The sequence below is a fragment of the Ursus americanus genome, chromosome 31 (assembly GCF_024610735.1).
Source record: "Ursus americanus isolate L20-20 chromosome 31, mUrsAme1.1.p, whole genome shotgun sequence".
Taxonomy (NCBI): domain Eukaryota; kingdom Metazoa; phylum Chordata; class Mammalia; order Carnivora; family Ursidae; genus Ursus; species Ursus americanus.
In genome coordinates, this window is record NC_142157.1 from 26,795,919 (window position 1) to 27,949,351 (window position 1,153,433).

Consider the following 1,153,433-nt stretch of genomic DNA (forward strand, 5'->3'; position numbering starts at 1 on the left):
TCAGTGCCCTCTGTGGGCAATGCTTTCTAAGTGGTCTTAATATTGTTGTTTTCTGTATGTTTATTTTTACTTTTATCTTCCATTTATGTTATGTTTTCCACTTTAGTGATTTGCATTATACCTTAGATAGTAATGCAGAATTTCCTATTTAAATTAATTTAAGGAGAAATGTGAGTCAACTTAAAGAAAAATATTACAAAAATAATAATATAAATGGTATGAGGACTTGGGGGGAAAACGTAAGACTCAGATGAGCACTGGCATAAAGGAACACTTTAGATTTGGAATATGAGCACCTGAGTGTCTCACTACGCAGCCAACTCTGGACACGTCACTAAGCCCCTCTGTGCTCTCAGCTCCTGCCTACCTCGCAGAATTTTATGGCCAACTTTTATGATTTACAAATGTAAATCATTATTATTATTTGTGTTGGGTATTGCCTGTATTGCAAGAGCTGCATTTCCCAGAGTCCCTTGCCAGCACCATTCTGATAAGGTGTCATTCTGCCAGGGAGCTGCACTCCTGGGATTTGAAGGGTGTAAGGAGCATGCCTTTCTTCCTACGGCAGCAGTGACTGACCTAAGGCTTTAGCAGACGTACATTTTTGCAGTGAAGCTAGACTCCAAAGAGTGACCCTGACAGTCACCAGCTTCTAAGCTGCAAGGCGGCTGTGATTGACAGTGATTTCATGTCATTTCCTGTGATTTCTGATTGTGGGTGCAGCAGATTCCTGACATTGGTCAGGTCCACAACTGCTGTGGACTAACCCAGGAGTTAGTGCTGGTCCCCTTCCCCCATTTGCTCTCTCCAAAGAGTTTGTGCATCTGATTCCCTGTGTTAAATATCTTCCTGCTGGTGATACCTTGAGTGGTTTCCTGAACCCTAAAGGAGATATTATTAGTTTTACTGAATTTTTTAAAAAAGCTTCTATTTGATAATAATACAATAAGAGTTAACACTTGTGGAGTAAAGTTTACTAACAACTAGTCACTGGGATAAGCCCTTTATGTGCATAATCTCATTTAATTCTTTTAAGAACTCTATGAGGTAATTTCTATTACTATCTTCATTTTGCAGAGGGGGAAACTGAGGCAGAGAGTTATTTCCTGACCTAGGTCTCAGATGTGACAAACAGTTGAGTAGGGATTTGAACTCAGGCTGTCTGAATCGAGTCTTCAATGACTCCACACTATGTTGTCTCACCCCTACACACAAAAAAATGTCACTTTAGGTCTCCAATAAAGCCTACTTCAGGTCTGAAACCAGAACTGTTTTGGAATTCAGAAGTTTCGATTTTTAGAAGGGTGACACAGCACATATACTTACTGTGTGTTACTTGAGGGGGCAGCGTTAAGTGGGATCTGGGCCAGGACCTTGTAATCAAACACACTGATAGTTCTGCAATGGGATGAGGGTTCATATGAAATAAAGAAAAGGCCACAAATAGCCAAAGGAAACGTTGCTACCATGTGAGTTTAGGTGTCAAACTTAGGGGGGAAAACACTTTTGGTTTTCAGAGCTTTTTAGATCTCAAAATTGCTGATTAGGAATTAGGGACCTGCAATCTCCATGAATTGTTAGCAAATAGGAAAGAGAAGTTGAGTAAATTAAAAAAAAATTTTCCCCCCATCTATTGTCTCATTTTAATTGACTCTTTAGTACTGGCTACTTGTGACCACACCTTTCCTTTTTTAGCCGAAGCACGTGGGCAGGAACTTATTTCATGTCTGTCTAAGTCACATTTAATTGCAAGTATATTTACTTTGCAGACACCAGAAAGTTAAGGTCGTTATGATGCTTCACATTGTCCGGAGTGTCACCCCACCTCAAAGAAAGAGCCAGACAAAATCGGCAGAAACATGCCCTGGAGGGCCTTAGGGTCTTGTACGGTTCACCTTGTTCTATAACTTGACCTACTTATACCGCATTTCTGTTAAATTTGGGGAAGTTATTTATTAAGGTTTTAGCTTAAATATGGCTAACTATCGCCTTAGCACTTTATTTTTAATCAACTTATTTCAGTTATCAATATGTGGGTAGCAAACCAGCCTACACTCAATGGCTTAAAACAACAGTTACTTTTGGCTGCCATTGTTCCATGGGTTGGCTAGGCTCACCTGAGACGTCCTTATCTGGGGTTTCTCATGGGGTCACAGAGGCTCAAATGTGCTGGATGCCCGTCACCCACAGGCCTAGCAGTTGATGCTGGCTATCGGGTGGGGGCTCGACAAAGGTTGTCACCTCTATGTGACCTCAACATGGAAGATGAGTTCGGGGAGGGAGGTCACTAAGGTATTTCAGAGACCCAGGCAAAAGCTCTAAGACTTCTTGTCGTTCTGGTCCTAGAAAATATATAGCATCACTTCTGCCCTATTCTTTTGGTCAAAAGTGAATCGCAGAGCCAGCCCAGATCCAAGAGGAGGCTGGTATGCAAAGATGTGAACATTGGAGGCATGGATCACTGGGCGACCGTCTGAAAATTAGCTACCACACAACTTTTATAGATTGAGGTACACAAGAGTTTAAAAGTTAATTAAAAAATCATACACACAGAGACAAAAGTTTTATCACCCTACACAGAGACAAAAATGCCTTAAAATTTACTTCCCATTTATTTCAATAGCGTATAGTACTTTTTAATACAACTCTGAGGAGATTTAAAAAAATAAAGGGCATGGCATCTGGGAGGTGGTCAAATAGAGACTTTAAGTATAGCAACTTTAAGTCAAACAGGGAGAAGCAATTCTCTAAAGCTATAAAAACATAATGAGACACTTTCCAAATGATATGGCATCATTGTAGATTTCTGGCAAACCACGATAACCATTTTTTATGTGAGCAGGGTGGCTGGTGAGCAAAAGGGCAGAGGAGATAATGAGAGACAGCCTTTGTAGTTGAAAACCAGTCATTTTTACTTTTTTTTTTTTTTTTTTTTTTGAGTCACAGACCGTTTTGAGCTCATGGTGGAAGTTAGGAAATTTTTGCCCAGAGAGAATGGATATTTGCATACCTTTGTTCCTCCCTCCCTCCTTCTCTTCTTTCATTCCTTCTGTAATTATTTATAGAGAGCTGTTTCTGTTCCAGTCACTGATCCGGACCAAGGGATAAAATAGGGAAGAAGACAGATAAGTTCCCTAATCTCATGTCATGCACATTCTTAAGATAGAAAAACCCCTGGCGGTGCCTGGGTGGTGCAGATGGTTAAGCCCCTGACTCTTGCTTTTGGCTCAGGTCATGGGATTGAGCCCTGCGTTGGGCTCTGCCCTTCAGTGTGGAGTCTGCTTGAGATTCTCTTTCCTCTGCCCCTCCCACTCGTGTTGTCTCTCTCTCAAATAAATATGTAAAATCTTAAAAAAAAAAAAACCCAACACCCCAAGTACATCAATAAATAGACAAGACAACTCCAGATAGTTCTAAGTAATGAACTGTGAACACAACGTCTTGCATACAATTTTATGGGGCTCACATTTCTTCCACAAACTTTTTCCTCACTCCGCATCAATAACTTCTCTTTTGCACCAAAGGATAACCTTTTCAGATGAGCAGTGTGGATGTGGCTGTTGGTTATCCATGGCTTTTTTACCTATACTGGGTACGCAGATATTGACTAGTCTGTCTTTTTCCCAGCAGTGAAGAACAATTATATGCAGTGTCATTGGAGGTGACTTTCCTAACTAGTGGAAGAGCATCGGTTCCTTACAAAATTTCCGAAAGTACTGCTGCTAGTGAGGATGAAAATGTGCACAGCAGAATTTTCCACAGCTTTATTACCCCTTTCTTCACCCTCCCCCCAGGAGCTATCTGCTTACCCCTAGTAAAAGAAATTGGAATGGATCAAATAGCCATAGATTCACATTTCGAATTCTCAATTTACAGGAGACTCAAAGGACCAACACTTTTCCACATTCTGAACATGACAGTGCAGGATGGATGATTTACTTTGGACGATTTTTTCCCCCTCTATGTTCTATGTTATGTTCTTACCTCAAATTGTACTTCTGAATTTAGTAATCATAGCATCCCATGCAGGGGGTGTTTAAACATGCACTCTTACCTTTGTCAACATTTTAAGTATTTCCATTATTGTAACTCGTAGCTTTTTAAAAATGAAATGCAAATATCCATCTATCTTATTCCATGATAGGACCCGAAATGTAGTTCTAAGCCTTTGGTATTTGTGAAATATTTGTAACACAAACTTACTCTGTAGGTCTTTTGACTTTTTGGTGCTTTATTGATAACAAGCTTTCACCCTTTGTATTTTAATAGCTGGCATTTCACATTGGAGTGAATAGAAAAATGGAGTGAATCTAATATAAATATAATTATTTAGGGGTCAGCAGAATATGGCCTTGTGGGTCATACCCATTTATTTCCATAAGTAAGTTTTTAGTGGAATTAAGGCACACTCATCCTGTTATATATTGTCTACATTTGCTTTTATGTTTACTGTGTTTCCCCTTTAAGAAAAAGTTTGCCCATCCCTGATTTAGAGGAAAAATGATTCTATCTTTATTTCCTTGATAATCGTTGACATAAATTCTATGTTTATCATATGCCACAGATGGGCGAATTTGCATGCCTACCCCAGTGTGAAGCCCTACACTGGGGGTATAAAGACAAAAACCTGTGTTTGCCATTTGACAATACCTCCAAGATGCTTAAATATACAAAAATTATGGCAAACCCCTGAAGTTATACCTACAAACAAATACTGGTTTTATATTGAAGTGACAGAACTCACTGGTGACACTTTGGGGGAAAAGGTGGGGATTTCTGAACTTTGTACTGTAGAGTCAGAGTGCTATTATTGAAGCATAAAATTGAATCCGTGGTGCTCATAATAAGGTCCAAAATAAAGTTTTAAAAACTTACCCATATAAGTTATGGAAAAAATATATCTGAAATTTCCACTTTATTTTGCCAAGTAAGCCTGTGGCCAGGGTTGTTCATTCCAAAATCCCATTAACTCATTAACTAGTGACTTGGGGTTCCTGTTTAATGAAGTTTGCAGTGATGTCCCTTGAGTAACATTTCTTGCGTGTCTCTGTGGTTCCCAAGGTCTCCCTAAATGATGAGCACTCAACCACAGACATGGCCATTTAATTCAATAAACATTAGTTGAGGGCCTACAATGTGCAAAGCAAACTGCAGGTCCAGCGGGGCTACAAAGCTGTACGAGTGGGGGCTCCTGCCTTTCAGAAATTCAGGTGTCTCAATCTGGGTAATTGCTAATCGGAGCACTCCAGAACTTCTGGAGGAGTGTTTGAGTGTTGAAAAAGTTCCCCATGTCCTGCCAGTTCTTGATGTGTTTTTACCCCAATTCGAATATCCAGTTTGGGATCAGCCTTATTAAACACTAGGCTTCACAAATCTGGTTTAAATGAATAGCCAAAGGGTAGTATTAATTTAAAGAGTATATGTGCGAGTAAGACCACAACACTTGAGCTACAAGGAGCCTTGGAGACCATCTAAGACCCAGTCTTACACACAATTAGTGAAGTTTGCATCTTTCAACAGAGGCTGTGACCCCCCTTCCTCTGTCCATCCTCTGTTTCCATATTGCACACAGCACCCAGTTTTTTGGTGTCCATTTTCACCAGCTGGAAAAAAGATAACAACAGTGCAGAGTTGCCAGCTTTAGTAATTCTAGTTCCTGGAATCAAGGACAGGAAGCCTTTGTTATTTGCACACCCTAACTTTTCTAGCTTCTATTGAATAAATCACTTAACTGTCAGCTAATTACAGTGTTGGAAAGTTTACATCATTCATCTTTTTATGGCACCTCTTAATGGAAGACTCTGGAGATTAAAACTCTTGACAATTTCCATGATATAAAAAAGGAAAGCTGACCCAGAGAAAGATGGGACAAAAGATGAACATTTGGGAAATTTTATGCAGCAATGGGATCTGAAATAGTAGCCTATTTAAAGTAGTGCTGATTTGAATACTTAAAATTCCTGAAAAATGACAAAAATGTGATTTCTGTTAGAAGCAATACCATTTTATTGAAGGAATCCTCATTTTGCACCTGCTAACTACCCGGCACTTGCTTGTTCCAGGTGATAACCTTATGAGGCAGGTACTAGTATATGTCACTTTACAGATGAAGAAACCGAGGCAGAGAGAAAATTAGAGTGTCCAAGTTCTGACAGCTAGTAAGATGAGCCACAAAAGAAACACGCGGCAATCTGGCTGCAGAGATCATGCTCTCGGCCACTACTCCATCGACCTCACCCCTGCTCTCACCCATCCCTTGACCTTTTTCAATTGGACAGCTTAAGTGGGTCGTTTCCGTGCCGTGCCTCGAAGCCCCGCTCCGGGGTCAGAGTCTGCAGTGCGGAGCGGGTCCTCCTTCCCTCGGCCGCCCGGGATCAGAGGCGCCGCTTCTCTCCCAGGATCCCGGGGAGTTGCGCCCGCACCCCGCAGCCTTGGAAGCGCGCCCCCGCGGACGGCGGGAACGCGGGAGCGGCGCGCACGTGCCGCCGGGAAGAGGCCGCCCGGCCGCGCCAAGATGGCGGCGGCCGCGGCCGCAGCGGCGACGGTTGGCGGTGGCCCGTGAGGCGGGCGGGGCCGGCGGCGCGGAGGCGGGGTCCCGGGCGAGCCGCCCTGGGAGGCGGGGGCCGTTTCCATAGCGGCGGCAGGAGGTGTCGCGCCGGGGAACTTCCTGGTTCCCGGGCTCGGCTTCGCCGGGATCCTCTTGGAAGGGAAACAATGGGGCGGAGGGCACTGCGGTAGCTGCCGCCGCGCCGGGACCTGCTCGGCTGCCCCTACTCCCCGCTCTGCCCCCTCCTACAGCCTCCGCCGACGGGACCGGCCGGAGGTAACTTCATTTCCTCATCTCCCACCGCAGGGGGCCGGCCGGCGGCGGCGGCGGTCTCCGGGGTTTCCTCCTGGCAGGGACTGGGGTTGGCCCCTGGGAGCCGGACGCCGCCATTCCCGGCCCCGGGGAGGTGGACGGAGCTAAGGCTCCCTGCCTCAGCCCTCGAGGGTCAGGCTCCGGAAACGTGTGCGGGACCGTCCTGGTGCCCGCTGGAACCTCGATCGTGGGGCTCTGCGGGAGTGATTGGCAGGCTGGCGGGCGCCGGGTGGGGGGCGCTGGGGCGCAGGGGGCGTGCGGGGAGGGTGTGTGGGGGACGGTGCGAAGGGGGACCTGAAGGCCGGTGAAGGGGGCGGGTGGAACGGGCCGGGGTCTACTAGATCCGGGGGGAGGGGAGCCCCGCTGACTCCCCCTCCCCCCGGAGCAAGCTCCGGTCCCCGGGAGACGTGTCTCCCTTACAAGTTTCACTTGCGTCCTGCGGAGTCCAAGTGGGCAGGACTGAGGCAAACTTCGCTCTTTTAAATTATTGCCTTCGTGCCGCAGAACTTTGTTTCGACTAGGCTAGAGGAGGATGGGGTGAATGAGGGATCTGGAGAGCCTGGAAATCTGTGCGCTTTTGCAAAGTTTGCAAAGTAGTTCAGAGCTAACAGCCGTGTGATGGTGCGGCATATCTAATGCGTGAGAATGGTTGCTCTTAGGTATTTTAATGCCAGGAAATTCGAGCAGTCTGTGAATCCACATTTCTATAAATTGAAAGACATTTCTATAAATTGGGTATAAAGCTCTTCCCGCCCCCCCCCTTCCCCGCATTTTAATCCACAGTTGCTTTTTAGTCAGACGTTAACAGGAGTGAAATGAGTCCCTTATGGGACTGGGAAGGATGTTTGAATTGGGGCAATATCCAGTCATGGGAAATAGTGTGACACAAATGGGGGGAAAAAGTGGGGACACGATCTTAAATATTTTGCTTGCTGGAAGAAAGCGATTTTAATCCTATGTTAATCCATTTATAAAGGGAATTAAGTCTCTTGGATACATAATATTTTGTAGTCAGAAAAGTTGATCATCGTGGACAATCCCCTCATATGTAGAATCTCTGGGAAGTTCTATTAGAGGGAAGTCAGGGTACTTTTTTCTCTTGTGAAGTCATTTTAATAAGAATTAAGCTAGCTAGTAGCAAATGAACAGTGGTGTATTTGCTTTTCTCACTCTGTCAGACCCTAAAATTAAAAATACTTCTGGGTTTGCCATTTTTGATAATAAAGTTTGTAAACATAGTTTATATTTTTACTTAAAATGAATATTGACCCTGTGTTGTATTCTACATAGACAATTGAAATATGTCAACATATAAAAGAAAAATATTATGCTAATAAAAGTATGATTTAATTTTTAAAAGAAAACAGGTATCCTGGGTTAACAGAAATTCCTTTGCTGATTATATAAAGAATTAGTGAGTCGTCACAAAGGCATTTGAAGAAGCATCTTTTGCCAGACATTAGGAACTCGGGCCCTGAGTCTTGGTGTTTGTGCCTACTTACTGTTTTGAGCTAGCCTGTCAGACTCCCTGGTGTACTTGTTTCTGAAAAGGATAGGATAGCCCATTAATTACCAGTTACATCAGTGTTTGACATGAAGTATCTCCTAGTGAGGACAACTGCCACTGGCTAAACAAGCCAGTATGTGCAAGTGTCAGTTTTGCCGCCATCTGTTAATGGACTGGTCATCCTTAGCGTTTTTGGGGAACCAAGACAACTTCCTGGCAGGGTGGATTCAATCTGGGCCTCCAGTGCCAAGCAGAGGTTGTACTGGTCAGTCTGGGCCACCATGCGCACATCTATCTCGAGTTCCTGTTAGTTTTGTAGTCTGTGAAGGTGGTTGGAAAAGAGGCCAGTAAATTAAAGTTAGTGGAAAACTGAAAACAAAATTACTTCGGTTGAAATGTGCTAGGCATGTTAAGGGGGTCTGAAGCTGGCAGAAGACTTTGCTACAATATTAGAAGTTTGGAAATTGCTACTTCAGTCAGAAAGAAAGAGGTAGGTGATTACATTTTCTAGTTTATGTTTGCAATTTCACTTTAACCATTTTTGTTTTGTTTTAGTGCAATGGTATTGTTAACAACAATATTCTGACCATTTGTTATCAGAAACTTAGGGCTTCTGGATGGCTCAGTCCGTTAAGTGTCTGCCTTCAGCTGAGGTCATGATCCCAGCATCCTGGGATTGAGTCCGGAATCCGCCTCCCTGCTCAGCGGGGAGTCTGCTGCTCTCTCTCCCTCTGCCCACCCTCCTGCTCCTGCTCTCCCTCTCTCTCTCTCTCCCCCACTCTCTCTCAAATAAATAAATAAAATCTTAAAAAAATAAATTATATAAAAAAGAGAAAGTTATAGTGTGTCCCTTCAGGGCGATTTTTGAAAGGCATATTGCGTTTAGATGAGATTCGCTTGTATTTAGAGTCTCTTTTTTTCCCCCATTAAAAGTGTCTCACTTTTTACAGTGGAAGTCCATCAAAAAGTAATATTAATTTGAAAGACATCTGTCTTCTACCACATTTCATTATAGTACATGGGGGTCAGAGCATGGGAATTAAGAGTTGCAAACATTTGGATTCTCAACTGGTCTATGCCATTTCCATGTAAATAACTTAATTTTTCATGTAAATAAGTTAATTTTTAAAAGCTTGTTTCTTTGTAAAATTGGGAAACATAAATTTGGATTTGTTCATTCAGCAAGTATTTCTTGAGTGCCTTCTGTGTATGTCATGACCTCATGTTAGGTACCTTGTTTTCAACCACAGGGGGATAAGTCCTTTAAAGTAAAGTACAGGGAGCTATAAAACCCATGACTAGGAAATCTAACCTGACTTAGGGGTGGTGGGGCAAGCTTTCCCAAGGAAGTGACTTGTAAGATTTGGATACGGAGGAGATAGTGGGTGAAAAGGAGAGGGGAGTAGGTGGGACACTGAGGATAAGAGAAGAGCGGGCACATAGGGCCTGAAGAGACTGTTGTGGAGGTTAGATAAGGATGCTTGGGTATCAGTTCCCCACAAGGCTTGGCAGCAACCACTGTTCGTTGTGTAGAGAAGGCTCTTGGCACCAAACTCCAGACATCTGAACGAAGGGCTCAGTCTTGTTCCACAGCCATTATGGAAAGGGAGTCAGTCTAGTTGCCTCCAGCCACAGTAGACCTGGAAATGACTGTACACTTTGGTGTCTAGTTTTTTTTTTTTTTTTTTTAACTCTGGCACCATTCACTTGTGAGTTTCTGTATCCGAAAGACGGGAATTAAATGTTAAATGAGATTCTTTGATTTCTTTACAGAGATACTGTATGATATGAATATAGCATTTCGATTTAATTTTCCTAGCATTATTTCTTTGGAAGAGCTTAGGCTACCTTACTTAAAATATCTACCTCTCACAAAATGGTAGTAGTAATCCACCCTAAAATAAAAAATACTTCTTAAGTGGTAGGTAGTTTCATTTGCCTATAGGAAGATCAGAAGTGACTAGAGTTTCATATCTTGTTTGCTTAAGTGTTTTTGTACTAAATAGATATTTTGTTATTCTCTGACAGAGGTATAAGTTGCACCTTTGTCTTGCTGACATTTGTGTGTGTGTAGAAGAAGTTGCAATTGTATCCTGGAATTTTCCTTTCACTAAATTAACAAACGAATTAAAAAATATTAGAGTAATTTTTTTCATGAAATAAATGAAAGAATATTGTTTTTAAGTTTCTTAATATATTAATTTCAGTAATCTTAAATAGATCAGTAGTGGCAAATTAATATTTTATTATGGAATTAATGCAGTATTTATAAGCTAGTTGGCTCTCTGGGCTTTTCGTTCCTGTTTGTTTTTATTCGGTTTTGAACATTTTAATGCTTGTTAGCATGTCTGTAGTAAGGTAAGAAAAGAGAATGTGAAATAAGATTTTGAGAAGTCAGTCACAATGGGAAAAAATTGAATAGACGTGGTTAAAATTTACAAGAGTTAGGTATATGTGCATTGGCTAGATAGTTCTGTGTATTTTGCTTATGACTTATAAAAATGAATTGGCATACAATAACTATTGACATTAATGTTTAAAAATGAAAAAAAATCTGTCTTACCTGTTTTTTATGTTTCTTTTTTCTTGTTGTAGCTTCCTTTTGGATTGTCTTATTTATTTAGAGGGTGGGGGGGGTGTTGAGAGGAGAGTGCAGGGGCACAAGTGGGGGGGAGGGGCAGAGGGAGAGGGATGGAGAGAATACCAAGCAGGCTCCACAGTCATTGAGTGTGGAACAAGATGTGGGGCTCAATCTCATGACTCTGAGATCGTGACCTGAGCCAAAATCAAGAGTCAGATGCTTAACCGACTGAGCCACCCAGGCGCCCCTGGATTGTCTTAAAAATGAGTATTTCATTTACCTCTTTTTTATTAGCTTGGTATTATCTATTCCTTTGCTGTTCCTTAAGTGTTTGCCTAAGAAATTTTAGGGGCGCCTGGGTGGCACAGCGGTTAAGCGTCTGCCTTCGGCTCAGGACGTGATCCTGGCGTTGTGGGATCGAGCCCCACATCAGGCTCCTCTGCTATGAGCCTGCTTCTTCCTCTCCCACTCCCCCTACTTGTGTTCCCTCTCTCGCTGGCTGTCTCTCTCTCTGTCGAATAAATAAATAAAATCTTTAAAAAAAAAAAAAAAGAAATTCTAGTAAGTTTTCTCAGCTTATCAGAGTGGAGTATTGAGACTTCTTTTTTTCCAGAGAATGAAACATTTTAAAACATTTAAAAACATTTAAGTTAATTTTCTTTCTTTCTTCTTTTTTTAACCTCTTTCATCATTACCATGTTTTAAAATGCATGTATAGTTTAAACCCCATAGATGTATTTCTGTTGTTTTACACTGTTATTACTCAGTTAGACTTCCTGCATTTTCTTTTCCTTCGTTCCCTCTTGTGTTACTAATCTTCCAACTGAAATAATTTTCCTTCTGCCCGAAGAATACCCTTTAAAAGTAGACATTGTATTGACAAATTTTCATACTTTTTATTTGAGAATGTTTCTTTTTCACCTGCATTCTTGAAAGATACACTTTGCTAGGTATAGAATTCTAGACTAGGGATACATACATACATGTAGTTACGTATTCGTCCTTTGGAGAAGAGATTATTCTCTAATATTTGGCTTTGTTTCTATTGACAAGTCAGTTATAGTTTATCACTTCTTTATTGGTAATTTGTTTCTCTGGCTATTTTTGAGATTTTTCTTTTTGTCTTTGGATTTCAAATAACCCTGCCCTTTCTTGCTTGGGGTATATCCCTTTTGATGCTGTGTCTGGATGTCTTTCATCAGTTTTGGATAGTTCTCAGCTGTCATCTCCTTAAATATTGCCTCTTCCCCATTCTCTTGCTTACTCTTTCTGGGACTTCAGTTCCATGGTGTCAGAGCTCCCCGACTCCTCTGTGTATTTCATTTGTCTTCTGTATTTTCCACTCTTGTTTCTTTTCTGTTCTGGATATTTCCTTGTGGTCTGTCTTCCAGTTTACTAAGGTAGTCTTTACCTCTGTTTAATCTGCTCTAAATGTTATTCTCCGGTTTCTTAATTTTGGTTAATTGTATTTTCATTCTAGAATTTCATTTTGTTTCCTTTTAAAGTCTGCTATGCCGTTTTCCTAATTTGTAATTGCCTATCAAAATTTTCAAGCTTTGCACATATCTCTTTGAACAGAGTAAGCTATCCCATAGGTTTTTTCTGTGATCTTTTGTTTCTCCAGGGGTCTTATTTCCCTATGTGCCTGCTTATCTTTGATTGTATACTGTTTATTCTGTTTGAAAAAAATATTTCCAGAAGTAATTATAGATTTAGGTAAAGATTTTTCTGTTGCTTTTGCCAGGCACTTGGGATTACCTTTATTCAAACTGAGGGTTTTTTGAGTCTGTGCAAGGACTGGTTTAATTTACTTCTGTGTTTTCTCTTCTGGGATTCAGCCTTTTGGGGTCTTACTCTAAAGCAGGGGATGGCTCCCTTGGTGGATCTTGTACTCTGACATTTTGTCTTCCTTCCAGTTTTTGATTAGGCAAGCATTTCCAGGAGGGAAGAAACCCCAGGGTGCCGTCCTCCTCTCTGTTCTCTTGGACTGTGCCTCATAATTCCTTATTACCTCATCAGTCCTTTGATGAGTCCACTTTTTTAAAAAAAATATTTTATGTATGTATTTATTTGACAGAGAGAGCGTGCGCACAGGAGGCAGAGAGGCAGGCAGAGGGAGAGGGAGAAGTGAGAGCCTGACATGGGCTCCATCCCAGGACCCTGGGATCATGACCTGAGCCAAAGGCAGATGCTTAACTGATTGAGCCCCTCAGGTGCCCCCCTTTTAAATTAAGGTATGATATACATATGATAGTGTGCACTGATCTTAAATGTATACTATGAAGAATTTTTATAAATGTAATGCAAGGTCTAATAGTTGTTCGGCATATAGAACATTTTTGCCACCCCAGAAGGCCCTGTCATACTCCCTCCCTGTCCATACCACCTTCCTTCCCTGCCTCAGGTCACAATTACTCTGTTTTCTATCACCATAGACTAGTTTTGTATTTTTTAGTTTTCTTGTCAAAATAGGATCACGTGGTACGTTCTACTTTCTTGTGTCTGATCTGGCTTTTTCCAGTCAGCATTGTATAGTATCAATGAAATTCAGCTCTATTATTGCACATAGCAGTAGTGTTTCTTTTTTATTGCCCTGTACTTGTTATTGTTACTGTGGCACCTAAAAAATGGCCTCAAAACTCAAAGACTTAAACAGTGACAACATTTATTTTCTGCACAGCACTGTAATTTGGGCAATGCTTGTCTTAGCTTCATTTGGTTTCAAGTAGGGCTGCTTCAAGACTGGGCCTAATAGCATTTGAAGGTTTGCTCACATGTCTGCTTGTTGATGAACACCTAAATGTGTCCTGGGTGTGCTCACAGCACGGTGGCAGTGTTCCAAGGGCTAGCGTCCTGCGCCCACGTGCAGTGGGGAGAGGGGTGGAGAGCCCATAAGCCAGACAGACGCTAGATTGCCTCTTAGGACTTGGCTTTGAAGCTTAATGCAGTTTTAATTCCACCGCAGTCTATTCTTTGAGGCAGTTATGAGCCTGCCTATGTTTAAAGAGAGGGAAAACAGACTCTACCTCTTGATGGGGAGAGTCGAGATTCTGGAAGAGCATGTGAGACCAGAAACACTGTAGTCACCATTACTGGAAAATATAGTGTGCCATAGTAGTAGCCTCATATACAAATCTGTCACAATTTATGTGTCCACTCTGCTTGTAATAGGCTTTTGCATTATTTCCAATTTTGAGCTATTATAATAAAGCTGCTATGAACATCCTTTTTTTTTTTTTATTAAGATTTTATTTGTTTATTTGACAGAGAGAGAGAGACAGCCAGGGAGAGAGGGAACACAGGCAGGGGGAGTGGGAGAGGAAGAAGCAGTTTCCCAGCGGAGAAGCTTGTTGTGGGGCTCGATCCCAGGACTGTGGGATCACGCCCTGAGCTGAAGGCAGACGCTTAATGACTGAGCCACCCAGGCACCCCTATGAACATTCTTATACATGTATTTTGTTGGATTTATGTACTTCCTTCTTTTAGAAGTATCCCTGGGTAGGGCACTGTTGAGTAATAGGTCGATACAATTTAGCTTCAATAGTTATTACCAGTTTTCAAAGTGGTTACACCATTTTATATCTCTGGTATTTTTAAGAATTAAAAAAATTATTTATTTGTCTAGCTTTTTAATTGCAAGAGGATTGGTGTGTAATATGTGGTCTGGCTTTGTTGGAAATATAGATCCCTTGTCTTATCTTTTGCTTTCCCAGCCAGATGCTTAATTATTGGAAAATCCCCATTTCCAATTTCTAACTAGATAGAATAGTCTGATTGTGAAGTAACATTAGTAGTAATTTTTAAAGAAGCATTTTAGAATATGTATTCAAATTAGTGCTAAGTATAGTTACCATTAGCAGACCATTTGCATTAATTGCTGAAGAGAAATTTCTGAAATTTCTTTTTACAACTTGCTTTTTGGGAATAGTGAGCCCCATCCCTCAATTTATATCACATTTTGTTTTTGATCCAATGCTGTATCATGAGTTTACATTCTAAGCTCATTCACCAACTTGCTTGGGAAATATTTTTCAATTGTGAAAACTTTTTCCTACAAAGTTGATAATCTGCCATCACGAAGGATTGCCAGAAGAATGCCATCCAGGTTCTCCCTTCAACCTCGGGGTTACTTTTGATTACTTCACTATTAATAGTCATTTTAACTTTTTTCCAAGTGTCATTTGAATCTGGTCTTTTTTTTTTTTTTTCTTTACATTTTAGACCAATTTATTTCCGCTCATACCTGGTTTTCTGCAATAATTTATTGATTGATCCTACTAATAATAATGCTTAGGAAGTTAGAATTCTCTTAGTTATTCATTGAATTAAGATTAGTTTTTAGGTCATAAATCTTACAGTGCTCAAAAGAGAACTTAAAAATCATTTCAGCTTGGGTGCCTGGGTGGCTTAGGTGGTTGAGTGTCTGACTCTTAATTTCTGCTCGGGTTTTGATATGGGGGTCATGAGATTGAGCCCCGTGTCTGGCTGCCTGCTCAGCATGGAGTGTGCTTGAATTTTCTCCTCCCTCTATCTGCCCCGTCTCCACCCCTCCCCCCCGCAAGCTTTCGTGTGCTCTCTCAAATAAAATGTTTTTTTAAAAAAGATCTTATTTGTTTATTTGAGAGAGAGCACGCGCGCGCACGCACACAAACCAGTGGGAGGGACAGAGGGAGAAGCAGACTCCCCGCCGAGTCTCCATCCCTGGACTCCAGGACCATGACCTGAGCCAAGGCAGCAGCTTATCTGACTGAGCCACCCAGGCGCCCCTAAATAAATGACATCTTTAAAAATATCATTTCAATTTATTTTTTTAAAAATAAGACCTGAAAAAAGCTGAATCAGTACTAGTATATATAAGATATTTAGTTTACCAAAGCATTTTTTTCATGTATAATCCTTTGACAATCTTGAGTGGTAGGTGGGTTGGAAATTTTAACTCTAATTTTACAGATGAAGAAACAGAGTCTCAGAGTAATGAAGTGACTTGATCTGCAGTCCTAGAGCTGGTTAATGGCAGAGCTGTCCCTCTCGCATCTAGGACTTCTTGTATGTTGAGTGATTTTCTTACAAGGCTCACAATCTACTGAATTCCAGTTTTATTGACTACATTAATTTTCCTCTCTTCAACTTTATGTATTTACATTTTACGGCCCATGAATTTACTCATTTTCCTTCAGCAGCATGAGCTGAAGCTCTTCACTCCCATTTTGTCCTGGCTGTGTTTTGTTAGTGGCAAGATGGCTGGGACCAGGTTTGTCTTGATTTTTTATCGCAAGCCCCTTGAGAAGTTTTTTGCATATCGTCTAGCTGAGTAAGTATTTATTGAATGGATGGATGGATGGATTCTTTGTTTAGAATCCAACTAGAGATAGTGTGGTATTTTTAGCTGACTTTTTAAATGATGCCAGGCCTCTGAAAATCAGATCTATTGTATCCTTCATTTTAGCTTTTATCGGTAGAGTTCAGGCATTAGGTGCGGTTCTGATAGTATGTATCAAGTGCATTAGGCACATACAACATGTGAACAAATTACGAGCTGCTTTTGAAAGGCTCTGCCTCTGTGACTGTAAGTGAGGAAGTTTGTCAACGGGTATTTGTTTTTCTAAATACCTAGTTGACCTGTTTACCAGTGTATAGCTACTAGAATTTGATAAGTCCTTCTGGAAACCTAACTCAAATTCTACCTGCAGAAGGGGAAGAAATTAGACCTCATTCTTATCTGATGCTTCATTAACATACATGTGTAAACAAACCGAGGAAATCCAATGATTTCACATTTTGCCCATCTCATTCTCTGATCTTATTAGCAGGAAGTACGTTTGTTGATTTAGTGAATAGGATAAACAAACCTCCTTTCACTCTAGCAATGACAGATTTATTTTACTTCTCTTGAGCTGGGAAAATATCTAAAGCTGTTCAAATTTAGCGCTATGTTTCAGGGGGTATAAATTGCAGAAAGCGCATTCTTTTATAGAATGACTAAGAATTGGGAAACGAATGATGAGTTTAATATTAACTGAAGTTATTTCTTTATCCAAATGAGAAGACATTACCTGGAAATGTGCCTCAGCATATATATTTGAACTAATGAACTATGAATCTGAGTTAAGAAAGAAAAGTAGTAGAATTACTATGACCTAAGTTCCACAGGGATAGGATCTTTGTTTTCTTGGCTGTGTCTCCAGAGCCTAGAACACTGCCTGGCTCATAATAGCTCTTCAGTAAATATTTATTAAATGAATAGTACATTTGTGTATTTTTTATCTGTTTTAAATTTAAGAACCTAACATTAATCATTTAAGTGTTGGTTTATAACCCTTTGGGAAATAAATTTAAATTGCTGACTGTGAGAAGGCTGCATAAAGTACATTGTTGAGCACTCATTCATTCCCTGTCATTAAATTTTCTTGAGACATTTAAAAAATGGATACATGAGAGTCCATTACACGTAAATGAACATTTCATTTAGTCCATCCCTTATTACTGGATATTTAAGATATATAGATACATATTTTTTTCTTTTTCTTCTTTTTTTTTTTTTGCTGTTACAAATAATGCTTCAATGAAGGAAATTTTCTTCAGCTCTTCCTTGGAATGGCAGTTCAACACATAGCAATGTTGCAAAACAGAGTCTAGGAATTTCTACTAGAAAATGAACTTGGATTGTACAACTCTGAGGGTGAGATCAGAAGCTTTAGTGATCAGACAGCTGAGTTCAGCCAGCACAAATGATAACAATTCTTTGCTGCTTTTACATGTGGGTAATGTATAATCATCAGTCTTTGCACATGAAAGTTCACTTGTAATTTGTTGTGGAGCTGCTTATCACTTGGTATTGTCTTTTACTTTTAAAGAATGAATGAGTCACTACAACTCTTTCTGCCTCTTAATTATAGTTTAAAGATTATAAATGCATTTAACTCCTTTATATAGCTACCTTTTAAAAAAGATTTTATTTATTTATCTATTTATTTATTTATTTGGGGGGGAGGGAGGGAGGAAGGTAGGGAGAAGGAGGAGCAGGGAAGGGGCAGAGGGAGAAGCAGGCTCCTTGGTGAGCAGAGAGCCCGACGTGGGGCTTGATCCCAGGACCCTGGAATCATGCCCTGAGCCGAAGGCAGACACTTAACTGACTGAGCCACCCACGCACCCCATGTTGTGTTACTTTTATTTATAATCATTTCACTTCTGAATTTTATTGGAAATTTTTTGCTTTTTCGTATTAAAATATCATAAAATATTATATTCATACACAAAGTTATGTGTAGTGTGTGTTGCATAATGGTGTCCATATTATCCCCTTCTTCAACTTAAGTGATAGAACATTATCAGTACCCTCTTGGATCACATCTTCCTGCTTCTTCTCCTTATTGCACTGCTTGTCCTGAGGAAACCAGCAGCCTCAACTTTAAGGTCTAGCATTCTCTTGCTTTTCTGTATAGTTACAGTATGTGTGTCTATGTCCCTAAACAGCTTATTGTTAATTTTGTGTATTTTGGAAATTTATGTAAATGGTATTAGTATGTGTGTGTGTATGTTCACAAATGTAGTGAGTAAAGTTTTCTAGTAAAACTAAAACTAACAAATTTAATTTGCATTTAAAATTAATGTCCTTATTCTCTGTATTAGTCATCGTTTGCAATAATAATGCTGTGTAACAAACCACTGCAAAATTTCAGTGGTGTAAAATGACACACATTTATTTCTAGCTCATAGGTTTGGCAGTCTCTGCTGGGTTTGGCTGGGTTTGTCTGTAAGTTGTGGGTTGGGTTGGGTTGGGGTTTGTGCTAGGTGTCTACTCATTCTAGGACCAGTAGCTATCTGGGGTGCATTATAGGAGATCAAGAGAACAGACAAGCTCAATCCTCTTAGAACCTCCACTTAGAACAGCGTCAGTCCAGCATGTCATATGGTCAGGTCCTCAAATCCATGAGGTGGGGTGTATACGCCCCTCCTAGGGAAGCCACAGCAAGAGCAATGGGTAAAGGCAGACATAAGAACAAAAGATAGTGTCTGCCATATCTTCCTCCTGAATAACAGCATAAAAACTTGGAATATTTCCATTCTTATTACCTCTATTCTAGATTACATGCTGTTGTTCAGTACTTTAGCTCCTTTTTTGTTGTTGTTGTTGTTGTTGGTAACTCCTAATTTAGAAATCATACCTCCAATATTTGTTTGCATTTACTCATGTTTACAGTTTTTTTTTCCTCACCATTCTTTCTTGTATTTCAGACCTCCTCTTTGGCATCATTTTCCTACTTTGTGATTATAGTTTTGGAAGCAGCCTTAATGAGGATCTGTTTACTGTATATTCCCTCAGTTTGTGTCTGAAATTTTCATTATTTTGTCATTTTTCTTGAAAAGATAGTTTGGCTGAGTTGAGTATATAATTATAGTGAACAGTTTATTCCTCTTAGAACTTTGAAGATATTATTCTGGTGTCTTCTGGCTCCTGTTGTTGCAGTTGATAAATCAGGTGTAAGTCTAATTGTTGCTTTGTAAGCAATCTGCCTTTTGTTTCTGGTTGCTTTTAAAAACTCTTTGTCGTTGGGGCACCTGGGTGGCATAGCGGTTAAGCGTCTGCCTTCGGCTCAGGGCGTGATCCCAGCGTTATGGGATTGAGCCCCACATCAGGCTCCTCCGCTATGAGTCTGCTTCTTCCTCTCCCACTCCCCCTGCTTGTGTTCCCTCTCTCGCTGGCTGTCTCTATCTCTGTCAAATAAATAAAATCTTAAAAAAAAAAAACCTCTTTGTCGTTGATGTTTCACAGTTTCACTATGATATCTCTGGGCGTCAATTTTCATTTTATTTATGCTTTCTGGAATTTAATGAACTTGAGTCTGTACATTAGTATCTTTCAGCAATTCAGGAAAATTCTTAGCTGTTCTCTTTTTGCAGATTGTCTCTCCCGCATTCTTAATGTTCTCTTTCTAAAACTCCAATTAGATATACATATTAGATATTTTTTTAAAGATTTTATTTATTTATTTGACAGAGACAGTGAGAGAGGGAACACAAGCAGGGGGAGTGGGAGAGGGAGAAGCAGGCTTCCCGCTGAGCAGGGAGCCTGATGTGGGGCTCCATCCTAGAACCCTGAGCTGAAGGCAGAAGCTTAATGACTGAGCCACCCAGTCGCCCCCATATTAGATGTCTTAATATTTAAATTTATTAATTTAATTTATTAATTATGTTTAATTAGATGTTTTAATTTATTTTTCATGTCTCTTAATCTTCCTTTATTTTTTTTGTCTTTCTTCGTTGTGTTCTGGATAATTTCAGATCTGTCTTCTGGTTCAGGGGCACCTGGCTGGCTTAGTTGGGAGACCATGTGACTCGATCTCCAGGTTGTGAATTTGAGCCCCATGTTGGGTATAGAGATTCCAAAAAAAATAAATTAACTTAAAAAAAAATAAAAGGTTATCAGATCTATCATCTGGTTCATTAATTCTTTCTTTAGCAGAACCTATTTTGCTGAACTTGTCTGTTGAGATTGAATTTTAGTTATCCTGTTTTTCAACCTGATTCTTTTCCAAATCTGTTGCCTTCTTTTTTGCTCGTATTTTCCATTTCCTATTGTTTTTTGAAACATTACTGTCCTTTCCTTTTTAACATATTTGTGATTATTTCTGTTGAATCTTGCTTAGGCCTAGTTTTAAAAGTTTGAAGCTAATTTTTACTATAAGTGTATCTGTGGAAATGCTTGTGAGACCTGGCTTAAGAGAGCTTTCTCCCAGAAAGAATTTGCAATTGAGGACACTGTGAAACCAGGGTCATTTGATTTCTAGGCTTGAGATTTTTATAACATACAAGTGTATGGATTTGAACTTGAAACCTGTGTGAAGGTTGGTTTTGGTTACGGATTTCCAGTGAATTCTCCCTTCCCCTTACCTAAACACAAATAAACCTAGACTCAGGAGAGAATTCTCCTTTAGCTTTCCTTTGGGGCAGTTTTTTTTTTTTTTTTTAATAGTTTATTCTTTTTATTGAAGATGTGGTGCTTTAGGGGCCAGGCCTTATGTGCTTAACTGTAGTCTGACTTCCTATGTTGTACGGTGTGAAGCTTTGACTTTCTCCCAGGCATGACTGTCAACACTGAAAGCCCTTCAGCATTGTCCAATAGAATTTTCTGTGATAATGGAAATGTTACACATCTCTGCTAATACCACAACCGGTAGCCACATTAGAAATGTCTGTAGTGCGACAAAGGAATGGAATTTAAAATTTTACATGGTCTTAATTAATTTAAATTTAAAAAGCTACGTGTGGCTTGTGGCAACAGTATTGGACAATGCAGCTTGGTTATGGGAGATAGTCAAATGCCTCTAGGGCCATCGCTGATGTCTTTGCCTACTGACTCTCTTTGTGCTCCTGTTCATTTTTTCAGTCTCTAAGGATTCCTCTTAGTTGCTTATGAGCTTTGCTCTTCATTTCAAAGAATAATTCTTGTATTTTATTAAATATGTTTGATGTCATGTAGCAAGAGGGTTCCCAATCCATTTGGACACAAGAATCTTGGAAACAAATACCTGACAGCTGTATATTTAGTGGGAGAAGTACTTATCTTGAATGATATAAATTGGAAAGTTCACAGTAGAGTAGTGGACGTTCTTCAAATGGAAACTGACCATGAAGTTAAAAATTGTGAGGAAGAATTAATTAAATACTTCTTTGCCATCGTCCTTATTCTTCAAAAAATTTAAGAATGCTGAAAGATAAAAATGGAGCTGTGGCTAGTGTTTTTAAAGTCTTACACATCATTTTCACCTTCTTGATGTATTTTACTTTATACAAGAGCTCTTGAATGAAAAGGTGTATATATTTATTTAGAATTATTTTGCAAATGGATGGAAAAAAACAATGAACTTGAGAGATTGTAGGGAATGGTGGTGGCTAAGGGATAGGAAAGGACTTTGACTTTCATTCAGTGCTGAAAGTATTTGTTTTACTTCTGGCTTTAACAGGACCTGTATTAGTTATTTAATTGGGGGGATTTAAAAAAATCTAAATAATGGTCCTAGCTATTTCTCAGGTAGACACTTAGCCTAATACTTTAGAACTGTGTGGTTGGTTTTGATGTTTATTAATAAAATATGCCTAGATTCTTTTTTTTTTAAGTTTTTAAACAAATTTATTTGTCAGAGAGAGAGAGAGAGAGAGTGCAAGCATGCGAGCACAAGCAGGGGGAGCATCAGGCAGAGGGAGAAGCAGACTCCCGCCAAGCAGGGAGCCCCATGCGGCACTGGATCCCACGCTGGGATCATGATCTGAGCTGAAAGCAGTTGCTTTAACTGACTGAGCCACCCAGGCATCTCTAATAAACACCTAGATTCTTTGTAATAAATTTGTGTTACTTTAGGATTTGCTTGCTTTTGTGGAGCCATAGGTACATTTGGTTCTTTTTTTTATTTGTATTTTTTTATTGTGGTAAAATATACATAAGATTTAACACTTTAACCTTTTTTTTTTTTAACACTTTAACCTTTTTAATGTGTCCAGTTCAGTGGTATTAAGTACATTTACATTGATGTACAACCATCAGCATCCATCTCCAGAACTTTTCTCATCTTCCCAAACTGAAACTCTGTCCCCATTAAACACTAAGTCCCCATTTTCCCCGCTCTCAGGTTCTGGCACCCACCATTCTACTTTCTGTCCCTGAATTTGATTTTTCTAAGTTCCTCATATGAGTGGAATAATAGGATGTTTGTCAAATATATGACTGGCTTATTTTACTTAGCATAATTTTTCACAAGATTAAATTTGATTTTCTAAAATTATAATTTGTGATGAGAGTAAAAGAATGGAGATCCCATCAGCCTGTAGTAGAGATTGGCATTCTTGTGTATTTCTTTCAGTAGAAGAAGTAGTAAACAATAAAATAAGTTACTGTTAATTTGGTCTCCTGAAGGAATATTATTAGAAACAAGAGAACTGTGATACCATATGTCGTGGTTTATAATTCTGTAAAATAATTAAAATTGGGACTGCTGAGCTAGTGCTAGAATAGATTATCTGGTATTATAAAGACCAGAAGTCCTTTCAGATCCTCTGAGAGGTTTTAACTGCCCAAAAGTGTTAGAAATTATTTTTAGGTCGTGTAGTGCCTGCAATAAAGAAAAGGATTTTGGTGGAGTTTGCTTTACTTTTAACTAGACCCTGAGTTCCCTGTCAGGATGGGAACTATCCTTCGGCTGGCTCACCATTCATGTATCAAGTTTTGTCACAGGAGTTAGAGGAGTCACTTGAAAGAACCTGTATTAGGTTAGCATGAGTATAAATTCTCATGCTGAGAATAAACAGCATGGCTCAAGTTCCTAGAAAATGATTTTAAAGGCCAGATTTTATGGAAATACTCCAATATACCTTTTCTGTGAAACTGTGGAATTAAGACAGATTACTTTTTTTCCTTCTTGGATGGTGTGAAAAACAAAGTTAGATCTCTTTTATCTTTTTTACATGTCCAGTGGGAGGGGATAGCATTTGGAGAAGGAGAAAGAGAACATGCACATTTTGTCATATATTCTTCTGAACTGCCTTGTTGCTTAAAGAGTTCCCAGACTGCTACTTTGAGAGTAGATAGGAAGATCTACATTTCATAGCTGTGATTAGGGTAAAGAATTTTGAACCAGTGTATTCAGTTATAAGTAATTTCAAAGTATGTTTCTAAGAAGAACTACTCCATGACATTTCACAGTAATTCCAATACATGCATTGTTGCATATTTGTAAGGTATATTTATCACTTTAGATGGTAAGGTTGTAAATCCACTGTTCATAAGTTTTATTATCCTGGCATTTTTGAGGTTACTATTTTCAGTGCTAAGAAAATTCTTGATATATTAGGAACTTCAATCCTTGAAAACGTATTTGTTCAGCATTTTATGATTATGGGTAGGAGGGGCTCACTACTTAGTACAAAGTGCTTTGATGCTGCCCTTTAGGAATTTTAAATTTAAGATAAAAAACTTCGATATAGACAGGAACAAAAAGTCCCTGGACAAAGAGACTAGATTCTACAAGAGTAAGTAAACTCCCGGATCACCTATGAACGTTTAGTCTCCTTTGTGTATCTGTGCCATGGGATTGCCTTCCCATGTCATCATCCTTCGGCATGCTCCGGGGGTCAGCACGTTTGACCTCATAGTTCCTTGGGAGGGAAAACAGGTCTGATAGACTCAGTGAAGCACCATCAAGAGAGTCTATTTATAGTGAGAAACTTTCACTGTGTATTCTAAAACTAACATGTAGATTATATGTTGTTTTAGATTTTCCATACAACTTCTCATTTCCTTTGGGATAATTGGGTTATCTGGAAATGAAAATCATAGTCTTTACTGCATAGATAAAGAAGGAAGTGTGTGGGATGGGGGTCAGGTGATTACACGGCAGCGCTGTGATTATATGCCATTGCTAATTACACTATATGAATCATGCTGTGCATACAGATTTTCATTTTGTAAATTTGTATTTCTCATGTATATAACATGACATGAGTAAAGAATATACATGGGACAAGCATTTCTTCCAAAAATGTTACCCTAACTTTAATCTATTTCAGAATCAGAGATCCTTAGTATTATGTTATTTTAATTGATTTAGAAGATAAAGTGACTGTCACTTCTTGTAGTTGCAAAAAGTAGTTTGTCAGTTAGTGAAGAAAGCTGTACATGAGGAAGCACAGTGCGAATTTTGTATCAAATCTTATTTTATCTGTGGAATTTTATGTATTAGATTTGGGGAGGAACGTGTCATGGCTATGTTGAAATATAACTAGTGTTACTTCATGCCTCATTTTCTTTAACATATTAATGAAGTAAGAAAGATTTTAGTTCATATTTATACTAATACAGGGTGATGCTTTATGTTATACTGAAGTGAAAAGAACCAAATATGAAATTTTGTGTGTAGTATTTATGAAGTGTATTTTAAGAATAATTAGAAACTCCCTTGAAGGGAATCGTGCCCCACATAATTGGGTAGATGTAGTGACGTTGTGTGGTGAGAGAATTCTTCTTTCTATTTTGCTGCTGTTTCCAATTTTTTAAAACAAGGAAACCATATTTTATAATGAGAAAAATGCCCATTATTAGAGGAAGTTTGTAGCAATAACTTTGGTCATCTTTATTTGATAGTGTATATGAATTATTTATGGGTAAACAAAGTAAATTTAGCAGGTGTGATGTGCTGTATCTACCCGAGATGGAGTGCTTGCTTTCTAGGAACTATTTATTTGGGAAAGGGGGGAGGGAATAAGATTTTAGTAAGTGAAGACCAAGGACACCTGTTAATAAGTTTCTGTGTGATAATTACTTTATACATACTATTTGCTTTTGAGATGACTTCTTACAAAGGAAAAGATGAATGTTTTAAAGATTCGTAATTTTTTACATTTAGATGACACCAGAGGGTTCTTTTGGAAATAGAAAATTGTTGAAGCCAATTATTTTTATTTCCTTTTTAGAAGATTTTATTTTAAATGCTCACCGTTAGAAGAGCTGATTTCTTTCTCTTTGTTTTCTGACCAGGACATGTATTCTTCTGAGAAGCCTTGGGCAGCAGATTTTGGTTTACTCTCCGATTGGGACAGCCTACAGAGACATTTCCAGTCATGAGTAAGTGTTCATCTTTGTTTCGTTTCAGGGGCCTCAGAAGCATTTGTGGAGTACTCAAAAAAAGAAAAAGTTTGTTATGGGACAAACTAGAATTATGTCACTTCGTCAGAGATTGAATAATCTGGTTTAGCCCAATTGTGCACCTGCCTCTGTTGAAACAAGGAGATCCTTTCTGGTGTTTTATCTATTTGAAGAAGTTAGATGTGCTGAGGAAATCTGTGTCATTAGTTTCTTGGCTGATTTAGTTCTGTTACTCAAAATATTCTGTTGACTAGTCATTGGGAAGTGACTTGTTGGAAATATGAAGAGGGAAACTCATAAATATAGAGGACAAACTGGTAGCTGCCACAGGAGAAGTGGATGGGGGAAAAAGAAAGAAATATGAAGAGGGCAAATTTAAATTGAAAGTTACTCTTATCATCGATTGAAATAATTAGTTGATAAATGAAAATGAGACTGTTGTTATTGTGAAATCTTTGAGTGCTTTCTACTAAGAGTGACATTGCAAGAAGTGCGCTTTGATTTTTGAGACTTTTCAGTGGGCTACTTTTTTGGTGTTGTTCTTTGAATAAATCAGGATAGTTGCTAGATGAGTTCAAATACAGATGAAAGAGGAAGCGGCTTTTGATACTCCAGCTCCATTCATATGATATTCCAGCTCCATCCAGCTCCATTCATATCTTTACTCATAGTGAAGACGGTAATATGAGTTTATGAAAACTAAGAAATGTCAGGCATTATAACTTAAAAATGCTTACTACATTTTGGGAAATTTACGTTTTACTTTGTAATCTTAGTGTTCGGTTAGCATCACCGTTACAGAGTTCTTTGAGGACAGGTACTCTGTCTTTCAATTTTGAATCTCCGTGTCTACCAGTGTCCTGTCCACTGCAGCCCCTAAAAATTAAGAGCCCTGTGCAGACAAAGGCAGAGGTGAGGGATAGGTTGTTGGGCGACTAATAATATATTATCTGAACCACATACAAGTTTTTATTTGTGAATTACAATGGCTGTATTTCATTTGTAAGATTTTTAGTTGGTTCTTTTCTCATTTTTGCTTCTTTTTATTTAAAAAATTAGGTTCTTTTATTATTCTTTTATCTCTTTGTAGATCTTTTTTGTGCTTATTTTGAAGTCTTTTTCAGATCACTTGATTATTTACTTATTTATTTTTATTTTGTCTCCAGTGAATTATTATTGTGGCTGTTGATACTGTTGGTGTTATCATCATGTTCTGCGATTTTGCAGGCTCATTCTGATAAAAATTCTTTCTCTTTCTCTTATGTCTTTGTCTTTCTGAGATTTTCCCGGCTGGTCTGGCAGATTTGCAGTCGTCTCTGCCTGCCTTTGGAGCTCGCAGATCAGAATCAGGTCTTGTGTCACTGGATCAGAGCGCCAGCCCCATGTTGCTGTTGGTGATATCACAGATTCTGTCACCGAGTCAGCTGGCATTAGGTCAGCAGCTCCCTCAGCCGTAGCTTTAGCACAGACAGCAAAAGCCTTTTTCCGTCTGGTTCCGTAATCCAGGACAAGTGCCACCCCTGCCCCTGGTTTTAAGCAAGGAGCCTGGCTACTGCCCCCGCCTCGCATGGAACTCTTTTACGTACAGTTACCCCATGGGATTTTCTTCCTGCTGCCTCTTCCTGCTCTGGGGCCTCACACTTGATGTTCCTGTTAGATTTCTGATCTAGAGATGTTGAAAATGTTGTGGGGCATAGGTAGGTCATTTTAGTGACTTGTTTTTATATTTTATCTGTTATTTCTCTGCGTTTGTTGTGAAGACAAGGGAGCCACAAAGAATAAACAGGCCATTGGAGGTTTATGACCATAGAGTCCAAACTTCTTATTTCACATTGAAGATTAAAAAAACCCTAAACAGTTTCTGCTTAGTTCCCTGGCTCCTCGTGTTTCTCTTTGTCATCCTTGCATCACTTTCCTTACTAGCTGAGCTCCATCGTGCTTCCTCCCTGTAGTACCCTGCTTGCCTCACTCTAGTTCCTGTTCTGCCATTTTAAAATCATGTTGCTGTTCATTCTTACCTTCATGTAATGTGTAAGATCCTTGAGGGCAAAGTTGTATTTATCACTCGTGCTAAACACTTTTCTTGGCACTTAATAAGTGCTCAATAAAGAATGCATGGATTTGGGTGTTCCTAAGTAACATCTTTTAGTATAGGGTAGCTATTCCATGCGTTACTGTTTTCAGGTGAAATTTAAGCTGATCCCACGTGAAGGGAGATTGAGGGGTGGTGTGTGTGTGTGTGTGTGTGTGTGTGTGTGTGTGTGTGTGGAGTGTGGCTTACGATAGAGTGTTCCCAGGAGGTGGAGCAGTGCAAGAAAGGCATGAAGGCGTGACTACATGTAGTTGAGCATTTGGGAGCATAGAGATGAGGGATGCTGTGGAGACGAGGCGAGAGAAAGCCGGAGGAGGTGCAGTCAGGGTCTGGGACGGGACGTTCCGGGAAGTTTGCACTTCACCCTATAGGGCTTAAGGAGCTGTTAAAGGGTTTCAGTTAGGGAGCAACTGAAGATGTTGTTATGGAAAAATTACTCTGACAAATAGACATTTCTGTTAGATAGAAGTTAAAAAGATTGGTTATAGGCAGTATTTCCCTTCTTCTAGCTTTTTTCTTAGTTTTCAGCCTGTTTTAGGCTTGCTTTGAAGTAGACTGTGAGTTGCATTTCTTAATTCTTGCCAATTTGATGGCTTTCTCTACTGACAGAAGTCATTCTTGAATAGACCACTGTAACCATGGATTAGGGGGTGTTACAATGTCTATGTTATGATGCAGTTTCTAGGGGGTTGTAAGTTTTCAAGAAGGTAGGTTCTGAGTATATCAGAGTTTTCGTTTTTGAAAAAAAATAGTGAAGAATCCTGGCACGGGTTAAAAAATAGGAAGATATATCATTAAAGTCTAGATAGAATTTCCAAACCTAGATTTGGGTGAGAACTATGGGTAAAGTTTTTTTTTCATTATTTCTTTAGAGATTAAAAGAAATGTTGATACTTGTTATGTCTGGGTGGGTTTCTCTCAGAAGCATTTCCTAACCCTTCCCATGTCATGAACCATGTAGGACTGGTCGAAGTTGTACTGTATGTGGGCTGAACTGATGGAGCTGTCTGGGGCTCGGAGGCGACTGGCTCTGACATCTTAGACCAGGCTGCTACTTGTGCCCAACTGTCCTGAAAGCGGCGGGGATCCCTTTCTCTGCACACCCTGGCTTCCCGGTTGGGATGCCCTAGCTAAAGCCTAGAGAATTGCTTAAATGTTTTAAGATGTTTTTCAACTTTTAGTCTAGATCTTTATGTATTCTGCCCAATCCTGAGGCTAGATATTATCTGGTGGAAAATGTCTTATGTGGCGCTGCTATGAGTTGTGTGTTTCATTGTGGATTGTTGACTCTATTACAATCCACAAAAAGCCTTTTGATTTTCAGTGCTTAAATTGTTTTTGTTTTTCTGTGTTTGCATGTGTTGCAATGTTAAACACTTATCAAGATTTTTTTCAAAATTTTGTTCTATTAGATAGTGTCAAAGAGGAAATTTTTATATGAAAATTATTATATTTAAACTGTGGCTATAATTTGAAATGGACCTCTTAGATGTTTAATGGAGATTGTAACAACAGGAGTAGTTCTTGTAAAAAACATTGCTCAACAATTTCTGGATGATTATTTTTGCGGAATGTGTTAAACAAAAACAAGCCAAAAAGGCACCAAAACCCAAAAATGATTTAGGGTACTACTTATTTTAACATCTTTTAACTTGAAAAAATAAAGCTTATCTGCTCCACTATTTTTAAATTTTATCTTACACATTTTATTTCACTTTCTTCAGGAAACTTTTGCTCTGTAACTAATAATGACATATTTTCTAAGAGAGGCTTTGTGTCAATTTTCTTCTGACTTGGCAATCCAGGAGTGGCTCTCTTGCATTGGAGTGTTTGATTCTGCCCTTTGGCCTAAATAAAGGAGTGAGTTTTTTGAGGTCACTTCTGGATATGAAACATTTCTCATTTAACTGAGGAAAAAATAATGGCAATGAGTAATTTGCAATGTGGTATATTCATGGCTTTCTAATAGAGTAGGAGCAAATATCTTCATTCTGTGGGGCAGGAGACTGAAAGTTCATACTGAAGTGAAAACAATTTAATATCTGTTAGAACAGGTAATGTTATAAACAAGTGAGTAGACTACTAAGTCCCTCAGTGCTGCATAAGGATTCTTCTGAGTCTTATTAATGCAACAATAATATAAGGCATCCCCTAAGTATTGGCTAAAATGTCTGTCTAGGATAATTATGTAGTTATATATCTTGTTTTATGGAATAGCAGTGTACCTTAGAAGTTGGGTAGAGGAGGTTAAAGAAGAGAAAACTTAAGTTGAATTGTATTTTGAATACGGGGGCGTCTGCATTTAATGGAATCTTGAAAGAAAGCCCTTTGTAAAGTATACGTATCTATTATATTCAGACTCATTTATGTTTGATAGGTTTGGATTTTGGGAGATAAAGTTTTAAATGTTAACCATTCTTAAAGTGAATATACACTTGACCCTTGAACAACATGGGTTTGAGCAGTGCCAGTCCAGTTATAACATGCCCTTTTTTGGAGAAATACAATATAGGACTATATGGTGACAGATGGTAGGTACCCTTGTGGTGAGCATAGCATAATGTATAGAGTTAGAGTTGTCTGATCACTGTATTGTACACTTGAAACTAATGTAACATTATGTGTCAACTCTCCTTAAAAAAAATACAGTGCAATACTCCAAATGTATTTTCCTCATAATTTTCATAATAACAGTTTCGTCTCTCTAGCTTACTTTATTGTAGGAATACAGCATACAGTACATATGATGAGATATATGTTAATCACATCTTTATCTGTAAAGCTTCTACTCAAGAGTACACTATTAGTAGTTAAGTTTTTGGGGAGTCTCACGTTATAGGAAGATTTTCAACAGTGTTAGGGTTCGGTGCCCTTAGCTCCCGCCTTGTTCAAGGGTCGACTGTATAATGAGAATTTTAATTGGCGGGAGTGCGGGGAGGGATTTTTTTTAAGTGTATAGGGACTTCTTGGTTGTCATAGTTACTTGGGAGACCTGCTGGCATTTAGTGGGGCAGGGCCAGGTACAGTGTGTAATAGTCCCTGTTGAGAATCAGCGTGTGTCTGAGCTGTCAGAGCCGTGGCAGCGGTACGCTGCAGGTAAGGTGATGGAGAATGCCAACAAAAATTGCTTTTCAGACAATTTATTAGATCAGTTTCTTAGTTTAAGGCACTTCATTGTGTTAATACTGACCATTGAAAATGGAATATACTTTACTTTTAGCTAATTTATCATTTTTTTGACCACTTGCTGCAGAAAAGTGAGTAATTATTAGTTTGATACTATAGGAAATTTAATATGAACTTAATGTAGTATTTCATATAGAGTATATTCAATTATAGCATTCAAATATAGTATAAGTATAGTATAGTATTAAGTTTTTGTGAGGAGATAATTTGCATTATCTTGTATCTTCTTGTTTTGGTATGTTTTCAAACTTGTAACAAGAAAAGTTGTAAAGATAGAACCCAAATTCTTCATATACCTTTTATCGGATTTACCAATTGTTTACACTTTGTCCATTTGATTCTTTCTTGCTCTTCCTCTCTTTCTCTTCCTCTCTCTGTCACACACAAAGACACACATCTGTATCTATATATATAAAAGAAATTGATTTGTGGTTAAAACATTTTCGGTGAAAATCTATTTTCCTTTTATTAAGTCACTTAAATTTGTAGCATAAATGTCACTTACTGTAATATTATAATATAATCTCAGTAAAAGCTTCTAAATTACTTTTCCTAGTTAAATCTTAAAATTTCAAACCATTTACCTATTGTTGTTACACTATTGTTGTTTAAAAATGACATTATTTACATAGGTTTTGTAAGCCTGTCATTAACATTTTTATTTTTAGATCTATAGTATATTGCATAATGTAGATAAACTTGGTATCTAAATCAACTTTAATTAAAATTCTTTAGTATAACACAAACCAGGGCGCTCCAACCTCTTTATAATAGTTTTAAGATACTCTCTCTCTTTTTTTTTTTTTTAAGATTTTATTTATTCATTTGACAGAGACAGAGACAGCCAGTGAGAGAGGGAACACAAGCAGGGGGAGTGGGAGAGGAAGAAGCAGGCTCATAGCGGAAGAGCCTGATGTGGGGCTCGATCCCATAACGCCAGGATCATGCCCTGAGCCGAAGGCAGACGCTTAACCGCTGTGCCACCCAGGCGCCCCTAAGATACTCTCTTAAGAGAAATTCTTTAAAATCTCATTCTGAGAGAGTAAGTTTTCCAGTGGCAGTCTTCTTTCAGAGTCCCAGAGACTTGGGTTGGCTTTGCTATTAACTGGCCATGTTATGTATGGCCATTGGCTTGACCTCTTTATGTGCCCCCCGCCCCCCGGCCAACACCTCCTACCACAACCCTACCCATTTCTTGTTTTAAATATGGGGACTGGACTACATTGTCTGGAAGCCTTGTAGCTCTAAAATTTATGATTATATCTGTGAGAAAATTTTCATTTCCGATTTTGCTTTATAAGAACACAGCTATTGAATGAAACGAGAAATACCTCTACTAAGCTAAATTAAGAAAAATTAAACATGCAGTTTTCAGTGAGTTTTGAGTGCCTACGTGTGTTGCTCCTCGTTGGAATTTGTGTCCCGGTCACTTTTAGAGGTACCTTTGTTCCAAATGTAGGCACGTGTTCTCTGTTCTGCTTATTATGTAGCCAAGCAGAGATGGAGGGGAATGTCCATTTAAAATTCATACTCTTAAATATTTATCTTGTTTCTTTTATCTCAGAAAATAGTTTGGTTTATACAATTTATACTTGAATCCATGTTATTAGAACTGATGTATTAGTTTAAAATATTCCATATCTCTTTCACATTAACTTCTCTAAAAATGAATTTCTATATGAAAATATTTTATATGACTTTTGGTATTTCTCATTTATTGAAAGACATAATGGAAAGCACAACTTAGTGATTTTTTTTTTGGGTACTTGTTTGTACAAATTCAACAAAGGTAAAACTGCATTAGGGAAGGTCTAGGGAAACAACACCTTACAACAAAGGCACCGATGAAGGCATAACTTTACTAGGAAATAGCTGTGTTACAGACCTTAAACGAGAACTCAACTCACTTCAAAGGAGAGGAAAAAGGAAAAGAAAAGCTGTGTTGGATCATTTATTCTACTTCTTGGCTCACTGTATAAATTAGATCTGTGTGGAGTACAAGAGCTCATGCTGGTGCAAAACCCTCCTGGTGCAAAGGCTGAAGTCTGAATTTTAAAATTTTGAGAAATAGGTGAATTCTGTGCAGAGGAAACTTGGCAAAGTGTCTTACTTCGACTATAATTAACGTAAGTAAGTGATATGTATTATATGGTCTGCCTAATAAATCTACATATATTAACATTCAGTGTTTTTTAAAAAATAGAGTCTGGACAGCTATATGTTACACTTTTTGCCTTAAACACAAATAGACATTTTCTGTTAAGGGAATTCGAGCCTGTCAATTTGTATGATGGATGCCATTATATAATTGTCTCCTCATTTCCCACAAGTGTGAAATTGATATTAAAAATTTCCAAGCCTCTATCTTTCTCCCTCAAAATTGATCTAAAATGGTGTTTTGATATTATATTCTTTTTTTCTTTTTTGGAGATGGACAGGGTGACTATGAAAGTAATTCTAGCCTCTCTTTAAAGCTATTTGTTAGAAAGGGTCAGGGATAAAGTGAAAACATCTTCCCAATTCTTCCCCTACCCCAGTCTCCTTCTCCTACTTCAAGCACTGAGTCATAGGTTAGTTATTAAATTCATGTTTAAAGATAGTGGTCATTGCAGGCAGTTGATTGTAGAGTGCTATTTTTTGCCCTGAATTCAGAAGCTGACTTCTGCTGGCATTATCTAGGTACCCTGGAGTCAACTGGTTTTCTTTTCCACTCACACATTTGGAGCAATCAGGTGTTAAACTTTAAACAGCGGAACGTGGAAAGATTTCAGTAAGACACTAATGTATACTCGTATACATTTGTATTAAGTTGTGGAGCATTTGGAGAGTCACAATGTCTTTTAAAGAATACAGTTGCCTGTTGCAGATTCTAGAAGAATGGGATAGAAATGGAACTTATAGGATGCGTTAGCAAGGGTTTGGGCAATCAATCTCCAGTAAAGTACTGTGTTTGATGTCTTCACTGGTTAACCTTGTTACGTTCTAATGCAAAGTGAGGTAGGATATGTTTGATTGATTGTTAACCTAAAAGAAATTTGAGAATGCAGACATATATACATACTTTTAAGTTTTTATGTAGATTTACAGTAGTTGGTCTTGTATATTTTCTTTAGGTAATAACTTTTTGTCATTTTCTCTGTGTGTTGTGTAGATATAGATGAAGTGTGAAGTGTTCTAGATTAGGAAAGGAGGGGCTGCATCTTACCAGTGTTGGAAGAGCATTGCAAACTTGTTTACTCATGACAGTTATGATACCACAAAATTTGAATTTGTTGTTTTAACTGTATCAACACAACTTTATGTACTAAATGATTGATTCAGACTTAAAATATGATCACTAAGACATATTTTGTTGGCATGCTTTATTATCAAAAATGTTGTTTCTGATGGTGGAAGTAACCTAGACACTATTTAAAAGAGGGTTTCTTTACTGTTAAGTAAGGGGAAGTCTTCCTTGTCGCTAGAGTCTCCTGTGGAAAGATGCTTCTCCATTGTGATGGTCTTGGTCCAGGTTACCCCATATGGAGTCAGCAGGGCCATTGTGATTTTCTTGTTTTTGCCCAAATCAACCTTAGACTTTTTATGGGAACTTTGTATTTATATATACCTATAGATGTATGTACTGACATATACAGGGACCTTTTCCTCAGGACAGGAGAATCAACCCACTCCAACTTTTTAGGTATCCAAACTGACAGATGAACTTGGATCTCAAATGATTCCTTAGTACAAGCAACTTTGTAGTTAAAAAAGCTGTTTTAAAATGTTTGATTTGTATTACAGAGGTGAAGTCATTATTGTCTTTTCCCCTAAAATATGATATAAAAATTCTTAGCCATCAGAGGTTTTGGTCTAACTGAAGAGATGTGCTTTTCAAACTCAGTGCTGAGCTGTATTCTGAGGGTAAATGACAATGTTGAGATCTGCAAAGTTTTCCTTATTTCTTCCTTTGATTAGTGTGTATCTCTTCTTAGCCGGTCAAATTCTTCCTCTCCTTCCCAACCAGCACAACTTAATTTTTTTTTAGTAGGATCAATCCTTAATTTTTTTTTATTTCTGAAAATATATTTAAAAAATGCATATTACTTATTTTGGAACTATTTGAAAGTAGTTTGCATATATCACACTCCTCTACCCATTTGTCCTTCAGTGTGTCGTTCTGAAGAACAAGGACATTCTCTTTCATAACCATAGTAAAATGACTAAATAGGTGAATTATGTTTATCTAGTCTACAATCCTTCAGTTGTTGAGTTTCCTAACAATGTCCTGGAGAGCAGATTTTCCCCCAGTGCAAGGGCCCATATGGGTGTTACCCACCAGCTGCATTCCGCTGTCAGCTTTCTGTAGTCTCCTCGAACCTGGGACAGTTTCTCAAGAGTTCTTAATCTTTCACGATAGTGGTGTTTTTGAAGACTGAAGCCCAGTTGTTTTGTAGAGTAGCCCTCAGATGAGGGTTTTATGTGGGTTCCTGTAATGAATGGGGTCTGTCCCAGCATGTGTGATGGTTTGGGGGCATTCCTTCAGGAAGCTTGTCTGGAAAAGAAAGGAAGACTGTGTGGTCATCTCTCCACTTTTCCATTTAGCTCTTCAGAAAAACTTCTCATTTCTTCCTTAATTGAAGTAGGATTCATATTTTTTGCATAGGAACAGGGTTTATTGCTCTGCTTTACTACTTTGTTTTTATTATGAAGGCTTGAGAAAAATGGCAGTGAGAAATTTTCTAAAATATGAGGTGACCTGCAAAGGAGACAACATTGAGCTTTTACCAAGAGAAATTTCTTTCTGCGCAATTCCTATTATGATTTATGTTAACGAAAATCTCAAGATGGTGTCAAACAAGTATTTTGAAGGTGTAAGATATAGCTCTATTGAATTTGTTTTGTAGCAATAAACAGCTGAAGCTCTTTATGTATCACTTGAGATTGCTTCACTACGGATTAGCTTTTCTTGTAAACTGGTGCCTCTTTGTCTTCGTCCTAATAAATTTTCTTTAGCTAAAAATAGAGTAAATGAACATATCAAGACTGATTCTCATTAGGTTTTAGAGATTTATGGGTTATATTAGATTTTAATGTGAAATGTCAGGATACTTACCATCTATAGTTATGACTCTTAAAAGTTTAATAATTGCAAGGTGTAGTGAAAGCTAGAAAATTAATTTGGAATATTGCAAAGTATAAGAGATTTAAATCTTGCTTTTTGGACAACTTTGAGACACATGATGCTATAAATTGATTTCTTAAATTATTTTAAGAGTCGTGGTATTTGAATCTGATTTTGAAACAAATTTTAAGGAAGGGAATATATGATTTTGAATAAATAATAATTATGTCTTTTAGTATACTGCTACTGGGTTGGTCTTTGGGGATATAGACAGGAACAAGACAAACATGGCCATGGCCTCTTAGAGCACAGAACTACTACACAGGTAGCGTGGTATTATTAATACAAAAAGGGGAATTTGGGAGTCTGTGGGAGCAAGGGAACCTATCTGCAGGAAGGGCGGGAAGACCACTGTTAGGAAATCATATTCCAGTTGAGGTCCGGCTAAGTGAAGAGGAGGAGGGAGAGGGTTTTTTTTTAAAGATTTATTTATTTATTTGAGAGAGAGAAAGAGCATGTACCTGCGTGTGATGGGGAAGGGGAGAGACTCTTTCAAGCAGACTCCCTGCTGAGCACAGAGCCCCATGTGGGGCTTGATCTCGAGCTCAGTCTCAGGACCTATGAGATCGTGACCTGAGCCGAAACCAAGAGTGCGTGCTTGACCGACTGAGCCACCTGGGTGCCCTGGAAGAGGGTTATAAATAGAGGGAACAACATGTGTGAAGACCTGGAGTTGAGAGGTTGAGATTAAAATTAAGAAATGAAGGAAAATTTAGCATTGGTACAAGTAAGTGGTAGGAGATTAAGTTTGTAATTTTAGTTTTAGATAAACACCACAGTGTTGCCTCCATTTTATATTTTATTTCACCTAATGTCACCAAAACAAATCTGTTGTTTTTAAAGTATAATCATAACATTAAAGTAAATTCATTTTGGAGATGGGGAGAAAAAATCATTGTTACCCCATTACATTAAAGCAGCCATTTTCTTTTTTGCATATGACCCTGTGGTCTTGTTCAGATACTGTGTGGGTATGTCTGTGTATTTTTAAGATTTATTTATTTATTTGAGAGAGTGGGGGAGGGGCAGAGAGACTCTTCAAGCAGAACCCCCACTGAGCGTGGAACCTGAAATGGGGTTGGATCTCATGACCTCGAAATCATGGCCGGAGCCGAAACCAAGAGTTGGATGCTCAACTGATTGAGCCCCCCCAGGTGCCCCCAGATACTGTATATTTTTATATGATTGGATTCATAATGTATATACAATTTTATATTTGCATTTCTAACATTGAGTAGTATTTAGGCAGTTACCATATTTCTATAATTGTTTTTCATAATTCAAATTCATAATTATTATTTCCTTAAAGATGATGCATGGTAACTTTATTGTTTGGTTATTTAGGATGCTTCAGTTTTTAAAAAAAGTTTGCAAAATGAGTATCACTGGTGAATTTGTTCCTTTTCTTTAATAAAACAAACTGGAATAAATTCCTTAGACTAAATTTATGGTATTGAAATATTTTTGCCTATGTCTGCCTGTCTTTCTTAAAAGACTGTACTAATTTACAGTTACTGTGGTAATTGGTATACAAGGATATATTTCACCATGACTAGTTTAGTAGGCTCAAAATGGCATGAAGAGTTGCTTTTAGTTGCATATATTTGATTTTTAGACAGGATAACTTTTTTATCTAAATTGTTGTAAAATATATATAACATAAAATTTACCATCTTACCTGTTTTTAAGTGTACAGTTCAATAGTGTTAAGTATATTTACATTGTTGTGCAACCAGTTTCCAGAACTCTTTTTATCTTGAAAAACTGACACTCTGTACTTATTGAACAACTTCTCATTGCCCTTCCTCCATCCCTTGGCACCCACCCATCATCCTACTTTCTGTCTCCATGAATTTGGTTACTCCAGATACCTCATGTGTATGGGATCATACAGTATTTGTCTTTTTGTGACTTGCTCATTTCCCTCAGTGTAATATCCTCATAGCTCACCCCTATTGTGGCAGGTGCCAGAATTTCCTTCCTTTTAAAGACTGAATAACTATTCCGTTGTTTGGATTACCATATTTTGGTCATGGACAAGTTGTTTTGCTTCCACCTTTTGGCTATTGTGAGCAATGCTCCTATGAACATAGGTGTGCAAATATCTCGTTGAGACTCACCTTGTCTTTGAGTATATACCTAGTTCTTTTGAGTTCATACCCAGAAGTGGAATTGCTGGATCATATGGTAATTCTGTGTTTAATGTTTTCAGGAACTGCATACAGTTTTCCATAGTGGCTGCCCCATGTGACATTGCAGAAGGGTTCCAGTTTCTCCACATCCTGGCTGACTCTTGTTATTTTCTGGTTTTTTTTTTGATAGCAGCCATCCTAATGGGTGTTGAGGTGCTGTCTCATTCTTAGGATAACTTTTTTCGTGTGTTCACTATTTACATTTTCTCTTGTATCATATCCTTTTAAAATAGACCTTTCTCCCAAAATCCTTATTGAAAAATCACAGATTTTCACTCTGGATGATACTTTTGCATCTCCAAAAATTTATTATGAAGCAATGTAGTTTTTTAATATATGTATTGGAACTTTGTATGTTTCTTTGGGGACATAGGTCATTTTGTGATGGCTAGCAGAGAGAGAGAATGCATAGTATACAGAAAAGTCAGAGAGAGGAAAAGGTTTCATAAAGGGAGGAAGTGTGCAGAGTAACAGGTACCAAAGATCAGTTTTACCTGATGTATTGCTCCATCAGGGACTCTGTTGGTGGTCTTACTTCCTGTTAAAATTAATGTGTTATGAAAACTGAATTATAGATTTTGTATAGTGGAAACTCCAGAAAGATCTTTTTTGAGTGTTAGAGGGACTTCTGTGTTTAAATACAGAAGCACTTTTGTGAATTCTATGAAAATTCCTATGTCTTTATATTTTTCATGTGTATGTATGTGTGCATATGGATATTTGATCTTAAATGTGATGTTATATTGAGTTATGATTCATCTAGATTGAATTATGATTTATTCTAAGACTTGACTGCTTTTTAATATGTGTTTTTTATGGTAATGAACTCTTAAAAAGTACTAATATTATTTGACAGCTTTGTTAGAATCTGGGGCAGGTCAGATTGCTTGGATGCTGTGTTAATTCTTTGAGGTGTTGATTTTGAAATAAAGTCATATTTAAATTTCCTCATTATGATTAGAAAGTCTCTTTACCTTCTATATTTGTGTGTCCATCTGCAGTCGCTTTGGACAGTCAGAAGAGTCATTTCTACATACAGGGAAGCTTGCTTTAAAAATTCAAAATGTGGTAATTCAGAAATTGGAAAATGTTCGGTTATAATGTGCTGTGTGTATCCTTTAACTCCTATTTTTCCACTTAAGGACACTCTCCTGTCATCCTGTACTTACTTTCAGGAGTTATTTCAATTGTAATTCAATAATTAATTGTGTAATTATGTGTTTAGTGTCAGTTTCTTTTGGTAGAGTGGAAGGAGGTTGATCACCGGCAACTGGCATTGTACCTAGTCAGTGCTTAATAGTTTTTGTATGGATGAGCAAAATTTTATTGCCTTTAAAATGAACGTACGATATGTCAGCCCATTAAGAATTTATAGGTGTTATGAGGATGAATTGGGATAACATATTTTCATTCCCCGTGTTTGTGAATCTTTGCACATATTTATGACAGTTTCCGCTGAGCCACAGGAAGTACAGAAGCTTCCCCCAAGCTACAGAGGTTTCTTGGCTTCTTGTTATAAGCAAAATGAATTGCCCTTTTTTTTTTTTTAAAAGATTTTATTTATTTATTCGACAGAGATAGAGACAGCCAGCGAGAGAGGGAACACAAGCAGGGGTAGTGGGAGAGGAAGAAGCAGGCTCATTGCGGAAGAGCCTGATGTGGGGCTCGATCCCATAACGCCGGGATCACACCCTGAGCCGAAGGCAGACACTTAACCGCTGTGCCACCCAGGCGCCCCATGAATTGCCCTTTTATAAAATATCTTTAAAGACTGTTTTTGAAAGAATTGCTAACTTAATTACATCAATACAGTTACTTTTGTTCATAAACAATTACTACCATCGAACATGCTTTGAGATTATGTGAAAGAGGGATAATGTCATGCGTAACACACATTCTGTGGCTCTTTCCATTATCCTGCAACTTCAGGATTTTACCTTTCTATCTTTTTTATTTACTTTCTTTCTGTGAAAAAAACCTGCAAAAATAGTTGACAGTGTTAATTTTCAAATACCCCATATGATTTATTAGGAATTACCGTAAGAGCACCTGAGCACCATTTTGACAGAAAATAATACAGATCTTTGGTATGGAAATAATACAGATATTTGGTATATGGACAAAAGTCAACAACTTTTATTTTTATATTCAACATACATTTAATTCCATATTGATGAGTTTATAGTGATTGATTTTCAAAGTTGTAGAACAAAGTGTTCATATCCCACCTGTAAAATCTAAGTAGAAGGACAAAGAAATGAAGTGTATATTAAGCTGATTTATTAACCCAAGAGGAGACCAGTCAGAAATGGGTTTATAGTTTAATATTCAAAAGCCTTTTTCTATTTGCTGGCCAGTTGACATCTTGAATATTTACAGATTGTTTTTGTCACAACAAGTGTGGCCTCTCACAGTTTTTTTCCCTCATTTATCTACATGTTCTGAAAAAACTGACAGTGGCTTAATTCGAAAATATATTTCCAGGAAAGCCAAAACAGTTTTCTGAAAAGTGCGTAGAAAACAACCCTAAATCATTGCCAAGATTGAAAAGATGCTGGGTTGTTATTCATATGATCAAAACGATTTTTGGACAAAGCACAGTGCAAATATCCTTGTCTGTGTTTATTTTAGGAAAAAGATGTTGATGAAGTGTTTTAAAGTGTGAAAACATATCAATTCCAAAACAGTATATATGATGTTACCTCATTTTTGTAAAATCAATAAAAAAGTACATGGATAAGTCTAAAAGGTTGTTAGTAGTGCTTATCTCTGTATGGTAGGCCTAAGAGAGATTTTATTTTCTTTGGGCTTGTTTTCATATACTTATTTTCTACTGTGAAAGTGCATTATTTTTGTAATAATTATTAGAGAAGTATATTTACAGTAAGAAGAAAATAGAGACCTTTTAAATTAGTTTGTAAATCTTTAAGATTCTAGGGAGTTGGTCTAAATTATCTACAACATTATTTGTGAGGAATAGTAGTATAATTTTGTTTCGAGATATATGGATTCTCCATACTTCTTTTCACGTGGGGCCAAGGAAGATGGTCCAGTGAATTTGTTCATGGTTTTATTACATGAATGAGAGAAAGAATACAAATGAGATCAAAGTGAATCTTGTTTTTTCTCTCTTCCTGGTGTTTTGTTTTGTTTTGTTTTGTTTTTTGATGCGTGAGGAATGGTGGGAAAAGATTTCTTTCCTCTGACTAGCTGTTTTTTCTTTATATCATTTGACATATAGTTCCTGTTATTGATCCCTTTTGAGTGGAAAGAAGTTGACTTTGGCCTTGTATTTTCATTGGGAGAAAGGAAAGTGACATAACCTGGAGTGTCCCAATAGGTGTGTGTGTGGGGGGGGGCGCGGGGGAGCACACCCACCCTACTGCCTGTGGCACTTGTCTCTGTACTGTTGTCTCCTTCTGGGCGCTCCCCGGCTTCTTCCCCTTGTGCCCTGCTCTAGGAACACTGGATTGGGAAGTGATGAGGAGGAAAAGTAAGATCCTGCTTTCGGAGGGTTAGCCAAGAGTTTGTGGTTTTTGGGGGTGGCCATGTTTAACAACAATACAAACGTAGGCAACAAGATTGAAGTAAGATTTTTTCTGTTGTAAAAAAGACCTAGTTCACAGCTGGTTGCAGGCAGTCCATTGGGAGGGCATCTAATTCCATTCCTTGTCTACTGAGCCACATTGGGGCTCTTCTGTGTAGGCAATGTTTTTGTTTTAAGCATTCCAGTTAAATCCTGTACTTTTTTGGATTTACCTTTGTATTATATCAGATATAGATTATTAAGTACACTATTAAATATAGATTTTTCTTTGTCATTTTCAGTGACTATATTTTAGAACACTTGTAGGTTTACAGAAAAATGGAGTGGAAACTACTGGGAGTTCTCTTACATCCCCTAAGAATACTCCCCACCTTCCCAGTTTCCTCTGTTACTAACATCTTTCATTTGTATGATTCATTTATTGCAGTTGATGAACCCATATCAATGCATTATTGTTAACTGAAGTCCATAGTTTACGTTAAGGGTCACTCTTTGTGTTGTATATTTTATGGGTGTTGACAAATGTATAATGACATGTAGCTACCATTACAGTAGCATACAGGGTAGTTTCACCGCCATAAAAATTCCCTGCGTCCCCACCTATTCATCCTTCTCTTCCTCTTCTCAAATCCCTGGCAAATACTAATTATTTTACTGTCACCATAGGTTTGCCTTTTCCAGAATGTCATATAATTGGAATCATATACTATGTAGCCTTTTCAGATTGGCTTTCTTTACTTAACATTTAAAGTTCCTCCATGTTGGGTTTTTGGGTTCTTTCAGTTTTTTTGTTTTTGTGACTCAATAGTGCATTTCCTTTTATTGCTGAATAATACTCCATAATCTGGATGAGCAGTTTGTCTATCCATTCACACACTGAAGAACGCTATAAACATTCATGTACAGGTTTTTGTGTGGATACTTTTTAACTCATTTGGGTAAATAACAAAGGTATAATACAGTTGTTGCCAAAAATGGTAAGAGTTTGTTTAGTGTTCTAAGAAACCACCAAACTGTTTTCCAAAGTGGCTGTATCATTTTGTATTCCTCCCAGCAGTTAATGAGAATTCCTGTTCCTCCACATCTTTGACAGCATTTGGTGTTGTCAGTGTTTTGCATTATAGTCGTTCTAATAGATGTATAGGGGTATCTCGTCGTCTTAATTTGAAGTTTCCTAATGACATGTGATGTTGAACCAACTCTTTTCATTCGCTGACTTGCCATTTGTGTATCCTTTTGGTGAGATGATATGGAATATTTAAAAACCAAAGTATAATTCATTTTTTTAAAATAGTAAAATGTGTTCTGTGTAGAGAAGTATAGCAAAATGAAGAGTAAAAATTCATATCTAATACCACTATTCAGAGGAAAAATTGTTGATAACATTTTGATATTTTTTCTTTGTGCATACATCTTTCTTTTTCCCTGTGTGTGAGCACACACGTGTGTGTGTGTAATAGTGGAATCATAATTTTTGTACCTTTCATGTTTACTTGTACACATTAACTTTTCCTATGTCATTCTTCTAGAACAGTGGTCCTTGGCTGAATGTTAGGATCATTTGAGGGAACCGTTAAAATTTGTGATGCTTGGGCTGCACCTGGGACAGTGAAGTCCAAATCCCTGTGGATAGACCAAGGCATCATACTTTTTAAAACTTCCCAGGTATTTTCAGTGTGTAGTGAAGATTGAGAACCACTGGTCTCAATATTTAAGAAAAAATATAATTCCTCAAAGATAACATGAACTATGATACCCTTTTTAGAAAGTTTGGAACAACTTCATAAAACAGCAACACAGGGGTGTGCATGTGTGTGTGTGAGTGAAAGAGGGGGAGGAGATAATATTAGATAGATAGATAGATAGATAGATAGATAGATAGATAGATAAATAGGAAATCAAGGGAATCAGGGGAGTTTTATTAGAAACTCTTTTTTCTGGATTCAGGATGTTTGTTACTTTGGGTTGAAGCAGGGGGATGGGTTGGTAGTTAGGGGGACTGTAGGTTAAATACAGATTATTTTTAATGTCCTAGTTTTTGTTATGGGTGGTTGCTGATGAAGGAACAAAAGGTAGTTGAGGACATAGCAGAAGCTTACACCCCCCCCCCCCCCACCCCATGGGATATATGTGACATTCCTCAGGCACCCCTGGCTGCCCTAAAGGAAAAACAAGTAATTAACTTACAGAGATCACAATCCTGTAAGACAAGAGTCACCCTCAGTTTACAAAAGCCTTAGCAGTAGCTTCCGGAAGGGAATGTAAGTACAATTAAATGTCCTTAATAACCTGCAGCCCATGGACAGATACTTGAAGTGGATAAAGTGTGATGTTCCTCCAGGAAGTTCCCAACTATCTTCATGTTAATGCCTTGCTAGAGGAAAAACAACCTTAACTTGACAATGGCAAGGTCTCCTTATCCTGTGAGTCTTCTTGAACATATGAGAGTTCTTTCTCCAAAACTCCCTTTTTCCTTACCTCCCCCAAGCCCATAGTACATAATTAGCCACCCCTCGCAACCCCGGAGCAGCAGCTCTTTTTGCCCCCAGGTCCTGTCCCCCGTGCTTTAAAAAACTGCCATTTTGCACCAAAGACTTCTCAAGAATTCTTTCTTGGCCATCGGCTCCAGACCTCACCCAGCCAAACCTCACCTATATTCCAAACTACATCAGTTGCTTTGTGATGCTTATTATTAAAAATAAATAATTGAGCATATAAATAAAACTGGGCCATGCACGGACCAATGATAAGAACCAAGAACTGTGATTAAACCAATTTTTTGTGCCAGAGGGCCATTAAGGAAAAAGAGTAAATAAGCAAGACTATTACATCCGTCTTATAAGTGTATCTAGTAGGTGTTGATATTCACAGTGGTTTGATACCCAGTGCCATCCATTTAAAAAATGAACAAGGTAGGAGTGCTTGGGTAGCTCAGTCGGTTAAGTGTCTGTTTCTTGATTTTAGCTCAGGTCACCATCCCAAGTCATGAGGTCCAGCCCCATGTCAGGCTCTGTGCTGGGTGTGGAATCTGCTTAAGATGCCCCCCTGTGGTGCATGTTTTTTTTTTCTCTCTTTCTCTCTAAAAAAAGGAAATGAACAAGCTCTTCCTTAGTAGCGAGAGATTTTATATATTTTTTTTCCTGAAATTCTGTATCCATTCTACTTCCCTCACAGAGGTTTTTCCTAATGCACTTTGTCAAAACAACAGATATATGATGGATTTTGATGAATAATTATTCACTTTAAATGAATTTTTTATTAGAAACTCATCTTAATGAGCGGGTGGGCTGATGTTACTTACTGTGCTTTGATTAAAGGAATTGCTGGATTGTTTTTGTTCCCCATCTCCCATGTTTTCACCTCTGAGCACTGTGCCGCAGTGAGGCTGCTGAGGGTTGGCCTTTTTTTTTGTGAGGTGGGTCAAAGGTGATTGCGTCAAGGGAGATGGAAATGGAGGGCCCCTGCTGCCAGCGTCCTCTCACGTGGCTCAGCTGTAGTGACGAGTGCATGTACAAGTTAAGGATCTGGAAATTAATTCTTTGAAGAGTACGCATGCCAGAGTAAGCCCAGGGGTATGTGTATTTTCAAAATTTGCATTCCAGGAGGATTCAGAATGATCTTTGGGGCAAAGGAAGCATATGAGAATGCATAAAAATGTGTGTATATGTATATACACATACACAGACTTGAACACAGCATATTCACAAATGTGGAATTCTCTTTTACATTATTTGGGCCTTTAAAATCCTTTGCTTTGTATGATTTAAACATACATGAGTATGAATACATATATATCCTTTATAAACAAATAAATATACATATATTGGGCTAGGTAGTCAGAATTTAAGTTTATTTTGAAATAATTTCAGACTTAGGAAAATGTTGTAAGAGTAACACAGACAGTTCTGTTCTTTTACCTGGATTTCCCCAATGCTAAGATTTTACCACATTTATTTCTCATTCTGTATTAATATAATTTATTTCTGGACCCATAGAGGGTAAATTGAAGTATTTATCCCTAAATACTTCAAGGTGTATTTCTAAAATCCAGGATGTTCTGTTATGTAACTACAGTGGATGGTCATAGTCAGGATATTAATACTGATAACCTGTGGATGGTGTTCACACTTTGCCAGTTGTCCCCAAATGTCATATATTTCCCCTTGTCCCTTTCTGGGCCAGTAGCTAACCTGGCATCATGTGTTACGTTCTAGTTATCCTGACTCTTGAGTCTTTTCTGATCTGTCATAGTTCCTCTTTCTTTGTCTTTCATAATTTTGACATAAAAAAAAAGATTTTATATATTCATTTGTCAGAGAGAGAGAGAGCGCGTGAGACACAAGCAGAGGGAGGGAGAATCAGGCGGAGGGAGAAGCAGGCAGAGGGAGAAGCAGGCTCCCTGCTGAGTGTGGAGTCCAATGCAGGACTCAACCCCAGCAGCCTGGGATCATGACCTGAAGGCAGATGCTTAGCTGACTGAGCCACCCAGGCGCCCCTGATCTTGACATTTTAGACTACAGCTTGGTTATATATATACTATATTAGAATATGTACATTTACTGTTGCAACGTGTGATAAAAACATGAGAAGAGAATGAGAGAAACAAGAAGGAGCTATTGGTTGCTTAGCAGAAGTTAAGGACTAACAGTAGTGAGTCAAACTGATTGCTTATGATTTTCATTTTCAAAACCAATACTGTTAGTGAGATGGGGGGTGATGATAATTGAAAATTATGGAAACATGAATATAGATAGTCTTCTCTTCATTGATCAGAAATGGAGGAGAGAGTTGACTGAAGTAATGCCCTGTAGATCCCCGTCCCTGCATGGAAGGAGAAAAATCCTGGGAGAGAGCAAAGCCTAACAGAAAGTACCTTTCGAAAACATCATGTTTTTCTAGAAGAGTGGAAGTGATTTCTCAGGAGCTGGAAATGCAAAAGAACTGAAAATAAAGTCAGTATATACCTAACATCTATTTCATGTTCTGAACCGCCGTAGGAAATGGGGCAGGGGACAAAAAGAACTGGGGAAACTTGATTTGAGGAGTTTGATTTAGATGTTGATTTGTCTTTATCAGGTCTTCAGAGGGAGTCATGAAAGAGCACAGTTTCAATTTGAGTTTTAAAACTCGGTTTTTGACTCATCTGAACTTTCTGATTTAGTTTGCAAGCACAGATACTCTCTTTAAAGATAACAGGTAGGATAATTGCCCTGTTTTGTCCTCCATGTGCAAACAGTTTCTCACTGCCACGGATCTGTAGCGCTGGTGTCTTAAATTACCACCCATATGGAGAATACATTACGGTTGGATATATATGCACATGTTATAGCACCTCTTTTTTGAAGAGCTGAAAACTTCACCCTGAATTTTAAAACTATACATTTTTACAGGAAAGGCGTGATATCAGAGAAAGCAGAAGCCTTTGAGTTTTGGATTCTATGTTTTGCTTCCAACCTTGGTTGATTGACTGTGTACCTCAGTTGTCCGATTGAAAGACGGGAAAATATCAAATAAGCCTTTAAGTGTGAAGGCAAAGGAACTGCCTTTGATTTGCTCTGAGATCCGTTATGCAATGATACATTAAGGATATCAAAATGATGAATGGGAAAGAAGGAAAACTAGGAGGACAGTTGGCAGTACCATAAGGGGAACAAATTGCTGGTGGACATTTAACCACATTAACCCGAATGTCGGTTCTCTCTTTTCGTTAACCCTATAGGTTGGCTTTGAAAAGGGCTGCTGTGTGATAAATAGAATATGTAAAGAAGGTATTCAGTATTAACTGAGCATCGGTGCAACTTGGCCGTTGAAAACCGTGTGGCCAAGATGGCGGTTGTGCTCGATATGAAAAATCTCTGGCCCATGCCTCTTCTGGTGAGGCCAACGACTTTGCAAACCCTTCAGGGATTTCTAGTGTGAAGTGTGAATGTAGACTTCTCTTCATGTACTAGGATGTCAGTCAGAGGTGTCTGTGTGAGGAGGAGGGCAAGGAATTTATAGGATAGTTTTTGAAGTATCGTATTTGTTAGGCAGACCTGGGAGCTTGGAGTTAGCAAGATAGAGTTTTATTTTTATCCACATCTTATTTTCTCTGTTTCAAATATGAGATTTTTGAGAAATTGGAAAAAAGTATTAAGGCTCTGCAGTGCAGGGTATTTTGGTTGACTTCTTCTTGAGTGTTTTTAAAAACTTGCACATAGCATCTGTGATCAGCTATATGAGAATTTATAGCGTAGCACTTTATTTCTCCTGTCATGACTTTTGTGAGAAAATGTTTTTACTGTGCTTAGTGATTTGCAGCAGATTGCCCACATTTTGTTTTGTTTTGTTTATAACCTGTTAATGCTTTGTAAGTGATACATTTGGACTTTGAGGATGGTGGTTTTCACGTGTGCTGAAATCACTTTGAATCCATTGCAAGAAGATACAGCCTATCCTTTCATCGTTTCTTATTAACTGCTTCAGAGCCTTCCTGGATAGCTCAGCAGAACATGTATTTTTCTGAAGTTGAGCTGTGTTCCTGCCTGAGCTTCCTGAAAGCAGAAACAGCAGTGAGCTCTTGGTGATGAAACCTGTTGGATTTCTGGAGGAAGCAGCGGAGTCTTTGGCTTGTTAACTAGCAATGATTCAAGTCTTGCAGATTGTAAAGGAGCTGGTGACACCATCGAGGCAAAAAGCAGCCAAAGTGAAGGAAGGTAGGAACATCGTCAGAATGAACAATCGGAGCACTCGGAGGTTTTTACAAATATCGACCTAAAGAACAGCTATAAAAAAGGAATTTTGAGTTATCATGTATGCTTTTGCTCTTCTTATATAATGGTAACTGAAAAGGATCAGGTAATGGCATAATTGTAAACATGCCTTATTATTCCTATTTTTAAATGACAAATTAGAAGCATATCTTATTAAAAGACATGAAGAGTAAGGAGAGGTTATGACATACCTACTGCAATAGTATTTTTCACACTGGAAAAATCCTCTTGTATTATGTATTTTGGAGGTAGAAGAATAATTTATATAATCCTCTCTTAATTTTAAAATACAAATGTTCATGGCAGAAATAAGAAAGGATCAAGCTAGGATTCTGCTTGTGGCAGGGCAAAAGAACTAGATGGTTCTTATTCGTGTGGCCAGCTGATGAAATAATAGTTATAAATATTAATTCAGCCACTGAATGGTAGGTTTTTTTTTTTTGCCGTTTTCAGTGAATAATTACTTTTTTCTGTTTATGATTATATGCTTAATCAATGCTGCTTATATTTAAAATATTTCTATATTTATAGCCTGTGTCAGTTTGGGATATTGAAATACATTTTCAAAATCTTTCTCAGTCGCACATCTGACTTACATATCTTAAAATGAACTATTGCAGGTACACCTTTGAAGAAATACTTGTGTTTTTTGCTTTTTTAAACATTTGAAATAGTAAAATCTCCAAAATGATAATAAGGAATTGATTCAAAAAATGTAAGTTTATAAACTTAGTTTATAATGCTGTCAATTTCATGAATTTAATCTATGATTTAAAATCCGTCAGTTGATAAATTTATATATCAGCTTTTCACATGTAAGATACAGCATTCTGTCTTTATATGATTCAAATAGCGTAAATATACCTCAGATAATATAAAATATAGATTACTTTGGATTTTTAAAAAACTTGATGTGATCTGTTTAAAGTAAAGCTTATGAGATTCTTTAAGTCCTCTGCAACATTATTTGGGGTGATGATATGAAATAATATTGTGACATGTACTGTAATCAGCCACAGATAGAGTATTCCAGCTGGAAGAAACCTTAGCCCATCTCGCCTTTACTCATTTTATGGAAGGACATGGTATTTAAATGGACAAAAATGCATGTCAAAAAGCAGAGAAACTATTGTCATTTACCTTTGAAAACATACTATTTAGGATACTTTACAATTACCTCCTATTTGCTACTTTATTTCTCCTTTTTTTCTGTAAAAACAAAGACTGCATTCCTATCTCTGAATAGCAGGATCCTATCTCTGAATAGCAGGATTCTAACAGGCGTTTAAAAAAAGCTGACTGCTTTTACTAATTCAGGGGAATATAAATTAGTTAATTTAATGGCAATCTGTTTGAAAATGTCAGATTCATACAGTTTAACCTTTACAGATGGAATTTTTTTTTATTGGAATGTTTCTTTTAGTTTATATGTTTTTGGTCATAATCATAATGACTTGGAATACACCCAGGGAAAAAAGTAATAATATTCTTCTTTTTCAAAATGCATATACATACATAACATAATCATATTTGACAGGAAATGCCATATGACTATAGAAAAAAATAGTACTAAAATATGCAATATACTGAAGTAGTAGAACAGCATTTGTTCTTAGATTCTTTTTCTTAATTTTTTTCAGGCAGACTTTTCTATGACCAGGAAAAAGAGAGGCATCTTATATGTAGATTTTTTTTCATAGACTCTTCTTTTTTTCAAACCTATTCTAATGGTGTTTTCAATCATTTAGCTAATATATTTACTATTAGTTTTATCCTTTTGTAAAATATTGTTACATTTTGCCAATTTTTAGTATTGATAAACTGAAAAAACAAAGTTCTATAGACAAATACAAAACAATGACCTATAAAAAGGGAGTTTTTTTTTTTTTTTAAGATTTTATTTATTTATTTGACAGAGAGAGAGACAGCCAGCGAGAGAGGGAACACAAGCAGGGGGAGTGGGAGAGGAAGAAGCAGGCTCCTAGCGGAGGAGCCCGATGCGGGGCTCGATCCCAGAACGCCGGGATCACGCCCTGAGCCGAAGGCAGACGCTTAACCGCTGTGACACCCAGGTGCCCTAAAAAGGAAGTTTTTAAACAAAATTCTTTAAAATATAGTATGAATTTGGATGAATATAGAGAGAGCAACATTTCCAAGTATTTGTTCACATTAATATGAGTAAGTAGCATGGAAAAATTGGTGTGTGAAGGAAAGTATCAAGGCAAACATAAATAATTATGTTATGATAAATGGTTTGAAAAATTTTCATGAATTAGTTTTCCTTGGTATGAGATAGTAAACAAACTCAGTGTGTTTCGTTAAAAGTAGTACTCAAGGGTATGGTGAAGGATTATCTTGAGGAAGGAGGGAAATTATGTGATATTCTTGAATATTTTCTTTAAAATTTTTAAAATATCTGCCAAATCACTGCTTTCTTATTTAGTTGAAGTATCAAACAAGTATCCCAACCCACTCAGCACTTAGTGAAATAACATTGCTAAGAGTTCATGTTAATATGTTTAGGAAACTTAGAATTTTGCAGCAGTTAACATTATAGGGAAGGGAGAGGACTAGTAATGTTATTCGAAGGATAATTTTAGTGGATCTGCATTTTTTTTCCCAATAACGCAGTGGGGAGCTGATGGAAACGATTGACATTTGTAAAAGATGGTTGAAATGGATAGGCACAGATGTTTTGTAATACAACTTTGGGCAAAATAAAGGAAGACTAGGCAAAGGATAAGTGCTCTTTGGAAAAGTATCCTTGTCTTATGGGAGAGAGGGTCACATGTGCATGTATATGCTCACTGGTATGTCCACTCATCATTCTCTCATGTATTTATTCATAAAGCCTTTATCAGGTGTCCAGTATTTGCAGGTCACTGTGTTAGTCACTGGGGACACAGAAAAAGATACGATCCCTGCCCATGCCTGGGGCACAGTACAGACTCCGCTGTTGGTTGAATGAATGAGTGAATCAATGAATGGAAGAATATACATTTGTTAAGATAAACTAGTCTGAGAGTTAAAGCAATGTGATCTTGTAGACCAAGGAAAGGGATGGAATGAGTGATTTATGCTAAGTGGAAACACAAACTGTCAGTTTTCCTCTTGAATGTCCTGGTGAGGCTCCATCTTCAGGGCTACGCTTGAGTAAATTGGGAAGGCTGAACACCGTCGAGCGGACTCAAGAAAAACTGTACAGTCTGTTCAAATGTATGTAAGGCGCACATGCAATCGCTGTGGCTGTGTATTAGTGAGGGGCCTGGTTTTCTCCTTTAAAAGCTTCATGTCTATTTGGATAAAAATATTTTAAAAATAGTACATGTGTCCCTATCTTGTAAAAAGGAAGTTTGCTAAATGTAAGTATGATTCAGGTTCTTTATTAAAAATATTTTTTGTGGCTTGCAAAACCTGATGACCATGTTTATTAAAATTATTCTTAAAGGAAGAGTAGATTTAGAGTGAGACTCTGAAGATTCCTCCTGTTGGTAAAACATACGAGCTTTGGTATCTGTCTTAATCTTTTTATTCCTACTTTCATGCCTTAACACCTCCGCTCTAGATTATTAAACTAGCCTCCTCACTCGTTTTATTTGATAGACATTCACTGAACACTTAGGACTTCTTAGATGCAAGGGGACAGTATCCTCAAGGAATGCATGTGCAAGTGGCAAGAGACAAAAGTCAATAATTACAATATTACAACAAGTGTGATAGGTGTTATAGTAGACAGAGTATTGTGGGAACCCCATGGGGAACTGGCCCTGGTTTGGTAATTAGGAGAGCAAAGGAATTAAACTCTTTGGTGAAGTGACAGATGCTCTCATTTGAGCTAAGTATCAGAGGATGCATAAAAAGCTAGCCAGCTGGGTGCGGGGGGTGGGGGAGAGTGTGTTCAAGCATCCTAAGCAAAATAAATAGTAGAGGGGGAGCTCAGGTACCCAAACATGAAGACACTTCCATACTACGTGAGGAAGTTTGGAAGCTTTTAGATGATAGTGGGAGAAGGTGAGAAGAGGACTGGTCACGTGGTATTCGGTCATTTAACTCTCTATTCCATCCTTCCATTGCTATCTGAGATAGCTTTCTGAAACAGTTTGTCATGGAACCTAGAATTTGGACTTCACCTGTGTTTCTAGCTATATTACTAGATCTCTCCGTGCACCCTCTGTGGCAGCTCGGCAGAATGCTTGCTGTTGTTCAGACATGCTGCTCCATTAGAATGGTAGCTTCTTTCCCTCCTCCGGCAGTTAGATCCTTTATCAGGTCAGACTACAAGGGTCAAATGCTCCGCCTCCAGAAAGCATTCCCTAACTTCTCCCCTCACCCTTCTAGGTCAGAATTAATCATTCCTTTGTATTCTCTTAGCATTTTACTTTTGCCTATTATTATACCTTAACATTCTGTACATTATAGTTATATATGTTAAAATGGCCAGTGTTAATTGAAATAGTTGACCCTTGAACAGTGTAGGGGCTAGGGGTACCAACCCCCACATAGTTGTAAATCTGCATATAACTTTTGACTCCTCAAAACTTGACTACTAACAGCCTACTGTTGACCGGAAGGAAGCCCTACCAATAACATAAACTGTCAATTAACACATATTTTGTGTGTTATATATATTATATACTGTATTCTTACAATAAAGCAAGCTAGAGAAAAGAAAATGTTATTAAGAAAATCGTAAGGAAAATACACTTACCGTACTGTTCTGTACTGATACTGTAAGTGTACATCATGTTTACAAGATGAATCATCTGTCATTACCTACATCAGTATTGTCTTATATGATACAAACATTGTAGCTGTCATATGTCTTACTAACACTAGACCTCAAAAATGAAAGAATGTGAAAAAGAAATTCATATCAGATAAATGATTCATGCATTGATAATAAGAAAGCAGCAGTAAGATTGCTTTATGGTAGCCTAGTGTAATCAATATGATTGCTTCATGGGAGCCTAGCCTATGCTAATGAATAAATCATATAAAATTTTTATGGCATACAGTGTTATGGTCATATTCATAATACAGTGTCGGAAACATTGTTAGATTTTGTAAGAAAAAGCACTGACCTGTGATGCTAGGCTGATATGCAGTTCCTCCAAGCATACTGTATGGTAATAAACAGTAAGAAAACTAACACATTATTAATTTCATATTAAATATCACTCACCTTATGCTTATCCAGGGGTAGGCTATCCACTTCCATATGAGTCTTGCACATGATGTCCTACCTGACGAATACTTAGATGATAGTGGTGACACAAAGCATCTCATACAGTTCTTGCCTACAGTTACTGGGTGTTTGCACAGAGACACACACATACACAACAGATAAGTTTATTAACTATATGGCATGATGATTACGTACTGTTTATGAAGTGGAAGTGGATCATCATAGAGGTCTTCGTCCTTTTGTCTTCACATTGAGTATGCTGAGGAGGAGGAGAAAGCTGGGGTTGGTCTTCCTGTCTCAGGTGTAGCGGGGAGGGGCAGGCGAATCAGGCACAATTGGTGTAACTCTCTGGAAACACATCATAATTTCTGTCTGGCTTTTTTATATTTCTAAAAAATATTTCTCTACTGTACCAACCCTTCTTCCACCACTTGCTTTAGTGTCAGTGCCTGTGTCATAGAAGGGTCCATGTTGTAAAAGAACTCAAAAGCAGTTTTGAATAATTGGACCCATTCTGCCAGATTATCTGATTTCAATTTGTTTTCTGGCTCTGCTGCTTCTCTGTCTCCTTCCTCATTGTCCAGCACTGGTTCCGAAGCATTCATCTCTATCACGTCATCTCTTAATTCCTCTGGTGTGGTCTCTATTAGCTCTTGAATTTCTCTGAGTTCTGTATCTTGAAACTCTCCACCCCTCACCCCCATCTTTTTTTGCCATATCCACAATCTTTTTCATGGTTTCCTTGATTGGCTCTGTTGTAAATCCTGTGAAGTCATGCACAACGTCTGGACACAGTTTTCTCCAGCAAGAATTTATTGTTTTGGCCTTGATGGCTTTAATGGCTTTTTTCTATAACGACAATGGCATCTTCAATAATGTATATTTCCAGACTTTCATAGTGTTCTTCTCTCTGTCTCTCTCTTCCATAGTGATAACAATCCTTTCTTTAGAGTGCTGTGTAATGAGCCTTCAAGGTCCTTATGACCCCTAGTCTAGAGGCTGAATTAGAGATGTTGTGTTTGGGGGCAAGTAGACCACCTTGGCACCTTCAGTGTTGAACTCATGGGGTTCTGGGTGGCCAGGGATGTTGTCCAGTATCAAAAGAACTTCAAAAGGCAGTCTTTTACTGGCAAGGTACTTCCTCACTTCAGAAACAAACCATTGGTGGAACCAGTCCAGGAAAAGGGTTCTTGTTGTCCAGGCCTTCTTGTTGTACAACCCAAAGACTGACAGCTGGTGTTTATCTTTTCCCTTCAAGGCTCAGGCTTTATAGATAGGGACAGCGCGATCATAAACCTGACTCCATTTGCACAAAACAGTACAGTTAGCCTTGTCCCTTCCTGCCTTAAATCCTGACGCTCATTTCTCTTCCTTACTAATACATGTCCTTTGTGGCATTCTTTTTTTTTTTTTTTTTTCTTCCCAGGAAAAAAACCTGTTCAAGGCAGATATCCTGTCTCCTCAGTGATTTTCTTAATGGTATCTGGAAACTCGTCTGCTGCCTCTTGGAGGGCAGAAGCTGCGTCTCCTGTTATCTTGACATTTATTAAGCCAAACCTTTTTCTAAAATTATCAAACCGTCCTTTGCTGGCATTAAATCATCTGACATTAGATCCTTTATCCCCTTTTATTTTATCACATGATGACTTCACTTTTTCTCCGATCATATTAGTAGATACTCTCTATAGTATGTCTTTCTTATAGCAATTCTGCACCCACATAAACGCTGCAGTTTCAATATGAGATAAAAGGTATTTTGTAAAAAGTGCAAGGTTTTCACATCTGAGGCAATGGCTTCACAGATTCCCTTTTCTTTCTTTTTTTTTTTTCCCAATGGTCCTTATGCTGGATTCATTATCTTGAAATAGTCGGCAACTGCAGTTGCAGACCTCAACCTATGGTGCATATCGAGCAGTTGAACTTTTCCTTGTGATGTCATGACTGTTCCCTGCTTGTTGGGAGCACTTCCAGCATCACTAGTGGTACTTCGTTTAGGTCCCATGGTGTTAGTCCAAGTTTATGGTATGGGACTAAACATGATGAAAAATATGCGAGAACCACCAGAGATGACATTTTACTGCCATATGCAGTTTATAGGAGAGACAAAGTCCTCATTGGAAGTGGTTAGCATCACATGGTTGGCATTTTAAGTGAATAATTGCAACATTGAACTCACCACGATAGCAGCAGCAGGTGGCTATGAAATTATTATAGTGGTACAGTATACACTACAGTTAATTTTATGCAGTTCTGATTTAATACTTTATCTTTACGTTTGTTTACATTTGATTGTTAATGGTGCCATGTATGGTCTGTAAGTATGTGCATATGTTTTGATAAATTTTAACTTTTTATCATAGATTCGTGTTTATTTTATGGTAGTCAATGAGAGAATAGACTAGTATCTACATACATTTTATACATTCATGATGCACCTTTTTCTAAATTTTTTCTATATTTCTAGGCTATGCTGTTTATTTGTGAATTTTTTCAGATTGTCTCAAATCTCCAAAAAGTTTTCCAATATGTTTGTTGAAAAAAAAATCTGTGTAGGACTATACAACTCAAACCCATATTGTCTAAGGGTCAACTATAAATGTTTTGGTTCTGAACGTTTTTGCTTCCATTCTGTCTTTTAGCTGTGTTTTAGGAAAGAGTTAAGATTGTCAGAAACTGATCTTGAGATAAATGAAATATTGTAGCTAATAACAATGGGCAGAGAAAGGTATGATTCTTTCTGAGATATTTTGTAATATCTGATAGATAATGGTTTTCCGCTGATAGATAATGGTTTTCAGCTTATATTTAAAATACACATATTTTGCTGCATATCTTGACTAAGCTTGAGAAACTGAAGTCACAGCATCTAGTATTCTTTTTTGTTTTAAGGATTTCATTTATTTACTTTAGAGAGAGAGCGAACATGCACGTGCAAGTGGGGGGGGGGCAAAGGGAGAGGGAGAGAGAGAATCTCAAGCAGACTCCCTGCCAAGCCCAGAGCTGGACATGGGGTTCCATCCCAGGACCATGAGATCAGGACCTGAGCCAAAATCAAGAGCCGGCGGCCTAACCAACTGAGCCACCCAGGTGCCCCAGCATCTAGTATTCTTGATTTAGTTGTTTGTTTGAAGTTTTTTATGATTTACAAAGAATTTCAAGCTCTTGGCCAAAAAAGAATTACTTAATGAGAAGTTGAGAAATGACTACTTGTGGCAAACAGTGTTCATTGCCTACCCAGTATCCACTCTCACTCAGATCTTCACTAATGACGGGATTTTGATTTTGTTTGGAGTGATATTGTGCTCAGTTAAAAAACAAAAACAATTAAACTGTATTTTCTGAGGTGGAAGTAAAAGGCTGCTGGAGATTTCTGGGAAAGTTTTGCTTTCTGAGATAGTTGTCATCTCTGCTTCCTTGTTACATCTTCTTTTTTCCTACCTGGAACATGAATGTAATTCCTGGAGTTATAGCAGCCATAATGTGACCATGAAGACAAAAGCAATATGGTGGAAGAGAACTGTAGAAGTCTGGTCTTTTGTGAAACCAGTGGGACAAGTGAGCCACCTGGTTTTGCACCACCCTGACTTACCTCTAGAGTTATTGGTTTATTACTTGTAGTCAAAGCAATCCTCACTTGTTTGTATCCAATTTGATGAAAAATAAGAGGCAAAAGCATATCTTTTAAATAGCAGAATTTCTTAGCATGTAACTCAAGCCTGTTAAAATGTATTTTGTTTTTTGGGGGCGCCTGGGTGGCACAGCAGTTAAGCATCTGCCTTCGGCTCAGGGCGTGATCCTGGTGTTCTGGGATTGAGCCCCACGTCAGGCTCCTCCGCTGTGAGCCTGCTTCTTCCTCTCCCACTCCCCCTGCTTGTGTTCCCTCTCTCGCTGGCTGTCTCTGTCTCTGTCTAATAAATAAATAAAATCCTTTAAAAAAATGTATTTTGTTTTTTGTTGGGGTTGGGTAGTCTTAATGAGGAGTAGCATTTATCCTAAGTAAAAACACAGATGTGGCCGTTATAATAGGATGCGAGGGAATCAAAAGACCTATGATCTAGTTCTACCATCATGTGACTTTAGGCAAGTCAGTGAATATCTCTGTGTCATGGTGTTTTCCATCTATTCTATTATGAGGTGTCCTCTAAGATCTCAGAGAGCACTGACATTCATATTCTGTTACTTTTCTTAAAGCCATTTTTTCCCCTATGGTAACCTCTTAGATTAAAATAGCAGATTCATAATGCCTACCTGGCTATCTTTACTCTTTACACACACACACACACACACACACACACACACACACACACACACAGAGTAAATTGGGTTGCAGAAGTCTTAGGAAGTTGTGTAATTGGCTTAAGTATAAAAAGCCTTCAGAGATTTTTCACAATTTACTGCTATGTTGATACACAGTAATGTGAGTGATTTAATGAAGAGAAAGGCAGCACAGAAGAGGCTAATTGAGATCATGATCTATCTTCAGGTAGATTGGGGTCTCAACCCTGCAGTTGCTTTGCACTTACTAGCTGTGTGACCTTTGGCAAGTTACCTAACGTCCCCATGCATCAGATTCTTTATCTGAAGTAGGGATGATAATATGATGTACTTCACAAGAGCGTTGTGAGGATTGAGATGAGGATTAATACAAAGGCCCTGCACAGTGGCTGGCATGTAGTGAGAGCTGAATGTAAGCTGCTGTTAATGTTTTTGTTGGTTCTCTTATTTTTATTGTCATTCTTATTGCCATTGATACTGCACTCCTCATAGGTTATTTGGCTACTAACTTGGTTATAGGTGTTTGTGTCCAGGACAGAACACAGGGTTCTTTGTGCACATTGGTCGGACTCAGTATAGTGCTGCTTAATCTTTTTAATAGTTTCATTTCATTTATACTTGGAAAACTTTAAGCACTGCATTTATTCTTTAAATTTGGAAATATAATATTTGAAGTCGAAGTTTGTGTGTGTGTGTATGTGTGTGCGTGTGCACTGTGGGCAAAGTTAATTGATAGAAGTTTTATAAAAACTTTGTGTTAGGGAAGTATATTTCTATGTACAGATCTTAATTAATAACTTGTTTTAAAAGATACTGTTTTAAAGAAAAACGAGTCCATTTTATTGTTCATTGGTCCAGTGTGTCATTGTCTTAACTATGGTAAAGAATTTTGAAAGTAATGCACTGAATTTTGCAATCACTCGTTGCTTGAAACTCTGAATTATTTGAAAAGTTTTCTTTAGGTTGTTTAAACTTAAAATTGAATGCCGTAGACATCCTGAGTAACATTCATTTCTTGCTTGTCAGTAAGGTTGTACTCTGTAGTAATAAAGAATGTCATCTGAACTCTATCCAACATGGTACACTAGCCACTAATGCATGGTTATTTAAACTTCAACAACTTAATAACTTAAATAATTAAAATTAAGGAAAACAAAAAATTCAGTTCCTCAGTCATGTTAGCCACATTGTAAGTGCCAAGTAGCCATGTTGCAGAAAGTTCTGTGGGACACCACTGGATAGATTGTATAGCCAGACTCCCTGGGCTCATGTCTTGAATCCACTGCCTTCTAGTCATGTGACCTTGGGCAAGTTAGTTAATTTCTCTGTGCCTCAGTCTCCTCATATGTAAACTTGGATTAATAACAGCAGATAACAGTTCTTGGAAGGTTGTTAATGGGGATTAAAGGAATCAACATTTGTAAAGTGCTTAGAACAGCCCCTGGCACATAGAAACTATGTTTGTTAAATAAGCAAATGTGGATGGTGTGTGCAGATTTATCACACTTTATAGTTAGTAATGTGTAGGGATTATATTTTTGTCCTTAATCTATTTTTTCATTGACTGTTTGAGAAAATAATTTATATATACCAACCTGTTTGGGTGCATTTTTCATTTTTATGTTGGGCCACGATTTTGAATGTTTCTGTCAACGCATTTTAGCTTAAAAATTCAGCGTTGAGTGTTCATTGCTCTCAGAGTGAAGCATAGTCTCCTTTGTTAGGCATTTTGGGAGTTCCATCCTGCCTATCCCAACTCATTTTTCACTACCATCAATTTTAGCCTTTTTTTCCCATTTTTTAAAGTTAATCACTGCCTTAGTTAAAAATATTTAATGGTGATGGTTTCACTCTTAATGGTATATAAGCTGTCCTAGAGTGTGTAGTGTTAGGATCTGTGCATTCAGTAAATGCTCAGAGCATGCTTGTTGAATAAAAGAATCTTCAGATTTTTGAAATGCAATCAGTATTTCTATTAATATCAAAACACATTTGTTCAAGTAATTTCTGAAGTAAAGGGAATTCAAAACCTATTCTACCATCTGTGATGTCAGTATCCAAAATGTGCTCCATCGGGCAAGACTCTACCACTTGTCTATATTTGTCTCAGTGGGGAGGGGTCTGGATAATAGTTTCTGGATAATAGTTCTTGCCACTGTAGGTCACTACTTTACAACATGGTGGCATGTAAAGCACCCTTTGGTGACACACTGGTGATTTTCTGGATGATACATTCTTGAAGGATGCTGATTTTATCTTGGTTTCCTCACTTTAAATGATCTTCCACACTCTGCTGTTTGCTGTTTGTTGCTTCTCTCTGTGTTTTTCCTGATTATACTCAAGTGCTAATCACAGGGATATAACAAAGGGGGAAAAAAGTCAAAAGGAGAAAACACCATTTCATATAACAAGTTAAACTTAGTTTTAATTTTTTCATAATAATAACATCTAGATATAATTTAGGTTATTTTTCACTTTAAACAGGTTCTTATCTCCATAAGAGGGAAAAAGTGTAAAAACTTGGGTATAAACTTCTGCTGCAGGTGGTGTATGCCTGTGGTGTAAGATCGTGCGGAATCTCTGTGTGTTCCTCCTACAAGTCGCTTCATGTAAAAGAACAGCAGTGGCAAATCCGTGATTATCTATGGGTACATTCTGGATTGTGTATCCTGTCACAAACACATGTGGTGCAAGTTACTGTGTATCATGTGTTACATGATGGAGAAAAGAGTGATTAGTATAAAACCAGTGCTGTGAGTCAGATTTATATGTGGTCTTGCAGTGTAATTGGAGATTCTCAGACATCTTCTCTAAGACATTGATTCAATATCCTCTGTTGCTTTCTTAGGTTTTTTAGAGATGGCATGGAGGGGAAAGTTGGGAACTGGTAGGACAGGGGTACTAAGTTCTACCTGACAGTGATTTAGAGTCACCCTTTGCTTGTATCCTGCTTATTCTCCTGTAACATATGTACTTATGCTTACTTTTTAAAGTGCTGTGTCTTTATTAAGCTGTGAGCTTCATGAGGGCAAGGACCACAATTCATTACTTATTTTGGAGAAAAGTTAATTCTGAGGATTACAGTGGTTCGTGAACTTGCCTGGTATTTGTTTCTCTGTAGCTTACCAGCAAAATGATGAATGCACATATGGATAATAGATAATTAGGATATTTAATCAGTTACCTAATGATTGAAAGGATTTGATTCTTACTCTATATTATTTTATTACTGAAACAGACTGCCCAATAGATATTACAAATATTCTCTAGAGAACAATTAGGTTTGCAGTGCTACTTGGAATTAAATGTTTATTTGTGCCATTATCTTGATATAATCTAAATGTAATCTAAAAGTACTGCAGTGTCTTGGTTCAGATAACTTGTTACCCTTTAAAAATGGGCTGCTTGAGTATTGTTTCTCTTCCATTTGGCAGACACCAGATGCAGTAATTAATAAAGGTCATTATGCTACTTAGTCATGGAGAGCTTTTAATGACTATTACCTGAACATCTGCTGGTTTCATCACTGCAGTTACCAAAAACATCCAACACAGTGTAGATGCTGTACTTTGGAAATCTGACTTGGGCTAATCTAAATTACTATTTAAGAACATTTTAATATTTTTCAAATTTTAAATAATTGTCAGAAAGCCCTTATCTTTCTGTAACGTGAACAGTCAAAAATGTCAATGAGAAACTTTTGGAATGGTTATACTTGATAAGCCTGGCATCCTGTGGACTGAATTCTCAGTGTCTAGGAATTGTCTATGCTGAATTGGGTGGGAGAGGGGGAGGAAGCAGTGACTTTATCGTGCATTCTGCTTATCCTCTGAAACCTCGACTGGAAATGTGGGGTTTGGAGTGGAATTGAACAGAAAGAAAAGTTCATCCAGACTCTGCTGGGAGAAAGTTGAAGAGTGAGAGAGGGTGTACTGATAATGGGGTTTTCAAAAATAGGACCAAGTATTTTTTAAATTTTGAAACAGTTACAGTGTTTGATTTGGCATATACTACAATTGAAATAATTAGAGTCACAGCAAACAGCAGAACATCGTACTGAGGGGTCCCGTGTACCCTTCACCCGCCCCCCCCAAGGGACCATGTTACAGAACTGCAGTTAAATATGAAAACCAGGATATTGACATTGTTGCAACTTAAACAGATTTTATTCACATTTCACCAGTTCTACATGCACTCTGTGTGTGTGTGTGTGTGTGTGTGTGTGTGTGTGTGTGTGTGTGTGTGTGTAGTTTTTGCAGTTACCACATGTATGGATTCATGTAACCACCAGGCTTAAAATCAGGCTGAATGGCTGAAAGTCCAGGGAAGTTGCACTCCGTGGGGTAGGTAGCTACACTGGTAACTCAGCTCTTTTCATTTTTCTCCTCAGTCACATTCAGTCTTTATCCTGATGTTTGCAAGATAGCTGCTGCATCTCCATCCTTAGGTCCAGAGCCAGACCAGAAGAAAAAGGAAAAGAGGAAATCTAGCGTGGGTCTCACCTGTCTAAAGAAAGCATAAGTGTACCCTTAAACCACCAGCCAGAACTTGTATCGCATGACTACAAGGTGGCCTAAGTAGCAAGTATTTTTTTACCTTGAAACATTCTTGTTAAAAAGATTTGGGGTTCTGGTGGTAAGGGAGATGTAGGAATTATTGGGATAGGCAGCTAGCAATGTTCCTTGGAGAATGCAGGTTTAAACAGCAACGAAATATGTGTGCCTAAGACTGGCTAAAATTAAAAAGTATGAATAATGTTCAGTGTGATGAAAGAGGTACTAACATACTGTTCGGTATACTTTTTTGGTGGGCAATTTTGGTATTCTTTATCAGAATTAAAAATTGTGTTTTATCTGGCCTATCATTTCAAATCCGTGATTCTGTTTTGTAGAACATACTGTTCCTGCTTATGTACATAAAGATCTTCACTGCAGCATTGTTTATATAATATGAAACCACTGGAGATTATCTGAATTACTATCAGGAGAAACATTAGTACATAATGATACATCCATTCAGTGGAGTACAGTACAGCCAGCCATTAAAAATAAGAAGCTTGAGGGGTGCCTGGGCGGCACAGATGGTTAAACGACCCGCTCTTGGTTTCGGCTCAGGTCGTGATCTCAGGGTCCTGAGATCAAGCCCTGCATCGGGCTCCCTTCTTAATGGGGAGTCTGCTTGGGATTCTTTCTCTCCCTCTGCCCCTCCCCTTGCTCATGCTTATGCGCGCGGCTCGCTCTAACATAAATCTTTTCAAAAAATCATAAGCTTGATTTGTGTGAACAGATCTGGAAAATAGCCATGAAATATAGTGAGTAGAAAAAAATTACAGAACAGTGTGCATAGTTTGGTTCTGTTGCCTGCCCTTTAGTATGTATGCATGTGTTCTTCTGCGTGAGTGCATGTGTGTATGTGCATGGTATGATTATATCTGTTTTGGAATATGCAGAAGAAAAAGATTTTATAGAAACACACCAAAAACAGTTAACACTGGGAAGTGGGTTCGGGAAGGCAATATATGGGAAAGAGATTTCATTTTCTTTATACCCATCTGTATTGTCTGAATATTTTATAAGTATGTAATAACTGTTCAGTTAGGAAATGAAGTGTTCTATAATGTAATTTTTTTTGGATGCTTGAAGCACAAACTTTTGTATTTTAACTTTCTGGATGAAACTACTTAGATTTTTATTTTGCTATTTTATGCCATAGAGTATACTAAATATTTTTTTCTGAGTAACTCAGGGCCTAATGAAATATTTAGGGCTGCTGCATATATTCCAAATAGATTTAGATTAAATGCTTTTTAAATCTTCCTTATAAATGTTTTAACTTTCTGAATTCTTAGGCAGGCAGTTACTTGTACATTATCAGTGTACCTGCCTCTAATAGTCCTTCCTATTCTAATTTTCTGCTTTAATCTTCTTTGACTTGGAAATGAAGCAACCATCAACCTGGTTTTAAGTATGTCTAAAAAATAGTTCTGAATAAAAACAGGGTAAATTAGTTCTGGATGAAAGTTTTGAGGGATGTTCTAAGAATGTACACAAACTTTTTTGGTGTTTGAGCACCTATTTTTTAGAGGCCTTTTTTTCTTCTTTGGTTAGCTGCGCTTTAGTTATTTGTGGGGGCTTGGTATGTGAAGGTCGCTACATCTCTAGGGATCTTTTACAAACAGATAACCCCACAGTGTCCCCTCTCTTTTAGAGAGACATATTACAGTAGTAAGGAAAGGGCATAGGGTATTTTCGGGCGGAGTTGTATAAGAGAAAAAAAGCCCTGAACCTTCAAATATTTGCATTTTCTTTTTGTTCCTTAATGATAAGATGATTCTTTCCTTCATTGCCACGTTTATAATTAACCATTGTAATGTGTCTAGAGCCTATAAGTCAACTGGGGTTCGAATCCTGGCACTATCATGTACTAGCTGAGTGACTTTTCTGATCCTCAGTTTTCTTACATTTTAAGCCTATTTTACTTACTGTCAGTACATAGTTTATAATTGCCTAGATGACACACTCAGAAATTGCAGTGAACATTAAGTGGAGGTAGTTTATGGGATGTATCTGGCACACAGTGAGAACGCAAGTAGTGACTTTTCTTGTATGGGATAATATGAAATTTGAGATTTGCATAATGTATTGTGCTTTTTGGTAATAAAATAAAACTTCGTTTTTTTCATTTTATTTTTAGAGAATTATTTTCCTTAATGCAGAAAACTTGGACAACACAGAACACACAGGGAAAGATTTTGTTGGAGATCCTTTAATTTCCTCACAGGAAAGATCTTTATTAATATTTTATCGTCTGTCATTCCAGCCTTTTTTCCATGTGCAACTGCTACTTGCTTTGTAGACTAGATCCAGACTCCTTAAAACAACCTTGCGTGGTATGGTGGTATCTCAATTTTACAGATAAGGGAAACGAGGCTGAGAGAGGTTAAGATCAAGTTTCTGGTAAGTGGTAGAGCTTGTGTAATCAAGACTAAGGTGTCACTGGAGCGACACAGGGCTCCCCTCCCCATCTAGCTGAAAGCAGTCCTCTCTCTAATCAGTTTATAGCAGTTTGTGTTTATAAGATGTTTAGGTTTACTTTCTGACTGCTCAAGAAAGCAAAGAAGCTTTGGGCTTAATGCATTGCTTTCCCATATACTATTGTAATATAATGTTACTTAGATGATATGCATGTTTGGAGCTCCGTAAACGTTAAATTGTAATAATAGAGATAAAAATGAGACTTTGTACTACCCCAAAGTGATTATAACTCTCTAAGCTATAGAAAGTCTTATTACTGCGGTGCTTGGGAAGCACAGTGTATACATCTGAGACGTTGAATTACTGAATGGTTTGGAAAATGATTTTGAAGTTGATGTTTTATTGTACTCAAAAAATGATTTAAGTAATTAATATTCTTATTTTTATGATGTTTTTGAATTTCTAATTTTCCTGTTCATGTGTCTAGAAGGTAAGAATAGAAATTGTTATTTGGGCCAGTAAATATTGCCTTTAATTTAAACAACTTAAGCATTTACACACTTGTTTATAATATTCAGAAACCCAGCTAGTTTGTATATTATATTGTATCTTCTGCCTGCATAGTGCTTTAGGTATACCACACATACATACACACACACAAATCTGTTCCCTTACGGGGACTTACCTTCATTGCTACACTTGGACCTTTAGCTTAGACAATTTGGTAGTCTGTTATTTCTAGTACTTTGAAGATGTACTGTCATTATTATAGAAGTATGTAACCAAGCTTGACTTAAAGGCTTGTAGTGCTTTTTTAATGATTTTTTTGTTCAGAAGTAGGGTTTTTTTGTTTTTATTTTTATCTTCTTAAAGATTTTATTTATTTATTTGAGAGAGAGCATGAGCAGGGGGAGGGTGAGGGGCAGAGGCAGTGGGAAAGGGAGAAGCAGATTCCTCGCTAAGCAGGGAGTCTGAGTCTTTGGGAGGCATGGGGCTGGATGCCAGGATCCTGGGATCATGACCTACCTGATCCAAAGGCGGACACAACTGACTGAGCCACCCAGATGCCCCTTTTGTTTTATTTTTAAATAATGTATTTGATTGGAACATGTTCATCTAGGCATTATGAAACATGAACTAGTATTAAGCAAAATAACCTATGGTTAGTTGTAGAAATTATACTTCGAACTTAGAATTATACTTTGAACTCACAAAAACTCCAGAAAAGAATTAGTGCATTTGTTCTATATTTGTAGCAGAGGAGGGCTGGATCTGTTTGAGTTCTTTAGAAACTTCAGTTTAATGTGACTTTCAGTATGATTAGGATTAAGTGGGTGTAGTTTATATAAAGTACATGTAGTGAATTAGATGTAATAATCTGTAGAGGTGTGAGGTTGTTAAAGGGCTGACTGTGTTTAGGGAAGAAGTGTAGTGTGTCTTGGTTATGGGGTCCGTGGATGGAGAGTGTAGGGGACGTGTTGTTGGGAATTCTACAACCAAACACTGGGACCAGGTTTTCAAGGATTATTGACACACTGAGATTTACCTGTAAGATATCCAGGTATAGACATCCAGAAAGCAGCAGGATATGAGGTTAGCATTCAGGTGCTATAGGGTAGAGGGACACAGAAGTCGGATTCATCATTGTGGGAATGTACGTAGTCACTCATGGGAGAGAGGAAACCCTATTAGTAAGGGAGACAGACCCCTGAGATGACGATGTTCTCTGTATGAGGACATTAGTGCATATGTTTGCACAGGTGGGATTTAGTCGGGGGCAGGGGAAGAAGAGGGCAGGGTTTCAGAGTCTATTTGGTTGTTTCCCTATAGGGCTCTTGCCAGCTTTATATCCAGTTTGTTTGTTCCTGTGCATCTGGATGTGGCTGGAGAATCCATCACAACATTCTGACTAGTTGTACTTTAAATTCATTTTCATGAACTTTAGGTGGGCTTTTCATGGTGCCTAACAGTCATACTATATTACCTTCTGCCCTCGTATCAGTGACAATCTCTGTTTCCCCCCTTTTCTCAAACCTTCAACATCTCTTCCCCATACCCAGTTCTCAGCTGATTATTGTCCTTCTTTACTAAGAAACTTGAAGCTAATTGCTTCAGTGGACTAACAGAGACTAACACTGTCAGAATTAGGTAATCACATCAGCTAAACCCATGTACCGTGACTGTTCTTACTGTAGACGAACTGTCTCTGCTCCTGTGTAATGCAGCCCCTCTCCTTGTGCACTCTTCTCTGTCCTCTCATCCAGTCCGAAACGTAGCTCACTCAGCTCTCCTTTCTCTGTGTCATCCGTGTCCCTTTTCTAATGGATCATTCCCATCATTACACCATATGTTGTTATTCATCTCATCAAATGGAGCATTACTTCATTTGACTTTACCTCCCTTGCAAGCAGCTGTTCCATTTCTTTGTTTCTCTTTGCAGTAAAGCTCCTCCAAGGAGTTGTCTGTACTCACTGTCTTCAGTGTCTCCTCTTCCATTTTCTTTTAAATCCGTTTTAGCTAGACTTTCAGCCCCATGACTCCAATTTAACATTGGTGATAATCCAATTTAAAATTTGCTCTTAAAATCATGTCTTATTTGAATTAGAATATGTTATTCACACCACTTTAAATTCCTGTGTTAAGTATAATATATTTAGGGAAATGTGTAGACTTTACCATTCATCTGGAGTTGCTGTGGTTGTATGAGAAAGAGGAACTTGAAATGGGAACAAATTTTAATTGCTGTTCTATCATATTGGGTACCACCCTTGTTGGCTTTGTAGTATTGGGGCCCATATGTCTCTTTTTGTGACTGTTCCTTGATCCTTCCTACTAAGAAGTTGTCTAGCTTTGACCAAGCAGAGGGTTTCAGGTTTCCCTCTAATATGTTGGATGAAGTTGTGAATGAATAACTGAGCTGAGTGATCATGAAAATAATTAGTGTGCAGGAGGTTTAGCACAGAAAGAAAACAAAATATTCAGTAAAGTTAATCTGATGCATAATTAATTATGTCCATAATTGATAAGGAGTTGTATGGTTTAGCTTTTAGTAATCTGTTAAAAATTCTTTTGAGGATATGGAGTTATTTTGGAATTATTTTAAAATCCTCTGGTTATGACCCTAAAAGGAAATAGTAAATGGGCTTTTTTCTTTCACAAAAGGAATATAAAAAAATCCAGTTCCTCGGTTGGTGGGTACCCCTGAAGTTGAAAGCAAGATTAATTGGCTCAGAATGCCCCAAGATGGGTCTCTTCTAAGTAGTGTATATCTGTATGGTTTTTTAAAAACTGATAATTTTAGGGGCACCTGGGTGGCACAGTTGGTTGGGCATCTGCCTTCGGCTCCCGTCATTATCCTGAGGTCCTGGGATGGAGTCCTGCATTGGGCTCCCTGCTCTGTGGGGAGTCTGCTTCTCCCTCGCCCTCTGACCCTCACCCTGCTTGTGCACTCTCTTTCCTTTTTCTCTCTCTCAAATAAATGAATAAGAATCTTTTAAAAAAGTAAAACCTGATTATTTTAATCTCTTGATTGGAATGGCTCAGTCTGTTTACATGTTTTACTGTCATGTTTGGGTCTAAATCTGACTTTCTATCTTTCCACTTATTTTAAATTCTTTTCCTGTCATTTGTTATCATCTTTTACATAATTCAGATAATTTTTATTGTCCATTCTCACACCTATTAATTAGTTATAAATTCTTTTGCTCCTCCTTGGTGTCACCCTAGATTGCATTATTCATCCTTGATTTATTAGAATATATAATAAATTAGCCCTGTTCCCCACTTCCCAGAAAAATCTAAGAACTTTAAAATACTTTAACTCCATTTATGTCTCACCTGCCTTTCATTATTCATATATGCTTTAATTCTCTATATATTTTAAGCCCCATGTTGGTAATATCCATACATTTACCTTTTGTTTTGCTCTTTGTTTCTTCCTTCATGTCTTCTGTTCTTCCACCAGGGCTCATACTCTTCTACCTGAAAAACTCCTTTTTATTATTTTAGTATATGGATGCTGACCATTAAGTCTGTCAGTTGTTGTTTGTCTGGAAATGTCTTAGTTTTGGATTCAATTTTGAAGGATGTTTTTTAAATTTCTTGAAATTCTCAGTTGCTGGTTATTTTCTTTCAGAACTTTAAAGGTGTTATTTCAGGGTCTTCTGACTTTTCAGAGTTTAGGTTTAGAAATTTGTTATAAGTCTAATTGCTGTGCCTTTGAAGGTTATCTGGTTTTTGTTGTCGTCGTTGTTTGTTTGTTTTTTTCCCTTCTTGATGCTTTTAAGGTTTCTTCTTTGTCTTTAGATTTCACAGGTTTTACTCTGATGTGTCCAGATGTTTTTTCCTTTGTATGCATTTTGCTTGAGTTTGTGTTGCCTTTTGAATCTGTGGATTGCCATTCTTGCATATTAGCTCTTTAAAACTCTTTCTGCCCTATTATCTCTATCTTCCCTTTTGGGACTCCGATTACATGTATGTTAGACCATTTCCTGGTGTGTATATGTGTCCTATGCCCTTTCATGTATTTTCCATCCTTTTTTCTCTTCTTGTTTCAGTCTGTATATTTTCTATTGAGCTGTTTTCTAGATTATTAATCCTCTCTTTAGCTGTGTCTAGTCTACTGTTAAGCTTGGCTGTTGAATTTTTAATTCAGTGATTGTATTTTTCAGTCCTAGAATTTTCATAGGATTCTAAAAAAAAAAAAAAAGAAAAGAAAAAAAAAAAAGAAAAAAGAAAAGATTCCAAATCTTTGATGAAAATCTCCCATCTTGTAATCACTTTTCTGAAACATATTAATTACAGAATTTAAAAAAAATCTGTCTGATACTACAATATCTGTCTTACTTTGTAGGTCTTCCCTTCCCCTTTTTAGGGGTATTATTTCTTCATATGCCTGCTAAGTTTTTATTAAATGGTAGCTATTATATATGAAAAATTTGTAGAGATTTTGGATAAACTTGTAGCTCTTGGCAGGCAGTTAGAGAAGAGGCAGAGCAACTTAGTCCATCATACTTGAGCTGTTTGAATTTTAGGATTTATAAGGACTTAAAGTTTATTTCTAGATCTTCATGAATCCTAGGGTAGAGTAGCTCAGGGACCTCAGCTGGAAGTCCGTGGTGCCTACCAGGTTCCTGCCTCATTGATAGGTCCTGAACTCCAGTTTTTGTCTTCTTAGGACTTTGAGACTGACAACAATTCTGTTTAGCTTTTTAACTGCTGTTGGTACTGTCTGCTTGACAGTCTGTGATGCTTACGAATGGGCAAATGTATTGAGGAGTTAAGCAGCTGAAATTTTAGGTTGTCTTCTCTTTGTTTTTTTTTCTCTGTGGGATCTTGGCCCTCAGGCCCTGGTTGTCCTAGTTACCCTGAACTCTAGTGTGAGATGGAGAAATGCTGATTTTCTGTCTCTTAGCAGTCTTTATCTGGGGTGGGCAGTATTTTTTGCTTTTTCTCTGGTACAAACAGTCCCCCTCCCCCCAAGCCACCCATCTTCCTTCATTTTTACTTTCTGTAATACAAATATGATGGCAGGAGATCTGGCAACCATCTTTGCACCATGAGGTGACTTTGAGGATATAGGTCTTAAAGAGGATGTGGGGAATAAAGATAGAAAGATTGAGGAGCCTGAATTCCTATTGCCTGTATAGAGTCCTCATATCAGACCTGGATGACTTAGTTCTAGATTTCCTATACATCAGGAAAGAAATCAACATCTTCTGTTGTTTTAGCCTTGCAATTTTAAGTTTTGTGATAATCCCAGATGAATTTAATACCAATTAATAAAATGAGGGTTCCCAGAATCAGTATAAGTATATATTCACATAACATACTAAGAGTCACTACTTCTCAGCCTTTTATTTAGTTGTGACATACATAGCAAGTGACATGCACCCAAGTGAGTAATCTTGTGGACAGGTCCTCTAATATATCTGGTGTTCTCGCCCAAATGCTATCACTTTAATTCCCACAGAAGGTAACATGAATATTCAAGTTAGTGAGAGGAATGTTCCCATAAGGAAAGACTTGACAAATTCAAGTGTTGTTGGTTATTGTTATTGGCAAGTTACTTACCTACCACACTATCCCAGTAGACCATGTAGGGGGGGATTACAGTACACTGTCTTGAAACAGTGTTTTCCTTCCATTCAACAAATATAATTCTGTGGATAAAATATGGTTGTAGACTAATGTGGTGGTGGGGGAAATGAAAAAAGCAAGGGGTGATTGAAGAAAATATTCAGAAATTAGTGAGACATTACATGTAGAGGGATCAAAGAAAAAAATGGTAAAGGTGATTCCTAGCTTTTGAACTTAAAATCTGGATAGTAATGCTATTGGTACAGAAATAGGCAAACTAGGGAGGGGTTCCTTGCAAGGAAATAAATGTTTCATTACTTAAAATTAACAGTATGTTTAATTTAAGAAGTAATTCTTCCTCTTGGTATATATGAATTCTTTGCATAATGTGGATTGTATTACACCAGCATAAAAGAATTTTATCTCATTCCCACCCTAAAGAATATTGAAGGACTTTACCTAACCTCAGGTTGCAGCTGTTCTCTTACATATTCGGAAGCTGCTTCTATCCATAGACAGTATTTTAGGAACTAGTTTTAATACAATTTACGTTCGAATGTATGTGGTAGAACTATGACTTCATCAAAAACAGGAATTCAGCATAAAGCAGCATTATTTCCCTATTTTGACAAAGATTATAATTAGCATCTTGGGACTTCTAGTAGTATCTGTGCACAGTTTTGAGGTATACACTTAAGAATGACTCACTATCTTGACTCACTTATTTAAGTTCACTGTCATTCAAAAGCTCTTTCATTCTGCTTTTCTTTTTCTGGCTTTTCTTTTTTCCCCAGTGAATAGAATTATTGTAATAAGTCTCACATTATTGCTGAATATAACCTTTGTTTTTTCTTAATTGGTGCGTATATGCCACGCCTCTAGGCATATTCAAAGCTTTTACTTTTGATGGCTGGCATTTTGCTGTTCAGTCTTGGCAGGAAGAATAGTGTCCGGAGAGCTAGTAGTGTAAGAATAGTGAGACAACAAGCTCACTTGTTGTTAATAGAATGAATGTATAAATACTACATAATTTATGTTAGTGACCATATGCATCTTTTGTTTAGGAATGTACTATAAATTTAGTTGTAACCAATTAAAGCCTATTCCAGGAACTACCATCAGGCTTCATAATTGAGCTGGCCTGATTGTTTGAAAGAATATTTGATCAAACAAAATTCCAGGCGAATAATCTGAATAGTCCGTAGAGTTTATGATAGGATCCAACCAATAACTTGAGACTCAGTCCATTGTAGAAATTCAGTGAGTTTTGCTGCACTGCATATAGACATTAATATTTGGTTACTTGCACAAGATTTGGAGACATAGAGGCCTATTTGTGGTACCACTGCTTAATGGCTATATAGTCATTGTCCAGTATTAACCTCTCCAAGTCTGTTTTCTCCTCTCCACAATGGTACCTGTGTCACTAGAGTTGCGATTTGGGATTAAATTAGAAAATTCTTGTTCTTTCATTTAGTCATTCAAGAAGTTTATTGAACCTCAGTTATGTGTCAGGTACTATGCTAGGCACTGGTTTATAGGGTGGTAAATAAGATGATGTGGACTGATCTGTGGGCTCAGTGGGGAAGACCGAAAACAAACAAGTAAACAAAGAAAATAATTATAAATTGTGGTATTTTCTGTGAAGAAGATAGCAAGGTGCCATGAAAGAGAACAACCGAAGGAAGAACTCCCTGAAGAGGTAGCTCTTAGGTTGAGATGGGAAGAGTGTTAGCTGTGAGCCATAAAGAGTGGAGAGAATTCCAGACAGACAGAATAGGAGAATGTGGGATGGCCCTGAGGCAAAATGAAAAAGGGGGATGCTGTGCTGTTAAGAACTAAAATAAGGCCTGTGTGGTGGGAGTATTGTTGGCAAACGGTGAAAAGTGGGGTAAGTAGCTGTTCGTGATCCGTGCAGTGCCTAGCCATGGTCCCTGATTGATGTTCGTTGCTATCATTGTTATAGTTATAATCATTTTTTACTTAGAGGTCACTTAAAAACTTGAAGGAAGCAAATAGCTTCCAAAGTAGATGCAACAAAGTCAGTGCATTGAAACTTGTGTTTGCTGTTTAGAGAGACCATTAGCTCCTCACTCAGAGTCTCTTGATTATTTTTCTCCATATTGCTCACATAAATTTGGTTATTTGATTTTATAACAGCCTAGAAATGGCAAATTGGGTATAAATTTAGAGATTCTCCCAAAACAGCAAGACATTTCAGTAATAAAAATAAAGCTCAAAGTGATTAGTGTTTGTTAAAAATGTGAGATTATGAAATCTTTTTTAAAAAGATTTATTGAGGTATAATTTGCGAACAATGAAGTTCATCCATTTGAAGCATGGAGCTTGATGAATTTTGATAATTTTATAAAGTCACGTCATTACCACCACATCTTGATAGAGAAAAGTTCCATCAAGAATTCTAAAAATTCTGGGGCACTGGGTGGCTCAGTCGGTTAAGCATCTCCCTTCAGCTTGTGATCCGGGAGTCCTGGGATTGAGCCCCACGTCGGGCGCCCTGCCCAGCGGGGAGCCTGCTTCTCCCTCTGCCCCTCCACTCACTTGTGCTTGCTCTCTCTGTCTCTCTCTCTCTCTGACAAATAAATAAAATCTTTAAAAATAAAAAAGAATTCTAAAAATTCTTGTTTTCTTATGTCTCTTTGCCCTACCACCAGCCTCACTTAGGCAGCCCCTAATCTGTTTTCTGTCACTATAATTTTATATTTTCCAGACTTGGGTATAAATGGAATTATATATTATGAGGCTTTTGTGTTGTATTTATGTTGCTGCATGTATTAGTAAATTTGTTCCTTTGTTTTGTTGAGTGGTATTCCAAATAGAGATTAACCATAACTTATCTGTTTGCCAGTTTATGGGAATTTGGGTTGGTTTCTTGCCTATTATGAATAATGCTTATATTAACATTCACATAAAATTCTTTATGAACATGTTTTCATTTTGGGCACCCAATCTAATAAAGATTTTCTCCTATATTTTCTTCTAGAAGTTTGATAGTTTTTGCTCATACATATAAATCTCTTGTTAGAGTAAGGCATTAGTTTCTAACAGGATACCTGGAGGCCAGCATAGAGGAAGTCTTGGCCAGCTATAGGGAAAATCAGAGGCCTGTCCTGGCAGCGGTCCACAAGAAGCCAGATTGATCCAGACAGGCCCAAGATGGTGGATGCCACATGACAGGAAACCCCTGACCACATAAGGAAGAAAAGGCAGGAAACCCTCTTCCAAGAAATCCCTGTCCCAAGTAATGAATATTCCACTCCCTAGTTAACAACTGTCAATAAAAGATGGAAACCCCAGGGTGTGCAGCTCTCTCTTGAACTTAACCACTCTCACATCTTGAGAGTATACTTTTCACTTTAATAAACTTTCCCGCTTGTGTCACTCGTCCACTGTGTTGCGTGTCTGTCCTTGAATTCTTTCTTGTGACAAGACCAGGAACCTTCGGTGACTCCTTTGGGGTCGGCTAAGTCAAGGCCCCAGGGCCCAGGGTCTCCCCATTTCACCTGACAAACATGGACTTATTTTAAGTTAATATTTGTGTACTGTGTGAGGTAAGAGCCAAAGTTTGTTTTTTTCCTGTATAGCTATCTAGTTATTCCAGCATCATTTATTGAAAAGATTTTTTCTCCATGAAGTATTTTGAAACCTTGAAACTATGAGATCTTGTCATCATTTGTAAGCATTTTCTTTCAACAAGAATTTAAGCCTGACAATAGAGTTTATTCAAATATAAATAAATCCATCTTGTAATCTTACTGATAAGTATGTATTTTAGGAGGCTGTGGGAATAATAATGAAAGGAACTGCTTTTCAGGGCTAATTCAAGTTAATAAAATGCTTGTTGCTAAGGTTCAGGTGCTGGTAACTTCTGAGGATTTGTAAAATGCTAAGGAATGAAATTCTGCACCAAGTTAGTGATACATGATTATCTTTAGGAAAGTGAAGTAGAAAAATATTAGAGTAAAGGTGTGGTCTTCCTTACATTTGCAGACTTTAAAAGGGGACCTGGACCAATTAAAAAAACAAAAAAGGGAAAAAAAATCTACGGTGGGTACTGATTCTAAGAAGAAAAAAATGATGAAGGAATTTAGATTGAATAAATAAAAATATACATAGAAGCTGTTTAAGGTGCCCTCTGAGTTTAAGGATTTGAATGAAAGGTAGAAGAAAAGTCTTGTAACCAATAATGAATGAAAAAGAGTCGTGAGTACTTTACAAAATAGTGTCAGAAAGAATTGAGTGCAAATGAATTGACATCTGTGAACTGTGTGGAGTGTGATAAAAATACTTTAGAAGGCATAGTTTGATTCCTGGAAATCTGTAATGACCACATAGGCCTGCTATTCAGAGCCGGTCAGGTAATGTAAACATGAGAGAGAAAGAATATGTCCCAGACTCTTTTCTTCCATCTGCTTGTTTTGGTTTTTGGCTTTGTTTGTTTGTTTGTTAGAATGAACTTCAAACAGAAAAGAGAATAGAAATGAGAGGTAATTGAAAACCAGGGTAAGTTAGGGGATAACAACATCTTTTAAGTTCAGGTCTTTAGGATTCAATGAGTTATTGACTTAGACTATTTTGGAGTAATTGTAAATAATCTTTTAAGAGTAATAAAGTACAGAGAAGATACTTGAATCACAACTCAAAAGAGGAGCAAGGGTAGATTCTAGTAACTAGAAATAATTGAATTTCATAATAAGTGTAATCAGAATTGTAGCTTGGTTTTATTAATAATAGATTGTGAATGAATTTAAAAGGAAATGATGATCTTTAGGAGCTTTTCTGGGTATAATAAGAACAAACTAAAGTAAATTTCTTGTTTTGCTGTCACTGAATAGACATCCCAAGGAAATGTTGGAGATAGGTTTTGTTTTGTTTTTTCACATTTCTTCTTTTAAAAAATTATTGCGGGGGCAAAATTGGTACATAATGTTATGTAAGTTTTTTTTTTCTTTAAACATTATGTAAGTTTTAGGTGTACGACATTATAATCACCATTATGATCACCACTAAAAGTCTAGTTACCATTTCTCACCATACAGGTGACCTCTTTCACTCATCTTGCCTGCCCCTCTGCCCTCCTCCTTCTCAGGTAACCACCACCAGTCTGTTCCCTCTATCTGTGAGTGTGTGTTTGTTTTGTTTTGTTTGTTTTTAGGTTCCATATATGAGTGAAATTATATGTATTTTTCTTTCTCTATCTGACTTATGTCACTTAGCAAAATATCTTCAGGATTCATCCATGTTGTTGCCTGTGGTGGGATTTCATTCTTCCTAATGGCTGAGTAGTAGTCCATTTTCTTTATTTATCCACTGGTGGACACTAAGGTTATTTTCATTTCTCAGCTATTGTAAGTAATGCTGCACCGAAAACAGGGGTGCATATATCTTTTTGAATCAGTGTTTTTGTATCCTTCAGATAAATACCCAGAAGTGGAATAACTGGATCATATAGTAGTTTTATTCTTAATTTTTTGAGGAGCCTCTACAATGTTTCCGTAGTGGCTCAACCATTTACATTGTCATTATCAGTGCATGAGAGTTCCCTTTCTCTACATCTTCCCCATTACTTGTTATTTCTTGTCTTTTTGACACTAGCTATTTTAACCAGTGTGAGCTAATAGCTCATTGAGGTTTTGATGTACATTTCCCAATAAGTAGTGAAGTTGAACATCATTTCATGTGCCTGTTGGCCATTTGTGTGTCTTCTTTGGATAAATGTCTTTTTATACCCTTTGTCCATTTTTAAATTGGATTGTTTGTTTTTATGCAACTTAGTTATATAAGTTCTTTATATATTTTGGATACTAATCCCTTATTGGATATATGATTTGCAAAAATTTTCTCCCATTCAGTAGTTTGCCTTTTCATTTTGATGTTGGTTTCTTTTATTGTGCAGAAGCTTTTTAGTTTGAGGTAATTCCATTTGTTTATTTTTGCTTTTATTTCCCTTGAGTCACAGCCACAAAAAGTATCACTAAGACCAACATCAAGGAGCTTACTGTCTGTTTTCTTCTAGGAATTCTGTGGTTTCAGGTCTTGCATTCAAGTCTTTAATCCATTTTGAGTGAATTTGTGTGGTGTAAGAGAGTGGTCTGGTTTCATTCTTTTGCATGTGGTTGTCCAGTATTCCCAACACCATTTATTGATGAGACTGTCCTTTATCCAATGTATATTCTTGGGTACTTTGTCATAAATTAATTGTCCATATATGTGCGGGTTTAATGCTGGGCTCTGAATTATGTTCCATTGATTTGTGTGTCTGTGTTTATCCCAATACCATACTATTTTGATTACTGTAACTTTGTAGTATAGTTTAAAATCAGGGAGCATACCCCAGCTTTGTTTCTCTATGTCAAGATTGTTTGGCTTCAGGTGGTTATATACAAATTTTAGAATTATTTGTTCTAGTTCTATGGAAAATGCCATTGGAATTTTGAGAGGTGTTGCATTGAATCTGGGTAGTATGGACATTTTAACAATATGAATTCTTCTAATCCATGAGCAGGAATACCTTTCCATTTATTTGTATCTTCGTCAGTTTCTTTCATCAGTGCTCATAGTTTTCAACGTACAGGTTAAATTTCACCTGCTTGATTAAATTTATTCATAGGTATTTTATTATTTTTGATGCAATTATAAATGGGATTGTTTTTTTAATATCACTTTCTGATATTATTAGTGTATAGAAATGCCACAGATTTTTGTATGTTTATTTTGTATCCTGCTACTTTACTGAATTTATTAATTCCAAGAGTGGTTTTTTTTTTTTTAAAGATTTATTTATTTATTTTAGGGAGAAAGAGAGCATGTCTTAGCTGGGGGAGGGGGCAGAAGGATAAAGAGAGGGAGCGTCTCAAGCAGACTCTCTGTTGAGTGTGGATCACCACGTGGGGCTGCATCTCACAACACTGAGATCATGACCTGAGCTGAAATCAGGAGTTGGACACTTAACTGACTGAACCACCCAGGCATCCCAATTCCAAGAGGTTTTTTGTTTTTTGTTTTTTTTTAAGATTTTATTTATTCATTTGTCAGAGAAACAGAGTACAAGCAGGGAGAGTGGCAGACAGAGGGAGAAGCAGGCTCCCCACTGAGGAAAGAGCCCATCCCAGGACCCTGGGATCATGACTTGAGCCGAAGGCAGATGTTTAATTGACTGAGCCGCTCAGGCATCCCTCCAAGAGTTTTTTGATGACATCTAGGTGTTTTCTATATAGAGTATCAGGTTATCTAATAATAGTGACAGTTTTACTTCTTCCTTTCCTATTTGATTGCCTTTTATTTGTTTATTTATTTTTCTTGCCTAATTGTTATGTCTAGGATTTCTAATACTATTTTGAATAAAAGTAATGAGAGTGGGCCTCTTTGTCTTATTTCTGATTGTAGAGGAAAAGCTTTTAGCTTCTCACCATTGAGTATGATGTTAGCTGTGGGTTTGTCATATATGGCCTTTATTATGTTGAGGTCCATTGCCTCTATATCCACTTTGCTGCAGAGTTTTTTTTTGGTTTTTTTTGTTTTTTTAAGATTTTATTTACTTATTTGACAGAGAGAGAGAGACAGCCAGCGAGAGAGGGAACACAAGCAGGGGGAGTGGGAGAGGAAGAAGCAGGCTACCAGCAGAGGAGCCTGATGTGGGGCTCGATCCCAGAACGCTGGGATCACGCCCTGAGCCAAAGGCAGACACTTAATGACTGAGCCACCCAGGTGCCCCATGCTGCAGAGTTTTTCATTGTAAATGGATATGGAATTTTGTGAAATCATTTTCTGTATCTATTAGTGACTGTGGGGTTGTTATCTTTCATTTTGTTAATGTTGTGTATCATGCTGATTGGTTTGTGGATGTTGAACCATCCTTGCATCCTTGGAATAAATTCCACTTGACCGTGGTGTATGATCCTTTTAATGTATTGTTGAATTTGATTTGCTCATTTTGTTGTGGATTTTTGCATCAGATCGTATCAATGCTGTTGGCTTGTAATTTTCTTTTGTTGTGTCCTTGTCTAGTTTTGGTATCTGGGTAATGGTTGTCTCATAAAATGAGTGTAGAAGGAAGTATTCCCTCCTCTTCAGCTTTTTGGAAGAGTTTGAGAAGGGTAAGTATTAAATCTTTAAATGTTTGATAGAATTTATCAGTGAAGTCATCTGGTGCTGGACTTATGTTTGTTGGGAGATTTTTGATGACTGACTCAATTTCCTTACTAGTAATTAGTCTATTTAGGTTTTCTATTTCTTCAGTATTCAGTCTTGGAAGATTACATGTTTCTAGGAATTTATCCATTTCTTCTACGTTGTCCAGTTTGTTCATGTGTAATTGTTCCAGTAGTGTCTTATGGATATTTTGAGTTTTTGTGGTCTCAGTTGTAAGTTTTCCTTTGTTGTTTTTTATTTTGTTTGTTAGAGCCCTCTCTTTTTTCTTGGTTAGTCTAGCTAAACATTTGTTAATTTTGTTTATTTTTTCAAAGAACCAGCTTTTAGTTTCATTAATTTCTTTCTTTTTCTTTTTTTTTTTTAGTTTCTATTTTATTTATTTCTGCTCTAATCCTTATTTTATTCCCTTACTGACTTTGGGCCTTTTTTTTTTTTTTTTCTTTTCTCTCTGGCTCCTTTAGGTGTTAAGTTAGATTAGTTATATAAGATTTTTCTTGTTACTTGAGGTAGGCCTGTATTGCTACAATATACCCTCTTAAAACCATTTTTTGCTGCAGTCCAAAGATTTTGATATGTTGCATTTGTTTTAATTTGTCTGTAGGTGTATTTTTTATTTCTTTGATGACCATTTGTTGTTCACAACATGTTTAATTTCTAAAATTTTTGTGGTTTTTCCAGTTTTCTTTTTGTAGTTGATTTCTATCATTGATTTATATCATTGTGGTTGGAGAAGATGCTTGAGATGACTTCAGTCTTCTTGAATTTACTGAGACTTGTTTTGTAGCCTAGCATGTGATCTGTTTTGGAGAGTGTACCATGGGCACTTGAGAAGACTGTGTATTCTTTTGCTTTGAGATGCAATGTTTGGTATATGTCTGTTAAGTCCATCTGGTCTGACATTTCTTTTTTAATTTTTTGTTTGGATCTATCTATTAATGTAAATGAGATGTTAAAGTATGCTACTTTGTCAAATGTCAGTTTCTCCTTTTAGGTCTGTTGATAATTTGGTTTATATATCTTGGTTGTGTGAAGATATTGTTGCATGCATATGTACTTGTAAATATGTCTTCTTGTTGGATTAATTACTTTATCATTATGTAATGGCCTTCTTTATCTACTATTACAGTCTTTGTTTTAAAGTCTATTTTGTCTCCTATGGGTATAGCTACTCCAGCTTTCTTTTCATTTCCATTTGCATGGAATATCTTTCTCTATCCCTTCACTTTCAATCTGTGTGAGTCTTTCTGATGTGAGTCTCTTGCAGGCAGCATATAGGTGGGTCTTGTTTTTTAATCCTTTCAGCTAATCCATGTCTTCTGGTTGAAGAGTTTCATCCATTTACATTTAAAATAATTATTGATAGAGATATACTTATTGCTTTTTTGTTTATTGTTTTCCAGCTGTTTTCATAAGTCCTCTCTGTTTCTTTTGTTTTTTCTTTCTCTTCCTCAGTGGTTTGATGGCTTTCTTTAGTTTTATGTTTAGATTTCTTTGTTATTTTCTTTTGTGTATTTGCTATAAGTTTTTGCATTGTGGTTACTGTGAGGTTCACATATAACTTCTTATGTGTATATAGTTTGGTTTTAGTTGATAACAACTTAAATTTGAGTACATTCCAAAACTATACTTATTTCTCCATGCCTCCCACATTTTATATCTTCGGTCATATTTTAGCTCTTTTTATATATCTCTTAAGTAATTACTGTAGTTTTAGTTATTTTTACTACTTTTATCTTTTAGACTTCAAACTTGCTGTATAAATGACTTATCCGCTACCTTTACTATATATTTACCTATGTTCTAGCAAGATTTTTACTCTTGGATGTTTTCTTGTTATTAAGTAGTGTCATTTCTTTTTGGTTTAGGGAACTCCCTTTAACATTTCTTATAAGGCCAGTTTAGTGGTGATGAACTTCTTTAGCTTTGGTTTATTTGGAAAATGCTTAATCCTTCATTTCTGAATGATAATCTTGCCAGATAGAGAGTTCTTGGTTGGAAGTTTTTCCATTTTAGCATTTTTAATATGTCATGCCACTCTCTTCTGGCCTGCAGAATTTCTGCTGAAAAATCTGATGTAGCCTTATGGGATTTCCCTTGTATCTAATTAAGATTTTCTCTTTTATCTTTTAACTTTTACCATTTTAATTAGAACATGTCTTAATATGAATCACTTTGGATTCATCTTTTTTGGAACTGTTTGGGCTTCCTGGACCTGTGTGTCCATTTCATTCTTCAGAGTAGGAAAGTTTTTAGCTATTATTTCTTCAGGTAAGTTTTCTGTCCCTTTCTCTTGCTCCTCTCCTTCCAGGACCCCTATAATGTGTCCTGATGTTATCCCAAAAGTTCCTTAGGTTATCTTTGTTTTTTAAAAATTCTGTTTTCTGGGACGCCTGGGTAGCGCAGTCGTTAAGCGTCTGCCTTCTGCTCAGGGCGTGATCCCGGCATTCCGGGATCGAGTCCTACATTGGGCTCCTCCGCTGGGAGCCTGCTTCTTCCTCTCCCACTCCCCCTGCTTGTGTTCCCTCTCTTGCTGGCTATCTCTATCTCTGTCAAATAAATAAATAAAATCTTTTAAAAAAAATTCTGTTTTCTTCTTGATGCTCTGCCTGGGTGAGTTCTGTTGCTTGTTTTCTAGTTCACTGACTCAATATTTGCTCCTTCCAGTTTGCTTTTGAACTCCTAGAATTTTTCAGTTCAGTTAATATATTCTTCAGCTGTGTAGCTTTTGTTTCATATTTACTTACATTTTTTTGTCTGTTTGTTGAGGATCTCACTGTCTTCATTCTTCTCCTGAGTACAGTAAGCATCTTTATGATCATTAGGTAGTTTGCTTATCTCCATTTCATTAATGTCTTTGCCTGATGTTTCTTTTTTCTTGTTCTTTCTTTGGAGCATATTCCTTTGTCTCTTCATTTTGCCTCTTTGTGTTTGTTTCTATGTCTTAGACAAATCAACTGCCTTTCCCAGTCTTGAAGGAGTGGCCTTGTGTAGGAGATTTCATGTGGAGCCCAGAAGTACAATCCTGTCTCACCAGCAGATCTTGACACCCAAGGGGTGTTCCCTGTGTGGGCTGCATGCACTCATCTCATGTGGCATGGGGGCGGGGGAAAAGCTAGCACCTGGCCCAGCTGTGACTTGCTGGCTGTGCTGTGTGGACGAGTGGGTTTTCAGCTGGGTGCCCCACTGGCTCTAACAGGTTAGAGAGATAGTTCCGAAATGGAGCCTGCCAGTTCTGACATTAGCAAGGTAGGATGAGGTTGTAAAAATGCACCACCTACTAGTGTCTCCATCCCCGGAGAAAGCCTCAGTGGTTTCCTGCCTGTACAGCAAGTGTTTTAACATTAATAAGTGGGTCTCCACATATGATCTAGGTACTTTTCAGACTGATATTGTTTACACTGGGTCCTGTGGTGAGTGAGTCTGTATGACAGCTCCTTAAGAGTGGGTTCTCCATTCCCTACAAGTTTAATGGCTTTCCTGGAGGTATTCCTTATTGGTTTTCAAAGCCCAGTTTTTAGGAGCTTCTTCTCTCATTCAGGGTCTAAGTGTTGGGTGCCTGATATAGAGCACACTCACTTGTGAGGGAAAACTTCCCTCACTTGTGAGGGAAAACTTCTTTGTTCGTGAGATCCCTCCTGATTGTGCCTGGGGTGTGTTTTTGCTTTGCTTTCCTTGCCTCTTTCTTTCTTCCTTCTTCCTTTCTTCCTTCTCTTCTTTCTCTTCCTTCTATTCTTTCCTTCTCTTCCCTCCCTTTCTTTCCCTCCCTTCCCTCCCCCCACCCCTCTTTCCCTTTCCTATCCTTGATGCTGTCCTTTGTTGCGGAGGCTCCTTTCATCCGTTTTTCTGGTCTTTCTCAGAGCAAATTATTCCATATGTAGTTGTATATTTGTTGTATCTATAGGAAGGAGTGAGTTCAGGATCTTACCGCGTTGCTGTCTTGAGCCCAGCCCACCAAGAGATAGGTTTTATTTGGGTGTTAGAAATGTATTTGATAAAGGCTTCTATGATGCCACCACAGACTACGAGAAGTGATAGGTCTTGTAAGGATTTTATATTTGATTGATGGATCATATTTAAGTCAATTTATTCATGTCAGAGTCAAGGTCTTTGCTAATATGTCCTAGGATCTTAACTTATTCTCCAGTTTTTCAGTGGCCAGGATGAAAATTTCATTGTAATCATTGGGTTTGTGAAGGAAGAGAGTACAGTGTTGAAAGAGATAGCTAAAGTAAGGTTATGAAATTAAGATTTGCCAAGATCTTTTCAGGCTAGAATAACAGACCAAAGTGAAAACAGGATTAAATATGATAAAATGTCATGTTCTACTCTGTGATTGAGGTAGCCCCTAAGAGAGGACTGAGATATTTCCATTAAGTGTATGCCAAATACGAGTTCATCAAATTGACTACCAGCCAGGAAAGAAAAGTGAACTTAGGTGCAGATCAAGAAAGGTAATAGAGCTGTTGTTTTCCTCACATCAGACCTGGTCTGGGATTTTATGTTGAATTTGGGTGTCACATTTCAAAGGGGACTTTAATAAAATGTCATGTGTTGAACAGTGTGACTATCTTAGTGATTTGTATTTATAGGCTTATCATGTGGAAAAGCCTAATTTTGTTTGGAGTTGAAAGGATGACATTTCTAATAATAATCAGAACATTCAAGATGGAATGGACTGACTTGTGAGTTTGGGAAATTTTCATCTCTGGAGGCATTAAAGGAGAAATCCTGTGACAACTTATTAAGAATGTTATTGAGGGGATACTAACATTGGTGGGAAGTTGAACTAGATACACTGGAAGGTCCTTTACAATTCCTTTAACTTTTTTTTTTTTTCACTTTAAATTTTCTGATACCTCCACAGTCAAGTTTTATCAATCTTGTCCTTAAAACTTTATTAACAGTAAATTCTCTATCTTATATGGCACTAAAAGTTATAAAATACTTTTATGAGCCTGATTAAATGTGATGTTCACAAGTATTCTACAAGTTGGGCAGGAGATGTTTTACAGTTTTTAAGCAGCTGTATCTTAATGATTGAGAGTGTGGCTTCTGGATCCCAGACCATCTGGGCTCTGCCACCTGCCGTGAGACCTTTGAAAACATGTGCCTCTCTTTCCTCATCTGGAGTGTGGTGATATATTATTCTCTCTCTCTGTGGTGTCTGCGCCATAGGGTTGTTTGAGTTTATGATCACATGCTTGAGAATATATGCTTAGAATAGTATCTGATATGTAGCAGACATTTAGTTAATGTTAGCTGGTGCCCTTGTTGTCATTATTTCTCTTTTACAGGTGAAGAGACCAATGCTCATGCAGTTTGTAATTTGCCCAAGTTTACATCAGTAATAAGTGGTAGAGGAGTTATTAAGAATTCTGTTGAGTTAAAAAATCGGAAATGGAGTGAAATTACTGGTATATGGATTAATTTTGCATTAATTTGTGTAAGAGTATTTCATTTTAATTTGTTAAATGAATCTATCAGACTGCTGTGAAGCTATTATTACAGATTTTGGGGAAAGCTTTGTTTTGCCTATGTTTACATTTATACACACATTCCAGGCATAATTCAGTGGGAAAACACTTTCTTCATGTTGTAAATAAAGATAACCATACTTTCCAAAAGATTTATGGTACTTGATAGCATTTAAAAGGAAGTAGGCAATTAACTTTGGTTTGTGTTGGCATTGCAGTATACTTGCCAAGCAATTTGAGCTTCTGATTTCTAGATGTGTCATTATTTTCTAGAGGGATATAAGTCAAACTGAAGGCATCTCCTAGAAGAAAAGTCCAAATTGGCTCTCGTTTATAGTGTTGAAATAAACAAAAATGGTCTCACTAAAATTCTGTTCTATCTTTAGATGACCACCTCTAATAATTAATTCATTAGATGCTCTGTGGTTTTCTAGTCGTGTTAGAACATTTTGCATGGTGCAGTAACACAGTTGTCCCCTGCAGATTGTGTGATGCGCTTTAAGAAAGATTGTTACTTTTGTCTTTCTCTTCTTGCTGGTAAGGTCCTGTGGGGAACACATCTCTTAAGGTAATGATTCTTTTACTCATTTACAAGGTTGTAAACATCTTGAGGGCAGATAGGGTGTCTTAATAATCTGTGTTTCTCTGCACTTGCAAAGAGCCTTTGTCCACATTGAGTTTGTGCAATTGTCAAAGCATTGATGGTTTTATTGGAAGCCAAAGAACTCATTAGATTGGCTGTATTGAAAATGGTCAGTTAAAGTAACTTACTATTCACAAGGATAGTAATGTAATCCGTTTATCAGCAAGTTTATTGAAGTTATGTTCTTCAAAAGAACTGCTGTTGGCAAAACTGCATTTGAGAAGATCAGTGTCATATGAAAAAAAAGTTTAAGGGAAAAAAATACCCTCTAAAATGCTTTAAAGGCATTTCAAGAACACAATAAATGAAAGTTCTAGGAGACATCCATTTCAAAAACAACCTAGATTTGTCAGCAATAAAAATCCCATTGAGTAAGTAAGTGAATTGGTTAGGAAAGTTGAAGTGTGATCTGCTTGAGGCAGATTTTTGTGTAAATTTTGTTATTTGGCTTTACTTTTTTTTTTTTTAAAGTAAGCTCTATGCCTAACATGGGGCTCGAATTCATGACCCCAAGATCAAAAGTTGCATGCTATACTAACTGAGGCAGCCAGAGACACCCAGGGTGGTATATTTATTTTTAAGGTGTTTGAACTAGCCTGTAATAGCCTAAAATTTAATGACTCTAGCATTTGTATTATCATTTGTTTAATTTTTGCCGTTCTCAGTAAAATATTGGCTGTTTCACAAATCATTGTGTTGTATAAAGACATGTTTCCCTGGGCCTGGTTTTCTATTCATATATTGAGAAGGATAGGATATAGATTCTTTTTTTTAAATCCTTTTTTTTTTTTTTTTAAGATATTATTTATTCATTCGACAGAGATAGAGACAGCCAGGGAGAGAGGGAACACAAGCAGGGGGAGTGGGAGAGGAAGAAGCAGGCTCATAGAGGAGCCTGATGTGGGGCTCGATCCCATAACGCTGGGATCACGCCCTGAGCCGAAGGCAGAGGCAGACGCTTAACCGCTGTGCCACCCAGGCGCCCCCAGGATATAGATTCTTATTTTTCCTCTTTCTCCCATCCAAGTACTAACCAGGCCCGATCCTCTTTCTGCACCATCACAGGCCCCCTGCCCTGATGGCCTGCTAGAGGAGAAAGTGCTAATTGGTTTTCTTGTGGTTATGGGAAGGAAATAGTTCCGCACTTGACGTAGTTTTTATCTCTTTGAATTTACATTCTTCCTTTCCTTCTTTAGAACACGAGGGAAAACTGGAAGAGGAAGGCATTCTATCAGAAAGGCTGAAGTGGCCCTGTACTTGACACTCCCTATGTTTCAGGTCCCTGCAGGCCAGAAGAAGGGTGTGGGAGAGAAGGGAACAGTTGCTTGTGTAGGGGGAGTTATGCTGGAGTAGTATGAAACCGTAACCTTTTCCTGAGGAGAGATTTTTCTCCTAACATTAATTATCTTTACAATTGTTAATGTTTTTTAATCTTTTGATAAGGTGGCACATGTACCTGGTAAACAACTCAAGATGTACTAAAGGATATCCATTGAAAAATAAGTGTCCTTTCCATTCACTGAAACCTAGCTTTAACCTCCCCGGGACAACGACTGTTAATTTTGTGTATTTAGGTGCATCCCTAACCCCTAACAGGGTGTTATATGCACTATTCTGAACTTTGTCCTTCCCCCCCCCCATTTCCAGTGTATCTTGGAAATGAAATGAAGCCAAAGTATGTAATTCTACATCATGATTTTTAATAGCTGAATTGATGGACATTTATGTTATTTCCAGTCTTTTTTGATGGCTTGTGAAGTTGGTCACACTTATTTTCTTGTAAAAGAGGAATTGGGGTGGCTGTTATAAATGTATTCTGTAACTTCAGATGGTATGCTCAATGAGTAGGAAGGAGACAGTGCTTTCTAAGAAATGTTTTCCTCAATGAGAAGGATGGCAGGTCTTTTATGTAAAATGTGTTTTTATAATCAATTTCCTTGAAATATGGTGATATTTCATGTGGAAATTGGTATAACTCATCAGGTACAGCATTCTCAAAGAGTTTTTTTCCCTACTTAATCATGTCTTTGAGTTTTACTCTTTAACTGCTGTATATAAATTCATTTAGAGTCTGATGGAACCTGTATATAAGTTTTTGGCCAGGTAATTGAAAGTGAGACATTGGGATAGGGATGATAAATATAACAGTAAAGAAACCTAAGTTGGAATTTTCAGGATATCCAGACAAAGTGTCATCTGGAGCCCAGTGGCAGCCCTTTGCTCTTCTTTCATGGGTTGGTTGCATCTAAGATTATATAATAGAGATAGGGGAGAATTATTTTGATGACTATAGATAACTTTCTTTAAAAAATATTTTATAGATTTCCATCTAAAACCTTGTAAGAAAACTGGGGAACAAGTTTGTTTTCCAGGCAGTATTCTATTTTATTAAAAAGCTTAAAATGTGTCTGGGGAAAAATGTTTTTAAATTTTTGACTATGTTATTAATATGATCTGTCTTTATATTAAAATATGATTTATAATAAAAGTAATATATGCTTATTAATGACCATGCAGAAAAAAATACACAAGTGTAAGAAGAAAATAAAATTATCTGTAGTTCCTCCTCTCAGACGTTAAAATGTTTGTTAATATTACAGTGCATGTCATTCTTGTCTTTTTTTTTTTTTTAAGATTTTATTTTTAAGTAATCTCTACACCGAACCTGGGGCTCGAACTCACAACCCCGAAAGCAAGAGTCGCATGTGACTGAGCTTATTCTTGTCTTTTTTCTGTTCATGGTTTTTTTTGTTTGTTTGTTTGTCTTGTTTTCCATGGTAGTTGATGATTTATTGTTTTATTGTTTGGTATTAAAGGAACTTTAGTCTTTAGTTCTGGAGAAATGTATCATTTAAGACCTCTGTAGATCGGACCTGGAGGGTTTATGCTGTGTTACTGTAGCAAATCAGAAGTACTTCCCAAATATTACCTGCTTTCTTTTTGAGGCCACTAAATTTTGTGTTTTGCTTTGGCTTTATTTCACTCCCACCATGGGATTTGGTGTTTGTGAAATGAGTAGAGAAAAACAAAGCTACTTTGATAGGCACTAGCTAGACATCTAGGCTCACTCGTTAGCCAGGTGACCCACTTTCGTACACACAGTCCATGATTCAGATTCATGCCTAAGGAAAATTACCAACTGTTACATGTGATGACCTTAAGCAGTGTTGAAACTGATGAAACATTAAAAATTTCAAATGCCAGTGATTAGAGCTGGAGTGTTTTGTAAACTATTTATGTACTACAAATTGCCAGTAATAGGTGTGTTGGAAATGTTGTTTTTTACAGTTTGATATAATTTGGAATTAATCTTTATACTGAAGAACCTATGTGTTGTACTTGGGGAAAAAAAAGATGTAGTCAGAAGGGTTGGAAAAAAAATAAATATAGGACTGGGTTATATTGAATAGAGGGTATAAATCAAAGACAACTAAACACTATTGGCAGGGAGCCCATGTTTCCCTGCTCCCTTCCTGGGTCTGGTGATTGGCAGCTGGTAAAGCATTAAAAAAGAAAAAGAAAAAAGAGGTTTAATTGTATCAGTATTGAGCTGTTCCAATTTAACATTTAGAAAATTTTACTTGCGGGGCTCCTGGGTGGCACAGCGGTTAAGCGTCTGCCTTCGGCTCAGGGCGTGATCCTGGCATTATGGGATTGAGCCCCACATCAGGCTCCTCCGCTATGAGCCTGCTTCTTCCTCTCCCACTCCCCCTGCTTGTGTTCCCTCTCTCGCTGGCTGTCTCTATCTCTGTCGAATAAATAAATAAAATCTTAAAAAAAAAAATTTACTTGCTTTTTTGTAATAATCACAAACTAGGAAAATGCATTTTATATGCGTTAAACTCAATGGCAGCTTTCTGGTATCAGTGGAAGGAAACTTTGAGAACTTGGGTATCTGTGCACAGGAATAAGTAATTCTGCGAAGTCATTTTCAGATCTAGGAAGATTTTTCCTTTTATTGGAGGAGGATATTCACTCGCAGAAACACAATCAGCACACGTAGGTTTGAGCCCACTGACTCAGCTTCCCCACTTCCTGGTTATGGTGCATTAGTGTCTTGGTAGCTTATACCTTATTAATTTACAGATATGCAGACATATTCTCTTTCTCTCTTCACTTTTGTGGCATGATTGGCAGGAGGATAGGCTTTTAGCCTTCCAGATAATGAGTTCGTATTGAGGCTTTGACCTGTAACGTAGCTTTAGACAAGTTGCTTGACCTCTTAAGTTTCATTTTCTCATCTGTAAAATAGAAATGACAATAGGACTGTTCGAACATTCAGTGAGATATTGTATGTACCTAGCACAGTGCTCGGTGAGTAATAAAAGCTCAATAACACGAGCTCTTAATAGGCTCGTTCTTCTCCTTTCCTGAGCAACCTTCATTTGTGCTACAGCTTCTGGCCAGTTTTCTCTTCAAAAACACCTCCTTGGCTTCCTGTTGACTGGGGGGCATTTCCTTGGCCTCTTGCCCTGATTTAATGCTACTTTGAGGATCCCTTTTGACAGATTATCTTGACAAACCTTTGTTCATTTGCTTGCCATTTCATTTATTCAAAGATGACGTGGAGTGATTATGAGTACTCTGGGGCCCTATTACCTTAGTCCCAGTGCCACTTCTAGAACTTCAGAGCTGTGTGATCTTGCAAGTTAATTAACCTAACAATTTTCTTGTCTGTGAAATGAACAATAATGATACCTATCTCATTTTTGGATGTGAGGTCATTACATGAAATAACATACATAAGATGTTTGTATTGTGCAGAAGAAATGCTCGCTGTTATTATGAGCCAGACTTAGTTGGTATTTATTTTATCTAGTCTCCTGATCAGTGACTTTCATATGTGTATAGCATTTTTGATGTTTGTTATATAAAATAAATCTCACTTATACAAGGCACCCCAGCACAACATTATTGGTATAATAACAGTAACAATGTAAAGAATACATGTTATATTAAACACACATACAAATATGAGATATGCATATATGATGTTCTTAGGATTTGTTAGGGGAGGTGGTGAATGCAGCTCCATTTTATGAGAATTATGTGGTGCTGTGCTTGGAACTTAGGGCATGTTTTAAAACAAAATTATTTGAATGAATGACAGCTTCAGTGTGATATGAACATTTATATTTATTATATTTATTATTTCCCAAGCTGCTGGCTTTTGCCTTTTGCTTTTGCTGGCCTTACATTCTTTTTTTTTTTTTTTAAGTAGTGTCCATGCCCAGCATGGAGCCCAATGCAGGACTTGAACTCACAACCCTGAGATTAAGACCTGAGCTGAGATCAAGAGTTGGATCCTCAACTGACTGAGCCACCTAGGCACTCCTCAATGGCCTTGTATTCTGATTTGAACCTAAGAGCCATTCAGGGACAAAATAATACTTGCACTGTCATACTTAAAAAAAAAAAAAGTATTAATGCAATTCTTTCTGTGTGGTAGTTTGTTCTAGGTGATACTGAGTTCTTGTTTTAGTATGCCATTTTAGGCACAGTTTGTTATTTTCATATCATTTTTGATTTAAAGAGTCAAAAAGTTACCATCGGGTTGAGAATAGGGTTTGCCAGATTATCTGTGGAATTAGTCATGTACTACTAAGGTGGGCATTCTATAAATTCTCTTCCATTCCCCTTGTCTTGTATGTGGTCTCCAAGATTCTTCTGTAATTGCATCGTTTCTCGTTAGTACCCATTGGGCCGAATTCAGCATGAACTTGTATTGTAGTGAATATAACTGTACATGCTTATGGTTCTGAATGAGCTGAAAGAGTTGTAAAAGTCAAGTAAATGAAGTAGATTCAACGAATTCTTTCCATAATCATAGAAATTAATTGTGAGGGCATTTGAGTTAGTATCTACTAAATGCATAAAGTATTTTAGCAGAGTTAACTTTAGTATCCATATGGTGATTAGTTGGTCAAATATTTTTGCAGGCTTTTTGTTTTATTTGTGTGTTTTTTTTGGAATGCTTCATGAATTTGCGTGTCATCCTTGTGCAGGGGCCATGCTGATCCTCTCTGTATCATTCCAGTTTTTAGTATGTGTGCTGCTGAAGCGAGCACTGTATGTTTCTTGAACATTTCCTATTATTATCCTAAGACGTACAGCTTATAATGTAGGAAGTACAGTTGCTTAGGATTATAAAGGATGTCTCATATAAGTGGTTCTTGGACTCTCTATATCATCGGAGTCCATTTTGCACAAATAGCAGACAATTCAGTGTGGTAAGTTTAGAAGGCTACTGGAAAGCAGAAAGCAACTGTGAAGAAGCCGTAAGAATCACAGGTAGATTTATTTCTAAGGGAAGAAATGTAAGGACTAGCAGAGGTCAGAAGAAATATAAAAAGATCATCCATTTGTACTTCAGCAAAATAGAAACAGGGCTTTGAAGTCAGATAGCCTTGACTTTTAAGTCCAGTTCTGCCACTTATTTCCCCTAGGACCAGAATGACGTAACCTCTCCACACCTCAGGCTCCCCACATGTAGACTGGGCATAGACACACAACTCTCGGAGTAGGTTGTGTGAGGATTATGTGAGATGATGTGTAGTAAATGCTCAACACAGTGTCTGGCACCTACTAAACTCTCACTGGCCAGGTTGTAAAGTATCCACAAACAGGGAGTTGTCACCAGTGAGCCTTGTGTCATCTTCTAAAACAATCATACTGCTGGAAAAGCAGCTAAGGTATAATCCTGAGTTTGCCAGCAACTGTAGGCGGATCTAAGTGAGTAAAATGACTCATAAGCTTGTCTTGGTGCTAAGTATCTGTTGTTGGCAATTTTGTCATTCAACCCTGCCCCCACATGTGGGAGTTGCACTCACATTCAACAGCTAGTAATTATGCTTCTCATCAGTAGTAATGGTATTTAAATATTGTTACATCACTCCATATCCTTTTTCTCTATGAATCACCTTACACATAAGCGTAGGAGTTTCTAGTCTGATTTGGGGAGTTCTAGGGACCTGATAGTGATACTGTTTCTTCTCTTTGAGAAGTAAGACACAAGAGACTGACAGATGGAGATCAAAATGTCTCCTCTATTGGCTAATCTGAGGACATGACATTAGATCTGAAATGAAAAGGGCTTATTAGCCCATTTTGACTTAGATGTACTCACTGGGTGACTAGCACAGCCGAGCATCTGCAGGCCTCCCCTCAGGATGGGTGCCTTCATGCATGGAGAGTGGAGTGGAGGGCATGCACCCCGGGTGGCTGAGAGAGAGAGAGAGCAAGGAGCTCAACCAAGCCAACCTCAAAAGTCCTTCTGCTCCCATGAGAGGAGTGGCAGAAGAGTGGCGGGAGAGTTCGGGAGTGTTCCTTTAGCTGAAGTGTCTTCACGTGGACTTGAAGCATGATGGTAGCACACTCAGCCAAGTAAACAGGATCTTTCTGTCAAGAAAGTGAGACTGCGAGGTTCTGTTGAGTGGATTGGGGAGCTAGATCGAGGAAGACGTGAGGAGAGGAGTAGATTGGAACACAAACATCACACACAAGTCTCCGGTTTTCTTCAACTTTCAAGAGACTTCTCTATCTATCCATCTATCTGTCTATCTATCCCCTTCGCTCCCTCCCTCCCTTCTTTTCTTCCTTCCTTCTTTCCTTCTTCCTTAATGGATATGAAGGACTGGTAAGTAATCAGAAGTGCTAATCAGAAATAGATTGTGACTTATCATATCTGAATTTTACAGTCTTAATAAAGTTTTTAATGCTACCTTGAAATAGAATAAAAAAACAAAGCTGATAATCTTTAGTAAAGATACACTTTTTGCAGTGAAAGTATATCTGGAAAATAGTTTAAAATCTAATTGTTGGGGCACCTGGGTCGATCAGTTGAGCGGCCCACTCAGCCAGTTGAACTGAATCAGTTGAGCATCCTGCTCTTGGCTCTGGCTCGGGTTGTGATCCTGGGATCGAGCTCCACTGCTTTCAGGTTCTGCGCTCAGCATGGAGTCCACTTAAGAGAGTCTCTCTCTCCGTCTCCCTCCCCTTCAGCTCCTCCCTTGGCTCATGCTCTCTCTCAACTAAATAAATAAAATAAAAGTCTAATTGTTAAAAATGAATTGATATATTAAGTGTTTAGCTCGTCGAATAGTTCACAATAGTAATTAATTTTGAGGAGTTATTTTTGTCTTTTTAAGAAATATTTGGTGAGCATCTACCCTATGTTAGGCACTGTGAGAGATACTAATGATACCAAGATGAATGAGATAACTGTCTTGTTCTTGGAGCTTACAGTTAAATAGACATGTCAGTAAGTATATTCAATAAGGTATTTAGGGTACCGGTTCGGAAGTACGCTAGAAAAAAAGAAGCAGTGGCCAGTTCTCCCTTATGCCATGGGCATTGGTAAGGTGGGTCCACTAGAAGGAGGCTATAATTCATGATTGAATTTGAGAAAAAATGATCTTCTCAATTATAATAAATCTTTGTCAAAAGTAATTATTTTTAGGACTTGAAAAATTATTTTGTTTCTCATCTTTCTAGAAATTAAGAAGCAAGTAATAGAAGCCTACCCAGGAATTATTGTTAAGACTATAATTTCAAGTATCTTCTTAGTTATGGAAATATTACATACCTTGTTGATACCGGGTGCTCTGTGTTTAAAATATTAGAGCTGTGTCCTGTTCTGAAGGGTCTTATATGCTTACAAACAAAATAAAACAACAGCCAACCTATCAATTATAAAATGTTGATCTTTTTATTTGTATAAGGACGACCGGGACCTTGAGAATTGTCGGGGAGACTCTGTGAAAGGGATCTTGAGATATGCGGTTGGAAAACTGATTGGAAGAGAAGTCTTTGAGCAGTAGCTTTACAAAGGTACTCACAAAAGAAGGCCAGTGGGTACAGCTTGCTTTGGCTTGTATAGCACTGGAGGTCCCTACAGGTCCCTTGGATCACTGTGGAGGAAAGAGGGAGATCAAGCCAGGAGAATTTGCTCTCTCTCTCCTCAACCTCACCTACCTGCCTTGCTGAGCAATTGGGCTTCTATATAAGAATTTGTTTGAAGAAATGTGTTCTGTAAATTAATGGAAAATTTTAAAACTATTCATTTAAAGCATGATATAATAGAAAATACTGATACCCTGCTGATAGTGCTATAATAGAATATTTTGAGCAAAAAGATACAAATCCTATTTATACTGATAATTAAAATAAAAGCTAAAATTGAAGAGTATTTAAGCTTATTTATTTTGAATGCTTTTTTAAAATTTTATTTTAATGTTTTTTTATTATATTATGTTAGTCACCATACAGTACATCCCCGGTTTCCTGTGTAAAGTTCGATGATTCATTAGTTGCGTATAACACCCAGTGCACCATGCAATACGTGCCCTCCTTACTACCCATCACCGGTCTATCCCATTCCCCCACCCCCTCCCCTCTGAAGCCCTCAGTTTGTTTCTCAGAGTCCATAGTCTCTCATGTTTCATTCCCCCTTCTGATTACCCCCCCTTTCTTTATCCCTTTCTTCCCCTACTGACCTTCCTAGTTCTTATGTTCCATAGATGAGAGAAACCATATGATAATTGTCTTTCTCTGCTTGACTTATTTCACTTAGCATTATCTCCTCCAGTGCTGTCCATGTTGCAGCAAATGTTGAGAACTCGTTCTTTCTGATAGCTGAGTAATATTCCATTGTATATATGGACCACAGCTTTTTAATCCAGTCATCCGTTGAAGGGCATCTCGGCTCCTTCCACGATTTAGCTATTGTGGACATTGATGCTATGAACATTGGGGTGCATATGGCCCTTCTCTTCACTACGTCAGTATCTTTGGGGTAAATACCCAGTAGTGCAATGGCTGGGTCATAGGGTAGCTCAATTTTTAACTTTTTAGGGGACCTCCACGCTGTTTTCCAGAGTGGCTGTACCAACTTGCATTCCCATCAGCAATGTAGGAGGGATCCCCTTTCTCCACATCCTCTCCAGCAATTGTTGTTTCTTGCCTTGCCAATTTTTGCCATTCTAACTGGTGTAAGGTGGTATCTTAGTGTGGTTTTGATTTGAATTTCCCTGATGGCTAATGCTTTTGAACATATTTTCATGTGTCTGTTAGCCATTTGTATGTCCTCATTAGAAAAGTGTCTGTTCATATCTTCTGCTCATTTTATGATTTGTTTATTTGTTTCTCGCGTATTGAGTTTGAGAAGTTCTTTGTAGATCTTGGATACCAGTCTTTAAAAAGCTTCTGCACAGCCAAGGAAACAATCAAAAAAACTAAGAGGCAGCCCACGGAATGGGAGAATATATTTGCAAATGATACTACAGATAAAAGACTGGTATCCAAGATCTACAAAGAACTTCTCAAACTGAATGCTTTTTTTTTTAATGGTATCAGACAATGCGTATTAAACTAAAGAAATATGAAGCTACTGTATGGACACTTGTGTGGTGGTTCTGAGAGCAGATCGGGCATTTCTGAAGACTTTGGGTTATGGCATTTGTTCTTTCATGTATTTAGCTTCTAGTCTTTGGCTGTCCCTTCCTTGATCACAATTATTTATAGTAGTTTAATAATTGCCACTATGATCTGAATTTTTTGTTGTCTTATTCCCAGTGAACATGAGAAAGAGAAAAGGAAGCCAAAGAGTTTTCTAAGATTATTAACTCTAGTGGAGGGAGGAAGAAGGAGAGAAGTAGGTTTTGGGGGTTGTACATTTTTTTTTTTTAAGATTTTATTTATTTATTCGACAGAGATAGAGACAGCCAGCGAGAGAGGGAACACAAGCAGGGGGAGTGGGAGAGGAAGAAGCAGGCTCATAGTGGAGGAGCCTGATGTGGGGCTTGATCCCATAACGCCGGGATCACGCCCTGAGCCGAAGGCAGACGCTTAACTGCTGTGCCACCCAGGCGCCCCGGGGGTTGTACATTTTTTGATAAGACATTGTTTAATATGGAATTAAGTGAGTTATGAGAGAGGGAAGTGGGATTGGGCTGGAGTGCAAAGGAATGTTGGATTAGAGATGACCTTTCAGTGGAGGGAGTAGAAGGGAAAGGAGGAGACACTGGGTTAGTTCTCATGGGACTGTCAGGTGGTTGGTATCCAGGGTATCCTGGCATGCTGTTTCAGAATAAACGTTCTGGGAGGTGGGGAGAGCATATATGGAACTTGTAAGTGACCGCACTTAATGTCATCTCACACAGAATGACCAGTTACAATAAGTGGTATTTCAGGTTCTCTTGTGACTAGTGCACCTTCCTTTATTTTGTTTGTTTTTAGTTATGTTTTAGTGTTAATCTGCTTAACTCTGCTTATTCCTCCTTCGAGTATTCCTTCCAGCCTTGGATCTAGAGCATGACAAAAGAAATGCTGAAGTTTTTAGCAATGATGCCTGTTAAGATTTTACCGTTAATAGCATCCTTATTTTTGATATGTCTTAGTCCATGGCATGCTAAGAAAGTGCTCGCAAATAACTGAAACCATGGCGTAGGCACTCTGGGTGCTGAGGGCCTCTTTTGGTTGAAAGATGTGGTGGAATGAAGGAACTCGGATCATAGACAAGAATAACTTATTCAAATTATTTCAAGAAAAAAGAGCATTATTTGTATTGAGCAGGAAGTGAAAGCCACTGGGAACTGAAGCATGAAGCAGCTTCAGGAAGAGGTCCTTCTGTCTCTTTTTTTAGACTGAAGTGTCTCTGTGATGGTGACTCGCTTTGCTCTGCACGTCAGGTACTATTTTCCTCTCTGCAACAGCTGCTTTTTCCCCCCCTCAGCTTCCTGGTAGTTTCTGCTTCCTCTGTTTTTCCGCTTGCCTTTGGTCACCACTGCCTAGTAAGCTCTTTACCTCACGATGTTTCATCTTTAACTCCCATTAAGGATGGACTCTCATTTTATCCTAGTTCACATTCTCTAGAGAAGACTGGTTGAATAAATTCCATGAACGCCTTAGGAAGCTTTACAGCTGTGGCCAGGTTGAGGCAGATCCGTCGAAGTATCTGAGCCAGCTGAACTCTGCGTTCTGTGACAGCGCGCTGCACTTTGCTAATTAGCCACCGCAGTGGGGGTAGTGGCCGCCTGGAAGTTGGGAGAGGCCACAAACCAGGTCTCCGAGCCCCTACTTCTTCCCTCTAAGAATCGGTTGCTAAGCTTTTATTGGCACACTACTGGGTAGATCTGTAGGTGTTGATATGCACAATCTCCAAGATGTACTGTTAAATGAAAAAGAGTAAGGTGTAGAGTTATTTATAGAACGATTCTAGTCTTTGACTAGAAAAGGGAAATTGATGTCTGTGTGCGCGCGCATGGGTACATGCAGGTTCCCGTATAGTGCGGAGAATGTTTTTCATAGGTCACAGTAGCTGCTTTTAGAAAGGGGGCTTAAGTTTGGAGTGGGGTCTGTGTGTGCAGATCAGAGTTTGATTTTGGACACTTTGTCTACAGTTGATTGTGAATATGAAAAGTCAATAAAATTCTTACATAATCAGAATAATGTCAATATCACATTAATGTCAGTATCATTTACTTCAGTTTCAAATATGACGTAGGTAGGAAGGAAGTAAAATTCTCCTGTTGAAAGTGTCGAGGTCACATGAATTTATTTCTCCAATTCAAATGTACAAATGCCTTTCGTACATTTCTTTACGTTTGACTGTGACTTTTATCACTCCCTGCTTTGCTTGTTCTGATTTCTAACAGTCCTTTCACCTCTTTTTGGAGTCTTTCATGTATAAGCTTTTACTGTATCACTAATAATATCCACTTTCTGCCTGAAGACACCTTGTATTCCCTATTCTAATGTAGGCTGACTGCTCTCTAGGCAACTACATAGTTGGCATCTGGAAATGTCTAATTTTAGCCCCCTGAGATTTCATTTCATGGATCCTGTGTTTGCCCCTCTTTTTGATTCTGTTAAGGAAAAATTTATTCTGGCACTTGTTAAAACAACCAAGAAGACTTTGTTCAGGACGATTGTAGTTAGTGTTGAGACTGTTGGCAATAGGGGAGATAGATCGGGCTCCCCTCCAAACACAGTAAGGACAAGGGGGGGTTATAGCCAACAGGCAGAGTAAAGGATTCAGCAGGTAGAGGTGACATCAAGGGTACAGGGGTCCTTTCTACACTGACTGAACAGGATTCTGGGTAAAGGCGTGCCAGGGTGACCAGCTATCAGGGTGTGGAGGGTCTCCTGCTACAGCCAGGCTAGGTAGTTTGGAGACAGGATGAGGCCTCGTCAGGAAGAAGTTAGGAGGGGCCTGACTAATGTTTGAAAAAGGAGAGAGTCTCTGTCAGTTCTTCTGTTGTTGTCTTGTTTTTCTGTAGTGTATTCTGAAATTCTTTTTAAAAGAAACATTGCAGGGGCGCCTGGGTGGCACAGTTGTTAAGCGTCTGCCTTTGGCTCAGGGCGTGATCCCAGAGCTCTGGGATCGAGCCCCACGTCAGGCTCCTCTGCTGAGAGCCTGCTTCTTCCTCTCCCACTCCCCCTGCTTGTGTTCCCTCTCTCCCTGGCTGTCTCTCTCTCTGTCAAATAAATGAATAAAATCTTAAAAAAAAAAAAATAAAAGAAACATTGCAGAGGCAGTATTGGTATTGGTATTATATTGGTTTCCTATCACTGCTATAACAAACGACCACAAACTTGGTGGCTTAAAACAACATACGATTTATTCTGTTACAGTTTTAGAGGCCAGAGTCTGAAATCAGTTTCACTGGGCCAAAGACAAGGTGTCAGCCTGGCTGGCTCCTTCTGGAGCCACCAGGGGAGAATCTATTTCCTAGTCTGTTCTAACTTCTGGAGACCACCTGCTTTCTTTGGCTGGTGACCCCTTCCTTTCTCACAGCACTCCAACTTCTTGCTTCCATCATCACACTTTCTTGTCTCCCTTTTATATGGTGCCTTATGATTACGTCGGGCCCATCTGCATGATCCAGGATAATCTCCCTATCTCAGGAGCCTTACTTAGTTACGTCTGCAAATGCCTTTGCTATATAAGGTACATTCACAGGTTCCAGAGATAGGATGTGGACATCTTCTGGGGGGGAGGGGTCATTCTTGAGCTCAGCATAGCTCATAATATCTAGAAATGTTTTTAATTTTTTCTTTATGCTTGATTGATAGTTGGGCTTGGCGTAGAATTCTCAGCTAATGATAGTTTTTTTCTCAAAACTTTGGAAACAGAGTTTCATTACCTTTTAGCTGGTAAGAAGTTTGATAGCAGTCTGATTCTCATTCCTTGGTGTATAACTTGAAATCTTTCCCTCTCTCTAAGCTTCTGAGGTCTTTTGCTTATATTAAATATTACAGGTGGCTTAAGCTGAGTATAAACTTAATGTGTTAGTGTCCAGTTAAGTGTAATTATAATGTTCACAAGCGTGCCTCTAACAGGTCAAGGACCTACGATGTGCAAAGTGGTTTCTAAATTGTAGGTCCTTGACCATTTTAAAGAAAGAAGGAAGCACTGAAGGGAAGTAGGGAAGAATAAATAGAATGGAAGAGGAAATTTCACAGTGCCATCCTACAGTAGTTACACACATTGTTTCACAAAACATTTGTTCACTTGTATATGTGTGGTGTGTTAAAACTTTCCAAAACCTTCCAGAATTTAGCATGTATTCACTTAGTGTCTGAAACAGAGGCTGCAGTTTTCACATTAAAAATTATGTTAAGATGTAAAATGTATTTGAGGAGAACATTCCTACTTAGCTTTAGTTTAATGTTTCCAATAAAAATTGTCTTTGTTGCTTCATGACAAATTTTATTAAAAGTAGTAAGCATGTGGCTAATTTTGCAATACAAGATGAAGGCATGTTGTAAAGCTGCTTCTTTCAAGCTCCTGTTTGTTGTCAGATGGAATGCTGGGTGTAGGCTGGTGTGGTTCATACTTGGGATCTAGCCTGAAAGACATGTTTTTATCCTCAACAAACATCATCTTTGTTTGAATATCTGTAGTCCGTAACCACAGAAAGGTCTTTTCTTCTCCCCTAGAAATGTTTTCTTTCTTCTGCTTGTTTCACAAATAGTTTAAAGTAGAGCTGCCTTCCACTTTTCTGTTTCAGTTTGTTGCAAGAATGTGTGAGGCACCACCTAACACTCCTGGTGTGCTTGAGAACTGTAAAATAATAATGAAATCTTGGAGTAGATAAGTTTACTCTATGAGGACTGAAGCTGCCGTTAATTCCCAAGGCCAGACCAGTTGTCTAACAAAGGGTAAAGTACTTCTTAAATTGGAATAGTTGATTTATATATAATAATAATCTGTCAGAATGTACAGTAGGAAAAATGTCTGTTGTCTGTTTTGTTTTAGTGGATTAAATTTGAAATTTAATAATTCTGACTCGTTCATTACAATTTGGGATTAATTGAGTGATACTAAGCTATAATGCCTGCTTTTAAAAAATGTCATTCAGGAGGATGCTTGCTTCTAAAAATTCTTGTGTTTAAAGGAAATTAGAGGGGCAGCTGGGTGGCTCAGTCGGTTAAGTGGCTGCCTTTGGTTCAGGTCATGATCTCAGGGTCCTGGGATCAAGTCCTACATCGGGCTCCTTGCTCAGGAGGGAGTTGGCTTCTCCCTCTCCCTCTACCTCTCTCCCTGTTTGTGCTCTCTCCCTCTCTCAAATGAATAAATAAAATCTTAAAAAAATATATAAAGGGAATTAGAAGTCTTCGTAAAATGTTATAGTTGTTAGTTTTTTAAACCCTTCATAAGATGCTATACCTTCCATACATTTGTGCCCAGATATGTTTTCCTGTATACTTGAGTATACATATCCAATGTCTTTTGATTTTTACTGCTTCAAATATGCCTCTTTTACTTTGGAACATTGTTACGTTAGATGTGAAGTCAATAAAAATAATTTGACTTAATTTGGCTCGAGTAATGTAATAGAGCTTTTTAAATTTAATAATGACATGTGATATAAGTACCGAGTAACACAACTGTCATTGTTTAATAGGTGCCTGGAACTTTGTGCACACTTGCTCACAGACACAAGACAGCTGTTGATATCCCTTTGTGGTCAGTGTTTTAGGGCATACTCTTTGTTCTTGCAACGGACTTTCTAAGTAAGCACTCACAATGAAACCAAAGGGAGGATTCTAGTGTAATTCTTAATAAACTTCTCAACTATAGATCAGACAATATGAAACAATATAACTATGGTGAATTCTGCATAAGGATATTACTTCTTACTCTAAAGATGATTGCCTCACAACGTGGATGATAAATAATGTCTCTACTACTCCCTGTTGGAAAGAATTGGCATTTGGATTTAGTCTCTTTAAAGAAGCAGGTTTGGCTATATTTTATAAATTCAGCTTGACTTCAGATTCATGCTTTTTTTAGAACACATTTGTCAACATTACAGAATTTTCTCTCCACAGGGAAATGCAATGATAAGAAATTTCTAAAGGAATTTAAAGATTTGGAACTTACTTTATTTGATTTAGAGCCATGTCAACTACTCTAATCATATTAAAGTACATGATCTTTCTCTCATAAAATTAGGATAGAATTTTGTTCAATTCCTGTATGGCCTCTATTACACAGTTAGGTTTTCCTTTCTAGAAATCTCTAGACTAGAGATGATCTGTGGAAAGCTTTCTGTCTTACAGTTCACCACAATGATGCTTTCTTGGGATGCTTTGCATCTTCTTAACTACATACTGTTTCCAGTTCCTGCCTTTTTAAACTTGTCATTGTTAAGTAGGAAATGAATTGAGACTCCTAGGACTGGTAGCAGGAATGAAGGTCTGGTATAGAATATATTCAAAGAAAACACTCATCCATTGAATTTGGCCTGATCACCTTAGATATTCACGCTTAGTTGTTCTGATAACGGAAGTGGAGTTTAATAAGTAGTCAACTTTCCTAGTTTGAGTTTAATTTCTATTAATTTGCTTTCCCTACCCCTTTGTAGAAGTGGGAGTGTAATGTTGTGAAGCTGGGCAACAGAAGAGGGAAAAGGTATTGACAGAGGTCCGTAAGTCTAGAATAGGGTAATGAATATATAATTGAGTTGATTATCCCAGACTCCTGACTATATTAGTTCACTGTGAAAATCTAAACGACGAGTCTGCATTTTTGTTATTTTATTGAACCATTCTACTATTTATTCACTTTTCACTCAAAGGAGAACATATTGACACTTTGTAGTCTGAGAAAAGCAGTGACGTAAACATTTTTTCCCAAATAAACATTTAAAAATTTACAAATTCCCGTTTTCCCAATTTTTACTGTTCCATTGATGATCTCATTGGCCTAAGTAAGTCCCTAGAGGTGGAATTGTTGGGATATGCCTGTTAAGATTCTGCAGACATATTATCAAATTGCTCTCCACAAAGATTTTTACACACTGATAAGTCTCCCCTCACAGTAAGCTACTGCAGATTTCCCCATGCTATTGTCAACATTGAGTAACAAAAGTGCATTTTTTTGGTCAGAGAAAAGTACAAAGATATTTTAAAGCTTGTAATTCTTTAGTTTCTAATAAGTTTGATTTTTTTCCATGCCTTGGCTTTTAAATTTAGATTTTATTTTTATCAGAGCTATACTTGGTTTAAAGATTCAGCAGTCTGTATGGCTTATTTTGAAAAATAGCTGACTGTCATACTCCTCCCTTCTCACAGCCCACCCCACAGAAGTAACAACCTTCCACTCCTCGAGCTGCCTCGTTGTCTGTTTTCTTCCATGGTGCTAGATGGCATGCCTGGATTGCCCTTCCTGCTTTCGCAGTTTCAGGCCAGATCTGCTGGTCTCCTGCTGTGGAGGGAGAAGATGGGGTTTTCTTCCCTGCACCCAACCTCTTCCATACTCGTGCACATCCCTCCAATCTCAGGGAATTAGTCTTTCCTCACCTTTCCGTGTTCAACCCCACCCTTCCCTCTCCTGGGGAGCCACCATTTTCTGGGCCTTTGAGGAAGGGGATTTAAAGAATCCCTCTATTGTCATTTTAGTGAGTTTCGGGAAGAATGGATATAAAATGTACTACCAGTCCTCTTTCCCTGGAAGTCCTTTCTCGTGTCATAAGTAATCATTTTTATAAAGTAATCCTTAAAATTATTGGCTATGGAGTCAAGACTATCTGGATTTGAATCCCAGTTTTGCTCTTCATTAGTTTTGTGACCTTACACAAGTTCACTAAAATCTCTAGGCCTCACTTTTTTGTCTGTGTGATAGAATTCATATGATACCTATCTTAGGGTGGGGTTGTGAGAAATACATGTGATAAGGCATGGAAAGTGCTTTTCACGGTATCTGCTGCCTGGCCATATCTTACTATCTGCCAGGGAATTACTGAGAACACAGATTTGCTTGTGGCTGCTATTGTTACTCTTGTGAATTTCTTGCTCATGGCCTTTGCCCACATTTCTCTTGGAATGCTTGTCTTTTTCTTCTTGATAAGAGGTGCCTTTGATATAGCCTGTTATTGGTCTTTTCTTTTTCTGTACAGTACTTGGGATGTGTTATCATATGCATGCTATTTCATGTTATGATCTCTACTGCTGTTGTCAGATTTGTGTTTTTCCAAAGATACATGGTGGTAGTAACAAAGAAGGGTATATGTGTGTGGTAAGATTGAAGATTATCATAGTAGTTGGAATAGTTGATGAGGGGGACCTCAGAGGCCAAATGAAGAAGTAATTATTTTCATCATGAGAAATAATTTTTTTTTTAACTCCTGAAGTATAGCTTACACAGGGTTGTTTTGTGGACAAATTACCTCAATTTGTAAAAGCCTTCTTGAATGTTCCTTCTCATCATATGTCCAGATGGATTTCATCTGAAAGCTGAGAGCTTTCGGTTTGTTTCTACTTTAATACTTATTTCTCTGAAATTAGATCCAAAATTGATTCTTGAAGGATAAGATTTATGATCTCCCCTAACTTAATGCTATATTAACAAATTTGCTTTCTTTTGAATATCATCTATACTATTGAAATGATAGATGCGGTGATATTTCAAAGTTGTAGTTACAGATACTTAACTTACCCTTTTAAGTTTATTTGATTTTGCTAGTTTGTCCTTTTAGGTAATACCGATTTTTTGTTTTATTTTTATTTTGTCTTAGTTTTATAATTAATTAACTTTATGGTTCTTTAAATAACGGTTCATCTAAATTTGATCTCTCCACAGATTCAGACCAGGATGTAGCCCTCAAACTTGCTCAGGAGCGAGCTGAAATAGTTGCTAAATATGACAGAGTAAGTATTCATATTTACTCTTTGAGTAAGTTTTGTTAGAAAAAAACATAGAAATAGAAATGGATTTGGTGTTTGGAGAGCTTAAATTACAGAAGCAGTTTGTTTATTTCATGTGACAGTGGGAAGTCATCTTTTTTCTCTGACTTCATCTCCAGATTTTCTCTCCCTCTTTCCCTCTGCTCCAGGCACTCTCGTCTCTGTTGTTCTTCCAACACACCAGGCTTGCTCCTGCCTCTGGGCCTTTGCACTGGCTGTTTCTTCTGCCTAGAACACTTTAATCCTGGATATTCTCATGCCTCATTGCCTCACCTTTTTCAGATCTTTATCCCGATGCTGCCATCTTAGTGAGATCTTCTCTAACCACACTGTTTAATAACAGCTCTCTGGATCCCTGTTCTCTTCTTTATTTTTCACTATAGCACTTATTATATCAGCATACTTCGTATTATACTTATTTTGTTTGTTGTCTGCTGTCACTCCTAGAATGTAAACTCTGAGGGTAAGGATTTCTTTTGTTTGATTTACTCTTGTATCCTAAATATCTGGAAGAGTTCCTAACTCATGCTAGGTATTCAATAAATATTTGAATATGTCAGTATATAGAATTAAATACCCATTTTATTTATAATTTATATGTGCTGTTAAAATTTTAACACGGATCTGAAAATTTAAACTCATACATTATGTATAACCTCCATTAGCATCTTATCTCCATGTTAGTTATGGAATCTGGTTTTTGATGCCCTAGAATATAACAGTTGTTGACAATTTACATTTCTCCTTATTATTACTTTACCCCTTGAGGTCTATAATGGGTTGTAGGCAGTGATTTATAAATGTCATGTTTTATATTTATCTCAGTTGCGTGTAATTTCATATCTGTTATTTTTGATTATTTGAGAGAATAACAGGAGCATGAAATTATAGAAAGCCATCTGGACTGTGTCCTGCTCCCAGGGAGCATACAGGCAGGCAGTGCTCTACTTAATAGTTATGTTCCTAGAGTTTGTTTTTAAATTGGTTGTTTGGAGCATCAGACACAATTTCCCATTATTGTGAATAGGTTTTAGTGGAGTCTGAAAAACCTAATTAATTTATTTAACTGCTTAACATTTAAAACCAATAGACCTATCATTCATTCATGCTCGCATGCATTTTCTTTTTCACGTAGTTAAGTCACACGCAGGAGCTAGGCTAGCCATTGTGCAGTCATTGATAAAATATACACACGTGGAGGGGCCCATGAGACAGTTGGGTATTGAGTCTGAAGTTTGATGGATTGGTGTAGACATTTGAGGTTCCTACTCTAATCGGTGCTAGTTAACGGCTTCAAAAGTAGAGTGAGAAGAGCAGTGGGCTGAGGGCAGAGCTGTGGGTACACTGACAGTTAAGAGGGACCCATGAAGACCCATTAGAAGAAGAGTTGGATGGTGTGAGGAGAACTAAGAGAGGCTGGTGTGATGGAGTTTGACGAATGGGGAGTGAGCAACACTGACAAATGCACTGAACAGAATCCACTAGATAAGAACTGAACAGTGTCTCTGGATTGAACAATGGCAGATCATTTTGACCTTGGCAAGAAGAATACTGTCAAGGCTGATGTAGCTGTGAAGTAAAGAAGTAGAGAGACAGGGTGGATAGCTTACTGTTCTGAGAAGTTTGGATGAAAGGCAAGAAATAGGTTTTTTCTATGACATGTTTAGTCAAAAACATTAAAGTTTGGCAGTTCCTTCTTGAGTGCTTTCTTACCCTTCATTGCTCTGTCTTTCCCAGTTGACTTTTCACACAAACCCAAGTCTGATAAGGGCTTAGCTGTGTGTCAGCTGTTGCTGGCATACGGATCTTCTGAAGCTTATAATTGGGAAATAGTGATTAAATTGCCAAAAGTATTTGTTGTTGTTTTTGTTGTTGTTTTTACAGGTAATTTAGGTTGATAGTGCCTCATTTCTAGCTCTTATTATTAATTCATAAAAAATAACTTTTTTGTGGTCTTTATGTTTTAAGAAATTATTCAATTTTATAAATTCCCAATAATACCCTTCTTTGTCTGCTATTACAGGGACGAGAAGGTGCCGAGATTGAACCTTGGGAGGATGCTGATTACCTTGTTTACAAAGTCACGGATAGATTTGGCTTTTTACAGTAAGTTGCATCGATTGAAAGCTGACTTTTTTATTATAATGTTTCTACGGTGACTTATTATATTGATTTTCTTTATTTTTAATTGCACAGCTGTGAATAAGATTCCAAGAGTGGTCCTACAATGTGCTTTTTGTTATTAAATTCCTGGCATTTTTAACCTTTATGATTAACATTGAACTATATAGTTAAGAATACAGTCACTAATATTTGTTGTATTTTAGTAAGAACATAAAACGCAGTAAATGAGTTGTATTAATAATTTAGCAGAATTAAATGGAAATGAATAATAATTTGTATTTCAAAAATAATTACAAAACATTTCATTTTATATAAATGCATTTTAAAAATAATTAGCAGTTAGAACTTCAGTGTTATGCAGCCTAAAAATGAGCAATGAAAGGAGATGCTGTTGATCTTTCCCGTAGTCATAAATGTCTTCGTGCTATTGCTTCTCAAAATTAATTCCATTTATCCTGAGTATGTTACGTAAAGAGTTGAGAGAGGTCTAGACTACTGTAAAGTGGCTAAAGTGATTTTGACTCTTGGAACATCCTGCTAATGATGCCAGTTCCGCCTATCCTGGGTCTGACTTTGGGTAGATCCCTACAGGCTAGAGAGACTTCTCTTCATCTCTGTAGTTTGTGTGCTTCCATCCAATTTAGTGAGTAATTTCTCATTCAAATTTATTCTTTTCCAGTCTCATTTATTATAAATAGGAAAAAGCCAGAGGTTTTTTTTTTTGTTTTGTTTTGTTTTTAGGATATATGATTACATTTTGAAGGAAAAAATATAATTTCTTCATAGTTCATAGCAGTAACTTGTAGTACTCAAACTTTGTTTTCTCCTTCTGTTGAGTTTTCTTGCGTTTAGAAAGTATTTTTTGATATCTTGTTTTTCTTTGGGTAGAGCAAGCAAACAAAATTAAGAGAAATGGTTCTGGGAGTTAGAGGATGTGTACCCTTCTTGGGGTTTCGCTTGTTGCAGATAACCCTTTCATGTGTCGTCTGTAAAATGGAATCACCACTGCTCTACCCACTTCAGAGTGTAGTTGAAGCTTTGAAAAAATAAAATGGTAGAGTGCCACATAAAGGTCTAGACAGGGGCGCCTGGGTGGCTCAGCCATTAAGCATCTGCCTTCAGCTCAGGTCATGATCCCAGGGTCCTGGGATCGAGCCCTGCATCGGGATCCTTGCTTGGCAGGAAGCCTGCTTCTCCCTCTCCCACTCCCCCTGCTTGTGTTCCCTCTCTCGCTGTATCTCTCTGTCAAATAAATAAATAAAATCTTTAAAAAAAAAAACAAAAAAAAGGTCTGGACAAATATAAGGTGTTATTATTATACCCAGTGACATTAATATAACCAGAATGTTCTCCTGAGTAGTTATAATTAGAAGACTTTGACTTCAACAGACCAGCAGAGCAGTACTTAACTATGATGAAACACTATTCTTAAATTAAACCCCTACTTCCACTTTTTTTTTTTAAATAAATCAAACTTGGCCACAAATGTGGCAGGAAATGGTTACACATTTATGTGGGTTAGTGTGCAGATCTGAGGTATATGATGAAGTTTTAAAGGACAATTTGAGCTTTTAGCCCTGTCATGATCAGTGGGTCCCAAACTTGTCTGCACACTAGACTCAGCTGAGAAATTTTTCTTAAAAATAAATTTCTGGGCTCTATCCCAGATTTCGATTCAGAAGGTACAATATTACTTAGCTGATTTTGACCTTTTCAAGTGACTGTATATTGGGAGTGAACCACCAAAAAAGATGTTTATATCATAAAATGGTCTAATATAGTACAAGTTACATGTGAAAAACCTGTGCATTCCAAAAGGATCTAGTAATTACCCAAAATCTCTTTTCTCATTGCTTGAAACATGTTTAGTCAGTCCGTTATTTATCTTAATAATATTAGCTATTATTTATTGAGCACTTACTGTTTGTCAGGCACTATTCTAAGCCCTTTACATGGATAACTCATTTATTCCTCTCAGAAAGTCTTTGGGATAGGTACTCTTTTTATCTTTTTTTTAGATGAAACTGAACCAGAAAGAGGTCAGCCAACTGGCCCAAGTTGTGTTGCCTGTGCCAGATGTGGGATGTAGACCTTGGCAGTCTTACAGCAGGGCCTGTGTTCTGAACTTCTGCAGTATACTTGCCTGTTACTACTCTTCTGGATTTTAAGTAAGAGAAACACAAGAGTGCTTTGACACGCCTAGAAAGAAATTTGAAGTCAGTCACTTGTATGAAGGTATAGTCAGGTAGCTAAGCTCACCACTTTGAAAAGCCAGTTGGTACCAGTTCTCATACGATCACACTAATTTTTTAATTTATACCACGGTGCAGTCCTGAAGCATCCAGCACAAATGAAAATAATGAAGCAGAGAAATGTATTTTAGTGTAATGTTAGGCTTTGTTAAATTTCACCAAACTCATTGATTTTTGTTACAATGCCTAATTGAAGTAAAACACTTTCTCCAGAGGTTGCTGCTGGTGCCTTCCATTGCTTGTCACTGTAGCCTGAAGTGTTTTTTGCACTATGGAATAAACTCACTTAGCCTAGGCATTTAGATATTGCTTTCTGTCACACCTTGATCAAAGAGCATTTCTTTCTGCTGCTCTAGTTCTCTGAATTTTTGATTGGTTCTGCAGGGAAATTGGTTTTTAAGTGTCAATGTCAATACAATACAGTGGCCAAAAGTAACTTTGTAATCTTCTCTGAAGGCTGCTGACTTCATATCTAATTACAGTTTTAGTAACTTAAATTGCTTGTTATGATATGTGACAGTATTAACAAATGCAGTATAGGACTAACTTGGCCTTATAACAGATTTCACAATAAATATAAAAACTGTTGCCAAACCAGCTTGGCTTGATGCTGCAATAGGAAGGTCTTTGTTTAGGATTCAGAAATGGGGAATTATCCCCGGTCTGAATGCCTGTGACAGAGTTACATCTGGAGAATGGAGAAATCAAGCGTATTTAAGAGTTAGAGAAATTTCGAAATTTGAACTTTCAGCATTTTTATCAAAAATAGTCACTGCTAGTCTGTTCAGCTTGGAATGCTTGGAATTTGAATAATGATAGAGCTTTTAGGTCAGAAGTTATTAATAGAAGGAAATTGCATCAAAAATAAAGATAAAATTAATATGAAGCTTCGTGTGTAATCAAAACGTGTGTATTTGTAAAAATTGGCAGATTGTTTGTAGTTTACTATGACTTTATAAATATTTGAAAGCCAAAATAAAAGTGTTTTTGTTTTTAAAGAACCTCTGTCTTGATGATAAGAGCTTGCAAATTCTTTCTACTTGTCTAATCCTTTTGATTAGAGTAAATCTAAACTTAGACAACTACAAAAACAAAATTTAGTCAACATACTCAATTTACTGATTTTAACAAGTTAAGTTTTACGTTTCCCAGTGAATGTCTGTCTCACAGAAATAAGACACCTGAGGTAGTGAAAGATTATCGGCACATATTCTCTAGTTAATAATTCTTTTAAGTTTAAAGCGGATAAGAAGAGATTGAGTTAAGGCCCCTCTCTTTCCAGGGATGACTACGTTGTTGTTTTTACTACCGTGTTTCTGTGAGGCATGGCTTCTTGCTGTCCACTTGGCATATTCTTTTCGCAACTTCTATGTACCTCTTTCCTTTAGAGGACAAACCTTTGTTTTTTAAAGTGGGGTTAGGCAAACATTTTCTGTGAAGAGCCGGATAGGAAGTATTTTTGGCTTTGTGATCTTTGTCATAATGATTCAACTCTACTGTTGTAGTGTGAAGACAACCACAGACAATACATGGATGAGCATGGCGGTGTTCCATTGAAACTTTATTTACGAAAGCAGGCAGTGGGCCAGATTTGACCCATGGGGCTGTAGTTTGCTGATCTAAAGGAATACTCTGCCCTCATCCAGACTTTGGTCTTTCTTCTACTTGGAGAATACTTAAGTGGCAAGGGGAAGATGCATATTTGCATGCCGGCATGTGTTCACCCTTTGTTTTCATACATTCACTCAGCAACATTTCGCGCCCTCCTGCAGCCCGCCAGCCAGTGTGCTTGAGGCTGGTGCCCTGCTATACATGTGTATTTTAGACATTGTGTGTAGCTTTTGGTAAGGCAGCAATCCCCCATTTTCTCCTTGGAAGGCTGTAAAAATTAATGCATGCCATCACAGAAATTTGAGGAGGAGAAGTTCTATGGCGATCAGTGTTGTGCACACAGCAGATTTTGTATAAAAGGTTTTAGGTATGGAGCAATAATGTGAGAAGATCCATATAGGAAAACTTGACCACATTCTTGCTCTTTCATCCATCTAAGCAGTCTCAAGACTGTTTTCACAATTCGGCATCCATCGATTGTGGAGGGAATGGACCTTATCAGGAATAAGGCCACATAAGACAGACCCCCAGCTAACATCATACCCAATGGTGAGAAGCTGAAGCTTTTCCTCCAAAATCAGGAACAGGACAAAGATGCCCATTCTTGCCAGTTTTATTCACATCATATTGGAAATTCTAGCCAGAGCAGTTAGGCAAGAAAAAGAAGTAAAATGCATCCAGACTGGAACAGAAGAAGTAAAACTGTCTCTTATTTGCAAGTGAAATGATCTTATATATGGAAAACCATAAAGATTCCACCAAAAAATTGTTAGAACTGATAAATGAATTCAGTAAATTTGCAGCATACAAAATCAATATACAAAAATCGGTTGCATTTTTATACATAGTAAAAACTATCAAAAAGAAATTAAGAAAATAATTCTGTTTGTAACTGCATCAAAGAGAATAAAATAGCTAGGAATCAGTTTAACCAAAGAGAAAAAGACATACTCTGAAAACTATCAGACATTGATGAAAGAGATGTAAGATGATACAAATAAATGGAAAGAAGGTCCATATGCATGGACTGAAAGAATTGATTTTGTACAAATGTTCATACTACCCAAAGCTATCTACATATTCAGTGTAATACCTATCAAAATGCCAATGACATAGTCACAGAAATAGAACATGTGCAGTCTTCAAATTTGTATGGAACCACACAGACCAAAGAGCTAAAGATCAAAATAGCCAAAGCAATCTTGAGAAATAAGAACAAAGCTGGAGGCATCACACTTCGTGATTTTAAACTCTATTACAGACCTGAGTAGTCAAAACATTACAATATTGATGTAAAAATAGAGACATAGATTGATGGAACAGAATTGAGATTCCAGAAATAAACCTATGCATATATGGTGGATTAATTTGCAACAAAGCAGCCAAGCATATACAGTGGTGAAGGGATGGTCTCTTCAGTAAGCGGTGGTGGGAAAACTGGGCAGCCACATGCAGAATGAGTGGATTAAAGGCTTTAAATGTAAGACCTGAAACCATCAAACTCCTAGAAAAAAACATAGGCCGTAATAAGCTCCTTGACATCGGTCTTGGCTATGATTTTTTGGCTCTGATACCAATAGCAGAGGCAACAAAAGCAAAAATAAACAAGTGAGACTGCATCAAACCAAGAAGATTTTGTATAGCATATAAAAGGACAGCCTACCAAATGAGAGAAAGTATTCTCTTTCTTTTTTTTTTTTAAAGATTTTATTTATTTATTCAACAGAGATAGAGACAGCCAGCGAGAGAGGGAACACAAGCAGGGGGAGTGGGAGAGGAAGAAGCAGGCCCATAGCGGAGAAGCCTGATGTGGGGCTCGATCCCACAACGCGGGGATCACGCCCTGAGCCCAAGGCAGACGCTTAACCGCTGTGCCACCCAGGCGCCCCCAAGAAAGTATTTTCAAATTAGGTATCTGATAAGGGGTTAATATCCAGAATATGTAAAGAACTCATACAACTAAGTAAAAAAAAAAAAAAAAATCCGATTAAATAATGGACAAAGAACCTGAATAGACGTTTTCCCAAAGAAGACAAACAAATGGCTCCCGGACACATGAAAAGATGCTTAATGTCACCAATCATGAGGGAAATCCAAATCAAAATCACAGTGAGATATCACCTCATACCTGTTAGAATAGCTATTATCAAAAAGACAAGAAATAACAAGTTTTGGCAAGGATGTGGAGAAAAGGGGACCCTCGTGCACTGCCGGGAGGAATGTAAAATGGTGCAGCTACTATGGAAGCTACTTCTGGGTATTTATCCAAAGGGGAATCACTATCTCAAAAAGATTTTTGTATGTTGCAGTGTTCATTGCAACATTATTTACAGTAGCCAAAGCATAGAAACAACCTAAGTTGTCTGTTGGTGGATGAATGGATAGACACACACACACACACACACTCAGAGGCATAGAGGCGTATTGTTCAGCCACAAAAAAGAATGAAATATTACCATTTATGACAACATGGATGAACCTTGAGGACATTATGCTAAGTGAAATAAATCAGATAAAGATAAATACTGTATGTTATCATTTATAGGTGGAATCTGAAACAACCAACCAAACAAAAAAATGAACTTATAGATACAGAGAACAGGTTTCTGGTTGCCAAAGGTGGTATGGGGAGTGGTGGTGCTGGGAGGTAGGCAAAATGGATGAAGGTGGTCAAAAGGTACAAATTTCTAGTAATAAGGTAAATAAGTCCTGGGTGGGGAGTATACAGCATGGTGACTATAGTTAATAATACTGTATTGTATATTTGACAGTATTGTATATTTGACAGTTGCTAAGGGAGTAGATCTTAAAAGTTTTTATCACAAGGGAAAAACCAAAAAATGTGTATCCGAGTGTGGTGATGGAGGCTAACTAAACTAAAAGTAGTAATCATTTTTTGATATATACGTATATCAAATCATTATGTTGTACATCTAAAACTAATACAATGTTATATGTCAGTTATATCTCTATCAAAAAATTTAAAAAATAAATTTAAAAAATGCATTTGAAGCAAGTCTTGGTTAGTAGGAGTTCAGTAACTGGGAATCTGATGGTGTTCCTGCACAGGCAGGCAGATCCTGGTAGGATAGAGGTGGGGTTGTGACAGGGCAAAAGGAAATAATGTAAGCTACCAAGGTGGAGGGAAATCCAGCCGCAAGTCTGGCTAGTTCTGGATGTTGCCGAAGGCTGGCTGGTTGTCTGTATGTTCCTGCGTCTCTCTCCCAGGGTTTTCAGTAGTGCGGTTCGATGTTAAGGTGGTGCGGGATGCTGAGAGCAGTCTTGTCTCCTCTTGGATTTCACAGGTGCACTCTGTAGGACCTGAGCACCACAGGCCATGTGGCCTGAGCAGATAGATGGTCAGCACCTTTCCACAGACAAGTGCAGAAGTTGGTTCTGATTCAGCGTTGGGAATAGGCACAGTGAGGTTCTTAGTCTTTTTTTTTTTTTTAAGATTTTATTTATTTATTCGGCAGAGATAGAGACAGCCAGCGAGAGAGGGAACACAAGCAGGAGGAGTGGGAGAGGAAGAAGCAGGCTCCTAGCGGAGAAGCCTGATGTGGGGCTCGATCCCATAACGCCAGGATCACGCCCTGAGCCAAAGGCAGACGCTTAACCGCTGTGCCACCCAGGCGCCCCTAGGTTCTTAGTCTTGTTTAGTAAACAGGAGGACACCAAAGAAATGTACCCAGCACCTTCAAAGAACGAGTCCTTTGGTAAGCAGCCAGAGTTGGCACTTCATTTGCAGTTGGGAAAGTTCAAATAAAGTTATCGGGATCTGCTCAAATCAGCTGTACAAAAAGTAACTCACCCAGGGCAGCCTACTCACCCCGGAAATACTGGTCCTAGTGTGCACACAGGGTGTCAGATGTTCCTCGTCGTTCAAGATGACCCCGTTCACCTAAGAAATAAATGGCAGGGGTGTTGATAGACCCTTTTTCTGCCAGTAAGTGAAGAACGGATAGATGCACTTTTAAATTAGAAGTTACATCCTCTGCTCTTCGTACATCATTGGTTCTAGTAATCAGGGTTACAGATTAACAGGGAAATGTAGACTGTGAGCATAGTGAAACAAAAAAAAGCAAGGTGTCACTGTCAATAAAGGACAGTGAGTGGACACTTTACGTTAAAAAAAGAGACTTTCATATTAAAACCTCAAAAGTTTATTTTTTTCTTCTTCTTCTTGAGAATTGGTTTCTTAGCCTTTTCTTCATATACTGCTGCACAAACAGAACATCTTGTCCATCTTCATTTGAAGTCACAGGGCTAGGTAGATAGAAGTGAGCATCTCTGTGTTAGGCTGAATGACTGCGACTGACATGTTAGCTTATCTTTGAAGGGAAGGGTTTGGACTCTCTTTAAGATCTCTTCTGGTGGTTACACTTTCTGTCAGTTCCATTGCTGTAGGTTGGTTTGTGGTCCACCTAAGGACTCTTCAGAGTAGGGACAGAGTGCCTTTGAACACACTAGACTCTCGAATACTAATGCACTGTACTCTGAAAAGTGGTATTATGTGGTTCAAGAGAAACTAAGACAAGAATCTGTGTCATTGCCAACACATCAGTATTACTGAGGTAGCAATTCAAAGCACAGAGCTTTGTTACAGATAGCTCGTTGTTGTTACATTACTGGCAGTTAATACAAGAGTCTCAGCGTGTTTTAGGTTAGAGTTGATGTCACAGTGTTACTGTATCAGAGAAATGAATTTGATCTTTTGTTGTATATTTAAAAATCTCATCCCCATTGAAGTTTTAACAAATGAAGCTTTCCTGATTTATAGAATTAGATTTTCCTTTTTCATGCATAAATCTATTGGAGGCTATTTTATTTATTTTTAAATTTTATTTATTTATTTAAGATTTTATTTATTTATTTGAGAGACAGAGCTAGCAAGAGAGCAGGAACGGGAAAGAGAGAGAGAAGCAGGCTCCCCCCTGAGCAGAGAGCCCGATGTGGGGCTCAATCCCAGGACCCTGGGATCATGACGCGAGCTGAAGGCATATGCTTAAATGACTGAGTCACCCAGGTGCCCTGATCTTATACCATTTTTTTAAAAAGCAATCATTTGTTATAGGCCATAATTTGAGCCAGAGAGTGGAGGTGATGTTGTAGAGTAGGGGTTGGCAAACTATGGCCTGCAGGTCACATTCAGCTCCCCACCTGTTTTTGCAAACCTTTGGTGGGAATAAAACCACAAGCAGTCTACTATTATCTGTGTCTGCTTGGGCAATACAGCCTTACAGTTGAATAGTTAATGAAAAAGGTTGTTTGGTCTGCAAAGCCTAATGCATTTACTATTTAAATATTTACCTTCCCAGAAGAAGGTTGCTGACTGGGTCTGCAGGAGTGTTGTCCAGTGGGACTTTCCTGCAGTGGTGGGAATGTTCTTTCTGTATACACACTGTTCAAAATGATAGCCTCTGTCTGCATGACTGTCATGCACTTGAACTGTGGCTAAGGTGAGACTGAAAAACTGAATTGTTAATTTTATTTAATTTGAACTTAACATTTAAGATTAAATAGCCACATGTGGCTGGAGATGACTGTCTTAGCGTATGTCTAGAGATTTGAAGATAGGGGACCTTGTGGGTTCAGAATCACTGATTGTTTTATATTGAATTTGGTAGAATGGAAGCTTTTGTAATGTGATCCATTCTTGAGATGATGATAAATGGTTGTATATCGTATGTATCTATAGGTATATAATTTTTTAAAAGTTCATTATGATTTCAAAAATTTCACATATACTATTTTTCCTTTGCAGTGAGGAGGAGCTCCCGTATCATAATGCAGCTATGGAACGGGTGAGTCCCAGCCCTGCATGTATTTATCGTTACCAGTGAATGATGTTTATCAGAGGAATAAAATCTCCACCTTTGTGATTTTGAGTGCCATGTTATATGTAAATGGTGCAGGCATTTAAATTTAACCCAGAGCGTATCACTGTAAAAAAGTAATTAATGGCAAAACCATTTTAGGAGATATTTGGAACTTCTGATAGATGTTTGAAAAAAACGAAAGGTAACAGTTATCAGAGACTTGTGTTCTAGACAGTTCTCAGTGTAGGAGTGCTTCGCATATAGAGCCTTTGAAGAGCACAGGTGCTTGGGACCCTCCTCCGTCTGTTAGGTCAGACTCTCTGGGCAGGAGCCCACGTAGGTCATTTGTGGAAAGCTTCACAAGGGATTCTCGTGTACTCTGTAGCTAATAAAGCAGGATTCTAGACCAGTAGCTTTTTGTAATAAAACTATTCCATGGGATTGTAACCAAATTTCCTATAAACAACAACAGAAGTTTGCTTCAGTCACATAAGTCTATTAGCTTTTAAGGACTTTAAAAAATCTTACGTTTAATAAACTTTTTACTTTTTTTTTTTTTTTTTTAACTGTTTCCCCTTTGTTCATTATATTTAGCAAGGGAGATGGTTCCATAGTTGTGTGTCCATGACAGTTAGGGATTGAATGTCTTAAGGCTGGTCAGAATCTCCCTCCCCTTCTCTGTTTGGTTTTTTTTCCTGTTCCAAAAAATGAATTGCAGAATGGAAGGCAGGCTACGGATTGGGATTATCATCAGTTTGTTTATGTTCTATGGGGGAAAGATGCTGAGTCCAGATAATAGAGGTAAAGAATTGGAATGAGAATTTGAAAAATACTTTAGAAAATCTTCCTAAAATCAAAAATTTCTGGAAATAAGAAAATGAAGCATACCTTTAAGATGTAGACAAAATTGCCAATTGAAATACATAAAGATCCTTATAGGTATTTGCTGCAGTTGAATTCTCTTGTGACTGCCTCATTTTCTCCCAGTACCACAACCTTGATGTTTTGGCAAATGAGTTTCTTTCTTAAAATAGATAACATTATTGAATAGCAGCTGTGTATCAAGCACTGGACTAGGTACTGCCTAGAATACTAGGGTCAAATAAGAGGTAGTTTCTGCCTTTGAGACACTCGCTGTCCATCCAATGACTAGAGGAAGGTCAAGTGAGATAATAGGTGGGAGATTATTGGTGACCTCTATCAATCCAGTTTGAAATGGGAATCTGAGGCTCTGTCCCAAATCTTTGACCTTTTTCTCTCTTGTCTAGTGTCCCGACTTCACTGATCCTTGGACCTCACTGATCTAACCACTGTTACATCATCCCTCCCCAAACTCATGTCTTCATTCTCCTCTCTTCCCAGCTGAAATTGTACTGTCGGTCAGTACAATCACTCCCATACACCTTTACCTCCCTCCCCTCTCTTGCTTCCTCTGGACTAAAAGTCCAGCCCTGATTCAGGCCAACTTTCAGGCTAGGAAAGCATGCTATTCCTGGTCAAGTTTTGCTCCATTTCAACTATTGGAACATTCTCTTTCCTCCTCAAACTTCCAGTACCTCCTCTGTCCTCTCAGCTCATGTTCTTCTTATTTCTTATAAGAAAACAGAAGCAATCAGGGAACTTCCACAAACTTCCACAGACACACCTACCCACCTGTCTTCATCTGTGTTTTTATAGGCTCTCATCACTGTGAGTGATTAGACTTGTTCAGGGACATCACTTGAGCTATTCTTCTCTCCCTCTCCCGAATTCTTTCTCTTCCTGCTTGATTGTTCCCATCAGAGTAAAATTTGTTATTTCTCCTGTAAAGCAACAACCCCAATACCAATCTTCTTTTGCCTCATTTCCTCCACAGAACTAACCTGATTCTCTCTTGTCTTACAGCAAGACTCCTCCGGAGAGGTGTCTATACCCCTTCTTTTCCATTTCTTTCCTGCATTTCCTTCTTGCATCCATTCCAATCAGATTTTTAACTCCCCACCCTTATCCCCACCCCCCTCCTGGCCTGGATTAGGGTCTCTAATTACCTTTATACTGTGACATCCAGTAGGCAGTTTTCAGGCTTCCTCTTGACCTATGAGCAGCTTTTGACGTTGGTGGCTATGGTCTCGTTCTTACACATTCTTTCTTCCAGCCTTCAGACCCTCTGCGTGTTCTTTCCTCACTGGCTGCTTGTTCTCAGTTTCCTCTGTTCATTCCTTCTCATCTCCTAGATCTCTGCTTTGAGGTACCCCAGGGCCCAGGCCTTGGAACTTCTCTTTCCTGTCTGTATTTTTTCCTTGTTAATCTATCTCATCTCGTCTTTTGGCTTTAGATGCCAACCGTATGTTGATGACTTGGCTCCCTGAATCCCATACTTGTATATCCTTGCATATACATGTAAATGTCTACACTTAGATGTCTAACAAATGTCCAAACAGGGGTTTCTGTTATTCTCTTTAAATCCATTCTGTTACACAGGAGCTCTACTCTTCTGGTTGGTCAGTCTAAAACTTCTAAGTTATCTTTGACTTCCTTTCTTTTGTAGTCTGCATTTCATTGGTCAGCAATCCTGTGAGCTCTGCCTTCAAAATATATTCAGAATTTGATGACTTACCATCACCACTTCTGCCGCCCTGTTCACTGTAACCTCTCTTCTGGAACTTTATATCTTCCTGCTTCTGCTGTTGTTCCCCTTTCTCCCCCATGATCTTCCTGTTCACCAAAAGAGATAGAATGAGCCTGTTAAAGTAAGTAAGAACATGACACTCTGATTGGAGCATTATGTTGGCCCTCAGTCATATCCACAGTAAAACGGGAAGTCCTTAGAGTGACCTTCAAAGCCCTGTATGACGTGCTTTTTGTTAAGGCTGTCATTTAATCTTCACTGCTTTCTCTTCCTTACTGGCCTCTGTAGTGGTTCCAGAGCATGCCTGCCACATTCCTTCTTTGGCTGCTTCCTCTCCTGGGATGCTTCCCTGCCTCCTCTCCCAATAGCTACGAGACACATTCCATTTCCTTTGCTTTTTCACATGTCACCTTCAGAGTAAGACCCTCCTCCCTGGCTATCATATCTAAAATTGGGAACTCCCTCCCCCCACACATGCTAATTATCCCTCTTCTTCCTCTGTTTTTCTCTTTAGCACTTAACAGTATTTCACGTTTTATATATATTACTCAGGTCTTTATTTTGTCTGTTTGCTTACTAGGATGTCATCTCTCTGGGGGGGGTGGTTATCTACTCTGTTCACTGCTGTACCCCCAGAACACAGAGCCTTGCACATAGTGTATGCTCAGTAAGTGGTGGCTGAATGCATAATTCAGTGACTGTAACGGCTGCTTTTTAACACTAAATATGGTGACTTAAACACTTTTGAATATTACAGTGGCCTTTGAGAAATTAGGGAGAGAAGAATTAGAAGGTATCTTTTAACAAAAGTAATCCATATTTGGCAAAATAAAATATGGCAACCCAGTGTAGACTCCTGCCTTCAGTGCCCCTGCTTCTCTTTTTCTTTTGTATAGTTTTCTAGTACAGAAAGTTCAGAAGTCTGGGAACTGGTGATATAGATGATTCAAGAAGGGTGACAGTGAGGGAACGGAGAAATAAAAGACAAAAACGAGTGGAGGATGCATGCTTGAAGGAGGTTGTCATTACATTTTTGTTTTTTTAAGAGACTTGCCTTTAGAATAAAAGACCTATTTTATGCAATTATGCTTATAATTAATTGGTTGTTTACTTTAAAGAGTTTAATAGGAAGTCCCTAAAAAAAATCTATGCATACCTTAATAATTTACTGAGAGGCAGGATTCTGAGGCTGCTCATTGAGGTTCCATTTATGCCTTTTGTGTAAGTTTTGTCTAAAACTGCTCTCCTATTGCATGACCTGCCTTTTAATCTTTTGGTCTCTTTAAAGTGGAATGAGAACTTCTAGACACATGCAAAGCAGACTAAGACTGTAAACTTTTTAGTTATCAGAATTTCCCCCAATTTTTCTGGTTTAAGTTTAGTTCATTATTCTTAGGTGACTGCCTAGTCCTAATGGCCAAGCCTGCAGTTTCCAGGAAGCTAATAAAAAATTTTGCATGTATTACTTCATTGAATAACATCAGCGGAAATAGTACCTTGCTGAATTCTACACATGTTTATTAATCTTTACAAAGCATACACTTGAAGCATGCACTTAGTGCCGTTTGGGAAGACTTGTACACTAATGCGTAGTCAAGTAATCATGATTTGAGTTCCAGCTTCACCATTATTTTACATAAGGCCATTCTCTGTTTAAAATAGGGTAGTGTTGCCAGTCTCTCATAAGAGGATTAGTGTTGATATTTGCAGAGTGCTTTGGATTCCCCCAAACAGGCATTTAAACAAATAAACAATCACACTTATTACATTTACTTGGCAGAGAACAATATTAATAATGGATTATATTGTTTCTTTGAGCTTATTGATGTTTTTAATAAGGATAAAGGATATGTAAGGCTATGAATTTTCATGAATTCAGCTATTCCTTTATGTAATGCAGTATTTTGCATAGCTTATAGGATATCAGAGTCTATTCTTATCTTTAAAAACTGTATCTTAATTTTATGTGGTGTGAAATCTTACTCAAAATACATGACCAATAGACTTTTCAGTGTCGTTCTTTTGTCAAAACAGGACTCTCTTTCCTGTACTTCTTGTCCTCTTCTGACATCTGCTGGTGAGGTCTAGGTGTGTGTGACTCTGGCCCACTGTCCTCAGTCACTTGTCCCACGCTCAAACATTAGAGACAAAAAAGCATCTGAAGACTTGAACTTTAGTAAAGTTCCAAGATTTCCTATTCTAGAAGAGAAGGCCATTTGATATCCATCTATGTGTTGTGTATATGTGTAGCTGTTACGATCAGGGTTATTAATCATGTTAACAGTGGAAAGAGCCTGGGAGTAGACAGGAGATAAGGTAGCACCATGTGGATGATTCCACAGTTGTCAAGTACTTACTGTTCAGTTGGTCCTGCGTAGGGTTAAAAATATAGTCTGAGGGGCACCTGGGTCGCTCATTCGTTAAGTATCTGCCTTCGGCTCAGGGCGTGATCCTGGCGTTCCGGGATCAAGCCCCGCATCAGGCTCCTCGCTGGGAGCCTGCTTCTTCCTCTCCCACTCCCCTGCTTGTGTTCCCTCTCTCGCTGGCTGTCTCTATCTCTGTCAGATAAATAAATAAAATCTAAAATATATATATATATATATATAGTCTGAGATCACTGGAGATTGAGAAGTAGCAAAGAAGACATTGGTCCCAGCCAGTTTTAATCATTATACCTTCCTTGCCTGAGTACGAGGGGCCAGTCCGACTCAGACGGGGACATCAACTTAGGACAATCAGGTATCAGATTGCAAACTCAAATGGAAGTTTAGTCCTTTTCTGAAAACATCTCCTAGGAAGAAAAGTGCACAACAGTGTACCATGTTCATAGTCAGTGGAGGTAACAGAGAGATAACAAAGGGAATATAGGATAGACATAAAGACCTTGGCATTATTTTCCTATTGATTATGTTGTTTTGACATTCTTGGGGGAACAGAATTTTCTTATACTAGGGTTTCCTATCTGATTTTAACAACTGCAGTGATGAGCTCACCTAGTACCCAGATCTTAGTTTTTGAAAACCATTCCTCATTAAAAAGAACCACTGTTTCTTAAAGAAGTAGCTGATCTAGGCTTAGGGTAGAAAAAGTATAAAGTGAAGTGAACCTGATTATTTTGTGCCAGATAGTGTCCACTTGAAGGGGGAAATCTCCAACCAGATAAGAGGCAGTTCTGCCTAATTTGAGACAATTTGAGCTTCTAAAAGAATGATGATGATAGTGGATTATAACACATTGAATAAAATAGTTCTTTTATACCATAGTGCTATTTCAAAGGGAGGAGGAGCTAGAAGGAAACAACTTTTAAATAGAAAAGTGTCAATTAATAATATAGAACAAATCATAGAAAAAAACCACCACATCATTTTAGCACCATCAGAATTAGAATCTATTCAGGCAGGGATTATCAGTGGATGGTAAGACCATCAGAATTAGAATCTATTCAGGCAAGTATTATCAGGGGATGGTAAGACCATCAGAATTAGAATCTCTTCAGGCAGGGATTATCAGTGGATGGTGAGACCATTGAATAGAATTATTAAGGAACAGGATGTTCACACTCCCTCAAAGTGTGCTACACAGATTACAGTTGACCATTGACCATACAGTGGAGGTGACCCCTCATGAAGTTGAAAATTCACATACAACTTCTTTTTTTTTAAAGATTTTATTTATTTATCTGAGAGAGAGAGAGAGAGAGCACAAGCAGGGTGGAGGGACAGAGGGAGAAGGAGAAGCAGACCCCCTGGGAAGCAGAGAGCTCGATGCAGGGCTCCATCTCAGGACCCGAGATCATGACCTGAGCTGAAGGCAGATGCTTAACAGACTGAGGCACTCAGGCGCCCACACATACGACTTTTGACTCCCCCAGATCTTAACTACTTAGCCTACTGTTGACTGGAAGCCTTATGGATAACATGAACAATTAACTGTTAATAAATATATTTATTATATTTATTAATATATTAATCTACTTTATATGCTCTTACGTGTTAGATACCATATTCTTACAATAAAGTAAGATAGAGAAAAGAAAATGTTATTAAGAAAATTTTTTGTAAGGAAGAGAAAATACATTTACAGTCCTGTATTGTATCAGCATGTAAGTGGACCCATGCAGTTCAAACCCATGTTGTTCAAGGGTGAACTGTAGAAGTATATGGTGCACTCTTCTAACCTTCTGTAGGTTTACAGTAGTTCAAAACAAAAGTTAGGAGAAGTAAGATGTCTCTATTTGAAGTCAGCAGAGTTATCTAATATCAATTTTGTATAGACTTCAAACATCAGTAGTTCTGCTTTCTGGCAGTACTTTGAAAAGCGTTGCCAGCATGATGGACCGATACCATTTTTGCCATTATGCTGCATGAGATACTATTACAATTCATTTCTGGTTATTTCTATATTACAATGATTGAATTGCTGTCAGAAGTATTTATGTTCTTGGTCCATCCATTCATCCACTTTCTGCCTCCTGCCCCTCTACCTCTGGGACCACAGAATGCTATTAATTGTTTCATAGTGCTGTTTGCTTATCTTTTCTTATATAAATTATGTTTAATTTTAAAATATTTGTTTGACTTTTTAAATATAACTGCCACTATTTTAGGTGTTGGAGTTAAATCAGGAGTATGTAATATGGTTTCTGTTCTCAAGGAGTTTATGCTTGAATAATAACAATAACGATAAGATTTGGGCAACTAAAACACAGCTGTTAGGTGTTATAACTATAATCATAATAATTCTTATTTTGTAGAAAAAATAACTAAGATACAGAGAGATTAAGTAACTTGCCCCAAATGAAACATATAGGAAGGGGCAGAATTCAAATTTGAATCCAGGTCAGCAGGGTCCTTAGTCCATGCCAGGAAATGCTGAGGAAATAGTTTATTTTACTTGGAGCATGGAGGCATTTGAGAAAGGTTCCAGACCTTTGACATTTGACTGGATCTTGAGAGAATACATTTTACCAAATGATGGTGGGGAAGAGCATCACGGCAGACAAATAGCAAACTTTGGTTAAAGAGGCATGAAAATACATCACGTGCTGGAAATGACAAATATTTCAGAGTGGCCAGATCGTACCAGTATCAAGAAGTGAAATTGGAAGATGAATGGGGTCATATTGTGAAGGGCCATCCCTGTAGACGTTTAAACTTCATTTGTAGATAGTAAGTAGCCACTGAAGCGTTTTTAACTGTGACACATTTTAAAAGGTGTGGTAGGTACGAGTAAGGAGTTAGCGCCTTTATCTAGGAATTAGGATTGCTGAACTGGGGCAGGGGACATGATGGAAGCAAGAGACATGGATGGGGCCAGCAGAGTGTGGTTTGGGGAGTGGGAAGGAAGGGAAAGGACGATGAAAAACAAGGTTCTGGTTTGATTGGCTTAGTAGGTAGTGATGCTGTTACTTCATGTTTGGGAAGAGCAGGGTGATAGCGCACAGTCAGGGAAATAGTTATGGATACGTTGAAACTGAGTGTCTGCTGAGCTTGTACGTCAAGGTTCTCACTTGCTCTTCTTTTCTAGTTTGTCTTGATGTTACTGAGTCCACAACAAGATAGTGTTCCTTAGCCTGTTTTCCCAGAGCATTCAAGTTCACATTTGTCACGTGTGATTTCAGTTACTTCTTACTTCAGAGTAAGTTCTGGAACAGTTAGTTGTGGCATGTTTGCTGATAAAGTATATTTTATCCACGAGTTAGAGGTTCATGACTGGGGGGGGGCAGTCACTTGCATTCAAATCAGGTGTGGCTGAATTGATGGCATTATGGAGTTAACATTTAAACTTGATGGAACTACTGATACATAATTTTTAAATCCTGCAGCCCAGAGCTTTCCCCAAGCTGTATCTTTTTTTTTTTCTTCCCTGTAGGGGAAAGAAAAGCATAGTTATTAATGGTTTTTAAAATCATGTGTGTGTGTGTGTGTGTGTGTGTGTGTGTGTGTGTGTGTTTTGTCCTTACTTGTTAGTGTGTAGCATTTAAAATTATGTATGTAAGAACTAGAATACAGAGTATGCCTTTAAAAAAAAGAGTAACTAGTTCTTAAAGTGATTCATGGATAATTCATAGTCATAAAAATGAAGGATAGCAAGAGACCTGCTAGGTCTCAGCAGGGTTGTTCTTGGCAAAGTGTATGTTATTATACTCTTGGGTTGGCTTGAATTATTTGGTGTTTTCCTGTTGGTGGAGAAAGGAATTGTGCTTTGAAGAAGTCAGGGGAGGAAGTGCAGAAGAACAAAAAAATACTAAACTTAGATCAATCTTAATTTTTCCCAACTTGGCCTTCTCTAAAGTCACGTTTAGCAGAAACATTAATTAGATTTCAGTGCCCCACTGAGCTTTAAAATTAAGCATATTTCTGGAACCATCTGCAACATTTTATTGCTAATAATATAATGAAGAATATATTTAGTCTTTTGAAAAATGGGAATTATAACAGTGTTTTGCTCACGAGTGATCATCTTTTATTATGAGAAACCCATCACAATTTTTAGAAAGAGTTAAGAAGTGATTAAAAAGTTTTGAAAATATGCTTTAAAATAAAATTCTCTAAAAATTTTTTCATTTTCGGAAAATGAGGATATTTTCCTATAATCAGGATTTTCTTTGGGATTTTATGCTTCTTTTAAATCGAAAAATATTGATGGTGGGCATATGCCATCTGCCTGTGTGAGGCTGGATTGAAGACCATCAATAAGGAGGCATTGCTTTCATCCAAAACTGTGGTCATGTGAGCTGTGCAGAGGACACATGGGAAGCAGGAGACCTTGCTGCGGTGGCTCAGAGGGCAGGTTCCGAAGCCAGGCTGCCTGGCTGTGAGCCTCTCATCACACTTGAATTTCCTACATAGGGGAATCTGAAAGCCATTAAACCACCTTGTGCCTCTGTTCCCTTATTTGTAAAATAGGGATTATTGTACGTGCCTCACAGGGTTGTAATGAGCACACCATTTTGAGCATAAAGTTGATTTTCAGAACTGTTTTTTTTTTTTTTTTGGGCTGTCTAGTCTTTCATTTCCTTTGCTTTTGATTCACAGATCTATTACACTTACAGAGGCCTGCAGAAAAGAAAATGTGGGCATTGGGAATTAACAAAATAGTGGAATCTCAGCTCACTCATAAGGAACGATCTCTTTGGGTTCTTTTCATGAAAATGAGATGGTTAGGTGCCTGCTCTGTGCTCGGCACTGTTGGAGGGACTGGGGAAACCACACATGTCCACGTTCATGGGGCGCAGAGGCGTTAGGGGAAGATGCAGGTTAGGCGTGAGGCCGCTGTGGGCTCCCTAACTCGGAAGCCTGGTAGGAGATGGTCCTGCGCACCTGGTCATAGACAGAGAGGTCACCGCCGACTTCTTGGCTGAGGTGGGTGTTTTTCCCTGTCTGAAAGGATGGAGTACAAATAGGCCTTCTGAGGGTTCAGGCTTCCACAGAAAAGGGACAGAGGAGCCGTACATGCCCAGATCTTTTTCTAAACTTACTAAATAAGTTAAGTCACTTACCACCTTACAAGTGAGGAAGAGATTGGATAGCAGGCCCAAATAATTAGGAAAAAACATCCCTTCTCCTGGAAACGAAAGAAGGGAGGAAGAAGTATTTTCTGTACCACCCTCCCCATTCCCCAGCTTTGCTCCAGTTCCAATTTGGTGTGATGTCCAAGACCCCTGCCTACATTTTCAGCCTCATGTCCTTTTTTAGCCTTTTAGAACTACTGTTGGCCGCCCACGGTGCTACGCTGTCTCAGAACTACATTTATCCATGCTTCATGGAATATTCAGTCCCCCGTTGCACTTTGATGAAAGTCCTAATAATCTTTTAATAAACTTTCAATTCTTCATTTAGGACTTACCTTCTTTAACATTGCTAGGTGGGTTTGACTGCTTCTTCCATTGTGACCTTGTGGTCACCTTTTGTGACCGTATGTTGTCATACCTGTCACAGTGTACCACCCATGTCCACGACAGTTGCCCTGAGTTTGAACTTCCTTCAGGGCAGCAACTTTTACTTACTTTTGGATAAGTTTTTCCCTAACACATTGCTAGTTAGATATTAATCTCCCCACAAATAAATACCCAGTTCTCCTTTAAAGAATCATCTCCGTCACTGAAAACATTAAGATGGTAGAATTCAGTAAAATGTAAAAGAAGACAACGGAATTTTGAAGTGTTTTTTTGTTGCTGCATAAAAAATATTGCAAAATATTTTAGAATTTCCTTTTGGTTTAATTTAGTAGAATACATAGGGTTTTCACTGACTAGTTTAAAAGCATTAGAAAATTTAAACAGTTCCTTTCTCTTTACCTGTCCCATTGGAGCATCTCCCATGTATCTTAACTTTGGCTATGGAATACTATTGCTACAACTATAATCACTTATCTGACTTTTTAAAGTTAGATAGTATATTTGCTGTCTAAAAGCTTAACTTTTTTAGTATTTTTTTAGCAGCATTTTCTTTGACCTTTTTTTTTTTTTTTTGTAATTTGTAAGTATAGAAGCCTCAAACATTAACAATGAATTTCAATTTTATTTTAGCAAAAGCAGCTGGAAATTGAAAGAACTACTAAGTGGTTGAAAATGCTAAAAGGATGGGAAAAATACAAGAACACTGAAAAGGTAATTAAAATAATGTTACTTCTTTCTGAAACTATACAAATTTAATGTGAATTTTCCGTATAAAAGTTTCTCTTGAATTATAGAAGTATTAATGTTCATATTCTTTTAAAAAATTTCAGAAGAATTTAATTTAGTGGGATGCCTCAAGTTAGGAGTCTTTATGTTATAACAGAATATCCATTCAGATAGGTTTCAGCAATTGAGAGGGTGTACCAGGTTGTCCAGAGGTAGGATGGTTTCAGGAGTGATTTGCTTCAGACGCTCCTTTGCGTTGCCTGTGACTTAGTTTCATTCCCCCTCGTCTCTGCCTTCTGCAGTGCCAGCTTTACCTTGAGCTTGGCTTCCCTCTGGGATCAGAATCCTTGCAGCAATTCTGGGCTTCATACCCACATGTCACGCTGCTCAGGAAGAGGGCTGGCCCCTGAAAGCTTTCCCTGAAGCAAGAGTGATCTTTCCAAAAGCTTCTAGCAAATCTCCCCTTAAATCTTTTTGCCCTGCAGAGTTGGGGCTGAGTTTTAAACCAATTAAAACGTAACACATACATCTATTACTGTCACCACCAGTCTCATCACAAAAGTCTTTAAACATTGGGAAGCTGTGAAGTTCATGGTGGTAGAAGTTTTTTTTTTTTTTTTTTTTTTTTAAAGAGAAAAGGGCTCTCTTTCAATAAAGTTGGGAATATCAGAGCTAACCCAAGTGAAGCAAAGTTAAGTCCTTTATTACAGGACTCCTCAGAGTCTTTACTATTATAACGCGTGGTAGGGGGACCACGTCTTCAAGAGGGTCCTTAAACTGAGTGCAACTTACTAAACAGTGGAAATCTTTTTGTCCTTGGGCATCTCGCAGGAATAATGCCCCTTTTCTTTTTGAGCATTCTAAATACCCTTATTTAAGGTCTGTTAGACTCTTCTATTATTTTATTTTCATCAGGAGTAAACTCATTTTGGGGTTGTTGATTTTATTAACTGTGTGTTTTAGCATTAGGTTGGAACTCAAGATGTTTTTTTGAGAGGAATCAGTTCAAAGTAGAATGTTAGTCGCAACATCTATGCCCTTGTTCATTATCATGCTGTCTCCCAGAGTGGCCTAAAGTTGGCGCCTGCTTTACCTCATGTCTGTGGGAAGACTGCTCAAGTGGTAATTACAGGGTAAATGTCGATGCGTGGCACCTGCACTTTCGTCTCAACATTCGGTCTAATAAGATATTTGTAGAATTATGTAGCTTTATGTTCTTCTCGAGTATACATATGTCTATGAAAGTATGTAAGCCGGTGTAAAAATGAGCAATTCTACCAGGACATTATTCTGACAGCAACTCTGGCTAATGTAGTTCCCAGTAAGAGAGATTTTAACAGAACTGTTTCTTTGATGTATAATTTTAAAGCACTTTCCCAGAACGATAATGCTGGAATTATTTGATAATATATATGGTCCAATTTGGCGTGCAACAGAATGTACCTTCTAAAAGAATTGCTGCTTTCAATTCATACCTCATTTTAAATTGCACTGAGGCAAAAAAAAAAAAAAAATAGCATGTGTTTTCTTCTCTTCAAGAGGAGGTGGAAGTTTTCCCTCCACAGGTTCCTTACTTACATCATGGTAATACAAAAAAATTTCTAAAAGTGTCTTAAAATTAAAATATAGCTGTGACAGAGAATATTTGGATCTTTAGAATCCAAGAGTTAATGAAAGACAGCTTCCATTAAGGTTGTCTGTGTTGCCTGTGTGTCTCACAGTTCTCACGGCTCCTGGTTCAGTAGTACTGAGTTTTAAAAATATAGTCTATTAAATGAAGTCATCTCTGTTAAGTGGAGACATTATGATTTAATTAGTCGAGATGTAATTGTGTTTAAGCTGTGTCACAGCAGAGTACCAATGACAGACATACTCCCCCCCCCTTTTTTTTTAAGTCAAGTAACTGAATGGACCTTATATTAGCATTTTACTTTACTGATGGGAGAATGGAGGCACCAAATTTATAAATAAATTTCTCAAGGACTAACAACACAGCTTGTTAGTCACAGCAGGCGATCCCTTGTCCACACTCGAGGGCTCGTTTACTGTACCGTCTTTCTTGTTTGCTTTTCCCTTTTGGTGTTTGTCAATAAAAAGTCAGAAGGAAAAAGGATGTATAGTTATAAGAGCCAATAGGGCCTTGTGTATGGTTTAAAACTGTTTCAGATCCGGCCTTGAGGGACTCTTGCCTGTCTGGAGGCAGAGATGAAGGAGCTAATGGAGCAGGGATGCGTAAAGAAAACAGAGGGGCGGTAAAGAGATAAGCAGCTCGGCGTGGACTCCTGTTTCATGGTCATACACTTGGAGTGTTGCAGGGCCCCCAAATGGAGCCCTACGGCGTGGGCTGCAAAGTTGGCTCACTGGCCAGTGTGGAATGTGGACTGGCACATTCATCACTATTTTGAAATCACTAAGGTTAGAAAGAGGTATTGAAAATATTAGGTCAGTCAGTGGAATTGTTTTTTGGTTGATGGATGTTTAAATATATCTGTGTGACTGAAATAGACTACTTGATTCTGATGGCAAGGGAACAAAGATACTCAAAGCAAAAGGTAGATTTCAGGGAACCGTAATTTATTTTTTCTTAAAGGTTTTGTGTATCATATCCATAAAATAAATTTCTAACTGAATTTTAAAGGTAGTACTTTTTTAACTTGGAATCTTAAAACACTGTTTAAATCCAACATACAGGCATTCTATATGACGGTTGTTAAAACTCTGGTGTCTGGGGGCGTCTGGGTGGCAAAGTCGTGTAAGAGTCCAACTCTTGGTTTCAGGTCAGGTTGTGGATCGAGCCCCGTGTCAGGCTTCACGCGCAGCATGGAGTCTTCTTGAGATTCTCTCTCTCTCTCTCTCTCTCTCTCTCTCTCTCTCTCCCCCTCCCCCCCTCTGCCCCTCCCACTCGTGCTGTCTCTCTCTCAAATAAATAAATCTTAAAAACAAAACCAAAAACTGTGGTCTCTGAAGTCAGACTAACTGAATTTCAGTTCTTCTACAGTTTATTAGTTGTACAATTTGGAGTTAGTTACTTTTCCACATCTTCATTTTCTCATCTGTAAAATGGGGATGATAATAATAGTATGTTCCTCTTTAGGAATGTGATAGTATTACAAGGGATACATTGATGTAGAAACACGTATACCAGCTCCTAATAAATAATCAGAAAATGTTAGCATAACTTTTATTATTAAAGTCATAATTACTAGAGTCATTGTTTTCCTTGCCCTCATCTCCTCATTTCCCCTTCCTGGCAAATCCCCGTGGATCCTTCAGTATTGATCTTCCCGAACTCTGTCATGTAGAATTCATTCCTGCCTTCCTCCGTTATAATATTTCTCATACCGTCTCAAGGTGAGAGCCGCTGTGTTGGACCAGTAAGTAACCACCACGTTCACTGCCCTCATCCCAACATCTTTATTCCTCAACTTTTTCTGGTTTTCCCCTCCAGTCTCTTGTGTCCCGTGACAGAAGGGCTAACCGCTGCTGCACATCCGGACAGTGTAGTGCGTGCTGTTCTCCTGTTCGCACGCTGGCCCCTCCGGGGAGTCTGTCTCCCACGACTTCTCCCATCAGGGTGCGACGCTCAGCTCTGTAGCAAGGACTATTTTATAATAAAGGGGTATCAGTTTACGGTATCAGTTTATCTGCTTACCGTTGATCTTCCCTGCTACACTGTGAGCTCCTCAGTACTCTTTGATGTTCGGAGCCAGAGCACCTGCCTCATCAGTGTTGGCCACGAAGCAGACAGTCATTGCAGAGTTTCTTTTTGGAACAAATGAGTGATGTTCATGTATGAGTTGGGATAAACAGCGATCGCCTGCTGCTGCTGAAGTCTACTTACTTTAAAAGTGTAGGGGCGCCTGGGTAGCGCAGTCGTTAAAGCGTCTGCCTTCGGCTCAGGGCGTGATCCTGGCGTTCCGGGATCGAGTCCTACATCGGGCTCCTCTGCTGGAAGCCTGCTTCTTCCTCTCCCACTCTCCCTGCTGTGTTCCCTCTCTCGCTGGCTGTCTGTCTGTAACATAAATAAATAAAATCTTTAAAAAAAAAAAAGCTGTAATCTCTTACGAGGCAGTGGGATCTGGCAGAAGTGCAGTGAAATAGGAGTAAGAAGACAAAATTCTTGGACCTAGGCAAGCCACTTCTCTGTGCCACGGTCTCCCAGCATTTAAAGTGGGGCAGCACTCGTTTTGCCTACATTGCAGACTATCATAGAAAATATGAGATATTACTTTGTCAGTTGCAGGATTCTCAACAAATGTAGACTGCACACTGTTCAGGAGAATAAGCAAATTTTGTTCGTATCTGTCATACTTGATATAATTCCTGCTTTGTTTTACAAAATTTCCACAATGTTTATGATGGTTGAAAATTTGTGAAAATTATGTTACCGTAATGTCAGTCTGTCATATAAGAGTTGCGAGTATTTGAAAAACAATAGGCATAATTTATTATTTTTTTCGTGATTTAAAATTCTTATTTTAGGGTCTCATAATTTAATCCTTTTTCTGGTACATGCGACTTTGTGTACATGTTTTTTATTTCACTACCTCCTAAAGTTGAATTCTAGATACATCCCTTTTTATATTCCTTTTTCTTTTTCTTTTTTTTTTTCCAGTTGAAGTATAGTTGACATACAGTGTTACATTAGTTTTGGGTGTATAGCATAATGATTTGACAACTCTGTGTGTTATGTTTACCTTTTAAATACAGTTTCATTATCATTATTTTAGTGCTTTCTGCTCTTGGAGTCCCTTAATATTTTCTGATCTGTGTATTTTAGTAAGTTCACTTGAGCAGAACAGTGGGTACTAGCTCCATGCAAAATGGTCTTGGAAAGATGGTCTTTGTTTTTTATAAAATGTAAAATCAGTATCTTTTGCTAAAACATGGTGACATCTTGCGTGTGCCTTGGGCACATTATTTAACTTTTCTGTGATTCACTTTGACCATCTGTAAAATTGGGATAAAATCTCATGGAATTGTTAATGTGATTGAATGAGAGAAACATCTATATATAGTTTAAAATCGTTTCCTGCATGTAGTAAATGCTCAGTAAAAGTTGTGCCTCAGTTTTCATTTTAGCCCTGGAGTAGCACTGGGACCATTAATTTTTGCTTTCTACCTGGTTTTCTCTACTATTTCTTTTCTCTTTTTTTAAGATTTTATTTATTTGACAGAGAGCACAAAAAGCAGGGGGAGTGGCAAGCAGAGGAAGAGGCGCCCTGCTGAGCAGGGAGCCCCATGTGGGACTTCATCCCAGGACCCCAGGTTCATGATCTGAGCTGAGGGCAGACACTTAACGGACTGAGCCACCCAGGCGCCCCTATTATTTCTTCTTAATATAATCATGATAATGTAATCTTTAAAAAATTTACTTACTTTAAGATGAAAAATGGACATTTATGTATAGTTGTTGAATACAGAATTGGATGAAAGCAATAAAATAATGTCTGAGGTCTTATCAAGTAATATAGTTTGAAAAATACATGTCAGAACTCTTCTTTTACTCACTGAAAACATCAGCCTAATGGAGATTCTTCTCCAGTGAAGTTAATCTGCTTACCTGACATCATATTCTACTTGGCTATTAAACTTTCACTTTTCACATTTCTGGTAGTTTCCACACCTTCCAATATTCATATTAGATGCTTATAGTACAACATCTTTACTTTAGAAGTTTAGGCAATAGTTTGAAAAAACTTTTAGTGGATGATACTCCTTTAAAAAGTATAATGGTAAATATTACAACTTTGAAATGAATGTAGATGACAGACTTTTTTTAGGAAGATAAATCTTAAATTCATTTTTTAAAAAACCACATTCAGTTTGCAATTAAAGCTGGTAAATGTTTAGTATGTGGGAAGTGCTGCAAGTAGCAGAGTCTGGTTTACACAGAACCTTTCTGTATATATTCTTCCAGTTAGAGCTACTGAATGAGTTAAAAAACTTCCAGGATTCTAGTCACCATCTACTGAAATTTCAAATTTGAGGCATAGTATGTTTATACCAGAAGAGCAAAGCTGAAACTCCGTATGGCATTATCTGATTGAATCCACCTCACAGTATCCACTGTTTCACAGTGAGAGTTGTTCTGCATTGTTGCTCATTCGTAGTCACATCATCAGTTTTATAAAACTGTGTCATGACTTAGGTACTAAAGCTTTGGTGTAAAAAAGCGAGGTAGTATGTGGCAGTAGTGGGAACTCTGCTTCTTAACTCATAACTTGTCAGCATGTCAGTTATTAGAACTTACATCCGATTTTCTTAGCCATACTATTAAAATATATTATTTTGATCATAAAGGTAATTATGTACCTCTTCTTACGTTACTCCCTAAGGTTTCTGCCATAATTTGTTTAGTCATTTCCTTGTTTGCACATTTTCTTTTAAGTTTCAAAGTTTTATTATGCACAGCTTTATAATGACCATAATAGATTTGTATGTTATTTTGAATAATTAGCTTTGAGGAAAAAAGGTACAATTATGGGAAGATGGAGAAGTAGATGCAGTCTTAGGATTCATAGAGTGACAGCGTACAAGGATCTGAAGAGTTGACTAAACTAATGATTTATTCCTTTTCTCATTCAAAAGCGATGGCAGGTTATTCCTGGAGAACTGCCAAAATTGAAAAGAGGAGAGGGAAGTGGCGGGGGGGGGGGGGGAGTGTGGAGGGGAGGGGCGGGACAGGGAGGTGGGGAGAGAACTGAAGATTGCGGGTGGCATTGGCTGAGTTCTGAGCTAGACAGGATATGTTATGTTGATAGGTTCTGGAAAGCCTCAGAGAGAAGATGCTGCAGGAAAAGATATTAGGGCTTACAGTATTCTCTACGCTCCACGAAGACACTTTTGGGACAAGGCAATGTTTTTACTATTTGGAGCCTTTTAGATGTATGGGGGAAAAGGAAGAGAGTATGTAACTAGTTAATTATATCAACGGGGAATGTGTAAATCAGATGTTCACACCTTGAAAAAGAGCACTGATTATGCTTTCATGCTGCATGGGGAGCTCCTTGGTAATGGTATGGAACTGCTCATGTACTCGGCATACTTAACATTTTCTTCGTGTACTCTGCCTTCCTGTGTCTCCCTGCTAGGGTTTGGAAAGTAGACACGATCGGATCCAAGTGTGCCATGGCAGAACGTACCGGTTAGCATGGATACTTTGAAAATAAAGGACTAACACATATTAATTAGTTTGATTTGAGGGATCAGTCTAAGATTTTTGTCATTTATAACCTTCAATTTGTTTCTTTCAATAAGTTTCATAGGAGAATTTACAAAGGAATCCCACTCCAGCTCAGAGGTGAAGTCTGGGCTCTGCTTCTGGAGATCCCTAAAATGAAAGAAGAGACAAGAGACCTCTATAGTGTGAGTATCTAAAACTAACTTGTTATTTTGAAATTGAAAAGCAAAACCCATTTCTTTTCGCTTTCAAGGTGATGTAAGATATTCATATCATTGCAAGTTATATTAAAATGATATTACATTGAGTTGTATAAGCCTATGATTTTCTTGATTGTTTGGTTTAGTGCAATCTGCTTCCTAACTTGTGAACAAATAGTTCAGGGAAAATGTTATTTTCTATATCAGTCAGTAAGTATCCAGTGCTTTTCAGATACTTGAAGTGATCAGTGTTGGGGTGTATTCGTGAGGAAAACTGACTAACACCTGATCATAGCTGCTTATTTGCAATGTAGTGTTAATAAAGAGATCTGCAATGTCCCTTCTAGACTTTGTGGGAAAACAGCAGTGGGATTCAGTTTATCCAGCAGCTGCCTGTATGTACTTGACTGTTTTCTTCTGAGTGTGAGAAAAGAATTTTCCTCCCAGACTAGTAGGTATCTCTAGGTTTTGTTACTTGTTAATCAAGAGTCAGACTTTGGCTCAGTGATCAGCAGTGCTTTCCTTAAATTAGCTAATGCATTACATTTACCTTAGCATTTCAGCTATACCTTTTCTAAATCTAAATTTTATATTAACCTTTGAAAGGAATGGTTATCTAAAAATCTTTTTGAACTGTGTTCCTCAGAAAATGTATGTAAATAGAATAAAATGGATAAAAGAAAAATTATTATGATTTAAACCCTGTACCAATTATAAAAGGAGCTTTGGAGTACTCTTGATGTTTTCTTTTCTTTTTCTTATAATGTGTTTGTGTGTGTTATAACATTTTATCAAGATGAAAGATAATAAATACTGGTTAATTTAAAGAGTTCTTATTTTGTGTGTCTAAAAGATTTTTTAAATTAGCTGTTTGGGCCCTACACAGACTATGAGTTTATGTCTTAGGGTTTTAGAGTTTCAAGTTATTTTAGTCTGTTGATGAGATATTTGCTTTTAGTATCATAGTTTTAGAGCCAATATTGAAAATGGAGTCTGAGAAAACATAAAATCTAACCCCAGCACCTGGTACAGTGTGCTGGTGTATGGTAGGTGCAATAATACCTATATGTGTATGTGTTAACTTACACTTAACACACACACCTAATAAACAATAAATTCTTGCTTAATTAATGAGAGAAAACAGTTACTTTTCTGTAGTGTGCTGCCTTTGTTTCCTCGGGCTGCCACAAAGCACCACAAACTGAGTAGCTCCAAACAGCAGCAGTGTCTTCTCTCACGCCTCCGGAGGCTAGAGGTCTGATGCCAGGGTGTCCGCACGACCCTGGTTCGTCTCAGGGCTCAGGGGAGAATCCTTCTCGCCCCTTCCTGGCTTCGGGCGTTGCTGACGCCATTCCTGGACTCACAGCTACCTCAGTCTGCTCTCTGCCTCCCTCCTCACACCACCTTCTCCCTGTGTGTGTCTGTATGTCTGTGTGTCTGACCTGGTAAGCATGCCAGTTATTGGATTTGGGGTCTGCCCTAATCCAGCATGATGTCATCTTCACTCAGTTACATCTTCAGAGACCCTATTTTCAAGTCAGGTCCATTCACAGGTTCTGGGTAGACCTGAGTTTGGGGAAGGGGCACTTTTCAATCCAGCACACGTTCTAATAGCAGAACTGTGTTTTCAGTGATCTTTTAGACTTTTTCTACATAGAATAAAATGATCCGGAACTGGTTAACATGAGAGATCCATTTAGTAAATGCCAGGCGTACCATAACAACAACAACAGAAATGACTTGCCTGCCAGTACTTTTTATTTTTTCTAACACTATCATAAAAAAGAATTTTTTTTTTTTTGGTATTCTTTGAGTTTTCCCGGCATCATTATTTGATGGTCTTCCATTCCCACTCTTTCTTACTCTCTCTCCGAAGATGGTATGAGTTGCTGTCGTTAGGTTGGAACTTCAGAAGGAATAGAACTACTAAGATCTTTCTCGGGTGGGTGAGCCTGTCGCTGCCTCCTGAGCTGGTGCTCTCATCTGCCACTCCCTCTTGTCCTTTTCGGTGCACCTCAGTGTCATTTGTGTCTCTTGTGTGTCTGATAGAGCTCACAGATGGCAGAAGTTCGGTCCATTGTGGTTAACAGCCCCACCTGCAGCCTTCCTGGGGCTTCATAGTCTTGTTGGCCAAACACACCGCGATATCGCGGATCTTTCCCCTGTACTTCAGGTTTATAGATTCACTAGATCCTATTTCTGTTAAATAAAATGTATATTCTTGTATTATTGTGACAGTCATGGGTCTCGCCCACCCAGTCTCAGAGATAACTGTAGAAGCTGCTTTGCCTCCTTGATAAGAAATATGCTTGATTTCCTGTATTCTGTATGTTGTAAATATTCTAGGACATAATCTTTCTGACCTACAATTTTTTACCTACTTAACTGAAATTTGCTTCTGTCTTGAGGCCGTTTTATGTTGGATTTTCATGTCCTCTAGAGAAACTGATACTATAGATATATTTGGGTGATTTTCTGCCTTTGAACTAAATTTTATTTTAAAGCACATTTTATCATGTCCTGTCAAACGTTCTCTTTCTATGTTTTGACATCTCATTTTTTACCAGGAGGCCTGTAGAACAATAATTGAAACCTCTTTACTTGTCTATTACCTTTAAAAAAAATAAAGAACAAATACGAACAGATTACCATTTTTAAACTAAATTTTAGGTAATATTTTCTGGACCAACTTTTATCAGTGATAGTGTACGATAATATTTTAGTGGTGTGATTCTAATATAATACTCTAAATACAATACTATAAATACGATGTGTATTTAGGACTCGGAAGTATACTGTGGTTACTCTTCATGATTTTAAAAGCTGCCCTTGTCTGAGCTCCGGCCTCAAAACACAAAGAGTACGCATAGTCACAGAACACTTAACACATACACACATATTCCAGATAGCCTACTTCTTTCTACTTTTAGTTGAAGTCGGGAATTAGCAGTTATGTTTTCATATATATGTGCTGGAGTTGATTCAGGCAGAGATCTGTATCACCCAAACATGGTAAACGAGTTAGTATAATATATGTATAGAGATGCGTAATTATATGTTAGTGTGGTTAAGTATAGATTATTATAAATTTTAATCTCTTATCTAGCTCAGTTTGGGAGATTAAATCTCCTCACCCAGCTCCCTTCCCCCGAAATGCCATGAAACTGACAGCAGGGAGTTGTTGTAAAGACAAAGCCCACAAGAAATAAGAAACAGGAGAGAGAACGGCTGCCAGTGTCTGGAAACCAGACACTTATAAACTCAGCAAACCCGAGAAAGCAGAAGTCCCGGCTGGCTGATTGCCATCTCAGAATCTCCACAAGGTTTGGTAATTGTCAACTGCAGGTGCCTCTGGGAGTGGAGGTGAAGCTCAGAACTGTGGAAGTGGCCCAGGGCCCGTCGCAGAAGCACTTAGAACCCCGACGTCCCCCTGCTACCCTGGCTCGAGTCCAAGGTTTACCCTCTGGAAAGAATGAACCAGAGGGCCTCTGGACTGGAGGGGACCCAGATGTTCCTGGGGAGGGGGGTGTGTAGGCACAGAGGAACTGTATATCCTGAGCTGGGGGCTGGGGGCATCCTGGCCTCCTTCCCCACGCTGCTCCCAGCACATTGGCGGCCAGGTCCTTGTCTTCCTGACCGGAGACGGAAAGAGACTCCTCTGGGAAATCTGCCCGGCCTAAGGACATAAACCCAGAGATGCTGACTTCGGGGGAACCCCAGTGAAACTGCCCAGACAGATCATTCTGCAGTGGAGACAGTCGTGAAGCCCCACCTCTGCACACAGAGCTTGCCGTCAGCTTTTAGTGTTCTGCCTTTAAATGTAAGCAGACAATGAAATACCGCTGTTCACTTGCATAAAGGAGCTAACGTGAAAGACACACGAGAACAAATGGAAAAAAGAAATGTGTAAGAAACAGACTATAGAGCAAGAAGAAAACTTAAAAAAAAAGATCACAAGTATCTTCAGAGGGATCAAAATAGATATTACATCCCTAGAACAAGTATAAAAGCCTATAAAAAGGAACCTTTGAGAACAGCAAAGCTATTAACCATAGAAAATTATAATAGAACTGAAATATTTGAGAGAAGGTTTGAGAGTAATATTTGAAGGAATTTTCCAGAAAGTAGATGATAAATTCAAAGAAATGGAAAATAATATAGAGAAAATATAAGAAAGTTAAATGACAGCCCAGGAGATTCCACACTGTAATAGTAAGATTTCCAGAAAGAGGAAATGGGAATGCAGGCGGGAGGGATGAGGAAATGGACAAAGGAATTACTGAAGAAATCACTCAGAACTGAGAGACATAAGTCCGAGTTTATAAGATTGAAAAGATCAATCAAGTGCCCAACCCTGTGGATAAAAATAGATACAAATCAAGCACAGAAATGTAAAGTTTCGGGACGTGGAGAGAAAAATGCCTACAAGCTTCTAGCGAAAAAGCAGATTTCGTACAAAGAAACCAGAATTAGAGTGGCAGCACTGGAAACTAGAAGACAGTAAAGGCAGTGCCTTTTGAGCAAAAATATTTTCCAATTTAGAATTCTAAAAGAGCTCAACAGTTAAATAAGAAGGAGGTAGTATTGTCAGACATTTGAAGTTTCAAAACAATTTATCTTCCAGCCTTCTACAGGAGCCACTAGAGGATGTGCTCCTCCGAACAAGGGAATAAACCAAGGAAGGAGAAGACGTGAGACCCAGGAAACAGGGCACCCAAGCGAAGGAAGGCCTAGCAGAGGGTGAAGGGGGCGTCCAAGGCCCCAGCTGTGCAGCAGGCCCCGAGGTCCAGGAGCCCCAGGCTGCAGCAGGTCCGAAGGCTCTGGAGGGACATCTGCACAGAGTTGAAATCGGAGAGCACCTTTCCTACTGCAGCAACATCAGAGGAGTGGATGCAGTTTAAAGTGAGTTGGGATTGGATTAGCAGCAAGCGTGTAGAAAATGAAGCAAATCAAGAAACAAGGCAATGATTAGCTCGAAGGAAAACAAAAATGCTGTGCTGGAAAGAAAAAAGAAATCCTAGCGGACTGTGTGGCTCAGCTGCGAAGAGCTTTTACGTAGTCTTAGCAAGGCAGGCTCTGAAAAGTGCTTCATTCCGAATTAAAATCTAACCGTATTGTTAAGACAGGAGGGGAAAGGTGGCGGGAAGAGGGAAGGGATGGGTGTGAGAGAGATGGGGGCCTGGGTGGGAGGGAAGCTCTTCGTCGTGTGCCTTTTCACGTTCATTGGTGAACCACAGGCGTGACTTTCCTGAACCAAAACAGTTTTTTAATGATAATGACTTTATGATTTATTGTTTCAATGAGAATTGTTTTCAACAACTGATTTCCATAAAAATGTGCCTTCTTCCCCTCTTTTTTCTCTTCAGAAATTAAAACACAGAGCACGGGGTTGTTCACCTGACATCAGACAAATAGACCTCGATGTCAACCGCACATTTAGGGACCATATTATGTTTAGAGACAGATATGGTGTTAAGTAAGTAAACTTTAATGTTACAAAATGTAAATAGCATTTATAAAGAGTGTTTATTAAAGTCTTTGTTAACTTAAAACATGAGTGAGTAGAATGTCTTGTATGAACTATAATTTTGATCCAGGTCCTAAAGGTTTAAGTTTTTGCAGATCATTTGGTCTGTGTTGTGTGAAACCTAGGATCTGGGTTCACTTAAATTTTTTAACCTTTGATATAGTAGATGCTATTTGGTTGGTAAAGAGTCATTTTATGATCTGGGAATTCTTAAAAATGTAGTAGCTGCTTTTATTATAATCTTAGTAAAGAAGTTGGAGATTGTGTTACTTTTTGAGAACCATGTCAGTGACAAATAGATCCCTATAAACTTGGCCCCAGTGCATAGCTGAAACTAAAAAAAGTGAGGAATGAATGACTGAAATGAGTATTACAGTTTATGAATGAGAGGTATAGTTTTGCTCACCTCTGCATTGGCTGAGTTCAACAGGAGAAGCAGAAACCAGTAAGAGATGGGCATTCAGAGATTTATTGAGAGGAGTTGGCTTGATAGTGGGGGCTGACTAGGCAAGTCCCATATCTGGAGGACAGGTCATCAGGAGGGACAGCCTGGAACTCCTGAGCACAAGCAGAGCTACTGTCCGCAGGAAGAACTTCTTCAGGGAGGCTTCACATCTGCTCTTAACAGCCTTTCACCTGATTGAATCAGGCCCACCAAGATTATCTAGGATCATCTCCCCTGCTTAAAGTCAACTGCTTATGGATTTTAATCACATCTACAAAATGCCTTTTTTACAGCAACACGTAGATTAGCTTTTGAATAATTGGGGGTTGTAGCCTAGCCAAAGTGACACCAGTGGTGTACTGACCATTGTACATCCTTGTCAACTCTGTTTCCAAATAGAGGTAATACAAGGTCATACTTTTGCCTAACATGATACAACTCTTTTCCCTAGGACTGAAACTAGTCTAACCCTTTCCCCACAAGAGGATGCAAAGTGTTTGGTGATGTTTACCCTTTTGCTTTGACGTTCTGAAACCTAAATACTGCAATATAAAAGTAACTGTTAATAATATATCTGTCTAATATAGCTAATACGTTAGATGAAAATGGAAAAGGAAGGAGGAAAGCAAAAACATTGTTAAATACATATATATAAACATACTCATACCAAAATAAGGAAGAAATGCTCATAACAATTGGAATCATCATTTCTTTTCCTTTTTTTTTTTTTTAAGATTTTATTTATTTATTTGAGAGAGAGAGGGCAGAAGAGAGAGTGAGCAGGGGGAGGGGTTGCTTGGAGCAGAGGGAGAGGGAGAAGCAGGCTCTGTGCTGAGCAGGGAGCCTGATGTGGGCTCGACCCCAGAACCCTAGGATCATGACCTAAGCTAAAGGCAGATGCTTAACAAACTGAGCCACCCAGGCGGCCCTATAACCATCATTTCTATGGCTGGGCACATAGTTATAGCTGGTTTCCACTACCCATTTCATACTCCCTTTGCCCTCTGCAGGCACCTCAGCTGTTTATGGTTCTCTACCGGGTGGGGTGACCTAAATTTTAATTCTGGACCATTAGCAGTCCTGCCTGAATTAGATGGCTGTAGTTTTCTATTGACTTTAATCACAAGGTTTGGCTATACTCAGAGACACCCTAAGTATTCTCCTGCGTTCTAGGCCTACTCTTCCTTACATCCATTGTGTAGTAGCAACTCAGTTTCTCCTTAGTAATCAGGATCAGTTGCTCCAGCTGGTACAGTCACCTCCTTCTTTGCTTGTTGATTTAGAGGCATGAGGAGCCCAAAGTGGTTGGGTGGCAGTCTCAGCTTCCAGTTCAGTGGAATCAATGTGTCTCGTGGTGGAAACGTTTCTCCCTTTGGAACTAGAACTCTAGACCAGCAGAGCTTAAGACTGATGGGATGGGAAGCGAACATTTTGCTAGTGGACTACTAGGGATAACGGTGGGTAGAGTCATCCCATTTCTGCCCCTTGAATCTTGGACACCAGTGTCCTGGCTGTGGGAGAGAGAGCACTAGATATTGGCGGCTGATTGAGAGCCCTTGCAGCCTCCCAGAGGATGCCCCAGCCCTGCGAGGTATTGTACCTAGCCTGCGCTCCAGCTGAGGCTTCACGGGGCCTCCATAGTTCTGGCAGGCTGGCTGCTCCTATGGGGATGATTTTATAGTGAGAATAGTTCAGAGAAGGAGGGCAACACATTTAAGAGATTGTGAAGCCATTTGTGTTTTTTGGTATAAATTCTATCAGAATGAATGTCAGGGGTGCCTAGGTGGCTCAGCTGGTTAAGTGTCCAACTCTTGATTTTGGCTCAGGTCATGATCTCGGGGTCGTGAGATCGAGCCCTTCCTAGGACTCTGTGCTGGGCGTGGAGCCTGCTTGAGATTCTCTCTCTCCCTCTGCTCCTCCACCCCCTTTAAAAAGAAAAAAGAACGAATGTCTGTAGCCTTAAATTTAGACTGTACAGAGTATTGTTTACATTTGAGCTTGGGTTCATTTCTTTATTACAGTAGTACTTTTGTCTGGATTATCTATTTTCAGGCAAACTTTATTTTTTTAAGTTTATAATTTTAAAAATATGTGAAATAACTGAAATATATTCAATATAACCTTTCTTTTCTCTAGGCAACAATCCCTATTCCATGTTCTTGCTGCATATTCTATTTATAACACGGTAAGTTAGAGCATACCCACACAGGGCTCTTTGAGTTGTATTCTGAGGAACTGGAGGAACTCTCGGGCACCCACTGCCTCTGTGGATCTTTTCAAGGCTCCTCTGGTGACCTTGGGATCTTAGAACAGAACTGATTCAGAAGTGGGAAAAACCACTGTATGTCAGTGCATCTCTCGTTTTCCCCTCTTTCTCTGGATTGTTTTGTTGTGGTGGTGTTTGTCTCGTTTTTATTTTACACAGTCATGCTGAGAATGAGCAGGGCTCGAAGTTTAGGAAGTTGGTGGGCAGATGAATTTTTGCTCGACCCTTGCTCACTCTTCATCACCCCTGGGAGTTTGAGTTTCGGGTCACATTTTGTTCACTCAGCGAGGGCCAAATAGGAGATCATGTGTGTACCTACTTGCTAACCCTAGGAGTGGGCTAAAAGTAAACTTTTTGGTAATAGTTCTTAACATATCCGTCACTCAGGGGGAGATGATAATTTGGGGAAAGATCAATTAGTTTTGAACCTCATGTGGAGGTTAAATGCTTATTGGCCAGGTTCTAGGAAGGACAACCTTGAAACTTGGTTGTGTAATTTCTATTAAAACCTTTAAGTTATGAGAAATTTTAAACTAGGGCAGGGTATAAAAGAGTTTATTAAAGGCCTTTCTGTAGAAAGGAAGCAATATTTGGGCCTCATGGAAATTGGAGCTGGAACGTGCGAAGCCTTCATTGAGCCAGAGCCACATGTTCTCTTTCTTCCACTCTGGGGCCACATGGTAACTGATTATCTCTGGAAACTGCTTGTTCCACTGTTTCTCCCTCCAGATTGCTTTCTTTGCCTACTCTTCAGTTTTCACATGGCTAAAATTGCACCAACAGACTCAACATGACCATTCCGTTTAAATGCGTCTCACCATCTGATTACAGATATCCTGGAGAGAGTATGTGATTAGTCAGTGTGGCCAGCTCACTGTTCCCCTGGGCTCAAATGACCTCTTCTGCTGCATAGCTTTGGTTCACGTGGCACAAACATGAAGCTCTAAGGCCACATGACAAGCAGGGAATATGGGGAGAGTAGGCAGTTCTCAGAGAAGGGACATAGACTGGCTGGTATCCCAAAATGTGTCTCTGTAAGGGCCGGGAAATCTAGAGGAGACAAGTCAGCAGCTTGGGAACTGTAGAAGGGGAGAAACTTGCCAGCATTTGAACAAAGAGGAGGAATATTGAACTGAGAATAATACTTACAAAGGAAGAATAAACTATTAGTTCTTTTTATGAAGGGTATAATGGTATTGAATAGGGGACGATAAAAATACGTGTAGCTTGACACTTTGTTCACACTGCTACATTTATTTTTGAATACAAATGTATTCTTTTATAGTTTATAGCTCAATGTAAAAACTGTAGTCTATCTGTAGAATTGCCCATTATTTAATGTGTTTAGGCATTTTCTGATTATTTTGTAGGGCAGGTTTTTATATGTGCATATGCATGTAATTGGATCTTAAAATCCCCAGTTTCTTTGTTCTCATTTATCTTCAGGAAGTTGGCTACTGTCAGGGGATGAGCCAGATCACAGCTTTGCTCCTTATGTATATGAATGAAGAAGATGCCTTCTGGGCCCTGGTCAAACTCTTCTCAGGCCCCAAACATGCCATGCATGGTAAGAAAACCCTATAGTTTATCGAAAACAATAAGGAAGGGAGAAAAAGGTAAATGAAAACAAAGTCAAACTTTGGAAGATGCTTAGTAGGGTTAAGTACAAAAACTTAATGTCTGGGGCTGTTCAGTCAGTTAGTGTTTGTGAGTCATTTCTTGTTTCCTCCTTTATTGAACTTTGCTAAACTTTTCTGTTTACATTTATATTCCCTGATGTTTACCTCAAGGTACAGTGTTGGCATTTTGAAATTCTTTACTTCCTGGCCCCCAGCCAGAAGAGACTAATTTAGGTTTGGAGGACTTGAGGAAAGCTGTGTTACTGGGAGAAATAAAAGATGCGTTTGACTAAAACTTTTAGACTGTCATGCAGTTACCATTTTGGTGAAATGTGTGTTTTGGTTCTTTTAGCCGTAAAATCGATTCCATTTACAGTAAAAGACTGCTGATAACATGTTGTGGGTACTTCATTATTTAATATCTCAAAATTTGCATGAGTTTTTGGTTTTCCAGTTAGAAGATTGTTTTTAATAACCTTTCCCTTATATCTGTCAAGCATATACAAGAAAGTTTAGAGTTTGGATTGCATCTTCTTTTGGAAATAAAAGTAGCATTTGCCCATTTAATGCAAAATTATTTTCCCAGTCCCACCCATGTGATAATACCAAATTAAATACAATTTTTTAGCACGAATCACTCCAAGAATGGTTCGTCTTAGTTCCGTTTGTGAGTAAACTTTATGTGGTGAGGAGCCCACCACATGTTTAAAGTAATATTTTAACATTTTCGGAAGTATGACTATAGTTTTTTAATTCTCACTTTCTTACCATGTGGTTCTTATGGTGGTATTTTGTGTGGTGTGCGTGTGTACACACACGCGTTTGGCTATCTCCCTCACTTTTCCTTGTGAATATTTTTTAAATGAATACTACTACTAATGATAACTGTTTCTGGACACTTTGCAGCCCATCAGTAGACTCCAAAAGTAAAACTCAGTATATCAAACTTAACTGCGTTCCAACAGTATCATTTGAAAAGTCATCTTGCAGAAAAATAACTCTCCCTCATCCATCTTTATTTTGCTTCACCATGAAATGGTGTTGCCGATCTGTGTTGAAGTACAAAGGGATGTTACAGTGTCAGTAGTATGTAATTACGCGGAACACTGCCCAAATCTAGGAAAGTCATTTCTTTTGAACACACCTGATAACTTACGTTCAGCAACTGTCACCAGTCTATTAAGTAATATTAATTTCACTATCCTAATATTTGCATTTACTGTGCAGTTAGGTCATTATTTTAGTTAAGTTTCTATTTAGAGATACTTGTTTGTAGGTCTGCCTATGGAATTTTATCACTGAGGGTTGTCTCAGTTCTTTGCATCCCTTAATGGTAGTGATGTTACTTACAAATGTACAGAATAAAGTGAGGGCTGAAGAAAACGAGATTTTAAAATATCAAGTCTGGGCTATCACTAACAAGTGAAGTAATGTTAGCTATCTTAGCATCCTTGAGCTAATGTTTATTACTGAGGGGCATTGCCTTTTTCAAAATGAGACTTTTTCTTGAGATTCTTCTAATTCCCATTCCTATCAAATTGGCCATGAAAGTGGCACAGATAGATAGATAGATATATTTTTTATGACATCAGGAAATGTTACGATGGGAGGAATAGAATCCCTGTCTCTGGAAATTTTTACACATAAGTATGTTCCTTGGGTTCTTGGAGAAACACAGTTTCACTTTTTGGAAGCACATGTTCTGTGGGGAGAAAAAATGAAACTCCAAGGTAAATGAGTCTGGCGAGAAATGATAAATCTGTTGAGTGTACGTTCTTTTTAGTGGATCGTGTAGAATATCTGAAAGGAAACTTGTAAATAAAAATAGATGTAAAGTTCCGTGAGTTAGATATACAAAATCAGTACTAACTTACCATGTACAATTAGTTACTTCCTAGAAATCTTAGAGATTCTGTTGTGTAATGAGATGGGATAAACTAGTTTCTCATGTAACACTGATCATACAGTGTCATTATATCTTAGCTGATGTCAAAGATCACAGAAGGGATTAAAAAGTGATAAAAACTTCAGAAGCACAATACTACTGAAGTTGTTAGAGTAAACCTGAGAAAAACAGTAAAATGTTTGTTATGTAGCGAACTGACAATAAAACGAATTAAGTCAAGATTAGAATAACCTTTAAAAATTCGTGCATTTAAGATACGCTTTAAGACACTTGAAGAGAACAGACAGTCCTGATAAATGGCTTCAGTTTTCATTTTTTTCTTGGTTTCTAAGTTTCCCTTGTAATTCAGAAATATTCTGTCCTCTTCTATATTTTTACAAGGTTATAGGGGATCTTTAGCAAACAAGTATTAGACTGTAAGTTTCATCACCCGGAGCTTTCACACGCTTATTTCCTTGGTGGGGTGGACAAGTATCTTAGTAACTACTGGATTTCTGTTGTTGCTGACAGTTAAAAATGAAAGAAATGTGTTGCGTTTCGAAAGAGGGGTTTTTGTTGCTATTGTTTATGAAATGCTGTTTTTATGTTTGTATTTTAGGCTTTTTTGTTCACGGTTTTCCTAAACTCTTGAGGTTTCAAGAACATCATGAAAAAATACTGAATAAATTTCTATCCAAGCTTAAGCAACACTTGGTAGGTAGATGTGACATTGACTTACACCCATTTACACCACGAGTAAAGCCAGAAGAATTTAGTGCAGCCTTTGGTCCCAATTACTTTATTGATTTGCAGTGTTATCCATTTCATTTACTATGCAGTTGTAATTCCCAGGTGTTTGAAGAGCATGAGATTTGTGGAATTTAGTATTGATGAACCATCACAGCCCTAACTCATAAAATCAGACCACTTCTTTGCAGATGATATATACAAGTGGTACAGTTTTTAAAGATAAATGATTTCTCAGTAATTTTGGAGGCCTTTTTATTGCACTAAAAGTACTTTAAGGGTCATACAGACTCATCCTTAGTGAGCCATATATATGCTCTACTATAAAACATGATAATTTAGGGGCGCCTGGGTAGCGCAGTCGTTAAAGCGTCTGCCTTCGGCTCAGGGCGTGATCCTGGCGTTCCAGGATCGAGTCCCACATCAGGCTCCTCCGCTGGGAGCCTGCTTCTTCCTCTCCCACTCCCCCTGCTGTGTTCCCTCTCTCACTGGCTGTCTCTCTGTCACATAAATAAATAAAATCTTTAAAAAAAAAAAAAAAAAAAAAAAAAAAAAAAAAAACATGATAATTTAGTGAAGCAGAGATACTTCACTGTCAAATATATTATAGAGAATCAAAATGTTGTATTACAATCCTCTAGAAGAAGGATTTATTCTTAAGGTGATTTCCAAAACTGAGATTGAGGAAGAAAGAGAGGGAGTAAGGAGAAAAAACTAGAAATATTCCAGCATGTAAAAGATTTGGAATGAAACGGTTTTATGTTTAGCTATGATAGCTATCTCCAACAGCTTTCCTAACTTTTAGTATTAGATTGTCATATTTTTTTGCTGCAATCCAGAAATTTGAAGTCTTTGTTTTTTTCAGGATTCTCAAGAAATCTACACAAGTTTTTACACAATGAAATGGTTTTTTCAATGTTTCCTTGATCGTGTGAGTATTTCTTTACAAAACTCAATCATAAAATTATAAATACCAGACAAGAGTGAGCTGTTAATCTTATCTCTGTTTTGTTTTTAATTATAGACTCCCTTTACACTAAACCTCAGAATATGGGATATCTACATCTTTGAAGGAGAACGAGTTCTTACCGCTATGTCTTACACAATCTTAAAATTACACAAAAGTAAGAAAATGTTTAAGTATAAAGATTTCACAAAGATCAAGGCTTGATTTAACTCTGATTTCTCATTCCCCACCCAACTTCAGATTCATTTTCTTTTCGTAGTGAATTTAAAAAATTCTTGAAAGTCAGTGAAAAAATCATGTTCAGTTAGTAATCAGCTTCCATCAGTTCTTTCTCATGGCTTGAGGCTGACTACATTGCAGAGGTCTTTGATTTTTTTTTTTCTCAGATTAGTTTTCCCACTTAAGCAGTAGAATGCAATGTGTTGGTTTCACTAGTAATATTATTCTTACTAAGTATTTGTTTCCTTATTCCTAATAACGGCTTTTCTTCAGTCTAAATCTCTGATTTATAATCAGAGAAGAGAGAGACCAAAGAAACCAGACCCTTAGTTAAAAAGTCTAGTGAAGACATTTGCCATCACTCTGTCCTCCATCCAGGCAAAAAGCACCCAGCTCCAAGCTGTAGTCCAGAGATGGGGCACCTGCTGCTTATCTCTCTGCTTGACTGCATTGTGGCCTCTGGGGCAAGTACGGTCACTTGTTGGGTAAATGCAATTTTCAGTTGCAGTATTTCAAGGGCTCTATACATTTGGCATGCAGTGCCTTACTTTAAAAATCAAGAAATGAGAATTTTCTTCTTGAATGTGAAGAACCTTATTCATCTAAAAGTCTCAGTTCAACCTTTAAAATTAGAACTCCTCCTATTACCTCCTCTTGTAACTCTCTGCAGAGAGGAGAATCATTGAAAGCTTTAGAACTTCACAGAGCACCTGGAGTCTAGGTCTTAACAACATGGTTTCACATTCATTGATCATTCTCCTCCCTTAGGTTATTCTTGAATGATTCTTCAGTTCAGCTTCCCAACTAAATTATAAGCTAATTGAGTACTTGGGGGGTACGTTTTGTGAGGTTTTCCCCCTGCTATGCTTGCTATTCTAAGTACATGTTAGGTATTTTAAAATAAAATTGTTTGATTGCTTACTTGAAAAGCAGGCCTTTGAATTGTCCAAACTTTAGAGAAAAGTGAAAACTCCTGTAAAATCAAGTTTGTATCATTTATTCTGAAAGATAAGGATTCAGAAGTCTGGTTCATTTCCCTTACACCCCGTCCTCCATTGTCCAGCACACAAACCACAGCACCGAGAGAGCTGTCTCCCAGGACTCAGGGTCTGTCCGGAAACCGTAGGAAATCAATCTCTGTCTTTCCCCCACCGACCTCCTCACCTCCTCCTCTTCTCTTTCCCTCCCCACCCTTCCTCTCCTCTCTGCCTCTTTCCTCTCTTTCTGGATTACAAACTGACCAAGATATGGAACAAAAGTATATTTTTTATTAAAACATGTATGTATTGGTTTAATGTTTACTAAACAGCAAGAAAGTGGAAACATGATATATTTCTCCGTAGCTGTGTTCTCTGTCTTAAATTATGTTTTATTTATATGAGTCTTGATTAATTTTGGCAATGAAAAGTTTCTTCACCCTTTGCAAATAAACTTTAAAGCATAATACCTACTTTATATCCTATCATATCATCAGACTGAATAGCTGTTGAAAAAAATGTGTCTGCTGCTATGTAGTTTTTTCTCAGAAAGACAAAAGCTCAAGGACTTACATGGAGTTTCTTCACCACCATATGAAGCTTTAAAAACTGTGTCTGGGCACCGTAACCATGAGTTCAGCTAAAGCTCCTAAGATTTTGTTCTTGTTTTTTTCCTGATTGCCTTAATAGTATTTAGAGACATTGTCATGGGAGGTTTATCACACACTGATTTTAAATAGTAAAAAAAAAAAAAAAAAAAGTGGTAATAACCTAAATGTCCAGTATTAAAAGACTGATTAAGTGAATTATAGTACATTATAGTCTATCCGATGGACTCAAAGTATAATCCGTTTTTTAAATTTATACATGTGTACACACACCTACTTGTAGGGCAGTGGCTAGTGGGCTTGTAGCTGATTTTTGCTTTCTACTTTGTATCTGTAATCTGAATTTTTTTAAATAAAACTAATTTCATAAGTAGAAATACAAATGATGTTAGTAATCCAGATTTTTTGGAAATTCTGAAACCGTAAATATAGAGACTTGAAATGGGTTTGCCTGTGGGAGGTGGAGCTCTGTAACAATAAAGCAGAAAGTCCCCATGTCATCCTGAGTGGCCTGTGTCTCTTAAGAGGTGCTTGCTCTGGGTTAATATTAATGTCTAGGGTGTGATGTTCTTAAATAAACCGATGAAAAGGTATTTAGCAGTAATCACCTCTCCCTGTCTTCCCAAAGAGTAGATCGACTGCTTGGATATCAGAAAGTACTTCTATCTCGCTGAGTGTCAGTGGTGTTCACAGTGCATGTATAAGTTGTATGCTGCGCCCTTTTTAAAAAACGCTGCAGCAGAATAGAACACGTTACCTTCTCAACTTGAAGTAACTGTTGACTCAGCATTTGTATTTCTCTCATTTTTTTCTTAGAACATCTAATGAAATTGTCTATGGAAGAACTTGTAGAATTTCTTCAGGAGACCCTGGCAAAGGATTTTTTCTTCGAAGATGACTTTGTAATAGAGCAACTTCAGATTTCTATGGTAGAACTAAAGCGTGCAAAATTAGACCTTCCAGAACCTGGTAAGAAATATTCACACACTTTCTATCTAAGTCATAATTAAAGTTGGGAAACGGCACAGTGAACACGGGCCATTTCTGTTTCAGAACATAAGCTTATGTGTACTTATGATGGCAAGCTGCTTACGGCTTTGTGCTTATTTTTTAAAAAAGGCAAGCGCATTAATGAAATCTGCCTCTCCTAATAGAATAACTGTACTATCCTTGCTTAAATTTAGAAGGTTTGGATGGCAAATAATACTGATCAACACAAGTAATCGTGGTGCTTTAAATGAGCATAAACAATGACCGTTACTTTCAGCATCTCATTTTATAAAACCGTAAAGAATAGCAGAGAAAATAAAAGACCCATGTTATAGAAGAGCCTTTGTGTGAGGACCTGGATACTGAAGTGCTTCTGTGTGGAGCTACAGGACCAGCAGATGGCGGGACTGACACTGGAGCCCAAGCTTTCTGACTGCCGAACCTGGGCGCTTGGCTGTGGGTTGCAGTGTAGATAACATTTTATTCACTTATTTCAGAACCTCTTCCAGCACCTCCTAGTAGATTTTCTGCAAGGTGCTGGGCAGGAGATTCAGCAACTGAAGAGAAAGACATGCTTCTTGTCTCAAGGTGCACACAGGGGAGAGAGAATTTATATAACTGATAACAAATGAAGTGTAAATAGGATAAATGGGGAAGGATTAAAGGGGAAGGGTCAGATGAGAGGGAAGAAAAAAGAAGATGTGGCAAAATCACAGCAGGAATAACTCAAAGTTTTGACCAGATATTACTGGAGAAGGAATGGTTTCCTGAGAAAAAGTCAATTTTTGCCCATTTTCTTTCTTGTCTTTGTTCTAAGCTGTTCCAACTGTTAGGCCCTCAGGTAGAGTTGGAGGTAGCATTTCCCGGTCAGTGCGGCACATATTTTGGTGTCTTCTTGGAGATGTCTGTGCAGAAGGACAAGCAGACACACGCTCGTGGAAAGTACACCTTTTCCCCTTTGGTAAAAACCAAGATGCTGTGCCTTTAGTTACTTCATTTTGAGGCGTCTAATCGGTGTTTCTCCGAGGTTCGTTCTGGGTCATCAGGATTCACTAGAAAACAGACTGTCACAGCAATGATTGGTGGTCAGAGGCCCCGTGAAGCCATCACCTTTGCTAAGTGAGAACACCCCTGTCGTGTTCGGTGTAATCACGTCCATTGCCCGCTGATTCTTCACCGTAGCAGGGAGCGCCCGTGGAAGAGCAGTTAGTCAAGTGTATTCTTGCCACTTTAACATTGATTTCAGAATATCTTGCCTTTCTTTCAAGAGAGTCAAGACACGTTTTAGTAAAAGACCTACAGAAAGAAAAAAATATATGTAGGGGAACTATTTAAACATGAGAATAAAATATTGCAGAATAGGATGATTTAGCGTCTAACTCGCAGCTATTATTTATTGAATGCTTAGGCTGGGCCCCGGGCTGCATGCATGATCTCACTTAATCCCTAAAAATAGCTCAGAAACAGTACTCACCCGTCTTTTGCACGTGAGTAAACCTAGTAGTAGTAGTTCATAAGATCTTTTTACTAAGCGGTGGTAGAATGGGGATGGGGGCAGGTGGGAGTAAAGGGAGAGGGAGAGATAAATAACAGCAGGCACGTTGACTGAAGCTGCCCTGATCGTACCGCTGAAGCGCAGAGTGGCGAGGTGGCTCTTGCACTTCTAGGACAACGATCTTTCACCTGTATTTCTACTACTGCATTTACTTTCTGGGCTTTGTGCTCTGCAGTCTGCCCACCCAGTGTTATCCTCTTTAAATTACTGCAAGCTATGTATGGAACATTAAGATAATTAAGTGGTCATTGTAGTAAGAAATTTTAACATCCTATCATCCTAAAAACACACATGAGCATGTTATTTCTTTGTGGCTCCTTAAGAGCTGCCTCAGTTTGCAAGTTGTTTTCGCAGGCGCACACAACACATGGTATTTTAAATTGTTAATTTTTTTTCTAGTTGGATTGAGTTTTCCATTGTTTCTATTCATATTTCTTTAATTTTGATTGAGTGTCCTTTTTTATTTTTGTTGGGCATTTTAATTTCTTTTTCTATAAACCTCTCTGTTCATCTGCCCATTTTTCTCTTGCTGTATTCATGCACGTTCTTCCTAGGTAAAGGAAATTGACCAGTTTATTATATGTGTTGTAGATACTTTTCATGTAGAATTTTAAAAGATTTAATCAGTTTTTTCCTTTATGGCATCCCACTTCGGTGTCTTAGCATTCCACATGCTGAATGAAAAATTTTAGGGTTACCCATATTTTCTCCTGCAACTTTTATGTTTTTATTTTTTCATGCTTAAATCTTTAGCCCATTTAGAATTACTTCTGGTTTTAAGGGAAGAGTTTTAAGGGTGTGTTTTTAATTTCCACAAATTTGTGCATTTCCCAATTTTACTTCTGTTGATTGACTTCTGACTTCATCCTGTTGTGGTCAGAGAAGATACTTGGTAGAACATCTATCTTTTAAAATCTGTTGAGACTCAATTTGTGACCTAACATACGGCATGAAAATGTTTCATGTCCACTCGAGAAGAAGGTGTATACTCTAGTTGCTGCATAGGGAGTTCCATGAATGTCTGTTAGATCCAGTTGGCTTATTGCGTTGTTCATGTCCTCTGTATCCTCATCGTCTGCCTGGATGTTCTATCCGTTACTGTGGGCTGGGTCTTGAAGTTTCCAGTTATCACTGTAGAACTATTTCTCCCTCCAATTTTGTCAGTTTGTGTAGCATATATTTTGATGGTCTATTGTTAGATGCATACATATTTGCTGTTATTATATCTGCTTGCTGTATATAATGTCCTTTTTTTTTTTTGTCTCTAACCTTTTTTAGATGTATAGTCTATTTTGTCTGATTTGGTTTAGCCACCCCTACTCCCTTTTGTTACTGTTTGCTTGGAATGTCTTTTCCCATCATCCTTTCACTTTTAATCTGTTATTGTCTTTTGATCTAAAGTGAGTCTCCTGAAGGCAACATATAGTTGGATCCTGTGTCTTTATCCATTCTGCCAATCTCTGTCTTTTGATTTAAGAGTTTAAACCATTTACTTTTAAAGTAATTACTGATGAAGGATTTCTGTCATTTTGCTATTTGTTTTCTGTATCCTTTATAGAATATTGTCCCTTATTTCCTGAATGACTATCTTACTTTCCATTCGGTTGATTTTTTTTATTGTGAAATGTTGAAATTACTTTTTTTCTTCTGTGTATATTCTATCGCTATTTGTGTGTGTGTGTGTGTGTATGTGTGTGTGTGTGTGTGTGTGGTTAAAGGAGTTACATTTAACATTTTAAAGTTGTAACTCTCTAATTTGGATTTGAGTTAACTTCAATAACATGCAAAAGCCCTGCTCCTTTACAGTTCCATCCCCAGCCCTTTCAGTTGTTGGTGTCCCCAGATGACTTCTTTATACATTCTGTGCCCCAAAAACATAAAGTAATAATTCTTTAAATGCATCAGTCTCTTCAGTTATGGAGAAAACAAAATGTGGAGTTACAAACCAAAGTTACAACAATAATAGCTTTTAGACAAATAATTGTTTTTTTTTAAAAACTATTATTCTCTTGAATCATGTAGAATAACAGAAAGTGGAGTTACAAATCATCGTTATAGTAATAATAGCTTTTATAATTCCCCATGCATTTACCTTATTGTGATATTTATTTATTTTTTTAATTTAAATTCAGTTAGCCAACATATAATACATCATTAGTTTTTGATGTCATGTTCAATGATTCATGAGTTGTGTATAACACCTAGTGCTCATCACATCTTTATTTCTTTTTACGCCTTTGAATTTCTGTGTAATGTCCTTTCATTTCACACTGCACCCTTGAACATTTCTTTCAGGGCAGGTCAAATATTTTCTCTGCCCTGTCTCCCTCTCCTTCTGGGATTCCCATAATACATATGTTTGTCTGCTTGATGATTTTTCCACAGTTCCTTAGGCTCTGTTCACTTTTCTTCAATCTTTCTTCTTTCTGTTGCTCAGACTTGATAATTTCCATCGTCCTGTCTTCAAGTTGGCTGATTCTTTCTTATACCTGCTTAAATATGCCTTTGAATGCCTCTAGTGATTATTTAATTTCATTTATTGTATTTTTCAGCTTCAGAATGTCTTCCTGGTCTCTTTTTATAAAAAAGTGTTCTCTTTATTCATATTATCATTTTGTTCATGCATGATTTTCTTGACTTTCTCCACATATTCCTTTAGTTCTTTGAGCTTCTTTAAGATGCTTATTTTAAAGTTTTTGTCTAGTTTGGTCTACCACTGGTCTTTTTCAGGGACAGTGTCTGTTGATTTATTTTTTTCCTTTGAATGAGCTATGCTTTCCTGTTTCTTTGTATCTCTTGTGATTTTTGTTGTTGTTGTTGTTGAAAACTGGGCATTTGTAACGATGATGTGGTAACTCTGGAGCTTTCTCCCTTCCCCCCAGGTTTGCTGTTTTTTGTTGTTTTGTTTGTTTGTTTTATTGTTGTAGGCTGTGTCTGTGCCAAGGATCAGCCTGAAGTGTAAACCTAAGTTCTTCTCAGAACTTTTTCTGAACCTTTCCCTGGTTATGTATAGTCACTTTCTAATTTTCCCCATATATGTAGTAGTTTTCGAATGTCCTAATCTTTAATATCTGCCCCCTAGAAGGGGGGAAATAAAAAGAGGAGATAAAGGGGACTGGCCCTTTAAAGTCCCTGAAAGTCGCTTAGAGGGGCTTACAACAGTGGGGCGAGGTGCAACAAAAGTGGCCTCCACCTCTTTGTCTGCACCTCTCTGATAGAAGCAGCTATCAGCAGTCAGAGCACAGATCTCCAGCATCTGGAGGATGCATTCTTTTTGCCCATCTTCGTTCTCCAAGCAAGCTGCATGCACACGGCTCCAGGAACAACAGTGTAAAGCTGCTTGCCCTGTGGCCAGGGGTGGGGTGTGGGCATGGGTAGTTTCTACAGTGCTGAGAGCTGAAGTTGACCAATATTAACTGCAGTTTACCATTCAAGCCTTCTCCTGGCAGTTTGTAAGCTTCCAGTAGACACCAGAGTTCCAAAATAGTTATATAGACATACCCTAGGTGGGGAGACAGACAGACCGTAGGTGGGGAGACCCTAGGTGCTGGTGCTTCTTACTCTGCCATCTTCCTGGAATCCTCTCCCTTTCAATATATTTCCAATGTTATGTAGCAAGATTTATTCCCTCACCTTTTCCAAGATTGTAGATACACAGTTATCAACAAATATTAGTGTTTTTTCTTCCTTTTAAATATTTATGCTTACTTATTTTTTGTCTCAAGAAGATACCAAACTGTTACTGTTTTTCTAAATTTAAAAAGTAAGTGGATGTTGAGGTGTTTTTTTTTTTTTTTCCTTTAATGATTTTTAGGCACAAGTGAGCTAATCTTTTTAAAACCTTTTAGTATGGTGAATTTTAGTAATGTATTTTCTATTTGTGAACCACCATTACACTTCTTGGATAAATTTCACTTAGTTGTGATAAATTATTCTGTTAAAGTACTGATGATTTAAATGTGCTAATATTTTACTTAACTTTTTTGTTGTTGCTATTCCTATGTGGGATTGCACTGAAGTTAACTAAAACTTCTGTGTATTATCAGGTTACGCTAGCATCATAATTTGGAAAGTTTCTTTGCTGTGTTCTCGAAAATTTTATGTAGTATGAAAATTGTCCCTTAACAGTTCAAAATACACTTATGAAACTGTTTTAGTCTGATATGCTTGTTTTGTGGGGAATGACTTGTAGATAACTTAATGCTTTCCTGGTTTGGTTATTGTTTTATTATCTGTTTTGTCTTCTTTGCATCATTTATTCTTTTCTTAGAAAGTTGTTCACTTCAGTTTCTAGATTTATTTGCATAAAGTTTTACAAAAAGCTTTTCAAATGTACAAAAAAGAAAGAGTGTTAAAGCCCCCCCATATATCCATCGCACAGCTTATTGAATAATTTTTAAGTGAAAATAAAGATTCTCATGATATTTCGCAGTAAAGAATTTAGACTCTATGTTTAAGAAACAAGGACATTCTCCTGGCTAACCACAGTGCCATTATCAAAGCTCATAAAATTAACAATATAATCCTCAAGTATGATGTAATACCAATTCCATATTAAAGTTTTCCATTTATACCCAAAACTGTCTTAGCTGTTTTTCTCCACCAGGTTTTAGCCAGAGACCACTTTGTTTATATGCCTGTTAGGTCTCTTAATTTGCAACAGCCTCTTCCTCTTCCTTTCTTCCCACCCCTACTTTTATTTTACTCCTTTGTCAGTGACATTTCCCATTGCCTTAGAGAATGAATGCCTCCTATTTCGGAGTAGTCTGAATTTTCTTTCCAGTAGTCATTTAACTAGTTCCTGTAGCCTCTATATTTTTCTATCAGTTTAGAAGTTAGATGTAGAGGTTTAATTAGATTCAGATGAAATAGGCACATAATGACTAGTTTTATTACTATCAGTGATACTTCTTGATCCCTGGCTAAAAGGTAGTGATAACCAGATCGCTTTAAAAATAAGATTTTTTTTTTTAATTGCAAGAACTTTTCAATTAGCAAGTCATCTGTGGCATAATGTTTTGACACTTTACAGATACCCACTTTCCTTTTAATCTTTCCCCTGATGGTTTTAGCTTCCGTTAATAATCCTTGCCGAAAACAAATATTTCACTACAGGTTGTAAAGTAGTAATTTTCAAATTCCATTATTTCTTTTATCAGCAGATTTTCTTCAGTAACAAAGCGTTTTCTCTCCTTCATCAACAAGGGGCTCTTTAGTTACCCGAAGATGTGTTTCCTACTCAAAAGGCAGAATAAATGCTTAATTGTTTTCTTTTACCAGTTTTTGAAGTTAGGAGTTGATGTTCTTGATTATCTCTAGTGGCAGAAAGTTAACTTTTGTTTTGGCTTTTTCATTGTGAATCCATGGAATTTGATATATTCTTAATGTTTCGATGAGCTATAATTATTATTGTTTTAATGCTCACATTGTTCTCAGTTTGGCCAGTGGGACCTCCCTTAAACTGGTTTCTGTGCTCTTCTGACTCAACGCTATTAGTCTTTGAATACTTCCTTGCTTTTATGTGTAGCAAGATATTTCTGGCTTACCTTAAAAATCCCCTATTCCTCAGTTTTATTACACAATTTATGAATATATCCTCATAAGAACTCTAGATAATCTCTGCAGTATGTTGAGTGAAGTATGAAGGCTTTCCATTACTTCGGGTTGGGAAATATTCTTTGAGTCTTTTTCCTTTGCTTTTACATATAAACGTGAGTTGAAAGCACATATATTTACACAAACGTACACAGCTTTTTCATAACTGTCTTTTATCAACAAATGTTTCCTTCTCTTCCTAATTTGTTGCTTATCTTTATATCCTTGTTTGTGTTGTTAGTCTTTATTAGGAATATATCAAGTCTTTCCTTTATGTTGCTCATCTGATTTCCAGCCATTTGTGTCCTGTCTTACGTTGTTTCTGTTTTATTGATTAATTCTATCATGCTTTTCTTTTTGACCACTGTTGTGTTAAACATGCATGAAGTAGTTAGAAAGTTTCAGGTCTCCATTACTTATTGTGACTCAACTCTGAAGACCCCAGTTTAAATAAACGTACGTTTAGTTGGCAAGCAAAGAATTAAAATGACTCACGTTGTTTCCTGTATACCCCATTGGCTTGCAGTCTTGAGGTGGGACTATCCCTTGGTTCTCCTCAGAGGTCTATCTTCTATTCACAGGACGCCGTCTGGCAAAGACTTTGTGAGTTAGGGAGGTCACTCTGGTTAGAAAGCCCATGTTAATCCACTGTGACTGCCCGTTTGACCCAGCTGTAGCTTATGACCATATGACCTAGAAAAATCTAGAGCAGATTTTTCTTAGAATAACTGAGAGAGCCATTTTAATTTTTATCTTTGATTTTAGGTATCAGAAAACATGAAACTTAAGTAACCTTGTTAAGAAAGGAAAGTATTTTGTTGCTTTTAGCTGTGGTACATGTCCTTTTTCATCCTAGGGAAATTGGGATTTTTTATTTTGTCTCTTTATAGAAAAACTTTGCCAGCTTCAGGATTGCCTTTTCTCTTTGGTATGGTTTTTTGTAATGGTAACCAAAAATTTTGACAGAACGAAAGAAGAAAATATTAATTTTCCCATTTTTCCTGCCTATTTCCTATCATGGTAAAATGTTCAACTTTACCCCATCTCCTTAGTCTCCAAAATCTTCTCCCCGCTACCCCCGCTTACTAGCACTCCATGCATTGACAGTCTGTTCAGACACCACGTTCTGTGTTTCGTTCGTTTCCTCCCCTCCAGGCTCACTCCCAGGGCCGCGTCACCTGCACCGGAAGCCCTGCCTGACTCAGCGCTGCTCACCTCCTTGTCTTGCTAGAGTCATCTGGTGAAATGCCAGCCGTTTCGAGGGGCACTTCTGTGCTTAGTTTGACCTGAGATACTCTCCTGGTCTGCCGTCTGCTTGTTTTCCTATTTCCATCCTTCCCACCTTGTCAGACACTTTTAACGTAGGAACAGTAACGGCAAACTTTTGAGTCTTCTTTTGTGATAGACTTCTTGCAAAATGCTTTCTTTACATACACGGGTCACTTAATTTTTCTCAGCAGCCTTTGGGAATAAGGTATTTGTTGACTCAAGTTTGTTAATATCCTTGAGGACAATTTTTGGTGCACAGAATTTTTGAGGTTTGTTTCTTCAAACAAAAGAAACTTTGATTTCTGAAAGTTACAAATCCCGAAACCTAGTTCTTCTTTAGTTTGTTAATTCAGCTTATAAAAGTCAGTAGACTGTTTTTAAATCTGGGAAAATTTGCCATTCTCTTTTAAAGGGAACATTAATGTTTGGTTAACGTTAATGGTAGCTAGTGTTTGGTTCCATTTACAAATGAACTCCTACAAACATTTAAAATTGCATTTATAAATTTAATTCATGCAGTTCCTTAAACATATCAACTTTTAAATTTAAAAACAAAACCTGTAGTTCTTAACTTCTAAATGTGATAAATTTAAGAATTTGCTAAACCTTGAGTCCCTTAAAAATTAGTTACACTACTATTTATAAATTTCAGATCATAAGTTCAAATAAATGACTTTTAACTGACATGAAAAAGCAACTTGGCCAAATTTTCTTAATGTAAATATATAAGATACTAAATATGGACAGATTCCTTAATGCAGAAAATATAGAATTAATCTTGTGTTTAATTCTTTTCAGTTTTTCTATACTTAATTCTAGATCTTTATGAATGAAAAAATGAATTTCAAATACATTTGGAAAGTACTTTGTTCGTCAGTTGAAATATGAGCCAGGACTCCAACTGAATTCTCATCAGTGACCGAACTCCCAGGCAGAACCACTTTTTATTATTGCTGGGGCCATGCCCCTCAGACGGCTTAGCCACATAGTCCAGACACCATGGGTCCCACTTGCACACCACCTAATTCTTTCTTCTCCTTGAGGAATTCCGCAGCTTTCCACCCAGGAGGATTGGACTTTTGCATTTTTTTTTGGCCTTTTACTTTCACCTTTTACCTTTAAAGATCTCGGAACATGATGGAATCCTGTGTTCCTTTGTTTTTTATCTGGGAGGACCATAAACCTTTTTTTTTTTTAAGATTATTTTTGTGTGCACGAGAGAGGGAGAGAGAGAACACGCACACGAGTGGAGGGGGGTTGTGCAAGGGAGAAGCAGGCTTCCTGCTGAGCAGGGAGCCCCATGTGGGACTCAATCCCGGGCTCTGGCATCATGACCTGAGCTGAAGGCAGATGCTTCAGCGACTGAGCCACCCAGGCGCCCATGGAAGGACCATAAATCTTACATTAAGAGACATTATTTTAATTTTGAATAGGTTTCATGCTCGTTCTGCCATCAGTATTAGTAGTAGTAGCTTATAGATGAGGGAACTCGGGCTCCGAGGTTAAGCACTGCCCAAGTTCCCACCCTGGTGACCAGGCCTGATGGCCAAGCATCACTATATCTTATGGCAGACTGGCTGCCGCCACTCAGGGCCCCTCTGCCGTGCCATGCGCTCCCACTTCTTTGTCTTGGAATATGCTTCTCCCCCGTGGACTCCCTGAACAATTCTCCAGGTTCCTCTGTCCTCATCCATTCTTTTTTTTTTTTTTTTTTTTTAAGATTTTATTTATTTAGTTGACAGAGACAGCCAGCGAGAGAGGGAACACAAGCAGGGGGAGTGGGAGAGGAAGAAGCAGGCTCATAGCAGAGGAGCCTGATGTGGGGCTCGATCCCAGAACGCCGGGATCACGCCCTGAGCTGAAGGCAGACACTTAACGACTGCGCCACCCAGGCGCCCCCTCTGTCCTCATCCATTCTGTTTTAGTTTTCATGACTTGGCTTAAGCAGCATCGCCTCCTTCTGAAGCCTTGTCAGCCAGTCGCAGCCTCCCAAACCACAGAGCTCGATACCCGGGATTTTGTACGTGACGCGCACCCCGTGCGTGCTCACAGTGCTTTGCTGCTCATGTGCGCTTGACTTCCGTGTCGGACAGTGAGTCTTGAGGACGGTGACCATGTCGTCATGCCACCAGCACTACTTCAGTGCCTGCCGTATAATAGACATTCAGTCAATATTTTTTAATGAACTAAGGAAGTTTTTAATCTGTTTTTTAGGTAATACGGGCTACAAAAGGTTAGCTAGTATGAGGCAGTTTTTCGAGGTAATGCAACTATTTTGTATCCTGATTACATACACAAAGGAATCAGCTGTATTGTTTGTCAGTTAAAAAAAGAAAACTGTCCCACTTTTTGAGGGTTTAGGTGGATTTTCACTTTTATTTGGTTATATAATAGAAATCGATATTACAGGTGCTCAACAGTTTTTTACATATATATGTGTGAATTGAAACACTAGGAAACACAAGTGCAGATTTTAAAAATGAAGTTATTTCAAGGTTGCCCGGGCGGCAGTCAGTTGAGTGTCTGACTCTTGGTTTTGGCTCAGGTTAGCTCTCTGCTATGGACTGAATGTCAGGGTCGTGAGATTGAGCCCTGCATAGGGCTCTGTGCTCAGCGGGGTGTCTGCTTGAGACTTTCTCTCCCTCTCCCTCTGCTCTTCCCCATGCTCATGTGCTCTTGCTCTCTTTAAAATAATCAATCTTAAAAAAAGTTAATTCACAAACATCTATTGATTGAATTTATGTGGCACTAAATAGATTTATAATAGATTTATAAATGTGTTTAATAATTCTCTCCTTTCTGTTTCCCCCGTCTTTTCAAGTTTTGTCTGATGAGAAAAAGAGTCAAGCCTATGAACTAACTACAGTAATTAAAGAACACCTTTTTTTTTTTTTTAGTAGCATAGCTGTAAATACAGCAAACTATTTCACTATAGAAAGGAGGTATGATTATTGAAGGCTATAATCATCCTTGAGTTGTATTTTCTGGCTAATGGTACTTTAAACAGAAATAAAGCCATTTGATTTTTCAGATATAAACTTGAAATCACTGATTTTTTTGACAGTATTTTCAAACTCAGTTGGACCTAATATTTGATCTGGAAAGGATTAAGATGACTCCCAGAATAATTTTCCTGACAACAACCCCCTCCATTTCTTACTGAAAACTGTTATAATAGTCAGAGTACATATATTCTGTTGTTGAAATTCAGAAGTAGGTTGTTGCTCACAAGAGAGAGTGCTGAGAGCACTTTGCTGTGATTCCATGTCTCCTGGTGGGTGCCCAAAGCTGATGATGTCAAAGCGGAGACCATTGACTTGCAAGACTTGTAGTTTAGTGTAGTGTCCACAGGGTGGCAGCAGAGACCTGAGCAAGGTCAAAGATGGGCAAACCTGAAGGAATTTGAGGGATTCTCCCGTTCTGGTTTTGGTTTTGGTTTTGGTTTGGTTTGGTTTGGTTTGGTTTGGTTTGGTTTTAGGGGTGGCTAGAGTATTCTTTTTATTGGCTTTTTTTTTTAAAGAAAAAAATGTTTTTAAAAAAACAACTAATTATCTCTTTTGCTTTTATTAAAATATATCAAGTTGGCAGTGGCATAAAAATACCATTTTTGATGGAACCCTGGTAAAAAAATATCATTAATGTGGTGTTTTCACAAAGGTGTCACTGCTATATATGATAGGAATTGTGGTGCTTTCCTAGCCTTTAAGAGTAGGGCAGTAATTCTTTTAGACACCCCTGTTTTCAAGGGGAAGAAGAGAAATTGCAGGCATGGAGTTTATAGTGGGGTGAGCACGAACAGTATTGTGGCTGCTGAAGAGTTCAGAGTGCAAGTACGGAAAATAAATGTTAATACATACTGCCTGTGTATAGCCATCTGTTTTGACATCAGTTATGCTCGAATCTTAACGTTACCCTTGATCATTTGGGGCAAAAGGAGATAGGTAACCCTAACAAAGCCAAGTTCAGCAGTGTTTATGTGTATGTGTGTGCGGGGGTTCAAGTAGGTTAAGATGGGTTTAAGGATTGTACAAGAATGTTTAATGCTTGTTTAGATCACTTTTGTGGGAAAGGGGCAAAGAATAGTTACTAGCATGTGAAAGTATTATCGATGGTGGCATTTGTCCTTCGTGAGGGGTCTGCACAGTCTGTCTTCAGCTCAGTGAAGGTTGACTAGTTCATTTGCAGGCAGGCATTGCCTTTCCACCAAGTCAAGTAGAGTTTTCTTCCAGATTTCGTAATTACCGAGGTCAGATCGCCCTGGCACACAGTCCTTGAGTTTGGGTATTGCTGTTGGAGTGAAGCAGTCTCTGCCCTGCCCAGTGTTTGTGAAACTCCAGCAAGTCCCCGCTCAAACATGAGCGCCTCCAGGAAGGGGGACGCTGCTCCACTCCTCCATTCCCTGTGGCCGCCTCCACTTTCTGCCCTTGTGCTCCCCTTCCTTCTCTTTCTGGTCCTCCCTGTCGTTCACCATCCTCCTCTCTCCCCTGCTTTCTCTCCTCACCTCTTCTTTCCTCTTTTCTTCTCCGGTCACTTCTTTCTGCCCCTTCTCATCCCCCCTCCCCTTGAGAGAGATAGCCCTCCTCCGCAAAGCCCTTGTTGCCCACATTGTTCTGAGGCCCGAGGACCTGCGCTGAGATGCGGGCAACGGGTGTGTGCGCACACGCAGTTTCGTCATTGTTGGCTTACTGAGAATTTTACACCAGTTAGAGATGTTTGGTCAGTTATGGGAATAACTCGAACATGACCTCATCCCACCGTGTCCTCACCCAGCCAGTATTTATGGAAAGTAGATGCTGCTGCCAAGACCCCGAGCCATGTGTTACTTCCAGCTATCAGTCGTTGGCACGCGCCCAGGTCACAGGTCACTACAGAAAGGAGGAATGACCAGATACCGTTGTAAATTAAGCACCTCCCAGTCTGCAGTCTGGCCTGGCACCTGTGAATATCCTGGCCCTCTGTAGTCTCACCTGCATTATTATCTTTAAAATTGGGATGAATTGGGTTTTTTAAGCCCCTACATTTTGGAAGGTTCTTATATCTATTCTACTGCCTCTTTCAAATAGTTTTATCTTCTTCCATGCTTATGGAAAATCTCTTTGGGGGCAGAGAGGCTGTATCCTCTAAATGCCTTTGTACATTTGAGGTATTCACCCTGTACCTGCTACAGGGCCCTAGTACCTAATGAGAGATTGACATTTAGAAATTAATGAAATGCAGTGTCATTTTGTCTGCACAGGATTTTTTTCCCCCTCTAAACCCTGCTACATCTAGTTTCTTAGCATAGATCTTGGGTATTTATAACCATTATGTTTCTGTGGTGGTCATATGGACAGTGTGTCCTTACTCTAACTCATACTAATTACATACAAACGAATGGACATTTTGTCACCACCTCACTTGTAATTCCGTGACTATCTGAGATACTAGAGGTTGGGATATGAAAGAAGTCACTTTAAGTAGGTTATTGTCTACTAGGGAAAAGGGACAGGTGTTTTGGGCTACCATGAGGAAGCTTGGAGATGCTACTTTTCTGGTATTTTACAACAGTCACAAGTTTTTTCCCCAGTGTGGATTTGGGCCTCTTGCCCATTCAGTAAATAACATGTTAAAGTTTTCTTTTAATTCTACGATGTGTAGATGTGCAGAACATTAATGTCCCTTCCTTAGAAAACTTGCTGTATTGACTTGAACATAAAGTGGTGTTGAATGTAAGGTGAAGGAGCGCCTGGGTGGCTCAGTTGGTTAAGCGTCCACCTTCGGCTCAGCTCATGATCCCAGGGTCCCAGGATCGAGCCCCACATTGGGCTCCCTGCTCAGCAGGAAGCCTGCTTCTCCCTCTCCCTGGGGCTCCCCCTGCTTGTGCTCACTCTCTGTCAAATAAATAAATAAAGTCTTGAAAAAAATAAACGTAAGGTGAATACTTTTCTTACCCTTTATATTGAAAAATTTAATCTCCCATGTATGTATGTATGACACATACCTTTCCATTTTGTTTCATGTGTGAATTACCACCTTGGTCGCTCCATTGCAGTTTTCTCAATCTTCTTATTCCTTCTCTTGAGATATATATGCCATATATCTGTAATCTTACATTTTTACTCTGTGTCCTGTTAGTCTTCATTGATAAGTGCTTTTTATGTAACTAAAGGATTTCAGGATGGAAGTCTGTAGGTACTGGAATACGGCCTTATTTTCCCCAGAGATGCTCCATTTTCTCTCATAGTCCTTTTTTCTCCCCACTTCCTTCCTTCCACCTCCCCCAAGTTTTTTGTTTTGTTTGTTTTTTGTTGGTTTGTTTAATCTTTCCACTGGATTGGTCCCTTAGTAAGCCCTTTCTACTCTGGTTCAGTTAGTGCAAACCTGGAATCTTGCTTAGATTCTGGGTTACACACTTACAAAGATGCCCTCTTGTGTCCATCATTCTCAGTAAGTCAGTCTAGCTGAATGTCTATGGAAAATGCTATGGAAGCCAACCCAAGATTGACCATCCCTAGCAATACCGTGGCGAACACGGCATAGAAAATGGCATATAGGAATCTGCAAAGTAATGGAACTCTTGTTACTATGGATCCGTTAACTGCCTGTGTCTACCTTCCACATTTGTTCTGTTCAGTTCTCTTTTTGATGTGGTTATGTAAAATAAATTTTAATTACTATAGTTGGTTTCATTACATTGTCGACATTGAAAATATGCTAGGACCATAAAAGCAGATGATTATAAATAATGAAATATGTGATTTTTAACTAGCAGAAAAAGGCAGTCCATAAAATTTGTGTTTAGTACAGCAAATCAGTTTTGAGATTGAGGATGTAGACTCTAGGGTAATATCTTTGTTTGGGCTGCTGTAATGGAAATACCACAGATTGAGTGGCTTTAACAACAGAAAAGTATTTTCTCATAATTCTGGAGGCTGGGAAGTCCAAGATCAAAGCGTTGGCAAGATTGGTTTCTTCTTTCCTTGGCGTTAGCTGGGCATCTTCCTACATGGTCTTCCCTCTATATACCTGTCTGTGACTGTAATCTCTTCTTAGAAGGACGTCAGCCATATCGGATAAGAGGCCCACTCCAGTGACCTCATTTAACCTTAATTACCTCTGTAAAGGCCTTATCTCCAAATGCTGGCATGTTCTGAGGGATTTGGGGTTAGGGCTTCAACACATGAATTCTGAGGGAACAAGTTCAGCCCATACAACAGTGAGGTAATTTTTAGGCACAGACTTTGCTGAAGAAGAGAAAACACAAATCTGTCCTCTGGTGGGTGAATTAAACCCTGCTCTCGTGCCCATCCCACCTCAGAGGACGCAGAGCTTACAGCTCTTCAATGGGGCAAACACATGCTGGGCACTGCCCACCGCCTCACACGTGTGAGTCAGGCTCAGACTCTCCCTCTCTCTACGTGTCACCTGTCTGGTGTGTTTGGAAAGGTGTGATGACAGAAGGAGAAGGGTTGTCCCCCACCTGGCCCAGAGCTCCCTGTCTGACCGCTACTCCTCCAGTGGGGGCGTGCCCCCTGCTCTGCCAGGGGCCACTCCTCACTCCACTGTCGACCACAACTGGGAGGAACCCATGGGCTGCAGTCCTTGTGGTGCAATATGCCTACTTTTCTAGAAACCTTTGCAGAGGGGGCGGTAAAACAAGGCAGATCACACCTCTCTTTGTGGCCCCATCCACTGCCCCACTCTGAAGAGGGGTGAGGGACACTAATCCCATTATGAGGGCTCTACCTTATTGATCTAATTACTGCCCAAACCCCATCTCCAAATACCGTATTACATTGGGGAATTCCAGTATATGAATTTTGGGTGGGGGACACAAACATTCAGTCCATAGCAGAGAGCTAACCTTTGAAAAACCTAATTACAGGTGAATCTGGTTTTCCTGGGTTATGAATCGATAGAGATGGAAACCCTGAAGGCAGGATGTAAGCCTTCGCAGTGCAGGCTGAGAAGCCCTGGAAGCTTTCCCCCGTAGACAGGTGTTCTGGGCAGGACCCATGCATGCGGGTTGCAGTGCCCGTTCATTCTGAAGTCTGGTGTTGTTGTTGTTGTTGTTATTGTTGTTGTCGTGTAATCCTGCTACGGAGAACGTGTTCAACATCTACGGTTTGTTTTTGTTTTTGTTTTTTTTAAGATTTAATTTATTTATTTGACATGGGAACACAAGCAGGGGGAGTGGGAGAGGAAGAAGCAGGCTCATAGTGGAGAAGCCTGATGCGGGGCTTGATCCCAGGATTCTGGGATCACGCCCTGAGCCAAAGGCAGACACTTAATGACTGAGCCACCCAGGCGCTCGAACATCTTCGGTTATTGCCCACGAACCGCAGTGCTGGCGGCTCCGCACCGGCTGCTGACAGCCACTGGAGTGGTGGAGGAGGGGAGCAGCTTAACGGGCTCAGCGGGAGAGTCTCTACAACTAATCCAATTTGGTCCCCGTAACAGCACATCTCGCAGGCAGGAATTAACCACTCTCTGGGTGCCACTGCTTTCCTTTGCTCTTTAATGGTTATGGTTTTCCTCAGGCTCCCACTCACCCACCTGGAAAGGGCATCGTGGTGATGGGCTGATATTTTTATCTGATGGAATATCAACCAGCCATTGAATTAGTCACTCAGGTTACTGCGTTGTGCCCCTAGAAAATTGTCCGAGTGGGGACCCAGAGGAAATTCGTAAGTTTAGTTTTTCTTTTATATAGGTATTTATATCTTCTTGATAATGTGTTTGTTGGTGTCATCTGCCTACAGGAAGAAGGAATTCCTGTATTTATCTGGGACACGACGGTAACTACTTGTAGAGCTGGTGAAAGCATTTTTGGGGACACAGATTTTATTTTTGTTGTTAGATTTTAACCCAATAGGCTAAATAAATAACTCCTTGTGAATATTCTATTTTTTTTTTTTTTTAGGTCACCGTTCTTTTTTTTTTTTTTTAATGTTTTTTTATTATGTTAGTCACCATACAGTACATCCCCGGTTTCTGATGTAAAGTTCGATGATTCATTAGTTGCGTATAACACCCAATGCACCATGCAATACGTGCCCTCCTTACTACCCATCACCAGTCTATCCCATTCCCCCACCCCCCTCCCCTCTGAAGCCCTCAGTTTGTTTCTCAGAGTCCATAGTCTCTCATGCTTCATTCCCCCTTCTGATTACCCCCCCTTTCTTTATCCCTTTCTTCCCCTACCGATCATTCTAGTTCTTATGTTCCATAGATGAGAGAAAGCATATGATAATTGTCTTTCTCTGCTTGACTTATTTCACTTAGCATTATCTCCTCCAGTGCCGTCCATGTTGCAGCAAATGTTGAGAACTCATTCTTTCTGATAGCTGAGTAATATTCCATTGTATATATGGACCACAACTTTTTAATCTGGTCATCTGTTGAAGGGCATCTCGGTTCCTTCCACGATTTAGCTATTGTGGACAGTGCTGCTATGAACATTGGTGTGCATATGGCCCTTCTCTTCACTACATCTGTATCTTTGGGGTAAATACCCAGTAGTGCAATGGCTGGGTCATAGGGTAGCTCAATTTTTAACTTTTTAAGGGACCTCCATGCTGTTTTCCAGAGTGGCTGTACCAACTTGCATTCCCACCAGCAATGTAGGAGGGATCCCCTTTCTCCACACCCTCTCCAGCAATTGTTGTTTCTTGCCTTGTCAATTTTTGCCATTCTAACTGGCGTAAGGTGGTGTCTCACTGTGGTTTTGATTTGAATTTCCCTGATGGCTAATGATTTTGAACATTTTTTCATGTGTCTGTTAGCCATTTGTGTGTCCTCATTGGAAAAGCGTCTGTTCATATCTTCTGCCCATTTTATGATTTGTTTATTTGTTTCTCGCATATTGAGTTTGAGAAGTTCTTTGTAGATCTTGGATACCAGTCTTTTATCTGTAGCATCATTTGCAAATATATTCTCCCATTCCGCGAGCTGCCTCTTAGTTTTTTTTATTGTTTCCTTGGCTGCGCATAAGCTTTTTATCTTGATGTAGTCCCACATGTTCATTTTATCTTTTGTTTCTCTTGCCTTCGGAGATGTGTCATTAAAAGGTTGCTTTGGCCGATGTCGTAGAGGTTGTTGCCTATGTTGTCCTCCAGGATTTTGATGGATTCCTGTCTCACACTGAGGTCTTCCAACCATTTGGAGTTTATCTTTGTGTATGGTGTGAGAGAGTGGTCAAGTTTCATTCTTTTGCATGTAGCTGTCCAATTTTCCCAGCACCATTTATTGAAGAGACTGTCTTTTTTCCACTGGATGTTTTTTCCTGCTTTATCAAAGATTAGTTGCCCAAAGAGCCAAGGGCCCATTTCTGGGTTCTCTATTCTGTTCCATTGGTCTATGTGTCTGTTTTTCTGCCAGTACCATGCTGTCTTTGTGATCACAGCTTTGTAGTACAGCTCGAAATCCGGCATTGTGATGCCCCCAGCTTTGTTTTTCCTTTTCAACAGTTTCTTGGCGATTCAGGGCCTTTTCTGGTTCCATACAAATTTAAGGACTATTTGTTCCAGTTCCTTGAAAAATGTCATCGGTATTTTGATCGGGATAGCATTGAAAGTGTAGATTGCTCTGGTAGCATGGACATTTTAACTATGTTAATTCTTCTGATCCATGAGCATGGAATATTTTTCCATCTTTTTGTGTCTTCCTCAATGTCTTTCAAGAGTGGTTTATAGTTTCTAGAATATAAATCCTTTACGTCTCTGGTTAAGTTAATTCCAAGGTAACGTATGGTTTTTGGTGCTATTGTATATGGGATGGATTCCCTAATTTCTCTTTCTTCAGTCTCATTATTCATGTATAGAAATGCAACTGATTTCTGAGCATTGATTTTGTATCCCGCCACATTACTGAATTGCTCTATAACTTCTAATAGTTTGGGAGTGGATTCTTTTGGGTTTTCCATATAGAGTATCATGTCATCTGTGAAGAGAGACATTTTGACTTCTTCTTTGCCGATTTGAATACCTTTGATCCCTTTTTGTTGTCTGATTGCTGTTGCAAGGACCTCTAGTACTATGTTGAATAACAGTGGCGAGAGTGGGCATCCTTGTCGTGTTCCTGATCTTAAGGGAAAGGCTTCCAGCTTTTCCCCATTGAGAATGATATTTGCTGTAGGCTTTTCATAGATGGTTTTTATGAGATTGAGGAATGTACCCCTCAATCCCTACACTCTGAAGGGTTTTAATCAGGAAAGGATGCTGTATTTTGTCAAATGCTTTTTCTGCATCTATTGAGAGAATCATATGATTTTTGAATTTTTCTTTCTGGATAAAATCTAAGACCCCGATCGATTTGCAAATGTTGAACCACACTTGCATCCCAGGGATGAATCCCACTTGGTCATGATGGATAATCCTTTTAATGTACTGTTGGATTCTATTAGCCAGGATCTTGTTGAGGATTTTAGCGTCCATGTTCATTAGGGAAATCGGTCTGTAATTCTCCTTTTTGATGGGGTCTTTGCCTGGTTTGGGGATCAAGGTAATATTGGCCTCATAGAATGAGTTTGTTAGCTTTCCTTCTGTTTCTATTTTTTTAAATAGCTTTAGGAGAATAGGTATTATTTCTTCTTTGAATGTTTGGTAGAATTCCCCAGGAAAACTGTCCGGGCCTGGAGTTTTGTTATTTGGAAGGTTGTTTATCACTGACTCAATCTCTTCATAATTAATTGGCCTGTTTAAAAAATCAATTTCTTCCTGTTTCAGTCTTGGTAGTTTATAGGTTTCCAGGAAGGCCTCCATCTCTTCCAGATTGCTGAATTTATTGGCATAAAGCTGTTGATAAAAGTTTCTAATAATCCTTCCAATTTCATTGGTGTTTGTTGTGACCTCTCCTTTTTCATTCATAATTTTATTAATTTGGGTCCTTTCTCTATTCTTTTGGATAAGTCTTGCCAGTGGTCTGTCAATTTTATTAATTCTCTCAAGGAACCAGCTTCTAGTTCTGTTGATCTGCTCTACTGTACTCCTGGTTTCTAATTCATTGATTTCTGCCCTAATCTTGGTCAGCTGCTTCCTCGTGCGTGGATTAGGCCTGTCCCTCTGTTGCTGTTCCAGCTTCTTGAGGTGAGAATATAAAAAATGCATTTTAGATTTTTCTATTCTTCTTAGTGAGGCTTGGATGGCTATGTATTTCCCCCTTAGAACTGCCTTTGCAGTATCCCATAGGTTTTGGACCATTGTGTTTTCATTCTCGTTGGTCTCCGTAAATTGTTTAAATTGATTTTTGATTTCCTGGTTTCTCGAGTCATTCCTGAGCAGGATGGTTCTTAGTCTCCAAGTGTTTGAGTTTCTTCCAAATTTTTCCTTGTGGTTGAGTTCCAATTTCACAGCGTTGTGGTCTGAGAATATGCAGGGAATAATTTCAGTCTTTTGGTATCGGTTGAGACCTGTTTTGTGTCCCAGAACATGGTCTATTCTTGAGAATGTTCCATGGGCATTAGAATAGAATGAGTATTCTTTGGTTCTGGGGTGTAGTGTTCTATATATATCTATGAGGTCCAACTCGTCGAGTATGGCATTCAAAGCCCTTGTTTCTTTGTCGATATTTTGCATGGGTGTTCTGTCTATTTCTGATAGTGGAGTGTTGAGGTCCCCTACTATTAACGTATTTTTATCTGTATGTCTCTTTATTGTGGTTAAGAGTTGGCTTGTGTATCTTGCTGCTCCCCTGTTGGGGGCATAGATATTTATAATTGTCATATCCACTTGTTGGATACATCCTTTAAGAATAATATAGTGCCCTTCTGTGTCTCTAACTATAGTCTTTAGTTTAAAATCCCATCTGTCTGATATGAGAATTGCTACCCCAGCTTTCTTTTGAGGTCCATTGGCGTGAAAGATGGTATTCCATCCCTTTACTTCCAGTCTGGATGTATCTTTAGGTTCAAAATGAGTCTCTTGTAGACAGCAAATGGATGCGTCATGTCTTTTTATCCAATCTGCAACCCTGTGGCATTTATGGGAGCATTTAGGCCATTTACATTGAGACTGATTATTGAGAGATATGATTTTAATGATGCCATGTTGCCAGTAAAGTCTTTGTTTCTATAGATTGTGACTTTTTATTCTGTATCACTCTTGGGGCCTTTTTACTTCTATAGAACCCCCCTTAATATCTCCTGTAGGGCTGTTTTCGTGGTTACGAAATTTGTCAATGACTGGAGATTCTGGAATGTCTTTATTTCTCCATCAATTCTGAATGACAGCCTTGCTGGATAAAGGATCCTTGGCTGCATGTTTTTCTCTGAAAGAGCTTTAAAAATGCCCCCCCCAACCCTTTCTCTCATTCCAGGTCTGTGTAGACAGGTCTGACGTAATTCTGATACCTTTGCCTTGGTACGTGAGAAATTTCTTTGCCCTGGCCGCTTTCAATACTGTATCCTTGGATCTAATATTTGCAAATTGCACTATGACGTGACGTGGCGTAGGTTTGTCGTGGTTGAGCTTGGGAGGGGTCCTCTCTGCCTCTTGGACACGAATGTTTGTTTCCCTTGCTAGATTAGGGAAGTTTTCAGCTACAATTTGTTCAAATATCTCTTCTAGACCTCTGTTTTTCTCCACCCCCTCGGGGATGCCGATGATTCTGACATTGGAACGTTTCATTGAGTCAGTAATCTCCCGTAACCTACATTCCTGAGCGTGGATTTTTTTTGAGTCCAGATTCTATTTTAGCTTTTTCTTCTACTAACCCATCCTCCAATTCGCTGATACATTCTTCTGCCTCATTCACCTTGGCCGTCAGAGCCTCTAGTTTTGACTGCATTTGGCTCATAGAATTTTTAAATTCTGCCAAATTCACTCTCATTTCTGCCCTTAGAGATTCTATATTCTCATTTACATTTTCATTAATACTTTTTTTCAAGTCTACACATCATCTTGACCATTGTTACTCTGAATTCCATTTCTGATAATTTGGTTATATCCATATCCATTAGTTCTGTGGCAGAGGCCACAGACTCATTGTCTTTTCTTTGCTGGGGGGGATTTCTCCTTCTCATCATTCTGATGAGGAGAGTTTGCGGGGTTGTCCAGAGCCCAAATTATTGACCGGGACCCAGGCTGTGCGCCCTTGTTTTATAGGGATCTAGGGATGTGGGCTTCTTGATTTTTCAGCCTGCCTTCTGGGGGAGGGCCCTGCCGCGCCGATACTCAGGCAACCCTGTTTAGGTAGAGTCTCCGTGTCCCCTGCGAGGGGGGATGGGGATGGGCACCCTGTGAGCCGGTATTTCCAGGGTTTTGTTCTCTGGTGGCTTTCCCTGGTGGTTTGCTGTGCCTCTTCTGAGAGTCAGAGCAGCAGTGGCTGAATCTCAGCCTGTCTCAGAACAGAGGGATCGCGGACCATTCTCCACTGATGTTCTGGCCACTTTAACTCCGTTTCTGTTGGTGCTGCTCAACCCTGCAGTGTCCTGGGATGTGCGCCCCACACCAGGCGTCCCAGCCCTCACTTCCAGGGCCGGCGCGTCTCTGTCCTTTGTGTTTCTAAAGCTGCCAGCCGCCCTGCACACACTCCGGGAGCTCCCGGTCTCAGTCTGGTTCCAGTGAGCGCACCGGGATTCCGGTGTTCCGAGAGATGCCTGGTGGTGCGCTCCCCACTCACGGTCTCAGTCTGCTCTCTCGCGGGTGCCGTCCGCGAGTCTGCCCGCTCCCCTGTGTAGGTGGCTACCGGTTCCCGGTGCCTGAACGTGGCGGCCCTCTCCCCCTTATGTTTATCTTCCGATATTTGTGTGCGGTTTCACGGCTCCCCGCTTCATACCTCAATACTCAGCGCTGGAGATGTTCATTTGTAGAGATCCAGATGCATCTTCCTGCGTCTCAGGCTGATTCCGTGAATGTTCAGGCTGGTCTGGTACCTATCCAGCTCAACTCAGGGGACCGGCTGAAAAAGGGGTCCCCTACTCCTCCGCCATCTTAACTCCCCTCCCCTTGTGAATATTCTTGACTCAGGCTGCATCCAAGTCCCCTTCTTGACCTTGTTTCCTGAGGCTGGTGAGACGCCGCACTGGAATCGCCTCAGACCATTGCACAGACGGTATTCGTAAACACGGACGACTTTCCAAGTCTGGGTTATCACTTAAAATATCACGTCCGGATACCATGAAATGTCTTTTTTATAAAAAGGTAGAAGAACAGGGGCATCTGGGTGGCTCAGTCCGTTAAGTGTCTCCCTTTGGCTCAGGTCATGGTCTCAGGGTCCTGGGATTGAGCCCCGCATCAGGCTCCCTGCTGAGCAGGGAGTCTGCTTCTCCCTCTGCCTGCTGCTACCCCTGCTGATGTGCGCGCTCTCTCTCTCTCTCAAATAAATAAATAAAATCTTAAAAAAAAAAAAGATACAAGAAAAATATTGGTTGCACCCTCTGTCACTAGTGCCGTCTTCGAGCCCAGAGGGCCCCTTTGCTCTGCTCATCCTTGCAGCCCACCCCTAGCGCGTGAGCAAGTGTGTGGACCTGACCTTACAGTATATGCAAGAAGCAGCCCCTTCTCATGACTTCCATCCAGAGGGCTCTGGAATCAGCTCTGGGTTTGAACTGTGCATCTGCCACTTACCAGCTAGGAGCCCCCATGCAGGTTCACTTCTGCCTCGGTTCCCTCCTCTCTAGAATGGGAGTCACAATGGTGACCTAAGTTATATGCCTAATGCTAAATGCTGTATGTGCAGCTTTTTGAGTGGTGGCTGCCGCGTGGTAAGTGCATAATGAGTATTAGCTATTGCTGTTTACTATTATCACCATTAATTATTACATAATCGAAGTCCGACCCACCAAGGTGAACTTGGTAAGATAGGTATCAGATGATGTTACTTTCCTGCTGAAAAACCCTCAGTAGTTTGCAGTTAACTCAGAAAGAAATTCAGAATCCATACCATAGTCTTCAAGGCCCTGTGTGATATGATTTTTCTGTTCCTCCGGCCTCGTCCCGGGCTGTTCTCTGCCAGTCTCCCACTCAAGGCACAGGACGCCTTTGCTCTTGCGGAAACTCTACCCTGCTCAGTCCTGCCCCACCCCACGTCACTTTAATTGTCTTCTCCTGGTGCTGACTATCTTCCTAGCTCTGCACACCCAGCATACATGCTCCATGAGGTCAGGGAATTCATCCTTTGTGTCCTCTCTGGATGGCCAGCACCCTGAGCAGGGCCTGCTACATAGTATTTGCTTGATACATATGTATTGATGGGTACATGAGCAAAACAAACTGTAATTGCCAGTTCACTGTGTGTGCTTTCAAATGTGCATCAGAAGTATTTCTGGAGTTTAGTGAATGTGGCATAAATGGCAGAACTGGAGTAAAATCAGTGGGTCCTGGTTCTCATTCAGTATCTGCTACGGAAGATCACACGGCTGCTCTGAGACTCTGCTTCCCACCTCTAAAACACAGGCAGAACTAGATCTCGAACCCTCAGACTCTGAGCAGCTGCCCAACTGAGGGAGGAGGAAGAAGGGGTGACTTTCCGCTTTCATCAGTGCAGCTGTGTTTATATTTTCTTTATATATTGGGGCTTCATATGAAATTCGGTTTGAAAAAAAAAGGAGTCTGCTTTTAAAAAGTTTAAAAACTACTGGATTAGAAAAGCACAAAGATTGGGGCCCTGGGGTGGCTCAGTAGGTTGAGCATCCGACTGTTGGTCTCAGCCCAGGTCTTGATCTCAGGGTCGTGGGATCAAACCCTGCATTGGGTTACACTCCCAGCCCATCGTGGAGCCTACTTAAGAATAGAGCACAAAGGTCATATTTTAGCTTAATAATTCTGATTCCGGTAGCTTAACTCTTTAAAGGTTATTGTTTCTTCATCATTCTCTGTTCTCCACCCCACCAAAGAAAAGTTCACTGAATATTTCTTTTAAAATATCTTAGAAATATGATGTGAGTAAATAACAAAATTATCATCATCAAGACTGTGAGCTACATGAAAATAAGACAATGTCTGTTTGCTCACGTCTCGTGGATGCGTCACTTAGCACAGGGCCTAAAGCCGAGCTCACTCAGTAAATATTGTAGGTGGATGGATGGCTAGATATATGAAGAGAGCAACAACATATTAAGTGAGAATAGATTATTTTGTAATATGTGAAAAACATATTTTAAACCATGGAATGTTTACAAATGAAGTCTGTTGGTTTTTCAGGATGATATTTATTGGATATCTACATTATAATCATCTTCATTTTTTAATTTTTTTTTAAAGATTTTTTATTTATTTATTTGACAGAGAGACAGCCAGCGAGAAAGGGAACACAAGCAGGGGGGGTGGGAGAGGAAGAAGCAGGCTTCCAGCAGAGGAGCCTGATGTGGGGCTCGATCCCATAACGCCGGGATCACGCCCTGAGCCGAAGGCAGACGCTTAATGACTGCACTACCCAGGCGCCCCCATTTTTAAATTTTTTTAAACTCTTTGAAGTTTTGTATTTTAATTCCAGTAGAGAACATATAGTGTTATATTAGTTTCAGGTGCACAATATAGTGATTCAACAGTTCTGTATATTACCCAGTGGTCATCATGATGAATGTGCTCTTAATCCCCTTCACACATCCCCCACCCACCTCCCGTCTCGCAACCATCGGTTTGTTCTCTGTAGTTAAGACTCTGTTTTGGTTTGTCTCTTTTTTCCCTTTGCTGCTTTGTTTCCTTAAATTCCACATATTAGTGAAATTGTATGGTATTTGTCTTTCTCTGACTTACTTCACTTAGCATCATACTCTAGCTCCATCCATGTTGTTACAAATGGCAAAATTTCATTTTTATGGCTGAGTAATATTCCATTGTATATGTATATTATCACGTCTTCTTTATTCATTTATCAATGGATATTTGGACTGCTTCCATATCTTAGTTATTGTAAGTAATGCTGCAGTAAACATACGGGCGCATGTATCCCTTCGAATTAGTGGTTTTGTATTTTGGGGGCAAATCCCCAATAGTGCAATTACTGGATCTTAGGGTCATTCTACTTTTAACTTTTTGAGGAACCTCCATACTGTTTTTTACAGTGGCTGCACCGATTTGCATTCCCACCAACAGTGTATGAGGGTTCCTTTTTTTCCCCCACATCCTCGCCAACACTTACTGTTTGTTGTGTTTCGTTTTAGCTTTTCTGACAGGTGTGAGGTAATAATTTCATTGTAGTTTTGATTTGCATTTCCTTGATGATGCGTGATGTTAAACATCTTTTCGTGTGTCTGTTGACCATCTGGATGAAATGTCTGTGTCTTCTGCCCATTTTTAAATTGGATTATTTCTTTTTGGGTTGAGTTGAATAAGTTCTTCATATATTTTGGATATTAACCCTTTACCTGATATGTCATTTGCAAATATCTTCTCCCATTCCTTTGGTTGCCTTTTACTTTTGTTGATTGTTTCCTTCACTATGCACAAGTTTTTTATTTTGATGTAGTCCCAATAGTTTATTTTTGCTTTTGTATCCGGTATCTAGAAAAATGTTACTATGGCTGATGTTAGAGACATTACTTCCTATGCTCTCTTCTAGGATTTTTATGGTTTTAGGTCTCACATTTAGGTATTTAATCCATTTTGAGTTTATTTTTGTGTATGGTGTACGAAAGTTGTCCAGATTCATTCTTTTCCATGTAGCTGTCCCATTTTCCCAGCACCATTTGTTGAAGAGACCATCTTTTTCCCATTGCATATACTTTCCTGCTTTGTTGAAGACTAATTGACCATATAATTGTAGGTTTATTTCTCAGCTCTCTATTCTGTTCCGTTTCTCTGTGTGTCTGTTTTTGTGCCAGTACCATACTGTCTTGATCACTGTAGCTTTGTAATAGAACTTGAAGTCTGGAATTGTGATACCTCGAGTTTTGGTTTTTTTTCAAGATTGCTTTGGCTCTTCAGAGTCTTCTGTGGTTCCATACAAGTTTTAGGATTGTTTGTTCTAGTTCTGTGAAAAATGTTGTTGGTATTTTGATAGGGACTGAATTAAATGTGTAGATTGCTTTGGGCAGTGTAAACATTTTAACAATATTTGTTCTTCCAGTCCATGAGCATGGAATATCTTTCCATTTCTTTGTGTCATCTTCAGTTTCTTTCATCAGTGTTTTGTAGTTTTTAGAGTACAGGTCTTTCACCTCTTTGGTTAAGTTTATTCCTAGGTATTTTATTCTTTTGGTGCTATTGTAAATGGGATTATTTCTTAATTTCTCTTTCTGCTGCTTCATTATTAGTATATAGAAGTGCAACAGATTTCTGTACATTGATTTTGTATCCTGTAACTTTACTGAATTCATTTATTAATTCTAGTAGCTTTTTGGTGGAGTCTTTAGGGTTTTCTATATATAGTATCATGTCATCTGCAAATAGTGACAGTTTTACTTCTTCCTTGCCAATTTGGATGCCCTTTATTCCTTTTTCTTGTCTGATTGCTGTGGCTAGGATTTCCAGTACTGTGTTGAGTAAAAGTTGTGAGAGTGGACATCCTAAACCTTTAGTTTACTAAAAGGCCAATTTATTGCACCTTCCTTTAATTCTTCATTAATTTTCTGATGTTAGTTATGCACATATGAAAGTAAAAGTTTCTGGTATGATTTTCTTTCTTTTTCTTTTTTAATTCTTTTTTTATTTAATTTTTTGCATTTGAAGTAGGATCCTTTTAGAGTGATTAACTTTGAAAGAGAGTATGATTTCTTTTTATCCTGAAGTTATACTCTTGGTGGGTACTTGACATAATAATTATAGATACAATAATAATAAGCTGTTTTGGGACAACTTTGAGACTACAGTTGGTCATTACTGCATTTTCAATTTGGCAGACCCGCTAAAAGTTGATAGGAGAGGTTTTACTGAGATTTCAAAACCATTTTGGTTGACGTAGATTAAAGCAAAAGTAATGTAATAGTAAGACATTGAACTGCTGATCTGCATGATTGTTTTAGTAATAAAAATGAAAATATCAGCTTTGTGTTCCTGAAAAAACACGTAACAATGTATCTTAAGAAAACATAAGAATCACATGTGATATAACTATATAAACCTTACTCATAAGTTCATAAAATATTTCCACCTGCATGCTGTCTAATAAGATTTTGAGTTTTGCTGTGTTTTAGTATCAGTCTCTAAAAAATGCTTCTTCCAAACCCCTAAAATTCTGTGGCGTATATGTATGTGTATGAGTGCACATCTGAGAAGCATGCAGTTGTTCATGATGTGGTTCTTGTATTTGATACTGTTTACTCCTGTATCTATGTTACTTATGAAGCTATCTTTCCCTTTAGGTAAAGAGGATGAATATCCAAAGAAACCTTTGGGACAGCTTCCACCTGAATCTGCTTGCATTAGTCACCTGAGCAATGGACAAAGTGTGGGCAGGTCGAGTCCCCATATGAGCAGCAGAAGAGAAAGTGGCTCATCACCTCACAAAAAACATGAGCATTCCCCTCACCATCAGAGTAGAATCGGTACACCAGAACGCGTCAGGGCCCCAAGACGGAAATCAGACGATGAAGACAGTAAAAAGCTTAAAGATGAAGCAGATCTTCAAAGAAAACTTCCATCGGGTCCACAAGACAGTTCCAGGCAATATAATCATGCAGCTGCTAACCAAAATAGCAATGCCACTTCAAATACCAGGAAGGAATTTGTGCCCAAATGGAATAAACCATCAGATACTTCGGCTGTTGAAAAAACTGCCAAATGTGCCATCGAAGGCAAAAGTAGGTCCGCACACCCCACACTTACAGTCACCATGCCAAGTTCTGCTGATACTCGGGTGTCAAACGTAACGCAGAAGATGAAGGTTTTGGATGCCGATGAAGGGAAACGGGGCTCTAATGCGTCCCAGTATGATAACGTCCCTGAAAATGACAACAGCGCTTCTATTGAAGAGGCCCTAGAAAGAGCCTACTCCCAAAGTCCAAGGAACGTGGTTTACTCTCACAGCCCCAGGAAGCATGTGGAGCTAAATTCTAGTCCATCGAGAGTATCGAACAAGTTTACTTTTAAAGTGCAGCCTGCAGGTTATGCAAAATACCCATCTCCTTTAGATGGGGAAGATCGCAGGACAGTGCGCCCTCCATCCTACAGTAACCCCCCTGTTTACCATGGAAATTCTCCCAAACACGTCCCTAGTGTTAACAGCAGCTTTGCATCTCCACAGTTCACCCATGGGACTCAGGTGAATCCCCCCCGGAGACCTTATGGTTCTTCTCTTTCAATCGATATCTCTCCAGAGAAATCTTACAGCCGCCCCCTCCCTATTGTGCTGCCCTCCAGCCGCATAGAAGTTCTTCCTGTTGACACTGGTGCCGGGGGGTATTCAGGCAATTCGGGGTCACCAAAGAATGGACAGTTCATCATTCCTCCAGTGGATTATCTGCCAGATAACAGAAAGTGGTCGGAAGTCAGTTACACATACAGAGCCGAGACTCATGGACAGCTGTGGACTCAGGATGCTAATCGTGGCCACTTGAGCAATTTACCAAAATATTCCGCCTTTCAGCATGTTCCTTTTCAGGACCATAGCCTCCCGGTAGTTTCAGTAGATAGTCCAGTGCGATACAGAACTTCCCCCGGTTTAGAAGATGCCAGTTCCTCTGGGTATCAATATTCAGGGCCCTCGCCGCCAGTGTATCACTACAGAAATCGGGATGGACTTTCTATTCAAGAATCAGTATTGCTGTGAGAATTTATCTATACTTGGTAAAGACAAGAGAATAGAAACCATTTGGAACCTACATTGCTATGTTTATAATTGCCAAAGCAGTATTTTATACTATTATAAACATCCTGCACAATTCCAGTGTATGCTAGTGATAAGAATATATAGGAGCGTTCTTCCCCATGTAGATGCTGCTGACGATGAGCATTTTCAAACTGCATCATCACCGAACCTGTTAAGAAGAAGTTAACATGGAAACATAGCAATAGCATTTAGGGACACACGCATAATGATAATTCAGACTCAGTGCCATTTATATCTTTCTTCAAAACCTGAGTTTTGCGCCATTAGTCCATCCTATTTTGAGTAACGTTACAAAGCACTGAAAAACTGTGTAGAATAGATATTTTTAAGGTTATATGTAGTGTGTGTGTCTTTCAGTAGATACCAAAAGGCTTCCATGCACACACATTTGAACACAGAACTAAAGAAATGTTTTAAAAAATTAATTTTAATCTACATCCATGGAATAATTTACTATTCTTCATTTCCTTAACTTGTCTGTCATCCGAGTCCCCCCCCCCCCTTATGTTTTCACCCAGGTCCTAGAGTGTCGTTGGGGTTTGCCCTGACCTCCTTCAGCTTCCTGCAGTTGTGGCCATTTTCTTTCCTTCTGAAAATTAAAGATGCTGGAAAGAAAGGCTCACCACTTAATGGTGCTTAAACACCAGGGCACTTGGAGTGAGTTTATGGCCAAAGGCGGGGTGCTGCCCGTCGCCCAAGCTCAGTTTGAGAGCAGTTTTAGTGCGTTTGTGCCCTTTGTTCTGGTCTGAGTCTTGCAAAGCTCAGAGCAGAACGTTCCTTGCCAGATGCAGAGGCAGTGCTGCCGTCCTGGATGCCAGCAGGAGAGGCTGCACGTTGCTGTCTTCAAGCACTCACACGGGGCAGCCGAACAGACTCCTTGGAAATCCAGTTGAAAGCAGGATTAACAATATGGGTACTTCTTGCTTCTGCCCCTTAAATTCCTGCAGGACCCGGGCTGTTCATTTACATGAGCTTTTTCGGGCAGTCTTTGTTTCAAGGTGGTAATCAGTGGATGTTGCTGCACTTAGGCCGTTAAATTATCATTGTGTAAGCTTGTAAAAAAAAAATGATCCTAATTATTAGTAGGAGTCTAAGGTTTTAATCTTTAAAAAAAAAATAGTGTGACTTTCATACTTTCAAAAATCTCCTTTTTTTTCTTTTGCAGTGAAAACAAATTCAGGTTCATGGTTAAAAAATTAGCAGTGTCTTTTAAAATAGTCTATTACACTACAATTACCAAAACATGGGGACAGTTGTGGGCACCCCCAGAAAATCTGAGTTTGTGTTTAATTGGAGAGCTGGTGGTCAGCACACTTTCCTCGTGTTTGAACAAGGACGAGAGTAGAAAACCTAACATCGAGGGCTCTTCTTGTTGCAAGTTGGGGCTTTAAACTTTCAAGGTACCGAAGTATGTCTTTTCAAATGAGAGGAACATTTGTTTAGCTAGTGAATGTGACAATATTTTTATGTATATAATGAGTCTAATGTAATTTTAATCAAGTTGGTAATGATGTTATTAAACAGCAAAACAAATGGCAGGGTGTTCTCAGCTCAGCTCCGCGCTGAAGCGCACACAAAATCCCGCTCTCCCTGGGCTCTTGATTCAGATCGTGTGGAGGCTTAGAAAGAAATGTAGATAAAACATGTGGCTGAGGATATTAATTCCAATTTTTAAACCATGATTCTGTGACTTGTAATAAACCAAGCTGTGTAATTTAGGTTATGATAGCAGCATCTGAGCTGCTCCAAAATCTATATGTCAACAGTGGTAAATACTGTAGATTTCTATATATATATATATATATACATATATATATATATGCAAAATATATATACACACACTATTTTCTTATGTCATCTATGACATTTTTATCTGTATACTTTTTTTGATGTGATTGTTTTTAACATGCTCAAAGTAATTAAGTTTATTTTGTTTTGTGTCTTTCATGTGCTTTTTTTCCATCTGGCAGAAGTACTCTGCGTCTCTGATAATTCTAAAGCTAATCTTCTAATTGCGGAGATACTGCTCAGTGTTTGCCTACATGACTTTATGTATTTGTCACAGTTGTGTGTTAACTGCTCTATTAATTTCCAGGAGTACTGGGTTTAGAACTGCATCACCTTTCCTCTGTTTCATCCGCCATTATTAATAGCAATAAGGTATTTGCCGTCTTCCCCACTATAAAATGTAGCTCTCTGTTAGTGCTTCGAGTAGGAAAATTTAATTTGACCTTATTTTGCCACCATACAATCTTAGTCTTTCAAATTTATCTTTTAATAAAAGATAAATAATGGGATGATAAAAGTTGAAGTAGTACTAGTAAAGTGGGTTAGCTGGAATCACGAAGCTGTACTTGGTGCGGATCCTCGTGGAGCGGGGACTGATGTTACTGCGTAGCTGCACGCGCTCTGAATGCCGTTATTCACTCTCTTCACGGCAGTCTTGCCTCACACAATAAGCACTTTGGTGTGGTTTTTGTTGTTTTAATATTGAGTTTGAAAAGTTAAAGAGACCACACCCACAGTCTCCAAGGGTTTTAGAACTTTGACTCTTTCAGGTACTTATGTTTTTTTGCTTGTTTGTTTGTTTGTTTTTTTACCAGATTTTTAAAAAATAGCTTTTTAAAGCTGAGAGAGAGAGATATACATAAATGTAAAGTCAGGTATCAAAGTGTTGTAGGGGAAGAAAATAAATTATTTTCCTTCCACCCTGCTGGGTTCTCCAGCCAGGCCCTGTAAACTGGTCTGACGAAAGCAGATCAACGAGAGAAAAACAGAAGCTTATTAGCAGGTGCATCCTGCATTCACATGGTGCTCAGTCTTCAGTAACTCAGAGGAGGGCTGGACTTGGGGTCTGTGCCCCTAACTTAGTAGGGAGAGGGAGGAGGGGAGAGGCACTTATGGGAAAACAAGAGGCTATTTGCAAAGACGAGTGGGGCCTTAGGAGAAGTGATGGGCGGTGTGATAGTGCGTGGCAGTGTCCAGGTGTGGTGGCTGGAGAGGGCAGAGCTGCCCGGGGAGGGGATTTATGACAGCTGAATTTTGGGGGGAGGCTCTGCTTTCAGGCAGAAAAGCAATTTCAGGAACTCATGTCTTCGGCTCAAAATTGTTCTTATGCCAAAGAATGGTGTATTTTGGGGTGATGTGCCCTGATCCCCCTCAGAGGCAATGATAGAATGTTTCCTGAAAGAATTGAAAAAAGATTGAATAGGACATTTCAGGAGAAGAAAAATAGATGTTTACGGAATATGGTGTGATTGCTTAAACTTTTTTCATTTTAAGGAGATTCTAACACTAAATTTTATGTCATACTCAGTGTAATTTTACAGTGAAGTTTCGTATTTGTCATTTCAGATCTCTCCCTCAGGGCCCATTGAAATGCAAGCACAGAAACAGTACCTCTTCAATACTTGCTGAGATCTCCTTTCATTTCCATGATTAGAGAAAAACATGCCATGCCCACAAATAGGGATTTATTCACAGAGGACTTACAGCTCAATCTTCTGGAAATACTGTTACTCTCAGTTATCTTTCCGACTCACACCTTTATTTTTAGTATGCATTTGATTGTGTTAATTACAGTTTGGGGATCTTTTTTTGTTTGTCCTATAATTATTTTTAAATGTCCCTCTGTAATATGGATATTAATGCTTATCGATCAGGTGGTTTTAATAAGCCAGACTTTATTTTTTCAGGGACCCACGGTAGTGAGAAAAAGAAAGGATTCCACTTAACATTTATTTATGAAATGTACTTTCAGAAGGATTTTCAGTCATCCATAAATCTAAGCATAATTGCCACCATTTTACACGTAAGAACAATGAGGCATAAAGGAACAAATTTTAGATTTCATAGGAGTGCTTCTCAACGCTTGCCACTCCCTAGAATTATCTGGGGAACTTAACAAAAAATGTTCTTCTTGGTTTCTACGTTAGGCCACTTAAATCAGAATCTCTAGGGTGAAACCCAAGCATCAGGTAATTGTATTTTTTTCTGCATTCAGTCAGCAAAACTCTATAAAAAAAAAAATCCCTCTAATGTGATTTTGGTTGTCTTACGTTCCCCTATGAACTGTCTCAAAAATTCTTAATAGATCAATTTCAGAGTTTAGAAACTCTGATTTCAGGTAAGTTAGGAAAAATTCCACTGGAAGGTTTCATGTTACCAGCCATCTCTGTAAATTTTGAAGAACTACTGACAGTTGTGGAAAGTATAAATAGCTTCAAATGGAAGGTGGCATGACCCTGTGCCTTCTCTCATTACTGCTTACAATAGTGCCTGAAACTAGGTAGAGCCTTACTAAGGTTTCCATTTTCCTGGACAACGTCTGTCATTTTCCTTAAGTGACATGCTAAAAATAGGTCTAAGCTATTTGCAAACCTAAGTGTGTTTTCCCTATGTGAGCTGCTGAGAAAATGTGCATAGTTTGGTGATTTAGCCAGCCAGGCAGCATTTTATTGAGCACCTACAGTATGCTAGTTGTCTTAGGGACTGTGCTAAGCTCATGCTTCAAGGTGGGAGACGTGTTCTTTAAGCTGTGTGCCTCAGTTCAGTATTGGAGACGTGCACAGGTGATGATTACAGGCATAGGAAGGCCACAGCTCAGGAGGGTCAGTGGAGGCTGGTGGGGGAGTTGCCTCCATTGCTGAGCCTGAGGAATAGTAGAGCAGATAGATGAAGGGAAAGGAGGGGCGGGACATGGCTGCCAAGGGCATGTGGCGTGAGCACCTGCGTGGTACCTAAGGGGACGTTTGCCGCTGTGGTGTGTGTGTGTGCGGCGGGTGGAGTGGAGTGTTCCACAGAGAGACCAGATGACAGGGGCCTTCCATGCCGTAGAACTAGATCCCCGAAGCCGATTTTCTATGGCATATTCACATTTCCTGTGTGGTCTCTAGAGGCTGTGCGGGAGGGAGCAAGCCTGGAGGACGTTAGGAAGACTGCAGCAAGGGTTCTATCCAAAAGGTGGTACAGACTGTAAGGCAAGCAGTTTCAGAGAAAAGGTAATTGATCTGAGAACTAATTACTAAGAAAAGTTGGCCCAACTTGATAATTGTTTGAATGTCATCATTATAATCATAATAAGAAAAATAGTGAACGTTACTGGGTGCTTGCTATGTGTCTGGCTCTGTGCTGAAGCGTTTAACCTGCATTAACTCATTTAATTCTCGTAATAACTCTCTGAGGGACGTACCCTCTAAGTCCCTGTTCACCTGGGACAACAGCTGGTTGAGGTAACTCGCCCACGGGACACAGTCAGCCCGTCATGGAGCCAGGACTTCAGTCCACGCAGTCTGAATCTAGAGCCTCTGTTTCCCCCCCAGCCCAGCAGTTTTAAGAAGCTATCATTTATCTGCCATAAAACTCACCCATATTAGCATACACATCAAGAATTTTTTAGTAAATTTACACAGTTGTACAACCATTATAGCAACCAATTTTATAACTTTTCCATCACCTCCAAAAGATCTCTTGTACCGATTTGCAGTCAGTCTCCATTCCTGCCCCAAGCCTCAGGAAACCACAAAGCTACTCTCTCTCTCTCTCTCTGGTTTGCCTTTTCTGGACATTTCATATACATGGGATCAGACAGTCTGGCTTTTTGCATCTGACTTCCTTTACACTTAGCATAATGGTTCTGAGGTTCATCCTATGTTGTAGCATGTATTAGTAATTCCTTTTTATTGCTGAATAGTGTTCCATTGCGTGACTATACCACATTTTGTTCATTCACCAGTTGTTGTAGACATGTGGATTGTTTTCATATTCTGCTCTGACCATTTGTGTACAAGTCTTTGTGTGGACATGTTTTCATTTCCCTTGGGCTGTTGCTGGCTTTTATGGTAAGTTTATGTTTGACTTCTTAAGAAAGTGCCAGACTCTTTCCCAAAGTGTCTGCACCATTTTAGATCCCCATCAGCATCGTATGAGGGTTCGAATTTCTCCACATCCTCACCAACACTTGTTATTTTCTATTTTTTTATTACAGCCACTCTAGTGATATCTCCTTGTGGCTTTGATTTGCATTTCTCTAGTTGCCAGTGATGGTGAACACCTTTTCATGTGTTTATGGGCCATTCATGTATCTTCTTCAGGGAAATGTCTGTTCAGATCCTTTGCTCACTTTTAAATTGGGTTATTTTCTTATTAAATAGTAAGAGTTCTTAATATATTCTGGATACAAGTCCTTTATAAGACATGATTTGCAAATATTTTCTCCCAGTCTGTCTTACAGTGTCTTTTGTGGTGCAAATGTTTTTAATTTTAATGAAGTACAGTTTTTTCAGTTTTTTTCTTTGTGAATCATGCTTTTAGTATTGTATCTGTCCACCTAACCCAAGGTCACAATGGATTTTCTCCTGTTTTATTCTTATTAGAAGTTTTATAGTTTTAGCTCTTACATATGGGTTTATGAGCCATTTTGAATGAATTTTTGTGTATGGTGTGAGGTAAGGACCTAAATTCATGTGGATATCATGTGTTACAAAAAAGACTATGCTTTCTGCATTTGAATTGGGGACCTTGGTATGTCTGTTAAAACTCATTTGACCATATTTATAAGTGTTTAAGGTTTTAAATCAGAAAGTGTACATCCTTCAACTTTTGTTCTTTTTCAAATGGTTTTGGCTGTCCTGGGGCCTTTGCATTTCTAAATATATTTTAAGACCAGCTTGTCATTGTCTGGGGGGAAAAAAGGAAGAAGAAAAAGAAAAGAAGACACTCCTGGGTTTTTTGATAGGTGTTACTTTGAATCCATGGATCCATTTGGGAAGAAATGCCATCTTAACAACGTTGAGTCTTCCAATCCGTAAACATAGTCTCTACATTTATTTTAATCTTCTTTAATTGCTCTCAGCAACATTTTGTAGTTTTAGTATGTCTTGCACTTCTTTTGTTAAAATTATTCCCAAGTATTTTATTTTTCTTGCTCTTGTGAATGCGTTGTTTTCTTCGGAGACCGCGTGCTTCATCATTCTTACTGCCGAGGGGAGAGCGAGTGATAAGGTTGAGTTTTGTGCTGCCCAGGTTGGGTGGTAGGCTAGATCGTGGGGCCACCATCTGATAGACAGAACTCAGAAGATGGAGCAGGCTGAGGTTTAGTGAGAAAATGACATGTTTTGACATGTAGAATTTGAGGAATAGGGGGTTGACAGATGGTGTTGTCTGACAGACAGCTGACCGTTCCAGAGAGATTTGGGACTTGCTTGCCAGCACGTAGGAGGTAAAAGCTGTGAGAGAGTTCTTGTCTAGGGAGAAGATGAGCAAGCTAAGGATGGGGAGATGGGGGGGAGTCGCTGACATTTAAGAGGTGCCAGAGGGAAAGTGTGTGAAGGACTCAGAGGGAGCAGTCACGGACTGGCTCTGCAAGAGCTCATTGCCCAGTGACTGACCGTTGAGCTTTGGAGCCAGACTGGCTCGAGTGTGCACTTTGCATCAGTGGTGAAATTGTGATGTAACAAAGCAACAAAGTCCCTGTCCTCCTGGAGCTGATGCTCTGATCCCTTTCCTCACCCGTAAATGAAGACTGGTATTTATTTCATGGAGCTGTGAGTTGAACGAGTTACTGTATGTAAAGTGTTCAGCACAGCATCGTCACACAATAATAATTTCGAATGTGAACTGTAATCACATGCCACCACCAGGCAAGGTTTAGTGACAAGAGAGCATGGGCTTTGATGTCCTGGAGCTGAGCCTGGTGAGGAACTTAGAGGTAGACAGGAATGTGACACGTGACACAGGAGAAGCCGGCCATGGCTGGAGGAGCAAGCGTTTTGAGAGGGAAACTATCAGCAGCATACCCACAAGGCAGCGGGGTGGCCTGGTGACTGGGACTGAAGAGAATTTGGATCTGACACCTGCTGTCATTCCTCAAGCCTCAGATTGCGGGGTTTGCAGGCACAAGTGGGAGTGATGCAGCTCTCTCCAGAGGCTTGCATGAGCAGGGAAGGGCAGGTGCGGAATAGGAGCTGGAGGGACTGACAGGTAAAGGTGAGGACTGGGGGGAGGGACGTATTTACACGGAAAAAATCATGCTAGTTGGAAATCAGTTTTGACCATTTTAGTACTTCTATCAGGCAGCCTGTGCTTTTATTCCAGTTTGCTACTTTATGTGTTCATGAGTATTAAAACACCAATCATTAAACTTTCTGTAATTCAGAGTTTTCACTTTAATTTGGAGGAAAATCGGCATAATTAACATACAGCAGGCTGTATCAAGAAAGCCCTTGAGTACTGCCCATGAATACCCTTGACGTTGTAGAGCACTTACGGTATCTTGCTGTCCCCTAATAGGAGAGGCGATGCAGAAGTAGCGTGTGTGCAGACGATGGAGCGGTCAGCTTCTCTAGCTAAGTAGGAGTCAGTGATGAGCCGCGGCTCACCGAAAAGCTAAATCACTCATGGAGTTCCTAAGCTCTGCCGCAAATCCATGGTGAGACTTCGGGCAGATCATGGGGCCCTGTGGGACTCCGTTTTCTGCTCTGTCATCTCTGGAGGTGGGGAAGGGGGGTTTGTCAAGGGTTCTGCCTCAAACACTAAGAGGAGAGTGCCCGAGGCCTCTTCATCTGCTTTGTGCTGGGTACGCTGTCAAGTGCTGGAAGAGTGGTAGGCAAGGGCTGGAGGTCCCTGCTCTCGTGGAGCAGATAGTCTTGTGGGGAAGGCCCACGTGGATTACGTAGTTACCAGCACACCGGATGACCCACGTGCGTGGCAAGGACCCGGGAGGAGGAGTGCCCGGCACACGGAGGGCTTGTGATGATGGCAAACAGGAGGATGATGCACATGGGAAACGATGTGGCCTGAGTTTGACATGGGGAAACAGCCACAGTGATGGGCAGAGGACGCTGGCACACTGCCGTGGAAGATGCGCCGTTCTCCCACTGCAGCCGGGAAGTAAGGAGAGCAGAGTAACAAATACACAAACAGCTCCTAACATGCAGACAGGTCACTAACGCACAGACAGATTTCAGTTGTCAGCCATGTCCGCAAGCATGAGTCCTGCCATTAGTGGAGTCACCTTTGAGAAGGAAGGACCGCGGTGGTCCTGTGCATTTGCAGTTTGGTAGGAGAACTGGAGTTCGTCAAATCTGCACTGTGGTCTGAGTTTGCCCTTGGCAACAGTGTGATCTTGGGCAAGTCCTATTCCCTTTCTGGGCCTCGCTTTCTTCCGCTATAAAATGTGGGCATTAGAGCCAGAAAGGTTGGTGGAGGTAGTCTAAGACGGCGGATCCCAGCCATGGCTGCAAGTAAGAATCACCTGGAAGCTGCCAAAAATATTCATGCCTGGGCCCGCCCACCCCAGACCAATTAAGTCGCAATCCCCCAGGGTGGGGCCCAGGAATTAGGGTCGCTCACCTATAGCTCAACAACGCAGTTGTGTAGGATACACTGCAACAAAACCCGTGAAGTGTGGACCACAGGGCAAGAAAGGAAATAACCACTCTCTCCAGCCCCAATGTCTTTTTCTAGCTCCCATATCCTACCACTCCTGAAAATCATATGAAGGCATTTTTATTTAGAGGTTTTGAGAGGCGTGATGAAAAAACTTGGGTTTGAAAACGAACTTGGAGATGTCTCAGCATTTCCACCAGCCTTGCTGGACCTGTCTCATGAACAAAATAGGAAAAATGAGGCGTTCCCTACAAGGTTGTTCTGCAGATTAATTCAGATAATGCACGTGTCACACAGTGCTTGGAACAGAGATGCTTTATAAATGTTCGGTGATAAATGTGTTTGTATGGGGAAAGGGCTGATATTCATATTTTAAGAGCTTTTTTTTTTCCTTTTAGACTTGTAAAGTACCCCCAGATGGAATGTGGGCAAAGAATATTAAAAGAACTTGAACAGATAAAGAAGTCCAAAGCTATTAAACATATTCTACATCTCAATTAAGGAAGTTGAAATTGAAACAGTGATTGGCAAAGACAGCAGAAAGGATGTCCATGCCCTGCTAGTGAGAGGAAAATTGCAACCCAAAAATGTACTGCTTTCCAGTGTCCATTTATATTTTGTATTCTTCAGTCCAGCAGTACTACTTCTATGAACAAAAATAGAAGTGGAAAAAATAGATGTGAAAGGATTTTTCTTGCACCAGTATTTATAATTGAGAAAAATTGGAAATAACTTGAATGTCCATCAATAAAGGATAGGTTAAATTACGGTATAACCACATGAAAGAATACTGTTCACCCTTTAAAAATATATGGGTAGCTTTCCATGTATTGATACGGAGAGAAGTTCATGATTTATTGCTCGGTGAAGACAGCTAAACAGTATTCATGAGCCCTTGGTTGGCTTTCCAGCTTCTGGCTTCACCTCAGGTCAGCCTTGTGGTGTTGAAGGTCATGGGTGCCTTGGCCATGGGGGCTGCTCACCATTGGTTTAGGACCTGTGGGCTCTCCAGGAGGGCCATGGAAGTGTGGTTTGCATGAAGTCTTTGGAGCCTTTTAGGACAGGCAGAGAAGGGTTTAGAAGGTGGGACCTAACAATCAGTTGAAGCAAGAGAGGGAGGTGAGGAGGGGCAAATGCCCCTAAGACGGGGCAGGGCTTGTCCCAGGTGGGTAGGAATAGGAGGTGGGAGCAAAGCAGAACATATACTCCCAACTGGGGTTACCATTTAGGCTTTTATCCAAAGTGAACGTGACAGGGCTTTGGGGGAAACTCAGCAAATGCTGGTCCTCAACGGAGAGGCTCTCAGATTGCTGTTCCGTTGTTTGCTCCTGGTCTTTCGGGGGCGGGGGGGGGGGGAGGGAGAAGGAGGGCCAAGAAAATCACAGGTTCCTGGGGGCAGCCCTGATAGGCAGCAGGTGGTCACTGGCCAGGAGCTCCAGACCAGGGATACTGAGTAGAAGCCACACCCTGACTGCTTGAGGCCGGTGTGCCCTGGGGATGAAAGGGCCTCTTGTTTCTACCTTTGAGCTGAAGGTCAATGATGCCTGGTCAGTGAAAGTCAGAAAAACAATAATAATAAATTTTTCGAAAGGCAGAAATCTTAGAAATATGAAGACCTGGAAACATGGGGGGAGTCAGATGCCTCATAATCTCTTCCTGCCACATGAGTCAATGTTGGATTTAAGGGCTTCTATTTAAAAGCCTGTCTGGGAAGCCAGTCTTTTCCTCCCTGGCCAGCCCTGATGGGAAACAATGGCAGGTGTTTGCTGGTACCAGAAAGGGGTGGAGGAGATTTCAAGCCTGGACTTGTCCCATATTTTAAATATCACTGGATGCTCCATTAGTCCAGGGTAAGCTGTTCTTTTGGATTTTATGGGTGAGTAAAATATCCCTCCAGATTTAAGGCACTGTCATAGGGCTGTCCATTTTTATTTTTCACGTTTATACGTTTATTAAAAATATGCTAAAGAATCTTATAACACACATGAAAAAGAAGAAAGCATAAACTCAGAAAAAGGTGTTCTTTACATTGAATATAGTTACCCTTGTAATATATTGACTTTTTTTTTTTTAACACCTCATTGCAGGTGGGTGAAAACTGTATGGCTTCGCTCAGATGCACACATCAGCATTTAAAGGCCACTGAATTAGTGTTTGTTTCAATCCCAGATGATATGATTAGATTGTGTGGTTTGTAGAAAATTAAATTCTTTAGCCAAACCAGATGCTAAGCTTCTGCCCAGAATCAATATGCTATTAGAAGTCCCGGAAACTAATAAACATACCATAACTATTAATTTATGGATAGGTTGTTGGCAAATAACCTCAGAGAAGGAATCCAGGCTTGAAACAGCTTTTGGAACACCAGATGGAGTATGCAAGTTTAATCAGAGGCCTGAGAAGGGGTCTGTGCAGTGTGTTTTAAAAATCCACTGTAATCTATGAGTTAAATCTGAGATATGCTGAGAGAAGCATAGAGAAGTAGAACCTAATTGAAGTTGATACAGGAAATCATAACTCATGCAAAGAGAAGCAGGTGATACTTTTACAATGAAGTATGTTGGTGAGAAGCAGGAACAATGGACCTCCCCAGAATCTTGTCACCGGAACACATGAGGCCAAAATGAACCTGGCCTGAGCAAGCAGATATCCCCCATTTTTGAGTGGCAGAGCTGACACCTTGTGCCTGTCGGGGCACCTCACGGGATGACGGACCACACTCAAGTCCAGAAGGCCTGTCTGCAGCAGGCTCAACCCCTAACGCTCTTTCCGTTTTGTGATGGGCAGTTTACAGATGAAGAAACGAGCCCAGAATTGTCCAGTGACTTGACCTCGAGCAAAGGGCCAGAACTCACCTTTCCCCACTGAGGCTCCATCCCACAGCTGATAGGAGGTGGATTGGGCAAGCACCGCCTGCGGCCAGAGAGCCCTCCACCTGATGGAGAAGAGGATGGAAATCCAGTCACGTGAAGAACTGAGCAACCAGCAAGCCCAGCCGCCAGTATTCAAGAAACGGTATTTTGGACCACTTAATATGGGTGGGAAGAGCTTAACGACATTTAGGGTTTAACTGCATCACGGTGTAGATTGGCCTGTGTAATGATGTCCCTAAATCACTCTACATTAATTCGTTCATTCAACACAGTGTTCTTGAATGCCTGCTATGTGTCCCTCGGAATAAATGACTGTCCATCAGAATAAAGTGACATTCTGTTTACTACACTCCCGGTTTTTTAAAAAAAAAACCCTATTTGAAGTCTTCCGTACACTTGACTGTTTTATTGCAATAACTTGCTACTCAATCTCAGGATCTCAAATCGTACCTTTAAAGCCCACGCGGATTGTCTTTCTCCTGCTTTACGCTCCTTCAGAGGGTCCCCATGACCATCAAATTGAATATCCTCACTCAGCCTGGCTTTCGAGGTGGCCCATGACATGCCTTCAGCCTCCTGTCCGCAGGGCTTTCCTGCCTGTGCCGTCTGGAGCGCCAGCCTCCCTGGAAATGACTCGGTGGCGTGCTTGGGGGTAGCGAAGTTGGATGTTTGTGTGAGAAGTAAGGGGCGTCACTGGCATAAGAGATCAGCAAAGAACTGGACTCTTAGCTTCACATTGCTGGTTTCCATAGCTTGGTCAGTCCTCCAAACTCCACAGCACCCTACAGCGGGAAGACCAAATTACAGAACGCGGTTTGTCTCTAGGGTTCCCCACACCCTTCCTGTCTAGTCTGTAAAGCTTTGTACCCCCTCCCGCATCAGAGACTCTCACCACTTCCAGTATCACTTCTCTTGCAAACTTTAACATATTTATATTCAAATAAGGGTGTCAAATCTCAGTTATGGGTATCTATCCAGTGGCTTAGAGTTTTCATAGACCTTGCTTTTATAGTTTCAAGTTAGAAACTTTTTTAGGAAAGAGTCAATTTTTAAGTTGGAAGCTAGACTGCACCATCTATTGTCCAAGTCACTGATTTTTTTTTTTTTAAGATTTTATTTATTTATTTGAGACAGAGACAGAGTGTGGGAGCAAGCACAAGCTGGGGGTGGGGGCACAGAGAGACAAGCAGACTCTCCGCTGAGCAGGGAACCTGATACAGGGCTCGACCCCAGGACCCCGGGATCATGACCCGAGCCAAAGTCAGACACAACCAACCGAGCCACCCAGGTGACCCCAAGTCACTGATTCTTAAATGTTTAATTTTAATGTGCGCAGAAATCCCCTGGGGATCTTGCTGAAATGCAGTTTGGCCTGAGGTTCTCTGTCCCTTAGGAGCTCCCAGGTGATGCTGATGCAGCTAGACAGGGGACCACACTGTGAGTAACAGAAGAAGTTCAAGTTCCTGAGCCCCATCCCACCCACGCCAAAGGGCCAAGCATTTTCCCAGGGCCCGAGGCAGCTGTCAGTGTGGCTCGTGAAGCCCATCGTAGTTTGCCTCTGCAGAGCTCCTGGACATCAGTGAGATAGATGGCTGTATGTCTTCTCCGTCCGGGTCTCTGGAGACTTCGTTTCACAGGCCTGCACCATTTGGAGGCTCTAGTCTGGCTGTTGGAGAGGGTGCTTCTCCTCTCTAGAAGGCAACTCAGCAAGTTCTTGAGGAGAAAGGGTAAAACCATTGCCCTTTCAGGGTTCCTGGGGCAGCTTCCTGAGAGTGAAGGAAGTACCTGTTGGCATTTCCTCCCTAACACATAATTTTTCTTCTTTTCGTACATACAGACCGGCCAGACCACCTGAGCAGCAGCTCCTGGGTGCATGACACCCAGCCCTCCTTCACTTCTATATGTGTGTTTCTATGGAAAAGGAAAATGATAAAATTTAGCTGCAGCAAGCTGTAGTTGGGAAATTATAACCTACCTAATTCCTTAATTAAGCTATCAATTAAAGCTATGTCTGGGCCACCTGCTATGCCTGGGCCTCGTGCCACGTGGTAGATGCCAGCTCTGACAAACCCATCCCTATGAACCCAGAACTCCTGACAGGTTTGTTTCCAGTAAATCTTTAGTCATCGCTCTCCTTGCCCTCCCCCATCGCTTTTTCCTAAAGTACTTTTTAAGTTCACCTGCAGATAGGTTGCCCAACCCCATTTGTCATGCATATGGGGTTACAGAAAGTCGGCCTCTGCCAGCAGATTTCAGCAGGGCCTTTTGAGGGCTGTAACTTCCTCAACCTCTCTGTTGCCCATCTGACAAGGAGCCAATCACCTTTCTTGCCGAAGAGGCACTGAGCTTCACCCCAGAGAGAAGCATGGAGTAGACAGCTCTGAAAGAAAATATGGAGTCAAGGACACAGAAAACGAGGCTCCTCTGAAGGTAAGCTCCATTGCAAACTTCTGTTCATAGGTGGATGTGAAATAGGCATTTGTGGAAAGAATGAGTGCAGATAAAAGCAGGAAGAAAAAAGCTGTTGTATATGAAGCATGGTGGTCACCGCCCAATGCCGTAGTTGTTTTCCTGTTTCCCCACTGGTTGCATGGCTCTTGTCTGAAACAGCTGGGGGCCTCTGAGATGTCTGTGATGTCACCTCCCGGGAAGGTGAAGAGTAGCTCTGTTTGTGGGGGCGTGGCAGGGTCCTCAGGTGTAGAGTGGTCTCCTTCAGTTCTTGGAACTTGAGGATCTGGTACATGTCAGAGTTTATGGGACTAAAACCCATAAACTACGACCCCCAGCTCAACATGCGTTCTGATTTATCGAGCTGTTCACACCTCCGGGCAATGTTGACTCCACCGTGAGTGAGCAGTAGTAGTCCCTTAACTCAGAGGCCTGCCACTGACTGTGTCAGAGGGCCTGCCTGAGAACTAGCATGCCAGAGATAAGAGCTGATCTCTAACTCCACGAGCATCCTTATCAAAGAGGTAAACTCTAACCCCCACATGCAAATGAGGATGATGCCTATGACCAGCAGAAGGGGGAGCCACAGGCTAATGGTGATTCCACTGTACCTGCAACCAAGTGAAAGATGAAGGGAAAGGTACCCAAGGGGCCGCCATCTTTCCCTTCCCAACTGAAGAAGGACAAATGTTTTCTCCGTTTTAGTTTAGAAACCAAGTAAGGATCCACCCATGATCAGCTTGGATTTTTTCTAGATCATTTGAGGCAAAGAACTAGTATGCTGTATTCCCTTCCTCCACCTCCTCCAATGAATGCTTGAGTACTTGCCATGTATTGGTCACTGTTTCTAGGTACTGGGAATACAGCTGTGTTTCCCAGACCCCACACCCTCCTGGAGCTTACATTCCATTCCAGGAGGGGAAACAAGGCAAAGTCAATACAGAGTATGGTAGACAGTGAGAAGGGTTATGGCAAAAATGAAAGCATGGGGGAGGGACAGAGAGGGTTGGGAGGGGTTGCAATTGTAATTAGGATGGTTGGCTAAGACCTCCCGGAGAAGTCGATGGGAAGAAGCTGAGGAAGGAAGCCATTTAGATATTTGTTAAGAGTCTTTGAGACAGAATGGATAGCAAGTGCAGGTGTTCTGAAGCACACGAAGCTTCGTGTGCCTGAGGAACCAAAGGAAGGCCAGGGAAGCAGAGTTCTACAACATGTGGGGGGTCCGGGGTGGTGGTGGTGAGAGAGAAAGAAGGAAGAGAGAAGTCCAGAACAGGGGCCAGATCATTAGGTCCTGAGGTCATTAGGACTGGGCTTTCATCTGAGAATGGTCAGAAACCACTGGATTTTGAGGAAAAAGTGGATGTGACTTCTGTTTAACCACAGTTCTCCCAGCAGCGGGTCCAAAAGCTGGTCAGGGCGGTGCAGAAGGGGGATGGTGGCAGGCAGGGGAGTCTACACATCTCGGCCAGGAACTAAGGGGAGGTGATGAGAGCTTGGACAAGCGAAGAGCAGCCAGTGGTTAGAAGTAGTCAGTTCTGAATCTATTTCGAAGGTAGAATACAAAAGCACTGCCATTTGGTTGCACGCGGAACGTGAGAGAAGGAAAGGAGACAGCATTGCCCCAGCAGTTTGGGGTGTTTTTGGCTGAGTAAGTTGAAGGGGAATGTGCTGTCCAGGATAGGGAAGATGTGGGAGGCGTGGAAGGAATGTGAAGAGCTCAGTGCGGGGCATAGTAAACTTGAGATAGGATGTCACGAGAGTGAGAAAAGCCTACATTCATTGAACTCTTTCTGTATGTCAGGCACAGGGCGAAGCATCTCACGTATATTGCCCAATGTACTCCTTACATTGGCGCTGTTACCATCTCTGTTTTAGAGGTGACAAAACTGGCATTGTGCCTACTCGCAGCCTTACAAGACCTCGCACCACTACAACAACAAAAAGTAGATCTTTCCTGTTTAAATTTTCTGTCCTGGCTGCAAAACTTCCTCGTGGGTATTGGCTCATCCCCCTGTTAATGAAAATAAGAGTTTTCTCTCCTTGCTTCTGCTGAACACTGAGAGGTTATCAGCTTTGTTTGTTCCTGGAGCCTTGCAGATGCTACGTAAGGAAGCACGTGGAAGTTGAAGACACCATCCGGCCATGCCTGGATCTGGAGAGAGAAACAGGATCTCTCAGGCTCCTCGCTTGTGAGTGGAGAAGCCCAGGGATGGGATACATCAGCTCACCAGGAGCATGGTGGGTGCCTGAGAGAGCTAAGCTTGACAACTCAAGAGAACAGAGTGTTCAAGGTAGCAACCAAGTGACCAGCTGGGCTTCATAACTACAGGTGTCTCAGGTAGAAAGTAGGAGTCAGCACCAAGGAGGCAAGCAGCATGAAGCGAAGTGTGAGCTATGGGGGCGGGGAGGCAGGCAAGGCTAAGTCTGCGAGAGCAGGTGTGCTTGGGTTCCTTTGTAGGTGAGCTCCTATAGCTGCGGAGTCTTCAAGAGGCCAACAGTGTGTGCTGAGGAAAAGAGAAGTAGAAAGGACTCCAGTGGTGCCCCACTCAAGGAGTGTATTAGCTATCTATGGCCAAGTAACAAATCACCCCAAACCTCATGGCTTGAGACAACCATGAATATTTATTATCTCACACAATTCAGGAGCAGCTGAGAGCATCTCAGAGGCTTCTTCACTCCCATGCGTGGCACCTGGGTGGGAAGAGCTGGAGCTCCTTATCCACTCATGGTCTTTCCAGCATGGCATCTTCCAGATGGTGACACTTCCTATGTGTCAGCTTAGGGCTCCACAGCTCTATGTCCCCAGAAAGGGAGAGAGAGACATCCAGGAGGAAGCTGTACCCCTTTCCTGGCCTTGCCTTGGGAGACAGGCAGCCACCTCTCCTGCTGTAGTCTGTCAGGACCAAGTGCCCCCTGCTGGCCCTTCTTCACAGGGAGGGGAATCAGACTCCACCTTTGGCCGGGAGGCATATTTAAGAATTTTCTGGCATGTTTCATAACCACATAGAAGCCTGTGACATAGTCTGGGGTCCTCCTAACTATGCCTGTGTCAATGGAAAGTCTCTTGGTGGCTGGTGATTCACATCGGTTGTGTGGAGGGACGATGCAACACGCGGACAAGTCGCTCCATTTTCTAAGAAGTTCTGTGCCTACGTGGGTCCCAGGAAGACTCCCAGGCCTAGAAACACTGTTTCCTGTGACTCGGGATGTCTTATATTGGAGTAGATTGTGAAGTAGTGATCCCACAGGGGTACAAGATGGTGTTAGGGACGCAGGAAACTGTGAAGAGATTGAACAGGAAACAAGCAAGGGGCCTTGACTTTGGCATGCCTTTGATTTGTGAGACAACAGCAGAGAAGGCCTGTCCTTGGAAGACAGTGGTATTCCAGACCTGCTGCAGCCACCTGTGGTCTCCACGACTGTTAAAACCATTGGCAATCAAGTTCCTGGCACCACCAGACCCTCATTCTCCTGACCCCAGTGTGAAAGGCGCTTGGGGTTCCGCGTGTGGAAATTGGACTGTAGATAATTGTTTTGTTAGAGGGAAATTGGGAGGCTGAGTGCATTCAAATGTATTTCCAAGCAGTATTCGGAAGCCTCCTGTAAGGACACTGATTGCACTAGGCGATGTTTGCCTGATGCCAGCTCATTAGGAAAAGCCATTCTGGGCCTAGCTTGAGTGAGTCCAGGGAAAGATAAACAGTGTCGCTGTAGCTGGTGCGTCGTTGCTCCCCAGCGTAGCTTGCGGTCTCCTTACGCTTGATTGAGTTTATTCTATGCACGGAGTTTTGCTAAAGGCCGCAGAGTCCCAGCATGCCAGGCCACTGCCAAAGGGTAGTAGCGCTAACAGCTGGAGTTCCTATCTGCTGCTGAAGGACGAAGAGGAACCTGACTGTCACGAGGACCAATTCCTTTGGTATGGTCCACAGATGGGTCCAGACATCACCACTGTGGGGTCGACGTGGGCGGGCAGACACCTGCCGACACCAGGTATTTTCCACTTTGGGGTCCGGCGTCACTGACCACCGTGTCCAAGGCTGGGCAGATGCCCGTAAGGCCAGACCCCCGGCAAGCATTTCTTAGCGTGGGATCGGTGGGATGTCGTCGGGCGAATGGCGTGTTATACAAAGATGAGTTCATCAGTAAACAAATGAGAGAGAAAGAGAAAGTGAGCAAATAAATTTGGAAAACTGGGCTCAAGAAAGGGAGTTTTTTGCTCCTTTTGAAGCAGGATCTCTCAGAGCTGTTCGTCTGCCACCATGCACGGTGACCGTCCAAAAGGAGATGTAGCATTTTCCACACCTCATTTGACCAGTAGAACCATCTGCTTGTGACCACCTTGGGTGACTTAGTATTCTAGCGGCGACTTGGGGGTGTGCTGTCCTACATCAGAGCTGCTTGAAGGGTAGCCCTGGACCCGTGGTCTGCAGCAGGGGAAGTACAGAAATCGAGAGGAAGCTCTTAGCATTTTTCTAGCAATTGCACAGGGTAATTTGTATTTACCTGTTGAGCCTGATAACAATGTCATGGGGCTTATAGTTTGTGTTTCTTTGTTTTATTAATTTTATATTCCTAGTTAATTATTAGGGCACTTTACAGAAAATTTCCATCTGCAACACACTGAAAATGTGCAAAAACAGTCCTTCCCCATCTAATCTGAGAGCATCCCCACCAACATCTAGATCTTTCCGGCACCACGTCAAGAGCACAAAGGTTATCCCGGATAGACTCTGGACTACCTTCTAGAATCCCTGATCCCTGCCCGTCGTGGCCCATCCACCCCAAGGCCCAGAACGAGGAACCACAGCATGTGCCTCGTCCGAAGAGAAGTTCGGGAGGAGCCAGAAGGAGACAGCCGTCGCCCCGCGCGACCTGCCGCGTGCAGCTCCGTTCACGTGCCGGTCGCCCTCCCACCCTGGGAATATTGCTGACAGCTCTTTGAAAACTTAAGAAAGTATGACAGGCTTTCAGGAATGGTGACTTCCCACCACGGCACGGAGGCATGGGAGGATTTAAGCAGCTCGCTTTAAACAATGCTTGGCTTTTGTTCTCCCTAATCGTGCTGGTCATGTGGGTTTTTTCCACAGCTTTCTGAAGTGTTCTCCAATAGAGGACTTCAGGCTTTTAAAAACAGTAATTTTGGTAACAATGGTAATTACTTTAATTGGAGTTCTTTAAAGGTAGATCTTTCTCGCCCACCTCCTCTGAAACATGAAGCACGCTGTCACCCATTGCGTCACTCCAAATCAGCACAGTATTCTTTCCTCTTTAGCGCTGTTAATGGGCATGGTAGGAGGGGAGCCAAAAAACTTCCAGAACTCACTATTTTTTAGTCTAGAATAATTACAAGTAATTTTTCCGTTGTTTCCAGGTAGTGGTAGATAATCAGCTTTATGTGTAGAAAAATATGCACATTGTATATGACTGGGCTCCCCGGTTAGGCCTTTCACAGGGGATTAGAACTCTTAACGCCCCACGGCGCTCCATTTCGTCACAAAAGCCTTTGGCACAATCTGTTTGGCTGTCATGTTTCTGGGGGCCTTGTGTAGTTATTAAGTGACATTAGGTAGCCCTGCATAGGGTCTTTTATCCCCAAATAGCCACATTCTCTAGAATAGTTGTTTGAGCTGCTTGACACACCCTGGGGAAGTAAGCAAAGTATCATAACCTTCCCTTTCAGTGGAAGGCAGGTGAAGAGCCGCAGAACCTTCCTGAAGGAACCCCATGTATGTGGGGTCAGGCAGCTCGCAGAGACACCCACAAGGACAAGTGTTCCCTCGGGGCCCGTCTGGACAACTTTCTCTGCTTACCACCTTTACTGTGACAATGGGCCAACCCTTTGGCCTTGGACTTCTATTTCACGCTAAGTTGTGATGTCCTGGTTGGTGTTGGGTGAAACTGCTGTGAAATGTGTCCTAGAACACATTCCCTAGAAGTCTGGGGAGCTTTGAACTTGACCTCTGCAGCGCCTGGATTGTGACAAGCAAAAGCAAGTAATTTGCAATTTGTGGTTCTCATTCCTTTATGTTTCCACATCCTTTCTTTGCCCCTTGTCCACATCTTAGGAAGATAATAAATATAAATGTTGCCTCTCTAATTTTCTTCCCTTTATCTTTCCCTTCCCTTCCCTTCCCTTCCCTTCCCTTCCCTTCCCTTCCCTTCCCTTCCCTTCCCTTCCCTTCCCTTCCCTTCCCATACCTATATCCGTATCTATTTATCTATTGTAGGGGAGGAAAAATTCTTCTCTACCCTCTTTGGGTCTGCAGCTGGGTCTCAGAATTAAATTGACATAAGACAGATTAGCAGGAGAAAAGCGTACAAGTTTAATTAAATATTTTCTTGTATGTGGGAGCCATCTCAAGGTAATGAAGACCTGAAGAAGTGACCAGAACAGGAAGCTTTCATACCTTTTAGACAAAGAGACAATACATTTTTATTTATTGAAAAGACAAAGGGTTTTGGGCTAGGAGTAGTAAACTGTGACAAAGTATCTAGGAAGATACGGGTCTGTTTAAAAACATTTGCTTGTGCAGATCTCTTGGCCCCCATTTCTCAGTCTCTGATGATAAGAATGTTTCTTTCCTCCTGGGACAGGGAGGGCACTTTCATATGGGAGTTTTACCTTCTGCTTTCAGGAAGGAAAAGGAGGGTCCAAGTGTCTTTCTTACACCTGCTGTTTGTTTTTTTTTTTTTCCCTCCCTCCCTCCCTCCCTCCCTCCCTCCCTCCCTCCCTCCCTCCCTCCCTCCCTCCCTCCCTCCCTCCCTCCCTTCCTTCCTTCCTTCCTTCCTTCCTTCCTTCCTTCCTTCCTTCCTTCCTTCCTTCCTTCCTTCCTTCCTTCCTTCCTTCTTGTAGGCTCTATGCCCAGCATAGAGCCCAGTGCAGGGCTTGAACTCACAACCCTAAGATCAAGACCTAGCTGAGGTCAAGAGTCAGCTGCTTAACTGACTCAGCCACACCAGCTGTTTTTTAAGTCTTTTAACTCAAAATAATCAATATGCCAAGGTGGCCTCCTTTGGGGTGACATGCTCTGAACTCTCACCGTCCATCCTTTACCTGTATCTGTCTCCCTGCCTAGCCACCCATCCATCCAACAATCCGTCCACCCATCCATCCATCCATCCTCTCCACCTGTGTCTCTGCCTGCCTGTCTACTCATCATTCACCAATAGACTGCATGTCCGGTCTGTGACCACACCTCAACCACACTTCATCTTTCCATGAGTTCCCCAGCTGCATGTTGGACTTGGGAATTGTTAAAGTTGGGTCACTTCCATGCTCAGGTTCTCAGTCTTCCTGGGATCTCTCAGGTCCGTTGTGGGGCTTATGGTGTTGCATACATGCTCTGGCATTGGGCCAGGCCACTGTTCCTTTCCCCCAGGCTGCTGTCCTTAGGAGTGTGCCAGCTGTGGCACTTGGCACTGCAATTTAGGCACAGAACAGGCTTTTCCTTTAAATTCCTCCCCCACAACAGAAACCAGACTGGGTTGATGAGCTAGGGAGGAAGAGGGAGAAGGAGATACAGCATAGGTAGGTGATAAGCCTACTGGATGTGGCTACCCTTAGAGTCTCAAGGTGGGTCTGTCCTGGGGTGCTTTCCAGGGCTCCCCCATCTGCCTTCCAGATGGCCTTCATGGGAAGGAGGGGCCACCTCCCTCCCCAGGAGGGCTTTGTGTACATCCCTGATTCAGGGTCCAGCCCAGCTGCTGGGAGGCCCAGAAAGAATGGTGGTCTCACACCTCAGAGGCTGACCTCCCTGATCCTTGTTCCCCGTCCCAAGACCAGCCTGTTCCCAGGATGACTGGCAACTGAAATGGCCCCTAGGTTTGAGGGATACCCCTTTGGCCTCTGGAGTGCTCCCTTGCCTTCTGGTCCCTGACGAAACTGGTCCATCAGAACATGACTGTCTAACATGAGTCCTCACTGGGCCTTAATACTAAGCGTAGTGCCACTGCATCCCCAAAGGCTGTGACGACAAGCCCCACCCAGGTTCCTTGCCCTGGCCTTTCTTCCTTCCCTGGTGGGGGAATTCTCCAACCTGGTCTGGCCTCCTGCAGACTCATCGCCCCACATGCCACAGGTACAGTTGCTACAAACCGATTGCCGGCCAATTCATTTTCTTTTTTCCAGGTGCGATTCTGATGTTGCCATTTACTCTGTGCAGAATGGAGTGTCTCAGCCTCAAACAGCCACGTACAGGCCAACAGACTCAACAAGCATGGTGAGTATTTGCTTTATATTTACTAATCGAGGTAATGGTTTTGTTGCCGGCTTTTCGAATGTGACGGCCACGAAAGAATTCTTGAGATGTCGTATGGTGCCACTTAGTTTATTTAAGTAGCACGGGGACGGGGCCTGTGGGCAGACAGGGCTGTGCTTCTGCTGTGTGAAGCTGGCAGCTGTACGCTTGGTGCTCGAGGGGGAGGGGACACGTAGGGAGTATTAGATCATAAACATCGTCTTCGAATTTCTCCTCGTAAAACTACTTTTGCAAGATTTCTCTGCTGCTTATCGTTGCGCTGGACATTAACAATGGGTGAGGTTTATAGGCCGTCGTGAGACCCTTTAAGAGTGTAGCAAGCAGCACATATTCGATCCTTATCGGAGCTAGACCGGCTGTTGGTCAGCCTTCTGCGCTAAGGGTGAACATTTTTCTGCTTCTATCCTTCTCATCAGTTTAAAGGGGAATTCATTTAAGGAATTTATTTAATGGTTCCTTTCAAAACAAAGAATCAATCTGCCCCCAAAGGTGAATTCAAATTTCTTCTTTTTTATTAGGTAAATATTGCTTGTATGTTTAAAATGATTTTGAAAAGATAGCTAAGAAAACCCAAAAAACCTTAGTTAGGGCCTGGGGTCTCTTTGGGCATCCTGTTCCTCTCCTTACCTTTCTATGGGCTAACAACTGATCTTCCTGCCCCAGCTGCTATGAGACAGGTCTCTCTCTAGTGCTGTCTGGCTTACCCCTGGAAGCTCTCTGACCCCATGTCCTACTCTGACCATATTTGCCCTCCTTACCCGTTCATTCCTGTCCCCTGTGGGCAGCGGTGAAGGAGACCATATTGCGTGTTCAGTTTTAGCTCGGGCAGCAGCAAGGGGCCGGAGCCCCCTTTCCTTGGAAGCAGTGAAGTGGGAGGGAGCTTCCTTTCTCTGTTCCTGGCTCATGGATGCTTGTTACGAGAACAGATTTAAAACTTGGAAATGAGGCCAAAAAGTGGATGGCATGGCATGTCAGTGTTGAAATGGGCATCATTTGATAGGTCTGCCCAAGGATTCCTTAATGATGTGAGGCAGTGGTTCTCAACCCTGGGTCCCTCGGGGGACATTTGCAATGTCTAGAGACATGGTCGATCGTCATGACTGGCGGGGAGCAGGGGGGTGTTCCTGGACAAGCCGTGGATGAAGGTGGCAATACTGTGAAACGCACCACCAGCCCCAGCGCAGCCTCTCACCATGAAGAATGACTCCACTCCCTGCGTTCCGTCGATTCAGGGTCTCAGAAGTTCTGTGTGAGCTTCAGATTTTGACTGACAGAGAGGAAACTGAATTCTTTTTGGTAGAAAAGATAACCCAAAGGTGGCCATTCATCACTCCCTAGGACAGGAACCAGTTTCGTATTATTCTGTATTAACCTAGCACTCAGATTCTGGCGGCTCTTCATCAAACGGCCCATAAATATCAAGTTCCTCAAACACTCTGGGAACCGTATTCCTATGTTCATCATTAATTAACAAATGGAATGAAATCTTCGACGTGTTCATTTCCATCCTGTAATAGTTACCTGTTGCTGGGTAACAAATTACCCCACATCGTAGTGGCTGAAACCAATACTAAACGTATTATTATTTTTGCGTAGTGCCTGTGGGGCAGGAATTGAAGAGTATTTTAGTGGAATTGTGGGCCTTGGGTTCTCTCACGAGGCTGCCGTAATAGAACCAGCCAGGGCCCTGCAGCCATCTGAAGGAGGCCGGGGGTCTGCCCGCCAGGATGGCTCCCGTGCACGGTAGGCCAGTGCACGCTCTCTGTGGGCAGAAGCTTCCGTTTCTCACCAGGTGGGCCTGGCAGAGGCCTGCTCCAGGGCCCTCATGACGTGACTGCTGGCTTCTCCCAGAGCAAGGGCTCCGAGAGAGAATAAGGGGAAGCCGCAGTGTTAGAGCTGCCTTGGAAGTTGCCTGCTTCAGTTCTGCAGTGTGCTGTTGGTTCCATGGGTCAGTCCATTCTGCAAGAGACAGACAGCCCAGACCTGAGAATACCAGAGGGAGGGATTATCAGGGGCCATCTTGGAGGCCCTCTGTCCCACAGCCATTCATGGCCTTGCCACATGCAAGATGTGCTCAGCCCCTCCCAAGGCCCCCCAAGCCTCGTCCTCGTGAAGCGTCAGTTTATCCAAACCAGGTCCATACTGACGAGGCTCCTTGAGCCCTCAAATCCACTTCTCTTTGATATGAAATTTATAAACTAGAGACACAAACTATCTGCCCCCTCCCACACTCAACAACAGACAACAATGGGACAAGCAGAGGATAATTCTGCAGACCCTCCTGTTGGGCCAGAGTGGCAGGTGGGAAGGCACCCAAGTCACAGGCTCAGAGCACTTTTGAAAGGCAGGTGGGTACGGGCGGACAGCTCCCGGGGTAAAGGCCACGGCTTTCACACTCACTCCACTGGCCTCTGTTTCTCCCTCTGGGTCGTCCTTCCTTTTCCTGGGGCTTCCTTTTCTCAGCCTGCTTCCCACCTGTACCAGGTCTGGGGTCCAAAGGCATCATTTCAATGTGTACTCTGTGCCTTTCAGCCCAAGCTGTTCATGTTTCTCCCACTACAATTCTCTGTAAGACTTTGTGGGCTTGTTCCTTTAGGAAAAAAAATCACCCTCAGCTGTCATAGAAGCCCTGCAGAGGACAGGGTTGTTCTGTCCTTTAAGCCCTTACGTAAGGCCACCATCAAAGACAGTCATGCTTCTGTGATCGGGTTTTCAAGGCCAGTCAAGTTTTCACTGACACGACCCTCAGAGTCCTACATGAATGGGTTCCAAACCACAAGGGAACTTTCCTCGAATGTCCCCAAACTTATCTGGAACTTCCATACCAAGAGATGAGGGGTCTTTCTTGGAAAACCTGCTCCCACTTGCTCCCCTTCCCCTCCAACCCTCTTCTTTTTATTTTTTCTTCTCTCTCTATCTCTCTCTCTCTCCCTCTTTCATGGGGTGGGATGATTCATTGGTCAGATATTCTTTAGTCTTCTGGTCTTACCCAGAGGTCACAGGTCTGAAATTTTTGGCCGAGCACTGAAGCCACAGCAGGTCCCTGTCTGATGTGGGAGAGGCGGGGGTCCCTACCAGGGGGAGTGCATGAGGATTCTTGCCCATGAACACATCACGCTGTCATTTAGAGCCCGATCATGTCACCTCCTGTCCAGGTACGATTCCACCTCATTGCTTTACAGGCGTATGAAGCAGGTTGGCTGATGAGACTACAGAAAAGTCATGCAAAAATTTTCTCAAGGGCACACGGCTTGTCAAGATTGTTAAGAGCCAAAATTTGAAAACAAGTCTTTCACACAAGCCCATGACATTTCTATCACATCCAACAGCGTGTTGTCTAACGCGCCCCTCAGTGTTCGAAGAATGGATGAATGGGTGAAAGGGTTTCTCTAAGTTGGCTCCACCACATCCCCAGGTTCCATGGTGGGAACACCAGGTGCTGGGGAATCGGATTCAGCCACATGCTGTGCTCTGCAGGTGCTTACAATGGAGAAGGTCAGCTCAATGCCAGTGACTTGTTAGACCCATCAGGTTGACCAGGTGTACGCTCAGGAAGGCACACGGGGGACAACTCAGGTGTCCCATCTCTGTTACCAACAGAGCATGAGCCCAGGCATTTGTAAGGAACCTGTGACGCCCAGAATACAGTGGCTGCTGTTGCCACAGCCATCATCCCTCCATTGCATCCTATGGCCCCTTGGAATTGCACCTGAGCCACCTTGATGTGTGGCAGCAGAAGGGGCTGGAGCCGCCCCATCATGGCCCGTGCTAGAAACAGCTTCCTGCCCCCCCCCCAACCTTCGCAGGAGGGAGCAGCACCTGGTCTCTGACCCTGTCACTGAGATCAGCCTCGGCCAGAGAAGGGCCGGTAGAGTGCGATTTCTTCATTCACACCCTCTGCTCCTGCCACCGTGGAAGGAGGCGTGACAGCCCCCTCATGGGTGTGGCAAACAAACCTGTGAGCATGTTGCTAACATTGGAAAAGGCATAGTGGGCTTTGGAGTCAACCAGACCACGGTTAGCGTTGTGACTTTGGGCAGATGGCTTAACCTCTCTGAGCCTCTGCGTCCTCACCCACCAAGTGGGATGCCAAGCTCTTAAGAGTGTCGTAAGGGTCAAATATCAAGTATTTGGTGCCATGTTGGACAAACTGGAGGCATTAAAAAAAATATGTTTCCTCATTTAGAAATAAGAGAAGAGGTTTTTATTTGGGAAGAAATGCGGTTTCTGAGTGTGCAAAAAATTGGCTTGTCTCAGCTTAATACAGAAAAAGATATTGCAGGAGCATGAACTTCTGTGCCTTCCCACTGAAGAGCAATGAGAGTCCCTCCTGTGTAGTATCAGGCCGTCCACGGGTCATGTTGCTTGCTGGGTCCATGTTATGGACCCAATGCTTGTGTCCTCCCACCAAACTTATATGCTGACTTCATTATCCCTAGGTGATGGTAATAGGAGGTGGGGCCTTTGGGAGATGATTGGGTCATAAGCAGGGAGCCCTCATGATGGAATTAGTGCCCTTACAAAGAGACCAGAGAGCTGGGCCCCTTGTTCTGTGCAGACAAGCATGCAGGCAGCCGTCTATGAGCCAGGAAGCGGGCCCTGACCCGACGGAGAATCTGCCTGTGGCCTGATCCTGGCCTTCCAGCCCCCAGAACTGGCAGGAGTGAATGCCTATTGGTCACGCCCCTCAGACTGTAATGTTTTGTTATAGCAGCCCCAGCAGACTAAGACCGTCCACATGGCCAACTGGAACCCAGGTAGAATCAGAGGTTTCCCGGCATGATATTCCTATGACGTAGAAGCAGTCATAGATTTATTTATTATTATTATTTTTGAAAGTCTACATGTAATTTATCACCTCTGTGCCTTGGTTTCTTTACCCGGAAGGTGGAGGTATGGACCTGTCTTCAAGCCGGCCCCTGGGAGGATAATGGGCCATCATTCCTGGGGTGAAACAGCCTTCCAGTGGCCTCTGAGTGTTCTTTCCCTTTGTCCTGAATCGCGTATGTCTGTGACCCGGCGTGGTTGCACAGGGACGTAGTCAGTGCTCGGGAACCTGCAGTGACTTCCACAGGTTCGTTTCTCCTTCTGCCTTCTCTTTCTTACGTCCTCCCGCCGCCCGGCACTGCCGGCACTAAAGCACAGGTTCCTCTGGGCCAAACTCTGTCTCCTTCCAGTGGCTTTAATGGGAGCCCTCTCCGTCCGGCCACCTCCCAGTCCTAGTTTCCAGGCACTATTTCAGCCCTGATGACATGTGCATTTGCGCGCTCGATTGGAAAGGTGTGCTTGCAGCTGAAAGGAAGCCCCCCCCCACCCTTGCAAAACACACACACAAAACCCCAGACCCTCGACTCTACCTCTACTGCAAATCATTCTCAAGCTTCACCAAGCTTTCCTCCGTGACAAGCAGTCCTGGGAAAGAACAAAGTGGGTGTGGTCAGGGTTTCAAGTGTCCCATCCAGATCCAGCCGGAGGAGGGAGTCACATTAATTCTGTCCGACTTCAAGGGCCTTGTTGCAATTCTTTACAGCCCCTGCTCAGAGGCCCTCAGGGGAAAAGCATGTTTTTAAATCGAGGACAAAACCTCGGTGCAAGCAGGCTTTGGGGCCTTTGTAGCTGGCTCTCAATAGAGAAATCCAGCATTCATTGTCAGACTTTCTGCGTGGAAAGCATCCCCCGTGTATGTCACTGAATACGGAGCCCAGACAAGTGGTTCTCTCTGCCCGGAAGCACGTTGTGGGGTGACTGAACGTGAACTTGGTTGCTCAGGGCACCGTCCGTCTGCATCCCCGGACACGGATGCCAGTCCTCTCCGTCCTCAGGGGACAGTGTCTGTGGGCCTGTGAGTCTCTGGGCGAGGTCGTTGTTTGGTTGACCAATAAATGGCCTGGGTTTCGTGCTGCGGTGTGTGTCCCCCTACGGCTGGGGAGGAAGGGAGGGCGTCGCTCTGGGGCGGGGGGTGGGACCCCGGCTCCCGCGCAGTGATGTCAGGTGGAGTCGTCTGCGTGTCCCTCCTCTCCGAGTCTGCAGACCTGCGTCCTCCCAGACTTGGCTCCGCCTCAGCGGCAACTTTGGGCTTGACTCACGCGTGCGTTCTCGGAGCCCCGTGCCGCGGCCGAGGGCTTCACGGCCTCTGCAAGTTTTGGAGCCTCTGCTTTTATGGCCGCTGTGTGTGGAAGAGAAGTGCTGTCTGGGGAAACGATCGATTTGCCTTCCCACTGGATGATGGATGCAAGATGAGCGTTCCCTCTTCTACGTGGAGCTCTAACACAGCCTGGACGCGTGCTCCCCGCGCCACCAGCCCTCCGGCGTATTCGTGGGCTGTGCTCCGCACATGCTTTCCACAGGATCTACTCTGCGCCAAATTCAGTGTGAGGCGTGCGCCCCTTCGTGTGGTTTATCTCACGGAATCCGGTGGGGCGGAACCCTCAGGAAGCTTCGGAAGGCCTGAGCAGTTCGGAGGCCAGTATACACACCCTCGGCGTGGGATGAGACAGTCCTGAGCCCGGCCTCCTCTGCGGACAGCTGGACTCCAGGTCAGGTCTGTGGACCTGTACTTGCATAGCGGTGGGGAGGAATCAGGGTGACTGTTACAGGTGTTCTTCCTGCAGGGAGCCTGGGAACGCGTGGCCATGTGCTGGCCTCTTCCTGCCTGGCACGTTGCGAGGGAGCCTGAGTCAGAAGGAGCGGGAGCAGTGGGGAAGCAGGTACCACGTGAGCAGCAGTGGAGTGAGTGCGGGCCTCTCAGTGCAGGTCAACGTCCCAAAGCGGGGGTGGATTCTGCAGGAACCCACAGCCACGATCTCGAAAAGTAGCATTTTATCACCTTCTGCCCTGGGACCTCAGGCAGGAGACCAAAGCAAACAAAGCACACCCCAGTACATCAGCAATGGGGAGGAAAGGGCACAGTGGCCGGGCGGGGCCATCAACCCTGTCCCACCAGAGTCTGAACGGAGGAGCGCCTGGGCCCAAACGAACCGCACCCCGCAGCAGAGGCAGGCCCAGCCTGGTGCTGCATGAGGCCCGGCCCGCATTCATCTCCCTCTCCCTGGAAGGGGGAGAGAGAGGGCAACCCTGCCTGCTCTTCATGACCCTGCGGTCCCTATGTCCTTGCAGAATCAGTGATGTGAGAACTGTCAGCTCTTGTCCCCCGCAGTAGGTCAGAACGGACATTAACTAAAGCCAAGGACGCACTTTCTGTGAGGCCTCCAGTCCCAGGCCCCGCTCCACAGGGACCGGCCTTACCTGGGAGACACCATCATGACCTGATGGCATCGCCAAACACAATGCCACAAACAGCAGAAACCCCTCCCGTTTTTCTTTCTTTTTTTTTTTTTTTAAAGATTTTATTTATTTATTTGACAGAGATAGAGACAGCCAGCGAGAGAGGGAACACAAGCAGGGGGAGTGGGAGAGGAAGAAGCAAGCTCATAGCGGAGGAGCCTGATGTGGGGCTCGATCCCAGAACGCCGGGATCACGCCCTGAGCCGAAGGCAGGCGCTTAACCGCTGTGCCACCCAGGCGCCCCAACCTCCCGTTTTTCTTTTGCCAGAAAAACTGAAGATCCAGCAAATGAGAGCTCTTGCTTCAGTTAGTCACTCATCATCTGTCTGTCCCACGTCTGTCCTTCTTTGCTCTGCCAGGAAACACTGGAGCTGGACCCTGTGAGTGTTTCCCTTTGCCGGCTGGAGGAATGCTGTCCTTCCAGCAAGTTCTTCTGCAGGAGCGGGCTGCATTTCCCCGCCAGGCTGGTGTCCCTGCTGGGGTCAGGATCCCAGGCTTGGGATGGGGGTGGCCCCCATCCTGCTCCGTGTTCCCTTGTGCCCATTCTCCCTCTGCCACGATGTCGTCCTGCTCCTTCTTCTGCCGCCTTCTAGACCCCTTCAGGTCCCCTTCCAGCCTTTCCATAGTTTCAGGTCACAGTTCTTTATCTTAAATGTTCCCATTCAAATAACCAGGGCAGTGTGTTCCTTCTGCCTGGACCCCTTCCTTTACTGCAGAAAAATGAAAGTGGCCAAAATAAATCCTCCTTTGTTCCTAATCCTTTAAAGAAATGAAATCCTCAGAAGAACTGTAGCCCCCAAACTTCTCCTTTATTGAATGGTTGGCCGTGTTTGGAGTATGCTGATTATTTAGAGTACGGTGGGGTGGGGTGTGACACAGAATGGACCTGGTCTTTCTGCTGGGGTTCTGAGCTGGGAGCACTCTTGGCTGGGGGGAGGCCAGCCACCCTGCCTGTCCCTGGAGGCTGAGGCGGAGTGTAGCCATCCCAGGTGCGGAGGCACAAGGGATGGAAAGCCCCTCTCGTTCTGTTTCTGTCCATCATTCAGCTGAGCCCCCTTCTTCAACATCCTGGTTAGTTCTATGAGCCAGTAAATTCCTCTCCCCCTCCCTCCTCCCCTCCCTTCCCCCTCCCCTCCTCCTCCCTCTTCCCCTCTCCCTCTCTTCCTCCCTCCCTCCCTCCCTCTTCTTTCGGTCATTTTTTAAGTGGGGGTGAAATTCACAGACCATAAAATTAACAATTTTAAAGTGAACAACCCAGGGCATTTAGTACATTCACAATGTTATACAACCACCACCTGTGTCTAGTTCCAGAACATTCTTGTCACCTCAAAGGAAACCTCACAGTCATGAAGCAGTCACTCCTTATTCTCCTCTGTCCCCCAACCCCTCACACCCACTAGTCCACCTTCTGTCTCTATGGGTTTGCCGATTCTCGGTATCTTGTATGACTGGAACCATACCACACATGACCTTTCGTGCCTCTTAATACTTTTCACTTGAAAACTTGATGTTTTCAACGCTTACCCACATTGTTACCGGTTTGACAGGTAACAGGTGCTGGCATGGTTGGGGGAGGGCCCTCTTCCTGGTCCCAGGCTTCGGGCTGTGTCCTCACCGACAGAAGGAAATGGGGGGCTGTCAGGTGTCTCTTTTATAAGGGCACAAAGCCCCCCCACCCAAGCTCCCATCTCCTCACACCATGACACTAGGCGTTAGGATTTCAGTTATGCATTCGGGGGGCACACACGCAGACCACGGCCATCAGAGCCACAGGGGTCACTGAGGGACTTTAAGCTGAGAAGTGACGAGGTCAGATCTGTGCTTCCAACCCTGGCTCTGGCTACCCTGTGGTGGGCGGAAAAGCAGAGCCGCAGGGAGATGGGTACAGAGGCAACTGTTTAGGAGAGGGGTTCAGACCCCACAGACTTGCGGCGAGCTGGCGGGCAAGAGAGGAGCCCACCCACCCACCCCCATAGGATGGTGTCCTTCTCTGATACCTGCTGGGACCAGATGCTACTGAGGATTTCATCAAAACAATCCACTTGGGCCCTTTTCAAATGTATTCTGCTTACACAGAGCATCTTCCGACCCATGGCACTGCCTAGGGAATGACCAGGGCCCTCCCATCCCACTTCTGGCTCCTGGGCAGACGGCTCCCACCCAGGATGCAGATGTCCCGGCCTTGGAATGAGCCAATCCTTTAACATCTTCTTTGACATGAAGTCTAAAGACTTTCTTTGGCTGTTAGTTGTCACCCATTTAACCCATCAAGGGCCCAAATCCCTGGATCCGATTGGAACATTGCACAATCTCATCTACCCAGCTTGAGTTTTCATGAACTTGTCCTACAAAGGGGAGGTGGTGGAGAGAGGAGAGGGTGCAGATTCTGCTCCTTCTGCTTTAGGTTCCTTCAGAGAGCGAGATTAATGGAAGGATGCCAAGCGTGCTGTGTCTCGTTTAGACCATGTTATGCTGCAAGTCACAGAACTTAAATGGCTTGAACACATATAGGTTTATTGTTCTCACATAACCAGAGGTTCCGAGGTAGGCATTGCCTGCCACTAGTTGTGCTAATCTGCGATGCTTACCCAAGGTCTTTCTTTGCCTCATGGTTGCAAGATTGATGCTATGGCCCCAGACATCATGTCTGTGTTCAAGGCAGAAAGAAGGCAGGTTAAAAATAGAACTTGCCTGTCCCTTTAACAGGAAAAGTAGAAGTTTTCCCAGAAATGTTCTCCACCTACTTTCGTTCTCAACCACATTGGCTAAAAGCGGGTCATAGGGCCACCCCTAGTTGCAAGAGAAACTGGCAAATCGAGGAACAGGATTTTCATGGTTTATGATCTGGGGCTGGGCGTGTGGCCACTGCGGGTACAGAGAAAGAAGGGGGTGAGGAAGAAAGTTCGTGGAGTCAGCTGACAGTTGGTTTTGTCTGAACTTGTTTTTGATAGTCACCTCTCCACGCAGAATATTTTAGATTGAGATTAGTTTATGATACGGTCTTCCCACCAGCTGTCTTATGTAGACAAAGTCGTTTCTACAAGTGACACTATTCACATCCCGGCTGAGCGGCCCCGGGCGGTTTGACCTTCGTGGCCGGTTTAGAGGAAACTGCTGAATCCTCTCTATTTACCAGCTGTTCTGCTCAAAATGTGTGAGTATTTAGAAAGGAAATAAAGCAGATCAGTCTGAGGCTTCGGGAGGAAGTTGAAGGTAGGAAGGAGGGAAGTCCTTCATGAACAAAGGAAATCTTTTCAATCCCAGCCAGGCGTTTGTTAGAGAGCCCTGGGGGCCAGTGGGGTTGCCCCTGGTAACCAAGGTGAACTTTCTCCCCTGCATTGCATCGTGGTGGCAGGTGGCGGGTCATGAAGAGCATACGCAGCCCTCTTCTACATGCTTCCATGTAGATTTCTTCTCTAATTACATGGAGGGGGAGCAAAGGCCTGTTGCAGAGGCAGAGGACCTCCGGCAAAGCTCTGCTCAGGGAGGCCATGGGGAGCTTCTTTCCTGGGAGGCCTCTGGAGAGAGATCTCATACAGGCCACTGTTGCTGATATTTCTAATTCTAAAAAACAAAGTCAGTAAGATTTTTCAACCCCAGACAAAGTTAGGTGGTGGTTTATGAGAGGGAGAGTTTTTAATGAGTGAACACCAACTTGTTCTTATCAATAAAACCTATGGTAGGTTTAAAATAGTATATGTGTTTGTTTATCTTGGGGAAAAATAAAAAGAACTTTCACTGGCTCCTAGGCTTTCCAGTCTCTCAGCTCTTCTGGACGGAGGGGTGCTTTCCCTGGACCCGCCAGGCCACGGGGCAGCCAGGAGGCTCACGGGAGGGTCCACAGCGAACCACTTTGGCCCCGAGGGGGTGGCCTACCAGATGCATCTCCTTGTCAGGGATGGAAAAGACACATAGGCTGCCTCGCCTCGCCTAGGAGTCTCATTTTTGTTTTCCTGATGTCATCCTCCTAACTTGACCAGATGCTGATTGGCAGCTTTGTAATTTCATGGCGGGAAGGGAGCCGACCTCATTCCCCGGCAGCCTTGGAAGTGGTCCCTTCAGGAGAGGACTGGCAACATGTAGCAGGGGAAGCCGGCTCTGACCCCACGCAGGAAGGAGCGGGGAGACGGAGCTGAGGAAGCCAGAGTCGGGTTCCCTCCTGCTGGGCAGTGTGGGGGCTTCCTTCCCGCTCCCTGCGAGGCCCGGGGCCGAAGCAGCATCTAGGCGTTTGTGGAGGAAAGAGAAGTGGGTCCTGCCTGCAGTTTAGCTCCAGGTCATGGTGCTGTTATTTCAGGAACCTAATTGAATCTTTTCCTCTGATGTCCAATTTGCCTTATTTGGGTCTATCCAGAAACCTCTGATTTCCTACTGGTTCATGTGAATTCAGTCCCATTTCCTGGTTCGATGGACTGGCCGCCGACTGCTCGGGAGCCGGGTCCCCGGGGTCCCTGTCTGCCGGGTGGGTTTAGTGCACACGTCAGCTGCTGCAGGAGGCTGGGTGTGTAACAGCGTGCCTCCCGCCCCGAGTACGGAGCAGAAGGTCTGCATGCGAACGTGCGTGGACAAACATACACGTGTACATGTCTATGTGTGTATATCTATATAGAAGTATGGTGTGCATGAAATTTTCTTATATTTGTAGAAAGTAATGATAAAGCCAGAAGTGCAGAGGTGCAGGGGACAGGGGAAAAGCTGGGTTTCTCCGGTAGGGCTGCCCGTGAGTCTGGATGAGGGCATCCCCGCTCTGGCCTGCCCCCAGCAGCCTGCCCCCCAGGTGAGGAGTCTGCAGGGCCAGGTGCAGTGGAGCTGGTACCCTCCCTTCTAGATCAGGGGACTTGAATCTTCTTCCTCTGTGGCCCATCCCAGGCCCCTCTTCCTATGGGCAAACAGCACCTCAGGGATGCACACGGTGCCCCCTGAGGTCTGGCCAGGGCCTGACACACCCGCAGGTGTGTGTGCAAATCCTCTTGTGGGACGGGAGGATGTGAGAGAGGGCAAGAGTCGGGGGAAAGATGGGGCAGGCTCGCCCCAGGCTGCCATGTTGCAGCGCAGAACTTGGAGGAGTGGAGGATTCTGAGTGGGAAATTGGTGTCCATGCCCGTCGGGGGAAGCACTAAGTAGGACGACAGGACATGTTCTATTTAAGAATTTGGTGGCTTGATTTATAACTTGATATACTTATGGGATATGGACCTCTGTCTGCTACCTTGTCCCAGGGGCCGCACGTATTAAGGGCCGTCTGCTAAATTCACCTTGCTTTGTTCATTTGACTTCGGAATCACGTAGATACTTTACGTAACTGTGAAGTGAAGTTTTATTTACGAAATTACTTTTATTAAGAAGAAGGCAAAATGAGACAAGGGAACTGCACTGAGTTTTGAACCGGTGGCATTACTACCCAGAGAGGAACTATTTCAAGTGACTATAAAACACAAGAATGTAACTCGACGTCCCAAGCTGGGCTGTGTTCTGAGAACAAAAGAACTGTTAAACTTTGTTTTAAACTATATTCATGGATTCTGTTGTTCGTGGTAGTGCCGGGCATTTTTATTCTGAGACTTTTGTGTGTACATTGTGGAGTACAGCACCCCAGTTCTTCTGTGGGTGTCAGTGAGGACTGGACTCTTTGGCATGGAAGGAGGGAAGGACACACGCATACTTAGTGAGGTAAACAAAAAACCCACAGTCCTGAATTTGAACTGGAAGTTTTCATACGAACTCACGTATTTTATCTTTAAAAAGAGAAGTATCTCATGGTTTGGTCCAATAAAGAGGCTTGGAGACAATGGAAACCACCAGAACTCAGATAGAGTGTCTAAAATCTAAGACTGTTTCCCGCCAGGAGGAACCAGGGCTCTTAGAAGTTTGGGATGGGATGTGTTCAAGGTGAGCTCAGGTATCTCGACATCCCCAAGAGCCGGGATGTTCTCAAGGACGCTGACAGGTCCAAGCCGCTGTCATGAGCCAGACTGATGAGGCTCCCACTGTCGCTGCAGGTGGAGAAACTCAGGGCGAATTTAGGGAATGAATGGTTATACAGTTGCCCCCAAAACTTACTGTCCCCAGTGAGCTTTCAATCTATTTGCTTCTGGTTCATTCCATGGGCATGGCCAATCTCCTCTTGCTCTTTTTAAGGTGGCTTTCTTAAAGTTGCTTGAGTGGAAAGCAACACCCTTCATCTGACTGGTGCTTCCCGACTGGATCCTGTGGTCTGGCTGCAAAGTTTCCAGAGGAGGCCTTTGAAAAGGGCTCTGAGCTTGCTGTAGGAGATACTGCTGTGGGGTACGGAAGCAGCTGGCTTTTCCAGTCAATTTGCATTGCAGGCCACAGACAGAGTGGCCTTTGCTTAGCAGAGCTGTCCCCTTAGGAGTACTGTCCCCATCCCTCTTTGCTTGCAAACGTACCCAACTTGATGTCTCTCTTACAGCACCTTGCTAAATGCATCAAGGAACAGTCCCACCCATTTGAAAAATTACTTTCCCTAGAACTGTAGTCTCCTTAGGTACCTGGTCTGCCTTCCGAGTTATCAAAGGCAACTGATTTGCCGAGTGTTTTGCCACCTAATAACATGGATCAGCAGCTCCCTGGCCTCACTGCCTGCTGCCCAGCTGCTAACACTCTCTCTGACCACAGGGTTGAATTTGACTCATTCCATCACATCTGCATTCCAGCCCAGACCGAGGCAGAATAGGAGGAAGTGGAGTGCAAAGAATTTCCTTATGAAAATAATCTGTAACTTGCACAAATCATTCTGTCCACAGTCCATTGGCCAAAATTTAGCCATGCAGTCACACCCTCATGCACGAGAGCCCAGGAAACGTCACTTCTAATGGAGATGCCATGTGCCCAGCCAAATTCTGTTGTTAAAAGGACAAAGGGCAAAATAGATCCTGGGGTACAATGAACTTTTCTGCCACACCTAGCCTGCCCTTGGGATTAGAGCTCGCCCCAGGGTATTTTTCCTTAAATCTGTGCTGTCTGTGTCAAATGACATAGACATTTTCTGTCGCTCAGAGTCTTGTCACACAGCTGGTTTAAGTCAGATCAGGGGGAGGGGCATGAGTTTGGGTGATGTCCTTTCTTCTAGATGGCCCTTCCGATCCAGATTCCCAGCTGCCCTGAGGTTGGTCATGATAGCGGTAGTAGTAGACAACTACCATTTATTGAACATCCATTTCGCAGTGGAGTTTTTTTAAGTGACTCACATGCATGTTCTCAATATTCACAAACCCGACAAGGCGGGGGTTGCGAATGGCCGCGTTCTACCCTAGGAGACTGCACAAAACTGTAATGGAGAGAACTTTCTCACCAGCATTCTCACCCCCCAGAGTCCCCATCATAGCACGGTCCCCTGAAAGGAAAGGAGAAGCTGGCCAATCCTGACATGATGCTTGCGTTAACTCGTGTTTGCTGCGGGATCAGTATGTTTTGGAAACTAGTGGTTTCTCAAGTAGGGGTCCATGAGTCTCGGCGGGGGGAGGGAGGAGGGTCGGGATGGCATATTAGAATGCAGGAAGACAATGCCAGAATGTTCATCGGTATTTATTTTTACCTCATCCTTTAACCAGTTCTCGTGTGCACACCATGATCAGCACAGTAGTAAATATATTTAATTTACAAGTAGATATACAATGTGGAAGTGCTTACAAGGCATTTGAAAATGGTGGGGTGTTTGATCTAAAAACTAGGAGACCGCTACTATCCAGGCTTCTCCCCCTGGCACCTTGGTGCTCCCATGCTCACAGTGGCGGGACGAGGAATAGAGGGAGGAGGGATGAGCGTCCTGTGGCAACAAGGCCTGACAGCCTGAGGAGCTGGGAAGGTATTGTGCTCCCCCAAATTCATATGCTGAAGTCCCAACTCCCAGTACCTCAGTATGTGGCCCTATTTGGAGGTAAGGTCTTTACAGAGGTCATCAAGTTAAAGTGAGATCAATCGAGTGGGTCCTAATCCTACATGACGGTGTCCTTCTAAGAAGGGCAGCATTTGGAGACAGATATGCACTTGGGGAGAAGGCGATGGGACCATGCAGGTGGGGACCTACAAAAGCCAAGGAGCACCAAGGATCACCAGCCCACCGCCAGAGGCTGTTGGAGAGGAGAGGCCAGGGACTGGATTCCCTCCTGCTCTTGGAAGGAGCCAGCCCTTGATCTTGGCCTTTGCCTTCCAGGGCTGGGAGACAGTGAGTTCCCCTGCGGAGCCGCTTCAGTTCCCGGTGCTTTGTTATGGCAGCCGTAGCCAGCAGATGCACTCTGCTCTCTGTGGAGCCCCTGCCTTGTTCGGTCCCATCTTGGTAAGGGAGCGGGGGCTTCTGTACGCCCATCAGTGGATGGCGTCCAGGTCTCCACCTGCTGCTCAGGGGGGCTTGCGAGTGTCAGGGATGTGGATATGGCCCCGGGGCGGAGTTAGTGCAGGCACGGGGGTTCCAGGCTCTGGTCTCCTCTTCATCCCACTAGACTCTCCTGCACTCCATTTCTGCTTCATTGCCGTGAGGGTTTTCTCTCTCCTTCCTCCAGGCCCAGGCTTACTCTCTCCAAGTGGAAAAACTGGCCGTGGCAGGGGTTTGTCTCTGGTCTGCTAGTCATTGGCCTAGTCACGGAAAAACTGACTTGCCCCGGGATGCAGCAGACAGCTGCTCCCGAATCCAGAACGAGGACCGCGTTGTGCCTGAGTTGTGAAGGTTTTGACGTGAAGAGTCACACAAAAGTATAAATACTAAGCTCTATCAGGTCATTCACTGAAAAGGGTAGAAAAATATAAAATCAAGGCGACCTCAGTAATTGAGGATGCAGGATCCCTGTCCTGCTTGCTTGGGCCGCCCTCAGCCTCTCTCTCTGCATCTCTTCGGGAGAGCCGCCACTCCGGCTCTGGGTAGAATCAACAAACACGGCCACAGAACTTTCCAGACTCGTGATCGCCTCATTTTTCCTCATGGGCTCTGGTTCTAAATTCTCTGAGACTTTCATTTTCTCTGCTCTGAATCGTCTCTTTTCTCCAATACTGGAGCCCTGGAGGAACTCCGGAGCTCACAGATGAAGGAATTCTCAACAATCACATTCGTCCTGTCTCCGCGAGGCAGGGGGAGCAGTGGGCAGAGATGCACAGCCATGTGTGAATTCCACAAGGCCACGTCTCCCACTGACTCTGGGCCCTTGGGCAGCGATGTCAGCCACGTGTGCCGAGGTGCTCACCTGTCACCTGGGACGGTACTGGTGCCCGCTCATGGGGCTGTTGGGACAATTAATGAGTTAGCTCTCATAAGAGGGGTTTAATCAATGTTACTGTTCTCTGACAGCCTATCTCTGGGGCCCAGTTGTCATAGTAGATCTGCTAAGTAAACATTTGCTGTTTGAATAAACATGTCCTTCCCGCTCTCCTTTCCTGGTGCCCGACTTCAAATTAAAACGCTTCAGAAATAGAGCTTAAAGCATGGTCCTTGCTGGATGTTTCAGTCTGGGTCCAATGAGGAGACAGAAACCACACAATAATTGGAGCAAGGGAAGGTAAATATAGGGAACTATTAAGCAGTGCTGGAACAGTGGCTGACCTCCTCCCACAAGGCCCCTCTCCCGCCCTCTACTGGCCACGCTTAACATCACGCTCATGACAAAGGAGAAATGCTGGTGTTTCTGCCCGTTATCACCGTGCAGGTACTGAGGGTGAATCTGGACCCACTAGGTAAGAAATCGACAACTGGCACATGGGGTAAAGATTATGGTATTTATCTACAAGTTAAAATTATATGAAGAAATTTAAAATCATGTTTTAGAAGACTATTTAATTCCTTGAAAAAATCTTCATGATACATTAAGTGAAAAAAAGCAACTTACAAAAGCCAATAGTAAAATGTAACCCTAATTTTATAAAACAGAGAAAGAAAAAAGAGCAAAGCTCTTCATTTCACAGAAAAAGACTCCTGGACTTCTTTTCCTTCCTCCCACTGCCTATCAAACCCCTCCCACCCTTTCCCGTTATCTGGTTAGAATGACAAAGTGAGAAATACGTGGGCCAGGGATGGTCACCTTACATATTAGAGAATGGAGGGTTTTAATTCCTTTTCTGTCAACTGCCTCATCCCTCACCCAGGAGGAGTTGGGAAGAAGGTGTAGGGAAATTACTACCGAGCTGTGTCGAATCACAACCAACAAATACTCATGAGCACTTTCCCCGTCCTTTCTGCTCTCCAAGGTCTCTCTTGGACTGGCCTCTCCTCAGACGCAAAAGGACCAGAAAGGCTTTGTATGGTGGCTTCAGGAAGGGCGTGAGAAGACATGATTCTCCTTATTATGTAGATCAGCGTGTATCCGTGTTGTTGTGGAAAAAAAGCAGCCTGTGGTCAACGGTGCTGGTTAGACCGTGTTTAAAGAGGTTCTTTGCTGCCCCGCTTCTCAGAGTCTCTGTGCGCTCTGGGAATCTCTCTGTGGTCTGCAGCGTGTCGCAGCTTGTGTTTTAATTCATGTGTTTGTTTTGCAGAACCCAGTTTGGAAAATGCTGCGGTAGAAAAATAGGAAAAATGTCTGCACACATTTTTAAAACTTTAAATGTTAAAATGCATTTGATCTCATAGCATCTTTTCTTATACTAGTGATTGACTTCTGTTACAAAGTGTTTGCTCATAAAAATAGCACTGCATATATGTACATATACACACATCTATACCCATATGCACACGTATTTGTATATATGCGTGTACACACATGCACACGTATGGACATACATGCGCACATACAAATACAACCATGCATATACACAACACACACATACACACGTGCACATGCACACACATGCATGCATACATTTACACGGGTGTGATACCTGCACACACATGAACGTGCATATATCCACACGTAAGCATTGACAAACTTTGGAGGACCGTATGCTATAGTGGCAGCAGCTCTCACCTTTTGGGGTGAAATTCTGGACGATTGAATCCATCCGTGTGGTTTTCCCCACCATTTCTATGGTTGTGTATTCCTTTGGTATTAAGGCAAGAATAACCGTGAAATGCCTTCTATTGTGCTTTCATTGTGGCATTTAAAGCCATCTGCCGGGTGCCACTCTGAAGGACAGCTCCCACGTGGCCCCCATCAAGGTGACTGCGCCGAGGGCGTCTCCCATGTCAAATTTCTTGATGAGGCAGCGTCAACGCAAATGTCAGTGGGGAAGGTCCTCTGACCCACTAATGGGCTGTGTCCTGATTCGGCAGGAACTGCTTTCCTCTCAAGGGTCACTCTCCTGTTTTCTCAGCTGCTGAAGCCTTGACCCTCTCTGACAATTATTACTTCATGTCAAAAGGGCGCCACCATGAGCTGTCTAAATCTGACGGGAAAAGATAGAGCAGCCCCCATCAAACTCCGGGCCACGAGGCTCCAGTGGAAGGTTAAAGGTTATGGAATTTTCTGTGGAAAGACATAACAGCCTTTCCTGTGCTCCCTCCTGCCAGCCTAACAGGATCTCACCAGCGGCAGCGGCGCTCTGCTGGAGCAGAGGCCTTCAGACCGTGGCACCATCTTGGTGCCCAGGGCCGGGCTCTGAAAATGGGGCAAGAAAGACGGCCTGGGGCTGCCGGCTGACCATCTTCAGGGCAAATAACTTGAATCTCCTGGAATTTGTTCAAAAGGAAGGGGGGAGGGTGCTCTCCAGTCTAAGGAGAAATGACCTATTGAAAACCCCAGGTGTGCTGCCGATTCGCACGGGGCGGGGACCAACACCATCACTTGTCACCTCCCACCATTGCCCCGGCTGTTGCTTGCAAAGGGCTGACGTATGCTCTGGGCTGCACAGGGCCTGCTTGGAAGGAGGAATGTGTCCCTGAGAAAGATGGAGAGTGACAGAGGGCAGCTCAGAGCCTGGGTCCCACCACGAAGGGACTGCGGGGAAAGTCACCAAGATGGGAGGTCCTGGTTCCAGGTAGCACCTCCTCAGGCAGAAGGGGGTCGAACTTCAGTTGTGACTTCCAAGCTCAAAGGCACCAGCGACGTTCAGCTCTGTGGCTTCTCTTGCTTCGTGCTGCTTATGTGCACGGGGCGGGGGGGGGGGGGCAGCAAGGAGACCCCCTGCTTCCTGGTGCTGCCCAGACCCGCTGTCTTGTGTGCTTTATGTTTAGAAACACGAGTGTAGAATGAAGGTGGCTGGTCACCAAGACGGTCGTGCTTTTGGAAGGCTTGCTATGTGCCTGGAAGAAGTGATCTCAATGGATAATTTCGTGCTAGCCCTTCTTTCAACACTTAATTGCACCCCCCACCCCCGTGCGGTAGCAAGGTTCTGACTGCTTCGATGCAGCAGTGGACAAAAGAGGCAGAGTCCCACGGAGAAACAAAGTGTGATTCGTCTGCACGATGGGGTGTTATTCAGCCTTAAAGAAGAAGGAGACCCTGCCACCTGCCACCACGTAGATGGATGCTGGGGACTGTAGGCGGAGAGAAATAAGCCAGGTGCAAGAGGACAAGTGTGGCGTGATCCCGGTCCCACAAGGTACTGATAGTCCTCACGTTCACAGAGACAGGAAGCGGACAGGGGTTTGGGGAGCGGGGAACGGGGAGCTGTGTTCAGTGGGGTGGGCTTTCAGTTTGGGAAGATGAAAACGTTCTGGAGGTAGACGGTGATGATGGTGGCACAAAATGTAAATGGAGTTAATGCCACTGAACTCCGAAGTGGTTCAAATGGTAAATTTTATGTTATGTGTATTTTAACACAATTTTTATTTTTTATTTTTATTTTTTTAAAGATTTTATTTATTTATTTGAGAGAGACACAGAGAGAGAGAGAGCATGAGCAGGGAGAGGGAGACACATGCTCCCCTCTGAACAGCGAGCCCAACACGGGGCTTGATGCCACAACCCTGAGATCATGACCTGAGCCAAAGGCAGACGCTTAACCCACTTAGCCACCCAGTCTCCCCTAATTTTCATTTCTTTTAAAATCAGAAGAAACAAATGAACTTTTAGTTTGAAAAAGAAAGTTGTCGTATAACAACTGTTATACAGCTGTTAATATATTCATCCTGTACCAACACAGATAAAATATATAAAAATATAATTTTTATCTGAATTTTTGGAGGAAGAGCCCATGAAGGTCATCTGGAGGTCCCGGCCTCTGCTTTGCTCAGTGCGGCTCCCCAGGGCCCTGACCAGGGTTTGCACCCAGTGGGCACTGAATGAAAAGGAAAGGGACCACTATAAGGAAAACAAAATGCGTCGTGACAGTGATGCTCATGGGAAGTGTCGTGGAACTCATCCCTGGAACAGCCTGAAAGATGGGGGGGATCAGGCTTAAAAAATATGGAGCAGAAGTGAGGTAGAAGAGAGAGCTGCCAAAGAACAGAAAGGGCACCTGGCTCTTTCTGGGATTCTGTGAGCCTGCGGGGGGAGGGGGGCAGGGAATGGGCATCCTAACTGTGAGCTCCCCGTTTCCCTGTTCCCTGGGGAAAAGCACAAAGCAAGCAATGGAGGGTCCTGGCCTTTGGCTCATTTAAAGACAATTGAAATGAAAGGCAAGCTGACAGTAGTCTCCTGGCACCCCAGCAGGACAGCCCTGCACTACCCGGTCTGAGCTCGTGGCAGGGGGAGCGCCTCTGAGTCCTGCCCGCAGAGCCTCTGGGAGGCCTGGCCCAGGGGCACCCTGCCTCTTTCAAGTCGCCCGAGTTGAGCAGCCTACGTGGGGTGAGCCGTGGGAGGGGAGAGCCTGCACACATGACCTGCTCCAGAAAGAGGCACTAAAGCACTTTCTATTTATATGTTAGAAACAGAGAGCAGTCGCAGGATTTTTGAAAGGCACGCGCCCCGGCCTCTGGCTCCCTCAGGCCATCCCCGGGAGTGTGGGCATGGGCCAACCTCCCTGCTCGGAGTGGCACACAGGGCTGGGTGCAGGGCCTCTGGGGGTGGGGGGGCACTGGCAGCTGGGGCAGGGCCGCGTCGTCACGCCCCCAGATTCCACTCCTGTGACAAGCCCGTGAAGGAAAGGGGGCTGCATTTTCAAGCCGATGTTTGGTGTTGAGCGCAGCCTGGTGCTTTGTGTGCTGCTATTAAATGTCATTATGTGCTGGCACGTGGTGGTTAGCCGAGCAGCGTCCCTCGCTGGGAAGCTCCTCCTCCTGCTCGCAACCCCCACCAAGCCCTGGAAGTGGGCTGGGATCTGAGCGGGGGCGCACATCAGCCCGTTCCACGGAGGCTTCACCCCCGCGAGGCTTCCGTTACTCAACACCTGCAAGCCAGACCGTCTGCTGCCACCGAGATGTCCTCACACACTCTGCCAGCGCTGGGCGGGTGTGTGTGTGTGTGTGTGTGTGTGTGTGTGTGTGACACCATTCCTTTAACACCCCATAGAACCAGCTGAGACACCATTTACACCCCCGTCCCCGCTTATTCCAAAGGCCACTTTCTTTTAGAATAATTGGGGGTTGTCTCACTTCTGCTCCAGCAAGGGCCACGCTGCAGCCTGCTTTTCCGATGCCCCCGGGCACAGAGCTACCAGCCCGGGGATTCTGCCCACTCCCTTTGTCGCCTGGGGCACATCAGCCCCAGGGTGTCTTCCCGACAGCTTGGGACTGCGGAGGTGGGTTCAGTGCAGAGCCAACAAGCAGCTGTTCCTGTGCTACGGGGGGGGGGGGGGGAGGGATGCCAGTTCTTCCAGAGGCCATCTTTTTATTGGGGTGCTCCCCCACCCCCTTCATTCCAGAGCTCCCCGACTCTCCCATCATCCAGGGAAGTTCTACTCTTATTGCTTGCATAGCTCTTGCTTTTTTATGCTGACCTTTGACTCCTGCTGTGGCTGCATCCCTTTAATTGAGGTGATGGCTTTTAAGGGAAGGAGCAGGAGACCCCAAAGACCCAAGACGGCCCAGATGGGATTTTGTTTGGCCTCCCCTGCAGCTCTGTCTCCTCCCTGCATGGCAGTGATGAGATCTGCCTGTGGGCGCCATCCTGAGACGGATGCTACGGTCCAGGGGGGGAGGTGACCTCAAACGTCCTAGTAGCCTCCCGACTTGGTGGCACATCGGGGCGGTTCGGCAAGTCGCCGGGTGAGGTTATCCTGCGTGGGGGGCGAGGCCATCTTGTGAAGCGTCCTTACTCATCACTGCTCGGTCGGATGGCTCTCCCATGGAAAAGTTCTGCACTGAGATCATCTTTGGTTTTGGATCCAGCTGTCAGATCTGGACAGGGAAGCTTTCCCTAGTCATTTGTGGCTCTTCTCCATGTTCCAGATGGGGGTCACATCTGGTTTAGAAAACTGAGCACCCCAAGGAGACCATCACTGGATCTCTGTAAAGATCAGGGCCCAGGCATCCTCCCACATCCTGGCTGAAGTCTGAGGGCGCGGCAGAGCCTCAGGGGCTCTGAGTGATTCTGAGTCAGAGAGGACAGGCTGGGACACGGGCTTCCTGAGGGCGTTGGTCTCATGTGCACACATCCACAGGCGTGCACATACTCACACAGACACACACGTATGCATATATTCACACAGACACGTGCACGCCCATGTTCGCATCACAAGCACACCCTTAGTGCCTTGCTGCTGTCCTAGTCACACACAGATCATGTGCCCAGGGACCTGTGTGCAGACCAGGTTAGCTTCGGGAAGAATCGTTCTTGAAGTGTATTCTGTCCAAGTCTGTAGGTGCTGGATGACAATGGTTACAAGAGTCGGAGCCCCCCACCCCCCACCATCAGGCTTGTGAGGGTAGGCAGGCTTTCATGGGATGGGAAGAAGATGAGGTTTGGAGGGATCAGGGAAGCAGAAGGATCTGAGCTGGGTCTTCACAGATAGGTAGGAGTTGAATAAATGGAAGGACATGGGGCATTTAAGATGAAGGAGGCAGTATAAATGGAGGTTGAGGGCATCGGTAAGTCTGGTGAGAGTGGGCTGGTGGGAACAGAATGGCAGGTGGATGGGGAGAACCACCATGGAAACAAGGTTGGGCTGATAGGGTAGGTCAGACGAAAGGGGGCTTGAAAGTCTGCACAGTGAGGTGGACATTAGAAGCCATTGATGTTTCTTGAAAAGAACAAGAAGAAAAGGAGTAGATATTGACATGGACTTCCTAGTTAGCGGATTCTATGCCGGGTGCTTTGTGTTTATTTAACCTTTTCCATAATCTTGTAAGGCAAGACACTATAATTCTTGGTTTTAGAAACGAGGCAGCTGAGGCTCAGGGAGATGGTATCACCAGCTCGGGGTGGTGCAATGCGTACCTGATGTGGCCAGTTCCAAACTCCCGTCTCCCCTGTTTCAAAGTTCCTGTTTGTTCCCTGCTTCATGCGGCCTCCCACGAAGAGCAATGGAGCTGCAATTAACTTCAGGAAAGATTCATCTACCTGCAGTGAAGACACAGACAGATTGGAGGCTGGGGTCGGGGGACTTTCTATTGAAATAAACGAACGAGATGAATGTACAAGATGAGTCTGGAACAACTTGTCATGCCAGAAAGTGAGGAAACTATCAAAGTGGACACAGGAGCCAACGTGGTTCCTCCTGGCCAAAGACGAGGCCATTCAAACATCAGTGAGGGTGATAACTACAAGGGATTGACTGCAGTGGATTAAAATACATCAGATATGTTCATCTCCAGTTATAAAAATGCTAAAAGGAAAGCACTCATTGGCCAACTCTTGATGTTAGGGAAGCAGTTCATTCTTTGGGAAACGTGTGTAAGAAGGGGAAGTCTCAAGCGTTCCTTCTGTTTTTTCTCCTGTGCAGCTTCTCCTCTTAGAAGCATCCTCGCTAATACAGGAAGAAGGAGCTAGAGAATTAGGGCAGCGCTGTGTGCCTAACGAATGAGTGGATCCGCCACCAGCCCCTGCTCATACGACTACAAGAGCTAACCAGGGGGAGAGAACCTCCTCCTGGAAAGCACGCCACGGCTTTGGACGTTTCTTGCCAAAACCAATCATACCTGCATCGGATTAAGTCTCTAGATCTAAATATGAACTCATAGGAAATTCAAAGCACAGAGAAACCCATTAAGTGACATCTTGGGGATGCAACCAGCAAAATCCAGACTGTGGGATCGCTGGCTGGATATTTGATAATAATCAGAAATTGATTTCATTTCTAAAAGGAATGATAATGGTTTTATGGATTTGAGCTAAAAAGCTCTGATCTTTCCAAGAAACCTTCTGAAGTATTTATAGATGAGGTGATACAATGTCAGGGGTGGAAGTTGGGGGAGTGGGGGGGATTATGGGTAAAACGAGGCTGCTATGAGCTGGAAATCGTTGATTTCAGGTGATAGGAGGGCATGGAGTTATCTTGTCCACGTTGGCATATATTTAAAATGTGCGTCACGTGGACGCGGCTGTTGGTGTCGTGCGGATGGGACAGTGGTGTGTAACGAGGCAGTTTTAGGAGGGACAGGAGAATGAACTGGGGCTGGGTCCGAGCCCCAGGGGGAGGGAGAGGCATGGCTGTGTCTAAGCCCATAACCCCCCCCATCGGTGTGCCCCCAACAGTACGGCTGGCACCACCCAGGCTCCTGACTGCCCGCAAGCTGCTCTGCCTGGGGTGGGGGCGGGAACTGAGAACTGCTCCCAGCCCAGTCGGGTGCACTGTTTGCCAATGGTTGGTGATCTGCTGCTGTCCCAGCTCCGAGGTCCCGTCCCCTGTGATGTCTCCTGCAGGCAGTCATGCCCTCTTCCAGGCTCCCCAGCTCCTCATTCAGTCTTGTCCGGATGACAGTCTCACCTGCATTTTGGCAGGTTGTGTTCGGCCCCTCATCACCACTGCCACACGTCCGCATGGGGCAGGGCGCAGGAGGGAGCCCAGAGCAACTCCACACGGGAGGCATTTGAAACCTTCCGATGGGTTATGAACCAGACTGCCTCCTCGTTCCCCTGGCAAGCAAGTTAGGCAGGCATTGACCATAAACTGAAAGCAGAGTGTGGATGCTGGACAAGAAGGGGCAGCCTTGCCCTTCATGGGGGTCTGACATTGGCCAAGAGATGCTCAGCCAGGATCCAGACCCTCAGCTTTTTCCACGGCCCCTTGAGCAGCTGTGTCTGAATTCCTTCCTCCACGTCAAGTGCATTGAGGACCTAGGACCAACATGATCCTGCGGGTGCTTGCCCTGACGTCCCGCTCTGGGTCCGAGTACCCCACGTGCTCACACTCTGCTCTGCGAGCTCAGAAGGCGCCGTTACAGGCAGCCTTGCCCTGGGAACCTGGGGAGAAGGTCCAGTGATGGAGAGAACTCAGGTCCACCCAGGGCACCCTGGAAGGGAGCCTGAAGGAGAAGGCCTAGGGGCCACATCCCAGTCTCTGCTCAGATTTCTGGGGGCTGGGCTCCTGGGGTGCCACCTTCTGTCAGTGCTGCTGAGACCTTGGACCCGTTCCAGGCTGAGTAATTACATTCTGCCTGTTAATCTCCCTCTGCAGCCGCAACTGGATACTGTTGTCATTGCGTTTGCTTTTTCAAATCAGCTTTCAGAGTGTCGTCTGCCGACTGTGCTACCAGGAGCTGTCTCACAAGGTGGAGACACAGAGCAGAGCCGGGGCCTTGCTTCCAGAGCGCCAGTCCCTGTCCCCGCTGCTGGGAGCTGCGACCCTTTGGGAACAGATGGCGGTGGCTGGGGTGAGGAGGTGCTGGGGACCTTCCTGTCTGCTTGTCCTGTTCAGCTCACAAAGGGGCAGAGCAAGGCGGCTGCGGTGCTGAGCGACAGACACCTAGTGTGGGTCTCCCTGGGCAGCAGCCCACCAGGGTCCAGCCTGGCTCTGCGGGGGGCGTGTCTGAGTGGGGTAGACCTCTGCCATGTCTCCTGATTTTACCATGATGCACTTTGGAGTCTTGGAATGCGAAATCAGGTCGCCTACCTCCTGGTCGACCGTTTGGCCCACCAGGTTCCCTTGGCTCCATGGCAGCCAAGCAGGGTCGGAATGAGCAAAGCAGGGCCTTTCTGCAGGCACAGCACTCCCAACCCCTGGGTCAGAAGGACCTAGAGAGTATCCAGCCCAGTCATGGTCAGACATTCCATAGTCACAGAACTCTTCTTGAAACGTGGGTATCAGAGACCAAAAGGGGGGTTGCTTGATTCATTGCCCCTCCCCCATTGCCCTCTTTCTCACCCTTCAGGGCTTGAATCTCACACCTGGTGTGGCTCATGGGGGCTTCTGGGCAGTGGTGCAATGCGGCAGAATCCTGGGACCCGTCCGAGCATGGCTCCAACCCGCTGTCCAAGTCCAGCCTCCTCATTGTGCATGTGGGAAACCGAGGCTTGAGGTCACACAGCTGTGATAGGCAGAAGCGGGACCAGAACTCCCTCAGCTCTTTATGACCTGTCCAGGGTTCTCCTGTGGCACAGCCACACTCCTTTTGTCTCCACCAGCACCCCTGAATCTGTGAGCAGGAACATAGGGGTGCCTCTCACCCTCAACATGGGAGCAGGAGGCCTGGCCATTCATTCTCTGGAAGGCATCCTAACCATCCTCCCCCCAAATACCACTGTCTAAAGGCCCCTCGGTTTCAAAGAAGACTGGAAAGCCACCCACCAAAATGGTAATGATGGCAGGTACTTCATAGCTCCTGGGGCCTTGGGAGAGGAGCACATAGAAATCACAAGAAAGAATGAAGTGGGAGATTAGGAGTCCCCTGCACCCCCACCCCCAGTTAGCGATGGGGAACATCAGTGATTGCCTAGTAAGAAGGGAGGGTTTGAGTGGGTCCCCAAAGTTCTCTTCCTGTCTGGAGCCCTGTGCAGAATGATCAGTAGTGGTTAAGGCTTCAGGCTTAGCCTTGCTTCCTCCTGAGCGTCTGACACCAGCTCTCAAGGGCTCCTAGGAGTTGAAATGAACAAGGTAGGAGTGAAAGCTCGGGAGCCGGATGGTGGGGTTTGACATACTGGCCGTGAGCTTGGACGGCTTCACTGCTCTGAACCTCAGTCTCCTCGTCTGTAAGACTGGACGATTAGCAGTGCCTGCGTCACTGGGCTCACTGGAGCGTAAAATGAAGTCGTCTGTGGAGGAAAGCAGAGTGCCAGCACAAAGATGGTGCCCAGCAAATGTGAGCTTTCTCCTACTGTCTTAAACGGGACTTATTAATCAGTAGTTTCCTCTACGATGAGTGATGGGGCCCAGGGACTTAGAAGCGGGTGGTAGGACACACGGGACGTGGAGAGTGCAAGCTGGGGGTCAGAGCGCAGGAGCAGGAAGTCTTTGTGGGGTTTCCCCTTGGTGACCCCCCTTCTCTGCCTGGTGGGCTGTGAGGAATCTGCTGGGGTGCCTCAGGAGGAGAGCTCTCGGGGTCACAGTGGCCTCCTGAACCCTAGCCGTGGTCCCTCTGCTTGCCACGGCGATGGCTCTCTCCTGGGCCCCCACTATGTGATGTAACGGGGCTGGCCAAGGCCACAGGCTGTGAAACTTTCATGTCCTGCTTGGAACCCCACACCCCCACATCCTCTCATCAAATGGCAGGCTGTAGGGACTTGCCTCTCTGCAGGCTGTGTGATGGATGGGAATGTGGGAGGGACGAGACTCAGGTGGGTCATCGCATTGCTCACACCTCAGAGAAGCACCTCCCCCTCAGACCGACAACTAGCCCTGCTCAGGGACTAAGAGGAATTTGCTTGAGGGGTCCCGATTCTCTTGGGGACATCACTCACCTGCAGGAGGCAATCCCAGCCTGGTGGGTCAGGAAGGCCCAGAACCATGAGTCTGTTTCCATTTGGTTTAGTGTGAGTGATTTTCATGGGACCAGTTAGAAACAAACTACCTTATGTGTGTGAGGCACTTGACAACACTTCTCGTGTGTGGTAAGAACCATCCACTGTTGTTCTGTAAGGGAAATCTTGCTGGCCGGCCTGACTTTCTTGTGCCTGGTACTCCTAGACCGAATTTCTTTGCTTTATGCGCTTGAAGTCAGCCGATTTCGAAGCAAGGGGTTATGATTGGAGGGGGGCTAGGGCTCAGGGTCAGACGGGTGGACAGTAAGGGGCACTTCGTTTTCTTATGGCCCCTGGCAGAGGTCACAGTGGAGTCCTGGCCAGAGATTATTTCAACCCCAGAATGTTCCCTGCTTTCTAGCAGCTGCAGACACGTAGGAGCCAGTTTGGCACATGTAGCTGAATGCTCAGAGCATCTTGGTAAACTTCCGTATCCTGGTTATCCGGTTGCTGTCAAATCCTTCCCTGTCCTGGAGAAGGGGTCCTCGCTCAGACCCTGTGGTTCATGTGGGACGAATCAACACAAAGCAGGCTGTGCCTAGCTGTGTTCCCTTTTCCTGGCAAGCAGCCCTCACAGCTTCTAAAACCCTCTTCTGGCTCTAGTGATCTCACATGCCCCCTGCCTACCAGGGAAATTAGCCATGGAACCTTCTGGAATGATAAATTCCAGAACTCTGGCTTAGTCACCAGGATGCACAAACGAATGTCTATTCTGTTTATAACCACCACATCCTGGTAAATCCATTCTTCATGCTCCAGATCTCTCATGGTAGGGAGACAGTTCTTCCAAAACACTAAAAACTTTGGGGCTATAGTCAGTGACCTTTTCCTCTCCATTTCTCTTTAGTGATGTGGTAGAGGGTTTGGTTTCTCTCCTTCACTTCTCATGGGCCATTAGTGGGAGGAGATGTTCCATTATCTGAGCTCTAATGAGCCCAGTAACTGGAGAAGAAGGGCCTGTGGGGGTGATTTAATTTGAAACTCAATGGTCCAGTTTTTCTAGCCAGCTTTATTCTGGACCCCAGAGCCCACAGAGCGGGGGTGTCTTGTCACCAGTCAGATCCAGTACCTGCAGTGGTTTTGAGGGGGACACGAGGCCAGAAGGGAAGAGGAAAGGTGGAGGGAGGAGAGAAGAGGAGGAGGAGGAGGAAGGAGGGGAAAAGGGAGGAGAGAAGCCAAGGCCAAAGGAAGTACTGCTGTTGTTTTTGCTAATAACAATGGCCCTTGAAATTACCCAGGCCAGGCAACGGTTCCTGCATGCTCTGTGCTTTGCAGCTTTAGGGGCCTAATCGTACCCCTCCTGCTTTTATAATTGATTCAAAATGTTCCAGAGAAAAAATGTGGCTTGTTGTGGGCAGCTTGATGGCCTGCTTCCATGTGGTAATGGGATGGTTCCTGTCTGCTAGTCTAGAGCCCAAATGGCCATGGGCTACAGGTGGCAATCTGAGGACAAACCTTATTGAAAAAAAAAAAAAAAAGAGTGGGCCTGATTTTTATGTCTTTCACCAAACCCTTGTGTATTTACCCATCAGTATGTTCTTTAGGAATTCATCCATTCAGCTCACATCCATGATCGACAGAAAAGAGCCCTCTCCTGCAGGCGCTCCCCTCGCAAACACTGCGTCCCTGGGCTCCATCTTTGATGACACATTGTGCTCGCTCCTCCTTTGCTCCTTCATTTGTATGAAAATGGGAGAGTTGGGCCTTCTCTTTCCTAAGGCTAGTGTTCCTTCTGGCTTCCTCAGGATCCAAAGTTCCTTCTCCCCGGGTTTTTTCCGACATCGTTTAAGCGTCTGGGTGACGGGCGCTCAGGAGGGCACTTGTCGTGAGGAGCACTGGGGGCTGTATGTAAGTGACGCATTCGACCCCAGAAACCGATCTCGCACCACATGTTAAGTACCTAAAATTTAAATGAAAAAACGTTCCACTGGGGTCCCTAACCTCTCAGGTGTGACTCCATCCCTCTCCTCCCATACCCAGCCCGAACTTGCCAGGAATGTCCCCTTACCTCCTCTTCCGATGAAAACTGGGCTTTCAGCCCAACACTCCCTGCAAGTGCTCTCACCCAGGGCACCATGGCCTCAAGATAGACAAGCCCCATAGCCGTCCTCTGTCCCTGCCGGCTTGGCCATTCTATGCTGCTGAGCACTCCCTCGTGGGAGCATTCTGGTCGCCTGGCTCTGGTTGCTCTCATCTCCCTGGTTGGCACTTACTGACTTCTCCTCATGGTCCATAAATATCGGTGCCTCCCGGGGCTCTGCTCTGCCTCTTTCTCTACCCCTATCTTGCTGCTTCAGTTCACATTCACAGCCCCACAGCTCCCAGACCTGGAGCTGTCCTCTGTTCCGCGTCACCCTCACCTGTGCCTGGACTGCCAGAGGCACCCGCCTTGCTCCTTCAGCTCAGTTTCCACCATGACACCAGAACAATCCAACGTCCAGCTTGTCACGCCTCTCTTCTGCTTGAAACTCTTCTGTAATCTCAAGGTCACCTTGAAGCTAAGGTCTAAAATACTTCACCTGACCTACTGGATCCTTCATGATCACACTTGCTCCTCTGCAGGTGTTTTCTTTCTGGAATACTCTTTCCAGGATTGGGTATCTGGCTAGCAAGTAATAGGCTCTCAGGGGCTGAGTTGTGCGTCCTAACCTCTGGAATGTGAATGTATTTGGAGACAGGGTCTTTAAAGAGGTGATTCAGTTAAAATGAAGTCATGAGGTGGGCCCTGATGCAATGTGACTGGTGTTCTTATAAGAAGAGGAGATTAGGACACAGACATGCACCAAGGGAAGACCACGTGTAGACATAGGGAGAAGGTGGTTATCTACAAGCCCAAGAGAGAGCCCCCAAAAGAAAGCAATCCTGATTGCGACACAGGCTTTAAATGCACTTTAAAGTCACCTGGTCAGGGAGAGGTCTTCCTTGACTCACCCTCATAAATTCCTCCCCTCCCCTCCCTTCCCTTTTGTAACACTTCTTATGTGTGGAATTATTTATTCTTCAGTGGCTGTGCTCCTGGCAAGTCCGTAATGTTCTACGAGTGTAGGAACTTTGGTTTGTCTGCTTACGGCCATATTCAGTATTGGTGGCATGACTGACTGAATAGACAAGTGGGCAGATTTTTTTTTTTTAGTTTTCATGGAAATTTTTATTTTATTTTTTTTAAATGATTTTTTATTATATTATGTTAGTCACCATACAGTACATCCCCGGTTTCCGATGTAAGGCTCGATGATTCATTAGTTGTGTATAACACCCAGTGCACCATGCAATACGTGCCCTCCGTACTACCCATCACCGGTCTATCCCATTCCCCCACCCCCCTCCCCTCTGAGGCCCTCAGTTTGTTTCTCATAGTCCATAGTCTCTCATGTTTCATTCCCCCTTCTGATTACCCCCCCTTTCTTTATCCCTATCTTCTCCTACCGATCTTCCTAGTTCTTATGTTCCATAGGTGAGAGAAATCATATGATAGTTGCCTTTCTCTGCTTGACTTATTTCCAAGTGGGCAGATTTTAAAGCATTGATGGGAAGATCCTCTGAGCTGAAAGACCACCGGATTCACATACGCTGATTTGAGGGGGTGTGAGGAAGGAAAGACCGAACCTTGATTCCTTAGTCTTGTCTGTCTCTCCTTGTTTAGGAGTGAGCCAAATGATAGCAGAATTTTAAGGTGTTATTTGAATGGTAGTGTGGATTTGAGAGTCAGGTCCTATTCACCTCTTTAGTGAAGAACCTACCTGGAAAAGAACCCTGTGAGAGGAATGTGTTGACAGGGAGGAGGTGGAGTTGGGCAAAGCAGCCAGAGGGCATCAGGGTGGGGTTGGCAGCATGGGGTGTGCGTGGGGAGGAGAATGCTGGAAAGGTAGGTGTTTGCAAGGAAGACACTCTTCACCCACAACTCAATCTCTGGTAGGGTTTCCCTGGAATAAAGAAGGGTCCAACAGGCTGCTCCTGTTTGGTAGCTATTGAGTGAGACAGATGTGGAGGGAGGGATTCCAGAAGGCTCCATGAGACATACCCCAGCTTATGTCTGTTTAGACTAAATTTCTCCTTGTAGTATTTTGTCCTTTTAAACTGAGGATGGGAGAGGGACCCAGGTTCCTCGGAACAGGAAGGTAAGAAGTCATCTCTGGTCTTCTTTTCACATTTTCCACAGTTCCCCTTTCCAGAGCATCCCCTCACCTAACCTTTTGGGTGACACCTCCAGCCCAGGAGCCCACCCCTCCTTGAAATCTGTCCACTCTGGGGCAGGGCTCTGGCCCATGTGTGTGTCTCATGACCCCTTTCCGCTGGCATTGGACTGAGATGGGCCCATGGGCCAGCCAGATTCTCACCCCTGGGGTACAGAGTTGGTCTGTTCTGCAAACAGCTGGGGTGTGGGATATTGGCCTACCGTGGGCCTTCACGGCCAGCTGTGCAGGCTGAGAGGTGGAGGGTAGCGGGCCGCAGAGAGAGGGGAACGAAGAAGAGGGTGCAGGTGGAGTGGATGGGGAGCAGGAAGAAGCTGGGAGAGGCCTGGGTTTTTGGAGATTTTTTTAGGTCCTTGTTTCAGAGCTTCCCTTTGGCCCATCTGAGTGCATTTCCATGACGGACCCCTCTGTCCTTGTAGTCTGACACTCCTTTTCTCTTAGGCTGGTGTCAACTCATTTCCCTCCTTGTGACCAAAGGTACCTATGACCTTTTGGTCTTCTCCCTGTGCCTTGCTTTTTTCTCCCTCCCCAGCCGGCCTCTCTCTTCCCTCCCCTCCCCTCCCCTCCCCTCCCCTCCCCTTCCCTTTCCATCCCATCCCATCCCATCCCATCCCATCCCATCCCATCCCATCCCATCCCATCCCATCCCATCCCATCACTGAGCCAAAGGGAGGGGAAGTGTTGGGGACAGAACTAACATGATGTGGTTAGTTCCTGTCAGCCTCAGCCATCTGGAGGGGGGCTTCCGGGCTCTATTTGCTGGCCTCTCATCGTGCACATCCCCAAATCTCGATCTGCTTCTTGGAGCTAATAAGTATATCTCGCTTGTGCTCCCAAGTTCAAAGCCGCTACCCTAGCAATGGAAATTAGCACTTGTTTTTATATAGTTACATCTGGGGCCATTTTCATTTGTATTTTTATATGTGTTGCTTTTCCCCAACAGATCCTAAAGAAGATATGAGCTCCTCGGGAGGGTCCTATTGTCCTCATTGGGTGGGACTGCCACAGCATGCCTGGCTCTATCTGTTATATATAGACGAGAATCACAGCGGTGCAATTTTAATGAAAGAGGGAGGAAATAAAAACCTTTAAAACACATCGCTTGATCAAAATTTCTCAGCCCTCTACTTCATATTTGTTCATCTTCCTGGAAGAAAAGTACTACAGTAATGAGTCCGGCATGCTGGGCTTGGCCTCTTTTTATTGAAAATGTTGTGGGTTTTTTTTAGGGAGTTTAACTGGAGCAGCACCCTCGGCAGGCCCGCTTTAATCACAGCCTTCCGCTTGTGTGGCGGGCCGCCCAAGCTCCGGGCTGCCGAATGGAGCAGGGGAAGCCTTCCTCCCAGGAGGGTTCCAATGGCTTTCATCAAGTTTAGTTTTTCTTTTTCAGTGAGCATACACTTAAAATATAGGGTGAACAGGTGGATTTCCAGAGCGCCACTTGGTGTGAAAGCCTACTATTATTTATACCCCCCCCAAATGTCCTTTTGGGTCTTTGTCCCATTGGTTTCCTGCCCTCCTGGTGTCCCTGCTGGGTTGTGGGACTCAACGGGGGATGCAACAGGGCTGGCATTGGTGGTTCATGGGTCAGCGTGCTTTTGGACTTGACCCGCCGTGCCCCAAGGACACCCGTGTCCACCGCTGTTTCACACCCATTACCCTGTCTCCTCCCAGGAATGTCGTCAGGATCCCGTAGGCTGCGTCCAGTATGGGTGACTCCATGGTCCATCTGCTGGTGCCACATGTCAGCTGTCCCTGGTCCTCTGGCCCCGGCATTTGGGGGGACGGCCTCTATTTCTATCTTGCACCAACTTGGGAGCAGAACTTAAAACGGATTCATTCCTGCAAGCGATAGCGGCAATGTCCCCATAGGATTACAGATGCTCTCGAAGGAGAGACGCATAGAGGGGCTGACATCACAGCAAACTACTTAAAGGTCCATTTAGATGTTTTGTTGCTCTAAATATTTTCTTGGAGTGTTTCTGTATCTCCCTGTTCTCTGGAAGTACGTGACCTGGGTGGCCGCCCTCTCCTCGTTCATGTAGAGCACAGCAGACTTGCCCTAACTTCTCCGAAACCTGCACAAAAGCCCCGTTCCAGGGTTCCAGGGTTAACTAGACCCGCTTTCCATAAGATGCAGTCATGCAATCGTCTGATAAGTGACTTATCCAAATATTCATTTCAAAGAGATTTCTCTGCCTAAGAGAAATAATTGGAAAAAATTTCTTTTCTCGTCATTGACTTTTTATTTGGTGGTTGTAAACGTGTCATATTTAACACTCATTAGACGCCACCCCTTTGGATTCCCATAAATATCATGCTGTCCGTGAATGTGTTCAGGAAATTCTTTTTAAAACCCTCTCTGTGCCAAAAGCTGGTGTGGAAAGTTGGCTGGGGAGGACTTGGGGCACAAAGGAGGAAAGAAGAGAGGCCGTCTGGAGGAGTAGAGGCGGCCACCAGCACACACTGGCAGTCTAACCAATCTGCCAGCCTCCTGTCTGGTGTCAGCGTCTTGCCATTGCTGACGAGAGAAAGCTCATCCCTCTTGAGCTGGTGTGCAAGGCCCGTGGCAGTCGGGTACCTCCCACCACCCTTCCGCACTTCCGCCAAGCTGGGCATTCCCATATAATGCTGTTAACTGGGTGTTCTTCATGTGGCCCCTTAAATGACTGGCCTCTTGAGTGCTTTAGGGTCTTACAAGGAGTTGAGGCTGTGCCCTGTTCTCTCAGCCCACGTTCCGTCCATGGGGGTCAAACCCTGGGATGCTGTGGGAGGCTACTCTCCTGGGCGCTGCTGCCCGTGGCCTTCCCCAGCAGCTGGCTTGAGTTGGAAACTGTGTAGCCCTGCCTCCCCAGCTCTCCAGAGGTGTGCATGAGGGTCAGAAGCCATAGTGTATCTAGATATGGATTCAACCCTCTTCCCAGAAATCATGGCTCACACCTGGGAGGGACGAGGATTTGTCCAAATGACCTGGGCCACTTCGCCAGGCCGGCGTGGGGCACAACTTCTCTTACCTTCAGGTCACCTCTGGAATTCCCGGCTCAGCATGATGTGCTTCACTGGGCATCTGTCCTGTTGCGTCCCGCAGCAGAGCCTGGACGAGACCCTGCATGGGGAGGAACAGAGAGGAGTGTCCACTTGGGACCTGACCTCTGGCATGGCCAGGCTTGTCTCCCTCTCTCTGATTTGCACCTGGCTCCCCTTGGGCCCCACCAGTGGGGGAGCTCAGCACAGGAGCTGTGGGAAAGCATTGAGCCTCACCGAGGCCTGGTCCAACTTGTCCAACCTGTGACCCTAAATTATTTTCTGACTGACTCCCATCTTCCCCCACACCGAGCATGTATCGCGGGCAGTACGCACCCTACACAGACCACCTCAAAACCACCCTATCCATATGTAGGAAGCCAGAATGCCATGGCGGCGCCCTGAGCTGGGCCTGCCTCCCTGTCCGAACAGGGGGATTTGGAGCTTCCCCACCTCTGCCCCGTTTGGGGCACCCGCTGCCCTCTCTCTGTGTGACATTTCTCTTTTAGTCTCTAAAACCTGAGCTTGTAGCATTTCTCTTTCTTTAAAATTCCTATGGCCTCTACTCTCTCTTCCTCTGCCCAGACTGATCATGAAGACTCTGGAAGCCCTCAGGCAGCTCATGAAGCCCCAGACTCTTTGTTAACACTGAGACTGTCTCCAGCGAAGTCTTGGGCCCTGCTAACGGTCTCTGTCTCCTCTTCACTGCCTTGTCCAGGAACCTCTCCAGTCTCATTTCCAGCTGCCAGCAGGTAAGAAATTTAGCTTGGGTTTTCCTGGAACTCTTTTCTCCCACAGACCTGCCCCCCCTTTCAGGAAGATATCTTTGCTTGAAAATTTTGGATCGGAAGAAGAGGCTCATACCCACCTCCCAGGTAGATTCTAGAACCAAGGTTCTAAGACCTTCTCACTCTGGGAGGCTATTCCAATCTCCATTCCCGTACCCCTGGCCCCTGTAACAGCTCTGCAGCAGGGGAGGCCCCATCTCTGGCTCTGTGATACCGTTGGTATGATTCTGACACAGTGCAACCTTGCCTCAAAGTTTGGAGAGTCAAGATGGCAACCTCCCCCACTTTTCTCTTGCCATTTGAGCTCCTTATCTCTTTCCCGGGATATGAAGTAAAGACTGGTAAGAGACAACCTAAAGGACTCTGTCTTGTTATTTTTTCAACCATTAACAATGGCTCGAAGCCCATATTCAAGATGAGTCTCTTGCTTGGGTTGACTGGAGCTGGAACTTACCCTATGCCCTTAACTGTGACCAACTTGGCCACCATCCCACTAAAGCAAACAGACATGAACATGGGAGATACCAAGGGTGTTCAGATGGATCTTAAGCTCTTTGGTGAGAAATCTAAACTTCAGAGGTGAGGATAGAAGAAAAATCAGGTGTTAGGTATCCACCTCCCCACCTCCCCTGAATCCTCCATCCCGGTCTAGAAATCTTGTGCCTTGAACCATCAAAGAATGGGGCCATCTTGGCTCAGACGTTTGGGATGGCCCCTCATAGATGTCCCCCAGGCCAACTTGTCTGCTTTATTGGCTACTTCTTTCCTCTCCATACAATTTTTCTGCTCTCTTAACTCCTTCCTCGTTCCCCCAGACACCTGATTCTCCTTCTCCCCTCCCCACCACCAGCCTCCACCAGAATTTGAGGAACGTCACATTTCTCCCACTGTCTTGTGAGTTTTTACTGTGTCTGGATACAGCTGTGAGCCAGCAACGCCATCCATTCTGCTGCTTGGCGGCATAAAAGGGGGTGATGACGGTGATGATCTGCTCTCAGTTACGGCTGTCTTCTCCTTTTATTTACTTTATGTTCCTAAAGCCAATCAGATGCATCTCAAATTGCAAGGGGTGATTTCTGCCAGAAGTCCCATCACTTTCACATTTGAGACTCAGCCGCTCTGCCGTTGTCACTGACCTTATGACACTGTAAAACGTCCTGCCTGACGCACCCCCCCCCCGACTGTGCCTCCTGGCTTTGTGAAGACTTCTTCCATTATTTTGACCCTGAATGGCCCCATGCCCAGCCCCTCTCTGGCCGTAGGACAGGGTGAGTGTTGGGTCGGCACAGCACTGCCACACTGAAGGCTGGAAATTACTCCAAGGTGGTCTTCTCTGAGACCTGCCATCTTGCAGACAAGAAGCCCAAGGCTCAGAGAAGTTAAGTGACCTGCCAAATCCCACTGTCAACAAATGGGTGGCAGAACTGGGAGTGGAAACTGTCCCACCAGACTCTCCAGCCAGTGCTCCTTCCCTCCTCTCCCCTCCACCTGGCGCACAGGCACGCTTCCTGGGCCAGGGCAGCCCCAGTGACTTCTAATAAGGTGGAATCCAACCTTCCAGCGCCCCTGGCAGTGGTACCCAGCTTCTCCTCCACCCCCTTCACCGGGAAACGTGCCGTCTCCTGAGGCAGGCCACACACCTTCCGTGAGCAGGGCTTTCCTTTACAGAACTGAAATATTCTTCTTGTTTCTTGCATTGGAGGCCCTGGTTCTACCTCTCGGGGTCAGTACTGAGTCGCTCTGATCCCTCCTCCAGTGATGACAGTTCTCCTGGGAAGCCTGCAGCCTGTCCCTTTGTTTTCTCTTCTCCAGGTGAAACAATGCTGTTTCCTGTCTATGATTCTGACACCGATGTCAGTGTGTATGTGTGTTTCCCACACCACCAGTTAGCTCAATTCTGACACTGTCTACTTGCAGGCAGCCTCAGATCCCACAGGTTAAGGGCTGGGTCCTACAAGTCTGTCCCTGCCCCATCTGAGATGCAATCCGAAGTCCACGTTGTCACCTGTGCTCCCAACTGGCTAGGGATAGGTTCCAACAACCCTTGCTTTGGGTTCAATTAACTTGCTAGAGTGTCTCACAAAATTCAGAGAAACATTTTACTCACGAGATTCCTGGTTTACGAGAGAGAGTAGTAAAGGAGCAGCCAGAAGGGAGAGATGCACAGGGCAAAGAATGGGGAAAAGGCACCGAGCTTCCACGCCCTGTCCAGGCGCCCCAGCTCCCAGCATCTCCATGCGTTCATTGACGCCGGAGCTCTCTGGACCTGTCCTTTTGAGTTTTTATGGAGGCTTCTTTACATAGGCATGGTCGGTTACCTCATTGGCCCTTGGTGATTAACCCCATCTCCAGCCTCTCTCCCCAACTCAGAGGTCAGTGAAGGGACTGAAAGTTCCAAAAAACCAATCACAGGGTTGGCTCTTAGGTGACCTTGATGTTTTCCAAAAGTCACCCCGTTAACACAACAGTGACACCTTTATTGCTCTCACCGCCTAGGAATTTCCAAGGGTTTTAGGAGCTCTGTGCCAGGAACAGGGACAAAGACCAAATTTATATTTATTATAAATCGCTCTCTCACAGTTCTCCATCGTGGAAATTCCCAGGGGTCTCCTTCCCTGTCCACGTGGGGCTGAGATCCAGATGTGCTGTGCGGTGGGCCCAGAGGACTGAGGATCACCTGCTTCCCTCGGGGGCCGCACTGTGCTTCCCTCTAGTTTCAGACCACACCCAGTGCAGGGGGCAGGAGGGGAGGCCACCCCGTTTGGGGGGCCAGCTCTGGGAGCTTCTGCTGCCCGCTGCTGCCACTTCCCAAGCTGTTCCTCTGCTCTGCACGGCCAGGAGCGGAGCCAGCGGAGGCGCGAGGCCTCCAGATGCTGCTGCCAGATGCAGAAGGAGAGCCGCAGCCAGGGCTTGGCATCGGAGTGGGCGGCTCAGCCAGCCTGGCTCCCGGGAGGAGCGCCGGGGAGGGCCTGCTTCTGAAGCAGACGGAGAAGGAGGTCAGGCAAGGCACTCTCTCCACACAGCAATTAACTGGCAAGGTGGCACCGAGTGGATATTTCAATCGCGTGGCTGGGGCACTTTGCCATCGGGGCTTGGGCTCCAGAGGGGACCAGCAGCACGTTCCCACAAAATGTTGAGCAGTTGGCATTTCTGGTGGAAAAGCCAGTTTTTGAAGGGTGATTTCTTGGCTCCTCTAATGAACGGGAAGCAGAGATTTCAGGGTGGCAAATTGAACTCCTGCTGGCCGGGTGCACATTTTTTCGCTCTTCTGCTTGTTTGCTTTTCATGCCTTTAAGTCTTTTTAAAAAAGACTAGATGATAATAATCATAGTAAGCCCTTAGGTAGGCTCCAATTTTCAAATGTAATGGGAACACACAGGGCTGAACAGAGGGGCTCCAAGAGGCTCCTGGGCCCCAAGCCTTGCCTTGGAAAGCACGGGGCCCAGACTCTTCTCTCTCCCTTGGTCTTCTTGCTACAGTCTTCCATACACACGGGCTGGATGGTTTCAGTGCTCTCACAAATCTTAACGAGTCTCCAGTTCCCTGTAAAGTAGGATCCAGATGCCCCACACTGGCCTCCAGAGTCCTCTGTGGTTTTCTACTCTTTTAGGACAAAATGAGCCCAGTTTGTTTGTTTGTTTTTTAAGATTTTATTTATTTATTTGAGAGAGAGAGCATGAGTGGGGCAGGGGAGGGGGCTGCACTTGGGGGGAACAAAGGGAAAGGGAGAAGCAGGCTCCCTAGGGAGCCCAATGAGGGGCTTGATTCCAGGACCCTGAGATCATGACCTGAGTGGAAGGCAGATGCTTCACCCACTGAGCCACCCATGTGTCCCCAAATATTGAGCTCAGTTCCTGAAGGAAAATTTCCCAGGGGAATGTGATGTTCTCATCCTCAAACGCTTTGTGGGCTGGATGGGGGTCCCTGGGTGCCATGGCCCTTCTTGGAGGACACAGCCCCAGCAGCAGCCAGCTTCGCTCTCCTGCCAGGGGCCTCAGCGTCACAGAATGTCAGAGCTTGGTCCAACCTGGTCACTTTATAAAGGGCCAAGGGCACACTCCATATCACCCAGCCAGTTACTGGCTATGCCTCCCACTGATTTGCCGGGAGCATTGTGGTTACTCTCCTTGGTCAAATAGTCTCCCCCTGGCTTCTTTCCACTGTCTCTCGCGATTGCTTGTCGGGGGGAAATGAATGCAGCTGAACAAATCTTATTGGAAGAGAGCCCATGGGGAATGGGAGGCCATTTCCCCCCCCCCCATTTCCCTGGTGGCCTTTGTCCCGTTCATTCTCACTGATTCCAGAGGCGGTGCCATCATCACGGTTGTCCCAAGGCTCAGCTGGGGCTGGGTGGGCCGGCCTCCTGTGGTGGCCCAGACTGCTGCTCCTGGCGATCTGAGGTGATTATCCCTCCATAAACGTGATGGATGGTCTCTTACCAGACTGTAAATCCAAAGCTAAGTGGTTTGCACTCATCTGCAAATCAGCTCTTTCTGTCCTGTCTCCCTGATCGTGGGGTTGTGATGCAGCCACTGTGCCCAGGATTCATGACTTTAATTACGTTTCTTCCAGGGGCCTGAGGTTATTGTGGAGGCTGCTGGGCCGGTGGATTCCTTCTCGCCTTTCATGTGCTCACCCCACAGGCGTTCCGACAAAGTGCTGATTTTCCGGTCTCATTAAAAGTAGCACATTAGAGCGAGCAGGGCCTGGGGAGAGCCTGTGCGGCTCTGAGTTCCTGGAGTGTTTGCGGGAAGCCCCGGGCCAAGCGGGAGTGTCTAGGACGGCGCTCTAGTCCCAGACCCATCACCTGGCCTGCTGTGTGATCTTAGGCAAGTCCTTTACTTCCCGTCTCAGTTGTCTCCTTTGTGAATAGTGCACAACCCTTGTTGGCTGTTTGGGAACTGACAAAGAGACAGGGAAGCGCTTGGTCCTAACAGTGCACCTGCTGATTAAGCAAGTGCTCACATGCGCCAGGCCCCTGAATGCTCACGGAACTCATTATTTCCCCCTTAACACACAGCAGATCCAAAGCTCAGAGGGGTTCAGCGGTTTCCCCAAGATCACGCAGCAAGAGAGGGCAGAACCAGCACAGAACCCAGGTCTGTCAGTGTCCACAACCAGCATGCTTTACCATCCGGCTTTGCTGCCTCGTAGAACTTAAAATGTCAGCTCCTCAGTTTCCCTGATCAGTAAAATGGGGCAATAAGTCAGTCTCTAACCTCCCTCACATGGATAGGCTGAAGCCAACGGGACTTTAAGGCTCTTGGAGGAAAATTCCAAATATGCTCAGTTTGTACCAGCCCCTTGCAATGGTTACTTCTCCACTAGTGGCTTGCCTGGCCAGCACGGAGTGTGGCACAGTGCAAAGGTCAGTGGCCTGGGAAGCCTGCCTGGGTCCCTGGGTCATCCCTGCACGCTCTGTGCATAGCCCTTAAAATCTCCAGCATCAGATCCTCATGAGTAAAATCAGAAGTTTCTAGAATGTGTCTATGCCCGGGCCCACCCCAGAACAATCCACTGGGCCTGGGAGTGAATCAGATGTGCACACAGCTGAGAACCACTGGCCCCATGGCCTTCAGGGTCCCGGCCAGTGGCCAGTTCCAGATTGCTGTGTTTTTATAATGTGTCCAGTGTCTATCATTCCAGAGTTAAATCTACTAACATATGATCTACCCTTGAGCTGAATTAAAACCAGTACTGGGAGTAGAATAATGGGTGTGGAGTAGCTATATTCTGAGGGCTGGGGCTTGGAATCAGGTGTCCCCAGTTATATTTTTATTTACTTATTTATTTTTAAAGATTTATTTGTTTATTTGAGAGAGAGAGAGAGAGCAAGTGAGCGAGTGGGGGAGGGGCAGAGACAGAGGGAGAGAGAGAATCTCAAGCAGGCTCCACACTCAGTGTGGAGCCTGACATGGGGCTTGATCTGACGACCCTGGGATCACGACCTGAGCCAAAATCAAGACCTGGATGCTTAACGGACTGCACCCCCCAGCCGCCCCCTGGTGTCCCGGGTTTTGATCCTGGCCCTGAGCCAGCCCACTTCTGTGAAAACGGAGACACCAGTTTCCCTTTCTCACTGTGCTTCCTTTTCTGGCAAAAGAGGGTGCTGCCTCCTCAGCAAAATTTTCGTGAATGGAAAAGGCGGGTGGAAGGTCCAGCCGTGCGGCCGGGGCTGATTTATGAAGCCAGCTGTCCCCGCACAGAGAAGCCTCCTCCGCCCTCAGTTTTGTTAGCACTTCTGCTACAGGTTGAAATGAATTTCAATTCTGCATCCGTTGTTTTCACAAATAATTCGTGCCGCCCCATGAAGAGGTTGAAGTCCCCCTGAAATGTCACTGAGCTGCCCCTTTATTTCCAGCCTGAAGGCTGAGCTCTCAGCCACATGGCCCCCGTGGAGGCAAACATATCACGAGCTGGCAGAAGCGGGACAGACGGGGGCTTTGGGGTCTGACTCCCATCCCACCCTGCCATGCATTAGCCATGCGACTTGGAGGCTGTGGCTTAAACTTCTGGAACCTCCGTTTCCTCTCTGTCAAATGGGAATTAAACGACTGAACTTGCAAGGGTTCTGTGTGCAGACAAAATGATATCATTGCAAAAATGTGTCCGGCCTTGCTGGGCTGGGAGAGGCAGGCCAGGCTCGGCGCCAGCCCCGGGATAACAAGACGGCTCCACCGGTGACCTTCCTTCCCGGAGCTCAGAGACGGTGCCAGAGGTTCCCTCCTCGTGCCCGGGGCCTCCTCGGGAGGAAGACGCAGCAGGTGCACCGTCTCGGGCTCACCTTCCGGTCCCACGTGATGGGCGACACCTTGATCTTTGAGTGGAACGGGAGGAAGACTGGATGAAGCAGGATCAGTGCCCAAGTCTCCACATTGATTTTTGAATGTGATTTTCGTTCACTCGTGCCCTCAGCAGACGTTTACTGGGAACCTACTTTGCACCAGGTGCCCTTCTAGGTCAGGATGGCACACCTTCTCCCTGAGGGGCCATATGTATTTATGTAACTGGGAAGCAGCCGTCGATAATATGTAATCAAATGAGCACGTGCAACAAAACTTTGTTTATGAAAACAGGCCATAGGCCGGGGTTGACCGGGGCCAGACTTTGTCCCGCTCCCGCTCCAGGTGCCTGGGGTAGCTCAGGGGGGAATAAAAGAGACCGAACGAGCAAATAGAAGCCCTGCCTCCCTGGAGTTGACGAGACACAGTAAACACGACGCGGACGTCTGCCCGGTGCTCTGGGTGAGACCTGCTGTCCAGAGGCAGAGCAGGGCGGGGAGGATGCGTGTCCGGCCCAGCTGTGCTCCAGCGAGCTCGGGGTGGCTGCGAGCGGCCGGGCCGGGGGGTATCTGCACCACGGAGAGGAGCAGCGGCGGGAGACCAGGCGTGGCGGGTGTCAGGAATGGACGGTGCTGGCGTTCGGTGGCTGAAGGACTGGTCACGCTGGGCCCCAGGGAGAAGGCGACATCTGAGTCGAGACTGGAAGGCCATCTGGGGAGAGAGCTTTTCCTCGTGGAGGAAGCAGCCATGGTGGGAACGTGTGTGGCGGGCCGGAGGCCCAGCGAGGAGGTCAAGGTGGCTGCAGACAGTCAGCCAGAGGGATGATGGCAGGACAGTGTGTCCCAGGGGGGAGGGAGAGGGGGAGATGCAGCCACGTAGCACAGTCAGGAGTGGAAGCTACCCCAGAACTCCAGGCGGAAGATAATGGCGGCCGCGCGAGACGCAGTGGCACCGTATGCTGACAAACCGGATGTTGAATCCCGGGAAAAGAGAGGCGGGCGCCAAGTGCGCAGGCTTTTGGGCTGGCTCGCTGGAAGGGTGATGTTGTCATTAACTGAGGGAAGATCAGCCAGAGTTTGGACATAGGTCTGAAAGGCCTATTTGAAGTCCTACCAGAGATGTTGACGCGGCAGCTGGGTATTCCAGGCTGTAGCTCAGAGGAGAGATCCAGGCAGCGGAAGCAAAGGCGACAGTTGTCCACGTATGGGAGGCATTTAACTTGAGGTCAGCAAAGGAATGAGTGTAGACAAATGTGGGAGGGACTCAATGACCACACCTTGGACGCTTCAATATAAGAAGTGGTGTCTGACTTTCCTGAGAGACTGCTCAGCACTTTAGAACCAGAACCCGAGGAAAGGTGTCCCCGGCAGGTGGCCCAGCCTGCTTCGTCCTGGGGACTGCCTGCCGGCTGTTCACGGTGTTTGCTCGCAGCCTTGCAGGTATCCCCAGACCCACGGCCCCTCATCGCCCGCCCTCAGGATGAGCCATTCGCAGAAGCCTTCTCCAGGCTGCGTCACCGTGAGCCCCTTCTGATTCCTCCTGCCAGGAACGTGAGACTCATCCTCGACGTGAACCCTGGAAAAGCGGACAAAGAGCCTCCGTGCTTAATAAGTGGTCTGACACCTACTACTTGATTTTTTTTCTTAACCAGCGATGCCATTCCCTTCTTCTCTGAGTGGTCATTCACATGGAAAGTTCTGGCCTCATTTCATTTTTCTTCTACGTGGTCACTACAGCCAAGAAGCTGCCCCCCGAATGGCCACTGTGTGGTGTTCTTGGTGCATTTCTTCTCAGCGTCTCTGCCTCTCTCCCCAAAATCTCTGCATCAGGTCTTGAGGGCAGGGCTGGTGTCTTCTATTTCTCTCTAAATCTGTGCGCTCTGTGCGGCCACCAGGTGACTGACCCTCTTTAAAGCCCAGAGGACCAAGTGCTTAAAACTTTTCCTAGAAACCGGGACTCAAAACACGGGCTGCACAGGGTGGAACGTGATTGTTATTTGAATGAAGGGAAACTTTGAAGATGCCCTTTCCTCCCCATGGGCCTCTGCTGAGAAATGGGCCCTGCTGACCTCGGCCTTGCCTTTGGATTTCATCCTCCACAGCAGGCAGAGGGGGGCGGACTCTTGAGCTGGCTTCTCTGTGCCTCTCTGTTGTCCGGGTTTATATAATGCTCAGCAGTTCAGGCTGTTGGCTAGCCCCCCACCCCCACACACTCAATCACAGACCCCAAGAAGGTCCATAGCTGACAGCGCTGGGCAGTCTGGCCGTTTCCCTGGCTGTGGACCCCATCCCGGGAAGGACCCCATCTTAGCTGCAGCCCAGCCCAGTGGGATAAGCAAGGACGCTGGCGGCGGTCCCGGGGTGTGTGTGTGTGTGTGTGTGTGTGTGTGTGTGTGTGTGGCCAGGGGCAACCCGTGTCTTCCAGCCTGTTTCTTCTTGAATGTGAGACTAAGAACCACGGCCTGTGAAGTCGGTCAGCTAATGAGGGAAACAGCAGCATGATGTCCGCACACAGGAGCTGTAGTGGTTGGATAGCGGGACCGCCAAGTTCGTGTCTACCTGGACCCCCAGAATGTGACCGTATTTGGAAATTGGGTCTCTGCAGATATAATGAAGAATCAATATGAGATCCTTTTGGATTAGGGTGGGTCCTAAGTCCAATGAGAGTGTCCTTCTAAGAGACAGGAAAGGACACACGGACACAGGAGGAGGCTGTGTGAAGACGAAGCCAAGCCATGCCAGGAGCCTCCAGATGCTGGAAGAGGCGAGGAAGGACTGTGTCAGAGACCCCAGGCCCTCCTGAGCCAGGACTGGGTTCAGGGCTGGCTTCACCAAGCCTGGACCCACAGTGTCCCCAGGAATAGGAGAAGCGCCTGCAGACTAGGAGACGTGGGGCTGCGAAGGTCAAAACACACCCCCACGACCAGGGGTCTTTGGCTCCTTGTACCAAGCGAAGTGCACTGGGACCTCTGTCAACTTGTCCTCTGTCCTACCTGCACCCCAGGGCAGCCGGGGGATCAGGGTTGGCTGGGACCCGCCACCCACCCACCCCTACCGGTCGGCCCTCATCTGCCACAGGCCTTCCCTGGCCCTGCTCAGCCACGCTTCCCGGGGCCACAGCTTTGCTCCGGGGAGCCCCAGCCCCCACTCGCCCTCTGACTGGACACAGATGCTGCCTGGACTGAGTAGCCCCCCTTCTTGCCTGAGGGCTGAGATGCCTCCTGTCTGTCCCTCCTTTGTGCCCCGTCTTCCCTCCTCAATGTCTGAAGAGCCCCCACTCTACAAAAGTACCCCTTGACCCAAGGGCCCAAGGAAGAGAGGCAGTGAACGAGCCAACCCCTGAATCTTGCAGCGTTGCCTTGAGCACGGGCAGGGTCTTGACAAACCCTATGTAGATCCAGGACAGGGTGCCATCAGTCAGCCACTCAGCAACTCCTCACTGAGAACCTGTGACGAGACGTCCCAGGAAGAAAGCAAGCAGTGAAGAGTCCCCTGCTCATGGAACATTCGTTCTGGTGCGAGGATGCTGAGAAAGGTCCTGGTGGGGGGAGCAGGGAAAGCAAGGCTCCCAGCGAGGGGTCAGAGGGGCAGGAGCCCCTCCAGGTGAGGGGAGCTGCAGAAGGCTCTGGGCAGAGGGGACTGCTCAGGGGGAGACCAGGGAGGTGTGGACAGAAGTGAACATCTCTGCAGAGGTGAGAGCTGCTCAGAAGCATGTCCTTTCAGGGCAGCGCTAAGTTTCTGATGGATGGCCTGCAGAGATGAGGTAGGAGGGAGAGGCAGCGGATCTAGGGTCAGGGCTGTCGGGAGACGTGGGGTGATGTGGGCCACATGCCGTGGTGGGTCGGGAGTCACCCAGCGTCTGGCCCTCTCTTGCCAGCTCTCTCTGTGCCCTCCGGGACCGGCCCTGAGGGGGGTGCTCAGGAAATAGAGCCCGGTCACGGGCTCAGCCCAGCAGCTGACCTACTTGGACAGGAGGGCACATCTCAGCTCCTGTCTGGCAAGACAAGGCAGCCCCAGCCCTCCTACTCTGGGTACCACGGGGGCAGCCAGACCACCAGGTAGGCCACGCCAGGGCCCTGCATTTTCTCCTGCAGCCAATGCCAAGCCAACGAATGGCAGGCAGGAAATCATTGCGCCAAATTTGCCTTTTTAGAGGATTGTCTGAAGGTCATGTGGAGGATGGATGGATGTGGCCCAGCCCGAGGAGGGCGGAGGCAGGAGTTTGCGGAGGACTGAGTGGGACGGAGCCTCCATGGGGGTGCAGAGGTGGGAGGCAGGTGAGAGCTGGCCTCTGAGTGAGCTGGGACCGGAGCCCGTGGGCACTGGAGATGCTGCCAGGCGTGGGGCTCACACACAAGCCGTGTGCACTCGGATATCGGGGCTGCATGCCCCCTTACTGTGGGCCCCCAGTAAATACTTGCTCCAGTCCCTTGTGGCTCCCCCCAGCCTCACCTGCACTCCTGCCCTGCGTTTCCTGCCCCCACCTGTCCCATCTGGGTCTGGGGCCCTCCATCAGCCAGGCTCCCTCTCAGACTTTTTCTCCATGTGAAAACAGGTGTCCCTGATGGGCCACCCAAGCACTGTGACTCGCTAACTCTACCAAATGTGTAATTATTGCAACACAAGCATCAAATTACAAAGGACAAGTAGCTGCAAAGTAATTATATGATTCTTTGTTACTTGGAGGGTTGGGGTTCCCCCCTTTTTAAAGCTGATTCCTTTAAAAGCTCCAGTTTGGTTGGTGGGGGGAAGCAGGTGGCAGATGGGCAGGGCCAGAGGCTGCTGAGGGGGTTCAGTGTCCTCAAGGCTGCAAGTTGGGGGGAGTGGCCAGGGTTGAGATGATGGGGATCTGTGCCCCTCTTTCTTCTCCCAGCCCCCTCCAGGAGAAGGAGGGGGGACCCAGGCCCAGATTGGTGCCTGGGGTGCAGAAGGGTCTGGGAGATGGGGGAGGAGGTGGGGTGGGGGAGCTTATTCCTGGGGTCTCTGGAACCACCATGAAGGGGGTGCAGTGCAATGACACAGTATCCTCAGATGAACCCCCAGCCCTTCGGTCTCACCCCATCACATGCTTCCAGGGGCCCTTCAGCCTCTGCAAAAGCCCCACAGGCAGACGTGAGAAGAGAACCTCAGTCACCCAGCCTCAGCCACAGATGGAAGGATGCACGGTCCCAGCTCTGACCACCTCCCCCTGCGGACCGGACGGCAGAGCAGGATTCCCCTGCAGCCTTCTGCGGTGCCCTTCCGGTCCCAGCTCTCCCCATCCGCAGGTGCTCATCGCTGTTTGTGGCACTGTTGGCCTCCCGTGCTTGCTGACCTGCTGCTGACAGCCCCCCTGTGGCCCCTGTCCAGCTCAGAGATGCACCCCCTCCCGCTCACGCATGCGCAGACACCAGGCTGCCTTTGGCATCAGCCCAGCTCAGGGTTGTGCGCGTGGTAGGTGGGGAGTGGTTGGGGATTCAGACAGAAGTGTGACGTGGCGGTAAGAGGCAAGAAATCCAGCGGGAGAGGACCGCAGGGACCACGACGAGTGAGACCTGTGCTTCTCCCACAGGCTCTCATGCCATCCTTGATGCGAAATTGTCTGCCCCACACCTCTCATCCACTTGATCTGCACTGTTATTAATTTGCACTCACTTGACATAAAGCCTCTGAAGGATTCGGTCAGCTCCCTGCACCAGTGTGCCCGTGGATTCTTCCTCCGGGACCAGACCCTCTGGTGCTCTCACCACCCTGGGCCCCCACGTGCCCAGCCGGGGACCAGTTCACAGGGAACCATGCTTGTGGACGTCCTCAGGCATGCAGGGCAGCCCCTGTTGAACACTCGCTCTCCAGCACACCCATTACGGTTTAGATTACAGAGCAATTATCCTTCTGAGCAGCTGTGTAATTTACAGGTCACATCCATTCAGCTTGCTAATGGTGTTCAGCAGACCCACACTTAGGAGAGCCCAGGAAGTCGGAAACAGGCCGGTGCCCTCGCACCAGGACGCTCCTTGGTGCTGCGGAGAAGTGATGGGCATCTCTCCATCCAGACTCCTAGGTTGGTGGAGAGGAGGTAAGGCTGGGGTCCAAGTGGGGTTTTCCCCCATCCTCATGGGGCACACGGCCTGGGCCAGATGCGCTCAGGCTGTGGAGGGTCCCTCACCTGAAGTGCGCAAGGCATTTTGGCACATTTCGGTGTCATGAAATCAGCTCTTTGACCCACATGCTTATTTGATTGGGGTGTCAGGGCAGAAACCCAGAGGTCGTGCTGTCAACATGGCAGTCCCGGGGGGCTCCCTGTCCACACAGCCGTCTGTTTCTCTCTCTGTGGTATGGGGTTGATTGGGGTATTTGGAATTCAAGAGTCCCAGACCTCGAGAGGATGGCCTCCCAAAAGCATTTAACTCTGCTCAGGTTAGTGAGACTTAGAACTTAATTACCCAGGGGCGCCTGGGTGGCTCAGTCGGTTAAGCGTCTCATCTGCCTTCAGTTCAGGTCATGATCCCAGGGTCCTGGGATCAAGTCCCACATCGGGCTTCCCACTCAGGGTGTGGGGGGGTGTCTGCTTCTCCCTCCCTCTCTGCCCCGCCCCCTCCATTCAGGCTGTGTCTTTCGTGTTCTCTCTCTCTCAAATAAATAAATAAAATCATAAAAAAAGAACTTAATTACCCAAAGGGAAGATGCAAACTAACATTGTACCTTTCAACTACTTTTCCCCAGAAGCACAGAGTGAAGAGCGAAACCCCGTTTCACCCCCAGCCTGACCCTCCTCTCCCACAACCTCAGGAATAATCATTGTTGACGGTTGGTATATGCACTTGCTTTATTTATACATTCACAGATAGATAATAGATAGAAATATACATGCCCACATAAAACTTTGAAAATCACATAAGTGGGTCCGTAGTACATGTTGTTCTGTTGATTTAGTTTACTTGACAATAGTCTGTAAGATCTTCCCATGTCCCTATGTTCGTGTGTGTTTATACCATCCTTGTTAACACTGTATAGTATTTCATGCTGTGGACGGCTCACAATTTATGTCACCACTCCCATATCTACTGTTCCCATTTTATATTGCAGGTGATCATGAAGTGCCTGGGAATGCATTTTCCTGCAAGGAATAGATTAAATATAAATATAAACATGTTTATAACAGCTTAAACAAGATTCTTCTGTCCTAGAGTGTGGAGCCCAATGCGGGACTTGAACTCACAACCGTGAGATCAAAACCTGAGCCAAGATCGAGTCAGACACTTAACTGACTAAGCCACCCAGGTGCCCTCCTTCCTTCCTTTTCTTCAATGTAATGAGAAGTCCGGAGGCAGGCAGTTCAGGAGTGCTTGAGGATGTCCCTCTGTCTTCCTGTCCTGCCACCCTCTTGTATGGCTCCTCCTGGTGGAAAGGTGGCTGCTGCAGCTCCAAGGTCACTCCTGTATTTCAGCTAGAATGGAAGAAAGTGAAGGTGCAACCTCAAAGCTTTCTGCTTTTGAGAATTTGCCTGTATGTGTGTGCATGCACGTGTGTGCATGCGCTGAAGGGGTGTATGAAAGGGAAACCCTCTCCAGGACACACATCCATGTAAATGGCCCGACACCATCACATGGCCAACCGTAGCCTTAAAGGAGATGGGGAATGGATTTATTTCATAGGCCCCTTTGTAAAGGGCAGCAAGGAAGAAGGCGGTTGGAACGAGTGTGGAGCCATCTCAGGGTTTATCTGCCCCAGGCTATGTGTGAACAGAGCTATAGGAGGGATTCCCAGAACTGGATTCTTTCCCACTTTACGCTGTTTGACCTGGTGTGCATGGTCTAAGATCTGGAGCCTCGTCTCATGCTCTCCTCCATGTCCTTCTGGCTCAGTATACCTAGTTTCACGTGCAATATCATGTGCTCTATCTATTGCACCCTTGCTTGGAGCCCACTCTTCTGGAAGGTTCCATGTCACTTTTATCCAGACCCTGTCCTCCTCTGTGGCTCAGTTACCGCTCGCATCTTCCCATCACATCTGAGGGGCACAGGAACCAAGGTGGCCCCCCCGGGTGATCAGCGACCTGTCCCATGTGGATCGCTGCTGAGGGCCTGCCTGGAAGCTGCAGTGGGGTGCAGACGAAAGGGAGAAGAGCTCCTGCTCGGGCCCTGTGATTCCCACACCAACGGAGTGACACGTGGGAGTTTGTGAGCAGCTGACCTGGTGGCCGCCGGAGGCAAGTGGGAGAGGTGGACCACGGCCAGCCCCTGGCGGCCAAGGACGGCGCTCATGAGCACGTGGGAGAGGTTCTCAGGCTGGGGTTGCCAAGGCCCAGGGATGGCAGGGGGTGGAGCCAGAGAAATCCTGTTTTATCACTGGTACATGGATTCTTATTTTCAAAAGGGAAGACTGGGATTACACATGCAGACATTGTCTCCGGGTCTAGATGGTGAGCCCCTGAAGTCAGGCGCCCATGGTCCTACTAGCCTCCCCCTCATGGAGTGAGTGGCCTTTGTCGTCAATTCAGCTACATTTTGCAGCGAGGTAATTTAGGAGAAGACGCCAGGAAGCAGCATTGCCCCCAACTAGCCAGTCTAGAGGTGCTGGGTTTGGATCCTCTGGAAGCATCTTTTGAAGAGATGTGCTTCCAAGTTTTTCTAGGCTAAAATGACAACACTCCTGCTCTCTGGAGTGGAATTTTAGAGAGCTTTTTGCATTATATCAGATTCCGAATTATTTTCTAGGGAGAGCTGGACTTTCTTTCCTTTTTTTCTCTTCCTGTTAATTTTTCCTCCCTCCTGCTTTGCCTGGACCATCGTCCTTCCCCAGATATTTACTGGGCACACAGTCATCGAGAGGGAAGGTGTCAGCCTGGGATCAAATCCTGTCTCTCGGTTGTCTCAGCTATGAAATGGGGGGTAACAGTGGGCTGTTGACAGGATTAAATGGCTTGCTATATATAAAATGCTTGGCACATAGCAAGTGGTAAATAACAATGACGTTAGCTATGATTATTTAGTGCGGCAGGTGTGGCTGCATGGTTAGTGGACATAATTGGCATGATCCCCGCCTTCACGGAGCCCACAGTTAGAGCTGAAGATGTGCCTTCCGTTCCCCAGCTCAGCGGATTGTGGTAACTCAACGTCCCTACCGCGCTGGCTCGGTCAAACGGCTGAATCCTAGGCAATGCGATTGTAAATTGACCACCACTTAATACCTTCCACGTGTGGCTGACAGACTTGTTACATTTTTTAAATCAATATTTTATCTGAGTAAAGCATGCACGTTGTCAAACAAGTTAAATAACTACAAATTTAAATCAGAAAAAAAGGACTCCTCCGGCTCTTATTACCATCTTCTTTCTTCAAGAATACTTTTCATTATCTTTATTACTTCTTGTAATATTTAATGCCACGTTCCTAAATAATATAAGTATTCTGTATTGTGATTCATCAGTTTTGTGGAAGAGGAGGACTTTTACTTCCTTACACCTGTCTCTTTTCCTATCCTCCCACTCTGGTTAAATCACATTTTTTATTAGCTCTTTCTTCCATATTTTCTGTGGTGACTCTGTGAATATTGTTCATTGCTCAGTCAGGCAATGCACCGTGACAATATTTTATTTCTCGTTCAACTTTTATTTTTCTTGGAGTTAATAACTGCATTATTCTGTCATCTGTTTAGGTTTTTCCTTATCCAGTTGCAGATTTTATTTATGGGCAGTTTTTTCCCGTAAGTTTTATTCTATTCCTTGAAATTTCTGTTTTCCCCAAGTTCCATTGTTTGTGTTGCTACCTCTCCTGCACAATGAACTCATTCCTCCAATCCCTTTGCGGTCCATTCATATTTAAGATGATGTACAAGCAATTGATGGGAGCCCTGCATGCCCCTGTGGGGCTGCCTGCCTTGGGAGCTGTGTTGGGGGTGGAATGAGTGGCCAGTGGCTTTTCTTCTTGGAGTCCCCTCATGTGTCATTAGCTGTGGGTCTTTCTTTTTTCAAGGGGTGGATCAGTTTCTTAAGAGAAGGATCCTCTATTCCCTACCTTGGAATTTCCCCCTATTTGCTGCAGTTCTGGAGCCAGGAAGGAGCAGAGGATGGGTTGTCTCCCCTGTCAGTGAGCAAGCCTTCATTCAACTCCCTTATGTCGGGTCCTGGGCCCTCCACCACCTCCTCCTCAATGCCTGGCAACCATGAGTCCCCTCTCTGGTTCAAGTTCCTGGCATTCCTGGGTGGTGGGGTGCATTGATTGCCAGAATGGGTGGACTGAGGGCCTGGGAGTCTAAGTTCTCCTCCTACAGACCTTCGAACACACTTTTCGCTTGTACTCCTTCACTTTCCTGCTTTTCACTGCGCCTGGGCCTCTGGTCCTGGGGGTGCCCTTCTGGGCGTCAGGGTAAATCTGCTTTCTTCTTAATCCAACTCTTTACTGTGATCCCTTAGGTGTGACCTTCCTGCTCCCAGCTTGGTCATTTCTATCTGCTTTTTTGCCTTCCCTCTGTGTCATTCTGTTACAAAAATCCTTCCATTTCATTGAAGATGAAGTCCATATTTCTGTTTCATTTTGTTTCTTTACTATTTGGGATGAACGTAAAAAGAAAAGTTGTCAGAAATGTCTTCATGTGGTATCTTGAAGCCAGTCGGAAACAATATTCAATAAAGATCACTGAAAGATCCATAGTCCTTCCATACACCTCAATGATCTGAAATAGTTCTAGGAGTTTAGCCAGAGCCACTGAGAACTGCACACCTGGTGCCTAGTGCATTGTGGTTCCTGAGGAGCCCAGTTTCATACTGGTGTGAAGCCACCAGCCTAAAAGAAGTCCCAAGGAACTCATTATTCTAGAAGGAAGCTTTTGAGGACATTGATCAGTACGTTAAACGTTCTTCTCTTGCAAGGATCCTCGGGAGAATTTCTTCGTCTTATCCTTGAATAGTGTCTAATTGTTTTTCTACTGAGTGGCTGGTTTGCTTTTATTTTTTGATCTGGGTAAGCGTCCCTTTTCCCATTGGCTCCTCCATAGCTCAGAGCATGTAGAACTGAATTTGGGGTTCTAGTCTCATTTCTGTTCACATTTTATCTCTACTCGTTCATCTTTGCCCTTGTTTCCTCTTTCTCATCCACTCCTGGTTCTTGTTCTCTTGTTCTATCATGTATGACGGTCATCATAAACTAGAATGTTCTGAAGAACAAAAGATCACCCCAGCTTCTGTGACCCACGCCTGGGACCCTGATCTCTGAACTCCTAGTTTTGGAGTCAACCACTTTGAGACAGAGTCCAGATGTTTCAAAGCTCTGTGATCTATGGATTTACCATATTCTAAGTGTTGGTTTCCACTTCTGTCCCCCTCCCCAGGACATCGACTGTTTCTAGGCCCAATCTGGGCATAAATATGGGATATATACCATAGTGGGTCCTGAAGAAATGTGGAGACATGGGAAGTTGGGGTCCCTATAAGACAAGCACACTAGCATCTATCCAACCAGCAGACGTTCCCTGGACGCTACGTGTGCACACAAGGCTAAAATACACGGCGATACCAAGTGCTATTTTTGTTATGAAAGAAATAGCTTGGAATTCCATTTTCAGGTCAGATCTCTTTTTCCCAAAGTGAGGCCCTACTCAGGCAGCCAACAAAGAGGAAGGGCCGCGGGCCTATCTGTCTTGGGCCATGGTGGAGCAGTCCATTCTGTGAGGCCCGAGAAGACGGTAGTTTGCCTAACATTCCTGGTGTCCACTTGCTATTTTTCCCTCTAAGGGATGTTTCTAGTGCTTCCTGTTGTCTGACGCTGATAGTGAGGTGAGGATGGGCTTAGTTTCCGATTTGTTATTCAGTTACAATTTTGAGATATCTTTGATTTCTTTCTTATCCACCTGGTCCTCCCTTCCTCACTGAGGGATTTGGGACTTGACGGGGACTTCACCCAGCTCCTTCCCAAACCAGTGGTCCTACTACGCAGTAAGTATTCTATTAGTTCCCTACTGGTGCTGTAAGAAATTACCACAAGTCTAGTGACTTAAACAACATGAATTTATTATCATTAAGTTTTGAAGTAAAAAGTCCAAAATTGAGATCACTGGGCTAACACCAAAGTGTTGACAGAGTTGTATTCCTTTGTGAAGGCTGTAGGGGAGGCTCTTTTTCTTGCCTTTCCTAATTTCTAGAAGGTACACATTCTCTGGCTTGTGGCCTCCTTCCATCCTCCGAACCAGCAATGGCAGTATTTCTCACACTGCACAGCTCTGACACTGACTTTTCTATCTTCCCCTTCCACATTTCAGGACCCTTGTAATGACATTGGGCCTGCCCAGATCATCCAGGGTCATCCCCTGATTTAAGATCCATTGATAATCAACCTTAATTCCATCTGCAACCTTAATTCCCCTTTGCTATGTAATATAACATATTTGCAGGTTCCAGGAATTAGGACATGGCATCTTTAGGGGCCATCACCACAAGGATCAAGTATTTAGTGAACACTAAAGCGCCAGGCATCGAGCTGACAATGTATAACCTGGAAGGCAGCTCGATGTCCGTGTGTCCCGATTGATCTAATCACCCCCCACTCACCCCTGTTCCCAAACTTATTCCTCTTCGTGGATTATTTTTCTAAGTTGTACAAAACAATGGTACGAGGTCACACCCAGAATACTGACACTGATAAAGTCGAGATGCAGAACAGTGCCAGCACCACAGGAATCCCTGCATCGTCCTTTTAATTTATTTACTTGAAAAAACTGTGGTAAGATACACACAGCATACCATCTATATACTCATAATCCATCTTTTCTCTTGTTGATGGAAAATTTGATGGCTTCTAATTTTTTTCTGCTGTAAACAATGTGGGAATGAATAGTCTCAGACATATTTCCTTGGAGACATGAGCCAGAGTTCTATACTCAAGAAGGGAATGCCTGGGTCACAGATCCTGAGAATGTTGAACTTTGCTAGATCTTGTCAAGTTTCTACCCAAGGAAGATTCTACCGTTTTTTTCTCCCACCAGCAGTCTGAGAGTTCCTTTTTTTCCGCACTGAAGAATCCGACTTTTGTTCTGAAAGGATCACTCTGGCCATAAAGTACAAAGTGAGCTGGGTGGGTGTTGGGGGGGTTGGTGGGTGCAACAGGGGCCCAGACACACGGGAGCCGAGAGATAGATCAGCCGAGTTTAAGTTTCCTGAGCTAAAAAACTTGGTGTGACAACTTTCTGCAGGAGATGCTGTCCTCATTCTCCCTTGTATCGTTGGGCTGGCAAGAGCGGGATGGTGGGCTGCTCAAGTGTTAGCAATCAAATGGCAGATTGTGTGGGCAACCAAACTTCTATTCTTTGTAGAAAATTAGTATTTATTTTTTATTGAACAAAACTCAAGGCCGAGAGGGTGCTCCGTTGTGCCCTTCTGTGGCGGGCGTGTTTTCTCGGCTTCGGCTGGGCCCGGGCTGTTTGTTATGCATGTGTTGTATTGCAAACGTGGAGCAAATGAAGCCGAGATATGAAATTAATACCGTGATCTGTTTTTCTGTTTTGTTGCCATAACAATCGGTGCTCTTGAAGCAAAGCGAAAATTAGAATTGTATTAAAGGTGTTTACACCATGTATGCTCCATCCTGCGTTATTATTTATTGCTATAATAAGTGTATTTAACATCTGGTTGAGGAGGGTTAACTGCTACTGGTTTTTGCCTGATGGTTTTTCTGCTCGCCTTTCCAACCTGGTTTTGCTTTTGACCTTGACTTTTCCTGTAGTTCTGAACAGGAAGGAAGAGGGAGTTCGGGTCCGATGCCTAATGACATCATGACTCCTTATGTTTACTCCTTCCCTTTTCTCCCCAGTCCTGAGAGCAAAAGTCAGGACTCTTGGTTAGAAAGAAAGCAGGACCCGGAGTCAATTTTCCTTTCTTTGCCCCATTTCTGTCCTCTACGCCTGAATAGGAGGCCCATCTCTCCAGGAACTACAGATGAAGAGAAACGGAGAAATTGAGGAAAGGAGACCTGGAGGAATTTATGCCTCGCAGAAGTGGTGTGGAAATCAGTATGACAAGCGGAAAATCAGGGGTGCTGGTCCCCTAAGGTCATCCACCATTTTACTCTATTCCCAAGGTTAAATACTCAACTGCTGAGAGCCTTCTCTGACTGAGGTCCTTACTGCTCCAGCCGTCACAGGCTACAATCTGCTGGGTCCCAGGGTGGCCGACATGGCGAAGCCGGCCTGGTGGGAAACCCCTCTCCCCCCAAACTAAATAAACTTACCCACTTGAAGGCCCACTTGGGGGACTGTCTGGTGTTGTAAGCTCTTTGAAGGCAGGTGCCGACTCCTTTTATCAGCCTACAATGCCTAGAAACACATAGGGCATACCTGAGAAACTCTGGAACTTCACCCGTTGCTTGCTTGGGTCATTGTCACATATCTAAAGAACATGCTGGCACTGCGGGAAGATCATTTAAACACGTGCAGTCCTTGGTGAGTGGGGCCCATTTTAGAGTGTCTGTGGCTCTAGAGACGGTAGAATGCAAGGGGATATTTCTGACCCTTCTTAGAAGAGTCAGTCCTTCAGAGAATCTTTGTTTTCTTCTTCGTTGGGGTAGAATATGGTCAGAGGGGGCCACGTGGGAACCCCCACCTAGGCACTGTGAGGGAAGACCAGTGCCATAGAGGCCCTAGTTGATGACAGATTAAAAAAATGTCCTATTGTTGTCCTTTACTGCCCAGGGGACCTTGAGTCAGGCCTAAAGCCCAGGGCAGAATGAAGGCCCTTTCTTGGATGAATCTCTTTTTTTTTTTTTTTTAAGATTTTATTTATTTATTTGACAGAGATAGAGACAGCCAGCGAGAGAGGGAACACAAGCAGGGGGAGTGGGAGAGGAAGAAGCAGGCTCATAGTGGAGGAGCCTGATGTGGGGCTCGATCCCATAACGCCGGGATCACACCCTGAGCCGAAGGCAGACGCTCAACCGCTGTGCCACCCAGGCGCCCCTGGGTGAATCTCTTTTTGGGCACAATAGAGGCAAACTTAGAATGGGCTTTGGTTATGCCAGTGATGCAGGCCAAAAAGAGCCCATTAGTTCTAAGAAACACCAACCTTTCTCTCAAGGCTAAAGTTATCTTCCGTCTCAGATTCTTGTATTCGGGCACACACACACACACACACAAAGGATAAAGGGTACGAAAATGGGTTTGGAGGTCCAGGTTAGCGCCTGAGTGGTCACAGTATTATCACGCGGGAGGCAGCTGCTTGTGACTATGGCAACTTCGATCCCGAGGGAGAAGTGTGAAATGGAAGGAATATTAATCAGGTCGGGGGAGGGAAGATGCTTAGGGAAGGGATGGGAGTGGCAGGAGGGTCCGAGACAGTTGGGTACCGCCGGCTCTGGTGCATCTTTGGGAAAAACTGTCATGCACTTTCGATCTCCCTTGTTCGCTGCGGGCCCTGCTTTTCTGCCGGGATGCCATCCCAAGTCGAGGGCAGAGACCCCTCTAGAACGTGGGTTAAGGGCAAACACGAGGTAAGGTGCAGTTGTTCCAAACACGGTCTTTTTGCTTTTATGAATAACCTGTTGGAAATGTTCCATTGTAGTCCCACTTCCTCACTCAGGCTTCTCTCACTCAGAAGGGTGAGTAACCGATCCCCTTGTCTCAGTGGATCTGGTCCACGTGCTGCCGAAGCCAGCGCAGTCTCAGCGGATCTAAATTGCTTGGAAGCTATCACATCGGCCACCTCAGTTCAGTCACCAGTTCTGACTATAAGAGTTCATACCACGGCGTGCATTTTCGTGCCAGATCCTTCACTGAGGTGTGGAGACGTGAAGTAACTTGTCCGGGTTCACACGAAGAGTGAAGACCTCACTTCAGAGCACTTTGCCATTCTGCTTGCTTAAACAAGCGCCAGTGTGCATGTGTGTGACGAGGGACCACTGGAGCTTTGCTGAATTTTCTTTGGTTGAATTCCCTTGTGTCTACATGGTCTGAATGTCAGTGACTAAAGCACAGTTACAAGAGAGCAGCTTGCGGTAACTGTTCTTACAGAAATGTGTGCTTCCTACCTTACACAAAATATGACAGTTTCATTTGTTCCAAATCAATTCCTGACCATCTCCATGGATTGTACGGATAAAATGCCCCTATTATGCTTCCTTTAAAAACATTTAGGAAAAGTGTGCATTTTTATTTGTGTGGGAAGATGGTAATGTGAAATATTAACATAATCTCCCATCTCACAAGGACATACACATTTTCCCCCTTGGTACTACCCTGCTCGAGGGTGTCAGAAAACAGGCCTCTACTTTCCCAGAGTGGCTTTGGCTAGACGTAGCAAATATACAGGATGCTCAGTTCAATCCGAATCAGATCAATGACAGAGAATTCCTAGCGTAATTACGTCCTCTGCAGTGTTTCGGACGTATACGAAAAAATTGTCATTTACCTGAAATTCAAGTGCAACTGGGTGACTCGTATTTTCTCTGGGAATCCTACCCCAAAGGAGGGTGAAATCAAAGAACCAAAGTAACAAATGCTTGGCTCTTAAGTTTGAAAACTGTCGGTTAGCGTAAAATAAAAATACAAGGAGGACTACTTGCTGAGTGGTTTTATTTTTCTGCACGAGAATAAAAGAACTCTGGTGTGGGGAAGGGGCAGAGGCTGGAGCTAGAAAACAAAGAGGCAGTGGTCAGTGTAGCTGTTCTCTTGGCTTCTCTTTGCTCTGCACAGAGCAATACATTCCCCAACTACCCTGGGGAACCCTGGAGCAGCGACCACGGCTGGAAACGGGGATGTAGGCGTGGCTGAGGGCAGCCCCGCCCCTGTCCCAGAGTGCCGTGCGCAAGGAATACTTCCCAAGGTTCCTTGCCGCTCCGCAGACCCGCTCAGTCTTTCGGACGGCCACGCTCTGTCCGGGGATGGCTTTAGCAGGTATGTGGGGGCCGTCCCTTCCCCTGTGCCCTGTGGGAGCGTGTCCTTCTGCCCCCCAATATATCAGCACACTGTTCCGTTGCATTTGACAGCTGACTGTGCCTTGGTAGCCGCCAGAGCCGCCAGGGCACGTCCGGGGGCAGTGGGAATGAACCACACTTGGTCTCCCGAGCCAGGCTTGTAGCACCTGTGCGCCGGCGTGGTTATCAGGGAAACGAAGGAGCAAAACCTGCGCAGCATTACTGGCTGTGTGGTGATAGACACCTGAAACTCAGTTGGCTTGCCTGTAATACGGAAGCAGTAATGCTCCTTCATTGGGTGATTCTGAGGATTAAATGAGATGGTGGATATAGAGCCAGTGTAGCGCAATGCCTGGCGCGGAGTCAGGGTCCCGAAGGTCACTTTTGTTGGGTAGAAGCAGTTTGTCTTTGGGCAGCCCCCTGACCGCACCCTCTCTCCTCCTTTCAGGCTCCTTAGGCAGTCTCTCCTGTTCGCTTAAAAATCACCTCTCAGCGAACGGCCATTCAAGCTCCCAGGTGAGAGAACATTGTTGTTTAACGCCTTCAGGATCATTGCTCTTTTGCCTTTCGTCTAATTGTGGAATACAGGTGTGACACTCAGAAAATTTCAGTTTCGGAGTGAAGCTTGTTAAGGGGGGCATTTTGGAGCAGGCAGCCCTTCCCTGCTGTGGAAACAATAGTAGATGGCGGGTGCAGTCAAAATGCTAGGCCCTGGGCTGGGCCCTGGTCCTGGCAAACGGTGATGCTCTTGTGTGTCCAGCAGTTGGCTGGGAGATGCCTGGGTGCAAAACTGCGAACTGTGACCCTGTGGACTTTCAGGGTCACACTGCAGCAGATGTCTGTTCTTGGTTGGGGCAATTAGCTTGAAAGTGGTAAGTCAGCAGGAAGAGAACAAGGCTTGCACGTAGGGAGGGACATGACTGATGTACATTTGGTTCAGTTTTCAGCTGCAAGAGAGGGAAGGCAGCTAATTAGAAGAGATAAGACTACCTGGAGATTTCAGCGGATCCAGGTGGGAATAGAAAGAGTCATCGCTCCACGTAGGAAATTTTGTTGTGGTGGTTTTGAGGCAGTCACTTTGACATGGGCATCGCAAGAAAAAAAAAAGAGAAGTGTTCTTTATTACGAAGTAGTGTGCATATTCAGACGTTCCGACCCTTAACCCATCCTGAACTTCATTCTCACTCCTGAGTAAGCTCAGGGCTGCACTTAAGCCAAGAATGGGATAAAGATATGAAGAACATCAGGGATAGGGTGAGGGGTTTTGAGCATAATGAATGTTGAAAATGAAAATGTATGGGCTTATAAATTTAGCTATGAAAGATTTTCCTGTGTCAAGTAGCCATTTCAGACATAGTTTCATGGATGAATGTGGAGCTTGGCCATCCTCTGGCCAGTGTGGAAGAGGGAGAAGCGACTAAAACCTTCCTACCTGATAGAAATCCCAGGCTTCTCTCATCAAGTGGGGAGAGGTGGAAGGCTGAGGGAGCAAATGGGGTTTTGAAGGGAATGGAGCCTCGTAGTGTCACAGCCTGGCTTTCCCAGAGTCCCCACACTAATCTCCTTTTGGGAAGGGGAGAGAGAAAACCCCATCCTGCATCTTAGTGGAGGCCCTTTTCCCTCCTGTTGACACTCTCGAAGGGTGAGCCCAGTCATTCTTGTAACTAACTCTAATGGCTACCCGTTATTCAAGTCTCCCAGAGCTGTTTCTGTCCCCCACCTCCTGAGATCAAGTACAGGAGAGATTTGAACCTGACATGAACTCAAATTGAACTCATTTAATTACCCAAATCCCCTCCCAGAATATGCTTCTCCTCCTCTTGTATCCATCTCAAGGATTTTTGCTACCACCTTTGGCCTTTTCATCCCACATACCTAATGTCCTTTTTTTTCCTTTTTGCCATACCTAAACCTTCTGTAAATGTCACACCTGATATTTTGCTATGTTTGAAGTACTCTTAAACCTGTTTTCCTTTTCTCTGGTGTGACTGCTCCTTTCTTCTTTGTTTAGCTGAACTATTACAATATCCTTGAGCCTAGTCTTTTTTTTTTTAAGATTAATTTTTTGTTTGAGAGACAGAGCACGTGCTCAGGTGGGGGGAGGGGCAGATGGAGAGAGAACCCCAAGCCGACCCTGAGCTGAGCATAGAGCCCGATGTGGGGCTTGATCCCATGACCCAGAGATCACGACCTGAGCTGAAACCAAGAGTTGGACACTAACAGACTATGTCACCCAGGTGCCCCTAATGGTGTCATAATTACATACCTCTGTCCAAGTAGTCTGTAATCTTCTCTTAGACAGGAGCCCCCCCCCCCCCGCCCCCGAACACTAACAGGTTAGTTTCTGTACCAGTGTTTCCCAAAACACTCTCCCACTAACACTTAGAGCACTGTTTCTGCTGGTTGTTAATCAACACTTACAAACCCCTCATGGTTTGCATGTAGGTAGGTATTGTTATTACCATCCCCGTTTTGTCGATGAAGAAAATACTAGTTACTAAATGGCAGAGCCATCCAGGGTCCAAACACAGGCAGTAGTGTCTTCTCCATCAGGCTAGGGGTATATTGCCTCTCAGGTTAATAGGAATTATGTGATACAAAGTTTCAAGAATGAATGCCCAATTTAATAAACACTGGATTAAACCAAGGTGGGTCTTTGCTGCAGGGTATGGAGACTTCTCAGAGCTTTTTGTATGTTCATGTGCGTTGTGAATTTCCAAAGGGAGGATAGAATTAACAGCATTCTTTACAGGTTCTTGGCTACCAAACCTTGTTTTTTTCCCCCATAGATTATCTTGCACGTCAGTGTCTGTGGAATATAATTTGGAAGACATTGCTTTAGATCAGTGTTTCCAAATTCATAGCACACTGTAATTAATAAATGATCCAAATTTTAAACTGGACAGTTGTAATTGTATATGTGTATATTATATATTTATCACATTCTCCCCTCCCCCACCTCAGTTTTATTGAGATATAATTGACATGTGTCATTTACAAGTGTAGAGCATCGTGGTTTGACTTACATTTATTGTGTAGTGACCACAATAGGTTTAGTTAGCATCCATCATCTCTTTTAGGTATAATAAAAAGAAAAGGCTAGGAAAAAAAAAAGAAAGAAAAAACTTAAAAAAAAAAAGAAAAGCTAAAAAAAGAAAAAAATCTTTTTCTTTGTGAGAGAACTCAGGATTTATTCTCTTAAAAACTTTCCTACGTATTACATAGCAGTGTTAGCTCTAGCTGTCGTGTTGTACGTGACATCCCTAGTACTTATTTATCTTATAACTGGAGGTTTGTATCTTTTGACCATCCTCCTCCAATTCCTCCAGTCCCTACCCCCAACCCTCCCACCTTGGGTAACCACAAGTCTAGTCTCTTTTTCTATCACTTTGGGTTTTTTGTTTTGTTTTGTTTTTGATTCTACACATAAGTGAGATCATATGGTATTTGACTATCTGACTTATTTCAGTTAGCGTCATGTCCTTAGCGTCCATCCATGTTGTCACAAAAGACAGGATTTTCTAGTTTTTTTTTTAATGGTGAATAATATTCCATTATGTATATATATCACAACTTCCTTATCCATTTCTCCATGGGTGGATGCTTAGGTTATTTCCATGTCTTACCTCTTATAAATAATGCTGTTGTGAACGTAAGGATGCAGCTATCTTTTTGAATTAGTGTTTTCCTTTTCTTTGTATATACAGTTGACCCATGAACAATGCTAGGGTTGGGGTGCCACCCCCCCCCCACAGTAAAAAATCTGTGTGTAAGTTTTGACTCCCCCAAAACTTAACTACGAATAGTCTCCTGCTGACCGGAAGCCTTACTAATAACATAAACAGTTGATTAACATATATTTTGCATGTTATGTGTATTATATACTGTATTTTTACAATAAAGTAAGCTAGAGAGAAGAAAATGTTAAGAAAATCATAAGAGAAAATACTTTTACAGTACTGTACAGATATTTATTGAAACAAATCCACATATAAGTGGACTCACATAGTTCACACCTGTGTTGTTCAAGAGGCAACTGTATTCCCAGAGGTGGAAGTGCTGGGTCAAAGAGTAGTTCAGTTTTTGGTTTTTTGAGGATTCTCCATAGTACTTTCCAGAGTGGCTGTACTAGTTTTCAATCCCAAGTGCAGTGCACAAGAGTCCCCTTTGCTCCACATCCTCAGTATCTGTTGTCTTTTTGATGAAGGACATTCACACAGGTGTGAGGTGGCATCTTCTCATGGTTTTGATTTGCATCTGCCTAATGACAGAGACGTTGAGCATCTTTTCATGTACCTGTTGGCCATTCGTATATCGCTTTTGGAAAAATGTCTTTTCTGTTGCCCACTTTTTGTTTTTTAATAACTGAAGTACAGTTGACACACTAGTTCCAGGTGTGCAACATAATGATTCAACAATTCAAACATTATGAAGTGCTCGCGACATTAGGGTACTTACCATCTGTCACCATACGAAGTTATGACAATATTGTTGAATATATCTATATACCTTATGCTGTACTTTGAAACCCCATGACATACTGTTTTTATAACTGGAAGTTTGTACCTCTTAATCCCCTTCCCCTGTTTTGCCTATCCTCCCACCCTCTCCCCTCTGGCAACCAATTTATTCAATATATTTATGAGTCTATTTTTATATTTTTGTGCTTGGTTGTTTGTTTGTTTTGTTTTGTTTTTTAGATTCTGCATAAAGAAGTGAAACCATATGGTATTTGTCTGACTTACTTCACTTAGCCTAGTACCCTCTAGGTCTATCTATGTTATCGTAAATAGCAAGATTTCATTTTTTTTTTTTAATGGCTGGGTGATATTCCATTGTATATGTATGTACCACGTCTTCCTTATCCATTCGTCTAGTCATGGTCACTTGGGTTGCTTCCATATCTTGGCTATTGTAAAGAATGCTGTAATAAACATAGGGATGCATATATCTTTTTAAATTAGTGTTTACATTTTCTTTGGGTAAATACACAGAAGTGGAATTACTGGATCTGTGGTGTTTCTATTTTTAATTGTTTGAGGAGCTTCTGTACTGTTTTCCAGAGTGATTGCATCAGTTTGCAGTCCCACCAACAGTGTACAAGGGTTCTCTTTGCTGCACATCCTCATCAACACTTTATTTCTTGTCTTTTTGATACTACTCATGTTTACTGGAATGAGGAGATATTTCATTGTGGTTTTTGATTTGCATTTCCATGATGATGAATGATGTTGAGTATCTTTTCACGTGTCTATTGGCCATCTGGATGTCTTCCTTGGAAAAATGTCTATTCAGGTCTTCTGCCCATTTTGCAGATTGTTTTTTTTTGTTTGTTTATTTTCTTGGCCTTAGTTGTATAAGTTTTTTGTATATTTTGAATATTAACCCCTTGTTGAATATATCATTTACAAATACCTTCTCCCATTAAGTAGGTTACCTTTTCATTTTGTTCGTGCTTTCCTACACTGTGCAGAAGCTTTTTGTTTTGTGATAGTCCCAATAGTTTATTTCTGCTTTTGTTTACCTTTTCCTCAGGAGATATATCCATTAATATGTTGCTAAGGCTGGTGTCCAAGAGGTGACTGCCTCTGACTTCTTTTAGAAGTTTTAAGGTTTCAGATCTCACATTTACATCTTTCATGCATTTTTCAGTTTATTTTTGTATATGGTATAAGAAAATGTTTCAGTTTCATTCTTTTACGTGTAGCTGTCCCGTTTTCCCAACACCGTTTATCAAAAAGACTCTTTTTTCCCATTGTGTGTTCTTGCTTTTGTTGTGGATTAACTGACCATGTAAGTGTGGGCTTATTTCTGGGCTCTGTGTCCTGTTCTGATCTATGTGTCTGTTTTTTTCTTTTTCTTTTTGCTAGTACTATACTCTTTTGATTACTACTGCTTTGTTGTATAACTTGAATTGTGGGTTTGTGCTGTTTCCAGCTTTGTTGTTCTTTCTCAAGATTGCTTTGGCTATTTGAGGTCTTTTGTGGTTCCAAATGAATTTTAGGATTATTTGTTCTACTTCTGTGAAAAATGCTATAGTTATTTCGAAAGGGATTACATTGAATCTGTATATTGCTTTGGGTAGTATGGATATTTTAATAATACTAATTCCGCCAGGCCAAGAGCATTGTATGTCTTCCCATTTGTTTGTGTCATCTTCAGTTTCTTTCATCAGTGTCTTACAGTTCTCAGAGTACAGGTCTTTCACCTTCTTGGTTAAGTTTATTCCTAGGTATTTTATTTTTCTGGTGCAGTCGTAGATGGGATTGTTTTCTTAATTTCCCTTTCTGCTACTTCATTAGTAGTGTATAGAAGTGCAACCATTTCTGTATATTGATTTTGTATTCTGCAAGTTTACAGAATTCATTTATTAGTTCTAATAGTTTTTTGGTGGGTCTTTAAAGTTCTATCTAGTGTGTCATCTGTAAGTAGTGACAGTTTTATTTTTTCCTTCCCAATTTGTCTGCCTTTTATTTCTCGTCTGATTGCTGCAGCCAGGACTTCCAGCACTATGTTGGGTAAAAGTGGTGAGAGTGGGTATCCTGTTCTGGTTCCTGATCTTAGAGGAAGCACTTTTAGTTTTTCATCAATGAGTATATGATGTTAGCTGTGGGTTTTCATATAGCACCTTTATTATATTGAGGTATGTTCTCTCTTGTTGAGATTTTTATCAAGAATGGATTTGTAGTTTTTCAAATGCTTTTCCTACAGCTGTTGAGATGATCATATGATTTTTATCCTTTCTCTTGTTAATGTGATGTATCACATTGATTTGCAAATATGGAACCACACTTGCGTCCTGGAGTAAATCCCACTTGGTGGTGAATGATCCTTTTAATGTACATTGTTGAATACCTCACTAATATTTTGGTGAGATTTTTGCATCTATGTTCATCAGGGATATTAGCTTGTGATTTTCTTTTTTTGTCATGTCTTCCTTTGGTTTGGTATCTTGAGTAATGCCTCATAGAATGAATTTGGAAGTTTTTCTTTCTCTTCTATTTTTTGGGAATAGTTTGAGAAGAGTAGGTATTAATTTTCTTTCAGTGTTTGGTAGAATTCACCTGTAAAGCTATCTGGTCCCAGACTTTGGTTTGTTGGGAGTTTTTTTGATTACCAGTTCAATTTTGTTAACTAGTAATTGGTCTGTTCAGAGTTTGTATTTCTTCTTGATTCCGTCTTGGAAGATTGTATGTTTCTAGGAATTTGTCCATTTCTTGTAGGTTGTCCAATTTATTGGCATATACTTTTTTTTTTTTTTAGTATTATAACTCTTTGTGTTTTTGTGGTGTCAATTGTTATTTCTCTTCCTTCATTTCTGATTTTATATGTTTGAGTCCTGTCTCTTTTCTCGGTAAGTCTGAGTAAAGGTTTGTTAGTGTTTTTATTTTTTCAAAGAAGCAGCTCTTATTTCATTGATCTTTTCCATTGTCTTCTTAGTCTCTATTTCATTTATTCCTGCTTTGATCTTCATTATTTCCTCCCTTCTACTAACTTTGGGTCTTGTTTGTTCTTTTTTTCGTTCCTTTATTTGTAAGGTTAGATTCTTTGATATTTTTCTTGTTTCCTAAGGTGGGCCTGTATCACTATAAACTTCCCTCTTAGAACTGCTTTCACTGTATCTCAAAGATTATGAATCCTTGTGTATACATTTGTCTCCATGTATTTTCTTTTATTTCCTTTTTGATTTTTTGTTTAACTCATTGGTTGTTTAGTAACATGTTGTTTAGCCTCGATGTGTTTGTGTTTTTTTCCAGTTTTTTTCTTGTAATTTATTTCTAGTTGCATACCATTGTGGTCAGAAAGATCCTTGATCTGATTGTAGTCTTTTTTTTTTTTTTAAGATTTTATTTATTTGAGAGAGAGAGAGAGAGCGAGCGCACGCACAAGAGCCTAGGGGAGGGGCAGAGAGAGAGGGAGAGAGAGAATCTTAAGCATACTCTACGCCCAGCGTGGAGCCTGATGCAGGGCTCAATCCCATGATACTGAGATCTGATACTGAGCTGAAACCAAGAGTTGGATGCTCAACTGACTGAGCCACCCAGGTGCCCCTGATGTCAGTCTTCTTAAGTGTATCAAGACTTGATTTGTGGGCTAACATGTGATCTGTCATGGAAAATGTTCTTTGGGCACTTGAAAAGAATATGTATTCTGCTGTATTTGACAGAATGTTGTGTATGTATCTGTTAGTTCCACCTGGTCTAATGTGTTGTTCAGAGACATTGTCTCCTTATTGATTTTCTGTTTGGATGATCTAGACTTTGATGTAAAGTATTAGGGTATTAAATCTCCTCCTATTACTATATTACTGTCAATTTCTCTTTTTATGTTTTTTAATATTTGCTTTATGTAATTAGATGCTCCTATGTTGGATGCATAGATATTTACAATTGTTATGTCCTCTTCTTGGATTGATACTTTAACCATTATTTAATACCCCCTGTTCTTGCTACAGCCTTTCATAAAAGTCTGTTTTGTCTGATAGAAGTATTGCTGCCCTGGCTTTTTTCTGCTTCCATTTGCATGGAATATTTTTTTGTTCATTCCTTCACTTTCAGTCTGTGTCTTCAGGTCTGAAGTGAGTCTCTTGTAGGCAGCATACAGATGCATTTTTTTTTTTTAACTTTTTTATTTGAGAGAGAGAGAGAGAGAATGAGTGAGAGAGCACAAGCAGTGGGGAGAGGGAGAAGCAGGCTCCCCACTGAGCAGGGAGCCCGATGTGGGGCTCGACCCCAGGACCGTGGGATCATGACCTGAGCTGAAGGCAGACACTCAACCTACTGAGCCACCTGGGCGCCCCACAGATGCATTTTGTTTTTTATCCAATCAGTCATTCTGTGTCTTTTGTTTGGAGCCCTTAGTCCGTTTACATTTAAAGTAATTATTGATAGGGATGCACTTACTTGCCATTTTAAAAATTGTTCTCTGGTTCTTTTTGTGGTTTTTCTCAGTTCTTTTCTTCTCTTGCTCTCTTCCCTTGTGGTTTGATGGCTTGCTTTAGTGTTATGCTTGGATTCCTTCTCTTTATTTTTGTGTATCTACTCCAGGTTTTTGATTTTTGATTACCATTGAGTTCATAGCTAATATCCTATGAATATAGCAGTCTGTATTAAGTTGTTAGTCACTTAGGTTCACAACCCGTTCTGAAAGACTGAATTTTACTCTCCCCTCCACGTTTTATGTATATGATATCGTATCTTACATCTTTTTGTATTGCGTATCCCTCCACTAATTTTTACAGATAAAGTTGATTTACTATTTTTATGTTTTAATCTCTCTACTGACTTTATAAGTAATTAATTTACTATGTTTACAGAATGTTTGTTTTTAGCTGTGAAATTTTTTCCTTTCTTAATTTTCTTCTAATATGGCCTTTTCTTTCCACTTAAAGAATTCTCTTAATATGTCTTGTAAGGCTGGTTTGGTGATGGTTAACTCCTTTAACTTTTATTTATCTGGGAAACTCTCTGTCTCTCCATTTCTGAATGATAATCTTACTGGGTAGATTTTTCTTGGTTGTAGGTTTTTTTTTTTTTTTCCCCCCTCTCAGCACTTTGAATGTATCATGTCACTAGTGCCCTTTGGGTTATAAAGTTTCTGCTGAAAAATGAACTAATAGCCTTATGGGTTTTCCTCATATGTAATTGTTTTCTTTTTCTCTTGCTGCTTTTAAATTTTTCTCTTAATCATTACCTTTTGCCATTTTAATTATTATGTGTCTTGGTGTGGACCTCCTTGGGTTCCTCTTGTTAGGGGCTTTTTGTGCTTCCTGGACATGAATGTCTGTTTCGTACTCCAGGTTAGGGAAGGTTTCAGGTATTATTTCTTCAAGTAAGTTTTCTGCCCCCTTTTTTCTTCTTCTGGGACCCTTATAATGTGAATGTTATTATGCTTGATGTCATCACAGAGGTCCCTTAACATATCCTAATTTTTAAAAGTTTTTCCTTTGGCTGTTCAGCATGGGTGCTCTCCACTACCCTGTCTGTCAGATTGCTAATCCCTTCTTCTGTCTCCTCTAATCTGTTGATTCTCTTTAGTGTGTTTTTCATTTCAGTAATTATATTCTTCAGCTCTGATTCTTTTTTATATTTTCTATGTCTTTGTTGAAATTTTCACCGAGTTCATCCACTTTTCTCTCAGGTATGGTGAGTATCTTTATGACTATCACTTTCAGCTCTTTATCAGGTATTTGGTGTATCTCCATCCCATTCAGCTTTTTTTCTGTCGTTTTCTCTTGTGTTTGGAACAAATCCCTCTGTGTCCTCATTTTGTCTGACTCTGCATTTTTTCCTATGTATTAGGTAAGTCAGCTCCATCTTCTGGTCTTGAAAGTAGTGGCCTTATGTGGAAGGTATCGCAGTCTTCTCAGACCGCTAGAACCAGGTGCTCCTGGGGTGTCCCCTGGGTGGGCTGTGTGTGCCCTCCTATTGTGGCTGAGCTGTGACTGCTGCAGGCCCACTGGTGGGTAGAGTTTTTCCCCTCTGTGGCTAGCTGAGAAGCTCTGCAGCACTTCTGTGGGTGTGCTGGTGGGCAGGGCTGACCCTCAGCCTGGCTGTCTGCAGTGATCTGCCCCTATTGCTGTGGGTGCACTCATGGGCAGTGCCTGCCCCCTCCATAGCTGTTTGCGAGATTAGCTCTTGTTGTAGCTACTGTGGGGGTGCTGCTGGGCATTGTTTGCTTCTGGCACACCTGGCTGAGAGGCCTGGCTGTAGCTAATGCTGGCATGCTTGTGTGTGGGGTGAGCTCCCCCACTCCTCAAGGCAGGGGTTGATTTGGCAACTTGTTTCGCTGGGAGTGCCCACCGGGTGTTGTGGGGTGGCAGTTGCTTTGTGGGGGTGGTCAGTCCTGAGTCAGGCTGTCCATTGGGTGTGGTGGCATGGGAGACACTTTGGAGGGACACCTGTCTGGGTGGGCTTATGGTGTGAGCAGTCCACAGGGGAATGCTGGGGCCTGGCAAGTGGTATTAGCAAGGTAGATGGAGAGGGTGAGAACTGGTTCCTGCAAATGTCCAGCTATCTAGGATGAAGGAGGATAAGAAAAATGGTGCCCACCAGTACTTCTGTTCTTAAAGAAAGTTCCTGCAGTTCCCTTCCCCTCTGGCACATGTCCTAAAATTAGTCAGTAAATCTCCTTTACGAATAACCTATGCACTTTGCAAATTGCTACTTCTGTGCCGGGTCTCATGCTGAGTGAGACTATATGCTGGCTCTCTAAGAGCAGAGACTTGGTTTCCTACAGCCCTCCAGTTCTCCTGGAGTTAAGCCCTGTTGATTTTTAAAGCTCCAGGAGTGAATACCTACTGATTTTCAAAACCAGGTGTCATGGGGACTCATCTTCTCAATGCACCTCCCCCGGGCTGGTGTGGGGCCTGGTCCCCTTGCTCCTGCATGCTTGTGCTATCCCTTCCACTTGTGGGTAGCCACGTTGGTGTTTTGGTTCCTGACCACGTTTCTGCTTCTCCTGTTCTATTCAGTGTGGATTTCTCTTTATGACTTTAGCTGTGGAAGATCTGTTCTGCCAGTGTTCAGGTTGTTTTCAAAGTGAGTTGTAATACATGTAGTTGTTGCCTTGGTGTGTCTGGGACGTGGTGAGCTCAGGATCCTCCTACTGTGCAGTCTTTCCTCTCTTGTCTTTTGCTCTCTTTTTAATTGGATTATTATTATGATTTTGTTGCTGGATTGTATGAGTTATTTACATATTTTGAATATTAGACCCTTATCAGATACATGCTTTGCAAATATTTTTTCCCCATTCTATAGATCGTCTTTTTACTTTGTTGATTGTTTTTCTGTGCAGAAAATAAATTTAGAATTTGATGTAGTCCCATTTAAAAAAATTTTTTTTATTTTATGGCTTGTGCTTTGGGTGTCATATCTACAACATTGCCAAGATCCATGTCAGGGAGCGTTTTCCCTGTGTTTTCTTGTAGGAATTGAATGGTTTCAGGTCTTACATTAAAATTTTTAATGCATTTTGAGTTAATTTTTGTGAGTGGTCTAGTTCCATTCTTTAAGATGTGAATATCCAGGGGCACCTGGGTCGTGCAGTCGTTAAGCGTCTGCCTTTGGCTCAGGGCGTGATCCCAGCATTCTGGGATCGAGCCCCACATCAGGCTCCCTGCTCCGCTGGGAGCCTGTTTCTTTCTCTCCCGCTCCCCCTGCTTGTGTTCCCTCTCTCCCTGCCTGTCTCTCTCTCTCTGTCAAATAAATAAATAAAATCTTAAAAAAAAAAAAAGATGTGAATATCCAGTTTTCCCAGCACCATTTATTGTAGAGATCAACTTTTCTCCATTGAGTATTTGTAACTTTCTTGTCAAATATTAGTTGAGCATATATGCTTGGGTTTATTTCTGGGCTCTTGCTTCAGTTCTGTTGATCTATTTGTGTGTTTTTATGCGGTGCTTGAAATCGAAAAGTGTGATGCTTTCCATTTTTGTTCTTCTTTCTTAGGATAGCTTTGGCTATTTGGGTTCTTTGGTAGTTCCATATAAATTTTAGGACTGTTTTTTATATACTCTAAAAAAATGCCATTGTAATCTTGATAGGAATTGCATTGGATCGTTAGATAGCGTATTGACAGTTTAACGATATTAATTCTTCCAGTCCATGAACATGGATTACTTTTCCACTTATTTGTGTCTTCTATGATTTCTTTCATTAATGTCTTATAGCTTTTGAAGTAGGGGTCTTTCACCTTCTAAGTTAAGTTTATTCCTAGGGATTTTATTGCCTTTCTTGCTATTGTAAATGGGATTTGTTTTATTTCCTTTTCAGGTAATTTGTTGTAAATGTATACAAATGCTGTTGATTTTGCATTTTAATTTTGTATCCTTCAGTTTTCCAGATTTGTTGGTTAGTTATACCAGTTTGTGTGTGTGTGTGTGTGTGTGTGTAGTCCTTAGGATTTTCTGTATATAATATCATGTTGTCTGCAAACAGAGACAGTTTTACTTCTTCCTTTCCAATTTTGTTGCCTTTCGTTTCTTGTCTGATTGTTCTGGTAAGGACTTTTAATACTGTATTGACTAGGAGTGGTGAGAATGGGCACCCTTCTCTTGTTCCTGTCTTAGAGGAAACACTTTCAGCCTCTTCACCATTGAGTATGTTGTTAACTGTGGGCTTATCATATATGGTGTTTATTTTGTTGAAGTATGTTCCTTCTGTACCTAATTTGTTAACAGTTTTTATCATAAACAGATGCTGAATTTTGTTAAATGCTTTTTCTGCATCTACTGAGATGATCATCTAATTTTTTTCTTTCATTCTGTTAATGTGACAAACCACATCAGTTGATTTGCATATGCTGAATCATCCTTGTATCTCAGGTGAAAACCCCAATTGTTCATTGTGGGTGATCCTTTTAATGTGCTTCTGAATTCTGTTTGCTAGTATTTTATTGAGAATTTTTGCATCTATATTTATCTGGGTTATTGGTCTATAGCTTTCTCTTCTGATAGTGTCCTTTTCTGGCTTTGGTATAATGCTGGCCTTGTCACATGAATTTGGGAGTGTTTCCTCCTCTTAGTTTTTTGGAAGAGTTTGAGAAGGACTGACACCAGTTCTTAAATGTTTGGTAAAATTTACCATTTCTGGGCTTTTTTTTTTTTTTTTTTTTTGGAGGGGGCGGATTTTTGATTATTGATACAATTTCTTTACTAGCACTTGGTCTGTTCACACTTCATTTTTCTTCGTGATTCCATCTTGGTAGTTTGTATGTTTCTAAGAATTTTTCAGTTTTTTCTAGGTTGTCCAGTTTGTTGGCCTATAGTTGTTCATAGTAGCCTCTTATGATTCTTTGTATATCTGTGTTATCAATTGCAGTGTCTCCTTTTTCATTTATAATTTTGTTAATTCGGGTCCTCTCTCTTTTTTCTTGGTTAGTCTAACTAAAGTTTTATCAATTTTGCTCATCTTTTCAAAGGACCAACTTTTGCTTTGGTTAATCTTTTCTATTGTTTTCCTGTTCTCTGTTTTGTTAATTTCTGCTCTAATCTTTATTATTTTCTTCCTTTTGCTTACTTTGGGCTCAATTTGTTTTTCTTTCTCTACTTCCTTAAGGTGTGGAGTTAGGTTGTTTATTTGGGATCTTTCTTCTTAATGTAGGTGTTTACAGGGATACCTTGGAGATACTACAGGTTTGATTGTAGGCTACCACAATAAAGTGCATATCTCAATAAAGTTACTCAGATTCATTTTTTGCTTTCCCAGAGCGTATCCAAATTATGTTTACACTGTACTGTAGTATATTAAGTGTGGACCAGCGTTATGTTTAAAAATGTAATCAAAATTTTATTATTTTAATTAAAAAATACTTTATTGCTGACAGTGCTAACCATCATCTCAGCTTTCAGCAAGTCATAATCTTTTTGCTGGTGGACAGTCTTGCCTCGATGTTGATGGTTGCTAACTGATCAGGGTGGTGGTTGCTAAAGGTTGGGTTGTCTGTGTCTATTGCTTATTTAATTTTTTAATTTCATTTAAAAATTTTAATTCCAGTATAGTTAATATACAGTGTTTTGTTAGTTTCAGGTGTACAATATAGTGATTCTACAGTTCCTGTATTACTCAGTGCTCATCAAGATAAGTGTACTCTTAATCCCCTTCACTGATTTCACCCATTCCCCCACCCATCCCCCTGCTAGTAACCATCTGTTTGTTCTCTGTGGTTAGGCAGTTTCTTAAAACAGCAGTGAAGTTTGCTGCATTGATGGACTTTTTCTTTTATGAATGATTTCTCTGTAGCATGCTATATTGTTTGATAGCATTTTTCCCCAGTGGACTTTCTTTCAGAATTGGAGTCATTCCTTTCTAACCCTGCCACTGCTTTATCAACTAAATTCATGTTATGTTCTAAATCCTTTGTTATCATTTCGGTATTTTCATAGCTTCTTCACCAGGAGTAGATTCCATCTCAAGAAACCACTTTATTTGTTCATTCATAAGAAGCCACTCTTCATCTGTTAAAATTTTTAGCATGAGATTGCAGCAATTCAGTCATGCCCTCAGACTCCCCTTCTAATTCTAGTTTTTCTGCTCTTTCTACCATGTCTGTAGTTACTTGCTTCACTAAAATCTTGATCCCCTCAAAGTCACCCATATGGGTTGGAACCAACTTCTTCCATATTCCAATGAGTGTTGATATTTTGACCTCTTTCCATGAATCATTAATGTTCTTAATGGCATCTAGAATGGTGAATCCTTTCTAGAATGTGTTCAGTTTACTTTGCCCAGATCCATCAGAGGAATCACTATCTGTGGTAGATATTGCCTTATGAAGTATGTTTCTTAAATAGTAAGACTTGAAAATTGAAATGATTCCTTGATCCAGGGACTGCAGAATGGCTGTTGTGTTAGCAGACATGAAAACAACACTAATCTCATTGCATATCTCCATCAGAGCTCTTGGGTGATCGGGTACATTGTCAATGAGCAGTCATATTTTGAAAAGAGGTTTTTTTTTTTTTTCTTTTTTTTCTGAGCAGTAAGTCTCAACATTGGACTTAAAATATTCAGTAAACCATGTTGTAAACATATGTACTGTCATCCAGGCTTTCTTTTGTTCCATTTTTAGAACACAGGCAGGGTACATTTGGTATAATTCTTAAGGGGCCGATGGTTTTTGGAATGGTCAATGACCACTGGCTTCAATTTAAAGTCACCAGCTGCATTAGCCTTTAACAAGAGTCAGCTTATCCTTTAAAGCTTTGAAGCCAGGCATTGACTTGTCCTCTCTAGCTATGACAGTCCTAGATGGCATCTTCTTCCAATCGGAGGCTGTATTACCTATATGGAGAATCTCTTGTTTGGTGTAGCCACCTTCGTTAATGATCTCAGGTAGATCTCCTGGAGAACTTGCTGCAGCTTCTGCATCTGTACTTGCTGCTTCACCTTGTACTTTGAGTTATGGAGATGGTGTCTTCCTTAAACCTCATGAACCAACCTCTGCTAGCTTCATGCTTTTCTTCTACAGCTTCTTCACCTCTCTCAGACTTTATGGGGTTGAAGAGAATTTGGGCCTCACTCTGGGTGAGGCTTTGGCTTAAGGGAATGTTGTGTCTGATTTGATCTTCTGTCCAGACCACTAAAATTTTATATCAACAATAAGGGTGTTTTGCTTTCTTGCTATTTGTGTGTTCACTGGAGTAGCGCTTTTAATTTTCTTCAAGAACTTTTACTTTGCATTTATAACTTGGTTAACTGTTTGGCACAAGAGACCCAGATTTCAGTCTGTCTCTGCTTTCAACATATCTTTCTCACGAAGTTGAATCATTTCTAGCTTCTGATTTAAAGTGAGAGAGTTCACTTGAACGCTTAGAGGCTAGTGTGGGGTTATCAGTTGGCCTAATTTCAATATTGTTGCATCTCAGAATAGAGAGGCCCAAGGAGAGGGAGAGAGATGGAGGAACAGCTGGTTGGTGGAGCAGTCAGAACTCACATAACTTGTGTGAATTAAGTGTGCCATCTTGTATGGGTGTGGTTTGTGGTGCCCCAGAACAATTACAATAGCAACATCAAAGATCACTGATGAGCACCGCAAATATAATAATAACGAAAGAGTTGGAGACATTGTGAGAATTACCAAAATGTGACACAGAGACATGAAGTAAACAAATGGTGTTGGAAGATGGCACCAACAGAATTGCTTGATGCAGGGTTGCCACAAACCTTCAATTTATAGAACACCCAGTATCTGTGAGGCACAGGAAAATGAAAAGCAGTAAGATAAGGTATGCCTGTTTTGTTATGAAGTTCCTTCTTGGAACTTTTTTTGCTCCGTCCAGCAAATTCTGGTATGCTGTGTTTTCATTTTTGTTTCTCAAAATACTTTTTTATTTCACCTTAATTTCTTCCTTAATCCATTGTTTGTTCAGGAGGGTGTGGTTTAATTTTTATGTATTTGTGAATTTTCCAGTTTTACTCTAGTTATTGAATTCCAGTTTCATCGCAATGTGGTCAGAGAGGATGGTTGGTATGATTTCAGTCTTGAATTTGCTAAGACTTGTGTTGTGGCTAACATATGGTCTGTCCTAGAAATTGTTCCGAGTGCAGTTGAGAAGAACTTGTGTTCTGTTGTTGGACTGAATGTTCTATTATGTCTGTAGGACCATTTGGTCTATATCATTGTTCGAATCTATGGTTTATTTATTCTCTACCTAGTTCATCAATCCATTGTTGAGAGTGGGATATTAAAGTCCCCAACTCTTATTGAAGTGCTGTTTATTTTTCCTTTAGCTCTGTTAGTTTTTGCTTTATGTATATAGTCACTCCAATGTTGGGTGCATAAATATTTAAAATTGTTAGGTTTCTTGATGTATTGATCCCTTTATCATATATAATGACCTTCTTTTCTCTTTTTAAGCCATTTTTAGTTTAAAATCTATGTTGCCTGAAAGAAGTATAGCTACCCCAGTTTTTGCTTTTGTTTTTGGTTACCATTTGCTTGAAATATTTTTTTCCATCCCTTCACTCGCAGACTGTGTTCGTCTTTAAAGCTAAAGTGAGTCTCTTATAGGCAACATATTGTTGGATCTTGTCTTTTTATCAATCCATCCATTCTGTATCTTTTGATTGGAGAATTTAATCCATTAATATGTAAGTGATTATTGATAAGTAAGGACTTATTACTTGCATTTTGCAGATTTTTTTAAATTGTTTTGCAGATCTATTGTTCCTTATTGTGCTGCCTTTTTTGTGTGTTTTGATGTCTTCTGGTGTCAGCATGCTTTGACTTTTCTATCATGTTCTTTGGTGTAATTTCTAAGGTTTTTCCCTTGTTACCATGAGGCTTACATAAAATATCTTAAAACTCTGACACCCTATTTTAAACTACCAACAACTTAACTTCCATATAATTCCTGTGCCTTACACTTTTGTTTCTTCTCCCTTTTACATTTTATTTATTTGAGAGAGAGAGAGAGAGAGAGAGCAAGCGAGCGAATGAGAGAGAGAGAGAGAAAGAAAGAAAGCAAGCACGCACCAGCCAGGGGAGGGGCAGAGAAGCAGACTCCCTGCTGAGCAGGGAGGCCAATGTGGGACTTGATCCCAGGACTCTGGGATCATGACCTGAGCCAGAGGCAGATGCTTAACCGACTGAGCCACCCAGGCGCCCTCCCTTTTACATTTTAGATAATTGGTGTCATACTTTTCATATTTTTTTATATTATGTAGCTAATTATTTTTGTAGTTATGGTGATTTTTACTACATTTTTTTAAACTTTTAAACTAGAGTTGGAAGTGAGTTCCATACTACCATTACTGTATTAAAGACTAACTTTGATTGTATACTTACCATTACCAGTGAGTTTTATACTGCCTTGTTATGTTATGATGTTATCTGATATCCTTTTGTTTCCACTCAAACAACTTCCTTGAGCATTCCTTGTAAGGCAAATCTAATGGTGATGAATTTCTTCAGTTTTTGTTTGGGAAAGGCTTTATCCCTCCTTAAACTGAAGGCCAGTTTACTGGTTTGGCATGCTTAGTTGACAGTTTTTTTTTTCTTTTAATATTTTAAATATATATTATCCCATTTCTTTTGGCCTAAAAAGTTTCTCTTGAAATACGTGGATAGTCTTATGGACATTCCCCTGTATGTAACTTCTGTCTTTTATCTTGCTGTTTTAAAAATTCTTTCTTCCTCCTTTGACTTTTGACAATTTAATTGTAATGTGTTTCTGTGTAGACCTGTTGTGGTTCACTGTGTTGTGGTTCACTCTTTTTGGGGTCCTTTGGACTCCTTGGATCGGGAGTCTTCTTTTTCTGCCAGGTTGGGGAAGTTTTCAGTATTATTGCTTTAAATATACTTTCTACCCTTTTCCTTTTCTCTTCTTGTGAATTGTCATAATGTGAATATTGTTTCTTTTCATTGTGTCCCATAAATCTCATAGGCTTTTGTCACTGTTTTTCATTCTTTTTAAATTTTTGTTCCTATGACTGAATAATTTCAAATGTCCTATTTTTCATGTCACTGATTGTTTCTTCTGCATGGTCGAATCTGCTTTTAAGGCTCTGTATTGAATTCTTCAGTATTGTATATTTTAGCTCTAGGATTTTTTTTAATGGTTTCTGTTTCTTTGTGGAGTCCTCATTTGGTTCATGCATTGCTTTCCTAATATTTAGTTCTCTGTGTGTTTTTGTTCACTAAACTTCTTTGAGGTGATTATTCTGAATTTTTGAGAGTTCATAGATGTCCATTTTTTTTAAGGGTCAGTTAGTAGAGCTTTACTAGTTTCTTTTGGTGGTGTCAAATTTACCTGATTTTTTGTGATCCTTGATACCTTCCATTGGTATCTGCACAAATGAGTAAGTGGTCTTCTCTAAGTTTTGCAAGTTTGCTCTGGCAGGGGTAGTTTTCATGCATTAATTCAGCTTGGGTTTCTGGATGTGTCTGCCAGTAATGTCCTTGGGCTGGTGGGGCCTGCTTTTAGGGCCTGTTTTGGGGGGAAGGAGCTGTTTGAGTTCTGAGGTTAGAGTGGAGGGTTGGGCCATTTGCTGAGAATAGCTGGATAGGACTGTTGGCTTGGTTTCCTGCCAAAGCAAGGATGTAGGATGTGTTCCTTGGTTGCCTAGATCCTTTGGTCAGGCTTACTGGATGGTCTGGACTGGGTACTATACTCAGCAGTAGGTGGGACTATGAATTAGCTTTCTGCTGTTTGGGGACCAAGAGTGTGCACTGAATATCCTGGTTAGGTGAGGCTACTGGTTTTGCTGTGCATATGCTGTGCTCTCTGTTCCAGTGTCACCATAAGCAGGGTTTTCAGATGGGCTCCGCACTTCCTGGTAAGGTTCTCTTGTCTGGCAGACTGAAGGCTGTATTCACCAATAAGTAGAGCTATAAATTAGTTTTCCTGCTCACGCATAGCAGGAGAAGCAGTTCCAAAGCCAGTGAGACTCTTTATGGTCTTGGCTGAAGCTGATCTGTGCCCCAGGTTCCTTGGCCAAAGAAGACCCCTGGCTTTGCTCTGGAGATACTTAGCTCTGCCCACCTGCCTCCTGGCTTGAGCATTGCTGAGTTATGCAGTAGCTTCTAGATGTTCTTGTGGGATCTTCCTGTCAGATGGGGCTGGGGGCCATACTCTGCAGCAGATGGGGCTATGACTCAGCTCTCCTGCTTGGGTGGGACTGGGAGGGCAACTCCTAACTGTTCCCTAATAGGCTTTCTGGTTGGGAGGGGCTGGGAGCCATCCTTTATAGTGGGTGAGGTTGATCAGCTCTTCTGTCTGGGCTTGGGGAGACCAGGCTCCAGGGCCAGCAGAACTCTATTTGAGGACCTGAGTCTGGCAGACCCACACCCAGCTGAGTTTCCTGGTCACACTGTGTCACTGATGTGGTTCTGCAGAAGAGCAGATCCGCTGGTTGGCAGTACTACTCGGGCTTTACTTGCGGGAACTTAGTCTCTCCAGAGCTGAGTGCTAGTTGTTGTACACCTGTCCCTGCTTCTCTATCACAATTAGATTCCCCATGATCAAGCCCCACAGAGTCTCTTATATACCCTATGGGGCAACACCAGAGGAGGGGCTCCCATGAAGCAACCTACAGTGTTGGGGGTGGGGTTGGGAAAAGAGAACCCCCGGGCTCTGTTTTCCCACTGGAGGAACCGTATGCTCAGAGTAGACTTCTTGGCATTGTGCTGTGCTGGCCTGGGAGAGGGGCAGTGTGGTCAGCATGGAGCGTACCTCTTACCCTTCTGATGTGGTCTGTCTTGGTCTCTGTGGTGCTGGGGGGTGTTTTATCCTCACTCCTGTGTTCTAGGAGTCTCTCAGTGATGTCTTGTCCATGAATAGTTGTTAGTAGTTCTTCTTGTGAGAGGGAGTGAAGTCTGAAACAACCTAAACAACCTATGACCATCTTAGTGATATCAGTCCTGTCCCATTCTTTAATGACAGAGTCCCTAGTATTTCCTTTTTGGTTGTTCTAGCCAACTTGAGGGGGCTGCCTTTCTCCCCTTTCATCCCAGGAACAGGGAAATTGAATTGAATTGGAAATCCCTTTTTCTCTGAAGCCCGCTCTGCCGAGGGTGGGATAGCAGGGAAAGCTGGCAAGTGTCACCAGCATCTTGTGGCGTCTGGGCTGCAGTTGCTGCTAGGAATAGGGGTGGACCTCGCCCTGTCGGAGAGCTGAATGAGGCTCCTGGATGGTGGAGCACACACTCACAGTGGGATGGGAAGGTGGGCAGAGTAGGAACTGGTGGAGAGCAAGCTTGTGCACCCTGGAACTGCACACAGGTGGGTGGTGACTGCACTGTCAGCTCTGTAGGACATCTTCTCGTGCCATAGCCCCCTTCCCTCATTCCCGCCAAGGCTCTGTCTCCCCTTACCAATCCCCTCCCTATCTCATTGTTTTCTTTATGGGAAGGTTCTCATTTGTTTCAGGTCAGAGTTTTCAAAGAGATGGAATTAGCAGATGGAACACATTCTGTAGACTGGTAAGGATATGCCATAGTTGGCCAGTTTGTAAACACGACTCTTGAGCACATGGAGCCACTTTGCTCAGCTCTGCCCTTGGTGGAGACTTTGGTTTATAGAAGACTTTAGGGCCAGCTCCTCTGCCCCCATCACCCATTTTGGGACAGACCTTTAAGCTCTAGCCAGGGAGACATTGTGTCTGATAGCGCTGAGCTCCGCCAAGGACTAACAAACCTGAAAGAGCTGCCGTCTCTTTGGGGATCTTCAGCGCATCATTTAATGTGGGCGCCACGGGAGAGACTGTCTTGTGCAGAAACAGTGTTTTGTCTGGACTTGAGAGGTCTCCCCTTACCTGGCATATATGCTAATTACGGCAGTTTCCTGGAGGCAGGATCTTCCATTACTTCTCCTTACAGTCCCTCCCCCTCCTAGAGGGCCTCACATGTGGTAGCTACTTAGTACTTGTCTTTTGAATAAATGAATGATTAACTGATTATGCACTGTTTCTTTGGTAGCTGTTGACAAGGTGGGACGCATCACTGGATGCATTTCCTGGATGTCAGGAGCTAGGTGGCATCCCAGGAGCAGCATCCACTTTTTGCCTTTTCAAGGCTGTTCTAGTGACTTAGTTGTACCATAGTGCCTGTGGGCCGGTGCGGCCCCATCCTGCTCAAGGTACTAGCCTGGCAGATTGAACAGTAGCTACGTGGGAGTCGACCTGCTGCTCAGGAATGCCTTAGGGTCATACGCCTTTATTCGCAGTTGTTTTTTATTGATTTGTACTTCGTTCTCTAGCTTTTCTGGTCTCTTAGATGTTAAAAATCTGTCTAAGAACAGTCCCTAGATACAAAATGTTTTGGAGAGGGTGCAAAATTTAGCAAAAAAAAAAAAAAAAAGATAACAGTACACTGAAGATGGCTTGACCTAATGGTAGGAATGTCCTTCCATTCAGGCCCCAGTGGCTTATTAGCCCTGTGGCAAAAAGGAAGAGCCTGAATATTTGGGACCCACAAGCAGAAGAGTGTTCTTCTTTGTCCCTACCTATGTCCCAGGCCTCCCATAGTGGCTCCTGACTTTTGCCAAGAGGCCTCCAGTTTCCACCATCCTCAACCCATGCCATAATCAGACCTCTTTCTCCACAGATATTTCCTGAATTGTCCATTTAGTAAGGAATGCTCTTCTCCAGCCCCAGGGAGATCACCTGCTACATTGATACATCCGTCTATCTACCCACCTACTCTTTTACCCTTCTACCCAGCCACCCCCTCCTTTCCGCCTTCTCATTCATCCATCCACCCATCTAGTCATTCATCTCCCTATTCAGCCTTCCATCCATCCAGAATTTTTGAACACTGACTATATGGCAGGTACTGTGAGGCACTGGGGATACAGTGATGAATGAGAGACAGGCTCTTCCTTCAAAGAGCTCATGTCCTAGCTTCAGGAGACAGACATAAGCAACGTGTAAACAGCGCACAATAAATAGTGAATGTTACGATGCATTGTGGACAGAGAACTATGAGAAGATAGAAAGGGTAAAGAGATGAGGAAAGAAGAAAGAAGGAGAGAATGACTCCAAAGTCAATGAATATTTGTCACAAGGCTTAGGTACCAATAAGCCTCTTTCAGAGTTACCATCTTCTAAAGCAGTGTTTTAAAAATCTTCTGTGCGTTTAGTAGAAAAATGTTTTTTTCCTAAATAAAATTCTGCATGAAACAACCAATAAATAAAACAAGCAAAAGCAGAGTGCCTTTGGTTAAATTGGGGGTGGGGTGAAGATGGTAGTGGTGGTCTAGAAAGATCTCTGCTTGGCTGCATCCAGGCTTCTGGCTTCTGAGCCCTGACCTCGTCTCTTCCCAAGGTGGTCAAAGTTGTTTTGATTCTGGTTGTTGCTGAGGACACAGCTTTGCCTTGGAAGAGCAGAGAACCTATAGGCTGTTACAGGCAAATCTCTAGGTGATTTTGACACCCACTTAGGACCCAAGCTGGATAGCTGCGCTTTTCTTTTGGGGAAGAGAGACCTAAATGTAACACTTGGAGGTAGGAAGGGGTGGATTAGAGAGAGGAATCAGTTGCTCTTTTTGAGAATGGAGTTAGTTCATGGTCGTTCGGAGTTAGTTCGGCTCAGGGCAGGACTGTGTGGGTGTGATAGCCTGTAAGGTAGGGTGGGCAAGCTTCTAATGTATAGTTTCCCACGAGGAGAAAAGCCTGTTCTGGGCCTTGTTAGTGTAGAGAGCTCTACTTGAGGAGCTGTGGTATTGGGTTGCTCCTTGTCCATATTTGTCCCAAGAACCCAGGGAGAGCTGTGGGGCTCTCTGGGGTTGGTGGAGAGGACACGTGGTACAAGAGAGTAATAGACCAGGCCAGCAGAGGGAGCTTAGCTGTGTTGGTAGATAATACCACTGCTACTAACCAGTTGACCTTCCTGAGTGCTAGCAATGTGACAGACCCTGCTCCGAGTGTTTTCTGTGTATTGGCTTAATTAATCCTCATAATAACCTCATGTGGAAGGTATTTTTTTTAACCCCTATTTTGCTAATGATGTTAAGGCACAGAGAGGTTACGTGGATAATTAGTGGTAGAGCTGGCATTCAAACTGAGGCAGTATGGCTCACCAGAGAATGCTTCTAAGTGTTTTCTGTACCTTTAACACCAGCATCGTGTTAGAAAGTTCATGCAGTCTCAAAATAGGGGATTTTTATTTGGGGCTTTAACTATAATTGACCAGTCTTTTAGGTTTATATATCTAATATCTATATATTTGTGTATTTTTTATTTTTAAAAACATCCTCCAGATGTAGGCAGGTATGAGTTGGTACCAGGTTTCTTTGCTGCCCCATAGAAAAAGGTGAAAAGAAATGTAGCCTTTCCCTAAAGCACCTCCCACCTGACAGACCCTCAAGCCTCACTCTGAGCCAGGTCTTCCAGCGTGCAGCCCCTGGGTGGCGAGTCCATAGCGGAGGACCACTGAATTGGGGCTGAGATGGAAAGGCATATGTTGCTGTCCCTTCTTCCCTGACTGAGCCTCAGAGCTCTCCTACCCGTTATTACCTTGGTTGTGTTCTCTTAAAAAAAGAAGATGCTTTCTAGCTATGTGACTGATGCCCAAGGCAAGACGATGAAAAAGTACTTCCTAGGGCACCTTTGTGAGTAGCCAGCCTTTCAACACTTGAGCCCAGGTCATTTAGAGCAATGGTTCTCAAAATGTTAATTTTTTTTTTTTTTAAACAGAACCTCTTTCTTCTAACCCCAAACTACGTGGCTTCAGCAAGCACAGTCTGTCTAGACCCTTTGATTTAACTACCCTTGGCTATTTCTCTGATTCTTCACTTTCACTAGAAGTTGTTTTGGTGCCAAATTGATGAGTAGGAGGTTTGGGGTGGGAGGACGCAGAGACTGGAAGGATTTCGGATTGTCTGGATTTTCATTAGCTATGCTCTCTCCGTCCCTCATTATCAGGGATTACTAAGGTTTGTTTTATAAAGGATTAGGATGTCTGTGCCATTTTGCAAGTAGAAGTTTAGGAGTTTTTCTTAGAATCAAACATTAATCAAGAAAAATCTAACATAAAACCCCAAAGCAAAAAAATCCAAGAGAAAGCTCCATTCTGTTCAGACTTATGGCCTGTAGGAAAATTTTCAAAAGTATTTCTTCAAGGGGCCAAGCAGCAGGACTCCCATTTAAGCTTCGCAGCTGTTGTAGGATGTCTCCCTCGCATATGTCTTTGAAATTTTACCCTTCTTATCCTGAATGATCAAACACCCTCTCTTGCTCTCTCTCATTCTGCAGTCCTGAATAGAGCCGCCATTGCGCTCCAGCAGCGTAGAGAGAGTTTTTAGTGTCACATCACTTTGGAAAAGCATTGACGCAAACCAGCATTATTCCTGGAGCTGCCTTTCTTTTTTGTCTCCTTTCTTCTGAGCCTGAAGAGATCACATTCAGAAAGGCAGTTGGGTTTTCTAGTTTAGGGCAGATTCTAGACGCTTTCCAGGGGGCTTGGGCCATGAAGGGATTGCTTCCTGCTACCCATTGTGCCCTGGGTAGAGGTTTGCCATGGTCACCAGTAAGGGGATGGTTTTCCAGATGTCTCTCGCTAAAATGGACTCGGAAGAACTTCCCCCCACTCCATTTTGTTTCCAAAGAAAATTTATTGAATATTAAGTCATAAAGCCAGTGATATAATTTTAATGAAAAATATCCTGTATCACTCAAGACTTAAAAGAACAAAAACACCCCTTAGAAACACTGCCTTGAAAAATGATCACATTAACTTTACACACAACAGAGTCCTTTCTTAAGCTTTATTTAAGAAATCGAGTACTATATAGTTCAATATATATAAGACACATCCAGTATTGTGTTCCTGATAGCAAGTGCATAGATTTTGTTAAGATATCATTTCACTCGATATAAACGTTTTATGGTCACATGAAGGTAATATTCCCAGTGATTTTGCCCAAGCATGAGAGGAGAAAACAGAACACAGCAAAAATAGTGAGCTACAACAGAGATGAGAAACGAAAACAGCGAAGTAGCAGAACAGTCGATTCCTGATAAGTGAATAAGCTGATTGTTTGGTCACAATGTTTTATTCACTTATCAGGAACGATTCACAGTACATTGATGTTCACTGTGTTTCCTAGCCTGCCAGCTAAGAGGCCCAGCCCGTGGGTTGTTGGGAAGTGTCATGGGCTGGGCAGACATGTGGCTGCCGTCAGCACGGTAAACGTTGACAGTCCTGTAATTTCCCAAGGTGGTCCGTGGGTGGCAAACAGATACACCTTGCTAACTAACACTGCAGCGGTATTTTACAGAATCAAAATGGTAAGTATGAATTTAAGCAGGGACCAACTTTACAGTCATGAGTACTTAAGGGAACTAGCATTTTTGTTCCCTTCTTTGGAGAATTACGGTTTTTGTTGTTTTTCTAAAAAACAACAACAAAAAACTGGCTTTGTCTTTCCCTTCTTTTACTTAGCATGAGTATTTTGCCTTGTGCCAAGTGGTGGCACATATATATCGTGTGTGTGTGTGTGTGTGTATATATATACACACACACACATACACACACACATTCATTCTTCTATTACTTACAGATTTTAAAAATAAACACTTGCATCTTGGAAAGAATTGCTCACCCTCTTTACCCCCTTCTCCCTCCCTCAAAACCCCCCCTCAAAAAAAAAAAAACCCACCCCCTTAGCCATCTTTCCCAACTAAGGTAAGCAGTGGGTTTTCAGAGGCAGTCTGATGAAGGCTGTGAGATTTAAAGCAGAAGTATTGGCAGGAAGTCAGCTCCCATCTGTGCAGGTTTGGAGCTGGTGGAAGTCACTTCACTGAGGTGTTCGGCCTATGGGGGAGAACCTCCTTTCCTCCACCTCACTAGGTCCCTCTGTTGTTGAGCCGACTAGAAAAGACAATCTAGGGGCCAGAGGGGCCGCTGAAACCAGAGGGTGAAGGGCTTGAGCACCTGCGGGGAAAATCCCATTGGCAGCGGGAGGAAGGCTGCCCGGTGCTGGGTGGCCTGAGTCAGACAGTTTGTGCGTCTGAAAAGTTGGAAGGAGAGATAAGACAGAGGGAGCAAACATCAGTGGAATCTTTTAAGAGCACTTGGAGAGCAATCAGATTCCTGAGCATAAGAGATGGGCAGAGAAGGGAGAGGGGCCTGGAGCTTCGGTTTCAGAGGGTGTCCAAGGAATGGTTGTTCCTTTAGTTCTCTTTTGGTAACTGGGTTTGGGGTGATAGTGGGGACAAGGTGTTCTTTCAGGAGGGAGTTGTGTGGACGCATATGGCATTTTTGGCTTTCGTTTGGAAATGGATGATGTATCATGAAGATGTGAGCATGAGAACCTTTACCTCCTTCCCCTCCCACCTCACCGAGTAAGAGCTTCCTTTTGAGCACTTGGAAATAGTCCCTTTATTTTCTGTTATTTTCAATAATTAAAGCTGCTCTTGGATTCAATCAGCTCTTAAAAAGGAATAATTTGAATTAGTTTTCTATATGTAGGCAGTGATTGATAGGAACGCGTAAACTTAATTTAACTCTTTCACATCTCTATTCACCAGGTCAGTGTATCGTTTCTTCCCTTAGAGCGCACCTCTTTAAGAAACATGGTTAGTTCCTAGGAAGAAGAGTTGGTAATGATATGCCTTTAGACGTGCGGGGAGGTAGAAGGGTCCCAGCTCTGCTGCTGCTCCCCTTACTTAAAGTGACGCAGCAGAGCAGCAGCCGTAGTGAGCATCAGGAACTGCATCCGCGCACCCACGAGAGGGAGAGAGGAGGGAAGGTGACAGGTACCAGTGGGGCCAGAAGACCGGCAGAGGTCTTGGGAAATCCAACTCTGTAGGCAGTTATCTACGTGAACGATAGAAATAAGTAGCAATCTTGGAAGCAGTGGTTAAAATGGGCTGCTGTACATTAATCAAAGGTGGCTGGTGTGCAGTTTCCCCCTTTCCCCAAATCAGATATTCACTTAGGTGGAATCGACTGTATCTTTTTACACAACATATAGAAAAAAAACAGATACGTGAAACAGTGAGGTGTGTAGATGTATCACCAACATATAATGACTACCAACAATACAACACGCAGAGAGAGAAACAAGTATTAGGAAAATGGTTTAATATTGGAGACAGAAGCAAAAAACTGCATCACACAATAACATACGTTACAAAAATAAGTTTGACTGTTTCAACTACACGGTTATGTTCACAATGAGGACAGAAGAATCAGAAAAAACTTTGATCTAAACAGCAAAAAAGCAAACCCCTAAAGTTGTAACTAATACATTTATCCACTTAAAGTGACTGAGTACTTCTAAATCTAATTACCTTATTGTGTAACTGCACAATACAGAATAAAAAGTGAAACTTACCGCTGTATTTTAAGACAAAATTCTAATGCTAGATATAAGCAAAGGGAAAAAAGAAATCAAGCCAAAGTTTTTAATTCTCAAAAGAAAAGCAACTTTCTTTCTATCAACCAGAAATCAAACTTGAAATCAGTCATTGTCAGGGGGCCCACTAGAGTAAGCCACAAAAATTTCCATTTTTTTTTAATCTCCAGTATAAAAAGTTCCACTGGTACAAAATGCGTTAAGTACAATCAGTTGTAGAAATAGGAAAGCCTGCGTATTTTTTTTTTTTTTGGCTCAAATTCCATCAAACAACAAAATCCAAATGCATCAATAAAACAAACAATACTTAAATGGCCTTACAGTTTCCACTAGGTTGCATTAACTTTGGCTTTTCTCAGACAATATTTAAAAACTATTTTGTAATTCTAAACAAAATGATATTATTAATCTACAAACAATTCTCACAGCACAAAAAAACACAAATACATTTTTTGTATGACATTATTCAAAAAGGTAATGAAACTACAGGTTTTTTTAAAATTTTATTTCTTCTTGTTAATTAGCACTTAAGATAATAAAAACAAACAGTAAAATGAGTCCAGAGTAGCACAAGCCAAAGAACTATAACCCCTATGGTGAAAGAAAGATGAACTTGTTACGCCTTTGAGGACTGCCATTTTATCACAAGTCTCTAACTTAGTGTAAAAACAACTATTCTCTACACTTGATTTTAAAAAAAGCAGTTTCCCTGTGTGTTTTTCCTTCTGGCACAGGCCCTTTGCACCCTTGCAGCTTTTTTCCTTTTGATATTAAAAGGTAAAGTGAGTAAAAGGACAATTTGTCTCTGAGGAGGGGCAGCTTTTAAACAATGCAAACATGCAAAAAAAAAAAAAAAAAAAGACTCCCCCCCTAAAATGTACTATTTTGGTCACCTGCAAAATAAATACCCAATGTGAAGTGCCTGTCCCGAGCCTCTTGTCGCCGGCACTCAGACTCCTCTTGGGGAGATGCGGGTGGGTGAAAGGAGAGGAGGACAGTCTGAAATTCAGATGGTGTTCTCTTGTGTGCTGTGCGTCCACAAACCACCCTATGCTGTATGTGAGAGAGATGTGCGCGGGCTCCTGGTATTAAGCTGATGGCTGCAGGAAGTACAAAATAGCCCTCAAAGGATGAAGGAAGGCCCCAGCAGTAGTAAACACGTGTGAGGATAATACAAATCATTTCATTGTAAGTGCATGTGCTATAAGAAGGAAACTTGTTGTTTTGTGTTTAGTTTTTGTGTGTTTTTTTTTGCATCGTTAGAGGCTAGTCCTTTCCATCCCAGGGCTATCACATCCACACACACATTAAACTGAACAGAGTAGTGAGTGGGAAAAGGAGGAAGCAAAGGGAGCCAGCAGTTTCTCAACTCCTTTAGAGACAAAGAAGCTGCCAGGGCCTGCTTTCAAGAAGGCAGGAGTTTGTGTTGGGGCTTCAGGGATGACACCGGGGTTTGTCAAGACAGCAAGAGATCTGTTCAACGTGAAGTCGAAGTCAAAGTAATGTGGCACTTTACAGAGTGGCAGCAGGGTCTGGTGCTAGGGGTTTGGTCAGTAACTGTGATAACAGAGTTGGACTTAGATGGTCAGTCCCCCTTCAATGATTTCAATTAATAAAATTAACAAAAAGGCAGGGAAAGAAAGGACTATCAGCTTCTAACCCCAGATACCTTGCTTAATTAGAGGTATCTCCTGGGATCAGAGAATGCCCAGCACAGTGGCTGATTAGAAACTAAACAAAATCCCTCAAAATACTACCCATCACAAAGTCATTTAACTGGAAGGTATGTGAAAATATTCTGAGCTAGAACATACCCCTACACCGGGTCTCAAAAGCATTTAGAATTTAAGGTTAATGTAGGTGCTGAATCTTACCTACCATCCCCCTTAGAAGGTCTATCCAATCAACTGTTTTTAAAACCGGAGAAGGAATTTCAGCAGCACGTTAGTTTTTTTTTTTTTTTTTTTTTTTTGATGACCAGAAATAAAACTAAAAGAAAAAAAAATGGTGTAGGGGGTTAAAATGGAGAGGGCAAAACTCTATTTTTTCCCTTCAGATTTGCTTTGTGTTTTTTTTCTTTTGGATCTCAACCAGTGGGGGAAAAAAAGTAGGAAAGACAAAACTCAAAGATGTATGGGGGGGGAGGGGAAGGGGGCTCCAAACTAGAAACACCCTGGAACAAACAAAAATGACAATGGTATAAAAAGTTACCAACGCTCCAGACAGCTCTGGGTAGAAAGGGTTAGAAGTTCAAAACTTTCTCACCTTAGAGGTTTCCATATATCATGAAGGAAATACATCGTGAGGTTGCCGTCACAGCATTGATGTGCAGAGCGGTTAGAAAAGGGAGACATGGGCACTTATACAATGTCTTACAAAAAACATCATAGAGAAATAACAAACAATAACAATTTCAGGCAACAAGACCACAGGATAGCAAGTTAACAAACTTTTTAACCTTTTTTTTGTTTTTTTGTTTTTTAAATATTAGGGATTTATACAAAACACATAATAAAATACCCATGTTATCAAATTACTTCTCACAAGAAACACACTGAAGCTCTAGGAAGGAAGTACCTTTGGAATTTGGCACTATATATTTTCACTTTTTTTCTTTAAAAGAAAAAAAAATCACATTTTGCTGAACACAAACACATCTAAATAGTCCACAATAAAAAAAAATGACATCAATGCTTTACAAGCCAACACAAAACTTATTCTGGAATAGGGTTTTTTTTCCCCCCTCACATGAAATTTTTTTTTAAGCAAACTTTTTTTTTTTTGAAATTCTTTAAGTAAACCAATTCTAAACTTGTCTTATCAACAGAGAACATTAAGACCATAAGACTCATGATTGAAACCACAACTTAATTCACAGAAGCACCAACATAACACAGTTTACAGTAACCTTTCTCCTGTACATTGAAACAGTATAAAATATAGGTAATTTCATGTGCATTAAACCATGGATTGTCTAACTGTGAGTCAGTTCAGCAAAAGGTGACACAAATAGGTAGCATTTGCCCCAAAACAGGGTAAATATTTTTCTTATACTAATCTACAAAAAGTGGTTCTATATATATATCTTAATGAGAAAGTGAGCCACCTAAAATGGCCTTATCAAAAAACTTTACACTGCCTGAAAAATGTAAAAACTATTACAGACCTCTAGAGACTTAAAATCAGACAGTTTTTTTCTCAAACTGTTTTTGGAAGTAGTCTGTTAGAAACCAACATTCTGTGTCCCTGGACACATATTGCTATTGTTACCAGTGACCGGGAAGAATGCCAATCCCTGTATAATACTTTCAAGTCTGTTTTATGAAAAGAAAAAAAAAAATAAGAAAGAAACGTTTTTGCCACAGGTTTTTTTTCTATAATTAATTTGTCTAATAATAAATTTCAGTCTTGCATGAATGCAGCAATGTTTTTCACATTGACTTCCCAGAATTCATAGCTAGATGAGGTCACATGCAAATTTCAAAGGTCAAACTAGATCAAAGGTCAGTAGGAGAACCAAATGTGATGTGAGGTCAGAAAGACATCAGAAACAATGACGGGACGATGAAACTTTTTTTTTTGAGACGCCACAGGGACATGCTAGGCAAACGGTGAACTAACGGGCATGAAGATGTCTAGGGAGAAAACAAGGGAGAGTAAAAAGTTACACAGAATCTACGCAGCAGCAACAAAATCACTCTTAAGGGTGCAGGAGAAAAACTAATGCAAATCTTAGGTCATCGGGGAGTCTAGGAGCCATTCCCGTAATTTGCATTTCTTACAATCTTTATCCACAGCACAATGGAACCCCAAGAGAATCCATCCGGAGGAGGAGAGGGGATGGATTCCGGGAGTTTTGGGGTGGGGGCTGGCGAGGGACAGGGGGGAGGATCCAGTTTCAACGGATGTAACATATGGGGGGAGAGTCAGACGACCGAACTATAAACTAGATAGATCATGGAAGCTACGAACAAAATCGTCAGACAGATACGAACAACAAGAGGGAAAAGCATGAACTGTAGGCCTAGGGTTCAACGGTGAAAAAAAGCCTATTCCTAGAACGATTCCTCTAGAGACTACTTCAAAAGGATCTAGCTAGCACAGAGAACTGCTCTTTAGGTACCCAATAAGTTAACAATAGGCAATAAATAACTTCCATTATTTCTGAGGCAGTAAAAATTTTGTACAAAAATAGAAATGCTTTTTTTACAAATAAAATTTACAGGCCTGTGGCTTTCTTTTTTATTTATGTATTTATGTATTATTTATTTATTATTAAATTTATCTTTCAAGAAACATCAAGTATTTTCACTCATTTTTATTTTATTTTTAAACCCTGTAGCTTTAAGAAACAGATCTCTAAATCTTTTTTGTACAGTAATCCTTTCTAAAAACTAAAATAAAACAATAACAAAATAGACAACCAGTGTAATAATCTGACCGATAAATGTCATGTTTCTTTGAACCCTAAAATAAAATCCTACTTGTTAAACCAAATGTAGTGGAAAGATGTTTGTATTGTTTTAAGTGCTTCTCCTGGCTTCTCTCTCGCGCTAGGCCACCACCTTAACCTCTAAACGGTTGGCGCCCTCCTAGGGGGGTGGGCGCGGACAGGAGGGGTGAATTCTCCAGGCAGTGCTCTGGGGCACCAGGGGTCTCAGAGTTAGAATTGCACGTTAGCCTTTGTTTGCCTTTTAAATTCTCAAGATGTCATTTATTTATGTGTGTTTGTCTTTAGGAAAAAAAAAAGCAAAAAACAAGAACAAAACAAAAAAGTAAAAGGAGATTCAAATTGCAAAACAAAGGAGAATACAGTGGCACAACTGGAAGAGGAGTTTTACTCGATAGAAACAAGGTAGCCCAAGTTTTTAATTATGGCGAACTGGGTGGGGGGATGGGGAGGGGACATGGAGGCCTTATTGTAAAAATAACCGTCTCTCTTGGTAAAAGTTGGCAATGTGGTCCTCCTCTGCCTTTCCTGTGGAGAACAGGCTGGCTTGTGGGACTTACCCTAAGAAAGCTAAAATAAGAGCAGGGAGCCTCTGGGGTTAGGATCAGTAAGGTTTGCTGTCGTTTTTGGAGCGCTTCAGCTGGACCTTCAAGCGTTTCATGCCAATCTGAAAGCCATTCATAGCCTGGATAGCAGCTTGTGCGGATACCGGATTGTCGTAGCTAACAAAGCCTGGAAGACACAAGGGGAAGGACAGTGGCAATCAACATGGAGAGGCAGCAGCATAGACAGGACGCAGCAGGACGTCGTCAGGGCGGCGGCGGGGGGGGGGGGGTGCTGGAGAGTGTGAGTACGTGGTGGGGAGCGTGTGCACGTCCTGGGGGCGGGAGCAGCCTGCTCAGTTCGCTGTGTGTCTGCTGTGGATGGACGGGGTGTGCTTCACGGCCCCCCCGGGAACATCCACTGAGCAGCCGTGAAAAAAGCTGGTCGGGCTGGGAATTGGGTATCATGACAACAAACCCCTCCTCTGTGAAAAGCTAAATCTCAGTCTCTCAGACTCCTCGTCTGTTTACTGATTTCAGTCAAGTCTGTTTGTGTTTCAAGCCCCTTCGAATCCTTCTGACAGAACCCCTGGTACCTAATACGTGGTGCTCAAGGAGGCAGAGGTATAAATACTCTGGACTCGAGGGGTCCCCAGAGGCTCACATGTCCCAGCCAGCGGAGGTGTAAACACAGGGCTGGTAACGATACACTGCAGAGACCCTGACTTTCATTCCACTTCTCTATCCGTATCTGCACAGCCCACACCGGTTCGACTGCCGGATGGGGTCAGTTAACTCTAGGATAATTTGTACTTGATTTTTAACATTTTGGAGTTATTTCTGAGAGGGACCTAGGGGCCTAAGGGAAATGCTGGCCCTTTATCATCTCAACTTCCATTTTCAAAGCTCCATTGCGCTCAACAGCCTGCAAATTGCTACATTATACCCAAAGAATAAAGAATTTGAACAGCTTAGGGCTTAAGAGCCAACCTCACAGACTTCCCAGTGTCTTTCTCTGTACTGACACCACCAAAATGGCAGGGAGGGCGTGCTTTTGAGAAAGAGCCAGTGATGCTCTGCAAAGACCCAGAAACGGGATTCTGATCACATGGTTTGCTCTCACACTGGGGGTGGCGGTGGGAGGGTACACGCAAAGCTTTCTCTGGTTATGCCGATGTAAAGGTGTTGAGCTTGCACTGTCCCTACTTCTGGTGTTGGAAGGAAGCTATTATTCTGGTGAATTTGAGTTCTCAACATCAGCTGTTCAGAAGGTTCTATACTAAGCTTCTTCAACTGTTATTAAAGTCTAAAGCTAAAGAGAAAATTCCTTTACAAACTAGAGGAGGAAGAAAAGGACAGAAATATACCTTTAGAATATACCTTCTCAGCTGATAAAAATGAGCATATGGTATAATGCAGAAAAGCTTTTCATCGGCAGGCTGTATTGCAAAAACGGTGGTACAGATTTTTACTAAATCTAATTCCCAGTATATGTGCTCTTTTCTCCTTTCCTTCTAGGTCTTTATCCAGAAGCAGCAAGATGATTAAAGAATGGAAATGGGTCAAGGGTGAAATGGATAATGAAACCTGGCCAAGAGGTTAGCGTGAAAGAATGGGCTACCTAAGACTAGCAAATCGCGGACCCCCCCTCCCCCCCCAGATTAGGCCGGCTCAATGAGAAATGCAGGTTTGGGATGCTGCGGCTTTTGATAAAAATGGAAAACAGTGAGTAGTGCTAAATACAATTGTCTGCCGACATTCATAGGTACAGCCTGTATTATTACACCTTGGTTGGACAGTGTGTGGGCCGATATAATCTCTTTCCAAGGCAATAAGTATTTTTCTCAAAATCAGACCCTGAAGCACAATCCTTTTCCAATCTCCACATAAGCCCAGGACATTGCTTCGTGATGAGGAACGTGAAAGTCTGGCTCAGGAATGTAAAACCTCGCGCAGGGAAGCTCCAAGTGGTAAGCTCCCACCGATGTCCCCCCCCCCCCATGTAACAACCCCCTTTGCATTTGACTCGGTGAACCGTCACAAGGGGGTTTATGTACTTGTCATAGCAGCAGCGAGTGTGAAATGGCTTCAGGCTGACTCCCTTTCCACTTGGGTAAAAACAGTGACTTTCAATGGTTGACATACTAATTCCCCCAACAACAGAGGCTTCAGACCTTCCTGGGTGATAGATAGCACAGAGATTAGAAAGACGTGACGATAATGGGGTTTTAGAAGCCAAAACATTCTCTTTAGACCTGTTGCCCCTTACTGGTGAGCCAAGTACTAAGTTTTGAGTACCCCTCACTCCTACCACCTTTGATGTTTTTCTTTATACCATATAGTTCCCTTGCTATCTCCTCTGGCCCAGGTCTAGTCCACTTTGTTACTGCCTACTACCCACATGAATTACTAGATTGGAGGAATGATGAAGGCAGATGCTCGATCTCAGACTGGGCCAGAACTTGCCAAGCAAGTAATCTATACTCTGAACATTCTAGCCTCTAAACCACTTTGGGGACCAAAGGGGTTCAAAAAGCAAAACAAGAAGTAGATTTAATGAATGCTATGCTCCTGCTTCTAAAACATTAGGGCAAGTGGAGAATGTGCTTCTCTCTCTCAGGGAGCACAGATTGCCCTAGGAGGCAGAGTCTGGGCTGTGTGAGCAAGGAGGGCACGACAGCCCAGGCCACTGAGGTCCGGGGTTTTCCAGCATTCTTGGAGTGCCTGCATCTCCTGGGCTCTGCAGCCACTCAGGCAGACCCCGTGGAGCCCATCACCCCAAATTCCGGCTCGGAATCAGCGTAATGCAGCTTTTCCCAGGATGACGACAGACCTCAACTCCCCGCACCCCTACTGGGAAGGTATGTGCATGACTGAAGGGTTCCGAGAACACAGGAGGCCTCCCCACAACGGGCCACCCGTATCCACAAGTGCCCGAAGCCGCCTGATCCGAGAAAGCTACGGAATTCACGGCAAAGTGCCTGCGGTGCCATTCTGCATCAGGAGAGCCTCAACTACGCTGCAGTCCGTCAACTGTGTTTCCATCTGCTCGGGTGTGTGGTTCCAGCTACGGGGCTTGAAGGAACCGCTGCTGCTCTGTGGGGTAGTAAGGCACTGACAGCACAGCTCGCAGCGTTCTCTCGTGAGTGGCCCGTTGGTTCCATTTCCCAGATCCTTCCTTTCTATATAGCCCCTTCCTCTGCTTTTGATTAAATGACTTTGCCCGATCTGCTTACGTGGATCCAGAAAACCAGGAAAGCGCACCACCCAGGGAAAGCCCTATCTGGACTTCTCAAATGTTCGCCATTTACATTTCCTTCCCATGACTCCTCACTTGGGAATGTAATGTTCTGGCTTGGTGTCTTTTGCATACCAAAGCACTTGCTCAGATTGGTCTGTTTGTCAATGAAGACTTTAGCAGAGATAACATTTCCAAAAGGCATGAACATCTGCAGAATGTCCTGGTCTCCAAACTCCTGTGGAAGGTGGTAAATAAAGAGGTTTGCACCCTCTGGACCTAAAGAGGAAAAAAAAATCAGAGTAAGGTATTCTTCGCTTCTTAGTTCCCAAGGCCTCTTCTTAGGAATGCTTTAACAACAGACAGCCTAAGCATTTGCCTTTCTCTCTCATACTAGAAGGGAATGAGGTAGATGCATAAATGTCAAGTGCTGGTATGTCTTTTAAGATGGGAATCATCCTTCAGATGGTCCTGATTTCCAGAGACACTGGTCAGGAATAGCCGTATTTTCACTGATCATCTTCTGTGGCTCACATTTGCTTAGTGTACGTATTTTCAGTCTCCTCTTCCTGGGGGTGAGGGTGAGCCCCACGGGGCAGAGGCTGGGGGGAGAATGCAGGCGTGGGTTTTTCCTGGGCGGCTGGGTTTTGTTGTATGTATATATCATCTCTGAGAGTGTCCTGTGTATTCTAAGCAAATTGCAGCAATTTAGAATAATGGATATAGCAGTAATGTTGCTTGGATTTCTCAATCATTGACCTAATTATCCATCCAGTTTTGATTTGCCAAATCTCTTAACACACAGTCTAATAATCATTTTTATTAGAAATGACTGGCAGTGAGTCAAGGCAGGGAAAAATAGGTAGCTAGAGTTTCACAGCCGTGATAGGAATGATACCACTGGGGATTAGCCTTGGAGATGAACGCTCTTCACTCTCAGCCATCACTTTCCAGAGAAACAGGAAGCAAGGGCGGAGTCTGGAAGGTCCTTTGAGCTACACCTGTTAGAGAGGTACGCTCTCCTCGTCTTCCCACGTCCTTCCCCCATCTCTCTAGCCACGTGCATAAGAGGGTGAGAAGGCGGGAACCTGACCTGATGGGAGGTCATCATCTAATACAAAATAGGCAGGGAGGCTTTCCCGGTCCAAGGCTGCCTGGGGTAGTTAGTTACAGATCTTCCCCTGCTGGTTCTGGAGAGGCCCCAAAGCTGGATGTCTCTAGGATGTCCTAAGTTCTGGGCGTGGTGTCTGGGAGGGAAGGGTGCTCTCAAAACTGGTGAAGTAACCTTGGCAGCTGCCTCCTGGAAGCTTAACTGGCAACCAGGGGAGAGGAACCAGAGCCGGTGCCCGCCCTGAGACGCCCCAGGGGAGCGGCTGCGATGGGGTCCTATGGGGGGGGGGGTGGTGACGGTGGTTAGTATTTGCATCTAAGAAAAGGAAAACTGGGGTAAGAATAACTTTGTAAAAATAAAAACATCTTTGTAAAGAAGAGTCAAACCAAGTTTCTTCCCACAAAAAAACAGTGTTCTAACGTGTGGGATTTTTCCCAAGGATGTCTTCTGGGGGCAGGTTTCTGAAGCCACAGAGATGAAGTATTTAAGTGTCAACATCACCACTTTAACCTGTGTTGCTCACAGTTCCTACGGACAGATCCACATTCCAGTGCCAAGGAGGCAATCTTTAATTCAAGGGACACGGTTGCAGGCCTCGGGTCCCCAAATGTTTCCTGGTTTAAAAAAATTCTTAAAAAACCAACATGTAATATGAATAGGTGCAAAACCAAAACACTGGAAAGGGATCTTCCAAGCGCCACTAGGCCAGGCACAGCTTCGGCTGTGTGTGTCCAGAGTTCATGTTCCCTCAAAAGAGCCACGTGTACAAATGAGGATTTATGGGGCTCACTCTCAACTCCTGAAGCCTGGGGAGAAAATGCAGTTTAATGCACTCTGTCAGATTACTGGCTACGCCTGCAGTCCTGGCATTCTAGAACGCTGTACGTTCCGATTGTATCTGTGCCACATAGGGGGACCAAGAAAATTGGAAAAGGTCAATCTAAGGAGGCTCTGTCCTCTAGTCACCATTTTCTCAGGTAGAAGTGCCACCAGCATCTAGTGTAGACTCCCCTAGTTTACCCAGAAATACCTTGATTGTGCAAACTGCCAAAACTGTGAACACTAAAATGAGAAAAAGGTGACTCGATGTGGAAAACCTCTCTTCTATGCAATGAAGGCGGCTGTTGCCATAGATACCAAGGGTAGAAATGCAAAAACATGTTTTTGAGGGTTCCGCCTGTGTGTCCACCTCACCTTTCCCTTTAGTAAAAACCTGACGAGTCATGCGAGGGTTCCGCCTGTGTGTCCACCTCACCTTTCCCTTTAGTAAAAACCTGACGAGTCATGCATTCCTCGGACCTCTCCCAGTACCTGTCATTTCAGCTTACTAGAGTTCTGAGAGTGTTGCTCCCAGCTGGCTGGCTGCTCACAATGTGTATTTCTCACAGGGCACCTGGTCTAGCCTAGAGCACGGGGGCTAGCTGTGGCTGACGGCCAGCACTGCCGGCTGCTTGGTGGCCTTCCCGAGGCTCTACCTAGTTGTGTGTGTGACTGCCTCCTGCGAATCAAGGCACACACAGAAGGGATGAAGGAGGTCAGAGGGTATTGAGGAGTGACAGGAAAGGTGGTCAGCTTTCCTGGATTGAGGTCGATAGGGTTGCCCTAACCCTTCAGAAGATTTAGCTGGGGAACATATCAAAGCCACTTTAAAACAACAACAAAAAAACGAAGCCACCCTGTCTCATTTTCCTGTGGGAAAATATATACTAGGGTACATGAGTAAACGCATCAACTTGACTTTCAACTCTAAAGGACAAAACTATGGAGCAGAAAATTTAGAAATCTATTTACTTGTGGAATTCATCAGGGTTTTTTTCCCCTTCCCAGTATAACCTGCTTTGAAAATTATATTGTGGTTACACTAATATTTAAAGTTCTTGAGCGCACATCAACTGGGCGACGAGAAGGTGATCAGAAGAGAGGTATGAGAAGGTGGGGGATGATTAAAAATGCTAAGCAAACCAAAACCACCACCACCACCACCACCAAAAAATCAAACCTAAACCATGCCCCAATACCTAAATGTCAATAACCTGGGGTTGGCGGCCATTATTCACATTAATCCCGGAGGGTTAGTTACAGCACAGGCAAGCCCAAAAAGCCAAGGCATGAAAATGTGGGGCAGTGCACTGCGGTAAAACAATAGAGGAAAACTGTGGGCCCACACTTCATCCTTGCACCAGCACAGGCCGAGTCCGCCGGTGACTGGTGTTTCTCAGCGACACAAATCATGTCGTTTGCGCTAAGGCTCTGCTGGACGATGGAGAAGTGGCCAACATTCTTTAAGAATCCTGTAGGGAACTAGCTTTTATGTTCTCTCCTAAGAACATCGTTATCTCACAGACCCCTTGCTACCACAGTCACCACGGTAGTCAGACCCCAGACAAAGGGACCTCATGCAGGCTTTTCTTTGGGAAAGCAAGGTATTTATGATGTAGGGTCTCCACCTGTCTAGGGAAACACAGTTGCCTCAACAGTTGTGCAGGTTTTTAAAAATCCACACTAACAGTCACAGCTAAGAGTAAAGAAAAGTTGAATGTAGATTTTCATATATCTTTCATTTTTAACAATCTCTATAAGTGGAAACGAAGTTTTGTTTTTAAAGCTGTGTCCCTATTAAAGTTCACAACTTTACAAAGTAAAGATATTCCTTTCTTATAGAATACAATATTTAAAGTATGCAGACAAGAAGAGTTTGGAAATGTAGGATGAAGATAAAGGAGAAGGGAAAGAAATTTGTAAAAACGTCCTCAGCAATACTTTCCTATTCTAGCCTCTTCCACCATACTCCCAACAGGTGAGAGAGAGAATAAATATCATGTTGCAGAGCTTGCTTTAAAGCAATTTCTACTAAGGAGAAGAGACCAAAAGGAAGAAAGGAAAAAACAAGCTCTTCCTCTTTGCACTGGTTCATTAACTGTTTTATAATTAGCTTGAATTTATTCTTAGCATTCACTTCCTGAGACTCAACTCTGCTTCATTGGCAGAGAAGCAAGACCATCAATCACGTACTTACTTCCTCAGAAGATCCCCGATTCAACACAGACCCAGCTGATCCTGATGGTGGATTTTATCCTTACCCTGGAAACCACTGCCTACAAAGGGGCCAGCTAACCAGCCGGGGGGGGTGGGGCACCGAGATCCCTAGGACATGCCTGGGAAGACCATCGACTGACCCCTTCCGCTAGGGAGGGGTGGATGTGGAAGGGAAGCAGTAATAGATGGTCCCTGCTGACCTGGGAGAGCGGGGTCCTGCCAGGATTTTGAGGGCAGCAAGTACTAGGTAATTGGGTAGAAGCACGCAGTGGGTGAGAAACACGTCAGCGGAGGTAGCGATAAAAGAAGTGCAAGTCTGATGAGAGGAGATTCAGACCAAAATGGCTTAGTCCTGCTAGGTTTCTTAAAAGAAAAAAAAAAAAACCCCAAAAGACAAAAGAAAAACCACCCCATGAAGAGCAGAAATAAAATAATGCCTTTCTCTGCGGGTACTGGCTCCATCTCGTTTCGGGGGGCCCTGCTCTACGGTGACCGCCGCCGGCCGGGCCAGCACCTACCTTCCTTCTGGCTGCCCGCGGCGCTCTGCTGTTGCAGCAAGCTCTGGCTGTACAGAGTGGGCAGTGCCGCGGCTGCGTACTGCTGAATCCCTGAGTAGGCCTGGGTGAGGGCGTCCATGGTGCCCGCCGTGCCATTCGTCAAGCCCGTGGCGCCAAGTCCTCCATTCAGAGCCGCCATACCTGAGAGCATTTGAGCAACTTTACAAAAAACCCAACAATAGAGAAGAGAAATAGCACTTTTCATTAGTGCTTTCCAAAGGAAGTTAGAGAATCATTTGACACAAGTACAACAGCAAGTGCATGCAGCTAGCACACCGATGGAACCGACACGGAGGTAACACGAAACTATGACGTAACATGTCGTCACAATGGTGGACATACAACAAAACCCCCCAAGCCCCCTGAGCGATGATGCCGTCACTCCCTAAGGCCAGTGACGAACTTCACGGAGGCACTAGTTACACGACACATCGTAATCCCATGCACGATGCTACTGGCAAGTACTGGTATCGTTTTGTAATGCAAGCCTTTCCCTTTGTCGAGCCCAGAAGCATGAAGAAAGCATGAGTGACGGGGGCTTGTGACAGCTGTGCAGTTAAATCCACTTCCTGGGCGCTCTGAGGAGCCATGGGGTGGCTCAAGTTTTTGCGGAGAAGGATAAAAGTTGTCTCCCTCAGTGGGCTGGTGAGATGGTCCCGGAGGCCACCTCTGTCCCCAGAGAGCCCGTGCATGGGCACTGCCCTTCCCACCCCCTGAAACAGCTCAGGGATGTCATCAGGGACTAGGCCCTTAGGAAGAATTGTCTAGCTGATTAAGAATGATAGCATAGGAAAAAATGGGGACCCTTACCCTAACTGCAGAGAACTGAGGCTGCTTAGGAGGAAGGGCTCAAAACAGAATGGGGCCACCTTCAGCAGCAGACAGACACACGCACAAATGCTAATCCGTGTCCCGGGTCACGGGAGTGTGCACCCCTGACAGAGCTCCGTGTCGTGTATTTCACTTAGCTGAAGTGACCCCGTGTCTGTAAGCTGGAACTTGGCGATCCACGGATGGGAACTGGATGCAGGCCAGCACACTTTGATTTTTTTCTCGTATCCTGGCTGCTCTTTTGTTCTGTTATGGTTGCTGACTGTGCCACATTTTCCCTGAGTACTGAGTCAAAACAAGCAATACTTTATATAGAGTGCTAACTTTCATATGAACTCAGGAAATGGAAGAGGTGACATCATAATTGCCTTTAGTTGCCTTTATATTAAAACATTTAAAGATCTGTTTCTGGGAAGAACTCACTGAAAACATTAATGAAACTCGAATGGATTAGTGCTATTGATTAGGGCTATTAAAACAGCAGAGACAACTAACTGAAAAAAATTGGCAAGGAGTCTAATGAGGAAAGAGGACCAGATAAGGATGCTTAGAAATGACACGGGGGAATCCAGTACCAGAATCACGTCAGCACCCACCAGTGTTCCTGCGTGCCTTCCACAGAAGATGGAGCAGGGGGGAATGTTCTACTTACTCTTAGCACGCCTCTGTTAGTCTGGTAACTTCTTCTCTTAGATGAAAAGGACTACATACAAAATATGAATCGGACTATGGCTTAACAGCAGAGGAAATGCATGGTGCCTCAGGTCCGGTACTCTTCCTGGGGGCTTGTGGGAACAGAAATGGACCCTGGGTGAAGTTACCAAGGACGGTCTCAGTACTGACACCGCGCTGCGGGGAGGGGGCAGTGAGGAGCACCCGAAGGACAGGAGAATGGAATGACCACCTCCTGAAAAAGGAAAGCCTTGCGGGCAGACCGAGCAGATACAGACGAAGCCGAAGAGATGCTGGCCAGCAAGAGGTCCTGCGGACTCTGCTTTAAGTGTCTTACCGTGGGGGAGTCTATTCTCTAATTTTTTTGGTCATTCAAGTCAATGCTGTTAAAGAGCTTGGAACTAGTGTGTCCTCCTAGTTAAACAGCCCCTCAGACACCAGCTAATCCCATTTACCCCACTCAGGCCTCTCTCCTACTCCATCCTTGGTATTCTTAGCTGCTGAAGGGTGGGGAGTAACTTCGCTTTTCTCCTTTCCGTCTTATTTTATCCTCACCTCCTAATATTTGTGCGAATGCAAAGAAACAGCCATGGTTCTTTTCTAGAAGGGGGAGAGGAGGGTGTCAAATGACTCTAGGAGGGCTGGGCACAGCTCAGTGCTGTTTCACTTCTGTCAGGCTGTGAATAGGTCCTAGGGACACAGACGATCATGCCATGAGGCTCAGCACTCTAGAAAGCTGGATCCCTGTGTGGGAAGGAATTCTAGCAGGAGAGTGAGTGGTCACCTGCCACTCCTACCCCAAGGCGTGAGAGTCTAGGTGTGCACCGAGGCCTACAGAGCTGCTCGGAGCACAGCTGAGGACGGATGCTCTGCCCCATCACCGGACCGGTGCAGCCCCGATCTCTGGTACCTTGTCGGCTCAGGGCCTGGCAGTTTGTAGGCCCTGCCACGTAGGAGCCTTCGGAGTGTGCCTTCTGCGCTTTGCAGCTCCTCCAGAGGCCAGACACACGAGCGCTGTCTCACTGCAGGGGTCGCTGTGGCCCCGACTCCCTTCCTCTGTGCTACATGTCCCTTCTGTTTTTTTTTTAAATCATCCAGGGTAGGTGAATTTTCTTCTCTTTTCATCTTTTTGCCATTTGTTTTTTTTTTCCTCTTGAAACACAGAAGCAGAATGAACTTCGGTGCTCCTGAAAGATGGAATGGGTTTCCGGACTAGAGTCATCGTAAGGCCTGTAGCCCTACTGTGTGACATTCCAGCATATCGTCACTCTGTTCGTGCCTACGCTTCGCAGTGCTTGGCCGTGTTTTCAGACTCCATCTGAGGGCAAATCTGCTTTCTGAAGGGTTCTGCTGACTTCAGGTGATGCGTGCGTGCGGGAGGTGGCTGTGGCCGCCTCGACCTGCCTGAGTGGGGAAGGGAAATGGTACTGGAGGCACCAAGGGGTGCTGATGCCAAAGAGGGGACTGGCAAGGGCTCTCCAGCCCGGCCTTTCCTTCTCCGTGGTATGACCATCCTTTTGAGCAAAAAATAAGGGTACAAATTCTGACAAGTGCATTGAGAATATTAAAAACCAAAATGCTCCTGGAGGTCCTGGGGTACGGGTCTGCCAACGCCAGGGTAGAATAGGTAATGATTACCTGGTGGGATCTGAAGGACCATCAAAGGAAGATTTATATTAAATAATTGTCATATCAAAGATAACACTTGTCAATTCAGCTGTTGGTAGCTGACTACATGTACAAACTTCGGACACCTTTTACAGAGGTTTGAAGAAAGTTAAGTTGAATAAATGCCTCCCTTTAAAACAATGGGGATTTTCTTTAAAAAAGCCAAATGGCTCAATCATTTGACCCCATTAAATCTAAATTCCCTTGCATGCTGTTTGGACGAGGAACAAAATGACAGATGTGGCAAATCGCAGCAAGGGAGGGTCTTTGCACACGGTCTGTGGACAGTGCATATCCTGACTCCTGAATCGTAAGGAAAATACATTTGCAGTACCCTACTGTATTAGTGGAAAAAATCTGCGTATCAGTGGACCCACACAGTTCAAATCTGTGTCGTGCCAGGGTCAGCTGTATTTCCATAAACACTATTCACCAGGCACTTGTGCCTGGTTATATTCTCACAATCTTAATTTTAAGCACTATATGGTAAGCCATCTGGAAGAACAGGATTTGAACAAGGAAAAATAAGTATGTCACCTGACCTACGTTTAAACACATAAAGTCAGATACAGACTCTTGGGTGGACATATCTGCAAAAAATATTTTTAGTTCAGATGTACAAAACATGTCTTGAGAACACTCAAATAATCCAGAAGTGAAAGCTCTGTTAGTGAATCACCCACAGTCCTTACTTCTGATCTTGGCAACTTTTGCTTTTAGCTTTAGGCTTCTACTCTACTTTTTTAAGCCCCTCCATTCATGAATGTGTAAGGGAAGAAAAGGGATATCAAATTTGCGCGGTTTAACATAGCTACTTGTCTTCTACCCACAACTTTATTTTGGGAGGAGGAGAAGGGCCCTCTGGCAGTGAAGAGGGTAACACTTAACACAAAGACGAGTTTACTGGGAATTAACTGGATTCCATCTCCCTACATTCTTCCTGGCTCCTTTGTCCGTGGGAGAGGGATGGCTCTGTTTGGACAACCAGAGAATTCTTTCAGGAGCAAGTCACTGTCCCTGGGACGGAAGAGGGCTGGGAACAGCAGTGATATGGAAGCTGTGGCCAACTACTTTAGAAGCTGCCTCTGTTCGGGTAACCATCTCGTGAGTACCTTCTTTGAGAATTATCCAGTAGGACGAGGCAGCACGATCACGTTCCGGCACAGTGGTCTGGAAGAGGACACTCTATGTATTTCAGTTTCCTCTTGGTATTTGAGAAAAGAAACAAATACCAGCTCCAAGCCAATGTTGGGATTAAGTAGCTAGTAACATTTACCAAATCAGAAGGAATGTCGTTTTGTTTGTTCGTGATTTCTGTAAATGAGCAGTTAAACGTTTTCCTGGTTCACACCATCTGGTAGGGGCTGTTTGAAACGAGACACCTTCTCAATTCCCAGTCAACTATCGGTACTTGTCGTGCCCCAATTGCAAAAAATTTAGAAAACGAAACAATTTAAGCCTGTCGTCCTTGCCAGAAGCAACATCTGTGTGACGTAGAGCCCACACAAGAACTAGTCCTGATTTCTTGGCCTTTCACAGAGCCCCTCGCTAGTCCCTCACGGCACCGATGGGAAGACACCAGCGGAAACTAGGATGGAGAGACAGGACCACACGGACGGGAGGACAGCACACAGCGGTCATGAGCACGTGCTGAGGAGGACAGCCGTTCCCACTGGCCTGTGACTTTGCAGACCAAGGACAGGACAGGCAGGCGATCAAATCAAAGTCCTTGTTTTAGGGGAACTAGGTCCTGGGGCAAGAGAAGCAGCATGAAGGGATGTGTGCAAACACACTTGTCTGCAACCGAGGGGAAGGAAGTGGGTTGGAGCGTCTGCAGAACAAGGTCAGAAACAGGAGTCAAGGCAATGAGGGCTTCTCCTGGGCCACTGGAAACTGGGGAGCTGGAGGCACTTTTACTGGAATAAAACATTCCGTTGTCACATGGTTACCACTTCGTGTACTGTTCGCTAATCGGGCCTATCCTATCTGGAAGGAATAATCTGTTTCTTTTTTGGCCTGCGGTCCGATAAAACTCAGTCCCAGTTTCCGTTTTTCCCAGAGCATCTGAATAAAAGTGTGTAATAAAACTTGAAAATTTGTAAGTTCTAGGTTCCTTTTTACCAAATAAACTACAAGGCATTCTTTTTGAGATTTTAAAGCATAGAATTATTGGGATTTTTTTTGCTTTAAAAAATTGTATCATCTGATTACCCCTTAAAAACTGTTCACTTCTTGGATCGTGGCTGAAACCAACTTGCCAAGGACCCCTTTCTTAAAGCTGAAAGTGGGCAGGCACTGGGTCGCCCGGGCTGTATGGTAGGGAACTAGGCCCCCAAATCAGAATCTCTTCGGGCTCTTGTGGGCTGGGCTACTCTCGACTCGGGACTGAACTGAAGGAAAGGCAAATGAGGTGTCCCGTCTGTGCGTGGACGATCTCTTTCCCCCAGTGCTGGAGCCAGTGGCACAAGGCTAAAACAGGACTTATTCTGTCTGGGGACTATCTCTACCCTCCCCCCACGCCCCAAGATCCAAAATGGCAGAAACGGGCACGCTGTGAGGACAGAACCTGGAGTTCTCCAGTGGGTCGCTAGGTTGCAGGCTGAAGGGATTCTGTGAGCCAGCTGCCTGACTGCCTCAGCTTGCCACGGTGACACGCGCCTCTTCGGAGACCAAGGCGCTGCGGACGGAGTCCTCTCTGTGGGTGCTTACAGACTCCCCACCGCTGCCAGCAGGGCTCCTCGCTCTGCTCTATTTCGTTCTTTCCAAGGCCTCGTTTTTCCTTCTCTCTCTATGTCATGAATCTTTAGAGCAAGAGGACACCTAGATCATCTAATCCAGAACTTTCAGTTTTCAAGTGGGACTCTGAAGCCTGGGGTTTGCGGGCTGGCATTGGCTTAGAACTTTTGCAGGTTTGCAACTGGACCCATGCGTCCTGACTTCTAGTCCATTTTTCTATTAAAACACACTGCCTCTCGGAAGAAAAGAGCCCAACCAAACCCAAAGCACCCCCGTGAAACCTGCCACTATCTGTCAACCGCAGAAACCTGTGGACGGCTACACATTCTGCGTATTGGAAGAGATGGGGGGCGGTGAGGGTTGGGCGGTTTTGGAGGCGAAGCGAGCGTAGGCAGCAGCCGCCTAGCACGGCATGTGCTCCTCCACCCCGAGTGCGTGTTCTCCCTGTTCGTCTCCTCGCAGGTCATTACTGGCTGACCATTTTCTGGGGAGAATTTGGGGGAAGGCTGTCCACCAGAGCAGCAAATACTCACTGTTGATGGTACCTGCTAGTGCATTAATGTTGTTCAGTCCAACAGTGGCTCCCGCCAGTCCTTGCAGAGTCCCCAGAGAGGTCAGAGAGTTCATGGCTGCACCGGCAGTGGAGTTGGGGGTCGAAGCAGCCACTGAAACACAAAACGAGACAAAACGGGGAGAAAGCACAAGATGAGTGAAGGCCAGCTGGCCCGGCAAGTAATCGTCCCCAGCACAGCGGATGGAGCCGGGGGTCAGTCACCAGAGGCCGGAGCCGCGCTCCCGCTGTGGCCACGAGAGACGTGTGGCACTGCGCCTGTGGCCCTTCGGCCAGTGCGGTGTGCTCATGGGAAAAAGCCATCACAGCGCTGTTTCGCCGGTCAGCGTCTGTGCTCAGTGCCCGCTAGTCGGGGTGAGTCTGCGAGCAGGGGGCTGTCGGGTAGGCTGCCCCCGCCCCCGTTAGCTGCGGGAGGAGCCTCAGTCCTCCAGGCCGTGGACGCATCCGGTCACCAGGGCCCGGCGCACCGGGGCGGGAGTAAGGGGCTCTCATTGTTTCTGCTTCAGACTCAGCACTTTTTCTCAACGAACTTTTGAAAAAAGAAATCCTACATCTTCCTGAATTTGACAGAAGACTTCAGGGCCCAGGTGGTGATGGTAACAGTGAGAAGGGGCAGGAGATAAAACCATTTTGCTCCAAACTCTCTCTTAACTAACCCCCCCACTCCCCCGCCTTTAGGTAGGTTTATTGGGATGTCATTCACACGCCATAAAATTTATCCCTTTAAAGCATACAAGCATAAAATTTTATCTGCAGTTAATACAGCCAGCACCACCATCTAACAGAATATTCTTACCCCAAAGAAACCCATCCCCATTGGCACGCATTCCTTACCCCTCCTCCCCCGGACACTGGCACCCACTCCTCTACTTCCGGTCTCTATGGGTTTGCTTCGCCTGGATAGTTCATAGAACTGGAATCATAAATATTGTGATCTGTTGTGACTGCTTCCTTCACTTAGCAAAATGTTCCAAGTCCGTCCATGCGGCACAAGTCAGTACTTCCTCCCTTCCTAACCGCCCAGTAAAACACTCTGCTGTGCGGAAACACTGTGTTCTGTTTAGCCGTCCATCAGCTGGGGCATTCTGACTGTGTCGACTTTTGGGCTAGTGTGAATAATGGTGCTCTGAACATCTGTATACAAGCTTTCCTGCAGCTTATGTTTTTGTTTCTCTGGAGTGTGTGTGTGTGTATACACACACACACACACACACACCCAGGAGTGGGATTGCGGGGTGCTATGATAAATTTATGCTTAACATTTTGAGGAACTGCCAGACTGTTCCCCGAGCAGCTGCACTCCCTTTTCCCTCTTATAAAGGCTTCTCTGTAAATAATATTTCAAGTTTCTTAACATTTGTATACAATTGTATAGCTTTATGCTCTGTTGACTTTTTCCACGAACATCACTTCCCTTTGTCCTGGTGACAGAAGTAAAAGCTAAACTGAACTCTAACCAGTGCTACAAGAAGCACCTGGTCCATTTCTGGCTGTGAAGTCTAGGATGGCCAGGAACTTTGTCCATCCTTCTGGAATGTTCCTGCTCAGCTGGAGCTCATCCTGGTTCTGCCTTCAGACATCACATACAGAGTACTGCTTGAAATGCACCTAGCTTGGGGTCCCTTCCAGATGAGGCCAGATCACATACCTAAAAAATGAATTCCCCACCTTGTCACATTTCTGTTCACACACGGTGTTAGCTTCTGACACCTCATAATGTGTATGTGCTTTCTTTCTCTTTTTAGAAGAAAATTATATATAATCATCACTGTTTTTTGTCCTTTTGTATTAGGAAACTTTTCAAATACAAACACAAGAGACAATAACATGACAAACTCCCATAAACTCAGATCCATATTCTAGAATATTTGAGAAGCAACTTACTCTATTTTAAGGCATAACTTCACACCTTATGTCATCTCACCTCTATATACTTCAGTATGCAACTCTAAAAAATGTGGTTCCTTGGCTCTAAAAATGGTTCCTTGGCTTCATTATGTGACAATAATCTTGTTTCGGATTTTTTCACCTGTGTGTATGAGTAAGATGGGCATTTATTTTCTCTTCTTGTGCTGTCTTTAGTTTTGCTAATAAATTTTTGCTAACTTCATAAAATGACTCAGAGTGCCTTTATATTTGCATTTTCTGGAATAAATTGTGTAAGTTTGAAATTATTTTGTAACTTAAATGTTTGGGAGAATATGCCAGTAAAAATGATGTGGAATTGATAATTCTTCATGGGATGATTTTAAAATATAGATTACGTTTAATAAATAGGATTGTTCAACTTTTTTCTTCTCTGAACAGTTTTATTAAGTCATAGCTTTCTAGGAACTTGTATATTTAAGTCATCAGATTTATAGTGGCATAAAATTATTCATAATATGCTCTTAATAGATTTTTAAAATCAGGAACATTTACACTGAAGTCCTATTTTTTTTGTGTGCCTGAGCTGTTACTGAGAGAAGCATGTAAAAATCTTCTACTGCTACCGTATGTCGATTTCTCCAGGTAAATACGGAAATTTTCTGGACTACACCTTGAAGCTGTGTTGCTACTTGCATAGATGTTTGTAAATTATTCTACCTTCTGGTGCAATAAACTTTTTGTAGTGATCTTCTTATTTCCTCTTTTACCTTGAAGTCTGTTTTGTATGATGCTAAAAAAAAAAAAAAGCACCAGATTTTTTTGGTTTTTTGGTGTCTCTTTTGCTATTGCTTTGCTTTTTTGTTTATATTTCACCTGTATCTCTTATAATCAATATGTACAGGTTTTAAAAACTACAGCCTAATAATTTAACAGTCTTTTAGTAGAAACTTCTAAAATTTGTGCTATATGTCCTGCCTGTATTTTTTCCTCTTCATGCCTTCCTTTAGGACTATTATTACTCTTTCCACATTCCATTTTCCCCTCTACTACTTTGAAGGTAATGTATACGATTTCTATTCTTTTATATACTATAACAATTTTAACAGTCAAATGTAACTTATGAAAATCATAAGTTCCTTTATTCCTTTACCAGAACATTTGCCAGAATGTCTCCCATTTGTATATCTTTTTAGGACAATGTCTAGAGATCATAAGTTGTTGACTTTTATAATTTTCACTAGTTATGGTGGTTTCACTGGGGAAACGGTTCACAGATATGTTCATATTACTGTTCTAGAAGTACTTCCCTGGTGTCACCTAAAATTGTGTGACAGTTCTCCAGGCTTTTATTACCGGTTTAGAATCAGAACGTGCATTAGGGTTAGTTTTTACCACTTAGTCCCTGGCACAACAGTCTGGTGAGGGCTATCACATGTAGACTGACGCGATTTAAATGTATTTGTCCACGGGAAACAGCCCAGCTGGGGGACTTCTGTTTGCGGTAGTTAGGTGGTCTAGGTTACCAGAGAGACTCTCAGTGGGAAAAACAAAACTAACATCAAAAAAACCTAAAATGGTTAAGAAGGTATTTTAAAAAAAGCTGTTAATCACATCAGTAACTGGAAACTTAGCAGGGAACACTTAGAAATCAAGGACTTAAGTGAAAAGGGGGACCCAGAGAAGGAATATAGTACATTGAAGGCAGCTTTCTCTTTAAGGGCATTTGGTGAACCACCTAAATTTTGGCTTTAGTCAAAGCATCCCAGTACCTAAGAAATACCAGAAAGTCCAGAGCTCATCTGAGGTATAGCATCTGACAGGACACCCCCCCCCCCAGAAGTCTGGAACCCCAAAAGGCTAAACAATCTGTCTAAGGATGAACAAGGAATACCCCCCCTTTGCACACTGTAGGGAAAACTGCTTGTTTCAAAACTCAGTGCTGAGTAGGATGAGGGCAACTTCTCTGATAATGTTGAACAATAATTAAGTCCTCATGTGACTTTATTTCATCTGAGTGGTCAAAACTCACATGTCTGGAACTTAGAGTGATCCCAGGCTTGTACTTCTACCATCTTCAGAATCAAATATAAGTCATCCTCAAAAGGACCTATTTTTACCCCAAAGAATTCCCAGAAATGAAAGTCTAAGATAGTTAACAGGAAAAAAAAAATCAGAAAATATACAAGTAAACCAAGTACCAAGAATAAGCAGCAGCAGAGACAGATTAGATACCATATTTAGATCTACCAAGATTTCAGATACTGGACTTGTTAGCACACAATAGAAAGGAAGTGCATTTAAGATGTCTGCAGAAATTTAAAAGGCTTTGAAAAGTGAAAAAAGCACGTGATTATAAAAAATGACCAAGCACACTAATAACTAAATGAAAATCCTAGAGGGGCACCTTGGTGGCTTAGTTGGTTAAAGTCTCCGACTCTTGGCTTCAGTTCAGGTCATGATCTCAGGGTCATGAAATTAAGCCCTCCGTCAGGCTTAGTGCTTATTGCAGAGTCTGCTTGAGATTCTCTCCCTCTCCCTCTCCACCTGCCCTTCCCCCTTCTCCTGTTCTCTAAACTAAAATTAAAAAAAAAATCCTAGAAATGAAAAATATAATAATCAAAATACAAAATTCATTGGATACACAGTTTAACAGTGTATTAGATACAGTAGAAGAGAGAATTTAGGGAGCTGGAACAGAGTTGAGGAGTTACACATAACAGAAATTGGGAAACATGAGACGTTCAAACGCTGCAGAAGAGATCTAACATGGCTAGGTGAAGTTCAGGAGGAAAAGAGAGAATGGGGAGAAAGGCAATACGGGAAGAGTTAATGACTGAGAATTTTCCAGAACTGATAAGATGCCCTGCCCCCCTCTAAAATCCATATAGTCAGTGATTCCAATGAATTCCAATCAGGAAAAATAAAAATACATAATTAGATGCACCACAGCAAAAAACCAAACCTAACAACACAAATGCAGAACACCAAAGACAAGGACAAGATCTTAAAAACCACCAGGGAGGAAAAAATGCCTTTGGTGTCACTGAAGTGACGATTAGACACCTCAGTACCTGGCATCTCAACAGTAGTAATGTAAGATTAGTAAGAGGTGCTGAGAGAAACTGTCAACTTAGAATATCCAACAAAAATATACTTCACAAAGTAGGACAAAAAAAAGGAGTGACTGTCACATAAGAGCTCAGACTTTTTACCAGCAGACCCTCAGTAAATGCAGTTCCGTTGCATATACTTCAAACTAAGGGAGAAACATTCCTAGATGAACAAAAACCTCAAGAATTTCCTGCCAGCAGTCACTGTGTTACAAGAAATACTAAAGCAAGTTCTTCAGGCTGAAAGCAATACCCCAAACAATAATATAAACACACACACACACACACACACACACACACACACACATCACCACCACCACCACCACAGGTAATTATGAGGTACTTAGAGAAGACAGTATAACTGCATTTCTTTTTTTTTTTTTTTCCTCTTCATTGACTGAAAAATCAACTGCCTAAAGCAGAGTGTATATAATTGTACTGTTGGGCCTCTAACTCTAGAAATATATTTGACAATAAAAGCGCAAAGGAAGTGGGTGGGGGAGACAAAGTTGCATTGTAGCAAGGAAATGATACCAGACAGTAACCACAAAAAGAGTGAAGAGAACCAGAAATGGTAAATAAGGAGGTAACAGACAAACTCGGTAGATACATACTTGCTCTCCTTTCTTCATTTAGAATATGTAAAGTAATAATTATAACTATATATTAGATTTGTAACACACATAGACATAATATGTATATAAACAGCACAAAAGGGGAGGAGGGGACGGAGTTCCAGATAGAAGGAACGTTTCTCTATCTCACTGGCATTCAGTTGGTATATATCTGAAGTGGATTCTGATAAGACAGGGCACATGTGGGAAACCGCAGAGCAATCACGAAGAAAATAAATTTTAAAAATATAGAGGAAAATCACTGAAGAAATTCAAATGTTATACTATAAAATATTCACTCGATCCAAAATAAAGCCATAAAGCAGAAACAAAAACAAAACAACTTGAGACACACGGAAAACAAGCAGTAAAATATCACACACAAATGCAACCTGATAAGAACATTAAATGTGAATGAACTAAACAATTCAATCAAAAGGCAGGGATTGTTAGATTGGATTAAAAAGAAAACCACCTAGATCTGCCTATACTGTCTACAGTAGACACACTTTAGGTTCAAAGACACAAACAGGTTGAAAGTAAAAGGTTGCTAAAATATACACTGTGCAAACAGCGACTACAGGAGCTGGACTGGCTATACTAACATGAGACAGAAGAGTTTTGCAACAGTTTGAGAGAGAACGAAGACTGGGCCAACTGCTTGCTCGGCAAAGGAACCTAATACACTTCCATGAAAATCTGTGTCTTTGTCCTGATGAAACAGAGCTAATAAGAGAACTCCGGAGCCAGCGTGTACTGACTGTCAGAAAACCCCTGCTCAGCTCTCTGATTTTCTTTACGCCCTCAGGTTGCTCATTCAGATCTAAGAGAAGGGAAAGGAATAGGAGCAGGATGAGGAGAGGAGATATTCCTCAAACAGCACAGGAAATGGGTATGAAGCAGACTGGGATAAGGTTTGCGGGGGGAGGAGTAAACGGAGTAACTGGATCAGAATGTTCTCGCACTCATCTGAGAAGCACAAGCTACTATTATCAGAAAGGCCCCCAGACTCAGTTGCTGTTCACATCGATGATGACAAATGGGTGCCAAAGCACCTTAGTGACCTGGAGAAAGATGCCTATCAGCAAGGGACACCGGCACATTCCTAGGCAGACTTGGGACATCTGTCGTCACGCTGCTAGGGAACAGTCACCATAACTGGGGGACACAAAACATAGGACAAGGCCTTAATACCTCAATCTCTGCAACTTACAATCTCCAGACCTCGTCTATAGCACAGACCTCATTAGTTTCTAGTCCTTTCTGCGGCCCCTTGGGGGTCACCCTGCATCTCCTCTGTGGTGGCAGGACAGGGTCATAGAGGTCTGTCAGCATGGGGCATCCCCGAGAAGAACAAGAAGACGTTTCCAACTCGGCCCACAGATACTGAAAAGTGAGACGACTGCTCTAAGTAACACATCCGTACAGTCTCCTTACCCCTTTTACAGACACAAAACCGGAGGCAATGGGGCTGTAGCTGAGACTGAGTGCGTGGGACTCAAACGGTTTCCTCTCCTCCCCAAGCTTCTGTTTCATCATTTTTAAATGGAAACAAAAAACAACCCCCAGAACACCGACTTAAAAGGTTGTGAAGACTGAGTAAGGTGATCTACGTAATGAACTGGGCGCAGCTTCTGGCACTGCCGGGATTTTTGGACCGTCGTCGATCACTGGGTACAGACCACCTGAGGGCACACGCCTGTGTACCATACGTCTCCTAACACGAGAGAGGAGGTGAGCTCGTCTCCACGGCTTCGGTTACTGCCGGCCGGACAGGGTGAGCCTCGCAGAGAAGAGCGAGTGCACAGGCCCCACGCCCCCTCCGTGCTGGCGCGCCCGCCGACACCCGGGGCAGCAGCCAGCACATTTGTCACTGCTTCTAGCTGGCGCTTCCCACAGTGGCGGGGGGGGGGGCAGGAGCCGGCCCCAGGAGGGGCTCACCTCACCTCTCGAGGGTGACCTGTCACTCCTTCCCCTGTCCGAGACGGGCTCGAGGAAGCCGTGGGGGAAAGCCGTCCTCCGCTTCGCGTGCGTAATTCTCAATGACGACGGGCAGCAAGCTGCGGCGAGGGCTCTGGAGAGACACGCGCACACGCACACACGCGCGCGCCCGGTGGAGGTATGGGCGAGGCGGGCACGAGCGAGGAGGGGAGCTGGGAAAGCCAGCAGGTCCGCTCTGTCACTGATGATACCATTGTCACCGTCACGGCGCACACATCAGAGGCTCTTCAGGTCTTGGTTTGCTTTTTAAACCGCAGGACGACGGCACAGTGCAGTGGACCTGCTATTACGGGGTTTGGGGCCGGTCCGGGCAGACGGCTGGGGGCGCATGAGGGGCGGGAGGAGGGGTCAGACGGGACAGTAAGGCAGGTAAGTAACTTGCCTTCCAATGAGAACATTCCATGCGCTGCACAGCTTCGGGCAGGACTCTGAGAACTCACCCCGAGTCTCAGGTGGAAAAGCTACCTCAACGGCACCTCGAGCCACCTTTAAGAATCGTTTGAACTCTAGCAGATTATCCACTTAAAGCAAAAAACCTCACGTTTGACACACAGCCAATCTCAATCTTGTGCTTTAAAACCAAATGTTCAGCAGACACACACGAGAGACAGAGACCCCAGACATGGACGACAGACACACAGATCTTCCTATTTCTGGGTCGGCCGGCGGGCAAGACGCTGCCTCGGCTAACTGCATTCTGCCACCTCACATTCCCTCTGGTCTCCGCTGAGCACGGCCGCCCCCCCTTTCTCCAGCTGTTCACGACGTGCCAAAGGGACAGCTGGGGGAGGGGTGGTGCATCCACGGGGGGCTTCGCCGGCCAGAGCGCCTCCTTTAGGAGAAGGCTGCTCCGTGCTCGGCCAAGCCAGGAGGAGCCCAGGCCAGGGAAGCACAGCCCGCCTCCCCTTGCTCGGGCACTGCAGATGTCACTTGTCACAGGTCACATCTTAAGCCTGTTTCACTACTGCTTAGAAGCCACGGACGAACCCAAAGAGGTGATGACTGGCCAGCCAGCCGGAAATACAACAGCCACGCAACAAACCAAAGTCCTGCAGTTACTACCTCGCGCGGCAGCACCGTTCTGTGCCTTCTTATAAAAAATGTTGGGAGGGCGAGACGGTTAGAGGCTGGGGTCGGGGGGACAAGGTGGGAAGGGGACACTGGTGGTGAGCACATACCCATTTCCACCTGGTCACGGGACTGCTTTGCTCTTCTGACCAGGTTAATTCCTTGTTGGGAAGACGCCACGCTCAGGAATTCCCAGACACTCGTCCCAATCTAAGTGGGAAGATGGGTTCTTTCTCGCTAGATCTTGGATCAACAGTACTCTGAGAAGAGTGTCTCTGTCAAAGCTTCAGGTCGAAGGACTGCCTAGATTATTAGGTCCCTTGCCACGCCAGGGTGAGAGAAGGAAGGAGGGAAAGAGAGACAACAGTCCTAGACGAGCCGGAGGAACAGTCTAGCACCCCCGAGAAAGCAGAGCGCTGGCTCACCCACCCAGCCCAGAGACTTCTCTCCCTTCATCCCGCCAACAGGAACAGAGCTGACGTCCACACACATTCCTTCACTTCAGGCTGGATCCTCCGAGGCAACCCACGATCTAGACTGGGAGTCTCTCCTCCACCCTGAAGCTGCGGAGCAGAGGGTCGGGGACTGAGTGGGTGCGCCCGGCGCACACAGCCAGAGGTGGGGGGGGGCGGCCCTGCAGCCGCCGGGGCAAGTCCTCTCGGGAGGCCGGCAGGGTACCTGACAGCTCTGGGAGAAGGGCTATCTGGGAAACTTCCTCAAAGCAACACAGAACGAAGCAAGCTGAATCTTACCTAATTTACAAAAAAAGGTCTCATTTGGTTTCTTTTCATGTTTATTTGTTCCGGAGATAAATGCTAATTCTTATTTTTCCGAGTTTTCTAGAGAGAAAGACCTTTTGTGTCTCTTCCCAGGAAGAAATCCCCCTCTCTCTGCTGTACTGATAAACCAGACTCCCACCCTTCCTGCCCCCACCAGACTTCATCTCCCCAATGGGAGGCAGGATGCCTAATGCAGCTGGAGAGACTGGAAAGGACCTGACATCCACGGGGCCCCTGAATTAAAACACCAGACCCCAGCAGGTGCTTGATGAAGGCCTTCATGTTCTCTCTTCTCTTTCTCTTCTAATCTCTACATTACTGGGAGGCCAATTAAGTTTTATTTGGGTCCCAGGGCTACGTCTGGAGAGAGAGATGAGAATTACTACTCGGTGCTCTATGGTTCCCCCCAAAGACGTCTGTGTCCTCGTTCCTGGCACCTGTGACTATGTTAGGTGACATGACCAAGAGGGATGACACGCTGCTGTTCAGAGCTTGAGATGGGGATGCTGTCCCAGATTACCTGCCTGGGTTCCTGTGGGTGGAAGAGGGATTGGAAAGTGCCAGAGAGATGGCAGCGCCAGAAGGACTTGCTCTGGGGATGGAAGGAGGGGCTGTTGGTCCAGGAAAAATCTGTAGAAACTGGAAAAGCAGGGAAACGGATTCTCCCCTAGAGCTTCCAGAAAGGATAGTACCCCCGATCCCCTGGTCTCAGCCTGGTGAGCCCGCTGAACTTCTGACCTACAGAGTCGTAAGATGAGGCATTTGCGCTGTTTCAAGCCACTAAGTTTGTGGAAGTTTGCCACCACGGCAACAGAAAACGAGTACATTCTCCAGTTTCGCAGGAATGAGGCGAATCACGGCGACAGCTCGCACTGATGGAGGGCTTAGCGTGTACAGCCTTTGTTCTAAGCACTTGCGTGCAGCAGCTCCTTGAACCGTTCGCAGTTCTCCTGCGAGGCAAGGTCACTGGCGGAAGGTCACACACAGCCGGAGGCTGGAGAGGCAGGATTTCACCCAGCTCTCTGGCTCCAGAAAGTTAACCTTACGCGGATATAAACTTAAATTCTGTTTTGCATCTTGTATCTCTCTGCGGCTGCTGTTGAGACTGACCGACAGGAGCAATGAGCTCGCAGGCATTCAGACTCCCCCCTAATTTTGGGGCTCCGGCCCTTCCACCATCTCTAAGACCTTGGGCGAGCCCTTGATTCAGCTGCGGTTCAGGATGACCCCCAACTCCGGGATAACGTGACCCAGCCTGAGAAGTGACACATGACACTCAGAAGGTCAAACGAGGTGGCGCTGAAGTCTGACACGCAGTACGCGACCGACAGACGCCGCGGACGGCCTCTCTCCGAAGGGTGAGACTCTGGTCGTCCTGTCCTCGGATTCGTGCAGAGCCACCCTTTCCCCGTCGAGAGGCAAGTAAGCGCGGGTGGCCGCCGAGCCCGCGGCCTGGGTCGTTGGCCTCGTCGCCCGGAGTCTCGGGCTGTGTGCACCGTCCTGCGAGCGAGGAAGCCGGTGAGCGGGCCGCCGGTCAAGCTGCTGGGAGACACAGCTGACGCGCAGGTAAAACTGAGCCCGGAGAGAAGACGACAGGGAGAGCCGGGCATGGGTGCTGACGTCGGAAAGGTGTTCTCTGTAGCTCAGGAGACCAGAACGAGGCTCACGGGGGGGGGGGGGGGGGGGGAAGTCTCACGGAGGCGGAAAGGAGGACAGTCTGCGGATGGCAGGCGGCTGCAGACGCATGTCCCCGCGTTTGTGGAACTAGGAAAGCAGAGGCCGCCAGGTGGTCCCGCTTCCGGGCGTCTGTGCAGACCCTGGGCCTGCGCGTGATGGCTCTGGAGCTCCACTAACCCTATCTGGAAAAGTTCTTACTGTTTCTGCGAGCACCAAGCACACGCCGGCTGCATCTCCTGGCAGGGAACAAACCCGGACTCGAAGCAGCCAGAACGCCATGGTGAAGGCAGCACCTGGGGAAGGTTCCCGTCTTCACCGCCCAGAGCGTAACAGAAGGACGTGAAAACCCACGGCATATTTAGCGCCCGCAGACTGACGGGGTCTACACCGACACAAGCGCGCTCAAGCCCCAGACGCCACGTAGCTTCTGCCTTCTCCCCTCCGAGGAGAAGCAGCTGCCCCAAGCTGCTCCGCGCCTTTTCCTGTCTGTGGGAGGCAGGGACCACCTGCCCTTAGAGGGCGGGGTGACCACGCACACATTTTAACGGAGAAAAGTCACTTTCTAAAAGTTACAGTCTAGGACCTCCTGCAGCACAGTCACCCGGAGGTTACCCCAGACGCCCTGAACCAACATCCCTGGGTGCAGGGCGCAGGACCTGATTTGACAGGCCCCCTGGGGCGGCTCCTGTTCAGCGAAGCATGACAGCCACCGGCCTCCGCGGTGTCAAGTGCGGTGGCATCTGCTTCCATCAGGCTGGGTGGGAAAAGTCTGGGGCCCGAGAAAGCGAAAGCTTACAGGGGAGGCACGGTTTGGCTTGTGATAAGAAGGGAACACATGCTGGGAGGCCGGAAATCAGGAGTAAAAAGATTCCCTAAGACTGCTGAGCTATGGTTCTATCTTCCATAAGCAAAAAAATCGCCCCAGCAGATAAGCTTCGTGATGAGAAGTCGTGCCTGTCTTATTTCCCAGAGCCCGCAAGAGTAACGGACACGTAGCAGGCGCCAGGGATCTGCTGAGTGAGTACGTGGAAATAACCCTGAATGCTGGGGCAGGAACGCTGAAGGCCGTGTCTAGTCTCTCTTAGGACGAGGCCAGTCTCAGACCTGGATGAGCGGGGCCAAGGGGATCCCCTTCCGCCTTACACTTCGACCCCAAGGGCCCCCAAGACCACAGCTGAACCGTTGGCTGCGGGAAAGCCTCTCCTCTAACAGTTCCCTGTTGCTCACAGGCCACGAAGAGTGCAGCTACCTTGAAAAACAGAATGGACAAAGCCAGTTGCTGGAGACAGCCTTCCGTCCTCTGACATAACTCTTACGTAGAAGGAACCAGACGCCCGCTCGCATTTTCCAGCACTCCCGTGGGCCTCCTCGGTGGGGGGGGGGGGGGGTGCACACAGGGTCCAGTGGCAAGACCAGCCTGGAGAACCTGCCCCTGCCCTTGAGCCGGATCAGAGACACGCAGGTGAACACTGGCTCCTTCTGCGAAGAAGGGGGGCTGGAGATCGAGAGTCCCAGTCTGGGGTGAGGTGGCAGTTGCGCGCTGGGAACGGGGTCATTCCTCGGTCCTTTTACGGATTCCAGGCCCAGAGAGAAAAGTAGAAAGAGGGCCACGAGGGGCTCAGGAGTCTTTCCCACTTACCACCTCCCCATTTACCACGTACCTCCTCCCCGAACGTGGCCCCTTCCTCCTTGTCCGGTATCCGTGTCTAGCTCCCACTGCCCCTGGAAATGAGCGTGCTTCCTAGGAACCCAATGCATCAGTTTCCCACGTTAACCAGCCCCCCCTTCCCCCCGGACAGCAAGACATTTTGCTTTGAGCTACAACAGAACAACCCTGACGGCGGACGGCGAGAACGCCTTCAGCGCGTTCATTAAACATTCCCGCCAACAAGGATGGCGAAAGCGCGGCGGCTTTGTGGTTTCGAAAATAAAATAACTGCGAACAGCAAACTGTCTACCCCGACCAAACATACTGAGGACGTCGGAGCCCGCGCTCGCCCCGATGCCCCAAACGAGCTCGGACGCTGTCTGTCGCCAGTGCAGGGGAGACCGTGAGGGGGCCGGATAATTAGGCAATGACACGAGCGCTATCATCATTAGCTAATCACAACCCTGGGGCATTAACAGAACGCCGAGCAGCGTCTCTTCTCCCAGGGGGCCAATGACACCCCAGGAACCATGCCTCTTATTTTAATTTATTCCCTACAAGGTTTCCTGGGGGTGGGGAGACAGGGAGGAGAGGGAACGAGGAGGCTCTTCGTGTCAGAAGGTGGGGTGCAAAGGTGTTCTGATGTCACTACTCAATGGTCTGAAACAGGCATGTCCTTTGTCCCATGAACATCTGTCCCCCATCGCATCACCTCCCCAGGACAGTGGACGATGTGGCTTCGGGCGACACAGGGCCAGACCGGTCCCCCCGGTTCTCTGGAAGATGCGTGAGAGACGCTCTCGGCGTCTAGAGGACTGGCCGAAGCAAGCCCCTTGTCTGGACCCTGACGGACCTCCGAGGCCTTATTCGGGGGCAGGAGACACAGCAGAAGGTGACAAAGTGGTGCAGAAACGGAAGGAGCCCACGGTCGTCTTCACTTTAATTTCTATCTCCAGAAGCTTGTTGGAGCTCTCAGCGGTCGGTGCTCCGAAGAGAGAAATCGGCTTGGTCAGCTGTCGGCAAACCTGGGCACCTCCCCACCTCGCCTCCGTTTCAGCGTCCTCCCCAGTCCCATGGAGACAGACACTTAGGAAGGAAGGTGCCACCTGGGGCCACAAGTGTGAAAAAGTCCATTCCTGTAAACTCAGTAGACACGGGTCTAACAAGAATGGAGCAAAGAGAAACTGGACCTGTTTTCCCTTCCAGCGATACCCTGCTTAACGATTTACCAAAATACAAGCACACACATCCCCTCAGATGGCCCCAGGTGTCTGTTTTTACAGATGGTCGTGAACACGAATTGAAAAAAATGATTTCCTCACAAGGGTGAGAACATGTGAGTGGAAAAATCCAGAACTACAATTCCAGGTCCCCTGGAGTTCGTGCTTTTGCATGTTTTGCGGCGTGGCAGGACGGACTGTCATCACATCTGCCGCTCATGGCCCATGTTCCTTTGGCAAATCATTTAACCCTGTGGCCTCCCGTGGGCTTCTCTGGATCACGAACGAGGCACCTCGACAGACGATCCTCAAGACTCCTTGTAGCTGCAGAACGTGATAATCCGACCAGCTCTGTGCTCTGGAGAGAAGGCGAGGGAAACGAGCCTCTAGGGGGGAAGCAGGTGCGTGTCGGCAGGTTGCTGGAAACCTGTCTGAATCTGGTCTCGGGATGCCCTGGAACGGGGGGCAGTTGGCCCAGGGGGGCAAAACACTCATTTCTAGGAGGCAGACCTTCCTTTGGGTAAGAGGCCAAGGTTGGCAAGAGCCACGTGCTCAGCCAGCGGAGTCCTCGAGTGGGAAGCCGTGGGCCTGCGGGGTAGGCGTGTGCATGAGCGGGGCGGCCGCCCTGGTGAACGGCGACCGCAGAGCACAGCTGGGTAAACTGCCTGAAAGAGTGGCCACCAGCTGGCCACGGGCGTCGGTGCTTGACCACGTGGTGGCCGCTCCTGCCCCGTCATGGGTCTCTCCCGCTCTCAAATCCAGTAGCGCCGTTTTACGTTCCGTAAGGACGCCGTGCTGGTTCTCTAACCGCAAGTCCAATCTGGGGTACTGTGGGAAGCTCACTGCCAACTTGCTCAGCTGAGCCCCAGAGCAGAAAGAAGGGAGGAACGGGTCTACTCCCTGCATTTACGTCCTAATGTCTTCAGAAGGGTGGGAAGACACTCATTTTTCGAAGGCAAAAGGTTCGGAGAAAAATACCCCTGGTCTTCTTCTAGTTTTAACCTAGTTTCCCGCTGTCAATGGGGGAATTGTATATCACCCCCAAAAATGAAATCATCTTTCCCATAAGATACTTTAATGTTGTCTTTTTAAAAAGTGACGGTGTGCATTCTATGTACGTATCAACCTCAATATTTCAGTAAAAGTGAACAATTCCATTTCACAACTGAGAGAACTAAATAAAGATGACACGACTTGCTCCAAGTCAGTCTTTCAACTCCTGGTCAAAACGTCCACATACTCTAGAAAGAAAATGAAACTGTAACTCTTCTAGTACCTTCTCCAGATGACCTGTTTTTTAAACCTCTGTCCTGGGTATGAACGTCTTCGTCTCCTGCACGACAAGTTTAAATTCCTAACCTCCATGTGCTGTCAATACGTCTCCATCCCAAGTTCCTGGCGCCTCCCCAGCCCGGGCCTCCGTGTGCTCACGTCTGGGTGGAGAAGGTGTTCCTGGTGCACAGCGCTGACTCGACTCGGCAGGGTCCTCCTGCCCGCTCGTGACAGACCCCACGCACTGCTCCAGCGCCAGGGGACAGCCATCGAGGAGGGTGTGACTCCATCCCTCCGACCACCTTCCGCCTCAGCCCATCGTGTCCCCTCTCGTTGGCTTCTTCCTGTTCGCTTCCGTTCTGGCTCCTCGTTAGCCTAGAAATAGGTTTCAGTTTCCTTCAGTGTCCTCTCTGTCCTGACCCTGATGCGTTTATAGACTTTTTTTTAATCACTACCTTTCATGAAGATATCACAGATAAATACGTCATTCTTGCCTCCCGTCCCACATTCCTCCTCTCTCACCGCCTCCAGACCTGTGGCATCTACTCCACAGCAGTGACTGGGCCCCGCAAGGGGTGACCGACGGCCTAACCGCGACATTCAAATACCCCTTCTGTGCGCTCACTTTCGTGACCTTCTTGCTTGAAAGTTTGCACAGTCCCCTGATACTGCGCTGCCAGCACGGGGTTCCTCCCGTCCGCCCCCCAGATCCAGTCATCAGCCAGCGCGGCGTCCCCAGTCTCCTCCTCAGCTGCGTGGGACTCTCCCTGAGTGGTATCACCCACCCCACGCTTAGCTCAGTCCACCTCACCCCCATGGCTGATCTTCAACCCACTTTTCTAGCTCTGAGCTCCACGACAAACTCAGTGGCCAGGTATCCAAGCACTTGGTGGGTGTATTTGCACGAAAGGCCTGTTCGCAACGTGTGCGAAATTGAATCATCATCTGCTACGAATTTTCTCTTCTCCTGCCTCCCCTCTCTCTACTCCTGAGAACACCGTGCCACTGGTCCCCCACACTCAAGGCGCTCCTGTCCCCTTCCGCCCCTCCTCTCTGTCCCCACTCACATCCAGTCAGTGCTCAAGTCCCACGGCAGACTTCCATGTGCTCAAAGTCCTTAGACGCTCTTCATGGCCCACCAGAGAAAGTTCTGGCTCCTTAGCCACAGCGTTTGGGGCCTCTCTGGTCATTACTTCCCATACCTCTCACGCTTGGGAACAAGGAGATAAATTTCCATTTGCTAGCTAAGTCCTTTTTCTGTATTTTCTCACGTTTGACACATTTCCTAGATCTTCTATTCCTTTTTGACATCTCAAGGTCTGACCTAGACTTAAGATTTGGGCTCAGATGTCAGCTTTTCTATTAAAAATTTCCCTACCTCAAGACAGAACCTCTCCTGTCACTGATACTTGTACCTTATCTGACTTCCTGCTTTTCAACTAGATCGATCCGGGTGGTGCATTTTGCTTGTTTTTTTGCATGTGGCCACTGCATCTGGTTTATAGCAGTTCATGGGATTAAACCATCTGTGAACTAAACGTTCCAGCTTTCTTGCTTTCAAGTCTTGAAACATGGGCCATAGATCACAAACCTCTGGGAAGCTGTGACTGGCCACTTTTGTTGGCAAAAGTTGGTTGCTTTCCCACCTGATATAAAATACAATTAAGCGATTAATACGTGCTTTTTACCCGCACTAGCAGCAATAACCTGGCTCTGTAAGACAGCACCATGGGTAGTTTAGTGGGGAAGAACCTCGCTGCGTTGTACAGAAAATACACCTCTGAGCTTGTACCAAGCACATCACCAAGGGAGCCGATGTGGGTCTGCCGCACAACGCAGGAGACCGTGCAGAACGTTACTGGCAATGGATGCCCAATACCAGGGACAGCACAGGCGTCAGAGCTGCTCCAAGCAAACATACAAAGAACGAGAGCCAATGCCTGAAAATACAAACAAGTGTCCCCAAAACGAGGCAGGAGCAAAGCACTGAGAGGCACGCATACAGGACCCGTCCGGCCCCGGGACGACGGGACAAGCAGGGCTCAGGTGGAATCGGCTTGAGGAAGTCCGAGCGCGGGCTCCGCAGAGAAGTGGTGATCCGTCAGCGTCTCTACCCCTCAGCCGGGCAGCTTTCGGAAGCCCTGGATCAGCTCAGGACTGTTGGAGACGGCAGTCTGCCCCAGGTCGGGGGCACGTCACCAGCGGCGCGGGCTGCCCGCCGACCGTGCACGGCTGCTCTGAGAGCAACAGCGGAGGGCCCTCTGGCCGCTCGCGGCGCCAGGATGACTTCGGGAATGAGCTGCCGACGTGGCCCCACAGACTTGTCATTTTCTTGGAGCTAAGTGAAACGTCGGGGGATTCCACATCCAAACCCCCAGCACTCGTGGAGGCCAGCGCCACTCCCCCAGCTCGTGTCTTTTGGTTTGTTTTTAAACCCTAGAACCAGGATGACCAACGCCAAATAAAGAACCACTTACTAGACAGACCGCTCCCAGTTACTTTTTCTTCCCCCAAATCGGTTTTGAGTGCCTAAGAACTTTGGAAATCATTCACTTTTCAAAAAATGCTTCTGTTGAGCAGCCAGAGAGCAGACGTGCGTGTACACTTCCTATCTGGACCCCCACCGCCGGCCGCATCTGCTCTAGGGGTGCGCACCTTGTCAGGGCTCCTTGCTGTGTTAAAGGTGCTGAACAACGGGCAACGCTTACGGAAGAGGGAGAAAGCCGAGGACAAAGATTCCTCCCTTTCCCGCTTTGGTCTAATTCACAAAATTTTAACAGAATGTAACCAAAGGCACCAGTTATGGTTTAGTAAAGGGCGTCAGTGTTACAGTTTATATTTCAAGGCTCACCAAACACCTGACCATAGCGGACATGTGGCTTTCTGAAGAACTAATGCTAGAATATAAAGTAGACGAGGGCGGGGATTTTTGTCTGCGTGGTCCACCGTGATGGGTTTCAAACGCCTAGAACAGTCCCAGGTGCACAGGAGACGTTCAGCAAATATGTGCGGAATGGATGAAAAAATATATCCGGAAATCATAGTTACTATGGCGACATTTTATTTATGGAGCTTTTACATCATGTTCAACTCCATTAACGTCAATGAAAATAAAGGGATCCCTGTAATGTCAGGAGCAAGTTAACACATGGAAACCTTCTAGAAAAAAAAAGTCTTGAGAGCTGCAGGAAGTGAGCAAAGGATGGATTGTCAGTTCTCTTTCCAGAGCAATAGGGTGTAAGGCGGTTAGATTCAACCCCACAAATAAATAGCTAATTTTAACAACCTTTCTGACTAAAACACTTAAAAAGTGTGGCTAATGATGGGGAAAACTGACTGGTTTTTGAGGCTCTTCTTCGGTAACAAGCAATGAAGAAAGAGGAGCGTCTGGAGGAAAACGGGGGGGGGTCAGAGACGCAGGTCAAGGCAGGAGCACCCTGGACAGCCGACAGGGCTCCTGCCTTCGCTGACCAGCGCGCGTGCGCGGAGGGCGACGTGGCCTGAGCGAGGCGCACGTGCGTTAGGGCGCCGTGTGAGAAGGATCTCTCCGTAAACCTCAAACAGCCCCCACGGAGGGGCCGCCGTTTCCTCGGGACTGTGTCCATCACGGCCTTCAAGGGGGCAGGCGACCTCTTGAAGACAGGGAGATCAAAATATCACCTCGACCTAAAGGGAGAACTATGTGAAAAGCCGACGGTGGGAACGGAAAAAATCCCAACACTTTAAAGTGCCTTAAATACTATCGAAAGAAATTATCTGTTATCTTGAAGTGTGCACTTGATTGAGTGCACTTACGGAAGCATTTGGAGAATTTTAAAACATCTTAAAAAAAAAAACGAAGGCGGTCAGAGGCATAACGGGCATGAACGCAATATTACGTTTGAGACAGAAAGTGCCAGACGTGTGCCTGTGTGGTAAGGATAATGCTCCCTCCCAACCCCTCAAAATCAACAGGCAGAAACAACAAATCCACGAGCCGGGGAGAAGACCAATATTATCATCTTTCTTTAAGACCTCACCGCACACGTAGACAATTTCTCCTTTATACCAACACAGAGACACATTCCTCAAAAACAGGTTCAAAATTTGGAGAAGAAATGACCCAAGAATTAAATAGGAGAATGAAGTAAACACAGGAAGAATTATCATATCAAAATAAAAGACAAGAAACACGATTAAATTAGGCTTCAAAAGACCCGTTGGAAACCCATAAAAGGCATAATATGCATTTACCTGGTTTTTATTCTTTCATGATTTAATTTCTAATTTTATTCACTACCATCTGATAATTGCATGAAACACTTATTCTAACCCTGGGCAATTTAAACTATTTTAATTTTTATTTCAAGGCCATGAGACAAAGGAACCTATTTATTGCCTAAGGGGATTTTTTTTTTTTTTAACAAAAATTAAAGCTTAATCTTTCATGTTTTAAAGCATGGACTGTTTAAAATCATTTATAATAATGCTGTAGGGAGACTATGCCTGGGTATGCAAAACTGAAATGATAAATTCACAATTATTAAAAAAATTAATAGTTTGGGGGATTGACTTGTCCCTTTCAAGATGGATTGGTCAGAAGTGTAGGGGACATCTTTAAAAACAGGGTAAAGCCAGGGCCTGTGTGGGAGCCATGCGAAGGGGCATCAGGGCATTTCACAGATGGACCGGATCCTTAGTGGTACAAAGATGGCAGGTCCTGTTTTCTATTATTTAAAAATAAATAATGGCATTGGCCTTGGGAACTACTTCATCCCCCTTCTATTTCACAGGAAATTGCTTTGATGAAGAGGAGGGTCATGAATCCTACCAACCACATTTTCTGTGACTTTGAAAAAGTCCCTGATGGAAATTAGACAAATAATTTACTTTCACTTAAATGCCAGATTTTTTTAGTTACGCTTAAGAAAAATAATTGAAATGTAGATTTATAATCGTGCTGCTACACTTCAGGATTCTAATGAAATACTTTCAGCTATTATGCAAAGCATTGCTCAACAGAGAGGAGAAAAACCACTTTCTATGGTACCTCAGCAGAATTTATGGAAAGGCAGAACGCCTTACCTCAAAGGTAAGGACACTTTGCTATGGGGAGAAGGAGGAAAACAGATCTCAGGACGCAATTTCCCTTTCAGTAAGAGCTCAGGAAAAACTTGAAAATGGTCAAATGTGTTTAAAGTTCCTCAAACACATAGGCCATCTTCCTCAGCTGTCTGAGTAACCCCCACTGGAAGAAGGTTCCAGTGTATTTGAGCCACTGACCCCACTGGATGGAGTGTGCGTGGATCCAGGGACGTGGCGGCCCCCCTCCTCGCTGCCCGCCCCCGCCATGGCTTTCTTGCTGGTGAGCCATGGCGCCACTTCCTTCCCACCTTCTCGCTTGCTCCGTCTTCACCTGAATGCCCCTCCCCCAGTTAACCATGTGGCTCCTCTCACCGCCTTCACTCTCCACCAGTCTGTCCGGTATGTCTTCCCAGCACCGTGGGGCACATACGAGGCGTGCTGACTGCTGACTGTCTGAGATCCCTAACCTAGTGCAAGACACTTGAGAGCAGGGAGCATGTCTGCTGTGCTTCCCCGGCCCCCCCGCAGGGCCAGTGCTGGACACCAGACAGCCCCTTGGAGCTGTTATCTGTCAACTCCGTTGTCTACACCAACTCATGTCCTGTTTGCACTTGACTTCTTAAACTGACACGTCTTCTTTTAAAGAATGAAATGTTCAAATATTAGTTCTGATTCCCCGGAGCCAGGCACATTTGAGCCCAAATATCACAATGAGAGAACATATTTTAATAAAGTCAAATGAACTCTCACAAGCAAACAGTAGGCCACATACCATTAGCCAAAATGTCCACTTATGATAATGGTCCGTCTCTGGGATGGCAGAACAATTTTTATGTCACTACAATACCAAATATATCAAAGTTACAGACTTTAAGGGCTGGTGGTCCAAACTGTGGGCTAAAAGTCTCCTTGCCATTTAAGGAAAAGTTTTCTTTTTTTCTCCACCTTACTGTCAATGACGTGGTCAGTTTCTGCTGGTTACTCTTGATAAAAGGAAGAGGAGATGAAGACCAAGGTTGGAAAAATTATAATAATTCACTTTTGCCAAATACAGCTAACATTGTTTTCTTTTTTTTTTAAACAGCTAATCCTCTTTATTTTTATATAAGCAAATAAAAAGCAATCAGATTATAAATGACTTTTTTTCTCTCCAAGTAAAACAGAGTTAAAAATATCAGCTTTTGACTAAAGATACAATAAAATGTGTGTATGATACTTTGTGCTCTTTCAATGTAATCATTCCACAGTCCTCATAGGGAAGATAAACATCCTTATTTAAGGAAATGCTTTTCAATCTGATTTATAAAACAAGGAAATCAGTGAGGTCAAATGTTTAATTCGCTTTTAAGAAAAGTCACAACTATTTTTATAAAGGGGAGTTTACGTCAAAGATGGCTATTTTTTTTTTTTTAAAGATTTTATTTATTTGACAGAGAGAGAGAGCACAAGCAGGGGGAGCAGCAGAGGGAGAGAGAGAAGCAGGCTCCCCGCTGAACAGGGAGCCAGAGGACACGGGGCTCGACCCCAGGACCCTGGGATCATGACCTGAGCTGAAGGCAGACGCTTAACCTACTGAGCCACCCAGGCGCCCTGAAAGATGTCTATTTCTCAAACAGGGTCACTGGAGGATTATTTAAGTAATAAATTTATCTACTGCATTAGAGTTGTGACTTAATTTGCTGGGGGGGGATAAAAAACAGCTGAAAGTTGATTTTTTGGAAATACCATCTACTGCACCAAACGAGGCCTGCATATAGTAACGGTACATTTTGGAAGACGTTTTAGAGAACGAAGTCAACACAGTTCTGCGCTACAGCTGGGAGAGGACAGGGCGTGGAAGACGAGTTCCCTGGCCTCTCGTAAATGTCCCTGAGACGTGTCTCTGCAGACCGGACTCGGGGAAATGTGTGTGACACCCAGTGTTTCATCACCAAGCCAGAGGCTGTGGCTTTCGAGGGGTGCACAGGCTCCCCCGCTTCCCATGGTCAAAAGACTTAAGAAAGCCGGCCCGCCATGGGCTGTGCATATTTTGGGGTCTCCTGAGAGCAAGCCCCGCGCTAGCCCACTGGAACTTCTTCCACATCCCTCCAGTGTTCTGGGCGGAGCTGGCAGAGGCCTGTGGGCTTTGCAGAGCTGGGAGGGAGCCCGGCCAGCGCCCAACCGTCCTCCCCCATGCACCCGGGGTGGGCGGGGAAGCTCATCTATCAAGGCCTAGAACATTCAGAGAGGAAGAAAAGCCAGCAAAACAGTTTTTAAGACACAAATCATGGTATCTAAGCAACCACATTATGTCTGGCTCGGATGAAAAGAAAAATGGCATCTGCTTTTGAATAAGGCGACAACATTTCCGAGGAGAGAGACTTTAAATTGCATCGCCCAGAAGGCGACCGGGAGCCAACAACAGGGATGGTCCTCTGTAGACCGCGGGTTTTGAAAGCAAACGGGCAGGGGCAGGACGGAGCGGCTGTGAAACAGAACGCTGGAATAATTAGGGATTTTGAGATGCAACAGAGAGTTCTTGAACTGCTAAGGACCACAACAAAGACGGCTGAACAAACAGGAGGCAGAGAGGGAGGCCCTTCCTGCGGGTGCCCGCTGGAAGCTGACCGGACCGCCCGGCCGCTACGCGGGGTGAGCGGGAGCACGGTGGAGACGGCCCCCCCAGAGCACTCTCTTCTTTGTCTGCCTCAGACAATCAAACCCACAGGCAACCGCGCTCCGTGTCTTTAGGAAACTTCACACGGATCCAGCCCCACCCCCCACGCCCAGGGCGCGCCCCCCTGGCCCTGACACCTGCAGCCCACCCTGGGCGCGATCCTCCCCGCGGTCCCAGAGGGGGGGCACCCCCTTACCGGGACTGGTGAGGGCTCCGAGGGCGCTGCTCGTGGTGGACAGAGGGTTTGCATTGGTGGTGGTGGCTGAGGTCTGGGCCGCGGCTGCAGCCGCCGCCAGCGTTGCCAGGTTCTGTAACTGCAGAGCATTCATGCCTGTGGAGGGAAGAGAAACGTGCGTCAGCAAGAGGCCTGCTGGGCCGGGCTCCAAACACGAGGGCCGACGACGAGAGCCGGGGCCCCGGGCAGCAGGCCCTGCGACGGCATGCTCTGCCCAGCTGCCTCGGGGACTCAGGCGCCACCACGCTTCCCAGCGGAGCCGCCTACTGTGTGCCCGGCTGCCTGTCCTCACCCAGGGCGCATCCCGACTGCCCGTGCCCGGGGCTGCAGCGATCAGCGGGAAAGACGAGAAGAGTCCGCGTGTGCACCGGCCATGCAGCTGTCAGGAAACCGTGAGCCGGGGCTGGGCGGCGGCAGGACGGGCCACCGGGGGAGCCCCTCGGTAGCCCCGGGGAGGTTAAGAGCCCTGCTCTGAACTCGAGCTGCCGTGGCTTCCTGGCTCTGCCACTTTCCCAGCTGTGGGACTCCGGGCAAATTGCTTCCCCTCTTCGTTTCCTGCTTAGCGGGTGGTACTGCTCACTGCTTCTCACCTCCGCGGGCCGTGTGTAGATTAAATGAGATGAAGAACGCCACTCGCTCGGCACCGGGACGGGCACAGGTCAACACCGGTGTTAGTGACCCTCACTGTCATTGCTGCCACCGATGTCCTCTCCACACTTACTGTAAACGTGAACTCTAAAATGTGACCACGGTAGGAACTCACAAAACATCCGATGAATAAAAAAATGAACGAATAAAAACGGCAGCACTGTCCTATTTTTATTCATCAAGCGCTTGTATTTGCATTTTTGTGTTTTAAAGCAGGACCGCGTTTAACTAGAACGGACCTCTGGCTAGTGAAAATGAAGAAAAGAAGAGCAGGGAGAAGTGAAACTTCGCAAGAACACGAGGGTGGGATCAGCTGGGATCTAGGGGTGTCACCGGTCACGGGGAGGCTGCCTGGCCTGGGCAGGGTAGCTCAGGGGTGGTGCCCGCATCGCCTCCCACCTCTGTTTCTCAGTCCAAGGGTCTCTGAACATTCAGTCTTTGTCCATGATTCACTTCACACTAAAGTCCATTCAAGAAGCAGGCTGGGGGTGGTGGTGAATGGAATGGTGAGAGAATATTCTAGCAACATACCTGGGAAAGCCCCCAGCCATGGGCATGGAGCCCTCCACCTAAGCATGGCTCAGAGCACGGCTGCTAGGCTCACTTATCCTGCTCCTCCAGCCCAGCTGCCTCAGTCACAACCCACTTCTACTCAGAAAAGAGTTCCTGATGTCTTTGCTGCGAAATCGTTCCTCATTTTGCTCAAAACGACACTCTCTTCTTCCAGGAGACATCCAGCCTTCTTGACTTAGGCTGAAAGCCAAACACCTGTTTTTCAAAATCCACTTAGGGCCTGGGGCTGCTTAGAAGCAGGACGCAGGTATTTGTGGGTTCCTGTTAACTTCTGCGAGGAAAGTGCACACCTCACCAACCCTGTATTGTCCAGTCAGTGCAACTGGAAACAAAGCTCTCTCCCCCTCCCCCTGCTCAAGGGGCAGACAGGGTCACGTCTATGAGGACGTAGAACTTGAGGAGCTTGGTCTTATTTTTCTGAGGTACTTGAGGCAAATGGGGGAGGCACGGGAGCTGCCTGGCCTCAGGGCAGGCCCACCTGGACCAGCAAGGGGCTCAGCTCCTACAGGAGCCCGAACGCACTTCACACCTGCGTGTGCGGACAGGGCCAGGCTTCGAGTGATGTTGGGGGTGAGGTATGTTCACTTGGACCCATCTGTCCCTTCTTGGCCCTCTTGTGACTAACAGTCACTCTACTGCTTTAATGGCATAAACCGCATAACCAGACTACGTCACCAACACTCAGCTGTGCTGACAGGGGGACGGTTCAGCCCCGAAACGAGTTAACGGTAAGCAGAGCCCTTCTCCTGGTTCGGGTCAGAGGGCCTCCAAGACAGCTCCTCTGACCTGGCCTGTGCGGGCCACGGTGCGTGGCGGGAACGTATCCCGTCATTCGGGTCAGAGACTCAGGTCCTGGGCCGAGGCTGACGGCAGACGGTCGTGGACCCGAGTCTGGGGAGGCGCTCCTGCCGCCCCGCACGGCCTCCCTCTGAAGAAGACCGAGAGTCTACATTCAACAGCCCTTCTGTGTGCTAGCGGCAAAGTCACTAATGTGACTTGTGGCATTCACCACATCTTACCGTGACCTTACGTGTAGAGATCTCTTACCCTCAACCAGATACGAACTCTCTGAGGACTAAGATTCTGTCTGTCCACCTATGCAGACAAACAGACACACAGCTGGACACATAGCAGGCGATGGGTGAATCTATGCAGGAAGAAGGGATGGGGTATCAAGCGGTATGAAATTTTCATGAACCGCAATAAAGAGGGCCATCCACAGACCCAGCTGAGTTGCAGTTTTCTCCACCGTTCATCCTTCAGTATTTATAACAGCTTTCTCTATTGACTGTTTCCCTCAATTGTCATTAATCCATTCTCCAAATATTTATTAGAACTATGCGTCTTCCTTATCTCACCACTGGTGTTGCTGGAGCCCAGCTGACAACACCCTGGTTTTCTATTCCACTGTCCTCTCTGCTGGCACATCCAGGGCCGAGGCCTGGTGTGTCACCCTCTGGCTCCCCTCTGCCCTTCCTCCCACGTGTCGCCATCCAAGGGAGCCTGCCGTCCTATTCCACCTTTCCCTGCCTCCACCCAGAAAGGCCAGGCAGAGGGACCTCAGCTCTGGGGTACCACCGTGGGGCGGGGGGCAACTGTGTTCAATGATCACACTGCAAGGAAAGGAAAAACATGGGCCCAAGGAAGCAGAGAGGGAGAGTGGGGAGAGGTCACTGTGAGGGCCAGCATCTGGGGGGCTTGGGGGAAAAGGAAGAGGGGAAGGATTAGATGCAGAGATGCAGCGGGCAGGAGGACCCACGCGTGTCCATCTGCTCATCCGTCTGTCTTTCCGCCTACCTGTACATCCATCCATCCATTCATTCCTTCATCCACCTATCTACCCACCTGTCTATCCACCCATCCATCCATCCGTCTGTCTATCCATTCAGCAGATACTGAAGGCCGTGCCAGGCCAGCCTCTTGGCACTGTATGGAGGACGAAGTGGAAGACAAGACCGTGTCTACCCCGAAGAAAGTTGCTGTATATCGGAGCAAGGAGAAGCCAGGGACCGGAGGGTAATCCTCCTTTGTGTGTTTCTGGAAATAGGCCCACACTCGGAAGCTCATTGTCAGTAGTCGGCTGGGATGAGAGGAGCAGAGGAAAGCACTGGGCAGCTGAAGGAGACAGGGGCTCCCCCGTGGAGGACCGTGCCATTCCTTCCATTCTAGTCTTTTCCTGGTCCTGGGTGCTGACCCTGGGAGGTTCACACCCCCCGCCCCACCGAGAAGCGCATGCTCAACAGGTCCAGGTGGTAGGTGGACAGGGCGGCTTCCTTGCCCACTTTCTGGAGTGAGGACCAGTTCCCAGCCTTCTGGGAGGACCCCCCCACCTTCTGCTTTCCGGCCTGTCCTGTGTGGCCTGGGCTGCACAGCCTTCCCTGCTGGAGACAAGAGCCACTATTTCCCAGAGGCGGTGTGGGCTGGTCAAGAGGCGTGCATGCCCCGCTCTCAGACACATGGGTTTAATTCCTGACCACCTGTTGCCCTGAGCAGACTGGCCCCACTGTGTGCACCTTAGATCCCCCACATGTGCAGTGGGACCAAAACACAACGCCCCTCTGGAGGGTTGAGAGGTTCAATGCTTTGGCAACACGCCAAGCTCGAAGCACAGCGCCTAGCGCGGAGGAAGCCAACGGAGGAAGCCCTTCCAGCTGAACATCACCGCGACACGGCCTCGACCACGGTAATGGTGCTGAGAAGCACGCACGTGCCGGGCACGCTCCTCACGCTTACGCGCTCCCTTAGTGTTCGTGACAAACCTGTGTGACCCTCCACACGCTATAGGCAGAGAAAACAGAGGCCCGGAGAGGCGCAGCCCCGGGGAAGCGGAGGAACCTTTCGCTGTCGCTCACCACGAGCCCGGCCTCTCCCTGCCACCGCCGCCTCCCCACGCGGGCTCCTTCTGTCCTTGTGGTTCCATCCGCAGCTCCTCTCCCCGCCCCCTCCTCAGGGTGTTTGTATCCACTTACTTCACTCAACTCTGCACCTTGGAGTTGAGGGGGGATGGGGCGGAGGAGGGAAGGGGTGGTGGGACACAGGGCTTCCAAAGGAAGCGTGCCTGGGGCACTCCAAGTCCACGTTGACCACTGGCCTGCAGTGGCCCCGTGCGCGTCCAACGGCACGCACACACGGAGGGAAGCTGCAGGGAGGTGGCTGAGCCTGAGTCCCGCTTGCTGGACCCCCAGGATATGTCGGGCAGCCTCCTCAGCCTCCCTGCTCGGTTCAGGGCTCAGGTCCCAGAGAGCAGGGCCCGGGGTGTATGGTCTCCAGTGGGAGCTGAGAACGGAGTTAACCAGAAACCGTGTCACACCTGTGTCCTGCATCTTTCTCTCTAAATCGCAGAATCGATCCTTTAATTTCTTAATGTGATTTCCTTTTCCATCCATTACCAGAATCCCTAACATAACAGACCACTGGTTCTGGATTCCTCGGGGAACAAATGGGCCGTGACCTCTTTCTCATGAGTCCCGAGCAGTCGCAGGGCTGTGTCCCTCCCGTCCATGCACTCACTGCTCAGCTTTGCTCCGGGTCCCTAACCTTCGTCCACCAAGGGGGCAGGGGGCTGGGAACTCCCTGAAAGCGTATGAAAAAGCATGTGTGGCATGGGCACCACGTTCCTGGTGACAGATCTTTGAGGTGAAGAAGCTCCCTCCTACCAAGAGGCATGGGTTCTGGTAGAAAATCAACGAGCGGAGGGCCTGGCTCGGGCAGCGGCCGTGACGGGGGTGGAGTGGGAGATCCGAGGAGCTCAGGGCTCGGAATTGACTGTGCGGAGGAGGGAAACCGGGACAGAAACAGCTCTAGCTTCCGTTTAGAACAAAGACGAACGCACAAACAAGACTGCGCAAAGAAGCCAAATGAGCCAGAGACTCTCCTAGAACTTTCCGGCTGAGGCTGATCCCAAGGGGCACTCACACTGAGGCGGGCCAGGAGCCTAAGGCAGCGGGTCACCCCCCTCTGCAGGGCTCACTGTGGGCTGGCCACGGGGCAACGAGGCTCCTGTTCCCCGCGGCGTGGACTTCTGTCCAGCCCGACGGAGAGCCGAGGCTCGTCCTCTAGTGTGTCGCTCCAGGAAGACAGCCTCCCATGAGTGGCAAGGGCCTTCTCAATGCTGCTGGCACACCACTCATGTCACGGGGCCAGTCCTGGGGTACACTGAGCGCCCGACAAGTTCCCCCAGGGCACAGGGATCTGGACCCTTCCTTGCCAACAGCGCACAAGCCAGGTGGTGGATGTTTGGCTCTTCCTGCCCCCTCCTGTGCTCCCATAGCCAGTGTGGACATCACACATACTATCAGTCCTACTGAGGGAAGGTCCTCGGGGGCCCCTGCTGCTTCCAGAAAAGGCACCTGCCCGGAGTAGGGAAAGCAGCCCCATAGCTACATGCCCTCAACCCTCTCCCTCTTCAACCACACCAGACCATCTGCGGCACCTCTGGCTTTCTGACGTCAAGTATTTGACACTCAGGCACACTGGCCTGCTCCGGAGGCTTGAATCCTCTCCCCCCTGGATTCTTGCCTCCTCTGGGCCCAGCCAACACAGGTGGCCCTGGCTGCAGGCCATCTCACCGGGCTCTCTGCAGCCCCACTTCTATTGTTTCCTGTCGTTTTCTTGTGTCTTTGGGGTGTGTGAGCCACCTTGTTCCTCCCTCTCCCAGCTCCCTTCATGGACTCTCCAGGTCGTCTGCCCACCGGTCGTCCTCTCTGTCATGCCTACACAGCGACCTGGAGGGGGCGCCCTTCGGAGCGGCCTCACCAGGGAGCCAGCTTAAGCCTGGGGAACGGCTGTCTCCCAAGAAAAGCAACCACTTTTAACCTCACCAAGCACTCTGCTCTGAGGGGTGCCACACAAACCAGGGGCAACAATCTGGGTGACTAGAAATACAAAACATTTAAATACATTTTATGAACTCCCACAGCATGCCAAGACCAAGATGGTAAAAAAAAAAAGGGGGGGGGCGGAATATAGGCATTCAACTTTTCATTCATTACTTGGGAAAAGAAAAATCTTTCTCCAGACGAAGAAATGATGTACAAAACAGATGTGCAATATGCCTACTTGAAATTTAAGATTTAAAAAAAATTATTTATAAGGAGAAGGGCATGAAAATTTAATTTAATGTTCACCTTAGGTAATTTTGTGTCTTATTGTTCATAGCAATTACCATAAATCTGCATATCAATAAGCAAGAACAGATGTCAGTTGCTACAAGTGCTTGCCAATCAGGTCTGTTAAAAAGTGACAGATGGGTGGTTATGGAATGTTCTCATAAGGCCTATTAGCACATTCGCAGGAAGCCTCTGCGGTGAGAGGGTGGGAGGCTCCACTCCGGGGAAGGCCCAGTGATCTTCGCGAATGCAGAGCCCACACCTCACCAGGCAGGTGCCTCCGAGCGCGAAGACCCTCAGCCCTCCCACTCTGCACTGGCATCTACAGACGTCTCCCCCCCGCGCCACGTGTCGCAGCCGCTCCAGGATGGCCCTCTCTGGGGACAGGATCACACACGGATGAAGTTCTGCTGTTTTCGGGAAAGCACTATGCTGTACACTTTCACTGTTACTTTTCAAAACGTAGGCCAGACATTCTGGAAGGGAGTTCCTACCAGCTTTGCTGACTATGCGAAATGCGGCAGTGTTGTCTCATCTGTCAACAGACAAACTCTTTTTGGTTGTACCTCTGTCAATCAACAGATAAACTCTCCTTCCTTGGAGCTCTGAACATCTTTAATTTCTTTAATAACACTTCCGCGTGCCAGAAAAAAACCCCCAAAACTGCCCTAATAAGAAACAGCCCACTCTGAACACATGTGAGATGCCTTCCAGAATGAAGGGACGTGTCTCCGTCTGCAGCGTGCTGGCGCGCTCTCTACGACTGACCTAAGGCTTGGATTTGTTATTTGGCCCGTGAAACGGTTTGCAGGGGAAGGTCACTGCAGCCTGTGTTTGTGCGAACACATCTGCATTTGCTGAGCCATGGAGCGCCCCTGTGCAGGCTTCGGGGCCCTGCGGAGCTCGGGGTTCGGACCTGCCCCTTCCTGGCGCAGTGACTTGGGGCAAATTTGTTAGTGACCCTCGAACTCGTCGGCCGCCCCATTTGGGACGCGGGATGCCAGTGCTGGTAGCTTCCCTGGAGCTCTGCAGCTCAGTGCGTCCCGAGCCCTGTCTGCTGCTGCGGTCTCACAGCCTTATTATCGAACATTTTTCTACGTCAGTTTTTCAACTGCAATGTATAACGACGCGCAGGTTTTGTCCTTGGCTGCCGTGAGGGTCAACTGTGGCCGATTTCAAAGAGCGCTGTTAAAACCGGAATTGTGAATAGGACCTCTGCTATCCAACGCGAGGCTCTTCCGAGAGGACGGCGGTTATAAAAGAAATTAATGACCGAAAAGTCACTTTTCCCTAATTTCTTCTTCTTCAGGAAAAAAAAAAAAAATCCAGACTCTCAGCCCAAAGTTTCTGGGATTTCAGAAATTTGTGGGACAAATATCACAGTTGAGTGAGAGATGGACAAGTTTTTCTTAGAGGTTTTAAGGGGGGAAATAAAGTCCATCAACTTTAAGGATGTGCAGAAAGTATACGGGAAAGCATTCAGCTCCTAAAGATTTGAGCCTAATCTAGTTTCTGCCCTTAAATTCCATACTCAGTAAAGGTTCCTTTCTATAAAATCACGAAACACATGGGAAGTTATTTTTAGTTTGAAAGGGAAACGGTAAATTATTTTGGGGAAATAAATATAGTTGATGCCTCATTCCATTTTATTGAGACAAATACTTCATGACTTGTCATCGAAAATTTCTTTTTCTTTCTTTTTTTGCCTTTATTTTCTGCTCAACCAGAAAGCATTTTACTCATTCCAATGAGACGGTTTAGACTTTAGTGATAAACACCAAACTCCTGAAGGACAGACTGTTATATTTTGAGACTTGTTCATCAAAAATTATTGCTGGTTTCTGAAATGATGTTTCTCTCTCTTTGGTGAGAGTGTTCCAAGCCGGACTGCGTGAACTTTACAAGCTGAGTTTATTTTATGATCCCGTAAGACATAAAAACTGCATTTGAATCATGGAGGTGCCCATGTGAACTGTGCCCCAGCCTCAATCCCTCAGCAAGCATTTTAACCTCAGGTGGGACTGGGCATAAATGGCCTCTTGGATTTCTTCCTGTCGCTTCCACTGGAAGTCAGGGACCATGCGCTCGGTCACGTGTTTGATATTATACCAACTACTGCCAAATCCTTGACAACTCAACCATGAAGATACTGTCATTAATTTATATAATGTTTTCTTGGCTTGGACGTAAGACTAAAGTCAAATTTCTCAATGGAAAAAACAGCACGTTTAACTTAAGCTCCCCTGGGAATGTATCCAAAACACCAATTTGCATTTGTCCATTTATAAATATATTCACCCATCCACTCAAAAATAGTCAGGTGCAGCTTTCAGCAGAGCTGGGCTGAGTTCCTCTTGGGGCCTGATGGCCTGGGAGTGTTTGGGGAGGTGGGGGAGGAAAGGAAGGAAGGAAGGGCTTTAGGGTACCCCTCCCATATTATGTGGGGTATCAGGGAAGCCTCCTTTTATTTAAAGATTTATTTAAGAGAGAAAGAGAGGGAGAGAGCATGAGAGCGAGCGGGGTGGGGGGCAGAGGGCAAGAGAGAATCTCAAGCAGATCCTGCACGGAGCACGGAGCCCAACTCGGGGCTTGATCTCACGACCCTGAGATCATGTCCTGAGAAGAAATCAAGAGTCAGATGCTCAACTGACTGAGCCACCAAGCACCCAAGGGAAGCCTCGTTCAGAGAGGTACTTCTAGTACCAGTTCACTTTATAACACTGGTCCGGATGACTGGCAAAGACAAACGTTAAGTCCAACCGTGGTGAGAAGACGAAAGAGCAGGCCATATAACTTGCGTTTATTGGCAAAAACAAAATATAGTCCAAACCACAGTGTTTCAAATAGGAAGATGAAACTTGATTTTTCCCTATGAATGAAGAAACCAACATTCTGGAAACCGCCAAGCAGACGGAGCCTTGACATCGACATTCTTGATACTCTAAACATTTAAGGTGATGGTAGATAACGGACCTCCGCTCGGCATTTGATTTCACAGCTTGTGCAGACTCAGTGCGCTGAATTTTGTATGCTGAAGGTTCAAGAGAGGGGTATTTTGGAAGGCGCGGAGCATTTACAGAATGCCTTTGAATTAGCCATCTGCTCATGCCCCTTCTAAGGTGACTCCCGGATACCCTCAGTTTTTAAATGAACACACAGAGCACGTAAATGCTAACATCCTGACCTGTAGCTGGCAAGGCCGGGGGGCCCACGATCTAATGAAATATGACAGGGCGCTCGGTCCAGCTGGGAAGACGCGCTGGGCAGTCGCCTCTGGACCCAGTGACCTTCACCCAGTGACCTTCTCTGCGTAATTCAACTGTCCGAGTGGGAGAGCCGGAGGCTTCCTCTAAGGAAAGACCCTCATTTTGGATCTGGGCGGGTCCGTACCATTCGAAGGAAAAAAAATCTTGCAATGGCTGAAAACGTGACGAATCTTCCCATTTATTGTACAGCTCACATTCCGGAGTTTTTCTTTTTAAAACACAGAGAACTCCCTGGATATTTTACTTTTGTCTCTCCAATTCCCTTCACAGAACCAAAAATTAACCATTCGGTGTGATCCTTAGCGCCAAGGCCAGCTTCCCAAACTGTATGCGTAAAGATACTGCTGAAAGACCGAACTACTTACCATTTTAACATATATTTTTTTCCTAGTAAACCAAAAAGCAGTATTACAATAAAACAAGCTGGCAGTGTCAGGAGATTTAAAGCCCAATGAATAATTCTGCGTTTTTTTTTTTTTTAACCGTGGGCCAGTACATCCTGTCTGACAACAGGTTCCATCAGTCTGTGGGGCCTCAGGGGAAGGCTGGGCTGACGATCACAGAACACACGTGAGGAAGAAGTCCTTCCAGATCCAAAGTGAAACAAGCAAACCAACAAAACCAAGGATAGTTATTTAGAAAAAAAAAAAAAAAGAGAGAGAGAGAAAAAAAAAAAAGAGTTTTCATAGTGACAGGAAAAAAAAATCCTGGCTTTTATTCTGTACCTTCAAGTTCCATCTCATTGAGTCAGGGTGTCCTTCATTAAAAACAAATGGTGCTTGATTCTAATGTGCCAAAAATCTGTTCTTCTCCTTGCCTTCTCCCCCATCTTTCTGGAATCACACTTGGTAAGAGCGGCCTCACTGCTCCTCACAGCAGGCGAACAGCACCTGTGTTCTGCCCGATTGTGCGGGTCGACGTCCCTGGCCCCTGGAGGTCAGGGTCGGAGCCTGGAAGGTGCCAGTGACCTTTCACTAACCACGGCACCTCAATTACTACTGACGCAGCTCATTATACAAAGAAATCCTTTCTGAGCCAGCTTGCAAATCCAGCCCCACTTTGATTTTCTCGAGAACAAAGATTATACTTGCACATAAAAGCTTCTGATACAAGCTTCTGTCAACTGGGGTACCGCAGGAAAAAAAGGCACCCTGTTAATTGTCTATGGCTATCAGGGGACCGCAAACTGTATCAAAGATAGGCCTGCAATCTTGCCTTTCACGACGGAGGGCAGAATATTTATTGACTGCTTCTTATTAAAATTTTAGAAGGACGTCAATCATTTTGGCTGCCCTGGATAGAAGGAATCTTGTTGGAAATTCCCCAGCAATCAGTCCCATTAACAAACAAAACCAGCCAACACCCCAGGAGGATACCACGGAGGGCTGTGCGGCCCGTCTGGCTCCCACGGCTGGAGAAGCCCGAGGTGCAAGAGCAGCTCCCCAGCAGTGGGCACTAACCGTAACGCCCGAGTCCGGAGGCGAACAGGGTGCTAATCGCTCTCTGTTCTTGCTTGGCCCGGCTTGTTTTCTTGGCCCTCTGAAGCCACCCACACTCAGACAACAGCACAGTCCAAAGCAAAGGCATGTGTCGCGACTTACCAGCCATCTGCTGAATGCCACTGAACGCACCCAGGTTGCTGGAGGAGGTGGCCTGCTGCAGAAGCTGCAAAGGGAGAGAAAAGCGAGCCGTCAGACCCAAGTGGAGACAGGACGTGGCAGCTTCCGAACCCGAGGGGGGCCCCGTCCAGCTTCCTGTACATGTATACAGTCGCTTGCTGCTTCCTATTCAGGGACTGAAGGTTCCCTCAGTTGGGGCTGTAAATCCGTATTAATGTCTAATCTCTATTAAGAAACACAGACACCGGGGAAACTCAGGAACACTGCTGCCTTAAAACAATCAATTTAGTCTTTTTAACAACCAGGTGTTACATCTATTGGAACCAACGTGGCGTGACTAACGCGGGCTCTCCGTAGCCTTGCGGTTACCACAGCTCAGCTGTCAGTCAAGGCCCACCCCTCGGTCTGACAATTCAGTGGCCTTCATCCTCCGTGGGAAGCACCTGGATTCGTGGACTCTCAGGCCAACAGGGACATCGCCACGGTAACTACAGACACATACCTGTGCACAGCCACACAGGTACACCGGTGACCACACGACCAAGACAATGGTCACCCGTCTGAAGCTGGTCTTCATTGACAGAGGGGAACACACAATTTGTCAGAATTTAGAAGTACCTAGCATGATGTTCAGTGACGCTGTGCATTACAGATATGTTGGCATCTTTTAAAGAAAAGTTAACATCCCTGTGTCTGCATTTTTCCCGGGCGCTTTCAAAAACACATATCACCCCCGGATAGGTGGGTATCACAAGGGAAAGGCATGTGGTTCCTGTCCTAAAGTGCTCCTTTATTGGTCCAACTGAGCGAATTACAGGTTAACTTAGGAGCTATACTGTTAACCTAGACTTACTCATGCCTATAAGGGACGTCAGTACAGCCATTGTTTGTATGTAGGAGCAAGCACACACTTATCCCCTATGCACAAATGTACACAGATACCAAAAAGCAAAATTCACCAAATTTATTATTGAGAAATGTTGTGATACTATGTGCTTAGGAAGAACGAGACCAATTTGTGATTTTAAGAAGAGCTTTTGGAATTTATTGGGAGCACTGCTGAACCACACAGAGAGTCATTACTCTGGGTAAGGGTAGGGTTTTTTTGAGTTCAATACCAAGCAAAGGACAGGACTCAGAAATGGGCATCTATCCACGGACTTAAGAGCACCAAGTGGAATGGAGTATCAGGGGCTGACCCAAGCCCAGGCTCCGTTACAATATGATGGGGACCCAGAGCGACAGATACCACAGGAGCGGCTGTGATGTCTACTCATCCCTCCTGACTCGCAGAAATGTACCGCCGAGGTTTTACACACAGACTCAGACACACACGAGGAACAGTGAGGAAGAAGGAGAAGTTAGGGATTTACCATTTTTAGAGGGAGAAATCCCTTATTTTGGCTTGATTTCGTGGGTTTCCCATTCTCTCGTGGTTGTAAGCCCTTCCTCCCTTTCCTACTAGGTATGTTTAAAAATTAAAAAGTGAAGTCAAATTAAATTAGCTTTGAAGCTATTTTGAGGAACTAATAATGCCTACTGAGGTACGTGGAAATAGCTGGGGTGTCCTCAAACTATTACCCAGGATTTTATCCACTGATAACCATTCTCTGGTGGGCCAGAGTAAGACTCTCCCCCTCAACCCACAAGTGGGGAATGCCTTGAAGGACGAGGGCTTTTCCAAAAGAAATGGACTTCCAACGGAGAGGGGCAGAACAAATATGGCTGAGAAAGAACAAAAGCCCACAGTAGGAGCAAACAGAGGCAAGATCATAGAAAAATAAGTTTTTATAAATGAGGCTGAGATTCTTTCTCAGTGTATGGAAATAATTTGCCGGTGCCGTCAAAGAAACATGTGCCAGAGACCTTCATCCGCTGTGGGGCATGGGAGAAGTGCCAGAAGACTGGGGACAGGCACAGGTGTCTTGGTTTTTAGAAACGATGGAGCAGGAAGCTGGATTCTTAGAAATTATGAAAAGGTGAGCCTGACATCAATCTCTGATACCAATTCTGGTATCCATAGACAGATGGCCTGCGAACACTGAAAAGCACAGGTTTGGGGAAGACAAATGACTGCTAAGCGAGACTCATTTCTTGTTTCATAAAATTTTAGACTGAGAGACCAAGAAAACGATATGGAAGAGAAAATATAGATTTTTTTTTTTCTTTCAGCAAGACCTCTGGTGTAATCGCTCACGGTGTCTTTGTGGCTATGACTGCGAAATAGCTATAAGGTGACAGTAAAGTCAGTCAACGCTTTTATTAATGGTTCAGATGAAGACAGGAGAAGCAGGCGCCTCCTTCGTTAAGCTAACGTGTATCGAGTAGGTATTAAGCCAGACCCCACTGGGCACTGGGGCTGGAGGGGGTGGGGGAAAGAGAGCAATACGAACCACAGCCCCAGCACACAGGACAGAACACGCAGAGGGCTGACATCCCACTCGCCTGCCCGCCAGCAGCTCGGTCTCGGTGACGTCGTGCCACCTCTCGGAGCCTCCTTCCTCACCTGTACAGGTGGGCGCTCCTTACCTTTCAAGATCGGAGGCAGGCCTGTCGCACAGAACCAGGCAGGCTCTGTTACAAAGTAAGACTAGTGGATCCTGCAGCCCCAAGGCGGGACAGTTAAAATGGCAAATGACAGAATTAGGACAGAACACACATACACGGATGCACACACGTGCACACCCAGAGAGGCTAGGATACCAGGCCCAAACTCGAGATACGAATTTATGTTAGTCAATGTGAAGTCCAGCCTGTAGGTGCCAAAGCAGAGGAACGGGGCAGAGGGACCACGGGTTAGCAGTGGTTCAAGGAGAAATAAATAAAAACCTGGACCCGTGTTAGCTGCCGTCCGCCTCACGTGTGACATGGTTAGCACGAGGGCCGTTCCCAGGCTACGCGAAGGTATTTTAAAGTCCACACCAGGGGCCACTGCTCTGTGTGCTGTTTACATCTTACCAGGGAATTGTCTTAAATCCTGGTCGCTTTATTTTACTAAAGACACCGACGGAGATGTGGTAGCACAAGGAATAACAGGAAAATGAGTTTAAAACAAGGTAACGTAAGGAGATGGGGTTTATCTGCCCTGAAACAGGTTCTCATTTTTGGGTTTCAAACAGATGAAGAACCGTTTGATTTCGTCAGTGCGGTTCCCCAGGGAAAGGCCAGGACCACCGAATGGAAGGGCCAATGGGGTTTCGCTGGCTGTCCTGGGGTGGAATACGCTAACCCCTGGGGCCACCTCTGCCGTAGTGTGGCTAGACCACCATCAGGCGTGCTGCACCCCTTCTTATGCAAGATGTCATAAGGTCTCTGAAACAGCGGTTCAAATTCAGCCTCGTGGGTCTCGGCTCAGCCCGCATCAGGCCAGAATGAAACGACTCACATCCTTAGGCTAATCAATTTCACTTGGAAAAATATTCTGCATCAACCCTGATTTCAATAATTTCCTGAGATTCAAAATGCCCCCCCGTGGAATTCTTTCATCAACTTGGGGGGGGGGGTGTCGCGGGGCGGTTTCAGGAGTCACAGTGGGGATGGGCGCTGGCCTCGGCTGGGCACTTACCGCTAGGTACTGCGGGGTGAGTCCGCCCAGACCTGTCAGGTTCCCCCAGGTGGCAGTGTTGAGCTGCTGCATCTGCTGGGCCAGCTGCTGCTGGAGGCGCCTTTGCTCTTTGTCCTTCTGAGTGTCCGCGAACTTCACTACGATGGGTGAAGAGCAGCCCTGTGGTCAGACACAGCGGAAAGTGAAGAGGGGGGTTACCGCCTGGCTGAATCCTCTCATGACACTCAGCACTGGATCTAGCTTTCTCAACTATCTCGGAGCACATGGAACCGTCTGGAATGTTTTCTTTTTTTAAATGGTTTGATATTCCTTCTTCTTCTCTGACCAGTACCATCAACAGAAATTTCCAGATACTGCCACTGGTTTCTCTGGGGATCTGGCGGTCGGTGAAGCCATTTGCTTTCTTGCTCTGATTATTAAACTGCCTCTCCTCCTCTCTTCGTGTGTCTTCCTCCAACCTTTCCACGACCTCCTCAGAGACAAGAGACCTTATCAACATTCTTTAATTAAGCTTCATGGTTCGCTTGTCTGCAAGACAGACTTGTCTGTGTGTCTGCCTGTTTCCACACGTGAGCAGGGGGCAGAGGAGGAGAGACGTTGCAATGGGAAGGAAAACGTCCCTCATTCACGTATTTATTTTTTCACTCTTTCCAATTCTCAGTGATGCATTTTTGAGCTTTGGAACGCAGGAGTCCTCCTGACCCAGCACTACACGGAGGGAGAAGGGTTTTGTTTTAGGAATGTGGATGAGAGCAAGGGAGATTCAGAAAACACAGGCATGGGCCAACGTAACTGTCCGTGTTTTCAGAGAGGTCTCTCTTCCTTCTCGGACACATCTATTCTACCCACCGTGCCCAGGGCTCCTGCAAACCACCAGTCTTGGAAGCATATTCTAGTGAAAGAAGCTGTATCTGAAATGGCAGAAGGCGTCTACTTGGCTTGTCAATGGATCTCACCATTCTAGGTGCTGCTTTCCAGTGTTCATTCCCTTTAAAAGGCAACGAGTAGGGGCAGTGAGTGAGTGCATGGCCAAGGGTCACAGAAGAGGGCGAATTCATGTCTGAGATGGATAAAATCATTAGGGGAAAATAAGGGCCTGCGCCTCCAGCAGGAAGACTTCCCTCCCTGAGCCCCTGTGGAACATTCGCCACTCGGTCAACACTCGGCAGAGACACGCGCTCCTCCCTCCCTACCCCTCTCCCCCTTGCTACGGCTTGCCTACACATCTCATCACCATTAAAGCCGTTAAATTTTGCTGAGATAAAAAGAAGTCATTCTACCCAGGTGATTAAAAAAAAAAAAACTTTTATTGAAACTCAGCATGATAATAGACCTCTCTCTCTCCTCTCAGAAATTTTACATTCCTACTTAAATGAGCTCTCTCTCTTTCCCTTCCCTTCGGGTCATTTTTCTTTTTCCTAGAAAACAAACCTGCGTGTGTTTTGTTTCTTATCACCTTGGGTAGTTACTGGGGATGTAGCTGTGAATATGTGAGGGCTAGCGCATCTGTTATGACCCCAAAAAGTGAGAAAAACGAGGTGGCTCTTTCAGTGTGAACTTCCAGCGTACGGGTCTTCAGCTCTGGCAGCCACGGCCACAGGACAGAACGTTAAATGTCAGTCAACCGCATGAAAATAATATTTCCACCACTTAAAAAAATCTATACTTCATTTTTCTTCTTCTGCTCCGTATTTCAGCACTTCGTTGCTTTAAAGAGAGCAAAATACTCTGAAACGGGAGATTATACAGCGGGAGGGTTTTGTATGGAAAGAGTTGTTACTGTTGCATCAAATTGGTTCCATAACAAATCATAGCATCTCCTCCTAAGAGTACATTTCCTGGTTTTTTTTCTTCCTTAGATACCAAAAAAAAAAAAAAAAAAAAAAAGGAAGAAGAAAAAGATAAAGCAGCAAAAAACTAGGCCCAAAATAACGTGTTTAAACCATAAAAAGGAAAAAAATGGGATGGGTGTAGATTGGAGGAAAGTGGAAAAAAAGAACGATATAAAAATTAATTACTTTTAAGAACATGTTCTTTTGCAACTTTAACATTCAACTCATTTGAATTCAAATCTCTTAGATAATACATCTTGGTTAAAGATGTGAGCCAGAGTCCTGAAAATAACAAAATTAGTTTAAAAAAAAAATCCAGCAAACTTCGGTTGTACAACTACAATGTGACTGGCATACCATGCCATCTTCCAGTTAAATGTCCATATTTTTTAAAGTCAGCAGGAAATTTGAGTGTCTGAGGGCCCCTCTGTCTGAGCACGGGTGTCCGGATTTAAAAACAAGTGCACCAAAATTTGATTTTCTTAATAATAGAGATGTTAATACCAAAGGATCAAGGATTTCTTAAGAATGACTATGCCCCATTCTCTACAGCAGATTCTTTTCATTCTGAGCCTATTCTTCTTTGGTTCTGGTTCATACCCAGGTCTGCGCTACGTTCCCGAGCTCTCTCCCCCTGTAGGAACACAGGAGAACACAGACCAGCATCCTCTGCGGCTTTACTCGGGGGGCCCTGATGGAGGAACTGGGGTTAGAGCTGAAAGAATTTAGGTTAACAAATCATCTAAGGTACAAATCGCTAAATTACAGGAAATAAAAATGATTAAGAATGAAACACATGTATGGAAGATAATAAATACAGGTGAAAACTCTTTTTTTTTCCCTAACCATACTTTCATTTTTATCTCCAAACTGAAAGGTAGCTGGGATTCAGACTGATCCCCAATAATGGAGCAGCTGGAGAGAAAGTGGGGGGCAAACACAGCATCAACGTGTGACTGCATGTCGTGTAAGACCGGATCCCTAGGTATTTCAAATCCTGCTAATTATCTCCTATCGTGGCCGATTTTCACCTGAGCTTGCCTTCAGGTAAGGGGGGTGTGAGTGTCTTAAAAATGCATTGCACTGAAAGGAAAACACAGTGATTATATAAGATATGTTAGGAATATCAAAGTCAAAATGAAGCTCGAGAAAGACAATAGGCTTTGCAATGCTGATATCAAAACTCAGAAAAGTACAGTAAACACTTAATGACAAGGCCATGCACACTCCTTGCCCCCCCTGTCCACCCACCTTCCGCCTCACTGTAAAAAAAAGTTGCCCCCAGAACATGACGAGAAATGATCACTTGGCTCCCAGCATGCTTTGGGAGATGCAGCATTGCAAAAAACAAACAAACAAATAAAAAAAAAAAATAAAACCCCCCAAAAAACGGAGGTAAAAAAAGCGCAAACGATCCATAAAGAAATTTTTGCACGTTAAATAAAATTGAAAATATTTTGCTTTTCAGAGGATGAAAACGTAACTTCAGGTAACACCACAGGGCCACCTCCAGAAAAGATCACCCACACACAGATATACAGGGTACAGAACATGCACTCCCAAATGATTCTACCAGACAGTACAGAGTAAGTAACAGCGTACTACTCTTGGAATGCTTTTGTGCAAAATTCTGAAAGGCCAGACCCAAATCACAGACGAGAAGTACAGAGCCGTCTATCTAGGTGTGTGGGGGAAACACCCACAGCAGCATATCAATCTTCCCCCAAAGCCACTATCTCTCATTTGGAGACCAAATTTGAGCCTTTATGTTTATCGTGCGTTTTTTGGGTAAACAGACGTATCTAATTTTTCGAGGGATTCTCATAAACATTTTCACTGGTTAAACCATGTAGGAGAAGTATTAACTTTCTCCCAACATGCTTGATGCGAAAACACAATTCTGTTTGACTAAAGAGAGCTTGACCCCATATTTAAGGGGGAAAAAAAAAAGAAAAAAAGAAAAAGGGGGAAAAAAAAAGAACCCTGTGATTGGCACAGGGCAGGCTGCAATTTGGAGCGAGGGCTGTTAAGGTTGACTCCATACCAACCCTGGACCAGGAACGGACTGGATCCTTTAGAGGTCGAGAATGAGTCTTGGTTTAAACTGCATCATGATGCTACGTTACAGGGCCTGAGGCCACTGCAGTAAAAGGCTCAAAAAATAATGTACAGCACGTGGAAGGTTTTACTAAATGCATTTCAAGTCATTAGGGGAAAAATTCAGAGTGAGAGAGAGAGAAAGCGAGAGTGAGAGCGAGAGAGAGCGAGAGAGAGGATGAATATGAATGAATGGAAGAGATGGTCAAAGTGTCCATCTGTGACTGTCATGTGAACACTGCACGGAGAGAGCTGCTTTCCCATTCCCCATCATTTGCACAAAGAAAACAAAGAAAGGGCAGATGATACAGTACCTCCATGGTCTGAGACTGATGCATGGCTTTGATTGCATTCTGTGCCATTGCCCTTGTAGAAAATGTGACAAACGCACAGCCTGTGGGAAACAAGGGGACAGGGAGCAGGAAAGACAAAAAACAACAAGACAAAAGGGTTGGACGCTTGTTAAACCAACACAGTCTACGAGAACTGCCACAGGACGCCACTGTTCTCAGTAGTACATAAAAATCAACAACTTCTCTCTCGGTTTTATCTTAGTTTGCTTTTTACTCACAGTGCTGACTTGCTAATCTGACCAAAGCAGAAAGATTTATTTATTGACTAGTTTATTTTTTTTTAAATGGAGACAAGGGGAAAGTAGTTGGGCACTTTTTTCTTTTCTTTTTCTTTTTTTTTCGTCACGGGGGTTTGAAATGAGCAAGATCTAGTTTGCATTTTCTAAAATAAAAAGTTACTGTTTTACATTTTTCTCCTTGGCTGATCATCTTTACTTAGCGCATCCACACATTCAGGCTTTGGATTTCAAATTCTAGCGTTGATTTTTAAGCATCAAATAATAAAATCCTCACACCAAGGGCAAATTAACAAATAAATTCCAGAGGCTCGAAATGTCAGCAAATAAATACGTCTTATCTCTTCTGGGTAGTTAAAACATATATACGTATCCGTATACATTGGTGCGATTCAAATGCAGAGAAACAGACCCCATCCTGCAGGAACTGTTTAGTAATTATTAATTACGAACAAAAACACATGCTCTGTTACTCTGGGAATAGTCAATAGTGCATATTAAGGCAAAACTTTAAAATCTGCATTGGATTTCTTAGTTGTAGAAACCCTTTATGACTTTTCCAAGTTGTGGTTTCGGATATGCATCAGAGATCTGACCTAAAGTCTAACATACACGAGACAACGTTCAGTTCTCTGAATGTCTCCTGTGAGACCCACTGAACTTTCCATGGCTCTTTATTTCTCGTGCCGTACAATACCCAGAATCCACACTGCCTGCTCCAGCTCCTGGTGGCAGGTGCCGGCCACCGTGTGGGTCACCGCTCCAACGACATGGCTCATCGCCCCTCTCAATAATAAAAACACTGCCTTCTGAAATTTACATTTTATTCGTCGTGCACCCTTGGGCTTCTTAGAGAAAAAGACTGTGAAATTAATGCAGATTCAGGCTGATTTTATAATAATACCGTAGCACACTAAAAGCTTAGCTAAAGCAACGCAGACTTATTTCACTTATGATCTCTAATGACTTTAAAAGTGCATTGATTTTCAGCTTCTCTAGCTCGGCACAGTATGAACTTAGGTATCAGAGAATAATTTAGTGTTCCACTCAATTTCTTCAAAACATTATTATTACTACTTAAAAGATTTCCAAATGAAGCAGATCTAAACACTGGGAGGCGGAAGCCTGTTGTCCTCTCAGAGTGAATGCGTGAAAGTGGGATTCTGGCATCCACAATGCAAGATTATTGCCCCTGTGGCCAGTAAGCCAAATAGAATGTTCTACAACCAAAAAAAAAAAAAAAAAAAAATCCCCCAGCAAATTGTTTGGTTTATGTAAATCAATTTGTGAGCCATAAAATTTATTTTCTTCTTTTGCTCTGCGTGTGTACTTGGTGAGATTATCAAGTCAATACTGTATTAGCACCTTTTAATCAAACAGCAATAAGAGAAAGCAACACCTGCCCATTATCCCCAAAGCACAAAAACATCCAGTCATGAAAATAAGTCAATGCATTTTTTTTTTTTGCATCATGCTGTAATTTTTAATACAACAAAACTCTCAGTACATGGGAGAGTCATCTCTCATTGACCTCCCAGTTAAGCTGGCCTTAGGTCTAGCTTGCTATGAATGCCGAGCTATTTCATATACTTCTCTGGCATTATAGCAGCTAGGAAGCTTCCTATTTAAACACACTGTCTGCACCTCCACTGGCTGTAGCTTGTCATCAGGGAAAGCGATCTGGAGCCTTCTCTGAGGCACCTAGAAGACGTGTGTAACAGTGTGAGACAGACGACAGGATGTCTACTGGCTTCCATATTGCGACTCAGCTCTATAATTCGAGAGCCCCAAAGTTACCATCCGTCTCAGAATGATACCCCTTCAAAAACACTGTGATTATGACCGACATTATTAACAGAGGAGATAACACTAAGATTTTTCGTCTTCCGTTTCTTGAGACCACAATGGAATTATTTGCTTTTGCAAATAATCTAATGGAGATATACTTGACATCACAAGAAGCCTGGCCTAAGTCTGCTTTTAATAGTCAAGAAGATTGTTTCATTCACTTTATTTGCTCTTATTATCCAGGAACGTGTGCCAAACTGACAGTTTCCAAATGGAGGTTAAGAATGCATAAAAAAAAAAAAAAAACAACATGTAAAATGTCGACAGAAATCAATAAGGCACAGTTTATGCATTTACCACAATTTCAGAACAAGCAGAACTTTTTAAGTAACTTAGTGAGAAAGATACAGCAATTAGCAGGTCTCAGAAGTATTAGCAATAGAACAATAAAATTCCAACTCTATAAACTTGAACCATTGCTCTTTCCTCTCTGAAACCTGCAATTAAAAGCTCGACTGATGCTTCTAATTATACAACCCTTACTGCATCCAAAAAAAAGAAAAAATGATCTGACAAATCTGATGACTCCTTTAACCTTTGGACTCTATTGGCAGTGGTGCAGTAAGAGAGAACCTGTCTCCTCAGGGGCTCTGTCAAGTTCAGGACTATGCGCTGTGTTCAATTACTTAAGAGGGAAAATTACTGTCGTTTGTAGAGTGAGCGCGCATGTTGGAAATTTCCTTCTCTCTGCCATTCTGGAGGAAGTACTGCAACTTCAGAACCAAATGTTTCATGGCTTGGTAGCTTGTTAACCTTTGTAATTTCTGCTCTGGTCCTACGGCTAGATTCTAATTTTCATTTCCATGCCACTGAAAACATGGTGGTGGCTTTACGATTAGGCCTCAAATCTGTGGCTTTTCACTAATATAGGGTCACATAAGCTTCTTTCACCAAGACCGGCTGCCAGCTTCTTCTAAAAGCCAAGGAACTGACTTCCCTTTGGACAAAAATAACTTAGGTCAACTCGCCCCTTCCAGTAAAAATGAGCTTCTGGGTGCAGTGGAGTCCCTTGGGTCTTGACGGGATAACTGCTCTGATCTTGCGGAGTCAGCCCTCTACTGTTCTAGAATGTCTCAGGGTCAGCCCTCCCCTGTTCTAGATCAGTGGATACACTGTTTCAGAGTCAGTTCTCTGACTACTGCCTAAAACGCAGGAGAAACTAGAAAGGGGAAAAAAGATTACATGTACCAAGATAATGAAGCTTTTTTTGTGTGTGTTTTGTTTTTTTTGGGTTAGGTAAGATAGCCTGTATATTATTGTCTTAAAGCCTCTCCAAATACATAATAGCTGAAAAAAATAAAGAAAAATTCCGTCCTTAACTGTGGCCGACCTGTAATTTACCTTACAATTATTTATTGTCCCTACTTTCAGAATGTCAGAGATCGCTCACAGAAATGAAAGGAACCGAACACTCCTCCCAGTTCGGTGAGGTTGCCTTCTTGCTGCTAAAACAGATAAATGATTGACTGGGGAGAGGTTTCTCCAAGTAATTTCCTCCTACAGACAGGATCTAAGGAAAGCACGTGGCCCTGTCACAGAGAAGATTCTGGAACACATCTATTACACTTGTCATCTCAACTGAAAAGCTATATTCACTCAGGTGTTCTACCTTTTCTCTCAGCTGCAAGAGAATTTTGAGAACTAGATGAATTCTACGTCTGCACCAAAAGAGAGAGAGAGAGAGAGAGAGAGAGAGAGAGAGAGAGAAAGAAGGAAGGCAGGCAGGCAGGCAGGCACGCACGCACTTTTAAAAGCACATACAGTGCCAGGGCCTCTTGCTTTTCTGCCTCTGCTTTGAAAGAGAAGCAGTAGCCTGCTGTATTTCAACTGAGGGAAGCATAATTTAAAATAACTTGTGCGGCATGAAGGAGCTTTCGGCTATGGTAGACTTGTTTATAAATTCCCATTCGGCCAAAGGAAGTTCTTAATGCAGCCAATTTTCCTCGCTGTATCTTTTTAGCAGGGGCAGAGTTTATGAAACATATGCTATCAGTGTAACACGAGAGCATCCAAACAAATACTCGAACGCACCGTCCCCAGTGCTGGGCTGGTTTGTTTAGAACTGGCCTGGAGAGACAGATGGTCTATTCCACCCAAGGCCGAGTGCACAGGACTTACTAGTTTGCAAAAATCTCACCCCTGAGAGGACGTTCCAAGACCGCACTCAGAACGAGGTGACAAAATACAGGTAATAACCCAGGGGTATTTGGTAAGAGTGTCCACGTATGTTTAGCTACTAGGTGGGCACGCCTAAGAGGTTGTGATCGAGTCTGCTCTGTGTACATGTTTTAAAAGTCAAAAGCCCTGTCCTAATATTCTGATCAGATATAACGGAAACAAATGAGGATTTAATGGCTAAATCCAGGCTATGCTTGCCAACATCCCTGAAAATATTGCCAATTTCATTTGTCAAGGGTTTTGGCAGGAGAATGTTGGAACACCATCAACACAGCTGGAATATTCTTAAACAAGCAGAAAGTTACCTTACATGGCAGTGAAGATCTGACTACACTTTATGGGAAAGAAAAATGAGATGAACTCTTTCACTGTCTCTGAGTTACAGACAATCGTTGCCATGGTGCAGAAAACCCGGCAGACTGTACCCAAACAGTCCATTCTGACTGTGGGATTATGGGTATGTGAGAACATGTGTATTTTAGGAAATCAACAGGCTAAGGGGACACTGACAAATAAATGCACTGGCTGAGAAGACGCCAGCTTTGACTTTGAGAGCAAACAGCTCATTTGACTTCCCATGATGGACTCGTGGTATCTTGCTTCCTTTCTCGAAGAAGGTGCGTTCAGCAGGCCTGGGAGGCTGACCTGCTATTGCAGAAGGATGTGAGTATTATGAAGGGGCCTGAAAGCATCTCAAACCAGGTTTTCCAAATTAGAAAAGATGGCAGAATGGGTTACTGCCCCCGGAGGGGAACGTGCACGTTTAGATGCGGATATGTTGCCTAGAGAGAGTCAAACTCCTGATACTTGCTCAGCGCTGGTTTCAACGTGCTTGGTAGATGCTGGGTGCTGTCCATGTACAGCCGGGACAATTCCTGGGGGGCGGGGTGGGGTCTGATCCTGAACATGGCACAAATCCGGGTGCTGTTGAGTCCTGATGGGACTTTACCAATAGTCTTTCTGGCCCATAAGGAGATGATGATTTTATTTTAAAGACAGTGATTCTAATGCAAACTCCAGAGCTGTGGGTCCTGGCAGCCCACTACTCCGAATCGGTGAGGGACTCTGATCCGACAAGCCTGGAGAAACCATGGCTTCGTACCCTGCAGGGAGGAAGTGAAGCTACGGAGGTGGCAGAGAAGACATGACAGGAGACAGCTGTGGGGGAGCCAACGCCCCAACTGCCTCTTTAGTCTTCATTCTTGACGCGGAACTGGGCAAAAGCGAAGCCAGAAAAGTGAACCACTTTTCTGTACCTCTCCCTCATGAGCAAATGGTCTGAGTTAAAAACTTTTTTTACTGACTAGTTTATACTCAGTTTAACGTACTTTGAAGGTGCTTTTCAGAGCAGCCAACCTTTCCTTTCACTTAATTTTTATTTATTTATTTATGTCTGTCTGTCTGTCTTAAACAGCCGAGCCAGCAACAGGCACGGAGACCAGAAATGCTGAGCACCCTTTATCTGCAGAGCCGCTAATGGGAGACACTTATTAATACTTGATTGAAAACTGCAATTCTTTAATGAAAGCAAAATGTAGCACGAGAGAGAATTGTTCTTTTAACAAATACACTGATTCAGGAGCCGTCCCCTGTACCCAGGAGTCCCTGGGTCTCACTAATTGAAAAACCTACCACTGTCTGGCTTTATATTTCAGGACAAATGGTTATAAATGAGCATTTTCTTTTTTGCCATAGGGAATTCTCATCAGTTCACCAGAAATTACTTTTCTGTTAAGAAGGAAAAAAAAAAAAAGGCAGGGAGGAGTATTCTACTCTTCACACGGAGCCAGTATCTACTTAAAATACAGATGAGAGTGCTCCCGTAACTTGTCTCCGAACTCGGCTGCTCCTGGTGTCCAGGGCCGGCTCATCAACCACGCGGCAGATCCAGTTAGCCAAGCTCTCTTGTCAAGTACCGCGTCCTGCTCTTCCCTGCCAAAGCTGGGGCTGCTTTAAAGTCGTATCTGCGGGAATAACTCACGTAGGCTCAAGGAGCTTTAGACGCCGCGGGCACCAAGGCTATTCGTTCCTGTCTCGGCCGGGCAGACGGGGTCAGTGCACGGTGGACCCGGGCCGGCAGAGCGAGAGCAGCAGCCGAGGTCTCTCCGGAGCCGGGCAGGGGGTAAGCTTAGACAGGAACTCTCCCGCATGCCCTGGGAGGCGAGCGGGCAGCTAAGGTCACCGCTGCCATTTACAAAGGGGGAAACGAGGACGAGGAACTGACCGTGGCGGTGGTTCACGTCAGAAGTTCTGGGACTGGATCTCGGGCTCACTGACCTCTGGGCCGCTATAAATTGCACTGATTAATTTAAGGGCCTTCCTTTCTGTTCTTTCTCCATGCTATACGCCTTGGCGAATGGGAAACCGCTAAGACGGAAGTGACTGAGAATAAGAAGGGGAGAGAAGGGTGGTTCGGATTGCCACACTGGCAGCGGGACAGGGACTGCAAAAACAGGATCATGTGTTTCCTCCATGTTTTCTTCTTCTTCGTCTAGCCACACTGCCTTTTCCCACGGGGTTCTACCCCGGGGTGGGTATCTAGCATGACTGTCAGCAGAGTCCTATGATCCCACGTGACTGGAAGCTCTCGGGGAGTGAGTGTGCCGGGTACGGCACGGAGGGCGCCGGGACGGAGCTCCCAGCATCCTCCTGTACCCCTGAGGTTGTGTGGTCACAGGCCTGGGGGGCTGCTGTGGCTGCCGCCGTGACAGCGTGGGGTAAGCTATGGCTCAGCCCCAGGCACTGGGTCTGCGGGTTAGGGTCACGCCCATACCGATCTCGGGCAGCACGTGTTCACGGTGAGGCAGGATGACAACCTTTGCAACTACCAGGGAACACAACACTCCCGCTGTCATTCCCATGCCTCCTTCCTTTTAAAAACCACCTTCAGAAGAAAACACGGGCCCCACAAGCCTGAAGCTGTCCACCTCCTTCTACTGTTCCCCTCGACTACCTCCATGTGGGGCTCTGGAGGTGGGTGTAGGCAGGAAACTTTTGTTCTCTGTGCCTTTGATTCTAGCAGCTGACATCACGAAGTTTTGTGTCTCGAAGTCAAAAGAACAAATGTTCCTCCTTGCATGGTGCTGCGTTTAGTTAAAATGAGGGAGATGGGTGAAAATTAGTGCTTTGGGACCTAAGGCTCGACCTTTCCTTTCAGCATGTGGTTTGAGAAGGCAGTGTTGTCCCAGAACCAGAGACGGGGAAAGAAAAGAAGTTTCTAATTAGCCCCATGGAAACTGCATCAGTAAGTACATTAATAGAATGAGCGCCTCTCTGTGTTGCAAACATATGGATTTCTTAGAAGAAGTGAAAAATGTGTTTTCTATATACACTCTGACTCCAGCCTCCTGGGCTGTCTTGGGAAACACAATCTGATGGGGGGTGAAGGCTCAGTGACAGCGCTTCTCAGTGCTTTAGGGAAGGATCTCTGTGGCGCTGTCCAAGGAGAGGCAAACATGGAAAGAGAGCAGTTATTTCCAGCTACCTTGGATAGCTGCTTGCAAAAATACTGGTTTTCGTCAGTGCTCGAAGCCACGGTCTCTGCTTCTGTCACGGTGACAAAGAGGAGCCTACAATCTTCTGGACCGAGTCATCTCTCTGCCACTTAATGGACTTCCTGCGCTCAGGTCTCCAGGAGTTTTGATCTTTAAAATAAAACCCTCATAGCCCAGGACAGGCCCAGTTTCTCTGAGTTCCTACCTGCTCTGCGCTATGTGGGAACACTGGCGTTTTTCCTTGGTTTCTATTGCTGTCATGAGGCCCATCCCCTTCACACTTCCCTTGGGCATAGGCAGGAAGCCAGAGACCAAGATGAAAACAACCCATATTCTCTTTCCTCCTCCACCTCTCTCCCTCACCCCCAAAACCTACTTCCGTTTGAGATAGAAAGGGTATATAACAGGGTAGGCTGTCGGCTTCCCTGCTGGCCGGGAGAGCCTGAGCTAATATGCTGGCTTCAAGACCTTCTCGACCTGAGAAATACAAGGCGATCACTGCCGCTACGGTGAAAAGTTCACGGTGGATAACTTGATCACACGGGACACATTACAGGGTAACCTCTCGCTGCGTGCGGTGCCTACGTCTACCTTGATCGTGACACAGAGTTCCAATTAGCACTTAAGGGAGGAGACTTTATAGACGGCACACTCACCTCGACTCAGCCCGTCGGGTCCCCGGAGAATCCGGCATTCTTCTATCTGGCCAAATGGAGAAAACATCACCCTGATATCATTCTCATTACATTTCTTCGAAACCATTCCTATGAACAATTTTCGGTCTTCAACAGCTAGGAGATAAAAATAATGAATGAGCAAAGGCCAGTTTGAACCCTTTTCTTGTAATCAGTGCTCGTTACCACATCAAGCCAGGGGCCCGCAGTCATGTGAGAGGAAGCAGCATCCCAAGGCCAGCTTTTCTGATTTCCAGGCCTCGTTCCTCCTCCCCCTCCACCCCTGCCTCTGCTCTCCCACCCAGCCCCTCCCAGACACTCCCTTCCCTGTGAGCTCATTCTTACCCATAGACACACCTTCAGGGGACACAAAATGCTACGAAGTCCTCCCCTCCCACCGTGCAAAGTCCCATGCAGTTGCTAAATGCCACCGTGACATAAGAGATATTTTGGAATATGCCTTTGAATTTTTTTTTGTAGGTGTTAACTTGAATGACCAAGAAAGAAAAAGGGTCAGGGAAAGAAAAATAGGACAAACAGAGGAAGTGCAATAGGAAACAAAACTTTCAATGAGGCACTCATTGGAGAAAAGCTTCTCCCCCAATTTCAAATAGCTTTGCCCCATGAATCCAGACAATAAGAAGAGATAAGGGAGACGCTCTTCTCTCTGGAGAGCCAGTAAATGACCTGCTGTCTGTCCATCTGTCTGTCACAATGGCTATGCAGCTCTAACCAGGACAAGGCATGGTCTGCATCCGCAAATGAAGAGCAAGGCAACTGTAGGGAGAGAATGGGGCTGTGGCTACTGGAGAACCCCACTGTGACGGACCCATGCTCGGGTGGAACCGTAACAGAAAAGAGCAAGGAGGGAACCATAACTATTCTATGCACCCGGAGACAGGACTCTTGATGACCAGAAATGCATTCTGGGTGTCACGACAACCACACGCCAATTCTAACCTGGGAAACTGCCAGGAGGGAAAGACTGGGGAAGGTTTACCTCTGATGACCTAGGAGATTTTCCTCAAAATCTACAAGCTTGCGCTCAGGATAAGTGGCCTACATTTAGCCTCAAAGGCTCAATTATCACTGATTTCAGGACAGTGTTTGCAGCTTTTAGGAAAGAGAAAAAAAAAAGAGAGAGAGAGAGAGAAAAGAAAAAAAGGAAAAAAAGCCATTCTAGACGTCCACAGGGAGGAGTCTTGCTTACTTCCTGTGTTGCATTTTAGTCCATTTCTTAGAATCGAAAGCAAGGGCAGCCGGCCGGAGCAGCGCCTCAAACAGGCTGGCTAAGGAAAGGGCCCTGCCGTCCACCGCTGGGTGCAAACCTCCGTGTTGCGTCCGTACCATCCTCTCACATTGCTCTCTAACTGGCTTTTATCTTTGTCTCCCTTATTCTCACCCTGGATAGTCAGTGTCTCATTTTTATTTTACCAACAAGAATGTATTTTAGACTTTCTAGGGCCAGGTGCTCTTGGTGCCTGAGTCGAACTGGCTGCCCCCAGGCCCCCAGGCCTGGGAGAGATCTGTCGGGGAAGCAGGGATGGAACACAGGGAGGTTTGCTCTGGAGCGGTGCTGTCCACGAGGGGAACCGACCTGTGATGTCCACGGCAGTAGCTAAAGCCATGCGTGGCTCTGAGCACCTCAAATGTGGCCAGTGTGACTGAGAAACTGAACTGTTACTGTGATTTAATTGTAACTAATTTAAATTTAAAAAGCCACAGATGACATTCTAGAGGACAACACAGCTCTGAGAGGCCTGAGTGAGGCAGCTAAGTGCTCTTGCCCTGTAGAGCCCAGACCGGAAGTGAGAGACCTGAAAGATGTTTTTTCTCACTCTAAAAGACACGCCTCTACCCAGTGGGGAAGGGAAGGAACGTGCCTGGGGTCATTCAGCTAGGAGGGGGCCTAACCTGGACCACATCTGCTTGTCCCACTCCTGGCTCCAGTCCTGTCTCCTGTGCTGTTTCCTATGAGAGCAGAGGAGGGAGTGGAGGCCTCCAGGGGAAGGCAGGGCTGGGTCAGGAGACCTGTCTGGTTCCAGCACTGCCATCATGTGCGACCCTGGGGAGTGAGCTGACTTCTGTGGACTTCAGTCTTGTCATCCATAAAATGGGTTTAAACTCTTCTCTTTCCTTGCTGTTCTTCTTAAGGAACAAAGACAAGGGGATCCTGCTACATGCTTGGCGTGACTTAAGCCTGTGGGGGGGGGGGGACGCTGAAGCCCAGAATCCCACCTGCCAGCCGTGCTCTGCACTCAGGCAGCTCCTGAGACAGGGCAGAAAAGCCAGGGCTCTGAGGAACACAGTGGAAACCACGATGCCATAGTACCATGAGCTACCGACCATGAGCCAAGAGCTCGAGAAAGACTTGATGGACGGAGGATGTGGCATTTCAGCTGGCCTTTAAGGAGCACGGGGAGAGATTGTGGGGTGGACAGAGGAAAGCAGCCAGGCTTCAGCACAATAGGCATCATTTCCTGCTGCTTCTGTAGAGAGGGGCTCAAGGTATAGAAAAGGAACACCCTGTCCCGTGTTGAGCCTCATCAAAGGGCAATGGCGTCACTGGCTCTGAGTCGTAGGGGGAAGCCGGTGAGGACCCGACTCCCCTCCTGCAGATGAACAATCTTACATTTAAGCTCTCTTCTCACCCATAAGAGTAGGTGAGCTACCGCTGATGTATGGGGAAGTGGTGGGAGGAGGGCAAGCATCTGCGCTCACCAACACTGGGACCGCCAGGACACCACGGTGGCCCGGAGGAAACACGGCATCCCCCGATGGGAAGGGACGGACTGAAGCATAGCAGAGCCAGGAGCCACAAACTTCTAGCTGCAGTGGTAACCTCACCCTCCAAGCTTCACTGTCTCTAGGACCGCTACCCAAGGAAGCTGTGGCTCATCTCTTCTTGAGAGTTAAAAAAAAAAAATCCTATTGAATTTCTTCTTCTTCTAAAGGATCCCGTTTTAGTTCTTTCAAACAAAAAGCACATGATAAATTCCCAGTGAGGGGCGCCTGGGTAGCGCAGTCGTTAGGCGTCTGCCTTCGGCTCAGGGCGTGATCCTGGCGTTCTGGGATCGAATCCCACATCGGGCTCCTCCGCTGGAAGCCTGCTTCTTCCTCTCCCACTCCCCCTGCTTGTGTTCCCTCTCTTGCTGGCTATCTCTGTCAAATAAATAAATAAATAAATCTTTAAAAAAAAATTCCCAGTGAGTCCTTGGTTTCACTGGGAGACCCATCCTGATGGCACGGAGCTGAAACACTGCAGGTCTGGAGCTGCAGGGTGATGCTGGCGTGAGCTAAATGTGCAGCTCCTGAAAAAGCTAAAGAAGGACTTTTTCCTAAGATGCACAGTAAGAACTGGAACCCACCTGTCAACAAAGCCTAGCTTCTTCTGAGGCATCCTGCCGGCTAAACCCGGGCAGGGGGATGGAAGAGAGCGCTCTTTTTCAGTACTAAGTAGCAGCTAAGGAAATATAACGGAAACCGACACCATCCAGACGCTCTCCGCAATGCCGATGTCCTCCCATGCGTGCGCCCCGTCAGGGAAGCTGGATGTCGGCAATGCTTCGCTGGCCCTAGTCCCTCTGTGGTCCTGACAGCTGGGGCCGTGCGTGCTTTGAGGGCAAATGGGGAGAACTACTCACTCCCCGCCTTCTTCCCCCTCGAGTGTTCCCAGTAAAAATATATTTGTAAAACGTATTCCTGGGATTCCCAGTCTGAGGATCCCTAAACAGCTTTGTCAGCATTTTAAATAAACATAATTATCCTGCATTCACTGAACTTTTCATCAATTTTTGATGCATTTCTTGGGGGGGGGGTTGTCCTCTGTGTCCACAGGCAGACAGCTCACTTAGGTTTTCAATCCACGGGAAGGCAGATTGCTTAAACAAACCTACTGAGTTTATAGTACTCTGTGAAGTGCTTCATGGGAATTAAAAAAAAAAAAAAAAAAAAAAAAAGGAAAGAAGAAGTCCCTGCCCTGCAAGGAAAAAGTCTACTTTCTTTCAGGATAACTGATGAATGAGTGATGGGTAATACTTTTTACACAAAGTGCTGTGCAGGTGGGGGGACGGCCATCACTCATTTCAACGGGACTGGAAGCTATCTGGTCCGCTAACCAGCGACCATTTCAAGTTCTCCTCCTGTGGTAGGAGAAAGGGTTAATATTTTAAGTTTTAAGTGGGGACTTTTTAAGTTAGGGGAATAGAAACTTCATTTTTGAAAAATCCCTAATTGTAAGTCTGTGCGAACACCCTGGCGTACAATCTGTCAAAGTCACACCTGGATTCAGGGCGGCCTGAATTAATTAACAACTTTTCAATGTGTTAGTGCTAACATATGGCATTTAATTACGGCTTCCAAATCCGTGAGTCTCTCCACTTTGAATTTCAAAATTATTTCTTCCTCTTCCAGTGCATGTGAAAGTGACCGGATGGGGATGCCCGTGAATCCCGGCTTTACTGGAGCCTCGCAGGCCTGCAACCTCCCTGAGCACGTTCCGTCATCTTGACCCTGCGAGCTCTGACCTCGATGCACGGACACCAGGGGTTTTGGAGGCCTTGAGAAGAGAGAAAGGGCTTACTTGGCATTTCTGGATGTGAGGCTGTAAGCAACCCCGCCAAGTCGTGAGGTTGGAGGGTTAAAGCAGGATGAATTTATGCTCTGTCTACAGAGTAAAACAAAACAAAACAATAAAAAACCCCAACCCTCTCAACCAGGAGCACGACCTAAGAGTGAACACCGGCTGGTCGCTGAGACCCCAAGCACAGGACCAAAGGCAACCTCTATTCTTTTCTTATCACTCACTCTAGACAAACTTCAGATCCGGCAACTGCATTTACTTTTCAATCTTGCACAGCTGGTACCTTTTTCTGCATAGCAAACAAAGCTGGAAAAGAGGCCCTCCCATGGAATACAGAATGAAAGACAGCAACTGTGTCTGTGCTCGGGCATGCTGCGATCCGGCATCCGCACGTCCTCAAGCCTCTTCCCTCCCGTCACTCAACTGTATGCAGTGAAAGAATGGTAAGACAACTGGATTCTGCGAAACCTGGGTATTTACTCAGTGGGTTCTTCCTAAAGACCCCAGTGTTTTCTTGCTGATCCAGAGTGGGATTTTTTTTTTGTTGTTGTTGAACACCTGGTACAGTTAGAAGCACCAGGGCAGAAGTAAAATGCTGTGAGTTTGCAGAAATGTGCTAGAGGCTGCAGCTTAAATCAGAGCCAGTTAAGAGGGCAGGCTCTAGGAGGCCTGGAGATCTAGAAAGCCCGTGCAGGAAACTACTGAAGGGCAGGGCAGATCCAAGAGCAGCCTAGCATGTCAGGGCTCACCACGGCGGTTCCCTTTGTCAGAATCTCTAGGTGGACGAAGGCTTCAAAGAGTGATTGCTTTCTGGAATTCATTTGTCCATCACTAATTAATCAGTGATTAGCAGCCCTTTCTTGCTCAGCAAATACAAAGTTTCTGAGAGCCGAACATACTGATAATGAAGATGGGAACTGTCTCACCGTGAGGAGTCCTTTGTGTTATCCATAAATGTCAGCAAACTCAATAAAGGTGCAATTAGAGCTCGTTATCTCTCCCTCACAACTCCAGGAGCTACTGAGAGCATCTGAGCCGAAGAAATCTTTGTGCTCTATGAGCATTGGAAACTCTGCTTACCTGTCAACACTGCCATGTGAAATCAGAAAGGACTGGCGCCATTTATCACCTGCTTTCAAAAATGATACATCACTCCTGATTCCTCAGCCAGGTCCAAGGAGAACCCTGAAGCCTGTTCAGTCTCTGTGAGGTGAGGCATAGACTTTGCACCTCCATGAAGAAGAATGCTTTAAAAGGAGCTTTCAGTCCACTTATACTTTTTGACTTTTTTCTTTTCCTGGAAACTCAGAAAGTGAAGGTCGATCTACAAAGCAAAGGAAGAACTGGCCCAACGAGGAGGTGTGTGGAGGTGGTTTTTCCTTCGTGTGCACAGAGCTATGCCTGGGTGTGAAAGGCAGCCTTGGCTGCTCAGAGTGCATTAAAACGGCTGCCTCACCTAGCCACGAGGGCACCGATGACTCCGCCGAGCGAATATTTACTAAGTGCCAGGTACTGTGCTAGGTTCTTTGTAGATGTTAGCTTATGTCCCCCTAGAACCACCCTGTAAGGTGGACGTTACAAAAAGAATTCAGACCGTGGACCAGCGTCGCCCCCTCTCACAGCCGGAGGTATGGGGGCTGGGTGAGGTTACAGAACCCGCCCAAGGACACAGCTAACATGCACAGGGTCAGGGGTCAAGTCTGGGCTCCTCCAAATAGCTTTTATGGCTACCCTGATGGCTTCCGGAACAACGGCATTTTCAGGCATCTTCCCACCTTAGTAAAACAGTGTCTAACCCTGCTTGGCTTCTGAGATCGTGCACAACGGTTGGCTGAGGGCAGTCCTACTCTGTTGCTGCGGTTCTAGACCCAGAGCAAACCTCACCCTCGGTGTGCAGAGCTGACACTGGAAGCAAGGGTGACTAACCAGTTGAGACCTCCAGGCGGCTAGCCTATACAACGGATTCTCTAAGTCAGGCGTTGTGTCCACACAGCAGCAAATGCAAAAGAAGAAACCCTTTCATGGTCCAACTGCTTGGGTATTTCAGGTCAAACACCCCAGGGGAGTTCTCTAATTCATTCTGCTTTTGTAACAGTAACCTAAGGTTCAGAAATAAGACAAAGCCTCCCTCATGGCCCTTGTCCTGACACAGGCTAGAGAATTAAGAGTCCAAAGGACAGGGAACTCTTAGGGGCCAGGAGCTCCCAGATGACCTTCACAGACAGGGTTCATCCCTCAAATACACAGCTCTGGAGCAAAAAGGCTCAGGAGTGAGCCTGGGCCCCTGGCCTTCTGCCTCCAGACACTCTCAGTGCAGAGCCCTCTGAGGCCAGAGAAAAATCCAGGAGGTAACAATAACCCACATTTTATAGCACTTGTGCTCTACCGTTTACAAAGCACTGTTGTATCTTACATGAGTCTAAAAAAAAACAAAAACAAAAAAACCTAATCTGTGGAAGTAGTTCACGAATGAGGAGATCCAAGGTCGATTGTTATATGTGACCGTGGGATCAGTAGACTCAACGTCGGTACGTTCCTTGGGGTCAAGATCTGGCCGCCCCTAGCAACAGTAAGTCAGTCATCACAGGGTAACTGCTGAATAAAGGGGCAAAGTCACCTGACTGGGGTCCTGCAGGAAAGCAGGGCGAGGTTTTGGACCCTGTAACGCTGGATGCTGGGTTTGTGCTACGTAGTACGGAAAGGAGGGAGCAGACTCAGATAGGGGTGTGGTGGTGGAGAAGACGGGGGGGTGAGCGCCCAAATCTACTCCCTGACAGACCAACTGGGTGCCGGTGGCACCAGGATATGACTTGGAATTTTCTTTAAAACTTCCCAGTCTGTGAAGAAGCCAGAAAATGGGATGCACTACAATTAGCAAAAAATACCTTGCGGAGAGACTGAGACCCCAATCATAATTTCCATTTGCAGATATGCAGATCTCCGAGTGCACGGCTTCTGCCCTGATTACTAATTAATGAGGTGCAGACCTGCCTGTGGAAGCAAACAGTGCTGATTATGTCAGTCTTGGGGGATAGAGACGCGCCCAGGTCTAAGCAGGTAGAAGATTCCTTTAACATACATTTCAGTGAATTCAAAGAAGAAAATGGGGACAGAAGGCGGGTGTAAACGGAAGCAGAAAGAGTTAGGAGAGAGAAACGTGGCTATCGGCCCTCCTGAGTCTTGGAGAGGTAAATCTCAATGATTCCACAGACCTCGTCCCATGCATATTTTAGTACCGAGCGTCCGTTTGTGTCATCAGCCTGCTGAATTCTGAATGAATTCGGATGCAAATGCATGGATACAACTTAGGGAAGCGTGCCACAGAGGAACACACCAAAGGAGGAGAAAAGATAGCAGGATTCTTGGTGGGCGAACCCTTATCCTACTCATCTCTGCACACCCTGAGGTCCTTCCTCCCCATCAGGTGTCCTCAGTTGCTTGCTCTGTGGGAGGGGATCAAGAAGAGGCAAAGGCCACAAAGTCACCACCCAGAGCAAGCCCCAGACAGGGGGACACGGAAAACCATTTCTTGCAACATCTTCACAGGTCTTTACATCAGAGGTGTACGAGGCAGGAGAGCGAATTCTGCGTTTCTCCAGCTGAGCCAAGTGCGGGGCAAATTCCCGGGAGCAGCTCCCCCTCTTCTCCCCGAGCAGAAGCACATGGGGCCGGCTCCTCCCTCCCCCATCTGACTTCTTCATTGAAAGCAACAGACAGTATCACATGAGACAGTTGGTCACCACCTACCGTTTGACTTTTCACTATCTGCAGGTTTCATCTGAATGGGATGATGCATCTAAAAATACAAAAGTGAGAGAGTAAAGGCAGATTGAACAACTGTATGAACAGTCTCAGAAACACCACACTATTAAACTTGAGTCCTCATACTGTTATAAGGACATGTCCATAACAACAGGATCTCTCCCTGTCCAAAGTCACCCCATGAAAACGCAAGCCTGCGGTAACGTTCCGGAACAGAACCCTTTGGAGTCACTGGGCTCTGCGACACAGGCCTGGGCTTTGCAGTCTGACCGGAGTTTGAAACCTGGTTCTGACACTCGGTATAGTTTGTGCCCATATGTTCGAGGCAATTCTGGCTCTGCCATTCATCATCGCCACCATGCGATCTTGGTCAAGCGTCCTAACTTCTCCGAGCCTCAGTTTCCTTATCTGAGCAATGGAGGTAACACGTGCAAGGCAGGAATGAAATGAGCAGAGGCATATAAAGGGGGTGCCGTGAACAGGGCACAGGACATGCTGAGAAAAATGAACTGTGATTCTGTAGTATATTATACATTTAAATGCAGACAGTCTTTGTTTTTCTTTTGGCCATGCTCTCTGCTGCAGGGATTTTTCTTAGCTCTCACAGTTTTGAGTAATTTGAAGGTTTAGCAGTTGAGTGATTTAGGCACTATTATGTAATTTTTCTTAAATACAAAGTATGACATAGGAAATGCAGAGCGACTAAAGGAACGGAGGAGGGAGGGGAGAGGGGAGGAGGGGTCGGGAGGCCGGGATCTTCTCATCAGGTTCTCTCGGTAGGTGTGCAGGAGCGGGAGGAACCTGAGACAAAGTGGCACCAAGGTCCTGAATCGCGGTGTCCCTGGGTGCTCTGTGGGTCTTTACGCAATGCCCGTTTCACCACTGTGCATGATCCAGAGTTGACTCCACGCGCAGAATGCTACCGCCATTTCCAATTAAAATAAATTCCTCCAACCACTTTCAAAGGTCCTCTCGCTTCATATTTCATCACACCCCAAGGAACCTCAGAGCCACAGTGTAGATGGAGTCACTGGCCGTGCAAATGCTTTTATTATAATGGGTCCCATTCTCTCTGAACCTTTAATTCCCCCAGTGGACTTCCATCACTTGCAAGCCCCAGCTCTGGGTTTTATCTAATTTAAAGGAAAGGGGAATGGTATTTGGCTCTGGCACTTAAATGATGGGAAATTATCATCAGGCAGTCAGGGCCATGTGTAGCTAATGCCTGGCAGGGTCTTCAAAACACAAGGGGAATGGGAAAGAGGGAGTACTATCAGGGGACGAGAGGCTAAATAATTCAGGGCTGCTTCGTTTATTCTAAAAGGCAAGATGCTCTTATGCATAGAACATAGGCCTTGACATGTGGGGTCTCCTCGGATTCCCACTCTATTAACATATTCAATTTGTGGAGAAGAGACTAGAATGAGAATGGAATGTTCAGGGGTCAGTAAGTAGACCAATCTTTTCAGAAAAGACTGGAATTTATCCCTAAAAAGCAGACAGAAGTAAAATGTGGAAAGGCCTGGTTTGGGCTGGGTAAGGTGGGCTCTATCCTACAGCTAATGTTTGGGGAAGATGGCTGAGGCCCTGAGTGGCTATCCTTCTAGCATGCCTTTATCCATCCATTCAGCAAAGATGCGTGAAGCACCCACTGTGTCTTGGGCTCTAGGCTAGGAACTGGAGAACAAGGCCCAGTAAAGAAATTCAGGCCCTTCGGGTGCTCAGTGTGTATGAGGGGAGACTGACAGGTCAATAGGCCCTAGAGCAACATGGGAAGTGCTACGCTAGACAGCAGAACAAGGGGGTGCAGGAGCTCAAGGGAGCAGGCATTCCATTCCGCCTGGGGAGGAAACTGAAGGCTTCTTAGCAAAGGGGATATGTGATTCGAGTCTTAAAGGCCAAGTTGGACTTGCTGGCAGAGGAGGGGGAAATGGCATCTGAAACCAAGAGAATATCCTGTGCAAGGCACAGTGGTGAGAAAAAGCATACTTCCTCCTGGCAAGGAGGCCAGTAAGTGTGTGGGGAAGGGCGCAAGAAGGAGATGGAAAGGGAGTTGGTACCTGGGTCTCAGACGATCCTGCATACTAAGGAACTGAAATCGTGCCTCAAAGTCAAGTCAGACATAGAAGATTCAAGTAGCAAGGGCTACAAGATCAAATCTGAATTCCAGAAAAGTCCTTTCTGGCTATGATGTGGTGGATAGATTACAGAAGAGAGGTGTTGGGGTGGGGGAGGACAGCTAAGAGGCTTATGGAAACATCCATGTGAAACTGATGAAGGTCTAAACCTCAGAGGCAACTGGCTGACTGTGGGGATGATGTGGAGAGAGAATCATCACGGGAGCATGGACCAAAGAAGGGAAACATGGGAAAGTAGTTTTGGGGGGAGGCTGGTTAGTGCAGGTCTGGACACGTCACACTCAAAGTGACTGGGGCTGAGAGAAGTTGGGGTATGCATCTCAGACTGTGGTGATGGTTCTGGGTGGCGGCAGCAGGAGCCATGGGGATGGGAGGGAACGTAGAGTGAAAACAGCCAAGAGCCAAGGAATATCAAGAGAACCATAGAGAACGTCAAGACAGAGGAATTGAAGAGGGATGGCGCAGGAACCACTACTCCCATAGGGGCCTCTGGGAAGCTTTTCAGAACAAGGTGGTGGTCAGAGCATGCACTGCTAGCTGCTACGATGAAAATGCCCAAGGATCCTTTTGGATGTGACAACACACTCTTCTTCCGGGAACTGATCAAAGGCAGTTTCTGTGGGGTCATGAGGCCAGAATACCAAATTGTACGGAGCTGGGGAGTAAGAAGGAGGACGGCAGCAGGAGCTAGGAGGAAGGTACACGACCATCTCAAGTAGACTCACTGCCAAGATGGGGGAGGGGAATATAAAAAGCTCAGTGGAGTCCGGGGCAGAGGATGAGGAGGTGGCGTCTTTCTTCGCCAGACAGCAAAGACATACAGGTCAACGTGCCGCAAAGACTCAGATGAGTCACAGCTTAGGGCAAGGAGAGAGGAGGTGAGTGTATCTACACTATGCACGGGACACAAAACGAATGAAGAGGACTTCTGCCCTTGGCGAGCTTTCCATCCATCATGGCAGCTGATGTGCACACACAGAAGAAAGGGTGGCCAACATCAGAAAAGGGGCCCAGACAGAGTGCTACGGGCATTCAGACGGGCCTCCGACACGCATGGAGGTCTGGGGCAGCAGCTCTGGGAGCTTCTGCAAGAACAGAAATCATTCTTCTCTAAAGCCATAAAAGGCCCGGGCAGCATTCAACCCAATGCTCTTCATTTCTACGTCTGAAGGGAACAGTGACTTCACTAAGGACACACAAAGCTGACTAACGACAGAGTTGGGATCAAAAGTCTAAGCTCTCTTCGTTTCACCCAGGGTTGATTACCCCCCGATCACACTGCTTCTCTACTAAATGCCCAACGTGTGAGTTGGGCCCCACTCACTGCAGGCACCATTATACCCCACCAGGCGGAAGTCACCTCCCCTCCTCTGACCTCCCCGAACACTTCATCTATGCGCTTTATGACCAGTATCACTCTAAGACTTGACTTTTGGTTTTCCTGCAGCTGCTGAGAGACTCAGCTCTGTTTCTGACCTGAGACTACCCCGAAGGCTATGCAATGTGGCCATTGACACTGCAATCTTAAACTTTGCTCTGGTCTTGCCCTGGCCCCAAGAGACAGAAAGTCAACTTCACAAGCTGGATTGTCTGAGCACGGTAACTTCTGAATGTGCGGCCGCCCTCCGTCGGGTATGTTCTGAAGACTACTGAGATCGTGTGTGTAAAGCACTGTGACCTTCTTGGAGAGATGTGTTCAATCAGTACGGTATTAAGAACAGCTCATTATCACGAACAGTGCATTTGAGTTACAAATCTATGGATGTAAACGTCAAGGAAGACAAAAAAAAAATGGTTTGGAGGAGTTGTTCTCATAATGTTGTTTCACTTTCTCAAAATTTCATGATTCCAAAGAAGTTTTGGAGATTTGTCGAGTGGCGCAGGCATTCCAGTGGAAAGTTTCAAGGTGTAACAAAGGGATTCCTTTCCTACAGCAGGAAATGGTTTCAAAGATTTGACGCAGTCGGACTGGCAGTATGCATTCGTTCACTTCTTTCTTCGTTTACCAGATGCCCTGTTAGTGAGATGCCGCAAATACACAGATGGAAGAGTCTGGTCCTGATGGAGCTTGTCATACCATGGCAGTGCGCACACTTCCGTGGCGTGCGCACGCTGAGACGCACGGTGTGGGGACCCCGAGATGCCGGACGCAGCTAAGGGACAGCAAGCCAGAGAGGGTGTCTGAGCCAGAGCAGGGTTTGGGTTCAATCCTGAAGGAATCCTAACGCTCACCAGGACCTGAGGGAAGGACGTTCCAGAGTAGAGAACACACTCCAAGGAACAGAATAACAGAAAACCAGCCATTCTGCTACAAGAAAATGATGAGACGACCTTCTGACTGAGAGAGGAAGCAACAGAAGTCACGAAAGAAGGTCATTCACCGAATACAAAACACCTAAAGTACAAGGCTAACAGTAAGGGATGTGCTCAGGGAGTGGAGAATTTCAAGTGAGATGAAAACACTGCAAGTCTACTCAAGCTTGAATTAAAACTTGGAACCGGACTGGTGGCCAGCAACCCCACTCTCACCCCCTCACCACAACCTCAAGAATGAAAGATGAGACACGGGGTGTCCAAACTGCTGCTTCTCTAGACTATATGCCTGTTGTGATGGGGGAAACTGGCTGCCCCCGTCACCTGAGGGGGATGGGATGGGGCCCAGAGCCCGTGTTCTGCACCTGGAGGTCCCAGCTGATGGCAGCAGGCCAGAGAAGGGCCAGGGAATTTGGCAGTCATGCTTGCCATCCCCTGATACCTCACCAGCCCTAAGGCAATCTCAGACTCAGGGCTGAGGGTGATTCCCTGGGGGAGGACAATCTTCGAGAAGTTTTGCAAGGAGTCTCCTAAGAGACACACACTAATGAAGTTGAATCTGCATCTCTGTGGGCACACGGCGTGGGCGGGCGGTGTCCCAAAAAATCTCCATGGGTCTGTACGCTCATGATCCGTCCATGCGGTTGGAGGAGTCTAGGAATTTTACACACACCAGCCTGTGACCTGCACAGGGCGGGTTTCCCGAGGCATGATGACACAGGAGTAGCGAGTCTATTACTCGTGTTCAAGTCAGCCGTCCTTGGAGCAAAGCAAGACAACAGGACTCCCTGTTGGCAGAGTGCTTGTCCTGGGGAAATGCCAAGGTCAATCGTTTTGGAAACGGATCCTGTTCATGGCAGTAAATTTGACTTAACGTATTTCATCAAGGTTGCATTTCTATGAAGAAAGCCTTCTAAATCGATTTCCTTGAAGATTTCTTTGCACATGAATTTTTCATTTTATTGTAGAACAACATTTTGCCTCAAGTTACACATTAAGGTACTGATCAACTTCTTGGTCTCTAGCCCTGTTTGTTTAAATACAGATGAACTCTAACAAAAGGGGAAATTTTAAGAGCTCCTTCCGTCCTGGTGGGGGGGTGGGGGACGACTGGAGCCAAGCCTGTTCCTTAGAAAGCAGTTGTTTAATTTCGGTTACGTCTGCGTAGTAAGTGTTCCGTCCCAGGTACAGAAGGTGGAAACTCCCAGAGAAGCGGACAGTTACTACAGTTCACTGAGGTCCATTTCCTGGGGACCTGATCAGGCTTCCAGTGAGTTGGGGGTTCTTGAGGTTAAGGGCTGAACCTTGCACCAGATCTGAGCATGGCATCAATGACACGCAGGCTGCCCTCCCCTGACACAGGCACCCTCGTGGGAAGCTGTCGGTCGGCGTTGGGGCATGCCAGCCTTCCAGTATACAGCCTCCCCCTTTCTCCCAGCTCCTAACGAGTGAGCAGCACTTGGCTCTCCCTCCCCTTGTCCCCCCATAAACACGCAGGGCCCCAGACTGGGCTTTCCAACCCCTGGTCTTCAGAACGGCAGATCTCTTGATAGGACCAGACGCTCCTCGCTCCTGTGTTGACCTTTGGTTTGTCACAGAAGTGCCCAGCTGCGGCTCGTGAAAACGAACAGGAGGACGTAACGTTGGAGCAAAGCCATCAGGCCGAGTCCGCGGCGGTCACCGCACGTACAGGGAGCTGTGCAGAACCCTGGCAACAACTGTCACGGCCCGCATCACGGGTCCTGTCATGTCACAGGGACAGAGACGGGCTGGGCCATGGAGCACCAGCATTCACGAGCCGCGCTCTCTCGAGTCCCCATTATATCTGAAGTCTGGCGTGATTCCTCCCAACCTCTCTGCCCTGGTCCTGTGATGAATGCAGGGGGGGGCTTCCGAGTTTCGACAGCCAGTGTTAACACCGGCCGAGTCTGGGAGCTGGACGGCCTGGGGGAAGGAGACACGGCTGGTTTCTCGCACCGAGGAGAACTCGTGTTGAAACTTGTTTAACCCCAGCCATCACCGATTGATGAGTTAACCACCTTTAACACGAGATTCAATAAAACATGCCATTTTTTAACCTGAAGTGGGTTTTACAGAGTCACTCTTCTGCATCTCATTATTAAACCTGTCTTGACCCCTGAGGGAACAGCCGTGATGGTACATGTTATAAGCTCACTGCCCATAAAATATTTAAAGGGAGGAAGGGGGGGCGGGAAAGACGTGACTTCACACAAGAGCCACGCACCCCGTGAGAAAATGACAGGACTCCAGGCCTTCAAGACAAACGGGGACGTTTCTTCCCCTCCGTGCTGGTGCAAATCCAGCTCCCGCAGGCCGCCTCCCGCCTCTGTGCAGGACACCGAGGATACCCAAAGCGCCTGTACTGTCTGCAGTTTTCTCAAAAAAGGTTGTATAAGCGGCAGAAAGAAGTTTCAAAAGATTTGCCTCCCACTGGAGGCGTGCCGAGCCCGCAGATGAAAGCCTGTCCTGTCAGGGGCCTTCCGCTAGGGTAAGGCACCCCGGAGCCACGGCGGCTGGCCCGGCTCTCCAGGTAGGTTCACTGCGGCATTTTCGGTCACGGCTGCACCAGGCTGCGCGTCAGGGACGGCGGAGAGAGACAAAGGTGGCTTCTGGAACGTGACTCAGCCTTACTACGAACTTGAGCACAGTCAACTTGCAAAGGTACCTTTAACAGCACGGCGCCTCTGCAAGAAATCGGAGACCCAGATTGTGAGCTGCCTCAGCCACAAGCGGCCCGTAGCTACACCTGGTAAGTGAAGCGGGGAATTCAGGCCATTCTTGTGAGATTTCCTTTTAAAGATTTTATTTATTTTCAGAGCGAGAGAGAGAGCACAAACGGGGGGGGGGGTGGGGGGGAGGCAGAGGGAGAGGGAGCAGCAGACTCCCCACTGAGCGGGGACCCTGATGTGGTGCTCGATCCCAGGCCCCTGGGATCATGACCTGAGCCGAAGGAAGACTTTTAACCAACTGAGCCACCCAGGCGCCCCCAATTTTTGCAATTTTTTTTGGTGCATGTGAAAAACAGAGAAAATCCTTCCTTTTCATTGTTGTAGGCTCTTTATGTGTCTTAACTGTTCCAACGACCCTGAGACAGGTATAAATGGGGAGCCACGGAGGGTTGGGGAGTGAGAGAGGGAGGGACGCAACCTGGCCACGCCAGAGAGCAAGTCAGTGGTGGAGCAGGGATTGACTCAGGCCTGTCCCAGGCTGCAGCTGACGTCCCCGACGCTCCTGCAGACTGCCCTTTGCGTACATCCACACAGTTGTGCTGCAAGTGAACCTGGGGTTTCTAAGAACCAGTAAAATTGCCGTAATTTCCCTCTTCCACACTAAACGTAAAGATTGTCGAAGTTTCTTCCTTCTTAGAATCACATACGGGCGTGTGCAGTGTACATGTGTATACATATAGGTGTATACGAGCATATGTATTTCACACGCACATAAGAAACATTGTAAGTTAGCCCCAGAACAGGAATTACTGTGTTTCCTCCGTGAAAAAGGTAGGAAGGAAAACTCAAACGGCTGTAATGATGGAAAGAAAAAACCCATAGCTTTACAGCCATGTCGGGAAAGTCCTGCCCCAGCCAAGGACCCATCTGTCCGTGAAGGAGCCGTACCGTCCCACTCCAGAGGTTCAGCGATGGTTCTTCCACAATTCCTTCATCAGGCCCTTCTAAACACACACACACACAACGGAATCAGACTCTGAGGCTGGTTCACGGGCCAAGCTACCTGAAATGTTCCTCACCTATACTGATGAGAAGTGGACTGAAGAAGACCAAGACTAGCTATCACTTATTCTCAGAGAGGAGAATAATTCTGAATCCCTGACATTAACTGATCCTACATTTTGTGGTTTCCTCCCAAATGGTAGTGCAACAAAGTACACTAGGATCTCTAAAATCCGTCAGTGTGGACCACTTACTGTTGGCTAAGCACCCTTCACACCAGAGAGCGCTGGCAGTTGGCTCTGTGTTAACCAACTGGACTGTACGATGCCCATCTATTCGAATATGGCTTTGGAAATTCTGGAGACAACCGAGTGCACAGCTGCCCTCTGAAGACGGAATTTTTTTGGTGGAAGCAGAGTGCACGGGATTCATCTCTATTTCGAAGCCCAGTGCTATTCCAAATTGCTTTTGTGCATTGCCATGAACGGAGTTAACACAGTCGGTGTGTAGAAAACTTGCAAGTAGTATTTGCTAACCTAAGTTTTTATCAAAGTGATCCAGGCCAAGGGAGAAAGTGGCTTTGAGCAAGATGACAATAAAGAAACAAAAGTCACCTTCTCCCTTCCCATGGCAAATCCCAACCACGGGAATAAGCTCAGAGTGGGAAGAACTGTTTCTTCCTGATAGCCACTGACTGATACATGCCAAGTGCTCCAAGTACCGACTGCACAGTGCTGAATAAAGTCGCTACTACCATGATTATTTTAGTGGGCATAAAGGTTTCCCTGAGGTGGGGAGAAAAGGCCCCTTCAAAAGCCAGGCTAACATACTGGAAAGAATGGCTTTTCTTGCTCACCTGGGAGGTATGCAGCTAGTTTCATTCAACTCCCAAATCCAGGAGAAAAACCTACAGAACCCAGAAAGCAAATAGGTCTGCTTTTGGCCCATCGGGCTGCGGGGCAGCCTATTTAGCCATAATGACACCATTTACATTTCTAGTCCAATCATGTGTGATACCAGAGCAGGGAAAACAAGCAGCAGAACCATTCAGTCCTGGGGAAAAAAATTTTTTTTGAAATACAATAAGTAAAATAAAATATGGCGGGAAAATTAGATGACTCCGGGTGGAATTCTATGAAGGAATTTGGAGTCTGTTATGGTGATTAAGTCATCGTTTCTGACGGATTACTCTAATTGTCAAGTAACATTCCACCACCCCATCTGTAACTCGGTGTCCTAGTCACTCGGCCTGTGTTACCTTGTGTACCTACAACGCAGACCCGCAAGCGGAGCTGTAGCCCGCATGTATGGGACTCATTAGCGGTGATTAGATTCTGTGTTTTCAAATTAATGAGTAACACAAGCTTCCATTTTGCTTATTTACTCTTAATATTACAAGAAAAATGAATAGGCTCGAGGAGGCACGGGATGTGAATGAAACAGAAATGTTACAACAGAGTGGGAGTGTATGGCTTTCAGGAGTCTGGCTGTTCAAGGAGACTGTTACTCTGCTCTTAGTTTGATTTTTCTCGGAACTATTATAGCGTGTTACTTAGAAAGGTTAATCTAGGTCTCCCTGTAACCCGCCAGTCAAATCTGGTACCTCACTAGCTGCTATTTCTGTAGAAGGGCACTGCTACTGTGTTTGGCAACATTATGGTGAACAGAAAGCCCCTTCTCTGATGACCATGCAGGCCTCCCCTCTTGGTCACTGCATCTTTGGGATTTAAGAGGCAATTCATACAAGCAGTTGAGCTCCCAAATAAATCTGGCAAAAAGCAAAGGGTAACTAGTTAAAACAGTAAGACTGCACCTTGCTTTGTCTAGAATCTTGAGATCTATATGTTTTAATGACAAAAAAACTGGAGGGCATAAAACAGTTCTGGAGATGAAGACAAACGGGCAGACTCACTGTAAGGAAAGGCTTGCAGGATTACAGTGCTGCTGGGACCACCCCAAGTACCGCAGAAGACCATGCGAGGATTTCATGTGACAGCTGGGAGATCACAATCACTACTGATTAATGAGCCAAAATTAAGAGAAAGGTAATAATTTGCCCTTATTACTAAATGGGAAATATACAGATATCCTTTCTAATCATGATTTCTTTTTGATTGTGGAATTGTCTTCCCAAACCAATGATGGGTGCTCTAAGAGTCATTCTTCCAGATGTTACCCAGATGCTAAATTAGACATGCTGCCTAATTGAGCCATGCAAAATACACACTGAAATAATAACGCCTGGCCTGGCCATTAAGGAGTGGTTTAATGACCTGGGTAGTTCATTTATATTTCCAATACTATGGACTCTGCACGCCACAAACTTAGCATAGTCTCATACTTTAAGACAAATGAGTCTGGTTTAAAAATAAATTGTCCTTTTGACATTAGCCTCTGCCGGTAATGGCCATCTTTGGACTCAGCTCTCACACAGCCTTGGGATAAAGGAGAACCCAGCCTGCCAGGCTCACGATGGCTCCTTTCCCCAATACCAGACATTCTCAGGCCATTCACCACTACGTTGTTCTCCCCACCGTGTGAACAGGGATGAGCTGAGCCCTGCGCTCTGGTGAGCAGATCACTGCACCTCCCTCGCTGGCCCTCACCCTGTGTGGGGATGCCTGTTGTAGACCTGGCCCTTCTGTGCCTGTTCTCTCCCTGCGAATCCAGCCCGGGGTCCTGGCCAAGCTGGGAGCTCGCTTGCTCCCCGGGGCTCGACCCAGTTACTGGCAATCCCTGGTACCGCTTCCCAGAATCCCCTCGCTCAGCTGCTTTCAGCCACACCCCTGCTGCATCCCCGCAGGAAATACCCTTTGGACGGCGCAACCTGTTGGCCTGCACTTGAGTTTCGGTCACCCACTGGAAGCCTGCATGCTGGATGAGACAGCTAGCTGCTGGGTCTGCCTCCCTAGCCCCTCACCTGACTGCCGCTCTGGCTTGGCCCTATTTTTGCTGAGTCTTCTTCCCAGAGGAATTCTCCGTGTAGATCTAATTTCCCCTCAATTGTTTTTCTTCTTTACTCCTTGCTATTTCCACTGCTGCCACCTTGTTAGCTCTTGGTTCCTGCTCCCTCAGACTCATGAAATGATCCCCTCTTCACTTCTGGTCCTTGCCTTCCAAGTAGCTCATACACCACTGCCTTTTTAATCTGCCTAAAACTCTGGTCTAGTAATTTCTGTCTCTTGCCCAAAAACTTCCCATGATCTGCCAAATTAAATTCCAGCTCCTTGGCCTTTCAAGCAACTCCATGCTTTGACCCCACATTACCTTTTCAGGCTTATTTCTCAAGATTGCTCAACATTTCTCTTCAACTCTGGTCAAAATGGACAACTCCCTCTCACTGGGACTTCATCCATATGCTTATCCACAGAAAGGCACGGCGACCCTCCTCAGGCATAGAGAGACCGTATTTCCTCTGCCAACATAACCGCTATGTATTTGTCACCTACGAACACCTATATGTAATTAGGTTGAATTGTGTGCAATTGCCATTTTGTGGACTATAAATAGTGCAACAGTGACAGCTTCATAGGCTGCAACCTTGTACATTGCATGGCAATGAAACCGCATTATGTTCTTTTCAGCAGACTCCTGAAAAGCCCCCAACGCTCAATTCATGTAGCCTCTTTCCTTTGTAAGGTTTGGAGAGCTTTCCAGTAATTCATCCGCGTATTTACAAGCTGTATGAGCTCAATTAAATGTGAACTTGATGACACAAAGCAAAACTACTCCCCATACCAACCGTGGAGTCTATGGGTGTTCTGTGCACAGCGCGGGGCTCCCTTCGCCCACTCTCTGCGGCTTCAACACTGTTAAGATTAGCGACGCTTTATCCCGTAATCTCAGGTTCCCTTTCAACTTCAAGGCGAAGTAAAGCCACCACAAGAATACCCTTCTATCAAGCAAATCTTTAAAACCTCTGGTTCGAAACTAACTTGGAAAACTTAAGCCAGCTGTATCTTCTCTCGAACCTTCTGACAGGGTACTGGCGTCTCATCAAATCCACGGAAAAGCCCCACTGAATTTCGTATTCTACTGATCCCTCCCTAGCTTAGCGTCAGAGTCCTGAGTTGTTTGAGTTGCTCTGCCAGCCACGTTTATTAATTAGTGTCTAACATTTACATCTCTGCAAGTTGCAACCTCTCATAAAAAATGCATGGTTTGATTGGCTTAGGAATGACAACTCCATTTACATCAGACAAATAAATACCATACCCCACTCAGTGGCCTTTCGCCATTTGTTTATTTAGCTACCTCCATGGCCTTTGGGATTTATACTAAGCGAATGGAAGCATATAACTAGTGTAATTTTCCTCACTTAATCACATTTAGGCAAAAATTATTAAGTATCTTTTTTTTTTAAACAAATGAGGCTGGTTTTTTAAAAAAATTATTCCCTACTAAAAATAGATGGCAAGTTTGAAAAAAAAAATGCCTTAAGGGCTATTTCATATCAGCCATGTTTAAAATGCAAATCCATTAAACATCTGAGCAAGACATCTGATATTGTTTTTAGCAACTCTATTCATTCATCTCATCCTCCACAGTAGTCCTAAACTTTGGCTGGTATTCTGCCAAATGAAGATCTCTCCTCCAGTGCTGCTAATTCTTTATGAGTTCGAGTTTAATTTTACTGTCTCATTTTGATTTCTACCTTCTACTCTCATGTGTGAGATCGTTTACCAACTTTGGAAATTACTTGTTGGCAGCGCTGGGGGAAATTATGATGGTTCAATTGTTCTATAAATACCCTTACCCTGAGGCTCAGTCTTCTAAAGATCAGATTCTGGTTTAGGCCTTCAAGTATCCAGCACGGTAACGAAAATTCAAATGGCAGAGGAAAACTCAGGAAGGGGATCCATTAAGAATAAGGGAGACATCTGATATCAAGGAAGTAAGGCAAGAAGCCTTGTTGACAGCACTTGATCTGCAGTGGTTCATCTATTTTGATGGGTTCCCCTCTGAATGAGGTCTTGGGAAATTTGGGGCTGCTTTATTAAATGTTCTGTAATGGAGAGAACATCACAGTTACGATCACAGGCTCTGGGTTTGAGTCTTGGCTCAACTTGGCCAACTCCAAGGACCTATGGCCAAGCCACTTGACCTCCTTATACCTTGGTAAACTCCTATTTGAAGCAAGGATCATAACGGAAACCTCCATGTGACTGTGAGGACTCAATCAGATTATATATTAAGCTGTAGAGAAACCCAGGATGATAAGCTCTTATTTTCCTAAGTCATTTAGGTTTTACAACCAGAGTAAAAAATGGATTGTGACCACACATGTTCGTGCCTCACCTTGTGCTTGAAGTTTGTAGAGTAGGGGTCTAACCTGACCAAAAGGATGGCAGTGGAGAGTCCAAGTATTGAGACCGCTCTCCCACCTCCCTCTTGTACCCCACCAGTTGGTAAAGAACTCTTGAGATTTTTTTATACTGAGAGAGTGTCGATGAATTAAAGCTACTCCTGAGGGTTCATGTATTCAACACACATTTGTTGAGTAGCATCTCCGGTATGAGGCTGGGCTTTGAGAATGTTCTCTCTCCTTGAGGCATCTGGAGCTTACCGCAGGAGAGATGGATAGTTGAATAATCGGGGGCAATAACATTCAGTGGGGACAGGATCAATCTCAGCATCTGCTACAGTGGATTACGGTGAAGGAATATTCGAGTCCACCTTCGTAGAAGTGAAACAGCACTTGTGAGGGATCCTATGGCTGGAATGCAGTGCGTGAACAAGAGCGTCATAGAAGCTGGAGAAAAAGTAAGGGACACAGCGTGGGGGTCGGATCTCGCCCTTAAGACCACCAGGTGTGTCCACTTTTTCTGCCGTAAGACACAACATAACCACATTCACACAGTCCTGCAGCGTGCAGGGGGTTACATGCAACCCCAGTGTCCTAAGTCCATTCCATCCTCTCCCACTCAGGGATGCAGCTGGAAGATGAATGAATGTAGTCATTACAGGGAGAACTACGAGAATCTCTTAATCCCTTCTGTGCTTTCACTCGTGCTGGTGACGACTAGTTTCAACCGATAGAGAGGGCAGAATTCCAGAGACGCTGCCAAGGGAGAACACAGGATTTCCTCGCTCATCAGAAACAGGGTACTGAGATGGGGTGGTTTGGGAAGAGGAGGAGTTGAGGATGACTTCCGGCTTTTTGTCTCAGGGGACATCCCCATCCACTCAGACAGGTACTATGTGAAGGGGGCCTGGGTGCTCGTGGGAAGATGGCTTTAGTATTACAAGTGCCTATGGACCAACTGCATGGAACTTTCCAGTAACAGCTAGAATCAGAGAAGTCTGATTTCAAGATCAAGATTTGGGAGTCAGCAGGGCACCAGAAGTAGACAATGAATGATGGAAATCAGAACTCGTGCAGAGTGAGAACGAAGGGGTGAAAACAGAGCCCCGGGGCAGTGCTCTGCTTGCTATCCTTGCGAGAAACAGCACAATCCTTTTTATTGGGAGAAAGTAGGTTGCCAGTGACTTCTCTCTGCCATGTAATGGAGGCACCTGGAAGCCTTATGGCTTGAGATGTCTGTACACTTCTCTCTGGCTTGAGATGTCTGTACAGTTCTCTCTGGCACTCGGCTCCGCTCCAACCCAGCTTCCTCAGTGTTTCAAGCGTTAAGCCAGATCCAACTTTCCCTTTGGTCAATCGATAACCATGCCTAGCCAGCCGGTGTATTTATTCTTTCATTGTTTAGAATTTTGTAAAGTCAAAGCTAACTTTTTGTTTTCCCACTAAGGCCTCTTAGAGCTACCAGGGGAAATATTTAATATTGGCATTACCATAAGGCTTGAAGGGCATATCATGTTTAGAGAAGAGAGTCAAGATAAAATGCTTATGAACACACCCGAAGAACTCCAACTACAACATCTGTCCAACCAAATGCTGTCAAAGATACTGAAGGTCATGGTCCATGGGATGCTATTTTGGGACCCAGGCACTGTGTACAGTTGCCTCCGAAGGGACCTGCCTCACAAGAGGTCCGTGACTTGTATGCAAAGTGCTTTTCTATTTTCCTTTTCCTGTCCCTGAATACGAGTGCCTACCACTGTGAGGCGAGTTACATAGGAATAGAACATGGGTGCGTCCTTACAAACTGGCACAAACACTTCTGCCTGGCCAACATCATCAAAGCACCTGGAGGAGGCATTACCAGATTGCCACAAAGACCAAAACGTCCTCACCCTTGCTCACTCCTCCCCCTTTCACGCAAAGGAGATTTCATGGTTAGTCGACTGGGTTGAGAGCCTAGAGCTCACGTTCACTAATGAGCTGCTGTGCTGACCCTGGCCGCTGCACCCTGCTGCCGTGAGGGGTACGGGCTCGTGCTTCTTGCCAAGGTCAAGGGTGACAGGCTCAGCCCATGGGACTCAGGCACAGTGAGCACTGGTGGGAAAGCACAGTCTGTCAATCTCCAAAACTGCCTGGTTAGGAAGGAGGAGCTCCTCTGCAGCCCCAATCTGTTACTTCAGCTCTCATTAGAGAGTGAAACACAGCAGTGGGGAGAGCAATGCGGGGATGAAACCCAGCATCTGATGTACACCCCTCCCTCGTACTTCAGTATCTCCCTTATCAAGAGGTGGAGTCTGGCTCCCCTCGCGAATCTGGCCGGGCCTGTGCTTGGACCGCAAGCTGACAGCAGCCAGCACAAGGGTGTGGCCTGACATTTGAGGGGACGTCAGAAAAGAACGATGCTGATGATGTTTTTGTCCTTGGGGCCGCACACACTCAGCTGAGGGGTTGCGAGCCAGCTGTTTGGTTGTGATCAGTGAAAAAAACACAAGGTGTTTGCTTGTGTAAGCTCCCGGGGAGGCCTCATAATTTGACTCTCCCCTTCCACGTGCCTTTCCTGGATCCTGTTCTCCGTGCCGGTCTAACACACCCTCAGCAGGAATGTCACCCCGAATGTGTCCTCTCCTTGGGGTGCACTCATCTCTCAGCCCAGCCCCTCTTGGCTTCCTTTCCCACCTGGCTCCTCTGTTCACCTTCTGCTTCTCATTCGGTCACCTGGCTGCCACTCACGCGTTGACGCCAGTCTGACAAAGCAACAGTGGGACTTAGAAAAACGCTGGCCACGTCGGTTTGAGTTTTTCTGTGACAACAAATGACTCTGTGCTTAGAGACTACTGCCCAGGATGTCTGTTGTATTTCCCGGGATTGTGAACAACCCGACATGCGGAAGGACATCTTCAGATCCACAAGAAGCAGGAATGGAACCCAAGAACCCACTCCAGGGAAATCCCACAACCACTATATAGGACAGGTGACATTCTTTTTAAGCCTCCCAAATTCACGCACACATACAGGTTTATAAAGTACCTCGTCTAAGGAGGCACGATATTCTATCCTAGCACGCGCGTGGTCGCTATGCAGTCTCTCAAGCTGTGGCTATCGAGAGACAGCGTGGTGATGGCTTTGCTCCCCTGGTACGGAACCGCAGGCCCGTGAATGGGGAAACAGCAAGGGCTCTACACGCCTATGGTTTCTGCAAGGTGGGACCGTGATGCTGAGTATAACAGATTAAAACTCTGGGGCAGCGAATTGCTCCTCTTGCTTTAGAATGAGCTCAATCTGGCCAGAAAACCTGCGCTTAAAATAGCGCCAAGTCCATTCATCCTCTTAGAGGCCGGACACATTAATTCTATGTAAGTCTCACTCATGCAAGATTTTCCGACAGGTCTTTGAGAGTTGGAATGGAAAAGACACAGTTGCCCATATAGAAAGAAGTTGCGAGACAACCAAAGACCTCCTCATACGTCAGTGACCTCTTTACCTCCTTCCCGGCCTGTCCCCCATGGTCAGGTCACCCAGACCCCTTTCGGAACGTCTGCAAGGAAATGAGCGAAGGTGGTGTGATCTCCAGCCACAGAGGAGCTCCTCCCTCTTAAGCACAGAGATGTGGAAACGTATCCGCTCTGCTGCAGGAGGTGAGTACGCACATGCAGTCAGAGCTGTCTGAAAGTGAACTGTGACAGAGCCCCAGGGTAACAGTCCTGGTGAGGCCTGGTCCTACCGCTGCCTACGCATCGAGCTTCGCTATGCACGCACAGCACCCGGGATCCAGCGCACATGCAGGTCCAGGGCGAGGCCCCAGAGTCAGCGTACGTAACACATTCTAGATGAGGCCCGTGCTGCTAGCAAGGCACCTGCACTTGTGGGACGGTAATCAGCAGGTGGGAGTGCTCCCACGCATCCAAGTGAGAAGGAAAAAGGTGAATCACCACCCCCTTACTCCGGGGGCTGATGGTGACCATTCTCCAACAGTGGTTTCCAAAGTTGGCTGAACACTGGGATCACTTGGAGAGCTTTAAAAATACCGATGCCCCTGAGAGATTCTTACTTAATTTGCCCGGGGCCCGGGCCTCTGTAATTTCAAACGCTCCCAGTGAGTCTGTTACTCATCACTGCCCTTGCTGTAGATGCAAACGGACTTCAACTTAGGACCACTTCCGCTTTTCTGCATCTCTCCTGTAAAAACGCATCTAGTTCACCTGTCATTTTAGGTAAATGGCCAGGAAGAACAGTATTCCTATCAGAGTCTTTCTCAGAGGCTGAAAGGAGAAAAGGAATCAGCACACGCTCACCTGTCTCACACCATAATGTAGTCGTGCTATGGACAGAGGGGTCATTTGGGTCCTACATTTCTGATTCTTTAAGTCATGTGTTTGGTATAATCTCGTACAGAAGTTGTGGGGGGCGTGAGGTGCGGATGAGAGCACAGGAGACACGCACTGCTGCTCTTACTCCACTTGGCCACCAAACTGTTTTGGGCTTTTGCTTCCCCGTCTGTAACGTGAGGGGTGGACAGTACTGTCTCCAAAAACACTTTTAGCTTCCAGAGTCCATGACCTATGATGAGATGGGGCCTATCTTCCTCCACATGCCCTCTCTTCCTCTGTTGACCCAGAGAACCACATTCAAGTAAACAGAGATCTACTGAAAGCAGCCCCAGGATCTCCTAGGTTTGGGACTCTTATTTTCCTTACTGATGATATTTAGTTTTGGCTAATGAGCCTCCAGGGGTTTCCAACGGGGCAATGCCGGCTCAGGACTGATTTGGGTAAACTCAGTGATTAGGATTCTCTAATGGATGCCCCAATGGCACTTGCGAGTTTTGGTGGGATTTGGGACTATAGTTGATGCGTCCATGAGCTGCGGCAGAAATCTAACACACGACTCGTCCAAATCTAGGCTGAAGCACCTCTTCCTATTTAAACGATAGTTTGTAAATATTAGTGAATCATTAGATATGAGGAATGGATTGGGATTCCAGGTGAAGTGAAACTGAATTATTAGAGGACAGTTGTCTTTTACATCATCCTTGTATCTGGGTGGAGGTGGTCAATTATTAGCCAGAAGAGACGTTCCATGATTTGTCAGAGAACTTTTCTCTAATAGTCAAAACTACTTTAATGCTCTTAAATATGGAATGACAGACTTCTCGCTGAAAGGGCAACCAGAGCAGGAAACAAATTGTTACTCACTGTTTTATTATTTACCCAGTATTTTATTATTCTCCATGAGCTCAGGTGTATAACTAAAGCTCTGGGCATAGTGCCCAAGACATAGTAAGCACTCAGGAAACGTTAACTATTAGTACTGTTTTTATTAATCGAACATTTATTGCTATTTGGTTAAAATTATCTAAATTCTGAAAGCCACTGAAAACTATCAGTCATGTAAACAAAAGTTATAAAACCGAAAATTTGCTAGCAACATACTTCTGAAGTTCTAGAACTGCCCTGCATTTACACCCAGCTTACAGTATGGATGCAATGACAGGAATAACTTTCTATCTCCTGATCCATGTGACTCATGGACGGTGGGTCCACTGTGCACTGGACTTCAGGTACCACTCAGTACAAAACATCTGGCACGGTTCCCTGGTATTGCATTGAAATATATGCTTTTCTGCAGAAATTAAATACAGCGCATGCGTGGGCAAGCACACAAAGGGCAGAATGTGACCTGCAGTTACCCGGTTTAACCTTCAGGGCGGAGGGGAGTTTCTAGGGAACCTAGTTCTTCACTTCAGTTTGGTCCTTCCGGTCCCGGCATAGGACTCAGTGGTGCTGAGATCACAGAACTCCTGGTCTCATGCCACGTGCCGTCACAGGGCATCCTGGTCCTGCTCCCACCACCAGGCCCGTGGCCGGGAGGACGCACCACCGAGTCTCCATGACACACTTGCGAATCTACATTCACGTCAACAAAGCAACCACAGCGTGGTGCCCACGCGGAATTAACCATGTCACTTGCCCTCAGGTCGCAGTTGGCACTCAGCCTTTGGTCCTACCTTGCCTCCTGACAAAGGGGGAGAACAGAGCAGAGGCTGGATGGGGACAGAGAGAGGAGGACACCCACGCTGCCTGGACTCGAGGGAAAGCCCCCTGCTGACCCAGTCTCCCTGGCCCTGATGACGTCGTGGCTGCTGTCCTGTGCAGCTGTCGAGGGGCTACGTGGGACCCCACCTGCGGTGCCTGCTGCTGTTTCCCTAGTGCCCTCTTCTCTGGTGGACACTGTGGGCCCGTTTTCAGACGTGGAGGATTCAGACACTTCGGGGGGCCCTGCAGACTCATCAGTAGAATACGGTGGGGAGAGTGGGACGATGGAGGGTGGCTGGAACTTCTCCTTCTTTGCCAGCCCTCCTGCACAGCCACGGGCCTGCCTGTGGGTTTGTGCCTGATCTTCTGAGATGAGCCCGGTCCCCGCTCTGCCCTTCCCCTTCGGATGGACACAGAGCCAAGAGATGGAGGGGAGGCCAGCTGGACAGAGCAGGGCATTAGAATGCAGATTGGGGACTCGGCCCGAGAGCCTGTGGATGCAGATAAAGAAAAGGACCCTAATAACATGAATGTTAATGAGATGGTGTTGGTAAAGCTACATTCCTCTGAAGAAAGGTGTTGCATTTATAATCACTTTTGCAAAGCAGTGCCTCTTACAGGAGTGACTGCCTTTGATCGGCAGCTCCCTCTCCGAGCGCCTGGAGTGAGGAACCTCAGACCCGAGTCACGGCAAATGCTCGCCGCACCCACCCACGGGGCCGGTGGTCTCAGCCTGTGCAAGAGAGTGTGGCTTCGCATCTCTGGCAAAGCAGCAGAGCACAGGGCCTGTGCCCAGGTGGCATTAGGACCGGCCACTGGGGGAGGGCACCAGCTGCCTTCCGGGGAGGCCTGCTTAGCGAAGCACCAGGACCCGGGTGCTCCGCCCCTCGGCTGAGCTCGTTGTGTGACACGGCCAGCCCTAGTGGTCAAACAGCTGGGGATATAGACTTATTCCAGGACAGCTCCCAAGGGAGCAGACATGGGCGTTCTGAGCTTATCAACGAAGCGAGGGCAGGACCAAGGGAGCATACTTGCCGCTGGAGGTCTCCCGGAACGGCGGGACCCGGCAGGGCCCAGGACCTGCAAGCCTCCATGCCACCGACAGTGGCCTCTAAGGTCAGAGACTCACAGTCACCAGCTGTCTAACCCAGACAAGTCCCTCTTGGGTTTCCGTTCCTAACCAGCCAATGGGGCGTAGGGTCCATGCCTCATGGAGGTGCTGTGCCAATTCGAAGGAACAGCGTCATGGAGCCTCCCGAGGCCTCTCTGCGGGCCACCCGCACACGGTCACTTCTGCCGTGGCTTCGTTCTTATGCTGTGCCGGCCTCCCGAGCACGCTCCCTACCCCCTAGGATGTGGTGAGCGTCATGCTGAACCCACTGGCAGGAGACCACAGCACTGGGGAGTGTTAGCAACTGTGGCTTCTCATTCTAGTGCTGTCACTGCTTTGCTAGGGGAGGTCAGAGAAGTTAATTTAATCTCCCGGTGCCTCAGTGTCCTCAGTATAACAAGGTGAATGCTATCAATACATCACCTGAAATATTTTTAGAAGGGATAACAAACAACACCGTAAAGCCATCTACAAACACAGGTGACTCACTTACCCATGTTAACTGGGGACAGGAATCAAACAGATAACAGAAATCCACCAATAATCCTGGAGCCTCATTAGGTTAAGTGCCCTTACTTGTCAAACCAAGGCTGTAAGCAAGGAATCAGAGTGACCTGTTAGCCCTCATCACCTCCCCCTCCTTCCCTATTCCTTGGTGGGAAAATTATGAGTGGTAGACTCTGTTGGTTTGAAACCAGAGGGGCACGGGAAGCAGATGTCCACAGAGAATCTGAAAGTGGAAAGTCAAGCCCTGAATGGTCCAGATTCGTCTATATAAAGCACAGTTGGCCCTTGAACAATGCAAAGGCTAGGGCTGCCAACCCTTGGTATAGTTGAAAAATCTGCGTATAACTTTTGACTCTCCAAAAACTTAACTACGGATAAGCCTACTGTGGACCGGAGACCTTACCAATCACATCAACAGCCCATTAACATGTATTTTGTATGTTATATGTATTATGTGTTGTATTCTTATAGTCAAGGAAGTTGGTGAAAAAAAAATGTGCCACTGAAAAAATCCTAAGAGAAAATACCATATATATATATATAAAAAAAAAAAATATATATATATATATATATAAAATCCACCTGTCAGTGGACCCACGCAGTTCAAACCAGTGTTTTTCAAGGGTCAATGGTGCTCTGAAGTTACTGACCCACAGCTGAAGCAAGTCAGGTCACGTCTATCTGCCCGACTCCCTACTTAGAGGAACAGACAGATGTACACACAGATGTTGTTCTTTAAGTAGGACATTACTGTAGATGAGGCACGGGAGGAGCAGTCCTACAAGATTAGAAAAGACTCTAAGAACCACTGAGTCCAACCTCTTCGTTTTGCAGGGGAAGAAAGGAAGTACTTTCCAGAGCCCCTCGGAGCTGGCGGGGGAGGGGACGGCAGCCCCCGTGTGTGTTCTGAGTACTGGTGGGAAGTAATGACAGTCAGGAACAATACACGGTATAAAAGAGAACATTTGTCACCGTGTCCCTTTTCTGCGGTCTCCTGCAGGCAACTGTTTATTGTTTATGCTTTCATCTTGGTGACTTGTGGGTAGGGAGAGCAGTCATGATACGGGCCCGAGATACTGCTTTATTATCAAAACAACTTTAATAGCTTATGTCATAATACTAATGAGACTTCCTGTGCACCTGTGCACGGTGACAGTCTATGGCTCAAATGAGCAAAGGGTACATGAAGCTTCTTTCTCTCCCTGCCTCCCAGTGGCCGGCCTGCTTGCCTGGCACTCAGCGCACTGGATCTGGCCCACTGGGGATTCTCAGGCTCCCTTTGATCCCGGCCTCCCTTCCCCCAGCTCGGCCATTCTCCACCTTTCGGTGGGTGGGCAAGAACCTTAGGGCTCCTGGGAGAACTCTCTCTACATGTCACCTAGTTTTTCATGGCCTGGAGCTTGAGGCTGAGAAGTGGCCAGCCCACTTGTGCTGGACAGTCTCCTGAGCGGTGCCCACCCCACACGTGACACATTCACATGGTCTGGCACAACAGTAATATTTTCAGGTGATGAGTTCTCACGGGGACAGCATACTCTGAAGGCATAATCTGAACTATTTTCCAACTTTATTTTTTAAAAAAATTTCCCCTGGGGTTGTAAGTTCGAGCCCCACATTGGGTGTAGAGATAACTTAAAAATAAAATCTTAAAAAAAAAAATGAAAAAAACCTTTCCCCTTTCTTTTGATTGTCATAACTCCTTCCTCTGCAATTCCATCCAGACCTTTAATCAAATTCATGGATTCTCCCCACAATCTTCTTCTGAAATCTTATCAGCCTCTGATGGAGCTGGGATCTAATGAGTGAACTTTAATATTCCCAAGGTAGTCTCGGGATATCAGAGAAAGGAGTACCTCTGAGATCTAACTACTACTTCTTTTTTGCCACTGTGCCATCCTGTTGTATCCTCACATGTTATCGATGGGATCGCAGTCCTGCTCCATGACACGGGGCAACTCTGCACCCCTGGCTGGGCCCCTGAGCTCGGTCGTTTGCACAGATGCTCTCTGAAGCCCTCACAACAGTCTCGGTAACTGGGTATGTAGCTGAGACTCTGTTTGCAAAACCAAATAAGCAAGGCCTTCCACCGAAGTTCCACTATCAGAGGGTGGTGTGGCTACTCCCTATTTCAACCCCAGGCTGGCTGGGCTGCCTCCCTCAGTCATTTCCAACTTTTCACCACCAACGACCCCTTGTTCATTTTCTCCCACAGACTTCCTTGTACTGAGTGCGTCCTACTTTAAAAGTAACCGGTTTTTCATTTTAGTTAATCAAAGCCAGACATCACTACCTGCCAATCAAAGCTATTGAGCCGAATGCCTGCCAGCCGAAAGCAGAACCCTCTGCTCAGGTGGCATGTAAAATTTTATGGTGGGGGAAACAGACCAGTTCCAATGGCTTTTTGTGAAGTATTTAAAATGTGCTTTCCCAGACCCCATTGGGACTGGCCTGCGGACTGGGAACCAACTGGGCCCTGAGAGTCTTTCATCCTCTACCTTTTGGTTCCAGGCCTAAACCAATGAGCTGCCATGCCTGCCCGACCCTACTTGGGGCTGTTTCTTCCTGCAGCTTGAGCCCTCCTCTATGCTGGCCGGGCTCCGGGGGGGGGGGGGGGGAGGGCAGGTACACCCCCAAGGAGCTGCTCCCTAGCCCCACAGTGACATTCACTCTCCATCACAGTCCCTCACAAGGTCATCTTAAAAAAAAAGTCCTCATATTTGGGTTAGCTTTCATTTCTGCCGAACTTAGTGTTATCCTAACACAACACAGGTAGCAGGGGAATAGCTGCTTTGGGCAAGTCCTATGAAGCCAACTATTTCGGCCCAGGCCCCATTCGGCAGATACAAACTGGAAGAACGTCCACCAAATCAACATCCCGGTTTACACACTACAGGGCACACACATTTGGTACGTTGGGTTGTTACCCGAGAGGAGTTCACAGCTACAGAACCTGTCAAGTAGAAACAATGTCTTCTAAGCACATTTCTTCAGGGGCTCAGAAAGCTTTACATACATTATCTCATTCAGAGCCTCCTCTTCTCTCAAGAAGGTGGAAGGCAGGGATTATCGCCATTAAATGGCAGTTCTGAGTACCCTCACGCATGCACTGAGCATTCGCCGTGATCCGGACTCGAAGCGGAAACCAACCACCAGACAGACAAACGTCAGAAGGATACAGTTCACGAAGCCAAACGCAAGAAAAGTGACTACAAAGGAATGAAGACTATGTTGGCGGGCCAAACAGAAAATGGGATTTTAAGCTCCGTCTTCCTGGTTTTATTTGTTTGGACAAAGTACCACCCACATGTGGATGTGTGTGAATACATATCCACCTTAAGTATATAGAGATGTACGCAGAGCTCTGGGTGCAGGATGTAAATTACACCTCTCACGCACCTGTAACAGGAAATCTACATCTTACATTTCGGAGCACTTGGAATAGATGGGGGCAAAACTGCCGTGTTTTGGAACAAAACTTGACTCCTCTGGAAATATTTTGTGAAACTAACTCATCTGGGCACTAAACATCCAAGAGCTATTTACTAAACATTAAGCAGGTACAGGCGTGGTGGGCTCGCTTTTGTTTTTGGGTGATTAGGCTATAAATAGCGCGACTGCTACTGTATTCTCTCGTGCCCAGAGCAGTTCCGGGCAAACAGTAAAAATTCGCTGAATACTTGTTGAACGAGTGCATGGATGTTCTGTGTGTTCCACACGACATGCGATTTTGAGGCCTGAAATCTGCTTGTGCAGATGTTTGGGCTGTTTCTTCCTGTTTTAAGTACATGGCATCTGAGAAGAAATTTTATCTAGCCTGGCCTAGTTAGGCTTGGATTTAAATGAGATGGTTTTTTTTTTTTTTTGGGGGGGGGGATATCCATGATATGATGAGATGGGATTTGAGGGATTTTATGACAGAAATAATAATGATGATGGTAATGATAAAATCATCATCATGACTCCGAGAACAAAGGCATTAAATACAGATTAATAATTAGAAGAGGTGGCTCAAAGAAAATGAGTACCTCAAAATGCATTACAATGGGCAAATTGAATTTGGTCCCAGTGAGAGCCAAGCTGTTCTGTTGAAAGAATATTAAACCCCAGCATTCCGCTCTTAAAGGACACAGGGGTACAATTCTATGGAGAGTTGCGTGGAAGGCCTCCCGGGAGGAAGGAGAGCGCCTACCCGTGTAGGTAAATGATCTCTTCCAGGACAAGCCAAGAAGGGGCTCATTCACTTCATGTGGGTGAACACACTGGTCCCAAGAGGTAGTTTTATTTACAGCTTCCTCTTACTGGATCAGGCTCATTTGTTTTTATATCTCCAATCTACGTGCAGTCCTTGCTCACATTGCATGTGTTATTATAAAACACCTTTCAGTAAGCCACCACTAAAATCGAGTGCTCTAAACAAATGTTCTCTTAGGGCAGTAACTCCTTAATATAAACTGCATTTAATAAAACTGGTAGTGATTCTAAAAAGAAAGGAAGGAGTAAGGCACAGGCAGAGAAAATGTCTGGAAGAAATGTGCAATTAATATTTTACAAGACATTTAGATTCTGATTCCTCCTTGCTGTTAAAATTTAAGAGCTTTTTCAAAACTGTATTCCTCTCTGTTATTACATCCTTAATTAAATTAATTTATACAGTGAATGCTCTAATGATACTGCTGTAGATTTTCAATCAGAAAGCCTTATTGCTAGAGACAATATGTGTGAAGACCTTGAAGAAAGAATGACATAAGGCACAGTGCTGTCACTGGCACGGGGCTCTGCGGCCCTAGACATCTGATTATAGAGAAGATCATGGTGGTTTTCCTGTGCCTCAATTAAGGTCCTTATTTTATTTTTTCATTAAGCTAAATCAGGTCAGTGAGAGAACAAAATGAATCTCGCGGGTTGCCTTCGCAAAGATTTCTCTCTGGGAGATACAATGGTGGGCGATGACATTTCTATTGACTACTTCTACCAGGTAGGCTGTGCCTTCCCGAATAAAGGAAGCCACCTCTGAGCCCGCTTTGCTATATTGTCAAGGCAGAGGCAACCAAATTCCGTCCAGGGCTCGGCTATGGAAGAAGTCAGGCTAACAGTTTTGCAGCCAACCTGACGTGCTCGTCACCTGGCCCTGCCTGTGCAGACATACTGGGAGTCTTCTCTTCGGGGGACGGGAGTCTCACTCACTACGCAGCTCAATGGCAGGCATGTGCGCATGCATGGATGCTCTAGGTTAGTACCCGGCACACAGTAGGCACTCAAGAATCGTTAGTGCTTTGTTAACCTAACGAGATGTCAGGAGTAATGCCCGACACGTGATCTGCTGCTTAAGCCTCAAGCCTCCCTTCCAGAGGAGCGTGTGGTCCACCCAGGGAAATGACCCCCAGATGCTCATTCTTTGCTCCTCCCTGTGTTGAGCTGTTGAATTGGCTCCCTTTATTGCCAAGGGTGTATTCTAGGATTTACGGTGAGCATTGCAGAGGATGAAAGACCCAGTGTCTTCCTCAGTCACGTGGCATGAAAAATGTGTCCTTAAGGACTCTGCACTGATCCTTCACCCTATCCCCCGTCCCCTATGGAAAGGGTCTCTGTGACCCACACATGGCATGAAGGAAGGGTGCCTTCAAAGAAAAGTTCATTCAACTGAGTAAGATAGTCCCATCGGCATTTTTTTCCTCTGCCATACTAACTGAGTTCTTTGTTTCTCTCAAGACCAAAAGACGGTCCCAAAACATCCATCAAGTTTGGGTGCATGATAAAAGTTCCCTATGATACAAAACATCAGCTGCAAAAGAAAATTAAACAGGGGGGAAAAAAACCCCAGCACTATTTGATCTTGTTTTAAATCGAAAGTTTTGGACACTTTAGGAAAAAAAAAAAAAGCAGCAAGTGCCTTTTTAATGGATTTTATCCGCAGGAAAAATGATTACAACCAGAAAAGCTTTAAAGTGTCAGCTGCTGATGCGTTTTTCTTTATCCCTTTTATTTTTATTCAGAAAGAAATTGAAGGCATATGGCAAAGTGCATCATTAATTTCTTATTAATTTCATAATATGAAGGCAACCAGTTAAAATAGTAGTGCTACGACTTTAAATTACCGAACTCACTTGGTAGTTAATGAGAGATTTCGCACAGCAGGGGTTCTGTTAAATTAAGTTGTGCCTTCACATCACAGTGGGAAAACAGGTGTATATTGGTTTAGAATTATGGAAATGTTGACTAATTCCAAGGCTTGTAATCAAACAGCAAGGCACCCTGCAATATTTTTCCCCCCAAATACGCATTAATCTTTTATGTCTGGTCCCATTTCTTTCTGCCCACCCACCAAAAGCTCAGAGCTGAACAGAAACCAACCTTTATGTTTTTCCTATAGCTGTTCAGGGTGATGTTTATCAGAACTATCCGTAAATGCAATATATGGAACCCTGTTACCATTTACCTAATTTGAAGTGGCAAATGAACCAGCAGTGGGTGCCCTGTGAAGGCCGGGAGCCTACAAATCAGACCTGACTTCTCACAATTTCCCTTTAACCCGCCGCAGGTAATGGGGCGTATGAAGTTGAATTGGAGAAAAAGAAAACCAAAAAACAATCCCCAAGCCATCTTTTCCAACTCCAGAATTCTTGCACTTAAGAATTCTGGAATCACCACTCCTGACTTCTGCATGCAGAATTGTTATGACGAGAAAAACAGAACATACACGTATGTATATAATAATTACTCTTTTTTTTGAAATACTAAAGATGCTCCTTGTTTGCTAGGAAAGGGTCAGAGTAAGATGCCCCAAACAGAAGCAGACCTGTCCGCCCCTTGTATGGTTTTCAACACGGCCCACTCATCATACTAACCCTGGGCTTCTTGAAAGTGTCTTCACCAATAAGGATGGCATACTGGGGAGTTGTGCAAATTTTAGTGGAGTGGATGAATTCAAATTACCCATGCTTTGCATTAATTTAAAATAGAATGTGATTTGGCATTAATCTACCCTAAATGCTAAATAAATTCATCATATCTCAGGAATTTTTAAAAATATATCAAGAAGGGATTGTGTGTGTTTCAAAATACCATAAAGTATTTCTTTTTAAAGGAAGGAATACAAAGTGGTCTTTGGATTTGATTAGGAGACTGAGAAATAAAAAATTTTTTTCCTGTTGTTGGCTGAGCCAGTAAATATCAGCCACGGTTGCTTCATTTGATAATGTGACCTAACACTGCAGCCTCCTAGAATTTACACTGAAAAAAAAAACCCATTTATAAGGAAAACAAAGCTGAAATAATACTTAAAAAAAAAAGTCATTGAGCGAAAGCACTTAGACGTACTAAAAGCTGCCTCGCTAAAACCACCTTAAAAGTTTCAGGGAGAAGTAGCGAAACGGGGAGGGAGACTTCTGCTATCACACGTTTGCTTTTCTGAATCTTCTGCTCTTTGATTTGCTCTAAGGAAAAGGAAAAAGCCACAGTGGTGGGACTGAAGACCAGGGCTCATAACCTATTGCTTTTAAGTGGCTAAGGAGCTCATGTTTTGAAAACCGTTTCTTGAGTGTCTTGCCACGACAAAATACTATTAAATTTTCAATGGACCTATGGTGATTTACGCAAATGCTCTCTTTTCTGGGGGTAATGGGGTAATAAAATGCCTGTGTGTGCATATGTTAGCATGGGTATACACAGGTGTCCGTGTGTATCCACAGAGACAGCAAAATGACAGCTGGAATCACACCCTGAAGACATCGGGGACACTGTATTATCTTTCTTATACTCTGATCCAACCAGGTTTCAAGGAAATTATGACTGCACTGCTTACCGCAAGTTCTTCATTGGAACCAATGCACATCACTGGGATGTTAAATGAACTCATCCCTGATATCTGGGTCAGTGGGGAAAATACGCAAACAGCCCGGGACACTTCACACCAGCATGCGATATATAAAATGGCCACAAACCCCCAGAAATAATGTATTCTGATGCGGCAGCTCTGTACAACATCAGTTCACTTCTAGTGAATTGTACTAATCATCAAATGTTACCGGGAAGGAAATGGAAAAAAAAAAATTGTAAGCTTTGTATTTTCTGTTCTCTATCAACATGAAGCCACAAATTAGGCATTAAAACATTGACTTTGTTAACCACCATTGACTATTGAGAAACCATTAGGAGGTTTAATATTATGGCTGTACAGGGTACATTTTGTCCTTTCAAAAGAAAACCTAAGACTAAATTTCAAAAGGGGCTCCTGGTGAGTAAAAGCTTTTCCTTTTCCATCTGCTTTTCTCGTGTGTGTTGGGTTTTTTTTTTCCCCCTTTTAAAATCTTAGCCCACCCCATACTCTTTGGCAGCCGCTGTTACCCAGTGGGGTCACTCTGATTTTCTAACCAGGGGACATACTATTTGAGAGCTCTTTCCATCAGCATCAATGCCAGTCCTTCTTTAGGGGCCGGCCAGCTGGTTGGCTGCTGCGGGGGGACAGAGGGGTCAGCACACACTCCTCAAAAGACCAAAGTCATTTTTGCCACTAAGAGCCCATAACTAGAACCTTCAGTTGAAAGGACCATTTTCAAGCAATAAAGTGATTTTGGTACAAAAGTAAACCGACTCACCCCAGGTAAAGTTTTAATATTGTGCAGTGCATTCTGGGCCTCAAGTGCAGCTTTTCTTGTATAAAATGTTACGAAACAACAACCTACAGAGAGAAATGAAAAGGTTTTAGAAATTTCTGTGAATGCTTTGCTTAGATATAATGGAGACTACGGCGAACAAATAATCTACTTAAAAGGATGCACAATTTAAAAATAATAAAGTGCATGAGAACAGTAATAACGTCTCAAGCTTTTACCAGTGCCTTTCACCCAAACCGTATTTATTAGCTTTACCCACGCTGGAGATCAATTCATAACTCTGTGCACCAACTACCTGGAACACAGCTCTTCAGGAATGAGGGGGGGAAGTGGTGGGTGACATGTTCATGGGGCTTGTGTAGCGACTACATACAGAGAAGTGTTTAATCACAGTGACAATGGCAGAAACTTACAGTAACGATAATTTCCTTAAAGAATATTCTAGAACATCACATTTTTAAAAACACTCTCTAAACTCAATGGTTTAGACCACTGGATTACAAGGTTCTGAAAAGCTGAGTTACGGCTTTCTTCTTTTTTTATCTCCACCATAGTATATAATGCAAAGTTCCATATATGAGATACTCAGTATTTGTTGGCCAAAATGCAGGGCTATTTTAACCAGTTTGGAAATTTAGTTACGGTATGGGTGGGTACACGCCCAAACAGATGTTTGCACACACTGTCCCACGTCTTATTAGGTATGGCTACAGCATATCAACCGGCAACTTTTTGACTCCTTATTTCCAAGAGCTGATGGGAGTCCAGGCTGAATGCTCCCCAGGAGAGGCCAGCAAAACCCCTTTTCCCAACCAACTTCCTCCACCAAAAAAGATGGTGTTGAAACCTTATACCATTACTTCTGCATTCTGAAGGATGGCTGACCCTTCTTCAGTTTGTAGCCAAAGATACTGGTTAACACAGCTATTTAAACCAGACAGCGATACCAGTTAACGATCCGTTTGTTAGTATATAGTTTCTTTGCACAGCCGGCTTGGGAAAAGGGGTGGACAACATCTTTAAAATTTAAGAAAAAAAGATGATGCCTCTGAGCTCAGCTGTCTTTGTAAGTTGTGCTGAGGCAGAAAGCGGGGAGACGCACTCATGAAGAATGTAAATATTTGACCCTGAGTGTACTAGAGGACCCTAAAGCATGGAGCCAGAGAGTTGGGGAGGGCTTTGAGAGGTGCTCACACCAAACACAGTGATACACCAGGTGCCATGAAAGAAATGCACAGCACTCCGGCATCAACCTTGGTTCTATTTAGGGGAATAAAGTAAATAAGACCAAGAACAGTAAAAAAAAAAAAAAAATGCAGAGTTGACAACAGGGAGTTGGCATCACAAGCCATCAAAGGTTGGCTCAGGCATTCTGGTTCTTCAAAACAAAAACTCATTCAAAAGAGTAGAGAAGGGCTCCTGGGTGGCTCCGTCAGTTGAATGTCCACCTCTTGATTTCGACTTAGGTCATGATTTTGGGGTTGTGGGAATGAGCCCTGCCTTGGGCTCTGCACTCAGCTTGGAGTCCGCTGGAGATCCTCTCCCTCTCCCCCTCCCCCCCTTCATGCACGTGCGCTCACTCGCGCGTGTGCACGCTCTCTCTAAACAAAAAACCCAAACAAATAAAATCTATAGAGTAGGGGAAAATAAAGTTCAATTCCATTCATTCAGCATTTCTAAATATATCTACGATGCTTCCTCCTCATTTAGAAATTTGGAAACTTGTCATATGTTCGATCTGTTTTAGTCTACATGGATTAAATATACAAAATATACAAACCCTTCACCTTCTGGACAAAGCAGAGTACAATCATTGCATCTTGGCCCTCAAACTACAGGCATCCAAGGATTAGAAACTCCTAAAATGTCGGGGTTCATTGACATGATGGAAGAAATTGAAAATCATTTAGTTTCTTGAAAGAATCACAGATGGATGGACCATTTTTATTTATTTATATTTATTTTTGAGAGAGAGAGAAAGATCGAGAGAGGGAAAGACTAAGTCGGGGGGCAGATGGAGAGGGAGAGAGAATCTTAAGCATGCTCCAAGCTCAGTGTGGAGCCTGCCTTGGGACTCAGCCTCAGGACCCTGAGATCATGACCTGAGCCAAAATCAATATCAAGCCACCCTGGTGCCCCAGACCATTTTTTAGATGAGTTTTTCACTTCAGCTATTTTGACTTCTGTGACCGGAGTTCATTTGGCTTGATGGTAGATTTTTTTTTTTACTCAACTGTTCAATTTAACGAGTGACTCTGGCTTCAGTGGCATGATGTGAGCCCAAGACTAGCTACAGGAATTGCTTCGGATCTAGGAATAAGTTTAAACAGGGAAGTCAAGTCCCAGCTTCCAGCAACCCATTGTATCACTCTAAGAAGAAGAAGAAGAAGAAAAATACCAACTATGATTCACTGGGCTTGGTATAGGAAGAAATGAAGAGAGAAACATAACCTCTACCTTCTGAACGTTCCTCACAGCATCTCATTAACAACTTCTCCCCCTCTCCTGGGCTTATGGTCTCAGCTGCTGGAGAAGGGAGCAAGGGGGAAGCTCGCAGCTTCAACCATGGTAACCAGGGCTTCCAGACAGAGGCAGAGTCTGACACCCTCCAGCAGATAGATTCGGGAGCGGGATACTTAGAAGAAAGAAGACTTCAGGGTGGAGTGGAAGTTATAAGGCATGTGCTTGCCCGGAGAGAAAGCAATTCAGAAGACGAAGAACAAAGGCCAGCGTGACCAGGCTCAGAGCTGAGGAGGAAGTTCAGGCTGGTGCACAGGAACAGTGGAAGGAAGGGCAGGGGCACCAAAAATGGAGAACTAAAGACAATGATAAGAGAAAAGCAGCAAGGAGCAAAGTTGGTGCCCCTGAGTGAATCCCACGTGTGGAGCCAGTGGGAAGAGCTCAGACCAATACGCAATGGTCTCGGGAATAAAGGGAGTGCCCCTGCCTTCAACATCTGAACAAAATCCCCACCCCTCTCACTGAAACCCACTAGGAAGGTACAGTTTGATTCTGATTTCAGTATTAAAATGCTCCCCCCATGGGGATGGAAACATCTAATTGTTCTTAGCTATTTACATCTTCGTGTAAATTTGGTTAAAGCACTTTCCTCTTGAACAAAGTTCTTAGTGAATAGAAGGCAATGTGTGTGCGTGTGTGTGCACGCGTGTGTGTTCAGAGAAAGGGCAAGTGAGCAGTGTGAGATAGGGAAGCAGAGAGGAAACGCATGAGGAGAGGAGTCACATGTCCAAAAGGGCAGATGGGAAGATACCCCACATCTCAAACTCCTTCCTGTTTCATCCACTGTCCACTCTGCCTATGCAACTGATACCGTGAAATCGGGGTTACCTCGACAGCCCCTCTCCAAACTTGCCTCCTTTACCCCATACCCATTTAAACAAAGGTTTTTAGAGATTATGCCAAAGTAAGATCTAGTTGTAGTTCTAACACATATGAGAATGTCTTGGTTGATACCGATGATCTGCTTCCCGACCCCCGACCCAACAAGCTCAGCCCCCTCCCTGCTGTGCTTGCGAAACAGACTTAGCACCTTGGGAAAAGGTGGGCACAGCTCCTCGCTATGTCCCCGGGCTTGATGAGCGGGGTCTGGGCTGAATTTCTGCCTCTGCTTCTAGCCTCAGCTGGGTACCCTCCTGCACTGAACAACTTGCACAAACATGGGGCTTTTGGGGAAGACAACAGGATTGGGAATATCACCCCAAGACTCTGCTCTCAGTTTCATACATTTGGTTCCTGAGTGACTTAGACGGAAATAGCTTACTTCCTCTATACCTTAGTTGCTTTAGTTTCATTACCTCTCAAAATCAGTGACTAAAAACCAGGGCTGCCTAAAATCCTTCTCAGAACAACATGCATATACAGCCGAAGTGTTTTGTTTAGAACAAGTTTTTAAGAAGTCAAAATTATTCTTTACTTTTCTTGGGCTAAAAATAACTTGCACTTCATTTCACGCATGCATACTAATTCACTTAATAAAAACACCATTTGATTAAAGTTATCTTAAAATTTGCAGGATAAATACAGGACTACAAATTCAAGTAGCCACCTTAGGTACGGTAATTTGTGGTTCCCCCCAAAAGAGACATGAGTCTCTACACCACCATTGTAAGACTCTTATTTCTGAGAGTACCCTCCCAGCTAATAACCAGTCTTTTTCATCCATCCATCACTTGATACGCTCACTTAGATTCATTGACCTGCAGAGATAATTTCAACAAAAGGAAGGGAGAAATATTTGCCTTGATGTGGTCACTATCATGGCAAAAGGTCAGGGAGCTACTACAGATCCCAGAAAACCCAGGACGGCTCAGCAAAGTTGGGATTTTCTTCCTTGCCTGCCCTATCTGGATGTACAGCTGTTAAGGAACCACCTGCCTCTCAGACTTCCCCACGCCAGCTGTAACTCAGGTCTGAAATTGACCGGATTCGTTTTCAGGTCAGCTGCAACACCAGATGGCCCCGCAGTCCGATTCCGGGGACAGACCTCCCTCCTTCAGCAGGTTCTTTTTCAAACATCCTTGTAAGGTGGGTGGCTAAACACCTACATTCACAGGTGCTCTTCCACGGCCCGTGGCTGCAGCAAGCACCAAGGGAGGCAACCTCCGGCGTCAGCATCATTCTGGAATCCCCCTCTCCCAGCTGCCCGTGGCGCGCCGAAGAAGGCTCTGCTCCATGTCAGAGACCGGAAGTGACCTGCACAGGGGGTTCTGGGGGATTAGCAGAGGCTGATGCGGTCTGGCCAGCCAGGTGCTGCGACAGGCCCTCTGATTTCTGCTCAATGAGGCGGAGTTATGCTGGCTTGCACGTCTCTACCTTGTCACACGGCCTCACGGGCAGGTGCGCAGGATGAGTCCTGCCACCTTTATCCACCCGTTCAAGAGTCTCCGCCTGTGGCAGAAACTTTGAAAGGATAAACATGATGTCCTATCCATAGGTTCCTTTACAGCATCTCACTTTTCAACAGTTTTGCCAATTCATTGTATCCACAAGGGCTTAGGATTTCAGAGCCTCCCTCGCCCACCCCAAATCCATCTTTCACGGGTCTATTTATCAACACCTCCCCATTACTCCTCATCAGGGCTTTTTAAATTCATGGGTGCCATCAGTTTGGGTGTAGAACTTGGGAGGTGATTCCAGAACCAAACACCAGTGTGTTAGGCCCACAGGGAGTGGGGCTCCTCTACGGATCACCGCTTGATGCGGACGGGCCTGTACACACCTTGGTGGGGGGTAACATACGACAGCTGGCTGGCCACTCACTTTGCTGCTTAACTTGGAACATCTAGCAGAGCTCCTTGGAAGGTGACATTAGATAGATCAACTGTGATGGTAGAGAAGGCCTAGAAGGATCTTGGGAGGCAGAGAGCCGTCTACGAAGGCTGAGCAGTGCAAGCCCCTGGGTGGCCAGCAAGCAGCAAGTGGATGCTCCGTCCTGAAGGAGCAAGTCAGGAGGACCGGGAGCCTCTGGTCACCCAGACTCCCACACGTTGACAAGTTTAGCAATCTGGTTGCGTACATTCTGCGTGTGAAGCAATGTGCAATCAGCATTATAATTAATTGTGCGATATGATTAGACCACTTTGTCTCAGAAGTTGAGAGTGGCAGTTCCCACAGAGGCTAAGTGCTACCTACTCCAAACAGGGTAGTTGGTGTCTGGCTGTATCTCTTCACAGACAGTTCTCTGCTGTCATGAAGAGTTCCCTCAGGTATTTTCCTGGCTTAATTGCAGAATCATTTGAGACGCTGTTAGGAGGTTTTTGCTGTTTCCAAAGATAAAGCCCCAAGCAAGGCGGGCCAATGGTATCTACACACACACACGCGCACACACACACACACAACCAGTAGTGTATTTAAAATCATAAAGACACTCAACTTTACTGAAAGACTTTAATTTTAAATGATCAAGTAGATTTATCCTCAAAGAAACCATCTGGATTATCACAAATCTTTTCAAACCACAGCTGTTTCTCTTGAAAATCTTTACTTGGAAACTCTCGGTAATAATACTCACAGAGAAAAATTAATGCATTGCTCACGTAGAGATCACCAGTTTATACCACGGCTTGCCCTGAGTCAAACAGCACTCTGGTTACATTCTTCAGTTGGAGGGCAGTGTAGACACAGCCTTAGAGAATGATACCAAAAACCAGGTTTTTAAAACTAGCTCTGCCCTTGGGAAAACTGACACCACACTCATTAACGAAATTTCCTCTGAGGTTTCCAAACCTTGCAGCACTGGGGAGGAACGGAACTAAGGATTAACGCCGCGGAGACGCCATTTTAAAAAGACAGCTTTAAGTCTTTTACTCTAAAAGATGGATGACAAGGCAGTTTGTACTATAGAAGCCAGGCTTAAAGACAGGAGGTCAGTGACTTCAGTGGGTTTCAGTTGTTGGAATAGTCACTTGTCAGCTACAGGATGGAAATTTCAGGTCCCACACCAACAACTCACACTCGCAGTGGCCCAGGGAACCAGCCCTCCACACGGCTACTCTACTGAAGTTCCTCATGATTCTCCTGGAGCTGCCAGCCCAGATGGAGGGAAATGCTCCTTGAAAGGTACTCTCATAAATAGGAGAAAGGGCCTTTCTGGAATGTTCTAGTCCTAACTGTTGAGTCTTCTCTTTCTTTTTCTTTTTTTTTTGATGCTATTCTTTGGTAATATCTTAGTATGGAAAATTATGGAATGTTTTCTGAAATACACAATTTTCCATATTAAGTTATGAGTACTAAAGAAGAGCATCAGGATGGAGGAAAGAAGGCAAAAAAAAAAAAAAAAAGACTTCCCACAACACTAGCTAGCTGATGAAATAAAAGTATTTCACATTTGGAGCCCACGGTGTTGTGCCCTGAACACCTGTCTCCTCGTGTGAACTCCATCCATGGGGCTGTCCACATCTTAAGGCCATTCAACATATCAAACACGGGATATTTACAATCCTTTCTCAATCTCAACCAATAAACCCTTGAAAACAGCCACAAAAGGATCATCTGATGACTGAACGTTGTACTTAACTTATTTCCTTTAAAAATAAAGCAATAGTCCTGGAAGACATATTTAGCTCAAGATACATTTGAATTCAGGACATCGACAAAGCGATCATGTTGTGAATTGAGAATTCCTTTAAAGGCTGCCTTTGAATTCCGAGGGGCCGACAGATCAAGGGACGAAGGCCCTGGAAGGCTAAATTAGCGAACCCGCTATGTTTTTATTCTTTCTGTGAATGAAGCTCTCTTTTGTATGCACATTTGCAAGCAAAGCAGGTGCCTGGCTTTACACAAGTTGAGCTGCAACTGGGATCTTGGCTTCTTGTCAAGTCAGTAGCACACAAACCAGTTTAAGTCAAAAGAGGACATACTCCCCATACTTGATGCCCCTTGTAATCTATTTTCTCCCTCAATCTTAGCCGCTATATAGAGAATTTAATACTTCTTTCAGAGTCCAAAGGTTGTTGATCTAAGTGGTACATTTTGTGCTCAAGTGAATCTTCCACACACTAAAGGTTTCGATTATCAGTCATTGGCCTCACCCTTGCCAAGACCCCCGACTTTCAGTTTCTACAAAGCAGTTAAAGGTTCAAAAAACCCCGTCAAAAATCCCCTGAATTAAATTTTTAAAGAAAACTCAGCAATGACCTTAAAAACAAAAACAAAACAAAAACAAAAAAGGGAAGTAGTTTTCCAGTGGTCTGGAAGGTGACCCTTGGCATTTCGAGAAAAAAGGCAGTGACGAGACGCCATTCTCAAACCCATGCAGACCCTTCGGGAGGCGAACTGGTCCACCGCAAAGGCACGGATGGATCCCTTTCCTCAGCCCCAAGTCAACCCTCCAAGAGCTGGCCCTGCCAGTGAAGACCCCCAGCAAACACAACATTGTTAACTCATGGCCTCCATGGCCCAAGGTGCTTATTCCTTCCACTCTGTCCTCACAACCTGGCTTGCTTTAGAGGAGCGCAAGATGGGACGTCACAATTAACGCTCTGACTTCACAAGCCACATTTAACACTCAGTCCCCTTACTGGGCACATTCTGTGGGCCCGAGTACTACTTAGCGCAGCTCCTCTGAACTTGGGTGCTGCCCCAGGACAGCTACAGTGAAGGAAAGGAATAAAGCAAGCAGCCACCAAAGCAGACATTAGTTAGCAATGGGAAGGACCTGCAAGATGAAGGGGTTCTCTTCTTCACCCCACTCCTTTTTTTGCTTTAAACTCAAAACTGAGGGGGAAAATTAGAGGAAGTTAACAAGGCATAGCTTTCTCTTGGCTTCTGTACCTCTTCCATGGAGTCACGGGATTTTCCAATTCGTTAATGCCAGTAGCCTAACTCTCCTCCCACAGAGGAGGTCAGCAGACTACCCACAATCATACAAGTGGCTAAGAGCAAAGGCATAACCATCCGGGTCATTACCGACTGGCGGCACCCTTCCACGTCCATGCCCATCACAGAACATGCCACGAGCCACCTGAGACGTTCTGCCTTCCTCTGAAAGATCCTCAGAACTGCTGCCGCCTCCTTTCACGGCACCAAAAACGTCCTCTTATAACCTAGGAATCCCTCGTGTTAAACTTCGGACAGTCTCCGGGGACAAACTTTTTTTCTCCCTCTGAGAGTGGGACTTCCCCAGCTAGAAAAACAGCTACCCCACACAAATGCCACATCCTGTAGAAATCAACTTTTAATGAAACCGTATCCAATTAGCTGAGTTTTATGGAGTTTGATATAATTGGCACCCTGATGTAGAAAGTATTACCATCTGGCCACTACCTAGGAAGCAGAGAAACAATGCTGCCATCTTGCCTTCAGTGCTGGAATGATGTGGCCACCACCGTTTTGATTAGCAGGGAATCCCCTGGGCATCTGGATGACAAAACAGGAGTTGTGCTTCTCATTTCTGGGTGCCTGGGGCAGGGATTCGATGTTCCTCCAAGAACCCAGGCTCCCGTCCCCAGCAGGGTTCCTGCTCTACAGCAAACCTCGGCCAATTTCTCAAGCAAGGGGAGAGAAGAGGGATCTCACCCAGTCCGGGCAACCCCGCCCGCGTTCCTCAGACTCTGTGCCTGACCCACTGTGACCACATTCTGTTAGTTGGCCACCAGATCTAGGCTGCTACCAACCTCCTGCAGCCCTGGGGACTTCTCCTGGAGGAACCATCTCCTGATACTCCCATGGCCCTGGGAACACAGGCACGCTTTCTCAATCTTATGCCAAGCAAATTGAGTTTCTTTCTTTTTTTCGTTCTTTTTTTTTGACCTAGATTAAAGCTACTGCATTTTCAAGCCTTTTGGGAAAGCAACTGAGGACGAATGTGCATAGCTTTGTGTGCACGGCAATGCTTCCTCACCATTATTATGTAAATCCCAACAAGAGTGCGGCACAGACAGAAAAGACGTCAAGGGCAAAGTTGCTGGAATCTGCTCTCTCCCGTCCCTGGGCCTCTGAAAAAACCCACTTACGTTGAACCACTTCAAATGTCTAATAGCTGTAAAAGTATCTGAAGAATTTTAATGTCACCTTTTCCCCAGATAGGACAATCACTGCATTTAGCTGTTTCTGGAACGCTCCAACTCCGCTCTAAGCATGGGAAGGCGAGGCGCCTTGGAGCCTGTGCGTGTCAAGGAGCCATGGGGGACAGGAGGAAGCAGCAAGCAGCCTCCTTTGTTGGGAATATCATGAAATCTTTGGAATGCAAGGTAACCGGGAAACTGTGGATTTGGTTTTCATTTTTAAAAGACTAATTCTAGAGTTGGAAGGAGGGTCTTATTTTTTCTCTGAAGGTATGAAAAAAAAAAAAATAACGTTAGGTTGAACCTGACAAGCCAACCGAAAGGAAGGCCATATTGAGTAGTCTCCCTAAAACCGCCATGGTGGGCCAGGTTGGTCTCCTCAGAGTCTTGGTGATGAGGTGGTGATGGGGACCCATGGGGACAGAGGGCACTTGAGCAGGGCTTCAGGCTCAGTCAACTAAGAAAATGTCACAGAGATGAAGGAAGGCGTCCCAGGGTTAAATGTGGTACAAGGTAGTTCTACCTTGAATCCAATTAAAAAGGATTTAGGTTCTAAAGTACTGAGAGACCTCATTAAAAGGAAGTTTCTAATATAAGTTTATTTTGTAGGATGCATTCTCTTGAGGACAGGATGGCATTATAATTAGGAGCCTAGTGGCAATGAGAGTAAGTTAAAATCATATCTGTTTTCCTAGGATTCTCAACTCAGCACACTGGGCTGTATGATGTTTTCTGGCCAGATCAGTCTTGTAAGTCTCAACCTCTTCATTCCTGCTTCAATGGTGGGGTGACTTATATTCATGGACGCCGCGAGTACGGGCCCTGTATTGTTAGCCTGAGTAAAATAAAGCTCAGCTCAGTTACTTCAGCACCGATCTGTGGTATCGCTGTATTCTAATATTTTATGGGCCTCTTCTAGGCTGGGGCCGCACTGTTCTAAGAGGTATTTCAATGTGAGGTAGAACCAAGGCGTTATTTTTCTGGAATCGGAGTGTGGAAAGTCATATCTACTTCCTTAATCTGGTCTCTCTGGTCACCCTGAAATGGAGAGGCACGAACCTGCGTGCTGGCCGAGGTAAAGATCTGTAGGGATTCTGGTCTTTTTCCTGTGGTGGAGGACTGTGAAGAGCTGATATTTATGGCCGTGATAACTGTCTCACCCACTCCCATGATAACTGAGTCATCTTTCATGTGCATGGAGATCAGGGAGGGAGATATTTTTACAAATTGCCTGGAACAGCGGAACTCATAGGAGAAATGCGCCTTTGTAGCCTACTATAAATTGATGTTCCGGGGATAAAAGGCAAGTATCCTTGGGCCCGGAGTTCTCATGGCAGAGACTATGACAGTTTTCAAAGCGACACTGGATATTTCTGCTTCATTCATAAAGCTTGCTGGTGAGCGAAGTGGTCACCCCTTATCAGCATTTCAGACTGACTGGGCGTTTGACAAATTTCTTAACCTCCTTCAACCTCTGTTTCTTTATTTGTAAAATGGGGTTAGTAACAGCAATTACACCATAGGCTTATTGTATTAAACAACATAATGGATGAAAATGGAGGACACAGCTCTTGACATATCCATCAAAGTGCTTAATAAATGGGCCAGATTATTGTCCACCTTAAATTGATTATGTTCCTCCACAAGCCCCACCCCAAAGAGACAGGTGAGGGACAAGGCAGTGTCGCCCCAACGTTACAACACAGGAAACCGAGTCACAGAAAGGCTGCGTCGACACGCCTGCCACAATGTCGCACGGCTCCCTGCCGGTCTCTCGGTGGAGGCAGACAAGGGAGCCTCTTTTGTTAGTGATGACCACTCACCCTTTAATAGGGTTTGAAATTGATTTTGTTGTCTTGCTTTCTGAAGTAATTACTTGGAACTGGCCAAGTTCACCCATTTGCATGGCCTTCGAGGACTCTGAATGTCCATTTGCGTGGCGTCTGAAGTGTCAATCAATTTTAATGGAATCATTTCCATGACTTCCCTATTCAGGGGCCAACAAAATTTTAGCCAACTGTACACTTGATGGTACCCCCCCCCCAGGAGGAAAAATTCCCTAAAACAGTTTGTGATTTGAAATAAAACCTGTCGCCATCTAATGGGCACACCCAGGTTTCATTATTATAAAAGGAGTTTAACCACAGACTTGTCACTTCCCTTTACGTCAGCAACAACAGAGGAGGGAAAACAGGGACGTGGGGCTGCGCACAAGGAGAGGGCACTCTAAACATCTCGGATCAGGGGAGGCAGTGGCGGCAAATGTCAGGAAGAGAACTGCATTACGTGCGTCCAAAGTATATTTAGACACCCCGTGAACAGAGGGGGTTCCCAGGGGCTGGATTTCATTTTGAGGATTCCCATCACCATGAAAAGACACGAGAAGACAATCGCTGGTCGCCTGATACGCTGCTGTCTTATCACAGCTTAGGCGTTGCCTTGGTATCATGCCCACCTAAGGACAGGTCTCCGAGGGCCCGGGGGCCACGTCGAAAGGCTCCTTGGTCCCCTGCACAAGGCACAGCACAGTGCTGGGCCTCTACTTCTTGACGGATAGTCCTGGGGCCATTTTCCCACGTGTCTGTGCCACAGCAACATGGCTTCCTTTCAGACTTCACGTTCCACGAGCCTTCCTGATTGGGGCGGCCAGAGATAAAAACCGTCCATGCCACACTCCGTTCACTTCCCTAGAAAGGACTCTGGTTTAGCTGACCAATTTCTGAGCTAAGATAGGTGTGGTCTACTGGTTGGGTGAGACGGGTTTTTGTTTCATCTGTTTAGTAAGATCACGTATACAGAGCACCATGCTCAGAATCTGGCACCTAGAACCCATGGAAGAAAGATGAGCTGCTTTTTTTCCTTCTACTGTAGGCTATCATTTTAGGGGTACCGCGAAGACTTCTTCTACATCTAGGGTGATGACAGAATTGATGCCAGTGGGGACACTTTGGGAGGTGGAAGGGGGTAATGTCAGTGATTATCCTGGGACAACAGACGGGACCCAGGGCCCTGCAGACAAAGCTCCACACACCCTCTCCCCATCAGTCTCCTGGTCCTCACTTTCCTCCCTGGGGCCCGAATCCAACGACACAGACTCTGTGCCGAAGACCACCGTGCCTCATTGTTCTAAATCTCAACCCTCACATCTACTGAGCACAGTCTTCCATTTTTCAGGAAACTAAGTAAGTATAACAGATCATGGATACAAGAAAAATATAATACGCGGTCCGTGCACTTGATGTATTTAATATTTAGCTGTAGACTTAAATGCTCATTCTTCAGCAGGTGGAGAGAAGATTCATCTTCTTTGCCTACAGAATCTCTCCTTAGAAAACCTCAGAGGGAAAAGTGAAATATCTCCTTGATTTCGAGATTACAGAAAACTCTACATGCCACACACTGATTAGCAGCCATTGGGTTTCACTCAAGAAGAACGCGCCATCTATCAGCCAGCCTACCCCACGCCATGCATACTCGGAAGCGGGATGTGATCTAAAAACTTTCATTTCTCTCAATCACTGCCAATGGCATGTATTCTTCTGTGAAACCTTTAGAGAAAAGAGAAAAGGCATCTCCTGCAGCCTCCCCTTCCATCCTGAGATGACTGGATGAAGATGGATTTCCAAGCTTGTCACTCTTTTGGACGGAAGGGCCACTGCTTGTGCTCATTTTGCACACACGATTATTAAGACCCGGATGGGAGGCAGGGCATGCGGCAAAATCCTCTGCAGTGAGCCACAGGGCTCTGGGCACCACAGATCAGTTCCACGGCCAAGCCTCTGCCATACTCTGCTGCTTCCTAATTGTGCAGATAATAAATGATAATGACACTTCTTTGCAGTTAGACGAGCTCCTCCCCCACCACGAAGGGTCTCACACTTAGTTCTAGGTTTTATTCAATCTCAGGGAGATCAAGAGCTCAGGCAATCTCCAACAGTGGAGGTCAGAGGCGTCTTTTATGGTTTGTCCTGGAGCACTTCTCATGCTAGCAGGAGGAAGGGTCACCTTCTTAAGTGTAATGGTCTTGGGCTAGTGTTAAAGTCAGTGTGGATTCCCCAAGCACACTCTGATCCGTCGAGAGGGACGTGGTCCACGTGACTGCTGGGTAGCCAAGAAAGCAGTCCGGGACTCCAGCGCGCCGTGAGGAGCGACAAACAGAATTCCTCACGTCTCATGTCATTTTGCTGGCATGTGCAGAAGGCTGGGTGGACAGCCTTCCATCCTTCATGTTTGGACTGAGGTCACTGATAAATAATTCAACCACTCTTTGTCTTATGCTTTTAATTCCCATGCTAGTAGGTTTCTAAAAGATTCCACATTATGACAGGAGACAAAGTAAACTCCTAAGATTTTCATTCCTAGTCCATCTTACGCACTGGCCTATGTGTTAAGAGCTGTCATAAGCTGATATATTCCAAGTATCTGACATAAACCATAAAATAACTCTAGGTCTAAAATAAACCGTAGGATAACTGTATGGACAGATCTCTAACACTGTTTACCCAGGGGAGTCAGACCATAACCTTGTCCATACAACAAGGCCTACAGCCAAAATCTAAGGCTAAAGATAGTGAAACAAGGGTGCCAGGAGTTAGATTCCATTCGTCTGGTCTGCCACCATTCCTTACAGCATATGATTCCCAGCCTCGGACTGGGAATGCACAAAATACCTCTCTACAGTCTAACTGCATCTTACAACAGTGTTTCTCAAACGTTCCTAAAGATAATCATCACCTAGAGTGTGTGCAATAAAACAGATTCCTGGAACCACCCCGGGGTCCTACTGGGTGTGGACGTCCCAGGCAAAGGCCTGGAAATCTGTACAAATGTCCCCAGTGAGGCTTATTCTCTAAGAAGTCTGGGAAGCTCTGCAGGAAAAAACCTCCCGTGGCAGATGCCACAGCTGCCGTTGCACACCCATCCTCTCCTCCCACTGGCCAGGACTGGTGCAGAGCACACGGCGGGGTGGGGGCGGGGGGAGAGGGGAACGCATTTGCTAGCCTCTTGCCCCGTGACTCATGGCAGTCTAAGGGAAGGTGAGCGCGAGGGTATTTGCTGCTTCAGGGACAGAGCTTTTATTTATTGTATTTATTTAAAGATTTTATTTATTTATTAGAGCAAGCACAAGCAGGGGGAGGGGCCAGGGGAGAGGGAGAAGCAGACTCCCCACTGAACAGGGAGCCCAACGCAGGACTCGATCTCAGGACCCCAGCATCACGACCTGACCTGAAGGCAGACGCTTCACCAACTGAGCCACCCAGGCGACCCAGGCCAGGGCTTTTAATAGATGGGGCCCAACTCTTCCATATTTTCCTTGCTTCTGGATGGATCAGACAGGGGGAAAGAAAAGGCGCAGGGGGAAGGCAGAGCCAGAAGATGCCACTGGCTGGACCCCTGGACCAGCAGGTACAGGAGAGCTGTCCACCACCAAGCACACCCAGGAAGGATTGCTGACATGAGCAGAAAGAGACTCTGCTGTGTCTGAGGCCCGGACACATATTTGGGTTTATCACAGGATGTGAGCCCTCCCTGGTTACTGCAACACCTCGTGGTAAAAAACACAAAAACACAGTTGAAACAATAACAAACGTGTCAGGCCACTCTGCCCACACCTTTGGCACGTCTGCCCCATGTGGCTGATCCAGACACGCCAGGAGGCTGAGGTATGTTTTAGAAAGTCAGAAGGTGGTGGACGGCTCTAGAGAAACCAGGCAGATGACGTGTGTGATGCACTGAAATGGTTTCATGCTCAGAATACCTTCTTCTTCTTCTTCTTTTTTTTTTGAACAAATCACTTGGTAAAATTAGCTAGATTGAGAGGAAGATGTAATACTTCTCAACAGGCGTGTCGACCATTTCAATCCTCAGTGACGAGCAATTCTTAATTCCACTGGCTTGTAGAGTGAGATTTCGTCCACAAGTGAAAGTCGTTTGTCCTCTCTTTCAGTGTTTCCTCCCTTACTCTTTCCAGGAGCACTTTTCCAAAGTGCAAATCCAGTAATTCAGGCCTATTCCCAACTCCCTCCCTCTCGAGTGAGCGTGGGCTTCAGGCAGGGCGTGCCGTGCAGGTGGGCACAGGAACCTGCCCTGGAGAAGTTTCGGGGGGTCTGGACCTGGCAATGGCATTACCCTGGACCACTTTCCTGTGGTGAGATAGGAGCGAGCAAGCGGTGTCTTCAAGACCTTTTGGTACCTAGGTAGCTCTGAAATGGTCTTAAATCCCTCTCAAGAATTCAGAAAAATAAGCACAGCGTGCATGAGATACCAGGGTGTATGCGGTGACTAGGTAACAGGTATTTTAAAAAATGTAATAAATTCAGCTCTTTTTAAAAATCCTCCTTGGTTGTGATTTCATGTAGATCCAAACAGTTGTACAGAAATACTAAGTATCTTTGCTCTAAGAAGAGACTTTCAGTATTGTGATCCAAGAACAAAGAAAAATTAATATTTTGAATGGAGTTAAGGGTGGGGTCGAACAGCAGAGAGACAGCTGCGTATAAACGTGACTCCTGAACAAGTCTGCAGGCTGCTGGAAATCCTACAGGCCCCCTGGTTCTTGCAAACTATTTATAAAGCTTCTTCGGTGGCCCCGAGGAGTTAATATCCTGCCCCCAACCCCCTCACGGAAGCACTTCCTTAATGCTGGAAAGTTTAGGTGAAAGTGAACACCCATTCATTCTCTCCAACCACAATGATAAATCTGGAAGGACTGTCAAAAATCCGTCCCTGGAAGGTCTGCCCTCGAATGTATTCTCTGGAATGCACCACACCTCCCATGACCCAGTTTTGTGACATTGACGCTGGGGCATCTCTGGGTGCTGGCTGTGCCGGAAAGCTCCCAGGTGAGAAATTCAGGCCATACAATCAGGACACATCTAGGTTATCTGACGCCTCCAGACTCTGATTGGTTTTATCTCATTAGTCTTCATCACGTCCCCTGTTCTATGTTAAGCCTTCCTCAGTACTGCTGTAGAGATGCAAGGAATAGATTCCACAGAGAGTTAAAAAAAAAAAAAATTCTAAGTTTCCAGGCATCGGGGCTAACTTCTTGCCTGTCAGCAGCTTTTAAAATATTGATGGCTTTTTCCTCATAACAGACAAGCTGAGTGGAGTCTGGAGGGCCTGCTCTACACTGTGACTAGAAATGGACTCCGTGTAATTAAATATATTTTTCAAGAGAAGGCACACTCGCAAAGGAGGGCGGGGGGCCACATCCATCAATCCCCCTTGCTAGGCCCGATGTGTCTAAGCCAGACTTTGGACAGGGCAATAATCTATGGGCCTGCTCTGTCCCCAAGCCTGACGCCTTCTGATGCGTGTAGCTGGAAGCAAGAGGAAGCAGGGCCCATGTTCAAGTAATGGCAGGAGCAGCACCTGGCTGCAGGGATGGGAGTCTGTTCGGAGGGAGCCTATATATTCAAGAGGGAAAGAAGGGCCAAAGAGACAACGAACAACCGAATGAAGAAGGGTAAAAACTCAGAGCAACAAACAGAAAGCATCTCACATGTCTCCTTAACCAAATGGCTTCTCGCGCCTCCAATGAAAGAGGCTGGTGCCAGAGATAATATTCCTGGGTTCTAATAAAACTATCACCTTTCCCTTGATAATCTCTCATCTATAAAAAGCAATCACACAACTGTACATCAGACTCATCCCTGCTCCACAAACCCCTGTCCGTAAGGTATCCTTGGTTACCCAACAGATGCGTGACGCTTGGTCCGCAAGATGAGAACTGCCCCAGAATACAATTTGTTGTATTCTTTTTCCCTATACACAGAAAAACTTACATTCCACCTTTGCTTCAAAGATGGGTCATGTTATCTCATCAACAGACCTTTATATAAAAGATTTTATTCCAAGTCTTGGGTCTTCCTCCACACGTCAGGAAGTTGCCTACGGATTACCGCTAACATTTTGGTAAACAGGAATAAGTATCCCTTGAGACTTCATAGTTTATGGAAAAAAACCAAAAACAAACCCAAAGCCCTATGGAGCTTTTCCTTCAGATGAGCTTTGTGGAAGACACTAGATCTGAAGCAGATCAAATGATCTCTCTCTCGGGTCTTCTTGAATAGCTGAATAGCTGGCTGTGAAAGTAAAACGTGAAGAAGCAGATACTGGTCTAGAATCTTTTTTTGCAGATTCACATAACTTCGGATATCTTTTGATTGCTTTCAGAAGAAAAGAAAACTCTAAGCATTGGCATCCTTGCCTCCAAGGGGCCTACCTAGGTCTAGAGGAGGGAATGAGAAGTCTCCTCTAATCAAGTTTATCTAAAAACAAAAGATCAAAGGTAGAAAAAGACACTGGCAACAGATTAAGCGTTCAGTCCTCCAGGCCTTCACCCTAAGCCTTTGGGCTCCCAGGAGGTCTGACCATCACAACCCGCCTGTTCCCGCTAGGAAGATAACAACACACAACAGCCCAGTTCGGAAAAGGACCTGCTGAATGCCGTTGCTTCATCAGCTCCGGCCTTCGGGGCCCATGCTTTAACTGCAGCAGAATAATGATTTCTGAGACTGGACTCTGCCATACGGAATAAGCTGTAACCCGGAGAGATACCTGACTGATTACACAGCCATGTTTTGCACATTTCATCAGTCTCAAACAGCAGATAAAACAACCATTTCATGTGCACCAGCAGGGTCCAGATTAATCCTGCCGAGTTAAAACCGGTGGAACCAGGAATCAGCTGATTCCAATTTAAAGCAATAAATCACTGGCCATGTTGACATAGTCAGATGGGGTCCGCTTACCAGGTGACCGTGACTGTACATGGGAACCCAACTTTTGTATTAAAATGGAGTATCTTGCCACCGCCTCAAAGCTGCCACAACAACACATTTTTAAAATATCAAGAAATATGCTTAAGAAAGCTGTCAATGGCAGCAGTAGAGATGTGGAAGATCCCTCATCAAGATCCCTCATCAAGACTTAACATCAGCAGTAAATACATACCCATAAAGGAAGCATGCAGGAATTGGGACAGATTTTGTGTCCATGCAACCTAAATACCGGGACCCCATTTGGGAATGAAGATCATAGAGGTGCTTGCCCCTCCCCCGGCCTCTGACTCTGCAGGTCAAACAGGACTGAGATTCTCTGCAGTGGTGGGAGCCCCGCCGTCCACGGGCCGGTCCGTGGCACTTCTGTGTATTGTTTAACAGAGAATGGCTCACTGAGGGACGGTCCATAAATGTCACCGCTGCTCTCCTTGGAGAGATGTGGACAATGGACTGCATTCTGGAGAGCGAAGAAAATGATTCTGGTTTTCTCTCTCCCGGGTGACATCGGATAAGGTACCCTTTGCTCCCCTAGCATCTGCTATTATATGGGAACTGAAAGTGGAGAAGCAAACGGTTGCTCCTGAAGCCACAGAGCTTTGTTTTATGGACGAGAACGGGTCCAATGCTCCACCCTGCAACGGGAGGACCCTGGATTTTGCAGTACTGCCCGGTGTGACAGCAAGGGCACTGGCCCGAGTGTCACAGGGTGGCCTGAGTCCCAAGTGTCCGAACTCGGGCAAGTCACTGACCTCCCTCAACCACAGATCCCCGTGCTGTGTCAAATGTAGTGCCAACCCCACCCTGCCCAGTCTCGGGGCCACCAAGGGGACTAAAGGAGAGGACAGGTGGAGTCCACGCGGATGGAAGTTCTGATCAAACAGCCTACCAAACACTCTAGTTCACAGAAACCTGGATCGGCAGAGGCCGAGCAGCTTCGGGCAAATTACCCTCCATGCCTTCTCTCCCTTTACGAAGACGCTAACGACGCTCGTGCACCGCACAGGGTTCCCGTGCAGTGACGGGTCTAAATGACCCTGAATTACATATTCATGGATTTATACGATAATACAGCCGCTAACCAATAAAAATAGCCCAATTATGAATTCAGGCTATATGAACGCGTCAAGAAGAAAGTCATTTTCAAGGGGCTAATTTTTTCCCACGAGGTGCCGGTGCCCCACAGACACGGACAAAAGAGGTTTAAATGAAGACTCTGTTCTGCCGTGTTTAAGAAAGAGCATTAATATCTTGTGTGACTGCATCTGTGAATGAAGACATTCGAAAAGCCATTATATTTTCCACATAGGTTAATAATAAGGCTAGTTTTCCACCCACTCTTTGGCACAGCTGTAATGTTCTTGGCCTCGAGTGGGAGGCAGCGGTGAACAAGGAATCAGAAGACAAATGATACACAGCATAGCAGTGCCAGTTCATATAAAATATGACCAGGATGGAAATGGCTGTGTATTGTCTTAGTGACTGTGACTCCTTCCCCCCTCTCCTCTGGCGAGCAGAGGGCTGCGGCGACAAGGGCTGCCAGTAGAGCTTGGTTTACGCTACCCGGGTAATGGTAAATTAATTTCTGTCCTAATTCCAATCAGATGCCAGCCAACACGTGAAACGCAATTTATCTCCCGCCTTGTTCTCTTTGGTGACGCTGCTTTCTGTAACAGCACGTTTGTCGGTCTGCGTGAATGTGGCAGGTGCGTGACGATCAGGGAAGCGAGAGAGAAAAAGAAAGGGTTCCAAGGCATGGCTCTCAGACCTGGTGACCCCGCACAGACCAACCACAGAAACAGGGTCAGGGAATGCCGGCTCCGACTCCCTGCGGGGCGGAACCACATACTTAGTGCACACGAAATCTCCTCCAGGTGCCCGCTGGGCGTCTGTTTTCTCCGCTGCAGAAAAATGAGCCCAATAGCAGTTAACACTCTCAGAAAGCACTTTGAGGGATATTCTAGGAAAAGGACAGTAAAAGTGCCAAGTTGTGACATTACTCTGTTGTAACACAATGAGAAATATTATCACACCTAGAGGTGTGATAGGAGGTGAGCTTAGGTTCAGGTTGGAACACGGATAGTAAATATCATATATTTCTATAGCTACCAAAAGGGCACTTCAGAAGCTCCTTCTCAGCTACGGGAGAGAAAGACATCGTCGTCTCCCCACTACACTGAGGTGGACGAGTACCGCAGGATGCCTACAAGGAGCCTGTTGGAAACGACAATTCAGAGCAGAGGCCACGGAGATCAAAGCTCACCTCCATTCCTTCCTGAGATTATGGCATGTCCAGCATAGAGCCACTGTTATTTTTATAACCCATACGGCACTATAAAATATGACTGTGTATTGTTTTCTGTGAAACAGGCTGCAAATAAAAATGGAGTTGAGCTCCTCCATGGCAAATAATACTTATGGGGTGTTTGCCACCATGTTACTTTCTTTCAGATTCAGAAACTGCTACCTGACTCTATCTACTGACAAGGAACATTCTATTCCCAGTAAAAGAGCGGAAGATGTGAGCGTGCCCCTCAGTTCTGCTCACAGCAACCCAAGGAGCTGAGTCCCATGTTAGGAGAGTTTACTTCAGGGATCCAGGCGGTTTCTCTTAACCCAGCCTCCTGCACCTTTCCTCCTACATTTCTGTGATCAGGATTGGGACCTGGCATGGTTCAGGGTACCCTCTGCAGAAAGCTTCATGATTCTGAAGGGGTGAAGGGGCCGGAAGGATGTAAAGTTGGGCTTACATGAGTTACTAGGCAAAAGGCCATTTACTCTCTTCAAAATTTTCTATTTTCTCATGTTTTCGTTTCAAAAGGAAAATAGAAAAATTTTTACTTTTTAAAGCTCGGAAAAAAAAAAAAGTGAAAAGTTGTAAAAACAGAAAAAGCACCAAAACAAGATCATGAGTCTGATCCCCAGGTGACCACATTCCTAGCCTTGTGACTGTTACTTAAACCGTAACCCGCCGTCTGCTCGTACGCAAAATGAGGGTGAGCCCACTGTCCAGCCTCCTTCCCGGGAGTCTACTGAGACTTGATACCGTATAAATCTGTAAATGGGAAGCCCCACATAAGTACATGTGTTCCAGCTTTTCTTAGAAAAGCTATTTCATTAACAAAGTAATACAAACATGCGTAAAATGAAACGGTGTCTTATAAAGATCAGACTCTTTTGGTTAAATCGGCACTATTTTTTTTTTTTTTTCTCACAGCAGAAACTGTATTGGACCCACAGAAGGTGTTCTCTCTTATGCTAGAAGGCTACCATTAGGAAGGTCTGATTCACCTTCCTGGTCCTCGCGTGGCGCCAACAGCAGCAGCGATGAGGCATTAGTGGGAGCACAGATCTCAGCGTTAATTCAATTACACCCCACGGCAGAAACCCTTCCTTAGTTAATGCAGTCTTTGCTGACATGTTCTTCTATGCTCTTTTCAACATAATTGCTGCACTTATCTTGTCAAGGTGAGACTTCTGAGTTGTTCTCTTCATTCACATAAACTTGGGACGGCTTGCAGGCCCTTAGTTGTAAGATTTGGAGACCGAAATTAACTAGTTGCCTTATCCATCCAAACCATGTCCCCCCTCCTGCACCTGGCACGGTGTGCCTGACGGAGCCCAAGACGACTCCAGCCAGGTCACTGCTGCCTGGAGAGGCTGGCCTGGCTTCTTGCAGTCCACGCTGGAACCATGTAGCCCTGGGAAAGGCTAGTAGGACATTCCATGGGACAGTCACTGCAAGCTCTGCGAGAGGCTCACCAGTGGGGGTGTTTGTGTTCAGTGTGGTGAACTACCACGCCTAAGTCTCACAAAAAAAAAAAAAAAAGAGCCTGCAGAGGATGTTGGAAGTGATGTTAAGAAAAACAAAACAGAACCAGATCATGATCGCATTATCTTTACATTAGCCGGGTTGAAATCTTAGGGCTCGCCAAAGTGAGTCGAAAATGTGATGACAGGAACACCCAACTGGGTTTATTTAGCGCCTGACCCTTTCTGCAAGCATCCATCCCTGTCTGTCCAGGTCCTTCTGAAGTCTGACTGAACATCTGATTCACCTGCAATTCTATAGATGCTGCCTGGGCCCTTCTGCAGAAGAGTTAGAATTCCTGAGAGTGGGGTCCAGGCCCGGAAACTTTTGTTGCTTTAATTCTCTAGGTGATTCTAATACAGACATTCTTGCAAACCAGTGCCTCTCGCTGGAATCTCCTATCACTGTTGTGAAAAGTGCCTTGAGAAAGTATACAACTTACTCCAGGTCACACAGGAGATCATTCTAAGTCTGAATCAGAGAAGTCCCGGTCTCCTTTCCCAATTTACACACTTACTTGTAATGTTATAACAGACTATCACAGGGGTGGTTGTGATGGGGGGTGTGCATGGAACAGCAGCAGCTCCCCCCAAATCTAGTCCGTTGGTATGAGCAGCTCTCATAACCTCCCTCCGCTGGCCAGTGGCACGGTGGCAGGGCCAGGCAGGACAGCGGGGTAGGACATCCTCCCTCCGGGCTACAAGTGAGCAATGGCGTGCTGGTCATCAAGACAGCAGGTGCCATGTAACGCTACCGGAATAAAGGTGGCGGCCTGGTTGGCGCATCTAAGGCACTGCATCGTTTTCTCTCACTTTGAGTGTTGCTGGGACAAAGGGGGTCTTCCTCAGGGGGTAGGGGGCGCTGCAGGCATGTGTCGGAGGAGCCCCATCTGAACCAGAACCAGGCTCTCACGTCCCGCGCGGTGCGAGTGGGTTTGACACAGATCACAGCCCAAGGGGCCACACAGCTGTGCACGTGGGACAGCTGGCTCCTTAAAACTGATGGATGGGCTTCCACGGAGGCGCGTGAGGCCGGAGAGGAACAGATGACGATTCCTCACTGCTAACTGGCTCTTCTGGGTGAACAGCAGCTCAAACAACGCTGCCTCCACACCTCCACAGGAAAATTCCCTGCCTGTCAGGTTTCTAAGAGGTGAAAGCGACACGGGGATGGGGAATCTGCGCGGTGAGGGTGGGGGGAGGGTGCAACAGACCCCAGAGAATTCGCATTTTTACACACGCATATCCCCTCCCTCCCTTTTTATTTGATATTTCTCTACATTCAGACTGTGGATAATCACTTTGCTTGGAAATCTAAACGCTAATGAAATAACCATTAACTATTTTTTATTTACAAAAGCAGCCTGGTGATTTGGAAAAGATCTGAGCTTTGAAAATGCGGATGCTTGAGGGTATATATGCTGAGGGGTCCGCACTAGATGAAAAGCAAGGGCAGGCAGAGGGTTAGCTTAAGCTCTTATTTCCTCCAGCTGTTCAGGGACTTCAGATTTTGAGGTGCTGGGTCCCAATTCTGTGCCCCCTGATGGGTCCCTTTCTTGAGACTACTATGTAGGGAGCTGGTCCCATGGCGGGTCCTGATCCAGGGGCGTCTCCCCGATGATGACACGAGAGACTGGCAGACCTGTGACAGTCTTCCTTCCCGCGGACACCTCCTGAGACTGCGGTCCCAGAGTTCCTGTGGGTCAGCCTCTTATCAACAGGAAGACAGGTTGAGCTTAACTAAACCCTGTGACTTCCCAAGCCACCAATTTTGCCTCATTTACTCTGTACGTTAGAAGTAACTGGACAGGATTTCCAAAGTAAGACAGTCACTGTAAAGCTGAATAGGGAAGAATAGAATGAACGTTTGTGAGTGCCCACTATGTTCCAGGCACTGCGAACTGTGGATGAGAACACAGATTCAGAGTGCAGAAGCAGCTTTCCCAACCCTCACAAGCACTGGAACTAGACTCGAAACCCAGATTTACCTATCACCCATCCAGAACATGGACTTTTTAAATGTACTGCTCAGTGCCAGCAAGGACATTCACGGTGCTGTGCAGCCATCACCACCATCTAGCTCCAGAACTTTTTCATCTTCCAAAACGGAAAGTCTGTGCCCACTAAACAACTCTCCTTCCTCCTCTCTCCTGGCACCCGGCACCCACCATTCTACTTTCCGTCTCTCAGAATCAGACTACTCTAGTGACCTCAAATAAGTGGAATCATTCCAATGGATTTTTTTTAAAGAGCTAGAAAACCCAAAGAGTCGGAGTTTAGTTTTGCACTCTCTCCTTTCCTGAATGCTTCCAGTATTTCAGACAGATTTAGGAAGACAAAAAAGCTGTCCTTACCACATCCGTTGACCCAGTCGACTCTGGAATTTTTTTATTTTAAAGAACAAGTCTATTGAGAGGACCTCCCATTGAGAGTCACCACTGTGATTAGAGGGCTATTTCTTGAACCAGGTACAGCACTGGGTTGTGGGAAGACAAAGATAGCAATATAAAAATCCCCGCCTTTAGAGTTGTTCTTTAAAGGGACAATGTCACTCTCATTTTCAAAATGAGACGTAGAGAAGAAAGAAGGAGATACAGTAGCTCAGTTAGGAGTAGGACTAAAGCACTCTGCAGACAATCAAATCTCTCCACTTGCTTTTTAGCCTAGAACATTCTTCATCGATGGGCTAAAATTTCATCAATACCTTTTCACAGTTGATTCCAATTAAGTGTGTGTTGAATAGACATGTAAGGATTGCTTTACACTGTACACATCATATATTTTTCTAAGAGCCTCTGAATGAGACAGGAATAAATCCTCAAAGGATTTATAGATACTTAGAGGAGCTAAGATCTGTGCTTAAATAAGTTAATACATGGTGGAAGGTGATAGAGTGAATGCAAGAGGCACATACGAGTCTTTAAAGGAGTTGGAAATAGAAGAGATTATTTTCAATCTGGAGATTTAATAAACATTTGTTGGAAAAGGCAGGTCCTGAAAAAAAGGCAGGCTGTAGAAAGAGATGGAGTCCAGGAATTCCATTTAATAAAGAATCAATCTGTAAGAATGCAGATTATGAAGGCAATTAGGAAAAACAGGGTATGGGGGGCGGGGGTTATGGAAGATCTGAAAAACATGGCCAAAGACTCTGGGCTTTACGGACTAGGCAATATGGTGCCACTAAATGCTCATGTACTCTTATCAGTATTGTGACTCCTCTGGATAAAAAGGCACCCTGAGAAAAGAATCTGAAGTAAGAAAAAGAATCCAGAACAGACCTCTGCTTCTGGTCTAGATGGATAACCTTCCAGCCTGAAAACAGCTGAGTGCTCTAAAGAGTTTCCAGGCCATAGAGTAGGGAGCAGGGAGCAGGAAGCCAGGTGGAACTTGGCAAACATCCTGAGTTGAGAATTAGGAGCTGAGAGTCTGGGGAGGAAAGACAGGTAGAACTCACCGAAAGAGTACGGAGAGGAGAGAATGACACAGAGAGAACCCCAGGGATCTGAAGAGGCTCCCCGTGAAGGAATTAGGAGAGTTCCAATCAGTGCACGTGAGTAAAGAAACTATTAAAGATGGTGGGGTGGTGGGGCACCCAAAAGGAATAAGAACTAAGAATAGTGCCATTCCCAGCAGCCAGACTAGAGAAATGACTTCATGGCACATTGGCTAGAGAACTCAGAAAGGCCTGACCTCAAAAGCAGGAAATAAGTAGCCCTAGGCTGGGTACTGTTCCAGACCTGCCTAATACATTCTAAAAAGCAAGATTCAAAAGAACTGAATTGCTCGAAAGTATCTTAATTGCACGGCAGAACAGAGCTCAAAATTTTTTAGAGGTATACAAAAATGTCCAGAACCCAGTAAGATGAAATTCATCATGTCTGGTAGCTTGGTAAAGATTTCTAGGCACGCAAAGGAGGAGGAAAACGTGGTCTATAGTGAGAAAAATCTACTAACTGAAACCACCTGGAACTGATACAGATGTTAGAATTAGCAGACAAGGACATTACAATGACTCTTATCCCTGTGTTTGTGTATTTCAAAAGGTAAGTAGGAATTTCGAAAATACCCAAAGGACCCAAAATGGACTTCTAGAGATGAAAAACTATGATGTCTGAAATAAATGAGACAGTGGATGGGATGAAAAGTCAATTAAACGTTAAGGAAAAAATTAGTGAACTGTATTTCAAAATAAAACCCAGAGAGAAGAATTAAGAAGAGGAAGAGGAGGAGGAGATAAGTGAACCATAGGATAACTTCAAGAAGCATGTGAGTAATGGGAATCCCTGAAGGAATGGAGACAGGGGACAGAAAAAAATATCTGAACAAAGTAAAGGCTGAAAATTTTCCAATTATGATGAAAACTATAAGCATACAAGATCCAAGAAGCTCAATGAAGCCCTACAAATACGAAGAAAACTAAATTAAGACATTTTATAATGAAATTTCTTAAAACCAGTAATAAAAAAATCTTCAAAGACTGAGGAAACAAGAGTCCTTAATGGAGAAACAAAGATAAGGATGACATCAAATTTTTTATCAGGAACAACACAACTGAGAAGACTGTGAATCTTTAAAAGCTGGAAGAAAAACCTCACAGATACGGAGAACAGACTGTGGTTACCAGAGGTGGGGAATGAAGGGTGGGGGAAATGGGCAAAGATGCAAACTTCTAATTGTAAGAGGAATAAGATCTGAGGATCTAATGTACAGCATGGTGACTAAAGTTAACAATACTGTACTGTATATTTGAAAGTTGTTAAGAAAATAAATCTTAAAAGTTCTCCTCATAAGAAAAAAATGTATAACAGTGTGAAGTGATGGATGGTAACTTAAGTTAGTTAAGTGGTGATTATTTTATAATATATACATAAATCAAATCATCACGTTTTATACCCAAAACTAATACAAAGCTGTACGTCAATTCTCATGAGAACTGGAAAGAATAAAACATAAAATACTGAAGGAAAAATACCTGTCAACCTACAATTCTATACCCAGTGAAAATATATTTCTTTCTTTATTTTTTATTTGAGATAGTGAGAGCACAAACAGGGGTTAGGGGGCAGAGGGAGAGGGAGAAGCAGGCTCCACGCTAAGCAAGGAGCCTGACATGGGCCTCAATCCCAGGACCCCAGGATTATGACCTGAGCTGAAGGCACATGCTTAACCACCCGAGCCACCCAGGTACCCCAGTGAAACAAAGGTGAAATAGATGTTTTCAGACATACAAAAGGTGAAAGAACTTACCAACAAATGATCACCCTATAAGAAATGCTAATTGAAGTCTTTCATCAAAAGGAAAATGATACCAGAAGGAAATAGGGGTCCACACAAAGGAATGGAAAGCACCAGAAATAATAGTAACATGGGTAAATATGTAAAATATTTTTCTTATTATTTAAATCTCTTTAAAAGAAATCTGACCACTTCAATAAAAATAACTACATAGTGTGGGGTTTTTAACATATGTCAAAGTTGAATGTATAACAATAATGGTGTAAAGTCTGGGAGGGGAAAAATGGAAGTATACTACTGTAAGATTCTCAAACTACATGTGAAGTTGTATACTATCATTTGAAGGTAAATTTCAGTAAGGCACAGATCTATATTGTAAACCCTAAGGCAACTCCTAAAACTACAAAGCAAAGAGTTTTATAGCTAATAAAGAAGATAAAATGGAATAAAATAACCTTAAGAGGCGGAAAAAGAGAATAGAGAACAGATAGGAGGAATAAAAAGCAAACCATGAAATGGAAGACCTATACCCAACTTTATCAACAATCACATTAAATGTTCTTGAAGTAAATACTTTGATTGAAAGGTAGAACTCATTACAAAGTTTTAAAAAGAAGACCCAACTGTTGGCTATCCGCAAGAAATTCTCTTTGAATATAAAGATGCAAATAGGTTGCAAGTGAAAGAATGAAGAAAGATAGACCACCGCAACACTTGTTAAAAGAAAACCTGAGTGGCTATATTGATACCAATCAAAGTAGATTTCAAAGCAAAGGATAATACCAGAAAAAAGATTATTTCAAAATAATAAAGGGGTCAATTCATCAAGAGGACATAAAAATTCTAAACATTTATGCACTGAATAAGAGAACTTCCAAATACATAAAGCAAAAAAATGATAGAACTGAAAGGATCAACAGAAAAATCCACAATAACACTTGGAGATTTCGATAGTTTTTCAAGAATTGACAGAGTGAGGATATAGAAAATCAGTAAGGATACAGAAGATTTGTACAACACTATCAACCAAGCCAACATCTGTAGAATATTCAGTCTGATAACAGCATGATATCAATTTTCCAATCACACTTGGAACATTTACCAAGACAGGCCATATTATGGGGCATCCAATAATTCTGAACAAATTCCAGTCTTCAAGCCATTCAAGGTATGTCATGTTCCTTGACCACAATGAAACAGAATTAGAAATCAATAATAGAACAATCTCTGAAAAATCTTCAAATGTTTAAAAACTAAATGACATTACTTTGAATGACCATAGGTCAAAGAAGAAATCAAAAAGGAAATTAGAAAGTAAATTTAGAACTGGATGAAAATGAAACCACAACACATCACAATTTGTGGGATGAAGGTAAAGCCGTACTTAAGGGGGAAGTATTAAAAGTGGTCATCAAGAAAGGAGAAAGGTTTCCAATCAATGACCTCAGGTCTATCTTACACAATCAGAAAAATGAGAGCAAATTAAACCCAAAGCAAACAAAGACTAAAAGGCTAAATGGAAATCAATAAAATAGGGTGAAAGAAAAATTAAGAAAATCAAAGGCTAGTTCTTCGAGCAAATAAAATTGAGACACTTTCAGCCAGATGAAGGAAAAAAAGAAAGAAAGCATAATTTATCAATATCAAGAATGAGAGAGGTGACATCACTAAAGATTTTACAGATATTAGAGGGATAAAAGAACATTATATGCAGCTTTATGCCAAAAAATTTAACAATTTAGATGAAACAGATATATTCTCTGAAGGAGAGAAACTCAACAAGAAACATACAACCCGAACAGACTTGTAGGTATATACAGGTACATATACACATACGTTAAGTACATTTATGTCTATATATACTTAAAAAATTCAATCTGTGCTTAAAAACTTTCTCAAAAAAAAAAAAACCCCAAAAAACCAAAACCCAAAACAAAACTTGAACCCCAGACGACCTCTGCATGAACTCTTCCAAACATTTAAGAAAATAATAATACAACTCAACACCCACTTTTTCAGGAAACTGAAAAGGAAGGAATACTTCCCAAGCTACTCATAACTCCAAGATCACATCAAACCAAAATCAGGTAAAGAAATGAGAAGAAAACCACTTAACAATATTCCTCTTGAACACAGATGCAAAAATTCTGAGTAAAATTTGAGCAAACAGAATCTGATAAGGGCTGCACATCATGATAAAGTGGGGTTTATGTCCCAGCAATGCAAGGCTACTTTATTTTTTAATTTTATTTATTTGTTTATTTGACAGAGAGAGAGAGAGAGCACAAGCAGGGGGAGCAGCAGAGAGGGAGAAGCAGGCTCCCCGCTGAGCAGGGAGCCCAAGTCAGGGCTCGATCCCAGGACCCTGGGATCATGACCTGAGCCGAAGGCAGATGCTTAACTGACCGAGCCACCCAGGCGCCCGGTTTTGTTTGCAAGGCTACTTCAACATCAAAATCAATCTGTGTGATTCACGAAATTTATGAACTAAAAAAGAAAGCCATGGGATCATCTCAACAGATGCAGAAAAAGCAACTGACAAAATCCAACATCCATTCCTGATGATGGTTCTCAGTGAAACAGGAAACAGAAGGAAATGTCCTCAACTTGATAAAGGGCATCTATGAAAAACCTCAGCTTATACCACACTTAATGGTAAAAGAATGACTTTCTTCTAGGAATAAAAACATGATAATGATGTCCATTCTTACCACTTGTATTCAACTCTGTCCTGGGGTGTTTAGCCAGTGCAAGCAGGTAAGAAAAAAAAAAAGAAGACACCTATATTGGACAGGAAGTGAAACTGCCTTTTACGTGTGTGTATGTGACTGAGTTAGGTTTTCTTTGATACAAAACCAAAAACATCATCCGTAAAAGAACACATTAATAAGACTTCATCAAAACTGTTAAGAGATAGCAAAGACAAGACAGACTGACAGCAAGTGTTTGCAAAACACAGGTCTGGTGAAGGCCTTGTAGTACAGAGGAGGTCAGAAATTCTCAAAATTCAACAGTAAGGAAACCCCATCAACAAACTGGCAGAATATCTGAACAGACACTTCACCAGGAAGAAATAGGAGTGTGAAATAAGCACGTGAAGAGATGATCAATGTCTTTAGTCATATGAAAATTAAAACCACAATGACATATACCAATAAACATCTATTACAAGGATTAAATAGAAACACTGATTATACCAAGTGTTGGCGAGGACATGAAGGGACAGAGACTCCCACGCTGCTGGTGAGAATGTAAAAGAGTACCATCATTTGAGAAGACAGTTTGGTTGTTTCTGACAAAGTTAAATATACACCTGCCATATGATTGAGTCATTCGCCTCCTAGATGTTTCCACAAGAAACCGAAGCACACACACATTTGTACGTGAATGCTCACAGCAGCCTTATTTGTTAAGTGAATGGTAAAAAACTGGAAACCACCCAAAGGCATCCACGCACAGGAGAACTGAAGAAACGGTGGTATATCCATTCAAGAAAATGTTATTCGGCCATTAAAACAAAGGACTGATAGACATGAAGTAGTGATACCGAGTCTTGAAATACTTATGCTGAGTGAAAGACATCAGGCCAGAAAAAGGCAATCCTTATGACTGTAGTTACACGAATTCCAGGAAGTAGAAACTTACAGCAACCGAAAGCATCATTGGCTGCCTGGGCCGGGGGTGGGGTAAGGAAGGGATGGCAACAGAAAAAGAGGAAGTTGTTAAGGGTGATGAACAGGTTACTTTCCTTGTGGTGACAGCTTCAGAGGTATACCCACAGTAAAACTTAACCAAACTTTACACTTGTAGTAGTATCCATTGTGTTTTCTATTTATTACCCCACAAGAAGGCTGCTGGGCTACACAAGATACTCTAACAAGGCCGTATGAACAGCAGTGAGGGGAGGAATGGAAAAAATGGCTGGAAGAATACAACAGACTCAAGTTCCAAAGATCTGGAGCTTGGCTGACAGCAAGGGAGGTGGCACCATCAAGAGCGACGGGGACAAGCAGAAGACAGGCACACTGAAGCTGTGGGCATGGTGCGTGCTGGTGGGACATCTCGTTCCAAGGGGCAGTGTGAAACCTCAGAGAAGTCTAGAAATCAGAGGCAAGGGACACGGCCTTGGGACGCTCCAGCCTTTCCTTCAACTTCACACTCCTCCCTCATCCCTCTTGGATGGATACATTTTCTTCTGTGTTGTAATCTGAGTCCCAGAGGGCAGAAAAACCCCGCTTTGGAAGAGTTCCATTCACCTACATGTGACCTTCAGGGAATTTCTAGGCTCACATCCAGAGGTAAAACCCACCAGGTCCTCATCTCGTAGAGTTCCAAAAATGCACTCAGCAAAGTGGAGCTCTCGCCGCCTCATAAAAAGCTGTATGTGTTGGCGCTAAGTGAATCAAGTGTTGTATGAAGACGCGAAGGGAATACACCATGTGTACCCCGGGATCTAAGCAACTAGAAAGGGGTAAGGCCTATGAAGTCATTTCTCTGCTTGCTGCCCCACTCCCTGTTACATCAGTCCCTGCCAGAACGGAATTGTTCCTGAGAACTGCAATGTGGCTCTTCGCGCGGAAGCCAAAGGAAACATCTGTAAGTCTGGCGGGGTTTCAGGTAAGCGTGCTGCTCAGAGGGCGCGGAGCCTGTCCCGGCAGGAGACTCTAGTTACAGACTCAACTGCTTTTTTCCTTCCTTGTTTTATTTTAAATGTCAAAGCTTTTCACACTACAGTGACACCCTAAAATGATTCTCTTACTTCCGTTGCTTCAGTTGAAACAATATTTTTTCATGCTCCATAGAGTGCCCACCAGCTGATTCAAAAGCAGGAATGCGACCGGGCACTCTATTTCAACATGCCATGAAAAGAAAAAGGAGGAAAAAACAGGTGGACTAAGCTGGTGGGAAAAAAGTGTCCCTTTCTCTTGAATGTTCTGCAATCACTCACGCAACCGATGCCTAGGACAGCTCAACCGCCCCGGAGTAAACAAGTTCTATAGAACGAGGAGGTCCTATAGGGTGTATCAATGGACTAAAACAGCCCCCGACTGCTGCCAGAGGCCTCCAGTGCAGTAAGACCAGCGCCCACGCAACTGCAGCATGCCACCGAAAGCACTGTGCGTGGGGAGAGGGAGCCACGGTGCCACAGGGATTTCAGTGGAGAGGACGTGACTCCAATGGGGTGCCCAGAAGGAGCTTTTATGGATGAAATGGCATATGCGCTAGCCTTTGAAAGGCCAGCATAGAAACAATCGGAATCAGGAAGAAGAAATAACACCCGTAGGTAGAGGAAACGGATGGGACACAAGGCACAGAAGCCGAAATCCAAGGCGTGTTCAGGGAAGACTTCAATGTCGTTCAACAAACATTATTAAGCACCTGTTGGTTACCCGCTGTGCCAAGTGGCAGGCACCAGAGATGCCAGAGGAGCGTGCCTTTTGAAGTGAAACGGATGATTTCAGTATGATAATAAACACCAAGAAGAGAGACACCTCCAGCATGCTGTAAGGAACCCCCGAGCATGGATTCTCAGGACAAACCACTTAGGTCTGAATTCCCCACGTGCCACTGCACTCAGATGTGTTTGTTTGCCCAGTCTCTGTTTTTTCAGCTGTAACATGGGCTCAATACATAGTATCTGCCTCCTGGGACTGTTGTGGGCATCTGTGGATCACAAGATCCCGTAACACTGTGATACTGTAACCCTCAGTATGGGACCTGGCGCAGGGCAGGGACTCGATGTTCAGTTCACACTACGGAGAGAACGGATCCATCTGACTGCAGGCTGCATGCAGACGTGTCGTGGCCGAGGAAGACTGCAACGGCTCACCTAACCTCTCTGACCTTCAGTGTTCTCTCCTAGAGCGGACGGCGAGTAACAACGTGCCGCTGTGCTGAGGGCTCTAGGTATGATCTCCGCGAACCCGCGGAACCATCAGAGCCAGTCTGCAGATGAGCAAACCAAGGCTCGGGGGTGTCAAGTAACATGCTCTTGGTCACAAGACAAGGAGCCTGGCGCGGTGGGTCAGAAACTGGCACCTGACCACCAGGGCCCACATGTCCTTTCTGGTTCTACCACCAGCCAATTCCAACAGCGTCTGATTGGAAGCTGGCACTTTATTTGGTAGGAAAGGGTGAGCACAAGCTAACCACGGCATGGAGACAAACCTGCACAGGAAAAGCACACACCGAGACACCGCGCCTCACCTCTGTACAGAGTTTTACGATTTAGGAAGCTCTTTCACTGGCTTATTTTTTTGTCCTTCTGACACCACCTTGCTGACGGCCGTAAGTAGGCTAATGAATACAGCCTCCTGTGAGGCACAGCTCAGCCCTGTATATTTGGGGGTGCTGACAGAGGGGACGTGTGGGCAGTCATCCCCGGGCCCAGAGTGAAACGTTTGTTTCAGAGCAGCGCACCCCTGGGCACCCCACCATCCCCCCACCAGACCCTGAGCTTCCTGTGGCTGCGGGCCACACGCCCGTCTCTGCATTCCCCAGGACACTGCGCGGCACGCTGCCTGGCACAGAAGGCTCTGAACACACGTTGTAAGAATGATTGAAAGCCGCTCTCTGCTTCTCAGCAGGAACTCTGTGAAAGCAGGCAAGTCGGTGTTGGATCAGAGAGATGGAGTTTTCCCCTCATCCATTCAATCTGCAGCTAATTCCGAGCGCCCATTTCATGCCAGGCACTAAGCTGGGCACAGAGGTTTCAGAGATTAAAAAAGACACAGAACTTCTAACAAGGAAATTTATGCTAGTTGCATGAAAGATACTTATGAAAATAAGTATTATAAGTTCTCCAAGATTTTCAAAGTGAGCCTGGGGCTTTGATTTTTACGGTGCGGTATTATGTGCCTATTTTTATTTGAATGAATGCCAGGGGAAGTAAATGGGAGGCTAAATTGTCTTTTGAACTCCACATACAATATTAAGGCTTAGATGTGAGGTCATATGGAACCCACATGGTGTAGGTAAAAGAAGCAGGAGCATTATAAAAACTACTCCGAAGGATGTGTTCGATTTTAAGACCAGATCAGCAATTTTCCCTGGCATTATCAGCCTTGCTCAAAATACCACTTAATCTTTGTCTCAGGTTCCTCTTTTATTAAAGGGGGGTGTGATCTGCCTGGGGCAGTGGGGGGAAGTGGCTGGTGGGGGGCAGGAGAGGATGCGATAGGGCTTAACGGTTTCCTCACTTTGAAGTGTTCTAAAAATAAAGCGTTTGCAGCGCGAACACGGAACGGAATATTGTGTCAACACAGCATTCCGTGTTGCTAGGGCAGCCCGACCAATGGCTTTTACAAATCCTCACACAGCGCTTCAGCTAATGCAGGCAAAGAGCGAGCCACGGAGAGGCAGGCCTTTCTCTTATCGTCTGAGTGTTCTGGGCCTGGCATCCTGCAGGCAGGAGGCAGGCCCTCCAAAGGGCTCATCAGTCTAGGTTCAGCAATCACACTCTGCCATTGGACGAGCCTCTTCCGGTGGCCTCTTAAGCTGTCAGTTTTATTTGCCTTGGAGTTTAATCTGTAGAGTAAAAGCCCGACATGTCCCACTTAGAAACTGTTCTCCTAAGTACAGATTAGTGAACAATTAGGTAGTGAGGAAAACCCCAAAGACCTGATTTTTAAAAAATGTGGCTTTAATTTATTCATTACCTTTTCTTAAGTCTTCCTTCTGAGAGATCAGAGCAAAGCCTGGGCTCTGGGAGGGACTGCCTCTGTGGGGACGCGGGCGTGGTGGCGGGACCCCCTCGGTTTTCCACCCCCTGGGGGTGGCACACGACCCGTATTGGACTTGCAAAACAGCTAAGCCCCGCCACCATCTGGCAGCTGTACGGGGCCCCCGCGTAAAATGAACCGGTGGTCACAATCCAGTTCCCATTAGACAGATGTCCACTTCACAAAGAGAGCACCACACTCAGCAGCGTGCTTGGCAGACAGCAGAGAGGCCTGCGCCTGGAAATCGCGTTTCCTGGTTCCGCCTGAGCCAGGTTGCTCGCTCGGGGGTGCGGACGTGGGCCAGCGGGAGGCGGCAGGTAGGAGGGCAGCAGCTCTGAGAGGACGACTCTGTGTTCACTGATCCATCTCGCCCCTTAGAGAATACCTCGGAACCCTCCACTGAGGTCCTCTCACTCAACCTGCTGAGAAGCAGTGTTTTCCCAAACCAGGTTTTGGCTTCCCGAGCCACCAGGTGGCTGTCCTCTAAGACCACCACCGGGACATCGCGACCTCACCCAGGGTCTGACGGAGATTGCACCTGCCCCCAACCCTCTCTCCAGCTTCCACCCTTGTCCCAGGGAGAACACGTGGGGCAGGGCAGGCAGAGGAAGGGCCCTCTCCAACCTTTCCTGGCTAATAATGAGCATTCTTGCCCCAAATGAGCAAGTTATCGTCCAGTCTTACAGAGAAAGGGCAGAAGCAGTGGTCCTTTATCTCAAAATGTCCTATCCGCCTGGACAACTCATGAACATCTGACAGAGGACTTAAGAAATGAGAACCCCACTTGCTGTTCTGCCGTTGACATTTTTGATTTAATCTAGAGAGTGAAACCAAGTTGATCTGTTTTCCCCCAGCCTAAAGGAAGTGGGAGGTGCAAAGGAGAGGTATGTTTCCTGCATGGCAGGGGTATATAAATTAGGCAATGCTTTCCACTGATTTTTTTTTTTTAACACATCCAAACAGTTTGGTTCACATCCTCTTTTGAATAACCGAAAATTCTTTACAAAATATTCACACGTACACACACACACACACACACACACACACACACAAAACCAAAAATGAAACACCCAGCTATACAAACACCAACTAACCTGACTTGAAGGAGAATCTTTAAGAAGTAGCCCACAAAGTGAAAAATAGGAACTTTACCGCTTTACTGGGTTGCATTAACTCTGTGCTATGCTGGTGTCAATTACTACAACGTGTCTCAATATTAAACACAGTCCAACGTGCCGAGCAATATGACGTAAGGCCTACAGTTATTATCCAGAGTCCATGGAAATTTGGGCCAAAGCAAGATAATCAGACACAATTACTCTGAAAGAGCCTGTTGTCCTCGAAGCCAGGACATGAGGATCAAGAATTCTGAATAATTGCTTGGGTTTGGAACCTATAGGAGGCCCTCTACAGAGTTTCAAATATTTGTTTTGCCAACATTTATACTGTCCCCAGAGATCACTGGTTTTTACTGACGACCCCTCCCCCCGCCCCCTCCTACCATGTTCTTTTCTTTCCCTGTAAAATATCTATTTAGATCACGTACAGTATTTTCTAGCAAACTAGTCAAGAAAGAAGCATTAGAAGGTTTCTGTGCACAAAAAATTTTGCAAACCCTTCCTAATACACACAGTTTACAAAGTCTGGGATGCCATGACTGCTTTACCGTCCCTGTCTTCTCGTGCTCTAGCTACTCCAGGCTACTTCCTGTCCTTTATCCACTTCCCACCATATGCCAGGCCCTGCATTCAGTATTCTATGAATAACTTATTCCTCAGTGGTCTACGGAGGAGGCAGTAACGCATCCATCTGAAGAAATGGTGTTGGAAGAAATGAACTCTGTGTCACAACGTTTAAAACACATGTATGTGTGCTGTGTCAGTGTACAAACACAAGTACCCACACACCTCCCATCAAGAACGAGACTATTCGTCACGACCCATCAGGCAGGGGCCAGACATCCTTCCACAGGACCCTGTACCGAAGACGTTACACGGAAAGAGGGTACCGAGGGCCAGCGGACATACCATCCACGTCTGCGCTATTCTACAGGAGGGCGGCAAACCACTCTGCATTTCACGGAGAACCCTCCAGAAGGTTCATTTAGTGAAAATGGTAGCCTCTTCTTGTCCTCAACTCCCTACAGGGAGGAGAAAGAAGTGGGAAAATTAAAGATGAAGCAAAAGGGGAAAGAGGACATGTGGGATACGTTGCTGAAAAGAGAAACATCGGACTCCTTCTTCCCCTCTCTCACTTCACCTTTCTTATACAAACAGGATTTCTGCACATGGGGCCACTTGAGTGTACATTCCAAAAGAGACAATGGTCCCCCGCACAAAATGGACACCGCGTCACCCAAAGCTGACTCTCCATTTCCAAAGAACTTAGGGCCATCCTGTCTTTCATACTGTTCAATTCCTTCTCTCCTTCTGGGGCAAAGAACGTGGCCTGTTCATCCTTCTGTTCCCAGCACGAGGCACCAGGCCTTGCAGCACACAGGAGGCACCGATACACGTCTACTGCCACGTGACGGTGCTTTGGTAAACACTGTGTTAGCTTTCTGGGCCACATCTTTCATCTTTTCTAGGCTACATGAAATGGGATCCAGGGCTTTCAAGGCTCCAAATCCCTGCTACAAAAGAGCCAGGCATGAGGCCTCATGACAGCCCCGGCCAGAGGTCCGCTCCTGGGGGCTGTGAGCTAGCGGACTCGCCATCTCTGTAACTTTCATCATGTTCTAAGTTCACCACCTCTTCTGTGTCAAAGTTTGGCTCAAACTCTACACTTTGCTGCCGTGCCAACATTTTAAGTCTGAGCAGCAGAATCCAGGGGTTTAGCATTAATTGAAAGAGCTTATCTATATATAGCCTCACTCTGCACTTCAGTGTCTTCAAAACTTCAATCATATTCTCCCTTTCTCTCTCTCTTTTTTGAGAGCACAATCCCTCTCGTTTTATGTTTTGCTACAGCCTTCCTCCCTTTTCATTCTTGTGACTCAATGCTCTTAGGCCTTTTAAGTTAACCTCCTGGACCTTTCCATATGGGCTCACCTTCCTAGACCTCTGTGATTCATGCTGCTTTCCTCTGGAAGGCCTCCATCTCCTTGATGCATCTTCAATACCATTTCCTGATATCGGGCACAGTGGCCTGGAGAGGAGCGAGAAAGCTCTTTGTGCAAGGTGGTGGATTACCTGTGCTTTATCACTCAGTGTCTGCTATCTTCGTTCGTAACGTTTAGCGTTCGAGGGCTGTTTTGCCCATGAACTTGTCAGAGGCATTGTTTCTCGTGCCCCCCATCCTCGCTATGATGGTGTCCCTCTAGTGTCTATGATGCAGCTCCCCTTAAACTATAGGAATTTAAGAAGCAATTTCTTTTTCACCCAAAACTGAAAAGAAGGAAAAAAAAAAAAAAAAGAAAAGAAAAGAACAGGGCCTAGCTGGCAAGAGACTCCGAACGCTGCAGACGACGCTAAGGATCATGATGGAGAGACAGGTGTTGGGCCCCATATGTGTTCGGTTGCAGGACTCATCCTCCATAGACTTAACTTATGGCCTACCGTACCCCAAAATACTTTGTAATGATCAGCTTCTGGGTCAATCAAGGAGTGTGATGAGTGGCTACTCCCTTTCAATCCTTTAATTCATCTCTGATTCCAATTTATGATCCCCTAATGGAAATAGAGAAATTACATGTCTTTATTCTTCAAACTGATCACTGTCCAAAGCATATTTCTCTGACCAGGTTTCTCCTATTTGAATTAATGCCAGAACGTGGAGACTGGATTAGGGGCATCTTTCTCAGTAATTTACATAGAGAGTGAAAAAATATTGATCCTAATACCTATTCCTATGGTGTCTCAATTGCCGTCCCCGTTCTCCCAGACCCATTAGTTTTCACCATTGTAACCTGGCCCTGTTTAGCTAACTAGCTCTCTTTTCCATCTGTAGCAAAAGCTGCTTCTGGGCTCCTTACCTATGTGTCTGTCCACGGGCCTCGAGAAATCCATGTGCCCCATAATTCATCCTGCCATGGGGGCCTTTATTGTGTGATCCCCTCCCCATCACATGTGCTCACCAAAGTAGATTGGAAAATACCCTCGCACACTGGAAGGCCCTAAATCTTGGATACATATAATTGGCCTAGTTCACTGCAAATTTCTCTAGTGTGATACCTCATGTATCACCGGGATACCTAATGCCTGATTTTCCACTGAATTTCACAGCAGGGGTCAGAACATTTCCAATTCTCTTGCCCAAGTGTCCTGAGAGCCAGGAGACTATCATCCGTCATTTCTGTTCCCAGAACATGAAAACCCCTATCAATCTGTTGCTAAATCCTATTATTTTAGCCTACCTTCTACTTTCCCCCCATTTGCCAATTCTTTTTTCACCCCTTTTTAGTTTCCAGTGGTCTTCAAGGTCATTTGACTGTTGTGCATTTATTCACAGTGGCACACCCTGCCACACTTATGTCTGGAGGGAGACTGGGACTCGTCAGAGGTCTGGGCTAGCCAATATTACAAAAGAAAGCATATGAATGGATGAGCTCAGGATCAGTGAAGTTTGGACAAGGAACAAAGAACCCAAGACCTCATGCCTAAATCCTGTTAGCATCTGGGGCCATATGTCCAAGAAGAAGATTCAGTCTTTCACAAGAATCTACGAACGCAGGAAAAAGGGTTGTAGCTGTACTAACAGCACTGTGCATTTCACCAGGGCTGGCATGATTAAAGACAATACACTTTTCCACGAGGTATGTAATGACTTTATTTATACTTTTAATGCCAGCATTCGAAACACTTCTAAAATCTAACTTAACTAAGGTTAATGACAAATTCTAATCAGAAGCAAAGCCTGAAGGAGGAAGAAAGCAAATCTTTCAACCTGATTGCCTGATCACCTGGGATCTTTGCAGCAGAAGTCAGGAAGGGAGGGGAGGTCATGCTACGCCAACTCTCAAGCCCTGCATATGTGTTTCAGAGCAACTGGCAGCACTACCCTAAGAAAGTACTCTTTTTCTGGCTGGGAACCTGGACTTCTCATTTCCAAAGATGGTTTCATAATGACCCACAGTATGGTCAGCCAGAGTGGTTCACTTGTGTAACTGATGGGAGAGGATGTCTAAAGTGGAGGAATCTCATTGGGGGCAAATAAGAAGGCAAATAAGACCTCTAGGCAGGCAAGCTACAAATGCACTCAATGGGAAATGCAAATTGTGAGATCATCCAGATATAGCTGTTTTAGTCAACCTGTAACATGTGTTGGAGGGATTCCAACAGACATAAGCCATGGAGCCCTGGGCTTACTTTTCATGTAAATTTCTACCAAAAAAATCCATTCCCCTCTCCTCTAAAGCCTGTTTTCCTTTTTCTTTCACTATGTCAGTTCCAGAAAGGCAAACCCACCAGTGACAAGATGGCTGGGGACCAGCTGATGTCCCAGACAGAGAAGAAAACAAAATGGTTAGAAACAGCCTTAAGTGGGTTCTTTTCTTCTTTGATATTGGCTGTGTGTCCTCTGTAGCCCCTCCTTTTCTTCTTTTTCTCTCCAGAGATGTAAGGATCAAAATATGCCCAGGACAGATATTATCTGCCAGGGAAGAAGCTGCCCTTTGATAGAAGTGACAGAAATTCAGAGCTGGGCTAGACAGGCACTGTCCAGTGTCAGCATCAGGGGGTGGGGTTGGGGGTGGGGTGGTATTTAAAGGGATTTCTTCTCACTGTAACTCAAAGGAAGCTAATTTAACATTTATCTTAATTTATCTCCATCAGTGCTGTGGGTGTAGTCTGTTTAAGTCAAAATAATGTAAAAGTCCATTAAAAAATGAATTGTTAAATCTCTCACAGAGCCATATGATAAAACTACTGAACCCCCCCCCCCTCCGCCGGCATGTGATACGGATCCCTGCGTGCATGAATATAAAAATTCTGACTACATTTTACATTTATCCTGTAGGACCTCAGTCAGCCAACAATGAAAAGATGTCACAGGAAGTTACACAGTGATTTCTGTTAACGTAAAATTAATTCAGGATGAAAGATCCTTCCTGTGGGCCATTGAGACAGCACTACCAAAACTGGGGCTGTCCCAGAAAATCTAGGGCAGCAACCCTAGTTTCCAAGAGATTTAGGGCAGAAATCCTACCCCTACTTGTGTGCACTGAAATGTAAAATTGGTTCATCTTCTTGCATTTTTGAATTCTTTCTCAGTTACGGGTTTCGAGATGACATCGCTTAAATAAACTGGTTCCAAGCCCATTTCTGGTACGTAAGGGAAAGTTTCTGACAAGAGTTCTTTGAGGGAGAAAGGAGCGGCATGAAACAGGAAAATGCTCCCACCCCACTCCTCCAATGGGATTCCTTCAATAAAAAGGTCAAAGGTGTTCTCGGCAAGCCTTTCCCATTTTAAAGATGAACGTCCAAGAAGACCTCCCCTCCCTTCAGACTGTACCAGCAGCCTGCCCAGTTGTCCTCTCACTGCAGATGCAAACCACAGCAGCTTGTAACACTGTGACTGTACGGGTAAGGGAAACGGAGAGCATTCTCTGACTACTTCTAAGTCTCTTCCAGGTTTTGGAGCTTGCTGTCATACGGCCCTAACACAGGAGAATCTTCTGGACGGGGTGGGGGTGGGGGGTGGGGAGCTGTCCTCCTGTCACATTCTGAACTGAATACAATTAGGTTTCGGCGCCTTTCACCCTTCTCTGGGAGAGAAGGCCGAACTTCGCCACTATTAACGAATCCCTGCAGCCTGAAGCAGGGGCATCTGGAAGGGAAGGGACAGCTCCCGGTCTGTCGTGGTGGAAGAGCAGCGCGGCGGGGGACCGGGGCCGAGTCAGCCGAGGCCAGCGGCTGTCCGGCCAGCCTAACTGCAGCCTGACCGTCAAGAAGACGAAATGCCACCAAGCGCCACGACCACTACAGAATTGCTCTTTTGAAACTTAATAACTCTTCCCAGAGGAGCCGTGAATTTAATTTTGGTTCCACCCAGAACAGTCTGGGCTCTAGGCACAGCAAGAGCTGCAGCTGCACAGCCCTTCTGCCGTGACCTCTGAGCACATTTCAAGAAAAAAGGAAGTTTTGTTCTTCAGGCCTGTGGCACGTCGTGATAGTTGACACAAGCCTTCCTGTTTCTAGCTCTCTTTTGGGTAAGAAGTTACAGAGAAAGAGAGACAGAGAGAGAGAGGGAGGGAAGAGGGGGAAGGGTAATCAAGGAGGCATTAGGTCAGGACCGAGGGCCTGGTTCCATCCTCCAATTTCAAATGTTAAATGATTTCATTCTAGTTACTGAGCACAAACCCCTCAGCTTTCCTTCCTATAAAATCAGAATAACATTTAACCTAACACCACTCAGTAATAATATGTAAGATTTGAGCTTAGCACAATGTAACCAGCGCTCCTGACAGAGCCGCGATCCGAGGCACACAACTTGCCAACACGGAGAGGCTCTGGGTTGGGGCTCAAGGAACACACTGCTGCACCCGCCACCTCCTGTCCTGGGCCTCGCGCACGGTCACCAACCCCAGAGCAGAGCCACCCCTGTGCCTTTATCAGCTTCCCTACCTGAGGTCTCAGAGAACATTCTCACACACTCAATACCCTTCCTGGCCTCCTCCTCACCTGGGTAGGTCCTCTCCGGCAGAAGGTGATCCCAGGTCTGGGCTCGCTCACAGAACCACAAGCCCCAGGGCCCTACTCCCAACCCTCACCCTCCCAGTGTCACGGGGCCTCCCTGCTCTTCAGTAATCCTGCTCTTCTTTTGTGTTGTGTTTTCCAAAGCAGTCATTTTAAATTTTTTCCCCTCTCCTTACGTCTTCTGTTCCACCCGCCTCCTCTGGAATGAGCTGTCTACTGAGAAGACGAGGACATCTGTATTGTCTACTTCCCTCCATGAGACTGAAATGTGCTGGTTGCTACTTCCTTCTGACTGCTCTGCTGTTTCAAATGAGGTCCCCTTCTACCCTCTTCCATGTGCTCTTCAGCCACTCTTTTTGTCTCCTCAAACACCCTGATTCCTGTCTTCCTTGTGCTTTCAGTATGTCCTATCCTTTTGCTTCACCTTTTTATTATTTTCTTTTTTTTTTTAAAGATTTTATTTTATTTATTTATTTGACAGAGAGAGACAGCCAGCGAGAGAGGGAACACAAGCAGGGGGAGTGGGAGAGGAAGAAGCAGGCTCCCAGCGGAGGAGCCTGATGTGGGGCTCGATCCAGAACGCTGGGATCACTTCCTGAGCCGAAGGCAGACGCTTAAGGACTGTGCCACCCAGGCGCCCCCTATTATTTTCTTAAAATAAAATGGCCAGCCTACTAGAAGGGGCAGTGTCTACTCACAGTCCCGCATGTAAACCTACACAATCCGTGGCCTCCACCTTCTGGAACCCTCTCACACCCTGCGACCACCAAAGCCAGTGGCTTTCCTTGGCCCACATCCTTCTTGATGTTTCTGTGGCACCTTAGACTCAACGGGATCAAAACTGAACTTAATATTCCTCTCCTTCCCATTCCCTCCGCTGCGGACTGCTTTCTGATGCCCTCTAGTTAAAGCCAAGTCCTTCTGCTCATCCCCGCCTCAGCTGAGTTATCAAGCCCTCCTTCTTTCCACCACCACCATGTCTGTGTCACTCAGGACACGCCTTCTCCACAGCCATGGTCACTGGCATCTCTGTTCAGGCCCCATGTGCTTCAGCCAACCCACCTCACCAGTCTCCCAGTCTCTGTTCCCTGCTGCCAGAGCCTTCACAGACCCTCAACTGTCTTGCCAATCAAATTCTAATACTCTAGCCTGAGAATGAAGATCTTCTAAGAACGGGCTCCAGCCCCTATTTCCAGATGTCATGCCCTTCCCCTCTGCCATTTCATTTCATGCACTTCGCATTTCCTTTGAATTCTGGCAGGATTTATAGTTCCCAGAACCTGCCCTGCACTTTCTCACCTCTGCGCTTGAAATCGGACCTGTCCATCCACTTGTAATGTTCAACACTGTCTTTACCTATTGAAATCCGATTTTTCTCTTTGGTAAAGATGCCATGTTTTCCTGTCTCCACAGCTGCTAAGTATTCATTCCCTCCCCAAACTTCCAGATTTCAAATAGGCCCCTCTCTTTTTTATCCTTATCCCATAGTCTTCAATATTATCATTACCTGTGCACTGGCCTCACTGTCCCTATTAGATTTCAAGTTCTTGGGGACAGTGATGACAACAGCAACTCTAATAGTAACCATCACCACACAAGCTCCCACCACCCTCCAGCTTTGTGCAAAGCGTATAACTTCATCTCAGCAACCCGAGGAGGACAGTCTTCTTCCTCAGAGGAGATTAGGTAACACGCCTGAGGCGGACACTCAGGGAGTAGCAGAGCCAGGAATTGAATTTAGGCTTGTCTTGCTTCAAAACCAATGCTCTTAACTACTAGGTGGTATTTCTCCCCACCCATAGACTCGACCAATAACCAGTGAATAAAACATCGTCTTCATGAGTCCCAGTATATGGGGCAGTTCACTGAGCTGGGTTCCCCAGAGTTGGCAGACTCTGCCTACAGTCAACACATACATCAACAGGGAGAAGGCACAGACGGTTTAGGCTCTCTTAGAGGATGCTTTAAAAATATTGAAGAAAGCTCTTATGCCTCAAGACTTAGGAACATCAGGTGCAAAATGAGAGAAAAACCGAATTCACCCAGATTAGGTAATAAGCCGATTTTGTCTCCTTCCTTGGAACCACTCATGTCAGTGAGGCAATGAATCAAGGCAATTCCAAAAACCCTACTTTCATCATTTAGACCAGATAGAAAATTCTGTCATCTGGTCCTATGCCATCAGCCCTGGGAAAACGTGATGACCATACGCTGCTGAGAGACTCAGGACCCATGCCAAGTGCTGGGGCCTACTGCACGTGTGCACGGGAAAATACCGCATGGCACACACAGGTATGAGGTCAAGACAAGCTGTGGTTGCTGCCCTCTATATGCACGTGGCTAAGGGCTGTAATCCTCTGAAGGGAATGTCATTATACAGCTCAAATCCCATCACAACAAATACCCTTACAACAGAGATATCTGTATAACAAAAATCCTTTCAAGCTTTGGCTGACAGCCGGCGTACTTCAAGAAATATTTGATGTGAGATTTGGAGTCCACAGTAATGGGAATTGACCTATATTTCCAAAGGTAAGATTTGAATGATTTCATCTGTAACTTCTATCCCATGGTAACATGAGTTGGAATGATGTACGATCTAAACCCATGAGCATGAAAACCAAACACAAAGGCAGGGACCAAATCAACCTCACTCGTGAACGGCAGAATTCCTTCCTTTCATTTGGGGAGCACTTAGGGACAGGAGAAGGCCTCTGACCCACACCCTGAAATGGAGCTGAACAAAGTTGGTTTGTGGCCTCATCTCCCTGAGGTGAGCACATGGCGGTAGAGCCCATGAAGACACTACTTACTAGCTGGGCCCCCTGGGCTGTTGCTTAACTTCTACGGAGCCTCCATTTCCTCATCTTTTGTAAAATGTGACAAACAGCACCTACATTCAGGATTTCGGCAAGAACTAAAGGAACTGACTCCTAACATAGGGCCCGGTGCACAGCATACGTGCTCAAAAAAGTTCATTCCCTCGTCGGGCCTTCTCTCCCCTCCAAGACTCTGGGCTTATGCAAACTACTTAAACGAAGTTAGTTGTAAGACCGAGTGAATGAGGTCAACAAAGTGTATAGTTTCAAACACGGCCTGGTTACGACAGTATTCAGAGGAACATTGGGGAAAAGAGAGAAAACGGTGGAAGAGCCAGACCACGCACTTTCTTGACCGAAAGGAGGGTCTTCTGGCTAAGGCAAGCTCTGTGTAAAATAAAATGCAAGTAATCAGGCAACAAAAGAAACGAGCTTTGATCACATGTGTCAGAGGTCATCCTGAAAAATGGTGATAAACTGAAATTTGGAGGTATGTTTCCCTAGACTGGGATGAACTACGGCTATGGCTCCCAAACGCTCGCTTACTGCCCCTGGCCTAGTTCGCCGTGGTGTCATTCTAGATGGAGGGATGGCCCTTATTTGGTGACTCTTCAGCTCCAGTCGGGTGCAGTGTACCGTCTTTCCTCAGTAGGATACTACTGAGTATTAAATTCTAGTCTTCTCCATTTGGGACACATGCAGGTAAATAATTTAGGAATATGACTGACAAACATCTCAACATTGCCCCAGTTTGTGACGTTTTAAATCCTACTGAATTTTAGACATGTGATTTTCTTTTTTTCAAACTGTGGGACAACCGAGTTTGTGGCGACAAAATTCCACCTAAGCTATTTGGAGAACACTCTTGGTATTACACGCCTTGAGACAGAAAACAGGAGTCCTAGGAACATAATCTGAAGGCCTGTCTGTTCACCTTATAAAATGAGTACTGGCTTTAAAATTCTTCAAAGGTTCCCCAAAGTGCTATCAGACTGCAGCAACTAGAGAGAACATGAGGGGGCCCACCATTTCTCAGAGTCACAGAGCATCAGTCTCAAGGGTGATTTACTCCTCTCCCTTCACCTTGACGGGAAGAGGCTCAGAGAAAAGTGTATGTTAATGCTCATGTGTTCAACTCATGTACCAGCTGAACAATGAGTGTGCAGGACCTCGCCTGAGAGGCAACAGAAATAAAATAATAGGGCAGACCCAAAGTCCAAGGTGCAGAGAAGAAGAAAGTACAAGATCCACTGAAAAGGCAGGGGAGCCCTGGGTAGACAGCCCAAGACATCAAGAACAGAAAGAACAAAAATACTAAAGCAAGGTTAAAACAGCCACAAAGACCAAATGGTAGCAGCAGAGAAGATATTTTTAAATTTAGTTTGCACAGAGCTTACAAAAGACGATTCCAATACACGGAAGCTTCTGCCCAGTAACGAGGTTTCTGGTCTCTATTTTAATAACTGAAACCCCCTCTCCCCTATCACCCTGGTCTTAAAATGGAGGCAGTAAAAACCACCAGATTATACACTTGAATCTTACCACTGGTAAGGGCGTAAACCACAAGCATTTTTGAAGGTGTGCTAACTATTTCAGGCCACTAGGGTGCTTCTTCCCGCCCGAAAAGGCACATTTCACTTAATGATCCCCACCTAAACCCCAAGAATTGATGACCCTCTTAAAAAGTATACCCTTTCTTCCTTACACCAGGGGTACCGCACTAACTGTTCGGGAGGCATTTCAGGGTCCCCACAGGCTATGGAAAAGTAAAGTGCAGTCATAATTGCACGGGCAATAACGGGAAGGCAGGGGGAGAAAGAGTTCGCTTCTGCAACGCAAGGCTGAGAAACACGGCTCCTTAGAGAGGCATCCACACCACCCGAGACGAGCCTGCGCTGCCGAGGAAGTGACCTCGGGAGAGCAATCACGCGCCTGGCCAGAGGCGCGGCCGCGCGCTCCCGCCGCTCCTCCCTCCCGCGCGTCCCGGGCCGGCTCGGTCCACCTGTCCGGCGGCAGGGCGGGCGGGGGCGCGGGTGCCGGCGCGGGGAGGAGCCCCGCTGGCCGGAGCACAGGGGCGGCGGCCTCGGCGGGCTCCCCTCGTGGTCCTCCCTCCCGCGGGCGCAGGGCAGCCCCGCCGGGCCCGCGCCCCCGGCGCCCCCAGGCTACGCGCCCCCCTCCCCCCACCGCGCGTGCCCCCCCCCCCCTCCCCGCGGTCTGTACCTTTACTCTGGGGAGGGTTCTGACTCCGGTCCCGGAGGACGTTGATCTGGTAGACGGCTCCGTAAGGCTCAAAAAGTTCTTTCAGCTCCTTTTCCGACCAGGACCGGGGGATCTGTCCGACAAACATCTTAATGGCATCTGGGTCTGGTTGGTCTGAGTGATCCAAAGCGCCGTTCATCTTGTTGGCTGTGCCGTTACTGTCAAAGAGGGAACCGGGAGCCAGAGTTAGGGCTGCACGGTGAGGGACAGGAAGAAAAAAAATGGGGGTGGGGTGGGGGCGGGGAGGCGGAAGCAGGAGGAAGAGGAGCACGGGGCAAAGTGCCTAATGAGTCGTAGAAATTTGATGAACTAAAACAAAGCACAGGCACCATTAGGTTGCTCGGCGGCGGCAGCGGCTGCGGGCTCTCAGTGCAGGCTGCTGTTCAGCATCGCCGCCCGAGCACAGGGCAGCGCCCCGCCGCCTGTCACCCGGGGCGTGGACATCTTGAAGCCCGGCTCGGGAGGCAGCTGCAAGTTAAGTGCAGGTCTCGCTCTGCAAGGCTGCCACCAACGCATCCGCAGCGCTATCAGCCCCACACTGGCTCTCGTGTGCAAAGAAGGGCAGGGCTGGATTTCTGCTGGATTCTGCCCCTCCGCAACCCCCCCCCCCCGCCCCGCCGTTTGGAGGTTTTTGGAAGAAAGGAGAGAGGTGGTAATAATAAAGTCACATGAAAAGAAAATGAAACACTTGGCAGTCCGTCAGATGACTAATGCAAGATGCTGGTGATGAATTTGCAGAGTGCGCGAGGCATCCATGTGTGCATCAAATTAGTACGTTGTTGCTGCTCAGAATGGAAAGTGCTCCAGCAATGCGGCTCCGCGCAGCCCATTGGCTGCCCACGCTGGAGAAAAGGGCCGGGGCGGGGAGGGGGCTCCCGTTTAAAAAGCACATTGTTTCTGGGATCCAGGCACAAAGGGTTTAATTCAGAGAGGCAAAGGCGATCTCAGAAATGCCTGCTTTGTGCCGGAAAAAAAATGCAGCCCCAGAAAGTTGAGTTCCCACTAAAAGACACTGAATATTTCAAATCTTTCACACTCCATAAATTGCTCTCTGTATATCTGACTTCCAGATGTTGTACTTGAGTTCTAAACAATCACACGTTTGGGAGAGAAAAGAGGAAAGTCTGCCTCTTCTTCTCCTAGCTTCAGTAAATATTTGGGGCTGATACAAAAGCGAGACCATAAGCTTTTACATATCAATCTTCTTTAATGCTGTTTTCCAAACCCCTCATTTGGAAGAGAGAATGCTCTCGTTTAGAATTCTGCCATTCTAGTCAACATCATGTAATACGATGATGAAGGCATTCATTTTTTTTTTTTTAATTTGGATCCCTCCTATTTGAGCTGCAGTAAACAGTAAAGCAAAATCCCCTACCTCCTTCATCACCCCCCCCACTCCTAAATGCAGCCTAAAGCCGCCCACTCTGACTAGTGACAAGGCTGAATGCCCTGAGCAGCACTCATTTACAGTCCTGTGTTCTTGGTTCAACATCTCATCCTGTGAAAATAAAATGCACCTAAGAAAGTGCAAACCCGGCAGATAGAGCACCTGCAAAGCCACTGCCATGACCATCGGGCAGCCCCCAGCTCAGGAGGCAGGAAGGTCAAAAAGGGGCCACATGGACTAAAACTTCACTGCAAATGGCAGGTGTTATTTCCCAGTAGCCTGCGGGTAATAATTAGAAGATCTTCAAGGACCTTAAGCAGGGTTCTTTATTAGGTTAAAGCCAACAATCAAGGACCACCAGAACATCTCCAGTCTGCTCTGGACCTAGCTAGGGTCGCCCTGAGCCCCGGATAAAAAAAAAAAAAAAGAAGACCCTGCGTGATGATTAAAAGACAAACAAAAAGCCTGTGGGAAGGAGAAATTCTGAATTCAATTTAATCCCAAGAGGAAAATGATGGCAAACACTCTTCACTAGGTCCTGGCTCCAATTTCCACTTCTTCTCATTCCCCCTAGTTTAACACTTAATTTTTTTTTGTTGTTCTTGAGATAAACAATCCGACTGTCTAACTTGAAGCACTTTCAGAGCTTTCTCTAATCAACCTTATTGTTAGAAAAAATGCTCTGCTGAATAAAATACTGAGTGCATCATCTTCTTTCAACAGTTTAGGTGCAATGTGATGCCTGTTTATAGCAGAGGCTGATTGTTTATCTTGTTCTTAGGTCCCTCTACTTCTTACCAAGTCACCCTTTGAGAATTCGGTGAACACTGTGAGCCCACCGAGCTGACTCCGGCACAGTGGAGGCGGCAAAGCCCCACGCAGCACAGAATGTCGTGCTCACAGCTCGTTGAGAGCAGGGAGTGTGGCAAGATGTATTTCTGGGACAGGAAGGGCTGTGGTGACTGCTGCTGACAATCAGCCAGGATGAAAAGAGGAAGGCATTGCCACAGGTCTCAGCTAACAGGGAACAGAAGCTCCAGAAACGAGGCTCTTGCATCTTGTTCGTACAGAGCGCAGTGACTACCATGGAAGAGTCAGGGGATGGCATGCTCGTCCTCGTGTCTGAACTCAGAGCAAGCATTCCGTAATTGCCTTTCCCCGGAGGGGCCTTTCCCCTTTTCTCAAAAAATACTCACCGAGGAGCCTAAAGGAACGGAAGCTGCCAAGAGGGCTTGGACCTCATGCCTTTGTTCTTTATGTTGGCAGGTGCACATTTATAGCCCTTCCCCACCAGCCACCCTGCGGACGTGCCTGCAGACCTCCCAACGTCCTGAGGCAGTGGGCTGTCAGGGCTCAGGGCGTGGGCTCTGAATCCTGGGGCCACCTCTTCGTAACTGTGCCACTCTGGGCCTTAAACTCCTCGTCTGTAAAATGGGAGTGACAGACGCCATGTCACAGAGTCGGGTGCTTGTTCCAGAACGTAGCCCAGAGTAAGTGTCTAAGAAGTGTTAGCTTTTTCTACTGTTAAATCGCTTCTTGGCACTTGTGACGCACTCGAAATGAGTGGCCATTACAAATGAAAATTCTTTTCAATCCCCAATTTTTCCTAGTGGAGACTCAAACACAATTCATATCCTAAATAATAATGCCTACCTTTTAGTGAGGACTTACATGCCAGATACGGTGTGAGGTGTTTTACACTCAGTATTTCTAAGCCTTGTAACAACCCGATGAGAAAGTATTATTTTCTAGATGCAAACATCTAAGAATTAAGTTCCTTTCTGAAGATTACGGGCTTATATCCTGTAGAAGTAGAATTCAAACCTAGGCCCAATGGGCTCCAACGCATGAAATATTTCTAATCTATCATGGGGCCGAACACTGTGTCAGGTCTCCCTTGGGCTGAGAGTGAATGGCTCAGGGGAAATCTAAGAGAAGACAAGGCCAAGAGCAAATCCTATTGGGTCCCTAGAATCACACTGCCAAATAAAAGGTAGCACTAAAGAACACACGCACACACACACACCCCCCTCTACTATCTACGGAAAGGAGGGGGCCAAGTGCTGAACTTGAGACTCCATCAAGACTATGTTAAAACACACACTTTTCTCAATAATCACGTAACAACGTCTCCATCTCCACAGATTCCCTTCCTCTCTATCCCCACAGGGTGACATCAATGAGCACCTCTCACCCACCTCTACACATCATTTCCTAACTACCTGCCATTTTGCAAACAACCCTTCCAAAGATTATCATCAAACGCTAAGTGCATGACGATCCCTTAGGTAAATCCAACGATGTCTATTTCTTACGCAAACTACCACAATAGCACATCTTCTCAGTCAAAAGCTTCTGTGCAGGACAGGTGGTCCTAACCCCACCAACCCCACAGTGCTGAATCCCGGGCCGAGAGCCTAATGGTACTACAACAGATTGGTTAACTTTGCTCTAATGCAGGCAAGCTCCTCCTTCTTTGGACTCCCAGCTTTCTTCCTGGCTGCTGCTTGCTTCTAGCAGAGACTTACTGACTTCTTTTGTCCTCATGAGGCTGTATGCGCTGACACTTTTAAGGAAGCCAGAAATTATGTGTCCAACAGTTAAACCTTTGGGGGTACTTGCCAGAGGCCACGGAGAGCCAATGTGCTCTTCACAGAGGGGTCATTATGGGAACAGTTAGCCCAAGTCTCAGTATGATCTTCTATTTACGAGACTCTGACCTCAGGCTTAGAAAATTAGACTAGCTCACTTCTCTGTATTCCCTAGCCATCTTTAGCACCTATTACAGTGCAGGAATTAGATTCGAATTCAAATAGTTATTGAGAGCCTACTCTTTGCCAGAAAACTTTGCCAGGTACTTGACATACAATATCCCAATAGCTCCACAAAATTGGCATCATCGTCCCTGTTTTGGAAATGATGCCACTGAAAGTCATGGAGGTAAAGTGACTTTCCCAGTGTCACACCCCTAGGAAGAGGTGTCCCTAGAATCTGGACACATTGAGATGTAAAGGCCAATTGTCATTGCTCAGTATTCCATGAGCTGGGTTTCTCGAGGCTGAGGTTTCCTGAAGACTCAGTGGCCACTTGCAGGCACTCGACGAAAGCACATACGTCTCTGCTGGCACCTCACTTACGAACTACAAGACACCGAGCGCCAATTCTGCTTTTGCTCTTGGCGAGGAGCCGAATGTAAGGCTCCTCTCGGAGAGATGCCATATGGAATCGGACCACGAGTTAGAGAGCACCAAGCCAGCGGGCACTGGGGGTGTCAGTCTCAGAGCCAAGACGAAAATATAATGATGTGTGTGTGGGGGGGGGGGGGAAATGAGTGCTCTTACTTTTTTGCTTTTAGCACAGGCACTGACCTACTTCCCTACTCCATTTTTGCGTAAAGAAAACTAGATCAACAGAGGATATGCAAAATCTTCTGAGGTGCCTCTAAGCAGTCAAATGGTACAAACATTGTAATAATTGATTCAACATATCATTGTTATTAATTCCAGGACAATAAGCTTTTACAAGGCCCTGTGAATTGCAAGTTCCCTTTTGGAGAGTGGTAACAAAAGAATAGCTCCTTTCATCTGGTTGCTTGGAGAGCAACTTTCTGCATTCTATCTCCTTTAATCTATAGGAAAGAAAGAATAACAAACTTGCAAAATGGGTATAAGAAACGATAAGCGGCTATAAGTAGTTGTACTAATGTTGAAAAAACAAAGACCTAAAATGCCCATTCAGAAGATATACCCATCCCAAAGCAACACAAAAGGATGCCTTGTCTTGCAAAAATTTTGTATAAAGGTAACTAATCTCCCTGATGGTTTATCAACAATCTTACTGTTCCCTATCCTCTTCATCCACCTTATTTTTGTTTTTGAGAAGATCTTGTATCCGTGCTGCCCAACCCTGGGCAGTGATGGAAATGTTCCATAACCTCACAGTCCACATGGTAGCCAATAGTTACAAGTGGCTACTAGACACCGGAAATGGGCTTCGTGCAACTGAGAAACAATTTTTAACTTTAATTAAATACCTCTAGCTGCAAATATACTTTAAAAAAACTAATTAGAGTTGAAAATCAGTAAAATATTCTTTCATCGGGTTTTGGGAAAACAAGAATAAGGGGCCAGGAACATGACACCAGTGCTGGAGGCACCTGACAGCAAGTGTGTGGGACAGGGGTCTGCATGGCCTGGGTTCTCAGCATGGCTCAGCGTTACATTCACTGTGGGGTCCCAGGTAAACCACGCCACCGCTTTGTACCTCGGTTTCCTTACTTGCAGAACAAAGAGAGAGAATCGTTCTCATCTGGCTCTTCATTCCTGTAAACCTGCGACTCTGCTTTGGGCCCAGATGACGATGTGTGGAGAAGATAATTTAGGTAATATGACCAGCTGCCTCCAGCCTGGGGGTGATTCCCCGGCTGTGTCTGATGCAGTCCCCGGGGGCTCGCAGGTGACTAAGGCGCAGGCTGGGGAGCCGTGCAGAGCAGCCTGCAGGCTCAGACGGGGCTGCCGACTGGCTGATGACTCGAGGTTGCTACCGGAGCGTCATCTCTCTCAATTTGTGCCAATTCTTCCTAATATCCCAACCGCAGGCCCATCATTTCACTCAGATGACAGGCTACTCTTTCAAAGGGCCCAGGAATCGTTTTTTAAATATCACTTGTACTTAAGTAATAGCACATGGAGAAACAGGCTTTGTTTGGTGATCACAGGAAATTGTCCAAGACGGAGCTGCATAAGGCAAAGGCAGAAGGAAGCTGGCAAGGAGCCTGGTGCCTTCCGGCGGGCATGGGCAACAACAGGACGGGCGTGAAATGCAGTACTATTAACAATCTTCCACACTGTCCAGGTTGTTGTTGCGTATTGTTTAAAAACCCGGTTGACTCCTCCGTCAACTGGCAACGTGGCACCCAGGGTCCAGCACCAGCCACTTCCCACGCCGCACCACGGACAGCCCGGCAGAGACTTGGACACGGCCCCACTCAGAAGTCATAATCCTCTAATTCTAAACCTTCCATGGCCTCTCACTTTGGAGAAGGGAAGTCATCTAACTTCAAGCTCTGGGAGTTGCACGTCCTTTTGAAAATGTACCGGTTCGGGGTCACCATGAGCAAAACGTCCATCTGCTGTGGCTGTCTTTCCACACAGCGCCTTTGCCACCGACGGACACAGCTACAGTTTAATTACAGTGTGATTCTGAGCTGCTGAAGGGTTTTGGTCAATGTAACACAACTCTCTGGATGTCTGCTGTCTCACCGATAAGATGACGCAACCAATGACGTTCCTGTATTTACCGGGAAGGTACAGTTACCGAGGGTCGCCGAAGCTTTGCGAGCCCAGGCCATGCCCGTGACAGGATGGGACCCCAAATCCCTGAGGCGAGACATCTGGAGGTCAGCTTTTGAACTCACAGAAGATTAACTGGAGCAGATCATATCCTAAGTTGCTGCAGGAGACAATGCCTTTTCTCCAAATGGTCAAATTGTAGATAAATGTGTGCTCCTCTGAAGCCGAGTTCAAGCTTCCTGTAAGTACACGTACGTGGGACACGTTCATCCCTGTGCTTTGACCAAGCGGAAAAAAATATCTAACTTATTAAGAATGTCCAGCACATGGATTTCATTCACAGATGACTAGGAAAGAGCACCCCTGGGACGGGCATCCTGCTGGACTTGATGTTGGATTGTATTTGGACGGAGGTCAAAAAGCTATACATTTGTTTATAGGGTGAAATGTAACCCTGACTCGTAGGAAGTGACTCCTGCAGAAAGGCCACACAACATGGGCATCTGGACTCACCCAGTAAGAGGGAAACCTTATTACCTTAACTCAACTTGACTGCTAGTAAAAAGCAGATAACTGGAAAACCCCCACAAAGAAGTAAATTTGGAGGCATCCAGGGGGCACCTGGAGTCGGAACATACAATCACCCTCTCTGGGAAAGCAGTGAAGCGTCGGCTCTGGATGGCCCCTGCCCAGGGAACTCATTTCGCTCAGTGACTTATCAGAAATAGTTCAGGGGACTTCAGAGCAGAGCAGAAGGCGTTTGCATAGGGAGAGGTTTTTTAGATGAACTTCCAGAAATGGCAACAGGGAAATAATAGTGACATATAAGATTTATATTGGGCTTCACATTTTCAAAGTCCTCAAGGAGCTCACATTAATTAATCCCCCCCCAAGGCTGAGGTCAGTATTACTGCCCCCACTTTGTGGATGGGAAGATGGAGTGTGGGCACCCTGGTTCTGGGCACATGCCCCTTTCTAGGTGCCCCCCCCCATCTGATTCACCTCCCCATGGCTTGGTGCTGCGGAATTCACCTGTCTGCCGGGGCAAGTCACTGTACATGGTCCTTCTGGCTGATGGGGATGACGCTGGTTTGGTCCCATCAAGTAAGTGAAATGTGAATCATTATGCAATGAAGACAACGGCGGGGGGACTGCCCATACTGAACATGAATCTTCACCTAAGATGCCTCCCGTATTTGCCTGCTAGCTGCAAATGATGAAAGTAAGGGACGTACACGGAGAGGGCAAACAGCACCGACAACTTGTCGGGAGCCCCATCCCTAGGTCCTAGCCACCGCGTTTCTTGAGGCACGTAACTCCTGCTGCCAGCCCTGGCTAAACTATTTTGTCAGGAGTTACTGATGCAAGAGGAAGCCAGCAGGGCGGGCTGACCACACTGTCCACTCCCTGAAGACACACTGGTGGTGAAAGTGGATGGTTCTCCTTTGCAGGTTTCTGTCAAACCCACTTGGAGTTAATTCTCTCCCCAAATCTTGTTTTCTTTCCTTCAGATGACGCAGTTATGGAAGACCTGCTTTATGCCAGGCACGGTGCTAGATTTGAAAACAGGTCACTTATAGCCCCGAAGCCACTCGAAGCCAATGAAAAGACAGTGCACAACATGAAACCAAAATCCGAAGCAATAATGCCCAGAACAGAGGCATACACGAGGGCCCGCAGTAAACCGGCAACAAGTGGCGGACTGGGCCATGGGGGCTGGCACGTGGCATTCTGAACACACTTCAGCCTGGTGGTCAAAGCTTTAAGTGGCATATGAACAGATCAGAGGCAAAGGAAGAGGAGCTGTACCATTTCACTGAGTTGGCAAGAGGTTTCAAAGACAAAAATGCTATCGTAGGGGCTGAGACTTGACAGAGAGCAGCCCGGGAGCCCTTCCCTGCCGTGGAGCTTGCACGTGACACAGGGGACCGTGCCACGCAGGAGAGACCCATGGCTGGGACGGCCATCACTGCACTGCCCCACCTTGAGATGGGAGGCACAGCCCTGTCTGCCCACCTACACTCACCAAGCCAGAAAGTGGGGGCCCACTGGCATCCACGGAAGCCCTTGCACCTCTCCTCTGGCATCTAGCACTCCACATGACGTCCCGCGGAGGCCACCTACCCTCGCACTCCTGTCGTTCACCACCCTGTGCGTGGCAGTCCCTTCCCTCCTGGTCTGCTTGACCCTCTGATCTTCTCTCCCACTGCTGCAGCCAATAGAAAGCTCTGGCACCCCCTCAAATGCAGCACATTGAACAATAATCCCTTCCTGTTGTCTTTTCCTTCAGTTTGGTTTCACGCGTGACTTCCCTGTTTTTCTTAGCGGCTCCGACTGCCTCCTACCCTGCCCCAAATCTGAGACCAGGAGCAACATCTTACACAGAACACACCATTGTGCAGACTTCCTGCCTGCCCAGATGTCTCCCCTTCTCTGCCAGCTGAACCTACGGAAACAGTAATGAACTGAGCCCCCAGTCAGGTACACGGTGAGACTCTGAAATTCTCGGAGTCAGGGACGTCTCCCTCAATCATTAGTTCAATAGGTATTGATAAAGTGACCCCACGAGCAAGGCACTCTTCAAGGTGAAGAGACAGCAATGAACAAAATGAGGTAGAACTGCCTTAGAGCTTATTTTGACGGGGGGGGGGGGTTCATAAAATGGCAAAATAGGGGAGTCTTCCAGGAGATTAGAGAGGGGTCGTTCATTTCAGTGAAGAAAAACGAAGCCTGGGATGGAGACATGGAGTGCTGGGCGGAGGGGTGCAATTCTAAATAAGATGTTTAGAGAAGACCTCATTTGGAAGGTGAGCACAGGGGGCCTATACTGTGTCTCAGGTGTCCCTACCATATATTTTCTGAATCAAGAGATTTAATATAGCGAGAAGGCTTTAACGTTGTAAACTTTAAGTCACATGTTCTGCAATTATAAAGAACCATGTTATCCCATTTGGTACCGTTCTATTGAATCTGAGGGTCGATACACCTATTTCCAATGAGTTACTGAGTCAGGCCTATTTTTCTCTAAATGCCCGCTGGGTCCACTTGCCCCAGCACAGTCACTGTCCTAATTCTGGCCATTCTGGTGATAAAACCATTGCAAAAACCATTCGGGGGCTCTCCTACTTTGGACGAAAGGACAAAGACATCAATGACTTCTGTGCTTGCCCTGTATTCAGAACTCTATCTACCCTTGCGTTAAACACTGATTATCTGTCCATTCATTATTCATTTTATCATTTATCAATGGCAAAATTGAATCTCAGGCTGGTCTCTCAACCTGCATTTGGCCTACCTTCCTCGGTCATAAATGATGTGTAATCAAGGAGTACAAGTTAAAATGAACGCCGGCCTGAAGGATGCAGCCAGCAGTATAAGGCCTGATACAAATGTGCCGGAGGTTAGTGATGCCAGTTTCCTTCCACTGATCTGGAAAATCTAAAGCTGACAGTATATATAGGAACTCATTACGTCATATTAATGACCATTCAGATCACAGAATGGCATCCACTTGTGAGAGAAGAGAAGTATTTCTGTAGACGAACAATTTATTAGGTTCAGATGTATTTCTTTTTTGGGGGGCAATGCCTTCAAACTCCTACATCTGTGGCATACCAGCAAGAGAATTCAGGAAAAAAGGACCTCAGAGCAGTCAAAACGTATGTCACAAAGTTCCTGCCCTGATGTTTATGCCCTTTCAATTCTTTGGGGAGCTTCTCAACCCATTCCTCAAAGATTCTTAGGCTTTGTGTTGGCTTTTCACAGCCTTGATCATTTGCCTTTCAAACCCACGGGAGACTGCAGGTAGCAAAGGAGAGGGTTTGCAACTAGTGGCCCCGGGAGTGAGAGCCACCGATTTCGAAGGGGCACAGCAGTGGAAAAGCCCACTCCGAGCTGGGGCTGCCTTCTGTTCTCCACGAGTGCCCAAGGACAGCTGCACAGCAGAATAATTACCTTGTGTAATGGCAATCTTGTCTCATCGGAAGGGTCACATTATGCTCAGTAACTCTGTGTAAGAAGGCAGGGAAATATATAATTCATCGTTAAGAAGGATTCCTTCAAAATGAGACAATAAAGAACCTGGCCTTAAAGGATACGCTTTCAACTCCAGTGCAAACTTAGCTAATAAGGCTGACTCATCCCGCAGGGGCTCCAGGTATCGGAGACTTTACTCTCTCGTCCTACCTAACACAGGGTGTGCATCAAGATTCAAGGTTTGGGTACCATCTAATTTGCTGTCATTAAATGCGGCGACTGATTTTGCCAAGACACTTCAGCTTTTGGCGGGTTAATTTCCCCAAGTTGTCTGTGCTATTTTTACCATCTTGTTATTGTGACTCTTGTTGTGTTTGGCTGGGACCAGCGAGGGAGGTGGGTGGGAAGCTGGGGAGAGAGGAGTTGCTCCCTTTGGGGATTTTGTTTTTCTAAAGTAAATTATGTTTGTTCACTGATCAAGAAGTAAACTTTAATTCTTTCTCTTTAAGACATCACAAAAGATGATGTTTGCGGTTTGAAAATTGGAAATAAAAAGCCCGTAATAGATGCCTGTGATACCATTCAAGGAACTAATCATGAATTTTCTAGAAGCTTTCTGTCCCAGCATAAGAAAAGGAAACAAGAGGCTCTATAGAGATTGCACTAAATTCCTAGATAGCAATCCAAAACGTTCGCCTCTCCCATAGTCTGCTTAAAGAAATTTGCAAAAGTAATGGAAAAACACTGCCAAGTCTGTAGCATTACTCAAGGAAGACTTCCAGAATTCCATGCACGTCAGCTCCTTGGGTATGTTTCCCTATGATACGAACACACCAGTTGGTCATGCTACAAAACTACATATCAAAGGGCAAAGTCCAAATGACATCGTACTTTGCTAGTTTTCAACTCCCGGACATCACGTCTTAAGACGAAATCAATACCAAATTCCACATTTTGATTCAGAAATCTATAAGCCCTCCTCCCCCAGTATCTCATAAATTCCACTTAGCATCTTAAATCACCAATTAAAATAGGCTTTGACATTTAATTTGCTTATTTCTTTAAAAACACACCATCAGATCTAACCCCCTAAACAAATAAGAATAAAAATAGGATTACGTGCTAAATTATAATAGCTGTTATTCTAAGAGGCTGAATATCATTATATCAAGATTCCCCATAGTTGATTTTTTTAAAGCCATTTCTTCATTTTTTGACACTACATCTGGCACAATGAATACAGATGATCATTTGTTTATGTATCTGTCTAACTGCCTTTCCCAAACACAGCCAGATGGAGTCTTTCAGAATCAAATTAATTTCAGATTAATTCACTCTGGACCCACTCCAGTTTCATGACTCTTCGCTTTGAGGCATCAACCAAATTGATGTGAAGTCATGAACTTAAAAGAGCACAGGTTCCTCGATATCAAGGGGGAAGAAATAGTACAAGCCAGTGGTCGCTCCCTGTGCCCAGTAAGAAATCCATCCTAAGGCCTGACCAACATGTCACGTGTCAGTCATCCAGGAAGAATTTCCTTGTAGATCCAAATAGCACCACGATTAGTTTTACATCCAATATTCACAATGCCTTGGGATGATGCCAGAAAAACTGAGCGACCTAATTACTAATATCAGGACCCATGACGTTACAGTAGACTCGCCACATATGCAGAGCCAGGTACGGCACACCTGTGAAGGGACAGAGTTAATTCCAAACACCCAAAGTGCACATTCCCCCTCTCTAGCTGTAGCTGCGGAAGGAGCTAGACACAAATGTAACCAGGCTTTGCATGCTGTCAATCTCGGTGGATGCCTTCATTACAGTACTTGTTTCAATTGCAATTTGGGTTTCCATGGAGACACAACAGTCAGCTCTAGAAAATTATAAGATAAATGTCAGGTGGTGATAACGGTGTTAATGAAGCTTCGGTGACAAGCAGCTCTGTGCTTCAAATAATAAGCTTATTTCTATTAGCATATGTAGAACCCGTCAAAAAACCTGGAAAAGAGTATTAAAAATGCAATATCTATCTATCTATATTTAAGAGGAGAGGGGATAGACCCCCCTGGAGTGGCTTAAATTTGGTGGGTTAACATGAACAAGAAAAAAAAAAAGTAATGGCTGGTTTCGTGGGAAAATTAGGCACCAGTGATGGCTTCCAACGATGCTTTTGCAGACATGAGGCAACGCTTTACTTCACCCAGTAATGGGTGGAATTTTTTTCTTATAAGGTGGTTAATCTCTTTTGTTTCTGGAAGCTAAGAGCTCAGCCCATGAGGTCTGACCATGGCAGACTGAAAGCTTCCGAGAAATAAACGCCAAAGCCAGCCTCGTGATAATGGGGTTGATGCCGCCCAACTCCCGTCCCTTGCTCTTCGTGGTTGGCTAACTATTACTGGGTTGCCAGAATCCAGAATCTGAAACCACCTTTCAGTAGTCTACAGCCAAACGTGTGCTGCTGAAATTTTCCCCGGGAGGACCTGTCAGGTCCCCCAAACCGCCAGCTGTGGGTTTCTGTAAGCTTGATGCATCTGGAACATGCTGTGGAACCGTGAACACAGTGCAAGGTCAGATTGTAGGAAAAGTCCCTGCAGGACAAAGAAGTTTCCTTTTGTTTGGAAAAGATGATTCAGACATGGAACACATTTTTTATGTTCTCTTTGTGAACATCCTTAAAGACCCTCAAGTATGACAAGGGTGATAATTCTGCTGATCGAAGACAAAAGGAAGACTGGCCCGTGAGGACTTCTTCGCAATTCAGTGCTCTGTGACCTGGCCACAGGGCCCGCCGTTCTTTCGTTCCAGTGTATTTTTCCTTCATTTATTTAACAACTCTATTGAGTGCCAGGCAGTGTGTTTCAAAACACACTGATGAGTAAGACACAGTCACTGCCCTGACGTTTCCCACTGCTTAGTGCCTTGTGCGGCAGACCGTCCAAGGTTTTGAACCAAGTATCAAAATATTTCTTCCTCCCTCCCCCGTCCAATGTTTGGTCCCTTTTGAGGTGACCACATGGAGCAAAGCAACTGTTTTTGCTACAACTCTACATTGGGAACCACTGGCTGCTCCAACCCTCCCCTCTCCACCCTATCTCTGTCTGGACTGCTCTGACAAAAATACCATAAGCCGGGTAGCTGAGAGACATCAAGCGTCTACTTTTCCCAGTTCTGGAGGCTTTAAGACCAGGATCCAAGCACCAGCAGATTCAGTGTCTGATGAGAGCGAGCCCGCTCCTTGGTTCATGGATGGCTGTCTCCTTGCTGTGTCCTCACGTGATGAAAGGGATGAAGGAACTTCCTTTTATAAGGGCACTAACCCCAATAGGAGGGTTCCAAACTCATGACCTAATCATCTCTCAAAGGCCCTTATATATACCTCTTGATACCACCATCACCCTTGGCATTAGGTCTCCACATATGAATTCTGGGGAAACACATTCAGTCCAAAGCATACTCATTACTACTCTTGACTCCAGTCTTCCCACTCCACTTTCCTGGAAGAAGATGGATGGGGTCAAACCCAAGGTTTGGGGTGTCACTGGGCTTTGGTGCTAGGGCAGAAACGTGTGGTGCAGCTTTTGAAGAAGTTACAAGTTACTGCTTCCCCATGAAGCATTTTTCTCTTTAGAATGTTCCCTTGCAACTCCATATGGCTGGTGTACCATGTACCAGGGCTGCCTCCCACTCCAAGGGGTGGGTGCCTCTCGCAGCTTTTGCAAGATCTAGCACTGCAGCGGGAGATCCAGAGGGAAGTGGAAACAGCACGGCTCAAGCCTAATGTTCCTGTTTTGAGGAAAAAGGCTATACTACTTTTCCTAACAGCCCATTCCCACAATCTTTCCTCCCTGACTGAAATCACCATGAGGCTGTGAAGACCCAGGGATCTCAAGCTAGGGTTTGGTCCACAAGAAACAGCCTCGGGCTTCCATTTAGCATAAGGCTTAGCTCACAGAACACAAAGATTTTTGGGCTCTCTTGTGGCCAAGCTGCCTCTCCGGAGACAGGGGTCCTACCCATGCCACGGCCTGTAGCCACGCACCGTGTCCCCTGCGCATGCATTACAGTCCAGGTACAGGTGTAATAAAGCTGATAGAAGACTCCAGAGTTCAAAATCCTCTCCACCTCACTCAAGAGTAAGGAATTAATATCCTTACCTCAAAGCAAAATAAAACAACACAAACCAAACCAAAACCTATCAATAACAGCAACAAAAGCCTATGATATCATTGCATACTCCCATGTTCCTCGACTTCTCTTCCGGTTATCCCACCCCGGGAAACAGGATGGGAGGAATAATAACTCAAGAGCACATGTAAATCCCGACTCGAGCAATGGGTTCTTTAATAGGGCCAAAGGGGTTATCTGAATCGGGGAAACATAAAAGGAAAGTCATGAGGTTGAAGTTTAATAACTCAACTAGAACTATGGGGCTTGAGACTGAAAACTTTTCAGTTGTAAATCAAGTAACATGATACTATGTTACTAAAAACTGGACGAAGCATCTGTGGTCATGGAAACAAAAAGATTATAAACACAGCCTGCCCTTGACCAATCTGTTAAACATCCTCAACCTTTTAGGAGCGTTCCCCTGGCTAGTACTCCTCATTTTCTTTTGCTCCTGTTAGGACTCTTCACAAACGAGTTCACATCAATCTGGAAAGGTTTTGGAGAGTCCAATCTCGAGACTGAAAAGTCACCTGCAATGATTATTGTTGGTATTTTAAAATTATTGAAATAATTACTGTTATCTTTAATAACACCACCACAAAGCATATTACAATAGTTCTTCAATTTTAAAATGACAGCTCTAAACTGGGGCAACCAAAATTACGATCATAATTTTCCAGAACTGACAATATTTGCTAACTAGACTCCTTGAAGAGAAGGCGGCTATACGCGTGGGAAATAAATAGGAGATTACAATTTAAGTGTGGCGAAGCTTTAACGGTGAGTTCAGAAGTGAAAGCAGAAAACAAATCGCTGCCTAGGCTTTGTTTTGTTTTCTTGTTGTTGCTTAATGTTGAGAGGTTTGACTACATTTAGGCGGCTCAGCCTTAAGTGAGAGCAAGCAGGGGACAGGTGGCCACCAAGACCAGCATAGCCCCACCCTCCGCTTTGAAAGGTACCACAAACAGCTTTCCAAATTTGCATGTTTGTTTTTATAGACAATGTTATAAGGACAATCAAATCAAATACACTGGAGAGGTATTACCATAATCATTCAAGTCATTAAAAAAATGCTATGGAAGAAGCCCTTCCGAGATAGTGTGGAAGAGATCCTAAGTTCCTCTGGGATTCGGGTGACAGGGCTCACGCTTCTCTGAAAATGGGACACACTACGGAAACAGTATTTCAGTCAGTAACTATGCCAAGAGCATGACGCTTTTAAGCCACGGACAGTGGGATACCTATGATCTTGTCTTTTTAGCTGCCAGTTTACTTTGAAAATCATGATCTGTTTGTTTTTCTAGAAGACTGATGGAGGGAAAGCAAAACTACCTGGAAAGATTCATGTCTTATGTTACCGAAAACAACAATGAAACAGAAACACTACTGAGGCTGAAGCCCGAAAACTCATCAAGGACAGGATGATGCAGAAATTTTAAAAACAACAACCCAAATCACTGTGAAAACGATTTTAATTCCCCTCCCAAGGTCATATGGCATCAATTTTGGAAACCACATTTCCCCTGGGAAATATAACTGAGTGAGGTTTTCTGTGTCCACAGAATCAGGAATATATTTAACAGCACAAAGGCACTGGGATTTTGGAGACCAGCTGACTGGAGAGAGTATGCCTGAATGAAGGCATGAGTCCCTGAGGACAGGGAGCATTCCTACGGACGGAGAATCCAAGATGGTAATTACGTACCTGTAACTACACACAGACTCTGAGATCTGTGTGTTTCTGAGGCTTGCACATAGAGGTTTCATTAGCAACCCAAAACATCATGATGTCTGGACACCCTGGCAACTTTCCACCTCAGCACACAGGGACCAGGAGTGCAAAGCACAGAAAGATCTAGAAGTAACGGAACGCCAGATGTGTCCTGAAGCTATGCTCAGAAAGAGCAGACCTTCCATGTTTACTTCAGACACTGCTCCTGGAAATCCCACCCCCTTTGGCTGTGAGGCTTACAGTCATGTGTACTGCATTTACAAAAGGGATTTGTTCTTTCGGGAATTTTCACCTAGAGGACATAAAACCTAAAGATCTGTGGCTTCCGCTGTGTGGGAAAGTCAAAATGCATCAGCTGATGAAGGGAGGGGATCTCCTTAATATGCACATTAATAATTTAGGTGTGGGAGGGAGGCATTGGGCGTAAATCAGTAGAAGGTTCCCCTGGTAAATGGGTTACTCGTGATAAATGGGTTCTAGCTAGGAGGCAGTTCACCTGTGAACCTGGGATGATGAGATTTACTGAGGCAATTTTTAATTCACTAACTGGACATTATTGACAGGCTACCAGGGTTGTTTGGGGTTTGTTTTTAAGACAATAATCGATAACAAGGGCAACTTGCTTGGCTGACCGGAGGGAGCTACTGCTGTTTTTTTTCCCCCTCCTTAATTAACAATAACATTCAAGACCCTGACAGAGAGTAATGGTGACATAAATTATGGAACCACTTACGTATGAAACCATACATTATTAAAACTACTCTAAATGGGTCCTTAATCTAAATAAAGATGGTCATTTTAGGAAGCCAAGCAACTCAAGAATTAGAAAGGACACAATGTTATTCTGACCCAAAATATAAAAGGTGAGTCACTTTGCCAGCCGGCCAAAGTATCAGCTGCCCTTGACTTTTATTATGATTCATGTATGTCTCTACCGCTGCCTGACTCTCAGCTTCAATTAGTTACAGCCCTGCATTTCTGTTGGCTAAAGACAGGAGAAAGAAGCAATCGGGCAAAATTCACTTCCAATATTTACACTCTGCGTATCCCAACCGGTCAGCAAAAGCAATTCTATCCATTCTATACGGTGCGCTCTCTATGCAGCGCAAGGACCACCTCGGGCCAAGCGTGAATGATGATGCACGATGGGTCACGGCGCAGGATTCTCTTTGTTGCTAAAAATACCGACTCCAAGACGGCTAGAATACCTTTCCCTCTGTTAGTTTTAAGGCCAGGCATCCTAATGAATGCAGTAAGGAAAAGCATGGGAACCCCTTATTAAACCAGGCCTTGCCGAACAGGTTCCATACTTTATGCCAACAAACAAGATCGTGGGGTTTTCTTGGGCAGCTCCAATGGCGCTAAGCTCTAGGACTCCTTTGATGTAAATTTTGTTTTAACCTAACATATGTATACTGTCTCTGACACCATCAGGGCAGCTGTCACTCGGATGTGTGGCTCTCCATGGGGGAGAAGCTTCTTTGCTGCCACTGTGACCACTGCCCCTGCTGGGAGGAAGGAAATCTCACCACGTGGGGAGCCCGGGCACGGCTCTGCTTGGCCGTTTTACACACTTGGGGTCAGGTGTTCACAAAAATGAATTTTCAAGTGACACAGCAGCTTGCCATCTCCAGTCTACGCCATGGAGATAATTACGATCAGAGCAATTTCCTCCCAATGAAAGCAGCCAACAGTGATGGTTTATACTCCTATAACTTATAGTCCACATTCAATGCAAGAGAAACCCACTTGCCTCACATCCATTGCCACGTGATTATGAAACACTGAGCTCAATCGTTTTAACAGGCTTAGCCTACTTAACAAAGACATCTTGGTTTGTATGCATGGGGGCCACACTCAAAAAGGCTTATGGGGACAAGCTTTGCACAAGCATTTTATTTTTTAATGACTACAGAAGCTCTTGGGGCTCATCATATTAAAGGAAACAAAAAGGGAGGGAAGTAGCATTGGTTTTTAATTACTTCTACCTCTGAAGCTAACAGTGTTCAAGCAAGAATTCTTTAAACACTCAGAAACCAACCCAAGTGCAGACTTCTTGACTTGGCCAGCCATCAAGGTCTGCCCGTCCCACCGCCGCAGGCATGAAGATTTCTCGCCGACAGGACAAGGCAGAAACTAATAACAAGTTGGAGTTCCTCTCTCCAAGGAATCATCCTTTGCAAAAACAAAAACCTGAACATCTCAGGTAGAAGTTTCTCTTTAATCCATCACCTCTTGTTCATTTCTGTGGTCATCATCCTAAAGTATCTGTGTGCCTAAGCGGAGAGCCTGGCGCAATACAAGGGATGGGTGGGTGGGTGGATGGATAGATCAGATAAATAATCTGTCTCCTCGGCTCCTGATCAAAAATTCTGATAACTTGTAACTTTTATTAAGGCACCATTCAATCTCAGTCCAAATTTGTAAAACCGTATTTACCATTTTGGCTCCATTCTTTTCTTTTAAATAAACATCCATTCCGATCTAGTTCTGTTTTTGTGTGCTATGGCCTTGGGCTGACTGCTACACTGCCTTATTTTTTCACCCAGGAGACACGAGGGAGATCAGGCAAAGATAAAACTACGTGCGTGGCTAAACATGCTTAGGGACATGGCTATGGGTTGTAAATGGAAGAGGAGCGATCTGACGACATGGAGAGCCAAGGTGCCTCTGGATTCAGAAACAAAGAGTCCTGAAAAGACCTCTCATTCCAGGAAAGATTCCCTATTTAGGACCGTGAATGGCAACAATTCACACGGGGAGCACACCAAAGCCCGTGGCCATCAGGGAACGCTGGAATCTTGTCCAGTGACCCAACGATATACTCCAGTCCACTTTGTGTGTAATCTTCCTTAGCCGGCTAAGGATGAACAGCAGACACACAGGCCACACAAAGGATAATAACGATAGAGCAAAAAGGGAAAACAAAGTTTCTGGTTTGCATTGTAACAAAAATGTTTCCTCCCTTTATTATGAAAGTTTGATTGCTTAAATCATCACCTTGTACACCTTAAACTTACACAATGTTATAAGCCAAGGATATGTCAAAAAACCCAGAAAAAAAATAAAATTCAAATAAGTCTGATTATTGAGATCTGAAACACAGCTATGTTTATTCATTATTTTATCCATTTTATTCTTTTACAACATGTGTAGAGATACATTTGTTATGTTAGAAAAAAAGATATCCTAGTGAAAATCTTGGTTAATTACATGTTGAGCCCTTCGGGAAAAATCCACAGGATTGCATATAAAATACTAATAAGATACTATTATTTGAATCATTCATTCATTATTTACTGAGTACTACAAACTGTTTCTAGAAGCGTGACGAATGGAAAAGAGGGAGGGTGTGGATGCTACCCAGACCCTCGCTGAAATCCCGGCTCTGTAGCAGTCTTGCTACCTAACCGTGGGCTAGTTACTTGGGAGTCCCGAAACCTTCCACTAGAGAACGAGTTTGCAAGGACACCTATCTCTGTGCTAATAGCCCTCGGAAAGAGTATGGGTGCTCTCACAACATTCTTTGATTTTTTTAGTCACGTAATACCTGACTGTGGAAAAAATGCATACACGAGTAAGGAACACCTGCTTCTCCTGCAGGGTAAACAGCAGTATTAGAAAAGCCACATTTTAAATGGAAGCCACGGGGCCTAACACCATCCCAAGCACCCAAGATGCTAGAGGGCGCTTAGCCAGTATCAAAAATGCTGCTGAAGGAAGAAGAATGCAGGCCCTTCCTCTACACCAGGGGGGCTGCCTGGCTCCTCTGGACGCTGGTTGGTTTCAGTGCGGCTGTGCCACACTCGGGTCCAAGGGGGTTCAGGGCCCCCGCTCTCCCGACGCAGTCACTGTGCCTCTCCCCCGCAGCTCACTTCCTCTCTGGGCTTCGTCCCTCCACATCACCACCGTTCCGGAGCGGCTGATCTGAGGATATAGATTTCCCAGAGCAAGTCCCCCCTAGAAAATCTCCACCCCACCAGACGGTTCTGTGCGAACAATCTTTGCTGATTCTCCTAGTAAATGTAATCACTCACCAGGCAATCATGTTTCCGAACGTGGGAGCCCCCCATACAACCTGCTCTTCTTTGCTTGGTCAGCACAAAATGCATCTCAGAGCCGCTTACGAATCCCCTGCCCCTGGAAACCCATCTGAGGAGCAGCCAGCTCTTTCGGTGATGCACAAAAGTATCTCTGCCTCACAGATGCCCGAGACTCATTTGTAGACCAATTACCAGACTGGAGAGGCCGCAGTGTTTTACATTTGTTCTGTTTTGTATTTTTAGCCCTGGCTTTTTCCTTTCGTGGATTATGGTAAATACAACATTTGCTTCCAGAATGTGGGACTTGCTAGGATCATAAAGGAAAGTGCCTAACAAGCAGATTACCTTTGGGTATTGTATGATAGGGATGCAGACAGTTACACTAAGTGGCTGGCTTTAGTCCTATTCCAATTCTATTAAGCTGCCTTGCTTAGAAACACAGAAATAAACGAGGGAGCCTCCCTGCATGTGTGCTTTCAACTCCAGGCCCCCAATCAGCATGTCCCTGGGAGGCCTTCACTGTGGGGGAGGAGGGAGGAGGCTCTTTAAAAAAAAAAGAAAGAAAAGAAAGTCTAGGTTGTCTAGGTTTCTGTAAATTTGTTCCTGAAGTTTCTTTCTTCCTTTACCATCATGTCATCTGTTTTCTCAACATCAAGCTAACAAAGGAACCGGAGGACAAAGTGAAATAAGCCCTAGAATTCTACTGGAAACCACACACTGCCCATTTTACGGAGCCAAATACTAATCGTTTTGCAAGGAGCGCAGTGTTTGGTCCTGAGTGGATGACATTCCTTCTGATTCCACCTCCCACAGCTCAATCTGTTAATACCACATCAAATGACAGTTCGTGTACGTTGTCTACTCGCGCAACTGCACAAATGGTGAGGATGAGGGGAAGCTTTTCTTCTCCTCCTCCCCACAAGCCTGCTGCTCTTCTGACCTTGCCATAAATTAGTGAGATACTGAGTTGTCAACGTAGAAAGTCTTCCAGAGGCAATTACGGTGAAACTTTGTTCCAACATTATGAAATGTGGCATTTTCACTAGATAATGTCCATATGAAACACACCAATGGGGGGCCCAGCTCGTGGACCTGCAGATGAAAAGGGAACGTGCCCTGTGGCCAAACACGAAGGAGCTCGCGGTCCGGGCCGTGATGCCAGGGATATCTGGCAGTGCTGTGAACGGCTTACTGAGACAGAGGTCACCTGCAAGTCTGTGCATTTTATTTAACAGTTCCCTCTTTCTTTGAGGAATAAGGTAAAGACATTTCACTGTTCTTAAAGAAAAAAAAAAGTCAGGGGTAGCCTTTGAAGAGAAATGTATTTTAATAAAAGATGACAATACATGTAAAGAGATGCTCCGAAGAGCACTGCAAAGGTTGACACAGGGTCTGGCGAAGACGGATGCCTTGGTAAGGATTTGGAATTCGGGGATAAACCGCAAGACATATCACAGGGCACGCTAAGCTGTGTGCAGGGCAGAGGTCACTGACGTGAGGTACGCAAGAGATTAGAACAATGGGATGAGGAGGGGCCAGAATGACATGCATTTAGAAAACTTCCAACTAAACCACCTGGGGTGAAAACTGCTCCAAACACAGGCATCCTGAATGCCGAGGAGCGTAGGTAGAGAGTAACAGCAAGAATGTGGGGCATGAGGGGAAGCAGGGCAGGCCACACAAAGCATGGCTCAAGGGAATGGGAAACCGAGCACTGATATCTCAAACTGTGCTGCTGGAGTCCCCAGGACCTGGAAAGAGGTGCACGCGGGTTTCTGGAAGTCTCTTGCATGTCAAGAGGGTGACGATTTCCGAATATAGAGGAGTCATGATTATACAACACAAGCAAAATGCTTGACCGAGCTGGGTGTCAGATTGAGAGACAGTAACAGAAAGAAGCCCCTCAGGGAATTGGTGGGCTGGGGACCCCTTTGACATCTCAAATAGCTAAGTGATGTGGAGTCCACGAGTGACAGGGTGGAGGCATTCCAAAAAGAAGAGGAAGACGCGAAGGAGGCAGCAGGGAGGACGTTCTCCTGGGGAGGAGGGCGCACCTTGGCTTCCCTGTACCCTCTTCCTAACCTGACCTTAAATCTCTCTCACCCGTTCATGCTACATGATCACGGAGTTCTTTTTTTCTGGGCATGGACTTCTAAGAATGTGTCCTCACCACTCTCTTCAGGATCGCCTCTACGTGCTTTTAATCTTGACATTCAAATTATTCACCCTTGGATCCGACAGACAATTTCAGTTCTTTCCCAATTTCCCCTACCAGAACCCTCGGGCACGAGCTTTGATATCGTGCTGTCTGCCTCCGTACATTTCGTCATTCCATTTCTGTCCCTTAGAGTTCGCTTCCTACTCCATCAAGAAGCAAATGAGCATTCAAGACACAGAAAGTAATTCTCCAAACCAACCGTACAGTTCTCGTCTATATAAGCCATCTGATGAGTAATCACATTTTACGTAATCTCGTATATTTTCACCTTATACCTTTATCCCATTATTATATTATTCAGCACACGGGACTGTGTGGTATGGTGCCAAGATCTCGGAGTCCAAAGACCTTGGTTGGGGTTGCAACCCCAGGGCTCACAAACAGGATAATGGAACATGAAATACATCTGGGGTACAGTCTTTCAGTAATAAAACGTCGCCTGTAATAATGTGATACATCACAGTTGTTTTAAGGATCAGAAAAAGATACTACATGTGAAAGTACTCTGCGGACTAGGACAATATCATACAGTTGACCTTGAACAACATGGGTTTGAACTGTGCGGGTCCACTCATACACACATTTTCCCCCCCAGATACAATACTGTCAATGTATTTCCTCTTCCTTAGGATTTTTCTTGGTACCATTTTCTTTTCTCTAGCTTACTGTATTGTAAGAATACAGAAAATAACAAAACATTCAAAGTATGTGTCAATCAACTGTGTTATTGGCAAGGCTTCCCGTGAACAGCAGGATATTAGCAGTTAGGTTTTGGGGGAAGTCAAAAAGTTATATGTAGATTTCTGACTGCATGAGGGCTGGTGCCCCAAACTTGCACATTGTTCAAGGACACACTGTACAGTACATCCTCTGTTTTTATCTTCCTTCCCACCTAGACTCTCAGTGTCTCAAGGGCAGGAACCAGATCTAAACAGTCCTTGGGAGTCTCAACTTCGTCTATCAAGACACCTCAGGATCTAAGTAAATGCATCAGGAATTAAATAAATATGCAATGATTCATTATTTTGCACTTCAAAGTCAACAGCAAAGGGCCTGAGGAACCAAGGCCTGTTGCTTTTGTCTCCCCTGCGTTCCAGGACTGCCTGGTCTACACCACACTAACTCACTTCCCACTTGGCTCCCAGAGGAGGCTTTCGACAATGCAAACCTGTCTCTGTTGCTCCAGCTCCTTTAGATAATCTTCAAACTCTACAGAATGATCGAAAATTTTTTGGGAGCTGGTCTGGGGCTAATTCCACAGCCTCTCTTTTACCCCTGTGCACGCCCCTCAAAGTCTGCTCCAGACCCGCTCGTTTCCAATGGACAGAACTCACTCTTCCACTGTCCTACCGCGTGGGGTCGTCTCAGCTCCATTCCTCCGGCCAAATTCTATTTGACCTTGAAACGCTCCTTAGGGAGCTCTTCTCTCTCCCTCCAGTCCCTGACTCCAGAATACGTCAGAGTACCACAGCACCAGATTTGGGACTGAGGGGGTAGGCTTCCTGACAAAGGGGGCATACCTTCAAATATTCACTCCCAGAGCTCAGCACACTGCCCGGCACAGGGTGAGTGGTTAAAATTTATACTGAATGAATGCCTCTATGGATGAATTTTTAAAAATTAAGTCAGCAACTCTATTTTCAATGCAAATCAGGGATGGGCATTATTTCAGAAAGTTAGAACTTAACAAATATGAAGACGTTACATCTCAAAGGGCGAAATTTCTGTGACAAGCAGAACTCAGTATTTTGTATAACTCTTCAACATATCAAAATATTTTTTCATGATTAAAAATATGTTCTTATAAGATGTGACATATATACAACGGAATATTACTCGGCCATCAGAAAGAATGCAATCTTGCCATTCACCACAATGTGAATGGAGCTAGAGTGTATTATGTGAAGTGAAACAAGTCAGAGAAAGACAAATACTATATGATTTCACTCATATGTGGAATTTAAGAAAATACAGATGAACATATGGGAGGGGGTAAAAAAAAGAGAGAGGGAAACAAACCACAGAGACTCGTAAAGAGAGAGAGCAAACTGAGGGTTGGTGGAGGGAGGGGCTAAGCGAGCGGGTGTTAAGGAGGGCACTGGTTTTGTTGAGCACTGGGTGTTAGGTGTAAGTGATGACTCACTGAATTCTACTCCTGAAACCAACAGTGCACTGCATGTTAACTGTAGAGTTTAAATAAAAATTTGAAGGAAAAAAAAAAGTCTTCTTATAAAATGAAATGAGTCCTGTCAAAGCAAACACAACCACTGAAGAAGAGAGTCGCCTGAGGCTAAAAGGTAGACCAAGACACAATAAAGATGATTCTACACCCAGGGCTTGACAGAAAAGCATGCTGGATAGGCGAAATGGGCCGCTTACACATACATCAAGAGATGAAGTCTAAAATACAATTCCTGTTCTTTTGGGTCCCTAGAAATGGGGAAGCAGAAAAACCTACCCACCAGATTTCTTTTAAGGCAAGTTTAGTTACTGTTCAGCACTACTGATTAACTGATTAAGTGGTGAGGCTGTTTTCCAAGGCAGAATGCTGAGCTCACCATCCCATAAACACTGGAAGTGGGCATTTTTACTTTGACTTTAATTGAAACTGTTTCTGGCTTAAACTCCTAGAAAAGAATGCGGATGAGAGATGGAAGGTGGCTTAGTCCAGGGTTGTAAGCACGGTGGTGAGGAGAAGGGGACTAAGAAGGAAAGGCAGCTTGCAGGGATTTACTGAGAGTCTGGTCTCTATGACTTGAGGGGGTGTTTGCTGAATAGAACATAATTGAATGAGGAGATCTAATTTAGGGTGCTGGGAATGGAAAGAGGCAGGGGTAAAGAAGAGGGATTTGTAGAACTAGGATTTATAGGATAAGGCAAGTAACCAGATGTGGGGGCAGGGGAAGAGAGAGGAGGAAAGCATGAGGATTTGATAGGTTTTATAACCTAGAAGACTCAAGAGGATTCCTCTTAGCTCTCTGACAGTCGTGGCCCCCTAAAGGCGGGACCAGAATAATAATGGAAAAACGTATACATTAATTGCACTGAAATAACTCACAAAAATTGTTGATAGTAACTTTTCCCCTGTAGGTCTCGCTTTTACATAAAAATTACATAATCTGCATGGAAGTTTCATCCCAAAAAGTAACTGAAATATTTATAAGGAAACAGTGATATGGCCCCTTTTAGCACATAATGCCATTAATATTCATGTAAGGTTTTTTAGTTATTTAAAAATATTCTTCAAAAAGTAGATCAATGGCTCAAAAATAATCCTGAATTTTAACAGGATTTCTTTTCTCATTCTTTAAAAACTATTTTAAACTGTGTTTTGCAAAGATAAGCTTTCCTGAAATGTGATTTTTATAATTTAAAAATTTACAGTTACAACTAAAATATGAAGATTCCTAAAACATATAAAAGGATTTAAAGGTACTGGCAAGCTACAAAATCCTGGTAATTTTTTCCCATTGTTTAAAATTGTACCGATTTCAATATAAACGGAGCTTTGGTCATCTCAGTTTCTTTACAAGTAACACTCTCAGAAGCATATTGTTTCTGTAGATACTCTATATGGGGTGGTTGTGAAATTCTCAATGTGATGATGGTAATTCATTTTCATGACTTAAGTAATTGAGCCTATCTTTAGAGTTATTAATTCTAATTACATTATACTGTATTTCCAAAGGAAAATAGAATAAATAGGATGTAATCACTCCAACCATACTGTAAAAAACAGTAATTACATATTAACTCCCATTAGTTCAGTTACGTACGGCTGCACGGAATTCCTTCGGTATGTTCGAGGCTCAAGTTACAGGATAAGCACTGACTTTCTCTCTCCTACACTTGATAATTTACGGCCTTTTCCAACCACCGAGGTTCCATCGGAAATCATTATATACGGCTTAGGAGGGAGAACATGGCTGTTCAACACACTTGGGAGATGGTTTCCCCCTGAACACATGGCACGCACTTCCCCATCCCCAGCTCCCTAAAAGGGAACAGGGTCTGACATATGGTCAAAAAAGGCAGTCCGTGATACCTGCCCCAAATCTTTCTACAAGAGAAATCTGGTGGCATAGATTCAGGCTAATCTCTTCTGTTAGATTATAAATTCTTGGAGGGTTGGCTTCATTTTGGTAAGCACCATGGCACGTGGCACCATCCTGCACGTTCCAGGCCCTTGGAATGTGTGTCTGCAGCGGTAATAAAATCAAGTCTCTAAAGGAAAAGACAGGGGAGAAGCATGTGAGTTCTGTTGCTATGGACAGCACTGGATGCTCACAAGTTCTCTGTTCTTTAGTTGGAAGCCTGGGGGGGGGGGTTGTGGGTGGGACACCTAGCAGGGGTCCTACAGCATGGCCCGGGCCCCTCTGGGGCCATTGGCCTTAGCCTTGGGGCAAAGGTAATTCTATTTTGTATCTCTGTTCACTTTTTAAAGAACATTCTAGGGGTGCCTGGGTGGCTCATTCGGTTAAGCATCTGCCTTCGGCTCAGGTCATGGTCCCAGGGTCCTGGGATTGAGCCCTGCATCGGGCTCCCTGCTCAGCAGGGAGTCTCCTTCTCCTCCCTCTGCCTTTCTTTCTGGTTTGTGCTCATTCTCTCAAATAAATAAATAACATCTTAAAAAAAAAACATTCTAATATTTAATAGGTACACAGCTCCAAGAAACAACAGCTGGTGAGAAGTGAAAAGCCCATAATTATTACCGTCAATATTTCAATGCCTCTTTTATGGGAATTGCCATATTCCGCTTCAGTATAGCTCCACAAGTGCTAACTTTGTTCAGATTATCGTTACCGTCCTAAACTGAGCATTTACTGGTTGGTAGACCCACTAGTAAATAATGCATTTGTAAATTCCTACCATCCTCTGGGTATGTATTACAAAGACACACATTTGAAGATTCCAAGGTTACAGATCAGTGAAAGAATATGGGTAATTCTACTAAGAAAAGTTTCCCTGTTTGCCGAAATACATGTAGAAATGGTTGTTGAAAAAGGTCGATAAGTTATTTTGTAGAACTTAATTTGCCTTACTCTTTTGGGAAAGGCAAATAAAAAAATATATATACACTGGCTTCTTCTAAGTAACAATAACTAACGATGAGGATAATCAGAGCTACTACTTACTGAGAGCTTATTTTATGCCAGGCCTGTGGGTAAGCATTTAACACCTATTAACTTATTTAATATATTCTATATCCCTATTAGGTAAGTACAATTATCGAGGCCTTTTCATACGTGAGAAAAATGAGTCTCACAATTAAGTCCCACAGCCACAGGGTGTAACGAGAGAGTCATGACATGAACAGAGAGTTGTCTGAGCCCAAAGACGAAGCACAGCAATGTCTGCGCACAGCATGCACGGATGGGGCCTCCCCCCTCCGGGACTTATAAGCATCCAACTCCTGAGGAGTGTACCTTCCATCCAGAGTCCTTAAGTCACCGACGGGCAATCCCGGGAGACCTATCTGAGGAGTATCACATAGGACATTTCTAACTCACTCCAATCTACTGACTTCTTTAAAATCCCCAAGAGAGGACATTCCAGTATCCTCAGCAACGGGAGCCCATTAGCAATCTCTAGTATCTCAAATGATTACAAAAAATTCCTCTATTATAACTTTTACTTGAATTAATGTATTCTGGAATCATGTATTTTCCAACTATGCCTTCTTTCTCCTTGGATTTTTCTTATGTCTGTATAATGTGTGTGTACGTGTGCATAACACACACACGTACACACACACACATTCATTCAAACTAGGTAGCATTTTGAGAACAAAAATGCTAATTTTATCTGAATATACCTCTACATAATTAGGTAATGAACCCTCACTTTATGACTGGCTAATAGCAAAGCAGCAGAATGATATGCCATCTGAAGCAAGTGGCCTTTGTTTAAAAAATTCTGAATATTCTATAGTGTAATAGGGGATACTTTAAGTGCTATTTAGTACTATACATTAATTTTTTTAAATTCATGAAGTAGGATGGACTCAGCATGAGGAAAAATCCAGATGGAAGGAGAAGTAAAGAGTAACACCCAAAATACTGCTAATTACCGTTAGTACCACTCAGCGATTACAACCATGTACCACTCCGTGGTTTCTTTGTTACAGTACTCAACTGTTTGACTATTAACTTTTCATACATGCTGCTTTTCCCAACCAGACTGTAAAATTCTTAGAGCCTAGGAACCATGTGATACCATCAGCTCAAGTGCTTGGCACGGTGCCCTTTTCTTAGGAACAGAATAAACACCGGTTAACTGGCTGACTGGTTGAAAATGTCAGCTCCAGGTTTTCATCTCCCTGAACCTTACCAGCCAAAGCTGAGTCACATTTCTAAACAAGTGTAGAGCGGCACAAGCAGGGTCCACATCTGCGTCCGTGCATTTCTCTGCTCGCAACATCTAGTGAAGTGCCTGGTGCATGAGAGACCATGATAAATATTTACTCCATGGACGCAACTATTCTCAAAGAGCTGAGAATCCCCTAGAAGCTCAGAAGTCCAAGATCACAGGCTCACCCCAGACAGTATTCCGGGGGTCTGGGGAGAGATCTTAGACTCTGCACTGATGCCCTCAGGGACGCTGGTATTTACAGACCTCAGACACACACCAACCTTGCCCATCTGCTGCCAGACTCCGCGAAAGGTCCTTGGGTCAGAGCCGCCCATGCTATCTGGCCACAGTGCAGACGAGCAGTACTGGCTGATTTTATGGAAGAAAGATCGACGAGAAATGTTGCAAAGGCTCATAGCTGACAGCACCCCTTGCACTGGGACCTCAGTTTGTTATCTTTTGAGAAAGAAAAGGACTATGGATATTTAGAATATTTCTGAGAAAGGCAAGAGTCTTCCTTATAGCATAAATCATGGCCATTGGTACAATTACTTTCATTTTCAGAAAATCTGTCTGCTAAGTTGTGAACTATAGTGGAGACAAATTGGAAGAAATGCATTTTTCATTGATGAAAGCTCAATTTTTGGACAAACCAGAAGAAACAGAATGTACAAGTCTGGGCTCCTCACCTTCCCTATGTCATGCACACATACACAAAAAAAAGGTCAGGGAAGGGAGAAATTGCTAAAAAGAGGTGCACAGGTTAATACAGAAACTTCATATAAATTATTTTAAAAGAAGCACCGAGATATTGCCGGCACCATGGGGGAAAAATTAGGCAGTATTTTAAGCTAAGACAGGGCATAAAACGTCACAGGACATCGTACCTGAACTGGGTGGTGCAAGTCACATGGCTTCTTGGGAGGAACTGTGCATGTGAGTCAGGACCCGGGACCCGGTCTTCCTCCCGGGGTCACTCACCTCAAAGCATCAGTCAGTATGAACCCCCACTCTTTCAGAACTCTGCAGAGCTGCAGAAACCGCCTCTGAGGGTCACGTGAGAACCTCAGATCTCCAACAGCCCTGATGCTGCGCACTGTGACTTGGGTTTTATCCTCTCAAGCCAGTGGCCAGAGCGGTTTCAACTTTTTAAGAGGCAAGTGTTTCAATTCAAATTTACAGACAGCTGCCCCTTAGGCTTTCCAGTTCTGCCCCAACTCCTCCAACCAGAAGCGGCTCTCTGTGCATGGTGGAGGGTGCAGGCAAGGCAAGGCACCCAAGTAGTCCCGATTCTCTCCACTTGCCCTACTTCTCGGATCCCACTGCCAACGGAAGCACTAAAGCTTACAAACAAGCTTTCATACCAAAGGTCTGGGATGCGGCAGGTACTCTCCTCAAGGTGTCGGGAGGGTGGTGAAGTGGAGGCATGCACTCCCTGCCTTCACAGAAGATGCCTAGCAAGGAGGACTGTGCCCTCCCCACCCACAACCAAAAGAGAGAGGAGTGCAGAAAGGAAAAGCCCATGATGCCTCAGGACACCCTAACAGGGATGCCTAACCCGACCCAAGTCCCACGCCTCCGATGAGGTAAGAACGAGTTCTATCTAAAGCCCTCCTTGTGGCTCTCTCAAATTCCCACGGGGAAGCATCTTCCCAGGGGACACTTGGCAACCAGCACTTTCATCCCTGGTGCTTTCGGAGCACCCAAGAGCAAGTCCACCACAGCTTTGTACTATGAATAAGCCCAGCCAAGGGACATGAACACAGCGCTCTGAACAGGAACTGGAGGCTCACAGGGAAGTGGGAGAGGCACAAGTTCTTGCAGGGGAACAATGCTTCTTCAGGCTCGAATGTTCGGCTTTACCGCAACACGTCCTTCATTCAGGCAGAAGATGGGGAGGACAGTGGTATTCATCTCCTTGAAGGAGTGTACTAACATCCGTAGTAAAACACATGCAAATATCATTAGGCCCATAACGCTACGCTGTACAGAAAACAGCCAAGCACATAAACTTCTACCCCTCCCCAAATACACGAGAACCTATGTGTGACAGAGGAAAGCCAACTGTGAAACCATGACGGACTTTGCTGCACAAGTATTACGTTCTTCACTCTCTGCTTAGCATTTGCTAACTTGGGGCAGGGGCATCTTGAAAGATTTCAAAGTTCTTTGTAGGTTCAGTCCTAAGGAATGACTCCTCCCCTTCTGTGAGGCAGCTGTCTTTGCCAAGGAAGAGGCTGGGTACGGGAAGGCCAGAAAGTCAGGCGAAAAGTACAGACGCTCCAGGATGGGGAACAGCGTGCAGCACAGAACTTACTTGGCCCTTTTGAGATTCAGATTTCCTCTACAAAGCAGGGACTGCTCCAATGAGTATCATATCCAGTGTGGATACTTACTGGACTAAAAAAGGTGATATAAATGTGTCTTGTATTAGCCTAACATATATTATTTCCCTTTTGTTTTTAAGAAAGATGAGGTTTTTATTAATAAATATTGGCTTTTTTTCCAAGACTTTATTTACTTATTTGCCAGAGAGAGAGAGAACAAGCAGGGGGAGCAGCAGAGGGAGAGGCAGACTCCCTGCTGAGCAAGGAGCCCAATGTGGGACTCGATCTCAGGACCCTAGGATCATGACCTGAGCCAAAGGCAGACGTTTAACTGACTGAGCCACCCAGGTGTCTCAAATACTGGCTCTTTTGTTCGGAGGTGAGCATATGCCCTACCTTTACATGTATGTACGAGACTTCCCTCTCACAAGGATCATTATTGTGATCACTGTAAATTGCATAATCACTGTGTAAGCCCCTAAATTGTGAAATGTGAAGAACCCTGTACTTTTACTGTTGTTCTTGGTACCAGAGTAGATACTGTTGGATCAAAGAACCAGGATTTCCATGGAGATAAAGGCGAACGTTTGAAGAAAGAAACCAGCATTTCACTGGGGGAGAATGAGTTATTTGAATGAGGGGATTGAGATGGATATTAAGTGTATCGAGCTACACTTAATAGCTCTAGCTTTCTAGGTTCTAATTGTTTAAAGTATTCTGATGATCTAAGGTAAGAAATCGAGGGTCTTGGGGCACTGGGTGGCTCCGTCGTTAAGCGTCTGCCTTCGGCTCAGGGCCTGATCCCAGGGTCCTGGGATCGAGCCCCACATGGGGCTCCCTGCTCTGCTGGGAGCCTGCTTCTTCCTCTCCCACTCCCCCGGCTTGTGTTCCCTCTCTCGCTGGCTGTCTCTCTCTCTCTCTCTGTCAAATAAATAAATAAAATCTTAAAAAAAAAAAAAAAAAAAGAGAGAGAGAAATCGAGGGTCTTGCCATGTGTTGATTCGGGGCTCCAAGACACTGTCTTACTGGATGCTCTCTTTGTGAATGGTTGCTTATGCACTCAAGGATCTTTTTAGGAGAAATAAGATGTCTCTTCCTTCCTTCCTAGACTCTCCCTATTTTCCTATGTAATGACCGGACACTCGCTGGAATTCTAGGGGAGAGCCACACAGGTAGCCTCCCTGTGTTCTTCAAGCTCCTTATAGTTTTATAGCTTCGAACATAACGGCACTAATTAATGGCATTTCCGTCACTCACGTGTGGCCCAACATTTCTGCCATTCCTTTCAGTAATACCTGAGCTCGGATAACCCCCAGTACCAGAATCCCGAGGTTATCCACAATCCGTATTTGTCCCGTTGTGAGGCTGCCCGAAGGAAGCAAATGCCACTGCACAAATGACCAATCTTTCGGACGCATGCTTCACAGAGTCCCCAGGTCCCCTTGCTGGCCCTGTTCTTCTGTGTTCTAGGACACCTTTGGACATGGGATCAGTTAATACTGTGTCCACTTTTTTCTTCTAGGCAGGCATTTAGCATTGCTTTTCATTTAAGTCTTTTGCCGCTGGAGTGATTTTGCTGCCGTCAGACTGTATTATGGATATTAGGTCTTGAATGAGCTGTAACTTTCTGCAATTGAAAATTTATAACACAAAGACAATTTCATTGGGCTCTGTCACTGCTTAACACACAGTCCCTTGAGTGCTCAGGATCACGTGGGCTTCTGTGACATTACCTCTACTGCCCACACGTGCTGAATTAGGAAGCTGGTTTATTTTCCTTCCTCGGCTGTTCTCTTGAGCCAATTCAGCTTCGCTGGGATAAAAATATGCCTGTATTTCCTTCCCTTCATATTCTACCCCCAACTATACCAGGCTTTGCCCTTGTAAAACTACAACCTGCTTGTAAAAACTGGTACAAATGGACAAAAAAGATCATGATTAAAACTGGCCTAGAAGCTTTAACTATTAGATCTTCGGCAAAAAGCAAAACTTTTGCAAGGATATGGATGATTTTTCTCTTCCCTGGAACTGACTACGCCCTGGTTGGACACGTGAACTGGCAGTGAAATTCGTAACAACAAAGCAGGAGGGTCAGGATAAAGCAGGATAACCTGAGGGTAACACAACCAAACCACACATTCACAATAGATATACAACTGTACCTTCTGTTCAAAAAAAAAAAAAAAAAGTTTGGATAATCACATTCTCTACTTTTTAAAAATGAGAGTTTTATCATTAACACAAGATTTAAAGGTCAATATCCACCCACATTATTATTCAGGATCTGTTATGAATTTTTCTGTGAATTAGTGTTAGAAAACCAGTTCTTTTATTAAGAGCGATCATTCAGGAGTGCTGGTTTTTATGTCTCACCAGCTGCAAAGCCAGACTCCTGGGCCAACCTTTTAAAGGGTCGCTCTTTTTCACCATGCAATCTTCACTTTCCCCTGAACTCACCAAGACCAACTTACTACCGGGCTGCAACTAGCTGCAAAGTGTATCCCACGTATAACATTTCATTCTTCCCCGTCATCACAAGCCAGCAACTGCGACACAGCTGAGAACATCTCACGGAACTAACAGAGAACACAGACAACCCGGGAAGGTAGCGGGAGCTTGACGAAAAGAAGATTCTTTATCCACAAAATTCGTGGTGGTGATTGGTTATCTTTTGGACTTTAGGAACAAAAACTGGTATCCAAGTCAGCTTTCAGAAGAGATCTATGAAGTTCAAGATGACCGCCAGCAGCTATGTGGAACCTTTTCTCGGCTAGGAGGATGAATCTCAAGATTTAAAGTTTAGCAACCTAATAAAAAAAATTTAAAAATAAAAAGTAAAAAAATAAAATAAAAAATAAAATAAAATAAAATTTTGCAACCTAAGCCCTGCAAAGATGTCACAGCCATTTTTGCTTAGTGACCAAGCATACAATACCCAAAAAGAACCCCGAGGTTCTCATGCCTCTTGGTACAGTGTATGCTCCAAGAGACCAAACACACGAGGGGTGGCTTCCTTTAGGACAAACTTACAGGCACTGAGATCTTTGAAACTGTCTTCTTGTTCTCAGGCTTCTAAGGCATCATGACCCCAACTCAATCCCTCACTATCCTGCCAAGTTTTTGAAGAAGTCAAACAGTCAAACTTTCAAGCTGTTTTACTGTGAACTGTTTCCAATGGAATTGCAATTTGATACCGGTTATTCTGTTTTACGGTACTTTTTTGTTAAAAGACCACATTTACATGTAACACTGGCTGACCGGTGAATCTCTCTCTTATTAGTCAATGCACTAAACCGCCATCTTAGGGGCTTATATTTCTAACATTGGATGGATCACCTTTCTCTGAGTTTCAACATCTAGTTGTGCATAAACCAACAGTGAAAAGGCGCAGCAGAAAAGAGAAAGGAAATGCCCTAATAACAGACTAGGCTTCATTCATACTTATTCCCGCAACAATTATTTGTTTGGTGTTTACAAATACAAATATATATATACAAGCCCATATACAAGTACACATATACAAATACACAAACACAAACACAAGCACACAGATATATACACATACACATATACAAATATGCATATATAAATGCACACGCATATACAAATGTACACATACAATGTATATATACATACGAATGTTAAAGATTATGCTACTGGTGCTATGGGGAATAAAAAAGAAATACACTGTACTCTCAAAAATACGTAATCTGGTTAGAAATATGAAAAGCATTTACACTTCAGAACTCAGGGCCATTGTATTGATACAAATATATATTACAGACACACATATATATATGTATACACACATATACAGAAGAATATATACATATGTATATGCACTTCAGATCTCAGTCCTTTTAACACAAAGTAGCAATAAATGCCTTAGAAGAAGAAAATGCTATGGGGCATCAGAGAAAACAAAACTGTATTATGGCAAGTAAGGAGGGAAGAGCGGGCAGTCTGTGAAGACAGAAACGGCAGAAATGGCTCCTACATCCTCAGCGATCTCGTGAGACAGTTTGTACCTCAAATGGTTTCGTATTAGGGAAACTGTGAGCTGAGACGATGTTGGCATAAAGCATGTGTTTGTTGAATGAATAGCTGAAAGTATGAATGAGCAGAGATGACTGCAGAGCGAGAATGCTCCCTGGGGTCTGTGAGGAACGAGGAGGGCAAACACTCAGAGTATTACAAGGCTGCAGGAAGTATCAAATGCCGACCACTAATAATGTGTACGTCATAAAACTGGCCGAACCTCCAGGACTCCCTTGGCGTCCACCGGGATGACAGTTTCCTTCTCTTCTCTTCCTAACATGCTGCATTTTGCATCTCAACATTGATTGAGACACAGCTCTGTGCATCGTTTTTATTAGCTGCTGCCAGAGTTAACCAAGGGAGATGCAATTTTTTGTACACGTCAACAATATTTCAATGTTCCTGAAAATAGTTGAAAAGATGATCCCTGTCTTCTAACTACAAACACAGTCATATATAGATCCACTTGTACGTATAATGCTACCTTGGAAATTTCTGGAGATAGGTCAGCCTCCTCTCTTACTCCTCGTTTGCTTAATATTAGAATCTACTCTGCAAGGGCTCGACTGATCTTCTTGTAAGTATGCTGGTCCCTTGTTGGCCTCTCGAAACATAAGAGCAGTCACGTGTGAGCAAGGGCTTCACAGATGGAGAGGTGACACAGGGTTCTGGAAGGATTCGAGATTCCTTGATTATTATACAAGAAGCTGTGAAAGGTGATGGAAATAAATACAGGGCACAGAATTACAAACTCGGGTATAGGTTTAACTGTCTTCTAAGACACTGGCCATCATCCATGAATTCTTATCACCCCATCATGGTTTTCTAGACAGCACATTTTCCTCAAAGGAGGTGTAAAATGGCTCTAAGCTGCCAGAGTCATACGAAAGACATTTAATTTTTTTGGGGGGGGGGTCAAATGGAGAGAAAGATCTTATTCTGAGTGATGGCAAGAAGATTTGAGGAAATATACTGAAAATTGTAAGCGGATGTTGACAGAAGAATGAGATGAACGGTTTACGCTGGCAGAAGCCACACAAACCCAAAGGCTGCGATTTTAAAAACAGGAAATTCAAGTAAGCACAGAGCATTACTCTGTTTGAAAAATAGCAGACGTATAAATTAAGTTGCCAAGGAAGACATCAAAAACAAACAGTATAAATGAGTTTTAGGAGACAAGTAGACACTTTAATGGGGGCAGCAGGGATTTAAGGCTATAGTGACAAAGGAAGGAGGTGGGACAGAGACACTGAGAGGTGACAGGCAATGTGACAAAACGCCACCATCACTATTTTAATAGCATCAACTCTGGACCACTGTGCCATTTTAGAGTAACTGAAAATGAAGAAGCCACGTTATTAGATAATAGATCATCGGTTTATTAAAAACAGGAGTGAAAGGAGGCACTCCATCCCTCACAGGAGGAGTACTTTCAAAATTTAGTTCTGAAGGGTGAGTTATCCTTTCTGAGCGATTCGGATGCTTGTGTGAAACTCTCATTTTTTGCTGAATTACCCATCGTACACCTGCCTCTCTGTATCAATGTATCCTACCCAGAGGCCCTTTCCCTGTGGCCACGTCACCAATAACACAAGTCTCTGAATTATCCCAATTCCTGGTTCACAAAAGTTCAGATGTATGCCCAAGCAAGTTAGTTTTACAGCCCACAAAAGAAACGACCCTTCTTCCCAGCAGCCCCGTGTGCGCAGCACCTGCTGTTTAACGATCTGACTGGGAGCAGAGGCCCCCACACTGCGTCTGTGCAAGTTCCTGGCCACTTCCACCACTCCTCAGGTCAGTTTCAAGAGAGATCCCACTGAACCTGAAACCATCACCCTTCATGGTCCATCAAAGAGGGTTGCATCAAAAAGGGAGTCATTTAGATCGAAGTAACTTATAAACAATGTCCTGCGGTCAGCAGGTGAATTCTGCCGTGAGCCTGCTTGTGAATTTCGGTCCGCGGTTTCCTCCTCCATCCTGGTCTTTGAGGAACCTCTTCATGTTTTTCTTTAAAATGAGCACATGTGAATCCCAGGGAAGTATAATGCTGTCTGCAAGCTACAGAAAGTAATTACTAGGGGAAGTGATGGATATATATCAAAAGGATTTTGAATCCGTTGAAGATCTTTTGAAATCTTACATGTGATTACAGACTGTAAGCTCCATGAGAGGAACCAAAAAGGCTGTATGAACCACTGTATACCCAGAACTTCTCACAGTGCTGGGCACAGAGCAGGCATCAACAAAGAGGTGTTGAGTAAATGAACAAATGGGTGACAGTGCTTTACTAAGTTTCCTCTTTGCCTGAAATAAATGGTCACCAAGTTTTAGAGAATTTTCAAGAGTCACTCAATGTTACATTTTAAAATGCTGATTCAATGTCTGTTTTCGACATGAAAACATCAAGTGAATTACATGCGTATTTGTATTGCAATTTATTTTCAACTGAGCAACATTTATCCCAACCCATTTCCATCTTTATTAGGTATAAAGAAGCCGAGTGATATTATCCTTTCCCAAACTGCACGAAAACAGTTGGAGCCAATCTCATTTCACAGGGAAGTCTTCAAGAATAACAAGCATGCCACATTAAGATGTGTGTAGGTATGTATATACATATAAATCTAATCTTTCAGTGTTGAGAGACAAGGTGGGGGAGGGAGGAAAGGGTGAGAAAGAGAAAGGGAGGGAGGGGGAGAGAGAGAGAGAAGAAGGGAGAAAAGGGGGGAAAGAGGGAAGAAGGGAGAAAGGGGGAAAGAGGGAAAGAGAGAGAGAGAGAGAGAGAGAGAGAGAGAGAACACACACATCCTCGAGTTCCTACATATATTAACTTTATAATGATTCCATGTCTCGCAGCTTTGTTAGAGGTCCTCCACCGGAGGTCAAGGTCTGGTAGAAGCACTTCCAGACTGTGACCTGTCGATGTCCTCATCCCTGCAGAAGGCTGGCCACTGTCCTACACAGCAGGAATGGCCAGTCCTTCTCCACAAAGAGCAAGTATTCCACAATGGTAAGGAACTGCCCCCAGGAAGTTCTCAGCAGCAGAAGCCTTACTATCATTACACAGTATCCTCACCAAACGCTTCTCCCTAGCCCCCCAATGCCTCAGACTCGGGCCACCCCCCACTCCCACGTAGTTTCTAGAGTCATGATGGACTGATCTGGAGCCTGTTATTTTCAAACTCCTTTTTCGATTTTTTGTTTTTGTCTTCTTTAGTGGCTCAATGATGGGAACAGGAACAGTGTCAGAAATGGAAACGATAAAGAAGCCTCAGAAAAGGCCTGAAGGTAAAAAGCATGGTTCACAAGCCTTGGCAACATGTACCATGGTGTGTGGCTTCAGAAACTGTCCCGTCACATCCCTGGTGGTGGCCTTTCAGAACGCCCACAGACAACAAGAACACTTTAGAGACCACGGATCTTCCTGGTGGTGGAAGAGGTCTCCTCCCTTCACATCTGTGGCTCTCACTCCACAAATCTGCGACTGGAGACTGAGGGACCAGGAAAACAGGGCCAACTCTGAAGGTCAAGTGTATCTGCCCTTATTCTTCTTCTTTCTCTTGGCCACTTGAGAAAGACTGACACCCAAAGTTGTACATTTCGGTGCCACATTGCAAATATACTACAAGGCTTTTAAGGACAGAGAGATGCTTTCCCTTCTCTTCTGGGGAGCTTCCCTCCCTCCCACCTCCAGCCTACGGTGGATTGGGACCCCTGTTCCCGCTTCCCATGCACAAATTATTTATTTCACAATAGCAATTTCACACTTGACACCAGCTTTGTGGATTTGTGTCCAAGACTTTTAGTTTCCTGAGGATGAAAGCCCTGTTTTGTTAGTCAAGGAGCTTGGCCATCATCGACACTTGATACGCAGAAGTAAAGCTTGAATAGATCTGCATGAGACCATTTTTTTCCATGACTTCTTGAAGAGGCCCGTTCCTCCTGGTTTTAAATGAGCAAATGTAGGAGAAGGAAAAAGGAGGCTCCGCTCCCTCAATTTTCAAGTTAGGAAGGTTTTGGAATACTACCTATGGAGGGATTACTTCCTGAAGACTTTTTTTAAAAAGATTTATTTATTTTAGAGAGAGCGAGCGAGTGCGAGTGGAGGGAGGGACAGAGGAAGAGAGAGAGAGTCCTCAAGCAGACTCCCCACTGAGCGCCGAGCCCAACGTGAGGCTCTATCCCAAGACCCCGAGATCATGACCCGAGCCGAAACCAAGAGCCAGATGCTCAACTGACTGAGCCAGCCGGGCACCCCTGAAGACATCCTTTACGAGCACAAATCGGTGAGTTTCTGCAGTCACGGTTTGAAGGATACAGCTGGTTGGAAACAGGCACAAAGAGTCAATTGATTTTATCATTAGGTTTTTTGACTTTGTCTAACAGGCAATTTCTGAGCATCATAAAAGCCTTCTTAATTTGGCTCTGTATTGTGTAAAGCAGATGTCCTTGGTTACTAAACTGATTAGTAAGTGGTTTATATTATTCTAATGGTTACCGTCATTATTGCAAAAAAAAAAAAAACAAAAAACAAAAAAACCTCCAGTTGAGTAAGGCTGCGAAGCAAGAATGTTCTGCACAGTATTGGGGCTGACAGGATGTCATATTCAGAAAGGATCCAGTTATACAGCCGAGGCCTTGCTGCAGAAATCCATTTTCAAAAAGACACTGCTTCGAATGCTGAACAGTGCCATGCATTTTCAAAAACGAATGTTCTATTCAGTGGCTGCTTAAAAAATATGATGGAAGGCAGGACAGAAACCAAAGGTAGCTCCCAGAGATGCCTTTACCACCTGGAGCACGGATCTCGCTTGGTTCTGAAGCACACCAGACCTTTTAAAATGGGCTCACATTCTGCCATGATTCTAGGCTTTGTGGTTACCTGGCAAATACAGATAAAATAATAAAGGATGACACCCCCCTCCCCCCATTATCTGTATGAGCCCTTCCTTGAGGAGCCAATTTCCTCAGTAAAAAGCATAATAATTTACATGAAAGACATAAAAATCTCTATTCTCTCCAGTCTTCAGACCATTTCTCTCAGCACACTAGGCTCTATGTACCCAGAACGAGACCTCCGAAAAGACTGTGTCTGCAAAAAGCCCTGTATGGGGGCACCCTGCATTCAGAAACAGACAAACAGCAAAAACCATTCTTTTCTTCGAGTGAAAGACAGCAAGGAAAGACTAACCTCTCAGAGGTGGGCACGATTTCTTCATTCCACTGATCAGAGTTTGTAATTTACACTTATTTTTGTGGTTGTCTGCCTAAACCTGTCTCCTCTATATGACTATGAGCTCCATGAGAGCACGAACCAGCTTTGATTTTGTCGATTTCCATTTCTGCAGCAGAACATGGAGTCTGGCACTTAGTAGGGCCTCAAATCTTTGTCAGGGAAGGGAGGAGGAGAGAGAAGAAAAATAGCAGAGAGGAAGGAGAAAGAGGTATTGTGAAAGAGAAAATGCTGCTTAATGGCTGGCCGTTAGAAAAATCTGCCTGCTTAATTTCATGCAAATAGTCCAGACCTACAAATACTCAGACACCTTACATGTGCTGGATATTCACAAGCCCAGAGAGAGAGGCTAGCCTCAGCAAACACTAAGATAGGTCTTAAAATTTTATACCAACCATGTAATTGGACCCATCAAGGGAGAAATTGGTTTGCTATGCCTGGAAATTGGTGGGAATTTCATTATTTCTGAATTTGCAAAATAGCGTTTGGTTGAAAGGTCCAATTGTGTAGACTTGTCAACTTCTAGGGCCAGATCTGGGTCCAAGGTGGTGATTCCTGGCCCCGGCAGGAAGACCCCTTGGGGTCTATGTCACAGAAACCGCAGACACTGAGCTCATTTACAGGCTGAACATCTCCCTGCAGGCTCTTGGCGCCTCCGTAAATGGACACGCTAAAAGCTGTCGATTCGAGAGGCACTGGTCGGCCAATCCATGCGCTGTCTGATCCACACCTGCAGTCACTCTGCACTTCAAGGACTGCAAGCTTCAGATAGGAGCACCGCTGAAGTATTTCTAAGAGCCCAGGCGCTGTCTCTAGTGCTACTACTGCTGGTCTCGCTATGGCCCTTCTCCAGATTGTCATCGAGGAAATCGAGGGCCCAAACCACCAGAGCAGATGGAGGGGTTGGAAGGACTGGAGGTTGGGACGGGGGGGTGGAGGATGAATCAAGAGGTCCCAGATGCAGGAAAGGTGGAAGCGGCGGCTCTTCTTGAGTCTCGTGGCTGAATGAAATGTTCCCGCTTTCCTTGGGTTTTTGAAGAGCAAGACAGTGCCCCCAGTGCAAGCTGGTACTTGGAAGTGGGTCTTTGGAGATGCTTGAGATTTACAGGAATTTCAGCTTCAAAGATGGTGGGGGTTAGCGTGTTTTCAAATAACATAAAATAAGCTTGAAGTCTGATTTTTCTCTTGGTAAATTTCCTCTTTTTTCCACAACGATGGAAATGAAATCCTGTTATAACATTAAGAACCTAAGAAGAAAACCCAGCAAAGTTTTTCTTTCTGCTTCTCAAAGGCAGGAGCACAGGGAACAAGGATAGTCTTGCCCTTTGATAAATCAACTACTCAGGAAATATTTGCTCCCCAGCAACATAAGCAGGGAATCCTGTTTTTCTTCAGTGTGTAAATTAACAGATAAATGCACATATCTTCTGTCTGCAACTGCCTGCACTTCCTGGTACAGAAGCTCACTGAAGTCAGTGTTCCCTGCACCTGCGGAAGGTGCTGGACACAGATGCTCCAAGAATGTTTGCTGCCTTGGATGAGCCTCTCCCGTTCCCTGTGGAAATAGCCCGGTACCTACCTCCAGTCAATTCTGGGTATGTCTGGGAAATTAACTGTTGGGAAACTGAAGGATGAAGAAGAAACACAGAGGAGCCTCGTAGTGTTACAGGATTGTATACAGTCACCAAAATGCACCAGCTATGCACTCAAAGAGTGAATTCCACTGTACATAACTAATACCTTAGTAAACAAAAGGGGGGTACCAACAGCCAGGTACACAGTGCAGCCAGGAGTTGGATGGAAATACAGCCATCCCCTTGACCATGAAGCGTTCCAACCCCTGTGATCAATTACAGAGCGACGCTGGAGGTACTTGCATGTGCCTGTTAGCAATTTGTATTTCTTCTGTGAAAAGCCCATTTGTATCCCTTACCCATTTCTTTATTGGGTTTCTGAATTCTAAATTATAATTTATAAAAGATTCTTAAATATTAAAATATTAACTTTGTCAACAAAAAGAAACTAAAGATTTATAGTGCAAACATGACATTTCTGAGGATATTTCCTCCCGAAATTGACAGAATAATTAATAGACTGTGTTAGAGGGAACCATAAATTTGATTCATGTTACAATAGAATTTTTCTCTATTACTTTAAATGCTGGGGGAAAGGTCCATGAGAGTGCCTGTCACATGCTTCCACAAGAAGTTATGTTTGCTATCTTGAATCACTGAAAGCTGTGGGAATGCAAGGTTTCTGAGCAGGCCACTTAGGATGGAGACAATTTTCCTAGCTTTCTCTGAAGAGGTTGGTTGACGCCGACTGTTCCTCAAGAAAGATGGATGACAGTAAAGTACAATCTGAATTTTAAGAAGCACGTGGGCTGAATTCCACCAGCTCAATTTATGTTGCTCTGTTTCATCGAATCCTCTTCAATTGATCTGTTCCAGTTTACTCAAGAAATGTAAAGTTTCAGGGGAAAAAAAAGTCATACCTCTGGACCATCACACTCTGGACCATCATTGTTAATTCGGGGAGACAGAGGTGTCAAGGTTATACCGCCCTTCTGGTGCATCTTCTTATTGCAAAATCATCAGTCCCCACCTAGCTTCAGCTTTGTGTATGTATCTGGTCAACTGGAGGGTGGCCTGGGAAAGTGCCTTCGGCAATGCACTCTGCCCAGCGACTCTGCTTGCCATGCTTTATGAAGTCACCCTCTGAGAAGGCAGGAGACCAGAGAGCCTCCATCCTCATTTCACAGAGAGTGACAGAGGAGTTAAGTGACTTGAGAAAGGTCAAACCACCAGTCACTGGTCAGGACCAAAATAGAATCGGGGTTTGCTGACCTCCTTGCCTCCTGCTCAAATGCTTCAAGGACAAGAGAAGTGACTCCTGAGCTGTAAAATAACACTACCGGCTTCTGATTTTCTCCTCCTTGAAGAGGATGAGCCGAGGCACGGCTTTAACTTCTTTTGCAGACGTCCGAATGAGAGCTTGTTGAACTGGTGGGGAAACCAAAGGCCAAGAATCCAAAAATCAGTGACTTCAGCTTCTCTACCGACTAGCTATAACCTGAAGCAAAAATGTGAGGCTGCTGTGCCTCGATTCTTCTCTCTATGAAATGGGAATGTCTTAAAACATGTATTGAATATACTAACCTTTTAACTTAAATAACATAACTTTGAGTTCTGTTACTCAAAGCTGTGGGAATGCAAAGTTTCTGGGCATGCCACTTACGGTGAAAACAAGAATCAGGAGGAGCAGACATCCTGAAAACACTACTCTGCACGTTGGCTTAGGACTACTGAGAACAGGGACGAGGAATCAACACATTTAACTGGGCTTTACTAGTCATGCAATTGGGCGAGGAGCCCTGGGCTCTGGCACTACTGAAATAGATCACCTTTGCTGTGCAAATCAGGCCCGACACGGGGCCTTACTTAATTCACAGACATGCTTTTACTTCTGCAAAACTGAAAAAAAATAGCTTTTAATTACTATTTGTAGAGCATCGAAGACAATTAAATGCTTCTGATTACCCTTTTGTTTTTTAAAAACATAGACTCAGAGAGTAAACATTTCTGCACAGCCATTACAGCAAAATGCCTTTTGAGGGAGAATGCTTTGAATACATTCTGCCTTATAAAAAACAACAACCGTATAAAAGGACAGCACAGAAAAAGGCTGTGAGGCATGACATGGCCCATCATGTTGTGCATGCATGAGTTAGCTCTTACACGATCAGAACCACAAGCTCAGAGGAAAGCTATTCTACCTAAGCCTGATGCCTCGGAAGTTCAATGTCACATCACCTGGGATCAGTGACAGGGCCACTCAAAGTGGATCTCCTCTGGAGAGTCAGGTATTTTAAAAATATCTGGGCAAATGTGTTATTTATCACCTAGAGTGGAGACTCTGTTCTAAGCATCGTGTTCACGTCCTGATCCCATCGTATCTGTAGTCTTTGTTTCTATCCTAAATATTAATCAGTCAAACATAAACCCCCAATAGGTTGTCCAGCACGACTTCAAGTGAGACCCAGGTCTAGAGGGGAGTTTCAGAGCACCTGCAAGGAGTAACAGGTAAGCTGGAGCCACAAGAAGAGAACGAGGCCCCTTGGGGCATTCTCAACATCGGAGGAACACTGGTCTTTCTGAATGATGCCTGACCCATTCCTACAGTGCTTTACATTCTACAGAACACTTGAACTTTGTGATAGCAAAAGGATTTATATCATTCTACCCATTTGGCAATGCAAGTACTCGGAATAGTGATTCTTCCAAAGCCACACAGATAGTAAATGTCCAAATTCAAACACAGGTCTTCTAAACAAACACACCCCATTCAACAATGTCTCTTAATGGTCTTTATAAAAGATGCAAGGGAAGAGATATGATATAAAGGAGTAAACTACATTATGTCAGAGAAAGGATCACTGGTTGTCAGTGTGACTTACAAATCATGCCTGGAATTGCTGGGAGGAAGCATAACACAGTGGTTTGAGCATGGAGTCAGGAGCCAGACCACCCAGATTCAAATCCAAGTTCTGCCGTTACTAGCTGTGTGATCCTGGACAAATTACTCAACTCTCTGTGGCTGAGTTGCCTTTTTTTTTTTTTTTTTCCTGGTACAACATAGTGATTGGACAGTTTTATACATTACTCAATGCTCTCCACGGTAAGAGTAGTTTCCATCGGTCACCATACCCTATTTCAGTATTATTGACTGTATTCTCCATGCTGTACTTTTTATCTCTGTGTCTTATTCATTGTATAACTGGAAGTCTGTATCTCTTAATCCCCTTCACCTATTTCACCTCCCCCTTCCAGCAACCATGAGTTTTTTTCTCTGCACTTACGAGTTTATTATTTCATTTTGTTTTTTTGGATTCCACATGTAAGTGAAATCATATGGTATTCATCTTTCTCTGTCTGACTCCTTTCACTTATCATAATACCCTCTAGGCCCATCCATGTTGTCACAAATGGCAAAATATCTCATTTTTTTATGGGTAAGTAATGTTCCATTACATATATGTGTGTCTGTATACACACGCCACATCTGTATCCATTCACTTAACGATGGACACTTAGGTTGTTTCCCTATCTTGGCTATTGTAAATAATGCTGCGATAAACAGAGGGGTGCGTCTACCTTTTTGAATTAGTGTTTTTGTTTTCTTCTGATAAATACCCTGTAGTGGAATTAGAAGATCATATGGCATTTCTATGTTTAATTTTTTGAGGACCCTCCATACTGTTTTCCATAGTAGTTGCACCAATTTACATTCTTAACAATAGTGCACGAGGGTTCCCTGCTCTCCACGTCCTCATCAACCGCTATTTCTTTCTTTTTTTTTTTAAGATTATTTATTTATTTATTTATTTATTTGACAGAGATAGAGACAGCCAGCGAGAGAGGGAACACAAGCAGGGGGAGTGGGAGACGAAGAAGCAGGCTCGTAGAGGAGGAGCCCGATGTGGGACTTGATCCCATAACGCCAGGATCACACCCTCAGTCGAAGGCAGACGCTTAACCACTGTGCCACCCAGGCGCCCCATCAACCGCTATTTCTTGTCTTTTTGATACTATCCATTCTGACTGGTGGGAGATGGTATCTCATGGTGGTTTTGATGTGCGTTTCCCTGACGATGAGTGATGCTGCGCATCTTTTCATGTGTCTCTTGGCCATCTGGACATCTTCCTTGGAAAAAAAACCTACTCAGGTCTTCTATTTTTTAATTGGATCATTTGGGGTTTCTTGGTATTGAGTTGTATAAGGTCTTTATGTATTTTAGATAGTAATTCCCCTACCTGATCTATCACCACCCAGTATCTTCTCCCATTTCGTAGGTTGCCTTGTAATTTTGTTGATCAGTTCCTTCACTGTGGACAAGCTTTATAATTTTGTGTAGTCCCAATAGTTTATTTTTGCTTCTGTTTCCCTTGCCTGAGGAAACATATCTAAGGCTGATGTCCAAGAGATTAGAGCCTATGTTTTCTTTCAGGAGTTTTATGGTTTCAGGTCTCATATTTATGTCTTTAATCCATTTTGAGTTTATTTTTCTATCTGGTATATGAAAGTGGGTCCAGTTTTCCCAGCACCTTTGTCATAGATTGACCATATAAGTGTGGGTTTATTTCTGGACTCTCTAATCTGTTCCACTGATCTATGTGTCAGTTTTCGTGCCAGCAACATACTATTTTGATTACTACAGCTTTACAGCATTTCTCGAAATCTGGGATTTGATACCTCCAGCTTTGCTCTTTCTCAAGATTGCTTTGGCTATTTGGGGTCTTTGTGGTTCCACATAAATTCTAAAATTTACTGTTTTAGTTCTTTGAAAAATGCCTTGGGATTTTGATGGCAACTGCACTGAGTGTGTAGAGTGCTTTGGGTGGTATGGACATTTGGAAAATACTGACTCTTCCAATCCATGAACATGGTGTATCTTTCCATTTGTTTGTGTCACCTTCAGTTTCTTTCATCATTGTCTTATAGTTTTCAGAGTACACATCTTTCACTCCCTTGGTTAAATTTATTCCTAGGTATTTATTCTTTTTGGTATCAGTGGGATTGTTTTCTTAATTTCTGTTCTGGCTACTTCATTATTAGTGTACAGAAGCACAACAGATCTCTGTACACTGATTTTGTAACCTGCAAGTTTACTGAATTCATTACTAGTTCCAATAGTTTTTGGTGGAGTCTTCAGGGTTTTCTACATGTAGCATCAAGTCATCTGTAAATAGTGACAAGTTTACTTCTTCCTTATCAATTTGGATGCTTTTTGTTTCTTTTCCTTGTCTGATTGCTGTAGCCAGGACTTCCAGTATTATGTTAAAAAAAAAAAAAAGTGGCAAGTGTGAACATCTTTGTCTTGTTCCTGATCTTAAAGAAAAGCTTTCAGCTCTTCACCATTAAGTATGTGAGTTTCCTTAGCTTTAAAGTGAGCGTAATAGCACCTATAGGAACAGAGGGCCTCTTTCCTCACTGGCTTTATTTTTTAATTAAAAAAAAATTTTTTTACAGGTAGAACTTTAAGATTGATGTTTATTTTATTTTTTAAGGTTTTTTTTTTTTTTTAAATTCCAGTTAACGTACGGTGTGATATTAGTTTCAGGTATAGGATACAGTGATTTGACACTTCCATACATCACCAGGTGCTCATTATGACATGTGCGCCCCTTAATCCCCATCACTTATTTAACCCCAACCCCCCCCCGCCCCGTAACCACCAGTGTGTTCTCACTACTTGAGATCCAACCTAGGCTCACGAGGATCACTCTTCTCTCAACAGCTGAAAAACTGGACTGATTTTACCAGTTACATGAGTAGATCCAAGGAAGAAACGTATCCAGCCAAAGTCGTCACCACTCCTCCCTGCAGCACTAATATCATGGCTTCCCCCCTGCAGCCCTGCCCGTCAGTCTGGTTAAGCCCTGAGCCCCTGAGCACTCCCGGTGTACAGCTATATATGAATAAACAGACTTCGCATGGAATAAGCCTATCAGACTCATCAGCCGAAATCTCCACATCTTAAAAATCATTCAGTCTCAAAACCGACGTCAAAGACAGAGTGCTGAAGATGATCTATTTGGATAAGACCCGGCCATTTACTGCCACTTAACACTGCATATGGCTTGGTCTTTTGATCTTCTGAAGGATTATCTGTAACTTTCTGTGGTCTAGAGTTCTTGAAGAGAAGCAATTCAAATGCGTTAATTTATAGTGCTGAAAGGATTTTATCTTAGAAATTACTAATATCATCCTGCTGGATTATGGCTATTTAAAAAATCATTTGCTATTTTCCTGCATTTATCACGTGAAAACCAGGATATCCTCACACCATGCTGGCTGCAATAGGGAGAATGGTCCTTCATGCTTTGTCTCCATGTAACAGTTGTCAAAGCATCAATGTCAGTTAGGTTTCAAAGGAGAGTGGTAGAAGAGGTGAAAAATCAACCAATTTTTCACTCTATGATAGGGTGAAGAGACCTTCACAAAATCGATTCCTATGAAAATTATATTTTTCATACCACTGACAACTATCGGCACCAAACTGGATTAACGATGGTGACGAGTAACTTGGAATCACGTCTATTTTCATCACACATTTTACTATTTTGTTTCTTAGGGCTATTGTTTTTCCTTTGCAGCTCAGTCAAGTGTCAGCTATGACTTTTTCAGTAGCTTTGAGTAATGGGATCAGCTAATGTTCTGTACATGAAGAAATTCCATATCATTTGCTTCTCTAAAAATACTGCTGCCTGCCACGGGAGCCAATCAACAGTGATGAATAGCTAACGGGACAAGCAGGTCTCTAAATTTACTTCCTATCTGACAGCCCTTCAGCAGATATGGATAACGGGTCCCTATGACTCACAAATGCAACTCCCTCCTACTACAAGCAAGCCCTTTCTTTTCCAGACGAAAAAGGGCAATGATTCCTAATGACCCAATATGTTCTTCCCTTCTCCTCTTCAACAAGCCAACAAAAATTTGTTAAACCTCTCTAGTATCAGGCTCTATGCAGCTTCTGGGCTGGATACAAAAAGCTGAAAAAGACACACATCCTTTTAACCAGTGGAAGTCTGTTAGTATGTGGCTTATGACTGTATCTGAATTAATGTTACCAATCGAAACAAAGCTGAAAAAAAATAAATTTGTGGGCATACTCACCTATTTATTTATTTATTTGTTTGTTTATTGCAAGAGACAGAGCGACTGAGTACGCGTGGGGTAGGGGCAGAGGGAGAAGTAGACTCCCTGCTGAGCAGAGAGCCCAACTTGGGGCTCAATCTCAGGACCCTGGGATCATGACCTGAGCCAACTGAGCCACCCAGGTGCCCTTCATCTCCCTGTTTCTAACTCACTGACCTCTAGGTACTGGAATGGTTGATCTGTGTATTGGACAATTTGCAATATGCAGATCTCCACACATTTACGTAGGGCTTTTATTCTCTAGGTGTGTAATCTGGATTCACCCATTCAAAAATGTTTATTAAGCTCCTACTATGTGCCACACACTCTGCCCTGCATGTTGGGAACTCACTGGTAATACAAAACAGACAGAAATACATCAAGTTACCATACAGTACAGTTTCTGATGTAAAGTTCCATGATTCATTACTTGCATATAACACCCAGTGTACCATGCAATACGTGCCCTCCTTATGGTGACTAACATAATAAAAAAATATTAAAAAAAAAAAGTTCAAATTTTAAATTAAAAAAAATACATCAAGTTATTTACCCATTGAACTGATGACTTTACAAAAACATGTAACTGTGAGGTGTTGGTTGTATGCTTTGGCTGATCAGAACTTATAATTATATGCTCCTTACTAAGATTATTGCATTTTCTGCTGTGGGTGTTTAGACAAGGTAACATTCTTTCTGGAGTATAAACATTTTTTGTGAGCTCTAAGATGTTAGGATACATTTCAATTTCTACCAAAGAATTAAAGGGCCTTTGCCAGCCCATTACAACTAGACAATCACTTAATGAGAACCTTTTCTCTTCAAAATCCACCACCACCACTGCACTGAAATTCCACCCCTGTGTTTTAACCTCAAGTCCTCCTTTGATTATGACTCTAGGAGAGTAAAGACAGGTGACAGTGTGAGCTAGTTTTAAACAGCCACGAGTGACTTATGACGAATCCAAATTTGGTGTTATCTGAAGATTTGACATAACATGTAAAATGGTCAAGTTTTCTTCAACATGCTATGTATTTACGGATACGTCAGTTTTTCTCATTAACACCCCTTCCCATCTGTTTTATCCTGATATTTTACATAAAATACTATTGGCCTCTAATGCTGTGGATATTAAGAAATTATTATTTTTGTGTTCAAAACCTTTTTAGAGGTCTTTCTGATCATTACTCTTATTTGATTTATCGTTTTTACTCTCAGTATGTTCTGTGCACCAGGCCCTTTGCTAGGCACCAGGACTAGAAAGACAAATGAGACACTGAGAATCCTTAATTGAGCTATTATATCACGTTAAAAAAAAATTAGGCAGGAGAAATAGGGAGGAACATAATAATCAAAGCGTAGAAGCATTTCCCAGAATTGGATTTGTTATGAGCTGTTTTTGCCCAATTACTACTTTAATTGAACCATCTATAATTCCTTCCACTTATATTTTTAGTCTAGAGGAAGCCAGACACAAGATGTTACCCAGGAAGCCAGAAGCCAGAAACACTTTTTGACAGCAGAAACTCCCTCAAGTCTATTAAAATCACCAGAAGAAAGAAGAAATCAACTAGTGATGGTCCTGGAAAATGACACCTGACAAGTCCAGAACCGTGATTTCACTTCTTATGTTCCTGGGCGGGCAGCACGGGAGGGGGGGTGTCGGGGGGTAGAGCCAAGGCAGAACCCTAACTCGGGTGATTCTGCACATGCGGACCTAGGTCAAGACAGACTGCCGTGTTTCATAAGGAGTCGCAAGAATCCAGCCCTCCCAGGACAGCGGAGGCCCTTCCCAACTCTGATTTAAGGAGTACTTGCTCCTGATACAGGACATTTAGGACATGTCAACATCACCTCCCTACTTGAGTATGCGGTGTGTATGCACAGGTGCCCATACAGAAGACCACCTCTCCGCCACTGCTGTCTTTAGCATAATTTTAATTAATGAGAAAAGTCCATCGAATGTTATCATCCCCCTTCTTCCACCTTCGGATACACTGCTATATTCCCTTACCAGCCAATTAGTGGTAGCATACGGGAGAATGAATCCTGTAATATTCAGTGCCCCCAATTCCCCATGCACCATCTAGTGGTGATGATAATTATATTAACGGTAATGATGATGCTGATGATGGCATTCTCAATGAATTTAAAACACCTAAAAAGGCCATGTTAACAGTGAGTGGAAAAGAATCTTGATTTTTCCTTTTGGAAACACTTCCTAAGAAACGAAGTGCTTGTATTACCTTGACAAGAATCACCAAGGTCTCTAGGTTAGAATGCAAGGTAAAGCCAACTATATTTTAAAATAAGAAGATATTGATTCACTGAGCAATTGAAAATTGCGTTTCCCTGTTCACTGGCTTTCCAAATACTGGTAGTAAGACAGTAAGGTGTTTTTGAAGTCGGGGCCCAAGCTTCAGGTATGGGTTACATGTGTGAAAATGCAATGCTTTTTCCTATTAAATCTCAATTGCAGAACTACCCTCCAGCATTATTTCATTGCCCTTGCCAGGTCTTTTGTCTGTAAATCATTTTTGTTGACTGAGCTTCTACTGTCTCCCAGATGCCTATGATAGAACTGATTATTACCAGTGCTTTCCCCTAAGTAAGTCTTGTTGTCCAGTTTTTTGCCACGTGAATTCCTTCCTCTTAAATAAACATAAAGGCGTTTCTCTGGCTATCTACCCTATCTCCTTCATCCTTTGTTATTAAAAATGTATAAAGCAGCAACAACAATAAAAGACCATACACACAGTCCATTTTGAATCCTACACTTCCATTACCAGCTGGAAAATCGATGAACCAGGAGCTCAACAAACAGCTCTGGTCCTTCCAGTTAAACGTGTGTGTGCGTGTGTTTGTGTGTGTATGTGTTTGTGTGTGTATGTGTTTGTGTATGAAATCAAAGTTAAAAATACACACGTGTGCATGTGTAATACACACACACTTCACTGGCCTCATCTTTCTTCAACTTCTGTAGTTTCTGATTCTCCTTCTAAAATCCACTAACCCATAACCTCAGGTTTTCTGTGTCCCTAGTTACTGATCTCTGGAGAACACTCTCCACTTTCCGGGTCAGAGACTGAAAAAACTAAAAGGCTTATGACCCGCGTGGCTGAGATGAACAGCAATATGGAGGAGCCTAGAAATCAGGACTTTCTGGAAGAGACGTTAATGTCCAATAAAAACGTGGTACGTAGAAGAGTGTCAGCTTAGAATCTGACACGGACATTGCCAAAATTCTGTCGTATTTCGCATGTATTTGAAGGTGCAAATATGGAAAATACCCCTGAAAGCCAAAAATGCATGTCAGAAATAAACAAGTAGATAGATCTTTAAAAAAAAAAAAAAAGGCTACCCTGGGGTATCCCCAAAATATTTCGTGTGTTTGCTTTACAAAAACCAGGTCTATTGCACAGGTTCAACGGACTCTTGTCGGAGAACTGGCCTCTCTTACCCCAAATATTTGATTATTATAAGTCACCCAAATTTGCAAGACGCAACTTCTGCTTTATAGGAAAAGTCTCTTTCTAAAATGTATCACTGTCTGAGGTATTGATTTGTTTTCAAATTGCTCGTGGAAACACACTGAGTTTCAGTGTATCCACCAGAAACTCGGGGCATTTTGCCTGTACTACAGACGCAGCAGCGGAAGATTCATTCATATGATTTCAATCATTTGTCATCTATAACCTCTATGACGTAAGGGCAAGTTGCTCAGTGAGAGAGAGAATGCTTTCCCATCAGACAGACAAGCATTTACAATCCTCTGCAATCCAGAAACCAAGAATAGTTTCCCATTTAAAGAAAAAGAAAAATAAATCCTCTTTATAATTGAAAAGAGCCTTCCTCTGCAGCTCTCTTAGGCTTTGCCGGGAAGAGAAAAACTTCTTAGTTTATGAGGCAGATTGCACTGAATGTGGAGCACAGAGAAACTCAGCTCATTCCTCTTATGAATCTACTACGCTGGCAAATGTTCATCATTTACAAAAGCATCAGAACAGTGCCTTTAATCTCTGTAGCTACTTTCTTTCTAGATCTCACTAGAGGACCTACCTGGGCAGAGAGGCGAGTGGTTCAGTAACTCTGCGTGGTCATTATGCCTATCTTCAACAGAGAAATTAAAGAAACAAATAAAACACCCAAGAGCAAGATGAAGATTAACATTAGGAGCCCCAGAGTAAAAACAAAAACAAAACAAACAAACAAAACAAAACCCATTCCACTAATGCTACATATTAGTATCTCATCAAAGGATTTCCATTCACTTCCAAATGTCAGCTCCCACTGCAGAGGCAGACGAGAGAGTGGAAATTCAAGAGCACGTACTAAGTGTTCAGTGTGGTTATCTTCCAACCCGCCAGCCCCTCTCCCAACACGCTTGCTACGCATCCTGTAGTTGTGCCATTCTGAACAGGAGGATACACGAAAATGTGTGTTCTACTGCCCTCCCCAAGGGCCTTGTGCCTTATCAGCCATGGCCACGGCGGCCAAACGCTCAGGCACTAACATAATCAGGTGTTTACGGTCAGGCCAGCACACTGGACAAGACTCTCCCTCTGGCGTGTTTCACTCTGCTGTTCTAGAAGTGGCCCTTCATTGTGCTCTGCTGAGAATGGCAACCGGCTCAGAGAACACTATCGAGATCATGCTGGCTGCTTTCCTGCATCCCTCAGCATCCCTCAGCAGACAGCAGACGCAAGTGACCAAGCCTCCCTCCTTCCCTCTGGTCTCCGATGCTCCGCCTCGGGCTGCCACCCCCAATTCGAGTTCTTCTGCTCCCACTTCACGAATTAACATATTTACAGACCTAGCAGTGTCTAGACCAAGCAAAGCCATGGTGTAGGAGCCCAGATAGGGTTGGGCCCACGCTTAGGCAAAAGACAGGGTAGAGCGCAAGAGGGAGAGTGGCTTAAAACATAATTCTTTCTGTTCCATGACATTTTTTTTCCGTTCCACTCGATGATAGAGAGAGAGCCTCTCATATGGAGACACATATTTTTGTAATCCCTCTAAAGATAATGCATCAGGGAAGGAGTAACATGAATTTTTCTGAGACAGCTATTAAAACACAAAGCATCAGGATGACAATCCAGGCAGTCCTGGATTGGCCGGATTCCCATGTGCTTCCTAGACTCGTACCAATAATTCACCTTTCCTAGGAAGGAAGGGAGGGAGGGGGAAAAAAGAACAGATCAGAAAATACAAAACATCTGTACCTAATACTTATGAAAAATAACAGGCCTAAAGAGCAAAAAATTTGATCACTAACTAGAAACCCATAAAACGGACAGGCCAAAGTAGAAAGTGAGATCAACCCGCTTTTGCCCCTGAAGTGGGAGGCAGCCTGGGGTAACTCAGAGAACACGGGCTGTCCTGGAGCGCACCTGGGGCACAGCCCTGCACCTGCCACATGCCCACAGGGGACTTGGATCTCACTAAATTTCAGACTCTAGATAAAAATAAGAGCATGAAGTAGGTTACATTTAACGGTGCCTTCAGCTTTTTTAGTTCTAGATAGAAACTCCTCGAGTCCATACACTATTGGTGTGAGGGCCCAGGGGTTCCTGGTAGCTTGGACACCCAGGTGTGGCTGTTGTTCCAGAAACGGAACCAAGGTCCTACCACAGATTGGTGTGTATGTGGCAATTTGTCCTATGACCAAGCAGCACCAATTAATGGGAAATAGATGGGTTATTTAGTAAAAACTAGCTTTCTGTAGAGAGAAAATGTTGGCTCAATACCTCTCCACCATAAAAAGAGAACAGATCCCCTCCAAATGCCAAAAGGTCTAGATGTGAAGTACAACCATGAACCCAACAGAAATAGCTATTGGAAAGTATTCTTGACAACTGGGAATGAAGAAGGATTTCTTAAGCATGACGTTTTTTAAGTCACGGAGGAATACATTGATGGATCTGCCTACAACAAAAGGGACCAGACAAAATGGACAGGAGATACCTGCCATCTCTAAAAATGGACAAAGGATTAATATCTAGACTATAGAGATCCGCAAGAAAAAAAAAATAGAAAATTTCCATAAAATATGAACAGACAATTCAGAGACAGAAAAGCCTAAATGGTGAAGAAGTATATAAAGAGCAGTTCAAGCTCACTAGCACTCCGAGAAATGCCGATTTAAGTGACAAGGATGCAGCCAGCATCAGAGCTGAACTGGAAAGTCAAACAGAGCCACGTGGCACTGGGGGGAAGCAGCCAGGCTCCTTCACAGCGGTGGGAGGATGGGCTGCTTCCGCCACTCCGGACAGCAGTCCTCTGCGTCCGGGGAGATGAAGCGTGCTCGTGCCCCCGCATCCTAAGAGCACAGCCCACACAGGCTCTCCCACAAAGCCAGAGGAGGACACGAAGGTGAGGCCCAGCACGGGTACGGAGGCGGCGAAGATGACCTCACTACGGAAGCCACCATGTACCATGTGGCGGATTTCTGGGAGGGCCCACTACGCAGGAGCCACAGAGGAAATAAGATGCACACCCAGCAGCATAAGGTGCTCTAAAACCAGAGCTGACTGGGAGGAAAAAGAAGGATCCAGAATCTTTAGTATTACCTATGGAGGTTATAAAATTCATCCATGCAAGTATGTCTTTTCCAAGGTCACATGTGCATCTAAAGCAGCATTAACTGCATGACAGCAGTGACCTCTGAAGGGCATGGGAATGGGGACAGGGGCTGTGGGGCGACAGAGATGCATGAATGGAGGACAGTGGTTCTGTTCACCAGCTCTGGACACCTGAATGGGCAGGGGGAGGAACTGGAGAAGGTGGTGGTGGGGCAGGAAGGGGGCAAACTGGCTGGAGGCTGACTTGCTTGCTTCTCTTGAAAACTGGAATGTGGACAGGATCAAGGCATGAGAAGCCAAAATGCTGGACTGAAAGCCTTTGAAAGGGGATTCATCAAAGGAGCTGAGATGGTTTCACTTCTAGAAATACACGTTTGGTTAAAACACAGCATGGCGTTCAATCTGCAAGATCAGTAAGTATGGACTGAATTTTGATACTTATTTACCAGGTACCTGAGACTGTAGTCGGCATAGATTCAAACTAAAAGCAGCCCTGCTCCAGATGTGTTGAGATGCCCACCGTCCTCTGTCTGACAGCCCAGCTACCTAAGCCCCCAAATCCGGAGGACTTATCGTACGAGCCGCCGGAGGACCTGGAATACTTCCTGTCAGTGTGAAACACGGGTCAAGGGGAAAGTCTGTTTTCAAGAACAAAGGTCACAGGCTGGTGGACCATGGTTCAAATCCCACTTAGACGAGGCTATTGAATTAGCTGCCAACATTTACATTTTGCAATAAGAACAGATCCCTGGTCCACGTGGAGAACTGGAGAAATCCAGGACGATGGGCCCGCACACCAGTTTGCCCGGACCTGCTAGTGCCGCCTTCCCAGAGCAGGTGTGCGACCTCAGGTGTGCAACAGCTCTCCCCACCCCAGCCCTGTGCAGCGCCCGCCAGGCCCGCACGGGCGTCTGCGCTGGTGATGCCGCTGCTGCTGGACACGACAGGCGGCTCTGCAGCCTGGAGCCACAGAGGAAGCTGGTTGCTGGAGCGGAGCAGGTCACTAATGGGCACGATGTAAGTCTTAGCTTCAAACAAGCACAAGCCTGTTTCAAGTGGGACATCTGGAAGGGCTCCCTCTGGAATGCACCAGAATTAGCAGAGGAAATGGGGCAGGGAAAGGAAAGCAGTCGGTTCTCCTGCATTTGGAAGATATTGCAGCAGATGGGGTTCCAGAACAACTTTCGGAAGGAAGGTGAGAGCAAGCCTGAACAGAGAAGACACCTGCATGCCAGCCCCCGACCCCCGAGGGCCGGTACCCCTTTCACGGTCACTGTGGCTACAAATCCTGGCGCCCTGCTCAGCGATTAGCACCGTCCAGCAGGAGGACAGAAACACCAGCAATGACTGTTCGGCTCCACATGGCAGTCAGTGTTTAATTTACATATTAATTTTCTCACTCTTGCTTAACACATCTCCTTCAAATGTCCTGTGGATGCTGGCTCCTTGTCCGCATCACGGAAGTTGTATGGACATGAAGGTTTTGCTTACGTTCTAGGATTAATAATACAAGTGTCAAGATGGATTTAAATGTCCTTTTTGTTTTCTCTTTGTTTCAGTCTGTCTTTAAAGTGGCTCGTACCTTCTTCAAATGACCAGGGCGCATGTGATAAGGTGCACATATGGGGGTGGCAAGGACTTTAGGTCAATTCTCTGAAACGGAAAGCCTGGTACCAGTAGCAATGTTCCATGAAAACACCGAGGCGCTGCTTCCATGTGCTCTGTTTGGATCTGTGTGCCGTCAGAGAACATCAGTACGTGAAAGACATACTGTAGTCAGGTAACAGTAAGAGCTGTGAAGACATTTGAAACGTAGGCGCTTGCACGTAATTGCAACACTGCAACACTGTCGTGAGTGGTCTACAGTTGGGCTCCGGGCTGGGTGGACACTGGGAAAAGCCGCACTGGGCCCCAGGGCGGAGGTGTGCACGAGGCGCCTGGAGAAGCACAGGGAGGCCGGGGTGAGGAGCGGTGCGAGCAGGACAGTCAGGGACGTCCTGACACGGGGAACGGGCGAGGCAGAGGAGCCTTCGAGGGAGCTGGGGCGAGGGCAGACCGTCAGTGAGGTTGTGGACTCAGAGAGGCATCCGGTGCCCTGAAAGGAAGCTAAGAGTTGACTTGTAGTGGGATAGTTGAGAAACAGAACCAGATGCCAGAAAAGGCAGGGGCTGAAAGTGTTCAGGGGTCACCGGTATTTTGGAAATAAATGAAGTCATGGCCGACTCATCGCAGCAGCAGCTCACAGTCATTCTCTGCGCCAGCAACTACTGCAAATTTACCCACAGCCCATCTCCATGACAGCCCCTTGGAGAAGAGACTTCACCACGCCCCTCCACTGATGAGGGAACGGGACCTCAAGAAGCAAACCAGCCAATTCAAGGTCACGGCTAGAAAGGTGCGAAGCCAGGTACCAACCCAGACAGTCCGGCCCCAGAACCTCTGCCCCTAATCACTCACGCAGGCCACAAAAAGGACGACTTTTAATTTTTTCACCCAGTGAAAATGCGATGTCTTGGTCGACCTGGATTGCAGAAAGTTATTTACCATCATATAAACCCAACTGGATGTGTGTCTGGGTCACTGTTTTAATTTTGCCAATCAGGAAATCAGAGGATGGGAAGGCAGATCCTGGGCCCCACTGCATCTTAGGCGACCAGGGTTTTCATTCTTTGACCGTGGATCTGCAGAGAAGGTGATCCCGCAGCTGTAAGTGGCTGTCTGCCCTGGGCTCTCACATCCCCCCTTCCTCAGGTCACCTGTGCCTGTCCCACACCACAGGGCCAGGCTACACTCCAACTGCATACACTGACGGGAGGGTCTGATGTCCCACGGTTTCCCCTGATGACTCCCACACCTACCAACTCCACAGAGCATTAGTAGAAAATGAACCAGAACTTGTGTCTAATGATTTCTTTCTTCTTACTGCATTCAGACTTTTTTCTTGGTTCAAGGGTGTTCTGGGTTTTTGTTTTGTTTTGTTTTTCCCAAGAGTATTTCTTATCTCTCACTATTCCTGGTAAATACATTAGGTTCACAGAGTAAACCTCACCAGAACATTTTGTATGTGTTTCCTGAAAGTTGAAGCCCAGTTTTGTTTTGTTTTTATATGAAAGTTACAGAACGTGATCATCTGAAAGAAAACTGTAATAGTTTAGAGCACATGGCAAAATGCAAGCAAGTCAGTTAGAAATACGAGAATAAGACTCTAAAAATTCCTTTCCTCCAAATGCACGGAATTGCATACAGTGATGTAACTTAGGGTACATTAACCGTAGTATGATGTGAAAAGCAGTCAAAACTAGTGACATTCATATTAGTGCTGGAAATAAAAGGTTAAGAGCAAAATCCAGGTGTCAGTCTTTATTTCTTTGTCTAAGTATTTCTCGTGCTTTGCTGAATGAAAATAGAATGACCCACCATAAACAGCATTATCCGGACTTCTCACCTTTCAAGAGAGGATGAACTTAGGAGTTACTCAATTGTGTTCATCTAATTTAAAAATACCCAATAATTTATCCTTCTGATCTTAATAACAATATATCTTACGATAGTTTTTATCTTGATCTCTGGGACTGAAAACTACATGCATGTGTGAATTCACCCACTGGCTATCTACTTATTGTATATTTATTGGGCTTCTACTAAGGACCAGTGATTGGACCCTACACTCTTGAAAAGAATGACCATACAAATAAATACATACCAGGTTCAGGGTTTAATTTACTGTGTCGAGCGCTTTAAGAAGTTTATAGGGGTCATTATGAAGACCCTCTGAGAAAGATACATGCTGTGATCCCCATTTTACAGATGACAAACATGAGGTTCAGGGAGGTCAAATAAATTGAGTATCACTGTTCCTGGTGAAATTGGGTTTCAAGCTCGGTTTATGTAGTTTAAAATCCTGTACCTTTAAAAAAAAAAGCACTAAGCTGTATGTCTCTTGTAAAATATTAGAATGTATAAAAAAATGTATCCAACTATATACTTATCATGGAAATAGATAAAAGGAAAAAATGTAGCCCTGAAGGTACAGGAAACCACGGAAACACTACATCTGAGTTGAATCTTAAATGATGAAGAACTCAAAGATGGAAGCACGCTGTGGGGTTGGCTGTGAGAAGGCGGACATTTTTTCGAATACCAGTAAGTGGTCTTGTGCAGCTGGGTGACGAGCGTATACAAGTTGCTAACTAAAAAGCTGGGAAAAAGCAAGTTGGAGCCACATGGTGAGGTGCCTCTGGAAATGCTAAGCAGCTGAAACTTCAGCCACTGGGCCAACGGAGGGGCTTGAGAAATTCAAATGGGGAATGACATGGCTGGGTTCTCGAAAAATCCGTGACTTCAGTATCGAGGCAGGGAGGGTGGCCGAAGAGAGTGATTTTGCAAGGGGGTGAGGGTCTGGCTCTTGCATGATGCAGTTTCAAAAGTGCATTTTATTTTAGTAAGAAAACACAGGATTGAGAGTTCTGTGAGCTGTGGTCGAGGGAGGGAGAAAGTGTCAAGCAGGATTCTGATGCACTGTTTGGGTGACGTTTTTAAGGCTTCTGTGGACAAATTAGAGGGGGAGTTAGGAATTCCATTTTACATGGAACACGTGGAAGGTGGCTGCCTGTGGGATCTATGGAGATTTCCAACAGAAAATTACTGGAATTCAAGAGAAGAAAGTGGGGCTTGAGATAAAGATTTGGAAGTCACTGTCGCATGGGTGATGTTTAAAGCCACAAGCATGGCTGAACTTGGCTCTTGGAGGCTAACTGGGCCCAGAGTCTCAGGGACAAACAACACATCCCTACCAAAGTTACAGGCCACCATCTGCTTCTGATGCCGGAACAGAAGCCCATGTATTTTAAAATCTGAAAACTCTTTAGTATAATGAAGTCTCAGTAAGACAGAGTTTAACTTCCAAAAGAATCAATAGTACCTATATTTGTTCCATATTCAGCTAGGGCAGAAACTGTTTACACAGGGAAAGTAAAGTTACTTTGTGAACTGAGAGTTGCTTAGACATTTTAATTTTTTTCTTACCTCATACTCCCCAAAATAACCAGTTAATGCCTTTTTCTTTCAATCGATGATTTTAAAACTGGCATATTAGGGAAAGTATCTTGCAATCTATTGAAGGTCTATTTTTATCATGGACTGAAAAGCTTAAGTAAACAACAATCGCTATTTTTGTGAATTTATTTCTGCGTATGCAATGGATTCACTGGATTATAGTCTGACTAAGGCCAGGTGTCAAACTCTGCAACTCTGGAACTTCAGCGTTGTAAAGGGAGAAGGGACATTCTCGCTCTACCACGGTAGCTCGATCAAGAGCTCTGCGATTATCATTAGTTCAATAAAGGGAACCACTGCTTCTATGTGGAAGAAAATACACTTTTAAAAATACATTTATTAAATCTGGACTATAACTTTATTATGGGAGTTCGATGTGCTCTCCCAGGAAACAGCTTTAAACCAGGATACGTCAGCAATAATGATATTTTCCCGTCGTTATCCAAATTGTCAACAAAAGGAAAAGATCATTATGATCCCATATAAGAGAGAAAGAATGGAGCAATAAACTAGATACATTTCCCACAGGATGATATTAAAGCAGACTTATTCCAGGCAAGGGAGAGACAATGCTGGGTAGGTAGAGGTTGGAAGTTTTTCTCTTGTGTCAGAAAGGTGAAAATATACCGGTCAGCCAGTCAGAAAGGGCAAATCCTTGCTCCTTAGAAAGCACAGCTGAATTTTTACAAAGAAATTTAGACTATACCCAAGTTAGCAGAGAAAGCCATGTGTTTTATTGTCTAGGTTGTCAATTTCTCTGAACTTGAAATGCCCTCCTGCCTCGGGTGCTAGGACAAACAGTCCTTGTTGGGCTGCTTCTCCTTTGTCTCTGGTGCAGGCTCACCTTCCTCTACACCTGAGGACTTAAGCACCCTCATTCACACTCATGACTGAAATCATTCCTGTCTACACACAGGTACAACTGGCCTGTCCCATGTAGTCTAGACCTGGGCATCCAATTTCCTATTGGACAAGTCCACTTGGCTCATTCCACATATCTAACACACAGCACTTCTGATCATTTTCTTCCAACCTTGGCTCCCTCCCAGGGACTAACTCTCCCCACTCAACCACCACAGTCACTCACTCATTCAAGTACTCAAGAAACCCTGGGCCATCACTTAAGCATCTCTCCCTCTCCCCTCCTCAAATTTAATTCATCACAACGTCCCATTGGAAACGTTTTCCCTCTCATTGTCTCCCAAGATTCAGAAACAAAATATTTTAGAAACAATCATCAATTCCCAAAATCTAGATGGCACCAAAGGTACTGAGTGGAAAAAGTAACTTCTTGGACTGCTGTTTTGACATTTTGTCATCTGCATTTTCATGTGGATTTTGTTTCACCGCATTAAATTTTTCATTTCATAGATGAGAAGAAACCAGACAGCTGGTATAGGAGACCTCTCAGTACTACAAACACAGAAGGAGAGGTACCTATTCCTGCCTCTCCTAAGCTATCTGTTCCCTGGGCTTGAACATACGTGAATGCTAGCCACTCCTCTGCTTCAAAAATGTCTCATGCTACAAAAATGCTATGGGACCTCGTTCTGAACAGGAACACGTACACCATTATGTTCATGGACTTAGATATAATGTTCAGCTGGTGGTTGGGGGGCGAAGAATGGAAGATGGGGTGTTGTTTTTTCCTTTCAGGTACAAGAATGAATTTCATGGACTTCCAAAGTTTCCTTTTCCATTTCCTAGACAATGTAATCCACCTATATTTATTAGGAATGCCAATCTGGCCCGGTATGAAGAAGGCCCCCTGTCACTTGTGAAGAATGTACTCACTTTCTAGCAATGGAAAAGGGGGAAAGAAGCACTTCCACAATCAGTATCCCCCTCAGCTGATATCCCAGGGCACCACCTTGTTGACCCTGAGTGATTGTGCATGATCAACAGAAACCGTGTTTCCGATAATCCGGATAGTTATGTAATACATACTAAATTCAGAATTCTTTCATTAAAAATGGTAGCAACCTACCAGTGTATAATAAAGACTCTAATTCACACAGCAGTGAACAGAAACAAGATATTCCATGAAGAAAGGCCAAATCTATAGGGGTAATAACATAGGAATGTGTTGAGATGAGAAGTAACTTTATGTGATCACGAGTCACAGTGACTATAAAATTTCAGTCAAATTTAACTGATTACAGTGGTGTTAATGTCATCACTGCCAGCCAAAAGCAGAAATAGAAGGAAACCTGGAAGTCCATGTGCAGGCACTAGTCTTCTTTTTAATCCGTCTCTGAAATGTGTTTGTCTTAGGCAGACACCTAGTAAAATGCCAATGAGGAGAAAAAAAAAATCAACCCCGAGATAATTTTAAATGAGAAATAAAATCTGGAAGGAAGCCATGCCAGAATTTATTGAAAAACAGATTTTTCTCCTTCAAAAATGTTATTAAAAAATACGAATGTTTTTGTGACTTATTGCCAAGTTTATTTTATAGGCTCTCTGCTACTCAGATGTACCACACTGTACAATGTGATGGATGGGGGCTATTAATCATTTTTACTGAGGAGAACAGCCCATGCTACACACCGCTATTAAAAAGGTGAGGTATTCTGAGAGTACATTCATTTCCTCATAAAGTCACATGTCACATCTCCCCTGGATTTTCAAATAGTTCCTTCCGATGGACTCGCGTACTCTGTGGGTCCTGAACGATGGGCTGGCTGGTGGGAAAGGGCTGTCACATTGCCCCAGGAGGACAGTCCTAGTTCTCTGGCCAAATTTCCATTTGAAGGCATGCCTGTGTTTTGGACAGTGTAACCCTGTTTGTATTTCTGTCTGTTATCTGCATTGTAAGCCAAACCCAGTTTTACATATTCTCTTCCTACACTGCATTCCAGCTGGGGGGGGGGAGGCACGGCGCATGCGCGGGGAGCCTGTCCACCCTCAGCCCTGGCCAGCTGCCCGGTGGTGTTATCACTGCAGGCAGAGTCCAGCCTCGGTCCTCCCAGCTTCCCGTCCGCCCCGAGACGAGCCACACTGAGGAAGGACCCGGAGGCCCATCGGCGGATAGAAAGATCAGATAGACTAAGTGGGGTCTAAATTATTGTTCCAGAGAAAATAATAAACTCATTATACATATTTGTACATATCATGGATTCCTTGTCTTACATTTTTAAAAAATGAGAGAGAGCCGACGGTAACTGCTTCCTCTCTCCTGGGACAGACAAGATTTCAGGGGCTACCACCTCTTTTCCCCCCTTTTCCTTGTCCCCCCCCTTCCTTCCCGCTAAGCCATCCTTTTCTGAGGCTAGCATCTTCATCTCTCTCCAGCACACTGGGGTTTGAGCTGACATCCAGGTTCCGCTGCCCCAGGGTTGAGCAGAAGGCAGAATCAGACGTATCCCTCCACCTGCTAAGGCTGGTACACCTGAGTCTGCTGCTCTGGGCTGAACCTGAGCCAAGGGCACACTGGATCCTGACCCTTCACAGAAAGAAAAGGCAATGGCTCCCAAGGGCCTGTCTCTGTCCACGGCAAAGAACATTCTACACACCGGCTTCTTTATCCCAGTCCTGCTCGGTCTACTCAATACAACATGTGGGTAACAAAAAACCAGTTCACAGTTCAAAGAGACAAAACTCTAAACCTTTACTCATTCTCTGGCTTTCTTTGAATAGTAATCCGAAACTTGCTTTTCTGGTTAGTGTCTGGGGACAACACGTCATCTACTGGCAAGGCCTCATCACCTCTGAGGAGTGGTCACTGCTTGTCAGACTTCAACAACAGGAGTGCAACACCCAGCTTTACACGACTTATGGTAGAATTTCATGTGGTTGGGGGCAAGATGGGTCATATTCCAGAAGGCTGGAGCCTGGAGAAGATACCGACCTAGGGCCAATCTGGGAAGGCCCCAGTTATAGGTGACTGTAATGGCAGAGATCAGCAGTAGACGAGAGACACCCTCCAGGTTCATAGTAATAGAAAACCCTGGTACCCAGCAGGATCCTAAGAATTGGAATGAAAGAACAGGTCATGGTGCATAGTCAGGCACTGGTCACAAAGAACTGAGGCAAATATTCAGATTCCAGACCTAAGGCAGTAAGTCCCAGATAGACAGTAAAGGTGACTTGCGACCTTGCTACTGACCTGGACCACTGCACTCCTTCAAATCTCCTGGTTCTGGACCTTAGGGTCCAGTGGAAGACTATTACAGTGGGAGGCAAGTGTTTTTAGGTCAAGGAATAGAACCAAGCAGGTCATTTTACTGGGTATTTTAATTTTCCCAGGCCAGATTTCCATCTCTCATCCATCTCTCTTACCCTAAACTCCCCTCTTCATAAATTTACTTTAAAACCTTTCTGATCTTTCTTCACATAGATCAAGAGTAGGCAAAACGCTTTGAAAAGCAAACGGAATGACTTTATGGACACACAGCCAAAGGGAAGAGAGATGAGCATTTTTAGAGGTAAGTTTCTTATATTAACAGTTCAATGAAATAATTCTATCTTTGCTCTCTGGATTTTTATTACAATATCCACAGACCACAAGAAAGAATGGGAAGGTCAGCTCAACTTTTGTTGGGCTACTAATGGGAAATGTTATAACATCACTAAATTGCACGAAGATAGAAAAATATGGAAATTGTCAAGATAAAACATGGTCAGGAGAATTTTGTGAGGAACAATAGGATTCCTCAGACCACATTTTTTTTGAACCAGTGATTAAAAACTTCATTTCCTTGTTGGCTTTAACATCTAGCGGATTGGCATGTGTTTGAAAGCATAAGGAACTCGTACTAAAGAAATGCAAGAAGGAGAAGGAGGATCTGGTTAGTAATAAGCTTATTTCAGACCTCTTCAGATTAAGGTCAAGTATAAAATTCTCATTAGTTTCCAGTTTATTTAAATCAGAGCCGCTGTGATTTGAAAGTCACCTCCATCATCCTGAGCTAAGAAGAAGTGTGTGAGTAGGTCCACAGAGCCCAACAGGAAAAGTTACCTGTGGTTTCCTCTTTTACAAAGGACACTTAGAATTGCCAGGATCTAAGATTTTTCTTCTTTTTCTTTCTTCCTTTTTTTTTTTTAAAGATTTTATTTGAGTGAGAGAGAGAGTGGGAGCAGGAGTGAGGGCCAGCAGGGGGAGGGGCAGAGGGAGAGAGAATCTCAAGCGGACTCCAGGCTGAGTAGGACCCTGAGATCATGACCTGAGCCAAAATCAAAGAGTCGGAAGCTTAGAATCAATTGAGCCACCCAGGTGCCCTGATTTTTTTTTTTTTTTTTTTGCTCTTAAATCATTTTGGTTAAATTCTCTGAAAAGGGGTTCCATGGAGAAAAGCTTTGCCAAAACCCCACTCTGGCCAGCCCTCCAGACCTAGGCTGCCTTCAATTAGCACAGGAAACAGAGTGGAGAGACAGCAGCATTTTCCCTCTTTGATTGTTAACCGCTTTCATTTTCCATTTTATTTAAGATACTTAATTTGTTTTTAGTGATTTACTCTTCTTTGTAATTAGATGTAGCGATTAGCAAGCATCTTTTCCGTGGCAATGCAGTTTCCCTTCAACGGAAATGAGCTTAAGTCAACATTACACTTACCACTACTAAGTATAAGGCTTTGTAAAGGGGAAAACAACCAACCAGACTCCCTCTCTCATGATTAAGTAATGCAAATGAGAGGTAAGACAAAGAAAGAAGTAATTAGTAGGAGGGAGGAACAAAATGGAGATTTTTAAGTGCAGAATCCATTCATAACAAGACCCTTCTCGAGAGAGCTGTTCTAACAGATTACCTCGCTGAAATGCATTAGTTAAGTCTTACTTGTTTGGCGCTAGATAAATGCATCTTCCCCGCACTGGGCGCATAATGCCTTTGGAATAAATGCAGGTCAATGTGAGGCTACTTACTTGTCTTTGCAAAATCAGATCTGATGTCAGCACAAAGGCAGGAGGAGATCAAAGGGGTTATTAATACCTAAGAATGTGACACAGATGCCCACACCTACCGTGTGACAATATAGAATAAATATGGCAAAACGTGACACTGCAAGGGCCAGGGACTTTTTAAAAAAATAGTTTTACTCCGAAAATCCGCTAAAATAAATGGATCCTCTTTCACAAAGGAATTTCACAAAGGGTTTGATCCCTTTTGTCCTAAGTGTTGGTCTCATATTTTGTAAGAATTTCATCTCAATGTCTCCTGTCATCATGATGAATGCCGGAGCCTGGCTTCCCCTACTGGGGAGGATCGCATGTCTGCCTCTGTCACTCTTTTTTTCTGGTCTCCAAACAAAAATTCCACCACCACCTTCTTTCCAGTTGAAAGGCAATAAGGCCTTTTCCCAAGCTGAGAGGCTGTTTCCAAGTGACAATTCCCTGTCACAGTTAAAATGGGAGCAAAAGACATGGAGGTTTACATGCCTCTGGTGAATCTCTGCCGCCCCGACCCTCCGCGGGTCACGGATTAAAACATCCCTTGGCTGCATCCGGCTACAGGTAAACCAGCACAAGTGGATGGAGAAAATAAGCCCACCCGGGAGAGCTAAAAACACGGCAACACGCAGTCACGGACGGCACACGGCAGCGCTGACGGCACTCGACATTGCCGTCCGAATGACACATTCTGGAATGAGGCAGCAGACAAGCAGTTTGCTGCTTCCAAAAAAAGGGCAAGGATTCTCCTTTTAATTAAGTCACTAACTCTGGTGCATAAGTTGGCGTGTGCGAGTACACACTCACGCGTGCCACTTTTACAGTGGGGACTCTTAAAGTATTTTGTTCACAAGCACAGGAAGAAGCTCCATCTTGTAAATCCCCTGCACAAAGTATCACAGGGCAGGGTATCAGGGCCGACGCTGATGTCGGTGCATAATTAAAAATATCAACAAAAAATGAACACAGACACAATGAAAAAGTACGGATGACTGATAGGAATAATAAATAACTTCCAAGATCAAAAGCAAATCGAATCCAGTTATTACTCTACCAAAAATATCAAAATGTAATTATACTGTTTTCACACATCATTATTTGCCATTCTGGGAAATTAGAACGGACACATTAATTAATGGACAAAATGATATTCAATTAAAACAAGTGCAGTGCATCCTTCAAGGTTTTGCACTAGAATTCTTGCCAACGTTCCCGACTCTAGGAGTTCCTACCGAGAAGTCTTGCACATGTTTATCTGATGTTTAAGGTTTATCTGCCAGGGACATCATCTTCCTTGTGAAGATTCAGAAACCAAATGACAGACACTCTGGCAGGAACACATGGCACGCAGGCCTTTCCCACAGTGCTTGAAACGCTCGCTTTTTTTTTTTTTTACCTTTAAAAATAAATCAGCAAATGTATTTAACATAGAGGCACGGCTCTTGCTTCCATTTGCTTTTTGTTCCCCTTCCAGAGAAAATGTTTTCAGGAAAAGCCTGGTTGCTATGGAAGCTTTATTGTCGACCACTTCACTATTAGAAGGTTGGAAAACATTCAACCATTCCAGTCACCTGATCTACTAAACATTCCCAAGTTCATTATAATAAGAAAGAGGAAGAGGCAGACAAGGTGATTTCAAAAAAACAATGCAGCGCTTTGCCCATAAATGGACAATGCAGAGCTGAGTAACCAGGATCTCAATAATCACGGCTGCTTCCGACACACTTTTCTTTCCAAAGCTACTCTTCTAAATGATGGCACTTTAGAAAAATAACAGATTCCGAGATTTCTAAACTAGCACAACGTTCCTGTCATTGTTATGTACTTAGTGTAAAGTTAATGCCCCGCAATTCAATTCAGTCAGGCAGCTAGGTCTCCAGCAAGTTAATTTGCCATAGAGACACGTTTTCATAAACATGAGCACAAATAGAGCCTTGGAATCCACAAAAAGTAGTTTTCCAAACTGGCGTGAAAAATGGAATGGCTTCCAACCTACCATTTGGACGTCCGGTCTCAGAGAACTCATGTGGGCTGTCATGTGGTCGATAGGATCTCATCCCAATACCATTAGCAGAAATGAACTGTAACCAGTTGTAAGTGGCTACTAATTGCCCATGACAATGATGGAAAATGCCGGCTCAACCTCAGAAGAGTTCATTTGGGCTGAGTGGTGGAAGTACGGTCTGAAGCTATCATAATTGTATCACAAGCTGACCCTATTCATTAGCCATGCTGGAGTTCTAGCTGGAAAACAGAGATCAGGACAGGAGTGGCGGGCTGGGATCGCATTGACAACTTGGGCTGAGTTAACGGAACTGACTGGCTGATGTGACATGGAAAAAAGGGCCTGGATAAACAGAAGTAAAAAAGAAGTTGCTCCCTGGTGAATTCAGAATCGCTCAACTGTTCTGTGATGCGGATTATCATTAGCATCAGGTTTGTTCAGAAGTTCGCTGGATGTAGTATCAGAACCATTTCACCGGGAAGCCCGGTTTGATGGCATCTCTCATTCTCTTCTTCCTCTCGAGTCCTAGTTTATACGGCGCGTATTTACTTTAAATACCGAAATAAATTAAAACGGATACTAGCTTGAATTTCACAGTACCCTTTGTGAGGGCAGAGATACCCCGAGGTGAAAACAATGTTGCTTGTCAGGACTTTTAAGGCTCAACTTCAATCTTGGGAATAGGCAGTTGGAATTTGCACGTTAACTAATTCCTAAACACCAAACTGTTGCCATATGATAAGCACCCTCTGAAAAGGGAAGAGGCCAAGTGTCCCACAAGATGATTGACAGCAGCATTAACTCCTTCTTCTGTCAAGAAAATCAACAGACTACAGATGCAAAAAAAAAAAAGGGGGGGGAGGCTGGAGGAGACCATTGTAAGTGACCACATCATTTTGCATCTATTGGCATGCTAATTCCCTGACAGAATAGGAAATTAAGACTGATGCCTTTCATGATGCCCAGCCTCCTGTCACACACACTGGCAGGGAGGGGCCACACTGGGCGGCGTCCAAAATGCCAGGAAGCGCATCTCCTCTTGAATTGAGAAGTGCAAGGGCAAGCGAAGTTGCAGATTCAAACACGGCTAAAAATAAGCTATCTGGGTCCTGCGGGTGCACGGCTATTCACCCAGCTGTGAGGGTGGGGATTCATTCATCAGTCTGAGATGCCATGGCTTGAAATTAAGGAGCCAGAGGACCAAGCGGTGTCCATGAGACCCTCTTGCAAGAGCCTGACTCTGCTTTGGTCACTTCCATTCTAATGAAGGGAGCTGAAAGTTGTATTAAAATTCTCAAGGCTTTTTGAAAAGTAGAGAGGAAAAAACCTTGCACATTGTGTGGTGGTCAGAAACATGACCTAAAACTTACAAGTAAGATGGGTCAGGGTAGTATATACCACGTTCTTCGTTGTGACGATGGGGCACTGCTAGACACGACTGTCCCACAATTATTTAATCCTCTAGAATATACCTGTGTCTGGTTTTGCTACGTACTAATTCGTTTGATAGTACAGACTGACTTCTAGATACATGTTTGGTTTAAAACAGAGCCCCAAAAGTGTGGTTTATTACTTTCTAGGACATTAATCAGTTTTATATACAACCAAGAAAATTTATGCTAATATTCTTTTCTAAATGCCTATAAATACCCAGTTACTCAAATCCTCTGTAAATCTGTGTTACCACGTTACCAGTTTTCTCACTGATGAGTTACATAAATCTTTGACACTTGCTCATTCTATACTTGACTGAGAGCTACAGTTGACCATTGTGGAGACAATCCTGACAGCAAGGTCACTTTTAGTCATTGCGGAAGATTCTAATGCTTACCTTTCTCCACTTTTCTATGGGTTAAATTTTACAAAATGAGTTCAAAAACTATAAAACAAACATATATATATATAAACCTCAACCACCACCCCTTTTCTCCCTCCATCTTTGATTTAACTTTTCCTTGTATTGCTCTATCAGCAGAGAACATGCTCATTTGACTACAGGAACCTACATTTTAATATTCCTTCATAAATATAGTTGAGCTACTTAAAAAAGCCAGGAAAGGCATTAAAGGGAAAGTCAGAGCACATTAATTTTCTCCGAAGGGCTGTCTCACGTGTTCATGGCCTCCTTTCTTGGAGGTCCTGGGCATGTGGGTCAGTCTTCTCTCCAGGCCCAAAGAGGCCGATTAGCTTCTATAAAAGAGGCCATGTTTCTCACAAAAGTCTTCGTTCTTACGCGTAGAGCCCCAGGGGCAACTGCCTCACCCATATCTCCGGAGAGATCCACAATTTCGCTTGGTGCCTTCAAGTGCGGGGATGACAGAGCAAGTTGTTCAAATGATGAGCCCTGTGTTTGTGGGGTGTGGGGTGCCTGTTGTCCCGGAGCACGAGCCTGTTCCTCCAGGAAGCTAGCGGGACAAAAGTCGAATCAAACGTTCATGCTGTGGCGTGCTGCTTTATACCTTTTTCTTGAAATTGTCCTTTTTGGTAGGCATTTCGGAAGGTAACTCAGCTAATTGATACTTAAAAGTCTACCCATGACTGTATGTGAACTAAGGGTGATAAAGGAATGATGCTGAATGTAATAATTCTCTATCTTTTTAAAAAATATGACATTACAGAACACTTAGGCAACAGAAGAAAACATATGGCCTAAGACAACCACCATTAGTGTTTTGATATATTGCCAGCCTATATTTTTAAGTTTTTTGTATACACACACACACGATTTTTCACTTAAACTATGTCAATTTCACCTATAAACTGGTGACGGTAAAGCCTAGCCCTCAACTGAACTGCTTACGAAATCCTACTCGATCGCTTATGTCCTAAGTCAAGTTCTGACAAGTAGAAAACAGTAAATAAATATTAGCCATTTTTCCCGATTATTATTCTAATTAGAAGTGGCCATAAGATATTCCATGAAGTGAAAATGGCATAATTTCTTAGGTATTCCCTTATTTCTGTGTATTTACACAGCTCCTAATTTCTTATAATCATAAATAATGCTCATTACGTGCATTTCTAAATTACAAATCTATCCTTTGGTGATCTCTCAGGTGCGTCTGTTAAACATCTGAATATTGTAACCTATGTTTCTTAACTGTTAAATAAAAGAAAGACGGCAAATTCCTTTAATTTTTCAAAGGGAGGGGGAAGAGAAGTTTTTAGAAAGAGGACTATCCAGGATCAGACATGATTTACTCTGTTTTCTCCAATTCAACCCGGAAGGAAAATGCTATTTATATTCTTTTATATATATATATATATAAATATATATATATATATATATTTATATATATATATATATATTTATATTTATATATATATATAAATCTTCTCTTCAACTTTGCCAGGTCTCTGAACTGCCTTTTGCTCTTGACTCCATCAGAGTTCAAATGCTCCCAGGCCACTCCTGATTGCTACTCCTTTTCCGCTAACTACTTACTCCATGAAGCTTTTGCTGTCTGGCTTCTGCCTCCACCAGCCCCTGAAGGGACTCTTCCCAAGATCACATAGCACCACTCCTTTTTAAAACCTGTCCTTCCTTCAGCTTCCATGGCCGTGTTCTCCTCAGTCCACTGCCCCCTTCCCCAGGGGGCTCCTCAGCCTGCCCTTCTCTGTGATGGTCCTTGACCTTCTTCCGGCACACACCCTCTCCCTGAAATGTTGTGCTGTCTCTGGACTGGAGTCTAATTCCAGGAGTTTCAGTTACTATACCCTTTCCTCCTCCCAAGACCTATGGGCACCTCAAACTAAGAGAGTGCGAAACTGGACTGGTCATCTCTGCTGCGGCCAACTGCCAACTTCTGCCGTGGCCGCAGTGACCACCCCATCCCGCGGGCTCCTCTGCAGTGGGACCTGCGAGCCCCCCACCCCCATGCAGAGCGGGAGTCCTGCGGGAAGTGGCGCTGTTTGACTTTTGCGGCTAGGTCACGGGAGGCCGTGCCGCTCTCACTAGGTCTACTGGAACGCTCCCCCGACAGCGGTGCTCTCTCTGAAAACCCAGGAGCCGCAGGAAGCCCAGTACGCGTGGCCAGGCGCGATGTGCTTCGGCCACCAGCTCCGGCTGAGCCCGGCTTTTTAGTGAACTGACCCTGCACATCAGAGGGCAAAGATTCTCGCCTCCATGTCCTTTCTCCACGAGGCCTTACCGTGGCCTATAAAGACTTACACAAACACGAACACAGTTTCCGACAGCTCCATCCGTGAGACAACCCTAGCCCTCCCTTAAAGTATCTGCCTGCGAAAACTCAAAGCTGCCAAAAACATTTACCATTTGTTCCAACACCTTTAGATAGATTTTTGCCTCCTAGCCTCTGCAGAGGGTAGGAGCCGAACTTCCGTTAAGCACCAGCTAACAAACCCAGATGGGCGTCCCATGGACCAACCCCTCTTCCTTCCGGCTTTTTGTCATCTTTCACTTTCCTGACTCTACTGAGCCCCACTCACCCGCTCCCTGTTCTGTCCTTCTCCCTTTAAAACTCCACTCACCTCCGTACAAATCAACGTTGAGTTCAGTTCATGCTGGACTCTCTTTTCTACTGCAATAGTATACTGCTGATTAAAGTCTGGCCTGACCACTTTACCTGGTGTGCGGCATGATCTCTGACACACACGGAAGTGAAGAAGCTGCCGACGATTCCAGTCCTCAGCCCACTGAGACACCGGCAGTCATCTGCACCTTGCTAGCTGAGGCCCCCAGACAGCATTGCTATTCCCTGTCCTTATTCCTGACCCACAGATTCCATTCGGATAGGGTCAATTTTAATGCCGTGAAGTTTGGGATGATTTGTTACGCAGCAGTAGGTACCTGATACACCCAACAAACCCGCCAGTTCTGCCGGGCTCCCTCCGCCGCCGGAGGCAGGGGCTTGGCACACCCACTTACGCGGCTGGGGCAGAGTCTGGGTGAGCAGCAATACCCCACCTTGGCTCTGCTCCCTCGCTCTGCCTCCTCTAATCCGTTCTATTACTGAATTAATCTTTTTAAACCACAGGCGTAACCAGGTCACTGCTCTGCTACAAAGCCTTTAAAAGACCTTCAACGTCTACAGAGAAAAGTCCGAACTCTTCAGCGTGGCACGCTAAGTCCTCTAAAATGTGGCCTAAATTTACATTCCCAGCCTTACTGCCCGTTTTACACTGCCCATTTCAATCCAACTGGATTAGTCACTCTTCTCCAGAGATGTCCAAAATTCTTCCATGGCTTTGCCACAAACGCCTCTTCTCATCGCCATGAGGACACCTTTGGGCTTCCTTTCATGCACAGCTCTGCCTCACCAAATGTCCTCCGCACTTAATCCCTTCATTCTGGTGCATCCACCTGGCATCTTGCATGCGTATTTGGTTTTGCATCTTTTCTCCTCTACCGCCGACTGCATGAACAGCGCCTATCCTGCCTTGGGTATTTCTCTATCCCCGGTGCCTCATACGCGGCCGTGCACACAAAGGGCATTCAGTATTTCTATCACTGCTGAGAATATATCAGAAATGCAGACTTCATTCGAAGGAAAAAAAAAGTGTAATCATCTGCCTGGAAATTCATTCACCTTAACATTTAATAAACACAAATAAAGTTCGAGGCCATCGGAATGTTCACCTCCGGTTCGTCCTTCGGAAGTTCTAGGAAGGCAGCGCTACCTAACTTTAGGTTGGGGGGCGGGGGGGAGAAAAAGCTTCAAGTGCAGTTTTAATTTTAGGTGCCTCGAGAAGAGGTCTGTAAAGGAACATACTTTGGCGAGTGCTGTGTGGTAATACAGTTGGTTTAAAATGCATGCGTTATGAACCCATTTCTGTGGGCATGTATTGTTGTGATAGGCCAGTTATTCCTACTGATTGAATAATACGGAGTCAAATTCAATCATAAATGGGATGCATCTCATTCCAGGCCCTGCTGGAAGGCACTGGCATTTGATAACAAAATGATGGACAGGTGCGGCTTGCTGTATAACAACGGGGCCATTTCCCACGTCAATCGCAATGCCTTCAGAAAGGTGTAATTTAGGAGGGGAGGCCAGTGGCTGGTTTCTTTCACCTGTGCAACTCTGGCCAGCTCTTCCCAGCACTCGACGACATAACATGTTTCTGCCTCTTGCAAAAAAGCTGGGAGTCTTCAGGCTTAAGATTAAAGTGTTTTCTCAACAGGTGACCCTAGATTAGCATGCAGACACTACCTAAATATGTAACAAACACACCTCTCATCACCTAGGAACCTTTTTTTTGTCGTTCATTCTGTTTGGTGGCTGGTATCCGAGGTAACCCATATACTGCATGAAGATAAAGGATTTCACCAAACTTAGCAAAAATTCTAACGCTAACTTTATAGCTACAAGATAGTCCTGAGTTCCTGTGTTTTCTATTTTTTCTTGGGTATTCTGGTTAAATTCCTTTTAGAGACTGGAATTGTACAATTCTGCTGTCTTCTACGGCCCTGTCTCTCAAAACCACCTCACGGCGACACTGTGACACAAGCCAGCCAATGTCTCCCAGAAAATCAAACCCCTAAGTCTTTGAGAAAACCCCGTCCTTGAGGATCAGTTTCTCTTTCGCTGGTTGGTCCCCCATGTCCTCCTGCCCCTTTAAGAAGGCTGAAAACACCTTTCCCCGGAATTTGCAGAAATATATTTTTAAATGAAATTTTATTTTGGTCTCACCACACAGGAAGCTATTACCCGTCCGTTATCTTTATGTGCGTGATTAGGAATAATAGCTGATTTGTGAAGTTATCTATTACGGGAAATAATCAAGATTAATGAGCCCTGTGGCACTTGCTGAATGCCTCAGGAGATTTATTGCTCAGGTTGTGCATTTCTCTTGTTGTGTTGTTGGTGCTGTCAGGAATTTTTTTTTTTTTTTACAAATGCAAATGGAGACATGGATTAATTGCGGAGAGGAAAAGAGCTCTTTCAATGTTATCCAATATCGGGGATGGCTCGGTCCCATCTCTTCCAGTGCATTGGTTTTATTTTCTATAATGATGTTGGAGTCCAGTCCCCATCCGGCTTTAGACCCAGGTAGGGAAAGTTTAGCTTACACCCTCCACGGCTCATGGGCTGCCCCCATGGGAGTCCTGTCTCCAAGTGGAGACTGACCCTAGCCAGAGAGAAAAGTACGGTTGCCACGGCTGACAGTGCTGAGGCAGTTTCAATTACTTGCTCAACCAGGGAGGGGCCATCTTCCCCGCCGTGGGACTGTCCCCCCCGCCCCAAGGTCCAGGGCTGCTGTAGATGGCAAAACCAATGCCACGGTGCAGATCTACCTTTATTCCAAATGTCTGGATTCATTCAGGACGGTTCTGTGTCCTACGCATCTCTAGAAATGGAACAGTGATCCCGGATTCAAATGAAACTTCTGCAGGACTGCCACTGTATTGTACCAACTGTGTAGTTAATATAAAATTGCCAAGCCTATTTCTGACACAAAGCAGATGGGAGGCGGAAATAAAAAGCTCCAGTGACCAGCTCCCATTTGGGAGAAGCAGAAGAAGGTGTCAAGTAAGGGCAAAAGGGTCTCTGCCTGCCTGCGTCTGAATCACTCTCGGCAACACGCACCCCGCCCTATGTAAAGTCTTTGAGCCTCAATGGCCCGTCTGTAAACTGGGAAAATAACAAGTACTGGTATGACAAGGTCGCTGGGATGGCTCAAATGAATTAATACATGTACCAGAATTCAGGAGAACTTCAAAAATGTTGGCTATGGTTATTGCTTTAAATAAGTTTGTCTGTCAAAATGTACTTGCAATCCCCTAGACCCCGCATCCACGGTGCTCTAAAACCCGCAAGTGCCCAGTTGTTATTGTTTTTTCCTTTTTTTCCAATGGACAGAATAAGGGTAATAAGGGATGAACCCCAAATAGGAGTTAGAAGGCCTAGTTTCTAGACCCAGCTGTCACTAACTAGCAGTATGACGTTGGTCAAGGCACTTCCTAACTTTGGGCCTAGTGTTCCAGTCTATCAAACACAGAATTGGAAAATCATCTCAGGTATCTTCAGTGATGGTATCACATAAACCTGTAGGTTGTACTTGCTCTTCGTGTTACGGGGAGGAACAGCACCAGGAACGAATGTAAAAATCAGTGTAACACACGTGAAATTTTAGGTGAGTGGAAGACAATCCTATCAAAGGTATATCTGAATACTGAGAAGATCGCTACCCTTACCAACTAATGAAGCCACAGGGTGTTTATTTGTAGACATTTTAGTAAGTCAGAGCCTCTAAAAACTTACTTTGCAAAATACAGGAATAGTAAAGCCTCCCAATAGGATACTTTTAATGTGCTTGAGCTTGCATTTCCATAATGATATTAAAAGGGCCATTGGGTTTATTTAAAAGCATATATACTGATGACCTTAGCAGTTAGACGATAATGGCCTTTTTGTCGAAGGGGTTTATAATCTAGACCATAATTTTCACATTCTCTTGGCAGAACTTAAAATATTGTTGTTGTTTTTTTTTTATGTTTTTCCCAGAGACTTGTTAATTACCAGGTAGAGCCTGAGCTTTCAACACCAATAGAAAATTGGCTAGTTTTTTCAGCAAGATATTTATTTTCAATTTAAAAGCCGAAATTGCTGCTTGTGGATTATACCACTTATAAATTCCAGAGTATGATTTCTTCATTTCTGTCTCCCAACCCTACCCTGGAGGATGCCTGCTAACATACTACCTTTTTAAAGCCCCAAATTCCAAGATGTCATCATCAATCTTTACAAATGATACTCACAGAGCCCCCCAAGCCTTCACACCTCGAGTGTAGAATTCTGCACGGCACACCTCATCGTGGGCTGCTGCATTCTGTCATTCAGCCCAACGAGACTCTAAGCATAGGGACCATTTCTAGCTCAGATTTACTCAAAGATATAGTCAACCTTGGGTCTGCATATTCCTCTTTCTGTCCAACTGGATAAAAAAAAAAATACAAGGACTAGGTCTTCTTCACTATTTGTTTCCATGTCTCCTGACCGGTACCATCCAAAGAGCTGCTGCTCGATAGAAGTTGTAGAATTAAGTGATTTCACGTGTGGGGTTATCCCCCAACTAGAGAGGAAGAAAGTGGATTCTTCTGGATGGAAATGAATTATCCAAGTGGTAGGTTTTTTTTTTTCTTTGCCAAAAAGTTATTTGCTCAGACCACGGACAATCAGCATGGACTGGATCTTCACGGTGGGCTGGTGACTGCTCTGACCCCCTGACTGTGGGTTGAGACAATGGTAAATAAGGCCTAAAACAGCCCGTATTTTGGTTGTTGTGATTGGCAGCAACTGGCAACGGGAAGCACGAAGGGTCACCACTCGTCAGGCGGTTGCAAAGCCCTCTCTATCCCTCTCTAATTTCCTCCTCCCTACCGCCAAATGGGAAAAGCATTATTCACCCCCCCCCCAGCCACTTTTAAAGACAAAGGAACTGACGTACAGAGAAGCTAAGTGGTTTGCCCAAATAAGTGTTGGAACCAAGACTCCCAACGCGAGCTGCGCCCAGAGTCCTTGCTCTGAACCACTCCACTTTGCTGGAAGGGTCAATGACAAACGCATTTCTCATCCACTGCAGGAGAAGAGGAATTGGAAACATAGAAAAGACAGAAAGAGCAGAGGGTTGAGCTGAGGTTTTAGAGGGAGGGGGCGTGACACCGCTTCAGTAGAAGCTTTCAGGGACAACCCAAGTTGTCTCCCACAATTCACAGGCTGCTTCTTGGGCACATTCCCACTCACGTCGATCAATGACGGAATCAAACACATAGCGCGGTCCCCAAACTGCCCTGAGCACCAGACCCCACTGGCTTCTCCACCGCTCTGTTATTTAAATTCAATTACATTTAAGTTCAAGAGCTCCTGTAAGCCACTCGCAGAGCGAGCCAAGAAACTGAAGTACACATTTGCTTCCTATTATTAGGGACGCCAGTTGGCATAGCCCCCAATAATGGGCATCTGTCAAAATGATAACAGTGCTTTCACCAGCTCGTTTTTATTCTCCCAACAGAGCGTGTCAGCTGTCAACGGATTGTGGGGTATGAACAGAAGGGTCATTATGACCTCTGACCTCACCGCCAGTCAGGATAGGAAAAAAAAAAAAAAAAAGCACAGCCAAAGGAAATGATACATATTGGGACAGGACCTGCGGTTAGGATCCTTCCTCACAGGTGACAGTTTCTGTGAAGGGAGAATAGGAACATTTTCTTTTCTGGAATAAACGGAATTCATGATCTGGCATCTATTTGGAGACATTAATATAAAGTGAACCTCATCCCATTCTAAGTATTAGGACACTAGTGATTTCGTAAGGGCTAGGTCTTACGTGCAAAGGGGCTATCTGAAGGACAGCCAGGCTCTGGTGTGAGTGCTCAGAGGTCTGGCTTTCTTCGCCAGCTACAATTAAGCATCCTAGAGTCGGCAGGCTGCTTCTACCATGGGTAGAATGGATTTTGTACTATGGGCAACCAAGTCACAAACCATGGGGTTAGCCACAGACCGCCATGTACTTCACAGCAAGAGTAGAAAGAATTTAGGTTTCCGTTTACATTTGGAAATGTGAAATACTGGCCATGAAGATTTGTACTCAGGAAATCACAGCGTTTTAGATGTAGAAGGGACGTCAGAACTCATTTAAGTAACCCCTTCGTTTTACAGATGAGAGCAGAGAAAGCCAGGTGGGAGGAGTGAATTCACACACAGTTCCTTGGCTGCTCCCAGCAAAGTGAAGTCTGGAACCCAAGTTCTAGGATTCCTGGGCGAACACGTTTTCCACCCTTCAGGGAAACCTAGCACCTGGCCTTGCACGGATCAGCCTCTAGTACTCTGTTGCTCAATAAATAGCTGGGTGATCTGGACATTGAGAAAACCTGGAGCGAAGAGAGTTTGGAGAGAGGTATCACCACCTGGGCCAGGTCACGGGATTCATGTCTGCCATTATTTCAATGAAAGATATGAACTCGCCCATTGGCTGCAACTGGACAGATTTTATTAAGGGTCCTCTGTTGAAAAGAGCTGCAGGTTGCATATCATTTTGGGGTGTAATTAGAGTTCTGAACTCAGAGAGCACTTGGGGGTTAAGTGGGGAGGCAGTGGGTAAGGGAGCAGGGAGGGCTGGAGTCCAAAGTAACCTCCCTTACTCCTCTCCTCTACGGAACCCTTGGCTCCACCAGAAGCAAGGAACTCCAAACCCCATCCCCAGTTCACTAGAATATTGAACATTCTCTGATAAACTGGCCAAAGTTGCAGGAAAATTCAAAAATTCCAGGGAAAGCAAAGTAGGGCTGGATAGTGTGATATTAATCTTGGTTTAAAAAATGTGTGAGTTACAAGTTACGGAAGAAAGCGCTAATATAATGGGGAAATAGGAGTCTAGGCACAATGTATCCATTAAATGACCAATAAACCCTGAAAGTCTTTCTTTCCCAAGAAAGGATATGACGAACTCCCAGGTGATACACACTAGAAACCCTTTAGCAATACTTCCTTACAAGAGTAGGCGAGACTTGTGAAGTCCTTCAGACAAAAATCAACCTATCAAAATACCCTCGTCCAAACTGCCATCTATTTCTACATGGATCCCTCATGAGCATCTTTACAAGGAGGTTTCAACGTGTCTGTTCCACAGATTCTCTTTTTCCTATCTCAACCCTTCCAGGTTCTGGCTGGAATCTGAATCTGGAATTTGCCACAAAGGCACAACAGGGAAGCAGGCTTCCGATACAGGGTTCTTCCCGGGAATGCATTCTATCATAAATGTCAATGCTCTTGTCCTAGCACTCATTAGCCAGTTTTTGAAACTCAGATTATCCCTTAGCCTGATGTCAATCCGAACAGTGAACCTGAATTTTCAAGAGACATTCTTTCAATTCTTCCGATTATGATACTGAGATAGACATCCGCCCTCAAAATTTCTTCTCTCTTTCCTGGCTGATCTTTTTGCTGACCTAGTAAACAGGACATCACTTGGTAAAGCTAGCTTCTTCAAACCACCTTACTTTCTAACTGATGCTATTAATATGAGACCAGACCCTGCTATATGGAAAACTTTAGCTGTAACAAGGTAAGTTGGTAATTCTTCACTTTACTATAGACTTTATGACAAGGTTGAGGTGGCCCTCTCCAAGATAAGCACCTTTTAAAGAACCATTTTTGCACATTTCTATGAAACAGGTGCTCAAGCAACATTTCAGAAATTCAACACCCATTTTTTCAAATACCGAACTAACTCCTCTAACAAAGCCAACTTAGAAAACAGAAGCACGCGTGCCTCTAGGAACGGACAGCTGGCTAGACTTCATTCAAATGACCACAGACACGGATCAAAACACACTTCATAGGATTTCCTTTCCATTAAGTGACTACAAAGACTTTGGTTCAAACTAAACACTGTCCCAGCAAAGGGACGCCATCGTCCTCCACCCCCAGGACAGTACCTTCTTCTCCTTACCACGTAGGTTTTAAACGAAGCACACAGTGAGGTTCTCTGGACAGTCCGCCCTGAAAAGGCTCTTCAGTATCTGACTCAGAGTCATGCACACATTATATGCTCGCAAAATGAGTGTGTGAGAGGAAGGTAACGATCAATACGGAAACCTCCGAGGCTAATACTGGCGCTGCCTGAAATTTACGAGGTCATACATTTCTCTGGATGCCCCTGTAGGCCAGAAATCCACCTTCTGGGTGATCTTGGGTAAACTTCAAACTCTACGTTTCTTGTCTGGTACAGGAAATAGAATAGTCACGTTCCGGTAAATATATGTAATCATTCACTCATTCATTTCATGAATATGTACTAAGCGATCGGGATGGGCTAGGAACTGGGCACGTACCCAGAAATAATTCATTAAAGATGGTAAAAGACTTATAAGTAGACACATCTTTCTTAAAACAAAGATAGAAAAAGCAAAAGGAACATTAATGGGGTCTCTACTTGGAGCTTTTATAGGTTACTCAATTCTCATGAGTCTGTATTATTTCCGTTTTTTAGGTGAAAAAATTAAAGTCTATGAAAAGTGAAATGACTTGCTTAAGGTGACCGTGGCTAGCCAGCATTTGAACTACTGTCTGCCCAATGCAAAACTCTTTCCATTCTGTTAATAGCGCTCACCAATGTGGAGAAAATGTTTACAAACCAGAGAGCAAATGACTTCTATAATCTTGGTTATTCAGCCAGATTCTTTTTTTTTTTAGTGTTATGAGTCATACACAAATGGGTAGGAACTAACAGATCTCAAAGTAATATTTTTTTTTTACTAAATGGTATTGCTGTTTGCACTGTACTGTGGTAATTCTGATCACACACAATGATACAGCCAGGTGATAGCGAAAGCCAACCCAGGAGATAAGGCTGAGTGACAGCTTCTCTTTCTATTTTGAATAGCTAAATTCCACTGATCTGCATTTTCCCCATATTTTTGTTAAGGTGATAGCTGTACATCAACCTAAAAGCTAGGTATATGCTAAAACCAAGGTCTAGTGATAGAGCATGAAGAAATTATAGAGCAAGAAATCCTTTAGGTCACAGGACTTTATTTCCAGTAGATCCTAAAAAACTAATGAAATTTATGTTTTTCTAATGTGCTCCCCTCCCCTCCCAGTCCCTCTGAACAAATTTAAGAATGTTTTCGTTTTTACTTCAAGGCCAATAAATCAGAGATGATCCTGAAAATCACAAAGAGGGCAGGGAGGTAAAAAAAAAAAAAAAAAAAAAAAAAAGAAAGAAAAGAAAAAAGAAAAAAAGAAAGAAAAGGAACGGAAAGAAAAGGAACGGAAAGAAAGGAAGGAAAGGAAGGAAGGAATGAAGGAAGAAAGAAAGAAAGAGTAGTTTTATACATTCAGGGCACGAAGGACAGACACTGCTATCACACCTCAGCTGTGCTCACGGAATACAAATAGTAGTTGAAAGGAGGAGGCAATCTGCTCAAGCAAATTCATCAATTGTAAAACAAATCTCTTTTGGTCCAAAAGTGTTTGCTTACTTAATTCTTTAATCATATCACATTTCTACCAAAGATGGGAGTAGGATTCCCTGAAAGAAACGGACATGCCCAGGAGCACCGCCACACCCAGAAAGTGCCTACTGCGCATCCACAGCTCTAGAGTCTTTCCCCAACAGGTCAAGGGCACAGTATGGGGGAGAGCACTCAGAACTGCTGTCTTGGATTCTCCTTTATAATTTCTGTGGGCAGTGCACGAAGAGACAGAGCCTTCCACACTTTTGTGATCTGATACAATTACTCCTTCATCGAGCTTTTAATGGGTGTTATATTTCTACCTGGCCTTTCTGAGTAGTAAGTTTGTAGGGGTAGAGACAGATTACGAAAGAGGGAGGAATCTGAGAGGGAAAAAAAGGTCTGAGATGAATAAAACTGCCAACTCTAGATGTGGTTCCCACACTAAAGTGAAGCCGGTGAAAAATACAGTTAGGCAATCTCCTCCAGGACTTGGGACCAGGCTATTCTCTATTCACCTGCACCCTGAATGTGGGCAGAACTTGTTCAACTCTGGAAAAGCAATGAATTCATTCCCATTGCAATCAGTTTCTCTGAGCAAAGCATACATTTATGAAAGGTGAAATGTGTAGCACCCATGAGAGAAATGTTGTTGAACTCTTTCCCACTGCGTACACTCCCCACAAACTGTTTTTAGGATAAGACAAGAAAGAGCTGTTACATAGCAACTGGAAGAGGAAATTAAAAGATTTAGGCTGAACGTTTTCAAGAAACCCTCGATACCTCTATCAGAATGCGGACTGCTCTCTGGGGGAATGCATCCAAACCTTAAATGGATGAAACATAAAGTCTTGTAAACAATGACCTTGAACTAGCAGAAAATGGTCCGCTCTAGTCTACCTACGCAGGTCACTTCCCAACCCTCATTTGAAACTTTCATTCCCTGTGGTGTGCTTTTCTCAAGGATTATTTTGGGCTTTAGTTGCAAAGCTCCTAACATGTTTGTTTGTTTGAAGCATTACGTATGTCTACATCCTGATGTAAGAGTTTGAAAATCAGACTCCTACAAATTTTGCTTCTACTAACACAACAATTTCTATAGGAACTGGAATCCATAAAAATGAAATTAATTTTATATTTATGTGTACTCTACGGTTAAGATTATGGGCGAGTCGTTCATAATTCATCTGTCAAGAGGCTCACCCTGTACTCCAATATATCTCAGAGGGCATCAGCATGTTTAACACGCTCGGCAATAAATAACTAACTTCGGGAATAATGAATTTCCAGTTCCAACTTTAAATTTTACTAATACAACTAACAACACGTATTTTTATATGGCTCAGAAGACCTGCATCATCTTCCGGGAGACAGAAGAACACATCTACAAGACTCTTTATTTGGAAGACAGAAGTTTCTAATGCCGACAAGGTGACCTAATTACTTTTGATATTTTGTTCACATTTATGGTGTCAAGTCTCTAGTTATAAAAGCATTACAGAACACCTTCAAAGCTAGACTAATCAGGACTAACCCACTAGGAATTATTCAGGATTTTGTCCAGCATAGTATTCCCTACTTCACCTGAATTTGCCTTTATGAAGAAAAAAAAAGAAAGAAAACATGAGCAATTCTAATCTTGGTGAAAACTTCCATCGGGGTAAAAGAAGCCCATTGCCCAGTTATCCCATGATGGGCATGAAGGAGGGCACTTGATGGAAGGAGCACTGGGTGTTCTATGCAACTGATGAATCACTGAACTCCACCTCTGAAACTAGTAATACACTAAACTATATGGTAATTAAATTGAATTTAAATAAAAGAAGCAAATGAGAGGTCTTCTGTTCTGGCATGTTCTGGCCTTGGCACATATCCCTCCCACCTTTTCACACACTGTTCTTACAACCATTCTGTACACCGAAAATCTGGTATTTGTAACGATAATCCTGGGCATTGTATGAACCACAAACACCACGGAGACATTAGCTTGTCCCAGAGTGAATGGTTTTTAAAACTGCAAAGAACTCAGGAAATTGCCACTTTATAGGTGCGGAGAGCAAGGCCCAGAAAAATAAAGTCATTTGCCTAAGGTCACTGAGCATTAAGTCACAGAGCAAGAATTCAAAGCCAGATCTTATCTACAAGCCCAGTAGTGCTCTCATACCTTTCTCCTTTACTCTAACCTGTTTTCTGCAAAGCTACTATCAATAACAAGTTAAATTTGCAAGACAAGTTCTCCCCGCCCCCCAATCCCCTTTAAGCCTGAAATTCTGCTACTGACTACCAATGCCTTGATTTGTGGAGCTCAAACCAGGTAATTTAAATGTTCCTCAGGCTTAGGAAGCTGAAAACAGATAATGCCCACAATCCAAGCAATGCCTGCTGTCCCAACAAGTTTCACGTTAATGAATGCACATCATTTTAAAATACACCACGAGAGGCTCAATGCACCTTTGCAGTCAGAGCCAGCGCTCTTCCCAGCGAATGCTGGGTGCTACAGCTTACACTGCTACCCCAAACTTCCCTTGTTATCAGTCACTACTTAACTTAATTCTGGATTGTAAAACATCCTTAGAAGGCCCACTTAAGAAACATCCGAGCAGGGAAAAGCAGCCGTGGATCTAGATCTGTCCACGGGTATTAAAATAAGCATGCACACTTAAAGCCCTCAGGCTGCGTTGAGCCAACTCTTGCTGTATAATGTGTCAAGCCAAGCTCCTTGCAATGCAGGTGCACCTGCCTTTTCGTTACACTGGCCAAAGGACACATTCTGTCCCCTTGTGCTTGTTGCTAAACCCAGTCACTCTGACCATCACTTAGAATTCTAAGAGGAAGGCCCCTGTTACTTCCAGCATCCTTCCTCCACCAGAAGTCAGGGGGCTAGGCTTTAGATCAGTGAGGCAGGGGTCCACCCGGCAATACTGTTTACAAGCTTCCTCCATCTATGACGATAAATAGTCCATCTACTTTCTTCAAAACCTAAAGAACTTCTACTTTCTTATGGCTACCAGTAACATAACTGGACTTTAAAATTAAAAAAAACAAAAAACAAAAAACCAAAACCCCAAGAAATCATGACTTTTATTTCTGAATAACTCAAGATTAAAAAAAAGAAAAACCAAAACCTTAACGTTCTGAAATAATCAGTTTTTTTCCACACTAACAAATGATGCATCATTTTTAAGAAGCTTTTAGCAAAAACAGGAAGAAAAAGAAAAGTTTTCTTGATTTGCTCATTTGCAGACTGTGAATGTTAGCAGTAAATGACAGATTGCAGTTAACTGAGATGTTGCTCTAATACTGTCTTTTTTTCTCGCCTGAAAAGTTTCTAACCATTATTTCATAGTATTTGCTTGCCTGGCTCCTTGATGATTACCACTCTTTGCTCCTACGAATCCTGAGAGCTTCTCACTCCCCCGTTTCATCCTTGCCGATGGATCAAGGTCAAGGGCCCTGCTGCACGCATTTTATTTCCCCGAGACAGGTCTCTAGTAAATGCTAACCCAAATGGAAACAAAGGAGAGAGAACATACATTCGCTTTTTAGACCCTGGACACCTGAATTCATCTACTCTGTTTACACAGCAACTTCCCTTAAAACGTATGGGTGGGTCTTTCTAGGGTAAAACCGCTCCCACCGGCTGGTGCTGAGGGTCACGTGACAGTCGCTCACCAATTCCCCTGATCACATCTGTGCGGCGTCCATACGCTGGGGCTCCACACGCTCGCCGAATCTGAGATCCTTTGTAAGGTGTTGTGTCACGGACCACCATCTTTTTATTGGGCAGTTTTCACACTAACCTCCGCTCTTTTCTGTTTAAAACTTGTACGCGCGCACGGTCAGCCAGGGGATGCTGCAAGGGGCGCGCCGAGTGGGCGCTACGCTTTCTCTGTTTCTTAAAATATAAACACGTCTTCATATGACTTACGAACGCCCCTTACAAATGAAGAGCCACACAGCAGGGCTCATCCATGTCTCTGCCACCCAGAAATAGTCGCAAAGGAAGAAGGGGACAGGCACATGGTCCTTGGCACAGGGAACGATCATTTCTGACAGAAGAGGTAGGGCCTAAAGATGAGGACAGAGGAACGTCTTCCCATCCTAACAGCAGCAAAAACTTCCAAGCACACCTGGGTGGCTCAGTCGGTTAAGGGATCGACTCCTGATTTCAGCTCAGGTCATGATCTCAGGATCCTGGGATCCAGCCCCATCCCAGGATCGGCGCTGGGTGGAACCTGCTTGGGATTCTCTCTCTCCCTCTGCCCCTCCCTGGCCCTCTCTCTATATAAAAACAAAAAAACAAAACAAAAACAAAAACAAAAAAACCAAAACAAAACCAGTTTCCTTCGGAGTCAAGGAGCTTTTTTGGGAACCTACATGTAAACCAGTTTTATGAGAAAACAAATTCCAAAATTCAAATATGTAACTTCAAATGAACTCTCAACGAATCTGCCACTTAGAGGCCATCCAACTGTTCTGCTTTAGATAATTGAACATAGTAACAACCACGTTTCGTATGTCTGGCCAAGGTAACCAGTGAGTATTCACTAAAGCAGCAGCGGTTCTCCTAGGCAGAGGTTCACATAGAAATTTGCCCATTTGATCATTCAGATTTGTGATGCATGATTTATACCTTTTGTGGCGTTCAGAACCACCATTGCTCTCTCCACTGCATTTGATGTATTTCTATACCACATGCTTTATCTCTGATTACACAAATGTTGCCAATAACACTGGCTCACAGAGTGACCGCGGGGAATGAAGGGCATCTTTTAGTACGTTTCAAAGAATAACAGGTAATTTATTTCCCACTGACTATTAATTTGGGAAACCAAGAACAGCAACCAGACATGGGCTTAGAAATCGTTCCCTTTAATTCCAAGTGGCTTCTAAGGCAGTGATAGGTAGTTGGAAAGGGAAGGTATTCCATGATGAAATTTTACTGTACAGTAAGCGGACATACTTTCCAAGAATGGAGAACTAGGCTAAAAGCCAAAATAACTAAGTCATTTCCAATCCTTGCTGTTTTTTAAAAACTCCCTTGAACAGTAATACCCATTCCTTTTGAGCCTATTTTGAAAAAGTTTTAGACCCCTTGGGCGATAATAGATGAACTTTCGGTATATGATGACTGAGAATATACAAAAGGATATAAGGCTATGTTGAATTTAGTAATACGTAAATTTTTTTTACTGATCAAAATAGCAACTAGATTGGACAAATGTTAGAACACAGACATACTCACATATACTTCATATGTGAGTCTACAGCCAATGTTTGATGTGTTCAAAGACAGCAGAACTTTTGGTAATAACTGCAGTCCCCTCAGGGTCCTGGGGCACAGAGGCTGGACAAAATTTCTCTAAATCCCAAGATTCCAAGTCCTAGGACTCTTATGAAAATATTCCCACTTTCTTTACATTTGGTTATGTTGTGAAAATGTTTTTTAAATTAGTTCAAAATTAATTGCCAAAATAAGGACTGTAAAGAAATCCTGAACTAAATTGTAACTCTGCTTCCCAAAACTATGTAAAATACAAAAGTACATTTGTGGGCTTCCATGTCACCGGTCTGCGACCCTCCCCTTCTCTGTCCTGCACCTAGAGGAGGTCCCCTCCTCTTCTGCAAGGTGGTGTGAGGAAGATTAGCAGGCTGCAAGGCTCAAGGCCATTTTCACGCCACACCAACCCCTAACCAGTGAGCCACAAGCCAACTCAAATACAAAAACCACCCCACTTGAAACCACATAGCATATCGAGTGTGTAGGCACAGTGCCTGATACACAAAGGTGTTAGCAAATTTGGCTAGTCCTATAATTGTCCCAAGCTCATAACTCATTAAATTTAGACACTGCTAAAAAAACAAACAAACAAAAAAAAAACCCAAAAAAAAAACAGATGACAAGTCCCAAATGGAGTTCCTTGTGCTAAGCCCCGTATCACCGAACCAAGACTTAACTGAGTTTTGGCTCTCCCAGAAGTGGAATTTTAAACCAGTCCATCGGGAATGGCCCGATCGGCACAAGTTAGGTCATCTGCCTCACAGACCCCTGCCATCCGCTGTAGGAAAGGTCTCTTGCAATAACCAACCTGCTTTTTTGCCTACCTTGCTCCCACTCCCTTCTGCCTATAAAAGTCTTTCAATTTGTACAGCTCTGTGGAGCTCCTTTCTCTTTGCTAGATGAGATGCTGCCCAATTCATGAATATTTGAATAGAGCCAGGAAGATCTTAAAAATTTACTCAGTTGAATTGTGCTTCTATCAATATAGACTAAATGCGAGGAAACTTCCCATAACTGGTCTATGCTGCAGAGATTCCTACAAGTTCACTGCACCATTCCAGCTCTTTGCTGCTACTGCTATCCTTCCATTTTAAAATAAACAGATCAACGGTCCTAGCAAAAGTTATCTGGAAAGACAAACTCGTGAGAATGGGAAAGGGGAAGACCTCCCCCCCCCCCAAAAAAAAGCCTTCCTAGAGGAAAATGCTACAGTACTTTGAGGCCGAATGGTCAAAGCTTCAGAGACAGGTCCATCCACAGGGAGAGCAATCTTTGAGGCAAATGCAGTCACACGGAGGGTAAGCAGTATACTCCTAACTTTCGAGACGTTCCAATACTTTATGATTAAAGTATTATGGCTACAATCTGGTATATTTTAAGTACGTTAATATTCATCATATTAGAGACTTGTATTTATGTAATTTGTATAATATACATTTTGTGTGATACAAAATTTATATTTTGTATTATATATTTATATAATATGTTCTTACAAGAGTATAATTTGTAAAATATATAACACAATTATATTAATATATGAGTTAGTACAGCATTTTAATATAGTTATTCAAAATATGCTCTTTTCATTTTTTCCTCCATTTTACAATGCATTTTATATTTCAGGGACATTTGCTTCCACCTCCAGTTAATATACCTCTGATTTGTAATGAGGAAACAGAATTCACCTAAAAGGACATCACACAAATGGGTATTTCATATTGACAGTAACACTTGCTCAGCCTATGTGTCTTTTTTTTTTTTTTAAGTATAGTTGACATACCACAATGTTACATTAGTTTCAGGTACACAACACAGTGATTCCACAAGCTTATACACATCATGCTATGTTCACCACAAGTGTAGTTATCATTTGTCCTGATACACGGCTATCACAGTATCATTGAGAATACTCCTTATACTGTGTCTTTTATTCCTGTGAATTACTCATCCCATCACTGGAAGCCTGTATCCCCCACTCTCCTTCACACATTTTGCTCAAGACCCCACACCACCTTCCCTCTGGTAACCATCAGTTTGTTCCCTGTATTCATAGGTCTAATTGTGCCTTTTGTTTTTTCATTGGTTGTTGTTTTAGATTTTATATGTGAGTGACATAATAGGGTATCTGTCTTTCTCAGTCTGACTTATATCACTTAGCACAAGATTTTCCAGGTCCACCCATGTTGTCTCAAATTGCACGATCTCATGCCTTTTTATGGGTGTGTAACATTCCATTTCACACACACACACACACACACACACACACACACACACCCCACATATCTTCCTTATCGATTCATCTACTGATGAACCTCAGGTTGTTTCCATAGCTTGGCTGCTGTAAATAATGCTGCAATAAACACGGGTACGTGTATCTTTTCAAATTAGTGTTTTTGTTTTTCTTTGGGTAAACTGGATCACACAGTATTTCTATTTTTAATTGTTTGAGGAACCTCCGTCCTGTTTTTCCACAGCGGCTGCACCAGTGTGCATTCCCACCCACAGTGCATGAAGGTCCCTCTTTTACCACATCCTCGCCAGCACTCGTTACTTCCTGTCTTTTTTATTTCGGCCATCCTAACCCCAAAAGTCTTTCAAACTTAATGATTATATTCTGCTAACTTCAGCTGGGTAGAAAACCACTCCTGTGTTATCTCTCTGCGGCAGGGGCTGCCTCTTTACAGATGTTTGTTTTAAAATCCAGAGGGATGGAAGAGCAGGCTCAGAAAACGACAGCACCATCACTGTGCCCCCAGTCCCTAGTCTTTAGTGCCATCCAGAGTTGGAGTGGTCAGCGCTCCCACCTGTGTGCTCGGATGCGAGGCTGCCACTGCTTGGCGGAGGCCAGGGGTCATGCCCCAGCCTCACAGGTCAGCACAGAGCTGAGTTTACACACAAGTCCCTAACACCACTGATGGTGACTACGGCCCCCAAATCTTCCCCTCAAGGCAAAGAAACATCTTGGCACATGCACTTAAAAGAGCTTCTCTAAGGTTCCCTTAGGTGCAGACAAGGAACAACCTCTAGGAGAGCACAACGTGCACCGCCTTCTAACTAGCGCCTCCTGCAGGTTACAAAGTGCATATTAAACAGGCACTTTGATCCAGAAGAAAAATGGCCACGGAAGAAATATACACTATTGTTCTACTTCGCTCCCGCCAACTCTTTCTTCTCTTTTACTTGGAAGCGTGCAATCCAGCTCTACGTGCTTGGTCGGCTTGATCCTCTGTGAAATCAGAACAAGACACGTGCGGGGCCATCGCGGAGCCACGGCTCTCACCGTGAACTCTTCAGTCTCCTTCAGTGCAGCACCGACCCCAGCAGAACGACGCTGGTTCACTCATGCTTTTCTCTGTGCGGATGTCAACCCATTTTCCTGACGTGACCGCACTCACTCAGGACTTAACAGGAGTGGGCTCTGCGGGATTTCAGATCCGATTTCTTCCTGCCTTGGGCTCCTGGACAAAGGCTGAGGTGACAGTGTCTAGGGTGTGAGGGAGTGGAACCAAATCCTACACCTTTCCGTGTGCCCAGAGCCTCTGGGAAGTAAACTCGTGTTATCACTGTCATTCGCAGGAGGACGAAGTCCAGCAGGAGGGCAGGAAGGAAGGAGAACTTCCCGGTCTTCAGTTGGTTCCATTCGGACAGATTATCCGAATACATGACAAGGCACAACAATAAAAACAAGCCCAAGGATCTGGGTTTCGATGGGAAAAATCTCCCAGGAGAAGCAGCCCGTTATTTCGACGGAGATGTTCTCGTGGGTAGGAGACCAATCAGGAAATCTGCTGCACTACTCTTCTTCCTAGGTGTTTGTGGCGAGAAGTCACCGGCAAGCCTTGCTTTTGTCATCTGTAAAATGCATGTGATGACCCAAGCTTGCAGGGCTGTGCTGAGGAACAGACTCAAGGGAACCGGCTGGGTGCCTGGCCAACAAAACCGGGCGCCCTTCACAGCCTGAGGACAAGAATCTGTGCCTGTCCCCCAAACCCAGAGGGAATTCGAGAAAACTCTGGATAGTTCAGATAAAGGGAAGACATTTTGATTTAAATTAAAGCAGAATGAGCCTCAATAAATAAAAACGTAAACGAGATTAAAGTAAATTCTCTGTTGTATTTATGTGGCTATGTGACATGACCAGGTTTTCTCCTAACAGCCATATTTCTCAAGTTATCTACACGCCTTTCCTCACCTGCCATCCCGCAGCTAACCCGCATCTGGCCTGTAACTTCATCATCGCCCTACCGAAGCACTGCTCACCGAGGTTACCAAAAATCTCCGTGCTGCCAAATTCAAAACCAACTTTTTGAAAGTGTCACTGTTATCCGACCCCTCACTCAGGTGACATCCGTCCCCTCCATCTTCCTTCAGACTACAACACCCCCGTGTCTTCTTCGGTGCTACCAGCCCCCTTCTTTTGTCTTCTTTACAGGCTCCTCTTCCTCTTCTGGGTCAAAATTACTGGTCATCGCAGAGGCCGGGGCGTGGATCTTCTCTCACTTTATACCTCCCCAGCTGATTCCGCACTTGCGAGAGATTTTCATAACTAAAGATCTTCCACCCAACTAAATGTAAACGAATCACGGTGTTCAATTTCCAGCCCAGAAATCTCTTTGCGGTCCAGTCCCACATACCCGACTGCCTACTTGATACCTCTTCTTGGATACTTCAAAAATCACCTCAAATGCAGCAATCCTCCTTTGAAACACAGGGTGATAAGGCTGGTCCTCTGCTGAAAACCCTGTGTTGGCTTCCCCTGCTCTTAGGATCAAGACAAAAATCCTCAGCAGGCCTACCGAGCAAGCATGAGGCATCCCCGCTCCTGTCTCCAGCCCCTCCTGCCTTCTGCATTGCCATCCCAGAAGCCTGCATTTAGTTCCTGAAATAAAACTCTCTTCCCCGACCTCAGAGCGTTGGCATGCGCTGTTCCCTCTCAATCTCTCTTCCCTCACATTTTGCCTGCTGAACCCTCTTGTATTCCAAGAAAGTCGTCATCACCATTTACCATCTGTTTCCAATAAGCCCTTTAATTTTTAAAAAATTTTTAAAAACTTTAAAAGATTTATTTGAGAGAGTGGGCAAGAGAGAGAGGAACACAAGTGGCCGGCTGGGGGGGAGGGGTAGAGGGAGAGGGCAGGGAGCCAGACATAGGGCTCGATCCCAGGACCCTGGGATCATGACGTGAGCCAAAGGCAGATGCTTAACCGACTGAGCCACCCAGGCATCCTAGTCCTTTCATTTTTTAACAACTTTCTGGAAATGAATTTAATGAATAATTTACAAAAGGATGAAAGGAAAGTGGAAAGGACTTTATTAGAAATGGTAGTAAGAATTTAGGGGCACCTGGGTGGCTTAGTCCGTTAAGCATCCAACTCTTGATTTTGGCTCAGGTTGTGATCTCATCCGGTTGTGAGCTCATTGGGTTGTGAGACGGAGTCCCCGGCGGGGCTCTGTGCTGGACACGGAGACTGCTTAAGACTCACTCTCTCCCTCTGCCTCATTCCCCCCTCTACCACTTGTGTGCTCTCTCTTTCTCTCTCTCGCCCCAAAAACATAAAAAAAAATAAAATAAAAACCATTTTTTTTTAAAAAAAGGACATGTTAGTAAGAATTTAAATGGCAAACCCAAATCTGTGTTCCCTATTTTCCTGACTGTGAAGGTTCAGACATCCTAATTGGGCAGATCCTCTGAATGCAAATGGCGGCCCATCAGTAGTCTTGAACGAGCCCGGAACGTACCCATCTTGCAAACGTTGATTCCAGTTTCCAATATGCATCTCTAGTGAGTTCTACATTGTTATTACTTCTGGTTCTTCGCACAGTTGCTTCATCAAAACAAAGCATCTTTGAACATTTTGATGGCTCGCAATCCTGCTGAGAAGAGCACAGTCATTTTCCTGGCTTAGCTGCACCACATTTTCCTTTTTAGATTTACTCACATCATGGGGATGACAATCTGATGATTTTATTTTCCATTTCTACACCATCTATTTCTTCTAACCACCTTTGTGTATGTGCCATATTTGTCCACTCATGAAGCATATGAAGAAAATTTTTGGTGCATAAACACCCTCAAAGATCAAAGAATATGGTCACACAACCTTTTAGTAAAATGGGATAGTTCAGGGTTTTGTTGCAAAATGCATGATAAAGTACTTCCTACTGGATGATTAACTGGATAATAATACCGTATTTCCGTTTTGTCCTTTGAAATGCATCGTTGGCTCACTGATTCCTGAGCTGGGGAAGAGTCAGTCTGAGATTTCACAATCAATTTCACCACCATCAGAGTCTGGAGAGCGTCTCTAGGTCTTTCTGCGTTTACCTTCTACATCATGTAATAATCATGAGATGACTTCCTCCGTCAATTTTCTTCGCCATCATTGGAGAAAATGTAACATTCTGAAAGCTCAATTATGTTCAATTAACGATTTTTAAAAAATAGGTACAAAGATGGTGTCTCTAGACTTCTTTTATACCTTTTTTTTTTTAAGATTTATTTATTTATTCAACAGAGATAGAGACAGCCAGCGAGAGAGGGAACACAAGCAGAGGGAGTGGGAGAGGAAGAAGCAGGCTCATAGCAGAGGAGCCTGATGTGGGGCTCGATCCCATAACGCCGGGATCACGCCCTGAGCCGAAGGCAGATGCTTAACCGCTGTGCCACCCAGGCACCCCTCTTTTATACCTTCTTGAAAGATGATGCAGAACTGCAGTAATGCAGTAAGAAAACCCAAGGACAATAATCAACATTTATTTCCCTATTTCATCATCTGTACAGATTATTCCCTCATTCTTTGCATTTCTTACTATTTCAGTGTTTTCTAATTATTTTTTTTAGCATGGCTGGGAATAACTGATGAGTAAGGATGAACTCATTCTCGGATGATTAAACAGCAAATTGTTTCAAGATACGGGAAAGAAAGAAAAAGACACAGGAAAGATAAGATCGCTATGATCCTACAATATATCTTAGATTTGTAGGAGTCCAGTGGAACCACAAGGTAATGGTAAGAAAGAATCCATTGTTTCCTGCTTTAGAAGAATGAAGTAAATTTGCTCTTTGTTTCTTGGAAGACCTCTGAGAGAGCTAAAGTTTATGAAACAGCAATCTGGAAAAACAGTTAAGACTGCTCAAAAAAGAAATTCCAAAACCAAAACGGGATCCAATGGACTCTGATGGTAAACTGAGGGTCAAAGGCACCTACCCACACTTAAAATCAGCATTGTGGCTGTTCTCTTCAGGGAAGGTTTTCTGGGTCTCCCTAACTATGTCCAACTTTCCTGTAATGTATTTCCCTACCATTCTCGCCTTTCAGAGCACTAAGCACAGCTCCGATTTGACATTTATTGGTCAGATCAGTGAGTATTTACTCAGCGTCTGCTCTTTCCCCAAACCGTCAAGGTTAGGAGGGCAGAGACTATTTGGGATCTCGATCTCCCGTGGAACCTCAGCACCTGGAGCCGAGCACGGCACACAGCAGGTTCTCAACGGGGATCCTAGGGAACTGAGTCCAAACTCAGTTGTTTTTCTCTCTCCGCTATGTGAAATAACTTTCATTGACCATTACTGTTTCACAGTTTCTCTCTTTAAGATTATGTATTTTCTCCCCCCCCCCCTTACTGCACGATCACAGACGACAGTGAAGGAAATACCCCCTAAAGCCCCGACTGGGATCAGGCGATTTACGTTTATTGGTTTTTAAAGTCTCAAAATCTTGCAAAGTGAATATGATACTATTCTCACCGTGCAGATGGGAAACTGGCGTCCAGAAGGTTAAATCACTTGCCCAAGGTCACAGAACCAACGAAGAGGAAAAGACAGCTTCAAATTCATGCCTGGTCTGACTCTAGTCTGTGTTCTCCCCATTCCATCCACTGACACATATACCAGGGAAGCGTGTTCTATTTCTTCTACAAGGATCCACAAACATGGAGTTTCTGGCTTGGGAGGCAACGAGTACTAGGTGGTATTGTCTTGAGCGCTAGGATTCCATTGAAATCAGTATTTAGATTTGGTGTATCTGCGTGGGTTGTTAATAAGATTTTCTGCAAGGCTTGTTCTCGTCTTGCCTTCTGTGTAGAATGTTATTTAAAAGTGGAAGATACGCCACACGGGCACGGAGCGTTTTCATCTTCCCTGGAAAACAGAAAGTCAGCTCCGCGGTATTAGTACCGGCATGTGCTATACAGATGTGGCGCCACTGTCGAAGTTTCCCTCAGCAAATTTAGGAAGCTCCCCAATGAGGGATTTGCCTCTTACCGGCACCTCAAAAATATATTTCCGCTGGCTATCATAATGCTCTTTGCCATAAAACATAATGACTCAAAGCCAGCCCAGTGTTTTAACTCTGTCCAATATGTGCACATTTATGCACCCGTGTAAGAGGTTGTAACGGCTCCCTCCTTAGAACGGACTTCCCCTCGTACATTTCTGTTAGATGCTTAGGGTCTTCCTTTCAGAATGAAAAGGCAAATTCATGAGACGACATCCTTACTAGCCATAAAAAGGTTAGAGTGACATTAAGTGACTAATAACTGAATGTAGGAGGGAATTGGGAGTGAAGTGAAGTCGCAAATTCCACTCCCTCGTTATAATCGCTACCTGTAGGCAAGTGTGTCTGTCCTGCCCCATGATGGTGACTGCACCCCCCAGGGGAGTGTCACCCTGACTGTGCTATTTACCACCCAGCAACATGAACACTAGTTGTTTCAAAGGGGGGGGGGCAGCATTAGCTGGGGTTCTTTGCTCACGACACATACACAGGTTTGTTTCTCCACCCCCCCCCACTCTTGGGCACACAGGACACTAGGTTATAATTGGGGGATTATAATTTGATATGACCCCACAAATGACTGCCAACTGTGCTCCATCCTGACCCTTGGAAGACACAAGTAGATCCATAAGGTGTAGCCCATGTATGCCCCCTCCCCAGGCTGGCCTTAGACCTTCCTCTAGTCAACCAGGTCTGGGGAGTGGAAGGGTGAGGTAAACACGTAGGCTGCTCAACAGGAGGTCTGTGGATGACTTAGGGCAGGGAGGGCATGAGTGTTTTACCACTGGGGTCAAGAGCGAGGAATGTAGAGACACACTGCTTGGGTGTGAAAATGGACTCTGTCACCTGTGTGGCCCAAGGTCCTTGGGGAAGTCCCTTGTACCTGCCAGGTCTCAGTTTCCTTACCTGTGATATAGAAATGACAATACCTATTGCTTACACCTGATGTAAGGGTCACAGGGCTTCATCCACACACAGTGAACGGCAGCCTACCCAACGCAGCAAACATTAACTATTGTTGTCATACTTGTCATAGACATAAAAATGAAGATGGAGCCTGCATTTCCAGAAAAGAAATGAAACTTCGGGGGCAGGGGGGAGAAGTAGTTCCCAGATATTTGATGGGTGCAGGGACACAGAGTAAAGCCAGACTGGTCCTTCCTAAGGCTTTCTGCATCACTCGGAATAAAGCCAAAATCCTTCCAAGGTCCTCCAGGCCCTACATGGTCTTGAGCCCCTTTACGTCTGGGACCTCATCTACTGCTACCTCCCATCCCCACCCCACCTTTCTCCCTCTGGCTCGCCCTTCAACCTGCCAGGCACACTTCCTGGCGTTTCTGCTCCACTGCCTACCCTACATGACCACCTGGCCAATACCCTGTTTTTGTCCCCATTCCTCCCCTTTGATGAAGCCCACCGGACATCTGTTTAAGATTGCAACCCTTCCCCCAACAGACCTGGCACTCCCAATTCCTCTTCCTCTGCTTTCTTTTCCCCCACGGCATCGACCACTTTCTCCTATAAACTACTGGTTCTAGTTACTGTCTACCTGCTATCTCCCCCACTGGATTGCAAGCCCCAAACAGGCCAGGCGATCTGTTCGTTTTGTTCACTGACGCTCCATAAATATTTGTGGAACTTAATATTTTAGACAGTCTGTAAGTTTTCCCCTACTGGTTTGAAGAAGAAACCTCAACCTGTCCTCTTCCCATCTTGCCTTGGCTCCATGAAAACCCCTTATTATCCTAACGACCCTAACCATCACAACAGACCCTTTGCTGGGTAGTAAAGGAACTATTGTTGAATTTGTTTCTATCCATCTCTTTTCAAAAGAAATCTGAGGTCGTTTCAGTGGTAAGGAATTCTCCCTTCAGCAATATAGGAATTTACCTTCAGATGTACTGGAAGACCCCTGAAGGGAACAAAATGATACTCTTGCTTTTTTTTTTTTTTTTTTTTAATCTTTGCAAAAGCAATCACTGTGATTAACAAATACACACTTGCATATACGGCAGAGTCTCCGTTTCCGTGACAGGTACAGATGCTCTGGCAATAGCAATGGCTGTCAAATTCGTGGCTCCCCCCAGATCCCAGCACATGCTGGCTGTCTCCAAAGAGATAACCTTCTCGAACAGAAGGTGCGGTTTCCAAGGTAGGAAGAGAAAACCAACCCAAAACTATCTAAATTGTTAAACGGCTCCATTCCTTTACTACCAAGGTGCTCCACGCTAATAAGGATGAGCTTGAGAGGATTACCAGGGATATTCCAGGTGACAAATTACACACACATCTTAAGAAATATTCCTGGAATCGACGCCAGGCCTGCAAAGCTTTTGCCGCATTTTCCTGCCTGGTCTAAGTTTAGAGGATCCTTGGACCACGGGAGGGAGAGTCTGCACTGGGCCAGGCTTCCCCCAGCTCACGCGACAGATTTTCATCTCTGTGACTTCAGGTCACATTATCACACGAATGAACTGCTATTTAGGTCAGCTGAGAGTCTCTGCCTAATTGAATGTGCATTTTATCCTCGGTGTTCATGCTCTATATATCAGCATTTTAGAGAGTTATTGGGGAATGGGGAAGAGAAAATATTGGCTTCGAGATGCAGAAGGCACTGTGATAATCATACTCAGTGTGACAGAGAACAACTCCGAATGCCTGAATAATTTAAAGTCTTTCATTCTTGAACGTTGGGCTTACTTTTAAACTGAATCACTACCATTTAAATTGATATTACTCATGTACGCCTTCTTCCACAGTGTTAAACATATTTTTTAAACTAAGAAGTATTGCTTCATTTTAACTCTGAAGTTCAGGGTTCTGGAAAAAAAGAAGTGTGTGTTTGCTTCTTTATAACAGGCAAACAAAGAATGACTCTCTGGCTGAATGACCAAGAGCCCCATGAGGGGTACGCAGTAGAGACGGACCTGCTCAACTCAGAGAACTAACCCAAACCCTGCATGTGGCTGAAGAGAAACGAAATCCCAGAGTCAGGAAAAAAACAGCGAGTACTCTGAAGTGATTCTGACCACCTAACCCAGACCTGAGAATTATGTTAAATCTAACAGTGGAATGAGACAGATGGTCCTGTTAGTGGTATGTTCGGACTTTTGAGAAGGCTCGATAAAGAATCTTTTACCCAAACCAAGAAATATACACTCTGGGAGGAGGGAATCGAGACTCTTCCCAGCAGGTGCTAGAAACGGCCCGATACACAGCAGACCCTTAAATGACTTGTGGACGCAGACTCTCGAACGAAGTCTCCTGCAGTTCCGTTGAGTGGCTACGATGCCACTGGATGAACACGGTTCTTTAGGAACCACATCAGAAGACCCATATAGAAAGCAAAAGGCACAAATCTCCCCCCAAGCCCCCCCAAAAAATCCCAAAGATGTCCAGGTTCCACCTTTCAATAAGACTGGCTTAACCGGTTGGGTTGGGACCCAAGCAGCCACATTTTTTAAGAATAACCCAGGTGATTCGAACGGGTAGCCAAAAATAAAAACCACTGAGCTATACAACAGTGAATTCTTAAACCTAAACATTTTTGATATAGTAATGTTTTATCTACATTGACAAGCAAGAAGTATATTCCGAGGACATTTCCCATCAAGTCAGGAAATAAACCGCATATCTAGGATGCTTTAACTTAAAATGTGATTCCCCAATTGCTCTGAGATAGAAATGCTACGCACAGCATCTCACGCGCAGTGGTGCTTACAAGTAAAAATTGGTAAATAAAATCCTACAGTTTTAACTACCGATGTGACCATGTTTCTGTGTATATACTTTAAGGATAAATCACAAGGGCCGTCTGATGCAGCTGCTGGCCCAACTCAAACCAGCATTTCTCGTTCAGGGATTTTGAATCACTTCACAGATCTCCAGTGGGGAGCAAGTGTCAAAGATGCAGGCCCCCCCCCCCCCCCACAGAACATGTCCCTACAGAGCCTTCTCAGAACCCATCCAACAAGGATGGCGCTTAACTCAGGGCGTCTGAGGAGAAAGTTAAAGGGGGCAGATTCAGGGCTATGAAATGCAGAGAACGTTGTAACATTAAGAAACTAGACCATAGGGGCGCCTGGGTGGCTCAGTCGTTAAGCATCTGCCTTCGGCTCAGGGCGTGATCCTGGAGTTCTGGGATCGAGCCCCACATCGGGCTCCTCCGCTGGGAGCCTGCTTCTTCCTCTCCTACTCCCCCTGCTTGTGTTCCCTCTCTCACTGGCTGTCTGTCAAGTAAATAAATAAAATCTTCAAAAAAAAAAAAAAAAAGAAACTAGACCATACAAAATACTTACAAATATACTTTCCCTGTAATTATTTGACTATAAGGACCAAATCTGGTATGGGGACATGTCACACCTCGGGATGTGTGAATTGTGATGGAGAAGTGGTTCCAAGGCTGACCTATTCTGGAAGAGCCATGCTTGAGGGTCATTCATGCAGAACCCAGGAGCCGAATCCAATTATGAAGTGTACCCATGTGATCTTAGGTATCTGAAGAAAGTAACACCTCCTCGGGCACCTCTGAGACCCCAGGGCTGTTCAGTGACTTGATGAGACAAATGGCAATTTGACTCCTCGGATACCCTGCTCTCTGGGCACAGACAGTCCACGGCCTCCTCTCCCGACCTTGACTGGATAGCTCTTCTCTTCCTCCTCCGTTTGGAGCACAAGACTCTAATTAATTGCGAAGATGAGTGTTTCAGATAAGCTTTTAAAGGAAGAGAACCCAAGACAGAGAACTATGGCCAAGTCGGCTGTTTTTGAGTTTCTGTATGTGCAAAGCACCTCACGCCGGAAGCTTGTGGTTCATCAGATCAAGTCAAATCACTGAAAGAGGAGGGGTCTAGGTTCCCCCTGGGACACCCTGGCAGGAGAAAAAAACCCTGCACGTTGGAGGGATTTCAGACATTCAACAAGTTTAGTTTGGACGGCCTTACGTTTCCTCAGGTCAACGTACCTCTCTGATTCCCTCCCAGCTTTCCTCTGGCTGAAATCATTCACCACATTCATGTCCTCCATCCTGACCCGTTATCTTAAAGCATGGGGCTATGTGCTTACGGCAACCGCACTCACCTTTCCTCCCTCCTTGCCTCTGTCCCAGGTTTCACAGAGAAAGGTACGTGGTCACGCAGGTGAAACGGTGACAACACACCAGCCGTTGTCCTTCAAACAGGCCCAGCCTTGACCAGCTCTCCCTCTGTGAGGGCACTTTGCCTCACTGTGGGGTAGGACCCCCTTCCTGAGCACCTGCTTATCGAGGGCTCTTACTTTGCCTTCCACTTCGTACTGACATTCCCCCAAACCCCACGAGGCAGGCCACGTTAAGCCCACTGTAAAGACAAACAAACTGAAACACAGGGTCACCATCCCCATATAGACATTAGATTCAAATCAAATTAAAAAGTAAGGGACTGAGGATCTGAACACAGATTACGGGCTGACTCACTGAAAGCACAGCATCACGTGAGGTCACGCGGTACAGCAGACGAGGGGGAGCGGGGCAGAACACCTGCGTTCCAGGGCGGTTCTGCTCCCTGGTGTGGGACCCACGAGGAGGTCCTTCACGTGTCTGCAGCACCACCCTCACACCCGAAAGACAGTAAGCAGGGCTTTGCCAACTGGTTCAGCCAGAAAAATAATGTTTGGCACTTGAACACAACCCATTATCATGGAACTATTAAAGCCAGCAGAAGCGAAGTGGAAAGCAAATATGGTGTAACTCATTGCAATGAGACCTCTAGAAGTTTCTGTCAAGGAAGCCTACAGGAGAACAGTTGTGGCTGACGGCATCCCCCCACAGGACAACGTGCCTCAGCTCAGGCCAGCCGGGCCTGTTTTATTTCTCGTCTACTGCGCTGCATTGAAATACTAAAATCTAACTGGGGGCATGCTCAACTTTCCTGAGGCTCCAGGGGAGGGCATTTTAACATTAGATTTAGGTGGGGTTTTTTTGCTTCACGTAATATATTCCCGTTTGGTTGGGAATAAAGGTTTTTTTTTTTCCGTTTTGTGTAGGCTCCTCTTTATTTCTAGGCGATCTAAGACCTAGACTTGAAGAGAGGAGGAGGAGAAGAAAATTCCATTTAATACATGTCCTGCTAACAGTAAGTAGAATTAGTCTTGCTGCTTTTTTTTGTTTTTTGTTTAAATTCAATTAGCCAACATATAGCACATCATTAGTTTCAGATGTAGCGTTCAATAATTCATCAGTTGCTTATAACACCCAGTGCTCATCACATCGCCTGCCCTCCTTCATGCCCATCACCCCATCCCTCACCCCCTCCCCTCCAGCAACCCTTATTTGTTTCCTAGTTAAGAGTCTCTCATGGTTTGTCTCCCTCTCTGATTTCTTCCCATCAGTCTTCCCTCCCTTCCCTTATGATCCCCTGCGCTATTTCTTATATTCCACATGAGTGAAACCATATGATAATTGTCTTTCTCTAATTGACTTATTTCACTTAGCATAATCCCCTCCAGTTCCATCCACATCAATGTAAATGGTCTTGCTTCCTATAATTGTTCTTCCTGGTGGACTGCTAGCACGTGTCAGAATCGGACTGAATACAGTATCTTAAAATGCATCACTTGGAGAAGATGGAGGAAAAGGTTTGGGGAAACAGGCAAAGCAGAAACATTTGATGGCTCTTGTATTCCCCAAGTCAACATCCTGACAACCATCACCCCTAGTTGGGTCCTCACCCTTAAAAAGCCAGCTTTAAGGGGGAAGGGGAAAAAAAGGAATAATATTTCAATGTAAAGGAGTGTGTAATTAGTGTTTGTATCCAAAAAGGCCAAACATTCTTGGATTAACACTTATTCAAAGGAAATCCTCCCCCACAAGACCCTGTCTGGGGCTTCCTTATAAGGGTTCCGTGGTGAGTAGTTGCTTACCGTGCCATTAACTTGTTTTTCTTTTTCCTCTTGTTCTCTCTACAGATTAACATTCAGCAAAACGAAAATTTCCTCCAGGTAATAACCTGGCTCTATTTCAAGGCATTCATAAAAACTACCGTTCCCTCTGATGAGGGATTCCATTCATCAGGCACAAGAATCAGGGTAGTGGGTTAGGGAGCACGCTCTGCTCGGCCACCCTGGGCTGACAGCCCCCTCCCAGACCCAGGCCTGAGATGCTCTCAAGGTCCAGGGCTCATTAGCTCCTGTGGCATCTTGCTGAAAGTCAGGCCTGGGACCTCTTACTCTTTCAGAGGCTGTCTCTGTTGCCTCTCGAGGTGGATTTTTTCATCAGGGCAGACAGCTTCCCTATTACCTAGATGGTTCCGGAGTCTATGGGGCAGCTACCTGATCCCCCTAGCATGGCCTCCCCTGGGCCCACTCACCGTTCCATACTCAGTTGAGAGCAGGTGACTGGATACACCCACTCAGCTGGTCCTGATGCTCCTCTCCTCCTGGAGGGTGGGATGAGGGGTTGGGGAGGTGACAGGTCAGGGGAGGCCTCCTCCCCAGTGTGTGGTTAGGAGCCTGGCCTTGGCTCTAGATTTTCCTCCTGGGAGCCTCACCTTTCACTGTATATAAAAGTCCCCTAGTCTTAGGACCTCTAGGTTTGGGGGGTTTTGCGGGGCGGGGAGGGGGGGGGAGGACTAAGTTTCCCAAGCCACTTCCAATATCTCTGCCATTTCAAAATTCAGATTTTATTCTTTGAATGGAATGCCCTGATTGATCACAAGGATTTATGTCTAAGCATGGGCTCTTACTAAGCATCTTCCTCACCTCTTCTGAGAGACATGGTCCACTATTTTAATGAAAATAAATCCTCCAACTCTTATTCCTCTTACACGTCGTCTGAGGCTCCTATCAAAAAATAAATCCACATTCTTGGTAAACATTTCATTCTTTCTCATAAAGTTTATAACCCTTGACTCTCTTCCTTTCCAAGTCAGATACTTTCCCCTTCCTGTAGAAGGGATCCTCAGAGATCCAACCACATCCCCTCCCTCCCTCCTTTCTCTCCCTTCCTCTCTCTCTCATTTTGCATCACGAGTGTGTTTTATGGGATTTACACTTATAATTACATTTTAGATGTTTATCTTGTACAGAGATGGTCACAGTACTGAGAATCTTGTTCAAGCTACCTGAGTACAAACTACAAGAGCGTGCTATTAGCCATGGGTTCCTAGCTAAGCACTTTAGAAAAGACAGAAGATCTAACCATTCGTTTTAGCCATTCCTATCCTATAGGAACAACAAGGCCCCACTTATGGACTAACCCTAAAAACACCATGGAGTATAAAAGGGCATATGTATACGTAGAATGAATTACCTGTATGATTATAAACTACATTTTAAATAGTTTTGTAAGGTAATGGAACATAAAGTACCACGGTACACATATTCTTCTAGCTGTAACAAAAAAAATCTCCAGTTTCCTTCAGAGATTTTTGATCTACATGGGAACTCAGTTTTCTCCATTTTCAATGGACAAACACACTGAAAGCAATTCTGCTGAAAACAAACAAAAACTCTTTCTAAATGCATTTCTTGGATTTAGGCCATTGTCACAAAATCACTACTCTTCTGTGTGGCTCCCCTGGCTGCTTTTAAAGCTTTGTTTTCAAATACAAAAGCAGATTTGAGCACTGCTTGTAGTGAGTGCTGTAGATGGGATTTAAATAATATAGCAGTTGGGACTGAAAAGGAACCTTTAGAAATGCCTGGACAGGGGATAGAGCAGATGGGGAGAGGAAAGGCAGAAGAGCTTCACTTGTAAGACTTTTCAAGATGGTGGCTAGCATTGGCACTGGGTTTATGGAATCAGTGGTGCTTTCTCAATGCTCTCAAGAGTTTGGGTCAGCAGTTGGGATTAGAATCAGGTGTTTATGCAAAAAAAGTTTTGTTTTTCCTTTTCAGAACCCATTCTACAGAGTATCAGGGTTAGAACAGGTCTTAAAAACCATCTAGGACCAGCACATCTATCCTGCTCACCTACTCAGGAGCTCATAACGCATGAGCACACGTGGCTAAGAGAGAAATTATTGAAAGGAGGAAATGCACTTATGTGAACTTACATTATCTGTACCTCTGTTAAAACCATTCCGTATCAAATGATCATATTTTGTCAGGACAATAATTCACTTTATTGTTCTTTCACTTATTCCAATTCAGAAACTTGGAAGAAATGGGAACTTGCCCTATTTCTCAAGTTCTCTGATTACGATGAAATTGTAGTACTAACTGTAGAGGAAGCATGAATATCGATTGGACTTTTAAGGACAATCTACAAATGAATAGTCTACCTACTTGTTTTGTGTGAATGTGTCTGTATCTGTCACCTGTACTTACTCTGTCCTAGTAAAGGACACAGGGAGAAAAGACAGATGAAGCCCGAGTTAACACCTTTCCATCAACATTTTTTTTTCCCGTTTTTTCTGGGCAACTAGAAATTTGTATGAATGATACATATGACACATGGAGTAAAGATTATGACCGTTATGGTAATTCCTACATTTCAATGAATGTTCATCATCTACTATAGCTAGCTCATGGATTTATATCTCATAGAATATGCTGGTAAAGGGAGTTTAGGGTCTTCCCTTAATAGTATTGTAACTCGACTGCTCAGATCTTTATTTGACCTTCACGTTTCACCTAAGCAGTATCTGTGCACAGAGTCTTCTCTGGTCCATTATGAAATAAAATCAATAAGGACAATGTAGATTTTTCAGAAACTGAAATTATTTAAAAGATAGTCCTATTAATATTCACTGAGATTATCTACACAATTTTACAATTTACAATAAAAGCTGATGTTAGATTTCTTTAAAAATGTCTTTCCTCATCGAAATAAAATCTCAGCACCTTGGGCACATCCCTCCCTGTGTAAGAGCCTCAGCCCTAAATATCAACCGCATCTTCCCAAAGATACTGCAGTAACTATGGGATGGCAAAATAACCCAAAGAAAGATGAAAGTTCAAATCACTGGTGCAGGGGAGGCACAAGGGAGTAAGAGGCGAGGATGGACCCCGTGACCACTGCTATACAAATATGCACCAGCTCTGGAAGCATCGGCCAGGCACTGACTGTGCACGCCCCGTGTGCAGGCTCTTTAAGTACCCCACCTCAGGACTCCTCCCAACCTGAGGATCTGAGGTCAAGCATCTTGCTTTCTAAACATATTAGCCATTATACAGCGAAATTAACTGCGGCTATGTTTGGGCAGTACCGAAATGGGATATTTGTTTTTCTGTATTTCCCAAATGTTCCAAGTGTCGGTCCATTATTACTTATAATGTCATCATTAAGAACGACAAACTGCCAAAAGTACATTCAAGATGAGCTAAGAGAAAGATGAACCAGCATACATCTATGAATGCTCAAATAAACTGGTTCAGTCTCTTTTAAACAGGTGTTTCTTGGGACAGAAATAACAGAAATGTGTTGATAGAAAAGAAAAAAAATCTTTAGACTACAAACGGGAGAAAAGAAAAAGACAACACCATGAGACATCTCCTGATTTAGCCATGGCACACAGCTGACATTGACTGTGGATGTGTTGGAATCGTTTCATTTTCTTGGAAGTGTCTCCTCTGGGAGGGCAGACCTGCAGCCGTTTTCGGGGACGGATCCGCGTACTAGGAAGCTCCAAAGGAGACCAGCGCACCCGTCTACTTAACTGAAGAGAGACTGCTGGGGGAAAACTAATTAACAGTCGATCTAAGGAACAAAAGAATGCTCTTGTGTGGCATTTTGTTGAGAAACTGGCTGGAATAATAATAATAATAATAATAATAATAATAATAATAATAACAACAACAACAACAAATGTCCAGAGAATGTGTCACATAATTATCATGTTTGTGGTAGATAATTTAAAGACATAAATGAATCGGATTCTTCTGAAGGACTCCTCCAACCTGTGAGACTACAGCTTCCTCTCTTATGACCTTGGTTTTCCATAAAATAACAATCTTTGAAATAGTGGACCCTCTACTACAAAATTATATTGAAGAAGTTGTTTTTGTTTTGTTTTAATACCTCGCACTTCAGACAGGAGGAAAGTTAAGTACATGGGATTTCACGCTCAGGACAGCAATCAGCTCTGAGGCATTTGTATGGAGCAGTCTGTTACTGAGACAAAAATACTAGATTTTGGCATTGGAAGACCTCTACTACCTGACTTGCTGGCTGTGGTACCTGAGGCTACCCACTTCGTCTTCCTGGGCTACAGTCTCCTTCTGTATCCCACTGCAGTAACAGGGCCATCTAATTCACGGACTCGTTTGGATCAGACAAGATACAGGTGCGTAAGAGCTTTCTTTGTAAAGGATCCTATCCTCTAAGTGTCAGAGAAATTTATAAGGACCCGGAGAAGGGCCAACTAACCACAAGACCATTACCTTATAAAAAGCGAATTATATTTTATCTATCTGCAGTTAGCTTTTCCACTTTTAAATGACACTGCTTGGTTCTGAAAAGGGCAAAAGTCCCTTGGCTAAAGCCACAGGACAGCATCCAGGGGCCCTGCAACAATGATCACCTCCTAAGGCAACGTGTATCAGCACGTTCCAGTCTGCTGGTTTCTAAGGACAAATAACACAGATTGGTAATCGTATAAAGAAACTTCTAGGGGCGCCTGGGTGGCTCAGTTGGGTAAGCGTCTGCCTTCGGTTCAGGTCATGGTCCTGGGGTTGTGGGATGGAGTGCTCCATCAGGCTCCTTGCTTAGCAGGGAGTCTGCTTCTCCCCTCCCCCAGCTTGTGCTCACCCTCTCTTTCTCTCAAATAACTAAATAAAAGCTTTAAAAAAAAGAAAAAGAAATGTCTATCTTAGGTGTCTGCATCAACCAAGGTCAGGTCACAGCACAAACTAGATTATTTTAACTAAATTTTGCAATGTCTTTGAAAAAAGGTTATGGTTTCCATTGGTTAAAGTCTTCTCAAAGTTTCCCCAAACAGTCCACAGACACAATTTAACAAAGTGGGAAGTATTCAACAAATGCACATCACACACATGAGAAAAGACATCTTGAAAGTCTAGCAAGCAGTGTGGGTCATTCAATTGTATGGCAATCCTTTATAGTAGACGACAGGAAGACCTTTTATATAAAGCTTAAGCATTTCATTGTCAGTGAAGCCTTGACCAGCTCCACCCCGAATTAAGTCAAACCCCTTGCTTATACATCTTAAACTAGTTTGTAATTGTGTATTTGTGTGATTACTGGATGACCATCTCTCTTCCTATCAAATAGAAGCTCCATGAAGGCTGTTCTGAAACCCTACGTAGCCCACGGTGTGGTGCCTGTCACTTAGCAGGCATTCAATACGCACTGAACGAATAAATCAAATGCAGGACCCGATTAGGGGAGGCACTGGCTTGGGTTTCATAAACATGCACTGCTTAGTTCGGTTATCATGTTTATTCTAAGCCAGCTGAGCTGGAGAGGCAAGCCCAAAAGAGTACAAGCGAGGCTACTGACCCTACTGGATTTAAGTATTTTCCATAAATAATAAATCGATAATTGAAAGAGAACTGTGTTTCCATTGTTTTCGATATCGAAAATGTAAGTTAGCATCCCAGGGGAAAGATAGGATGTGGCAGAAAGGATATTTTCAAGAGAGCACCCATATCATTGTAGGGCCCCCATTCAACCCAATACAAGTTCTCTTTCTAGAAGGATCTAAAAGGCTAACCTTTTCAAGCAGAATTGTCCTTTTAAGAAAACCTAGAAACCAAAGACTATGGAGATGTAGCTCAGAGTCCTTCCCTCTCCCAGACCTTGGCATCTCCCGCCTTTAAGAATGTCCCAGTGCTTGAAGATCACACAGGATCACACAGCGTACCCATCCAAGCTCTCCCATGAGAGCGCAGACCTGGTCCTGGGAAGCAGGTGGGTTGTGTCAGCTGTGGGTTTGTTGCACTCCCCTTCCCTCACAAATGGGAGTTTTGTGCAGAGGGAGTCAGAACACAGGCAAGGAGGCAGGCAAGTGAGAAACATGTTCACCAGGCTAGTGGGTATAAGGTGTGGGTGAAGAGGGGTGACAGGTAAGAGACAGCAGACAGTCTGCAGAGCTCTGAGAACCAGAGTGGGAAGGCTGAGCACAGGTGTTCTGAGAAGGGGCGTGGCCCCACAGGATGGCCGGAGCTCGACTGACCTGGCCACTTGGGGTGGAAGGGATTAGAGAGGGGCACAACAGTCAGGGGACAGAGTGACCACGTGGGGACGGAGAGGTGATGGCTGACAAACACTGGCTCTACATAACCAATTGCTCGCCTAATACAAGAGAAGACGCGAACAGTGGAGGAGAGCACATATGCTGTATGCACAGAGCTGTGGGTCAGGGAGAATGGTCTTGAAGCAGCCAACCCAACCCAGAACCAAGTGAGACCCACACCCCGGCTCATGAAGGGCAATACAACGTCCCCTACTTGCCACTTTCCACCCCTTTGTAGTATCAAGCATCTCCCGCATGTCCCAAAGGTATGTGAAACCCCAAGGCATCGAGATGCCTCAACGACGTGCTGCCATGATTGCTGAACATTTCATGTTCTTCCACCATTCAAAAGAGATCAACCTGAGCAGGATGTTTTCAAGCCTCTTACACTGGATTTCTCTCTGGGAACTGCAGGGACTGAGGCTGGGACATTTTCTATGGCTCATCAGTTCCTCCCATTGCCACGGAGTTCCCCACCTTTAGCAGGAGGCCAGTGGGTCAGGAACTCCGGAGGGAGCCCGCCCACCTGGGCTAAGACCCTGAGGAAACCACAGACGACTGCCTATCCCTGCGGACCCTGAGCACCCGCCCCACTGGTGATATGGGGGACCAGCAATGTTTATCACCCTTCTGAGGGAGCAGGGGTGTCACAACTCCAAGAGGACAGGATCCATGCTCCATACTGTTCTCAATCCCGAGTCCCACTCATGATTCTCTACTCTGCCCCCAACTGTGGGAAGAGAGCTGATGAAGGCTGTCACACCCTGTGACACCTGGAGTGCAAACACAGCCTGTTCTAAGAGAAAAACCCAACCACCTGAAGGACGTGGGCAGGACATTGCAATCCACGGTTTCTCTTTGGACTCTTCCATCCTCCCTTCTCTGCACCCAAGCACACACTGGAAGCAGGGCATGGTGCTTGAAAGGAGAGGGGCACAAATGAATTGACAAGGCAAATTTAACCGTCTGGGACAGGAAAAAAGAATAAAGAGATCTGAACTCAAGCAAAGGACAGAAGAGACACCCCCCCCCCCCCAAATTATCAAGTTGGAAGGAAAAAGGGAATGAAAAGTACCAAATAAAAGCAGTTTTTTAGTGGCTCAGGCTAAGGTAAAACAAACAAACAAACAAAACAAAACAAAAAAGGTCTAGGCTTGCAAAGGTGTCACTGCTTTTCTGTAGACTGTGTCTTAACCTCTCCCGATCTACTTCCGCATAAAATGTGGAGATACAAGCAGGGCATCCACACTTGCATAATCCTGCTGACATCAGAACACAGCAGCGGAGCCATAACGGGATCCAGCCCACGTGAACACACTGTTATCTTCCAAGTAATTAAAATATTGCTAAAAGTCAAGTTGCTGGGACTCTCAGTCCAGGCTCGCATCTGCAATCCAACACTTGGGAAGTTTGCGGAGGGGGGGGGGGGGGAAGCAAACACAGAGATGTGGTTTCAAAAAACTAAGAAAGGCACATAAATGAGTACAGCTATCAAAAACAAGGCTGCAGTTTGTTGTTGTGTTTTTTCTTTTTCTTCCCCAGCAAGGAAAAAGTAAAAGACAGAACAGTTTGTTCAAGGTTACATAAGAACATGCAGAAAACAAGAAATGATTTCCTTCTTGCCAATGTTTCAGGGTAATAGGTTACACCCCAGATCCCACTCAATTCTGTACACATTTTGCAGCTCCTCTAGCTTCTGATACAGGAAAGCAGCGTGCAGGGACAAAGGGAGGGCTGTAAAATACCTAATTTCTGTTTTCCTGACAACTTCAATGATGTTGTGCTCCCTGCCACTCATTTAAATGAGGTATTCTGCGCTCGGAACATGCACGTACCACACACTGATGTGTGCGCGCGTTTTGGAGTTTCTCACCAACTAATTCATATAATACCTGCACTGGTAATTAGAGTCAGTGAATGAAACCCAGATTGGCTGAAACAGAAAACGACAGTGCTCTGTAACAGATCACGTTAAAGAAGTTTGGACTGCCCCTCGAGGAGAGAGAAGACCGTGTTCTTAAACTCCACCTTCGATGTTTTATGGATGTGTTTTCACAGCGCAGTGGATCTTAACGAGCATAATATCGCGGTCAAGTGGGGGTGGTCTAACTCTTTTCAGTTGCCAATATTCCTCACGTCGGGGGTGCAGAGGGGGATGACACGGAAAACAAGGACTGGAGGGGCGGGGACACGCGCTCTCACAAACAAACACCCTGCAATGAGGAGCGAAGTTGTGCACAGTGCCTGAGAATGCACCGCGTCCAGAAAGCTAACCATCTCTTTATAAAGGGCGTGTTTGGTTTCATCTTTCGCCACGTTTACACATGCACTAGGAAATAGCTAAAAATGCACATCCTTCTCATTGCCGATTTTTAAAAAGCAGCAATCGCCCCAATGCAAAGGCAAAAAAAAAGTCAACTTTTCTGTTGTCAGTAGCGTTAATAACCTGCAGCTATAAAACTCTACTCTTTCCTTTGACGGTGCCTCAGAGATTAATAGCCTCCCTGGCTCCAACTACACTTCCTTGGCACTTTCTAGTGACTGAGAAAAGCAACATGACCGGCACAGAATATTGCTAACTGGAATATGGCCTTAGGGGGGCACTGGGGGAGGGGCGGAGGGTGAACAATGAACTTGAAAGAGTACAAACTGGCAAGCAGTAATTCTGACATTTGCAGGTGTGGCTTCATGGGCTTGTTTAAATTATGAATGACTGACTTCAAATTAATATTAACTTGAATTTTCCATAAACCTGAAAGCTGACAACTCAGAGGAAAAAAAACAAAAAACAAAAAAACAACCCAAACTCGTGACCTTTCCGTAGTATTTCACCCTGGAAGTAATTTGGCCAGAGAATAGCGGGTAAAATAGGCAGTGAAATTTTGTCTGGATATAAAGAATACAGAATAAAAATTTCTACATTCCAAAAAAATTTAACCAGAAACCAACCAGCATTCAGTAGAGGGAGGCACTGAGGCCTTAAGTAGTGATGGAATTACTGACAAACGAGGTTTCATACTTTGGAAAGGGAACCGAGATTGCGTCTCTCGTATCTGCACAGGAAAGAACAGCTTTCTACATCCTTTATCTCTGAGGCTTCTAGAGGAATCTGAGATGATGATACCATCAAGGGTTTCAGCTTCACAAGGTCCGCTCCTGAGTGATACCACAGGATGAGGCACTGGAAGTTTCCATGGCCCCTGAGAGTCTAGAAACGCCCCTCTCTTCTGTGTCCATGATGCCTACCAGTCATGTTAAACCTTCTGACAGTCCCTGAATCAAAGAAGTAGAGACACTTTAAGCCTGAGTTTGTAAGCTTGCTTGATTTTTGCTCCAGAGTCCTTTCCATCCAGCAAACACCCTCCTAGTGTTCCACGGAACCCACCTTGGAAAACACTAATCGAAGAACAACTTAGGTGTTGGCTGAGAGCAAAGAGTGAAAATCAGACGGAGAAAACTCAGTAGAAAATATGTTTAAAGGTCTTCAAGATCTTCGCGTAGAAGACTCCCTTGCCAGCGGTCACAGGTCAGTGGAAACTGAAACTCAGAGTTTTTTTCTTTTTTCTATTTTAATGAAGGAAAATATCACTTTCCTCTATAATTTGTTGATGCTCAAATAGGAAGAGTTTAAAGGATGTGCAAAACAACTCTCCCCCCTCCCCCCAAAAAATTCTTTCCTGGTGAAGGTCTATCCAAGCGTTCACAAGTCAGAAAAACAGGAGGGAGATAAACAATGAATTTGGCAATGCGATAATTCCAAACAATCCTTCCCCTGCAAGTCCAATTTGCTTTGTATCATTTCTCTATAAATCTTTTTCTTCTCCCCAGTGACTCAATCAAGTGTTAGCTTAGTGGAGGCGATTTCAATCAAATTTAAAATTTTTAGAAAATGAAGCAACAAGCCAAAAGCTTCAGCGGTCTGCTAATGGGTGGAGACACAGAGTAAAATGAGATTAATGATAAGGGACTTCGGAAAACTCTCTGGGAGGTAGAAGGGTTCTCATTCACGTATTAGTCCTGAGGATTCTGTTGGCTATTATTAGTGTTCTCTCTAAAATGAGCCAAGAAAAGAAAGGGTAAAGGAGGAGAACCTTGGAGAAGAGGAAAATGACGGCACAACAGGGACACAGAAGCCATGAAAATTAGCACAGAGCCCACATGCCCAGGACATAAAAGAAATCAGGACAGTCTTAATGAGAATCAGGCAGTGCACTTAATGAGAGCCTTAATATACTTTATCTTCCCTTTATATTTCATTTCGGTGTCATTAGACGCAGCGAACCAACAAGTATTTATTGAGTGCACACTCTGTGCTGACCCCAGGGCCCAGCGCTCCGGGGAGGTCTCAAACTGGGCGCGGCACTGGTTTGGGACGTGGGGTGTCCCGGCCGGCAGCAGCAGAACCGCCTGGGAACTCGTTAGAAACGCCGAGGCTCAGCCCCACCTCGGGGGCCCACCGCATGAGAAAGTCTGGGCACAGCTGCCCGGCATTCAAGGCTCTGCGCGCGCCCCACAGAGATTCCGTGCTGATGTGCGCGGACGTCTGGGAACCACTGGTTTACAGTCTGAACGGGAGACAGGTAACAAAACGGAGCCAGGAAGGGCAGAAAGCTCAGTCTCACTGATCGCACAGACTCCTGACAAGCAGGCCATTGCCTTTAAGAACAAACTCGGAGCATTTTTTCTTTCTCTCCCCTCCAGCCCTAGAAGCTTATGCCAAACGAAGGAAGAGTGTGGGCTCTCATCATAACAACTCAATGAGCACACAAGCTAACGGGTATTCTGAGTGTCTCGGCCAGATTCAGTGCTACAGAAAGATCAATTTTTACCCTTAATAGGCTATAAACGTATATGGTACCTTAAGGGGGTCTCTATATGTGTTGTATCTGTTATTTTCAACGAGTTGAAGGAGATACCATTCTGCGTTCTGGGGGAATACATTTGCATTTTATTGCCCTATTTAAAGCCTTTTTACTACTCTTTACCTGACGGCCCTCCTAGCATCACTTTGCTAAAGAATATTTCTTCAGAGAGAGCAAATATTTTAAAATGATAATAGTAATAATAATTGCAGTTAACATTTATTGAGCATTTTATTACATGCCGCGTACTTGATATAAATCATTGCCTAGAATTCTCAAACTCACAAGGTGGCTGTTATTCATCCCATTGTACAGGTGAGGAAATTGAAGATTGCAGAGATGACGTCTCTCTGGTACACAGTGCACTCGAGAGTGAAGGTAAGGTTCAAAGTCAGGTGAACCTGATGGTAGGGAGCACATCTTTGACCACTGCATCATATTCTCTTGAATTATTTAGTGTACTGGAAGGCACTGGAACATTATCTTCACCAAAGTTAATATTAGCCTCACTTATTTTTGGCCATTGCATGAAATGGAATAAACAGACAAGAGGAAGGCTGGAAGGTACCTGAAAAATCTGGACTCTTAGGTCATAATGTGAGACACCACAAGAAGAATAAAACTAACCTACAAAAATATACGGATGTACTTTGTCAATATCCCTTTTGGTACTGTGGTGTCTCATGTCGTAGATCATATTCTCAACGGCAGATTCCTATCCTTGGATATTTATTACTAAACTATTAGAGCTCGATGTGTATCTAAGTGAGGTCCTTATTAGTAGACCCACAGAAATAAGAAATTACTACAATATTATATCCTAGGGTATCATAATACAAGGCTATTATCGCGTACTTGGCTAATAGGGTCCATACCGTTATAATGTATTAAAGCCAGATTGAGTAATAAAAATGACAATAATATAATCATCATCTTTGGTACTTGGGGGGAAAAACAGTTTTCAGACGAGGCCTCCAAAGCACCTGCCTCGCATCACAGCAAATTTATATGTGGAGAAATTGTGCTAGAGAAAGGCTTACACAAATTTATGCATAAATGCTCAGAAATCTTTTGCAAAACGTAGGCAGGATTAAAAGCTCACCCAATGTAAGTTGACAGCAAAAAGATTCTGAGGGGTGTCAAGAAGAATAAAGTAACCTGCTCACTCCCCAGTAATTTATGGAGTGCCCCGCATGTGCTCAGTACGATTCCAGGCCAGAGAATATAGCAGCAGCACAAAGACAAGAAGCCTTTGCTGTCTGGGGCCTGCATCCCAGAAGACAAGGTGGAAAATGAACAAATCAGTAAACACACACCAGAAGGCCAGTCAGAAACGCCATTCAGGAAGATGAAGTAGAGAAGAGTGCAGAAAGGAATAGGGCTGCTAGTCAAACAAAGGGGGGGTCGGAGACAGTCTTCTGATGAGGCGACATTTCAAGCAGACACTTAAAAGGAGTGCCAGCCAGTGCAAAACATCTGGAGGAAGAGGGTTCGTGACAAAGAAGGGACAGCAAGTGCAGGGCACCTGAGCAGGGGTGAGAAGGCAGGGACTGAGAGCAGTGGGCAGGCAGGGGCTTCAGGACAGTATAAGGACACTGGATTTTTTGGGAGGTGTGAAAGGAAGCCTCTGGGCGGGGCACTGGCATGATCCACAGCCCAGGGAAAGACCAGGTCCTGGGGAAGCCGCGGTAGCTCGCTCGGGGCAGCGGGAGCAGAGGGGCCTGAAGGCGAGTGACTAAGGGATGGGCACAGGGTGCACGGGACTTGTCCAGGAGCTGCACGTGGAGAACAACAGAGAACTGAAGAGCTGAGGGCTTGCCCCAGGTGGCTGGGTACTCGTTAGCGAGATGGGGACGGGAGACAGGAGGGGATCGAGAGTATGGTTTGCGACGAGTCTAAATTGCAGGAGACACATCCAAGTGGGGACAGATGAGGAGGCAGTTGGCTATTCAAGCCGCTGCTGGGAGAAAAGGCTGAAGGAGAGACACAACGGATGTGACCGTGGAGGAGGAGGACACAATCTATTCTGATGAGGTGCAAATGAAAACAGATAATTCCAGAACAATTATTCTCTCATGCTTTTCTCACCCAGCTTTCCCCGAGACGGGGTGGCAGAGACAATGGTGAGAACCACCAGAGACACGCATTCCATCCCTGGCCCTGCCTGTGACACTGGGGTTTACCATCCTTATTCTTTCCTTCTTTTCTTTTTTTTAAGATTTTATTTATTTATTTGACAGAGATAGAGACCGCCAGCGAGAGAGGGAACACAGCAGGGGGAGTGGGAGAGGAAGAAGCAGGCTCATAGCGGAGGAGCCTGATGTGGGACTCGATCCCATAACGCCGGGATCACGCCCTGAGCCGAAGGCAGACGCTTAACGACTGAGACACCCAGGCGCCCCATATTTTTCCTTCTTATCTACAAAATAAATAGGACTAGAAATGACACTGCGACAGGGACAGGTGCGGGTGAGGATGTGGAGAAGCTGGAAACCCCTACCATACTGCTGGTGGGAACGTGAAATGGTGCGTTCGCTCTGGAGACAGCTCGGCAGTTCCCCCAAAAGATAAACACGGAATCACCCTATGACCCAGCGGTTGCATTCCTAAGCACAGACCCAACGAGAAACATGTTCACGTCAGCACTTGTACGTGGATGTTCACGGCGGCGTTATTCCTAACAGCCAAGGCAACCTAAACGGCCGTCCGCTGATGAATCAGGCGGGGTCCGCCCGCGCCGTGGAGCAACGCTCAGTCATAAAGAGGGACGGAGCACTGGTCCGCCCGCAGCACGGTGCACCTTGAAAACACACGCTACGTGAAGGCAGCCAGACACAAAGGTCCACGTAGGGCATGACTGCATTTAAGCGACATGTCCAGCACAGGCCAACCCACAGAGCAGACAGTGCTCGCCTAAGGGAACGGGAGGCGGGCTGGGAGGGGACAACGGAGGGGGTAGCTGGGGCTTCCTTTTGGGGGTGATGAAAATATTCTGAAAAGACACTTTTGGGGTGAGCTTTATGAATACACTCAGACCAGTGCACACTTTAGGACGGTGACTATTTTGGTATGTGAATTATATCTCAAATAAAAACAAACCAGAATAATACTAGAGGCGGGAAAAAAAGACTGCCACAGTTTCTCAGAGCAAAAGAAAAGGAAAGCAGGCTGAACTCTGCTGTAGGAGAAACATCAGGGGGACCCTTTCAAGCTGAGAGGGAACAGTGAAGTCACTTGTGAGCCGGGGCGGCCACGGCACCTGCCAATTCTGTGCTCATGTCCGCCTCGATCACCACCCCAGCCCTCAAACAACTTGAACCTTTAAGCGCCCCGTGTAAAGTTTGTTTAACTTATAGCAATGCTGGCTTTAAAAGGCTCGGAATTAAACAGAGTGTCTCCTATGGGTTACTCATGGAAATGCGAACAAAATGGGGATAAATATAACAAGTCCTTTCCTCCCCCCCCCCCAACAGAAAAACTCCTTGGTAATTTCCTGATGTATCAACCCAGTGCTAAGCCCCCAACTTTCCTGTTCATCTTATTAATGAAATCCTAATCATGCAAAAATAGTTCATCACAAACATTCCAGACTATCCTGATTCTAATTATCGCTAACCGGGAACCCACAACTGTGACCCAAGGATTAGATCATAATATAATTTCAGTAAAATCCAGATACAGGGTGATGAGACTAAGCTCAGGAAGCTAGTACTAGTTATGCCCCACAGACAGGAAAATCAAAATAACCCTGGCAGAACTTTTTACATATATGAACCATAGTGTGACCATCCATCCAGATCAGCTTACACACTTTAAAATCTCCAGGATCCATTCAGATCTAAAGGGATTCCTGTTACATCCGGATAGAAGGTTACAAAGATCCTACTGGGTAAACATTGTGGAAAAGGTTCCAAAGAGATCTCTTTACACAAAGTAACATTCTCAAGAAAATGATCTGGAAAAACCAGATGTGAAAAGTTTGTGTAACGTGATGGCACAGAAGGAACTGGCCATGTGTTGAACTAAGAAACAGGAGTCATATTTTTCCTATGAATTCTTACAATCTCAATGCCGTGTCTTTCTGTGACTTTAACGTTACTTTTTAAGCCTCATGAAACCAGAGGGTTTGGGAACTTTCTCTGAGGTGGTTTTCCAAGTGTTCTTGCTCCAAGCTTGAAAGGGAAATCCCAAAGAATGTGTGTTTATAGGAAGCCACCGTTCACAGTTCGTGGGTCTTGATATCTCATGGTCACCTCCCCAGCTGCGCCCTCCTTAGGAGTGGAGACGGTGGCTCCTCTCTCTCTTTTGGGGTCTACTTCCATGTCTTTGTAGTCTCACTACCTATTATGGATGGAGTATCTGTATCTCCCTCTCTCCAAATTCCTATGCTGAAGCCCTAACCTCCGAAATGCTGCTCTCTGGAGGTAGGCTGTGGTGAGGGAATTAGGCTGAGAGGTCATGAGAGTGGGGCCCCTCTGATGGGATGAGCCCTTGTAAGAAGAGGGAGACACCAGAGCCCTCACTCTGCCTCTGTCATGGAAAGACACAGCAAGAAGGTGGCCCTCGACAGGTAGCAAGAGGGGCTTTATCAGACCCCTGATCTGCCGGCACCTCGATGATGGACCTTCCAGTCAAAATTAGTGTTGCATGAGCTGCCCAGTCCGTGGGAAATTGCTCCAGCCTCCTGAACTGAGTGAGACACCGCGAGTGGCAGGAGGCTAGAAGAATAGCAGCTAACACAACCGATCACGGAGGCAGAGCTCAACAGCAGGCACACCCCAGCTGGAGCGTGGACGAGAGCCTGACACAGAGAAGATGCCGTGGCTGGAAGACTCGCAAAACAGGAAGCTCGTAAAAAATGACCTTTTCTGTAAACGGGGAGACAACTGTGAGGATGCAGGGATCCCCCAGCCATAATAAACAGTGACTGGCATAGAAGTGAGCATTTAACATTTGCTACGCCACGAAATAAAGAACTAAAACCATTAGACAGGGAAAAGGGAGAGGCCAGAGTGACAAATAACAGAAACAAAATAAATTACTACATAGGAAATACAGCCTAAAACAGGGTTTTCCTGGTGGCTCAGAGTTCTACTGCTCCATAATTAAAATTCCATAGAAACTATATCTTGCAAAGTTTCTGTAAACAATTGTTAATTTCATTCTCTGATGCAATTTATTAGATGTGAAAATGTTACTGTGGTAGATGCAGATCTTATCAAGTACTAAACACAAGTCAGTGTGTTTATGTAACAGAGAACCTATTTTATATCTTCTCCAAAACAGGGTCTCGGTCTTGGGAATGATTGTTCTGTATTCTCTCCATGTTGCCGGAAGCAATTCACACCAAGAACACAGGGAAGATGTGGCCAGATCCACGGATACGGCTCTTTCCTTCCGCCTTGCCCTGCCTGGCCTTGCACTTCCTCCTGTCCTACTTTCCCTTAGGATCACATGGTCCCGTTGTCAATGACACGAAAATTATACAATTTTTCTAAATTTGCCATGTTCCTGAGAGACACTGAAGTCTCTGAAGATGGGAAATCTTCCATTAAAAATCTGCAAGAGCCCAAATACATACTACCAACACATCCTGTCCTTCTCGATCCCTGGAATGTTTTTGAAATCCTTTCGGTGGACGTGACACAATCATATTAGCTTGAGGGAAGCGTAACAGAGAAAATACTACTTCCGTCCTCCCCGCCCTGGCCACTCAACATAGACTACAGGTCCCAAAGTCACCAGGAATTAAAAAACACATCTGCATATTTGAATTGCCTTGGGCCCATGGTCTCCTCCTTCAGGAGCCCTGGCATAAAAGTGTAAAATGTAATAGATATATAATTATTCCTCATTTTGTAATGAAACTAGCCTGAAAAACTGATACAGAAGTTCTCACTTCAATGACGGAAGTTATGAAGCACATTTAACATTTATCTTCCATTGAGTGGTTTTAAATAAAGCTTCAAAAATAAACTCGCGACTCAAAATGCTGTCTTCAAACTGTGCACTGCAAAGCTGACAAAGCTTAGGCAAGGAATATAACGTGCGTGTGCGCAAATGTGGAATAAAGTCGTGTCTCTCGGGGTGAATAATTAAGCCCACAGCTTAGGCCCTCAAGTTGTGTTTTGGGGACACTGGCAGCGCTCCCCGTGACTACAGAGCTCCCTGCACCCAGAGTCGGAACGCCAAGAGCTCAGGAAGGACGGCGTTAGCTCCGATGACATGCTTTTAGTCTTCGCGTCCCACATCCTGGCATATGGTAGGAGCTCCATGAGCATTTGCTCAGTTCATTTCAATACCCAAAATAGGAGTCTCGACTTTTCTTCCGTTTTCCTTTGATTTGATGTGCTCGCGCCCACTCTGCGCCATATGGAGCGGAAGGTGGTAGGTGCTGTGGTCAGAAAGCTTACTTCATCTTGGTTTCTGCACTGAGAGTCCTGCCGTCTAATGGGAGAGCCAGCTAGGACTCAAGATGCCGCAAGACCACGGTAAATGTCACAAATGAGCACCGTGGCTTACGTGTCCCTGCACACGCACGTGCTGAGGACACAGTAGCAGCAGAGGGGCACTCAGCTTGGGATGGGGGGGGGGTTTGGAATCAGAAGGTACTGCAGCTGGCTTCCTACAGATGGGCCTCCCCTCCCCTCCTCCAGTTTAAAGATTTTGTAAAGCCTTCCATTTTTAATTCCAAAATCACATTTAATAAGTGAGTTTCATTACTGCCAGAAATGTTTTAATAAAAATGAACCCAACCAGTATCATTTAAAATAATTATCATGATTTCAAGCTCATGTATGAGGTTCCAAATATTAAAATGGTTTCATGTAGGATATTTATACAAAGGTTATAGCCCATTTTAAGACCATAATCCTTAAGAAATACTGTTTTATCGCCCCTCCATCTGTAATTTATGTATGATACACAAATTTATAGGTGGAGTATGTACAGAATCAGCACTACAATGGATATTCTAAGTTTCACACCACAATTCATTTTTAGAGCTGTGTAGTGCATAATATTTGATTGATCACAGAAGTCCCGTCAGAATTCCTACTGTCCCTGCACCGTAACCACTACCCTCTTAATGCATTTCTGGTAGAAGAGTAATCATTTTCTAATCGGATTTTCTTCACACTTTGCCTAAGTCGACAGCCGCCCTGTATCAATAGCTTAATAAGCACTACAGTTAGAAAGACCGTTCCATTTCACACACCACATACCTCCACCAGCACGACCTGGTGATATAACAGGGCAAACCTCCTCTGATGCGTTCTTTTCTCTAAAATGTAGGTCAGAGGCTATGCAAGATGACTCCTCAAACAGAAGCCCGGACACGGGTGGGGAGGAGAGAAGGGAGCGGTCATTCCTCAAATGAGGCTGAAGCGTACCCCCCAGAAACCCGACCTGTGCTCATCCTTGTTGGTATGGCTTGGCCCTCCCAGGGGCAGCCACCTCCAGGGACAGAGGGACATAGCATTGCCCATCTATGCTGCGGCTCCTTGCCTAGGATTACTGTCAGAGATGGCAGATTTATCATTTAACGTGGCTACCCACCTGGCGGTGCTGGAGAGCATTTTTACACCATCCAATAAAAAGCACAAACTCAAATCATTTTGGTTTTGCCATAAGCCTAATAACGAGGGATCGAAACCTTTTTACTTGGCCACGCCCATTAATTCAACCTCTATCTTCATTCTTTCTTGCCCTCCACCTTTATGATTTTTCTTTTTAAACTAAAAAGTTCTAGGGCTGTGGACCAGAGCACATCGCAACATGAAAGCCAAGTATTACAGCAAATCCATTTCAAAGAGAAGACTAAAATGTCAGTAAGAAACGAAATAGCCCAAGCTGGGCTGGGAGGGAACTTCATGTTGTGAAACACGGAGTCTAATAAATAAAGGAAGAAACAACTCTTACTGTTCTTTCTGTAAATTACAAAACCCTTTGTGGGATTCATACGGCTCTTAATAAATTGTTGAAATGGGACCGTGGCCAACTCAAGAACACTCAGGAAGCACCCACAGTGGAGCAGACAGACTCCATCCCCCACCTCCCATGACTGACACCAAGCACAGGCTACCGAGGCAGAAACACAGCTCACCAAAAGACACCCACATAAAATTAACAGATCAAATGGTGAGATCCAGCTTTCCCCCCACCCCCTTCAGTCTAGGCAGTGTGGTTGAAGATACAAGCTTTCTAAGAAAGGAAGGCTGAGAATGACAGGTTGAGAGCCAAGGAGCAAGTGATGGCAAGAAGAACTGGGTGTAGGGAGTTGGGAGGTGAGAGACATGAAGAATCAGAAAAGTAAAAAGAACCACATGCCACAGAGATCGAGTAAGGAATTTTAAGACGACAGTCATTTTGACAAATATCTAGAAGATACGCAATGAGTACTCGGTGACATAAAAAACACCGAGCCATACTGATGCTTCCCCTCAGCCACCCGTGGGGAATGAAGTTCATTTTAAATCCCCAGAGAGGACGTGGGGTCAAACTAGCAAAGGAACAGACCCAAGGGTACCACCTTCCCATCAGGAATTGGTCTTAGGGGGCTAGAAGAGATTCGAGACACCACCAGATGGCAGCACAGAGCCAAGTACGAGTCCCATTTAGTCCTCTGGGACATAGAACAACACTGGATTACAGGAATGGCCAATATATCACTAGAATGTCTACTTTTATGTTTAATAAAAGATAAGATTAGAGAAATAAAAATCAGTCCCCACAGAAAGGTAAATATTGAGGCTGAAGAAGCCTCCTGTCATTGCACAGAACAGACCCTCAATTAGTAACTGTACCTTTGCTGTGTAAATGGCAGGGGAGAGTAATTAACAATTAATAGAAGCTGCCCTCAATTTAAAAGCTCGAAGGGAAGTAATTAAATTTAGTAGAAGCGGTAGCCTCTAAACAAAGATACATAACACAAATACAAAAGGAAACACAGATTTGAATAATAAATGCAAATTAGAAACAAGGTTGGACTACAGACTGAAAAGAAATGATTCTAAAATCCTAAGTCTCTCTGTTCAAGAGACTAGTTTATGAACCTGCTTTCATCTAGGCCAAGGTCTGATCTGAATCCCGGCTGATTTAAGTACAACCTTGCTTCCAGAGTATTTATGCACGCAGATCAGACAGCTTCCCGCGGTTTGAATTAGCCATACAAGTACCTTTCGTATCAATGCAGATACACTTGATATACACAGTGTCAACATTACTACCAGGCATGGAGATCGCAAACACTGCTCTGCTTGTTGGTCATGAAATGAAATTGCCAAGCAGAATCTGTGTAGCTCCAGAGGGTAAATTAATGCAGGCAACACGGTTATCAGCAGTCTTTAGCTTCCCTCTCCAAGCTTCTAACAGAAACAGGGAGCAGAAGCATTACATCTGGCTACAGCTGCACATTACATGGTCCATTGAGACTCAGATGCTGATGGCTGAACTGAATAACAAACAGCTGGGTATAAATGTAAAAATCAGGAAATCAATTTTAAACACACATATTTCAGAAATTCTCTAAAATCCCAGCACTGAATGAGAAAGAGCAATTAGCACCGAAGAGTGCCAAAGTATCCCAGAGATTAGAATTCAAAAATATACCTGGGTGCCCTGGTGTCATTATACCTTGGCTGGGCTCTCCTGTTACTCCTTCACAAAGGGCAGCGTGGGAACAGACCAAGCCCACTGCCCTCAGATCATTTTCTTGCCCTGGTCAGGCTCCAGCTGAAAGTCCGCAGAAGTAACTGAGCTTCTTAGCTGAGCTTTCAGGACGAGGTACCGTTGCCTCCTGAGTTTGACTGAATCGAAGGGAGAGGTGGCCCTGAGAAGGCTGGTGTCGGGGTCCCCCATCGCCAAACCCGAGTGCGGCAGCAAGGGTGTTTGGACAAGGCTGTAGCCAGGAATGTCTAGGACACCAGATTCAGGTCAGAAAGAAACCTAAGTTACTGAGATAACACATCCCAAAGTGCCCAGCAGGGAGCAGACACGGTAGGAACACAGAATAAGCTTTTGTTAAACTTGTTAAATTTTCTAGTTATGAGGATTTAGGTATGGAAATGGGTCAGAGAAAGAGAGGCTAGAAATCGCTTTTTTTCCCCTGAATGTTTAAAATAAGCATGGAAAACTCTTTTCATGGGAAGGTTTGGGTTAGTGCTATGTATAGACTTTTCAAAGCTGGCCAACACACTTGTACTGCATTTAAGAAAGCTAGTGATACGGGATCGGATGCAAGAATTTATCATTCGAACTCGGCCACTTTTTAGGCTGACAGAGGGATGCAACTGATGACAATGCCAGGAGAACTGGTATGAACTGGGAGTATCCCAGCTAACCAGGACACCTACTCCCTGTATATCTTGAGCACCAGGGGCATGAAAAGGAGCTTGTGGTCCTACTTGGAATGCCAAGTGAGTGGCTGCGATCCCATAGGCTTATTCTCACTCTCCGTGCCCACTTGTCCTCAAGAGTCCAGATCTAGTGTAAATTAAAGAGCATGTCTAAAAGAAGTTCAGGGAGCAAAAGGGCAGACTAGATGGAATCCCCATTTCTTTGCTTGCACAATTAATTCTGTGGATCACACCAGATCCAATCGGACCCAACAGAGCAGGGCACCACTATACCCTGGCAGCCGTTTTAGTTGAGAAAGAACTGCGATAGCAGGGGGTTTAATACTTAATGCTGATTTCCCCCCCCGTCTCTCAAACTACCTGGATTCTGCAATCCAAATGGCCAAGATCAAAGTCCTAACATACATGAACATTTCCACCAAGAAACTGGCTTCTCTACTGGGCTCTTAGTAATAACACATGAAATAGGATTTTGAAGAACTCTAGGAAGGATCCCGATAAAGGAAAAAAAAAAGTGATGAGGCAATATTGTGTTATTTATCTAATGTGACCTACAAGATGAAGAATGAAGGTCTTCAGAAAGATAGAAGAGTTACATTCTCATTTCCCAACAAGAAAATCCTTTATTAGCCCCAAACAACACAAAAGTACAGATCCTTCTTTTAAGCCACTGTTTCCCCAAAGAAACAAAGTCAACAGTGATGACTAAAGCTCAGAATAACCAAATGTTTCACTTAAAGTAGGAATTACTATTAACATTTTATAAAATTGTGTAACACCCAGAACAGGCAGCAAACACCGAGTACATTAGGAGACTTTAAATAGTTTGGCTGACGAGGATTAAGTTACAAATCTTGTTCACTGGGAGGCAGTTTAGAGTAAAAACAAACAACAGCAACAAAACCCACATAGATTTCAGTACAGAAAATGTTTAGGTGGTTTCCACATGACAACAAACTGATCGATTCTGCCAAATAACAGGTCGGCTGTGACTCATAAACCCTGAAGTCCTCAGCTGTCCAACTTAATTTTAACTATTCAATCTGGTTTAAACGGAAAAACGGCCATGTACTTTCTGACTTGTGTTGAATTTAACCACACCACTGCGGAATCAATTTGCTATTGTAGGGGCAAACAAGAAACCTCGAGAATCAGATAACTTTAAAAGCTAATTTACTTTGGTTCTGGGCTAATTACATTTCTTAAAGTAACTTTTGCTGATTGGCTAAGAATCCAAGCTATCAAAAGCCCAGGCACTTAGAGACATAAACGCATAACCTGTCAAAAAAGGGGCCCTGAACATAAGAGAAGGGTATTTGTGACTCACAGAGGGAACTTATGAAATACACAAATTGAGTTGCCCTCATTCATACCTTGCAACTGGGCAATTATATTATGGAGAGTGGCTATGTCTCAGAGTTTTCATGGCAGAGGCCTCAAAAGCTGCAGCAATCCATTTACATTTAAAAAAAATGCAATTAATAAAAACCCACAACACTTGATGTGTTGTATTAATCAGAAGGCATTTTACCTGGACACGAGTTATTTATTTAATTGCAATTCTATGAATGTTAAAAATACTGACCAGAGTTGGCTGTTTTAATGTTTATGTAAAGTGATCTGTCTAAACCCCAACATACCTTAGAGTTCATAATTTAGATTAGAAAGTGTAACCCAATATATATATTGGGGAACATCCAATTCACCAGGTGTACGCCAGGCCTAAACAGATTTCAACTGTGCACAATTTAATTATCACCTAATAAACACTTGTTTGACGACATGTCTGTCCTACCTGTCAAGGCTCCACAGAATCAGGACCAGTCTGTGGGTTCTTGGAACAACCTCAGTCAAGGGTTTGCTCCTATTTGGGGTTAAAGCATCGCCATGATTTTTCTTAGTTTCTTGAGAATTTGAGCTCTACTAGGGTCTGGAGAGAGAGAGTTGTGACATTCTGAACCATCACATAAATGACAAATACCTTAAAAATAGTAACAACAGGTAGACTAACAACATTAATTGTAACTTCTTCCTCCTGTTTGCTTTACCTCCAAAATCAAGGAACACTCTCCTATGTCATTGGTTCTCCGAGTGTTAAGATGGAAATAAACAATGAGTGAAATACTAAGGTATAATGTGTCAAGATTCTTTTTTTTTTTTTAATTCCAAGTGTAAGCTCTCACTAAAATTAGAAAGCGGATCTCATCTTGTGTCTAAAAAAGCGAAATTGGCCAGCATGTTTATAGTGCCCCATGGCCAGGCTCTCACACCAAAGAAGAGCCTACCTCACAGCTGTGTCCACACCGGAGTCTGTCTGTCTGTTTTAATCATGCCCTAGGTGGGAGGGGAGGCAGCGTAAAAACAAAGTGTCAGAGAGAGACAACAGTATCTGCCCCCGGAAGGTGACAGTGTCTGCTTCTCAACCAACTCTCTCAACTTGGCCCATCATGCTTGGTAAATCAAACTGTGGTTTCTCATTTTAAATCCTGGAAATAGAGGATTTGCGAGATGAGGTGCCACTGTGACTGAGCAAACCAAGTGCTAAAACGGTAATAGATTTTTTTTTTTTTCAATTATATGATCATCATTGGGAACCTAGCATTTTGACAGAGTGTTCAAACATCGGAGAATGGAGTTGGTATCATGTAGTTGAGAGCCATGGTATTGGGCCTTACAGTCTGATTTCTGAAAGCCTTATAATGAGGGTGGAGTGGGTATACATTCCATTCTTTGGCTGTATTTTTGTTCAACAAAGCCTGCAATTTTCAGTCACTTGAAAATGTAATTATAGATAATGTTTGCATCAGTAGCAAGAATACAATAAGCACACGGGGCATGAAAACTCCACTCAAATCACATCCTCTTAGGTTGCGACGCTTGTCTCCTGCCAAGAGTAAAGGCATTTCAACAAGCTAATACTCAATAGGAAATGGTTTGAGGGTTGGACCAACCCATGCATGGATTCTTCTCTAACTCATCCATTATCCCTTCCTTTACATCGGGTATCTAGCCATGAAAGAGAAATCTGTGATTTGCTGAAAACCCAGAATCCCATCCAATGTTTATGCACTTGAGCAAAAAGCTATGGGGAGGTCCCAAGTTTACAGACACTTGAAATGGACGGGATGCCATAGCCAAGGTGACACGAGTGTCAATCATCTAAGATCCTTTGGTCCAGAGACTCGCGTATGCTTTGCCTACTTATCTGGTCTGCTCACGAAGGAGGTGGTGAGACTGAAGGGAACAGGATACTGCAAAGAGTCACCGAGGGGGACCGTGGAGTCTGAATGTCACCTGAGAGCCTTTTTCTAATTCACAAGGTGGCCTGCTCTGGGCTCAAGGCGCCCCTGAGAAAGGCCAAGCGTTCATCTAAATCAGATGTAAAAATTAAGCTGGAAGTAAATGAGGGAGAAGGGCAGGTGCCTAGGGAAGCCCTCGCAAGAAACCTCTTCATGAAATATGTGGTTATAGCGAATGAAGAATAAGGATCCATCTTAACAGTCAATGTTAACGACTTCTTTATCTCTGTAGTAAGTGAAATCTGAGGCGTTAAGAGATCTTGACACCACTATGTCTCCCTTCCTACTGACATCGCTCACAACACTCTTGCCTTCTGGACTCAGAAATTGGTCTGGCTATGAAATAAAATCAAGAACAAGCAATTTATGTGAAAGAGCACATAAAAAGCAGATCATTATTAGGTCATAGCTAAGAAACTGTATTTCATACTCAGAATCCACATCACCAGCTGCCAACTCACCAACCTATCCAGAAATTCAATCTGCTTATGGTCATGGAAAGGTCTAAGAATCCCTAAAAAGATAAAAGCAGCCTCCTGGACCAGAATGTGAGGCGGCACACGAAAAGACCTCAGGCTTTGGAAATGGGCGCGTGGAAACAGATGCATTATTCCATCCTCTCAAACCTTTTCTTCTCATTTGCAAAATAGGAATGATACAACTTACCTTGCAAAATTTTTCTGAAGATCACTGATAATTTATATAAATTCCTTAGCCTAATGGCTGGCCCCTATTCTCAGCCAGTATCATAAAATCTTTCAGAAGGTGGACCCACAGGAAGGTGGCATCCTTTAAAGCATCAGTAATCAGGAGAAAAACAGTTAACAAGGAGTATTTAGTTGTCAAAGAATTATAGCTTTGTTGACACGAGAAAACTTTTTTTTTTTTTTTTTGGCTTCTGGGTAGACAACATTATTTTATTGAACAGACAACTAGAAATCAATTTGGATCAAAAATATCACGTTCTGAGTAGACCTGAAAAACAAGACACAGGGGCAAGGTAAAGGCACCACGTGGCTTCTGTGGCTGACAACAGTCCAATTTTGGTCACTTTTTATAACAACTGGACACAAACTCTTGGCCCGACTGAAAGACTGCCTATAAAGTTAGACTTCTTTGACACTGAGAAGATAGAATGTGCTGATTGCAAAGTACCAATCAATTTGCACAGGAACATTTGTCGTATCTGGACGGCGGGCCCCTTCTGCAAAGGCTTTGGCAGCTTTGGGCCACAGACCTAGTTCTCTTTTCACAACAAGCTCAGGGCCAGCCGTCATCTCCGACGGCGACAACGCTCCCACTGCCTGCTTCACCCTCACGCAATGCGCTCTGCTCCGCAAGGCCGGGCACGCCTAGCTTTGGTGGTTACACCAGCGGCCTGGAGATCCTCAGTCAACATCACTCTCTCAGCCAGAGCAGGTGTTGACTGCTCCCCTGGCCCATCCCTTGAGAACATCCTTCAACCAATGGCCTCAGGCTGTCGGCTTCTCAACTGAACGTGAACAGGTGTGATCTTAATCAAGTGACATAACAGTAGGAGCAAATCTTCACACTAGCTAAGGCAGCTCTGGTCTCTTCGGACTTCAAGGACCCTATCAGCGATGTTGGGAGAAGTAAGTGCCTGTTTATTAAAGCACAGACCTGAAGAACCATGATGCGCCCTATGGCTGGGCACCACCTGGATACACACCCTAGACCCGTTGTAGCACCTCATAAAAAAATCACTGATGCCTTCTCCAAGTCATTTCCCCCTTCGGAGACGCTCCTCCTCTCATCTCCAGGTATTCTGCGGCCTGAGCACCTAATGAGGGCCTTGGTGTCAGGGTCTACAACAGTCCTTCTCCATATTCGCATCACTGATTGTTTTCCCAATGGCTGAGTTTCTGCTAGGGTTGAGTCCCATTATTGGGAACCCGCCTGGGTATTGTGTGGCCCATTCTCTCCCCCATACGAAAATCAGAATCTAATTCAGCTGGCATAGAGATGGGCCTTTCAGAACACACATATGCGGATATTGGATGAAGATATTGCTTTTTGCTTCAGCCCAATCCCAGAACGGCAGGGCTGACCACAAGTTCACGGTTGGAAGATGAAGTGCATTCTCAATCATCATGCAGAGAAGGGAGAGAGAGAGAGAGAAAAAAAAAAATGAGTCTTTACGATGTTGTCCTGGGGACTGAGCATTTTCTGGAAGTTTATATGGGAGTAATACTGCTTTATGGGTCTTTGGCTAAGACTTTAAAGCACAAATGTTCTGAGGGAGAACACATTAACTGGTCAGCTGTAATGAGGTTTCACTGTACTGGACTCTCCTGGGAAATGGAGGTGGACTTGTGGTCAGTTTCAAGTACCACGAAGCTATAAAATATTTAGGTTATCATTCTCTTCCCAACGTCAGCCTCACAATAATTCTTTGGACAGGTAAGGAGTGTACCTTAATATCCTTATTTTCTAGATGAGGAATCTTGACAAGTCCCCTGAGACCAGAAGTGGGCATAAAACAAACCAGAGGACAAGCCCGGGGAATAGCTGAGACTGTTGAGTGAAGGGTGTTTCGTCTGGAAGAATGACCTCCAACCCGCGGCTGGAGACACCCTCCGGCCACGTCCCCAGTGATTTCAGCCGGCTCCACCCAAGCAGACCCTGATGCAGGGCCAGTGCCCCCGACGAGCAGAAACCACCGAAGGGGAAGTTATTCTCACTAAAAATGTAAACCCACACACAGCCAGGGGAATTAAAATGTTTCCTGGGTTCCTCCTTGGGGAAAAGTGAATTCTGTGGCCAGTGTTCACTTGACAAAGACAGAAGTTCTTTGCCTCAGTCTCCACTCCAACACAGGGCTTTGTAGGGGATCTCTCAGGACCACAAGGGACAAACTCCTGCTCAGACGTGCTCTAGTTAATGGAGGAAAGGAAGACATAAAGCAGGTGCTGGAAGCAACCCTTTGACGTCTAAGAGTAAAAGAAAAGGAAGAAAAAAAGACAAAGAGGGGGAAAAAGAGTCAGAAAACTACGGCTTTGTGTGAAAAGACAGAAGAATCCTGACAAGTAACATCATCACTCAAGACAAACATGACTTAATATTAAGAAACTGCTTTGGGATCTAGGCACCAGCAGTGGTGACCAGCATTCAGGCTTCTCGAGGACTGGTGGGTTGCCTTTCAGTCCTAACACCAAGGAGAGATGTCTGGGTGGACAACAGGAGTCACAAGGAAAGATGTCACCAGCGTGGACTGAAGGGAATAATTGCAGTTGGAGGCCTCCCGGTGACAATTTCGAGAAAGCAAACACAGCTGCAACAGAGCCAAATATAGCTGCCCAAGACAATGGCATCCATAAAGTTAATCATTCTGAAATATGCTCCCCTTCTGCTCAAGCAGAAAACTCAACACCCCTTCTCTAATGCAGGAAGGCAAAATACAGTTTTATGCACAGAAACACGCAGCTGATCCAGCAGCACGGACTATGAGTGATGGCCAAGGGGTTTCCACGCCGCCCTCCCCTCCAGGCTCCCCAGTCCAGGAGCCGTGTCGTGGACGGAGGTGGCCCCTTCTCTTCACAGGCAGGAAAGCTCTCCGGGAAGGGCTTCATGAAATAGGCTTAGGGAAGATGAAAATAAGAGAACAAAAAAGATATCCATCAGGAGAACCTGAGAAAGGCAGAAAGCAAACTCAGAAGTCGCTGTCCTGTTCGGGACCTAGAGGAAATCTGAGTGGGTGCGAAGAATCGGGAGTGAAGAGTTTAACAGAGCAACCCGACTCCATAAATACACATTAGTCCTCTCCCAGAGCCTACCTTCCTCATGCTTTTCCACGGCATCTTTGGCTTTATTATTCCCCTAAGGTTTTTCAAGGAACAAATGAAATGTCATGTTTCAACCTTTATTTGCTTCACCTGCGCGACACCCAACGTCTTACCCTGGAGACACAGGGAGAAAACAACCGGGTGGGGAACGAATCGTGCACGTTTAGGGTGGGTTTCCACCAGTCTGCTCCACCCCCCTCACAGGTCCCTACATCTCCCGTAATGTTAGCCTTTTTAAGATGCTCCGTTCATGTGCTGAACTCTCATTAGGCACGATGAAAATTTCAAGGACTCTTTGCAACAGGGACAGCAAGCCATGGGATAATGATCCGCATCACCGAAGAGGGAGGTTGGCAATGGCCAAGAGGCACAAGGGGAAGACGGTGGTCTGGCCAGCACCAGCTATGTCTACCCAAGAAAACAGCCACTTAGGATCAACGGTCTAGGTTGCTCTGTGAAGAGCCTTCCTTCCTACTCCATAAAAAGATCCTGAGGAGAGCAACATCTCAATTGCAACTGAGAAACAGAAGGGGCCCCCAGGTCCTGGGACTTTGCAGCAAGGATGGAAAGGGTCACCCAACTCTCAGCTGTTCACCTAGTAACCTAGTAAGGTGGGACAGCACTATCAGGGGGGACTTCTTTCCTCACCTTTAATAGAAGCTACCCTGAGGTGCTGGGACAGAGTCAGAACATCAGCCCGAGACCTATTTCTAGCAGGATCACCGATTTGAATACACCTTTGGTCAAGATGCTGAACCTTTCTAAATCTTAAAATTTTCAGTTATGAAGATAATAATCTGTAAACACAGGCGTGTTTACATAGGTTACAACCTGTTACATGTTACAACATATCTAACAATTTCATAACTTGTATAGCCAAAGATCATTAAGGGGAAGGTATTTTAAGAAAGCAAAGAATTATGCCCAATAAGATCATTTCTAATGTATATATACTCTCACACATATATACGTGCATATATGCGTATACGTGCACAGACACACACACAGACACACACACACACACGTTTTACGCCTGCTGACCACAGCCAGGTGAAGAGCACTGTTCTGCTCCTTTAACTTATGAAAGAACCAGGTGATTTTATTTTTGGCAGATAAATGTGGTACAACTCTCCTGCGACAGGGGGAGACCAGGAGAAACAAAGACATAATTTATGGGAAAGGATATAATATGCCACCTTAAAACTTAGTGAGCCCAAGTCAAACCATCAACTCTCTTTACAAAAAAGCATGAAAGTTAAGCATTTCAGCATAAAAATCACAGAACTTTAGATCCTAGTAGGAAAGCTGAAGAACTAAGTCACTCTCTCATGGCACTCAAAACACAAAAATTGTTTTTAAGCCGTCCAGAAGTTATGCCAAAATGTCAAATCAATCAGCTGAAATTAACTGCATTCTAAGGAGTGAGTCACCACCATCGTCTGTGTGACGGGGGGATCTTCAGGCCCTACTGGAGCCTATAAATGTCAGACAAAGCAGCTGATGGGCTGGGGGAATTTGATGTCCGTGGTTATGACAGAGGCCTAAGCACTCTTACTGAGGAGATAAACCACTCTGACTTCCTTAATTATTAAGACCTTAAAAAAAAAAAAAAAACCAAACTTAAAATCAAAACATCCCATAACCCCATTTTGAAGGTGACGCGACTATTAAAGGAATCTCATGACCCGGTCATCTATCTGCAGGACTGATTCTTACCATTCTGCTGACCAACAGGGAGCACAGATCATTTAAACTGAGACCTCCTCAGAATAGATTTATTTAAAATCTGACCTTAAGTTAAAGGCCATAGGAGTCTGGTAGAGAAGTTTGGAATAATAAACCAAAATGATATTTTAGTCTAAATACAGCCTAAACTTAATTTACATAAATCTTCAGGAGGAAAAAAAAAATGGGTCTAATAATTTCCTGGCAAGTTGGCTCTGAGGCATTCATTCAAATGGAGTAATTAAAATTTAACCAAAAACGGAATTTGTACTCATCTGTCACTTCGAGAGCCGTAGGATTACATATTTATTAGCATTCCATTTTTAAGCATCAGCTGATTTTAAAGTATCACTCTCAGTATCTGAACATAATACACAATCTGCAGTTCATAAAAGAGACCGTTCACGGAACTCCGGGTGTAGTTCTGTGACCGTGGAAATCTCAAACACGCTCACCAGGCACCTCGACCACGTCACCGGAATTGTATTTCTATAAAACCAGTTGGAGTAATCACTTTCTGTCGTGATTTAGAACAAACGGGAAGGGTGAAGCAGTTCAAAATCTCCCTGTTTCCCCCTTTCTTTTCAAAGTCCTTTTTAGGAGGAGTCGAGAGCTCACAGTAAATGAAAAAGAAATCCCCAGGAGGAGAAGGAGGTTTCCATCCCTTCACATCTCCATGCAGAGCATGAGACGACTGGACGGCACAATTAAACAGTGATGATGCTAAAGGGGAATAATTATTTTACAATTACCTGAGAGCATTGCATTTACGGCGCTAATTAGTTTTTGTTTCCCACAAAGGTTTTTCCAGGAATGTGCAGCTCCATTTCTCTTAGCTTTCGCAAGAGCTCTCTCTCAAGGAAAAATAAAAATATGTTTTCTGCACTGCTACCCAAAGTGGCACACCGGTGACGCTGGCCCCGTCGTATTACCGGTCCCTTCCTGAGAGTGGAAACAGACACGGGGGCATGGAAACTGATCGATGCTAATGAACTGGAAACCATTAATTCTTTGCAGACCCTCCCTTTCCGTGGTGCTGTAGGACACATGTCTCAAGGACAAATAGCTGACTCTTTGTAGTGTCCTAATCTGCAAACTAAAAGCAAAAACGTGAGCCTCCCCTGAAAAAAACACAACTCTCTGGAGTGACTACTCTTAAATTGGAAATAAAGACTTCTCAAGTTTGGATGAAGTTCAGCACAGGAAGCGCAACACATCGGTGGCTTATGAATTTGGCTCCTTGAAACATGTTGAAAATATCCGGTTTTCTGGTGGAATGCCAATCAGATAAAGGATGCTTACAGTATTGTTCAACAGTTGCGAGGTGGGTTTTAAAATGTGCTATTATGACATCAGTGACTGTGCAGAAGTCTACAGGTAGGCCTCAACAAATAAGCACTAGCCTGCAGGCCGGCACAACAGCTAGAGATCACGTCGTGTGCTGGCTGCAGGACGATCAAGTTTATCAGACGATTCTGCACGCCAACATAGCACCTGTCATTAGTGAGAATCAGCATTTCATCCGCAAGCAACAAAACCACAAGGAAGGGGTGAGGAGAAATGAACAGTGTGCAAATTTATGTAAAAAAAAAAAAAAAGGTGGGGGGAGATTTCAGTCTTTTATCAGAGGCCAAATATACTGTTGTTACAGCTGTTGGGGGGAGGGGAGGGGAGAACCGCTCTGAGGTGGAAAACATTCTAAATGATCCCATGAATTCTTAATTACTAGGTTCCTATATGAAAAATCTTATCTCCTTTTGTATCTTGTCTTGCAGGGTTCTTGTTGCCCCCAGTTCACGGCATCTCATCACAGATGCTAGAATAATCTCAATCCGGCAAATTACTATTCAACAGCAATACTTAACATAATGCCTCTGACCCAGATCAAAGATAACAGTAGTGTTCCAAAACGCCAATACAGGGTGAGTTTTTGGTTTCAGGAAGCAGCTGATACTAAAATACATATTGCTTACTGAGAAATGCCACCTGAAAGCATACTTTTAAATTTTTCCTTAAACCCACATACATAACTCTTCTTTTAGAGCCTTCTGTCTTTAATTCCTCACACAATCATCAAGGAATCAGGTGATAAGTCTCAGTTATCGCTGTAGCTTATTATTGACATTTTCCAAATATACATCAAATGCCATGGGGCGGGGGGGAGAAGAGACCCTAATGCTTTTGACCTTCATCTTGCTGGTACCTTGTAAACCAGAAAATATTTTTAATTAAAACATATTCTCTTTAATTGATATATGGAATAAAGAGTGTGAGTCTGAATCAAATTAGGAAGTCAATCCTGAACAAGTGATAAGTATTTCCTATAATGCTCAACCATTCTCGTGCGGCACAATTTTGATTTCCTGATAAAAATCTATGTCGAATATTTAATTCACAGTTCTCTCTTCTCTTCCCAACAACATGTGAACTGGCATTTATATAACATACACACACAAGCCAACCACAGCTTTGCTGTTTACTGCCTCTGAGGCATGGGCAAGCAGAGAACCTCCTTAAGCATGACCTGTAAAATGGGTACGACATGCCCCCTGCAGATCTACCGTCAAGGTTAGAGACAGGTAAACCAAGCGCCTTGGCACACAGTAGGTGCTCAATTAATGACTCATGTTATTGTCAATTAAGGAGGGAAAGGGAAAAAGTAATAATTGCCTTGCCTCCCAGAATTGGTCACATTGCCTCAACAATAGTTTCTTAATCTATAAAACAAGGAGGTTTGACCAGATGGTCTCTAAAGCCCCTTTCAACTTGAACAATGAAAGTCCCTAGAACCACCTTTCAGTTTAACAGGACACTGATAGACATTTTTCCAGTTATCTTAACTTGGGAGGACTTAATAAACAAAATGGTGAATTCACCAAGTTGATGAATTTACACTCAGGATAACTTTTCTCATTTCCAACAATGTTACTGAAGATGAAAAAAAAAAGATTTCATGTTAATTTATTGCTAGCTTCTTGGTGTCTTATTCTAACATCATAGATAAGAATAATTTTAAATCTGCATTTGTAGATTTTTTTTTGCCACCTGCAATTTCTCCGGCCACTATTTCTTAGATTTCTCTGTTTAAGAATTCAAAAACATCCAAAAACCCCAAATACCTACATGATCATTAAAAAGCGTAAACAAAGGAAACCGTCATCCCCACCCCCACCCCCAACTACCCCAGTTTAAAATAACATTTTTGAAATCAGTTCCTATTTCTGTTTTCACTAGGCTTTGCTGCAAACGATATTCTATAGCAACACAAAGACAACAAAACATTAGTAGTTACAATTATTTAAAAGGTCTATTTCCATTTACAGTTTCGACCCTGAATGCTTAAAAAACCAAGACTTTGAAGCATGTGTCTTAACCATTCAGACCCACTGCAGAGCCTTAAATGATCTGGGCTCTTTAAACACTGGATGGCTCGTGGGGCCGTCAAGCATAATAATTCATCTCAAAAGCTATTTGTTCATCTGCCTTGAGGACTCAAACGTATTACATCTTGGAAACTTATGTAATATATTCTTGTGGGAGAACGCCATTGAAAATATGTCCTACTGCTTTAGAAAAATCAACACCAGAAAAGCCCCTATGCTTTATTTAAGTTCCTTTTAGGAATAGGCCAACATCTAGCCGACTGCAATTTAGTCCAAATGGCAATATACCATATGTGACAACCAGTCCCCAAAACAATAAATCTACACAGCTATCTTCCCAACTGCATGCATATGGCAACAAGATACACAGCTAGGTGGATTTCAAACATTTTCAGCTTGTCCTATGCCCTCCCACACACCTCTGTTCCCCAAAGATAGTCTCCAATGTGAGTTATACGAACTCTTTCGGAAAACATGCTACAGTACTCTCAGGGATAAGAAGACAGAATAGTTATCTTGGAAATAAATATTTACGAATCCTCTGTTTTTCTTTTTTTAAAAAAAGTTCAATTAAGCAATAGTTGACACCGCTGAAAACAACGGGAGTTTGATTCCAAAAGACATCCTTTGGAAATAACTAGCATCTGGAAGAGAAGTAGGGTAGAAGTTACATTAGGGTTTGTATAGGAGACTCCGCGGCTGAGATACAAAGGCTCTATTCAGAGCAAACAGTCTGAAAAAGCCACATTCATCCACCAAATGAAAAGGATGAATTAAACTTTCATAATTCATAATTTAACTGACAAGAGCATCTTTCGGAGACCATTAACATATTAAATTCACAGAGATTCATTAGATACATTATGGTCACCTAAGTAGCAGGTGACATAAATTCGCAATCATGATCAAGCCAATTCTTTTTCCCCACACTCTAGAGAGCAGAAAACACAAAACTCTGAATAGCAAACGTGCAAACAAGTATTACATATCCATACAGATATATATGCATATATTTTAAGGAGGACAGGACAGAGATCTTGTAAAGCAAGTATCATGGGAACGTTACTAATCAAGATAAATTTCCCAGAGAAAACTGCCAAAAGGAAATTCAATATTTTAATTTACATTATCTGATTATCTTAGTTGGGACAATGAACCTGATCGTATGTACAAGCAAGTTAACATTCTTCATATCGACTGGAAGGACAATTGCACTTAACAGATTCTATCACCCCCTCCCCCCCATTTTTTTTTTTTTTTAATCCTAGGAGCTCAAATAATTGGCCGCTCCGGAGTTTCTCAAAAATCTCTCAAACTCATAACATTTAACATGCCAGAAAATGAACCTAGCACCGTAGGGGAAAGTTAGTTGCCAGAGAAATGGATCATAAAGCTCTGAACGGCCTACAAATTGCAAAGGGTACAGTAAGGTGCCAGAATGAATATGGATGTGAAATCGTATAGTGGGTAGAAGAGGAAACATTTTATATGTACTCTCACCAAGGATAACAGTCCTTTTTTTCCCACTAGATTAACTGCAGCCCAGATTCACTAGCAGATGTCTTGCCTGGTAAGAGAGAATTTTATACATTCCAAGTCTAAAATGGACACAGACCTTTCAGACCGTCTCTGGCAATCCCTTTAGGTTTCTTTTTCATAACACGACTGAATACGAGTGGATGTTATTGACTCCATAGCGCCTGAGCTGATAAGAGAAACTTTCCCGTCAAGACTAATGAGCCAGATAAAAATTAGATATACTTTCCTCAGAAATCCCAGCTCTTTACTTCTCCCAATAAACTCTCCACCCTAGTTTGACGACATGTAAAACCACCAGAATCACATTAATTATTAAATTATAGACCGCATATCAGACAAACCACCATGATTACGTAAAAATTACCTCTAATTTCTGCAACAGAGTACACCGGGCTATTTTAATGCTTTATAATTATCCACCCCCTCCCCCCTCTTTTTTTTTTTTTTTTCCCTCTTCTCTGCTTCCACTCTCCCACCACCGTAAAGGAATCTTCGCAAATGTAAGTCAAAGGAGCGGGTAATTTGGTAAGAAGGGATCCCTAAATGGGCCACGAGAGCTCCATCAGACCCGCATTTCAAATGACACGAGCGGGCACGCGCACACCCCGCCCCGGGACGCCGCGCCCCGCTCGCCGGTCCCCGCCGGCCGGACCCCCGGACCCCGCGTCAGGCTCGCCGGTCCTCACCTGGTCCCCCGCTCGCCGGTCCCCACTCGCCGGTCCCCGCCTGGCACCCACGCCCAGCCTGCCGGTCCCCGCCCCGACCCCGGTCCCCACCCCGACCCCAATCCCCGCACCGCTCGGCACGTCCGGACACTCGCCCGGCTCCCCGCGCCCAGCGCCGCCTCCGAAACCCAGGGGAGGCGGCCGATCCCGAGCCGCCGCCGCGTTCGCGGGGCGGAGGAGCGCCGCCCGCCCGCTCTCGCCCTCCTCGGGGCTCCGGGAAGGAGAGCTGGGGGCAGCCGCCCGGCCCAGGGCGTGGGGAGAGCTGCCACGCGTGCCCCGGGGGCTCACACTCACATTCTGTCGGGAACTAGCAGGCGGCCCTCGACCATCATGTCCGGGAGGAAATCCAGCTTGAAGGCAGAAGTCATGTTCTCGGCGCGCGCTCTGCGCTCGGGCGGCGGGGGGCGGCTGTGCGCGCGTCCGAGCGGCCGCGGGCGGCGCGAGACGGGCAGGGACAGGTGCGCGCGGCCTCCCGGCGGCGGCCGCCAGAGCCGGCACTTGTCACATTCTCTCCCCTCCCGCTCTCCGCCAATCCCCTCCGAAATCCAGCGCCCCGGCGACGGTCTGCAGAGCGCCAGGTGCGGCGAGCGGAGGCGGAGCTCTGCGCCCGCCGCGCCGCCGCTTAACCCCTGCGGGCCCGCCCGCCCGGCCCCCGGAGGGAGGGACCCGCCCGAGGCCGGCGGCTGGGGAAGCTGAGCTCACCAGCTTTAAAAATAGCCAGACTTTCCTAGGGTCCCCAGCCTCCAGAAACGCAAACTAGTTCACCACGTTGACTCGGTCCAGTTCCACTCAATTCCCTATTTCCACGGCGCCTGGCACGAGGCCCGAATAACCAATGTAGTAGATTTAGTGCCACTGTATTGCCAAAGCCTAGTTCACATGCCGGGCAAAACCAACTCCCAAGCCGAAGAGAAACGGCACCCTCACGAGTGTTTGCTGCAACGCTCTTCTGTGCGATCTGCTCACCAGGGTATGAACTAACAATAATAACTGATAGAGCATTCGCGGGTTAGCCCAAGTAAATATCAGATAAATGGCCCGAGTGACATTTAGGGACTTATCTCAATGCTTTAAGGACAAAGAGGACTCAATCTCCACACAATTACATTTCCTTTGTATCCTCTCGAAAACGCAGAAGTTCGGATAAGGGGTTGAAAATGTGAATCGCAGTAATCACGTTTTCTTTTAAGAAGAAATCAAATCTGTCATTTTCCAGTATTTAATAAAACGACCAAAAACCAACGGTGACTTTATTGAAAAGCTGTGATATCTATAACGTAGTCGACAAGAAGCTTAAACACCCGTTTAAGATTTGTGACTATTTACTAATAGGGCTTGAGAAAAATGGCGAAAATCTCACAAATGAATAGAAAAGCAGGGAGTTTAATTTTCCCAAGTGATTTCCAAAATTCTTGAAAGGTAAGTAAATGGTGACATTCTCATTCACTGTTGTCATTGTTTTGTTGTTCGGTTATTAAGATGAAACCAAACTTTCCACAATGTCACAAGTACATAAAACTTCTATCTCATGTGCTAAACCAGCATCATTAGTTGCATACCAGAAGTTTACAGTTTGCCTCTTTTCAGTAATCACTTTTAGTTTGTAATGACATCACACCTGGCGAGGTAGTCAGGTTGCCAGGGGGTTAAACAAGTAAGTCACGTGAGTAGTCAAATACATCAGGTGTGAGATGTATCAGACACCATAATATGGAGAAGAGATCTTTTCTCACCAACTTCTTGTGTGATGTGAGAACTGACCATCTTTTGAGATTATGAAGGAAAATAAGTATTTATATACCAATTTTAAATCCAGGCTTGATGGATTGAGCCCTATGAAGTAACAGGCCTGGAGTATTCAATTAAGTCCATATGTACTTAATGGACTTGATTTCCGTCTTCAGGTGAACAATATATCTGGCTTTGACCACGATAGTTCTAATTCCAAGACCAATGTAGGGCTAGGACTAACCTTCAGTTGAAAATATTGCCCTTCTGAGGAACAAGGTCTAGGTTCACAAGGAATTGAAAAACAGATGCAATCAAATGAATTCTTAGATTCAACATACCCAAACTTTTCCTGATAGTACTACTAATTTCCATTTATTCCCTATCCCTGCTACTACAGGCTGCCTTTGAAATTATAAGAATTTTGTTGGTCTTTCAATAATCTTAATAAAGTAATTAACTGGATAAATGAGACCAACCTTGTCAGTTCTTGGTTTTCATATATTATTTATATAAATCCCAAATGTATATAATGAGCTGACTGTATAACATTTATTTTAAGAATGAACAGAACTGTCCTCCAGAGCAGAAGCAAAACACAACCGCATTAATCAAAGAGAGAAGTATTTCCAAATCGGCTGTGGAATAAAGCTACATATCTCCATTCTATAAGGTAGAAAAAGCTTCATTAAAATGTACACTTCTGAAATATTTATTTTCTCTTTAATTGCATGTGAATTAGTTGGGAGAAGCTGTAGGGAAGCCCTCTTACTGACTTAAGCCTTCTCAGCAGTTTGTTAAATTCTAGCCTCAAATCCCTTGAGGCAATAGTGGATTCAAAGCAGCTTTTAATCATACTATAAGGAGGGTGAAGTAGTATGTAAGTAGGCCATAGAGAAAGAAGTACAAGTGCATAGGTTATTGCCTTATTTAACAACTACAGCGTACCCGAGTTTTCAAAGCACATTTGCTTTTGCCATTTAAAGTTAGAAGCAAAAGCAGGGTCAAATACAAAAAGAAAACTCACTCTTACATGGGATACCCTGACGATCTGAACCAAGGAAGGGCTATGGAGTGTAGCTGAGTTTAAATAGTTTGGCTGCCAAATGCATCAATAATACAGTGATTGTACAAGTACTTGATGTAGGTGCCAAAGAGAAACAAAATACACACACACACACACACACACACACACACCCCATAGGGTGTTGTTTCCATGATCATAGCACATGCGCAATAGCCCTCTTAAAAAATACCAATTTCAAAAGCTCTCCAGTCTAAAAACGAAAACAAAACAAAAACACCCAACCAAATACCACCTGATGAAAAGCGTAAATTTCTTGTTTCACTGCTTTGGCAGAAGGAAAAAAACGAAATCTAAAAACAACTCAATGGGGCCCCTTTTTTAATTTTCATGCAGTAATGAGCCATCAGGTATCATGTTTTGGCAGTTGGTGTTACTTGGCAGACAGCTCCACTGGGCCGCTGTTGAACATCGGGTTCAATGGAGCTATTTCATAGCCAAGGATCTTATCAACGGCACTGAAACGGGATGAGGCCGTCAGCGGGGCCCCTCTCGTGGACTTGACCTGGTTGGTGACACCACTGTGTGCCGCCATCACTGGGGACGGTTCTGTTGGGAACAATGAAGACTCCTCATAGTTTTTGCTTCATTGTAGAAAAACCTTAAGCTCTTCCCTAGGCCCATCCCCCTACCTTCCCTAATTGTCTTTTTTTTTTTTAATCAACTTGCTATTCATTTCCCAAACAAAAGGCAATTCAAGAATTGGAAGCACTTCAAGGGAAAGTTTCTGAATGACCTCATTTTATAGGAGGCCTTCCAAGGCAATGGGGTGCACTGTGCTGTTTCAGCAAGCTGCTCCCCCCCCGCCATGCCTCATCTCAAACTGAGTTTTCTCCAATGGTCATTGTTTGAGCACTGAATTATCACTGGCATTAAAAATAACAACAACAAAAAACCCAACCCACAAAACTCTCAATAGAAACAGCGTGCTAATAAAATGCATTTGTCCACAGAGTATACACTGAGAGAACCAGAAGAATCCTATCCCTGTCACCCCACTCAATCAATGAACCAGAATACAGTTCCTTGATTATGGAGCTTTCAACATTTTTGCACAAAGTTTATAACCATAACTAAGAGACGGGTGCTTGATATATGGTGATTAGTGTTTATATGCAAACATTTTTTCCCCTACAGACAACCTTGTATATTTAATGACAAGTTTCCATTTTTTAAGTGTTCCTGTACACAGCGTCACACATTGCAATCTCTTAAGACTACCAGCTAGGTTATCACAGCTGTATCAGTACTGTTCCATCAACTCAAAAAGCCTCCTTCACAAAAGGGTCTTTCCCCCACCCCTCACTTCTGGCTCACCATTACAAACTGGAGTCCAAAACATCTTTCCCCTATCACATTTTCAAATTCAAATTTTATTAACATAGCTGTTTTGGCTTAAAAAAAAAAAGAAAGAAAGAAAGAAAGAAAGAAAAGCCTAATGTGCTCAGAGCCATTTGGAGCAAGAAATACAGGCCCTATAAGGGGATTTCCCATCATTTCTAGCCAATAAATCTGAAATCCACATGAATTTTAAGTACCTGAGAGAGTATCTGACTTTGTGGCCATGTGTTTGTTCTTGGCTTACTCCAGTTTCATTAGCAACTTGCAAAAATAAACAATGGTGTTTTTTATGTGCTTAAAAAAACCCAAACAGATCCTTAAGTGATACATTTAAATATATCTTTTCTTCATCCCATAAAGGTATCCCTTAAAAAATACTTATATTGCCAATTATAAATTTAAAACGATCACTTCATTATTCACCACCACCCCCCACACACACACCCCTATTTTCAATCGAAAGCTTCTGGAATGCTGACTTTGTCACATTCCTAAAATGACTTAAGTAAAATTAAATGCCAATAAAGATGAAGTAGTTATTAAAGTCTTATTTTACATTTTTACGGGAATTTTAAGTAGTCACTCTCCCTTGAGAACAGCTGCTACTGGCTTTTTGCAATCTTGTGTTTTTCTGAATCTGTTTTTAATAGAGCAAAACTACATAATGGTGAATTTATCTTCCTTCTGAAGAGGCCCTCAAAATGAAGAGGGTTCTTTGTATACATACCTTCGTGCTCCGAAATGAGAGGCCCCTCTAGAGTTTCCAGAAGCTTCCATTCCAAGGGGATGAAAGGCTAACACTGTGGGTCTGTCAGACCCAGAGACCAACCAGCTCATCACTTCCCTCTCTAACTTGCCCTTCCCTTTGCCTTTCTCCATGACACTGCTGCTGCCTTCTTTTTGTTCCCCCTCTTAGACTTCTCTCTCAGATGGCAGCCAGGCAATGCCAGAAGCTTCCCCCTACAGCTGCGCGTCTGAGGCAGGTGACTACCAAAGTGAAGACAGTTGTGGCTGGTTGCTTATCTGCACAAGAAATCAAGTTTGCCTCGCCTTGACCAAAGCTCGTTTCTGAACTGGGAACAGCTGTCTCTGGAGTGAGCCATGGGATTCCTTTCCAGACATTACCAGAGGGTGGGAGGGGGAGGATGCAAGTCTGTGTCCCATGAAGTGAGGACACAGGAGATGAGCATGGGGAAGAATGGAGAAACAGTAGGCAGAAGAAAAAGGTCTAGTGTGGTGCTTTGCCCACAAAGGCATGCAGTGAAAACCTCTGAAGGAACGTTCCATTGGCCTCTCGAAGATCCCGAGATGGGTCAAACTGCACCAGGTGCCCTTATCTGGTGCCAGCCTGGCGGCAGGAACCACATTGATACCTGTCCGAATGAGGCGTTTAATTCTCTGGCAATCTGCCCTCCAACACCCCCCTCCCAACCCCCGCAAAAGGTTTTCCCCGATTGGCCACAAGTTCTCATCTTACTGTCACGTGTTGCGCCATTAAAAAAGAAGAAACTTCTGCTTGATGAAATGCAACAGCTGAACAGCAACAGCTGCGTGGGTACAGCAGTGGGGCAGACATGAGGTCCAGAGAGAGAGAGACAGAGCAGCAACGGGTGGGGGGGAGGAAAGGAAACGAGGGAACGGGAGTCTCAAGCCTTGGGGTGGGGCTGATCTGAGAGATCTTGGCGACAATCAAAATCTCAACTTGAGAGGCAATTTCAGGAGGTATGACAGCCCCATTTGCCTAAATGTCTCTCTCTTTTTTCCTAAACAAATACATCTTGAAGAAGAGTGAAGATTAAGAGAGCAAAATCTTGGGTTTCTGTAAAAAACAAACACATGAATCCACTTTACCCACAATGATGACGGATTGCCTTCAAAGAGCGTTGGTTACCAGGATCAGAAGCCGCCTGATAGAGTGCGTGCAGGCCAGACTCTTTAAGGCAAATGCTACTTTTCAACTAAGAGAAAAAGATGAGAAGATTTAAGAACCAAACCTGTTTGATTCTGCATTTGATTCTGTGAAAGAGTTGATTGACGCTGGGAACATGTCATTTAATTTACTGATTCATCAGCTAGACCTTTGTCATATGTGTGGCCATCATTTCCTCGTAGGGATGAATGGCTGAAAAATCAAAATCTGCCGTGATCCTCAAACAAGAGGTGCAATGTGTTAACCTAATTATTACTACAGCAATTATATAACAAAGCTATTAAAATGACATGTAGGTTGAAAATACATTAAGGTTTTGAGTACAGGAAATTTATTTTTTCCCTATAATATGGTTCAAATCTCTAGCCATTTTTAGCTTATGATAGAGGTTTTTGAAAATCCCAAATGACTTTTTATTTAAATTTGCTTTTGATTCTAATTCCCCTGAAGTACATTAGGGGCAAAAAACAATTTTTTTCTTCTGCTTAAAAGAACTACCTAAAATCTTCATGGAAACGTGGTGTAGCTATCTTCCCAAGCTAAGTGGAATGTGTTCTATCTTATCTCCGCTGCTGAGTATAAACTATCATGTTACCCCATAATTCAGTCCCCATACTCCTTGGAGGCTAGTAGGTACGTCTGCACTATTTCATAGGAATATGGCAAAGGTAGGGAGCAGGAGAGGTGTGAAAGACTTTGGGTCTGGGAAAGAAAGGAGGGGAAGCTAAGGATTTTGTTCTGCTTTGTTTTCATAACAGGGAACCTGCTTTCTCTTCCTCACTCACCCACCCTTCAGGCCAGTTCAACTCCCAGTCCTCTGCATCACACCCTGATACCTTTCTACTTGCTCTTCTCTCTCTGTTTCATGACTGTGGCGAGTTTCTGGATGGCTGAGACTATGCCTCATCTCGAGCACAATATATATAGATAGATTATATCTATATCTATATCTATATCTATATATCTATATCTATATCTATATCTATATCTATATCTATATCTATATCTATATCTATATCTATATCTATGCCTTGATTGGTTATGATTGCAATAGGACATCTTTTGGCCCCTCTTACAGACAAAAAGTTACATTTCGACTTCATAATGCTTTAAAATTCTTTTTCCTGCCAACACCTATTCCCATTGCACAGCTTAAAGCCTGAGAAAAGTGAGGCAAAGGATGCTGTAATTGCAAGACCTCATGAACTAGAAGGCAGACGAGTGAGGATGTAAGGGGAGTCGTTAGAAGCCAGAAGCAAACACAACTGCGATTTTTCCTTCCATATTCATTATCTTTCTTTTCTTACAGTACCGCTTTTTCAGTAGCAACACTCAGAGGCATGTACAAACCACAGGCCACGGTGGAAATGTAGCATCAGAGGAAGAGACGACTTTGAAGTGTCAGATATTCAGTAGTTATGCTTTCAAGTTGGCAGGGAAGGAGTTTGGCTGAGTCCTGAGTTCGAGCTGTGTGTCTGCAGGCCTATTACTTTACCTTTCTCTGTCTCAGTTTTTCGTCTTTACAATGGTAATAACGTAACTCCCTGCAACTCTTGGATGTCTGTGAGGATTAAATCATATAGAATTTAAGAAACCCACCTAATGTAGTGTCAGGCATAGGTGGTTAAGACATGTTGGTTTTATTCCTTACGTCCAATCATAATCATACCCCCCCCACACACACACCACCCAACCCCGCCAACCCAATCTTTGTTTAAACCTGGAACTGGCAGGTAGAAAGGAAAAGAGAAAGCCAGTTCTAATCCTATTGTTCTTGTAGCATTAAAGTTGCACTGACACCTTCCACTTGGAAGGCCAGCAGCCTACCCCAGAGGGAAGGGGAAGGCTATGGTTTGCAGAGAGCAGGCACTGAGCATCCTGGGGCTTGGGGTGAGGTCTCTATCCCTTTTCATCAGGTCAGTTTCCAAAGAGAAGGGCCACATGAGCCCTAACTGCCGCCCCCACCAACTCTTACCATCAATTCCGAGAGTTTCCATTTCAGAGATGCTTCCTAGATCATCTCTGAATGAACGGGTAAGCCAGTTCAGAGTCCAAAAGGGGGCTGGGGTTCCCGACCAAGCTATTCAAGAAGCAAGACATGATCAAGTTCAGGACGTAGCCCGGCCTGCAGCCCTGGCATGACGGGGCTGGGCGGCTTTACAGGAGGGCGGGTAGTATCTGCCCGGTTTCTGCACAGGTCGCAGCTGTGCCCCTCCCAGTCCCCTCGCACACCAGCCAGAAGCCAGCAGCGCCGTCCACGATAAATCCAGCACGGACTTTCTACCCATCGCAGCTGCAAGCTTTCTTAAGACAGGGATTTAAAAAGCCATGATGTCGTACGTGTATCATGGTTCTAACTTTCAACCTCGAGCCTTCCTTGACCAAGACAACAAAGTCTGTCGAGCTGAATAATTTTCTGGGAAAATGCTGGTTTTTATTTTTCTCTGAGGGCATGCTGGCAAGTTCTGCTTTATAAACTCCAGTGATTCACCAGGATCCGAAGCAGCCGGTCATGGGTGGGTCAGCTTGGAGTGGGCTGAGGCGGCAGCTCCAGCCTCCCCGGTACTACATGTCGCTCGGGCTGGTGGCATCTTCTCCCCCACAGACGCCATTTCCTGTTAACTGTGATGGTCTTGACATCCAAGAAAATGTGCTGAGATCAGTCACAGCCAGAAAAAAAAAAGCTACAGAGCTGATAAGCATACCTGGGCACAATAATCCCTAATGACGGTCATGAAGCAGAAGGCTGTGTGTGGGAACAAAGGGTACCTCGTCCCAAATCAGGGTTAACCAGCACATTTCTGGGTTGAGTGGAGGTTCTCTCTCTCTCTGTCTCTCTCTCTCTCACACACACACACACACACACTCACATGTATGTCTAGCTTCCGGGTCACCCCCATCTGCTACCATGTGATTGGAAAGGTGCTTCAGCTCCAGAACACTTCATTTCACTTCTTAACGGGCAACACATTAAAGCCGCATATGCTTTCCTTCCTCTGACACCCTCTTCCCAATGTCAGTTCAGTAAAATGCCATGGATTTCAGTCCTCTCCAAACCACTGCTTCGTCTTGCCTACAGACCAGAAGTCCCCGTGAGTTCAGAAAAACTCCCAACGCCAATAAGCATCAGAGAAGCAACCGTTTTATGAAAGGAGAAACCCGCCCCTCTCCACTCACCTCCCCCGCCCCCGGAATTACCAAAGTGTGGAGAGAAATTCAGGGAAGGCTGATAAAGATGAACCGAGGCATTACTGCACCGGAACAGACCGTACTTGCTTCTGCTGGAAAAGATGCTGAGAAATGCTACGGAGCTGGGAACGCGCTGATGAACGGACTGCGTTCCGTTAACGACTTTACAGACTTCTCCCTACGAGAAATGAAGTTGGGCATTTCTTATTTCCCTGCTGCCGGGGTTATACCAGCTCACGGTATGGTTTTCATCTACAAATTCTGGCCCCTTAAATTCGGAACCACCGTTCCCACACATCCCTCCTCCTTGTGCATTTTACCTGTCCTGGGTGTTTCCAGGGCGGAGCGCAATGAACTTTCCATCAGCCACATTTTCACCTAATTAACCCCCCTGATGACAATAATTGGTATTGAGTCACTCTTTGAATGGTTTCCTAGGTATTCAAGCACAATCTGCACTTGCCATAAAGTTCTAGTTATGAATATTAATCAAATGCTCTCTTTTGTTTTGCAGCTCCAAAGGGGTATTTTTGCAATTGCACACACTCCTATGTTAGAAAAGAAACAAAAATGTGAGGTTTCATTTGAACAAATAAGAGAGTATTAATACACGGAGAGTACAGATCTCAGGCTGTGGTCTGCTGAGCACGTCTATGTGAGTATTCCCAAGGCTCGTGTGTGAAGGGACTCTGGGTACAATCGTTACTCTATTGAAAGAAGCCATTTTCCCAGTTTGAATCTTTTGCTATTCCTTTCCTGCAAGTCGCGGCTTAGAACTAAAATTTACTTTGACACTTGTTTAGGTCACTATGGAAGGGGGATCATCACACACGGAGGCTAATGACAGGACACAGATTACATATCTTCTTACTGCTGTGGAATTAGATGCAGACAAGTTTGTCAACTTCAGGCAACCTCACGCCATCCCCATCAGGCTAAAGGAAAAGATATCTGCATGCTGGACACTGGAATGGGGGGTCCCCGAATTCTGAAAGCTGATGATCAATCAAGCCACAGGAGAAGCAAAGTAAGAAAGGATCTCCCTTGTTCTTGGACCTAATTATGACCACGCAGGGATGAAAGTGAATGGATCACAGGTAAATAATTGTAATATAGTCAAAAATTCAACATGGAGGCTTCCAAGTTATTTCTTTATTTCAGTGTGCTACTGACAAGCAGCTAGGGAGCACAGAGGACTACTTTCCCCCCAAATCACAAAAAAATTGCTTTGCAGCCTTTGTTTGGAATAAAAATTTCCCATGAAAGCAGAATCTAGGTGTCCTGATAACAGTGGGCTTCAGATATAAAGCTTCGCCAATTACCTTTTATGAGCTCATCCTAAAAGCAATTATTGGCATACCCGGTGGAATGAGCAGTTCAGATCCCATTGGAAGTAAAAGAACATAATAAGTATGCATTTAAAATCCACTCTATTCACAATGGATAACTTTTGAAATATTATTATACTACAGATACCTTTTGGGTCCACCCAGGCTCTGAATATACTGTCAACAGAAAATTTATACTTGAGAATGCAATTTATTTAGCCTGAAACATTAATTTTAATAGTTCTGAACTAGATATTTCATAACATTTAAACTTAAGTTAAAAGAAGTAAAATGCTTGTCCAAACTCTAAAAAATAATGTTCCCCTAACTTGTGTTTTTATAAGGAATGCATTTTGTGCCTTATTTACTGAGAGCATCTAGGGATGATGCTTGAACCACAGTACAATTCAAGAGGAAATATTTGTAATTAAATATTAAAAAAAATATTTTTTTGCCATTTAAAATGATTTCCCTTCTGTGTTTAAAACTTAGGTCCTGAATCTTCCTTTATAAATTTACTAATATTTTTCAATATTTTGCTTGGCATGAACAACCAATTAAGCCCGACACTAAAGTGCTGGATAAGATAAATTCTTTAAAGAAACCAACCTTAGTAAGGTAATTTTCACGTAAATCAACAACCACTGAATATTCTGGGACCAGTTCTTTGACATTGAGCATAAGAATAAGAATGGTTTCAGTATTTGAGAAGTTTGAAACAGATTTTCCCGTTTCCTCTTTTTGAACTCTGTTTTCACCTTAGAAGCCAACGCTTCTGTTATAAAATGCAAGATTTCTGAAGACATGAGAAATGTTTGCCCTGCATAAAAATGCATTTCATGAGCACATAACCGTACATCAAAAATCAATATGTTCCACAGAGACCTTTAACTTAATAACTTAAATAGGCTATGGAACAATCGTTTATGACCAAAATTCTAAGGGCAAAAGTTCTCATGTGTCCTTGAATTTCAAAACTGTCTATCTACCTGGATGACAAAAGAGGAGATAGAGGCTAGAAATTACAATTTACTTAAATATTAGAAATATCCCCCTTAACTTCTCTTTCCTGCTGTGTTCCAGGAGTTCACCAAATAGGCAAATTTAAAATCCCCCAGCATTAAACACTGTAGAGGCATGTCTGATAACAAGGTATTTGCCAGAATGATAATGGTATTACAAGCAGTCTCAATCAATACATTGCTTTCTGTAGTTAACAGAGAGGTAAGCAATAAATCTCTAACTTAATCCAACCAACATAGCTGCAAAATGCAGAAAGCTTTATGAATGGGAGATATTAAATTTTTTAAAAGCACAAAAACCACAAACAAGCAGTTCTAAAAGCTCTTCATTCTGTAGAGTCTATACAAACAAGATTAAAGCAGATAAAAAAGGGTGTTGAGAAAGAAAAAAAAAAAAGCCCCAGACATGCATTAAGCTAGTTTGACAGCTCCATTGTTCAACCGGTCCCATTGTCAGACCCAAAGATGTATTCAGTGCTACAATGTCTGCTAGCAAATAAACAAAAGACTACATTTTTCAAAGCAGGATGCCAATTCTATCATAATTCTTTCTCTGCTTCCCAAAAGGTCAGTGGTGGCTCATTCTTGGTATGTGATCGAACCCTAACACAGATGCAAGAAACAAATATTTGCTTTCAATACAGAGGGACCCAGGACGCCATGCATGAACAGAGGTCTATAAACAGGTACACATTTTGGCAAACAGGATAAAGTGATCCAAACCTGGTAACACAGAAGGGCTATTTAGGTAGGCTAAGTCCAGATTAGAGCGGTATTTGGAACGCAAGTCTAATATGGAGTCTCCTTAGCTCCTTTTTCGGTGATTATTCCGTGCAGAGTGCATGATAATGAGAGGCTTAGACATTGCAAAGGCAAAGACAAACCAAGAGCCAGATTCAGAGCCTTTAAAATTATCCACTGGCCACTCACAAATAGCAGGGAACAAATACATGGTATGCTTTCAAAAGGCAACGAGTGCAAATATAACTCGCACTGGGCAGTCCTTTTCCTTTCTCTCGCTGGCTCCCTTTCTCCCAGTCCTTGGTCTCGATTTCGTTTCCCTCTCTCTCTCTCTCTTTAGATTCTTTTTTTTTTCCCCTCTAAGATAAGGAAGCTACTTGATGCCGAGCATGATTATTGTCTCAGCCAGCTCTAGAAACTAGAAAAGCACACATTAAAAACAAAGGACACAACAACATACCTTAAAAGCAGCTCCTCATTTCTCATAGTAACAGCGGATTTGGGACAGCGCATGCTTTCTACACTGATACACTGATAGTCTCAACAAAAGCCCGTTCAGAAGTGCGCTCAAACATCAATACCACAGGAGCTGTTCCCTAATGCGCTCCCTCTCTCTCTCTCTTTCCCTCTCTCTCTCTTTCCCCACTCTCTTCTCTAGCCAAATTCTGAATGGTGGAGCAAAGGGGCTCCTGCAGATTCACTAAGTAGAAATAATCCTCTCTGACAAGTTATGTTGTCTAGGCATATTTTTACATTAATACACTGGGCTGCCTATAGGGGTCTTGTCTGCATTCACTCAAGCCTGCCTGGTGTTAGTTCTTCTAATTACCATCTTAAAAAATTGGAAGGAAAAATAAGTAACTCATTTACCTTTTTCTTATACATATCATAGCAAAGCCAATGCCACATTTGCTTTTGGCTAGCAACTATCAGACAGCGTCGCGGGGGACTACCAGAGGATTTGGATAGGTCAGTGGGCGAAAAAGGATTTTTGCTTCTCTTTTCTGGGACACTGAATTCACAGTTGGGTTCATCTATTCCTTTGCTCTTGTCCTCGGGAAGAGTGACAAGGTCAAGACCCTTAGCCCCACCCTGGGTCAGGGATGCAGAAGATAGAGATTGGGGGACTTGGAAATATTTTAACTCTGTGCGCACCAGAGCTCTTGCAGATCAGAGCATAGTTCACCTGAAGCAGGAGATCTACGGGAGGCAGGCAATGCAATGCAAAGATTGTTTGGTCATATCGAAGTCCTAGTTGACACCAGAGTATCATCCTCAAAAGACCACTTAAATGGTCTTTTCCAAAATAAGAAAAATCAGCTTCCCTGCTTCATTATACTCAACAGGCTTAGCAGATAGAGTCAGCCAGGGCAATACGCGTTATACTTCTGGTTATTGGGATTAGAAGAATTCCATGCAGATTAGCCAAGTAAAACAGCAGGTTAAACACAGAGAGAAAAGACGAGATGCAATGGCCAGAACGGTCAGTTGTCCCAAAGTGCAAACTAAGGCATCATTCCTCTGTGCTCACAGGAAGCCAAGAATGCTCTCAGTTTGGATGGAACAATTCAGGGCACGGCCCGAAACAGAGCTGGATCACTGAACACTGGATTCTTCACCCCCAGCCTCAAAGTAGGTCCCTATCCTCCATTAGCACAACCATGCACCTCAGTAATCACTGGAAGTTACAACAACCGTGGGGATAATAGCAGGGTGGGGAAAATAATGGCGAGCTCTGTCTCTCTGCTAATTGAGGATCTGGAATACAACCTGATATCTTGCTAGATCTGTGACCTCTGAACTTAGTCTTGGCCCACAGCTAGGGAAATGGAGATGTTCTGGAAGGTGTTGAGGGTTCTTCAATCTACTGCACAATAATCTCGCTTAGTTTATCAAGGCACTGAGGACAATAAACAGCGGTGACTGATAGCAGTCATCATCCCTATTTCTAGATGACAGGGAGACAACATGATGAATAATTCAACAAAGGTCAAATGATGAAATGTTTGTCCCCAAAACAGTCATATTCTTACATTTCCCTCCTTCATTATAGCACGTGGCCATTATAGAGTGAATATACGAAAATGAATTACCTTGCCAAAGAAAGATATTATATAAAACCTGAGATGTTCCTTAGAAGCACGATAAGCATCACATAAATGAGTGTGGAACCAGAGAGACTTCGGAGGGAAAGAAAGAGTTGGAGCCATTCCTCTAGCCAGTTGTGGAGGCAGAAGTCATTTAGCCTTTCCGTGGCTCTCTTTGACCCCCACTCTTAAATGGGGGGCAACAAATGCAAATTTGTTTAAAGCACCTGAAGATCATTTAATGAAACTGGGTGTGTCCAGTTGGTGCAAATATTTATTTTTATTTTTTTTAGGGGTGAGAGAGCAAGTGGGAGGAGGGGCAGGTGGGAGAGGGAGAAAGAGAATCTCAAGCAGGCTCCAAGAGGGGGTGGAGCCCAAAGCCGGCTGGATCTCACAACCCTGAGATCTTGACCTGAGCCAAAATCAAGAGTCCGATGCTTAACTGACTGAGCTATCCAGGTGCCTCCTGTCGGTGTAAATATTAATAAAAGGTGGAATGAATGGTCTGACATCAACCAGCGTTTTGTCTATTAGAAAAACGTGAAACTGTGCTGCTCAGACACAAAGCTCTTTTCTTAATATTTTCATAAATTTCTTTAAAAATTTTTAAAAACAATTTTATTGGGGTATAACTGACACATAATATTAGTTTCAGGTGTACAACATAATGATTTGATATTTGTATATACTGCAAAATGATCATTGCAATAAGTCTGGCTATCATCCATCACCATACTTAGTTACAAAATTTTTTTTTGGTAATGAGAACTTTTAAGACTTATTCTCTTAGTAACTTCTATTTATTTATTTATTTATTTATTTATTTATTTATTTATTTATTTATTTATAAAGATTTTATTTATTTATTTGACAGAGAGAGAGACAGCCAGCGAGAGAGGGAACACAAGCAGGGGGAGTGGGAGAGGAAGAAGCAGGCTTCCCGTGGAGGAGCCTGATGCGGGGCTTGATCCCAGGACTCTGGGATCACGCCCTGAGCCGAAGGCAGGCGCTTAACGACTGAGCCACCCAGGCGCCCCTCTTAGCAACTTTTAAATATGAAATACAGTATTATTAACTACATTCACCATGCTGTACATTTAATGATTTATTTGATAACCGGAATTTTGTACTTTTTTACTCCTCTCACAAATTTTGCCCACCTTCCCCTCTGTTCTCTGTATTTATGAGTTCAGATTATTTTTTAAATTCCACATATAAGTGAAATCATATGGTATTTGTCTTCTCTCTGACTTGCTACACTTAGCATAATGCCAGTAAGGTCCATCCTTGTTCCTGCAAATGGCAAAATTTTATTCTTTTTAATGGCTGAATAATATTTCAAAGCGCGCGTGCGCGCCTGTGTGTGTGTGTGTGTGTGTGTGTGTGTTCTTTATCCATCCATCCATTGATGGCCACTAAGGTTGTTTCCATGGCTTGGATATTGTACATTATGCTGCAATGAACATGGGGGTGCATACACCTGTTTGAGTTCGTGTTTTCATTTTCTTTGGATAAATACCCAGAAGTGGAATTGCTGGATCATATGGTAGTTCTATTTTTTCCTTTTATTGAGAAACATCTATATTGTTTTCCTCAGTGGCTGCACCAATTTACTTTCCCACCAACAGTGTGCAAGGGTTCCCTTTTCTCTACATCCTCGCCAATACTTGTTATTTATTATCTTTTTGATAATAGCCAATTTGACAGGTAGGAAGTGATATTATGGTTTCGATTTGCATTTCTCTGGCGATTTTTGATGTCGAGCGTCCTTTCATGTACCCGCTGGTCTTCTGTATGTCTTCTTTGGAAAAATACCTATTCAGATTTTTTTTTTTTTTCGCTATAGAGTTGTAGGAGTTCTTTTTATATTTTGGATATTGACTCCCTTATCAAATACATGATTTGCAAATATTTTCTCCTATTCAGTACTTTGCTTTTGCGTTTTGTTGATGGTTCCTTTGCTATACAGAAACTTTTTAGTTTGGTGTAGTTCCACTTACTGATTTTTGCTTTTTTTGCCTTAGCTTTTGGTGTCAGATCCAAAAAAATCATCACCAAGACTAATGTCAATGAACTTATTGCCTATGTTTTCTTCTAGGAGTTCTATGGTTTCAGGTCTTATATTCAAGTCTTTAATCCATTTTGAGTTAATTTTGAGGTATGGTATAAAATAGGAGTCCAGTTTCATTCTTTTACATGTGGCTTCCAGTTTTCCCAGCACCATTTATTGAAGAGACTCCTTTCCCCATTGTACATTCTTTGTTCCTTTGTCACCAATTAATTAATCATATAAGTGTGGTTTATTAATGGGTTCTCTGTTCTTTTTTTTTTTTTAAGGATTTTATTTATTTATTTGAGAGAGAGAGAGAGAGAGAATGACACAGAGAGAGTGTACAAGCAGGGGGAGTGGCAGAGAGAATGAGAAGCAGGCCCCTGCTGAGCAGGGAGCCTGATGTGGTGCTCGATCCCAGGACCCTGGGATCATGACCTGAGCTGAAGGCAGACTCTTAACGGACCGAGCCACCCAGGTGCCCCATTGGTTCTCTGTTCTGTTCCATTAATCTATGTGTCTGTTTTTAGGACAATGCCACACTGTTTTGATTTCTATAGCTTGTAATATAGTTTGAAATTGGGAAGTGTGATGCCTCCAGCTTTGTACTTCTTTCTCAAAATCGCTTGGTTTATTTGGTGTCCTCTGTGGTTACATATAAATTTTAGGAATGTTTGTTCTACTTCTGTGAAAAATGCCACTGAACTTTTGACAGGGATTTCCTTGAATCTGTAGATGTTGGGGGGCAGTTTGGACATTTTTACGATACTAATTCTTCCAAACCATGAACATGGCATATCTTTCCATTTATTTATGTCTCTTCTCCAATTTCGTCATTGTCTTACAGTTTTCAGTATACAGCTCTTTCACTTCCTCGGTTAAATTTATTCCTGGTAATTTATTCTTTTTGATGCAATTGTAAATGAAATTGTTTTCTTAATTTCTCTTTCAGATAGTTCATCAGTGTCTAAAAACACAACATATTCCTGTATATTGATTTTGTATCCTGCAGCTTCACTGAATTCACTCATTAGTTCTAACAGAATTTTTGGTGGACTCGCATGTTTTCCTTATATGATATCATGTCATCTGCAAATAGTGACAGTCTTACTTTTTCCTTTCCATTTTGGATGCCTTTTATTTCTTTTTTCTTGACTAACTGCTCTGGCTAGGACTTCCTGTACTATGTTGCATGGAGGTGGTGAGAGTGGGCATCCTTGTCTTGTTCCTGATCTTACTGGAAAAGCTTTTCACTTTTCACTACTGAGTACCATGTTAGCTGTGGCCTTGTCATATACGGTCTTCATTATATTAAAGTATGTTCCTTCTACACGCACCTTGTTGAATACTTGTATACAATATCTAACGGGGGCTAAACTATGAGGCAAGCACTAATGTATAACAATCATGCACTTGCTTATCCATAAATAGATTCTTAGCATCAGAAGCCAGTGCTGCAGAACATGCATCTATTCCTACAGGGAAATGAATTATGGATCCACAGTAGTAAAGAATGGAAGTGAATCAAACCATTAAATATTTATATTTTCTCCACTCCCTTTTTCGTCTAGGGACCTAAATAATGAGACAGCTATTGAGGTAGTAAGACTTTAGGACTTGTCCAAACTCCACTAAGACAAACAGATTGAGGGTCTTATACCTATGAGTTGTGTGTGCTGAAGTTGGGGTTATAAAGGTGAGTGAACAGAAAGATGTCCTATTTCTAACATTTACATATTATGTGGTAAGTCTTTGACTCTACATCCGTGAGGATTAATCTCTGCACTTTTTTTTTTTTTAAGATTTTATTTATTTATTTGACAGAGAGAGACAGCCAGCGAGAGAGGGAACACAGGCAGGGGGAGTGGGAGAGGAAGAAGCAGGCTCCCAGAGAAGGAGCCTGATGCGGGGCTCGATCCCAGAACGCTGGGATCACGCCCTGAGCCAAAGGCAGACGCTTAACGACCGTGCCACCCAGGCGCCCCTCTGCACTTTTTTAATCCACCCAATAGGATAACTTTCCCATAGCTAGTACTTAATAAATATTTGTTAAATAAAGGAATAAATTTATTTTTAACTATTGGAACTTTGGGGGAAGGACCATTTCATTTTTACAATTCCTTTATGTAGTTTCCTTAACAAATATGTGCGGAAAAACCCACAACAACTTTTTTATTCTATTTCACTCATTCAGTTGGCGTAGTTGACATCACTGAGAATTCCTTACATGTTGCCATGTTTTAAATTTCAGGACCTTTTCACATTTAGCAGCTCCTTCAATCCCCATAACAACACTGCAGGGGCAGAAGGACCTGGTATCATTACCTTCTCAGTTGAAAAAGTTCACATGTAGAAAGACCGAGCAGCTTGTCCACAGAAGGTGCAATAATGACTGAGTGTGGGAATTCAGTCTAAACCAACCCCTGGGCCCACATTCTTCCCATCGCTCCACAGTGTGATCCAGTGTTTCTACTGTGGCCAGGGGTTCGCAGCACGCCCGAGCCAGGCATGGCTTTTAGGGAGTGTTTAGTGCAACGAACCTTATGCCTTTTTTTTTTTAAAGATTTATTTATGTAGAGAGCATGAGTGGGGGAGGGGCAGAGGGAGAGAGAGACTCTCAAGCAGACTCTGTGCTCAGCATGGGGCTCTATCCCACGACCCTGAGATCATGACCTGAGCTGAAATCAAGAGGCAGACACTTAACCAACTGAGCCACCCAGGCACCCCAAACCTTATGCTTTTCTAATGCAACGGTAATAAACATAGAGGATAGAAATTAAATTAATGAAAAATTGATTAAAAGGATATGTTTGGCTACTAGTATTTACTGATTCCTTTCAAAACTTTATTTCAAATGAAGATTGAGTAGAAACTAGACAGACTAAGCACTTTGGGGGATGGTTTTTTTTTTTTTTTTTTGAGGTCATCTACAAGAGTTGATTTTTAGCAACGCTGATTATTACTAAATTTGGTTTACAGGGAAAATTTTTCAAGAAGATTGTAGCAGTAATTGGCAAAGAACAGCAACAAAAACTTAGTTTATCTCAATGCCCTCTATACCCTCTCTATATGTTTGTAACAATATAAATTGACATTTTAGCTATTAATGCAAACTTGGGGAGGGAAAACTGAAAAATGCCTGCAATGTGGGAATATGGGAGTGAGCTGAGAATCAGCCAGATTGCTTGACCTTTCTAGATTTGAGCTTCCCCAAAATTTTCTCAAAGGCAAATTATATGTGCATCTATTTATGTTATAGGTAATTTCTAGAATTAAAAGCTGAATTTCTAAATGCAACATTAACAACTCCAGTTTTTTTCTGGCTTCTACACCTTATCTTTGCACTTTGACATTGACATTGCAAAGGTAAGTAGAAAAGAGTGTCTCAGTGGAAATGTCCAATATGACGTGTGCTAGAGATGTAGGGCCAGGCAATACAGAGTCCCTCTTTGATGAAGGATGGGACAATACCAAAATTTAGCCCAACTCTTAGCTTCCCATCCAAAAACAACAATCTTGGAATACGGAGGCACTAAGGATATTAAATCTCTTTAATATTTTAGCTGCTAGTTTTAGAGACTGTCTTAGTCCATTTGGGCTGCTAAAACAAAAAACTACAGACTGGGTGATTTATAACTAATGGAAATTTCTCGCAGTTCCAGATGCTGTCAAGTCAAGATGCCAGTGTGGTCACATGGTAGGGCGGGTCCTCTTCATTTTCATAGCTGGCACCTTCTTGCTGCATCCTCACATGGTGAACGGAGCAGAGGACCTCGGGGTTGGGGGGGTTCTCTGTTATAAGAACACTAACCCATGCCTGAAGGCTCTACCCTCATGACCTCATCACTTTCCAAAGACCCCATCCCCTAATACCATCACATTGGGCATTAGGATTTCAATAAATGAATTTGGGGAACACAAACATTCAAACCACAGCAGATAAAAAGAACTGCCAGATTTAATTAAGAAATCACATTGCTATGAAAGACAAAAAGAACACACAGAGAATGCATGAAGTATATATGAAGCAATGACCGAGATCTACAAGAAATGGATTTCTAGTATGTTCAGTGAGTGACGCATAGGAGGGGCTCAATAATGTCGCCACCTGTGTGTGTGAATGGATACATTTCTATCTATCCAGAGCTGGGCTCAAGCAGAAGACACAGAGTTTCTCTGATCAGTGTCACCAGCTTCCGGGGAAGGGTCTCTATGGGCAAAATGGAGGCCAAGTAGTGAAGTTTGCCCACCGGGGCGAGCCCAGAGCAGCACCAGAGGCAGGAGCCGGAATGAGGGGACTACGGAGCAATCCTGTTCTCTCCGACTCTGGGCTCTCTTTTGCCTCGAGGGGAAAACCCTCCAGAGCCAAAAGGACATGGGTATCACAAATCACTACTTGCAACATAAAACTGACAGGTGGTTTAAAGTAAACCCTGGCAGGGCCGGTAAAGGAAGGGTCTGACGGTAACCCGAGGATTCGTGTAACATGAGTTCCTGTCACGGAGCGCTCAACTGTTACCACCAAGTCGGACTTCAGAACAGGAGGCCACTATCCCAGGAACAAGCCCAAGGCCCTCAAGTTCTAAACAAACAATCCTTCTACAAGCCGTGGGACTACTTACTCGTTTCAAAATGGAGAGGTTTACTGGGATGAGTGGGGCATGGGGCTGAGTAATTAGCAAGAATAATTGGAAAGCCCCTTAAAATGATAAAGTGTGATATTTATCAATAAGTAGATATAAATAATAAACCATAAAGTACTTAGAGCTCCAAGAAGCCACTTGAAAATATGCACTAGATAAATTTAAGAGGTATCATAAAGAGTAAGGATGACTGCTTGTTATAAAGGGAAGAGGCTATAAAGACAGACTCCAGGAAGTGTGTCTGGACAACTGTTTCTGTGTTGGTAGCGAAAGGTCCGCTGAAGAGAAGCCGAAGAAAGCAAACGGATTCCCATGGAACACATGGGCTACCTAGTTGGTCAAATAACCAACTTTGGTTCATAAACTCTTATGACTTAGCAAACAACATGTTTACAGTTGAGCAGTGATTTTCAGCCTAATGTCTTGTCAAGGACCACTCATGGGCAGATGGGAAATCTTGAGAAGGCCACGGGTGACTCTACTTAAGTTAGGCATTAATATTTGCATGGAACATGGGCTGAGTTTATTATTGCTATGTTTAACACAGACCCATGCACACAGAGCTGTCTTTCTGCCTGTTCAAACAGTCATGTTGGAGAGGTCCTGTCACTTGACTCTTGTCCATGAATCCTCAATGGACATGTAGAATTTGGGGCACTTGGGGAATCCCTCTTGCTTAGTGGTTTTGATCTTAGGGGATCCTAAGGAGTAAATGACACAAGTATAAAGAAGGTTATGGGGGGAGCAGACAAGTCTTCCTCACAGGTAAGTGAGGCCAAGATGGGGATCTGCATGACCCTACGGCAGCGATAAAAGAGAAACTCAGATGGTTCGGGAAAGTGTTCCTGAAACCCCCACAACACATTCACAGCTCTGACAGAACATGCAGGTGCTTTAAATGTTACATTTCTTTATATATATCTCTGAAATTAAATCATCTGCTTGTTGACTTATTTATTATCTGTTTCCTGTATCTGAAACTAAGTCGCACGAAAGCAGAAACTTCCCCCATTTTAACACTACTTTAGAACAATGTGTGGCATATGGTAGATACTTAATAAACATTTGTTCAATGGCTGGATTTCTCTGGGAGGCACATTCTTCTTGTTAAGTGACCGGATCTCAGTGGCTCACAGCTATCTGATACAATTTGTGAAACACTTTCCATGCTCGACTATGGAAACTAAGGCTCAAATCTCTGAGGACACAAAGATTAAGAAGGCTGGTTCTGGCTTTAAGTACGATATAGATGGAATGATAAGCTTGCTGTTTTTATCATTTTTTTGAACTTTAAAGTACCATTTATATGGGTTCATAGAAAATCAAGTGATAAACAGATATATTCCTTCCTCACTTTCCATAATGCTGAAGTTGGGGAGTTGGTAAATTGCAAGCAGGTAGGACCGGGCATCGACGATGAGAGGCGTGGATGAGACTTTCAGAACCGAGAGCAATGCAAATTGCAGAGTGTTTTTTGTGATGTCCTGGAAAAAGCAAGCGTCCTTAATGGGCAAAGATTAAGAATCAGAGGCCAGTCTAATTCCGGTTTCATTCATTTTCAGGAGGAGATCTACACCGTGTCGTAACTCTGTAGTTGAGTGTGCCACAGTGCCAGGAGTTGGCAGATGCTCCTTTGTACCAGGGAAGTCCTGCCCTCCATGCCTGTCACTCTCTGGGGTCCCTGAGGTCGACAGCAACTTACCCTCTTATCACTTCCATCCTCCACCCGCTATTAGAAACAAAACAAAACAAAACAAAACAAAACAAAAACAAAACAAAACGCGCATTTCCTTAAGTCAGTTCCTCAGGAGATGTATCCTCACTTTTACAAGTGCATTAATTTGATTTTGTTTTATGTGGCAGGGCTAGACGTTCAACATTACTTTGACTTTCCTATTTCTGTGTGTGTATATATATATATCACGTTAAATATAGTTACATATATTTTTCATAGTAATATATATAACTTGTATATCTAATAATATATACATTAATGTTGGTATGATATATATGGTAAATGTTCTAAGAACATGACTGCATTATGGTCTTCAAAGAGAAGCTTCTAGAGGCCAAAGTGATGATAGAGATGAGACAGAAAGTAGCCTGCAGCTAAGGAAGGAAAGACATTGCATTCCATACCAGAAACTGGCACTAGGAAGCCATGAACAATTTTACAGCATCTCTGGCCCTAGATGGATAGCTGTTTTGGAATGGAGAATAAAGCAAGAATGCAGACAAGTCTGGAGGCAGGGAGGGCATAGGGAAGCCACCATACAAGTAAGAGAGGACGAGGTGGCCTTTGAAGTGGGTTCTTCTATTTGTGAACCACTGCCCACTGGTTGGGCTTTCTTAGAGACACTCCATGTAAGATTAGATCACTCCCTTCACGGGGCAATGCAGCCAATGGAGATCATCGCCCACATTACACTACCTAGGACACGGGGGGGTGGGGGCACAGGGGGCCGGAGAGGCCACGCCAACAAATGCAGTATGTGGTAGAGATGGGGGTCAGGCTCAGCCCTCTTCCGTATCCCACACTGTCCATGTGATAGCTATCCAGAAGGCAGAAAGGGGGGTTAGAGATAGAACCATTAGAGGACAACTGAATGGGTGAACAGAGAAAACAGAGGAAGGGAAGATAATTCTGATGGTGCTAACATGTCTCTGGCAGATGATGGTGCTGCTAACCAAGACGGAGCCCAAAAGGGGACAGCAGGGGAGACTGGAAAGGGGCAGGGTCCACGGGGAACGAGCTGAGCTTGAGATGCGAGCAGCAGGCCTCCTGCGTGGAGGAGGCAGGTGGTTCGAGCTACCTCCAGGCGTGGGTAAGATCAGCCAGGAGGAGCGCCGTGGGGACAAAATGAGAAGTGGAGCAAGACCAAAACTCCAGGGCAAATGAAACACCGAGGAGGAGGCACAGCAAGATGCCCCAGCGAAAGGCAAGAGCGGACGCATCACTAAGGGGCTTAAACATCCCTGGAGAGAGAGAGAGCCTATGCTCCTGATGTTTGGGCTTACCTCGCTGGCTAGGAGATCATGAATTATTTGTTTGGATGCAAAATGAAAAAGCAGGGCATTAACAAATAAGAGGCAGGAACATTTCGAAAGTTTCAGGAATCGGTTGGGCACTGCGGTGAGAACTCCAGAAGGCAGCCTCGTTTGAAAAGGAAGCAGGCTTCCACACCCACAGACCACTGGAAAAGGAGCCAGGGCTGGGCCGTCCGGGAACCCCAGGTGAAACCCCTCCCTGCTCCAGCCTGACTCTCTAGCCGAACCTTCAGCGGCTTGCGCTGACTCCTGAGTTAGAATCGAAAGGTGCCCCGCTGTTCCTCCTCACTTCCTTTAATGCCCAACTGATTAAACAAGGAGGCTGGGGGCCAGGAGGCTGCCTCCAGCACACAGAGCAGGGGAACCCCGATGCAACCAAGTTCATACGCTTCCAACGGGCTGGCTGGGTCCAAAGGTTCAGAAAGGCCGACAGCAAAAGTCGTTTTTGAAGATGTCTCTGAACTTTGCCAGATAAGGATTCCAAAAGTTATAAGGAACTATAAAACTCTAGACTTGGATGACATTTCTGGGGTCGATGGTTTTCCATCCTAGCCATAAGCCTTTAGCTCCCCGATGCTCACAGAGTGAGCACGGGCCAGCAATCAGCACGCAGGTCAACCAGTACAACTGGTTTTTAAACCCAAACTTGCTTTTAATTCCATAACCAAAGCAGGACTTGATGACTATACATATCTAGGAGCTAGAGTGCTTGGAAGTAAAAATTGCCTGAGAGACAGCGAGAGTCCGTTGAACCGAACTTGCTCAAGAACTCACCTACTTTTCACCATCTGCACGAGCCGCGTTCAGGCTACCGGTTTCTAAGGGGCCTCCCTCCCTGCAGTCGCACTGGCTCTGAACCACGCTGCACATATTAGCAGTCATCTCCGCTACTGTAAAATGGTCCCGGTTGCCTCCTACTTGGCACCCATCAGAGGCTCCCCCCTCCTCCGCCCTGAGGATGAAGTGCAAGCTTCAGATCATGACTCACAAGACCCACCCACATCTCCAGCCTCGTCTCCCGGTCTTCTCCGCTGGTGCACTATGCCCTCTGCACTGGAAACTTCTTTCAGGTCCTCACGCACAGGGTCTCCCTCACCTCTGCACTAGGCTTTGAGGTTGCTCACATGCGCAAAACTCTCCAGCCATCCCACCCCCTCACCAGGTTTATTTCTGCGTATCCTTCAGGACTTGGCTTAAACATCAAGTGCTGGGCACAAAAATAGTCACTCAAAAATACTTGCAGGCTGGCTGGCTGGCTGAATACAGGAGTAAGTCAAGGACACCATCCCGGCAGCAAAGGAAACACAAAGATGTCATAATATGGTCCAAGTTTAAAAAGGAAACAAAACTATGATGTAATAAACCAACCACACTTTTTGCATCGGAAGGACTACCACGTTGCTACCTACAGTTGAATTCAAAAGGGTTCTAGAAACGGCCCCTGCCCTTGGGGAACAGACACTCCTGTTAGACACACAGAAGTTAGCCACATGGAGCAAAGAACAATGCCGTGTCTACTGCTGTGATGTTTTCTAGGAGTTCCAAGGAAGGAGACATGGTAAGACTGGGCTGGAGTAATCTGAGAGTCCTTCGTGGAGAACCTTGAAGGGTGTGCTTGCTTTGGGGGAGGGTGTGCAGGGAAAGTGTGAGGACACCCCCAGCAGGGGAGACCAGTCTGAGGATAGTTTCTGTGGGTGACGGCGAAGAGAAAGTCTGGGTTGAACAGCACAAGTGCTGGGCAATGTGAGGGAAGAAAAGACACTAGGAAGCGTGAGGCCAGGCTGTGACTCCAGTAAATTCAACAAAATAAGCCTTGGAGACTCCGTGTAATTTCCGGATCAGGGAGTGCGACTGCTCTCTGCATATGCCCATGAGAAGGCGGACAGCAGCCCCAGCAGCTGGTAGCTGACAGGTAGGCCAGGATGTTCTCAATGAAACACAACCAGACTATAAAAATAACCAGACTCTGAGACCATGTGGAACAAGAGAAAGACAAAGACATTGCCACCGCAAAAATAACGACACATCCCCTTCTTCCAACTGCTTCTTTACCAGGGGTGACTAGCTCTGCTTTCATTTTCCTGCTTTCTATACAAAAGCTACCAGGGTACCTGTATTAGTCTGTGGGAGCTGCCGTAACAAAATACCATGGACTGGGAGGGGGGGCTTAACCAACAGAAATCTGTTTTCTCACAGTTCCGGAGGCTGGAAGCCCAAGATCAAGGTGTTGGTAGGTTTGGTTTGACACCTGTCTCCTTAGCTGGCAGCCACCTTCTCTCCCCACCACCTCCTCACATGGCTTTCCTCTGTGCACACACACCCCTGGTGTCCCTTCCTCTCTAATGATGCCAGTTCTACTGGATCTAAACCTTAGGGCCTTGTTAATTTTGTTACCTACTTAAAAGCCCTATCCTCGTATACAGTCACATGCTGACCTCCTGGGGGTTAGGTCTTCAGTAGATGGATTTGGGGGGTGGAGAATGATTCAGTCCATAACAAGACTATTACTTCTCCAAAACAGCCAATGAGAACTGACTCCCATATGTCCCTGAACCTCCTTAGTATGCACATAAGCCCTATTTTTTATAATAAGCCTCTTCCAACTCTTTCCCCGAGATGCCCCATCACAGCCCTGGAGTGCATTCTCCTCTGCTGAGCAAGTGAGACCCAGCTTTGCCTACGATGTGCTCCTGCTGGCTTTGGCTCCTGTGTCTCCACACCTGGACCTTCCTTGTTCTTGAGCCTTGCCTTTCTCTGCCTAAATGGTCATTCCTCCTTCTTGGTTAACACCTGATCACCCTTAAGGATTCAGTTGGAATATCACCTTCCTTGAAAGCATTTTCTAATTTACTCTTTCTACCAGTTAGATTTGATTTCCCTTGTGATGGCTGTGTCATGTGTCAACTAGCCTATGCTCAACTACATTTTCTGGGTTTTCGATTGTCTTCCTCCTCCTCCTCTTCCTCCTCTTTCTTCTTCTATTTCTTATTCTTTTAATGTTTCTGGTCAGGGTGAGCCACAGGAAGATTCTTAGATGTGAAGGACAGAAGGGAAGCAACAGTCATTCTGTAGCTCACAAACACTGTTGCCAATGTGCTGCCTCGCCTCCTTGGGGTGAAGTAGCAGCTGGGCCCTCAACGGCTCTGCCTTCCCCAGATCCTCCCGAGCTTCTCTGACTCCTGAGTGAGGTGTGTGTTTACCTCCATCATCTAGGTCCCCAATGCAGAGGCAACAAGAACTGACGTGTGTCTCAATCCATCCTTGAACACAAACATTCAGTGTCTGTAGGTTCTAGTCTGCCTTTCATCTCCATCACTTTGCATTCATTTTCCCTTCTTGGCTATTTGGCCTCTGAATTCATCTTTCCATCATCATGAATTTTTCCATCCATGAATTCAAGTTCCATCATCAGATGCAGAAAAATCTTAGACACTGCTTCACCATGCTGTGTAAAGTCAAAAACCCCTGTAACAACTATGTATCTATGCATCTATCTATCTATCTATCTATCTATCTATCTATCTATCTATCATCTAGCTGCCATTTATCTATCATCAATCTATCTGCTAGCTATTTTTCCATCCATCCATCAATCACTTAACTACTATTGATCTCTTTTACCTACCCATTCATTATCTATCTTCCATCTATCTATCCATCCATTCATCACCTATCTATCCATCCTATGAGCTTTGCTTGCCTGGTTGAATGCTGACTGATAATACCCCTCCTCTAAGATAGTTCTCTGTACTTCCTTGAAACCTTGAATATACTTCTCTTATACCATTTATCATACTTGATTGTGGTAGATTAGATTATCTTGCCAATTCTTCATGCCTTCCCTCTACCATGTTGCTTGTAATGCACGAGAGTGGTGGAATATATTTCCCTACTTCATTGGCATTGGGCTTAACAATGTGACTTGCTTCAGGGGCACTTGGGTGGGTCAGTCGGTTGAGCATCCAATTCTTGGTTTCAGCTCAGGTCATGACCTGTGCAACTGAACCCACGTTGGGCTCTGTGATCAGTGTGGAATCTGCTTGGGGATCCTCTCCTTCTCCCATTGCCCCTCCCCCTGCTCATGTTCTCTCTCAAATAAATAATTCTTTAAAACAACAACAAACAAACAAACAAAAACCAATGTGACTTGTTTCAGGTGTTAAAGTGTTAGCAGGCATTATATTAAATGTCTTTGTGTGGTTTAGTTTGGGTCTTTATTCTGTGACCAGTCATGAGAGAAGCATGCCCCAGAGAATCTGCTGCCCCTTCCACCTGGGCCTCAGAACAAACAACATGAAGAAGATCTGAGCCCAACCCGCAGCCTGGAGCCAAACAAGGCTGACTTATGGCCTGAGAGACAGCTACCCGACCTGAACCTGCCAGACCACAGTTGACCTGCAGACCCCCAAGTGTAAGAATTCACATGTACTGGGGTGCCTGGGTGGCACAGCGGTTAAGCACCTGCCTTCGGCTCAGGGCGTGATCCCAGCGTTATGGGATCGAGCCTCACATCAGGCTCCTCTGCTAGAAGCCTGCTTCTTCCTCTCCCACTCCCCCTGCTTGTGTTCCCTCTCTCGCTGGCTGTCTCTATCTCTGTCAAATAAATAAATAAAATCTTAAAAAAAAAAAATTCACATGTATTGTTGTAAGCTGCTGTACTGTGCGATCATTTGTATACAGCTTTATTGCAGCAATTGACTAGTGAATTCGTTTTCTTTTCTATGCCCCAATTAGAGTGTCGGCTCCTTGAGACTAGAGGCCATGATGATAATTCCTGTATCTCCAATGCCTACTAAGATGCCTGATACGTGGTAGATGCTCAATAAATATTTGTTGCACACTACAACAACTGAATGACCAAATGATCAAAGAGCCGTAATGGAGAGAGGCATGGTACAGGGGTGTTAGGAAGTAGAAAGTAATGGAGGTGCATAAAATGGAAATGGGGGAGATAAGTCTAGAAGCAAGTGTAAGCATAATACGGTCCATGCACAAGTATACGATCAAAAGTTATCTGCCTTTTATTTTCAGATGATCAAAGGTTCAAAAGGCCACAGAGGTTCCATGTGACTCAAGTCATCTTCGAAGAGCATTTTTTTCCTACTGTAAACTCTTATAAATCTTTGGGGGCAGCTCACAACCAAAGCTCCTGTGCCCGTCTGTAGCCGCCTATACTATTAGGGAAATCGACAAGGATAAAAAGCCTGGACTTCCTCCAAAAACAATCAGAAAACCAAATACCGGGAAAGTAAAACCTTCCTACTCCTCCTTCAGGTAACCTTGTCTCTGTGTACTGATCTAATCTGAAGTGAGCTGTTTATGGCCATCTTGACCCATGGATCGTTTTTGTTGTTGTTGATGCCGTATGTGAAACTCTCAGCCTGGTCACCAGAGGTCTATACAGCCTGCTCTCCCTGGGGAAGAGCTTGGGAGCTGAAAGCAGGTCTCTACAGCAACAGTCCTGCCAACTGCGACTGTTGTCACATTCCCTTAGAGCATGTGTCACAGACCTGTCATTAGAATTGCTCCTTATGAGATACATCTTGAAGGATGCCAAATTCATTAGTGTCTGCAGGTGAAATTTTCAAACCTCTTTCTTACATTAAACAACACACACACACACACACACACACACACACTCCCACACAAACGTGCACACACACGTGCGTATCCACCACCACAGATACACACACACACACACATTCTGCTGTGCACTGGAGAACAAAGAGAGGCTGCATTTTGCTTGGTGTCAATCATAACTTGAGATTAAAGTTGCTGTTTTAAGTATTTGAAAGTTATACCCACCAAACTCATGCTTTCTCTGCCTAAGCTCTGAACTTCAAAAGGAATACTTCATAGGAAAACACACACGTGCTCACACACACACACACACACACACACACGCCCACCCCACATCAAAACAACACACACACACAAACCTCAAAAAATGCTATAAGGACCAGAATGCATTTCGTTCCCGTTTCTATACATGAAGGCTTGTAGACAGGACACCTGCAAAGCCAGGAAGGTTGTACAAAGCAATGGGGAACACAAACTGCCCCCCATGATACCCAAGCCGTGTTAACATGCATAGAACAGTGTGTTGGTGGATGTGATTGTGAGCACTACCCTGAATCCGGCTTCCAGGTTGCGTTAGGCAGAAGCAAAACTTGTAACAATTACTTATCCTGCAATCTCTGGAAAATCATTTCCTTTGTGTGGTCTATATTTAGCATCTCGCTACAAATGAAACTTATCAATATAATATACCGAATTCCCACTGAGCATATAATATTATACTATTAAAACTTTACCATTAAAGTGTTCTTAATTTAGATGCCATTAACTCAGATTTAGTGATGACTCGGACATACAGTGTGACTCTTGTAAAAATAACATGGATTATTTTTAATGATTATGAAAGCAATTCACGTTCACACTAGTGCTCAGAAATATATATGTAAGTATAAAGAAGAAAAACGAGCATCACCTAAATCTGACTAGAAAAAAGAATTGTGTAACTTTTGGCACATTTTCTTTTAGTCATTTTCAATGCATATACTTCATCTTTCCACATAAAATTGGAGTTGTATGGATCATATTATTTTTAATCCTGGTTTTTTCCCAATAGGAGCAGTTTTTCTCCCATAAGTAATGATTTCTGAAAATGTGTCCCAAGGATTGCATGTCATTTCATTTTACTGATGTCCCATAATTTATTTAGCTACTTTCCTAAGGTTAGATATTTATGGTGCTTCTCAATTTTTACTTTCACGTATAACATTGAAATGAGAACTCTTAAATGTGAATGTGAACATTTCTGATTTTCTTCTGAGAGAAGGGAATTGTGTTAAGTCTTAACATCTATTACCAAATTGCTTTGAGATGTGCAACGGCTGACACTCCCCCACAAGACCAAAGCATGTGACTCGGCACCCTCTCAAATACACTATTATTTAATTTTAAATTTGAGAACGTGATGAGTGAAATGTGTTACTTCCCAGTTTCATTTGCATTTCTTTCTACTGAAGATAAATATTTTCCCTAATATTTATTGTCATTTGTCTTCTTTTATGATTGGTCAGTTCATGTGCCTTTATCATAAATTGGGGAGTTTTGAATTGAGTCGTTCTACATATATTTCTATAGTTTAATTCTTTTTTAAAAAGGATTTGTAAATTTATAAATTTCCCCCAGATTATTTACTTTTAATTATTTTTTTCCCTCTGGTAATAAATTTTAATATTTTTATATAGCTACATATTTTAGTAATTTCCCTTATAATTTTATTTTTTACATCAAATGTCTTGCTCATCCTAAAAGTAGATTAATCTTTGCCTTTGTGTCTTGTTGGTTTTTATTTTTACTATTTGGTTCATTTACAATTATTTTGGAGCGTAAGTTTCAACCTGAATTATCTGTCTTTCACAAATAGGCAGTGTTGCCAGTATCATTGGTTAAGTGATCTATTCTTTTCCCAACGGTTTTTAGGGTACGATGAGTATGTTTATGTATTTGGTTCAGTGCTACTGAGTTTCTCCATCATTCCTTATTTTGGTACCTGATTTAAGCGGGAGAACTTGGTAGCTGTGTTTTATATCATCCAGGAGGCAAGTACCCTAATTATTATTTTTCTGTGCAAAGGGAACTTCACGTTGAAGTTTGGAACAACCTTGTCCATTTGAAAAATTTCTACTGAGATTCTGATTGGTATTTGAAGGGAAAACTTAGATATATTTGGGAAAACTGAACATCTTCATAATATTCGCTCTTTCTACCTGGAAAGATGGGTTAACTCTAAATTTACTAAAATCTTCATTTATTTCTCTCTTAGGGGGGACTTAATGTTTTATTCAAGTAGTTTCCTCATTTGTTACTACTGACTTTTAGTAAAGTTGTTGATTTAAACAGTTTTTATTACATTATCCTTAAATTCTTAGAGGACTTTCAGTGATCACCTTGCTTTTTCATGTTTATATTCATGCCACATGCAAATGATACATTTTTCATCTTTGTTTCTAATTAGCATATCAGTATTTCCATTCCATGTGTTATTGCTATGACCACAGTTTCCAGAACATCACTTAATGAACGATGATAATTTGCAAGCTTGTTCATTTCTCATCCAGTGATTGGCTTAAAATACCTGCATTTTATTAAGTTTTAAAAGTTCCTGGTTTTCTTTTTTTTTTTTTTTTTTGTGGTGCCTAATTCAAAGCTGTTCCCTTTATTCTTTTTTTTTATAATATTTTTTATTATATTATGTTAGTCACCATACAGTACATCCCTAGTTTTCGATGTAAAGTTCGATGATTCATTAGTTGCGTATAACACCCAGTGCACCATGCAATATGTGCCCTCCTTAATACCCATCACCGGCCTATCTCATTCCCCCACCCCCCTCCCCTCTGAAGCCCTCAGTTTGTTTCCCAGAGTCCACAGTCTCTCATGGTTCATTCCCCCTTCTGTTTACCCCCCCACTTCTTCCCTTTCTTCTCCTACCCATCTTCCTAAAAGTTCCTGGTTTTCTAAAAGCCTCCCCTCCTCTTAGGATTTGGGTTTAATTTTATTGTGTATCTTTAAAAAAAATTTTTTTATTTAAATTCAATTACTGTGTATCTTTTAAGATCATTATTTTTCTTATTGACCTGCTGAGGTGATGTATTATATTAAGAGATTTTCTAAAGCAAAAACATTTTTTTATTTTTGGCACAAACCATAATTGGTTGTGGAGGATTATTCTTTTAACGTATTTCACCTTTGAATTATGTCAGAGGGCATACGTCAAAACACCACTGTAACCAGAAATGCCCCATATATGTAATTGTTTTTGGGTAAAATTTAAAAATTAAAAATTTTTTAATGAAGTAACTTGCCATTTTAAAGTTTAGAAAACACATTTAATATAGTCCTGTTGTGACATATTTGTTTTCTTTTCTTTTCTTTTTTTTTTTTAAGATTTCATTTATTTATTTGTTTGTCAGAGAGAGAGAGCATGAGGTGGGGGGTGGGGGGTGGAGAAACAGGCTCCCCGCTGAACAGGGAGCCCGATGTGGAGCTGGATCCCACAACCCTGGGATCATGACCTGAGCTGAAGGCAGATGCTTAACCAACTGAGCCACCCAGGAGCCCCAGTGACATTTGTTTTCATTTAACATACTTCACTCAGCTAAGTAGTATATGTATGCCTTAGTTTAGTACAATATTTACAAATATAGTTTACATTTGGGAAATTCTCCAATTTTCAAAGACTGTTTCGAATTAGTGAGGTTTTAATGCACTACCAGGAACGAAGAGCAAAGTCTCTGAAGTTGGGTTAGCATCTTTTCACTGCAGACTGACCAGATGCTTTAAAGTCACCGTCCACCTTGCTTCCTGGTTTCTGTAGTCAAGAGTCTCGAGAGCCTTGCCAATCTTAATTTCTTTCGTTAATACCATGAAACATGCTTCAAGTAGTAGAATCAAATTGAGATGGCGGGATTCGAAAATTAAAGATCACCGTTGCCAAGAAGTCTGTCCATGGCTGAAGTTCAGAAAATCAGCTCTTTTAGCTTCTTCCCATTAAATAAGGAATTTATACACTTCTACAGCATTCTCTTGACATTTTCATCAGTTACCCCTTGCATCTGTGCCTTGCTACTACTGCCAAAAGTCCTCAGAGCAGGGGCCCTCTGCGAGTTCAGTACCTTCTTTAATAATCTCCTATGTACCTTTATATATGGCACTAGGAATGCACCATCACTGGGGTTCTAGCTGCTAACTTATCTCACACGTTCCTTCCAGCCAGACCAGCCAGGCTGCAGTGAGGGAGGCCTGGAGAGATGGGCTGAATCACCCATTATGGCCATGCTCCAGTCATGTTAAGTGTAGTTTAAACTCCTTGAATTCATTAATTCAATTCAATTTTTAAAAAATCACCCAGAAGCTGTCGTGTGCATAGAGTCACACTACAGCATAAAGAAACTCAGTCTGATTATATGAGACTCCTTTCTCCTTCCTAGGTAAATTAAAATTTTAATTTCTACTAATTGGGTATTAATATCTAACTAATCTCAGTATTTTAAAAACTACTTAAAAATCACCCATCATGCTTTTTCACTTTTAATGTGATACATTTATCTCACATAAAACCCCACAAAACCCATAAATTGAATAATAGTAGGAAGATGTAGTAAAGCAGATAAATCTTTACGAGATTAATCAGACTCACATTAAACTTGACTATGTCCAGATTATAAAGTATCTTTATAAGATATTAGGGGGGGAAACTCTATTGGTACTTTGACCTATCTCAGAGTCTGGCAAATTAGATGGAAATTAATCTTTTGAATTTTTTCCCCTTTTTCTTAGTTTGAAATACAGAGAATATATTCTATATTTTTAAGGTTTATACTAAATAAATTCCATTGTTATTACAGGTAAAAGGAAATGAAGAAAAGTGGGAATTAATCAATTAAAATTTTTAGAAGTTCCACCTGAGGAAAAAAATATAGGAATGATTAAAATTCCCTCTCAAATGTAGTTATGCTTTTATATTTTGATCTCAAGGTAGAAACTGTGTTAACCAGAATTTCTAGATGGTAATTCCACAAATTTCATGGGGAGGAGGGATAGGGAGTCCCGATTTCCCAAACAAACATGGCCTGCATGCTTCTTCTATGGCTTGACAGGGTAAGGTCAATGCCCGTTGGCTGCCATCAGTGAGGCCATCGTTCTGGGAGCACTGAGACCCAGCCTCATGACCACACATTCATGTCTGTAGAGAGGTGAAGGAAAGGAGGAGGAGCGAGAACGGGGACTCTGGGCTTGCAGAGTGGAAAGAAAGCTCCAACTCTTTGATACATTACGATAACAGCAAGGAGTAAGGGTTCAAGGGGGCTGCTACGAATTCCAGATCTCACCAAGAACACTGTTTCTGGCATGAACCGAACTCCCACACATGGCATCAAAATCCTCACAAAAGGAAACTTGTAAAAAGATGATTAGCAAGCATATACATGAAGACAATGTGTTCTTTGTGATCAATTAAAGTGTAAGAACAGTCTGTAGTGGGGCGGCGTACAAAGGGCCCTTTCTTCTCGGTACTTTAGAAAAGGCAGATCTATCAAACTTATGATAATGCATTGCCATGCTGATTTAATTGTCAATTACATATTACTTAAGTGTACTTTAATGATCTATATAAAGCCTTATTTTTTTTTTTACCTCTAATAGCTATTAATGGTTGTTAAAGAAAATGAAACACTTTACTGAAATGTAATGTGGGGGTCTATTAAGAATAAGTTTTCAAAATGATAAAATACTATCACAAAAGTGTGAACCCCTGAACATTTTAATATCCCTGAGTAGGTCAATCTTCATTCCGCTGGAAGAACATTTCCTTCAAATTGCACACAATTACAGTTTAAACATCTTCCTATGTGTTATATATAGAATAAATTTTACTTAATTCCCAGTCAAATGCTTCTTCAGAAGATGGGGAAAGAGTGGGGGCAACCTATTATTACATTTCCTCCCAAAGTTTCACAAGGTTTGCAATGTGGGTCGTTAGAATAAACTTGGGTGAACACACTCACACCCCTGGTTCCCTTCACCTCTGTGCTTGTCCCTGTTTGCTTTGAAAATCATTGCAAGAATGAATGAGATCACATAAGAAAAGCATCTTGTACTCTGCGTAAGGACAAACATTTGATCAATTCTAGGTGCACATGAGTCCCACTTAACACAACAGAAATTTTTTAAAAAAGATTTTATTTATTTATTTGACACACAGAGAGAAAGCAAGAGAGGGAACACAAGCAGGGGCAGAGGGAGAGGGAGAGGGAGAAGAAGGCTTCCCATTGAGCAGGGAGCCTGACACCCACGCAGGGCTCGATCCCAGGACCCTGGAATCATGACCTGAGCCGAAGGCAGATGCTTAACAACTGAGCCACCCAGGCACCACACAAAAGAAATATTTCTTAAAAGAAGTGTCATTGACATTCATATATTAAAGTACTATTTTAAATACACTAGAGGGTCTGACTGATTAAACAAAATTTGTGGTGAGTCCCATTAAGAAAGAAGAGTTGTTCTGTAAGCAAATCATTTCCTAGTGTATCTGTAAGCCTGACTTTTCTGAATGGACTGTCTTTAAAGGGGGACACACTTTGAAGGACCTCTGAATATCCACGACTAAAGACAAGCTGAGAATGTACCTTTCCCTATCTTCTAGGACACCCACTAGACAAGGAGCTATTAGGAATATGAAATTAAATATAATTAGAGTCAGAATAGAACAGCATCAGGCTTATGTCCACACAACCTAAAGTAATTTAGAGACTTTACAATTATCCCTTTAACTTTTAACTGTAAGACAGTTAAATAAGCCAAATTAGTCAAAGCAAAATACCTATTTTAGATTCTTGGTTTATTTTATTTGGCTGCCTACATTGATCACATTAAGCGACTATCCAAAGTTTATTTAATTTTATAGTGTATGGCCAGATGTCGAGTGTGCTGGAAAGAAGATGGATTTTAGAGTAAAACAGAGCTGAGAGTCCAATTCTGACTCAGCGACCTTCTGTGGTTCCTTGAGCAAGTTTCTTATCTGAACCCACTCCCCCATCTGTAAAGCAGGGATGATGCAAACTTTACTTGCATGTTGCAAAGATAAAATAACTGAATAGATGTCAAGGACCTGTCACGTAATAGACACTTCATAAGTGTTATTGTTCCTTATCACGATCTCTCCATCCCTAAGCTCTTAAAAAACATCAGCAGATTCACATAGATGAGACTTCCATGCTCCACTCAGTACTTTGATAACGGAATGCAGAGGTTACACGCAAATTGGAAACCCTGGTTTTTAAATCATTGAGGGCAAGGTTCAAAACCTACATTAAAAAAAATATATATCTTTAATAGTACCCAGCAGAGCATTGGGCCATTATACACAATAAAAATCATAGCCTGAATTTCCAAGTGCAGAGGAAGAGTCGTGCTATATACGTGTTTCCTCTTCAGGTCAACCAAGTAAGCTGTTAGGTGAGGGAGGATGTGTCAACTTAGGTACAAGTTACTTATGAAGACCCTCCCCCAAACACCCTTGGTTTATTTCACTGTGACGTGTATATATAATGCTCTATGGGACTGTGTGGTATTTAAGTAAAAATGTTGAAAGTACATCATTCAAGTTTTCACTAATTTTATTTAATATTTTCATCTTGGATGAGCCCATGCGTCTGCATTTATCTTCTGAAAAACTGGAGAAAATTAGTACCCCAGCCAACCTCCCAGGTTAAGATGCAGTCTTCAAGTCAGTGAAGGGTTAATAACCCATTCACAGAGCAGAAGCTGGGTAAAGGACTTTTTCAGCATATAAACCTGACAACATACTTTCTGACAATTTAAAGGCATAAATAGAGAAACACTGTGTTCCCATAAAATTTCCAACATGAAAAAAATCGAGGAAAGCTCTAGTAGGCCCTATGAAATGAAAGTCACTTCAAAAGCAAAATCATTTTAGAAACTGAAGATTTGTGGTAGTTTCGAACAAAAACGGGAAAACTGGAAAGCGCTTGATACATTAATTAGCTTTAAAATTGCTGCGGGGAAGATGTAATACTCTAGTTGCCTGAATGAATATGCCTCAGGTCATAAAATGAACCTAGTCTGGAGACGGAACCAACTTCTTTCCTTCAAAGATCAAAGCTGAAGGTACAAGGTAATAAGAAGGTGTTAGATATACTTTCTTAACGTCCTCTGATTCAATGAGGAGCTCTTTCCTGGCCCTCACTGCTGCTCGCTCTGGCCTCCCCTCCTTTCTCTTAGGCTTCTAGCCTGGTGGGACTGGGTTCTATTCTGCCATTTCTTCAAGGGACCCAGATGTTGCTAGATTAACCTCAAGTCTGCTCCCAAGACAGCCAGGTTCATACATTTCTATAGCAGCTAATGACTCATTTCCTGTTAGTTTGAAAGCTGGTTTCGTCACTTGAGAAATAGAACATTAGGGGCATGCATTTGGAAGGTTCTGGGTCAGCCTACACCTCTACCTATGATTTCTGTGTGATCCAAGTGCACAAAATTTTGAGGGCCAGGGTGCCAGGAAGTAGAGGAGGTGTTCTTAGAAATGTGACAGACCAAGGCTGAAATCCTGAGTAACTCTATGGCTGCTGTTAAGTCTCCGTTTTCTCAGTCCTAAGATGAGAATAATATAATTTTACCTGTTTAATAGAGAGAATTAAATGAGGAAATGCATGAACAGGGCTTGGCACAATGCCTCGCACATAGAAAGTGCACAAAAACGTTAGCTATTATTATTTCTACAATGTCGCAGAAAGAAAAGGTGAGTGCAAAATGTAATAAAATTAGTGACACCCTAGAAAGGGGAGTTGCTATGGCCAGCACGGTTCAAAATAACTTACGTTTTCTAAGAGTCTCAGTAAAAATAATGCACACGTGGACACTAGACGACAAGGTATATATTTTCGTTATTTATAAAGCCGGTGTAGAAACGCAGTGTTTTAAAAGTATAGATGCCAACCTGCGGAGTGCTTATTAACTTGAGCAAATGACTACAGGTGCAGATTTCCCAACGCTCAATCTATCAGACTACATGCATCCTTCCTCTTCTGGGTATTACTTTTTAGTGCTCTCAAAATGCAGCAAGAGGGTACTGCTAAGTGAGTGGTAAAAGCCAATAAATGCTTTGGTAGGTGAGCACAGTTTAGTGAGTTCATTCCACACTCAGCCTTTCAACAAATCACATCATTCTAACATCTGCACTGACTAAAGAGAAAAGATCTTTGATCATAGGTATTTTATAGAAGTCTATATAATAAGGTGGAATCCAAATGAGAAGAAAGGAATGAGATAAATAGGAAACTTTCATTCATTTAATAATTTTTATTGGGCAGCTAATCTATTCCAGCTCTGGGAATTCAGCTGGCATGTCGTGAAGACATGAGGGCCCTGATGTGCCACTAACCCACAGCCCTCATGTGCTAGTAGTCAGGATTTCGTGACAACCTTTGTTATAAAAACCTATGTGTAGACATGCACAGATTAATATGTGATCCCAGAACAGGTATTGAGTAGTGGAATTAACCTTAAAAAAAAAAAAAAAGAAGAAGAAGTAAAGGAGGGCAAAGGTGACGAGAGGGGGTAGGGTGGGTTAAGGGATATTTTATATATGCTGATAAAGAAGGCCTTTCTGCTTTTTGCCACATCTACTGCAAGAAGGGAGACCATGCTCAGCAATCGAAATGTCGACATCACTCTAAAGGGATGCATTGGGATTGCGAAGGGCCCCAGAGGAACCCCCAAAGGGACTTCAATCACATCAATGCAGAACTCAGTCTCCTTGGAAAGAAAAAGAAGAGACTCTGAGTTAACAAATGGTGGGGAAATAACGCGAACAGTAGCCAGTTCTTTTCTATCTGTAGTCACGTACAGAACTTGGTCAAGGGTGTTGCATTGGGTTTCCTTTGCAAGATGAGGTCTGTGTATGCTCGCTTCCCTGTCAACGTGGTTCTTTGGGAGAATGTTCTCTTGTTGAAATCTGAAATTTCTTGGTTGAAAAATACATCCCAGGGTTTGGATGAGGCCAGGTGTTGCTTGTTCAATATCTCAAGCCCAGAAAGACGATGACATTGAACTTGTATCAAACTCAGCCACTTTGATTCAGCAATCCACAAGAGTTAGAAAAGAAAAAACAAGGATATCAGATAATTTGGGGGTGGTATCTATGTTTCTGAAAAAGGAATAGTTCAGCAGGCTAATTAATAAGATCAAAGTTGTCCAGCTACAGAAACAGCAAGATGCCAGGTGATTTTTCGGATCTATTTGTGATATATTAAAGATGCAATAAAAGCTGTGTTGATTTGGGGAGGGGGTAAGAAGGCCTTTTTGAGGGGGTGATATCAGACCAGACTCAAATAACAAGTGTGTAAGAGAGAGAGGGATAAAGGGAGAGCACATGAGCCATCAGAAAAGCATTCCAGTCAAGGAAAGAGCAAGTGTAGGCTCCCGAGGCAGGATCCAGTTGGTGTCGTTGAGAATCAGCAAGACGGCCAGCAGTGCTGAGCACATTTGCTGAGTCCAGCATGGTAAATGGGAGGGCTAGGCTGCAGAGAATGTGGGCTGTAGGACACAGTGAAAATAGAGATGTACCAGAGCCTCAGATCCAAGAAGGTCTTTGAAGATAATAGTCTTTGTAAAGTAAGATGGATATCATTTTGGGAGGGAAGAGAGAAAAAGACACAGCTTCTATAAAATAAACAGGCCCATCTGTAAAGATAAAACTCTAGGAATTTAGAAGAGAACCTCTAATGCACAACAAAATAGGGCACCCGCACAAATGGAAATGGTAGAAAATAAAATTGAACCAAGGCTTGACAATGCCCTGCATGTCTGTTTTTGTGTGTGTTGCCTGGACTTTTGGGGTCACATCCATGAAATCATTGCTAAGACTGACGTCACAAGGTTCTCTCCCCTCTTTCTTCTAGGAGTTTTACCATTTAAGGTCCTATGTTTAAGTCTTTAGTCCATTTTGAATTATTGACTTTTGTGTGTGGTGTAAGACAAAGGGTCAAAAATTTGCGGGTAGCTAAGGAAACCACAGAGTGAAAAAGCAACCTATGGAATGGGAGAAAGTATTTGCAAGTTATATTATCTGATAAGGAGCTAATTTCCAAAATATATTAAAAACGCCTACAACTTGGGGTGACTGAGTGGCTCAGTCTTATAAGTGTCCAAATCTTGATTTTGGCTCAGGTCATGATCTCAGGGTCATGAGATCAAGCCCCACCTCAGGTTCTGCACTAGGGGTAGAGCCTGCTCAAGTTTCTCTTCTCCCTCTCCCCCTGCCCCTGCTCACTCACTCTCTCTCTCTCTCAAAAAAACCGAACAACACAAAACCAAAAACCAAAAACCAAAAGAAACTCAACTCCTACAACTCAACAGCAAAAAAAAACCTAACAGCTAGATTTAAAAATGGGCTAACAACATGAATAGGCATTTCTCCAAAGATGACATACAGATGGTGACCAGCTCCAGAAAGACGCTCAATGACACTAGTCATCAGAGAAATGCAAGTCAAAACCACGATGAGATATCACCTTACCCTTTTTAGGGTGGCTGTTCTATATAAAAAAAAGAAAGCAAGGGATGGCAAGGATGTGGAAAAACTGGAATCCTTTTACACAACAGGTGAGAAGACAAAAAAGCATAGCTGCTATGGAGAACGGTAAGGAGGTTCCTCAAAAAATTAAAATGGAAACTACCATATGATCCAGCAATCCCTCTTCTGTGTACATATTCTGAAAGACTTGAAGTCAGGATTTTAAAATGACATGGGCCCCTTCAGGTCCACAGCAGCATTATTCACAACAGCCAAGATGTGAAAACAAACAAAGCGTCCACTGATGGATGAGTGGATAAAGAAAATGTGTATATATACACACGCATATATACATACACATATACGCACAATGGTATTATTCACCCTCAAAAAGAGAACCCTGCAATCTCTGACAACGTGAATGAACTCTGAGGACATTATGCTAAGTGAAATAAGCCAGTCACAGAAGGACAGATACCGCATAGTTCCATTGACCCAAGGTCTCTAAAATAGTCAAACACATAGAAGGAGAGAGTGGAATGGTGGTTTCCAGGGACGGTGGGGGCGGGGGAAGGGCGGTGAGGGAGAGGAGGACATGGCTAATGGCTATTCAAAAGGCATAAAGTTTCAGTTACGCAAGAGGAGTAACTTCCAGAGATCTGCTGTATAACGCTGTGCCCGCAGTTAACAATACCATACTGTACTCCCCCAAATCGGTCAACTGTAATATGATTGCTCCTCTGTTGTTACTGTTCTCTGACACTGGAAGCAACTGCAATCTCTCTTTCTCACTCTCCTTGCATTTTTCTCTTTTTCCTCTGTTTTCAGCAATTTATCAGGGAAAACAAAGTCAGATGTCTTTTAACTGAATTGTGGGGCTTAGAGTCCTGGTTTGCTTCATGTTGACTTAACACTGCCTCTTCACCACCTTTCCTTTTGCCTCTACAAGTGCTGTCAACATTCTAACAACAATGTCCATTGGCTTTCTTGAAGCCACCATGGTAACAAAGAAAAATCTCTTTTTATCAAAAAAGGGGCTGGAGACATAGTTACTAAAAACTTCGCAATTATAGAATTTTCCTCCTTCAGTTTATTAGTGTCGGTACTCCATTTTCCCCCAGTTCAAGTTTTGCCAAATATGTTCTGACGTCATGCTGCTCCTACGGCATCATAAAGTTTGATTTGCTCTTTAGCGGAAGCACTCTGCAAATTGTAAAGTTATAATCCAATGTGATTTTTATTATAATCGTCATTATCATTACGGATTATTTAAGCAATTCCTACCACGCTCTGTCATCATGCCTTCTTGAAGGGATTTACAACTTGAAGTTTGCTGATCAGTGACTTTCAAGGCCTCATCTTATCTGGCCAATTGGGAGACACGTGCCTGGAACCGAAAGAATAAAGGAGGGTGTGCAGGAGGGACCCCCCTCATACACTCCACCTCAGTCTTCCCTTGCTTTCAATCACCTTTTCTCCCGGAAAAAGCTGGCCAAACCTGGGGCCAGAGAGTGAACAGAAGATCTTCAAGGGCAGAGGGCTGACTGGACCTTGAAAGTTGGAATACAGTTTCTAGGGCTGTCAAAATAAGAAGTCCAAATCCTAGAAGTGGGGTATGAAGTAAGCACCAACGGGGTCCTGCCAAGGAGCCAAAACTGGTTCCCAGCTTCTCAAAAGGCATGAAATATGTTCACATAAGATTCTCCTGGCTCATGAATATTTTTGTTAATTTTCCTCATAGGCTTTCAGTAATTCCGATATTATTAGGAAACCAGCTTTACAACTGTCCCTTCCTATGTTCATCACTTTTTCTCCTCTCTTCCTATTCAGTTTACAGGCTCAGCGTAATAGCCTCCAACATAATCCGTAGCTGTTGAGTCTGGCCAATTCCTTCCTGCCCCCTGCTTCCTAGACAGTTGGTAAATGTGGCTCTGGTATTCCATTCATAAGCTATTATAATATTCCAATTTGTTGTTATTGCATTCTTGGCACGTATGGTACAATTTTGAGTTCTAATTCGGTCAATTATTCTGGATGCTGGTCAACTTGTAGCTGCCATTCTCCTATGCCTTTATGCCTCGAAAATCCACAAACCACATCAGAGACCTAAGTGTTACATGGAACGCTTCGGGCTTGTCTTCTTAATTTGCCACCAATCGAGGCCATTGACAAAAACATAAATATAAGCAGAAAATCTTGAGCTAACCTACTTTTTAACACAGCTTTTTAAAAAGAAGCAAATCCTGCCTGATTCCCATTTGATTGTCTTCCTCCCTTTGACTTTAAATGATCAGAACTGCAAGATGGCAGTGAAATAGTTAAACTAGGACAGAGCTGGGTTTTGCCAAGCATTAGGCTAAAATTAGACATTTGGTTTTTGAATAACTGAACAGTGGTGTAAAACCAGTGTCTTGGGAAGTCTGGAAATGTTTTGAGAACAGTTGTTTTGTTTTGATTTTTGAGTCATGTAATTTCGATATGAGTCAAGTATGATGATTTCACAGAAACATTTTTGTAAATCTATGATCAACTTCAAAAAAGAATCATCTAATGTACCACCTTTCTCTGGAAGAAAAAAAAACCCTTATACCTTCTTTAGTGCATTCACTTCCATGTAATAGCGAAATAGCAGCGAAAATAGCAACATTTACTGAGCACATTCACTGCACTGGGCACTGGTTTTAACTCTTTGTAGGTAAGACATTTATTCCTGACAATAATCTGAGGAGATCGGGGCTACCGACATCCCCATTTCACGGAGGAAGAATCTGAGCCCTGAAGAGTCAGACTTCGTGTTCATGGCCATATAATGAAGCAATGGAGGCAGAGTTTGAGCTGAATCGAATTCCAGGGCACAGAGCAGTGAACGGCCAAGTAGGCAATGATGTACCGGAATAATAAGCCCAGTGAAGACAATGTGCAAAATCCTTCTATTTTCCTTTAAAAAACCCTGCGAAGTTTTCCCCCATAATTTTGGAAGGGGATGACATTCCGAAAAATGTTTTCTTTCCTTTTCTGTGTTTCAGAGTATCTAAATCGACTCACTCCTAATCTTTAAAATGTGTACATTTCACACCAGGAAAGACAGTCAGAGAAGGGAACATTTTATTCCCAAGTGACATTCTGGGTTTAACTATCCTTTGCAACAGTTTTGTTTTGAAAGATCTCTGCGGCTGCATATGAACCAGCCAGATGTCAACGATGAGTCTACCATGTACAATATTCTCCAGAGACTAAAAATACTCCTCGCTGATAGAGTATCTGGAAATACCACTCGAACACCATCGGACCTGATGCATCACTAAGTGTCTGTGTAAACGCCTCTGAAACAACAGATGTTCTGGGCTCCTGCTGGCTCCCTCTGAGTAACAAAATGACTTGTGGGGAGCTGAAGTCCCCCTCACTTTTCCACAACAGTTTCAGGAAGAACCAATGAGTTTTCATCCTCCCTTCGACTTCTGAAAGGAGCATTAGACACTGTGCGGGTCCTGGAAATCCACCTGTGGCTACCAACAGGTTTCTGCAGGTGTTTGCCCATGGGAGGCTGTCAAGAGTTGGTCCAAATCAGGGCAATGCTCCTGACAGAAGAAAATTAACCAGCGGGAACTTTCTAGGTGCTGGAATATCTTTCCGGGACACAGATATGTAGGTGGAATCTGCACTCAAAAATAACTCAGTGATGGAAACAGCAGAACAGACGATGACTGAGTGGTGCGGGCAGGAGAAGAGTTACCTGGAAAATGCAGAGTGAATGATGAGGCCTGACATATGGGATGAGACCCAGAGAGGGACCCAAGGTTGTAAATGAGCCGCATTTTGAGTTCCCTCAAGGGAAGATGGAAGAAATCTCTGAAATTCAGATCCCAAAAGGCGGAGGGAAAATGACATTCAATAGAAATGGATATGCAACTGTGCTTTGAACTGCAAGGTTAGCCATGTGCCGGCGATCATCACCTTAGAGCCACAAGCGCTCTGCGATCGCCAAAGCCTCGCTCGTTAGGTGCACCGCGTCATCTGACCAGTCAGGAGCCTGGGACTAGAAAGCGGAACCAGGCCCTGAGCCCAGAAAAGGGGACAGAAGTAAAAGGGGCCAAAATTAAAGGCGATTTCAAGTTCTCCTCCCTGAAACTGAAGTCATGAGAAAGGAGCTCAGGGTAAAATAGCTTCCAGGAAGAAGAATCACCAAGGCTGACATGAGATAAGCCACTTGCACTTCACCAAGATAAATGCAGATATGAACGGGGTCTGCAGCACGGCCAGTGCTCTAAGAAGCACTAACCCTCAGAAGACACATGCTCCGTGCTGGGCTCAGTAACTTACCAGCCGTGTCACCTAGGGCGCGTCAGTTACGGTATCCCAGCCCACTCTTCTTTATCTGCAAATCAACAGTGAAGGGACCTGCCTCTCACTATCTATGCACATGCATTTATGGTATTTCTTGGTGAAAACGTCAGCTTAAAATGATAATCGGATTGCTCTCAATCACTTGCAAACGTGTCTCAGGATAACAAATTCAAGTCTAAGATCTCCATGAGTCAGATGTTGTTCCCATCCTACAAGGAAGGAAACCTGAAACTGAATGGTCAGTTTGTGGACCCGGCATTAGAAATTAGGTCTTCAAATTTCTGACCCCTGAATCTTTTCATTGGGGAAAAATAAACTATTAAAGTAAAATATTCCAAGTCACACAGGTAGAAAGGAGCAGAATGTGCGTTTTCTGCTACATGTTTTCCTACCCATGAACACTAAAAATTGCTGGCTTTCTTCTCTACCATCTATCTACTGTTGATTACAACAGGTGACTAACACTCATTTTCAGATAAATATCTAAATATTAGGTGTTCTGACAATATGAGAAGATAAATTTTTGAGTTAGAACACTGCAAAATCGCCATGTGCTTTGCCCTTATGGTAAAAACAGAAGCTCAACTCTACATCATGAACTGCAAATTAATTTCAGTCTCTGTTCATGAGACTTGGACCAGGGAGGACCCCATGTTTCTTTAAGATGGTCTCTTCAATTTACTTACCGTAGTCGAGAGGTGGAACTAGTGAAAGGAGCAATACAGCAAGCATTTCTTCTTCTTCTACTAATAGTAAATTGCTGCCCATAATCCCACAGCCAGCGGGCATAGCTTAATGCACTAAGCTTCAGGTTTGCTATGCCTAGGCTGTTTAAAACCTTAAGTTCAAATCCCAGAAGAGTCTGTATGACTCCTCATCTTCTTGAGTTTGATCAATTACATTTCATAGATTTTTATTACGTGAGAGACTCAAATAAGGCTTTATAGCCCAAATCGGGTTTATCTTATGGAGACTCTAAATACCTTGTACTTTTTATTTATCTAAATATTGAGTTTTAGGCTTACTGTCTCTTAACACCTTCCCAGCACTTAGCGAGGAAATTGTGTGAAAACTTTTAATTAGGATGAGAATATTTTTTTTGGAATCATGAGCTATATACCTTATATATGTAATCTTCCAGTACTGGTGAAAGAATGGAGGCAAGAGATCCAGTCCATGAATCAAAGATGGATCCAACATGGTACTTGATCATAACCACCATTTGTTGAATGGCCACCATGTGTTTGGCACTTACTGTGAATGATCTCATTCAATCCTCATGGCTCCCCTATAAGGCAGATATTTTTAGACCCAGTTTACAGAGACTTGCAAATGCTCTGTCCAAAGCCAAATGAGCTGAAAAAAGGAGAATAGGATTTAAACACAGGTGTGTCTGATCCCATGTCCATGAAGTTCCATTTACGTACACTGCCCTACGACCACTGCATGTCTACATAGAAAGTAACAACAAAGTATACGGAAGGTACCAACAATGGAGTTGTAAAAACAAAACAAAACGAAGAACAAAAACAATGGAGTTGTAAAGTGAAAGCCCAAACCAGGAAGACAGCAGGACCCAGGGACTCAAGAAGGGAACTTGGGTCAAACTGTCATAATTTTATATCAAGACTGTCTTTAAAGAGCTGGTGACGGATCTTCCCACTCATGCCATGCCTCATCCACATGGTGAGTAGGCAGGCTTACGGGCAGGTCTCTAGAAGAGCCCAGCGTGGGCGAGTGCCAGGGTGTAATGCCCTTTAAAAATGTCACAGGCGAAAGTTCTTACACTCAGTGGAATGTGCACACTGCTGAGATGGTGTGGTACGGAGAGCTGGGGCCCCAGGAGTCATACCCCGTCTGGGAGCATGTTCTGCTGTCTTCTGCTCTGTCTAGTCATCTCCCTAGGCTTCTGTAGTCTTTGCCATGAAAGAAACTCCCCATCCTCCATTCAGAGCCTTCTATCACATGGCCATCCTGTTATACGTGAATCTGGAGTGAGGCCACAGGTATAACCAACTGCACCCCATGTTTTCTGGGAAGGCTGACTCAATGGGTGCCACTAGTTCAGACCATACAGTCAGGAACAAAAACAGGTCAAGACAAGGGGTGGAGGGCGCCTGGGTGGCTCAGTTGTTAAGTGTCTGCCTTCAACTCAGGTTGTGATCCCGGAGTCCTAGGATCGAGCCCCACATCAGGCTCCTCCACTGGGAGCCTGCTTCTTCCTCTCCCACTCCCCCTGCCTGTGTTCCTTCTCTTGCTGGCTGTCTCTCTCTGTCAAATAAATAAATAAGATCTTTAAAAAAAAAAAAAAAAACAAGGGGTGGGAGTGAAAATAATCGTATCAATTTCGAGACATGTTAGATCTGAATTGCTTAAGGATCATCCAGGGGAGACGTATGCTAGAAAACTGCATATAGAGTCTCAAGTACATGGGAAGTTCAGAAGTGGAGACCCAGACGGGGAATCGCTGATACTCAGGAGATACATCAAACCACTGAGGATGAGCTCGCCCAAGAAGAGAATACATAAAACCAAGAGTAATGGGTCAACACTGAGAAATACAAAAGAGAGAAAGAGAGAGAGGCAGAGACAGAGAGCCAGAGACAGAAAGAGAGGAGAATTAGAAGGACAACCATAGAAATCAGAGAACCAGGAGAGAACAATGATGGGGAATCATGTTTAAAGAGCAGCATTTCTCAAAGGGTATTCCTAGTTTTATAGTAAGATAAGCTTTACAGATTAAAGTAAAACTGCCTTGCTAATTTGTAGCATGAATCTTTAAAGAGGATTATATAGAGAGCTTTCTAAAAATATCTGACCACAGAACTCTTCCTTTTACATAAAACCTATTCACATTCTTCAAAACTAAGGTCCCCTAGAGCACACTTTGGGAAAACCTAGAGTGAGTTTCCCTAAACAAGAAATTCTGACCTCAGTACACAGAGCCCATATATAAGGATTCAATAAGGGCTACATTTTGACAAGTAGTAAGGCATTGATCACCATCACCAGTGGAGTTTGAGTGGAGCAGTAAGGACAGAGGCAAGGCCACAAAGGACTGAGTATTAAGAAGGCAGAATGTGAAAACAGTGCACGTTGCTTACTCTCTCCAGAGACTTGGGTTTGAAAGGCAAGACACACAGGATAGGAACTCGAGAGGACATAGCTGCCACAGGACATTTCAAGATGGAAGAGTTTTGTGCAAATTTATAGGCTGGAAGGAAAAACAAGAGATAGAGAAAAGCCAAAAATATGTGGGTTGAGAGAGTGGGTAGAAGGGGTAGGTGCGGGGACAAGGCACTGAAGGCGCGTAAAGGAACCAGATGGAAGAGGGATTGTGGAGCGTGCATATACAAATAAAGTAGCCAACCACGGGAATACAGAGAAGGAGGAGCTCAGGGCAGATGGAAAAGACTGGGCAAGGCTCCTTGCAAGAGGCAGCCTTTGCCCTGGGCCTGGAAGGAGGAGAGAAGCAGAGAAGACAGGCATACCAGAAAGGCAGGCCATTCCAAAGGACAGGAGCCAGAAGAGGTATGGAAACGCTGAATTACAGAGTGTGCCCAAGAAAGGACGTCTGGGATTGGCATCCCAGGCCTCTTCGTCCTTAGCTAGTTCCCTTTTCATTGGATGTCACTGATGCCATGTCTTAGGATGTCTAATTGACGACAAGATCCTTAACAATGACACGCCCATCCATCCGTTGATTTGTAATTGGGGGGCCCTACTTTATAATTTGATTCCAGATACCTAAAGTCACACAACCCAAATGTCCTGCTACAAGGAAAGGAGAGTAAAGAAACACACAGTTTACTCTCGGTGGATTGAGAGTATAAATAGACAAGCTGAACTAAAACTAAACACAATCTTGTGAGTAAAAAAAATTTACATGTTCATTTTGCTAATCTAGAACTAAGAGTTCAGTCAAGCAATTTATGCAAGACCAGAATCTGGAAAGAGGAGTGTATAATAGCTCTGAACAAGATGATATTTTTTCCCTTGTTGGAACTACAGCTTTTTCTAGACAAGAAGATGGGAGTTGTTTTTGGTGATTACTGTTTACCACTTACAGGTATGAAATAATCCGTATTTCTGGTAATCGTTTCAAAAACAATTATTTTAAAAGGTTTTCTTGCCTGTGCAATTCAAAGCAAGAACTCACTAAGTTCTCTCTAGCTTTTGGAGAATGTGTGAGTACCGAGGCTTGGGTGTATTCAGAAGACATTTCTGCAAAACATTTCTTGCTCTACGCAGACAGCAGAAACAGAAGCCTCTCAGCTGTTTTCCTCTATAACATTTCTTAACGTCATGTTAAGAAATAATAACAGAAATGGAAATTATTCCATTCTAAACATGTGGTTTTAAACAGAAGCCTACCCCCCTCCGTTCCTTGATGAGGCCTCATTGTTAGTCTACACAGCAGCTGGGGGAGGTGGTTCCCCATCCCAAACAAGTGTTTAAACAACAGTTATTAAGTGGCAAATGGGTAACACCTTAAAGACACCAGCGCCACCAACATCCTAGTGAAAACAGGACCATTAAATGTCCGAATCTTTAATTGCCACAGCCAATTCAGCTTCTCTGAGGACAAACAGCGCCATTTCTGTGGGGAGGCTTATATATCAGCAGACCTCAAGTAACCGCACGTGACTTCAGATGTTAGGGACTGCATCTGTATTTGATATGTATTCCGGGGCAAAGAACGATAGAGACCATTCCTTCCTTTCTGTAGAGTGGGTTAGTGAATACATGACCATGCCTACGAGAGAGAGAGAGAGAGAGAGAGAGAGAGAGAGAGAGTGTGTGTGTGTGTGTGTGTGTGTGGAAAAGACCGAGACACAGACGCAGAGTGCATACAATATTGTAGGAGTTTTTGTATGTGTAGCAAAATAGGAACGTTTGTAGTTTGCTCATTATTATGTCAACCAAGGGGACAGACTGGTGGGTCTACCAGCCACTCTACTTACTGGCTAAGCCTCCATTTTGCATAAGAAAATGCACCTTCTTCAAATCCTGGAAGCCCCCGTGAGTCACAGTCCTTAGAGACACCTCATCGTTTCTGTTTCCCCTTATGCCCACCCTCGCCTGTGACTTACTGCAATTCAATCCATGCCTTTTGGGGTTTGCCCAAGTCCCACATTTTGAAACAGTCCCTGGATACTTCTGTCATAATCAAAGTCCCAAGCTCAGCTGTTCTCCCTCTCAGAAAAATCAAGGTCTTTGTTAATCCTGCTTCTGTATTATTAGAGTCAGTTAAAGTAGTCTCATTCTGAACAAGAAAAAAAAAAAAAAGGTCTTTTAGACCTTAGAGTCATTACCTCATTATTAATTTTAACTCTAATCATTAGAAGTGTATCTCTTTAACCATCACAAGGAGAAATTTTATCAGTGATCACAATGGTCTGACCTTTAGTCTGGATTCTTTACCAAGAAAATACTGCAGATGAAGCAACTGTCCCACTCTGATGACGGAATGTCTTTTACCACTTCTTTTTAAGCAAAATCTATTGATATGGTATCATTTTTGTTAAACATTATTTTCAGCCTAAAAGAACGGAGTGAAGTATGATACAATTAGAACGCAATGCACAGGCAGCAGCAAGTTATCTAAAAGGATCCCGCTCCCTGTGCACCCTCACCTCTCCCAAACAGCATAAAACATACAGTACGCGTTGAGTTTTGGAAATCATAAAGCCTCATTTCTCCATTTCGACATCAGAAGAGACACAAAGCAAATTATTTACATAGTTCAAAATACAGCATGATATATGTATATATGTATATTTAACTTTGGGGACATCGCTAGGCGGCAGCTGGTATTCTAAACATCATTATGCATTCCGCCCAGTGCGATGGAATACAGATTATTTATAAAATGAAAAATTAGGTGCTCTACATTTAAAGGCCAAGATTCTTTTCTAGGTCAAAAGAATGAAAGTTTTAGCAATCCTTTAAAAAAAAAGAAGAAGAAGAGGATGCACTGCCAATTCTTGCTTATTAAGCAGCAATGATTAAGTTGGTGCTTTTCCCAGCACCTCCCCCCGCCCCCCTACCTACATGGCTGACAACTCTATGGCATTTTGTTGCTGCTTCATCGAACACCGAGAGAAAAAGGAGACCAAGGCAGTTCATTTTTCTCCTCTTACCAGCTCTTAATACCAGTCCGGAGGGAGGGACAGATGGGCTGAACCTGTAGGCTTAAAGCAAAACTTTCAGATCATGGTGGATTTCAGTGACCTATGCTCTCTTTTCTAAGTACTAAAGATAATGAAGCATTTTTCTTTTTCTTTTCTTTTCTCTTCTTGACTTTAATAACCAATATCATCACACCATTCCCACTGCAAAGCACAATTTTGACATTTATCTGAGACACTTTGGCTATTGGTCTATGGGGAAGGACACCCACCTTCCAGAACATTCCAACTACAAGAGGCATAACTGACCAAGGACCACAGCTGTTCGGTTCTGGATCCATTAGCACACTGGCTCCAGGTAACACTTCCCAAGGGCTGCTCCCAGCCTCCTGTGCTCCCATTGGGCACAGAAGGGATACTGAGACAAGCCCGTTCCTGGAAGACACAGGAAAGCTCTCACTCAAGGACTCCCAAAGCCTTATGGAATCTCTGTCAGACTGTCCTTGGGTTTGGGAACTTCCAAACAGCCTTCCCCTCTCTTAGGGTCAGCCTCGCACTGCAGTCTGGCCACTCTCCCAGCGTCTTCCAGCTCCTGCCCCATTTTCTCTCACAGACATTTCTCCTCATAAAATCCTTACACATTTGTTCCCTCTTGGTGCTTGCTTCTCAAAGTGCCCAAACTCGTACAGACTATAATTCTATGTGAAATCAGGTGTAGGAAAGAATGAATCCGGAATCAATGAAATCTATTTGGGCATTACACTGTGTGTGTGTGTGTCTGTGTCTGTGTGTGTGTGTTTACTCAGGAATTCCCCGGTTCACAAATGGCCAACTTGGAATAGCTCTTCTGGTTCACCCCAAACAATACTCATCAGGTGGAGAGAGGAATTTCTTTTTCTTTCTGATTTGCCAATGATGAGTAATTTCTTCTATTCCTTAGCCCCAAATGATAAGAGAACCTGCTGTTACCTGGGATCTGGGGTGGGTTCTGAGGCAGTCCATGCAGTGACACAAGGCTACAGGGTTGCTGCTAACTCACGATGCCTTGCAGCTTTCGTGGTCCTGTCTCTGGCCATTGGGTCCTGTTTACTGATTTCCTCAATTCCCTATTCCCAGACATGCTTCCCTTTCTCAATGGAGAAGACCTGCTCAGCACTAGGTTGGAATTTCCCCTTAAAGCAAGTGAATGGGTGTTCCGAAAAACATCACCGTCAGCTGGAAGTTCTTTGTAAATCTGAACAAGAAAAGACTGAGGGTACAGTAGGATTGAGGGTACAGTAGGAAGCCCACAGGAGAAGGAGAGAGAGGAGGCACAGCTATAGAGGTGGTGACTGAAATATCTAAGTAGGCTTGTCCATTGTTGGCCCTTAAGAAGAAAGATAGGAGTTATGACAAAGAAGACCAGAAGTATCCCCAGGGGTTTATGTCACATGACGGGCAGCTCTCCCTGAACCCTTTGGCCCCACTGTGCTTTGCCATGACCCAGCCATGGAAGAAAGACACACCCTTCTCCCACATCACCGTCTGGCTGACAAAAAGGGGAGGGCGGATGGAATCTGAGCGAGCTGCCGTGGAAGTGGGAGCAGCTCCATAATACTGCGTGGTGGGTAGCACCCCGAGGTGCGAAGGAAATCTCGATGTGTCCCAAACAGAACTTCCGTCTCCTCCTTCCCTGCTCTTCTCTTTGGGGGCCCTACTTTGTTGGCAGTGATTTGTATCACTGTAAATCCAAGGGTTTCCCCCTTAGAAACCCAGTATTAGGACCCATGGTATTATTAGAACTATCTTTGGGTGAATTATGAGTAAAAGAGACATTTGCTTCCATTGCTTATCACAATTCTTCTATGGCAAAACACATTTTGAGTTCCAAACAACAGATACTAAATAAACTAGAATATGATCCATTCCTAAGCTGGGTAGTAGCTGTGCTAATGAGGTGGAATGCGTCCTCACTTAGACAATTATTATCATTACTCAGTAAGAGCTATTCATTCATAGTCTCATATTTGGAGCTCAGCTTGATTTCTTTTAAGTCTTTTAACTTCTGTGCTTAGCAGCTAGTTACTTGACAACATTTGTTTCTATGAGTAATGTTGCTTTGTGCTCTTAAGCGCCAATTAAAAATTGGTAGAGATCTGACATATCAGCAAATAAAATTTGAAGGAGAGTTTAAACATTAATCGGGTGCAATGATTCTCAGGATGTGGCCTCAGGATCAGCAGCAACAGCGTGACCTGGGAATCATCAGAAATGCAAATTGTCAGCCCCACTCCACACCTCCTAAATCAGAATCTCAGGGGGTGGGGCCCAGAGCTGCGGTTTAACAAGCTCTCTGGGTGATTCTGATCCACGCTCAAGTTTGGGAACCACTGGCCTCATGAATCCTCTACCTTTCGGCTAGGGATTATATCAATCATGGGTTCTGCAAGTGGTTTTAAGTGTGCTATAGGTAATAATCCCTGTAGAGAGCACTGAAATAGCTCCACGAATGAGTCTTGACTTTTCTTTAATTTTTTTTTTAAGATTTTATTTATTTGAGAGAGAGAGAGCGCGCGCGTGAGCAAGGAGGAGCAGAGGGAGAGGGACAAGCAGACTCCGTGCTCAGTGAGGAGCCCAACATGGGGCTCAATCTCACGACCTTGAGCTCATGACCTGAGCAGAAATCAAGAGTCAGATGTTCAACAGACGGAGCCACCCACGTGTCCTGAGTCTTGACTTTTAAAAGAGCTTTCAGGCCAGTTGAGGAAACGCACACACATGAAATTAACAGAAAGCTGGTAGGACAATAGATCATTCAATGCGTGCAAACTGAACACTACTACAGGATATTCAAGAGGGGGAACCATATTGTTGGACTATATTTGTTTGGATATGATTCAACATTTGCCTTACAAATATATAATTAATACTGATGGCCAGATATTCTAGTAAATGAGGAACAAAGAGGCTAAAGCCCTTTTTCCTGCACCCCAAGAATTGGGTTAGGGTTAAATTTAATCTTGTCTCTAAATGAGCGTTGTTTTCATCTTCAAAGACAGTGACTCCACAGCCTTTCTGAGCAAATCAGGGCGGGATTCTATCACTGTGAGAGCTGAGAGAGGTTTTCATGCTCAGCTGAGAGCTTTTCTTATTGACCAGAAAGAAAGCTCTTCACAGCTAATTCATAATTGCTACTGTGAGACAGTGGGATGTGAAAGCATTCCATAAAGTTTAAAAGTTATGCAGAAGTTGGATATTTGCTACCGTTATTATTACTGTTGTTTGATTTAAACAGTGCCACTGCCCCTGCATGAGAGGGCTTAATGATTGTGTTGATTCCAAAATGATAACACGAGAAGGGGAGGTTCACATGCAGTTTAAAAAAAAACACAAAACCTATTTCCTCATTCCTTCTGTAAAAGTGTCTGAAAATGTACAACAGACAAATCAAAAACCCCAGGCTTTCTGTTGTTCTCAAGATATTTTTTTTAAGTTGCTTAAGTGACATCAAATCAAATCCCTCTGAAAGGTGGGTGGCCTCATATAATTCTAGAGCTCTGATCCTAAAACTAAAAAAGGGAATAACTGTCTCACTTTTGGTGGTCTTTAATTCTTTTAAGTTACAAAAGGACCATTTAGTAAATTACCTTTTTCAAGGCACTAAATGACATCTTAAAGGTCTGAAAGTGTGAAATCACCTTCCAAAAGTGGTCAGTTTAGCCCTTAATCACTGATAACCACCATCCAAATAGCTCAATTTCTTCAGTGCTAGATTCTGATAAACATAAAGTACTTTTATAGACATTATCGAATCATCCTTAACACCAAAGTTAGGGTGGGGGAAGGGAAGCCTGCCCCAAAGTGATTTTCGAACTTCCCTGGTAAAGGAATACCATGGCTTACAAATATTTTAATTATAAATTTGTCCAATAGTTGCAAAATAATATCCAACTGTCATGCTTTCTTTTTTATTCATCATGCTTTACGACACCAAGAAAGCCATCTAGTTTAGTATCTTCTTGATTCTAATTTATCCTTTCAGGAAAGCTGAATGGGAGCATATGATATTAGAACTTAGATTTAGGCCTAGGTGAACATCTTTCTGAATTTTTTGGACAACTGTGAATATGGTGGGAACTCAATAGCCTTGTTCATGAGGCCTCTCCAGGGGTAGGTAGGCATTTCCAGGCTAGAGCAGGAATGGCTGATGACTCCTTGCTGCATTTCCATTGGAATCAACATGGTCAGGTGACAACTTCAGGAGGCTGAGCCCCTTTCTTCACCTAAATGGTCACCACCACCCTACTCATGTGATTTTCACCCTGACTTAAGTTTGCTACTCTTCCCCAAAAGTAATAAATTAAGTCTAGTTCATGAGCTACCTTATTATTTTCCAATAAACCAAGTGACTAAAAGCTTCCTTCAAGGTAGAAATCGGTCATTACAAACATATGTGGGATACAGGGGACCCATCATTAGATGTGAGCACACAGGAACTATGGAGAGTTTTCATCTGTTAGGCAACAGGTAGACCGTGTGTGTTCTTGCCCCATTCTTTGCCTAAATCTCTCCAGGTTTTAGCTTCATGGGTTGCTTGTGTACATACTTCTGACAAATTTTGAGGGAAAGCTCTAAGCCTCGATGCTGGAGGAATGTGAAAGACCCCATTCAGTGGCCAAGGTTAAAAACAACAACCTTAAGCGTGGAATAGAAGGGAAATACGTTTTCAGTATTGACTGAAACAGAATTTACTTAGAGAAGGTTAATCCATTTGACTTACCATGACGGTATTTTACATGAAAACATGACACCTGGAACGCAGGGATCATAAGGCCGTGAGACAGAGAACAACTACCTCGGCGTTAGCCACGGGGCTGGACGACCTGCAGAGGACTTCGAAGAAACACTAAATTTTTCTCTGACTTTTCTCCTATCCTCTCCCCTCTTCCCTCTATTTCCTCACTATTGTTGTGGAAAAGAGACTTCTTGTTATACTATATTTTCTCTGTTATTTCAAGCACAAAAACGTCTTATGGCAGAATTATGATCTTAGCCTAGAACAAGTGGTGGTTCCCAGGGTTCTTCGAAGTCTGGGTGTTGCTGCAGAAGCCAAAGGAGACAGGGCAAGGCTACAGGACTGGCACCCAGAACCCCGTTCCGTTGCTTCTGAAACCTCCCTGCGCTCCCATGGGGCTTGTGGGGTTAAGAGTGGGAGAGAAGAAACAGCCTTTTCTAACTTTAGATTCGATTTTCCCCTTTCATCTGGACTTGGATTGGAAAAGAAAAATCCAAGGAGGAAAAAAAAAGAGGAAAAGGTATACCCAGGAAGACGATGAAAGATTAACTGAAAAAGCCCAACTTAAATAACGTGGAAAAAATTTCAACCATCTTCCCTTTTTTAAAACTAACTCTTCAGTGTCCCTGGCACCGTTGTGTAATTAGTCAAATGAAGAAATGTACCTGGGTGAGAATGTCATGCACTCCTTCTTTAACGCAGTAATATTTCACAATGTATTTTTGGTTTTTCTCCTCAGGAAGTCAATATCCCAAACTATAAATACACAGTGTAATCTTCTGCCAATAAAATGAGGTCAGCTTTCCTTTGGGTCTCCTTTAAAATTTGAGATTATCCCCTACTCCAAATCCCCTCACCTACTTAAAGAACTTACCTCTTCTCTTTTTTTAGGGAAAAGAACAGAGGCCTTTTAATTCCCAATTAACGCTTTGGCCTTCCTCAGGCCTCAAAAAAAAAAAAAAAAAAAAGAGTTGTAAAAGGATCATATTGGAATTCAAAGTCCATTGAGCAGCTGGGGGAGGTGCTAAGAAACAGAGATATCAGAGCAATGAAAGAGATTCTCATCGTTGTTGTGTTCTCTTTAATCCCGTTAGCCAAAGAGAATGCTGTACTTCGAGAAATTTAGCAGCGGTGAGTTGTCTGGCTGGAGGCACAACGAGTTACAATACCTCCCTCTAAAATGTGCCTCGCGTATTTAAATCTATAAAGCTAATGCCCAATTAAGAAGAAAAAGGAGGCAGATTCTCATACCTATTAGGTTCACTATAAAAAATAAGGATGACCTAACTGTGCCTTGAGCAGAACAACCAGCCAGATATAACAAGGCGTCTCTGCTCCCCTGCTCTGTTAGGAAATGGGATGTTGTGTCAAATCAAACACTGTTTAATAGAGTATTATCAAAAATACTAGGTATGCATTACCAATTTGCAAGATATGGAATACAATAAAATACTTAACACTAAAAAACATGCAACATATTTTAGTCTTCCTCTGATGATTCAAGACATTTCAGAATATTTCGCTGCCCTTGGTCACCATTACGAACCGCAATTTTCACTATGCCCAGCGAAGCATGGCTATATCAATTAATAGAGGTTTCCATTTGACAGAATGTTCTAACAACTAGCTTTAAGAGTATATTGTTTCTACTGGGTGGGTACTAGACACAACATGAATACCAGTCGGTTGGATTTTTTTGCAGAGGAAGGCAGTCCATTCGTTCGGTGCCTCGAAGAGTCCTGTCTTCATGTGGTTCGAATGGCAAAGATTTAGGGGAAACAGAGCCTCTGCCATTAACAATGGGTAGGAATGAAGAGAGAAGTCCAAGTTGCTTCAACTCCTCCACCATTAGCCTTACAGCACACGTAACAGAAAGCTTTCCAGCTGTAAAAGCTCGGCTTCTAGAGCTCCAGTATCCTCAAGGAGGAGTGTGCCACAGGCTGGAAGGTCTGCTAGGAAGTTTACTATCGGGCTATAAAATCCAAATGGCAGTTTAAAGCCATGCTGAGTGGCTGGAGAGTTTCGGAGCCTGGAGCAGGAATCCTGACAGCTTCGTGTGTATGCTGATAACCACTGTGCTGGAATAAACGTATGCTGGTGCTAATCTTTTTTGTTTGGGTCACGCAAGGTGACAGCTACTGGCGCTAATTGAAAAGGAAAACGATAATTCAATGCTGTAACACTTTTCACCTACCTCATGCTTTGTCATCCAGAAGACTAAAAAAATGGTTTTTTTTGTTTTTTTTTTTTTGTTTTTTACAAAGGAAAATAAGGTAACTCCCCCCTGGGGTACGGGTCATTCTCTGTCTTTGAAAAGTCCAGGCAATACCTATGTGACGACAACGTCTTCTGCAGACGGGCCAGAAAGACCCGAGGAGGAAAAATGTAACATTCAATCCTAGAACCTCACTGAAGAACACAGGCTGGAGGTTCAAGAACATTCTTGCCATCCATGTCCGTCAGAGCACCCCAGTGGAGCCTTCTCTGACTCCCCTGAAAAATGCATGTAACAATTTTCTTTTTAAACATTTGTGTTTTGTTTTGTTTTTTTTCTGAGCAGAACTCACAGTGTTTTAAATGCTCAGTAAATATTTATGGACGATAATCACAGTCTCTTTACATTAAAAGTAAAATGCCGCAGAGAAACAATGCTTCCTTAGGTAAAGAAGCATACCTAAGCTGATGACGGATCTGCAGAAGGTCATAGTTGCGAAGTGCCACCAGAGGTGTTTGGCTTGTCTGTTTGGGATGCTGTAACAAAACTACCATAGACGAGGTGGTGTAAGCAGCAAACATTTCTTTCTCATGGCTCTGGAGGCCGGAAGTCTCAGATGAAGCGGCTGCCAGGTTCTGGTTCTTGGTGAGGACACTCTTCCTGGTTTGCAGATGGCTGCCCTCTTGCTCCATCTTCCCATGGCGGAGAGAGATGATCTCTCTCAGATCTCTTCTGATAAAGATGCTAATCCTATTCATGGGGGCTTTACTCTCATGAGGTAATTACCTTTTCTAGAAGTCTCCAACTCAAGGTATCATCCCACTGGGAACTAGGCCTTCAACATATGAATTTGGGGGTGGGGGGAGACACAGACATGCAGTCCACGGCAGTGTTAAACTGGATCTGGAACTTCTCGGGACTGCCAGGATGTGTTGGCCTAGTCTGTGACATGCCAGCCAAGCACAGGAAGACGTACACAATGGTGATAACGTGGCCCTATTCTTTGGGTGTTTCCTAACATATCTGAAAGGCAGAGCCGTGAGAGCACACTTCAACATGGAGGGCGGGGCAGTCCGCTTTCCCAGCCTGAGGCCCTCACTCCCAGCTTTGCCAGGACGCTCTCTGTTCCATGCACGTGCCCTGCAGCACCTCAGCCTGGGGCGAAACAGCTCGGGCAGATGGCTGGGTTTCTCACCCCCATCTCCCTGGCTCCACAGTTTGTGCTGCCTTCCCCTTTTAAAATGTGGTTCCTTCTAGAAACAGATGAATTGGTACACATAGTACTTCTGAGACTAGACCCATGGGAAGTCAGCTGCGGAGCCGGGGAGAAGCACTGTCTCTGGGAAGAAGCCAAGCACAGATTTCAGTGGCACATCTCTCTCAAGCTTGAACAAGTTTTTCTTGCTTGTTGAAACCTGTTCAATTCCCTCCCTCCGCCCTCCGCTCTAGACAGATGGACAGACAAGGAGACAGATCCATGCTTATTTTGGTCTAAATATTTCTTTTGACAAAGTAGAGCTTTCAGCCGGGCTCAGTGACGAATTGCTCAAGAATCATTCCCATCCAATCTGTCTACTTCACCCCAGCCTGCGGAATACTCCCGAAGTCCCAACACTCTTCAGAAGCAGACAACAGAAACAGCAACACTAACAGTACTTCACAGAACGATCTTCTCCCGAACAACCAGAGGCGCTTCTAATGTTGTCTCACATCGACATCACTGTGGCCTGAGGCGAAGTCATAGTAGACAATACCATCCCAATTAGGGATATGGGGACGCTACAGAAATCTCAGTCACTTTGACAGTGAAGGACTCGTAGGTCTGTTCTGGCCTCCAAACCAGCTCCTACCCGCCAGCCAGCAGCTCTTTTGAAGAGTCATGATGCTGAGACCAGTGAAAAGCTGGGGAGCCTCTGTCAGTGATCAGTCATTTTACTAGGACGCAGGGACAGTGGAAGTTGTCATGTGAAATCTTCTCACTGACCTTGGCCTGTCTGCTTCCTTTCTAGGAAGTGAGAGAGAGAGAGAGACAAAGAGAGAGAGAGGGAAGGAGGGAGAGAGGGACTATTCAACAGTCCACCAGGCAAACTCCCGAACAGATGTTTAAAGCAGAACCTGGTTAATTCCAGTGGTTTCTTATGGCCTTAGCTCACACTGCCTCATAGGTGAATCAATTCATCTTTTTACATTCAAACAAAAGGCGTTCTGGGATCATCTTTCAGAGAAGGAATGACTCCCTTAGGATACATACACACAAAAAGAATGCTAATTCTATCATAGTGCTAATGTACCATTACTAGTAATATACTGCTCTCAATAAATTAACCAGTACCTGAGGTCATAGCTAAATACATAAACCAGTTTGAGTGAATTAGTGGGAAAACTGGTTACATGATAAAGAGACTATGAATTATAGGTGGAAAAGTCAACAACTCCAGAGTGCCGAAGCCAAGAGAGGACTCAGGAGAGAAGATGCCTGCTTTTACGTAGCTCGAGGGTTGTCCTGTGGAAGATTCCACACATAGTCCTGAGGGGCCAGGAAACAGCTGGGATCCAACACTGAGGGTACAAGGAGGCAGAGTTTGTTACATTATGAAAGGGTCTCAGATTTAAGGGGCATCTGCTAGGAGTGGGTCACTCTGGAGGGTGCTTTTACAAATGGCGGCTCAGAGGACTGCCTGCCCCCCATCCTGTAGAGTAGATATTATTTAACGCCATGGTAGAGGGCGCCTGGGTGGCTCAGTTGGTTAAGTGTCTGCCTCTGGCTCAGGTTGTGATCCCACGTGGGATCAAGCCCCGGGTGGGGCCCCTGCTCAGCGCTCAGCGGGGAGCCTGCTTCATCCTCTCCCTCTGCCCCTCCCCTGCTCATGCTTGCTCTCTCTCTCTCTCTCTCTCTCAAATAAATAAATAAATAAATAAATAAATAAAATCTTTAAAAAAAGATAACACTGTGGTAGAGAAGATAGCAACCAAGGATCAGAGAAGCTGAGATACTTGCTTCAGGTCCTAGTGCCTTATAAGAGGCAGAAATGGGATTGGCTCCAAGTCTAGGCCACACCCAAGTGTGTACCCATTTGACAGCTGCCTCCCACAGGAAAATGGCTGCTAAAAAGGGACAGAAACGCGCATGTAAACGCAGCACTTGGAACAGCTTCCACCCGTGACAGGAAAGCAGTTTCTCTAAAAAGAATCTTAAAACCCTAAAACTTCGATTACGGGCTGTTCTTGAAGAAACAGAGTGGAGAGACCATCAGCTTGCATCCGTCTTTCCTTCACTTCTTATTAACGGCAGTTTTGTGGCAGCAATAAAGTAAAATAACTCAGGATCGATGTTAGGTAAGCTCCCCATCAAATACGGAGAAAAAGGGGAAGAAAGATGTTGCTATAAAAATATCTGTAAACTGATCCATCCACGGAAGACCACTTTAAAAGCTAGGGCAGATGGATTCTCGGTTGCCCTTTCCTTCCCATTTCTGTCTAACAAGTGCAATCTTTCCTCACTTCCGTCTGAACAATTCCAAATGACGACTTGATTTGCAGTGATGGGCCTAGGAGGAAGCTGGGAGCTCTGCTAAGCGTTTCAAGCCTCGTCCTCCTTTGCCTCTCTGAGCTTCGGTTTCCTTGTGAGTAGCATGAAGGGACCCCTGTGGTCTCTTTCTCCTCCGCCTACACAAACACCAGCACATCCCTATGACAACATCCCCACGTCTTGTCTTATGACTGAAATTACCGTGTATGAGCACAGCGTGGGGCTAAGAATATCGCACAATGGATGACAGCCCGGGAGCCAGACGACTCGGCCTTAAATCTCAGCCCCCACCCCAGGACTAGCTGTGCGACCTGGCAAAGCATTCAACCTCCCCCCCTCTCTGAGCCCGAGTTTCTGCATCCACGAAATGAGGGTATGGACAGTACCCACATCACGGGGTTGTCTGACCATTCAGTGAATGAATGAGTGTGTGTTATCATTACTATGATGGGCTGGCAGGGTCCTCTGTGGATCAGCTCATCCGTGGGGCTCTGAAAAACCCCCTTGTAGAGGGTCTACTCCAGAAGGTGGGAGCAGATTTGGGATGGGGCCTAGGAAGCTGCCAAGTCCGCAGGGGACCCTGCTGAACAGCTAGAGGCAAAAATGCCGTGGTCCCCAGAGGCAGGCGAGGCTGACTTGCTCAGTACGGTTGAGTGAGAAGCACACAATGCTTTAGACTCAGAGAGGCTTGGGTTCAAACGCTGGCTCTGCCATTTCTTAACCATGTGGCCTGAAGCTAATCACTTATGTCCTGTGCGTCTTAGTTTTCTCATCTGTAAAATGGAGATAGTACCGTCTTTCTGAGAGTGTGGCTGTGGAGCTTCAAGAGAGATCTGTGAGAGCTGCAGCAGGCAATCAATAAATGATGCTTTAAAAAATGTTTATGTATCCTTACATAGATTGTCAACCAGAAGGAAAGACAACAGAAATGGGAGAAGGGCTGGCTTCTTAGCCTTTGGAATAGGTAGTTAATCTAAGAAATATGAATTACAATTTCTCTTTTTTAGATAACGAATACACCTGTACGCTATTTTTTTTTCCATTTTGAACAAAACAAATTTATGTGCTCTTGGCTACATATTGCTTTTTTTTTCTTTCCTTTTAACTTAACAATATATCTTGGGGATTTTTCCAAATCAGTACATACAGAAGAGCCTCATTTTTATTCTACAGAAACATGGTTTTCTGCTGTAGTGAGGTCTCATGACTTAACCGGTCCCCCATCGAAAGGCAGTTTACTAGCATTTTCTTGTACAAACGATACAGAACTGAATAACTCTTAAATAAATCTTTTCACACAAATATATCTGTAGGATAAATTCCTAGAAGTGAGTTCGCTGGATCGGAAGGTTTGTACATTTGTCATTTTGTTAGAAATCACCAACTCAGCCCTCTGCAGACATTGTGCCAATCTGTGACCCCATCAGCAACAAGAGGGAGCCTTTTTCTTACACCCCCATCAGCACACTCTCTTGTCAGACTTTATGGTCTTTGCCAATCCGATGGTCACAAGGTGGTCTCTCATAGTTCAATTTGCCATACAAGTACAGTGGTGCTTATGTTAGTATATTTTGGGACTATTCTGGGCAATGATTATTCCTATCCTTTGCCTATTTCTCTGTTGGTTTGTTGGACTTTGTCATCTTGATTTATAGCAGCTCTTTACATATTTGAGTTGGCAGGCCTTGGTCTGTGATATGAATTGCAAATATTTTTTCTAGCTTGTCATTTATTTTTTGACTTTGCTTATTGCTATTTCCTCCTGCCTTGTATTTGTTAGTTGGCCGTGCAGAATTTTGTTTTCTTTTTTTTTAGGGAGTTAAGTTTATGTACTATTTCTCTTATGGCTTTTGGGTTTTGTATCAGAGTTTTAAAAAGGCTTCCCCACTCATGTTATCGGAGAATTCTCCCCTGGTCTCCTCTGACAGATTTATTGTTTTGCATTCTGCCCTGAAATCTTTGATCCATCTGAAATGCATGCTGGTGTAAGGTGTGGATCTAATTGTTTCTTTAATCGACTGAATTCTTTTACTTATATTTAGGGAAGAAAAGTTTATAAGAAATTATATGTACGGCAAGAAAAAAAACAGCCTTGAAAACTTCAAGCAAAGAGAAAATGAACAGTTCTCCGTGTTAGATTAACTCCAACAGCCGACTTTTGTTCCGTTTTCCTGGTGTGAAAGCACATTCGATATTCTTCTTCTTTTCAACAGTTGTCACTCATTTACCAAAAATATTAATCTTCACAGTGAATCAAATTAAAAATTACAGATGGTAACAGTGAGTGAAAATTTCTGAAGATGGCATCATTGTCCCCCTTTCAAATGATTCTTTTTTCGTGTGGGCAATCCTATCGCCTTTATCTCCAATGCTTTAAATGTCTCAGCGCAATAACAATGTAATCATAAAAGCTAATTAGTAAAGATTTTGTGTCTTGTTAATGATGCACAATTGATCATGGCTTCAGGACAGACTGAGACTAACCATTCACCCGTGAGGAGCACTGCATTTTATCTTCCTACAATATGTAGGTGATGGCATTTTTATTACTGTTTTTCTATTACGTAGACATTTGAACCAACTCGCCGGGCAGCTTTTCTCTAGCATCATCTTCTACTATCCCCAAACCTGAGCCCCTTAAAAACGCACAGATCATTCTGGATGCCTGATTACTGGAAGAACGAAGCAAATTAATTACACATGGACCAAATGGTGAACAACAATCAAGGCATCACTACTCCACTCTTCCTTTGCTTGATTTTTTAGATTATACTTCTTCCCATAAAGCCATAGGCCATAATAATGTTCTATAAGAGCCTGAATAAAAATCACTTTAAAGTAGCCACTTAAGTAACCATAATCTTTTTATGAGACTATGACCATCTCATAGTCGCTAATTCTTTATTAATAAATAGATGTAGCTAGACACAGATATAGGTAAGGGTTAAAATATTTATGGAGAGAAAGGGACACTATAACAGAGACTCTGGGACTCCCCAGCAAATGTCACTTCCTGGGGTTCATGCCCTGCCACGTTCCTCCCGAGTCCAATTCCTGTCTTCCTTCTTCCCTGTCTTCTTTCTCCGTTAAAGGTTTCCTTCTCCACCTCAAGAGTCTTCGACTCCAAAGCTGTGTGCAACCAGAGCTGCTCTCTCCGGAGGTCTGGGGCAGAACCCAGTTTTTCAAAGGGATGGGAGTTTGGCTCTTGGCTGAGTTGGTGTGGATCACACAGCCGTGAAAAGAAAAGTACATAATAGGTGCAGAATTTCAACGGGTAAGGATTAAGAGTTTGTTATGACATGGATCTTCCCTCAGAACGTACAACTAAGACAGTAATTCTGGCATAGTAATTCCTTGTTGCTATTTCCTGACATTTGAAAATGTCCAAAGACATTCCCCTTGGATGTCTGCAGGGAACCTCTGGGGCTTTCACTCCTGACAGCGGCCGTGTTCCCTGCCTGACCCCAAGCACTGGTCTGGCCCCATGCTGTCCTGTCTCTGTGTGCTTTCCACTGCCCTTCCTCACTTTGGGCAGTGGGGCTGAAGTGGCCCCAGGGCTGGTGGGATGGCTCCAGAAGCTCCCAGTGTGGAAGCCTAAGAGGGAACCTGTCACTGGAAGAAGTGTTTGGCTCTTCGGAGAAGAGACCTAGACATCTCTTCATGCAGAGCGCCTTTCCTCTCTCGTGTCAGCCTGTTGGCTTGGCCATGGCTTCATTAGATCGGGGCTGCTGGGCCAAAAAGGCAAGATGCAGGGTTGCATGGGGGACCAGAGTGTCATTTAAATGGAAGAGTGTGAGCCGCCTTCCTTCATCTTTGCCCAAGAGTAAGGGACTGAACTGGGAAGCCTGAACAGAATGCACAGAATTGAGGAAGGCTCCAGGTCTCACTTCTAAACTAGCGTCCTCGGAGGAGTGAAACAGCATGGCACCATGCCCACCCACCCAATCGACCTTCGGCTGGCTGGTGGCTATTCACTGAACAGAAACTTAACCAAAATAAGGGCTTGAGTACTTGGAACTACAAACCAAAAGGAGGTGCTGAAGATGAGTTCCCGGTACGCTTGAAGAGTGTGTCCTGATGACTCTGGATACTGACTTTTATAGACACCCAATGTCTAGCTAAATAGATCATGGAAGAGGAAGGGTCACCAATGGGACATGAGCTATTTTCACAAGTTACCACAATGTGATCCCAAGAGAAGACTGCTGACATGTACCATCCCACAGAATTAAAGTCTGACTGCTGAAACTTGACTTACAAGGTGTTTTTCATGGAAATTCTACTTTGGTTTGGTGCAGGCTTAGCTTGTCGGACGCCATGCGTGACCTACCTTTGTAACAGGCATTTAACAGGAGACATCTTAATGTGTGCTGTTGGCTGCCGCTGTTCTGTCTCGTATACTTTAACTGAACTTCCCTGTTTTATACTCGCGGCCCGAGGCAACTTAATCACAAAAGTTGCAATTTTATAATATGCAAAACATGATAAATAAGTAAATGGTATTCAGTTTCCAAAAGAGGGTGGCAGTGGTGGGAAATCATAGAAACAGTCACGGTTCCTATCTCCCTGGTGAAATCCTTGCACATCCTCCACCTTCACTTCCCTGGAAAGGGCAGTCCCTGGGAGCGGGGGAGAGCAGGCCCCCTCTCCTACCCCCAGAACAAAATCAACAGAATATTAAGGACCATACCCATCTCCCCCTGTGGTTGCTACTATTTACAAGAACATCACGTGGTGCCTTTGCCCTTTGTCTAGACCCCCATCTGAAATTCCAGTGGGTTTAAGCCTCTTGCCCTCCTGGCTCAGACCCAATGTTTGCTGGGGCCACAGAGAGAAGCAGACCATCCTAAAGGGATGCAAGGCACGTGCTCTCAACTGCAACATCCTTCCTCGGCGTTCCCTTCGAGTAATTTCCTCTGGGTCTCCAGCCACCCAAAGCTACAGAACACTCTCAGAAACACCCTACAGATCACGGTCCTTCCCCAGCTTAAGCGTCTCACTCTGTTCAAGAGCACACAGTGAGGGCAGAGGCGCACAGAACCTGCAGACCAGTTAAGATGCACAGATGCGGCCGGATCCTCACCCAGCCCTCCCCCAGGAGATAAACTCGTACTGAAGGAGGGAACCGTGAGGAGGTATGGCTTCCCATTTGCCACAGTAATCGGAAAAGCCCCCTCAAGCAACCCAGGATCAGAAAGGGCACAAATACTCTTTTAGCACTAAAAAAAGTCAAAGTTCTATCAACTGAAGAATGTGAATCTCTTATGTAGATAAAGGAAGGATTTTTAGCCAGAAACTGATCCTTAGGGTGTGAGTCTGGCTTTCCAGGTGGGATTTAAGAAGCAACCCTCTCTCCGCAAACCCAAGTGAGAAGTTCTCCTGCCATCCCCCATCCATGCCATCCTGCCCTCCACTTTGCACTCTGCGTCCCCTCTCTCTTGTCCACAGTGGTGAAATGAGGCTGGGGAGAGACCCCTTAGAGACACGGCCCACTTGGGAAGCAGTCAGGTTTGGGGACTGATAGGATATTCCAGAAAATGCGGGGGCTTTGGAAGTGGGACAGAGATTAATGGAGAGAGAAAGGATGTGGGAAGGGAGGGGGGTGGGGGGACTGGATGAGGCAGCCTTAGAGGAGGAGGGAACATCCATCGGGAGCACCCACAGGTTCTGGGAGGGGAGACTTCACATGCTGTCTTAGTCTGCTCCCAGGGCTATAACACAACACCTTAGACTGGGTGGCACTTAAACAAAAGAAATTTAGTTCTGGGCACTGGAAGTCCAAGGTCAAGGCACTGGCAAGGTCATGTTCTCACGAAGGCCCTCTTCTTGGCTCGTAGCTGGTATCTCATTACATGGTGGAAGGGGCTGGGGGTCTCTCTGGAGCCTCTTTTATAAAGGCACTAATCCCACTCATGAGGGCACCCCCCTCATGACTTAACTCTCCACCTACTAATAGTATCAGTTTTGGGGGTGAGGACTTCAGCATATGGACTTGGGGGGGCACAAACATTCAGAATGTATCATAAACCAAATATTTTTCACCCTGAATTTCCTTCTCCTTCCCCCTGGAAATTGGCCCCCCCACACCCTCAATTCTCTTGAATAAATACTGACTTCACCCATTGTGTGTCTGTGTTCATTTTGGGGAACCAAGGCAAAGCAATATTTGGAACTAAATGAAAATAACACAGAAAAAGCAATTGCTCTCCCTCTGCTATGGCCAGCAGCAGGAAGCACACATTTTAGATAAGCATAGCGGGAACTAGGAAAATGTGCAGGAAGACAGTGGCAGCCAGTGCGTGGGGCAGAAGGAGTTTGAACAAGGGATTAATCACATTAAGAAGGACCCTGGGAGTTGGCAAGGGTCCATGACTTAGAAGGTAAAACTCTATGGCCTCTGTGCAAGGCAGTCTGCCTGTCTTAGAGAAGGATGTGTGCAGGTGGAGAGGGGAAGTACTCTGTGGTTCAGACCACTGGGCAGAGAGTTGAGCCTGTAGCAGGGAAGAAGGCCCCCCACCAAAGGATGGCCAAACTTCACCTTGTCCTCCTGAACATCCTCAAGGCCGTCTGAAATGTTCCAAAAACAGCTAACGTTGGAGGAAGAAAAGGTTGGAGCCCACAGACCTCTAAGAAGCTTGATGAAGCAGCAGAATATCAAGGTTAATGGCCAAACACAGAAGTGTCATGAGCTAACGTGAGGTTCCAGCAGCAGTCCCAACATTTAGGACCACCCAAACATTCAAGGGCACAGTGCTCCAGGCCTAACCTTCAAGGGCATTTTCTGCTTCTACTCTGGATAAGAAAGAGATTTAATGGCAAGATGCAAACTCCCAGAGACTCCCTTCCTGGTGCTAGAGAAGAAAAGCATAGCAAGGGCTCCAGGGGACAGCAAGCTCTATTGCAGGGCTGCCCAAGAATATGGACTTGTAGGGCTGTAGTCAAAGAAGGTGCACCAGGCTATGGTTCCCCGAAGTCCTCCCATATGTGTGAACGCACCCACTCTCTCGTTATGTGGTCTGACGTGGTTTCTGGTAAAAGGCAGAGGCCCACCCCCTAGTTTACTTGAGAGAAGTGGGCACCACCGTGGAAGTGGGCCAGGATCCTAGATCCATCCCAACCCTAATCCCTTCTCAGCGTTAGCCTGTGTGACCAGGACTGAGTCGGTAACCAGCATCTACTAGTTTCTACCGCATGTCCTGTGCGCCTTTGTGTAGAGTCAGATAGAGGATGGGAGCAAACAGAAGCTTCTTCTGGTTCACCCCAGCTGGCGAGGCCCAGAGCATGGCGCAGTTAGCCTATGTCAGATGGCTCCGCGCAAGGTCGGGGTCTGCAGCCTTACGCTGGGGTGGGCAAAGAAGAAGAGGAGCACGGGAAATTCTTCTAGTTTGAGAGAATGCCTCAGTGCCTTCTAGGTTTTGGGCTACCTCTCAGGGTCTCATGGAAAACGAATGGGAGGGGCTGGTGTTCTCTGGCAAAATATTACGTTTAGAAGGGCTTTAGGGGGCATGAGTAATGGTTCTGCCACCGGGCTGGATTGTCGCACAGGGGTATGCTTGAAATTACCCTTTGATATGTATCAATTTCGTGGCACTTCATGAATGAGGTAGGATGCAGTATATACTCACCAAGGGAATCCCAGATCTGAGCTCTGCTTCCACCCTGAACACAGGTCTGTCCCCCTAACCACGGAGAACAAATCGAGGTACTAGGGCTCTGTGGTATTGTCAAAGAGGGTCTCCGGCCCACTAACTGACCTATGGCCTGAGGCGGCCCACGAATGGATGAATGAACAGGCAGGTTCACTGTTTCCCTGAACCACTGGGGAACACTGGACACCGGGACGTGGCGCTTGGGAAGTCAGTGGGCCAGATCATCAAAGTGCCAGAACTGTCTTAAACCAAAGGGCCCTTTCTATTGCACATCGAAATGTGCTGTGAGAAATGGGTCAGTGTCCAGAGGCCCCTGAGAGAAGGAATTGCATTGCCACGGCTAGTTAGAGTCAGACAGCAAAGTCCAATGCCTTACCAGGCTAAACTACTGTTCTCATGGCAAAGGATACGATTGCATGTATGGAGACCCTTCCAAGGTTGCATGGATACTAATGTTCTTACCTATGTATTGGCTGGGGTGAAACTGGATGCGGCCTTGGATGGGTTGAGAGAGCAAAATATCAGTCTCCAGTGTTTGGAGGAGGCCTCCACTGAGGCCTCAAGAGGTTGATATAACCACCACAGGTCATGCATCTGGGAAACGGAAGAGCCAAGAATTCCCTCCCCCGCAGGCAGTATGGCCCCACAATCCACACTGTCGGTCATCTCCAGACTGCAGGGGGCACAGAGTGGAAGGGATGTCGGGAGCAGGGTCAGGCTGGGAGTGGTGGCTTTAAATAGGGACATCATGGGAAGCCTCACAGGGAAGGTGACAGTTTAGCAAAACCCTGCACAGAGGTGAGGATGGGAGACAGACGTTGATCCAAGGGAAGATCATTGAGTTGCAAAGCCCTCGAAGCTGGGGGCAGAGGAACAAGGGGCAGAGAGACCAAGGTGGGGAGCAAGAGAGGAAGAGGCAGGGCTTCCTGGGCTCGGAAATGCAGATGAGGCCTGGGGCTTTCAGTCTGGTGGGTCTGAGGGGAGGTGTGGCACGTTCGGGTTTTCATACTAAAGTTCTTATTGCTGGGCTGGGAATCCATGAAGGATTTCTGGGGCAGAAGCTGGGAAACCAGTCAGAGGACTGCTGAAGTCCAACAACCCAGCAAACTGCAGGCAGGAGGGATCAGTAGGCCTGAGGGCCCCCCCAGACTTAACCTGAAGTCTTCGTGGACGTGCCCCGAGGCTGTGCAGGCCCTGTCAGCCGCACTGTCCACACAGACTCACTGACCTGTAGAGCAGGGTCTGAAGATTCTGGACACCAGAGGAAATACGACTTCCCATTCTTGGCTGCCCTGTGCTCACCAAATATTATCCACTGACATTCTTGGTCACTTGGGTAGAAGCCATTTGTGCGTACCTCACCTCACTTACTTTCCCTCAGGGATCTGAGTCCTCCTCCTTTCTCCAACTGAGCACATCTAGGGTTCCCTATTTCCTATCCCACAGACTCAGCTCCACAGCCCCTCCCATGCCCTTCTTCCTCTCGACCCCCCAATTTCCCCAACCACTGGTCCCCAGGGTAGGATCTGTAGTTGTACCTCAATCCCCCTTTGTTTTTTGCTCTTGTCCAAATGACTGCGATTCCTATAAATTATTCTGAGACATCTTCTCTTTCCATTCCCACTGCCATGCCAACGCCCCTCCCGTTTCCCTCCCTCTGGATGATTTTGACAGTCTCCCAACCGGTTGCTCCTCTCCCAGATCCACCCCTCACTATGGACACTTGTGAGCTCAAGCTTGCCAAAGATGAGCCGTGACTCTTGCTTTGAACTCCTCAACCACTCCTCACTGCCTGGTGGACAGGCCCGCGTGCCCCAGCGTGCAGTCAACACCCCAATACATCAGAATCTGTCTCCAGCTCCATTGTTCCCTGTGTAACCTCTACACACCTAACCCCGCACGGCACGTGACCTGTGAGTCTTCTGCACATTCCTGCCTCGTGCTCTTGGAATCCCACCTGTCCTCTACCAGCTTTCTCGGCTACCCTCTTCATGAAGACCTTCTTATTTCCCCGAAGCAAAAGCACTTCCTCTCTCTTCTAAAATGACATATTTCTCTTATGCATTTGTGGTGCAGATGAGGATTTTTGTCCTACTATACTACTTGTGACCTTGGACGCTGATAGTTGAAGGTCTAGCAGGGAGTACTCTAGATGCTAGATACCTAGGTGCTAGGTACCTGGGTAGAGATCCTAGGTACCTCGGTGCTAGGGGCTCACTTATTCATTAATTGCTTTGTTCCACAAACACGGAAAGCTAGGCATCAAGGACACAAAGGTAATAAGATACTGTTCCCCTCTTCAATATGCCTGTTAGGTATTTAACACAACATGAAATAATTTACAAATTACGGGAGTGGTAATCCGAGCATCCTCAGCTAACAATTATGTTTCACGCTACCTTCTACTCCTGCCCTCATAAATCAAGGTAATTACTTGGCAATCTGGCTAGGCCTTGTAAGGCAAAAGAGCTGTTCATGTCCTATGTCAACCGGTGAACGGGGAGGAGAGGAAAAGGGTAAATTACCCTGCTTCCCATCTGTGCCCTATCAGCTCTAAATCTCCAGGAAAAATGTGCTTGGGATCACTGAAGACAGATCCTTCCAACTGTGTGTCGAAAAGCAGGGCTTTGTGCAGCAGGTAAGGGGCTGGTTATAGTAGGTGCGTAAGCGTATCTCGAACTTTGTGTTGATCTTTCATGTCTGAGAGAGAGCGCGTGCACTTCTAATGGATTTAAAAGGTTACCTTACCTCCCCCGACTGTGCACACAGCACGGGGAGCGGGGTTCTGAAGGTCTGCCTGTGACTCGTGCTGCACGTTTCAGAGAGGCCCCGTGAAATGGAAAACACCACTGTCAGCTAGTGCTCAAGTGCCATTCTGGTATCTTCCCGACCTTTTATAGAACAACATCCAACATGCTGAGATTTTAAAAATATGTTCTCATCAGACGGGAGACTCCAAGATGGGCCGGCGAGTAGCTTAAATGCCCCCTAAAACTGAAAGTAAGGACACTGTGTGCAGTCAGTGTCTCGTCGTGGTTAGGAGCCTCTGCAGTAAGTTTGCAGGGCTGGGACCCCAGCTCTACCTCTTATAAGCTGTGGGACCTAGGGGGGTCCATCTCTCTATTTTCCATCTCTAAGTGGGCATAGTAATAGTCCTTATAAGAATTACTGTAGTAAATGGGTTAATATTTAAAAGATGCTTAGAACAGTGCCTGGCAAGCATTAGTACCATGTAAGTGTTTATTAAATTAAAAAAAAATGGGGGGGCACCTGGGTGGCTCAGTCAGCTAAGCGTCTGCCTTCGGCTCAGGTCATGATCCCAGGGTCCTGAGATCGAGTCTCATGTCGGGCTCCCTGCTCAGTGGGGAGCCTGCTTCTCCCTCTGCTCACCCCTGCTATGTGCACTCTTTCTCTCTCAAATAAATACAATCTTAAAAAAAATTATTTTAGACCTTACCATTTTTTTAAACCTCATGTTTAAGAAAAGAGGCATACGGCACCTGCACCCATCAGTAACCCCACACAGCACGGGGACCTCTTCATGACCTCACCATTATGTGTAGAATGACTCTCTGTTCCTCACTGTCCAGGGGGCAGCTAACGTTATTTGTAGGAAAAGGACAGGAGTGAGTTTTGCTGTACACAGTAAATTTTTATACTTACTACTCTCTTAAACAGAAGGAAAACATCCAAAGAGGGGGAAAAAATCTTCTCCAAATGATACTTGAATAAACCCGAACAAATGACAGCCCGGTGGGTGATGTAACCCTCTGCATAGGTGACACGCACGCTATAGCATTAATGAGTATCACGTGTGGCCCTGTGGGGGAGAGAAATTCCCCAAATTGGCCCTCTTTATGCCTTGTTTCCTCCTTTATGTGCAATTTCATCTTTCTGGGGCCTACATAAATCTCTCTCAGCCAGTATTATCTTCCCATTATGAGTGAGCGGCCATAATGACAGCCACCTGTTTTAATGACAGAGCCAGGATGTCATCATTTTCAGTGGAGTGTTGTTAATCTAAGTAACCTTTCCCTTCAGGAATGCCATCCCCACCCTCGTGCAGTTACAAGCCATTTCCAGAGCACCTGTTCCCCCTCCAGTTTTAAAAGGTAAATTCCTCCCAAAGGGGGCCCCCTGCTCCTACCCCAATCCCCTGCTACGCTATTTGTATAAATCTTGCACTTGCGGTCGCGATGGTTTTCTCAATCACACCAGCAGGGGGGAAAAGTGGAAGATGGAGACACATTGTTCCAGCGAGCACATTAACACACTGTAAGAGCCCCGTCAGAAATTTGTCAACACAGTTAACCGCCACCTTCCCGGGCTTCCGTCCTGGGGCTGCTGCTGACGCTGCCCCGGGCCCTTGCGTCGCCTCCCCGCCCCCAGATGTCAGGTGTGCGGCAGCGACGGCCCCGTGGGGTTCAGGTTCGGGGACCACCACGATCACCGCTGGCCACTCCTCTGCACAGAGCACCCCCCGTCCCCCGAGCTCTCAGCACCTGCACCGAGCCCGAGCACCAGTCCCAGGCTCACCAACCCTGCTCCGGCAGCGAGGCACAAACGCTGCCAATGGCAGAACAGTCCTGGCAAGCCCGGCTACTGCAAGCCCATGTGGCTCTTGACTTGCCTGCAGCCCTCGAGACGCAGCGTGGTACGAAGTGGAGGCGACACAGGCCTCCAGTCGAGGGCTGGCTCCTGCCTCGCCAGCCATGAGCCCGCAAGTAAGTCTTGGCACCGCTCTGCCGAAATTCCAGCCGTGGTGAAACAGGGGAACGCGTGCCAGGCCCTGGCAGGGAGCAGGTTCTGAGCCTGCCTTACCTTCTTTCCTCCCTCCCTTGAACACTTAAGTCCTGACCATCCTCCCAGGTCCCGGGCTGAGGCCCACCTCCTCCATGAAGCCTTCCCAGACTCTTCTGGCTTGCACTGCTCTGTTCCTGGACATGCAGGGAGCTCTTCCTCTCTTCCCATTCCTCTTCTCCTGTCTGTCCTGCTGTACACAGCACCTGGTCCACTGCCCAAGAGCAGGCGGCAAAGCAGGAAGGAGGGGAAATGAAGTGAGTTGTCCCCACCCTCACCTCGTCCTTCCTGCCCTGTGGCAAGCTCATCAACAGCATCCCCTGCTCCTGGGCCACTGGCCTACTGTTCCAGTCTATTCTTGGGTGGAATGTCCAGGAGATCCCCTGATGCCACCAGTCCCACTGATTGATCTGAATCCACCTGTACCTCTTCTTTCTTCCGTCCTGTTTAAATGGAAGTGTGGACTCTCTCCTCTTCCACAGATCCTCTACCTGGGCTCTGGGAGCCACACCCTCTTGCCTTCTCAAGGACTGTACCCCTTTTCCCCACCCTCTCTACTGATTCCTTCTATGCATTTAGGCATGTGTATGTCTTTCCTGTCTTTAAGAAACATCCTGCCTCAAAGCCTATCATTTCCCACCAGCAACCACTGCCTCTCTCTTGTCCCCTTTGATGCTGAGCTTCTTCAGTGAATTTTCTAGACTTGCTCACTTCCAACTGCCTTCTGAACCCACTCCAATCTGGTTACCTTCTTACCTGTTAGGTCAGTACTTGTGCTGGATACCCCTATCCCCCTGTTCCCTAGTGCATGTAATTACAGAGGTGCTAGTCCAGGCTCTCTGCCCTTCACATGCAAAATACCTTCCCTGGTCAAATATGCTCCCAAGCTTCAAAGGTCATCTGTTTGCTAATGCCTTCTGAAATTACATTTATATCCACACTTAGGAAAGAAGCATTCCAAGAAGAAGGAAATGGTCAACGATATCAAATACTGCCGAGAGGCTGAACAACACGTGTGCGGAAGTGCCTATACGTGGGATTGGATTTAGCTGTACATGAGTCACTGGCAAACTCTGTAACGTTCTGTTAGCGGAAGGAGGGGCAAAGCTCTCATTCTGCAGACCAACTACCTAAAACTGATGAGGCCATGTGTGCCCAACGCATACTGGCTATATCATTTCATAGGGAGTATAGTCTGGGCTTTCTTACTCCTGTGCTGGCCAAACACTCCCCTTTGGGCCATGGCCAGCCCACACTGCTTTGGTCAAGTTACAAAGTCAACCCACTCAGGAGCCCTCTGGGGTAGGTGACAGAACTAGTTTGTTGAGAACAGTGTTTTGCCTAGGGCTCTAGAATCCTAGAGCATCCCATTTTCCCCCCAAATCCAGTCCTATATTAGGGACCCCATTGTTCCCTATCAGAATCTGCTCATTCTAGTGAGTACACACTTAAGTTTCTGTTCCCACCTTCTATCTAGGTCCCAGATCCACTGCTCCTTCTTCTTTCAGAACTCAACCAACTCCTCCTTCAGTGCCATGGGGGAGTTCTGCCTCTCACGGGGAGTCCTTCCATAGTGATACCTATCTCATCATCCCCTAGAGCCCTGAGCCTACCCTTGGCTTCAACCGTGGCTCCTTCTTAGCTATGGTAGGACAATTTTCAATTACTGAAGAAATAATTAACGATCATATTTTTCTTGGCCCTATGATTTCTTTCTTCTTCACCATCAAGGTATTAATCCACATCACCACAAATAATTGAGTTTGTCTTAGAAGACAACATTTAAACTACAGCAAAAAAATTAAAAAAAAAAAAAAAACCACTCTCCATCAGGTTGCAATTTGGAATCATATTTGTGTAAGCAGCTGCTATAACAGTCCCCAGTGATCCTTCCTTCCTGGTATTCATGTCCTTGTACAATCCCTCTTTTGAGTATGGGCTGGATCTTATGACTCATTTATAATGAAGGGAATACAGTAACAGTGATAGGATGTCGCTGATGAGATTAGGTCATAAAAAGACTGTGACTTCCATCTTCCTGGCCATATCTCATGTCTGACGACAGTAGAAGCCATCTTACCTATGGAGAGGCCCACAGAGCAGGGAAGTGGGGGAGGCCCCAGTCAACAGAAAACCAGGCAGTGGAGCCTCATTCTAATAGCCCACAGGGAACTGAATCCTTCCAACAACCATATGAATGACCTGAAAAACGGGTCTTTCCCCAGTTGAGTTTTCATATGAGATTATAGCCCCGGCCAAAAACCTCAGTCGCAGCTTTGTGACAGATCTTGAAACACAAGTCCACAGCTAAGCCATGCCTAGATTCCTGACCCAGAGAAACTGAGATAACAATATCTTTATTGCTTGAAGCTGCTAAGTTTTGGGGTAATTTGTTGCACAAAAGCAGGTTTAAGAGTAGGGAAGAAACACATCCAAGACATTTTTTTTTTTTAATCTGAAACTTAAGTCAAAATGGAGATAGAGAAATGCATTGCTGAAATTCGAACATGAGGACAAATGTGGTGTTGGTGAAGGTCATTTGACTTTTGATTGCCAAGGTTAACTATTAAGAAGAAAATAATGTTCAATTCCCACCATCCCAACAGAATAAATGGAGGAGATAATTAGTTGTCGCTTGCTCGGTGTCACTTGCTTGTTTTATGTAGCTGTTTTGGGCAGATGGAAAGGGAGTCTAGCATCCAAGTGCAGTGTTAGCATTAATGAATTCCCAAAATATTCTTTTTTTTTTTCTGGGGTAAATTTACTTTACAACTACCACCATTGCCAACCAAAAATTAAATCCATAAATCAGGATGAGGAAATTGTCAGGACCTAGGAGTCCTGCTGGAAGAAAGCAAGTGTTTATGGGTTGAATTCCCACAGCACTCTGTAACCGGCCTGCCACCCAATTCCAGGACCATGGGAGGCCCAGAGAGAGAGAGAGAGAGAGAGGCAGTTGCAGGTCCGGAGACATGGAAACACTTCAGTACTCGGGGTCCATGTGGGCCTTAGTGTCTTTGAGGCACATTTCTCCACAGCTCAGGAAAGAAAAAAAAAAGGCAATCATTGCCAAACTGTTTTTGCTTGTGTTTCTGTTTCTGGCAAGGAATAAGTATTTCTAACGGATTAACTCTTTGCTAGTACTGTCAAACTCTGCATGCTTGATACTGCTTTCCCACGTGCCTCTTTTTCTTCTGGTGTGATCTGTCTACAGCAACATCACTCATGCCCCAGAAAAAGGGACAGAAGAGCAGGCATGGACTATCGATACAAAGTTAACACAGCTGTCACAGTGAGAGAGCGTTGCCTGGTAGAGAAATGGCCCTCAGGGGCGCCTGGGTGGCACAGAGGTTAAGCGTCTGCCTTCGGCTCAGGGCGTGATCCCGGCGTTCTGGGATCGAGCCCCACGTCAGGCTCTTCCTCTATGAGCCTGCTTCTTCCTCTCCCACTCCCCCTGCTTGTGTTCCCTCTCTCGCTGGCTGTCTCTCTCTCTGTCGAATAAATAAATAAAATCTTTAAAAAAAAAAAAAAAAAAAGAAATGGCCCTCTGAGGTTTTTTACACATTCACTGGATCAAGGGACAATCGTGAGTGCCTCAAAAGTTACACGTGATCAAACCAGCAAATCAGCCAAAAAAACCCCAAAAAACAAACAAACAAAAAAACCCAACAACAAAACCACTCATTTTTGGAAGGAGTCTCCCCCTGAAACCCTTCTCCCAACATACGTACATACCGCATACCCACGTAAACACATTCACATCCATGCTTGGTTAAACAGAAACACTCTCAGGTGATAACAATCTACCCAAATATTGAGAACTATCAGAATAATAATTGCAAGCAATACACGCTATTTCTAGATATTCCTACGCTTAGTGTCATGTATTTGAAACATCTGTGTGATTTACTGAATGTTGTACTCTTCATTCAGATATGTCAGTAGAATGTAAACAAAGCCATTTGTGTTGTACTGAACATCTTGCTATCTGCAAACACCCAGGTAAGCAAAGCAAAGTTTCCATTGTTGTCTAGATGCTAGATGTTTGCTGTCCCAGCCTTTCTTCCCACAATCAAGAAGCCAGTCTCTCCCTGTTTCTCTCCCTGTTTAGCATGGATAATCCACACAGCTAGCTCTTCAACAATTTACTAAAAACTAGAAACTGACTGGAATGTGAGAAATTCATACATAGTAAATAATCAAAGATGAACACGCTGTTAACCTTTTGAAGGATTAAGTGGATATAATGTAACTGTGGGTGTTCAAGGTGGAAGACCTCTAGTGCTGGCCCCTGGAGTTGGGGTGGTTGATACGCAGAGCTATGCACTCTCACGCTTACCCTGTCTTTCCTTTGTCCATCTCCACATGCATAATAAATCTGGCAAGCATAACATTTAGATAATAGCTTCGGGACCTAAGTCAAAGTAAAACACCATTAAAAAAAACTCTCTCTGGGATGCCGGGGTGGCTCAGTGGGTTAAGCATTGTGACTCTTGATTTCAGTTCAGGTTGTGATCTCAGGGTTCTGGGTTCAAGTCCCACATTAGGCTCAGTGTGGAGTCCACTTGGGATTTTCTCCCTCTCCCTCTGCCCCTTCCCCCCGCTCATCCTCGCTCTCTCAATCTCTCTCAAAAAAATAAATAAAATCTTAAAAAAACAAGGAACAAAAAACCTCTCTGTAATCTTTGATGTAGCAATATTGTGGGCTAACGCGTAGCCAATGCTGGCTTTTCTTTCTTTTTTTTTCTTAAAGATTTTATTTATTCATTTGAGAAAGAGAGACAGCCAGCGAGAGAGGGAACACAAGCAGGGGGATGTGGGCTCGATCCCAGAACGCCGGGATCACGCCTTGAGCCGAAGGCAGACGCTTAACGACTGAGCCACCCAGGCGCCCCCAGTGCTGGCTTTTCTAAACCTATCTGAGTCATTCATTTTTTTCACTCCTCTCCTCCTCTTCCTTCTTTCGTTCACTGAATAAATATTTATTAAGCATCTGCTAGGTTCCAGGCACTGTAACAAGTGCTGGGAATGTAACAGTGATGCACTGATAAGATACTGTCCATGCCTTGCTTTAATGCCCTTAGTTTGCCCTGAGGGTCACCTGCAGATCCTTCCCTAGAATTTCTGCCTCTTTCTGTTTTTCAGGGAGTAAAAGAGCCATTTTCCTGGACTTGGAAGTGCTTGGCCTGAGCACGTGGAAGATGAAGTACCCAAGAATGATGCTCCTGGAGTGACATCAACCACCGAAGGATAAGCCATATGGACGATAGCCCAGCTGGCTTACCTCTCAGTGGGACAGTGTCCCACAGGTGCCTGGTGTGTTTGGGTCCCCGTTGTCCAGGCAGTAACCCCCTCATGAGAGTATTGTTTTCTGGCTGTCCTCCCTTCCTCCATCACTTCCCTACTCCCTCATGTCCTTGGACTCTGATCTTTGACTCAGGATTAGCTTTGGGGGAAACTCATTGACCTGACAAACTCATTGGGAAGACACAGAAAAGTTACCAAATTGTCATGAAACTCCTATATTTTTTTTCCAAGTGGGAAAATAGCAGAATGCTAAACTAATTCAAATTGAGAATCATCTAAATGTAAGCTGCCTGGTAGGTCTGCAATGGTATTTTTAACATGTCCCTAAGTGTCACGAAAATCCATAAAGTATTCATTCAAGTGAAATTTGAAGGACGCAGAAAACACAGGCATATTCTCTAAAAGAATTATCATGTGACTGGCATTTTTCATTCTCTAAATTTAAAGATAATCCTTTGGCATTTGGGTCTTTGGACTGGCTGTACTGCTCAGCTTTTTGTGAAAGCTAAAAAAACCATTTCCTATTTTACAAAATAGCATTAGACCCTGAACCAAACCAATTCTACTTGGTAAACTTTACTCGAATGCTATTTTTTATCAACATCCCATGCCTATTAGAAAACAAAGAACAGCTGGCTTTTCACGAAAGTGATTATTTTTCATTATTGAATTCTGAATATTCAGTGTTACCTGTCTCTCTCTCTCTCTCCCCTTCTTGAGTCATTGCAAATTAGATCGCTATATTCAAGACACCTCAGTTTACTTCCATAAAGGGGACAGGATGAATAGGAATGGAGGTAGAGAGAAGCAGTATTACTTCTATAATACGTTGCAGCTTCATATGGAATGAATAAAACAAAGACAATTTTAACATCTGCGCAGTCAATAAATGTCAGTTGCCAGAAATCAGCTCCATAGCCCGTGAACTGACTATAGAGGTGAGGCAGATTCCTGAATGTGAATATGGATATATATTTTCATGCTATCATGCCACCTAGACTTACACAGTCTACAGTCGCTGTACAGAGGGGAACTCAATTACTTGGCATAAATGAGACTTCATATTTGCAAAATAAAAACTTTCTAATAGCCAAACTTCTGGTCTCTCCTCTGATGATAGCTTCCTCATCATAAACCCAGAACTGAAAATCAGATCTTGATTGATATTGTACCCTAAACTCGTACAGGCTTGATAATAGAACACTGCCTTTATTTAGTTCTTTTCAATCCACAGCCTTCTACAGTGGTTTTATGGTTACTCAGAGCTTGAAAAGAAATTACTCCTGCAGCAGCGGTTTCCAAAATGCTTTGTAGCGTCTTCTCGAAAAGTGAATAGTGACAAGCCAACCAGAGGTAAGGCAGAATAGTATGAATAAAAGCATCAATTCCTGAAGGCTTGGGTTAGAATTCGGACAGTGACTGTTTCTTCTTTCAAACAAGATGTGGCTGGTGGTTCTGTGGTCCCTTGCTGCTAACAAGGGGGTCCGAGGACAGGAATCCTCAGAACTCCCAGGGGAACTCACTAGAAATGCAGAATGTCCCATCTCACCATGAGCGCCCTGGTCACAACATGCATTTCAATCAAACCCTCCAGTGATTTACATGTGCACTCAGATGGGAGAAGCACTGTCGTACAACATGACAGAACACGGTATAAATGGTAACACTGAAAATGAAATTTTTGTCCCCAGGGCCAGATAGGGGCGTGGGACAGAAGTTACCAGAGAAGTGGGGGGGGGGGGAGGTCCAGACACCCAGAAAGTAAAGGGGTTTCTAGGCCTATGGTCCCGCAAACAAGCCCTAATGATAACTAGACTCCATCCACACCAAGTAAATAGCTTGTCCAGCAAGTGCGAATTGTGTGGTCGTGAGGACTTCCTTTTGACTCTCTGATGCTCAGTCTATCCATCTGTTAAACAAGGAACTGACACAGAATGAGCTCCCTCTAGCTCTAAAGTCCTATCATTCAATACACAAAAAACCAACAGGCTGGGGAGAGCGTTCATGTAACACAAGGATATTTTCACAATTCTTGTGCAGAGTACTTTGTGATCTCAGGGCAATTTTTACATTAAAATAGGATTATTGTTCCACTGAGGAAACTTTTTTTTTTTTTAAGGAAAAACATTTATTTGTGGAGAATTTATTTTTGTATTGAGTGAGAGTAACCATTTCTTCACCCTTGCTCCTTCTAAAGGTTTTACTGCATCTTTCTACTTTCTGGAAGTCGGCTACCCTGCACGCATGTATCAGAGAAGGGAGAGAACCCAGCCGGAGGTGGAGATGAAGAGAGAAGAGTGAAGTGTGTCAGCACGCTCTGCAGTCACTGGGCTGAGAAGTCATGGCGCCCGCTCTGACCTCACTGCGCACTCCAGACCTTGGTTCTTTCACGGGCATCTCACTTCCCAATTCTAAAGTAACGCAGTCGTCCCCCCTTATCCTAGGAGACACATTCCAAGATCCCCAGTGGGTGCCTGAAACCTTGAATAGCACTGAACCCTATATCCACTGTGTTTTTTTCCTGCACAAACACACCTGTGATGAAGTTTCATTCATACGTCAGGCACAGTAAGAGATGAACAACAGTAGCTAGCAATAAAATAGAATAATTATAACAAGATACCCTAATAAAAGTTACGTAGATGTGGGCCCTCAAAAAATTGTAATCTACTGTACTCACCCGTCCTCTTTCCGTGATGATGTGAGATGATAAAGTACCTATGTGATGAGCTGACGTGAGGTGAATGGCGTCGGCAGTAGGACACCAGGAGGCTCCAGCTGCCCTTCTGATGACGTCAGAAGGAAGCTCATCTGCTCTGCGTGTGGTTGACTACAGTACGGAAAACCATGGAAAGGGAAACCATGGATAAGAGGGACTACAGCCCTGTCCTTTACAGTAGCTAGAACAGGAACATAATTTTTTAATCTACACAAGCATCCCCATACGATGTTTGAATGGACACACATACTGACAAGCAAAACTTAAAATCTACACAGTTCAACAACGCCTGGGCTCTAAGCCACCAGGTAGCCTCTTTGGGACCGATTTTCCCTTAACTGTTATACCGAAAGTTGTCCCGAAGCATCCCCAAACTAATCTCTGCTCTTTTACAGGAAATCGTAATTTATAATATTTAGGCAATGCTACAATGAGGTTATGAAATAAACAGCTAAAACGTTGCACTACTTTGGGGTTTCAAGTCACCGTGATATTAAAAAAGAGAAACACTTGCATCATGGAAGTTGAACTTGGATCGAACTTTCTCAACTGAACATTGTCAGCTGCCAGAGCTTCAGGCAAGAACCCAGAAAAGATAAAACTCCAGTCATGATGGAATTAGCCAAGCAGTACCAGGCCAAGGCCAAATGAGAGCAGGCGGCACATTCCACTCTGTTGCCAAGAGAACCCCTCTGACAGTGTCACGTACCAAATTTTCACAGTGAACATTAGGAACAAGATGGTGATTAAGGTGGGTGTGTAAAAGGAAAGCATAGTCGAATATGTAAGGCACCTCAGAGAACTCCTTGCTTTATTCTCCTGAGAAATTGCCAGAATGAACTAGAAACCACTTAAGTATTACACTCATCTCTGCTTCAACATAACTTGTCCTCGAGGACTCCCTATCAAACTTGCCTCTTGCCTAACTTGGCAATGGACGCCACTACGAAAGACAACTGCAAAACCCATTTGTGTATACAAAATGACAACGGACTTTCATGCAAACTACTCCCAAGACCACCAGAAACATTCATCTAGATATCTGGCCTGATCTCGAACTCAATATAAAACAACCCTCTTTGTAACCCCACATTTCCCAGCAAACTCTTCCTCCAGACCTCCCTGGGCTTTGTGGGTGATACTATGACATTCCCAGACTGGAAATCTGATAATCATTTGGACTGCTCGCTCCTTCATTGCCCAAGTTTAAGCAAGTCATATTGATTTGTTTTTGCCAATATTTTCTGTAATCAACCATTGCTTTTTTCTTTCTATGGAACCCAGTCTAGCTCATGCATTTATTATCCTCATTTGAGCTATTTAGAAAACTCATCTCCCATTTACTCATTAATTCATTTGACGCATATTTGAGTCCCTACTATGTGCTGTAGGCACTGTGTTAGGGGTTCAAGGACAAAAAGGTGAGCAAAAGGGACATGGTCTTAGTCCTCAGAGAGTTCGTGGGCTGGTGGAGCTCTTCCCGCTACAACACATTTTGCAGGGCACCATCACATCACCTTACAAACACACTCTGAATCATATATGTATCCGCTCAAATGCCTCCAACGGCCTACTGAAAACAAAGCAAACCAAAAGGAAAACTCTTCCAGCCATTTTAAAGCTTGTAAGTTGGCTTCTACCTGCTTCTCTAGTCCCCAATTTTACTATTTTCTCAACAAACCATCTGGTTGAAACCACCTGGCTGAATCTCCATTTCAGGACACTCCGTATTTCTTGCTCTTTGCTTTGTTACTGCTGTTTCGTTTCCCAGAAGATCTATATCCTCCATCATGATGTTTTTTGATTGTCATACAAAAGTGTTCTTTCTCCCTTCTGAACTTAAATATTTGGCCAGTTTACATAGTACTTCATGTATTCAATAAAAATGTTCCCAACTTCTCATGTGATAGACTCTGCTAAGGACTGGGATCTACAGAAGAGCATACTTTCTCCTATTATAATTCATATTTCCACCTTTAGCATCTTTTGGTTCTCAAAGGCAGGGATCATCATACCTTGTAACCTCCATAGGGCCTTACTTCCTTGTTCATATGGGTAGTCAATGACTCAGATAGTAATAATGATCCTCTTAATACCAACAGAGACATTTTAAAATTTCACCATTTATTATGTCAATAATCATCTTCATCATTCATTAAATTTTTTTTTTAATTGTGAACAATCCACAGAAACCTTTTTCACTTAAAGCCTAATTTGGGAATGATGTCCCTTTACCCTGGAAGGGGAACGTGGTGCACTATAATGAGTTATGAGCCACCAGATGTCACTCTTGTAGATGCTAGTTCCATTGGTCTCAATCTGAGTGAGGAAGGGTCTCGAATGTTGTATTATGGTGGTAAAGCAGAAGTTCCACTTAGTCACTGGATACTCATGCTCCCAATTTGGATTTCTGTTTAGAATGCCTTATGTTACTCAGCATTAGTCCTTAAAGTTACATCCTCCCATCCCCCCAAAAAAGCACAAGTAGAGGGTTAAGGATGAATAGTCTGGCTAAATGGTGAATTTCTTTTCTCTGTTGGCTTGTCTCACTGCTCCAGTTTAGTTTTATATAGTGTTATGTGAGTTTAATGTTGCTTATTTGAAAAATGAAAACAACAGAGGATGCTTGAGTGGTTTGGGCCCAAAAGGAAATCTGTATTTTTGCCAGGAAGAAGGAAAAGGGAAATTTGTAACAGGAACATTGACAAAACCTAATCGGAAAAGAAAGATTCATGAGGTTTAAAAATAAGTATGTATACATAAAAGTGAATTTTATTAATTTATATAATACTGGTAGTTTGAAAATTCCAAACATCAGTGGAGCAAGTGTTTCCAAAGGTATAAAAACCAAACCAGCTCTGAAGAGAGAGAGAAACTCTCCCACCTGTTTTTTTTTTTTTTGTCAAAGCTCAGGGACAGCAAAATCGGAAAGTCGTCAGGAAAGCCACAACAGCTTTGTCTCCCCACGAGTACACTTTCTACGACAAAGTGGTGTTAAGTAAATAGGAGAAAATCGTATTTAACACATAATTTTATCTTGGCAGTGTCCCTTTAAATACAAAAGAAAATGAACAGTGGAAGAGTAGAAACAAAATTATTTATCCAAGACGCTGCAAGAGCTCTTTGAATGCCGGAGCCAGGAATTCTCCTTATTCTGCCCTGGCTCGCCTTCCTGCAGGATTTGTGTGTGTGTGTGTGTGTGTGTGTGTGTGTGTGTACGTGTGTGTTTTCCCTTCAATCGCAAGAAATGCAACTCTGACATAGCAAATAAGAAATTCTAATTGCAAAATTATACCTTCCATGGAAGCCATTTTCTACTCCTTTGCTCTAGAAGCTCGGAAGATATGGATGCTTCCACAAACAGAATGAATGAAGTCCCAATTCTCTATGGTGACAAATTCAGGAAACGGCAGGTTTTATCTTAAAGGAGTTCAATCGATACACAAATGCTCTCGTGTGCAGATAATGGAATTCTCAAATTGGGATAAACGCACTTTTAAGAATTTGTATTTTGATCATTTATTTCAGGTAACACTTGTGGATAATATAACATAGCTTTGAATTACAGAGCAGATAAGGAAAATCTAAAAGGAAAAAAATTAGGGCAGGCCTTTATTAAATTTTAAAGTATGCCTTTGCTATACTCTTATAAAGAGCCAAATAGGGTATCAAAATCTCTGGAGATCACCAGTATAATTTCTTTATCATGTTCCATTTAAAATTTAATTATGCAGTCTACAACAAAAAGAATCTGAGCTGTTTAAATAGGTCATGCAGTGAGTAACTTAACAATATTCTAAAGTTTCCCTTGTAAAGATCGTCCTTTGATAGTCTGTTACACATCAGAACACTGTATTATAAAACAAGTGCAATTTAATTCAGTCACTATGGACTCATATACATCTATAAAGAATGAAATGTTTTGATTTAGGTAATTTAGAGATGTAATGAAAGTCATGTTTCTGAGATAGCTGCCCACGTTGGATGGGCAGTATCTGCTTATACGCTCTCTTTGGGTAATCATTATTTCCATGCAGGAGAGCAAGGTCAAGGGAATTTTTTATTCAGTGTTTGGGGCATTTTGCTTTATTATTTTTCAATGATCATTCATAGCAAGGCAAAAACCCACCTGAATAATTAACATATGAATTAGAGGTGTGTATGGCCTCTGGCTTGCTATTCCTTCATTTCCCGCCTCAAATTTTAAGCAGCACTGAACTCTAATGTCTTTATAATAACAAAGTAAACACTGTGTTGAGCACTCTACATGTATCACTTCATTTTATTCTCAGAAGAATTGGTCTTATGATCATGCCTACTTTACAGAGAGAGAACATGAGGCGCAGAGAAGTGAAGACACTCATTCAAGATCACAGAACTAGTGAGAGGCCAAACTGTGATGTGGACACGTGCTGGAGTCTGGCTCCAGAGCAAATGTGCCAACTCACTTCAGTAGGCTGCTTTTTACAATACAAAAGGGACCTCGTTTTAAATATGGACAGTGCTCAAATGTTGGTGAAAATAATTAGCATAAATCCATTCTTTGAATGGACCACTATAATAGCTACCACGTATTGATTATTTACTGCATGCCAGACACTGAGCTAAACTTATTATGTGCTTTATTTTCTCACACTGACACTTTGAGACAGGTATCATAATTTTTCCAAAACTACAAATGAAAAACTGTGACAGATATTAACTAACGTGCTCAAGGTCACATGATTAAGAGACAGCAGACACAAGATTCAAGCATGTTGAAAGCCCAATCTTCTAACCCTGAAGCTAACACATACTCAACAGCAACAGCTCCAGACAGCCTAGTAACAGTCAAATTTAGGTTAATAACTTTCCTGCCATTAAGATGAATGTTTCTGGGTACCAAGTATATAAAGCAGTGAGCAGCATGGGAAGGGTGAGAGAAAGCAGAAATTATACATCTGGTCTACCACTGGTTCTCTGAGAGAAAGCTTCTTCAGTGCTTCTTCCCTCCTTTCCTACTATAGACTGAAAGTTTGTGCTCCCATATCCCCAAATCTGTATGTTGAAGCCCTAACCCCTAATGTGATGGAATCAGGAGGAGGGGCCTTTGGGAGGTAATTAGATTTAGGGTGGGGTTCACATGGTGGGATTAGAACCCTTAGAAGAGACACCAGAGAGCTTTCCCTCTCCCCCCACTCCCAGCCACAAGAGGATATGGCAAGAAGGCAGCCATCTGCAAACCAGGGGTCAGGTCCTCACCCAGAACTGAGTACTGAATTGGCCAGCACCGTAATCTTGGACCTCACAGCTTCCAGAACTTGAAAAGTAAACGTTGTTCAAGCCATCAGTCTATGCTATGGTATTTTGTTATAGCTAAGATACTTTCTAATTCAAACTTTCATTCAAACATCTATTCACTCAGTTGGTCAAAGACTTATATAAACATTCTTTTCTCGGCCTAACATGTTCAGGCACTGCTAGGCAGTGAGGATAAATATCGAATAATAATGGGGTCTCAATGTGGTTTCTACTTAGTGGAGAAGGTGTAAAAGTCCCCCATTAAATTGCAGTGTCAGGTAACACAAATGTTAGGAAAGGAGTTAGCACCAGGGGCTTTGGAAATTAACAGAAAAAGCATAAAACCTTTCAGGACACAGAAGCTTCATAGAAGAAATGGCATCTAAGATGTGTGGCTTCTTTTTTATTGCTAGTTAGGGAGTGAATCTGAGAGGGAGGACTCTGGGGATTGTAAGGTCTGGGGGCATAATGGCATCCTATGTGGAGAATTTTAACTCCTTTTCTTTCCCTAAATCCATTCTATTAATTTGCACAGGTTGCTCTTTAAAAACAGTTTAAAACATTCTCTGGATGAACAGTATCAAAGAGAACAACTGCTCCTCAGGCTGAGTCCAAACTCTTCACATCAACCAGTCATCCCCTAAGCTCCTCTTCACACCTCTGCACACTATCCAACAATATGGTACCACTTCCTGTTCCCTGCATACCATCCCTGGGCCTCTGTGATGACTTTCCCTCTGTGTGGAGTGCACAGCCCTCTCCACTGCCACATGCTTCATCCTGACCCATCTTCTCAAGTCATGCTCAGGATGATTCACAATGCAGTCCTTGTTTCCTCCAATCAGAAGTGGCTCATCTTGTTGCTGGAAGCCCTTAGTGCCTTTTGTTTGCTTATCTAAGTTGTCTTATCTATCTTATGGCATTAAACACTTTCCACCCAGCACTCTGATGAGCTGTGCCTGCTACACCAGACTAAACTACTCAGGGGAAGAGACAATGTTCTGTTTGTTTTCTACCAAAGAGCCTACAACAATCCTTGGCACATAGTACTTGATGTACCTTTGCTGAATTAATGAATAAATGATAGATTTTGTAAATGTTAAATTGCACCAGACTTGGGTCCCAGGGAAGTTGGGGGAATTATTCTTTCTTAGGGATTATAAAAAGACAGGAAATGTTCATCAGCTTCAGATGACTTAGTAAGAGGTTGGCCTGGAAATACCAACATTTTTTCCCCTACTTTCCTCACTACCCAGCCCCTAGAAAACAATTTTCTACTCTGGTTCTATGAGTTTGATTGTTTTGTTTATTCAATTGTTTGTTTTGTTTTTTTAGAGTTCACCAGTAAGGGATAGCACGCAGTATTCGTCTTTCTCTGTCTGGCCTATTTCACTTCACATAATGTCTTCCACATCCATTCATGTTGCAAATGGCAGAACGTCTTCTTTCTCATGGATGAATAATATTCTAGTGTGTGTATGTATGTACGGATGTATATAGACACATCTTCTTTATCCATTCATCTGTTGACAGACATTCAGGTTGTTTCCGTATCTTGCTTATTTTGAATAAAGCTACACTGAACATTGGGGTGTAGGTATCTTTCTGAGATACTGTTTTCATTTATACTCAGAAATGAGATTCCTGAATCATATGGTAGTTCTATCTTTAATTTTTAGGGGAAACTCCATACTGTTTTCCGCAGTGGCTACATCAGTTTACGTTCCCACCTAGAGTTCGCAAGGGTTCTCTTTTCTCCACATGCTCACCGACATTTGTTATCCCTGGTCTTTTTGATGATAGCCATTCCAAGAGGTATGAGGAGATATCTCATTGTGGTCTTGATTTGCATTTCCCTGATGATTAGTGGTGTTGAGCACCTTTTCGTGTATATGCTGGCCATCTGTGTGTCTACTTTGGAAAAACATCTACTCAGGTCCTCTGCCCAGATTTTAATTGGATTGTTTGTATTTCTGCTATTGATTTGTGTGCATTCTTTATATATGCTGGATATTAAGCCCTCTAATATGATTTGCAAATATTTGTTCCTATCCCATAGGTTGCCTTTTCATTTTGTTGATAGTTTATAAAGATCAACAATTGAAGATCAAAATTCCATAGGTGAAACTGTAATATAATGACTTTTATGTCTGATAGTCCCATAAACAAGCAGTTCTATCTTCTTGGTAGAAGATCTCAAACAACAATCCGATGGCATAGGTTGGCACTCCAGAAATCGGGGGCTCAGTTACAATATATTTAATACTTATGTTCCCTAATCCCCTCACAGAAGGCACAGAAAAAAGATCAAGTTGTTGGATTAAAATATAAGAAAAAAGTCCAAGTTTTTCTGTCACAACTTTCACCTGCCTCCAATAGCTAAAATCTCGTAAAACATGGACTCTGAGTTACATACTTAATTATCTTAAGCTTCGTTTATCAATGAGCCTCGAAGAGCATCCTGACTTCTGGGTGTTGTGCTATAACAATCACTGTAGAACTTCAGCTGTTTCTACTAGGGTCTATTCCATGGCTTTATTTTCCATACTGTTGAGTTTATACTAGGAAAGTGGGCTATGTCGGCAAAGAATTAAAATGCTCTCCCTTTTTAAAAAATAGCCACTACTAGTACATGATTATGCTAAAACCTCCATTAATATGAAACTTGTTTATACCTTTACTCTGTTATCCAAAGTCAAGTGCTAGCTCTGTATAAGCATCATTTATATTAAAACCCCAGCTGACCAGAACTAATTTAATGCCTCCTTTCCATTTGAATAGTTGGGGGGTTTTACCATAATTTAATTAAAAGACACCTACCTAAACTAAACACCCTTCACCATTAAAAAAAGATCTTGAAAGACATGCTTGTAATGGGAAAAAAAAACAAAAAATAACCAACTGTTCAGATTGCTAAGGTGTCCTTTGCTACAGCAAAATAAAGGTGGGGCGTCACCTGTGAGATTGAAAATGATCATTTTCACAGTTCAAGAACTAGAAACATGCATCCCATTTCCGGGACACTTCAAGACAAAGAGGGCAGCATGAATACTACATGTAGCCAGTTTAAATATTTGTTTTAATCCCAACAAGATCATTGGTTTTAATATTTATAATATAATTACAATGCTTAATGCATGTTGCTCATATAATCTATTTTTTTCTGGTGACATATGATTACCGGGCTTTAATTTCAGCAATGGCAAGAATTCAAAAACACATTTAGGTTATCATTAGTAACGAAAAACAAACCTGGTACCTGTTCAAGGACCTTGGGCACATATCTCATTTCAACTTCAAAGCATTTTTAACTACCAAGACACGATCCACTGCTACATGATTTGTACATTTTCACAGAATATTATCAACCAGCGGCCAGCTACTTTAAATTAATGCCATGTAAAGCAATTAAAGTTGAAATACTCCACCCCCGTGCAATATTTGGAAATGGCCTTTCAGGAAATTTCAAGACAGTCAAAGCCAATGAAAACCAAACTATAAAACTGCTTTAAATGCCACTGTCTTCCTTCCCAGCCACATATCACTAGTTAGCAGTTGCCTGCATTTTCCATTTTTCCTAGATGTCAAAGCATAAGCACGATTTTATGACTCAAAGGATAAAAAACACAAAGGGTCATGTTCCACTCATCATTAGCCGACAAACGAACAGACTAACTACAGGTGCCTTGTTCTAATAGCACCAAGGGTTTTCGGGGCTCATTTGCACTTTGCCAGCGACAGGCTGGAGAAATATGCAAAAGGACTGGAAGCTAAATGACTGATTGAATTCTACAAGTCTGTACAAACAAACGAGTGCTAGCGAAAGAAATAGTCTGTCGCCAACAGAAGGATCCGTCATCAATGATTAACATTATTTCATGTTAATGAGAGGGAAGGAAATAACTGTCAATGGATATGTCCCAAACTGCCCTGGAGAAAGTAAAAGGATACCTGAGACCACATGAGAAGAAGTATAATTGAGAAAGAACTGACATAGTATTTCTCACACCCTAACTGCCATGCGTTACAATGACTGTGAATTGCAGTTAGGATGGGATTGTTGTCATGTTTATTTTCAACATGATACAACTTTAGAATAGCAACAACCCATGGGGGAAAAAAAAAAAACTAGGTAGGCTCATTACCAAAATACCTCCCACCGAACTGCAGAAGACATCAGATCCTCCCTCGAGTAACAAACCAGCTACAATGGAAGATCGTTCGCAGTGAATGCAGGCATTGCCTCTTGGTATTCACAATAGAACACTACTTAATAGAATTCAAGGTACACACCAGGTCTCTCAGACATCTGAGTAATTTTTATCTGCGTGATTATAGCACCATGTGGGTTTCATCTGACAATACGAGGGTGGTCTGCCCCTTAGCCGCTCTAGAAAAGTTTGAAAGTCATTCTGCATTCCATTATTTGGGGATTAACTTCCTCACCACAAACATGAGCAGATCCACAAGCCTCTTTCTCTCTTTCTGAAAATGACAAACACTTAGGTCTTCACAGCGAACTTCCTCCAGAGCGAAAGCACAAGGACAAACAAAGCCATTGGGGACACACACACCAGAACACACGTTCACTTCGAACCCTGTAAACCGGCACGGACTTGAAAAGTTTTTTTGGGATGATATCCAAAGGATTAAGACATAGAGTAATTTAAATATTTGGATCACAGTAAACAGTTTTTTTTTTTTTTGGCAATATTAATCATGATCCTATAAGCAAAGATTTTCTTTACATAAAAAAAAACCAACCAAATGTGCTTATCTCCTTAAGCAGATGGTGACGATATGTACTTTCTCCCTATTCCCTAGTGCTGTTCATTATCACATTCTGCTGGCTCTTCTTTTTCTTTTCTTGAGATTCTCATCATTTTCATTTCCAACAGTTCGCAGGCAATACCCTATGCCCTATTCACTCATTCATAAGTGGTTATGGAGAACCTTTAAAAACTAAGGAAAGATGCTGGTGCTGCCTACAATGCCCACTAAAATACCTCTTAAAATGCTGTCACTGCCTTTTTTCTTTTTTTCCTCTCTTCTAATAAATAGTGGTAATCATTTTTGATAGCTAGTTGTCTATAATACGCATCCTATTAATCATATCTTATTTCATATGTTGACATAAAATATCAAAAATATATAAAGCACACTGATCAATGTATATATTGATTTCTTTTCCTGATGAGATATTACTAAGTATTTCAATGACAATAAGAAATACAAGAGTACTTATATTATCATCGAAACTATGATGTAAGCTCTTTCATGGAAGCTCAGAATTCTTTCATAACTCTGTAAGTCCTTGCATGCAATCACAGTAGATACACTGAAGAAAAATGCAATTCATTTTGCTAATTTCCATGAATATAATAAAGGAAGCAACATGTTTATGATTTCTGCAGAGAATATAGCTCATATATATCTCCAAATGCATGACATAACTTTAAAAAAATGAGAATGATTTCTCTAAGTCATACACGGACATTTCTCTCATTTCTTCTTGGTTACATCTCTTATATGGGACTCATACACAACTTTTGGCATTTACATCGTGAAATATGAAGTCTTAAAATCTGATGTGGGGAAGAGAACATTACAAAGGCCTCTCCAAGAAGATACAGCACTTCTTTCGAGGTGCATCAGAAATCATGCCCAGAATAAGCAAAACCAGCCTGCTCACCTTGGTAGACTCCCCGCTAACTCGGTGGTTGTGTCTCTGGAGGAGAAAAAGAAGATATGTATGATTAGCTTATTTTGGTAAATTATAAAAATTTGTTTACTAAAACCATAACACAACGCACCAAGGACTGTAATTTCATATGTGTGAAGAAGATACTATATATGCACCTGTTCAGAAATTTACAATCAACTAATCACATTTCTCATTAATTCCCATAAACCTTTCAATGTTATTTTCAATGCAGTTTTACACACATGCAAAATGTCCGCCTCTGCTTTCTGTTTAAAACATTAAAATTTGAAAATGTACAACATACAGAAAGAAAATAGGAAGGAAAAAAAATCCCCAACCACCTTTTAGGTATTTTTCCAGTTAAACAAAGCACCTGTATTTCTTTTTCTAAGAATCATTTAGAAACAAGTTTAAGAATATGTCTTTGTGTTGATGATCTCTGTCACCTGAGGTTTATGAAAGAACACGTACAGCACAAAATCCAATTCTTTCAGTAGCAAATTGCTGTTTTTTATTTCTTCATTATAGTGTCCTACCAGGTGGGATTTTTGAAGGCACATGCTATGATAATTCAAATGGCACAAAAGACAAGTCACTAATTGAAAGCTTTATAGTGTACTAATAAGAACGACCAGACACAGATTTCAAAACTAACATTTTCCTAATTGCAATATCCTATCTTTCAATCAGAGATGTGTTCGTGGAAATGACAGAAAGCAAGGAATAAGAGGTGGAAATGGAGGCTTAATGATGAGACACTTTAAAAGTAGAGGTGGGCTCAACTTTGTGTTGGGGGATTAAAGGTACAATTCTTAGGAACAGTGGTCCATAATCTTCTTCAGGTCATATCATCCCTTTAAGTATCTCATTAATGATACAAACCCCTTACATAGCGTAAAATAATAATACACTCGTACATGGGCACCAAAATATGGCTCATAATTGTAGATGGTTCGTGGACCTCCTACAACTACCATGTCAACCCTGGGTTAGGAATCTCTCCCTTAAACTCACATTGTCTTTACTCATCTTGACCATCCAAATAAAGGACTTCCTCCTCCAGGAATTTTCTCTGGCCCTCCCAGCCTCCAGAACTCTCTCCTACCTACTATCTGGTTCCTGTAGAGGCATAACACCCTTAAATTAACAAATGATTTATAAATGAGTGACTTAAGTTGGGCTCCTATAGAAATATCCTTTCCTAAATAACCAGATAATATTTTTTAAAAGATTTATTTATTTATTTATTTATTTATTTATTTATTTATTTATTTATTTTAGAGAGAGTGTGTGAGCACAATCGGGGGGAGGGCAGTGGGAGAGGGAGAGAGAGAGAATCTCAAGCAGATGTGGGGCTCGATCCCATGACCCACGAGATCATGACCTGAGCTGAAATCACAAGTCAGATGCTCAACTGACTGAGCCACTCAGGAGCCCCAATAACCAGATAATATGAAACGTCCAGCTTTTATTGCCACAGAATTAGTTTTTGAGAGAAAGCTTCCATTCTTTTAGCAAAAACCACAGTTGAAAGTTTTGTCTGCGACACTGTTGAATGCTTTAATGTATTCATCTCTTCTAAGAATTCCCTGCCTGCATGAGAAATTTCTCTTTCCAAACAGAATCAGAACTGTGGGTACTCCAGCTAAGAGGCACCCCTCCCTTTAGTCTTCCTTTATAACATCGATCGCAGCAAGCATCTTTTAAATTCTATTTTAGTATTTATTATTTTGTAACTTGAGGCCAACATACGTGAGTACTCAATAAATATTTGTTCGATTTGCAAGGAATGAATTAATGAACTTTTCTGACCTTCTTGTTGCCCTGGAGGGTTAGATCTATGTTTAGAGCTTGCTCATAGGAAGAGCAGAGTCCCAGGGTCAAGGTACATTATCTTTCCTTCTTTCTAATATTTTAACTCTTTACTTTTGCTTTCCAGATTATATGTACTTTAATATTATGAGTCCCCCCGGTATCTTTTTTAAAAATGTTGGACATACATTATAATATATCCACTTAAATCACACAGTAGAGCAGCATTTCTCAGCCTCACACTCTAATGGCATTTGGGGCCAGTTACTCCTTTGTCATTGTAAGATGTTTAGCAGTAGCACAGGCCTCTACCCACTAGATGCCAGCAGTATGTATCCCCCCCCACATTGTAACAAATACAATATCTCTAGACAATGCTAAAGGGTCCCCTGGGGCAAAACTGCCCTCAGTGGAGAACCTCTGCAGTAGAACAATAGAATTGAAGTATCCATAGTTGACTTCTGTTTCAAAACCTTACTGGGTTGAGCAATATTGTTCACTCCAAGGGAAAAACATGGCGACTGGGCCCTGTCCAGCATGCCCATCTCGCTCTGGCTCCTGGCACCTAAGTGTGCATGCTGAATGACAGTATGCTGTGCTTGTTCCCCAACCGATTTATGTTAGGGAGACTCATTCTTATTTTCAAATCTAATTAAACAAGATATAAAACCAATGAAAGCTGACTGTGGAAGAGTTCTCATTTCTTTGAAAACCAAGTAGTATTCTTTGGAAAGAGTAAAAATAACAAGTAGCTTAAGAAAAACTGACCTTGAATTAGGACTAAGGGCAAGACAACCATAAATATTGGGGGATGAAAGACGTCACTGTCACACGGGTCTTTAAGTTCTTATTCCTCTTCAAGAATAAACTGGAAACAGGTGGTAAATTATGGGTGTGATTTATGCACAAAAGACGATGCAGGACTCCGCACAGTGGACCCACGCGCTCAAAGTGCTGGCCTTCTTTTAGAGCGAAAAGGCTGCGAAGGAAAGTTCTGCTCTCCACATAGGACGTACCCACTGGGGAAGTTTATGTTTTACGCAACTGGGTACTCAAAAATTTACATGAGAATGACAGACGTAACTTCATAGGAAAAGTAATTTTTAGTGAACTTTCATGAATGGATGAACACAGGTTAAATGATGTTACCTAAAAACCGGATGATTTCATGGCAGCACGTAGCCCCATGATTTCGAGAAAGAACGTGAAGAGGGAAAGATCCACCCATCTGAGTACAGTAATGCAGTTGGACTCACCAACCAAATACCATTTTCAAGATCAGCAAAACACTAGAGCTTTTAAAGCATCGACCTGTTCGTTTTTTACCCATTTACTATTGCTAATAAATAATCTGAATTATTCATGTTTTCAAGAACTTATACCTTTTGTAAAGAAATCCTTGAGGAAAATACATTTAGCATAATATGCTAGGCTTCGTCTAGATAACGCTCTATCAAAACCCACTTGAGAGATCTTAACAAAGTACCGTACAGAACATTTTTAGGGCAGTGAAAGCACTCTGTCTGTGATACCATAAAGATGGGCACATGTCCTTATACACTTGTCCAAGCTCATAGAACACACAAGGCCAAGAGCGAGCCCTAATGCCAACTATGGAGTCTGGGTGATAATTATGCTGGTTCATCGATGATAACAAACCCATGATCCCAGTGCAGGATGTTGATAATGGGGGGGGGCTGTGCATTTGTGGGGGCAAGGGGAATATGGGAAATTTCTGTACTTCCCTGTCAATTTTGCTGCGAACCTAAAACTGCTCTAAAAAATAAAGACAGGGCTTTTTTCCCCATAAACGTGTATGGGTTGCAATGTCCAGTATTAATCTGACTTTCTAAGCATAATTCATCTTCAGCGCTAATATTTATTTATCCAACGTAATCACCGAACACCTAGCATATGTTCAGCGCACACCATGCTGGGTGCTTTCAGAGGCACCAAGATGAATTAGATCCTGATCCTTCTTTTCAGGTGTTTACACTCCAGTAAAGGATATTATATAAGGATAAAATGGTGGATACTTTTGAATTTTATACTACTGACAGCTCCTTTAAGCCAAAGACCATGACTTGTTATTTTGAATACTCGGTCCCTAGCAGAACCCAGACACCCAGTATATACGAGTGGAATAGAACCAAGAAACGTTTCTGTTTGCAGGTAATTCCCACCTCCTACATTCATTTCTTAAGATGCCTGTTGGAATTACAGCAACTGCACTCATTTCTTTTCTTTAGTTACCATTACTAAGCTAATCTGATTTCATGAAGAGAGTAGAATGCTAAAAACTAAGCGAAAACAATGATGAAAAAAAAAACAACAAGAAGATTTTTGTGTTCCAAGAAATAGAGCTGTCCTGGGGGCTAAGAAGTAGACTGAAATGATGGAGGGCGGGTGACAGGTTGCATATCCTTGGGCAATTTCTTCTGCCTCCTGGCTCTCTAAATCCCAGAATGTAATAACAATGCTGCCCTTTGATCTGGAGTTGTCGGATCACTCAGCAATGTGAACAAACAAGAAAGCTCTCTGCAAATCTGAAGTTGTGCTATAAATTCAATGTTATCAAAGAAAAAAAGCAGAGGAGACAAGCACCTTTCAAAAGCAGATGAGTGTCCTGTGGGTATTATATAGCTTTTCTTTTTTTGTAGATTATTTAGCATCCCTTACCAAAAAAAAAAAAAAAAAAAAACACACTTTAATTTTAAATGTGTAGAACAGTCGCCGGTGCACAGTGATGTCAGCTTTTATCATCTGTCTGAAATAGCGTTCTTCCTCATCATGTCCTATCCCTTTCCATTCCGGAACTATGCAAACAGTTCTTTTTTTAGGAAGTGTTGAAGCAAGAGCACACCATCTATTTCTGTGCAGCTTGCCAGTTTCCAAAATTAGCTGACAACATAAAACAGAGGACAAGAGCCCCCATGCTAATTGTGTGGCAGCACGACAAATATTTTTAAGACCTGGAATGTTTCTCTCCAATGGTAGGTACCTGTGATTCTTCCAGAAGTCCTAAGACTTTTAAAATGTTAAAATGCATTTTATTTTTATTGCACGTCCTGCAAATGATGTAATGTTTCAGTCATAGAAGAGGTGAGGTTTCCTTTAATTAAGAGTGAAAGCATAACAATGAAGCAGATTTTTTCTTCTTTTTCTTTCTTTTCTTTCTTCTTTCTTTCTTTCTTTTTTTTTTTTTTTTGTCACCTGGCGTGGGGCAAAGAGTGGGCACTTAAAGTTGGATCTATTTCCCAATATGACACACACAAGAAGATTCACTTAGAAGCATCATTACAAATGCACACATTAATTTAGGATGGTTAACTTTTGTTTTACATGGTGAACTTTGGCTCCAGGGAATCTAAAACACCTTAGAGATTTCCTCTCTGATGAAGAAAGCCCAAAGACACTGCTCATTCCTCCTAACCCAACATTGTTCTTCCCCCCCCCCCCCCAATCGTTTATCTGTCCTTTTTATGCTCTCTTTATTTTGTCCCTTCTTTATTTCTTCCCTCCTGCTCTACCGCTCTAAATTTCTGCTCACGTGATTAAAACGTCAGTGTGCGTGCTGCGGTGGGAGTGTGTGTCTGTGTATAGACACAAGCGATTATTTCCACGTGGTCAAACTATACACACCCACGCAAGCTCACACTTTTCGGACTCTAATTTAATACCAGCCACTCTTGTAGGCTATTTACATGAGTTTACTCACTTAACCCTTACAAAAGCTTCATGTAGTCATCACTATGATTAAAACACAATGGAGGTGAGAAAAACAAAGCAGAAAAATATAAGTAGCTTCTTAGAGCCACATGGCTAGTGACAGGGCCAGGACTTGAATCCAGGAACTCTGGTCTCGGAGTCCATGCTTTTGATGAGGATGTTATATTGCTACACATTTACAAGCTACAAAAAAGTGTGTGTGTGTGTGTGTGTGTGTGTGTGTGTGTACATACATACATTTTTTTTCTTTTTTCGCGGGACGGGACCCCAGCACAAAGGCAGGGGTAGAGGCAAACCTACAGAATCAGTTGGAAGGGCAGTGGCAGGGCTGGAGGGAAGGGGGGTGGGAAAGAAAGCCAGCCAAGGTGGCCTGGAGACAGAGGTCACACTGAGCCCAGCATGACAGCAGAATGAAAGGGAGGAGAGTGGGGTCTCAGCGGCTGAAAGGGGCCAGGTTTGGGCAGGGTGAGGGTGGGGTCCAGTCTTATCTGAGCCCTGCAGGCTGCCCAGGCCTGTCCTATAGCACAATGCAGGCTGAGGGCTTGAGCAAAGCCCCCTGTGGGAGGCAGAGGAGGGAGGGGCCCAGAAGCACAGGACTGGAAATGGGGTGGGCCCTGGGCAGTGGTTCTCAGGGTAACAGGGCTGCTGCCTGGGAAGCTCACCAGAGGTAATAAAATGGGGGCACATACACACACATTTATTTCACATGTATACTTACATATTTATGTGCATATTACATATATAATATATTTGTGTATATATATGATACATTTACTTATTTGGTTTGGGTTGAGTACCATAGCAGGTAACAAAGAAATGGCCCCACTATCAGCAACTTTACAATGTAGAAGGGGGAGACAGACCAAAAACAAAGGAGCACATGGCTATTTACGACTACCCTCCATAGCACAGGTGATGAAGAAAGGCGCAGGGTAGGCACAGAGTGATACTGGGGACATTATTTTCTACAGGGCGGCCAGGAAGGGCTCTCTGTAAGGACACCCAGGGAATGTGTTAATGTGCAAAACACAACCATTTCCTCCCCCCTTAACTTCTCTGCCCGTTTCTTTCCTTGGCACTTGCATTTCACACTTCTTTTCAGCAAATATTCACCTAGGACCCACTGCATGAAGCAGACAATTCTAGGTGTTGTTTTGGTGGAAAAAACATGATAGGCGGTCTGGATCTGTATACTCAACACGCTGGCGAAGGAAGAGGGGAGACCGGCCCTCCAATACACTCATGTCCTCACTAGAGACATCGGGCTTTGACAAAAGATACTTCCGGCTGCTTCAGAGGCCGGCCTCGCAGACCCACTCCGGCCAGCAACACGCACAGGAGGGGTCCTGCCTGCGGACCACCTCCACCAGAGCGCCACTCCAGGCCCCTCCGCCCAGCCCGCGTCCGCAGAGGTGGCCTCTTCCACACTCTCGGTCCACAGAGTCAGGCCTACGAGGTGGCGTTTCTCTTTAAATCACTTCTGGGTTTGGCGCAGGCTGAGGGTTATTCCCACGGGGAGATGGAGCTTCCTTCCTCCAAGTCCCGCCAGAAACAGGGACAAACGTCGGGAGTGTTTAGATGTAGGGATTTGCAGCAGGCAGCAGGCACTCATGCAATCTGAGTTGTCAGAGCACTGGCTGCGTGAAGATTGCTTTTATCTCTGGGCGCCTGGGTGGCTCAGTCGGTTAAGTATCTGCCTTTGGCTCAGGTCATGATCTCGGGGTCCTGGGATGGAGCCCCATGTCAGGCTCCTTGCTCAGTGGGGAGCCTGTTTCTCCCTCTCCTCCCCGCTCATGCTCTCTCTCATTATCTCTGTCACTATCTTTGTCTCTGTCTCTCTCGAATAAATAAGTAAAATCTAAAAAAAAAAAAAAAGGTTAATTTAATCTCATCATTGACCCATCCAGCCTCCTAATAGGGCACGTCCTTTTCAGAGTCCTTGCAAAGATTTCTTTTGCCTTCTTTGGCCTCAGAATTACTTCAGATTATTTTAGCATTCCTTACATAAAACAGCCACAACTGTGCGCCTTTCTTTGTCTGCGCGCCCTGCAGTACCTTGAAAACAAAATCGCCAAAGGTTTCTCCAGACCAGCTCTGCAACGCGGCCCATCTGGCCCCGCCGGTCACCTGTGAGGGGCCACTGTTCCAATAGCCCCTCCTGTCATTTTGAGACGGTGTTAAGGGCTTTTGTTTTCCTTTCTTTCCAAAATGTCATCTGGACACTTAGCTCAGGAGTGCACCTGAGAAGGGGAGGCTTGTCCTCGACGCTGCTGGTGGCCTTTGGGAAGAGAAATGCATCTCCACACACACTTGGGTTTACCTGTTAATCACCCTCCTCTATGCTCCTGGGTCCAGACGGGTAAATCATGTATCCAGGAAGGACCTGCATCAGCCACGAGTAACGATTCCCGCTCCTTAAAACTCACTTATTTAGACTTTAGCAATAGCAAATGTAACCAGGCCTGGAGGACGGTCGCAGAGCCTACAAATGGCACATGACGTTTCATTTACCAGCTTGTACTCTCAGAAGCAAAAAAGCAAAAGAACAAAACAAAAAACCAGACAATGTAATGCAAGGCTGTATGTGTGCGTTTTAAAAGCTTTGTTCACAAAATGACATCTCTCCAAAAAAAACAAAAAACAAAACCAATAAAAAAGAGAAGAGGTGTATTCTCTTCAAATTCTACGCTTCTGCCAGGGGGAGGAGGGATCAGGTTACTAAAAGGTCTCTGCATTTAATACTGCTAGATTATTGTGTTCTAAGCTTTACTGTAATTCCTAAGTGGGCTTAAGGGAAACTCTACCAAAAATTATTAATCAAAAATCATTTTTTTTCTTTGATACATCAGTCTGAAAGAAGGCCCATTTTTCAATAATGCCTCATTTTTCTCCATTAGCTCCTAGGGATGTAATATCACCAATAAGTCCTCTTAATGAGAGAAAATCATCCCCACTCCTGATAATTTCTGGATCAAAGAGGGATTTGCAAATACTAGCCTGCATCGTAATGTTTGACTAACGGCCTAATCCATCAATCGACAAGTATTGGTACCAAGTTCATTACCATATATTATTAGCATGTATTTATTAATTTGCTCAACAAATACATTTCTACAGCTCCTACTATGTGCCAGTTTCTATGTGCTAGGGATTGAGCAGGGAATAAACACGAGATGGACTATGTGGTATGGAAACCATCCCAGCAAACACTTACACAAAGGAATGCCTGCTTTTAAGTACCAGGATGAGATTTTATCTGCCTCCATCCCCTGACATCCCCCTTCAAGGCTTCTGGGAATAACAGATCCAGAGAGACTTCATCAGCATAACAATGCCAAAGTCTTGACTGATGAACCAGACTTTGGCAAGAGGAAGGTTATTGTCTTACAGATGCTGCCCCTTCCAAGAACCTAAATTCAAAAGCTACTGCCCAGTTGAGAGGGATGTGAGAACTTGCAGGACACTGCACTTTCTGGAAATGCACTCTGACCTGGGGGAAGGTGGCGGAAGACCGAAGGCACATGGGGGACATGGGGCAGAAGAGAAGAGGGAGAAGGTGGTGGCTTCCTGGCAGCCACAGTCAAACTCTATGTGGGATGAAGCGACAGAATGAAAAAATGTAGAGATGGTTACAGCACCTCCTGACTCCTGGTCTGTTTCAGATCAGTGAAGAGTCCACTTACTTCCTGTCCCTTCACAGCTGAGACCTGCAGGCCCCACCAGGCACTGGCTGCCGGAGGGCTCTGAGGAATACAGGCTGGAACCCAGGACTCAGGGCCTTGTTGGTTTCTGCCCGATGTCTGGAAGTAAGAGACAGATATGCCCCTATTTGGTACAGAATGTACCCGTGACCTCTGCCAAATGAACATCCCTTCAAAGGGTTTCTATGTCCATCCGTGGACCTGGCCTCCACCCTGCAGCTGGGAATGGGGCTCAGGCCAATGCATTGAGCCCCTCCTTCCTCCTATTTTAATGAAAAAAAAAAAAAAAAAAAAAAGATAAAAAACAGAAATTCTGTCAAAGCCAACTCTGGCTATAGGGTTAAAAGCCTGTAACTGCCATCCATGGAAAAAGTAATAAATATTGTGCTGACGTGATCTGGGGGAATCTTATTTTTTTTTGTTTGTTTTTTTACTTTCCAGTATAGTGGCCATAAACACAGGAAAAAATACTGAAGCTTCTTCTCTCCAACAGTATGGTTACTTATTTTTAATCTACCCATTTATACAGTCCTCAGTGAGAACAGGACCACGCTATTACCCCTCCTCTCCTAGGCCTACTCCAAGAGGTTCCAGAGTTCATGATAAAACAGTCAAGACAGGGAGCCCAGCCCTTCTGACTATAAAGGCTGGCACAGACATCAGAGGTCTGGGCAGAAACACAGAATTCAATCTGAGTTCTGGGCACAGAGAGACGGGCGAGATGAAACTTCTCATCCAGGGGACCTTTCACCTTCTTAAATTTACCCATTCAGAACAACGCGGCTCCAGCGCTATCCGCAGAGGGGGAGTTAACGCTATTGTAGATCCTTCCTATCTCCCCAATCGCCTCTTGGACTCTGCTGGGTGAATTAAATGTGGTATTCATCACTACCTCTGAAAATTCAAATCTGTGTATTCAACCACAATGGGTCATGTCCAACTCTCTCATTTAACAATCGCCAATGTGCCTTCTCTGTGGCAATAGGAATTTTGAACCAATCCCAGACGAAACCTCCAACCTTCAACACATTCACAGATGACAATTATATCTCTACAATCACTAAAAAAAAAAATAAAATAAAACCAACAGAAACGGAATCAACAGTAAAAGAGCTAAATTATAGATAACAGAATATTCATAAAACTATACCTCATCTCATGAATGTGGGTGTACTTTCTGTATGCCAGGATTTCTTTAGCCACTAGTGATATTCAGCATATCGCAATTGAGTGCAATTACAGTTAGCTATAATTAAGAACAATTACAGCTTTTATTTCTACTTGTTCTTTAAAAGCACATTTGTAATAAAACTTTTTTTTTAAAAGGTGAAGAATATAATTATACATCCTTATAACGTCTCAAATAATTAGTTTGACTAAAGTTTCTTCGGGAACAATTTTCATTTTAACTGTCAGATCTGCCATTTATAGTCAATGGAACATACTTTTAAAAAAATTCCATCATTAACCTTTTTCACCCCATATAGCTGTATATGAATTATTGGTACAAATTGGAGGTTTCAGTATTTAAATCTCTAGGGCCTGCTGCAAGCCATAAAAGAATTTTCCCTTTTAGTTGTCTATGTGCCTGGATGGTCATGCATGCACATGGGTGCACGCGTGTGTGTCCTTTAAGAAAAAAAAAAAAGAAGAGATGCTACATTTTTAGAGTATGTTTTCTGGCTCAAGATTTTTGGAAAAAAAATTGCTTGTGTTAGAAAGAGGCATTCTCTAGTTCTATATTACAGAACACTGTCTCTTTGTTTATTTACTGCATATTTATGCAGGACCCAAACTACACAGTGCCAAAATGAAGTCCCTGCATTGTGACAAACCTGTCCCTTGGTTTAGTAACTCATGGACTGTCCGTATCAGTGGAATGGGACCAGGGCCTCATTGGGATCAGTGACAAATGCTACCTCCTCATAAATCTGGACTCCAACTCAACCTGACCCAATCACTGTCTCCCCTCCTAGAATGTAAGCCCGTGAAGGCGGGGATGATCCCTCTTTCCATATCTGTCACCAGCACCCAGATCAGAGAGCTGCCGTAAAGAAGATGCTCACTAAGTTGAATAAGTTGGATCATTGAAGAGGGTTTTTTCTTTTTTTTTTTTCAGGTCTTTCCCATTTATGTTGGGAATAATTGAAAATTAATCACCCGAATGACTTTGAAGATAGAAGAAAATTAGGTAACACAACTCCGGAAATTAAGGATATTTTCACCACTTATCTGGTTGAATTAGCTGTCCTGGGAAAGCCACGTTAGACAAAGTCTGCACACCTGGACAGGGCGGCGGGGGGGGGGGGAACGGATCATCTTTTAAGGTTCTTTTCCTTGGATTATCTAATACCCAACAGAGATGGAATCTTAAAGGCAATTCACATAACCCTAAAACGGGCATGTGCAGTAGCGTGTGGGGCAGATAAATACAATCACACCCAGAACACAGACCATCGGTATCAAAGATACTAATACACTGAGAAATTGCTCCTGTTAAAAATACTCTCAATATTCAAAATACTGAAATAGATTTGCATACAATTTATATTGTGAAGCTTGTCATTTATTCCATAACAACCATCCGTTACTACGTACTATGTTTCAATCGCTTTGCTTAGCACTTCACATAAACTTTCTCTCATTCTCCACACCTGTTTGTTATTAATATGCTCATTTTTCAGATTAGGAAACTGAGTCTCAGAGAAGTCAAGAAAATTTGAACCCAGGCCTGTCCAACTCTAAAATAAACAGTTAAAACAAGATAATAAAACAACTCATGGCGAATCACCGTCAAAAGACATCAAAAGTAGGAGAACCTGGGAAAGGGGAGGGGGGATCTCTATAGCAACCTAAAGGCCCAAATGAGGGAAACAGGGATCTAAAAAAAGTTTCACTCTCAACTTTACTTATAGACCTACTAGCTTTTATCTTACTGGTTCTCAGACATACTTTCTATGAAAAAGATCCATATGTACTAGAGGTATTGAAAGGGGGTGTCGAATGGGTCAGTTAGCTTAAACTACTTCTAGCTATCTATCCTTGCCCAAATGCACAAGAAGGCATCGACATGTCCATAGCTCTGTCTGTAACCGAAACCATCTAAACGGTTTACTGGCTACACTGTGCGATATCCACGCTGCGGAATATCTATGGAGCACTCAGAAAGAATGAGGTAGCTTCCCGTGTTCTAAAATGGATAGAATTCCAAGGCGTGCTGGATTATAAGAAGAATAAGTTGCAAAACATAGGTTGGGTTTTATGCTGTTGATGTTAAAAACAAACACAGAACAGGAAGCTCGTAAGTACATTTGAGTATGGAAATGCAGAGAAACGGGCCTGGAGGAGATCGGCAGGCTAATAAGTGGTGGCCTCTGCAGAAAGGAGAGCGGTGGGCATAGTTCAGTCCTGCACACAAAACTTGTTTTTTTAAAGGGCTGCCCAGCTGACCTGAGGGCCCAGCGAGTGAGGGGGCATTTCCAGGCCAACAGCAGGGCTTTCAGCTGAGGGAGGAGGCGTCAGGGTCCTCCAGGGTGCATAAGCTGACTGCAGCATCTGCTGAAAGGTGGCAGGACTGGGCACCAGCACTCTGTCCCTGCTCCCTGGGGAGGGCTACAGCCTGGGGTCTGGGATGGGGCAGCGGGCACACATCATGTTGTGTGTGAGCTACCTGCCTCCCACTCATGACACCTGTCTGCTGTGGAAGGGACACTTCCTGTACCCACGGCTGGGCCAGGTCCAGCCGCACTCCCAGCAGGCTGCTCATGGTGTCTGGGTGTGCATGGACCTGGGATGAGCCTACGTCACTTCCTTAACGGCTGCACAGGGGGCCTCCCATCCACCAGGGGCGCTAGAGATCCAGAGGGCCCTCTGCAAGAAGGCTCAGCAGCACACGAGGCACCGCTCTCTGCCACCTTCCACGTTCCACCAAAGGCCGCCAGGATACAGGGTGGACATCCATGTCCAGAGAGCCCCACCCAAAGAAAGGGCAGCTGATTAAAAAACTCATTCGCTTGGTCAGACTGGTTTAAGAGTATGAAGATAGATTCCTGAAATATGTGCAAAAGCCAATTTTTAATGTATTTGAATCAAGTTTAGATGCCCTCAAGAAACTTTGCTATTTCAAAGGGAGCTCTGGGGACCCTATTTTGGTGAGGAATGTGATCAATCTCTCACTTGTTTTAAAATTAGTATTTTCATAAATCATTTTGCTTATTGGAAAATTTTGTAATTAATAGAATTCTCTGCGGTAAGGGTTAAGGAGAAAGTAAGAAGGTATTTCTAATAAAAAAAAAAAAAAGAGTCTTAAACCACAACTGTGACTTGCTTTCTATATGTAGTCATTTACTTTTTTCATCTAACATCCTGGGTGTAGAAAGGTTGGATTTTTTTGAGATGGGGGACTGGTGGAGCCCTGACATTCCAAAAGCATCACAGAAAAGCTGTAAAAAGTACATGTGAATAGAAACACCTGAGCAAACATTCCAGGGGAAAATGTCACTTACATGCGTAGTCAGGGCCAGTTTTACTCAGATTAGGAAATAATATTGGGCAGCCTTAAGGAAATTTTCACTTTCCTTTCATTAACCTGACCTCCCAGACCACGTCTCTGAAAGTTGAAACTTCCTTCCTTCCTTTCTTTTCCTTTCCTCTTCCTCCCTCCCTCTTTCCTTCCTTTCCTTCCTTCCTTCTTTCCTTCCCTCCTTTCCTTCCGTTCCCTCCTTCCCTCCCTTTCTTTTCCTTCCCTTCCTTACTTCCTTTCCCTTCCTTCCTTCCTCCCTTCCCTTCCTCCCTTCTTTCCTTTCCTTTCCTCCACTTCCCTTCCCTTTCCCTCCCCCCTCCCTCCTTCCTTCCTTTTCCCTCCTTCCCTCCTCCCTCCCTTCCTTCTTTCCTTCCCCTCCCCTTCCTTCCTTCCTTCCTTCCTTCCTTCCTTCCTTCCTTCCTTCCTTCCTTTTCTTCCTTCCTTCCCTCCCTCCCTCCCTCTTTCCTTTCCTTTCCTTTCCTTTCCTTTCCTTTCCTTTCCTTTCCTTTCCGCTCCTCTTCCTTCTTTAGGAAGAGCTCCTCTTTGCTTTCCTAAGGTATAATTGACATACAATAAACTGAATATACTTACAATGGCAAGTTTGGTACAATTGGTAAAATTCGACATATGTACACACTCACGAAATTATTGCCACAGTCAAGTTAGTGAACATACTCATCAACCCCACAGGTTCCCTTCTGCCCCACTGTAATCCCTTCCTCCCATTCCCCTATTCCCAAATCACCACGGATCTGCTTTCTCTCACCCTACATTCATTTGCATTTCCTAGAATTTTATATGAATAGAATCATACAGCATTACTTATTTTGGTCTGGCTTCTTTCACACAGCATATTCATTTTGAAATTCATACATGTTGTAGCCTGTATCAATAGTTCCTTCTTTGGATGCTAAGTACCGTTCCATTGTATGAATACACCACGGTTTGTTCATGCAGTCCCTTCTTGGTGGACATGTGGGTTGTTTCTGTCCTTTGACTATTACAAAAAGAGCTGCCATAAACATTCATGTACACATCTTTGTATAGACATTGTGTGCTTTCCTTTCTCTTAGGTAAACATCTAGGAGAAGAATGGCTACATCACATGGGAGGTGTATGCATTTAACTTTAAAGGAAATCGCCAAACTCTTTTTTTCTGCAGTGTCTGGAGCATTTTACATTCCCACCATTAGTGCACAAGAGCATATGACAGGTCTAGTATTTCTCCTCTCACTGTGGTTTGGTACAATCAGTCTTTTAAAATATATTTACTCTAGGGACACCTGGGTGGTTCAGTCAGTTAAGCCTCTGCCTTCGGCTCAGGTCATGATCTCAGGGTCCTGGGATTGAGCCCCGAATCAGGCTCCCTGCTCAGTGGGGAGTCTGCTTCTCCCTGTCTGTTCCTCCCCCCTGCTCATGCTCTCTCGCTCAAATAAATAAATAAAATCTTTAAAAAAATATGTTTCTTCTAATAGGTGTTTAGTGGTAGTTCACTGTAGATTTAATTTAGATTTCTCTAAGAACTACTGATGTTGACAATATTTTCATGTGCTTATTTGACATCTATATATCTTCTGCGGAGATGTGCCCGTTCAAATCTTTTATCCAATATTTTAAATATTGGTTTTTTTTCTTATTGTTGAGTTTTTAGGGTTCTTTATCTATAATTTACAAATTTTTCTCCTTGTCTGTGACTTGTCTTTTTATTCTCTTAATGGTTTCTCTCAAAAAGAAGAGTTTTAAAAAAAATGAAGTCCAATTTACCAACTTTTGGATTATTCTTTTTAGAGATGTGTCTAAGAATCTTTGCCTACCCAAAGTCACAAAGAGTTCCTCCAATGTTTCCTCCTAGAAGTTTTATAGTTTTAAGCTTTGGATTTAGTCCTGTGACATTTGAGGTTCATTCTTCTCGCAAAGAAAAAAGAAAAAGAATTCTTTTCGTACAAAGACGAAAGCCTATTTATTGCGTGTGGATGTCTAGTTGGCACAGCACCATATGTTTAAAACCCTATCACTTCCCCTTTGTATCCTTGTTATAAATCAGGTGTCCATATATGTGTAGGTCCCTTTCTGGGTTCTCTATTCTCTTTATCGGTTTGTGTCAATATCACACTGTTTTGATTACTACAGCTTGATAGTAAGTCTTGAAATCATGTAGTGTTAGCCTTCCAACCTTGTCCTTCTTTTTCACAGTTATTTTGGTTATTTTAGGCCCTTTGCATTTCCCCATGAATTTTAGCCAATTTCTACAAGAAAAGCCTGCTGGGATATTGACTGATATTGCATTAAATCTATAGATTCATTCAGAGAGGATTGACATCTTAATAATAGTGAGTCTTCTGAATCCTGAGTCAATGTGCCTCTCCGCTTATTTAGGTCTTCTCTAAGTTCCTGCAGTTTTGTGGTTTTCAGTGCTCAGATTTTCATCTTTTTTCAGATTTCTTCCCAAGCACTTAATATTTTTGATGGTCTCTTAAGTGGTAGTAAAGAGAACTACAATTTTCTATTATATATAGATCTTATATCCTGCCAATTTGCTAAGTGCATTGGTAATGCTAATAGCTTTTTTTTTTTTTTTTTGGTAAATTCCGTAGAATTTTCTAAATAGGCAATCATGCCGGTTTTGACTAGACATTGCACTTCTTTTTCAGCACTGGTGGCTTCCATTTGGCTCCTTTATACTGCAGTCTTGCTGCTTGCACTGGCTAGAACCAGTATAGTGTTGAATGAAAGTAGAGAGTCAAATACTGTCTTGTCCCTGATCTCAGATGCAAACTATTAAGTCTTTCCCTATTAAGTATGACAATAGCAGAGAATTTTTCACAACAGATTGAGGAAGCTCCTGTTCGTTCCCATTTTGTTGAGACTTTTTTTCAGGAATGGACGTTGAATTCTGTCAAATCCTTTTCTGCATCTCTTAGATGATCGTAGGGTTGTTCTCTTTCAGTTTGTTAGTACGGTGAATTACAGTAATTGATTTCCAAATGTTGCCTACCTGCCATAAAACCTCCATGGCCATCGGGAATTTTCCTTTTTACATGTTATGGATTCAATGCTAAAATTTTGTTTAGGATTTTTGCATCTATGTCCACACGGATATTGATCTGTTATTTTCTTGTGGCATCTTCTTCTGGTTTTGGTAACAGGGTGACACTGGTCTCATAGATTGAGTTGGGAATTATGCCCTCTTTTTTGCTCTTCTGGAAGAGTCTGTGTAGAATTGTATTATTTTTTCCTGAAGTATTTGGCAGAATTTACCAATAAACATCTCTGGGCCTGGAGTTTATTTGTGAGAGAGTGTGTAACTACAAATTCAAATTCTTATTAGACATAGGGCTATTCAGGCATTCTATTTCTTCCTGAGTAATTTGTCTTTCAAGGAATGTATCCACTTTATCTAAGTCAGCAGTTGGTCCATAACTTATCACTTAAGAGTTTTTTTTTTAGGGGCGCCTGGGTGGCACAGCGGTTAAGCATCTGCCTTCGGCTCAGGGCGTGATCCCGGCGTTATGGGATCGAGCCCCACATCAGGCTCCTCCGCTAGGAGCCTGCTTCTTCCTCTCCCACTCCCCTGCTTGTGTTCCCTTTCTCACTGGCTGTCTCTATCTCTGTCGAATAAATAAATAAAATCTTTAAAAAAAAAAAAGAGTATTTTTTTAAAAGTTTTTTTAATTGAAAAAAAAATATGTGACATAGACCACGTGTGGTCTTCAAAGCCTATAATTTTTACTATCTGGCCACTTACAGAAAAAGCTTATTGGCACCTAATCTAAATTTTGAATTTACTGGCATAAAGTTGTTCATATTATCCCTTATTATCCTTGTAAATAGCTGGAGACTCTCTAATGTCACATGGTTCATTTTCTTAATATTAATAAGTCATGTTTTTCCTCCTAATCAGTCTAGCTAGAGGTTTAGCCATTTTATCAATCTTGTCAAAGAACCAGCATTTGGTTTCATTAATTTTCTCTGTTGTTTTTCTGTTTCCTATTCCACTCTCATTTTTATTGTTTACTTTCTTCTATATCTTTTGTGCTTAATTAGCTCTTCTTTTTGTAGTTTCTTAATGTGGAAATCGAAGTCACTGATTTGAGACTTTTCTTTGTTTCTAATATAGGGGTTTAAAAGTCCCCCGTGAAACTGCTTTAGTGACATCGCACAAATACTGATACGGTGTGCTTCTGTGTTTATTCAGTCAAAATATTTATTAATTTTCCACGTTATTTACTCGATACTTGGATTCTTCGGGAGTATGTTGTTTTAGCTTCGAATATTTAGAGATTTTCTGTTATCGATTTCTAATTCAATTCTCTTTTGTCCAAGTGTGTACTCTGTGCCATCTGAATACTTTTAAACTCACTGAGACTTGTTTCATGGGCCAGAATGTGTTCTATTTTGTTAAATGTTCCATATGCACTTGAAAAGAACATGAATTCTGTTGTTGTGTGTAATGTTCTATAAATGTCAATTAGGTCAATTTAGTTCAAGTGTTGTTCAAACCTTTTATGCTCTTACTGATTGCCTGTCTACGTGTTCTATCAATGATTGAGACAGAGGTGTTAAAAACTCTGACTACTGGGGGACTGTCTGCTCCTCTATCCAGTGTGTCCTTCATGTAGTTTGAATCTCTGTTGTTAGATGCATGAAAGTTTAGGACTTCTATCTCCTCTCGGTACATTGATGAATTGACCCCTTTACCATTACCAAATTAGCCTCTTTGTCTCTGGTAATATTCTTTGCTCTGAAGTCTACTTTGTCACTATTCATAGAGCCATTCCAACTTTCTTTTGATTAGTGTTATCATGATGTATTCTTTTCTTAGGAGTATACCAGGAAATGAGTAGCTTAAAACAACAGACATTTGTTCTCTCGCACATCTGGAGGCTAAATGTTCAACATCGAGATGTCAACAGGGCCAGGCTCCCCCTGAAGGCTCCAGGAAAGAACCCTTCCTTGCCTCTTGCAGCTTCTCTTAGCTGCCAACACTCCTTGGTGAGCCTCTGTCTCTCCTGTCACACGCCCATCTTCCCTGCGTGTGTCTATGTCTCTTTGTCTCCTCTCTTCTTTTTGAAGGACAACAGCCATATTGGATTTAGGGCTCACACGAATCCAGAATGTTCTCCTCTTACCTAGTTACATCTGTGAAGACCCTATTTCCACACAAGGTCACATTCTGAGATTCTGAGTAGACATGATTTTGGAGGGACACTACTCAACCCAGTACAGTCTGCCATCTAGACCCCCAAAATTCACATTCATACAACATGCAAAATATATTCACATCATCTCAACATCCTCCAAAGTCTTAACCCATCCCGGCATTTACTTTTTTTTTATTTAATATTTCAAGTTTTTATTTAAATTCTAATTAGTTAACATATAGTGTAATATTAGTTTCAGGAATAGAATTTAGTGATTCATCACTTACACACAACACCCAGGGCTCATTACAAGTGCCCTCCTTAATCCCCATCACCCTTTTAGCCCAACTCCCTACCCACAGCATTAACTTCAAATTCAAAATCTCATCTAAATATCATCACTTCAAAAAGTTCCAAATATCACTATATAAAGTGTCTACATTAGGTCTGGGTGAGATTGTTGGTATGGTGCATCCTGGGAAACTTCCTGTCCTTGTGTAGGCATGTAATACTTGAAAATAAATTATCTGCTTATGAAGTACAACTGTGGGCGGACATAAGATAGACACTTCCATTCCTGAGGGGGGACAGGGAAGAGGAACAGAGTGGGAGGGGAGGAGGGAGAGAAGGAGAAAGAGAGAGGAGCAGAAGAGGCAGGGGGAGGGAGGGAGAGGAAGGGAAGGAGAAATTGAAGGAATAAAAGAGCCATTGGTCTAAAGAGGTTTGCAACCCAGCAGAGCAAGTTCCATTCAGTTTCAGAGCCTGAGACTAATTCTTTGAGGCTTGATCCATCTTCTGGGTCCACCACGGCTGAGCCAGCCCCTGGCCCTCTGGGCCGGCAGAGCCCCTCCCTTGGATCTGCTTTTCTGACTTCTCCACCTGCAGCTCCATCCTCAGAGCCCTTCTTCCATGTTATTGAAAAGTAGAGCATGCTTGTAGCTGAGTGGTTCCATCAGACCTTTCCTGCTCCTAGAATCCCAGAAATCAGACAGCCTTCTGCCTTTTGCACCCTGTCTTTGTCCCCTTCTGTCCAAACTGTAAGTGTTTTTGCTGATACAATGCTCTCAAAAACCTTGCTGGTCTTCTGTGTATGTCTTGGGGATCCATACCACTACACAGGAAGGTTTTCTACAGATCCTTCCTGGAGAACCCATCTTTATTCCTGGCTTCTGCTGAGATGATTGATTGAATCCGTGAGTCACAGGGCTGATCTCTTCAGCAAAGGTCTAGGCAGCCACACTCCCGGAGCTGTTTCCAGACCACACTCTGGATATCCTGATAATTTTCGCAGGCATCAAGTTCTGCTGCTTTTGGTGTAACAGTTCCTCCCCCAATTTATTTTTTTCCTCTCTCATTTTACTATAAGCAACGGGGAGAAACCAGGCCACACTTTCCACACTCTGCTTGGTGTCTCCTCAGCAAGATATTCACGTTCACTGCTTCTAAGTTCTACTTTCTACCAAGCACTGTGATGCAATTCAACCGAGCTTTCTGCTGCTTCATGACAAGAGTTGTTTTTCCTTCAGCATCCAATAACATTGTCTGTTCTGAGGCCTCACCAGGGCCACCTAAACACTGTGTCTACTGACATCCTGTTCCTGATGATACATGCAATGTCTATGGCAGAAGCTTTGGGCACCATGGCCTTCACTTCCTTGTAAGCCTTCTCCAGAATGACCTTTAATGTCCAAATATCTACCAACAATCTCTTCAAGGCAATCTAGGCCCTTTTTTTTTTTTTTAAGTTGTGCACCTCTAAATTCTTCCAGCCTCTACTCATTATTTAATTCCAAAGCCACTTCCACATTATTAGTTATAATAGCACTCCACAACCCCGTACCAAAATATCTACTACTTTCTTAGGACTGCCGTAACTAATTACCAGAAACTGGGTGGATTAAAACAATAGAAATGTGTTTCCTCGTGATTCTGGAGGCCAGAAGCCTGAGGTCGAGGTGTTGGCAGGGCCGTGCTTCCTCCAAAGGCTCTAGGGGAGAAGCTCTTGCCTCTTCCCAGCTCCGGGTTGTTGTCGCCACGCTTTGGCATTCCTTGGCTTGCAGCAACATCATTCCAGTCTCTGTCAGTCATCCCATGCCTTCCTCCCTGTGAGCGTCTCGGTTTCTGTGTTGCCTCTGCCCTTCTTGTGAGGACACCAATCAGACTGGATTTACGGGCCACCCTCCCCCAGTATGCCCTCATCTTCACTACTTACGTTTGCAAAGACCCTATTTTTCACATAAGATACGTAAGATTCTGGGTGGATGTGAATTCCCTTTCACGTTTAACCTGTTTACATTTTTACATTGGCAGCACATTGCCTACAGGGAGCAGATAGTTGGGTCTTCCTCAATTTATGGCTTATTATTCCCTATTATTAAGACAAGACCCTTCCATGTGCTGGACCCCTGCCCTGTGAATCTTGAGGTCTTCCTGTGTGGCTGATGGAAACAGGAACTATTCTTAGCTGTTGGTGAGTGCCAGGCACTATTACTTCTAATCCTTTCAGATGGCTCTTCCCCCAGCCTCTAGTAGCTTCTTCACATTCATAAGCTGACCAGTACTCAGATAACTACTCCAGAGGGAACTTCCAGAGACATCTAGAGTTTTTTCTCTGTGTAGCTCTCTGTTCTCCAGGACTCATGTGAACCCCAGCCATGTCAGTTTTCTGAGACTCTCAGCTTTGTGTCCTCAACTCAAGGAGTCCACCCGGCTTGACCCCAACCCACCCGCCATGCTCTGGCCATGGCCTGGAAATTCTCTCAAGACAGTAAACTGGGGCAACTGAGAAATCATCTCATTTGTCTCTCATTTCTTAAGGATCACTATCCTTTATCATTTGGTGTCCAGTGCCTTGCAAACTATCGTGTTTTTTTTTCAAAAATATATTTAATTTTTTACTCTACTTCAAAAATACATCTTGTCCCTTTTCCTTATTGTTTCATCAGACAACAATGCAAGTCCAGTGCCTGTTACTCCACCTTGGCCAGGAGGAGAAATCCCCCAGCTGACTTTTCTTGGATTGAAAAATAAGCTTCCAGTTTCATAATTACAGTTGAGAATAAAATGCGTCGGGTGGGTAATACTGTCAATTTCACATCAAGATGACTGATGTCTCTTCCCTAGGAAAACAGCGTTACAGGGTAAGTCCATGAAGGACATCAGTAATGTAGGTCAAAAGTCCAAACACCTGGGTTCAAATTTTGGTTCTATCCCCTGTAAGCATGTGACCTTGAGCAGGTTTCCTCCCCTGTGCACCTCAGCACCCTTGTCTGTAAAATGTGGCTAAATCCGGACTCCAGTGGGGACTGAATGTACCATCGGATATCAGTACACCCAGCACAGGGCCAGGCGTGTAGCGACTAGCATTCAATTCTCAATTAAATGTTAGCTATTATTGGTACTTCCACTTCACAGCATTGCCTAGAGACTGCAGGTGTGAGCAATGTAGAGAAAAGTCTTTGGGTTTCTCACTGGACAGACATCTTTCAGTTTATAAAGAGAGTATGAAATCCTATTAGATTTCCAGTGGACCCATCATCAGAGTGGATTCAGCAGAGGGTAGGAGAGGGGAGTTGCCACGGGGTAGCAAGCATTATAAGTTTGGGGATTGACTTAGTGCCATTTACACACATTGTGCCTGACAGGCTGCTTGTTTTTAATACAAATTTATTTTTCAGGGGGCACATTTTGTAGTTAATCACAGTATATTACTCTTTCTAGTTAACCGCTGCTTTCCTAAATTCAGACAAGCCTTCATAACTAACTGCCTATTACCTAGACCTATTGGTATGATTGATTGTCAATGATACAAACCAGTAGCTGTGAGGGTCTCTATGCTAGAGGAATTTTCACATTATCATTTAAACTGCCCCATGTATCTGTGGCTTTGATTGAGAGGATCCACTTTAGAACAATACCAGCAAAATCAAGTTACTCTTAGAATCTCATGGTGTGGTCGGGCTACTTACAATATCAAAGCTTAGCAATTTTACACATTACATTAAAGCCATCGTGTTAGTGTTACTGAGCTGGTCAGATGATTCATCTCAGGAAATCCAGTAACATGTTACCAACTCTCATCCTCAGACCCCAATTTTATTCTATTTGGCTTTTTATAATCCATTTTCAAGCTCACATTATACCTTCTCTTTGAGCTGCAAATTTTGGCCTCTGGGCCAAAGAGGTAAACTTCTAAGATTACCTCCAATTCTTTTGGACCCCAAATGAAAAATCTATCCCTGGGACTTTCTTTGCCTATGAGAATCAGGTCAAAAACATTTTTTTTGTTGTTGTTGTTAAAATTATCTTTACGGTTCTGACTTACATGCGTCACTTCTACCATTAATTAACAAGATCATTCCAGTCCAAGAACTTAAGATTCCAGAAAGCATAAATAGCACTCAGTGCTTACCTTCCTGGACTCAGTTGGCTCTGGGCACCTGCACAGTAGAGCCAGGCCAGGGTTTTAGGACCTACAGCCGCAGACAAGAACATAGTGGCAGCTTTCGACTCTTACGAATTTTGCATTCTGCTCCTGCCCGACTCTGGGGTTTCAGCTGGTTGCTCCCCACCTCATGGCAGTTGATATGGCAACCATTTGGACTGCAGAGTAACTGTTGGATGCCTTAGATATCATGACACTTCTATCATCTTAGGACTCAAATAATTAAGATCTTTCTATATGTGTAATTGCTTCCAAGCCGTTCAGTAACTTGCTGTGTGGCCTTGAGCAAGTAATTTACCCTCTCTTGTGTCTCTGTGTGAAATGCCCTGCATCTGTGAAATAAGAAGAATTTTACTGACCTCTCTCATTGGGGTTCGGGCTGGATTAATTTGTTGCTGTATTTAAAGGGCAGTTAATTCTAATCCCTGCTTCAAAGGAAAATGTGCGGATGTTCTGTTCTCACACTGTCCAGGATGCCCCAAAGGAACCAGTGTTAGAAGGAAAACAATCAAGAGGAAACAATCCTAAGAGAAGGAGGACCATGAAAAGTGAGAGCCACATTTGGCTTTTTGGCCCTTCCTCTGTCCTCCTCTCAAGCGCTACTCCCTCCACCTGAAAGGAGGTACTGACTAGACCTCCCCTGGTTGACGAACACCTTTTCCTGTGCTCACCTTGGACAGAAACAACAGAAATCATCTTCGAGTGCCTAGTACTGCATAATACGCCCCTCCCCCCCACAGTGGTGAACAAGGCTTAGGGGTGACACCGGCAGTTTTCCAGTGAATTGGGGCCATAGGAAGAGCCTGACAGTGAGTCAGGGGAATGACCAGTTCAAGTTCAGTCTGTTCCCCCAGATAGTTCAGGTCACCGTGCAAAGTGATTTTCTCAGTACTATCTAAGGCAAATAACAACAAGAAAAAAACCCATTCATGAGACTGTTCAGGAAATGGATCATATTGATAACTTGCAATTTCTATTTCCAGCCTCTGTGGCTGAAAGTCTTTTACAAAGCAGTCATTTTAAGCACAGCCTCCAGGAACAGACAGCTATGTCTCCCCATGTGGACGGAGAAGGTCTGGGGAGCTCACACTGTCAACATGAGTGTGCCTGACATCAGGCCGAGGAGGGAGGAGGTCAAGAGAGAAACTCCAGGGAGATGTGACAGAAGGAGCCCCAGGAACTCGGGCCGCAGGCTTCTTGTTGGAGAAGTGACTCGGGACAAGTGACTTGATGTCTGTGGTCCCTACAGAAACTTTCTGCTCCGATGGTCTTCAACTGTGACCCCAGAAAAATCTTAGATGCTGTTTGGGATTTTTAGCAAATACATGCTTTTCACTTATTTTCTTATTGTTTCTTGTTCTCAAAAGCAGAGTTCAAGAAAACAACAAAAACAATGTAGCTAATTAAGAGTTTCTATTTATTCGGGCTCTAATTAAATAAAGGGTTCTACCGTCTATCATTGTTTGCACTACTTGATAAATGTCCACGCCTTCGAGTAATACGAAACCTTTAAAACAAATAATAAGCCTTGCGAGCAATAGCACTCCAAGAAGGAAGGGTCATAGGAAGACCTTGCATCTGTCTAGCACTCAGTATGCATTATGTCATTTGGTTCTCCCAGCGATCCTGGGAGGATTGAAGGCCCGATATTAACAACACTTTACAGGCGAAACAACAGGCTTAGAGTGATTAACAGACTCTTCCAAGACCACAGAGGTAATAAGTGACAGAATTGAGATGCGAAGCCAGAGGTTATTTGACCTTAAGGCCTGGAGCCCTGTAAATCCATCCATCCAGCTCATCTAGCTAATAAACATCGAAGGAGCAGCACAGAGGACTGGCGTGAAGTGAGGCCTGAGGTCGGATGTGTGTTGAAGTCCCAGCTCTGCCTCTTAAAGGCTGTCTAAGTTACGTCAAGGATCTGAGCTGCTGTTTGTTCATTTGAAAAATGGGAAGTAGGATCCATACCTCCCAGGGTTGGTGTAAGAATGAAATTACATGAGCTGATGTATTTAAGAACTTGGTACTGCATCTGGCCCATAGAAGGAATTCAGTACAATTTGCCTATTATTATTATTATTATTATTATTATTATTATTATTATTATTATTATTACTATTATAGGTGATGAAACATGAAGCTTCTGGGCTTTGTCATTTTGAGCTCTCGATTCCCAGCACTATCAGCTACTCTTTTCAACTTCTTTGAGAAGAAGGAATAGTGATTCTTCCACTGAGTTTGACTATGAAGGTTATAAAGTAAGTACTGCTTGCTTCCCACCCAAATGACGTGCTTTGGCTAAGGATTTCTATCAGAGAGGGTCGACAACACAGCCAATCCCCAACTTTTCACACCAGTGTGGTAGGAATCAGAATGAATAACCCTACACAGGTAATCCAAAAGTTATTGACATTTGTTCTGACTTAAAATATGGATGTCGAATCTTCTGGAAGTAATTTTAAACAAAAGAGAAAATCACTCTGAACAGTGAACTGCCCTACTCTCTCTCTTCTGTAATCACCGTCCTCTCTTTTCTGCCGTGGATTGCGACCAAAACCCGAGTTCACCTCTCCCAGAAAACATTCTCCCTTCCAAGGCAGAGAAGAACGTAATGCTTCAGGACAGATGCTTTCAGTGCTTTCAACAAATGGACAAACAGTAAATGAAATCACATTCATGTTAATCAGACTGGATTGAAAAATCAACCCCATTCTTTACATCTCAGGAATCTGCATAGTTCTGATTTTAGGCTACAAGATTAAAAGTTGACTGACCATTGCGTAGGATTCTCCTACTGTAACTTCCCCAAATTTACCATGTACAAGAAGGACTCTACACTCAATAAGGAATTACTGCGTCCAGATGGCTATTTACTTCTCTCAGAATCAGAACCACGGTTTGAGTCGCATGACTCTGGGGAACTCTCTAGCGTTACATCGTTCAGCTGCAAACCCGGGGGGGGGGGTGGCGCTCCGTGCTTTCTTGGACAGCAGGTACGTGGTTGGAGGTGGCAGAACTAGGTTCTTCAGATCAGCGCTCAAATGAGGGCTAGATCTGGATATTGCCCATTACTTTTATGAGAAAGCAAAGGTCAGATTAACATGGGCCAGAGACCACAGGACGTCTTTTGAAATAAAACTTGTCACCTAGATCTTGCATGTCTCTCGTTCTCAAGTTCTGCTGGTCCATGTGCAAAACCTCTGATCTTAATGAAGAAACTACTCACAAAAATACACACTTGCTTTGGGGATGGCCAAAAAAAAAAAAAAAGTATTACTTATGGTGATAAACATCAGCTTATTTGTCGCTGTTTTGTACCATGCTGCCTAAAAAAGAAAAACCCCAGGGACCCGGAGTAGAGTACAGTATATGATTTCTTTGAAACTTCATTACGTGTAGATTAACCCCTGCAAAACGCTTCTATCACATGGAATTACTGGAAAGAGGTGAAAACAACAAGAAAGCAAATCCATGGATTTCAGAGTGAAAATCCCCCAGGCTTACTTTCTTCTCTGTTGGATCTGCCCACATGAACATTTTATATGAGAGGATTTTAAATTCTACAACCCTTTTCTGCTTTCTTCATCAGAGAAGGTTTTAAATTAAGAGTTTTACATGCTTGGACCAGATAAGAAATACAAAAGAGGGTGATGGGCTGTCCCTTTGACTGCCTGGTGTTTCTTCTCTCTGGGCACAGAGACATTCAGTCACCGAGTAAGCACTCCCCGAGAGTCTATGATCTGTTTGGGCAAGGCAGGAATATAGAGGTGAAAGTCACCAGGGGCTCAGTGCCCAAGAAGCTCAGATCTATGCGGGAGGGTGGGGGGCAGACCATGTTGGAGATCAATAGCAATGAATTGGCCATAAAAGAAGTAAGTACAACGTGTTAGTGGATTTCAGAGAAGAGATACTCACTAGCTTTGATGAGAGGTGACAATGACTATTTGGTCTGGACCTTAAAGGAGAAGTGGGAAGTCACCAGAAGAAAAAAGTGTTTCAGGCACAGGGAACAGCTCCAGCGAAGACCGGAGGCGTGAAAAAATTCATGTTTGGGGAATGGGGGCTTGTCAGTGTGGCTCGAGTCATGCGTTCATGGGACACACATGACAGCTGCTGGAGGAGGCCTTTAACGTAGAAGACCCCACCCTCCAGGTGTTATATTCATCAACATCCGCAGTCGAGAATCTGCCAGCTCCTTACAATCCCATGCTGCTCTGTAACCAAGTGATCGTTTTTAGCCATGCTTAAAAGTGATGCTTTGACATGAAACTGCTCCCCCAACTTTTCTCCCAACAGACCTCAATTCACAGGAAAGCCTCCTCCATGCCCCTTAATACCCTGTGTGCACAATTAAATTTCCTTCGGAATGCTTCCAGTAAGCAAGTCATGCCTTGAAGGAATGTTCTTTATGCTCCCATCAAACCCGAGGTGGTTTTTTTTTCACCATTTAAATCTCTTGTCATTTAGAAATTTAGTAACCCAAATAATGTGTCCTTTCATCCATAAATCCTACGCACGTATACAACTTGCATGCCCAACAGTCCCCCATGTGCCCGGCTGGAGCATCACTGTGGCTCTGACTTTGCTCCAAGGACCTTCCAAGACAACTTTTAATTTTTCAACTTCGTGTTCTACCTGGAGCTATGATATATTAATTTCCAAGACATAAAATAAAAGGACACCTGTAAAAAAATATTCCTTTTCGAAGTGCGTACAATATTCTGGAAGTGGCTCGGAAAAATACATACAAGCAGCCACACGGTCTAATCTCTATGATGTGCACATGGGTTTCTGTATTCAAAGTACTTGTTATTCTCACTCCACAGAAACCCAGAAAATCAATGGAACAAGAGGCCTCGTCAATTCAATTGAACTTTGCAAACTACCGCACTGTCATAATAATATGCACCGAAATGCCTGCCCCAACTGCTTACATTACGCAGCTCTTATCACATGAGATTTATCAGTAGCCACATTTTTCTTAGTAGGCTGGAGCCTGGTGAAGTCAACGGTGAGAGAGACCTATTAATCACGGCTGAGCCTCGTGTGCTATCTGTGATACCTTGTAAAAGGGAGGGTGATAAAAAAGATGCATAGTGACACTCACTGTCAGAAATGCTTACGGGATGATGTGCTCCTATCAGATGGCTTTGCAAGTTGGATTGGCATTAAATATTCCACAAGTGGAGTTTAGAAAAAAATAACAATGCCACAAATCTGGGAAGGAATAGCTCTAGGCTTCTGCCAGTCCCCAGTTATTTTAGACCTGGCGACAGGGAGTTTAAGGCTTAAGAGAGGCTGCCAAGGCACCTGTTCTAAACTGCAAATTCAGGAAGTGGTGACACCCAGACAAAAATCTGGACCCCACCCCCACCCCCAATCCCACCCTGTCTAGAAATGCAACTCCCGTGACAGCTCCCTGCTTGGCATGCTGCAAACAGCTTATAAATAATGTCAACATGTTACTCATTTACTTTTTTAATGCACAGAAATGTTTAGAGCTTGTTCTTCCCAGTTGTCAGACCGTTCCTTGCGTATCTCTTTGCAACAGTCTTATCTGTCAGGAAGTGTACATATCAGGAGGGCAGCCCCTCGGTCAGCACTTCGCCAGCATTCTGGATTTTGAGGGTTCTAACATATTGATGCTCACACTTGTTTAGGGAAGGTTCATCTAAGGATTACCAAGTTGAGCGACGGCTGAATCCCAATAGCTTTGTCTTGAAGGAACAGTAATAAGAGAGACGGATGGTCAAATGTCTTCTGTTGGTATCGCTCACCTGGTCTGAAACCAGTGCCTGGCACTCAGCACGGACTCACTAATTACCTATAGAAAGAGGGGAAGGAAGGAAAACAACCCTGGATGGAACACTGATTTAAAAATATAAAAGATCCTCTGTCCAGACCATTGGAATAGTGGAGAAGACGGAACCCTTTCTGTGCCATGAGATATGATAGGCAGAATAATGACCCTCCAAAGACATCCACGTCCTGATCCCTGGACCCTGTGAATATGTTACTTTACATGGCACTTTGTACATGTGGACTTAAGAGGAAAATTACCCACAGCAGGCCCAGGCCAGTAAGCCCCAGGAGATGGGAAGTTACTAACAATAAGCTAGAGATAACCAGAAGCCCCGCTGGGAGCAAACTGATAACCAGCTTAAACAGGCTTCCCACCTAAAGCACCCCCCCCCACGCCAGTTTAAACCCATTTACCAGCAGTCAGCACAGCCCTTATAACTTGACCGCCTGCACTCTTTTATAAAAACCCTATAACCCCGTGGCCTGGGGCCCAGAATTTTGAGTGCCAGCTTGTCTGGGTCCACTGGCATAAAATAAAACCGAGTTCTCCTACTTCTCTGAGTGTCACTTGGTTTCTTCCCAGTCTGATTATTTTCCCAACAAGGGGAGGCTCCTCTCAAGGGAGAATGGGAGAGTGGAGGAGAAGGACAGGTTAAACCAGATCAAACTGCTGATATTTGACCATTTCTACTTACAAAAATGACTATTTCATGTGGTTAACCTAACACATTCCTGTCCTGCAGCTGGGTGTTAAACAGGTGACATGAAAAGAAAAAAAGGAGAGCAGGAAACAAGCCATAAGAGACTCTTCAGGATAGGGGACAAACTGAGGGATGATGGAAGGAGATGGGTGGGGGGATGGGCTAGATGGGGGATGGGGACTAAGGAGGGCTCTTGTTGCGATGAGCACAGGGTATTGTATGTAAGTGATGAATCTCTGAATTCTACTCCAGAAACCAATATTGCAGTGTATGTTAACTACCTGCAATTTACATTTAAATTTATTTTTAAAAAAAGAAAAAAAGAGACACTCTCTTTCCCTCCTCTTTCTTCTTTGCCTCCTCTCCTTCTCATCAGTTCGGCAATATGATTTAGAAATTAGCAAGGAATCCCAAGGAATCTGAAGGAACTTCTCCTTTTTCTTTCCATTTTATTTGAAACAAAACATACATTGAAAAAACAGCCAAGCCTGAGTAAACAGTCATCTCAAAGGTCATCTTCCAGTTTTGCAACTCTCTACCGATGACTCCATGAATAACCCTAACTAAATTGAATTTCACTGAGAGCAGAAGCGGCGTATTATCCAGGGGCTGGCTTCGGGAGAGTCAGACCCGTTCAAGCCTGCCAATGGCAGGAGAAATTTGGGCGATGCAGAAGGTGACCAATGCTTCTCATCTCAACTCTGAACTGAACTGCTGTCCATTGCTAACCCGGCAGTATTTGGAAAGATCAAAGGTCAGGGTCTCAGTTCCCACAAATCTGAATGACAGTGTGCTCTCAGCATTTCCTAATTTTTAATTTCCTTCTGTACAAAGGGAAGTCTACATTCTTTACTGTGACTTTTTAAGAGCAGAATGTATCCTCTCCTTTCTTATATGTTTCATCTGTTGCACTCTTTTGTCCATGCCCACTCTCGACACGCACATGCGTGCACACAGTGTTTTAACCATTTCGAGACCCCATGTCATTTCTAAAACATACCTTGTACTTAAATGACCACAACTGCCTACGCATAACGTTCTCCTGAGCTTGAGAAAAATCTATATAAGTGAGGGCTCAGGTGAAGCTTTCTCTTCTTTGTGAAAGCCTTCCCAATAAAAACCAGCCTTCCATGTCTTTGCACTTATACAGGATACGGGTATTTCTTTGGACACCTTGGTCCTTCTTGTATCCCGTGTTTATCTGTGTAAATGCATCTATCTATTGTTTATTAATTGTTGCATTTTCTGCCCATGGTTGGTGTCTGGCACAAGGTTAGTGCTGAGTGAGTGATTTTTAACATTAAATAATAGGTCTTTACAGATGGGGCGCCTGGGTGGCTCAGTCCATTAAGCGGCTGCCTCTGGCTCAGGTCATGATCTCAGGGTCCTGGGATCGAGCCCTGTGTTGGGCTCCCTGTTCAGCGGGGAGTCTGCTTCTCCCTCTCCCTCTGTGCTCTCTCACGCTCTCTTTCAAATAAGTAAATACAATCTTTTTAAAAACAATAGGTCTTTAAAGATGATATGTAGGTATCTGCATCACACAATGTATATGTTTAAGGAAACGTGTTTTCCAGGTGTGCTAAAAAAATGAACTCAAAGCTGTCAATGATAGATGGTTGTTGTTTAACATTTTGTAAGAAATGTCAGAAGTACAGTTGTCTGAATCTAGAATCTAGGCTTCAGATTGCCAAGAAACAAGCAGAAGACAGGAATTTTATTGCGATGAGCTGCATCTTGAACCTCGACGAACCTTTTCAAATTTACAAGAACAGTTACATAGGAGAAGACAAGTAAGTCAAAAAGCAATTTTGTAAAATCAGGAAAATGGCTCCAAAGCCCCTGGCAGGCAAAGAGAGATCTCATTCCTACTCTTGCTGATAAACGTAGTGGCCTAAGTAACACAAAGGTACTCCCTTACAGTTCTGGGGGTCAGAACTCCTTCTGGCGGCTCTTGGGGAGAATTGCCTCCTTGCCTCTTCCAGCGTCTAGGGGCCACGTGCATCTTTAGTTTGTGGCCCCTCCTCCATCTTCAAAGCCAACGGTGCTACACCTGCAACCCTCCTCCTATCTCACCTCTGCTTCTGCCTTCACCTCTCCTTCTCTGACTCTGAATCTCCTGCTCCTTCATAAGGACCCTCGTGATGACGTTGGGCCCATCTAGATAATCTAGGATATTCTCCCACCTCAAAATCCTTAACTTAATCGCATCTGCAAAGTTCACCCTGGACACATCCAGGCCCAGTGTCATCTCAGGGCCACGACACCATAGGGGAGGCAGCATTAGGTGGTGTGGTCCCTGCACACGCCCACTGGGGGCTCTCATGGATGCAACCGGGAGGATGCAACACAGCTCCCTACAGTAGCGGCTGGAAACACTGCTCTCGGCAGCGGCGGCCATGATGAGTAATGGCGGCGTCCAGGGAAGAACACAGAGTGCACGTTTACACACGGAACCGGCATTCCAAATAAGAACCCTCTCGGAGTTGCTCGGGACTCTCAACGCTATCATGTGAATAAAATATTTTTTTTCTTTATGATGCAGGAAAAAACATTTTGGAACATGAAAAATGCTGTACTTCTCAAATTTTATTTCTTAAATGCCCAATTTCTATGGGGAATTTTAAAGCTGGACATAAACACGGTGAAGCTCGGTTAACATACTGCCTCATTTCCTGTTCTGCGGTTTTGTTTACATATATATGTGTGTTTGTTTTGTTCATTGTGAAAAAATCTTTAAGAAAACACTTTAGTTAACAAAAAACTTTTAAAAATTTAACAAGTTTCACTTAGCAAAATACACCCAAAAGGAAATCACAGTACAAAGAAAGTTTTAAGTCAAGGCCTCACCAATTCCTACAGTATTAGTAATGTGTCTCAGTTTTCAAAACTAATTTATTTTTAAAATTTTATTTATTTTTATTTTTTTTAAGATTTTATTTATTTATTTGACAGAGAGAGACAGCCAGAGAGAGAGGGAACACAAGCAGGGGGAGTGGGAGAGGAAGAAGCAGGCTCCTAGCGGAGGAGCCTGATGTGGGGCTCGATCCCAGAACGCCGGGATCACGCCCTGAGCCAAAGGCAGACGCTTAATGACTGAGCCACCCAGGCATCCCTTATTTTTCAAATTTTAAACTTAACCTAAAAGATTTTAATGAAAATAAACTAGAATGAAAAAGCAGGAGACACGTTCCTCTTTGAATCAGGGATCTAGCATCTTGAGTTTTCCATATACGTATACACACACACACACACACACACACACACACATTTGCCCCCCTAGTCAGTATTTAAATTGGCATTGCTCTTGAAAAGTGGCGTAGACATGCATGCCACCCACCAAAAGGGTGAATGTGTCTGCTACTAAGTTAGCAAAATTGACAGAGTATTGCTGGGTATCTTATCATGGCCTGTGAAAATATAATAAAAATGAAAGTAAACCTTTTTTTACTCTCAGTGCTATCTTATCTTAATTAAAAAGTGTGGAACTAACATTTCAAGAGACAGGCAGAATGACAATAGCACTTCTGTCATCCTCCAATGTGCAAAGCTTAGAAACCAGGTGGAAAATGAGCCCTGCTAGAGTTATGACAAGACCATGTGTCAGAGCATACTTAGTCCAAGGTTGCATTGAGGGGCCAAGTGGTTCAAAGCTTAGTATTGTACCTACAACACGATGGTGCGTACTTAATGTTTTAAATTTTGGAAAAACAGAATAATGACACAATAAGAGTAGAATAATAAAAGGCATTTTATTTAGTTATCAAGGGCCCAAATCACAGGAAAACCTTTGGGGAAGAAATTCACATGGGGCATATTCTTGTCATTAAGTATACTATTTTCCTCTCTTAGTACATTACTGAGTTTCTCTCATCGATGAAGGAATTGCTTTTTAGAGCAATAAAACCCAATGGAATAATTCAATTTGTTCATGTTAGCAGTGGGACTTTCCAATAATGAATTGAATTTCATAAGAAATTTCATAAGAAAAAAAGAGGGCCCATTTTCATAGCTGTGAATGAGGATTAAACCAATATAAACTTCCTTCCCTGTTCACGCAAGTAATTTCGTGACAACAGAGCACTTTTCCTTTGTGGTCAAGTAATGAGAGTAAAGATGAATGTCAGAAACTCCAAGGGAAACCACATTTCAACTCAGCTCTTCCATGGCAGTGTAAGCAGTACTGGGGCCATTCCAGGGAGTCTGTGATTTTTTTTTTTTTTCTTCTTTCCTCATTTCCCTTCCTCACTGAGTGTTTCAACTTCCCTTTTCCTGCTAATGGCTTTATCTTAAGAGACAACCTTACAGCGAATAATAAGATGCTAGCCCATGGCAGTCTAAGTGATGCTGATGACCACTCCGGAAGAAGTGGGGAATGCAGCCAAATAAATGGATATGGGAACGATAATTATGTTCTTCAGCATTATGATGGTGACCTGCTAGCTATGCCAGGTTCCCTTGCTCCAGTTTTCTTCTGCAGTGTCCTTCCAAATACATTAAGAGATACAAAAGTACAGTAGCACCACCAAAAAAAACTACCTATTGAAAATGTCATTGATCTTTGTCAGAAATCGCCCTAACTGCCAAACAGGTGGATTATATTGAAGAAGGAGTGATATCCAACCATGCCTAGACTTCAGAAACTCAATATAGTAGAGTCATAGTGGATCCTAGACAGCTGGGCGGCAGAGACATCGTGGGGCATGCACTCAACCACTTGCTCTCAAGCTTCAGATTGAAGAAAAGGGGTTCTAGAAGCACCAGAGGGACTGGCAGAGGAGGTGAATCTCCCACAAACACTGGGTGCAGAAAATCTTCCTTTGTTCAAAAATCAGTTAAAAAAACAACAACAGATATTTGATGTGAGGGATCTATGAGAAGAAGTGCTAACATAAAAGAAAGGATCCACTGTCCTACAGATGCACTGCAGGTATACCTTACAAAGGAGCACGCCCACAGTATAATTGTGTCTTAAGAGTAGGGGTTTGGAAGCCAAATTTCTGGCCTAAAATACTAAGGTGGCCATCTATTGGTCATTTAGCCTGTTGGGACTCCAATTCCTCATCTATGAAATGAAGAGGATAACAGCACCATGTGGTGTGAAGATTAAATAAATTAATATAAATACTGCCCTTGACAAGGTAAGGGTACACCCCTTGCTGTCACCGTCATCATTACCATCACCATCATCACCATGATCACCACCATTACACAAAACCACAGACTAAGGAACTCCATGTTCTCTTCAAATGTCAAGGAAGCAGGAATTTTATAAAATAAGAGATTACAAAATTAGAGGGGCAGAGATCTGGCCAAGGTGTGAAAAGGCAACTGACAGAGAAGGAATTCATGTAAGAAAATAAACACGAATACCTGAGTAAATGAAAATATGCATTTAAGGCAATGACATTACAGAATGGACAATGTGTAGAGAAGCACACTGATGCTGAGGAAATGTTACGGTTAATTTATAAGAGAACAACAACAAGTAAAAAAGATCAAATTGATCAAACTGATAATCCTATATCTAACAAATCCATTAGTCTCGAGAAACCAGAAAGGAAAACAAAACAAAGCAAAACAGATACGTAATACCGTATCTCCACGATGCTAGAACAGTTTCCCCTCCCCCGTCTAGACCTTTTAATAGCTGTGAAGGCAGGAGGCTATCTTCTTGTTGATGTGTGTATCTCTACACACACATATATAAACACCCATGTACATGTGTATATATACGACTATAACTAACTAAATGACGTATAGTACAATTAGTGGGATCTTAAAATAGAAAAAAAAAAAAGGTTCGGTGAACACTTTCTTGAACTAAGAAAAACCAGCCAATAGGAAAAGATTTATCTGTGTTCCAGAAAAGAATATTAAGTGTAAAGAGACACTACACACATACCAAGATTTTTAAAATGTCAAGACTAAAGCACAATATTCTCAACAAACATGAGATTGGGAATATCGCTAACTCTTTAAATTTTTTTTTTTCTGTAAAACGGGAAAGAGATCTGAGGAATGGGTAAAAAAAAAAACAAAAACCCTTCATTAGGTTATGTCTGGATTGATGAGTTTCCTTTTGTCTAATTTTACTAATCTTTGGACATTGGTATAAATTTGAAATATTTTACATTTAATAAAAGCAGGTCTCCCTTGCTCAGACTTTTCTTTTTCAACTTATAAACTCCAGTAAAAAATGAAGTCAAACTTCTTCCTGAAGGAAATAGCTGGTTTCTCAAGAATTCTGTACACAGCCAGATGGCTTTCAGATTTTAAGGCAACAGTAAGTCTTGCTTAGATATGCAAGGTCTCCGAAAATATATCATCCATGTACTAGTTCTAAAAATTTATGCAAATCTATTCCAGTTACAAGAAAGATGAATCAAAGACAGAACCTGAAGCCTGGGAATGTCAAGGTGTGAAAGGACTATGGTAAGCAGTTAAAGAAGCTAACCCCATGGGATTACATTCAAATCACAGCTGGAAATAAAGTCGTAAAACCAAACACGAATGTTAAAAATAATTTCTGAAAGAAAATCTTTCTGTGACAATGAACAATTTAGTGATAAAATTATGAAGCAGTAATAACCAGGGTCTGGAATTCTCTACCACACAAGGATTAGCCAGGAGGTTAATTTCTCATCATACAGGAAGGAGGAATGAAAATAATGATTCTTCACTGTGTCATTAGAGTGAATAAAGCTTTTCTACCTTCCAGAAATGTACTGTCGTCATCACTGGAAAGAATAAAAGCAAAAAAGACAAAATTAGGCAAACAGGCACATAAACATGAAATGTAGAAAATGACAGAAGTTGGTCCACACATTTTGGCTAAGACAGAAAATCAATGTGTGAACAAGGTTTAAAATCCCCTTTAAAAATGAAGACTCAAAGAATTGGTTTCAAAAATCCAACTATAAACTTGTCATAAAGGGAAGCAAGAGGACAGATAAATATTAAAGGAAAAAAATATATAAAAGCTAATAGTTACCAGGTAGCCACACATAAAAAGAAAGGATAGGTGGCAATAATAATTGAAAGTAAATTTGAACTATAGACAAGAAACATTAAATGAGAAAGAGCATCATTTTCATTATTAAAAGTTAAAATCCTTCAAGAAATTATCCAACATGTACGTGACAACTCTGGTACCATGTCAATAAATAAAAAATTTAGGAATAAAGAAATGGACAAAACCAAAATTTTGTGAGAATTACAACTCTCTCAGTCTTTGACAGATGAAGAATTTTTTTTAAAAAAAGGCAAAGAGATAAAAGATCAGAATATTATAAAATGGGTAAATTGAATAAATACATATTTAATTTTATATGGCTGTTATCATGGAACTGTCACAAATCCCTGAATCCAATCATAGGCTATCAAAAGATTTTTTTAAACCCTAGAAAAAGAAGGAATTATGAATGCCATAGATTCTGACCAACCACAATGCAGTAAGACTGGAAATTCATAGTGAAAATATAAGCAAAATTACCCAGTCACTTGGAAATCTGAACAAAATAAAGCAAAACAAAAAAATAAACTTTGGCTAAATAATACTAAATTAGAAAATCTAAAAATTTACAAACTATTAGAAAATTTTTAAAACCTTTACTAACTAATATGAACTAAAAATGTTAAAATACAACATATGATTTGGGGTCTTTTCTGGTTCCACACAAATTTTAGGATTGTTTGTTCCAGCTCTTTGAAAAATGTCATTGGTATTTTGATCAGGATGGCATTGAAAGTGTGGATTGCTCTGGGTAGCACAGACATTTTAACTATGTTTATTCTTCCAATCCATTAGCATGAAATGTTTTTCCATCTTTTTGTGTCTTCTTCAACGTCTTTCATCAGGGTTCTGTAGTTTCTAGAGTATAGATCCTTTACCTCTTTGGTTAAGTTTATTCCGAGATATCTTATGGGTTTTGGTGTTATTGTAAATTGAATCGATTCCCTAATTTCTCTTTCTTCAGTCTCATTGTTTGTGTATAGCAATGCAACTGATTTCTGAGCCCTGATTTTGTATACTGCCACATTACTGAATCGAATGAGTTCTAGTAATTTGGGGTGGAGTCTTTTGGGTTTTCCATATTAAGTATCATGTCATCTGCGAAGAGAGAGAGTTTGACTTCTTTGCTAATTTGAATACCTTTTATTCTTTTTTGTTGTCTGATTGCTGTTGCTAGGACTTGTAGTACTATGTTGACCCTGAATCACCAAGGAAATGTTGAAAAAGAAAAACAAAGCTGGGGGCATCACGTTACCTGATTTCAAGCTAAATTACAAAGCTGGATCACCAAGACAGTATGGTACTGGCACAAAAACAGACACATAGACCAATGGAACAGAATAGACTCCAGAAATGGACCCTCGACTCTATGGTCAACTAATCTTTGACAAAGCAGGAAAAAAAATCCAGTGGAAAAAAGAGAGTCTCTTCAATAAATGGTGCTGTGAATATTGGACAGCTATATACAGAAGAATGAGACTTGACCACTTTCTCACACCATACACAAAGATAAACTCCAAATGGATGAAAGACCTCGATGTGAGACAGGAATCCATCAAAATCATAGAGGAGAACATAGGCTGTAACCTCTTCGACATCGGCCACAGCAACTTCTTTCATGACATGTCTCCAAAGGCAAGGGAAACAAAAGCAAAAATGAACTTGTGGGACTTCATCAAGATAAAAAGCTTCTGCACAGCCAAGGAAACAGTCAACAAAACAAAGAGGCAACCCATGGAATGGGAGAAGATATTTGCAAATGACACTACAGATAAAAGGCTGGTATCCAAGATCTATAAAGAACTTCTCAAACTCAATACATGAGAAAAAAATAATTGAATCAAAAAAATGGGCAGAAGATATGAACAGTTTTCCAATGAAGACATACAAATGGCTAACAGACCCATGAAAAAATGTTCAACATCATTAGCCATCAGGGAAATTCAAATCAAAACCACATTGAGATACCACCTCACGCCAATTAGAATGGCAAAAATTAACAAGTCAGGAAACAACAAATGTTGGAGAGGATGTGGAGAAAGGGGATCCCTCCTACATTGTTGGTGGGAATGCAAGTTGGTACAGCCACTCTGGAAAACAGTGTGGAGGTCCCTCAAAAAGTTAAAAATAGAGCTACCCTATAACCCAGCAATTGCACTACTGGGTATTTACCCCAAAGATACAGACGTAGTGAAGAGAAGGGCCATATGTACCCCAATGTTCATAACAGTATTGTCCACAATAACTAAACTCTGGAAGGAGCCGAGATGCCCTTCAACAGATGACTGGATTAAGAAGATGTGGTCCATATATGCAACAGAATATTACTCAGCATCAGAAAGTATGATTACCGAACATCTGCAGCAACATGGATGGGTCTGGAGGAGATTATGCTAAGTGAAATAAGTCAAGCAGAGAAAGACAATTATCATATGATTTCACTCATTTGTGGAACATAAGGAATAGCAAGGAGATCGGTAGGAGAAGGAAGGGAATAATGAAGAGGGGTATACAGAAGGGGGAATGAACCATGAGAAACTATGGATTCTGGGAAACAAACTGAGGGTTTCAGAGGGGAGGGGGGTGGGGGATGGGATAGAACGGTGATGGGTAGTAAGGAGGGCACGTATTGCATGGTGCACTGGGTGTTATACGCAAACAATGAAGCATGGAACACTACATCAAAAACTTATGAGGTACTCTATGGTGACTAACATATCATAATAAAATAAATAAATAAAAATATTTAAAAAATACAACATATGAAAGTTTACGAAAGGGTAGATGTATTAAGCAATGAATAAAAATAAATTAAGCATCATATTTATGAGCGTAAGAAAAAGGAAGATATAGCGGCGCCTGGGTGGCACAGCGGTTAAGCGTCTGCCTTCGGTTCAGGGCGTGATCCCGGCGTTATGGGATCAAGCCCCACATCAGGCTCCTCTGCTATGAGCCTATTTCTTCCTCTTCCACTCCCCCTGCTTGTGTTCCCTCTCTCGCTGGCTGTCTCTATCTCTGTCGAATAAATAAATAAAATCTTTAAAAAAAAAAAAAAAAGAAAGAAAAAGGAAGATGTAAAAGATAACAGAAATTATAGAATGAGAAAACACAAATAAATTTAGAAATTAATTAGTGAACTAATTATTTGGGGGGGAGGTAGAAAAATGAAATCAAATCAAGACAATGAAAATCACAAAGGCAACACAAGCAAAAATGAACAAGTGGGACAATATCCAACTTAGAAGTTTCTGTACAGGAAAGAAAACCTTCAACAAAATGAAAAGGTAACCAACCAAATGGGAGAAAATGTTTGCAAACCACATACCCAGTAAGGGGTTAATATCCAAAATAGACAGGGAACACATACAACTCAGTAGCAAAAAAGCAAAACACAATTAAAAATTGGGCAAGGGGTCTAAACAGACATTTAAAAAAACACACAAACATACAGATGGCCAAGAGGTATATGAAAAGGGGTGCTCAACATCATTAATCATTAGGGAGATGCAAGTCAAACCCACAATGAGATATCATCTCACACCTGTCAGAACGGCTATTATGTAAAAAGACAAGTATCGACAAGGTTGTGCAGAAAAGGGAATCCTTGTGAACTGCTGGTGGGAATGTAAATGGGTGCAGCCACAATGGGAAACAGTACGGAGGCTACTCAAGATAGTTAAAAAAAAATACTTAAACTAGAACTACCAGATATCTGGCAACCCCACTTCTGGGTATATATTCAAAGAAAATGAATCATTCTCTCAAGGAGATATCTGCACTCCCGTCTTCATAGCAGCTTTATTCACAATAGCCAAGGTACGGAAAGAAGCCCAATGGATGGATGAATGGATAAAGAAGATGTGCAAAATATTATATATTTAGTGGGATATTATTCAGACTTAAAAAAGAAGGAAATCAAGGGGCGCCTGGGTGGCACAGCGGTTGAGCGTCTGCCTTCGGCTCAGGGCGTGATCCCGGCGTTATGGGATCGAGCCCCACATCAGGCTCCTCTGCTAGGAGCCTGCTTCTTCCTCTCCCACTCCCCCTGCTTGTGTTCCTTCTCTCGCTGGCTGTCTCTATCTCTGTCGAATAAATAAATAAAATCTTTAAAAAAATTAAAATAAAAATAAATAAATAAAAAAGAAGGAAATCTTAACATTTGCAACAACACTGATGAATCTGGGGGGCATTATGCTCAGTGAAATAAGCCAGAGAAAACAAATACCGCATAGTATCACTTGCAGGTAGAATCTAAGACAAAAGTGGAACTCATAGGAACAGAAAAGAGAGAAGTGGTTGCCAGGGGCTGGTGGGTGGGTGAAGCAGGGAGGCTGGTAAAGGGGAACAAAATTTCAGCAACAAGGGGTGCCTGGGTGGCTCAGTGGGTTAAGTGTTTGACTTTTGATTTCGGCCCAGGTCAAGATCTCAGGGTTGTGACGTCGAGCCCTGCCTTGTGCTCTGTGCTGGATACGGAGCCGGCTTAAGATTCTCTCACTCCCTCTGCCCCTCCCCCTCCCCTTCTCACTCCTTCCTTTAAAAACAAAACAAAGCAAAAAGGAACAACAAAATTTCAGCTATAAGACCAATAAGGTCTGAGGATCTAATGTATAATGTGGTGACTGTAGCTGATTACACCATATTGTATAACTGAAATTTGCTAAGAGTAGAATTTAAAGGTACACACACACACACACACACAAAAGGCAACTATGTGAGGCGATAGATGGGATAACTTACTAGATGGGGGATCCTTTCACAGTGTGTACGTGTATCAAATCAGCCCCTTGTACATTTTCCCTTACAATTTTATTTGTCAATTATACCTAAGTCTGGAGGAAAAAAAAAAAAGAAAACTGAAACTAAAAAGTAAAAGGAAAAATGACCTTCTTAATAGGCTCCCATTATCAGGTTTACTCGTAAGGTTTATCTTTTTTCCTTAAACTCTGCACACTTGAAAACAAAAGAAAACAAAAAAACAAAAACAACAAACTTTTAGGCACTGATCAGTCCCTGCTATATGATTTGTTTCCAAGTAAAAGGAAAAACATCAGAAGCACTGTGAATATAGTCAGTTATTGAGCAAGAATCCTCTCTTCATCCTGGACAGGCACACAACTCTCTCAGGACCCAAGGACGTGCTGCTCTGCCCACAGCCCTTCCCTGGCCCTCACCCTCTGGACAGCAGGTGTTACTCAGGTCTATGTTTGGGGGTCAGAGAGTCAATTTCCTTCCAAGGCAATTGTGTCCTTATCTCGCCATGGAACACAGAGACTTATTTCCACTTCTGTTGGCTTTGGCCTGGTTGAAGCTCCTCTGAAGGGGGGGTAGCATCAGGGGTTGCACAATATTATAGGTCTCCCTAGGCTGCCCTCGTGCTTCAGAGATTGGCCCCCCTCTACAATGCACAGGCCCCACAGTTTTTGCAGCAGAGAATACAGCAGTACCTCTATAAGCCAAAACTCATTTGAAGAACGCTTCAGGTTAGAGTCACAGTTTTCTAAAAGGCTTTGGTTAAGATGTGCTTTTCTGCATCCTTCTTTATCTGACCATACTAAGAAATGAGGCCTGAGAACTTCCAGAGTAGGTTTATTACTCTTATTGTCTCTGCTCTGAATATTCAGGGCCTAACATGTGAACGCACTTGGTATTCCAGATACTTGGAAGTTAAAAAATGGCAGAAACTATAATATATGCCCATTAACAGTAGGCATGGAAGAAGGGCTAAGTCTTCCCAAACCCAAATCCCACGCTTATCATCCCTGGTAAAGCCCAACCCCTTGGGGTCCCCATAGAACGTGCAGGAACCAATTCTTTCTCAGTGAGTAAGGAACTGCCTTCCTTGTGCTGCCCTCTGACTCATACTCTGTTCTCTTACTTAGCTATTCACAGACTTAGGATTTACGGCCCTTGAAGAGAGGAACCTTATCTCACCCTTCCTGACTCCCATTAGATTGAGCACATTTTCATCTACTTAGCGGGCTGAATAAATATTTGCTAAATGGATTTAAAAATGAAAATTGAGCTGTTTGAGTTCACCCCGTGTCACATTTCTCAGGAGGTTAGATGTCAGACTTTCTAATTAGGAAGGTGGTCAGCTCTGTGATGCCATTACTGTCGGACTAGACGAGAGAGTCCGTAAAATGTGTGTGTGTGTGGTGAGGTGGTGGGCGGGTGGGGGCAGTGCTACTCTCTGAAAACACCAGAATTATTGGACTTGATGAAGAGGAGGCTTAGGAACAGGATTTCAGGTTATGAAGAAGACTTAGAGGCAGCACTTATTTCTGTGTAGAAGGCCTAATGGACATGAGCTAATGGGATTACATTCGATTGGGAAGAATTTAGATCAGGCAGAACGAGAGATTCCTGAACTCAGTGTCAAAGGATTTAGACGGTTGCCCCCGTAGACTCTTTTCCTAGAAAGCTTTTTAAATAGAACTGCCATCTATCCACTCAACGGTTTCAACGCAGACCTTCCCAGGAGAGTACTGGTAAGTTCGGCACCATATTTTATTTACAATTCTGAGATCTAGGATTGTAAATGACGTCAAGAATGAGTTTTGCAACAACTTGGCTCTAAATTTAATTTTTCTTTTCTTTTTTCTTTTCCTTTTTTTAAGATTATATTTATTTATGTGAGAGAGAGAGAGAGAGCACTTGCACGGACATGAGCGGGTGGGGGGGGCGAGGGAGAAGCCGACTCCCCACTGAGCAGGAAACCTGATGCGGGGCTTGATCCCAGGACCCTGGGATCATGACCTGAGCCAAAGGCAGATGCTTAATGACTGAGCCACCCTGAAGCCCTAATTTTCTTTTTATTTATTTTTTATTTTTTTAATAATATTTTTTTATTATATTATGTTAGTCACCAACAGTACATCCCTAGTTTTTGGTATAAAGTTCCATGCTTCATTAGTTGAGTACAACACCCAGTACACCATGCAATACGTGCCCTCCTTACTACCCATCACCAGCCTATCCCATTCCCCCACCCCCCTCCCCTCTGAAGCCCTCAGTTTGTTTCCCATAGTCCATAGTCTCTCACGGTTCATTCCCCCTTCTGTTTACCCCCCCTTTCTTCTTCCCTTTCTTCTCCTACCGATCCTCCTACTTCTAATGTTCCATAAATGAGTGAAACCATACGATAATTGTCTTTCTCTGCTTGACTTATTTCGCTTAGCATTATCTAATTTTCTTTTTAAAAGCATAGCCAAAGTGATGTTTCAAGTTGGGGCTTAACTAAGTTGCATTGAAAACTATTAGCCAGAGTGTGGCACTGCTTCGTCCACGCATCTGAGCAGTGTTGAGGGCCAGGTGTCTGGAGAGAGGCACAGGCAGCCAGTGCTGTTTTCCATCCTTGCTACATGCACGGTGGTGGATTCTCCAGGCCTCTTCTTTAAACGTTCAGCTGGGCTAGAAGAGTGACAGTGTTTACCTTCCATTATGAGGAAGTACAGTGTTGTGCCGACTTGGAGTTCACTGATATCATTTGATTACCTAAAGGATAACTACCTGTGGGTACAACCATCCCAGTTATATCTCTGGACATGAAGAGACAAGGAATTAATGGCCCCACGTGCAACTTTACAAAACCAAAAAAGGACGTGGACTAGCCCTGGGAGTTAGGCACGTGAAAAGTACACCATCAAAACTTCATTTGTTTCTTCAGATAATGTATTTGAGGGTAGTGGGAGGGACTCAAGTGGCAAACCGGCCAGAGCTCTTCATTTTCTCTGACCCTGACCTTCACCCAGAGCACGACAGAGACAAGGAGGTGCTGGGACAAAGCCAGAATAGGTACAGCTGCTCCCACCTGTGCACATGAGGGAAAGCAAGCCACGTTTTCTGCCATTAACAATTATGTGGTCTCAATTCTTTTTTTTTTTTTTTAAAGATTTTATTTATTTATTCAACAGAGAGAGAGACAGCCAGCGAGAGAGGGAACACAAGCAGGGGGAGTGGGAGAGGAAGAAGCAGGCTCCCAGCAGAGGAGCCTGATGTAGGGCTCGATCCCATAACGCCGGGATCATGCCCTGAGCCGAAGGCAGACGCTCAACCACTGTGCCACCCAGGCGCCCCTGTGGTCTCAATTCTAATTAGAAACCAATACTTTCGCCACAAGTAGGTACATATTGTTCTTGGAAAACCTTCCACTCCCTCAAGATGAGGAGAGTCTGGTCAGCATACGCCACGGCTTGAGAGCGCTCAGGCCGAAGCCAAGGGCGTTTGTGCAACTGTGGAAGGTGCTGACGAGAACAGAGCCGCTCGTCTTGGCCTACGCATCTGGTCATTTGTACATAAGGTCTTTAGGTAGCGTCCTACCCACAGAGGGGACAGAAGCCCCGAACCGCAGGCTTGCAAAGGTGAATGGACACTGGCGGAGCACAGACGTGCAGGCTGGGCTCGAGGTTTTGTGAAAGGGAACTGGTTCACACACACAGGAGGAGTTTGCTCAGTGTCTTCCTCTCCCTTCAGGAGAGTAACTCTTGCTCAGAGACTCACAGAAAGGTCCGTGGTTTATATCCCAAACCTTCCACGTAGCAGAGGACAGGGCGGCTCTCGGACCCATGCTGATTGACACAGTGATCAATATTCTTCCCTCTAGTTTAGGGATAAAGGACCCAATATAGTCACTGTGTGTGTGTGTGTGTGTGTGTGTGTGTGTGCGTGCACACGCGCGTTTCTGTGGAAGGGGACCCTCTGGGCTCCTCACACTGGATGGTGTAGGGGTAGCAGTAGTTCTGTGTAGAGTTGGGAAATCCCTGCTGGCAGGCTACCCATCTCTAGCTTGGATTGCCTGACCTTCTTGTGAAGGCAAGAGGCCCAGTGACCCATTGCTGCTCTTTCCTCTATCGGCCATCCCCCTTGGTCTATGAATTTTCCACCTTGGAAGGGCACATCTTCATTGCTGCGCTCTGGTTCAGGCTGCTAGAAAATCAGGTCCTTTGTGGTTGAGTGACTAAAAGAGACGCATGCTGTCAACTGAAGAAGCCAGAGGCTGCCTGGCCTGTTGAACATCGTAGGCATAAAGTAGAATGGATGGATGGATGGATGGATGGATAGAGAACCTATCCAACACTGGATGGGAGTGAACTGGCTCCCTCCTATCCAACCCTTCCACTTCACTCATTATCTCCCAGCCTTACTAGCTCTCCTTCCCCAAACTCCAGGTAGCTGAGAGATTCTCCATCTGTTCAAAAAATTTTAGTCATACGTCCTTGAAGGCTGGGATGAAGGAAGATTGAATCACTGCCTGCCTACATCACTCAAGTAGCCCCTTTCGGCCTATTCATTGTCTATACCCGTTGCTCATCAACATGGAGCCATATCTGAGAGTTTTTAGACTAAGTGGATTAGGACTCTTCCAAAAGCAGTGTAAAGCTGCTTATAGAAAAGAGGAGCGTAAATATACTTTCCAGATGCCATTCAGCTGAGGGAATGCAAGTTTAGGAATTTCAAGGAAGGATTGATCTCCACACATGCAAACACACGTCCACCGTACCAACACTGAGTGAACACTGCTATGCTTTAAGAAAAGCAGCTCTGAATTTCTATCTGAAATTTCACTTTCACACAAAGGAATGTATGATGATGATTCTTTCCCAGCAGCAAGTTTTAGTAGGAGGAAGGAAGCAGAGGAAAACCTAGGAAAATTAATCCTTTAGGTGGAGGAACATTCCATGGAGCAGGAAACCTGGCACATGGAGGGAGGGCTGTGGCCAGTGAAGAGCCATGTCCATAGTTTACGAGTTTGTCTTGCAGCCATCAGAAAATTGAAGTGGCCAACTTGCATTGTTTTAATGATGGGCTCGGGGCACCCGGGTGGCTCAGCCAGTTAAGCGTCTGCCTGGGATCGAGCCCCGCATTGGGCTCCCTACTCAGCAGGGAACCTGCTTCTTCTTCTCCCTCTGCCTGCCTCTCCCCTGCTTGTGAGTGCACTCTCTCTGTCTCTCTCTCTCTGTCAAATAAATAAATAAATACAATTTTTAAAAAGCTGATCAGCTTTATAAAATGCAGCCCTTTTTGGCCACATCTCATTTGTGGTAGGACATACTTGTCCACATGTGTGAGTCCCCACTCTGCGAGAGGAGAATCAGAGAGGGGACATAGTGTGCATCTGCTTTCTTGTCAGTGGTGGGCCTCTTTGGACCAAGCCGGGGACATTTAACTGAGCACATTTAACGGTAGGGTTAAATGAAATCTCAGCAGACTGGTCCATTGAGACAGCTGCCTCCAAAGCATCTCCCTGCCTCTTAACCACTTGGCATTTCTTCTACCATATTATAGAAGAAGACATTTCTCCAGTTGGTATTCAAATGGAAACTGACATTTGGTTCACTTCTAAGACACTCTGATGTATGTGAGGCTTTTTTTTTATAGGGTCCTTTGCTCCAACCCAGAGAGTAAAATGAGCCTCGACATAAACCACAGGGAAGAGGCATGAAAACGATTCTAAACCTCACCTGTGCTCAGCTGACACCTGTAAAGCACGATTGTGTTTTAATGATAACACTCTGGAATGGCTCAGGTAAATACAGTGCCATATGCAAAGCTTTCAGATCCCACAAATGCCACCAGTACTTATGATCCCTGTGGGTAGGTTTTCTCTTGCTGTGTTCAAGTCTGAATGGAATATAAATGCACCATTAAATCTGCCCTTGAAGTACAGAGAGCGGCCGTTGCATAGTTAAGTGAAAAAGGCAGCATTTTATGTCTGATAGAGCAGTCATCTTGTAAAGAACAAACTGGTAGAGAGAGACGGGGAAAGCGTTGTATGGAGAGTGGCCTCAACAGGACAAGCAGATGGAAGTCTAAATTCTTTTATAAATTCCTATTAAATAACATATTTTATTGAGCTGCTGGAAGGAAAATGCAGATTCTTTCTGAAGCTTAGAAAGAAGGTGCCTATCCCCAGCCCCCCACACCAACACACACACATCAAAGCCACTATGATCGCTGCCACCATTGTTGGTAAGAAGGGGGAAAGAATAGAAACAAGAGTAAAAGTCATCTTTCACTACAGCAAACAAAGCAAGTTTTGCTTGTCACAGTGAATGATGAATGGCTACCTATCACTTTCCCAAAGAGAGAGAAACCAAAGATTGTGTATCAATTTTTATAATTTTAAAGCTGAAAGATAATAACTCTGCAGAGATGGAGCAGACCACATAAAAATCCCCTCTGAAAATGTGATTACACATAAAAATCCATAAAAATGTACAAAGTGATAGATGAACCAAAACTACACAAATGCAGTTTTTTTATCCTTTTGGAACGGAGCAGAAATGGCATATGTAGAGAGAGTGATTTTATTTTGTATTTTTAAAAGAAATATTTGGAGCTTAATTGAATTGTACTTCTGGTGGGAATTGAAATATTTAGCTGGAATATTGGGTTTTATTTTAAACTGAATTCTATATTGAAGAGATGAAGATCCTCTGTGAAGGATTAGCAGGAAGGTTGACCCATTTCAATAAACTAAAATAGCCACGCTGCTTAGAAGGCAGTACACTTTCTTCCCACACTCTCCTAACCCCCAAAGGGTCTGTACTCAGTATTCTTGATAATTCTGATAAGGAAATCATCTTTGATTGATTCTAATTAAATCCAGTTTACATCTGGTATTTATTTATTGAGATTCTTAAAATTAACTTTGTGTGTGTGTTGTTACCCTAAATCTGTGTCCCCCCAACTTTCAATTTCACATCATCAATGAATCTGGAACATGTCTTGAGACGATGTCTCCTTTTGCTTATTCTGTAGAAGTTATCGAGTTAATCCTAAATTCTATACAACATACCTTATCAATATATATTATTTTTTATTAAGATATTTTGTTTGTGTTGGGCCTTGAGGGGTTTCATGATGTCCCCACAGATAAATTAAACCAACAGTCCTGCATAATAAAATGTGCTTAAGTTTTTTGCGTTTAGAAATCACACCAATAATTTGTATTTCTTTAGTGATTACAGTTGATGGAAAAAAAATGCCCTTAAACCTCAAAAAGCTTGTGTCAGAAGTCCTTAGAGGTCTGCTTCTATTGTTCAACTTATGGTTCACAACTAGTACGGACACCGTTGTATAACACAGGTGAGGTGTTTACTTTACGTTGCAGTCTGGGTAAAGTATATTGTAAATACCGTGGTATGGTTTTTAATATGTAATTTCAATGTATTATTTATATCAACCGGATTTAAGGAATCTACAGAAGCTAGGTTAATAGCCTGCCAATCAAACCTATATTTTAAATGGCCATAAGGAAAAAGAATGCATCCAACAGGTCAACTATGTTTTTAGCAAACCCTTTCCTCCACACCCTCAGAATGGCAGCTGGACAACGAGCAAGGTTCTGAAAATCAACCATAAGGACTCAGGAGAAGGAGAAGTGGACAAGACTAGAGGGTGGAAAAGACGAATTCCAGAGGGAGGTGGAGGTGGAGATTAACGAGCCGATGGTTTACTGCTAATTTCTTTAACATACAACAACTCTACACCTTGGCGAAAAACCCAAAGCGTGTTGTATAAACTTCCAGCGCTCAGCTGCCCTGATTCTTATTAGAAGAGACCTAGAGAGACAAACAATATGCTAGGAGCATGGGGGTGCCTGTTATAAACAGTCTGAACTGCAATTCATCTTACTAAACATCTTGGATACCAGCCAGCTCGAGAATCATAAAACACCTCGGAATACGAGATGCTGTCACTGAAGAAACCCTGTTTGCTTATCAAAGAAAAGGCAACCAATTAATAGTTTTATTACTAATACCATTACCCCAAGGGCTAAAATTAGGTTTATTTATTTATTTTAAGTTCAACCCACTAAATGCCACGCTAACACACAACAAGGTACAGCTCGTATTACAAATGAATAACTTAATTAAAAAACATTGATTTTGCTCATTGACTGCTACAAATTTTATTAAATATTAATGATAACATTTTGTATTTTTTATACTAGTCATGAAAGTTTTATGTGCTCTCTCCCCTACAGCAGCCTTAGATTTTATGACAAAATCTTGGGCAGCTCAAAGTACAAACATAAATATTGCATTGGCCAGCTTGGTACAATATATGTGTACATAAGCCAATGAGAGGATGTGTGTACATTTACCCAAATATGCACCAAGTTAGGAGCGCTGACTCAACGAAGTGAGGGAGAAACTCGAGTGGTTTAAGTTTGCGTTTTATTTTAACTGCAAAAAGGGTCACCCAGAAACTACTGGAAAAAGCCCCCAATGAAGTGGGACCTCAGAACCCTATAACCCAGTGTGTCCTTTCCCCAAATCCTGTGTATCAAACATGACTCTAGAAAAAAAAAACATAAGTTTATGCTACAAGTCTTCTGTGGCAAGAGGTTTCACCAAAAAGACAACATTCTCCTCTTTCCTTACCCGGTAGGCCCCAAAACACTAAAAGCTCACCAGCCTACGGAAGAGACTTTACGATTTTTGGTTGTTGCTTCCGTGGGCTTGCTTTCCATGTTTACAGTAAAGCTAGTACCGCTTTGGACTTTTATCAGTAATCTAGATGACCAGAAGGAACCCGTATCTTGTTCCTCCGAGCTCTCCATGAAAACCGTCCATCTTTGGGGTCAGCTGACAGCTGTGTGAAGTGAATCAGATGACACATTATTTGGGATGTTTTTTCCATTCTTTGGAAGCTTTTTACTTAAAATTTTGTAAAACGTTAGCACAACATCGTTACTTTGAACTTTTGCAGTGTGTTTTTTCTGTGTCTCAAAATTATTTAAACAATTGAGAATTTAAGTCACTTCCTCAAATCACCTCAGAGGTCAGAAGGACAGGTCAGGCCTCTGAGTTATACAAGGCTTTCCAAAACTTAACAAACTTCCTTAGGAGTACAATCATAGCAACCCAGACTTAAAAACAAAGTTTGAGCATTATTAAGTACTCGTTAAAAAAAAAAAAAAAATCCAGCCATACTCGACATAGTTTGCAAATGCCCTCACAGCAGAAGGTGAGGGGGGGAGACAGGGGAGGAGGAGTGCTTTCCAAAGGGAAAGACTTCACATGAAAGACACTGAAGAATTTTCTAGAAACGAGGAACTACAAGGCAGACCAGAAGATCTTTCAAATAGCTGTTTTTTTGAAATGCAAAATATGTTTTTGTAAAACATCGATTGAAGGTAACATGTGGAAAGCAATGTATTCAATTTTGTAGTTGCGGGTGACCTGAGTATGCTTGGGTGCTTCGCTCTGTATCCATTATTCTTTGTGTAGCCCGCTCTGATCTGCCCCCACCCCCAATCCCAACGGTCCCTCTGGGCTCTGGGAGGCTGAGCCCTAAGGCTGCATCCCCAGCCCTTGACAGCTGGCTCCTTTTGGGCCGGGCCAAGGAGAGCAGATGGAGATAAAGGGCAGAAGGAGAGAGGGAGAGGAAGAGATGGGGGTATTTCTGCCCCGCTGCTCCCTGCATTTGCCTCTTTGGAAAAACTATGCCCTCTCCTTGCTCCTGGGTCCTCCTCCTGCCTGCGGTCTCTGGGTTCCTCCACATTCCCTGTATACCCAGGCTGTGCACCCAGCAGTGTTCATTACAAGACTTCGGAACCTTGTGAATGAGAACTTCTTTCTTTCCTTCTTTTCCTGCTAAGACCGTGACTGACAAGAGCAAAGTAGCTGTAGCTCCTACTAGGTGTCCTTCCCAGGTTGTGTTACCTAAAACAACAACTCCAGATATCAGGTCACAGGGGGGCTGTTAAGAAAGGAGCCTTCTAAAGAAAGTAATGAGACAAAGAAAGATGAAACAGTCACCTATCAACGCACGAATCGCTGCCTACATTTTTCTGTGAACTTACAGACACACAAAATGCCACGCAGTTACATCAGTATCGTCTCCCTTTCCGTGGTGGAGTCAAGTTTCTTTCCCTGATGGCAAGCGCTCGGGGAGAAACAAAACAAAAACCCCCAACCATTTTTGGGATGGTGCTCGGTGCCAGACCCGAGGGCATGCGCTCTGTAAGTCTGACACATTTTGAAAGGAACTAGTGTCCCCAACTCAGCTTGACTGTGAACCAGGTCTATAGAGCCACCTTTAGTCCTCCCGGGGAATAAATTAAATCTGCATCTTGACTGTGTTGCCTGGAAGAGATTGTTAAATTATTTATGGTGCAATAGCAGGGAGTTGCTCTTCTCTGCAAGTTGGGGGTGGGGTGCAGTGTATTCTGCCTGCTGTCTACTCCCGGCCACTGCGTTCCTAAGTCCAGTAATGTCTAGAGAAAAATAACAAGGCTGGAGGCAACCGAGATATATTAACAAAAAAAGAGGCAGTAAATCACTTTTCGCTGTTCGGAGACTGCTCTCTGCCTGCGAGGGCTGCTGTTGTGCTCTGGCCCTGCCTGGGACGTGGCGGATGTCTGCTGATGCCTGCCTGGGGAGCGTGGGGCAGGGGCTGGGCTGAGGACCACATGCATTGAAGGGCAAGGTTTTAGAAATGGAAATAAGAAGAAAGTCAAGAATTTGTAGAAGGGATTTTTGCTAATTTGGAAACTCCTGCTTCTGAGTTTTGCTCTTGGTTCGTATATATACCCAGTGTCAAAACAGCTTTATACCGAGCATCAGAAGACTTGACTGTTTACATAGGGCTGGTTCAAGGATGGATTTCTTAAAGCTTCTGGGTGATTTACTGGTATTTTGGAAATCACTGAAGAACAGAGTGACAATGGAAAGCCTCAGTGGTGTTCCCATTAGGGGGGACCTTTCTTGTGGACGTTTATCCCTTGTGCCCTGATGCTTTCACATGGAAAGAAAACCAAAACGACTGTATAATTATAGAGAAGATTTAAATGCACATAGCCGGTGTTAACACATCAATGCGTTCAGGTAAAAGGATCTCAATGACAAATCGCTGATTTTTTTCAGAGATCCATTATGGAATGAGGCAGAGTGAAGGGTACACTGTGAAGGAGGCACACAGGAAAAGTGGACACAGCACAGGAGGAAAGAAATGACGAGAAGACTACCTAGTTCATATTAAATCCAGAGCTTAGGAAATGTTTTATCCTACTTGCTTGGACGGAGAGCAAGTCTATCCTAAACTGTGTATGCAGGACCATCCTTATTTCAACTTGGAAGAGATATTATTTTCCCTAACTTTATTGGAACTATAATAGAAATCAAATACGTCATATTTACATGAACACACTCTCTTCGTAGACCTTAAAACATTTGCCACACCTTATCGAATCCTTCCACATCTAAGAGTCCAGTTTATCACCTCACGTTGATATTAAAAAAAGTAAGCCATGGAAAAATGAAAATTGTTTGCTTTCCTAGATAAATAGAAAGTAGGTAGATGGATAGATGGGTGACAGAGATATAAAATGGAGATATTTGTAGTTTTATTTATCCTGATATTAGCATGTGTTATTATAACATTCTGACTCTTGTATTTGTGGTAAACATGAATTAGTTCTCTAGACTAAGAAGAGAGATGTTAAGTCTGAGGTAATACCCAGCATTGAAGTTAATACCAAAAATGCATAGTATGAAGATCCACACGCTTGTTTAATTCTTCCCCTTTTCTACTATGTTTAAACTGTTTAAAAAATATTTATTTCTTTATTTTAGAGAGAGAGAATGTACAAGACCGGGGGTCAGGGCAGAGAGAAACCCAAGCAGATTCCAAGCTGAGCATGGAGCCCAATGAGGGGCTTGATCTCAAAACCCTGAGATCACTGGGCTGAAACCAAGAGTTAGGTGCTTAACCAACTATGCCACCTCGGCGCCCCTAAACTTATTACTGAAGTATAATGCACAGAGAGGAGTATATATAAGTAAGGAATTCATTCACCTCTATCCTTTTTTTTTTTTTTTAAGCGACACAGAGATAAGAGCTTGCTTATGGGCTAAGGCAGGAGCCCTCTCTTCCCAGTAGGAAGAAAGCAGACGAAAACTAGGAGATTTGCAGTACAGGCAGATTGTGGGTCCCAAAGGTGGCTGTAATAACACTTCCTGTCCCATATGTCCTTCTGCAGAGTGACCTTGCTACTCCTTCATCAAGAGATAGACTATTCCTCCACTCGTACCTGGGTGGGCTCTGTGACTGCTCTAACAGAATACAAGTAGACAGGACACTGTGTCCTTTCTGGGCACAACCGTTTTTTTTTTTTAATGATTTTTTTATTATATTATGTTAGTCACCATACAGTACATCCCCGGTTTCCGATGTAAGGCTCGATGATTCATTAGTTGCGTATAACACCCAGTTCTGGGCACGACCTTTAAACTTGAAGCTACTTGAGTAGCTTCAACGACTGCCATTTGGAATATTTGCTCTTGGCAGGCTCTCGGAACCCAGCGTTGGGCTGTTAAGTAGCCAAAGCACATGGAGGGGCCATGTGCAGGTGCTTTGGTCACACTCTAGCTGAACTCCCAGCCAACAGCCTGCCTCAACTGCCAGCCACCCGAGTGTGCCATCTTAGGTGTCCTGCTCAGTCAAGACCTCAGATGACTGCGGCTCCAGCCAGCGTCTGACTTCAATTGCTGGAGAGAGCCCAGCGTGAAATCAACCCACAGACCCCTGAGAGATAACAATAAATGGTTTTAAATCCACTCATTTGGGGAGTAGTGTGTCAACCAGACACAGACCACTGGAACAGGTACCAAAACACTGATACAGAAATTTCACTTTCAGAGGAAGAAAGCAGAAAAGGGACAAGAACAAGCAAGATGACAGATATACTCACAGACTAAATGGGTGAGAAATGAAAGGCGAGAATTTGGAAGCAATGGCATTTGGTAAGAGAGAAAAAGATGGGTTATCAGGCTTAAGAAAGGGATAGATATTTGGAATATCATATACGTACAAGTGGAGACAGTCCAGCATGTTTGAGGACCAGGCTGATGATGTAAATGGTCATTCTGAACAACATCTGCCTGGGGCTGGGATTTTCTCCATCTGTGTTTGGCTGTGCAGGTTAGAAAAGAAATCATATGACTGGATGGATCTCGGATTGCAATTTTAAAGAGCAGGTGAAGATGGAAGGGAGAACAATACGGCTGTGGGTTCTGGTCGGTATTAGCTGAAGCAATGGGCCATTGATTTTACCCTGTGTAGGGAAAGGAAAGGAAACTGGGAGAAACCTGATTTTAGAAGTGAAAGAAAAGAATTTGCAGAAAGTGGATGCATAAAAGATTAGCTATGTGAGAGCAAGGAATGAGAAAGCTGAAGAGAGAAGTTCTGATCCAAAAATAGAATGTTATTGAATTCTTTGATGTATCTGTATTTTTTATGACCTCGTTAGTACTTCAGAGTTTTACCTATAAAATATTTAAAGGCTAATAGATGAAAAAATCCAAACCCGTTAATATTTCCATCTGTCATTAATTTGTAAACATCCCTGGATAGGAAGATGATTCCCAATGAAGGGTTAGACTGTGGCTGTATTTGCCAATATCCAGGGGTGAGAGCTGACTGTGCGCAGCTTTCTAGATTTGTGTTCAGTGACATCATGGTGGTAGCTTGAAATTGGCCGTGGTGGAACATCTACATTACAGAAATTTGCAGACACAACAGTTTAGGGCTTTTGTCTGCTGGGGGGGGGGGTGGTTGTTAAACATTTATCAGCACACCACTACTCATCCCCTCCATATACCCTGTGTACCACAAGAAAGAGATTTTAATTTTCCACATTTCTTACAAATGTGTATCTACTAACTCACGCCTTATTCTTCAAAGGACGTGAATGGAGGATCATTTCAGCACAAATGTTGAGTTCAAGATGAGTAATTTATTACATGTGAAGACACACTTCTTCTTTCCTATGCCAGAACATTCCAAGACAGAAGGAAAAAGTCAACAGACAAGCTGAAGTAAGCAAAGTTCAGCCGTGTGACGCTGTAGGTCCTATAACAGCTATGGAATTGAAAAAAGGATTAACTCTGAAAAGATTATTTTAAGAGAGGGAAAACTGGCGTACTTTGTTCTCTCTTCTCAGTGAGCTTGTGGCAAAGAGGAATTGAAGTCAGGATCAGCGTTCTCCTGGGTCTGTGCAAATACACCCACCCCCGCTACTTGAAAGTCACAGGACCAGAAATCCAACCCAAAATGCCTGGGTTCCTTCCACGTTTAGTTTGCCAACACTAGAATATTGGCATTGAAAAGAATGCTAATAAACCAAACACTCGAACAAAATTTTAACCTCTCCAATTTGCCCCATAGTGTAGCTGGTGTATTACAGTCTACAGCAAAACAGCCTCATTCTCTGTTTTTTTGGGTTTTTTTCCGTTCGATTTTCAAAGACTATCTGCGTTTTTCCTTTCTCCCTCATTTTGCTTTAGGATAGTAACAAAAATTAATGAATTAGCACTTAAAAAGGAAAGGTTACTGGGAATATGAATGAAAACATAATCCTCAGAGGATCTCAGCCAGATAAATTTGAAGGAAGACACAAAGATGTTATCTGCTAGGCAAGGCAAACCTGGGAATTTTGAGCTGTCCCTTAGTATACTAAACTATATTAATATTTTTTTCCATTCATGCAATAAAAACTTATTGAGAATGACTTAGACGTGAATATAAGGGTAATAAAGTGCTTTGTGACTCACTCTCAGAATTTCAATACAGACTTGAAAGGTTTCATTAAAATTAGAAGCATTTTAGCTTGTTCTGTTTCTATTAAATGGGAACACACTAATGTATTTTATTTTGGGGGAGGATTAGAAGTGATGAATATGTACTAACTGGTGCTGAAAGGCAGGGTGATATTTTTGAGATAGAAGAAAAGCACCAACGAAACCCCCACACCACTTGAACACTGTTCTGTGACATTCTTTATCCAGGTGGCTTCAACGATAATCCCATTAGGCACTCGCAGGTGTTACGTTAGTCACTGGAAGGCTTCCTTCCATATCTGCCCTTGAATACAGTAGGAAACAGACCATGTTTCCTACTGAGAACAGATGAAGAGTGAGGCACGGGGTGAATTCTGTGTAATGGTTACTCTGTTTCATGAATGAAAATTATCTAACAGGGAAAAATAATTTTCCTCATTTTTCCTTCCAAGGGCACTTATTAAAATGGATTTTTTAAATGAATATGCAATGATAGAGCAAATTAAACTTGCTATATCAAAACAACAACATGCTATGAGATTTTGAAAATACCCAAGGTTCTTTTATTATATGAGGAGGAACTACTATATTGTGGATATATTTTTTTCATTACTACACTTCAAGATGATAGAATTTGGAGACAAGCACGGGCTTTAACATTGCAACAATCTTTTCCTGAGGGAAAAATGACATGGGAAGTACTGTGGACAGGGAGATTAAAGCTAGTCCGTGATGAACTGAGTGCTTGTAGCCTCCCAAAATACTTATGTTGAAGTTCTAATCCCAGCGTGATGGTATTTGGAGGTGGAGCCTTGGGGAGGTGATCAGGGTTAGATGAGGTCATGAGGATGGAGTTCTCGTGATGGGATTAGTGGCCTTATGGGAAGGAACAGTAGAGAGCCTGTTCACTCCCCTTCTGTGGACAGAAGCAGTCTGCAAGCCCAGAAGAGAGCCCTTGCCAGGTTATGACACCTTGATCTGGGACTTCCCAGCCTTCAAGACGGTGAAAAAACAAGTGTCTGCAGTTTAAGCCATCCAGTCTACATTCTGTCATGGCGGCCTGAGCTAACACACAGTCTCTGCCTTCAAAGAGCCCAGTCTAGAGGGGGAAGGTATACATGGGATTTTAGTAAGAACTGGGGCAGAAGTATGCATGAGGTGCTAATGCAAGGCACTACTGAGGATTTACCTACTTCTCTGAGATCTAATACATGATGAGGTGAAGAAAATGTGCCTACATGTTTTAGCGACTTGCTCGGGGTCAAAAATGGTTGGTGGCAGAGCCAGAATACTGTGCGAGATATCGTGTGTGTGCGTGTGTGTGTGTTTATATAAATAAATCCATTTTTTTACCCATTCCCTCAATTGTTATTAAGCCCTCACTATGCGCTATTATCATAAACATCGATATGCATACCTAATTATATCCTCACAACCACCCCGGCTCCGTTTGACAGATGAGAAAAGGGAGGTGTAGAGAGATTTACTAACTTGCCCCAACTCACATAGTTAATTGGAGCGAGGTTTTGAACACAGATACCTGAACAGCAATGTTGTAGGAAGGTAAGAAATGTAATGACTTGGAGGAAGTGAAGTTGTAAACAAATGCTGATCAGTGGACCCCCAGCATCTGCTAACACGCTGTTAGCACACACGAAAATACATCCGCGGTATAATCTCAACAGTAAAATGGGGGTAACACCTTCCTCAGAGGGCTCACGTGAAGATGAAGGCTACTCTAGTGAGAACATCTCTGTCTCTTAGCCCACGTGGCTCAGCTGGGAGGAGCGATGAGAGGCCTCCCCTCTTCCACATTCTTTCTAGATCATTGCAAAACCTCTGCGACTTTGAGGCTCACAGCGCTTGGCGGCGCCAGCCTCTCACCACCACTCGTGCCACCCTTCCTAAGCACCTGTAATTGAAGTTGCCATCATTTTAAGGAACTCCACAATCTGTGCAGATGACACATCCAACACTCTGGCTCTCAGGTCTTGTCTGGTCACTTCCTTTGTTGCCCCACCCCCACCCCCGCAGCGCGCCCTTGACTTTGCCATCACACTTGCAACCACGGGTTCATGCAACTCATGCCGCATCACAGCCTCCCCTCCTCCCAGCTTGCTTGCTTAAAGGGCCCCACTGACATGGCCCATCAAGTGGACAGAGAACTACTTTCCGACACACAGATGCCTTCGCTTTCAGCCTCTATTCTTTACTTCTGGGTTAACTCAGTTCAGATTCCACAGTCCCTCGACCAGCACCATCTCGTTGTCCTCCCCTCTCATCCACATGGCCTGAAGAGAACATTCCCTACTTACTAAAGTCCTTGCCTAGAGGTATTAAAATGGAGTATTATGTTCCATCACAACGCGTTCTAACAGCTGAAGCTGGTGACAAATTCTGAGTGACCCAGGACACCAGACTTTACTGGACCTACCAGAAATCTCTTTCCTGACTAAGAAGCAATGAGACTTTTAAAAATTAACCCTGTACAGACCTATGGACTTCTTCCATTCTATCTACAGTGCTAGGTTTTAATCCTTAATTCACACAATCACTGTGAACCACCCCACTCCCAATAATTACTGACGTCTCTTTTTTTTCTTCCAGCTAACTACTCTGATTATTCCCTCACTGGTGTAGGTTTTTTTGACTGGACTGTGAATAAAATTGGCTTTGTGTCTTTTTAAAGCCCTGTTGTTTGTTTCATTCTTTGACAATGGAAAATCCCAACTCTAGATGAGTCTCTCTCCTTCTTTGGGTCTTGATTTGAACAGTTGAAAAATGGATGAAAATTAACACGAACTCACATATTGTTATCATTATAATACATATATACCACATCAGCTGGGTGGTTTCAGTAGGTGGCTCTACTGAAATTGCTGCCTCAAACTCTGTGGATAACTTTCCAGTTGCTTAATTACCAAGTCAATGGCCTACACTTAACCCTTTCCAATTTAAGTCCAGAAAAACCTGACATTGTCTCCAGTCACTACTACTTCTTAGAATTTTACTTTCCTTTGGCTGCCATGTTTCTTTCCTCATTTCTTCTGAACTCTTTTTTTAATTTTTTTTCTGTTCATCCCTTTAAACTAGAACTCTAAGGTCTCATCCTTCCATTTTCTTCTGATGATGTCCTCTCTCCATGGATCTCTACTTTTATGAAAGCAATTCTCACAACTTCTAACCCTAGATCTCCACACAAGAACATTCCTTTGATTTCTAGACCTAACTTCTCATCTGTCTGTTAAACCCGTGATGGCATTCTCAGAAGGAAGGGTGAGTGAGCCATGGGGCACCCAGGTGGCTCAGTCAGTGAAGCACCTGCCTCTGGCTCAGGTCATGATCCTGGGGTCCTGGGACCCAGCCTGGTGCTGGGCCTCCTGCTCAGCAGGGAGCCTGTTTCTCCTTCTCCCTCTGCCCCCACTCTCTGCTCGTGCTCTCTCACTCTCTCAAATAAATACACAAAATCTTAAAAAAAAAAAAAAAAAAAAAAAGCGTGAGCCATGAGTACCTGTGGAGGGAAGGGAGTGAGAAGGTGAGTGAACTGGATAAGGAGGCAAGCGGTGGGAGTGGATCATGTAGAGCCTCACAGGTCATTGCAAGGCCTTAGCTTTTTACCTGGAAAATTCTGAGACTGACTTAGGCTTTGAAAGAATAATTTTGCTGCCAAGTGTAAAAGCAGGGAGTACAGTTAGGAGGTAATAGCAATAATCCTGGCAAAACGTAAAGGGGGACTTTTATCTAAAATTCATATGGGGTTTTGTTTTTCTTATGACTTATCATATAATTTCTTCACCTAAAATAACCAAAGTATTATCTTATCTCCATAAATTACTATGAATTTTGATTTAATTTTGTTCTAATTCTCAGTCCTAAATTAGAATGTTTGATTTTAACTCACTCTAAATTCTGCTTTGGTGGTTAATCTGTCCTAGATCTGGTTCAGCTCTTGGACCTTAAGCCAACTCAGAGTCCAGAGCCCTTACAGTTTCTTTCAGCTTGTAGGTGATGGACATTTTTGGCTTTGGCAATCAGGCTTATAGCTTCCCTCATTTCTTGCCCATTGTTGAAGTGCTTGTAATTCTGCAGAAGGAATTTTTTCTTTTTTAAAGATTGATTATTATTTATTTTTAAGTAATCTCTATACCCAACGTGGGGCTCAAACTAACAACCCCAAGATCAAGTCGCATGCTCTTCTGACTGAGCCAGCCAGGCTCCCCAACAGAGGGCTTTCTTTTTAGTTTTCGTTTCTGTCCATTTTTACATCCACATAGAAAATGAGGTTACTTTAGTCAACCCTTCGTTGAGAATATACGAAACTTCCCTTTATGTTCATGTTTTCACCAATCAGAAGAAGAGTAAAACAATTCTTCTCTCAATAGTTTTCTCAGAACTTGCCAGAAAAGTTTTTAATACAGTACTACTTACTTGCACAGTAACTCTATCAATGGCTTAACAACCTGCAGCTTTGAACAAATTAACTTTAAAATAAAAGAATTCTTTAGAATTTGTTTTCTGAAAAAGGTTGCTTCCTTTACACAGACTACAACACTTTTAACAGAGTCAAAAATAAGAATTCTGAACGTAAACTCTTTCCATGTGATCATGAATATTTTAGATTATAATAAAGATACAATGAATTTTACTGCCATTACACTGTCTCCACAGGAAATATTGAAAATATTAAAACAGGCACTCTAAACCTTGCATGGAGTGCCGATTTGGGAGCATGTCTGCAAACTACTGAACACTCCTTCCACTGAAAGGTAGAGTCCATGCGCTCTCCTCTTAGATTTGGGCTGGTCCTAATGACTTTCTTGCAACCAAAAGAATACAATGGAAATGATGCAATGGAAATGTTCTGAAGCTGGATCAGAAAAGGCTGAGATGTCTCTGCCTAGTCCTCTAAAGATGTTTGTTCTGGGGTAGGCCAGCCAGGTACTACATAAGAAGTGTGAAAATGTAAGACTGGACACTGTCACACTGTAAAGTCCACATCTAGGCATTATGATTGACGGTTCAATTAGCAACGTACATCAAAAGCCAGGCAGATGAGTGAGCCAAATTGGATGCATATACCGCAGTTGAACCTTCAGATCATGTTGCAGCCCTGCCAACATGAGAGACCCTTAGTGAAAACTGCATAGCCACATCCTTCTTGAATTCCTGACCTACAAAACTGTGAGCAAAATAAAATGATCATTTTAAGCCAAGCTCAGTGATACTTTATTCACAGCTAATAACCAGAACACATGGATATTAGAACCATTACATGCTTAAATGTCCTCTATTCATCTGGTCTAACTTATAGCCTTGCAAACTGTATATTAATATTTCCAAAGACATATCCCTCCATAGATAGAAGTCATATGTTAATATGAAGAGCTAGCTTTTAAATGTCCCAAGAACCTTGACTGTAAGCATTTTGGAAAGCTGGACATAATGAGAATTTTAAAAAACAGGTTTATTCTGCCAATGCCTTTTATTAGACCTGTTGTGTTTTAAAGATTATTTCTAGGTATATAATGATTAGGGAGTCAAGGGCCTTTGTCTACCTTTGAGCATGTTAATTATCTTCTTAGTTTCACAAACTCAAGGATATAATTTTTACCTGCCTTTATCACATCTTCTAGGAGAACTGGAATTTCTAAGAGATAAACTTTGAACACTTTTCACTTTAAAAGAAAACATTTTTTTATAATTTCTAAAGTAGGGATTTCCAATTCTTGCAAGATATCAGGGATTTACAGGTAAGGAGGGGGATTGGGAAAGCACAGAGCTGCTGACTGCTTGGTAAAGTGGCTGGAAACTAACTCTTTTAATGAACTTACCTACCACACCCTTCGAAGCTGAGAAACATTCTAGGGATCCTCAACTTTTACAAGACCGTGCAAATAGATTTTTCTTCTGTAAAAATGTACCAGCGTTTATCAACTGAATTAAAATTGAGTTTTGCCATAGAATCAAAAGGAATAAGGGGCACCTGGGTGGCAGTTAAGCATCAGCTAAGCATCCAACTCTTGATTTCGGCTCAGGTGATGATCTCAGAGTTGGGGGGCAGGGGGGTTGAGCCCCACATCATGCTCCCTGCTGGGCATGGAGCCTGCTTAGGATTCTCTCTCTCCCTCTCTCTCTGCCCCTCCCCCAGCTCACGAGCTCTCTCTTGCTTTCTCTAAAATAAATAAATAAAATCTTTAAAAGAAGAATCAAAAGGAATAAATTTACTTTTTTTCTCTTATACTTTTGATAACTTGTCATCCCTTTTTTATAAGTCATACAATTGCCATCAGGAGACTCGAGACAGAGTTCTTTGAACTGATAAGGACAGACGTTCTCAAAGTGTGGCCTGGGGACACTTGTGGGTCCCAGAAACTATTTTTTAGGAGGTCTGTGAAGTCAAATCATTTTCCAAATAATGTTAAGATCTATTTGCTATTTTGATCTCATTCTTTCTGAGTGTACTGTGGAATTTTTTTAGAGCCTGCATGGTGTGTGGTATTGCAACAGATTGAATGCAGAACTATACACAAGAACCTAGTTGTCTCATTATGTAAGATACTAAAAAGGTTCATAAAAATGTAAAATAATGCCACTTTTATCACCAATTAATTTTGGTAAAATAAAACTATTTTATAAAATTGGTAACAAATTATGAATATATTTTCTTTAAAGAACTATTAACTTATAATGGTTTTACTATTAAATTAATAAATATTTTTAATTTTTCTGTTTTAATTTGTAAGGTTAAATATTGATAGATGTAACACATATAAAAAAATTCTTTGAAAATCCTTAAAAATTTTTTTTTAAAGATTTTATTTATTTATTTGACAGAGATAGAGACAGCCAGCGAAAGAGGGAACACAAGCAGGGGGAGTGGGAGAGGAAGAAGCAGGCTCACAGCGGAGAAGCCTGATGTGGGGCTCGATCCCAGAACGCTGGGATCACGCCCTGAGCCGAAGGCAGACGCCTAACCGCTGTGCCACCCAGGCGCCCCAAAATTTTTTTAAAATATCAAGAAGGACTGAGACCAAAACATTTGAGAACTCCTAGGTTAGGAATTTATCTGAGGAAATAAACATTATTTTACTGATAATAACTAATAACATCAATGCTTCTAGGTAAAACCTTAAACTTCTAAATCTGTGTTATGCTGCAATACCCAAAAATTCTAGTAAGAATGAGAAACATCACTGTGTCATATATGGGCTAAATGATAGACCTAAATAGGCCAGACAGTTATTTGGAGCTCTCTGAACCAAAGATCCCAGCCAGTGTCACAAGGTATGTGTGTGCATGTGTGATTATTTGATAGGATGGCAGAAAACCAAGGAAAAATGTCCTGTGTGAAATACTATTAATTGAAGGATTAGGCTATCTTCTTTCTAAATCTCTCTCCTCTTCTCTTTTCAGACTAGGTAACAGTCAGGCTGTTGTGACTATTCATCATTTCCTTGTTTGCTTAGCAAAGTAGGTAATACAAAAAATATGAAAAATGGTCAGATTCTCCTGTTCCAAAGTGTTAGTACTCCCTCCATTTAGCCTTTTGCCTCTGAACCAGTAAAATGAATATATCAAATTGCTTTTAAGAAATCCTGAAATTAGATTCTAATTAGTGTAATAAAAATTAACCACCCTGACCAACCTGAGCCTTTGATAAAGCCTTTTTAAGGAAATGTACAATTTGTTTTTGTTGTGTTGTTGTTGTTTTTAATGATCTGTTTTCAGGTCTTTAGAATCACATTTTTATTTAAAACTAAGTGAAAATTGACTGAGTGGGGTAAAAAAAAAAAAAAAAAAAGTGGAAGAAAACCCCACATAATCTCCATAAGACTTCTTGAAAAAGTCCAGTTCTTACAGTGCCTAGGCATGATAATCAAAAGTCAGTTCTTCAAAGAAAAATAAATATTTACTTACTATCTGTTAGTTATTGAGTACCCTGTGGGAATATAAAAATTACTGAAAAGATAAAGCAACCACACTGTCCTAACTTAATATTAAATAATACCTGTATGCATAGAGCTTTATCAAGAGTTGTGAGATAAAACTACATTCCTTCTTGGTTTATAAACTCTTTAAGCCTTCTGAATCTTTTAACTCAGTTAAAAGGATTATATATGATATAATTCTATTATATATGTATATGTATGTATATTTATGTATATAATGTATATGTATGTAAATCTATGTATGTATCTTAGAGAGGTAGATAGTGAGAGGGAGGGGGGCAGAGGGAGAAGGAGACAGAATCTCTCTCTTTAGCAGGCTCCACACCCAGCACAGGGCCCAACAGGGGGCTCACAACCCTGAGATCATGACCTGAGCTGAAATCAAGAGTCAGATGCTTAACCGACTGAGCCACCATATGCCCCTGGTTAATATTATTTAAATGTCCTACTGAAAAATAAAGACTGTACATTCTATGTGTTTTCCAGAAAATATATCTATTTCTGCATTTTTAAAAGTCATTCAACAACTATTTATTGACCAAGTACTATGTGCCTTTACTGGAAATAAGGCACTGGAAAAGAATAAACGTCATGGAGTTTATATTCTAGTGGGGTAGATAAATTAATATTTAATACAATTTTCATTACTTATAAAAGCTAGGCAGAAAAATAAAACAAGAATATAGAGTGTTATAGGATGTGAAATGGGATATATTTAGATAGGATAGTCAGAAAGGCTTCTCTGATGGAGTTACTGAGTAGGTTACAAATGGCCACACATTCTATCCCAATGTATCCATCTTTTCGAAATGTGACTTTGCTATTTCTCTCATCAAAAGATACAGTTTATTTCTCCAGCCTTTGAATTGGTTCCAGATCATGTGACTTGCTGTGCCAAGTGGACATAAAAAAATGGGACATGAGTCTTGAAAAGTAGTCATATGATGGGATCTTCCCTCTCTTGCTACTCCTTCTACCGTATAAATAGGCCAGCACCAGACTACTGAATGATGACATTCCTGCTTGGTATCCATGAAATTCTTGAATTTTGGCATTTGTAGTTTTCATCGTGTTTTTAAATATTTCAGTCATTATTTCACCAACTATTGATAATGCTCTCACTCCCTTCTGTGACTCCAAATTACATTTAAGTTCACTTAACATTGGCTCATGCTCAATGGAGCTCTGTCCATTTTTTTCCCAGCATTTATTCTGAGTTTCTTTCTGACTTTGGATAATTTCTATTGCTATGTCCTTAAGTTCAGCGACATTTTCTTCTATATTCTCTAATATGCTGTTAAGCCCATTTAGTGACTTCTAAAATTTTTAGAAACTGTATTTTCTAATTCTAGAAATTATCTTTGCTGTGTTTTATATATTCAATTTCTTTACTCATTACATCTATGTTTTCCTTTAAATCCTTCGACATATTTATAATAGCTGTTTAAAATCCTTTGCTGCAAATTTTATCATCAAAGTCATTCTTGGGTCTTTTTCTATTGACTTATTTTTCTTTTGGCTATGCATTACGTTTTCCTGCCTCTTTGTACACCTAATAGTTTTTGATGGGATGTTGGACATTTTAAATATTACACTACTGTCTTTCTTTAAAGTATATTTTGGTGGGCAATTAAGTTACTTGTGGGGTAGCTTGATTCTTCTGTGACTTGTTTTTTAGCTTTTTTAGGGTGAGCCTACAGTATTCTTTACTCCAGGGCTAATTTAGTCCTACTACTAAGAAGTAATATTTTGGGGGGGTCTTTTCTGAAGAATTTGGACATTCAACAATGTCTCTCCACTTCACCTGATTAGAATTCAAACATCACCTAGTCCTCTGAACACTTGGTAAAATTTGTAATTTAGAGGATCCTTGGTACTTCTTTACCCAACCTCGTGGAGATTCACCCAATCCACGAGAAGCTTAGAATTCAGCCAAAGACTTTAGGTGATCGTGTGGATTTTTAAAGCATCTTCTCTGCAAAGCTTTTTTTCTGGTTCTCGTCTCTAAAAATTCCATCTGCCTAAGCCTCTCTGAACTCACATCTTTGTCTGCTCAATTCATTAAGACTGCTGTTCCCTCCTCGGTTTCACCCTTCCTGTGCTGCACTCCTGAAAATGGCTCCAGGCAGAAATCTGGGGTGATCATGGGGCATACCTCACTTGTTTCTCTTCTCTAAGGGATTAGAATCTTGTAGTGCCTGCTGTCCAATATCCCAACAAATTTGACTTGTATATTTTATTCAATTTTCTATTTGTTTAAGATGAGAGGGCAAGTCCAAAACTACTTTCCCCATCAAGTATGGAAATAGAAGTTCAGAAGAGTATTATTTGCTTGTTTGAAGAGGAAAGATATAGCAATGTTATAGGCCAGTGGGAATGATCCAATTAGAAAAAGAAATCAGATAATGTTTGAGAGAAGTATTTCAGAATCGATTTCTTTAAGAAGGTGAAATTGGATGTAAACCAGTGCATGAGTAGAAGGGTTGGCTTTAATAGGGAAATGAGAATTTTATTTATTAACCCAGAGTTAAAGTAAGGTGGTAACAAAATCATAATAATAAAGTAAAACTTAGTATGTAATACAAATACTATTTCCATTATGTATTTTTTGATCAAATGATTTGAGTGAGTAGAACAGCAAAGATAATAAAGCATTTGTTCTTTATCTTTGGCCAAAATGGAATTATTTTTTTCCTCCCAAATTACAAGTCTTTAAATATTTACTCCCTCTGTTTCACTATGCATCTATGTTCTTTTGAGGATCTCTATATCTAGAAGGATCAAATAAAAGATATAAAAAATACTATGTGTGCATGAATTGTAGATAAATTCTGGGTTTTGGCACTGGTCAACTGGTTGGCTTAAAAAAATTAGCACTCTTGTTTATAGTTAGGAAAACCAATGTAATTTTGCATTGGGATTAATAACCACATTATAGGGTTACTGTTAGGATTAAAACAAAATATAATCAATGTGCCAACCATAGTTGTCACTGGAATATCAATTTTGGTCTTTTCTCCTCATTAGGTAGTGGAAGTTCTGGCTCACATAGGTCTGTCTTCCATTTAGAAATTTTAAGTTATCTGGAAAGATTAACTAGGAAGACAATATGGGATGCCATCCACCAAAGAAGTCTAATGAATTTAGTTCTTTTTTTGTCCCAATTCCCTTACGAGAATTATTCTTAGATCCAGTATCTCCAAACTGAGATCTCTTTACTACCTTTCCTGATTTTTGTCTCTTTTGTTCATTGATGGGTCTTCAGATCTTAGAATCATGTCAGCAAATACTAAGTTGGAATTAATGCTAAATATTAGTACCTGTTAATACCTCCAAGGACCTTAGTATTCCATGAACAAATTCTGGAAACTGCTGTCATGGAACATAATTCAGTGAACCACCCAGATTTTTTTTTCTCTGTGCTGAGACCTTCTGTAACACAATGAATGGGAAGCTTGCTTTCTTTGTGTATGTCAGAAAGATGCTATGTCCTAAGTCTGGTAGCTAAACCTTTTAAAGTCACAATCTGTGTGGGATTTATGTGCCAGGGATATTGAAAGGATTAAATCTTTCTATGCTCTGCTGGTCTTTGGTGACAGGGCCCTATATTTCCTGTTCTCCGAGGCCCTGTCCTCAGCTCTCACCCTGGTGCCAATGGATTTAGATGAGCAGGCTGTGCATTGCTGTTGTGTGTACATGTGTCAGCGGCAGGAAGTCCATCCTAGGTGACAGCAGTGTCACTTTGGTATCACATCCTCTTTTACACCTGATCACACTTGCAGATGGGAATGCCAAAAGCACCTCTGAGCTACAAGGCTGGAGGAAGTGACTGGGAGAATAGATGCCAAATGGACATCTTGGCATGCAGAAGGGGCCTGCAGACCCTCAGTGTGGGTGCTGTGAGAAGATATAAAGCTCGTGCATCATGCACAGATTCTCACTGAGACTGGAATGCAAGGCACAAGGTGGTAACAGTTCAGGAACCAGAGAGAGGTAGGGGGACCTACATTTATGACCCAAAGGTGAAGTTTCCTAGCAGGCGAAGGTGGACTTTGATGGACTTCTGTCTGGTTGGCATAGCTGTATCTATTCTCACGGTGCTGGTGAAGCGAACTCACTCATCCATGCTTGACAGGAGGGCTCTGTCCCTAATTTTCCTCACCCGAAATCCACTTCTGCCCACTGACATATAAGTCAATCCTTGTGTAACAGAACCCAACATAATCATGAGTGAAAAGGGTCTTTATTCTTCTTGTCCCCCAAGAGCTCTATGCCCTTAAGCAGATCAGGGCAATCAGCGAGGAGACTGGGGTGGGGAGAGGAGAGGGGTGAGGATGTCTGATTTGCATTCAGACGTTTTAATATTTATATACAAAGGGGGAAATATCAGCTGACAGAAAGATGAGTTGTAAGAATGGGTTTGGGTTGAGAGCTGAAGGTTGGGAGAAGAAAGAGTCCTCGGGTTTGTGATGCAGTGAGGTAGAGAGTAGAGAAATAAAGAAAAAGGTTTGGGGAGATTTGGGTTAGAAATTGGACACAATCCATTTAAACTTTTTTGGGGGGGAAATGCAGATAAAAATGGAATCATTTTTGCAAGTAATTCTATTTGGGGCCTAGACTCTGTTCCTTCAGATGAGTTACGGTGCCACAAATAAGCCTCACAGATCCTTGGGTTCACTTGGCTTATGTCTGAATAGAGTCAATTTCATACCTGTGGCCTTTCTGCTGACTGCACCTGTATGCTCATTTCTAGAGTGAATGGCCATTCAGAAGGAGCCATTTGCAGGTTTGGCACAACATCTTGTGAGTAGTCACAGCACATACATCACCTGACTCCTGATTCTGCCTTGCTTTGCAGTTTTTCATAGCCTTGGGCTGACAACATCTAAAACAGGTACACTGCCCCTAAATTGTTCCTTAGGGTGGGCCAGCTCCAGACAAAGCTAGAGCAAGTACAGCCTTGTTCTTAACTTCCACATTCCGGGATCTGTTCTCATGTTGACACAGAGCCCTCCTAAGGTTCCCCAGACAACTTTGATGTTAATATTTATGTATTCTTGACTTGGTATTTTGCCACTACCAGGAGAACACATATTTTAAATGGACTGTTAAATGAGGGTTCCTTAATAGAGAAATATTCCCAAATGATAGAATTTTAGAAACTGTACAAAGAAGGAATTGGGGGGCAGAAAAGTTGCCTTCTGAGTACTCTTTAAATACCACACTCCTTGACTTTTGCATATGTGTAAGTCTTTTTCTCCTTTTGACATCCTCGTTGAGGCAGACATTCATCATCACCTGGTCAGCGAGCATTCATTTCTCCTTTCTAATGACTTCCCCATTTTCTCTAGGGGAGCCATACCTTCTACATTGTGGGAAATTTAGTGCAGTGTTAAATTCTGGTGTCTGGCCCTCCCTGAGAAAACCAAGAAGGCCGGATCCTTGCTCTCATTGTCTGTATATGGGCAGGAAGGAGGCACATGATGTAAGTCTTGTGATAGGAGACCTTTTCTGCTAGACTTTGGCCCATGAGCAAGTGATGCTATGACCGAAGAATGCCTGGGGTGCATTCTCCCAGCCACCATGCCCCCCCAGCGCCTCCCCAGCCACTTGTCCCTACCAGAAGACCACTCAATTTATGCGGTTCTGTTTCCTAGACCTCCAGAGCTGCTTTGGTTCCTGCTCATTTCCAAAACTGGTTCTGTAGCCTTCCAGATCCTTTTACTAAAGAGCTTTTTTTGTTTACAGCAGCCTGACAATTAAGCCTATTCTTACTACTACAACCAAGAATCTAGGACTGATAAACTTGAAAAATACAAAGTTAAAATGATGATTAATTGTTGTATCATATATGCACAAATCACCCCATGCCCAAGGAAAATTAGAAGGTTAATTCTGTGTTCTAAAAAAGGATACACAAAAATATATTTTATGTTTCTGGTTCTCCCTCCAACATCAGCTTTTAAAAATTAAAGACCTCAATAAGGGTACTTCATCTCATCCTACTGTTTTGGTGTGTGTGTGTGTGTGTGCGTGTGCGTGTATAAACTTCTCATTTTAAAATAACCATGGTTTCATATATAGTTCTAAAACTGTAGAGACCCTTTATTCTTTCCCCATCTTTCCACACTGGTAACATCTTGTAAAACTTGTAAGTATGATATCATAAGCATGATACTGATGTCAATACAATCCCTGGATCTTACTCAGATTGCCCTATTTTCTTATGAACTTATTTATGTACATTTCATTTCATGCAATTTTATCATATGTGTAGGGTTGTGTATCCATCACCACAGTCAAGATATAGAACAGTTCCATCACCATGAAGATTCATCATGCTGTCCTTCTATAACCACGTATCTCTCTCATGGCAACCCCTAATCTGTTCTCCATTGCTATGACTTTATCATCTCAAGAATTTTATATTAATGGAATCATACAAGCATGTAAACTTTTGGAATTAGCTTATTTTCACTCAGCATAATTCCCTTAAGATCCATCCAATTTGTGGTGTATATCAAGAGTTCATTTCTCTTTGTTACGAAGTAGTATTCCTGGAGTGGCTGCACCACAGTTAGTTTAAACATTCACCTGTTGAAAGACATCCTGGTTGTTTCCAGTTTGGGCTACTACAGATAAAGCTGCTCTGAACATTCATGTACACATTTTTGTATGGAAATATGAATTCCTTTCTCTTGAGTAAACACCAAACGGTAGAATGTTTGCATCAGATGGCAGCCATATATTTAACTTTTTAAAAAACTACCAAACTGATTTCTAAAGTAACTGTATCATTTTGCATTCCTACCAGCCCATATAAGAGCGTTCCAGTTCCTTCCCATCCTAATATTTGATATAGTCGGTTGTTTAACTGTAGCCATACTAATGGGCATTCCGGGGTAGCTCATTATAGTTTTAATTTGCATTTCTCTAATGACTAACAATGTGGGCAGTCTTTTGTGTACTTATCGGTCATCGACATATCTTTCTTGGGGATGAGCCTGTTCAAATATTTTGTCTATTTTAAATATTGAGCTGTTTGTTTTCTTATTGTTGAGTTTTGAGTTCTTTATATATTCTGTATATAATTCATTTATCAGAGATACGATTTGTAAATATCTTCTCCCAGTCTGTGTCTTGTCTTCTTCTCTTTCAAAGCGAAGACTTTGTTATGTTTTGTTTCAGTGAAGTCCAATTTACCAACTTTTGGATCAGGGTTTTAGAGTCCTATCTAAGAAATCTTTGCCTACACAAAGCCACAAAGATTTTCTCCAATGCCTTATCTAGAGGTTTTATAGTTTTCAGTTTTACATGTAGGTCTGTGATCATTCTGAGTTAATTTTTTGGATGTGCTATGAGGATCAAAGTTTATTTTTTGCATATGAAGGTCTAACTGTCCCATCATCATTTGTCATTTGTGGTGGGAGGGCAAGCCTGGTACCAAAAAGCTGCTATGAACATATGTTGTGTGAATTTAAGTTACTTTTCATTTCCCTGAAATGGATGCCCATGAATGCAATTGCTGAATTTTAATAAAAACTGCCAATTTTTTAGTATGTGTTTGTAAAACGAAGACATATGGGTTAAGAACTTGTATAAATTCGGCTTTTGCTTCTTTCTTCTTAGGAATTTTGGGCAACTTACTAAATATCTGTGTTTTTGTTTCCTTATTTATAAAACTAGGGGAATAGTATTATCCACCTCACTGGGTTGCTATGAGGATTAGATGCATTAAACATAAAAGTATTTAAAAGAATGCCTAGCATGGAAGGCATGGACAGTGACGTTATCTGTATTGTTTGCAACTGGCATTGCTACTATTATCTTTTGTGGCTGTTCATCACCTTGGAACACCCTTTCTAGATTTTGAATATTTCCCACATTATGAGATCCTAGCAAGAAGCCAGAAAACTTGCATTTCCATCTTTCCTAGCAGTTGGGGTAAAGGCATGTGACTTGGTTCTACCAATCAGGCAAAGCTATTCAGAAGCGACCAATAAAAGCAGATGGCCATGTTCCAGCAATTCACGTTTTCAAAGAACTTCTAGGGGCAGCTGAGCAGTGTTCTAGAATTCAGTCCCAAGTGACAGAGATATGAGCAGAGAAGCATTGGTTTTTCTTCCTGGAGAGAGCCTTATCTTTTGTTTGGGCTTTTTATTCCCTAGCTGCATAGCTTCACAATGTGGTTGTCAGGCCTTTGTGGAGATCACCAAACTGATATTATTTAATATTATTTAATAATTTAATTAATATTATTTAATAATTTCCTTTGCCATTTAAATCAATTTTAAAAGGTCATGTGTGTGTGTGTATGGTTTAAATAAATTTGTTAGATATATACACATATACACAATAAAGAAAATATTTTTAGCCATGTATAAATGATTGAATATTCACATGTATACCCGACATTTGGGGGACAGTTGAAGAACTTTGAATGAGGTGGATTGTATTTTGTCAGCACAGGCTGCAATAAACAGACTGCGTTGCTTATAAACAACAGAAATTTACCTCTCGAGTTCTGGAGGCTGGAGGTCTAAGGCCAAGGCAATGGCAGACTCGGTGTCTGGTGAGAACCACTTCCTCTCAGAGCTCCCTTCTTGCTGTGTCCTCACACAGTGTGAAGAGAGACAGCAAGCTCTGGTCTTTTCCTTTTCTTATAAGGACACTAATCCCATCATGGGGCCTCCAGCCTCATGACCTCATTGAAACCTAATTACATCCCAAAGGCTTCATCTCAACTACCATACCATAGCACTGGAGATTAGGGCTTCAACATGTGAATTTGATGGGGGTAGGGGGAGAACACAAACATTCAGTCTACATCAGAGAGGGAGGTTGTCTTCATGGTTTTCCCCCTTCACTCCCAGAACTGGACAACCTCTCCTTGAGACCATGTGAGGGCAGTGAACAGTCACAGACTGGAGAAGAGAAGGATTTCTCCTTAAACACAGGAACTCAGATGCAGCCTAAAACATGGCGGTATCTCCTCCTATCAGCCTCCCCCTCATACCTGCTCTTCTGATGTCCCTTCTCTGTCTTCCTCACAGGCCTGGGAGAATAGAAGCCACACAAAGGCCAAAACTAACACTCCCCCTCCTACTTTGAAGGGAAGACACTAGAAATTCCTATATCGCCATGGGAGTCTTCCAGAGAGGGAGACAAAATAGAACTCTTGCCTCAGCGAGCCTTCTATTTTGTGTGGCTCCAAACTGCTTTAATTAAAGACTGCTGTCTTAATCCCATTTATAAACTTAAGCCAAACTTGAATTTCCCATGCAGTGTCTTTTGGTGAAAAGCAACATTCCTAATCTTTAGCTGTATTTAAGCATCACACGGCATGCTTCTCAAGAGCGCTATACGTAAGATGATCCCACCTCGGTATTCAAGGCACTGTTGCTAATTTTACAGAGCGCAGTGCGCTGAGGGGAAGGTGTCAGCACGAACGTGAGATTCACAAAATGGTTTCACTCCCTAACTCAAGACTGTTCAAACTCATTCAGGTCCATACTATTTTTATCGCAACAAAGAGGTACTGAACACAACAAATAGAAAAGCTTTTACCTAAAATGCACTTGTTTAAAAGGGCAATTTCATATAGGAATAGGAAATGAAATTTCCTCTAAAGGATTTAATCTGAACTGATATGCACAATAGAGCAGGAAATTGTAATCTCCACTTATCTGATGGACTTGTATACCTGGAGGGTAAGAGAAAGGAGAGAGAAAGGTAGGGGTGTGTGTGTTGGGGGAGAGATCATTCTATAAATGTGTGCTGTGATAGTCTCCTGGTTAAAATTCAATGCTCACAATATTTACTTGAATGTAGTCATTACAGTGTAGTCACCTTACCTGGATGTGTATTAAACACTGTATTTTCAACTTCAGAGAGAACGCTATAAAATCTGGCTGCCCATTAGCATCCTGGAGGCGCTTCAAACTACTCTGAGTCCCAGCTGAGACCCAGGGAATCAGAATCTCTCTGGGGGGCAGAGGGGGGCAGGTGATCGTGTTGAACAATGAGGGGCTGGGAACCACCGCTTTAAATTACACATTCTGCTTTCTACAATAAAAGTGCTCCTGAAAACGGAAACCTTTTTAAAATTCACAACAACTTGGTATTGAAAGTCCTATAATGATGCTGTTTCAACAGGAAAGCCATCCTCCCTTCTAGAAACATGAATCTGATTTCTTTTTTTTTTACATTGTATTTGCTGCAAATCACGTGAGTATTCACGGAGAGGGGTGCCTGTAGTAAAATGAATGTGCATTTCTTCATACATGTGCGGCACGGGGATACCACCTGGACTTCACATTTACATTTTTTTCCCCTAGAACATTTCCTCATTTGAGCCTATAAAGCAAGTAGGTCAGATGGTATCATCACTGTTTCACAGATTAATGAGGAATCAGAAAGAACGGAAGTGACATATTTGAATTCTCTTTGTGACAAGACTAGCACAGTTTTCTTTACACCTAATGCAGTGCTATTCCCCCCTCTCTCTACACACATAAATACATTGATTATAGAAATTACGTTTATATAAGATATACTTCTATATAATAACATATAATTGTATGTATATATAACATTATTGCATATTACTGTATCTTTCACTTGTGTTTATACACGTATGTGTTTATATATACATACACGTCTCCTGTAAATAAAAATATTAAGGTACTGCTTGGGTTTTTTAGACTGCCTTCGTCAGGGTTAATAACAGACTTAGCTATCAAAATTGTACATCAAATATGTAGGTAATAAAAGAAATCACATCAGATATATCTTTCTTAACCTTAGGCAAGCAGGTATGGGGAAAATTGCAAGAGGGAATTACAAACAGAAAACCGAAACCTGCAATCACTTGAAAGTGCTCAAATCTTATTTAAACAGCGTGTACAAAATTTGGTGCCTGAACTCAATTTTTATTTTAGGAAAACATAACTTTTCCTTAGATTGTTTTCAAACCTCATTTCAGCAAAACAGAGCTTCACCTCAAGATTCATATGTCCTGCACTGCGCTCGCAGGCATACCTATAAGGGTGTCTCTCTGCTTTGTGTTAAACGTAAACTCAAGGTATAAAGCCTCCGTTGCAGAACTGGACCATTCAGGGATTCATACTGGCTTTGCGTGGTGCGCTCCACTCAGAAGCCAATTACTGCTTTCTCCCGCAATTTATGGATCCCTTCTGAATCTTTATCCCTGGTGATAAAAACATCAAAATGAAGACAAGTTCCTGAAAAGAAAGTGACAGGGAAACTATCACATACATAGATTCTTCTGGGATTTTTGCAAAGTTATTTGCTTATCTGAACGATATTTGCCAAGATGAAAAGACACCAGCAGATTCCTACAGACTCTCACTGACCAGGCAGCAGCTGCTGCTCTGTTGATACAGGGAACATCTGTGGGAGATTCTGGGCAGTGAGTGGAGAGATTTCATTGTCAGCAAAAAAAACTCTAAGAACCACCGGGTCCTGGAAAGCACAAAGACACTGGGAAACTACACTGAAACCTTGGGATACAAGAAAGGCCATACTACATAGATTCCAGCGTGAAAATGCTGGGTCTAAGCAGAAGAGGAGGCAACGGATTTCTTGCTATAAATAGTCCCAAAGATTGTAGGAGGAAACAACTGCTCCGATTTGAACTCAGGGAGCATGGAAGGATCCATTCAAATGCCAGAAATAAAGGTTACTTCTTGGGTCAATGAACCATTTTACAGAAGGGGAAACTGAGCCAAATAGATATACATACATTCTGACTGACTCTATTGAAGATTTGCTCATCACTGAGCAAACAAATGGTTACATAATATCCACTTTCATCTTCTGCTTTTAGAATCGCTCTTTGCACCTCTTCCTAAGGCGCTTTCTCTTGGAAAAAATAGCTCAGAGACAGATGGCAGGGTTTAGTTACAACCCTGTGTGTATGTGTGTGTGTGTGTGTGTGTGTGTGTGTGTGCGTGCATGCGCGTGTCTGCGGTTTTATTATTTTATTTAGTTTTAAAATTTTAGGGAGTTTCCATAGATATCATCACAATGCCAGAGGGCTATTATAAAAACAACTCCCATTTTCTTTGGAGCAAACTGTTGAAGGCTAATGGATGGAAAAGGAGATTGCTCTCTTTTTCCCTTTAAGAAAGCTAATTTGTACTTGGAAGCATGTTTAAAACAAATTTCTCATCTGAGGCCCTCAAAGAATAAGCTTACCCTCTCAGAGACTCCAGCTTTTCAAGTGAGAAAATTGGTCAAACCTATTCCCCATCCATGATGGCAAAAGCCACTCATCATTAAATAAAACACTGAAGCAGTCATATAAATATTACAGGCTACGAAACCACTTAAGCAGTGAACAGGGACTGGAATTAGAAGACCAGTCCTGTCCTTGAGCAAATAATTAAAACCTCACTGTTTCTCACTCTTGTCTATAAAAATGGAATGACAATTCTGGTCATTCATCCAACTAACGTGAAACCCTGAGAACTAATGACAAGTTACAAGGCTCTTTCTCAAAAGAAAGTCCTTATGGGAGAGGAGAGCAATAAATAGCAGCTGTACTTTTCCTAGTTTCCAAGACAATTCTGATTGCAAATTTTCTGTCCCTTTGTCAGGCCATATGTCAGGCTCAGTGCCAGATTTTTCTCCTAACCTTAATAGAACTCCCCTTCCTTATAGACCTAAAACACAGTGACAATTTCCTAAAGTAAGAGAATCCCAAGAAAAGTCAACAGAGACTACCTAGAGGAGAAAGGTCTAGGAAACCTCCTTGGGTCAGGCATAAGACACATGCTGATTTGCACAACTGATTTATAGACATCATGAAAGAGTCACTTGCCAGCATTGCCCCAGGCTCCTCATTTTTCTGGGGATAAAAGTGCAAATAGCAGTAGAGCAAATCCTCCCTGGACTATCTGTTTCCACTTAGCAGAATCTCCTGTACTATCCACATTCAAACGTCTTAGATACAGAGTTCTTTCTCTTTCTCTGCCTCTGTTCCTCTCTGTCTCTACTTCTGGTCTCTCTTACAATTTTATTCCAGGAGAAGGCAGCAAGAGAATCATTGTTTTGACCAGAAGTATTGGTTAAGACTCCTTATTTTACTCCAACTTTTCCATACTCAACCCTTTGGCGTACAGTGGGGTATGGATGGCTTTCCCCTGGGTTTGAATGTTTTAAGACAGGCACTTCATATTAGAGGATGATTTAGGGAAAAGCTAGGAAGATATTTGATCTCCCCAGGTCTCCCAATAAATATACTCTTGTATATTGGTCAGAGGTCACAGATTAGGTTTTACTGAACAGGCAACTCTCTTACTGAGGACAAAATTAGCAGGACTATGAGGCAGAAACCAGAACAGGAGCAAAGAAGGAGAGAAGTCAAGTGAACAGTATCACTAAGGGAATCCAGGATTCCAGAGTTGGGAGGCCCTCAGAAATCAACCAGTTCAATTTTGTCCTGATTCATGATTCTCTTCTAAAATATCCTCCACAGGTGATTACCCAGTGTGATTTTTTTATTCCTCTACTGCCAAGGAATTTACTATCATTCACTTTTCAACGATTCTCATTTTCATAGTTCATAAAAGATAACCTGGGGCAGACCGTGAGAGAAGGTGGACCTGCAGTTTTGGGAGGTGATTTTGTTTCAAAGATCAAAGCGTCATCAATGCTTCACACCCCTCCGTCAGTAAGGGAGAAAGTCCATAAGGATATAGGTAATTTGAGCAGCACTGGCCATCGACTTGATCTAATTGACATTTATAGAATACTTCATCCAACGACAGCAGAATGCATTTTCTTCTCAAGCTCTCAGGGAACGTTGACCAAGATAGACCATATTCTGAGCCATAAAACACACCTTAACAAATTTAAATGAATAGAAGTCATACAAAGTATGCTCTCAGACTATAATATATAATTAAACTAAATCGATAACTGAAAGATGGCCACAGAACCCCTAAATATTTGGAAATTAAATTACCCTTTCTAAGTAAGCCATGTGTTGAATAAGAAGCCTCAAGAGTACTTTAAAATAATTTGACCTAAATGAAAATAAAAATACAACCTAAGAAAATCCGTGATACATGGCAAAAAGCAGTGCTTACATGATTTATGGCATTAAGTACATATATTAGAAAGAAGAATGATCTAAAATCAATAACTGGTTTCTACCTTATGAAACTAATGAAAGAAGAGCAATTTAAGCTGAAAGCAAAGAGAGGAAAATAAATAATTAAAAAATTGGAAACAATGATTGAAAATAGGAAAACAATAAAGATAATCAATGAAACCAAAAGGTGGTTTTTTAATAAGATTAATAAAATTAATAAATGTCTAGCCAAGTAAGAATAAAAGAGAGGACACAAATTGCCAATATCAGAAATAAAAGATGGGTCATCATCACTGATCCCACAGACATTAAAAGAATAGTAAAGTAATACTGCAAACAACTTTATGGCTACAAGTCAGATTGCTTAGCTGAAATGGACAAATTTCTTGAAAGACACAAGCTTGTGAAACTCATGGGAGAGACAGACAATCTAAAGAGCCTTATATCTATTAAAGAAATGTAATCAATAATTAATAATCTTCAAAAGAAAGAATCAGGTCCAGGTGGCTCCATGGGTGAATTCTACCAAGCATTTTTGAAAAAAATACTAAATTTCTAAATTATCTTCTGGAAAACAGAAGCAAAGGGAACACTTCTTAACTCATTCTAGGGGATCAGCATTATCCTAATATCAAAGCCAGATAAACACACTGTAAGAAAGAAAACTGCAGATCAGTATCTCTCATGAATATAAATATAAAAATGTTAGCAAATCACATCTAACAACCTGTGGGGGGGAAAAATCATACATCATGACCAAATGAATTTAATCCAGGTATGTAAGGTTAGTTCAACATTCAGCAATCAATCAATGTATTCCACCATATCAACAGGCTAAAGCAGAAAACCCTTATGATCATATCAATTGATGCAAAAAATTTTCAAAATTCTAATACCTATTCATGATTTTAAAAACTCTCAAAACTACAGGAATGTGGGAAAATTTCCTCAATTTGATAAAGAACATCTAAAATCCCAAAGTTAACATCATTCTTAACAGTGAAATACTGGATACCCTTCCCCGAAGATCAGGAACAAGACACAGATATTCTCTCTCACCATTCCAATTTAACATCATACTGGAAGTCTTAGCTAATGGAAAAGGAAAATGAAAAGAAATAAAAAGAAATAAAAAGAGGGGTGCCTGGATGGCTCAGTCATTTAAGTGTCTGACTTCGGCTCAGGTCATGACCCTGGGGTCCTGCAATCAAGCCCCACACTGGGCTCCCTGCTCAAAAGGGAGTCTGCTTCTCCCTCTCCCTCTGCCCCTCCCCCTGCTCATGCACTCTTTCTCTCTCTCTCTCAAATAAAATCTTAAAAAAAAAAAAGTATACAGACTGGAAAGGAAGAAGTAAAACTGTCTTTAATTGCAGATGACATAACTGTCTATGTAGGAAACGGCAAAGTATCTACAAAAATCTCCTGGAACTAACTGACAAGTAAAGCAAGATATGAAAAGTCAGTTTTTTCCCTACACATCAGCAATAAACAACTGAAATTTAAAATTAGAGAAAAATACCATGTTTAATAGCACCAAAGAGAAGGGAAATACTAAGTATAAATCCAATAAAATATATATAGGACCTGTATACTGAAAACCTCAAGGATACTGATTTAAAAAAAAAATCAAAAGTTTAAAAAAAATGGAGAAATAATCTGTGTTCATGATTTGAAAATTTCAGTATTATTAAGATGTCAATTGCTCCCAACTTGATCTATAGATTTAATGTGCTCAGAATCCTAGCAAGTTATTTTGAAAACATTAACTAACTGATTCTAAAATTTATATGGAAAGGTGAAGGACCAAGAACAATCAAAACAATACTGAAGAAGGAAAACAAAACTGGAGGATTCACACTATCCCATTTTAAGACTTATAATTAAGCTACAATAATCAAGACAGTATGGCCTTAGTGAAACAAGAGACATACAGATCAAAGAAACAGAACAGAAAATCCAGACACAGATTTACACAAATATAGTTAACTAGTTTTGTTTTTTAAAGGTTCAAGGTAATTCAGTGGAGAAAGGATAGTCTTCTCAACAAATGGTGTGCTGGAACACCATGTGGATATCTATATATACAAAAGTGAACCTAGACACAAATCTATACCTTCCACAAAAATTAACTAAAATATAAGACTATGAAACTTCTGGAAGAAAACATAAGAGAAAATCTATATGACTCTGTGTGTGGTGATGAGGATATTTTTTTTTATACTACATGAAAATCACAATCTGTTTAAGAAAAAAATGATAATTTGGACTCTACTAGAATTAAATCTAGTTTGAGAAAGATATGTTAAGAGAATGAAAAGACGAGCCACAGATTAGGAAAAATATTTGCAAAACATATCTAATAAAGGACTTGTATGTAAAACACACAAAGAATTCTTATAATAAAACAGGTAATCTGATTTAAAAAACAGGCAAAAGATATGAATAGATACCTCAACAAATAATATGTACACAAGTATATGAAAAGATGCCCAGTATCATTTATCATTTGGAAAATGCTGATTAAAATAATATGAGCTAGCACTACACATGTTTTAGAATGACCCAAATCCAAAGAACTGACAATTCCAATTGCTGGTGAGGATGTGACGCCACAGAAGTCTCATTCACTGCTGGTGGGAGTGCAAAATGGTACAGCCGTGTTGGAAGACAGTTTGGCAGTTTTGTACAAGGCTATACATAGTCTTAGTTTATAATCCAGCAATCATCTTCCTAGGTATTTATCCAACTGATCCAAAGACTTATGCCCAGATAAAAACCTACACATGAATATTTAAAGCAGTTTTATTCAGAACTGCCAAAAGCTGGAAGCACCAAGGTGTTCTTTAATAAGTCAATGGATAAACAAACCGTGGTACATCTGTATACTGGAATACTTACTACTCAGTGATAGAAAGAAACGAGCTACCAAGTTATCATGCAAAAACATGGATGTATCTCAAATGCATATTGCAAAGTTAAAGAAGCCAGTCTGAAAAGGCTACCATACTGTATAAGTATGAGTCTATGTATATCACATTCTGGAAAAGCCAAAACTAAAGAGATGCTAAACATCTGGGTAATTGTCCAGGGGTTGGGGTGGAGCTTGAATAAGTGTAGCACAGGGGAAAGTCTAGCATGGTGAAACTATTATCTTTGATACTGTAATGATGGATACATGACACTGCATTTGCCAAAACCTTTAGAACCTTATAGCACAACAGTGAACCTTAATTTATACACATTAAGAAACATCATTTAGGAGTTCAGGGGATCCCAGGATGCAATTCAGAATGGGACGAAAAGAATCTAACTGTATTCACACATACGAAACCACCTCACAAAAGGGGAAAGATTCTGACCTAAGTAACTGTAAATGAGTGGAGTGTGTAAGACTAAAGACAAAAGGAACTACACATAAGCACTGTACTCTAGTTGATAGCGTTGTTTGCCAGTGGAGTATAAGTATGGGTTAACATTCTGAAACCACTATGACAAGTGAAACTGAACACTTAAGTAAATGGATGACATAGTTGAGATCAAGGTGTCCCACTGTGAGAGTGGCAATCTACAGATATAAAGGGGGAAGGTAATGGATTAGAGTTGGAGACCTTAGTATGAACTTATCTTTAGCTTAATATTACTATGGAGTATTATATGCAGAAATATTTAGAGATGTGTATATATGCATGTGTTATTATACATGCCCATATTTCTTAGCCCTAACAGCTCCACGAGCCTACATGCAATGACAACCCAGTAGCAGTGAGCATACCTACTGCCCTGATCTTGGTTCTAATACCATTCTCCAATAAATGGAAACGGGGCCCCATAGAGAAATGGCTGATACTAAGACTAGGGTGGGGAAAATTCAAGATGCATATGGAGTATCTTGTCTTTGAGCAAGGAAGTACTCAAAATATAACAAAATAGAAAAAAAAAAAATCCCACAAGGACAGGGTTATTTCAAAGGGACTAATGAGACAACTGAAAGAGCTCCCTATAGCCAAAGCTGGAAGAATTTAAGCAACAAAATGAAGAAAGTAGTGTTAGATTATAAAAATATAAAATAAATATCCACCAGCTCATCATGATATAAGTAAATGGTTTAATAACTAATTAAATGGATAACAAGAGATACATTTCCCATGCAGAAGAAGGCCAAGCAAGCTTTGTAGATATTCCGCCCTCAAGTAGGTAAAGCGTAAATCCCTACTCCTTACGTGTGGGCTTCGCATTGTGACTTCTTTCCAGGGTATGGTATGGAAAGGAGGGGGAAGAGAACAACTTTCTAGTGGAGACACATGGCAGACACCAGGCGATCAAGTCAACATCAACAGTGACAAGCCATGTTGACAGAACACAGCCTGGATACGATGTGATGAGAATGGTGCCGCTTAGCCAACTCTGTGGCCTTCCTCCCAAAAACCCACCACCTGGTCTAATCATGAGACACATATCAGATAGATCCAAATTGAGAGACATTCTACATGATACCTGGCCAGCACATTTCAAAACTGTCAAGGACATCAAAAGCAAGGAAATCTAAGAAACTTTACAGTCTAGAGGAGATGGAAGGAGACATGAAGACTAAATGTAATGTGATATCCTCCATGGGACTTCGGAAGAGAAAAAGGACATGTACAAAGGAATTGAACAAAGTATGGACATTAAACAACAAAACAATAATAATAATGTATCAATACTGGATCATTAATTGTAACATATGTGCTATGCCACTTACTATAAGATGTTAATAATCATGGAAAGTGAATGTGAGGTATATGGAAACTGTGTACTATCTTTGCAAGTTTCCTATAAATCTAAAAACATTCTAAAATTTTTTTTAAAAGATATTAAAAGCAAAACAAAACATGGTTACTGGACCAGGATCTTATCATTCTGCTAGCCTTTTTCCTCAGGAAGGCATCTACAGAGGTGTATGGGTAGGTCTGTTCTTGACACTGACCCCCAAATCAGGAACGAATGAGTAGAGAATGTTACCACCAGTCAGGCAATTAATCCCATGTACTAATTTGTGTAAGATTACATGTTGGGAAAATGGTAGGTGTAATGCCCATCTCAGTCTCTAACCTTTGGTAAGATAAAACATAAAAGACAACGTGAATAAAAGCAGTATTTGATAAATGCCACAACAGGAGTTATAGACAGAATGTGCTATACAATTCAAAGGGTGAAAAAATCAGGGCAATCATGAAAGCCTCCATATGGGAGCTGGAACACAAGGAAGTGAGCAAGGAATTCTGAAAGCAAAGGGAGTAGCGCAGTGCGTAGGGAACCATCTACAGTCTCCCACTAAAGAAGGAACAGAATCAGATGAGGATTTCAGGTGATGATTCACCTGCACACATTACCTCCCTTTCCTTCTCTTCCTTTTCAGTCCACTCCAGAATGGCTTCTGCCCAGCCTCCCCTCCACTGGTCATCATCTACTTCAGTGTTAGTAGTAGGGATGGCTCCCCCTTGAAATAAGCTTCCGTAACACCACCCCTTCCTGATTTCCTCTTGGTCTCCCTGGCTACTGTCCTTTGCTGCTGCTGCTTTCTCTGTCCAACCTCTAAGTGACGGTGTTCTGCCAGTCCACCTGCTCCCTTTTCTTCTTCCTCCATATTCTCTCCCTAGTTGACCTCATTCATTTTCATGGCTTGGATCATTTCCATCTGTTTGATTTTATGCCACGATTTGTATCTGTAGCACAGAATTCTTCTCTGAGTTCCACTCGTACAGATACAGTTGTCTGGGACAGCTTCCCATGGGTGCCTAAGAGTTATGTCACAGCCAGCTCAAACTTAGGATGTCTGAAGTTGCTCCTGTGATCTCCCCTTCCTCCTTCTTAAATTGTGCTCTGGTATCTCACATTCCCATAAATAGCACGACCCTCCTCCTACTTCTACACAGAAACATGGGAGATACTGATTCTGACTTTTGCCTCACTGCCCCATCCAGTCCATTAGCTAGTCCTACTAGTTTTACATTTGAAAAATTACCCGAAGGGTGCCTGGATAGCTTAAAAAAGAAGGAAATCCTGCCAGTTGTGACAACATGGATGGACCCAGAGGGCATTATGCAAAAGGAAATAAGCCAGACACAGAAAGACACACACTGCACGATCCCACTTACATGAGGAATCCGAAGCAGTTGAACCTATAACCAGAGAGTAGAATGGTGGTCAGCAGAGGCTGAGGGCAGGGGATGGGGAGCTGTCATTCAAAACGCACAAAGTTTCACTTATGCGAGAGGAATCATTTCTGGACATCTGCGGTTCAACACAGAGCCTACACTTAACTGTACTCTACTACATACTTCACGTTTTGCTAAGAGGGTAGATACTATCTTAAGTGCTATTACAAAAATAAAAACATTAAAAATAAGTAAATAATTTTTTAATTACCTTAACTGTGTCCATTTTCTCCATTCCCTAGTCCTGTTCTCTCTTGTATGAGCCCTGAAGCCACCTCCTAACAGGTTTTCCTATTTCTTCTCTTATTTACCTCAATCCTTTTTCTTTTTCTTTTTTTTTTTAAGATTTTATTTATTTATTTGACGGAGAGAGAGACAGCCAGCGAAAGAGGGAACACAAGCAAGGGGAGTGGGAGAGGAAGAAGCAGGCTCCCAGCGGAGCAGGGAGCCCGATGGTGGTCTCGATCCCAGGACCCTGGGATCAGGCCCTAAGCCGAAGCAGACGCTTAACGACTGAGCCACCCAGAAGCCCCTACCTCGATCCTTTTTCTCTGCCGTAACAAATGCCAACCAGTTACCCTCTACTGAAAATACCTGTGTGGCTTCCTGTGGCTCTTAGGATAAAAGTCAAAATACTTCACGCACCGTGCGTGGCCTTGCCCCATCTCCACCTCTGGCCTCACCTTGCTTCACGTTTTCCCTGCTCTTTATATTTCAACCACACCAGCTTTCTCTCAGAACCTAAAATACACATCTCATCACACAACAGCCCTTACAGTCGATGGCCCCCATCTCACACGGAACAAAACCCAAACTCTTTGACAGGAACTACAAGGCCTTGTGTGATTAGACCCGGGCTCGCTTTTCCTGTCTCATGTCAGGCTCCGTCCCCCCTCACCCAACATTCCCCAGCCAGACAAGCTCCTTTGTGTCCTGGTGCTTCCGACTTCTCACAAAATGAGCTCCTTCTCAGCTTAAATATCACCTCTTAGGAGAGGCCACCTTATTTAAGTAGGTTCCTCCCTGTCCTCTATCCCACTACCCTACTTACATCCTTTAGAGCTCTATGGTCTTAAAATTAAGAATTTGCTTACGTGTCTTGGTCTATTTCCTCCACTAGGTCAGAAGCTCCAAGAAGATAGGGTGACACCTGTTTCGCCTCCCGTGGCATTCAAGGTTAGGCTCTGATGCATGGTAAGGACTCAAACATTTAAACATTTATCTGATCACAAGCTACGTGATACAAAGCAAAGTTGGGAGGAAATACAAGAGTCCAGGTATCACACCAGTGACTCAGACCCCAGCCTCCTTCATAAGAGAAAACAGGGAGAAGGGGGAGGTACAAGCGTGAGCCGTACTAAGAAGGTGAAGGCAGCCACCACTGTGTCCTTCACTTGACAAAGCTGGAGAGAAGAGAAGAAAGGAACAGAGATGACCCTATGGTGTGCAGCCTGGGCTGATGTGCTGCTGGCTCAGCACCGACACAAGTCCTCTGCAGAGGAAGCAGCATAAAGGCACCTTGCACTGCTTACCTGTTAGGAATCTGCCCCTTAAGTATATCAGGTTTCCTTCTGTGCTGTTCACGAGCTTTATATTTTTATTATGCATCACATAAAACCAAATTTCCATGTTAAGCATGATATTTAAGATATCTAGCGAGTTTTCCAGTTCTTCTGGAAAGAGGAAAGGCTTTGAGATCAAATAAAAAAATTGGGTATTCTTCTCAGTCTGCAGCTCCCTGGTGTGTGTCCTTGGCATGTTAATTAACCTCTCTGGTTCTTGGAATCTTCTGTAAAATGAGAACAGCAACTTCATGTTGTTCTGACAGTTAAAATTACACACATGGCCTGGAAAGGGCGTGGCACCTGCTGTGTGATCTTGGACATCCCAACCCATCCCTCATCCTTTCCAATTCAGGTCTCCTGCCATCCTCTCCTTGATCTCCACAACTCAAAGTCCTTGATTATATTCCTACCTACTTTCCAGGGACAATGTGAGAATAAATGAGATAATACGGTTTGCTCCTAAATACCCACTTTATAGCTTATTTACAGCAAGTTCTTTCTTGGTTTAGCCTCATCCTGGCCTTAGGAGCTATCTTGGCACCTTCTTTACACCATCAGTTGCCGAACACTATGGAAAAGGAGCTCAAATCGAGTATCAGTCTAATAAACACAGTTGGTAAGGGAAAATGCCACGTACATTCCAAAATCAAGCATAAATGCCTTTTAAAATTATTCGTGGTTTTGAATTATGTCTGGAATTGCTTCATTTACATTAACCAGGTTGATGAGAATGGGCTACATGCCACATTTCTGAAAAGACTTAATGCTTTTTGGAGAGAAGACAAACCGTAAACATAAGGCATTATCACAAAAGTTTTATGCATGAGAAATGATCCTCAAAAATACGAAGGGTAAAAAGTGGCTATACTTTTCCTCTTTACTAAAATTTTTGCTTCCTAGAACTTGGATTTTAAAAATATCACTTACACCTTCCGCGTGTGTATTACTCTCAAAAACTTCGCACAGTGCCAGCTGATGCACCTGGCATGGAGAACTCTAAAATGGTGCACGATGGCGGCTCCTGGAGGGCTGAGGAACGTGGATTTCTGAGGGAGGTGTCTCATTCATGACTGTTCTTAGTAACGGGCTGAATTTGCATTTCATCTTCTCTCCCCTAGAATTCTAGGGCATTTGATGCGCCTTCTTGGGGGCTGTTTTGTTTGTTTGGTATTTCCACTCTAAAAACAAGGCACGGGGCAGGGAGGAAGTAAGTTTGAGACTATTGTCAAGGACCCTAGGGAGAAGATCCTGCAATCAGGATGGGTCCTTGACTCTGAGTCATAGCCTATGTGGTCACCTGATTCCACCTGCACACTCACCATGGAGCTCCAACCGCTCCTAGAAAGGGTTACTCTTTCCTTCAGTCTGCTGTTAGAATGGCAGGTGTCAAGAAGTTGAGTTCGAGTGTGAAACTGCCAAAGAAGAAGGTGCTTGTGTGTGGGAGATGGTGATCCCATTTATTTTCATGTCTGGTGTCTTAGGAGGGGCCCCAAGGACACTGGACTGAATCTGTGGCTCCAGAATTCCCATGCTGACCCCATTTCACAAAGTTCCCTTCAGTGGTGTTCACTCAGCAAGTATTTATTAAACGCCTACCATGTGTCAGACACTGTGCTGGTTTTCCCTGAGAGGGCACTGACACAGGATGGGTTGCCTAGGTGGAGGGAAGGCTTCAAGAACATCCTCAGGGGTCCCAGATGTGCCTGTGAGAGTCAGTGATCTCCTCGTATACGGTGAAATCAAGAGCTGTCTCCTACCCCTACCTTGTGGACAGGATAAGTCCAAGAAAATGAAGACTTGTTAATCCCGTTCTCATGCTTCTTTCGACACCTTCCTTTAGGACTTATGGAATCACCTCTTTGGACAGAGGGCCCTGAGCCAACGGTGGGGCACAGGGAAGACAGAAGTGCCTCTGTGAGCCCTGTTCCAGAAGGGCCTTTGCTACCCTTTGTCTCAGCCATGACCCTTAGCCAACCCCGAGGAGGTAAACACCAGGGAATCTGGGATCGTATTCAAGTATCTCAGAATACTCATTTCACCATAAGAAGTCAACACTGGAGCAATTTGTTCTAGAATAATGCTAACATACTTGAAATTTGCGATTGGGAATTTAATTCATCTCAGTGTATAAGAACATTTCTGTCTTCTGCTGGCTTCAGGGGAAAAAAAAAATCCCCCCCAGGATACCACCACTACCCATTTCCAGCATTTTTGGTTTATTTGAGGCAATTCTCTCTCACACGGCCTCAGACAGCCTGACACTTAAGTTAGATCAGGGATCGAACATAGAGTTAAGCGAGTTTGGAGTAATCAAGAAATTTGGAATTTGATATGGTGACGTCTTTTGTTTTTCACACATTACAAAACAAGTTAGGGGAGTCAATTCACATTGACAGATGTGTATGATTGTGATGAAAAGAAGAGTTTTGCAATATATTTGTGTTTTGCAGCTAGGCAACCAAATATGACTAACACACAGGAAGTATGTACTTGTGTGCTTCTTCAAGCCAAATTATGGGAATTACAAATCTCTTATGCTCTTTACGTGAATATTCTCTATGTAAAAATAAATAAAGAAATCAATAAATAAAAGAAATAAAGCCCCTTGGGTCTAGAGGGCTTGTTTTGGACGAACTTCTCTCCCACAGTCCTTTTATTTTCTTTCCTTAGTTAGTCCTTCCCACAAGGCATCAGGAGTGGGAAGATCTGTAAAAAGAAAAGAAGGGAGTGGATTGTAACCTATTAATTAAGAAAAAAAAAAAAAAGAAACTTCAAGGACCCAAGGAAGAATATTATAAAATGAGGAGTCAATCTCGGCTTCATTATGGAGTGACATAGGAACTACGTTATATTTTTTTAAGCTTTCAGGAAATAGACCGGCATCGAAGTAAACACTATTGCTATAAAATAGCTATGATTACATTGTAACTCAGACTCCAACAATGTGCCATAAATACTGTTTGTATTATTACTGTAATTCTTTTTTTTTTTTTAATAATGATTTTTTATTATATTATGTTAGACACCATACAGTACATCCCCGGTTTTCGATGTAAGGCTCGATTACTGTAATTCTACAATATCTTCCTGTTGATCCTTAAAAAAAAAAAAAAAAAAATCCATGGCATTTAATAGCACACAATTTGTCCTGCCCTATGGAAATCTTTTCACATGCTACACGACATGATTGCTTTTATGTATCCAAGTGGAAGGATTTCTATTCTGGGGTATCACCCATGCATTTTAAAGAAAGGAGTCTTAGAAAACTTCTCGACAGAAATTGCTGTATCTTGACCCTCGACTAGCGATATAGTTCAACAGGCTTTCCAGACTGATGCCAGGCAGGCAAAAAGATAAATACAACAGAATACCAAATAAATGGTGGTGAGAGAAACAAACAGAACTGACCAAGGGGTTACAGCTTGCTCCTATTGGATTTTAGAAAATGCAGTTGTATGTTCAAAATGACATTACATAAATTCCAAAGATTAACTACTTGGAATGTTGAGAGACTCCATTAGAACACATACATCGCCCTTCTAAGTCAGGGCCGGCAGCCAACCATTTCAAGCTCCAGAAGGGCAACTGTGAACAGCTCACCTATGTCCAAGCACCTCAGTCTTCCCCCTTTGCTTCTTATCTCTCAGGGGGTTGGCTGCCTAAAGGCCTAGAGGCAGAAGTATATTTTAAAGGCTTTTAATAAAAAGTTACCCAGAAGAAATTCGTGTACCTTATATCCCAAGCCTGCTGTACCTACAAATCTAGCAGAACAATTCCCCTAGATTAACTGCTGGTAAGGAATGAAGATACTTAAATCCAAATCACATGAAATTCTTAAGAATTTTTTAAAACTCTCACACCATACACAAAGATAAACTCCAACGGGATGAAAGACCTCGATGTGAGACAGGAATCCATCAAAATCCTAGAGGAGAACATAGGCAGCAACCTCTACGACATTGGCCACAGCAACTTTTTTCATGACACATCTCCAAAGTCAAGAGAAACAAAGAAAAAATGAACTTGTGGGACTTCATCAAGATAAAAAGCTTCTGCACAGCCAAGGAAACAGTCAAAAAAAACTAAGAGGCAGCCCACGGAATGGGAGAAGATATCTGCAAATGACACTGCAGATAAAAGACTGTTATCCAAGATCTACAAAGAACTTCTCAAACTCAATACACAAGAAACAAACAAATCATAAAAGGGGCAGAAGATATGAACAGACACTTTTCCAATGAAGACATACAAATGGCTAACAGACACATGAAAAAATGTCCAAAATCATTATCCATCAGGGAAATTCAAATCAAAACCACACTGAGATACCACCTTACGCCAGTTAGAATGGCAAAAATTGACAAGGCAGGAAACAACAAATGTTGGAGAGGATGTAGAGAAAGGGGAACCCTCTTAACACTGTTGGTGGGAATGCAAGTTGGTACAGCCACTCTGGAAAACAGTCTGGAGGTCCCTTAAAAAGTTAAAAATTGAGCTACCCTATGACCCAGCCATTGCACTACTGGGTATTTACCCCAAAGATACAGACGTAGTGAAGAGAAGGGCCATATGCACTCCAATGTTCATAGCAGCATTGTCCACAATAGCTAAATCGTGGAAGGAGCCGAGATGCCCTTCAACGGATGACTGGATTAAGAAGATGTGGTCCATGTATACAATGGAATATTACTCAGCCATCAAAAAGAACGATTTCTCAACATTTGCTGCAACATGGACGGAACTGGAGGAGATAATGCTGAGCGAAATAAGTCAAGCAGAGAAAGACAATTATCATATGGTTTCACTCATTTATGGAACATAAGAAGTAGGAAGATCAGTAGGAGAAGAAAGGGAAGAAGAAAGGGGGGGTAAACAGAAGGAGGAATGAACCATGAGAGACTATGGACTCTGGGAAACAAACTGAGGGCTTCAGGGGGGTGGGTGGGATAGGCTGGTGGTGGGTAGTAAGGAGGGCACGTATTGCATGGTGCACTGGGTGTTATACGCAAGTAATGAATCATGGAACTTTACATCAAAAACTAGGGATGTACTGTATGGTGACTAACATAATAAAAACATTATAATTAAAAAAATAAAATAAAATAATAAAATAAAACTCCCTATAATAGACAAACTGATCAGAATCAATCAAAATTTCAAATTCATGAATTCATAGAAAGTCATCTCTGGAAAGAACCTTATCCGAAGTCTAAAGATGTTATCGACCTAAAATGAGTCTCAAAGAGAATGTGATCTATCCGACCAAGGTCTATAGTTTAATGATTGGAGAGGGACAAAGATACAGGTTTCCTCACTCCTGGATTACGGACTGATTTCCAATTAAAAGTATTTTTAAACAATTCCATGTTTAATAAGCACATAATTATGACTATTGTAGAATATCATTCTTTGCTTGTTTACCTAGCTTTCATCAAAAAATGACTCAAAAGTAGGCAGCATGGGTAGGTTTGAAAGTCTATATTCAAGGTAAACATTAGTCCCTATTACACTGATAAAAGAGTATGCGCAGAAGATGATACTGATAATAATTAACCATCCCTCAACACAGCAGACCATCCTTCTGGGTTTATTCTGTAACCTGCTAATGCACATTAGAATTTTTTTCTTCCCATGTTTAGTCCTTTTGGCTATTGTGAGACTTTGAGTTCCTTCCTTCCTTCCCTCCTTCCCTCTTCCCTCCCTCCCTCCTGTATGTATGTATGTATGTATTATTTTGAGAGAGAGAGAGCACGCACACACGTGTGAGGGGTGGGGAGGGGCAGAGGAGAGGAAGAAAGAGAATCCCAAGCCAGCTCCACGTTCTGTGCGGAGCCCAACATGGGGCTCAATCTCACAATTCTAAGATTACGACTTGAACTGAAATCAAGAGTCAGATGCTTAACTGACTGAGCCACCCAGAAACCCCTAAACATTGAGTTTTCTTTTCTTTTCTTTTTTTTAGGATTTTATTTATTTGTCAGAGAGAGTGAGAAAGAGAGCACAAGCAGGGGGAGCAAGAAGTCTGATGCAGGACCCGATCCCAGGACTCTGGGATCAATGACCTGAGCCGAAGGCAGATGCTTAACTGACTGAGCCACCCAGGTGTCCTGACATTGAGTCTTTTACAGGCATCTGGTATCTTTCATTCTGTGACTCAGTGGGTGGTGATAAAAGGCAGATAAGTACCTCTTCAACCTCCCTTCTCATGCCCATGGTAAGCATTACTGAGGAGGCTCAGCATCATTTCCAGTAAGTGATACATGTTTTTATTTAATGCATTCATTCCTTTCCATAAATATTTATTGAATACCCATTAAAGTACCTCAGAATATCACTCTCAGCCCTGGATATTCTTGGTCTAGCATATTGTTTGGAAGATAATAGATGGTCAATAAATGCTGCTTTTATAAATGAACAAATGACCAAATTAGTTTTATTTATATACTTAGTTATTTTTAGCTATGGTAAAATATACATAACATAAAAGTTACCACCTTAACTGCTGTTAAGCGTACAGTTCCGCAGCATTAAACATATTAAATTTATTCCTACTGCTGTGCAACCAATCTCGAGAACTCCTCCTTCTTACAAAACTGAAACTCTATAACCAGTAAACTACGACTCCCCGTTCTCCTTTTCCTGCACCCCTGGAAACCACCATTCTACTCTCTGTCCGTATGGACCTGAGTGCTATAAATACCTCCTATGAGTGGAATCAAACTCTTTTTGTCTTTTTGTGACTGACTTATTTCACTTCGCCATAGTGCCCTCAAGGTTTGTCCATGTTATAGCCCATGTCAGAATTTCCTTTCTTTTTAAGACTGAGTAATGTTCCATAGTGTGGAATTCCAAAACACTATCTTTTGTTTATCCATTCAGCTGCAGATGGACAGCTGCGTTGCTTTCAACCTTTGGCTCTTGTGAATAATGCTGCTATGAACATGTATGGAAATACCTTTTTCGTACCCTGTTTTCAATTCTTTTGGTTATATAACCAGAAGTGAAATCGCTGGATCCTATGGCATATTATTTTTTAATTTTTTGAAGAACCACCATATTGGTTTCCATAGTGGCTGAACCTTTTTACATTCTAACAGTGCACCAGGGTTCCAATTTCTCCATGTCCTTGCCCACACTTGTTATGTACTTTCTTTTGATAGTGTCATCCTAATGAGTTGAAGTGTTATCTTGTGGTTTTGTACTCCTAACCGAAATTAGTTCTATTTTTTAAAAGTGTGAAAAATGAGATTTGCAACACACACTTCTGCACTCATGATTTGCATTATTTCATCTCTGTAATAAGTGCACACACATGCATTCACACACGTGCATTAGTGTGGGGCGTGTGAGCGCACACACACACCGTTTTGTATGGTGTTTTCTACATACAGGAATACAAAATCAATGCCAAATATGACACAAGGACTTTTTAGACATATTTTAAGGAGTAACTTTGCTTCCCAAGTATAATCCCGTTGCACTGGGATACACAAGGGAGCAAGAATAATTTCCATGTCCAGAGGACGGGCTGCCATTGCCACAGTCTACTCTAGACCGTCCTTGGGAACTGGGGCCAAGGACATGATGAATTTGTAAAATCTATGGATAAACCCTATTTAGCCATTTCTTTAAACACTTTCCTTCCCTAATGCTTTTCCAGAGTGGTCTGTTGCAAAATAAATGATTTGTGTTTTGTTATTCTTTTTCTAGTGTATATCTTCAAAAAGAGACATTATTGAGAGGTCAGAGTGTCAGTTGTGAAATAATTCTTAGCAAGTTAGTAAAATGAAGGAAGAAGGGCAAAAATCCCCATGTAACCTACTTTGTAGATATTTAGCTTTGAACACTTACGGGGGGATAGTAGCATCTGTTCACGCGAACATAAAATATTTATAAAATGGAGAAGAATATGCCCCTTGGTGGCCCAGGGATCTGGGTCAGGAGAGTAGAATTCTCCATATAGCTACCTACAAACAGTTGGATCACAATAAAATTTCCAGAAAGCCAGAGGATTATTTAGTCCTATCTAATTAGTGCTACACCACCTGGAACATTCCTTCACCCCTCATTCCTGAAAAGGTCCTTGAGAAAGGGAGTTATGTCACTGCATTTTAGATCCAAGTAGCTTTGACTCTGCGCAGTTTGTACCCTCATCTATAAAACAAGGGATCTAAACCTACAGATTCTAAAGGCGATCCATTTCCCAGCACCGAAATTCTATAGTTCTGTCTCTCTTGATTACTTTGCATAAACTATCCTGGTGTCCACAGCAGTGCCATTTCTGGCAAATTCTGGCCCGTAGGCAAAAATGCAAAACAGGGCTCCTAAAGCAAAATGAGTGTTCTCGATTTCCTAAGGTCATTCAGATACTCTTGTGGATGTTTCCATTTTCTCTCTATTGTTTCAGTTTCGTTCTCTGGATTTCAGACTCTCAGAGATTATCCTCAACGCACCTACCAAAGGACAGGGATCCAGATGCTATCAGGGGATGCTCTCATGAATAGGGCTGCCTAATAAAAATACACGATGCTCAGTTAAATCTGAAATTCAGATGAATGATACATTTTTTAGTATAAGTATGTCCTGTGCAATGTTTGAGACATACTTATACTAAAAAAAAAAAAATGTTTGTTGCTTATCTGAAGTTCAGATTTACCTGCATAGCCTCTATCTTTATTTGCTCAATCTTACAACCTTGACACCATGAGTCCTGTTGGAGGTGAAGCCCATTTTGGCCACATGTGGATGAAAAACTGGGTAGTTACACAACCTCCGTGCTTCTTGGTTTCCTCACCTACTGAATGTAAATAAGAATCATCTTCCTCAGGGGAGGGTCAACTCAAGATAAATGGAACCCTGGAAAGACTAACGATTCTGTGTCCTCCATCCAATTAATATTCATCAAATACCCGCAAGAAATTTATTTAGTAAAAGTAGGAATACGTTGTTTTATTTTAGTAATAAGTTAATGCTCAAATGAGAGGTTTTAATTTATTAGCACCTAAGCCTCTGATGGCTTGATTACTCTGACACCTGCTTGGTTATGTAGCACCCTAATCTGACTCTCTAAGGACTAGTAGTAGAGACTGTACTTCAAGTTCCTAGTACGGCTCCTGGCACAGAGTCCCTGCTCATCAGAGGCAGACAATATTATTCTTCTTAAAATATCTCTGCATGAATAACCTACCCCATAACCTGGAGATGGACTTACAAGCCTCCTGTAATGACAGCTTCAGATCTGAGAGATGATTTGGTACAAATGTGTCATTTAACAGATAAGGAAACTGAGGCCTTAGGGAAATTCGGTGATTTATTCAGTCTCCTGGCCAGGTGGGTACACAGCCTGGTGTCCTCTGTGCTCTCTGTCATTACATCCTAAGACTTTGTGGGCATGTATGCTAACGCTCTAGATATCTAGAAAGCTGAAATAATTCGTGATGGATTTATGCCTACAAAGCAAAAATAAGAGGCATATTTAAACATGTGTGCAAATATTAACTGTACCATTATGACAGTTTATAGGAACACAGAGATTTTACTATCACTGTTGGAGGCTTAAACCTTTGGCATCGTTCCCAAGAAAGACCCACTGAAATCATACAAGGGAACACCAGAGAGGTTGAAGCTAATGATCCTACTAGAGCCATCTCCAAACGAATGCCAAGTTCCAATTGTGAAACAGCTCCAATGAGTATCCAAGTCTCTTTGGAAACTATTAAGATGCTTGTGCAGATTACAATTACAAATGCTTATTAGAACAGCATGCCCAAGAAAGCAGAGAGGACAAACAACGACGCACAGAAAGGTCACCGCCTGATGAAATATTTCCATGAGGCAGCCCAGCGCCATAGTTTTCCCGTGGTTCTCCCTCCTCATCAGAGGCTCAAGACATGTGAGTGAGTGCTGGACTTAACTTTCCATGAGCACTGAAGCCTTCAACTTACAATTCGTTGTTCTAAACATTTTCTTATGTTATTTGGCAGCTTGAACGTGCAAGCACATATCAGAGCTGACCTCCTTTGGCTGGGGTTCCCTCGCAGTCTGCTCGGCAACAGAGACTAAATATTTCTGACACTGCTCCAGGAAGGAGTCATTCTGAGTGGGTTTACACTTTGCATTCTTATGGAGGGTATGGCTTAACAGGACTAGCCTTAAAAGCTCCAGCTAGGAGACGGCGCATAATTCTTATCCCAACGGCACGTGGAGAGGGCGACGGGGATGCCTGACATGGGTGCCGAGGGCTGCTCTGACACGGATCTCACCTACCCTCAAGTTCGGTTCACTTTTATCCTTTCCAGACTTTTGGTGCAATGCCTCCAGTTCCAGATATGCATTTGAACTTCGGGGGCTTGGTGGATAAAAAGGAGAGGTGAGAAATATTGTGAGATGAAACAAATGGAAAATTCTAGGAAACTGTCTTTCCTCGCCAAATAAATAGCAATCTCACTTAATAGCATTCCTTAGTGCAGTTGACCCACATAGCACAGCTCATTATTTAGATAATAAAACAAAGAGTTTTCACAAAGGTCTTTTATAGATTTTTAGTATGCTAGACTTTCTACTTTTAAGCCTTAATAACTAAGATCGCTTGTGTAATAGGAACAGATTCTAAATGGTCTTTAAAGGGAAAATGAACTTCGATCTCTCAGTTGTGATGAGCTCCAATAATATCAGCCCTAAAACTCTCTGTCTCCCTGTCCACATATGTATGAAATTTATATATTTTATAAATTATGTACATTTTAAACCATAAAATTTATACATAAATATAAATATGCACATGTATTTTTTTGTTTAATATAGCTATTGTTCATTTGTCAAAGGAACTGAAAGAAGCAAACACGCTCATGGTATGAGTTTGGGCAAATTTGGTGCCTCGTTTTTCTCATCCATATAACGGGGATAATAAAGTGATAGTAAGTGTAACTGTTTAGGACAGGGCTTGGCGAATGATCGTTATTCAAACAGCAGCTGATACTATACTTATAAAGGATGTATTACTGGTACTATTATCTCTGCCACATTTAGTTTAGTATTTTTAAATGACTAAAATTGTTTTGATGGTTTTCACATACGTTGGACACAACTCGGTCATTCCACTTTTTGTCTGTAGGAAAACAAACACATGCACACACCCGTACAAACATTCGTTTTTTCAAACCAAAAAGCACACACACACACACACACACACACACACACACAGCTCAGTTTGCAGATTCCATTACATGATTTCTCCTGCCTGTAGTTTGAAAGCATATATGCAGAGAGGAGGGAGATCCAAATCTGACAGGTCATAGCATGAGATGAATCAAGACTCCCCATTCCCAGAACCAGATGGGATGATAGTCCTAGAACCAATTTCCATCCCTGCAAGGGCTCTGGTCCCCTCATGTCCCCCTCCGTCCTGTAAGACTGTGCTAGAAGGGTCTGTGAATGCAATATTTGTGCAACTAAAATGCTTTGAGACAATGCTCTGATATTGGATTTTGACTTAATAGTATGTAACTTCAACTACAGGCTCATTATACATTTATTTTTAACTAGAACTCAAGAGAGTACAGGCCATACCTATATATATTTTTCTATTTCTATGTAGCAAAAATATGCTCTAGTAGGATCATTAGCTTCCGATTGTGAGGTTTTTTTTCTCCAAGGAAACAGAAGAATAGAATTTTTAAGGGCCTTTTTGCTCCATCTCAACAAAATATTCTACTTTTAAGAGCCCCTACACATGTAGGCTCTAGTCAAAATAAGTAAATAATCTCTAAAAATTACATTTTGGATTTATCTGCATCCATCCTAGCCCCTTACATGTGAAAACCTAGAAATGTACAAAAATTGTCTTTATAAGTGGATTCTTTGGAATGCATCAATTTTAGGCACTGTATTACGGCCAGCCAGCTGCTTTCTAATCAATATGAAAAATAAAAATTTGTAATAAATAGTCTAATTTTCTTTACTTCAAATGACTAGGTTTCAAAACTTATTCAAATACATGTTTTCTCTCTCTCTCCTTCTTCCTTCCTCTCTCCCTCTTTCTCTCTCATTCCCTCCTTCTCCCTCTTCCATATCAAAAGACAGGAGGCAAAACACTAAAATTGGAGAAAAACAGTAAACTAGTAAGTCAGGTCTACATACAAGTAGTACGGAGAGTTTATTGCTTAAAAAGACACCTTTTCCCCTGAGGTTCTTCAATTGAAGTTTGAACTTTTTCTCACCAAACACATATAATTAATCTGTGGAACTTAATCCAATGGGGTTTTGAGGGCATTTTATTTTGAGGAAAAATAATGGCCTGCCTAAACCGGTAAAGCAGCTTTGACTATTGACTTAAAAACACATGATTGTGTATGCATTACTACTTCTTTTAAGCATTGTTTATATAATTTCTCTCCTTTCGGCGGGGCGGGGAGATTCCCTTCACTTGCAGCCAAAGTGCCTCTGAGGTCGGTAAGAGCAAAGGGGCTGCATCTGCCTTCCTACCGAGGGAAGCCAAGGTCAGCGGGCAGCAGGGTTCACACCACAGCCACTCCTGGAGGCCGATGCTGTTCCAGGCTTTGGAGATGCAAAGGAGGGTGAGGCCTAGCGCCCCCTGTCAGAGAGCTTACTGCCTTTCAGCCAGGGAGGAAAGAGACTCTTGGATTAGTAGCTACGGCACAGGGTGACTATGGGCAGACATATAAACAGGGTACTTGCAGGAGAGCAGGAAGTCCCCTGTGAGAATCTAAGAGCACTGGAAAGAAACAATGACGGCCTCCATCATGGCAGGAGCTGTAAGGCAGATGAGAAGGACCCGAGCTCAGGAGGTGCTTCCAAAGAGAACATGGAAGTATTTAATGACAATGAAATACATGTGGGAGGGACGGGAGCTAAGCCATGGCCCACTGGCACTTTTCAAGCCTCCGTCCGAGGTCTTGCTCTCTTCCCGTGCCAGTGTCACATGTAGGCATTCGACGGCTACATGCGCGTTCAATTATCTCCCCTACACAAATGAGTCACAGATTTCTCCAGCTAGCTTGTTGGAATTCCAGAAGCACAGGGTCAAACGCACTGCTTGAAATGTCTTCTTAGCTGGATTGGACTCAAGATGCCTAAAATCAACCCCAACTCTGGTCCTCCCAGAGGCTTGGCAAATGACACCCCCACTGTGCCAGAAACTCATGAGTCATTGTTGAAAAATATGATGGGTTTCCATTGCTCTGAGGATGAATGAACAAAATCCTCAATGTGGCCCAGACTGTGCCTTAACACCTTTCCCTGCTCTTTGGGTTACATAAGCCCAACATACATTCTGCTGTCAGCTTAACTATCCCACAGGAGCACCTTTCCTGACACCCCTAACTATGTCAGAGACCCATATGTAATTCTCATGGCACAACACACCTCTCTATTTACCCCTTTGCAAGGGTGCCATTTTGTATTTATTTTTATGTTATCTCATTCATGTGTTTCTCTCTGACCAGACAGTGAAATCCGTGAGGCAGGGACCAGGTCTGTTTATGCTCACCGCTGAATTCTCCTCCTCTAGCCCAAAGCTGGTACACCTTAGGTACTCAATAACATTTGCAAGGAAACAGCCTAACCAAAGAAGTCCATGGTTTCTAATGAGGAAGAAGAGGGAGACGGATGAAGTCATTGCTCAGAGCTGGGAAGAGCTGGACGGTGAATTTGGTCCGGCACAAGTTATAGACCCTCCGTAGGATACCCAGGGAAGGGGGGGAGTATACAAAATACTTTTGAGACTAGTTTCAAGAGAAGCTGAAGGGTCGACATGCATGAGAACTTGAAACTTTGCCATGCTAAGGGTGCAGATACAGAGAAGAGTTGCAAGTTCACACGCCCCCCGGAACCCCCCAGAAAAGGCATATGTGTGAAACAGGAGAGCAGGAGACAAGTGGCCCTGGGCATGAACCAAAGGACTGTTGTAAGGCATGCCCACTCAGATCAACACAAAACATCTTTTCAGCAAGACAAAACACTTGTGTAAACTCCACCCAGCCCTTTTGGAGGGCTGTTTGGTATCTTGGAGAGTAGAGGGGAAAAAAAGGTCACAGATAAAGACCTAGGAATGCAGAGAAGAAGCCAACAAAGGAGAGGAAAAAACACTGATCACAGAGGACAGAACCAATGGAGTGTGGGCTCCTGGAAGCCGAGAGGGGAAACTTCTTAAGGAGAAAGGGTGAGTCAACAATATTAAGGCCTCTAAGAGCTCAAGTGCGATGACGATTACAAGTAGGCCACTGGAGTTGGAGCAGTGACCTCAGCAGGGGCACTGCCTGTGACACTCAGGCTAAAGTTAACGGTTTCCAGCTCCAGAGCCAGGTAGATTTCAGCGCTTTCTCTACAAGTGGGGTGACCGCAGAGCACCGCCACCGCCCTTAGTTAACGCGGGCTCCCTTCTGCGAAACCAAAGTATCTCACATTCTCCTTCAATGTTATTTTAAAATTCCAAAGAAAACTTAGACTGTAACTAAAACAAAATCAGAGCAAGAGTAATTGTGAAGATGCTTCACATTATCATAATAACCTGAAGAGGTAGATGGGATAGGAATTATCCCCATTTTCTCGATGAGACTAGAGCAGCTCAGGGAAAGCTGGGGCTTCTCAGGGGTCCCACCACCAGTTCTATGCCCCCTGTCCCAATTAGCCCGAATCTGGACTCCTCCCCTGTTGCCACACTGGATGTGTCCCAGTTAGTCTACTTGGTGATGTGCTATTAATAGTATCAGCCAAGCACAGCCCCACCACAGGAAACACACACACACACACACACACACACACACACACACACACACACACACACACATGAAGCCAAGCTGACTGTAGTTGAAAAGTTCAACTGTCCCCATGGAAGAAGCCATCCCTCTCCCTGGAGCTATGGAGGCTGGGACCTTCTTCAGACCCCAGAAAACAGGCTGCCTGGTTTTTTCTCAACAGCCTCTATGATCATGTCTTTGACGGAAGCTGAACCTCATCTCTAGAGAGGAACCATTTCTTCTGGAAGAAAGCATACGTGGCTGGGAAGCTGGATCTGCTTGAGTCCTCGGCTCTTAGCACCTGTACATGTCATCGACATGCCCGTGCCAGTGACATGACTATCTCGGTCTGGCTGGAGATGTGAGGGTCACCGAACACGCGCCTACAGGTCTCAAGAATACTCACTAACACCAAGTTAACGGCATATCATTACCTTGAAAAATTTTGCTTGAGAGCCTCAAAACATAGTTTCTGAATAGATACTGCCAAACAATTTTATTTACCTCAAAGTCAATCCCAGTCACATCAGAAGCGTGTGGTTTTATGTACGAGAGATAGTAATAGCACCAGGAGCTTGCTGAGTAAGAACTACGCAACAAGAAATTCTGAAGACGGCAACGGGTTCTCTAACATTATTTGACTACGTAATAGTGTTATTGCCCAAATTCAGGACAAAGAGTTTAATAGAGAGAGATGCGCTCATCTCCTATCTTCTAACGCTGACTCAGATGAAACCTTGATTCCCTTCACGCAACCTCCCCTGTCCACTGCCTGTTGTGTTTGCTGCGTACCATCTGGATCTTCTGGAACCAGTTTCCAAGTCACCTGTCTAAGTTGCTGACACCACATAACTCTGACCTCCAGACTTCCAATTTCCTTTTCCAACTCCCAGTTTTCATTCTTGGGAAAAGAGTCAGAATAGTGCCTATTAACGTATTTTATCTTTCCTGTACTAGAGGTTTTCATGTTGAAAACTCCAGTTACAGTCTCTGGTTACATGCTGTCTTTTTAAAAGACTATCTGCTTAACTTTAATCCATTACCTGAATCTGGAATATACTAAACTCCGTTGTTATGTGGAGTCACCTGTGGAGAGTTTAATGGAAAAGCAAGGCAGCAAATTAGTGCCATATGATCAGCTTGAGTAATACCGAGTTTGTTTACCCAAGGCCCCTCTGAAGAATGGACTGTATTTTTAAGATAGGACTCGTTTTCCATATCTGCACAGAGGCTTGTCATTACTGAGCTGGACATTTAATTTTCCACGTATTCACTTTCCTCCTTACAGACAGCTCTTTGGCTATTCAGTATGTGCATAATGCAGAGAAAAATAATTACAGGGAAGGGGACACAGAGAATGTCATAATTAAACCATGCATTTGCAAAATACATTCAGTATACCCGAAACACCGTGATGGCTATAATCAGGTAGATTAGGTTTTCAGCAAATACTTTTTTAAACAGAGGTTTATCTAAAGTCAGAAGCAGAGAGGCAGCTCTCCGAATCACCTTATAACACAAAATTAACTAAATTTGCCTCCAATTATTTTTTTAAAAAATCAGATATAAAGAGAAATCAAAACGTAAATCAATGGATCTGTGAAACATCAGGGCATTTTTCACAACCTTCTAGAACGGGTTTCTTTTTCCCTGGTCTGAACTCACATTAACAAAAGTCTCTGTGTGTACCAATGGCGAATGCAGAAACTTATTGCCTCAAGATGTGATTTAAACTTTTATTTCACAGTGTGGAGATTAAAGTTCAGAGCAAATACAGTCGCGGGGGTCAACGAAAGTAAAAGATCTATGTGGGGGGACGGTGTTACCACAAGTTAAAAAACATTCACTGTTTTTATAAAGGAAAAACACTGTCTGCCAAAAAATACGAAATGATGATCAAAAGGGATTTAAGCCAATTACTGGGGCGAAAAACCCGAGCTATGAAATAAAGTGAAGGACTCCAAATCCTCTTATTCTCTCTTTTTTCTGTGCCATGGTTTATATGCAAACTATTTCTCTCTGATCCCCATCTAAGGCTCACTGAGAGTGCGGGTGATTCTGCTGATTTGCTGAATGGTGACCTGCAGAGAATAAGTAAAAGACAAGGAAACCAATTTTATGGAAACAACAACAACAACAAAATTAACTAGAGAATTAAAGCTTAATATAGCTTTATCCTCTAGAGAGCTCTGCCTGATTGCAGACAGAGCTTAAAACCAGGATTCGGAAGCACAACACACTAGTTCCCTTATGAGAGCTCTGCCCGAGATATGTTCAATAAATGGAAAACCACCTCTGCCGCCTGCCTTCTGTAATGAGAGAAGACAGGAAGGCAAATACTAGTCTGGGAGCCAGGGAAGCGGGTTTTACTCTCCAACTCAGTTGCTGGTTTTTAATGAAACAAAATCCAAGTTCTCAGGAGCTGTTTGCCTCAGATACACTCACCCCTCTTTCAACGATGAAAACAATGACCCTTTCCTTCCTTTCCTACAGAAATATGAAATATGATTGAGCAAATTATGCGGTTCCTTCCTGCCACTTTCTGTCTGTCATCAGCAATGCCAGGTGCCCTGAGATGAAATCTGCCTCTTGTTCTGAGGGGACAGCAGGGAAGGAGGAGGACAAAGGCAGCCAGTCAGGAGGGGACCTGATTAGAATGTGGGGTGGGGCGGGTGCCTGTGGGGAAGAAGTTATAAATGAAATTAGAGTCTTTAAGAAATTCTGCCTCAAACCACTTTCCTCTCCAGTGGTCTTCTCGAAGCCCCATTCTCCTGTAATTCTAGTTCTCTGACAAGGGAAACTGACACTTTTGATCCGGTAATTTAATGGCAATTTATTGTGAAGTGGTAATTTATTAAGTAAGAGTCAAGAGTGGAGAGAGCTCTCATAACCAAGGAGTGTTCCTGACTCAGGTCTTTCTAGACAGAACCTATGGAGCTTGATTGCAGTGATACCCAGAGCCTCACCAGACTTCTTTTAATTCCTAAATTCTTCTGTCTCCACCCCACCCCTAACACACACACTCCATGCAGCGTAATTGGAAGTAAGTCTTAAAATGTAAATTCCCTGAGGTCATCTTATGTTGATTTAAATTCATAGTAAGCTATAACTGATTGATCTCTCTCTCTCTGAAGAGCCCTACAACCCAAGAGGAAGCTGGAAAAGCCTTATTACTTTATTTGGCCCCAGGGCCAAGTCTTAATCCTAAAATTCTAAAAGATACTCTTCTTAACTCTGCAGTGATTATGATGAATGGCCCATCATGGTGGGGGCAAAGAGCTACCTGTCGTAAGCAGGAAATGTGGGCTTCCGTGAGATCCTAAATCTCTCTGCTTGCTATGATCATGCATGTATTCAGTCCAGCATTCACTCCATAAATGAGCTTTATTTTTGTTTAATACAAAAATGTGTGGTCACATCTTGAAGGAACAGGTCAATTTTGTGATGATGAAGACAGCAATAGTGGGTATACACCAAAGGCACCAAGAATCAAGTTATATTTCTTTAGAAGTCATTGTCTCTTGGCCATCGGGCAATAAATTATCCCATCTGCTTTCTGTCCACAGATTGCTGTAATCCTGACAGGGCAGGTTTTGCAAAGAACCTCTTTTCTTTTCTTCCCTTCCTTGGTCTCATTTCATGACCTGTCCCCCTTCCCTAAAGGGATGAGTTCTTGTTATGGACTGATGAGATCCCAGGTCACTCTCAAGGACAGGTGAGTAGAAGTGCTGGGTCTTCCCTTTAAAGGCAAAGTGTGCTCTGTTTCTCGCCTCAATCTGGCCAAAGTGAAAAATGAGCCTGGGTCTGAGACAGTCCGGCCATCCCTCCCTCACTCCTTATATACCCTCTCTTCTTTCCAGGGGCAAAGCCCAGTATAACTTAGGCCAGCTCAGCATAGAGCATCTGGAGAAACACATTCGCTCTTGCTGTTCCCTCTAGTTCAGTTTCCCTACTGCTGTCCAGGCTGCCTTGGCTCTGAAAGGTCTAAAACTCAGTGGAGCATATACAGTCCTTTGGCTAACCTAGGAGTCAGCAAACTACGGCCCGTGTGCCAAATCCAGCCCACTGCCTGTTTCTGTAGTTTTCCTGGAATACCGCCATGCCCATTCATTCGTATATTGTCTCTGGCTGCTGCTACAATGGCCGAGTTGAGTCGTTGTGACAGAGACCATATGGTTCGTCAGCAAAGCCAAAAATAGTTACTAACTGGCCCTTTATGGAAAAAGTTTGCCAACCTTTGGTTTAGACCATTGTAAAACAGAGCTGAAATATTCAGTATTTGGTTACCTGCGGCTGAAACATTCCCAAGGAACAGACTGAGGTTTCAACGTGAAACAGAGCAGAAGTTATTTGGGACAATCTAGATTAGATTTGGGGGTTAAAATGGATATTCTACATAGTCTGGCCCAACTCACTGGACTGATACAAATTGGGGTTTTGAGGCTATGCTATGTTTAATTTACAAACTATCATTTTGCTTCAATTTGTCCTTGTTTCTCTCAGGCCATGAGGGTCTGGGTTTGGCAGAACTGGCAGAATGGGAAGGCTAAGTATCGTAGACTATTCCAGCCTCTCCCCACAAAGAGATTCCGAAACAAATGGTTTTCAGAATCCTCAGCTGAGAAAATGATGGACCCCATCTTGCTCCCTCTCTCCTCAGCCCTTCTGGAAACTTGTACATGAAGGGTAGCTGTGGTCAATATCAAATATTCTTGGGTTCCCCGAGCATAATGCCATTGAATAGCACCCAATCTTACTCTTCAACTGCGTATAAAAACCTGCATTTGTTATGTCACTCAAATGTGCACATTTCATAAATACCCAGCACAGTGGGCCTTCCGATAGGCTTTCATGGAAGAAACTCTATAACCCAAAGGAACAGATAAGAAAATACAAACAAACACATTCCATTCTGCACAGCAAAGGAAACCATCGACGAAATAAAAGGCAACCTACCAAATGGGAGAAAATATCTGCAAAGAATGTATCTGATAAAAGGTTACTATCCAAAATATACAAAGAACTCATACAATACCCACAAAACCCAAATAACCCAATTTAAAAATGGGCAGAGTACCTGAATAGATATTTTCTCCAAAGAAGACACATACATGGCCAACAAGTTCATGAAGAGATGTTTAACACCACTAACCATCAGGGAAATGTAAATCAAAACCATAAGGAGATATCACCTCATGCCTCCCAGAATGGCTATTATCAAAAGGATAAGAAATAACAAGTGTCCGCGAGAATGTGGAGAAAAGGGAACCCTTGTGCACAGTTGGAGGGAATGTAAATCGATACAGGCATAGTGGAAAATGGTGTGGAGGTTCCTTAAAAACTTAAAAATAAACTGAATGTAGGGGCGCCTGGGTGGCACAGCGGTTAAGCATCTGCCTTCGGCTCAGGGCGTGATCCCAGCGTTCTGCGATTGAGCCCCACATCAGGCTCCTCCACTAGGAGCCTGCTTCTTCCTCTCCCACTCCCCCTGCTTGTGTTCCCTCTCTCGCTGGCTGTCTCTATCTCTGTCAAATAAATAAATAAATAAATAAATAAATAAATAAATAAATAAATCTTTAAAAAATAAACTGAATGTAAAAATAGAAAAATAAAAAAAATACAACCCCAGCAATTCCACTTCTGGGTACTTATCCAAAGAAAATGACAACAACACTGATTCGGAAAGATATCTGCACCCCCGTGTTCACTCCAGCATTATTTACAATGGCCAAAAATGTGGAAACAACCCAAATGTCCATCAATAGATGAATGGATAAAGAAGAAGACGTGTGATACACACACGTGCACGCACACGCCATACAGACACAAAATGGAAACCGAATGGAATACTCCTCAGTCATAAAAAAGAATGAAATCCTGCCATTTGAGACAACACAGGTGGACCCCCAAGGACATTATGCTTAGTGAAATAAGTCAGACAAAGAAAGACCATATGATCTCGCTTATATATAGATTTTAAAAAACAAAGAAACAAGCAAGAGAAAAACACCAAAACCCAACTCATAAATACAGCGAACAGATTGGCAGTTGCCAGAGGTGGGGGAGGGGGCGCCTAGGGGGATGGGAGTGGGCGAAACCAGTGAAGGGGCTCAAAAGGTGCAAAGGTCCTGGGGACGGAATGTACAGCGCGGGGACTACAGCTAATAGTCCTGTACTGCATACTTGAAAGTTGCGAAGAGAGTAGATCTTCAAAGTTGTCAACACAGGGAAAAACAATGCTGTAACTCTGCGTGCTGGCGGATGGATGCGAGCTAGGCTTACGGTGGTGAGCACAGTGTACGCACACACCCAACCGTGGTGATGTGCTGTATTAATTACACCTGGAAAAACCCCACCTTCCAAGCAGCCATTTAAACTACAACCCTATAGCGTCATAACTCAATGTTGAGGGACCTCTTGCGAGGCAAGGGGCCCATTCGAACACGGTTAGCAGTCAAAGTTACACTCAGGAGCTCCAGTTAGAACAAACCTTTTAAACACCTGTGTTTCCTGGGGAAGAAGGCAAGAGCATTCGAGCTCTGGGCCACTGGATAACGGCTGTGACGGTCAATAATGATGCTAATGCCGGCGGGCAAGAAAGGTCACGTGCGGAGTCTCAGAAGCAGCGCTAAGTTCCATGTGTAAATACCAAACGTAAACGAGGGCAACATTTTTCCAGTTTACAAAAAGCTTTCACTTACCCGCCAGGAAACATGATGAAATATATAAAGCTGCCGTTTCCACGGGCCTCTGACGATTCTTTCTGGCTTAGACATTTGTGTCTCTATAAGAATGAAAAACTAGGGCAATGAAAAACGAAAATGGAGTTCCAAAGCCATGGTTACCTGAAGCACCTGCAACCCTGCTAGACTGCAACACCCAGCCCCCCAGGACCCGTCATGGGATCGCGAATGTCAGTGCGTGGCAGCCAAGCTCATCCCTGAACAGCTGATTTACGTTATAGCCCTGGTTCCGAGACAGAACATCTGAAAACAGGTTTGTAGTTTAGGCCATCAACTCTACAGAGGGATTGGGAATAAAACAGCCTTGAAAGAAAATGAGGATCAATATAAAGAGAATTGCTTTGCCGCGAGAAAAACTTGACAGTGTAGGAGAAGGATGCATGGGAAGGCTTGGGGGGGGGGGGAGGATCCTGTGCGAGGGGGCCTCTTTGTTCTACCGCACACTGATCATATAGTTTTATAGATGGGGATCCTTTGATATAATCCGGTTCAATCTCTCATTTTACAAATGAGGAATGTATGGGCGTCCACGCAAATACTGGCTCGGCCACATGCGCTGTCTGCTGATACAAAGGACGCAAGTGCATGCTGAGATGAATCAGACAGGGACCTTCCCCATCTTCCGGGAGTTCTTAGTTCCACTAATGGAACCACAAGGTACATAAATGTCACAGAAGAGAAAACGTGCACTTGTCGTTGAGGATCTAAGGTTTCGATTCAGTGCTATGCTCACTGAGGGGAAGAAAAGTCTTCCTTCCTATTGAGAAGAGGGTGGGGTGGGGGGTGTGCGAAGGCAGAGAGAGAGGTGAAGATTCTCAGCCGAAATTAGGAAGTTATCAAACCTGGGTCAGGACTAGGCATGGCTGGAGACACAGTGGTAAACACGACAGACAGCCCATGCCTGTGAATAACATGGTGTTGGGGGCGGGATTTTTTTTTTAACAGACTTAAGAAAGGAGAGTGATCAGCGGATCTCTCAAAGCACCCTCTCTCTCACTGAACTAAAGTGGAAAGGGGAGGTTAAGCAGGAGCTTGGCATGAGAACAGACAGGAAACCTGTACCCCGAGTCCTCTCCTTAAGCATCCTTTATAGCATGTGATTCTAGGATTCTGACACTTTGAGCCCGAGTACGTGTGTGGGAGTGTAGGCAGGTAAGTGGCACAGCTTTCTGCTTCCAAATGATGGAACAAAAGTGGCCTGTGATTCTTCTCTATTTTGGGAAAACAGTTTCACTGTGATCTCTGACCTTTGGGAGATGCTACCTGATCACAGGAGGAATTTTTTCCTGTGTTCCTCTCTTTTTTTTCTTTTTGTTTAAGATTTATTTATTTTAGAGAGAAGTGGTGAGGGGCAGAGGGAGAGGAAGACAGAATCTCAAGTAGATTCTGCGCTGAGTGTGGAGCCCGACACTGGGCTCGATCTCACCACCCTGAGACTGGGACCTGAGCCAAAACCAAGAGTTGGACACTCAACTGACTGTGCCACCCAGGTGTGCCCCCGCCCCCCCACCGTGTTTCTCCTAACAGGGGATTCAAATGATCTGGATTTGTTGGTTTTCTACTTGATACTTCACTAGTTCAGCCCACAAATGAAACAGACCCATCGGGGGTGGGGGGACATACTTGTCAACTATTTCTCTACTGATTATTTGTGTCAATGGCGTGGAAACAACTCATGAGGGTTTTTTTTTAATTTTGTTTCAATGCTGGAATGAGACAACAATGTGATGCCGGCAGCATCCAACTAACAGATAACAGGATTTCTCTACTTTACATTTTTATGTGATTTTATAATAACCTTTGTCATTATTAGTTATGTCATAGGCTACATTAGTCATGCTTTGCGAAAAATAGATTATTCTCTGATATAATAAATTATTTAAAAGGCCCAGGTCTTGTATTCACTTTTCATAAACACATAATTCATTCTACCTCGAGAATTATTACTGGACATTCTATTTTCATAGCCTACATCCCCCCTGCTCAGCAAACTTCTTTTTTTTTTTAAAGTCCCCAGCAGTAACTGGGTCACAATTCTTCAGACTTCCCTAAGGGAAAAGGAAGAATGATGTGGTGCACATTTTTCCCATCTGAGACATAGTTAAGCTAAGGCAACACGCTTCATCAAGTTACCAATGTACCAAAGAAAGGTGCTATGTCAGGACAGTATATGACATCATCTTGTAAGAGCTCTGGCTCTCCAAAGTTGAGTTAGCCAAACCCAAGTCAACTTCGTGGCCACTGGGAGCAACAGCACCACCACCTACGTCATAGGGCTGTTGCAAAGATTAGAAGAGCTATTAAATATAAAGCATTTAGCATAATGCCTGGCACAGAGAAAGCACGAATAATTCTTATGTCACCCTCGAAGAGGACTGAACCCTGATCTGCAGATGGCCAGCCTACCTTCAGTGGACACCAACAGAGCTTCCACATAACCTCTCCCCACTCCAGGCATCTCCGAGAGGTCATGCCATGGGAGCTGAAGAGTATCTTCATTCAAAATTACAGAGCATGTTTCGCTCTGTGAATGTGGAACTCATCGTGGGAGCTTTATCAGGCACGTGAAAGGGGAATGCCTCCTAAATGAGCTAGAGCAAAAGCAATGAGAAAGAAAGAAACGAGGCCAAGCAGTTACTTAAAACATGTCAGGATCTGATCTATTTTTTCCATCAACATGTGCTGTTCTCATTAATGGGAGTTTCTCACACACTCTGTAAGGAAACAGGCAAAAGTGTATCTTATTATACTGTTAAGACTCATCCAAACATTTAAGGGATATGATAACCCATAAATTTTCTCCGGACTATAATCGCATATTTGTGAGGTCACATGCTCATGACCTAAGACATCTCAGACCTTTGCAATATCACAAAGTCTCCTTTAAATTTTTTTCCCAATGAGGCAAGTTTATAATATGCATTTTGCCATATGAGATTTGAAATCATCTCTCTGTCAAAGCCACGTCTATTTTCTTGGGAGTCAAATCATTAGCCTAGATAATAAATGAGATGCAGACTATGGCCAATGAGCCAAACCCAGCCCACTGCCTGTTTGTGTAAATAAAGTTTTATTCCATCACACCCAAGCTCAGTCGCTCGCATATTGCATGTGGCTATTTTCACACTACCTTGGCTGAGCTGAGCAGTTACAACAGAGGTTGTGTGGCCCCCAAAACCTAAAGTATTCACTATTTTTGCCAACCCCTGATCCAGATCATTCTCTTATGTAGAAAGAATAAATTCTGCTTGAATAATAGGTATCTATCTGATTCTCAGAAAATTTAGAAATGTTCCATGTTATCAAATCCAATCGCTTTGCAGATTGGAACAGGAATTAGAACCTGAAGATGAGAATATTCAACTGGGAATTCGGAGTCATTCATTCATTCCACATCACACAGAACCACCACCACGATAAATACTGGCATTTGAGTGTGAACAAAATACATAAAGCCTTTGGCCTCATGGAAAAATCAATGAGGGGGAGACAAACATTGACCACGTCATTCTTTCTTCGTTCATTCATTCATTCACTCATTCATTATCTGTTATGTGCCTGGAAATATCTTAGGTACTGGGTATACACCAATTATCACACAAACCATATATTCTAATGGGGAAGAGAGGGAATAAGTAAGTACATATGAAAATAGCAGGTCTTGGTAAGTGCTACAAGAGAATATTAGTTGAACTATATGAAATTAAGATTTTTATTGGCCAAAAATGGCTAAATACTGGCAATTTTATATAGTTCAGCCTATCAGGGAGATATGCTATCCAGTGACTTTGGGAGACTTTAAATTAACGGGGTCAGGGAAGGCTTCACTGAGGAGACGGCCCTTGAACTAAGACTTTAATGACAACCAGCCTCCTGCCCTGCCAACAGCTAAGGAGAAATTTCCAGGCCAAGAAAGGGAGTTGTTGATGCAAATATTCTAAGGCCAAATTAAGCTTGGCTTGTTTGAGGAAGAGAAAGCAGACCAGAGAGGGTGGAGGAAGATGAGCTGTGGGAAAGAGGGAGGAGGTAGGCTGGAGAGGTACTCCAGGGCTAGGTCAGATGGGGTCAGGATGAGGATACTGACTTTTATTTGAAGAGTAAAGGGAAGGCTTTTAAATAGGAAAGTTACATGATCTGATTTATGGCTTCCGAAGTGTTCTCATTCCTCTTGTGTGGAAAATAGACTACAAGAACATGAATGCAAGCAGAGAAATGCATTAGGAGGTAGTATGGAGTTCTGAGCAAAACAAAACGACAGCAAGGGAAGTGGAGGAAAGTGGAGACTCCGTGAGTGTCTGGGAGTTGAAATCAACAAGGACTGGTGATTCCAAGGGTGTAATTAAGAGGGGGAAATGAGGGATTGGGAGGATGCGTAGCTTTCCGATTTGAGTACCTGGCTGGATAGCTGTGTGATTCATAAGCCTGTGAGCCCCGGAAAAGAGCCAGGTCTTGGGGGAGATTATAGGCACAGTTTGCAACCTTGAGTCATCTTTGGGACATACAATTGGCTATGCTGAGGAGACGTCTGGGAGCTCTGAGGACAGGTCTGGGCTGAGCGTCTTAAATCAGGGGAGGAGGGATGGGAATGGAAGTGAAGATGGTGAATAAGCCCCTCAGCACAGAGGATGGGGGAGTGGAGACAACCTGTCCCGCTGATGAGTTCTGTGACCTCATTTATCACTTCATCTTCTGGGCTCAACTCCCTCATCTCTAAATGAGAGAGTTAAACTAGATTTGGGATTTTCTAGAGTCTTCCACAGAAGCGATGCAGGGCCTGGGCAGCAGCAGGACGGGGCGCAGGGAGACGAGGTATTCAGAGCTCCGCCCTGTTACTTCCCCCCAACAATTATCCCCCCTAGAAGTATCAGTGAATATTAAATCTCATATTAATCATATGGCCAGGCTTGTTCCTTTCATTGTCGCTTCCTTTTTCCTCCTGTGTGCTAAGAATATTTTTTCTTGATTTAGAGGATTTTGATTCCTTGAGTGAAGCTTTTGTGTTTGTGCTTTCGCGATGGTCAAGAGGGGAGTCTTCCTGTTGAAAATGGCTGGTGCGTGCTGTGGTGGAAGTGATGCCCCTTGAGGTAGACAGTAATTAGAACAGCCAACAGCACCCTTCCCAGCCTTGATCTTTCCATTTGACAAAATGGACCTCGGATGGAAGGACATCGAATATGCAGTTCTTGAGACAGATTTATAACCTGAACTTGGGTCCCCACCACCAGGTCTTATGTTGAAACACTACAGTGTGATGTAAGCGGATTTAAAAATTATGCCTTGCGATCACTTTTCAGGAGCAAGAGGTGTGGCAGAACCCCAGGTATGCGGCCTGGAGCAAACACCTGAAAATACTCCAGGGTTTGAGGATTTGAAAGCCTTTCCGCCAGAGTATACCAAGCATTCCGCTTATCTGTTAATCAGACAAGGGCAGCAACGGTGCCCCCTTTCTGTGCTGTAACGGGCGCCCTCACATCTGGATTTCTAAAGCATTTTACTGACATAACTCCTATGATGCACAACCCTGTATGGTATTAGCATACACCTCTTCATGCTCCTGCTAGATTATCCCACTTATAAGGTCATGTTATATCTTTGCTCTTCCCACGTATGCTAGGCAGCCGTTTACTGCAGGCCAACGAACACTTCCATGAAGCAGAATTAGCCAAAAGGACGCCTCATCGTACACAATTACAGAATTTAAAATGCAATCCATAAACACTAGCCCCTTTATAATTCCTCACCCCAGGAGAGGATTAAACACAGTTAAGAGCTTGACAAAAAGAGGTGTGGACAGAATGAACCTGGGGTACCCAAAGTGGTCAATGTAAAAATGTTTCTCTTCATCAGGCCTTGCCAAGTTTGTGAAGCTTTACTTATTCTAGGCATAAAACGAACTTCATTATGTTAGGCACACATTTAGGGGAAAGACAACAGTATCGCTGAGTTTTAAATGGGTTAAGACCCGGATCATTATCTAAAAAGGCCTTTGGAGGGCTGCATTGCCAAAATTTGTAATCGTAGTCACACACATTCCTGAGCTAGGTCCACCTTACCCACTCGTGCAATACTGTTAATAAGTTAATCACCCAAAACAATGTTTTTAAAAGCACTCTTAAGAAATACTTCAATTTTTAAAGTAGGTTACTAATCCAGTTAAAGAAGAAGGACAATAAAATTCATTTTAATAGCTACATCAAAAGAACATTTACGGAAGTACTTTTCCATCTCTTGATTAAAAATAAAATTTAAACCTACACACAGAAGAAAATATCACAGACAGACCCATAAAAATGTTCGCGCCCTTTCATCTAGAAATTCTGGGAGTTATTTAATGAAAGCAAAAAGCTGTATGTACGGATCCTTCAGTAACCTTTCTCAAATGTCACCTACCTCAGGAACCCTTTCCTAATGCTCTGGATGGACGTGCTTCCTCTCTGGAACCCCAGTAAGTCCCTGTACCTTTCCCGTAGCACGTCAATGCCTTTCACCTGGTCTCACCCGTTAATGAACAACGAACTCCTTGCAGCCACCATCTGCATAAGAACCTCCTAATCTTTCTTAGCACCCACAACAGCATCATTAACACTGCTAACCTGGCCTGCTAGTTCATGGGCGAGTTGTATCCGATGCAGTCAGAAGTCCCGTAAGGAATCCAAATACCATGACAGGTACATGAACAATAAATACTACATCCCGTTATGCTGTCCTTCAGCAGGAAAATAAAAAACTTTCTGCCCTTTTCTTACGCTTCAAAAAAGGTAAATACTACCAACACTATTAACACAACACTCATAGCTTAAGCATACCTTTTCAAGAAAGCTGTTTCCAAATAAATGAGTTGAAAAGACTACTTAAAACACACACACACACACACACACACACACACACACACGTTTTAAGCTATCAGCACAAAGATGTTCATTGTGTTGTTGTTCATACAAATCAAGGACTGGAAACTAATCTAAATCTCCAATGAAAAGAGTAATTTAGTAAAGGAAGGTACGTCAACATCACGGCGCCTCATGTAGTCATGAAATTATGGTTATGAAGGGTAGGCAGGAACATGGAAATACGTTTGATATTTAACTAGAGAAAGCAGATTATAAAATGGCACATACTATACAATGTACATGTATAGCGGGAAGTTCTAGAAAACAAGATGCACGAATTTTAAATAAGGAAAATAAAATGAAGATTGGCCATTCTTTATTTGCTCTTTTCTAGTAAGCTTTTGCTTTTAAAAACAATAAAATTAGACAAGCACTAAGGGAGAACTTTTAGAGGGAAATAAGTAATAGCTAATTAATACAAGATAAATGTCAGCAAAAAGAGGTCCCAGTAGGTACACACTTCTATTTCTTCTTTGGATCTTGGTTTGGTTCCAAAGGAACCATGTTTTGGGGGTAGGTATTTGGGACAAGACATTATGTAGAACGACTTTTGATAAAAATCCCTCAATTCAACACTTTTATATTTCAAAAACTGCCCAAAATGTTTTTTTGCTGGGAAATAGCATTTGGTGTTAAGTGAAACCTAAAGGGGTCAGCTTAGACCTAAGTGGGGGTGATGCATGAACTCTGCCACTTTGCGCTCCTTGTGTTCTAATTTTCCTGGGCCTCTGAGAGATGAAGAGGTCAGAGTTCACCTTTTTAGCAGCAGTCGGAGAAGACCTCAGCTCATAAATTGTACTCATTCAGTTTTAGGGTCTGCTGAGCTTTCCATAGAACTGGCTTTGCCAAATTAGACCCGGGCAAGAGGAGGAGGCGCGAACCCACTTTTCCCCAGACTCTCTCACAAGGGGAGCAGGAATACCGTTTTCTGGAAGAAGTCCGCCTTCTTCAGCTAAGCCCCGGGGGAGAGTCCGGCACATCCCGGCTCGCCCGGAGCGCCGAGGGGGCGCAGGCGCGAGCGTGGGCACGGGGTCTGCGGGGGAGCCGGTGCCGGCCCCCACTTCGCGAGCACGGGCGCGTCCCTGACCCCCGCCCCCGCTCCTGCACAGGAGGCCTCCCCGCGCCTCCGGTGCGCCTGGGCTGGGCGCACGGGGCTGCAAGTCCGCCCGTCCCGCCGCCGGCTCCGCGCGGGCGGCTCCGACGACACCGGCTGCGCAGCGGGCGGGAGCAGCTTGGCGGCGAGCTGGGACAGCCAGGGGAGAGAAAGAAAAGCAGGCCTACCTTAAAACTTTCCAGTCTTTGAGTGGCTCCAAGTCGGAGATTAGGGACACCATGGTCTAGGGGCGGGAGGCGAGCGCAGGCCGGGGCGGGGAGCGGGGAGCGGGGCGGCGGGGAGCGGGGCGACGGGGACCCGGCCTCGCGTCGGGCCGGGCGGCGGGGCGCGGGCTCTGCCCACTTCCCCGGCCGATAAGCGCTCGCGCGTCCCGGCTGCTCTCCACCCCCACATCAATCCCGCGCTATATCACTTCCCAGGCCCGGCTCATTTCGCCACACCACCTTTTAAAGCCCCTGTAATCTGCTCCAACTGATCAAATTTGACCTTTTTGTAGCCCACTTTATTCCAAGCACAGCTCTCGGTTAAATCTCTCTTTATTAACACCGTCCTCCTTGGCTTTCTTTTGGAACAAACAGATCAAGCCTGAAGCCTCCAGACTTTACCAGCAATCATTTACAGATTACGGCAAGCTGCATGCGGCCTCCCCCTCTGGGACATTCCTCCTGCCTCGCAGATTTTTGCTTTCAGATTCCTGTCAGAAGACTGGTTAGGTTTCTTTCTTCTTCTTCTTCTTTTGTGTGTGTGTGTGTGTGTGTGTGTGTGTGTGTGTGTGTGCGTGGCTTGGGTTCTGGGACACTAGCATCCGGCTTAGAGCTTCCCTCAGAGGCTGGAACTACATGACTGTTAGGATTTGTTTTTTAAAAAATAATTTGGAATCGGGCTGCTAACAAGCTAGAAGTTACTGTGTGTTTACTGGCAGTGATTTTGCTACACTGTTTTTTTTTTCTTCTTTCTTTTTTGTGTTTGTAAATAGCATGAAGGAGGGGATGTAGAAGCTCTCTGAACGTTAAGGGAAAAGGGTGTGGGCTTTTCTCCCTCAACTTGGGTATCTTTTGTCCTTTCTTTAAAGCTGAACATCCTTTCAATGATTATCTGAAACTGTGCATAGCAGATGTTAGGAGGAAAAAAAAATATATATATACACATATATATGTATACATATACATACATATATATATATATATATATATATATATATATATATATATATATATATGTCTCAAGAGCTGGATTATCTTCCTGTAGCATCTCCAGTTCTCTCTGCTGATGTAGTTTCTTTGTGAGTGTACAGTCCTTATTTTCCTAAAGCATTGCCTCTTAAGCATGGTTTTCTGCTTTCCCCACTTTCTAGCGGAGACCCTACAGCTGAAGCGCTTCCTCTGGTCCTGGCAGCACTCTGGAGATAAAAGACTTGAAATCATCTGGTACAGTGGGCTCCAGACAGAAAGTCTCTCAGGTCACCAAGGTTCCCCTCATAGCTGCGGCCACATGAGCTTTACTTGATAGTCTCTCCCTGTCCATCGGATTTCTCTTTTTCTTACACTTATTTTAAAAGGAATTTTCAAGATCATTACCATAAATGGAAACTCAGCTTCACTGGTCTAATAAAACAACTGACCCAGACATATAATCCAGCTACAGGCACTGATCGAGGGCTTTATTTTTTTCTCTTGGTTGAAAAGAGAGTTTAACCAGTGTTAGGGGTGGTAAGGAGACACTTGCACCAACCAGGGACTGGCCTAACAAGGAAGAATAAAGATTTCTTTCTTTCTTTATTTTTTCTTTCTTTTATTTATTTTAGCGGGCAGGGGCGGGGGAGGGCAGAGGGAGAGAGAATCTCCAACAGACTTGCCCTGAGCGTGGAGCAGGAGATGGGGAGGAGCTCCATCCCAGGACCCTGAGACCATAACCTGAGCTGACCAAGAGTCAGATGCTTAACCCACTGACCCACCCAGGAAAAGTAAAAATTAAAGGGAACGTGATGCGACTCAATTTTTGTGATGACCTTACTACCTAAAGTCATCAGCCAGGAGGAAGGGTTCTGTCTCTTGCCTTTAGGCAGAACCTACCAAGAAAGATTTCTGTTCTTTCCAGAGTCTCCATAGGGAAAGATGTGGTGACAGCTATTAGGAGCGTGTTGCTTTTATTACCAGGAAGTTCTTCTAGTCAACTCTGAATGCCCCTCACGGCATTTTAAATCCGTTCCCCATCCCCTTTTTCTCGAAGGACTCCATCCTTAAAATATGCAGCGAATGCTCAGCCAACATCCGCTTGTTCCTCTACAGTCAAATATACTTACCTTAATGGCTGTAAATGGCTCTCTTCAGAAGTACAATCCTCTTTACACTGAAATTAAAAAGAAGTTTATACCTTTTGCCCAACCCGTTGCCTCTTTGGGGCTTCATGCTTCTTCCTGGGTTGTATTATTGTCCCACTGGGGATCTTGGGTCACAGCGTGTACGTAACACTTCTAATCCCCAAGGACGTCACCAAATGTGGGTGATAGTAATAGCATTTGTGTGGAGTGTACCTCCCCAGGGTACGGATGCTTAATGAGTAAAATGTTTCTCCCTTTAGAAAGTTAGCAAGAGAGAAACAAAAGATTATGATGAAATAGTTTCTGTGACTGTAATGACCTCATCTTTATGTCATGAGCCCCCCACCCCCCCACACACACACCCCTGAATTCAGATCTGGGGAAAGAGAGGGAAGGAGTCCTTAACTCTTGGGATTCAGGTTTAATGGGTGAAAGGGGGAGGGACTTGGCTTCCAGTCAAAGGACAAAAGGACAAAAGCATGCTCATAAACTATGAAATAACATTTTAAGGTATTAGTCCTTCCAAAACCTTTTTAAAGGCAGTAGAAACTTTGCTCTGAATAAAATCTGCACCAAATTCAAGTACAGAAAGAGACAATAGTGAAAGTTTCTTACTAGGTAGAAGAAACTGTTCTCATTTCTTTTGGGGTATTGTTCAGTCCTCATAACTAACTTGTTAATGAGGTGAATTACCAGAAGCACCCCCATTTTGTTAATGCAGATGAGGACACTGGGGCACTTAGGAAGCAAGCAAATGGCCTGAGCTCCCAGGGCTAGTCGCCCTTTGGGGGAGGGGTGGGACCCCTGGAACAACCACTGTAGGCATGCTCTCCCTCGAGCACAGAGGAATAGTCAGGCAGAGAGCCTCTGTGCAGAGGCAGGACTGGGGCTGGGATCAGGTTAGGGATGGGTAAGAGGGGTGGCTTAAATCTCATGCTTTTATTCCTAGGGCTCCCTAGAGAGACCCTAGCTTTCAGGACACACTTCGAAATTCACTTGCTAGAAGTACTTGGTGATGAGGGAGATGAATGATCTTTTAAAGGTCATATTGAGTCCAAAACACACTGAATATTTTGCTCTTTGCTTTCTTAATGTTGAGGACCAAGTGTTTCCTTACATACCCTCTAGAGTAATTCCACATTTTCTATGTTGCGGATTCCTTTTCCCCTTCCTCCAAGCACTATGTTCCTCATTCGGAACAGCTTTGCATCATACGGATCTTCCCACTAAAGAAAGCCCATCGGAGTGATTTGCTCACCCTCACCTGTGAGCGTGCTCACTAAAAACAAACAAAAATACTGCTCTGTTCAAAACTGGGCCAACCATTCATCTGTAACTCAGGAAAAGCAAGAATAAAATTTCTATACATAAAACACAAAGGTTAAGCTTAGCCTTGCACAAACTTGGGCTAAAAAATATAATCTTCCTCTATGTCACTGTAGGAATTACAAGATTTCATTTGATTTGTTCTCTTTTGCTCGTATTTTGATAAATTTGCGCCTTTAAAAACTCAGATTATTTTGTTATTGTTTATAATGGCTCTTCAATAGTTGGCTCTTTGGAATGCTCCCTAAGCGTTAAAAAAGTATCCAATCCATATACAGCAATATTCACGAATTGTCCTACTATTACCAGCACAAGACTCAACATTTTCCTGTTCATTTTTTTTTTTTTAAGATTTTATTTATTTATTTGACAGAGAGAGACAGCCAGCGAGAGAGGGAACACAAGCAGGGGGAGTGGGAGAAGAAGCAGGCTCCTAGCACCCCAACATTTTCCTGTTCATATAACTAAAGGTTTTGTGCTCTCCCTGCCGCTTTCCAAGTACAGAAACCCAAACCCAAATACAAACAAAAGCACCCCCACTGTCTGTCACTTTTCCATCCAAAGGACACCCCAAGCCCCATGAGCCTGTGCCTTCCACAGGCATTGGGCTTAAAGTCACCTGGAAAGCACACTGAGAGGCAGAATCTCTGTAGGGAGGCAACAGCAGGAGCCCAGGAATCAGCATTTCACACCAGACCCAAGCCCTTGCAGAAGACCCTGAAAAACGCTGAGAGGGAGTCAGCAAGCGTGAAGTTTACCCAGGTCATATAGCCTTTCCCAGGGGCGCAGTCAGTGTCATTGGAGCCAAAGCTGAAGATCTGTGGAAAGCTCATCTTACATGTCAGAGGGGCAAACACCCAGTGTTGTGAACAAGCCAAAGAACAAAAGAAAACAGGCCTCCATCAGCGGGATGTTAGACTAACTACTGAACAGGGGTTTAGAAAGCAGGTATGATGTCTCAGGAAATTTCTCTCCCACAAAATGTCTAACTTCCTGAGAGTCAAAAACTTAAAAATTAGAATAAAATACAATACAATGCAATAAAAGCAGCTTCACTAGAGGAAAAAAACACATTTTCTATGTCTTCTTCTTTCGTTTTCTCTGTCTCTTGATTCCTAGGAATATGATTACCCTCAATATTTCTTTTTTCTTTTGGAAGTCTTGCTTTACACTTATATGTTCCTAATTCTGTTACTTCCTGATAAAGATTCTTTCCCCTTCTGCTTGTCCCAGATTTTTCTTTCTTTCTTTTTTTTATTTGCCAGCTCTTAACTTCTGCTCAAGTTGGGTAAGGTCCCTCTCTCCCTATAAGACACTGAAATGACTAATTGGAAATGCACTCATTCTACTTCTGTTAAAGAAGCTTTCCTGGTCTTGTTGATGTGCCAGCGTTCTAAAGTTGGCAGATGGAATGAGCTCAGAATCTCCAGCACTTGTTCTTGACCCTGGAAATAGGATCCAGCTATGCATGCTTTTCATAGCAAACCATAGTGTGGCAATGATGATGGACAAGGGTTGCCAGATAAAATATAGCACACTCTGTTAAAACTGGATTTCAGAGAAACAACGAGCAAATTTTTACTGTAAGTATGCGTTCCCCAATAGGGCATGGGACATACTTATCATTATATATATATATATATATATTTGCTCCCCCCCCCCCCCCCGAATGCCAACTTTAACTACAGGCCCTTTGTTTGTATTTGCTGAATCTGGTAACCCCATGCTAGACTGACTTTAAAATAAAAATAGCAAGATCACTGTGATGATTATTGTTCATTTCTGGTGGTCTGTGAAGGCACCCTGATGTCCTCGGGTAGGCATCAAAATGCATTTATTTACATGTTCTTACAGCTTTTCTCTTGTCGTTGTTGTTACAAGCCAAACATAAAAAGCCCCATTGGAGATTGCTTTTTCAACAAAGCAGGGATATGATTAAAGTATGCTTGTACCTTGTTAGATATTGGATATCAATATTGGGAATTAGGAAATGCCACCCAGCCTTCTTGTCTTAAGCCTGGCTAGTTGAATGCATTTTTAACTGCTGGTAGCATTGATATGCTCAGATGGACTGGAGCTGACGTTTTGTAAATTGGGCAGCATCTCTCTATTATATTTATTTTCTACAGAGTGACTTGGCAGTTAACACAGCTGCTGTGTTTTGTTTTTGCACCATGCATCAGCTCCTGCTGGAAGAAATCTGTACCTGAATAGTTAACCATTAATCTTCAGTTGCAGAAAATGTGTATTGTACATATCCTCACTTTAATGATGTCTGTAGAGACAAACTTCCAAGGATGGTTGGTTTTTCTTCTTCTTCTTCTTTTTTTTTTTTTTTTTTAATAAATGAATATAACTTGAATGGAATTTCAAGTGCTTCCATGTTAGGTTCACAACACCTGATGCAATGGAAAATCTATGGACAGAGACGTGTGTTTTGTTGCCACGTCAATGATTTGAGAAGTGCTATTATGGGACACTAAAATAAATTGCTATTATTATTACTATTATTATTATTATTATTATTTTAATTCTAAAGGGTCTCTAAAGAGATAGCTATGAAACCTAAGTCTAGGGAAAGGCCAAACGTGTTTTTCAGGATCTAAATATGTACCGAACATTTTCTACTGATGTAAAGGCCCTTCTAGCAATTGGGAAGGAATGCTGTCTTTCATTTGGAGGCTTAGTCAGCTGAACAGGAGGGCAAAATGGATTAAAGCTGGGGGAGGGGAATATGGGGTCTTTGCCAGGCATATTTTTCGAGTGAGAGAGGAAGAGCGAGGAGACTCACACCCAACACGCTGCTTTTCATGCCATGTAAAGGAATCACAGGCCAAATTTGATACATACAGTGGGCAAAAAAGAAAATTCAAGCTTTAACTCCTGTACTGCCATGGAAGATGAGATTTTCAAAGCTGTGTAGTGTCCTTCCTTGAATTCCCAGTCTGCGTTTGTTAGGATTCACGGCTTACACCAACAGGGACAAAGGAATGCCCAGAAGAAGGATGCATTGTTCAGACATTCCCCGGGTCCCAGGCCAGGAAATAAAACCTGCAACGTGCATCTTATAACCTTGCTCTGTTTTTCTTGAAACGGGAATTTCAGTTTGCTCTGGTGTTTGTGCGCAGACAGGACTCCTCATCGGTGTTTAAAAGGGAAATGTGAGTTTTGGAGAGCAGGTGAGCACAATTGCCAAGTTGTCTGTCAATGAAACAGTGTCAACATCTGCTTCTGGAGGAGGACTGGCTGACCAGGAATATTGCCCTTGAATCACTAGGAGGAAAGGATAAGACTTCCGTCATTCTCCCTGAATCAAAACCCAGCAGACTTAGGTGGAATTGCGGTGTGCAACAAATTCGCTTCAAAGTACAGATTTAAATCCTTCATAACTTGGTAATTTAACTCAAAGTGGTAACCACCACAACAAAAACATTGAATGATGATTGATTGTAGGAAGTGTTTCTTTGGCAATCACATGATCCATTAGCGTGCCAAAGCAGGTTCCCTTTTGTCTATAGGCAAGGCGGCTCCCTGGTGAAGAACCATCCTTTTTCTTTCTTTCTTTCTTTTCTTTTTTTCTTTTTTAGTTTCCAATACACTGTAGGCCAATACTTTCATAAAATACGATAAAATTGAATTACAAGAAAAAAAATAAAGCAAAGTCACACAAAGTATAACCCCCCTTTTTAAATTATTAAATTAGTAGACATAAAATTACTCTATATAACTGCTAGGCATGTGTGAACTCTTACCCCTAATTATTATAAACTTTGTTTACAATTTGTTACAAACAATCCACAGACCTGCACAGCTGTGTGTTTCACACTGAAGAGTTACTGATGCAAAGTATTTTACAACAATTCAAAGAAAAAAAAATGTTTAGATACTTTCAAAGAATAGTTTTAGGGTCTGTATTGAACGAAGCCCTGTAGGATTTGGGGGGAATGGAAACTATATCCATTTATATTGTTGGTGAAATTAAAAAAAAAATACACTAAACTTTTCTAGTAAAAGATTAAAAATGAAAATCAGTTAGCTTAATCACCAATTGATGCCAAAGATTCCTTAAGTCACCATTTAACGAGAAATTTTAAAATCACCTATAATTACATTAATGCTCTAAAAATTGGGACTCGAGCTCACCGAAAATAATTCTTTGTTGACTGGCAAGTTTGGAAATTCTAACTGCTTGTGACACAGCTCCAACTGGTTCCTCTAATTCCTATTTTATTCTTCATTAGAGAGAGGAAAACAAAACACAGCTGCCAGTTTGCCACAATTTAAGATATCGCAATATATGAAAATCCAAGTGTACTCCCCGAAGATTACGTCTAAATTACAAAATATTGTGGAGGGTTCCTTAGTATATTTAATTTCCTCTAGTGTACCTGAGCATTTCCTTAGATCACCAAACGGTTGAGACACCGTTACAAGTAGAAGGGCCTACAAGTGAAAATTAGAGTAAAAGTGTGTTGATTTAACAAACCTATAGCACTTACTGTGTACTGGTCACTATTCTAAAGTCTTTACAAAAATTAACTCACTAAATCCTCATAACAACCTGTGGGGCAGACTCTATTTCTGTCTCCATTTTACAGGCAAGGAAACTAAGGCACAGAGAGGGCAAATGATCGCTGTAGTGTCAATGTCAGAGGCAAACTTGAAACCCGTTGGTCTGGCTTTAGAGTCACTCTTGTTCCGTATATGCCGGGTATCTTGTAATTGACAATCAGAAACAAGTGTAAAGCATTTTAAAGTCAAAACGTAACTCAACTGGACGATTAAATTAATGAGCATCGTGATGTCAATAAGACTTTCCCATGAACATATCTAATTCATAGATCAAGGCAGAAAGCAGAAACCATAGGCTGATTCTTTTTTTTTTTTTTTTTAAGATTTTATTTACTTGAGGAGAGAGAGAGAGCGACCGCACACACGAGCAGGGGAGGGGCAGAGGGAGAAGCAGACTCCCCACTGAGCGGGGAGCCGGACTCTATTCCAGGACCCTGAGATCATGACCTGAGCCAAAGGCAGACGCTTAACCCACTGAGCCACCCAGGCGCCCCACCACAGGTTTATTCTTAGATCTCTGAAGATTCACTGGTCATCCAATCCCCTTCCCTTAAAAAACCACTTCTCTCAGGGTGCTTTCTGAGTGAGATAACTATAGTAATGTAACGACCACTTGCTTGCCTTCATACTCTCCTTTGTAAACATCCATCCCTAATTGGTCCTGTATAGGAGCAAAGGAGCCCTGCTTCAACCCTCCTTACGTCATTTATACAATCCTCTACCAGAGCACAAAGGTGTGTGTAGAATCTCTACAAGAATCAAGAAATACACGTGAAAATACGATGAGATACAGCGTTCTACCCGTCAAATTGGTAAACATCTTTAAATGATTACATGTAATGGCAGAATAAGGTGCAATTAAATGGGCCCGCTCATATGGCTGGTGAGTGTTCAAACTGTTGTTGAGAAAGCCAGTTGGTAATAAGGGCCAAAAAAAAAAAAAAAAAATAGTCTTACTATTTGACCCAGAAATTTCACTTCTAAAGGTTTTTATTTTTATAATTTACGTAGAAGGATATTCATTGCAATACTAGTGATATTAATGAACTATTAGAGGCCACCTAAATGTCCAACAATCTAAGGTACATGATTTTATATATATATACATACATATATATGTATGTATAACATATATATATGTTGTAACTATAAAATGGGATATTATGAAGCCATTAAAACCATGCTATGGTGGAATAACTTTGAAAGACTTTTGAAATAAGTGAAAAATGCAGGACACAGTATGTTATATATAACATATTATCAATAGTTTGTATTGCTACCAGGGATTGGAAACTCAACTGCCAACAGTCCACAGAGGCACCACAGTGAGTGAAGCTGGCAAGGAAGAGGCCCTTTAAAATGCAACAATCTTCCTTTCTCCAGTTTTTTCCGGAATGTTCGGTCTTCTTTCTCTTTTACAGTTATGTTTCCCTCCCCTACCACCTGTATTTCTTTTTCCCACTCTCATTGAAGACCAGACACAGAAACATCTACCTATACTGTACAAATGTGTAATGACAATGGAAATTCAGCAATACTAAGGAACGGCACGCAGAGCAGGGAGCACGGCTAGCTAGAGAGACGAGCCTCTGGGGACAGACGTCCTATCCAATCTTTTCTTGCCGTAACAGGTGGAGTTGACAAGTTACCACTTCATTCAAGGGTGACAGATATCTTACTTTTTTAGGTGAATTCTGATTGGTATTGTTGACTTAAGATTTTACACACACACACACACACACACACACACACACACACACACACTGCGAGGACCAAAGAAAACACATTAAGAGACGTCAGGTTTGTGGCTTCCAGCATCCACACTTACGTGCATGAATGCAAAAACAACTAGAAAGTAACATGCAAAAATACAATGACCAGTATCATTTTAGATGAGATTGGGTGCACCCTGGCTGGTTATGGCTGTAGACAGCTAGCATAACTTCAATCGTTTTATTTATTTTTTTTACACCCTGGTTATTTTCTAAGTTCTCTCCATGTATTTCTTTTCTCTCCATGTATTTCTTTTTATAATCAGAGATCTATGACCTCCTCTCGCATTATTGTATCTATTTAGTAATCCTTTTGGGAGATAGAGAGTAGTTTAAAAAACATGCCTGGTCCTATTTTGAAGTTTGTCTCCGATGTTACATTTCTAGATACGTCCACACACCTACGTGGTTACAGAGCATGTTCCTATTCATGAAATCATTACTTCTAAGTCCTCAGACGCTTCTTTGAAAAACGGGGGTCTAAAAATTCGTCTTTTTTTTTTTTTTTTTTTTTTTTACTCCTCTGTGGCTTACTCCCATCATTTTCTGCCTAAATTCAGCTGCATTTTTCTTTTCTCCTTCAAAACACATCCAACCTTCCTGATTATAGCTCGATGATGTTAAGCAATTTTCTAATCTAGTGGTAGAGACCATTGAAGGTACGATTCTGGCAGCGCACGGGCCAAAGTGCCTTTTGTTATTTAAATGATTAGGACATTCCATAGCTGTTTGGACAGGCGTGGCTTTGGGAACAGAAAAGAAAGCTTTAAGGTTCAAGTTAGCCCTGCCACCTCCCTGAGGCCTGCTTCTCTGGATAGTCACCCTAACAAAAGGGGATTGAAAGAAGAAAAAGGAATGCAGCCAACAAGTACAGTACTCAGTCTAGGGAAAAACAGAAAGTAACAGGCTCAGGCGAGTGAGGGTCTGGATGAAATAACTGGTGAAAACGACAAAGCCTCTCTCTCTCTCTCTCTCTCTCTCTCTCTCTCTCTGGATAAAGCATGCTTCTTACAAATCTCAAAACTAATTACGGAATTACGGCTGCACACATACAGTAATCTTTATTCACCTCCCCCTCCGGGTGTCTTCTGTTTAAAGGGTGAGGCTTCTTGGAAACAAGCTTGTTTGACCATTTCTCTTGTTTATAGAGCATGCGTTTTATGAAAATTGGGAAAACAGAGAGAAAAATCTGGATTTCATTTTTAACCAGCCATTGTTTTTCTAATTTCTCCATTTTACTGAAAGCATATTGTGTTTTTAAAAGTATTAAATAGAAAGAGAAAATGAAAATTGTTCACATTATTATAGAATAAAAAACAAGTGTATCGTAGCCATTAGGCTGACATTACTGGATCAGGAAACAGAGTAGCTCATTTTCAAAGAAAGGCTTGATAAAATCTTTAAAATGAGATGTGTGTGTGTGTGTGTGTGTGTGTGTGTGTGTGTGTGAGAGAGAGAGAGAGAGAGAGAGAGATATCAAACCTTAAGGGCTTTCTTTCCACTGAAGCATTAAAAAGTGAGAATTCTGATTTCTTGTTGACAATGTTTAAATGAATGTGTCAGTTTATAATTACAAATGCAAAGAGAAACTTTTTATAACTGAATATTTAACATATATTACAGTTATAACACAAACTACAGAATGTGATTCTTGCCCCATTTTGGCCATGTTTTCTCTCTAGGGAGGAGGCCTCTCAAATCACTCACCTTAAAACTTGAAAATAGTTTTCTGAGATGGTGAGTTCTCTATGAAAATGGGGATAGATTATTCTATGGCCTTTCCTTTAATGTCTATGTGTGTTTTAATAACATAATCCTTACAGGCAAATCAAGATCAAAAGGAGTTGAAGGTAAATATTTCCTGTAGGGGCAGAGGGTGCAGAGCGGTTGAACTCACTGTCTGTGATTTTCACTTTGCTTAATTGTAAAATGCTTCTCGTTCCTAGAGCACCTCTGACCTCCTGTGACCCCCTGAAAATAAGACTAAGCCATTTATTTCCTGTTAACTTGATTTCCATTCTTTGAGTTGAATCACAGAGTATAGAAAACTTGTCAGAGCAGATTGAGAAATATAGAAATATTTCAAGGGTTTCCGCTCTGCAACTTCCTTTTAAAAGAATTAACCTTTTACAGGGTTTGTTTTTTGTTCTTTTTTTTTTTTTTTTCTTTTTCCAGATGAATCACAAGCTGTGACTGGAGACTTCTCAGCATCCAGATTCAAGTTTTATGAGTGGCAAACCATGTGCGTTTATGATGTTGTAGCGTAGGGTCATTTTTAATGCCTTTTCTAAATACCCAACGTGACCAGAAATCCCTAAGTAGACAGTCAAAGGGAATATTTATTCCTGATAACACTTAATATGGGCCAAGTACTTTATATACATTATCTCCTTTAATGCTCATATAAATACTATGAGATACGTGGCACCTGGGTGGCTCAGTCAGCAAAGCTCTTGATTTCGGCTAAGGTCATGATCTCAGGGTTCTGAGATGGAGCCCTAGGTCAGGCTCTGCTCTCAGTGGGGAGTCTGCTTCTCTCCCTCTTCCTCTCCCTCTGCCCCTGCCCCCTGCTTGTGTGTGCTTTAAAAATAAATAAATAACATCTTTTTTTTTTAAAGATTTTATTTATTTATTCGACAGAGATAGAGACAGCCAGCGAGAGAGGGAACACAAGCAGGGGGAGTGGGAGAGGAAGAAGCAGGCTCATAGCGGAGGAGCCTGATGTGGGGCTCGATCCCATAACGCCGGGACCACGCCCTGAGCCGAAGGCAGACGCTTAACCGCTGTGCCACCCAGGCGCCCCTAAATAAATAACATCTTAAAAAAAAAAAAACATAGCAACTATGAGGTATGTATTATTATCACCCTTGTTGCACAAATGAGGAAGTGGAGGCAGGACCAAAGTAGCACAGCAGACCACATGGTGGACCACAATCCCAGCTCACCTGTGGCTGATTCCAGAACCTATGCTTTCCCAGTGGTTCTCAATCTTGGCTTGGAGCGTTAACACCTCAATGCCCAGGACATCCTCCAGATGAAACTGAAATGGAATCTCTAAGGGCAGCATCACCCAGACATCGTCAGTATTTCTAAAAACTCCCCAGTGATGCTAATGTGCAGGGTGGGTTGATACCATTGCACTACAGGGATTTTCCCTTCCTTCCTCCCTTCCTTCCTCTCTCCCTCCCTCCCTCCCTTCCTTCCTTCCTTCCTTCCTTCCTTTCCTTCCTTCCTTCCTTCCTTCCTTCTTTCCTTCCTTCCTTCCTTCCTTCCCTCCCTCCCTCCCTCCCTCCCTCCCTCCCTCCCTCCCTCCCTCCTTCCTTCCTTCCTTCCTTCCTTCCTTCCTTCCTTCCTTCCTTCCAAGGGAATGCACAAGAGCACAAGTGGTGGGGGAGGGGCAGAGGAAGAGGGAGAAAATCTCAAGCAGGCTCCACGCCCCGCATGTAGCTGGACACGGGGCTCAATCTCATGACCCTGAGATCATGACCTGAACCAAAATCAGGAGTCCAACGGACTCTTAACCGACTGAGACACCCAGGCACCCCTAGGGACTTCTTTATTGATCACCACAAAAACCAAGTGTTGGCTGCACAGGGAAGTTTCATGAATCTTCATTTTATATTTGAGAGTAACCCTTCATAATGGTTTTGGCATGCAAATACAGTGGAATGTGAGTCAAAAACCTGAAATTATATAATTAGGCACTTTCAACCTCTGCTGTAAGTATTCATGGATCTAAGCCTGCCAATATGAAATCAGCCAGTGGAGGTGAGGGTACAGGATGGACAGGTATCCACACATCAGCCTCTCATACAGGTGATGTGGGTCCACGTGTGTCTGGCTAGATAGCTCAAGCCACCTAAACCCCAGAAACCTTCCCAAAGGCAGCAAGTTTGAGATCATGACCTCCCATTCTTATTTGGCTTAAGAACAGCCCCTGCTGGAGACAGAAGAGATTCTTGCTCAGAACTTCAGCTGCAGGGCATTTCAGGTCTTTCAGAAATAATAATGTAGTAGTTTCCTGGGGCTGGGTAGCAAAATACCACAAACCGAGTAGCTGAAACAACAGACATTCATCGTCTCACAGTTCTGGAGGCTAGAAGCCTGAGACCAAAGTGTCGGCAAGGCTGGTTCCTTCTGAGGGCTGTGAGGGAGAAGCCTCTCCCCAGCTCCTGGTAGCCTCAGGCATTTCTTGGCTTCAAGATGGCTGTCTTCTTTCTTAACGCGTCTCTGCATCTGTGTTCAAATTCCCCCTTTCCTTAAGGACATGGTCACATTGGATTAGGGGCCCACCCTAATGACCTCGTCTTCACTTGATCACCCACCAAGACCCTATTTCCACAGGTCCTGGGTGTTAGGACTTCAATATCTTTCAGACGGACACAGTTCAGCCTGCAACAAATACTGTCTGCCAGCGGGAAGAATTTATCACTAACTAGAAATTGCGAAAATCCCCAACGAGAGGAAATTTCTTAGTTTTTCCAAAAGAAGATAAGAATTATACCTTCAACGTGTATAGCATTTTGAAGCTTAGAAAACATATTCTTAGACACTAACTCATGACCCGCACAGAGGCCCTTCAGATTTACTAAATAAATGAAAATCAGAGAGTTCAATTAAAGCCACACAACTTTGGAGCCACACAACTGACCAGGGTGGTGGGAGAGGGGGGGAATCTATGGTTGAAGCTCAGTCATCCAACCCCACAATCTACTGCTCTCCCCAGATAAATTAGGGGTCCATCCTGACTCCTCACAGACCATGGAGCATGATGGCTGAGAAACTTCACATTGACTGAGCTGATGTCACAAAGAACCTGAAGGGTCTGACCACAAGAAGGCAAAAGAAGGTGAATATATTCTCCCTCGTGGAGCAGAGCATTCAAGATGAGACACTGAGGGGAAAAAAAGGAAACTCAATGCTACTACTTTATAGGCTTCCCATAAATACTGGTTATTGACAAGGGGAGAAGGACACTGAAGACTCGCTCTTTCGGTAAGTGGGTTCATTTTCACACAATGCTTTCTTTGATGGAATTGCTTGATTTCTTAGTGTTTCTGTGATGCCTCAAGAAGAGTAGAATGTTTTATCAACAAGGCGTGTTGTTTCTTGAAACATGCTGAGCCCCCAGTAGAAGAGTTACTCAGAGTCTATTATAACCCAACTTAATACCCATTGAAAAATCAAACTAATCAGAGTTGTGTTGATGTGTAGGATTCTAGATAATGGTGTCATGCATAGAAACCCTTGCATATACTGGAGGCCCCAGATGTTTGCGCTCCTTGGCTTTTGAAGTGTTTCCTTTGTTAGCAACCCACTTCTTAAATCAGGGAAGGAAGAGATCTCTCGAGTAATTGATCTGTACTGCTGATCGGATCTGGCAACACGGAGAAACACTGCGTGTCTCTTATTAAAAACGCTCAGAGTAAGTGCCTTTAAGAATCTTCTATTCTTATTCTTGACAGATATTCATATATGCAGAATTTGGGTGGGACTGGGGAGCTCCACAAAACGGCAGTTTGGCTGTAGACTCTGTGTTAAAACAAAACAAAACGAACAACGAACAAAAGAGCTAGAGTATTTAAATCACATCAGTACATGTCCAAAGGTAGGACTTTAAAGGCACTTTCCTCAAAGAAAGTGCGCTTATCCCTCTTGAGAAAAATGAAACAAAGCAAAACAAAACAAACACACAAAACCCTCTCCTATCAGAGATACCAGGACTAAGCAGTTATGAAGGGTCAGAACCCACACCTCTCTCCCTCTCTTTGCATCTTACCTGCAAACAGCATCACCTTCTCTTCCTCCGTAACTCCCAATCCTGACCAAACTTTCCCCCCAGGGATCCACCAATATGGGCCTTTGAGTGGGACATCAGAGACTAGAAAGTTGTCAGTTTTCTTAAATATCATTCAGGCCAATGACCATTTTAAAGAAAACAACAACAACAACACCCACGAAAAACAAAACCTAATATGGAGGGAGAGCTTAGATCAGTGATTCTCAACCCTGACTGCACTTTAGAGTTTCTTGGGGAGGCATTTAGAAATACCCATGCCTGGACCTCTCACTAGAATATTTAAATTCAAAGATCTTGAAATGAGGCCATGAGCTCTGGCTTAAAAGAAAAAATTCTCAGATGAATCTGACGAAGAGTGAAGTGTTGGAACCACTGGGCTAGATGGCCCCAGTTGTTCAATTTGTAGCAACAGAGCTGGGACCAGGGCTTGCTAACAGAAAGCTTCACATTGCCACGTTCCATGCTGCAGCAGGGGTCAGAGTCTGGAGAAAGCACAAGAGGAAGAGGAAGAAAAGAGCAAATCAGAAGAAGGAAGGAGACACTGGAAGTTTGTAAAGGTGGAATGGAAGGGAACAAAGAATAGAGGAGCCCACTGCTTCTCAGGTCAGGCCCTGGCTTGAATAAAGATTTGACATTTGCAAAGCACGTGGCCCTATTTTTTCCCTCCATACTGACCATATATTACATTTGCTTAATTGACCGTGTAGGAAAAGATTATGGCAGAGGAAATAGGGCAAAACTAGACCCAAAATATCTGGCTTCTGAGTTTCAAACCGACTTTTTAACCTTAAACCTTAGCACTATTCTAGGACATGGCAGAGTCAACACACAGAACAGTTTGCGAATCCACAATACAAATGTGAGGTGCAGAGAGTACGCAGCATCGGTAGGTTAAAAAAAAAAAAAACGGTGAAGGAAGAATCAACAACTCACACACAGTCAAATGCACACTATCATGTTATCTTTCCAAATGCTTCTTCCTCAGGTCTGCACTCAGCTCCCTCCTTGACGCATCTTTATACTTTTTGTGTTGACCCTCAGGGGAGGTAGTGTGTATTCAAATGGGGGAAGTCAAGAGCTAGGCCTGGTTTAGCATCCAAGTGGTTATCAAGACCTGTTGTCTACCTTCACATCTAAGCGCAAATGTCATCTCCTCCATGAAGCCTTCCTGGACTTCCAGCAAGAATTTTAGTTGTTCCCTCCAGTATTCCCACTGCCCCATATATTTAACCCCACTAAAACCCACTGTTCATAGTTACTTATATCCTTGTCTCTCTTCCCAGCAGACTGAGATTCTCAGAGTTCTTAATTGTGACTCATTTTTGGTTCTAAAACATGTGTTCGTTTATTTATTCTCCTCACATATATTTATTGATCACCATTATTAGCCTGACTTTATGTTCTGGGCAAGGCATGTTATGGTCTAGTTAAAGAGATGAAAAATAAATGGACTACTATTCAGAATAAGTAGAGCAGTACGAATCTCAGTTCATTACTCGGATGTGGAAGAAATATGTCTGTATTTTTTCTTTAACTTGGCATTATTATTATTATTATTATTATTATTATTATTAATTTTGAGTTCCTATGTCACCAGGGAAGCTCAGCTCTCAGTTAATGTATAATTTCTCCCCCTTTTCCTAGCTTTGGTCTAAGTTCTGGGAGCTTATTATTTACTAAGGCTTTGGAGGCAGGAGGGTCACCTGATGCTTAAGCATCTGTGCAGGCATGTGCTTGGCTGGACATCCATGCAGAAAGGCAACAAGACATCTCACATTCTCACCTACCTGGCTTCTCCAGGTTGGGTGGCTTCCTCTCTCAGGTCATTGTATTTGCTTAAGATTCCTGTTGAATCTTCCCTGGGAACTTGACCTCACCAGGTACTATGCCCAAGAAAATAGGATAGATCCTTCATACTCCAACACACTTGTCCCCTCTGTATTCTCATAAACTCAATCATAGTTTTGCTGCTACTATGCTGGGCTCTTTTCAAAAAATGGGGCTGAGGGTTCCTTTCTGCTAGACCCAGATGTGCCAACATCTACTCTCACCAGGAAGCAGATTTTTTGGGTGGTGGTCTAATTAGGGAGGGGGATGCTTTCTTCTCTATTTCACTCAAAAAAAAAAAAATAGTGGTAGGTGCTACCATAGGAGCATATGAGAGGGAAAACTTGGATTGGAGGTAGGGCATGAATTTGGTGAATTCTTGCAGGAGGTAATTCTAGGCTGAGACCTGAAGTTGTCAAAGAGAAAAGAGGTGTAACCCAAAGACTGGTGTGCAGGCAGAGAGAAGAGCTTTGAGGGAAGTGAGAGGAGGGGTGGCCAAGGGACTGCCAATAGTTTGTTATAATCAGGGTATGGACTTGGAGGCAGGAAGTGATAATCAATTTGGAGCAGGGTAGGCAGCAGCCAAATCATGGAGGGTTTTGAAGTCATGCTTAGGTGTTTTGGTTCATCCTCAAGGAAAAGGGGCCTGGGGTGGAGGGCCACTCACAGATTTTTAAGTAGGAGATTCTGTGGTCAATTTGCGCTTTAGAAATATCAGCCTGAGTGCAGTTGAGAGAAACAAGACCTAAGGAAGTGAGACTAGTTAGGGAGCATGGCATTGACAGAGGCGAGAGATGAGAGAGGGTCAAATCTGGGCAGTTGAGGCAAAGGTAGAGAAGAGTGCACATAATGGAAAAATGCTATGAAGAGAGAATCAGAATGAACTGAGTCAGTTGTCAGATGTTGAGGGTGATGGAGAGAGAGGAGTCAGGTATGACATCTCTGATTCTAACTTGAGCCACTGTTAGATGGGGTGGTAATTTTTAAGATAGGAAGTGTAGAAGGAGGCACTGCTTTGGAGAAACGCTTACAAATTCAGTTTGGGATACAGTGAATTTGTAGTACCTGGGGACATCCATATGAGGATGCAAAGGGGCCAGTTGGACATACAGGTTCACAGCCTGGGAAAAAGATCTGGGCTAAAGCTAAAACAGACATCATTATCACAGAGATGCATTTGAAGCATGCACAATAGAAGATATTTTCCTGGTTGGGTGTGTAAAGTAAGGAAGAATGAGGGCCCAGAACACAATAGCAACCAATAAGAATAAATGGAAAACAGAATCCCACAAAAGAGACTGAGGAGTCAGGAAAGAGCAGAGACGAGGAATAAAATTCTAGAGAGAGGGTGTCATGCAACTCAAAGGAACAGAGGATTTTAAGGAAGAAGAGACTGGGTGATGGGGCCAAGTGCCATGGAGAAGAAGGGGAGAGAATGGGTGACCTTTGCCGGATCATTGTCAGAAGAATGATGGAAACAGAGCCAGAGGCCAAGGAGCAAGTGGGACAAAAAGAAGCCATCATCAGATCACGTGGAGCCCTTGCTTAAAACCCCTCATTGGGCTCCCATCACACTTAGGATAAAACCTTAAATCTTTTACAGGACCTAAAAGGCTCCCATGATCTGTTCTTTGCCCACCTGTATGACTATATTGTTCCTACCTTCTCCCTTGACCACTCCTAGAGGCTTCAGACCTCCTTTCTGCCCGTCAAACACACCAAGTTCATTCCTGTTCCAGGACTGAGCTTTGCTCTAATGCTCTCCTTTGCTCTAATGCTCTCCCCCAGATATTCTCAGGCTTGTCTCCTTATATTTCAGGTCTCAAGTCAAAAGTCACCTCACCCCAAGAGCCATTCCCTGAGCAATCTAGAGAGCACGTCACCACCACCCATCCACTGCCCCCCCACCACACAATCCTATTTTAGCTTCTTCATATTATGTATCAGTTCTCCACATTTGCATATTCATTTATTTGTCCATATTTATTTTATGTTTCCTTCCATAAAATGTACATTCCTTGAACTCAGGAACTCCATCTACTGTATTTGAAATTATACTTCCAGCACCTAAAACAGTGCTGAGTAAATGTTCAGTGACTATTTCTTGGTTGATTGGAACTGCTAGTGACACAGAAAGAACATTCTCTTAAAAAATTATCAGGCAGGAGCTCGGGAAGATAGTGGAGTGGGAGGAACCTGAGCTCACCCCAACCCACATTTACAACTAGAAAGCACCCACATCCAAGTCAGTAAGCTGGAGAGTGATCCAAAGACTAGCAGAACAAGCTTGACACCTAAATACTGAGAAGAAGCTGCATCTGAAAGGTTAGGAAGGTCAGAAACCAGAGGCGCTGAATTCTCTAAGTTTGTAAAATCAGGGGGACCTGGAGCCTAGCGCTTTAAAAGTCAGCTGACTCAGCACCGGGTGAGCCAGGAAGGCAAGTGATAGCTGGGTTGCCATCCTTAAAGAGACAGCAGCCTGCCCAGAAAAGCAGCCTAAAAACGGCAGTTTACTTACACAGTGCCGGAACAAATAGAAGACAAACCTGTTCATATTGATTTTGGAGCATGTTGAGGGTTCTCCGAAAACAAGGGAGCTGGTGGGAGCTATTTTCCTTCCCAGAACCCCTAGCATAAACACAGCGCCACCTGCGGGAGGCGGGGCTGCACAGGTACTTGCGACCTAACCTGCCAACAGTGCACCACGTGCACGAGTTCCCCCAGGACTCGCCCACTCTAAGCCTGCTGGCCTCAGCGCTGGGCTCAGGCAAATTTTGTGAAGGCCACTCATGGGCCTCGCTCAGCCACCAGGTGCACGGCTGCCACCCCGTGCTGTACCCAGCCTCATGCCCCTGGCCACCCTGGTGGCACAGCTCCAGCTGCTGCAGTGGCTCCAGGCATCCAGCAGAGGACTCGTGGCCCAGTGCACATTTTGCCAACACCACCACCCTGCTCTCAAGTTCCCCAGTGGGCACACCCCCTCACCGCTGGCCTGCCTGGGTCCCATGAACACCACAGGGAGCAAGCACAGTCCCCAACAGGTAGTGTCAGTGCAGATGATGGTACTAAAAGGAAAAGTGACTCAGACACAACACCCACAGGATATCGTCCTGAATGACAGGTTCTGGTGAACAGGGGACGCTGCACTGAAGGGCCCCTCTTCTTCAGAAAATCACTACTTCAAGAGCAAAGAACACTTTCTTAACACACAGACTTCCTTAACACACAGAAACAGACACAGAGAGGCAGACAAAATGAGGAGACAGAGAAATTTATATCAAAGGAAAGAACAGGACAAGGCCACAGTTGGAGATCTAAGGGAATTTAAATAATGATCATAAAGTTATTCACCAGACTTGAGAAAACAGTGAAAGACATGAGTGAGAGCCTTGACAGAGAGATAAGGAATAACGTAGCAGAAATAACAGACTCAATAAACAAAATAAAAGCAAGATGGAGGAAGCACGGGAATGAATTAGTGACCTAGAAGACAGATTAATGAAAGTAAACAAGCTGAACAAAAGAGAAAAAAGAATTATGCAGAATAAGAACAGACTTAGGAAACTCAGTGACCCCATCAAATGTAATAACTTTCATATTATAGGAGTCCCAGAAGAAGAAGAGAGAAAAGAAGGCAGAAAATTTGTTTGAAGAAATAATAGCTCAAAACTTCTCCAATCTGGGGAAGGAAACAGATATCCAGATCCAGGAGGCACAGAGCATGCCCAACAAAATAAAAAAAACAGACCTACACCAAGATATATTATAATTAAATTTGCAAAATATTGTGGTAAAGAAAAAAATTTAAAGCATAAGACAAAAAAAGTTATTAATTTACAAGGGAAAAATCATAAGGCTAGCAGGAGATTTTCAACAGAAACTTTGCAGGCCAGAAGAGAGTGGCATGATATATTCAAAGCACTGAATGGGAACACTCTGCTGTTAAAAATACACTCTATCCAGCTAGGTGATCACTCATAATAGGAGGAGAGATGGAGTTTGTCAGACAAATAAAAACTGAAGGAGTTCATGACCACTACATCATCTCTGTAAGAAATATTAAAAGGAACTCTTGGAGTGGAAAGGATAGACCAAAAGTGAGAGTATAGAGGTAGGAAACACAAAAACAGTAAAAAATAAAATAAATAAATAAATAAATAAATAAATATCCATAAAAAGCCAGTCAAGGAACTCTCAATAAAGGATATAGAATATAATAACATATGCCCAGAAGAGAAGAGAGAAGAATGGATTCAAACTTAAATGACCATCAACTTAATGTAAACTGCTATATATAGAAGAGGTTATATACAAACACAATAGCTTTGAATGACACACTGGACCAGATGGACTTAGCAGATATATTCAGAACATTCTACCCCAAAACAGCAGAATACACATTCTTTTCAAGTGCGCATGGAACATTTTCCAGAATAGATCGCATATTAGCCCACAAAACAAACCTCAACAAATTGAAGAAGCTTGAAATCATACTATGCATATTTTCTGACCACAACATTATGAAACTAGAAGTCAACCACAAGACAAAATCTGGAAAGACCGCAAATACATGGAGGTTAAAGACCGCAAATACATGGAGGTTAAAGAACATGCTACTAAACAATGAATGGGTCAACCAGAAAATAAAAGAAGAGATAAAAAAAAGTACATGGAAACAAATGAAAATGAAAACACAAAGACCCGAAACCTCTGGGTTGCAGCAAAAGTGTTTCTAAGGGGGAAGTTTATAGCAATACCTCAATACCTTCCAGCTACCTAAAGAAGCAGGAGAAACCTCAAATAGACAATCGAACACCTAAAGAAACTAGAGTAAGAACAACAAACAAAGCCAGAAGAAAATGATAAAGATTAGACCAGAAAGAAATGCTATGGAAACTAAAAAAAAAAACAACAAAAAACAAAAAACAAAAAACAACAACAAAAAAACAAAAAACCCACAATAGAACAGATCAATGAAACCAGGAGTTAGTTCCTTGAAAAAAAATCAATAAAATTGATAAATCTCTAGTCAGACTTATCAAGAAAAAAAGAGAAAGGGCTCAAATAAACAAAATTACAAATGAGACAAGAGAAATAACAACCAACACCATAGACATACAAACAGTCATAAGAGAATATTATAAAAAACTATATGCCAACAAATTGGACAAACTAGAAGAAATGGATAAATTTCTAGAAACATATAAACTACCAAAACTGAAACAGGACAAAATAGAAAATTTGAGTAAAGCAAAGGAATTAAGTCAGTAATCAAAGAACTCCCAACAAACAAAAGTCCAGGACTAAAGGGCTTCACAGATGAATTCTACCAAACATTTAAAGAAGAGTTAATGCCTATTCTTATTAAACTATCCCAAAAAATAGAAAAGGAAGGAAAACTTCCAAATTCATTCTATGAGGACAGCATTAACCTGATACCAAAAGCAGATAAAGACAGCAGGCCAGTATCACTGGTGAGCATAGATGCAAAAATTCTCAATAAAATACTAGCAAACTGAATTTAACAATACATTAAAAAAATCATTCATCACAATCAAGTGGGATTTATTCCTGGTTTGCAAGGGTGGTCCAATATTTGCAAATCAATCAATGTGATGCATCATATCAATAAGAGAAATAAGTACAATACGATCATTTCAATAGATGCAGAAAAAGCATTTGACAAAGTACAACATGTATTCATGATAAAAATCCTCAACAAAGGTTTATAGGGAACACACCTCAACATAATAAAGGCCATCTATAAAAACCCACAGTGAACACTATCCTTAATAGGGAAAAACTGAGAGCTTTTCTGCTAAGGTCAGGAACAAGACAAGAATGTCCACTCTCACTACTTTCATTCAACACAGTATTGGAAGTCCTAGCCACAGCAATCAGACAAGAAAAAGAAATAAATGGCATCCAAATCGGTGAGGAAGAAGTAGAACTTTCACTATTTGCAGATGTCATGATACTATATATAGAAATCCAGAAAAAATTCACCCAAAAACTGCTAGAACTAATAAACATGGGTGCCTGGGTGGCTCAGTCAGTTGGGCATCCAACTCTTGATTTCGTCTCAGGCCATGATCTTGTGGTTGAGTGATTGAGGCCCACATCAGGCTCTGCACACAGTGTGGAGTCTGCTTCAGATTCTCTCCCTCCCTCTCTTTTTGCCCCTTTCCCTCCCACTCACACATGCATGTGCTTTCTCTTTCTCTAAAGTGAATAAATAAAAAATCTTTTAAAAAACCTAATAAACGAATTCAGTAAATCACAGGACACAAAATCGATGTACAAAAATCTGTTGCATTTCTATACACTGCTAATGAAACAGCAGAAAGAAAAATTAAGAAAACAATCCCATTTACAACTGCACCAAAAATATCAAGATACCTAGGAATCAAACCTAATCAAAGACATGAAAGAACTGTACTCTGAAAACTATAAAACACCGATGAAAGAAACTGAAGACAATGCAAAGAAATGCAAAGACATTCCACATTCATGGATTGGAAGAACAAATATTGTTAAAATGTCTATGCTACCCAAAGCAATCTATTCACTTATTGTAATCCCTATCAAAATACCAACAGCATTTTTCACAGAGCTAGAACAAACAATCCTAAAATTTGTATGGAACTTGAATAGCCAAAGCAACCTTGGTTGGAATGGGGGAAGCAAAGCTGGAGGTATCACAATTCTGGACTTTAAGTTATATAATAAAGCTCTAGTAATCAAAATAGTATGGTACTGGCACAACAACAGACACATAGATCAAAAGAACAGAATAGAAAATCCAGGAATAAACCCACAGTTATAGGGTCACTTAATCTGTGACAAAGGAGGCAAGGATGTTCAATGGGAAAAAGCCTCTTCAACAAGTGGTGTTGGGAAAACTGGACAGCAACATGCAAAGAATGAAACTGGACCACTTTCTTACAACGTACACAAAAATAAATTCAAAATGGATGAAAGACCTAAATGTGAGAACTGAAACTATAAAAATTCTAGAGGAGAACACAGGTAGCAATTTCTCTGACATCGGCCATAGCAAGTTCTTTCTGGATATGTCTCCTAAGGCAAAGGAAACAAAAGCAAAAATAAACTATTGGGACTACATCAAAATAAAAAGTTTTTGCACAGTGAAGGAAACAATCAACAAAACTCAAAGGCAAACTATGGAATGGGAGAAGATATTTGCAAATGACATATCCAATAAAGGGTTAGTACCTAAAATATATTTAAAAACTTCTACAGTTCAACACTCAAAAAGCAATCCAATTAATAAATGGGCAAAAGATATGAACAGACATTTCTCCAAAGAAGACATACACATGGCCAAGAGACACATGAAAAGATGTTCATCAGTTATCATCAGGGAAATGCAAATCATAACTGCAATGAGATATTTCATGCCTGTCATAATGGCTAAAATCAACAACACAAGAGACAACAGGTGTTGGCAAGGATGTGGAGAAAAAGGAACACTCATGTACTGTTGGTGGGAATGCAATGTGGAAAACAGTATGGAGTTTCCTCAAAACGTTGAAAATAGAATTACCACATGATGCCGCAATCGCATTACTGGGTATTTACCCAAAGAATACAAAAACACTAATTCAAAGGAACACATGCGCCTCTATGTTTATAGCAGCATTGTTCACAATAGCCAAATTACGGAAGCAGCCCAAGCGTCCTTCGATACGCACTCACATGCGCACACACACACACAGGCATAGAGAAATATTATTCAGACCTAAAAAAGCCAAAATCTTGCCATTCGCAATGATGCAGTTGGAGCTAGAGAGTATGATGCTAAGTGAAACAAATGAGAGAAAGACAAATACCGTATGATTTCACTCATATGTGGATTTAAGAAATAAAACGAAGGGGGAAAAAAGAGAGAGAGAGACAAACCAAGAAACAGACTCTTCACTGCAGAGAACACAGTGCTGGTTACCAGAGGGGAGGTGGGGGGGTGGAATGGGTGAAATGAGGGATTAAGGAGAGCACTTATCGTGATGAGCACAGGGTGTTGCACGGAACGGTTGAACTGCTATTTGCACACCTGCAACTGATATACTCCTGTATGCTAACTAACTGGAATTAAAATAAAAACTTAAAGTTACCAGGCAGTATTGAAGACCTGGCTTAGATACAGGACTTTGAGTCTCTGGTAGCACCAATCTTGGCTAATTCTCTCCATGAGGGTAGAAAGTGGTGAGTGTGTCACTGACCCACAGTCATAGTTTTACTGTGACTCTTGGGAGGGAAGTGACGGAACAGATGGGGGGGTGTGGTCTGGGCCACAGGGGGTAGGAAATAAAGAGAGAAGGGCACCCCTCCAGGGGGAAAAGGTCAAAGTCAAAGATGAAGAATCACAGAATGGGGTGACTGGGACTGGACTTTAAAACACATAGTGAGAGTCGCCGGGGTGGCTCAGTCGATTAAGCGTCTGCCTTGGCTCGGGTCATGGTCTCAGTGTCCTGGGATCGAGTCCCACTCCCCTGCTCAGCGGGGAGTCTGCTTCTTCCCCTCACTCTCCCTCTGTGCTCTCTCTCTTTCTCTCAAATAAAAAAAAAAAATTCTTTAAAAAAATTAAAAAAATAAAACACATAGGGATGTCTGCGCCCCCACTCAACTCTAATATACACCCAGGGTTGAAAACCACTGAAGCCAGAGAACAAACAAAAGTATCAGATTGACCAAGTTAAAAACTCGGCACGCTGCTCAAACAGTGAGTCTTAAGTTGTTCCAATGGCTTAATGTCCTGATGCAACACACTAAGCTTTAAATCAAAGAAATAAACTCATATATGTATAAATGCCTAAAAGAATCTTCAATGTCATAATTGAACCAAACCACCAAAAATAATGCTGGAGCTGAAACTACAAAACGAAGCAAAAGGCTTTCAGTTGAAGTGTTTCAGTTTGAAAAGTTATGGGAAAATTTCTCATTTTCAGTTTTTATACCTCTATGTTGTGTGTTTTAATGCCAACAGCAATGGGCTCATAGAGACTTGCTCAGGCGCACACACACCGCACAATGAGCCCCTTGACTGAGAACAGTCTTAAAAGGTAGGTGAATATAAAAAGTGGGGGTTATTTTTTCCCTCCTTTGTTCCATATTCCTTTGAAATCTACACCATATTTGGGTTTAAAGAGATGTTCTATATATTTTCCAGTAAGCGGTAGATCGTGTTTACTGAATAAATGCTCTATCAGCATGTGTCAGTTTAAACTTCCTATGCCGTCTCCTCGATTCAAATTTGATAATACAGATCTTTAAAGATATACCTTTTAATGAAGTGTTATCATGCTGCTAAATTTTCTTCTACTGTATAGAAATTAAAAGCAACATTTCTCTGGCCTAGAGCTAACTTTTTATGACTCCCTTGGTACTCTCTTTTTTATCTTGATTTTTTAAGATGTTCAAATAAGTGAGTTTTCTTTTTGCTTGACACATTTTCACATATGTTGCCTTGATCTTTCACATCTTTTACCCATATGGGAGACTGCCTAAGAAATAAAGGATCTGTGTTTAATTATCTCATGGGGACAATTTAAAGGGAAATTCAGAGCTTCTCCTCTCTAGTTCTGCCTTGAAGAGGAGTAAGAAGCAATGGTGAGTTTATAGCTTTTGGCTGTTGATAGAGATTGCTCAGACTTTCCTCTGTGAGAGTACTAATCCCACCTGTTCACTTGGGTACGTCCCAAGCTCATTGATTCAGACCCTAATTTGTGAACATTCAGATCAGGGCTGGGCTGACGTATATGGTGTGCATTTCACATAGGTTTGCTTGCAAATTTGCAAAATATAAAAAAAAGATAAAAGAGAGAGAATTTGAATTGAGACCAAACTAATTTAATGCAACTTTGCACATTTAACAATTATGTAACGTTTCTATAATTTAGCTTTAATAATTTTAAAGCAGATTTTTAACAACATCTAGAATCATAAAGTTGACATTTTACAGTTAAAACTTGACTGAGAGAGCTCAAATGATTTACCTAAGATCATGCATCTGGGTACTGGCAAAACCAAGGTTAGAAGGCAAGTTCGCAGACTCACTAATATGTCACCTCGCCTTCACATTTATTCACCAAAAACAAGTCCCCAGGAAACTCTTCCCCTAGATCCAGTTGTTTTTGTTCTTGAATGTAATAATGCTTCTCAGAAAATACATTCTACCATCTAGAACTTGCCCCCCAATTTTCCTTCCTGTTGGCCAGTCACATTAATGAGGGGTCTACTCTATTCTGCTCTACTATTGGGTGTGTAATTGTAAAAGGCTTTCCTATCCATGTAGATAAATGAATCCAGAGAAATGAATAACAGGTTGATGTTCTTCAGAAAAATTCATCTTCCATGTGTATATATTAATCAGGCCTTTTTCTGTTGTAAGTGACTGAAGTTGATATTTTTGGCTCCCATAAGTGGGGAGGATACTGGGGCAGCACACAGGATTGAAGGAAGAATTCCAGGAACGAGGGACAGGAATAGGTACTCATATGTCATTTCTTCTTACCTTTGCTTGGCTTTATTCTGCAGGCAGACTCCTACCAGTATCTGGGAAGATGGCCACCAATGGCTGGAGATTTACACTGAATTAGCAACATCACTATAAATGATGGCTCCAAATCTATTTCTGAATCTCAAAAAAAGTCTCTGATGAGTTCTTCCTAGGTCATAAATCCCGTTGTGTCCAGAGGAAAATGACACCAAAGTTGTCTCGGATATTGCAAGATGGATCAGAAGTGAGTACAAAAGTGAAAGATGGGGCACAGAAAAGCTTCAAAGAGAGACAGCAATGACAACCACCAAAGTCAACTATATATAGAAGGAGTTATTGATCTGAGGAGCTGGAAGAAGGCTCACCTATTCCCCGGTGGTTATTCCATTGACCTACCTCTTTAATGGAGATATTTGCAAAAATTCGGATGTTCAGTCCCCATCCCAGAGCAACTGAATTAGAATTTCTTCAGCTGGAGCCCAGGGGTGCTTATTACTGAAATAGCACGGCAGGGGACTTTGCTGCGTCCCTAGTTAAGAACCACTGTTTTAAGTCATTATCATCAGGAGTCTATTTTCCGGGATGGATAACATATCAAGCATTCATCAGCCATCAATATCTTATCATGATTAGTTCAACAGATTAGCCTAATTCATTTAGCTGGATTTCAAAAGCATGAGATACAGGATGAATACAATTTGATGAGGAAGAAAAGATGAACTGGGGCTGGCACTAATGGGGCTTGGCCTGGGGTGCAGAGAGGTGGGATGTGGCATTACAGTGGGGCCCTGCGCGGTTAATGATCTTAAACTCATATTCCAATTTCTGACCACAGTCTATTATTCTAACTCCCTCACATCCTCATTCTTTGCAACTTTTTCCTCAGTCTTAAACTTCCAGTTCATGATTTCTCAGTTTTGTTTTGTTTGTTTTTTTTTCCTAAATTCATACTGGCCTCATTCTACTCTCCCACTAGGCTGGACTGTAGAGCTGATTGAACTCCTTTGTAAATTCCTCCTTCTAGGGCCCCCAGCCCACCAGACCTCAGCCCTTGATTGGTGCCATATTTTGCTTTATTCCCTCCTTCTTGCCAGGTGCTGCTCACTGTTGAGGAAATCATACGATGACACTCCAAAGTTTTGATTTATTATGCTACCTCTTCATCCTATTATCATCAGGGACTAGGCCATACCTGCCCTGTTCTCATCAAGCCACCCACTCAACCCTCAGGTCCATCGTATCCCTCCTTCCCTACTTCACTGAGAAAATTGGGGCCATCCAGCCCATCAACTTGATATCAAATTTCTTGAACTAGATGTGGCCCCTTACTTATCTCTTTCTCTTTATTCTCAGAGAATGAAGCATTCCTCTTTTTGTTCATGGTAGCATCTCTACATGCTCCTGACCAACAGATTCCTCTGTGGGTCCTGTTTTCTCTCTCTCTATTCCTTCTCTTTCTCTTTGTGGGGTACTTGTTGTCTGCCTCCTGCTTCTACATTGGACCTAGTTAAGGATCTATTCATGGTCCACTCATCTCCTCCCTTTAGATTATTACCTTGGGTGATCTCATATATTCTTATATTTTTAACCACCAATTTCAGACTGATGATTCACACATATTTCCAGCCTTAGCTTCCTTCTAGATTGTCTTTGGATGTTCCATGGACATGTCAATCTTAACATATCCGGAACTGACTGTATCATCTTTTCTGCCAAAGCTGTAACTCTTTTTATATTCTCAATCCCAGCTAATTGTACCACATCCTCTCAGGAATTCAAGTACAGAAACCCTCAAGTTACCCAATGTACGTCTGCTCACCTCAATCACCTCTACTCACCTCAATCTCTATATCTAATTGGTTATGAAGTCTCACTGATAACACCACTTAAATGCATCTCGAACTTCCTTCCTTCTTTCTGACCCTCTGTAACCACATTACTGGTTCAGACCTTCATTCCCCTTTGCTTGCACAACCGCAGTAACATTACAACTAGTCTCCCTGCTGTTATAAATTGATCCTCTATTCTTTAGCCAGAGTGATGTATGTAAGAGGTAATTCTGATTTTTACTCTTTCTGTTTAAAATTTTACAGTGGATTGACATTACCTACAGAATCACCACCTGGTTCCTGATTATGACATAAAAGATCTCCCATGATGTACTAGTGCCTAGCCAGCCGCTGTATTACATTTTATGTACAAGTTACATAGAACTGATTGCGGTTCTCTCCATACCCTGTTCTAGCCTCTGTGCCTTGATTCTCTCTTCCTGGAATTCCTGTCCCATGATTCGCTGGACCAATTCCTACTCATCCTTCAAGACTTAGCTCAGGAGTCATCTTTTTCAGGAAAACTTGGTTAGTCCTCCAGATGAGGAGAAGTGTCCCACTTTTGTAGTGTCTCTCCTGTTAGACTGCAAGCTTATCAGGACAAGAGTCCCTTCTTTATTCTCTGTCTGCATTCTTATTCTGTAGCACAGATGCCAAGCTTACAATAAATATCTATTGTACTGAGTTGAGGATAACTTGGTGACACAATCCCAAAAGGAAGTAGTAAGAAGTAAGACGACAAAACTCCCTGTGCTTATACTATAGTTTTGTTCACAGTAGAGCATATATTTGATGGGTGGAAGGAAGGATGGAGAGGAGAGGGCATTATCACTGTGGATGACAACTAGGGGTACAGACACAGACTCTAGTAGAAAACAAAAATTAGAAAAGAAAAATCAGCATTTGTAGAAGGGGAATGGCAGAAGCAGACAGCTTGTATCAGACAGTCACCTTCTTCAAATCCTCTTGACTTTCCTGGTTTCTAGGGCCTTTGGCCACTTGGTCCTGCCTAGTAGCTGCTTCAGCAAACTCTTAAGAGCTTCAACCTGCCAGCACGTCGCATCATGTCCCTACCACATCACTTCTCATCCCCTACCCTTAGGCTTTGTTTTTGATGCTGAGCTGTGACATGCCCCCATGCATCAAGGATTCATGATTGCCCCATGGATATTCATGATTGCCCCATGCCCCATGCGTGTCTAGCCCTGGAAGATTGGGGGCAACTGCTGCATGGACCAAATCTTTGACCACTTGGTTGTGGGAGCTGGCAGAAAAAATTTTACCCCCTACTTCCCACAGATAGATTGTTTGAAGATGAAACTATTCATACAGCCCTTTCAAAGACACCCCCAGGAGACTGAAAAATCGATCCTGCTGAATACCAAGCAGCAGTCTGCTTACTAACACACTCTGGGTGGGCTCTCCTTTTCTCCGCCTCACTCCCTCTTTCTCTCATCTTGCTTCCCTTGCATCGTATGTCCTAATACAGTAACATATACTTTTTTATTTATTTTATTATTATTGTTTTAATCCTAGGCTCTGCTCTGTTGGGGACCCAGGATAAGCCAGTTGATACTAGGTATAGCCCTTGAAAACACACCCTAAGGACAGCATTTGGAAACTCTTGATTTGGAGTTAGCCCTAAGGAGATCCAGAAGATGTGAATAAATTACATGAACAAGTGGCTCGATCTACCTTGTCATCTACTTCTAAAGTGCTAATACTCAGCCTTCAGCTCACACCACATCATGGTGGCGGTAATAGGATTTTGTATGATCAGTTGAATGTGTTGGGGCTGGTTCATAGTTCATTGATAGATCAGTATGATATATTAATACTAGTAGAAATTAGACGAGTGCTACATTTTAGCTCCAATCAAGCATAACCCCAAAAGACAGTGATGAAAGGAAATACACTCATTGAGCAGGACTTCCGGCAGTATATTTAGTTGATCCTATTGGATTGATGGAGAAGTGGTCTAAGATAGGGATCTATATGGACGCTTGGGGACAGTGAGTGAATTGATTGTGAGATGGCACGAAGCATGCAGGTCTTTGTGTCTCATGGTAATGCCCAAGGGAGAACATGCACTGAATCAGAGGCTCTCAGAAACTAGGGGGTAGGATGACTCATTCTGTGCACTCAGCCTTTCCATCTTTGGCAGCCCCAGTGTAGGTGTAACAGACCCAGGAACAGAATGGCCATGGTGGCAGGGATGGAAGTTAAACATGAGCCCAACAGCATGGTCTCCCTCTCACCAAGATGCATCTGTCTACTGCTACTGCTGACTACCCAGCCTCCCAGAAGCAGAGCTTGATGCTGAGCCTTCCTGTGCACCATTCCTCGAGGAGCCTGGTCAGATACTAGTGCAGGTCCCTTACGCCAGACCCCTGCCATCCTGATAGTGATAGCAGTTTGTGGTTTGCCTTCCTTGTGTCAAGGCCTCAGACTATTGACCTACTCCATATAAGAACATCTTAGACATATTTTGTGACAAAGGAAATTTAACCAGGAGCACACAGCAAGAGGATTCTCTCATTATTCTATAGGAATCATTACCCAAAAAGAGCTGGCCCTATGGAACAGAGGACTGGCCTATCAGAGGCTCAGCTAAGGAGGGAAAACATCCTACAGGTCGGTGCGTGATCCTGTATATATTAGCAGTTCTTACTAACCAGTGTCTGATATATTATGTTCTTAGTAGCTAGACTATACGAGCCTGGGAACCAAAAAGACAGAAATAGGATTGGCCCCTCTGGCTATCACCCAAAGGCCAAATCATCACATTTATAGTTCTGGCCCCTGCAATCTTAGTTTCTACTAGGTTAGAGCCTCTGGTTTCCAGGATTGGTGGCTGGGACACGTCCACCAGGGTCCTTGGTTTCTCAGGTCAATGTGTCAAAAGCCAATAAAATAGTCCTTGTAAATTGGTAGCTCGATCCTATCATGTGGTGCTAGGAGGGGCAGGGGGAGTATGTCTGGAATCCAGGGATAAACTGTAGCGTCTCCTGGTGCTTTTGCATTGAGTGGGGATGAGAAGTGGACAATTATAGCAACTACGGCCCAACAAGGGAAAGACAACCAGTCCCTCAGTCACGAAGCTCTGCTCAGCCCTCCAGGTAAGCAATGCAGACAAGCCACAGTGCTGGCTGAGCTAAGGGAAATCCAGAACAGGGGGTGGGGAATGATCTACCACGGCTTCAAGACCCACTGCAAGAATGAGGTTGTGGTTGCTTCTGATAGACTCATCTATCTTCGGGGCCCTAGGCCACTGGGTCTGGCTCAGCCACTGCTGTATCACCAGCCCTGCTTGGGGTTTTAGAGCAGCTTTTGTCATTGCAGCAAGCATCCCTGCCATCATGACCTGGGCCTTCTCTTTTTATAAGAACTAAGCAAGAGAGGCCTTGAGACTTGCTCATTACCACACCTGTGTGACTCAGATGTATGGGGCAGTTATCCCATGAAGTAGAGCTTGACCCGTGAGAGGTGGGAGCTGGCAGATAATGTCTTCCTTTCTCCTTCCTCAGACACGTGGCTCCTTGGATGACAGTCCTACGAGATCAAGCAATCAGTGACACTCAGTCCCAAAGTGGACAGCTTGGCAATGATAACCTGCTCTATATTGGGTCTCACATTCCCTTCTTATTCCCCTTTCCCTTAATCCCACTTTGCTGGGATTGTATTCTCTAACAAAATACTACACAAAAGCTTTGCCTCAGGCTTTGCTTTCTGGAAAGCCTAGCCAAGACTGAATTGAAATAAGAACACAGAGATTTGAGGTAGGGTGAGTTTGTACAGAGGATCTAGAAGCAGATGTTTAGCAGGGCAGCGGGGCGGGGCGGGGAGATGTGCCTGGAAAGTGGGGGAGGGGCCTTTTTTCTTCTTGACTGTATTCCAATTGAAGACATTTTGAAATATTGGCATGAGGATTTATAATATTATTAAAAAGACATTAGGAAGACGGAAAGTAAGATTATGAGACACGTAAAGAAGGGGACCATTTCATTTGGGCTCTTTCTGACATTAGCACCTGGCCTGGTGCCTACCTCTCCAGAGACACTCATCTCCAGGCTTGTTCCTCTTCTTGGGAAACTTGGCCTTGACTCTTCTCAGAAGATACTTTGTGCAGAACACATGTGCAGTGCAATGTAGTGCCACTCTATTGTTTGGTTAGGGCTTATTTTTTTATTTTTATTTTTTCAAGGTTTTATTTATTTATTTGAGAGAGAGAGAGCATAAGTAAGGGGGAGGGGCAGAGGGACAAGCAGACTCCCCACTGAGCAGGGAGCCTGAGGCTCCATAGTGATCCTAGGACCCTGAGATAATGACCTGAGCCAAAGTCAGATGCTTAACTGACTGAACTGCCCAGGAGCCCCTTTGATTAGGTTTTAATGGGCAATTGTGTCAGAGCCTTGCAATGTTCTGCCATAAGCCTGTGTGTTTATCCCTCTTATGTACATGGAAGCCCAGGTTAGGCGGGTGGAAATGGCTAAGTGTGAAGGCATGGCATGGGACCTGTGCCAATTTGCCAAATGGAATTTGTGTGGGAAGTAAGCCTTTTAAAAACTCCTGTTCGAAAGCTGGTCTGATTTGTTATTTTTAAAGGACATATGATTTTCCTTTCAAATATGAACTATTGCTGTTTTATTGTCAATGTACACAAGAAAGTGTATCATAAACAGCCTCATAGCAAAACATGTTAATCTTCTCAAAATGTCCCACTGACATCTACTTTCCTTTTCTTCCCTTTTGAATTTTTACATGGCCCCAGAGCGGCTCTGTTGCTAATGGGAACGAATGGCTGAATGCACACTAAAAGCATGGGGCGCGGCTAGTCTGTGGGTTACCATTTAAAACTCTTTCAGATAGTAGCACAGCGTGAAATACTAATTCATTACATCTACAATACCATATCCATTAGTGCCTTCTCATCCTGGAATTTAAATAGTCCAAAGCTCAGAGAGTCACTAAAGAGAGTAATTAATACAATAGCACAATTCTCCATGGTTCAGGTGATATGATGGACTGACTTACCTGTCACAAATAAATATTATAGGAGCCAGTCTCCTTCTGGTTTGCATTTTTAATCGGCCTCCTCCTTCTTCATGTTCCACTGTTCTTTTTGTGGCTGGATTTTATATTTTTGCCGAGTGAGGGTACAATTGGCCCTCTGTTGCCATGCTCATGCTTCACGCTATTTAAAAAGCTCCACAGTTTCAATGGCGGCACCATTGCAAAAAACTACGCACGAAAGGGACATGGTTTATAGGTTTTGGTTTCACCTGCCATTATCTACCTTTCTGCCTGCTCTCCCTTGAAGGGGAGCAGAATTTGTCACTCTCAAATATGCCTGTTTGGCATAAGGATTATTTTGGGCTGATTATTTTTAAGAACTAGCAGACATAGGGAGAACTCAGAAAACCAAGTACATGTCAACTTTTTGCAAGAGAATTTAGATTTATAAGGGAAATCTCCATTTGTCAAGCAGCCTCTCTTTCTGTACTAGGAAGAGAAGGATGACTAAGTCTCTAGAAACTTCTCAATGGACAAGGCAATGATTTAGATCTCTATTACAACCTTACTTTTGTTACTTGTTATTTCCTGGTAACCTCCTGGTAACAGGCCTTGCCCACCGGCTACATCTGTCCTTTATCTCTAGCTGAAGCTGGTGTGAAGGTGATGACTTGGACCATTTGGGGGAGTTCCTCAGGTTTCCTGGGTTTTTCCCACGTATACAGGAAGTATGCATGTTATTAAAGTTCTGTTTGTTTTTCTCCAGTTTATCTGCCTTTTTATTACAGAGAAGTCTCAGCCGAGGACCTAGAAGGGTAGAGGGAAAATTGTTTTTACTCCTCTACCAATCTGCTTCATCTTCTTTCATATTCAGGGTGCAGATTCCTTATAAAAGAGCTATTCAGTCCTAAGACCCTTTGGAGATGATTTTCTTGACCTAGGAAGCCTTCCAGTTTGTGTGAGCTGCAAGGCCTCCCTATCCTACTCACAGACTCGGACTCTTTGGCTTTTAATTTCTATATCCATTATCAAATATATCTCATAAGCAACCGCACACAGCTCAAGGGACATGTTTGCTTTTGTGCAAAGTAAGGAGGGGGTTAAAAATCTTTTGCAAATAGTTGGAACTGCTCCAATGACTTATTTGCATAGGAGAAAAGCAGGTGCCCCATAAATGCAAGTTTGGCCCGCATTTCAAACTTAGCAACACACCTTCCCATACATTATCTCATTTGATTCCCACAACTGTTCTCTGAGTTCAACAGGGCAGGTATCATCAGGTATATTTTTTAACAGACAAAGTGAAGCTCAGAGAAGTTACGAGATTGCATATAGAAAATCTTGGATTAAATCTAGGACTTCTAACATGAAGTTCTAATTTCTAACCTGAACGTCTAATACTAACCAGAAATGACAGCTCTAAAAAAAATGGCCGGTTTTCAAATCTTTGCTTTATCCTTCTGGAATTGTTTGTTGGAGAGGGTACACGGCTGTACTCTTATAAAAGCCCACTGCACAGGGTGTGTATCTTATATAGGATGTGAATCCAGTATGAGATCTTCCCCCAAAAGCTAGAGGTTAGGCTTTCCCAGAACATTCTGGAATATAGTCTTAGTTCCTGAGCACTCGTTTGAACTCTACTGACATGTAAACATCCAGTCTTGGTGACTCCTCTTCCAGGACTCCAAGTGTTTCTGTAGCTACCACCTATTCTCCCTTTTTTCTTACACCAATTCTCAGATGAATTTCCTACTCAACATCTCTATCTCTGCACTTACTCCCATTTGCCTTCTGCCAGCATGATTCATAGTCAGATGCCGTTACAAGCACTGATTTTTGTATTGCTCAACTCAACCAACACTGTCCAGTCACTCCTTAAATTCACCACAGAGTACATCCATCTGCCTCTTCTTGAAGCATTCTTTTCCTACTTCCATGATACCTCAGTCTCCCACTTTGCTTCCTACCTCTCTGGTCATTCCTTTTCTGTCTCTTGTTTTATCATCATCCTTCTCTACCCAACCTCTAATGGTGAAATGCCTCAGGGCTTGGTTTTAGAATCTCTCTTCTTGCTCCTGATTTTAGGCTGTTTCATCAGTCACAATGGCTCCATTTATCATCTATATGCTCAGAATTCTCAATTTATGTCACACACTCAGATACCTTTTGTGTTAGTCAGAGTTCTCCAGAGAAACAGAACCTAAAAGATATACATGTACACACACACACACACACACAGGAAGAAATTTATTATAAGGAATTGGCTTATGGGATTATGGACGCTGTGAAGCCCACATCTGCCATTGCGAAGCTGGAGGCCTGAAAGAACCAATGGCACAGGTCCAGTTCCAGTCTGAAGACCTGAAAACCAGGAGAGTCAATGGTGTAAGTTCTAGTCTGAAAGCCAACAGGCTCCAAAGCCAAGAGGATCTGATGCTTTGGTTCAAAAGTCCAAAGTCATGAAAAAGTCCTGAGATCCAGTTCAAACCATCAGGCAGGAGGAGGTATTCAGCCTCATGGGAGGGTCAGCCTGCTTCTTCTATCAGACTTTCCATGGACTAGGTGAAGCCAGTTCACATTTGGGAAGGCAATCTGCTTGACTCAATTTACCGAGTCAAATGTTAATCTCAACCAGAAAACATCCCTACATACACACTCAGAATAACGTTTGAACAGATAGCTGGGTGCTCAAAGGTCCGGTGAGATCTACACACAGAATTACCCATCACAACTTTTCAGAAACGTGTATGTCTGACTGCCTAATTATCATGGCTACTTTGATTTCACATAGGTAGGTACCTAAACATTAACCTGTCAAAAAATAGTGTATTGGCTTTTTCTTCAAATTTATTCCCCCTCAAATATTCCTAAAAACCATGAAATGACACCATCGCCCATTCAACTGCTTAAGTCAGAACCTGAAAGCTGCCTTTCACACCCTTTTCCCCACATTTCCCTGAATCATCAATTTCAGCCAATTCCAATTCTCAGGGATTTGACGAAGCTCTCTACTTTTTTCCGTTTCTATTGTTACGTAATTCAGGTATCATAATATGTTGTAAGAACTATTGACCAAAATGAGGATCTGCAGGCTTCTAAATTCCCACCGCCCAAATCCAGACTCCATAAAGCACCCATGGATTGCTTAAAATGCTCCTTAAATCACGTTACCACCCCGCTTAAAATTCTTCTATGGCTTTCCATTGCCCATATGATAAATCCAAACTCCTTAACAAGCCCTACAAAGCCTTGCATGATGTGACCTTTGCCAACATCATTAGCCTTATCTTGTCGATCTTTTCCACTCACTATGCCCTGCTGTGAGGTTTTTTTTTTTTTTTTTTCAGTTCCTCCCACACAGAGCCTTCTTTTCCTCCTTGAGAATATTACAGATACTGTTCTTTCTGCCAGAAACACTCTTGGCCTTTTACTGCCTTTGCCCAGACAAGTTCTGTACAGCCTTTAGGACTCAACTGGCATGTCACTTCCCTGGGAAACCTTCCCGAGTCCCCTGATTAGGTGCACGTGTGCTTTAAGCACCTTGTGCCTCTCCATCGCAGCTCTCATCATAGGTCTCCTTAATTCACTGCTTTTGTAATTATATTTCATGCCCACTCCCCTACCAGACTCTAAGTTTTAGCCACCTGAATTATTTGCATCTTGTGAGTTATGCAGGGCTCATACAAGGTATGAGTCATTTCATGAATAAATGAATAATGATTTTGTGAGTAAATGAATGGATGAACCAATGGAATGACCGGCTCTTCTATCACAATCGGCTACCAACCAGGTAACAGTAGCAGAATCTCCTCCCCATCCAAGTGTCAGTCTGGATCATGTGGGGGATGCAAAGGGCAGTGGCAGGTAACTCCTAGCATCCCACATCCTCAGAGATAAAGAGGAGAACTGTGGGAGGTAAAGAGGGCTTCTGGATGTACCAGGGCAGAAAGGGTAAGAGTCAGAACTATAATAAAAATATATAAAAACCTGGCTATTTTAACTACTATTTCAATTAGGAATAGCACTCTCAGAGCACCTAGGTGGCTCAATCAGTTAAGCATCTGACTCTTGATTTTGGCTCAGGTCATGATCTTAGGGACATGGGATCGAGCCCCAGGCTGGGCTCTATGCTCAGCAGGGAGTCTGCTTCTCTCTCTCTCTCTGTCCCTCTCAAATAAATAAATCTTTGCCCCTCCCCCTCTTGTGCCCTCTCTCTTTTACTCTGTAAAATAAATAAATAAATCTTAAAAAAAAAAAAAAGAAATAGCACTCTCTTTTCAAGAATACAAATTATCTTTTCTGTGGTTTTCCAAAGGCATACATAGCCAGGAAAAACATGGCATCTCATACTGATACTTATTTTTTGGTGAGAAGGGGAAGGTAAACATTTAGACTTATAAAACCACTGGAAGGACCGTCTATGACAATGGTGATTCTCCTGTCTGTTGCTAGGGCCACATGGCTCAACTTGGGGGTGACGCCTTGTGTGAGCTGTGGTTGGTTGCTGAGTGAGATCACTGAGTTCAGGTAATATTCACTGCTTTATGGAGGGTGGGTGTGTTAGGCTTGGCTTCTCCATCTATGAGTTCCTATTTTGTCTTGATTTCATGGAGTATTATGCTATCAGATTTGGCTTCAGTGTGAATTTATATGTTGTGCTCAGGCTCAGAGAATGGACGGCAAGAACAATGTTATGAAGCAATCAAGGATTAGATGACTCCTATCACTATGAAGCAAAGATCCACGTCAACTAAGAACTCCAGCTTTTGACAAGGTTAAAAACATTCAGAGGACTGTCTGACAGTTAGGCAATAGAAAGCTATCTGAGCAGCTTTGTTCAACAAAGGCAGTTTTAATCAAAAGACAAATGAAGTTAGAGGACACATTGCATTGATCTTAGGGAAACTGAGAGACGCATATGCCAGGGGAACAAGAAATGTATAAATAAAGGAAGAAAAAGGAGAGGTCCTTATTTTGGACTGGGTGGCTTATTGCATTCCTCCTTATTAAAACACACTCGAGTCTGTCCATTTTGCAGGGGATGCTGCATTATAATTTTTTGTTTACCACCATGCAATGTCTGAACTATCTTTTCCCATTAAGGTACCAAGGTCAATGATACAGATAATTAACCAACTGATTTAGTGCATTAATTTTCCTTGAAGTTCGAACAAGAGTCTCACTAGCCAGCCTTGAGATTCCTACTCCACATAGACACCGGGACAAGGACTGGCTCCATATGGAACACCGAGGCAATCCACAGCTCGAGTGCTGTCTAGCAGCATCGTGTGTCTACTTAGATGATGATGAATGCTATCTTTGTTCCAGGCAGGAAGATGTCATTACGCTGGCTCATATTGCTGACCTCCCAGGGCTTCCCACTAAGTGTTGCCAAAGGGTTGTGGTGCCGATAATTCCTTACAGAGCTCTGGAGAGAATAAAGCGGAGAGGTAAACCTGATGAAAATTGGATAAAGAACCCAAGGTGAACTGAAGCTTAATATACCAAACAGCAGAGAGCGTGGCTGCTTTCTTTCCCCACCTCTTGTTTTCCCTTCCACAATTGTAGGCAGCACTCCAGCTGTTATTTCTGCCCTCTCAAAGCATTCTTCAGTCACTCATATCCAGTCCTGCACTTCACCTATCAATAAAAGGAACTTGAAATCTTTCAACACAGAGATATTATTTCTGCTTCAACTGATTCCAGGATGCCACAGTTCACAATGAAAATCTGCAGATTGTTGATAGCTCTGTCAATATCATTCAACTGCTAACAACACTTTATTTGTGGTACCTGTAGATAGAGTGTAGGCATCTGAACCCAACAATAAAAGGAAAGAAAGTCCTGGGGCTCAAAACAATTTGGTTTTACAAGGAGCCTGGTTTACAAACTTTGCTGCTTCGTTACAGAAGAATTCTTCACCAGTTTTAAAGGACGTAAGATGTAATCATCTTCTATCAACTTCAATGGTAGGATAATAAGGGCAAGAACTGTATGCTAAGAGGAGTGTTTGCTATAATGCATTATTGTGTTGTATCACAGGTGTGTATCAATCCCTTCAAACTACATATTTAACAATAAACTTACAGTTTTAGAAAACGGTTCATAGTCAATCTTATTGGTATTTTTGTTCTTAGGTTTTTGAATATCTTTTCATACATTTCTTCATCATTTCTTTTTCTTTTTCAGCCATTTGCCTCTCTGATTTTATGGCCTTTCATATACGTAGATACATACATACATATACACATGTGTAATAACTGCAGTTGTTGAATTCAATGAATTCATAGAAGTTTTGTTTTTATTACAGATCCTGACTTTTTGTCTAGTGATTAACAAAACTATTGATTTGTTAAGTCAATCTGATTTATAGGGTCTTGATATTCACACTGTTCTAGGATGATGATTCTTAGAAAATGCCCAATCATGAATGAATTTTGGTGAAATGGTAGTACAAGAAAAGAAACATGAAAGAATCAATAAAAAATATCATTATTATCACTAGTTAATATAATTGAATCAGTATCACTGAACCATTGAAAGTCAACATATCAGAGAGATATTCAATAGAAAGCTACTTCCTTTGAAGTGCCTCCGATGTTCAGTGTAAAATGACTAAATAAATACAAAATAAACCTATTTGATACAGTATAGATTTTATAAATCAAGATTTAATATAATATTACTTTAGGAGAAGTCAAAATAAATTCTGTAGCTGAAAACTATGAGCGTACTATTATTTTCAGGAGAAAAAAAAAACCTCTACGCCAAACATAATGACTTCATCCCAGATATCTCATAGTGGGTCTATTAGATATGGGCCAATGCTCATAAGCAGAGCTATGAATGAAATGATGAAGATAAAATATCCTTACTACAAAATGCTGCCATGGCAATAGTGACATAACTACCATCATTAGTAACCAGTGAGCTAAATTTTCTTAAATATATTTAAATATACACTGAACACCTTGGAAAGATCTTCACCATCAGAATATTAAGTGACCTGAGAAGTAAAGCTTTTTTCCAAAAGAAACTACATGGAAATGGAAAGAAACAGCATTATTATTTTTGGTGAAACACCACGTTCCTGGTACGATTTTAGGTACACACGATACAGAGAAAAAAAATATTCTTGATGTTCTATGAAATGGACTCTCCCAAATAAATATTTACTAGTTTTCTCCAATAATATATCTGTAAAATTACTGTGGGAAATAGACTCTTTGCCCAGGGAGCATTTTATATTTAACAGAGCTAACACACATTAATATGAACAACAGAGAGACGATCATTAGAATGGTAGCCTTTGGTTCTACCAGTTTCTTTGAAAAGCTGAAGTAGTGGTGGTTGTTGATTGCCTACTTAGCATCTTTTCTCTTGCTTCTTTTTCTTCAAAGAATCCCAGTTTTGCTAAAGTATCTTCTTCTTTTCCAGTCAACTCAGGTTTCTTAGGTGAGTCTGAACCCACCTGCAGCTCCAAGAGGGAGTGTGACTGATCTGGCTAAATTTGTAGGAGGGGGTCACGTGATGGAATTTGGCAACAGTGGCTCATGGACATCATGTGCAGGATCATCCTAGGAGCGCTCTTCCCTGCTGTCCTGGGAAAGGTTACAAAGATGACCCTTTCTCTTTTCCCTTTGGACAATTTGTCCTGTGCAAACATTGGGTGTGGAACTATTGCTCCATCTCAAGACCAACTGGAGGAGAAAGCGAGCAGACACAAGAAGGCAGAACCAGATGAATTGCAGGAAATTGACGCAGCACCGGAAGATTCAGGCAAATTTTGAAGCCTGTCCTATCCCTGCATTTCCAATGTTTTGTGCCAGTAAATGCCCTTATTGTTGAAGCCAATTTGAACTGGATTTTCTGTTACTTTCAATCAGAGTTATCCTAAATAATACCTAATATTATCTAAATAATTGGAATGTTATTAACTATAAAGAAGAGGTAATAGAAGATAAATACCAGTATGGAAAAAATGCACGCCCTAAGTCCAAGGATCTGGTGAAAATGATCAACAGTTGTATTACTTATCTGCTCATCACCTATTAATTCTTCGTATGTCCTATTTAAAGATTTTTATGATATTTTGAGATTTTATGCCTTTTATCATTCCTCATTTTTTCTTCATTTCTCTTTTAAGTTTTCATCCCAATATTGGACTTTTGTAGACATGACCTTGGAATAAATTGGAAGTGACTGATTAGAGTTATTTCTGAACCCAGAGAAGATGGTCTCTGTTCACAGGAAGGAAATAATCAAGGAAAGAAATCATCTAAGTTTTAAAACACGATAATAACTAATGCAATACATGAAATATATTCTTATTGTCGACTGATTGAAGCAAACAGTTTGTGCCTCAGGAACTTGGGATGGTGTGGGGCGCCTGGGTGGCGCAGTGGCTAAGCGTCTGCCTTCGGCTCAGGGCGTGATCCCGGCGTTATGGGATCGAGCCCCACGTCAGGCTCTTCCACTATGAGCCTGCTTCTTCCTCTCCCACTCCCCCTGCTTGTGTTCCCTCTCTCGCTGGCTGTCTCTATCTCTGTCGAATAAATAAATAAAATCTTTAAAAAAAAAAAAAAAAGGAACTTGGGATGGTGTGATTTGAGTCTTGGAGAGGAGAGGGAGACAGAGAGGCTCGGGAATGGCAAAGAGTTGTTTGGGGCTCCAAAGAACAAGTAAAATTCAAATCTGCAAAGGTAGCAGGAGACTACGTTTGGCAAGATGGTTGAAGCCTAAGAAAAGAGGCCTAAAGAATCTAGATTTGAACCTATGAGCAACAAAAATAGACCTGGGACCAGGCACCCTTATAGCATCAAATTCTGAGATAGCAGAGTTCACTCTGAAGCCATTTCTTTACGAATATGTGTACTCGCATTATCACTTGAAGCTGGTCAGGTGTCTTCACTTCTCCTCTAGGACCTTAAAGAACATAAATAAGAGTACTTCTGCCTCATCACTGAAATGGTTAATTTAAAATGTTTTTCAAGTCAAATGTTAAAAATGCATAAATCTCCAAACAACCTTTATTTATATTTACTTCTAATAAGAGCTATAAAACATGTCTCAACAAGCAGCAATTTAATTACTTCCATGCGTTTGATCTGCGGAACATCCTGTTCATAATAAACCCTTGCCTATAAATATACATTGAAAATACAGACTCAGCATCCATGTTAAGCAGTGTGGTCTGCTTTCTAGATGCCCTAAGTTTTGCTCTGGAATTGTTTGTATAACCTCAGGCAGGCCCTGTGTTCCTTGCATGGTCCATTGCCTAAAATTTTCGTTTTAATTTGGGAAGTCAGGGGCATGTGACTACTTCCCCAAGGCGGGAATATCACAAAGAATTTTGTAGCTTCACATCAACTGTTCATCCTAGGAGTTTTTCCAAAACACTTGTGAATTTCTTTATATAAGAAAGAGAAATGTTACTCTTGATCAGTTGCCCAGGAATAAAAGCTATAATCAATCACATGGTGGGCTTCCCCATCGCTGACCGCATTTCGTTTTGGGGAGTGGGTTCACTTTTCATAAGATGCTATTTGTTAGCAAATTTCCGTAACATTACCAGTGAGCAAGAGAAGAGTGGAGAGGACAGGGAGCAATGGTGGAGACGGTTGGAATTCTGCGGTTAAGTGTTTGTTGATTTCTTTGTGAATTACTCTTTCTGTTGTAGAATCACACGCACACACAGATATACCCACGAATGGGCAAAAACCCACGTACTCTCTTGTCCTTTGCCCGTGTGTGCACATGCACACACACAGAGCTTTAAAAATTGGAATTCATTTTTTGTAAGGAATTTTAAAAAGGGTGACCCTCTATTACCAAAGAGACATACACTTTCTATGATACTGGATTTAAATTTTATTCCACGTTGTGACATTATATACAAGCCCACTAAATACACACAAAGTCAGATATTTCACTAAGCCATACTTGCCTTTTGAGTATCAGATGCACTCAGATAATTTTTTATTTTATAGCATCTTTCAATGAAAACTAAACAAGGAGAGGTTACAAGCCATAACACTGATGGGTCACATCAGTTGAAAAGCACTGTCTTTAAGTACATTATGTAATGTTTGTGGACAATTGTAATGCGTGCTAACATATTTACATACTGGTTTGTTAAATGTTAACTAGATTCTCCTGAGTCAGGGATTACCACTAGCATAATTCTGAGACTCAGTATTTCTCAGTACTTCATTTTTAATGCCACCGTGATAGAAATATTTTTGCTGCCAGCACTTTTCCTCCGTGGGTAATATCAGTAAATTACAGAACCTAAATTCTTTTGGATCTCCAGAAATCTCTTGAAACATAAAGAAACACCAAAGCAGCTCACTTCTGCCACGTCATATTTCTAGAACCAACTTTATTTAAGAGCTCCAGCTGTTCATATATTCCTAGTGGCATTTTCGAGCGCAAAAAAAATTCCACAATGTGATGAATAGATTAGCAATTGTTGATCGCGATGGAAAACCTCCAGGGAGTATCCATGGGCTGGATTAAAGGACCAGACTCTCTCTCATGAGGAGTACAAGTCAAGTGGAACCAGGATTTGGATTTGGCACAAACCCTGTTGTAAATGCTAAAAAGCAACATTTCTCTGTACCTACTTGTGTGTTTTCAGTTAGCACATCAGTAGGTTAGGCAAAACCTCACTTTCATCAATTCGATGACCTAAGCAGGTCGCAATTTGTTGTTATATGCACATCTTTTGCAGAAAGGATATCGGTCTACTTGACTTGGGAATGCAAGAGGAGGTCAGGAGTGCTTGGCGACAAATGACTACGTTAGTGCTGGAAACCACACTGGACTATTTAACTTCTTACTCAGTTTTTAAAAAATTTCCACTCACAAATTGGAGATAGTATATATAATATTATTATATATATATCTATATCTCCATATAGCTCTCTCTCTATATATATCTCCATATATATATATCTCCATATATATATATAATATCTCCAATTTGTATATATAATATCTCCAATGATATATAAGTCAAACTCTATTTTATGGAGATATATATATAATATCTCCAATTTGTGAGTGGAAATTTTTAAAAATCTCCATATATGTGTGTGTATATATATATATATATATATATATATATCTCCATATATATATTTATCTCCATATATATATATAATATCTCTGATTTGTATATATAATATCTCCAATGATATATAAGTCAAACCCTATTTTATGGAGAGAGATATATATATATAATATCTCCAATTTGTGAGTGGAAATTTTTAAAAATCTCCATATATGTATATATATATATCTCCATATATATATTTATCTCCATATATATATATATATATATAATATCTCCAATTTGTATATATAATATCTCCAATGACATATAAGTCAAACTCATTAAAACATAATATTAAGCTATGTTTCCAAAACCAGTACAAGATTTGTGCTGATTCATCTCTGTTTTCACCTTACTCCTTCATGAGGATGGGGTATAATAACTAATAAAGCTTAGTCATGACATCTACAGTTCCAAGGAGAGGTAATTTGACTGATCAATATTAAGATCGAGTACCATGCTTTGCCTCATCAGCATGAAGCTCTATTCAAAGGAACTGTGGAAGAAAAAGGCAAAACGCACCATCTGGATGGAATTACAAAGTGGCTGATACATATAATGGCTTTGTTAATGATGGTCTATTTTGCCCTGAAGGAGTTACATTATAATTTTGTTCCTCTCAGAGGCAAACTTGATTCTGCCTCAGACGCGGGTCAATATCTGAATCAAAATTTTGTTCTTTCACTTTCCAGAATGTTCACTCCTCTCCCTCTAGACTAGAGTCCGCTGACCCTGCTTTAAAGCAAACGTCTCCATAGGACACAGTGGACAGTCACTCCATTTGATGCGATTGTTTGTAAAGGCAGGGATACTTTTTTGGGGGGTGAAGGGGAAGAGGGAGAGAGAGAATCTACAGCAGGCTCCACACCCAGCATGTGAGCCCGAAGGTGGCTGGATCCCACGACCCTGAGATCATGACCTGATCATAACTGACTGAGCCACCCAGGAGCCCCAACAGTGATACTTATTTTTAAACAAAAGGACAGGAGGAGGGCCTACCAGAAAATCTGCTTTATAAACAGACCTCCAGACCAACATTACAGGAAGATTTGCCACAAGCCCAACACTGCAATATTTCTCAGAGAAGAAGATATTGTTAGCATGATGGGATCTTAAGCCTACTGGATTCTATTAAGAGCATAAGGAATGTTCAGGGATTTCTAGACATCTCTGAAACATTTTGAAATCCTGAAACCATTGTTTCGAGAAGTGAGGTTTGTTATTTTTGTACGTCTTTATATCTGCTTTAACAAAGGGATTTGGGTTTTAGAGATGCTCGTGTCTAAGTTGGAATAAGAATGGACTGGATTTGGTGACTCTGGGGACCTCACTCTGCACCCATGGCAACTACATCAGGGCAGCGTTTCCCCACTGCAGTTTCGAGGACACCTTTACCAGCTGAGCTTTAATTAATGATAAGTCAACAGACAGACAGGTGACAACCATTATATTCTTTCACCTTATCACTGGGGCTAGAATTAGTGACAAAAAGTTTTAATTAAATTTTAACTTCATCTACCTTAATTGACTTTACATGAAGATGGAATCACACACATATATTTGCATGTATGTATTTGTTTGCTTAGTAATTAAAGTTATCCAATTTTTTAATTTTATATCAGAGCATTTAAGGGGAAGGGGATAGTATTTAACCCAAATTAATCCAGTATAAATTTAACCTACTGCAAGTGTCATTCTCAAACGTAAAATACTGAAGAGTGTCTGACACATAGTAAGTGTGCAATAAATGTTCGTTAACGATAACAATTTTATTTTTTGTCTTATTTGCCTGCCTTTGTTCAGAATATCTCTCCACTCTTCCGCACGTTTTCCCCATGAGCCTGTCCATGTGATATACTGGCTATAAATAATAAAAGCATTGATCTTTTCAGTGACTTAAGAGAAAGTAATGGCCTTGTTTTTCATTGATCCATTCTATACATTTCACTTAGGGGTAGGGGTCATATCTACATGCTCCTCCTAATTCCCCAACGCTCCTGCCATCGTCCCCTTTTCTTGTAGGGAATTACCACCACCTTTAATTTAGAACTGTGGGGGAGGTTCATTATAAAACATTTATTTATTCATTTATTTTTAATTTTTTTTAAAGACTTATTTATTTGAAAGAGAGAGAGACAGCCAGCAAGAGAGGGAACACAAGCAGGGGGACTGGGAGAGGAAGAAGCAGGCTCCCAGCGGAGCAGGGAGCCCGATGCGGGGCTCGATCCCAGGATCCCGGGACCACACCCTGAGCCGAAGGCAGACGCTTGACGACTGAACCACCCAGGCACCCCCATTATAAAACATTTAAAAACACTTAAAAGCATAGAGAAAATACAAAAGTCACTTTAAATCTCATCACCTATTGATAGCCGTAACTGACATATTACTAATTTCTTTCGATTTTTTTTAGAAGCACATATTACTTTCAGTCTTTAAAGAATAGTAGGGTCATCCTACCAATGTGCCCTAGTGGCCTACTTTTCATTTAGACATTTTAAATACTATTTCATGCCATTAGATATTTTTCAAAATCATTATTTGCAATGACCACTTAACATTCCTTTTGGTGAATATATCCTATTCAACTTTTTCTTCTGTGTCAGACAGGTAGACTGCATCAATATTTTGCTATTACAAATAAATGGTAATATTCTTTGCACACTGATTATTAGCAAATGTTGACGGGTTCCTGTCACTAAGGTGACATCCACAATTTGATGGATAGTGTATGAAACTGTAATTTAATAGTTCCTTCCTTAGGAGCCCTGAGTAACTGTCAGCTTGTTGCAATGTGTCTGTCTCGTGACACAGCCTAACAGACGGTGATGGAAGGCAACGTGCCTTCTGTAATGAAGCCAGCCCTCAGAGCAGCTCCAAGTCGATTTTATATCCAGCCCAAACTTCCCCTAGATCCAGAATCACTTACCTTCTGTCATAATAGAACAGCACCTGGCACAGAGTGGGCAGTCAACAAATCCTTGTAAACTGAATATCCAAGCATCTGTTGGACATTTCACTTGGTTGTCTTACAGGCATTTCAAACTTAACACGCCCACACGCTAAACTCATAATAACTGCCATGAATCTCCCAGAAAACCAACAAAACACCACCTGTATCTCTCTCCCTCCTCCCCATCTCAGCAAATAGGACCATGATTCACACATTGTGTCAAACCAGAAAGCGGGGAATCATCCTCCACATGCTCATCTCCCCCCCACGCAGAAGAACCATTGCTTCCTGTACAGAACCAGCTCTTCCAACCCATCTTCTCGTCACCGCTGCAGCCAGCACCCTGGTCCGGGCCACCATCAGCTCAGGGTGAGCCCTTCCTTCTGGTCTTCCCACTTCCACTACTGACCTCTTTCACACAGATGTGTTTTAAAATACATTTGCAGCCCTTTGCACTGAGCATTTTAATAACATACAGACTCCTTTACCAGGACTCACAAGGCACCCCCTGCCACAGGCCCTTTTGTAGGTTCTGTGGCATTTCCAACGTGTCTCATAATAAGGGTATCCACCTCCACTGTCCCTTTTTGTTTTGTATCTGTCCCCTCCTTCCCTTTCGCCCTTCACAAAGCTGGATTCTTTTTGCACTTCAGGTCTGAGCCTATCCCACCTGCTCCAACACTCATCACTCTTTGTCAATGTGCTTTGTGTATTTCCTTCACTGCACTGACCATAATTTACAAATACATTTATTTTTATTTTTCCTTTGTCTCTCTTGCTGGATGAAAACTGCAAGAAAGCAAGGGCCATCTATCTATTTTATTTATAGGGTTTTACTGCCTAGCACAGTGTGTGGCACATAGTAGACCCTTCAGGGATATTTGTAAGGAGAGACGTGATCTTAGGATCCATCGCTCTGGGATGGTTTGGGGATAACTTAGAGCAATCTCCACCCTAGCTTACAGGCTCCCAAAGGATGGATCTTTTCCTGGCTGGGCAACCCCAGGAACCACTTCAGGTTTTTTTCCAAAGCTCCCTGAAAGAATCTATCCCTGAAAAAAGTCTTGATGAGTGTTTAATAAGTTCAACAGATGGTTTCCTAAGCTCTTTCTTTAAGGGAGCCATATGCTACGGCCGTGCTACCCGCTGACTACCCAGCTCTCCCTTAGACATGAACCTAACTGTTGACTCCTCTCCTAGTTCTCATCGCACACTTGGCCATACCGCGGAGCCAAGGCTCTGCTCGTAAGGCTGCTAATGAGCGTGGTTCTGTGGTGATAGTGCAGTTAGCTACTTTGCTACCCTTAAAGTATTTCAATTATCATTGTAATCCTTTAATGATATACTATTTTATTTTATTCATTTTTATTAAGAATAGCAACTCTAAAATCAATATCATCCAAATCTCCAGTTTTGAGGCCTAAGAGATTTATAACAGGTGGAAGAAAATCAAGAAATGGACTCACAGTGATTGCTGGTTTCTGTTCAGTGTTCCGCACAGAGATGACAGAAAGACAGGATTCTCTCTGACAATATGCATTGGAATTTATTTCTTGGGTTTATAGCCTCGTTCAGAAGCTAAAGTTAAGATAATTCACTTAAACTTCTACAATTTTTGATGTAGAACTCTACAGATGGCTAATCAGTCCCAAATTGAGGTCTCTCTCTCTCTCTCTCTCTCTTTTTGGCTGAGCCTATTTGACACAACCTCTTCTCAAGAGGCTGCTATCACTAGTGAAATTCTTAAATTCTCCATACACAGAGAGAGTGATTATAGCAAATTTTGCCAAATAAATGCATAAGTGACCATTAAACATCTGGTTTTTAAAGTCTGTGTCAATATTGTCCACGTTCTCTGTTATCCTGATTTTCTGCCGATTTACTTATTGTCCTCAAAGAACGCAGATTATTCGGTTTTCATAATAACAAATCCTGCTGCAGGATGTAAAAGTAAGACAGCAAACGAAAGCAGTAGAAGCCGGGGCAGCTGATTTGCCTTAGATGAATGGTGAAGATTTAGGCGACACAAGGATTCATGCCCTGGACTGGCCATCTAATTAAAATGAGAAATGACACAGGCAGCAGCTAAGCAGTTTGGGGAATTACTAATCAGGCAAAAATGCAAAATAGGGACACTATCTTTTAGAATGTTCGTTTGCATCTCTATGTCACCCAGTCCAAATGGCAGGCAGGAAATAATATCAACAAGACATAGACAACATTAAAAATTGTTTAACCCTCCTGTAACTCAAAATAGACCGGAAAGACAGATTATCAGCCTCGTTCAAGTATAAGAGTATTGAGGATTTACCGAGGAGTATGCGACTTACCCAAAGATACCTACGTCAGGGTGTAAGATAGGGAGTGGTGATGATCAGCTAGTTCCATGGTGTCTTTATGGGGTCATCCTCCATTAGACGGACACAAGCAGAAAAAAATCCACAAGTCGTGAAGCAGAAAGAAGGTAGGTGGTCTTTGCGGGGATGGGTCTACCCACTGGAGGGGAATGGAACTGGTTTACAATTATACTAACTATCGGCAAGCAGGCCAGTTAGGAGGGGGTTAAACACAACACACAATTCAACCCCCCTGGAGGACGCATGCTGCTTTGCTGGGAAGGATCTGCCAAGTTCTCCGCTTCAAAGTGAGCTCAGTAGGGGTGCGGACGAAGGCAAGAATTTGGATGAACATGTGAAAATGTTTACACGGATCTAGGAGAAGAGATTGAGCAAATTCACATGGACTAGAAAATTGCCTTGAAAACTCTACAAAGAGATATGACTCAAGAAAGGAAAATAATTCAGTGAGAAAGCCAGGTGCTGAAGCAGCACTTTGACCAGCAGAATGTTACTGTACACATGAGTTCTAACTCCCGTTCTCTAACTTCTCGCTTGCTGAGTGGTGAAGGAAAAACCAACCGCAAGTAGGCCATGTCCACAAAACAGGCCTCTTTGCAAATGTCTCTTCAGTTTTTATCAGAGGTTGTTTTTTTCTTTCCCCCTATAGCTTTGCATGGCATAGTTTTGACGGATTTGACAGCGAGCACATTCCACGTATCTTTTAGGGAAGGAGCTTTTCCCTTCCCTAAATATAAAGGAATAAACAGTCATGTCTCTGAGTTGGCTTTTCTGAGCCTTGGTGCTCTGGTTATATCCAGAAAGTCTGGGTATACATGGGCTGTTTTGCAAACCTCATGTGCCCCAGGAAAAGTTGGTAAAATGGAAATAGGGGAAGGTTGCTAACTGGCTTCCGATTTAGATAGAGAGTGGATTTAGGCAGGAAAAGATCCCTTCTCTTCACACAGAGCCTCTAGGTGACTTAACAGATCTTGATCCTAGTCAGAACACGAGGGAGAAACAGATTAATGGCAGTATTGGCCAATTTAATGTCAGATTGGAAAGGGCCCAACTCATATTAGATACTCAATAAATGCTTGCTGAAAAAAAAATAGTTGTTTTTCTAGTATAATTGGCACAGATATAAATATATATTTTGAAGCAAAAAAAAATGCCATGTCTTTTCTTTGCAGAGGCTTTTGGTAATTGACATGGAGGGTGGGACATGCTTGGTTGGATGGGACGAGGTATGTGGGCCACCCACAGTGGTGTTCAATTGCTAGAGATGTCTGGTATGGCATAGCATCAATATAATCATTTGTGTCAACTTTTCCTTAATTGGCAACAAGTAGAAATCATAGGGAATTGCTTTGTAAAAGTACATGTTAAACACTTTAGAAATGCACTAATATAAATAAGTACTAAATTGCATGTACTATCACTGCTAATTTATGACCAAAAGATTTCTCGTTTTTGCAAATGTGAATAATTACACCTAACATCTCCAGGCACTGAAGTTATATGCATTTGAATGATTTAGGATGCAAAATAACACTGATCTTTTTTAAGCTCAATGGGAGAGAAAATACGTGTTTAGAAGAGATTGTGATTTCTAATGTTATTCTCACGATACAGGTGGTAGAGTGAGCTAATAACATTTGCACTTCTTTATATGGACTTGAGATTTTAGAACTTCTTTGAGCAGTTTTGGATCATTTTCACTGCTTCAGATATTTGTAAAACAGTCTTAGTAAATGACTTGGAAAACATCCGCTTATGAACAAATAGATTTAAAAAAATCTGTGTAGAACACAGTGAGTGTGAAGAAGGAAAAGGGATATTAAGAAAAATTTTACCTCTGTATTTCACATCTTTAACTATCAAAGATGACCGACAATGCTGAACTGGAGTCATTTCACTTCCAGTAGACCCCCCTTACCCCCTGTTTTGTTTTCCATGGTTTCAGTTATATCCCTGGTCAATGGCGGTCTTGAAGTAGATGGCCCTCCTTCTGATGTATGGTCAGAAGGTCGGTAGTAGCCTGATGCTCTATCACAATGCCTGCATCATTCACTTTATCATCATGCATCTGCACAAGAAGGGTGAGTATAGTACAATTATATACTTCGAGTGAGAGAGAGTCCACATAACTTGTGTTGTGTGTACTGTTTTAATTGTTCTATCTTATTATTAGTTATTGTGTTAATCTCTTAACACAAGAGTAATTAGTTAATTAGTTATTGTGTTAATCTACGAACTGTGCCTAGTTATAAATTAAAGTCTATCATAGGTATGTATGTATATGAAAAAACAGTATCTATAGGGTTTGGTATTATTGTCACTTCAGGTATCCACTGGGTGTCTTGGAATGTATCCCCCATGGATAAGGGGGGACTACTGTATATCTATATATTTATGCTTCCAGAAATGTATTTTTTTCCCTAGTTTCTCACTGGAACATTTGCCTTAAATAGTGTCTTTAAGAGTTTATATGGTCTGACTGGTAGCCAACCAAAGGTAATTATCCTTTGTGTGTGACATTCTAATCATTTCCATAGCAACCACTTATGGGTTAAGATGTCACAAAGAGGATTAAGACTTCATTTGTGGAATAAACAACAGGAATGAAACATCACCAAGATATAGATGTTGCTTTTGCATTAAATAAATGAGTGGGAAAGAGACAAAATGGAAAAGCAGTATTTTCTAATTAAAAAATTCATTGCACTTCTAAGTTGCTTGTCAGTGAGGGAATCCTCAAATGTGAGTTTGGGCAGATGGTGTCTTCTCATCAGGGGTGATAAAGACCCAACTCTATGTAGCCATTTAGAGATTAGAGCTATTCTGATTCTCAAAGGGCAGTCCTTTATCTAGCTTGCATAGCATGAAACACTTTGCAGAAAAAGTATATTATTGTGTGTAACCTGCAACTTGTCATTTTAGTTTTTCATCAAAAATGCTCCAATTTCTCCTAATCCAAAGAAGCTTGCTTTGCTTCTAAAGACCGTCCCTCATCCCAATGGAGACAGCCAGCTGCATTCACACAATAAGTCACAGGGAGCATCCTTGGGTACTTTCCAAGTTTGGAGGAACTGTTTTTGGGTAAGGATTAAGGCTATTATGAGATCACAGGGATCTGTAGACTGTGGAAATATTTTCTGAAGTAGGAGGTAAACTCCATGAAAACCAAGACCAATTTCTTCACCATTTACCCAGAAACGGAAACAGTCTTGGGCACACGGTATGTACTCAAAAAGTACTAAGTTGATGAATAAATAAAAGTAGCAATGGCTACCATGAAAGCAAAGTCAGAAACATCTATGACGTAACCCAGAATGCTTCACAACGAAGTTAAGATTCCAACCTCAAAGAATACAAACTTGAATCTTCCCTTTTCAGGAAGTTGCCTCACTGCTGTTTTTTGTTGTTGTTGTTGTTTGTTTGCTGTTTTCTGTTGTTTGTTTTTTGTTTTTTGCTAAAACAGATCCTAAATCCTGTCTTAACGTACATTTGCAGTGAGGTACAAGACCCTGGCTAGGGGAGGGAACGTTGTCCTGGTTGTGGAGAGATGAAGCTGCAGTGCCAGGTGGAGACCAAGCCATACCGGAAGCCATGACAAGAACTGGTTGTGCCTCCTGCCATTTCAAGTTACAACTTTTCTCTTTCTCCATGGATAACTGAATGCTACCTCTTACCTCTAACCTAATTAATTCCAATTTGACTTCACCTGAGTGAAAATGTTCTTGTAAAGAGATGGTGGAGAGAAGGGGGTGTGTGGCCATACACAGGAATAAGCATTAACTTGATTAAGGACCTAAGTGTAAGACAGAAACTATACAAGCATTGGAAGAAAATATGGGTGAATTCCTCCTTAACTTTGGGACAGGGAAAGGCTTTTCAACTATGTCTTAAAATCCAGAGGTAATAAGAGATTGACACCTCTGACTAAATAACAATGGAAATATTTTACATGGTAGAAACCTCTTATAAATAATATCAAAAGACAACTGATAAACCTGGAGACAATATTTATAACATATATCATAGACAAAGGGTGAATGTCCCTAATATATAAGGAACCTTTAAAAACTTGAGAGACAAACTCAGTAGAAAAATGGGAAAAGATTCAGAGAATTCATGAAATGTATATGAAAAGGTTCTTAAACATATGGAAAAACATCAATATCTTTAGAGTGTAATCTTAAATTTTAAATTTTAATGAAAAAATAAATATATTTCTCATCTCTCAAATTAGAGATTAAAAAATATAATAACACAGCCTGTTGTCACACATTACTAGTAGGAATGCAAACTGATAAAAAATATTCTACATGGGGTTTGGCAATACCTATCAAAGCTACATATGCACATATCTTTTGAACCAGAGGCTTCACTTTCTAGGCAGATGCACCTAAAACAATAGGAAAAGAGATATATGCATAAGATTATTCCTTATAGCATTGCTTGTAAATACACACACATAGGAGAATCATTGAATAAGCTATTGTATAGCTGAACAATGGAGAAAATTACGGGGATTTCTATGATCTGATATGGGAAATTTCCAGAATATATTGTTAAGTGAAAAGAACAAAATGCAAAATAGACTCTATAGTATGCCACCACCGTGTAAGAAAATGCACACGATTTGCTTATTTGTGCACAAGAAATACAGGAAAGATAAACAGAAACTGAAGAAACTGGTTTCCCAACAGAGAGTGGGTGGGAAAGGGTGAGGGAGAGTGGGAATGGGGCAGTCTGATAAGGACGGATCGACATTTTTCTGAGTATACCTTGTTGTATAGCTCTCTTAGAACTGCATGGCCATCAAAATCGAGCCAAGAAAATCAAGAATAAGAAAGAATAAGGGGCGCCTGGGTGGTACAGCGGTTGGGTGTCTGCCTTCGGCTCAGGGCGTGATCCCGGCGTTGTGGGATCGAGCCCCACATCGTGCTCCTCTGCTATGGGCCTGCTTCTTCCTCTCCCACTCCCCCTGCTTGTGTTCCCTCTCTCACTGGCTGTCTCTATCTCTGTCGAATAAATAAATAAAAAATCTTAAAAAAAAAAAAGAAAGAATAAGAATAAGAAAACAAGATGTGTGAATAGCTCAAAATTAAATATTAACAAAACCAAATGAACCTAAAAATGTATTATGAATTGGTGACAGAACCACACTGAAGGGGGTAGGGAAGAAAAAAACTAACCAAAATAAGAAACAATATTATGATTAAATGGTGTAAATCCAAAGACACACACACACACACACACACACACACACACAACTGTATACAAATTCAATTATTAAATTCGTTACAGGGGTATGGGTGATATGTTCTGAAACTACTTTATATGTATGTTAGGATTGAAAAAATAAGTAAATACATTGTAGATAATGAAGACTAGGTTCTTCACTGTTAGAAAGAAGTCATAAACAAGGAAGGTGAAAATGAACCTGTGGTGTTGGATTGGAATCTCTCTCTCTCTCTCTCTTTCTCTCTCCCTGCAAACAGATGAATATAGAATTACAGCTGTTAGTGAGTGGGGGGGGGGGGTTGGTATACATACATACATTTACTAGCTCTTTCTGCTCAGAGGTCCTAGATACAATGATTTTTCAGAAGTAATTGCATACCTTGGGTCTCAATTTTGGTTTCTAAACACTGTTTTCCAATAAAAGGGACCAGGGCTCCATGGAAACATGGTTGGTTCCAGGGATGGAGTAGAGAAATACGAGAAGAACCTGAAATATCCTGGGTACCATAAGTAGCAATTGCTCTAAAACAATGGAGGCATGTTTGGAGGACTAATGAGTCAACTCTAAGAAGTTCCTCATGGTAAAGTCTGGAACAATTTGATATATTTATACTTTTTATATATTTTATTTAAAAATAAATAATGATAGTATTGGATAGAATGGCGTAAGTTCATACTAATATAAATACATAAATAAGGAAGAAGGAATATCTTTTTCTCAAGGATTCCAACTAATAAGTATAGAAAGAATGAAATAGAAAAATCACCACTGGACAAACAACATGGTGATACATGTTACAGACAAGAGCCACAAAGTGGATGTCAAAATTAGGAGACAGGGGCGCCTGGGTGGCACAGCGGTTAAGCGTCTGCCTTCGGCTCAGGGCGTGATCCCAGAGTTCTGGGATCGAGCCCCACGTCAGGCTCTTCCTCTATGAGCCTGCTTCTTCCTCTCCCACTCCCCCTGCTTGTGTTCCCTCTCTCACTGGCTGTCTCTCTCTCTGTCGAATAAATAAATAAAATCTTTAAAAAAAAAATTAGGAGACAAAGACTTGAGGAGGAGTCAGGATATTTGCATAGTCTTGAATTCCTATGAAAGATAAGGAATTTCAAGAGAAAAATAGTAACTTCATAAGTGGAAATATCCAGTAGATACACCATAACCAAGTGGTCAAAGTCAGCTTCCCCAGTAAGAAGGCATATCAGCCTCATGAATGCCCAGAGGTGATGCACTGAGAATGGCAAAGTCATTTCTAGGGCATTCTTGCCAAAATGAGTAACTTCCTCTAATCAGGAGAAAACATCAGACAAACCGTAAACGAAGGATGTGCTACAAAATAACCGACTAGTGCTCTTCAAAAATGTCAAGTTCACAGATGACGAGGGAAGACTAAGCTACCTTCACAAATTGGAGGAAACTAAGAGATAGAGGGCAACAGTAGAGAAACTGGTGAAATTTGAATATGGTCTACAGTTTTGTTAATAGTCCCGTATCAATTTAATTTCCCAGTTGTGATCATTTCGTAGTGACTGTGTAAGATGTCAACATTAGGGGAAGCTGGATGATGGGTATTCAGGAACTCTTCTATTTTTACAACTTTTCTGTAAGTCTAAGATTATTTCAAAATAACAAGGTAAAAAGGGGCACCTGGGTAGCTCAGTCAATTAAGCATCCAACTCATGATTTTGGCTCAGGTCAGGACCTCATTGGTTGTGGGATCGAGCTCTGCGTGGGGTTCTGCGCTAAGCGGGGAGTCTGCTTGAGATTCTCTACCTCTGCCCCTCCCCCCTCTTTCTCTCTCTCAAATAAATTAATAAATCATTAAAAAAAATAAAAAAATAAAAAGGTTAAAAAAAAGGAATACAAGGTGCAATAAAATTTGTTCCCATTTCCATGTTCCCATATGGTACAGTTTTCAGGAGCTGGCAATGATCACTGGTTAGCACTGGTACAGCTAAACATTTGGAAGGTTTGAATAAAAGAACAAACAAAAACTTCACAATTATTTAATACTTAAATAAAATTATGAAAAAATAGAAAATAAGCAAAAAGAAAAAATTAAATTTTCACCCCACTATTAATCTGCCCAGATTTTCCTATGGACACGTATATGTATTAAAATATGAATATATGTGCATATATATAATTTTTGTTATAATCAGAGTTTGCTTGATAATTTGCTTTTTACACTTAAAATTAAACTAGTCGCGTATTTTGTGTAAATACATATACACCTATAGTCCCACTTTTTCCCCTTTTAAGTAGCCTTTAATTTTTAGAAGGACTTTAGATTTATTGAAAAATTGAGAATATTAATACAAAGAATTTCTATATACTTCACACTCAGTTTTTCCTACTATTAACATGTTATATTAGTATGATACATGTGTCACAATCAATGAGTCAATACTGACACATTATTATTAAGTAAAGTCCAAATTTTATTCAGTTTTTTTTTTTTTTTTTTTTTTTTTTTTTTTTTAGTTTTTACCTAGTTTCTTTTTTCTTCTTCAAGATCCCAATTCAGGATACCAAATTGCATTTACTTGTCATATCTCCTTAGGCTTCTCTAGACTGTGACAATTTCTCAGATTTTGCTTATTTTTGATGACCTTGACAGTTTTGAGTAGTACTAGTCAGGTATTTTGTAGGATGCACTTCTACTGGAATTTGATGTTTTTCTCAAAATTGGATTGGGGTGATGGAATTTTGGGAGGAAGACCACAGAGCCAAAGTGCTATTATAACATACCGGGGGGCTACACCATCAATATGATTTATATTAATATGCTGATATCAGTGTTGATCACCTGAGTACTGGTTTATCAGCCTTCACTATCAAGTTACTCTTTTCTTCATTTTTCCATAATATACTCTTTAAAAAGAAGTCACAATATACACCCCACATTTAAAGATAGAGTCTAATTTTAATGGCTTCAGAAATATGAATGTCTTGCAGTGTATTTAACCAATTCATTTTTTTTTAAAGATTTTATTTATTTATGTGACAGAGAGACAGCCAGTGAGAGAGAGAACACAGCAGAGGTGAGGGAGAGGAAGAAGCAGGCCCCCAGCTGAGGAGCCCAATGTGGGACTTGATCCCGGAACGCCGGTACCACGCCCTGAGCCGAAGGCAGACACTTAACGACTGCGCCACCCAGGCGCCCCTAACCAATTCATTTTTTGGTGGACATAGTGAGGGTTTTCAACTTTTGATTACTACAGAGAACCTTTGCATTGCACCCTAACCAGGAACATTTATCTGTTCATGTATCACTGATTATTTCTTTAGGATAAAAACTAAGAAATGAAATTGCTGGGTCAAAAATGTGTACAGCAAGGCACGTGACACATACTGCAAAGTAGATTCCAGAATTTCTGTGGCAATAGTCCCATCAGCATGCATCAGCAAGAGCACGCCATTTCTTTATATCACCTGTGGATGGCTGGTGTGAGTGAGTGTGATATAAGAAGATGTTGGAGGGGCACTTGGGTGGCTCAGTTGGTTAAGGATCTGCCTTCAGCTCAGGTCATGATTCCAGGGTCCTGGGATAGAGCCCCACATTATTCTCCCTGCTCAGCAGACTCAGCAGGGAGTCTGCCTCTCCCTCTGCCTCTGCCCCTCCCCCTGCTTGTGCTTTCTCTCTCTCTCTGTCAAATAAATAAGTTAAAAATCTTAAAAAAAAAAAAAAAAAAAGATGTTGGAGTGGTAGAGAGAGGCCCAGTTGTGTGGGACGTACAAAGAGTTTGCCTTTTATTCTCAGTGTAATGGGAGGCCATCAGAGTCTTGTTAGCAGGGACAGACCTGATCTGCTTAATGTGATGTATGTCATGCCTTCATTTCTTAAAATGGTCAATTAGATTATGGCTAGGTGTTTCTTTTTGACCTTGGCTCGGGGTCATCAAAAAAAAAAAGGCAATGTGACAGATGAGCTGCCATTCTTTCTTATGCCAATCGAACCTGCCATTGAGTAGGGGAACACAGAATGTAGGGCTGGAAAGAGAAAAGGAAGTGCCGAGAGAATTTATTCAGAGGGAGGGTCTCGGGCGGCAGGGTGGAATGGGGCAAAGAATGGGGAAAGCCTCCCCTCTGCCGAAGGTCTTCTGAACGACTGCTCATGAATTCCACCTTGCTGGTTGCACGTCGTGTATTGCGTCGAGATGAAGAGCAATGGGGAGATGAGAGAACAACTCCCAGACAGCTGACAGTTTCCTGCTAATTTTGAATCCTGGCAGCAAACACATTACCCAGGATGGGAACATAAGGTAGCATCAGAAAGAGCTGTTCAGGGATAATTCTGGGTGAGACACTAGATCTAGCCTTTGGTGTGACTTAGTAATTCCTCACGCAAAGATGTTTATCACCCTTGGGATGACAAAGGGCTGATATAAAGCACTAGAATCCCCTAAATCTTCATAGCATTTCAAAAACGAGGATTAAAGAGAATAATAGGAACAGTATATGAACCATTAAACAGACCCATCAGAAAACTTTTTAAACATTTAGGGAATAGTTAGCCAGGACCAACAAATATATTAAAGAACAAAATGCTAAAACTTCTCACACATTTTCTCTCTAAAAGGTCCTGCCATTGATTGGAATGTATAAGTACCAAGGTTCTTTAAACATCTCAGGAACAACCAGATGGCACATTCATCATGGGGCCTACTGAGATTTAGAATTAATCTTTAATTACTTATTTATAATTTATAATTACCCAGATAGGGGCAGCTCATCCTACTTGAGTAATTTTCTCTGTGGGATTAAGTTGTGCCATTTGGAAGGCAGGTTGACTCTTTCAATCCCTAGAGTTTTAGAAACACGTGTGTCATGGCACCACATCATCACGGGCAAGATTATCAGTCAATACTCGTACAAAACTACTGAACAAATTGGTCTTAGTGACCGACTTTTTAAAAAATGATGAAATCATCTTATTAATTGAATCCTGAAAAATTGATGGTCAGCACATTTGGGCCACTAAGAAGGCTGAAGAAAATGTGCTTGAACTTTTTCTTTTTCTTTTCACCCCTAACTCAATCATCTCACCCTATGGGGATGGCTTTGTGAGCCAAGACAAGCAAGGAAGCAAACAAAAATAAAGACCCAATCTACTTCTCTTAAGTCATATTCGTTTAAACTATAGAGTGTTTTATCAAGTGCTGCTCTACAGATATTCAAATTCGGCCAGTTTGACATGCTTGATACATTTTTATAACCAGGTATGCAAAACAGTCCAGAGAAGGGCAAAAAAATGAATAGAAATGATCTCAGCAGCAAGAAATTTCTGAGCTAGAGAGTCGGCTACATTCCTAGCACCTTTATTTTAAAAGCAAGCAGGGTATCATGAGCATTTATAGGAAGATAACAAAAGAGGCAAGGAGAAAGCCCCGCCAGTATGTTGGGCCAGATCCTTTTTGAGGGTCTTGTGTCTTGTTTGGGATGTGCAGAGAGAATCCAAGACAAAGAATGAAAAAATAGATTCTAAGATGGCAGAATTTCAGGACTGGACTGGGTGCTCAAGAAAATCTACTCGAATTTCCTTATTTTTAAAGAAGAGAATGATTACGCCCATGGAGGTTTGGTGACTGATCTAAATTCATACATTGAGTTGTTCGCCAGATTATTCACTTAGCAGGTGTTTATTGGTTCTATTTGGACTGTATTGAGTATTATTATAGCATTTCGGTGCAGAAAAGAGAGTAGCAAGTAAGCTGTCACTCAGTTTATCTTCCTACCAGCACACTGCTTCTCTCAAAAATAACGAGAGGACACACTCCTGTTAACTTAACCTAGGAAAGACTAAGGCACAACAATTGTCTACAAGAATATGACATATTCTGAGGAAGAGGTTGACCATTTATTATCACCATAGGGATGCAAACAAGACAAATGGGTTCATGGTACAGTGGAACAGAATTTAGTTAAAAATAAGGAACCACTTCTTGCATGCCATGGTGATTAAGCATTGCAATTATTGAGGGAATTTGTTGATAGTATAAAATGAAAGAGATATTCATGTTTTTAACTCTAGTTTTCTTGCAAATTATTCATTTTGTTTCTCATGAGGTTCTGTTTCAAAGGACTAATTCCATGGGTTTTAGTTACAAAGTTGTTTTTGATATAAAGCATATCATTGTTGCTCTCTCCGAGATATTAAAATTCATAAAGACAGTTAAGCTATTGTGCTATTGTGTTTATGTTGACTTTTTTTCCCACAACATATTGCTACATGGAAATAGTCCATGCGATATGATAGGATGGGATTCTGAAAAGTCAACTGTAAAGTTAAATTCCGAATTTAACTTTTTAATTTTTTATCACTGACTTCACACTGAAATATGGAAGCCACACACCCATGGAAATCTTTTGGTTCCTGATATTAATAATAGTCTGTAATAATAATTCCCAAGGGTTGAATTCCCACTTTGTGCCAGATACTTTATACTTATAAATTCATATAATACTTTCAAGCAACCCTCTTTTATTCCTGTTGAAAGAGAAGGAAACTCAGAAAATGAAGTTTATTGCCCAATGTCTCACCATAATGGCTGGTGGGACAAGGTTTGGAATCACAGTCAGGTTGACCACTTGGGTAGTGAAGTGTGAGTTTCGGGACCCCTCATCACACAGGCCCCTCCAAGGCCCTGGGAGGTGCCCCAGAAGTGTGTTTACAAGACAGTGTGGCCAACTTCCTAGTTTGCCTGGGACTAAAGTATTTATTGGTGTACAGGGCCTTCCATGCTACAACTGGGACTGTTCCGGCAAACTGGCAAGGTTGGCTATACTATTATAAAAGGTCATATATTTTTAAAAATACATTAAAAAGTGAGATATCCAGTGATCACTGTGGACTAAAACAGCCGTCTTCTCCCACTCATATTTCCTTCTCCTTTGTCTCACCTCCCTTTGTGTTACTGGAATAGCCCCATACACTTGGGTTCTAGGTAAGGGGAGACTGAACTGTAATCAGTGGGATATATTTATGTAGTCTGCAGTTACTTCTGTGGAGAGTTAATTGTTTTCCAGTGGTTTCAGATTAGGAATGGCTCCCAGGACTACTCCTATGCCCACTTGGCCATGTGGCTAGGGCTGGGACGAGATGATGCAGGGGGAGAGGTCCAATTGTGACATATGTATGTCCCAATTAGCACCCTGCACTGGGAGCATGTGGGAAGTGGATGGAAAACAGGATGTGAAATTCTTCCAAATTTCAAAGCTCATCTAGGAAAGAAACTTGAAAAGGTTTCTCCCAAATTTAACAGCAATCCTAAATATGTACTCGTTATTACCAATGACAAATTGTGAAGTTTGGAAGAACTCACAGTAATGATAATAATCACCACCAGTTTCTTGTCATTCTGGAAGACTGAATTACCTTTCTGTTTTCTCATAAAAAAAGAACACAAGATTGTTATCATATCAAAAGGTGTTCAAAGACTATGAAGCCAAAAAAGATATGGGAAAATCATATTACTGAGATATATTAAACAGTTATTAATACATGTATGTTATTTTTCTGGACTTTTTATAGTTCACAAATTTGTAATTTCCTGTAATTTCTCATCCTAAATAGATATTTCTATGCTGATTTGGTTTTTGTCATTTTGTATCATTCTTAAAGAAGGTGTACCAAATTTAAGTTTTAGGTCCCACAAAACTTGGGAATCATCCCTGAATGGACCTAAGGTCTCAGGTGAGCTGGATTCCACAGGATGTCCTCTCTCTGCTGCCTCCCCTGGGCATACTTTCCATTTCTTGACATGCTTAAAGTCTGTTCCTCTGATGACTGCAGTTGGAACATTTATCTCTATCGACAGATCGACAAAGGGAAGGTTTGAAGAAAAAATATAAATTATGGATGCGATTATGAGAAACGAGAAAAGCAAATCTCTTAGAGAAACAGACAGGTGGATTAGACCCAGGCATAGACTCTACTTGTGGGCATGTAGAATCAGGCACCAAAATATGCATTAGGCACTCTGCTTCTCCCTGACGAGTGTGGTCTCCATTGTTTGATTAATTGCTGGTAGATTGCACTCTGATGCTCCTTTTTATGACAAGCTCTTTTTTTGTGTGCATGCCATACACAGGTGGGTGATTTGGCATGACTAAGAAATTAGATATTCTAGCTAATCTATATTGAGGAATAATAAAATAAGTTATTTGAGGCTACAAAATTTAAGAATTGAAATGAACTTCAAGAATCATGTAACTCTACCCCCTTATTTTATGGACATGGATATGGAGGGCAAGGAAAACAAATGTTCTTGCAGTGTTTAAGGCTCCTTCGGAATCAGTGACGGGCCTGTTTAAATTTTTTTCCCCATAAATTTAAATAAACTTAAATATACCTAATAATAAATATGATACTTATATTGTACTCCTTTTACAATGATTTTGAAATAATATCTTCATGCCTGAGATTCGTCTTAAGGAATATAAGTCTGCATGATGCTTTAATGCACATGAATTTCACCTATCCAATGAAAGGTATGAGTCCTACATCTTTTCAAGATTTTCTTTTCACTTTTCTAAGTAGTGTTTTGCCACCACTGATCTGAGTTGCAGACTAAACTCACCAAATATATGTTTAATATTAATACTATTAGTATCAATGATAGTGACTATTTATTGAATATGTACAATGGACTTGTCATGAAGCTTATGTGATTTATTCACTCATGACAGCAACCAGATAAATACCATTAATTAAAAAGTGAGAGGGCACCTGGGTGGCTCATCAGTTAAGCATCTGACTCTTGATCTCAGCTCAGGTCTTGATCTCAGGGTCGTGAGTTCAAGCCCCGTGCTGTGCTCCATGCTGGGTGTGGAGCCTACTTTTAAAAAAAGTAAAAAATGAGAAGGCTGGACCTAGGAGCAAATGTCTTGCCCTGGACTCAAAGCTGGGAAGTAATTCAGATGGGGCCTCAACTCATCTTTCTGTGTTGACTCTGTCCGATGCTCCTTTTTAAAATAAAGAAAACTGTCCTACAGTTAACTTCCAGAAGATAACTACTCTATGCTCCACCATTGCCTGATATTTCTTTTGCAATTTCCATTGCTTAGCTAATGACCCCCATTGTAAGTTTCTCTTCGTGGGGAGTCTGGGGGTGGCTTCTCCAGTTCCAACCTGCCTCCTGAAATTTGGCTCCTTTCACACCGTCTGGAGGTTACTGATCTGTACAGGTCCATTCCTTCTTCTGTTCCTTCTGAGTCGTCTTGGTGGTGTAGGTTTGTGGTGCATGGATATACTAAATAAACCACTTATTGAAAGTAGGACTGTTGGTGGCAGTATTCTGAAGGGCAATCTTTCTAAATAATTTTCTCTTTGGAAGTGTTGTTTTGACAAGCAAGGATCCTCAAATATGGACTAACCACATTTTATCTCTTATTTTATATTTCACACTGCATTTAAAAATACCAGCTTCCATATTTCCATAACAGATGCTGGAGAAGTTTTCTATCCACAACTTTCAGAAGGGAATGTCATTCATGTTAGATCCTCATTTCTTCCCACTTTATATAATTATGTCACTTTTTCCTATTAATTATGTGTGTGCAATCTAATGGAGCCACCAGTTCAATAACATTAGTCATGGAAACACAGGAAAATAATATCTACCTGAATGACCATGCTAATCCAGCTATTTTTGTCTAGTCTGTTCTTCTATATTGGTTAAGAGAGTGACAGAAGTTAGTTAGGGCTGTGTGTGTGTGTGTGTGTGTGTGTGTGTGTGTGTGTGTGATTTTCTGCACCCATCCTTGTCTACTTAGCATTTAAACCCATTTTGGAAAGAGATTTTCCACTGGCGGAAAACCTTCAGGTATGGACTACTATAGTATTTAATGTTCAAACTTGCCCTTTTGGGAATGGGATGGAGATTGGGAGCAAGGTTAAGATAATTTTAAAGATGTATACCATGTGGCATTTTAGTAGGAGAAGCAATGTTTCTTGGGTAATATTGGTAGCTGCTCTATCTTTGCCTATGGTACTATTCAGGATAATCTGAGGGACTTAGGGCCACAAAAGGTTATTTTCTCTCATGCATTATGCCCACAGGTTAACTGGGGACTCTGCTCATTATAAGTAACCCGGGACTCAGGTTGACAAAGCAGCTGGCATGTACACTGAGGGAGGGAAACACTCTGCTGGATCTCACAACAGTAGCTCGAGGGTCCAGCCTGCAAGTGACCCAGATTACTTCCCTTTACAACTGATGGGTAGAAGCACTACTCATGCGGCCCCACTGAACTTCGTGGGGGCCAAGATTCCAACCCTCCCAAGTATCTGGAATGCACAGAGGCAAAATTATTTTATGAACAGGATTAATGGGGTTCAAGTGGTGTATATTTTAACCTTCCTTCTGTGATCTCTGCATCTAGCCACTGTACATGACTTCAACATGTGTTTATTTGGTCCCTAGTATGTGCAAGTTACCATGCTAAGTGCTAGGGCACAGAAGGAGGAACCCACTCTTGGTTCCCGAGATCGGTGGGCAGTGTGGAGGAAGAGAGCAGAAGATTTACAAAAGATTGGAGAAGTCCCTAATAAAGTTTGCTGATATTGAATTGGTCCAATATTTCTATAATTGCAGGATGTGGCACTTTTCCTATCTTAACCTATAGGCGATGCTGAAGATTTATAAATCATTAAGTGTTTTCTATTGCTTATAATCCATTACTTGTCCCAGGCGTCAATGTTGAAAAAAGTTTGGGTCTATCTACTTTTCTAGCTATGGGTGTTATAAGTCTGAGACCCACCAGGAATAACCAATATAGTTGGGAGTATAAAGGAAGATTAATTTTAATTCATTTTGCTATCCAAGTAGTAATCCACAGCTTTCACGGTAATAACAGTAAGCTTATCATCAATAATTATGTTGGTTATTTTTATACTTATATTTAAGACTCTGACATAATGCTACAATGCTGTTACTTTTTGGGAGAATTAACTACAGCTAGAAATATGTGGGACCCTGTGGTTTTTTGCCTGTTGCTTTCTAAGAAGAGAACCACAAGACAAACCTCACTCGAAGAAGTCCCAGTGAGAAGGCACAGGGTTTCACCAATCTAAACTAACGTACACTCCTTCAAATCAGAGCCACAAATTAAATATTTGATTGGTTTTATTTCTTCTACTATCACTAGTCTAGTTAATTTGGATTTGAAAAAGTTAGGAGCTTGTCAGTGTACTCATCTGCTAAATAGAGGGCACAGCTAAGGTCTTAGAACATCTGGTCAAAAGATTGGATCTTCCTCTCCCGTGAAGACTGGGATTTTTATCTGGTATCCTCAGTTTGTCTGCATAATTTTTTCCCCCACAAATTGGTATTTAAACCTCAAAACCTTTAGCTAACTACATCTGTCATTGATATTTTATTGTTTAATTTTCTTTTTATGGAGCCAAATTACATCTCTCCCACATACAGCCGGCACTTTACATGTCTAATTTGTCGACATGTTCTGTAATGATAATTTCATTGATTTAGAAAGTGACATTATGAGCAACATATGTTCAGTTTAGCAGTAGACCTTGTTATGGCAATCAATTTTTTTCCCCTCCAGAACTCAACTATATTCCACATTTAGAGGCGGCAAAATAATTTAACCAGTTCATGTTCTTAGGGTTTAAAAAAAGAGAAAGAAACTTGCTTTCCTAAGAGAAGAAATTTTCACATTGCGGTTTGCAATGTGCATATATTATCTCTAGGTACCAGAGGCAGGTGAAGGGAAATAAAGCCATAAAGGCATTTAATAAAATGGAAAATGACATAGAAGAGATGTTTCACGAAATTCCTTTGACTGTCTCCTACTCTCTCCTGTTCACCCCGCCACCTTAATCAACAGCTCTGCGAATAGCTGCTGGAACCCTCCAGAGCAGCAGATGCGACGCCAGGCACTGGGTTTCCCTGGACGCTTTCATGCCCTGTGCTCTTGTGTGAATTTTTTTTCCTTATCCCTATACTTAACGGAAACAAACAAACAAAAAAATCTCATATTTCAAGATCCAGCTCAAAGGTCACCTCTGCTGAGGCTCTCCCCAACCTCCTTCTCCCAACCCAAGTCATCAAGAACCATGCCCTCTCCACCTGTTGTTCGTGTATGTGACCCCCTCCTCACTCTCCTGTGAGCGCCTTGGAGGAGGATCTAATTCATCTTTGTGTCCCTAGCAGCTCAGTGCCTGGCTTATTGTAGTGCTCAATAAAAATGAATTGGATTACATAGAAAATATTTTCCATTTGACAAAGTTATTGTACACTGTAAAGGAATCTTTAAGATGGCATCCTGTTTTTCTTTATCAAGCAATCAAGGGCAGGTGTTCTGTGTTGTTGCTGATGGCGATTTATAAAGCCAGCTAGGAGTTTAGTTCAATATCAAGACAAAGTAGAGTAGTTTAGAAATGATGTGGGAAAGAGCTGAAAGGAGGTATGAAAACCTCTAATAACACTAGAATATGTGGCTGCATAAAAGAGGAAAAGTGGCGTAGGAAGACAGAAGCAAGTGGACTTAACTCTTGAATAGACTGTATTTTTACCTGAAAATAATTTTCAGGCTTTAACTTATGGTAGGGGCTAATCTCCTACAGCACTGGGATCTACTCTACTATGTAATTATGATAGCCAATGTAGCATTATTCTTAATTATAAAAGGTTAAATTATGTTTTGTATAGGACACTTATAAAGGTAGGAAGCCAGGCAAATACATTAGAAATGGTTTTCAAAATAAACCCTAAAACAGAAAATCTGTGTTGCAAGTTCACAACCATTTGTCCTGTTAAGTACAGCTAAACACTTGGGACAGTAGGTATATGAAACACACATGAAAAGATTCGGAAGGTGGTAAGACAAAGGCAGCCAGCGAGGCTCCCTGAGACCTGGCTAACAGCAGGGTGGTGAATTCCCTGGATTTTCTTTGTGCCTCAAGTAACCCCAACTGGGGACCACAGAAGGTGACACCCTAGATACTATACCAAGTGAGTATAGACAAAAGATGTCGGAAGAAAAGTCAGCTCTCTACCAAGAAAGGGATGTGAACCAGCAAGATAGAAAACTTGCAGACAAAACCCAGCCAAACACGATGGAAAAACTCGAGTCCCACTCTCAGGCCTGGATGCCAATTCTGCAGTTTCTTCCCTGAGGAATGATCACATCTGGTGTATCAAAGCATATACCAGGCAACCGGAATAGCGTACGTCACTTACTGGTGATAACGTCCCACCAAGAGAACCATCATCACATCCTGCATTTACCACGTGGGGACAGTGCTACTCACAGAGGTTGTATCTTTGGCCCAAGTTGGCAAGCTCCTAAGTGGAAGAAACAGAAATAGCGACAGGTCCATCTGGCTCGAAGCCATGCTTATCCCACTTCAACATACTGTCTTGGAACTTCATCCAAGGTGGGAACACAAGGTATGAGAGGTGAAATTTATTACAAGCAAGTTGGGATTTTCCCTGGCAGTCCAAGGAGGACCACCAGCAGTGAATATACATTCCATAAGACAATAAAGAAAGAAGTCCCTTTTGTTCTTCCCCCTTCAATCCTGTACTGCTATGGACTATTTAATAGCTACGACATTCCACCTCAGGTGACTGAATTGATCACTTTGACTGAGTTCGTTCATCACCCTGTCAAACAGGAGAGGTACTCCACTCTCCTTTGATAAAAAAATATCCTATACAAATGTAAACACTTACCAGTGGAGTTATTATTATTATTCCTGTTAGTGGCAGCTAATTAGAGTCACTTTTCAATACAGATCCAGAAACAAAAAATTGATTTTTCAGTAATACAGAAAGAAAGCTACCCTTAGGGAAATTACAGCTGATAATTGAGCCACGAATTGGAATTCTGGTAAAAGCAAAAGCAAATCCAGGAATAATTCACAAAAGTTAGTGCTGAAACTGAGCATGTTTTCAAAGTGGCATAAAACTAAGACTGAAAAGTAGTTACACTAACCAGGATGAAACATTTCAAGTAGAGCTGCCATCTTGTACTATCTATGTATCTATCTATGTATCTATCTATGTATCTATCTATGTATCTATGTATGTATGTATGTATGTATGTATGTATGTATCTATCTATCTATCTATCTATCTATCTATCTATCTATCTATCCATCTATTGGCTCAGTGCCCAGCATGGAGCCCAATGCAGGGTTTGAATTCACGACCCGGAGATCAAGACCTGAGATGAGATCAAGACTCGGAAGCTTAACCGACTGAGCCACCCACGAGCCCCTTGTACGTTTTAGAATTGAACTAAAAATTATACTCTCTGGAGCTTTCTGAATTTATATAAAAATTACTGTCACTTATAAACATCCCAACAGAGAGACACCACCTCAATTCTACTGGGCCATTTGGAGTCATTTATATAGAAACTCATGGGCTAGAAACATGTAGAGGAGGTGAGGATTTGAGAGGGAGGTGAACGGTCAGTACATTTTCAGTAGGACTGCCAGGCTAAAGAGGGAACCCACAACCACCACGTCATTGTAACTGCAGTGTTGCAATGTACCTTGCACTTTAGATCACAAAGGAGTCAAACAACCCACGATTAAACTCTAAGCTCAATTTTTAGTTGAGAAAACTGAAGCCAAGGGGGGGGGGAATGACCCAAATTTGTACAACCTAGCAGAGATGGTCCTGGGATTAAAAACGTGTCATGATTACTACGTAGGCATTTCTGGTTTTATATTTGATTGGTTTTCACTAAAAATAAAAGGAATGGAACTTTTATTGAAAATGCACAGAGGTGACTTACCATGGTTGTGTCCAAGGAGGGGGCCTGAACTTCTCTGCACCTCTAGGTCAGCCATCACAGGGCTGGGCTTGGGACACAAATGTGAAGAACTCAAATTTTCATTTATCAAATATATCAATTGCTGATTCTAGATTGCTTTGATAGAACAGATCCATATGTGATGTGACTGGCCCTTTAAAGATTAAATATGGTGTTTGCTTTAAAAAAAAAAAGGAGAAAAAAGCCACAGTCCTTCCCTTACATTGATATTTAAAGACACTATTCAACCAAGATGTAAAGAATACAGCCAATGAGATATGATTTTTAATAAGTATAACAAATCATTTTCAAATGCACTGGCTGTTCTTGGGATTTATATGGCCACTTTCAATTTTCATCTCCTCCAGAATTCTCTTTCTCTTCCTCCCCAGGATGGCACACAGGTGCTTCCAAGAATTCTCTGCTTTATTCTTTCAACCTCCCTAACATCGGTTCTCTAGTCCATGTAAGTAGGGTGGTTTGTGCTTAAAAAAATGAGGGACTACATAGCACTTTGGATGGTTTCAACACGCTTCAAAAAACTGGCTCACACCTCGAGGTAAATGCTAATTGGTGAACTGTTTGGAATTTCTGGAAGAATTTCCAGCAACGCAAATGATATTCAAATGATAATTAAAAGCTGAAAAATGTATTCGCAATCATCAAATACTAAGGAATCTTTACCAGTCTCTGATACAGCCTCACTTTTTACTGGACCTGTTTGAGTAGCTACTGAGAATTTCTTTTCTAGGAGGCTGGGGAAAACTGCTTAGAAAACCTTCTAGACCAAAAGCTCTGGTATGTCAGCTTGCCAAAAGCCAAGATATATTTAACCTTTCTTCGAGAGAGTGACACTCACTTTTATACACTCATCACACAATGCTTCCCATTAAAACAACAATGAGAACAGCCATCATCGGCAAAGCACAGACCCAGGCACATAATCACATAATCAAAAGATGAATTTAGGGGGTGCTTACTATTTCCAATTGACTACAACTGGATCCCAAGTCCTGTTCCTCATAGATACCTTTGAATTAAAATACAGAGAAAAGACAAAACACGAGAATAACATAGTGCACATGGATTCATAAGGAATCAATTTTGCAGTGAAGACTTCAGCATTTCCCTTTAGAAGAATCAAAATAAGATTAATATCAACATCTGAAATTGAGGAAGAGATCATTTCCTTGTCAAAACAGGAAGGGTCTTGCTTTATGATATTTAATTTGTCCAGTTCCTAAGTCTCATTTGTTGTCACCTTGCCCAAGTCAAGAGAGCCAAGATGGTAATGTAAAAGGAAATGCTAAATCGTGCTTCTAGAAATAGAGTGAGGACTTCCAATTCACTCATACGAATTATTCTTAATTTCTCTGGTCCTCACTGGATGGCAGTTCAGGGGTCATTTACAGTTCATGCACGGCAGAATCTTTCCCTGTTGAAACTCACATGTTGATGCCTTTTAAGCATTAAGCTACGCAATTCTATTCCTGAATTTTTTTGACGACTTATTTATTTGTGAGAGAGAGCACAAGCTCGAGAGGGGTATGGGGCAGAGGGCAGAGGGAGAGAGAATCGCAAGCAGACTCCCCACTGAGCATGGAGCCTGACCTGGGGCTCAATCCCACAACCCTGAGATCATGACCTGAGCCAAAATCAATAGTCCAAAGCAAGAGCCATCCTAGTGCCCCGACAGAATCCTATTCTTGAAAAAAACCTTTTAATTACAAAAATAATTTTGTGTGAGAGGCTGGCTCTCAGTCAGAGTTGAGAGGAGGAAGGAGAAGGGCATAGCTTTGTTTTCCACTTTACAATTCAGGCTTTAAGGAACCGCGCTAACTTACTTAATTTATTTTAGGGAACAAAGTTGTTTAAGCTATGCAAATTTGTATGAGCCTACAGGTATGTCCTACCCATCAACTTCTTTCAAATATTTCCTACCATGTGCTATTCAAAGGCCTGCAATTTTATTTTATTTTATTTTTTTAAAGATTTTATTTATTTATTTGACAGAGATAGAGACAGCCAGCGAGAGAGGGAGCACAAGCAGGGGGAGTGGGAGAGGAAGAAGCAGGCTCCTAGCGGAGAAGCCTGACGTGGGGCTCGATCCCATAACGCCAGGATCACGCCCTGAGCCGAAGGCAGACGCTTAACCGCTGTGCCACCCAGGAGCCCCTGAGGCCTGCAATTTTAATAAGATGGCATGCATATACATCATTTTACTAGTTTAATAAAAACGTTTCCCTACACTATGTCTTATTTAATCACTGGAACGACCTGCTCAGGGGGCAGGGTGGACTCTGTTATCCTCCATAAGCATGGGGGGGACGCTCATTAATTCGTTCATGGAAGCCTGAACCTAGAGCATGTGTTAGGGCTGCACTGCCCCCAGAGATGCCAGCATTCACCTGAAGTCGGTGAAATCACCAAGGAAGGAGCCAGGGCAGGAGCGACGCTGCTCTTCGCTATAACTGACTGTGGGGAGTGATTTTTGAAGAGAAGGCAAGTATGTAGTGAGAGGTGAATACTACTAGCTTATCTCAAGTGAATTTTGAAAAGGTGATAGATACATCTGTTGTCCATGAGAAATGCAGATTCTTTTTTTTTTTTTTAAAGATTTTATTTATTTATTCGACAGAGAGAGAGACAGCCAGCGAGAGAGGGAACACAAGCAGGGGGAGTGGGAGAGGAAGAAGCAGGCTTCCCGCGGAGGAGCCTGATGCGGGGCTCGATCCCAGAACGCCGGGGTCACGCCCTGAGCCGAAGGCGGACGCTTAACCGCTGTGCCACCCAGGCGCCCCAAGAAATGCAGATTCTTGACAGAGATTAAAATTTAATTCAAGAAAATATTCATTGTGCTCCATTTTCGAAGGATGATACCAAGAAGGATCAGGAGACAGGGTATTGATAAGCAGAAGAAGTATCAGTGAGGGTGAAACACTGATGTGTTATTTTGCTCCAAAACTTTCACTTGGTAAACATTAATCAGACAGAACAAATAGTAGCTTTGAGTTCTACCGATTACTTTTCCTAAACAGACACTAAATATTTGATGGTTGGGTATAGATTGCTGTTAAATTCCGAGTGAGATTTCTGCGTAGATGAACAGGGGTAAAATGCATTAAGTGTGGGTAAACAAATGATTAATATTTCAAGCTAGAGCCATTTGGCTACTTTAAAGATTGACCTTACCCTACTTCAAGACCTCCACCCAAACCAAGTATTCGGCTTCTCTTTTCCAAATGGTGCCTGAATAACTTTTCATCAAATGCAGTTGTATGTGACATTAAGGTTCTGAACTGAAAATAAGATATGCTTTTAAAAACTCATAAAATGCAAATGTTTATAGTTTCTGAGCAGAAGTTGCAATCTCTGTGAGAGAGCTTTACCCACATTAAATTGACTAAAACATTACCTGTCTAACACGGCTTAATTATTTTATCAATCTGTGTTATCAGGCAGAACATTTTGTTTTATATCTGGGGGTGTTTAAATGATAGTTTTAGAATTTGCATTCGTGTTTGTCCCAACTGGCTTTCTTAAGATGTTATTTCTGCTCATCTTATTGGGCACGAGATGCTGAATTCAGTTATGGAGAGGGAGCCTATCAGTAGGTCTGCAACCTCCTCTCAGGCAAGAACCGAGCCAGGTTACACGCAGCAGTTGCTCATGAGTATTACCTGGGTCTGACACCAGCCATCTCAGTGGAGGCTCTGTGGCATCAGGGAAGAGGGTGCATTTCTGTGCCCAAGACTGGAATCCAGACTGCTACTCATACCTGGGTGAGCTTGGGGAGGATACTGAAACTTTCCAAGCCCATGTCCTTCTCTATAGGCCAGGGACAATATGCAATCCCAAACGCAATTTTGAGGATGAGAAATAATACATGCACAGAGTCTTGTGTGGTACTCGGCTCATGGTAGGTTTTCAATAAATTGTAACTAGTAAAAAAAAAAAAAGTCAATTGAATCTTGATCAAATTACTGGACTCATGATTAAAAATTTGTGCTGGACAGGGGCGGCTGGGTGGCTCAGTCGGTTAAGCATCTGACTCTTGATCTCAGCTCAGGTCTTTATCTCAGGGTGGTGAGTTCAAGCCCCGAGTTGGGTTCCACACTGGGTATGGAGACTACTTATAAAAACAAAAAAGTTATGTGGGATGAAGTTTAGATAGGCAGACCTCAATGGAACTCTTAAGCTTTTCAAATTACCTCCAAATTTCTATTTTTTAACCAAGAACATCAGTCACCATGCACTGCATACATGCTACATACATTTACTACTATCCTACATACAGAATGTATGATGTAAGGTACCCTTTACTGCATCTTACATACATGACGTAGGATACTCTAATGCTTGGCAGTGCCCCTCTCTTCTCAAAACCCTCGTGCCTAAGATTCTGTACCATTGGTTCTCTTTATGTACGGGAACAGGTGCAGGTAGGGAAATGAATTAGGGAAGGGATGTACTATCTCAAGACACTGTCATACTGGTTGTTACCTGCTTTACATAAGTGATCTCGTGTAATAACTACTACTATCAATTTGTGGGCTTTCCAAGAGAGGGTGCTGGCAGCTAGGACTATCTCAAGGCACTGGATATTGATGACAGCATCAAAACAGCCAGGAGGAAGCAGGCAAATTAATTGCTGGCAGGGAACAGGCCATTGAAGAGGGTAACAGTCCTTTATGTTTGCTTGGCATTCTATAGTTAATATAGTCATGTTTTTAAATTTGTTTATTTCACTAAACCTATGAGATAAGTAGTGTCATTATTATCGCTATTTATAAATGAGTTACTTGCCAGATGCCCTACCCAGGGGTAAGTCAGAGGGAGCCTCCAGGGCCTCTGACTCCAACCCACTACTCGCCATCACATTTTCCTGCCTCGCTTCATGAAAAGAAGCCCATCTGATTTACTCCATTGTATTAAGCTGAATGAGAAATCATGAACTTCAGGCAGACGAAGGGGCTAATAACAGGTTGGGACCTGTGACTAACTGGATGGCTGTCACCAGACTGAAAACTGCTTCTGTCCTTGTCACACTTGGTTATGTGTTGCTATGACCCCCACCACCCAAATCGGACTCATTTGCTAACGCTTACTGGTGCTTGCTGTGTGCTGCAATCTTTATAACCACCCTGTGGGATAGGTTCTATTTTAATTCTTCCTTTACAGATTAGCTGAGACACAGAAAGGGTAAGGTCACACAGCTAGGTCAAGGTCAGGAAAGAAGCCCAGATAATTTGGCTCTAGGGCTATTATGCAGTTCATAGAGTTGAAGGGAGCACTTGACCACTGTCACTCGACCTACAAAAGCAATATAAACCTTCCAGTAATTAGTTATCCTGGAGAGAAGTTAGTCAGGCTTCCTCAGAATCAATGGGGACATTTCAATAATTATTTATCTTTGCTTCTTAAAAATGTTTGGGCTAAAGGAGTCTGGAGTGTTGCGAGGGAGGGCAATCAGGTTCACTGTCACAGGGTGACAAGTTCACTGTCATCGATGGGAAACCTGCTGTTCCGGCTCTTTCCCCAGGTGTGAGGCGGGTACAACAGCTGCACAGGGCATGGTGTTTGGTGGCCCGACTTTGGTCGGCCTGGGGGGGGGAGACCTCCTCGTGACACCTAGGTTTCAGCCAAACTGTTGAGCAGGAAGGTGGCGAACCTTCCATGTAGCTGTTTGTTCATTAAGTGAATTGAGGGAAGGAAAACAAACCTATTTCCCTGGAGCAAGGAGCCGTCGAGTTCTTGGGTGACGATGATTGTGTTTGCTGTGACATGTTGTCAGCACTCCAGCTCTGTTTGCACATTGAACATTGTGTTAATTGTGCAAACACAGTGAGGCAGAGCTGTTCCTACCCGACCTCTGAGGGCCCTGCAAACACGACCAGCTGGTATGCAGGGGTTTCCAGGTTCTCACCCCTTGGCGTGGTGGGGTCTCATGGTGAAACTCACTCTGGAACCAGCCCCGTGAAAGAGGGAGAAATGCCAGCAGGAATGGACACGAGATAAGAACAGAATTTCCCAGGAATATGGTGTGGATTAGTACCACGCAGGGCAGCACAGTGGGAAGGGACACCCCCCTGATCTACGCTGCGTAGCACACAAAGCGTTTCCATCCCATGAAAATGACTGTAAAAAGTCTCAGACTTGCAGGTGGTGAAGTGGCCAGAAGGACAAAGGAATAGACAGAATGATGTGTCTTTGGTGCAATTTTCCTAGTGTTCTTGGCTTCCTGTTCAGGACATGACAGCACCCACTTTTTCAAATGTGGCTCTCAGATGTGTTTATGTAAAACTTGAGGAATTTAAAGAAACTTGGATTGGTTTGTTAGGCAAGAAAACATTTATAAGTGGCTGCTTCTCCCTTCGAGACTTCATTTCTTATCTTCTGGGGATAAAAATGATCTTCTCTCCCTGTCTTTAATACCAAATACAAAGTCGTATAATTTAAATGAATGTATCTTGTCACTAGAAGAGAATAATCATAGTTCACGAATTTGACAGTGTAGCCTAGAATTCTGACATTATTTTAATTATTTATAATTTAGGAACCCTGGGGATAAAGTGGGGGTGAAGAAAGTCTTCCTAGCAAATTAATACCCACAAAGACACTAACTTATAGGGTAACATTCCCTCTGGAGAAGACTGGGGATAAATCTATTAGATAAAACATACTCTGATGGGTCAAACAGAACATCCTATCACTTCTGCCCTCTTTCCTCAAATAACCATGAATCCTTTTTTCTCTGCGTTTTTTTTTTTTTAATTTCAATCATCACATAAAATGGTGATTCATTCTTTTCATTCTTTCTGCATTTTACTTCCTACAGGTCAGCCTATGACTTAAAAGGTAGTGAAAACTCTCAGTTTGGGAGGCATGAGGTTAACTGTTTTATACATAAAATGGTTCGTTCCATTTACACGAAAGGAGAGAACCAAATATAAATTTATTCTTCACATAATGGGCTGAAATTTTCTTTCATGAATAAAAGCAATGGCCTATAAAGTAGTTTAAAAAGCCATTCAAGAGGCTGTTGTGATTAGGTGTCTGTATTTGACTAAGATACATTATTTTCTTAATAAGTTTCATTGCCTTTGGTGACTCCTCTCTCAAAGGGGGGGAAAAACCCTAGTAAATTAAAGGTACATGCTAGCACATTAAAAAAAGTTCCAATGGCAGGACACAAATTATTTTATTACCACACCAACTGAGCTACTGATACTTCACAATTCATGAACAAATTTTCCATTACTATAGAGTCATGCTTTTATTGACTGTTATAAAATCGTCATTTGTATCTTTTTTATCCTGCTGTGTTTCTATTTTATTGGAAAAGTCCTGTAACAGGTATAACATCAGCTCAGATTACCACGAAATCTATAAAATAGCTTCCTGCTACTACCTTCGGGACGGATTGAAAGAATACATTATGATCCCACTGAGTCTCTGATAAAAACTGTGATTCACATGCCCACATGGTTTATCCTTATCTGTTAGACATCCAGGCTTTATCTGCTCTATTAAATTACGGGAGCATTTCACTGGTATTGATAGCTATGTTAGGCATAATTATAGCATCGGGGTCATGAAGTTTAGGTACAAACTTTGGGCATGGTAATAAAAACGAAACAAAACAACAGCCAATAATGCTGCAGTGAACAGGAGAGTTGCAAAGGCAGGGGATTCTTGCCTGTGCTTTGGTTGAAACTGTCCACTTTGGTCTCTGATACTCAGATATGCTGACCGCTTGGGGTTAAAATAAAAACAAGGAGGAGAACATGACAATAAGCTGAAAGTAGCTCTAATTGGCTCAATTTTTTTTAAATTGCAAAAAAAATAAAGAAGAAAACCGAAGGAATTCATTTTTAAGGATCAATCTCAATAATTTTTACAAAGAATGTGTATCATATGCTGAAAGTTTCATAAACGCTTTGACCCGCAGCTTTTGAATATTAATAGAAGAGCATTATTGATCAAATTGCTCTTGAGTGCCAATGGTGATAGAATTTCTATCCGTGATTATATCTACGGTCCAGCTGGATACACTCTCATTTCCTTCCACAGAGAACCTTTCTAACGAATGGGGAATGAAGTTTGTTTTCAAAGTACAGAGCATACCATATCTGGACTGTATCCACTTCTGCTGACTTCAAAAGTACAGGTCACATGGCAGAGGGAGTGATCCTTCATGACAAATGAAGACATGCCAGAAGGTTCGATCTTTCCCGGACATCATGGAAAGACTTTCTAATCATCTGGCACTCATAAAAGCAAACGGCACACCAGGGTTAAATAGCACTGTTTCTACTAGCTTTGTGGGCAGCTAGTATGCATCTCGAAGAGGGTTCGGAGAGCTCAGCCCATCTTGTCCTTACAGCAATCCTATAGGGCAAGGAGATACAGGGGTTCTTTTACTGGTGAGGAAAATGTTGGTTATGTAATGGAATCAAAACTCGGTCCCACCACCAGCTCTTCTGCCAGAGTTTTTGGCTCATGTGTCAGGAATGTTCGGTTTCATAGAGAAATGCTGTGGTAATTTATACCCACGATCTGAACCCACGATGTAATATAACATAGATTAATAAAGGGAACGGATCTGAGTCTTTTCTTTTCCTTATGAAGGTAGTGAACAGTAAATATTAGAAACAAGGCTTTCATAAGAGAATAGAAAATATCCTTTGGCCAGGAACAATGTTCAGCAGTTTGAAAGTAAAAGGCAGTTACTGCACATGGAGCAGAAGAGTCTTGGTATATGGAAACTTAGTTCATATATGCAATTTGATCATATGGAATCTTATGGAAACTTAGTTCATATATACGGGTTGAGGCCGGACTATTGAAAATTCTATGGAGATAGTGTGGAACAAGGATATTTTTGTTCCAGTTACTGAAAAAGCAAAGAGTCCATTTTCTCTCCTTCACGGCTTTTGATTAACTACCAATGTCCTGTTTTATATCGTGTTTTTGTTCCTTAAAATGATCCATGAAGTTCTTAAAATGTTAACTTACTTTCCTATCGACACATTTAATGATTTCAGAGTTGCTTTATTTTTATTTCTGATAGCTTTCGAATTGGTTACGGCTCCTAGAATGTGAACTTTAAATTTCCTTCTTTCTGTCATTCTTGATCCAGTAATAATCTCTAAGCAAACACTTAAAAACACAGGAGAGCTCTCTCTGAAGTCATCCAGGGATGCGTCTTTCACAGGGTAGAAATAAAAGCCCTTTGTAATATAAACTATTTCCAATAAGTCAGATTTTTTGGCCTATACGGCTTTTTAAATGCTTCTGTTTGTTTGGTGCAGGGATGAGAAGAGGAAGAGCACGTTGTAGATTTAAGCTAACATAATTATTTGTCAATTAAAATATAAGCATGTGGATGCAAAAGGGAGCATTTCACCATGGCCGCTTTTATATTTTGGAGGAGTCATTTTCCCTATGATTAAAAGATATCCCTTGTAAGGAACTCATCAAAAATTCCCTGTCCTTCCAGCACGGAAAGGATTGTAATTCTGTCACAAGTCGTTGGGGCATATATAACCTTCTTTCATTGTGTTAGCCTACAGGCATCCTTGATCTCAATTGGTGTGAATTTCACTTAATTGCCAAACTGTGGGAAGATGCAAGGTGGATTCTGTGATTTTTATCCCTAGTTCACACTTTCTTTTCCTCTGGAAGCTGAACATGTCTAACCAGCAGAGCTCCCTAATTCTGATGGCCAGCCTCTGATTAGTTATAATTCAGCTACCATTCTGCTTTAAATTTCAGGTCAGTATTGGTAATTGTACCACATGCTTTCTTTATTTTTCCAAATGGAAATTTCTTTTACCAATGATTGTGCTGATGATGTTGGCAATAACAAAATAATTATAGACAAAATAATAGTGGTATAAATGTAAAAAAAAAATGAGCCTCAGAAAGTTGCTTAGATTTAAGGGTTGCTCTTGGAGGGAATTTCATATTTTCTAGTGGTCAAAAAACTGTTTGATATTTTTCTGGAGGGAGTTACGTTCTTAATGTAACATCCAAACATTGCCTGAAAGTACAGTCTCATATTGATCTCATTGCTCTAAACTCATGTATAGCCATATTTTCCTCTGGTGCTAGCTTGAATTAATTCACAATGACTCATTCATTCTGTCCTTGATGAAATGGCGTAAGAATACTGGCATACCGGACCTCAGAGGTAAGCAAAAATATAAAAGCAGAATTGCATAACACATTGGAATTTGAAGCAAGCTACTCGGGATCAGAAGTTCACCTGATTAGTTCATATTTGGGCCTTACAATCACTGAAGGGCAATTTGGGATTATTCACAAATCTCAAGATGGATAGAGCACTCTGGTGGGAGGCAGGCACTAGAAAGAGCAAGCAGTGTGCTTATCACACAGCATTTAACTTTTCAGGCTCCCCCCCCACACACACACTGTTTGGATTCTAGTTAGATATCCCACAAGTGTTTATTCAGCTTCTCTATGTGTCAGGTGCTGTTCTAGGCTCCAGGGATAGAGCAATAAACAAAATAGAGTAATTTCCTGCCAGAGGCATATATTCTAGCCATGAGGACAGACAAGAGACATAGAGCAAATAAATCATTTCAGAAACACACACTGTGATTAAGATAAAAGTAGTGACTGTTTCACGCGAATGACAGGGTGGGGCAGCTTTACCTGGTAATGAGGGTGTCTTCAGGAGTCACCCCTGGAGTTGGGATCTTAATGATAAGAAGACAGCACCTTGCAGGGATTTGGGGAACGGATCTTGCAAACACAAGGAACAACTGGCAAATAAGCCCTTGCAATCAAAACAAACCAGATGTTCTGTGACAGAAGGTCAGTGTGACATCTGTGTTGCAAGTGGAGGGGAGGATGGTGGGAATCAAGGGCCAGGTTTTGGAGGCCTTGTTTTAATAAGGGTTGTATTTCACCCCAAGCTTAATGGGAAGCAGAGCATTTAAAGCTTCAGAAATACTTTGTTGACAGAGTAATGATTCAAAGACTATTGCATTGGTCCTGGGGAGAGATGCCAGTGGTCAGCACTAGAGTGTAAGAGTGGAGAAGATGAGCAGTGGTTGGATTTGGGATATATTTGGGAGGGCTGGATATGAATGTGAAGCAAAGCCAGGATGACTTGTAGGTTTGGGAGGGGGTTGGGTCTGTGGGTGGACTAATAGGTAGAAGCGAATATGGAAATCAATAGTTGTATTTGGGCATGTTCAGCGTAAGATACCCATCAGGTATGCACGTGAAGATGCCAAGGAGGAGTTGGATAAAAGAAGATAGAACTCAGTGGGATGGTCCAGACTGTGGAAATATATTACTGATATATGGGTTGCATTTGAAACAGTGGTACTGAATGAGATCACACAGGAGGTGGGCATATAAGAGAGGAGGGCTGAGGACAGGGTCCTATAAACACTGAAATATTTCACAAGTTTCATAGAATGATCCAGTAAAGGAGCTTAGGAAAAAAATTGTGATGTAAGAGGAAAATGAGGCAAATGTAGACCATAGAAGTCAAGAGAATAAAATGATGAGAGAAGGAGAGCGTACTCAGTCATGACAAGTTCTACTGAATGTGAAGTCAGCGCTATCCACTCTGAAAATTCCTCCCTCCTGTGAGGAGGTCAACCTTCTCTGACGAATTCACTTGGTGGTGAGCTCTGACACAAGCCTGAGCTGACCTGCCACCAGATGACGGATGAACCTTCCTGTTCTCATAGATCAGTTCTTCATCTTTATATCCTACCAATCTCCATGGAACTTCACTGAACTACAGAGACATGCTAAAAATCTTTTGAGGGGAGAAATGTCAGCGAGAGAAAGGACTCCTCAACTATTTTATAAACAAGAAAACGAAGGCCTTGAAAAGCTGAGAATTGTTTGAGCTCAATGCGGCTATCATGGCAAACCCAGAGGCAAACAGTTTGCCATCCTCCTGTGAGGAAAACAGGTAGCAGGATAAATACATTCGTATTTCCCTCTATTCTCATAGTACACATGGTTGGTCATTACAGTTAAGTCCGAGGTGTGCGGAAATGGAGAGAATGCTAGCGGGTGTCTCTGCTCAGGGGAGTTGAGGAATGGACTCTGGACACTAGGCAGCCGATGCGACACTGTGACTCAGAAACACAGCCCTGGGACCAGGACATCACAATCTCTTTCATCTTTTTCTTAAGAAAAGAAAACCACGAGTCACACAATAAATTCCACAGTGCCATAGTTCCCAGCCTATGTGATTTCTTGGTTTAACTTAGAGCAACTGTGAGTCTTGATGGAGAGAATATGGAAAGGCCTCTGTGATACTCAATTTTAAAGATAACCCTTATTGTCTAAGCTCCTCTGTATCCTAGGGGAGGTGAGCTGGTTCCTTTTGTCCTATCTGATCACTGTGGAACAGGAAGGGGGCAAAACTATGGCTGAACATCGTTATGTCCGAAGGAAACCAATTAACTCAGTTACATCCATCAAGAAATAAATAGTAGTTATTATAAGAAATTTAAAAAATAAAGCACTCAGGGTTTTTTTGTTTGTTTTCCATTTTTTGTTTTTAAATTTCTAACAGGTAGGATTTGTTATCTCTTAATCCTTTTACTGGCTTGGAATGCTATTGCTTGATATGCGTTGGGAGGTCCTCAATTTCTCCTCTAAGTCACGCTGGTGTAGAAGGAAGATCAATCTCCCCAGGGGAAGCGGATGGCTTGGTGCTTGGGTGAATGACACGGCTACTAACATTTGCTTTGTCCCTTCTATCCCTTCATGGCTTTGGGCTCCGTGCTGGGTCCCTTGATCCTGTAACGATGTTCTGACTCAGGATTCCAGAACACAGGAAAACTCACGAAGCCCTGCCCGCCACTTTGCAAGGACTCCACTCCTGTCTCACTAAATGAATGCTCTAAGCAGCAAAGGAGAAATAGTTTTCCCGCTAGGGTATGGGGCACAGGAACAGTACATTGGCAACAAAATACTGGAGGAAAATGTATTTCTCAAAGTAAAATCTTCAGGCGGGGTAAAGTTGTTGCAATCATAAAGTGGGGTGAAGAAACGGATTTGACATAAGAGACTCCATCATCTGGAGATAATCTGTGTCCCAGGCAAAAATTTCCTAAGACAGGGATTTCACATCTCTAGGTAGGAATAATTACTTGGAAAGAAGAAGCATTGTTTAATGAGTGGGCACCGCTTACTGCGTGCGTAGGACTGTCTTAGAAGCATCACCGAGTCCAGCAGAAGTCGGTTTTTGATCTGATAATATGATTAGGGAAAAAATCATTTGGTTGAAAATGAATGCATTGGCTACCTGGTGAGCTTAAAATCGGAAAAATATTTTTTTTTTTTAATTTCTGTTCCTCTCTCTTGGAAGGACTTTAAATGTCAAATTTGTCTCAGGAGCAGGGGGGGTCTCATCTGCAATCTCAGGGACACAAAAACTTTACCAGAAATGCTAAAATGCACTAATGCAATCAGTAGAAGGCTGTGGGCCTTTTTGTATACTTCTAATGGAATACCGTTCTCATTCTCTTTTTTCAAAAGTGAAACAAATGGCGTAAAACCGAGACATTGATATAATGGTAGAACAGTCAGGAGGATGAACGAACAAGATTGTACTCACCATTCATTTTATTATATTTTTCTTTTTTGTAGTTTTGTTATTTTTTTTTCAGATTCATGGAATTTTATTTTATTTATTTATTTTATTTTTATTTTTTTAATAATAATATTTTTTATTATGTTAGTCACCATACAGTACATTCCTAGTTTTTGATGTAAAGTTCCATGATTCATTGTTTGCGTATAACACCCAGTGCTCCATGCAATACGTGCCCTCCTTAATACCCATCACCAGCCTATCCCATCCCCCCCCCAAGCCCTCAGTTTGTTTCCCAGAGTCCATAGTCTCTCGTGGTTCATTCCCCCTTCTGTTTACCCCCCCTTTCTTCTTCCCTTTCTTTTCCTACCGATCTTCCTACTTCTTATGTTCCATAAATGAGTGAAACCATATGATAATTGTCTTTCTCTGCTTGACTTATTTCGCTTAGCATTATCTCCTCCAGTCCTGTCCATGTTGCTGCAAATGTTGAGAAACATTCTTTTTGATGGCTGAGTAATATTCCATGGTATATATGGACCACATCTTCTTAATCCAGTTGAAGGGCATCTTTCCACAATTTAGCTATTGTGGACAATGCTGCTATGAACATTGGGGTGCATATGCCCCTTCTCTTCACTATATCTGTATCTTTGGGGTAAATACCCAGTATTGCAATTGCTGGATCATAGGGTAGCTCAATTTTTAACTTTTTAAGGGACCTCCACACTGTTTTCCAGAGTGGCTGTGCCAATCATTCGTTTTAAAATAAAGTCTCACCCTGAGAGTTAACTACAGTTTTTCGCATTTTTTTGTATCAGAGTTTTTCGACCTTGATGCTACTGACATTTTGGGTCAGACAATTCTCTGTTGTGGGGACTGTCCTGTGGGTTGTGGGGTGTTCAGCAGCGTCTCTGGCCTCCACCCACCAGGTGGAGGAGTGGCCCTCCCACACAAGCCAAAGTGCCTCCATCTCCAGATACTGCCTAATGTCCCCAGGCCCCATGGAGAACCTCTGCTGTATGTTGATGCCTGACAGACAGGGAATCCTGTGAGTCGCTACTGGCCATAAGAGCCAATTTAGAGTTCAACACAGCATGGCTGCCTAAGTTAAACCAAGAAATCACACAGACTGGGAAAGATGACACTATGGAATTTATAGTGTTATTGTGTGACTCATGAGTTTCTTTGCTTAAGATGGGGCGGTTACTTCCTATTCTGTAACTTTTTGTAGAAAAGGAGTAGCATTCCTTAAACACAGGAATTTTGCTAGCTTCAAGATCAGGGACAACAATTACATGTGAAAGGAGGGGAGAGATCAAAAACTGCAAAAATGGGATTGTGAGAGAAAAGAATGCTAAGAAATTAGAAAGAGATTTGGAAAAGGGACAGAGGAAACTGGAGATTTCTTTTCAAAGGAGTCCCCATACTCCGGGAGTACATTCCTTCTGAATGTTAATTACAGTCTTTACCTTGGCATTTTGCTCTCATATCAGGGAAGCAATTACTGGCCTAATTCAAATTCATAGCAGCCATTAACAATGAACAAACAGATACATTATTTTAATTCCATTTGCTGCTTCCTTTCTGCTGATGTATTGACCCATGAAGCTTTGACTGGATGTCCTGTAATTGGCATTTGGCAAAGGCTGCTATCATCATCATCCTTTTCATATGAGTATTTATTAAGCATATATTGCATATATAATACCTTGCAAGGGCAGGCAGCTTAAAGACCGCAGGCCAGAAATAGCTTTTGCTTTTATAGAATTTATGTAATTATGCCTTCATTTTTTAGATAAAAATTTAGTCTGTGTGTGTGTGTGTGTGTGTGCTTGGAAGGGTCAAGGTGAATACCAGTATGCTAACAGGATTATTATTTCTTAACTTAAATATCATTTCCCACTATTTTCAGTATATTATTTCAATCATATATAACTTTATTCTGGGCTCAATAATACCATTTATATCAGAATCCAAGGCAAGATCTCACAATGAGATATAGTTAATAAAAAGAGAAGAAAACAAGAGAGATAGCTCTCAAATGGAATAATCTATAATGCTTTCCCTATAATTTCCTCTTCTTTCTTGAGTCAATGACTTTTCTTATCATCGCATTCTATAATATTCTCTTCCTTAGTTTTGCACACTGACATGATTTTTATGTTTTAATTTGGAGGCATTTTATATGTGTCCAGTCATTTATTTGCTTTTCCTTCTTCAGGGCTATTTAATATCATTCTCTTGTGTCCCAAGACATCAGCCCTTACACAGATTAATTGGTTTGGCTAGAAACAGTGCCCAAAGCCATCAGCACCATGTTAATCCCACGAACTGTGGGCAAGTCATTCACCTTCTTGCATCTCATTTTCCTCATCCACAGAGTGAGATGATGGGATTCTAGAGTCTTCCAGCTCTGAGATTTTTATTTCTATATTTATTTAAACTTCTATGTTCATTACAGAAACATGATCCTTGTGTTTCTCAGCTTGCGGGCTTAGCCAGCGCTATGAAATATTGTGCGAAAGGAAATTTTCCAATAATTTCTAGTAATAATCCAAACATTACTAAAATCAATTTATAAAGGCTAAATTGTACACAGTCTGCTTTTAGAGAAAAAAATATAGAAAAGGAGATCATCATGTTCAACGGTCCCACCCAAAGTAGGAATCCCACGTACACCACCTTTGACAGATGGCCATCAGGCTGCTTCCGCTTCAACAGTGACCAGTTGCTTACGGATTCTTGTGGCAGGTCATTTATATTGTTGACCAGCTCTGATGGAGAGGAATTCTTTTCTTTATGTGAAACAAAAATCTGGCTCCCTGTACTCTACCCAATTTTCCTAATTTTGCCTCTAGATTAACAAGGAATGCATCCCACGTTGTCATCGTTCCAGTGTTTAATGATAACTATCATTTCACCATTGTCTGACATGAACTTCATTCTATTGACCTATTTTTCCTATCTTAAATAAATGAAAGAAGTCTATTTTCACCCTGCCTGACATAATCAAAAGCCCCTAATGGTATCAGATGGCTAGGCTTTTGCTGACATTTAATAAAGTGTCTGGAGATCGAGGGTAATCACTCCAATGGAGAATTTCTAGATCAAATTGTACACTGATTATAGAGTCTGGCTTCTGTAATTAGTACCCTAAAATTGAGTTATTATTTATATTGCCACTAGAGTATTGTACTCAAAGAACTGGCATTTCAAGTGAAGTTGAATATTTAACCAAGATTGACAAAGCAGGAGAAAACCAATCACCCCCAAAGTCAGAGCCCATGATTTTAATATTTACTTCAAGGATTGAGGTTCTATTGAAAAACTAACCTGATTTTGGAAGAGAAGATAAAAGCCTGAGTCCTAGGCTAGTCTGGAATAGTTGCTCTCCTACTTGTAAACTTAAAGGCTTTCTGAGTTTTGTTTGGTGTTTTCACCTGTTTTATCTTCTCGGAAGACACATAGTGTATCTTTGGTTGTTGACAAATCTACCTGCTTAAAGTTTTGGTAAAAGGTTAAAGTTGTAAAATCTAGGTTACAAAAAAGGTCACTGGACTATGTATCTGGAAACAAGTATTATTCTTGACTCTGCCACTAACTACTATGATCTTTGACAATACACTTGAATTCTTTGGATCTTAAGTTTCTTAAAAATTAATCTAAAAGGATCTAATTGAATATCTTTAAGACTCAACTATCCATTCACATGCAACAGTACATTCTTCAGGAAGGATTTTAAACTACTTGAGAATTTTAATACCAGTGCCTTCTTGTTTCCCATTATCAGGAATAACTAAAGGTTGGGTGCATTTGGTTAGGCACCTGCTAGTATGACTTAGGCCCATGTTCAGGCCCATGTTCAGACTTTTGTTACTGTGAGGGCAGAAGCTGAGAAATACAGTGGTATTCCAAATGCTGCCAGTCTAGTACGAGGCTGATGGGTTGAGGTTGATGATGGAATGACAATTTCTTTGAGATCTTGGTTATGTGATTGGTCCTTGCTAAGTCTGGGCTCCATTTTCCTAAAAGATCTGGTTGGGGATGGAGACTTGAAAAAGGGGTTTTCTCTCTGTTATTTCTACAATTGGTTACAGGAAAGGGACTCATTCAGTTTTGGTTGAATTGAATTCAAATGAATTAATGGTAAGTCCCAATAGAAAAGTTTTGTCACTTGTTACTATTACCTTATTCCTAAAGGGTAATACATTTAGATAAAGTCAATTTCACTATTTGAAAACATTTCATGACTTACAGAATTCAATATATGCATAGATAGTCACAGAGTTCTCTCTAGATTTTAAAGCTGTGAGAGCTGACCAAGCTACATAAAGACAGAGATAATTGAAAAAGAAAAACAAAAATGTGTGTGTTGGGTTTGGCATTTTAATAAGAGAAGACTGACCACAGGATAAACATTGATTTGTGTCATGTGATAGATAACATTATTCTTTTCTGCACCACGTTTAGGCAACATTTATGAGCAACTTATATAAATGAATGCAGTTTGTATTACATCCACATAGCCCATCGAAGCTCTTAACAAACAGTTTCTTATTTGGTCAATCTTCTTATATTTATAATCAGTGCCATGTCACTAATTTTTCTTGATTCCCTAATTTCCTGAGCTAGCTCCAGTTCCTTCTTTCCCTCTCCGCTCCATCAATATCATTTTTATCATTTGACACTCACCTCTGATTCTTTGGAAAACCTGAGGTCTTGTTAGTTTTACAGTGTAAGAGCCCATGCAGACTCTTTTCTTTCCCATCCTTGACTGCTCTGAAGGCAGGAGGGCCCAGATACTGTAAAGTGGAGGACATTGACGGAGGACATGAAGCTGGTTGAGATGGGTTGCAGGGATACCCAGATAGGGTGGTGGTATGAACAGACAGAGGGAAATGCAAGGTTCCCCTGTATCACTGACACCATCCACTCATTCATTCATCCACTCTCTCACCGAACACAAATTTGGTGTCTACTTTGTGCCAGGTACTGTGCTAGGTAATAGGAATAAACGTGCATAAGCAAAGGTGTTCCTGTCTTCACAGAGCACATGGTCTACCTGGAGGATACCATGAAAGCAACATGATTTATTGAGTCCTATCAGGAAAACTGCACACAGAAGGGACGCCAGCCCCAGCTTGGCTTCTTGGAGGAAGAGTCACCTACTCTGAACCCTGAAAGATGAGGCTGAAATAGCCAGGGATGGGTGGGGAGGGGTAGAGGAAAGAGGACTGCTCCAGACTGAGAGAACACGTTGAGTAATTGGCAAATGAAGGATATTTAAAACAGTTGATTTCAGCAGGGGAGCGACAGGGGAAACCCAAGAAGCTTTTGGAGGAAAATATGAGCACAAACTCTTTTCTGATCTTCTAAGTGCTAAGTGAGTAAGTGAGAGATTTGAGGCTCCACTTCAGATTTTTGCGTACAATTTCAGGTGGAGTTTCTTTACCCTGCACATACCATTACTCCCTCAGCCCCACCTTGACACTGAAACACAGCCCTTCATTACATAGCAGGAGTTAAATGTTTTAAACACAAATGCTTCAGAGGGCTTCCCCATTGCTAAGGAACAGTCTTGTTATGAGTTTTTCCAGTTTCTTAGGGGGAAGGAGGCAGGCTTCTGTACTGCAGTGAGTTCAGGGATCTCTGAGCCATAGGAAAAAGGAGAAAATGGGTCTCACACAATCCCATGGTTTGAGAGCTTCACAGATGTATTCTGTGACTTGATGTTCATTTGTGGAAGAATATAGAGGGACGTAGGACTGGAGGAGGGGGGGAAGTCAGGTTGGGGGAAGAGAAGAGAAAAAAAACTGTTATACAAGCTTTTTCATCTCTGCTGGGATGGACTGTGGGGCGTTTCAATGGGAATGCCAGTCCTCTTTTACCATTAAATACTATGATCACCATTAAGACTTCTACTTCTATGGTTAAGAGCTGTGCTAGGACTCAGCAGGCACCATGCACTGGTCATCAGTGTAGACAGACAGCAAGATGAGGGAGAAAGCAGTGTGCCTCCATGAGAGTTAACTACGCCCAAACTTTCCAGCAAAAATGTCTCACAGAGAAACCAGAGACTATACCTCCACTGCCATACATGGTGATCAGCCTTTTAATTTTGCAGTTTGAAATAAAGTACCCCTTGATGTATATTTGATTATTAATTATTATATTATTGTTCATTATTTCTGAAAAGTAATAACATGTTTAATAAAAATCTGAGCTACTATAATGAAAATCATTTAGATACTTTCGAGCATTTCAACCTCCTGAGGACTTCAATTTGATTTCTAAAATACAGTAGAAACTTACTAATTCAGACTAATGACAGAGAGCCCCATTGTGAATGACCGAATTTTGCAGATGAGTGGGTACGCAAACAGACAGACAAAAAATCGAGGAAAGTAAATCACACAATATGCTTTTATCCATTTGTTTTGACAATGGTAGTTCAGACTTAACAGTCTATGATAAAACTGTCCTGTATGTCAGTAAATGTATTGTCGCTTGTTTCATAAAGATGATGAAGTCTTGGTGATCAGAAATCTCACTATAGAACTCAGACATTAAATCTCTGCTCAGAGATAGCTCTGGGACTGCAGGGGTTTCAAATAATTATCTGGCTTACAAAGTACTGAAGTGAGAACCATGGAGTTCTACTGTAAATGCAAAGTGAGGAACAGAGATAAAAAGATATTTTAATCCATCTTATGGTTGCCATTTAGTGTTGGCTATAATATTTTTTCTCTGCGATCACAGATCTTTCGAGGCCGAAGAGACCTCATATACATTCTCTTGCCTAACCTCCTAGTCTACTACACTGCTGTATTGATTGTGATTGTATGATCTTTCTTTCAAGAAAGAGGGAGATCCAGCTTAATTACATGCGATTCTCTCTTGTCTGAGAAAGGGTGACACATTTTTATGTGTGGAGTAAGACCCAGGCCCTGGGGTAATGTTGGGATTCAGAATCTAACGCACCTCGATTTTTATGACCCGTCCTTTCGTGCTACCTCCTTCTCTTCTCCTTTCTATTAATCCTGATGAATGGTTCTCAACCCTGGCTGTCCACTGAACCACCTGGGGAGCTATTTAAACACACTATTCCCCATGTGCAGACTTTCTGCCTTAATTGATGATTGAGAGCCACTGAAAAACCATACTGGAGAGGAGCCATGTACAGCTATGTCTTTATCTTCGGTGTTCTAGTCTGTGTCCTTCCTGGAGCCACAGCAGTGAGATGTGTACATTTCAGGGGAGGGGAGGGGCAGGCTGGCTGTCAGCAGGAGGGATCGAATAGGAGTAAGTGCTCGGCATCCGTGTGCCGGGTTTGAATTCTCAGCCCGTCACTTACTAGCTGTGCTACTAACTGAAATTTACTTAAACACCGTCTGCTTGGGTTTCCTCACCTGTAAAATGCAGATACTAAAACCATCATCTATAGAGTTGCGATGAAATGAGTTAATACACACCAAGGGTTCAGAACAGTTCTCAGCACGTGGCAAGAACTGTAAACTTACCAGTTGTTATTCAAAGGGACCCAGAAGGCAAGGGCAGAGGAGGCAAAAGGCATTGCTTCGCAAGGCCTGTAGATTCAGAAAAAATTAGACTGGGCCCCCAGGAGACAGCAGAATTGTTGAGAGCTGTCAGGAAGAACAGGATGGCCCTTTGGGTAGACACCAGAAATGGTTTGAAACGGAGTCAGTTTTATAGGATCTTCTGTGTATCTATTTGAGGGAGGAAAACTTACATGATAAAAGGGCCAAGGGAACAAAATCACTTATACTGAAAGATGGGTATACCGAGCTCTAATAAATTCTGTTCATCATCAAAACCAGGTATGGAATAGTTTTTTAGAGGAAGGACTGGTTCTTAAAATGCTTGCTTCTCTGTGGAAGGAACTATTGTAGAGACATGATAAGTGTGGTTGAGATGTCCCAAATGCTGACACAGCAATAGTGACTCTTCTGGGTTGGCGGGGTTGGGGGTGGGGTGGGGGCTACTCAGCAAGGTTAAATTCCAAAGACTCACAGGTGAGAGGCACATCAAGGAGTGAGTCAAAAGAAAAGGAAAATTTTAGCAAGAACAAAAAGTTAAGCATACCACCAGCATTCCTGTCTCTAAAGTGAAGCCCAGATTTATAGAGAATTTGTAAATTGTTCATTTTGTGATGCATAGTTCCCTTTTTCGTGGTGAAATTTCGTGGTGAAATTTACATTTTGGGGGGAATCTTCTTCCTGTTCTGTATCTTTTTGTTTCAAGCCAGGCAAGACTCAGGGAATAGAATTCAAGTTTAATACTGGCTTAAGCCAAAACTAATTAGGGAAGCAAACCTGCTGGTCCCCTCAAAAATCAAACATTGCATACCAGAATCAAGTCAAAATGACTTTTAGATTGTCTGTTATTTGGGAATATCTGTACAGCGGCTCCTTCAATTACCGAGTCTAATTTGGAGTTGACTGCAAACTTAAGTACTTTTTAGCAGGAGAAGTTCATGAGTCATTCAGACTAAATCTAATTCATTTGTACAGTGTTTCTTGGGCAAAGGTGGATAGCTAGGGATTCACCTATGTCTGGAGAAGAGGAAAAGTGCAGTGTGAGGGACTTTCTGAAGGTCCCTAAGTGAGGTGGCAGCTGAAATGAAAAATCAGATGTGTTCTCCGCAGGTCCACACTGTCCTGCCTCCTGGTTTACCATCCCTTGCCTGCTGACATCTCCAACTGCTCCCCTCTCCTATTTGCTCTCTCTCTTTGCACAACCACGCAGAGGCTATTTGGGGGGGGGGACAGCCTGGTTATAGCAATGTTTACACATACGATGTCTACGTGCCTCTCCACATCGTGCACATCCTGTGAGAACCTGGAGACCGTGGTATTTGGATATAATTGAAAGGGTGCATGCTAATTTAGACCCTGTGACAGCGCTGTAACCAAGATTTACAGTTGCAAATGGTTGACAACTCAGCTATTGGGTGAAAAGAGGGTGATGAGAATCTGATTTGATGGGATGACCCTTTCTGACACGTGAACAAAGAAACCTGCGTATCTATTTTTAACCAGGCTCTGGAGACTTCCAGTAATTGACATTTGGAGCTGAGGCTCATACTTGCCCCAGTTCCTGGGGATATTTGCATCTTTTTCTGTGTTTGGGTTTTGTCTGTCTAATCCTTCGGAGCAGGTTGGGAAGCAGCATTAGTCTCTGCAGTGGCGGGAGGCTCAGAGCCCCTCCTCCGGCACACACTCCCTGCAGTTTGCCTTCATGGTCTTCGGCTGGGGCTTCAGACCCGGAGTCTGATGTTTTCTATTCCAGGAAAGCTGCAAACACTACTCTGAGCATTTATGAGTTGTTATATCTGAGTGCCGTTCATAAACTAAGTTTTGGCATCATGGTTGTTGTTTATCAGGGTAGGAAAAAGGGACACGTCAAGATTACGTCCTTGAGTTGAGATACAACAGAAGGAATAATGAAGCCAGAACTCGGTAGTTAGGGCTCGTGCAAATTTTTCTCAAACAAGGTAGCGATCAGATTACAAAATTGTGAAGTCTGTTAATTTGGTTTCTGGGACTTCCCCTTGTCTCCCTTTCCCTTCTCCATGGTATGACTCATTTTGCCCTGTCCATCTTCGATATTTGGGTTTTATTCTAGCTCTTCCTAAACAAACCTCTTCCTATGAAAGGGAATGATTGGTCCGTATTGAGGTATAATTGACAAATGAGGGGGGGAGAGGTGTTCATGTGCTACTCCTCAGAGTGTGTGTTTTGTTTTACTTTTATTTTATTTTACTTATTTTATCTTATTTTATTTTAGCATTTTAATAGGGATAAAGCCTTTAAGCCAAAGGTGTAAAACTTTTGCTTGGGGATTTCAGATATCTAGCAGGGGCCATATTTTCAGTTTAAGGTGGAGGTTGGATTTTTTTTTTTTCCTCCTGGAATTATTAAAATGTCAACATTTAACTGCTGAGATACAACTTCTCTCTATATAAGACCAGTCTCCCCTAAGATGAAGGTAAGAAGAGAGTGAAATCCGGAAAATATTTTGATGACACCATTCTATTCTTCACATCCAGTCACCAGAGCAGTTACTTAGAAAATACAAACCTCCTCACTCCAGTAGAGAGCCAGAAGCAGTTAATAATGGCTCTTAGAATAGAGACCAAAACCCTTTGGGAGGTCAGCAAGGCCCAGGATGTTCCAGCATTTTCTGGCAACCCTGCTCCTTCTTCTTCCTGAGCTCCCCCCACCCTCGAAAGGGCTTTTTCCGGTTCCTCGGCTATATAATCCATTCTGCCTCAGGGGACCATCTCCTCCACCCAGAACATCCGATCATCCCTCACCCCAATGCCTGAAAGGTGCACCCTCACCTCTCACTTCCTCTCTATCCCCAACCCCTCCTGTCTATCTATATGACTACAAATCACCCTGAAGATATTGGAGCAAATGTCACTTCCTCAGGGAATATCTTGATGATTAGGTCTCATCTCCTTATTATTTGCTCTATTCTTATCCATTATAGCACTGAGACAATTTGCAATTATAACTCTATTTGTGCAATTATTTACTACGTGTCTAAGTAACCATTTCCACAAGGACAAGGGCTGCATATGAATCATTTACCACCGATGTTCCCCTCTGTAGCACGCTGCCTGGCTCACAGGGAGCAATACGTAGCAGCTATGATATCAAGAATTTACGTGTATAACTGACAAACTATATTGAAACACCGAGGTTTTGTAGGAATTTTCTCCTATCCTGGCTGGAAGACCATCATGATGGTTAGTTTAGTGATCAGAAAGGAACTTAAATGGAGTTGTCCTCAAAACATGTATTATCTTCTTGGTAAGTTTTGATATGTATGTGTGCACGTTTATACATACATAAATGTGCAGCATAACTGGGATAATATTTAATTTTTCAAAGGATCCTTTTCATCCTCTAACATATTTTCTTATAAAAAAATCTCTGTGAGGAAAGTAAGACATTTTAGTTTGAAAAAATTAAGATATATGTATGTATGTACATATTTATTATCTATAGCAAGATACATATCTTACTACAGCATGTAATAGTAGTTATCTACTATGGTATATAGTATATACGTATATATACATATACATACATATACATATATATACATACACATACATACACACATATATACATATACATGCATATATATATATATACACATACACACACACACACATATATATATATATATATGGTATTGGTATATAGTAAATATATATATATATTACCCTGGCATATAGTGTGTATAGCACATAGTATATATACACTACAGTATGTATCTCATATACTATATAGCAAGTATATAGCATATTTACTGTACGTACTAATTCACTAGTATATAATTATATATTACACATATAATGGATATACAAATTTACCACCATAGTACATATATTTACAAAGAGCCACACTGTAGGCTAGCTGCAAAGACAGAATTCATTACTGACTTATGTAATCAAGAGTGACGGTTAAGATAGTGTTGACTCTATGTGGGTGTTGTTAAAAAGCCTGACTCTAGGCAACCCTTCCTTCTGTGTTGGCGTGTGCGAAAATGGCTCTTCTGCTGTTTGCTTATGATAATAAATAGATGGATGCTTTGAGAAGTCTTTCACTGCTGACTTTTCTGTAAAGTGAAAGGGAATGAAATAGTAGTCAGTCAGGAAATAGTTCAGCCCAAAATGTGTTTGTTGCACGAGCACACTATTGGACTAGCGCCCAGACCTACAGTTTATTGAGGGTGCTGCTCCACTATTTGGATGATTATCCTGAAAACTAACGGATACATAATTTTAAGAAAGTATATGGTTTTTCCTTTTCAGGTACGTGGGATTAGAAACAACAATAAAAAATAAAGTTACATGTGTGTTTCATTTCCTTTGCATCAAGGACTTTGCTCAGTATTACTTCTGTGTGTTTTTAAAGATTTATCTGTTTATTTTAGAGAGAGAGAGAGAGTGCATGAACAGGAAACACTGAGAGAGAGAGGGAGAGAGAATCTTAAGCAGACTCCACACTGAGCATAAAGCCCTATGCGGGGCTCAATCTCATGACCCTAAGATCATGACCTGAGCTGAACCCGAGAGTCGGACACTTAACCCACTGCGCCACCCAAGTGCCCCAGCACTTCTGTATGTTTTCTCTCTCTTACTTAACTCTCCCCATATGGTGAGAGACCTAGGTATTGTTAGTGACATCTTATAGCAGAAAAGTCAGTTAACTTGCATAACGTCACAGGAGTAGCCTGATTTGTGGAACGGTTCTACCACTCTTAGCTCCATGAATCAATTCCATTGGCTTACGATCTTCTCCTGAAGCCCTTTTTCCAGTTAAAGGGAATATGTCACCATAGACTTACTGCCCTATTAGACGAGTTTCTAGGATCTATGAAATGAAATGGCTGGTATCATGTCAGGGCTTGCGGTGACCATGCCAGCCCTCATGATTGCCTACAGAGCTGGTCCTATACAGCTCCCAAGTCTTAAACCTTGCCCTAAACACTGGTTTGGAGTATTCTTAATGAGAATGGGTGTCCTGTGGTCCTCTTTCTTTGCAATGCACAGCTATCATCCAAGAGCTGCTTTGGTAATCTATCATCAATTCTCTACACCTCTATCCCATTGGAAACAACTTGTAAACAACCACTACCATGTTGGTAATTCCCAGGCCTTGCTGGTGCTCCTGTCTTGCTATTTATTAAGCCCTGCAATCATTTGTTATGCTCTACTTCCTCCAACACCCAGGGGATGCTTGCTTCTGGTGGACTGCTACTTCTTCTGCCTTGTTCTAAGGCAGGTTGTCATAATAACATGTCCTAGTCATGATACCAAGCATCTTAAATATATTTGATTATCCAATCCATAAAACCACACTGTGAGATAGGAAATATTGTAATCCTCCATTTTTTTCTGCAAAAGAAACTGAGACAACAACAACAAAAGTTTTCTTAAGGATATACCACTTGAGGGAGGTTGAGCTGAGATTTTTGCCTCCAGGTGTCCTATCTTTACCTGAACTATTGCCAACCAGTACATACTGATGGGACACTTAATGGGGGCAGTTTGGCATTCTTGACTTAGTTTTCTACTTCTATTTTGGCAAATCAGCATATCATACGTAGCGTACTGCTTTAGCATAGATATGGATAACTCTTGTTAAATAAGACACATAGATACTTTAAATAATACGGAATTGAAAGACAGGAAACATACTTGTCTTGTATGACTCAAGGCTCAGATGTAAGGGAATTTCAGACTGGAGTACCTCATTCCCATGGAGGTGACACCTGCAAGTCTGACCTGGTAATGAGCCAGTCAAGTCAAGTTACAAAGTTACAAGGTTCTGGAAATTTCAAGTGTGAGGTCAGAGTATCTTCTGTCATGGAGGAAATCGTATAGTCTCAGACGGTAATGAAGAGGAGAGAATTCTAAATTTGTAGAAATGATAGAAAGAGAAACTATAGTAGTGACTAGAGACCACAGGCCCTTGCAACTGTGAGTGCATATCACAGCTCTTGCTCCACAGAGCTAGTCACTATTTAAACCTCATTCTCAATCCTATCTACTCTGACTCCTGCCATGGGACTCTGTCTCATGTTTGGATTATTATCAACCTGGGAAATATTTTCTGTGGGATTTCATATTTGATTTCAATCATATTTGATTGGATTGGATTTTAAATTCGGTAGAAAAATGTTATATGTATGTATACAGAGATAATTTTGTTAGAATATATGTATTTCAATGAATCTGTAGCATAATGTGGAGCTGCTTTCACTTCTGTTTAAAATCTTTGGCTGAATATAGGGGTTTCTTTGTGGATGTTAGGAAAAACACTCAGTTATTTGTTAATCTGGGGTCTTTGGCAAATCTTTCTTGTGCCATGGTGATTTCCATGGCTTTCTTGGGTATTTGCTTAGGAGCAAACTCATTGGCATAAAACCATCCTTGAGCAACTTTTGTTAATATCTTTAGCCTCTGTGTCCAAAAATATTTCACAATAATATGAAGTAGATTCAAATACTAGTTTCAATTTTTCATGTTATGATTTTATTAAATATACTTTTTTGACCCAACATATAGCAAAAGTGATAAAAGATAATGGCACTCCAAAGTATAGCATTAATTTTCTTACAATCAATTATATCATCATGGATTAGTCTTATGTTGATTCAATTGTTAGGGGAGTTAGATGCTACGAATCTTGTAAAGGTGCCATGAATACTTAGCTGTCAGGGAGCAATCCCCCCTGGACTTTCTGTGTCTTGGACAAGCAGCAAGTATCCTATTGGCTTAGTGCATTGTGGTATAATGTCACCAGTAAATTTGGGAATATAGTGAGCCACAAACAGGAAGAGTCTGGGCAGGATCTGGGCAGCATAGGAGAACAGTGATGATAATCTGAGTGTGGCCATTGGGAGGGCATCTTTGAAATCTCATGGTATTGCTTCAGTGTTCCCTATGTGGAAAAGCAGTTCAGATCTGTTCATAAAGAAGCATTTTATCTCCTACCTCACAGGGTTCTGCAGCATAGGGTCACCCAATAATCCCATGCCGAAGTTATAGGCCTACAGTTCTTATCTTGATAGAACAATTAGTGCAACTGCTGCAATGTTGAAATGAAAGAAATGCGAACAAAATACCCCCTAATAAAAAACTCTGGAGTGACCATAAGAAAGCAAATTCTCACAACTCAGTGAGTTTTGACAAACGTGGTCACAAGTGTTAGAAATGTGGCAGCCATAGGTGCCCTTGCCAGGAATATGCGGCTTAGAAAAAACAACTGTAAAAGTTGTGGATGCTGGCATCACAAGTTAGAACAGAAGAAATGATTTTGCTGCCTGGTCCTTTGAGAAGGCCTGTTGCTCCTTTTGGCAGAAATTCCCAGACATTCTGGCTGTTCTGTTCTCTTGTTTCCCTCCTGCTTCGGGAGTGAATTGCCGGTGGATTGGGGAGTAAAGATGTGGGGGTAAGAGAACTTATGTAGATGGTGCATGCCAGCAAGACAAATTTCAATTCCTTGAGGTCTTTTAAGTGATATTAATTCAAGAAAGAAGACACAAAATTTAACCTTTTCATGCTAATAATGATTTCATAAAGAAAAACTCGTTAGTAAAGGTGACAAATATGAAGTTCTATTGAACATTTAAATTCCAGGATCTCAGTGAATGCCCCAGGGAGATATTTACCCAGCCAATGACTTTCTGATGTTATTAAGAAGTAATTTATTCAAGAAAGTCTCCATTCATGAGTTTACATAAGAACAATATCTACTTTACAAAAGCTTGTGTTCTCAGTATAGCACATACCTAATTTACAATGACTTTTGGTTAAAATTTTCATTAGGTGGGTTCAATAGTATTTGATAATTTTAATTTAGTTTTATGAGATCCCAGGTTCCCATTTATAGGAAGAGAAAATGAATGCAGAGGAAATAAATTTTTAAAGAGCAAATTTATCTCTCAAATGAGCTCTGCTAATTTCAGCAGTAAATCTCAGGTGGAGGAAAGTTAACCTTTAGTATTTCTATGGCAGTCCTTTTGGGCATAGACTATGGGCATCCATTAAAAAACAGCTCAGACTCGCAGCATCAGTGCTTTGCAACGATGCCGATATGCATAGTGATTCTATGAGAGACTCTTTTGTGAAATGCTGAAATGGAAAAGGAGCCTCAGGGCTTAAGCATAGGGTGTTTTCATGCGCCTGAGCATAGGAAAGGAACAGTGGTCCTCAGGCATAAATCAGCCCCATGAAAGCAGAACGAAAATAGATGAGAAGCGAATGCTACAGGTTCCTGAAACAAGGGTTAAAGAGTATACAATTACCCGAGGTCAGGAATTTAGGTAGAACAGCCATGATTCAAGCTTTAGTCAAGAATGTGAAACCAGGGCAAACTTGGAGTCCCAAATACAGGATGAGAAAGCCACATCATGGGGCCCATCACTGGTGGATGGACCATCCCTGACAGTGTGATGCGGGATTTGCCCTGCTTGATCGGAAAGGGATGAGTTAACAAGAGGTTGTTATACACACGTGTGAGCACGTGCGCACGCACACGCATGCATGTCTACATACACACACAGAAAGTTAAGGTTTTTTAGCACTAATTTTTCTGGTAAAGCTACCTGATTTAGACCTCTATGGGGATAACTCCAAACTCTTTCCCAGCTGATCTGCAGCTAGCATAGGGCGATGCAAAGTGAAATACTCTCCCCATCTTATCAACAAATTGAATGAACCTAATACTATTTGCTAACAAGGAAGCAAGTCCAACCTCTCACAATATTGTTCCCACGTTGATAGAGGGATTGTAGATAAAATTCCCTGTCACATCATTCAGCAGGGTTCTGAAGATGTAGCTGGGTCTATTGTGGGTACAAAAGACCACAGAAGGCAATCCAGTCCCTGCCCTGCCACTACCATTCTGAACTGGCCTCTTTCCTCCCACTCCTCAGTGAGGGAGAGAACTGCTAAGCAATTATTTCATGAGTTCAATCAATATAGGAAACCAAGCCAGACCATTCACCTTCTACATGTCAGTTTCTGTTTACTGAAGGCTCACTTGTGTTTATTCTCTTTACCTCATTCGTGCGAATGTCTGTGGTCTATTAGGAAATAGACTGTATCACAGCCATATCTGGAACAGTCTTCTGTTTCATCAGCAGGCACCCTGGGCTATAAAGTCAGCATCAGATCAAGTCAGGATTCAAATGAACATCAACTAAGTTCTTAGGTCTCGACACCTGAGACAGCATATAAAGCCACTGAAACCAAAGTCAAAAGCCGTTAGCTGTATATGGACTATACAGTCTGTCTAAAATACATTCTGCTAGAGTTAGCAGTAAATCTACAGAATATATTGTGTGTGATTGTCATTGTCATTATAAGTTGCAGCTCTGTATTTTATAGTATATAATGAAATGAGATGATAAAAGTGACATCAAGCTTGGGATTCCAGTGTCTAAATCACCCATTTTATTCATCATTTGGCAGCTAAATGTCTTTTAAATACTGTGCAAAGTTTTATGATTTAATGTTTGCCTAAAGAATAGAAAGAAATGTGTTAAGCTGCATTGCTAAGTAGAATCAGACTGTATGGCACAAAACCATCAGAAGACAGGTGTTTAATTCAGTTTCTTTAGGCCTCTGAGAAGAGGAGTGCGGGGCAAAAGTTGGAGCTGATCTGTCTACCTCTGGACACCACACTCCCCGAGGCTCAGCAAATCCATGCTATGCACCAAGCAAATTAAGAGTTTATCTGCTTTCCACTACTCCATTTAACTTGTTCTGAAAATCCTTTCAAGCTCTTCTTTTCTGCTAAGAAATTGATATTTTGGTCTCTGGTGGTCATTTGTGTTTAGGCTTTTGTCTTTGTTAGCTTTGCTGTGACCAAAGAGAATTCATCATTGGGTAAGAATCTTAATTCACTTAACACGCTCAGTGAGGCAGCTTCCAGTGCTATGAATATTGGGTGCCTGCTAGTTTTCTTAAAGACTCTGAAGCCAATCACCTTGTTTCTCTGATTTAGGAGCCTTAAAGCAGGACATGCTATTCTTGTGATGGAAGGTAGCCTAATCTGACAAGATACTTGTTCTTTGTGATTTTTATTTCACTGAACACTCTGCCAATAGAAAGATCTTTCTATCCCCCTCCCCTCCACCATTCATACTCTTGATAAGAATGGTAAGGAACAGCTGCATCCATTCCAAACTCACTTTGTTTTGACTCCAAATCCAATAAATAATCATGGTCAACCCTCACATTCATGGAGGAGTACCCACTTTGTATTGAGAGCTGCATGATGTTAGGGGATCTCTGACAGTCCTATTACTTCCTAGAATGTTCACCCATCTGTTGGCTCATATTACAACAATCCCAACTCTGTATTATCAGTGCTTCCTCCCTTCATCCCAAGGCATGAATGCCAGGCAAAATGTGAAAACTGTAACATAGATAAGTCTGCAAAATGTTATTAATCATTCTTCCAGGTGCAGGAAGTTTGCAAGGCTTTTTTCTTTTTTGTAAGAGGAGGAGGCCATGAAGGTGGACATTCTCAAAAGGGGTGGAGAAAGGAGACCAATAAAAAGGGAGAATGATAAGAAACTGAAAATTCAGAGATCCTGGAGACACTCTTGCCTAATGGCCTTTGCCTTTGGCTCTCTTAACAAAACTCTAGGTTTTAACAGGCTCTAAATTGTTTCTTGTCACGCTGTCAATTAGAGAGGCTAATCCTAATATTAATGAACACTGCTGAGCAATAAAATGTGCAAGATATCTTTCCCCTCATAACCAAGAGATCATAGATGATCCAGACCACAACTATGATCCATGCAATGCATAAGTATTCTAGGATTAAGTAACTTTTTCCTTTCCCATCTGCGCTCTAAATCTGTGCCATATGTCACCTAACAAGGTATTTTCCATTATTCTTTTATTCAGTTCACTGCATTATGTTCCTCTTGTCCCTTGAAAATTAGCCTGTCTGTAATCAGAAATCACTTCCATTCACAGTTCAGTGCATCTACTGCAGACATAGCAAATGCTTGTTTACGGGGCTGGTAATTGGGTTAAAACATTGAAAAGAAACAGAAAAATGGGATGTATTGAAAAAAATAAAAAACACAAGCATAAAATCAACAAAACCAAAACAAATTAAAAAGCTCTAATGAATAAAATTGCTATTAATGGAAATCGTTTATCAGTATAATGTTTCTGAGTCTGTGGTCCTCAATATTCAAGTGAAAGGATATTTAAAAACCTAAGAGAAAAAGGAAAAAGATTCTGAATTGCTTTTCTGTCAGCATGACTTGAAAATGGTTGATTAGTTTCTGTGTATCTTCTGTGCTGTCTTGAGAAATGGGCAGTGCATAAATCTTCACCAGATCTGGATACAGAAATATTAGCGTCAGGAAAGCACTGCTGTGTTAAGTTATTTAAGGAAAATTAATTATTCCTTCGAATTTGGATTTGGATATTATTATTTGGATACTTGAAATCACAGGAAAGAAAAAAATAAGTATGACCGCTTTCTACCTAGCCTTGCTAAGTGGTACAACCAGGTGATTGTGATGTTGACGGTCATTGGGCATAGTTTGCCATTTTGTCAATTCAGGAGCGATGGAGTTGGTGTATAGTCAACTGCTTATAACCTAAAAACTATACCCATAGGCCCAATTTACTGAACATCCTTCCAATAACCTTATTCAAAATATTTTTTTTAAAAGAAGCCAATGTTTTAAGAAAACAAAACAACTTGCAACAAAATAAACCAATAGTAGTATAGGAATGTGAAATCAATTAGTCATACAGGAATGCCAATATCCAGCGACAGGTAGGCTTTGATGTAAATGGGGTCCAAAGAGACAAAGGATCAGACTCAATAGTAACCAAAACCCAGAAGAGAAAAATCCAAAGAGAAACAACAGAACCATTCACACATTAGAAAGCATGAAAAACAAAAATCAGATAATCAAATCCATGTAATTAAACCACCACCACTACCTTCAGCAGGTGTCTTCAGGCGGTCCATCCTAAGCCTACAGAAGAGGGAAGCTCTTACCTGCTTGGCTGGATCACTCCTTTCTTTAATTCTGTAGATCTGATGATAAAAAGAAGAAGAAGAAGAAATTAAGTTCAGTTCTTGAATTTCAGAAAGGTATTCTATGCTAACATATTTTTTTAAAAAAATTGCTTGTTTAAAAAAAAGTTGCAATAAAAGCAATGTATAACAATTAAGCAAGCTGGGTGGTGGACACTGGGAAGGGTATGCGTTGCGGTGAGCACTGTGTATTGTGTAAGACTGATGACTCACAGACCTGTACCTCTGAAACGAATAATACATTATATGTTAATTTAAAAAAACAATTAAATAAACAAGATCATTTTGGGGTTATTTGCTATTGCAAATTGCTCATTGGGCTCACTGACCTAAACTGAAGGCACAAGTGAAATTTCGTTGCGGGGGATCTCTTCAATTTTCAGAGTAAAATGATAGTGCTGCATTAGTTGATTTCTAATTTCTGCCACACATGTGTTGATAACATTTTTACTAGAGTTTGTCTATATTGCCTTGGGGATTTTGATGTCTGATGTTTACCTTTCATTTGATCCATATCAATTGAATTGGGGGGCAGGAAGAAAATTAATGCCCTTCTGCCACTGAAATTCTATCTAGCACCTTAATATCAGAGATTATTGTGGGAATCTGCTTAGTCTGTTTTCTTAGGTTATAAAATCGAGAACATTAGCTAGTTGTTCTGGTCCAATGCTTACTAAAATCCATTTACTATGTGTAACATATGTTATTTTTTAGCCAAGCAATATAAATTGGGTTCTAAAATGTTTTAGATGAGTTACATTTTGTTTTTGTGATTGCCAGTGGTGTAGATCGATGAATTAGTGAGAAATGAGGAGTATTGTATTATAAATGGAAAACCTGAACCCAATTCTAGAAACCCTGAATCCACTGGCCTATGCCAGGAATTGGCAAACTATAGCCTTTGGGCCAAATCCAGCCTGCTACCTCTTTTCTTTAAATAATTTTTTATTATGTTATGTTAGTCACCATACAGTACATCCTTAGTTTTTGATGTAGTGTTCCATGATCCATTATTTGTGTATAACACCCAGGGCTCCATGCAATACTTGCCCTCCTTAATACCCATCACCAGCCTATCCCAATCCCGTACCCCCCACCACTCTGAAGCCCTCAGTTTGTTTCCCAGAGTCCATAGTCTCTTGTGGTTCATTCCCCGTTCTGTTTACGCTCCCTTCATTCTTCCCTTCCTTCTCCTACCAATCTCCCTACTATTTCTTATGTTCCATAAATGAGTGAAACCATATGATACTTCTTTTTATAGGACTCATGAGCTACAAATGGTTTTTACCTTATTAAATCGTTGAAAAAAATCAAAAGAAAAATAATATCTCATGACCTATGAAAATTATACATACAAATTTCAAATTTCAGTTTCCATTAATAAAGTTTTATTGGAACATGACCACACACATTTGTTTACATATTGTTTATGGCTGCCTTCATTCTACAATGGCAGAGATGAGTAGCTGGAAGAGAGAGGATATGGTCTACACATTTTTAAATATTTACTACCTAGTCTTTAAAAAAAGCATGTATTGACCCCTGGCTTATGCTGTGATTGATTTCATCTTTCTTGACCCTAATAATTAAGGTTAATCAATATAGATAGGTGAGTGATAGCTCTTATTAAAATAAAAATGACTGTGTTTCATTCTGCGGTCATCTAGGTCACTCATTGCTGACCATGAAGGACAGACTCATGAGAACATGGAGTCCCTAACCATTTGTGCAGGAAGTTCTAGGCTGGTTTCATTGCTATACTATAGTTACTTATCAAATCTACTTTTCATCCTGTAACAGGACTTCAAGACTCTCCTTTATATTCGATAAAAATACCTAGAACATTAACACAGTATGGAATAAATAGAACACAAAGAAGAAAAACACAATATGTAAGTATACATATAATGATTTGTATGAAGCATTTGTACGATGTTCAAAAACAGAGACAAACTATATTTTTAATGAAAAGATATATATACATGATATATATATTCATATATGTGAAGAAAAATATAAATCTTACTCAAAGAAAGGTCCTGCTTTTTCCCTTTCCTCTTGGAGATAATTTATAAGCCTTTGGGACATACTGCTTGATGAGAGTGTCACTGTTTATTGGGAAACCAATGTGATTTACATGACTTATGGCACCTAGGATCATGCACTAGGACCTAGACCAATGTGATTTACATGACTTATGGCACCTAGGGGACCTAGGATCATGCACTATCACCTCAACTTCTGGAGGAGATGGAGACAAAAGTCAGCCCAGAAGATGACCAACCATGTTTATGTGACTAAGTCACAATAAAGATTGGACATCAAGGCTTGGGTGGGCTTCTATGGGTAGCAAGACTGTGTACATATTGTTACATGTCATCTCTGGGAGAAGTAAGTCCTGTTCATATAACTTCACTGGCAGGAGACCACTAAATACTGTGCGCTTGGAGCCTTCCTGGACCCTCCTCCATGTGCTGCTTTCCTTGGCTGTTTTTCTGTCCTTTCACTGTAATAAACCATAACTGTGAGTATTGCAGGGTTAGTGAGTTCTATGTATTGTTCCGGCAAATTATGGAAACTGAGGTTGGTTTGGGGGACCTGCTAACATAGAGCTGGTGTCAGAAGTGAGGGTGGTCTTGGGGACCCCTGAAAACTGTAGTAAATATACATCTTTAAAATTTGTCTATACACATACATACATATATATCACCAAAAAAATCACATTAATGGTTATTGGGGTTGGATAGTGGGCATGACATGTGGTTTCTAGGATCCCAGGATCTGATGGTGGTTAAATGGATACTAACATATAATTATTCTTTAAGCTTTTCATGTACATTTTACATACTCTTCTGTATTTATATCTCAAAATTTTTTTTAAAAGAGGTAAAAACTCCCCATAGAGCATGTTACTATAAACACACGCAGGCATACACACACATGGGGTCCAGTGTAGGACTGAAAGCATTCAGCTTCAAAAAATATTGCCATTCTGTCCTTAGTTTTATTACTCAAGGACTATTACCTATTTTTCACGAAAGAAGTCACTTTGTTGTTCAAGGATCAAAATCACAATTCCCATGGTCATGTGCTAGAACATCGGTTTTAGTTTGTTTTATTTGCTATTTGCTGGAGTCTTAGAAATTCTGTCCCACTTACATGTGTATCTTGGAAAGAAATGCATGATTTCTCTTGTTTTGACTTAGTTGTAGCAGAATGAATGACCTCTGCACAGGTTAGATGGAATGACTAACGTCTTAGCTACACAGGAGAGTCACATATGATCATAACAACGAACTATAACTTCCTTCATGAATAAGAACTGAGATTTCTCTCCCTCTTTCAGCACGTACCCCAGTTCTGGAACGCTTGTGTGCCTGGGTAAATAATTTTAAACCGATTGACCACAAGGAGGATTTAAACCCATCAACACCTGGTCCTGTGTGTCCACAGAGATCCATCTGTTCCCAGTTTCTAGACTCTTTGCAACTATTGCATGTCTACACAGCACATGCAATACCATCATATAGAAAGACCACCACCATTTTCCATGCAGGGAAGAGTGGCTTGGAAAAAGCACACTATTCTTTACAGTCAGATCACTGAACTGTATAGAGAACTGAACTGAATAGAGATGTTTTAATATGGTAACAGGTAAAGCAATTTTAAGTATTCATTTAACTTCTTACGGTATCAGGTACAATGTATTGATGTTTAAAAAGAACCTAGAAATCAATAGTTTGGAAATATTTTTGCTAGATGTTGGGGGCATGAATATCTCTTATAAAATAATAAAATTATAGGCAACAAAAGCAGAAAGATTACAAAGATTACAAAGATTGGTAGGCAAACTAAATAGTTGCATTGAATAGTCAAAGTATGTCAAAGTAGAGTTTTGCTACAGACCTTTATCAGTGGTCTGCTCAGACAGAGGGATGCATATAGACCGAAGACAGAAACTTACCGGGTCATCTTATAAAGTAACTGTCTTTTTGAAGTCACCCAGATCCACGGTCAGAAGTCAATTCCTGGTAATTGCATTACCTGGGCTTCATCTGATTCCATTGTTCATGTGGCCCCAAATAATCAGGCCACTCTCATTGATTCGTGGCTTGTTCTGGCCAACTGAACAACTCAATCAAATCGACCCTATGGCAACTTGTTTCATTGTTTAGCAGATAGCAGTTAGGATTCCCCCAAAGCCAGAGTCAGCCATATTTGGGTCACTTAAAGCACTCAACACAAGGCTGCTTCCAAGGAAGGAACATGGTGGTGGAGAACAAAGCACTGGGTAGCACCACTGCATATTGTTGAAGATGGAGCTCAGACACACCAGGGGAGGTTCTCACAGGTTATTGTGTGTGACAATCACATGTTGATGGAACTTTTGTAGAAATGCTGACTCCTAGGCTCCATTCCAGAGATACTGATTCAGTATTTTGTATTGGGGCCCTAGGGATATGTATTTTCAAGAACTACCCTAGTCATTCTCCTATTGATGGTCTCGAAGAAGCTTAGCAAAACACTAACCCTAAAATGTCAGAACTGCTTCTAAGCTTTGGAAAGGGGCAGCTGATTCCTACTATCACCATATAATTCATGTGCTTAAGGCCAGGACATTTTAATGGCCTCACATTCTATGACCCCATAGAAAATGTTGCATCCGATGGTCCTGTCCACAAGCCATAAGATTCATCTGGCCATTATATAAATGGTGCTTACTTGGCTTCTATATAATTTTGAGGATGTAAAGGATGTGACCCCCTGAAAGCATCTTATTAACATCATGTAAATGTATACTCTAATGTCCCCAGAGAATAATCTTGGCAGATTTCTTTCCCTAGACTATACATTGCTAACGGCCATCATTACCTTACAGCTGTCAAATAAAACCATGAGCAGCTGGCCTGAACCGGTCTGCTTTTTTTTTTTTTTTTTTTTTGGACTTTGTTAAAAGATTTTATATTGTTAATAAAGGGAGACAATTAAAGGTTAAGTATTTAGCTCATCCAGACCTCAGAATAATGACTAATTATAAAGACAGTTTCAGTTTAATTCCCCAAATTTAAATTTGGCATTCACAGTTATTAGAAGTGAAAGAGGTAAATTATAAACAGCCCATTTTATTTTTTGTCAAGTTTTAATCAGAATTTTGTTGTTTGGTAAGTGACCTGTTTTGTATAATGGTCACAGCTGGGCTGGCCAATCAGTAAGGGCACTATTACTCTCACCGGAAACTCAAACTGGGACTGAAAGTCTACTCAATCTAATTCAACAATAATATTCAGTACGTGCTATGTTTAAAGCATGTATGAGACTCAGTTCTTGTCTGCAAGGGAATGAAATCTTAAATAAGTAGCAATAATATTATGAAAAATGTGCGCTAAGAAAAGTTCAAGTGCCTAGGGTTCAGAGGGAAAGGAAATTATCTTGTGAGGATGAATGACCATGTATAAAAGAGGTGGTATTGGCAATGGCAGTTAAGCATGGGCTATGTTGAGGAAATGTGGACTGTAATCGAAGTGGTCTGCAGATTGAGTTTTGGGAATGATAAGAGATGACAGACCTGTCATCCTTCCATGTGTTCCAGTCCTGGCTCCTAGCAAGGCAACGCTAATTTCAGATTAGGATCAAGATTTGTACAACCTCTTTAGAAAGAATGTACCGTGAATAGTTTGCAAATGCAATCATGTCATTTAGCTTTCCACACTGTAGTCTGGTGGGAGCCAACGAGATGATGTTCTGTTCCCTAGTTCTGTAAACTCACTTGTCTTCTCTGGGTCTCCATTTCTCCACCCATGCAATATAATACTTAGGACTCCTCCCGATCTCAAAGGAACATCAGCACAAAAACAACTTTTATTTGATTAAGAGTTAACTCTTCTCAAAACAACCCATATATTATCTCTTTTGATTTATATAATCAACCTTTCAAGGAATTGGGGCTAACATTTTAATCTCTAATTTTGCAGGTGAGAAAAGTAAACTGAGAAGAAAAAAGCACATTGTCTGAGACTACAGTGAATTCGTTGAGGGGGCCACAATTCCAGCCCACATCTATTTCCATTAAAAACCACCAATAAGCTGCCTCTCCTCACAGTGAGGAGTGAATAGGATGGATATACAAATATTTTGTAATAGAGAAAATGTCACAACTCTGTGAACTACAACCAGGTAATATTCTTGTTCAAGTTTCTAGATTTTTTTACGTGTAATTTTTAGGAAAAAAAGAAATCATTAAAAGCAAAACAAAGAATCATAAAAGGACAACAAATAAAAGTTCCTTTCAGAGAAAGTAAAATAGACATAGTTGGGTCAAGCAGATATTAAGTATCTCTGATATAATGCAACACTTAATACATATGTTGTTTTTGGCAAAAATGCTTACCATAAATTTATCAGGTCTCTAAACTGCACCTTCCATTTTATAGGAAAGATAGGGGAATAAGCTGAATGGCACCGAGAAGAAGCAATCAGTAAAATCTGGAAGGTGGGGCATTTTGGCGGGACAACTTTCTTGGCTTCCTTAACAGGTGAAGGTCACATGTTGGAGGATGGGGTTGAGCAATGCAGGGAGTGGTGGGAGGGAAGGATTGAAAAGAGACCTGAGGAGACTCTGGGGTGCTTTCCTAATTGCAGTGATGATCCCACGGATGACATGTGGTAAAACCAAATTGTACGTTTTAAGACTGTGCAGTTTATTGTATGTCACTTGCACTGCAATAAAACCTAAACTTTTCTCTACCAAAAGCTAACAGTGATCTTCTGGAATAGGATGGTGACTTCCTTATTGTAAATTCTTCTTCTTCAAAAAATTCTTCAACACAACTGAAAATGCCCTTAAAATGAAGTCTTGGGGCAGCTGGGTGGCTCAGTCTGTTAAACGTCCAACTCTTGATTTCCAATTAGGTCGTGACCTCAGGGTCATGAGACTGAGCCCTGTGTTGGGCTCCACACTCAGTGGGGAGTCTGCTTGAGAGTCTCTCTCTCGCTCTCCCTCTCCCCCTCCCCACCACACTCTCTTTCTCTTTCTCTAAAATAAATAAATCTTTTAAAAATTTTTAAAAAGTGAAATCTTAATGCTATAAAACAAAATAAAATAAAATAAAAACACTCCTAGTCGTTACAATGGATGGTATTGTAATGGTGTTGTATGGTGACGGATGGTAGCCACGCTTGTGGGGAGCATAGCACAACACACAGAGTTATGTAATCACTACATAACATTGTGTGTCAACTATACTTCAATTAAAAAAACATTTAAAAAACCCCAAAAATCTGTTAAAAATGTTAATGGTGGAAGTGATTCACAGAACTATAGAAATGCTCATTCTAAATTCTGGATATCTCAGTCTCTCCCTCTAGGCTGGTGTCTTGCCTGGACTGTTCATTTCATCCCTTTGAATAGTAGGGAAAACTAAAGGACTGTCTCAACTGCCTTGGAGAATCTGTGCCTCTTTGGGGCACATAACTTGAACAGTTAATGTAGTCGGAAGGACGCATGTGAGGCTGTGCAGAGAATCATGGCGTTGGGGTTTCAGGGTAAAAAGCTAAAATGAGCTGCCATTCTGAGATGCCCCACAAAATTCCATCTGGAAAATGGTAAAATGGTGTGCCATATGCCCCTGGAGAGCTGAAAGGCTCAACTTTATTTCAATCTGAGCTCATCCTGATTCCACCTTGTGCACTTATCCCGGGTGCTGCAGTGGATTGGGACGGATGCGTGTGCACTCACAGAAGCCCCTTTGAAAAATCAAATCTGCATAAGCCCACACACAGCAGATTGTTTAAAAGATCCATCAATAAGTATAATATTGCGCCTGCAGATAAAAATAAAAAAGACTCCTTGAAATTTAGGGAACATAATCAAAAACTTCAATAATGCTTTTTAAGTTCTAGGAAATAGTTCAACACCGATTTAGTGGTGACCAGCGTGGCAACCACTCCGGTGGCCTCTCCTGCTGAAAAACATCTTTGTTCCAATGTGCCAACACCCGCAAACACTCGCCCAAAGTCACAAATACATACGCTTTCATTTACTTAGAAGAAGCGAAATGCAGGAATGCATTTTGAATGTATTATTTTTTTCTAAAACAAATGCTTGTTCAATTTTCACAACATCCCCTGAGAGAGACAGTCCCTAAAATAGAAAGCTGACCCCAGACACTTTTTCGGATTCTATCACATAATTCTTCTTAAGTTACCTGTTTGAGCATCAACTAACTTGCATCGCCATAATGCCAGGGGATTGATTCATTTAATTCAAACAGTGTGGTGCTGTCCGAGCTGACATCTTCAAATATTTTCAAAGGAAACAGGGACCCTTTGGGTTGCGCAGAATGCACATTCCTAGATGTAAGCTGAGGTGCGTGTGCGAACGCACGTGCAACAAACAATCCTCAGAATAGGCTCCCAGGTGAACTAGCCTCTTTCTGGCTGGCACACAACCTTCCCTCTCAGGTAGGAACCTTGTCTGTTTCTGAGACAAGTTATTTTGAAGCTTTCCTTCCCTTGCCCTCTGCTACTCCCAGAACCACTTGAGACCTTTGGTTTCTTCCAACTTTGCTCGAGGGCAGACATGATGGGGATGGCTGGAGGGGACGGGCAGGTTAGAGGGAGAGTTGCCACCAATTTGTGGCTGCCCCGGGCTGTGCAGGGCGCTGACCGGTGACCTTCCTTCCCCTGACTCATGTCCCCTGGGGCGACCCCGAACCCATGCAGGCCCTTCCACCCAGAACTGATTTGACCAGTGGGAGTCTACAAATCTACTCGGTCACCGGTGCCTGGCTGGGACCTTTCTCCCAGAACAGGGAGACGGTAAAGCTTTGCGGGCCCCGGATAGAAAAAACGGATCTGCCTGCCAGGTTGACGAGTTGATTTGGAAACCCAGGAAATGAGCATGAAAGAGTGGAAAGCTAGATGCCCACAAGCTGACCCAGGATGGCGACAGTGCCAGTGGAGGGAACTTCTCCCCTTCATGAGCAGGGAGAAGGATGAAGCATGGCTAGAAAGCCCCCAGTCCTTCCAATCACCTGGGCCTGGTGGTGGGGGAGGGGTGGAACCCTACAAGAGGGTTCAAGGACTTAGCTTCATTCCTGGACCATGTGGTGCTGGTGACAGTATAGGATAAACTTGTACAAATAGTTTCAGTGGCACCTTTTCTTTTCTCTTGCCTTAGAATTACTTTACAAACTTTTCTACCAAATGAGCTGTCTGTGCGGCTTAACATTTAGGAATAGTTTGTGAGATGTTGATACGTCCAGCCCTACCTCCCTGAGCAATCCTAAATCCTAGAGTTTATTGATAAGTGATTTGCAAAAATAGAGCATTACCCGTCTTTGAAAACAAACTGTGATGCCTTGAAATTGAAATGAAATAATGAAATGATATTTTCTTTGTTATATTGGCATTATATTTATTTTCAACTACAAAGTGAGGGTTCCCTAGATACCAGAATTTTAATGCCTGTTGGTAGGTTTATATATCCAGGTGAGACACGGGTCCTCTGAGGGAGCCTGTGCCTATCTTCTTGAGGACAGATAATTAAAGAGATAATTCAAGGCATCTGGATTCCAAGAAAAAACAAATTTATTTCTTGCTTATCCATATGTTTATGTATATCCGTAATATATTCCCACGCATTTTATGTGTCTGTAACGCACAGTCATTGGAAAGCCGATTTGCAGACAGTTTTGCTAGTTCCACAAGTTTATGGGCATAAGCTCCGTATTTAATTTTGATTTCCGTGGTCTTTTCCATGCGCAGGCATATCCCTTGGCCCTAGGAACAGGTTTTCACCTTTCCAGTTCTTTTATTCCATTGGACATTAATTTTTCTTCTTTATTCTTAACAGGTTTTCATTGTACTTAGCGAACAATACAGGGGTCCTGGGGGCCAAAATAAACCCATAAATGCCCATGAGTTTTAACCAAAGACTTACAGCACTACATGATTAAAAGCTTTAAACTCTCAGAGAGCACCATGATTAACCCAGTGCCACGGTGCTGAGTGGCTTCCCGCTGGCTTCATTTGTTGGTTTTGTTATTTTCCTTGGTTATATTTGATTCGTTGGAATGACGACGATTTTAGTTTGCACAGTTAATGTGAATCTCCCTCTGCAATTGAAAATTTTTTTTAACTATTTCAATAATTTTTTTTTTACACTGCTCCTATCCGACTTTGTGAGGCGAAGAATGCAAGCCCAAGATAGGCCTGTGAAGAGGGCGTCACACACCTGGGGCTGCTGCCGTGAAGGGGGACATAAAAATTCTTCTCAGTTTATTGTACGGTGCGTAGATATGACGGCAGACGGTTTAGATGGTTTTCTATTCCGGTTTTTTCCAGGTAGTTTTTAAGATTTCTAGGACCCTAAACTTCTCCTTGATGGGCCGTCCCAGTGCTAAAGTTAAAAAGTATGGGCAACAGTGTCTAGCCCAACTCAACTTCCCCACTTTCTCTTTTGCTCATTCTTTGCACAAATAGAGAAAATCCACTTTGCGTCTTCTTTGTGATAGTGCTTCGAATACCCACGGGTTCCGATGAGGGTAGTGGTTTTGCTTCACTTCTCCCAGTTAAAACAGTCCTATTATCATTGCTCTTTCATCACAGAGCCTGCTTAATATCATATTGTGTGTATTTCCATATTCATGGTAAAAACTTGAGCCCCAAACCAGTTGCAATAAAAAGCACTACAAGGTATAGCTGAATTGAGTGGCGGTTTCACTCCCTGCCTCATCTCATTATTTGGAAGACAGAACTGTAGTTGTTCCCATCATGATATTACTATGTCTACCCTCTTTAATTGCTCAAAATTTATCTTCAGCTTGCAGTCTGCGAGGACGAACGAGATGGTGTCTTCCTGCTGTGGTCTCCTTATCTTTTCCCCAGATTTGAATGGATTCATAACTGTTTGATGCTGAGGATGTTAATACACATCTGTCTTCAGTGGTTTTTATCCTTTACCTAATTTGTTTTGAGAGGTCAAAGTTCTTTGAGACAAGCTCCAGAAGGCTAAGTAAATGTAAGTTTTCAAAGTCAGTATCTCTTTCAAAATGTCACTTACACCAAAATGGGTTTCCTTTGCTCTAACAGGTTAACTACTGGTAGAAAACGAAAGATGCCATGCTGAACAGTCTATTTATGTTCTAATTCTTTTTTTTTTTTTAAGATTTTATTTATTTATTTGACAGAGATAGAGACAGCGAGAGAGAGAGGCAACACAAGCAGGGGGAGTGGGAGAGGAAGAAGCAGGCTCTTAGCTGAGAAGCCTGATGTGGGGCTCGATCCCAGATCGCCGGGATCACGCCCTGAGCCAAAGGCAGACGCTTAATGACTGCGCCAGGCGCCCCTATGCTCTAATTCTAGCACATGTCACTACTCTCGAGTTAGAAATTTAATAATATTTCGGCTACATGCTGTGATTCATCTCTGAGGGAAAGGAGAGATATCCAGGGCCACGGACATGTGTCTCTGATATCAGTACTAAGTCATTTCAAACATAAAATCTGCCTCGAGATATTTTTCAATGGGTCAGCCAACTGAGGCTTCGCTTATCACCTTTCCATGTAATTTCCTCTATCCACAGACTGTCTTACTCTCTTTTCTGACAACTGGGAATTACGTGAAAAATAATGAACTTTAGGTATTTCTTCCTCTTTTCCCCCTTGATTCAGCTGCTGACATAGACGTTCTTGGGGCCACAGTTATCAAACTGGACAGCTTTCGTAGCTGAAATTAATGTCATAGGACTTTGAGAAGGACCAAAATTTCAAATTGAAAGATCACCTCCTCTTCATCAGTGTGTAAATGCCCTGCCTTTTCTTGCATTTTTATTCTTTTGGGGAAACTGGGGATGAGTTGAAACTTCTAAGACTATTCCACTCGAACAGCCCGAAATATTAACGTGTGGCTGCTTGCTATTGAACCGCCACAGAGAAATAACCAAAGATTAATAAACGTGGCTCAATTTCATGGTTGTGGTTCTTGGGCAAGTCCTTCCTTCGCAGTATTTTGAGTGTACACAGCAGCTGCAAGCTTAAAATGAAAGGTTTTTCAACCTCACCTCTTAGCCCCTGTAATATTTCAGCTGAGCCTGCCTGAGGACTTCCTCCCTTTCTTCGAGGGAAATAATAAACTATGATGAGTTTGCAATAACAGCTCTCATTCCCACCACCGTCTTATTTCTAAGAAGTGGAACAATAGCTCCTTATATTGCTGAGAACAAGACCCTCCAGAACCGTGGAGCTGAGACTGCGGAGCTGGAATGGGGCTTCCTTTACACAAAGTGCCATGAAGGTCATGGAAAGACGTCTCGACATCGAGTTGCCATGGATGCATTCTGATGCTGTAGTGACACTCCTCTCTTTCAGCAAGTGGTGATGTGCACTCTAATGAACGTGTCGGAAAGCAGAACCACCGGGCCACTAGATCATGCCATGCCCCCCAAGGTCCCTGTGCCGAGGGATCCCTCCACCATTGCTCGTTCGGCTGGAAAAAAAGTTATGCATTTCTTGCTGTTTTGTGACCTTTTCTTTCTCATTTCTGTACCTACTTTGTCAATTTAGAATGAAAATATCCCTCAAAGAAAGACACCACTTGCTCCAAAACCAGGTCTCGGTGGGGGGTGGGGTGGGGGGTCAGTTTTTAGCGCAAAAAATGAGACTTCTTAGGCACATGTATTTCACAAGCTACGCCCTTCCTCATATGGCTGCCACGCCGGCGAGGCCTGCAGATCTGTGCTGTGAAGCGGAGCCTGAACCGCCAGGACACGAGGGTAAACAGCCACCACTAGGAGCTACGTCAGGGCTGAAATCTCGGAAAGCAGCCGCATCATCCCTGAAGTGCAAGGTCGCTAAGCAGAAGTTCGAGGTTGACAGATACTGTCGGCTTTCTCCTTACTGGGAAATCATGCAAGTTTTCAGGTATATACTAAGCCTGGTCATCTGGAGCCATGGGTTCTGGGCCACAGAGGTGAGCCTATGGGGTGTCCTATCCTGAGCCAATGCAGGTACATTGTGGTGTGGAAATAACTGATGCATTCTAGTGACGGACCTGGTAGAATGGATGCTGTTTGAGCCCTGCCCAGATGTCCTTGACTAGGCCGATGCTCCCATCACCCAGCTGCTGTGCGTGTTGGCTGTTCATGGCTCACAGTTGCTTTCTTCTCTAATGAATTACCCTCGGTGCCCACGAGATCCACTGACCCAAAGAGATGCCTGGGAATTTCCTCCCTACATGTGAACTCCACTGCCCTGGAGGGGGGCTGTCTCCAGCAAATGACTATGAAGTGTCCAGCTCTCCTACCTGAAGGTGAGATGCTCTAGAACTTTTGGTGGGATAAGGGTGAAGCTGAGTTTCAGGTGAAACCACCTCTGTACTTAACTTCTTCCCTGCCCTACCCTGCTTCCCTCGCTCCCTGACAGGTTCCTCCTAGAGGCACCATCTCCATATATGACCTCCACAAGAATCCCTGTCTCAGCCTCTACTGCAAGAGAACATGACCCAAGACACATGGTAACTAAGTCTACTATCGCAACACACTAACATTCATAGGACAATTATAATAATTTATTTCTTGTATATCCTAAAATTTATGTGCATATAATCCGTCTGGTAAAATGCAGATATATGCTTATAATGTGAACCAGTAATTCCACTCCTAGGTATTTATCCCAGAGAAATGAAAACATATGTCCACAAAAACCCTTTGACGAGAACATTCAGAGCAGATTTATTCACAAAAACCAAAACCTGGAATCCCAGATGTCCATCAATAGAAGAATGGAAATGTAAACTGTGGTGTGTTCCTAAAATGGAACCCAACTTAACAACAAAGAGAATGAACTACTGGTGTAGACAATAACGGAGGTGAATCTCAAAAATACTGCAGAATGAAAGAAACCAGACGCAAGAAAGTATACACTATGGGATTCCATCTAAATGAAAGTCTATAGCAGACAAAACTAATCCAGAGTGACAGAAATCAGATCAGTGATTACTTTGGAGAAGAATGTGGAAGTGACTAGAAAGGGGCAGGAAGAAATTTCTGAGGTGATAGAAATGTTTTTTCCTTGATTTGCATTCATCAGGACTGATTGAAGAAGACACTGAAGATCTGAGCATTTCACTGTGTGTAAATTATGCCTCAATTAAAAAAAAAGCAGATGTGAGAAAGGCATCTTTTTCTGAGTTTTGCTTATTTTGATCATAAACTTGTGTTGAACAGGGACTGTGGTGAAGGTAGCTCAGAGTGAATCACCAAAGTGCTTGGTTCCATAGCCCCCTATGCATCTGTTCTATAGAGCGTTCCATTTGGGTTCAATTTACTTCAGGTTTCCTTTGGATTAAGAGAGAGAGAAAGAGAAGAGGCAGAGAGAGAAGGAGAGAAATAGTGCCGATTCCGTTGACTGCATTAAAAAAAATGAATGTAACATAAATCATTCTTCTTGATGACACTTTATTTGCAAAAATATAAAAAGTGTCATCATTCACTCATTTTCTCCTATCAAACATTGGTAGTTTACTCGTAGCATTGCAGGTACTGAATCAGATGCTAGGAATATGAAGGAAAATTCGTCATTTTCTCAGCCTTAAGAATGTGCTGAAGGAGTTGACTGTGGCTATTGTGGTCACAGAACCTTGGACGGACCAGGGTGGAACTAAATACCGCCCTGGGCACAGCAGATGTTGAATGGACAGGGATGGAGAGACCCATCTGGGGGCACTAGGACAAGCTTCCAAAAGGAGGCGATATGTGAAATAAGACACCCATGGTTTTAGTAAACCGCAAGACACAGTGTGGCCCTGTTAAAGTAGGACAACTCTGGATTTAGGCAAACCAGATGTTTGCTCCCACACACTCTATCGTTTTGGCAATTGGCTTATCCTCCTTGAGGCTCCACCTCGTTATTTCTAATTTGGGATAATAACACTTGCAGTGTTGCTACAACATCATACCTAGTTGTTGTTGTAGTTGTTGTTGTTGTTATCTGGGAAACATGATTAAGTTATGATCATCTATTGATGTTTTGCTTTATCAGATTAGCAAACCAGTCTGACAGAAGCAAAGATCACTGGGGAACTTTGATTTGAAGGCCAACGATCACATTCCTTTCTTTGTCTTTTCCAGCTTCTAGAGGCCCCAGCTTCCCTTGGCCCATAGCCCCTTCCTCCATCTTCACAGTAGTACAGCATCCTCAAGTCTCTCCCTAGCTCTCATCTCTGTTTTCCCTACCATATCTCCTACTTTCTCTCCACTTTGTCATCACATCTATTCCAGGTTCTGGGGATTGGATGTGGACATCTTTGTGGAGGGGGGGACATTCAGCCTATCACAGAATATACATGAGTGGTCCTGAGACCTTTTTGGAGAATCTGAGTAGCTGAGAGGCAACGTTGGTGGGACTGACTGGATGAGAGGCTGATTGGGGCGAGGGAAAGGTCATTGAGATGGAGCTGGAGCTGAGGGCATGAAGAAGCCCCACACTGACGAGCTCAGCTCTGTGTGTCAGGAATCCAGTGCTACTTAGGGTACAGGATGGCTTGCAAGGGTATGGGAACTGGAGGTGAGGCCATACCTTGGAAGTCACTGCAATGGGCAGGCAAGGTGTGAATTAGAAAGTTCCCCAGTTTCTTAATTGTGCCCACAGTGAATTCCATGCTTAATCACCATAATGAGGGGGGGAGATTTAAAGAGAAGGATATGAAGAAAAAAAGGAGAGTGGGAGGGAGAAGCATGGATTTCTTGTCTTCGGTGTTTTGGCAATGAGTAATCACGAAAGGAAAATAACTTTCATGGGACTTATTCGTAATTACTGACTTTGAAAATCCTTTAAATATTGCAACACTGAGGGCATTTTAGACTTGGAAACATAAATATTTTATTAAAGAGCAAACAATTCACCAACTAACCTGATAGCAAGAAGATCCCCTCATTATGAAAACACTGGCAAGTTCTTTGTATACAGGGCATGATCTCCTTGATATGCGCCTGTTTTCTTTATGAATTGAGGGATTAGATGGGTCAAGAAAATCTTAAAGAACAAAACCCTTATTATCAAGCTCTTGAGGTCATTTTATATTCAATAAAATAATTTGAACAGCATTTTTACAAGAGACAAGGTAGCTTATGCTTGCTTTTTCTAATAATCAGAAGTCAAACATAAATTTTAAGCATTCTTCTGGTGAACATTCATTACTTTAAGCACCTCAAACAGTAAATGCAGACTGATTTAGGAGCTTGGCGTCACCTGTAGAGAAGATGCTACAGATGCTTCGCAAACCACAGAAAATGCTCCCTCCTCTCGCTTGAAGATCCTACAAGTCTCAAAAAAGACTTGGCATTTTCTTTGAGTTATCCGGGCAAGAAGTACAAAGTCCTAGAACATGACAAGTCTGGCTAATGACCATCTACATACACTCTATGAGAAGCACATTCTATTAGGCCAGTTAACATGTTAAATACTTGACTCGGAAAAGAACCAAAATGAATTTAGAGAGAATATACTCATATATTCAGAAGTGTAACAATATAAGATATATTTTATAAGGTCAAATTTGCTGAATTTAAGTCTTTCTCTACCACGGAAAAATTGAAAAAAAATGCAGAAAAATAGATCTGAAATACTTTGACGACAAAAACATTTATTAAAATTGACAAACAGGGCAAGATTTTGGTGTCCTGTTAAATGGATACATGAAATTGCTTAGTCTGTAGATCTGGTCCTAGATCCAGCATGTATAGATTTATATTGATTTTATTAATAAAATCAAAGCATTCTCATTAAATAGCTTAATGAATGATAGCACTTATTAAATTGTCAATATTATTTCGGACTCTAGGTATGAAATTTAAGATAATATCAAAAAGTGGAGATGTGATCAAAAGAGAAAGGAGCTAGCAGTTATTTGACCGTCTATGATGGAACATATACACCAGCACTCTTAAGACCCCAAGCAGCAGACGACTGAGAAAAGTAAATGAGCAAAAAGACCATGATGGCCCTAGTGGCTCACAGCTGACATTGTATTGGCTTTTTTTTTTTTTTTAAGACTCAATATTTAGATTTTAGAAGGATATCATAAGATAGGAATTAAGTAACCATTCTCAACAGGGGAATAGTAATGATAACTTAAAGACTTAATGTTTTTATAGGGCAAGTGTGGGAATCTATTGCTAATTTCCTCCAAGTTTTATAGTGGGATGTTAAGGTTGCAACCAAAACTCGTAGGGGATTTAACTTCTCTTTGATCTTACAACTCAGTGTAAGCCTAATTAATGGGAGCAGAAAGTTACTAATAGGGCAAACTACACTCTGATAAAATTCAGCTGATCCTTCTGGATGAATGAGCTCGTTGGTAATTATTATTATTTTTGTTACAAAATTGCTCAAAAAATTGAAAAGACATAAAGGATTTTATAATGAATATCTTGTATCCTCAACCAAACTTAAGAAATAAATTATAAGTAGAGTTGGAAACCTTCTACAAATCTTCCAGAGCATGTTTTCCCTTCCCATCCTCTTATTTCTCCTTAATTACCTGTATACATATATCCTCAATATAAACATAGTATTAGTTGGCATAATATTTAAACTTTGTATAATTAGAATTATATTACATGCATCCTTTTGTTTTTCTCACTTAACATTATGTTGTGGGAAATAATCATGTTGATAACTTTGCTTCTATTTCACTTTTTCCTTGTAACTTTTAAAAAAATATAATTAACACGCCATACAATTCACTCACTGAAAGCATACAATTCAATTTTTTTTTGGTATTATATTCATAGGGTATGCAGCCATCACCACAATCTAATTTTAGAACACTTTCATTCATCCCCCCAAAGCCCCCTGTACCCCTTAGCAGTCATTCTTCCTCACAACCAAGCTATATACGACCCCTGACCTACGTCTTGTCTATAGAGATTTATGTGTTCTGGATATTTCTAATATATGGATTTATATATATTTGGCCCTTAATGTCCGGCGTCTTTCACTTAACATAATGCTTTCAAGCTTCATCCATGCTGTAGCATGCATCAGTACTTTATTCCTCTGAATAATATTCCACCGCATGGATATACCACATCTCACTTATCCATTCATCAGCTGGATGGTGTTCGTTTTTTGGCTCTTATGAATAATGCCACTATAAACATTCATATGTAAGTCCTTTATGTGAACATAAGTTTCATTTCTCTTGGGTAGATACCTAGGAGCAGAATTGCTGGGCCCAATGGTAACCCCATGTGAAACATTTTGAGGAATTCCCAAACTGCTTTCCGAAGGGGCTATACCATGTTGCATTCCTATCAGCAGGTATGAGGGTTTCAATTTCTCTACAACCTTGCCAACATTTATTATTTTCTGTCTTTTTTATTATAGCCGTCTTAGAGAATGTGAAGTGGTATCTTGTGGTGCTGTTTCATTTTTGAATGCTGTATAGTATTCCACTTTGTTAAAAAAAATATTCATTTTCCTGTTAATAGATACTTAGATTGCTTCTTTTCTTTCTTTCTTTCCCTCTTACAAATAAGGCCTTACGTATAGCTTTACACGGACCTTTTTGTGAACCTTTAGGAATCTATTCAGGATTGAAATTTCTGGGTCGTAAGTATACCTATTTTCAACTTTATAAAAAATTGTGGTAATTATTTTTTAAGCGAGAGTGAGTGAGATGAGTAGATTTAACACTTTCACAGTAAGATGGATAGCAGAAGTTCGGATGTGCTCAATGAAAAGAATTTTGCTTCTCTTGCTGAGATGTCTTGCTCTTTGTCTATTTCTACACAAGTTATTGCTTTGACTGAAAGCTCACAATGCTTTCAAAAGGGCGTTTTTGTTTTGTTTTAATTTTTGTTTTCAATTTTCTTTTATTGCCTCAAATTGAGGCTTTAATAAAACACCATTAAGGGACAAGGCTGTACTTCGCATTGTTCTTTATCATTCCTTGGATTCGGCAACAGTATTCACAGAGCATTAAATAGTCTGAAAGTCTTCGGCAGATTGCAGTGCAATTGGAGTTCTTGGAGCTAAGCCCACGTCTATCCATACAGAATGAGCAGATTATGGCGGGGTGGATATCTTTGCTGAGCTGTCTTAGGAATCGATCTAATCGGCCACTTAAATCATTCCCTGCAGAAATCGATGTAGAGGTGGCAGAAGTGAGCAGATGGACTGCCACAGTCTGGGGGATCTGAATGTAAACTCTCAGGCATGGAGCATTCCTGGAAGCAAGTGGGCACACTCAGTTTATCTACACTGCATGCTGGGTCTTTCACAGTGCTGGAAAGTGTGCAGTCAGGACCCAGTGTTTTGGGGAACTCTGGAGAAACCTGGGGTAATGGGAATCTGTTTACATCTTCTAGAATTGTTCATCATTGCATCTCTAGACCCTTAGAATCTGCTCTGCAAGCCTCTTACTACACAGAGGATATGTCTGTGAATTCAAACTGTCATCTAAGATAAGCTGTGTGGCTTTTGGTGCTGTATTCCTCTCTATAGGATGTATCTATATGTAAAATATACCAAACAATCTTGGGGACGGTCTAGGTCTTTTTTTTTTTTTCTTTCAGAGAAAATAGTTGGTAATATTGACCTGAGTAAATATAAAAGAGAAGACACATCCCATGATGTACTTATAATTCCTAACCTCCCCAATAGAAAAATGGACCTGCTTTTTTATTCTAAGATCATGAAGGCAAGTATATTCAGAAAAGGTAGTTACGTTTTATATATTAGGTCATTTAGAAAAATGAAAGCCTCGCCATTCTTGGCTATTATGAGTGTGTAAGTGTGTGTAGGGTTATCTATGAGGAGCCGTGGATTCACCAGAGTGAAAATATCAGGAGATAATGGTTTCTTTAGACATAGTATCTCTTTCAAAGAGAAACAGATGGGAAATCAGTTATAGCCTGGCTGCTGAAAATCCAGGATTGAAATCTCAAGCTTTGAGAAGTTATAATATATCATAAGAGATGGTGAGGTACGTGTAACATTTCAATTCTGTGGCTCTCAGGGCAGGGTTAGGGGAGAAAAATGGGAAAGAGCTTGTCCATCCCACCCCACTGCCTTATTTCAATCATTGAATCAAATGGGAAGCAGTTATAGTAATATTTTTGAGAAGACCAAATATCAAATACAATTGTTCTAATATTTCGGGATAAATAATCATGACATTTAAGAATGTCTTCCTTCTGGCTGCTGGTAGTATGGTCAATCATCTTGGATATTAAGAAACAAAATTACAAAACCATAAAATATTTTTCAACAGGCAATAAGAGGGAATCAAAATACACACCTGGCCCATTTAAGCCACAGATCATTACTTCCAGAATGCTATGTATCATTTCATACAGTAAAGAAGAAAAGCCCTAGTCTTGCCTGGCTCAACCTGTGTTATGTATTCATTGTTGCAATTATGCTCTAGCTTTGGCTCTGGGGAAAAGGTACTTTTTTTTTTTTTTTTAATTCACTCCAACCTTCCCTTCCTGGTTTCAGAAAACGAGTAAGCTAGTACATTCGTTTGATAAATATGTGTAGAAGAGCATGTAGGATAGGCCAGACACTGAGCCGATTAAGGAGATGTGCTAAGATGCAGAAGAGGTGATCCCTATGTCCAAGGACTTTATAGTCGAGTAGAGAAGGGCAGATGTAATGAGGGCAGTGAGGTACTCCAGCGGGCTATGATACATGAATAAACAGGGAGACTGAGGAGGGTGCCCCCGTCCCTAGACTGGCTGCAGGAAGCGTCTGCAGAAGGGATCAGAGCTGAGAGCTGTGCTCACGGTCCTCAGTGGAGTAAATCCACAGGGGCATGGGGTCCGCAGTCCCGGGGTAGTAGGTAGTTCTATCTGTTGCTTTAGCAGCTGGTCGTGGATAAACGGCACGACTTCATAGATTAGGCCAGTGCAGCTGGAAGCTTCTTGAGGGGCAAAGAAATTTTCACATGGGGTCTGGAGCTAACACATTTGGGTTTGGATCTTGGTCTGTCACTAATCTGTGACCTCGGGAAGTAAATCAAGCTGAGGGCCAATCTTCTCTCCTATCACAATGAATTAATAATAAATGTCTTACCTCTTTCACAGAGCAGTGAAAAGGATCAAGTTCAACGACATCCTCATGATTTTCAAACTGATCTTATAAATCCAGGGAATCACTGTGGACTAGTATTTTTACTTAATGGTGAGTGATCTACAACATTTTCAAATAGAAAATGAGTAGGCTTATCATGGGAGATAACAAAATTCAATGAAGTTTTCAAATAAATCAAGAGACTTAAAATATGTTATGCCTGCCTGCCTTTCGGAGCTGTATCCCATGCCCTGGGACCCACACCCAGGGTGTCAGGGAGGAAAAATCTGAGAAGTGCAGTTTATGGAGGCACTGGGTAAAAGGTAGAGCGGTGCCCAAGTGGTGGTCGTCATGGTTTGCCATCATTGTTTAGTGACGGGTCATCCTCTTCACGTAAGAGCTGCACTTCGGCTATAGATGTGGCTTTGGAATTAGTGGCTAAATTTTACCCACCTTTATGTGTGCATTTACAAAGAGTTCTTATTTTGTCAAAAACATGCAGAAGAATTGAGATCGAATTGAAAGCAGCATTTAGGTAAAGGCAATGATAATGTGCATACCCATAAATGGGGTGGGGTCGGGAGTGGGTTCAAAGAACAGGAAACCTCAGGGACCAGGGTCGGCAGAAAAAATCTTACAGCTAAGAAACAGTTCGGCCAAGCCCTGAAAGGGCGTTAGGGTTTCCAGTGGAGGTTAAATGGGGCAAGTGGAGTTGGGCATGAGGCGGGGCAAGGAGGCAAGGACTGGGCTGCGAGAAGGAGCTCCAGTTGTCAGACTTAGAAATCAGGGTTGAATCCAAGAAGGACAGAGGCAGACATGTGTCTGTGACCCTATTTATAAAGTCACAGAGACATTACATGGCAGGAAACGTGGTGCATTCTTCAGGTCATCATCGCTCACACCAGGGAGGAGGCTTGCGGGAAGTGGAATGGGCAGGATGCGCACAGGTCGCTGAAGGGCGGGAGAAATCATTCCTGTGGGGCAACCTCTCACCCCGCTGGACTCATCTCTCCACTCTGAGCACCGACAGAGCGGAGCTGACCGAGCGAGCGCGAAGCAAAGCTGACATGTTAGAGACAGGCTCTTGGCACGCAAGTGCCACATAATGATGTGGCACCTCGACAGCACCTGTTTCTAGTCAGAACATCCCGGTTCAATATTTTATCACAGCTTGTCATAAATATTCCATGGAACAAACCTCAGGAAGTAATACTGGATTTGGATAATTTTTCTAGTCTTGGAAGTCGTGGCAGCAATTTTCATTTTCAAAGCATCTAATCCATTTCTTAATTATGCACGAAGATGGATGTGACTGCTGTAATATTTAACACTATCAAATGTTGTAGCAGCGGAAGAGACGTGGTTAAATAGTGAGGGAGCAGGGTAAGGGACTGAGGCACAACATGCAGGAAACCAAGCGCTCTTCATGGGTGTGGCAAATGCCAGCCCTGGGTTTTATTGGAAAATTGGGGGATTAGTATCAATTCCATGTAGCTTTCATTTGCATGGAGTTGTTCATTTTCGTTGTTCCCAGGAACATTCTCTGCTTTTATTTGTTGCGTCTGCCGATTAGCCATTGGGGAAATTGTGAGGTTGGTGCATTTTGGTTTTGGCGGTGTTCTACTTCCCTTTCTGTCCTCACTCAAGACCCTCACTCCTTGTAGCTGCTCCGAACACCTACATGGCCTCAGATGCCATGCCTCATAGGAAAACACAGGACCAACACAAGCCCTAATGTGTCGTTAGCAACCACAGGCCTATGAGCCCTAATCCAGGAATTTGCACATTCAAAGGGGAATAAGAGGTCAAGCTCCCCAGGATTCTAAGCCAAGGGACTAGGACTGGAACATCTGGAAAGGTCTGAGTGCCCACCCCTCTTCACATGGCAGTAAACTGAGGCCCCAGGAAGCTGGCATTCAGATGTCAGTTCCAATAGGCAAGACACAAAGCCAGAACCAAGACTCAGTTACCCTTCACTGCATTCTCGCGGCATCTCAGACTAGAATTCCCTGATTAAAGGAAAGAAAGTTCTAGACAGGAACTTTGCATTAAGTCATTCTTCCATTAAAAAAGAAATGTATTGAGCCCCTGTTTTGTGCCAGGCATCTGCAAGACACAGGAGATACCCAGTGAACAAGGCACGGTCCCAGCACCCTGGAATCTCATCCACTCTCAAGTCAATCATTTCTTCTTCTTCCTTTTTTTTTTTTTAATGTTCAAAGAGCCAACATATAATACCTCAGCAAATCATTTCTTAATCACAATTGTGGTGAGTGGGAATCACGAGTGGTGGTGACTCTATGCTGAGGCGAGTAAATGGACCTTTTCCCCCCCGAAATAGCCATTCAGCAAGAGGGGATTCAACAGCACTCATCAAGGGGGGATTCAATCGTGCCAGCCCGTAACCTCCTGTATCCACTTCACAAGTGAGCTACGCGGCATCCTACTGCCCTGAAAGAATCACTGTGCTTTCAAAAGAGGCCAATATCCCCGGGAGATCATTCACAACCCTGGCAGGATATTTTCATTTTCGGTTTGTTTTCACAGCTGCTGGTGGAGAGGAGCTCTTTCGTAGTGTATCAGCTACATTTCCTCAATGGTGCCCTGATGCAGTTGTCCCACATCATCTGCCTGTCGCTAGGATTCCCGAAACGATGTGAAAAAGTTGAATTCCATCTGACATAGTCGAAATCGTTGCTGAGTTGTTGACGTTCTCCCAGTTGTCCAGGTGGCAACAGTGAGCCGTTCCCAAGCACACTTATCAAAAGAGCCCGCTGCACGAGAGAGGGCCGAGCAAGCTGAGGGGACCCCTGGAAGCTCGAAGAGCCAGAAAGGGCTTTTGGGGCTTTTGAAATAAACCAACTCAGAAAAGAAATCTACAAATATCCCTTAATACGCAGATGGCTTCCTGCTTCCCCTACCTTGCTCAGGTTGACTCCACCTCTTGTGAAACCAAGGGACCAGGTGAAGATCCTTAGCGGATCGGACTTCCTCGTGGAAGTGGATGTTGGGTCTCAGCGTGCGGCGCACTGGGGTGGGCCCCTGCCTCCAACCGCGGTGAACACCGAGTCCATAAGACTCGAGCTGACGCTGCTCTGTCTGAAAGCAGATATTCTGAAGTGCACACACACACACACACACGCACACACATGCACACACACACACACACAATGCAGTTTCCTAATTGAATCTAAAATGTAAGTGCTTTGCTGTTTAAAAGGACCTTGCTATCTTGATAAGAAAAACTAATGAGATGCCCTTTCCAGAGCTGGTCACACAATAGCCCTAGTGACAAGGACCCCTATCAAGAAATAAAGCAGAAGATAAATGAGATTTTTCTAATATCCATTTCACCCATTGTTCACAAGTGTCAGGCAGTACCGATTCTATTTATCATGGGGTGGGAGAGAGGAGACATGCTTTTGTCAAGAAAGCCTAAACTGCAGCCTCAGATTTGCAGCCACAGGTAAACCTCTTTTGTCACCTGGTAGAAAACAAAGCCAGGCTTGGGTTTGCGGGGTGGAGAGTGGAAGGTTGTCCACATTTCTGCATTTTTGCCTCAGGGCTGCCAAGGCGCAGGAAATGATCATTTGGAAGACAGGTGAGAAAGATTATTTCTGACTATGGACTATATGAGTCTACTATTTATAACCCATTAAGCGGTAACCATGTCAAATGTTCAAAATGCAAATGGAGACTCCAAAATTGCCACTTAAGACTGATGCAATTTAGAACTTTCAGAAGCTGTATTAAGACATAAAGTAAAATACGGAAGTTCAATTTCAGGCCTAGGAGAGGGCTGGGTCTGTTTACAGGAACTCCCAGTGCTCTTTTCTCTAGAAGAGATTCCACAGGGATCGATATCTATGTTGTTCTCTAAGATGCATGATTAATAAAGGAGAACACTGGACAAAATTATCTGGTAGAAACCAAGAAAATATTTAAATCTCTGTGGTCCAACTTTGCAAAAATTTGCATTTGTAAGAATGACATAACTATCAGTCATCTGACCCTGCAAAGGGCCCCCTCAAGTGAGATGCTGAAAGGCTCCTATGTCCTCTCCCAGCCCTGTTCAGCATTACAGTGAAGGGAGCCCTGTGATGGTTAAACCAGTTTTGAATATTTTACATTTCAAGAGAACTTTCTAATCTGCAGACGCAGAGGGCTGTGGCGGCTCCAAGTCTCACAACTGCTGTTTACTGCGGATGTAGATGAGGAAGGTCCTTGTTCCCTGAGAGGGGGAGCCGCCGCCAGGCTGGCTGAGAGGCAATCCACGTGGAGTGACAGGCCTGCCTGGGGCCTGGGGATCTCAACAAGCACCCCTTCCCTGGCTTCCGGTCTAAGCAGAGAGGGCACGTCTCCACCTACACCCCTGCTGTCCACGGACCCGCTGGGAAAAAGAATGATTTTGAGCCAATGTTAATTTACCCTTCTGGGAACTTCTACTATGCCTTTTGCTATTTTTAGAGGAAGTCTGCATTTTTAAAATAAGCATTTCTTCTCCAAGATTCTTCCATATTTTCGTATTATTAGTGCCCTCTAACGTGGTAGAGATAAGCATGGGGGGAGGGGGACAACACAAATGCTATCTTCTAACAGATTTTCTTTTTCAAAAGAGCTAAAGAACAAGCACAAAGGATTCATTTGCATTTCAATAAACACTTTCTTTCTCTAGTTGTTTCCGTGCTAGAAAGACATCCTCAGTCTGGCTGTGACATCATTATTTAATGCAGGCAACCATGCAACACTCTCAGTCTGTTTGGTAGTGTAATTTTTAAGGTAATCTGAGTTTGACTTTGGGACTTTGCTGGAGAAAAGATTCATAGAGTGGTGTGCACTGTGTGACCTGTCCGAAGTCCCTTTTGCTCCATCACTATAGGGACAAGATAACTGGGCAATACTGGTGAAGAGAGCGACTTGCCTTGGATGATAAATTGGAAAACCAACAATCCTGGGGCTCATAAATATCCTTGCCAAGGCAAGAGGAATCCCTCTTTCCGCTCTTCCATCTATGTCGAGCAGGCTTCCTGTTGTCTTTTTTATTCCAGGATGGTCTTTGTTGACTATTGAATAAATGAAGAATCAACCATTTACTGACCACCGACCTCAGGTCCTTACTAGGCTCTCAGAATCCGAAATAAAAGCAATGTCCTTCCTCTCAAGGGGTTTATGATCTAGTTTGGAAGCTTATTAAAACAAACAGCATGATAAATTACGATAGCAGATAACATGGAATGCCTCAGGAGAACAAGGAGGGAGACCTAATACGGCCTGAGGGATACTGAGTTGAGTTTTGATAGTTATTTTAACCCATTTTTATCCAAAAGTGATAATGGGGGTAGGGGTGAGGGATGTGGGAGAGCCAACTGAAATAAAGAGAAGTTTGTTTAAAATCTCTTTAGCGTTTCACCTATAGAAAGAAGGAAAAGAATTCTTAGTGTGTTTCTAGACACTGCCAAGTGCAAGCATGTACTATGAAGTTTATTGCTTAGGAACAACATGACAAAATACTCTATTACTGCCATTTTACAGATGAGGAAACTGAGACTAAGTCAGTTGCCTAAGGTCACCCTAGGAAGTGGAGGTACCAATTTAAACCTTGGTCTGTCTGTACACAAAGTCTATCATTTTTTCCATGACCACCTGCTGCCTTCTAAATAAAAGTATTACTGTTGTTGATGAGGTGAGACTACGGGAAGTTGGTGAAATTTCAAATTTATCTAGAATGTCCAGTTAGGTATAACTATGACTGGTGTACCACAAATTCTCAATAGTGTAGTTTATATTCTATGCAGAGGGATTTTGAAGCTTTTCTTGTTCCCTAAAGAAGGTATATCATACTCATGTAATCAACTTATCACCAGTCAGAACGTCTTTGCTTCTCACAGCCAAATAGATGGGACTGGGTGGCAGGTAGAGTGTGGAAGAAAACAAAGACGGCTGAGGGGTGAGCCATCCATTGCCATAACTGGACCAACAGACTTACACAATGAATAGTGGAAGTAGAAGGAAAATGAAGTCAAAGACTTTGTAATATGCTTAGTCAATTAAATTTCTTTGATTCTCTGTTTCATATTGAGGAAATAATACATGAATGATAGCAAGATGTATTGATTTATCTGCTAAATTACATTTTGACATCCATTCATTCATTCCTTCTGCAAATATTTATTGATGGCTATTCTGCTAGTCTTAGAAACTCAGAGATACAAGAAATGATTCCTGTCCTCAAGGAACTCGTAAGACTACTAAGACCACTGTGTAAATAAGCCATTATAGAATCATGCCATGATTCAGGAAGATAGATATTTCTATGGAAGTGTACAGGACAGACCCAAATTTCTCTTGGCTGTTGGTGGAGAGCAAGGGGATAACTGAAGAAGATTTACTACGGGGGCATGACAATTGGGGACGTCCCAATGTATGAGTAAAAGATTTGGGTAGCAAAGTGGATAGGACTTGGGAGAAGGTATCCCAGCCAGAGGGAACAAACAGTAGGGATAAAGGCATATAGGTTAGAAAGACTATGATAGCTTCATAAAATTGCAAAAATGATTGAAGCCAAGCATTTATTGAACACCTTGTATGGTCCAAATATTGTTAGGACTGAAAGATTCAAAGATATGATAAAATTTTCATCCTCAGCATGTATAATATCTCATTGGAGAGACAGAGACATACATAATGGCATAAATAAAATAAAATAAATAAAAACAAGATAAAATAGTGTTAAATAGAGCGTGGAAGCAATATGCCCACAGTACAGGAGAAGCAGTGATGAGTTAAAGGACCACGAAAGGCTTTTTGGAGGAGATGACATTTGAAATGGGGCTTGAACGATGAACAAGCTTTTAACTATCAGAAGAAGGCATTCCAGTAGCAAGGAGAGTGTGCACAAAGGCAGGGAGGTGTGACCTATACAGGAATGGAAGCTATTCCTGTGGACTGGAGGACACCACACGCAGGAGGGGTAGTGACAGATGAGCCTGTGCACGTTGACTCATCCCCTCCCAGTCTTAGTCTCATTAATTGTCCCTAGGGAATCTCATTTGCTTGGTCTAGACAACAGGGGAAGTCCTTACATTTGGAAGTTGACTCTCGGAAAAGTCAGTTGCCAAAATAAAATAGAATTATTTTTAAATTTGGTAATTATTTGCCCCAATGAGAAGCTACACTAAGAAAAACAAAAACAAAACAACAACAACAACAACAAAACCAACCCAAAAAAAACAACCCCAAAAAACATGATCAAACATTTTTTGGGGACTGCCTAGAGCCCTTTCATCATTGCAATAATGTTTTTCAAGGATTTGAAATACACACACACACACACACAATATCAGGGCAATTAAAATCCATTTGCCATAAACTCTTATAAAATATTGTTTGAACAAAGTTCAAGTGGAAATGGTAAAAAGAAAAAGAGTGAACTTATCATTTGCATCAATGCTTTGTGAAAATAATTATCTTTCCTACCACTTATAAAACTCTCTAAATGTTTTTCATTTTATATTTAGTTTCTTAAAAGATAGGAACATTTTCAAAAAGGCACAAGTCCTATAAATTGCAACCACTCTTTCAATATCCAAAGAGGGAAATATCAAGAGGTATGGTACAAGTTTGTGGTACAATCCAGACTGGAAAATATTCTCTTGTCATAACTAAGAGTGCTGTATGCCACAAGCTGACAATAATACTAGCTATTAAAAACACTCAAGATGCTTAGGATATTCAATTGCTTAGAATGAATTTCATAACATCCATGGTAATCACATAATCCAGAATGACTGCACGTATAGCTAGGATATTACCTTAGTGTGTTTCCTCATGATCATAAAGTCAGAGTCTGGTACTAGCAGTTCTCTTCTGGATTTTTTCAAGAATCAAATAGAAGCTTTCCATCCACACATGAACCAACTCTTCATGGCCTCAAAGAGAGTTCTACACTTAAAGAAAAAAATTTGGTCCAGAGAGCATAAGGAATTTTGTCCTTTCCCAGTAGGTCTTGACTTGCTCTGGGGCAGATGCTGTAATTAGGCACCTATTTTCATCTTATACTCCTAATAGCAACTTCCTTAGTGAGCACCTCCTTCTAGAACCTTATGTGTCTTAATAGCAATGGATGCCCTCCAACATGAGTTAGATGCAATGAGAACTGGTCTCTAGATGGGCATTTCTCTAAAATGTTCCTTTTCTATTAATGTCTCAAGCAGAGAATCTGGAATTAATCCTGTTCATGATATTCATGATCTTCCAGTCAATATTACACAGATTAGTCCACAGTTCCAAGCTCTTATTGGACCACAATATGACCATTTACCACTCACTCATAAATGAATGAATGAATGGATGAGTGAGTGAGGGAATAAATGCGTTCATGTAGAAATTCATGAATGCATGAAGCCTTCAATGGTAAGATTAACTATAGGCTTGGAGTAGAGGATACTTGCAGCAGAACTTCAGACACAGAAACCACGAGGATCCATGGATTTATAGAAGCCTGGGCTCTTCTGTAATCGAGAGTGTCAACGATGCTCCTCTGGTTGCATTAACTTACATAAATGAAAGAAAATACTATGGTGGGTCTTTTATTCTATGTACCAGGAAGACACTGGCAACATTTTTTACAATATCGAAACATACTCTACTCTATCCATGTCAGTGCCCTTAATTAGACTGAATATTTCTCCAGATTCTGCTTTTGATGAACTATTCAGAAATTGAACCAAAGGAGAGACCACACATAATAACCTTATGATTTTTCTTTTCTTTTTTTTTCAAGAAGTACAATTTCTAACTATTATTGAACGTTATAAATATAATGCTTATTTTTAGGACCTCAGAAATTTTACTTAACCCCTATTCAGGGTGTGGAATTTAGTGTAGCTGCAATAAAGGGCTTCTGATGTAAGGGGCCAACACAGGACAGAATATTCTCTTCAGGTTAATTTGAGCAGAGCAGAGATCCCATGACAAGTTCAAGTTATTCGAGATTCAGTGATAAATTGAAAGGTGAAATCGGAATTTTCAGATAACCATTGTGATCCCATGGCCGCTGAGGAAGAGTATGTTTCCTAGTTATATTTGCTGGGCATCCCCTGCTTTGAAGTACTGAAGCCATGCTGTATCAGAGTCCTGAAAGCCTTGGGTTCTCTAACTTTTGAGTGATGGCTACCAAGTTCTTCTCTGACCATCTGTTGCAAGAGCCAATGCTGATCTGGTTGTTTCCACCTTGCTTTGAGAAAAACAAAAGGGAATGGCTACAGGATGTATTATTCTTCCTCTGGTGGTCAGGGAAATAGTACAGTGCTGGGAAAATTGGAATCTAGAAAGACCAGGTGGGGTTCTAGCTCCAATCTTCAGTGAATAAATCCGTGCTCTTCAGCTGGACGTCTCTGCCTGGGCTTCTGGCACAATATAGCATGTGTGGAGGGGATACAGTGAATTCCTATGGGATGCAGACTATAATCCAACACTGACAGCTTTCCCTTATGAATTTACCAGAGGTGGATCATTCATGTGGTACAATGGAGAAAAGTGGATCCAGAGGGGCCAGGACACTGGGTTCCAATGCAAATGCCATTGGCTACCAGCTGTGTGTCTCTCAGAGGCCCTGTTCCCTCATTTACACAACTTCATGACATCTAACACACTTTGCACTCAGAAAGTCTTTCAATTTGTAGATACTGTTGATGTGTTCCACCTAAATCTCTCCCTAGAAAGAGATACATTTTAAATCTTATATCCTAATATGAAAATAAGACTTGTTTCTCTTTATCCCAATAATTTCATTTCCACACGTGCAAACATCTTACAAGTCTGGGTTTCCAGAATTTGGTTAACTATACCCTGTGATAATCTTGCCTACAGATTATCTTCACAGGGAAGGTCCCTTTGACAATAGACATGCTTAAATTATTGACTCCATGATGTTAGGGTGAAGAATCTCAAGCAATGGGGATTTCCATTGTCTCAGAAATTGAGAAGAAACTGGCTATCGGGCACCTAATCGATTATTGTGAGTAGGTGTGGATATGACTTCCATGTTTGTCCTTGGTGATGGTAGAGGGGATTGAGGGTGCCATATTTCCATAGCATTTTTTTTTCCCACTTAAATTGCCCAATGCAGTAAACACACAATTATTGTGATGCAGCTCACTGACTTTCTCTGAAACGATATACTCTGCTTTAGCATGGGGCTATTAACATAATAGAAATGTGAATCTGATTTTAGTGTTGAACTCAAGGCTACTTCAGAATGTAAAAGAAAAATGTTAATATATGCAGCAGAAGGTACTTTAAATAAATATCTGTCATATATAGTTAGACTTGTGCTTCTCTGGTGTTAATTATGGCACAATCAGAAGAGAATGGAGAGGAAGGTATTTGTTGCAGGTTGAAAAGCCAAATATTAGCTCTGTGACAAAGGAAGTCAAGTGAAGTAGCAATTATATATTGTTTTGATCATGCAGGGAATTCTTTAAAACAGGTATTTTCTTGTGTATATGTTATTGATCAGAAGGGAATAATTCAAATAAAAACTTTGACTAATTGGCCATCAAGATGGTATTTTGGAAATGTTAAAAATCCATTCCTTTAGATTCTTTGCCATATTTCTTATATGAAAAATATTCCCACTCAATCATCTTTCCTTCAGGATATTTGTCACATATATTTCTGTTTTGATGGACCCAAATAAGCTCAAGGAAGAAGGAAAACAGTTTCCAAATATATATAATAGGCATTCTTAAAACATGAGTCGTCAGAAATTATATTATCACAGTCACCACACCAACCCCTAAGAAGGAAGGATCTGGAAGTCACACGGATGGTATCTGTTTACCAACTAAGTAATTACCTTGTTGTGGATAAAATTTGAAGAAAATAATCCCTAAAAATCTTTTCATAGGCATGTAGAATCTCTCCTATGCCAACATTTTTTATTTTGCTAACTATTTAGAGAGAACTTGGGCATGTTTATTTTTCATGTTGTGCCTTTTGAGGAGAGCAGGTGGAGAGGTAAAGCTATATGTATGCATACACACATACATTCATTTCCTTTCTACACATATCTCTTAAAAACAAAGATTTTATAAAACACACAGTGCTTAAAGGAAGTAAGTCTTTCTCCTTCTCTCAGACCTAAAAAGTAATCTAGAATTAAAGGGATAAAACATGGAAGAATGGGGCGCCTGGGTGGCTCAGTCAGTTAAGCGTCTGCCTTCGGCTCAGGTCATGATCCCAGGGTCCCAGGATCAAGTCCTACATCGGGCTCCCTGCTCCAGTGGGGGAGTCTGCTTCTCCCTCTCCTTCTGCCTGCTGCTCCCCCTGCTTATGCTCTTCCTCTCTCTCTCTCTCTGTCAAATAAATAAATAAAATCTTAAAAAAAATAGAACATGGAAGAAAAATTCAAAGAGGTAAATGCTGCGGTGGGATAAGATCAGAACATGGAGTGGCCCCCTGGAAGAAACATGGATCAATTGGCATGTGGGACATTCCACAGAGGAAGGGAAACAGGCTTGGAATGATTCCTCCGATATGTTTCAGAAATGGACCTTAATAAGGATTCCTTTAGCAAGATCTGAAATGATTTTTTTTGAATCATTCACATGTAATTTTTTTTTTTTTTTTTTTTTTTTTTTTTTTTTACTTGCAGGATGAGAAATAAATGAAGGAGCTACTTCTGCTGGGGGTGACTGGGTAATTTTTTAAGTTGGTCAAAGGAATCACGGGAGAAGTCACATTGCATTGCATTGCACTGGAATGATCTCTACTGCCAGGGGTGCAGTAGGATTGCTCTGCCCTTCCTCTTGGATTTGAGTGCAGCGTCACTTGCTTTGAACAATGAAATGTAAGCAGAAGGGATGCGTGTGTCTACTGGTTTAGTTGCTGATACCCAACTCTTTGTTCGTCACTTCTGCTGCATGGGCTCCATGGAAGCGTGTGCTAATGGGAAGGTGCCGTTAAGGTTCACCTGAATGCCCAGCCAACACACAGAGGATCGCTGTTCTGGAGAATCCTCTGGATCCACAGCAGACTTTTTTGGTCAAGAAATGTACTTTGCTTGTGCTAAATCTCTAAGAGTTTGAAGATGTTGACTACTGCAGCCTAAGTTAGCTTATCCTAATAGAAGCTAAAAACTAAATTAAGAAGGAATATTTGCAGTTGGCATGTTATTTACTTGCAAAACACAGGAAATCGGTTGACAAACTACTAGGATAATTCAGTAAACTGGTGAAAAATTGATATGCAGAATGAAGAGCCTTCATAAATACAACCAACAATGAATATAAAAGTATGGTGGAAGAAAAATCTCTACTTACAGTTACAGCCCCAAATTGAAAGCCTACTTATGAATATAATTAATGAGACATGTTCATAATATATATAAAGAAAATTTTAAAACATTATTAAAGAACTCAAAAGAGGGGCGCCTGGGTGGCACAGCGGTTAAGCGTCTGCCTTCGGCTCAGGGCGTGATCCTGGCGTTATGGGATCGAGCCCCACATCAGGCTCCTCCGCTATGAGCCTGCTTCTTCCTCTCCCACCCCCCCTGCTTGTGTTCCCTCTCTCGCTGGCTGTCTCTATCTCTGTCAAATAATAAAATAAAAAATCTTTAAAAAAAAATAAAAAAAAAAAATAAAGAACTCAAAAGAAAACCCGAATGAATATAAAAGCATGTCAAGTTCTTGGCCAGGAAGACATGACATTATAAAGATTTAAGAATCTTCTTAGGTTAATTTGTAAATTTCCTGTGCTCCAATTGAAACAGCAAGATAAGCTTATTTCAGAGTACTTATAAAATAAAAAGTAAGAAATCCAGGGAAATTCAAGGAAAGCAGAGAAAGGGAGAGTAGGCTGGACTTAGGACTTACTAAATGTATTATAAAGCTATAATAATTAAAAACTGGCAATTCTGGTCATTGAATAGGCAGGCAGAAAGTTGGAACAGAGTTTAGAAAGTTAGAAATAAGCTCAAATACATATAAAGTTTTAATATATGATAAAAAATGGTATTTGAGAGGTAATATTCATTAAATAACAAATGGACAGTTATCATGCAAATATCACATCTCTACCTTGCTACTTACACAAATACAGTAGAGGAGTCCAATTGTTGAAGGTTAAAAAAACTAAAATCATTAAAATCATTAAGATACTAGAAAAACTAATAATCTCAGAGTAGGAAAGTTTTTTCTAATGTGACACAAAGCCCAGAAGATCTAAAAGATTGAAATGAAAAATCTGCTTACATAAAAATAAAAACACTTGCTATGTGACCAAAAACCAAAAATCAAATACAAAGGTAAATGAGAAACCATAAAAACAGTTTGCAACTCATATGACAGAGTTACTGTTCTTAATATAAAAAGATACAAATTAATATAAACAACAATCCAGTAGAAACATGAGCAGTGGATATGAAATGAAGCACATAGGAGGGAAGGGAAACATACAAAAGGATACCAGGCCAGAGAAAAGTAAGCAAAGACTACACTGAAAGATTATTATCACAGAGGAGCAAAGATCAAAGCAGCCTATGAACAATATGGATGAGGATGTAGGGAAATAGGAACTCACCTGCATTTCTGGTGGTGTGACTATTAAAACCTCTATGGGAGTAATTTAACAATGTCTACCTTTAAAAAAAAAATCCCTATAGTTTTTGAACTATTATTTTAACTTCTTTAGATTTGTCTCATATGGTCATGCAAGTATGAAACGAGTAAAACTCAAGTAGAACTCCCAAAATAGTTTCTGGAGTAATGGGTAACAATAATAATGATAATAATAAAGACTGAAGAATGACTTCAAGCTCATAAAAGAGAACCAGTTTAAAGAAAAGTGTGGTACCTCCACACACTGGAATACTATGCCCCCTATACGACTCCCGTGCAGTGAGCGACAAGCTATATTGGGAAGTGAGAAATGCAGCACTCAGGTGCACAACTTAATACTGGTATATATTTGTACCTTTGTGTGTGCATAGTATAATTCTGGAAGAATATTCTAGAGCCCTGGCAGTCATGCTTGCCTTTCAGGACAGGAACTGGAATACTTGGTTCAGAGTTAGGAAGACTTCCTTCCTACCTTATGAATTTCATACTACATGTCTTCATTACCTACTAAAATAATTGGAATAATCAAACACAACTAAACAAAAAGGAAGTTTAGAGATTTTAGGGACCATACAGATTTATGACAGATTAGCTATTCTGACAGCGCTGCAAGGGACAGATTGCATCTGAGGGCTAACTGTTCACGGTGATCCAACTGCCAGACGGCGCGGCGTGTTCACTGTACTCACCTTTCCTAGGAGATCTAGATGCTCTATTCTTTCATACAGTAGAAGCTAATACCTTTTTTTTCCTTTCTAATTTTTAGGGGAAATTTGGAAATGGAGTTGTGCCGGTAGAATCTACAACATGGGGCTTCTAGAACTACCTGTGAACATCAAAGAAATCACTTGGTGACCCAGGTGATACCTTACAAGGTTAGACAGCAAATATAAAACCCATTTCGTCCCTCACTGCACCCACCCTTTGGGCCTATGTCTCTGAGGAAGAAGAAGGCACCAACTGCCTTGCTCCTGTGTGTGGAAGGTATGGATCAGCTTCATGTCTTAAAATAAACTCAGAAATAATAACTCCCCCACTTTGTTTTTAGTTATGAGAATATAGCTTAAAACATTTTGGCATTTGAAAATAAAGCAGAAGGGGAGAGCTGGAATGAGGATGGGTTGGTATGTGGGAGCAAAGAGAACCAATAGTCAGGAACACCTGCCATGTGGTGGGCACTGGACTGTCTTTCACGTGGATATGTCCTGTATTCCTCACAACACTAAGAGGTACGTGCTAGTAACATCATTTGATGTGTGAAGAGAAGTGCAGCCTTGCAGCTGGTAAGAGGCGAACCACGTTCCCAACCCCACAGCACCAGCCATTATTTTATTTGGTATCTTTGTTCAATATGTTCCCATTTTCTTATCTCGCATTTTGTAGAACATCATCCTTCCTTCATGAGAATTTCACCTGTGCTAGGGAAAATTCTGATGTGAAGCACTCAGAAGAGGAGCTGAATGTCAAATGTGGATGCTCTTCCAAAAAAGAAAAAGTCTGGTGATTCACTAAAATCTCAACTCATTTACATTCCAGGAATTTACAGCTTCCCTCATCTTTTCTTCAAATCAAGTAAGATCTTACGTTTCTTAGTTTTAGGCAAGTTAAGTAATCTTATTGTCAAGTTTTAAGTCATTTCTCAATGGAATGGTTGGTGCTGGGATGACTTCTTTATCCCTGCTTTGAGATAGCTTCTGGATTTTTCTAAATCTAATGTTTTTCAGACTGGCATGACCTGTTGAGATAAACATGAAGCACACATTTCTGGGTTGGAGCTGGTAGGTTAGTCCTGAGTCCTTTGCATTCCTTTTGTGTGCACACAGAAGAGTCTTAGGTCCAAATAACAATTTCCAAGTATATGTCCGTGCTTTTGAACTAGATTTATTCTTTATCCCTAGTCTAGTTTGTTCAAACTCACCATGAGTTTGGCTTTGTTTCTAATAAGGAAAGGTGTCTTTGTTACTTCTAAAGACTCCTATTTAGAAACAAAGTTCCAAATGTCAGGCTGAATCTGGAAGTGATTACTCATAGGAATAAGACATGGTAAGTACATATTTGAATGAATGCTCACAGCTGTGTTTTTTATTAGAGAAATTCAGTGAGAAGAGTTTTAACGCTGTGTTATACTTGAGAATCTTAAGGTGTATAACATTGGCAATTCCAAATTAGAGCTCCCCTGGCAACTGTCACTCTGTGACATCACATTTTATGTAATGAGGCATAAAAATGTACACTTTGTGCACTCGACAGCAAATTCACGTGCAGGGATAATCGGAGTGAAGGGGGGTGTGGGAGCTACCTTTGAAATCTTAGTTATAATGTTTCATCTCTTCAGTTTCTTTGTTTGCAGGTAATTTTTGCAGCTCTTAAAATTTAGTGATTCTAACACATTGCATATGCTTTAAGTGTTAAAGAGAAAATTCTCCATCCCTATTCCTATTCCATTTATCTGACTCTCGTTAATTTCCCTTCCAATCCGTAGGATCTTGTGGAGCCATTAACAGGTTCTATGTTTACGCTCGCCCAAATCTCACTCATTTTATGAGCTGTTGGTTTAATGGCTACAAAATGTTTTATAGCATCTAGTGACAATCCCTACTGAGTGGATCTAGTTTCGACTAGTCACCAGAGTCCTGATTTTGGCTTCTGTCTTTCTAACAGCTAGGGGACCAGTCACTATTGAATACAGATCTGAGTGGCCCCCGATCCAGATGGTGGGTGTAGGGATTATCTCTCTTCCCAGATGAGACAAAATTTCTTGCCTAATATTTAGCACAACCCTGCTGTGCAAAAGGAAAAGTTGGTGAGAACTGAGATACCCTTGGATGGCCTATAGAATTGTTAACTTTGAGTTGCAGAGGGAACTTTGTGCTTGCAAATGCCCTTACATTCAAAATGTGAATTGAACAAACGTTAATTCCTCAGTCCTTTCCCCCAGACGGAGCCACACAGATGGGCTGATTAAAATCATAGGTCTGTGTTAAAGGAAAATTATTGCGTTAGAGGAAGCATTTGGGGAAAGTGGGCGATGGGTTGGGGAAAAAATAACAAACAAAAGCAGATGGAACATCTTGCTTGGCAAGATATTATTCCATTATTCTTTTATTATCTAACTTCTGAAATGGGAGAACGTAGAATAATGGTAGATACAGATTTGTCAGTAATAAAACATCAGGTAAAACTCCTTCGGGGCCATAACAACTAATAGGCTATTGTTTAATAGTTTTGCAAAAGCTTGATTCTTTTTGTCTTCATTTGTGCTCTGCAGTGGTTTGCTTAGGCAAGGAGCTACTGCATACCATGACATCATGTGCAATGGGTCCAGATCCCTAAGACAAACCCCTCCAATCAGTACTTTGAAATGGAGTATACTGGCCACTCCAACATCCTCACTAGAAAACAGTTCACTGAAAGAGTTCTGCTATCTTTAAGCACACTGGTTCTTTTGTTGGAGAGATTGTTATTCCCAAAGTGTCTTGGTTTATGTAATCCAAAAAGAATGTAGCCCAAGTAACAATGAGTTTGAAGTTTGTGTTGCAGAAAGCACGACAGGCATTTGTCTAAGATGATGTAAAGAGAGCTTTAATTAAACTTAAAGAAATCAAATTTTAAAAAGGAGGTTAAAAACATTTTGCAGATTTTCTAGGCAATATAAGGACCTGACCCTTAAAAAGCATATGCACCCACTAGTCCAATAAATTATAAACTGGATTCCAGGCATAGGAGTGCCTTTTGTGAGCACAGTCTCCTTCTAAAACCATCGGGGAAAATTACTGGCTTCTGGCTACTTTCAAAGAATGGGAAAATGAACCAGGGTAAGAGAGCAAAGAAGACCAGCACCAATGAATATTTGAGGCAAAGGTCTAAGGTCAGGGTTTTGAAGAGATTTGGGGGAATTATCCACCAGAGTCCAGCACCTGGGAGATTCATCATTACCCAAGCTCCAGAGGGAGTAGAATCCCTGTCTTCACATCACAATCTATTAATGCCATTGGATGAAAAATGTGTGTCCTCTCTACTCTTTAGAAGCTTTGGGGTTTTAAAAGGTGATTCTCTTATTTATGGTCATCCTTGTTTTCTGGGCATCCTCTTCTCTATAATCATGAATTTCTGGGAAGGCTGCCTGGTAAAGAGGAAAGTTTCATCGTCAGACACTGAGCTAGGGTTATCTGCCACTTTTAGCCCAGTGACTTGGGGAAGTCGCTTCATGTCTCTGAGACTCGATCGATACATCTTTAAAATGGAGACGGCGCTCCCCACCTCATACATGTTTTGGAAGGACTGCTGAAGCACACGCAGAGAAAGTATCTAGCAGAGCGGGTGGCATATGGTGGGTGCTCCATAAATGAGATTTTTTCTCTCCCTTCCTTCTGTTCCCTTTTCTGGAACGGGAACAGCTTAGTCTATATGATAATAAAATATTTGGTTCCATAGACACAAGGACCCTGATAAGAGTTTTGACCATGCCATGGGGCATTTAGTGTTTTTAAGAGGGTTAGGTAAGAATTAGGCATCCACAAGGTCCCAAATACTATGCTAAAAACTGGAATACAGTCATGAAGACATGATATGCACATGGTTCTTTTGTTCAGGAACTTACTGTCTGGCAGGCACTGGGAAGAAATCCCATTTTAAGCGGTTATATAGAAAGTTTCCTTCAAAGGGTAGAAGGCGAAGTGTTCTGAGACCTCAGAAGACCAGGGGCGTTGGGAGAAGGTGGGATCTCAGCGGCATCAGACACATTCCTCTCATGCCACACAAAGCCTTCGAGCAGGCCTCCCCAAGTGACCCCAGCCCCTGAGATCACTGATGGTGGGGAAGCAGGTGGTGAAGCTCAAATGAGAAAACGTCTGTGAAAGAGTTTTGGGATCTAGAAGGTGCTAGACAGAGACACAGCACTTTTGTCATCCCGGGCTCCCTGCAGGCCTGTACCCTGGGGAGGTCTGACCTCCTGCTGCTGACTGTTCTCAGAGGTACACTCCCTGGGGCGGGGGGTGCGGTGAGGGCTCCAGGAGGCCGTTCTGAGACCTCTCACTTATTTCATAGTAGCCCACAAGCAGACAAAACTGTCAGAAACACTGAGATACAACTACATTAATTCTCGTCGTCCCTAAAGAGCGCCTCCCCACCCCCGCCCTCCACACTTCCCTCTGAAGCTACAGGCACGCACTTAGAGGTTTTATTGGCAAGTGCCAGAGCCCTGAGATGTGAAGTCATCTGGACCTAACTCATAGCAATTCTTGCAACGAAAGCAAGTTTGTCCTCCTCTTCTTAGTGCATAAAATGAGGCTCTTTTAGGGGCTGTGGAGGCCCCACATCTATCTTTTTTTTTTTTTTAAAGATTTTATTTATTTATTCGACAGAGACAGAGACAGCCAGCGAGAGAGGGAACACAAGCAGGGGCAGTAAGAGAGGAAGAAGCAGGCTCATAGCGGAGGAGCCTGATGTGGGGCTCGATCCCATAACACCGGGATCACGCCCTGAGCCGAAGGCAGACGCTTAACCGCTGTGCCACCCAGGCGCCCCAAGCCCCACATTTATCTTTATTGGATGGTCCTGGGACTTGGATTTCTCTGCCAAATTCTTTGTGTAGTTACAACAGCCACTTAGCAGTGGCTTCTTCTATTTTTGTTTTTAAAAGATTTTATTTATTTATTTGAGAGAGAGAGAGCGCGCACGAGCACAAGCAGAGGGAGAAGCAGACTCCTCGCTAAGCAGGGAGCCTGATATGGGGCTCAATCCCAGGACCCTGGAATCATGACCTGAGCTGAAGGCAGATGCTCAACCCACTGAGCCACCCAGGCGCCCCAGCAGTGGCTGCTTAACTGCTAGAGACCTAGAGTTTGGGATCAGAGAAACCCTCCAACAACTTGCACCGACTTCACAAAGTCCCATCTACACTTTAGGGAATGATAAAAAAAATAATAATAATAAAAAATAATAAAACCCCCTGAACCCTGTAACACTTGGTACGACATCGGTATATCAGTGGCGCTGACAGAGAATAATACTCAACATCTTTTTTTTTTTTTATTTTTTTTAAAGATTTTATTTATTTATGTGACAGAGAGACAGCCAGCGAGAGAGGGAACACAAGCAGGGGGAGAGGGAGAGGAAGAAGCAGGCTCCCAGCCGAGGAACCCGATGTGGGACTCGATCCCGGTACACCAGGATCACGCCCTGAGCCGAAGGCAGACGCTTAACGACTGCGCTACCCAGGCGCCCCAATACTCAACATCTTTATATTGTAAACAGGTGATTAAGGACAGAGTTTTCAGGATTTGAGGACTCCAAAATTGGTATACAAGAGACAGCTCATTTTAATAAGCTGTCAATGAAGTACACCAAATAGAAAATATACTGCGGCCTGCTATCAGAGCTAGCCCGCTGAAGATTTATTCTGCTTCAACTCAATAATACAGGAACCCTTAAAAGCATTAAATACTAAGTTCTAAAATAAGAAAAGAAAGTGGAAAGAATGAAAATCTATAACAAAAAGACAAAACCCTAGAGGGAGAATTCAAGAAAATCTGTTTATTTGTGATCTCCGCCCCCCCCCCCCCCATTCCCTTACGAAAGCTTTCTCAGTGGTTGATGGGTCTCACATGCGTGAAGCTGTTAATCACATTTAGGAAATTTACATGCTGTTAACTGCATATGAAACTCACTTAAGTCGGGCAGATTTACTACCCCAGATCAGCCTTATTTCATTTACTCTACTCCTAGCACTAATACAAATTCTCTCTAACATGAGTATGGGAGTCTTGACGTGACAATCGCTCTTTCTTTTTCGTCCGAGTGAGGCCCGGATGCAGTCCCTGACCTGTCGGAAGAAGGTGTGGTTCAGACACTCCCCAACAGGAGTAGACTGTAAATCAATAAAGCAACTAACGTGCTTCACGACTGGGCACAGGCACACAAGCACATCGGCTTCACGGAAGTAAACTCAAGATGGGAGAAAAAGTCGACATTAGCTTTTTATTTCGGTGGAAGTTGGGAGCAAATGCCAAAATGTTCTCTTTCCAGGCGAAAGCCGGACTCCAGTGGCAGGTGAAGCGGATGTTAACTGCACTGTTCTATGCTTGAAACTTGTTGGCGGACAACTTGGTATTTTCAGAGAGGAAAAAAAAACCCTCATGAAATAGATACAGTGGCTACAGCTTTCAAAGACTGAATATAGCAAATGAGGGAAACTGCTGGCTCAGAGACACCCGGATACTTAGATCGACCCTGTCCCTTCGGGGCTCAGGATGATGCGTGTGTGACTTGTACCTTTTGCACTTCCTCAGTAGAGAGCGGATGAGAAGTTCGAGTGGAACGCTCAGGCTAAGGATGGAAGAGAAGGATGCAGTGAAGAAAGGGCTGCTGAAGGGAGCGGGTCCCACAAGGAAGGACACTTGCTAACGCTCCAGTTACAAATGATCAAGTAAGGAGTTTTCACTTTGGCCCCGAGGTGATCTCATTAGGGGGAAAACTTTGCTTCTCAGAGCTCCAGGATTTGCAGTTTTGAAACTTGACTACATTCCCAGCTGATCCAGCAAAGCACGATGCTCTTTGTTCTATGAAAAAACAGGACATTATTACTGTGCTTCTAACACATGCAATGTAGCCTCATGTGTAAAATGGGATTAATATTGGTACCCGCCGAAGTGCCTTATGGAAAGGTTGCCATGAGCATTAAATGAGTTAATTCATAATAGCAGCTGCACATAGTACAAGGGCAATGAAATCTAGCTGCTGTTGCTCTTCTTGTCCTTATTGTGGCCATATTTCCATAGGAAGAATTCTGCCAATTCACAATACTCAGAAGGCAGGTAAATGATAACACTGTAAGTGGATTAAAGGCCAACTGGGAGAATTTCTAAATTTGTCTCTTCTATCAATTCTATACCTACAGGATTAGGGAAGTGTTACCAACTTCTCTACATTTTTACTTAGCTACTGTCTAATTAAACTAATCATGGAAGGGGCGCCTGGGTGGCACAGCGGTTAAGCATCTGCCTTCGGCTCAGGGCGTGATCCCGGCGTTCTGGGATCGAACCCCACATCAGGCTCCTCCGCTGTGAGCCTGCTTCTTCCTCTCCCACTCCCCCTGCTTGTGTTCCCTCTCTCGCTGGCTGTCTCTATCTCTGTCGAATGAATAAATAAAATCTTAAAAAAAAACAAAACTAATCATGGGAAACTGTAAGGGCAAAAGAAGGTTACAAGAGGGCAGTTCAAAGTTGGAATTTTTTAGTTATTTTGTTTATTTTATTTATTTATTTTAAAATTATTATTATTTTCTCTTAGCATGTGAGTGGGAGCAGGGTGGGCAGGGGAAGAGTGAGAGGGAGAAAGAGAATCTTAAGCAGGCTCCATGCCTAGCACGGAGCCCGACATGGGGCTCATTCTCATAACCCTGAGATCATGACCTGAGCTGAAATCAAGAGTCAGACGCTTAACCGACTAAACCACCCAGGCACCCTGATTTTATTTTATATTCTAGTTTTTGGGGGATAAATTTGAAGAAACATTCTCATCCACATAGACTTGGCCATGGTGCTATGGGTAAAGGACATCAGCAGAGTGGATATATGTGTCTATGTGACATCTTATTTTATTCTGAACAGCAGAAGTGGCAAAACCAAGACCTTTCCTTCTGCCATCTGCCTCTTTTTGTCCATGAATTTGTTCTTTCTCATCTTGTTCCCCGGAGGAAAGATGATTATCCACTAGTTATTTCAGCATTGCAGAATTCCTCTCAAAAACCTCCGTAGCCAGGATTATTGCTTTAATTTGTCAAATTCCAGGAATACATCTGAGTATAGTATGCTATTCACAGATTTCTAAATCTGGTGGGATTTGAGACTGTCCCCCGGGGTTTTCTGCAATCAACATATATAACAGCATCAGGACTAGGTTTATATGCTGAAAACATGGGGCAGCATTAATTTGGGTCATTTTTACAAGCCATTATATATCGATTGACCAAATTAGCTGAATGTGATATGAATTGATTAAGGTAGCTAGATTTACTAATTGATTGTACTGAAACAAAAATCGTTTTGATTCTATACATGCAGACCAAATCTCTTAAGTGACTAGAATAATGCACTTTGTGACGGAGTTATTATTCCCGTGCTGTGACTCCATGTGGTTCCTGCGTGCTGGAGCAGAGGTGAGAGGTTAAAGGTGCTAAAAGGCCTTAATGGCTTGGAAATTGGCAGGGAGCAGATTTCTGGTTTGGATGGCAGAAATCTGTGCGCACAAGCCCAGCTATGATCCATGTCAACTGTCACTGAAGCAGAGGAGCAGAAACGAAGCAAAGACCATGGAGAAAGCTATATGTGGCCCATGGGAATATTCTTCCTAGTGCACATTGCCTCGCATACTGTTCTTTCTCATTCCAGGTCACAGGGATAAGTAAAACAAGGAAAAGCAAAACGAAACACTGAATAGTCAATGGAAATGCAGGGACAAGAGCACAATCCAGAACGCCTTGCTTAGGCCAGTTTTCTGTCTTGTCAGAGGGATACGCCACCTTCTTGGGTGTGGGCTTAAGCACATCACTGCTGTCACACTCCCTGGGTTCTGGGCCAAGCTTGCCAATTTCACTCACTGGCTGACACTTAACTTCTCTGCATCTCAACATTCAGATCAGGAAATCAGGTACAACTGACCCTATCTTGTAGAATTGTGTTAAGCATTTGATGAGATAAACTCACATAGAACACTTAGGAAGTGTCTCACATATAAATCCTCAATAAATACAAGCCCTTTTTTATGCTCCTCCTCATTATTATATCTATAGGTCTTCCCCCTTCATCATCTCTGATTTGTCATGGTTCATCCTGCTTCTTAATGCTTAGGTTCAGGTATGCTTCCTCCGAGATCCAGGAGCTGCTGGTTTTGGCGTGCTGTTTCCAAGGGAATTTCCTGGTACACTGGCTTTGTGTTCTATCAGTGGCCAGGGAAAATGGAGTGATAGCCAACTCTGCCTAAGGGGAAGAGGCCTGATGCCATAAAACACTGCCAGCATGTCATCATTTCCCACTGCTAAGATTAGCATCTCTGCAGAAGCAGAATACAGTAGTCGAGATAACTTAGAGTAAATTAAATGATTACTCTGCAATCAACTTGCAAACTGCCCTTTTACTTTTAGTAAAGTATGCAGCTCTTTTCTGACCCATGTTTATGACACAGATCACCCACGTTTGCTGCCCTCTGGAGAGTAAAGAAGAGCCCTCTTCTAGATACTCTCTGCAGATAGGTTTCGAATCCTGGCAAACAGAGGCAGCGATGCTATTGTTCACAGGAACACATTCCACAGGCTGCGTCTCCCATGTGAGTGAAAAGCATTTCATCAAATTGTTGTATTGTTTAAAGCAAGGTTGCTTATGGCCGTAAAGAGGGCTCCAGCCACCTACTGTGAAACCAGGTACAAAACACACATCCTGCCTGGAGTCCACTCCTTCATCTTGTTATGAACCTTGATCTCAACCTTGAAACAGTCCGTTCTTTTCCCAATCCAGAGGCTTAACCTTGGCATTTTTCAAGAACCAGTCTGTCCTTTCAAGACGCTTATCCTTCACTGAGTTACATTAAAAGTAGGTCTCAAAACCAAAAATATATTCACTTGAACTCTGCTTCTAAATTATCTCAATCAGACGATGCTCTGTCCTGGCAGAGGTTAATCCCGCTGTGCCTCTGATCACCTGTGGTGATTTTAGGGGGATGTCTGGGCCTCAGCCCTAGAGACTGTCAATGGTGGGGGTACAAGGCCTAGGAATGGGTACTTCTGGAAACTTCCACAGGGTCTACAGTGTGCAGCCAGCCTATGAACCACTTTGCTTTTCATTTTACCACTCTGAGTACCCTCAAAGTCCTATGTGAGAAACTCCTTTTAGAATTCAGAGTTGAGGAAATTTTTTTCTCATAAAGACACAGAGATTTATATAATACACTTTACTTCTTATTATACCTGATAGAAGGAAACTTACAGTAAATTTAAGGTTCAATCACAGGAGCTGTGGCAAGTATATTCAAGCCCTTATTTTTTTATTTTATTTTAATATATCTTATAAATATGTTTGCTATATATTTTACTGTGAGTTTCTTCAAAGTGTTGAGGGAATCGCTTCTTGGTTTTGCTCTTCAATTTTCTCAACTGTCCAAGAGTGAAAATGGGCTAAATAATAATAATAATTAATACTCTGACTACTACTAATGATATTTCTTTGCTGTTTCTTGAACGCTCTATGTACCAGGCCCTGTGCTAGGGGATTCATGTACACAACCCATGTCAGTTGCCCTTCCTCCTTTACAAAGGAGGATAAATTTGGATTCAGCACCCCACAGTCTATAGCCTGCTCAGCTCCTGATCAGGAAATCCCTCTAAGGGATTTCTGTCGTTCTGAGCAGGAATGCCAGCTCTCTATAAGATGTTATAGCAGTGTCAATAACAATATGCGGCTTTGTCCCAGATGCGAAACTCAACTTTCCTTCAACCTTGTCATTGGAAGTCCTCTCAAAAGAAGCTTCATCAACACACCAGCTCCTCCCAAAGAATCAAGGCGCTGAGGATGTTTAATTACATAGTAGACCTTTTTGATTACAAAGTTCTGTTTTGCCCCGCTAATAAGGGAAGGGTTTGCCCATTGGTTATTTCCCTAGATTAGGGATCAGCAAACCTTTTCTGTGCAGGATGGGAGAGTAACTATTTTAGGCCTTGTGGGCCATATGGTCTCTGTCACAACTCCTCAACTCTGCCCTGATCCTGTGAAAGAAGTCACAGACGGTATGTAAACAAATGAGCCCTCGCTATATTCAGAACAACTTTATTCACAAACAGGTGGCAGGCTGAATTTGGCCTGTGGGTCACCAACTGTCAATCTTGCCCTAGAGTATTCCTTTTGATATTTTGCGGGTTCTTTCTCCCTTCTCTGTTCAGCTCTTTGTCAATCCTGTCAATCATCTCAACAATCCTGTAAATCAGTTGTCAAAAACACTAATGCCTTCAGGATCAGGCAGTGACCAGGTAGGTGAGACCACAGGGAGTGGAGAAATAAGAGCTGAATTGGAAAGGCATGTTATGCTTGAAGAATTCACATCAATCTTTAGAAATGGTGGTGTTCATGGACAAAACATACCTATGGCCTAAGGTGAGCCCAACGACTACCAGCATGTAAGCTGTTCTGTAAGGTTTTTAGGTATTATTTCTACACGTTTGAAAGTGAGACTCAAAGTCCAAGTGCTTTTTCCACAGCTAGTAAGTGGCAGAGCACTGGAGAAAATATTGAGTTGTTTTTTTTTTTTTTTAAAGATTTTATTTATTTATTTGACAGAGAGAGAGACAGCCAGCGAGAGAGGGAACACAAGCAGGGGGAGTGGGAGAGGAAGAAGCAGGCTCATAGCGGAGGAGCCTGATGTGGGGCTCGATCCCATAACGCCGGGATCACGCCCTGAGCCGAAGGCAGACGCTTAACCACTGTGCCACCCAGGCGCCCTATTTGAGATCTTGTTTACTATATGCCAAGCCCTGTGATTGGCCTTGGAAATACCATGACAGACCAGGGGCAGTTTCTGTCCTCAGGGAACCAGCAGTTTGATGGGGTAAGAGGCCTTTACAGGGCACCCTGAGAAGCCCCCAGTGGGGACTGGTTAGGGTATTTTGCACTTGCATGGTAGAGTCATCGAACCCCATCCTATGTGGGGGTGGCTTCCTGGATGATGTGATAGCTCACTTGAAATGCAAAAGACACATGGGACTTCATGAGGCAAATTTTATACTGAGGCAGTAGGCCAGGGGTCCAGAGAGTGCAAAGGCCCTGAGCTAAAAAGGAACATGCTCCTTTCAAAGAAAAACATGGAACATTGAGCCACAATGGGAGATTTGCAGAAGAAATTGGATAGAAAGAAAGACCCAGAATATCCTGCATCTTGAAATGGACTTATTCCTAAGGACACACCATCAAATGGTTTTAAGTATCAAATGTACATTTTGAAAAAATCCTTCGCACTGGATTATAGAAGATGGGTTGGAAAGATGCAAGCCTAGAAACTGGAGTTGGGCTGTGATAATCCAAATAGGACATGGTGGTGGGCTAAATGAAGCTGTGAGGGTTGAGAGCGCTGGTCAGAGTCAGGAGTGTTAGGGCAGTGCATTGATGACTTCCACATTGTTTTGCTTTATAGAAGGCGTCAGGGAAAGGAAACACTCGAGAGTCATGTCTAGGGTCCTTTCTGAGCCTTGTGCTGCCTGATTCTAGCACAGGAAGTTCATGCTAATTAGAAAAGAATGGGGAGGGGGATATGGAATTGGAATATTAATGTAAATTAGATGTGTGCCTTTTTGGCAATGCTACTGCACTTTGGTTTACGGTTACTTAGTCCCGAGAAAGTGTTGTGCTTCGGTTCTCTCTCTCCCCTTCTTGTTCTTTTTTTCTTTTCTGGACCTACTGTTCCTCTTCCCAAAGCCCAGAACACTTTTGAGTCTCTGCTATTGTTCATGTTTCCTAAGAGGATATTTGGGGGCTGCTGTAGTTGGCAGCTAAGGCCAAGAATCTGCAATCAGAAGACCCAAGTTCAAAATCCAGTTTAGCCACTGAACAGCGGTGTAAACTTTTTGGCAAGTTACTTAACCTCTTGTGCCTCACCTTAAAATGGGCTTGACAGCAGTCTGTCCCTCATAGTGCTGTTGACGATATTTCATGGGTTCTCACCTACAAGACCAACTGCCCAGCACAGAGCAAGTGATTAATAAATGTTAGCTATTATTTTGGCATTCTGTGTAAGCCTGACTGTCCTACATCCCCATTTTGTAAACCCATATTTCCTAAGTTATTATTCCAAGCTATCACCACCAAAACTCTCTTTTAGGAGATATAGCTGCCGGACATCTGAGAAACTATCTGATGGATGTGAATTGATATTGGTCAATCTAGGATTTTTTCAATTTAAAAGAGAATGTTGGAGAGAAGGAAGCAATATTATTGGTCTCGATCTCCCGGAGGGCACTAGGTAGATAGCCTTGTTCTGCCTGAGAGGAGCTTGGCAGCATCATGACCCTGCCAGCGTAGCATAATTTCTCATGTTAGGATCACTATAGAATCCCATTTATTCATTCAATAAATGTTTATTAAGACTTTCTATAGAACCTGACACCTAGAAGCAACCTTCATGTAACCCCTTTATTTTATAAACCAAGATGTGCCCAGAAAGATAGACTTAACACCGATCAACATCTATTTAATGGCAGGGTCTTTTTTTGTGTTTTTTTGTTTGTTTTTAACTATTTTGTTTATTTATTGGTCAGAGAGAGAGAGAGAGAGCACAAGCAGGGGGAAGCAGCCAGCAGAGGGAGAAGCAGGCTCCCCACTGAGCAAGAAGCCTGATGCGGGACTGGGATCATGGGCCCTGGGATCATGATCTGAGCCAAAGGCAGACATCCAACCGAGAGAGCCACCCAGGCGCCCCAAAAGGGTCCTTTCTAAGACAGGAGGCCACGGAATCCTCCTATTTCCTCTGAGCAATAGGTTCTCAATTTGCTTTGTAGAAGAACTTTTAGATAATGGAAAAGAAAATTTTTGACTTCCCAAAATATAGCTGATGCTTATTCGTGGTAGTTGTGTTCTATAAAAGTCACTACAAATACTAAATTAGTAAATACTGAGCCACTGTTCTTAGGGGAAATATAAGGTTAGGTTTCTCTGAGATTCTGGTCATAACATTTTCACCAACCGACCAATATATAGCTTTTTAAAAAATGTGTTTAGAGTTTAAAGACACCAATGTTTCCATTTAAAGATACCGCATTTAATATATACTGTTGATTCATTAACGTCGAACTCATGGCCAACAGCACCATGGCTTCTGCCGAAAGTTAAGCTGACTAACACAATGTACTTTCTCCATAAGGCACATTACAGCCTTCTTGCCTAGAACCCTATGTGGCACTTCAGCACTGGGCTTCCGGGGGGATGGGGGCATGATAAACAGTGAAATCACCAACAAAAAGAACAGAAATGTGGAAAATGTGGCACAAAATAAACCATGTTTACAGCACGGCAGCTAAAGCAATAGGACTTGTTAGACCTCAGCTGGGAACACGCACGTCTGGTGACTCAAGGGTTTTTTGCTGCTTTATACATGTCCACAAATGATTGCAAAGTGCCGCAGGTATTGATTTTGGGGTTACAAATAAATCTTTGTGAGTAGGCCAATTGACAGATTCAGAATCAATGAATAAAAAGGATAGACTATATGGACTGCACTTTGATGTGTACCTTCCCAATAATTGCATGAAATATTTTTTAACTCTACTTTTATAAATTTCAACAGAGAACAGTGAATTAAGTCACACAGTCACATAACAGGGACTAGAACCTAGTCAACCTCATTTGTTAATGGGAAGATGGCTCCTAGACTGGGAGACAGGAGCCAGGCTGGACAAACTGAACGCTGTTTAGTTGAGCCTATAGCTCTTCAGAGCTTCCCCATCCAGCACTTCTCCACACATGATCACTACCCACCATTCTACAGGAAAGGCTCTGTCTGGCTGCATAAGCACGTTGGTTCGCGCTTTCCTAGAGGGTGGATTTTTCATTTACCAACTCACCTTTGTCTGGGCCCTGGCCAATACTTGCAGAGAGAAAAATCCCGAATTCACTATCCAACTTTTCCAATCAGTGGCTTATAAACCCAGGTGGCCTCCTTTCTCTTAATAGTGTGACAGCAACTGGCAAGGGCACTAACAGGAAGATAAGGCTGGACTCCTATCTGTCCCCGTCAACAGGCCTGGAGCCCTGCTCATTTTTATTCCTGAATAAGTGGCTCAATCAATTCTCCCTTGTGGAGTTCCTTGTTGCAGCCTCTGTGAAGTTGGGAATGTTAATCACTCACAATCAGTTTTGGAGACAGTGGAATTTTATAACTTTTGTTTTGTTTAGTTTAAATGGAGCCATTTGCCATAAGATAAATCTGCCTTTACAATCAGAAAAACAACTTCTGTGGAGACTGCCTTTTGAAATTTCCTGCTGATGGAGAGACATATTTCACATTGGCTTCATGGTGGAGGCCTGTGCCCCAGGGATGGAGAAAATCGCTTATTTGGAGGGAAATGGATGGAAGGTGGTCGTTCTTCTACTGCTGCAGTAGAGTACAAATGCTAACAGACATCTAACAGGTGGTAAATCCAAGGGCATAATAAGAACTGTTAAAATTACTAAGGGAGCAATGGGGGAGAAAAGAGACATCTGGTCAACTTATTCAGCCCTAGAGATCAGTTAGCCCAGATCCTCAAATCCAAATTACTCTAGAAACACAAGCTCAGTCTCCCTTCTACAAACATTACTCTGGATACAGCCCATGGTCATGAATTCTATATTAGTTGGGGAGAGGGCCAAGGCATTTGTTTATTCCCTAATTCTGCTTACTCTCTATTACACATTTGCTAGCACAAATAATGACATTTAAAAATTGTACACATTGAATGCAATAAGAAAAAACGCAGCCCTCATTTCCAAAAGAGCTGATCACCTTATGCAGGAAGGAGCAATAAATCTAAGGGACATCAGCAAGATGAGTGAGCATTTTGGGCAGGTAATAGTACTCCAAAGCATCATTTCTATTTTGCACTGTGATTATCTTGCCATAATCATACCCTTGTGTTATATGATTGCTCATAATAAAAGTCCACATATTGGAGAGGAAAAGTGTTTTTTTTTAAAGCATTTTCAGGGAGGATTAAAAATTATTTGAAGTCAGAGCAATAGCAAACCTAACAAGAGCCCAACTTATATACTTCTGCATTCAACAGTTTGAAAGCAGGCTAATAGTAATTAAGGGGGAAAAGTCATGAATCTGCTACATTCTGCCATCTCCATAATTAAACAATAAAACTACTATATCATTTCACACAGACATTGTAAATACTAAATTAAGAAGCTCTGATGAAATGTCAGAAGCATTTTCTTATGAGTTTATATCGGCCATGTGACTATCATATTGATTCTGCATGCCAATGAGATAACATTCCACTGTTTATTTTTCTCCCAATTGCCTTCCAGAAAGTAATAAAATTAAATCCAATATGATATTAAATGTAAATATGCGTGGATATTATATGTAAATACCCATTTTAAACTCTCTTTGCTTTCTGATATTTTCTGAGCATAATGTTGTCAAGCAGTAGTAATATTCCTCTTCCTCACACGGCCCACCGTCATTTCCAGTACCAAGAAAGAGAACGCCCTTTGTAATTCCACTTGACATTTGTTTCATGACTTCCGAAAAAAAAAAAAAAATCTGCTTTTAAAAGTTATGGAGCTAAGGATTTAAGAGTTTACAAGCTAAGAAAGTTTGATTTCCAACACTGATGTCTCGAATGAGTGTTTGCTGTAAGCATCATTAAACACTGCTTTACCTTTTTTATGTTAATTTTTTAGATTTATGTATTTACTTTAGAGAGAGAGGTGGGGGAGGGGTAGAGGAAGAGGGAGAGAGAATCTCAAGCCGACTCTACGCTGACCACAGAGCCAGATGCGGGACTCCATCTCACCACCCTGAGATCACAACTTGAGCTGAAACCAAGAGTCGGATGCTTAACCAACTGCACCACTAGGCGCCCCATGTTAATTTTATTTTCCTCTAAATCTGTCACTTCATGTTAACTGGATAGTTAAAACAATTTCACTCAAAGGACTGTGATTGAGATGTCCAGTTAGCCATCTAGGACTCTATCCTTGCAACTTGAACATCAACAAGACTTTTCTATTTGTAGAAAACAAGGATTTTTATCAAGATGAAGTGACCAGTCACCTTTCCTAAGGCACAAGGACATAATACAAGACTCTGGCTCTGAAAGTACATGTAAATTGGTCAGATGTGGTAGCCCCAAATGAGAATAACAAAGGGTATGACCAGGTTAGCAGAAGAAGGGCATCCAGTGCAAATCAATTACTTTTAAGTTGAGGCCTGGAGGAATTAAGAGGTTTGCTGGCCATGGCTCAACCTCCTCGCATCCGAGTAAGTATCTTCTATTGCAGAACCTTCATAACTTTACACGTTTTCCTTCTGTCCAGGAAAGGGAAGTTACTTGCTTCTATCAGAGATATGTCTTTTATTCAGAATGATTTATTTGCCCTTTCTCTTTGGCTTGTTATGTCTTTGCATCTAGCAGAATTCTTGGCACATAAAATTCTTGATAATTGTTTAGAGATAGGATGCTTAAGGTCACACGGCTACTTAGCAACAGATCGGAGATTAAAACTCATATTTATTTGTGTGTGTGTGTGTGTGTGTGTGTGTGTGTGTGTGTGTTTTCCCCATTACTTTGTGGTTCCTCCTCTTCACACAATCTATAGAAAAGCTCACCATTTATTATTTCCTGGATAAAGAAACCAAGAAGTGAAAGATGAGATGTATGACTCGATTTGATTTACCCATAAAGCAAACTAGTTTTTTTTTTTTTTTGCCAGTACGGAATTTTTTAAAAAGGCTTTATTTTTCAGAGAAGTTTAAGGTTCATACCAAAATTTAGCAGAAGTTACAGATGTTTCCCAAATACCCCTGTGCTCTGCCCTCCGCCACCCACCAGCCTCCTCCATCATCAACACCCCCTATCAGAGTGGGACATTTCTTACACTTGATGAACCTACGCTGACACAGCATTATCAGCCAAAGTCCACCGTTCATGGGAAAGGTCATTCTTGGTGTTGGACACTCTATGGGTTTGGACAAATATATAATGTCATGGATTGACCTTGATGGTATGACACAGAGCAGTGTCACTGTTTCCCAGATTCTCCGTGCTCCACCTAGTCATCCCTCCCTCCCTACTGACCCCTGGCAACCGCTGCCTTTTTTTTTTTTTAACTATCTCCATAGTTTTGCCTTTTCCAGAATGTCATAGAGTTGGAATCATACAGTACAGATAATGGGGCCTTTTTGCTATTCTTTCTGTTATGGAAACACCACTGACTATACTTTGCATAAAAGCCACTGCCACATTTCTATGGGTGGGACCTACTATTGGAATAACTAGTCTTGAAGAGAAAGTTTCATTTTTCCAACTGATTGTTTCTGCTAACAATACTGTAAGAAGTAGATAGGGTGTTTCTTTTTCTCTTTTTCCTTGAATTAAGAACTGAAATAATAAGACTCTGTGGAGTCATGTTTAATGTTTAGATAATGCTGTAAATGAATACAGAATCCCTGCTTCCTCCCTCTCGCAGGTACGATGGGCTATACTAAATTTGTGCACGGTCTGCCTTCTGACAAATAGCTCGCCTTTACTGGAGAGTTGGCTGTTCATGAAAGAGAAATATAAAAGGGGACTATATATACATGTAAAATATTACATATGCATACATATTCATATGCGTGTGTGTATAGACAAAGGAGGGAGGGGAAGAGAGAGATATGGATATGTGTGTATGTATGTACTTGAGTGTTTGTATATAATTAAAGGGCCTCATGTGTCTCTAGCCTCATTGTCATTAATCTCTAACTTAACCAGGAAATCAAATCAGACATGGACAGAGATGACACTGATTTTCAGGATCTGTACAGGGAAAGGGCTTTGCCATAATGTTGCATTTTTTCGGGGCAATAATTTGAAGTGATCTCAGTTATGTTTTGTTATAAATATGGCTCATTACAGCTGTGTCTTTATTTCAAGTGTTTTGTGACGTTGGGGTTTTAGAAGCCATTACTAATACAACAATAGTGCCACTTTTTCATGTGTCTTGCCAAGGTAGATTCATCAGAGGTGGAATCCTTGCAGCTCAAAGAGGAAAAGTCAAGTGAGATGATGCAGATGCATGCCAAGTTTTCTTAAAGTAATTCAGTGAAGTAAGTTAGGATGAGAAAACTGCTTAGGCCTCTATGTCTGACTATAGGATCAGCCCCCTAGAAGGATTGTATGCTATAGAAATTTTCTGCTGGTAACTCTGTGCAGCAGATAGGGTGCACGGGCTTCCGGCTGCCTTCTTTCAGCCATGCCTGCATGAGGCAGCAGTGCCTTCCTTCCCACACAAAGTAATTCAGGGGGTAGAGAGTGATACGCCTGATTTGGCCCCACTACAGGGTATTTTCCACTCTCTCCCGTCCAGCTCACATCATAGTTGGATCACAGTAGAACATAGAGGGCATCCAGGAGAACATCCTCCACACTCATCAGTCTTATCTCTACTCTCCCATTCCTGAGAGACAGAAAGTAATACAGCCCTAAGGCCCCTCTGATCATTTTGCTTCCACTGTCTTTATTTGGACCAATACTTACTTGCAAAACTGTTTCTGTTGGCTCTATTGTCAACTGTGTCTCTTTGTTTTCTCAACCCAGAATTCTCCAGTTTACTCCCACCAACCACCATAAACTGGTCTAGAAATGAGACACAGAGCCAATTAACTTGTTTTCCTTATACCTATCAAAGTATGAGTTTCACTCTTTTTTGACTTTTCTGAATCCACTGTTGGCTTTTCTGGCATTGTATAGACAAACACATTTATTGGCATGAAAGAACAGTTTCCTGTACATTAAATGGAGTTCAGTAAAAGAAAAACTCCTTTCTTCAAACTTCTAACTTTCATCTTGAGAACATAGAAGTGGGTCTAAAGATACATTTAAGATTTTCAAGTTGTCTCACATTACTGAAAACAACTTGGAGCAATAATCACTTTAAATGAACCGTCAAAAAATGTCAACTCCAAAAAAATATTACCAGCCACTCACAGAATAAAGTCATATTCACACATGTTCTAAAATTTAGAATGAAAAATTTTCTTTGGCACCATTCTAAGGAAGCATTGAGAGAGACGGAATGTGAAAATGTATCTTTACTTGTGTAGGAAGAATATTTTTACATTTTGAACCACGAATATCATAAAGATACAGCTCTAATTAGTAATGCTGGGTGCTGTGGCACATTCAATCAGGCTCATAGCATATTCATTTTGATAGATCTTGTTTAACTGACTGAAGAAAAGCAAGGTTCATATTGTTGCAGCCTTTTAGTTTTGATCAAAATATCAAAGGTATTTCAGCATGAACTAGTTATCGTAATTGATACGATGTGCAGAAAAATATATTGATCCAGATGAATAGGTCTCAGATCAATTGTCCTTTTGAAAATAATATTTACATTTAGAAAGGATCCCAGAAACGCATTGAATCCAAAGGTTAAAATTAATTTCTCCTTAACAACAGTGATTAGTTGGGTTCCTTGTACCTTGAATAGGTTTAAATTAATCCAGAATCTCTGAGAAGCCTTGTACTGTTGTTCCTCAAAGCATATCAGAGAGGCAAGTAGGTGCAGGAGATGGTGCGGCCCATTATTTTAGCACATTAGCAGATGGAGAGAACAGAGTCACAAGCCAGTTGGGTGATTTGGCCAACACCACAGTATCTACAGTGATTACTGCAATCCCAGAATAGAGTTCTCAACTCCTACCTCCCATCTGTTCTTTCAACTGACTTTGGAAGCCAATTATCTGTTCTTTTTAAGAAGAATCTATTGATTCTATTAGAAGGGATAGAGCTGGCCCGGCCAACGTTGCTTAGACTTCCCCACTCCTGTGCCTCTTGCTCCTGCCCCACCCAACCTTCCTTACCCACCCTCTTTGCCTCCACCTACAACACTCTCATCTGCTAGTCAAGCCTTCTGCTGTGATGCTCCAGGAGAGGGGTACGTGTGCTCATTTGGTAAAAGGAGATCCTTGATAAAGGAAGCATTTATTAACCATTTTCTCGGTTACAGACACAGTTCTGGGTAGTTTGTACTCTTCTCTCATCCCAGCCTCATTAGCACTTACTAGAGTGGGACCATATTTCATCATGTACATGAGAGATGCCAGGCAAGTAAATTGAAGATGGTGGTCCTGGTGGTGGCAAGGCAGCATGTTTACTGAATCTGAAAAAAAATAACTGGATTCTGGCTTTGACTGTTGCCATTAAACCTGTGTGACCTCGGTTCATGCATTTCCCCCCGCTCTGGACTTCATTATTTCACCAGGAATACAAGGAGGACACAGTAGACCAGATGAACCCTCATACTGTACTGACTTTAAATTGTAGGAGAATGTAATTGAACTTGTTCAGTTTATGTGAGGGAGATCACTGGTTCTTTTAAGGAGATCACATTGGAAGGAAGGCTGCTTTTCAATTTTGGTTTCATTTCAGCCAGTGTTCTCAACCCTGCCCATAAATTACAGCCAACCCCAATCCCCAGAGCATTTGAAATTTCCAATACTAAACCTGCTCATTCAGTGGGTCTCTGGGGGCATCTAGCAGCCCTATATTTTTAAAGGGATTCGGAGGTGTTTCTGATGGGTATTTCTAGGTAGGTAGTTCTAGTGAGGAGTCATAGCTGTTACCAAGGAGTTCCAGAAAGTCGGGGAAGATACTTGGCAGAGAATCGAGGGTTTCTGGAGACTCCTCCACTCACACCACGTTTCTGGTCTCCGTGTGAGTATAGACCCACCCATTAGGCAGGCTATTGGGCTAGGGAGAGTTTGAGAAAGCCTGGAAAGGTATTGATTGTAGGACCCAAGTTGAGTGCTGTCTGAGAGGTCAGGTCTCATTTGCTTTTATCTCATGCAGGTCTTTTTCCCCTGCTGCCAATTCAACCTGCATAGAGTTTTAAATCTTTCCTTAAAGAACACCCATTAAAGATGATGAAATAGTCTGGCTATCAGATCCATTCAGCCCCTCAAGCTTTAAGATGACATAACAGAGGCATCAGCCAGCACTGTCTAATTTTGTCTTTGGAGCTAATTAAGTATCCTGTGGGATGCACTAAGTCCAGGATGTTATTTTGTGGAGAGTAATGGACAGTCAGTAGGATGAATGATTTTAGGTCCCCAGGCCAGTATTAATCTGGTTGTCTTAAGGTAAACACATACGGTGTTCAAAAATGCTCTCTCATTTAACTCAAACAGCTATGTTAATCTGAAAATCCCCAAACCAAGTATCTTTTGTGTACTTTCATGGATTTCCAGGATGTAACCAAGGTTATAACAAATGCCTTTCCTTATTCAAGTGATATTTAGACCTTTCCTTTATCAGTATCCAAGAAAACAGAGTCTTGTGTCGCTTTGAAATGTTCGGACTCTTACCCTCAATGATCTTGGGCAAGTAGTCATACCTACTTGGAAATGAGTCACTCAGGAGTTTTAATGTATTCCCAGCTTTTATGCTTCTTGCCTGGTGTCTCGCATCTGAGGAAGAAAATTTACCTGATGGTCTTGTTCTACAATTAACAGAGAAATGAGTTCTTAATCCCACCCTCTTTCTTTACAATGTTTTCCTCCTGATACCTTTGTGTTTCGGGGGCTCTGAATCAGGATGAATAGAAAACACCTGCTGCTTTTCAGAACGGGAGTCCACCCATGCTGGGCTTTGAGATCTATCAAAGAGTAAGCCTGTAATTTCAATACTTGTAGATTGAACCCACGAGTTACAAATGGAAGTCACAATTCCTGTGGCAGGCGCTTTGTTAGGCTGTCAGGTAGCTCATTTCGCTGCTGTTTCCTATTTTTAACATTCTCTTTACATAAATAAAATGTAACACTGTGAAAAATGAAACACCTGAACAAAACACACGATGAGGTGCACCAGAGAGCACTCGCATTAGTCATTTTAAGCAGTTGGTTGACGCATGATCTTCGCTGAATATTTCAGCGTTAGGAGCATTAATAAGGTTATAAACTGAGTAAGGAAATAAAATTGCTCTTGGTCAAGGATCATCTTCTAGCATTAAATAGCTTTTGAATATTTATGGGGAGCATGTAATACCGTAGTGGTGTTTAAAGATGATCTCAGTAATATTTTTCCTCGGTTTCTCCTTCTATCAGAACTGTGGAATTTTGGGGTGTCTGGCTGGCTCAGTTGGTAGAGCACGCAACTCTTGATCTTGGGATCATGAGTTCAAGTCCCATGTTGGGCACAGAGCTTACTTAAAAAACTAACAAAAAACCAACATGGAATTTCAGGTCTAGAAAGAACTTCAGAGTAAGGTAGGGATAATAACCATTTCCTAGTTTACACAGTTGATTCTTAACAGACCCCATCTAAAACCCTACTCTGTTGTCTTCCACTCTTGATGTCCTTCTACAAGGCCATGCATCTCCAGATAAATGAGGAACCAGACTTTTCTAGTCTGTATCATAGTTAACGCATCCCAGTTTTATCAAATAAATTCTTATTAGAGTGTTCTAATGTTACTCTAGTGACTTCAGAAAGCTTCAAGATACAGCTCAAAAAGGGCTCAACAGAATTTACCTCACAACATCTCAGTTGGTTAGAACATGTTACAAGGAATCAAGTTCGTGGATTTGAACCCCATACAATGCCAGTTAATTTTCTTCTGTGTGACCATGATAGATACCTATACCTTGTGACAACATGTGCCATCAGCCCGAAGAGTGACCTTGGTGCCTGCTTCTGCTTAACTTATCCTTAGTAAATCACGTCCGATCCAAAGCTCATTCTCAACTCACCATAGGTCAGTAGCACAGTGCTGATGCTCAAAAAAATTGCCTTTAGTTTCAGGACTGGGACTAAAACTTAGAACTTTTATTCTCTGTCCAGTGGATTTTCCTTCATAGTCTAACTCCTTCCAAGGACTCCCATAGGAGTAAAACCAGCCAAGTGCCCTTGGTCACATTTCTCTCAAACACAGATATCTCAGGGCTGCAGATGCATCACTGGACGTGCCGTCACTTACAGGACGCAGCACAGCCAGTGAATGCAGGTAGCCCCTTTGTTCACCTCTGACACCAAGGCCGTGTCTACTTAGTTTAAAGGGGGAGACAAGGGTTGGGACAAAGAGGAGTGGGAGGGGAAAGGAAAGGAGCACTGAGCACAACAAAACACCAGGGCTTTCCAGCTCTGAGTCACATGCAGGGTTGTAAAATGACTTATAGCCCTGAAAATGTTGGCAGAACACTCAGCATAGATCATGCATTTCAGGCACATGATACAAATGCTTTTTGGCTCACGATTACAGGCTAGCAATTTCCAAGGCGCTAGTGCTGTTCCAAATAATTCATTGTATTCGCTTTCTGTACTAAGTCCCTTGGACTGATTAAAGGAAACCTTCCAAAAGCGTGCCTGCACTTGCTATATGACTTTGCTATTTCTCACATGGCCGCTGTGACCCTACGCTCCTGCACGCGGTTTTATAGAACATTTGTGTGAACACACATACTCTCCCCTTTCCTGGACGTTTCTCAGAGTAAGCATGCTTGTACAATGTGGTCAAATTGGCCAGCGCACCAATGCTTTAAGCTGATTTCATTTTGGACAATGTGGTAAACCACAGGATCAACCATGCATTCTGATTTGACCAACAGACCAGCCAAAAGAGTAATCACATTGGGGCGATTCAGCTCTAAAGGAAGGGGTTTTCTTGAATATATGGAAAACGTAAAGTTTCATTCTACAGTTGGAATTACGTGTTTTTATTTGTAATAGTATTTTTAGGACAGTAATGGAATAATGATATAAAATATATATACAAAGGACAGACATCGAGAATATTTCCATTTTTGGGATATCTGAGTGGCTTAGTTGGTTAGGCATCTGCCATTGATTCAGTCCTTGATCCCGGGGTCCTGGGATTGAGCCCCACATTTGGCTCCCTGCTCAGCAGGCAGTCTTCTTCTCCCTCTCCATCCCCCTTCTGCTCCTCCCCCCCTGCTCGTGCTCTCTGTCTCTCAAAGTCTTAAGAAAAAGAATATTTCCATTTTTTATGCAGTATTTTCATTAGTAATTACTAATTACTAAACAAAATATTTCTACTAACCATTAACACATTAGACATTTTTTTTGACTATTTTATCCATTATCTATGCTCATACCTGATAGGCTGCTGGCTAGAACAGGTGGGTAATTTTAGTCAAATCTATTGGAGTAGCTCTTTGTAGAAAGAAAATACATCTTTTTTCCTATGCGCTTATGTTTGTTCCTCAGCCTACTCATCACAATTTATATAATGGTTCAGGGAATTACTATTTCTGCTACTACTGCCATTATGAAGAATCTTAGCGGTCACTCTACTCTGCCTACTGGAGGTAAACCACTGAATCTAATAATTTCAACATTTTTTATATTTAGCCTTTGTGGTCAACAAACTTCTTTTTTTTTTAAGATTTAATTTATTTATTTGTCAGAGAGAAGAGAGAGCACAAGCAGGGGGAGCAGCAGGCAGAGCTGAGCAGGGAGCCCGATGCAGGACCCGATCCCAGGACCCTGAGATCATGACCTGAGCCGAAGGCAGACGCTTCACCGACTGAGCTACCCAGGCACCCCCATCAAACTTCTTTTTGACTAAAACAATAAATTCATTAATTCCTAGTGAACCACAGCCAAAGTATTAAATATACAGTGTCTTAAGTTAATTTGTTTTACCTTAGAAGAGTTAGCTATTATATGTGAATCTTCTAAACATTTCTATCATATTCCTCTCTGAAGTGCTCCAACCTTTATCATTTATGTCACGAAAAATATTCACTTTGTAAGTTAAAGGTTTTCTTTTTAAGGATGACTTCTTTCTTTCCTTTCCTTTTTTTTTTTTTTTTTTTTGAGAAAGTATCCCAGACATTGCTTCCTTACTTTGTGTGTCTTTAGGCAGTGAGAGATCTGATCACTTTCTGAGTAGTTGGACTTAGAGGTTTATTAACAGACTATTAGAGAAAAGACATTTATCTTTATTTTATTCAGAGAATGGATTTTTTTACAGTAAAATAATCCAAGTTTTTATCTAAGTTAGTGGTTCAGTTCTAGTGATAAGATGAACGGTGAAGTCTACTTTTGTGATAATTGGCCCCCTCTCGTCCGCACTCTCCCAAAATAAGAAGAGAGTTTAGATAGAAATGCATCCCAGGAGGCAAAAGACAGTGGCCCCAAGGTAAGAGCGATTTAAGCTTTCATCTCAGGTTTACTCCCTTAGCTGTTCATTCATTTTGTGGCTTGAATGGAGAATGTGTTGCCTGGATTTGCAAAAAGATATGGAAAATAATTCTACCTCCAGTTCATTGTCCTCTTGGCTATTTTTCTCATTTTGAAGCCGCATGGAGCTATGTTGGGCCTTCCCACTACACTTAACATTGCTTTAAAACAGATTTAAGTCTCCCTGCAAGACTGAATTTCCAATTCTCCATCCAACAGAGCAGTGCTCTATTAAAGATCTACCAGGTGTTTCAATATGCACACAGTTATCTGACTCTTCTCTCAGTTAGAAATAATAGAAAATGAAATCCAAGATTTATGGTTACAGCGTGAGTTGATGAAAATACTGGTACAAAGGCAGGTTTATGACCACTTGGCAAAGATACAAATGAGATCCAAAATATTTTTAAATGTAAATGTATATTCCCTCTTTGTATACCTTTTTGATATGTGCTGTTTCCTATTTTAGAGACAACCGCAAATCCCCCAAAACCACATCAGTTAGGAAAAGACAGGAAAAGTGATCTGTGAGTTACTGCTTATGGCTTGTCAGTTTTGTGGCTCATGTGAGGCGAGTTGTTGAAAGTAAAACACCAGCTCCCTGTTGCCATCGCTGGTACTGTTGTGATGCCTGCCTTGTTTTTATAAATAGATGTGTGGTCACCAAGTGTCAATGAATCAAAAAAATAGCTGAAAATCAGAGCAGGAAATAAAATTCTCTTATCTCCCTCCAGCTTTGGGGGAACTCATGAACCAAATTATAATTTATTAATTTTTTAAAATCTCATCACCAAACCTCAACATCGGTATACGGTAGACAAAAAAGTATTTGTGGAATGGGAATGAATTTTCCTAATTATAAAGGATTTTCAAGTTACAGTATATCTGTTGCTTTTGGTTTATCCTGGTAATTAGTAATGTGGTGCCAACTGTGTGCATATACCTGTGATCGTTTTCTTTTCGGGCTGGGGTAAGCAGACAGAAGTAGGTCTGAGTGTCGTATTTAAGGAGCTCAGACTTGAGGCCAGGGTTCAGAGATTTTGTAAAATTGTGTAAGGTCAGCAAAGGCTGGAGAAGTTCAGGGAAAACCCAAACACAAAACCCATACCAGTGTGTGCAGCACCTCTCCCAGGAATCCAGAAATCCAATGCTTAAGTCACACGTGCTATCAAGGGAGCACACATCTAGGAGCTAAGTTTGTTTTTTGTTTGTAAGAGGGAATAGAGCACAGATGGGCCATTCCTTAGATTTACAATGCAGCCAATTAGACATTTAAAAGGTTATAGACAGAATATTTTGAAGAGAAATCAACTGCAGTTTAAATGTGCCTCGTTTCACTACAGGTTCTTCTGGCCCAAAGTTCAGGGAGCAGTGTGTTTCTCACTTACCCAGGTATGTTTTTTTGGTGCCCTGCAGATTTGGGCTCTGGAAAGCTCTTTAGGATTCCTGATTAAATCATCTCACCCTGACTGGAGATGCATGACAACTCTTACACCATTAAACTCCTCCTATCCTCTGCCCACCCCCAATCCCCCTGCCAACACAACAAGGACTTAGAGTGACTTTCTCTCTGTTCTCCTTATCCCCTCTTGCAACATCATTTTTGAAATTTGGAGAGACTGACTATCTTTCATAGGATTTCAGTGGGGAAATTAAAACCCCATTTGGTTGTGAAGAATGGAGAGGAAAGGGAGTTCTACGAGCGCAGTCGTTGGCTGAACATTTTGTAGCCAACAGATCATTTGTTGTTCTTCCCCATTTCTCATCACCTGGCTGCTGTTCTCACCTCTTTAAGACCCATTCGTCCTCCTCCACAGTATCTCCCCAGACCGGTCTAATTCTGGAGCCAGGCTTTCTGGATCCCAACCCTCCGGTCTACCGTTTCCTGGCTGGGTGATCTTGGGCAGTTACTTCCCCTCTCTGTGCTTCAGTCTGCCTATCTGTAAACTCAGCAAATCTAAGGGAGTGCTAATGGTACCTATTTCACAGGGTGGCGTGAGATTTAAATGAGCGACTGTATATGGAGTGCTTACAAATGCCACATAGCGCGTCCTACCAGTTTGTTCTTGTTAGTTTCTTTACTGAACTTCGCTTAAATTCCTTTGAGAAGAAGGATCTATGTCTCAAACCTCTGTTCAAGGTTTTCTCCCTCCCTTGTTTTATGTGTCCAATAAATACATTGGTTCTTCTCCCTCTCAGACTATCAGGATTGTCTCCTTTTTCTCTATCCACCACCTGAACAAAAGCTTTTCTCAAAGGTCTGCACCCAGATTTCATGCCTCTGCCTCGACTTGGGGGTATTATTTGTTTCCATGGCTACAAATATCACCACCATGCCAGCGACTTCCATGACTCAGTTTTTAGCCAAATTATCTCTTTTAAATATATTATAAGAAAAAATCCTTTCAGTGAAAAGACTACAAGGTGGAATGGCGATCGCGCATGTCGGGAACAGTGCCGTGGTCTTCAGCACGACTTTGGAGAGAGACCAGGCTCCTATGAAGGAGTTTCAAAAATAGATTTTGGTAATTGACTCCCTATGAATGCCAATTGAGAAAATAACTTTTAAATGAAGGCTTACTCTGCAAAATCCTCTATCTTCACATCCTAACCCAGCTTCCTCTGCCCTCGCGACCCCCTCCTGGGATGCACGAATTACTCTGCATTTTCCTCATGACAGAGCTGCCAGTGTTCCTGAGCCCCCACCACATCAGCTGGTAAAACTGTTGAGGATTTAACAGCGTGTTTGTGTAGGAGGTCAGCACTAAGGCATACAAATAAGAGGGACAGAGAATAAACAATAAGGGTAACAGTAAAAAAAAAAAGAAAAGAAAAGAAAAATTAAAAACATGTCCCACGTGGTTTGGCAGCAAAGGGCAACAGTGATAATCTTGTCACTTTTCCAGGCATGTTTTCCATTCTCCCCTTTGCATGCCTACCAGACTCAAAGCTAATGCTTCCTCTGCTGTCCACGTCCCATAGTTTTACTGACTTGATGGGCACACTTCATGATATCAACCAGGATTCAGAAACAGAAGAATCCTTTATAGTATGGCTTTGTCTATCGCCGGTAAACATAAATATGAATTGCCAGTATTTATTGCGTACACATTCAGAGCTGAGCATGGTACTAAGTGCTTTTAATGTATCTTTCTCATTTAATTTCAGTAACGCCAGAGGGATAGACAACTTTTATCTCCATTTTACGGGTAAGGAACTTGGATCTCCGAGAAGTTAAAGGTCTGGTCACAGTTTATATGGGGTGGAACCAAAATTCAAGTCTCATCAAAAGCCATGGTTCTTAATGACTTCTTTGTTATTGCCTAGTCTGTTGGGGCCGCTATGACAAAATACCACAGACCGGGTGGCTTATGAACAGCAGACATTTGTTGCTCATAGTTCTGGAGGCTGGACGTTCAAGATTAGGATACCAGCATAGTCCGATTCTGACGAGAGTCCTCTTCTGGACTGCAGACAGCCTACTTCTCTGTAAGCTCCCACGGAAGGGCTGAAGTGACTCTCCGGGGCCTCCCTCATAAGGGCACTAATTCCACTGGTAGGACTCCCCTCTCATGACCTAGTCCCCTCCCAAAGGCTGCACTTCCTAGTACCATCACACTGGGCGTTAGGATTTCAATAACGAATTTGAGGGTTACACAAATATTCAGACCACAGAAACTTTCTTCCAGTTTATGTTAGTTAATGTTTTCATCAATACACCAGTCAGCTTATTACAAATCAGGCCCAAAAATGAGCACAGGGAAGGCAGAGAAGCAGAATGCTGAATTCTGCACAAATTACAACATCAGCCCTTGATTTTCAAAACTTGCCAAAAGTTGCCCAAATCCCACCAATTGTTCAGAATGCCCAAGTTCTTTTGCGACAGTGAGTTATCAATCTAAGTAGTGGGCTCTGAATATCCATGGGCATTTACAATAAGTTACCAGGTGTGGACATCCCCCAACCGTACGCATATGTATTGTGACTCTGTAACTAGAACCAGGTGGCCCCTGACCAGCATGCTGTCAAGTCAGAGCCTCGGGCCCCTTCGCCACACCCCAACAACATGAGTGAGGCATTTGTGGCAGTATCTCAGTTTCATGTTTTCATATTAATTATTACAGCTGTCCAACACGAGGCACAGTCTTTGTGCATAACCCATTGCCAAGTCCCTGGAGAACTGTGGTAAAAGTAAAAAAAAAAAAAAAAAAAAAAAAAAAAAAGCTCCTTGAAAGAAAGAATGATGACTGACATAAATCTGTAAAGGGCCTTTTCCGAGGAAGGACTGAGACTACATGTCATAAATATGTTCATATTTTATTCATGCCTATCTGAGGTTCCAGAACACAATCTTTGGCCATATCAATATCTCATACTAAATACTCGGGTGGAATATAAGATTTGAAATTAAGTGCTCTGGAAGTGCTCCATTCATTAGGACTCCTACTCTCTCTGGACTCGAGGTTTCTATCAGTTTAAGAGAAAGTATTATGTGAAATGCTTTTTAGTCCAGGCACCAAGGGGTTCCCTCTTAACCAGAAAGCACTGTTTTTATAAATGATATCCCCTCTGCACAAAAAGGTAGTCTCCCTAGACTAGACTCATTAGAATAAAGGGCTCACGCCTGGATTTTATTGAGAAGTAATGTTTATGTGTTAATCTTGGACACCATTTTCCTTTGGAACACACTGAGAAATATTTAAAGGAAGATATTTAATTGGACAAATGTGTTGCTTTATCCATAGTCAAGTGTCAGGGTCATTAGAACAAGCACTTGAAAAAGATTGGAAAACATTGCGCATTGTGGGAGAAGAGGCCCAAGGATCAGGGCACTTGAAATGTGATTTTTGCTAATGTTGCTGCACTTCATTGCATTCATTTGTCCAATCTTACCATTAACTTGGAATCAACTACAAGGATTTTTTAGAGGACTGTGTATCACACACTGGTCCTTTAAAGTTAATTATAATTACTATGTAATAGCAAAAGGTTATTATACAAAATGTTCTCTTGGTCATTAGAGTTGATTTTGTCTATGTCACATTTGTGCCTGCCTGGAAAGGATTTAGAAGTGTGGCTTATCCTTCCTTATTAGTCAATAAACCCAAAGCTTTGTGGACTCATTCCACAGCTGCTTGTGTTTACTTTCTATGATATTTCAGCATGCGAGAAAAAAAGAAATGACATGGCCAAGGCTTATTTTAAAATACTCCCATGGTTCAGAATGGTATTTCCAAATGTACCACTCTTCGGAGTTCAACGTGGATAATTACAAGGCACTGAATTTCCTTAGGCAAATTCTCTGACTCAATGGGCCCCTCATTCTCTTAGATCGAAACATCTATCTCCTTCCCAAATTTAAATTACTGGAGACATGTCTCTTTCTGTCCTGGATTAATACACTCAAGAAACTCAGATTTGGTTTGTGGGTGGGAAGGGGATTAAGTTTTATTGATGTCTGAGAAAAGTCGGTCTCGTGCATGAAGTTGGAGGGACCACTGTATTCTAGTGGGCTGAGGAGGAAGGGACACGAGTGGGAGGGATCCAAGAGAAGGTAGGGAGTTGCAATCATGGTGAGGCCAAAGCCCTCATTCTTGAGCCCCTGGCCACCTCCACACCTCTCGGTGTTGTACTTCACCCCAGAGAAGGGAAAAGATGATAAATTCTCAAGGGGAGGAAGAAAGGAAATGGAGACCATGGCTTTCCTCCCCTCTGAGAACCAGGGAAAGAATAAGGCGATAAAGGCATATGCACAGAGGTGCTCAGCAGGAGCCCACCCCTGGGAACACCCAGCTCTTTGAAGCAAGGAGTGGTGAAGTGGCTGAGGGGACTTAAACGCCATCCTCTAAGTTCCTGTTTGCTCCCTAATACAGAACTGCCTGGTGCTGGGGGGACACCTACGCTTTCTGCAGTAGCAACTGGGTCTCCTTCTGCACAGATTGCTGCCCACCCACCACAGCAGAGCGGACCCAAGCCTCATGCACACAGTGTTCCCTGAGAGGACACTGAGCCACATGTACCAATCGGAGACAAAGGCAGAGAGTGGGTGGGCTGCCCTGGAACGATTGTCTAAACCCAGTTAAGTGAATAGTAAGTTTCTTAAACGCCTCTTTCAAAGCAAACTTGATAATGGAGACTTACATTTGGTGTCGTTAGGGGGTTTATTTTTTGTTTTTTGTTTCTTTTAGCAGGTGGGAGTCAGAATTACTTTTCAAATTCCAAAATTCCTTGCTTTTTCACTCAGCTCCATCCTATTAGCCTCCGTACTTACCCCACCAAAATGGAGCAATGCAGTGGTTCTCACAAACTACTTTCAGCATGTCATTGTCAAGTCTTCCGATCATCTCAGCTAACATCATTGTGGAATTGTGCATTCCTTGTATATCCTTGCCTTGACCTGGTCCCTGCACCATTCTTGAGAATGAGGACTCCATTACCCGGTGACTCTTGTGTTCCCTCCTACCCCTGTTCTATGTCTATGGTGTTAGCTTTGGGCCCTCAGATCTTTAGATTTTCCATGGATAGTCTTTAAAAGGCTTATGCAAGTCCTAAAATCATATGGATAATTGTGTGTGAATGTGAATTTTCATGGTGAGTTAGTCTATGGTTTTCATCAGTTTAAAAACTAATGACTTAGCAGTTAAATATTTTAGGACCCTTGCCCTCTACATTAGCATGTTTGGGAACTGTCCTGTCTACACCAAGTCCAAGGGCAGAGGCTCCAGCTACTTCTACCATGCTGCCTGGGGGCAGTCCTCCAGATGTCCAAGCAGGGACAAGCATCCAGCTCACCTTCCAAAAGTTCTTCTGCCTGAAAGACTTTATGGCAGGAGAGAGCTGGAAAGGCCCCAGAGTTCCGAGAATAAAGAGTTGAGAGAATTCCTAAAATAACTGAGTTGGTACCCTATACTCTCCCAGTAAAAGTTCTCCAGTTCTTACTAAACAAAGCTGTGTCTTTCTTTTCTTCTTTCCTGGTAATCCTTGATCCTCATCATTTAATTGGGAATCTGCAGTGCCTTTGTTTGGGTCAGTCTTGCATTGCTTTCCCCCACTAGAGGAGGCAAAATCCTGTCCCTTTCCCTCCAGGTTTTTGTTTTCCCCTCTGGTCAGCCACGTTTGGTCTTCTCTGCTTCCAGGCATTTCCTGTAGCTCGGCCTCTTTCCGTGGAGACCTCTGATGAGCTGACAAGGTGAGCATTATCTTGTCTTCTAGGGAAGCTGCAGTCAGTTAAATAACAGTGAACAAAATTAGGAATTCCAGCCACCTATGTTTGCTTATTAGGGTCTGGATTTTAGGGAGGAATAAGGGTCTATTCATCTCTAAAAAATCAGTCCTTTGAAATTCTCGTGCACTGTTGGTGGGATTGTAAATTGGTGCAGCCACTACGGAAAACAGTATGGAGATGCCTCAAAAAATTAAAAACAGAGCTACCCTATGATCTAGCAATTTAGCTTCTGGGAATATATCTGAAAGAAATGAAAAGACTATGCCAAAGAAATATCGGCACCCCCATGTTCACTGCAGCATTAATCACAATAGCCAAGACATGGAAACAAGCTAAATGTCCACTCAGACGAATGGATAAAGAGGTTGTGGCATGTATGTGCAGTGGAATATTATTCAGCCATAAAAAGAAGGCAATCCTGCCATTTGCGACAATATGGATGGACCTGGAGGGCATTATGGGAAGTGATATGAGTCAGAGAAAGACAAATACTCTGTCATCTCACTTATATGTGGAATTCGAGAGCATCAACAACAACCAAACTCATAGAAAAAAAGATCAGATCCGAGGTTACCAGAGGTGGGTGTGGGAGTGGGGGACTTAGAGGAAGGCAGTCAAAAGGCATGAACTTTCAGTTATAAGATCAGTAAGTCCTGGGGATGTAATGTACAACATAATGACTAGAGCTAACACTGTTATATTGCTATATTTAAAAATTGCTAAGAGGGTAGATCCTGAGTGTTCTCATCAGAAGGAAAAAACAATTTCTCTTTCTACCCCTATGAGATGACAGATGTTCACCAAACTTGCTGTGGAAATGATTTTGCAATATATGTAAGTCAAATCATGATGCTACATGCCTTAAACTTATACAGTGCTGTATGTCAATTCTATCTCAATAAAACCACGGGAAAAATGGAACCTTTTGCCTGAAAGAGTAATTAGATTTACAGTTAGAGTTTCTTTCCACATTATGTAATCTCATGGCTGGGCACAGTTAGTCTTGAAGTTCAACTCACAATGTCTATCCAATGGGTACCCATAAGCCTAGATTCTCACTGGTATCTCAAACTCCCCTAAAAAAATTCATTATTTTTCCTTCTAACTAAGCTTTTCCTCCCATCATAACTGTGTCAGTTAGAAGCAAACAGTTCACCCAGTAACCTGAACTAGAAAATGTGGAGATTTCTCCTGAGTTTTTCTTCTTAGAGTTCCACATGCAATCAATTTCCTTCATCCTCCAATGTTAACCCCCAACTATTTCTCAAACCTCTCTTCTCTGCTTCAGTTCCTACTGCTCATTTGAGGCTGTTATCATCTCTCACCTGAACTTCTGTATCTGGGTCCTAACTCTCCCTCAGATTCATAATAACAATAAAGGAATAGTGGCTAATGCTTAATGGGTGTGTATCACCAGCTGTAGACTATTTTGAGTGCTTTAGATGTTTTATCTCATGCTAATCCTCACTATAACCTAGTGGGCTAGGCATCTGATGTTGTCTCCACTTGACAGATGGGAAGACTGAGGATTCTAGAGGTCAAGGAACTTGCTCAAAGAAATATTTGGAATTGGTAAGGTCAAGATGCACATCCAAGTCTGCCTGCCTTTAGAGAGTGAGTTTTTATCACCAAGTTTATAATTTCTCTGAACTCATAGTTGCCTGGGTAGTTCTTTAAAATATAAACTTCCTGTGTTTAAGTGCCCTAAATGGTCTCCCATTTCTTTAGCATGTTACTCAAGGCCCTCTGTCACCTTTACTTCTTGTGGCAGATTGTTAAGAGTACCAGCCACCAACATATCACACTTCTCTGTATCCATGCCCTTGATGGTCCTCTCCCACTTGGACTGTGGGCTTGACTAGTGGGACATCAGCAAGTATAACGCAAGTGAAGTCTTGAAAAATACTTTCACATGGCGCTTGCATTCTGGGAATCTCCTGGCTCTCTGGGAATCCTTTGGCTCCCTAGAAAGAATCCAATGCTAACTTCCTCCAAGATGAGAGACCACATGAAGTCATCTCAGTCATCCTAGGTGAGGTCTCAGATGTGTAAGCAAGGCCATCTTAAAACATCCATCTCTGGCCAAGCTGGTCCAGACCGAAAAACTACCAAGATGACCCAGAGAGTCATGAATAAATAAAATGGTGGTGATTTTAAGCTAGCTTTTAGGGTGGTTCGTTTGGGAGTGGTTTGTTACACAGCAAAAGCTAGCTGACACACTTGCTTAATCTTCCACCTTCATCTCTCACCACTTCCTGCCTGCCATTCATTATCTAACAATGGCATCCTGCTTGTTGGCCTGTGATTCTTGCCTTTTTGGCTTTGCTCTTGTTGAGCACTCAACTGGGAATACCTTTCCTCTCAGCCTGGTTAACTTTGATTCACCCTTTACTACTTAGTTTAGATTTTATCTCCTTGTTCCTTCTTTGACACTTCTCTTCTCATCCTTTCCTGTGGTCCTTCAGGTCAAGTTAGGTAGGTACCCCTTCCAACCATTTTCAAAAATCCCTATCATCACACTTCCAAATAATTTTATAATGGCTCATGCATGGGTCTACTCCCCGGTAAGATATTGGGGTTTTTGAAGACATAGTCTTGCCTTGTTGTCTCTTCTCCATCCCCTCAGCATCTAGCAGAGTGGCTGTCACTTACTAGTAGCCAATAAAACCTGTTGAATGAATGAATGACAGAAGGAATAAGGGAAGTCAGGAGGCAGTCTGTAGCTAGCTGGGGAAAGGCCCCACGTCAAAGGTGTTGAAACTCTTTAATTCAAATTTCATATATCTTCATCCTATCTCAACAAAGCATGAATGTGGCAAGAAAACCTGGATGAACTTTAGGCAAAGAGGGTTGTGAGGAGCCATAGAACAGATATCTCAGAGACTTCAATGGTGCATTTTGGATGATGGTGCAGAACAGTGGAAAGCAGCTAAATGAAACGCACAGAAAGCAGGTCTGAGGTAGATTATCGAACTTGTTCAAGTGTTCACAATGGAAATCTGAATCTGTTTTCTAATAGGTTTCCTTTAACTGGATAGAAAAGAGCTTTTTTTCTTTCCTTTCTCTATCCCAAACCTCCTAGCGCCATCGTAAAACTCACCCTGAGACAGAGTTGATAAACTGACAGATAGTCTCAAATGTCAGCCAGAGTTTCATCTCCATCCTGAGGCTCTTGGGAACAGCATTTGAACAGATTGTTCCTGCCAGAGTATCTCATTATTTTAAGCAAATTGAATTTCTCATTGACTATGTTGAAAGGTTGTACGCTAGTTATAATTACCGGTTTTACTTAATTTCCTTTTATAAATAGGTCGGTACTCTGTACTTGAAAGTAGTATGTTGATTACTGATTTTTTTTTCTTTTGGCCTCAGGGACTGTTTAGAGCAGAAACTGCTGACTGAGTGAATTTAATGAAACAAATACATGTCCAATTACAAGGGGGTGTATGTGTGAGAGCACACACAGGCATACAGGTAGCAAACACACGCTAGGCCAAAATCATAAGGGTGACAAGGAGTGTAGAAGAGGATTTGTGTTCTAATGGCAGCTTAGGCATTTTGGAGCTGCTGGTGAAGAAAGCCGCCCAGATGGGGAGAGCTGAGAGGCGGGAAAATGCACTCCCCCCCCCCCCGCCAGCCCTGGCAGCATTATCTTCTCTACTTGAATTGCCCCTGATTTCTACTCCTGGCATCCCTGTGTCCTGATGAAAGTCAGCTTCCTAAAAAAAGTGCTAATATGTTGTCTGTGAACTGTCAATTCATTAAAAATGCATTTTTTTTAGGAACTTTGCAGCCAAAAATGCATTTTTTTTTGTTTTTCTAATTATAAAAGTGATGCATTTTGGGGGCTGGGGGCAGCACATTCAGAAAATGAAATCTAAGAGAAAAAAAAGAATAAATATCACCTATAATCTCACCACCTAAAGATAACCACTCAGAATTTCACATATTTTCTTTAAATTTATATATACATATACATATATGTATGTGTGTGTGCGTAACTACTCACGCACAACTTTGTATCTTGTTTTTTCACTAATATTAATATATTGAAAGCATATCCTCATGTTCTATGCCTTTGTAAATATAACTTTTAATGATTACATATTATTCCATAGTGTGGGTAGACTGTGGTATCTTTAATCATTCTTTATTATTATTAAATGTCTCATTTCATTTATTTATCATTTCGTATATTATAAATAGCACACTATTAAACATTCCCATAATTAACCATTCTACATATATTTCACTATTTTCTTTGGGTAAGTTCAAGAAATAAAATTTATGCATTAGGGGGTTTGAGCTATTATTGTTTTATTTTATTTTATTTTATTTTATTTTATTTTATTTTATTTTATTTTATTTTATTTTAACAGAGAGACAGAGAGAGAGCATGCACACATGCGCAGAGAGTGGAGAGGCAGAGGGAGAGGGAGAGGCAGAATCCTCAAGCCGACTCACCGCGTGGCTTGGAGCCTGATGCAGGGCTCGATCTCACAACCCTGAGATCATGACCTGAGCCAAAATCATGAGTCAGATACTTAACCGCTTAACTGACTGAGCCACCCAGGCATCCCTGAGCTCTTCCATGTCTTAATAAAACTAAGATTGCTTTTTAAGAAATGTTGTCTCAGTTTATATTAAATGGTACATTAGAATGCATGTTTCACCATACTTTTGTGAACACAAGGAATTAAATATTCTAAAATATTGCTAATGTGATAAGTGAAAAGTTCTGTCTCATTGTTTTCCTTTGCGTTTCTTTTGCTCTTAGTAGGGACAAACAATTTTGTCTACTGTTTAACTTCTGCATTTTACTCTGCAAGGGAATAGGGTTTGAAGGAATGGGACACAGACAAATAAGGCAAGAAAGAAAGAAATGTCCAGAGCCTAGATGCAGCTGCACGAGAGTCAGCTGAACAATCTATGCTGATTTGGACTTACCTGCTTATAGAGACCCCAGGGACTGGTACTTTCTAAAAGCTTTGCAGGGAGATCTAATATGGAACTAGGGGTGAGACAGATCTTCGCCAGGAAAAGCAGGCCTATGTGGGTGGCCAGGGAGGGCTCCTAAGAGAGGGTGACAGTAGGACATGAAGTCCTTGGGCCCCTGCAGGGCTGCTGGTGGTAACAGTGCAAGAAAGTTGCCGAACGAGAACACGAGATAAAATAGCCTTCCGCAATTCTGCCTCTCCTAATACCACTGATTCTTGATTTGGGGCTGATACAGCTGCCTTTTATTATATAACTTACTCTCCACTTGGAGCTGATAATTCAGTTTGTGGATTGTTTTGGTTCCTGGGTTTTCTTGCTCCAGGGTGACTTTAGACACTTCCTTGCTCATAAGCACCTCTCTGAAATGTTGCAAGTAATGGCTAGCATGAGGGTTGGAGATTATCTGTAGATTCCAAATAACCAATTTTTCCTCAACCCCTGTTGCCACAAAAAATAACAAATTAACCTTCAGAAGCTTTTCCTCTTCATTCCCCTATCTCAAATAGAGACAGGTTATAGAAACCTGGGTGTATGTGTGTCCGGTGTGTCCCATTTTGGATCAAAGTGATTTAATGGTTCCAAAGGACTATAAACATCCAGCATAGCGCCTCTGTAGGGATGGGGAAAGCGTCCCGAGCTGCCCATGAAGACAGTACACCCATGTGCCTCTGACTTCCTGAGAGCCTCTCCCACCAGAGTGGGCCACTTCAAACACAGCACTTTTTAGATCCTAAGGACACTGCTCCTCGTGTCTGCGGGAGCTCTAGAACTTTAGCCAGTGTTTTAGAAGTGGCAGGATGCACAAAAAAGAATACAAACTCTGAGTCAGGAAAGCTGGTTTGTAGTCCTGTCTTTTGCCACCAACAGGTTAAATGACTTTTGAGGAGTCATCGCGTTTCTCTGGGTCTTATGATTTTCTCCCATGAGCAATGAAGACAGTGACCCCTGTCCTCTGGTGTGGTAGAAAGGATGCATTCCGAGCCTCAGCTGAGCTGGGCACTAGCTCATGGCCTGGAGTGGTCACTGTGCCTCGAGGAGCCTTACCTTACCTTCATATTCTATTAAATGGGGGCTAACAGCTCCGGCCACACCCACCAAGCACAAATGGTAGAAAGGTGTAGGGATCCAGGAAGTTACTGTGTGTAGAAGCTCTAGGACAGTGTGAATTAAGGAATCTGATGGCACCAGTGGGAGTAAATTGGCATTTCAACGTAAATTGGCATTTTTGCTAATATTGGCCGCCATGCCACAATGAGGTGGGGGGATATGCTTCAGCATCAGAGAAGCACAGCCTAGAATACCTTGAGGACAGCCAGAGGGTTCATGGTTCCATCAATGGGCTTTGAGGTAAGACTGCTCTCTTTTTAAACTCATGACCTCTTGATAAAAATACAACTCATGTGCTACTTCAGTGCTGTTTGAAATGTCAAAAATACATTTACCACCAAGACCAAACTGAAATCATCTACAATCGTCAAGGAGCTGCCCCTTGTTGCCCCACCTTCCCCACTGCTTTATTGAGCATCACGGCTCCAAGATAAACCCGAGGATGACAGCAACAGTTCCCCTCAACGCTTTTGGGTTTCCCAGGATGGTGTGCTGGTGCCTCTGGACCAACCTTGCAATCACAGAAAGCCAGAGCCGTGAGGTTCATTTGTGATTTGGAGCAGTTAATGTCAAGGCACAGGATCCCCACAGTTGCCGGGCAGTTAGGGACAAGATTGGAGCTAGAGTCATTTGTCTCACTGACCTGCTTTTTCCTTTTGGTGAAAAGCTCTCAAAGCTGAAGCACTATCCCCCCTGTGGCTCAAAGTTCCAATAGCAATCTTCAGGAGACTCCAGGGGGTCTCCAGTCTCCCCTGGATCTGGAGGAATGAATGAGTCGGGGGCGGGGAGGGGGGGAGCAGCCACCAGCTCATGAAGAGACTGCCAGTTGTAAAACACACACAATTTCAGGTCTGGTGGCCCAGTTGGTGGAGTCATTTTTATGCTTCTTTCACACATAATCTGTGAGAAAGGGGCCATGTCTTTATCTTTGACAGTTAACATTTTATGTTAGGTACAAAATAAGAACAGAAACTGCCCTGTTCTTTCCTGTTCCTCCTCCGTGGCGGGGGGCGGGGCAGTTCACGTGTGCTTGGGTTGGGACATCTTGTAAACTTTCTCAGGCCTGAAAATATCTATTTGTAAGCTGCCTTAGGATCTTCCCCAGCAAGCCCAGAAAGCCAGAAACTAGTTTTCCATATCAGCTAAGCCCTCATTTCTTCTCTTGAATTTAGCTAAGTTGGGCTCTGCTATAGAAAAATCTCAAGGGGGAAAAGTAACAAAAAAGAACAAGGAAAGAATTGAGCTGGAAATCTCAGCAGGCAACAGTGGCACTAAATGGTATAGTTCTGATGCTTTAAGCTCCTTGGAACTTAACATGAAAAGAGACAAGAAAATACATCCCTAGATTTGACTTACTTTTTTGCTTGTTTTTATTTTATTTTTCAATTTAAAAAATGATCTATTTTGCACATGAGTCAAAGTAACTTGGAAGATTTTCTGAACCTTTCCTTGAGTAACGAGAACCTTTCCTTGAGTAACGAGGACACACTGTCCACCACCCATGTGAATTTACTTGTTTGACAAGGGTTCCATGGGCCCCACTTAGTTGCATTAAGAGGGATCCCAAATTCAAGCACTTTCAGGTTAGGCAGGGACACACATAACTGACCTGAGTGAAGCAAGTTGGTTGTAAGACAATAGGATGGTGAGGCCAGAGCAATGGGGATGGGTATGTCTTACCTATAGGTGTCACGTCAAATTTTTAATCCATCCCATGGAGGCCACACAAAACATGCACTTTGCCCAAAGTGGGGTCTGTTGCCTTCTCATTCTACTCACTGATGTGAACTCCCTTTCCTTCCTCTTTCCCTTCCTCCCTCTAAGCAGCAGCATGACAAAGCAGTTAGGAACACCATGGATGCTAGAACACCAGTGATTAACTGTGTAACTCTGGGCTCATAATTTCACCTCTTTGCACCACAGTTTCCTTCATCCATAGATGGATGAGAAGAATAAACAAGGCTATCAAGTGCTCAGATCACTGCCAGGTACACATAAAACATACATATCTGTTTTCTTATATTATTCATTCATTATCCATTTGTCATTATTCAAGTACCTCTCATGTTCCAGGTGTTGTACTGGCCTGACTGGGAGTTATGTCGATGGATCAGATATGAATACTTTGCTTGATGGAAGGAGGGGAATGAAGAAGTAATATTTTTTTTTGCCTTTTAAGTGCTAGGTATGTTATGAACTTTTCAAAACATTACCAGTTTAGTCTTCAAAGGAGTTTATGAGATATGTTTTATTACTCCTATTTTTTAATGAGGCAGGGGAGCAGACCTTCTCAAGGTGACATGGCCATGAATGGTGGGGCTCAGGTTTGAATCCAGGCCTCTGAAGTTTGTGGGTTTCAGACCTCTTACAGGGTCTAAAAGCAGAGCAAGTGATGCTTATGTGACCACTCTTGCATTAACCATTTATCCTTCCTCACCTAGCCCTGGACTTGGCCTTGCTATTCTTCTTACAAGGTTCCAGGCTCCACCACTGGTCAGCTATAGTTGGCATGAGATCAGGAACCTATTTCCCATACTGGCAATGTTCTAGGCTGCCTCAAGGGAAAATTCTGACGGGTCTTACAATCATTTTCATTGTGCAAATAAGAAATGGCCTGAAGTGAATAGGAAAGGCCACAGCCCATCTCTGGTTCTGCTCACATTTTATACTTTATTTGCATGATCCAGACTAGCAACCTGTTTCATCCTCAGGTCTCCTGCTTATACCCTGTGTGGTTATATTTCAATCACAGATGCTGAGAACAGGAAGGGACAGCAAAAATGCTTGAGTTCACTAGCTGCCATATACAATCCACTGGATTCCTTTGGGTATGAGGAGAACCACTAGAGGAACTTGTTTAAAAGAAAAAAAAAAATATATATATGTATTATACATATATGATGTTTTGTGTGTGTGTGTGTGTGGATATATATATATATATATATATATATATATATATATATATATATATATATATCAGGTAAACCATAAAACAGACTCTTAACTATAGAGAACAAACTGAGGGTTGCTAGAGGGGAGGTGGGTAGGGGGATGGGTAAATGGGTGATGGTGTTAAGGAGGGCACTTGTGCTGAGCACTGGGTGTTGTATGTAAGTGATGAACCATAAAATTCTACTGAAACATATTCCACTATATGTTAAATAACTGGAATTTAAATAAAAACTTAAAATGTGTGTGTGTGTGTGTGTGTGTGTGTGTATAGGCAGATTCATGGGCCTCACTCTTTATCCCAAAGACTTGGTCAATGCCCCCTTTTCAACTGAGATTAAATTGTAGGATTTGACTGTGCAGAAGAACACACAAACACAAACATGTTGATGCCACCTGGGCAACACACTTATGTAGATTTCCCTTGGCCTGAATTGGAGCAATCTCAGAGGGAGTGAACCATGGCCTTTTGTTATCCCAGGATATTTCAGAGAAAAAAGAAATAAAAAAGATTTTAAAAATAGATGGTAACTAGATTTTAAGAATAGAAAACCTATTTTCCCTGTTACAAGGTTATGGTCCCAAGGGAGAGATGGAATAAGTGTAAAGCATGCCTATTTCAAGAAAAGATTAAACACAGACAGACCTGCCTCAGAGTTGTTAGAGGGAAAACATTTGCAGCGGAAAAGCTTAAAAGCACGTCTTATTTTTATTAGCATCCACGTCTTTTCTGAAAGGCTAATTGTAAAATTTATAGAGCTAATTATCTCTCTAGATTAATATTTATGAACACACAATAGCAAATGTGAGTTCCAAGTGTTGTATTAAGCATTGGCTTTCCTCCCTTCACACATACAAGCAAACAGCAGATAGCTCAAGGTGATGTTAATATTCTCTCTACAATGTATGTAAACAGTCATGCCAAATTTTTCTTCCCAATTGCTGCAAATTGGTATTTACCCAGCAACTGCAAACTATTTTTAACAGTTAATACTCCTGAAATGTATGGGGACTTTTCTGCAATATGACGAAGAGCTTGCAAAATCAATTGCATAAAGGCTCCCCTAATCAAACACCAAGGAGCAAGACTTCTCTTTATTGACTCCTTTTAACCACATTTTATTCTTGTAAGAGACAGGAAAGATAATCAAAAGCACTTTGTTGTTCTTCCTGCACTTGGAATATGGAACTCATGGTTCTTCATTTTCAGAAATGGGAGAACAAGGTTAAATACTGCCAAAAAAAAAAAAAAAAAAAGAAAGAAAAAAAATGAAAAAGAAAACAAAAAAAAAACCCACTGTGCTTTCAAATAAATCCAAGTGTGCTTATTCCAGCACACCCAGCTGACTTCCAACTTCTGTGGATAAATCTAAGCTAGTTCTACTATCCATATAAAACATGAAATTTACATGACCCAGGGTAAAGAAAGATGTACAGAATTTAGGATGGGGACACAATGAAAGCCAAGCTTGATGACAAATGAATGGCTTCAGGCCAATCCTGAAAGTCTGTGTTTTAGTGTTCCTGTCTACAGACTGAGGGGTGTTTTGCTATATCAGGAATTCCCAATCAGGGATTTGTGGTTTGGAAAGGGGGCAGTGGATGAGCTTTAGGGATTCTCTAACTCTCCTACCCAAAACCTCATAGAAATTTATCATATAAATCAGTACATGCCTATTACTGGCTGTGAATACCCACTGCTTTCAACAATTCTCAAAGGGCACCAGAAACGCAGGAAAGTTATGAGCTATTGCACGAGATGACGTCTAAGATCCCTTCCTGTTCTAATTTTCTTCAATTTTTGCTGCATCTTTGATCTAATCTCCAATTGCTTCAAATTTATGCATCTTATGCATCTCAAACTTATTTCTCTCCAAGCTTCCTTCTTCTAAGACTTTTTAAAAAAGATTTTATTTATTAAAGAGAGAGAGAGAGAGAGAAAGAGTTATTTCACAAGTAGGCTTCCCATGGAGCAGGGAGCTTGATGTGGGGCTTGATCCCAGGACCCCAGTATCATGACCTGACCCGAAGGCAGACACCCAACCGACTGAGCCACCCAGGTGCCCCCTCGTCTAAGACTTTAAAACTGTGCTGTTCAACATGGCAGCCTCTAGCCATACATGGTTATTGAAATTTAATCAATTAAAGTGAATTAAACTTAAAAATTCAGACCATTAGTCACACAAGTCACATCTCAAATGCTTAATAGGCTCATGTTGCTTGTGGTTTCTGTATTGGAAAACACAGATATGGAACATTTCCATCACTGCAGAAAGTTCTGTTGGATGGTGTTTCTTAAAGACAGTGATTTCTAAGCTAGCATTCTAAGAATCTATATTTTTAATGAGCTCCCCATATGATTCAGAGCAGAGTGTCTGCACATCATGCTTGAAGAAACAACACTAAGGCTACACATAGAAGAGGACTGAAAGACATCCTGACCCCTTGTTTTCCACATGTTTCTGGGTCTGTGATGATCACTGCCCCACTGATCAGTGTTTATCACCAACATCTTACTTCAGTGTCCAAGATGAGTAAATAGCATTAGACTCCCATAGTCCTGGAGTTGGATGGAATCTTTATCTAGTCCAAACACGTGTTTGTTGTTTGAGTACTCCCTAGATGACTTTCCATGAAGCACTTGTTGAATATGCACTTGAATAGGAACAGTGGTGGGAGAAAGACTTTCAAGGCAGCACACTGGATCTGATAAAAGCCCCAACTATTTACTAGACTTCCTTTACTAGACTTCCTTTACATAGACTTCAATTACTAGACTTCCCAGTAGCTTTCCTTCACTGGTCAGAGCTATGTCTCATCAGAGCTCAATCTTGACTTTGGTGTTTAAGGCTGATGCCAGTCAATCCCTATTCTCCAGGTGTCATTGCTCTATGAACATATTTTATGGAAGGAAGGGGCTTTTGGAAAAGAGAAATTTTGGGTGATCTGCCTTGGGTGTGATAGGAGAGAATCCTGTCTCTGGTTTTACCCTAGCAACCAGGTCTTGGGCTTTATTGGGAGAAGGCAGGGTCTCCTCATTTAGAGCAACATGGAAACAACTTTAACACTAAAGGGTCCATAGATTTTTGCATTTGAATGATTTTAAAGTTTTGGGGGCACACAAAGACCACATCCTTGGCAGAGAAAGAGTTTCCACCAGCAGCAATGGCAGTCAAGAAGTACTTCTGTCATGGGGCTCATGAGCTATGGAGAGAGAGCAGAAAAATACAGAAGGGAACAAATGGTATTTAGAAAATGGCCTGAGGACACACAGACATATACAGGGATGAGTCTGAGGGGTGGGGCCAAACCCTGCAGTTATACAAGTGGGGAGGGCCAGATAAATAGAATCATTTATACCCTCAGCCTGCTGCTTTTAGAGATACTCAGGTTATATATATAAGGTCATTATGCTCTTTCACACAATTGCACTACAGGATCTTCTCATATTTGAAGACAGCTTTCATTATTCCTCTACATCCTCTCTTCTTTAGGTTAAGGTCTGTATTATTCTTCAGACTTTCTTTATTCTACATGGTCTTGGGATTTTTCATAATCCTCTGAACATATAGCTTGTCTAACTCTTTTTTTTTTTTAAAGATTTTATTTATTTATTTGACAGAGATAGAGACAGCCAGCGAGAGAGGGAACACAAGCAGGGGGAGTGGGAGAGGAAGAAGCAGGCTCATAGCGGAGGAGCCTGATGTGGGGCTTGATCCCGGAATGCCAGGATCACGCCCTGAGCCGAAGGCAGGCGCTTAACCGCTGTGCCACCCAGGCGCCCCTTGTCTAACTCCTCTTAAATTGAGAATCCAGGACTGACTGTTTTATTCCAGATATGGTTTGATCACCCTTGCATAGAATGAAACCATCACCTCCTTCTTTCCAAATTCTATACTTCTATTAACACAAATCACTGCCACTTTTTGTTGAAGGCCAAAGCTGGCAGAATATAGAAGCTCATGACTCACTGGTCCCTGGCATTTAATTTATTTTACCTTGTCTTCTAAGATTTTAATGATCTTAGGGAGATTATCATGATGTATACAGTTCTACCATATCCTCTAGATCAGCTAGCAGAGCTTGGAGTATGATAAGTACTCAAAGCCTATTGATTGCTTGAAAGTCTAAGAGAGAATATGCACAAATGAGGAAATTACAAAATAAATACAATAACACAGTTATTACCTGGGGAAGGGATTAGGAGAGCTGGTTGGTAAAACAATTCTAGGAAATGAAGTTTGCTTATCAATAAAGTGAGAAGCCTGGACTCCATAATCGCTTAGTTTCCCCTTCATTCCAGTGTATACATTTCTATGAAAACATACATTGGATCCCAAGAAGCAAACTCAGTCAAAACCAAAAATACTACAAGCCTTTGTAATATCCTGGTAATCTAGGAATGATTAAAAGCCTCACCAAAGACACATAACCAAAAGCTATCTAATCATGAGTTCCATCAATATATTTAAATTTTGAGAAAACATTTAACACTTTGCAAATGTAACTAGTTACGTCAGCTAGTTAAAATATCTTTAGTACCCAAGCTGGGATTCAGATGCTCAGGGTAGTGTGCAAGAAAATTGTGCCAAGTGGAAATGAAATTTTATCGGAAAGGAACTTTTCCAGAGTTGTATAAAGAATTAGGGAAATGTTCACAGGAACGAGTTAATCTTGCTTCTGCTGCTTGAAATATGGGACTCTTTTACCCTTAACATAAATGGTAGGGATGTGAGGGTATATTAATAATTGCCAAATCTTTAGGTTAGATATTTTCTTGATTTTCAAATGGACTTGGAGACAGCCATGAAGCATTGGTCTCCGGGGTGCTCACAGCAGCTGTTTCCAACTTTCTGTCTTCATTCCACTCCTTCTCTTTGAAGCCTCGCGTGACTGAAATACCCGTTTGCCTGAATGTGGGCGGGAGATAGAGTGGTCTTTTTCCGTTACTGGCGTCAGTGTGTCAGCTTTTCTGAGTACTATTGACGCAATTTCCACCCCTGCCAAAGCCTTCCCATCATCTCTCATCTTGACTGTCACCTCCTATTTGCAACGGTCAATCCACGTTCCAGCGCTTTGGGCTTCTCCATCAAGACACCCTCTTGACAGTTAATGGATCAAAATCTGCACAATTTCCAACTTAGCTTTCATAGATTGTTCCTTGACTTAAATAACTGGCTACTTCTAAAAGTCTTTTATTTTATTTTTTAAAATTTTAATTCTTTTTGGAGAGAGAGAGAGACAGTGAACCAGGGGAGGGGCAGAGGTAGAGAGACAGAGAGACAGAATCTTAAACATGTTCCACGCTGAGTGTGGAGCCTGATGTGGGGCTCCATGTCACAACCTTGAGATCACGACCTGACCCAAAATCAAGAGTCAGATGCTTAACTGACTGAGCCACCCAGGCACCCCCTTATAAAAATATTTTATTTTATTTTTAAATTTTTAAAAAAGATTTTATTATTTATTTGAGAGAGAGAGCATGAACAGGGGGAGGGATAGAAGGAGAGGGAGAAGCAGACTGCCCGTGGAGCAGGGAGCCCGACATCGGCCTCGATCCCAGGACCTTGGGATCATGACCTGAGCCGAAGGCAGACGTTTAACCGACTGAGCCACCCAGGCACCCCTAAAAGTATTTTAAATACACAAGTTACAGCTAAAGGTTATACTTAAACTAATATCTGGTGAGCAAATTGAATGAATAGGGCCCTGTTCTTTGTTCAGTCTGTGAATACTACCCATTTGTTTGCTTAAAAACACCATATATCTTCCACAATAATCATTATGTGCAAGCACTGACATCTTCTACTTGGCAGGACATTCAAATATGGGTAATTCAATGGCATTTAAAAAATAAAAACACATCCTCTCTGACATACGAGCAGTAATGACCACACTAAACTGAGATGGCCAACAAAGAGCTGTAATAATGGTGGTGTAATTGTGACCTGAAAAAATCTGTTTCTCTAAAATTGTGACCTTCCCATGGACAGTAGCACAAGGAAGTAAAATTTATAAATGAAAATCATTTCCTACAACTTGCACTATATTTTCAGATAATTCTATTGACTTCTACAGGGTTTATGCAGTCACTATGAGATCTATTCACCCATTGACTCAATCATATAGTAAGTATTTACCAACCTAACAGAATACAGTTTGTTAAGCCATTTCTATTGCCTTGTCTCTGACTCTCAGGAGACAGAATTTCTAAGAGGAGAAAGCTTGAAACTGCACAATACGTTAATTTGGATTCTATTTTCTCATATGTATTATGATCTACACCATGTATTACTTCCTTAAAATCAAAGTTGTAGCACTGTCAGGGACTTTGAAATTTGTTGGTTTTGATCATTCTGTTTTAAATATGGGTAAACGCAGGCCCAGAGGACTTAAGGAGCTTTTTTAGGATTACATAGTTGGCTAGTGACAGGCCAGAATGGTCTTCTTGGTAAACCATAGTACCATTTATGTGTCCAAAATGCAAATTGTTTTTACTCGAGAATAGGTTATAGGTGAAGATTAGAAAAAGGATTTTCTAAAGTCATTCCTGAGTGGATCCATAGGAGAAATTGGACGTGGAGCCTTCATTTCAAGGAGGGGCTCAAGATAGTTAACAGATTAAAAGGAAAATTAAATAAACTAATCTGTGCAAAGGGCGTGGATGAATCTGGGAAAGGAATAGATATTCCCTGCCTCTCTCCTTCCTCTGCAAAAAGTTGACCCCGTATTGATTAATCCAAAAATGATTATAGGCTTTTCAAATGGCTTGAATTTGTAAACTCATTCTCTCATTTTAAAGTTCATATGAAAACACATTTTTGTGATGCAGTATTTTAAGGAAAATATTTAAATATGTTTTCCTCATGTGGCAACTATTATTGCTGTGTAGAAGGAGAACATAATTTATGGTAACCTTTTCTGACATGTTGTTGAATCCCCAGATATCAATCCATATCTTACATTCTTTGTTATCTGTTCCTGTAATTCAAATCTCTCCTCCGCCCCATCAGTATTCTATTTATAAATCACTCCATCAATACTTCATTGCTTTGGGGCATTTCTTTTTTACTTTGTAGACCCCACTCAAAAACAGTTTTTCCCCCAGATACGTAGAACGTCTAAGTATTCTAGGGTATCAGAGAGTTAATGCTTCCTAGAGGAGATTAAAAATTCCTTCAATGTGTTCTGAGGAGGAAATCTGTGGTGCTCAAAGATGAATTTTCTTATTATTCTGGGGCAGCACTGTTTCTGTAGAGAGACTGCCTGTTTGCCCTCTCTTAAAGATGCCAGCTCTTCAAGGTGGGAGAAAGTTTATTCTAGGTTATATGTTTTCCTTTTATCCTAATCCCAAAGCCATGCTACAGCCAGTTTCTAAGGCTAATAACAAATGCAGCATGATGAAAAAGTCATTTTAGGTAACCACCTAACAACTTATACTCAGAGCGAGCTGAAATGAGGCTTCTGTTTCATCCTTACCAGATAGCCTCCAACCAATGGAGAAAGGCAAGGATATGAAGAGTGCTGAAAGACAATAAACACAGCTCTAACATGGATGTTTCTTCATCAGTTTAAATCACATATTGGCAGCTTTCTTTGTTTTCTTTTTTAATTTTTTTTAATATTGGAAGCTTCCTTGAACCTCAAACCCCAAATTCATAACATTCCTTGATGCATTTATTGAAATTTGAATGTTCCTAGGTGTCCAGTTGGAAATTCCAAGAAATCTGAACCTAGAAGAAACTTGCTATTCTCTTACAACAATGTGCTTGTTTCTTCAATCACTTATTAAAATGAAATGTTTGTTCTACTATGTGTACAAAACCAGCAGGCATTTTGAAATTTTCAAAAGAAGGAAATAGAGTTCCTATGTCCTAGACCTGGAGATTATAATGTAGTTGAAGAGCTAAGACATGTGTAAGATAAACAGCTATTGGATATAAATATTGCTAACCTTAAAAACATGTAAAAATACAGAGTCTTGGAATGATCAGTGTAGAATGAAATTATTAGTTTTTTATAGGTAGAAATAGCATAAAGATTTAAATGCTTAAAGAGTCTCTGGACCTGTGGAAGGACCAAATTTATGCACGAAATGTGAGCAACTTAAGTCATCCTAGTGAAAGTTGTAAATGCAATGAAGGGATATCCAGAGAGAAGCACATCTGGTTAAGATGATTATATTTTATGCGTGGAATATGGTCCATTGGTACTTTGCTCACTTTGTAAATCAATACGCTACTTGAAATAGTCTTGTAGGGCAAACCCTGGATATACAGTTACATTGGGTTATTACTCTGATGTATGAAAATTGAAGACCTCATGAAAACTGATAAGGTGATTTGTTGAGAACAAGTGAACCCAAATTTCATAAGAAGAGCAACGTACAGATTTTTACTCCTAACAAAAACATCTGAAGAATTGACCAAGTGATTTCTCCAACTCCAGTTCCTCTCGATTAAGGGAAAAATAACCCATGGTCACAGAGGCTCGGCGACCAGATCTAGTCCGCTCTACATATTCTTCTGGGTGTCCTTCGATATTCTCATCACTCACTTTTGGCCTGAGGCAGTTTGCTTCTAGCTTCAGGGCCCCTGGCTTAGTATTTGCTGGTGCACTTGCTCAAAGTACAATATTCTGACTCTGAGGTTCTCTCTGCTGTGATCTGAGCCCTCTGCTTTGATGGCTTCCTTCTCCTCGTGTGATTAGTGTTTTCCTTCTTGCTGTGGTAATGGGAATGGACTGGTAAGCCCCTTTGCGGATAGCATAGCCTTTTCCTGTTTGACTTCTAAAATGAAAATGAGTCTTACCTATGCCTAAGAAACACTCTACTTCCTGTACAACACAATTAAACATCCCACTGGTAAGAGTAACTCTGGTGTTTATTTACTTGGTGGGTTCTTCAGGATCACGTGACATATATAAATGAGTGATGGTTATGTACATGAGGAACGAGAGAAAGGACCAGAGTGGATAGAATTGGGTGAGATGGAGAAAACATCCTGAAGAAGATGAATTTATGGCACGTTTTATAGCTTGGTGAAGGATGGTTGATGGATATTCCAAACAAGGGAAACAGCAGGAGTAAAGGCACAATGATGGGAATATGTAAGTCATCCCCCCAAAACGAAGGCACTTGCGTAAATGCAGGACATTATTGTACCTAATCAAGTCTTCATTGTGAGCTGAAGTAGGCTCACAAAGTCACCACGGAACAGCTGACATGTACCAAGAGCTTGGTAGGAGAGAACCCCTGAGCCAAGTGCCCTATACGTATTAACTCCTCACTTTCACAACTGCTTGGAGGGGGCACTATCTTTACTTACCCTGTAGGTAACTGAGGCCTATGGTGTTTAAACAACCAGAAGTGCATTCATTAAGGAGCAGACCCAAGACTCAAACCTAGGTACTTTGACTCAAAGGAGCCCAAGCACTTGTTTTGAAGATTCCTTTATCTATCCAGTGATGACTTCGTAGTTAATAATTCATTGACTCACTAACTAAGAGCATCAGAAGCTTGTTCTGGGGTCAATTTCTTCTTTTACGAGTGTGCAGTATGTCAAAATATGGGCCCAAGGGAGCAAACACTTGAGCTCATTGTGATCTTGCTACAGAACTTAATGCAGGCAGTCTCCCGTGCTTGTGTTAAGTATGCACTTTAGAGGAAGGGGCAGCCTGGGGGGAACTTTCGGCTAGCCGACCCTTCCAAGTCCTTTAACTTCTCACCTGGCCTGAAGACCCTGATTTGGTCTTTATCTCCCTACAGGGATGAGACAAGACTCTTGGAGTTCCAGCCATATGAGAAACAGAAAAACTCTGGGGCTAAAGGCCTATAGGATAAAGAAACCAGTGGATGCCTGTATATATTGTACTTTGAGGTTTTTGCAAAGGATTCAAAACATAGAACCTTTTCTATCAGTCCATGAGACTGATAAATGCCCACTCTGATTTGATTTAAAGTCTACTTTGATATGATTTACTTTTCCAAATCTGGAGATAATGCCTGTTCGTGATTCTTGACCTTGCTAGGGGTCACAGGATTCCTTTGATGCTATCCTTAAAAAATGTTTTTTGAGTGGTTGAATTTTACCTAGAGTATCCAACATTCCCAGCACAAGCCAATATGAAACTTTCATTTTTCCCCCTTAATTATGTAACTTCAGACAAGTGAATGTCTTGTTCCTTGTAAGTCTTCTGCCTTTTATTGTCTACTCTGAACTGAATTTGTTTTAATTGGATATGTTGACCTAAAAAATTAAACACATGACCTCAGTAGCCAGAGGAAAGCTAGGCTTTCAATTCTGGTAATAGACGGTGGCTATTTGATGCAAGGTCAGACAGAGAAATTCCATACTGAGAGTGCATTCCTTTTGTATGGTGGCAGAATGGATCTTGCACTGGGAAAAAAAAAAAAATCCTGGCATGGTACATGAAACACTCAACAAAAGAAAAGCCTGTCTAGATCAGATATTTTGAAAATGAAAATTTCTTTACATCTCCACAAGAACGAACTCCAGCACGAAGCATGTTTTGTCAGTACTTTAATCTATATGAAACACCAATAAACCAAGGCCAATAACTTTTGCTAATAAAGCAAAATAAGAAAAGTATAATCTAAACACAAAGCATGGATTTGCTAAGATTTCTCCATGATTTGTACCTCATTCTACATCAGGCTTTTATATAGTCTCTTTACTCAGTGTCTAATGCCCCTCAGGAACGAGTTAATGAGTAATGTGTACTCTTGTGTCTGTTTGTTCATGTTTGTGTTGCCATTATTAGAAGCACCTGGCTCAGTGCAACATGGGACGCCTGCACTGTGATCAATTGTGCTTCTCTTTATTCTTTCAGGGTTAAAACTGTTTTTAAAAAGTTATTAAATGTACTTAGCCTTTCTAATAAGAAAAACAAAATAAAAAGTCATTTGCTTGAAATAAAACATTAACATACGCACTGCCAGATCCCAATTTGTGGGTTGCTTGTATATATTATGCTTCACAAACACAAGAATACTAAGTTTGAGGTAAAATAGTTTTTTTCCTCTATTTTCTGCTATGTTCGTGAGAAATACAACTGAACTCCTGTTGGACCCTTTGGAATCCCCAATTTATTCCTGCTGTCATCTCACTGCTGATGATTAGTAACAAAGTTTATTGGTTGACTATATGTCTTTCTCATTCAGCCATATATATTTTCTTTCTCTTTTACCTCTAGAGTACGCTTATGTCTCTTCAAGCCTAGCACTGAACTTCTAACAGTTTTATGCCTCTAATGTCTCTCTTATACAATCTTTCTTATACCTTGTCATCAGTCAGTCCTAAGCTGACTTCTGTAATGTTATTTCTAAATTTGTATTCAAGCCATTTTTAACTTTCTATTTCTCTTTAAAATAAAGAATCTCTCTGAGGTTCTCTTTGAGCAAATCAGACCACATTGACTCTTTTCTACTGACCATCCAGATTTTTAGACATCCATAATTATATATTAATCTGGGCAATTCTTCTTTTCACATTTAATATGTATCAGCTTTTATAAAATATTAGATATATTTTAAAAATATTTGAACTGAAATTCTGGAAAGTAGGAGTATTGTCTTATACTTCTTTGTTTATCAACTGTGACACAGAAACTATCACCTAAAATGTTCAAGGAGCTCAATAAAAATTTTTATTTGATTATTTTCAAATCACATGAAATCTAAAATACTCCATTAATCAGAATTTCTATTCCTTATGTAATCTGAGCCTTATTTATGGATTTGAATTTATATTACAGATAGATTTTATCTATATATTGCAGGATGTTTGCATATTTTATTTACAACGAACATATAATCAATATAAGCCATAAAACATAAAAGTGCATGTATTCACAATGATCTATTTCCTGCTCTTTTTTCATTGGACTATAGATTCCTTGATCAGTAGGCTTCTTAATCTTTTTGGCATAGTTTACTTCCTCAAAGAATAACATATAGTTCCATAGAACCCTCAGGCACTCACGAAATTGTAAAGCAATGCAAACAAGACATAAGAACTCTTTCGAGAATCCTGAAATTAAGTCAGAAGATCTAATCTTGAGACATCCAGAAAGAACAAGGGAACTCAATAGACACTAAATGGCCCTTAGTGATAAAAAAATAATTTCTCAATTCCCTTTATATCTAATTTAAGCCTTGAAAGTAGGAACTCTTAAAAGACTCATTCTGCAGTGTGCTCCAGACTCTTTCTCAGGAACCCCCACTATACATGTTGTCATCACTTAGGTGTAAAACAGAACATCACACTGGTAGGAGCTGCCTCTCATGGCCACACCCAAGACACCCACTCCATTCCCTCCTCATCACCTTCATTCACAGATCACACCATCGCTCTTAGCTTATTGAACCCTTGGATTTCTGACCCCCTGCCTGCTCCTTCATTCTCACTCACTCACTCACACCCATCTCATTCTGAGGCACGGTAGAATTCTGTCACTTCCTAGATTTCACTTCTAATTTTTTTTCCTTGGGCTCATCTCATGATTCATACCCATGGTCAGCCCATCAGAGCAATACCTCAGAAATCTACTGTAAGGATGTGGTCTTCTTTATAGCCTATCCTACTCGGGTCCTGACTGTAACTTTTCCTTGACCTCACTGAGGCCTCCTAATGATCCTACCATTTTTGCAGTAGTTACCATTGCTTTCTTTATTATTCTATTTATAGCCCATGGTCCAACATTATTTTTATTTCCTGATACACGATCACCAACCTGGTCTCTCTCGCCTGCTTTTAAATTGATGTGGTAAAAGCTCAGCTATTTACATTCTTTATGCTAACATTTGAGCTGGGTGATTGGATTTACTTTTTTATTGTTAACTGTGAATAATATTTACCAACATTTTCATCAATGTCTTACTTGTAGTTTTTTCTTTTATCCCACACCAACTGAATATCTTCACTGATTATTCTTGCTGAAGTACATTGTTTAATAATAGTTTCACTAAAGGTCTGTGGGTGGTAAGCACTCTATGTCTTTGAATGTCTGAATATTTTGTTTTGCTGTCATTTAAAAAAAAAATCTAGTCAATCCAGGCATAGAGTTGTTGTTGCCATTTATGTTTTTCAGTCCTCTGAAACTAGCATGACATTTACTTCTGAAAACATTTTATTATTGCTGATGAGAATTTTGATGGTAGTGCACTTGTCTGATTCTTTTAAGTCATCTCTCTTTTTTTCTCTAGAAGCTCTTAAGATTTTAACATTATCCTTGAAGTGCTTTTATTTAATTATAACTCATCTCAGTGTGGGTTTATTTTTATTTGAGTGGCTTAGTATTCACGGTATACAATCTAAGAAAAACTATTTTTCCTTTTGCAAAAATCTCAGAAGTATGACTCCAAATAGTATTTGTCCGTTATTTCTTGCATTCTCTTTTTTGAAACTCCCTTTAGATGTAAAAGTATCTGAAACGATCTTCCACATCTCCTATTTCTTGTTTATGTTTTTAATGTCTCTATTGGTGTTCCAGGTGACTTTGTCAGTACTGTGTTTCAATTTACTAATTCTCTCCTTAACTATGCTAATTTTGTATTTATGGCATCTATTGATCTTTTTAATTTGATAACTACGTTTTAATTCATAGACTTTAAATTTCTCTTTCATATCCACCTATTTTCAGCCAGTTTTTCTTTTACAAGTTATTATTCTTTTGAAGTTGATATTATTCTTTCATGTATCCCTTTGCACACCCTAAACACTTGTGTACAATTAATTTCACCAGAAGTGAATTTGTATTCAAATTACTGATTTCACTGCTTTCTTAGGATAAATTTAAGTTGTTGGGTTCATTTTGAGTTGACATTTCCCGTTTTCTTTGTCTTGCACTTTCTCTTCACTAGTTCCAACCTAGCAGTTGCCTCTACCCTGCTTCCTGGTTACAAAACTTAGCACTAAGTCTCACAATGGTGTTTCCAGGCTCACCAGACCATTCACTGAGCCAGGAGGTGATCTGACTCAGTTTCTGGCCCTTACACTTTACCTGCTCCTAGCTACCTCAATAGACCCACAGCTCTCTATAACATAAGACCCAGGCCTCAGGCAGCAGCCCTTTCATGTTATGCTACCTCATTGTGGTAGATACTAGATTAGTTTCTGCCATTTCTTTTTCCTTTTATCTGGAGAAGTTAGGAAGCTATAAACTTTCTCAGATGTGAAATAAATACATTCATGCTAGATTTGGAAAGCGCAAGTGACATAGAGGCAATCTTCCTAAAGCCTCTGTCTGCCTCTGTTGGGATGCAAGGGCACAGCTTTCCTGAGGCAGTTTCTGGGGAACCAGGAACTGATGAAGCTGCCAGCCTAGGACAGCTACCAGAGCAGCTGAGGTTTACCTGATTCCGTGGTATTCTGCCATCATTCCAAAATGTCCAGCCTAGAACCTGATTCTTCAACCCTCCCAATGATGTGTAAGCACCTGATTCTCTGTACTAAATTCCTCTATGTTTCAAATTTCTACAGTGCTTTATATATTTCTTAAGGATTTTTAAAGATTTATTTGAGAGAGAGAGAGAGAAAGCATGAGGAGGAGGAGGGGCAGAAAGAGAAGCAGGCTCCCTACTGAGCAGGGAGACCAACATGGGGCTCGATCCCAGCGTCCTGGGATCATGACCTGAGCCAAAAGCAGACACTTAACCACCTGAGCCACTGAGGGACCCCAAGAGTGCTCTATATTTTTTCTGCTGAACCTGATACACACACCCTAACTCCAACTTTAAGAGTGAGCCTAAAATTAAGCTTATTTTATCCCTCACCCTGAAGAACCCAAACACCCAGCCACCAATGCCTGATTCTTCAAGTGAACTTACTGCTTTACTTTTATGCTCTGTTTTGGGTATATGGAGATGATTATCTTCTTTCTAAACTCAACTGAGTCTTTATTATTATTATTATTATTATTATTATTATTATTATTATATTAATATGTTGTTTCTCACTGCTTTAGGTTGGAGGAGAGAGAATGCTGTCAAAGTATAAATTTATTACAACATCATATAACTAGTGGGCCTTCATTAAATTGGGGTACTTTAAATTTGGGGCCATTAGCTCCAGTGGGTGTGTACCACCACTTCTTTCAATTCTAGTATGCTTCATAGTAAATTAAGCTTTTTTATTGTCCAAGTCAAGAGTTTCAAACCTCTCTTTTCTTTTCAAATACTTCCAACTCCTCCCTTCACACTCTTATTTAATTTGCCACCAAGAAAATAAAAACCATCAAAATGGAACTCCTTTCTTTTTGCCACCACCAATCCATAAACTTATCTGCCTCTGTGTGGATCTTCTTTGCCTTTCCTCCCGTTGCATCTCAAGAAGGGCACCTGCTCTATCCACCGGTAAGCCTCTTCAGATGTACCCTGGACCCCATTTCCTCTCACCGCCTCTAATCCAGTGGTCAGCAGACATTTTTTGTAAAGGTCCAGATAATAAAAGTTTTAGGCTTTGTAGGCCACGAGTTCACTCACAACAACTCAAGGCTGCTGATGTAGCATGAAAACAGTCATAGACAATAAGTAACCAAGTGGGTGTGGCTTTGTAAAGCCTTATTTACAAAACCAGATGCTGGAGTTGGGGCCCTACTTTGCTGATTCCTGATGTGGAACTTGCTTCTTCAGTTACCTTTTCTCTCCTGACTCACCCTTCTCTTCTTCTCTACTCATCTGCCTTGCAAACATGTTAAGAAAATATCAGTGACCTTTCTGATACCACGTCCTCCTGTAGCTATCGTCCCAATTTCTCTCCTTTACCTCATAGTCAATATTTTCAAAATAATTGTTGGCTCTCATTCTCTCCACTCCTTTGTCTTCCATTCATTCTTCAATCCTGTCTCTTTGAAAGGCTCTATTTAAAGTAGCCTCTCCTTCTCCTCATCTCTATCTTATCACTCTATTTTCTTTATAGTACTAACACTTGGTAATTATTTCATTTGTTTGTTTCTTTTTTGTAAAACCCCTTCCTCATCCTCCAGAGTGAAAATCCCATGAGGGTGAGGACCTGGTCTGCTTTGTTTATCACTTGATCACGGGCACCCTAATTGCATATTGTGAGAGTTCCATCAACATCCATTGGATGAATACGTGAATGAGTACAATGTATTGTTTAAGACACTGATATGCTGTCCAGGTTCCCTTTCCAGAATTTATTTTCCCAGATGCTGAGAGTGCTCCTGGCAGATGGCTCTTTGCTAGTATCTTTGCTAAAGGGAACCACATTGCTTGAAGTCACAGCATTCCTGGGGAGGCCCACCCAATGAATAATCAGCGTAGGAGTTACAAGGGCCTGGTCCCTTCTAGACCTAGGACCATTCTGAAGGGCTAATCCAGCTTTGGAGCTCCTTGTTGAGCAAGTGGAAGCCTCTGTTGAGAGAGCAGAGAAGCTCAACTTCTATCTGCCCAATTCTGCTTCAATTCCTTCCCTTCCATCCCTTTCCTTGGGTGTTCATCCCAAGTGCATCCCCACATAAATCTCCTATTTTAGTCTTTCATACATGATTAGGATACTTTTTCTTAAATGCCCACCATCTTTCTATTTGCAATGATCCTCCTGTCAGTGGCGATGTGACCAATATTTAAATACGTATAATTACGCATATGTATATTTAAGTATTTATGTCTCTGAAAGCCAAAATGCAATGTGTGTTCTTTGGCTTTAGCTTGTATAATCTGGGAAAGCCTAAAAAAATTTTTTTTAAAGACTTATTTATTTGAGAGAGAGAGTGAGCATAGCAGGGACAGGCAGAGGGAGAGGGAGAGAGAGTCTTAAGCAGACTCCATGCTGAGTGCAGAGGCTGATGCAGGGCTCGACGCAGGGCCCGATCTCACAATCCTGAGGTCATAACCCTGTGATCAAGACCTGAGCCCAAGCCAAGAGTCAGACGCTTAATGGACTGCAGCACCCAGGTGCCCTGAGAAAACCTAAGAATTTTAGGAGGGATATCCGGAAGAAATACATTCTAGAAGAGTTATTTATTTCCAAGAAGCTAAATCAATTTCCAGGGTGTCTTTTTAAAATATCCCAAAATAATAGCCTTGGAAAATCTAAAGCCTTTCGGACTCAACCTAGAATTCAGCTACAATTCATTTATGTAAGTAATGGACAAAAATGACCAACCTGAAAGTTTACAAAACATGATCGCTTAATCTTTTTCTGAAAGTTATAATTCTTTATTTTATACTGCCATGGAAGGTCCTTAGAAGACCTTGGTGCAATCATTGACAACTGAGATACATTTTTTTTCTACATGTTTTCAGTATAAGAGAATGGGAAGCCCTGCAAAATCCTCAAGTCTTTGGGCCTCGGCTTGATCACATCTACATAGATTATAGTTCCCATTTTCCCTGGACCCTTCTTTTTAAATGATGTCTATGAAAGTCTTATATGGTTATGCCTAGACTCTGAGTTCCTTGAGCAAGGGGACCATGTGGGGTTCTGTTGTGTGTCCTCGGGTGCTGAATAAATGCTTTTCCCCTAAATATATGGGAATATGTGTAGGGACACAGTTCTGTGTTATTTCCAAGGTTCTTCACACAGCTGCTCAAGTGCAGGGAAAGGGGAAAATGACGCAAAATTACAACCATGTTTAATTTCTGCTAACTAAAACATAAAGTCAAGCATGGTAACCTCAGCTGCTGCATTAATTGCCAATCCTTATCATACATCATTAAGAATTGAGCCTAAGTAAATGTAAAGTTAGATAAGCAAAGCTATTACCTTCATATGCAGCTAATATAGCTCCTTATTTAATGATTACACAAACTGGAACCCATGATGAAGGTAAGTGATATTTGCATTACTCCCATGCTTGTTAAAAGGAAAGCTTGAAGTCCGAAATTCTTCCTGCAGAAAAATTAATGAGTGTGCATAAAGTCTTCCATGGTCTTATATATTCTTGGGCCAGAAACAACCAGGAATGACCCAGATAGTCTTCTCAAGGGGGTCTTTTACACCTCTGGAGCCAGGTCTCACAGAAGTTAGAATCAGGAGCTGCATTTCTCATCCAACACATCTGCTCAGGGCTTGACAGAATGAGGGTAATTGGATTATACCATTCATTCTCTCTGGGCAAGCCCCTCTCCCTATTCATTTTAAAGTATTCTTGTTACGTTTGTTTCCCCTCTGTCTATCCCTGTGAGTTTATGATCACCATCATTACTGCTTAGCATTTCAAAACTCTTACCTATTGTTTATTTCAGTCTCTCGTTACATAACCCAAGGAAGCAGGTCAACATTGCTATTAACATTTTCCAGAAAAATGAGGGAGTAAGGATGTAGAGACTTGCTTAGAATGGTCCCGGCTAGTGCACAAGGACTCCCAAGAGCTCAGATAATAGCCTGGACCTCTTGACTACACACCTCTCCCCATCCACCTTTTCTCAGACCTGAGTGAGAAAATTAGTCCCCTTATCAATTAACTCAAGGGCGTGGGTTCTGGAGCCAGGCCAATGTGGGTTACAATTCTGACACATATGGCTGCATGATCTTAGGCAAATTTCTCTCTCTCGCTAAGCATGCATTTCTGAATTTGTATGGCACTGAAAACACTGATTGCATAGTATTGTGATAAAATGATTAATGCAAAGCTCTTACCATGGTCCCTGCGCATTGCTGTGCTCAATAAAAGGGATGTCCTTGCTTTGGGTTTTCATTTGACTCGCTATTTCTTGTGGATGTATTTTAAGTGCACCTTCCGTTTGTATTTCTTGGTGGGAAAGAGAAAGGGCAGACAGGGAGACAGCGTAGTGTGTGATTCTCTTCTCTGTCTGGGATTCTACTTTGGCACTCTACTTATTCTTCCAGAATTTATGGGTCTCTTAGAAGGGGAAAGGGCAAGTGGTAATGGCTAAAAGAGTCAGGAACAGATGAAAGAGGTAAAGGGGTGACAGAAATTATGGTAAGCACTTTGTCTTCATCCCTAGCCACTTTCACACAAATGCAATTCAAATGATTTGCTACAAGAAATTATATCTTCACAGGTGTGAAGTGTTGAAATAAAAAGAGGAAAATCAATATTGCACAAAGAAATCAAAATGACTGTCTTTTTTTTATTATTAATTTCTTACACCCAGTGCCACCTAGAAGGAGACCTGCCCAGCCTAGCTTTTCCTGACAAATGTTTTGATGTGTAGCCATTTCTGCTGGTGCATTTTTAAGCAGAGCTGCAGGGGATGTCATGTGTTGCAGTAATTGCCATGGAAACCATTGTTGTGGAATGAATAGGAGAGGTTTTAAATCCTTGGTAATGAGCCTGAGAAACTAAGTAGGTCTTCAAGTTTAACTTGTTTGAAAGTGGTTCATATTTCACACAGAGATATTGGAGGCAAAATGTGGGGGGCAAAGGATGAGAGAGAGGAAGTTTCTAAAAAAATGCAAATAAACTAACCTGTTACACTGCTACTAGAACTTTTTAATAAAAAAACACCAATGAAGCATAGTATCAAGCCCCAAGCCTTGAGCAACACTCTTGTCTATTGAACGAAGTGTAATTTTGATATATTTCCACTGAAATCAATATTTTCAATTCACCTCGCACAAACCTCAGCAAGTGAGAATGTTAAATATTTTTAAGGCAATTACCTATCAGGTTTATCTGGATTGTGAGATCCTTGAAAAGGAGGGCTGAGCTTTGTCACCTTTGTATGACCCCAGGTTGTAGGATGTACTATCATAGAATGGACAGTCTCAATATGTGTCTTATATGTGAATGATGATCAAGGAATGACCAGTGACTAAGGATTCCCACCTCAGCCATCAACCATTTCTGAGGATCTCTCTTCTTCCTTTCCTTTTCATGGTTCTATAATCCTGGCACCTTCTCTCTGACCCAAGACTTTATCAGGCTGGGTGCCCTTTAGGCAGGACTGGTGATAGAAGCATTGGAAGAGACAAAGAACAATGGATAAAGGGCCAGAAGAGTAACCCTTTCTCTTTTCCAGTGGCAAGGAGCTCCCCATCCAGCTCTTTTCCTTCAGCCAGAGATACTGTAGCATACATACATGAGTTTGGGGATAGAAACACCTTCCTCAATATTCACATGGTGAAGGGGATCAGGACATACTACCCCAAAATATGCCACTTTGGTGCAAGAACTATTTGGTTTGAAGACATTTGAGTTTCTGAAATCTCTGATTTGCCTGAAAGCAGAACCTCCCCCAAATACTCAACTGTCATAAATCCCCTCCCCGGGCAGCTCTGCCCTCTCAGCCACCACACCTGGACACTGCCACACACTATCACACCACCCATCGCTTCTCCTAAGGCCCCACTCGTCTTTGCAAATAGCCTCTTGTTTTCCCATAAGTGCCTCTCCCCCCCTCCCTCTCCCTGCTAAGTTAGGGGCACAGACCCCAAGTCCAGCCCTCCTCTGAGTTACTGAAGACTGAGCACCATGTGACTGCAGGATGCACCTGCTAATAAGCTTCTGTTTTTCTCTCGTTGATCTGCTTTCGTCAGACCAGTTTACAGGGACTGGCTGGAGAACCCAGCAGGGTGGAAGGAAAATAATTTTTCCTCCCTCCCCTACAATAGTAACTTTGTCATTCTCAGCAGGATTTAAGAGAGAAAAGAAGGTGGTGCCAAAGAGGGGTCCTGGGAAAAGTCTTCACATTCTGTCTCTTCATCTTTGTTACTAGCATGTAGAAAAAGTGTTAGAAAGGCTTCCCGAAGGTTCTGTGCTAGAGAGGAAGAAGGAGAGAATCTTTGGCTGGAAGAACCACGATGATAGTGGAGGGCAAAGATGTGAAGTCAACATCTGACCCAGAAACTGAAAGAAAGGAAATGGGAAAGGAAGGGAAGGGAAAGAGGGAAGAAAGGAACAATACCATGGGAAGCTTGAGGGATCAAAGCCTGTAGTTCCTGTGGGTAACCTAACCAATGAGGATCTTTCCTTTTAAATCATCATATTCCAGTATTTCACAGAAAACACTGCATGGTCTCTAAAATGAATGTTCTGGAGCCAGACAGCTTATGTGTGGGTCTTAGATCTGCCATTACTTGCTGCAGGTTACTTTGCTTCTTTACGCTTCATCCTCCTTAAATGTACCAAGTGGATAATTATATATATAAACAATAAAATTATTGTGAAGATTAAATACAATGATACATGTACATTTTCAGGAAAGCGCTAAAACATAGGAGTTTCAATAAAAAGTAAATGATCAATAACAGTAAGTGAGTACGATTATTCATCTCTAATTGCACAGACCTGCTCTCTTTAAGCCTTCACTAAACTAGAAACCCAGACCTGGATGCAGAATCATCATTCACAGTTTTATATTGGGAATCTGTTCTCCCTCCTTACTCCATAGAAGCTTAGGGAGGATGGAGAGAAGAGAGATGCCAGAGGGTAAGAGTGTGGTTTTAGTGCTATTTTAGGGCTATTACAGCTGGAAATACAGCAATTCGAAAATCCTGTCCTGCTAATAACTTCTACATCTGGGGAAATTCTCAAGGGAATTCTAGGCAATAAACAACAGAGGTGATTGGTCATGTGGGTAGGTTTAGAGCCCTCTGGTTAATGCTGGAATTGGAGCACACAGCTTAGATTCTCTCTGCAGAATTTAATTTGAGACTGTACCACTCTCTAGCTAGGCTCATAAAGAAATGAAGTCAAGAAAAGTTGGGAGTAAGATGGCTGTATCCATAGCTGGATCTTAGGTCAAAATGGCACCTTCTCAGTGAAGTTGACCTCATCTGTCCTGTCTTAAAATACCACACCAACAACCCCCTATTTCCTGGCTTCATTTTTCTCCTTAGCACTTATCACCCGAGATACTCAATATTTTCCTTATTTATCTTGTTGATAGGAATCACACAACTAAAATGTAAATTCCATGAAGAAAGGGATTATGGTCTGTTTTGTTCCCTGCTTTATCTCAGCAACTAAAACAATGTCTGGGATAGAGAAGGCACTCTCCACGTATCTGTTGAATGAATGAAGGCATGGAGCATGTCTGTGTACCTCTTAACAGAGTTGCCCATGCAACTAGTAAACCCCAGCCTGATAAATGGCCTGGGATGCTAACCGGTCAGGTCAGTAAATCTTCTACTGGGATCAGGTGGCAGTGTGATTGGGAAGGGGAGAGAGCAAACAGACACAGTTCTGTTGGAGAGAGAGGTGCCTGAGAATTTCTTTGTAAGTGGAGGGAACAAGTGAGAGAATCAAAGGAGGGTGTGACAGATGACAGAACACCATTCCTAATCCCATCAGGACAGGAAAGAGCATATGCTTGACTAAAGTTAGGTTCTGGACTCATTTTTCCATGGGGCATTACATCGTTAGGCTTTTTGTCAGTAATAGTTCAGTGTGTTTCAGAGACATACACGTTATGATAGCGACGTGGGAATATAAATTCGAAGTTTCGACAAAAATAAGCATGTATGTCTTAGTATGCCTGTATTTGATTTATGCCTACCTACCATTCTTTTGAGGAAAGAATAAGGAAGTGGGGAGCTATGCACCTCAGAAGGAATGGATTCAGACTAAAATTCCTTTGGATGTGCTGCAGGCTGCTAGTAAGTAACAGCTACTCTTGGACAGTTGACCTGAGTTTTGGGAAGTCTGTCCAGTCATAACAGAGATAAATCAGATTGACGATTTCATGACATTGAGATTTCATTTAAGATTTCCTCTTTTACTTGGTTAATTGGTTGAAAAGCCAACCTGAAGCAGTGTGAGGGTGGCTTTGTAGTATATTTTTTTAGAAGCACAGAGAGCTATCAGAGACTTCCAAAGCTTCATCAAACAGCAAATTTGCATTTAATAACTATTTCAGTGCACATTTTTATACTTCTAGAGCTCTTTACCAAAGATCATAGCTAAGATTGTGGAGGTCTTAGTGACAAGGGGAGAATATGGCAGGTAGCAGAGAGTGGTCCACAACTGAGCAAAGGGAAGCATGCCTTGCTCCTTTCCCTTGTGCCACTGGCATAAATCCTACCCAGGAAGGCCATTTAAATGGGTTAGAGATTTAGATGGTCGTAATTAATAAAGAGTTAAGAGAGCCTTTACCAAATAACACTTTGCTGGTGGGGCCCTTCCTTCAATTTGCATCAGTGTATTCACTGACCACTGACGCTGTTTGAGTTGACATGGGGACTTTCATGCAGTCAGTCCTATATTAGCCACCTGTTCTCATGCATACTTGATTTAAAAACAGACAAACAAAATAATTGGTATTACTTTTGAGCAGCTACTATATGTCAAACACTGAGCGAGGCACTTTACCTTTGTTTTCCTTAATCCTTCTAACATCCTGGGGGGTATCTAACTGATGAGGAAATTAAGACTCAAAAAGTTTAATAATTCCCTCAGGGCCACACAGCTACTGAATACTAGATTCAAAGCCAGGTTTCTCTAGCTACCAATATCATTTTATTTTGCCCTACTTCATGCCTCCCAGAAGAAACACTGCATTCCCCAAAGCACCAAGGAAGTGGTCAGACATGCTGAATGTTGGTGGTAGAAGGGGATTTGAAAGTCATGGTACTTACTAGAATTTGTCTTTAGATGGTTGATTATTTAAACTGTCCTTAGGAACATACACATTTTTTAATTTTTTAGTAACCACATTAAAAAAGTAACAAGAAACAATTACAATTAATTTAAGAAGCATACAAAAGTTGGGGCACCTGGATGGCTCAGTTGGTTAAGCATCTAACTCTTGATTTTTGTCCCGGTCTCGATCTCAGGATCATGAAATCAAGCCCCGCACTGGGCTTCATGCTGGCTGTGAAGCTTGCCTAAGATTTTCTCTCCCTCCCCCTCTGCCCCTCACCGATGCCCTCCCCCTACTTGCACTCTCATGACCTCTCTCGGGGGAAAAAAAGTATATGTAATTTAATGTCTAAAATATTACTACTTCAACATATAATCAATACAAAAAATATTAATACAATATTTTATATCATTCTTGTATTAAGTCTTGGAGAAATCCAGTGTGTATTTTATACCTACAACATATCTCAAGATTACTACCTTTAAAGTGCTCAGTGGCCATATGTGGCCAGTGACTACCATCTCAGACAGTAACCGTGGAGAGCCAGGTGAGGCTGTCATCTTGGTGTACAATATATTTGTTGTTGTAGTTTACTGAACTTTACTTTAAAACCTTGAATTCATGGTGTTTGAAAGATAGGTGTAAGCATTAGTGTGCATGCGTGTGCGCGCCTGTGTGTGCACGCTCACACAGGGAGGTGGAGAGGTTGCAGAGTTTAACTTGTTTAATGTACTAAATGGTGCGGGGTATACTATATACCAAACAATGTGGGCTATTTATAAAAGCCACAATCTGGGTCATTCCCAGCACATATTGCTCATACATAGGTTATATTTACAACTGAGCAAATCCAATTTTGTATTACACTAGAATTATCCTCATGAGTATAAAAAGGTCCCAGCTCTGAACAAATATAACTTGGGTTCATGCTTTTGCTTCCTGCCCTAGTATATTATTTATTTGCCTATGATACGTAGACTCTACAGACACAATTTTTTTTTTTTCTTTTTGGTAAATGGCAACCAATATAGAATGGAGACTGAACAGCTATAATAGCTTGGTGTAGACTTTAGGTAGAAATTATTCTAACTGTATCATAGTTAAAGTAAAACACAGAATAGATTTTTGGTGTTCCACATTTCTATATTTTGCTAATACAGCTTTCTAATTATTCCTCTTGAGATCCTGCTTTTAGTTGTCTAATTGTTCTTGACACTTCGCTATAATTCACCTAGCCTTTGGGAGGCATCACTTCACATATCTGTATAGTAATGGTGTCACCCTATGGCTTGCTCTTGGCAAATTTGGAAGCGAGTCAATCTTGGCATGTTTCACTTTCTTTTTTTTTTTAATTAATTTTTTTAATTATATTATGTTAGTCACCATATAGTACATCCCTGGTTTTTGATGTAAAGTTCGATGATTCATTAGTTGCGTATAACACCCAGTGCACCATGCAATACGTGCCCTCCTTACTACCCATCACCAGCCTATGTTTCACTTTCTTTTTCTAGCCTCTTCATTCTCTGACCTTCTCCTTGTGCTTCTGTTTAGTGTCCCTCTACCCCAACCCCACTGCATCTGTTCTCTTATACCGAGCATATACATTGTGCTGTCTGTGGGCAAAACCATGTCCTATGTATAATTCAATTTGTAAAACCTCCTAGGATTATTTGCATCTTAAGCTTTCTATTTCATGGTGGAAGAAAACTAATGAGTGTCCGACATTGGTAAGTGGTCGGAAGGGATGCATTTCTGGACTTAGTGATGTAAGAACCACATGAAACAAGGTCAAACCAGGCAAACAGAGGGAACTTCATTCAGAGAAATAGTCATGCAGACGATGGAAGGGCTGAGAAGCCAAACAGGGGTTAGTGAGATAACCCAGAGACTCGTAACTAGAAAATTAGATGGCCCTTAGTTTGGGGGGAGGCAGGGAAGAAGCAGTGTGTTTAGAGCCCAGGGCCAGGGCCATCTGAGGGCAGCTGGAAGCAAGACAGATCTGTCCTGCAGCAAATGGGACTCTAGGAGATACTGGCCAAGACAGGGAAGCACCTAGCCTGTCCTCCTGTCCTCTACTCTACACAGCCTCCCAATGGCCAAACACAGCCAGAAGTGCTTTGTACAACAAAGACTGCAGAGGCCAGCCTCTCTGTAATTAGAGCAGAGCAGAAGTGGGAGGAGGAGGGCCGAGAGCAAACAGGCCAGGAACCACCAAAGCGATGGGGAATACATGTTGTCTTGATGTTGGAGGCGTACCCTGAGCACTTCACATGAAGACTGAGGCGTATGAGATCTGAAATGTGCTGTGTGCACACATCTGGGCCAGGTCCTTCTGTCAGGTGTGGAGGATAATGAGATTTGCTAATTCCCTCTCCTTTGTCCCCAGGATCTAGCCTACTATCAAATCCTGTTGCCTTTACCTCCTCAGTAACGCCTGAATCAGTTCACGCTTCTTCTTTCCTACCATTACCCACTCCAGTCCAAGCCACTGTTGTCTCCTACTTGGATTACTGCAATTACTGCGTACCATCTACCAGCATCCACTCAGACTTGAGCCACTTTTTGGTCTGTTCTTTACACTGGAGGTGGGGTAATCTTTTCAAACTGTGAAAATGATCATGCTGCCACCTTGTGTAAATTCCTTTAGCGGATTCTCTTTGTATTGTGTAGGCAAGGACCTGCCTGGTCCAGCCTCCTGGGTGCTCTCCAACCACACCCTGCCCATTATGCTTCCCTGAGCTCTTTCTGCTCCAGGTCCAATGAGGACCTTCTTTAGGCTTTGAACTCGTCATGTTGGCTCCTGCTACGGGGCTACTGCTCATACTGCCTGCTTGTCTCAAATGCTCTTCCCTAGTAGACCTCTGTCCATCTCTCAGGTCCCAGCTTAGTCATTTCTTCACGGAAGTCTTCTCTGACTTCCCTAACTAGGTTATGTCTCTCTTAATCCCGGCCTTTGAAAGCAGAGACCATATGCCCACCACCCCCTTCTTTCCTGGGCATAGAAAGTGTTATGGACTGAAAAATATTCCCCAACATATTCATACTCATATTAACACACTGAGTCTTCTTGAGCCTTAAGATGCGATGGGATTTGCCTTGCTGGGTTTTGGCCTGCTTGGGACCCATCACCTCTTCCTTCTTTTCTATTTTTCCCTTTTGGAACGGGAATGCCAATGCTCCATCTGTCTCACCACTGCATTTTGGGGGCACACAACTTGTCTCATTTCACAGGGTCACATCTCAAGAGGAATTTTGCCTCAGGATGACTTATACTCAAGACTCCCTTACATCTGATTTAAATGATATTTAGATGAGACTTTGGACTTCAGACTCGATGCTGAAATTATTTAAGACTTGTGGGGATTTTTGGGTGGAAGGACTGTAATTTTAAGTGAGAAGAAACATGAATTTCTGGAGTCAAGGAGTAGAATGCTACGGACTGAATTGTGTTTCCTCAAAATGAAAACGCTGAAGCCCCAATGTGATCGCATTTGGAGATGGGGTCTTTGGGAGGTAATTCGTTTTAGAGGAGGTCATGAGGGTGGGGTGCTCATGATGGGATTGGTGCCCTTATAAGAGAGCCAGGGAGCTTGCTCCCTCTCTCTCTCTGCCATGTGACAACACCATGAGAAGGTGGCCATCTGTAAGCCAAGAAGAGAACCCTCACCAGGGAACCAACTCTGGTGGCACCTTGGTCTGGGACTCCTAATCTCTGGAACTGTGAGAAATAAATGTTTGTTATTTAAGCTGCCCAGGCTATAAAATTTTGTTATGGGAGCCTAAGCAGATTAAGACAGAAGGTGCCCCATAAATGGAGAATTAATGAATAAACAATGCTAACAGGGAAATGGCAGCACAAGAAGCCAAAAGCTTCCCTTGGGATTTGTCTCTGATCCCTGATTCACATAACGTGAAATAGCCTTTTCTCCTCTTTATCCATTATGCAGGGTGCGAATCTGTTTTACGGTACCCCACAAAACACTTAGAAGGCTCCTTTGAGGTCAGAGCGAACTGTTTCATTTCACAGCCTGAAGCATTTTGCTTCTTTATCCTCCCTGACATGGTGGGTGTGAGTTTACACCTGGAAATAGGATCCACCTCCAGGAGGTATTGAAGGACAGGCCACATGAGGTTTTGTCCTTGGGAGAACAAATATATCGGGCAAATCTCCATTTATTTTCTGCTAGTCTCCATTAGGAAAAGCTGCAGGCAAGAAGGAGACTATGTACTTCTTTCACTCCCACACAGTGCCTTTCTTTACTTAAAGTTCTTTATTTCTTCCCATCCATTCATTGCTAGGTTACATTTTCCAGAACAATAGGCTGCCATTTAGCCTCTCTCTGGAAGCCTCACTGTGCCTCAACCCAAGGACTCACTGCCATGAAGTATTCTCGCACAGTTTGGAGAGGCACGTGGCTCTCCCAAATGGACTTTGCTTTGCTCTGATCAACAGCAACCACAAAAGCCTCGTGCCAGAGATAAAAGGCAACCTCTTTGTCTGAACCCACCCCTCCTCTTTTGTTTTCTCCCAGAGCTCACTGTGCATTATGTTCTACGTGCTCTTCTCTGTGCCTCTGCAGATGTGAAACTTTAAATGCAGGGTATTTAAAAATAATAAGGAAAAAAAACCACCCTGAAAATTACAGAGCTTTGTAGTCGAGCGGCATGCGGCTCCCTGAAGAGCTCCGTATATCAAGAGTTCAGATGGTTTATGGATTGTTGATTTGAGCTATCTGGATGACAGAAGGAAGGGGGTCAGAGGGGAGGGAAGTTAAATATCAACACTGGAAAGTACCTGAAAACCAGCTCTCCCAGACCCTGTTCCTACTCAGCAGAAACACATTAAACAGATTTGTGTGGGAGGCCAGGATTCTCCACAGCTTGAGGATCTTGCTGCCCAGGAAGGGCCTTGTGGACATGCCCAGACTGGGGCCATGGAGGGGAAATGGTGCGAGCTCCAGCTACATGCCAGGGACTACCTATGCTTGTCTCAGTCAGTTCTCATCAAAATCCTATGAAATGGTGAAATTGACATTTACGTCTCCAGTGGAAGTTGGGGGCACCACCCTGCACCCCACCTTCAGGACTGAGGCACTCAACCCCCCAGCTGCCAAGCTGAAGGTTCACATGAATGACCTTCAATTACAGGGAGTCTCCTGGCGCAAGGACTGGCCTCCTGCCCTTTCCTGGTGGCATTCCTTTCCTAGAGGCATCTGGTCAGTGTTGGGGTACCCAGCCCTCTGGCCTCAACCTGGGGCAACTCTAAAGGGTCATCCTAGATCCAGAGCTCTCTGTGGGATCAGCTGAGGCCTCTGTTATGACTTCATCGTGGTTCAACTTCTCCCACAGCCCAATACCGCTTCCTTCACTTCTTTACCGACTTTATTCCTGAGAGCTTGCCTACACCCCCACCCCTCATAAATCTGCTGCTCCCAGAAAGCCATCTCAGGGGCTGCTGCCCAGGGAACCTACCTGGTGTGAGTTGTGTTCCTCCAAAATTCATTTTCCCCTCAGAATGTGACTGTATTTGGAGATAAGATCTTTAAACGGGTGATTAAGTTAACATGAGGTCTTTAGGATGGGCCCTAATCCAAAACGACTGGTGTGCTTATAGGAGGAAATGTGGACACACAGAGAGAGCTACCAGACACTGTACACACCGAGGGACGACCGTGAGCACAGAGAGGAGGCTTCCATTTGCAACCCAAGGACAGAGGCCTCTGAAGGAGCAAAACCTGCCCACACCTGTCTGGAACTGAGAGAAACTACATCTTTTGAAGCTTAACCACGCAGTCTGGGATATTTTGTCACGGCACTACCAGTAAATTAATACACCACCTCAAACATCTTCTCTAGTTCCCCTCTATGTCCATTTTACGAATGAGAACCTGATGGTCAGAGAGGTCAAATAAGGTCACAGAGCCTGAAAGTGAGAGTCCTGAGCCAAAGTCCACATCTTCCTGCTACTGGAGATGAAATATAAACTTCCTATTGCCACATGCTTATCCTTCTGTAGCCACTATTAACCCTCACTGCAGACGCTAAGAACTAAATTATACTCAATATCATTTAACCCCGGCCCAGAATGAAGGCTCCTTCTAATTGGGGTTGATCAAGAGGAAGAAGCCACAGCCTGCTATTTATTTGCTTTGCTAATCATTAAAGAAAGCATGTTCCCCAACCCCAAACATACTTACAGAATTCAAGGCAATATACAACTTGAAAAATAATCATGCAAGTAAAATGGATACTTACTTATGAAAACTATAATAACTTTTAGAGAGATTAAGAAAACCTTGATGAATTTTCTCAGAAATAGAAAATCATGATCTATTCTTAGCAAGGGGAAAAGTACTGATCCACTGAGGAAGACAAAAACCTACTTATATTTAGGGACACCTGGGTGGTTTAGTCAGTTAAGTGCCCAGCTCCTGATTTCGGCTCAGGTCATATCTCAGGGTCATGGGATCGAGCCCTTCGTTGGGCTCCATGCTCAGTGCAGAGTCTACTTGTCCCTCTCCTTCTGCTCCTCCCCCGCTCTCTATCTCTAGAATAAATAAATAGAAAAATCTAAAAAGAACCACCTTACTTATATGTAATGTTGCAAAACACTGTGATCCCCATAACCACAGAATAAGTTCAGTTCAAGTCTTCAATGTTGAAATATGTCAAACATACCAAATTATTTGTACTATTAGGATATTTATTAGAATATATCTTCATAATTAATCTAAAACTTTATTAGAATGGCTTAAAGGCTCATCTCTCCAACTCTCACTACTCCCTGTCCTGGGAAAGAAAGGCTGTTGGTTATCTTGGCGCTCAGGAAGTGTGAAGCTGAAACCTGGGGCTGAAACCGTGACAAATCCCCTTCAGGAGGAAACATGAACCAGCACCTGCATTCTTGCAGAGGTAATTATAAATAGGCGGGTTGACAGTGAATGATTTCGGATTGTATGTTAGGCTGGGAGGGACCTTGGAGACGCTCTAGTCCACTTAATAGATGAGAGAACAGGCCCAGAAAGATGAAATGATGTGTCTGCAGTCACACGCTCATTAGTACGGGAGCCAGGGCTGGAGCCAATGGCCCCCGGCGGCTCATCTGGGGATCTCTCCCTGATGACTTGCTACCTTTTCTTTCTGTAGAAACTGAACTTAGAAGGGAACCAAATTAAAGGAAAGCTGAAAATAATCTTTAGAATAGATTTTTTGTGAATGGTGTTCATCTCTGTGTGTTGTAAATGGGATTAATTTACACACTGCGCTTGTATTCTATGTCCCATAATATAATATTAGCTCTTTGAGGGTGGGATGATAGATGTTTCATACAGAACAGATCAAAACTTGCTCAACAACGAAGGTTAGAGAACAAGGGGCCCAATAATTTCACCTGTCTGATGAATCGGGTTCCCAGAAAAATGGACATTAAAAGAACTTATTGCTGCGATGACAAAAAACATCATTGTGCCAAGGCTACTTGCACTCTTTGCTGTTTTAGAAATAAAGCAGTGCAATTTCGCGGGGAGGGGACCTGCAGTCATGAGAGACTGGGGGACTCACACGTGGGTAAGTGACTCTGGGTGACATAAGAATCAAAGGCCCTATACACTTGAAGAATAAATTGCCTATTGAAATGACACTGAAATATAAGGTGTACAATAATATAAGGCATGTTTCTGTGCTTTGCTCTTTTTTTTTTTTAAAGATTTTATTTATTTATTCGACAGAGATAGAGACAGCCAGCGAGAGAGGGAACACAAGCAGGGGGAGTGGGAGAGGAAGAAGCAGGCTCACAGCAGGAGAGCCTGATGTGGGGCTCGATCTCAGATTGCCGGGATCACGCCCTGAGCCGAAGGCAGACGCTTAACCGCTGTGCCACCCAGGCGCCCCCTCTGTGCTTTGCTCTTAATATCCTATGGTATTCTTGAGGCAAGCTCACATTTATCTCTTATTAGTTATTTTGCTAGAAAAATCAGTGGATATAAAATCTCCTGCTGTCCAAGACATCTTCCTGACAGTTGTAGAACCAATTGAGATAATTACTGGGTGGTGTGGTGACCGGGTCTACAGCCTGGCTGGTCAGAGAGCCTCAGGTGGGGCTGCCATTTTGGTAAAACAATGGCAGGGGTGCAATGTGGATAGGTGAGTATTTGGGTAAGGGTCAGGATTCAAAACACTTGCCTCTCCAAAATTCTGCCTCCCCGCCCACATACATACAAAATCCTGTTTATTCATAGGTGCTTCCTTGAAGATCAAGTTTCAAGGCACTATTAAGGAAAACAAAATGTCTGTGAGATACTTGTTCCCTTCCTTCTCACTTTTTGGGAGAGGACGGTATCATGTTCTTTCCTGACAAAAGTCAGGAAAATAATTTACCTACAACACATAAATCCATTCTAATGTAGCCTGTTCTTGACTAGAAGGTAATTTTGGGTGAGCTAGCTCGTTACCCTACGGTACACATCCTTTCGGAGAAGCAGTGGGTCGCACTTGGACCCCACACGTACAACCAGTTTATTTATAATGTAGTCAGCTCACCATTAAAAATACAGGGTCCAACTACCTAAGTGTCCTGGACGTGAACTCACTCACGACCACGAAAACCCTCTCCCTGCAATCTGTGTCGACCGGTCCAAATTCACCACAATTGGGATGAACTCTTCAAAAAGATATCTACCTGAACTCCATGAACAAAGGCACCTGTTACGCTATTTATAGATACTTTATCAAAATTCAGTGGGTACAGTTAGCAATATCGAGATTATTTGGCGATCACTGCCACATTATCCTGCACTGGGTGAATCCGCATGACACCCACTGCATGATGATCTGTGGGGACGGCCTGAGTGTTTAGTGGCAATTTCGTAGAGAACTGCCATTGGATATATGGCCCCAGTGCTTCAAAAGCTGTTGTGAATGGATTATTGGTGCCGGGTACCTTAGGTATGAATAATTTTTTTAAAGTCCTTGTCAAATTTCTTTCCCTGATTGTTATCAGTGTCGTTTCCTATATCCTGAGGGGTTTTTAGCACAAGGTCTGTTCTCTGAACCTCTCCCTGGATTGTTACCTTTCTCCAAGAGCGTAGCCAAAATTACACGCCTCCTCTAGGCGGACGTATTCCCACTTGTCTCGGTGCTTTTAACCACAGACATGGCCTTATTTTGATATGCTCTTCGTTTAAAGGCTGCTTCTGCTAGAATCCACGCAGCCGCTGTTACATTCCCCAGCGCAATGCAAAATGTCTCTTCGACGGGCTTTGCCACCTAACTTATCTTAAAAGTATGAACTTCTCTGTCTCTCTCTTTTTTTTTAAATGGTTTTTTTATTTGAAGATTGACTCCTTTTTAACGTAAAAAGATTATATAATTTTATTCCGAGGATAATATCAATGTAACAAAAGCATCGCCAAATAAATTTTGGCTTTGCGTTTTATTCATTTTTTCTAACTCACTGTGGAGAATAATGCAGTGGATGATCTACTCATTCTTAATATGACAGGAAATCTCTGTCCTTAATTAAAACATCCTTTTTCTTATTTAGAGAAGCACACTTGGTGTCCTTTTTTATGGTGGGCTCTGTCTGGGTTTCTGTAGGCAGAAATACAGTTAATCCAGTTATAGGATGACTAGTCATACTAGATTAAGTGGAAAGTTTATATCTCAGAATATCTGCTGTGACCTGAGTGGGACTATGTAACTGAAGTTTTTTATACACACGGGGGCATGCACGCGCACACATGCACCTGCCTACACACATCTCCATAGATCATGTCTGGCTTTCAAAATAAATCACAAAAGAATACTTGAAGGTAGAAATGGGCAACCTTATGTAAAAAAAAAAAAAAAAGCCAACACAAAACAACAACAACAAAAAAAACCCCCAAAAAACAGAACGCATCATCTTTCAGGTTTTATTGCGGGCTCTCATTTTATTTATCAAGTGTTTGAGGAGAGCCGAGGAGTTGCGTGGGCTGATTGCTTAGTTCTACGTGTGTATTGAAGAGAAACAGAAAACCTATTGAGATGTGTGCATTACGGTGATTAGGAATCCAGGTGCTTCAGGTTTAAGAATTTTCAAGATGACTTTGGACAAAATATTTTCTTTTAGGTGGAGAACTAGACACTCATTCAAGGATCCCGGAAAGACAACTCAGTTTATTTTGTCACTTTTTGCCAATAGAATATCAAAGTAAGGAATTATTTTACATGTATTATTGGAAGGGCTGTTCGGATTTGTTTCAATACTGCTTGGTAAGCAGTCTCTTACAATTCCTTTTTAATTTCACGTGTGGCTTCTGAAAGGAAAATGCTCCTCTCTCTTCTGTCTGCACAGCTAATGGTAAGGAGGGTTTGCAGAATTTTAGGCTTCCTTTTTTCTTCTTTTCTCTTTCAGTCTTCCACTTATTTTTTTTTTCTATGTAGCCATCATTGTGGAGTATAATACTAAGAGTATTTTACTAATAGTCTTCTACATGGAATCTTTTTATTTTACTTTAAAACACTTTATAGTCTATACACAGATCTATACAAAAATATCACACACACACATTACCTAGGTAGCTCTGTCAGGTATAACATCCACTGGAGCCCAGAGAGGGAAGCAATTTGCCCAATCACTTCCTCCGATAACTGAGTCAGGTTAGAGCCCACGTGTACCAAGCTGCACACTGTCCTTGCTGTGCTGTATGTGACAGGATGTTCTTCACATCCACTCTCCCGTGACCCTTTTCCTGGTCCCAAGTTGCTCCCTTCCAGGAGGAGTGAGTAAGATTGTGGCCTTGGCCAAACACGCCATACCTTCTTCAGCATTTTACTGACGTTACCAATGGATAATGTGCTTCTGGGTTTGTGCTTACCTGGTAGCTGGAAGGAGCCATTGTTCTATTTTATGTTAGATTTCAATTTTAACACTGGTACATCAGGACATTCATAGGTAGGATGGTGGCATCCTTTTAATCGTGTTCTCCTCCTTTAACATCTTTAGAACATATATCTGTACTTGTTGCGGGTACATAATTGATTCAGGTCCCCAAATGCAAGCACTTGTGTTAGCTTTCATATTAACTTTGTGTTAGAAAGAGTCAATAAAATCACAGCTACAGCCATATCTCATTAGGGGCTCATGTATTTCTCAAGGCAAAACTCACTGGATGCTTAGTGTTGAATTTGTTTGTCATTCACTTAAGTCACTGAAAAATGGTACCTCACGTAAAATACTGTAGGACTCTCTGAAGGCAGGGGGGTTATACTCTACTTCTTTTATCATAATGAACAGAGCTGTTCTCAGGAAAAAAAAAATATTGACTATCTGTGTTGTTTATATTTGAGATACTCTGGGATATGCTTGCTCCTCTTGAAAACAGAACCATCTATTGACGTAATGAAATATTGTGGACTATTGTGTAGGTCACCAGCTGCTGAAAAGGAGCTCAGTCTTTGGGAGCAAGCACGTTGAACAGGTTGGTTATCCTCCAGTTCACTTGTGCAGTAATTTTGAGATCTACATTTTAATTTGAAAATGGAAAGAGAAATTCTCCCCTCCTTTTTAGCTAAGACCTTAGCCAAACTTTGACATTTACTCTGCGGGCATGATTAGGGATAAGGCCAACAGTTTTTCTACCTCTTGGCTCCTCACCACCAGGCAAATATTAAGCAGTAAAGGAGAGATCAGCACCAGGAAACTCAACAGACATTGCGAGAAATCAAGACTTTGACCTAATTCACAAACCTGCTTCAGTGAAAGAATCTACGGAGAGCTGGAAGACTCCTTTCCAGAAGGAGGCCACCTTCCATGGTGGGAGAAAATGAATGATTCTAGGAGATTGTTCTGGCTGAGAGATTAGCTATATAAGCTTACAATGGCCAGACCATATATAAAAATAGGACTGTGACCTACTATCTGTAGCAACCAGTCTGGGAAACCAAACCACTTTCATTAGTAACCAGCTCTGGAGACCAGCTATCTAAAAGCCAGACTTATAGAAAGTCATATCAATATTTCTAGAAGACGATCTAGAAAGCCAAACAAGAACCATTTGAATGATTGGCCTCAAATGACCAGGACTTGATCAACAACTGACAGTGTTCCTAATTGTTATCTCTGCTTCTGACTGAGGACCAACCAGAGAAAGCCAAATGTGCAGGGCTAACCAATCACATGGGGTGACCCACTTCCAGTTAGCCTGCTTACAGTCTCCCATGTCAATAGCTTCCAGTCAGAGCACACCTGAAGCTTTCACTTTCGTCCTCTATGCACCTTTCCTACTCCGCTCTCTGACTCTCAGCCACAACCCAAGAGAGGGAGGCTGACTCTTTTCCTCTCACAACCTCTGAATAAATAACCTTTGCTTGCTCTTCATTTATTCCCACGTGCCCCAGAGTTTCTTTTCCCATCTTGTATAGCAGTTAAGTATGGGGCTCTGGAAACACACCAGTCACCTGTGTTTGAACACAGGCATCAACACTTGTCAGCTGCGTGGCCTTTGGTAGGTTACTTAACCTCTAGGTATCAGATTCCTCATTGTAAATGGGGTTGAAACTGCATTTGCTTCATAAGGTATGTGAGTTAGATGACTCAATGCCCATTAAAGCATCTAGAACTATCTATCCTAAGTGCTACTGTGAGCCATTTTATCAGCTCTATTACAATTAAGTTCATTGTCCCATTACTCATTTCTTTGACCTGCATTATCAAGTATAAATCCTGATAAGATATAAATCCTATCTGGAAGAGGCAGCACTTGAAACTGTTGACATTTATTCACAAATTAACCTGAATTAGTATACAAGATTTATTAACCTAGGAAGAATCCCGAATTTGATATCAGCAAGTCTTGAGAAAGGCTTTACACATGTGGGTCTTCGGGGTAGTGAGGTGGCTGGGGACTTCAGTGGGCAACAAATGAACACGGAAGGGGCAAGAACAGTGAGAGGACACTGAATTTTTTAGGATGCGGTTGTGGTTGGGGGTGGGGGATGTTTGGGAACGGACGCCAGCACTGCGAAATCCATCCACTTAACAAGCCTTGGATTTTCACGGTGGACACAGTCCTGGTAGCCTCATATGTTTTAATAATTGGTGGAAGTAGACGGACCCCCTTCTCCAGAAGGAATCCAGTGCTCCCTGTGCAGATTTTCTATTTCTGTTCATCAGGAAGTTATCTTAAGAATTTATCATTTGTAACATTCACCAATTTGGACTGAGGCGCAGCCTTTCCCTCCCTGCTGTTCTGCAACCTCCTGTTCAGTCATGAATCACTGTGTGGGTAGGCAGGTCTTCTAGAGTTAAAGAATTTAAAAAAAAAAAAAAGAAAGAAAGAAAGAAAAGAAAAAAACCTCTTTGCTCTGTCAAAAGGCAAACCCAGCTTAGGTATTTTGCTAGAAAATAGGCAAAGCAGGAGATTTCTCTTGATGGCGATGGTGAACAGCCTCCCAGCAAAAAGTTCTCGAGAGGATGTCAGTTCAAGCCTCGGAGCCCAGACCTGTGTACGGCAGATAAGGAGGGCACAGGTGTGAGCAGCCAGGAGCACGCAGCCCTTTGTCTCACATTAAACTGAGCCCATTCCTGGGGTGTTCGCTTTGGGGGCAGATGTATTATGCTGCGTGTGCTGACATGCCTGCTTCAAGACTCTCCGATGGAACAGCTTGGACTTGATCTTGAAGAATTAAAACTTCACCTTGAAGTCCTTCTTCACCTAACTGAGGAAGGTTGCCTCCAGTAAAAGAAGTTATAGTGTTCTACATGTCAGCTCTGCTGTTCAAAACGGAGACACTGGAGTAACAGGAATTATTACTGCCTCAATCCTTTTTTTGGAAAGAGTTGGGAGTAGAAGTATTTAAAAAACCAAAAAAAAAAAAAAAAAACAAACAAAAAAAAAAACCAACCAACCCTCAAAACAAAACAAAACAAACCCACAAACAAACAAAGCCCAATGAAGCCAGAGAAGTCCTGTTCCCCCTCTACCTCTGCTGAAATACTCTGTTCTTAAAATTTGTTAGAACTACACCTGGCAGTTTTCCCTGAGTACCTGAGGGAAAAGAAATAAAAATCTAGGAAAGATTCCCTTATTGAGCCTGGCTGATTTTCTTACTTTCTGCTTCAAGTAGCCACGTTATTTACTTTGAAAGCTTCTGTAACTGAACATGTATATTTGCTGTGCTATTTCACATGGGTTCTATTATGCCTCAGCCTTTTTCAGTGATGGCCTTTGCACATAGTTCTAATGCCTGGTGGTACAATTTCTAACTGGGAGGTGGTCGCCATGAAGGCTGAGTAAAAGCAGTAGTGCAGTGTAGGAATAAAAATAATCTCTTCAGAGTTGGTGTTCCAGAATTTTCCACTGAGCTCCAGCAGCCAGGATCATGCAGCCCGGTTCAGGGACTGTGCCCTTCTGGGTGATGCCTTTGCCATCTGGGAGTGAACTACCTGTCCCAACTTCCTTTGCTGCAGTTGTGATGAGAGAAATCCTAATGGGCGAATAAATTCCCGAAATAGGATAGAAAGGGAGGGTTCTGGTTCTTTGGAAGCCATAGAGTCGCTCTCAAGTTAGCAAAGCGTCATCCTTTTGCACTGGCCAAACCCATAGAGACCCAGGGCAAAAATGAAACCCTGGTCCCTAGTGCTGATCAATGAGGATTGTGCCAAGTCCTCTTACATAGGTTATCTCTTTTGGTATTTACAAAGCAGAACAAGTACTGTTACTTTTTTTTTTTAATAAGATTTTTATTTATTTGAGAGAGAGAGAGCATGAGCAGAGGGACGAGGCAGAGGAAGAGGGAGAATCAGGCTCCCCGCTGAGCAGGGAGCCCGATGCAGGGCTTGATCCCAGGACCCTGGCATCACGACCTGAGCCAAAGCCAGACGCTTAACTGACGGAGCCACCCAGGCATCCCTACTTTTTCTTTTATAGGTGAGAAAAGGCTCATAGAGGTTAAGAAACCTTCCCTAAATCTCATAGCGACACTGTAACTCTAGGATCACTACTCTTAACCACTTCATCAGTGACTTTAGGGCCAACTCCCAGAAATCTGGAGTGTGGAATAGATACTGGTATTTTATAAAGCATCTGGATGATTCTGTTATGAATCAGTGGTCATCAGACTACTGAGAAACACTGAAGTATATTACCATTCACTGTCCCGCTGCTATTTATTACATACATTTGTATCCTACTTGTTTCTTAAAAGAATTTGGGAAAGATTTAAAAATGGATGTCACCCAAACAAAAAGGTTAACAAATACTAGGGAACATCAGAACTAACAAGGAGACCAAGAGACCAAAAAAAAAAAAAAGCTTTCTTCCAGTTAATAGGACAGGGAGTAGTGGTATTTGTTCAGCATGATCAATCTCTTTTCCCTGATATTTCTTCTTTCCTTCAGTAATTCCTATATGCTTAGTACACATGGCTGCTTTGAGGTTATCCAATCTCGATACCAAACTGTCATTCATCTCTCTTCTCTTCTGTAGAATGTTCTGGGCTGGGCATTTGCATTTGATCCCTGACCATATTATGACTAGGCTGGGCTTTTTGGGGGGCATATGAGGTTGACCCTGGTGACAGATGATGGATGAAAGCCAGACGGGCAGATAGAGAGAGAGATGTAGGGGTTTAACCACAGACATGTGGGACCAGGCATGGCACGAAACAAAAGCTGGAGGGACTGGTGTACAGGTGTGTTATCGCCTCTGCTTGCCCCTCCAGACCCACCCTTCACCCTTCTCCATCTCCCTCTGTGCCCAGGAGGTTGAGCTCTGGGGGCTCTGTGGGCTGTGTCATCTGAATTCTCTTGTGCATTGGCTTCCGGTTGGGTCAGCCAATGGGGAATAATGGCAGGAAAACAGAGGCAGGGGGAAAGGGGTATTTATATTCTGCTTATCTCCCTACCAGGCAAAGGGGCAGTTGGCAGCAGTGTTCCTCTGCTGAAGGCCACACCCTCTGTCAGATCATCCTCTTCTACAGTTACAGTTGACCCTTGAACAATGGGGGGTTAGGAGTGCCCACCTTCCGCACAGTTGAAAATGCATGTATACCTTTTGATTCCTCCAAAACCGAACTACTAATAGCCTACTGTTGACTGGTAGCCTTACGGATAAAACAGTCAATTAACACATGTTTTGCATGGTATATGTATTCTATACTGTATTCTTAAAATAAAGCAAGCTACAGAAAAGAAAATATTAATAAGAAAATCATAAGGAAGAGAAAATACATTTACAATACTGTATTTATTTTTAAAAATGTGTGTATAAGTGGACATGTGCAGTTCAAAGCCATGTTGTTCAAGGATCAACTGGACTTACTTTCTGGTGACCACTCTCTCTCCTTGGCCCCTTCACGCCTACAGGTCATAATGGGTCCTACACTGCCCTTAGGGCTTGTACAGGTTCTGCTTTGCCCCTCTGGACATAACCCTCTTTATGCCATGAACAGTCCTTGGGGAAAGGCGCCATGTCACTTGAAGGACATGCCCTGCCCCCCCTCTAACTCAGGCTCCAAGCACTAGGGACATCAAATTCTTCATACAAATAACCCAAAGCCTAGTTTCAGGTTCCACCAGGACTTTTTCTGGGGTGCTCGTGCACCTGTAGTATTTTCAGCCACAGGCTCTGGGGGTGGTTAAGGCTCAGTTGCTTGTGGGGGAGAGTGAACTGAGTTGGGACATGTGGGCTGAGTTGTCCAGGCTCTTGCATGCAAGACCCCTTCATGGGACAGCACAGAGCCTAAGGTGGGAAGAAAAGTGAGGGTACAGGCTGATGGCTCTCCTTACACCACAAATTTCCAACAGAACTCCAAGGAGTCCCAGAATTGTTAATTCAAGCCAGCTCGCAGGCCATCAGAAAATGCTATTTGGTTAGGGAAGTGGACAAGATGTATTTTATTTCACAGTTTGTTTGCTTACTTTATAACTTTTAACTTTAGGACCTATGGGAGGTAGGTGTCCATTTGTGCTCTTGCCCTGGGCCTCACACATTAGGCATAAGCCTCCTAATTCCCCCACTGCTGCTAGCCCTGGGATTCCCCACATGCGTTGGTAGTTTCCCTTAATGCTGCCTCACCTTTTGGAATGTTCCCGTATTGGTTTTAAAGCTACTGACTCTCAGCTTCAAAACTCACCCCCCCCCCCCCCAAACATTTCTTTGTGATCTAGGACCTGGTTTACATTTCGGCAAGGCCAAGTAGCTCTTTGTTAGGTTCTTCATGCCTGAGGGAGGTTGCGAGCCTGGAGGAAGAAGGGAATTCTCCCTCTTGTTTTCTTCTTCTTCTTACCAGAGCAAGAACTTCACAGTTGTTATCATGGCAGCTTCACCTCCACCCTGGTGCTGGCATTTTATTCCACAGCACTGGCAGTTGAATCCCATTGGCCCAATTTGCTATTTATTCTTCATCAATTGCAGAACCAGCCCCATCATGCCCCTTAAAAGCCATCAGCACCCGCCAGTGGAGCCCCTTCCTCTGAGGTTCGGTTCCCATCCATGAGGGCCCTTCTCTAATCTTCAATAATTCCAGTGGCTGCCCATAATTGCTCCAGTTCAAGCTCATGCACCATCCGTGATTATTTAGTGTTCTCTTCTTACCCTTTCCGGTACCCAGTAGACCTATCTTTATATTAAATTCTCTGTCTTAAAATAACTGGTGCAATTTCTGTCTCTGATGGTATCCACCATCAAACTCTTTGGAATGGTCCTGCTTGATTGAGCTGTGTGTTACCTGCTGGGACCCTGAATGATACTCCCAGCCAAGAGTTAAACCCGGAATCCTGTTTCTGGAGTCACAGTTAGGGCAAATGATGAGTGTTGCTATCCACAGAACTGACTTGATATTTAATCAGTGGCTTGGGATTCCTTAAATTCTCCTCAGTGAGGAACACTTCACTGAGAGAAAGAACATATGCTTACAGAGCAGATGCCATTGCAAAATAGACCAGAAGCATTAGGAGGTATTTATGTGAGCAATTCTTTTCATGGTGCTTTCAAACCATGTGTGTGGAAAGCACATAAAGTATCATTCATACAAATCACTCTAGTAAGACTCCAAAGCTTTCCTGCAGCCCCACCCCTCCCTGGGCAAAATGCTTTGTTATCTCAAATTCCAACACAGTCCCATTATAACATGATTACTTATGATGTAGAGTTGCTCATGTTGTGGGTGTGGTATAATGCATAAAAGTAAGGCTCAATATTATGTGTTGGTTTGACATTTCGTACAATCAGAGGACCTTGAATGGCCTAACCACAGGGCCTCTACGTAAACAGCCCTCCTTATTAAAGGGACCAGGTACAATTCCTGCTTACCTGAGTAGTATGCCTCAGCTTCCTGTGGCCTTACAGATTTATTCAAACATGTCAATCGCATCCTCCCATAGGAACCAGGGGCCCCCTCATCCTTTTGATACTATAAGGCCTACCACCCAGAGTCCCTGGTTGTTCATTCTGTTCCCAAATGTACCACCCTGTGGCCCTGTGTGGCACGCAGTACTATCCTCCATGCTGTGACTCTATATAACCTAAAACCACAGTTGATTTCATCCATTTAGTGTTGGTATCCTGTGTTCAGAGCTGCTATCATAACCCTGGGGTAGGTGTCCTTCCTTCACCAATGAAATGAATGGGAGGTGTTTAAAAAGTAGGTAAAACAGATCTCCCCAAACATATACTGGGGCTGATATAATGGGATTTGGTTCATAGAAAATAATTTTTTTTCTTTCCTGCAAACTTTCCCCTCTCTCTCTTTTAAGATTTTATTTATTACATATAAACATAACCATGAGAGACTACGGACTCTGGGAAACAAACCGAGGGCTTCTGAGGGGAGGGGGGTGGGGGACTGGGATAGGCCAGTGATGGGTATTAAGGAGGGCACATATTGCATGGTGCACTGGGTGTTATACTCAATTAATGAATCATGGAACACTACATCAAAAACTAAGGATATACTGTATGGTGACTAACATAACATAATAAAAAATTATTATAAAAAAATAAGATTTTATTTATTTATTTGAGGCAGAGAGCACAAGTCATGGGAGAGGGAGAGAGAGAGGGAGAAGCAGACTCCCCGCTGAGCAGGGAGCCTGATCCCAGAACCCTGAGATCATGACCTGAGACAAAGGCAGATGCTTAACTGGCTGAGTCACCCAGGTGCCCCTCCTGCAAACTTTTCATAGTAAGGAGTTCTGTAGTATTAAACGGATTAGTTTCTCATCTGTGCATATAGTCAGATATTTGTTTTAACATTGCACTGTTTATGAAGGAGATTCTTAAAGATCTATTTAAGTATGAACTATTCTACATTATGCCTAATCCTACTCAGGGAAAAAATTAAGTTGTCCCTCTTTCAAAGTGCATCAATTCTTTTAGACCATAATGATGTATCAGGATGACCTCTTGATTTCTAAGAAATACCTCAGTGGCTTGAGGTTAACCATTTCTTAAAAATGAACACACATTCTTTTCTTCTCAAAGATAGTACTTTCCATCTTGTAAGAGGGGGTGGGAGGCACAGAGCAAGAGATAAGTGAGGAAAGAGAAACCAAATTGGAGCATGGGTCCATATTTTCAATTTAGTGAACCCTCAAAAAACCTATCTGTATTTCCCTTTACCCTTCTCTCTCTGATTTAGACGAAAAAGATTCTCTTTTCCAAGGTTAACCTAACTTTGTGTCCTTCACCTTGCTTCCTCCTTGGTTCATTGGAAACCCACTTGATGTATTTCTCTTTCTTTCTGAGCTCTTTGCCCCATCAACAAACGTACTCTGGTCTCCCAACTTTAAAAAGAAGTTCTCTGGATTGCCTGAAATCATTGTGCTATTTTTCACCTCTCCTTTTACCCTCAACTTCTTAAAAGTGTGTCTGTATTTAGTGCTTGCCTTTCCTTACTACGCTTACTCCTAACCTCTTGCCTTTTATTTTTCCAGCCCTGATCTTTTTTGACGACTTTAAAGCATTTGATCTTATGGTCTACTTTCTCCCACTCAAACACTCTGTGAAATGGAAGTTGGTTTTCTTGGTTGTCTTCCTATTTTCAGCTGATCCTTTCTTGGTATCTTTAATTACCTTTGATCTCTCAATTTTCCAAGCATATCCTTAGAGTTATTCTTTCTTCTTTCTACTCTTTCCTGTTCTAATTCTCTCCTGGACCCTGATACTCTACTTCCTGTCATATATCTTTTCCTCGATGGTCCGCCAGCATCTCAGAGTCAACATACCAAGACCTTAACTACATATTTATTTCCTCAAAGAGATCTCCCTGTCTGGGCATAGTCTTTGTCCTATTACCTCTGATTCTATTTCTCCCTCATTTGTGAATCCTACCTCTCAGAGTGGTTAAGCCATTTACAAGGTCACACAGTTAGCCAGCTGTCATACAGGAGTCACATCAGAGTATGTCTGACTCTACTACACTGTGTTCTTTCTTTTATTAGCCCCTCAGAGTTAGAGAGATGAATAAGACCTAGTTTCAGCTCTTGAGGGACCTATAACAAAGTTCAGGGAGCAGCATTTCTGAAAAATTAATGACCCTTATAGGTTCTTAAATAAAAATTGTTAGTGTACCTTTCTACCTCCCCATAATAATCAGTAAAGATTTGTGTCACGATTATAAAAAAAAAAATAAATTGTTCTGGTTCTTCCAAAATTTATATGGTCTGAATATTGGACAGTAGCCCCGTCCCACTTCCCCTTCAAATAGTTTTTATTAAGACAAGTCTGTTTAAACATTTATAGTTAAAATAATAAATGACAACCTGAAATCAAAACACGTCCCCATATTTAAGCCTGTACTGTAAATCACACTCTCCACATTCAAATGTACTCTCTCTAATTAATTTCAGGTGTTTAAAGCTATATTATGGTAAGTTGTCATGGTTTCAAACAAGTGAAGATAATTTAGCCATCTGCACTATTTCTTCTCAGTTACAAATCCAGCATTCTGAAATAAGATGGATTTAAATCTGCAGAGACAGCATTCAGAGAAAGAACAAAGCCAGAAATGCTAAGTTCATGAAAATTCCCATCAGCCCAAATCTCCCGCCAATATTTGGAGGGTGTCTGATTGAGCGTGGCTGCTCTACATTTATGTTGTATTTTGACTGATTTCTTTCTTCAAGAAAATGATATCTCCATTTAATTTTTTTCTCTTGTATCATTGCAGCATCTAATCTCCCAATGATATACCAAGATAGCTCAGAAAGCTCCCAGCTCTCTAGTGAGTAAAAGATTTTTTTTTTTTTTGCAATAGAAATATGTGATACCCAAAGGAGATATAAAATTCACTAACAGGCAAGGACCCACATTTAACAAGTGATATCTAAGACTAACCTTCATGCTGGCTGTATCCTTTTTAGAGATCAGGACTGCAGCAAACAGAACAATGCTGTGATATTATTTAACTTGTGTTATGCTGCTTATGGTATTAGGTTGTATAATCACAGAAACCTTTATCACAGGAGAGTACGCCTCTCTCCCTTAACTTGTGACTTCCACTTAAACAGTGAGAGTTCCAACTGTGCAAATAAAAGTGCTGTTTTGGTAACAGCTTGTTGAGAGAACTCCATGTTTCCCCAGAATGTACTTGAAGAAGATTAATGAGTCCTACATATATGCCCAGTCAATCTGTTCCTCCCTGTCAATCACCATCCCAAGAACAAGCTTCCCTATCTCTGTCTATATGTTTTCAAACAGATGTATGGCTTAAATTTTAATTAAATCATGGAACAAATGATTACTAAGGACTTTCCAAATGCATGGCTAAGGAGTTTTACAGTAGAATCCACCAGACTTTATTGAGAAGACCTATCCACTCCTGCAGTTCTCAACCAAGCAGTGACAGTAACGGTTGAAAAGACTTTGCCTGCCTGTCATTAGAGGAAGTTGAGTAACTTTTACTGTGCAAGTTATTCAAATACTTAGGACTTAAAATATTGTGTTCTTTCTTCTTTCTTAGCCATCTTCATCTAAGGATCTCCAAACACTCAGTCAACTCCCTGCTAGCATGCTTTCCTCGTAGAGTAATGGTTACATCTACAGCCATTAATACAACTGAAATACCATGAGAGGCATGGGAGCATCATGCCATGGTGGAACCTCCTGAGAACACTAGCTCTTCCTAGCTGGCCACAGGACCAAACCATGCTAACTATCACCACAGTTGATAAAAATCATGTTCTTTCTACAAGTGGTGAATTTCCAGTTAAACAATGTCTAAAAGGAAACTTTCAGTTGATTCATTTGGATTCAAAATTTATTTTAAAAAGGAGGCAGGAAGAGAAATTAAGCATAGGGGACTTAAACACTAGGCTTCTCCCGCAGAATTCACGGGTAATCACATCTGAACCCGAAGTGAAGAGTGTACTGCCTAGTGCCCCATGGACGGGGCAGAGCTGGCTCAGTGTGAAAGATTCAGCAGTGGCCAATGTCTGAATCCAGAACTGCCCGAAGAGGTACCAGTGAGAGTGATTCAGAAGAAGATCTGAGGTCAGAATCTGGGGCATGTGGTCAGGTATCAGAGCCTGGCAAATAGTATTTTCCTTTCACAGGACTGTTTGTGTTAGTTGTTTCATCATCATAAAGACACTACACGACTTTGGTCAATTATACTACTTCGTTTTAGAGAATGATTCTTAAACATGGTGTCCATCGAAACCATATAGGACACTAAAATGCAGATTCCTGGAACTTAACCCAGTCAAGGAATCTGTATCTTAAAAGTGTCCCCAGTGGATTCTGATGTATGTGGTCCTCACTTCCTACTTTGAGAGACCTTGAGAGACCGTGGCTTGAAGGAGTACCAGTACAGACTGAGGTAATGTATGATCATAGGTGAATGACAGGTCAATGCATTTCTATTTTTTAAAAAGATTTATTTATCTTAGAGAGAGAGTGTGTGTGTGCACATGCGAGCCAGGGAAGAGTCGGGGGGTATGGGGGTGGATAGAGGGGCAAGCAGACTCTGCACTGAGCGCAGAGCCCATCACAGGTTTCAATCTCACGACGGAGCCCAATGCAGGGCTTGATCTCAGCACCCTGAGATCACGACCTGAGCTGAAACCCTTAACCGACTGTGTCACCCAGGTGCCCCTCAAATGCATTTCTTTAGAAGATGTGGCTAGCTTCTTTTTGAAAGATCTGGTATTGAATTAACCATTAGTTTCTAGCTTGCAGATACTGTACAGGGTAAAAGCACAAGGAGACACAACCATGATTTTCTGTGCTAATATCAGCAGAAAACTACCACTTGACCATCATCTTAATTAGCTATTTTGTATTATAAATACTATGAGCAATCATCAGCTGCAGGTGTAGGTCCGCCCTCTAGTTTACTCCTATGTAATTTGAAGACACAACATTAAGGAGACAATTCTATTCCGTATCTGGGATAAAAGAACAATACCAATTCAACCTTGAAAATAGTTTTTAATAAGAATTAGTGAATAGCATGCTGTATTTATTCACTGCTTCAGAAACCTTTCTTCGTTCAATACACCCAGCCCATCTCTGTACTCACTGTTTTCAAACAACTTTGTAGGTAACCAGGTATCAATATACAATAGTCATATAGCAACTGAGAAGGGTCTCCACCCTCTCTGCCCTAACTTTCCCTGCATTCTCAACCAGAAGGGCAGAAAGGGTTCCTAGACACCCTAAGAAAGAAATCCCCCTGGATTGTAGGTGCATATTTGTGCATGGGTATTGGAGGGGGATGGCACATAGGAAAAGGAAATAAACATCCCTCTGACCTCCCTAGAAGACAGCAGAGCAGCTCTAGAAATTGTTCAGCTCCTACAAAGCCTGGACATTGTCTTGAGAACAAAGATACATGTTAAGCCACAGCCTGGAATACTAGTTAAAGCCTTGAAAATAAAGATACTAAGTTAAGCCACAGCTTGGAAATGTTGGCCCTGCTTTGATTTTGTTAAGAGCTGATGAGGAAGACCCTGGTATAGAGTGACTGTGTCGTCCTTGCAAGGGGTTCCTTAGTGTTCTGACTGAGGCAGGGGTGGATGTCATTTACTTCAGCTGTCCACAGAGGAACCAGATATGAAGGTGGCTGGAAGACACATTCATAAATGTAAGTGATCTCCAAAGTACGGCTAGCGACTACTGGACTAATCTTTAAGACTACCGTACAAAAGAGCAGGACAGATGCTTAATATTTTATGAACGAAGCACTGATGTGGAAGGCTGACAGAAACTCCACTCACTAGAAAGAACACACCGGTCCTACTGCACATGCCACCTCTGAATGTGACAGAGCAGAAATAAATGGCACGTCTACTAAATATCATTCATCAGCAGCATTAGACTCTGCCCAGGAGGGTGAAATGAACTGGATTTGCTATAATGCTGATTTGCATTGCCTTTAATGAACATACATGTTTAACTCATAGACAAAGAAGTGCTATTGTACACCCAGCTTCTTTCTACCCCACTCAGGCTGATAAGACGTTCTCCAGACAATTGTAATTATGGGCAATTTGTAATAATAATAATAGTTGCTTTTTATTAGACGCAATAAAAATCAATTCTACATTCAATTACCATTCCTGGCTGTGCTATGATAGATAGTCCTAGGTAAATACTAGTGTCAAAATAAGATTAATAATGACAATGATAAAGTTTTAAAGGACAAAATCTTCCTTTCAAGATCAAAATATACCCCTTTCTTTAAGTCCCTCCCATACCACTGAGTCATGAATAAATTATCTGCATTCTTATTTCACTTGTTTGATGATAAAGGATCTTAAATAAATATTGCCACATGTAATAGCACACCTCTTCTCAAGAATGTGACACCATTGTAATTATCACCACTCATTAAATAAAGGGACTGGATCGTGAGTATAGGCTGAACATCAATTCAGCATTGACATCGGCCGGCATTGCAGAAGGACTCCTCCTGGGGGTATATAGATGGGATTCCTCATCCCCAAAGTCGTTAATTTAGAAGGGGTAGATTAGCATATTTATTCCTTAGGTTCAAGAGTCAGGCTTTTAAGCTTGAGACTTCCCTCTTGTTATGTAGATATTGTTTGTTTCACGGGAACCCTCCCATATTAATATTAAATGCCAATGTCAACTAGCTGCCCATGTGATAGCGAGGAAGGCCAAAGGTGTCTGCTGTCCCAGAATCACCTTGCTCACCTGCCTTCTTTTTGCCCTCCAGGCAGTCTGCGCCTTTTGTTCTTTATGCCTTCCATTTTAGGATCATCTTCTCTCAGAGAGTTTGATGAATTCACTTACCCCTTCCTGGTGCATTTGCTTTGTGACCAAAACAAAACAAAGCAAAACAAAAGGAATATTTCTCAAGTTGTGAAAATTCAAGCACCTATGAACTGAAGTAAAATCCAGTGAGGTGGTTTGGTTAGCAACACTGCATGGTGAGCTAGACGTCTACTGTGGAGGTCTGGGCTCTAATGTGAGACTCTCAACTGGCTATGTGATCTTGGGTAAGTCATTTAACTTCCCTGGGGACTGAATGAGACAATGTATGGGAAAGTCCTGTCAACACTGAAGGAAGTTCCATATACATGTCATTGAGTCAATTGCTGGCTTTCCTGAAAATAGCTTTGCTTGAGTGAGGATTATATAGTCAGGTCAAAGAAATATGACCATTTAGGACTCTTCGCAGTGATTCCTTCATGATAGTTTGGTCCTGTCCAAGCACTTTCTCCTGAGGGCATCAAAATCCCAGAACAGCTATGTAAGCAACAGCACTGTTCTTCCTGTAAAGAATTATTGTCAACCACTGGATGCAATAATTGGTTCCTCAATTGCTGTTTGAGAATTCCTTGGACATTAGCCAGAATACTCTCTGGGGTCCCAGCCATGTAAAAAGTTAAAGACTCACAAAAGAAATATAAGCACCATTTAGAAGTACTCAAGTATTGGAGTCACCTAGAAGAGTCAAATAAGTTCCAAGTACTCTATGGTACATATTATCTTTAAAAGGAGCATCATGCATTAATACATTATTCTACCCTGTAGTATGGCTAATTAAGAATAGGCCAGATTCACAGCCTCACACGTTCATCATTGGAGTGTGACATCACTAGGTGCTGCAGTGCTGGGAGATGGTCAGCCCAATATTAACTGAGTTGGTCTCCTTTTATGTAAGTGTTTGTGCAAAGAAACACATTTGGATCTTTTTCTGGTTGTAATGAAACTATAACATTTTGCTTAAATGGGTCAAAATAAAGTACTACAGATGATTTATAAACTGTGGTACAAGTTCAATATATCCTTGTCTGGTGCTAGTCTAGAATATGCTTCTTTGCTCCGGTGACCAGAAGTCCAGCTCCCCAGTGCTTGTCTGGCCTGTGATTTCCAGAAAGAGTAGCAGAAACAACCCTACTTATAAAGGAGCCATCTAATTTAAAAGGAATCCATCCATCCACCTCATTATATAGAAAAATGAATGCTTGTCTTCCATATGACATTTGTTTAGCATTTCTTGAAGATCTTTCATTCATTTATTCAACAAACATTTATTGAGTAAAAGAAGACTAGGAAGTGGCAAAGTAAGGGTTGGTGGGGGATGAGCTCGGAGCCAATCTGTGGAATCTGAGATATCTGTGGGCCATCCAGATGGAAATGTCCAGCAGGAAGTTGGATGTTTGAACCTAAGGGCTGGGTTAGAAGCCATCAGTATCTGCTGTGTATGTATGTGTTTCAGTCACTCTGAAATTAAGTGGGGTGGCAAATAATGATGGCAGAGGGAAGCCTATCAAACAGCAACAATTAGAGGTGTACAGAAGGAACTTACTAAGAAGTTGTCAGACAGGTAAGAACATCAGTCCCATTTGCTCCTTCATAACATTACTGTGATGTTTCTCCATAAAACTTTATCTGAAGTTTTGATTCCACACAAGATATCTCCAGGGAAATCTTTATGCATTGAATTACGGTGGTTTTTGACTAGAATATTGTTTACATGTGACAGCCTATTATTTTTGATTCTCTAATGTTTTTTGCAGTGATAGTTGGAAGAGAAAGGGGTATGTACTTGGCTAATAAACAGATTAAAACCTAACAAGTTCAGTAGGCAAATCTTTTAAAAGCTTTATTTATTTTTTTAAAGGGGCTGAGGAACTTAGAAATATGGTCCCATTTCAGAGCCCTCTATTGTTACGGCTAGAATGATGATTTTATCAGAAACATATGCACATATTCACACCCACGTACAAAGACTTAACCTTCACTTTCCTCATGACATGTTTATAGGCCTCCAGGCACTAAATAAGCAGTAGACTCTGACCCTCTCCTCAAGAAACACACAACCCATTCTTCTAAACAAAACTCAAGTTTCATTCCAAGTTTCAACACTACTCTGGTAATTTATTAGCTCTAAAGGATGTCTTCACATCCTCGAACAGTGTGAGGCATCATTTGAATCCTGCTATAACAAAAAATAGATGACAGTGCTTGAAATCTCTTTGAAAAGCCAAGTCTCCATTCCTAGAAATATCAGTGAGAGGAATTCCATCACTTCTAACTATCGCTTCTAATGACTGTGTCCTAAATCACTATTTCTGAAAGCAAAATCTCCTTTGAAGCAACTTAAAATTAAAGTCATGGATTGCCTTTGGTGTGATGGGCAGTTTCAGGGGGTAACGGTATACAAATGGCCATAGACCCTGATCTTAATCCCATGTTAATCATGATTGAACGTCTATTCAAGAGTTTGTCCATCTTGTGTTCATGCTAAGCAGGAAGTGATTTTGGCCTTAGGAGTTCTGAATCTCCTAGGAGAAGATTATTTTTATTTTAGACTTGTGTATAAACATACAGAGAGAGAGAGACACATACATGCACACATACACCCAGAAAGAATATACTCTTCAAACTTCTATCATGAACTCTGACCTCTGAAACTTATTTAGCTCAAGTGCAAAATGTCTTTTGAGGGTCCCCATATACTTTGTCATTCGTTCTTTCTTTCTCCTTCCATTTTATTCTGATCTTTCCACATTTCTTATCATTTTAAGTACCAACTGTCTATAGAAGACCTCCTTCATTAGAAGACTTCCCTGCCAAATAGGAACACATAGATTAAAAATCTCTCTGTGCAATTGCTATTTGTGCAAAATTAAACCAAATCTGCCTTAATCATTAATGTTACAGTTTATCTACAGGATTTTGGCATTGTAGAATTTTGCTGGCTAAAGAATTTGAAATGGAAGCTGGATGGTGCCATTCATAGGTGTAAGATGCTCTTGTTTTGTATGACCAACCAGATTGAAGTATGAAATCTTTCATTTACTAAATGGAAATTGTGGGCAATTCCCGAGCTGCAGGGTTGGAGGTCCTGACCCCATTCGCCTACAGCACTACTCTAGAGATTGAATCTACATCATTAGCCCTGGGAGGGCAGGGACTGTACTATGTCTCTTTTTATTGTTGCATCCCGGTGTTAATAATAAAGAATTGTGTTCAGTGAACATTTGTTAAGTGAATGAATGCTGAATGGAAGTTGAGCGGATGCCTTGATGTGCCTGGCCCAGCTGCAAGGATCCACTTCTTATTTTGACTCCAGGAAATGGCAGCTACGGTGATAGAGGCTAAGGAGGTCTCCTAGGCTGGTTTTATACTAAGTTAACAAGGTTTCACTAGCTCCCCAGCAACGTACAGTTAAGTGTACACAGTACTGTGGTAAGATGCCTCCAAATTCTGTCAATGATTCACCTTCTGACTGCTAATCAATAAAAGTTGAGTACAATGGATGTAAGTGGCCATCTTCAGACTAACCCACTCTTAGAAATGGTTTAAATGCATGTAGCTAAAGTACCTAAAATGTTCCCAGATATTCTTTGAAAGATATATGTATAGTCAAGCCTTGAGTGTTACTGAAGAATGTTGTAACCTAATAAATTGCATTACAACTTAATGGGCTGAAGGAACTGCATGGTGCATATAAAAAGGGAAATTTGACAAGAGGAATCTGTGAGTGTTATCTGTCAGGTCACTGTTGCCTGCCAGCTCCTCCCTGCCTCATCTCCCAGAGGCGACTCGGGCAGCTATCCCCAAGGAGGCACCATTCTGCACAAGACTCTAGAATTGACCCTTCCTCTCAGCAGGGAAGATTGAAAAGAGTTCCAACCCTTTGTATCTTAACATCCAGCATCTTTTCTGTTTGCCTGGTTCCATCCTAAATTTGATCCTGGTCTGACTATTTTGATAATGTCATCCAAGGAAGACATATGCTGAGAGTGATTAATAATAACCTTTGTTTCCCTGATAGGATATGCTATTGACCTTTCAAAAATAAGGAGTGCCCTATAGGATGTTACATGTTCTGTGGAAAGATGGTTCCAATGATCCCAACCTTGAGAATGCTGTATACTATATCTTATTTATGCAGACCTAACAATTCGAATTGGCATGTCCAAAACTCAGAAGTGACCTGGTAAAGAAATCAATTTTGCTTATTTGAGCACAACAATTCCCAGTGTTTGTTGAATGAACTTCCCAAGCCAGGAAGTTCTACTTCTTGGGTCCATGTTCACCAAGTATTCTGCTGACAGTTAATCTGATACGCAGACACCTTGATACCAAGAAGTATTGCACAGAGTACTTGCAAGCATTTTGGCAAAAACAGAGTCTTGGGGACACCTGGGTGGCTCAGCCATTAAGCGTCTGCCTTCAGCTCAGGTCATGATCCCAGGGTCCTGGGATCAAGCCCCACATTGGGCTCCCTGCTCAGGGGGAAGCTTGCTTCTCCCTCTCACACTCCCCTTGCGTGTGTTCCCTCTCTCGCTGTCTCTCTCTGTCAAATAAATAAATAAATAAATAAAATCTTAAAACAAAAACAAAAACAGAGTCTTGTATCACATGTGGAGAAGGATGCTTGGGGCCCAAGATTGCTGGGATTATTTAGCAGTATTTGCCAAGGCTGCAACAAGCGTGAGGGACTCACTCATTTTTGTCATCCTTGCTCCAGATAAAAGTGACCTTATCAAGATGCTGCCACCTTATGAGACCCTGCTGGGCTATGGCCATTCTCTTTCATTAACTACAGTCAAGCGTGGAGCACCACTGCCCAGTTACCCCTATTCACTCCTTCTTCATTATCTGGGAGTTAGAGAAGGATGTGATAAGTATGTAGAACCTTATATTTTTTTCTTTGTTAAAATAACACATCCAGGGGTGCCTGGGTGGCTCAGTCGTTAAGCTTCTGCCTTCAGACCAGGGCCTGATCCCAGGGTCCTGGGATCGAGCCCCGCATCAGGCTCCCTGCTATGCTGGGAGCCTGCTTCTTCCTCTCCCACTCCCCCTGCTTGTGTTTCCTCTCTTGCTGGCTGTCTCTCTCTCTGTCAAATAAATAAATAAAATCTTTAAAAAATAATCATAAATAAAATAAAGTAACACATCCGCTTGTGGCTTTCTTTTTTTTCTAAGTAGTATGGACATCTTGGTAGAGCCCTCGGAGTTCCATTTAGATGACAAATTATGTAATGAATTAAATTTCATGTACTTTGCTCTAGTTAACAAATCAAAGAGGTCCTATATATTTTATGAAGTTTAGTGTGAACAAACAAACAAAAAGCAGAAAGACACCCATAATTTCCGAGAACAAACTAATAATTGCCAGAGGGGAGGAGAGTGGGGGGTGGGCAAAATGAGTGAAGGGGTTTGGGAGCTTTAGGCTTCCAGTGACGGTATGACTAAGTCACAGGGATAAAAGATAAAAGGTACAGCACATGGAATCAAGTCAATGGTAGTGCAGTAGCATCGTACGGTGACAGGTGGTATCCATACTTGCGATGAGCACAGCGCAATGTATAGACTTGTCCAATTACTATGTTGTACACCTGAAACTAATGTAACATTGCGCGTCAATTACAGTCAAAAACACACAAAAACAAACAAACAATAAATAAATGCAGCTACTTCCCTTTTTTACACCATTCTAGCTCCACATTTTTGGATCATTTATAAAATGAATCTAAGGCCCGGGAACAACAAGAATTTATAAAATTTAGATAATAATAGTACCTGTCTTATCAGGTTATTGAGAATAACAAATTAAAGACATACACAAAGTGCCTTGCCCAGTGCATGACACGGATTAGTAATGCAAACTATATGAGCTGTTATTAATCCGCAAACTAAAAGCACAGAACCTTCCCTCAGCCTCTCAGGCCTTTGGCTCCCCTGTCATACTCCACATCCACGGCTTCCCACATCCACCCGGGCTCCCACTTTGCCTTCTTTGGTCAAGTGCCTGAGATTTTCATGGAGACATGGCAGCTCCATTTTGGAATGTGATACCTCCATGGCTTCAGCACAAGCTCTTGCCCACCAGTGGCGCCCCTGCCAGTTTGCTTGGTCTGGGGCTGATGACTTTCTCTAACTCATCTTGGCGGTCCCACAGTAGGGATACCTGTGTCCCTCTCCCAGGGTCAGTGCTCTGGTTTCCAGTCACTTATTTCCTCTTGCTCTGTGCCAACCCTGCATTTGCCTCAGACTCCACCACCTGAAATCTTCTCACTCCTTCCACAGAATTTTTAACAGAAACTTGCATTTCAGAAGCTGGTTTTGTTACCATAGCACTACGGCTCTTGTCAGGGCCTGATGTGAAACCATCTAGCTTGACTAAGTAGTTACTAATCTGTTTGGTTTCCATTTAAACTTCTTTTTTCCCCCCACCATGTGCTCATTACTGTGGTTTATATTCAGCTTCTGATGATAGCTGACCATTTCTGTGAAGCCTCGAGCATAATAGGTATTAAAAGCTCAAGCCTTCTGATGCATCTGCTATTTGTTTTCCCTCCCTACTAATTAGCGGGTCTACATTCTCCTTTGTCTTGTTCCTAATGTATTTGTGAAATATTGTCTGGCTGCCCTTTGTTTCTCTTGCTAGTTGCATCTCACATTGTGCTCTGGCTTTCCGGCTGCTGTTCCCATATTCTACATGCCCTATTCTCTTACCCTTGCCTTTAGCAGTGTGCCCTCATTTTCCCTTTGCATGTCATTTTATCCTGGCAGCTTAAAACTCAGCGTGGGTTTTGCTTTCCATAGAATCACTAGCTGGGTGAAAGCTTCAGGACAAGCTCTTAAGCACTGGAGAATAAGAATATTTGGCTCTGTGGTATCTAGTGCTTAGCACAAAATGTAAAACATTCCAGTACGTTCTGAAGAGTTGACCTGCCTGGCCCCAGCAGGCTGGACAGTTGGCCATGGTGTTAGGTCAAGGTCTGGATATTCTAAGGTATTCCGTGGTAGTCTTTGTTGACTTCCGTGAAAGTTGGACAACGCATCAGGTAGGAAAGGGGCTTTCGTTCCTCTTGCCCTCTCCTGCTCCCATGAACACCGGCAGAAATTTCAGATATCTCCGTCGGTCATTAAATAGGTGCTTACAGATTGTTGGGGACAGTCTAATGTTGTCATGCCACTTTTAAAATGTGAAGCAGGCTCGAATCTTTTGTCCAGTACCTGGCTTGGTGCTCTGAAAGATTTAACAGACCCAACTGTAAAGCAAAATGCAGAACAATGAAGTCAACAAGTGTGGTGCAGATTTCCTCAGCTGGTAATAAGATGGGGGGCCCACGAGGATGGGCAAGGCTCCTCCTCGGCTTAATCTTCTTATGTTCAGTAATCAGCCAGAGGGGCTGGGCTCATTTAGACAGGAGCACCCCTTATCTTCCGTGGCTGTGGAGCTCACTTCCAGCCCTCTGGAGGAATGAGGGCAGCCACTCACTCATGTCTCGGGTGCATCTCTTGAACCCAGTATTGGCTGGTTTCATAGTAAACACCAGGGAGAGTGACCCAGCCAGTCAGACTCAGGATTCTCACTAGTCTTTGAAACTGGGATGGTCCTTGTGGTCTGGCCTAGCTCAGCATCTGGGAGGTGGTGTTTGTAAATGGAACAAGCTGGAATTGTTCACCTACAAGAAGGCTTTCTTGAGGAGAATGGGGCCTGGCAGGAGCACCGTGGGCATTTCTTTCATTTTTAGCACTCCGCTTTCATGGGCTACATCTGTCAGGATTATTTTTCTTTTCTTTTTCTACCACTAGGAAGTCAGATCAGCTGTTGACTTGTGAAGTTCCAAAGCTTCTCTAATGTATCCTAAATGATAATAATGCAGACAATTCTTACCTACCATAACATATGCTGTCAAAAGTAATGGCGTGAGTCATTTCATTTATTAAAATTCTGATCCATCCACCCATGATCTGAACTCTTTTGTTTTTTGATGGAGCCTACTATGAGGTTATATTAATTTGCTTAGAAGATTTATACAAGGTATTCATACATCCCTATTTTAATAGGACTTCCTGAGCCTGACCCTTTAAAAGACCATTGTTCCAGAGACGAGTAGAGGCTGTGCTTCATAAGCACACGGAACCTGCCCCCAAGACAACCAAATAACTTAGGGTTTTGCTACATCCTCTTCCTGGCTCGCTGCACGGCCTCCCTCCCCCCAAATCCACGCCAGGCTGCCTTCAGACTGGTATTCATATTGAGCCTCAGATCATCCTATCTCATGTTATTTTATCTTTCTGCTTATTTTTCTAAAAATTTGGCTCTTATTCATCCCCTTTCTGACTCTTTTTGGATTGAACCCCTGACAAGTTTTTGGCCACTTGGAAAGATCTGTTGGGCTCACCTCAGGTGCCCAGCTCCCAGCAATACGCTTCCCCATCCATGTGGAGAAATTTATTTTCTTCAAAGATGGCCTCTCAGCCAACCTATCCTCTTCTGCACCTTTGGAGCCTGAGTCACCAATAGGATGGTCCTTAAAAGAGGCTACTTCTGAGTATGGAGCTGTTTGTCTCTTATAATTCGTGATATGCTATATTCATTCTGATGTCCACCAGATAAAAGTACATGCCAGCATTAGGTGCAAACATTGCATTTTATCAGATTCTGTGTATTATTAGCTACTATTAAGAATTTTACTGAATTTTAGTTAGTAATTTGCAGTTCAAGATAATAAGACAGAATTCCTACTCTTGTGGTGTTTGGAATTATAGAATCATTATACTAAAAAGCCCATAAACACTCAGTAGTACAATCCTTTCTCAATAACTATGAGGAACCCAGAGCCCAGAGAGATTCAGTAACTTCTCTGAGTTCACACAGCAGCAGACCAAGACATGGAAACATAATCTCCTGCCTTTTGTTGTATTTTCTCTTTATCACAGTTTCAGTTTCAGGCTGACATAAATAATGCACATGTTGGTGTGAAATCTGGGTTCGAGAAAGCACGCTATTTGTCTTAGGGCCATTCTAAGTATGGCACTGAGCCTAGGAAAATAATCACAGTCTCACAACTGCTCACAACAGCTTCCATTAGAGAAAAAGAGAAAGATGCAATGACAAGGGGGGCATCCTTTTTGGGGTGCTGGTGGAAGTTGGGCTGGGCGCTGCTGAGAGGCCCCCTGTCTAGTAATGACACGAAGCCGATAGATGCCAAGTGTGATTGGGCTGTCTGCACAGCGGGGTGGGTTTCGAGGAGGTAGTAGGTGGTTATGACACGGTTTGTCACCTCTTCAATGGAAATGAAATGCAGCCGCGCCAGTGAGGCCATTGTACTTCTGTGAGAAACTGGCACACCCCAGGTGCGGGCGGCTGGGAAGCCGGAAAAGGAAATGCCATTTTATAAAGGATTTTCTAGCACATTAACCGCATAATTCCTCAGCAGGATCGTGAGCTCTGTGCAAAGTGCAGCCCTCTCCCACATAATTGCCGTAGTGGGATTGCTTTCTGAAAGGCTTCAAAGCTCTTGTTGAGAGGTTCGGCAGCATTTCAGCACCTAGTGAGACTACGCCCTCCCGGCTACTCTCTTCACCTATCTTTTTAGTGCTGCCAATCAAAATCGCTTCCTAAAACTGGGCTAATTTCTTGAGACAATCTGACATGAGCCCTTGCCGATGTCTTCAGTGCACTTGACTAAGGGATCCAGGCTGCAAATGTAAAATATGGGCTCTGCATGTCAGCCCAAACTCCAGGAGAGAGTCACATGTCAAAATATATTTCTTATTATGCGAGCCGAGCTGACCAAGGTCAGGATTATGAAGGTTTGACAGCCTTCCCGTTTTTCTTACTACGATGCTTGCCTTTTCTCCTTCATGGCCAGAATTCTCATACCAGGAAGGCAAAAATGAGTAAATTGGCTAAAAGTGTGGGCTTGAGCATAAAAACAGCCTGGTTCTGGATGGAAACTGGCTCCACTTCCTACTCCTTCAGGCTGATTTCCTCTCAGCCTGGGAGGCCCGGGTCTCAATTCAATTCTCCTCAAGCTATAGCACAATTCAGTCACCGAATTAAGAATGCCCACCTACCTTTGACCACAGGGATGGTGAGCCTTGGTCGAGACAAATGGCATAGGGTCAACTCTCAGTACACGTTAGATGGTGTTGTATTGCTGGCCCTTGCTTCATAGGAAACATTAATTAATGCGTGGATGTTTCTATGCACCCGTCCCAGCAGGTTTAGCGCTAAACCATAAGTGAGGGTAATGGAAGAGACCATGGGGGCCCCTCAGAGGGCACCTGTGGGTACCATGGCCAAGGAACAAAGAGGTTGACAGAGCCTTCTAGGGCTGGTGTGTACAATCATGGTGAATGAAGATGCCAGGCTGGGAGACATTTTACGGAGATGAGTAGGGTGTATCGGAACCAGTGATTTATCTAGGACTGGGGAGGGGACTTGTCCCCCTCCAAACTTCAGATGAGTCGGGGGAGAGAATGCAAACATAGCAGAGGTGAAGTTTGCATTTTTTCATGCTGCTGAATATTTATTTTCTGCCATCTTTTCTCTCCAGATCTATGGACATAATTTACACAGGACCCCGAGGGTAATTAAGCCAGCAATTCCTTTGCCAGTAAAATGAGAAAAGCCAGTTCTCAGTAAATTCTGAATTCCACTATGGATGTTGTAGAAACAGAACTAAAAACAGCTGCAGTTTATCTGTGCTGCAGAATTGACTATAATTTGCTGCCACTCTTACCCTTACCACATAGCAATCAGTGTACAGAAGTACAGAATTTTAAGATGATGAATGTTTTATTTCTTAAAATAAACAGTAGCAATTTAGAAACACATTTATGTATTTTACATTTTTTTTATACAGTAAAAGTATATTGGAAACTTCCTTAGTGTCAAAATCCTTACATGCACTTGTCAAATATATCAAGATGACAAGCCAGTATGGAATTCAGATTTAAATAATAGACTTTTCAGATATATTCCATGAAACTTCTGATTGTTGCTTTTGCACTGACCAAGCAATGCCTATTTCTCACTCGTGGTCAGGTGTCTTAAGTATTTCAGACTTAATAACCATGCATTCCAAATGTTAGTGCTGGACCAACATTTGAGCTTTTCTTTTCCTTTTTTAAAGTTAACTTTCATCCATCTACAAATGCCGGTCACTGACTTCGTTTGCTGGGCCGGCGTGATCCCCAGCCTAATAAACTGCACGCATACACTTGCCACATTTGTAGCTCTCTCACATAATCTCATCGGAACTGGTTATTACTGTCTTTTATCAAATCTAAGATGCATGGATTTTTTTTTTGAGACACACTGTTATTTATCATGAAACAAACAACAAAAAAGTACTGCCCACAACAATGTGCTACGACATAGGTTAAGATGTTTCCCCATTTCAGTGATGCTCGATGAGAAAAAAAAAATGTTCTTAGAATTCATGAAATATGGCATGTCCACTTTTCAGAGGAGAAAACCTGCATAGTGACTGGTCAAAGGTCACATAGCTACTAAGTGACAAAAACGGGAGACGAGAGTGTTTCTGACTCCAGAGATTTTTTCCAACTTAGCTTGTCTAACATTGTGACCTTGAGCAGTCACGAATGCTCTCTATGCTACGTTTCTTTTCTTCTTTGTTTCAAGGGAAGTTAACAGTGATAATAACAGTGTTAGTGAGGCACAGTAGGATCCGGGGCTATAAAAGATTCTTTGAATTCAAATGATCCTCTGCTCCCTTCAAGGTCACTTGATTTCTATTTCACCAGATTGAATAATGCTCATTTTTCCTGAACTACTGAATATAAATGTTCAACTACTACATATTACTGTTTGAAGATTGTGTAGAAGAGAATTCAGCTCAAATGAATTTAGTCAAGGCAACTGAGGATTTGGGAAGATCTCATTGCGTAAACATGGCTGGTGTTAGTACATAACATAATTGAGTGATTTCGTGAGTTTACACAGCTCACGTAGGCCAGATTCATTACATGTATCAAATCAATTGTGAGAACTTGATATGTTTATAAAACATGATCGGATGCCATTGTGGAGCTCAGTGTCACTATAACAGCTCAGAGGGCATTTCAAGTGCTCGGTACCCTCTGTCCTTAGTAGCTCTTCTCAAACTTGGTGGGGTTTTTTTGTTTTATTTTTTTTTGTATTTTCAGATCTCCTTTCGAGTCAAAATGCCACAGGCAAAGTGGTTTGGTCCTTGCTGCTATCACACATTCACATAACCTGTTATATAACTTCTACTTTGTCACAAATGCTAATTAGCAGGACTTTGCAAGGCTTCCAGAGGTTATCCTAAATTTGCTGATAAGGAAATAGAAGGTGAAATTTATTTGGGAACAGGAGTTTGAATCACACCAAATGGTGACACAATGGTGGTTTTAGGAATTAGCACTCACGTTCTGGATTTGTTAGTTCTCTGTTTAAGCTGTGGATTAAACAGTCTGGCTATTTATTTTCTTTGAAAAGGGACCCAGAAAACATGTCTCTTGAGGAGGCAGCTTCCCTGGCCCCGCTACTACTCAGGCCATACTGGTTGCTCTTCTCACCATACAGTGAACCCCCAAGCCCATCCTGTTTCCTCCTGGGCTCCTGCTAGGTTTCTGCTCTTGGCCAGGATTCAAGCCACTGCCCTCAGGAGGCTTTCTGAGCCGTGAAGTTCCCAGCACTTAACCATCCCCTTTGCCCCATGCCTGTTGCTATCCCGTGTAACTATTCTTCAAATGCATTCCCAAGGAGCAGGGAACGTGCCTTTTGCTTTTCTGTACCCTCCGCCTCGCCTGGAATGTGCTGAACATAACTTCCCAACAACAATTTAGAACCAAAGACATATTTGATCCAGTTACTCATCATCCCTCAGTAGGTCAATTATGTACTTGCCCAACCAACTGAAAATCAGTTCCATGAATGAATGGATCAGTCTATAGCTGCAGCTGAAAATCAGTTCCATGAATGAATGGATCAGTCTATAGCTGCAGTCCAAGGCTAACTCTTTCTACAAACTTCTCCAGTTCCGCTCTTCCAAACCGAGTTTTACCATCTCTTATTCCAGAATATCTGAAATCAAGAACTTTATATTTGCGTACATCCCCCGAGGATCTAGGGATAACATCTTCTAAAGCCCGCAGGGGTTCTGTGTGCTTGGCAAAGAATATGAATGAGCCTGTCAGGATGGTAACCATCAGGAGTGGATGGCTTTAGGGTGTTTGAGTAGGTTATAGAAAGTGGGAGGTCTGCTGGCAAGAGAACGAATCTAGGCTTTGTTTAGAGAAAGAACTTGAGCTTTGCTTACATACCTTACTTTTTGCCCTTTCTTTGGAGCTGATTTAGAAAGCGACAGACTCTGTAGCCAAGTGGAATCTGAATGTTTGTATTTTTCAAAATTAAGTCTTTGAAGAAAGCACATGCTTTATGATTTAGATTTATGTTACATCTTTTTAGATCAAATGATACTATCATCTCAGCTATTTTGCTGTAATCTGAGCTTTCTACTATATGTAGGTAGCTCTGCTAAAACAATCTTGGAACCATAGGATAAATTGAGGTTTTTGTATTTCTCTTATTTGGGGGGGGGGGTTGCATGTTTTTTTTCCTCTCTCCCACTTTATACTGAATGAAGGAGGATTTCACTTAATTGGACAAAAGTATTTGCTCTTATGGACTGATGGATTTTGTCTTCCTTTTAAAAAAGCTTTGAAATAGAAAGTAGAAGAGAGAAATCTTCTGACCCTAATAAACTGGTTGTACCAGGATAAAGGGAATGCTGCTCTTTCAATACATCAGGAGTAGAAGCACTAGTTGTGAGGATGATCTGGTTGTGACATCCGTCATCCTTTGATTACCAGAGTAGGTAGGGTGATGTCATTTCTTAAGTGTGTCATAGAAAATTCATGGGAAAAACAAAAAGGGATAAAAATCTACAGTGCCCAATGAACTGTTAAGGTACATAGCATTTGGTCCATTATTAATGCTTAACTTAAATCTTTTAATAGACACTGATTATTATCATTGTGCCATACTCAGAAAGAACAGGAAATGAGAGTGAGCTTCCCAGATGACCTTATGTATCTGCAGAACACAATCACCTTCGCACGCTTTTCGTTGTGTCAGATGAATCACTGAACTGTTGGACCTCAACTTTAGGCAACAGGCAGCTTCTTATAAAGTAGGACGCTAAAATCATCAGAAAACTATTGCTTTTAAGCCAGAAACGGAGGCCAGAGTGTTGATTTGACCACCCACTAAGACTAATAGCTTATCTTTCCATCTTCTGGTGCAAAAGGAAATTCAAAAAAGGAACGAAAGAGATGACCGTGTTTTGTTTCCTTTTTAGATTTATTTATTTTACAGAGAGAGAGCACGCATGTGTGCGCAGGAGAGCACATGTGCATGTGGTGGGAGGGGCAGAGGGAGAGAATCCCCAAGCAGACTCCCTGCTGAGCCTGGAGCCCAACGCAGGGCTCAATTTCAGGACCGTGAGATCATGACCTGAGCTGAAACTAAGAGTCCGACGCTCGACTGACTCAGCCACCCAGGAGCCCCGAGATGACTGTGTTTAAGAGGAGAATAGGAACTACCAAACAGCAGAAGCCAAAATGTCTTTAACTGATCCTGTTAAGAGTTCCCTGTTGTCAGGGTGGGGGACTACTGCCAGTTGGTGTGAGGCATTCCACATCTTGTAACTACAGATGCTGCCATCAGAAGCCATCAGAAGCACAAGTATCTACTGAGTTCCTATTACAGGAATAGAGGAGGTGGTGTCCTTTGATCACAAATTGCTTGCTTCACTTACACCCTGGATAAATTTGCTTGTTAATTTATTTAAAAAAATGAATAATAAGAAAGAAAACTGAAGATAACTCTGCCTGATTCCCATGGTCCTTTAGGAATATGCTCATTTTGATATCCCTGTGTTTGGGTGCTTTGGGGTTACAGTTGATGGATTCAACAAGTATCTATGGACAGTCTAACATTTATCATCTCTTGTTGACTCTCCAAAAACTAGTCAGAAGGAAAAGAGATGGTTCTCACATCCCCAAATCTCTTAATCTTTTTGAAAAGAGAAACTATGAGTGCGAAATAGTAGCCTCAATAAAGGAAATAATAATAGCAAGCCTTTATATGGTTCATCCTGTGTGCTGTGGCCTATTCTAAGTGGTTTACATATATTTACTCGTTTGATTCTCAAGCAACACTTGAGGTAGGCGGTAGTATTATCTGTGTTTGATAGATAAGGACTGAAGAATGGATAGGTCGAAAGATTGAAATAACTTATCCAAGCTTTCATGGTAGAACCAGAATCCCAGATACATATATATAATATATGTATAATATATATATGTACTATATATATATATATATATATATAGCCTTAAAAATACATATATATATATATATATATATATATATATATTTGAAGTAAAACCAATCATATGAGACTCTGATTCAAACCCTTTACTTTGCTTCCCCTCTCATACAGAACTCAATCCAACCCCCCACACAGGCTTGCTGAGCCTCCAAGTTCACTGCTGCCCACCGCTCTGAGCTCTTCCAGCCCCCCTGTCCCTATCTGTCTCCCTTAGTGCCACTGGTCTTTCTACTGTGAGAATGCTCCATGCTCATTATCTCTTCAAGCCTTTGCATCTGCTATTCTACCTGGGAGGCTCATACCCTAGCTCCTTGCGTGGCTCCCTATTTAAAATTCATATTTCTGCCCAGATATCACCTCCTTGGACACGATCTACAACAGTCATCCCACTGCTCATTCCCTTACTGCCTTATTTTTTTTAAGTGAGGCTTATCAGTATCTGACAGTTCATAATTTACATGTTTGTTTATTGTCTGCCACTGCCATTAGATTATAAGCCCCAACAGGGTAGGGGTTACAACCATTTTGTTCACTGCGGCCATCCCCAGTGACAAGAACACAGCCGGGCACATTATCCGTGCCAATAAGTATTTGGTATATGAAGAAATGAACAAATTGATAAAATATCACCTTGGGGAAGATAAATGTTTTGTCAAGGTAAAAATAAGTTTTATAAGATGTTTTTTAATTTCTCTCCCCTCATTCTTATGTTTTTCAGCACAACCTAAAAGAAGCTTTGCTAAGGGCTTACTTTACAAGATGGTTGCACAAGGGTTAGAAGGCACTGCCTTTCTGAATCAAGAATTAAAGGATGACTTTTCATCAGTGAAAATGCCTAATTTTCATTCAGGATAATAGCCCTTAGAGGTCTGTGAACAGAAAGCGGATACGATGATGAGATGTACATTCAGAGGGATCCTCACTGAAATGAAGTCTCAACCAAGAAAGATCTAATAAATCAATATTCGAGGTGACTCTGGCTCAGATAAGGATACCTTATTTCTAGAACAGGGACAACAACATCCAGTAGTGTAATGCATGGGGAAGGACAGAGAAGTTCAGATGCCAGATTCTCCCTTGTTCACATAGAAATGCCTATGCAGATGCTAGACCTTGGTTGTAGAAATAATACATCAAGTCACGAGGTCTCTGGTGTGGCTTTACCTCCTAGCTCACTCTTACCCATGCTGATGAGGAAACTGAAAACAACATTCTTTGAGTGCTCTATGAAATTTTCTCCAATGGAACTGCAGTGGTCAAGGTCCCACTTTTCCAAGACAGAACCAAACCTGAAACAGTGGCTTGGCAGGACATGTGGTGAATCTCAAAGGAGATTCCCAAAGAATGGCAGGGACTCTCAGAGATTATTCTCTAAAGTGCAGGTTTTCCCCTGGGACAGGCTGCAGGTTTTTCTGAAGTGGAACCTCACAGACATGATGGAATTAGAGCAGTTGACTCAAACAAGAGTGGGTGAACCCGTCCCTTTCCAAGCTCACTACAAGCACCTCCTGATTCTCCCAGGACCTGAAATTATTTAAGAAAGGGAAGTCAAACATGCTGGCAACACAGTAGAAAATAAGTTAAATAGAACCTCTAATCCTGGAGTGTGTCTAATTCTGAGGAACCAGGTAGTTCTCATTGAAAGAGTGTTCTAGGTTTACCCAACCACGTAGCCACCTTAGGATTCAAGTCATTTGATCATTATTATTTCATTAATAGAAAATATGCTTCTCTTCCTTTTGAGAAATCTGGGTGAAGGGAGCATTGAAACTCTACACAATTAGACCCAAACACAGCCAGTATCCCTAACTGGTATTCCTTCCAGTGGAATATTGGGAAATCTTCCTGAATAATTCCTAATGGGAGCCATGGTTCAGATAACTCTGACAGTGCTTTAAAGATGGCTGGGGCAGCTCAAGAGCATGCTGAAGCTCTCCGATCTCAGTTGTTTGGCTTAAGGATTTGAGGAAGCAAATAGAAGCAGCTGCACTAAGGATTTTCTGCAATTAGGTTCATGCAGATTCTGGAAGTTGCTTATTAGGTCTGTCACTTTCAATCCATCTGGTATTTTCATGTTCAAGTAGTACTGCGAGTTGCTCAGTGGGGTCAGTGGTTTTCCTTTTACCTGCTAGACAGCACTGCACAACCATAAAGGCTTATCTGCTGGAGGCAGGATGCACAATTTGGCTGCTTATTGGAAAGCACATGAATTTTTGATTTGTCTGTGTGAGACAGCACAGACACCTCTTAGGAGTTCCAGTTTGGACCAGTTCAAGATTTAGGTAACATTCCCAAATTGTTCTGGGGTTCTTTGTTTTTATTTATTTATTTATTTTTTGCATGTGTACTTTCCCCTGGTGGCTCATGTAACACAAAAACCAAAGGTAAGTGCTAGGGAAAGCTAGCTATTTCCATTTTATTTTATCACCTGTCTGGTATTGATTCAGAAAGGAACAGACTAAATTAAGTGGTATCCCTGGAACAGGGCTTGACTCATTCAGACTTCTGCCATATTTGAGGGCTCTCAGTAATAAAGACTATATCTGATCCCTTAGAATCTGCTAATTTTCAAAACTATTCTCTCTTCGACCTTTCTCCCCAAAGTGCTTTTATAACATCAATCTTCATTTGGAGGGAGGAAAATTGAATTCAAAGACATTCAAAAAAATTCCACGGTGATACTTCACATCCTTCTCTTCCCACGACTTCCTTTCTTTCTCACCCTAGTATCTCAGTTTGCCATAAATTTTCAATGCAGGTTTGGGGATTCACTTATTTGGAAATTCAGTGTCTCTTTTTTCTTGCTACTCACTCGGTAACTGCATGGAACTACGTGGGACTATGTGGGGCTTCGCTACTTCATACCCTGTCTTCTGGATTATGCAGTTATGAGAACTTCCAATTCCCAGGCCTAATGCTTAATATTTGGGGTACTTTTTTTTTTTTTTTTTTTTTTTTTTTTTGCATTTGAATCTGACTTCTTGAGACTTTGAGGACATTTTTTTTTTTTTTTTTTTTCCAATTAGGCATAGATAGGGCCTGGGCCAGAGTTTATTGTTTTTCCTGGGCTTGTTTTATTTATGTTCTCTCGCTTAGAGTTTAAATTTGCGGAAAGATGATAACCAGAAATGCCCTGTATTTCTTATAACATATACTAAAATAGTGTTATAGCAGGGAGAGGGGTTGATTTAGGAAGATGAAGTAGCTGCTTATTCTCTTTTATCTTGGCCGTTCTGGAGTGGGTCCTGCAAAACATACACCGTCTGGCTCGTGCATGTTGCCAGATGGTTTCCATGCTCTCTTTCCCAACAGGGGTGGGAACACATGGGGTGGGGAACTGGAGCACAGGGAAAGTGACTCTTTTACTTATCACGGTGCTGCTTGGAAAGAAAACAAAACAAAACAAAACAAAACAAGTAAGCTTGCACAATTGGTGGTGGTTTCAGTGAAACATTGCTGGATCTTTTGCTTCTCAAAATTGTGGTTCCCTAGAAGTATTTCTGGATGTCAATATGATGCATGCTTAGATGAGGCCTCTCGTGTTTTTGACCTACAGGGCTACAGAATCAGGAAATAACTGTAGCCAGGTTACTGGTAATAGAAAAAGAAAGAAAATGGCTCATTTTAGTGTAATGTTGAAGTTGTTGAAACTTGAGGCTGGAGCAGCTGAAGTGGAGGACTAAAATTCCTTTTGGTCAAGCCTATGAACTAAATCCCAAACATCACCAAATCTTTGTTATCCAATCTACAAAGCACATCCCTCATTTGGATCTCCACTATAGAACATGATTTTAACCAGAACAGGACATGGAGTAGTGTGGTGAATGACAGGTGCACTATGTATGCATTCTTCCAGAGTTCACGAGGAGAACTCATGTTTCCCAAGGATAAATTCCATCAAATTCTGCAGCCTCCTCTCTACCCTAATGGAAACTAGGGTGGGGCAGGGAATGGGGATAAATGTGATGACTGTCTCTGGCATTCAAGCTCCACCAAGTGATTTCTGGCAGCCACTTTGGTATTATTTGAAAAGCATCAAATATTTAAAGAGTATTTGGTATTATTTGATTACGCTTTTAGGGACCCACACTTATTGTAAAATTTGTTGGTGGTAGACATTCAGTATGAATTTAAATTATTTATCATCAAACACACACCCTTGAATGCACTCACTGAACACGAGCATCATGAGGATTTGACAAGAGTTGAATGAAAAGTCAAAAAAAAAAAAAAAAAAAAAGCATGAGACCCAGTGGTAGAGAACTGATGATTTCCTACTGAAATGTACAACCCGAGGCAGTTTTTTCCCTTGATTTTACTGTTGCAAGAGGTATGACAATTGACTCATTAGTAAAATATTTTTTAAAAATTAGTAAATACTAATTTCTGCTTCTGGAAAGACAGAGTAGATGTACTTTTTCTTATTCTTCCTGTTGGAACCCCTGAACATTATATATAAAACAAACATAAGATTGTGGTACAACAATAAGAAAATCAGCAAGGCTACAGAAGAACTCAACAACACCATCAACCAACAGATATCTTATAGGACTGCCACTCAACAACAACAGAATACACATTTTTTTTCAAGTGCCTTGGAACATATATCAAGATAGTCTATATCTCATGGCTAAAATGAATCTTGATAAATTTAAAAGAATTGAAATTATACAGAATGTGTTTTCTAGTCACATTGCAATCAAACTAAAACCAGTATCAGAAAGATAACAAGAAATATCCAAACATGTTGGAACTAAACAGCCCAGTTCTAAATAATCTATAGGTCATGAGGAAGACTCAAAGGAAATAAAAAAAAATATTGAACTGAATGAAAATTAAATATGCCATATATCAAAATTTGTGGGACACAGATAAAGCAGTGTAGAGAGGGAAATTTATAGCACCAAATAAACACATTACAAATGAGGAAAAGTCACAAATCAATAATCTAACTTCTCACCTCAAGAACACAGGAATAGCAGAACAAAATAAACCTAAAGCACGTAAAAGGGAAAAAAAGATAAAGCATGGAAAATAATGTAATTAGAATCAGAAAAATAATAGAGCTTTATAAAAAGATCAGTAAAAGTGGCAGTTGTCTGGCAAGACTGATAAAGAAAAAAGAGTATGCAAATTACCAAGATTAGAAATGAAATAGGGGACATCACTACAGACTGTGCAGACATCAAAAGGGCCATAAGGAACCACTACCAACAATTTTACACACATATATTTGACAACTTCGATGAAATAGACCTCTTCCTCAAAAAAGCATAAAATAGCACAATTCACTCACATGAAATAGTTTGAATAGCCCTATACTTATGAAGAAAAGGAATGCATAATTTTAAAACTCACAAAAGAGAAATCTCCAGGCCCAGAGAGTTCACTGGAGAAATCTGGAACCTGGATATCAAAGCCAAATATGAAGAAAAAAAAAAAAAAAGGATTAATACCAGTTCTACAAAGTCTCTTCCAAACAGGAGAAAACCCTTCCCGATTTTTTTCCTAAAGTTAGTATTATCATTATGCCAAACTCAGACAAAAGACAATTCATAAAAAGAAAACTGCAAACCAATATCCCTCACGAATATAAAAATCCTTAATAAAATATTAGCAAATGGAATTCAGCAATATATAAAAAGAATTATACACCAAGACCAAGTACAGTTCATTCCAGGGATACAAACCTGATTCAATATTTGAAAATCAATCAGTGGAATCTATCATATTAGTATACAGAAGAAGAAAAATAAAATGGTAATATCAATTGATGTGGAAAAACCATCCATCAATCATTTTTGATAAAAATTCTTACAAAAACAGGAATAGAGGCAACTTCCTTTCTTGATACAGAGCATTACAAAAAATGTGCAACATACATTATACTTTTTTCTTTCTTTTTTAAAATTTAAATTCAAGTTAGTTAACATATAGTGTTATTAGTTTCAGGGTAGAGTTTAGTGATTCTTCAGTTGCATTTAACACCCAGTGCTCATTACATCAAGTGCCCTCCTTAATGCCCTTTACCCAATTATCCCTTCCCCCACCCACATTATACTTAATCATTAAAGACTAAATGCTTCCCCCCAAAGGTCAGTAGCAAGGCAAGATGTCTTCTCTCCATTCTTCTTCAATATAGTGCTGGAAATTTTAGCCAGTTCATTAAGGCAAGAAAGGGAAATATAAAACATGCAGATCATAATGGAAGAAATAAAAGTGCCCTATTTGAAGAAGACATGATTATCTACATAGAAAACTCTAAGGAATCTACAAAACACCTAGAGCCATTGAGTTCAGCAAGGTTGTAGGATGCAAGATAAAAATATAAAAATCAATAATATTTTATATATTAACAATGAAGACAGGGGAACCAAAATTAAATATACACTTGAAATTGCTAAAAAAACAAAGCAACCCCCCCCCAAACTTTCAAATACCTAGATGCATTTATAGGACTTTATGCTGAAAGCTGCACAATGCTGATGAAAGATCTAAATAAACAGAGAGACATACTATGTTCAAGGACTGGATGATGAAACATAGTAAAGATGTCAATTCTCCCTAAGTTGGTATATAAGTTGAGTGCAATTGCTATCAAAACCACTGTGTGTTTGTGTGTGTGAGTGTGTGTGTGTGTGTAAAGGCAATATAATTCCAAAATTTATGTGGAAAGAAAAGGAACTAGAATACCCGAAACAATTCTGAAAAGAAGAATTCAGTGGGAGGAATCAATCTGATTACAAGACTTATTACATAGACTGAGTGATACTCGTAGAGGAACAGACATATAGATCAATGGAATAGAGAACCCAGAAAGAGAACCACACAAATATGCCCAATTGATTTTTATAAAGATACAAAAGCATTAAATGGAAGAAAGATATCTTTTTCAACAAATTGTGGTAGAGCAATTACACATCCCCAGGCCAAAAACAAAAACAAAAAAAACCCTTGACCTAAGTCTTGCACCTTGTACAAAAATTAACTCAGAATAGAGAGCAGGCTAAATGTAATACTACGTAAAACTACAAACTTTCAGAAAAAAATACAAGAGAAAATCTTCAGGATCTAAGGTTAGGCAAATAATTTTTTAAAAATTTTATTATTTTTGTAATTTTTACAAATACAAAAAATTATTTTGTATTTTCAGAGTGGGGGAAAATCTTTGCAAACCACACATCCAACAAAGAGCTACTATCTAGAATATATAAAGGACTCTGAAAAACGCAACAGTAAAAAAAAAAAATCCACAAATTTTAAAGTGGGCAAAAATATGAGGAGACATTTCATGGAAGAGGATATACAGATTCCGATAAACACACGAAAAGATAATTAACATCATTAGCCAGTGGGAAAATGCAAATTAAAACCACAAGGGGATATCACTACACATCTATCAGAATAATGGAAATTTAAAAAAAAAGTGACAAAACCAAATGTTGGCAAGGATGCAAAGAAATTGGATCACTCATACGTTGCTAATGGGAATGCAAAATGGTACAGCCAATCTGGAAAAGTTAGGCTGTTTCTTAAAACAAATAAACAAACAAACAAACCCCAAAAGTGCCCCCCAAATAAAACATAAGTACCATACAATCCTGCAATTGTACTCCCAGATATTTATCATAGAGAAATGAAAACTGAATTCATATAAAACCTGTACAGAAATGTTTATGGACGTTTCATTCATAAGAGCCCCAAACTGGAAACAATCTAGATGTTTTTCAGGGGGTAAATAGTTAAACTGTGGTACAGGGTGGTACATAGCATAGAGTACTACTCAGCAATAAAAAAGGAGGAACTATTGATAAATGCAAAACCTGGAAGAATTTCCACAGACTTCTGCTTAGTAAAATAAGCCAACCTCAAAGGTTACACACTGTGTGGTTCCACTTATACAATATTACTTGAAATGACAAAATTATAAAAATGGAGAACAGATTAGTGGTTGTCTAGGGTTAAAGAAGGGACAAAGGGAAGTGGGTATGGATATAAAAGGGCACCGAGAGAGATCCTGATTGTGATACTGTACTATAGTTTTGCAAGATGTTACCCTTGGAGGAAACTGAGTAAAGGATACTTGGGATCTCTCTGTATTATTTTTCACAATTGTATGTGAATCTGCAACAATCTCAATTAAAAGATTAATGAACTCATTTAAAGTTTAATTAAACTATAAAAAACTAAGTGAATAGGGTAATAATTCTTTGGACAACAGAGTAAAATAGATCCTACCCCAAAATGCCACATCGTTATTATGTAGTGCCCAAGTGGAACTTGAGATAGTCAAGAAGCTACAATGCACAAGGGTCTAGTTCCCATGACCCAATGTAACTGCGATGCTATTTCCCGTTCTAGTTTACATGATGAGGTTGTATTTCACCCTCATGTTTCATGGAGCCTATACTGAGCTGACTTTGCCTACTTGCATACATGCCTCTCTCTTGCACTATGTCATGGTTCCGGATACTGCCATTAATGGTTCAGGAATGTCCATTTCCACACAGCATCTTCCCAGCCTGTTGGCCTTTAAAAGACCCACATTATGATTCTTTCCCCTCCCTTCCCACCATAGCCCAACTTAAACTGTCAATCCAGATGACTAAGCAAATTCACCACAGCACTAAACAATCAGGTGTGAATGATCAGTTTAACTCGCCTTCTGAATGTCTTATATTTTAAAAGAAACAATGATTTAACTGATTTTCCTATTGGTAGAATGCTTTGGAGAGATCCAGCTGTTCATATGTGGGTGGTGGTTGTGAAGGAGCAGGGGGCCTCCCTTTGACTTCTCCCCTCTGGATTTTAGTGAAGGAGAATGGGGCAGGGCTAGGAAAATACCAGAGCGTATGCTTGGACTGCCCTTTCTTCTCCAACTCTCTCCCATCTCCCTGTGGTCCTTCTCTAATTTGTGAGTAAATATTTTAATGAGACCATTAATTGTGTTACACTATTTTGTTTGTAAGTGTCCTTTTTAATGAAATGAGTTCATCAAATTTTAGCTGCAAATCCCTACCTCCTAATTTTCTATGGACTTAATGCTCTCACTTGTTACACGGTGTTTTCCATCAGAGTGCCTCTGTGTTAGCTGTTAGCTTCATGATGAGAAAGAGGGCAGAGGAAGGTGAAATCTGACTATACTCTGCAAAATAACCCTTGCCAAAAAGGCATTGTCTTGTGAACTCAGAAGGCATTCTGTGCTAGATTTATCTAGCTCCCTTTACCCAACTACAGTCTTCTTTATGTCATGCTTTCTACCCTAGCTTTTACTCTTTCCTCAACCACTGGCAGTCAAAGCTCTGCCCCTAGTAGCTGAGCTCACATAGTTCTCTTGGTCAAACCCGAGAGATTTGCCCCAGTCTTAGCACTGTTAGCCCATCTGCAGTTTTGGCCTGATCACCCACCTCCTTACCTTTGACACTCTCTTTCCCTGATTTTGTGAATGCTGCCTCTCCCATTCTTCTTAAGATAGGGCCATAAACTGTCGAGTCATAATTTGCCTTTGGATGGCTCACTGGCATTTCAAACCTAACATGTCCATCACTGAGCTGCTGATAGTGACACAAATCTGCTTTCCCATTTCAGTTAACGGCAACCCCAATCTTCCACTTGTTTGGGCCAAAAACTGAGTATTCCTTGACCCCCCTCTTCTTCTCTCTCCCTACATCTGGTCCATAAACAAACCCTCCTTGCTTTTGTTCAAAATATATCTAGAATTTGAGCAGTTCTTACCACCTCCATCATCACCACCCCCATGGATGCCACCTTCACCATTTGCCTGGATCACTGCAATCATTGCCTCTCTGCTTCTGCCCTTGCTCCTCATCTCTTAGTTCTCAACAGAAAAGCCAGCATGATTATGATAAATGGTAGCAGATCAAGTCTCTGCTAGAAACCATCTAACAGCTTCCTGTCTCGCTTAGAGAAAAGCCAGTCCTTATAATAGTCTGCACCACTGGCTCACTCTCACCTTATTACACCATCCTGCAGTCTGATCTAGCCCCACTGGCCTCCTTGGTCCTCTTGGTCATGCCAGGCAGACTCCTGCTTCTGAGCTCCATGCTTGGCATTGGTTTCCTCTGTCTGAATGTTCTTTCAAGGGAACAGCATGGCTGATTTCCTCATGCCAGGCTTCAGGGGGTTACCTAAGGTCCTCTCCTACCACCAGTGAAGAAGCTGAAAGCCCTCACCCCAGACACTTCATCTCGCCCATTCTTATTTTGTTATCAGCAATACTTATGTCACATATTATATATCTGATTTAATCTTACTTAGTGCCTTTCTCTTCTACTAGGCTGTGAGTTCAGTGGGCAGATATTTTTGTTTTTTCATTGCCCTGTTTTCAGCACCAAGACTAGTGCCTGGCACACGACTTGCAGTAAATATTTCTATGTGAACTGAATGATTGTCTTTGTGTCTCTTCATTTCCCTCTCTGTCCCTTTGTTGTGTCCTCTCCATTCCTGGCTATTCTTTCCTTCCTCTACTTTATAAATGTAGGTATGTTCCAAGAATTTCTCCTGGGTGTTCTCATCTTTATTATGTTCCTTTTTCGTTTTCCTTCCACTTGCTTCCCTTGGCCACTGATCCCTGACTCCGAGGTACAGTCATCTTTCCTCCCCTCTTACACTTCTCCCAGGCCTCTGACTATTGCTACACATCTAGACCCCGCAAAGCAAGAGAGGCAAGGGAACAGGTGGCATCACACGGAGATGATTTCTGTATTGTTTACCATAAAGGCCTTGAGTTTCCATCCTGCGTTATAGAAACAAGTTTATATGTTTTCTTTCCTTTTGTCTGATAACCTTCTTAGGGGCAAGAATCATATATTGTTCGTGTTTGTATTCATCTGTCCTTCCCCCCCCCCCTCTCTATCCATCCATGTGTTCACCAACAGATAGTGTTGGGCAGCCACTATGTGCCAGGTCTTTTTCTGAGACTCTGCGAATGCAAAGTTTAGTTAGGTAAAAACTGAGATGGCATTAAAGCAATCAGAAGAGCTCAAAGGTTTCAAGTTACAAAGATCAGGGACACAGTGAAGAAGAAACCAATTAGGAGAATACTATTGTACTATAGGCAAGAAATTAAAGTAGTTTCTAAAGGAGGGAAAGTATGGGTGCAACTAAGTAGCCAGATGTGAGAGATATCCAATGAAAGACTTAACCTAGAATAGTCATTCAGTAGTGTTTACTGGATGAATGAAGAAACTTGATTTGTCATAGAAGGAAAGAGTGGCTTCTAAGATCTCAGGCCTTGAAGTTGCTTAGATCTGAGTTTAAATCCCCCCAGGCTCATCTGTTTGCTAGCTGTAAGGCTGAGGGCAATTATTTAATCTCTTCAAGTCTCAGTTTCCTTAGCTGGAGATATGGGCAAAATCTACCTCATACCGTTCTTCAAGGATTAAATGAGGCAATACATATACAGTGAACAGTACAGGGTCTGTCACAAACTAAGTGCTATTTACATTATAATAAACGTTTAATGTTACTATTTAAAGAATGATAAGTGGATACTCCTAACAGGTTGAAATATCTTTCACTCAAATAGAAATAAAAATGTTTATTTCAATTATATTCCTTCTCTTCTTTCCCAGTACATGAGGATATAAGGAAAAAATGCCTATGGTCCTCAGAAAGTGGATCAAGTGTAATAACTAGTGAGTTTGCTCTGCTGGGACAGAAGGGATCACTCTAGAACACAGCAAACAGAAGTGCCTCCGTCAATCTGCCTGCCTCTCTGTCTCTCATTGTCCATGTTGCTTTAAACAGTAAGCAAAAAAGGTCATTTAGAGTCATGTTAATTGTGGTATTGCCAGAGATCGGTGGATAACTATTTCCTCTGCCAGAAACTTTTCTTTCTTTTTTAAAGGAATGGGAGAAAGCAGGAGGTGCTCAGTGGAGCAATTCTGGTCATCTGTGGACCCTGCTGCCTGCTCAAACATAGGGAACACGCATTAAAACATGGATGGTTTTCAAGGCACCTTTGAGGTCCTCAGTAGGTAATATTTACTTTAGTAACCTCAAGTTCTGTAGTAGTACTTAGTTATTTTGAGATACAGAGTGGAAAGGGTAATTTTCCTTTCAAGAGCCAATAGATTCAGGCCACACAGCTATTTACTAGCATGACCCATAGTTATCTAATGTTCCATACATAATATGAACTTTTTTGTTTTCTTATTTACAAAGAGATACATCTTTTAATGGGGCAAGGTAGATTTTGAATGCAACACTTGATTGCTTAATATTAACTTCAAATAATTCAAGCAGATGGTATCCTAATCCTCCCTAGTTTGATTTTCTCTATTGTTTGGCTAAATCCATATATTTTGTTGTCTGGATAGATCCATTTAGGGTTGTCTGGGATATCAAAAGCCCAGAGTTTAATCTTGTTATGCCTTTCATAGGTGTGTTTGATAGTGATTGCAATGTTTAGATGATGAACTGTGAGAACATGGACTGGGCCTTTTACAGGTTTTATGCCCCCCTCACTTCTCTCCCCAAGGTCAAGTATAGGACAGAACATGTAACAGCTGCTCAACAAACCCTCACGGACGGGTTTTGTGTTTATGAAAACAACTCTACTGCAGAATATCGTGGTGAGGAAGTTTGATAGATATACAAAGTAATGGACTAAATAAGAAATTGTCAAATCCCCCACTAATATACCTATTGCTTTCTTTTTATAACTGGAATAATCCGTCAGCTTTTCTGTGTATTTATGCTACTACTTGTAAGTTGAGATATTGGAAAGTGATTGTCTCTAATATTAAGAGAACTTGGAATATACGGTGGTATCTCACAATGCCCATTTCTTTGGGAATGGTCAAAGACGCTGGGTTACTCCTAATACTTTACGGATCAGTAACAAAATCTACCAAAAGAAAATGTCCATATGGTGTTAGGAAAGGAAGTGCTTACACTAACTCAATTCAACTTTAAAGGAAAACATTCTCCATTCCAATATCTCAAAATCCTTCTCCATTTTTTATCCTTTCCTTTTTATCCTTTCCCTTCAAAGGAAAAATAGTAAACTGGACATATGGTGATTCTTACGGAATGTTCTACATGGTACAAGACTGACATTCATTCATTAATTTGTTGTGTATGAAACAACTCTTGCTCTGCCAGACAAAAATTTTTCTGCATTTGAGAAATTGACCCCATCTTGGGGGAGATATTAGGATAAACCTCTCAGAGATTTTATGGTACTGATGCTGTAGGGCTCATGAGAACAAAGACCCATTTGGTCTCCACAAGACAGCAATATATATTCTGCTCTGGATTGTCAAGGAAAGCTCAGAGGTAGGCTGGCAGAGTGGCATTTTCTAGGCAGAAGGACATCACAAGCAGGGCTTGGAGGAATAGGGCACAGAGTAGCCTATGGCTTGGTAAGGAATTGAGGGTTTTGCTAAAGGCAGTGAGGTTTGATTTATTTTATTGTCGTAAAATATATAACATACACTTTGCCATTTTAATCATTTTTAAGTGCACAGTTTGGTGGCATTAAGTATATCCACGCTGTTGTGCAACCATTACCACCATCCATCTCCAGAATTTTTTCATCTTGTGGAGTCAAAACTCTGTACTCAGTAAATAGTAACTCTTCATTCCTCCCTTACCAAGCCTCTGGCAAACACCGTTCTACTTTGTGTCTCTATGAACTTGACTAATCTAGGTTCCTCACAGAAGCAGAATCATACAGTATTTGTCCTTCCATTCTAATTGACTTATTTCACTTAGCATAATGTCTTCAAGATTTATCCATGTTGTAGCATGTGCCATGTTTTCCTTCCTTTTTCATGGTGAATATTCCGTTGTGTGTAGAGACCCCAATTTGTTTACCCATTCTTCTGTTGCTGGATACTTGGGTTGCATCCAACTTCTGGCTATAGTGAATATTGCTGCAATGAACATGGAAAGTACATGTATGTCTTTGAGATGGTGATCTCATTTCCTCTGGATACAGACACAGAAGAGCAATTGCTAGATGATATAGTAATTCTATGCTTAATTTTTTGAGGACCTGCCTTACTGTTTCCACAGTGGCTGCACAATTTTAACATGCTTAAATGAGGTTTGATTTTTAAAGGATTTTAAGCTGGTGAAAGACTGATAATTTGGTGTAGTGCTCACAGCCTGAGGTGCAGAGGATGGATGAAGGGCAGCAGAGCTGGATTTGGATGCTGGTAACCAGCTGAGAGATGAGCAAGATGGGAACCAAGGCTGGCCCTGTGTGGATGAGGACAGATGAGTTGCAGAGAGTCTCGGAGAAGTACGATCAAGTGCTTAATGAAGCTTTGTTATAATGGCATCACCAATAACCAAGCCCAGACATGGTGGAAAATTAAGGAAAGAATAAATCCTAAACTATTAAATGAATTGCCTGTGAAGGGGTGGGGAATGGAATAGCAGAAGTGAGAGGAAGGGAGAGAGGAAGGGATATGAAAAGGAGGAGGAGAGAGTGGGACAGGGACATCCAAGGCAGAAAAGGGAAAAGACCAGAAGAAACTGATCTTATGAATAGGTTTATGAAAAAATGATCATGTAGTCTTATGTGCCACAGAACTTTTTAAAAAGCTTATTAAGATGTACTTGACAAGTGGTGGACAAAGAAAGAGACAAGAGAACTATATGTAGTTTTAGGGTTCACTTTTATATTGGGTTTAACTGGATCACCTATTTAACTGAGCAAAAGATCTCACTGGCTTTGTGTGCGAATGTAAAACTTTTGTTTTAAAGACGAGACTAGGAATTCCCATTCCATAAGGATTCACAAGTCACAAAAGTAAGAAAACCAACATAAACAGTTTGGGCAATGATTTCATGCAGGTCAGCTGAGAACATCCTAAGATTAGAAATACAGTCCAGTTATCACCCATATTCAGCGAAACAGGGTCATCAGCTTATAAGTGTGATTAGAATGGAGATTATCTTCCTGACGATACTGAAGAGCAGGAGCAAAAGAGTTCCAAATGAATCTGAAACTATTCCTAGTGCAGACACTGCTGGAAACCTCATTTAGCTATATTTTCGAATGGATATGCTATGCAAACAAGTATAATTTCTGTGCAAGACAATTCTGCATTTATTGAGTTTGTCTGGATGAAGTTTTTGAAACATACTGAATAAAATACGTTGAATAAATTGTAATGTTAGTGAAAGGGGCTGGATTGAAGTACCTAGACGCATTTGTTGGCTCTGCTGGGGAAAGCCTCGTTGCCAAGCAAGCTCCTCTAACTTTGACCTTGGGAGACAAACCGCCTCAGAAAAGGAGGAATCAAGTGGTTTTCTAGCTGTGATGAGATTTAAGTTTTCTTTAGCTTGTCCCCCTACAGACATTTAAATAGTATTGATTTTTTTACAATAGCCAATGGGGAGCAAATAATAACTAATTTTATGAAAACTTCATATCATCTGCCCGGCCACTGCTGTATTTTTATGTGACCTTCTCATTTCAGTTTGGGAGGTCATCATTCGGAGGTGAAACATCTCAGGTCCTAAGATGCTTCCATTTGAATCAAAACTTATTTTCACTTCCAAGTAGCTTTTCTTTATTCATTTCCTTGGGCAAGTTTTGTCAATTTCTGTTCCTTGGTTTCCACCTGGGGATGACAAGCCACCAGAGATGGGAAAGAGATGGCCATTCTCAGCCCAGAGCCTTGCACTAATTTGTAACCTACCCACATATTCCTACTAACTTCCCTTCCTCCTCTTGTTCTGTATTCTATGTAGTATGTGAGTATGTTTGTTTTACATTAACGTGTGTGTGTGTGTGATTTCCAATTTACTGTGTATATGATCTCTACTTGGCCAGACAGACTATAGGCTATATCCTTTGGAATGACATTCTCATTTCTTATGTTTTTTTTTTTCTTCAAAATAATCAAAGACAGGTTTCCCTCCACACTGAATACCCATTAGTGTTTTCAACTGAATGAAGTTCAAAAAATAACCATAGTAAAACTTTCTGGTGAAGACAAAGGCATTTTTCAGAGAACAGTCATGTTAGAATAATTGACAGATGTCACGTGATAACAGAGAAAAATGATTTCTACTTATGGCAATTTTGCAAGTCTTAAGACTAAATTTCCAACCATAGTCCCCCCCCCCCATCTTTTAATAACAGAATTGTTTCCAATTTAGGCAAAATTGACCTACTATCTAGTAATCAGGCAAGCCAAAACCTCACGTTACCCATGTCTTAATATCAAATGGACAACATCCTAAGAAATGGTCAACAATTCATTTCAATTCAGGTGTTTTAATAGGTTTTATTTTCTGATAATATGATAGAAGTGATTTTCCCCATGACATGCCAGAGAATTTTATTGGAAGAATGAAGTGCGATTTTTCAGATAATAAAGGTTTATAAGATTCAATAATGTTATAAAACACTCTGCACTCCCTTCTGACATCTTAGTCTCTATACCAAATAGGTAAAAAAAGGAGTGTTCCTTCTAAATAATGGCAAGAGTCGTACATATGCAGCACACACACACACATACACATGACTTTCCCCCAAATCTGATACACTCATATAAATTAAAATTTTTAAATTAAGGGAAATAAATGGGAAAAAAGTTATTTTGCTGAGATTCTAGAGCTCACAAGTTTATTTAATTAAAATTGCCAACTTTGCTTCTGAAATCCTGCCATTTTACTAATTTTCCCCATATTTTGTTTTTAGGGACAAGCCACAGAAAACATGTTAGCACTAATTGCTCTCATGTAATCCATGGACTACTTCATGAGAAAAACTTCTTCAGAATATTGAAAAGCCCAAACATTGCCAAAAAATTGGCAGAAGATTTTGGTTTCTCATACCTTGATGATAATTTTCAACTAGAACTGTTAATTTTACTTGACTGACTTATATAAAAATCAAAACAGTGAAATCCAGGGCATTTCTAATACATGCTGTATATTCATTGAATTATATGAATATTTGGGGGGCTATGTAAAATTATTAAATAATTTAACAAATTAGTGAAGAAACTTGAAAAATACAATATGCTTGGACACTGTCAAAACAATAAATTCTAGGGGCGCCTGGGTGGCACAGCGGTTAAGCGTCTGCCTTCGGCTCAGGGCGTGATCCCGGCGTTCTGGGATCGAGCCCCACGTCAGGCTCTTCCGCTAGGAGCCTGCTTCTTCCTCTCCCACTCCCCCTGATTGTGTTCCCTCTCTCGCTGGCTGTCTCTATCTCTGTCAAATAAATAAATAAAATCTTAAAAAAAAAAACAATAAATTCTAGACTAAGTTGACATTGAAAAATGTGTCCCATTTCTAAATGATCAGTAATGAGGATTCTCAGTATAAGTATACCTAGACTGTTCTAATTAAAATTCTGAAATCCTAGGGGTGCCTGGGTGGTGCAGTCGGTTAAGCATTGGACTTGGCTTTGGATGGAGCCCTACGTTGGGCTCTGTGCTCACCAAGGAGTCTGCTTAAGACTTTCTCTTCCTCTCCTTCTACCCCTCCCTCCCATGCTTGTTCTCTCCCTTTCCTTCTCAAATAAATAAATAAAATCTTTAAAAAATGTTTTGAAATCCTATGGCCATTTGTCCCTCTGGATAAGGAATATGACAGGACTAACACATCTGGACTATTTGTAAGAAAGATGTTTTCTAGCACTAAAGTGCCATTCATATTATGTTGAATTTATTATCCTTCATTATTTACATTCCACAGAGTATGAGTTAGGTGAAGTGGATTTTTGGTGAAAAAATTGGTTTAGAAGAAGTTATTCACCAATGATATGTTATGGACAGCTGGAAGCTGTTGTACAGGGCCGAAGGTATGGAGTGCATATCAGAACTGTGTCCTGATAGTTAAGTGAAGATCTGACAGGTCTGCCATGCTTTGTTTGGAAGTTGGTTACCATGACCATTCCCTACTCTCAACTTTGCCCCTTACAGTAGGGAAGGAGGTTCAGATGTATTATCTTTATGCTTTTGTTGGGAATTTTGACCTTTCCTCTCTCTTATGTCCTTTTCCAAGCCTTGAAGAGGAAGAATTGAAAAATGTGGTATTAAATGAAATCCTAGTTTAACAGCTGCATTATTTTACTGATTCAAATTAATGTTACCTTGGTCAATTAACCTTTGACCAAGGAGGCAAGAATACTCAATGGGAAAAAGACAGTGTCTTCAACAAATGGTGTTGGGAAAACTGGACAACTACATGCAAAAGAATGAAACTGGACCACTTCCATACGCCATACACAAAGATAAACTCTAAATGGATTCAAAACCTAAATGTGAGACCTGAAACTATAAAAATCCTAGAAGAGAGCACAGGTAGTAATATCTCTGAATTGGCCATAGCAACATTTTCTTAGCTGTGTTTCCTGAGGCAAGGGAAACAAAAGCAAAAATAAACTATTGGGAGTATATCAAAATAAAAAGCTTCTGCACAATGAAGGAAATAATCAACAAAACTAGAAGAGTCCTGAAATGGGAGAAGATATTTGCAAATAACATATCTGATAAAGGGTTAGTATCCAAAATATATAAAGAACTTAAACAACTCAACACACACACACACACACACACACACACAAACCAAAACCAAAACCAAAACCAAAACCAAAAAACCCCACAAAAATCCAATTTAAAAATGGGCTGGAGGCATGAACAGATGCTTTTCCAAACAAGATGTACTTAGTCAAAAGGCACATGAAAAGATGCTCAACATCACTCATCATCAGGGAAATGCAAATCGAAACTGTAATGAGATCTCAGCTCATACCTGTCAGACTGGCTAAAATCAAAATACAAGAAACAACGAATGTTGGTGAGGATGTGGAGGAAAAAGAACCCCATGCACTGTTGGTGGGAATGCAAACTGGTGCAGCCACTGTGGAGGACAGTATGGAGGTTCCTCAGAAAAGGAAAAACAGAATTACCAGATGATCCAGTAATTCCACTGTTCGGTATTTACCCAAAGAATATGAACACACTAATTTGAAAAAGATATATGCACCCCCATGTTTATCTCAGCATTATTTACAGTAGCCAAATTATGGAAGCAGCCCAGTGTCCACCAATAGATGAACTGGTAAGTAGGATGTGGTGTATATATACAAATAGCAGTTTATTTCCACTTTGGGGATTTTTGTCTCACCATAAACTACTGGAATTTGCTTATTTAATTAATAATATACTGGCTTTCATTGTTATATAAAAGTACCATGTGATGAAAAATTGTTAAACAAAAATAGAGCCCTAAAAAGATCACAAAAGTTTGCGATCTTTGTGTTACAAAGGCAACTTGCCTGGGGCGCCTTGGCTCCCTGCTCAGTGGGGAGTCTTCTTCTTCCTCTGCCCCTCCCCCCCCACTTGTACTCTGTCTCTCAAATCAATAAATAAAATCTTTAAAAAAAAAAACCCCCAAAACAAATGCAACTTAACTTCAATTTCTCATTCTTACGCTGAATTATTTGCTACAAATACACTCGTGTATAATTTAAAGGGTTCTGCATAAAGACCATCATTACTAATTCATTTGGCATTCATTATAAGACCTTTAATCATGATGTATTAATTTGGTATAAATGTGGATATAATATATAATTTCTAAGTGATTCCATTATAATTTACCAGTTAAATAGTCTATTGTAATAAAAAATAGTCTATTGTTATTTCAATATCTTCTCAAATATGCATCAAAGTGTAATGTTTAGTTCCTTTATGGAACAGCCAAAGTTAAGGAAAGCATCAAAGCATAGTCCTTTCCCCGCAGTGTAGATACAGTAGCGGAATCTCCAGTAGGAGGATAGTATTATAAAAACCATGAAAAGCCCATTTAAAACCACCCACGGTTAATAACACAAACAAATGTTCTGCGGCGTGTTTCACTTGAAATTTCTGGAGGGCAATGCACAAACCTCAGAACCACCCCAACCCCTGACAGACCAAACCCATCAGGCTGCGGTTTGGCTTTGAAAGTAGCTGAGACCTAAGAAAGAGATGTTTTGACTATAAATAGCCCCCCAGCCTTTCCGTGGCGCTGGCTCCTGGAGTGGTCACTTGGTCCCTCTATAATTTAGATTTTACATCTGTGCTGTGAGGCACTGGCAACCTGTGTATAATGTTAGTGAAAGAATCTGAAAATGCAAACCAAGACACGGTGTCTGGAAAGAACGTGCACCCCACATGTTCCATGAGAGCCATTCCAGAAACCGTAAGAAACCATCTTTCTTCTGAAACAGACTCACCCCTATGTCTCCAACTGGAAAATGCTTGAACAGTCTCCAGCCAAATGAAAAACGTCCCTAGACCTATACAACGGAAGAAGAAATTTCATTTTATCCTGGCGACAGTGAGGAGAGGGTGGAGAAAAACACAATTGATCGATTTATCAACTTGTTGCTTTGAGTCCTTTGTCATAATTCCTCTCTGCTCCTTTTGGTGTTTACTGACCTTCTGCTGACTAATTCTTCCCCATCACTGTTGGATCCTTCTGCTTTTAACCTCCTGGCAACGGCTTCCTAAATTAATGTGTGAACAGCAGGACAACAAACCCAGGGATGTCTACCTAGATTACTTTGAAAAAATACGGCAGTATAAAGAGAGTAAACAATAAGTAGAATGACATGCAATGGTGTGAAATGTGTAAGTTACTTTTGAATAGAAGACAAAAAAATACAATTTATTATGAAAGACTCGTTTGAGCTCTGAGGGTTAGCAGTTGCTGTCTCTACATCACAAATAGCTAAGTCCCGGCCTCTTAATAGATCATCAGAGGGGCCAGTACCTAAGCTCTTCTGTGTATGTGTGCGTGTGTGTCCGTGCATGTCTGTGTCTTTGTGCAGAGTTACTCGGTGACAAAGGGTAATGTCTGGGCTCCTTGCTTCTGTGTTCATAGTATCTGTTCGTTGTTTTTCTTATTGCTTTGTCTAGTCCAAATTTAGCAGCAAGAGGGCGAGGGCCCTCAATTCCTCACTACCAGCTCCTCCACACACTCTTGGAGTCTCTTTGACCTTTCCAGGAGAATAAAGAGGATAATCCTGCAGAAGCTATAAGGTTTCTTCAATTTCCAGATGCTGTTATTCTACATTTCCATGATTCTAATTCTACTCCATGCTCTAATGGATGCAATTAACTCATTTTAAAATGGTGTCTTTCTTCACATGACTGCCAAGTATAGAATCTAAAAGTTTCTGATCATAAACACTGATGATTATGGGGGGTGATTTCCCTTGCTCTCCTGTATTTCTCTGCATTGGAATCCTCAGATTTTATTTATTTATTTTTTACACCAATAACCTTTCTGTTCATCCTGATTAGGCTGAGGCTCTGCAATCTGGCTTTGCACTGGTATGCCTCGCTTGGAGAGGGACAGGATGGGTACGGTTACCTCCAGCGACAATGGCTGCAGCCCTTCTGGGAGTGTTCCGGGCAGAGGTGCTGTATAAACACAAAGCCCTCAGCAAAGATGGTCTTATTCATCCTCATAACATCTCATGAGGTGGCTGCGCTGTGAACATTGTTAATACAAAGCTGCTGGTGCCACAAATAGAACAGAGATGATTTTCTCTCACCGCATGAGGAATGAGAACTTTTTCCTCACATTTCTTAAGGGGAATTATCCATCGGATGGCTTTGTGAATGCCAGCCTGTATGTATCTGTCTGATCGCTCACAGATGTGACCTAAAGACTTGTTTGCAAGAAAAGCAATATCCCAAGCTTAAAAGTTTATACATATGCAGGTGCCTCTCACTGCAAACCAAATTGAAAAAGGTTAATGTGGTGTACTGAAATAAAAATGTGTAGGACTGCTTATAGGGAAGAGCATCTGTTGAACAAGGAAATGAATACATGTTACCTCTGGACATTCATACCTTATAAATGCAGGTCCTTGGTATTACTCATCATTGCTTTTAACATTTTAATAAAGATTATGCTGTAACAACATGAATTTTATCTTAGCAATAAGGCTCAGAAATGGCAGTCAATGTAATTAAATCTATTATCAATGACGGAGTAAGGAGTTAACTCCTACGTGAAGCCAATCTCCTTAGCAGACCACATAAAAATTATTACTCAAATGCCCCAGTGAAATGTCATAGTGTCCCCAGAGGGCAATTCCTGGTAGCATTAGAAAGAGTACATAAAGAAATATAAAGTACAGGCTGCCCATAAAGCATTATCAAGAAGCTATCTAAAAAGAAAAATTCAACAAAAAGGATCATACTCTCATTGGAAAATACTCTTTTCCTCGTGGCGGATTTGGAATGCAGGATTTTAAAATAAAACCCATATCCAGAAAAGCAGATATACTGCCTGCCTAATTATGAGGTATACTAATTAAGAATGGCATTATACAGTTTATGACGGTATTTTATTTGGTATATTTCATTTTTAGACTCTTCAACTGTTGGAAGTTGAGTTAAATTTTGATCATTAAGATGCACAAACATGACTAGCTGCATATAGATCTGAGCATGGCTTATATCCCTGACCAACCAAAAGGTCACAAGTACTTTAGTTGAAATCCATCTTCAGAGGAATAAAATTTTATAACTTGTAGTTAAGAAGAAAATGTTTTCTTTATAGAATACTTTGAATTGTTTAATTTGCTACACTGTGGGGTCCTCCTTTCAGTGAACAAACACAGGTCTAGGGACTAGCCTAGTTGGTAGAATGTATAAAAAATGAAACTGATCTTAAAAAGACCTGACTTCTGTTTCATTCCACTATGAAACTAAGCAAAACCGAAGACACAGATAGCAATCTTAAAATTACCTTTAAAAAACGGGTTGATTTTATTTAAGGGCAAATAAGTATGACTTTTTCATATCTTGAGGATGATAAATGACTAATGTGAAATTTTACTCACTCTTTGCTATATGCATATTTACCTACTGAATTTCTGTATATATTTAGACACTGAACTCCAGCTTTCCCGGAAACTGTGTTCTACATATCCTATCTTATTCAATTTTTAGAGTACTTTCTGAGGGATTATTACTATCTTTTCCATCTTATAAATGAGGGAGTGGATGCTCGGGGAAGTTAACTCATGATATTTGAGATGGTATGAGGCAGGGCTTGCTTTGAACCCAAGGTGACTCCCAAGTTTATGCTCTTTTTTACTCTACCAGTGTTGGCCAAACTGTTTAACACACTATTTATCCTAATTCCACCTGTGACATTTCAATTTATATGGGTGACTGAGTGATGACACAGACATCAATGCCACTGGAGAGAGGTTTTTTTGCTTTGGGTGTCCGAGAGAAGAGGGCCCACCAGCTCATGCAGGGCTACAAAGGGAAACACGGGTTTGGTCAAGAACCGGAGAGGAATGCATGGCCCAGAGCCCTCATTCTCCAGGGGAAGGAGGATACAAGGCAGGTCAAGCATCAGCACAGTCTTAGGATTGGATAGTTTGAATAATTTCAGCAGCCTTCAGGTTATAGAGGTGGTCTATAGTTGTCCCGGGGGTGATCTGGGGCAGCAAAAATACTGGCCTGGTATGCAAGGTAGAAAAAGTAGGTAGCTGGGATGTAGACAAGGGATATGTTTGTCTATGACAAATGTATTTGCAGGTATTATGATCTGTGTTTGTGTTCCCTCCAAATCAATACGTTGAAATCCTAACCCTTAATGTGATGGTATTGGGAGGTAGGGCCTTTGGAAGATGCTTAGATCATGTGAGTGGAGACCTCATGAATGGGATTAGTGTTCTTATAAAAGAGACCCCAGAGAGCTCCCTCTCCCCTTCTACGACATGAGAACACAGGGAGATTTGCCAGCTATGAACCAGGAATAAGGTCCTCACAGAACGGGACCATGCTGGTAGCCTTGATCTTGGACTTCCCAGACTCCAGAATTATGCGCAAAAATCTCTATTGATTAGAAACAACCTGGTCTGTGGTACTTTCAAGAGCAGACTAAACAGGCTGAAGCCTCTGGAAAGTTTACTGTCTTTAGGAATTAGCTAGATCAGGGAGGAGTAGTCTGTCAAAGATTAGCAAGGCCTCCCAGGATGTCAAAACATCATAAAATACAGGAGAAAAAAAAATCCCATTGTTGTTTGAAAAAGAAAATTGTCTTTGGTATGAATTTGGTAAATCATGCAAACTTTATACTTGGCTTGAATATTCACAATGCCTATTAGCATATTTAAGTTTGCACGAAGTACTACAGTAAAGTGACCTTTTTAACACTGTTTAACCCAGAGTTCCTTAAATTGATTTGACCCAACACCTATTAACATTTAGCAGAACATTAATTTTATGAACTACAGCTTTTTACCCAACTTTTTTCATATTTTAAATTGCGTGGTTTTTAAATCTGTCATTGAACATTAATTATAACATACACTTCACATGCTTTGTGTATTGGCGATATTTCTAATGTTAAAAAAATACAATGTGCGTTGGGATATTTTGAAATAATTATCCTTCTAAACAGATTTTTTTTCCCATGCAATAAAAAGGTCTGAATATAACCAACAATTTTCAACTGGGATGATGTCCTCAAAGACATTTACGATGCAAACCATTTGCAATTCTTTTTCAGACACAGTGAGTATATGTGCAAATCAATACTGTTCACCTACTTTTAGCAATTCCTATAATGCTAACTCCTATATCTGCTTTAAAATATAGGAAAATGATTCTTAACATTAATAAGTTTAAGAACATCCAAAACCTGGACATTGAGGATTCAGAATCATGCACTGCCAGAAATAACTTTTGCCTAAATTGGACCTTCTACATATGCAATGAGACCTGATTCTGTATTATTTCATGTACTGCTAAGCCTGTGTTTCTGTCAGTGAATAATTATTTTGAGTTATTAGAAGGAAAATGAAGCATAACATTTGCATGATTTCCCCCATACTACAGAATTGAGTCAACAATTAAAAGGGGAAAAAAAAAATCAGCACACAAAATCGTCTGCCCTGAAAACAAAGGAATGATCTTGTTCCCCTTCTTCCTCATCTTCCCAAGTCTTGCTGACCCAATTACAAATTTTCCAATAGTATCATATGTAATCCAAATGGCAAAGGTACTGGCTAAACTTGTAGTCCTTTCAGAGCACCTGTGACTGGGATGATATCTTTAAGTCTAATAATGACCCAACTCAGAAGGGGGAAATGGAGAATGGGAAATCTAATTACTTCAGCTTTGGAGTTATATTGCTGCTGAGAGAATTCCTCCTTGGTCACGCTTTTCCCATCCCAAAGAGTTATCTTTATGGTAGTTCAAAGTGAGGGCTTACATAACTAGTTCATTCTTTCCTTCTTCACACAATAAGTATTTATTACAAGCCAAAATGGCTTTGATGGAAGAAAAAGTCCCTGCACTTCATGGAGCAAATTCTATATGTGGAAAGAACTAACAAGCAAATAATTAAGTTCATAAATAGAGAAACGTGAAAATATATAGAAATCAGTGATAAAGAGAAAATTGGCAGTTTGATGTAAAGGTGAATGACTTGTTCACTACTATGAATTCAGTGGTCAAGGGAGGACTCACTAAGGAGACAATTGTTTAAACTGAACAAAAGAAGGAGCCAGGGAAAAGGCTCCCATTCACATCCTCCTCCTTTCAAAATACATTGAACGAGATTTCCCATCATCTGAATAATATCAAGGTGCAAATACCACCACCAACAAAACATAAGCTGTGTTTGAGATGAAAAATAAGTAATGGAGTGTTTAGAAAGCAGTTCTCCAAAGAATGATTTACTGGAATGCAGATGATTCTTTTTCCACTTTGAACTTTCTTTAAAATACACAGATTTTAGTTATTCTTTCTGGTCCTCATTTTCAAAAGCACTTGTTAAACAACCGCCTTCACATGCTTAAGTTAGTGACTTTGTTCCCTTCAATTCCGGAGTTAGGACATCTGTGACCATTTTGTCCTTGATAGTGGTGATTCCCAAATGAGGCACCATCTCTCACTGGGAAAGCTTGTTGAAATGTGAATACCTCATCCTAACCTCCAGTGATTCCAATATAAACTATATCCCCAAATTGTTCTGACTTCACCTCAAACTGAGGGAGGAAAAGGCTGGGCTAGCAGAGCTTGGGTTCGAGGTCTGTGTGTGGGGACAGGAGTTGAGTTACACAATGGGAGAGCTGGTTCTCCAGTAAACCTGGACACTGAGCTAAGTTCTGGAAGATCCACTATACCAGTGGTTTTCCTAAGGGGTTGAAGGAAGGCTGGGGTTCCCAGACATTATTCAGAGGCCTAGAAAGTAAAGCTTTGCGTTCCACTTCTGTGTAAACTAGAGTAACTTTTTCTTTGACTGTATTATATATTGGGGTTCCATACATGATTTCACTTGGAAAAGTTCTATTTCTGAATGGATTAAACACCGTGGAACCATGTAGTGGAGAAAGAGCTGGGAATTATATTTCCATAGAGCAGGCAAGGTCCAGAGTCTACAAAGATTGCAGGCACCAGAAATGATAGGTGAGCCTTTGGAATTGGGGTAAATTTATAGGTCAAACTTAATAATAATGCTTAAGATTTTTAATGCACAGTTTTGCTTTCTTTGCACAGAAAAATGTGAACAGGGTTGTGAATAATAATAATAAAATAATTTAAGGAACCATTAAATTACAAGACTGCACATTTTATGTCATTTTTTTTCACACAATGAGTCACTGAGGAAGGTGTTAATATTCCCGTATTCCAAGTGAATAAATTGAAGCTTGGAGATATTAAATACCTTCCCCACTGGCTCTTGGGAAATACAGAACTTTAACCTAGGATCTCTCTGGTTTCAAAGATCATGTTCTAATCACCACTTCCAAGTAGATCATACCTTAGAACAAGAGGGCTTTGCCTTTTCAGTGATGAGATTTACAGACGATTTGATAAAGTCCTCTCGATACTTAACTCATTCCTGCCATAAGCTTATGCAGTTTAGAAATCAATCTAGATGAACCATCGCTAATAGAGACTGAGGGAAAAGTAGGGGAGCGCATCTCTTTACTTCTCCATCCATTTCAGAATGTGAGAGGCAGTCCTTGTGTGAAGAGAAAGCAAGCTATGTGAAAATTCAGGGCTCCACAAGTGCTTTGCCAATGAGGTAATGGAGGGGCAGAGGTCGCAGGGCCGGAAGCATGAACAAAAGAAAGATTAAGAAATCCTTCCAGTTTTACCAAACCACACCAAACAAAAACAATTACTTTAACCTATTCTTTGTGCTTTTACCCTCTTACTGCTCTCAAACCAGATAAAATATTCAGTTGCTGCCAGTAATTTACTGTGAATGCTTTTAAAGCTGAAATTGTTCCAGCCGGAAATAATGGAGGTCTGTTTCCAGAAATGTCTGGGGCTAAAGGAAGGCATGCTCAGTTGCGTCCATGAGTTACTGACTTCTTATAGCCACAGTCCCTGAATGGCAGCCACTTCTGTCATTCTGATTTAATAATTTATTTAGAATTCTCTGTCATGGACTATATTCATGGTGAGTCCAAACAAAACTGAAAGATCATTTTCCTTTAACGACTATATAACTCTGTTTTCAGATTTGGGCAAGTTTACAGAGGTCTTTATCTTCTATAACTGATTGTTTTTCCTAATCTAAAATTAAATGTAGTAACAGTGCCCCCGCTGCTATAAAGAGAAATGTATACATTAGGCCCTTCCTTCTAAATTGGGCATTTTCTGGAGAGTGTTTGAATCCTAGTAGGCACAAATCCAATGTATAAAATGTATCATATACTTTATGATGAAGAAGTACAACTGGGGTTGTAAGCTTCAATAAATCAAAACAGCTTCACATCGGCCAGATTTCAGCTTTGAGTGGGTGGAAACCCACAATGTAATTGAGAAGTAAACAGCATTGGGGTCTACGGTCTTTCCCACTGAAGTTTTGGCTCACCTGCTGACAAAAGCAATTTATGTTCTGCAGAGCCTACTCTTCTATCAGACAAAAGATAGAAAAGCTGATGGCCATCTTTTTCCTAGAAGGGTATGTAAGAAAATTGCTCGAATGGAAACTGGTATCAGAGCGATACTTTTAATTGATGTTTGTCAGTGACTCGACCACAAGAAGATCAACACAACTTTGGAAAGAATCTTGTCTATAGTATTAAATTATGTGACTGATATTGTCAGAGCAGAAATAAATAATCTGCCACTTTATATGCAGGATCTACTTTTCTTGGTGAGCAATTATTGATATTCTTACTAAAATAATATGAGGAATGTAAAGATTCTATGTTATGGAGTTTAAAATATTGTAAATCCTATAGTCCAGCCCAGTCCAACTTTTTTTCTATCAAGAACCAGCCTGTAACTATTTTAGGTGTTGCGGTTACATACAGTTTCTATCTCCTTTTTCTCCCTCCTTCTCTCTCTCTCTCTCCCTGTCTTACTCCTTTCCCTCCCCTCCCCTCCCTTCCTTCCTTCCTTTCTTCCTTTCTTCCTTAAACACTTAAAATTGCAAAAACATTCTTACCTCATGGGCCATACAAAAACAGGCTATGGGTCTGTTAATCACATTTAATTTTTAGGAATATTACATAATGATAACCTTCTGCCTAGAAAATGGCTGAGTCAAGAAGATAAGAAGGACAGGGATATGCGAATACAATCGACAAAGTTTGATTAAGAAAAGATTACCTTCAACATTTTGGATGTCCAAATGCCCACCAGATATTTCCATTTTCTCTACTTACTTAGCTATGAATAGGACTTGTGCAGACCAGAGACATGAAACATTGTGGGGCCCACCCATTATATTTCAGCAGTCACGCAAAAATTCTCGAGTCAAAGGCAGCACCAATACAGAGAGGACAGAGTTGTAATTTTTGATGTTATGGTCTACAGTAACTTGTTGTTGTTGTTGTTGTTGTTGTTGTTGTTGTTGTTGTTTTAAGGTTTCAATTTTTTTTTCTTTTTAGAGCGGTTTTAGGTTCACTGCAAAGTTGAGAGGAAGAAAGAGCAATTTCCCATATCACCCCTCTAACCGCCCCCCCCCCCACAACCTCACCCATTATCGACATTCCCCTACCAGTGTACATTTGTTACAATGTCCATAGGATTCACTCTTGGTGTGGACATTATATGGGTTTGGACATGCATAAAATGGCATGTATTTATCATTGTAGTGTTACATAGAGTAGTATCACTGTCTCTGTACTCTGCCTATTAATCCCTTCTCCTCCAGCCCCTAGCAACAACTGGTATTTTTACTGTCTCCATAGTTTTGCCTTTTCCAGAAAGTCATATAGTTGCAATAATACAATATGTAACCTTTGCAGATTGGCCTCTTTCACTTAGGAATACACCCTTAGGGTTCCTCCATGTCTTTTCTTGGCTTGATAGCTCATTTCTTTTTAGTGCTGAAAAATATTATATTGTTTGGATGGACCATAGTTTATTTATCCATTCACCTACTGAAGGGCATCTTAGTTGCTTCCAGATTTGGGCAATTGTAAGTAAAGCTGCTATAAACACTGTTTGTAGGTTTTCATGTAGACATAAGTTCTTAGCCCCTTTGGGTAAATACCAAGCACAATCACTAGATCAACAACCTTATTTTTAAATAAGTTAAATTTGTGCTTATTTCTCTTCAATATTATGGGATATACTATGGAATTGCCCAATTAGGGGGCTGACCTAAGACTATGGAGTGGCCACTGTTCTCAACCCTATGGTTCGAGTCACAGGGTAGTCCTCCATTTTGAAGTGTAGCATGAAGGGTAATTACTTTGAATTGCTTATCTCTCCAATTTCCTGCATTTGGACAGACATTTCAGTTAGCTTTTATGGAAATTAAATAAAAATAATATCTTTGTTTAAATTATCTACATTTCTAGAGCTTCCCCTTCTTCATTTTTTTTTTAGTGAGAATAATTTCAATTATGTTACTTTATTTGTCCTCACAATATTCCTGATTTACTAAAGGAATACATATTAAGATATACATATTGGTCAAGAAATGGGGCATTCAAAAGGAAGAACAGTTAAGATCCTTATCCAAGAACACATGGCATATGTTGGGCTTTTAACACGATCTAGGAGAACCCAAGCATTAACGACCAATATGGGGACAACACTGGCAGTTTACTAAACTCATAAGCAAGAACATAGAGAATATAGAAAAGCATAGTTCTGAAAAAAAGCAAAAACAGGGCGATTGAAGAAAATCCAAAGATTCTCATCTTTTAAAATATTTTATAATCATTAGTGCTCTGATAAAGAATAAATTTGTATTTTCCCACCAGGAACTGGTTATCTGTTAGGGTATTTGATGCTTTACTTTTTCAACACTTGCATGCTAGTAAACATATTTAGTGCCAAATTTTACTTACTGTAAAAGTCTTTAGGGTTTAGACATTTAGGAGTAGGACAAAAGCACAGATACCCATTCACATATTGATGTTAGAATGCCAGCAAAATAGGATTACTTTGATAACCCCTCTTCCTGGTTTCTGTAGCTAATCCCCTTTTCCCACAAGAGATGTTTATAGGTAACATAACTCTGTTAATGTTCTCAACTTGGTACTAAGTGACTGCTTTTACATTCAATTAGCCCTTGGTCTCAGCATCACACATAACTCTTCAAATATCTTCTTGATAATAAACCCAAAGTTGAATAATTCCTGCCATTATTGACTGATAAGGACTCAACATCTTCTCTGACCTACATGGGGTGGGGTGAGGCAGTGGGGAAGGACTGTATAATTAAAGTTAGGTCAGAAAGAAGAGCTATTGGGAGATAAAAAACAACCTTCCCTTATAAACATGAATGGCATGACACTGAAACAAGCTGAAATCATGGGAGTTTGCCAAGAGCATTCTTGAGTTTGAGAAAATTTCCCAAGTTATTTTTCAATTGCTTCTTACTGAACTCTGCTAACCAATTCTCTGCCTTGGAATAGCTATTCAAGAAAGCATGAGAACCCGCAGTGTCGATATTGGAAAGCCTCAAACTGTAGTGGAACCAGTTGCCAAAGTGACTCCGAAGCAATAGTTTACAAAAGAAAAAGGAATTGTCATCAACCACTACAAAAGAAAGAGCTAAACAGCTTAAAAGTGGAATATACAGAAGAAAAGGAAGAAAATATCTGCCTGCTTGAAGAAAAATGCACTCCCTGATCTTAATTGCTCAAAATTGAGAGTTTAAGGGTTCATTATTTAAATGTTCAGCCTTTCTATGCATTAAAAAATACTGACAAGGTCTGAACAAATTGTTAACAAAAAATCAGGAGCATTCTTTGCTAGCCTTAAATTACCTGTGTGCACAGTGTATACTGAGCGTATGAGTTGGGGCAGAATATTCTAGTTACGGTACAATGGGTTCTTTGTCCTTTTTCCACCAATAGATTGAATTATACTTGTTCTCCAGCAAGAGGCCCTCAAAAATTATATAATCGAAACTTTGTTTCTTCCTGATAATGATGCAACCCTGAAAAGTTGATCTGGAAGCAGAAAAGAAAATTACTTTTCTATTGTTTTTTTTTTTTTTTTTTCCTCTGAGTGGCTAAGCACAAGAGCTTGAATACTTCTGCCAATAATTGACTTGCAACATTGATAACTCAGTGCCATTGCCTTGTTTGCACATCTACATCCATCTGAATGAGGCAGAGGCAGACTAGTGTGGTAGAAAGAGTTCTGGTCAAGGTGTCGGAGAACATAGGACCTATAGGATTCTATCACCAGGCACACAATGCATGCTTCTGAGCAAGGTTTGTAATCCCTTGTGTCCAGCTGCTTCATTTTTAGAGTGGGCATGACAATAACTGCCCTACCCAAATCAGGGAAATGTGTAGGGTAGTTATGACGTGCGTTCACAGAAAAAATGGTCAAGAGATATAGCTATAGACACAGATACTTCTCCAAAGAAGACATACAATTGGATAACACACTCATGGAAAAATGTTCAACATCACTAGCCATCAGGGAAATACGAATCAAAACCACAATGAGAAACTACCTTACACCAGTGAGAATGGCGAAAATTAACAAGACAGGAAACAAGTGTTGGCGAGGTTGTGGAGAAAGGGGAATCCTCTTACACTGCTGGTGGGAATGCAAGTTGGTACAGCCACTTAGGAAAACAATATGGAGGTTCCTCAAGACATTAAATAAATACAGAGCTACCCTACGACCCAGCAATTACACTACTAGGTATTTACCCCAAAGATACAGAAGTAGTAAAAAGAAGGGGCACATGCACCCCAATGTTCATAGCAGCAATGTCCACAATAGCCAAACTGTGGAAGGAACCAAGATGCCCTTCAACAGATGAATGGATAAAGAAGATGTGGTTCATATATACAATGGAATATTACTCAGCCATCAGAAAGGATGAATACCAACCATTTGCATTGACATGGATGGAACTGGAGGGGATTATGCTAAGTGAAATAAGTCAAGCAGAGAAAGACAATTATCATATGGTTTCACTCATATGTGGAACATAAGGAATAGAGTGGAGGACCACAGGGGAAGGGAGGGAAAACTGAATGGGAAGAAATCAGAGAGGGAGACAAGCCATGAGAGACTCTGGACTCTGGGAAACAAACTTAGGGTTACAGAGGGAGGGGGGTGGGAGGATGGGGTAACTGGGTGATGGGTATTAAGGAGGGCATGTAGGGATGAGCACTGGGTGTTATATACAACTAATGGATCATTGAACACTAGAACAAAAACTTGTGATGTACTATACGCTGGTTAACTGAATATTAAAAAAAAAATCCTTTCATTCATGGGGAACAAAAAGAAATATAGCTATAGGAATAATACTACTTTGGACATTCTGACCCTGAATCTTAGTTCTCCTTTTCCCCATCTTCCCTATTGATCTCTGTGTTGGGCATGCCATTCCTAATTCATTAGTGAAATCTTTCAGACCTACTTTTGAATAAGTCCTAAGGTTGCCCCCTTCTTACCATGTCCAGAGCTCACATCCTGGTTCTGGCCTCACCATCTCTTACAGGATGAACCTAACTATCCTTTCCTTGCTGCCATGTGTCCACCCCCAACAGTTTACTCTCCACAGAGCAGCCACAGCAATCCTTTAAAAATAAAATTTTGATCTTGTCACTCCTTGGTTCAAAACCCTCTTGATGAGTGCTTCTCACACAGATATTCATCAGAAGTCCTCATCACTTCCTGCAATGCCAGTAGGGGTGGCAATCTATCATTTTTGTACAGTCCACCAGCTAAGGATGATTTCTACATTGTTAAATGGTTGTCACATGAACATACTACATAATTCAAATCTCACTGTCCATAAAGTTTTATTGGAACATAGCCATGTTTAGTCATTTGTTTAGACATTTAGTCAAATGTTTAGTCATTTACAAACTATCTATGACTGCTTTCATTCATCCACAGTGCAGAGTTGGGTTGTTCCTAAATACACATTATGGCCTGCAAAGTCTAAAATGTTCACTAGTTATCTCTTAACAGAAAAAAATTTGCCAACCTTTGCCTACAGGGTGTGATCCCTCTTCTTTCCTACCATTTTTCTCATTGTTATTCTGCTTCAGTCATGCTGATAGCTTGTTCTTTTATGCTTGTTCTTGCTACAGTGCTATTTTATATACTGCTTCCTTTTTGCCTGTGGATATTTTCCTGGATAGTCTATGACTTCCTCTTTCATATGACTCTAGAATCTGGTATTTTCTCAAAAGGGTCTTTCTTGAGAATCTTACAGAAAATGACACTGTTATAAAATTTAAAATAGTATATAAGAATTTTTTTTAAGCTCTAATCTATGGTTTGTCAGAGCTCACACTCTGTTTTAGATATTAAAATTTGTAATTGTTAAAAATCAGTGTCAAATATCACATATTTGTAATGACTCAGTTTAGAGGAAAAAACTGAGAATGAAAAATTACACGCTTCTTTTTTTTTTTTTTCCCCCAGCTCTTCTAAGGGCTTACTATGTGACTCTGGACAAATAAGTTAGCATAAGGAGACTCCGTTTTCCCTTCAATGATTTAATGATTATTCCCTTTGAGCTGCATTATCAATATGATGGATAAACGTTGGCATATAACAATTACATTTTTAAAAGCCTCAAGAACAGCAAGAACGATCAAACCTCTATTCAACATATTATAGCATATGCTATTCCTACCGGGGTTTCATTCTCAAGACTTCTTGGAAGAGTGACTACCTTTACCAAATGACTATCTATACTTGAACCTGCAAAGTGCATATCTAGCAACAGCACCTTTATTGGCTTTCTAGGGCTGTCATAAAAAATACCACAAACTGGGTGGCTTAAAACAACAGAAATGTATTGTCTCACAGTTTTGGAGGCTAGAAGTTCAAATCAAGGTGTTGGCAGGGCCATGTTCCTTTGAAATCTGTAAGAGAATCCTTCTTTGCCTCCTTCTACCTTTTGGTGGTTTGCCAGTAATCTTTGATGTTCATTGGCTGGCAGCTGCACAACTATAACATTTGCTTTCTTGTCATAAGGTGTTCTCCCTGTGTTTCTCTGTCTTCACATGGCTACCTTCTTAAGCACACCAGTCATACTAGATTAGGAGCTTACGTTACACCTGGATGATCTCTAAAACTTTACCAATTCTACCTGTAATGACTCTATGTCCACTAAGGTCATATTGTGAGGTACTGGGAATGAAGACTTCAACATATTTTTGGGGGGTGGGGTGGGGTACAATATAACCCACAATAGTACCCAAAAGTGCAATGGCAAGGATCTTTAATACTTATCTTCAGGAACACAGATGAATTGCTTACTCTACAATGCATATTCTTTCATGTATATTTGCTCATTATCATTGTAAACAGCATTTGGGGCCGGGGGCGGGGGTTATCAACAGTTGGTACTGTGATTGCCCAGTTTCTTCCATGGTATTTGACAGTCACTGTTTGAGGCCCAAGTTGAAGAAGAAGAAGAATGGGAAACTGATGATTTCACTATCTGCCTTATATATGACACTAACATATTTATGCTCACCACTGGAGTCTCGTAGTCAGCTACAATGAGACCTTTAAGTTTTTAGATTAGTGGACTGGAATCTTGTCAGTTTGTTCTAAACTAGAAAAAAATCTCATGAAATGCTGTTCATTTACAGACCTTTTTATAAAATTCAATGCTTTCAATTTTTAAAATGAGTGAGTTGTGAATGTATTAACCATTTAATAAGAGATTGTAATGACCACAGGGCAGGTTTAAATTGACATACATGAAAAAGTCAAAGAATTGCCTCTTGGGATTAGTTTATTTCTTACTTTTTAAACAGTCCCGGTGACATATCAGACACAGAAAATACATTAATATGCCTACAAAAGGAATGTACAGTCATGGCAGTGGGGTTAAGTGGTTGTGCCAACCCTTCCACCGATAATAATTATTTAAGCTGGATAAAACATAAAAAGAAACTAATAATTTAAAGACACTGAATGTGTCCAACACTGTGTAAAAGCTGGAGAGAGCTTATTCTTGGAAAAAAAAAAAAAAAGAAGAAAGAAAAACATAGTTACAAAGGGTACGAATTGGGGGTATTTCCCAATACCCATGGCTACAACAGAGGAAAATGGTGGTGGAAAAACAGAGCCTTGTCAAATGTTTGCAGAAATCAGAGTTTAGGATTGGAAAAAATTTAGAAATGTAAAGATGAAACTCTAAGAGCAAGATAATTGCAGAGGAAGGAAACCAAAAATCCATAGTGTTTGATAGATAAACTATGCATGGTGATGGGAAATTCTATAGGCCCTGCAACAAAGCAGGAAGAGGTCAGAGAGGAACCTACTCTTGAAAGACGAAAGATGCATGGAGGAAGATACATAATTTTGCTGCTTTTTAAGCTGAATACATTTTCCAGTTGCATGAAACTTAGCCAGCAGAAGGCTGAAGCCTCAGGGATTTTAAGTGTCAGAAGTGAGATCCTAAGGATATGCCACAGAAGCTAGATTTAGAAGGAAATTCCTAGAAGCACACACACACACACAAATCTATAGAAAGGAGAGTCCCAAAATATGAATAAAATCTTGGCCCAAATCCCTCACTGCCAAATTACACAGGCACAGGGAAGAATTCCAAGAGGTTAGACTAATAAAAGCATTTGGAATTCTTAAGAACAGTGCAGAGATATCAGTAGCTACACACTACAAAAGAAGGTGAACATTGCATTTGATGTTCAGGAAGATTAATTGAATACTGGAATAAAAGAGCACAATTCTCAGGACAGTACAAAATCCAGTGTCACAACAATGTATTATCTTTAATGTCCACTTTACAACCAAAAATTACTAGACATGTAAAGATACAAAAAGTGTGACCCATAAATAGGAACAAAGACAGTCAATACAAACTGACTTCCAAGGGTCCCAGGTGTTTGATTTAGCAGATAAAACCTTTGAAGCAGTGATTATAAATATTCTCAAATAAATAAAGTATGATGACAGTGAGTGAAAAGAAAAATCTCAAAAAAAAATATCTATAGAAAAAAATAGAAATTTGACAACTGAAAAATTCAATAAAGTTTAAAAATTAACTAGATAGACTTAACAGTATATTCGAGATAGCAGAATAAAGTACCAAAAAACTTGAAGAATGATCAATACAAATTACCCAATTTGAAGAACAGAGAAAAAAATGATTGAAGAAAAATAAATATATGATTCTAAGAGGCTTATGTGAGAATATCAGTTAGGCTATTATATATGTAGTTGGAGTTCCTGAGAGAGAAAGAGAAATGACCAGGAAACATTTTTTAAAGAAAAATTAGCAGAATCCTTCCCAAATTTGATGGAAAACATTAAACTCAGATACAAGCAACTCAATAACTTCAAATAGGAGTAAAATAAAGAAAAAACATTCCTAAATACATCATAGTTAATCTGCTGATGCCCAAAAATGACAAACAAAATCTTGCACTCAGCCAGAGAAAACATACACATTAATAACAGGTGAAGGATGCTATGATTTACTGACATCTCTTAAGAAACTATGGAGGAGAGAAGATACTGAAATGACACAATACAACTGCTAGAAGAAAAAAGAAGCCGTCAATAATAAATTCTATGTTTAATAAAGCTATCCTAAAAAATAAAAATGAAATTAAAACTTTTTCAGATAAATAAGAAGTGAGAAAATTTATTACCAGACCTGCATTACAAATAATGTAAAGGAAGGTGTTCAGGTTATATAAACATATTTCCTTTTCTTAATTTCTTTAAAAGAGAAAATGCTGTTTAAAGCAAAATCAAACAACCCCTGTCAAACCTCCCTCCAAAACAAGCAAACCCAACAAACAAAAAACAAAGACAATTTAATGATGAGTTTATAATGTATGTAAATGTCATTATATAATAATAGCTCAAAAGAGAGAAGGTAATACTGTTGGAGTATTACAACTAACTTTAGAATGTATATTTTAATTTCTAAGAAATCATGAGACAATAATTCAGAAACATATAACTAGAAAACCAAAACGTAAGTTAAAATGAAATTTTAAAAAAATACCTGATTAACACCAAAGAAGGGAAGAAAGGAAAAATTAATCAAAATAGAGTTAATTTCTAGACATGCAAAGATACAGAAAGTGTGTATGTATAATGTATAATATACATGTATATACATGTATATATTATAATGTATGTATGTAAATTATATACTTACATGTATATACATATTATAAATGTATATACACCTAATGAAAATCTAAGAGAAACTAAGGGGGAGAAATAGACAAATCTATAATCATGGATGGAGACTTTATACTAGTATCAGTAATTGATAAGACATGAAAAACCAGTAAGAAAATACAAGATCAAAAGGACATTACCAAACTAGCTGACAATTACAGAACAATTCACCAAATAACTGCAGAATATACATTGTTTCTATGAACATTTCAAATTCTCACCCTAGTGAGCCATATGTCAGGACTTAAATTTAAAAATTATGATATTATGGAGTAAGTTCTCAGACTAGAATGGAATTAAAATAGAAATCAGCAACAACAATATATGTAGAAAAGTTGAAGTATCTAGAAATTAAGTAACACTTCTTAAAAACCATGGGAGAAAGAAGCCACCACAAAATAAAATTATTCTGAATGGAATAATAACGAAGATAATATAAACTAAAATTTGTGGAATATAGCTAATGTGGTGGTTGGGGAAATTTTATAGCTTTAAAGGCATATATATGAAAAAGGAAAAAAAGGTAAAGTCAGTAATGTAAGCTTCCAGCATAGAAGGCAGAAAAATGAACTCTCAAAGAGGTCTATGCTCTAATTCCTGCAACCTGTAAATATATATTATAAATTCTACCAAACATCTAGGGAAGGGAAAAAAAAACAAAACCCTAATCCTACCCAAAATCTTTCAGAAAATAAAGAAGGAAGGCATACTTCCCAACCTATTTTATGAGATCAATCTTACTCTGAGAGCACACCAGACAAATACATTACAAGAGAAGAAAGGTGCCAACCAGTACCTTAATGAACAGAGACACAAAAATCCTTAATCAAAATATTAGCAAATCAAATCCTTGGTATATAAAAAGACAATACCCTTTCATTAAGACTTTCAGCAAACAATGAACAGAAGACTTCCTTTTGTGGTAAAGGGTATGCATGAAAAACCCTCTACAGACATCATACTCTGTGGTGAAAGACCGAATGTTTCCCCCGAAGACTGAGAACAAGTAAAGCACATTCGTTCTCAATATTTATATTTAGTGTTTTACTAGAAATCCTAGCTATTTCAGTCAGTTAAGACAAGGGATAAAAGAAATACAGGTTGGAAAGGATGCAGTGTTTTGATCAAAAGTTGATATTGTATTTGGAAAAAGCTAAGAAGTGCATAAGCAAAAAATACCCACTAGAGCTAATAAGTCAATTTATCAGGATAGTAGTATAGGCGGTCAGTATACAACACCCAGAAGTCTTTATGTAGAACAGCAGCGAAAGCTGGAAAATGAAATAAAAAAATACAATTCCACTTCAAAAACATCCAAAAACATTGTATACTCAATTTTTAAATTTAACAAAAATTGTAAAATACTTGCTTACTCAAAACTACAATCCATCGCTGAATCTAAAGAATGACTAAATACATGGTTATGGGTGGAAGACTCGAAGTAGTTAAAATGTCAGTTGTACAAATTGAACTATATATTAAATACAACTCTAATAAAAATTTCAACAGGCTTTTTGAGGGAAAAATTTATAAGCTAATTCTAAATTTATATGAAGATGAAAGCAACCTAGGATAGCGAAAGTAATTTTGAAAAAGAAAAACAAAGTTGGAGAACTTACACCACCTGTTTTCAAGATTTACGATGAAGCTAGGGCAATATCTACAGTGTGGAATTAGTGAAAACATAGATTATATCACTCAACAGGGACTCCAGACGAGAACCAACACATATATGGTTGATTGATTTTTGGCAAATGGTTCAAGATAATTAAATGGGAAAGTTTTTCAATAATGATCCTGGATAGCCATATAAAAAACTGAACCTTGATTTTTACCTCATAAAAATTAAAATGAGTCATAGATCTATATGTGAACACTTACATTATAAAGCTTATAGAAGAAAACAAAAAAAAAATCTTTGTCACCTTCTAATAGGTAAAGATGTCTTAGAACACAAAAAGTATGAACTATAGAAGAAAAAAATTCATACATTGGTTATATGGTATGTTTTGGATTAATCCAAATTAAAAAAATGTTACTCCTTGAAAGATATAATTAAAAAAAAAAACACACACAGAAAGAAAAGCCACATGCTGTGAGGAAATATTTTCCATACAGATATTTGAAAAAGACTTCTCTCCAAAATATGAAAAGAACTTCTACAACTATATATTAAGAGAAAAAAATGGACAAAGGATTTGAACAGACACTTCACAATAAGCCAATGGGCATATAAAAAGATGTTCAACACCCCTTACTTCTCAGGGGATGCTGATTAAAACCACAGTAAGACACCACCAATACCCACTAGAATGACTAAAATTTAAAAGTTCGCAATATCAACCATTGGCAAGGATGTCTACCAACTAGAACTCTCCTATATTGCTGGTGAAAGTATAAAATTTTACAGCCCTTTGGAAAACTGCTTGGTTTTTCTTATAAAGTTAAACATATCCCTGTCATAAGACCCAGCATTTTCACTTTAAGCTATTTGCCTGAGAGAAAAGAACTCCTACGGCCACATAAAGACTTGTACGTGAACGTTCATTCAGCTTTGTTCATAACAGCTCCCAAATGGCAACTACCCAAATGTCCATCAGTAGGTGAATGGATAAACAAAACGTGGTATATTCATACAATGGAATGCCCCTCAGCAATAAAAAAAAAACCCTACGGATGCACATGACAATATGCATGAATCTCAAAGGCGTTACACTGAGTGAAATGCACCAGACACAAAAGAGTACACACTGTATGGTGCCATTTACATAAAATGTTATAAAATGTGAATTAATCTGTAGTGATAGAAAGCAGATCAGTGGTTGCCTACAGGCTAGGTGTGGAGAACAGGACTGACTACAAAGGGACACAAGGAAGCGTGTGTGAATGGAAATGTGTTGTACTATATCAATCGCGGTGCTGGTTTCACAGGTGTAGACATTAGTGAAAACTCTTCACATTGTATACTTAACGTGGGTTCAGTTTATTTTACGTAAAGTACATATCACTTCAGTTGATTAAAATACTATCATCTTTCAAAACGAGGGCAGAATTTTTGGGATTTACCCCCAATCCCTCAATTAAATAGAGGTCAAGCTATGTAATAGATAAGCCCAGTATAATAGAAATACTCAGAGAATTGTACATCTTCAAGGTACGTTCTTACCAGGAAAGCATGCCATGATATCTTTATTATCATATCCTTTAAGAAGATGAATATCCAGAGAGCATTATCTCCCTATAATATCATCTGTAGAATATAGGGCTGTTTTAATATACAAATATGGTGGAATAAAACATGAACCGAAGAGCTTGTTCCATCCATTTCTCTGTGGCCTGCTTACATCATCCTGTAACTAGTAGATTCTGAAGAATGCTATTTGTACTGCTCAAGTGCTACTTTAAAAAACACAGAAAATTTCAGACTCTATGATGTGGCTATAAAAACAACTTTAGTAAAATGTTTCCCAGTTCCCTTGAACCTTGCTTTCTTTATTATCACTCACTAGATCACTATTATCACTCAGATCAGCTCAGTGTTACTCAGGTCAACTACAGTTCCTTAAGAAAGTCTTCTCGAGATCCCGGAAAAGCCACAGTTACCATGTAAGAAAGAACTACCTTATTTCAGATGATCTGGCCCACATTCCAGTAGATTCTGCACATCTACAGAGCACCAAAAAACTCTCTACTACTGCCCATTTGCCATCTAACCCACTGGTTGTGTCTCATCATTTCCAATTATGCCTTATGTCTCCACTTCTCTTGGTACCTTCATCGGAGTCCTTGAAATTGATACCTATTTCGATATTCTATTTTAGTTTTTGTCCCTATTTCTGGATTTGTCTTTCTGAGTCTCTCTGACCCCATTCCCCACATTTCTGAGCCAGTCTCGTGCAGTTCTGTACTCAGACCCAGCTTCTGGACCTCAGCCCAAAACATAGCCCTAAGTCTGCTGATTAGGATGACAGTGATACCCAACGTTCATTAAACAAGTATTTATTGAGCACCTGCTATGTGCTAGGTATATCTAGATGCTAGGGATTCAGCAGTAAACAAACCAAACCAAAATGTCTTCCCTCATGAAACATCTATTTTAAGGGAGAGGGTTCAACAATAAACAAATTACAAAGTATATGATACACTATAATAGAAATGATAAGTTCTTTGGAGAGAAAGCTGTGAGGAAGATAAGGAAGATTAGGGTGAGTTGTCCTTGTAAAAAGAGCGGTCAGAGAAGGTGATATTTGGGCAAAACATGAAGGAAGTGAGCAAGCAATGGATATGGATATCTAGGAGAAGAATGATTCAGGCTTAGAGAAGATCAGGTGCAAAGATCCTGGGGTGGGAGCAGACCTGGTGTGCTCTATGTGTGTATAAGTACATGAGTGTGCCTAGAATATTAGGGGCAACAGGAGTAAGGAGCGAGTCAGGGTGATGTGTAGGGTTAGGTTATCCTTGTTGGCCCTGAACAGCTCCCTTTTATGTGGTTGTACCATGGTGATTATTAATATTATCACCTTTCACTCTCAAAAGTGTCCAGGTTTAAATGAAAAATTATATACTCAAATTTGCAATACACGAATATGACATAAAAATTCAAAAGGTGTAATATACAATAAATGCAAGCCTTCCCCTCATCCCTATGCCCCAGGCATCCAGTTTCACTTCTTGGAAACTATCGTCACCAGATTCTAAGGCACCTTTACTGCAGTGTTTTGAGCAGAGGAGTAACATCTTCTGACTTACATTTCTAATGAACCACTCAGGCTGTGTATTAAGAAGAGATTGCAGTAGAAGCACGGGCCAGTTAGGAAGTTATTACAAAAATTCGGGTAAGCAAAGAACTTCCTTAACTCAGCTACCCAAAGACATGAGAAAATAGAACTCTCTCTCTCTCTCTCTCTCTCTCTCTCTATATATATATATATATATATATATATATTAACTTTAGGAAGAGTCAGCATCTGTATCTTTGTGTTAAAACAGCTTTCTCTGAGCCCACCAATCTCAACTAGTCTCTCATAGTTTCTATCAGAGCACGTGAACTTTTCCTTCACAGCACTTAACAACTTGTAATGACCATTTTGTGTTCATTTGTTTAAAAATGTCTTACATTTTAAGCCTTTTTTACATTCTTCTTTTTCTGTTATTGAAGTATAGTTGACACACAATGTTACATTCGTTTCAGTTGTAAAGCATTGTGATTTGACAACCTATACATTATGCTATGCTCTCAGCAAGTGTAGCTACCACCTGTCACCACACAGCGGTATTACAATACTGCTGACTATATTCCCTGTGCTGTACCTTTCACCCCTGTAAAGTATACATTCCATCACTGGAAGCCTGTGTCTCCCACTCCCCTACATCCGTTTATTCAAAGTGTTAATGGGTCTCTTTATGCTTTGTTTTGTTTTTTCGATTCCACATATGAGGGAAATCATATAGTATTTGTCTTTTTCTAACTTACTTCACCTAGTATAATACCCTCGAGGTCTTCCATACATTTTTCCAAAGAAGACATACAAATGGCCAACAGACACATGAAAAGATGCTCCATATCACTAATCATCAAGGAAATGCAAATCAAAACCACAATGAGATATGACCTTACCTGAGTCAGAACGGCTAGTATACAAAAGAAAAGAAATAACAAGTGTTGGTGAGGTTATGAAGAAAAGGGAACCTCCGTACACAGTTGGTGGGAACGTAGATTGGTGAAGCTACTGTGGAAAACAGAATGAAGGCTCTTCAAAAAATTAAAAATAGAACTACCATAAGATCAGTAATTCTACTACTGGGCATTAAACCAATGAAAACACACTAATTTGAAAAAAAAATACATGCACCTCTATGTTTATTGCAGCATTATTTACAATAGCCAAGAAATGGAAGCAGCCTGTGTCCCCACATAGATGAACAGACAAAGATGATGTGGTGTACATATATAGTGGAGTACCACTCAGCCACAAAAAAGAACAAGATCTTGCCATTTGCAACAGTTAAAGCTTTTTGAGGACAAGGACCGTACCTGTTTCTTTAGCCAGGATATTTCAGTGCCTTTTATAGAATAGATATTTAAGAACACATTTTGAATGAATGAATGAAGAAATCACAAGTCCTGTCTTGCTGCTTGCCTTCTCTCTACCTCGGTCCATCCACCTGCGTTTCTAAATGATTGATTAACATTTGGATCAGAATAAAAGGGAAAAAAATAAACTAGTTTCTCTCTCTATTTTTATCCCATGTATCTATCTTCATTCTTATAAAAACAACAGAAAACCAGGGAGGCAGGAAGAAAGCAAAAGGATTATAAGACTTAGTATAACCAAGCATTTATATATTTACTGAGGAAATATAAGATGGGCATATTAGACAATTTTAGTAATAGGCATTAGACAACATTCTAATTTATAATATATTTTATATTATTACTATGTAAGGTTATAAAGTGACATTTTTGAATTATTTTATTACTAGAAAGTGTTAGGGATAGGTATACACTTGAATATTTTTATGTGTTTAAGAAAAGCATTGCTATACATGGTAGTTTCAAGGAGAGAAATGTTCTCTTTATTCTCCTGGGTCCCATGTGGAAGCATCTCAACAGATGGTAGAACAGCATTCTTCATATATACTTACTGTTCTCTTGCAATGATTCTCTCTAGTCCTGTGGGCATTACTATGTCAGTGAAGTGAGAAGAGGGTACGAAATTAAGGGACTGGCCTAAGCACACATTGACTCAGCACAATGCACAGGCTAGGACATGCAGTTTATTAACTGGTCATTTTGTCTAAACCACTTGACCACAGTGCCTGCCCAAACTGACACTCCCCTTTCTCTCCCTTGGAAGTTACCCATCTTCTGCTAGGCAGAATAAAAAAAAAAAACTTGACTATTTGATGGGGCCACTTCCTCTTTGCAAAGATGAGGAGACAGAGGCCCGAGAAGATTAACCAACAAAGTCAGGGGTAATTAAGGCCTAGGATTGATATCACCTGTTAACCAGCTTCATATTTCTTGCTTCTTTCCTTATTATAGTGAAAAAAATACAATATTATGACTGTATCAATAACAAGTATTTTTAAAAACCACAAGAGACAACACATACGTGACTATAGGAAAACTACTGAAGCCAATGTGAGCACTGAAGAATATGCCAGTTGCAAGAGGTCAGAAACAATACGTCATAATTTTTCTTGATCCTAAGAGCCTCACACTATGCTAAGTTTGCCATAAGCTAATTAATCAAATTACACTTTCTAGTCTATCAGTTAAACTTCTACTGTATTGTAAGTCCCTTGATGACCAAGATATGGCTTTTTCATTTAGCAATTTCCTACAGATCCTAACATAGTTGTTGCTTAATAAACACAATGAATTGAGCAACTGACATATTTTCAAAAAGCATGACCTATAGTTTTATATTGCTTTTATACTTTCATTCCAATATCATATATAATTTTGTCTGTTTATATGTCTGTGTGAAAAAAAACAATGTTTGCTCTCTCAAAAAGGTACTTTCTACTTCAATATCTGTGCAATTATAAGGCGAGAACTATTGCAAACACCACAAGAGCTAAATGGCAAGTATAGAACTACTGTTGGAGAATTTTGCTCTTGAAATTGTAATGTCATAGCACTTCAGCAAGGGGAGAAGAAGAGACATTCTGATATTATGCATGCTTAGATACTGGGATGTGGGGTTATTACTGGTTCCTTTTCTATTGAAAAAAATGGATAGGGTAAAATCTAAAGTAATTTCAGTGTTATTCAATATTTTATTAATGGGGGAAAGCATCATTTTAACTGCAGCCATCTATAGAATTATGGACTGATTACTAGTTCAAATGACAGAGTCCTACAGTGAAACCCATAATTTTACATTACGTTCTGCAAGAGATGATAGCCGTTCTTCACATATAATGGTATTGCTAGCCCAGAATCTTGTTAACACTCATAGTCTGAGAGGTTGTGCCTATCTTCTCTCATTCTTATTTTGAATCAGAAAGAAATTTTTTTTCAGAGATCTATTGGCCTTTATTCTTCAAATATGGAATCTTGGTCAATTAGACATTTTCATAGAAGAGACACCTTGGGTAATAAATTTAAGAATTTAAGTAGAAGGGCAAAATTACAAAGAAATGAATCTTTAAAAAAAAATTAAGAAATGCTGTGGTTTGACTTGTATTTGGCTCTTTGTAGCTATTTCTAGTCACTGATTCTATGGAAAGTAGCTTCGGTTTAGTTGCTTGTTACTGGGCAACAATTTATTCCAATTATAACTGAAATGTTCCTAATAGACAGTTACTGGCGGATAAAAACAGATTTTAAAAATGAACTATTAAATCCATAGTATTTTCTCTTGATGCAAGAGGCAGAAATTATTCTAACAATTGACATTTTCTAATGTCCCCAGGTCTTTTCAGACATTTCAAGTGATTTGGGGGGCATTGGTGAGGACCCAAGGGGCAGCATGGTTCAGAGCTGTTAAATGTAGAAATGACACAATTAGATAGAATAGCTACAGAGACGGGGGACCAAATGTTACCAGCGTATGGAATGCCACATTCACTATCAGATGCAAATGGCATACAATCTTCAAACTTTCACAGGAGAGTTTTTCTTTAGAAAAAGGTCTTAATGGACATTTGGTAACTACGTTCTCTGACAATCTTCCTATTATCTTTTACTTATCTACTTAAAACAACAAGCAAAAAATCAAAATACCACAGTTAACAAACAACAATGGAGAACAGCAGAAAATATCCCTTAATATTTGATATGTATTTTTAAGGCAAAGAAAGAAAAAATCTTTGTTCCTAAGTTTCTTGACCGAAATCCAGCCAGACTCACTGACGAGCCTAAACCTTTCCATGTATGTCCCAGCCTCTGAGGCTAGAATCCGGATAAGCTCACATAAAGTTTGCCATGTGGATATATTTTCAAATGAGATGTGTGGTTTACAAGAAAGATTTCTTTGTTTTCTTCCTACTTTATAATATTAAAATGCAATAAAAAATGTACTGACCATAGTTGCCAATTGACATAAAATCACATGCATGGAAAGAAAAGAAGTACATTGTAGATTTAACCTGGGGAACTTTATCCATAGTTAACAGTTACGTGTTTTGAAATGTGTCTTAAATGACCAGATCAGTTCTAATGGTAGTAAATTTAAACCACTTAGCTTCAGTTTCTCCCCATAACAGAATAACAGGCAAGAACATTTTCAGCACCAGTCCCAGGCACAGATATAGAAATACTTGTTGAATTTAATTGGGTTGAATTAAAATTTGTCCTTTTAAAGAATAAAGTTGGCATCTCCAGTCCAAGGTCCCCAGTTGATCTAGGCTCTCCACAGTTGACTGTCTAATGAACTTCTGACTAGTTACAGATCAAAGGGATTAAAATAACTTTACTCAGCACTCACTTTAGTCTGTTTCATTATCTGAACTAAGGAAGTCTAGGATAATTAGAGTGTTACTTAAAAAAAGTTTCATCATCGTACTTCCTGTTTGGTGGGTAAACAACAGAACAGTTATGGTCTGTAACGGACCTATTAAAACCCTAACACCCCTGCAAGCGAGTAAGTTGGAGAACTCAAGAATTCTCCCTGACAGGACACTGAAACGCCAACCCTAAATGATCAACAACTCATTGCCATAGTGCGACAATCTTAACCCTGTTGCAACTGGGTGACCAGTCAATTCGCAGGGAGAAGCCTCATCAGGGTACCTAGGCATGCTGTTATTACCCATTATAAGTATGACGCGAAGGTCACATATCAGGCAATTACACCTTTTCATTACATGCTAACCCCTCACGGCAGGGAAGCCACGCTTATGACTGCGTTAGACAGACAAAGCCTTCAGCTCTTTAAAAAAAAAGAAAAGCCAAAAAAGGGGGGGGGACAAAAAAGAGAGAGAGAGAAAAGATAAAAAAATTAAATTCGTTTTCTTACCAGCACGTTGCAGCACCAACTCGCTCACAGGAATGTTGCCTTTACAGGTTTCTCTTTTAATTATCCTGGAAGCAGGGAGACAAAAAAAAAAAAAAAAAAAAAAAAAAAAAGGCAAAGAAGAAGAAGCAGGGTGGTTAAATTAGCGTGCTGGAATCTTTTCAGTTTGTCGCAGAGTAGAAAAATAAAAAAGGAAAAAAAAGGCTCAGTAATTTAAATTTGCTCTCAGTTCAGTCTGCATCGTTGGGTCCCGCCCCTTCTTCCCGCTGGGTTCCACTACCTGCAAGGCTACAATTGACAGCTACTGTGCAAACAAAAAAGGCAACAAGCATGCTGGGACCATTCTGACTGCTGTTTGGGTCTCACTTGTCCTGACAACTAAAAATCATCAGTGGAAAGGTATTCTACATTTTCTATTGGAAGCATTTGCATGTAATTCCCTTCCATTTTAATGATACACCATAGCTCATGATGATGGGATTTGATTCCTGTTTGGTTTTTTTTTTTTCCTTTCATTTTTTTCTAAATATGCATAATAATTATAGTTACTATTATTTATATTTTTACTCTAATCATCTGTTCAGTGCCATCCTTTGGCATTACTTACTGTCCTGTGGTCCTCTCTAAGACAGATTCTCTCCTGTCTTTTCCTTTTACTCATAAACATTGAAATGTCTAGGGATGATAGAAATACCAAGATTATCAGTTTCCACTTCTCATTTGATTCCTTTTTTTTTTGAGCATATAGTATTGAGAATAATTCAAGGACAGAAGGGCCTAGGAAGGAGATTCCATAAGTACCAGAAACTTCTAAAAAGGATGAAATATTAATGTAAAAAGTTTCCACAACCAAATCCAAAAAGTTCGTTTTCATATTTATGAGTGGGGCAAATAGCTACAAATCATACAGAGAAATGTGCTATACATTGCAAATTTAACACAAGGCATCCCCTATAGAAAACCACTTGAATTTTAGCAACAAAAATAAAATGGCTACTGCATGTGTAGCATATATTGTCAGTTTGTAGCAGAGGAATTATGAAAGGTAATAATGCCCATCCTTCTTCTGTCAGAATGTAAATAGCTTATGGAAAATTTACAAGCTTTTTGTTGCTGTTTGTTGAACTTTCTTTTCAGATGAGGCTGCTACAGACTACTTTGGTGTGGAAGTTATTACACGCCTGCATGTAGTGCGGATTATCTACAGGTTTGCCTCTTGATCTGAAGCACTGCTTCTATAATGGTATATAGCACTGGCTGCGAACATAAAGTTATTTGTATATAGGATAGTTATTCATATATGGCGGCATTTAATTTACTTTTGCTCGTTAGTTTTTGTATTTTTTAAAACGTCTTTCCCTTATCCCTACCTCAAGCCATTTAAATGCGTTTCACTATTTCGGCACAATTTGTAGAATCCCTGAAAGTCAAGAGTGAGCTTGACTTAATGGACTTTAATGCGCTTCACTTTTTACAGTGAGATTTTCAAAAGAGAAATGATTAGTCACATAACTTAAAGAAATGTGATTTAGCTTTCTCAATTGGTAAAAATTTAGCTGAGTACTAGATATCCATATTGTCATCTGAAGTTTCATGACAAAGGTAAACCAAACAAAAATGGAAAGAGCTGAGGAGGTAAATAGCAAAGCTATGTATTCGTCTTATATTATAAACTTTATCAGGATTATTTTTCTGCTAGCAATGAATGCTTTCACTCGATTCCCATGAAGAGCGATAGCCAGAAAAAGAAGGCAGGTCAAGTACTCGAGAAGCCATGTTAACTTCCCAGGTAGTTAGGCAATCAGCTTTAATGAAACAGTGGTAAATTACACCAACGTGCTAATTATGGTACTTTGTCACAGCATAAAATGCAATAAAACCAACCCATGTCTTGGCTTAGAAAGTGTTATGCATAGATTTTTTTTCAAAAGATTTAACTGAAGAGAGATTTTATTTTCCTGAAACATTCTGTAATTTCAAGTGGCTTTTCCTCAATCCTTTCCTTTTAAAGAAACAGTCTAGAAAGATATGTAACTGAAAATAAGTAGAAGAAAAAATTTATGTAGAAGAAAAAATATGTAGAGCTAGAAAAAAATCAATGATAATGGCTTATTTGAAATTGGTGTCTTACTTTATAATTACACATTTTAATGACTAATATGCCAATAGTAAATGCTCTGGTGTCACTGTGAGTAGCATAACACACTTCGAACGTGTTAGGGTTTATACAAATATACACAGAGCAGCACATGTTTCTGCACATCTCCGTTTTAAATGAAGAAGAATATTTTTATGGTTGTCGATGCTGACTGAGTACAATTTGCAGAATATTAGTCTTAAGCAAATAAAAAATCCCGACTCTGAACTTTAGAAAAGGAATAGGCAGTAGGAAATGTATTAGAGCCGTGATTTCACTAGACATTTAACCTGTTACTTCAGAAGTTACTACTTGCTGTTGGGAGAACAAGTACCATCTTATTACACATCTCATAGCCAACCTGGGGAAAAAAGCATTTCAAAAAATATCCTACTGAATTGTTAGGAATTCTGTGTAGGGATATACATTTATATGGTTTTCAAATCATGGAAATGTGTCTTAAACATGATGCACAACTTTACTGCAAATGTGTTTTTGAGAAACTCTTTCAATAGCTTTAATGTCATACACTATTTAAATGTTCATGCTCAGAGAAACTCAATGTCAGGGTGGTAAATGCTAGTTCATTTTTTAAAAGTTTATCAAATTAATACATGTTTATCTTCTCAGTTATAGTTGATGATTTTTTCAAACTTATTGCATATTTTAAAACTATTTTATTACTTTTTGAAGAATGTCTCCCTCATTCTGAATCGACTCTTTTCAATGTGATTTTACTGTTTTGTTTCTGGGGCTGTGAAACACTGCCTAATGAATGGTATTTTGTGACCCTCATGTCTCACTGACTACAAGATCCAATGAGTAATGTGTTTTTTTAAATTTTTATTTCAATAGAGTTCCGAGAAATTGCTCATATTTATTATATCACCTAACTATCATAATTAATCCCTTTAAACCCGAATAACCAAAAAATATCTCACTGCTGACATAAAAATCATCTGCTACTCTTGGGTTATCTTTTGAAACATGCTTCCATTATTAAATCAATTTTATTAAATTTATGAAAAGTAAGTTTGAGTTTTTAGACATATGCACACACAGACATAGAATTCTGAATTTTAAGGAGATTTCACTATCATTTCGTTAGGACCAAGTACATACAAAGCTATGGACAGTTCAGTCTGGGTATTCAGATTACAAAAGTATTGACAAGGAAGCTGACACTTGGCCAAGGATAGAACACAGGCTGTAGGATACCTCAAACTTCTATAGGCCATTTCTATCTTGTTGACATATTGCCACACAGGCATATGGCAAATGAACTATTCTGAAGTGTAAGGTAACCCATTTGAGTGTGAGCTCCAATGGCTAAACATAATGTCCCTTTACTAGTGGTGCTGGGAACACACGATGCATGAGGTATAATGGCGGTTATGGTGGGAATCAACAGCAAATTCTATTTCTAAACTGAAAGTATACATTGCTCCTCTAATATACAAACACACAAGATGTAAGCAGAAGACACTGTAAACCACAGAAAATATAAAGAATAATAACATTAGAGAGACATGTAAAGAACTAGAGCATTTTATAGACATGCTCATTTCCTGGTTAAACTGGCTGCTAGAATTTTGTACAGCATATTGGAAAGAAGCAAAGCTTCCTTAAAAATCAGTTGGAGAGAGAATGTATTTTAAGAAAGTTTAAGCAAAGATGAAAGTCCAAGGAATTCAAGTCCCTATACTGACCAGGGTGACATAGGGCTTATCAAATAGGATCAGTAGAACACTTTCAGCGCTTGAAAGGAGGGGTGACTTCGCACCTGGATAAAGAGGCAGATAGTAGCACAGTTCATCCTGTGGGGGCTGCAAGGAAGTACAAATTTTGCATAGTCAGTGATGGTGAGGTTAGTTTGGAACACGTCCATTTGAGAATTCAGTTGGACAAAGTACAGAAGATAGCCAGTATCTGGGTCTAGCTCCCAGAAGAGTGATCAGTGGAGAGATGATGGTGATGAGAGCTGTGAGCATATAACAGAAACCACATACTGATGAGCAAGCGCTTTGCAAGCATGCCAAGAAATAAGGGAAGGATTCCAGGGATGGCACATGAGGAGCTCAAGTGACAGATGAAGAAGAGCATGAGAGGTGAGAGGGAATGTGGAACAAGATGGGGTCAAAGGAGTCAAGTGAGATGAGTTGCCCTACTCCAGAGCATCAAATTCTGCAAAGATTTCAACTATGTGTAATCTGGACTGGAATAGACTAGAAAATATGAATAAGAAACAGCAAGCTGAAGGCTGTTGGCAAAACAATTTCATTGTAGTGGTGGGGTCAGTCGCCAGATAACACTGGTGAAAAAAGAAAATTGCTAAAGGCATAATTTCATGGAGTTAACTATAAGACAATTAAATTTAATTAGAATTTATTAACCATCTTACAGCAGTTCTATCTGGCAATGTAGTTTAGGTTAGGTTTTAGATAGTAAGGGATACAAAAGAACAAGAGTTCAAGGTTCCTGTTCTCTATCTATTTAGAATACATGACAATCTACTTTGAATACAGTTCGTACTTGAACAACATGGGTTTGAACTGTGCAGGTCCACTTATATGCAGATTTCTTTCAATAAACACAGTAAAGTGCTGTAAATGGACTTTCTCTTCCTTAGGATTTTCTTAATACCATTTTCTTTTCCTAAGCTCAGTTTATTGAAAGAATACAGTCTATTACACATAACAGAAATATGTTAATTGACTGCTAATATGATCAGTAAGGCTTCCTATCAAGGACAGGCTATTAGTAGTTAAGTTTTGGGGTAGTCAAAAGCTATACATGGATTTTTGTCTGTGTGGGGGTTGGTGTCCCTAACTTCTATGTTGTTCAAGGGTCAATTGTATATACAACTGCATTTAAACTTTATTTTAGAAATCTTTCTCATGTAGAGAAAATTGTGATATAATTGAAAAGACAACATAATTAAGTGCATATAGGACTATCTTTCACCAGATATATAGCATTCAACTTGGCAGAAACATACGGCACGCCTAATAAGCCAAGGGAATATCTGGATAACCTAGTCTATAAATACGAAGTACACTATAATGCACCTTATATTTAAACAAACATCCCAGAAATCACACAAGCATGAACGTATAATGTCACTTCAAATAGTGCATTATTCAATTGTTCATTTTGGTCTGAAATGGAATTATCCCATCCTTGTTTCAAGTTCTTCACTGTAGTAACTGCCCATGAGTTTTCTCAAATTAAACTCTTTATCAATTGATTTATAAGGAAGTTTAATCCTCCCAGTTTACAGATGTTCTCCAAAATGCTCTTCAACATACTTCTATTATCTGATACTGTTAGGAAGGCAGGATTAAACGACTTGCTATTTTGGCCCTTTAGCAACGGAATATAGAATTTCATTACAAAACTTGCAATTTCTTCCCAAGCCAGTGGTGAGAAAGTCTTTGTGAAAGCAGAGTTATTTTTTCCAAACCATTATTATCTGTATATATCAGAATTGACAAAATTCTCCTTTTTTTAGATGTAGGAAGAAAAACAAAGGGGATGATAGAGTGGAGAAGATAGGATTTGAATCCTGAAAATCTTCTTTAATCTTCTTTTTCTGAAATAATTTCCCACTGTCATTTAAATTAAGGGTACCTCAAACTTGAGGGTTTTAGGTACAGTTTTCCTGGGCTCTGAGTTAACTTATGCATAACATTTGCTACACAGTGGCCTAACATATTAAGATTTTATTACTGATTTATTTAGATAGAAGTTGAACAATTCATAGTTACATTTTTATGCTCTGTCTTGCACCCTCTCCATTTTCTGCGACATGGCATAAACTTTCTAGAATTTCTATTACTTGCCAAATACAGTCCAAGATTTATCATTGTGGAAAAAAATCAAAACCAAAAAAAATAAATAAATAAAACAACCAAACAACAATAGAACTAACTATTCCTAAGCTCGCTATTGTGAAAAGGAAATGTCTTGCTTTATAATTTTGACGAAAAGGTAAGCCAGTACATTTTCATAGAAATATGTTTGCATGTTTTATTTTCCAAATGGCTTAGTCAAATGCAGACATGATGTGCCTAAGTGATCTTATGTTAAGATTGCACTGAGTGAAGGTGTCATAAAGATCTATGCACAACTTTATGTGACGTTTGTGTCTCATCTTAGACTGCAATGGGAAGTCATTGAGATATTTTAAACATGAGCAAGACATAGTTACAGATATATTGTTGAAAAACAAATCTGCTAGCAGCATTTATAATAGGTTGAAGTGGTGAGTTCCTTCAATGATGTATTACCTGAAAATATTTTATCTTGCTTAGTTAAAAAAAGATTTAAGGTAGTTTACAAGGAAACATAATCCAACTATATAAAATAATGATCTTGAAGAGAGAGACAATAAAGGCATAAATACAAAGGAAATCGGGAATTGAATTAATGAACAAAATGATATTCTAATATTATAGAAGTAAGAGACAATTTGGCTGTAATCTTCCCAAACACTGTGAAATAAAAAACACAATCAGCTTCATGTGTCATATTATCCATAAGATAAAAACAAACCAGTTGTTTAGGAGAAATACAGATATTTGAGATGAGAAATTTCTCTGATAGGTTCTCACAGAGAGGTCCCAGGTTGGTATATTAAACAATCTTCTCAATACAAACATTTAGATCTTATATACAATGGGACCAGTTTTGGCCATAAATGGGCCAAACTTCTTCTATAAAAGCTCAAAATAATTATAATTTTTGGCTGAAAAGAAATGAAATGCTCTACCTCAGCCCTAAAACAAACCAAGAAAACATAGTAAGCAATTAACTAGTCAATTAAAACAATATTAAGCACTTAATTTGTGCCAGGCACTGTCCTAGTCACTACAGATACAACTGGGAACAAGAACCAATATTTTCTCACAGACAAGTGGGGATAAAGACAAGTTAATAGAAAACCTAAATTGTGAGTGATGAGTAGAAGGATGGTGAAGTACAGTATGATACGGGAGGACAAAGAAAGGATAGTGCCAGATCATAATCAAAGAATCCAAGATGGCTTCAAAGAGGAAGTAATATCTATGCAGCATCCTGAAGAAAAAGAAAAAAAAACAACAAAACTAACAAGGGACTAGGAGAATGGAAATAGATAAAATTGTAACACTCAATTCCCTACAAGAAGTGGACAACTTTCCACAAGTAAGTTAGCATTTGTATTTCTAGTGCCTAGAACAGAGCAATCTAAACAAATTCTAAATCAATTTCCAAGTAAAAATAATCTCTTAACAAAATGTGATAGAATGACACCAAAAACAGTTAATGTCATTTACCTAAAACTTATGACAAACATTGTCTTTAATGTTGGAACTCAGAAGCATTCCCATTAGAATCAGAAAGATGAGAGTGACTTCCATTATCCTTGTTATTCACCATTTTCTTAAAGATTTTAACCAATAAAAGAAGATGAAAAGATAAGCACTGCATATTTTGAGAAGGAAAAATAAACTATAATTTGTCTTTTTTCTTTTCAGATGATATAGTTATCTATAGAGAAAATGCAAGAGACTCTATGTATAAATGCAACCATTTATAACTAACAGAAGATCATCAAGGTTATGATGAAAAATAAATAAAACTTAAGAATATTCCTACATTTCAGAAATAAACATAAAATTTAATGGAAAACACAACTCTATATACTGGGACAAAACTGTGAAGCCTTGAGGAATAGACTTAACAAAAGATACGCAAGATCTTCTTGGACACAATTATAAAATATTATTGAAATATATAAGGTAGGATATGAATATCTGAATTATACAACATTGGTAGAGATCTAATATTCCTCAACTTAATCTATAAATGCAAGGCAATTTCAGTCAAAATCTGATACATTAGAACTCAGGGAAGATCCAAAATCAATTGCTTGAACTGTGTACTCAATCTCTTCAATAAAATACTGATTTCAATTTCAGAATTTTTAAATAATTTTAACACATTTACATGAATTAAAGGAGAACACAAAATGAGCACATTAACAGATGAAGTAAAGTTATCAAGACTGACAGCTTTAAACTGTCAAAATGTATGTAAAAAATAGAGTGCTATAAGAAATATAGTAAACATTTAAATAAATATATTCAAAACTATAGAGTAGATAAGAAAACATGAGGACACCCCTCACAATAACCAAAATCTTTGTGTATTTCCCCTTCTCCAGGAGTAGTGCTCTGTCTGGGCCAAGATTAGATTCTTAGTATTTATCACATGCTTAGGACTGAAAACTTCTTTCATGGATAGCCTAGGACCTCATTTCACCCCTGACAGTTTGTCTCCTCTTTAGAATTTGACTCCTTTTCATCTTCATTGCTTCTATAGCTTTATGGTACATTTAAATATTTTAATTTTATAATGTATCTAGCGCTTCACATTCTTCTCATTGGGAGGGTTGGCATGCTGTGAACACCTCCGTCCTATCCTTTCCAAAATATAATGTCATTTCTGCTTATTTTTAAGTTTTATATAAATGATATCATGCTCTATTTGGTTTTCTGAAATTTGTTGTTTCACTTAGATTTCTACTAAGCATATAGATGTTGTTGCTGTAGACAATAGTCTCTCAAGTAGAATATTCCATTTTTAATATTACATAATTTATTTTTCTACTCTTCCACTAATAGATATTTGGGTTGTTTCTAGATTTTTGTTTGGTTGGCTTTGGCTATTATAAAAAGTGCATGTATCATACATTGTCTATTGCACATTTCTAGTTATTTTGCTGTTATGAAAAGCACACACTCTCAGCTATATATTTTAGTTTTTAAACACTATATGGCCAAGATTAAATTGTTTGTTTATAGGCTACAAATCTCCCAAGTATGTACTTCCATACCCATAGACTAAACAGACAATTTCTGTAGCAAGACAACGAGAGCAAGGCAACAAAAGCCCCAGATCTTTCAGAGATGAAAGGATTGATATCCCTCACTTAACAAGCACCCTAGATCAGCTGGAATATTGGATAAGGGTAGGGAATCTTAACATGTATATTATAAGAGTTCCAGAAGGTTAAGAGTAGAGAGAATCAATAAGGGCTAATATTTGGAGGGATAATACATGAGAATTTCCCAGGTATTTCATGATGAAAAATATGGAACCACAGCTTCAAGAAGCACCCAAACAAAATGAATAAAAAGAAACCTACAATGATACATAATGAAGACAAAAAGGTAAAAACACTATTAAAGGAGTGGCTTCTAGTCAACACTTCTAGAACTAACTGTTGGACTTATCTTCCTGCCATGAACAACTATAAACTTGGGTAGAACATATGAAATTGTGTACTGACATTAAGCCATAGGCACCTCAGGTCTGTCATCCCTGAGACAAAAAAACACCTGAGGTGAGCACTGTATTTACCCCAGGTTTCTACCTAGGAAGAGACTCCTAAATGTAGCAGAAAAAGTAGAACAAAGCAGAGTATCAAGGTCTCACTGAACATAAGGAGGTTGAGAAAAGATTTCAAGGCTACTGAAGCAGCTGAAATGTGCAGAATGACTGCCAGAAAGGAGGAGGCAATGGAGAGAAGGAATCCTTAGTATGTGTTCCTTGCTTAAGGTGAGTGTAAGCATCGCCTAGGTGAAAGTGGCTGTTTCAAGGTTGGGAGTGGAACCAAGAGACTGCACAGTTCCAGGAAATGCTGTTGTCCTGACTCAATCATAATGGTAGGACCTTTTAATACTGTGGAATTAAGCTGATATACTAGCACTGTTATACATTAGGGGTAACCATCATGCCCCATAGTAACTGTTCTGTTTCTTAACAAAACCTAAAACTAACTTTCAACAAAATCATTAAAGGTGCCAGTAAATTTACTTTAAAAAAAAAAAAACAAAAAACACCCAAAAACCAAAACAGAACATTCCTTAAAAGGAGACATTAATCTGGACTTATTATAACTGATTATCCTTCCCAAATGGCATTTTTGCATTACTTCTAGACAGAATAGGCAAGAAAATAAATAAATGTATATATATATATTTAACCAAAAAGAAGATGTGGAAAAAAGAAGCAATAGGAAAACAATAGATGAGACAGATAGAAAAGAAGTAGAAAGATGACAGAATTAACCCAAAATATGCCAATAACTACATTAAATGTAAATGAATAAAACACTTTCATTAAAAAGCAGAGATCAGCAGACTATAAAAAAGCAAGAACCAACAAAATGCATTCTATGAGATTCACTTTAAATTATAAGCCACAACTAGGTTTAAAGTAAAAGGATGACAGAATTATACCTTGTAAACATTAAATGTGTGACAACCATGAAACATATGAAAGTGTATAAAGGCTAAATTTATATCAAACTAAGTAGATTTCCAGATAAGAAGTATTAACAGAGTAAAGGGGGAAATTTCATACTGGTAAAAGGGTAAACTCAACAGGAAAACATATAGTCTTAAATATGCATGTGTCTAGTAACAGAACTTCAAAAAATATGAAGCAAAACTGACAGAACTAAAGACAGAAATGGACCAATTCAAAGTTAGAGCTGGCAATTTTGACTCTTCTCTCAGAAATGGTTTGAGCAAGTAGACAAAAAATCAATAAGGATATAGGTGATCTGACCTCAGAACATCATATCCAGTAAGTGAAGTATATACTTTTTTTTTTTTTTTTCAAGTGCACACGAGGCAGTAACAGATACACCATATTTGGGGCCATAAACAGGTGTTAATACATTTCAAAAGATCAATGAGAAAAAAATAGAAAAAAATTACAGATAACAGGAATGAAAGTGAAGATAATCATATATTCTCCAGGCCTTATAAGAATAAGAGAACACTGTCTAAAACTACATGTAATCACTCAGATAAAAATTTACAAATCTGTTGAAAAATTCTACTTTCCTTACACAAGAAGAAATGGAAAATCTGAAAATCACTTATTAAAATAATTAGACTTGTAATATTATATCTACCTGCGAAGAGAAGTTCAGACCCAGATATACTGGAGAATCCTATTGAATGAATAACGTCCATTTTTATACAAAGTGTTTTGAAAATGGAGAATAGAACACTCCCCCAATTAATTTATGAAGCTGTAACAACTGTAGTAACTAACACTACATGGATGTTACAGGAAAAGAAATGCACAATCAAAAATCTCTTATGATTTAAAGATATACCAACCCAGTTGCTCTGTAATGCACCTTCCAAGATTATAACCAAGAGAAATGAAAACATATATCCCCAAAAGAATTGTACTTGATGTTAATAACTGATTTACTCACAATAACTAGAAACTAGAAATAAGAATATGCTTAACAGATGATGGATAAACAATGTTTATACAATAGAATACTACTTGGCAGTGACAATAAACTGGAAGATATACTCAAACTGAAGATATACTCAAGAAAATAAATTCCTCTTATAGATATTATATTTAGTAAAAGAAGTCAGTTATAAAATAATACAGAGTTTAATTGTTAATTTCAAGTTCTCTAACAGCCAAAACCAGCCCATGTTGATTGAAACCAAACCAGTGGTTACATGGGGTGGGGGTGGGGAGATGGAATGCAAAGGTGTGAAGAAAGCTTTCTGGGGAGAAGAAAATTTGGGGAGTGGTTGTTACATGGACATATATATTTGTCAACATTGAACTCATCTTCTTTTTAAATATGTTGATGGACATTTTTGCCAATAAGATACTTCCTTATCATTATTTTTGCCTTAAATTATATTTATAAGGATGGATTACTGATTTAGAAGTTGTACACAGTTCTCAAGGTTCTGATATATATCATTTATATTACTAAATTTGCTTCCTGAAAAATCAAGCTAATCTACATTCAACTATTGACATGTGAGAATTCTTTAGGTATTTTCATATTTAAAAGTCTTTCACATAGATAGATAAAATGGAGTGAATGTATATTATTTGAATTTGAATTTGAATTCTAGGTCATTTACATAAGATTTTTTTCTTACATTTATATATCTTGTTTGGAGTCTGTTTTTATGTATTGCCCAATTTTCTGATAAGGTATTTATGTTCTTTTTAAGTTGTTAGAACTTTCATATATTAAAGATATTAAAATTAATATTTTGTATATATTAAATTTTCTGATAATGTTTTTTCATAGACAAAGTTTTTTGTTATTAAGAAATTTAGAAGTTTGATGTACTCAAATCTATCAGTTTTTCCTTTTAGGATTTTTTTTACTTTGTCATGTTGAAAAAGACTTTTATTATTGCAAGATTATATAGTGATTTCCATGTAGTTCTATGCATGCAAATTAAACACACACCTAACCAACTCATATTTCAGTAAAAAAATCACAACAAAAATTATAATCAGAATTGAGTAAAATAAAATTATAACGGAGTAAAAGAAATTACAAATCAAAACATGTTGAATGCTGTAATAATAGTAAATTGAGGGAAGTTGCGAGTCATGAATATTTATTTTAGGAGATAAAGAAACCAAAAGAAAGTATAAAAAGGGCAATAAATAAACCAAAGATTAGAAATCAATGAATTAGAACATAAAGATACCACAGATACTCAAAAATTCAAAAGTTGTTTTCTTCAAAAGAATAAAACAAACTTCTTATAAATGAACAATTAGCAACAAAAGGGGACATAATTAGAGGTAGTTTAAAATATAATCAGAGAATACTATGAGCAACTCATTGCCGTTAAATTAGAAAACTTGGATCAAATAGATAAATTCTTAACAAATAGAGATTACTGTAGACTGCTCAAGAAGAAATGGAAAGCTCATCATATCCAAAGAAATATAATTAATATTAAAAATAATTGCCCAAAAAAGTCACCCAGCTTGATTTTTGCTGGTGAATTCTATAAAACTTTGAAGGAAAAGATCATTGCACTTTAATTCTATCTCCTCCAGAAAATGGTAAAAAGTGAAAATACTCTCCAGCTCATTCCATGCAACCAGCATAATCTTGAAGCCAATTTCAATTGCGATCCTATATCCAAAACTCCTTAAAACAACCTAATGCAATAGTGTATTTAAAAAGACCAAGTTACAAACTCCCTCCGGATGTGTCTATATTTACTTGAAACACCACTGGATCTTGCCATCAACTGACCACTACAGGTGGCCAAGCTCTGCATCTATGTTTCCAGGATTCCTACATCAGCCAGCTTCTGGCTGGGTTCAACCAGTGGGAAGCACTAGAGGGGAGATACAAGGGTAGAAGGAAGGGAAAAACCGAGACATTTCTCCCTGGCTTTATTTGGGATGGAATTTCTAGGAGCAACTGACTCTTCTGTGGCTCTAGCTATCACTGGCTGGCCTTGCCATGACTTCGCATTCACTGGGTATTCTCACCATCCGTGTCCTGATTGACTTCTGCCTATTCTATCACCTTTGTAACCAATTCCCTGGATTAAACTGTCTCCACAAAAGGACCAAGTAACATTTATATGAGGAATGTAATCACATGTTAACAGATTTTAAAAGACACCTATATAATCATCTTAATAAATGTAAAAATAAATTAATTTTGCCCCTGACTCATTTATAAAATTCTCAGAAAACTAAAGCACTTCTATCTAATAAAAGATAGCCTATAAAATATGATTCTTAATGGCGAAACCTTACAAAAAATTCCTAGGGAATGTCTATTATCACTATATCTTTTCAGCATCGTCTTAGATGCACTAGATCTTAAAAATTGAAAAGAAAGTAGATGCAGAGGTATAAGAATGAGAAAGAAACAAATTCTTTTGTTCAGAGAATATATAATTATAAAGAAAATAAAAATTGCTCTATTAATTATTATCAATAATAAGGATGTTTGGAAATGAAGCTGGCTAGAGAAATAAGTCAAACAAAATTTGTGCAAGACAGGAACAGAAAAAAAAAACATGATAATTTTATTAAGAGACATTATAAAACAACCTAAATAAAGGTATACATGTATATTCATTAATTGGAAGCCTCAGTATTATATTTAATTCTTCAAATTGATCTATAGATTTAATGATATTTTGATCTAAATTACAAAAGAACATCATATGGGACTTTTTAGTCAATTCTTAAATTTATACAGAGAGATCAAAGGCCAAAATCTGCCAAGAAATTTCTAACAAAGAAAAAGGTGTGTATAAGTGTGTACGGTTGCTTTACCAGGTATCAAGACCAGTTATTAAGCAGTAGACAGTGTGGTATTGGCTCAGAGATAGAAAAATTGATCAATGGAGCAACACAGGGAACTTAGAAATAGATCCATCCATCCATGAAAACTGATGTCCCTTTTCACACCGACTTTACAATAAAATAGGTCATTTAGTTCAAGCTTATATTCTGTGGGATTCTATGTCAGTAACTGGCCATTCTCTAAACCCTCTCAGGATGGTTCTTGCAGAAGCACTGAGAGTGTAAAAGGAAAATCCATATCCTGCTTAAGTGCCAGTTCTGGTAAGAATGAATTACTGGCCCTCTAGGATAGAAGAGGTCTGATGTAACAGATTTTACCCCAAGTGGCTAGCTAATCTCCTTGCATTATGATACCATATTGAGAGCTCAGGTTTGGTCTCTGCTGCTGGTAGGGTTGGGTATTTAAGAACACCAAAAGGTAGCTGAGCCTGAATGAGGAAGAGCCTTGATGAGAAAGAGTCACTGGGCTCACGCATTGCCTCATCTTTATCATCTTTTCTTCTCTATTTATGGACCAGTTGTGTAAGGACAGAAGACAGACAATGACAGAGCCTGCCTGATATTTATCTCCAAACTCAAGCTATCTAGCTGTTGAGTGTTGCCTTTTCTGGTAGATTTTGATCTTGTGGGCCCATCACGTCTCTTTTCCTCTTCTTTGTTTCCAGTGTGGAAACAGTGTGGTTCCTTACCAATCAGCCAAGTCATTGCTACAGATCATTCATGTACCTTCTCACTCCAGATCACTTCTCTCCATACCAAAGTGATGACCAAGTCTACAGCTTGTAGCTCTGCAAATAGATTTTTCACCATGGTTCTTGGAAGTCATCCCTGATTAGGGCTGTAGTGCATCCATTCTCTGCACCAACTTATTGAACTAAGTCATTTTTGAAGCAAGTCTTGTCTTTTTTCTTTTTGTAGGGAAGACTCTAGGAGTCCATGGGTGTGCACTGGGGGAAAGCCATCAATGCAATAGATGTTGGTGATATGGGTATTTGAGGCATCTGTTCTTTTCATTTTGGGGGCCATCTGGACCTGCTAATGACAAATTCTGAATGTATAATTTCTATTGTATGATGGATTATGATGACAGTTGTCCAACCTTATAACTTTGTGAATCTGAGCATACTGAACTTATTATGTACAGTAAGGTTTTTTTTTTTTTTTTTAGCCAATTGATGTCCCATGATTAGACATTCACTATCTACTAGGGCCAGGGAGCATGCCAGGAGCTGCTTCTCAAACATAGGTCATATGTTGCTTCAGAACCCTAGTGTTCTCTACAGTCACCTACCTATTAGAGTTAGCCAGAGGCTTTACCTAGTACCTTATCTACCACAGACACATCTAACATCATTGGATCTGCAGGTCATATCATCTGAACCTGTGAAAAAGTTCTCTCTTGCTCTGTACAATGAAAGCTGGCAGCATTTTGAGTTATGCAATACATAGACCCAATTACTAGGTACAAATATATTATATACTGCCTCCAAAATCCAAAGAAAACTATCAAACCTGTGGTGATATCTCTCCTTCAGTGATAAAGGGTAAAAGGTTCAGCATTTAGCCCCTTCCTTAGATGGGTATGAGAGCATGTTCCACATTATTAGAATCTTGGGAAGATTATGAAATTGGAAGGTATCTGATTCTTGTAGGGTGTGCCCTCTGGCATATTATCTACCTTCACAGGGCATCCAGATTCTGCAGATATGCTCATGAGGGCATTTTAATATAATATGATCAATACAGTGGCCAGGAAGATGTTTTACAGAATGACAAGTTCTTCAAAATTTCTATAGAGTATATTGCGACAGCAGGAGAGTGGACATAGCCTTGGCACAAGACGCTGAATGTACTGTTATTCTTTCCATATAAAAGCAAATAGCTTTGATCCTCTTTACCTATGGATATTGAAAATAATTCACCATATCAATAGCCAAAAATCCAAAGTGTCAAATCTGTGATTATCTGTCACATCAGCAGAGATTGGAGCTACAATTCGATGAGGTTACAGTAATCGACCATCACCAGGGCCTTATGCATATACATATATATTTTTTTCACATAGGCCATAAAGATGAATAGAATAAGAATATAATAGAGGCCCCTTGACTGGCAATGATCCATGGTTAATAAAAAATGCATTAAATAGTTTTATGGTCATGGGTAACTGGGGTTCAAGCCTTCTAGTAACTCTCTCAGGGTCTATGTACAACACGCATTAGAATCATCCCATGAGTTGTCTGAGAGTGTTTGTATCCCACAATTTGGGGTTTTAGTTCCTCACAGTTGAGAAGACTCTGTGCCTTTGTAGGAAGGCTAGCGGCTACAAAGCAGACACCTCAGCAAGGTCTTTGTGCCAGAGGCTGGCAACAAGCTGTGCCAGAATGAAGCAGGCGTAGCTGCATGGAGATCATGTTGACTGCGTGGCAGTGCCATGGTAAGTTACAATCATCTGCAATACCCAGAAGTGTATACAAGTGTTTTTTCAGTATGATAGTTCCACAGGGTCTTAGTCCACCACCTTGCACAGAAGCATTTAAGAAGATTATATTTCCCTGGCCTTTCTGAAGTAAGGCAAAGGTATTTGATTTGCTTTGGCCAGTGAAATGTGAGTGAAAGCTATGGGCATCACTTCTGAATGGTAACTTTGAGCCAGTGTTCTAGTAGCCATGTTTGATTCCTATCGTCATGGTAATAGTTAAGTGTTGATGTGAAGTCTATCCTTGGGCACACTTCCTGCTTCAACTAACCTATGTTGGTCATCCCTGCGAGAAGAAATGAAACTTTGGTTGTGTTAAGCCACCGAAATTTTGAGGTTATGTGAAATCTTAATACACCTTAAGATTGGCACACTATGGCCCACAAGCTAAAGCTGGCCCACTGCCTGTTTTGATTAACAAAGTTTTATTGGTACTCAGTCACATCCATTTATACGTGTACTATCTCTTGTTGCTTTAATGCTATAATGGGAGAATTGAGACTGTCCCTTATGGCTTCCAAAGCCTAAAATACTTACCATCTAGACCTTGACTGAAAAAGTTTACTGACCCTGGTATAACTATTCTATAATCATAAATATGAACAAAATGTCCGAAATCCAATATAGCCCCAAACCAATTAATAATGAGAATAATTATTTGGTTTTCTAAGTCACTGAATTTTGGGATGATTCATTATGCAGCACTATTGTTGCAATAGCTACTGGATATACTATATGATTTTAATTTTATAAAGTTCAAACATGGACAAAACTCTTCTATGGTATTTGAAGTCAGGGTAGTGGTAACCCTTTAGGGGTTATGACTATAAGAAGCCACAAAGAAGTTTTCTTGACTGCTCTTAAGTTCTGGGTCCTGATTTATGTGCAAGTTCCAGTAGTGTTCAGTTTTTTAAAATTCATTAAGTTGTTTACTGATGATTTTTTAGTTATTATGCATGTTATACTTCAAAAAAATTAAAATAACATAAATTTCTAAAACAGAAAATGACTAGGTCCAGCAATGAATGACAGTCCCCTTGAAATTTGAGTTACTTACTGACACTGACACTTTTATCTTACAGTATCTTTTTCCATATATAGGTGAAAATAATACTTAGTATTTTAAATAAATGTTTAAAGTTTGGATAGAAACTTAGAAAGTTTTAGGACCAGATTTTATAAAATTTTATAAATTTTATAATTTTATCAATCAGAGTTCCAATGATGATTTTATAAAATAATCAGAGTTCCAATGATGATTTATAATAATTTCGATTTATATCATTATTTAATATTGTTTTGTCATTCTTTTCATTGGTCTCTCATCTTGCTATTTGAAGTTAAGGGCGTGATTTCAGTATGTGTGAACTTGAAGGGTGATTCTCCTGATGGAAGAATGAGTGGGGGTTATTATCCAATCACTTTTTAGTCTAAGAATCTCTACATGTGATACATATACAGATACACAAAGACCTACACAGGTGTTTGGTGTGATGTGGCTTTATCTGTCCTGAACTATATGTTGAAGGGGTTATTTTTCTCTTGGGTAACTTGACTTTCACAATAGATAACGTGAATATGAATATATATATAATATTTTTTTTCCTAAATATGATCTTCATTTCTTTATTTGTATAAAGGAAAAAGAAGACCTGATTGTATCTTGTATAATTCCCATTGCTAGGAGTTTCTTTTCTGTGGACTTCTTCCCCTTCACACAATTTTTCTTGGCAAAGAATGATACTGCTGTTATTTTACTGATCAATAATTGAGATTATAAATCTTTATTATTTTCTAGAGTTTTGCCAATGGAGTAATTTATTGCTGCCATGCATGTGGTCATGCTCTAAGGGGTGTTATGCAATGTCTATACAATCAAAATGTCTGGTATAAAATTCACTGCAGATCTTTTTTTTCCTTGGGAAACAAAAATTCTCCAGATTTTAATGCATTAGCACTGTGGTTATCTTTGTTTACTCTTTTAAAAAAATGATTGGAAAAGCAATTAGGATGAAGAAAGCACAGCTCTTACTTCTTGTGATCATGTTGTTAAGAACCTGATGTCTTTCACTTTAGAAGTAAAACAGAATTGAATATGTTCTTCTCTACAACTAATTATAAGCCTTCAATGCAAAGGTGATATTATTGATTCTCTGAGACACTCCATTTAACAAAAAACTTCCTTCATGATATAGTTGGTATACAAGTAGCTGGTGTCCTTTTCACTTGAGAAACTGAGTACAAGACATAGAATCAAGAATTTTAGATTTCAGTGCCAGTTGCCCCACGGGGAAATTTTGAGCAAATCACCCATCTCTCATCGACTGTGCTTTAGAAGAAACTGGCAGAAGTGCCTCCAACATTCTTGTGTTACCATTAAATTTTTTTCTTGTTTATAATATTGATTCTAAAGTCGTGCTTTTACATTATTGACAGGAATATTTGGTGGCAAGGAAAGTTAATACTTCCACAGAAGGGTTTTGAAGACTCAAAGAAGTAAACATTGCTATATAAAGCTTATATCCTCAGAGAAGATCTCAATGTTGGGTATGCTTAAGCTCCCTGTGTACATAAATCAGTAGAAGAAAACAGTTTAGGATTCGAAGGAGAGAAGAGATAACAAAAAGAAAATATGAATTCATGATGAATTATAGTTTTCTAGAGTTCTGTAGTATAAGTCAGGGGCCTCAGAATTTTTAAGGTATTTGTTTGCTGAGTAACATTAAAAAGTAAAGCCAGTTTTCTCTTTTGAGAAATGAAATTGGACAAGATGACTCTTAGGGTCCTGTCCTGATATTCTATGTGTCTCGTATTATATTAACATCCCTTAAGGTTGTGCTTCACTTGCTGGGATATTTAAGTGCCTTGGTCACCTTCTTTGAGATTTTCTGTTGGCACAAATTAGGCTGTTTGGACCCAAAGAAGATGACTTGGAAAAGCGTGTTAGAAATTGCAGCCTGTGTAATCCCCAGTAGTTCTGTGAAAATCTCACTGCAACAATATTCTTTGACTCAAACCATAGCATCAAATTATAAGCGATTATTTTAGCATAAAACGTTATCTTCTGTTATACAGAGACAGATCAGCTTGGAAACTCTAAAAGAAACGCTGGTGGTGTTAAAAAGATGCTCAGGCCTGTAACTCTGGCACATAACGCATTTCTAATAGACTGACTTCACTCAGTTATATCCCTTTAGGAATGCAGGCTATTATCATGCATTTTCAGATGTATCCAACATGGCATCCACATAAGGAGATGGTCTATTATATTAATTGGGGTAATTTCAGCTGCTTTAAGAAATAATCCCCAAACTTTCAGTTGTTCAGCCCTGCCGAGATTTATTTCTTGCTCAAGTAACAGTGGGATGTGAATGTCCGGGGACTGCAGAAAACTTTCCATTGTGCTCTGATGGGGGAGGGGGGCAGGGAGACACCTACAGTCTTTTCTACTTGGAGTCCCCTACTGTCTGTTGTTCATGGCCGGAGAGTCCCCTGCTTCCTGCCAATAGACAAGGGAAAAGAGTATAAAGAAAACAAAGTATTTCTTAACTCCTTTGGGGTGGACTCAGCATGCACACATCATTTCTTTCCTTTTCTGGTCATAATGGAAGGACAACTGGGAAATGCCGCCCCTGGCTGGGCAATTACTTTCCAGAGTGACTCTATACTACGGAGGGGAAGTGTGGATGTCGACAGCTATTTCTGTCTCATTCAATATATCAATTAACATTAGGAGGCTTTTGTCAATACCGTCCTTTAATGCTCAGGTCACTGTGTTTCTTTATTAAGTGACCACCCACACATTAGTTTCTACCAACTTTATTAAACCATAAATGGAATTTTTGGCTGAGGCCTGTCCCAAGACTGACAACAGTGCTCCTCCATTTATGACTTGAATGACTCTCATTACATTCATTATGAAAATAGGAAGGCATGCCAGAAGCAAAGTGGTTATTAGACAAAGCAGTCCTGGATGAATTTATATGAAGATAGTCTTTCTGAGCAGATTATCTCCCTTTTTGATTATTAACTCAAAGTTTCTGTTCAGTAATGGACAGAAGAGCACTATCTGTGTTATTAGGAGAACTGGTACTAAACTCTTCCCTCCCTTGACCTCCATTTCCTTACTGCAAATAGAGTTTGCAAGTTTCCTTTATACTCTAAAATCTCTGTAGAGTTCAATGGAAACCTCCAATATTGCTTGCATACCTTAGGCCTTAGAGATTCTGCTCTCGTCTTGTGGTCATTCACACTGCTGTTTTTGTTCACACTGGCTCTGCTCATGTCTGACTCTCTTTGCCAGTGTGATCTGTCAACCACTTCCTAGCCCCCAGCAGCTCTGTTGCAGAGTTTTTGATCATGAAACATCCTTTCCTGCCACTATTTCAGTATCTGGAATCTGGCCTATATGTTCAAATTCATAATCAGTTTCTTGAAGCTTTATGCTCAAGCTTAATGATAACTGAGCTACTTAACCCTTTAAAATATAGTCCCCAGGTAAATATCACTCTTTTCTCTTCGAATCTAATTTAATGCCCATGAACGTGATCCATTTGATGGGACCATCTGTTTTTTTCTTCTGCCAAAGACACTCTGCACATTTTGGCAGCTTCCCTATGTGTACTCAATAACTCATGCCAAGTACAGTTGGAATGCTTCATGAGTCCAAACTCTGAAAACAACTGAACCCAGCAGTGTTCATCTGAAACTGATTGTTGATTTGTGACGAGTCAAGTAGCACTGGCCTGTACATTGTAAGGTCTGGAAGAGCAGAAAGATAAGTTAATGTGATAACTCTCCCTGGTTGACAATGTAGAAGTTATTTAAATTTATAGAATAGTGACATTTATGAGATTTTATTCCCAGACGTCTATGCCTCCATTTTGGGATTTACAACTTCCATCCACATAAGCACCACTGTGATCTCTTTTGTACACATAACCCTATGCACACCAAGACACAGCTGTTTGGTTCGGAAGAGGGTGTCTGACTCATGCTGGCTGAAGCTCAACCCTTCCAGGAGGTAGGTGTATTGAGAACCCAGATGGTGTCTATAAGAAAAACAGCTTGGATGTTACAGGTCATCATGAGTCTTGTCATACAGACTAGACAAAGAAAGGTAGCCTGTCTTTAATAAGGGGTAGAGGGAAGGAGGGAGACAAGGAAAAACAGAGAAGAACAGAAATACAGATAAGAAGACAGAGTTCATTATTACTGGTGCTTCTGGTTTTTCCTGAGCGCAACTATATTCTTCTGCTTAAATTCCATGAACTATTAGGCTATTTTTAAAGATCTCCCCCTTTTTTGCATAACCAAGTCATGTCATTTGCAAAGTAAATATTAATGTGTATCTATAGAAAAAAATAAAATTTAGTATCCTTCCAGTCAATATGCGGCTCAAATCATATATTAGTTATTGCCAAAGAATTCAGATTAAAAAATAAAATTTGAGTCACCAGGAGGTTTTTTCTTTATTTAGGGTCAGTTATTCAAATTATGACAGTGTTCATAATTTCCTTGTTATCTAAACAGTATATATTTCCCCTATGTCCAGATTCTGGATGATTAATCATGGAAAATAGTTACTTCTTTAAGTTGGACTTTTAATATTTCATTGGGTAAAAGGTTGGGATGCAATTGATTTTTTTTATGTTTCACCATTAAACTTTCTTAACATAATCTTATAAGTCTTACGAGTTACTCTTACTCAATATACTCATTATAGTTCTCATTTGTATAAGAGAAAAACTAACCAAGGAAGTCAGCATGAAATACAAACAATGTTTTGAGAAATAAGCTTAAGATGAAGCTTATTTTTAATGCCAGTATTCAATTTGTTCAGAATGTAGAATAGAATGAGTTAGTCAAAGAGGCAAGCATTATTTCTGATTTCTATCTTCAAAAATTCACATCACATTTAAAAGACGAAGTCTTTTAAAACTTTATTAGTTACAGATATAACATATTTTAAAAGAAAATAAAAGCACTACTAGGGTCTTGGTATTAGCATTTAGGAAGAGTAACTAGGGCAAATGTGGCTTATGCATTTTGATTAACTCTTGATAGTGATTTTATAAACACTGATATCTATGTTCAGATTTTAGCGAACCTGCTAATATTACATTTTTCTTCAGCTTTTTGTTCCATTAAATTTGTCTTGTTTTAAGTTGTAGAGCCCTCTTAGGGACCATAGCCTTTTCCAGGTGAGTTAAACCAGGAACGCATCCATTGAGGTGGCAGTGTGATGCAATGAATGGTTTTTATCTTCTGACATGGAGCTCCGTGTTAGAATTCCAGCTTCAGAAATTACTAAATGTTTGTCTTTGGGAATGTCATTTCACCTCTCCAAATCTAATTTTGTTCATCTCTAATATGATGATAATAAAATTTGACTTGAAATGTGATTGCAGAATTAAAGGCAAGGGAACAAAACACTAGATATGCAGTTGGCAGTAAATAAACTGTTGCATATTATTATTCACTGGTGTCCTCAACTGGAATAGGAATTCTCTTTTGGCTCCTACAGAAGTTTTCATAAATGAATTAGTTCATTACATTCTTGATATCCAAGAGGATTACTCCTTCAGGGTAAATGGAAGAAAAATTTTTCCTCCTTTCCAGATATTTCCATGGAATTGGTGATTGGCATATGAGCAGAAATCTTGTTATGGTTACCATCCACTGTGAAAGCAGAGGATGCAGAGATGGAGCGATTCTTAAAGCTGTGACATTACAGAAGGTTTAATCAAAAAGGCTCCTATCCTCTGGTTTCCTATAGAGACTTGCTGAATAATCACCCAAATACTTGGTTTTCTTTTAATAACATACTGTCAGCAGGACTGAATTCCTCAATTTATTATCTGTTTTGACCTTCTACTACTACATATATAGTAATGAGAAAATATCTTAGTCCATTCAGGCTGCTATAACCAGGATACCATAGACTGGGTTGCTCATAAGCAACAGAAATTTATTTCTCACAGTTCTGGAGGCTGGGAAGTCCAAGATCAAGGCTCTGGCAGATTTGTGTGTGATGACAGCCCATTTCCTGGTTCATAGATGACAGTCTTTTCACTGGGTCCTCACATGGTAGAAGGGGTGAGGGAGCTCTGTGGAGCCTCGTGTATAATGGCACTAATTCGATCATTCAGGAGGGCTCTGTTCTGCTAATATCTCCCAAAGGCCCCACCTCCTACTACCTTCATTTTGGAGTTTAGAATTTTAACATATGAATTTTGAGAGGACACAAACATTCAGTCTATCTTAGGAAGGAAACAATACAGACGTTGTTAGCTCCCTCTGCCCCTGAAGAATGATCTAAAAAACTATATTTCTATTTGATCAATCAGACAGTAGAAAAACACATATGCAATGTTAAAGGAGGTTTTCCTATTCTTTACTTTTTCTTACCAAAAAAGTGATGTTAAAAATAAAGGTACATTCCAAGTTGATGAATGAAAATAGCCTTTGAATGATGGATTAGAAAATGTATTGCATTCCTTCTATAAAAAAGTCTCATGGTAGAAAGTAAATTTGCTCAATACCAAGGTTTTCAATTATTATCAAATAAAACATTTGAGTCATGTCTTTCACTATTAAAGTCAAGAAAGGCATGAGTGTCCTGTTTGTTGTTATTCATGCAGAGTTTAGCAGATTCATGATGGCTGGCTTTATTCAAATTTATCATTTAGCGTTCAAAAACAATTTTGAAAACAAATTTTCTATTTCTTGCTATACGAATCAGTACAAACAAACCATCACGATTTTTAAAGGCTCAAACACTTATAAATATCTACTCTGTCCATATTTTAATTTTACTATTCCTTAGAGAATTAACACTTATTTTGGGGCATGTCAGCCTAGAACAGTGACCGACATATAATAGGCACTCAAAACTATTTCTTGAGTTAAATTTATTTGCATGCTAGAAATGTGTATCTCAACTTTCAGTACTTGAAAACATATGTTTTATCTCTACAGATTTTATCAATTAGTTCAGTTACGATTATTTACTTGTCTGTTTCACTAGGTTCCAATCAAAAGGGCAGTGCACAAAGTTAGATGTAACCAAGAAAGAGACAGAATGAATGGATTTGCATATTATTTCTCAAGTAATATATACCAGTGAAAAACACCATGAAACTTTATTTTTTTCTATTAATTTGTCAAATTTTATGTTAGGTGAATTATTTACTGGACTTTTAAAAACTTTACCTTTACCAAGTTTGACAACTGTAGGATATATATACCACTCGTTTCTTCCTCATATATACTGCCAACTGCTTTTCATCTTTGCTGTACTTTCCTTTTCCTTGTTTCTTTTTTATTTCTTTTACTTATACAACATTTGGTCATATTTCATTTAGCTTAAAAAACCCCTCTCTCCTCCAACAATTTAAAGATCTTGAGGATGTCAATATGCTCTATTGAAACTTGCCAATAGTTGACTTATTTGCCATTAGTAATTCAGTAGTGCATTGTTATAACAATGGGGAGGCATAAAACAAAACATTTAAAAGGGAATTTTTTATCACGGTGAGAGCTCTTCAAATGCATATTCACATGGCCATTTTACCCTTTGTCCCACTGCATGGAGGTGTGAGACATTACAAAAAAAAAAAAATAGCAATAAGCAGCGATAAATTTATGTGGTTTCTAGGTAAGAGGCACTTTATAAAGGCACTGTCCTTGGAAGTAATTCATTTTTACCAAAAGGATAGGGTAAGGTAAATTGTTCCTTCTAGTATATGACTATAGAGGTACAAATGAAACATTGGGATGCAACCGTCATGGTAAAGAAGGTGGATAGTCTAGTGAAACCATGTTGTTCAGGGACCAGAAGCTGTGGTTCATAAGTTTTACAAGTCTTCTGTCAACCAATCATTGTATCAAAGAATCTTGGTCCCACCATGAAAGAAACCCAAGTCTTTGTGCTTTTTTTTTTTAAGATTAGCATATTTATTTTTGTGATTTTTGTAAATTGCCCAATAATGGCTATGTTAATGCCACCATACCTAGCTTACTTTGTTTACTATTACCAGTTCATGTTTCATAATTGGAGAATCACCATCAAGAGACATACTGGGTACTAAGTACTGAATATCCTAAACTCACTTTGATGAAGCCAACTGATGGAACAGGAAGCAAAGCCTTGAGAAAGATTTAAATAGGATCACAAGAAGCATTAACTCAATGTGGGGAAATGGGGGCCATTACAGATTGATGCAGTGTACCAAAAGCAAAGTGTGAAAGATTAAAAAAATAATTTAGGTTATCCTAACCAGAGACAATTGTGTCCTCATAGGCAGTCCAAATATCAAGAGACTGATGGATGAAGCAAGCACATTAATAGTAATAACACAGCAGTAACTATAGCAGCAGTGATTGTGAAAGCAAGAAACCCTAGACATTGGGAATCTGATGCTTATAAAGGCACAGAGATTCTGAGGACATTCCAGAGTAAGGATATTTCCGGAAACCCTATGGAAAGAAGACAGCTGATAGGATGGTGACAGGCAGGACCTGAGAAGACCAGGTCAAAGACTGTCTCTCCCATTTATAGTGACGGATCTTATGAACCTTCAAAATGTGTCTGTCACAGGCAGTTCAATGAGAGTCACATCTCTGAATTTAAGTTCAAATTTCGTTCTTAGTAAGACTATACATGCAGCACAGTGTTGATTTTTTTTCTTATCTATGTGTTTGCCACGTAATACTTTTAAAATATCCATTTAGAGGTTAGGCTATAAATGACTAAACCCAGATGGTTTCAACTGGTTACATGGTGATGACCTAGAAGCTTGAGCAGGTGCTGCTTTAGCGAGTCTTCAGGCCACATGTTAGAGCTGGAACAGGGAGGCTTTGGGTGTAGGCCTTACTATGTCTCCCGTCTTATGCTGCTAGAGATATATGCACATAGAGTAGCTTTATTGGTCTATTTTATTTATTTTTTTGCACAGATTTGTTATTTCACAGGAGAACCACAGCATACACACACACACACACACACACACACACACACACACACACTCACGACCTTGTCTACATCAGTACCCACTGAAAGCGTTTCTTCTCCCTCTTCCTGTATGTTCCTCTTCACAAGAAGAAGAAAAAAAGTCATGCAGGATAAAATAACATCGTTTGTCAATCTCCTCCTAAATTTGGAATCAGTCCAGAAAATCCATAAGGAAGTTCAATTCAGTGACAGCTCATCTGCAGAAAATCCACCCCGTGTGACTCCCCCCATCACTGCTGATCTCTTCATGTATTCTTTATAATGAATCCATTGAACTTTAATTAATATGAAAAATTCAGGTTTTCATCTGATTTAAATGTGACTGACATTGCACTCCTACTAAAAGTGACACAAAGTACAAGCACGGTGAAAAGAAAGCCTGAAACCTGGTGCCCCCACAGTTCCATCTCCCCACTGCCAAGTCATGGCTAGCATTTCCACAATGCATGACAGGACACACCAATAGCATTTTCCAGGAATCTTGATGTCCATACCTATAAACAGGGTCACCCTTGAAAAATGTCTATACCCAGGAAAGGATGTCATTCAGTATCCATTCAATATCTGTCTTTAGTTTCAAATGTCCAAGTTAAAAATGAAGGAAGCTGCACTGTTACAGGTATATGACTCCAAAAAGGTCAATGGGGTAAAAGGGAGGGAAAGTCTTTAGAAGTGAAAACGCACACACACCTACATCCATCTGCCATTTGCCCCCACACACCTTTCTCCTCATGTTCAATGAATTGTTCAGAGTAGGTATAAATGTGTTCTTGGAGGGGAGCTGTGTGACAGAGGTCACCTTCCTCTCAGATCCCAGCCACTAGCATTCTGCTTGCCATGGATCAGGCTGCTGTCATGTTCACGTATTCTGCTTACTCATGTATATGGCATACGTGCCCTAATTTGGCACAGCACCTGTGCAGGGCTGCCGGTAGTCCTACGTCCTGCTTCCTCCACAGAACCTAATATGCAGACATAGCATATATATATGAAGACCTAAAACATTAACTGCCAGAGCAACATTAACACATTTTTTACTTCAATAAAATACCTTGGGCTTTGCATTTCAAAAACCTCCAGTTGTCTGTTAAAAAATGATTGACCCTCTCTCCCTTCCCCCAACATCACCGTGTGTGTAGTTGACCCCTTCTTCGCCAAGCCTTCTCACGAGACTTTCAGGATCAGCAATTCTGGGCGAAGAAACAAAAGCAGAATCTTTTCATTTCCCCGTGGATATGAATGAAAACTACTGATCAAATTAAGTAGGACTGTGAAGGAGACATCGGGGAAGAACAAAGGTGAGCTATAAAGAATCCCACATGTGATGGCTCGTGTATTTAAGCCGTGTGAAGGTCCCTAAAATCTTACCATATCAAACTGAAAAAGTCACCACTATCTGGACAGTTAGGCATGTTTTACTGGGGAAATCATTAGATTTTGTGTTTTTATACATTGCTAGCACGTTGGTTCACTAATCTATTGGTTAAAAAAATCTACATTTAGGACTTTTGTTCTAATTTTGTCTACTGGCCTTGGTCAAATAGTTCTAGGTACACCTACCTCTATTTCCCAGTACCACAGATTAGGAATAGCACAGATCATCTCTTACTGTATAAATGTGATTACAGATCATTTGAATTCTTGGAGACTCTAATTAAAGTGTAAAAATTCTGAGAGGATCTCATTAAAAGAACACCTGAAATTCTAGTCAGTTCATCTAAAATCTGAAGCATCTCAAGTTATTTTCAATTCAATATTATTTTTTTTCTTTTCCTGGTAACCTCTTATAATTAAAGATACTTTTCTATATATGTATACCCATAAACAAACATGTACACACATGTGTAAAACTTAAAAAAAAACTTAGTATAAGCAAGTGTCATGGAAATAGTTTGATTTTAATGGAATCTTGTTTAATGAAATAGTTACAGAGATGGTAATGAAAGAGAGTTGATGTCCATTTTTGTTGTTGATTAGCTGGGGTCTTGAATTGAAAAGGTCCTGAGTGCTTCTGCCCATTTCTTAGATTTTGTGTTTTATATTTGTTTTGGTAAATTCTGTGCAGTAGACATTTAAATGTGTTTGGTTTAACCCTTTATTTCTATCAAAGCTTTTGAGATCTGCAAGAACATGGGGATGGTATGGGAGACGGGTTGGTAGACAAATCTGTCTGAGTCTCCAGCATTTTTGCACATCTTACAGATAGAGGCACTATCTACTTTTGTTCTGGATTATCTATTAAGGATGTTTGTATGGTGAACAGCCTTGGAAAATACAGATGGTATCTCTCTCCAGTGCAAAGGGCAGGCATACTTACTGTCTAGTATAATAAAGTTAATGCCTCTCACTGGGGCAAATGTCAGGCAGGCTTATTGCCCATTATAAAAGATTCATGTTCTCTAAACTCAGGGTGTTTTTTTTTTCCCCCTATAATGCAATGCACTATGTTGCAGTTATTACCTGGCTTTTTTGTGTTGTCTTGTAGAAATTAGGAATTGGGGAACTGGCACAAGAAATGTGGATGTTTTGACTCAGCTATTACCATGAGTAGTAAATTTTCCTTTGTTTCTGACCCAGGAATCTTGTGTCTTATGCCAGCATCTTTGAAATTGTGTCAGGCTAATTTACTCACTTGCAAGTAAAATCCCAGATTCTATGCTATTCTTAACAGCTGGGTATTTGGCCTAGTAGGAATGTCAATTCCCTATTTGTTACAGCACCATTCCTATGAATATCAAATGACAGGAATATTTCCTTTGGAGTGATGTATCAGTGAGCCTATGTTGTAGACCAGGGATTGGCAAATTGCTCCCCACCTGTAGACCAAATCTGGCTTCCCACCTGTTTTTATAAACAAAGTTTTATTTGGACACAGCCACGCATGTCCTTTACATGTTGTCTATGGTTACTTTCACTCACAACAGCAGAGGTGAGGACTTGAAACAGATGCTGTATGGCCTTTGAAGACTAAAACATTTACTATCTCGCTTTTTAGAGAAAAGGCTTGCTGACATTTGTTATTGAGCAAACAAGGCAAAAATTCAAGCTATCATAAGTTGATTTAGGAATATTTGGAGTGGAGAGATAAAGATAAAATAGATATTGCATGACAGGATGAAAGGGAGCTTAACAGTTAGCTACAGATAAACTCACTGACTGAATATACTTTCTTCTACAATATATTCAACAAATATGCAAGCCACAACCACACCTCCAAATCCTTTAAGACTCAGCTCATCTTCTAAGAAGCTGACCCTGATTCAGTATTAGGAAATTTATTTTTTCTCTTTGAGCTCCCACAGCACTTTATCTGAACATCATTATAAACAAATTTCTACCTTATGTAATATTTACATACCATGATTTCTTAGGGTGAAATCTATATCTGTAAACAGATTAACAAACTTATTTCCATGATCCAGATTTTGGGGTAATGATCTAACTTTAGGGACCTAGAAATTGATTTGAGCAAACCCTTTTTTAAAACTAAGAATCATTAAAATAGCATTTTTTTCTCCTCTAAGTCTAAATAACAAATTATGCTCTTAAATTGAAAACTTAAATATGTTTTAATGCATTGTTTTGTAGATCTCCTTTTTCATTTATACTTCTTAAAGTCAAACTGCATTTTCTTAGTTGGTTTCAACTCAATAAAGGAGGAGGGTGACATAGAGTAGACTCATTCCTGTTGGCAGGGGAAAGCATGTATACATATCAATTCTTGAGAAGGTGATGTGGGACAAGATACAGAAAGAGCTGTTGCTCTGAGATTGACATAGCCATCTCTTGGAAATGGAGAAAGTAGGTGAGCCAATCAGTCCATCACCAATTACACGTTACACAGTCATGTGTAGGCTTCAGGTGTAGAAGGATTCAGATAGGTATAAATGGAGTGCCGAAGGACTGTGGGATCAACGCACAGAAGCAGATTCTTAGAGAAGGAAGAATCATGCATGTGTTGGAGGTTATTGAGCTGAGTCACTAGGGGAAACATTTCATGAAGACATGGCTGAACACCCTACAAGAAATTTAGGATATACAATAATAACAGCAACAACATTACTGAGTGCTTGTTAAAAGTTAGACACTCTGTTAGGAAATTAAAATGTATTATCTCATTTAAACATCACAAATACTTTATAAAGTAAGGCTGATTGTTACCTTCATTTTATAGATGAGAAAAACGGCTTAAACAGGTTATGTAATGGTTAAGGCCACATGAGTAGCAAGTGACAAGTGGAGTTTGATTCAAGTTCAAACCACTTCATTCCACAGCAATAACTTTTAGTAATTATATTCCACTGTCTTCAGATGGGCAAAGCTGCTTCTCCATAGGCCTCCTATGAAGGAGAGCCTTAGCCATCCATTACTCTACTGGAGAAATCTCAGGAAGATGGGGTGCTGAAGTAAAGGGATTGATCTACACAGTTTCAAGTATGATTTACTTCTGAAGCTCATTTAGTCCCCTGAGACAGGGAGTGATTGTTCCCGCTCCCCAACCAACTCCATTTGCTGATAATGCCACTGCATATATTCACAGTTCAGGTGTTCTTACTTCTAGCAATCTACTCCTGTGCCATTCACACTCACAGGCAGAGTATTCTATTCTGATAGCAGGCCACACCATTAACATACTTAACACTTTAGGATAAGGAGAGGCAAACCTTGATTTAAATCTTTAAGATGTGCTAATAATAATTTTTCAGGCAAATCTCATTATTTCTTGATGCTCTCAGAATAGTACAACTCTAAAGTAATTATGATATATACCAGCTTCTGGTCCAGAGCTCCAGGGTTTCAAACAAAGACTGGAACCTCTTCAGAGAAACCAGCATCTTGAAGGAGGACAAAGGCATGGTGGCAGGAGAGTTCTCAGCAACTGGCACTCATCCTGGTTTTACCTTTTCATTTTGAATCATTTAGTTTCACTCTGACCTTAAAAAAAAAATCTAACTGAAAGAAAAGTAAAACTTTTATAGCCAACAGGATAGGAAGGTGAGAAAGTTTGAGTGAACAGAGAGACAACTTAAAGTAGAAATTCAAGAACAGTGAAGTATGCCTTACATGTGGAACAGAAATTAGAGAGTTTAAGGTGGAGTGAACTTGTCAAGTCTTACGGGTTTGCACAGACACAGGCCTAAGAATAGTCAGATGCTACAACAGTCCACATTGTATTATTGCTGCAACTCAGAATATATACCCACAGGCTGAAACTTGATTTTTGACTTTGGGAGCCAACCACTGCCGTCAACTTCATAAAGAACAACTGCAAAGCTGAGGGAGCAAGCTTGTCGTGTGGTTCTTTGTATTCTATAGTGACAAGGTTTGTTTTTGACTTTTTAGCTGATCCCTACCAGCCTCCAATTCCAACAGAGTAAAACTATTTTCAAGGGAATAGCAAAAAGGATATGCATATTTGATAAGGCTTCTAGCATTTTATGTTTAGATAAACATTGTGGTGTCAACAGGAAATCAGTGATTGTACTTATTTCTGAATACCATAACTAAAATGGACCAGTTATTTAAGGTTTGGGACTATGTCCTACTTCTCTTTTGGATATACCCTCTACCTTTAAAAATCTATTCAGTCACTAGTATATCATAGGAGCTTACTAAATACTTATTACATTGAGAAAGTAGCATGGTTTTTATAAGCTATATGGATTGGTGCAGTTGTGGTAATAAATATTCATAAACCTATGGGCAGGATAAAAATTATTCTGATTTTTCCTATATCTATTATTCTATATAATGGCTGTAAGATAAACTCAGTTAACTATGTTTTTATTACTTTCACATGGTGTATATACCCCACTAGGAATGTCAGCTGAAATGGATGTCCATGACCATGAATTTGTCACAGGGTAGATGCCAATTCTTTTCTGAAAACTAACTGTGGAGTCATAAATTTTGTTGGGAAGTTGGCATAATTTATTTACTAATCAAACCATTCGTATCCCACACCAAATATCACTCTTCTCCTGAAACTGGTTCTCCCTGTGTGTTATATATTTCAGTAGTATCTCCTAGCTTACAAGAGCGAAGTTTAGAGTCATCATAGACATCTCCTCTCCTTCCCTGTTCACATCTATTCCATTCTGAATGCTAAGGTTTCTGAATCCTTTTCTTTTGTTATGCCAATTTATGAAATATGATTGGGTTATGTTCTGTACAAACTTAGAAACATAAACTATTATCATCAGTTGACATTTTTGAGAGGTTAGTTTTTATGCCTCTAAAAACAAGACTTTACATTTATTCCTATTAAGTTTTATCCTCTTTTTTCCCCCCAAACCCAAACTCAGTCATTCATTAGCTTTTTGACATTAGGTGAATTATTACAATTCTTTTTTTTAATCATTTTATATATTTTTTCATCATGGTAAGTGTACTCCTCAATTCCCATCACCTATTAAAACCCATCCCTCCATCCATTTCCCCTCTGGTAATTGTCAGTTTGTTCTCCATAGTTAAGAATCTGTTTCTTAATTTGTCTCTCTCTGTTTTTCCCTTTGCTTGCTTGTTTTGTTTCTTGAATTTTACATGTGAGTGAGATCATATGGTACCGGTCTTTCTCTGACTTATTTCGCTTAGGATTATACACTCTAGCTCCATCCATGCTGTTGCAAATGGCAAGATTTCATTCTTTTTTATGGCTGAGTGATATTCCATTTTGTGTGTGTGTGTGTGTGTGTGTGTGTGTGTGTGTGTGTGTGTGTGTATCACATCTTCTTCATCCATTCATCTATCCATGGACACTTGGGCTGATTCCACAGTTTGGCTATTATAAGTAATGCTGCAATAAACAGAGATGCATGTATCCCTTTGAATTACTGTTTTTGTATTTTTTTGGTAAATACCCAGTAGTGTGATTCCTGGATCATAGGGTAGTTCTATTTTTCTGTGTGTGTGTGTGTGTGTGTGTGTGTGTGTGTGTGTGTGGAATCTGCATATAGTTTTCCACAATGGCTGTACCAATTTGCATTCCCACCAACAGTGCATGAAATTTCCTTTTTCTCCACATCCTTGCCAACACTTGTTTCTTGTGTTTTTCATTTAAGCCATTCTGACAGGTGTGAGGTTATTTCTCATTGTAGTTTTGCCTCTCTTTCCCTGAAGATGAGTGATGTTGAGCATGTTTTCATGTGTCTTTTGGCTATCTGGATGTCTTCTTTGGGTAAATGTCTGTTCACGTCTTCTGCCCATTTTTTTAAAGATTTTATTTATTTGAGAGAGAGAGAAAAAGCATGAGTAGGGAGGTGGGGCAGAGGGAGAGGGAGAAGCAGGCTCCCCACTGAGCTGGGAGCTTTACTGGGGGCAGGATCCCAAGACCCTGGGATCATGACCCAAACTGAAGGCAGATGCTTATCTTCTGCCCATTTTTAAGTGGATTATTTGTTTTTTGGGGTATTGAGTTGTGTAAGTTCTTTATGTATTTTGGATACTGATCCTTTATTGGATATGTCATTTGCAAATATCTTCTCCCATTCAGTTGGTTGCCTTTTAGCTCTGTTGATTATTTGCTGTGTAGAAGCTTTTTATTTTGATGTAGTCCCATAGTTTATTCTTGCTTTTATTTCCCTTGCCTCAGGAGACATATCTAGAAAAATGCTGCTACATAAGCTTTTTGAATATTTACATTCTTTTCACTCCCTCAATCGTTTTTAGTTCTGATTGAGCCGCTGCAATAAATTTCCAATTAGCTTTCTTGAGTCTAGGTTCTGCCCTCTTCAATACAACTAACAGTTCTCCAAGACACATCTATATATGCTCATTGTCCAAAAACAATTTATTGACTTCCATTTGCTGGTAAAGTCCATTTTTCACAAATTTTTAAGAAAGGCTTCCTAGACATTAGCCTTACCTCTACCCAGTAGAAAGACCAGTGATATGATCAAGATCCATCAGCTCACAGAGTTTCTTTCTTTTTTTTTTTTTTTGACTTAAAAATCAAGAGGGTGAACCTGTTCCCTTTCGGCTTACTGTTCATAGGGTAACATATATAGTGCTTCTTAAACACGTCAAATTTCTTGCTATTCCCAGAATATGATCTACACCAGATGGTTCCTAAACATTAAGATATGGACCTTTTATGAGATTTTGATAAAAGCTGGGGAGCCTACCCACAGAAGAATAACATACAGACTCTTCCATGGCATGAGTGCCTCTGATGGTCTATGGAATTACCCTGTACTTTCCTCCTGTAACATCTTTTTTTTTTCCACACCATTCCATGGATCTACACTTTCCAACATATCCCAGGAAACTTGTTGAGATCTAATTCAAACGTGACATCTTCCATTATCTTCTTTAACTTCATTAGTTGGACACGACTGACTTAGTCTCTAAGCATGCATAGAATTTTGTGTGCACTTTCCTCATACATTCTTCCTCATATTTTAATTCTTTGTGTTCTCCTCTAATTCTCTCCTCTATTGCAAGACCCTTGCAAGCAGGACTAGTGTCCTACTCCTGTTGCTTCCTCTTATACCCTTCATCCCACTCCCTCCACCCTAATATAGACCTTAAACATCAGAGATATTCGGTGCACATTTATCAAGTCAATGAATAAATGAAGAGTTAGGATAGCAGTTTTAAAAGTGCTAATCTAACTTTTCACTTACTTGTGTATTTGTTTTTTTTTTAATAGAGGTAACTTATGAAATATCCTAACAATAAATAACTGAAAATAAAAGGTCAAGTTGGGCCATTGGGCAGCCATAGAATTTCATGGAATATTTCTGACAGAGAATAGATTTTGTCCAGATTCTGTGGTACAGCAATGTTACTTCCTATGATACTAAGGTCAACTTTCACAACCATAAGTTCTGTGTCATATTTGCAATTCAAAATGTTCAACTTTGAAGGACCTATTTTTTTTTTTTTTAACTTGGAGAAAACAAAACTCATGCTCTTAGTTCCTCAAAGTTGTATTTTCCAGATGAGAAAATGTTCATAGAGCACTTTGCAAAAGCACCATTTTCTTATCAGGGTAGTGGTTTGTGTCCTATTGGGTAAATAAACTTTTTTTTACTGTGCATTTGTTCCTCCAAGGGAAATAATCCTAACACTGTCCCCCCCATTAGATTACACTTTTATTTCCATGATAGTCACCTAAGAGTTAAGTTCTCTGATTAAATAACTATAATGTCCCTGATTTCCTGATTTATAGACCACCACTCCCCTTGGGAAATGAAAACACCCACCTTACAGAGACTAAACTCTTTAAATTAGCTTGTCTATATGTCCATGATCTTTGGAATCCAACATTCCACACTAAGTAGAGTCTTAGGCCACTCCCACTTGGCCTTTAAAAGGATGAAAATTGTGTTCATTACATGACTCATGCATGCAATCTCAAATATATTCACTCATGCATGCAATCACAAATATATTCACTCACATATATTCATTAGATATACTAAAAGAAATTTTTAAAAATATATTTTTTTTCTACTAAATTGATGTGGAGGTATAACCTAGACACTCACTTTTAATTGAGGGTAGGGTGAGAATGCAGGTGAGCCATATTTGGAATAAAAAATAATCTAATCTAAGATCATACTTCTAATCCTGATGTTAAGGAAGAAGCCATTGACAGCATGTGGTGGTTCTTTCAACATAAGACAGGCCCAGAAAAGAATGGATGCTTGTTAAAACAAAACTGTTATAGTTTTTGTTTCAAAGGAGCTGGAGTCATTCTAACAGGAGGGATAGACTTGTCTCAAATGAGACCACACTGTGCTGTCTCTGGGAAAATATATCACTGGCCTTGCTGAGGGGTACTGGATGTTTAGGTCAATTAATGAATTCATCAGCACCAGCCATGCTGCACTGGAACCTGAACTGGATTTGGAAGGCACAAAGGAGAACTCTGAACGCCATAAAACAGAGGCCTGCACAGGTTGGAGGGAGAAAGGGTCTTGGTGCAGAGGAGGAGCATTTATGAACACCGTTCTTTGGGTCTACCTTTCTTTGAAAGCCCAACTCTGTATAACCCTCTTCTGATACTAAGTACAAGGGAATAAAGAAGCTAAATATACCTTCTTTAGATAGATGCATAATAATTATTGTTATGGTCTTACTGTGTTTCCCCAATATTCATGTGTTGAAACCTTACCCCCAAAGGTGAAGTATTAGCAGGTAGAGCCTTTGGGAGGTAGTCTCAAAGTCATGAGGATAGAGACCTCATGAAAGGAAATAGTGCCCTTATAAGAAAGACACCACAGAGCTCTCTCACTCACTTTCTACTATGTAAGGATATAATGAAAGGCAACTATCTGCAATCCAGAAGGTCCTCAGCAGACCTGACCATGCTAGCACCCTGATTTCAGACTTCCAGGCTCTAGAACAGCGAGAAATAAATTTCTGTTGTTTATAAGCCACCCAGTCTATAGTACTTATGGTCAGAGGCAACTTTCCCTCTTCACAGAATGATCATATCCTCCTACCTTCTCTCCTGGCCACAGTGGAGCAGAACCTTGAGTTGGGGGAAGAAACCAGTTGGGGACATTTACTCAGGCAGCCACATGCTTGTTTACTCAATAGGATTGAGGGGGTTTGGCCATTATGGCCTTCGTCAACTACTAAGTAATTATGACCAAGAAAGACAGAGCTTTCTCCCTGCTAGTATTCCAGGAACTAGTACGCTTCCTTTGGGCAAGTATAAAGACTAGATCATGTGAGGGGTAGGAAGGGCAGTGGATCTGTGCAAGGTGTTCAGAACCCCCAGTTTCCTGGGATAGCTGGGAATTAGTCTCCTGGCCTGGTTGACATCTATGACATTTTTGTTTAGCTGAAGGGTTGCCTGGGTTTAAAAAAAGGTGGTGCCTGAATGAACCATTGTTATAGGCTGATAGGTACTGCACTTTGCAGGAAGCTATCCAGTATATAATTCTCTGGTTAAAAAATAAATATATAAAATAAATCAGAGATGCATATATTCTTTTTTTCTTTTGCCATTTAAAATTATTTATTTTGCAACAGGATTCACTAAAATTGGAACTATCACCGAAAATTTGAAGGCTGGACAAAGAGGCAAAATTGTTCTCCAAAACTGCCAAAAGGTATGTCTCAATGCTCTATGGACAAAAGTGGCCACCCATCTTACAGGCTGACAAAAGTTGCTTGGTAGACCCTCATGGTCAAACAATGCAAGATTAATACTTATTTTCCTACTTATTTTTCTTAGATTAACTCTGGATACTGGCAAAATAATCTAAGAGAAGGTATTTCAAACTAAGATATTAATTATTTTTGTTTATTCATTTAAAGTACGCTCCATGATAGGGATGGAGCAGTGGTTATCACAACGGAAGAAAAATTAATGTGAGTAGCATTTCTAGTTTTCCACCATTGTGGGAATGAGGCTACTCCTTCCCTCCCCAAAGACCTCAAATGTTTGACTTTCCAAGTGATTTAAGGAACACACTGTATATCAGAGGAGGGGTCTGCTGATACTATCACGTACGTTTGAACCACTCACTTCCACATTTACTGTATCTCTGTGAAGACTAAAAGAACTTAAGACTTCATGAAATACAACACTCATATTACTAAATGCTCTGCCTCATCCAAATCTCCCTCTCCCAGAACTCCTCTCTCTTTTGGGTGACTCTAAACCCTCATCTGGCACTTCACATCTGAATCTTACATAATTGTTTAAGATTTATTTATTTATTTTAGAGAGAGAGAGCATGAGTGGGAGGGGCAGAAGAAGAGAGCGAGAGAGAATCTCAAGCAGATTCCATGCTGATCTCGAAGAGCGTGATGCGGAGCTTGATCTAGCAACAGTGAGATCACTATCTGAGCTGAAACCAAGAGTCGGACACTTCACTGCTTAACCTACTGTGCCACCCAGGTGCCTCTGCATCAGAATCTTCTTACTTGCATGCACTCCCTTAGCAACAGATTTTAATTCAGCTCAACCCAATCCCATTCTGTTTAAAATATTTATTCTGTACCTATCACATGTCAGGGCCCGTGAGAGGTGCTGATGATAAATACCTAAGACACGGTCCCTGGCTTCTAATAAACAGTTTAATATATAGATGAGGAGGCTGGCACATGACTCAAGTTTAGTGGGATAAATACAACCACAGAAGTATGGCCAAAGTAACAGGTAACATGGCAGGAAGTTACAGGGCTAAAGGCAGAGGTGTCCGGAAATGGTCCTTAGTGATGTGACATTTGTGATAGGCTCTGGGATAAGTTGACATCCCTCAGGCAAGGGTAGGGGAAGGAGAATTCTATTTCAGGCAGAAAGGAAGTATGTGCAAAGGACTGGAACGTGTAATATCCAACCCATTTGGGGAAATGAAAGTAGTGCAGCACCAATAGAGCATAAAATTTAAAATAGTGGAGATCAGCAGGAGATGATACTTGGACTCAAATGATTAAGGGTTTGTATATTATGCTAAAAAGCTTGGATTTTATCCTAAGGCCAAAGAAAGTTATGCAATGATTTGTACAGATTAGCAACAGAAATTACTATTATTTTTTGGTAAATTGTGGATAATGTTTTGGAAGAGGTGTATGTTGTGGAATGAATATTTGTGTCTCTTTCAAAATTTGTATGTTAAAACCTAATCCCCAGTGGAGCACCTGGCTGGCTCAGTTGGAAAAACATGTGACTCTTGATCTCAGGGTCATGAGTTTGAGGCCCACATTGGGGGTAGAGATTACTTAAAACAAAATAAAAACCTAATCCCCAATGTGATACTATTAGGAGGTGGGGCTTTGGGGAGTTGATTAAATCACGAGGGGGGAAGCCTCATGAATGGGATTAATGACTTTATAAAAGAGACCCCAGAGAGTTCTCTCTCCCCTTCTGCCATGTGAGGACACAAGAAGATATCAGGAAGTGGTACTGACCAAACACAGAATCTGCTGGTACCCTGATCTTGGACTTCCCAGTCTCCAGAATTGTGAGAAATAAATGTTTGTTATTTAAGATACTCAGTCTATCGTATTTTTGTTACAGCAAGCTGAATGGGTTAAGATGATGTATATTGGCAGTAAATACAATAAGAAACGAGTAAGGAGGAAGCAATTGGGCACAAAGAACTATTTAGTTGACACAATCTGAAGAACTTGGCAAATGAGAGGGGTGGGAACAGGGAAGCATCTGGAATCATCCCCAAGTTTCTGCCTTAGGTGAATGCTGGTGCCATTAACAAGGAAAGGAATGAAACAGGAGACAGAGAAGCTTTATGGAAAGGAAAATGAGACGTTTGTTTTGGGTCTTTTAAAGTTTTGCCCATTTCTACTGGTGGGACAACCTGAGACAACTAACTGCCCAGCAAGCAATCACTAGTGTAGATGTGGAACACCAGGAAGAAGCCTGGGTGTGTGTCTCATTCTCAGGGTGTCCCCTGAGCCCACCATCTGGCCCTGGCACTGCAACTATTCAATTCAGGTCTTTGATAATGGTAGTAATTATGGTGCTGAGGATGCATCCTTCATCAGATGTGTACTTCATCAGGGTATGACATAGTTTAGGTAAGGATGATATATTTTTTTCCTGAGGATGGGCTTAAAATATTTTGGATGGCTCCATTAAATTATTCACCCTCACTGTTATGTCATCTCCTTTGATGTGTTCTTTGTGTGCAGTGAAAGACTCTAACTAGACTCCCTGGGAAAATACAGGGCCCATCAGGTGGTCTGATGCTGCCCATAGGGTACCATAGCTCCAGCTGTGACCACGAGAAAAACAGCTGTCCCCAGAGCATTAGAATGGTGTAGTCACTCAAGACTGAGGGAAAAGAAAATCTTACTTTAAACATCATCATCCACTAACATTAATCATCCTTTGCCTCAGGCACTCTACCAGGTGTTGGGTTATTTATTTATTTATCTCTATTCCTGCAGACCAGTGACCTATCCAGTTCAACATGTAAAACTTTCAATAATATTCTGAAAACGGAAGTATTAATCTATTGTGATAAACATAAGACACCTGGTTCAGATTTCTCTGAAAGCTTGATTATATTTCAGAGAGACTATTCTCATTGGTAAACAATCGGCTGACTTCCCCATATTAGTTTCATTAGGTGGCAATATGGTATCTAGAATTGTTTTTCAGTCCATTAGCTATCAACATAAAAGAAAGCTGTCTCATCGAAGGTAGCCAGGAAATGTTGGGTACTCAAAGAGCTAATGTGGCACTCAGCTTTATGGCTGGGGAGCAAATGATGGAAGCATAGTTATTGGGAGATTGGCCAGGCCATGACCAGGCTTAGCTCTGAATGGCATCAGCCTAAACTAGGTGAGCAGCGAGGAACTGGGAAAGCAGAGCTCAGTACTACTAGCCAAAGGCAGAATAAAGGTGGAAGTCAAACAAGGAAAACCAGAAACATGGGAGAGACAGGAAGAACTACAGAAGGAAATGGTGTAATCAAAAGGAACTTCCTTTACTTGCTCATACCTTGTTCTTGACTGCTTTTGTCAACTTTGCTAGTCTTATTTTCTTTTGCTGTTGAAATTTGTGTTTGTTTTTGTCCTCTCTATTGCCTACATTCTTTTTGGTTATTTTTCATTTTCTGGAAAATGGTAATTAAAACATATTTTATTGAGTAAGTAAATTTTAAGTTAAGCGTTTATTGAATGAATCTCAAGTTTTAAGTCTCTGTATGAGAGCTGTGCAATGGAGATTCAAATAGGTAGTGTGTATTGTCTCTCCCCTGGATGGGATTTATAATCTAGTGTGGAAGATAAAATATGCATTTAAATGACTACATTGCCAAGCAGAATGGAAAGGGCTAAATGTTTGAAAACTACAGTGGAAGCTCAGAGGTAGAAGGAATTACTCCTAGATGAGGAACCAGAAAAGGACATAGCGACAATATTTTTAGCTGGCCATTGAATCATGGTTAGCTTTGTAGAAGGCAGAGGTGTATAGGGAAACACATGAGCAAAGACCCAGCATTGGCAAAACAAACAGCAGATTAAAAGAGAATCTGACAAAATAATCTGGGTAGAATTTGATAATCTTAAATCTTTTGGTTTGTGTGTGTGTATCACATGAATTTAATATATATATATATATTTAATACATATATATATGTACATATATATATTTAATACATATATATTTAATACATATATATATATATATATGGCACATGAATTTAATTTTATCATTCCCATTATTTTGTTAGAAAATACAACGGTCCTCAATTAAAATCCTATACATTTAGTTATTATTTGAATCCCAGCAAACATTACTTTGAAACATTTTTAAAGCTCTGTAAGTAAAATATAGGCTCAAGTGATATTTTATTGATTTTGGATAATTATGGTCATATGTTTATTCTTTTGACTTAGCAGGTAAAACTTTATTAGGCATGGTTCTTTAATTGTTTGTAGAGGAAAACAATTATAATGGTAATGGGGTATTTTTGCATTAGGAGCAAACCAAGTTAAAATGACTTTATTTAAAAATAACTTTATATTATCCTAATTGTAGATTATCATTTTTAATGAGTGAAACTGAGAGACAGAGCAAAGATAAGGCATATATATCCAAGTCTACCATTTCATAACTATATTGACCACTTGAGTATCTCTTTTTAAGAAGTACCCGCTTAGTATTTCACCTATGTTTATATTGGGTTGCCCACCACTGTCTTATTATTTTGTAAGACTTCTTTATATATTCTGTATATGAGTCCTTTATAAAACATGTATTACAGGTATAGTGATTTCTCATTGCTATCATTATGTTCTATAAAGTCAAATGAATACCAAATTAGTGAATGCTGAATCTTGCTCCTAGAGGACATAAAGGACTGCATTCCTACAAGCCTCCAGTTACATTTTTGTCAACTGATCAATGCATCACCTTAATTTTTGTGTTTTTGGTTTAAAGACACCTCATCTGATATATTGTTGATTAGTATGAACCTCATGGCCAACAGTAGTATAACTCATGCCAGAAAGTTTGCTAATACACTTTCTATGTAAAGCACAGAACAGCCCTTCTCTTACCTAGAAACACTAAACAGCATGTCAGCACTTGGTTTGGGGGCCATTTGAAACAACAAAATAACATACAAAAAGCTCAAATATGCAAAAAATGTGGTACTAAATATACTGCAAAAAGGATGCATGTTTACGTATGAGAGCTGAAACAAGAGGGCAGAATGTCTCTTTGTTCGACCTCAGCTGTTACCATGCATGTTGGGCAACTCATATTTTTACCACTCTGTTCCTGTCTGTGAATGACTGTAAGAGCACTGGGAGTATTTAATTTGAGGTTACAAATAAATTTTAGTGTTAAGCAAATTCACAAATGTGAAATCCATGAATAACAAAGATTGACTAGACCTTATTCTTTAGGTACTCTTATTGTTGTCTTTTAAACAGAAGTTCTTAATTTCAATATAGTCCAGTTTATCAACCTCTTCCTTCATGATTAATGCTTTATGTGTCGTGTTTAAAAGATCTTTGCCTACCTCAGGATCATGAAGAGGTTCTCCCATAATTTCTTCTATAACATTTTGCCATTCCACATTTAAACGTATAGTCCATCGAGAACTGCGTTTTTATATATGGTAGAAGCTAGGACTCATAATAGATCTTCCTTCTGGATATCCAACTGACCTATACACTTACTGTAAAGATTATCCTTTTCCCACTACACTGCGGTGTCAACCTTGCCATAAATCAGTTGACTATATATGCTTATCTACTTGTGAACTCTCTGTTCTGTTTCATTTGACCAGGTATTTGTCCTTGCCCTAGTAGTTTGCTATATTTTAATTATTGTAGTTTATTTTTTTAAGATTTTATTTTTTTGAGAGAGAGAGCATGTACATGTACAGGATGGAGGGGCAGAGGCAGAGCGACAAGCAGACTCCTCACCGAATAGGGAGCCTGACACAGGGCTCTAAAGCAGACACTTAACCAAATGAGCCACCCAGGCGCCCCTTAATTACTGTAGTTTAAAAATAAGTATTCACAGCTCTTGGTATACAATGTTCCTATTTATCTTTCTTCTTCAAGATTGTCCTAGCAATTCTTGACTCTTTGCACTTACACATAAATTTTAGAACATGCTTATTAATATCCCCATTACAAAAAAGAAAGAAAGAGAGAGAGAGAGAGAAAGAAAGAAAGAAAGAAAGAAAGAAAGAAAGAAAGAAAGAAAGAAAGAAAGAAAAATGAAAAACTGTGGGGCTGATGGGGTTGTACTGAATCTATAGATTAATCTGGGAAGAATTTGAGATTTTGAGGCGGCCAATCCAGGTACTCAAGATACTTGTTCAGATTTTCTTTAATTGCACTCAGCAATGTCTAGCAATTTTAGTAAAGAATTCTTACACGTTTTGAGTTCATTTGGTGTTTTCTGAAGCTATTATAAATGGAATTTTTAGGTTTTTTTGTGTTTTGCTAATACATAAAAATATAAGTATTACATCCAATAACGTTTTTAATGTCACTTATTAATCTTGATATTTTATTTGTAGATCTTTGTGTTTTTTACATAGACAGCTTTATGCTATGCAAAAAAAAAATGGTATTCTATTCCTTTTCCCATATTGATATTTTTTATTCTCTGTCTTCCCTATGGTACTTGCTAGGACTCTTAGGACCTAAAAAACAATGATAAATACAACTGGTGATAAAGGCCATCTTTGTCTCATTCCTAACCACAGGAAAATCTTTACAATATTTTGCTATTAATTATATGTTTGCTATCGGATTTTTCTAGATTTTCTTCATCAGATTAAGGAACTCTGCTTCTATGACTTATTTGCTAAGAGGTTTTTGGCCTAAATAAATGTTGAATTTTACCAAAGGCTTTTTCTTCATCTGTTGAAATATATGACTTTTCTCCTTTTCTCCTGATAATGTGGTGAATTACACTGATTTTTTTCGAATGTTAAACAACTAACTGTGAATTCCTGAAATAAACTCAACTTGGTCAAGATGTGTCATCTCTATTATATATTGCTAGAATCTATTTTCTTAAATTTTATTTAAGATTTTTGCCTCTAGGGGTGCCTGGGTGGCTCAGTTGGTTAAGCATTTGCCTTTGGCTCAGGTCATGATCTCAGGGTTCTGGGATTAAGTCCCATGTCCAGCTCCCTGCTCAGTGGGGAGTCTGCTTCTCCCTCTCCCTCTGCCCTCCCCCACCTTCTCGTGCTCTCTCTGTCAAATAAATAAGTAAAATCTTTAAAAAAAATATTTTTGCATCTATACTTATGATAGGTAATAGCTTATAATATTCCTCTTATAATATCATCTGTAATTTTTGAAGTCAAGATTATTGTTTTAGATTGTATTCCCAGAAAAAAGATTTTGAGATAGAGATTTCCCTGCAGATGAACACCCAAGGGAGTGAGGAAAAGAGTAAAGGGTAAAAAGGAAGAATTTGTTGTGATATAGTCAGACAACCCAGAGGAGTTCATGACCCAGGATGGTCTTCAGCATTATTCTGTACGGCCTGTGGGCTGGGCACTTACATCACTCTGTTTGGCCACTAGAAATTCCTCTAGTGGGACTAAATTTAGAGCGAACAGCTGCCAAAACCAAATCAATGAGGGAATTGGTGACTCTGTCAACAGTTTAGTGTGCCATAGAATCTACTACAATTCTGCTGGCCTCATAAAATGAAACGATGTTACCTCTTTTTATAGTCTCTAGAAAACTTTATTATTGTCGTGCCCTTCCATGTTTCAAAGAATTCACTGGTTAATATATCTGAATGTGGGAAGAATTTAAATTACAGGTTTAATATCTTTAATATAGGTACAAGTCTACTCAGATTTTCTATTTTTTGTGCCAATTTCATGACTTGGTTTTTCTAGAAACTGGGACATTTCACTTACATTTTCCTATTTATTCAGGTTAATAAACTACTTTAAGATTTATTTTACTTCCCCCACTATTTGCTTTTTCATTTTACATTCTTCTACAGTTCTTTTAGTAGTGAAATAGTATTGCATGGCTGCCATATTATATGTTGAGAAATTACAGGAGGTCCCTAAGGGCTGACTTCTCAGTCCTACAAATAGAAGGGCCTGAATTCTTCCAAAAACAGTGGCCTTGAGAGAGGATCCTGAACCTCAGATCTGGAGCCCTGGCCATCACTGATTTCAGCCTGAGGAGAGAATCCAGTTAACACCTGCTAGACATCTGGCCCAAGGAAATTTTAAAATAATTAATCTGTTGTTTTATAAGCTCCTAAATTAGTGCTAATCTGCAGATAGAAAATACATTTAGTGATTACATTAGAAAGTTTAATGCCCATTTCTTTTCTCATATTTTAAAAATAATGAACTTATTTACTCTTAACCAGACAATATAGCCAGATAATGTAACTTTAACACTAAACTTTTAATAAAGTTTGTCTATTTTGTTATATTTGCGGTGCCATAAGACATTGTAATTTTCCTGATTTACACTTCCATTGCTCATTTGGATTTACTCACACATATACCATTTTCTTTGCTCTTTATTCCTTCTTACATCTCATACCATTCACCTAAAATATGTCACTTCTGACTAGTATATATACTTTAGAATTTCTTTTACTGACTTCATCTAGTGAAAAACTGACTTTCGCCTTGCCTGAAAATCTCTTTCCTTTATCATTCCCTCATTTTGAAAAGCATTTTTGTCTAGTATAGAATTCTAGATGGACTTTTTTTCAGCACACTGAAGATAGGAATCCAGTAACTTCTGATTTTCATTGTTGCTGTTGTGAAGTCAGCTAGTAATCTGCCTTTTAAATCCTTTTCTTATTAATGCATGCTCTTTTTCTTTGTTGCTGCTTCTTTTCTCTTTTAAGGGCTCACCTCATTATGTCAGTACCCCTTTCCCCCAAGATAATCTCCCTTTTGAGCAATTCAAAGTCAAATGATTAGGGACTTCCATTACATCTGCAAAATCCCTTTTGCTGTAAGAGGTAATATAATCATGGGAATGATATCCCATCACATTCACAAATCCTGCACACACCCGAGGGGGAGGGGGTTTACCAAGGCATGAGTCATTGGGGTCATCTTAGAACTCTGCTTATAACACTAAGTGACCTGAAAAAAGTTGGTTCTTTAAAAAGAAAGTGTAAAATTCCACTGTAGTGATGCTAAAACAGAAAGAAAAAGAAAGCAAGCATGCTCAACAGAGTAAAAAGGTAAAAATGGAAAAAGGAAATATTGAACATGGGGGAGGGGGAAATGAAGCACAATAAATGTAATATCATTGATTGTACTAAATGGAAATGGATTGAATGCTCTAATTAAAGACAGGCTGGGAAAACAAAAAACAATAAATAAAATCTGACTACATGCTCCTTACCAGAGACATTTGAAATATATAGGAAGGTTAAATTAAAGTGATGGAGAAAGACAGTCTAGATTAATTATTTTCCAAAAGAAACGTGGAAGTAAATGCATTATTAGGTATCAAAGGATTAGTTTATAGTGAAAAAATTCCAATTTATCAGAAAACTTTAAATCTGTAGGCATCTAATACATGAACTCTAAATACATGAAACAAAAACAGATGGGACTACAAGATTAAAAAGAAATTCACAGTCACAATCGAAGATTTTAATACAACTTTCTTAGTAATTGACAGAATAAGTAGATAATAAATAAGCAAGAACACAGAAAATTTGAACATCATGATTGTCAAACTTGATCTAGTGATTTATATAGAGATCTGCACCCTAAAACTGCAGAATACACATTCCTTTCAAGTTCACATAAAAGATGTATGGATTTGATCATACACTGAGTTATAAAGCAAGACTCAACAAATTTCAAAGGAATTAAAAAGAGCATATTTTCTGACCTCAATGCAATTAAGTAGACATCTAAAGGATAAGAGAAAAACCTTATGTTTGGAAATTGAGAGATACATATCTAAGTAACTCATGAGTCAGAAAAAAATCATATTAAAAGTTAGAAAATATTTTGAAATTAATGGTAATAAAAGGCCATATATAAAACTTTTAGAAACATAAAGATTTTCACAAGAAAAAGTGTAAACATGACTGATCTAGGGGGTGCTTCTGTGGCACAGTTGGTTAAGTGTCCAACTCTTGGTTTCAGCTCAGGTAGTCATCTTGGATCGTGAGATCAAGCCCCACATCAGCTCCATGCTCAGCCCAGATTCTGCTTAAGACTCTCTCTCCCTCTCCCTCTGCCCCTCTCCCCACCCCACTCTCTCTCTAAAATAAATAAATTAATTAAAAATAAAAAGACTGATCTGGAATGCCTGGCTGGCTCAGTCACAAGAGCAGGCAACCCTTGATCTCAAGGTTGTGAGTTCAAGCCTCATGTTGGGCATGGAGCCTACTTTAAAAAAAAAAAAAAAAGACTGATCTGTGTCTCAGTTCCAAGAAGTTCAGAAAAAAATAGCAAAATGAGTCCAAGGAAAGTAAAACAAAACAAACAAAATATTGAAGGCAGTGATAGATACTGATAACAGATAACAAAGAAAAATATTCTTTGAAAAGAAAGGATAAAAACAAAAGAGAGAAAGTGGAAAGAAAAGACAAAATGACTGTCTACAGATGTTAAAAACATTGAATGGATTGTAAGATTATGTATTTAAATAATTATATGTCAATACATTTGAAAACTAGGTAAATCAGACCATTTTCTAGAAAAATAGAAATCCAATTGCATGTAGCAATGTGGAGGTGATTGCTTATATTGACAAGAACAGTTTTAGCGAAGCAATTTCAAGTCCTGATTCAAGGGAGTTTAAAGAAGATTAAAAGGAGAAGATTTGGAGTTAAAATAATGCTTTTAAATAATTTTGTGGCATGTGGAAATATGGAACTTCCATGATAGCTGGACAGAGAAATGAGGTCAAAAGAAGGTATTTGTTTAAGATGGCAGAAATAGCATATTCATGTCATGATGGAAATAATCTGGTAGGGTTGTAGGAGAAAAAGGACAGAATTGCTTGAGAGATGTGCTTGATAAGGCAAAAGAGTAAAAAATGGACAGGATTGGCTGCAGGTGGGAACACGGGTTGTTCATCTATAGCAACATTTAGAGTGTACTGACACAGACATCGGTAGTGGAGTGGATGTGCAGTTTGGGATCTATGGAAATCCTCTTCTGATTATGTATTAATAGACAGGAAAACTAAATAGTGTATAGATGTGACGCATGCTAAATTATTCTAGAATTTAAATTAATTTAAGCTAAAATCACTACAGAATTTTAGTGGAATTGGACCGTCTAATCCTAAATTTACTTGACAAAACAAATACCAACCAATTTTGAAAAAGAGGAAAGGGGGTGTGTGTGGTGGGGGTTACTCCAATACATCAAAATTTATTTTTAAAGACATAGAAATTAAGATCATTTGGTTATTAGCATAGGAGTAGAAAATAGACAAATGACACTTAGCCCAGAAATGGAACCAAGAATATATAGGAACTTAATATGATAGAAATACAGTTGTGCATTACTGGGAAAAGGAGGTCACTTAAATGATTTGGGATATATGGTTACCTATATAAAAATTTTTAAATAAATTCCTATGCCACAGTGCACACAAGAATAAATGCCATATACACACAAAAAGAATAAATGCTATCTGGATGAAAGACTCAAATGTGAAAAATTAAAATGCAAGGTTTACAGAAGAAATAGAAATACACATAGTCTCCAAAGTCTTCATATGAATACATTTTTTTTCCCTAGCAAATCTCTCACTCTCTGAGCTTTTATTACTCAGGCCCTAAATTGACTTGAATAATGTGGTGTCTCTCACTATGGTCTCAGTGATGAAATATAATCACTAGTTAATTGGTAAGAAAGAACATTAGGATTTATAGTGACATTCTCTAATATCCTAACTGCTCTTATCCAAGTTTCCCTCGGGTTAAATTTTACTGAAAAAAGAACAGATGCATTTTATTTATTCTGCATATGCTACATAAGCACGTGTATCTGTATCTTATATAGCATATAGTTTCTATTATAAACATGTATATATATATACACACACACATACACGCACACACACACACACACACACATGATGGATGGATGCTTAGATCAGCTATATTAGCACTCATGTGGGTCAGAAGAAAGGGGCACTCTTTTGTACTAAAATTCATCCACAGAACTTTCCTTTCCCCCTGTTCAGCCTTTCTTTCTTCCTGTCTTTGGTCCATTCCTCGCCTGGGTCCCTGCCCCACAGAGCTGATCCAAGCCTGGCAAGTCTTTGAAATCAATGGAAGCTCTACAGGGGAGCAGGGGAAGCTGAGAAATGGGACCTTTGTAATTCTTACTGCTGCACCTTGCAGCATTTGTCAAAATTTTTCGAATAGAGATCCAAACACTTTGCTTTGAATTTTGTGAGCTCCTTAGATCTCTGCCACAGACATTCTTCTTAAAGTACTTCCAGCCAGATAGTGATCCCCTGAGACACCCACCTGCTCCAGGGCCACCCATGCCTCAGTGGGACTTGTTGTAATGTGCCATATGCTTGATCTTTATTTTTGAGACTTGAAGTTTCAGCTAAAAAATGTTAAGGGCATCGAATTAGCATGAGAAGCACACAACATCTTCCATATACACTACTTTTTTTCTTCTACATAATTCCAATCCAAAATAGGCTCACTTAAGGAGAAAAATGGCAGGTTTAAAGAAAGCATGTTGAGTGAGATCTCTATTATCCTTTGTCTGTAGCCATGGTTCATATGGCTAGTGTGTTGATCTACCCTATCTATCCTTCCCCTGTGTTGCCCTCAAAATCCTTGCTGATTATTTCTTTAAGGTTTTTCTCTGTAAATCATTAATAAGGGAGGTCAGCAAAAGGCCTCAAGTCTCTCATGCAGAATGGAGAGTTGGTTCAATCAACACCAGGGTACATTATAGTGTCAAGAAACCTCAAATAAGAGCAATCCAAAAGAGGTCATACCACTTTACTGAGGACAAGAATTTGGGGTAAGGCAATTCAGTTATTAAGAATCATAGTGACAAACAACAGTTGAGTGTTTAGGGACAAGAACTTAGGGAGCTAGAAGCTGGAAGTATTGAGATTTAAGCATAGACCCTTGAAACAGGATAAAGAGGGCAGTGTCAGTTTTGATACTTGGAGGCAATTATTGGTGCCTTGTTTTTCTGAACAAGACACACAGGGTAACCTTTGTTTATACAATCTATGTCCTCTCATAAAATTCACCCTACCTGTAAAAGGAATTAATTAAAAAATTCTGTCATTTTAATACTATAAATTCTTTTATTTCTGCCATAAGATGAATTGCCAAGAAATATGCTGAACTGTTAACATTTAACTGCTGTAGGATTATCTAAAATCTGGAGCTGTCAAACAGTGAAATGTACAATGTCATCAGGTAGTGAAGTCCCCATCACAAAGTGGAAACTGAATGGCCAATTGCCAATGAATTTTTGCATTGGGTGGAAAGTTGAGCCAGATACTATCAGTTATCATTTTTATGAGCCAACTCTGTATGAAATATTATTATAGTTGCTAAGATGATCAGAGTGGAATTGTTTTTCAATTCTACCAGTTCAACTAGTTGTTAATTAATCATCCTATGTTGACATGAAATTACATATAGAATGAACATAATGGCCCTGGATGCTAGAGGGGAGCAAAATCTAACACAGAATATAACTGTAATCAAGATCATGTAAATTGGGTTTCTAAAGAGATATAATACTTTAATCAGAATATATAATAATTTTGCATTTAAGTTTATAATGCTCCTGTATTTAAATAAAGCAATGCAGATATTGTTAACACTAAGTTATAGTCCAAGTTATATATACATTAAAAACAAAGTATCAGCACAGGGTTGGTATATGAGTAAATGTGGCGGTAGCATGAAGAGACTATGTTATGCAAACAACATTGAAACCTTTATTTTCTGCTATTAGTGTTCTTACATATTATTCACTGAGTTCTGATAATAAAGAATTTCATCTCTATGTTTTTACTCAGGCCTGAAGTTCATTCACATTAAATGATTTAATATTATAGGAAAACTGTTACTGAATAGATCCTATACTTAAAACAACCATTTATTATAGAATTTCTGATATAGGCTTCAATTCAAATATCCTCTTTTATTATTCTATTACAAATTGGAATATCAAAAACAAAAAACAAAAACAAAACCCCTTCAACATGCTGGCATATGCACTGCCTTTTCTAGACTACCCATGGATACCCTTGAATGGAAAAAAATACTATTAGCAGGTCATGTGTTTTAACAGAGGGTTTATAAAATATGATCTTACAACGGCCATTTATTATAAAAAAAAAAAACAAACCTCTCAGCAATGAGCATATAAAGGGAACGTATCTCAGCATAATAAAGGCCATATATGACAAACCCACATCTAACATCATATTCAGTGGTTAAAAATTAAAAGCTTTTCCTCTAAGGTAAAAAACAAGTCAAGAATGCCCACTCTTGCTACTTTTACTCAAATTAGTATTGGAAGTCCTAGCCAGAGCAATTAAGCAAGGAAAATAAATAAAAGGCATCCAAATTGGAAAGAAAGAAGAATAACTTTTTTTATGGCAGATGGCATGGTAATATATATAGAAAATCCTAAAGACTCTAACAAAACATTGTTAGAACTAATAAATAAATTCAGTGAAGTTGGAGAATACCAATTCAATATGCAAAAATCAGTTGCATTTCTATATACTAATGATAAACTATTAGAAAGAGAAATTCAGAAAACAATCCCATTTACATTTTCATCAAAGAATAAAATATCTGGGAATAACTTTAACCAAGGAGGTGAAAGACTTGTACACCGAAGCTATAAGACATTGTAAAACATCGGTGAAAGAAATTCTCAAGTCACAAAGAAGTGGGAAAATATTCTATCCTCATGGATTAGAAGAATTACTACTGTTAAAATATCCATATTACTCAAAGCAATCTACAGATTTAACGCAACACGTAACAAAATTTAAATGGCACTTTTCACAGAAATAGATAAAATATTCCTAAAATTTTTATGGAACAATAAAAGACCCCAAAACACCAAAGCAATCTTGAGAAAGGACAGCAAAGCTAGAGGCATCATGCTTCCTGATTTCAAAATAAATTACAAAGTTATAATAATCAAAACAGCATGGGGGCACCTGGGTGGCTCAGTAGGTTGAACATCCAGCTCTTGATTTTGGCTCAGGTTGTGATCTCAGGATCCTAGGATTGAGCCCCACATCAGGCCCAGCACTGCTGAGCAGGGAGACTGCTTGGGATTCTCTCTCTCCCTCTGCCCCTCCCTAACTCTCTCTCTCTCTCTCTCTCTCTCTCTCTCTCTCTCGAAACAAAAACAAAACAAGTGTGGCACTATGAAAGGAGTCTCAGCAGGGTTCAGCACCACCATAAAGGGATTCCTGCCCTGGGGAGAAGGGAAGAAAACCACGTACACCATTTCAGCTGTGGCCCCAGCAGCAGACTGAGGGCAGACATCTGGTCTGACTGAAGACCCTGCCCACCAATGAAAGCTTCCCAGGGGACAACATAGGAAGAATTTCTTGCAGTTTTCGTGTGACCACAGCTCTGGAAAATGCCTGCTCTGACCAAAGTCAAGCCCAAGGTGGCCTCATATTGGCCCATTAACAATATAAGGACCAAGCCCTGGCAAAGAGAGCCACTGCAGACCACTGGACTGAAGGCACATGTGGCTTGGCCACAACAATAGGACACACACAACACATACATAAGAGACACCTCCTGCCTACAACAGGAGACATTGCATGGCAGGGAACCAGAACCTCTTCTTCATAAGACCATTGTGTTCAAGAGCAGGAGACATAGCTAACTTTCCTAAAACACAGAAACAGACACAAAGAATTAGACAAAATGGGAAACAGAGGAATATGTCCTAAATGAAAGAACAGGAAAAAAAAAATCACAGCAAGAGAACTAAATGAAATGGAGATAAGTAGCATGCCTGATAGAGAATTTAAAGTACTATCATAAGAACACTCAGTGGACTTGAGAAAAGAGTGGGGGACCTCAGTGAAATCCTCAACAAGGAGATAGAAACAAACAAAAAAAGAAACAATCAGAGATGAAGAACCTAATAAGTAAATATTAAGAACTTAATAACTAAAAATACTAAGGGAAATAAATAGTAGGCTAGAGGAAGCAGAACGGATCAATGACTTGGAGGACAGAGTAGTGGAAAGCAATCATGCTGAACAGGAGAGAGAAAAAAAGACTAATAAAAATGAGAATAGATTAAGGGAACTCAGTGACACCAGCAAGAGTAAAAACTATTACATTATAGGGATCCCAGAAGGAGAAGAGAAAAAATGGAGGCAGAAAATTCATTTGAGGAAATAATAGCTGAAAACTTCCTGAATCTGGGGAAGGAAACAGAAATCTAGGTCCAAGTTGCACAGAGAGTCCCCAACAAAACCCAAGGAGGTCCACATCAAAACAAATAGTAACAAATAGTAATTAAAATGGCAAAAAATAGTGATAAAGAGAGAATTTTAAAAGAAGCAAGAAAAAAGAAAACCATTACATACAAGGGAAATGCCATAAGGCTATGAGCTGAGTTTTCAGCAGAAACTTCATAAGCCAGAAGGGAATAGTGTTATATATTCAAAGTGCTGAAACAAACAAACAAACAAACAAACAAACCACAAAACAATACAAAAAAAACAAAACAAAACAAAAAAAAACCTGCAACCAAGAATACTCTATCCTGCAAGGTTATCATTCAGAATAGGAAAAGAGATACAAGTTTTCCAAACAAACAAAACTTAAAGGAATTCATCACCAATAAACCAGCCTTACAAGAAATTTTAAAGGGAATTCTCTGAGTAGAAAGGAAAGACCATAAGCAGGAATAAGTAAAATAGGTGGCACAAAACAGAAAAATTAAATATATCTATAAAAATCAGTCAAGGGAGTCACAAAATAAAAGGATGTAAAATATGACACAATGTACCTAAAATGTGGTGGGGAGAGGAGTGAAACTTTAGTGCTTTCAGGATGGATTCAAACTTAAGTGACCAAAAACTTAATATAGACTGCAACACGTGTAAGATGCTATATATAAATCTAATAGTAACCACAAATCAAAACCAGTAATAGATATACAAAACACAAAGAGAAAGGAATCCAAATATATCACTAAAAAGCCACAAAATGAGAGAAGAGAGCAAGAAAAAAAAAAAAAACAGAGAAAAACTACAATAACAACCATAAAACAAGTAACAAAATGGCAATAAGTATATATGTATCAATAATTATTTTTGGGGTACATGGGTAGCTCAGTCAGTTAAGCATCTGACTCTTGATTTTGGCTCAGGTCGTGATCTCAGTCATGAGATCAAGCCCCACACTCAGAGGGGAATCTGCTCGAGATTCTCTCTCTCCCTCTCTGCCCCTTCCCCCCACCCTCCATCTCTCCCTCTCAAATAAATACATAAAATCTTTAAAAAATAATTACTTTGAATGTAAATGGATGAAATGCTCCAATCAAAAGATATAAGGTGGTAGAGGGGATAAAAGAGCAAGACCCATCTATATGCTGCCTACAAAAGACTCATTTCAGACCTAAACATATATGCACATTGAAAGTGAAGGCATGGAAAAGCATTCATCATGAAAATGTAAGTGAAAAGAAAGCTGGGGTAGCAATACTTAGATTGGACAAATAGACTTTAAAGCAAAGATGACAATGACACAAAGAAGGACAGTACATGATCATAAAGGGACAATCCATCAAGAAGATATAGCAATTTTAAGTATTTATGCACCCAACATGGGAACATCCAAATACATAAAGTATCTAATAACAACATAAAGGAAATAATTGACAATGATACAACAATAGTAGGGGACTGTAACACCCCACTTACATCAATGGATTGATCATCCAAACAGAAAATCCACAAAGAAATAGTGGTTTTGAATGACACATTGGACCTGATGGCTCTAACAGAGATATTCAGAACATTCCAACCTAAAAAAGTGGAATACACATTCTTTTCAAGGCACATGGGACATTCTCCAAAATAGATCACATGTTAGGCCCCAAACAAGTCTCATTAAAAAAAAAAAAAAAAAAAAAAAGGTTGACATCATACCATGCATCTTTTCTAACCACAACAATGAAAACTAGAAATCAACTACATGAAAAAATCTGGAAAGAACATAAATACATGGAAGATAAACCACATGCTACTCACCAATGAATGGGTCAACCAAGAAATCAAGGAGGAAATAAAAAATACATGGAGACAATAAAAATGAAAATACAATGGTCCAAAATCTTTGGGAGCAGCAAAAGCTGTTCTTTTTTTTTTTTTTAAGATTTTATTTATTTGACAGGGAGAGACACAGTGAGAAAGGGAACACAAGCAGGGGGAGTGGGAGAGGGAGAAGCAGGCCTCCACTGAGCAGAGAGCCTAATGCAGGGCTCAATCCCAGGACCCTGGGATCATGACCTGAGCCGAAGGCAGACACATAACAACTGAGCCACCCAGGCGCCCCCCAGGAAAAGCTGTTCTAAGAGGGAGGCTTATAGCAATACAGGCCTACCTCAAGCAAGAAGCAAGAAAATCTCAAATAAACAACCTAACCTTAAGCCTAAAGGAGCTAGAAAAAGAAAAACAAACAAACTCAAAGCCAGTAGAAGGAAGGAAGTATAAAGATTAGAGTAGAAATAAATTAAATAGAAACTAAAAAAAAAAAAAAAAAAAAAGAATACTAGTACAGCTCAATGAAACCAGGAACTTGTTCTTTGAAAAGATCAACAAAATTGATAAACCTTTAGCCAGACTCATAAAAAAGAGAGAGAGAGAGATTGGACAAAAACAAACCAGAAATGAAAGAGCCTGAATGGCTCAGTTGGTTAAATGTCTGCCTTCGGCTCTGGTCATGATCCCAGGGTCTTGGAATTGAACCCTGAGTCAGGCTCCCTGCTCAGCAGGGAATCTGCTTCTCCCTCCTCCTTTCTCTCTGCCCCTTCTCCTGCTCATTTTTTTTTTCCCTCTCTCTCTCTCAAATAAATAAAATATTTTAAAAAGATAAGAGAAATGAAAGATGGGAAATAACAACTGACACCAAAGAAATACAAAGGATTATAAGAGAATGTTATGAAAAATTATATGCCAACAAATCAGACAACCTAGAAGAAATGGATAAATTCTTAGAAACATGCAACCTCCCAAAACTAAATCAGGAAAAAATAAAAAATTTGAACAGACAAATTACCACCAATGAAACTGAATCAGTAATCAAAAAACTCATAACAAACAAAAGTTCAGGACCAGATGACTTCACAGGTAAATTCTACCAAACATTTAAAGAAGAGTTAATACCTATTCTTTTCAAATAAATAGAGGAAGAAAATCTTCTCAATTCATTCTATGAGGCCAGCACTACTGTGATACCCAAACCAGATAAAGACATTACCAAAAATAGAACTACAGGCCAAATATCTGATGAACACAGACACAAAAGTCCTCAAGAAAATATTATCAAACCAAGTCCAACAATACATTTTAAAAAAAATTACTACAATCAAGTGGGATTTATTCCTGGGTTGCAAGGGTGGTTCAATATTTGCAAATCAATCAATGTGACACATCACAACAACAAAGAAAAGATAAAACGCATGATAATTTCAGTGGAGGCAGAAAAATCATTTGAGAAACTACAACACTGATTCATGACAAAAACATTCAATAAAGTAGGTTTAGAGGGAACATAACTCAACATGATAAAGGCCATATGTGAAAAACCCACAGCTAACATCATATTCAATGGTAAAAAACTAAGAGCTTTTTCCCTAAGATCAAGAACAAGACATGTCCACTCTCATATCTTCTATTCAACATAATACTGGAAGTCCTAGCCATAGCAGTTAGACAAGAAAAGGAAATAAAAGGCATCCAAATTGGTAAGGAAGAAGTAAAACTTTCACTAGTTGCAGATGACATGGTTCTGTATATACAAAACTCTAAAGACTCCACCAAAAAACTACTACAACTGATAAATGAATTCAGCAAGGTTGCAAGATACAAAGTCAATATACAGAAATACACTACACTTCTTTTTTTTAAAGATTATTTTTATTTATTGATTGATTCACTGGAGAGAGAGAGAATGCATGAGCAGGGGAGAAGAGGCAGAGGGACAAACAAACTCTATGCTGAGCAAGAAGCCCAACGAGGACTAGATCCCATGACCCTGAAATCATGACCTGTGCTGAAATCAAGAGTTGGACCACTCAAAAGACTGAACCACCAGGCACCCCATCCACTGCATTTCTATATACTGATAGCAGCAGAAAGAGAAATTAAGGAAATAATCCCATTTACAATTGCACCAAAAACAATAAAACACCTAAGAATAAACTTAACCAAAGAGGTGAAAGACCTGTCCTCTGAAAACTATAGAATAATGATAAAAGAAATTGCAGATGACACAAATGGAAAGATATTCCCTTCTCATGGATTGGAAGAACACATATTGTTAAAATGTCCATACTACCCAATCCATATATGGATTTAATGCAGTCCCTATCAAAATACTAATATCATTCTTCACAGAACTAGAATAAATAATCCTAAAATTTCTATGGAACCACAAAAGACTCCTAATAACCAAAGATATCTTGAAAAAGAAGAACAAAGGTGGAGGTGTCACAATCCCAGATTTCACAATATACTGCAAAGTTGAAGTATTTAAAATAGTATGGTACCGACACAAAAACAGATACATAGATCACTGGAATACAGACATAGATCATTAGAACACATTAGAGAACCTAGAAACAAACCCAAGATTATATAGTCCGTTAATCTTCAACATAGGAGGGAGGAATATGCAATGGGAAAAGGCAGTCTTTTCCAACAAATGGTGCTGGGAAAACTGGACAGCTGCATGCAAAAGAATGAAACTGGGCCATTTTCTTACACCATACACAAAAATAAACTCAAAATGAACTGAGGACCTAAATGTGAGACCTGAAACCATAAAAACCCTAGAAGAGAACACATAATTTCTCTGGCATTGGCTATAGCAACTTATTTTTGGATATGTCTCCCCAGGCAAAGAAAACAAAAGGAAACATAAACTATTGGGACTACATCAAAATAAAAATCTGCACAGCAAAGGAAACAATCAACAAAACTAAAAGACAACCTACTGAATGGGAGATTTTTGCAAATAACTATCTGATACGGGGTTAGTACTCAAAATATATAAAGAACTTATACAATTCAACACAAAAAAACCCCACAAATAATCCAATTAAAAATGGGCAGAAGACATGAATAGACATTTATTTAAAGAAGACATACAGGTGGTAAAAAGACATGTGAAAAAATGCTCAACATCACTTATCATCAGGGAAATACAAATCCAAACCACAATGAAATATTTTCTTATACACGTCAGAATAGTTAAAATAAAAAACACAAGAAACAAAAGTGTTGGCAAGGATGTGGAGAAAAAGGAACCTTCATGCACTGTTGGTGGGAATGCAAACTGGTGCAGCCACTGTGGAAAACAGTATGGAGGTTCTTCAGAGAGGTAAAAATAGAGCTACCCTAAGATCTAGTACTCAGATTACTGGGTCTTTACCCAAAAATACAAAAATGGTAATTCAAAGGGATACAGGTATCCCTATGTTTATAGCAGCATTATTTACGATAGCCAAATTATGGAAGCAGCCCAATTGTCCTTTGATAGATGAATGGATACACACACACACACACACACACACACACACACACACACACACACACGATGGAATATTACTCAGCCATAAAAAAGAATGAAATCTTGCCACCTACAATGACATGGATGGAGTCAGAAAGTATTATGCTAAGTGAATTAAGTCAGTCAGAGAAAGACAAATACGTATGATTTCATGTAAGAAATAAAAAAAACGAACAAAGGAAAAGAAAGAGAGAGAGACAAACCAGAAAACAGACTCTTAACTATTGAGAACAAACTGATGGTTACTAGAGGGGAGGTGGGTGGGAGGATGGGTTAAACAGAGTGCTGGGAATTAAGGAATGCACTTGTTGTGGTGAGCACTGGGCGATATATGGAATTGTTGAATTACTATATTGTACACTTAAAGATAACGTTCGACTATATGTTAATTACACTGGAATTTAAAATAAGATAACAGCATCCCCCTGTTTATTATAGCATTATTTGCAATAGCCAAGACATGGAAGCACCCTAAGTTTCCACTGATGGATGAATGAATAAAGAAAATGTGAGATACACACACACAATGGAATATTATTCAGACATAAGAAAATAAGAAAATTCTGACAATCGCTACAACAGGGATGGGCTTTGAGAGCATTAAATCAGACAGAGACAAATACCATATGAGCTCCCATATATGTGGAAAGTAAAAATAAATAAATAATAACAACAAAAACTAAACTCATAGATACAGAGGAAAGATTGGCAAATAGAAGAACTGGGGGCAGATGGACAAAATGGGTGAAAGTGGTCAACCTCTAAGTATAAGATAAATGAGTCCCGGTAATGTCATGTATGGAATGGTGACTAAAGTTAATAATGCTGCATTGTATAATTGAAAGTTACTAAGAGAGTAAATCTTCTCATCACAAAGAAAAACAATTTGTAACTATGCGTGGTGGTAGATTCACAATATATCCATACATCAAATTATTATATTATACATCTGAAACTAATATAATGTTATATGTGAATTATATCACAATTTAAAGAATGAAAATATGATCTTGATACATCAAGGATTAGATTGGATTTTCAAGAGAGGGACAAAGAGGCAAATGTTAAACCTTCTTGGCATCCTAATACAGGACCCAGAATAGACATTAAGTTCTTATAATTGGTGCTGATTTGGAAAAATGCTCAGATACAGTTCAGTTATTTAATTGTGACAGAAATACAAACTTATAGGTAAAAATGGTGTGTAGTTGAGCTGATAGTGACTCACTCATCATTCCATAAGAATGCCACCACTAATACATTAAAAAAGCACGACTTTATATTTCCTTTGAAGTCTAAGATTACTGATGGAGGGGGCTAGCATGGGTGATTGTAAAATTTCTAAACATTCGGGAAGGAGCCAATTGATTCTGACAAAAATGCTACTAGGCAGAGGCAGGGGGGATTTAGCACCTTGCCTCTTTTCTTGCTATGAATTCTAGAAAACCAGAGAAGGGTTTGATAAGGAGTGGCTTGGAATTAAATCAGGTAAGACTTTGACCTTTACAAGTCAATTTTTGAATGTAGGGTATCATGTCAATGGAATTCAGAAATATTTATTTTTATTTTCACTTGCATTTCATTAATTGTCTAGACAGGTGTATATTTATTACATATGAACTATAAAAAATTACCCTGGTAGGCACTATGGGAGATAAAAGACATGTAGTAGTATGCAAAAAAAAAAAAATCTTCATGCCAGGTATTAATCTAAGGGCTTGTCATCTGTTTTCTCATTCAATCCTTATAGAAACCCCATGAGGTTAGTACTCTTTTAATCCCATTTTATAATGAAAAAAAAAAAAAACTGAGGCACAAAAAATGTTTACATTTTGTTTTGTGTACAACAGAGTGGAAAAGGCTTTCTGCTGTTACATGATTCTATTATTGAAGACACATGTATGTGTGTGTGACACAATTTAATCACAAATATTCATCACAACTTCTCAAATTGTAGCAATATTGCATTCTAGAGTCGCATCTTAATTAATCAATCAGAGTTGGTAAGCAACGTGCTTACAACTACAATATATGCATCCTTCATGTACGCAGACACACTTGGGAGCCCCCTCTGAGCTCTACGCATACAATCACTTATGGGACCAAACTATTGCTTGTCCCACAGGAATCTTAATTTCACCATTTCCAAAACCCCACCACCTGCTCCAGACCTGCTTTTCTCTCTGTAACTATGTTTCAGGGAACTGAAGTGTCATCCAAACCAAAAATCCTGAGTTGTCTTTGAATCATCCTTCTGACTTATTTTATGTCCCATCAATAAATGTTCCTGTCAGTTCTATCTTCTAATTATTTCTCTAACACCCTGTGGCAATCACATTTTCCTGGAAGTAAATGCTGAGCTGGAGACATGAGCACAAGCACTTTATTCAGGGATTTCCCCTGTGACAGATAACAGAGGGAAAGAAGCAGAATTGGACAGTAAGAGCCATCAGTTGTGTCGCAAACCTGACAGGGCAGGGAGTTTCAGAAAAGGCAGATCTTTCAAAGTCAACCCAGTAGGGAGCTCTTCACTAGGGACTGACCATTACATGAGTCCCATGTTGAGAAGAAATGGCCAGATTCCAGTGCTGTAGCTATGCCAGCCGCTGGCTGGGGCTTCCCAGAATGAGCACAATCTCAATATGAATGCTGCAGTAGATTTCAAAGACTACAGCCGGAGGGGGTTGGCTAAGTGCATTTCTTGAAGCTGAATAT

The 1,153,433-nt window shown here is 42.1% G+C and overlaps 2 protein-coding genes, 2 long non-coding RNA genes, 1 other non-coding gene and 2 pseudogenes across 21 annotated transcripts; 4 read left to right on the top strand and 3 right to left on the bottom strand.

Moving 5' to 3' along the window:
• Positions 1 to 5,993: 5,993 nt before the first annotated feature.
• On the bottom strand, positions 5,994 to 6,937 carry LOC148107405 (uncharacterized; annotated as a pseudogene).
• On the top strand, positions 6,559 to 188,217 carry USP6NL (USP6 N-terminal like). Of its 6 annotated transcripts, XM_087857722.1 has the most exons (16): positions 6,559 to 6,823; positions 25,475 to 25,561; positions 94,037 to 94,145; positions 104,404 to 104,471; positions 106,531 to 106,613; positions 116,259 to 116,298; positions 127,452 to 127,532; positions 134,808 to 134,915; positions 140,297 to 140,406; positions 143,039 to 143,087; positions 144,615 to 144,735; positions 147,292 to 147,386; positions 148,285 to 148,350; positions 148,444 to 148,543; positions 151,007 to 151,159; positions 179,821 to 188,217. In XM_087857722.1, exons 6-16 carry the CDS (start codon positions 116,290 to 116,292, stop codon positions 181,224 to 181,226), a joined length of 2,298 nt encoding a protein of 765 aa, XP_087713848.1. In that variant the 5' UTR covers positions 6,559 to 6,823; positions 25,475 to 25,561; positions 94,037 to 94,145; positions 104,404 to 104,471; positions 106,531 to 106,613; positions 116,259 to 116,289; the 3' UTR covers positions 181,227 to 188,217. The 6 variants fall into 6 exon arrangements, with proteins under 6 accessions (XP_087713848.1, XP_045649873.2, XP_087713847.1 ...); XM_045793917.2 differs by lacking the exon at positions 94,037 to 94,145 and having other exon boundaries at positions 6,561 to 6,823; XM_087857721.1 differs by lacking the exons at positions 6,559 to 6,823; positions 94,037 to 94,145 and adding an exon at positions 7,176 to 8,856.
• LOC123789998 (U6 spliceosomal RNA) lies at positions 91,277 to 91,384 on the bottom strand. Its single transcript, XR_006778976.1, has one exon. It is a non-coding gene; the product is annotated as a U6 spliceosomal RNA (small nuclear RNA).
• Positions 188,218 to 192,036: 3,819 nt separating the features above from the next.
• LOC123789973 (uncharacterized) lies at positions 192,037 to 261,178 on the top strand. Its single transcript, XR_006778966.2, has 6 exons — positions 192,037 to 195,976; positions 204,123 to 204,213; positions 239,987 to 240,153; positions 252,865 to 253,025; positions 253,673 to 253,756; positions 260,851 to 261,178. It is a non-coding gene; the product is annotated as an uncharacterized LOC123789973 (long non-coding RNA).
• A 3,029-nt stretch (positions 261,179 to 264,207) lies between these two features.
• LOC148107406 (uncharacterized) lies at positions 264,208 to 300,515 on the top strand. Of its 2 annotated transcripts, XR_015722470.1 has the most exons (4): positions 264,208 to 264,360; positions 296,883 to 296,999; positions 298,655 to 299,106; positions 299,757 to 300,515. It is a non-coding gene; the product is annotated as an uncharacterized LOC148107406 (long non-coding RNA). The 2 variants fall into 2 exon arrangements; XR_015722469.1 differs by having other exon boundaries at positions 298,655 to 300,515.
• On the bottom strand, positions 291,854 to 797,213 carry CELF2 (CUGBP Elav-like family member 2). 11 transcript variants are annotated; one of them, XM_087857725.1, is made up of 15 exons: positions 797,107 to 797,212; positions 681,163 to 681,198; positions 448,061 to 448,257; positions 400,297 to 400,379; positions 370,590 to 370,638; positions 362,243 to 362,377; positions 353,792 to 353,871; positions 349,549 to 349,707; positions 345,966 to 346,029; positions 334,731 to 334,865; positions 311,531 to 311,650; positions 305,040 to 305,237; positions 300,510 to 300,653; positions 297,155 to 297,326; positions 291,854 to 295,779 (listed from the first exon to the last, which is right to left on the bottom strand). In XM_087857725.1, exons 1-14 carry the CDS (start codon positions 797,157 to 797,159, stop codon positions 297,199 to 297,201), a joined length of 1,581 nt encoding a protein of 526 aa, XP_087713851.1. In that variant the 5' UTR covers positions 797,160 to 797,212; the 3' UTR covers positions 291,854 to 295,779; positions 297,155 to 297,198. The 11 variants fall into 11 exon arrangements, with proteins under 11 accessions (XP_087713851.1, XP_087713850.1, XP_087713855.1 ...); XM_087857724.1 differs by having other exon boundaries at positions 311,519 to 311,650; XM_087857729.1 differs by having other exon boundaries at positions 305,040 to 305,219; positions 797,107 to 797,211.
• LOC148107407 (large ribosomal subunit protein uL6 pseudogene) lies at positions 626,851 to 627,386 on the top strand (annotated as a pseudogene).
• Positions 797,214 to 1,153,433: the final 356,220 nt, after the last annotated feature.

Bases quoted from the DNA above. Each gene is read 5' to 3' on its own strand.
- USP6NL (XM_045793918.2), top strand. From the start codon at position 48,386: ATGATTCAAGTCTTGCAGATTGTAAAGGAGCTGGTGACACCATCGAGG. The intron at 106,614-116,258 runs GTAAGTTGCATC...TTTCCTTTGCAG, and splicing joins GATAGATTTGGCTTTTTACA to TGAGGAGGAGCTCCCGTATC. The intron at 148,544-151,006 runs GTAAGAAAATGT...TTTTTTTCTTAG, and splicing joins AATCTTAAAATTACACAAAA to AACATCTAATGAAATTGTCT.
- CELF2 (XM_087857724.1), bottom strand. From the start codon at position 797,159: ATGGTGTCCCTAATCTCCGACTTGGAGCCACTCAAAGACTGGAAAGTT. The intron at 353,872-362,242 runs GTGAGTGTGCCG...TGTTTCCCACAG, and splicing joins ACCCGACGGGCTGAGTCGAG to GCTGTGCGTTTGTCACATTT. The intron at 346,030-349,548 runs GTAAGTGCCCAG...CTCCCTTTGCAG, and splicing joins TCACCCCGCAGTACCTAGCG to CTTCTGCAGCAGGCCACCTC.